This window comes from Periplaneta americana, chromosome 17 (assembly GCF_040183065.1).
Source record: "Periplaneta americana isolate PAMFEO1 chromosome 17, P.americana_PAMFEO1_priV1, whole genome shotgun sequence".
In the NCBI taxonomy this organism is placed as follows: Eukaryota; Metazoa; Arthropoda; class Insecta; order Blattodea; family Blattidae; genus Periplaneta; species Periplaneta americana.
This window is the reverse complement of record NC_091133.1, coordinates 32,135,196-33,288,628: the sequence shown is the minus strand read 5'-3', so window position 1 is coordinate 33,288,628 and position 1,153,433 is coordinate 32,135,196. Positions and strand designations below refer to the sequence as shown.

At 35.2% G+C, this 1,153,433-nt stretch overlaps 2 protein-coding genes and 1 non-coding gene across 3 annotated transcripts; 2 read left to right on the top strand and 1 right to left on the bottom strand.

The window, feature by feature from the left end:
- Window positions 1–6,822: 6,822 nt before the first annotated feature.
- LOC138692645 (uncharacterized) lies at window positions 6,823–7,897 on the top strand (the record flags this gene model as incomplete). Its single annotated transcript, XM_069815728.1, has 1 exon — window positions 6,823–7,897. A coding segment is annotated over one exon (921 nt), but the record flags the coding sequence as incomplete, so codon positions are not given.
- Window positions 7,898–455,425: 447,528 nt separating this feature from the next.
- TRNAN-AUU (transfer RNA asparagine (anticodon AUU)) lies at window positions 455,426–455,498 on the bottom strand. The gene has a single exon. It is a non-coding gene; the product is annotated as a tRNA-Asn (tRNA).
- Window positions 455,499–502,944: 47,446 nt separating this feature from the next.
- Window positions 502,945–1,140,228, top strand: amon (prohormone processing protease amontillado). The gene is made up of 12 exons (XM_069816284.1): window positions 502,945–503,047; window positions 651,126–651,372; window positions 702,733–702,770; window positions 769,496–769,572; window positions 970,743–970,831; window positions 1,003,942–1,004,117; window positions 1,029,392–1,029,604; window positions 1,063,011–1,063,111; window positions 1,077,473–1,077,706; window positions 1,128,131–1,128,295; window positions 1,133,217–1,133,334; window positions 1,137,595–1,140,228. Exons 2-12 carry the CDS (start codon window positions 651,210–651,212, stop codon window positions 1,137,754–1,137,756), a joined length of 1,536 nt encoding a protein of 511 aa, XP_069672385.1. The 5' UTR covers window positions 502,945–503,047; window positions 651,126–651,209; the 3' UTR covers window positions 1,137,757–1,140,228.
- The last annotated feature ends 13,205 nt before the right edge of the window (window positions 1,140,229–1,153,433 follow it).

Sequence of the window (1,153,433 nt, the reverse complement as noted above, 5' to 3'; positions counted from 1 at the left end):
ATATTTCCATTTTCATTAGAATAGTAACCGTACTTATTTACATTTTATTTTGAGTTATAAAATGTAAATAAGTACGGTTGAAAATGCTCACTGCTGAATAAGAAATGTTATACTACTACTGACTGAATGGAGCTATTATAATGCGAGTTTATGCTTCCTGTTTAATCGCTGTTACTCTTCCATTATCACCTGAAATGCAGAAGATGTTGTAGATTTATAGATTCGGTATCTCGTGAAACCTAGCTGTGCGTGAGGGGAAGGAAAAAGCGAACTGACGTGAGAAGCTTCCTTCTCTCCCTAAGCTTCGACTTGCCAGCTAGGTAGCTCGCTTACCGCCCCCACCACCACAAGGTTCTTACCAGAGTGCTGCACTGGAGTTATATCGCTCGCTTGAACTCGGTCGAAAGTCGCACGCTCGAGTGAGATAAGATAGGTCGTGATACGCTCGTAATAAAGAGAAGCACAGTACAAGGTCATCTCACCGACATGTCTCATCTTTTACGGAAGGCGACAGATAAGATACACATATGTTTTGCTCACACAGTAAAAATAAGGCTTTATTTGCTGCGTTTATGATAAACGTCTAATGGGACGTACCAAAACAGTAACATGAAGTTATAAATAAAATAGTATGAAAAACTTCGATATACAGTTATTATTCCTAATTAATAATTATTCAATATTTGATGTACCCCATATATAATATGATAGGTCCATACATAGTGTTCCGCCTATATACTGCGACAATGTAGAAACGTTTTACAAAATATTATTGATGTAGCAGTAGATTAATAACAATATTAGTACAGAGATAACGTCACAGAAACTATAATAAAACGAATAATCATGCAGCACAACTGTTACAGACGCAAAGATTGATACACTTATTAGAGATTATTATTATTACTAGAAAACTTGATACGGTTCTTGCATTATCGTGATTGTGTTATCCGTTTATAATAATTACATTTACAGCCAATAACATCTATCAGATTATGGCAAAAACAAAGTCACTCCTGTGTGGGGGAAAAAAATAAAAAAGCATTTACCTACAACATTTATATTACATTTTAAAGCAAGTTTTGTAGTTGTACTATGGAGAGGTTAGTTAAACACTGGAAAGTTTTGAAATGATAAACATCTATGATGCTACTACACAGTTCATCACTGTAACAAGAACGAATGTCTAACGCTCGGCTTATACCGTTCGAGGATTTATCGATCGCGACAATTTTACCCATCATGCATGTGCGCTACCTATCGGCTTATGCTATGAACTACTTGGCTCTCGAGCGAAAATGTCCGATGCAGACCTCTGGTTCTTACTGTGAGCTACGGCGCACGAATGCATTTGATTTCACGTTATGAACTTTGACCGGACGGATTTTTGAAATCAACCTCTGTGCGTGTGAGTTTTCATCCACATATTATCTCGCCAAAGAACTCGAGTTATATCCTGAAATGTAGCTTCTTCGACAGAACTTCGTCGTAATCTATATTATGTGCTCCTGGTAATGAAGAAGCATCTGATCAATTGTCACTCAGTTGTATTCAGTTACAGCAGGCATGTCAAGAACAGAACAAAGTAACGAAAAATTGTCTATCAGATTCTACTTTCGCCTTAAAGGATAATAGTTTCACGATAAACTCCACGACAGACTCTTTCGCATTCGGTTGTATGCCATCACATTCCATTAGTTCTCTTCACCACGTTATATCAATATGATTCTATATTAATTCTTTAAGAGTGGATACCTAACTGAACTTCATGAACGGTTTATGACTCCCAAGAAGTTCGCCTTCGATCTTGATGGTGGGAACCTTTGTGGTCACTGTGGCGCGTCATTTTTTATCCAGTGTTCATGGTGCAAGTTAATGGTTTGTTTTGAACATTTCTTGAATGTCGACGATGTCCATTTGTGAAGTGTAATACATACATCCCGTAGAGGGTTGATCTCTGCACCTCCCGGATACTCATTTTCTGTTGCTCTCCTGAGACACATGGTGGGTCATTAGCAGCTAATATTTTTCCTGTCATAATTGTTAACACAACACTTTCAAATGAGCCCTAGTAGAGATTGCACTTGCGATCTCCTTGATAGTTAAATTATTATCACAATATAACACAAACAATTTGAATTATTACTATATTGTGGATGGCACTATACATTCATGAATAAAAGCGCAGTAGTCTATGTCCTGACGCCTTTACAACATTTTTATATATTCACGAATTTTTCAAAATAAAACTAAAATAATTAAAATCTCTTTTATTTTCACACACACACACACACACACACAAACACACATATAAACATCCGGGTTTGTCCTTATTGATGAAAGTTTCGATCTTCTAAATTTTTTGTGGCGTACTCTATAAATAATTCTTCCAATGCTGGAAACTATTCTCGTAATGGACTCCATTTGAAAATCTGTCCAACCTGGTATTGCTAGCTGAAAAAATATTTATGTTGGAAAATTCACAAACCTCTAATTACGGCATAGTTATGCCAAAGAACAAACATATTGCCAGTAATATTAGCATGTGCACCTATTAACCATTATTCAGAAGTCTTGTATGGAACTGTTCATTATCTGCCCAGACATAATAAACGTTAGTTTTTTTAATTGCACACAAAAGTATTTTCAGAAATGCCAAAATGTAAAGTGTGGCTTTATTTATAAATTGTACTGTTAATTGTCATTAATTTCATGCAATTGATCACAAAAGAATTATTCGTATATTGTGAAAATTTATAATATTTTCTATTCACAAAATTCTGTAATAAAATTATGTATGTAATTGAAAGTATTCTTGAGTTACGAGTATAATGAGATGCTAAGCGTATTAATTCCTTTTTAAATAAGCAGCTGTATTGTCAATGAAGCTGTTGTAAAATGAATTTATTCTGTGTAAATTTATCACGAACAGACATATGAGCTTAGCATTAGTGATAATTAATAATTTCTTAAAAAAGGAGTTCTTTGTTTACTTGCGTAGTTTTCTCTTTCGTCGCGCTAAGAATTCTGTGAAATCTAAATGAAAAAATTAGGAATAATTTTGCATATCGTCGTTCCTGCAATAACTCCTATGAGCAAAATATAAAATCTTTCAGGAGGAAGGAAAAACACATTTATTCATTCTATGGCAGCCGTGCATAGGAGACTGTGAATTCTTACATTTTCGAAACGAAGATAAATAATTACATATAGCAGCTTTTATTATTTGGTGTAGGCCTATCACTATTTAAGTTATTTAATAGAGAAAAAATCTGAAAATCGATAAATACTAGTGGCTTGTGCAGCAAATGCTGCAAACTAAGTTCATTAGGCGTTCTAATAAAAATTTTTCAGATTTATTTTCAATGAAGAATACCAGACATTTTGAAAGTTATTTGCTTCCATAATAATGAAACATACTCCCTCTGAATGGTTTATTTTTATGCCAAATACCTTTTCTTGAACTTATCCACCTTCAGTTTTTTTAGTTTCAACGCGAAAACGCAAGTAACAATGTCAGGACGATCAGTGGGTTTTTCATGTGGGAGTAAAGCAATAGCTATTATTTTCATGTCATTGTGGAGTGTAGGTGAACGTTGAAAAAGTCAGGTTTGCTATGCTTTCGAACAATAGACATAGCATCTTAGTATGTAGAGTTTGAAATGTAGAGGATAAAATCATTTTATCCTGCTAAGAGATCTTGCTGAAATGATCGGAAGACTACAAAACTTTTTAGGCCTTTTATTTTATCACCTCGTGACCTTTCGGTCTTTCCTTAGGAACTTTAATTTTTGCACTCTCTCGAGCCAATACTGAACAGAATGACGCATATAAATATCTACATTACACCGCCATTAAGTATATGAAAAAGACGCAACCCCACTTGATTGATAACTATAAAAATATTTGACTTTTAATAACAATATTATTATCTTACGTAAGTTTTGTAGTTATATAAAATAGCCGGCACTCAGTAAATGATAGAAATGAAGATCTATTTAAGATATTCTCTACATCTACTTATATAACCCCAAAACTTTCACTTTCATATCATCCATATCGCATTAATATGTACAATTAATGAAAAATAGTCGCATCATGGCATTAACTATAATAATATTTCATTTATAATGATAATAATGTCAACAAACCACCTCACGTTTTGTAATTTTAATTTCCAATACACAGCGGTACTCAGAAAATTACACACCGTTGAATTAGACCTGTAAATTTATTATTTTTGGTAAGTCTTGAAGTTTTCAATAATCAGTTGAATTTGAACTCTAATATGTCAGCAATCCTGCAGATCATGACCTTCGTGTAATAGCCTATTGTTTATTGTAGTGTGTTTGTGTTTTGTTTTATTCTGAAAAGTCATTATTTCTCAAAACTGCCGACAGATAGATTTTGGAAAATAGGAAAATGATGTAGGAAAATTAACATTTCACTGAAATCTACTATTTTTCTGAAAAACTTTGGGTTCCAAGCTTCAAAATGAGGGGTCATTTATTAAAATCCGTTCAGCCGTTTGCCGTAATTTCCATTACCATTTCAAATTATATAAAGGCCTATAGATGTCACATAGGAGTTATTGCAGGAACAACGACGATATATTATTTTAATATTCGTCAGTAAACCATGATACGAAAAGTAAAAACAATTCTGTACCACACAATGATTAATTCCGCTTAAGACATACAGAGCGTTCAACTTAAGACTCAACCCTGGTCACATCAGGCGGACGGGCGATAGCTCGTTCTCTGTAGCGGGAAAACCAAGCGGTGTTGTGTGGCTGTTGGCAGGCGGGGTTGTATAGGCCGATATTTCAAGCGGTAGTGTTAGTTTGTCTTCTGTAAGGTGTGTACGTGTTTTGTCAGTTTTCATTTAAGTGTTTGGTGAATTGTGCTCTGTTTAAGTTTAAATTTAGGCCCTATCATTGTGTTTACCACTGAACAGGGGGTGTTTTTACTTTTGACCTATGCGAAGAAGAAATCCTAGAAAAGTTGTCGTCGTAAAGTTCGTCGTCAATTCCCTGATGCAGCTGTCCCAAACAAGGCCACGATTTCAAGACTATTCAGGAAATTTTGTACCACTGGCTCAGTTTAAGACAGAAATAAATAAAAACAAGAGACGCACTGTACTAACAGAGGAAAAGCTTGATGATATCGGAGCACTCTTAAGGTTACCACACACAGAAAGCTAAGCCAAGCTAAGCTAAGCTAAGCTATGCTAACCAATGCTAAGCTATGATGTGTTATGACACGAAACGGTAGCTAAGCTAAGCTAAGTAAAACAGATGTTTCAAAATGGCTGGATATCCAACTACAATATTTAAAGAATAGGCAATTTTATTGGCTGCTGTCATGGAAGATGAAGAAAGAGAAGGAAACCGAACTAGGAGACGATTTTGGATACGTGATATTGGAAGACGTAGAGGAATACATGGTGAATTTCATCATTTGGTTCAAGAATTGCATGGAAATAATGAAGAATTTAAAAGTTACTTTCGGCTGAATCAGGAGCAGTTTCATGAACTTCTTTCTATTATTGAGGATGATATTAAAAAAAATGTACAAATTGGAGAGAATCTATAACACCAAAAGAAAGATTAGCAATATGTTTGAGGTAAGAACATAACATTACTATGTTCGCTATGTTTTCAATATTACGTTATTGAATTTTACATTATTCATGGGTCTATTCCTAAATAAGATATTTTATTTATATTTTACTGTCACAACAAAAGTTTCAACAATGTTTATTATCAATATTTATACCATATCGTTGAGTACGGTATTATTATTCTCGCTCACAATTACAACAGTAGGTTGGGTGGAATTTGTGTTTATGGGGGGTGAAAACAGAGTGAAATTTTGTCCTTGATTTATTCTACAAAAATTTTCTTCTTCAGCTGCCATAACTGTATGAAATATTTCCCTCTTCACTCGGATTTGTAAATCCACTGGCAATTTTTTTGTTGATTCACACATCGATGTGAAAAAAATGTCGATTGGATTTATATTCTCCGTGCGTGTCTTCAGGTATTTAATTACTTTCTCAGCACTGCTCGATGCAAGGCTGGTTTTTTGCTTTTTTGCTGGATGGCTGGGTGGTTGAGTGACTACTGGAGAATTATCAACTACTGTAGTGGCAGCAGCAGAACATCCAGATATAGTTGGGTCATCATTGTTTTCAGTAACGCTATCTTCAGTCTCGGCAGGGTCATGCTGCGAGTTCTCTTCACCTTGACTTGGAGTTATCTGAATATTTGAATAGGTGCTGTAAGGAAACATGTGTATCAGATGATAACTGGTTGCCCCTTATGGGGACTCAATCATATGCAACATAGATATTGCTAAAAATATTATAGGGCCTACTGTATGTACTACGATTTATTTTATTTTTACTTTCGATAATAATTATATACACACAATAATAGCACCATTAATAAAATTGAAACTTTTTTTTAATGTTACAACTATTCCTGTGTGTAATTCAAGTAAAAAGACATTAATATTGCTTATTACTGTTTAGGCAGTATAACGCACTGTTAAGACAAATTCTTTATTTCCACATTTATTACCTTTATTGTTACTGTTAAAGATTGCTTTCTCATATTACATATTATGTTAGCATACCTTCTTGTAGACATGTAAGGGAGTAGGAACTGCATTTGTTTTTGAAATTTCCATTCTTTCATCTTCACTGCTCCCTGTCCACTTTTTGTTTCTTTCTGTCTTTTGATTGCCTCTCTGAAGCAATCCCTCAGTTTTTTCCACATATTTTTTACTTCTTTGCCTAAAACAATATGTATCTTTCAGGTATCTGGTAACTGGGGACAGATTTAAAACGATAGCATATAGTTACAGAACAGGAGCCTCAACTGTATCATCTATAGTAAATGACGTTTGTGAAGCCATCTGGAATCGACTACAGGACAAAGTGTTACGTATACCATCAGAGGAAAAGTGGAAATTGATAGCAAAAGATTTTGAAAAACTGTGGAATTTTCCTAATTGTTTAGGGGCTATTGATGGAAAACATGTACTTTTACGTGCCCCATCCAATAGTGGAACAACGTTTTATAATTACAAGAAAACATTTTCAATCGTACTGTTAGCAGTTGTAGACGCACATTACCGTTTTACAGTGATCGATGTGGGTGCCGAAGGAAGAAATAGTGATGGTGGCGTTTTCTCAAATAGTGTATTCGGGAAGGCATTGAAAGATGGGTCTTTAAATATACCTGCAGATGAACCATTAGTACCACACGGTCAGAGTTTGCCTTTCGTATTTGTTGGGGATGAGGCTTTCCCATTGAAGAGATATCTCATGCGACCTTTTCCCCGTGATCAAGTTCACAACAATGAGCCAAAAAGTGTGTTCAATTACCGACTCTCACGAGCCAGACGTATTGTTGAAAATACTTTTGGTATTCTGGTTTCGCAATGGGGGGTTTATGAAAAACCTTTTAGATGCAGGGTGGAACTAGTTGATAAAATTGTAAAGGCAACGTGTGTTCTTCACAATTATATGAGGCAGAATATATACGTGACACCAGTAGGACAATGTGAACAGGAAATTTTAACACAAGACGCATGTCTTGATTCGATTCCACGTGTAGGTTGCAATGCTACTCAAGAGGCTTTCAATGTTAGGCAAGAGTTTATGCATTATTTCATGAATGAAGGAAGTGTACCATGGCAAATAGCTTATGTTCATAGAGGAAGAAATCAAGATTGACTGTTCGAAATGAACTCCTCATCAGTTACAATAATAATATAAACTTTAATGCAATTTAATAAATTAATTTCATAGAGTGAAAAGAATATTACCTGACTATAAGCAGTATCTAAATTATAGTGGGTACAATAGTTATGTAAAATAATAAAAGATACGTACAATCAATCCCGAGAGTTCCACTTATTTCTTGCCAACAGTTGTCCTTCCTGGTTGTGTCCCTATAATAATTTGAACTCGTGTCATAGAGACAGGGATATTTTTGTATTTCTTCAATCAATATTTCCTCTCTTGGTCGTCCTTCCATGATAATTAGTACGAACAATAAAATAACTATTAAAATTGGCCTACACACACACAACCGTCTGTTAGATGCCGGGAAAACAACTGATTATGCGCATGCGCGAAGTCAGCTACAACTACGAAAATCGCTTCCTAGGCGATCTGTGGAACTTAGCTTAGCGTAGCTTAGCTTACCTTAGCTTAGCATAGCGCTCTGTATGTGCCATTCCATATAACTGCATTAGAGCTATTTTTTTCCTTAGCTTGCGTAGCTTAGCTTAGCTTTCTGTGTGTGGTAGCCTTTAGAGGCGAGTCCGAAAAAATCTATCTCGCGTGTAGCTGCATAGGTGGGTTGTCTGCAGGATCGGCCCATAAGCCACGAAATTGTTATATTTAAAGCGTTATAAAATTAGAAAAGCTCACAAACTGAACATTCCTGATCATAATGTTAGAATTAATTTCTGTAACTAGCTTTTATATTCCATACACGAGGGCACAATCAATCCCGAATTGTTGTTCTTTAACGAAGAAGTATGGTTGCATTTAAGCGGATATGTAAATTCACAGATCAATCGCTATTGGAGTGAAAACAATCCCCATGTGCTTCATGAAGCACCTCTGCATGATGTTAAATTTGGTGTGTGGTGTGCGATCACTTCCAGGAGAATAATCGGGCCAATCTTCCATTATGACACAGTAGATTCTCATTGCTACGTCAATGACATATTGTCTCAATTTTTTGATCAAATGAACGAGGATGAAAAAAATATGGATGGTTTATGCAAGACAATGCAACAGCCCATACAGTCGAGCGATCTATGCAGGAATTAAGGCATGTGTTTGGTGAATAAGTGATCGTTAATTTTCCCCCCGCGTTCCCCAGATCTTAATCTATGTGACTTTGAGGTATGTTATAAAACATAAAGTGTATGTGAACAATCCTCATATATTAGAGGAACTTCAAGAAAATATTCGGGCCATGATCTCCAGCATTTCAAGGCAGGAATTGGATCGCATATTTCAGCATCTTCTTCGCCGGTGTGAGCGTTGTATTGAAGCTGGTGGAGGTAATTTTGAACATCTTATGTCTTAAGGTAAGGAAATAAACATCATTAAATTAATTTTTCAGAAGATGAACTAACACTAAATACGAGTAGGAAGAATGCATGCAGGGCTCCTTAGCAGTTCAATTTCCGCACAACACCACTGGGTGTTACCTCTTTAGAGTACGCCCGCCTGCCGATGCCTGGGTTGCATCTTACGTTGAAGGCGCTGTACCCTTTCGTACTAAGTTTAATTTTAATTTGATTTGTTGTGTTCCAAATATCTTTCATCACTATTGTAGCTTTCAGACTTCAAACAAGCAGATTATACAAACAATAATATATTGCACCACTTGATATTTTGTGGGTACACAATTTAATTAATAAGAGTTTCAAATAAATTGAACTGCTAACTAAAAGGCTCTATTGAAAGAATAAATGAATAAATAGCTATCCATGGAAACAGGAAAACCAAAAATAAACACGATAGCCAATGAAAGAATTATAACATGATCTGGGTTTCAACGCTAGCCGCAGGCTAGCCACAATACAATAAATAGTAAGCATATTAATTGGATTTACAAACATAAACAATTAATGAGTTGATTACAAGCTATTAATATAGAGAAATGTTATTAGTTCTGTTATAAACTTTTTCTCTTGGCTCTTCAAAGCGTTCAGATGATTAGGTAGAGCACTGAAGGCTGTAATAAATGAATAGTGAACTCCTTTTTAAAATAGGTGAGACTAGCAGAGAGTAGATTGAGATCGAATTTGCGTCTTATATTAAAATTAAGCATGTTATCACTAGTGTGGGATGTATCTTGACTTTCGACACATATCTTCATTAGAGAAAGTATGTACTCTCAAAGTAAGATAAATATTCTGAATACTGGAAAATATTTTCACATGACGTCATTTCATACACATTAGTCATTATTCTTAAGACTTTCTTTCGTAGAACAAAAATATGTGTAACATCAGATGAGTTAGTCCATAATATTGATCCACTTTCCATTATAAGTAGTCACTAGGCTATAGTTTCTTAATAATCGAATGGCTAATCGCACACTATTGTCAACTAAGTTTTTAGTGTTACAGAGGACAGAAATTCCGTCCTCCTCTGTGGCTAAATGGTAGCGTTACCGGAGGTTGGTGCATAATCCCGTAGTGTTTTATCATAAGTTTATTAAACACATCGGATAAAGAGAGAAGTTAATCATCAAAAATATACCCTCTTTCACTATTTACAACAGTCTACCAAAGCTGGAGTAGTTTTTCGATTCCATGCATGTAGAAATCGCATGGTTTTGGCTAAAGAAGTCGTCAAGCCATATTCTGAGCGCATTTTCATCCGGAAAGGAAGTTGCTTGAAGGTTGTTCTGTAGTGAGTGGGAAAGGTAAAAATCTGAGAGAGCAAGATCAGATGAATAAGGTAGATGCGGAATGACTTCCCAACCCAACACCAGGATAGTATTTTGTGTCAGGTTAGCAGGGTGCGGACGGGAGTTATCGTGGAGTAGCATCATTTCACGCAGTCTTGTTGGTCATTCTTCTTGGATTGCGTGTGCAAGACGTATCAGTTGGTGGCAATTAATGTCGGCAATGATGGTTACACCTCGCGGAAGCAATTCGTAGTACGTAACACCAGATGTATAACATTATCTTTTGTGGATGTACGTTGGCCTTTGTACGGGCTCAACCATTCCGTTCTTTTCTTTATGTTAGCATAAAGACACCATTTCTGGTCACCAGTAACGATATTGGATAGGAACGTTCGATGTTGTTCACGAGCCAATCGATGACGAGCAAGCAAATATGCACATATGGCCACCCGCTGATTTTTGTGGTTTTAGCTTAGATTTGATTTTCGAAACTTTCTCATTGAATGCAAATGTCGCACGATGGTGGAATGGTCACAGTTCATCACATTTTCCAGTTTCGGGTACACTGACGTGGTTCATTGTGGATTAATGCGTTTAAACGTTCTTCATCAAACCCCAAAGTTTTCCTCAACGTGGAGAGTCACTAATGTCAAAATGACCCTCCTTAAAAAGAGAAAACCATTTTCTTGCCGTGCTCTCTTCGATAGCATTGTCCCCATACACGGCACAAATGTTTGTGGCCGCCTTCGCGGCTTTCACCCTTCTATTGAACAAAAAGAGAAGAATGTGTCGGAAATGTTCCACTTTCTCCACTTGACACTGCATTTTCTAGCGTACACGGCTCCACTTACTATCTGCAAAAATGAAAACTTCAATATGTATACTCAAGCTCAGCAATTCGACTTCAAATAAGAAATGACAATCGATAAAAACATCCATAGCAACCGGAGTACCAACATTCGAAACAAAAACGCTACGAAGTTAGCACCAATCCAATAGACTGAAAGTCTGCAAAGTATGTTATTTTAAGTGTGTTTATATCGACAATAGAAGATAAATATTCTAATTCATATTCTACGTAACTCAGTATATATATGATTTCAACAACATCAGAATTCTAATTTTTTTTTGTCAAATACAAACCTATTAATTTCTAGTATTAGTTTTTACATTTCACGTGCATCATTTAGGGATTTGTTCACTCTAGATACTAAATATGAACGAAATCCGAAAAATGGTAGGAGCAATATTTTGTACGTAGGTAGACAGCAGACATGTGAAAATTCACTATATCAGACTTTCTAAAAACGTATATTTCTCTGAAAATTTCAAAATTTATTTTTGCAGCATCACAGTTTTTTCTCTCTATATTTAATGTAAATGGGAAGTAAATAAATAAATAAAGTTATAAATTTGTCACTTTGTATATTGTAGCAATTCTATTTATATACTTCAGTTATCTAGAGTCATTTCCTGTTGAAGCCAACCCTTTCATGTAACAAGAGACATCTGTGTTACTTTAAATCTAAGTAAAATGGTCACTAGAATTTGATATCAGGTCAAATGTGTTCTCTGAATTGTGCACTAGAGATTCGCAGTAGGAGGATGCTGGAAGTCCAGTGACATTTATTACTAGAGATAAACGGTAAACAAACTCTTTAAAGGAGCGAAAGCTAAGGCTCTGATTTGTGAACATACAAATTTTGAAAGTTGTGAAACATACAATGAGAGAATTATGTAGGTCCATAGCCCATTTCTTTTTAACATTTAGCGCCATTAAAATGACGAATTCTTTCTGTGATATAGCTAATCTAATTTTTTTAATCTGTGGTATTACAACTCATGAAGGGAACAGCCCTACCAGCAGGCTGTTGGCCTCACGTTTACGTGCCTCAACAAAGATGAATGACGATTCAACCAGAAGGGAGGTATCGTGTGGTCAGCACATGCTGGTTTCCGTAACCGAATTTCGCTACCTATCGTAATTCCCAAAATTTATCACGATACTGGGTTGGTCCCATACATTGGACGAAATTTCTCCATAAAGATTAGAAATAGCGCTCATTTCGTAATGCGATTCCTAGATATGATGCCTTAATAATAATAATAATAATAATAATAATAATAATAATAATAATAATAATAATAATAATAATAATAATAATAATAATTTATTTATATTGGCAGAGTTAAGGCCATAAGGCCTTCTCTTACACTCTACCAGGTCACAAAGTATACAAACAGTGAAAATTTAACAAAAAGTTGAAGAACAGGATACTAGCATATTACAAAATAATAATAATAATAATAATAATAATAATAATAATAATAATAATAATAATAATAACGATAATAATAATAATAATGCTAGCATAACAAAATCGACACTAATTAATATGAAAATAATACCATATTAAAAAAAAGAAAGTAAAATACATTGGAATATAGTCATAGCAATTAATTTAGTATAGATAGTTAATATGGAAATCGTAAGAAAGAATATAACAAAAAAATGAAATGTAATAAAATAATAATACACATGAAAAGAAATACAAAAATTAAATAACATTCATAATAAAAAGGGTATTGTAATAAACTGATCTGGTGATCACGAGAACAAAAAAGGGGAAATGAAGGAAAAGCAATATATATTTTTATAAAACTATCGCAGAGAAAAGGGCTTATAATTGAAAATTGACACGATACTAATGTGCGTGACTTGATGTAAATATGTATAGAGTATTAAATAAAGAAAATAATGCTACTAACTCTCTAAAGTTCTTGCTCAGTGGTGCTAGAAGTCCGATATGAATATTTTATTTCAATGAAATTAACTTGTGAGAATTTGCTTTTATGTTCGTAATTTTTCCATGAGCTTTAAATTAATATAGTGAATCAGAGATTGAACCTCACGGCTGTGGCTGGAGGAATTATCGATGGTATGACTAAGTTATAACAAATGTTTTACAAAAAAAGTATAGTCACTACCTACTTGACAAAGTGACACGACACATAGCTTCTCAACGAATAACTTTAACCTGAGGTAGGCCTATTCCTAGGTAATGTACGTAATACAACCGACTTGCACTTCCCTAATGTTTTTGCCTATATGTTCAATGAAATCATCTTTGAAATTTTCTCCATGGTGCGGTGATAACAACTGAATTAGTTGGAAAAATAACATGACAAATATAGTATTGTGAATTGTTATGATGACTATGACTAGAAATATACCTACAACATTTAACAATAACCAATCGAAATGTGTTTTTATTAGTTATCTTCTGCAGTAGACAGAAATTGTTCTTTGAAATTAACATCACGGGAATCATCGATATTATCTTTATTACTTACGCGTTTTATGTCAATGATAAGGCCATATACTAATTTCATGTTTCTAAATACGATTGGAATACAATACAAATGGCTCTTACTCTACATTATCTGCAATTTTGCACCATCTGTCGCATAGGCGATACATAGAGTAGTTTCGCTGTGAACAGTTAGAAGTTCCGATGGTTCATAATGCCTAGGAATTCTGTTATCAACATTGACATTTCCTGTTCATGTAGCACTTCATATCCATGTAATATGAATGCTTACATTTTGTTTACTTCCTTCACATTCTTTAGTATTTTATGTATTCGAGAGAGCATATTTTTTATTACATCTTTCTATCAGAGAAAGGAAGTTAGCAAGCAGGTTTTGTTTTTACGAGTGTGAAGCTCACTGTAAAGAAGAAATACAAAGTCATTAGTAAAACAAAATGTTGAAGGAAAGTTTTGGCTCCTATATTGAAATGACGCTGACGGTGACAACTCGTTAGCAAAGCCATTTGAACATACGTACTTTCTGCAGGCGTATATGCAAAAGAAAAGCAAATTCTTTTGTTGTTGTCCTCTGGTTGTCTAGTAGTTTCGATGTCGCGACGTGGTATTGTTGGCCTATCAGACCTCTACTCTGTTTAATTTCTAACGTAGAACTTTTAAAATGACAATCTATTAGGGAAAAATAATCAATCCACAGCAGAACTCCGACGAAATCAGTCACGTGTGCACAAAGTTCTGCCTATTCAAGTATAAAGGTGATTGACCTGAGTCAGAATTTAAGAAGTGAAGTACAGTTAGGGAAGATGAAAGAGTGGGTATAAGTGATCTCAGGAAATGATAAAGTTAGTGAATTAAGAAGAGAGGATATGAAGTTTAGTACAGGAGTGAAACAGGATGAAATACCAACTTTTGATAATTTAAGTCGAAAGGTGGAAAGCATCAGCGAGAAGATAGATGAGTTGTTAGAGGAGAACACTTCGAATATTGCAATGTTATATTAAGTAACCTAAATGCAAATTTGAGCAGCAGGCTACAACGTAATGTAATACTTTACGCGCATCATTGTTCTTTAGTTGTAGAGGACCGAAGCAACCTGCAACATATTGGGTGGAGTGACTAAAAATTAAGTTGATATACCTAAGTAGTATCCATACTTGTACTTGTAATTACTGCTAGTTCTTATTTTATTATTTCTTGTGTTCCTTAATGTGTGAATAATCTTTTTCTAGTACTATTAAGTCAGTACTGGATAATCTCTTGTAACTAACTTACTTCCTATTCAATTGTACAAACTACATATAACAGGCATGATTTTTATAACAATTATCAACAAAGACTTAAAGTTGGCCATAATTTTTAAAACGGTGAACACTGTATATGAGATTTATACTGTATAACCTAATTTTCATTTAAGAAATTTTAACAATAATTTATTTATTTTGAATGGCAATTTAATACATTTTAGTTATTGAGTGTGAGTTATGACTCAGAAAATAGTGTAAGGAAAAGTAAGCTTACTGTATTCTACTTGGATTTGCACGCTGTTTTGCGGTGAGCACTAATTTCTTTAGAAACAATAATTCACAACAGGATTACTTAAAGTCTAAGAAAAAATTAATCTTGTATTTGTTGGTTAAGGCGCCTCTTTTTGTTAATTACTTTCTTTCAAGAAGTACAGTAAGATGCAAGCCACTTCACATTTTCCTCCGTGAATCTAAACGAACTATGGTAATATTCGTTCTCTGAACACTTCATGCCTTCTACTTTCATAAAAGCTGTCATTATCTATAAATTATTGCAATTACTTTAAAACATAAGCAAGGTCTGTGTCATAATTGAAAATTTCACTTTTATAAACAAGTAATTACTTTTATTCACACATTTTTAAGTAAGCCCTAATTAATTATATCAGTACTTTAAGTTGCAATATTTATTAATAAATACCTGTAATAAGATATATTGAAATATTTTATCATTAGAATGCAAATATTTATTTGAAACCCGGCAGTAACATCATTTACTACATTCTTATTCACTGCAACCGTTATATGTATTACATTGAACATATTATAGAGGGTTGAACAATGAATGCTTTATTTATTTTCTTGTACTGGTTACGATATTCATTATAAGTTAAATTTATTTGTTTTATAATAATGCTAAGGTAATTCTCATCAAGCAGTGACCTATGATTATTTGAAAATACACAACTACCCACTACTCAAACGTTCCACATAATTGAAGACTGGATATAAAAAAGGCTTAAGTGCTAAAGAGGCAGTCCTAGAAAACAGGACTTTCTTGTGCAACTAATCATGTAATATAACATATTTTGCACATCTATGGAAGAAACTAGATTCTAAATAAAATTACAATGGAATTTTCTTTATTTTCTTAGTGGATTGAGCCAGGGAAAAACTAATTTTCAAAGATATTGGAATTTAACATTCTTTCTATGTCGAGTATTCGATTGTAGGGATTCTGATTATTTTTATTGCATAGTTTTTATACTTGATTATTATATACACTCCTCTTTGACACATATAATCACTGTTGCACTGTCAATAAGTCAATAAGGTACAATAGCATCATTATTTAAAATGTTAACACAGTGAAGTCGTTATTTATTTAAAAAAACTTAACAGTGTACCAGTAGTTTTTATACTTCATAATACTGTGCAAAGATATTCTTCTGTACTCGTGTAAGGATGATTTTAGCTTCGGAGAAATGTTGGAAGTAGCAGGTGAAGGGGACATGTCGAGAATACCTTTCGAACAACAACTCTGTTCGTCACAAATTTCACTTACTCTGCCGAGATTTAACTACTTGTGTGTGATAACATGTGCTTCCATTGGGTCTGGAGCAAGCACGCTAAGTTCTCAATCAATAAATTCAGAGGCGTGAGGTCAGAAGTGTTGATGAATTGGTAGCAAGAAATTTGTATCGCATTTAAATGCTGTAATATTTTTTAAATAGCCACTAAAGCCTTTAATACAAAGACTAGTATTTAACAAGCGAAGTAGAAGAAGCGTATCTCTTGCAGGGTGCGTGACCATGTGTAGAGTATCTAAAATAACGGAGTTTATGAAGTCTTTATGATTCTGGTAATATAGGAGCGTTGACAGAATTTGAAATTTCAGACCTACTTATCCCTCATTCTAGTCCAAATAATACGCAAGTCGTCTAGTGGGTATTAATCATTTGTTTACGAAATACGTATATAAAATGGTTATGTGACGGGCAGTCCAGAACTTCGGTGAAGGTAATCTATCTAGGAGAAGGAAATCTTCGAAATCAAACTAATCCAGGATAGTATTACAGATTTATTAATTTGTCCTACAGAATAATATCTATGTTATTGACAATTAATTGGCAATATTAATTGTCAATAACACAGATATTATTCCGTAGGACAAATTAATAAATCTATAATATTCTCATAGCGGCAGTGCATATATTTGTACAGATTACTGTGCACGTAACTGCGGAATCCCGGCCAAACAAGTCACTCAGCTGAGTGCGCTCCTAGTATAATGGCAGTTGACAATGGACATATACGTCAACATGTATGCCTGACTTGGAGTCAGGCCACAAAGGGAAACACTGAAGGAGAGTGATTCGGCCCGGTGCTGTGCATTGAATTCGGCGTAGCTCAGTGGTTAGAGCCCTTGGTACGCAGAACCAAGGACCCGGGTTCTATCCCCGGCGCCGGAGCGAATTTTTCTTCTCAAATATTAATAATCAAGGATAGGCTTAGCAAGTTATTTATAATTTATTCTGCTTGAAGTGCCAAATTTATAAGCAGAATGAATAAACTGACGAAGAATTTGACCTCAAAAGGGAACAGATCTTGGAAAAAAAAGAAAGATTTCCTGTTGAAATGCTCGATCTAGGAATAACAAAGATCAAAAAGTAATAATTCAATTCTCTTAAAAAAACTTGGACCTATTGCTGTAACTATAACAAGAAAAAGAAAAAAGGAAATGGAATAAATAACTTACTTACTGAGATTATAACTTGCGTTATCCTCAAGAACAATATGGAGACAGGATAGAAGTCAAAATCGGGATTTATAAAACTCCATTCATGTCCATTCACACTTTCTCCGTTGAAATGGAAGCATATACAGTAAAAACAAAGCTACTTCTGGAAACTTCGAAGACTTGTAAATTAAGAAAAATAAGATTATACAGAAATGAGATTTGACAATGGGTAATAAGAACACAAAAGTAATGGGATCAACACACAACAGGAACACTGACTGACAGGACTGTGTGTGCTGTTCGAGATTGATTCCCTCAAGGACCTTGATCATAGAAGAGGTAGTGTGACTCAAAATTCGGATAAAATAGACCTGAAACATATTGAGAAGGAGGAAAATTAAATGTCGAAAAGTCTTTATTACCAGATAGCTTGAAATATTGCAGTATTTTTGTATAGTTAGTCACCTTAAAGATTTAACGAGACCTTATAAAAAGGATTTGAATGCCTTCTGTACAGGAACTCACCGCTTGTCCATTTAACCAGTATTCTGACACAGCTTTCACTTAATCACTTTTATTCTTTCGCAGCGTAAAATAATTTTTGTTAAAATCTTGAAGGTTCCAAGTCTGTATTAAGAGAAAAACGCTAAAAAACATACAAGTTGAATTGCTTAACCAATACGCAACTTTTAACCTTCAAATGTAAATCTGTACACATTCCAGAAGGAGATTTCAGTGAAAAATGCACGAAGAATGGCCATAATGCGGAATTTGTAGTGGAGGACTAGTTAAATGGACAGGCTTTGGACGTTGGTGTTAAAGGGCATTGAAACTTGTGTGACGTGTTCTGAGAAGTGACAGCATAGAAAATAGTGAAATTCTAATTAGGCCTACATATGTAATATTTATTTAATTTTTCTCTTTAGAAATCCTTCATGACCAAACTGGTATTCTTTTCTGGACGAGTCTCGTATGAAGACTTTTGAGAGAAATAGCTATCACTACCACTATAGGGTAGTGGTAGTGTCTGTACCTGTTGCAGCCTCAAATTTACCACTGCTGAATCGAATTGTCTCTCTTAACCTAAACTAATGTGGCTAAAATGTCTCCCAAAAAGGCAGCGATTTGCATATGAAGTTGTTGCGTTTAGTTTGCTAATTAAAGTGGATATCGCCAATGCAAAGATCAGTTAAAATTGATGTTGGAATGATAGGTTTAGTGAATTTTACAAAAGGAGGAAGGAAATAGGAATCGTAAGTTCAAAAACGTAGAAAAACCAGTTTCATTCACTGCAATTTTTTGAAATGAACATCTTATTTTATTTGTCACGAGTTGTTACAGTTTGTGAAGTACACTGCGGGGAGGGTTATGATCCTTCTAGGACGAGAAGACAAGATGTCGAAATAGCCATGTGGCCTAAATTCGTTCCAGAATAATAATTAAATAAAATTGAGAAAGTACGTGCTTTGGAAATGTGCAATCATGATATTACCTCACGTAATCTCAACTTCGAATATGGTAGCATATCTGGTTTCCTACGTTCTGATATAATCGTATGAAAACGTACAATGTATCATAAAATAGTTATCTGTTGCTGTCATTGATAACTTTTTAATATATTATATGTTGACTTAAACCAGAGATAAGAGAGAGTGGTACGTATGTTAGAAAATGCATACCTGGCAACTATTTCCATCGAATTGTTAAAGATATTTTTAGAGGACTGTTCTTCACCCTTACAATATAGCACTAATACCTGTCAGAATATCCCACAAATTTTTTTCGAACTTCATATGCTCTCAAGAGTTTGATTGGACAGAAATTATTCATTTTGATTAAGTGTCGCAATACTCACTTGGGGCTTTGACGGGTGGGAAGAAGTATTCTTGAGATTTGGTGAGATTTTGCGTGGAGAATCTGTCTGTCAAAAATGATGCTAATTTTTACGCTCTGAATTCGTCTCAAGTCCTCAAGTTCTAAGTATTCTTTGTTCAAATAATGGTAACTTTAATAAATGTCGATGATTTCGCGGAATGTACAGAGCGGTCTATGACATTACCTAGTGCTTTCAGTGGCAAGTGTGCCTGGCGTCAGCGCTTGTCATTCCCGGTGAACGGGGTCCGCTACAGTCGCACGCTACAGTCTTTCTCTCTGTCTCTGCCTTCAAGGTCACATTGCAACTGACAGCTGCTGTTCAGTTGCCTATGAGCTCTGTTGACGTTTGTATTGATGTTCATATGTCTTAGTTGAAGATTGAAGATTGTGGCTTAATATGATACCACAAACATTTACCTTACAACAAAGGATTTATCTTGTCGAGTGTTACTTGATAACGAAGAATTGTGGAACAGTGCGACGATGTTTTCCAATGCAATTTCCTAGTGTCCCTATTCCACATAGGATGACTATATTAAACCTCGTAAAAAGATTTAATGAAACGAGATCAGTTATGAATAAACGTAGAAAGAGAAACCCAAGTATAATTACTGACGAAAAACTCGATAAGATAGTAGAAAGGTTAGAACATTCTCCTCGAAAATCTCTCCGCAGTCTCTCACAAGAAACGGCTGTTTCGAAAACCTCAGCATTTAGAGCCACTAAAATTATTACATTTAAGTCCTACAGAGTGAAAATATTGCATGAAATATAGCGTAGAGATAACGTGAGTCGTGTGAAATTTTGTAACGGGGTTTTATAAAGTGTTGTCGATAGAGTTGTGGATCCTAAAGTAATTATTTTCACAGATGAAGCATGGTTTCACTTACATGGCTATGTTATAATGGAAAACAATTGATTCTAGAGTACAGAAAATCGTCAACTCATTCATGAAACTCCTTCACACGATGAGAAGATTGGCTTATGGTGCGCTATAACTGCACATGGGATTATAGGCCCTATATTTTTTTACGATACAATCAATGGTGACAGATACAGAGCACAAGTACTGAACTCATTTTTGAACAGTTAACCGATATTGAGTGTCAGAGTGCTTATTTCAAGCAGGATTCAGCAACTGCCCATACAGCAGCCGAAACATTGAATTTGATAAGTGAAATATTCGAGGACAGGGTTATTAGTAGAGGATTATGGCCTTCTAGGTCCCCCGATTTGTCAGCCTGCGATTTTTATTAATGGGGAAATGTAAAAAATAAAGTACACAAGAACAATTCGCACACAACTCGTGAGTTAAAAGACAGTATTTTACGAGAAATCGGGAGAATTACAGAAATCTAACTTGCACGTATAAATGCCAGTTTCCTTCGGATAAGTCTAATGAACATGTACATATTAGGCTATAAATTTATAGGCCTATATGTTACCTTCTCAATAATTCAAAATTTATGCGCACTTAATTTCACATTTACAAGTATTACTGTTTTTAAATAAAAGTGCTTGGTTATTCCGTAACATTTGAATTCATCATTTGATTACTGTTTTTTAACATGAACTGTTACGAAGCGAATGTTATTTTGTGCTTGTATTTTCTTTATTTTGTGTTAATTGTATCTATAAAAGTAGATATTGTCTTATTCGTGTAGATGTTTTCTGGTGTGTTAAATAAATTAATTTTTCTCGCTTCGAGGAATAGGTCTCAATCTCCCGTATCTATTACGTGATCACGCATTTCTATTGTTTTGTTACGTAATACAAATGATAAGTTGGATTTTATACATATTCAGCCCGGACTCCTCATGGCTTTGTTCTAATTCCTTTTTTCAATGTGGTTCCAGTGTTAATTATTTATTTTTATTTGCATGAACGTCACTTCATAATGTTGTTTTGTGTTTGAGCCAGCAAATGTTTATTTATTAACGAAGGATGCAACATTCCTGTGTATAACGTAATTAAATCAAAATTTGTGTAGGCGGTTTAATACAAAAAAGGTGTTGCAATGCTACGAGTGTGGGAAGAAGCAACTTGATGGCGTTATCTGATGCTGTCCGTCAGATAAACAGTTTCGAAATATATTACTCAGAGAGGTGAATGAAATACACGCAGTTGTAAACCAGGGAATGAAACCGAGATAAGAGAGATATTTCTCATTGTAATAAAACACGATATAACAAACGTTAAATTTTGTAAATTAATTACAACATCAAGAGATATTCACAGTTTAATTACAAGTTAAACTAGTGCTCTCAATAGGAATGTGTTTTAAGTATGTTAAATAACGGTTAGGCCTATAAGGATTTGTTAAAATACAGCTTAATGCATTACTTTTACATATGTATTTACATATGTAATGTCTGTACAAGCTGTTATTGAGGAAAACTAAATAGGATCGTAGGAGTGTAGAGTCAAATATGAACAGATGATACTGTGTTAGAGAGCTCCTATTTTTGCGTCATAAGAGGTTCCGTTAAATAATGTAGGCTACTAGAAATGGCGGTCACTACATACCATTGTATTTTATTTTTGAAATAGCCAATTTAAATATTTTATTAAACCGAAAAATGTACTGGAAGGAACGGTAAATGGGAGAAAAGTTCGGGGGAGAAGAAGATATGATATGATAGATAAATAAATCGTATGCATAGATTAAAACAAAGGCGGGTTTGCAGCGAAACACCTGCCCTTGAGCATAACAGACCTACTGTGAATGAATGTCGGCAGTTTTATTAATTGGGGTGAATATGCCGCAACATCGACATCGTCATCGTCGTCATCATCATCATCATCTCATCATATCATCATCATCATCAATAATAATAATAATAATCATCATCATCATCATGATCAGCACTTTTGTGATCTGTTTCAAGACTCAAAGTTTACCATAGGCTAAATTAAAATTGGCTGATCATCTTCGACAAGTCTTTCAATGCTTGGGAGCAAATAGCGTGTATCCAATTAATCTTACAATTTCAATTCTTGATGTACTTGTATGTTCCTCCTATTTATATCTACATGTACATTCTTAGATACAAAAATGATCGATCTTCTGTACCGTGAATTTATCCACCTTCGGGCAGTGTCTGGTTTATATGGCAAGGGGAAGGGATATTTATTTTGCACTTAATCTATCCTTTAAATATATCTTTATTATAGTATATATTATTTATTACTCTTGATCTATAAACAGACAGAAAACTCAACAAACAAACAAAACGATGGATACACTTGCATGAGAAATTCGTTCATGTATAAACCTAAACTCTCACGAAATCAAATGTAGTCTTCCGAAGGGGACTTAACGTATGACAACTGGTCATTGTTTGTCTAAGATTATACAATTACATTTGTAATCTTTAACGATAGCACATTCTGGAAAATTGTTTAGAATAGCCTACCTTCAATTATGATTTTGTCTAATTGCCTAAGAGTTTTTGAAGTGCAAGAGATTCCATTTGCTCTGATTCACTTTTGATTTCACTGTCTTTTGTAGGACCAAAAAAGTATAGCAATTCCTTAGTCTCTGTAAAAGATTGACGCAACTTTCCTACAAGTTACTGCCACTTACATGCCTGTACTGTTTTATATTAAGAGTCTTTTGGGGATAATAACGTGGAAGTACATATCTAAATTATTACTCAGTCTGAACAACCGAGTTCAAAACTACTGAAGCGAAGGATTATATACATATTTCTCCCAATTTAATGGACTACACAGTTCTTTGCAAAGTGTCTAAAAGATTGTGTCCGATATATATATATATATATATATATATATATAGATATATATATATATATATATATATATATATATATATATATATACCACAAATTACTCGCTTGCCCTCTTTACCTTTAACCCTTGATTTATGGTAATAATCTTTACATTTCTAACAATACACAGTTATTGGCAAATATTGGAATTTTCTTATCTTTATATTGTTATCGACATACCCTTCTGTAATCTTTACCATTAGTCTCCAGGTGAAGATCGCTGACCCTGCTGCTATCGGTGTCAAGTTATGTCACTTCTTTTACTACGATTTTTATATAACCTCTGGAATTTAATTCCCTTGATAAAGTACTTCTTTAACTTCGGTGTATCTCTCTCTTGTATTTTTGTTGCTTATGAATTTTAATTCATTTAAAATGACTTACAAGAAACTGTAATCTAGCAGAATAGCATACTGTTCGATATATGAGTGAAAAATTAACTTTTCTACTTTCCAGATACAACTGCAGTTCCAAAATAAGTTCAACTCTAAAAGTACTGAGCTTTTCTGCTTGACACCGAATACGCATTGCCCATAAGATAATATTTACAACGGATGGTGAAGATTGAAAAAACGTAAAAATGAATATTATTACAATTTTCGAATGATCACGTATATTATATAATTTTTATTTGTCCACATGCTTAAATAAATTCGTCAAAATGACTTTCATACTCCATTAGCAAGTCTATCGTGTTATCAAAAAAGAGTGCGTTATACAGTAATAAAAATTTGTAGTAGCCTTCCTATGGATATAAAAATCAAACTCAAAACATAAGATTATTTAGGGCCAAATTAAACAATTTCTCACGTCTTTTATTCTGTAGAAGTATTTATGACATTCAACAACGCTGCATGAATATTTCCGTCTTGCATTAAGTATTGATACTAACTCCTTGTGTTGGACTAATACATTGTAAAACCCTTGTGTGTGTGTTTCAGATAGACTGTGGCTATAGTTAAGACTTTGTAGTACTATTACGATTTTTTGACATGTTCCATATTCTAGCTTTGAAGCGATGTACGAATACCATGGAATGTAAATAAATACAATACAATACAATTGAAAGCAACGATTACCGTTCACTGTATAATTCATTGAATGAATGAATGAATGAATGAATGAATGAATGAATGAATGAATGAATGAATGAATGAATGAATGAATGCCCGATTTGTCCCTGAAGGTAAGGCCTCCTGTTGCGAGGGGTAGTTCGGTAAGACTCTCGCGGGGAGCTAGTCTGCGTTAAGTGGTTAGCTTCGTTGGGATTCACTAAATTCTGGGCAGTCACTGGAACACTTCCTCTTTCACTTCTTTGCGATCGGGCACTGTGTGATCGTATTCGTGACTCTGCACTTCGCACACTTCCTCCCTTCTTCCCCGTCGGACACTGATCGTGTTCAGCACTTTCTGCCTCCTTCTTCGGCATGCAATCCTACTTCAGTGTGTTCCTGTTTCCTTCTTGAAGGCGTCGTCCCATCTTGTTCCTGATCTGCCTCGTCGTTTCTTGCCAGTGCGGGGCTCCACATTGTAGAAATGTACGCCCATCTGATGTTCTGGAGCATCGCCACGTGGCTTACCCACTTCTACTTCAAGTTGGCGGCTCGTTGGGATACGTCTTCCAATTTGGTTATTTCTCTTATCCTGGTGTTTGGTACTTTGTCTTTAAGGGTAATCTTAACACTTTCCTCTCCATCTTTCCTTGACAAAATTGAATTCGTTTCTTTCGTGTTTCCGTCAAGTTCCAGGTTTGGCATCCGTATAGTAGTGATGGGAAGATTCAGGAATCTAGTGTTTTGATCTTGATTATTCGGCTTAGTTTTTTGTCTAACAGAATGAATTTTAGGGCCCAGAAAGCTTTCCATGCTATCACTGCTCAGAATTTTATTTTTTGTCCATGTTGTTCTGTATTCCTACCACTTGTCTCAAGTATATGTATTCTAGTACATATATTGTGGTGCTTTGGAGTCAATTATGATTTATATGTCTTGGTTATATGCCATTACTTGTGTCTTATTCATGTTCATCGATAGACCGGTTTTTTTGTTGATGTCGTTTAGTAAAGCATTACCCAAGTGAAAATATTTTCTTGGATAATTAGTAGCATAAAATGAACAAAATATCCTGTACATTGTGATATAACTCGTTTTAATGGATAACATGTACGTTGATATTCCTTGTAAACGAACGGTTGCATTATTCAAGGTAATTAGAAGACAAATGACACTCTATCTGTCTGCGGGTAAGCTAATCTTCCAGAAATTTAAATATTGCATTCGAAAAATATATGTTAACCCCATAATGATACTGTTAATTGCTGAACATATCGGTGCCAGTAGTGTAAGAAAAACAATTATAAAATAATAATTTTGAATGTACATTTATTTAATCTTTCACCTTTGAAAATATTTACACTCATTTCCCTAATATAATATACAAAATAACTATACAAAGAACTTAAAATAATGATAATTTTTTTTATAAATCAAGTTAAATTATGTAAAATAAATATCCATGCTTACGGCCGAAATATTAAAGGTAAAACTTAAATTATACAACGGAAGATGAAAACATACTGTGCTAAAATTTAAGAAATGATAGAAGGCATTAAGACGAATATTTTTATTAATAACAAATTCTCTCCGACGCCGAGGATCGAATCCTGGACCACTAGGTGCTCTACCACTGAACTACGCCGAGGATCGAATCTTTCTCAGTCATTAACAAATATTAATCTTAACAGATACTTTTTGGACCAAAAAATTAATCCTTACATAGAATATTTTTAAATAGGTCACTAAACTCGTAGCCAGTGATCTTAAGATACTATTTAATGCCAACAGTTGGGCTAGTGCCCCAAAAAGAGCACAAAAAATTCTTTATTTAAGCAAATTCGGTGAATATTAGAAAATGACTGCTTACTAGAAACTCGGAAACATAATATCAGCAGAAATTATTTGTAGTTGTAGTTTGTTTACAGTCTCAGTATTCCGGTGCTAAGGGATTATATTGCTACGAAAACAGGGATTTGCAGGAGTCTGTATGAAATTCCTACTGTATATCTAAGATAATCAATCTGTGGTTCTTTTACTTCAATAATGGCACGCGAAATTTTTATTTGGAACTTCTGTAAAAGATTAAAATAAAGATAAATTGGATGCTGGTAAGTTTTAATTTTTAAAAACATGAGCAATGAAATGGAGAACCAGTAAACTCAATTTCTTTGAAAAAATGTGTTCTTACTTAAAATTGACACGAGTAAGAAATGTGTTCACCTAATTCAACTGAAACACAGTTACAGATTCCAGTCAAATTTTGTGGTATTTCTTAGAAAGAACTTTTAAATTGCGTTAAATTATATGAGAACTCTGAGAAGATATGAAAATAACAAAAATAAGAAATATAAATGCTAAAACTGGTTTTGTTAGTGAATGCACAAGATAAAAATTTACACTAAAATCTGATTAAAATACATTTAACGCATTTCATATATAATGTTTAGGTTATTTAAACATTGAGAGACTTTCCCTCTCCAATTAAGGTATAATTGTATATGTTAACCTAATAGAAATAGCTGTGATTTCCATGGAAATTGTCAATTTTTCGTTAACAGTTGTCAATGCCGCTCTCTGAAGAAACTTAACTGTGTTTATATTTTTAAAGACAAACTTCTCGACACTGTAAGCAGTAAATTATATTGGTTTTAAGCACAAGGAAATACACAAAAGAAGCCTGCTGCTAGATATTGGAGGATATGTCCACTCAAAATAGTGATTTTATCTGTGGAAGAGGCGTGAAGGCCTTAACTCCACTAGAGCAAATAAATAAAATAAAAATCATGTCACGAATATTACACTATTTTCCCATTAAATCTTCTATGCAAGTCCCGACAATTTAGTTCTGTTATCGTGTATGCAAAAGTAATTCTGATTATAGTTTATTTTCTTGAATCATCATTCAGCAGACAAAAGGTAAGTAATTCATAAATTTTACTGTTAAAGTACATAGACATTATTAATTTTTCACTATTTAAATTAAAGTAGAAATTCATATATATTTCCTTAGAAATTCCACATTTAAAGATGACATTAATGCTAATGTAAGTCACTAGAATACAATGTAATTTTAAATATGTTCCTTTGTTTTCAAATAAGTGGCAGTAGTGTTAACTCATACTGTTTGGTGGGAAGTTCTAAAATTAATTTCTCGTAGGCCTATACATACTCGGCCGCTCGTAAGTTAGGTTACTTGGGAGTGACGACCATTAATACGCTAAGAAATTAAGATATTTTTATTATACCTGTACATCGCATGGACTTTTATGATTTTTCTATGTCGGAACCAATAATCACGATTAGAATCAAGAACGGAAATAATTCTGTAGATAATTAATAATTAATTTCTCTAAATAAAGTATTTTTCCTTTAATAAAAGCTACACATTTCACTTTCTATTTATTCTATTTAATACAACATTTCAGAAAAGATTTCAATATTTGATTCCATGTAAAAGTCATTCTCTATGTTGGTTTGAAATAAAAATACATAATAATTATACGAATTAATCAATCTCAGTACCTTGTAAGTATGTAATCGAGTTGTACTTCAACTCGCTTTACTTTAAGTTCAGAATAGGTATGGCTTTGTACTCAAAAAACGTTGAGTATGATTCTATGAGCTTATGGTACAGATAAAAAATTGTAATGAGCTACTGTCTGTAAATCAAAAGGTATTATAATAAAGTATCCGTTGTTCAATATTATTGCTGGATAACAGACCAATCTTTCAAGTAAGATCTCAATTGTCATTGTTAGCCTATATTATGGAATAGGTTCCTTTGACACAGAGTTTTCAACATTAAATCGAGTTTTCTGTGCCTTCTAGTAGCAGGGTAATTCCATGCAAAACAGTATGACGCAAAACACTGATATCTCCAAATTTGTTAAAAATTGCACATTCAACTCTTTATGTTATATATATTAATCATGTACAAAATTATGTTTGCAGCACCTACCGTTTAAATGTTATTGACAGTTAAAATAATTTTATTTGAGCACATAGGCATATTTTCAATGTGTTTTCTGACCATAAGAATAATTACAAAATTTTTTTAAAGATACAGTATGTTTAGATAGCTTAAAAATGAGATTATTAAGATACTATAATTGAGTGCAGCTCTGAAAATTGTGTTTAAAGAAATTTAAAAATAGATTTTAGAAAACGCCATTACATTAAATCGAATACTTCAATTCACATAAAAAAATATGATAATTTACAGAGCGTTTTCATTAGGCTGTCAAATTTTCATAATGGAGTCTTCAAACGTAAGGAAGTTGTAAATTAAAACAACTCACCGCGTAAAGGGTGATCTATGCCGCTGCGCCATGCGCCATCACTGCTCCTGGTCACTGCGAGAAACGTCTCCGCGTTGACGACCGGTGCGCGTCACACGTCTGATTTCAACTAGTTTCGGTACTTCTGATGAAGCAGAATAGGATTTTATTGCTAACTTTCCATTAACTGTAACCACACAGTGAACACTTCTTGTTCCGGGAACAGTCTTGAGGGCAAATTTTTGAGGATTTAGATTTGTAATTACTTCTTCATGTTATTCAATGGATGTGAATAACACAATGATTCCCTGTATATTGCATTTTGACCATTCATACAATTCACTCCCAGTAGCTTCACTAATTATTTCAATTTTTTTTTAATTTTATGGCGACAGTATTCGCAAATAGCATCACCTACCACTAAATGCGGGACCTTTTTACACATGCCACTTATCACTTTTCTTTTACAGACTTGTGACGAATGTTTTTCAAGTCCGAAAGGGTTCCAACACCAGAGATGACTGCAACTTTTCGTCTTCATATTGAACACTTACAACTTACAATGACAGAACAGAACAAAATCACCCTCTAAACTGAAGGGGAAAAGTTGCGTTGAGATTAACACAGTCCAAGAAAACAAATCCCCACGTGAAAGCTATTAGAGCGGATGTCGTAACATCTGGCAGTCATATCGATCGCTAAGGCTGGCCGCACAAAGGAAGATCTCGAAGAAGGAGTAGTTTCGAATCTGCAGCGAGGTTCTAATACGACATACACTGTTCGTAACAAATATGTGGACTACCTTAACTCCCAAATATAAACTTGAAATTGATGTCATGATCTCGGTGGTTCTTGAAAAATTTATATTTATTGGTTTTTATTGCAGAACTTATGTAGCGATTAGTTCGCCATAATATCGCGAACATGCAGTATTCACTTCAACAGCAATAATGGCAAAATAGAACAGCTCTTTTGGAATGAGTATAATTACGTATACTATTAAACACGATACATATATATTTTGTCATCCTATGCCATTAATTTTGTGTTATTTGTGTTTAGACAGTATTTTAATTGTTAATTTTAAAAATATAATGATAATACTATAATAATAGCAATAATAATGTTACTGTATACCTGAAGCATTCATTTCCTGAGGCATTTCTTCCCAAAGCCAGCCAATAGTATCTCTTTTAGCATGTTCTTTTAATTTAAACTCAAATAATTGTATATTGCAGGCCTTGTCTGAAGCAGAATAACAAGTTTGTATCTAATTCCACTGTAGTACTGGTGCAAGACAAAGACACTGAATTCAAATTAATCTGAATCTCCTCCCAATACTCGACAACGCTGATAATTATAATACGAAAAAATGAAAGCAGAAATACGCGCATGCAGACACTGGACTGTCTCCAGTTTCCTCGAGACGAGACATAATTCCAGGCACCTTCATTGTTTTCCCTCAGACAGTCTCTGAGAGCCTGAGACAAGCGTCTCTTCCTGTGTGCCTGCCTACCTATCTAACTTAATCCTCGAGTCGGTCTCTTCCTGTGTGAGCCGAGCCTAAGCACGCGTGTGGATCTCTGATATGAGCGCGTGACGTAATACATTGCATGCGACTATGAACCTTAACAGCAAGATTTCCCATTCTAGTTTATTTAATATTTCCCAAAGTTTTAGAAATGACATCATAATTTTTTTTAAATCGATAAGAAAATTGTTTGTCTCACCGTAAAAAATATAACATAGACTAAAAAAAATATTCGATTTGAAAATATTAACATTTCTTTATTTTACTGTAAGTTTTAATACATACTCGAAGTAAAAATCGATAATAACTCAAAAGTAAGTGTAAATATATATAGTCACCATTGTATTGAGACAATTTTTACGTTGATACAATGAAGCATGTCATTTTAATAATATTTTTAACAATAGTCTACATATGAACTCCCCGAATATTTCACCCTTCATTACCTTTCAACCATTGATGATATGAGGTTCATATTAGGCCATTTAACTATTTATTATTATGACATTCGTTTACTAGAATATTGGAAAAATCCAGAACTTGACGTTACAAAATTTAAAATTTTTTATGGAATGACCCAGCACTGAAAATGTTTTAAACTACACTCAAAATTGTTTTTGTTCTTCTGAACGCGAGTTAATTTACACTGTTATGGCACGAGGCGTTGCTCAATAATGGTTAAGCAAGTACATCACAGACTGAACAGACATAAAATTATCAAGTTGTTTAATAAGGACCTATTGTAACAAAACAAAGAGTACTTAAATCTTACAAGTAGATGAAGAAATGATTTAACCTTGTTCACTCGCTTAAAGATATTAGAAACTCTATGCGAGCCGTGTCATAAATTATCTGAAGAGCTATGTGTGATGCATTAACAGTTGCTTATCTTGTTTTAAGACAAGTATATTAATTTGAGAAGTAAAATTTGAACACATTGTGCAAGATATATAATATTGCTGTTATTTTTAACGTATTTCTTAACGTAAGACATACAATTATTTTAGCATTCTTTCTGATTTAATGTAGTTATATACTCCACAAACAGACTTTTTGATGGATATTTACGACATTAAGGTCTGTCAGTTAATTACTCTCTTAACATTTTGCTTGTGCCATCCATTCTTGGCGTCGTTTAGACTAGATATTCCAAGCTGTGCCGTATATAATTTATGACTTAACCAACCTGCTACTGGATCTCAGAATCCCTTACTACAAAATAAAGCTGTTATGAAAGCTTTAAGCTGAACAATACAATCTCAGTCACAAAGCCCTCACTAAATATGCCAATTAACAGAGTAAACAAATTATGTAGTGAAGGGAGGAGTCCGGCGTTATTTGCACTGAACATCCTCGTCATTCTGTCAAGTAATATGACGTCCGTGCACTAATGTAAGGTAAAAGTAAAAGTACAGTCTATACTTTTAACGCCATGAGGCGCATCTAGAGAGCATGAAGGGAGAGCTCCATACTTTCATGACCTTGGCACTAGGACGAGGTGTGTGATAGCACCATGCTATAACTGGCTTTTGCACCAAATGAAAGACAACCACGCAGGCCTACACAATAGATCTCAGTTTTAATTTTTTCTCGCTGTTTGAAGATACAACGCCCTTTGGGCGACTATGTCGGGTCGCTCATTAGGAAACTTCCGTAAATGTTGCTTTTTTTTAATGTAGACCCCATAGAGTTCACAATTTTTCGAAATATTTCTCTGCTGCCAGAAAAACCAACTGTTGTGATGTAAAAAGAGTGCAGTTTACGCAAAGTTATAATTTCTTAATGAATTTCGTAATATTCCTGGAATTTCCTTCGTATGATACCTTTGTCCATATAGTGTATCTCAATGTTAACAGGAAATGGGCCTGCCCATTAAGGAGATATCATCTTACTTTCACTATTTTTTTCGCGATGGCCCTCCTTTCATATTCTACAAAATAATAACTGATTTATTGTAACCAGACAACGCCACGCTAGTTCTGTTGCTTTCTCAACGGGGATTTTCAAGTCTTGTTCATTTTCTATTATCTGTGAACTTGGTAACATTGTAAACAACACGAAGTACGTTCTCATGAATTACAGTATATTAGCACAGTCTAGTATATACAGTCACGAAGCTTGAGTTGTTGAGGGTACTAGAAACAATAGACCGTGCCGGTACTATTTCGCATTGTCTACAATGAGGCGATAGTAGCGATCCTAGTGGTTAGCAACTATCTATGGCTGCATATTTACTACGTATTGAGCTTCTTGACTGTAGCCTATATACTAGACTGTGATATTAGGCTTTCCAGCCATTGCTACCTACCTGCATATGAAAGGAAACACAACTGTACAGAATATTAGTCGAGCGGTCGTACGAAACAGCTCAGTTCCAAGCTCCGCCGTGTCTCTACTCGTCTTTGCCGAGTAACTGAGGCAGGACATAATTGGGTAGGGTGGCCAATTCATTTCCCTCTCCATTGAATACATCGCTGACTAGTAACATATTCCACTAATCAGACTTACAGTTTGGTCTGTGGATAAGCTTCGGGGCTTCTACCGCGTTGTCTTGGTGTTGGTGGCTGACGTTTCGACCGCTGTGTTGTGGTCATCTTCAGAGCAGTTGGAGCAGTTATCCAACTGCTCTGAAGATGACCACAACACAGCGGTCGAAACGTCAGCCACCAACACCAAGAAAACGTGGTAGAAGCCCCGAAGCTTATCCACAGACCATATACATCAGCCGCGGAAGCCTACGCGAACACTTAGACTTACAGTTTGTTTAGGAAGTCTGACTGTACCTACATTTAGCAAATAAAAAGTTTGGATTGAATCCCAAATCGTTATACACTCGTATATTATGTCTCTTAAGTTGTAAGCTGTAATGTTGTTAGCATAAAGAATGGTGAGCAAAGTGAAACCTCTGGTATCGGATTGGGGAATAATCTTTTATAACGTATTAACGCAGGTGATACCATAAGGTATTTTGGTGTAAGCTTTTCTGGTGAAATCCAATTTGATATAAAGAAAATCATGAAGAATTTAGATTAAGATTTATATTTGCAAATACTGCCCAACTTACTCAAAGCAGATCAGAAATTAAATATCATTTGTCGGATTTTTATGGCCAAGCCTAGTATATTCTCTTCTAAGTATAGCCTACATCTTCCTCTTTCCTAAATAATGTTGATAAGATGTCAAGAACAACAATAAAAGTAAAAGAAATAAGTGGCTTACCTCATGACTGTCGAAATGACCTGATATATATTTGTATACTTTGTCATTCTCTTTCTATTAGTTTTCGATAAGACCTATACCTGTCATATTAATTATCTTTTATACAATCCATACCCAATTCAAATTGATGTATTGAAATGTTTCGGTTTTCTTTCAAATTTTGAATAATAGCTGTACTGCGACTTTTAGACCACGCTGTACTCGTATATTATAGGCCTAATTAAAATTACAAAATAAAAAAAACTGTTCCATGTGACAAACCCAAGTCATATATAAACTCCGCTATAATTACAATCAGTCTAGCATCAAGTTTACAGATGATATAACACACACAGACACAAACAGGGTTGGAGGTAACCAGTGCACCAAAATGAAACTCTGGTAATAGATCTTGAGAAGACATAAGAAAAAACTAATTTTTATTTCTAACATTCACCGTTTTAGAGGAAATCGTTATGTTTTTATGAAACATTTGGTAATATCACGGCTACTGCAATAACTCTAGCAAGTACGGCCTGCATTGTGGCGGGCAGAGTGAGTAGTCCAAGACGATGCAGATCTGTAGCAGACGTAAACAAAAGCAACTCCTTCCATTTGTCTCCTTCCCTATTTAGGGTATATACGGACTGAGGTAATTCACGTGTGGCTTATATGGAAATACATATCTTGTGAGAGCAGAAATAACATGACTTGCCTTGCCTTACATTAAATTAACACTCCTGTAATTTTAGACTGAAAAAGGTTAAATTACTGTAAATGTTCCCTGTTTCAAATGATGTATATAATTGAAAACAAAACGTGGAAACTGGAAATCAAAGTTAATGTTCTACATCTAGGCCAAATGACAAGAGGAAAAAACAAATAAAAAAAACTCTCTCGAAAACATTACACGCAGTTATAAGAGATGCTCAAAATGCCCTCCATTAGCAGTGACACATGATCGACAACATCGTGGAAAACTCTCGCCGACTCTTGTCAGCACTTCATTTTGAATGACTTCGTGAGCATCTTCAAGCACACCCCCCCCCCCTCTGCTGCACTGTTATAGGTAAACGACAGCTGTCAGCCTGGCTGTAAAGACATCGAGACCCTTGGCCATGTACTAAGGTATTGCCTAAAGGGAGAACTTCTTTGTAACACCCGTCACCATCGTGTGTATCTATTTCTATAGCCATACGGAAAGCTAAAGAGAGATGTACGAAGAAGTTCATTGCGTTTCTATTGATGGCAGGCATCGACGAGCTGATATTATAGCGATCGGCAGTAACAGAAAAGAGACCTTATTCTGGATCCCACCGTGAGAATGGCACAATACATTCAAAGGCCACACAAGTGAGCTACGATAAGGAGACAATCGTCCATGCATCCATGACTTCGGTAAGAGCTTTAATACACCTGTTCATGCATGGGAGATAAAGAGTCGTCTTTTCGGAGTTCGGGGAAGTTCTTGCAGCACAGGGGACTCGAATGTTATGAAGTTCTTCATGCAATGGCATGCAACGCTTTGTGAACATTGTGACATTTGATAAAAAAGCGAAAATAGCTTATATCATTGATCCAACTATCAGATATGACAAGAATGAACAAGACTAAGCATAAGATGTGGGCCAAGAAAAGAAAAATATTTATGAGCTTTGCATTACTTTTCTTTCCTTTCGAATACATTGTACAAGGTTTAGTTTTTGGTGCGAGAGGTACTATCTATCACAATATTGTAAATTTATTTAATAATTTTGACCTCAACAAACAATACCCAATTTCATTTGCCGAGAAGAACATTATTGCCGATTCCATTGGACTTTTAAATCATCATATAATATAAAAATATTTAAAATAAAAAGCAACATGTCATATAATGTAGACCTAAACACTTAACGAATATTTATTTACTATATTTATCATACTTATTGTCTTATATGATTAACCTTGTGAGCTGTGTCTTAAGGCAACTTGTTAAACACAACCAGCTTCATTCATTTGTTTCTTTGAATCTATAAATGCTTTTCTTTCTACTAATAGTTATTTGAAATCTCTAGGTTTACTGCAGCATAATATTGAAAGTATTTGTCTCCAAATTCTAAAGTACTCTGTGCTTAGGCTAAATACTCATTTGTAATCTACATATTAATATTGTTATTGTATCAGAGTTGTATTATAATTTTTATACTTAGTAATGTTAGTTTTCAGTGAGGACCGTTTTCATGTTAATTAGTTAAATTAATTTATTGTATTTTATTGCAATCTGGATTCGAATGACCATCTGGTTTGTCAGGAAAATGTCTTCCTTTCTTTGTGAGAAATATATACAAGTAAAGTAAATAATTTCATCGCCGTTTCTACCCACAAGTCCATACATCAGGCATTCGCTTCCATGCAGCAAAATGAAGATATATTATTATATTCCCGCTTCAGAGACTGAATCCCATTATCCTGTCTTTGTTCTGTACCATATTAAATGTTATGCGCGATACTGACTACTTGATCAAGGAATCTCGTATTTTCGATTGTTCAATATGTGTTTTATTATGTTCACACAAATTCAGGACAAAATTGGATAAAGATTTTTTGAAGACTGATGATAATAATATTGAAGAAGATCGTTTTTACTATTTTCATATTAATCACAGTTACACTTTAATATGTGCGTTTCACTTGCTTCTTCTTCTCTTTATAAGATTTTATAATGATTTCCTTTAATTCCTACGTAAATTTTACTGATCTACTTCCTCTGATATGTTAGTACAGGGAAAAAGTCGATATTGATTTATTTTCAAGTTTTTTTTCCCTTAATTTAAAATAACATGTAGTACTGTAGTGTAATATTAATAAATGTCGATGTATATCACTATACTCGTTATATTTAATTATTTTATGTCATATCTCTATCCTCTAACAACGCAATGTTGTGATGACGAATAAAACGCTACTAACTTATACGTCAACCTAATATAAATAATTATTTTGCTGTCTTCTTACTTGCTTGTTCTTCATAATAGCAACTTCTGTTTTACTGCTGAATATTCTCTCATATTCTAAAGCTGAATAATTTTCTCAACTTACAATAAATTAAATATTTTAAAATAAAATATTACTCGTCACCAGATTCAATTGTGAAATACTTTCTTTTTTCTTTTTGAGGCAAAGAGCAGGCAGATGGATCTCTTTACAAGATTTGGCCCTTCTTGTCTAGAGCGACTAAGTCACTGTGACCTCGGATGCTGGGAAGAAAGATGAACCGTTCCTGTCTAAGAAACAAGGATTGACGTAGGACATTAGCATGTAAAACGAAATGTCAAAATATGCTAAACAAATTGCTATAGTACGCAGAGTTACATGGGACAGAAAATTGCTACACAATTGTCTCCAAGACTATTTCGTGAACCTCATACATAACGCTAAAATACCCGTTAGTGAAAGAGACATGTTAACAACGATAACAGTTGCCTGAAAAATGCTTTACATTATATTTAGTATAATTTGTCTATGCAATTTTGAGGACAACATTTTAACTGAATAAAAATAACCAGTAGGCCCATAATATTCATTTGTACGAAGGGCTTCCCGGATGGTACTGAAAGTAATATATTTAGTTATGAACAGAAATGTATTGCAAGATGCGCTATTTCAGTCTGTGGAAGTGGTTAGTAGGAAGCTGTATCCAGATTATATAAAATGAAAATTGAAGCACGTGTCCTCAGGTAGTCAAGATTTCTATTGCTGACATTGTAAGTTGGGTAGTCCTGAACTACAAGTCTAATAATTCGTCTTTGAAGATGTAACCACTTTCTCTTCAGCTGTGCCCGCACGCGTCTAACCATCCCAATGTCTGCAGTTATGGTCCGAGTGTCGCTGTCTTGTTTTTGGGATGGTATTTTACGAAAATTACTTACAGGCGATTGTGATAACCTTCGGACAGATTGTGTGTTCGATGTTCATTGTTTGTAGTAACATCATACTGATTCCACTATTGTACCTCGTATTGTAGGGCACGTAGCCTGCATTCTGCCACGAGGTCGTATGCCAGATATTTATGTAACATCGAAATAATCTAGTATTGGATGTAAATGGGCGAAATTGTAGTGCCCAGAAACATTTGGATCTCATTTTTAATATTACGTTGTCATAAGCTCTGCCCGGGCTTTCACTATATTAGGCGCGAGTGTGTGATGAGATTCAGCAGGCAATTTCAACATTGTCATACGAATATTATGAGCGGGTCCAAACGTTATTGCCCATGCTGATCATTGTTTGGAATGTGCCTTACTAGATTAAAATCTCAGTGAATTTTATTTCCTGCACCATTCCTATTCTCCAAATAAACATAATCGCTGAAAAGGAGCTTCTTCCCACCTCGAGCTGATATAATAATAATAATAATAATAATAATAATAATAATAATAATAATAATAATAATAATAATAATAGCTCTGGCATGCTGTGTTTCGAAAAATTCCATTGTCAACGAATTTATAGACATATTTGGAAAAGTGAATAAGAAATGAAATTCGGATACGTGGCTTCGGGAACTTGCATTCTGGAACATAGATTCGAGGAAAAGTCTTTTAGGAAAACAATATTTCGGAAAACTGGATATTCGGGAATGCGGATTCGGGAAAAGTGGCAGGAACGTCCTTGGATAGACTATAAAAAATTATAATACCATATTAGTTACAAGTGAATACTTTTCTCAGAAACAAAAAAAAATATATATACATATATATTTTTTTCAATATGTTAACACTTTTACTCAATATACGATTCTGACTTTTGCTCTTACCATTGGAGAAACTGATAAGGAATTATTTATCGTTTTGCAGTTTTCAAGTAAAATAGATACTTTTCTTGCAAATTAAATAAAACAAAATTCACACGTATCGTAATCTTCTGTCACTAGGAAGTCGGACAACCCTATTGAAGTGACAAAGTTTCGGAACTCAGTTGTTGAGACCGAGTGCGCTTGTGCTTCCTTACGTGAGCCGGCGATGCGCTGTTGCCAAACTATGTGGAGGTTCAGCCTAATTTTTTTAATTTACCACACACTTAATTACAAAATGCATAATAGGTTATTTTATTTATTTTAATGTATTCTGTTTCCCCCTTCAATATGCAGAGTTATCTCTTTCACACTGTTTATTATACGAAAAAATACAATATCGCTGCTTGAAAAATCCACGGAGTTCAGACTCGGCAGCTTGAGATGCGATGGAATAACGTTTTCTCTCTGAAGTAAGATTTCTGAATCTCATCGGAGTTTAATCACCATGCGACGTCTTCAATACATCAATATATCGCTAATAATAATAATAATAATAATAATAATAATAATAATAATAATAATAATAATATAATGATGATGATGAAGTTCGATAAGAAAATATTACGAAACTGCAATATTTTATTTCGAGGTCTCCACCTACACTCGTACTCAGCAGACATGTTACCTAAAAGTAGTATTTGTTTGTAATATATTTTTCCGTTTATTCAGTTTGTATACAGATATTTCTTATAAAGCACTGATTATTAATTATTATTAATGAATAATCCGAAAAAAGTTAATGTAGTATATTGAAATTTTGTTGAGTATTTGTTATACACACTAAAATGACAAATTATTGAATATCGGCTCCATGGTCTTCTTTTCCTGCAGTATTATAACTCCTCCAAAACGCAGGCTATTATTTTGGTAACTTTACATTAGACATTATGTACCAAAATTGCTATGCAGTAAAGGAAAGACTGCACATTAAAGCTGCTCAAGATCCAGTTCACTTACGTTAGTCTTTTATAGTTAATAAAATAAGTTAAACAAACGAAATGCTTTTTTGAACTCTCGTGGCCACTTCTATTTACCCAGGCTCCTTCAATCCTATAAATGAAATAACGGCGGCAGAGAGAGGGAGTCTCTGCGTGGGTCTCTCTAGTTATCTCAGCTATATACGCATTGACGTGTGTGTAATATTTCAGTGTCAGGAGTGGGTTGGATGGTCTGATAAGTTAAAGTGGCTTTGTGGCGAACGTGAGAGCAGAGTCGAGAGAGTAATTACGTTGATTTAGGGGACTCAGACCCGTTCCGAGAGACTGTGTGAAGTCGTCATCTGGTGAGTTCCCTGTGCAAAAAGTCTGCGTAACGAAGATAGAACATTATTTTCTCACTGCACGTTTTACGTAGTTTCCCAATAATTCAGATTAATATCACAAATAATATTCCCGTTCACTATCATTCAATGCCATACAAATAATATGAAATAATAAAATTTACTTCGCAGTCAAATAATAGAATCGAGGATTTAGTCATTTGTAACCTTAAGACCAGATTCCTCAACTAACTCCTTTGTGCATTAGAGAACTTAAGGTAGATTCATTCTTCGAAAAAAATCTTTGTTTACTTACTATAAATGCAAAAAGTCCTTAAATCACGTTCCTCGTTAAAACTGTCTTAGATTACATTGTTTTACTAAAAAGGGAGAAATAAATACGAGCAATAAGATGTGCTTCTTCGAGCGCCGTGAATGTGAGGCAACTTCTTCTTCAGTTGTGTCTTGTAGGTAGCCTAACGTTGCAGGCGCCTCTATGATCTTTGTACGCATTTTCGTATTCCACTGGCATTCATAATATTCCCTGTCAATTTTATTTACTTTTGGTGTTCTATTTCATTATATTTATTTAAATCACATACCAAATTTAATATTTTTGTTCTGCTTAATGTCTTAATGTTCTGTTGTCTTAGAAGTTGAGTCTAATGTCGTAAAATGTCTTAATGTTCTGTTTAACACATTGAAGTTCTGCATAACGCTTAATGTTCTGCCTAATGTCTTGAAGTTCTGCCTAACATCATCCTAATGTCTTGACATTCAATCTAACGTCTTCATAACGTCTTGACGTTCAATACAACGTATTCCTAATGTTTTGAATTTCTGCCCGACGTCTTCCTAACGTCTTGATGTTCTGCCTGATATCTTCCTAACGTCTTGAAGTTAAGCCTATCATCTTCCTAATGTCTTGACATTCAACCTAACGTCTTCATAACGTCTTGACGTTCAGTCTAACGTAATCCTAATGTTTTGAAGTTCTGCCTGGCATCTTAATGTCTTGACGTTCTGCCTGACAACTTCCTAACTTCTTGATGTTCAATCTAACGTCTTCATAACGTTTTCACGTTCAGTCGAACGTATTCCTAATTTTTTTAAGTTCTGCCTAACATCTTCCTAACGTCTTGACGTTCTGCTTAACGTCTTTCTAGATTTTGACGTTCAACCAAACGTCTTCATAACGTCTTGACGTTCAGTCTAACATCTTCCTAACATCTTGAAGTTCTGCCTAACATCTTCCTAACGTTTCGACGTTCAGCTTAAGTTCTTCCCAATGTCTTGAATTTCTCCCTAACGTCTTGAAGTTTTGCCTAATGTCTTTAAGTTTTGCCTAATGTTTTGAAGTTCTGCCTAACGTCTTGAAGTTCTGCCTAAAGCTAACGTCTTGAATTTTTGCCTAACGTCTTGAAGGTTGGTCTAACATCCTGACGTTCTTCCGAACGTCTCCATAACGTCTAGACGTTCTGCCTATCGTCTCCATAACGTCCTGACGTCTTGACTAACGTTTCCATAGCGTCCTGACGTTCTGCCTAATGTCTCCATAGCGCTCTGACATTCTGCCTAACGTCTTCATAGCGGTCTGACGTTCTGTCTAACGTCTCTATAGCGCTCTGATATTCTGCCTAACGTCTCCATAGCACCCTGACCCTGTGCCTAACTTCTCACACCCTGATGTTCTGCCCAACGTCTTCATAACATCATGTGTGTTTTACTACGAGTACGTTACTTTTCGTGTTCGTTTTATTTTGTACGTACCATTTCGTTTTTGGTTCCGTACGTTCCGTATCACGTTTTTTTGTTTTATTTTACGTGTCTTTTTGGACGTTCTTCTGGTCTTAATTTGTTTTATGGTCTAATTTCTTATTTCCAATTTGTGTTTGTCGTATATTGTACGTTTCATATTACATTGCTGTTTCTTTTTCTGTGTATGTCTATATCTAATCTCGTCAGTCAACTAGCTGTAGGTGAATGCGTTTCAGAAAACAGGAGGTGTTTCATACGAAGCAAGTATAAAGAAACACTGTTGATGACAAAGAAAATAGAAATGAACTTATTCAGTTAATGCATAACGTAGTTTTTAGTAGGTTATTTTGCGACGCTTTATCAACATCTTTGGTTATTTAGTGTCTGAATGAGATGAAGGTGATAATGTAGGTGAAATGAGTCCGGGGTCCAGCACCGAAAGTTATCCAGCATTTGCTCATATTGGATTGAGGGAAAACCCCGGAAAAACCTCAACCAGGTAACTTGCCCCGACCGGAAATCGAACCTGGGCCACCTGGTTTCGCGGCCAGATGCGCTGACCGTTACTCCACAGGTGTGGACCCATAACGTAGTAAAGGAATAGTACGAGTAACTTACTGAAGTATTAGAAAAAGAGAGCAAACTTACAAATATTAACAAAATTATTTAATATTTTATAAAAGAACATATTTTGAAGTGTACAATATTAACTTCTGAAGTGCCTATATCTTACTTCGAATGTACTGGGCCTTGTCCAATATTTTTGCTGAATTAGTCACTCTACATCTGCCAGATAATTTAAGACAATTCCATTATGCGATACAATGCTCTCTCTTATGATACACTATGTGATCAGAAGTATCCGGACATACAGAAGGCGACACAGTAGTCAACAGACATCAGACAGCTGTCAGCAGACAGCGCGAGACAGTAGAATGGGACGGTCTGGGGAAGTCACGGACTTTCAACATGGTCGGGTGGTTAGGTGGCAGTTGTGTAAGAAGTCTGTACGCGAGATTTCCACTTCCCCCAGCATCCCTAGGTCCACTGATAGTGATGTTACTTGGAAGTGGAAACGTGAAGAGGTGTGTACAATCCAAAAGCATGTAGGCCGACCATCCATGACTTCCAGAGACCGTTAAGTGTTGAAGGGAGTCATACAGCATAATCGTCAATCATCCACTGACACCATGATACAGGAATTCCGAACTGCATCAGAATCTTCTTCAAGCACCATGACTGTTCGACGCGAGGTACGTAAACTTGGTTCCCATGGCCAAACAATTGCCCATATCCACACATCACGTAGGAAAATGTCAAAAGCCATCTCGCATGGTGTAAGGAGCGTCAAAACTGAACCATAGAAGAGTGGAAAACCATTGTGTGGAGTGATGAATCACGGTATACAATGTGGCGATCCGATGGTAGGATATGGGTGTGGCGAATTTCTGGTGAATGACATCTGCCAGCCTTTATAGTGCCGACTGTGAAATTCGGGGATGGTGGGGTTTAAGTGTTCTCATGTTTCCCCTGAAGGGGGCTTAGTCCCCTCGTTGTTTTACCTGGTAATTTCACGGCACAAGCTTACGTTGACATTTTAATCACTTTCATGCTCCCTACCGTCGAAGACCAGTTCAGGGATGACCATTGTGTTTTTCAACTCAACCGAGTACCTTCCATATTGTAAGAGCTTGTCGGGGAGTGGTTTGACGACAATAACATCGCACTAATGGACTTACTGCGCAGAGTCCTGATTTGTATTCGATAGAACATCTATGGGATGTTTTGGAACACCAACATCGTGCTAGACCACAACGACCCATATCGATACCTCTTCTTATTTCGGTGCTCGGGAACGAATGGGCTCCCATTACCCAGGAAACATTTCGCTGTCTGATTGAGAGTATACCAGCGAGAGTGAAGGTGTCATGAAGGCTAAGGTTGGGCCAACATCGTATTGACTGGGAGTGTTCTCAATGAAGGGTTGCCCAAACTTGTACATCATTTTGAGGCGAGTGTTCGGACACTTTTTATCATATAGTGTATGTTTAGGTTTTCAAGGTGAACATGATTGTAAGTAGGCTTTTGGTTAATTCACTCTGTCTTGGATATTAACATTTCCAATGTTTCGGAAATACATGTAGGTTCCATGATAAGGGCAGATATATATGTCCAATGGTGTTGTCTACTCTGTTGGACTCGTTATGTCTGAATCACTTGTCTGGATTTTCCAGACACAATGAGTCCAACAAAATAGATAACCCTATCGTCGAAACTATTTTCCCTGATGATGGAACATGTATGCAATATCGAAACATTGGAAATGGCAAGTTTCAGGTCACGATGGAATACCCAAAAGTTTATTTCTGACAGCTACCCCTCCTGTAATGCATTAACTTGTGTTGAAGGAAACGTTTCAGTGCTTTGACTTGTAGACGGAATTAAGCTCTTTACTGCTCAGAGGCTATTCCGAGTGCTCGCAGGTGTGTGGGTAGGGAGTGTGTAAAGCGGCAGGAGAGAAATTGATTGATTACTGTGTACATAGCAAGCCGTTATTTTTTTCTCATCCTCAACTTCGTTCTTCACGTGCTCGTAATATGTCTTTCGTGTTGGCAGATTCATCACTTACCCAATATTCCAATTACAGCTACCCAGTCGAGAGTAAAATAGACAACTGGACAGGAAAAATGTGTTTGTGTCTGTACTTGGAAAATAATATATTACACATGGAAAGATAAATATATGTTGACATTGAGATGAAGAATAGTGTCGACAGCTAACAATAACTGTAAGGACCTAAAAGCAGTTTAAAGGTTACTTATAATGAGAAACGCTGAATGAGAAATTCTTCTATTTATGACTTCAAGAATTTGATTAAGATAGATAAAATTAACTGTGTTAACAACAAATTATTACCATTCAAAAACAATTGAAAAGGTTTTTCTTGTACCAAGTTTAAACGTTACGTTAGTTACATTATCGGCGGCATCACCATTCAGTTCCTTGAAGGGCTAGTTCTTCTAGACAGCTCAGCGATGGTCCACAGATTAAAAAACGTAGAGCAAACAAGAGATGTGTCTCGTGTCATTTCTGAATGTGTTAATAATTATATTTTATTTAACGACCCTTCCAGGAATTATTCAATCTCTAAATTTAAGGTGGGTAAGAAATGCATGAGAAATTTTCCTTAGAGTTCTTTATCAAAGTTATAGTTTTTTTATTTACCATGAATCTACAAAACGGAATCTACAGCTTTATGTTCCTCCCAGCGGGAGCCACGGCAATAATTTTATCGCTTTTATCAGAATTTAAATCCGCGAATGTACGACCCAACAGTTAGTACTGTAACCGTTAGATTCCATCAGTCTTTATTGTACGGTTGGTTCGTTATTTAATAACGCTGTATCAATTACTAGGTTATGAAGCGTCTATAAAACTAGTGGTAGAGAAATGTGGCCGAGGTGTCGCCATAATTATCTGGCATTCGCCTTACAGTTGGAGAAAAGCCGAACCAGGTAATGAATCCAAGAGAGAATCGAACTCATGACCGAACACAGTTCACGATCATTAGGTAGGGAACGAAGTGTGACCTTCTTTGCTGAAAGTATATCCTGGTTCCATTGCATTTGTAGCTAATAGTGTATCTCAGGGCTCAAAACGTGGAAGTTATATTTTGGAAATTTCCGTTTGTAAGCGAGTTACATAAATATTGAGATCGCGTGGGCGGTTTGTTAAATATAATTATTAAGAGTATTGCAGATTGATGTTGGATTATTTAATGTTTTGTTAAAAGTTATTAGTTAAGAAAAACAATATTGATAAAACTGTAATGTAGCTACTAGAAGTATAAAATTAACGAAACTTTTTAAAATTTTTGATAGGGACAAGTAGAGTTTAATATCCTGAATGATAATGTAAGTATATCGCACTAATTAGGCTAAGGCGCCATATCTGAATTTGCTTTAAAGAATGAGCGCTGACTCTGAAATTTCGGCCAATGTTTCGAAACGGGGCTCACCTCGCACCGTGATGAATTTGGGGAGCTACGATAGGTAACGAAATCGGATTCCGCGAATCATCTATAAGGACTGAGTTGGAACTTCGTGGTAGCTATACGATATCCCCTTATTAGTTCGGAGCTGCCGAGGCATGTGGACATGAGGACAGTAGTCAGCTAGTCGGCCTTGGATCTCTAAAGACTTTCGCACGTAGGAGGATAATGTAAGCACTGATATAGAAGTAACAGAGATTTTTTTATGAATGGCTACATAGAGTAATGGGAAGTAGTATTTAAAAATTCATAAATCCATGAACTATCAATATAAGAATGTTTTATTAAATTATATAATATCAATTAAAATATAGACACTTATTCGAATTTATTATTAAAATTTCTACTTTACATTTGAGGCCTGTTTCACTCTTCAGCGGTTGCCGTATTCATCTTTTTCAAGAAATTTAATTGTCTATGGCAACATGCTTCATCTTTGAAGAACACAATTCCAAAGAAAATCTCCAAAATTTTACTACCGGTAACTGTTTCATCGGTCACATGATATAAATGTGCTATACTACTTGTTTTTATTAGGACTGTGCTATTTTTTAGGTTTCAAAAATTTAACTTTAGCTAGCAAAACCGATTAGCCACTAATGGAGAGCATTCTTCGTATGATACACTTATATGGCTCAGTTTTCGATTGGATAAAATTTAATTCAGGGTTCTCCCGATTTCCTTAGGTACTTTCCCTAAGTTGCTAGACTATATCTTAAATTGACCGTTGATAGTCTTAAGTATCACAACTACCACTACCATCCCTACACTTCCACTTATTAGTAAAAGAACAGATTTCGAGATTTCCGCTGAAATGAACGTTTTCAGAATTTCTAATAAATGCTAAGGTATTCCTTATAAACGCCATGAAGACACTTTCAGGACGTAGAGATAATGTTCCATGTTTTTTCTTAACTCGACATTAGAATGAGATGGTGTGATCGGCATTACGCTTCGACCACCTTTTACCCCCGGGAGAGACCTGGTACTCAGTTTGACAGGGGACTGAGTGAACCTTGGGCCTTTCTGGAAGTTTTGGCAATAATAATTCCGTCACTACCCGCGATTGAACGCAGGACCTTTCTCATCCAGTTGCTCTACCAACTGAGCTACCCAGAGAGTATTTTAGCGTATAGTATGTGTCTGTCTGCGTGCAGTTGAATTTGTCGGAATGGATTTTTTTTATATTTACTATTAACTACATAAAGAAATTAAAGAGTAAAATTCATTAATTAAATGCAAGTTTACTATAAACAATGTCTCTTGTGCAGCATCTAGGAATAGAATATCTATCTTCTTATTTTGATGCACATTAAGGAATATGGTTTGTTCTTTTCAGAGAATTAAAAATGTCCTAAAGCTATTTATATATAGTTCTTGATATCAAAAATACTTCTGTAACTAATTTACTAAGTGAATTCTTAAGGGGTTTCAGTTTCAAAACAATTAGCATGTATTGTTTTCTCGTACTTGGAAATAGAAACAGGCATTCAAAATCTCTTTAGTACGCTGGATGTTGCGTCACGCTTAAAATTCAATACACCTCGCTCCGCTTTTAGCATACTGATAGCTCGTCGACCTAGCTTTATTTTATATATAGGACTAACGCATGTAATCCATCACACGACACTACGTCACATTCATCCTAGTTGTGCCATCGGCGACAGCTGAACAAAACCCTTTCCACATTAACAAGGTTCAGGGTCAACAGCTTCCTGCTTGAATATAGGGCCTTGTTTCGTTATCCAACTATGTAACGTGTTGAAAATGTTAACATGATAATGTGTAATGATTAGGAAATTGAATTTTATCACCAATTAAATTTCCATGAAAGATATGTCTTTGATAGGTACAGAAAGTTCACATTAGGGCCTATGAAATGTTTACTTCTACAGAAATTTAATAGAATTAATATTAGACCCTGTGCCATGAGTAAACAAAATTCGACTGAAAATGTTCTTAGTTTTAAAGTTAACTCGAGTCTGGTATAATTGAATATTATAAGTTTACAAACTTAGTAGCGGACTTGTAAAATATTCAGAATATAATTGGTAGTAGCTACTTCTTTTCAATTCAACGCATGGTATATGAGACGACTAAATATGCATTAAATTTACTCTTCTATTAATTTAATCTCTTAGTTGTGAATATACATCCATGTTATAAGACAAAAAATATATTGAAAATATATTTATATCTTTGATCATTTTTATTCTAATACTTCATCAAACACAAATAAATCATTACCTAATGTTGTACATTCTTGTAAACTGCGAAAATGTATACATTTTATGACACGAACTACAAATGATTTAGGATTTCTATAACTTTTCCACTATTTCATTAGACATATACAGGTTGTAACAGAAATGCTAGAACTAACTTGGAGAGCGACTCCACATTGAAACAAAAAGAATGTCATAAAGACATGTCCGGGAATGCCTGGTTTATGAGTTATTCAACAACAAAAACGAATTAAATTGTGTGTGTGTGCGTTCAGTATCTATCCACTTCACTTGCGTGGTTCGGGTTCCGCATATTGAGGATAGATGGCAGGACTGTGACCCATTTTCAAGTTCATACCACTTCGGTGCGCCACGCTGTGCATGATGTTTCTCTGTGGAGAGCTATGTCGTTTACTTGGGTGAGTGTATGTGTAATATAGGGAAGGGTGGGGATGATGATGATTATGATGATGATGAAGATGAGAAGGGGAAACTCGGTGCTGGCACGTAGCCTACTCTTGTCAAAGGGGAACCGCTAGACATAAGGTCCCCTTCCGACGGACGAACCGACGAACAGACTAAACGAGAGTGTGAACAAGTTTCCTTGGTAATGTATTGCCAGCTAGGATACAAAGTACATCAGTAGGTAGACGTGTGTCGATATTATTATTTGTAACAAACTTAAGTTCTTGTTTATACCTCGAAAAACATTGTATGTCATTCTTCAATAAGAATTCGTAAACCAGGCAATTCCATACTTTTTTTCTTGTATGGATAGACGCATGTATATATTTGTGTATATATATAAAATATATATATATGTATATATATTTATATACACGTACATATTATTCTGGTAGAGTTAAGGCCATGAGGTCTTCTCTCCACATTACTAGAAGTGAAATATAGAATGAAACAATAACAAAATTATTATTGTTATTAATAGTAATACTTAAATATAAAAATCATTATCAAGAACATTAAGGAGTTTACATTATAATAACATATTGACGAAACATGGTACATAATTAAATAATTTACAATTAATTCTATTTTATGCTAGGCCTAAATGACAGTTTATGGAAACACACAGAATAACCTATAAAAATCGGCTAACACTCACAAATCAATTCTACGTAAAAGTATGTGATTCTTAATTTTTAATGTAACTTGATTAACCGTTGTGCAATCCCTGAGATGACGAGGTAAGGAGTAACAAATATTGCAACAAATTTTGGGAGAGAGTTCAATGATACAGTTTACAGTGGCGGTAACAGAAGGTTTAAGGATTAAAGAATTAACGTTTATTGATTTTTTTTCTTTGTCTTGTTAATAGAATACATATGTAAAGTCTTTCCGCCTCTTTAAGATATACTCCGTATATTTTACGTTTGCACATATTTTCTGTTCTAAATGTAATAATACAGAGCGATTGATACTATTTCTATTTCGTTGTGATAGGAGCTACGAAGGTACAACTTCTTTCCAAATGTAAATTATCCCTGGAATAATTGCTTACCTTCACAGTACATCTTAAAAATGGCCTTCTTCTTCTTGAATACACAACCGTACCCTTCGCTCCATGTTTCTCGCAGTTCGCTACAAAATTTCCTCGCTAGTTCCTTAGATTTTTGGTGATTATATTGTTCTTCAAATTGTCAATTGTTCTTGGTTGATTCATATAAACTATTTTTAAGGAAACAAAAAGAAAAAAGAAAGAAGTTGCTGCTTCGTAGCTTCTATCATACAGAAGAGTGAAGATTTAAAAAAAACAAGTCGTTTTATATTAGGCCTAATCGCTTTGTAGTGCACAGAATATAAGGAACCAGCAACTATGATTTTGCTGGTTAGTACTGAGTGGAGGGACCTCGAATAAGGCTCCTTGGATGACAGCGAATTGTCCGATACACCACTGACAAAAAGTTGTGTTCGAAATGATTTAAAATATCTGAATTTAAAAAATTAGACAACTGTACTGTTACTTGACTGACGATCTTCCTTCTAACAGTCAACTGGATATACTACAATTATTTCTATTTATAAATAGTTGTATTCATCTTCATTTCTGCAGAGTGAATCATCTTCTCATCTTAAAGCAAGTGAACCTGTTCAGTGCAGAAGGTTTTTCTATGCAGAATAGTTTCAGATTCCTTGAACAAACGAAATGCAGACCAGAACGTTGTCACTCAATATTCCATTAATTTCCGCTTGAATTCACAATTCCGTGCAATTTTCTATGTGCACACGAATATAAATGTTAAGGAACAAGCAATAATAACAATAACATAATGAAATGTAAAACTGCTTTGTCTCAGATGAAAGGAGGAATTTGCTCTCTTTTAGTTGGAAGTGCTAAAGATTACGGAAGACTAATACATTATCTTTATTGCTCAGCTTGGCTACCAGCCAAATTTTAAACAAAATTAAGTTAGAGTGATCGATCTGTGTTCCCACCGACGTAATTTATGCAGTAATTCCCATTTTCATTAGAAGGATGACAGCACAGTTCTACGAAAATTTACAATCCAAAAGCGACAATTGAATTAACTGCTGTAGGGAGGCGTGTGTTGTAGTAGTATGCACTGTGTTTGGAAAATGACGTAGTTAGATAAAGTACTACCTAGATTTGCCATTTTCCTTTAAGGTGTACTTTTAATACCTTTTCAGCGTGCTGATACAACGTTGGTATATTCAAAACTATTTAACGTTAGTATAATTTTGTCTGAACAGTTCAAGCGTCGATTTTTCACACATTGTCATCATTGTCATCCTCCATCATCATCATAGTAATCACATTTCACATAAGTAGATTGATCATTATCACTAACACCATGGTTAGATTGGCCATCCTTTCTACATCACTGATAGATTGCCTATCCTCTCTACACCACGGTTAGATTCACAATCCTTCCTAAAATCACATTGGGAGGACCGTTTTCACCAAGACCACGATTAGACAGTCCGTCATCACTAACATCACGATTAGGTGGTCCATCTTCACTAAGACCATGATTAGATAGTCCGTCGTCGCTAACACCGCAATTAGGTTGTCCGTCGTCGCTAACACCGCAATTAGGTTGTCCGTCGTCGCTAACACCGCAATTAGATTTCCGTCGTCGCTAACACCGCGATTATATTTCCGTCATCACTAACACTGCGATTTGGTTGTCCACAATTCATCAGTCATCACGAAGATTTACTACCGTCATCTATCATTTATTAGTGTGGTTTGTATTCCGGCTTCGAAATCAAAATCGCTTATGTTATCTTTTTTTTTTTTTTTTTTTTTTTGGTGGGGGCGTGTTAGTATTCCTTACCCTTCAGAGCTTTAAGGCTATCTATTGATTTATTATTAAGATCAGTTGCATGTTAAATCTTCACTGCATTGCTCTTTAATAATTTATATCCTGCTAGGACACGTGGAAAGCACATTAAGACAATTTTATACCTTAATATTATCATTGATAACATAAATTTTAATAGAAATGTACATCATTATAGTTTTACGAACGCCATTTTAGTTAATTGTTTATAAATGTGGATTAAAAGTCATTTTATCTTACTAGTTTATCATCCAAAGCTATTGGAGAACCTCGAATTGTACTCTGGAGGAAATAATTCTGGCACGGCATGCAGGTTTTAAATGAATAGTCCCCCAAAAAGGAATGAGACGAATCTTGATGATGCGAAAGTCTAAGTTCTATAGCGCAGTTCACACCATATCGACGTAACCATGTAGTAAGACATCTGGCAGTGCATGCGTATTTTCACCTTATTCCAAAGTACACACCAGTCAAAATGTTATCCATTTCTGGTACAGCTCCCTGAATACCTCTCATGATATTTTATCTTTTATGAAAGTACGGAAGAAACCGTGGGACAAAAAGTCAATTATCGCAGGGGAAAGAACAATGTCATTATGAAATGTTAAATGTAGAGCAATGACAAAGGCCACAAGGAACACGAAAAAGACAAAGACAAGGACCATGAAAAAGATCGCGACAAGAACGAGGACCATGATATGGACTATGAGAAAGACAACAAGAACCACGATTAGGATCAGGGCAAAGACAACAGTAACTACCATTATAAGGACTAGGACAAGAACAAAGACGAAAACAAGGACAACGACAAGGACCATGACGAGAATCGACAATCGCCACAATAAGGATCGCAACTTGGATTACAAGGATCACGGTAAGGGCTAGGACTTGGATCACAAGGGCCAAAAAATGACAACGATAAGAACCAAGACCACGATAAGGGCCATGACAAAAATAACAAATACCGCGATAAGGACCGTGACAAAGACAACAAATACAACGATAACAAACATGAAAAATACAACAAAAAGAACGATAAGTGCTCTTACAATAAACACGACTCAGATAAGAACCACGACAAAGTGAAAAAGGATCACGATAAGGAACATAACAAAGACAACAAGGCCAACTAACGGGATAAGAGCCACGAAAATGACAAAGACAAGGTCCGAGATAAGTATCACAACATGGACAACGACAAGTACCACGACAAAAAAAATCACGTTAATGAACACGACATGGACTACAAGGACCATGAAAGTACCATGATAAGAACCATGACAAAGACAACAAGGACCGTGTTAGGACAAGGAAAAACGAAGACAAGAACAACGAAATGGACCATGATAAGGATCACGAAATACGTCACGGAAAGAACCACAAAGATCACGATGAAGACCACAAGGACAATGACATTGACAACGATAAGTATCACAACATGGACTACTACAAAGACAGTGAAAATGACCACGAAATGATCGAGATAAGGATCTCTACGAGGACAGTGACAATGACAACAATAAGGATCACGAGAAGGACTCTACGAGGATAATGACAATGACCGTGAAATAATCAGGATGAAGATCACTACAAAGACAATAACAATGACAACAACAGGATTACGATAAGGGCCACATCCAATGAGCACGATAAGTATCACATGGAACAGTACAAGAAAAATGGCAATGACCTCAATATAAATGACGATGAGGACCATTACAAGCACAATAAGAGTGACCACGATAAGGATCACTCCAAAGACACTAAAATGAACACAATAAGGATCACGATAAAGACCATCATAAGACAATGGCAATGACTACGATAAGTGTCACAACATTGACCACTACATGGAGAATGATAATGACCACAATAAGAATCACGATAAAAACCAGATCTACGATAAAGACTACGAGAAAGACAAGGACCACTAATCACGACAAAGACAACAACGACCATTACAAGAAACATGACAAGGACAAGAACAAGGAAAACGACGAAGACTAACGTAAGAAACACGACATGGACTAGGACAAGCACCAGGATAAAGATCATAAAAATAACCACGGCATGTATTACAAGGACCAGGATAACGATCTCGGCATGGACTACAACAAAGATCATGATAAAATCTACGACATAGGCCGCGATAAGAATCACGACAAGGACGAAGAAAAGACCATGATAAAGATAGCGATAAAAACCAAGAACACGATAAGAACCAAGCACATGATAAGGACGAAGACTATGTTCAGACTCAAGACTACATGAAGGACCAAGACTAAATATAACGATAAGGATTATGTCAAAGACAAGAAGAAAGGTAAGTCCCATTATAATGATAAAAAACATGAAAACGACTAAGTGAAACAAAACAAGGATCGTGATAATTTACATAACAAAGACAAGTACCGCTATGTGATCCAAGAAAAGGACAAGAACAAGAAACACAATAAGGATCACAACATGAACCACGACAATCACCACGAGAAGGATCACTATAAGGATCACGACATGGGTTGCATGAAGATCACTAAAAGGACCATGCACCATTGTCTTGTCGTGGTCCTTGTCGTGCTTGTCGTGGTCCCTTTCATGATTGATGTCTTGGTCCTTGTCGTGATATAGTATTCTTTGCTAATGCTTATCTGCTAGTTAGTAAATTCGATTAGACTTCAACTAGCAGATACATTTTTCACTCTGTATTTTACCTGGAAAAGAATGTAGATTAACTTACTCAGCACCAGCAATGTATATATGTTTACTCAGCAGTCCTGAAGCTGGTTGAAATCTCATAAGTGACACTTATGAAACAACTAAGCTAGGAGATAATGAGATAGGGTGACCACTAATCAGATTTGAGATGTATTCTATTGTTCTTGCTCTGATCTATATCATGAAGTGAGATGTACTGCTTGAAAGCAAATGTATCAGCCAGAACCTCAATCGTAAGTAGCAGCAATGTCAAATTGAAATGTTCAGAATTGGCACTGATCGTGGTGTAACCCTCTCAAATTATGAAGTTGTCGTTTAATGTGACTGTGGGGAAGTTCCTTTCTTATAAGAAGTTTGCAGTCTTGACTATTTTGCATGACATTGTTCACTTTTGTTGATATGCTCGAGGCATCGAGATATCGGGAGACTTTGTTTTGAAGTTCTAATTTATGGACACAGCTACAGAAAGAAGCAAGTCCCTCAAGATATCTCTCAGCGTTCTTTCAGTGTACGATTAAGTTGCAGGTTGTATGCTGAAAGGTACTTGCATCTTTGTCGGCATAAACTGACAGACGCTATCTGTATTTCACTGAATTCATATGCACTATATTCATTTAAATGTGACAAAACTCCATACTGATAAACATTATAGAATATCTCATTATTACCTGTCTTACTTTACAGAATAGTTTCGAAACATGTTAAAAAGTAACTAGAACTATCTTCAATTTACGTAAAAAGCTGTTTATTAACATTACATTGTGCACACTCAACGGTCCAAGAATGTCTCACTTGAAGTGTGTCAGTGATTACACTGAACACTATGCCTTACTATTAGTCAGCTTGCTCAGCAGACATAAATCTTTCGATACGTTTTCTGTGGAGATATTTGAACATAAAAGTCTACAGTACATAATCTTTTCTCAATGTTGCGAAATAATTCTTACTTCAGATTTCATGGCAATGCCATTATCGATATTGTCACACGATCATAATCTCTTATTTTTCGATATTCACTTTGTTTTTATAGTAATATTTTATAATGTTTCATAAATTTAAACTTGAATGCATTTATTTTTTACGCTTGCTTAATAATATGATTTCGAATTTCTCTTCTCTCACGAAAAATTAATTACGGAATGCTATATACAATTTACATTCTATAGTAGACATTTAAGATGTGTTGATCATCAAAACTTTTGTGATTTCGATTATAGAACTATAGTTCTTAGTGTCCTGACACGTCGAGATTGTCTTCTCCTGGCATTGTTTCCTACATTTAAGCGTGAATGATACCTTCATTGATGATCACAGTTCCTGTTAATCGCGGTAACTTCACGTATTGATAATATGAAGAATTTTCTTGAGAATCCAATACTATTATTGAAAGTACAAAAATTAGAAAGTTGTATAAAAGTTATCATTTGTTTCGTATTTCTGTAACTTGTTTCTATTAAACTGAATAGGAACTCGTTATGAATGTTCGGGTAAAATTGAGGGGGTCAGCGTAACAGTGGTCTAAGCCACTTTTTAAAAAAAATGTAGAAAAATCAAGTTAAAGTTATATAATTATGGTTTTTCCTAGAATTCGAGAAATGAAGTTTTCTTGGTAGTGGTTTGTTGTGTGATGCTTAGTCAACTTAACTACTATGTTATACAGGGACGTCATTTTATTTTCACTTCAATTTTTATTGTACCTGAGTTTTTGAAAGTACTTCACTCCCACCCCTTCTACTAATGAAGTTCAACCGTCCTCCACACAGAACCAAGGCCGCATATACAGTCAAAGTCGCCTTACGGTCAAAGTAAACAGTAGGCCTATTAGTTAGTGAATATAATAAGTACCAGAAATATGATCGCGTTTCCCAATGAAGAAAGAGCTTTCATTATTGAATCATATTTTCGCACAGATACTGTGCGTCCATTTGCTTACGTTGGATCCTGGTTTTCCCCCCTGCTTCTGCTCGCCCATCTGTAAAGACTAGTGGGTGGGCTGTCTTAGCTTTTTTCTGAAAACATTTTCTGTTAGGAATTGGACTTCTACGCAATATTATACAACTGTTTAAAATAACTTAAATACAAGGGCCTCGTTAAGTAATTAACTGTCACGTGATTTCCCTCCCTTTCTACAATCCTGCGACATAACCATTTGGACGAACAGTAGATAGCATGTCTTAGTCATTTTATTTTTTCGGATCGGGAAGAAGTGAAGATTGAATTTACAGCACGTAAGGTACTCCTTTATAGAGTAGGTACAGAATTATTTGAACATGAGTTACTGGTACAGAAGGACGAAATTGGAGATTGGAATTAGGTACAATAGTCTAATGAGGTAATATGTACAAAATAACTGAACCTCTATCGAAATGAACGGCTACCATTTTCAAAAATGTGTTTAAATATCCACATTATGATTATTTTTCAATTTAAATTCACTCTCTATATTGTACGCTAATGTGCTGTAGACAGTATAATACACACTGCTTAATGAATACGTTCCCATGGATAGCTCAGTTCGTGAGTAAAACACTTTTTGTTAACACTGTGCTGTATTTTGATATAAAAAACCCCAATGAAAATTATCAAACTCAAAATCGCGATATTTCCTAGTTTACGTAAATGGATGAACTAACTTTTCTTTCCTCCTATACCTAATAAAGTGATTTGCTTTTATTTTACGCCAGTATCATGAAACTCTGGTCGTGGAAGGGAGTATCAAACGGTGTTTCCGGTTCTCAACCGTTAATCCAAAGGTATAGCCAGGTTAATATTAAAAATTTTAGTAAAAATAAAATGATGTCCTGGTATAAACTGTTATTAAGAAGTTTTAGATATATTATAGATTTTATTATGATCCTACAACGCTTTTTCTCGGTTAGACAACTGTTACGCTGAAATTTGTTCTCTTGTAAGAAAGGACAAGAAATTTGTTGGAATAAATGTTAGGCTTTCTACATGTAATGAAACGCCGTTTAATTCTAACAGTTTCGTGTAAGTTTTACAATGTTTTTCACAATAATTTTTAATTATTGAGGAGCCCAGTGCAGAAAGATTAATCCGAAAGATTAATCCTAAACGTATCGCATAATTTTTATGGCGTTTAGACATCTCACGCTATATTTTTTATCTGCTTTAAAAACTTCTAAAAAAAAAGGGGGGGTATCCTGCCTGTCATCTACATCCACTGAAGTTATAGAAATTCATTCTTGTAGGGTGAAATTATTTTTCTCAGATTTTGTTATTTATGGGATAGTCCTTTATTATTATTATTATTATTATTATTATTATTATTATTGTTGTTGCTGTTGTTGTTGTTGTTAATATTTACTTACTTACAAATGGCTTTTAAGGAGCCCACAGGTTCATTGCCGCCCTCACATAAGCCCGCCATCGGTCCCTATCCTGTGCAAGATTAACCCACTCTCTATCAACACATCCCACCTCCCTCAAATCCAATTTAATATTATCCTCCCATCTACGTCTCGGCCTCCCCTAAGGTTATTATTATTATTACTATTATTATTATTATTATTATTATTATCTTATACATAATCAGATAAGTCAAAGAGGCCTTCTTCATCCCCCACATTTTCTATTTGAGCTCCCCAGCCCTACTTTCAGAAATCACACTAATATACCGTAATGGATGAGGAACAGCAGAATATATTTCGAAAGGTCACAAATATTCTTAGCTTTATTTGGATTTATTGGCCTTGGTTTGCAATATTTTTGTGTCAAGTTCATATGTTGTAGGTGAAGAATGTGTTTATCTTCTCTCTTTAGTCCTTTAACAATATTTACATAACTATTCATGTGACTTGATATTGACTTCTCATTGGCTGTTTGGGGTTGGACCAACATTGCAGTCAAACATAAAGGATATTCTTTTAGGGGAAAGATTAAATGCTTCATAACAAGCTATATAATGGTGAATTGGACTTTTCCATTTCGTAGGAAGATAGTTTACGTCAAAATCAACAGATTGCGTCAATATTTAATTTTTCGCATTGGAAACGGTTAGACGACTGTTGCGCTGACCCTCTCAAATGTAAAAAAACTCTGAAGCAAATATTCTCATGGGGACAGATAAAAAGTTATTTTATACCACCATATTAATAATGTCAAAAGAAGTGCTTATACAAATTTTGGCCACTCGATTGCAATTACGAGGGCCTTGCAGAAAGTAAGTTTACTTGGGTCGTTTATAGAAAAAAGAGAAAGAATTTCATGGAAAGATTTATTGGAACAGATACAGCTGTTGAGCTAATATTCAATATATTCCTTACTGGAAATGAGACATTTGTGTGGAATCAAATTTTGTATCCCTTTGTCGCAGAAGTCTGCCGCCTCGGATTGGAACCAGTGTATGACAACCGTCTGCTCCTCTCTGGTATGACAAATGTCTCAGTTCTGGTTCTTTCCATGAAATTCTTTTTTTTTTTTCTGTAAACGGCCCCAAGTAAACTTATTTTCTGTACGGCCCTCGTAATTCCGCTCGAGTGGCCAAAATTTGTATAAGCATTAAAATTTTGTTCTGACATAATTAACATGGTGGAAGAAAAAAATCACTTTTCTTATCTGCCCCCATGAGAATGTTTGTTTGTTTCTTTGTTACTCTACTTCGGAGTATTATGTGACTGAATAACATTATGTTTAATTCTACGAAGTACTCGTTCACTACGAATATGTTGTTCATAAATAAAAGTTGCTTCCTATATTTAAAACTTCGTTAATATGAATAGCATTAGTATGCAGTATAACGTTGCATTAAGCAATCATGTTCTATTGCAATGTATCATAAATAATGTTGATTTACGAGAAGCAACAGATATTCCAGAATAATGTTAGAGATTTGCTAACGAGGTTAAACACTCAGCTTAGTTATAAAATAAATGGCCTGATATAACTTGCGAGAGATGAGTTGTGGTAATCATAGATAATCGTTGCAATTTACTTGATAAATTGTTGCAGCTATAAATTCGAAATCGTATAATACGATAAATACTAAATAATGCATTAATTACTGTAAAATAGGCAAGTAGAGGCCAAAGTGTTAGTTTAAATTTATGATACATAGCCTATTCTAAGGAGAGTGTAGAAACTATAACTTCATGACATTATTTACAGAATTTTTGTAATAATTTATTAACATGGGACTTTATTACTTTTTTTTCATTGCTAATGAAATATTATATCTGAGATGTCGCACTACGTTCAGAACGTCATAGGAGAGAAGTGTCATGTTTACTGGAGACGTTAAAAATTTTATTTACTATTGTATTGCTTAGTAAAATGGACTGATAGACTTTTAATAGATCCAAAAGGGATAGATACCCTTTGTTCCCTTTTCCACTACAAGTCTAACCTCCTTTAATTTCACTTGGAATGGAAAATGATTATAATGACACTTAAAAATATCACTTAAAAATATATAATACAATGAATGTAGTTCATCATAGCATAGAATAATACAGTATATTCTAACAATGAATGGTATATACAGAGTGATTCACGAGGGTTTACTGTCACTTACGGAGCTTATTTCCGAAGACATTCTGAACAAAAAATGTCATATAAACAGCTGTCCTAATCTCAATATTTTCAGAGTTACACTAATTTGAAGTTGTTTGTAAAATACTTTTTTATTTGGTTTTAAGGGTAAAAGAATATCACAAATAGAGAATGAACTATTCATAAGTGTCATTTCTTTAATTGTCTTGTATTCTAAAGCTAAAAATGTGTTTAAGTTGCTTCGTACAGATTTTGTTTCTCAAATTTTAACTGAAAATGACACCATTCTTACGCAATTATCACAAAAATTGATACAAATCATACGACTTTAGGAACTTTATTCTTTAGAGTTTAATTATGCATACTAACGTCAAATCTTGAAGAATTTACAAGAGAGGTGTGATTTGTAACAATTGTTGTGATAAATGCTTAAGAAAATGTAATTTCGTAGTTAAAAATGTAAAAAAAGAAAAAAAAATCTATACGAACCAACTATGAAATTCATAACATATTTTTAGCTTCAGAATAGTATATAATTAAAGAAATAATACTCCTGAATAATTCATTCTTTATCCGTAATACTCTTTTATCATTAAAACTCAAGAATAGTGATACTTTACAAACAATTTCAAATTAGCGTAACTCTGAAAATATTGAGAATAAGACAAAATATTTATATGACATTTTTTCCTCAGAATGTCTTCGGAAATAAGCAAGGGGCGGTAAATCCTCGTGAATATGTTGATATAATTTAAATGATGTAATTATGTGGCTTTGTAATTGAATTTAATGCATTTCATTCTTGTAATAAAACTACTAACATATTTAAAGGAATGATAAATTCATTAGAGATATTACACTATAAACAGATAGTAATAATTCTCAGAAATGTATATTGGTACAGCTGAACAAAAAATAGTATTGTACTGTTTATTGGAGATACTGTGTATATAATGTTCGTAACTCGCCACAATGACACCCATCTACTGTTGAGTCTTTCGTTCATAATTCAGACAAAATTCACCATCCACTTCTCAGGTTCTTCAGACAGAATTGCCTTCTAAAGACCTTACATTGCAGGGACCCATTATGTGCAAAATACAAATTTAATTGGTAGCGAACAAAAACAGAAAATAAATGTAATTGGAGAAGATGTTAACGAAAGGAGTGACAGAAGAAATTGTGACAGGTGAATGGCGTAGCTGAAGCAGGTCTATCTTTCTCTAGTATTACAAATTGGGTCAAATAGCGGAGCGTTGAAATAATGGCTGCGCGAACGAGAGAAATACCTGTCAGTTAAAGAAGACATTGAATGAAGAGGGAATTGCAAGAAAATGGATGTGAATGTCAAGTGGAAATCTTTCTGGAAAATCCTTGTCTTACTTTGGTAATTGAGCATAAAATTCTGAAATATTTTTAACATAAATTCTCTCAAAATAATGACTTTCTAGGGAAAATAAGAATAATAAAAATGTCGCGGAAATCGAATTGTTGCGTAAGATGTTTTGAAAACATCAAACATTTAAACTCCATATTTTTTGCGGCAAAACTTGTGACTTAAGTTTCTATAACATTTACGGTTTGTGGTAAACCGCCAGACACAGTATATTTATGTTAACTAAAGTACGATATATATACATATATATACAGAGTGTCTCCCTAACTTTGCGACCTCAAATATTTTCGAAATTAAACACGATGTGAAAAATCTACTTGCGCAGGCATGTACCCATATCAGGGGTCTACACAATGAGTACACAATCCAAAAACTTAAAACAATATTATTTCAACTCAAAGTTACCGTTTTTAAATAGAACATTTCTGTTTTTTCTATCGAACTGAAAACGAGGTATAATTACTGATAACGGAAGTGGTTTTACTTTCCTAAACAAAATACTAGTAGCCTATAGCTCAAAGAAACTTCACATTTCTAAATTACATCAGCACGGAAAATGCACTCACAAATAATCAGTAACGTCTTTTCTGATGAAACTGTGTCATTTCAGTAGATGTTCAAAGTTACTACCATTTGCATCAGTACACTTGTGGAGATGGTGAACAAGAGACTGTTGCACAGATAGTAGAGTATCTGCAGATATTGCCGCACACGCCGCAGTAATACGCTGTTGCATATTCTCTAGTGTCGTTGGGACTTACTGATACACTCTATCTTTCACTGTGTCCCAGAGAAAGAAGTCTAATGGGGCCAAGTCGGGGGACCGAGCTGTCCATCTCACATAATCATTCCGTCATATCCACTATCCAACGATTTGGAAACTTTGCATCCACAACTTCCCTGCAAACATGTGCGAAGTGTGCGGGACACCCAACATGCTGATAGACGAGTTTCCAATCCCACGTCCTCCATTAGAAGGGATAGCGTGTCATGAACAAATGATGAGTAGGCTATCTCTGTCCGTTAAATGTTCCTGATAAAAACAGGAGCCTAAAATACAGTTGCCAATGGTACCGCGCGAAAAATTGATACTCCATTATTGATGATGAGCAATCTCGCGAAGCCAGTGGGAATTTTGCACGAAGTAGTAGTGCATATTCCTCAAATTTACTGATTTTAAAAGACGTCCTGTCCTATTGGGATTGACAAGAATATTTTATCACTTTATTTCAATATCTCTATTCAAATTAGAGAGTTGTATTTATAATATATTTACTTCAAGAACACAGCAAAATGTTTTGCTCTATGCATTTTCTTTTTTAATTTGTGACAATAATGTGTAATTAATTCATTTCCATTTGTCTTTACAAAGATGATTGCTGTTTTACAATATATTTACATTATGTACACAACGAAATGTTATCATTATGATTTTCCTATGTATTTTCTTGTAGGTAAGTATTTTTCTGCGTTTTGCAATAAGCAGGGAATTGTCTGGAACAATACTGTACTTTCCTAAAACAACTTGCTTCATTGACGACAGATTGCTTTAAATTTTCTATTACTTGCATATGCTCATATCCAACATTATCACTATATGTTTGAGCATGTCTGGTGTTGTAATGTGTCTCAACGTTACATTTCCCCCCCCCCCCAATATCAGAGTGTCCACATACTAAGCGTTTGGCTCTTTCGCCAGTTTGAATAAAAAGAGTCACATTAAATGCTTTACCGTTACTTGTCCTGTTCTCTTTGTCAATAGCTCTTTTGTTGTAGCATAACATACTTCAGTCTTCAGGAATGACATCCCTATAAAATTCTTCTACGTTTAATTTGTACATCAGTAACTAAAACTTTCTTTGTTCTTAACTTCCATAATAATGTTCAGTCTTTATTCGTCAAATGATGTTTTATTACATTGATTTAATTGTGATTGTAAATTTAATATTAATTATAACTTTAATTTTAATTGTATTCTTAATATTGTAGTTCTAATACCCTGGTAGAGGGGAAGAGAATACCTAATGGCCTTATCCCTACCAGGCTAAATAAATAAACACTAAATTACTAAATACTGTATCAGTAGACCTACGCATGTCAAACATCGCCAGCAACGTTACTCCTTCGTTACGAAAGGTCTGACAAGCGACACAATCTATTTACAAGTTCAACAGGTTTCCTGCTATTCCCGTCTTCTGCACCGGGCGCCCAGTGGGCAATATACCGGCCATGAGCACGTTTGGTGTAGAGGAATAAACCATTGCGCTACTATACGATTCTGTTTAATAACAAACCTGGAGAAATTAACGTGTAAGGAAAGGAGGATTAAACGTGTGCGTTTATTTTGTAAGGAAAGAGGAGATACACATTGTAAAAAATAGCATGCATATAACACATTTTTCTTGAATTATTCTTCAAAATTAAATGAAGATGTTAAATGTAAAATAAATACAATATATTTTAATGGATAGAGTGAGATTATAATATGTGGATTACGATAACAGTCATCATTTCTTATTTAACGTAAAACACATCGTGCTCGCGTACCATAATTTTATGCTCAGTTATGCCTATCCGAGGAATGACGGAGGTTCCTCCATCACATTTACGAGGCTGAGTTCTGCCATTGGAAGTAAAAACAGAGTAAATCCGATTGTGAAGACATCGCTTTGAGTTGAGATAGAAAAACTGATTAAAGGAAGAGATGCTGTGCACAGAAGAAAGACGGAAAGAATAAAAAAAACCCTCTTGGATAGACCACCAAGGTTGTTAGAATCTTGTAAAGTTCCTTAGGCGACACAAAACTCGTTACTTCTCGAGGAAATTCATTTTAAGGAATGGATCGAAACAGACAATTGCACCAATGACTTGTATTCTTTTTAACTAATTCTTAGTTACATTTTGAATGTTGACTTAATTCCAGTAACTTTACAACAGTGTTTGAAGTTTCCTAAAATATCTGTATAATCTTTTTCAAACTTCTAAATCATTGGCTGTTTTGATCCGTTCCTCCTTCTCTCTTGTGAGGGAACTGAACTGAAAAATACCATTTAAATCGTTACGGACAAACGCAAGAAACGAAGGAGAGTTTAAAGGGACATCATCTAAGGGAGGCGATACAGTAGGTCTAATTAAGCACCAAGTTTTTGGGTTTGAAACGTATATTTCAACGTATATAGATATAGACGTTTATACATTAAAATAAATGACTTTTTAAAATGCATTAGTTTCAGTTCATTTCCGAGATATTGATATAAGGCCTAACTGAATTCATAATGATATAGACTGATGACTTGGTTCGAATTACGACCGTCCACTTCTTTTATTTTACATTATGATTTTGATTATCGGAGGATTACTATCCTGAGCTCTATTGGAAGAATCTATGGCAAGATTATTAAAAATAAAATTAAAAAAGAAATCAATTAAATAGAAGAGCAAAGTTAATTTCGGGCGGGTTGTTCCTGTATGGATAATATCTTCAGTATTGAGCATTTAACTATTAAAAGAATTGCGTACAATTTGGAAACTCAATATATATTGATCTGCTGAAAGCTTATGATGATGTCCCTTTGTAGAAAATGTTGAGAGAGATGGAAAATCAAAATACAAATGCCTATATATATAATGGCAGTACAAAACCTATATTCGGAAAATACTAGCAGTGTTAAGATTGGAGAAAAACTGTCAAAATAAAATAAAACTGATAAAGGCCTAAGACAAGGTTGTTATTTGGCTCCTACATGATTTAAAACATACCTGAATGAAACCTTGAAAAATTGGCGAAGTAAATGTAGGCATATGGGAATGGAGGTTAATAATGATATATTGTACACTCTTCATTTCACTGATGGCTAGGTTATCTCTGCTGGGGATGAAGATGATGTTTATTATATGTTAAGAATACTAAATGAGGAATATAATAAATGAGACTTGACTATAAATTTCAAAAGGACAGAATACATGATGATAGGGTGAACAGGAAGAGATCTGGTAATGGAAGATGGTTCTGTAAAAAACTGTAAAAACTTAGGAACTACCATATCTAGACGAAGAGTTAGAGATGATGAAATTAAACAATGAATTGGTCAAGGAAGAGTGGCAATAAGACAGCTACAGTCAATTACTTGGAACGAAGACATGATGAATAATGTTTAGAGGAAAACTTATACATTTAATATAAAAAGTATGGCATTGTATGCTGCAGAGATATGGGAGATTTCGAAAAGAAATGGAAGTAAATTAAAAGCATAGGAGATAGGTTTTTAGAGTTTCAGCTGTGGTGTGGTAAAAACAGAAAAAAATTTGAAATGATGTAGATAATAAGACAGAGAATGGGAGTATCAATTACTAATACAATAGACACTATTGAAGGCAAACGTCTAAACTGCTATGGACGCTTAAGAAGAACACCAAAAGTGAAATGGCCTCAAATATAATTGAACACCATCCAAAAGAAGAAAGAGAGGAAAATCTCGACTCTTCTGGAGCGACGGTGTCAGGGAAGCAATAGCTCAATAGACGATGAACATAAGAGTCATCGTTCGTCGGAGCGTTAGAAAATTGACATTCAAAAGTTGTAGGTGTGAACTGTCGAGCCTCAACATTATTGATCAGGACTGGCTCCATTACACTATTTTCTGTTCCCATATCATAAGCAGAATCTTAAAGGAAAGAAATTCGAGAGTGAAAATGTAGCGAAAGTAATAGTGAATTTCTACCGTATTTTCAATGTTAAAAGTTAAGCATTTTATTTAAAGGGGATACAAGAGCGTCTGGGCAGTGTCATCATTGAGTTAACAGGGATTTATGTTGAAAAGTATCAATGACTCTTTCTATACTAGGATAAAATCTTAGAAACTAGTGTTTGGTTATTGTTATTATATATATATATATATATATATATATTGTATATAAGAGCCGTGAAGAAAAGTTTTGCCCGGACTTCACAACTTAAGTTTTATATTGCTGTTAATATTTTAACATCTCTACTGTAGTTGTATACTGTATATTCTTAAACGGATGGTACAACACGAGATAAAATTAACTTTCATTGACGGGCAATTCTCTGTATACTCTGATCATACTCCTGAGTTCATTGAAGTTTACTATGTTCAATGTCAGTTTTACGTCGTGGAACCCACAGCAGATTATGAAATACCGATAGGCGTTATTTAATTGATGTTTTTGGAATGACATTGATGCGCTTGTTTTTCGCCACCCTGTTCTCTTTCCTGTGTTCCTTTTATTGATTATTTTTGGTGGTTGATCTTTTGTGATTTCTTTCTTGCCTTACGTATTTTTTTTCTTTTCCTAATAGAAGTCTCTCTCTCTCTCTCTCTCTCTTAGTTTTCTGGTTTTTCTCGTTAGGTTCTCTGTTCTATTTATTTTATAAACTGAAATGTGACATTACCTTTGTGTACGAGATTCACCTTCCCATAGGTCTGTTTTAAATTTCTAACGATTCTTGTGTTTACTTGGGTGAGGCGTTCCGACCTGCCAAGAGAAAACATCGGCAGCCGTCCGAGCAGTGTTGGTAATTTAGCGGTTTTCCTGCTAGATCTAAATGACATCAATATTTAAAAATGAGAACAAATATTTATAAATATAAATAATTCATTGAAATTAAAAGATTTAATGCTAACGTTTTCGCCTATTTGGCATCTTCAAGCACATATTCAAACTATCTCATGTGGTACATTAATTTTACAGTGATTGGAATAACCATTAAATATACATACATAAACAATCTTAAAATTAACATATTAAAACAATATATACAAATAAAATAAAATAATAAACTACAGTTGAGTTAATTATTGTTTTTAATAATCTATTTGTGTGATGGTTAAATATTTTATTTTATTGGGTTATTTTACGACGCTGTATCAACATCTAAGTTATTTAGCGTCTGAATAAAATGAAGGTGATAATGCCGGTGAAATGAGTCCGGGGTCCAACACCGAAAGTCACCCAGCATTTGTTCGTATTGGGTTCAGGGAAAACCCCGGAAAAAACCTCAACCAGGTAACTTGCCCCGACCGGGATTCGAACCCGGGCCACCTGGTTTAGCGGCCAGACGCGCTGACCGTTACTCCACAAGTGTGGGCGTGTGATGGTTGAAACCAAATCAATATTCATATATACTTCAATTTATAACAAGATTTAAAACAGCTATAGAAAAACAAAAAGTAAAAATTATGGACATTAAAACAGGTTGAAATTATATAAAATGTTACCTTGTACTTCTGAATGTCTTATTAATGTATTGTACACGGTCATAATATGTGTTTTACAAATTAATAGTTTGTGTCGTTATGTTAAGCATTATTGTTAAAATTATAACTGTAAAATCTTGTGGATCATGTTAAGTCCAATATTTAACTTCACTTATTAGCCAACGTCGAAATGATTTCAAATGGATCCTTCAATTTAAGTTGAAAAGTAGAATGTAGGTATAACTTTCGAAACAGTAAGTTGAAAATCATTTCCACGTCTGCTAATAAATGAAGTTTAATATTGGAATTAAGATGAACCATAAGATTTTATCATTTCAATACGGTTATAATTTTAACTATAATGCTTAACATAACGACACAAACTATTAATTTGTAAAACACATATATGATAATGTGCAGTACATTAACAAGATACATTCAGAAGTAATTAATCTTAACTGCAAGGGAACATTATATATAATTTAAACCTGTTTTAATGCCCATAATTTTTACTTTTTATGTTTCTATAGTTGTTTTAATTGTTGTTATAAACTGAAGTATATATGAATATTGATTTGGTTTTAACCATCACACAAATAGATTATTTAAAACAATAATTAACTCAACTGTAGTTTATTATTTTACTTAATTTGTGTATATGGTTTTAATATGTTTATTTTACGATTGTTTATGTATATATTTCATGGTTATTCCAATTACTGTAAAATTAATGTACCACATGAGATAGTTTGAATATGTGCTTGAAGATGCCAAATAGGCGAAAACGTTAGCTTTAAATCTTTTAACTTCAATGAATTATTTATATTTATAAATATTTGTTGTTCTTTTTAAATATTGATGTCATTTAGACTGAACAAATAAAATAAATATTCTTATATTATATTGTGTTCTTTAACACTCACGGTGGTAAAATAATCTCATTTTACGTTGATAATATAGCAATTGAGAGGTTTCTTAAATGTATGTTAGCGGTTTTTTAAGAATCGAGTTGGCAACACTGCTGCCGAGAGTGGTTTATTCATTTATGACGCTTTATCAACCGCTATGGTTATCTAATATCTGAATGAGATGAAGGTGACAATACCAGAGAAATGAGTCCAGGGTCCAGCGCCGAAAGTTACCCAGCAATTGCTCTTAATAGGTTGAGAGAATACCCCGGAAAAACTTCAATCAAGTAACTTGTTTCAACCAGGATTTATACCCGGGCACGCTCGTTTTACAGTCAGGCATGCTAACCGTTACTTCATAGCGGTGGAATCGTGTGTTCCATCTGATCACTCAATGCGTATAATATTTGTCCATTGTGATATTCCATGTTGTGTAAGGAACTAACATTACTGAAATCCAACCTTGATTCCGTTTACAGTAAATAAAAAAGCAGAATTTAGTTTTTAGATTAATGTAGGTAATGTCGCCTCCGTGACTACAGAGCTAGCATGCTGGCCTTCCATCCAGTAGGCCGAGTTCAATCCCCGGTCACGTCTGGGTAGAATTTGTGTTGGACAAAACAGATGTTGCAGAGGGTTTTCTCGGGGTACTCCCGTTTCCTCTTTCATTCCATTTCATTTAATTTATTATCTGTAACCTAATCTTACTCCTTGATTAATTACAATGTGTTTTACTGAAACTTACAGCAGAGGGTTTGGAATTGAACGGGTTACATCAGCTTCTTGTCTATGCAGATGACGTGAATATGTTAGGAGAAAATCCACATACGATTATGGAAAACGCGGAAATTCTACTTGAAGCAAGTAAAGAGATAGGGTTCGAAGTAAATCCCGAAAAGACTAAGTATATGATTATGTCTCGTGATCAGAATATTGTACAAAATGGAACTATAAAAGTTGGAGATTTATCCTTCGAAGAGGTGGAAAAATTCAAATATCTTGGAGCAACAGTAACAAATGTAACTGACACTCGGGAGGAAATTAAACGCAGAATAAATATGGCAAATGCCTGTTATTATTCGGTTGAGAAACTTTTGTCATCTAGCCTGCTGTCAAAAAATCTGAAAGTTAGAATTTATAAAACAATTATATTACCGGTTGTTCTGTATGGCTGTGAAACTTGGACTGTCACTTTGAGAGAGGAACAGAGATTGAGGGGTTTTGAGAATAAGGTTCTTAGGAAAATATTTGGGGCTAAGAGGGAGAAAGTTACACAACGCAGAGCTGCACGCATTGTATCCTTCACCTGACATAATTAGGAACATTAAATCCAGATGTTTGAGATGGGCAGGGCATGTAACACGTATGGGCGAATCCAGAAATGCATATAGAGTGTTAGTTGGGAGGCCAGAGGGCAAAAGACCTTTGGGAAGGCCGAGACGTAGATGGGAAGATAATATTAGAATGGATTTGAGGGAGGTGGGATATGATGGTAGGGACTGGATTAATCTTGCTCAGGATAGGGACCAATGGCGGGCTTATGTGAGAGCGGCAATGAACCTCCGGGTTCCTTAAAAGCCAGTAAGTAAGTAAGTAAGTAAGTAGTGACAATAGGCTGGGATTGATGTCTGGGGGTAGTACGAGTTTCCAGGTTCTAAGGATTTAGAGTTCGGGCTTGTCAGTAGACGATGTGACCATACCTGAAGGCTCCAGAAAGGATGGCCCACCTGTCAGAGTCTGATTCACGAATCCCACCCTGGTCATTGTCGAACTTGGATAATCATCACATATAGGGCGTACAATGGGCCTAAAAACGGTCTAAGTGCAAGGACCCATACCGGATCCGCCCTTGTGAAATCAATCAAAAAAGGTTAAGGCATCCTATTTACACGTCCTGAAGGCGCATAAGGAGTATGGAGGTAGATGTTCTTGTTTTCATGCATTCTGCACTAGAATAAGATAGTGTGGTCGTCGCCATTCCCCAACAATCCTTTACCCCCGAAAATGATCCAATGTTCGACACGGTTAGAATTATGGAAAACTATTGATTGATGGAGTCTATAATATGTACAGATGGGGTAGTCATATCGGCTCCCGTGGCTACACTTCATGGTCGTATTGGCTCCCTTGTCTGAAACGTTATTCTTACTTGAACGATCGTATCGGCTCCGGGTGTAGAGTGGTATTATTCACTGAACGGCTCTTGTGTTGTGTGTTGTGAATCTGACTTCACTCCTGAAATCTGGACTAATTTTGGTAATACAGGATACCGGACTACAAATTGCTGCGAATCATTTCATGCAAAATTCAAGAAGGGATTTGGTTCCCATGTTAATATTATATAATTTCATGGATGTATTGAAGGAAATTCAAGAAGACACACACATAAAGATTCAAAGCAATAACGACAGAAGAAAAAAGAAACGGAACACAGTTGATACAATTATTGAGGCAGCAATAAATGACTTCCAACAAGGAAAGATCACTAGACTGCAGTACATGAAAAAGTGAGCTACAAATTTTCAAGTCAATGTTTATAACATGGACGAAAGGTACTTTATGTTAACATTATGTTTATAACTTAGACGAAACGTTCTTACCAGAGGTCTGCATCGGACGTTTTCGCTCGAGCATCAAGTAGTTCATAGCATAATCCGATAGGTAGCGCACATGCATGATGGGTAAAATTGTCGCGAGCGATAAATCCTCGAACGGTATAAGCCGAGCGTTAGGAATTCGTTCTTGTTACTGTGATGAACTGTGTAGTAACATCATAGATGTTTATCATTTCAAAATTTTGCAGTGTTTAACTAACCTCTCCATAGTACAACTACAAAACTTGTTTTAAAATGTAATATAAATGTTGTAGGTAAATGTTTTCCCCTCCCCCCCCCACACACACACACAGGAGTGATTTTGTTTTTGCCACATCTGATAGATGTTATTGGATGTAAATGTAATTATTATAAACGGAGAACACAATCACGATATTGCAAGAACCGTATTAAGATTTCTAGTAATAATAATAATCTCTAATATAATTAGTGTATCAATCTTTGCGTCTGTAACAGTTGTGCAGCATGATTATTCGTTTTATTAAATTTTCTGTGACGTTATCTCTGTACTAATATTGTTATTAATCTACTGCTTTATCAATAATATTTTGTAAAACGTTTCTACATTGTCGCAGTATATAGGCGGAACACTATATATGGACCTATCATATTATATATGTGGTAAATCAAATATTGAATAATTATTAATTAGCAATAATAACTGTATATCGAAGTTTTTCATACTATTTTATTTATAACTTCATGTTACTCTTTTGGTACGTTTCATTAGACTGTTCCATTAACGTTTGTTATAAACGCAGAAAATAAGTCTTATTTTTACCGTGTGGGCAAAAGATATGTGTATCTTATCTGTCGCCTTCCATACAAGATAAGACATGTCGGTGAGATGACCTTGTACTGTGCTTCTATTTATTACGAGCGTATCACGACCGATCTTATCCTCACTCGAGGGTGCGGCATTCGACCGAGTTCAAGCGAGCGATATAACTCCAATGCAGCACTCTGGCTCTTACGTTAACAAAGTTGTTACCCATGTCAATATTTTAGTCCTAAGCCTGTTAAATGCGAAGCAGGGACCGATACGATCAGTCTCCATGTTGTATCGGGAGCCGAAACGACTGACTGTCGACGTTACTACGAGAGCCAAAACACCAGCCCCAATCAACAGCCAAAAGTCAAAACAGGTTATTGGGAGCCGAAACGACCTCACCCGTACAGATGAATGCATAGATGAAGTGAAAATAAATGGATTGGTACCTGGATAGATAATTGGACATTTAATAGATTTATAAATTGATTTGTAGGTAATGGGTGGATGAATCAGTTAAATTAATAAGTGAATAGATATATAGAAACATATATTGATAGTTATGTGGATGGATGGATGGATAGGAAGAGATCGAAGTATGGATGAAATTATGAGTATATGTACGGATGGTTGATGGATATGTGTTTGTGGTTGATAGATGTGTGGGTGGATGGGTTGATAAATGATTCGTTTTACAGGATTGGTTTGATAAGTGAATGGATGAAAATATGTTTTCAGAGGAGAACAATTGATGTTACTGAAGAACATTTTCTCTGCACTTTGGTACGAATTGAGCACACATAATGTAGCATAAATGATTTATAGATAAAATATGTGACATTTCCAAAATATGGAGGCTTTAGTCATAACAGTGGTATATTATGTAATCGTTAATGCATTGTTGACAAAGGATTTCGTATTCTGGCCTTGTGTGCTAAGGTATGATGAAAAGAGAGATTTTAAAGTGGAATAATACAAATTAATGAAGCCATTGCTTTTGTAGTCTAAGAGAGAAATGAAGGTTTGAAATACAAAGCTTTGTACTAGTAATATAGCTGCGGATGGAATTTCTTTGAAGATAAGATAACCAGAAAATATGCTTCGTTATAATCCAATTCTCAGAAGAGTTAGGTCAAAGAGGACGGAAGTTGTTAATCGAAAGAAGAGATACCAAGATACCAGATGGGAGAGAATAATTACATAGCATGCAATTCACGATATGAAGTTATTGTTCACATTAAAACGTATAACTTTTAATTGAAACAACACTCACTAATACGTAGCACGGAAATTTAATGAGAAATGTAACGAAATCCGTAATATGAAGTAAGCAGTACAATGAATTCAAGTAGATATTAAGGGAGAACTACAAATAAAAGCGATTTCTGGTTGGTGAAATTTTCAGAATGAGTATAGTTGAAGTACTCTTGGGGAAGAAAATACAAATGATGCATTGAATGAAAATCGCTATTCATTACATAATTAGTGACATTAATTAAAAGCCTCTTGTTTTCGGCTTATAACTTCAAAGAATGGAATGTTAGAGTGTTACCATTTTTATTTATCATTATACAAAGTATGACAATACCGATAGTCAAATTGCATATGATATATGAAATACAATAATTTTTATTGAAAGATAATATGTCTTTATTTGATATAAAATCACAGAGTGGTGATAAAATTCAAATTGGAAAAAGTATGTCCTTCAAACGCCATGAAAGAGCATAGGGTATAGAGGTAGAGCTCCATGCTCTCATGACCTCGGCGCTAGGGAATGAGATGGTGTGCTCGGCAACTGACTGAACTACCTGGCCGCCAACTCCAAATTAAATCACATGATTTTCTTCGAAATATTTTTGTATTACAATGAACGGAAATGACAGACCAGTTCGTACCCAAGAAAACATGGTTTAGCTGTAGAAATTAATACTTATAAATTATATATAATTAATTCTTTATCTACATTTGTGTGCGTTTTTAGTCTTGAGCTTTTATCAGCTACGGTCAGACATTTAAACAGATAGGAAAGATTGCTTCTTTCTTAAAGAATTAATGCTTACTAATTGTAAATCCCAACATTGCTTCATCTCGAAAATTTCATTATGAACTTATATATTTGCATTCATGATACAATGTAGCTCAATTAATAGCTACCTACTTATGTAAATTTGTGTAAAATTAATATGCATTTAAGTAAATAGTATAATTTACAAATGAAGTTCAAGGTGTCACTTACGGGACTATAAAGGAATCATTTTGTGCATAGTCCAAAAATGTTTGTTTTTTATTTGGGCGCAAAATAAATAATTGTAATCCTATATTTCTCGAGTAATTTTTTCTTTTCTTCTCTGTTTTACTTCCCATTTTATGCAGTCTTGTCCACACCTGTGGAGTAACGATTAGCGCGTCTGGCCGCAAAACCAGGTGGCCCGGGTTCGGTAGGGGCAAGTTACTTGGTTGAGGTTTTTCCGGGGTTTTCCCTCAAACCAATATGAGCAAATGCTGGATAACTTTCGGTGCTGGACCCCGGACTCATTTCACCGGCTTTATCACCTTCACCTCATTCAGAAGCTAAATAACGTAAGCTGTTGATAAAGCATCGTAAAATAACCTTAAAAATGCAGTCTTTAAACCACTGCGACGTAGAAAGGATGATTTCATTTGATAAACACTAGACATTGATATAGCGGACTTCCCTGGCCTTGGAATCACCACAACGCAAGACCTCTACGGAGATATTGCATAACAATCAGAAGTTTAAGCATGAACACCGAGATCCAAGCAATGGACATAAATTTCTGCCCACGTCGAGAATCGAAACACGAACCGTTGGTTAAGAATCTCAAACAAGTAAAGCTGAAGAAAATTATAAACGTCAATATCATTCGTAATATGATAAAGAAACTAAGTTGTTTCGAAAAACGTGACATGTATAATGAGAAAGTACGTTTGCTCCTTTTATGTTGTGCTATAGAGAAAATGCTGCAATATTTGTGTTGAAGTCCTATCTTCTTGAGTTTCATCTCGTTCAAAATCACTATTAAATGGCCGGACATATCACCCTCTGGGAGGAATGTTATAAAATTGCTGTTGGGATAGCTGTAACAAAAAATATAACTGTGTCTCTATATAATAACTAGCATATATTTTGTACTTATTATTATTTCTCCATCTCAATTTTCAGATGAAATACATACATAACACACGAACATCATCTACGCAAATCATCGTATACCCTACGACAATCCTCAACTAATGACTATTCTTAAAATCTATTTTATCAATCATCATTATAAATTTTAACATTATTGACAAATTTTAATCATAATTGTATATTTTATTTGTAACATGAGCTATATGTATAAAATATCCGTCCAATTCAATTTCAAATCTAAAGATTATATCAACAATTATCCTGTATTATTTCACATTCTACATAAAGCTCATGAATCTCATGCATTGCATACATACATTGTTCTTTATTCTTGTTATTTGCATAATTTATTATTATTATAGGTTCAGATTATATGTTTTTGTTATATCTGAAGATGCCCCAAACGGCGAAAACGTTCATATATCTTATTAAATAGCAAATAAACATTTGCAAGTTGATATGTCTTAAGATTGAAAATTTATTATATACTTATTTACTAATAATTTGTGCTTGTCAACAGTGACTTAATTCTCTCAGACCACTAACAGACACGTTCTATCATCAGGGTGGTATAACCAAGAAACTGTAGGGCTACATAGGCCTACGTATTGTTAATTCGATCAGTTATATATGGCTATCTCAAATAACTTTCCCTTTGGAGTAAACAGGCAAAGTAGAACCAACAGATAAAAATCTCCATCTGGCCTTGCGCAGTAACAACCGTTATGGTGAAAAATTTTTAGTTGTTTCCCAGTGTCATAGTAGGGTGTATCTCCAGCTACGGTTGGAAATTCCAAATAATACTTTGCAGGGATTATTTTAGTTGGTTATTTAACGAAGCTGAATCAACTTCTAGGGTATTTAGCGTCAATGGGATTGGTAATAGTGTAATGATATTTGGCAGATGACATCGAAGATTCCCTATATATGCCTTACGATTGAGGAATACCTCGGAAAAAGCCCAACCAGGTAATCAGCCCAAGCGGGAATCGAACCCACGCAGGATCGGCAGGCAAGCATCTCAGGCGACTGAGCTAGGTCGGTGGCTTGCAGGGATTTAGTTTTCTCGCTGTTTTAAAATACCGATAGCATCCATGTAATTGACTTCACTTAATGCCACTAACATTGTGGGAATGTCATTAATGAAACGTAGATCTTGAAACGCAGTGAATAGCAGAAGTAGGTGGAGTAATGATAAATATACCCTAGCCTACAGAACGCTGTTTTCGCATCAACTCGAATTTTGACAACTGTTTAACTTATTTCATTTCTTGCAACAGCTGTTTCTTGCTAATCCATAAAAATGTTGTAAATAGTTTTCTAGCTGTTATTGTAATTTGCTATATATATTTTTTGGTTGGTTATTTAACGACGCTGTATCAGCTACGAGGTTATTTAGCGTCGATGAGATTGGTGGTAGTGAGAGGTATTTGGCGAGATGAGGCCGAGGATTCGCCATAGATTACCTGGCATTCACCTTACGGTTGGGGGAAACCTCGGAAAAATCCCAACCAGGTATCAGCCCAAGCGGGAATCGAACCCGCGCCCGAGCGCAACTTCAGATCAGTAGGGAAGTGCCTTAACCTACTGAGCCACGCCGATAGCTAATTTGCTATATTCAATGCAAATTTAAAATAAATAGCTTGTAGGGTTTTTTAAGTCTGCAGTTACACTGTGTGATCACTGAATTTTTTATGGCCACAAATGAAACTGGAAACAGATTTGATAGTGACACAAGCAGGTAGGGGAGGATGCTGTTACCGCAGTCAAGGGATGTAGAAGAGGTGGTCCGCCATTAGTTTTGAGTAATCGTAAGACAGTGTAGAGGAAGTCTGTAATTTTGAGTTTTCCAAAGAGTAAATTCTTCTGTTGTGTGCTATAATTTTTTAAATAGCGTGAATGGTTCGATTTTCAAGAACATTCGTGGGGAAATTTACAAGTATTAGTATAAACCTTTATTGAGCCACCCGTGGAGTGGTGGAATGCTACATTGGACAGTAAGGTACATTATGATCCTCCATACTTGCACTATGGATTTTTTTTATTTTAGGGGGTTATTTTACGACGCTGTATCAACATCTCAGATTATTTAGCGTCTGAATGAAATGAAGATGATAATGACGGTGAAATGAGTCCGGGGCCCAACACCGAAAGTTACCCAGCATTTGCTCGTATTGGGTTGAGGGAAAATCCTGGAAAAAAACCTCAACCAGGTAACTTGCCTCGACCGGGATTCGAACCCGGACCAACTGGTTTCGCGGCCAGACGCCCTGACCGAAATTCCACAGGTGTGGACTGCACTATGGACTACTATACCAATAGCGTAGTAAATATTCCTCCAGGTCTCGCGCCGTGGCATCTTGGTTTAAGGCATCATGTCCAGAACTCTCGTTACGGAAAGAGTGCTGGTTCGAGTCTTCATCGGGTAAGAAATTTTCTCATGAAATTTATAACAGTGTATGGAATCGTTGGCCACCCAGCATCATGATACATTTGGGACTGTGATAGGTAGCGAAATCCGGTTACAACAATCAGCTATATCGGCTTGAGAGAACACTGTACTAACCACACGATACTTCTGTTCTTCGAATGTATACTTTCACGCCGGCGTCAATGGGGTGAGGGTTATCCGGGCTAATAGGCCGTGTTGGACCACGGCTGTCACCTCACTTCCGTTCTTGTTGGATGATCGTTCATCTCTGCGGAAGCATGTGTACGTGACATAGTTAAGTCCATAAGGTATTTTCTTCCATCAAGCAGTATAAAAATACATAACGTATATAAATAACAGCCATATAGGAAATAATGCAATAGGATGTAGTTGTATTAGTAGTAGTAGTAGTAGTAGTAGTAGTAGTAGTAGTAGTAGTAGTAGTAGTAGTAATAATAATAATAATAATAATAATAATAATAATAATAATAATAATAATAATAATAATAATAAGAGTAAAATGTAGATGTGTTTAATTACATGTAATTCTGAGAGTTATTGTTAAATAAGATAATTTGGATCGAAGGAATAATTAACATAATGAAGAAAAATGTATATACTGAAAATAAAAATCATATTCTACAAAAAGTAATTTTGAAGAAAGATCATATTCTACAGAAGAAAAGCAGTCTTTTTGACAACCGCCTTCTGAATGTTATTAATGTCTGACAATGCTTTCACATTATGTACTCTATAATACGCTAGTTTTACTACTTACATTATCATAAGGAATCTAGGGTTACATTGCTCAAACATATTTGTAGGGGAAACCCGGGCAAAGCGGATAAGCTAAGAACAAACAATGCCACAGGCTATATTTTGGTGCTCACGAAATAAAATTTTCATGACATCGGTTGTGACACATGTTGTCCACATATATAAAAAACAGCAATTCGTTTCTCGCACCTACGGACAGTGATATGATTTGAGAAAGAAAATATAGTTAATTATTCGCTTTGCCCTGATACCCGGGCAAAGTGAATATCTCTATAACATTTTCACATTTCTATTTAATTTTTATTCACTGATAATAAAATTAAATCAACACATAAATACGATGTTAATGAGTTATATTAGACGATAGGATATTTTATTTACAGCCCATTACAGCACGTTAGATTAGTACAAAATACAAATTTGAACAAGTCGACGTTTCACTGGCACTGAAGACTTGGATTTCTTCTGCTTTTGCTCCTGCCCATAAGTTACTTCTTTTTCAACGTTTTTAATCGGTATACATGTAAGAACTTCAGAGCGCTGACATTTTCTTCGTTGAACTCGTATCTTTCGAGCATCCACTTCTGGCACTGGTCTAAATCAAAAGAAATGACTTGGATTCTCTTGCTGATGATATTGAGGGTTTTGGCGTAACCGGAACTGAAAATCTGAGTGTAGTTGATGTATTGAATATTCCTTCAATCTCTGAAGATAACGACATCACAGAGGTAGTTGATTCTGAGTGAGCATTAACTGTTTCTTCAGCGCTGAAGAAGCTGGCACTGCAGAATTTGTTAAATCTGAGACAGCTGTCGTTTCGCTGATTTCTATCTCAAGTGGGCGGTCTGTAAGTTGATCTGGAGCAAAATCTTCATCAACAAACACGTTATGGTTGTATGGCCAGATAGCAGAACCACTGATTGGAAGATTTTATTTCTTCAAGTGCTTTCTTCATGGCTTCTTCAGACCATTTGGCTTGTTCCGTCTTCCTCTTGAAAAATTAAACCATCTGAAAACACATTACGAACTTTTAAGTAAAAATTAAGATGAGTGTTACTGATTTATAATTTAATTAGTGTGACTTAATGCCTCCACTATGTACAATGATCTAACACGCTTTATTACAATAGACAAATACATACAAAAAGACAACTAACACTTATATAGTCAAATAAAGGTGGCAGGGCAAAGCGGATAAGTTATCCACTTTGCCCTATTCACTTTGCCCGCAGACGCCACTTCGCTTTTCATTTAAGGTTATACAAACATAAACGTCAATAAACTTATTCGTAAGTACGGCATTTAAGAAGTAATCGTATCACCTATATATTACTATCACATAACAAAAAGTTTCTGCAGTATTGTGTGTTGTACATATATTTCTCTTACCTTGAAATGTTTTAAGAAAACAGTCAATTTTCTTCAAACACACGCTGACTTCTTCTCTCACTAGCTAGAATGACGAGAAGTCAGTTCCAGCAGCAAAATCTGGCAGGGATTCTTCCCCAACATAGCATAAAGCGCTAGCTGTTGGCGTTTATAAGAAATATGCATTATTCTCTTTGCCCGGGTTATTCGTTTTGCCCGGTTGTCCCCTACTAGTATACACTATTTACAAAATAAGTAGGCTATAATAACTATTATGAAATAAAATAACTTGCATTACAGTATAGAACACTGTACATAAGCTTAATAGAGCAAATAAGGTTGATCAATGTAGGCCTACATTCTTTGTTATAGTGTAAGTAGTAAAAATAGTGAGTCAATATTAGTGTAATTGTTAAAGTGACCCATGTTTTCTTCCGACCAACTTGACCATACAAGAGTCGCGTGAGCAATGAGTCAAGCATTTCACTTGATGTACGCGCGTTGTGTATTTAAACACTCCAGTAATACTTAATCTTGTAGCCTCATGGGACAAAGTATGCTTCCTAGTTATGACCCAGCACAGAAACCATCCCTGATTTATTGTAATTACTACCCCTCATTTAAGCGCATTCCAAACTCACTCCAACTGACTGCACTAAGATTCTCTGTATATTCGGATCGTAAACAGGCAACCCCACTCACGACCGAACTAGCATCCCTGCGATTCGCCAGCTGGTGATCGGAGAATTATATGAAACGTTAATGATATGGAAATCTTGACGGAATTATATATGCGCCTAATATGGGGTAAAGGAAGAACTCTGAGAAACATCGCAACTGCTCCTTTTTCCGACACGAGTGTCATTGATTTTCAATTTAAAAAATACAAGGCGCAACCGGGAGTCGAACCCGTACCACCTGAGAAACCAGTGGTTTAGCTATTCTGCGTAGGGACGTCATACAGTATTTAGTACACGGAACTCCAGCTTTACTTTTCTCCAGAAGGAAGCCATGCTGAGGATTTTTATAACCCCCGAACTTGGGTTCAGTGGGAAGCGCAAGGCGATATAGTGACCTGGAGCTTATTTCAAGATATCGACTGGAAAAGAGACAGTTACTCAAAATGCAGTGTTAAGAAACATTGGTGTAATTATGATGGAGGACGAGATTATTGAGTGGGATTTCAAACGGGTTTCCAGAGTAGAAAGTCGACATTCTAATCATTTAACAATGCGCCTGAGTGAACGGGTGTTAAGAGAAATGAAAGGCTAATTGTGATTGAGATCAGCAGAAGTGAGATGTCGTAATATTGAACTCTTACAATATAAGTCACTGAAGGAGAATTAGAATATCCAAATTTTATAAAATAAATAATGTGATTTCTTACATATTTTTGTGCTCAGTTTATTATATCACCCGATTTAGTGTATTGCGATCTGTTCCATGTATTTCCATCAAAATTGAATATTCAGTTTCGTAGTAATAAAATTGTCCAAATTAGAATAATTTTTCATCCATTTCTATATTTAATTTTATGCAAATTGATATTTAATATGTTTTTAAAATCTTGGAGTTAATTTTAAACTGATATCCTTCAAAACTATAAATAAATATTTTTAAGCCAGTTTTTTTTTCATAGAAATTGATTATTATGCAAAAAAATTATTAATGAAAAATATTTTATTATACTTTTTCTTTTTGAAAGGGGTGAAGTCTGTTTAAATTCATCCTTTGATGCATTTATTGTAGGGGACTTCTGTTACGAGTGCCCAGCAATAATATACAAGTTAAATATTTATTCAATTCATTTCGTATATTTTCTCGCTGTTATAAATACGTTTATTAAATATTTCATTTTGAATATTCGCATGTCCATGTTTAGAAAGGGGATCTTATTTTAAGAAAATACGTTTTTAGACACACATTCCCAAGAAAGTTTATATTCGTGTGGTAATGTATCAACTAGTTCGTAGTTGTTTTCTAGTAATTACCTGAAAATTATTTGAAAACTATTTTAAGAATAACACAAGCCTGTAAAATTAAGGATCATTAAATACGTTCCTAAAAATTTATGCTAGATTTAGAGTTTCTTGGGATGCTGAATCCATAACTGAGCTCAGATTTTCTCTATCACGTACTATTTTTCCGCAACATACATTAACACTTTTGGAAATGTGAATGTAGCTTTATTGAATTTAATATGGAAAAGTGATAAAGTGGTAAATGAAGAGTCCACTGCAAGAATGATGGATGTCACTTTCTTGTCGAAAATGAACCAAGATTGTCAATGCGTAGCTTAAGACATATAGAATGTACATAAAGAGTTATATGGCATTGACACTGATAGTCATTGTCCAGTAATGATCGGAAAATCGCAGTTAAGCTTTGAGCGCTAAGCATTTCAAACTTTCAATTGCTTCTCCTGCAAAATGTATTCCAAATGACATCCATAATTCTTGCACTGGACTCTTCAAATATTAAAGGTATATTTTACAAAAACGATTAGTGTCACAATTAACAACCCACACTTAATCAAATGCTTTATACCGTCTTCTTCTCTTCGCGGTGCAGTTGCATTTGTAGCTTTTCCTCCTGTGTGAGGTTCGAGTGATGTTCTTTGTCACCAGTGTATTGTTCCTGATGACTGCTTCTTACTCTGCTGTCCCATCCATAGAGGAAATATGGAAACTTAGTATACACAGCCTGCTGATCAAGAAGAATGCACAAAAGTTTCAGATCTTCATAGATCATCCAAATATGATCTTTATATTTGATCTTTCTAAGAACAAGTTCCCGTGTATTGTGGGTCCCTATCACCAAGGCATGGCGCGTCCTCAGGTTACGGATAGAGGAGACGGCCTCCAGATATGGAGGGTAGCTGCGAATATATTGAATAAGCAGTCGTGGACAGCCGATAAGGGATGGTCCTCCAGATTGGGGGTTGCGCGAAGGGCTAACAACCCATCACCGTAAAAAACAGCTTGTTACGAAACCTAACAATAAGCCTCGGAATAGGACAGACACTCAGGAGGAAATTAAACGCAGAATAAATATAGAAAATGCCTGTTATTATTCGGTTGAGAAGCTTTTGTCATCCAGTCTGCTGTCAAAAAATCTGAAAGTTAGAATTTATAAAACAGTTATATTACCGGTTGTTCTGTATGGATGTGAAACTTGGACTCTCACATTCAGGGAGAAACAGAGATTAAGGGTGTTTGAGAATAAGGTTCTTAGGAAAATATAATAAGATGGATGAAGTTACAGGAGAATGGAGAAAGTTACATAACGCGGAACTGCACGCATTGTATTCTTCACCTGACATTATTAGGAACATTAAATCCAGACGTTTGAGATGGGCAGGGCATGTAGCAGGTATGGGCGAATCAAAAAACGCATATAGAGTGTTAGTTGGGAGGCCGGAGGGGATAAGACCTTTGAGGAGGCCGAGACGTAGATGGGAGGATAATATTAAAATGGATTTGAAGGAGGTGGGATATGATGGTAGGGACTGGAATAATCTTGCTCAGGATAGGGACCTATGACGGGCTTATGACCTCTGGGTTCCTTAAATCCATAAGTAAGTAAGAACAAGTTCGTGATTCTCATAAGTTTCTTTAAAGTGTACATGACCAACAGGTAACGAAGCATACAGTTTGTAGACGACATTTACCAGCCAGCCTGTGAACAGCTCTTTTAACTTATCCACAAACACTTCTTTATAAAAGCAACCATCATGACATTAATATCACATCTGCAGGTAAAGAAATCTTCCATGCTAGAGTTTTAATTGGGTGTTATTGTGTACGAAAAGCAGATGCATTTGTATCTTTTTGTATTTTTGTTCTTTTACCCTGGATCGTAAAAGCACCGGGAGTGCTTTTGAAAGTGTTAATCTTGCAGGAAGCACTTAGCTCACCTTGAGCTAATTTGATGAGGAAAATTTGGATCTGAATATTGGGATGCTTGTCCAGAACTTTACTGAGCTGTGTTCACTGAATTAGCCATTGTTAAGATGTCTCTTCTTGTCGAAGTTTATGACAAAACGGAATTCAGTAAATTATTATTATGGTATAGATCAAACGAGTCATAGAATATTGAGTACTCGGTTTCCTTCTTATATTTTCCCTTTCCCCCTCTATCTTTTGTCATACAAAAATAAACCGTCAACATGGTTGGTTTATTTTAGTTTCTCCGTATTATGGAATTTTGAAAGGCAAATTAGCTTTGTTTGTTTTTTAAATTTACCTTGGCGACGGCGGGCACAACACAAAGCACATGAGTCCATCACTCTCCCTTGTCATTCACTTTGCATTATAAATACAGCTCGATATACCTTGTTTGTTAGTTTTTTACTCTGATTTAATGACTATAAAATTTGCAGCGAATATATCTGAGTAGCTGAAGATAAAGCTGACTTTTATTTCGTTCATTCTTTTGTTAGTTGTTTCTTTTTTAACTACATAGGCCTACATTATAACAAAAGATTCTTACGTACTTGGCCAAAAAACAATGAAAATATCAAAATAACCTATGGCAGAAATACCTTCACTGTAATTCCTTGAAAAGTATGGCAGCAATGTGGGAGCATAAGTATCTTCAAATATATATTTAATAATAATAATAATAATAATAATAATAATAATAATAATAATAGTTTCGTAATAGAAAGCTTTTCACTGTTACTTAGTGTTGTTATAATACGTAACAACTTTATACCGTGAACGTTAATTAAATTAATTATCAACTTTCTACAAACTGGTTTGAGGATTGTTTCAGAAAATGTTAGTCTCAGATTACGCTATACATTAAGCATTCAGAAAGTATGTAAGCTATACATTTTAACCTCTGTACGAGCTAAATTAAAATGCTTAAGTGGTTGTGAAGATTAATCATGAAATACTGCTAGAATTTACCTTCTCTGACTTGAGTGGGGTTTATGTACGTTTGTAGGTGTACAATTGTGTAAGTTATTTTAGCAGTGTGGTGAGCTCTTGTCCGTTATCGACAGTATATGGTGGATATGTTGAAACGAAATTGAATTACACTTAAGTAGGTACTCCTATGGACGTTGAATGTAAATTTACTGTATGTGTAAAAGTAACATGGTAATGCATAACATTTTAGGAAAATGTTAATGAAAAAAATTATAATGAAGAAATTTAAATTAAGATAATTTATGTGAAACAGATGTTAGTTAGCTTAAATAAATTTGTCATGCCAAACCAAATCAACTTCACTGTATGGCAGAGAAATTTTGATTCCTCTGATATGAAACATGTTACTATGAACACTTTGAACAGAAAATTGCTCTGTTGAGTACATGGATACACTTTGTAAAGTCAGAAAATACATGGCACAATAAGTTCACCGAAACCAGAAATTACATCGGCAAAACCTAAAATTAATGAACACAAGAATACGTGTAGTCTTATATTCGTACAAGGGACGAGTGAAAATTATCTCTAAATATATTTTGAAAACACCAGTATCTATGGGGACATATTTTGAAATTCTGAATAGAGACATCCATTTTTTATATTCCATAGATCTTACAATTACAATTTTACAATATTTTTAAACATTTTTACATTTTTTTTACAATTTGTACATTTTTTTACAATTTTTACAATTATCCATCACATCTTTCAGTCTGGTCTAATATTCGTGAAGGATTATGATAATGATGCTGAAGATAACGACCGTAATGCTAGAGATTACTGCGTTACAGACGGCGATGCTCAAGGTAAAGTAGTCCGAAAATAATTAATAGTTAAACTTGCAGCGCTACTGTCACTTTAATTATATGAGGCATTCAGAGCTAAAGTGAATCAAGTCACAAATTTTCATAAATTGAGTGTAATTCATTTTCTGATTTTGTGAAGTTGGATCTTTTCCGAGCAGTAATGGATCAAGTCTTAATTCCAAGCATTCGCCAGTAGGTGACACCAGTCACTTTTGGCCCAGGTTATATGTTCACGATCTTCTGAGCCATACTGGATCAAGTCACCAAAACGTTGCATTAATTAACTTCACAATTGTTTATATTTTATAAATCTAGAATCTGAGAATGGAGCAATAAAAATTATTACTAGTGAAATAAGATAATCCACTAGAGCAAGTCAATTTTAAGTCCTATTATCTCAAAACTACGTCTCATGGATTTGATCCACTTTAGCTTTGAACGCCTCATATATCATATGATGTAATTCACCACTTAACAAACTTCGAAAATAAACTTGATGTGAACTGAATAATGTAAAACATAGTTGAGATGAATACTGTTCTCACTTTTTCTGCACCGACTGGTACCTTCTGTAACCGTTGCTACTGCTTCCTGCTATTATTCCCCGCAATTACGGAATCAGTGCAGTATGAGTGACAGATTGTCAGATTATCTTGACGTATTTTGTCGTTAGCTTAGGTTGTGAGAGCATATGTGTCACCAATAGCCGCGGCTTTGGGCTCTTCCGTGTAGAATTTAATCACTTTGATAAGATAGGAGACAGGAGCTGTATTCACAACGTCTTTCACGAACTGGGTGGAAGAGAGGTAGTGGTAACTTGCTCTGAAGCTCTGACTTACGGTACCTGTGTAAATTGCGCCGATTTCATATGTGGAAAATTCAACTGAATATAGTAAATTGAACCGTTTCTCATTTCATTAACTTTTGCAACAAAAACTGATTTCGACTGTATCCAAGAGTACACCAATTTTATTATTCGGGCGAGCTGGTTTACTTAGAGATGGATGAAATAGGAGATTCTTTTCATATGATCTGATGACCACACAACCTGAAGATGAGGGCGTATTGAAATTTTCTTCTGAATTAATTGATCATTATATTAATGAGAATGGGTCATTTTCTCCAAGTATGGGAACAGTAAAATCTGCAGATACCGGTCGCACAACGACTGGGAGCGAATCTTTCCATTCCGTTTCAACTCTTGTTTCAATTCTTCTCACTCATTGTTAGGGGAAGTCTTGCAGTACCGATCATTTAAATGTTTTGGGTAATAAATAGAAAAATCAACATTTTAACACACTCTTTTTATATAATATGTAAATATATATATATATATATATATATATATATATATATATTAATGAACTCGATAGTAATTACGAAAAAATTCAGAAATTAATATTAATAGAAAACATTAACAAATTATGTCTATAAAATTGATACAATCAGAAAACTGGCAAGCAGTACCTGTACATACTACTTTTAACAAAAATCACATTCATATGTGTTAGATGTCTCAGGAATGCTGGCACAGACGTCGTGAGGCCACATTTTGCAGGAAGAACATTGAACTCAGTCTTTGTCATGAGATTCCCCGAAAAAATGCATTTAGTCTCCACTTTTTCGTCATTTTTCTTAGTTGTCTTTCTTGAGAATTTTGGGAAGAAATTACCTGGGTACGGGGCCTTTCCCACGCAGTAGGCTCTTGGCTACTCTCTTCAACTTTTCTTTATCTTCTTCTTCCAGATATGTCTTGTAAGGACTGGATATCAAGATCTCACTTTTTTCAGATTTTCGGCGTCGACTAACTTCTCGCTTCTTACTGGCATACGAAATTGGGCTGTGCTGATGAATTGTTTCCTTTAGGCCTACAACAGTGACATCATTAGGCTTATCAGTAGAAGTAGGCCTGTTAGGACGGACTAGTCTTATGACGTGAACTTACCTTAAGTAAAAAAGTCATATCATGTAACTTTCTAAACAAATACACATGCTAATAATTATTAAAAATCTATGTATGGGCTACAATTATGAGCCCTTGGTTACACTTCAATTCTGCTAAAACAGCACATCAATAGCTCCTTCCATTTCAGAAATATTTGGGGGAAAGTAGGCCTAACTGTTGGGCTCTCAGTTTGATCCACATTCGAATCCACTCCTATGTCTGTTATTATTGATGGTAGATAATCCTTTGATTGTAATTTTAGCCCGAAAAAAAACTCTTGCAAAACCATCACCTACGACACTTACTATTTTATACTCTGTTATCCTTGCAGCGGGATTCATCCTCATCCAGAGCTCATAAGCTTCATGATTTGCATCTTTAAATCGCTTCATGAAAATACGGCCTAGAGACTGAAGCTTGTGGGTCGTATGTGGTGGAGTGCTCAACAAATGAATATTGCCGTTTCGAACTTAGGTCATCGCCTCCAAGTAATTATGGCTAACATGGTAATCTAAAATTAATGAAACGAGGGTTTTGCCAGAAGGATTGGCATAGTGAGCAAAATGTCCATCCATTCCAAGACCAATTGAGATTTAATCCATACGTTTGATTGAGCTTCACCTGTGCTTCCTTTGGGAGCACCAAAGAGGAGTCTTTCATTCGTAGAGGAAATGTGGAGAGGAGTGGAATATACTAACCTCCAGCATTCATACAGAATTGTATAGCAACACTTCTTCCCATTTCAGCCGAAGTCGGTTTACCCGCTTGACGGTTCTATTTCAGTGAAATAACTTTGGAATGTTTTTGTCAGTAGTGACACTATTTTCGTCACAGTTATAAAGTATGTAGGGTGTGAATTCATATATATTTTTTTCACATTTCTGAAATTTTCAAAGAATCGATTGACTTGTAGCTTGTTAAACGCAGTTGATCTATTAAGTCTTGTCGATTCAAGAGTTCGGAGGGACAAATTCGATTGCCGTTTCATAAAATCATAACAAAGTTTCTAACCAGCAGTCTCTTTCTCACGGTTGAATTGATGAGGAGTTTCTAAGGCTTCAGCAAGTTGAAAAACTAGATTAAAAAACTCTTTCCTTGTGAGTGGTAACAACCTATAAGATAAATATTTCACATGATCCAACAGAACTTCTTCGAATTCGGCATTGAATGTGGGCTTAAAAAGACCAAGTACAATACTGAATCTAATTTCCTTACTTCGTTTTACGGCATAAACACGATCAGTCTACATACTTTTGTGGATATGTATATTTGAACAGTTTTACTGATAAGAAGTTGGCCTGTTAACACTTTCTCGACAGCCTGCTTCATAAAATCTGAATTCCATTTTCCTTTGGAAGGTTTACTTATCACCGGAGGTACCATGAATATCTTACAAAAATATTAAACAAACATAAGTTACAAGAGAGAATGTGACCGATACTGTCCGATAAAGATCGGTACTGCACGATTAAGTGGTTCCCGGTACTGGCTGACACACAACGAAATATAAAATAATGTTAAGTGTTCGCGTAGGCTTCCGCGGCTGGTGTACATGGTACGTGGATAAGCTTCAGGGCTCCTACCGCGTTGTCTTCTACCAAGATCATACTTAGGAACGAGAAGCCAGGTCTCCACATGTACGCGGCGCCCCCCCCCTTCATCCGGCCATCGGGCACGGTATCAAGGTCACTCTTTCGGACTTTATGAGGGCCAGTATTTAATATGAATACTCCCCTTCACACAGACTCCAACCGGATTGGACCACGTAGGACCAAGCAGATGCCAGAAGAAGAACCTACAACCTATGCTTAGGAACGAGAATCCAGGTCTCCACATGTACGCGGCGCCCCCCCCCTTCATCCGGACATCGGGCACGGTATCAAGGTCACTCTTTCGGACCTTATGAGGGCCAGTATTTAATATGAATACTCCCCTTCATACAGACCTCAACCGGATTGGACCACGTAGGACCAATCAGATGCCAGAAGGAGAACCTACGACCTATCACTGCAATTACTCCCCCATCGAGACTACTATATATATATATATATATATAAGAACTGGCAGACTATTTCCTTATCCAACAACTGCTCTGAAGATGGCCACAACACAGCGGTCGAAACGTCAGCCAATAACACCAAGCCCTGAAGCTTATCCACACATAAAATAATGTTGTCTGTAGCATCATTTTGTTATGTAAAATGGATCATACGCGAAAGTAATTCATAAATCATGACTGAATCGAACGAAACAAGATCTATAACGATACTTACTGAATTGTCTTGAATTCAATCAATTTAGATTTAGCCGATTCTGCGATTCACGCCACAGCAACCAGAAAAGTGTTCCAACTGACTTTGTTAACGAATGAATACAGATTTCCAGTCATTGTTGACTGCCAGAAGCAACGTACGATACATTGCACGTTCTGCTAATTGTTGCATACACACACACACACACACACACACAGACACGAAGTGCTCTGCCCAAGATCGGGTCACTGGAAACCCAGCACTCTCCAATCTTCCCTATTTTCTTCTTTCCTCTTAGACTCCGCATATGATCCATCATTCATTCAGTGTTCTACTTAAGGGCAGGTCTTACACTGCAAACCCAGATTTCTCTAATCTTTCATATTCTCTGCCTTCTTCTTTGTCTCCTCATAAGATCCATATATCTTAATTTCGTTATCATCTGATATCTTCTTCTACCCCGAACTCTTCTTCCGTTCACCATTCCTTCCAGTACATCCTTCATTAGGCAATTTCTTCTCACCCATTGATCCAACCAATTCCTTTTTCTCTTCCTGTTCAATTTCAGCATCATTCTTTCTTCACTCATTATTTCCAACACATATTACCGTATATTAATGTAATCTATCATCTGATATTTTCTTCTGCCCCGAACTCATCTCCCGTTCACCATTCCTTCCAGTGCAGCCTTCAGAAGGCAGTATCTTCTCAGCCAGCGACCCAACCAATTACATTTTATCTTCTTGATCAGTTTCCGCATCGTTCTTTCTTCACACACTCTTTTTAACATAGATTCATTTGTTATTCTCTCTGTCCATTTCACACACTCCATTCTTCTCCATATCCACACTCCAAATGCTTCTATTCGCTTCTCTTCACTTAATCTAAATGTCCATTTATCTGCCCCATATAATGCTACACTGCATACAAAGCACTTCACTAGCCTCTTCCTTAGTTCTCTTTCCAGAGGTCCGCAGAAATTCCTCCCTTTTTCTATTAAAGCTCCCTTGCCATTATTATCCTCCTTTTGACCTCCTGGCAGCAGGTCATGTTACCTTCTCCCTTCGTGAAGCCAAATTGCTCTTTTTTCAACTGTCCCTCCAGCTTAGAATATAATCGTCGATGCAACATTCGCAGGAGAATCTTCGCCGAGTGCGATATCAGGCTCATAGTCCTGAACTACTTACATTTCTTGGCGTTATTTTTCTTCGGTATTGCCAGCAACACCATCTCCGTAAAACCTTGAGACCATCCGCCTTTCTCATATATATTTCATTGCATACTGATAGAATTATTAGATGAGATCTCGGGAGAACTTTTGAAATATGGTAGCCAAATCCTTAAACTACGACTAACCTATATTATGAATATGTGCTGGCAAAAATGTGAAACACTCAAATCATGGAAACAAGGTCTAGTTAAACCAATATTAAAAACATGGAATAGAAAAAAATTGTGAAAATTATAGAGGAATTACTCTGATGAACGTAAGATACAAAATAGTAAATAAAATGATAAAAAAAAAACAACGGAATGCCTTAAATTAGAACAGCGGTTCCCAAACTTTTCCGACTCGCGAACCCCTTCCACAACGATCTGAGTTGGATGAAACAATGACTTTTAAATATACATAGAATAGATATGCATAAAATTTAATACCAAGCAAAAGGTTTAATAACCTTAAATTAACTTAACCCTTGACGGTTAAAACCTATAGTTACTCTAGTTACGGCTTAAAAGTTACATAACGTGTAGGCCTAGTTGCAATAATAAATACAAGTTTTCATTGTAATTACTCATCTCTTCCTTGGAATTCAGTGAGAAGGTTACGCCTGCTTTCCATGGCACAGAGCTTTGAAGTCAGGAACCACAGAAGTTAAATAAAGTCTCAAATCACTTTCAGCACAAAGTCTGTTTTCGTATTTATTTTTGAAATGGGCATATGAATAAAACGACTTTTCGCTCAAATATGTGCATGAAAATGGTAATAAAACCGTTATGGCTTTATTCGCTAACACTGGGAACTCCATTAAACTCAACCAAAAACCAATTAATGACAAAGATTTATAACTTTTCTGTAACTGAGAATCAGTGGAAATTTCAAGAAACTGCTCTCTTTATTCTACGCTTAATGTGGATTCTAAAATTGTTGACTCTTCGAAGGGATTGCGAATCCAGTAGAGAAATATTCTCTGAAGGTTTTTCCAAGTTCCTTTCAAATGTTCTTTAACCATGTACTTCACATTTTCGTCCAGCGAAAGACGATTTTCCACTAGGAAGTCGTGAAGGATATCAAAGCACTCGGTTTGATTGCTATTGAAACACGTTTCCCAAAAATTAAGTTCTTTAATGAATGATTCGATACGATCTTGCACAATATATATTTGACCCCTGGACAGATAAGTTTAAACTGTTAATTTTTGAGAAAATGTCTGCCAAATGAGCTAAAGTCTGAAGCCAAATTTCATCTTCCATGCACTTTGCTTGGTGAAAGGCATGGCTGGTGAGAAAAACGTAAACTTCGTTTTTAAGCTCATACGGTCTGGAAATAGTTCTACCTCGAGATAGCCACCTCACTTCAGTGTGAGACAATAAACACATATAAATGCTTCCCATTTTCTCACAAAGCACTGCAAAGATGAGGGAATTTCTTGGGCGAGCCTTAATAAAATTAATTATTTTCACTGAATTGTCCAGCACACATTTCAATCCATCTGGCATGCGTTTAGAAACAAGAGCCTGGTCTATGAATGCAACAATGTGTCCAAGAAGCGTTCGGCGCTACCGATATCACTTTGGCAACAAACCCAGCATAACACCCTGTCATAGATTTCGCACCATTTGAACAAAAGTCTACACAGCGAGTCCAGTTTATTGAATTTTTGCTAAAGTATTCGTCGGTTAACTTAAATCTATCTCCTCCCGTAGTACTCTCTTTCAAGGGTTTGCAGAATAGTAGCTCCTCTTCTACAGACTCCCCATTAATACATATAACGGACGAAAGTAACAAAATGGCTAAATTGGCAACATCAGTCGATTCGTCACGTTGAATTGCAAAAGAAGGACTGGCACGAACTCTCTCCAAAATTTCATTTTCGACATAATTTGCCATGTCTTTAATTCGGCGGTTGATCGTATTTTCGGACAATGGTACCGAGAAGGCCCTTCTGAGGGCTGAACTAAATTTCCCTGTTGCCGAAGTTGTTCTGTTGGAACGTCTTGCGTAGGTGACGGATATCTGAAGGGAGACTCTTTTTGTCCGAAATCTCCCTCTCCCTGTGCAGAAGAGTTGACAGGATCATTCGTTTCTGTGCCGAGTGATGATGACTGCGTCCATTCAGGTATAGGTCAATACTGTATGTGTTGGTTTCCTGTATACGCTGTGAGCCAGGGTGCCATCCGACCTCCTGGAGATAAGAATGTCTAAGAAGATCTACTTTTTCTAATTCTTTGGTGAACTGGATGTTTGTATGGTTACTGTACAGGTGTTCTTGGAATTCCTACGTTTTGCTTCTCCATGCGGCTAAATGACCGAAGTATCATCTACATAGCGGTAGAAGTGAGCTGGTTTCAGCGGCGCGTTCTCCAGGGCTCTATGCTCGAAGTCTTCCATGTACAAATTGGCTATGCCTGGCGACAGAGACGAGCTCATGGCCACGCTGTCGAATTGATCGTAGTACTGCCCTTTGTGAGCTATTCGAGCATTGTTTTAAGTTCTGGGGAAGTCTGCGTAAACATTAAATTTTAAGATGTTTGCCTCAGTGCAATTTGCATATTGGGTTTTTCACCTTACCAGTACAGTTTGCATGGTAAGTCAATAAGCCTTTCATTTATTTGCAGTTCAGTTTATTATTTTACAACCCACCCAGAAGAGCACATATTACACTCTGATTAAAACTACGTAAAGATTATTTTTTGGTCCTACAGAACTTATCTGTTACGGTAATAGAGAGGGATTCGATCCCGTGGTGTGAACTTAACTTCGGCGTAGCTCAGTAGTTAGAGCGCTTGGTACGTAGAACTAAGGACCCGGGTTCGATCCCCGGCGCTGGAGCGAATTTTTCTCCTCTAATAACAACTCTGATTAAAAGATGAATCTAGCGAAAAATTCAGTAAAACTAGCAAGGTCTGCAATATTCACCTCATTCGTACAATGACGGTATTTTGCGATACTAAGTAAATCTCATTACAAGGTTGAATGTCTGTTTGAGCGCCCCGGCACCTTGCAAGTCTGAAGCCTGATGTTAATATTCTGACTATATATCTTACGATTGCTAGAAATTGCTCAAACATTTTTCTTGCCGTCTGCGATCTTTTCCAGGACCACAACTCTTAGGAGGAAGTTTAATATCCAGAAGTTTATTGAGGAAAAGAAATCGTACATCATACATTACAAGCCATTCCAATATTCCTTAAGAAGCTCTACAAGGCTAGTACAAATACATAACTTTTTATAGTCGAAATGTCGGTTTTTCTGTTCTCCTAATAATCTTTTCTGGAAAAAGTCTATGTTTAGAACAGTCTATTTCTTTGTAACAAAAATTGCTTTCTGGGAGGACATTCCACCCACTAAAACCTGCAGTATCAGTTTTGTCATATGTTTACTAGTTCGAAGTTTGCTGTGTCCCGTGATAGGATGTTGGAGTAGTGAACTTCGTAGTTTGTTTGTTTGTTTTTTTTTGTTTTTGTTTTTTTTTTTTGTGATCTGTTAATACATCATATATCATACAACATCCAAAGTGAATTTCATTTATGATATACTCGTAGATAAAGGGAATCAAACAGTTAGGTATTCTTAGTTAGATATTGTCAGACTCTTTGATATTCGTTGGTTAGTAATTTAATATTTTTGACACTGTTTCCTACGGATTTTAATCTAATAGAAAGTTGTATCTTCTACGGTATCGAGTACTTTAAAATTTCTAATTAACTTCTGTAATGACATGTTATAGAACTCACACCTCAAAATAGAAAGTTGTATCTTCTACGGTATCGAGTACTTTAAAATTTCTAATTAACTTCTGTAATGACATGTTATAGAACTCACACCTCAAAATTTTGAGAGTTGTAAATAATTTGAGGGCGTTGACAGATTACCCATTGCAATCATAACAATTTTATTCACGCCTGCAGACAGAACAAGGAAAAGAACGTAATCCTTACAATTTTAACTTGAATAACTCTGATGTATTAAATTTTCAAATTAAAATTGACAAGGAAATTGAAACGAGACAAAAATAAATGAAAGATCTTGACGTTGATTATACATAATTCTTTCGTAAATGTAATGATAGTTTTATATTTATGCAAAACTTATTAGAATAAGTTTTCAGCGATTTAATAATAATAATAATAATAATAATAATAATAATAATAATAATAACAACAACAATAATAATAATGTGTTTTATTGCTCGTATTATTAAATTTTGCTGCTTATTGTAATATTCGTTAAAGTACGAATATTTAGCTGCATTTTTATGTATTTTCTCCTTGAAATATAATTATTTCTTAGTGAATGAAAAGTGGTATTTGAAAGCTTCATAGGCTAATAAATTCATCTGTATTGGAAGTAGGAAGAATTTAAACTAAATAGTTCGCTTTATACTTTCGTTACAAGCTTGTATTTGTCAAATAACTGGAGCACGAAGGTAGCGTATAATGCGTATCCCCCAACTTCAGAAAAGTAAGGAATGATAAGGAAAATGAGGTCGTACTGTACGTTCTTAGTATCTCAGTAGATCACTTCGCTTTCTTTTTTCACAAGAATTCTCTTTGATGACAAGGTTGCTGTTGGATGCATTGACCCAGAAATGACTTGAAGGAGTTTGAAGGAGATGAAAGAAAAAAGGAATGACAGACTACTCTTCTCAGCTACGTCTCTATTAATTTTAAAAGTAATTCGTCGTAGGTGGAACACTGTTCTTAGAACATGTCTAGACTTCTTACATGTGATGTTATTTAAATTTATTAGTAACGAATGTGATGAGGATTTTCTAGTCTCACTGTGTTCGTGACACCAGAATATTTTCTTATCCATGACGGCAGGCAATTTCTCTGAAATACTTTTACTTCCTGTGCCTTTGTGTCTTTTTCTATTTCTTCTCTTCGTTATCTTCCTTCTTTAAGGCGATTTCAAACTTTGATATTTTTAAGACAATTCAGGATATTCTTAAAATATTGTGGAACCTTTTTCAAATCTCATTAAAACAAGTCAAACTCTTTTAAATTAAAAATAACTTACTGCATTTTAACTCATCAGTAGCAGTATTGAATGGAACTTAATGTAAACAAAACGAAGGCCATGGTCATCGAAAAATAAAGAAGATTAGCATGGGAATTGGAAATGAGGCAGTGAAACAAAGGAACAGCTTCAAATACTTGGGGTGGTACTAGCCTATAAGTAGTAACATGATCTGCTGGCCACCGGTGTAGCTAAGTCTGCCGAAGCGCTTGTCGGCTGATCCGGAGTTGCGCTCGGGCGTGCGTTCGATTTTCGCTTGGGCTGATTAGGTTTTTTTCGAGGTTTTCTCCAAATATAAACAAATATCAAACCTAGTATTTGATACCGAGTCGTTAAATGACCAACTAAACACATGAGCTGCTGCCAGGAAGTCAAAGGAGGGATAGGAATAGGAAGGTTTTAATAAGAAGAAGCTGATTGCATTTAAAATGTGTTAATGGAGAAGAATGGAGCATGTGAAATGGACAGAAAAAATAAGAAATGAAGCTGTGTTGGAAAAAAATAGGTCAAGAAAGAATAATATTGACACTGGTCAGAAACAGAAAAAGAAATCAGCTGCGTCACTGGCTAAGAAGGAAGCTCTGGAAGGATTGGTGAACGGGAAAAAAGTTCGGTACAGAAGACGATATCAGATGATAGACAACATTAAGATGCTCAGCTAAAACGAAAAATAGGGAAGATTGGAGAATCCTGGTCTACCAGTGAAAGACCTGGCCATGGACAGAAATCTATGAATGAATGAATCATCAAAAACTTTATTTGCAATTTATTTTACAATTATGCTTACAACTTTTTAAAATGTTCCATAATAAACCTATTCCCAGAGTGTATTTCAAAATATCTACTTTCTATTCTAGCACGTTCCGCCTTTTTACTTAGCTCCAATATATAGAGAATTTATTTCAAAACTTCCCAGTATAAATAACTTTATAATTAAATTCAATTTAATTAAACAAAAAACACGTTAATTTAGATATTGAGGGGGGAGTTTAAAACCAGTCTTAATTGGATATTTGTTTTCACTCCCTTATCCCAGTCTCTCCCATTTTTAAATTTCAAATAGAATTCCTATCTTGTAATACTTAAATTTGAAAGAGTATTCAAATTTTTATGCACATCATTCATTTGTTTCCGCATCTTTTGTTTTCAATCGTTGCCTGGCAAGCTGGATTGTTGTTATTGTTGGTTAGAGCTAAAGAGAATAAAGCTACAAAGGCTACTGAGCATTTCATGTAATAGTTGGTTTTGTGTATTTAATTATTTTAAAATGGTGTATACCCTTCAAGAGAGAACAAAAATCATCCTTATTGATTAAATTTAGGAAACTACACAAAATAAACTGTGTTTTCATTATATAATCAACTGACAAGTGGGGGTGGCTGGGGGTGAGGGGGTGAAACCTCATATGCAGTTAAGAATGATTTTAAACTTTCCCCTCAATATCTAAGTTAATGTGTTTTTTGTTTGATTAAATCCTATTTAAAATAAATAGTTATTTAGGCTGGGAAGTTTTAAAATGAATGTTCTGTATAAATTTTACGTATAAGACTGTAATGAATTCAGCACACGTTGCGTTCTGTATGTTTAATCCTCTGTTTTATTATATTTCACTCTTGAAAGTAAATGGAACAAGAACATAAAGAAGTTTAAGAAATCAAAGTATACTGTTACATTTGATTTAACTTTGCTTTGATTATATTGTTAATTTATAGTATACAATTTGCATTGAAATAGTGAAGTTTGTATTGGTAGGTTCTTGTGAAGTATGTTAAAAACGAAACTGAATTTCTCTATTTCTTCCATTGCACTTGTATCTCTGTTATTGTACCAACGAACAGCTGGTGTGTCGGCTGGTACAACAGAATGATGGAACGGCAGTTCGCACAGAGCAGAGCGAGATGGATTGAGCGGTGCGGTTCTGGATCGAGGTTGTATGGTATCGATTCCCGACCCGCAGGGCACGCTATACCCCGCTGCTTCCCCTCATTGTGACACGCTAATGAGGCCGAGGCGAGACTTCGGTGCTCCCAAGCTTTATCGAAGGAGAGATAAAAGCAAATTTCAGCTGCGTCGCTGTACATCGTGCCATCTGTCGCACATACTTCAAACAGATTCATTTCTCAGTTCTTGTTGGTCTAGTCCGTATTTATCATTTTTTTCTTTTTGCTTTTAACGATGTATCAGATATTTTTCGCAAACGTTACGCAATAAGTTTTTAGGACCGTCAGAAAATATCCTTGATTTGTTCTAAGTTCTTAGTAGAAGGGAATACTTTATTATTATTATTATTATTATTATTATTATTATTATTATTATTATTATTATTATTATTATTATTATTCACGTCATCCGCATAGACAAGAAGCTGATGTAACCCGTTCAATTCCAAACCCTGCCTGTTATCCTGAACTTTCCTAATGGCATATTCTAAAGCGAAGTTAAAAAGTAAAGGTGATAGTGCATCTCCCTGCTTTAGCCCACAGTGAATTGGAAAAGCATCAGATAGAAACTGACCTATACGGAAAATCCACAAACGATTAGGGAAAACACGGAAATTTTACTTGAAGCAAGAAAAGCGATCGGTTTGGAAGTAAATCCCGAAAAGACAAAGTATATGATTATGTCTCGTGATCAGAATATTGTACGAAATGGAAATATAAAAATTGGAGATTTATCCTTCGAAGGGGTTGAAAAATTCAAATATCTTGGAGCAACAGTAACAAATATAAATGACACTCGGGAGGAAATAAAACGCAGAATAAATATGGGAAATGCGTGTTATTATTCGGTTGAGAAGCTTTTGTCATCTAGTCTGCTGTCAAAAAATCTGAAAGTTAGAATTTATAAAACAGTTATATTACCGGTTGTTCTGTATGGTTGTGAAACTTGGACTCTCACTTTGAGAGAGGAACATAGGTTAAGGGTGTTTGAGAATAAGGTGCTTAGGAAAATATTTGGGGCTAAGATGGATGAAGTTACAGGGGAATGGAGAAAGTTACACAACACAGAACTGCACGCATTGTATTCTTCACCTGACATAATTAGGAACATTAAATCCAGACGTTTGAGATGGGCAGGGCATGTAGCACGTATGGGCGAATCCAGAAATGCATATAGAGTGTTAGTTGGGAGACCGGAGGGAAAAAGACCTTTGGGGAGGCCGAGACGTAGATGGGAAGATAATATTAAAATGGATTTGAGGGAGGTGGGATATGATGATAGAGACTGGATTAATCTTGCACAGGATAGGAACCGATGGCGGGCTTACGTGAGGGCGGCAATGAACCTTCGGGTTCCTTAAAAGCCATTTGTAAGTAAGTATTATTATTATTATTATTATTATTATTATTATTATTATTATTATTATTATTATTATTATTATCATCATCATCATCATCTAACGACGCTGTATCAGTAACTAGGTTATTTACCGTCGATGGAATTGGTGATAACGAAATGGTATTTGGCGACATGACACCAAGGATTCACCTTACAATTGAGGAAAACCTGGGAAAAAACCAATCAGGTAATCAGCCCAAACGGGAGTGGAACCCAGGCCCGAGCGCAGCCCCGGATCAGAAGGCGAACGCACTGCAGCCTGAGCTACACCTATTATTATTATTATCATTATTATCATTATTATTATTATTATTATTATTATTATTATTATTATTATTATATGTCAACGAAGGTGTTTATTCTATTACACACCACAGGTTGGAACTGTCACCTTCGATGGGTAGTATCCCAGATCACATATAGATTGCTCATTCCTATGTTAAAATCAGGTGGATCGCCACCAATCCGCCGTAAACGAACACGAGATGGCAGTACAGTCGCTTATGCAATTCAAATGGGAGTTATGACGTGACTCCTTATATAATAACTAGATGGTAGCATAGTAAACTTGACAAAAGTAGTTACCATAAAAAACCTATAACGCTGAGCAATCTGGGTATATTATATGATCTAGGGTAGTACAGCTCGACCAAGGTAAGTCTGCGAGCCGAGAGGGGAAGTTGGAGACAGTTCTCTAGGGAAAGGAGGCGGTAAAGAGAGGAGACCAGTACAGTCTCATATGACAGCAAAGTTTTCCTACTGCACTTCAGTTCATAGAGCGGTAACAATTTAAGACGCTTTGAAATAGAATGTACTTCTACTTCTGCTTGACAGTGAGGTTTGGCGTTCTGATTGGCAAGCGTGGGCGTAGGAGAGAAGGTTGCATGAGGGGGGAGGCAGCGTAACTGTTGCCTTTATCTGAAGACAAGGACAACAATTGCGTGCGCTCCGTAGTGTATTTTAAACGATGTGCACACGTTGAAATCTGAGCGTCAAGTGACCTATGTGGCAACTATGTTTTGCCTCTACATTCCATCCCGATATCCCCACTCGCAGACTTGACTTGAACGAGCTGTATCCAACTATACACGAGTCGGCTAAATACAGAGAGCTATTCAAGTGCGAACCAGCGCGCAGAGTCTTTATTATCATCGCTGCGCTTGTTTCTGTGTGCGTATATTGTAGAGTGGAGACAATGCAACCATACATATAAAGTTTCCTTAAAAATTTTTAAGTGGTAGGAATTTGAATCTATTTCCAAATTATTTGAAAGCAGTTAATAAAATGGCCAAATTCGTTATCCACATATGTTTGGTACTTTTTTAAGAACTAACCATCATTCGTGGTAGTTCTCGTTGAGTAATAGCAGAAATCTGCTAACGAATATTAAGTTAAAGTTATTCCAATGTGAATGTGTGTGTGTTCATATTACAAGATAATATATTTAAGTTCCTCGGAGATAATGGTAGTGGCAGGGGGTTAGATTGCTGGACTAAACGAGCCACTATTTGTGTGTATCTTTCGGAGAAATTAAACTGTACATAATATACCCTATACAAAACAAGACACACACACACACACACATTGGAAGAGGTGAAACTTAATGTACGTCAAAGGGTTGAAGCGATTTCTCAATGAAAACGAGTGATGGGCAGTTCCTCAGAGGTACTAACAATGTGTGGACAACGAAGGCAGTCGGTTTCAGCACTTCAGTTCATAAAATTTGTAAGGAAGTAACCTTTCAACTGCTTTTATTCTATAAATGAAGAAAACCGTAGCCTATAGCCTATGCATGGTTGCATTACCGCCGCTCTATTATATCTATATAGGCTACATAGCAATGAGCGTCGCGCTGGACGACAATAAAGCATCGCGCGATGGTTCGCACTACAGTGGTTCACTTTATGATCTATGAAAATTTATCTTCGATAATTTCATAGATCCACGTTTTTTCGGAACTCTCAGGAACGCTATTTGCTCTCCTTTAGTACAGATACACTTCACAGCCAGAATAGCGAAGTCGCAATTTTAAGAAGTGTGAACATATTTTAACAATTTGAAGTGCTAACTGCTGCATGAAAATAGCTCTTACTCTGGAAGTAGTTACTAGGTTTCTTCTCATCCTTTACTTTATATGTTAAACATGTGATAGATTGGGTAATGAAATAGAAATAAACTAAATATATGCTATGAAACAAAATATCCTTTTGTACCATTTAAGATAATTTAACTAAAAATAATCCAAAAAGTGCAATAAATCCCGTAACCTAGTAACAAAGCACCAGAATGGATCAGAACGACTATTTTAAAGGTATCTAATGAAAAATTACGTCATAATTATAAATCTCTTCCTTTTTTGCCTTTAATTATGTTTATTTGACGTATAAATCCCAGAATTCCTGTTTTTCAAATTGTTTCCTTCGAACGCGTTCTATACTGTTTCTAAAACATGAATTTATGAGAAATTTAGAAGATTTGTAAGAAAATATGAAAATGACAAGCACTTTTGGGTACTTAAATAGTTACGGAAATATGTATATAATTATCATTTTGTAAATGTAGAAGTGTGTTAATAAACAGCGACTTGTTATCTGAGTTAATAGGGCAACTTCCGGATAGTAAAGGGAATATTCTCGTTTTCAAAATATACAGAACGACCTTCCCGGTCCACTCAGCCTTTTGTCAAATTGAGAATCTGCTCTTTTCCAGAGAAAACACGCGGCCGAAGTGTGGTTTCAACAAATGTCACCTCATTCATGAAAGCATGGAGCTATTACCTTCACGTCCACATGTACTATCATGACATATAAAGGAGATAATTTACCTATCCAAATAATCTAACAAAATGAATTTCCTATAGAAGTCTGAATACTTACATTTATTTCTTAGAAGTTGATGATGATGATTTTGTTAACCCTGAAGAAGTTTATCGTAAAATCTATTGTTCCACAGATGGAAAGAGAGAAGACAGAGAGCGATAACGTGTTTTGGTATGATGGTATGCCTTCCATAACATCTGGAATTTTCGAGGCCTGTTGGTATCTAGGTTTTATTTATTCTCATTTTTTTGCTGTAATGACCAATCTACTAATATAAAACAAAGGCGCGTTCCCCACTCAGACTTACACGTGGTGTTCTAGTGTTTAGTTTTGCAGTCAGCATTGGGATCCATAAACTAAACTCCTGCTTGTGTGCACATAATGGTAAGAATGATTCAGAATGTTAAGAAGATACTTTTTAAAGTGCTATACAAATGATAACATATTGCAAATTTGATGCACGTATAACAATGATAAATATGCAATTGTTGAAGGTGAATGAAAATTGGATGTAGAAGCTTAGAGAAATGAAAGAATATAGTTAAATGCAATCCATATAATCATATTGTGCGCAGACACCAGACATCACTCCCAGGGTTTCGGAAAATTATGCAACTAACATCTATGGTGTGGGCGATACTTCGAAGTAGAGGCTCTGTCATCTCAGTCTGTGATAATATTTTCTGGGTGTAGCACATTAACCAAATCTAACTTCCTCAGCTTCTGGAAAATATTCCTATTGTGATTTGGTTGCAAATGTTCATGCAGAAACTTATGTACACTATTTGTAGAATTAGAAGAGGATTTTGTCTATTCTGCAGTGGAAACAGTAGACCAATATTCTCGTCGAATATCTTCCAGAGAGCAATTGTTATTTCGTTGGTTTATGGTATGTATTCAGAATGAAGGCCAAAATGTTGCTCACTCCATGCAAGATTAATTAGAGCAGGCTGGAGAAATCAATCTTTATTGTGTTTTGTTTAACTTCATTAAGTTTTCTTTTACTTCCAGACGAAAAGCATTGCCGAGCATTCGTGACAAAATAGTTAGTAAAAGTTCGTGAATATAATTTTAAATCACCCTTTATTCACATGAAGCCATAATTAATAAAGTTTGAAATTAGTATCTGCAGTAGGTAATGTAATCTGTATATTATACGGTATAATATTTATATCACCTAAACAAACATGCAAGTGCATGAACTTTCGGATCTAAATAATCACTCCGAACATTGTGTACATATAAAGTTCAAAACCTTCCTCCAGCAGAAACTCTAGTTAGTGGACACAGTTAGGACGGCGGAAACCATTTCTATATAATCGAAATTTGCTGCGTTACAGTATGAGAAGTCACAACAGAGTTCGAGCCAAGTTTGAAAACCCGATATGAGCTTTTGCACGGAGTTCATAACACAGAGTAATAAAGTCCTCAGCCCCAGCCCCACACTGTTGCGTAACACAGGACTGCTCCTCAGTCGGAAGTGAGCACGCAGTAACTCCTGTGAAGATAACGAAACGTGGCGCTACGCGGAGGCAAAGCAATGTAGGCTATTCTGCGATAATGCTTGTTTAGTTCACAGAGCCGTCGATTCTTTTTCTTCAGCCCGAAGGCTGGTTTAATTAATTGCAATTCTGTAGTGCGTCACACTAAGACTATAGCTTGTGAAACGCGAGGAGGGTGTGAGAAAGAAAGCACGTCACCAATTGCCTGGCTTATTTACGAGTCGTAATTAGTCGTGTAGATGGCAAGTTATACAGCCTGGCACAACGCCATCAAAGTCGGCGATATTCCTCCACCCACTCTCTTAGATGTCTTATCATAAACTAGAGAGAGCAAAATAATGCGAAGCTGTCAGGGACGATCGTAATTTCCATGTTTTATCAGTGAGAGGATTTTACTGCAATTCATTTAATGTGCTAACTGGCAGCCGGCCTTCCGAAGTAAATATGGGGGGGGGGGGATAGTCTAAGGAATGGGACACGGATCGGGCTATATAATTGGTGTGAGGAGGTAGATTTAATGGGCTGATTATAAACTCGGTATATTTTTTATTCAGTTCGACAAACAGTTTTTACAACAAACCCGAACGCCTTTGACTTCTGGCCACTCAGTTTTTAATTGTGTCTATGTTTCGTTATGTAATTAATTAGTGTGTGTTTCTGTGTGTTTGTGCACCTGCATGTACAGATCTTCTATTTTATCTCTGTTTCTGTGCAACGTCACATTTGCGGTGGAGAAGCAAGAAGGCAGAAAGCTTGTAGTGCTTTTTAATACGTTGACGCCCACGAATAAGATAAGCACTTGAAATTTAACGGTTACTGACCTACTGTGCAGTCTTGATCACATATAACAGACTGATCAGCCTAATGGACTTTCGAGGCAACCACTTTTATCAATTTCACTATGCTGCCATCTAGCGATAGCAAAAGAAGTCACGTTGTAACCCTTATGGAATTGCATGGAGCAACTATACTTCCACTTATCGTTCGTTACCAAAAAATACCTCTTTCGCCGGTGGAGGCTCTGGTGGTTGTTCTCATATTTTGTTGCCATTTCATAACATGGGAATGGCCAACCTGATATGTGATCAGGGCCGGCAGAGATAAAATGTGAGATCTGTATCTCTATGAGTGTGTGTGCCCTGTCTCTATGCTTGTGTGCCCTGTCTCTATGCTTGTGTGCGTGCCCTGTGTATGTACGTATGTGTAAATATTGTGTTCGTTTATGTATTGCACAAGGTGATTAAAAAATTGAGATCAACCGGCGAGAAAGTAGATCAGAGCGATATATAGAACAGAAAAATGCTCTGCCATTTTTCTTTATTTGCAAATGTTTACAGTTATAAGAGATCAAACATTTAATTCACAATTAAGGAGATTAAGTTGCTTACGATCATAATAACATTAATAATAATAATAATAATAATAATAATAATAATATAATAATAATTTATCATCATCATCTTTTATTGAAGCAAATGCTCAAAATATCCTCGTCTTACACGCAAACATCTCTGACCGCATTCTCCCAAGATATGCACGTATTATTGTTGTTTTTTTTTAATTGGGTTATTTTACGACGCTGTATCAACAACGTATTATTGTCTCATGCCTGATATAACTGCATCCATTCGTTGCAGCAGAACATCTCTTTGTGTAACCTCCATAGTGCACATAGTATTTCAGTCCATAAATCCCCATAAAAGAAGCTCAGAGGTGTTAGTCCACTTCCTCTCCGGTTGAACTTTCCTTTTGAAAAACCCTGTATGTATGCGTTCGTTTATGTACTGTATGCGTATGTGTTCGTTTAAATGTACTGTATATGTGTGTGTTCCGTTTATGTACTATGTAGTTCTATATGTATGTATGTATGTATGTATGTATGTATGTAAAGTATGTATATATGTGTTCGTTTATATACTAAATAAGCTATGTATGTTTTCCGTTTATGTACTATTTACGTACGTATTACTTTTTGTGTACTGTATATGTATGTTTGTGTATGTGTATACATTAAGATCCTTGCATCATATAGCATGCATTTTTACACACCTGTATTGATCACCACCACCACCACCACCACCACCACCACCACCACCACAACGGCTTATATATTGTCAGGTCTGTTCCATCTACAGAAGAAGAATGTTTTCTCAAACATTTTCTTGAAATTTGATAATAAATAATCTTAAAAATTATTAATTAGTCTATATTTCCTTACATTTCCCAATGATATTTTACATTATGTTCTATGTCTTAGTGTAGAATGTCCTTAGTTATTTTTGTTGGTCGAAGTAGCTTGTTTCAAATTCTATTTAGTAACTTCAATCCGTATATTTTATTCTTCTTGTATTCTTGTAATCCCTTTGTCTTTTTATCTCATTTTGTCTGTTATAAATATCGTTTGACTCCTTTTATAACCTCTTCTTCACTTTCTGTTTCATGAAACGAACAACCCTTACTGTACAACTGAATGAAGTAATATGTGGGTGAATAAGTAAATAACTGAATAGGTGAAAATAGATGAAGTACTGCTTTGCATTTAATTAGTAATGTGGCCTCACATAAAATCATTCATTCTTGTGATTCATTTTTCTCCGATAGATAAAACGAGCCTTTACTGATATTCCCAAGTAGACGAATTTCTGGTTAACAAACCGCTAGGCCACTTCTTCAGACAAAAGAGAAACTAATCATGAAATACTTCGTCAGATATCGATACCATGTACTTAGTATGCATCCATGTTACCAGTGAAAAGAAACGAGAAAGGAATATGATGGCGGAGTAGATGTACACACAGACGCATTCATACATGATGCATACACACGTACAGGCATATCCACTCTTATGCGCTCAGAATGACACGGCCATACACATCGTGCTCATATAAACACACATTCATAGGGTAAATCCAGTAGTGATGCTGCACTTTTTAAAATTATGTTAATAACTTCTCTCCAAAATACTCAAAATGTAGAAAATTCTGAAGCAGTAGGCTATATTTAATATATGGATTTTCGTAATATATACGCAGATCAGGTGTATAAATTAAACTTTCGTGGATATAAGAACAATTTAAAACGATAGATCCGAGGCGTCCCTCCCGGGTATGCCGGTAGAGTTTCCGCGTCTGTTTTATGATTTGGATGTTGGCTACTTAGTTTGTTAGAGTTGGAAAGAGTGACTTCATTTTAGTGCGGTTTAACTCTCGTGCTTTTTCCATACCATAATCGACACATATTTTGTCTCCGTATGGAGAGCAAGGCACATGAAAACATTTTCAATAATCTATGCACTTGATCCAAGTACGTAGTTTTCCCAGCACTCAATAAATTATTGAACTTTTCTTGATTTGAGATTTTGGACGACAGTTCCTCCTCACTGCACTGACCCCTGTTCACATTCGCCTTTCTTCTATATTCAGTAGGCATTTTGTGTTGTAATGTACTCAAATCTTAAAAAAAGAAAATTAAAAAATACAAATAATAATAATAATAATAATAATAATAATAATAAAATAAAATAAATAAATAAATAAGATATAAAAAAACCATCGCACTTTTATAAATAATAATCGAATTACTTACTTACTTACTTACTTACTTACTTACTTACTTACTTACTTACTTACTTACTTACTTACTTACTTACTTACTTACTGGCTTTTAAGGAACCCGGAGGTTCACATAAGTCCGCCATTGGTCCCTATCCTGAGCAAGATTAATCCATTCTCTATCATCATATCCCACCTCCCTGAAATCCATTTTAATATTATCTTCCCATCTACGTATCGGCCTCCCTAAAGGTCTTTTTCCCTCCGGCCTTCCAACTAACACTCTATATGCATTTCTGGATTCGCCCATACGTGCTACATGCCCTGCCCATCTCAAACGTCTGGATTTAATGTTCCTAATTATGTCGGTGAAGAATACAATGCGTGCAGTTCTGTGTTGTGTAACTTTCTCCATTCTCCTGTAACTTCATCTTAGCCCCAAATATTTTCCTAAGCACCTTATTGTCAAACACCCTTAACCTATGTTCCTCTCTCAAAGTGACAGTCCAAGTTTGACAACCACAAAGAATAACCGGTAATATAACTGTTAAATTCTAACTTTTATATTTTTTGACAGCAGACTGGATGACAAAAGCTTCTCAACCGAATAATAATAGGTATTGCCCATATTTATTCTGTGTTTAATTTCCTCTCGAGTATCATTTATATTTGTTACTGTTGCTCCAAGATATTTGAACTTCTCCACCTCTTCAAAAGATAAATTTCCAATTTTTATCGAATGTCTACTATATTAGTATGTCTTCTTTTATCTATCAAGATATGATCTATCTGGTTATGTGTCAATCCATCTGGAGAAGTCCCAGTATATTTATGTATATCCTTATGGCGGAAAGTTGTACTTTTGACAATTAAATTTTTTTATGTGGCAAAGTTGACTAATGTCATTACTAGTTATGTGTAGGCTCTCTTTTCCAATAGTCGGTTTAAAAATAACCTCCCGTCCTACTTTAGCATTGAAATCCCCCAAATAAAATTTTCATGTGATATCTACGTAACTGATCAAAAGTCTGTTCCAATTCCTCATAGAAGCTATTCTTTATTTGGTCGTGTTTCTCTTCTGTAGGGACGTGAGCATTTATAAATACGATATCGCACCATCTACCCTTAAGCACTAAATATGATAACCTATCACTGATAAATTCGACCTTTTTTACTGCTGATTTTATTCTTTAATGAATAAAGAATCCTGTTCCTAATTGGTATTATCGTTTCCTTCCCCATAATACAACAAATAATCTCCTATTTATGTTACGCCGTTCCCATCTAACCTAACCTCCTGTACTCCCACAAAGTCTATTCTATATCTAGCTAGTTCTTTTGCTACTAATGTTACCCCTCCTGTTTTATATAAACTTTTAACGTTCCAAGTACCAAATCTCAAAACCTCATTCCTTTGCTGTGGTCGTGCCAGAAAATCAGTCCCATTCCGAGGCTTATTTGAAGGATTCGTAACAAGCTGTTTTTTACTGTGCTGGGTTGTTAGCCCTTCGCCCAACCCCCAAGCTGGAGGACCACCCCTCATCGGCTGTCCGCGACTACTTATTCAATATACAGTATTTACAGCTACCCTCCATATCTGGAGGCCGTCTCCTCGATCCGCAACCTGAGGACGCGCCATGCCGTGGTGATAGGGACCCACAATACATGGGATCGAATTACTAGCGAGATAAAATAATAGACGAGAGATTTATTGAATAACCTTCAAGGTAAATATATTTATGCTAAATGTTATGTTTTATTTAACGACGCTCGCAACTGCAGAGGTTATATCAGCGTCGCCGATGTGCCAGAATTTTGTCCCGCAGGAGTTCTTTTGCATGCCAGTAAATCTACTGACATGAGCCTGTCGCATTTAAGCACACTTAAATGCCATCGACCTGGCCCGGGATCGAACCCGCAACATTGGGCATAGAAGGCCAGCGCTATACCAACTCACCAACCAGGTCGACTATATTTATATATATTACATTTTTATATTGCGGCATTTATTCCTTTAATTCCTGCGGCATCTCTACAAAACTTCATATATAGAAGCCGCACCCCCCTACTTACCATATTGAATTTTGTACAAGGTGGCAACATCACGTGAAGTCAAGAGGAAGAATATTAGAAACCTGTAATGCACTGTAATTTCACGGGAACTGAGATGGAAGTACTTCAGGCACGTTATATGAGAGGTAAGGAAACCTTTAAAGCTACATTTAAGAAAATTGCCTCATTAAATAAGTTGTAAATCACGTAGGACAGCACAAATATTGAACACATCCACTCACAATGCTTGCTTTAACTGAATCAACAACGTAATATGCTGTCATCTCTCGAAAATGACCTGAACCATCAGATCTAGAAAATGCGGCAACTCTCCCGCAGCGGCATCACTACCGGATTTACCCTACAATGCGATACCCATACACAGGTACGTACAGACCGGCACACACATATATGGGGTTATTCAGAAATCAATATACTTTTGAAAGCATTCAATTTTTGCGTTGAAAGCTTGCGTAAGAGTTAAACTATTGTATTGTTAAAATAATGAGTTTAACATAAACAAATACTAATATGAAATTAAAAAAACGAATTACATATTCAAAAAAGCATCGCACTGATAAAAATTAATAGGGCCCACAACTCAAACCATATTTTCTATTGCATTTATAACAACATTGAATAAGACCAATTCGTCTTTGGAAGACAAAATCCTTATTTGAAGTATTAAATTTGTAATTGAAAGAGTAATCAATGCAGGAATAACATTGATGCCAGCATTTATTACTTGGTATTTCGAAATGTGGATTGTCAAGGCAATTGAAAGAAATATCGTTCTGTTAAATGTCATGTCTTTCTGAATGAAGTGGTTTACTTTTATATAAATTTAATTTCAAACAGTATTCAGCCATTTGAAAACCGTCAGCAGTTTTTTTTTAACTATGCATTCATAAATTTCACACAAAGGTAACACTAGCACACTCTTCCATATAAACGCTGCCACAGCATGTATAAATATATGACTGTGTAAATTCAGGTGTACTCTCACAATGAGGTGAACGGAGGGAAATATTTGATTTAACGCATTTTGTAAAATGTGTATTTCGAGATCACTGCACAGTATCGAATGTCACGAATACATATAATTATATTGTAGAACAATTAAAAAGCATATTATGAATTTCGTAGGCGTTGAGTTACGAGTTGTGTTCTTACCCGTTGACTTGCATTACTTTGTCATGTTCTGTAGTACTCAGCTGTTATTTCTCGATTACTGTCGGGATTTATCGCAAGGCAGAATTCAGACAGCGATACGGGCGTGTGACGGGACAATGACATCTCGCGCAGGTGACAAGGGTGTTCGATGCCGTGCCAACTTCACGAACACATTCTTGAGAGACAATGGGGAACTTAATTCGCTTCCGGTCAACTTCGGTTACTGCAAACAGAGATTAAAAGCGCCACATAGTCTGTGGTTAAGTATTTTAATGGTACGTGAACCTCGGTTAGGTTTTCAAACAGGAGGTTAACCATTGTAATCTATAACTGGCCATATTCGAGCGGTTAAAGGCGATAACCAGTGACGAGTACTAAATAAAATGCCAGCCAGATTCATAGCCGATGATTCAGAAGACAAATCATTGTACTTGAATTACTTGGATCAGGATGATGGTGAGCTGTGACATGTGTTAGTGGAAAGAGAAACTTCTTAAGACAAAAAAAGAATTCAAAGGAGGGAGGATTTTGTTTTTCAAAGTCTACAATCATTTCTGTTGCATCAGATTAATCACTTACAATATCTCACAAACAGAAATAGTTCTATTTCTCCTATGAACCGGCTGCTTATAAACAGAGCTAGGAAGTTGGTACCAAAACTGTCAAGTTGTGTGAGCTTAGACTATTTCTCTACCAAATGAAAAGTAGTAGCGCGACTCTGAATGCCAATTAACCAAAACGACAAACATCTACAGTCAGGTGTTAACCAAACATGTGCTTCAGTGGTCCACGGCCTTGGAAGACAAAATAATAAACGAATAATAGAGAAAATAATAATTTGTAATTATAAACTTCGTAACTTCCAATCTAAAATAATTTACCCATACATATAAAAATAACATACAAAGTATACAAATATGTTTCTAGCCTCATTATAACAAATAACCATGAACATTTTCATTTTATCAAAAGAAATACTCCTTTTATGTTCAGAAAAAAAAAATACTTTGAAAATATTCCATTTACGTCACAAGACGTTACCGGAGCAAATCTGAAATATGATACAGTACTACATACTATCATCAGGAGAACAACTACTTTCTGAATCTAATAGTGTATCTCGTATGTTGCACATACTGTAATAATAATTTCAAGAAAATTTTTCATTTATATTGTAATGACAGCTAGGAAGTTCGTATCGTAATTCCGATGTTGAACTTGGATATAATGCAACCGAATGCATAGCAGCAGGAGACGTCAACATTTAACGAAGAATAGTACGAGAAAAAATAAACGTGTTATCCACTTCTGTTTCCATATTTATTTAATAACAGATGAGGTTACTTTTTTTTTTGGAATCATGAATAATATTAACATTACGTAAATAATACAATAATAACAGAATAGCTCACTTTGTTCAAGATCTAAACTATTAATATAAATTAACAATATTCTTCAAACTATTCACAATTATACACAGCTCCACAGAATTATACTATGTGTTGTTTATGTGAACTGAGTACCGTCTGTAGTGAGCGGAATTAGGTCGAGGCACGTGTGACATCTACTGTATAATCCTCGCTGTATTCAGCTGAAATCTACTGTTTTGGTACAAACTTCCTACCTATGTTTATAAGGTTATGATTCTACGCCACTGATATTTTTAGTATTTTATTAGGGGCATTGCACAGTTGCATAGAACAACTGCAGTATGAATCATTCAGGATGTAAGAAATTAGCCTACTAGCATCACTTGACTCAACGTGTACTATATATTTTTCTGCGTCGGAGGCTGAACGAAGACAGGTTATAAATTGATTTTAGGATGTTTCACAAGTTGCTGGTGCAATAATTGAAACCCTCGATTGTATAATATACATTCGTATTAATCTCCAGTTAGTCTATGCTTCATTATTTTCCGTTATGAATATTTCATCTTTTTTTTATTGACACACATGAGCTTACCATTATGCGGAGGAGTAATTGGATAAAAAAGTGCGTAAGCATAATGTCATAAAGCGATAGGTAAAGAACAATAAAACACGAAAAAATCACAAAATAAAGACTTTAATACTATAAACGTTACTTAAATTATATAATATTAAAAAATTTATTGCCCTTCTGATATTACTAAGCGCAAAAATTGCATGTTTAAATGCATGTCACTAAATATGATATGGATTTAGATATGGAATGTACAAAATAGCGAGAAACCATGGCTTTTCAAATACAGAATTAGATTCTAGGCTGCACAAACAGTTCGGAAAGTACAGACACATAACTATACAAATAAAGGCGCTTACAGCCTCTTGACAATAATAGCTTGAGTGTTGCATTATTCAGTGTACAGATAGTATCATGGCTGTCCATGATAATAAATCATTTTCTTAAATTAAGTTAAGAAAAAAAACAATACCGGATGGACATATGAGTTTCCCGCCCGCCCGTCCGCGGTCAGTCAATAGAGCTGCGATGCTGGCCAAGGCCACGCCAGAGAGTGCGGGAACGCTAAACGGCTGTTGAAACCGCTCGTGTATAGTAGTGTGCTAAGAAAGATATGACTAATAATAGACTAAAGTATCCTATTTCACAACAGTGTTATTCACGATTCGTAATTAGTACATACAGAATCGGCTCTTGCTGTCAGGAGTTTATTAGGCTATTCCAAGAAAATTTCCCCGATGACCGCGTTTCAAGTCCTGCTGCGATTCATAAATTAGTTAAATTTCGGGAAACGGGGAATATTCGAAATAAGCGAAGTGCTCATGAAGAATTTCACGATGACTTCCAGCATCACATAGAAAATTCCCCACTGTCTTTCCCTTCTCTTTCACATATTGCATTTCTCCACTCCTGTCTATCTTGCGTCTCATTTTCAAAATTTATCCACCCATCATAACCTAGACACACGATCACAACACTCCTCAATATTATCCATTCCCTCCTACCGATCATCCTCATATTCATCTTCTTTCACTGTGGCTGTTCCTCGACTGGAATTCCCTACCGAGTAATGTCAGGGACTGTCAGACATCAAACCAATTTAATAATAGGCTAACGAAATATTTTTCTAACAATTCTTGTTAACAATAATAGCTTTTTCAGGTTTCTCAATGTTTAATGGTTATATATATCACAGATAAATATCTAAATTACCTCATCATCATTATTATTATTATTATTATTATTATTATTATTATTATTATTATTATTATTATTATTATTACTACTACTATTTCTTACCAATGTTTATTAGTGTCACATTAACATTACTTATCCAACTTTAATTATTTACTGTCATGTTGTTTTATGGTCTAGGTGTTAATGTAATAACTATGTAAGCAATTGTATTCAATTAGAATTAGAGTCTGGCTGGGCGGAAGAGAAGGCCTAGTGGCCTTAGCTCTGCCAGATTAAATAAATTATTATTATTATTATTATTATTATTATTATTATTATTATTATTATTATTATTATTATTATTATTATTATTATTAAATGATTTCATTAATCGATGCCAGAAATACAATATTTGGAATATGAAAGAATGTCTCTTTAGATAACACGGTGAGTACATGTCTTTTTAAATTATTCTTTTTTGTAACATTATTAGCCAGTGTCTCCAATATTGAAGTTGTAGTTTGGTAAAGCGGGGTTCGTGTTACCATACGGCTGTAAGTACAGGCAGCGTGGCCCATGCAGTCCTGCGCGTAGCACGGGAAACTCATGATCTCTCCACCCAGTAGTACGTCAAACCGTCGGTTTCACTACCACCTTATGTTTCTTATTAAATGTTTGTGTCTAAGTAATTAAATTTATCAATTCTTCAGACTCGCTTGGGATATCATCATTTTCGTTTTTTTATCTTGTTTTGTAAGATTTTAATCTAACACCGCCAAAAAAACATAGAATTGCAACTCGGGAAACAGCCCCGAAAGTCAGATAAAATGTAACAAGAAAATTTAGGATACGTTGGTGTTGATATCCGGAGTAAGAATAATCGTTTTTAGATGTTGACTATCCACTCTGTAGTGCTATGAATGCTTAAGTTACATTTGTCACTTTGCAGAAATAGTGTGTCATCATACTGGTTAATGAGGTGTCAGCGAACCATGCGAAAGTAGCCTTCAATTATAAATGGTGCACCTAAACTACATTTTAACCAAGGTTACTTTTGAGCCATGGTTTCATAACTCATGATTACTACATCATTTTTAATCGAGGTTGATGCGAAATATTTGTTACCGGCACGAGAAGTTTTAGAAGCTGCATATATTTTGCTTTTTTGTTCTTATTATGCACGAAAACATGGTGAGTCTCTAGTAATGTTCCTTGCAGCAAGATGTTGAGTCTCGAATGAGTATAACATAACTATCTTTGATATGCAACTAAAACCTTTTAGTTGTTGGTTTTATATAGAGATTAAAATACACAATGTAAGCTTCTGACCTTACGGGTTAATGGAGGACAGGTGTTTCACGGATTTAATAGCGAATTCACCTTTATTCCTATATTCCTGTTCAATAATCCGCCTCCATCCTAGTAGCCAATTATTCCTTCTGTATTTCTCAATTTATTATCATTTCTGTTTTGCTTTAAGAACCGTTTTCCAAGCACAAGGTACGTTACGCTGGAGAGCGTTGTCTGTGAAGTTTGGAAGTAATGAAACAGACAAATAGATATTTTATATATGTACAGCAATCGGCCTTTCATTTTTGCAGCATTACAACAATTGATATAATGGTCAAGTTACAAAAATCATAATAGCAGTCTCTCGGGAACATACTTTATGTGGTGAATTATTTCGAGTTAAGGTGAAGGAAGTACACCAGTAATCATGTGTTTAATGCATACAATGAAAATTATAAAACTGTACCAATAAATTCAACTTCATTATTAGACAAAGCCCTAGAGCGTCGACTTTCCAATCTGTAGATCCGAGATAATGTATACCAGAAAGTTAAAGTGAAACGTATGGCGAAGAAAGGCGTTATCTCGATTTTCTTGTGATATTCTTTCTTTTTTAATAATTTAATCATTTTTCTTAAACTGTCATCTCTAAATTTAATAGAAGGACAAAGTCGAATTCGTGCCATTGGAACATTTCAATATATCTGCAAATTGTAATGTTATTTTCTTTTAGGAGATCATTTATTTGACATTTAAGATATATAGTTAGTTTGGTAATACCGGGTGTTTCAGACCGACTGTATCAGCTTTTTTTTCTCGAAAACTATATGATACTGGTTGTTCATAAAAAAAATTGATAACCAAAACCTATGTAAAGAATCGATTAGTGATAGTACCATTTCCCGTAACAAACCAGAAGTAGAGGTACCTGTAGTCAACTTGGAAATTTCAAATGAGAACATGGGTCATTGAAGGTACCATTGGAAACTACTTTTAAAAAGAAACAACTTTTACTGAAACTTTTTTTTTCCCAATTTTTTATTGTTTACTCACAAAGCAACGAAAATGGTATGTTTTGATAAATGCCGTATGTTGTTTATGTACCTGCGTACACTCTTCATAGTAGGTGGCCCGGGTTCGAATCCTGGTCGGAGCAAATTACCTGGTTGAGATTTTTTCGGGAGTTTTCCCTCAACCCATTTGAGAAAATGCTAAGTAACTTTCGGTGCTGGACCCCGGACTCGTTTCTCCGACATATCAGTTTCATATCATTCAGACGCTAAATAGCCTAAGATATTGATACAGCATTGTAAAATAACCTACCTACTTACTCTTCATAGTAAGTGTTCAAAATTTACCCAACCCTGTGCTTAAACAATGTTCTGATCACCTCCTAACATCCGTGATTGCACTTTAGCACAGCTGAGAGACCCACAGGCTTCTCTAATTCTTTGTTTTATGTCTTCTCTAGTAGTTGTTGGACGCACCTGGTAGACCATGTCCTTAATTCTCCCCCACAAGAAGGGTTGCACATGACTGTAGATTGCATAATAATACAGTGTTTATAATTCTGAAAGACAACAAATTTCATTCATATCATATTCATCTCCATCAGGACCTTGGGGAACATGACTTTCAGACTCGTGTTGATTTCTACAATTGGTTTCTAAACACGGACTGTGATTTCGAGCTCAGGAATCTGTGGAGTGATGAGGCAACTTTCAAAAGTAATGGTCAGGTGAATCTCTGCAATGCCCAATACTGGTCTCCGGTTAATCCACATTGGCTACTTAAAGTGGATTACCAACACCTGTGGAGCCTCAACACATGGTGTGGCCTCCTCGGACACCGTCATAGGACCGTACCTTTTTGAGGAGAACTTGAATGGTAGAAAGCACGCTTCCTCCGAAACATTATGCACCAGTTACTTCATGATGTTCCCCTTGCACTTTTTTTTTAATGATGTGGTTTCAGCTGGACGGCTGTATGGCTCTCTTTTCACGTGGGGCTCGACGAGTTATTAACCAGTTATTTTCCGTACGGTTGATTGGACGAGAAGGACCAGTAGCTTGACCAGTCCGTTCGGCTGACTTTGTTCCGAATGACTTCTTCTTGTGGGAGAGAATTAAAGACATGTTCTACCAGGTGCGTCCAGCAACTAGAGAAGGCATGAAATAAAGAATTAGAGAAATCTGTGGATCTCTCAACTGTGCTGAATAGCAATCACGGAAATTAGGAGGCGATTAGAACATTGTTAAGCACAGGGTGGCGTACATTTTGAACACTTACTATGAAGAGTGTACGTACATAAACAACATACTGCATTTCTCAGAAGATACCATTTTTGTTGCTTTGTGAGTAAACAGTAAAAGTTAGAAAAAAAGTTTCAGTACAAGTTGCTTCTTTTTAAAAGTAGTTTCCAATGGTACCTTCAATGACCCATCTTCTCATTTTAAATTTCGAAGTTGACAACAGGTACCCCTAATTCTGGTTTGTTACGGGAAATGGTACTACCACCAAACGATTCTCTACATAGGTTTTTGTCATCAAATTTTTTTATAAACAACCAGTATCACTTAGTTTTCGAGAAAAATGGATGATACGGGTGGTCTGAAACACCTGGTATATGTTAAAGCCCTTGTGAATATGGAAAGTGATAATGAATATGCGACATAGCAAGTTATGGGAGCCTTAGCTACTCAATTTCCGAACGTCTACCTTAAATTCCTGCTAGATATATATTGGAGTCTTTGGGGAGAATTGGGCATGTGCCGGTGTTAGTTTAATTTAACAAGTTTCTAAATTTAATAAATCTATGAATATAAATCTGAAGATGTTTTTTATTAATTTATGTTATTTATTTTGTCTAATATTGTAAATTTGTGTTACCAACATTATACAAGACGTTTAATTTAAGCATTGTTAAACTAACTTAATAGGTAATATTAGTAAAAGTGTTGAAAGATTGGCAGCTTTGGTTGGGTTTGAACCAATATTTTCCTAACTAAACTTACGTCTGAGTTGAGGAAATATGCAAGAAGCTTAATTTCGGAAAACACCACGAACAAAACCGTCTGTGTGATGACAAATTACATTCTCAAAGAGGTGTCCCTCTTGTAACTATACACGCGAATCTAGACACAACTGTCAATAAAAATCCCCAGCACATATTACTCAACATGTGAGTAAATAGAAAGTGTGCAAGAGAAGGAATGTTTCTGAAATAAACCTAGGAAGAGGACTCTACCGCTGAGAAGGTAACATTTCAGAGGAGGGAGCAGCAACAGAAAGTTCCTGGTCCGAGGTTGCGCCAGGAACTGGTACCACCTTCATATAAAGAGCTTTGTTGCTCTTAAACATAGGACAGGTTTAAATCTAGGCAAACCAAGAAAGAGATGGTCGCCCTAAATATCCTCATACGGAACAGGTTATAGCCTACACTGTCCAGATGTTGATGATGATGATGATGATGATGATGATGATGATGATGATGATGATGATGATGATGATGATGATGATTGTTATTATTGAATATTGATTAGCAGCTGAGAATTATTTTTCCTGATCTATTCATATCCAGATTCAGAGTAAACATGAGACATTAGCAATTTGTGCGACTGACTGTTCTTGTACTTAACAAGTCGCAAAGTGACTTCATAAGAAAACAAGCGCAAACGCAAGAAATGAGAAGAATACCATTACTTCCAGCTGGAAGTTAAATATTTACTTCCTTGAGAGCCAAACCGGGATCCCTCACTTTTGTAGTCGGAAACTTTACCACTTAAGCACAGTGGACGACCCAACTACTTCAAAATGGATGGAGAAATTTTATAGTGTGAGATAAATTGTAATGGGTTTAAAACGTCATAGTACTCTGATGGGCAATATATCTGAATCGCTGCGTTTGTATACAGCGCACCCTTACAGAGTATTATTTCAATTTATGTGGCAAGTTTTTATTGGTCGTAACACTCTGATTACTTCACGTGCAATGGACTTTATCTGAGTTTACATTTCTCTAGCGGCTACATTGCTGGAAACTCTTCAGTTTCAACTCTTCTTGTTCGATTAGTGCTCATACTGAGTGCATTACTGGTCAAATTCGACGGTCCCAAGGAAGAACATTGTAACTGACATTTTGAAGAATTTGAGTTTTAAGCGTAGACCTGAAGGTTTTACAACAGACTATCTGTGGTATAAATATTAAAATCACTTGGATGGTTGGACAGTAATCGCGCAATATTGAAATATTGCAATTAGCATTAATATATTTTATACATAGAATAATATTGTACCTCTTACTTACATAATTACTTAAAAATTGCTTTTAAGGAACCCGGAGGTTCATTGCCGCCCTCACATAAGCCCGCCGGCGGTCCCTACCCTGAGCAAGATAAATCCGTTCCCTACGATCATGTCCCACCTCCCTCAAATCCATTTTTATATTATCTACTTTTCGGCCTCCTCCAAAGTCTTTTTCCCTCCGGCCTCCCAACTAACACTATATGCATTTCTGGATTCGCCCATACGTGCTACATGCCCTGCCCATCTCAAACGTCTGGATTTAATGTTCCTAATTAGGTTAGGTGAAGAATACAATGCGAGCAGTTCTGCGTTGTGTAACTTTCTCCATTCTCCTGTAACTTCAATCCTTCTAGCACCAAATATTTTCCTAAGCACCTTATTTTCGAACAGCCTTAATCTCTGTTCCTCTCTCAAAGTAAGAGTTCAAGTTTCACAACCATACAGAACAACCAATAATATAACTGCTTTATAAATTCTAACTTTCAGCTTTTTCGTTGGCAGATTGGATGATGAAAGCTTCTCAACCGAATAATAACAGGCATTTCCCATATTTATTCTGCGTTTAATTTCATTTACAGTGTCATTTACATTTGTTACTTTTGCTCCAAAATACTAGAATTTTTCCATCTTTTCAAAGGATAAATTTCCATTTTTTTATTTCCATATAATCTAGTGACGAGACCTACTAATATGCTTCATCTTTTTGGGGTTTACTTCCGAACCTATCTCGTTACTTGCTTCAAGTAAAATTCCCGTGTTTTCCTTAATCTTTTGTTGATTTTCTCCTAACATATTTACGTCATCCGCATAGACAAGCAGCTGATGAAACCCCATTCAATTTTAAACCCTCTCTATTTTCATGAACTTTCTTAATTGCATATTCTAGAGCAAAGTTAAAAAGTAAAAGTGATAGTGTATCTCCTTGTTTTAGCCAGCAGTTAATTGGAAAAGCGTCAGACAGACACTGACATATATTGTATCTCACTTAAGAATTTTTCAAGTCTCTATTTTCGCAATAATGTCCCGTTAAAATTATTGTGACATACCATAGTCTTCTCTGTAGGAAATGAATGAATAATTAAATCACTGTATGCAATAAAATTTGAAAGTAATGTATCTGTATTCTCCAGCAACATGTGATTATCTTATATTACAGACAACATAAGAAAAATTGAAAGGAAAGAACCGCAGCTGCATCGCCTAAACTCTCAAGAAGACAGTCCACTTTTATTTACACTTTAGCTGTTGGCAATTGAGAAAATAGTGTGCAGGTCTGTTCCTGCATTTCCTCGATATAATTGATTAGTTATGTGGATAATGACAGTTATGCAGAAAGTTGATAAAGGAACAGTAATAGTCTCTCCAGATAAACGAGGAAAACACAGAAAGCGTGGAAATGTTGTATTAGAGAGTGTGAAGGATCTCATACGTCGACATAGGCCTATTTTTACTTTTCCAGCTGTAGACTCCCACCACTATATCAGAAAAGATTCAACAAGAAAAATTTTTGATGCTGATTTATCCATAGGAAAAATGTATAGGTTATAGCAAGAATAGGCAAACGAAAGTAATCCACAGATAGACAATACATAGTGTGTTTGTTAAGCAATTCATCATTGGCTTCTTTTCACCAAAGGAAAACGAATATTAAGTGTGCATTACAGTATTGCAAGTGGAGATGTGAAGCTGAGTTTAGAAGATTCTCATGTTGGACATATAAAAACAAAGTAGTTGTACGTGAAATGAAAAAAACCGATAAATTAAAAGCTTAGGATGACAAAAATATACTTGCAACAGTTTTTTATTTACAAAAAGTTTTTCAAACCCCTTATTTCGATGTTAGCATCTTCTATTACTGCAAAACATATTTTACCTACAATTTTACAATCTATGATTTGGGAGAAAATAGAGGGTAGTGTTCCGTTTCAAAAAGAGGCTGTAATGAAAAAAGAAAGAAAATGGAAATATAAAGGAATTAATATATATATATATATATATATATATATATATATATATTTAAATAACTGTCAGCACAGAACAGAAACAGGTATATTTTTGTTCTTTATTTGTTTGTAAGTCAGAAGTTCAGTGTTAAAATTACACGTAGATTTCTGGAAAAAGAACAAACAGAACTAAGCATATTCAATCCATGCATTAATTAAATAAAGTAAAAAGGGTCGAACAGTATTCATTCCTGAACAATGAGTAATGGTAGTGAAAATGGCTCAAACAAGTGGAAATCCCTGAAATGGCACAAAGTGATTTTAAAACTCGAAGTCTTTGATCACCAACGAAAAGGACAACTGGAATTTGACGGAAGAATTGGTTCTGAATTAGATAGATAAGGAGATATTTATAAAATGCAATAATTTTGATAAGCATGAACATAGTGTTGACATACAAAGCAAAGTCGGAGGAAGAAGCAAGACTTGGAAGGATATCAATCTAAAAAGTGCTACAATCCTCCACTCCCAATCTCCCAAGGTAAACTGAACTATCTGCTATCACTATGTGGCGAAACACCCCAAATTACCTAGCATTTATAATGAATTCTACAAAGGATTTAAAGCCAGCGACATTGCTGAAAATTGTGATAATGATGAATAACATTAAATTCAGTGGCATTGTGAAACTAATTACTATATTTTTTTGTAAATGTTTATGCACATCTCTATTTGTAGTTATGTAGTTACAATATTCGTAAGTGTAAACGGTGACAATATTGCTCCTTCTTCTACGAGGAATACTATTATATGTCACATACAGTATTCTTACCAGGAATTGATGTTAACGTTTTAGTATTGTGAATAACAATACGCATATAAGGAAAGATTTCAGAGGAAATGTTATGACTGCAGTAGAATAGGACATCCATTTTAATATTGGAATTATTAAGAAAAGAGGCCTAATTAAGACTCCTGATTTTTAACAATTATTAAAAATTGGTTTTTAATTCTACTGAAAAAGTTCATTTTGTCAGTTTCAATGTTCTTCCTTGCGGCCACAAAATTGGGAATGAAATGAAACATAACTATTACTGAAATTTAAAGAAAAATGACCCTTGTTTGATGAATATGCATATTCTGTTCTACAGCGTTTACAGATTGTCGAATTTTAAATCCTCTATGAGTAGACGACAAATTGATATTTATTGCTGTGCAATCTTGCGGGTTTTGAAGATTTATTATCGATCTGATAATGAAGACTGCTTGTGAGGTAGACATCCTAAGATACCTGGATTCGTACGAGAGGTTTTGCCTGACTTCCCGGGCTTTTAACAATTTATTACTTGTTATGCCACGCTACTCAGGCTTTTCAAACGACAGTTCCTATTCTTATATCGCTTCTTATGAATTCTCTAATAACACTTTAAGACTGTAATATTGTCATATGTTCATGTCTAAGCATATACTCGTATGAAGAGAAGCGACTGAGGCCATTTAAAACATGGATATGGAGAAAAATGGAACGTGTGAAATGGATAGATGAAATAAGAAACAAAGCTGTGTCAGAAAGACTGGTGAAGAACGAAAAATGCTCAAACTGATCAGGAAGACAAAAGAAAATTGACTGGGTCTCTGTCTAAGAAGAAACTGGCTACTGAAGGGTGCACTGGATGGAATGGTGAAAGGGGAAGAAAAATTCGGTGAAGAAAAAGGTATGAGTTGATAAACAACATTAATAAGTATATATGAATCTTATCCGTAAATGAAGAGAAAGGCGGAAAATAGGGAAGATAGGAGAGTGTTAGCTTTGCTGCAAAGGACCTTGGGCAGAAAACAATGAATTAATATATAGACTACTTTTTTGGTTTAAGATACTGGAAAAGGAATCTCCCGAGATCATGACGAAATCTTTCACGAAAATTCATGTACGGGGAGGTACTGTATAAAAATGAAACTACTGTATAATATGAATGTTGATGCACAAAAATAGCCTAAAAATCAGTTTAAAACATGCGTTCGGGCTGTCATTTTGTCGGGCTGTTGGAATATATGTTTCATCCAGCTTGTCATCAATACGACTTGTTGGTTAAATAATATAAATATTTTATCTTCAACTTTCTATATCATACTACATTTATATTGATAGATAGGGTAGGCAATTCCTCGTAGTAAATAGGCTGAGAACATTTAGGCAATAAAAATTCTGTTTAATAGGCACTAAAATGTCAAAATAAGAACTAAAAGTAGGCACTATCAAAATTGGTAGGCTACTAACTTTTATTAACTACTTAACTGTTTAAAATTTAAATTATCTCCTGATTCAGGAAACCTGAACAATATTAAATAGGGGTTTTATTGTATTTGAAAGTTGTTATTGATCTCAATTCTGTAGGCCTAAAGATATAATATATCTTTACTGGTACTGAAGACAAAATAATTTACTTTCCAGCTACATTACAGTTGACTACTGTGTATTTTTAAAGGTTTTCTGTTGTAAATTGCGGCTCGCTTCAGTCAGGATATTTGTAAATTGAAAAAATGTCCTCTTAATCTCACGGGATGTGAACGGTTAATACTTAAATGAGGCCATTTCCACTGGTGACAGCACTAATGTCATGACTGAAGAAGTTCCTCACAAGATATCGTTTATTTGTTTTACATCTTCCCAACCAGAATCTTTGGAAAATCTTCCTCAATTTGGTTCTCAAGTTTTTGTCCATATCTCTAGAAATTTCATCCAGGCCAGTTTCTATATTGCACACAATGTCCACTGCCTTCACTAGCAGCAGCTCTCTGGCCTCCATCCGTAATATAAGTGACAGTGCAAAATTGGTTCGTATAAAAGCAAGGTCTGCCGCTACTTTTGAGTACGTCACTGCAATTATAGCTTCTGCAATACAAGCAGTATCCTCTTCATCAAAGCTTCGATTACCTAAAAGAATAGAATTTACCAGGATATTATAAATTCAGAAGGATTAGAAAAGTAGGGCCAAACAGTAGAATCGTCTGTTCCGACTATCATAAGTGGCCTGTTACTCTCTGCCGGCCAACGAGATATATCAAAGCAAAAAGTAAAATGAAATTAAATTTAAAAATAACTTTTTAAGCGCTTAAGTAGGTACTTATCGCAAAATAGGCGCTAACGCTCAAAGAGGCATTTATAGGCACTAACAAATGCCTTTTCCTCGTCATAATATGGCCCAAAATGAATTTTTAACTTTACTGTATATATTATTTTAATGTACCGAAATACATATGATATTTCCATGCAGATATTCTGCTTCATCATACGATGAAAGAGTAATGGAACGGAGAAAAATTCTCTCCGGCACCGGGATTTGAACCTGGGTTTTCAGCTCTACGTGCTGATGCTTTATCCACTAAGCCACACCGGATACCCACCCGGCGTCGGATAGAATTGTCTCAGATTAAGTTCCAACTCTTTCATCGTATTTTACTCTATATGTTTAGCAGTTACAGGAACAAATAGGCATTTCAGGAATTATCCTGAGCTTTGTAATACGTTAACCCTGCGTTAGGAGTTTGGGGTACAGGTATATCCCAGATATTTTCGTTATGTAATATCTTTTTTCCACATCTTTTTGCGAATGTGCCAATTCAGGTGCCATTCCTCTTATCTACCTAGAACAGTTCTGTGCCATTTCCCGATTTTAAATTGAAATTGTTGTGTGCAAAAATAAGGTTTGTTGTTTAGTGAGCGTCAACAAACCGCACAATCTTCTAAGTTACGATAAGTGCGTGGGGTACAGGTATATCCCAATGATTTTATTTCTTCTGTAACTTTCTTTCTAAACAATTCTTCACTTGCGTCGCTTCAGGTATCTTCCCACCAAACTGTCTGCAAGAGATTTGTTCTACTTCCAGATTTGAAATTGTCATTTTCGTGTGTAAAAATGAGGGTTCTTGTTTAGTGGGTGCCATATAATCACATAATTTTCTAAGTTATAACTTTAGCTAAGTTTTAAGGTATATTTTTTCACTTATTACTGAATATTTCTACAACATATTATTATTATTATTATTATTATTATTATTATTATTATTATTACTACTACTACTACTACTACTACTACTACTACTACTACTACTACTACTACTACTACTACTACTACTACTACTACTACCACTCCTGGTAAATTGTGGGATGTCGTTTTTTCACAAATGTCGGCGGCAAAAAGATCAACGTTTACCTTAAGAAAACTTCAGATCCTGATGTTTTATTGAATTGGTTCGATAGTATTAGTACAATGAAGGATTTTCTGATGAATCTGAGGGGAAGAAGCCACATTACAGTAAGCGATCATGAGGCAGATTCGGAGCCGAAATTGTCCGATGCAGTGGAAGAAGATGCTAATGTTGCGCATTCAAATAGCTATTTTGTAAGAAAAGATTGAAAAAAAAGAGGTGGAACGAAAAAAGCCTGAAACAAACGTTCACACTCCTGCACATAACACAATAACGTATTCACTTGGTCCAAAGGAAAGAGATTGTGAGATGTGATCTGAAATACTATGTTAGATCTGATTTTAGCAACAATATCGCCAAAATAATCGTAAATTCAACTGACATTTACATTGAAAAATTCGTAAGAATTTCAGTAGAGCCAGGGGTGCTAGCTAGACCTGCTGATGAAACCGAATTAGGCCTATATTTGGTCTTTTATATATAATTGATATCATGACATGCTCTAGGAAAAAAATGCGTCCCTATACACGGCGCAAGTGTTTCTGGCCGCCTCTGGTGCTTTCTTTCCTCTACTGAACTCAAAAAGAAGCGTATGTCGGAAATGTTCCACTTTCTCCACTTTAAACTCCATGTTCTAGCGTCCACGGCTCCATTCACTATCTGCAGAAATGAAAACTTCAATATGTAAACTAAAACAGAACAATTGAACTTCAAATAAAAATTACAATCGATAAATAAACCCATAGCAACCGGAGTACGAACACGCGAAACAAAAACGACGAACTTATGCACCAACCCAATAAATATTCTAGACGCTATAAGGCAGGCATTTTTCAACAGATGATGGGGAAAAATGAAAAGAGTAAAGGTTGTCGTAACAAATATTGGAAAAATAGAAGTGTGGAATATCGTATCAACCTGTAAATATACTGTATAGCAAAACACGTATTAATAATAATAATAATAATAATAATAATAATAATAACTTTGTTTTTATTCCTTAAATCACAAATTAAGAAAGCGTGCATAGGTCATAATTGTTACACTAATATTGCATTGTAATAATTTCCTGTCATTAAATTTTACGTGTCTGTCATAAACTGCAAATAAAAATACAAGAAGTATCTTAGTTACGTTTGTGAATAATGTGTATCTTATTGTGTTTCTGTGCTCTCCACCTCCTCCCTCCACTCATACGCCCCTTCATCATTTATCACACTGGCATTCCCTCCTAGTTTGTTCAATAATAATGCATATAAAATTGAAAATATTTTATTTCATGTTAATGAAATCACTTTTATCTCATTTAATTGCATCTTATAAACTACATTCTCTCCTAAAATCCTATTTCCCCCTGGTTGAGACCCGCTGGTTTAGATTATGAAGGTGCAGATCTCGCACCTCGCAGTTATGTTATGTTTTATTTAATAACGCTCGCAACTGCAGAGGTTATATCAGCGTCGCCGGATGTGCCGGAATTTTGTCCCGCAGGAGTTCTTTTACATGCCAGTAAATCTACTGGCATGAGCCTGTCGCATTCAAGCATACTTAAATGCCATCGACCTAGCCCGGGATCGAACCCGCAACCCCTCGCAGTTATAGAAACCACTCACTATCTTTCGTGTGATCCGGATTTGTGCGAGGCGGCCTCGCACCTCGCAACTCGGATGCGTCGGTTCAGAAAAACCAAGGCTTTTAGTGTGCCACATATTCTAAAAGGTTGAAAAACGTTGTTCTAAAGAGTTGTGTTTATAGTTGCCTACAGTATTTTTATTCAGTTATACTTGAGTTCATATACGAGTACCTTTACTGTTGTCGTTAATGCCTTGAACATTAAGATTAAATTAAGTACAGTCTGCTTTAGGAAACTTTAGGTAATGGGAGCAAATAGCCCTTGATGCTGACGGAGCTTTTTAAACTTCACTATCACTATCAATATAAATACAACGAAATTAATGTGGGAGTTCAATATAATGAACATGAGTTTAAAATCAACCAAATAACTGAGCAAGACCATTATTATTTTTATAATGTAACAATTTTACTTCACATCACATTTCTTGTTTAATCTTTTGCGTCACTTCCTGTAACAGATTGCTCTCACTTCATAATCGGAAGATGGATGGACGTGCTGTGCCAGAAAATGTAAATTAGTTCGATAATGTAGTCTCATAGCTATATGTTTAACATCCATACCGTGACGTTGACTTTATTGTTACTGTAGTTGCAATAAAAACCCTCTCCGGAGCGCGCCTGCTCTTGAATACAGTTCACCTCCATTACGTCCCGCTTCCATCATCGTATTATTATTCTGCAAACATATCACGTGTGTTGCTATTCGATTTATGGAAGTGTAACGATTCAATCCATTTACGCAGTTGTGCTCCCAATTATTTCGAAACCGCCTCGTAAATTCAACAGAGTGAAGGCAGATACCGGTGCACGCTAACAAAAATATCTCGTACATTGAGTTGAAATACCCAGACAATTGAAATAATATCTACGACTGAGAATTTCTATGTCTAAGTGTGGAAACATTGTAATGAGAAAGACAATATCCTTTGAAGAATATTAAAAAAGGAATGCTTTTCTACTACAAACACTGTTCTAGTTCAATTTTCTGTTATTTTTTTTTACCTGCTATATATCCTGCTGCTTCTGCCACTGTTCATCATCTTACTACATCTGTTTCTGGACTTAGTCTTCGGTGGTATAGTGATGACCGCTCTTCATGCTGCTTCTCGTCCCGCACATACTCATTATGCTGCTTCTCCCGCATATGAATTTTATGTCGCTCCTCGATCCACATGCTATTTATACTGTTCCTCCATCCACATGCTATTTATACTGTTCCTCCATCCACATGCTATTTATACTGTTCCTCCATTCACATGCTCTTTATGCTATCTGTCCATCCACATGTTCTTTATGCTGTTCCTCCATCCACATGCTGTTTATGTCGTTCCTGCATCCTCATGCTCTTCCTACTGTTCCTCCATCCACATGCTGTTTGTATTGTTCCTCCACCCACATGCTCTTCCTGCTCTTCCTCCAACTACATGCTCTTTATGCTTTTCCTCTAACTACATGCTCTTTATGCCGTTCTTCCATCCACATGCTCTTTATGCTGTTCCTCCAACTACATGCTCTTTATGCTGTTCCTCTAACTACATGATCTTTATTCTTTTCCTCCAACTACATGCTCTTTATGCTGTTCCTCCAACTAAATGCTCTTTATGCCGTTCTTCCATCCACATGCTCTTTATGCTGTTCCTTCAACTACATGCTCTTTATACTGTTCCTCTAACTACATGACCTTTATTCTGTTCCTCCAACTACATGCTCTTTATGCTGTTCCTCCAACTACATGCTCTTTATGCTGTTCCTCCAACTACATGCTCTTTATGCTGATCCTCTAACTACACGATCTTTATGCTGTTCCTCCAACTACATGTTCTTTATGCTGCTTCTTCCGTACCTGCTCTTCATTTTGTTAATTCTTTCGCTGGTATTCATGATGTTGCTTCCCTCCATTGTTATAGATCATGCTGGTTTCACCCTGTTATCCATCATGATGCTTTCTCTCTGTTATCCATCATGCTTCTGGGGTTTTCGTTGGTTTTATCCTGCTGCTTCTCATTCTGCTGCTTCCGCTTCTGTTTCTCATTCTGCTGCTTCCGCTTCTGTTTCTCATTCTGCTGCTTTCGCTCCTGTTTCTCATTCTGTTGCCTACGCTCTCGTTTTTCATTCTGCTCCCTCCTCTCCTGTTTCTCATTCTGGTGCTTCCGTTCCTGTTTCTCATCCTACTGCCTACGTTCCTGTTTTTCGTTCTCCTACTTTCCTGTTTCTCATTCTGTTGCTTCCTCTCTTGTTTTTCATTATGCTGCCTCCGTTTCTTTTCTCATTCTGCTGCTTCCGTCCCTGTTTCTCATTCTACTGTCTACGCTCCTGTTGTTTTCGTACTGCTACTTTCTTCTTTCTCATTCTGCTGCTTCCTCTCTTGTTTCTCATTCTGCTGTTTCCTGCTCCTGCTTCTCATTCAATTGGTATTGCTCCTACTTCTCATTCTGCTACTCTTGTTTCTGTTCCTAATTCTGCTGCTTCCTGCTCCTGCTCTTCATTAGTCTGGTTTTACTTCTCTTTCTTAATCTGCAGTCTCATTCTGCTGTTGTTGCTCCTGCACATCTTTTTTTTACTGTTTCTTCTCCTGCACCTCTGCCTGCTCTTTCTCTTTATCCTTTTAACGACGCTGAATATGTTTCTTCTCTTCGCCCTGCTGCTTTACTACTACTACTTCTACATTTTATCCTACTGCACATCTCCCATCCCTCATTCTGCAGCTTATGTTTCGATTTGTCGTCATGTTATCCCTGTTTTTGGCCCATACTTAGCTCAGTATGTCTCTACCTGCTATCTCTTCATTATCTCTGCACCTTTTCCGCTTCATCTCAACCCGCACCTCTTCCTACTCTTCCTAACACTTCATCTCTTCCTGTCCATATTGTCCTTGTCCTTTTGTTCCTCATTCTGCCACAGCCACTCTGTCACCTTATCTTGCTCCTGACTGTCTTTCTTATATTAAGCTCACTTACGTCATATTGAATACCATTAACATCACTGCTTGTATTCATGCTACACGAAATTTCCAACATTTAAATATTCACGTAATATTCAAGGAAATCAGTTCCAATGTGCTATGTTGTATGCAGTCTTTACCATTCGATGTTCATTAATGTTCGATTGTTACTGTCAATAATCTTATCATAAATATTCCCTGTTAATGAAATTATCGTGAAAGTTTGTAAAACATGTTATAAAGGGTGATGGAATGTTCATATCTAACTTTTTCCTCCACGACATGTACATTAGCTTGTAACTGGTTTAATGTTTCTTTAGCACATTTATTAAGATAGCTTTCTTCTTGTTTACCTTATAAAAATGCAAACGAAGTGTGGTCTTATTCCTTTTCGGGTGATAGGGGAGGAAACTGTTCTTAAGTGCCATCTTTTATGATTATGAAGCCATTAGCTTCGTTTTGCATTCTGCCTGAAAGTGATAATACACGTCGTTAACTTGAAGCGAGGAACGACTAGAGTTTATTTTTATAGGAGACAGTTCTTATGCGCACATTTTGCATGTCACAGTAAACAATATGTAAACGTAAAATAAAAGTCCAAAAGATGTAGGCCTATGACAGATACAAAATTGTGAAACTCAAGAATGAGAATCCATACACCAAGATTTATGTCTTGGAGAAGGTGCAACGGATTTGTTAATTAAATATAATTATCTAAAATTCTAACAAAATTAATATATTTATAGGGAAGTTGGAGTCTCTTTAAACCCCAAAATAACTTATTTTATTCTCGAAGAATCTTACTTCCCTTTATTACATTTCATTGCTTGTTATGATCATTCTCCTTAAATGTAATGGCCAAATATTAAACGCTTTAGAGATTTTAATCTTATTATTACCTTTTAGAAAGCATTTTCTGGGCTCATCTCCTCTCAAGTCGTGTATTTATCGTCCCCAAACAGAGTATGCTCTAATTAATCGCTGGAGGAGTGGTACGAAATATTATGACAGATTTTTCACGCTCATATTGCAGTTTTTAAATAGCGTAATTCTTGTTTTTTAATGTTACTTGTACCTACATGAAAGTGTGTTGCTGTTGTTATTGTTTCCGGTATTATTACTGTCAACTTTTCACACATGTAGGTCTCAGTTTCTCGCAGTGTTCTTTCCATCTCATTTTGCTCTTTCAGTAATGTCCTGTCCATAATGTATTGGAAATTTGGCTAATATAATCATAGTTCATCCTGTCAATATGTTGGGAAAAATTTTTCTGAAATTCTGTGCGGTATCAAACGTTCTACAGGTGAAAGCTATACCGCTTGTCATTCTAACTTGGGCGGGAAATAGTTGAGAAATTTTACTTGAGTTCTCTCGTAGAGGGACAGGATTTCTTTGAATTCCGTAAAATCAACCCTTCCTTTCAGTTTTATTTCCTTCTAAGCAATGCCATGCTAAGGAATATGTTGGTCTTGACTAATCCTCCTCGACAAAGTTTAAACCCACGAACTTAAGATCAGTATTACTAGTTAAGTAGTAAGTCGATAATCCTTCGATGTAAATATGCAAAATCTAAAAGCTTTCATAAGACATGCATTTCAGCTATCTACAGTTATCAACATTACTCTTTACCATATTGCCCTTCCAAATTCAGATAAAATATTACCACATATAGCATATCTGTTGGTAAAACTGTAACTCTTTGTTACAGGTGTACTTAATGTGTTGTATCTTTATATTTGGGAAAGCAATCAGATTATATCCCGACAATAGTATACTTCATCAATATGTGAAAATGTGCACTTAATAGATTAGTTTAGGCCTACTTTGAATTATCATTCTTTAGTAGGTACATATTTTCATATTGTATTACTTGGTAATTTGATTTATTTTTTATGTTCCTTTCCGTAACTAGTTCTTAAATTTTAAAATAGAACTTAAATCATGTGAGTTTAAAATTATTTTAACACTACTGTCTGTAGCCAGTTTCATTCCTTCGTTGTTACTGATTTTTAGCTCTTTAGTATTTCATCTGTGTATAAATACAAACCACAGTCTTTTCTTATCTATTCCTTCGTTATACACAGGTTGTAACTTTAAGAATGGGAACTATTTATTTATTACGAATATACAAGTGATACATCTGTGAAACTTCTACAGTCCTCCGATGTAGTAATCAGCATTGTATACAACTCGTTGCCAGCGATGTGAAAGTCGTAGTATCTCTGTAGCAGCTCCTGTCCTGTGCATGTTTCTGATGGACCGCCCTACTGCCTGCAGAATATCGGGAACAGTCCGGAATCGAACGTCACGAAGTGGTTCCTTCATCTTTGGGATCAAGTCATAATCACAGGGACTTAAGTCCCGTGAATGTGGTAGATTTTATTTTAGTAGGTTATTTTACGATGCTTTATCAACTTCTCAGGCTATTTAGCGTCTGAATGAGATGAAGGTGATAATGCCGGTGAAATGAGTCCGGGGTCCAGCACCGAAAGTTACCCAGCATTTGCTCATATTGGGTTGAGGGAAAATCCCGGAAAAAACCTCAACCAGGTAACTTGCCCCGACCGGAAATCGAACCCGGGCCACCTGATTTCGCGGCCAGACGCGCTAACCGTTACTCCACAGATGTGGACGAATGTGATGGATGGAAAAATACTTCCCATCCCAACGACGGTACCAATCAGCTACAGGGTGTGTCTGTCGTCGATCGTTATCTAATGGCGGGAAAACAACTTGCACTTCCTCTTCACTAACACTCGGACGACCCGGCCGAGCCATGTTTTCCACGTGGTCACGCCTTTCGTTGAAGGCTCGCACCCGCCTCGCCACAGTCTTGTATGGTAACGCCGTCTCTACATGCCTCAACAAGACCGTCATGACATTGTCGTGCTGTATGATTACGGGCAGATTGAATTTTCAGCCAAGATCGCTGTTCCTGCTTTGTAAACATGGCGAAACACAACTACTTAGAGCTGTAACTAACAGGAGACTAACTTCAACTCTCCACATCCCATGCGCTGTGAGTTGGACGGAAGAGTCCTTGTAGGGGGGAGGAGAGCAGACATAGATTAACATGTGTCAGAAGTCACAACAATGAACTCCGTCTCTTTTCGCTTTTACAACAGTGTTGTCACTATTAAAGTAACACCCCACATATGTAGGCCTATGTGTGTTGAAAGATTTTTATTTTATTCTTGTGATTGTTTTCTCGTATAAACTTTTAATTTTCGAAATTAAATTGCTTACATTTCGTTCGTCTTGAAAATAATTTCTTTATCGACATTATCATATGTCTTTTCGTAGTTAATAAAAAGGATGTTATTCTCTTTATTTATGTATTGCATTCTGGAGTATAATAGCAGTGTTAACGTAACTTCTGCTTATCTAAATTTATAATATTTTTTCTTGGTTTGTGGTAATTTATTTTTAATTTTTCATACTATAAGGTTAGTTTAAAAAAAAGTAATTTTGGCATTTCTATCAAGTGCGACAATACTGTGTTCAATATTGATTAATAGTTATTATATCTGTGTACTTTTAATAATGTTTTGGCAGCCGTTTCATCTCATTTTGGAATGTTTCTAAAAGGATATATAAGCACTGTGAATGGAAGTGTTCAAGATTTTGCAGCGTCCATCGCGGCCAATATCCTAAGTGACCGGTATTATTTGTTGTACTTGATAGTAATTAAATTAAAACTCGTGATTGCGCAAATGCTCGCCCAATGCTGGCGTCCGATAAGAGTCGGTTAATGGAACTGTACGCGTGTGCCCCTTCCTCTCGCTCTGTAATCAAGTTTCCAAGTCAGCAGAGTTCAGTTTTCAAGAATAAATGCAAACTATAACTCAGCCTCATGCATGGAGGGATGCCGTAATACGATATAAGGAGCAAAGTGTTATAGGTGTCCTGGGAAAATTCTCTCTAATGCTGCAATAAATCTTCGTAATGGGGCACGGTTAGGACTCGCAAGTAGCTGCTGGAAAGTGTTCCGCTCGCAAAGTTCCGCTAAAGTATTTTCGCTCTTGCGAAATAGTGGAGATATTTGAGTCATATTTTCATTATTCCGTATGAAATAACGGGGCGGAAATTTATGATCTCCGAGTTGACTCCGGCTTGTTGCACGATATTATGAACCCTATCAGGTGCTTAAATTTCTCTTGAGATTATAGACGAGTTGGGCACCGCTGTGGAGTAACGGTTAGCACGTCTGACCGTGAACGGGTTCAAATCCTGGTTGGGACAAGTTACCTAGTTCGGTTTTTTCCGGGGTTTTCCCTCAACCAATTGAAGCAGAATTGCTAGGTAACTTTCGGCGTTGGACCTCGGATTCATTTCGCCATTTCTAATTCACATATCATCATCATCTTCATCATCATCATCATCATCATCATCATCCATACCATAGTCCTAACTAAGTTCACAGTGCGGCGTGCTGTACTTGTACAAGAGCGCGGCCGTTCGGCTACCGAATCTTTCAGTACTTTCTAGTATGTTGTACAAGAGCAGAAGAGTTGTAATCACAATAAGCCTCAGGCTGCAGTGCAAGCCTTTGGGTCCCTCCTCCGTACAAAAAAAAAAGGGGGGGGCATAGGCCCTACTCTCTATAACAATAATAATTATTACAGTTGGTTAAATAGAAAATAGAGATTTTCGGAGATTCTTCTTCCCTTTCTTTATCTTTCTACTCCGCCTCTTTCTCCTCCTCCTTCTCTTTCTTAATCTCACCATAATGCATAGGCTGAGAGAGAACCATTTCCTTGTGGGGGGGGGGGGTTGGAGAAAGCATAACCATAGAATCTTCATATAACGGGGTTATGGGAGACATCATTTATCTCCTCCCCCCGTTACACTTTGACCTTGGTACAATATACCGGAATATGATCACTTAATGAAGGTATTGTAATAAAGTAAAATTGTAACAAAATATACAGATAATTGAGGGCTTTGCCGGAAGAAAGGCGGATAGACCTATACGCCCTTCTTCGAGAAAACGGTTTAAAATGAAGTGAATAATTGAGGGGTTTTCCGGAAAAAGGGCGTATACGTCAATATGGCGAATTGAGACACATGCAATCTCAGATTTTAAAACGCACCTGAATAAAATGTTATACATGCACGCAGCCCTGTCCTGCAGGTATGTACAGTACAATAAAAACAAAATTTCACTGCTATAATTAGCGAATTATTCACTACATTTTAAACCGTTTTCCCGAAGAAGGGCGTAAGCTTATAGGTCTATCCGCCTTTCTTCCGGCAAAGCCCTCAATTTTACTTTTTTTTTTTTCTTCTTGTACGGAGGAGGGACTCAAAGGTTTGCACTGCAGTTTGAGACTTATTGTGCTTACCAGTCCCATTCTGTGACTGATTGGGTAGCCGAACGGCCGCGCTCTTGTACAAGTACAGCACGCCGCACCATGAACTTAACCCGGGCTATTATATGGATGATGATATGTGAATTAATGATGGCGAAATGAGTCCGAGGTCCAACACCGAAAATTACTCAGCAATTCTGCTTCATTGGTTGAAGAAAAACCCCAACCAAGTAACTTGTCCCAACCAGGATTTGAACCTCGGCCCGCTCGTTTCATGGCCAGACGTACCAACCATTACCCCACAGCGGTGGACCAATTTTACATTTACTTTATCTGTTTATTTACAAAGGCAAGATATCATATGAAATGTAAATTCTAATTATTTTATTTAATCTCATTTTTAAGTTTACACATTATACGGGGATCACTTTTTTTTCTGCATTGTTGTGCAGTATGTTATTCATATTTCTCCAAGTAGCTGCTTGAAGACCTGCAGAGTTCTAACACATCAGTACAGGCTATTACCAAAAAACATTACAGTGCTTCCATTCCTCAAATTAGGTATAGAAATTCTTATACATTCAGAAATATAAATATTATAGACTAGACACATGGTTTGAAGACATTAATTCATTAATTTAAGCACAGAAACTTAATCATAAACAAAATCAAGAAAAATCTTTTCAATTCAATATTTTCTAACCTTAATATAAAAAACGAATTCAGCCAAGTTTGGGGGGGGGCAGTGCTTTCCTAACTCCACCTATGCCATAATGTATTGTTCCCTATTTAGGCTTCATCTCTTCTCGAGTCTCTCTATTCCATGTACAGAAATCTCCCTGTTTGTTTACAGGTTTCATAAACACTTTCAAGATATTTTGTCCAGTTCTCTCTACAGTAGAACCCCGATTATCCGTCACCCTATGAACCGATTGGCGGATTATCCGATTGTCTATTTCTCGCTCTTCTTTTTCTTCAGAAATAAATAACTTATATGAAGTACTGTTTTGTGCAAGTAGTTCTACATATGATTTTGCTAGAGAGTGTTATTACAAGCCTTTATCGTTACGCAGCATTGTCTACTGTTGAAATTGGCGTTCTATAATATAACTTGTATATAAAATGTCTTACACTGATGATGACAGAAAACGTGTTATGCTAAGTATCGAAAAAAAAATGGAAATAATTGAATGGTTTGAGAAAGAGAAACTGTGGCTCATCTCGTATCAGAATACGAGATTGGAGATACAACTGCGCGATTAAAAAAAAAAGATAAAGTGTAACAAATTATGTAAATCTACAACATGAGACCTCCTTTATTCCTATCTTTCCTGAGACAGTCATTACAAAGGGCTTTCTTGCTCCATAAAAATCCATCGTTGACAACCAAACTTAAATTAGTGAACTTCTGAGCCACTACCTAGCGAGTTAAATACAAGACCATAGAGGAAATAACGAAATCTTTCATTGTACGGATTATGCGATTTTTTCGATCAACCGTTGAGTCCATCCACTTCAATACCACGGATAATAAAGGTTCTACTGTATTAGTTTATTTTTTCATTAATGGAAATGATGATTCAGAAGTGATGTCACAAATTTTTATTTTCTACAGTAAAATCTTTTTTTCAGTTCTATAAATTAACTGTAATTGACATACATTTATATCTCAGTATGTTTCATTGCTGATAAAATGAAAATTGGCATACTTGCTATACATTCCTTCTACTTTTATTCTGCATTTTTCATATTTTCAAGGAATTGTTACTAATTAACATAATTAATTTCCCTAGTATTTTCAATAAATTTATTTATTTTTAATTAATACTTACTTTAAAATATTTGTAATAAGAACTTTAAAAACAACATCAACTAAAATCTTTCACTTTTTTTTTTAAATATTCTTCTCTTCAGTTAACACAAAATGCATGATTATTTTAGCATTATTAAGCCCCATATTATTTTTATATAATAAACAATAAATGTTACAGCGAACAAATATTCTATTTAATGTTGTTAAGATATCAGAAACACATAAGCTTGTGAAGTTTCATTAAGATATCTCAAACATTTTTGAGTTCACAGAAAATAAGCGTAAAATTAAAATTTCGGAAAACGAGCCACAAAGGAAGTGCATGCAGGAATGTAAAGGGGCGTATCTCAAACACCACTAGACATGCCTAAGAAATTTTATCACCACAACAAAGAGAAGAGTATTATAAAATAAGAAATGAAATGAAAATAATCCATAAAGATGTATTTCCACCCATATATTTCCTGCATTTTGACATGAGGATTTTCAGAATTTTAGTAATATTTTAAACCTACATTTTAATTTCACAGACATTACTTCACTTGTGACTTTGACAAACGTGAGAAAGTACGATTGTAAATAAAAGGCCATGCTAAAAAGTGCAAAGGTTATTTCCTGGTTTCTTAAGTCATATGCCTTAAAAATGTAATCACGAAGAAATGGCTTTGTAACCACTAGACCAACAAGGGCAACTGATGGACCTGCATACGAAAGAATTGGGTAAAGAGGTGTGTGTTTGTGTGTGTTACATACGTCAGTCATATTCTTCGATTATGTAGTGCTTATCATGCTGGCCGCTGCGTCAGAAGTTTGCGACTTCGTGTCGACCGAGGACGATGAATCATTAAAGGTCATAAATATTCTTATCATGGGTTCCTTCGGAGAAAAAGTAAGCAATGAAACAAATATGCTAAACAAAAAATAAACTGAATACAGATAGGTTACATATATGCAAATGAAGTTCTTGATGAATATTGTAGGCCTATTTTTATAGATATGAAATAAATTTCAAAACTGGAATGTTGAGTTTAAAAGATAAAATCGTCGAACATCAAATTTGCAGAAATAAGAAAATGGGATCGGGATAAATGGTATGCTCTATAACTTTTTAGTTCATAAAGCAACAATATAGAGCAGTGGTCGCTGAAATGGGTAAAGGGTAAGTGGAGCCGTCCCGTGTGCCCTGTCGTGCAGCAGGAAGAGGTAGAGAGCATACCCGCTAGCAGCTACGAATGCACTATCGTGCAGTGTGTTCTCCGCGGAAAGAGACGCTAGCCCCTGGGTGCTCTGTGCTGATCACCGCCGATCTAGAGTAATGCAGTGGTCACTATTTCAATATAAAGTAAATTTATTTGTGGTCGGAAATCAGTCGTTGGACGTTTTAATATAATTTAAACATCAAAACTTACTGGTTTCAAAAGACACCTGATTACCAGGTGTTGATTTCATAGTATAAGTAAGGAAACTTAATAAAAAGTAAATTAAGAAAGATACAGTATTAGAGAGGATAAAGTTAGTTCAGTTGAAAATGTTGCGAGCGGTGGCAGGTTTTCCAAGAAAAAATAAAAATAAAAATGAAAATATCAGAAGTGAACTTAAGATATTTGATCAAAATGAAAAGAGTTTCTGAGAAATCACATTATGAAGAGATTATAATATTCAAAGAATGAAAGACGGCTGGATTCTGAAAAAGTATTTAAATTACAAAGCAAAATACAATAAGCATCTAGAATATACATTGAAGAGATGGAAACAGTAATTAAATTTACTTTGACAATGGAATAGTCCAATAGGCCTAAATCCTGGCGTGAGTGCTGGAGGTGGTGGTGGTGGTGGTGGTGGTGCTGGTGGTGGTGGTAGTGGTGAAAATAAAATTCGTATGTCAATTTGAAAATACTCCTTTAATTTAATGAGGGATAAGAAATTACAGCATACTAAAATTAAATTACTCAAGCTATATCTTACGTGATCAGTAAGAGAAAAAGAAATTGATTGGGTCACTGGCTGAGAAGAAACTCCCTACTGAAAGATGCACAGGAAGGAATAATGAACTACAGAATAGTTCGGGGCAGAAAAAGATATCAGACTATAGACGACATTAACATAGGCCTATGCGGAGACTGAGAGGAAGGCAGAAAATAAGAAAGATTGGAGAATGTTGCATTTACAGCGAAAGACCTTATATTATTACTATCCTTATTATTTTTAAGACAATTTCCGGATTTACTAGATTACACAAAAATTGACGAAGATAGAAAAATTCAGACTATTTCTCACTTGGAACAATTTTTGTAATCTCTTAAATGAAATACAATTTTTTTTCTTCGTATTATATCGGAAAGAGCAAGTACATTTTTTAATCGAAAAATTAAGTGTGTATTATTATTCAGTTCAACGAAATTGTAATAGGTATTTTAAAACAAAATGTTGATTATATTCCAAAATGTGTTTGTAAGTTATTTAAGGTTTAACAGAATTGTAGATCATAATTATTTTAATTTACAATTCATGTTGAGGATTAGTCAGCTAAGCCTCTTGTTAATAACATATATCAATACAATTAATTATTTTGTTTGCGAGAGAATTGACATAAATAGATACACACACTCGTGCACATGTAATCGTGCATTGTGTAAAAGTAGAAGTCAGAATTTTGTGTAATAGAATAGATACTGTTCATTGCCTTGAAAGTATTCTTAGTACGAAGAAAGGAAAACCGAAATGAAAGTGTGGAGAAGAGAGAGCGTTGGTAAGGAATTATTGGGGATTACGTAACGAGACGACCCATATAAACTCTCAGCGGTCAGGGTCATTGCTGTGCAATTACTCCTTTCACAGAGCTAGCGCTTTGTGAGAATCGAAATAGTGCTGCGTTTCATGCTCGAATGGGAATTTTAACGGCAGCTAATGCCTCGCTTGCGGACATACATTACATTCTTAAGGCACTTGGGAATGCAGGAATAAAGGAGTCTAACGGATGCTTGGGTCGGGAATTCTGGTACTACCGCCAATAACTTTCAATCAATATCACAGGCACATTTGTATGCGGAATTCCTACCATTCTGTTCTATTCTAGTCCGTTCTATTGTATTTGTTCTACAATAGACAATTGTATTGTAGACTGTTCTGTCGTGAATATCTTCTATCGAATAATGGTCCACTATGGTTTCCTCCTGCCCAATATCGATGTAACGTGGACATGCTCATCCTAATATTGTTCCAACCTTCATCTCGTTTCGTTTAATATTAATCTGACGTGACAACTTTGTGCCTAATATTGCCCTGATCCTTTTGTCTAATAGTGATCTTCTTTTTGCTTTAAAATATTTGGTATATTATTCCGCCTTGGATTTTCCTGTGATTTATTTTACGAGTATTATCTGAGGTGCTACATTTTTTATAGCCTCTGTATAGTTCCTTTTTCATATCTATTGCTTGATCTAATGTTGTCTCCTAGCATATATTTTCCTTCCTCTGGTGTGCTGTTTTATTTCTAGAATCGCGTTCGTGCTTTTCATCTATCTATTTTTCTTTTATTTCCTTGAGTGATTTTTGTCACTAGCCTCATCGCTCTCTATTTTGTTATGTGATCTCCCTTTCTTCTTTTTTTGGTGTAACCTCTTTGTTTTAGGGGTGATCCCCGTTTTTTATTTTGATGCGACCTCTCTCTGTTTTTTGGCGTGTCCTCTGTCTTTTCTGGAGTGTTCTCTCTGTTTTGCTGGCGTGATCTTTCCCTATTTTTGTAGCGACCTTTCTCTGTTTTCTGGCATTATCTCTCTTTCTTTTTTGGAGTGATCTGCCTCTGTTTTTGGAGTAATCTCTCTCTTATTTTCTGATGACTGTGATCTCTCTCGGTTTTCTAATAACTGTATTCTCTCTCTCTCTCTCTCTGTTTTTGGAGTAATCTCTCTCTTATTTTCTGATGACTGTGATCTCTCTCTGTTTTCTAATAACTGTATTCTCTCTCTGTTTTCTAATAACTGTATATCTCACTGTTTTCTAATAACTGTGACCTTTCTCTGTTTCCTAATAACTGTGTTCTCTCTCTGTTTTGTAATAATTGTGTTCTCTCTCTGTTTTCTAGTAACTGTGATCTCTCTCTGTTTTCTGATTACTGTCATCTCTCTCTTCTCTAATGACTGTCATCTCACTCTGTTTCCTGGCGTGATCTCTGCCTTCTATCGCGGTCCCTCTCTGTCTCCCGGCATGGTTCCTCTCTCTCTCTGTCTCTCTCTCTCTCTCTCTCTCTCTCTCTCTCTCCCGGCAGTGTTCTTGTGTCTCTCTGTGTGGTCGCTCTTTGTTTCCCTGCATGGAGTGGCCCTTTGTTTCCTCGCGTGGTGAATCTCTCTCTGCCTCCTCGCGTGGTGCGTATCAATTTGCCTCCTCGCGTGATGCGTCTCCCTTTGCATCCGTGCATGATGCGTCCCTCTTTACCTTTCAGCATAGTTTCTTTTGTCTTCTCGTTTGGTATCTCTCTCTCTCTCTCTCTCTCTCTCTCTCTGGCTTTCTCGCGATGTTATAGTTTTTTTTTTTTTTTTTTTTTTTTTTTTTTTTTTTTTTTTGGCGTGATTGTTGTCTGAAGGATTCGGTTGAAAATCATTTATTGAGAAATATAAATTTTGTATTATATACAGTTAAATATTTTTCTCTTCTAGATATTTAAGTAAATTAGTTTTGTCCATTCCAGCAACTTACGGACTTAACAAAGAAGCTGTTATATTGACTTCGACCCACTGCTTTATTGGAAGCTGCGAGTTCAAGACGTCCCGTGGTTGCAAACTACAACATGGTGTGTATTTGGGTCATTGTACTCTGCCGCATTCAGGAAGCACTCACCCTCACTCATTACATATTCGTTCGCCACATTATTCAAACCCCGGGAATCAGACTTTGTGAAAAGTTCGGAATTCATGGTGAAAATAAATATCTTGTATAAAAATATCTGTCATTTTACGTTTGTTGACACAGTGGATAAAATTTTCACTTAGCCGATGAAATGACAGCGACGGTTTTACACAGTATGATACACTAAGTTTCGCACATTCATAAGTAGTGTATTGCGGAGATAGGTTTCAATAAAATAGCAATTAATACTAATATCAGTGTTCGCGACTATGGTTTGTGGATAGCATGTACAGCTGCCAAAAGAAAAAGTGGCTGCTCTCCTGAAACAAAGTTCGCTTCGGGTATCTTCGCTACAATTCGGAGACAGGCGATGTTACATGTTGTTGGACCAAGTTTGAAGCAGTAATTAGGAGAGGGAGAGACCGATTTATTAGCGAAATGATATCTCCATATTTTTGTTACATGTATTCGCGGGGATGTTCTGGCGACTTCGTTAGAATTAGCTTCCCACACAGGTGTTCGTCTGCGTCACTTGTCAGAATCGGACAGATTTAGGGCCACCTTGTGCGGGATTGTATATAGACACTCGTCGAGGCGTAAAATCCTAAAGTTGGCCTAGACCCGTGGGAAAGCTTCTGCAAGCTTGGGTTTTCCAAAGAACGGGGTTCTCCAAAATTGGCAAACTAATTAGATGTTATGGGAAATCCAAAGTCTAAATTTAGAGATGACGTGTTTCGCGCCCAATAAGAAGAGATCTTGGTCCAGCTTATGAGGTCACTTTGGACCAATAGGGAATAGATTTTAGGCCGGTTGAGTGACGTAGTTTTTAGCCAATAGGATAGGTAGTTTTAGCGCAGGATAGGTTTTTATAAATAAGGGTGACGGGGAGCGGAAAGGTATCACAACTTCATATCGTGTCGGCGGCCCTACATACAGGGTACAATCACAACATCTCATCGTGTCGGCGGCCCTACATACAGGGCACAAACACAACTTCTTATCGTGTCGGCGGCCCTACATATAGGGCGCAATAACTACTTCGTTTTGTGTCGACAGGACTACGACTTCTTTTCGTGTCGACGGCACGACACACTGAGTTTTTTTTGGTGTCGGCGGCCCAACTTAATAGTCTTCCTTCCGGCGAAGACTCGATAGATAGAACGTTGTCATCGGCGAGACTACTCGTCAACGTTTAGGAGCGTCGATCATAGTGTACTGGGCATAGTATTGAATTTATAGTATCGGATAGAGCTTATTTAGAGCTGCCATAGAGTCGATACAGACGTGCGACCAACGATTGAATTATAAGTCAGCCGGAAATACATACTCTAGGGTTTACCAAGTGAATACGACAATAAACTTATAGTTTTGGAGTTTACACTGCCTTTTATATAAGTAGCCGGCTTGGTCTTATTCCCGACATCATCCTACACCACAACCGTACCTCGGCTACCCTGAGTGAATCTCACGCAACACCGAGAAGCACCCACCCTCAAGTTGCCTGATATCTACAGTTATAATTGAAGTATTCTATGTGTTATCAATAGCGTAATGGTAGCGTTCAGGCCTCTTATTCGTGAGGTCCTGCGTTCGACTACAACCTCGTGCTTCTTATGTTCTTTTTTGTTCTGTTTTTGAGAGAGACAAACTATACATAATGGCTCCTTTCTCTTTTACGTATATTTTAGTAATTAACATAAGGTTCATTAATATATTATGCCATGACTTTATCATTATGATATTGTGGCTGCAAATGGAAAGAAAAAAGATTTTATTCTCAATAAAAATATCTTTCGTGGCATAAACAGAACAAATTTACTGGCGTCGGCCTTAAAACATTCAAACAATTAAGCGTTCAAAAAACAAAACAAAAAGCCACAATTCAATATTTAGTCTATCTTCCTCTTATCTCGATCATCTTGCAGTCGAGTGGGCATGGAATTGACTAGTCTTTGCAAATAGCGACTGTTTTAGACACGATATTCCAGGCATTCTGAACATACATACATAAGTGTTCTGTCCATGGGCAGGCCTTTCATTGCAAACCCAGCAATCTCCAATCTTTCCTATTTTCTGCCTTCCTCTTAGTCTCCGCATATGATCCACATATCCTAATGTCGTCTATTATTCTTTTCAACCAGAGACCCAAACAATTCCTTTTTATCTTTCCAATCAGTTTCAGCATCATTCTTTCTTCACTCACTTTTTCAAACACAATTTTATTTCTTATTCTGTCTGTTCACTTCACACGCACCGTTCTTCTCCACATCCACATTTCAAATGCTTCAATTCGTTTCTCTTCATTTCTTCGTAATGTCCATGTTCCTTCCCCATAAAATGCCACACTCCACACAAAGCACTTCACCAGTCTCTTCCTTAGTTCTTTTTCCAAAGGTCCGCAGAAGATCCTCCTTCTTCTATTAAAAGCTTCCTTTGTTCATGTTTGCAGTTTTTCTTGGGAAGGATAGGCCTAAATGCGGTAACATACCGTTGCTTTCCGCACGCCACTATCTCTTTCGCATCTTATTAAATTCCAGGGGGCCCAAGCGTGGAGATGAGGAGAGTGGATTTGACTAATTGGGCCCTTCGGACTTCACCGAAAGTCACGGCAAGGGTTAAATATTAATTCTATCAGGATGTTTGACCCGATCAGAGAACGGGAAATCTCAAATTAGCCTTTGCCCCCCGGATCCTGGACTAGCTTCTACGAATCATCAGAAAATCTTAGAGTGTGATTGGGCCAATTTTTGCGAAAATGTTTCCACACTTTTGCCCTCGTAGCTCAGCGGACGAACGTCGGAATTTAGATGTCAACGTCTCAGGTTCAATTCCTCGTTACTCCTTTTCATTTTATTGTGGTTCAAGATAGTATAATGTAATAATACAAAAAGAGAAACTAATACCAGTATTATGCAACTGTATTTTTCCAAACCTAATATTAAATTTATGTTATTTATATCGCTGAAGAACGATTACAATATAAATAACTTGAATATTATTTATACAGTATCACTAAAGGACGGTAACACAATATAAATGATAAAAATCGGTTTGTTTAATTAATATAAGATATTATATAATACGTATTTAATTATCTAAATAAAATAACCTATTTTACAAAGAAAGATGTTTATTTGTGTTATAATAATTACCTACATAAAATAGAGATTATTTATATTGCGAAAGAACAATAACAATATAAATAACTTGAATATTATTTTATAATGCTAATGAAGGAAAACAATATAAATGATAACTTGAATATTATTTATATCGTTAAAGAACGATAACAATATAACAAACGTGAATATTATTCATATCGGAATTTCACAGATTTATTACAGATGTATTTAAGAAATTGTAGAAGAATAGTAATTAGTAAGAGTGTCCTATTTATTCTTCTTGGAGCCAAATTTGTAACTTTTAAAAGTGTGGTTACTATGTTGAAGTGTATGTGTTGTAACGGATGCTTGATTTGTTATGTATGTGAGTCAGTTATGGGATGCTTGATGTCGCAATGTCGTAATTATAGTTTGATTGTGTTTAGGTGACTATTGTGTATTAATTTATGATGTATGGTACGGAAAGCTGCATATTTCTGTTACGTATGTGTGTTGTTAATGTTTTTGTATGTTTCAAATTGATAACTGATATTTGTTTTGCAATCGCAATGCCTAATTTACGGATTGTTTATGTTTTGTTTACATCGCGTAAGCTAATTTAATTATTATTCATATCGTTATAAAACGATAACAGAATACAAATGACGACTTGAATTTTATTCATATCTCTAAAGAACGATAACAAAATATAAATAACGTGATATCCATAAAGAACGATAACTGGATATAAATGATAATTTGAATGTCATTTACATCGCTAAAGAACGATTAAAAAATAAAATGAAAACTTGAAGAAAGCCCGAACCCACAACCTTTGAATCATTAAACAAGCACTCTACCGCTGGTCTACGAGGCACAGATATGAAACACTTTCATAGTTCCGGAACTGCTTGTACAAGCACATGCATCGTGTAACATCGCCGCGACCCGAAGTGGACTTCGAAAATATTCGCTGTTCACGAGTGCGGCCACTTTTTTTTTGACAGCTGTACAACGTGTGCGCTTCCCAAACAAGTGGGCCGAACTTCGATATCCAGCGTGGACAAAGGAAGAAATTTATCTTCTGTCCACGGGACTGGATGTTTGTCCTTTGTCATGTGAAAGTCCTGTGATGTTTCACCGGGGTGACCCCGCGTCTTGCCGATCCCGCGACCAGCGATGACTAGTGTACGGTCAGATGAATATCCCTCTCCTATCCACAAGGGCTGTAGCCCTGCCTATCAACACTGGTAAATGGTAAGTCGAACTAAGAAAGAAAGAAAAAGAGCTTGAGAAAAAGAAAAAGAGGGAGAGAAAGAGAGAAAAGAAAGAAAGAGAAAGAGAGAAAAATAAAAAATTAAAAAGAGAAAGACGAGAGAAAGAGAAAAAGAGAGAGGGAAAGAAAGGAAGAGAGAAAAAAGAAAGAGAAAAAGAAATAAATAAAAAAGAGAAAGACGAGAGAAAGAGAAAAAGAGAGACGGAAAGAAAGAAAGAGAAAAAGAGAGAGGGAAAGAAAGAAATAGAAAAAAGGAAGAAATAAAAAAGAGAAAGACAATAGAAAGAGAAAAAGAGAGAGGAAAGAAGGAAAGAGAAAAGAAAGAATGAAAAGAAAGAAGGAAAAAAGCGAGAGAAAGAGAAAAGAGGGAGCGGAAAAAAGAAAGGAAAGAAAGAAAAAGAGAGAGAAAGGGGGAAGAGGAGAAGAGAGGAAGAACTCTAAGACCGAGTGCACACAGGATCAAACGCGGCAACATTTTGTCTGATAGTAGGTTCACTCTCATTCATTTCTTATCGTGTGTTGCACACAGAATCAGACGCTACAAGACTGTGGCGAGCAGACATGAGAAGACAATATTAGATTACTGCTTGAACTTTGTAGCTAGCAGACGATCTGATGGCTGAAGCGTACTGCGCATTCGTGAGTTGACATGTCTACGATTGCATGCTTCCAATGATATTATTGTTTTGTAGTGCACATTGTTCAGAATGGAGATCGATGCGGATAAATAATTAGTTTTATTACAGGAAAAACCCATTCTGCACAATCCCCCATTGAAACAGTATAACGGAAATAATGTGGGAGGAAATTGCAAATGAGATGAAAGCACCAGGTGAGTAATAACTGTCAATAATAATTTGTAATAGATATACTTCTCTGCTCTATACTAGCACTCATTATTGATACAATGTAGTTAATGATCAAAAGTAGCGATACTCTTTCTAGAGAATTTTTTTAATGTTTCTCGTCACTTCTCAGTTCTTGCATGAGCCAATTTAGAGCATGTCTTTTGTTCCATGAATCTACCCAAAATCTACATTTATTCTACTCTTCTTCCAAAAGAGTGATAATGTACTATAAAAGCACATAGTCTTCATCCACTGACGGCATTTTCTAAGCTAGGACAGTTTTCCAAACCCACACAACCAGCAGATCAATTGTCGCGTTCAGTGTTAAGCTGTCGCGAAGCGTTGTGAGACACTGTGAAGCAAAATGTCGCGTTGCGACCTACCTCGCTGTGTCTGATTCTGTGTGCATTCAGCCTAAGACAGCTATTTCCAAATTTGAGAAGTGTACTTACAGTATTTTGATACGTCTTCTATAGTTAGAGTTTTGGTTACGGAGGTAGTCTGTGTTTATTTCCTCCTATATAATGCACAAGAAACAAGCACACTACAATGTAAGGCCTACTGCCAATATGCTAGCAGCAACGTCAGATAGAATGTTCAATTACTTTTACCTGTTAAGTTAATGGATAGTATTTTATCCAGACATGGCCTTGCTCTACAATTTGCTGTTTGTATCGCGTGATTCAAACTTAATGCTTCCAGCTTCAGTAAGCGGGAAATTGAAGTTCTTGAAAACCTACAGTAGGCCTATACGTAATTTTGAGCGGGAATAATATGCCTTATCCAAAAGAATGTAATCTGAAACTATTGATCACTTTTATGCACTGTGAGATAATACACACAGGGACAAAAAAAACCCGGACACTTTAATATTTGCTGGTATTTTGCAAAACATTATCTTCTCATACAATATTATGGTATCCACCTGTTGTTATGGAGACGTGTATACATTGTTGATTGTTTTTTTTTTTTGTTTTATAAACAAGCCATTACAACCAAATATTCCAATTTTGCTTTCGGAGTCTCAGCTATAACAATTTTGCCTCAACCATTTTGTGCTTCATTATCGTTATCATTCGTTATTTCTTTATTTTTACATTTTCTGAGTTTAAGTGGGGTTGTAACATTTGTCTTAAAACAAGATGCGACCTGAAGATGTGGCTCGAGCTGTAGCCCTTTACGATGATGGACGCAGTGTACGTTACATTGCAAATGTTATGAATATGGCTAGAAGCACAACCCATGATGCTATAAAACGGTATAGAGAGACCCTAGAATATACCAGAAGACCAGGTTCGGGTCGTCCAAGAGCTACAAATCCAAATGAAGACAGGTATATGGTGTTGAGAGTTCTTAGGGAGCGCAACCTGCCAGCTACTAGTGTAGCCCAGCAATTTGTTAACATGCATGGACGCCCAATTTCGGCCAAAACAGTTAGAAGGAGGTTGAAAGCAAGTGGACTGATATCAAGTAGACCTGCAACTGGTCCCAGACTTCTCAGGATGCATCGAGTTGAACGACTGCGTTTTGCAAATGATCAAAGGGATTGGAGAAATGGATAGTGGAGCTGTGTTCTGTTCACCAATGAGTCCCGTTTCAATCTGTGCTCACCTGATGGACGTGAAAGAGTTTGGAGAAGGAGGGGAGAACGATTTTTCACAGTGTTGCATTTCCGAAAATGTGCCGTATGGAGGTGGTGGAGTGATGGTTTGGGCAGGAGTGTGTACTGATGCTCGTACAGAGTTGGTTTTTGTTGAAAATGGAAGACTAACAGCTGATAGGTATATAAATGAATGTTTGGCTGATCATGTTGTGCCATTTGGCCAATTTGTAGGCGATAATTTTGTTTTAATGCATGATAATGCACGGCCGCATATTGCCCATGCGGTCGGAGATTATCTCCAAGAAGTGGGAATCCATGTTCTTCCATGGCCAGCAAGGAGTCCAGACATGAACCCAATTGAACATGTGTGGGCATGCTGGGACGGCGTGTTAAGAATAGACGACCGAGACCAGAATCGTTACAAGAGTTGAGGTGAGCACTTGGCGAAGAATAGGAACTTATTCCTCAAGAAGACATTGCTAACCAAATTGAGAGCATGCCATGACGTATGGATGCACTTATTCAAGCTAGAGGGGGTAATACCCGTTACTAAAAAGAGTTTTTAATGTTTAAGGCACCATAAAATGAAAAAAAAAGGTTAGACCAAACGATGCCATAGTTGTACGCCCTTTGTAATTTTTTGTAAATTTTCTCATCAGAGATTTTTTTTTTCAAATGTTGTCGTATAAGGTGCTAAATGAAACATTATTTTATTTAAATGGGTTTTGTTTCATTTTGAAATAATTGGCAACAAAATACAAGCAAATATAGAAATGTCCAGTTTTTTTGTCCCTGAGTGTATACACAGTATATATTAGAAATGTGCAGTTTCAAGGAAGCCTTCCAACGTTCTTAAATGTAAACGCACATGTAAACTAATAAATGAGTATTTTAAACAGTGCTTATTGTGGTACTTTCGTACATTTATCCTATCCAGTTAATAAAATATAATTAGTAGTACATCTTTTAAAACTCAAATTGTTATTTAATACCAGCCGTACCCGTGCGCTCCGCTGCACCTGTTAGAAATAAATATAAAGTAATTACATAATTAAAATAGGACATTTGATCCAGGGAACATTCGTGTTTGATAGAAGGATAAATCGTTTAATATGTTACTTAATTTAAATTGCATCCAAATAATTAAAATTCGATCATTTTGGTCCAGAGACCACTCATTCGTGCAATGACAATTCCTTTAACATGTTTCTAATTTTTATTACATGCAACCATAGTTTAATGAACATTGACATCATTTAGATTTAATGTGTATACTTTATTTTACTTGTTATAGGTTTCCATTGAATTATGGTAATAACTTAATTTTAACCCTTGTTTTCTACGTATTCAGTAAATGGCGTTTGGCCCACTATGGTTCTGAAGCCTTCAAATAACTTAAATTATATTATATAATATTACATTACATATATTATATTATATTATATTATATTATATTATATTATATTATATTATATTATATTATATTATATTATATTATATTATATTATATTATATTATATTATATTATATTATATTATATTATATCAGAAGTTTCTGTAATAACATTATAGCATTATGTCCATCTAGAGACTCTACACTTTCCAATGGTGAAATAATAATTAATTATACAAATCGGTTAATTTAGCTTCCGATATTACTTCGTACAAACACAGAAACATTCTCTGTAAGCTATCTTTCATAGCTTTCGATTGTTGCTGTCCAAGGCCCCTTATAGACGAAGTCATTTGTTTTTTATTTCATTATACGGTCATATATGGCGGTTATTTTAATTTTAAAGTTCATTTATCTCATTAAATATCAGTGTTATCAAAATTTTTCAAGGAATAAAACTTATCGCAAATTATTTTTAAAGAAACTTTTGTTATGTAATATTTTTCACAAAAATTAATAATAAGCGAGATATTTCAATTTATTTAATTCAGGCCCCCCTTATAAATCCCTTTTAAATAATGTATTTTGAATGCAATATAGCCTAAAATGTAAGTTACAACGAACATAATTTATATTCCAATTTTCATCTAAATCCGTTCATCCATTATCGCGTGAAAAGGTAACAAACATACAGACAGACATACGAACAAAAATGTCAAAAAAGCGATTTTCGGTTTCAGGACCAATTATTTTTGGAAAATCGAAAATTACCAGAAAAATTTCGGCTACAGATTTATTATTAGTATAGATTATAAATTACTGTGCGTAAGATTTAAGTATCTTGAGAAAACACCTCACAGAATTCGTATGCACACCTAAATTTTTAGACGAGCTTGAGACTGTCCCAGGATACCATTGAGACTGTGCTGAGACTGCCTATTAGTGGTCTTGAGAGATCTCAGTTGGCTGTGAGAAAAAAATGGTGACTATTTTAGATGACAATCGAATTTCTTAATTTTGTCGACAATGAGGGTGACATTGAACATGAAAAACGGTTGCCAAGAAGATATATTAGAAACAGTTAAAATCCACTTCAATTTTATAATCGTGAGTAGTTTTACAAACGCTAGAGATTACTAAAAGACAACGTTATAAATGGAATTGTTATTCATTACCGGTCGATAAACCAAGGACAGGTCGTGATTTTCATATTCCAAGAGTTCTGCAACTCTTGACAGCCCTAAAGGTGACAACTGGCATTGCCGCATGGCAAAAGCCAGTCAGCAAAGGCCAGAATCCAAAGGTGGATCTACAACGAGGCCGCTGTGCTATTTGGCCAGAACACAAGAGTCTGTCCACACTGGTGTCGGCAAGGCTATAGTTGAAATCAAAATGTACGAGGATATGTGTTGTGTGCTGCTATTGCTTTGATAGCTGCAAAACCACCTCGCAAAAGAAGATTTTGGGTGTGAGTTATAGCTGGAGTGCAGATGCTATGGTAGTTTCTGATTTTTTTTCGATTGTCAAGTACTGACTTTGAAATTGTCGTTGAATCTAACTGGACCAAAATTTAATACCATCGATACTAATTACTAAAGACCGTTTTCTTAGTTTGACAACATTGGAATGGGTATAATGGGTACACCAGCGCTGTAATTAAAAAAAATATATAATAATTATAAAGAACCATTTGAAATTTATGGTCCTGACCAACATTCAACAAAGTTGAGCACAAGCAATTAATTTTTTTTTTTTTTTTTAAAGTACACTTGTACACAAGGGCAATACATGTGTTACTAGTATCGGTATTTTAAGTTAAATTTTACAGCAAAGATTATTGTGGTATGGGCTTAAAAATTTCATTAAGGGCAATACATGTCTTAGACTTGTACCTGCGTTTTAAGTTAAATTTTATAACAAAGATTATCGTAATATATACTTAAATATTGAAAGAGTAACATTTTAAGTTAAAATTTTACATCAAATATAGACAAACATTTCATTAAGGGCCGATTGTATAAACCATTTAATCTTAGATCAGAGGTTAAATTGATCCTCGTTCTAGCTGAACTTGGAATTTTGTGTTGTATAAAGTCTAATCTGAGATTAATTTGTCTTAAACTAAAGTCAACTTTGACTGAAGAAATTTCTCCGATTAAGTTATATGATCCAAGTTCAGTTATTTCCTTTCTGTTTGAAGTATAAGAGTGGCAGATTGTGCAAAAAGAATAACCATTATTATTAATATATATGGTAGATACATATATATATTTTTTTTTCATTTTCTTGCCTTAATATACAAATATTCTTATATTTTGTAAGGCTTTATCGTGTTCAGCAGTATCAAATAACATAATCTATAATTATATTATGTTTATAACAACTATTAATAATTCATGGATATGATAGGTACATTCATAAATTTTCAATAGCTGTATTACTAAACGAAAATTGTCGTTTTACAAAGCTTTATTATGTTTAGAAGTATCAAACACAACATGATAATTTGGAGAACAGTCAACCTTCTTCTTATTGTCCGCCATTATTTACAACGCAAAACAGAAACCAGTGTCTCCAACAGAGTGTGCGGAAAGTCGCCAAAAAGTAGTTGGAAAGTCGTTAGATTTCTTATTATCAACAAAGATTAAATTTTCTCACTATGAGGTGCTAAAAAGGTAGCTAAATCCCTATTTAAGCAATATAAAAGTTAAAAGAAATTGTCGTCGAAAAAGAGTTAAAGTCGCTGGATTGGCAACACTGAACAAACATGTACAACATGGCCCGCGCATCACATACTTCACCTGTTTATGCAATGTTGCCAAGTCATTTTCACGTGAACTTAGATTGCATTTGAACCTAGGTAATTTGATCGCAGAAAAGTTTTACACAATAGGAGAAGTGTCTGAACTCGGTTCACATTCCGATCTTCGATCAAAATTGATCTTTAGTCAGGGAGTTTTATACAATTGGGCCTAAGAGTAGTGCCTGTGAAACAGTAACATTTTAATTTAAAAGTTAACAGCAAAGACTTGTTTATTCTTTTGTAATACACAGCACAGCCCTACTCTTGAAATTATTCTTTTATCTGTGTACTGTGATTGTTCTTGATGCAGAAATAGTCTTGTTTACATCGTACACTACTCTTCAAGTCATTTCACTCATTGCACAAACTCTGTAATGACTTAACTTCGGAGAATAGTGGCTAAGATTCCGGTCTCTCCTAATTAGAGAGGAGCTTATCATGCAAGTGAATGATCGGGAATTTTTCAGACTTAGAAATCTTTCAACATTCGGGAGAGGGAATATGACCATCAAAAAGTTGTCTGCAAGCTGATTAGAACAATGGGCGGCGAATCCTCTATTCTCAAAACCGAACGAAATAACATCTGTCAATGACCAATTAGCAGGGAAGTATAAACAATACGATTATGGGAGTCGATACGGAATAACCTTGTTCTTCGCTAGTTCGAATTGTTGTGTGTAAGTGCTTATTTCAAAACCCGAGGTCGTGATTTTTTTAAACTGATAGGCATAGAGATTTGAATATTAATATGAATAAAAAAGAAAGGATTTTGTTTAATTTTTGGATTAAGAAATTTCGTACTGAAGGTCCGTGTCGCAACAACTAGTGATGCATCCACCTCAAGTCCATCACCAGGATAAGCAAATGGAGGAGAAAACTACCAGCACACAGAAGGAACAGCCTGTATTCGCTCGTAGGGCCTAAGTATGTGGACAAATATTTAAAATTTGGTTTCATACAATTCCCTGACACTGACCAATTTCCACGACCTCCATGTGTCGTTTTTCGTACTGTTCTGGGAAATGAAGCTATTTACGCCTTTTTCGACATCTGAACACAAAACATTCCAATTTGGTCAAGAACCCCAAAGCTATTTGTTAAAAGGGCCGAAGTCCAGAAAGACAAATTTTACAGGAGAAACAAAAAAAACTATTTCCTGCTTAATCATTTAAGTTTATTAATTTACTGAATCATTCAAATTAAGAAGTTAACTTACATGCGTGAGAAGTGTATTTGGAAATTAAATCAATCATGCCCTTAGTAGCGCACTTAAATTAGCTGGATATATGCTCTTTTAACAAATAATATATTTTAACCGAATTTTTTTTTGTTTAAATGCAATAAAAACGAGATTTGTATAAAAAACAAGATTTATTAATATGTATTACTGTATACAAAACTTTTTTTTTATCAAGGATTTGAGCAATTTGAAATTTATTTTTTTGCAATAAGAAGATATATAATATTATATTGATCTGTTTGATTTTTCACATCAGTGTTGGGTCCACTGTTCAGTCTGCTCATAAAATACTTTAACATTATCCTCAATATGTGATTTTACTTTCTTTGCGTCATTAAGTTTTTGCTTTCTGAGTCAAAGTTTTCCTTCTGAATATGCAAAAATTGGACAGTTCAATAATTATGACACAAAACAAAGATGTGAGTGGTAAACCCAATGATGAATGGTGAGGCAATAATAACTCCCGGACGCTCCTTGCCATAAATAAAGTGGTAAAAATTACCGATAGCAAAGGAACACGTTCTTATGACGCTCGGGATTAGCTTCCTCCACAGATTTTTCATATACTATTTCTGCCACCAGACTTTAAAATTATAAATTTCGACAGATTTTGTTACACTTCCACAACGGCAAATTTGAGCGAAGAACTGCTAAAAATAATGATTTAAATCAATTGCCATATATGCTGTAAATTCGATAATGTTTTGTAGAGCTCGTTTAATAATCTGTCACAAAGCTCAAACTGTGGCTTCTGATAGATTTGTCACTTCGTGACATGAATAGTTAGTTCTGTAGCTGCTGCTCTTTTGGAAGCATACTTTAGGTGTGTAGATGCCTATATTTGCAAGCCCCTTGGATTTTTTAATATTTGTATTAACTACAGCGTCTACTTCACTATCAGAATTCACTGTAATGCAATATTAAACATAATAGCATGTACACGTCTTGTAAAGCTATATGTTGACTGTAACACATGTACTGGAACAATAACCACAAGTATTATTATTAGCTCTAACTGAAATAACTTAATTGATGAAGTTTAGCCAACATCTAAGTTTCCAAATGCATAATGCTGTTTGTTAAAAGGGCACATGTCCTACACTTCTGCACTTTTAACGAAAATCGCGATATTGAATGCCGTCTAGTTGCCACTTACGGTGGACATTTTTCAGTTCTTCTAACATAAATCAATGTCTCTATGTTCAAAGAACATAATAAGCTAAGAAAGTGATTTTCGAAAAAATGTGACTTTGGCCCTTTTAGCAAATAGCTATTCCATTGAATTATTTATGCATAAAAGACCTAAAATAAAGAATTATTTAAGCTGTACCCTAGCTCATATATACCCAGATAGGTCGGCCTTATGGGCTTTGAGGTTAACAACTTTTGTCAGGTTTACTATGCTGCCATCTAATTGTTACATAAGGAGTCACGTCATACATAATTCCCATTTGAATTGCATTAGCGACTGTACTGCCATCTCGTGTTCGTTTACGGCGGACGGGTGGCGATCCTGGCGGTTGTTCTCTTCAAAGTGCTGCCGATTTTAACATAGCGATGAGTTATCTGTTACATATATGATATAGGGTTGTACTCAAATTATATTAACCGGAGGATTTCAGTTCACAGGAGTCAGTCCCAGATATTATGCAGGCCGCTTGAAGATGTTATCGTTTCAAAGATTCTATCCCGAACACAAGGATTCCCAGAGGCAAAAAATATGGATTGTGTACCCTTTTGTTGAACGCAAAGATACTGCCCTTTCCCATGAAGAAGCCCTTGAATTTCTTGAATTATCATTAGGCAAAGAACTGGAAAGTGCTTTTAAATCCATGAGTAATTCGAAATTCTGATAAGAATGAAAAATGAATATCCAAATTTATATGAAATATCAATCAGATTTATTCTTTGTTTTTCCACCACATATCTTTGTAAAACAGCATTTCTACCATGACATGCTTAAAACGAAACAGAACTACCTGTGACTTTCTGTCTCACTTAGGTTATCACTTCAATTCATTCCAGAATTAACAAGCTAACGGCCAGAAACAGCAATAAAAGTCTTACCAGCCTCGCTAAAACCTTAAAAATACTCACGTGAAATAAAAAATAAAATAAACTACAGTAAGTGGTAAGGATAACCTTTTCAATAACCTATAATTATGGCTGTATTAATGTGCTGAGTTTTTATATTCATAATATTAATTGGTGTTGAACTATTGTTTAGAATTGAGAGATTCATACATTTTATACATAAAACTATATAACGTACAATGCATATAAAACATTTGGCATACATATATGAAGAGTCCACTGCAAGAATGATGGATGTCACTTTCTTGTCGAAAATGAACCAAGATTGTCAGTGCATAGCTTAAGACATATAGAATGTACATAGAGTGTTTATATGGCATTAACACTGATAGTCATTGTCCAGTAATGATAGGAAAATCACAGTCAAGCTTTGAGCGCTAAGCATTTCAAACTTTCAATTGCTTCTCCTGCAAAATGTATTCCAAATGACATCCATCATTCTTGTAGTGGATTCTTCATATGTGATAAATCTTTCATTGACATGTTGATATTCTTCTGCTGTTTCCCCTGCTCAGCCGACTTCTATAGTGAATTACAGAGCATTTCTTCCCATTACCATATCTTTTTCAAACCAACACTATTAAAATTTAATTTAACAATACTATGATCAATGTCATAAATTTTATATGCTTCTGGTGGCTAGAAATTGATAATAATGCCACACTCTTTCACATATTTTTTTTTTCAATCCTGAAATATTTAGTTTTAGAATAAAATCATAAGCTTCAAAGGATTTTCTCATCATTATCCTGATTCCGGGTTTTGTGATTCAAAAATGGACACGTCCATCTCTGTTTCCAAATTGGACAATGTAATGTTTCTTAATTTCCCGTAAACTTAATTTTTGGAATTAATTTTGAAATTTTTGTCAGGATTGGTTGGACCAATCTGCATGAAAATTTTTGCACACACATTATTCAATCATGTCTGAATTCTGTGAATTAAAATTAATTAAATATTTTAATTATTTCATAGAAGTCCATATCAATAATCACTGCAAAATATGAAGAAAATAACATTCATTTTTCCAATTTCAAAAAGATCACGTATAATTTTCTAACGAACATACAAAAATGATTCTAGTTCCCAAAATTAAATTATGTCTTTATTCCATGTCAAACAAATTTCATTCCAGTCACTCCGCTAGTGTCTGAGAAAAAGAGGCATTTATATCTGATTGTTTTCAGTTTATTTTCTGCAATGTTTATTTCTAAAATATTTTATTAACATTTTTATACGTTTATTAAAATTTTGATACTTATAGGAAATGTTCGTCAGAGTTTTCGATAGCTGTCTTAAAAATGTCAAATAGATTGCTTTGATAGTTCATGAGATACAGAAAGAAATGTGCGTTTGCTGTATTTTTTAGTGAATTTACACTTCTTGGTTACCTTAAACAGCATTCGAAAATTTCTCCTCCTATCACTAAAAATGCACTATTGGAAACACTAGTAATACCACAATTTGATTATTGTGATTTTCTCCTGACTGACCTCAATGTCAACCAGTCGCAAAAATTACAACGTGTTCATAATTCTCGTGTTCGCTTCGTCTGGTATATCCGTCGCGCAGACCACATTACCCAATTTTTTCAAACTCTAAACTGGTTAATGCTTAATGAATGTAGAAATTTTCATTTCCTTGTTCTCCTTTTGCAATCCTTTACACCTCTACACCTATCTATCTTGGCTCTCGCTTCAGTTACCTATCATCGTATCACAATCTCTACACACGCACGCAAAATAGCCGTATACTAATCATACCAACACATAAGACATCATCATATACAATCTCTCTATCGCGCTTGTGGAATACTCTGCTCAGTGATATCAGAGACTGTCGAAATTTAACAGTATTCAAAAACAAACTTATTAAGCATTTTCTTACTGCGTAGAGTGCAATGCAGTAAACTGTGTATTCTAACTTATTGGAAATGTTTCGAAATTGTTACTGTTTTATTTATCTTGATATTTGTGCAATCAGTTACTTATTTTATCATTTTGCATTTTCGCATTTGTGTTTCTTTTGTATTTGTAATTTTATTTCCATTTCTTATTTACTTCTTCTCTCTGCATTTGTTTTTTATATGCCTACTTGTACTCTGGTGATGCTGTAGAGAAGGCCTGGTGGTCTTAACTCCACCAGATTAAATAAATAAATAAATATATATAAAATAAAATAAATAAATAAAATATTATTTTATTGTTGTAAGACCATTGTTTCCACGTTATGATGCTAACTCAGACGTAAGAAAGACATATTAGTATTCATGAGATGGAAGAACCAAATAGTGATGTTTTGCTGCTATTCCATAACACCCATATTTTTCCATGTTTCCCTCCTTTCCTATTCTACATTAAAGAAATTCGTGTGCGCGTTGCTAGAGGTAAATAATAATAACAACAACAACAACATTGTGTTTTATTTAACAACGCTCGCAACTGCCGGTCTACCGGAATTTTGTTCCGCAGGCGTTCTTTTACATGCCAGCAAATCTACTGACATAAGCCTGTCGCTTAAATGCCATCGACCTAGGCTAGGATCGAACCCGCAACCTCGACCACTGAAGACCAGCGCTATACCGATTGCGATATCCGTGCCAACTGCTGGAGGTGAAAACCTTATTCCTATTAGTGTGGCATCTAAAAGCGATATTTTAGCTGTATAATGGTAACAAAGAAGCGAAATTTAATTTATTTAAAAATATCGGATATGGATATCTTCTCTTTAATAACAGGTGCTTGGAGCTAATTCCTCCCATAGCCGGACACGAAGTACACTACTGGCGAATTGTATCCTTCAATTTTAGCTTCTTTACGTTAATAGGCAAGGAACGATCGTCTTTAAATGACTTTACAGAAACGTTCAGCGGATCAGCGGATCAGCATCATCTAATGCTATATATTTAATCGTTATTATTTTGTAACAACAATTTTTCCATCAAGTTAATTTTATAGCCTCAAAATACATTATTTACCATAATGCTTTTAAGGCGATCTATGTATTAGTATAATCACTCTTACTGTTATAGTCAGTGTGTCACAGCGTGCGGGCCATTATCTGTATATTGCTGTGTACTCTCACTAGAAGGGGAAGACGTATGACGAGACTACATCGCATATAAACCACGTGCGATTCTTATATTTAGTGGTATATCCTCTAGGAGACGTGGCAAGTGTGCTTTTAGGAAATGCAGACGGTATTTGCCATTATGTCGATGAATATGCATTTATGATGTTATGCTCATACAAACATTATCCTCAACTTTACATCCTTGAGTGCGGACGAAAGTTTCTACATCCTCTATAGGTATGTACTTTTTATTTTCTTATATTGTAATGCTCTGATATTTTGGTTATTTAGAAAAAGTTCAAACAAAACTGTACTTAAAGTCACATTTTTTCTCTTTTAATTTGCATTTAACGAAACTAGGTCACATACAGACTCTTCAGCGCGAGAATAAATTAGCCTATGTTCTGTCACGGTCAGGAACTACTTTGCAGGGGATCTACATTAGTATGAAATAGTTGCAAAAATAAAATAAAAACTATCGAGTAAACTTGCCCTAATTGCGTTTTATCAATCCATATTCACTCTACAGTATTTTAAATAAGAATATCCTGCGTGAAAAGCCTATTTTCTAGACAATCCATTGACTGTAGTTTAATTTCAGCTCGAAACAGATTCCACGTTATTGGTTACATCCTCACTTAGAAATATTGTCTACTTAAAAAATTATGCCGAACCGTACACAATAACGTCAATTTAATACTCGGGATGAGTAAACACTCATACTGTCGCAGAGAAACATCACCTCTTGGGTTGAAATTTGCTTTGTGGTTATTATGTACATATAAGTTAGTACAGTTGTGCCATGAACGCGTGTTAATTTTAGAGCAAAAAAACATTTGTATAAACATGGGAAGTGAGGGAAATTTACAGCCAATATGGTGAACTACGCGAGAAAAGCAATTTAATACATACTTTTTCCATTTTATTAAACAAGATGTTTGTATATTTATAGAACATGTCAGTAAGGATATGGATGTAGGAGGAATATGTGAAAATAACATCAACTGAAATAAAAATTATAAACTCAAATGATAGTTACGGGCAAAAGAGATGGATACTGATAGATAGTAGAAGTTCAAAACAATACTTACAAACTATTCAAATTTAATGATAAAGCTAGTACTAATATAATAAAGGAAACTGTGGAACCGTATTCTAACGTGCATATTCAGTGAATATCTTCTCGGAATTTCTGGAAACGAATTGGCGGAAAATTTAGTTAAGCAAGAATCAAAAGTGACAGAAAGTTGTAACAGGAATGGGATCGTACTATTTGAAGCTATACTAGGCAGTCAAAAATGAATTAATAAAGAAGTGTTAAGTGCTCCCCAAAACATTATTATTACAAAGACCATAATCCGACAAATCCATAAACACAATCCTAATCAGAAATTAACAAACCATGCATCAAGATTTAGATCCGGACATCAATTAAGTAACTAATGTAGGATACATTTGCTATCTATAATAAGTGCTTTACTAAGGAAGCAATCCTACACATATAATCAAATGTTTATCATCATCATCATCATCATTATTATCATCATCATTTATTAAACAGGCTTTAGACCAGTGGTTGACAGAGATTACTTCACTTAAAATGCGGCCCACAATACACAGTGAAGGGAAAGATAGGAGAGGAAGGATACTCGAATTGTTTAACTTGAATGAACAAGTGATGGCTAAGGGGAGGGAGATTATGTCTTACTCCTCCGTCCTGCTTACGTATTAAGAAGTTGACTAGCTAATCACGAAATGCGGACCACTGCTTTAGACCATGTGTCTATTGCGGACTCAATCCAATTAAATGTTTATATACAATGAAAAATGAAATATTCAGAAATTTAAGCAGTTCAATATGTGATTAAAAATCTAAACACATGAAAAACGATTTGAGATAAAGGGATAAACAACATAAAGGTAAATAATTTGTTTCTCGTTAAGTAAAACGGCATTTTTAAGTAAAAGAGTTCAAGAGTTTACAGATTAAACATATTCCAAGAATGAGAAGAGTTAAAAGAGACTTAAAACATTTTATTTTGAAAACTAGTACATATTATACCACAATTTTAAATATATTTTCGAAAGTATAAATTATTTAAATTTTTTCTCCATAGACCTAAATATGGATGGCATAATTTAAACTTGTTTTCAGCATTTGTTTATATACGAGTACATTTGAACAAGTAAAGACGCAGAGGAAAAAGCATTTGAAAGGAGTTATGTTGTTTGCAGAAAATAATGAGCAGACAGTTCTGACAAATGATGAATTATGTAAGAGAAGACAAAACAAATTAAATTTAGTGTGGTTTCATTCTTATGTTGATTATCATGATGGTTATTGTTGTTGTTGCTGTCATTCTTAGAACATGTCCATAATTTATTTGTTCCTCTTCGAAGCTGTATTCTGAACGCCGAACTGCATCGGATGTCTTCTTTTGTATATTGTTACCAAAAATACAGAAGGTAGCTACATCTTCGACTCTACTACTAAAACTACAAATCATTCGTATGAAAATATAAGCTAGAAACTTTTTATGTGGCGGAGTTTTCGATGGTAGCAAAATTATGTCCTTAAATCATTTCTCTCGAGTTTTAGAGATAGTTTAATTTAAGACAAGATCTATTCTAAAGAAATATTGACAAAATATATCCCATGCCGATTTAGGCAAATTTCCATTTTGCGTTATTTTGTTCCCAAACAATGAATATAGTCATTCTGTAGTGAAAGTGATTTCATTTCATTCACATAATGTCTGGATAAACAAACTTTGCTAATAGTTCAGGAGAAATTACAGTACTTATATAGACATAGAGAACAACACAGCAGTAATAGAAAAGAGGCCGACATAGGATGAAATGCTAGATCGCGGAGTGTACTTTTCTAGGATTTTATTTCTACTACTTCGTTCTGAGTGTTCTTGAATCTCTCACCCCTTGAGGTGATCTTGAAGTCAATCTTTTATCTAATCTTATTTATCTTTGAAAGTTTGTTGTTCTATTCTTTTCCCTTGTGCCATATATTCCTGCTTTTCTGGAAATGACGTAACTCTTGAATGATCCCACTCCCAACCTTATGAATCATTCGTTTTACCGAAGATTTATCTTAGAGCACAAATATCGAGTTTTAAAGAGCTTGTTTAGTTTCTGGTATATCTGCCTTATCTCGGAGATGTATGGCCTTCAAGCAGTTGTCTGTAGAAACATCAGCAACGAAAAATAAATAAGTACAAAGAATTCAGTGAACTATTTTAATGACAACATGAGAGACGGCACAGATATACAGGGGATAGGCAAAATAATGTGAACACCTGTAGCCTACTTACTTGGTAATGGTCCATTAATATTCTCTTTATGGAGTTCTCGGCGGACGATGTCTATAGAAATAGGGTCTACAAGATAAGTATTTAGTTCTGCTGTCACTTTTGCCGCTGTAGTTTTGTGTAGTATCGACACAAATTCGTCTTAGTGTACGACGATCTCTTTCACTTAGCTTTGATTTTCTCGCATTTACTTTTACACGATGATGTCTTTCCATGTTTTGTATAGACTGTCATAACTGTTGAAACCGTTGCTCCTGAAACACTAAATAAGTTGGCTGCCTTGATTACTGATGCTCCAGCTAATCGGGTTCCCACAATTGTCCTCTTTCGAACTATGCTAAGTCTTTCATTGTAAGTCTACTTGTCGCTTCAGAAGCAAACTACATGATGTAGCCTCAGACAAGGAATACGCAAGATAAGCATGCCACGTGCCTTGTCGGAGTTGTTGTCCTTCAAACAAACCTGCCCCTTACTTTTTGGTGGTAAACTCGTATTGTAAATAGAGCAATCTGCATAACACCAACTCAGGTAATGGGAGAGGTTGAGCTCTCTGAGAGAGGCCGTTTCCCGACCCTTACTACTGCTGTTCACATTATTTTGCCTATCCCCTGTAAAATGTTGATATTACCGAAAAGTCAACAATACCGAACATGTTGTAGGGGCATTAGAGGAAAAGCTTAAATTCTGTAAATGTTATTATTCAATTCATTATTATCGTTGTCATCCTTCGTGCCTTAAAAGCATCTGTTGCTGTGAAAGTACAAATTAGCTCAGTCTAACTCTTCTTTGGATACTGTACGTAATTTTATGGATTTATTTGTAATTTATAACTGAGGAATCTCAAAATTTATATCCAATTAAGTTATCTAGGTTTCTTAAAGTCATCCTAATTCTATGTTTAGGCCTACATGCAAAGAACTGTATCTGCGTATAAAAGGAAAATAACATTGAAATCTTTAATCCTTTAACAGTTAAGTTCGTGTTTTTATCCGTTTCAAGAAACATTTACGTTGTTAACAACCGTTTTTTAAGTTATTACATCATGAGAGGAAAAATTTAAAACTTTCTTTACTTAGTGCTGCTAACTGCCCACTAGTAGTTACTGAAGGTGATTTGTAAATTCCTTTATGCCCGTGTGCACCATTCTCGATTCTCGATTAAAATTTGACCATGGTTAAGTCGGCACTTGACCATCATCAACGCCAATTTGCGGAATATCAATCTCGATCAAAGTTCCTGCGGGACAAAATTCCGGCACATCCGGCGACGCTGATATAACCTCTCCAGTTGCGAGCGTCGTTAAATTAAACATAACATTCGATCAAAGTTAAACAAGCGAGTTGATGATGATCAAATTTGATCACGGTTGTGGGACCGATTATCTTGAATTGAACATGGTCAAGACCAAAACCAAAATGGCGGCACGATTTGACGTACTTGATGGAATTGAAGATGAAATGATGTATCTTGAACACACAAATCACTGCGGAAATAACAGAATTGGTGTTATTGTAGAAAGACTAAGTTTGTAGATAAATAATAAAAATGTTTTTTTTTTTTTTCAAAATAGACTCATGTTTTATATATGTTTCTGCTTTGGAATATCGGGGCTTTACTTGAGGACTTAATATTATTTAGGCCTAACTGTCCAATTTTGTTAACATAATAGGCTAATAAAGTAGTTATTCTATGCCGGTGATAATGTAGTAAAACTAAATGACCATTTTGTAGAATGCGAGATTATCACTTATTAGCTATAGATTTGCCGTTTGAAACTATTAGGACCTACATGACGTTTTGGACAATTAGGCTATTTACGCTTGAATTAAGAGAAATTACACGGATATCTTCCTTTCTCTCTTACTCCAAAATTCCAACCTTGTGACCTCAAAATAAATGGATACATTTCAGAACAAGGGTAGGCTACTTTCCGTTCCTTCTTACTCCAAAATTCCAACCTTCTGCACACAAAATAAATTGGCACTAAAAACTTCCTTTTCGTATGCATGATGATGCGTATTCGACATACACAGACGGATTGCTTTTTTATTATTTTAAATAATTGTTAGCGAGGTATCCGTATACTGAAATTTTCCCAAATAAATTATTGGCACTGAAATGTGTCTTTTCGTAAGCAAGATGATGAGCATTCGACAAACACATACAAATCTGCTCTTTTTAGTAGCTTATTTCAAGACAATTGTCAGTGAGGTATCCGTATACTGAAATTTTCCCAATTCTTATCAATAATATGAAATAACCCTGTATAAATTACGTTACAAATTATGTGGAATTATGCAAACACGTATAACTCATGTTGAATTGTGAGATTAAATCCAACCAGGTAGCCTACTTTACTCTTAGAGAACTTCCGTCAGTACTTTTATTCTCTAATATGGATGCATAATTGCTGACGAGTTCTAAAAGAATTCCCACTTCGAACTTTGAGAAGTTCGGTGCTCTTTTCTTTTTTTCTTCCATGATTATTGAAACTTGTTATTTGAAAACTGCGAGGATGTTTGAAACAGCCCGACAAACAAAAACGAAGCGATAATTGACAGAGTGCGTTCGTTCGCTGTTTTATACGTGGTAACCTAGCGCTCAGATGATTCTTCTCAAGCGAGCGTACCGTCAGCTGTCGGTACTGAGTTGATCGAGGGAAAATGTCGGTGCACCGCATCTGTAACTTGATCATTGTCAAGAATTAACCATGTTTCCGTGATTGCTGATAAACGGGCTAGATGATCGAGAATGGTGCACACGGCCATTAAAGTTCAAACGAATAATGTTGAGTTAGTAGCGTTTACAGTATAGTACTGCATCAATAGCATTAGTTGCTCATTTGACAGGACACTGGCATACGACTGCAGACCCTCGTTGGAGTTTTGATGTTGGCATACTCGTAATTATGGTAAACAAATTGCAAGTTCCCGACAGCTTTTGTGATGGTTCTTTCTCCCTTCCCCCCCCCCCCCATCATTTCACCACCACTCTCCATTTCAGTATTATCATTATCATTCCAATAGTATTCACCCAAAATGCTGCGGCGTGATTAATTTATTTATAGTGATCTGCCCAAGGGCAGGTCTTTCACTGCGAACCTAGCATTCTCCAATAATTCATATATTTTGCCTTCCTCTTAGACTACGCATATTATGATCCATGTATCTTAATGTTATCTCTCACCTAATATCTTCTTCTCCCCAGACTTTTCCTTCTATTTACCATCCCTTCCAGTGCATCTTACAGTAGGAAGTTTCTTTTTAGCCAGTGGCCCAGCTAATTTCTTTTTCTCTTCCTTATTACTTTGAGCATTATTTTTTCTTCACCCACTCTTTCCAACACAGCTTCATTTCTTATTATTTCTGTCCAGTTCACACGCTCCATTCTTGTCCATATCTACATTTAAAATCTTCTAGTTGTTTCTCTTCACTTCGTCGTAATGTCCATGTTTCTTCTCCATATAATGCCACACTGCACACAAAGCACTTCACTAGTCTTTTCCTTAGTTTTTTTTTTTTCCAGAGATCCGCAAAGCTCCCTTTGCTATTAATATCCTCCATTTGACTTCTTGGCAGCAGCTCATGTTACTTCTTATAGTACACCCCAAGTATTTGAAGCTGTCCACTTGTTACATCACCTCATTTCGAATTCGCAATTCTTTAGTTTTCTTCCGATAACCATGACCTTCGTCTTTTATATTATTTTATTGTTTTATTGATTTATTTACAGCGTGCTCAATTACTTGGAGTAATAATACATGCTTCTATTTACAATTCTTACAACAAAATTTACATTATTTTCATCATACTACTGGAGAAATGCAATTAATATAGTACAAAACGGCTTTAAATCTTATTACACATTAAATCGTTATATACTTGCTGACAAGCATGTAGCAGGAATTTAGACTGACCTACTGTACGCACTGAAAAATGCCGATTCAGTTATTGCAGTGTGCTGGCTATATGTCAACAACTGCTAATCTGGATGCAGTATGATGACTCGGAATAATTAGTTAAAATACGTAAGTGTACCTATCACTAAACATAAATACGAAAGTTATAGAATAAATTTAGATGTTTAAAGTAAAAAAAAAAAAATTGATTTAAAAATATTTATGGCAGTAAATTGTCAAAAGGAGCAGATAAAAAAGATTTAAAGTCTTAATGGTTATTACATTGCTTTAAACAAGCATTAAAACCAGACGTAAGTGCAAGTTTGAACCAATAAATTATTGAAACTTGCGATAAATTAATTAGTTTAGGAAATTGTATATTTATTATGTATAACTACTTTTGTATATAGATCATTTTTTTTAATTATTAAGTTTTGTACTTTTGTGAACTAATAAATTATCAATAAATCTATCACTATCACTATCACAAATCGTTATATGTGTTTCATAGGTTTACAGTTTTTCAAAGTCTATTGATTGTGCAAAACATAGAAATTGTCTCATATATTTTTTTCACTAACATACTCTTGTTCAGTGGCCATGTATCTTGTTGTGAAATGCACTTTTGGAAGACTTCTCTTTGTGTTAATAAAATTGGACAATGAAATATTATATGGTCCAATATTTGGTCAACAGTACCGCAGAGGCATTGTTTGCATATATTTCAATCTATACTGCTCACAGCTGCCATTTAGCTCCAATAGCATATCCCTTAGTATCATCTCCTCTTCTGCTAACAACACCATATCATCAGCGACTCTTGTGCTCTTTATTCTTCTTCCCCTACTATCAACCCGTTCATGTTCGGAGAACAGTTCTTGACTAAATCCTCCAAGTGTATCCATGCCATATTCCTATTCCTATTCCACTTCCCTTTGACATTTCTTCTCCTATCCTGACATTGACTCATTGTTTCATTTAAAGGTTAAAGAAGAGTCTCTTTCCAATCCACACCTATTTTCTTCAGGACTTTTATAAGTTTATTCCAATCCACTTCAAAATTGGAGTGATATATTCTTGTAAATGGATTACAAATGGTATCAGTCTGAAGAGGCTTAGTATATTTTTCGGTGACTGAAAGGGCGATCTAGTGGGAATTCAGTGGAACCTTAAGTCTACGTGGCTGAATCAACATAGCTGTCACGATGTCCACAAAGAAAGAGACTATTAGGACTTCAACAAACATTCTTAAGAAAAGAGTGGGAAGTCAATATAGCCTACTGTAAACGCATTCTCGAGGCTCCGATATCAACCCACCTCCTTACAGAGGAAATAAGTTATTTGCAAATAATTTTATTGTAAAAGTAAAACATCATGATTGAAAAGATAATAAGAAAGAATTATAAACTAAACCAGTGTCGAACTCGGGACCTCCCAATTATTAATCTCAAATTCATACACTGATTTACAAAGTAGGTAAATACATGAACTAGGAGATTCTAGGCTGTAGAATTCTTCTACCGTTAAGCGTTGTATAATTTGGCTTTGCTGTAACTTCGTTTCAGATAATTAACTTCAATCCTAAACACTGTAACATCAGTCCCAAAAGCTTATGTCTTCCTTATAAGTTGTAAATCTAGTGCCATTTCTATTGAAGTTTGCGGACATGTTCATTTAGGAAGTGGCCAGAAAAAAACCCTTTAAAGATCATTTCTCCTGACTCCATTTTCTTTTTATACTTTAGCCAGGCATAAACTTAGGTACAGATTTTTTGTGAGAACCTACGTTGTATTTATAATAAATTGCAATGATTTTACTTCAACTTGAAGATATTTCCATATTGTGTTCTGTAACTATTTTATACATGATTAAGTGCTACAAAATATATATTTAATTGAAACTAACATAATACTGTATTAATTAAATTTGCATTTTGTCTAGTATCTGCCCGTTTACAAATTAGGTCGCAACTTCATTACTTAACTTGAAAGCATTCAAGACATTCTTTTTGTTAATGAGCCCCCTGTCTACTCGATAAGTCAAACATACAGAGAAATACATTTAAATAGATTGTAAACTGAAGAATGAAACTCTGTTAAATGTTTTAGTTTTCGTAACTTCTTAATTGGATGTAAAAGGTAATTCTCCGGATCACTGATTGCAGACTGAATAGCAAACTGGTCAAACATTTCTTTTCAGCATGATTATCTAAATTCGTTTTATTTCTGTTCTTTGTTAAACTTTACATCAGTACGTACAGTGATAATGGAAATGCAATAAACAGAAAGGACAATTTCAGTTATATAAACGATGTAACGCGGTTCTTGCAAAATGAAACTACGAAGGACGCTATTATAAAATAGAAGTGGCATATGTTGTTATAGTAATTTTTGTTTGGAAATTATCCTAGGAAATTTTATTCCAATGCCATTGGGAGTGAAATTTGGTCCATACAATCGCCAATTTTTAGGCGTATGAAGTGAACATTTCATTTTTTTTTTTTTTTTTTTTTTTTTGCAGAAAACTGATAATTGCATGACAAAAGAAACGAGATATTCAATATTCTATCTTCTCCAAAGCTCTTTGGCTTTTAAAACTGAGTTTACGTAAGTGCACTGTGTATTGTTTCTTATAAGTTATAATACTGTATTTTTTACATCCTTCTGAAAACTGCTTTCTTCATATTTTAGGTGTAGTTTTCTTACATTAAAGCTATGTTCCGCCCCCCCCCCCCACCAAAAGATTAAACAGACTTTTTATTTGAAACAGAATTATACACTGTAAGAAAGTATAATAATAAATAATGATTGCCGTTAGGTATCAAAACTAGTCCGCCGCTGTGGCTTGCGGATAACATACGCGCTTGCCATCCAAGCGGTCTTTAGTTCGATTATCTCCCGTCAACGAGAGGCTGATTGTCTCTTCCTTTTGCTGATCTTCGTTGTCTCCGCAGTGACTCACAATCAGCACCATCCTGAGCACATGGTCAGGGAGGCTCACATTGTGGATGTCTAATGTTGGTCCAACTGTACATTCTCCTGTACGCGTTTTGGTTTGTAAGCCAGTGAAAGCAGCTAAAACAAGTTAAAGAAAGAAAGAGAGAGAGAGAAAGAAAGAAAGAAAGAAAGAAAGAAAGAAAGAAAGAAAGAAAGAAAGAAAGAAAGAAAGAAAGAAAGAAAGAAAGAAAGAAAGAAAGAAAGAAAGAAAGAAAGAAAGAAAGAAAGAAAGAAAGAAAGAAATAAAGAAAGAAAGAAATCAAATTACATAAAGTGAAATATTGATTTTGAAAATAAGTATAAGCATATGATGTACTGTCTACCATTTTGTTACTCTATGGTCCAATGGAAACTTACTTTGCCATACAGTTTCTGAAGTTTGTGGCTTAATATTTCCAGAGATATTTGTTTTTCAGTTTTACTGATGTTCTTGTAGTCATACTTTAGAACCGTCCAGAATGTCTCAATATAGCCTAATTCTAACTAAATGAATGAATGAATGAATGAATGAATGAATGAATGAATGAATGAATGAATGAATGAATGAATGAATGAAAGAATGAATGCGAAAACGGGAGGGAAACATTTAAAAAGCACGCGAAAACACGTCCTTGAAAGGCAAATTTTTGCCGAAAGAAAGTGTCTCTGTGAACTCTAACAGTCTTGCTAATAAACCGTGTATAGTTTTTGTACGACACTTATGCAGAGTTGAGACAGAAAACTTTACTAATAAACCATGCATAAGCAATGTATGTATAAACAGGCTGTAACTATACAATGGGAATTGCTTTGCAGTAGTTATATACACGAAACCCCTTGTTTAAGCGTTGTATATAGAGAAAAAATGGCCGCCCCTCTAACAGCTGTTCGAATCGACTGTCATTTTATGATGATAGTTGCCTTGGAACCATAGAAGAACAAACCAAAGAGCACAGAATACTTAGAATAATATTGCTATAGCTTGTACTCTTTGACCAAAATATAGTGTGGCAATCGATTAGAGCCAGTTGTACTATCGATACTTAACACGCCAAACTAGAGCGCTCTATCGGATGCAATAGAGGACCTCAGATATTCTATTACCTTTCGTAATGAAGTAATGATGAAACTATGACGTAGCTGTGTAACAGTTGTACTGCTGTACACGACGTATATAGTGATTATTAGTAAAGAATTTACATACGACATATAAACGAGCTACTCATTGTATAAGTATAAGACAGTTAAACGTCTGTATATAGAATTTTTATTAGTAAGACCGCAAGTGTCTATTGGCCACATATCTCACTCTGGTTTTCGCAGTTCCATATGAGAGAGTATTAGATAATTTGGAAGGGGAAAGCTGGAAATGGGAATAATACAGTAGCTACAACATGAGAGGAGACGAAGCATGATAAAACAGCGAGAGGCAGGATAGTCAAAGATGTAAAAAGCCTGTACAGCGAGTGAGAAGAGGGGATGCCGAAGTCCTCGCGAGATAAGGAGTTCGAGCCCTTCCGTTGTGCGAGTGTCACTCGAGTCAACACATCCTAGAGCACCGAAGGCAACATGCGAAATCCAAGGCTCCGATTTGAGAAGAATTAAATTTGAAAAATTCCGAAAGTTGTGTATGGAGAAGATGTAGGTTCGTGACTCACTTCTTTTAGGGCTCATCCCGAATTTGCCTTAACGTCTTAGGCAAATCATAGGCAGAATGAGTTGTCTCGATTTAGGAGACTAACCAACTGGCTCTGAGGTGACTAGTAAAATATGCCCCGATCGGCCCTGAAGTCATAATGTGGAGAAGATTTGTAATCTTCTTACAAAACTACATCTTCTCTAGTGCTTAATAAATACGTCTCCCTATGTCTAGTAACATTATACAGGCCTTAGTATTTCACTTCTTAAGACACACTTAAATCTATTGTTTCAGCAGCTGAATCCTTTGGAGAGATTTTAATTACGTAGTTTTCTCAGTTGATAGTATATGCGCTTTCCATTTAAACTGTCCGTTGTTTGAATCCAGGCGTGGGCAATGGAAGAGATTCGTCTTCCGTCCACGGGACTGAGTGTTTGTTCCTGGTCATGTGCTGCCATGTATTGCTTTAGCGGTGGCCTGTGTCGTGCTGACCACACGGAGAGGTTGTCCCGCGATGTGTGACAGTCAAGTGTTGGTCAAAAGATATATATCCTCCCTTATATCTCACTGGATTATAAGTTTATATGAAGGGGAGGTTTAAAAATTAAGGAAGAATAATGTTTTAACTAAGTGATATAGCTAAATAAATGCATTTCTGCAAATTGAATTATTCCCTAATATATTTGTGTTGATGTTCAGTTCTCTTAATTGGAAGTAATACTTTCATAATCAGTCGTCTACCGCAAGTAATGTGTCCTTTAAATTATATTCTTTTGATGATTTTGAACTAACACAAGTAGTGGGAACTATTCGGACTTGTGGTCAGAATGACGAGAGGCAGTCGATCAAGGCAACACGGGACATGCATGAAAGGCTCTAAATGTCGAGGACCTTTGCGGTAGGGATTTATCTTCATTCGCCCCCCCCCCCGAAAACTTAACTCTTATTTCTTTAGATATGCAGGCGTTTAAATTTATTAAATTAAATTCTTTATTATTCTACATACATCTTGATTACACAACTTTTAACACTATATCACTTCGGAAAACATATTATTTGTCTTTCTTGTGTTAAATTTTATATTACCTTGTTAACATGTTTCAGCCTGCTATTGGCCATCATCAGAACCAATGGCCAATAGCAGGCTGAAACATGTTAACAAGGTAATATAAAATTTAACACAAGAAAGACAAATAATACGTTTTCCTTTATTATTCGGTTATAATTTAATTCTTGTGAAATGTATGGCTGAAAATACGAGTACCATGATAGCAACACACCGAATAATTTCAAAAACTAAACAGGAATGCGAGTTTTATGTATGGGCAGGAAGAAGGCAGAGACAATGACGTTATCAATCTACCTTAATTAAATCATACTATTAAAATTGGAATATAAATTTTCGTCATTAATTTTTTGATTATAACGGAAGTAAAAAAGTTGAATCTACAACAAGAAGAAAATATAAAAATTACTGTCATGTTCGTTGTTAACAGATTCATAAAGAAAATGTTGCTTGTAGCTACTTCTGTAGAATGGATTTACTTTTTCTTCATAGACGGAATTACTAACTATTTTTATAAGTGTAGTGTTTCTGTTGGGTATGACATTTTTTCCATTTATGAGTGTAAAATAGTCCGTTCTACTTTAACATAATACCATGTATGTGGTTGTCAAAATGCGTTTCATAGTAGTGCGTTGCATGTAAGAAGAGAAATTTACACATTTTGAGCTTTATAAATGTATTAAAGATTAGTTTCTGTACAATATCATATATTGGAAATATAAATAATTGTATTATGAGCACAAATTATGACCAGACACTTCAAGTTCGGGATTGAGACATATATATTTGCTGATTCTGACATTTATTCTTATGAAATCGACTTTTTTCACTTTATCATTTATGAATTGTAAAGGCAATATTATATTTGTACAAAAATATACATACCAAGGTTTTCGCGAAAATACAAGTTTTCATCATCCGTGATACCAAAAATATGATCTTCCGCATACTGTCTGGCTGTTTATCTGTGGACAGAAACTTATTCTAAACTATGTGCCAGATTTTATTCTTATTCAGTATCTATGAGTCACTTAATTCGAAAACGATGGGAACGAGTTCTTTTATAGAAAAATATTATGTAGTAAGTGTTAGTGAAAAATCAGTAATTCTTTATTTTAAATAATATATATGCATTTATTTATTTATTTATTTATTTATTTATTTATTTATTTATTTATTTATTTATTTATTTATTTATTTATTTATTTATTTATTTATTTACTCTGGTGGAGTTACGGCCATCAGGCCTTCTCTTCCAAACCACCAGCAATGGAATACAACTACAAGAAAAAATTATACTACAATGCAATTAATCTAATGTAATAACGAGTGATGGAATGAATATGACATAATAAAAAACAACTTAACGTACAAGTAGAAATTGAAAATAATAAAAATCAATCTAATATAACTTATTAAATTATGCAAAAAAGAAAACACAAAATAGCAATGACACTCAGCATCATTGTTATTAACCAAAAGACAATAAGCTGTTCTAGTATCCTGACATAAAGACAAAAGAAAAGGTTAATCCAAGAAAACTAAATTATTGTTGAAATACTAAAGATAAATCTTCGGTATAAATTTAGCAACTTCTCAGAAACGGATTTCATGAGGTAAAACATACTTTTCTAGATTACTTTTAAACTGTGACAGTGTCCTGCAATCCCTGACATCATTACGTAACATTTCCAGAGGCAAGGCAATGATACCGTAGTTTCCCCTAACTATGGTCCACATTTGTCACATTTTTCTTTGTATATTCAGTACTATTCATCCAGGTTAAGTGAAATTTTGGCTTCGGACTCTTGTAAGTTTATATTAAATAAATATTGACATATGTGTTTGAAATTATTTAATTACTAGTGTTAAAAAAATAATAAGCATTGGTACATAGTTGTATTCTGAGTTGCCCAACTATGGTCCACTCATATATTCATGCTTGAAAGCATAAATGGACTATAGCTGGAGCTGTAATTATTCGTAAATTAATACACTGAGTTTCTAATTTAAGGGTAGAAACATAATCTAGCACAGAAATATTAAAAATAAATGAAAAGTATATGGATTCTTTTTATTAGTACACATTACATAAACACTCAATAAACAAGTGAAATCTGAAAGTCATTTTTCTGCAATAATAAACAACTACACTCACCGGCAAAAATACCGGACCACCTAAAGTTTCTCAATTTCTTTTATGAGGTGAGAATCAGAAAACCCATTATGAAATGAAGAAAACATTGCTTCCCAGAAAAAAAAATCTTTTTTATTGTCATTTGCGCTATTATTTTCAATGCCAAACAATGGATATAATTAAAAGGTGTAAAAACTTACAAATTGTTTCAATTTTCTTCCATATGTTCAACTGATTTTGTGGCCACCCAGATGGTACTAATAGCGGATATTGCCTCCCCGTGACTGTATGACTGTTACCATTCGCCGATTCAACCCTTCGATCAGATTCTGGATGTCAGTCTGGTCGATTCTATTCCATTCTTTACTTAGAACATTTCGGAGCTGCTGTAATTTGCTGTGAGAAGTTAAATGACTCCTCACTCGCTTCCCTAGCATGCCCCACACATGTTCAATAGGGTTTATATCAGGACTTCTTGCTGGCCATGTCATCCTATTCAATTCAACGTCGTGAAGGAACTCATCCACGATTCTTGTAGCATGAGGGCGTGCATTGTGATGCATTAACAGGAACGTTTCACCAGTAAGTGGGGCATATGGTACCATATGTTAAATTAGACCTTCTTCGATGTATCTTGGAGCAGTCAAAGCACCTCCATTAATGAAAACAAGTTCTGTGTGAGCTTCATACGAAATGCCACCCCATACCATTACTGATCCACCTTGGAAACTGACACGTGAACTGAAGGTACATGAAGAAAAACGTTCTCCTTCTCTTCTCCACACTCTTTCACGTCCAACTGTAAACTAAATCTCGATTAATCTGTGAAGAGCACTCGTCGCCACCCCCACCCCCCAGGATCCAATTAGCATGATTGTGAGCAGAACGTAATCGTTCAACATGATGTTGCTAGAGAAATTCTGGGCCTTTAGCTGGTCTTCTGGAATCAGCCCACATTCATCCAGACGTCCTCTTACAGTTCTCTCACTCACGTTAACTTGTCTTATTTTCTGGAAGGCTCTTCTGGTCTCAATAGCTGTGGAATGGCGATTTCTTAATGTATTTAGGACAATAAAATGGCCGGCACGAGCCGAAGTTACTCGTTTTATCCCTGAACCGGGTCTCCTGGAATAACCTCCTGTCTCTCTAAAGCGATGGTACACTCGTTGTACGGTCGATCGAGGAATCCCAAGAACTGCAGCCACATAACGCTGACTATTCCCACCTTCTATCAATGCAACCACTTTTGCTGAATCGGTAGGAATTAGTGACATTTGTATACAATGAAGTACTCCAATACTGCCTCAAAAGAGCTTACCAGTCTGTAGACATCTTCAGCTTAGCTCGAAATGAGTCCGAGAAGTTTACACACAATGTTACAAGAAGAACGAATCTTCTTTTCAGATGATTGTTGGCTATTACGTATTCAGTATTGCAGTGTTACGTATAACAAAATAAATTAATAACTAAATGAACCTCAGCACACCTACAATTATTTAGAAAATCCCACAATTTTCAACAATTTTAAAGAAAATGTAGTTGGCCCGGATTTTTTGCAGGTGAGTGTATGTCAAAGAACAAAAGTACGGTATCAAAATAAACCAACACATTCTTAGCAAAATATTATGCAAATAAATTCACTGATAATGTTTATTTATCGTACTGACAACTAAATTAGGCTTATTTCGATCTTTTGAATATCCACTTCTCTTGTAATTCTGAAATTGAATCATAATCTGTATCCAATTCAATTTCATCGCTCTCATAGTTACTCACAGGGACGGTTGTTCTCCTTCTACCCTGAAGTTTTCGTTTTACCGGACCATCATTCGTGCTAGTACCATTGATGCTGGAACAGCCTGTTTCTTTGTTTACTTGACTATAATGTTAAATGGTGTTTTAGAATATACTGAGATACCATATTTGCAGAAGTAAATAATCACATTGATCATATTTTATTGAAACAAATATTTCAAAAATGAAATACAACTATGGTCTACGAAAAATATTGTGGTACATAGTTGAGGACTGACTTCTAGCCTTGAGGTTAAATATTTTTCACGCAGAGTCCTTAACCTCTGCCAGTGTAATTATTACGTGAAAGTAAACACTATATAGCCAGGTATAATTGCACAAAGAATCATATATCTATAACTTACCAGTTCTACAGAGGAGAGCTTAATAAAACAATCACAAATTAAGTGATTTCGTATCTTCACACATTCAATAGAACGATGCACACTGACCTTGTTAAGCATCCATATCATTACCACGTGTAATGGTAGATAGAAGCATCTATGGGGAACATAATTCCATCACATTGGCGCCTTAAATGGCAAACACCGAATTCTTGGGGGACTAAGTAGTACATAATGTGTTTTGGACCATAGTTGGGTGCCTGGACCATAGTTATGGGGAATTACGGTACTTTATAGGAGGATGAGTATAGAGAAGTTCTTGTCGAGGAATAGAAAGGAGAGATTGATGCTGATTTCGTGAAGTTGTTAGGAGTATAGAAGTAGTTAAAAGTATATAAACTGGAGTAATTTTGCGACTTAGTCGAAATCGGTTTTATCTATTTTAATTTCAATTTTATTTCAATCGTAAATGAAATATTGTAATTTATGTGTCTGCAAAAATGTTATGTCAAATGATTTAATAAAATTAGTGGCTGTACAATTTTATCTCCAAAATAAAGTCTTAAGCTAACAAACATTTGGGGCCCAAAAGAGAATCTTAATTGTTTTGTAAAGTTAAAGTAGATTTATTCGTTACGAAAACAAAGTAAAAATATACTTAAATTTCGTATAAGTTTTAATGTATTGACCTACATAAGAAAATAAATTATACTTCCAATTGATAACTTATTCACAAAAAGCTTCTAGGGTATAAAGTTGCCGGATCCGTCGGCACGTAAATGAACCCTGAGCCTGACTAAGAGGGCTTCACGCAACATTTTACTGCCATTTCTCGCCTGTCAAAATTAGGTAAGGAATTAAGTGGCCTACGTGCACATCTTTTTGTACACTCTCCACGTATAATTCACACCGCACCATGCGTCGAGATATTTATTCCGAAAGTGAATTGTACAGGCTTCCTCTGCAGCGTATATATATATATATATATATATATATATATATATATATATATAAATCTTCTCAGAATTCCATTCCTGATCGGGGGTTATGCTAGAAGGCAATATTTGCAATTTGCTTAATAAGATGAAAAAACAGTATGCATCGCGTTGCGTCGGATTAATATAACGCCGCTTGAGCGAGAGAGAGAGAGGAGTCAGAAAATGTGTGTATACTGTATTAACAAAATAAAATCCGTAATACTAAGCCCATTGCAGGCCCCGGAGAATCTTCAGAGCAGCAGGATGTTAAGGCTCCTTCACGACGAGGATCTGAATTGCAGTAAAGATGTCTATCCGACATACTAGCCGTCTTAGCTTCAAAAGAAACACACTGGTACACATTACTGTTAACAGGCCTAGTGAACTCCAGAAGGATTAGATTAATAGGGGGGGAAAAACGCGAGAAGTGAGATGGATCATTGTACCGCAAATTTTATGTAAGGGCTCGTAGAATTACATCTTAATACTGCGTGATCGAAGTGATGGGATCGCGGTGCCCGATATGTATGTACGAATCTTGTATGCACGTATGAACGATGCATTGCACGCAAAAGAAGCAATGTACCTAATATTATGTGTGGTGTACAAATTGTGAGAAAGTGCAAAGATGTTCAGTATGTGCAAGAATTAAGAAGAAATTTAGTTTCATAATACTTATTAACTGAAAAAGCTTACAACTAAAGATACAGAGATATATAAATCAAGATATATTGTATATATACCACACCCATTTCTGGAGGTTGCCGCCGTTTCGTTATTGCGTAACTTTAGCAAGTGAAACCCACGCAAAATCTAGTACTCGTAGGCATCTTTCAAACTAGGTATATAATTATAACTTGTTCCCACTCTCTCTTGTTTCGACCATGCAACGCGATAATAAGATTTCGTCACGCTCGCCGACTAGTGTGTACTAGAGTCGTGCACAACCAGTTACGAAAAATAGAAATTATATATTACTATTGAACGCCTGGCGCTGTAGTCAATATGCAAAGCTCTTCCGTACCGCGGAGTGTCTCAGTGTTTTTCACTCCTTATGGGTGGAATGGCAAAGACAGACCACATTGAGCATTGCAGGAGTTCCAAGAGCCCTTGTAAGGCCGCGATTATCATCATGTAGGCCTATCATTTAATTGATAATTCTTCCTGTCTCACTACATTCAATCAACCAATCAATCAAATATCCATCCAATCATCCATCCACCTATCCATCCATTCATCGACTCATTGATTCATTTATCCATCCATCGATTCCAAGATTCATTCATCCATGGATTCATTGATTCACTGATGATCCATTGATTCAGTGATTGATTCATCGATTGATTCATTAGGTGATTCATTGATAGATTCATTGGTTGATTTATTCATTGATTCATTCATTCATCCAGGTATTATAGTTGGGTATCGTCAAGAGCAACAACATGCATCGAGAACGTACAAACACTAGAACTTGAGCGTACTTTCCATTCTGTTAATAGCACTATATTTTCTTAAAATTATTTATTAATGAAATAATAATGCATCTGCTTAGAGTAATTAAAAAAGTCACTACATAGCCTATTAACAGTTACTATTTTAGAGGTGTGGATTTTGAGTTTAAAGTTTTAACGTTACACTAGAATGATGCACTTATTTGCTCTTCTATTTAGTAAGTAACTGTAATTTATTCTATTCTTGCATTTCTTTACAAACCAAATTTCATATTATGCATTACACTTATTTCATTTGTTGTTACCAGTATCCATTTCTTCATTTATGTATTGGTTACGAAGACGAGATTATTAAAGTGTTCAATCAATTTCCAATCAATTGTAGGCCTATGTCAAGCAAATACATTTTTCAAATTACAGATAGGAAATTTTCTTCAATTGTTACTCTATTTGTGTCCTCAGACACTGTCAATGTTCTGTCTAGCCTCCAATACATTAGGGGCAACCGGTTGATGCTCGAACTTTTGATCGGATGCTCTACTTTGTTCGATTGTTCTATGACCGGTCGAATATACTGTAAGCAGGTTGTAAACCCTATTCTGCAGCTCTCTAGTGTGTACACTGCCATACGACTTCAACAATAAGACGTAATTATGCGTCAAAATGCACGACTCCTTTGGGAATAAAACTCAAAACTTTTCAGTTTGTAGCGCAACGCCTTAACCGCGACACTATTGCGCGCCCCGTGTACTATATTATACTCGTACATTTACAAATCGAATGTTTTAAACATTATATTTTATTTCAATATTATTTTACTGACCGACGCGACGGTTCATGAAAGCTTCACGTTTAATTTAGTCAGTGTCGGCTACTCACTTACCGCGTCCTCTTCTTGCTCACTTGGGAACGGAATATTCATCACGTTCCAGATGTAGTCTCTTAAAATTTTGCTATATGGATGTGGTGTGGGTTGCGTGGAGCGTTCCCGACTTAAGTACTTTCATGAAAGAAGCTGCCGTATGATTAGTGTATTAAAGTTACAATTTCACGAAAGTAGAGGAACAGGGGAATGCATAGGGATATTTGATAAATTATTTTCCTACATATAACTCCCTTCTGGCGAATCATTCTGCCTCAGATCTGACAAAGCCCATTCCCAGACGAGTGCTTGACATGCTCTTAAGTAGGTACTGTACTAGCCTATTCTTAACTAACACAAATGGAGATGTTTCTTATTTGGGCTATGAGAGTCAAAAGGGAGTACCCTGAGAAAACCCTATGGAAAATATGGATTGTCAACCAACCAAAATTTCCATCAAGAACGAACCCTGGCCGCCTAGATGGAAGACTAGTCCGCTAGTCCTCAGTCACCGACATGGCAATTGTATATGAGTGAAAGATAGATATCAGTACAAATCCAGAATTTGACGAAAATGAGTTCTTCAGATGAACATTGTTTCATTGATATGCCGTACCTTAAAAGTTGTTACAAAACGTCCAGTATTTGTCATATGTCCAGAATCCACAATATTACTTGTGTGAACTCCCTATTGCACGTAAATAAAGTGGTTCTTTTCGAGACTTTAGAAAGGAAAGATATGACGTGAACAATCCGTCACTGTTACAACAATTTCTCTCTTGAGAATCCATCCTCTTTTTCTGAATGAACCTTGACCTTAGGCAGAACTGAGGGCTTTACTGTAGCGGTTCTCAAACTGTGGGGGGCGGGGAGGCGCCGTAGTTTGTGGGATGTGTCAAATAAATGAAAAAAAAACAAGATATTTTATGCATTTTATTTCAAATTTAAAATATAGGCCTAATCAAAACGAAAGCATTACAATAAAACATTTCTAAGGAATATATATATAACGTCTAATATGTGCCAGCTTTGAAGTACACACACTGTCCAGTTTGATTTCATATTCGAGATGTCACTCTGAGCTCATTTTTTATTTGAAGTTTGTTTTTATATCTAGATTTTAAACCAGCTACAGCTGAAAAACCAATTTCGTAAAGGAAAGAAGTGGGAAAAGGTAATAGTATCCGAAACGTTTTTGCTTTAATAAGAGAATAATTACAAGACAGATCCTCCAGAAATATGGTAAAGACTTAATAACAAAATTTGATTTTTAGTATTAGTATTTAGTATTTATTTATTTAACCTGGTAGAGATAAGGCCGTCAGGCCTTCTCTGCCCCTCTACCATGGGATTACAACTATAATATGAACAACTACTTGAAGAAAGATCTATCAGTTGCTGTTCTTCTTGGAGCGATAGGGCGATAGGTGTACTGTCAAATGGAGGGTAATTGGGGAAAAATTCCCACATCTCAAACATTTCAAAGAGTTTTGTTTTAATTTATTATCCCATACTGTATTTTCTTAGAAAAAAGCATTGACCATTTCACTTAAATCAAATATGTTTGTATATTCCTCTGAAGTTGAAGATTAAGTGAATTAAATATATATTATTTAATGTACCGAAGTAAATATGTTTCCATGCAGATATTCTACGTCATCGTACGATGAAAGAGTAGTGGAACGGAGAAAAATTCTCTCCGGCACGGGGAGGGAACCCAAGAGGTGAAACTTACACTGAGACGATTCGATTCGACACCGGGAAGGGAATCCGGTGTGGCTAAGTGGATAAAGCATCAGCACGTAGAGCTGAAAACCTGGGTTCAAATCCCGGTGTCGGAGAGAATTTTTCTCCGTTCCACTACTCTTTCATCGTTAAGTGAATTAAGGTTTTCGAATATGTCCGCTAAGTGAAGAACTTCATTAAAAGTGACTTGCCGCAGAATTCTTCCGCGTGTTTATGACCCTCCTCGCCTAAATATCGCTATTTCTTTTCTCTGTTCATAGTTGCGTATGAACACCGCGTGATAGCCATTTGGATGATGAATAAAACAACATTGATTTATGTTCAGCTCTTACATCTTCACAAGGAGCAGTAATTTTTTTTTATTTTAGAGATCTGGTTTTTATATAATTAACTAAATAAATAACTACTATCACTCGTTGACTGCCTCCGTGGTCTGTTGGTCAGCATGCCGGCCTACAGGTCCCGGGTTCGATTCCCGGACTCAGCTCTCAGTGAATTTTTCTTGAAGAAGAAATATTGCTGGGTGTCTAGAGTCTGGAAATTTGTATGATTGTGAGTGTGCCTGATTAATATTAATTAGCCAATCTTCAAAAATATAAGAAAATACAATATATCAGGACTGTCGCTGTTCAGTAACCTGAACAAAAGTTTCAGCGTCACATTTTTGACGAGTAATTCTATCTGTTAGCACAACCATAAAGCAGTAATAGATGCTATAGAGTTAACAACGAAATAAAAATAATAATAAAATGTCACTCGTTACAGGGATATCGTGATTAGAATCTGCCAGTCAGATAGGTTACATTTTCGAAACTCGTGAAATAGTGTTAATACATGCTATTGCCTGTCTTAATGAGCGAAGACAGAATGAAGTACAAGCCAAGTAATGAAGGCTGTGCGAATGATCTGTTGGTACAGGAAAGAAGGAAGCGGCACGTACTCCCATTTTCAGAAAAATAGCAATGTACAAAATGAACTGGATTGAATATATAAACCGAATGTGGAGATTAAGTTTATCAAAATCAATAATGAGATATACTGCAAATGGAAGAAGAGATCAGAGTCTATCAAAGAAGAAACTGACGGATGAATTCAGAGGCCGAAACAGGTCAATAGTAACCTATCCTTGAAAGCTTTAAAGAGGAGATCCCGCCATTTTATATTGACTTAAACAGTGACATTAGTAATTCTCATCGTTTGATGGTCTTTAGGTAAAAGGGATTAATCCTCATTTTTTAAATGTGTCTTTTTTGCTCTCATTAGTTAAAATTGAATTATAAAACGTGAAGATATGTTTTTTTTAACAGTTATGTTTACATTCCTTCATATACAGTAACTAATAATAATGTGCTCAAATTTAATTATAGCTTTTTCTGAAAAAAAAAAAAATTATTTTGTGAAATAAGCCTTTTTACTTGAATACCTTCGATGTGATCACCAGTCGCCACAGACTTAACTTAGGGGTTAGCGATCTTGACTCGTGCTCTCTCTTTGCGTTTGGCCTTGGGTTTGAATCCCGCTTGAACTTATTAGATGTTTAGGTTTATTTCGCATATTTTTCTGTAAGGTGAATGTCTGCTAATCTGATGACGAATCATCGGAATCATCTCGGCAAATACCATTTCATTGTTGCCTAAAAGGGTAAGAACTAAATTTTAGAAAGAGAAAAGTGAAGACGATAATGGGTGTAATATTAGGAAATGGGGAATTAAGTCATTCTAAAAGAGACCATTAAGACTGTAAGGTGAATGTCTGCTAATCTGATGACGAATCATCGGAATCATCTCGGCAAATACCATTTCATTGTTGTCTAAAAGGGTAAGAACTAAATTTTAGAAAGAGAAAAGTGAAGACGATAATGGGTGTAATATTAAGAAATGGGGAATTAAGTCATTCTAAAAGAGAGCATTAAGACTAGTTATTATGCACAAGTATAGCCTATTACCACATAGCATGACTTTCTTATGTTAAAATTGCATTCATCCGTTACGCTTAGATATACTTGTCCCTGGCTTTAGAATTCCCCTTTAATGGAAATCGAACGAGTTTGTCGGTAAGAAGTTGGACTTGCTTCGAGAGACAACTTCTATTTCCGATCTTATTATAGAATTTCCTCAACGTCCTTTGTTCTTTTCCTGTAGTAATATCGTTGAATGTTGGGTGGTACTAATATGAAAGCTGATATTATCTTGCTCATACTTTATGGTTAGCATCAGCATTCGTTCACCTAGGAATGTCCACGTATCATCATACATTCATGAATCACCACGTAATAGTACAATATACCAACGCATCACCAACTATTACGATACAACCATATATCATCGCCTGTCATTACAGATTATTGATTTACCATCTAACATTATAGTTCCTTGCAATATCATCTACCATTATAGATCTCCTACATCGCAATGTATCATAATACACCAACGTATCACAAATTATTATAATACATATATCACCACCTGTCATTAGAAATTCATGTATTATCATTACACCTTCGATTTTATGGCATTAAAAATGTATGTTTAGGTACATAAAAGAAGCTTATCAAATTACAAAATAGGCAATTAAAATGCTGGAGGTTTTTCCGGGATGAAGCTGAATTTGTGGGTAACACTCATTTCGCCATCATTGTGATTGTTGTGAATACAGAAATAACTTTGTTCGCACCTGTCTGCTGCTAAAACAAGAAAAAAGTAATACCTGGAATTTAATTCCGATCCATATTGTTGACGTTCTCTTTCCGAATATGGTTGTTCAAATTTTTTCTAATTATTGATTCCCTTTTCCTTGTTGGAAGCTGAGAAGCAAAATGTTTGGCAACTCGACATGGAAGAAATTATGCGGACGTGGAGAAGAGAACAAATCAACTTACCGCACGGCTTCTTTCTTGAGACGAAACTGTAATGTCTATAATAACTAAGTAATTCGACTTACCCGGTTTTTCACGCAACCAAAATGAAGACTTGACAAACGAATAGTGATGTAATCAGACTTACATGCTTTTGCTCGTTCGTACTTGGCAGGTGAATAACAAGCTTAGTCGACTTACCAAGAATTTTACATCAACTGTTCCAGCCGATATTTCACCACGCTATAGCATCTACACTAATTCGTATTAGACTTCCCCAGTTTTTCACGTCATAAAACTCGGCATTGGGAATCGATACATGCTAATAACTCATATTTCACAAAAAGCGGACTTACCCGGTTTTTCACGCTTCCTGTTATATAATGTGTTTTGTTTGTATCATTTTCATATTAATGTGTGGCCTTTTAGAGAGTAGTTGTATCTTGTCATAGATGAGAGGGTGAAACCTACAAAGTAGGAAATGTTTTTATACAGCACGTATGGTCAAAAGACCAGTGCATTGGGATTTAAGAGAAAATTATGATAATGTAAGCATCTGTATGTATAATATTGCTGAATAAGTCCATCTATCTATCAATCCTTTACCAAGAGTTATTTTTCCTGTCTTTACCATTTTGTATTAAAAATTCTTGTAGGGGCTGCCAGAAATGTGTAAAAAGACAAAAATAAATCTGTGAATTAATGCAAGAACAATAGATCTCAATATTTCATCAAATTGAAATACGTTATGAAAACAGCTGAAAATACTCTTCAGTTTTATATGCAAGAATAGCCGAAGTCTGTAAATTCTCGAAGAGCTGCCTAAGTGCCATAGGCTGTGTAAATTACGGAAATATTAGTAATAATACAGAGATTCATCTTTCAGAGAATTACATTGATTGTTATTGCAGTAAGTCACAAAAATATGGGAATAAGTAATGCGTATTACCGAGTTATTTATTCATCCACAGTGATCTGGCAAAGGAAAGGTCTTTCACTGCAAACCCAGCATTCTTCTATCTTCCCTGTTTTCAACCTTCCTCATAGCCTCCGCATACGATCCATAGGCCCATATCTTAATATTGTCTGTCATCTGAAGTCTTCCTCTGCCCGAACGTTTCTTCAGTTCACCATTAGTGCATCCTTCTTTTTCTCATCCTGATCACTTTCAACATTATTCTTTCTTCATTCACTCTTTGCATAGCGTTATTTCTTATTCTGCCGGTGCATTTTATCCTCTCCATTCTTCCACTTTTCAAAATTTTCTAGTCATTTTTCTTCACTTAGCCTCTTTCTTATAATTTTTCCAGGGGTCCGCAGAAGATGCTACTTTTTATATTAAAGGCTTCTTTCGTCATTTCTAAGAAGCTTTTAACAAAAAAAAAAAAAAAAAAAAGAGCATCTTCTGCGAACCTCTGAAAAAATAATTAAGGAAGAGACTAGTGATGTTTTGATCAATTGAGAGGCAAGATAATGTATATAAAGCTGAAGAAAGAAGTAATTTGCATTGTTTATCATGCGGCACTGTCAACCCTTTCAAGGTCATATAGTCGCGAATATGAGAAGAAGGAAACCTGCCTTAACCAGAGGTCATATTGATAATGAATATGTGCAAATTTGGATGAATACGAATAATTCTTCGTAAAGAATCCAGAAAACAGGTTCCATCGTGTTCCGTTTCCTGACGATGGAGTTCACACGTGTTTCAGAAAAGCTACATATTTATGAGACTGGCATCAAGACAAACATTTTGTTCCAATTTGTACACCATTAACGTGTTATTTCAAATACAATTTTTTGTTCAATTTTTGGTAAATTAATATCATTTCTTCATCGTTGGTACACCAGGCTTTTATAATCGGCATTAACGGCCGAAAATTAATAGTTGGTGAGCTGAAATTCAGAGTTTGTGTTTGGAAGTACTTTCCATCGTTACGTGTTGTAGATCACTGGCAAAAGGTTAGAGAAAATGCACAATTACGTCAAAAGGACTTGTGAATTTGGTAAATGTGTGTCCTATATTGGTTCTCATTACTTCTTCCAAGCTTTGTGCAAAACTTATTCTCTTAAAATTTCTCACAGATCTCCTCTTCATCCCTTCCGATTCAGTAACACTAAATCCAGAAACTGTAGAAAGAAATCGGAAATGTCGATGCCAGTTATAAAAACAAGAACCGTCGAAAAACCACTGAAAACTCCTTACACATTCATAATAGTACGGAATATATCCAGTACGAGTGAATGTTACATAACACATTTTTTCTGTAAAGAGACTATCATATATTCACGACTGCATGCAGATGAGCGCAGATAATTATATAAACAATTAAATTCCATAGTTACTTTTACAAATCTTGTTGCTGTTAGTCAATTGTCCGAAGACAGGTTTGAACCTCAAAATTAACATCAATAAGGCATCACTCATGAGGAAACTAAGTCAGGAGATAACGGGGTAGGGTGGCTAGTTCCTTTTCCCCTCCACAAATCTTATAGGCCCTAAATTCTGTAATAATATTGTGGTAATTTAAATTAGTTTCTGAGTTTATAATAATTAGACACCTATATTTAACGACATTGTTCTGAATAAAATGTAAACTAATAGCCTAATTGCGGGCGAATACATAAGCTTAGAACTTCCATCCTATGTCTATCTTGATCTCTTCCGTGAAAGGCTTGTTTAAATTTAACATCGTAGTTTCTTTGCGAATTACATGTGGGTTTTACTGGGAGGGTTGTGGTTTGCATCAATACTCCCCAAGATTTTTGGTCTTCAGGTGCATCTCCTAAAATAACTGTAAAAGTTTTAACCCTGACTTTTCAACTTTGAGCTATGCGTTTCTTCTTCTTCAGCACTTTGCGGAGTCTTGGTGGATGTACTATAGAATTCTGATGTTGTAGGCAGTATCAAGCCTGCCAAGTTAATATTAATGTCTGTGGACAGAAGAAGAGAGTAGATGGCTTTCAAACTTGAGAGAATACTCGTCTTCATAGTAACTGAAGCGTAGCATTCAAAATGATAAGATGCAAAATTCACGAAGAATACCTAACAAGTTTACATATATTCAGTACACAAAAATAAATTCAAACGCCAACGGATGACATTGATATTGTCTAAATCCATGAAGGAACATTAAAGTGTATTAGATTTAAGAGAGCTTTAATTTGCAAGGGACGAATAAAATTACGATTAAATATTCAATCTGTGTTTGAAGTTTGTAGGAGCCTCTTTAACGAACGTTAGAAGATATAAATTTCATGCACGTTCCTAATGAAAAAAGTAAGATTAAAGAAAGTAATGTAATCTAAACTAGAACAGGACTACAAAAATGCTAATTGCCATAGTTCGTCACTAGAAGCAGGCATGGTTGGAGATTCTCAAATGTATTGCCGTTTATGTGACATAGTTCAGTACAGGGTGTCCAAACATAATTTAGTCTTCAATTACTTTCTTGAACTTTAAATTGTACTTTGATCAGTAAATTTTGGCAGTAGTCTTCTACCCACCGTCCTGAGATTTTGATACATTTAAATGTGAAAGTTATGCTTTACTTCATGTGTATGTCATTAATAATAGTCTATAAGTTGTTAAAGGGATCATGATTTTAAAGGCTAATTTCTTAGCTTTTATGTAGAACCATTAAACACTTATTCTCACCCCATTGACAGATTGCGCATTTTATGCCATTTCTGAGGTCCTTGGTTTCTTGATAGACACTGCTTAAGTCACTTTAAAGTGAGATGTTTCTTAAAAGATCTTATACATTTTTTAAACATATACCTTTTCACATATACCTTTTCTTAGAATGTACTATTTATTTTAAATACGAGAAATAATAAATCAGTTCGTTGTATATGTAACACACATTATGAAACTGATACATATCGTTTGACATAAAAATAAAATGTTAGGTTTTAAATTAAAGCTGGAAACATGTAAATATGTTAGTCTATATATCCTAACTAATATCTCATCATTGTACTCTCACTTGGAGTTGTGTATCATTGTCTATTATTATTATTATTATTATTATTATTATTATTATTATTATTATTATTATTTTAAAGATTTCAAGTATCTTTCATCGTTATTCTCATAGACACTTAGGTACATGCATTTTTTTTTTTTATTTATAGCTTACATAATATAATTGCAAATTTTAGTTGTACTAATTTTGTCCCATACATAGTTTGCAATTTACATTACATATTTGCAATTTGTGTATTTAATCCATGGCTGTGGAGTAACGGTTAGCGGGAGATGGCCCCGGTTCAAATTCTGGTTGGGACAAGTTACGTGTTTGGGGTTTTCCCTCAACCAATTGAAGCAGAATTGCTGTCTAATTTTCGGTGTTGGACCTCGGACTCATTTAGCCATAATTAATTCACATATCATCATCCATACCATAGCTGTACATGTACAAGAGCGCGGCCGTTCGGCTACCCAATCTTTCACAGAACAGGAGTGGTAAGCATAATATCCCTCAGGCTGCAGTGCAAGCCTCCGGGTCCCTACTCCGTACAAGAGAAAAAATTGTATATTTTGTAATATATTAGTGTAATTCAAGATGCAGCTTCTTCCGTGCTTCATACTGGTCTAAAATTTTTAAACATACTTAAATATTTAAATCGGTTACATACATTCACAAAAACTCGTCAACCACCGATATAATAGGAAAGTTCCTGTTAGCGACATAAAAATACAGTAGCATGCACATTAATCCGAACACGACATATTTTTACATTTTCTGTTATTGTTGGCATCACAGCTACTCATACCACTTTAATTGACATCTGTAGTACGTGTAATTCCATTGTTGAAGGTCTGTCATTATTTTTTTATAATATGTGACATTTTGCCTGTCGTTTTGTACTTATAAGCATTTCAGTTGTGTTGAAGACAATACTGCAATCCTGTGTACATTCTGTCGTCTTTACAAATGGATACAACTCCACGAAAACGGTCTAAAATTATAACATTAGCAGAGCATTCTCCTATGACACAGAGGCAAATTGCTGCAGAATGTCACATCGGTTTGGTTACTGTTAATTCGATCATAAAACGATACAGGGAGACTGGATCCATCATACCCCAGAAAAAAAGAAACTGTGGCCGGAAAAGGAAGACTTCACCTGCAGATGATCGTTTAATTGTCAGGAAAAGTAAATTAAATCCTAGACTAACTGCTGTCGACTTAACCCGCGAGTTAATGGCTACTACTGGGGCGAATATTCACGTCACAACAGTGCGGCGTAGGCTTTTGGAAGCTGGACGAAGGGTTCGTAAGCCTATTAAGAAGCAACTGCTAACCCCTGTTATGTGCAAACAAGCTTAATGTGGGCAAAATTACATCAACACTGTACAGTGAATGACTGGAAGAATGTACTTTTTTCCGATGAGTCTCATTTCGAGGTCCACGGCCACCGTGTTTCTTACGTACGAAAAGAATCCGAAAAAGTAACAGCAGCTCATCTCCAACAAGCACCCAAATACCCCCCTAAAGTAATGTTTTGGGGTTGTTTTACACATGAAGGGCCTGGAGCATTAATACCTATCAAGGGAATGATGAATTCTGACAAATATATTCACTTATTGGAAACCAGAATCGTACCCCAGCTGCAAAAATCATTTCCGGATGGCAGAGGTGTGTTCCAACAAGACCTGGCACCATGCCATACGTCTCGAAAAACTACAGAATTCTTCAACAAGAAGAATATTCAGGTACTCCCCTGGCCAGGCAACTCACCCGACATCAACCCCATTGAGAACTTGTGGTCAATTTGCAAAAGAAGAATGCAAAAAATGGATTGTTCTACAAAGGAGAAGATGATTTCTGCCCTCATTGGTGTATGGTTTCGCGATGAAGAAATGAAGAATATTTGTGGGAAATTAGTGGAATCCATGCCAAATCGTCTCAGAGCTGTTATTAGGAACAAGGGAGGCCACATAGATTACTGAGGTATGTCTTAAATCCTTTTTTTTTTATCCCGTTTGAGTGTTTTTGCATGAGTAATTACATTGTTTGGATTAATTTGCACGCTACTGTATTTGAAATTGTTCATGCAACAATGGTGTACCTATGCAAACCTAGAGCTTAATTTCCTAAAATATTAATAAAACTGAGATTTGTTGTAATTAACGACAAAATAAAGATGTAGATCTATGCAGTATTTAGGAACATGTCGAATAATTGTTACTTTTCGCAAAACTGTGAAAAGCAACAATTATTTCTCATTCGATATGTTCTCAACTACACCATACAAATTTATTTTTTCGTTAATCACAAGGAAGCTAAGATTTTCTTAATTTTTTAGGAATGAAGTTCTAGGCTTGCATATCGTATACTATTGTTACATGAACAATTTCAAATATTTTAATCTCGCTATCTGGAACTTTACTATTAAATCAGTGTTTCACAGTCGGATATACTAACCGTTACTCTAAATTAGACTTATACTATATTAATGTTTCCGATAATATATTAATGTATTATCGCCGCGGTCTCATGCTTAACATTGGGCAGGTCTTTGAGCGGCCTCGTGAGTAACATTCGGCAGGTTTTTGAAATGTACTTGTATTATTGTTTTCAATTTCTTGTGTCGCCGCTCCAATCATTCGCCTCAATTTCAGTGTTGCAATCAATAAGCTGCTTCCATTATAAAATGACACCTACTTGTCTAATCCACGTGGACTAAAACCGAGGTTGCAATGTCTTGTATTCAGGACGAACATAAAAGTATGTGATTAAAAATTATTACTAAAGAGTTATTATTAAGAGTTAAGAATGTGAATGTACTCGTATATGAAACAGCAATAATAACAATAATAATAATAATAAAAATAATAATTATAATATAATAACAATAACCTAATAATAGCCATTTAACAATATAACAAACTAGAGCTTATTCTTATCGAGGAAGTAGACGTGACAACGTGACGCTTAGAGTGAAACCTACGGAGCAACAATCGGTCGGCAAAATTATGTTTTAAAAGCACACCGCACGTTATTGTATGATGCCGGCATGTTAAGTATGAGGCCGCGGCGATAATACCAAAGAAGATTTTAAACTGCAAGCCTAAGGAGATAGGAATATTGAAAACCCCATACAAGGTGGGAAGATAATTTCACTGAGGAAAGAACAGGCGATCGGACTTAAACTTAGGAATGCCCGCACCCGTTGAGTAACGGTTAGCGCGTCTGGCAGTGAAACCAGGTGGCCCGGATTCGAATCCCGGTGGGGACAAGTTACATTGTTGAGGTTTTTCCGGGGTTTTACTATTATTATTATTATTATTATTATTATTATTATTATTATTATTATTATTAAAGATTGTTAGCAATATGAAAAAATACATTGAAATGTTGAATCATAGCAACTATCAAAGAAATGTGTTCCATTGCGTCCACGGTATACACAAACCGAAGGCTCACTCACAACTTCATTGTAGAAACAATACGTCTTCCATATTAATATCCCGCCCAGTAAATAATTGTTAGTTCATTGTCAAATGTGATAACTTTGTCTCATAGAGGATGTTTTGAATTCACCCTATGAGACCCATGTTAACGAGTGACACGATCGACAAACCTCCCCTATTTGGCCTACTTAGATTTTCAACTCATATCACTCCCCTCAAGCGGATGCTTAGCCTATATTCCGTCCAGCAAGTACACAAGAAACTCACCCGCCACAGTTATTCCACATTGAGGAGGATTTATGTAATTATGGCTTCTGCTGCTACTACTGTACAGCACAAAGACGTTTCCCTCAAGAATGGGAAGAAAAAAAGTATCTAATATCTTATTAATATGCCAGTGTTTATTGGGTTACATATCACATCTTAATATTAAAAAATTTCTAATATTGAAAATATAAAAGAGTATGCACAGTATGTTCTCTCAAATACTTATAATAGCGATATATTTAACATATATATATGGTGGAAAGTAACCACTGCATTAAAATGAAACTCTGGTAATAGATCTTGAGGAGACATTTGAAAGACATAAATAAGTTTTCTTTTCTAGAAATTGTTATGTTTCTATGAAACATTTGCAACACCACGGCTACTGCAATATCTGTAACAACTACGGCCTGCATTGTGGAGGGCAGAGTGAGTAGTTCAAGACGATGAACACTTAGCGACAAAAAGAATGGGCCGGCCGACAATTTCTAAGTTCCAGAGACATAATATTGCGTATGCTCGTCTCGTCAAAGCCATAGTTCACCAGGTAACATATAATTAAACCATTTAAATTTGCTGTATTTTGTTTAAGAGTCTAAAATATGTAAAACAATCGAATGTCGGATTGATTCTAGACACATCAGGGCCCTTGAAGAGTGAAATAATAATAAAATTGATAAATACAAAATCAACCGGAGCGAATATGAACAGGAAAACCACGTATTATGCCGAACTGATATTAACAGTCACAGTAGCATAAGTCGTTATGGGATTGGTCTATTGAACAAGTTGATAGTAGTAGCTCAAAGTTCGAATCTCCCCCAATATTCTTTTTTTAATTACAAATTTGCCATCATATGTGTCTCGGAAAGCTATAGTTATGTGGCAGTATCTCATAGAATATGCCCAAACTCTAATAAATAATAAACCTCCCTCTCTCTTTCAAGCAATACTGCTATCTGTTAATACAACGTTCTGTCTCGTCATTACGCTTGAAGATGGCACAGAAACAATAACTCATTGCCCTGGTTCGCATAGGTTATTCTGCGGATGCTACAATCCGACAGGACTTCGATTGGAAAAAATGTCATTTTCTCCGATTAGGTAATTGTCTCCAATAGCAACTATAGTACTGCCCTAGTTTATTGTATGAATGGCCAATGATACGATGAACGCTTCGTCAGATGAATTAACAAATCGGGTTGCGTGAGGGCCGCGTGTTGGGGGTGGATGTCATACGATGGGGCAGGACTTTTGGAACGCATCCACGGACGGTTTACGGCAGAAGTCTACGAACACATTTGGCAAATGTAATGATCCCTTCCGCCCGAAAACGATATCCAGAACACTTTTCTTCCAGCAGGATAATCATCCGATTCACACCGCCAACCGGATTCAAAGATGGTTTACGAGGAGGCGTGATGTCGACCCAGTCGACTGGCCTCCAAATTCACCAGATATGAATCCGATTCAAAATTTGTGGGCTTCAGTCAAAAGGATCCTACGCTCTAATTGGGCAGAACAACTATCTGTTCGGACACCCGAGGAATTGTGGGACAGAGTTCTAGATGCGTGGGAGGAGATGGCCAAGAATTTAGACTTGTGGACTCCATGCCCCGCAGAATGAGGGCATTTGTTGACGCAGGTGGTTTGTGGACGAGATACTAGTCCCCATATATTAAAAGAGTATTTGTTTTTGTCATTTTAATTATTTATTTGTGTTTGATATGCGTCCGGTTTTTAGGATGTGAAACAAGTATTTTTGCTTAAACAGGCCAGGTCTCACCTATTAATAGCCCACAGGTGATGGGCAATATTTTTACAAGGCAGGCATAACGAAGTTTTTTAACAAATGCCATTTCTCATTTAAACTAATAAATTAAGTAAAAGTTAAAATAAAAAAATAATAATTTTACCGTACCGGGAGGCGAACTCACCAGTGGCGTATACTGGTTAAAGGGTTTGGGCTACCACTGACCCTATTATTACACAAAATATATTTTTAAATCCCTATAATAAAACTCCTTACATATTTCTGTGAATTCCAGACGTCTTGATTGGGACGAAAATACGTTGATGACTTCGTCGTTGAAATTACAGTTGGGCCACTTGCAAAGTTTCTGTAGAAATGACTTTTCAATGGATATTAGTGCCAAGCCGGATAAACGTTCTTGTGTATGAGTTGATCTACAGTAGGATTTTATTTTCTTCAACCAGAAAATGTTCTTTCTACCGATGCTGACGTAGCTGGTATTGTCACAATTAATGTTGCCAATTTAATGACTTCAGGAATAACTTGGATCAGCTGGTTTTCATATATTTCATGGATAGTTTTGTTCGAAAAATCAAAGACTTCTGCTGAATATATTACACTTAATTCATTTTTCAAACGTACTTGATCAAAGTGACTGTTATAGGACTGAAATAATTTGTTTAGTGCCTCATTCGGGAAGTTTTCTCTATAAGCAGAACATTTTTGAGAATCTAGAAGATGTGTGAACTGAAGCTTTCCATAATCAGAAAATCTGTCAGTAATTTCCATGTGCATACGATCTAGTATGCTGTAGTACAGCTGCCTGTATTTCAATTCATCATCTCCTTTTCTTCGCTTTAATGGTGGTTCCATTGTATTGGCTGAAGAATTTTCATTTTACATATTACTCCATATGGACGGAAACCCACTACGTCTGAACTCGGATATAGTATTTTTTTTTTAACTTTGATACCTCTTGCAAGTAGTATGCTATGTCTAGACTTTTTGTCTGAAGAATATTGTAGAGCACATCTGTATGTGCGAACACTCTAGCATAGACTTCAAGAAGAAATATATTCTGAAACTGTGTGAAAAAAAATACAAATATCCTTGAGCCTGCACATTTACAGCATCATCCCAGTTTTCTTCAGAGTCATTACAAATTATATTTTTAAAGAAAACAGTCCGTTTTTCTCTGTATTCCTTTACTGTATTTACAAGCCGAGATGTAAAATTCAATCTAGTTGGTGCTACTTTTGGGAGTTTCTTGTTCATAAATTCCTTGAGTTTTCTGATCTTTTAGGAGATGATGAGAGAAATGCAGCTAAACCCGACAGTGTTTTGAAAAAAAAAATGCGGCATTCTGGAATGGATTAAGTAGTTTGTTGCAAAACTAAATTGAGAACATGGCTGTAACAATGGACAAATAGTGCTTGAGGATACTTTTCTTGAACTTTTGTTTTTAAGCCATTAATATTTCCCGCCATAACTGAAGCACCATCGTATGTCTGTGCAATTAACTTATTGCCGACATTGTATTCTGCTGTAACACCTTCCACATGCTGAAACAAAGTAGCAGCAGTTTTGTCCGAACTGACATTTGTGAATCCTATAAACCGTTCTTGAACATTGGCAGTACTGTCGACGTATCTTAAAACAGTGGACAATTGACTCTGATTAGAGCAGTAACTTGTTTCATCAACAACAATGGCCACAAAAGGTTTTATGTTCTTTATCATAACCCCACTTATAGCAAATATTAAGTCATTCTGAATTGCGAGAGAAGTACCACGAAATACTGTTAAACTCTCAAGATGATTGGCCAGTAAATGGTCAAATTCACTTAAGGAACTTAAATATCCAACATAATTTCCTATATTGTCTGATTCCACACTCTCGTTATGACCCCGAAAAGCCAATTCTTGTTTTCCTAGAAAGCAGACTGCATTAATAAGATGCAGTAAAATCTCCCGATTTTTTTTTTTTTTTCACAAGAGCATTGTGTTGGTTGATGTGTAGAGCATTTTGCTTATCTAGCTGTAAATCAATTCTTGTCTTCCCAAAGTTTGCAAAGTTCATGCTACTACAAATATGAGCTTTTGATTTGTCGTATTCTAGGACTGCCGTTCGAAGGGAGTTCATATTAGAAAACCCCTCTTTTGACCACACATTAGTTTCGCGGCTAAATAACAAACATGGCCAGCAAAATAGTTCAGACAGTTTAGAAGTACCACACAACCAATTCCACTTACCATATGATGTTGAAGTGAAATGGCGTGTGTACTCTCGCTGTTTTTCTTTTACGTCCATGGACAAATTTAACTCAGGAGTTGGTCTTTCCATTTTCACAATTTAAACTTTCTCGTTGTTATGTACGACGGTTAAAAGGCACTTTTAATAAACCTTCTATTACACAGTCATTTTCAACACAAACCTCTCCAGAAACTTGTTCTGCCATATTTTTCACAATATCACTTAATTGGGAAATTAAAAACTTAATAATTCACAATTAATATAACTCTTAGACACTCGAACAAATCATAGATTTAAAATAATGCACTGCAAGAACACAATCACGTTCATGAGCTAGCGTACTAAGCGTATTGCTGCTTCGCGCCTGCGGAGAAACCGATCACGAGAGCGGCAACTCGCCCGCCTACAGTGCACGATGGAAACAGAAGGGAGCGGGGGGGGGCAGTTGTGCGGACAGCGTGAACGAAACGGTCACAGGCTACCTCACGTAGCAAGCGGTTTCTCCAGCGATGCCGCCTTGACAACTTGTTTCTTTTCGAGAGCAGAGATAGCATATAAATCTAACAATTACTTTACTTTTAATTACTATGGTAAAACTAATAATACAAAATTATTACATTATGTTATATTATAAACTTTTTCTTTTGCAATTTCCTTGGGCTACCGCCGGTAGCCCCAGCAGTCCGAAAAATACGCCCCTGGAACTCACAGTCTCTGGTAGGGATGTCAGACTTCTTACTACTGGGCCACACACTGCTCGTAAGGTTTACTGCATTATAGACGGAAGACTTTCAATGAAGAGACACCACAGCAATGCCTTGCAGTGGTTACGTTTACACGAGTGAACCGTGCGATATAACTTAGCATTTCTATCGACCAAGAGTCGGCTCATTCGTTTTGCCGCTAAGTGTACATCCGTAGCAGTCGTAAACAAAAATAACTTTCTCCAAACTCCTCTTTAGGGTTGGAAGGGACTGAGATTTTTTTGTGATTTATTTTACGACACTTTATCATCATACATGGTTATCCTGCGTCTGAATGATATGTAGGTGATAATGCCAGTGGAATGAGTCTATAGTCCATCGCCGAAAGTTACCCAGCATTTGCTCTTAATGGGTTAAGGGAAAACCCCGGAAAAACCTCAACCAGGTAACATGTTCCAACCAGGATTTGAACCCGGACCCGCTCGTTTAACGTTCAGACATGCTAACCGTTACTCCTCAGCGGTGCACGGGACTGATGTAATTCACTTGTGGCTTATTAATCGAAATTATAAATGGAAATACGCATCTAGTGATGTCAGAAATTAATTGCAATAATTTTTATTGACATGATTTGTCTTACATTAAATTAACACTCATGAAAATGAGTCATTACAGCACAGGGTATTATTTACGTGTAATTTTGGAATGAAAAATTTTAAATTAATGTGTTTTCTGTTTAAATGATGTATAAAATTGAAAACACAATGTGGAAACTGGAAATCAAAGTTAATGTTCTACATCTAGGCCAAATGACGGAGGAAAAGAAAACTTTCTCGAAAACATTACACGAAATTACAAGAGATGCTCAATGCCCTCCATTGGCAGTGACACATTATCGACAACATCGTAGAAAACTCTCGCGGACTTTTCTCAGTACGGTACTTCATTTTGAGTGACTTCGTGAGCAACTTCAAACAAACGTTCCTTCTCTCCTGTACTGTCACAGGTACGCAACAGTGCGCTGCGTTGCAAGATTTATTTTGACGACTTTCGTAATTTATTCAATTTAGATTCATGAGTAAAGGGTTTAATTTCCAGAAAAGACTTAATTGACTGACTATTCAGATTAATTATTTTACCTACCTGATTGTATAGCAATCAACTATTTCTCTCGGGCGGTTACCGCAATAAAATCGTTGGACAAAGACTATTTTTTTTCTGCTTAACTGTGCTTCATCGAAGGAAAAGGGTAATAAAAGTTTTGTTATATTTAACATGTAGAATTACCTCTTACAATTTGGTGCATTGGTCCCCTTTCACCCAGTATGTATTATAGACTAGTATTTGTATACTTTTTTATTCTTGTACACTTTCAGACTTGCCACGAGAACGGTGCTTAGAGGATTTAAAAAATAAATGTTGTTTAAAGCACGGATGAAATACTAAATTGTCGTGAAGTTCCAAGAATTTCCTTTATAACATAGTGTGAACGAAAATAGCGAAAACATTTCGGAGTTTTTCTGAGTGTAACTTTGTTAAGTCTGGTTTAAGAAATACCTGATAACGGCTGCTGAAGTAGTTCCAATTACACCTTCAGATCTATCAGCTTGTCAAGCTACACAGTAGTCAGCAGAATTGTAGGTATAATTAAAGACATTGAGAAATAACTGCATCGGAGGTGGCCCTGGCATTGAACTGATCCCTCATCCGGGGAGGCCTTCCATGTCCTTGTGTGGTCAAAAAAGGTTGTATGTGATCCATAGATTATTCCTCTCCCGACAGGTCGCGGCCCTGTAAGGTCCGGGTGGCGTGGGTCGTGTAAAATGCACCTAAAAGGGAGAGGTTAAACTAAGAGAAAGGAGAAGAAGAATTAACTGATGGAAAGATTAGAAAAATTAAAATGTGTTTCAATGGCTGACGACGAAAGAAATGACGCCAGAGATATGGCATAATTATTACTTTTCATCAGAAGTATTGATTCTGAGTTCAACATTTTTTAAGACTTGTATTTGGTTCCAAGGCACAGCACTACTTGTGAAAAAGACATTTTTGAGGCAATTAGACAAGCTCTAACAAAATTTAAATTAGCATGGAAGAACATTTTTCTGCGAAGATTGTTTGTACAGTATCTGTGAGTCACTGTAGCTGAACTCACTCTGCTTTTCAAAATTGTCTTAAAAATAACAATTTGTAAAAGTCCAGGAAGAACTGTATTGGTCTTCAAGACCTCCTGAGTATACCTTCGATATTTTGGCATTTTCAGTGCTGAAATAACAACGTAAATAATTCCACTTTTCAGGAAAGCGTCTTCTGTCATAATAAAACCCTACCATTGAATCCCATATAGTTAATTCTAACGCAAATAGAAGATGCTAAAATAATATCTATTAATTGCCAAAAGGTCATACCGATAATTATCTGAAGTTTCTAAAATCGTCACTTATTGTAAAACCTCAATTTTTTATTTAGAAATTTATTTATTACTGGTATCCATTTCACACCACCTTATTCTAGTGCAGAGGTAAAGAAAGCATGGAACTATATCTGTGCCCACAAGAGTCTTTATGGCATGTGAAGGGGCCACATTTATCTTTATTAATACCTATCCATTTCAACTCGTACTTTATCTCACACTTTCGCAATAAGATATAGGCCTAGGTTTTTGTGGTCGGGATGAGCTTGATTCCAAACATTGTAAATATTTGAAATTAATGTTTCAGAATTCCATTATACACGTCGAAATGAATAAAAGGAAGCATTTAGCACGTGGGATAGTGTATACGGACTCTCAGGACGCATGAGCAGTAAATACATTTAGGTCGCTCTTAGCTGGAAAAAATGAAGTGTTCCATTTTCTTACGTGGTAGAAACACAAGCTAACGCTAGAATGTAACTATAAGAATGGTCAGAATGGAGGCCAGGAGGTAACATCGGAGCACTCTTTATTCACAAAACTAAACTGCAATCCAGAAGCTCAACAGATTTCTAATTCTCCAGAACAAAATGTTTGCAATTAACGCAACAAATTGTTCCAAATCACCATTAATCAGAAAAATTCGTTTCGGCATCGGGAATCGAACCCGGGACCTCTGAGCTCTTCTGTTCGACCGGCACCGTGGATCGTGTCCCAGCATAGCTCAGTTGGAAAGAGCGCTCAGCGCGCAGAGCTGAGAGGTCCCGGTGCCGGAACGAATTTTTCTCGAATTAATGGTGATAATACACATTGACTACTTCATAGTAGTCGTGATAATATTCAAAGAGGATGGCGAGATCTCATATAATGAATACGTGATGTAAATTATTCCATTGTTGCTTCGAAGCTTATAATACCACTTAATTTCAACATCGTACTAAAATAATGTTACGTTATTAACAAAACAAGTAAATTACTACTTTTAAATTATTACTAGCAATAAACTAATAATTTAATAAAGTAATTATATTTAAATTTTTTCTGTGAATATCGCAAAATATGTATAAATGTAACAATATCCTCTAAATATAGTATTATGCAATTATGAAAAAAAAACATAATATGAATAGAACGTGCACTAAGAATTACATTTTCTGACTGGGGAAACATTGTTTAGTGCACATATTAAAATATGCACATATTTTAATCTAATAGAAAAAAAATGTTAGTATATAACTATCCTAGTCCTAATTTATAACAGACATTTGGGAATTATTAACGAAGTGTTTAAGACTTCTGTTGTTCGGAAATCATACACAAAGCACATATTACTTACTTACAAATGGCTTTTAAGGAACCCGAAGGTTCATTGCCGCCCTCACATAAGCCCGCCAGCGGTCCCTATCCTGTGCAAGATTAATCCAGTCTCTATCATCATACCCCACCTCCCTCAAATCCATTTTAATATTATCCTCCCATCTACGTCTCGGCCTCCCTAAAGGTCTTTTTCCTTCCGGTCTCCCAACTAACACTCTATATGCATTTCTGGATTCGCCCATACGTGCTACATGCCCTGCCCATCTCAAACGTCTCGATTTTATGTTCCTAATTATGTCAGGTGAAGAATACAATGCGTGCAGTTCTGTGTTGTGTAACTTTCTCCATTCTCCTGTAACTTCATCCCGCTTAGCCCCAAATATTTTCCTTAGCACCTTATTCTCAAACACCCTGAACCTATGTTCCTCTCTCAGAGTGAGAGTCCAAGTTTCACAACCATACAGAACAACCGGTAATATAACTGTTTTATAAATTCTAACTTTCAGATTTTTCGACAGCAGACTGGATGATAAGAGCTTCTCAACCGAATAATAACACGCATTTCCCATATTTATTCTGCGTTTAATTTCCTCCCGAGTGTCATTTATATTTGTTACTGTTGCTCCAAGATATTTGAATTTTTCCACCTCTTCGAAGGATAAATCTCCAATTTTTATATTTCCATTTCGTACAATATTCTGGTCACGAGACATAATCATATACTTTGTCTTTTCGGGATTTACTTCCAAACCGATCGCTCTACTTCCTTCAAGTAAAATTTCCGTGTTTTCCCTAATCGTTTGTGTATTTTCTCCTAACATATTCACGTCATCCGCATAGACAAGAAGCTGATGTAACCCGTTCAATTCCAAACCCTGCCTGTTATCCTGAACTTTCCTAATGGCATATTCTAGAGCGAAGTTAAAAAGTAAAGGTGATAGTGCATCTCCCTGCTTTAGCCCGCAGTGAATTGGAAAAGCATCAGATAGAAACTGACCTATACGGACTCTGCTGTATGTTTCACTGAGACACATTTTAATTAATCGAACTAGTTTCTTGGGAATACCAAATTCAATAAGAATATCATATAATACTTCCCTCTTAACCGAGTCATAAGCCTTTTTGAAATCTATGAATAACTGATGTACTGTACCCTTATACTCCCATTTTTTCTCCATTATCTGTCGAATACAAAAAATCTGATCAGTAGTCGATCTATTACGCCGAAAACCGCACTGATGATCCCCAATAATTTCATCTACGTACGGAGTTAATCTTCTCAAAAGAATATTGGACAAAATTTTGTACGACGTCAACAAAAGTGATATTCCTCGAAAGTTACCACAGTTGGTTTTGTCCCCCTTTTTAAAAATAGGTACAATTATGGACTCCTTCCATTGTTCTGGTACAATTTCCTTTTCCCAAATAGCAAGTACAAGTTTATAAATTTCGCTATATAATGCACTCCCACCCTCTTGTATTAATTCTGCTGGAATTTGATCGATACCTGGAGACTTGTACTTTTTCAGATTTTCTATCGCAATTTCGACTTCTGAAAGCGTGGGTTCGGGTATAAATGGCTCAGCAGTTTGTATTTCAATTTCGTCCCGATCATTTCTATTTGGCCTATGTACATTTAGTAGTTGCGCAAAATAGTTTTTCCATCTGTTTAGGATTGATGGAGAGTCTGCAAGCAAGTCACCATTCTCATCCTTGATCACGTTTACCCTTGGCTGATATCCGTTCTTAAATTCCTACAAAGCACATATACTATTGCAATAACTTGGAAATACTGATTTTCCTATATGTCAACGAAGCATGAACTTAGAAAATTTCGACAGAAAAATGATCATAGCGTGTAAAATGTTGTGTTACAGCTAATATAATAGCCTATATATTTAAATATATACAGTACATCTATTTAATAATTTGACATGTTACTAAGAAGGGTTTTCAGTAAGCGTTATTACTTTTAATTTATATAATAATAATAATAATAATAATAATAATAATAATAATAATAATAATAATAATAATAATGGGTTTATTTAACCTGGCAGGAAGGCCGTAGAAACTTCTCTTACACTCAACCAGGATTAAAACTTTCTTACATATGTTGAAATTTACGTATCAAATTTATCCATGACATCTTGAAGCTTGTTAATTAACTTTATAATAAACTTGTCTCGAGTGTGCAAGGTGTACTGTGCGTATTGTAGCAGATGTCCAATTTAAGATTTTTATTTATGTTATTTATTAGTAACTTATTATTAATTTATTTATTTAATCTGACAGGATTAGGGCCATAAAGCCTTCTCTTCCATGCTACCAGTTAGCACGCATAAAAGAAAGGATTCAAACACTAACAAAAAATATTGATATTTAAATATAATAATTGTTCTCGTGTAAAGAAAATATCCCTGATATGCTTTCTTTTATTCCACATCTTACGATTAAACTTTCACAATGTCTTACATTTGTCAAAGCCAAAGCTTATGCTTTCACATTAAAATCATTTAACTATTTGTTCAGAAGCTGACAGCAATTTCACGAAGAAGAGCTTTGTAACTATTAACTTTTTACAATATTATTCCTAAGTATTTGAAAGCATATGCACAGGCTAGTGGTAGGATGGTATTAGGACAAGAAAGTGTTCAAGTTTGATAGCTGAGAAACTTTTCACTCCCCACACCGTCTTGTGCAAACACTAATCCGCTCAAGTAATTAATCCTTTAGTCAAACTTTGTTTTTGTCTTCAACCTTTCACTGTTAAAGACTACTGCACTTTCAGGTGCTTGAAACGTTCAAGTGGACAATAATGCCTCATAAATAAGCGATTTAGAAATTTTGCCTATAATTTAATTATAAATTTTGCTCAAGTTAGAAAGAGAGTATTTTATTGGGATGACATTTATTATAATGTGAATATCTATGTATTTCATTGTAAGATACATTGCTAATTAATATGGAAATCTTAATTTCATGTGTACATTTGACCTTACCTTCTTCTTTCTGAGGACTTTTGTATTTCAATAACTGTCACGTAGATACATTAACTTACTTACTTAATTGCCTTAAAGAACCTGGATGTTTATTGCCGCCCTCACATAAGTTCGCATCGGTTCCTATCTAAGCAAGATTACCTAATTCAGTCTTTACCACAATATTCCACATCCTTCAAATCCATTTCAATATTATCCTCCCACCCACATTTCGGCCTCCTCAAAGATCTTTTTCCATTAAGTGTTCCAACTAACACTCTATATACATTTCTGGATTCGCCCATACGTGCTACATACCCTGCCCATCTCAAACGTCTGGATTTAATGTTCCTAATTATGTTAGGTGAAGAATACCATACGTGCAATTCTGTATTGTGTAACTTTCTCCATTCTCCTGTAACTTCATCTCCTTAGCCCCAAATATTTTCCAAAGCAACTTACTCTCGAACACCCTTAACCTCTGGTCCTCTCTCAAAGTGAAAGTCTAAGTTTCATAATCATACAGAACAACTGGCACTTATTGTTTAGTCAACTGTCCGAAGACAGGTCTGAACCTCACAACTGATACCAACAAGGCACTGCTTACGAGACAACTCGGCCAGGAGATAATGGGGTAGGGTGGCTAGATCCTTTCCCTCTCCATTGCATACATCGCAAATTAGCTACAAATTACACTAATCGGACTTGAGATGTATAAAAACAGTAAATTCTTCTTCCTCTGACACATATCGTCAAGTGAGATGTAGTGCCTGATAATAGATGGACATATCAGTCAGAACCTCAATCAGAGGTAAACCGGTAATATAACTGTTCTATGAATTCTAACTTTTAGTTTTTTTTTTTAAGCAGACTGGATAACAAGAGCTTCTCAATCGAATAATGGCAGGCATTTCCCATATTTATTCTGCGTTTAATTTCCTCTCTAATGTCATTTATAATTGTTCCTGTTGCTCCAAGGTATTTGATTTTTTCCACCTTTTCAAAGGATAAACCTCCGATTTCATATTGCCAGTTCGTAGTATGTTCTGGTCATTGCACATAATCATATACTTTGTTGTTTTTTTTTCCGGGATTTACTTCCAAACTTACCTCATTACTTGCTTCAAGTGCAATTTCCGTGGATTTTCCCCCACCATATTCACATCTTCCCCATAAAAAGCAGCTGATGTAACCCATTCAATTCCAAAACCTCTTTTTTTTCTTCTGAACTTCTCTAATGGCATAATCTACAGCAGTGGTTGTCAAACTTTTGAAGTCCGGGACCAGCTTGAAGGATATTAAAATTCACGCGACCCATAAGTTAAATTAGTACACTCTAATCACTGATGAAAAAGTAAATACTGCATGATTGTATGTTAATAAAGAAAAGACTATGTTGCTCTAATTGAGCATATGTTGAAATTTTGTTAAAATAATTTGTAGCCCTACTCCTTGAAGTAATGGAATGGATGGGCCTATCGTGTCTGCATAAGCTGGTATATCTTGGATTCAAGTGCAATTAACTTGAGTTGTAAATCAGAACGTACATCAAATCTGAGCAACTTTAATAACCCATTCGAAAGTTCAGGATATTCACAGCTTAATGATATGTAAAAAGTTGTTATGTCTGAGTGTAAAAATTTAGTTTAAATGTCAGAATCACAGCTAATATCACACAACTGTCCTCTTAATTACACCAAGTTTGAAAATTGAAAATATAGAAATTGGTCTCGAAACAAATTGAATTCACTGTAATTTTCTGGAAAATAAGTTTCAATCTCATTATTGAGATCAAAAAGACGGGATACTACAGAATCACAAAAGTCATAAAGTAAGGAAAAATCATTGTCACTTAGAATATAATCTAAGGTTGGAAAGGCAGAAAAAAATATCATTTTTGACGTACTTTGAACGCAAATTGATCTTTTTCTGGACTGACTTGAGTTCATCATAAGCTTTGAACACAGTGATGGTTGGGTCTTGAAGGAATATATTGAATTCATATAGTTTGGAAAAAATATATATTTTTATTTTATTGGTTTATTTTACGATGCTGTATCAATATCTCAGTTTATTTAGCGTCTGAATGATATGAAGGTGATATTGCCGGTGAAATGAGTCCGGGATCCAGCACCGATAGTTACCCAGCATTTGCTCATATTGGGTTGAGGAAAAACCCTTGGAAAATATGTCTGCCATATAAGGCAATGTGGTCAGCCAATTGTTATATAAAAACAAAGCCACGTATTCATTCTTACAATCATTCAAAAATAGTAAAACTTCTTTCCTAAGCTCCAAACGTCTTACAAGGACTTTATCCCAACGCACTTCTGTGTGAAACAGGAGGTGCTCATGTTCACTACCAATTTCGTAGCAAACCACAGAAAAAAGTCTCGCGTTCAATAGGAGACCTTATATGAAGTTTATCACTTTAACTCCAGTGTCGAAAACTGTTTTCATATCACTCAGCATGGTCTTACTAGCCAATGCTTCCCTGTGAATAAAGCAGTGTATCCAAATCACGTCTGGTGCCACTTTATGAACACGCGCAAAAACACTACTGTGCCGTCCACACATCGCTCGACACCCATGAAACAACCGAACACATGCCCAAAATAGTTATTTCTTCTATTCAGGATACAAAGAGAGTCTGCAAGTCACCATTTCACCCTTGATCGCATTTATCCATGCCTGGTAACCTCCCATTAATTCCTTTATGCCCTTGTTTTTCTTCTTACTATTTGTTTCTACAAATTCACTTTCTTCTTAAAGTAATCTCTGTTTTTGTTTCTAAGTGTACGACATGTTTCCCGTCCTTCATTGAATAATTATCTCTATTCGCCTGGACAGAATACTGTAAGAATTTCAATTTTGCCTGTTTCCTCCTCTCTACTACCATAGAACAATCTTCATCAAACCACGGTTTTTTTTTTCTTTTAGCTTCGTAATAACATCTGTTCTGCTCAGACTGCAATTTTGATATTATGTCGGATATTTTACCACACGCTGTTATGTCTAACTCCTCAACTTCGTCGGAACATTCTAAAGTGGGAAACCTATTTGAAATTTCTACCTGATATGTTGCTTAGTTTCGTCTTTTAATTGCGGAATATTGAATTTCCTAATATTGACTTGTTGCTCTACTCGATTGGCTACTTTCTCTTAATTTTCTAATTGCCAAAAAATGCTTAGAATCACAGCGCGCCTCTCTGAAGGATAAAAGGTCTACTGTACTAGTATGTCTTCCTTTGTTTATCAAGATATGACCTATTTGATTATTTGCCAAATCATATGGTGCAGTCCAAGTATATTTATGTACTTATATCCTTATGCGGAGATGTTGTACTTTTCACAATTAAATTTTTTGATGTGGCAAAGTTGATTAACCTAACTCCATTATCATTACTAGTTACGTATAAGCTCTCTTTTCCAATAGTTGATTTAAAATGTTATCTCGTATTACTTTATCATTATAATCCCCCAATAAAATATCCATGTAATATCTAGATAATTGATCGAGAGTGTGTTCCAATTCCTCACAGAAGCGATCCTTTATATGGTCGTCTTTGTCTTCTGTAGAGGCGTGAGTATTTAAAACTATGATATCGCACCATCTACCCTTAAGTGTTAAATGCAATAAACTGTCACTCATAAATTCGACCTTTTACTGTTGATTTTATTCCTTTATGAATAAAGAATCCTGTTCCTAATTGGTGATTACTGTTTCCTTCCCCATAATACAGCAAGTAATCTCCTATTTTTGATATGCCATTCCCATCTAACCTAACATCCGGTACTTTCATGAAGTCTATTCTATATCTAGCTAGTTCTTTTGCTACTAATGTTACCCCTCCTGTTCTATAAAAACTCGTGATATTCCAAGTACCAGTTCTCATAACCTTATTCCTTTATTGTGGTCGTGCCAAAGAATCAGTCCCATTGCGAGGATATGTTATGGTTTCGTAACAAGCTTTTATACGGTAATGGGTTGACATCCTTTCGCCCAACTCCCAAGCAGGAGGACCACCCCTTACCGCCTGTCCGTGACTGTTTATTCAATATATTCACATCTACCCTCCATATCTGGAGACCGTCTCCTCTATTCTCAACCTGAGGATGCGCTATACTGTGTTGATAGGAACCCACAATATATGGGGGTAGTTTCTACTATGTTGTATAAAATTAACTCAAGAATATGTAAGATAGATTTACTACTAACTGATATTTGTAGTAAAATATTTTGGAACACCGCGAAGTAAGAATGAAATTCGTGTGTAAAGCAAGTTGATTTTCAACTGTTTCGCCAATGAGAGATAAAACATAATCATCACCGCCTCCTGATTATGAATCTCAATACGAGTGAGGAGGATCATGGATATTAGATTCAGAGCACGATTTCGTTTTGTTTGTGGTTATAACTGGAACGTAACCTTTGTTTAAGTTCTTCCACTACAAATTTTGGTACAGTAACCGAAATCTCATTTTAAATTAATTGTCACTGAGTTCAATAAACTGATTTTGGAAAACACCAGGAGCAAGATAAAATTGAGCATCATCATCAGATGACATATCAGAATAATCAGAAACCTGGAAATAAGTCGTTTAGGGACATCTCGACACGCTAAGAAATATGTTAATTTTAGGACCAATTTATTCAATTTTTCATCCATTTTTTCCCCTTAATATGTATGGATATGGTTTCCTTACATTTCACAAGTCTGGTGCCAGTGTGATCATTTTAATTATATCTCTGTATTTAAAAAAATACAACTGTCGGCTACTTCCATAATGGGGGAGATTTCGACATTGTATGACAAACATAGGAAACACTTAAAAAAACCCAACGTATACAACAAAGAACTTGCTCTTGAAATATAGATAAATATTTCATAATACTCTTACTCACGTTGGTCGCATGTGAATATTTCATCAGTGCCATTTTTCACTCATGCTTCGTGAAGCAATTTTTGGCATTCTCCAATACACAGAAACCAAAGTTCTGTAGCATTGTCACTGTAGTAATACTTACTACACATTATATACGGCACAATAGGATTGTCCAGATTTTTTTATGAATTAGCTTCCTCCCCATACACGCTGAGCATTAGATGACTTCCATCTGCGGAAAAGCCTATCTTCCTTTTGCTGTTTAGACTCCTTCAGATGTTTTCTACAGTTTTCAGCGGTTAAGTCTTAGTATTCCAGTTTTCTCCTTTGCCACCAGATTAAGTATTAGCAGCGGAACTGGCGACAGTTCCTCAAAGGCAGTATCAGTACGTGAGGAATTAAGGAAAATTGATAGTGTCTGATGGTGCCTGTGGTGCTTTGGGGAAGTGAGTATGTCTTCTTGAACATAAATTTCACATCAATTTTCGACGAGAACCAGATCGTACTCAAACATGTTATCCTGCAGTACGTCAGGATGTCAAATCTCTTAAGTCATTAATTGTTAATCCATATAACCTTTCGAATCAAGGCAAAGAACATGCCGAACTAATTGATCTTTTATGTTTGTATAAAAAATTGTGCCTTTTCCTATTTTTCCGATATCAATGAATACGAAAATATAAAGTTTAATTAAGATTGATTGAATGGAAGTGAGTAGCTTCATACATGTAGGCAGACACACAGAGAGAAAAGCAACAGATGGGCAAAGTGACACTAAAAAGTTCTATGAAAGTTTATGAACTCTCCTATGACAAAGAACACAAAAATTTTGATAGAGACAGCCCCACAGGTCATTTGAGAAAGACCACAAACGAAATCTTTATCTTTCGTACGATGAAGTAAAGAACGGTACTCAGAAATGAGAAACGTGTGAATTTCATTGTCCCTGTACTTACTCAGAGTAATAATTTTCGTGCCCACGAAACAAGGACTTGCTTATTTTCTAGAATCATAAATTCCAAGATGAATTATCATTAAGTGTAACTGTGTCTGTGGAAGTTAATCTCAAAATCCATGTTATTACCATAGGAGAAAGTTCGTACCAAAACAGCGAGGAGTATACTGCGTGTTCAGTTCAAAGTGTGTCTTGGCTCGCCGTATGCCGTCATGTGGCTAGCCGATGGGCCTAGAGAATTCAATCTTCCTACACTTCCGCAAAAGCGCATTTCCTATGTGCCAGAGAAGTTGCCTAGCAAGTACGACGTTCATTTTGAAGAGTACCGGTACGTACTAATACGTACGGTAACGCCGGTAGAGGCAGGAAATTTACCTGTTTGGAAACAGATACTGAGGTGAGCTTTTTTCTTACTGTCGGGATATGGCGAGAGGGTTAAGACGATTACTTACGTGTTTGTTGACATTAATTTGGACGGTCAACATGGACACGGAGCATTTGATTTATGTTGTGGAATGTTATCGTACGCAACCGATGATAACAAATACCTTGCCTACGACTTGCCCGCGCAAAACACACTTCGAAAGAGGTTATGGTAGCACACAGACCGTACAGACCGCCATCTGCTGCTACGACGTTCAAGTTGTACCTTACACGTTCTCAAGTTCAGATTGAACGTCTTGAATAATAGGCAACTTCTCTGACATAAAAACTGAAACTCGCTTCAAATCGCTGACTCACAACAGTGACGTTATGACACACTTTGAAATGAACACCCAGTAGGTGTCATCTGCGTCTCGCTCTGCTCCCGCTCGCTACAGACGATACACTGTATATTCACATAAAGAACACATAATGACATTCTGTGGAGCTGTGTAGAGTCGTGAATAGTTTGAAGAATATTGTTAATTTATATGAATATTTTAGGTATTGAACAAAGTGAGCTATTCTGTTACTATTGTATTATTTACGTAATGTTATACTAATATTATGCATGATTCCAAAAATGTTTACTCATCTATTATTAAATAATAATGCAAACAAGAGTATGTAACAGGTTTATTTTTTTCCTAGACTATTCTTCATTAACTGTTGACGTCTCGTGCTGCTATGCGTTCGGTTGCGTTACAGTTCAAGTTCAACATCGGAATTACGATACGAACTTCCTAGCTGTCATTACAATAGAAATGAAATCTTTTCTTGAAAACAATCACGAGTTTAATATTATGTGCCGCATACAAGATACACTATTAGATTCACAAAGTAGTTGTTCTCCTGATGATAGTAAGATATACTATATCATATTTCACATTTGTTTCTGTAACGTCTTGTGACGTAGAACGAATATTATCAGAGTAGAAATATTGTCTTTGTTTTCTTTTTCTAAAGATAAAAGGAGTATTTCTTTCATAAATTGAAATTGTTCATACTTATTTGTTATGATGAGACTAGAATCATAATTGCATACTTTATATGTATGGATAAATTATTTTAGTTTGGAATTTATAATTACAAGTCATTGCTTTTTCATATTATTCGTTTATTATTTTCTTGTTCTAAGATCATGGACGACTGGAGTACAAGTTTGGTTACCACATGGCTGCAAATATTAGTCGTTCTGGTTCACTGACATTGAGACATGATATTACTTTTCATTCGGTAGAGATATAGTCCAAGCTTACACAACTTAACAGTTCTGGTACCATCTTCCTAACTCTGGTTATTATTACTGAGTCATTTCAAGTCAAACCGGACAAGGTTTTTGATCTTATGTTTTCAAAATTGTTTGGAACTTTTGTACCCCTTCTAACGCTAAATAATAGATACCCGTATATTTTTTCTTGGATCAAACCTCATTGTTTTGCAATTTATACGATATGGAAATTCTCGAAAGAGCGCGCGCAATGTTAGTTTCTCTCATTATGATTATCGTAGGAAATCGAGATTGGTCTCAAATAGAAAGATAAAAATTGTGCTTTTAGCCTGCATATTCACTTTTTATCCATGTCCGTATTATCCATACATTACTTCTTAATTATTATATAAATGTAAAGTAAATCCGTGGCGCTACAGCCCATGAAGGGCCAAGATCGACCGGCCAGCTGCTGACCTCACGTCCACATACCGAAACAGAGATGGACGATCATCCAACCAGAATGGAGGTATTGTGTGGTTAGTACGATGATCCCCCCCAGCCGTTAAAGCTGGTTTACGAAACCATATTCTCACTACCTATCGTAGCTCCCCAAGTGCATCACGATGCTGGGTGGGCAAAGGTCCTATACACTGGCCGAAATTTCATGAGAAAAGAAAGATTCCGATTTAATTCAATATATCCAGGAAGCATTTGAAATAGAAATGAGAGATGTAGTCAATTACGAACAATAGGTAACTGCTGACCGAATTAATTGAGATATTTTGCAGTCTTCAGTTCAGAATATTTTAGATAAACTTTCGATGAAGATAGAAGCCCTAGCTCCTCCCTCACCAAGCTGAGTTTCTGGCAGAGAAGAAAGAAGATCTCCAGTATGGTGGATGTCTTTGTAATCTTTTGCTAATCAGAAAATTATTCCTGCGTTATTCAAGGATCAATACAGGATGTTCATTGGAATAGAAATCAGATTACATTACATCCCTTTGTTATTTATTTCAAAGACAAAAACAAATTCAAACATAAAAATTTGTTACCAATTTAAGAATCTTAAACACGATATAAATGACATCCACGTTTCAAACGAAAATTAATTCATTTCCTAAAGAATGGTTAAGTAATATCAAACAGTTAAAAAATTGTGAATCTGTTTTCATGAAGAAGGTTTCGGTGTGAGTGCTGAATGGCACTATTTTGGGATTTCCCACCAAAATGATCCTTGTGGTGGGATTGGTGGCACCACCAAGAGATTGGCAACAAGAGCAAGCCTTCAGCCTCATCAGAATTCCATTTCAACAAGGAAAATTGTTTGAGTAACCTGAAAAGATTGTTATGGATTTAATTTTATGTTTGTGACAAATAATTAACATAAAAACGAATGTGACTTACTGCAGTCTAGAGTAGAGAAAACAAAACCAGTAGGTGGTACAAGAAAACTACATGCTTTCACACAAGTGACTTTTCTATATGTTTTTGTGTTAATTTAGTGGAATTTTATATTAAATAATTGTGCTCAAAATAAATGTATATAGGCCTACATTTCTTCAGTTGATATTATAGGGTGCTATCCATAGACATTTCGCAGCACGCGCTACGAGCGTACTAAGCTAGCCCCGACTATCCACTGGTTACTTGTACAGAATTCAAATCATATCCTATCGCTAACACTGGTTTATGAATACGAAGAACGCTCATCATCCGCCGGAAGCCCACGCTAAAAATGTCTATGAATACGGCCCTATAGTCTTTAACATACGGATACTATGTATACCGACGCATCCATACAGCCGGGACGGTCCTGCATTGACGCTCCTACTCAGCAGCCAGCGCTAGGCTGAGTAAGCTAATTTACTTACTGTAAATGGTTTATGTATCTCCCACTCTGAAATTCTGCGCACATATAGTAGGCCTATTGGGTCTAGGAAATGCAATGATATTTTTCGGATTTCGAAAAATGAGTGCTAACTTCATAAAAACTGCATTTAAAAATAAAATTTCGAGAAAAAAATAAGGATTAATCTTTATATAATCTTAAAATACATTTGATAAAAGTAATCTTATATATTTTAACATCAGACAAATTTCAATTAATTTCGTAGTTAGGAAAGAAGATTCCCGCTTATATTGTATAACAAGTGCGAGCTATTACGTAACTTTTGATTTTGAATAACTGCGAAGATAATTTAGCTTTACAAAAATAAAAATGAACGTACACGTTATTTTCATAAATGCAATGGAATAAAAAGTTTTACAAAAATCCAAATAATGAAGATTAAATTCCTTTAACAGTTTGATGTGGAATGACAATGCTATTAAAAATTAAAGCCATTATATTAACAGTTAAACAAGAATCGAATCAACCACAGAATTTTGCAATATCGATTCAACTGATTTTCAAGTACTTTAATCCTGTCTGACAATTTTAACGAGTCAACTTAGTTTCAGCTCACGTAATTTTGTAATTATGAATCACTGGAAACGGAATACTATGCAATCCAATTTTGTGCCGCTGACCTACTCTTCATGCAAATTGTTTTGGAAGACTTTTATACCAGAAATTATTGCAATTGAAAATTGCATCCGACTTCAATAGCGCAAGGCATGCCTTACGCTGACACCGTCAATTCAGTGAAACTAATTATTCCTTTGAGTAATGAATTGTGAATTTCTCTGTGCTGAATTTGTGTCGAAATTGAAGGCACTTGTAGCGACGTGATGTGTGAACTGGCTCTTATTTCTCGACGTTACATTTAATTTATTGCAAGCTTGCACGTTGGAGCAGTCCCTTCTTCAAGCTGGCTGGTGTTATTATCGGACACGATCTTTGGTGTGGACGTGCTAAGGATGCCATAAAACTGGCAGACGTGACTTCAGCACCAGATGGCTCCATTGCTAGAGCACACATTCGATCTAAGTATGAACCTTTTGTAGATGGGATTCATTTCTCTTTCCTTTTTTCCTAGAAGTTGGATATTTATGCCAATTAAGTTAACAGAAAGATTGATCTTGATTTGAGAAGACGTTAACGTTTTGTAAACCTAACATATACTCCGCATAAATAAAAGTTCCCTATCGTAAAAGACCATATAACAAATTTGTACCAATACTCACAATCTCGTAAAAGTGATAAGTAATGGAGGACAAATTGTCATGAAATGAGCCGAGTAGGAAGACCGTCTAACGACATTGGTGGCGGAGAAAGACGGTGTTTCTTTTTTACTTGGTTATTTAACGACGCTGGATGAACTACGAAGTTATTTAGCATCGATGGTATTAGTGACAGCGATATGATTTTTGACGAGATGAGGCCGAGGTTTCACCATAGATTACCGGATATATGCCTTACGGTTGGGGAAAATCTCGGAAGAAACCAACCAGGTAATCGGTCCAACCGGGAATCGAACCCGCGTCCGAGCGCAACTCCGGAAAAGACAGTATTGTGTTCAGAGTTTTGTGGGATACTTCCATTTCCACTAAAAGCATAATATAATTTCCCTAATAATTCTCATCATTATTCAACGTAAATTAAATAAATAAATAAATAAATAAATAAATAAATAAATAAAACCTACATGGAGCACCACGAGCGTTGTGCACGATATTGGAGTGATCTAAAGTTTCGGCGTGTTGATGCTAGAGAACAACGATTGACTCAGTGATTACAATAAAAGTACCTGTATATAATTTGAAATCGAGTCTGTAGCATAGATAACGGACAATCTTGCTGTTTTTTTAAGTTGCGGATTGAAATAAAGACAGAGGTGATTGCCAGAGGGAGTGATATATTATATACGAGGCGCATCCAGAAAGTAAGTTTCATTATTTTAAAAAAATAAAAAAAACACACACTTTCAGGAAAACATTTATTGGCAACAGGTACAGCAATGTTTAAGCTATTTTTCAACATAGACACCATCAGAATTGAGACACTTGTATCGTTTGATCAACTTTTGTATCCCTCTGTCGTAGAATGGAACCAGCGTGTGACAGACGTTTTCAGCTCTTCGTCGTTGCCAAAACGCTCACCGGAGGACTGGAATTTCTTGAGGTGCAAGAAAACGTGAAAATCGTTGGGAGCAAGATCAGGACTATAGGGTGGATGATGAAACAACTCCCACCCAAATTCCTTGAAAACAGCTGCAGTGCGCCGAGCCGTATGTGGACGATCATTGTCTTGGAGGAGCACAACACCTGCAGTAAGCATTCCACGCCTCTTGTTTTGAATGGCACGTCGCAATTTTCGCAGTGTTTCACAGTAACGGTCAGCGTTCACTGTTTCACCTCTTGGAAGGAAATCAATGAGCAGAATGCCCTTCCTGCCCAGAACACCGTGCACATCACTTTCCGTACCGACAGCGTCTGTTTGAATTTCGTCCTGACCGGAGATCCACAAAGCCGCCAATGCATTGACTGCTGCTTGGTTTCCGGGGTGAAGTGTGAAATCCAAGTCTCATCGCCCGTCGAGGAACTCGTCGTCGTCATCGTGATACCGTTGCAGAAATGTCAGTGCTGCTCCTAAACGTTGCATTTTGTGTTCGGGTGTCAGGTTTTTCGGCACCCACCTGGCACACACTTTTTTGAACAGCAGGTGCTTAGTGACAATCTCATGCAACAAGGATCGCGATATCTGCGGAAAATGGTTGCTCAGCTCCGTAATCGTGAAGCGACGGTTCTCCTTGATGCACTGCCGCACCAGCTCAACACGATCATCATTGATGAGGGAAGGTCGCCCACTGCGCTCTTCATCATGGACACTTTGACGACCTTCGGAAAACTGCCTACACCAGCTATGCACCATCTGCTTACTCGTGATGTTCGGCCCATTGACCTGACAGAGCTGCCGATGAATTTCAATTGGCGCAATGCTTTGTGCATTAAAAAACTTTATGACCGACCGAACCTCGCAGGCGGTGGGAGAAGGAATAAGAGCTTCCATTTCGGACCACTGCTGCCACGCTACTGGCACCAGGCGGGACCTGTCCGCCTGGCATATAATTGATACGTCATAGATCTGTTACGCATGCTCAATTGACACGGCTAATTACGTTTACTTTCAAGGGGAAAAAATCGAAAAGAAACTCACTTTCTGGATGCACCTCGTAAGTTTCTTAAATACAATTGCACCAAAATTAAAATTAATTAAGAGCTTAATTTTGTGTCAATGTAATTGGCAATGAAATCGTCGCCCTCGCATTAGTAGTAGCAGTAGTGGTAAGTGGTAGTAGTAGTAGTAGTAGTAGTACAGGGATATAATTTTTACTTAAATTTTTATTGTACCTGAGTTTTTGAATGTACGTCACTCCCACCTCTTATACTAATGAAGTTCCAACTGTCCTCCACACAGAACCGAGGCTGCATATAGTAAATACTATTGAGTTAGTGAGCTCCAGAAATATGTTCGCGTTTTCCAGTGACGAAAGAGCTTTTAATATTGAATCATATTTTCGCACTGATTCTGTCGTCAGTTTGCCTACGTCGCATCCCGATTTCCCCCACCTGCTTCTGCCCGCCCCTCTGTAAAGGCTAGTGGCTCGGCTGTCTTAGCTTTTTTCTGAAAGCATTAATTTCTGTTAGAAATTGGACGTCTACGTAATATTATACATCTGTTTAAAAAAATTAAATAAAAGGGCCTCGTTACGTAATTAACTGTCACTTGATTTCCCTCCTTTCTACGATCCTGCGACATAACCACTTGGATCCACACCTGTGGAGTAACGGCTACCGCGTCTGGTCCCGAAACCAGGTGGCTCGGGTTCGATTCCCGGTCGGGGCAAGTTACCTGGTTGAGGTTTTTTCCGGGGTTTTCCCTCAACCCAATATGAGTAAATGCTGGGTACTTTCAGTGCTGGACCCTGGACTCATTTCACCGGCATTCTCAACTTCATCTCATTCAGACGCTAAATAACCTACTAAAATAAAATAAATAACTACTTGGAAGGACAGTAAACGGCATGTCTGAGTTATTTTATCTTTTCGAATCCGGCGGAAGTGAAAATTGAATTTACAGTATACGTAAGATACTCTTTTATAGAGTAGGTACAGAATTATTTCAACATGAGTTGTTAGTAGGCTACGAAAAACGAAAGTGGTAATTGGAATTAGGTGCAATACCTATAGTGCGATAATATGCAGAAAAGAACTGAGGCCTGTATCGAAATGAACGGCCACCATTTAAAAAAAATGTGTTTAAATACCCATATTATGATTATTTTTCAATTTAACTTCATTCTCTATATTGTTCGCTAATGTGCTGTAGACAGTATAATATACACTGCATAATGAATACGTTCGCATGGATAACTCAGTTCGTGAGTAAAAACACTTATTGTTAATACTGTACTGTTTTGATTAAACAAAAACCTAATGAAAATTATCAAACTCAAATTTACCTAGTGAAGTGATTTTTTTGTATTTTACGCCAGTATCATCGAACTCCAGTCGTGTAAGGGGGTAGCAAACGGTGTTTCCGGTTCTCAACCGTTAATCCAAAGGTATAGCCAGGTTAATATTAACAATGTTAGTAAAAATAAAATGATATCCCTGTATTAGTGAGTGGTTAGGGAAGGATTTGGGACTACCTTTCAGCAAGTCGGCCCGACAGTGGGATATTGTGCACCTTGACTCATGGGATGAATGAGAATGTGGTGTACCAGTCCATCGGCAGCATGTCTCCACACCCCCATGTCTCCAAGGTGACCAAGCAGCACAGGATCCACTCCGAAAGCCCTTCTAAGGTGTCGGAGCGTCCTCGGAAGTGCTCTTAAGGAACGAATCCTGGCAGAGATATTGCGAAAGACTTGGATCCCAGAAACCGTTGCGGCATGATCTGAATATGCCGATAGAATGAGATGATGATGATGAATAATATGATATGAAATCTAAATTCTTTTTCTACAGAGAAGAGAAAGGGAAATGGACCGTGGCAATGAAATTTTCAACCCGGCATTTGTCTAAGTAACTGTGGAAACCACGGAAAAACCACAATCAGGTTGGTCGATCCGTAGTTTTGAACTGCGGACATCCCGAATGTGAGTCCCGTGCTTAACGCATGAGCTACCTCTCTCGGTTGGCCTCGCATTATCATCACATAACAAACACTGTTGTCATTAGAAACGAGCATCATAACGTAAATACGAAATGTTTCAGTAGGAAAAAAAAACATATTTATTCATCCCTTGGTAGCCGTACATAGGAGACTGTGAATTCTTACGTTTTCGAAACAGATAAATATAGTTACATACAAAAGATTTTATTATTTGCTGTATCATTATTTAAGTTATTTAATAGAGTAAAACTCTGAAAATCGATAAATTTGACACATAGGAGTTATTGCAGGAACAACGACGATAAACTTTATAATCAAAATTGTCATCGATATCGTTAGGATCGTCGTCATTGGTAACATTATTTATCGTTATCACTAACATCATTGTTACCGACATTTTGTTGCCTTCATTATTAGCAGCGTTGTTTTCATCCTTGTCATCGTTGTCATATTTCTGTTGCTCTAATTATCAGAAACATTGTTTATATTCTCGTTATCGTTGCAGTTTTGTTGTCTTCATTTTCAGCAGCGTGCTTTCATCCTCGTTATAGTTGCGTTAGTTTTGTTGCCTTCATTATTAACAGAGTTGTTTCCATCCTCGTCATCGTTGTAGTTTTGTTGCGTTCATTATCAACAGTGTTATTTTAATTCTCGTTATAGTTCTAGTTTTGTTGCCTTCATTACCAGCAGCGTTGCTGTTTTTATTATCGTCGTAGTTTTGTTCGTTGTTCTCGTTTTTACAATGTGTTTATTGCCCTGACGTTGTTTTCGTTGCATCGTTGTTATTTGCTATTTTCTTCGTTTGTTTGATGTCCTCAATACAATATTTTGAAATAATTTTATTCAACGATTCATCCTCATTGTTACGGCGGAAATGAACGAACTTTATACGTTGGCCAGAAATTGAATTCATTCATTAGGCCTATACCGAGTGGAAGGGAACTAAACACGGTCATTTTGAAAGGTGAATTAGGGAGGGGAATATAAAATCCAATATCATTGTGGCCATGTGTGATAGGTTTTTGAGATACTGATACAAATAAGAGCAAAACAGATGGCAACATTGCAACACGTGTTCACCTAATAATAGCGGTTGTTTAGTCACGAAATTATGTACTACGTAACTTCACGAAAATTTCACTAACCTAACACATCACAGGAGTACATCGGTGGCTGTGCATTTCTTCCTCCCCGCACCAGTTTTGTTTCCAACTTGCGTCTAACGGCACTGATTACACGGTTGCCACATTGTTTTATTTATTTATTTTTATTTTATTGGGTTATTTTACGACGCTGTATCAACATCTAGGTCATTTAGCTTCTGAATGATATGAAGGTGATAATGCCGGTGAAATGAGTTCGGGGTCCAACACCGAAGTTACCCAGCATTTGCTCGTATTGGGTTGAGGGAAGCCCCGGAAAAACCCTCAACCAGATAACTTGCCCCGACAGGGATTCGAACCCGGGCCACCTGGTTTCGCGGCCACACGCGCTGACCGTTACTCCACAGGTGTGGACTGCCACATTTTACAATCACATACTTTGTTACCGAACATGAATGAAGTCTCGGTAAAGAGTCAGTGTTATGCAACAAACCAATAAAATACAATAAATATTTGTCGGTATTTTCCTTACAAAATCCATCAACGTCACTTCTACAATGTCTCCCATTTTCCTTGGATACGCATTCCAAATTTCAACTAAAAATGCTAATTTATTCAAAACCCGTTCACAAAAGACTACAGTGGCATACTTTATGTTTAACTCGCTGTCCTGACTCGTCTCTCAAAAGCAGCATCCTGTAATTACAATCGGTGTAGACAAATCTATGATACTACTTTATATCGTTGGCTTACCTCTAAAACTCCGTAAGTCTACTTTTTCTCGAATATCGAAATCTGTCTATATTTTCAAAATGCGTCTCCTGATAACACCTGGTAAGACTGCAAATGATTCTATATTTATAAGTAAGAAATGCATGAGTTAACTATGGTATAAAAAGAATAAGTAGTTACTTTGCTCTCTTGTTAAATTTCCTCAAATGCAGTTACAAGGTTTCAAAGTATGTATTCCGAATCTCAGCGCTGAGCAATCTGATGGCATCACGGTGTTCCGAATTTCACCGATGGGGTTACTGATGTTCCATCGGTGTCGCACCGGTGCCATCAGCTTGCAGAGGTGGTGGCAGTCTCCATCAGCCGCCATCAGTGAATCTGATTGGTTCTTGTATAGGACGGGAATTAGCAGACGAATGACATCGTGCACTGTTCTGTCATGGCGGTGTGTTCTGCTTTAATTCTGCTATATTGTTTCTAATGAGCATAACTTAAAAACAATATGTTAATGGCTTATGAGCGAACATGTCAACGGACCAGTTATTACTACCGGTTCAAGAAATAAATTGTTTATGCTCTCTTTTCTTTGAACGAGATGGCAGTACGGAAATTTCGCAAAATTTTGCTAGCATAGCACAGACAACAACTTATGCAGTCGGCATGACAGCCATCGATCCTTCCAGCAGTTTTGTTCCTATTTCGCTGCAGCGTGACGTCATTGTTGTCCACCGGTCCGGTGAGATTCGGAATACGCTGAAAGTAACACAACGATATACACTAAAAAGCGTTCACGCAAAAGAGGGAGTTGGATCTAATTTCATTTAAAAAACTGCAAAGATACTGATGATGATGATGCCGATAATAATAATAATAATAATAATAATAATAATAATAATAATAATAATAATAATGTATTTCTTTAGCAGAGCTAAAATCGTTTCGCCTTCTCTTCCACACATCAAGATGAAACAAAAAAATGTAGTATATACAAAAAATACAAACAATTGTTCTTCCTTGCGTGAGCTTTCTGCTCTCTTCATTTCTTGCTTAGTTAAGCGTCAAGTTTCAGCATTTAGTATACTTGCGGCTGGTGGCCTTGCAAACGGTAACTCGCTAATCCCTGAAGCACCGGACTCCGGAAATGAAGAGAGCAGAAAGCTCACGCAAGTAACTTGAAAGCTCCAAAGTATCTAGAGATTGATAGAATTGTTCTTCCTCTGACACAGTCAAGTGAGATATTCTATGTTCTATTATCAGGCAATACATCTCGCTAGACGACATGCGTCAGAAGAACAATTTTATTGTTTGTATGTATCTGATATCTGATTAGTGTAACATGTAGCTAATCGATTATGTATGCAATGGAAGGGGAAATGAACTATCCACCCTACTTCATTATCTCTTGGCCTAGTTGCGTCATGAGTGATTCCTTATTGCTATCACTTATGAGGTTCTGACCTGTTTTCGGACAGTTGACTAATCAAAAACAAAATATATTTACAAGATTAGTTGGGAGAACCAAACATCTGTATCAAATTTTCAAATTTTATGTCCCGGATCTAATAAAAATATGATTATCTTGGACTTTTCTTCGTGAAAGTTTTTCGTGCGAGCTAAGATTAAACCTTAAAATCAAACTATAATTCAAGAAGCATGGTCACAATTTTAGCGTAACAGAAAGACTGTAAAGTATGTTATAAAATAAAAATTGTTTTTGGTTTTATTTTTAATTTTCTGTGTTCAATAGAAGAAGTAGAAACTGCTGAAATTGGCTTAAAATGAGGGGAATTACTGGACTCTACACGTTATAAATAGCTCTGCAGAAAATGAACCTTTTTCCAATAATCCACGATAATGCCAGAATGAGAGAGCGCATGCCGTCCTACACTGCATTCATAATAGCCTAGATATTTCGGAAGCTCGTGTTTTTTCGAACCTCATACTTTCAGTTAATATTTGAGGATCCCATCTGTTCCGGGAAGTAGTATGTATCGATTGATTGTTACTAATAACTGGAATTCCAAGGATAATAGAATGCATAGTACTGATCATACGTGTATGAAATTAATTTTCTACCAAAAGTTATCTTTTTTCTGCAACTGACAGAAGGCAAAATGTGAAAGTACAAGGAATCTGCATTCAATTGGAAGATGGATGGGATGTGAAATAATCTATTCCTCAGCAAGGCTATGGTTCTGATTATGTTTTAGTTAAAAATTATTTTGTATTCAAAATTTTGAATGTATGATACAGCATTTGATTAAACTGATTTCCTTCATGTTAGCACATTTTAAACATAATAGTTAAGTTTCATCGTCACTGTCAGAATTAACTCTTAAAATTACAGTATTTGAACGAAGTCAAATGATTTTAAGACATCATAGTCATTTTCGTCTGTCCTTTGTCGCCATAGTCATTTCAATGTGACTCATTCCGCCATAGTAAAAATTACGGACCAAAACTGAATTTTCATAGACATCTCGGTCTCTTGTCCTAGATCAGCATGCCTCTGGGTAAACCATGGAGATTAAACGGATCAAGGGAGACTTTTAAATTCCTTTTGGTAGGCTAGAGAGAGGATGACGTAAAATAGAGATAGACTTTCATTTTAGAAAATAGCATTTCGTTCTGTTTCACTAGTAGTCACAGAAAGGAAACTTTTTGTTATCATTAACTCCTTTTTCAACTTATTTAACTATTGATGGACTCCTATCTTCGCGACCGCCAGCAATGTGTATATCATGATAATCCTTCTTCTTGGCGGCACGTGAGAGCAGATGTCCCCCAGGGGTCTGTACTATATCCTCTGCTTTTCACTCTATATATTAATGACATTTCTTCAGTTCTGGAGTACTGCCAATATCATTTGTATGCGGACGACCTTCTAGTATATATACATTCTTGGCCTGATACTCTTAATGAACGTTTGTCGAACCTCAGTGACAATCTTTTGTCAATTAATAATAGGGCAAGAAAATTTGGGCTAAATATCAATCCAGATAAAACCCAAGCCATTCTCTTGGGGCAGCAAAGGCTTTTATCCTCTATTAATATGAATATCCGTCAGCCTGTCTCTCTCAACAACAAAATAAATCCTTTCAGTGCTACTGTAAAAAACCTCGGCATCTATTTCGACTCTAATATGAACTGGAATACGCAAATCAGATATATCTGTAGAAAAGTTTTCTCTATCATGCATTCTTTGAAACGCCTGAAAAATTTCCTTCCTACTAAACTCAAACAAATTTTAGTACAGACCCTTGTAATGCCTCACTTTGACTATTGTGATGTTTTATATAGCGACTTAAGTGCTGAACTTTCTCAAAAACTTAAACGTGTACATAATGTCTGCGTCCGATTTATTTTCAATATCTGACGACATGATCATAATATATCGGAATATTTTCTACGACTCTCCTGGCTCCGCTTGCAATATCGACGTTTAGTACATTCTCTTTGTCTGCTATATCGAATTATACATGATTCCATACCCAACTACCTTGCCTCTCGGTTTACTCTCCTAGCTTCACATTATAATCGTAATACACGTTCACAGCACAATCTGTTGCTATCAATACCACGTCATCAGACATCTCTGTACTCAATTTATTTCCCAATAGCCATGGCCCGCTCATGAAATTCGCTGCCGCTGGAAATCAGAGGTAGTCTTAGTCCTCACTTGTTTAAAATTAGGTTGTTTAGAAATATTTTAAATGCACAGAATAAGTCTTTTTAGGTATAACTTTTATTATTATTATTATTATTATTATTATTATTATTATTATTATTATTACTGTTATTATTATAATTATAATTATTATTATTGTTGTTGTTATTATTATTATTATTATTATTATTATTATTATTATTATATACAGTCATTACTCTATTTTTCCATTAACACTAATATCTAGGTAATTGCCATTGTCTCAATGTAACCCGTGCTGTGCTGATCATACCAATTGTACTGTTCCTTAGTTGTGAGATTATATTCATATGTATTAATTCTTTCTTTTTAAGTTAATACTTGTATACTAGAATGTATTTTCCTGTTTGTGATTATGTATTCTGTCTCTTTTTTATTATTATTATTATTATTATTATTATTATTATTATTATTATTATTATTATATATTTATTATTATTACTATTATTTTTAAGTTAATACTGATTGTGTATATGTATTCAATCTCTCTTTTTATTTTATTATTATTATTATTATTATTATTATTATTATTATTATTATTATAAGTTAATATTTGTATACCGCTATGGATTTTTCTGTATGTGATTGATCCCGGTTGAGTGGAAGAGAAGGCCTCATGGCCTTAACTCTGCCAGGGAAAATAAAACTATTATTATTATGCTGTATGAATTGCTCGGTTATCTGACGTCCATAGAATTGATGGTGATGAGATGGTATTGAATTTCGCATCTCATAATAACGAAGGAATGAATAGATCGCACGAAATTATAAATAAGTGTGTTTACAAACATACAAGTAGTTTGGTGGTCTAACCTACAAGTAACATAATAAAATAACATGCAATGAGTATTTCCTACGCATGTAACAGGCTATATAAAATAACTATAATAATCTAAAAAATACGAATTAAAATACTTAGCAAAATACATTAGTAATCTGCATTGGGCAAATGTAATGTAACTTTCCATAATTATATGGATATTACAATCTGGCATATACAAAATAGTATGCCAACCTAAAAATATCAATAGGTCTGACAATAAGTAAAGTTGTAGGGCCTAGATTTCCGGGTTTTGTATCGTCGTCGTTGGTTTCTAGAAGCTAACGTTTCGACCATCTTATTGTGGCCTCGTTCACAGCTGTAGTGACTTCTGAATGAATCGAGTTTAATTAAAATAGAGGGAAAATGGAGAAATTTAAAAGGAACGCGAAAACGCGTCGTTGCAAAGGAAGTTCGGGGTTGAGAGAAACTGAATGTGTGAGCTCCAAGTCTGTTGACCACTTTTCTCACTCCGGAGTTCGCTGCTCCACTCAAGGAGCTCTAGAAAACGTGAAGGGGAAAAGCAGAAAATGGGAATAACCTCTTAGGTATCACATACGGGGGGAGAGGGATGCATTCTAGAAGCTGACTGTAGGACGGAAAAAGAAATGGGGGGAAAGTGTAAATCTGCATATTAAACATTCTTTACTTTGTCCTTTCGCAGTGCAAGTGGGGTTGAGTAAACTCGCTCGATGGCTAAGGAAAGGCAAGGCCGCCGGGAGTTGGAAGTCTAGCCAATTGGCTCTATAGTGATTCCATCGATCGGTGAGAGGGTACTATTTGGGGAGTGATTATAGTGTAGCTCAAGTTAGGACAAGGTCATTTAAAAGCGATTGCATTATTCAAGGATTTTACAAGGAGATGGGTGTTCATCTACCGAAACCTGGGAGTTACGCCGCCCTCCCTGTCCTCATGTCTGAGGAGTATAGCTAATGGACCCTTCTGAATTATTGAAACAGAGAGAAAATGGGAGGAGAAATTTAAAAGGTACGCAAAACGCGTCCTCGCAAAGGGATCGGTGCTGAAAGAAACTGAGTATGTGAGCTCCAACCATGTTGGCTACTTGCCTCACTCCGAGTTTCGCTGCTCCACTGAAGGAACTCGTTAGTGAGGATGTTATATAGCTGCTCATGTATTCCTGGCAATCGCTGGTAGGTTCGTTGGTTCCCAGCTCTCTCCTGTGATTGGTCTTCCATTCATTGTGCACATTCCACAACGTTGCAGGAAAAAGCTGGGTAACCTTGACTGCTGGTGTTTTGCTCTGGCCTTATATAAGTGCCCATGACCTTGGCTGCTGATGTTCTGTTCTGGCCTTTCATGAGAGGCGTATTTGTCCTTACAGCGTTGCAGGAAAGTGAGGTGAGCGGTCGTTGTTGCTGCATTTGTCTCTCTTCTCACCATAAACTTACAACCTATAAACACCGGCCACGGAAGTCTAAGTCAAAGTAACTGGTAACTTGGCTTACAATAAGTGTTGATTCGGGTTTAAATTCTAGTGATAGCGAGTCGCATTATTTGTTGTGGACAAAGCCAAAGTTCCTGAGGAACTTTCTCGGAGTTCTCTCATTTTCTTCTATTTCACCGTTGCTCTCCATTAAATATTCATAATTATTATTTCCATACTAGACCTGATCAAACAAAACAGTATGGTGCGATGTAGTTCGACTACCGTACAGTTGGCGTCAGTCTGAGAAGATGTAGTACGCCTTCAGGGAAAAGTTGAAAGGACACTCTAGTTGGGAGTTCACCGAACACTAGAGCTTTAAGCCCACATGGCTGAATTGACATACGGCACTACATAGTTTAGTAACGATATCTAAATAAAAAAAAGCGGCTGTACGACTTTAGTAAAAACCACTCCTAATTAATATTAGAATGGTAAACGAATTTGAGTCTTCTGTGCTAGCTGTCGACACATCCCTGTATAAGTCAAAAGAAAAAAAATAGGCACAAATGAATTAAACATTTTAAATTAAAGTACCGGTATCGAACAATAAAAAAAGTTATGTTAGAAATTGAGAAGTCTGTCGATTCCATAGTGAGAGCGACCAAGAAATGTCAATCGGTCGGGCTCCAAAAGAAAAGAATTCAAACATTCTGGACTGACTAATAAGTTTTTTTTGTAGGTTATTTTACGACGCAGTATCAACATCTTAGGTTATTTAGCGTCTGAATGAGATGAAGGTAATAATGCCGGTGAAATGAGTCCGGGATCCAGCACCGAAAGTTACCCAGCATATGCTCATATTGGGTTGAGGGAAAACCCCGGAAGAAACCTCAACCATGTAACTTGCACCAACCGGGAATCACAACCCGAACCACCTGGTTTCATGGCCACCTGCGCTAACACTAATAAGTTAACACGAGACAAATGATTATCTTGAAAATATAGGAGTGGGGATATGGTATCGGACACCTGTATGCGGAGGTAGGAATAAAATGCTATCACAGTAAGAAGGTACTGTTGTCGAAAGAGTGATTTGGCAAGATAAGATCAAGGATTCGCAATGAGTTTATCCGGCATTCATCTCATCTTCTTTATTTTTCTTCAGTCTCTCATGTATTAGGCCAATGGCCAGTGATCTTCGCCCCTGAAACGGCCCACAGACGCAACGATTGGTTCTACAATCCGTCGTACAATTGTACTTAGTTCGATGGTTTGAACCTGCAGTACATGATCAAATTGGATGGCAGTACGGAGCTTCCATAATATTTGTCGCACTATCGACATATCGAACGACAGGTTGCAACCGCGTAGAAGTTGTTACGATCGATAATAATATTTGTAGCACAATTGCACATCCCTTATGTCAGGTGCTGTGATTGTATTGGTGTGTAATTTATGTAATTGAAGGATTCAGAATCATAGTGGGCCAAGCGCCATTTACTAAAACCATAGAAAACAAGGGTTAAAATGTAGTTATTACCATAATTCAATGGAAACATATAGCAAGTAATGTGAAATACACACATTAAAACTAAATAATATGTCAATCTTCATTAAACTATGATTTTCACTTAACTTTAACTCTTGCTTTCTCCGTTTTTAATAAATGGCGCTTGGCCCAGTATGGCTCTTTATCCTTCAATTATTCGTCATGGATGAAAAGAAAAGTTTTGAAAATTTATAGAATTACAAAGACAAAATACTGTGGCTAGTGGGATGTGAAATCAGATTATCTGCATAGGCCCATGAGTTTCCTGTTGCAAACATCTTAGGGTGACGGATAACCTTCCCTTTGCAGTTATTAAGTCCCTCATTATCATATTTTACTTCGTACATTTTTTAAGTTCATTTTACTGATATTCCGATAAGTCTAACGTAATACTTGATTAATTAAATATATATTTCCGTCCAAATCACTTATCAAAGCTTTTACAAAAACAAATATTTTGACATATAATTATTCGTTATTGCATTCAATATTATATATTGCGAACGTTTTCGCCACTTGGCATCTTCAGGCTACTCTGCGAACATCACCGAGTTATGGCCTTCACAACATTGAAATTCATCGGAACGTTTTTCTTTCCGCAGGTCGTTGCCGTCAAAGGAGACATTAAGAGGGCACTCTGTGACATTTCATTCCGAGGCGAAGGTTACATTCAGTGTTGTGTAGGCGTTAGACTGTGCGACATGTATTCAAATCAAGAGCTGGCAGAGACACACTTCATGTAGCCTACGGTAAGGCGGACGGCAATGCTGCGCTGGCTCGTCGTACCCACAGCGACAATGTCCAGATCGGAAGACATTTGTACGTCTCCATTACCGTCTGTGCGAGTATGGAAAATTTAACTCTCCTGGTTTGGGAAGGGGACGACCAAGATCTACAACTCTAGAAGTACAGGAGGAGATTCTGGAGGCTGTGAACATGACTCCTTCTATCAGCACACGAAGGGTAGCGTTGCAAGTCAGTGTTCCTCATACGACTGTCTGGAGACTGTTGAAAGAGTATCAATTGTATCCTTATCATTTGCAACGTGTACAGGCCCTGTCACCAGCAGATTACCCTGCACGAATTATGTTCTGTCAGTGGTTCTTGCAGCAGTGTGGTGTAAATCCGAACTTTCCTGCCTTAGTATTATTTACAGATGAAGCACAGTTCACACGAGATGGCATAACAAATTTCCACAATCAGCATGTATGGGCGTATGAAAAACCACGTGCAACTGTTCCATCTCATCACCAGGTGCGGTTCTCCCTCAACATGTGGGCCGGTATCATTGGTGATCGATTAGTTGGACCCCATGTACTTGTAAACAGACTTACGGGACAGGCGTACACAAACTTCCTGGAAAACACCATACCTCATGTTTTAGAAGACACTCCACTGATCAATCGTCAACACATTCACTTCTTGCATGATGGCGCTCCTGCACACTTCAGTCGTACGGCTCGCCGGTACTTGGATCGAAGGTTTCCTGATCTATGGATAGGTAGAGGTGGCCTAATTGCTTGGCCTCCACGCTCACCTGATCTGAACCCTCTCGATTTCTACTTGTGGGGCCATTTAAAATCATTGGTTTATTCGTCTCCGGTGCCTGATTTGGAATTCCTTCGGAATCGAATTGTGGCATGTTCTGAGGACATACGCAATACTCCTGAAGTTTGGGATCCTGTTCGCAGGTCAATGAGACATCGATGTGAGGTCTATATTCAAGCAGGAGGTGGACATTTTGAACATCTTGTGTAATGACAACGACCTGCGGAAAGAAAAACGTTCCGGTGAATTTCAATGTTGTGAAGGCCATAACTCGGAAATGAAGCATTTCCGGACACATGTTTTGATTGTCTACATGTGGGAAATACATACCTGAAATTATGCCCCATATTTTTTAAACATCCTGTATATGTTCTTAAATTTTTTCAAATAGTTCGGTAAATCTACCATCCCTAGCGATCAGTAAAATCGTACTATCTGTCGAACTACAGTTATTTGTGTTAGTAGAACAAACAAAGAACGACATGATTGTCTAAACGAATTTATTTCCAGCTTCTAGGACGAGGTATATATCTTAAAGAAACTATTTCCAAAATTAAATCCTTTGAATAAAATCCTACAACATGTTCCGCCTGTGGGCCATTTTAGAACGATAATATAGAAGTTGACGGGGTATACAGGATCGATCCATTCGTTGGACATGCTGTTTCCTATTGTTCCTGTATGAATCAATACCGGTACATTCTATAACAGATCTAATGTGTAACTCTTACAATATGTCTGTATTCCTTTTTTTTTATCTAATCGCGTATAACCTGCTGTACTACGTAAAAATTTCATTTCGGTAGCCTGCAATTCTGGACATATCACAACTAATTATGTATTGCCCGGACTTCACTGCCACGGGTTAAAATAGGCTTAACTAGGCTCTTATATTCTCTGACTCATATGTTTTCGGACTGGTAAAAATTTGAACACCTGATTAATCATACTTATGGCGCTGTTATAATTGAGGATTTTTATTGAAATTTCAGCTTCATTTCTCTAGGCAATTTGTCTTCTAATTGGTGAAAACCTCATAAGTCATAACAAACCAAAAAACTACTGAGCTCAAGGGGGAAAAATCCTCATTGTCATCACCACAATACTTTTCGTCATCATCTTACAAATTATAAGATTGCGTTTCACTGTTGAAAGCCATCGGCGTCTCTCGGCGGTAGCGCGTTTGCCTGCAGATTTGGGGTTGGCTCGGGCTTGGGTTCGATTCTCGCTTGGGCTTATTACCTGGTTGGGGTTTTCCGAAGTTTATCCCAACTATAAGGTGAAATTCAGTTAATTTCATGGCGAATTCTCGGCGTCACCTTGGCAGATAATATCTTGTTACCACCAATGTCATCGACACTAAATTTATTTATTTATATATTCATTTATTTTGCTAATAATTGTAACATAAAATATCATATATACAGAAAAACTTTAGCTCGCCCCTGAAAGAGTAGAACTCGTGCTCAGGGGCGGATACCTGAATTGAAATTAATAAGCATACAATACAATTTGTCTTATGTCTACTATGCAATTATAATATATAAATTTAAATTTAGAATTTTTCAATTTTTATAAAATCCATACTTAACTTTTTTAATTTAATAATAGAACTATTAGAATTTACAAGATTAGGATGTTTAAATATAAATTTGTTATATATTCTTGGGCCTAAATTACTGCTATGATTAAATACTGTAACAGAGTTGCAGTTTGGTTTAAACAATCTTAAAGAATTCATACCTTTTGTTTCATAACTGTAATCTAGCAGTTGATACAACGTCTTTAAATAACTGAGTAAAGGAAAATACACTGTTGAACAGTGTCACGCCAGACTGTTGTGTTCGCCAGTACCTAGGTTTAGTTGTTTTCAGATCTTAACAACGTCATCATTGTACGAATATTCTATTGTCGTTTTCCTTGTGTGCACTTGTTTAAACGTTATATACACGCTCACGCAGTTCGTGAATACAAGTTTCTGCGTATGCGCAAATACACCATTTACAAAGCAAGATGATTGTTCGACTTTATGCAGTGATTTAGATAGCGACCAACTAGAAAGAGTGATGATTGAGTGACTGAGATATACTGTAAGGAATTCAGATGTATTGTGACGCGATTTGGAGGTAAGTGCTGTCGAGCTCGGAATTATAAGGTTCAATATAATTCCCAGCAAATGTCTCCGCATCACAGTGTCTCCGAGAAAATTGGATGAACAAACTAATTCGAACAAGTTTTCATGCGCACGTAAACTCTCGATGATTTCCTCCATTACTATGAAAAGGTGACAGACATTTTGTTTCAATTTTCTGAATAATTAAATTATTCTATCACTGTAATATTTAATAATCTTTGAACTTTAATCGAACTATTTCAGAACATAGCCAACCGCAACGAGTTTATGAGCGATGATCTTATTTTTGTTGCTGATCAGAAGAAACTGGATTCAGATTTTGAGTTGTAAACGTACAGTATGTGTAGTAAATAGACTTTCATTTATTCTTCATAATCGTTGAAATGCATATGATTATGACATTGTTAATAAATTTTTGAAAATCTTCATAGTTTGTAATATGTAAATTTAGCCACAATAGGTATAAGTGTAAGCTATGAAAATAATATCAGTTGAATAAGAACTGGTAATGAAGTATCTGAAGTTTTTTTTTAAATAAATGTGAGCTTTCGTCAAGGTTCTTGTGCTTCACCATTCGTTTTTAAAATATGTATTAGCATTGTGTTAAAACAGTGGTCGAAAAAATGTAGCGTAATGTGTGTGCAAAGAAGAGTTAGAAAAATGCAAGCCTTACTATTACTATTATGATCAAATGAAGGTTTTGTCAACTATTTTCAATCTGTTTATTCTTCAACTGAACCCAATTATAATGTGGACCCTGTGTGTGATGTATCAATTGATATAGTCAATGATTGTAATCTCTTAAACATAATGTATTTTACACATGAAGATGTAAAATGTGCTATAAGACAATTACGTCCCAAAAAATCTGCAGGACCAGACTGTATACCACCTTATGTATTTAAAGCTTGTGCAGATAATTTAGTACCACCACTAACTAGTATATTCAATCTCATTATAGAACACAACTGTTTCCCTAAAGAATGGAAATGTACAAAAATTACTCCAATATTCAAGTCTGGTAAAATTAACGAAATTCAAAATTATAGACCTATTGCAGTTTTATCGACACCAGCTAAAATATTTGAATCATTAATATATAAGCAAATTTATACTTACGTAGCAAAATCAATTTCACATGATCAACATGGGTTTATGATTGGAAGATCAACCAACTGTTACAAATTTACTACATTTCACTCAATTTGTTTCCACCCAACTAGATAATAAATTACAAGTTGATGTTATTTATACAGATTTTCAGAAAGCATTTGATAAGGTTGACCATGATATTCTTTTATTGAAATTGAAACAATATGGATTTTCTTTCTCATTGCTATCGTTAATTAAATCATACTTGAAAGGAAGAGTACAAGTTGTGAACTTTCATGGACATACTTCTAAGCCTTTTACGGTAAATTCTGGTATGCCTCAAGGTTCCAATCTTGGTCCATTATTGTTTTTATTGTTTGTTAATGATATTGTGAATTGTGTACAACATTCTAAAATTTTATTATTTGCGGATGATATTAAATTGTATAAAGAAATCAAAACTATATCAGGTTGTAAGCTACTTCAAACAGATATTACAAACTTACATATTTGGAGTATTAATAATAAATTGTTATTTAATATAAATAAGTGTATACATATGACCTTTTCTAGATTGAAAAATACAATTAAATTTTCATATAAAAGGGAAGCAAAAGTTTTCCCAGGAGAAAATGAACATAAAGATTTAGGTATATTATTTAGCAGCAATTTTACATTTTATAGTCATATTAATAATATTATAAATTTGTCCTATAAAAGTTTAGGTTTTGTTATGAGAAATTCTTGTAAATTCAAAGTGAAAACTATAATAATTTTGTATAGTTCCATTGTTCGATCTAAATTAGAGTATACAGCTGTTATCTGGAACCCAGTTACTAACAAATATATTCTGTTACTAGAAAAAATTCAAAATAAATTTCTAAAATGGTTGTATTACAGACTTTATAATGATTATCCTATCTATGAGAGTTATGCTACAATGCTTCAACATTTCCATTTTACTAGTTTGCAAATTCGACGAAATTGTCAATCTTTAAACTTTCTTTATAAAATTATTAACAATAAGTTGGACTGTGTTGGTTTATTTTATTATATAACATTATATGCACCTAAGCTTAAAACGAAATTTCTAAATTTGTTTTACATACCAAGGACAAACACTGAATCCCACAAAAATTCCCCAGTTTTCCAAATGTTACAGTTATACAATAAATTACATCCTCATCCGAATGTTGATATTTTCAATATGGATTTCTCTAGATACAGAATTATTTGTTATCATATTTTACAGAATATTGTTGTTAATTAATTTGAAGCTACTTTCACATCTTATTTGAATTTCTCTTTTTTCTTTTCCTTTTTTTCTATTATGTTTCAGTTTTTAATAAGTGTATGTTTCCTTTTCCTTGTTTATGTTTTATCAATTAATTTGTTACTCGTGAACATTGTAATTGGGCTTTGCCTGTTATGTTCATCAACAAATGAATAAATTAAAAAATTAATAAATAAATAAATAGTATTGATAGACCACGATCATATGAATATATTATAAATAAATTTATTTGAATAGGATTTTGAAATAAATGTGGAGATAAGCCCATATTAGATTATTAGGGAATCTGGATTAGATTTTGTCACAGAAATAGGAATTAAAATCATGTAAGTATGTATGCGTTAATTTTATTAAGAGTGATGCTAATATTGATGATGTAACTGATAAAAATAGTAAAGAAAATGCTCTTACAAGGGAGTTACATTGGGTCCTATGGAATAGTAATACCTTATTGCATTAAACAGAAAAAAACCACAAATTTTTAAGACTATGATTGAAAGCTTGCATGACATGCGGAGCGAAATCCGGACATTGATTGAAATAATAAAAAACATTAAATTCAGGAGATTTTTTTTTTTTTGGAGAAATGTCGTAAATTAACTATTTCAAACAAAATTAAAAATACAGTAAATGTAAAGCTATTGCAGAAAATATTGAGAAAAAATGCAAATGAAATGAGCGTATGAATGCTTATGGACCCAAGCATATAGCCTAAACAAATATTTGAGTTTGTATCCCATGAGAGAAGAAAACCGAAAAGATCTGGGACAAAAAAAATGAAATAATAATGAAAACACGAAATATTCCTCCAGATACTTATAAAAACAAGAATTTATTCTGTAAAAATTCGTTATGTGTGTGTTTGTGTGTGAAAGAGAAAGTGATTTCTGAATACTTAGATCAGTGGTCATCAGAATACTGCACTGCTGGGCTAGCGTCTCTTACCAGCGGACAAGATACTACTCTAGCGTGAATTCGTGGCTGCTGGCGGCTATGCTGTCTGCCTATCCCTTGTGCACGACGGAGCATATTAACCTTACCCTCTATGCACTCTACCCATTTCAGCGAGTGCTGACGACCACTGATTTATATGAATGCACTGACTATTCTGTATTTAATTAATAGAACAACAACCGATTCACCGCCTATTTAATTCTAATTTAATTAAAATGATTTTAAATTTGTTAAGCTTTTTAATGACATGAAGATTTTAATTTGTAAATAATTACACGTTTCTTTATTTTGTTGCAGGTAAGTAGCTGCCTGTTGTCATCATCAACATTAGTGCAAGTAAGTTACTCTTTAAGAAATTAATATTTTTTGTTCGCCTGGTATACTTTATTATTACGATATTCTTCATGAATATTATGTCGTCCTAAGATGCAAATTTCATTGCTTTCTCATTCGACAGTGGCAATGAGATGATGCAGAAATGAGGGAAAGAGGTATGCATAGAGGAAACATTTTAATACGCAAGTCTTATCTAAATTTCTGCATAATATCGCCGACGTTCGAATATTAAGTTGATGGAATGCCATTGCATTATATTATGACTTTTTAAAAAATACTTTTGAATTAACTGAAATTTTGTGAAAGATAGTTTTTATGTGAAAACACTGTATTAATATAGGAATAGACCTATTATTCATGCAGTATATATGAAAAAATTACGGTATTACCACAGTCTACTATATACAGCCACGAAGCTTGGGGTGATTTTTTGCATTTCTCACGATAGTTGCTAGCCGCTTGGAGCGCTGTGAGTACTAGGAACAATAGACTGTGTCACTGCCATCGTGATCTAATACAGGCCATAAGGCAAACCATGTGACTCGCTTAACCCGATCACGAAGGGCGGCGTTTCAACCATATAAATTAATTGGAATGCATAAAGACAAAGAGTAACATATATTTCTCTAAAATGTAGAGTAATTGCATTAATAAAATTTAAATCAATGATTAGGAGATACTTCAGATATAATTCATTGCGAGTTAAGGTGTAATATTATTTTTGGTGTGAAAATTACGTTGTTCGTATGTGTAATACTTGCCTTTATTTCGATTAAATATTGCGAAATTCTTGTACATTCATTTATGCACGATTCAATAATTTTCAGTTGCACCGCCATTACATATGTATGTTATGTCATATGGAAAGTATAGGTCATGTTTACTATATTTAACTTATATTTCTATATTCGCAATTATACATTATAATTACACATAATGTAATGTATGACACCCGTCACATTCTATTTGTCTGTATTTTAATACTACAATTGAGTACTGAATTATTGTATTTATCTACTACCTAAGAGACGAAGTAACACAATCGTACGTACACTAATTTCATAGGAGTGGTATGGTAAATTTTCTGTATACAATTAAGGAAGGTAGATGTGCTAAATTAAAATCACAATATAAATTCGTTTTTATTGAACCTCAAAATAGCTTCCATTCTAAACTTAAAATGTTGATGCAAACAGATTATGTTAACGCGTAAAATTCTCTTCACATTAACATAACACAGTTTTGTAATTATTTCTGCAACATAGGCTATTATGCAACAAGAAGTAAACGGAACTTATGGACACATTACACTAAATAAAACTTAGCAATGATACGCAATAAAGTTATAATATAATATTTCACTGAGCTCCATACACTGAAATAGAAAACCCGAACATACATTATGGCCTGGTCTAGATCGAAAAGGCATTGACTGTGCCGTATTTCACTTTGTTGTGAAAAGTTATGTAAACTGTGAAATGTTCATTATCGGTTGTAATAACTGTAAATGGCTAAAATACAATAATTTGAATAATAATTTGGGACAAGGAGACGTTTGTGGTACTATAAATATTGTAAGAAAAAGAGGTCAGATTTATCCTTCTTCCGAAAAATCCAGGAAGGTGAGTTTATAAAATATAATATATACTTTATGAAAATAATATATAAACCTTATGTATTTCACATTTCAATAGTGGAAGGGAGGTGTTAAGTTTTTCAAAAGAAAACTATATCGTACAATACATTTTATCGTCTGCTGGGGAAAGGGTCTGTGATGAGGCGATAGTAGCGATCCTGGTGGTTAGCAACTATCTATGGATGCGTATTTCAACTGTCTATGTTTGCATATTTAGTAAGTATTGAGCTTCGTGACTGTATATACTAGACTGTGGTATTACATAAGACAATTTTGAAACTGAAGCTTCTTCAAAGATCATCATAAAATAAAATAATACCAGAATAAATGTAATTTAGTGATGCAAGAAAATAATACAAAATTGAATGATGATAGTCAATTTATATTTAAATTATTAATGGTTCCTGGATTGAAAACATGAACGGCTCATACTAGTGCCGTGCATTACAATCGATATGTTCGGTTCAAATCTGTCGAGTTTCGAGGGGACTGAGCTTTGCTTCTGAGCTTCGTTCCGACTTGCGCCTTGAAGTTCGTTGACTTTCCTTTCCCTCCTTCCCTTCCTGCTTTAGCTGCGTAAGGTTTATACAGAGAGATCAGATGATATCTGGACAGGAGAAACGGGGTTTTCACTGTGCGATGCTGATGCACTCGCGACAGGGGAGGGAAGTATATCGCGGTAATACAACATAAAAGTTTCCGTAAATATTTTTAAAAGTGTTTTCTTTACCAACTTTATTGTTGGAGTTCCTGAAACTGGCCGCTTTCGTTGTCATCATATTTTGACACCTCTTTACAAAATGTTCCATAACTCGCTGTAATATTGGTCGATTAATTCTGTTAATTTCGTGACGGATATTACGTTTAAGTTCTTCTAGGGTGCGTGGGGTACTTCGTCATGAAGGAGTACTTCATGAACGATATTAGGTTTCACTCCAGTAACGATTATTTTGTTAAACACACATAACCATGGAGGTGGAACCATGCCTCGTCTAAAAAATGTTAAATGTAGACCTATTAGGCTGTTATGAATATTATTCAGCATCCCCTCACGAAATACGCGCCTACGTGCAGTATCACCCAGTTGAAGAACGTGAGTCTTATTTATTTTATACGGCTGCAAATTTAATAATTTAGTAGCTTTTTGCATAGAGTCATAAAAAAAATTCATATTTGTTGTGAAAAGCGCGTAAGTGATTTTCTTGAGACTGTTCTAATGGATGACCAATATCATCTATTGTTCCTTCTGTGAGTACCCAACGCTATTTTTTTTTTTTTGCCTGAAATGTATTATAAAGATTATGGATTGTTGTACGTAATGAAAATTTTACACACTAGAATCGTGTTTCAAACCGTCTTCGGACTTCACTGGCAGACTTGTTTGACGCAAATAAGTCATAAATATATACATTTACTTTAGTAGGTTATTTTACGACGCTTTATCAACATCTTAGGCTATTTAGCGTCTGAATGAGATGAAGGTGATAATGCCGGTGAAGTGAGTCCAAGGTCCAACACCGAAAGTTACCCAGCATTTGCTCATATTGGGTTGAGGGAAAACCCCGGAAAAAAAACCTCAACCAGGTAGCTTGCCCCGACCAGGAATCGAACTCGGGCCACCTGGTTTCGCGGATAGACGCGCTAACCGTTACTCCACAGGTGTGGACTAAATATATACATGTTGATCAGTAGTAAACATTAAGTTTAGCCACTAAACAGTTCATACTTAGTCACACTTTCACTTTAAATTCACAAGAAAACACCGTATAATACACCGTATGTACCATGGCACTCTCCAGTCACTTGGAGACTGACAAACCTTGACACGGGCCAGGACGAACACGCGCATGCTTGCGTCATCGTTACGGAAACTTGTGTGGTTATATCACCGCGACTCTACACTGTCCGTTCTCCGCCACGAGTGCGTCAGTAGCGTATAGAGAAAACTCCGTCGCTCCCGTCCAGACCTCATCTGATCTCCCTGTAGAACAAATCTTGTGAAGTTTTATATGGTTGGTTACAGATCAACTGAAGAGTGTGATCCCAAAACGCGTTAAGTCCATTTTTATAAAAGGATTGGTCTAGTTTTTTTATCCTCCGGTGTACGGACTGAGAGAGTTTTGAAGTGACATGCACAATAACACAAACTTTTAGACAAAGACTGGCGTTGTTTTGGAAGAAAAGAAGCTTAAAATATAACGACAGCCGTCACAAACATAATCATATATAGACCCTATATAAATCATAAAAATGGCCAAATGAACTGAGCGAGTTTTGGGTAACACTCCTCAATTTTATTACAACATTATAATAAACATCCACAGAAATACACAAATACTCGTAAGTAAATCACAACTTTTTTTGCACGATGGTTTTTTTTTTTGCTGTATTTACAGGTATTGCTGTTAGGCCCTGAAAATTAGAATTCCCACACACAAACTTGTTAGGGAAACCATTATTCATAACAAAACTATACTGAAATAGATCCATTACAGTGCCCTTATTATTACTTCGTTACTATTACAGTACAGTTTTGCGAAGACTTTTGAATAATTTCTCTAAATTTTAAATGCAAAATATATTGTAATATAATAATATTAAATTGGGCTAACCGTCTATACTTATCTAGTTTATATTTGGATTAAACATTAACGTTTTCGGCACTTATGTGCCATTTTCAAATGTATGGAATTGCCTTATTACATGATCAAATAGATACACCTTATGTGTGTGAAATATATGGTATGTACCCTTGATGATCTGCCATCGTTTACAAAATAATATAATATAAATTAAATTAAAAATTTAATTAAAAACACACTAATAATTAAAATCTATACTAATTTACATCTACAATAAAAGTCCCATTGTTTTTTGTGTGACAATATGGTTATCTTGAAGTTGTTATCACATGCAGTTCCTATATTTATTAAAATGTTTTTAAGTTGCACTGTGTTGCACGTATTAAAATGTTAAAATTCTGTTTGTTATATATTAACACACCAAAGATTCATGTTGTTTCACTTACGCAAGTCGAAGCACTGTACCACGATGAAATGTTGCGTAATATCAGTTATTGATGCTTGTTATTGTATTCCTTCGGTTTGCCAAGGTTGGATGTTACAAATTCATCATTGTCACCATACGATTTTCAGTTAAGCCTTTTACACTGCGAACATAAAATGTTGTTGTTACGTGTTTGAATGTACTGGTGTTTAAATGCATTGATTGAAAATATTAACTTACTTACATTGGTTGGACGTGTTGTGTGCTCGACTTTAGTCAGGCTGTTACTGAGAATCGTTCGGTGCTCACAATAGTTCTTATTTTAATGAATGTCTGGCGGAACCGGAAGTGATGTAGGGGTAGGGGGATGTGATGTAATATTATGGGATGATGTCCGATTTTTCGAGATTAATTTAAATAAATTGAATAGTGGGTTATTGGGATTAACTATTTGTTCGTTTAAAAGGTGTTTTCCTTCGTTGAAATTCTTTGCAATATAAAATTGCTCTGCAAAGTCTATTAAGGGGCTGTTAATGGTTTTTATAACTTTTAGTGTATGTTTTATATTACATAATTCATGTCCTTCTTCTATGAGGTGATGGGCATATTTCGACCTGTTTCTATTGTATTTAAAATCTGTAACGTGTTCTTTATATCTTATCTTATACAGATACAGTCGAAATATTCCCATCACCTCATAGAAGAAAGACATGAATTATGTAATATAACACATACTATAAAATACATAATATAAAATAAATTGTGCAATTCTATAAAAAATAATCCTTTCATTTTCGTACTATACATCATTATAACGTATAATATTCAATCTGTTTATAAATAAAATATTCATTTTGAAACTACATATTAATTTTACTTATAATATCGTACCTGTTAATAAATTAATTAAATTATTTTATTTCAATACTACATATTAACGTCGTACATGACAGACTCTGTGTTTGTTTTATTTTGTTGAGTATGGCGAAGTACAATATTCGCCGATGTTCCCTCTGCAGAAGGTCGTCTGTCATGTTCGTGCAACCATGTTATGAAAATACTTGCTGTTCTCCTCTCCCATCCCTTCACCGATCTGAGCACATATCTTGGGATTAGTTTTTCACATGGAATAAATCGAAGTTTGTAATGTCTTAGTTTTCTCTCTCATGTTTGAATTTTGCACGATACCTAGTAGTCGGTTCGAAGAACGTATGAATTTTTAAAAAGATATTTTGTTTGATTTAGTTATACTTATATATTTGTCAGTGCTTAATCATATTAATAACAACAAAAATTACCTGTACTCTTTACTATGTGTAATTTCGCAAGATATGTGCTTGACATCCCTATGCAGCTAAAACATAAAGGGAAGGGACTAAGAAGATAGGCACCGAACCTAAGGAAGGGGAAACATTCTACAGAGATTCGGCAACTATGAACTGAACATAAGGCCTCTTAACGGTTTTTAAAGAGCTCGGTTATTTTAGTTTACATGCTTCAGTTCTACGTGTTGTTGGATGTCTAAGGAGTAAAGCGAAGTTTGTAATATTGATATCCCTTCTTATGTTCGAACATTGCCTGGCAAAAGTCCATAGCTGAATTTGAATTCTAAATCTCCTAAGATCTTTGAACGATTCTTGTACATCTAATAACATTGTATTTAAACTACAGGGTAACCCCATTATTTTGAAATAAATTTATTTAGAGAGTACCGGCAATCGTTTATACAAATATATCTAGAATATATCTGGTTTGTTCAATTTTGAATTAGCGTTAGCGAAGCAAAGAAAATGAAAATAATTGAAATCCTGTATCTTCAAATTAAATGCCACTATTTTGGAAATTACTCGTAGTTTTTTTATGTAAACTTCTGAACAAGTTTTAAAAAGTTAAAATTATCTCACATTTAAAGAAACTGTATACACATTTAGCAAGAGGCCTATAGGTTGGTATAATGAAGATTATAACGAGGTAGCTGAGAAACTTCACCATTTTTTTAATGTCCAAACTTTATGTGTACGTGTTCAATGTAGATATTCCTTTTGCATTTCCTTTTTGATTAGCTGAAACTTGAACATCTTTACCAATTCAAATGCTTTGCCAAATAACTATCTGCTTCAAACTAATATGCTGCTCTCTGTATATAAAGTCGTAATTTACCGCGGATTCGGATATAGGTATTACCGTTTGAAAGAGTTTTGTCAGTTGGATTTTTTTAAATCTGGAGTCCACATTAACATATTTTGGAGGATCATTAAATAAAAACAATAATATTGCAGATGTGTCGGCATGTAACTCTGGATTCCGTTCCGAGCAAAAATCAATGCTTTTAAAGACATATTTGCATATTTTCCCTTGAAATTATTCATATTTGTAGTCGTTGGTTGTAGCACGATTGTCTTACAAAGCCGCTTGGATCTCTACCCCGCAAGTCGGTGTTATAACCGAAGAACACTTGTAATTAATTTTTTTAAACTAAAACACTCTCCTTCAAGTTATTAATTAAATATTTACTTTTATGAAGTTGGCCTACCTTAAATATAAAAGTGCTCTTGCTGAGTAGGTAGATGGAGGCTCCATCACGAGCAGGATTTGAGAGATCATTACGCATTCTGTTGACACCTAAATTCCTCCCTCCAAATAGTTCAAGAAAACAGTAGACGTAAGTGTTAGTAAATGTACAGCTGTCAAAAGAAAAACTGGCCGCTCTCTAGAATCTAAGTTCCCTTCGGGTCTGTCCGCTACAATTCGGAGACAGGCGATGTTACATGTTTTTGCTCCACGTTGCCTGATATCTACAGTTATAATTAAAGTGTTCTGCGTGTTTCTGTTATAGCGTAGTGTAATGGTAGCGTTTCGGGCTGGTATTCGTGAGGTCGTGCGTTCAAACACAAGCTAGTGCTTTTTTATGTTTTTTTGTTTTGTTTTTAAGAGAGAGACAAATTGTAATTCTTCCTGTCTCTTTTATAACTGTGTAAGTAATTGACATCAGGTTCATGAATGTATTATGCCATGATTTTATCATTATTTATTGTGACATTATGGCTGCAAATAGAAAGAAAGATTATATTCTCAACAAAAATATCTTTCGTGGCATAAACAAAACATACATGCTGGCGTCTGCCTTAGACAATTCTAACATTTAAAAGTTAAAAATAAATCCACTATTCAATATTTAGTATATTCCTCCCATCTCGATCACAACTTGCAGTCGAGTGGGAATGAAATCAACACGGCATTCCACAAATCATCTTGGAGAGGGATTGGGCCAATTTTTCCGCATAAGCTTCTTTACTTGTGCCCCCGTAGTTTAGTCGGAAGAACGTCGGAATTTAGATGTCAACGTCTCAGATTCAAATCCTCGTCAGAGAATATAAATGATAACTTGAATATCATTTATATCGCTAAAGAACGATAACAGAGTACAAATGATAACTTGAATATTATTTATAACGCCGAAGAACGATAACAGAATATAAATGATAACTTGAATATTATTTATATCGCTAAAGACGATAACAGAGTATAAATTATATTTGAATATTATTTATAACACTAAAGAACGATGACAAAATATAAATGATAATTTGAATATTATTAATATCGCTAAAGAACGCTAATAAAATATCATGATAAATTGAATATTATTTATAACGCTAAAGAACGATAACAGAATTTAAATGATAATTTGAATATTATTTATATCGCTAAATAACGGTAGCAGAATACAAATGATAACTTGAATATTATTTATAACTTTAAAGAACGATAACAGAATATAAATGATAACAAAATAAAATGACAGCTTGAACAAGGCTCGAACTCACAACCTTCATTAAGCGACCTCTCTACAGTTGTTCTACGAGATGCATATATCCAATGACCCCATAGTTTGAAAGTGCTTCTATAAGTAGATGCATCGTGTAATATCACCATGATCCGAAGTGGACTTAGAAAATATTCGCTGTTCACGAATGCGGCTTTTTTGTTTTTTTTTGACAACTGTACAAATTGTACCTTTTCTCTGAACTGCAAAATTCATACTATCCAAAGAGAAACATTTCATACTTCAGTATGTTTAATTCGGGGGACGGATAGCTCAGTTGGTAGTACAGCTAGCTACTGATTGTACCCTGAGGTGGCTGACTGGGAAGGCCTTCAGTCTGTCACGCAGACGGTCCGGATTCGAGTCCCGGTTAGGCCTGGGATTTTTCATTGAAAAATCTGTAGTGTCTATATAAGGACGAAGTTGGGGATTTTCTCGGGATTCTTCCGGTTCCCCATGTTAGGCATCTACATCATTCCGTCAACACTTCTTCATTTCGTCATCCTTTCATAGCATTCCCCGAAAGCTGGCTGGCGAAGCGTAAGGGAGGCTGGCCTGGGAACCAAGAGGGTTACCTGCTCGAAACCTAGTACGCAGGGAACCTTAGTGAAGACAGCTGGTGTGGGTTTGGGAATGCGCCAAGTGTGAGGGTTAGGGCAAGATATCTTGAAAGGTCGCGGTGATGGGTCTCAGTGCCCCCTCCCGAAATTCCATTCCATTCCATTTTAGCTACTGATGTAAAAGTTCCGGAAGAAAATGGTGATATTGATGGTGACCATGATGGGTGGCATAGGCTAATATATTATACTATAGTCGCGACGCTGTTATTCCCGGCGTGACTCCTCATCTTTGCTTACGTCTTAGGAAGTGAAGGCTCTATAAAATCTAGGTAGGTAGTATCGTTCGCTATTTTTGTTCTTTCGTTGCCGAGCTACCATACGAGAAATCTATTTGCCACACCGTTAAACATGTCGTAGCTCCTATGATAATAAATCAAACGCACTGTAATTGACCAAATAATTGAGCGGCAAATAACGTCTTCGTGTGCTTTCTGCGAACGCCAACGAAAGAGCCAAAATGGCGGGCGATTATATTAAGCATTTATCGAGCCTTAAGAAATGAATAATGTCTTCATAAACGAATCACAAGACGCACACGTTTAAATGTAGCCGACCTGCAACGCGATTGGCTGCCGGAAATTAGAGCGACGGGACTATAAAATCGAAAATGATGTTACAAGCCTAGGAACTTCCCACCATATAAGTTGGTTGTAATGTTTATATGTGAAGAGGGGTAAGGAAATACATAGGCTAATTAGTGCACTGTGATGATTAATGTGGCAGACATCTCCCTACTTCTTCAAGTTCTCCGTACACGCTTCTGGCGATTTGTGGTGCAAGTTTTAATTATGACAAGTTGAAAGAATTTCTGTGGTTTTTATATATAAACAACCGTCGGTATAGGTCTAAGTATTGGTGATGTGGTTATCTATTTGCAGCACATTGAAAGTTCACTGTGAAGTTCTGCAATATAGGAAGCGCAGCTTTTACTAAAGCTTTTGAATGGTATCATCCGGGAATAGTGTAACCTTTTCTTTATAGTAGAGAGTGAGCCACCTAGGACTAGACTCCTAAGCACACTCACGGCGGCTGATTCATATGTAATGACGCTACCATATGCGGAGGATCGTTCCTCGCTTTTGCTGTTAGTATTGCGTAATGATGTACTTACCGAATTCACAATTCATGTTCGAAATGACGTCCTTGTGATATCTGGCAGGCTGCATATATTCTGAAGAAATTTCCAGCAACTCGCCGCAGTTCGTTCTCCGAAATGGCTAGAATGTCGTGCCGGATATGTTATTAGAGTTCCTCAAATGAATGTGGGTTATTCGCGTGAACCTCAAATAACTGTACAACTTTTCGTCCCCATTAAAAATGGTCGGAGTATGAACTGTATATATCTTTGTGCGTTGACTGTTTCCTCAAAGAAAATGGGGCCAATCACATGCAAAATTTAAGTCTGCTCTAATACTCGGGTTGCGTTAACCTTTGAACTACACGAATTTTGTAAGGTTTTTATTTTAATTGTTTCGTACCTCTTATCACTGAAGACTGTGACACCCCTACATGCTGAGCTACACGGCGGGATGATGTCGTAGGACTTCTCTCTAGTCGGTGGTCAATTTAATCTAATATTTCCTCAGTGAGAACACGCTTCACACATGTTCGTTTCTTATCCAATACTGATCCAGTTGTACGAAATTTCTTCACTAAAGAGGACGTTTTTGCAAAACTTGCTAATTGCAAAATTTGCAAAATTGAGATTTTGATGGATTCGTTAACATAAAGCAGGCCTCTACATGATGTTCAAAGCGTCTTAGTAAAATTGGGTTATTTCTCTTCATTGTAGTGTGTCATAGTGTGATCGTTTTTTCAAAACTTGCTTTCTGCTATAAGTAAGACACACTGCAAAACATGCTTACTATAGTGTTTTGTCTCTCCTGTAAAATTCAGTTAGCAAGTTTTGCAAAAACGGTCCTCTTGTAAATCATTGCTTTAGAAGACTCTGGGGAATCAGGAAATGACTGACGGAAGTTTGCTACAACTGTTGTTCAAGATTCGTATATCACAAAGTTGTAAATAAACTCTCGTTGTTCAAGGCTGTATTTCATAATGGACACACTACTGCACTCAAAATGTACGGTATACAGCTGCACCCTCACTGTGTGAACATGTTTACGTAACTAAATACGAAACGTACGCGAGCAAAAGGTCTGATCACTGCGATGGCCTAGCAGTTACTACGCATACGACTTTTCGCTGACGCCGATCTACCCCTGGCTGACTCTCTCTGTATATCTTCATTTGACATTTATCATAATTAATTTCTGTAAACGGTAACAGTAATACATGGAGACAAAAAGAAACTTGGAATCATTTGTAAACGAACAAAAGTTAAAACATCAGAGCCAAATATGTATATATATATATATATATATATATATATATATATATTAACTAATTTTTAATTGTTAGTCTAATATTCAAATTTCAATCATTACAATAACTTAAAAATTAAAATCATTATCACTTTGATAAAATGTATTTATTTGTTTCGAAAAGTTCAATATAAATTGTTCAAATCTCTGTAAATAGGAGAAAAATAATAAGCATTGGGTTTTACTTTGTTGATGAAAAGTATATTGTGAAACAAAAAAATAGACCTATTTAGAAATTAGATGCGTTTTACTTATTGTGAGAATAATCATCTGTTGCCCATCAGTTATAACGAATATTTAGTTAGTTATTAAATCAATGTAACATAATATTTTGTACTGAGTGAACAGTATTCCCATTCTTCAGTGCCTATAGGAATAAACTAGTGTAAACACACGAAATGGAGCGGGGAGACGAGTCACAAATCTCGGTAGTAGGCCTATAATCCATGTACACCTAACTTGTACTCAAAATAACCAGACGCATGATTCTAGTTGTGACAAGTATTGTATGTTTCCACATATTCTTTATCTTTATATATTATAGTAATATTTACCTTATTAGCTTTTTTATCTTTTGTTACATAATTTTTTCTTATAGCATGTGAGTACTAGTGTTACTTATAATTTTCTCTTTATTGTGTGTGTATATCTAAAAATTGTGCTTATCGTTTGTTCTATACTTCGCTATATTTTATTATTATTATTATTATTATTATTATTATTATTATTATTATTATTATTATTATTATTATTACAGTGTGATAATTAAGTATGGAATATCGCTAATGACTTTTTATATATTCATTTCATGAAAAAATACCAAAAACAAAAGTTGTTGGAGATATCTAACTAAGACTTGTGGTTGTTGTCTCACAAAAGCATTGATTCATGTACAGGGTGGGGGAAAAAAAGTAACACTTTTTTAAATGGCACTCTGATTTAAATTTTACATATTTGAAATCTTCATTCAATTTTACACACAAAAAGAAGTTTGACTCTGCATATCGGACCATGAATTCGATAATCGAGTCAATTGTATGTTTTGTTTACATGCAGTGTTATGGAGCAGTGTGGTCTGACAGCCAGCTGGCCACGTCCGGCCCATGTTCGGTAATAAACTGGCACCCGATCTCCTTTAAATTTTTGCATTTGTTTATAATACACAGGCCTTCCTGTTTCAAGATTGTTCTCCCTGTCATATTAGCATAGTGGAAAGATCTATATTTTTATGTTATGAGTAGAATTCGTTGAATTACCACACGCAGCATGCAATCAGGTTGCCGATGTACGGTAGTATAGAGGAGGTGAGCGACTGCCCGGTCTCGTAGTAGCAGCAGTTCATGAAGAGTTGTGACCGGCCCAAATAGATAGAGCAGCTGAGTCATTCCACGTCAAATCGCACAGCAATAAAACACGACCTTCTCGGAAATGGTCGAATTTTTTTTCATGAATTCCAGACATCAAATAAGGAGACCCGTATTTTTTTATTTTCACAATTATTAATTATTTGTGTAATTATGAATATTTGAGGTTACGCAAATTATGCGCGCACTGTTACATAAACTCGCTTGGAACTCTGTGTCTACATATAATTGAGATTTTCGGTTAGGCGCATTTGAAAGACGAAATACAACACTTTTTATTACTTTAGGCCTATCACAAATAAATTTAAAATTTGGCCTATTTTTTTAATCGTTTCTTTTTCAAAGCAGAATTAGTATATTAAATAGCCAAGTTAAAAATCTGAAAAAAAAAAAAAATAGACTTGTTCGCTGATGTATTATCTGTAAACTACTGCATTTATAAATATGGGATCGGCAACCATACATTTGTAACAATTTATTTTCCGGAGGCATGCACGCGCTCGCGATGCCCAGCTAATGAACTGCTTGCAGCCATAGGCTAGAAGGCTGCCCGTGGAATTTCCCCGTTGCATCTGATGTCACCATACTAATCATCAAATGATTAATACCTTAAGGAACAGTAAATATCTTATCTAAAATTATTTTATTATTGTCAGATCAGCTAAGAGGGGAAGCCCTTCACAGGGTTGTAAGTTTATACTGTAATATAGCCAAGTGTTTGATGATAGCAAGGCTGGGTAAGGCAGTAAACTTTATGACAGTAAACAGATGGCAAGAGAGAAAAATAATCAGTTTGGGTTTGAATTTCGCGCAGTGACGTGACTTCTATACAACATGAGTGATGGTGAAGATCGCGTAATATATAACAAGTGTTTAAATCCATTTACCTTCCTAATCACGCTTTTAAAAAGAAAAGTACACTAAGACGCGTAAGTCGCGACTTATTGATAAAGCTCAATGTAAAGGAGTCTTTGAGTGTGCAAATATGTGATTTGTTCCGTAAAAATCAATCATTTTCCGCATAGGTCAGGTGGAATTATATGTGAGGCCGGTAGTTCTTGTGATATTAATAAACATGAATCAAATGAAAGTGCGGATAGAGAAAGTGATTATCCCAGTAGTTCTTCTAGCATTTCTATGGCTACAGTGCTAGAAATCAGTAATATTGAGGAATTAAACAAGAGTTTGATGTCAATAGAATCCCCTATCAAGAAAAGAAAGATACAACAAAACTATACCCCCGTGAAAAGTTTCAAAAGTAAAGGCTCCCTAGCATGTTAAGTTTTTCATGTAGAAGATGCATCATCATCATCCATTCAAAAGTCAGCCATATTTTATTTTTGACGGAATGCAAAGAAAGGTACAACCTGAAAATTACATAGTTATTGCAGACTTTTCTGAAAATTTTTCATATGTAATACAAGATTCAATACAAGGTGTGCATTGGAACAAATGCCAAGCCACAATACAATAAAATTTTAATTTTACTTCCTACTTTATTTTATTTTATATTCTCTTATAGGCCTATTAATAACTGTGACCGAACACGAGCGCTGCTTATTCGGTCTCAAATTTTGTTAATACTACTGCATCTCCTTTTTTTATATTGATTGTATTATTTTATTTCTATTTCTCTTATTTTTAATTATCTTCTATATTCTGTATATTTAAATAAATAAATAAATCCTTTCGTAGTATGTTTCAAAGGAGATACAGAAATTCGTTACAAAAGTAATGTCATCTCAGAAACCATGAAACATGACACCGATCCCTTTCACTTTTTTCAATCCGAAGCAATCAATTTCTTAAAGCAAGAATTCAACGATATGAAAAAAATCATCTACTTTTCCAATGGATCAAGTTCACAATACAAAAAAAAAAAAAAAAGGATTTTAAAAATAATTGCTTACATGAAGACGATTATGGAATTAGTGCTGAATGACACTTCTTTGCAATGTCGCATGGTAAAGGTCCATGTGTTGGCATTGGAGATACTGTTAAAAGACTTGCCACGAGAGTTAGCCTATACAAGATCCTATAACAACACCAAAAAAAACTGTTTGATTAGTCACAAAAAACATTTCTAACGTGTCATTTATATTTTGTCCATTCAATAAGCACAAAAACCACACTGAAAATTTGCAGGCCAGATACAATAATCTAAAACCAATAACTGGTACATTAGAAGTATATTCTTTCATTCCGTTGTCAAAAACTCGAGATTTAGTAAAACAATTTTCTTTCAAGAAAGAAGGTAGGCGAATGAAAATTTAAAGTGTGAATGAAAAGAAACATTTGAAAAGCATAATGTACAATTATTTGAAGATATCATAATAAGTAAATTTGCAGTGTTTCCTCGAGTAACTTGATCCGTATCGGGTGTAATGTTGCAACGTTGAGTCAATTATCCAGCGCCGATAAACCTCTTAGCGCGCTTTAACGCTTCCCGTCCACTGCTGCTGCGCCGACCGCTACACAATCTGTCATAAGTAATTAAATTTCCATTAAACTATTGGAGATCCCATTCTGATTTTTTCTGGAATTATTAAGAATACTTTAGTGCACCTAGTAGGCATTTTTTTTATATTTTTAATAGGGCAATTTTCACATTGATGTATATGTTTTAAAAATTGAATTATAAAAAATATTTGAAATAATTATATTAAAATTAGTTAGTAAATATTTAATAAAAGACAGTACTTTAAGCTTTTAAATGCATTTTTCCAAAAAAAAAAAAATTAACATCAATATCGTTAGAAATATGACGCTTTAAATGTTGCATTGTGCGACATTTTTAACGAATTTTAACATGTAATATTTTAAAAACATGTGGACTTAGAAGGAAATAAAAATACACTTGTTGGTTTATGAGACCCACAGAGTTGATAAAAAAAATATAAACGCAATCAGAAATATGAAGGTCAAAATTTGTATAATTTTGTGCGATTTGACGTGGAATGATTCAGCTACAGCTAATGTATACCTATGTAAGCACTTTTTTTTTGCATTACTGTGGTTGCAATAGTCAAAGCTTAACATTTGTTCAGTGCAGACAAGAATTCAATCAAACATGCTAAAATGAGGCTGTTGCTGTTCCAAACAATTGCCCCGGGATTACCCTTACCCCCGCAGCCAGTCTTGACCCTTTGGGGAACGTGGTTGGATGCTGCTAATTATTATGCAGAACATTACGGCAAAATAATGGAGGTAATTGATGCATTGGATAGCACAGACAGTTCCGCTGTTGCAGCTGTAAAATCTTTGCTTTCTGAACAGCCATTGGAAGATATTCAGTTCATTGATTCTAATTTTAAAATTGTGTCCAAAAGCATCATCCTGTTAAAATCGTCTAAACTACAACTCTCAGAAGCCCTTAATATAGTGGATAAAGTATCACAAACCGTTATCCAAAATAACAATTCACTAATTTCAGAAAAAGTGAAATGTAAGTTGAGAAATTGATTGCTAAAAATTCTGCCTATTCACAACTTCGTATTATAAATGATGTACTATCAGGTCACGACAAGATGTCTGAAGTTGGTGTACTAAAAAGTAGCGACTTTCAGTTCTTAAAATATGCACGTATTACATCGTGTAATGTTGAACGTACATTTTCCCAATATAAAAACTGTTTAAGTGACCGTCGGAGGAGGTTCAGTTTGCAGTCGCTCAAAATGTACGTAACTCTTCACTGCAATGCACGTATTCAAGGATGATGCGAGAATCTTACATTAAATTTTAAGAGTTAATATATCTCACTATAAAATAATTGTGTATTTACATGTTTAGACATTTCCTACTTCAATGATCATTCATTATATTTCTTGAATGCAGGATACAGGTTTTACTGTAACCATAGTGTACTGTTCAGTGTTTAGATCATAAGTATACTCCATCCTTTCCACGCCCCCTTCTCATACAGTCCATACCGCGTGCGCAGTAAACCTTGCGATTCTCGTGGCAAGTCCACCAAGTCTAGTTATGAGCTTACTAGACAAATTGCTTTGTTGAAAAAAAAAACAGTAATCATCTTTATAGAGAATATTTCTAAAAATGACACAAAACATATCAAAAGTTGCTTGCTGCTCTATAATGAAAGTAGAGTGTGAATATGCTGATCTTTCTCCATTTCCTAAATTTGCGGTAGAGATTTAGAAGAAATTCACTTCATGTTCTGTTTTGTTTATTTTGATTAACTACAACCTAGATTTATTTACTGTTTAACAACCCTGCGGAAGCGTCTCCGATTGATGAGGATCCAGATCTGCAGATGGAGTTGTATGACTTAAAGCGTAATAGTTTTCTTATATCAGTGACAAATTATTGTCAGTCCATTCAGTTTTGGAGATAGTTAACAGGGAACAGTATAATCTCACAAAATTTTACTTTGAAATTGCAGTCCATTTTGTTAGTACATTCGCATGTGAATGTGCATTTTCTGTTATGAAATTGTTAAAAACTAAACAGAGAACAAATTATCACAAGACTTATTGAAGTCATCATTGCGGCTTGCCAATAATAATAATAATAATAATAATAATAATAATAATAATAATAATAATAATAACAATAATAATACTTATAAGTTAATAATTCGTAGCGCTACAGCCTATAAGAGCCCAGACTGACCAGCCGGCTGCTGGTCTCACGTCCACATGCTGAAGCAGAAGTGGACTATCATCCAAGCAGAATGGAGGTATCGTGTGGTTAGCACCATGATTTCCTTAGCCTTTATAGCTGGCTTCAGTAACCGGATTTCGCTACTTATCGTAGCTCCCCAAATGCATAATGATTAAACTCCATATTCCACCTACCTAAAGACTGAAGTTAAATACACATTGGGTGTATAATACGCCCAACACAGGTAATGCAACGGATAAGGAAATAAACAGATCGTCGCTGCGTGTTCGTGGAGTACAGTCAACTCCAGTCATTCTGAAGTTATACTAGTAAAAACATGTTTGAACCTTGATGTTCATTTTCGTCGTGATCTTTGCAGTGAATAATAACGTGCGTTCGTAAGTTACGGAACTTAAACACATGCAGGTGTCACTTGAAATGATTTTATATTGCAAGAAATTCTTTCAATAGCACATGACGTTATTGGTGTATGATGTAGTACAATATATTCGTATTGTCTGATTTTTTTTCATTAGGATGTTGCATGTTGCTAATCATTGAAAATTCATTAATTTTTATGTACTTTTCTAGAAATTGCCGAAAATGTAGATTATTTAATTTATTAATTTGGTATTGGCACTGATCATCATGGTAGGCTACACAAATTCATGCTAAACGTCAAGTTAATATCTTCATAATTTTCAGATTTTTATGCTACTGGTTCTTTTGGATTACTTTCAACACACTTTTGCAGTGTCTTTCAGAGCACTGTTTTTGTCACTTTACGTTTATTTTAGACAATTTATATGTAATGATGTATATTGTAACAGTGAAAATATTAGTTTAACTACCCTCAACTATGCCCTGCAATATTACACGCTTGAGCGTCTTACCTAAGGCATTTTACCTCTGCAATGAACCTTCAATCAGCCACAAAGATGTAAGCTTAGTCATTTAAATAAGAGACTACTCACAATGACTGCATCCCGATTTTTACTTTCTAGAGAAAGAGGACAGAGGATGTTTAACTATTTTGTATACGAACGTAGCTGTACCTGCGCTATGACGTCACATATAGCTACTTCGAATCAGCAACTTCATTCCAGTTTATAGGTAGCTAGAATACGGAGCCTAATCGTGATGCGCGGTGGGCACAGATAACGTACATTGGCCGCAATTGTATGAGAAATGTCTTTCCCCATTAGGACTCAAACCAGCGCGGATTTCCTAACACAAATTCTAGGCAGGATGCCTTAAGAGCCCCATATACGTTCAGTTTAGCCGTGTAAAAGAACTGAGAGACAAACTGAACTGGACGTGTGTGGGCACAACTATGTTTTTTCCATCAGGTTCATCAATTTTTTTTCGTCAATTCGGTTCTGAGTGTTCTCGGGTAAATATGGTTTACAAAAGAAGGACTGCAATTTGTTGTTACCTTGCAGCTTCATCTATGCCAGTGGTCGTCAGCACTCGCTGAAGTGGATTATGTGTAAGAAGTGTATCGCAATATGCACTGTCATGAAGAAGGGAGAGGGAGGAAGCATACCCGCCAGTGTAATGTCTTATCCGCGCGTAAGGGACGCTAGCCCGAGGGTGCACTGTGCTGATGACCCGCTGGTCTATCTGACAAGCAGAAGAAAAGAAAGAGAAGAATATGCAGTAAGATGTGGTACATAAGCTGAGGGTGCGCACGGACGAAGCTGAGACAGAAACAGAGATGCGAAGTAGGAGGAGGAGAGGCAGCAACAAACAATATCATTACTGTTAAATGAATATAAATTTCTTCGAAGAATTAAAACTTGATTTGATTCTGTATTCATTCATTCATTCATAGTTTTCTTTCCAAGGACATCTTTCACTGCAAACCCACCATTCTTCATTCTTTTCCACTTTCTGCCTTCCTTTTAGTCTCAGCATATGATCCATATATCTTAATGTCTATCATCTGATATCTTCTTCTGCCTCGAACTCTTCTCCCATTCACCATTCCTTCCAGTGCATCCTTCAGTAGGCAGTTTCTTCTCAGACAGTGACCCAACCATTTCCTTTTTCTCTTCCTGATTAGTTTTAGTATCATTCTTTCTTCACCCACCCTTTTCAACACAGCTTCATTTCATATTCTGTTTATCCCTTTCTCACGCTCCATTCTTCTCCAGTCCACACCTGTGGAGTAACGGTTAGCGCGTCTGGCCACGAAACCAGGTGGCCCGGGTTCGAATCCCGGTCGAGGCAAGTTACTTGGTTGAGGTTTTTCCAGGGTTTTCCCTCAACTCAATACGAGCAAATGCTGGGTAACTTTCGGTGCTGGACCCCGGACTCATTTCACCGGCATTATCACCTTCATTTCATTCGGACGCTAAATAACCAAGATATTGATACAGCGTCGTAAAATAACCCAATAAATTAAAATTCTTCTCCATGTACACATTTCAAATGCTTCTAGGAGTTTCTCTTCACTTCGTCGTAATGTCCATGTTTATGCCCCCATGCAATGCCACACTCCACACAAAGAAATTCACTAGTCTCTTCCTTAATTATACTATTATTATTATTATTATTATTATTATTATTATTATTATTATTATTATTATTATTATTATTATTATTATTTTGAGACCCCTTTATAACCCGATGTCCATGGTGGCCGCTGGGTTTGCCTATGCATTAAAATGGCACTGAATAAAAGTGAGTAGGCTATAACCTCCTTCTTGGTAGCAGTTGCAGTCATGGTCGCGGCGGAACGTAGACTGAGAAAACGTACAGGTTAACTGTGTGAACTACACAGTTTATCGTTGTAAACGTGGCTCCATTAGCGCAGGTCTGAGGCCTGGGTTATTAACGGTACGAACTGCACAGTTTATGCAGTTAATCTGTAAGGTATGACGTCGCGCATGATAAACTGCACAGTTTAGCTGAGCGTTTATGAGACCCTTTAGACCACGACGGACGGCACGGCGTGGGAAGCGACTTGTCAGTACACAAATGGAAATAGATATTGAATCTATAGTAAGTCAACACGAAACTCAGTTTTCTCATTAAGTGTATCTTATTGTTAGATCTTTATATCTTTGAATTCTTTTAGCTTGTAAACTGTAAGACCAAGCTCAGTCGGTAGTGCGTTGGCGCGCTAAGTCATAGGTCCCGGGTTCGATACTCGACCCAGGAACAATTTTTCTCTTGAAATTATTGAAATCGGCTTCACATGGAGATATACATGATGGCTAAATTTGCAAAATACACGTCACTGTTCGTTAATAGAAAATCACACAGAGTTTGTGTGCAGTCAATGTCGGATGTTTGACTATTTGTCAGTCCACTTTGAAGTATGTGGATGTAAAAGGAGAAATTGAGACGGTGTCTGGTGGAGTTCCTGGGTAGCTCAGTCGGTAGAGTGTTGGTGCGCTTAGCCAAAGGTCCCGGGTTCAATACCCGGCCCCGGAACAATTTTTCCCTTGAAATTATTCAAATCAGCGTCACAGGAAGCTATACCTGAAAGCTAGATTTGCATAAGACTAAATAGCTTGATGTATCACATTTCTTTCCTTTTTCCAATTTATAACAATTTAATGTTATTATATTATTTCGGCCCGCAAATTCACTTTGAAAGTGCCATCTCATCCTTCAACCATAATAGTTGGACCATATTGCAATGGAAAATAGAGACAGTGTCTCTATTTCTGTTGTTAAAAACTAGCTTTTCAATTGGCGTTCCTTATTTGGAGCCTTTAAATTGCAATTTTTTAGAAACCAGATAATTTATTCATAAAACGAAGCCATATTACGTGTCTCTCCTCTTTTATGAGATTCTATTGTAAGCCTTCAGTTTGTAAATATCTTCTCTTCTGTGACTGGTTTAATTCTCCGTTTCAAGCTTCTAGTTATGTACAATAATAGTGCGGTTATATATACATCAACGCATTTTGAATGGTCTCATATAATGCCATGATTCCTAACGTTAATGCCAACGTTACATGTACGATTCAATTTCTACGTGAATGAGGACGTGGAGAAAATACGATATTACAATTTTGGACTAAGTCAGTTTGAAATTAATCCTTTTAATTGTGGCTTTACACAATATGACGTCGAACTGTTTCTGAATGTTATAATCTCCTTTCATAAGATATTAGAATCAATTAGTACGGTCTAACCACATTACATAGCGGTATTGTATAAAAGCAAACCCCATAGCTGGAGGGAAAAGCTTGGGCAGATAGTTGAAATACCACTAATTATTTCCATTCACTTTAAAGTAGAAGCAGTTGATATTTTCCAATGCTTATGTTCGCTTTCATTCCATTCACTCGCCGAGTCTTTGTATGTCTATCCTCTTTATATCAAGTCTGCAGCGGGTCTGTAGGTGTGTCTGTTGCTTGCCGTGGAATCGCGAAACGAAATTTGCACCGGGGGCTTAGGCGGATAGCCCTCGTAAGTCAGGGGCTTGATCCCCTGGTGATGACCTCAGGTGCTTCCCGACATCTTACCTACTAACGACGTTCGGAAAGCCCTACAACCGTGCTCCATCCCTTCTCTGCCTCTCTGAAGTAAATCTTGGTGTTTCAGTGCTCAGTGTCGACTGGGATTTCACGTGACGTCAAAGTCCACTTCGGGACAGTCGCTTCTTGTGTATGCTGTCGCGTTTGTCATGTTACGCTCCTGCTTCCTCGTGGCTGACAAAATGGGATTATCACAGTCCCAATGGGGATCGTTATCTTTTATATGCGGATTAATTCTCATATTACCTTTATGTTTATAATTTATGGGCTTAAATTATAGAGGAGAAAATTTTTCACGTTCATGCAGCAGCTTCTGCAATACATTAACTGTTGGTTATAAGATAAAAACGAAGGTATTAATAATAAGAGAACATACTTTTGGGGTCATCAATTTTAACAACAGCGTTTCAGATAGAAGTTCACGGAAAAAACCGAAGTAGGCCTATAATGAAGCGAAATTTTATAACGGCCGAAGGTTATCGAATTAGTAGAACTGAAAGATGTGCTCTGCCACCTCCACACTCCATCTCGCGACAATGGAATTCCTTGTCACAAAGTATTAGGGGCTGCAAGATAATAAATATTTAAAAAAATAGCTTAAAGGATAACCTCCTTAGCATTTCACACTAATTATACTGACTTAAAACGGTCACTGACTACATAGTAACTTCTTTCTTTAGACATGCATCCTGTATTTTCACAACTGTCTCATAATAATCTCTTCCTGTTATCTAACATTTTTTTAAATATATTAATATTCTATGTATTTGAATTTAATTCTGTTACACAGATTGTATTATTTTCATTGTTTAATTAATAGTTCATTGTATTTTACTGTTTAATTCATAAGTAATTCTTGTATACACGTAACTTTTATCGAAATCAAATTGTTGTATTCGCCTTACGGCCTTAACTCTACCACCTAAAATAAATAATAATAATAATAATTATTATTATTATTATTATTATTATTATTAGTCCACACCTGTGGAGTAACGATCAGCGTGTCTGGCCGCGAAACCAGGTGGCCCGGGTTCGATTCCCGGTCGGGGCAAGTTACCTGGTTGAGGTTTTTTTCCGGAGTTTTCCCTCAACCCAAGATGAGCAAATGCTGGGTAACTTTCGGTGCTGGACCCCGGACTCATTTCACCGGCAATATCACCTTCATCTCATTCAGACGCTAAATAACCTAAGCTGTTGATAAAGCGTCGTAAAATAATCTATTATTATTATTATTATTATTATTATTATTATTATTATTATTATTATTATTATACTTAATCGCTCCTTTTTGATACTGGTTCCAACTAATTCTACTAACTGAGAATTCAATTGGTCGGAGTTATGCAACAAGGGACCAACTACACTGCTCCGCCGATTTAGTAGAATGCGTTTGACTCTAAAGAAAGAAGGAAAACAGTACAACGTGGTCTGTTCTGACGAGAATCCAAGCCCCGGATACCGATATGACATCATGTTACAAAGACGTTTACGTCAAATTATTTCTTACAATGTAAATATTACCAAACATTTCGAAAACGACGCAAATGTTAAGAATATTGCTGGAGTGTTTAAGATAATATGTATTTATTAATGTAATACTTACAATATATTTACTTATTTACTTATTCAATTCTTTACTTATTCATTTGTAAATTATTTATTTATTCACTCACTCACTCATCCATTAATATCTATCTGTCTGTCTGTCTGTCTGTCTGTCTGCCTGCCTGCCTATCTATCTATCTATCTATCTATCTATCTATCTATCTATCTATCTATCTATCTATCTATCTATCTATCTATCTATCTATCTATCTATCTATCTATCTATCTATCTATCTATCTATCTATCTATCTATCTATCTATCTATCTATCTATCTATCTATCTATCTATCTATCTATCTATCTATCTATCTATCTATCTATCTATCTATCTATCTATCTATCTATCTATCTATCTATCTATCTATCTATCTATCTATCTATCTATCTATCTATCTATCTATCTATCTATCTATCTATCTATCTATCTATCTATCTATCTATCTATCTATCTATCTATCTATCTATCTATCTATCTATCTATCTATCTATCTATCTATCTATCTATCTATCTATCTATCTATCTATCTATCTATCTATCTATCTATCTATCTATCTATCTATCTATCTATCTATCTATCTATCTATCTATCTATCTATCTATCTATCTATCTATCTATCTATCTATCTATCTATCTATCTATCTATCTATCTATCTATCTATCTATCTATCTATCTATCTATCTATCTATCTATCTATCTATCTATCTATCTATCTATCTATCTATCTATCTATCTATCTATCTATCTATCTATCTATCTATCTATCTATCTATCTATCTATCTATCTATCTATCTATCTATCTATCTATCTATCTATCTATCTATCTATCTATCTATCTATCTATCTATCTATCTATCTATCTATCTATCTATCTATCTATCTATCTATCTATCTATCTATCTATCTATCTATCTATCTATCTATCTATCTATCTATCTATCTATCTATCTATCTATCTATCTATCTATCTATCTATCTATCTATCTATCTATCTATCTATCTATCTATCTATCTATCTATCTATCTATCTATCTATCTATCTATCTATCTATCTATCTATCTATCTATCTATCTATCTATCTATCTATCTATCTATCTATCTATCTATCTATCTATCTATCTATCTATCTATCTATCTATCTATCTATCTATCTATCTATCTATCTATCTATCTATCTATCTATCTATCTATCTATCTATCTATCTATCTATCTATCTATCTATCTATCTATCTATCTATCTATCTATCTATCTATCTATCTATCTATCTATCTATCTATCTATCTATCTATCTATCTATCTATCTATCTATCTATCTATCTATCTATCTATCTATCTATCTATCTATCTATCTATCTATCTATCTATCTATCTATCTATCTATCTATCTATCTATCTATCTATCTATCTATCTATCTATCTATCTATCTATCTATCTATCTATCTATCTATCTATCTATCTATCTATCTATCTATCTATCTATCTATCTATCTATCTATCTATCTATCTATCTATCTATCTATCTATCTATCTATCTATCTATCTATCTATCTATCTATCTATCTATCTATCTATCTATCTATCTACCTATCTATCTATCTATCTATCTATCTATATCTGTCTGTCTGTCTGTGTATTTTATGTATTTATTTATTTTATTTATTTATTTACTTATTTACTTACTTACTTGCTTACTTGCTTATCTGCTTGTTTATTTGCTTGTCTGCTTGTCTGATTGTCTATTTATCTATTTATTTATTTATTTAATTATTTATTTATTTATTCTAGGAAGTAAAATTAATTTGTATTAACGTTTTATCAGCTCCACTGTTTATAATGGCTTAACAAATCTTAAATATCATTTCCCATATGATCGACTTTTACTGTCCATAATATTCCTTAATCCTCTGACCGAGGTTCTGGCTGATATGCATATCTGTTATCAGGCAGTACATCTCACTTGATGATATGTGTCAGAGGAAGAAAAGGGGTGCAATACTTCCCCCAATTGAGTTTTATCCTCTTCATTATTTATAATTACACTTACATCATTAGCTTATGCTGTAGCAACTAGCCTAGCATTCCCTATCCTGTATCCTGAAAGTTTTTCATATAATAAATTTAGGAGCGGATTTAGTGCAAGGGAAAATAGAACCATAGAAGCAGGGCTTCCTTATCTAATCGATCTGGTAATAGGTAAAGCAGCAGTAAGAAACCAATTAATTTTTATGACAGCACTAATATCAGAATAGAGACATCTCAAATAACCAATAAATGTTGGATTGAGCCCATGCCGAGCTAAGACTTTAAACAGATACCTACGACTAACACAGTCAAAGACACGGAAATCTGAAGAAACGAGATATCCTTGGGATCTACCATGTAGACTGGATGCTACAACATCTCTTAATTGGCAAACGACGTTAAATATTGATCTCCCAGATAATGCACAATTTTAAGAGGGGTGTATAATATCCAAAAGCAGAGGTTTAATTATATTTGTTAAAACCCTTGCAAGTAATTTGTAATCAAAATTTAACAAAGATATCGCTCAATAATTAATTTCCGTTTTCTCCCCTCCTTTGTGAATAAGTACTATAATTCCAAGTCTTTGAGAAGGGCGTAGATTTTTTTACATAAAATTTGATTAAAACGTGTTTTCAGGGTGGGTCCTATACACTCCCTAAAAAACCGCATAAAACTCATGGAGTAATCCATCCTCTCCCGGTGTTTTAGATCTTTTCCCTTGCTTAGAGCTGTAAAAATTTCCTTTTTGCTTTACAGAACTTTCTAATTTTTTATTCTCAGTTTCTGAAATTTATTTTGATGTCGGTAACTCCAAGTTATAAATAGACCCATTCAACTGTTTCTGTTCTACAAAAATATCATTATAATGTTCTCTCACTGCTTTATATATTTCAGATTTATTTGTAACAATCCGGCCTGCTTTATTTATGTTTCAATAATTTTATTTTAAATATCCTCGAAACTATTTAACAGTAATGAAAAAGTTTTTCGACGCAACTATGATGAACCTGACAGCTTACAAACATTGAAATTAGTTTATATCAGAACTATATTTTGCTGTATACGCCCTTATTCGGGCGATGTCCTCAGTTCGTCATTAGTAAGAACCCAATACTTTGAACAGAGGTAACCTGTAACTATTGAATTTCTACAGGTTCTAGTATCTAATTCCATCTTCCTTCTCTTTGTGAGATATAAATATACCTCTGAATTTAAAGACCGTGTAAGGAAAAATATTGAAATAAGTATTGCTAACAATGAGGAAAGGAAGCAATACCTTTATCTTACATATACGAGGGAACATTTTAAAGAGATACACGTATTGCCGTAGAGTAGAGTGGCAAATGGAACGAAGGAAAACAGAACAAACTGGACGAATCTCTAATTGGGGAGAAATACTTTTGCTGTACCGCGTTTAATCTCCTAACAGAACTAGTTGAAAGTTGTAAGAAGAATTGGTTAGAGGAGGCAAACCGCAGTTTTCGCTGCTAGTAACTCGGTAATTTTTCTCTCTTCCACCATTGGCCACACGACGCATTCCTTTCCAGCAGCCGTCAGATCCGTATACTATATATCTGATGGTGATCTGACAGACCTCAAGGATCTACGTGAGACGTTATGTTCCCGTCATGCAAGCAAGAACCTGTGTCTCTTATGCAGATCTATGGGTCGTCTGCTGTCTACCAGTCTTTGGACATTATGTAAGAATGATTTGCATTATGGAAGAAACATTTACCATGATATGTGATCGATTTGGCGGCACGCAAACATTAATGATGTGCTATTTTTCGAAACGGAAATGATATTGAAAGGGGAATTGTGGGGAGTGTTTGTGGAATGACGAGGAAAAAAACGAGACAATCTCACAATCTCGTCTTTGTCGACCACAAATACACCTCCATCATCACTAGGATTTGCACTACAGTATATTCCGCTGTTATTCTAAGCTAGCGCTCTGCAACTGAAAGAACAAGATTCGGCCCGTCGCCCAGTAGATGGGACAGCTTGATTAAATGACGCTATAAAAAAGCAATAATATTGTTTAAATCGCATTAGGTTGATAGGCTAACCTTTTATTGAATTTGACATAATAGTGGAAACCATTTCTCACTTACATGAAAATACGTGAGTCACGCGAGGATTGTTTTCAGACATAAGTGACATTCAAGTATCAGTGTAATGGCTGAACAGCAGAAAATATTAAAACATAAGGAAGAGAAACTAGGACTTTTCTTTTCATTTTCACGCTCCATGTGTAGCGGTTTTCAATGCGATGTCATACTCCGTACTACCAATATCGGTAATGGTACATTATTATAATCTGCTTCCATGGTGCTGCCATCTACCGGTCATAGTGTACAACTGTTGATTCAGGTCTTCCAAGTCAGTATTTATATCTTTGTTGTAGTGGGTGTGGGAACAATCGTGTATAATTTTCTTGAAATAATTACATTCCGGCTTATTTATTATCCAGGAAACTACTAGAAACTCAGATCAGATTGGTTGATCCCCAATAGAACCCGGAACCTCCGGAATGCAACAAATGTTTTACCACTAAACCATCTTGCTCTGTACTTTACCATAATTTTTTTTGGAAAGCCTTCGTATAGAACTCCTTGGGAGAGCGCGTATATTAGCTATCGGATAAGTAACTAAAAAAAATGAAATTGTGGAGAAAGTTGTAATAGTTTATATCAATTCTGTAGGATGATGTGGTCTGATATTGAAATATTTACCTGATGTGACCAAGAGAGAAGTCTATTTGTGAATGTATAGAACAGGCCGCCACAAGATTTGCGTTCTCCGAGTTGGCACACAGCTCGCGAGCGGAATGCAGATATTGGCTGCGCTCTGTATAAGGATGGACTGGAAGAAGGGGTGATTTCGTATAAAATCTACACAAAAGAAAGTACTAGTACGAGTGTTGATGAAATGAATTCCCGTTCAGTGTTTACAAAACTATTTTTGACAATTATTCATTAATAAAGAAATATTTATTTTACAGAAATAATAGAGATTCTATAGCTACTTCAATATACATTATCATTTTATTATATTTTTATTTCTCAGTATATCAAAATCGGATTTTATGCTATTTGCAGCTGAAATAAACACTACTGATCGTAATGAAACATCAGTTACATATGTTCGATGTATGTCTTATTAAAGCTGATTATAGACAACAGTTGCTCACAAATATAAATGTTGTGTCAAACATAACAATCATTTTCACAGTCAGCTTGTGTAGTCGTTGATATTATTGCTGAGGTTTAGTCTTGTAAAACTCAACCAAGCTAGTAGTATTATTCAAACTGTCTTTAGCCCTTAGATCACACTGAAGATCAATAAGTTCAAACTGTAAATCGTATGACTTTGTTTCAACTGGTCTCGAAAGAATTTATTATGATAACTTTAAACTTCTTTCCAATTAAGACAAGATCTTGGAACTTAGAATTAAATTAATTTTGAATTTCAATTAATATTTACTCATAATCGTTTAACATGGTTTCATCACGAGCAGTTTCTATAGTTGGAAATTGAGCCATATTACCTTCCCGAAACTGACTTACGAAAAGAGTAAGTTTACGACTGAAATCCCGTAATTTATTCAACATGTGAACAATGAGCTGGCCTTTTCCCTGAAGAGAGATATTTAAATTGTTTTTGATTAACAAATTCTAACGTACCCTATCTCATGTAATAATGCAACTTTCAACTCCTGAACCTTTTTACTGCGATCTTCACCAACAAAACCATCGTATCTGTATGTGTGGATTAGTAATGACGCATTAAATTATGTTTTCCTCTTCGACATACCTTTCCGGCGAGCTGTTAGACGACTCTCCCGCTCCGAAGGAACGGTCGCGCTCAATTAGCGCCGTTTGTGCAGGGCTGTTATAGAATATCATCCCACTAAGTCCCTTACAGCGGTGATGCATATTGAAGCCTGAACGGGCAAGCGCACGCCACGGGCAGATTACTCTGCGCACGGGTTATTTCTCTCCCCTGGCCTACAAGGACGCACTGAAAGAGGGGTAGCGATGCAAAGGTTGTTCATGCCAAGTCAGGTAGAGCAGGAAATTTGCCTCCAGACTTGCAGTTGGAAATAATTGATCTTCCACATACTACACTATTATAAGGACGTACGATGACGACTTTCTTAGCTTTACGATTCATTAAAATTTAATTAATTATGAAATGTATCCAAAGATTCTTAAATTTGCAGCATAAATTTTACGATTTTTTTACAGCAGCCTACGTAGACCAATAGGTAGGTGAACCATCTATACCAGACCTGCACAAGGTTTGCGCTCTCCAAGCCGCTCACAGCTCATGAGTGGAATGCAGATATTAGCTGCGCTCTGTATAAGGGTGGACTGGAAGAAGGGGTGATCTCGTACAAAATATACACAAAACAAAATACAGTGCTAGTAAGAGAGTTTATAAAATGAATTCCCGTTCAGTGTTTGCAAAACTATCTTGGACTATTATTAATTAATAAAGAAATATTTATTTTACGGAAATAATATAAATTCTATAGCTACTTAAATGTACAATATCATTTTGTTATAGGCTATTTTTATTTATCAGTACATTAAAACGAGGTTTTATGCTGTTGGCAGCTGAAAGGAACAGTAGTCTACTGATCGTAATGAAACATCAGTTACAGATGTTCGATGTCTGCCTTTATTAAAGTTGATTATAGAAAACAGTTGCTCACAAATATAAATGTTGAGCTAAACATATCAATCATTTTCACAGCCAGCCTATGTAGTTGTGGATATTATTGCTAATGTTTAGTCTTGTAAAACTCAACCAGGGTAGTAGTATTATTCAAATGATCCTTTAGCTCTTAGGTCACATTGAAGATCAATAAGTTCGAGCTGTAAGTCGTTAAATGTTAAATGTTATGTTCCGTCTTTTAGATTCCTCCGTACTGTACTGTAGCAGTAGGTAATCAACGTGAAACAGTTACTGAGAATAGGCCTACACACTGCATTCCACTAGATAGCTGAGTGGTCGTTTCCCTCTCCTCTACCTGGAGCAAGTCTATGTCATTCTGACGTATCTTCCTCTCCGTTTCGGCGAGCGGTAAACACAGCTCTCCCGCTCCGAAGGAGCGCGCGCGCGCTCGTTGTGCGCTGTTTGTGCAAGTATGATCTATGCAGTATAATTGATGAGCTTAAAAAGGCCAAGAATAAGGGTCAAGCTGTTCGACGACCGTAAGCGCGCTATGCTTAGATTTGTTTCTTCAAATAACATTTTACGAGACTTGAAGTCTAGTGTGAGATGGAAATCGAAGAAGCGGATCTGGCGAAATACATTTAAAAGGTTTATTTTCGCATAACAGTATTGCTATTATAATGACAATGATGTTATACTCCAGCATTTTGAGGAGCTTTATATGTGGACGCAGTTATTTTTAAATTATTCATTTGTTATTGTAAATTAGAAGTAAGTTTTGGTTGGTTATTGAAAATCGAATATATAATATCTTCTGTTGAGAAATAATTTGATTGCATTTATTAAAAATGTAAAAAAAAAAAAGTGTAAAGAATTATTGTAACTCGATTTTATTCACAGTTAATTTTGTCCACCCCTGCTTTTTAGTCACTGCCCCTGTACAGCAATATACACTGCAGCTATGTAGTACGTGAAGTAATTCAAGGTCATTCCACGCGATGTTTCTTATGCATCCCTGCCCTATAGTGTCTTGATAGGAGTTATGCAAGAATCCTGGTCACATGAAGAACAGTGAGCCTCTAGCGATAAAGTATCCGTCAACAACGGCGGATCCCCCGGCGGCGGTAGACGCTGACCGCTTGCCGTTCGAGCAGCCCTGGGAACGAGGCGGCAGCAAGGTCAAGGTCACTCCCAGCCGAATATAAGATGTTGGGGCGCACCCACTTGGGATGTCCGAATTCTAATCAATTGTATATCGAAACTTGAATGTATCAGGCAGTTCAAAAACGTGATGATGTGTGATTGATGTGGGTTCCTGGACGCAGAATGAAAAATTAACTACGTTTATGGTACCGTACAGTATTATATGTTTGTTCTTCTCAGGGTCAAGTGATCACAATTTCTAGCTATAATCCAGTAGACTAGATTCGTTTACTAGCACAGAAGTGGAAACCTCTCATCTTTTCATAGGGAGTGCGTGTATTTGCGTGTGTGTGTGTGTGGGGGGGGATACGTGCTCCCCTCATCTTGTAGTTCTTCAGTTTTGTAACAAAGATTAGTTTTGCGTCAGAAAGTTGAGCTACTTACAAGCGTTTAGTGTGTTTCGTAAATTTCTTAGGAGTTTATATTAGTACTATATATTTTTAAACATTTTCGTAATGAATATAATTCTGAGATTATGAGGAGAAAACATTGAACTTTCTGGTGATAAGACATTACATAATATTTTAAAGTTCCAGATATCTGCTATATTGTTGCGGAAATGTCAATTTTGTTTATATCACGTTACCAATGATATTCCCATTTACAGCTTATATCAGAAATATCATACAAAAGACACTCGCAAATCACTTATTACATATCGTCGTTGTTCCTACAATAACTCCTATGTGCAAAATATAAAATTGTTCAGTAGGAAGAAAAACACATTCATTCATTCTATGGTAGTGGTACAAAGGAGATAGTGAATTCTTACATTTTCGAAAGAAAGAAATATAATTACATATACGAGATTTTATTATTTACTGTATCACTATTTAAGTTATTTTATAGAGCATAAATCTGAAAATCGATAAATATGTCACATAGGAGTTATTGCAGGAACAACAACGATATTCAAATAAAACAAATTAATTTTATTGAATTGCATACAAAGGACATTTTTTATTACAAAATAAGATCTGTAACTTCATGTATATGGATATAACAATATAGAATAAGCCTATAAATAATTTTATAGACGAGACTTTCTCTAACAAAAATAATTTCCCTTTGATACGAAATGCATAATTTCAATTGTCAATTCATTCAGCGTCATATAGAAATCACGAAAAAAAAGTCTTTGATATAAATTATTACTATTGTGTGGATTTGATTTCAAAAGAAGAGTCATTAGTTTTTAAATAAAATAATTAATTTCATATGAATCATTTTGCATTAAATTGATTCGTAGTTAGTAAATATGAATGAAATTAATTCAACTATCTGTACAGAGATAAGCAGTTGAAGTGAGTGATCTGACTGAATGAGTGACCTTATTGAGTGTGTAATCTGGTTAGTAGACCTCTAATAGATTGATTTATTGACTTTAGCGGTGAATGGCATACCGTAGCTACAACCTCTTTTTCGCTATCAAAGATTCTGAAAACGTTCTCGTACATACCCAAGAAAATATCGAATTGGATAATTTTACAGCAACATCACATTATCTTTTCGTAATAAAAAGTTACAACAAATGAAATCTACGACTGATAGCTAAATCAATGCAAATTATTTAAGTGTAGAAAACACAGGTAATGAGAAATCAGTTTTGTAAATCAATTATTTAATTTTATATACTGTATAAATGTTAGAATTCATTTTAGTATAATAATTTTATCACGTCTACAGATCCTGAAAATCTGGGAGTTTACAATGACATTCATATAGAGAAAATAATTCTGTACCCATATAATGCTTCTCCTATCCCTCCTACCCTTTTAAGTGAAATTTGTCGCATTTTTATACATGTCTGTCTCAACCTGTTCTTCGTAAACAGTACGTCATAGAGAAAAACTCTAAAGAACAAAAACGTTTCTTATACATAGACTACTCGGAAAAATTATTGGCTTCTTAGCCCATTGTGGGCCAAGAGCCATCGCCATCGAATGGTGTAACTGGAATAAATTTCAATTCATTTTATTTCCTTGCAAGGTCTGCTACTATGCGACGTTAACAATTATGTAATACGAGCAGTTATGTATAGTAGCAGACCGTGAATAGAGACACGACTTTGTTTTATAATGTTTCTCGCATTACGCATATTGTGTTTGTTTGTTTGTTTTTCTTTAATTGTCGTACATTGATTGATACAGCATCACTGAGGATATATTATTTTTTTTTGTGTTACAGTTATTAGTGGTTAAATCACAGTCTACTATATACAGTCGCGAAGCTCAATATGTAGTAAAAATGCAATCATGGGTAGTTGCCCACCACTAAGATTGCTACTATCGCCTTATCATCACAGGTCTCTCTCTAAGCATACGGCAAAATATGTTACACTTTCGTTGTCGTGTTCTTTTGGAAAAATTAACACCTTCCTTCCATTATTGAAATATTAAATGCATAAAGTTCATTTATTATTTTAATGAAATATATTAAATTCTACCATAAACTCGAAGGTACCTGCAAAAAATAGCTTAATATTATTTTTGTTTGTGCTAAACGAACTGAAATTTACTATAATCGCTTCACTTATTCAAGATTATAGCGATAATGAACTATGAAACTAATAAATATTAATTTGCATTTCCCTTTACAACAATAATATAATAACAATAATAATGGAAATATGAATTAATGGGAGTAACTTACGTGTACCGGTACTTGTAGTGTAGGCTTACGTAGTTAACAAAGTGGGATGAGGTTAAGCAATAATAATCACACCAGAATTGGAAATAAAACGTGATCAATAAATTTTATTGTAACAGACTTACTTTTTCTACGTCTCTAGTAAAGTAACAAATAAAAATAACAACAAAATTAACAGCTATAATTAAAAACATCTCCTTTGAAAAAAATAGGCCTAAGCAATAATAATCCCACCAGAATTGAAAATAAAACGTGATCAATAAATTTGATTACAACAAACGTAAATTTTCTACGTCTCTAGTAAAATAACAAATAAAAATAATAACAAAATTAACAGCTATAATTAAAAACATATCACAAGCATCAATGCGAAATACGCAACGAGCTAGCACTCGATGGAAATACGACACAGTCCACTCTAAGTCCAAAGTCGACCGTGGACAGTCTATTGTTTCTAGTTGCTAACCGCTTGGAGCGCTTTATCGCGAGATTTGCAAAAAATCACCTGAAACTTCGCGACTGTATATAGTAGATTGTAGTTAAATAATCCTCTGGAATCTTCGTTTCGTTTTAGTGATTTGCTTGGAGAGTTGCGTGTAGTTACACACAAGTTTTTTTTTTTTTTTTTTGTATTAATATCTTCTCGAAGTTTCATGTTTTTATCCTTTAGACACATATTTTTTTTGCTGAAGTGTAATTTCTATCTTCCAGACACTTATACTAAGTGTAGGGACTATGATGAAGGTTCATACATTTTCACTTCCAATACTATGTATCCTGAAGTTGGAGAAATAGAATGTGAAACGTATGGACTTAAAAAAAGCACATAGGTAATTTAAGGTGTAAGGAACCATCTTTACATTGTAGCCTTGCGAGGTAATGTGTTCAGTATAATAGTCTCATTTCCCTCATGTAAAAGGACGATTTAAAAAAATCCTAAACTTTAGAAAATAGTTATGCACACTATTTAACATTAGTGACCATGCCGTTTTGGGTCTCGAACCAAAGGAGAGAAGAAACGAGTGAAGATCAGTAAATATGACTATGTAATGTATCCCGAATAAAATTCTTATTCTTGGACCAAAGACTTTGGCTAGCTTAGCAGATATTGTTACAAAATATGAATTTAAAATGAGTAATAAGTTTAATTAGCGAATAAAGACCAACATTTTCCCTAGACCAAAAATTTATAATTTCTCTTGTACGAAAAAGGAAAGAAATCGGCGAACGAAAGGGAAATATTTTCCTTAGCATGATTACAAACTTCTTTGTACAATTAGCTTTGGTTTCTCGTAACGTCGCGGCACGGTTTTTAGCTACTTACCTGTATTCTAGAGTCGTTCCAAGGTGAAAGCAGTAAATGACTGAGCATGGGCGATGTATGGCCACAATATTACGATAAAAAATTTGTCACTTTTGTCGAGATATACAATATACACGGGTCATTCAATAATTAGTGGCAACATTTGAATTAACAACAAAGAAAACACTTTTGGAACAGTCACATTGTTGCAGTACTCAGAAGTAATCTGCCTCCACACCTCAGGGAGACGACGAATGCCATCCACAGCGTCTTGTTATACTAATCTTCGAACAGACTGCTCTACTGCTGCTATAATTGCCTGTTTGGTTCTAAAGCGAACTCCTCTAAGTGGTAATATTATTTTCACGAAAAGGTCAAAAACATACGGGCTCATATGTGGGGAGCATGGAGGATGCTCCAGAGTTTCCCAGTTCCATCTGCGAAGTAAACCACAGGGAGAGCTATGTGAGAGCGAGCACCATCACGTACAGTAGCACAACAGGATGAGAATTCTAGATATTTGGATGTTTACGGCGCACAGCTGGTCGTAATTGGTGTTCCAGAAAGTAACTGTAATATGCACCATTAACATGATTTCCCGCAGGAACTGAATGAGTGACAAGGACATCGTCAAAATCATAAGCAAAAATGAACGTGACTTTAAGTGGATTCTGTTCTTGCCGATACTTTTTTGGTCGTGGGGAATAATAAATTATGCCGCCAAATATTTGATGGTCTCTTCAATTTTGGTTGGTACCATCGAACCCAGGTTTCATCTAAAGTTGTGATACGTCGAAAAAAACGCTCGCCTTCACGTCCAAAGCGTTCTAACTGCAATCTCGCTGTTTCCATTCACTGTCAAAAATTTTCCTCTTTAAGATTGTGTGGAACCCACCGAGCGCAGATTTTCCTCATCTTTAACTTCTTTTATGTGAAGAATCGTACCAGGAGCAATTTCAACTTTCCTTACTAGTTCAATACAAGTCCAACAACGGTGTTCTTCCAGCAGTGCTCTTACAGCCTTCACATGCTCATCATCACGTCTTGCCGATTGCGGTCTGCCAGCTCCACGTTTTTTATGAACAACTTCCCTCCCGTTGCGAAATGCAAGTGCCCACCTAGCCACGGTACGATATGGTGAAGTCTCTCTACCACAAGGTTCCAGTAATGCTGTATGGCATTGTCGAGCATTCTTGCCACTTGCAATCTGAATTTTAATGAAGCATCTTTGTTTGTACGTGCTAAACATTTTAGAGCACTATAGATAACAGTCTACAAATTAAACTCACTAAAATATCTTATAAAAGAGATTATTATCTTCAAACTCACAGATAACAAACGTCATATAATCCTCTTCTTTCTCATTGTTATCAGCTCCCATCATTTGTCGCTGATAATGCCACATAGAAACATTGTTGCCACATAAATTTAGGAAACAAATTATATTAATTATAATTAATCTAATTTGTAATAATTAAATTAAATATATATATATTTTTTTTTTGTATTTTCTTAAGCTTATTGAGTTTAAAATTAAAATCTAATACTCGTGTACTTTTGTATTTTCTATATTTGTAGGCCTATAAATTATTACATGGTGTCTGTATTTTACTATATATTAACATTATTGTGCTCAATGAACTCTCTTTAATTTTCTAAAATAATTTTTTAACTAAACTGAAGTGCGCCCGAACACGAGCTTCTGCTCTTTCGGGCTGCAATGCCTAATGTAGCCGAAATCTAATGTAGTAAATAAATACATAATTCTGAGATTTAAAAAAATAAATATCATAAACAAATAACATATGTGTATACAGTAATTATTTACTTTTCGTACTCGACTTACTGCAAATTTCAAGACGGTTAGTAGACTTCAGTTGTTACTGTGGCTGCTTATAACTACAGTGTAATATCAGTTCGGGGATGGGAGACCATTCCAGTTGTCTGGGAAAGCTATATCTAACGGACTCAGCAGAATATAACTCTCTCCCCCGCCCAAGGTCTAGGTCAATACCTTAGCTTGGATTTTCGAGAATGGACTAGGAGCGGATGTATGAACTTAGGCATTCATTGGACCATTGTATACCCTATACTCGTCATGCTGGAAATGTTCTTGTAGCCAAGGGAACTACAAAAAACTATTTCTCTCTACACCCACTATGAACAGTATTATCCTCAGACGATCTCAGAAGAGCAACACGTACATAGTACGTAGTTATTTGTCGTTCCGTCATATCAGTTTTGTAAAACCTGTATGCGTAACATTCAAGCAGCTGTATTTCCATACACACTTAAATTTGAACACATATTTATATGAACATTTTACTCCGAATAGCTCATACTACCACCATTGAAAATATTTACTTTTCCTCCTGAATGACACTTAAAATTGTCTATGCGAAAATTGTCTTAAGTGCTATGCAGACAAGCAAGTCATACTGCCTCAGCTCTGAGAGAGTAAAGTCCCATCCCCAGACGAATACCTGACAAATCCTAGAGCAGGGGTCATCAGCACAGAGCACCCTGGGGCTAGTGTCTCTTGCCCGCGGAGAAGACACTGCGCTATGGTGCATTCGTAGCTGCTAGCGGGTATGCTCTCTACCTCTTCCTGCTGCACGACGGGGCACACGGGACAGCTTCGCTTAAGGCTGGTTCACAATAAACAGGGAACGGAAACGACAACGAGCACGAGAACGGAAATATTGTTGGAATAAATGTATTTAAATGTGAGAATTCACAATTAACTATTGTGAATGCTCATATTTAAATGCATTTATTTTAATATTATATTCGTTCTCGTTCTCGTCGTCGTTTCCGTTCCCGGTTTATTGTGAACTAGCCTTAATCCCTTTACCCATGTCAGCGAGTGCTGACGACCAATGTCCTAGAGAATGGAGAGTCAAACCTTTAATTCCTATATCAGCATCGGAGGTCCGTTCTACGTATTTGAAATACGTTGTTCAGATTATTTTTAACTATTGTAGATGATAGATGAAATGAGGGGTAAGTGAAGAGTGTTGGTAAAATGAAGAAGGGAAACAGGAGTATCTCGACTAAAACCTTATGAAACACAGCTGCTTTGGCCACCACCAATTATATTACGGTGAGATGAGGAATTAAACCCGGGCCGTGTGGATGGAAGATAGTACGCTAGCTTTGAGTAGGCTATATTTGTGTAAACAAACTTTCCCTAAAATAGGGGTTGCCTTGAAGGACAAAGTATACGAAATATATACAGGTATTAGTAAATGCTTACAATTTTATGAAAATCTTTCCGTGAGAAATATAATTATTATTGTTGTGCTATTAATTTACTTTTTTGTGTGATTTCTCAGAAGATAGATTGAATATTTAGAGGTGTCAAAGAAACATTATTGGCCAAAGGGGACTAAACAGTGAACTCTAAACAGAAATTAATAATTTTTTGTAGTCGTGCCTCTAGCACCCACTAATTTTTACGGTTTTTTTTTTCGCTCTCAAAAGCCGAATCTAGTATTTAATAGCAGACATATAAAATGTGTTCAGTTCTTTCAATAAGTGCATTTTATCGTATTATATAACCTTAGAGAATAATGCAATACAAGACGAAAGACTGAAATTTTATTCTGCACAGCTGACATCTACCCTCATGCAAGAATTGTTTCTCTGGTAAATAAAGTTCATTGAAAGTTACGAGAAAATTTCTTAGGCCAAACTCTTACTAAGTTTAGTTTAATATCTTACGTTATAAAGTATCCTGAGAGTGATTTTATGGCATACTAAGGTAAGGACTTTAAATATTCGCTCAGCTTGGTCCATTTAATTATCTGTCTCGAAGTAGACGGTGTACAAATAAAGGGTCGTATAGTGACACGGATACGTTGCGCCGGGCTTAATTAAAACAGGTATGACGGTATGGCAGTAAGAGAGGTTATTACCGAAATGCTGGGGTGAGAGTTAATTTCACAGGACGTAAACCTCTATTGTGCAGTTAAATTAAACGTTATCCAGATTTCTGGACGATAATAGAACGGCATTATGTCAAACGCAGTCTTATCTGTAATTACTAAACGACGCCATTCTTATTCGCATATCTGGCACCAACTATTCACTATTCCAATATGAATAAACTTCCTCTTCTTTTATAATATAGTTCGTTCTGTTTTCATGCCACAAAAATTTGTTTTGACAATTTTTTAAACAAGTTATATGTTAAATTATACAGATTCTTTCAGAGATGCCGTCCACATTATTCGAATAGGCAAGTCAAATAAATCAATCAGGGATGGATAAACACGCTGGTTTGATGACCTTTAAAATTAACAAGGAAAATAAACTTTCATCGAATATAAATTTCATCACTCCTGATACTCCCACAAAATGCACTTATATGACACGTAAGTCATGCGAGTATAAATTGAAGAAATGGAAGACGTTTGTGGGACACTCTGTATAGGATTTGATATGCTGTGTGTCGATGGAAATGAGTTTATAAAGTTATTAAAAAGCAATAATTCCGCTTTGAGAGGATGTAGCATAGAAATAATCCACGCCATAGCTATAGGCCTACGTTGTTACACCTGCAGAACTTGTTAGTTTACCAAATCTGAAACCAAGTTGATTACTATTTAAGATATTAAATTTCCCATTCAACTTGAGAAGCCTGTCCAGCATGCAATATTCAAATATCTTGGATAAATAGTAATAATGATAATAACAATACTAATAGTAATAATAATAATAATAATAACAATAATAATAATAATAATAATAATAATAATAATAACAATATATTTTAGCTGGCAGAGTTAACGCCGTAAGTCATTCTCTTCCATTCAACCAGCAAAAAGTATACATACATATGTATGAACTTACAAGCAACAAACTGCTACACATAGCTATTTGTCTATAATTTTCCAGATTATATTTATCATTTTTTTAATATAGGAATAACCGTATTTAATTTAAATTCACTTGGAAACTCACCACAGCTGAAAGAAACATTACAAGATGAGTACGTGGTTTAACTGTAAATTACTTACTTTTGATAATGAGTGTAGGTGGAAAATCATAGGATCCAAAACAAATTTACTTTTGAGTTTCTTACTTATAACATTTAAAAGTTCATCTTCAGTAAATTCATGCATATATATCAAATGATTCGATTGTGTCATAGGCTCTAAATTCTAAGTATCATTTAAAATAAATTCAAATTCGATATAATTTTAAGGGAGGCTTCTTTAAAAAAATCTGTTAAAATTCTCAGAAACGTCTTGTGGTTCATCAATAATACAATTTTCATTTTTAATAGAAATGTTAGTGGTCTTAATGTTATTTTTAGTTAACTGATTAACGATTTTCCATTCCGTTTTATTTTTATTCCTGGAATTAAGAAATGCCTCTTGGTTTCCTTCACAAAATTTTTATGATTACGCCTAGTCTCTTTGTATAACTCAGTATGTTCAGGATAAGTTAAACACAAAACATATAAATTCCTTAAATATATACTAGATTATTTTACATCATTATTGACCCAAGACTTCTGATTCCTGTTATATGTACACTTTCTTAAAGGAAATTTACATTAAAATAATATAATAATTTCTTTACAAACGAACTGATTAAGTCTAGTTTAAAAAATCGATATTAAACGTTTCTTTCCAGATTGATAAGATCAATATTTTATGTCCAGGCTCACCACTATTATTTTCTTTGTGAACTCTTAGTAACACATAGCATCACGATGAAGATTGAGGAGACCTCCTCAGGAACGTGTCAAGCCATAATCTCTCTTGTCCAGTAATTGAAGAATATATATAATTTAAGTCGAAATCGGTCGAGGAGAACAAAAATGTTTTTTTTTTAGTGCTTGCAGTAGAAGCCAATCAATTAACACAATCTGCTTTGAAACACATATTGTTCATGTTCTATTGGAACACTGGCTGACATATGAAAGGAAGACGTGCATCATTAGAAAACATGCATTCTGACAACGGTAGAATTAAGATATACAACATGTTCCCCTTCTTGTGCGATTCTGTATCCTAATGGAATTTTAATATTAAAAGTATTAATAATGGAGTATATTTTAGAATTCATTCAGAATTGCGCATTGAATTGGAACATCGTATCAAGAGAAAAGAAAATGATCGGCAAAAACTTGATACATTTTTTCTTTCCATACGTTTTAATTGATCCGTAGCAATTAAGTTCCTGCAACGTCTTACAATACTGTATGTTTCGAAGTTAAAAAAGTTATGTTTTATTTAACGACGCTCGCAACTGCAGAGGTTATATCAGCGTCGCCGGATGTGCCGGAATTTTGTCCCGCAGGAGTTCTTTTACATGCCAGTAAAACTACTGACATGAGCCTGTCGCATTTAAGCACACTTAAATGCCATCGACCTGGCCCGGGATCGAACCCGCAACCTTGGGCATAGAAGGCCAGCGCTATACCAACTTGCCAACCAGGTCGACTGTATGTTTCGAACTACGAGTAATTCAAAAGATAAGCATAAATGAAATTATTTAATACGAACCCAAATTATGTTTTCGATTGCAGCGATATTTTACTACTTAATTAACTTATTATTCCCAGAACATGAATTTTACCAGGAATCGAAAAGTATTGGGAATAAATTTGAATAAGGAAAAAAAATAGTTTCCTTCCCAGGCAGGATTCGATCCAGGTCTTAGTTACCAGTCTGTCGTGCTCTGGAGTGAACAAGGCTCTGAAATCAGCTACAAGGGTCGGTCCGGTTCTTTTGCCACTACTGTAAAACAGCTTGCTCTACATTAGACTTTCTATACTCACTCTTAGGGACAGTGCATGACATCCCCACGGATAAAGTACTGCTCCAAGAATGGGATCATATAGGAATAACGTCATAGGTCGATATGTTGGAAATTACTAGCATAGAGCATTGAAATCATGGTGCTGAAATTTTGTGAAAGAGGATATGTGAAGTGAAACTTAGAAATCTAATTTCTTTTCTACGTAGGAGGAAGATCATCCTTTATAAAGTTTGTAATTTGAAAGTAACTTTGGTAATAATGTTAAACGTTTCAGAAATTCATCTGTTTTACATAATTGTAAGAGAAGTTTTAAGTTAATTACACTAGAATACGTAGGTGGTATAGGATGTAAATTTTCCACGTCTTGTTCATATTTTATTACTTCGTCATTCATCTCACTTGTGAGGTTCAAACCTGTCTTCGGACAGTTGACCAACAACAACGACAATGAAGTTCGTCAATGTACTTCAAAATCGAAGGCCGTATCAGAGTAATGGCAACAACATTTATTTTATCTTAATTAAAAACTAACATTCAGTCTTTATTTTTATAACTCGTCATGGATATTTGATAGCCGTCCCAACCAAGGTTTAATAATCGACCTCCTAATCAATTCTAAAAGAATATTTATATTTAATTCAATTTTTTAACAGAAACCCTAGTTAGGTAGGCTATCATTTAAACAATTTATTGAAAACAGACAATTTATGCTACTACATAAATTACATTTTATAAAGAATAAAAGTAATGACTAAATATGCAAATCGAGTGGGGGATATCATCTCCAGGGTGCTGTCAGCAATTTTTAATTGCCTGAAAACTTCTAAGGACCCTCGTGCCTCTAGCCCCAATCATAATTCCTATAACGTCCCATGCCTTAATGTTATATTTGGTCCCAAAATCACTGCAGCGTGGCAGATAAATTGCTGTTTTTCTTTGCAGACTTCTCTAGGTTGTTCTTTGCTGTTCTCAAAATGGATTAGGATGGAATCTAGAATAAGTCCACAACTTTTTTCGGTCTATAACAATGATATCTGCTCTTCAAGTTGATTCATCAGCTGAAAGGCACCCAATTTCCTCGTATACCTCATACTTATCAGCTCGGCGAAGTTCACTGGCAATTATGACAGTCAGTTCTTATTAATGCTCCCTTCCGGAAAAAACTCAGTACATCGGCTAAGGTTTCTTGCTCATCGCATCTTTTGCAATGGGTAATACCAAGGCTTCTGCCTGGGAGGGTTCTGATTGGAATTACGTTGCAGCTCTTTCTGATTGCTTCAGTCCATTGGCTGCAGGAGAGACCCTTCTTGTTGGAAATCCATCCATTCCCTTTCGTCCAGTGGAAATAAAATGTGACACCTTTCCCTTTTCCAGGTAGTTCACTCCATTTCTTAAAGGAGTTCATATGAAGTGCTCTTCTTAAACATTTTGGACGGAACTCATTAACTTGGTCCGGCCGAAGGGGTAAGCGACTAATACTCAGATCAATTTCATCTTGAAGGTTTCGGGTAGCAGCAATATAAAGATTGTTTTCATCTATAAGCAGCTGACATGCGTTAATGTGCTGAAGAAATGCTTCCCATTGAGCTCTGAAAACTCCTAGACCTCGTAAATTCCGCGGTACATATATAATGGCATCAGGGATGTCCGTTGGTAATTTCATGATTTCTTTAACAGAGCTACGGATAATTTCATCGACGTCAGCTAGAAACTTTGCACTTAGATCTTTCAATGGTGTACATTGCAGAGGATATATCAGCTGCGGCCAGATATACTGATTAATGGTGTTTAACTTTTGGTCAGGAATCAGCAAGGCGGATGGCACAAGTTGGTGCAGGTTTGTAGTGAGTTGAGCAATAACTTCAGAAGCGTTGAATTTTATTTCATCATTTAAGTTAATCCCTAGATATTTAATCGTTTCATGAGGGGCAATGAAATGGAATTCATTGTCATCAGCTGTAGTAAGAGGATGGGAATTTAGCTGACCCCTGTGAAGCGAAATTACATTCTTTTACTAGTATTTATCGCTAGACATATTTTTGCTAGAGAGCTCATGACTAGAATTATAAGGTGTTTAGTTGCATCTTTATCTTTACATACAAGTGCCAAATCGTCTGCAAAAGCGAGGATCGAAAAGTTTTCCATTTGAGGAATTGCATTATAACCATATTCTTCTGCGATCTGACTCTCACTTTATTCATTTAATAGGAAATCTAAGGCCAGATTTAAAAGGATAGGGGAATGAGTTTGAGAGGAATGAGAAACTTCTAAGGCATTTTTCAATATGAGCGTGAGAGACGTTATCGAATGCTTTAGAAATATCAAGCATAACGATACAGAAGTTTTTCTTGTTCAATTTAGAGTTCTTCAGACAAGCATTCAAAATTGATGAATAGATAAACGCTCCAGGGCTGGACATGAACCCGCGTTCATGATGTTGAGTTCAAGTTATGATCGGAGTTTTTTTATCAATTGTTTTTTCGATTATTGTGAGAAATAACGAAAATATAGTTATAGGCCGCCAGTTATTGATATTATCAGGATTACCATTCTTCTAAATGAGAATGGTTTTACCACATCTTAAATAGGGTGTAACATAGCCCCGTCGAAGCATATAGGTAACAATGTATGAGATGGTTTTGTAAGCTGTAAGATCTTTTATAACTTCTTTTCCAGTTGCAGAGGTGTGAAACAAGGTTGCATACCGTCTCCCTTACTTTTTAACCTGTTTATTGACGATATAACAGAGATTATGTTTCGAGAGTCCATTGACGCCCTCGTCATAGGAGATGTGAATATTTCAGTACTGTTATATGCTGACGATTTGACCTTGTGTTCTAGAAGCGTTAAGAGATTGCAGAAAGTACTTGACAAGCTTCAAATATACTCTAGGGACTAGGGATTGAAGGTAAATTTTGAAACGACGAAGACTATGACCTTTAAGAACGGATGTGTTTACAGTAAAACTGAGACTTGGACATACGAAGGTCGAGCACTGAACAACGTGAAAAGTTTTCTTTACTTAGGGGTAACAATGACGATGAACGGAAAATGGAATAAACATATAGACACTACAAAACACAGGGCACTGATAAATGCGATGGAAACGCTGAAGATACGTAACAAAATTCCTTAAGTCTCTCTAAATTTATTAGATAAAATATATAACGCGGTATTTAGATCTACAATTACGTATGGGGCAGAAATTTGGGGTTGGGGACGAACGGAAAAAAATGACCATGTACAAAGCGAGTTTTTAAAACGGATAGTGGGGTTGGGGAGGGGAACGGCTAACAGCGGAATCCTAAGAGAATTCGGGCGCCGTAGAGACTCAATAGAATGCAAGGTAAAGTTTCAGAGTACTACCTGAGGATTGTGCATGGAAGTCAGTCTCTTATTAGAGCAGTCTGTTATAGGGAGCAACTCGAGATGAGAGACCAAGTAACCTGGGCAATTAGATTACGCTGAGGGCTGGAGGAAATAGGCATGGAATTTACAATAGGGAAAGTTTGTAGGAACAAGAGAAATGTGTGGCGGAACGCCAAGAAATGCCTGAAGGATATAGACAGGCAAATAGCAGAAGGGAAATGTAGGGATAAGGTTGCTCTGGAGATCCAATCGATGATCAAAACAAATTGGGGAACCGAGCTATACCTCTATGGAGGAAGCAGAGAAGGCAGACTGGGCTCAACCTGGTTTCGTATAGGGCACTTAAAATCGTCAGCGAAGAGGGGGCGAGAATATGTCCTCTTTGTGGTAGAGGCGAGACATCACACCATATTTTATCGGAGTGTGAAACCACTCAAGGTCTAAGGAAATGATTCCTCCCAGAGTCTTTCATTACATCTAGCAAGAGTCACTTGGCAACATACGATATATTAAATAACGCTAAATTCTGTGAGAGTGTTGGAAAATTTATGACAAATGTTCGACAGCTGAGGGTGGAACTGGCCGAAAGGGAGGGGGCCAAGGATGTAAGGGGAAGAGTTATTTATTAGTGTTGTAATGAGTAGTATTAACACTGAGCGAATGAGGTAATTAGAGGATAATGTTCTTTTCGTGTTTATTGTGTTTTTTCTATTTGTTTTTTTTTATTGCGTGTTTATATGTTTTTTATGTCTTATCTTTATATTTATTATTTGGATTTTTTATTGCAGTTTCAATAATAAATTGAGTTCAATTGTTTATATATATATATATATATATATATATATATATATATTTTTTTTTTCACTGTGTGTTTTTTCTTTCATATCTTATATTTATTTTATTTTTATTATTTTGTGAAATTTGGTATGAAGTTAGATTAGTCATAATTGTGATAATTAATAATAACGGTAATAATAATAAAAATTATTGTTGTTTTACTATTTTATTATTATTAGAAAATATTAGAAAATGATATTACTCGGCCTCAACCACAGACTTATAAAATTCTTAAGAAATGAAATTGTGAAGTAAAAGATAATCTAAGAATAAATGTTATTTCTCAGGACAATAATTGGTTATAGTATTTTCAACAACTATGGTCTACATCAACACAATCTCTCACGCTTCCATTTTCAACTAATCCTTTAATGGAGTTGATTTCTATGGATGAACTACAAAGAGTCTTGGCTAAATTGAAAAACAATAAATCTCCAGGAGAATTATTTAAATATGCTAGCCATAAATTTCTACAAAGATTTTTGAGATTTTAAAATTTGATATGGGAGGGACAAGGAGTTCCAGAAAGTTGGACTAAATCTATTGTAATCCCTATACATAAGAGAGGAGATTTGAAAATTACGGATAATTATAGAGGAATAAGTTTATTGAACTCAGGATATAAAATTTATGCAAATATTTTGAAAAACAAACTCAATAAGCATTACGACAATATTATCAGTGAGGAACAAAATGGTTTTCGTCGAGGAAGGTCCTGCTGTGATGGATATTTCGCATTGAAATTACTGGTTGAGAAACATAGAGAATTTAATCTAGAAACGCATATGGCATTCATTGACTTTAAAAAGGCTTTTGATAAAGTTAATCGGAATAAATTACTTCAGATTTTGGCAGATGATCAAGTACCTCAACAGATTATACAAAATATTTACAATATATATATATATAACAACCATCATAGCAATTCGAAGCAACAATAAACTTTCACAGTGGCGACCCATTTATAGTGGAGTACGACAAGGCTGTGGCCTTTCACCATTTCTGTTTATTATATATATAAATAGAATCATTCAAGATTGGCGACAGACACGCCATGGATTTATTCCAATTAATCGAAATTTGCAGCTTGATGCTTTACTTTTCGCTGATGATTTAGTTCTCATGGCATCAACTGAAGATGATTTACAATATTCAGTACACAATTTAAATATGGTCAGTGAAAAATATAACATGGAAATTAATATTGAAAAATCGAAAATCATGTCATTTTGTGGGAAATTCCCAGTACCAAGCAAAATCTGTTTGAATAATAAAATAATAGGAAGAGTAAATACCTTCACTTATCTTGGCTATACACTATCACCTTATGATGAAGTAGATATTGCTGAAAAAATATGTAAATATAATAAAACAATGGGGATCATTAATAAAATCATGAAACCTTCACTAGTACAAAGAGACACAAGAATAGGCTTGTATAAAACCTTAGCATAGCCAGTATTAAGCTATGGTAGCGAAGCGTGGACTGTGAAGAATAAAGATGTCAGTAGAATAACAGCAAGTGAGATGAGGTTTATGAGAGCAACAGCTGGATATACTCGCTGGGATCATAAAAAAAAATGAGGACATAATGCAAGAACTTCAAATAGAACCCATTATGCAGTTCATCAGCAAATATCAACTTCAGTGGAAGGGTCATCTCGAACGAATGAATCGATGCAGAATTCCAAAAGCACTGTTTCATTACCATCCATATGGCAAAAGATCTCTAGGCCGTCCAAAAAAGAGATGGACTGAAAATTCTAGTTTGAGACCGTAACAGGCCACTTGGCCTAATACTTGTTAGGAAGATGATGATGATGATGATGATGATGATGATGAGTATTATTTTTGTTTTCTTTGAAGATTGAAAATGTGCATAGTTATAGCACGAATGGCAGTAAGGGCTCGTGCAGAGGATCTTGTGTACATGAGTTTGTATAATTGTGTATCAATAAATGCACTTCATTCATTCATTCAATCATTCATTCATTCATTCATTCATTCATTCATTCATTCATTCATTCATTCATTCTTCTATAACTTTCATCCCTATACTTTCGTCAGGAGCAGTGTCAATTTTGATAACCTTGCAAGCGTTCACTACTTCAATATCTTTCACTATTATATTCTCTAGTTCAAAATTTTCATCTTAATACCATATTCATAGTCTTCGAGCGAGCAGTTTTCACTGACTCCAAACAGATTGTTAAAATGGTCGAAGACAATTGGTTCAGCTATCCTGCATTCAACCAAAGTAGAAGAAGACATGTGTTGAACAACATTCCTACGCTGATGATAACAGAACTGAGTTAATTCAAAGTTAAAATTATTTTTTCGCCGCTCAGAATTTTTACAACTTTTTTTGGGGGATTATTAGATCTTTTGTAAGTCATCCCATCAGGATTATTTTTACATTCTTGTCGATGTTTGTAATATTTAACAGATGGATGTTGAGACCCTTTACATCTACTACTAGCATCCTTTAAAGGAGTGCAATATCTATGTACAGTATCATCAAATACATTATTATTAGGGAGGTCCAAAAATGTTAGTGATTCAAACTTATATTCCCATACCTGAAGGTCAGAGTCTTCATATGTGTCTGCTGATGGGCAAGTCTCTTGGACGGCACAAAGCTGGAGAGAGATTCTCCTTTTTGGTAGGTGTGAGATATTTTATTCCTGTGTTCTTTAGAGTAAGAACGCGCTAAAATGGCGGTTAGTACTCTTAAAGAAACGACCACATAATTCACATTTTGTTAACTGCTTACGCGAATCGTCCTACTGGTGTACTGACGTCTCCGACATTAAATGTACTGAATGTAAGTTTGGAGTAGAGTCACTTACTTTGTCTGTGTTAGATGTGTGCTGAGGTAATGCATCATCATCATCATCATCATAGTTTTTATGACTACGAGCTATATGAAGGTGCAGACCTCGTGTAGTAAATTGCTTATGACATAATTTGCATTTAACAAAAGATTATTTGAATAATTTCGAGGGAAAAATTGTTCCGGAGCCGGGTATCGAACCCGGGACCTCTGGTTTAACGTACCAACGCTCTACCACTGAGCTACTCGGGAACTCTAACTGACACCGATCCAATTTTTCCCTCTATATCCACAGACCTCAAAGTGGGCTGACAACCGTCAAGCAACCAGCTTCGAGTGCACACTAACTCCGTGTGACTTAAATTGTGGTTTTCTGTTAACGAACAGTGACGTGTATTATGCAAATCAAGATTTTCAGGTATAACTCCCTGTAAAGTTGATTTGAATAATTTCGAGGGAAAAATTGTTCCGGAGCCGGGTATCGAACCCGGGACCTGTCCCGGATCAGAAGATATTAGTTTGTCAGTCGTGATCCAGATTTGGTTTTTACTATTTTCAGTGTTGAAAATAATTTTTCACAAACGTAAGTTGTAGCGAACATGGCATCAGTAGAGCAAGCGAAAGAACGAAGCTTGGGATATTTATTTTTTTGCAAAGATTTGAAAAGTTCAACATTTGTCAAGTCCTTACATCTAGCTTTCATTTAACATCACATTGTAAATCTGTGAGTTTAAATTGAAGATGTAACCGTATTATTCCAACATCTGCTGAAAAAGGATCGACTTACAGAGATAATAATAATAATAATAATAATAATAATAATAATAATAATAATAATAATAATAATAATAATACTGAACCTTTTAATGTTTCATGAGTGACATGTAGTATAATGCCGTTTTATATTATACAACCGTTTTCCTCGTAATACTTGTGAAAAAATCACACATTTAATATTCTCATCATATTGGCAGCAAAAAAATGCGTCCTCCAATCCTACTTGAAACTTTCGTTTTTGTAGAGGTACATGGTTTCGACATTGCGACGATACGCCACTTGCAGGTCAGAGACAAATACAAATGGAACGGAGTTTGGCTCCAGTGAGTGATAGGGTGGGGGTTGAGGGAGGTAGGAGCAAGAGAAATGCATAGCTATCATTGCGAGCCATACTGTGCTCGCGAGTCGCATTTTCGCCACGGCTGTTCTAAAGTATTCTGAGTCCAACCACTGAACTTCGGATCATCAGCCTGCATACAGTCCTGTTGGTCCTGTTGTTGGGTGACGGTTAGCAGAATTAACGAAGGATTTGAAAATGATAGAATATACCCCACATCCAAGGTTATGGGTTAAAATATCATTTCTATGAGTGAAGAAGAAATAAAGATGCGCTTGGCAAAAATCTAAATTGTACAGAGTGACAATTTTGAACCGGACAGACTTTCTCCTCGAAAATGTGATTCAGGTCAATTTCATATTATTAATTCATAATTTTAAGCGAGTATAAGGCAATGAATTATGTTAAAATATATCAGTATGTGCAAGGTGATACCCTTCTGGTTCTGAGAGATATCACAAGAGATTGAAACATCTACGTCAGAAACAAGACGGCTTTGTAACATTTATGAATACAGACGTAAAGAGTAAAAGTGTTGGACGAAAAGCTATGAATAATGAATGTATAGCTAGAACATAAAGCTGTCCAATGTGCTTAATAATGAGTTAGCTTCCACATGTTTAAATATTCATAACTGAGGATCGAAACACTGGAATGTGTTCAAGTTCAGTCTTCTTGTTCATCATTCTACTTACTACATAAACTTTTCTATTCAGAAAGTGTTAAAACTGCTATTTCTTTAAGTGATCTGAAATAAAGTAATTATACATTAGCGTGATGTCTTACTTAAGAATACGTTTAACTCTCAAATGCTCTTTGAAGTGGAATGTAATATGATCCGTTAAGAATTGTTAATTTGGAGACGGTTGAAAGCATTGCGTAAAAGTTGGCATATAAATTAGAGAGGAAAATTAGCTGTGAACAGTTTTTATGTTCAATGTTAAAAATAGATTTTTAAAAAGGGAAACACCAACCAATAAGCTAAATAATTTATTATCAAAATATTAAAAAGTCAATGATAAAACTGAGTTCCAAAAAGTAGAGGCAGCATTTTTAAGAAAAATAATCTTGTGTTTATAGCCGACATAAAGAATGACTACATTGTAACTGAGAGTTACAAAGTATGCTGTTGATTTTTTCAATTTCAGTCAGTCAGTCATTCAATCGTTTCGTTCGTCTGCACTAATTGATTCGTTCTTCCGTAATTTAGATCATCAATTATATCGTCCGTCCTTCCGTCCGTTAGTTGGTTTGTTCATCAAACCGGTCATCCATTTGTTCATACCTTTATCCATTCATTCAGTTATACATTGACTTACAAGATACTTCTATATTTCACTTTTTCTGTTGCTGTTGTTACATAGATAGAATATATGATGTTTCTAAAATTGGACCTGCTTTCGCCTTGTGGATGAGAGAAGAGAAAGATAACCTAAATGACTGAAGTCAGTTGGCTGGCTGAACCGTCTAATCATTACTCCAGCGAGTAGAATTTTTCTTTCCCACATGAATCCCTTTTTCATCTGAAGAAGCTGGTAAATCCTTCCTTTGAAACATTACAACGTCCTATATTGCCTCAGCAATGGAAAGAGTCGACTCTAAATCTCTTTCGAAAAAAACCTATATTCCATTCGTTCTTGTCCACCTTCAAACAGATCTTTTTGTGTCTTCCTTTCCATTGCCGGTACTTCTTAAATTCTTATGAAATAAAATAACAATAGACTAAAAGAATGGATTGATATAAATGTGTATTTATCGAGGATTCCAATACGTTTGTCTCTAACTTGATCACAAACAGATATTTCATGGAAATTTGTCACATGAATTGACACTCATAATGGACAAACATCCTTGTTCTAGACAAATTTCGAACCCAGAACTGTATGAAAATTAAAGCTCCTCTTCTTAGTATTTTTGTACACATCGTGTCCGGCCAATAAATAGAAATATTCGTATAAAATTAGCATACATAACGAAAGAGCTCATTAAGTAGAATAGGAGTCTTACAGGGGTCTATTGAAAGCCACATCTGTGGAGCAGTTATGTTGCAGCCTGCCTGGAATTATAGCACTCGGCACATTCATCTCAGCAAGAAGAGAATGAATGTGACGGCTACGTCTAATGATTCAAAGAAAAAACCGTTGGGGCTTCGTCTTCCTCCTCTCGTATATTTACTTGATGCTTGGGAGCTCTTTCTATTCATTCCCAGAGTATTCAATTTCCCGTAGGCTATAACCGTGCTCTGATGGAACAGACAGAAGCTGCAAAGATTTTATGTCGGCGAAATGCAAATACGAGAGCTGTAACGACAAGACGAACAAGGAAATAAGATGTTTCAGTAGAACAGTGATATTCCTTCACGTGACGAGGATAGTTATATTTTGTCAAATTACCCTGTTGCATTTCACAACGGATGTGTTACTGACATTATTAGTTTCCGTCTCAATACTAAATTTAACGTTTTATAGTCTATTATTTTTTAATACGAAATTGAATATTGCATACCACCGTACTTCCATTATGCTGAAGTGATTAAAGAGACTAATTTAATCACTTGGCATAAAATCTGCATTAATGTAATGTTGTTTTTCGGTATTGAGTTATGTGGTGTAACAGTTTCTAACGTTTCAGAATTATGTATTGTATCCATATCTACTCCAACAATTATTCCATCTATAGATTATAAAATGCTCGTCAGGTAGTAATACATAATTTGTCTGGCACAAGGGTGAGTGAATTCACGAAACATTTCATTGATTCGAGTTGAGTTAACCTGGCAGAAAGAATTCAAAGTTTAAGATCTAATTGGCTATAGCACGTAGAAAGAATGCCACCTTACAGGCTTCCACTGATTTTACTCCACTACCGATCTAAAGGTAGAAGGAATGTTGGGCGTCCGATGACAAGGTGGAGAGACTCGATCTCTTGATGTGGAAACAGGCCTGAGGCCTAATTCCATGATGTAGAAGAAGAAGAAGAAGAAGAAGAACGAGAAGAAGAAGGAAGAGTTGAGATATAAGCCAACATTAAAAGCCGAATTTAAACATAATACCTTGACATAAAGAGAAATATAAAGGCAATTTGAGTATCCAGATTGAGAAAAATAGGGCCTATAGTACGGTTGTTGGTTCTCATGTAGAATTGTCGATTTAAGGAAGAAGTCTGCTGTAAATTGTTGCAAAGGCAACAACATTTTGTGTATATTCTGTACCACTCTATTAACAAAATAAATAGAGTTCATTTAACCTTCCGCTTAGGTGGATTCATGATGAACTCTCTTAGTATGGGAACACCGCATAAATTATATTCTACTATAATCTCATAGCCTATGTTGAAAAATTATTTCTATATTCAACTCAAATACTCAAAGCTGGAGGAGATCCCAGAAGATGAAATTGGCTATCCCTGAATCCGAAATCATTGGCAAGGGGACGTTATTGCGATATTCAAATTAAATGCGTCACTTTTATTAGGGTCTGTTCGTCTTTTCGTTATGGCTTCCACTACGCTTCGATTGCAAACTTCACGCCCATAGTTATTCTATACCAGTCATGTCAGCATCACCTCAATATGAATGTGAACGGTCCAGCTCGCGGGTATCGATATTCTTCCTCTCTTAAGTCGCAAGAGAAGTGGTAGAGGTAAATATTGTTAGTACGAATCATACGATTGCTTGGTTACAGTGCCTACTGAAAACATGAGGCCTTATAGAGTTTTATGTATTATGTTTGACTGTTTTATTATATATTGTGTGTGTTATGATTGATTATTTCATTTTGACATGTATTAATTTATAATTTATATTGCTGGGGTAATGGAAAGAATTAATTCTTTTATATTTGTACGTTTATTTCCGGGAAGCTGATCCGTTTTGCTTATAAGATTAATTTATCACACGGATATCAGTACAATTATGAAGACTATTAATGAGCACTCATATCGAACACTAGCTAATGCTTAAAAACACATCATCTGTAACAAATGTAATGCACAGCGACATTACCATGTTGTATAATTCCCATGAATACAAGAACGTCGCGGAAGATCATGGGATGAAAATGATTGATAATTATAAAAAACATTTGAAACTATAAGTAGTTAAAAATTGTACTATGTAACAATATTGAAAATCTAACTAGAAATTTTAACGCTTTGATTTTAAAATTTTCAATGTTTTACGCTGGTTATTATATTTTATTTCTTTCAATTCCATTTCGCTCGTAAGTTTACAGCAAAAGTAATGTCAATATTTGCGAGCACTTATAGGTGCGAACAGTTTTTTTCACAAATGAATCTCAACAAAACTAGGCGAAGACCACCTTTGACAGATTCTCACATAGAGTCCATTATGAGGAGAGTTTTCAGCAGAACTGACATTGGAGAACTATTTCTAGAGAACGTCATAAGAATTTAAAAATTTGAAACTTTCATGAATAAGGACAAAGCCGAATGTTTCTCTACGAGTATGTATTAAAGACAAAAGATATTTGAATTGTCTTAGTTTTATTTTGAAAATTTTTGTACATATGTGTAGGGAAAAAGATATGAATTGAGTTTTATTATGAAAAAAGTCATCAATATACAACAATTTTTATTTATTTACATTTATTCATTAATTGGTAGTGTAATTTACAATATATTCATAAGTTAGTTCAAATTGTGTTATAATGTGAAATAATTTTTATTAAGAAATATTATTTAATATGATTGTCGAAACATAAATTTCCTAAATAAGTGATTCTAGTAGGACTATTTATAAACTAGTATTAACTTGTGGTAAAGAGACATTAATGTAGTAAGTTATTCCCTACACAGCGTACATCCATCCCTGACTGGCGATTTTTCTTATAAGCCGCGACGCTCCCTCCTACCAGAGCACTCGCAAAGTGCCGTCTGATAGACAGCAGTTTGTAGCCTTACTCGTGTCCTTGATATGCCTGCTCTAGACAAAAGATTAACGTAATAAATAATAGTTATTAGCTCGTGGGTTTAAACTTTTATATCCGCAATAATTTTACTATTTTTATACCAATTGTTTATTGTTCAGTTACATATGTATTTATAATTACGTCTTTATATAGATACCAAAAGTCAATCTCTGGGACTCATGAGTTCAAGCATTCCTTAATCAAAGGATGTATAGCTTATAATTTCAAATGAAGTATGTAGAAAAACTAATAACGTTTAAACGTTTTGGATTTACATTGTTTCTTACAAAAAAAAATTAAAAAGTTGAGGTTGTTAAAAATTGCAAAATCCATGCGATTGGCAGACCACTGAAACTTAAAGCAGTCATGTCAAAATCAGCTCGCCATAAGTAAGTTGGCCGCCGTGAAAACAGTCCAGCTCGCGTGCATCTGAACTCTTCCCTTTCTTCGTCGCAAGAAGGGTGGCCGAAGTTCAGTGAAAATATTGCAGCATAATGGCAAAATAGTTAATTGCACCATAATTGAGTGAATAGATAAATGTGACAATATGGATATTCGAATCTATAATATCAAAACTGAAAGTCTATTGCCTTCTCAGTTCATATACAGGCACTTTAGTGACAGAGCTACAATTGAACGTTTATAAAATGTCAACATTTAAAACAATGATTGTATATGTAACTTACGTGTTCTGCATTACATATTCTTAATACTCTATCACTTGACTGCTTTTATTCAGAAGTCACTTTTGAGATACCGATCTCAACTTGCAATTTTTTCCTAGCTCTCGAGACTTTCTATCATATGGGTGAAGTATCTAAGCTGGTAGTAGTTATTTTTAATTACTTACGGCTTTTAAGGAACCCGGAGGTTCATTGCCACCATCACATAAGCCCGCCATCGGTCCCTATCCTGTGCAAGATTAATCCAGTCTCTATCATCATATCCCACCTGCCTCAAATCCATTTTAATATTATCCTCCCATCTACATCTCGGCCTCCCCAAAGGTCTTTTCCCCTCCGGTCTCCCAACTAACACTCTATATGCATTTCTGGATTCGCCCATACGTGCTACATGCCCTGCCCATCTCAAATGTCTGGATTTAATGTTCCTAATTATGTTAGGTCAAGAATACAATGCGTGCAGTTCTGCGTTGTGTAACTTTCTCCATTCTCCTGTAACTTCATCCCTCTCAGACCCAATCTACTAAGAACGTTATTCTCAAAAGCCCTCAGACCGTTGTTCCAACCAAGAAATTCATGGTTGTAACCAGTGTAGAAGCGTCGCTAATACAAATATTGAAAAACAATTTTTGTGTGAGACTAGGCCTATACAGAGCATTATTCCATTAAAAATTCGATTCTGAAAAATTGTAACGTAGATCGTTATTCGGACCAACGCTTCAAAGAGTTGAGCTATTTTTCAACATATTCCCAACCGAAAATGAGATATTTGTCATACCATGGGATCGACAGATAGGTGCAGACTGCTGTCACACACTGGTTCCGATCCCAGGCGGCAGACTTTTATGACACAGGATATAAAAGTTCATCCCACAGTATGGAAAATGTCTCAGTTCTGGTGGGGAATATGTTGAAAAATAGTCAACAATTCTGTATCTATTCCAATAAATCTTTCTATTAAATTGTGTTTTCTTTCTGTAAACGGCCACAGGGAAACCTATTTTTACTGCCGCTATAATTGAGTTCGAGTGGAAAAAATTTGTGTAAGCACTTGTTTTGACATTATTAACATGGTGGAAGAAAATACTAACATTTTTATCTGCCCCCATGAGAATGTTTGCTTGTGAGCAAACATATTATTCATTTTTTACAAAAACGAAAAAGCACTACAGATCAGTGTGTCAATCTGGCTGCTACTGGCGGTGATTATCATGATTGTGACGAGGAAAAATCTGAAGCTGTTCATGGTTAATGGAAACCTAACATTTGCTAAAATAGTTGCACACAATTTCGTTTTGTAAAATATACCATTCACAGGAATGTAGCAATGAATACCAGTACATAGGAAAAATATTTTCCAGTTGTTGCACATATTTGTAGACACTATTTTATAAAGTAATACAGTTGGTATTTTAGTGTTACTATACTACAAAAAGACTTCTACATACGAGTTTAAATTAAATTAATCCTGGAATTTGTAGTAACAAGCAGAAATTAACAATGGCATACCGAGAATATCTAGTTTAGAATTGAATATAAGAGTTATCGTACAATTTTTCCTATACTCACATCCCTACATATTTATAAAATTGAGCTTGTACCAGTACTGAAATAGATTCTAATCAAAACTAGCGCCTTTTAGATCAGCCAAGTCTGAATGGAAGATTCGGGTCATTTTGGGTATAGGTCTATGAAAAATTTTCTCTGATGTGACAAATATTGAGTGTGTATATCTCTGTAATTCGTGGCCCGGAATGACAGAGGCAGAAAATAACTCTCGTTCGCCGTGCTGACATAAGAGAAGGGGTGTGGTAAGCTGTAATTGAAACTAGGTATTATCTATCTTTGTCCTAGTCCAACTACTATGCAGTGTATCTCTGCTTGTGAAAATTGTACGCAGAGTTACAAGTACGGCAACTGTAGATCAACATGCTTGAAATCTAACTATGTATCCAAGAAGATAGACTTGTCTACATAAAATAGTATAGGACTCATCCCTATGTAAATGCATTTCTGCAGTGGTGGCTAGTGCAAATTGTGTTATAAAAGGCTTTCACAGTAAAATACAAGGTATAGGCTTTTCCGAACAATAATTGCTATGTTTGGTAATGTTACCTCTATATGAAGTTTAGAACTTCGTACACAGTATACAGGGTGAATTAAAGGTGATGAAAGATAACGTTATTCGGAATGAGAATGATATGGCACGACACGATATATTTATTTCTACAACTCTTATTTATGTATCTCCGTTACATCTCTGTATTCGGACTCCCCATAATCTCGTAATTAGATTTTAAAATACAACTATTATCGATGTGTAGTGTCTGTTTATTTTACCTTTACTACTTGCACCAGTATAATACTGTACATACCCTTTATTGACTATTTACCCTCCTACCTTGAAATCTTTCCCTTCTTTCCAATGATCGCCTCAACACTTCTTTTGATTATTTATATTGAAGTACTTTCTCCCATCTTATTCTTTAAATTTTCATTAATTGTACACTATCTTTTACAAACACTACCTGTATAATCGTAACCTTTGTTTTCCATCTCCAATTTACAATCACCTCCAATTCCTTCTGTCACATCCTTCATCATCTATTACTTTGCTCGTCACTAAATCACATTCATGTGTTAACTTTCTCCTCCGATTACTTTTCGTTAGTCACTATTATTGTTTGCACACTATAATACATACCCTCTATTTACTATTTAACTTCTACCTTGAAAGCCACCGCGTAGTTCAGTCGGCTAAGGCGTTTGCCTGCCGATGTGGAGTTGCGTTCGGGCGCGGGTTCGATCCCCGCTTGGGGTGATTACCTTGGGTTTTTCCGAGGTTTTCCCCAACCATAAGGCAAATGTCAGGTAATCTATGGCGAATCCTCGGCCTCATCTCGCTATCACCAATCCGATCGAAGCTAAATAACCTCGTAGTTGATACAGCGTCATTAAATAACCAAGTAAAATTTAAAAAATCTACCTTAAAATCTTTCCCTTCTTTCCAATGATCGCCTCAACACTTCTTTTGTTTATTTATATTGAAGTACTTCTTCCCCTCTTATCGTTTAAATTTCTCTTAATTCTACACTGTCCTTTACCCAACACTACATATAATCAGAATCTTTCGCTTTCATCTCTAATTTATAATCACTTCCAATTCCTTCTGTCACCCCTGTTATCATCTATTTCTTCAGTCATCACTAAATCACATTCATTTATCTACGCGCAGGGACCTCAGGGCATGCACACCATTCCATTCCGGGTAGTACAACGGGCCCACTCGAGCGGCTTGCGTGCGAGGATAGTCCTAGTCCCTGCCCTCCCCTAATTGCCAGAAACTCACCAATTTGATTTTCTCAAAGAGGTGGAGCAAAATATTCTTCACGTGAAATTGAAAAGCACGTGATATAACAATACATTTAATTTTCTGAAAATGATCCAGATATCGAATATCTCGGAACTGTATGTAGGTCCCATAAGGCAATATTGTAAGACTTTTTAAGGGTCCCCTACCCTGTTCGGTCTGTGATGCATGGTTACTCCAAAAACTATATATGCAACCGACCACGTTACCACAGTATTAATATTCATACAAGGCGGAAGTGTTTCATGACAGTAATGTCGTAAAATAAAATAAATTGTTAAGAAAAAAAAAAGAATATAAGTTTCCTTTGTCATTTTATGTTATATCTTTTTATTTAGTGTGAAATCTATTTTGTGTAAAAATTTCAAACACGCAGTAAATTCAGTAGCACTTGTACTCCTTCTTCGCAGCAGTGAGAGGAGACAATGTAAAGAAACATTGCCTACTGCATGTTCAGCTCTGCAAAACGCTCTACTATCTACGTCCTGCAAAACTCAGGTCTTAGGTGAAACATGCGTCTACATTTCGATAAAAGCGATACCGAAGATCCATTACTTAAAGTAATTTATTAATAATTAACATATTATTATACTCTTAAACCGTAAATGTGACAGAATTATTCTAGATATTTGTTGTAACTATGAACGAGGCCTAAATGTAAAAAACTTTTATAAAATGTTTGTTTATAAATGTGTCTGAAAGATAATGGAATCAAACATTATATCATTCTAAATAACTATTTCTGGTAAATCTAAGCGCAAAGGATGAAAATAGTAGAGGACTTTTCCATTAATACTTTGCTACGGATTCGTCCCTTAACCCTTTCTAACCCAAATTAAATTTACAAGCAATCCATGTTGAAACAAATAGCTGTATTAGGACCAAGTTACGGGAGTGGCAACATTTGAAACAAAACTATATTGATGAAAATGTATTGAAATAGAAGTTATCCAGCAAAATTTACCTTCATATGTAACACACAAGTATATTAATGCTATAAAGTTAATTATTGCCATATGGTATTTATAGGTAAGAAAGGGTTAAGAGAACTGCCATTAAACACTTTCAACTTTGTTTAGTATGGAGCTCAATGGCGACGATCCTAAAGTGACTTGCTATCCGGCTCCACCTAGACCTTGCAGTGACGTTCGAGTACACTAAAGTAAGCACGCCATGGAGAAGTTCGTGCTAATGAACTTCAGAGGAACTTTGTGTGAATTTTATCAACACCTACATTAATTTTATGATGAGAGATATTGCTAGGATATGTATCTGGCTCTTAGGTACACTGGTATCCTACGATTATGCAGTCTTTTATTTTAAGTGGGGAATTAAATCTTCCTCTTTTAACTGCATGTAAATATACGTACAGAGATAATTGGTGCGAGAGAATTTATTAATACTGTGAGGATATTAATGAGGGTGAGGGATCTCATGCGGCCGGTGGGCTGGTACATCTTATTCTAATTCATCCCATAATTTGGGGTACACAATAGACCACTGTCGAGCCGATGTGCTGAAGGGTCGTCCCTAACCCGCCCCTAGCCACTCGATACTTACTACTACTTCTTATTTACTAAGTCAACCAAATGTTATTGACAAAAATAACACTAAACCTAGGATCTCCTTTCCAGGTTGCACATGAACACGGTTTGTACATCTAGCCCTGTTTGATGTAGCGTACAGAAAACTAATTCCTCCATTGTTCAATTCGACTGTATAAACCTTTATTAGTTACAACATTACTGACTACGGAGTATAATTTAATTGCAATGTTAATTATATTTGCCACTGTCGACGATTAAACGTGTTACGGTGACAGTTACCAAATATGCAATTGTCGCGAACGAATTGCAGATGATTTATTCTATTTTTTAAAGTGTGATATGTGGGAAGTTTTGGTTCAGTGCGTGATCTTCCACTTTTGAATGTGGAAATATTCTTCTGCAATTAGACATTGCTATGTAGTCTTTTCATTAATGGTTAATTAATTTTTTTCTAAGCAAACACAGTTCATGAATGCATATTACTTCGGTTGTGAATCGTCGCGCCGCAGACTAGAGAGCCATATTATTGTAAATAATTACATGTTGACTTTGCGTCTAAATTGGGAATCAACAGTTCATTTAAGTACCGTACACGATAATCGCTTTATTTTAAGTCGCGGAGAAGCATGGTTCACTGCAAATTTTTTTACTACATAAACTATAACACATGTATTATGTATTAATTAACATTATTTAATAGTGGGGATAATAAATAGTCTTTACTCTTCGAAGAGAAAATGTTGAGTATTGTAACTGTCACAGACAATTCAATTGACTCTACATATGTACCGTACAATAGAACACTTTTGTGATTGCAGAGGTGCAATGAAACGTTGTGTGCATTTTTTTAGTAGTCTATAGCATTGTTTTTCAAACTGTGAGGAGCGCCTCCCTGGGGAGGCGCCAGAGTTTACCAAGGGAGGCGCGAGAATTTACTCAATTTTTGTAACAAAAATTGTAAAGTATGCATTACATTCGAAATAAAACAAAACAACCCAGTAATAACACTTCTCTTTTCATTGGTCCTTGATAACAATCAGATGCATGGGAAGTGCAGTCTGTCATCAACGTCCATGACTCAGCGTGATTGTAACTAGAGTAGGCGAGCAACATTATTGACTAGTGTCACCGAGTGTAGTGAGGTTTAGAAGCCTGTTCCATTACGTCTATTTTCCATTTGAGACTTAGTAGTTCGTGAGAGTGCTATCCCAACGGATAAGTTTTTGAATACCCGTACTTGTAAGAAACGTGAACTGGACAAGGCTGAATCTAGTGTTTTCAAGATACGAAAACCGAATTACAGGAAATATGACGAGAGGTATTTGGACTTCGGTTTCATCTGTAGCTACCACTGTTGGTAATGAGGAAATACCTCAACGTGTCACTTGTCTTAAAGTTTTGGCAGCAGACAGTATACTACCTAATAGGTCTAAACTGAGGCGACATTTTGAGACCGTACACAGAAATTTACAAGATAAGGATTGACAGTACTTTTCCCGTAAAGCAAAGGAAATAAAACGACATAAAAGTAAATTTTCTCAACAAGTGTCTGTGAGCAAAAAATCACTACTAGCATCGTACAAAGTAGCATATTGTGTGGCATGTCGCAAAAAAACCCACACTAGCCTATAGCCGAAGAACTGATTCTGCCTTCAGCAATTGATATTATCTCGATTAAGAGTGGCAAATCTGCTGCTAAAGTACTGAGAAGTATACCTTTGTCCGATAGCACGATCAGTCGTAGAATAGTTGATAAGGCTGTTGATATACAGGAACAATTAATTAAAGCACTTAGTGGGAAGGAATTTGCTATCCAATTGGATGATGCAACTGATAGCAACAGTGATGCGAACTTGATCTGTTTTGTGAAATTCATTAACAAAAGCAATACACTTTTTTTTAAAGATCTATTTTGTGAAAGTGTAATAGTCGAGTTCTTTAAAACTATCGACAAGTTCATGGAAGAAAACCAACTGGACTGGATCAAATATGTGCTGGAATATACACAGTTGATGCTCGTGCCCTGTCAGGGTGTTATAGTGCGCTGCAAGCTCTTATCTCTAAGAAAGCTCCTGATGCATTGTGGACCCACTGCATTATTCACAGGGAGTTCCTTAAGGCAAAGAACCTCAGCATTGTGTTACACGATATACTATCAGTCGCAATAACAGTTGTAAATTACATAAAAAAATTGGCCCAAAAAAGCAGATTTTTTCACAAATATGTGTTGGTATGGGAGCTGAGCACACTTCTCTTCATTATTATTGCAACTCGCGTTGGTTGTCCCGCGGCAATATTTTTTAACTTAGACAGGAACTGCACTTATACCTTGCAGAAGAAAATCATGCCTATGCCAAAAAAGTAGTTGACAATGATTTCGTCCACAAGTTTGCATACCTTTATGATATTTTCCATAAACTAAATACAAAGGAATGATATCCACATTCTACATCTATCAGGCAAGGTGTCAGCTTTCGAAAGGAAGTTATTGCTTTGGAAAATGAAGATTGAAGAAGAACATATGCTGATTGTTTTCCTACATTTAGTACGTTAGTAGAAGAAACAAAACTACAATTAAATGAAGAAATCTAATCTGTGTTTATGCAGCACTTGTCTCAACTTCATGTCCACTTGGAAAAGTATTTTCCACAGGACACACAGCACAACTGGATTAGGGATCCATTCAACACAGGTCCTCCATCACATTTCACAACAGCAGAAGAGAAGCAGCTTATTGAGATTACATCATACAACACAGTGAAGATGATATCGCTTTCTCCGAAACTGCTGGTTAATTTTTTTAGCTCCGTGATGAATGAGTATCCAGGGTTAAGTAAGAAGGCCTTGCGCATTCTGTTGCCTTTCGCAACGTCTTATCTTATGAAACTGGATTTTCATCCATGGCAATGATCGACTCCAAATACAGATCAAGAATAAATCTTCAGAATGAGATGCGCTTTGCCCTTTGAAAATTTGAACCAGATTTGATAACCTGTGTGAAACCAAGGAACCTCATACAACCAACTGATATGGTTGAACATTATGCTAGTACCAGTTAGTAACATCTGTTTTTCTGTTTTTACTACGGTTTGTAATTTTCCAATCGTTAAATCCATCGACAAGTGATAAACATTAAACATTTATATTTTTTTAACCTTAATAACTCATATTTGATATTTGAAGTGTATCAATAAGTAAATAATCATATGAAGGAGGTTTTTGTCTTTCATTATCGCATAATAAAAGTCAATTGTCGAGAGGAGGGGCGTGTGCTGCTTTCGGAACCTCAGGGGATCCACGACAGCAAAAAGTTTGAAATCCCTTGGTCTATAGTTTATTCATGTTAATCGTGGTAGACTACATTTAGATTATAATGCCGAGCAAGTTCTTGTATAATTCACCATCTCACAAAACCGTTTGCATCTAGCGAAGACTTTAACAGAACTAATAGGGGTTAGGCTGTTTAATTGCCCTGGAGTTAAAAGCACGGTTCTCGGAAATAAAAAAAAACTTCGATAACTCTATAATCGTTGATTTTTTATTTTATTTTAGTAGGTTATTTTACGACGTTTTATCAACATCTTTGGTTATTTAGCGTCTGATGCTAGGTAATAATGCCGGTGAAATGAGTCCGGGGTCCAGCACCGAAAGTTACTCAGCATTTGCTCATATTGGGTTGAGGGGAAACCCCGGAAAAACCTCAACCAGGTAACTTGCCCCGACCGGGAATCGTACCCGGGCCACCTGGTTTCGCGGCCAGACGCGCTAGCCGTTACTCCACAGGTGTGGACATAATTGTTGAAAATCTCATTCGTTTATAGAAGCTATTGTCACTTTCTCGACTTATGTAGAAAAATTATTCATGAATTCTACTGCATAAATTCAACTTTTTAATTAAAAGAGAAATACATAAAATATGCGAATAATATTTTAGCATTAAAACGTTTGAGAGAACAGTCTGTATTTAATCTAAATGCATTCATTCATTTATGATCAAATTGGAGACAGTTTCCAGCCTTACATGCTAAAGGTGTTCAGAGATCCCTGTATTCAGCTGCTAATTGAGGACCTCATATTATTAAAAAGTCGCTGTCCACTTAGTCCTTCAAACGGAATAATGGCCTATCGACTGGTCTTCTCCCTCCTTCATAATTTTCCATCACTCTTCAGAGGAGACTTCTATGGTCTCGTTGTAGAACAAGACCAAGACACTGTAGTCTTCGCCTTTCCTTCGATGTAATTTATTACATCTGGATCCTTATGAAATGTTCTTAATTCTGTTTTTTTTATTCATCATCATCATCATCATCCTTCACGAATTAGGCCTCTCTAGACCTGTTTCGGCCCCGTCTAGCAGTCTTCTTAAAGGTCTTCCTGGTCGACGATGCCCTCTAGGTTTATATTGCATCATAATTTTTGGGATTCTTTAATTTTCCATTCTTCTTATATGATCTAGCCAATTGAATTTGTATCTGCTGATTTTTTCTTCTACTGACTCTACTTCTAATTGTTCTAAAATTTCTTCATTCCTTTTTCGGTCTAAAAGAGGATATCCTGCTGTCCTGAAAAATTTCATTTCCGTTGCTTTGATTCTGTTCAAGTCTTTTTTCTTTAATGTCCAAATCTCGCTTCCGTATAAAAGGGAGGGTAATGCTAGTGTACTATATATTTTTATTCTTGTAGATTTTTGTACTAATTTAGCTTTTAATGTATTGTTTATTATTCCTAGAATTTGTGTAAATTTGGTAATTTTCTTGTTCACATCTTTTTCATTTTGATAAGATATTTCACAACCCAGATAATTGAAATTTTGCACTTATTAGAGGCATTGGTTATTGTGTATTATCTTACTTCTGACTGGGTCTTGTCCTAAAAATGCCATTACTTTTGATTTTTGTGCTGAAATTTCCATCCCAAAATCTTTTAATATTTTATTTAATGTATATTATATATATAATGTAAATTTAATTCACCACTGTCATTTCTTGGAATGGGCCAAATATCTACCTTAGCATTTTATTTTTGAAATTTCAAATTGATTTTCCCGATTTTGTTAAAATCTAAGTTTCTGCTGAATCTAACAGTGCTTGTAATATTATTGTTTGGGGGCAATTTAATTTTATTTATCTTGAGAGAACTTAAAAATTGTTTAACCTTTTAAAACTACAATAACACTTCTTTTCAAATTGTATTCGAGAATGGTCCACAACAATGATTTTTTTACGAAATGGCTTCTTAGTCTAGCGTTCAACCTACAAATCACTTGAAATAAAGAAGTATTTGCATTTCCTTCACTACGAAAAATGACTCGGGTATCCCCAGAGCCTCGTTAGTGAGAACTGAAATTGAGGCTGAGAATTATGTAGGATAAACTATATTTGTTGCATGACTAATATAAATTACACTATTACTATAATATAAATGTTCTTTAACATGATAATATACTGTGTTGCATTTTATGTTTTTTATCTCTAGCAAGAAATTCCAAATTGTAGATTATGTTTTTTCTTGCATGAATTTACCTTTGGAATTCATTAATATATAACATAATGAGGGTTTATCGCCAACTACTTTTTCGTTTCTAGATCGCATGATTATTAATATTACCGTAATTTATTTCTTACACTACATGGATATTATGAAAATATATTATAAAAGTCAGTCCTCTAGAATCGTAACTCACAAAATCCAAAAACTTGGGTTTTTTTTGGAAAGTAAGCAAAAACTTACATCTCACTAACTGCCATTTGGCAGTAACTATTTTAAACATGTCATCTACAGTATTATTATTATAAATATTAATGGCTGTTTTTAAATGAAATCGTTTGTTTTATATAGGTATGTGGATTATTAAATAATGAATAATTTTTGGATATTGGATATTCTACAGGACTGAAATAGCTAATTCTCTTGACTAGGACTACGTAAATTTCGGATTAAATTCAACTTTATTTTACAAATTTCATTTCGATATAAATTATATACTTATTCAAAATACTCGCACTATTTAATTAAAATTATTTAGGAGATCTGATATAAAAAATTAATTATCTTTGCATCAGTGCATTATATGAATTCCCGAGCATATAAATTGTAGGTCTACGTGTGAGTGCATTAATGTCACCAGAAATAATTATTGTTATCAGATACTTCAGTGTACTGTGAAAAGCACAGAATAAAATTTACTCGTAATAATAATTACTTGAAATTTTATGCATGTAAAAATGTTCATCATTTTAGTAATAACGAATTTTTAATCCCGTTGCATATAAATGTCTCTTCCGTATTTGTTATTATTACGAGGGATGAAAATTTTGGCGCATATTAAAATGTAGGAATTTTGTTTTAAAGTGCATGCTATTCAGTGTGCATTTAGGTAGAATTATTTGATAAGTTATGTATAAAAATTTAGTAACGACTTAACACTTTCAGTCACGAATTATGTTTTTCTTTAGAAAAAATTGTTTTGGAATCCTTTTTAGTTTTTGTGAATTGCGCACAGCCTCATTTTTACAGCATGATGCCTGGAATTACAGATATGTCCACTGTCCACTTGAGAGGACAAGGTGTCTAAAAGGATCTCATCTGTCAGCGCTGGGAAAAAAAGAAAAAGGTGTTTGTCAAACAAAATTGTGTATAACAAAAAAAAAAAAAAAAAGAACACAACTGTTTTCATTCATTTCACACTAATTAAAAGTAAATCTGCTCTTTCATTTCAAATAAAATTTATAATTTCAGCGAAATGGTTCAAAATGGTAGGGGAGAGTCGGGTAGTACCGGACATCGGGTAGTATCGTACCACCATATGGTAGTACCTGAATGACATGGTTATGTTTCTCTGTGCGACATCACAGAAACGTAACCATGTCAATCAGGTACTATCATCGTGTGGTAGATGAAAGAAACTCACTGTCCGATATTACCCGCTGTCCGATATTAGACAGTTCCTTTTAGGCTGTTAGGCATAAATTGACTTTTACTTGGCAGATTAGTGTTCTATTGGTAGTATTCCTTTGGCAAATTAACGAGAATTTTTGGAGACACAAAAACGAGCTGAATATTATCGAGTTACTTCTGTCGTCCACTATGTGAAACATGATATCACAGATTACAACATTATTGAATTTTACTTAAACCACATACAAAACGACATTCAAATATAATTACAGATATTACTGAATCGAGCTAGATTGAGTTAAATGGGTGTAGTAAAGGGAGCTTTTTGAATTATTATACAGAGTGCCCACAAAGTCACCATACATTTTTCTGTTGCTGGTCTACTACAACACAATAAAATATATTATAATAGGATAGAGTAGGACCTTATAAAGCCTAATGAAGTTCAACATGTCCATCTTCATTATCAACAAACTCTTCCCATCTCCTTGTGGTTGCACCGAACACGCGCCGTAACATTTGAGGAGTTACCAGCAAGCATATCGCTCTTTCTCGTTCTTTGAGCTCATTCACATCTGGTACTCTGGTAGCGTAAACTCGGCTTTTGATTAAACTCCACGCAAAAAAGTCAAAGGGAGTAAAGTCGGAGGAACGGAAAGCCCAAATGCGATCCGCCACTTTTCCGATACACCGGTTAGGAAAGGTCTTATTCAGGTAGTCCCGCATCTTGTTGAAAAATGACAGAGGTATAGCCGGACCATCGGATCTGTGCCCCCGTAAGATATGCGAACTGAACCTTAATTCCTTTTCAGCCTCGGCAATTCATTTCTCTCCCTGTATTCCTATTTCTCTCTTTTCTACCCCTCTCTCTTTCTCTCTCCCACTACTCACAATTTTGAGCCTTCCTGCAGGACAGTTTATTTGCACTTGCAGTCCAGTGTTGTCAACTCAACATGAATACTGTAGCACGGAGTGGTGAAAGAAATATTATTAAGCAAGTAATAGCATTTTGCATAAGTCAATCAGCGTCATTAGACCTACTTAAATTAAATTATGAATAAGTAATCATTAACCTTACAGTATTATAAGCAATATTCAAGAGACATGACACTGTTTGACGTAAGTTTGGCAACATCCCTATTCGGCAAGGTTCGTGGCCTGCTGTTTGACGTAGTGGGAGAGAAACGGGTGGAATGGGGTGAGTAGAGGCGTTAACTTTTCCAAGAACGACGACAGCGCTGAAGGGGCATAGATCCGATGGTGCGACAATAAGGACACCATCCTGCCGTAACTGTGGCTCCAGAAACAACTGCAGCATGTCCAGGTAGTTTGTGTCGGTAATTATCTTTTCAGCAAAGATGAAAGGGTACAAAAATTTTACCCTTCATGAGACCAAGCCACATATTGACTTTTGGAGAGTCCCGTTGCCACTCGGTGAATTCATTTGGTAGCTCAGTTGACCAGTTCCTGCAATTGTATCTGTTGACGACGCCGAACAGAACATGTTTCATCAGGTTCTCCTCGTCTAGAGCGTGTAACAAGTCTTGATACATGGTTGCTCGTTCAGCATAGTCTTCATCCGTTAGTTTGTGAAGCACCTAGATATGATAGGCCTTATTTTCAAGTGTGTAGTGAAGCACTTTCTACACTGTGGATTTTGGAATATTTAGCTCACGACTCAGCCGTCGGGTGGATGCCTTTGCAATTCTGTCGATGTTCTTCATCACTCTTTCTACACGTTATGGGCTGACCGGTGCCTCTCATCAGCTACAGATCCTGTACGCCTGAATTTGTTTATAAGCAGCTAAATAGCAAGTCTTTTAAAGGCGTCTTTCTGATACTTCCTCTCAAAGAGCCTCTGGATCTCATCATATGTGTTGCCACCTAAACGATATTCCACAATTGTGATTCTTTCTTCAATAGTCAACATTGTGATGTATCTTCACTATAACTGCAAAAGAAATAATCGAAATGTACGTTTTCCGAAAAATTTACGGTGATTTTATGGACACTCTGTATTATTTGTTGTGAGAATGGTATAGGATGAAACGTTTTCAAAATTACTGTAACATTCACTAGGAAATATGTTTTGTTATATTAAACTATATTTTAAATCAAAATGAATAGGACTCTTTGTGTTAAAATGTTTGATGTTTACCAAAATATAAAATATCGAATAGAAACTTACTGATTTCACTTAGACCCATGCAATTAAAATACGGGGTCTCATATAGTCCATACATATTATCTTTTGACAATTCATTATTTTGTAATGCTTTATTTGGACTAATTCGATTAAAAGTTTCTAGTTTGGAATTCCACTATACCTTACTCTGCAAAATTAGCACCACAAAACACAAATTGTTGCATTAGTGGTTCCAACAATAGTTATGCGAAAAACGTTCTCTTAGAGCGTCAAGACAGTACTTGGATGCCTTTTTTCTCTAGTTATTTTTCAGGAAAATATAAACTGATAAACTGTTAATTATGCCTTAACTGTTTTCTTACTTGTCCTTATGAAGGCCATAATGAGTTAATATATTCATCAGAGGAATTTCTAAATTTCTTTTCTGGATACTTAGACTATTAAAAATTGAGACTTGTGTAGGAAGATGAACGTTCCATTTGTCAAAAGTAATTAAAATAGTTTTGTTATAAAAATTCGTAGGTAACTGAAGACTCGTTTATCAAACGTTACGTTCTGACGAATCTCAGGACCGTTGAAAGAATAGAAACCTCAGTTGCTATACTTAAAGATATCGGACTGGCTTGGAATTGGTAATTACACACAAAATTAATAAAAATAGTCACAATATTTTACGGAAACTTTAATTACAATTACTGACATAGTATGAAAATATAAAGTATTTTCCCCCCAAATTCACCAACCTGTCTTTTCGACATTTCTGGTATTCTCCCCTGGCATTGGCTTAGGTATAACTAACTTCTGAGGTTGGGGCGCCTAGAAGGCGAAGTTACATTACTCCGATGATATGATAGGATGATCATGATTATGTGGCGCCAGAAGAGGACCTAAATCTAACCTTAACCTGAATTCCAGATCACAGACTAACACAGGAATAATCTTCTTTAAGGAGATATTTCTGTGCTCTAAGTGAGAATCAAACCCGAGACCTCATGAACTGTAGCCAATAAGCTCTGACCACTAGACCATGCGGCTGGGCACATAAAGTAATATACAAAATCATTGATAATAATTAAAACGAGTAACTACACTGCCAGTGAAGGAGAATGACAATCTAATGAAACAATAAAGAAAACTGAAACAGTTCCTCCTTGCAACAAATATAAGAAAAATAAATATGCTGAGGGCTAATGAGGAAGACGACCATTTCCATCTCGTATGGACTCGAGATAGAAATTTACATACATACATACATACATACATACATACATACATACATACATACATACATACATACATAATACATGCATGCATAAATGCATGCATACATACATACGTACATACATACATACATACATACATACATAACACTGTACATACATAATACATGCATTCATAAATGCATGCATACGTACATACATACATACATACATACATACATACATACATACAGTCGACCTGGTTGGCGAGTTGGTATAGCGCTGGCATTCTATGCCCAAGGTTGCGGGTTCGATCTCGGGCCAGGTCGATGGCATTTAAGTTTGTTTAAATGCGACAGGCTCATGTCAATAGATTTACTGGCATGTAAAAGAACTCCTGCGGGACTAAATTCCGGCACATCCGGCAACGCTGATATAACCTCTGCAGTTGCGAGCGTCGTTAAATAAAACATAACATTTATAACATTACATACATACATGCATCCGTGCATGCATACATATATACTGTACACATCTATATCTGCAAATCGTTATAGTTTATAGTAATTAAACATTTAGCCACATGCTAAACACCCTCAGAGAAAATCTGAATTATTAAAATTGCTGTCCGGTTCCAAACCTTTATGCTCGAAATACAACACTGAATATAAAATGACCACTTCAGATACGTATCACAGCCAATCATATACGTACTCCTGGCTTTACATGTAAAGAATCTTCGTTGGAGGTTTGGGTTCAGGAAGCCATAATTCTGACACGCTCGCCCAATTAGTGAAACCAGGACGAATAGAAGAAATAATGTACACACTATGTGAATTTACACGGATCCGCCGCAACGCGGCGCTATTAATGCTATGAGCGTGACTCGGAAAGAATTCACAGTACTTGTTACGCTGAATGTAGTACATTTAAAAGCAAATTTCTTCCATTTAAACCGGCTATTCGTAACTTAAGAAATACCTTTATAGTCCCCTATTCATAATTAATAGTCTTAACTAAGATAAATATATTAAATCAATATATCTGGCCTCAGTTGGTTTACCCCTTCTAATGTGCTCCTTTAAAAGATCTTAAAGTGAAATTTCTAACTGATATTGAAAAATTGATTCGCAGTGCTGTTAAGGAAATAAGGATTCTATGATATATGCACCAAGAAGATTGCGAGGTTTAGGAGTCTTTAAAGCCCAGTGGGTAGCTTACTTTCAGCATTTACATATTTGTCAAAGACTTTTACACGTTGACAACCCTCAAGTAGCAGCCACTCGGAATCTTCCAAACGAAATTGAACATTGCGTCAAACAATTACCAATTACCTTGGATTGCTCTGAACGTATTTCTTCTCAAAAACTAAGAAAAGCTTTGCGTGAAGATTCTTGTCATCAATGGAGCAAATTGAAAAGTAAAGGTTTGGGAGTTGTTTTCTATTCTCACTGGAAGAGAGGAAATTCGTGGTTATCAACCAAAAAGGAACTTTCGAGCAGTCAGTGGACGCAAACCATTAAGATAAACTGTAATACAATATCTGTACGTACTCTCCCTGGTAGAACTCTTGACTCAACCTGTTGCAGAAGATGCGACGAGCAAGAAACGCTTCTTCAAGTCTTGGGTTTCTGCCATCATGAAGAATTGCTCCGAATCAACAGACATAATACGGTTCATTCTCTCATCGCATCTTCAATCCGTCAGAATGCTTCCTATGAGGTTTATGAGGAGGTTGGTTGCGTCTCTTCTGATGGCTCTACTAGACGTGCTGATATCATCATAATTGATTGGCAGAAGGATAAGGGTGTCATTTTTGATCCCACAATCCGTTTCGAGATGTATGAGCAACAGCCACAAGAGGTGTGTCGTGAAAACAAGTCATCTATGAGCCTTGTTGTCAGCATCTCGGAGCACAAAACCACATCACACATTGGACAGTTCTTGGGCTCATGTTCGGTGCCCGTGGTACGATCTCACGAGAAACTTTAAATCAACTTAAGGAATTTAAAATTTCTGATGCAACGATTGATGCCATAGGATCTCATGTGTTAAAATCATCCTTAGCTATAATTAGTAATCATTTGTACCCAAGAAACTTTTATTGTAAATGATTTCCTATGTTTTCTTATCATTTATCTTAATGTTTTTTTTTTCAAATTGTCACATAATTGTTTTTAATCATTGTTCATTGTGAATTGATTAGTAGGCCGATCTATCGAACCCTTATTTAGGGCTGCTTTTATATTTAAAAGTAGTAGTAGTAGTAGTAGTAGTAGTAGTAGTAGTATAAGAAAATGTTCCATTAATTCGTAACTAAGACAAGAATTACTTTCAATCAGTTATATTAAAAATTACTTTTTATAATTTATGCAGTCTCTGTATCTTTAAATTCGGTGAATAATTATTCATATATGCACTGAAATAACAGCTCTTTGAAGAAAATAAATGATATGGAGTCGATGAAGGACAATAACAATGTATAGTAACGTAGTTTGAAAGGTAACAGCTATATTCGAAATAAGTTGAACACACTGAATGATTCATTCTAGGGTAGAAATTCTCTCTGCAGATTGCACCTATCTACTTCCGGTTAAGGGAATCTTTACTCAGAGGAAACTTGAAGCATAAAGAGTCACATGGCAAGTACAATAGTTTGTCTTTTGTAATATAATATGGATAAAAAGTCGTCGTAGAAATTAAGGATTAACTAACCAGTGAAATATAACATTCCTTCCTTCTTTATCTTTACATTCTTGTGCATTGCTGCAATAAAAAGCAGCACACGAAAGAACCATACTTATTCAGCTCTACCAAACAAATGGCCGCTCGTCGGCTGTTCAATTTGGGAGCATAACATTAGCGCCAGTGAGCGGTCTAGCGGTTATTTAGTAAGTCTATGAATCCCTCCGCAGGTCAAGTGTACCTACAGTAGTTATTACGAAGTGAAGTCTAGTTCTACAAGGATGAGGGTGAAAGAAAGAGAAAGGCGTATCGTCCTCACAAGCAGGAAAAGCGTTGAAGAGGGAATACTTGAACGCACCGTATTATGAACCTTAGGACGAGCCTTGTTGCCTGTTTCTACTAATTTCCTCTTCTGGTTCGAGCCGTGTAATTCCTACGGTCATAACACTCTAAACTGCATCAGTGAAAATTCAGCCTAGCAGAGCAAAGGAGTGCGGTTTGTAACTAGTTACATTACTTTAAGAAAGAAGAATCTTTGCTTATCAGTGTAATCATATAGCGGGAGGAAGTACAAAATAAATTATGAAGCCTATTTATCTTGTTGTTGTTGCTGCTGCTGCTAAGTGTGAATTCTGAATTTGTTACTGCAGTTTATCACGCTATTAATTTACTGTATATTTGAACCTGCCGAATTCCCTACTTGTCTTCGAAGTTTGCCCACTTCTGTTCAGGAAATATGTTGGTATTCATTTCTTACATACATACATACATACATACATACATACATACATACATACATACAACATACATACATACATACATACATACATACATACATACATACAGTCGCCCTCGGTAGCGTAATTGGTATGGCGCTAGCCTTCTATGCTCGAGGTTGCGGGTTCAACCCCGGTCATGGTCGATGGCATTTAATTGTGTCTAAATACGACGGGCTCATGTCAGTAGATTTACTGGCATGTAAAAGAACTCCTGAGGGACAAAATTTCGGCACACCGGGTACGCTGATATAACCTCTGCAGGTGCGAGCGTCGTTAAATAAACCATATTTTAACTTTTGACATACATACATACATACATACATACATACATACATACATACATACATACATTCTCTTCCTTTTATTCTCCGTATATGATCCACATACCTTAATGTCGTCTATCATCTGATATCTTCTTCTGCCCCGAACACTTCTCCTGTCCACCAATCCTTCCAGTGCATCCTCCAGTTGGCAGTTTCTTCTTAGCCAGTGACCCAACCAATTCCTTTTTCTCTTTCTGATCAGTTTCAGCATCATTCTTTCTTCACCCGCTCTTTCCAACACAACCTCATTTCTTATTCTGTCTGTCCACTTCACACGCTTCATTCTGCTCCATATCCACATTTGAAATGCTTCTATTCGTTTCCCTTCACTTCTTCGTAATGTCTATTTTTCTGCCCCGTACAATGGCACACTCCACAAAAAGCACTTCACTGGCCTCTTCCTTACTTATTTTTCAAAAGGTCCGCCGAAGATGCTCCTGTTGTACCTCTTTGTTGTTAGGCACAACTTTATTGTGGCCGATGCTGTCGGTCACAGTTAGGTTATGATTAAATTCTGACACCAAATTATTATGTTGTGGTTCTGTCCTACCGAGCATTACTTTTGTCAAGGTATTTCTGACACTAGTTTATTATTGTTTACGTCAGGATATTTCAGGATGGTAATGGTCGAGCTATTATCTTAACTAGGTACTGCGTATTCAAGAACAGGATCACAGGTTGGATCAAGCTCGAAGAATATCAGCTTAATCAAATCACATAAATCACTTCACTGGTTATACTATAATATATTGTAAAACTTCCTTATATACATGAGTTATACATTTAGCTATTTAGCTATGTTATGAAAAGTTGCAGAATGTTTAACAGGTCTACTAAGTTATGTATGTTTCTTGTTAGTTCACTTGACTTTGCTTTACTATACTTTACTTTACTTAAGCAATAAAAGAGAGTCTAGGATATACCTACTTGGTATACCTACTCAGTTACATGAGTTTAAATGAAAACAAAATGGTAAAATAAATTATTGATTATATTTGAATGCAATTGATTAAACAGTGAAATAATATGGAAACTTCAGTGCGTCAACTTGGTTACGTAAGGTGCAATTAGTCGAACAAACTTCGTAAAGCAATGCAAAACCATTTAGAGAATTTACCTATAAAGGCGTTTATTGACTCAGGTGCCATTCGGCTTGGATTCCCGAATACTGATAATAAAATTGTCCATCAAAATATCTCGTGAGGTAGTACCATTTAAAAACCTCGGAAAAATCCATTATGTCTTAAATAAATGCGTTCAAAGTAGAAGTTTGAAGTATACACAGTTCACTAAATTTCAAGCACTGATATTTCCTTATTATATTCTATGTGGTAAATTACTCTGACACTAGTAGCATTTAGTAAGTCTCTCTCGACATTAGTAGCAATTGGTATATGATGAAATATTATAACTTACAGTACACAAGACGAAAGTAGTGTTGACGATGGCGGACGCCATGGTCCCGGCTTCGATTGATTGATTTACATGCTTCTCACCGTCTTCTGACTTGCGATCACAAAACTGACTGATCTGTTCGAAGTGAACACTCGAAAAGAGGAAGGGCTCGAATGAGCCTTTGGTATTTATGAATTCGGTCGCGTCATGACGCTATCCGGGCCGCGAGGAAATCGTGAGTACTACTGAGATGCAGTGTATTTCGTATACGCCAGTCTTGCTCTCGACGCAAACGCTGGATTTGCGTTAATTTAACATACAAAAAATCATGGGTTTTCCTGCTATCAGCTGGTCTTAATATGGGTCTCAAAGCAAGAGAGGGCTATGGAACAATCTAATCACTCACGCGTCGTATCGCGTGGAGAATAAAGCTGTGAGAAATGCTGACTTTGCTCTCTCGATTTGACATTACGAGTCCACATGTTCGCGTCTTATATGCAAACGCGTACAGTTCGTCAAGGACTTGCACATACATGGTGCTGTCCGTAAAACTTGTTATGAAATTCATTACAGTTGCTATGTTTAACCACCGTAATTTATCCCTTAAATTAGCGGGGCATAACAGTCCTATTTCTAGTAAAAGCTTCCTTTGCCATTGCTATCCTCCTTTCGACGTCATGGCTGCAGCTCATGTTACTGGTTATACTATATCCCAAGTATTTGGAGCTGTTCACTTGTTCTACTGCCTCATTTAGAATTCGTAAGTTTACTTTCTTTATTTTTCTTTGCGACAATCATGGTCTTCGTCTTGTTTCCATTTATCTTCATTCCATATTGCTCATAGCTGTTGTTTAGCTCCAGTAGCATATCCCTTAGTAGCATGATATTTGAAAAATAATTTTCGCTAATTATCTCTTAATTGTTTTACATTTGCTTTGTCGTTCTCCCAAGAACGTCTCTCCGGGAACTATTACTTTCTTCCTCTCTTTTCAAAACCAAATTCTCACTACTGTATAAGATCAGTGATGAACTGTCACAGTGTTGTAGAATTGTATGTGCTTTCATTCTAGTTTCCCGAAGTTTTTTCATATTGTGCACAAGCAGATATTTATAAAGTTTTATTTGCAGAAACTAAATGTCAGAGAGCTTCGAAACGTACAAGGTTTACTTTCGGAAATCTGTTCATGTAAACTAGTGATTTCGTCAGGTAGCGTCGTATAAATTCACTATGTAGGCCCTACATTACAGTTAATGTACAATTTTTAACATCGTTCTTGCAGGTAAAAGTTCAGTTGTCGGAGGTTTAATAGTAATAATAATAATAATAATAATAATAATAATAATAATAATAATAATAATAATAATAATAATAGTAATAATAATGATAATAGTGATTATGGTAGTTCTTGAACAAGTAGTTTTATTCTTTTAGCTTTAAAGATTAGATTCGTACGTACTGTGGAGTTTACTTAAGATCATTCAAGATACACAGTAAATACCGTAAGCACGTACAAGCACTAACATTCCCTGCGTTATAAAAATTGAATCATTAGAACTACTGTACTTTGCTCTAGGAAATTAAATTTAATCTCTTCACATGTATGATCCTATGTGAACTTTAGAAATTTCACGTCTCGCACGAAGATGTACGCCAAGAAAGTCTTGAATCACATGCCATAGCCTACATGTTTGTACAAGGATGTTCTTTGTCGAGTTCGTATGTACGTACAGTACATTTTCTGTGAATAATTACTGTACATTCGAAGATAATGCATATGTTATCTCAATATTACGTAGTCTAGGTTAATTGGAGTTAACATGGTTTAATTGAATATGTCAACAATATCAACACAAGTAGCTGGAAACTTAAAAAAGAAGAAAAATTGACATGTTATTAATTTTTAGTTGGTTATTTAACGACGCTGTATCAACTACGAGGTTATTTAGCGTCGATGAGGTTGATGATAGCGAGATGGTATTTGACAAGATGAGGCCTCGGATTCGCTGTAGATTACCTGGAATTCACCTTACGGTTGGGGAAAACCTCGGAAAAAACCCAACCTCGGAAAAAACTCGCGCTCCAGCGCAACTCCAGACCTGCAGGCAAGCGCCTTAACCGACTGACCCACCCCTGTGGCTTTATTAATTTTATATCTTGATAGATCTAAATGCAGTTTTTAGGAATATTGTTAGAGAGATATGAATAGGCCTATAGTCTTTATTACATTATCAAAATAACGTATACTTTAAGGATATCATATATGTGGTATCGTAAAGCGTACCGAAGTCCAAATTATCATGGCCATCCATAACTATCATATCATGTGGCAATATTGTCAGATGCTGTTCTCCTCTACAGGAGGCTTGCAAAACTGGGCGACAATTGTGGCGTTACATCACTAATCGGAATACGTCACTCACTCCTTCCTTCCACCCCCCGCGTCATTACCTTGGTAGGGAGGGGATTTGTAGTCAGTGTCTGCCTTATGTGATTGCGTACGAGCCACATATACGTCTTTCAACACCGGTGGACTGTGGACGGGGAACCAACGCTTTTCCCATGCTTTCCATCCCTTTTTCGCTAGTTCTGTAACCCTGCTCTAGGGTGTCATAAATTATTTGGATGTACTTCGGCTTATTGTTTGGCCCAGTGCTGCCTTATCCACAGGGATTAAACACGTTACTCATAATCGAAGGCAACTGTAGTTGCGTTAGTTGATTGGTTTGTTGTTGTTGTTCAGTGAACTGTCCGAGTACAGGTCTGAACCTCAAAAGTGATACCAACATGGCACTAATTATGAGGCAACTGGGCCAGGACATAATGGGGTAGGTACTCAGTTCCTTTTCGCCTCCGGTGGATACAAGACTGATTAGCTACACATTACACTAATCAGACTTCAGATGTAGGTATATGTACATATAAGACAGGAACTCAGTCAGAGGTATTGATTTATTTAGTTCCCTTTAAATCCTCTACGGCCCTAAGAGTGATTCCAAGATATTAATGATTAACTCAATTCAGATTAGATTTCGATATATACCGGATGTAATGAGTATACATGTAAATGTTATTAGAGGTAATCGAGGGTAATATACTGCACCACGTTGTGTAAATAGTTCCGCTCCTCGATGTTATTTTTGGATATGAAAAAATACCATTTTTAGGTTTTTCAGTATTTCCAAGACGAATAGTTCCGTATCTCGGAGTATTTTATGCACAGTAACGAAAACATTTCGTCTATTTGGAATTCGACTACTTAGAAATCTTTGGCATGGAGTTCCCTTTGCGAAGTTCACTGATTCTTCTGTTGCTCCGTACATTAAAAAATTAATATAGGACAATTGAGTATTAGTGAATCCTCCTTCCATTACGTCATATATTGGTGAGTAAGCTTCCTGAACAGTTAACAAACGAATTTCGACGCAGATTGTTTCCTTTATTTATAAACAAAAAGAGATTTTTCGTACGCAGGGAACTTATTATGGGATAGATATTAAAGCTTTACAATCAACAGTAATGTCACAAGAGGTCTGAGGTGAATGAATTTATCAACTGTAATCTCACTAGACGTTTTGATTTATCTAGAGAAAATCAAAACTCGAGTGGGATTTAATTGACTATTACACGATTAGAAGAAAGTATATAAAGATTAGAAGTAACGAAGTACTCCAATACAATAAAATATTAATTGACTTACGAAAATGCAACTGTCTTCAAATGTATTATTGTACCATCTCAACATTACAAATATTACTCTAGATGAATGCTAGATGGCAGTAGTGTCTTTATACAGACACTGTAATGATTACTAGCAATGCCTTCTCGTCGAGAAGTTCTCGATCTATAGTACACGATGGCAATGTTACTAGTCGAGAAAGCTTTGTTGATTCAGTTTCATTTTTATTAAAACCACTACAGTTGCATTCCACTTCAATTATCCGAATCCCAGTAATCAACGTCACTTGACAGATGATTTTCAATAAATATTAATATTAAACAATCTCTGATACGTGATTATCCATAATATCATATAGCAGAAGCTATAACATAACCTAACTAATATACACAAGTGTTAGAAAAGTTTTAATTAACGACGATGACATAAAAATAAACATGAATCATTTTAAAAGGAATAATTATTGAATGTACAATTTTCAAATTTGAATGTGGTTGGTGGTTCAATTGATGGTATATTGGACGTGTGCGTAATAGAAGTGGAACTCTTTGATTTAGGCCTACATGGTGTATTCAACTTATTCAGGATTTCCGAATGAATAATTTTAAAAGGAATAATTATTGAATGTAAAATTTTAAAATCTGAATGTGGTTGGTGGTTCAATTGACGTTATATTGGACGTGTGCATAATGGTGGTTCAATTGATGTTATATTGGACGTGTGCATAATAGAAGTGGACCTCGTTTATTTAGGCCTACATGGTGTATTCAACTTATTCAGGATTTCCGAATGGTGCCCTTCATTTATTTGTAAATCGGATTTCAGAAGATGCATAGGTATGATCAGTGATTTTTATTAATTCTTGTTCTTGAATGCCAATGCGAGTCATATTTGAAACTGCTGTGCATCGACTGGAGTGGTTTGTAATTATATATATATATATATATATATATATATATTTTTTTTTTTGACGTCCAGACCAGCGCAGTTTCAAAGCGCAAAGAAACAAATGCTAGGGACGCGATAAAATTAAATAAATGCTAGGGACGCGATAAAATTGTGCGATAAGCAGCCATGATTGGTTGAAATACGTCCTTTCGTACCGTTTTATTGGTCAAAAGTAGTATGACGTAGTAAGAGTGTAATAGTCTTGGAAATCTCAGATCTCGAGTGACATTTAGGACTATTTCGTGAATAAAATAAAATGTAAATAATATATCCCTAAAATTCGCTCACAAAATGTTAATAATTGTGTATTTATGAATACCTAACCTATTCAGACATTGTGAAGTTGATAGATGAATATCGATTACTGCAATAAAGAAATTGGTTGTTATTCAGTAATGCCAATTGAGAAAAGTGAAATACAGATTTAATAATTTTAATTACATGTACTGCTCAGAAATACATTTTCATTATCTGCTGAAATCATAATTTAATTTAAACATTTTATAATATAATTACAAAATAATAACCTGATTAATACATTAATTAAATGAACAATTGTTATGAAAGGATGTCATTCTCTTTAGATACAATGGACATGGAAATAGAATATGAAGATGCAGATGTGAAAGTAGGATTTCGCACTTTATTTAGTAGAATGGATTCATGCTCATCGATTTACAGGAAAACAGTTGGCGACACTGACTAAATAAAAGAACGACCATGCGATAAATTGATAGTGATACACTGACAGTGATCTGCAAAAATTATCACGATGTGTGATTGTGATTGGTTGGAATTCAAAATTTCATTACACCCCATTGGTCGAAAATGGAATGACGTCATATAAACGAAACAGTACAATTAAATACATACTTAACGATTTCTTCGCCTGAAATCACTGTCACTGGTTCAGGTTAACCATCTGTAACTTTGGCTCAGAATCAAACTAGAAAAACCAATGTAGGTAGGCCCAGGTCTGAAGTATTGCAAATTACTGAAATAATCTTATGGTACTGGTTACTTATGGTTCTTGCAATTGTTAAATGTGAATAAAATCTGTGTGTGATAAAATTTATGCGAAATTATTCTAAATTATGAAAGATGAAATTAATGAGACAAGAGTTTATTAGAGCTGATGATTATACTGTGGGTCTCACTTAATCAATGTAGCAATAAATAGTTCTCTAAATCATAGCGGATACACATTACAGCACTTTCAATAAGTTATATGCAGTGACGCATACAATAACAGCGGCATAAACATAACGACAAATAATTGAAGAGCTAATATGTCGTGTGTGTACTTTCGGATGTATTTGGAGGGGAAGGAACCTCATACACTTTCACATTCTCGTGTGTAGAAATAAAAAAGGTATCATCGGACAATATTAATAGGGTAACCAAGGGTAAATGGGGTCAAAAAGTAACAAAACCTTAATTTTATTGTTAGTTTCGTAATATATTACACTCGTAACATATCATTAGTTACAGCCACATGTAAGTACTACTTCTCCAAAAATGTTTCTTTTTTACTCTAAACTAACTGTCTGTACATGAACTGAAATATTTCACTGCAGTGACCCTTTTTACCCTTCTGTATAAGGATAAATGGGATCAGTGTTTAGGGCAAATCGGGTCACAATTTTTCCCTGTATATACCTGCACAGAACGTTAAAATCAATATTGAATTGATTTAATTTAACACTTTACACCTTCCATAAACAAACACTGTTTTCTTTTCTGCACCAACGAACTGTGTTGCAGTGTAGTCCAAAACCACATGTGTACATGTGTATAGTTTTAAAATTCTAGACATAAGTTCATTTTCTTGTTCTGGAGTAAACGTAGTTTGACTGCCTTTACTTTTCAAGTGGTTGTCCTGGCCACTTTGAAAGCGTCGTTGAGACATGAATGAGGAACTCCTAACAGCTCAGCAGCATGACGTTGGCTTCTTCCCTCGCGAAATGCTTTAATAGCCTTCTGCATGTCGTTCTCAGTCCACGAATTTGACGTTTTCCTCTTACATTTAACCATCTGTCACAAAGAATTGAAAATAAATACTTAATTTGAGTGGACTGATTTGAAATATGTTGACCCTATTTGTCCGATATTACTGACCCTATTTGACCCAAATTTAGAACTTTTTTTGCGCTAGAGGTTGGTAGTACTGAATACTCCTTCGACGAAGGCGTTAATACCCATAATCTCTTCTAAAGGGCTTAAACTTAATATTGAAAGTTAATCGCGCAAATGCTCTGCAATAGTTGTTGTAAAATAATAAAGGAACCGTAAAGCATTATTTAAAATGTATAAAGTACTCTTAACTCACCTTTATATATTCTCTATTCTTTTATTGTCACCACAAAGAATACACACACCAGCTAGCATCAATGGCACTCAACGTGTACAGGAAGTTCTCTTCCTGACCAGTATATGGTAGCACTTGCTTGAACTGGTTTACGCTTGAATATGGAGACAGGGTTTTGAAATTGACACGATTTAACCTCTGACCCGATTTAGACTGAGTTACCGTACTCTGTACATGCTGATTTCCTGTATACCAACATAGGGATGGCCGTTGTCTATAGTGTACACTCACTCCGCACAAGAAAATTTGTATCTTTCTTTGGCAACAAATATTATATAATTCATATGTTTATTGGGGGAAACGAACTGGACTAGTTGCCTCATAAGTGGTGCCATGTTAGTATCACTTGTGAAGTTCAGACTAAACAACTGTAAACTACTACAGCATCAATCGAAAGTATTTCACAGAAAGAAACTTGCTAAATCCAAAGACTTTATTTCCGTAGAGTTCCTAAATTTTAAGAGTGTCTCAAGAAAGTAATGATCCGTTACGGTACACAACTTGTTCTTAAATGAGATTTCTATAACTGTATTAATTACGCAGATTCTAAAATGGAGTTTAATAAATAGTAAAAATTATTACAATATCCGAATGGTTATTTGATGTGAATTTGTGCAAATTAATGGATAGATCTAATTAAACACAAAATTATATCTGAAATCAATGTCTTTTTTGATCATAGAGATTGTCTTTGTGTGTAGTAAAGGCACGTGTATCTTTGTATTTGGGTGCATAAGAAACTACAGAGTGTCCCAAATTGATGTGTACGTCTTTGAAATATTATTTCATAGCAAAGAAATGAGATAGAAATACGATTTTTGCGATTTATGATTCAGAAGGCAGTGGAAAGCATGGAAACATGTTCACCTGTTTATAAACAAACATGGCGGGTCAGTTATTGTTCGATGAACGTAAGTGGATACTGAAAAGTTATTGGAAAGTGGAGAATGTTGTTGAGGTTCAACGACGTTGAAGGGTTGAATTTGGAACACAACCACCAACAAGGTTAACTATCACAAGAATCCGAGACAAGTTTGAAGTCGACGTAACGGTGCAAGATGTGTTGAAAGGGCGCTGCGGAAGAAAGAGAAGTTCCACCGATAACGAGTGTTGATGCAATCATGCAAGCTTTTACATAATCCCCAAAGACGTCAATGAGGCAATGTTATCGTGAGATTGGTATCAGAAAATCCAGTGTTCATCGAATAATGCGAGCTCAAAAATGGAAGCCTTACATTCCGAGACTTGTCCACGCACTAAATGAGGACGACCCTGAGATGGATAGGACGAAGAGGAAGTGCTGCGTAGTTCCCGCCTCGATCTCCGGATTTAAGCCCTCTAGACTTCTACCTACGGGGAGCTCTAAAGAACACAGTGTACGCCACAAAACCACAAACACTGAAGGAACTGAGAGTTCAAATTGAACATGCCTGTAATGATATTCCATTAGCAACAATCCAGTTGGTATGTCGCTCTGTTGTACGTCGTTGTTGGGAGTGTACTGTGGCGGAAGGGGGCCATTTTGAACATGTAAGGGCTTAAGTAATACAAAACCACAAAAATCGTATTTCTGTCTCATCTCGTTGCTGAGACATAGTGTTTCAAAATGTATATACATCAATTTGGGACACTTTGTATTATTCGTCTAGATTTACTTTTTGAATGATGTTCAAATGTTATGTTTTATTTAACTACGCTCGCAACTCGAGAGGTTATATCAGCGTCGCGGGATGTGCCGGAATTTTGTCCCGCAAGAGTTCTTTACATGCCAGTAAATCTACCCGCAACTTTGGCATAGAAGGCCAGAGCTATACCAACTCGCCAACCAGGTCGACTTTTGAATCATAGTTTAATAAAATAGATTATAATAAATAGGAATATCACTTTCACAGTATAAAATAACTACATTGTATAGAAACGCCGAGAATGGATGTCAAGGTATGTGTCATATTCACGATAACATTAATAATAATAATAATAATAATAATAATAATAATAATAATAATAATAATAATAATATTAATAATAATAATAATATTTGTTCACCTTCATAATTGCAGAGGTTACTGAATGTCGATCATTTGGTACACTTGTTTAATGCAAATAGGCCTAATTTTAAAGTAAAATATTTCGGACTTTTTGTTGTTATTTCTCTTATGGAGGCGGACCCGAAGGATCGCACAACAGACTGAGGCTTATTATGCTAACTTCCTTATAGGGACGTTTATTGGAAATTTGCAGACAACATTCTCGTTAAGTAGTATGATTCACTATTTGGTGTCTTCTATCGATTCAGCTACACAACACCCATGTCCGAGTCCACGCTCCTACGCCTCCCTGGAAGATCGTTAGCTTCCTGCAACTCACAATATTACATTCTGTTGCTTCCTTTATTGACCTGATGACAGGTGTTGTAATAATAAGTGATTGAATGTACACATGCGGAATTAAAATTTGGAGCGAGTCTTGATGGGAGTCCACCTGTATGTAGATAACTGTCCGCAAGTAGCATATACACAGGGGCTCTTGTTTGCTGCACATGCACAACGTGTTGTAAGCGAAACTTATACAATAAGGGAGCTCCAAATTTTATTTCCGTATCTGTACATATGTGTAATAAATAACTTTATTGACGCATGGTCGTAACTACAATAATAAAATGTTTGAATGCATTAGTGTGACATAGTATAGCAGTGTAGCCAATAAATAGTACATAGTGTGAACATAAGTTACATGCATGATCAATAACGTTACTATATGTATCGTGATTCACTTTTTGGTACCATATATCGATTCAGCTGCACATCAACCAGGTCCAACAGAGTCCGCTACGAACGCACCTCCTCTGTTCCACTGAAATTTCTGCAGCTCCCTTGGATAGATGCCATAGGTATGCAAATCACGGTACTATATCTGCTGCATCCTGAATTGATCTGAAATTGTTTTGTCTGTTTAATCAGTCTACACGTTATGTAGGCTATCGAGAGAATTTTATTTGGGGAGGAGGTGAAATATCTTGAACGCATTTTAGAGAAAATGATCTTGATTATCTTGAGTGTAGCGTATTACGCGTTCGTTTTTGAATTCCAAATCATGGCAATACTTTAATTTTGAATTTGGTTATAGCAATGTTGTCTTTCTCTTTATAAAACGTACTATTTTCATGAAAAAGTAGTACTGCGTATATTGAATATTAAATAATATATACTATTTTTTTTACTGTGTTATAGATTGTGGAATTCTTGATGAATTCACTAAATCTTCTGGTAAAGGCCAATGCAGATTAATCCGATGTGCTTGCCGTTCACTTGCTAGTACGTGTTCAGTGTGTTGGCGTGGGCGCTATCGTGTATCGTATTTGTCATATCTAACGCGGCGCTTTTCATTATAAACCTTTGTGTGTCCGCATGACATTTCATAATCTACTAGTGTGTTCAGCTCGGTGAATAGGCACCGGGTGTGAAGTTTCATTGGAGTATTACTGCTTTAAGCGATTGCAATTCCCACATTCTCTTTCTCGAGGCTAGCAGGCTCGAATCTGGTGCAAGCTGTTATACCTACCACTTTCTCATGAACGGGTAGATAGGGATAGGATTGTGATAACTAGGAAATAAAAGTTTTGGAACAACTACTTCCTCATTTAGGAAGTATAAAGTTTTATTTATATTATCATGCATGGATCGTTAAGAAGAGGAGGAAGATATTCGAAATAATGACCAACATGAACGTAAATACTTTCTCAGTCCATAAAATATAAGAAAGTATGAAAACGGAAAGAGCATCTTCCCCTTATTGATTCTATCAGCTGTTAGTTATCCATAGTTTCAATGCGCTTGATCGTGTGTGATCATAACGGAGATCAAGTCATACTGACCATATTGCTTCTTTACTATACGCAGCATATCAGACAAATTTAATATCAGTGCCGAGAATCCCATACAGTGGCGGATCGTGCCGAATCGTGCATGACCGAATATACACTACGCTACGTATGAATTAAAAAACGACGTACTGTACTAAACATTATTTTGTTCGTGCATGAAAAGCTACGTGCCGGAAAAATCCATGCGCGATAATATGAATAGAATTTCAAAAGATAACATGTTTCTGTAAATAACATTTTGAGAATTTCACTGAAATAACCTTTCCAGCATCCTTGATATGAAAAACGTGTTTAAGCATGTCTACCTGTCTGTCCAGGTACCCAGCTTCGAAGCCGTTAGCATTGTAAGTTCACTGCTGGGCACCTGGTTCTAATGAAGTGCACTGGTAGCAATTTAACATGCGGGCATGAGATAGTTACTCTGCCTACCATAAAAATTCACTTCAATTAAATCCCCAAGGTAAAAAAAATGCTTCACTACTTGTGTGTATAGTGGCTCATAGTGGACTGTTAAGGAGATTTTATTCATATTCAGTACTTGCGTGTCAATTTACATGGAATACTGCACAAGATATAATAATTATATTATTATAAAATTGATTTTTAAGTAAAATGAACTTCCATATTTAAAAGAATTTCTACTTTTTGTTGCGATTTTATCCTTAGTTCTTACCCACGTACAAGTAGACAGTCACAAGTTTTTAAAGAATTAACCTTCTTGTTACACATAGATGAATTTTTCAGATGCATTTTAGTGTTATGATAGATCTATCTAATTGCAAGACACACATTATCGTTATCATTCCAACCATAACGAAAGAAACTTAATTGTTGCGAGTCGCGTAAAACAAATAGTGAGAAATCGTCATCTTCATGATAATTATTTAACAGTATATTAATCACTAGTCAACAAGGTTTTTGTCACAAGGGTGAAAATGGTCATTTTAGATCAATGTTTGTGTGCTGATAGTGGATCTAAAGTTGAAAATTTTCCATCACGCACCATTTAAGAGAAAAATTGGAAATTGTGAAAAAAAAAGAATGAATTTACCAAAGAACTTGGGTATCGAACTATGGACTTTATTTATACGGCTACAGAGTATATTCATACGTTTTATAACTTATTGTTGCTTAGAATATACTTCAAGTGTATTTTAAGGAACAGATTCATTGAAATGCATGAGTCTGCATTAATAAGGCGCGTAGTGGGTAATATATATCTGTAGGCCTATAACGTTATTGCTTTATGGCGCTAGACAGACAGAAAGCACTGAGAGGGTGGGCTTTTAGAGTGACATAGATTGCATTTTTGGATTAGTTGAATATTGTTTGAGCTTGTGACAAGTTGTATCGCTGGTTTTAAGTGTTCATCTTCGCGTTCATTTACGTTTTCTCAGAATGAAAAGATCTCGTCGTGCGTGTGTAAATTCGCCGGACAGCTTTTTTTTACGTATGTGGAGAATTTACGGCAAAATCACAGCGTCGGCCTTTATCAGATAAGTTAAAACAAGCATATTATTACTATTTTGAATGTAATGTGTGTGATGAGGACAAATCATGGGCTCCCCATTGTGCTGCACGACATGTTACTCAAAACTGATAAAATGGATAAATGGAGAGCAGACTCGAAGTATGCCGTGTGCAGTTCCAATGATCTGGCGTGAACCGACAAGCCCTGCAGAAGACTGTTATTTCTGTTTAACAAAGATTACGGGATTTTCAAAGAAACAAGATCTAAAATTGAATATCCTGATGTTCCATCTGCAATACGACCTGTACCACATGGACCAAAACTCCCTATTCCTAATCCTCCTTCGCAATTGGAGGAATTGGTTCTTCCAATAGAACAAACAGATGACTTGGCTCAACTATCAACATCCTCTGATCCGTCCTATATTCCAGAACATCATAAAGAACCCCATTTTATTCAACAATGTAAACTGAACGACTTAATAAGAGATCTCAATCTCACTAAATAACAAGCTGAGATTTTAGGGTCTAGACTGCAACAGTGGAACCTGCTAGCACCGGATACTAGAATTTCATTGTACAGGAAGAGACATGAACGGTTTTCGAAGTATTTTATAATGAATAATTCTATGTGCGTGTGTGTAAATATAGACGGCTTAATGGAAGAACTAGGATTTCAGCACATCCCAGAGGAATGGAGGTTGTTCATAGATTCTTCCAAAATAAGTTTAAAAGCAGTGTTATTGCACAATGGAAACACTAAACCATCAATTCCAGTGGCGTATTCAGTGGATATGAAGGAAATTTATACAAATTTGTCAGTGTTACTAGATGCAGTCCAATATAAAAGATACTACTGGCAACTCTGCGGAGATTTGAAAATTGTTACCTTATTGCTCGGACTTCAGGGTGGATTCACAACATACTGTTGCTTTCTCTGTTTGTGGGATAGTAGAGCGACTGAAAAACACTATATAGGGAAAGACTGGTCTCCCAGAGAAAGCTATGTCCTAGGAGCACATAATGTCCCTTTAGTGAAACCGGAAAATACCGATTCCTCCTTTCCTCAAGCTTCGTTTAATGAAGAATTTCGTTAAAGCTATGGATGAAAATGGAGAAGGTTTTGCATTTGTAAGGAATATGTTTCCGACACTCGTGAGGCTAAAATGAAAGAGGGAATTTTTGTTGGCCCTCAAATTAGGAAACTTTTGAAAGATGGGAACTTCGAAAAAAAATTAAGTGTTGAGGAACTAGAAGCTTGGAATGCCTTTGGAATTGTTCTTAATGAGTTTTTAGGTAATAATAAAGCTGACAATTACCAACAGCTTATACAAGAACTCCTGCATAGTTACCAGACGCTTGGTTGTCGAATGTCATTGAAAATACATTTCCTACATTCCCATCTGGCTTTTTCCTAGAGAACTTAGGAGCTGTAAGCGATGAACAAGGGGAAACATTTCATCAAGATATACAAAGGAGGGAACAACAATATCAAGGAAGGTGGGATTCTAGTATTATGGGAGACTACTGTTGGTTTTTGTTCAGAGAAGGTGACTCAAACTACAAGAGGAAAAAGTAACTGTAAGTAACTAAATACATTTTTTAAAAATCTAGCTTGAAGTTTGTATATGGTTCTTTACTTCAATGTAGGGTCCTAAGTTATTTGATTTGAGATGTTAATCAATTTAATTTATGAAACTTAAAAAATTATAGTTAATTTGATCCAGTTTTAAATTAATAAAATAAAAGCCTATTTTGAAGGAAAAAAGGAACATAATGCTATTTTTTCTTATTGTAATTACTATTTATCCAGCGTTATTATTTTTCTGTGAAACGTCAGCGTATTTTGTGTATAAATTTTGTATCTTAGGAATTTATTTATTTTCACTGTTGTAATTACGTATTTTGAAATGCGCGAAAACATTTTTTTAAGTCAAAATACTTCCCCTTCTGTCACACAAAAATGTAACTTGTTGCAGATTTTTCGCTGCCATTTTCGTAATCAGCAGGGTCGATTTAGTAAAAATCAGCTGATTTCGTTTCTGTGACAGACAAAAAGTTAAAATTTGTTGACTAGTGTAATCATTCTTGGTCGATTTCATGTACAGACCAGTTTCGAACCCAGTGCATTATCTTTCGCTTTTTACAAACAGGGTGTTTCAGAATTCAACCGAAAAAATTGATCTGGTTATAGAAGGGTTGTAGGCAAGCAATTTGATATAAGGAACTCACATTTTTTATACTCGTAATGTAGTATTAAAATGAAATAAAGGTGTGTGGAATAATATGCGATGGTTTCGGATTTTATTAGGGATTGCATGAAGCCCAACTGTTAAGAACTAATCACCCGCGTTTTCAAAATTCAGTCTCCACAAAATCTGTAAAATTGCCGACAAATAAGGAGACAGCACGTCACTACGCTACTTGTTTTACCTTCATTTATTTTCTTTATTGTATCTATTTTAGAATGGAATTATCGACATAAGGATCTTATGTAATGGACAATGTTTCAGACCTCAGGCATCCCAATACCTCTTTAGTTACCCCTGATTGAAGTTCTGGCTGATAATATGTAGCCTACATCTGTTTTCACGCAGTACATGTCACTTGACAATATTTGTTTGAGAAAGAACAATTTTTTTATATATATCTGAAGTCTGATTAGTGTAGTGTGTAGCTACTCAGCAATGTATGCAATGGAGGGGGAAAGGAATTGGCCACCCTACTCCATTATCTCCTGGTTTAATTGCCTCATAAGTTGTGCCTTGTTATCACTTGTGAGGTTCAGACCAGTCTTTGGGCAGTTGACTAAACAACAACCTCTTTAGGGATGAGTGATGAGTTATCTGAAATATATCTTTCCTGAATCCGAAATACATATTGTAGTATTTGTTTAGTACTTGGGCAAGAGTAGAATATGTAATACTAGCCATTTGTTTATTACAGGTCAAGTGAATCGTATATACTCTTATTTAGCTCAGATATTTGTTATAAATGCGCTGGCGTTGGGTTGCAAATGTGACGAGTGCTGATCTCTTTGTGTTCTGTATTATTATTTTCATGTATTTTAGTTCTATTTTAATGTGTAAGTTACATGGAATTCTTCATATGTTAGTTTCTAATGGTTAAGCCGGAATAATTAATAAACTTAAGAAAAAGTACTAGATTGTTGCAAAAAAAATACTGTACTTAAAGCAGAGATCGTTAGTTTCAACAATTTTTGTAACTTGTTTTCCAACTGACAGTGAGCAGTGAAAGGATAATTTGTTTTCCTTTATTACAGTATACTTACTGTACTCTACTGCACAGGAATTCCTGAATATTGCTTTCTCCTCTAAGGAAGACGAAAAGGGAAAATTGTTTCTTTCCTCATTTATCAATTTTTTTTTTAAATTTTTCTATTAAACAGAATATTGGTATGCACAATTTATATAAACTACAAGTTAATTGATAAATAAATGACACACGGGAGGAAATTAAATGCAGAATAAATATGGGAAATGCATGTTATTATTCGGTTGAGAAGCTTTTGTCATCCAGTCTGTTGTCAAAAAATCTGAAAGTTAGAATTTATAAAACAGTTATATTGGCGGTTGTTCTGTATGGTTGTGAAACTTGGACTCTCACTTTGAGAGAGGAACAGAGATTAAGGGTGTATGAGAATAAGGTTCTTAGGAAAATATTTGGGGCTAAGAGGGATGAAGTTACAGGAGAATGAAGAAAGTTACACAGCACAGAACTGCATGCATTGTATTCTTCACCTGACATAATTAGGAACATTCAATCCAGACGTTTGAGATGTGCTGGCATGTAGCACGTATGGGCGAATCCAGAAATGCATGTAGAGTGTTAGCTGGGAGGCCGGAGGGAAAAAGACCTTTGGGGCGGCCGAGACATAAATGGGAGGATAATATTAAAATGGATTTGAGGGAGGTGGAATATAATGATAGAGACTGGATTAATCTTGCATACGATAGGGATCGATGGCGGACTTATGTGAGGGCTGCAATGAACCTGCGTGTTCCTTAAAACCATTTGTAAGTAAGAAGTAAGTAAGTAAATTGTACAAATTAATTGATAAACATACTTTTGACTTGTGCATAATAATGGATATACATTTCTCAACTACATTCCTTCTTCACCCTTCTAAACAATTACTGTCATTAATACGTACAGTACTAAATAACTACAAAGCGATATTGTATCCGACACATTTCCAAATGTATCGCTATGCCACGTATACTTTAACCAGTGGCGTACAGGTCCAAAAAATATTCCACGCCATTATGTTGAAGTTTGAACCCGTAGACTTCTAGTTCCCTATCTCAAAATAGTTATTAGGACCCCTCCACAACCTCTTAAATGTCTTCGGTTGAATTCTGAAAATCTCTTTATATGTTTGTAATCCCGCATCGTAATAATCTTACTCAAGTGTAAAAGTAGTAACATTTCTTAAAGATTTCCATCTTTAGCCCTAAGTTTTCCAATAGTGAGACTGGTACTTTTAGCGTCGAGAGACAGAGTTACAAGAAATTTAACCAGGTCAATTTTGGGGTAATTTCTAATCATCATAAACGATTACGTACTAGATCTAAATCGATCTGTGTCGACCTCATCTAGTAGTCTTTTCATTGATCTTTCCGGACGTCTCCAACCAGTAAGATTATAATGTGTCATTAATAGATAGGTTCTTTTATTGATGATTTGATACACATGCTAATTTTCTGTAAAACGTTAATGTGAATATGAGTTTGATTATAAATACTTGCACAGTCGCCTATATATCATTGTGAATCCAATTTCTATGTGTTGACAAAAGTTTTGGTTACCGACAGAAATGCAAGTACCTGTTGTCGTACTTCAACATAATAGTATGAAAACATTCACAACACAACTGTCAATATGGTAGAAGCAACATCAGTCTAATAATAATGTGTACCTTCTATAAACAGTCTGTGTATCCTTATGAACATGATCTGATCGGACATATGGCTGCTCTACTGTCAGTTGTTAGGCCGGCTCGATTTACATCCATGTGAACGTTCTTTTAATAGTAAATAAATGAAACCGTTATTTTACTTAGATAGGACTTATTAAATGAAAATCATACATTAAAATAAATCCAGCAAGATTCCTCTACTAATTGTAGACTGAAGTTATTAGTTGGAAAGAGAGGTTCGGCTTATTGTTTGCGATGCAGAGTTCGGACCTGGGAAAATGGATATTTCGATATTTATAAATGTAAAAATTGACATCGTAATTAAAAAGAAATATTTAGAAACCTACCTCCATCACAATGAAGAACTAAAAATTGGGACTTCATGAAAGAAATAGAACGTGACGAAATTTAAGAAGTATAAAAATAAATGTGCAAGACTATTGACGAGAACAAAAACGAATCGCATACTGATGAAGACAGTGACAATGTCAACGAAACAGAGGTTCAGCCTCTACATATTCCACTAGATTAAACTTTAAAATCCCCCTCTCTAAATGGATTCTGGACGGAACATAAACCGACAATTTGTAGACTTATTTCATAGAATATTCGAGGATAAAGTTATCAGTAGGAATGTGTGACCCCCTCGATCTCCAGAGCTAACACTTATGATTTATATCTCTAGAGAATGTTAAAAAAACAGTGTATACGAAAATAATCCACATGCCCATGAAGAACTGGGAAGTAGCGTCCGGGAAAACATCACCTCCATTTCTCGATGAACACTTCAGTCAGTAATGCATTACTTCTTAAACAAGTGCGGAAAATATTTGGAACAAAAACGCAGACGGTTTTAAATTCTTCTTTCTCAATTTGGTTGAGTAAATTACGTTTTAACTGCTTACATTTAGTATTGTTTTACATTACAGTTCGTAGTATCGAATTACCGGTACACCGCTGCGTAACATCTATAGTAAACTGTTTTCGTAAGCGAAGTATGTGAACGGCTCTGCTCAGACAGCCGGGATACCGCAATGCGGTTTCTCTCCAATTTACTCACCTAGTTGTTACAAAACTTTTGGGGGTATTAAATGTAAAATCACGGTGTAAAACAGAGATTTTCTTGTGAATGCAATATCTCTGAAAGCGCACAATGTTATAAACGCTATATCCTTCTGGACTGTACATGGCATAAATATGAATATAACCTTTGTGGAGAATCTATTATTTTATGACTTAAATAATTTGAGCGTAACAGAACGCGAAGTAAACTTTTGCTTTAGCTGCTCAAAGTTGAGGGCGATACACATGTATGTTGTTAGCAGACAATTTAAAGCCATTACTTATTGTGATGCAGGTCACAAGACGTAGCTCCCTGGAATACTAAAGCCTTTCCTGAACAGCGCGAATCAAAATTTTACAAAGTCAGAAGATAACTTCTATTCTTGTCAAGAAAAACTTTAAATAGAATATTGTACGTGTGAAGCAGAAGATGGAGTTATAAATATTTATATTCATTTTTTAAGCAGCGGGATTCTCGCCGGAGTTTTTTGTAACTTAATTTCATTGACTCGAGGTTACAAGGTGCCTTGATTAACAGCAGGAAAAAATAACACAATTATGCTCTCTCAAGTTTGAAGTTTCTCTTATTCGCAGTACGCATTATCATGCGGCAGTTACGGGAGACCGAGCATCGCATAACAATTAAGCATGCGCGATGCAGAGCAAGTGCGAAGAGTCACACCTGTGGTGTTCATTTGTTTTCCACGTTAAATTACAACAGAATATAAAATTATAATGTGTTTCATAATATAAAATTATGAATGCTATACTATTTGTATGCAACAGTGACGGAGCTAATAACAGTGGAATAAGATTTCTACCAAAGATTGTGTCTCTAAAACCAGAGTCACACGGGGATAGTTTACAGGAGTCAAGTGCTTGAAGTCTCTAAACTTGATGCTACATTTGTGATCACACGGAGACATTAAACTTGAAACCATGTTTGAAAAAAAACGCACGCTGAATGTTGTATTCGTAGTGGTGTTTGAATTCTTGTATTCTGTTATAATTAATAAAAATGAATAGTGAACTAGCATTTTTAATTTGGTGAAACTGAAGATACCACGAGCACATATTAAAGCATGTATGCAGCTAATTGGAGCCTTGTTATTGTATGAATTACAAAATATTCTTGAAAAAAAGGAAAAGAGAACATGGGTTAAGAAATGGATTCGTAGAAGAATTATGCACAGTGCATCTAATACCTTGTTCAAAGAATTAGCCGAAGAAGATCCTGCAGAATACAGGAAACATCTCACAATGAGTCCTGTTTTAAGGGTTTTTAACTTTTTTCGAACCACTTCTACGTCTATGTTTTCGAAACCTTGTTCCATGAGTTCATTGACTAGTTTCTGGAATAATAATTCCCGCTTGTTTTTACTGAGGTATTCTTTGTCACGTATATTCCATAGAAGTTTTTACTTCTCATACACTTCCAAAAACTTTATGATATCATTGGAATGCCACTTAGGGGCGCTCATTATTAATAATTATTAATTTACTTCGACAATAGACCTAAAACTACAGACTTTCTACGATGAAAGAGTAATGGAACGGAGAAAAATTCTCTCCGGCGCCGGGATTTGAACCCGGGTTTTCAGCTCTACGTGCTGATGCTTTATCCACTAAGCCACACCGGATACAACCCCGACGCCGAACAGAATCATCTCTGATTGAGTTCCAACTCTTGGGTTCCCTCTATTGGCCGCCCTTTGCACTACGTCATAGATGTCTATGAACATAGGACCGAAGTCCACACATGTGCTCAGGTGCACTCTAAACTTGAGGTGCACTCATTATGAGTATCCGGTGTGGCTTAGTGGATAAAGCATCAGCACGTAGAGCTGAAAACCCGGGTTCAAATCCCGGCGCCGGAGAGAATTTTTCTCCGTTCCATTACTCTTTCATCGTATGATGACGCAGAATATCTGCATGGAAATATCATATGTACTTCGGTACATTGAAATAATATATGATATGCGTAAATCACGAAGTGATTTAAGACGGCGCTTATTCCGTCGGATCCCGGCCAACTAGTCACTCATAATGAGTGCACCTGAGCACATGTGTGGACTTCGGTCCTATGTTCATAGACATCTATGACGTAGTGCAAAGGGCGGCCAATAGAGGGAACCCAAGAGTTGGAACTCAATCAGAGATGATTCTGTTCGGCGTCGGGGTTGTATCCGGTGTGGCTTAGTGGATAAAGCATCAGCACGTAGAGCTGAAAACCCGGGTTCAAATCCCGGCGCCGGAGAGAATTTTTCTCCGTTCCATTACTCTTTCATCGTATGATGACGCAGAATATCTGCATGGAAATATCATATGTACTTCGGTACATTGAAATAATATACAGACTTTCTACTTGCCAAGTTGCTGGAAGTTCGCATTCACACGAGGGAAGTGGTGGAGAAAAGTTGGTCACGTGACGGGAAAGTGGACACAAAAGTTGACGGGTCGTCAGCTCAAATTCTGCTTGACCGCCAAGTCACAACTTGACTGTCTCGACCATATCACATGGAGAAAGTTGAAGGAAAGTCGACTTGCTCCAAGCACTTGACTCCTGTAAACTATCCCCGTGTGAATTAGCCTATAAGTTGAAATGTGCACAGGCACAAACTCATTGCGAAATAAATTAAATAATCTCCCTCTTATCTCAAGGCTGTATGTTACTCTTATTTTATGAGTTTTTCTCAATAAATTGACAAGGAATAGATTTGTAATGAAAAGCTTGATCTGAAATTTAAACTAAAGACTATTCTCAGATCTTACAGTACAATAATGCAACCTGTACCTTCTTGCTCTTTCCGATTTTGTGTCCCTGTTTCCGACTTCATGTCCCTGTATCTCTTTTCACGTCGCTCTTTCTCGCCTTCTCGTCTTCATGTTATTCAACCTTCTAAACGGAATGGTTTCATGTAATAATATGATAATTAGGTCTAATCAAGTCCTAACCAGAGAGATCTTTTTCTCATTAATGTAGCATAACTTTCTAATACTTTCATGTTGAATGCGGTATGTTTGAGACAAAACAGAACAAGATCTTAGTTACTATACATCACGTGAATGCAAGAACTAGGTAACTCGAAATTTGCGTATTTTAGTTACCGCTTTTATAGCATAGCAAAAAATCGCACAAAATGCAATCCAAGAACTAGGTAACTGATCGAACGTTACCAGCGACATCTGTTTTTTCAATATAACAAATAGGTAAAAGAAAACGAGACTTTTCCTTAGTGGAATAAATAAGTGAATAGGCAATGTCACAAAATATGAAAAATCAAGTTACCTATTTCTTGCATTCAGGTGACGATATGATAAAATAAAATAATGCTGCTTAGAGATAAGCAACGCATATTTTTATTGGTACCGAACTTACTTTAAAATATTTTGTAGGTTAATGCAGAGATATTCTAAGTTATATACTTTTGCTCTATTCCTCTTATTTCTCGCTTTATATAGGATATCTATGCTCTATAACCTTAGCATGTCATAATCGTTTTAACTTGCGCGAAATAAAGTGTACTTTTCCCCCTGTGTAAAGTGTAGAACAGGAACAAAATAAAAGGTGGAAGCCAACGAAGGATGATAAAATATTGCTTTATTGAAACCCTATTCTCCCTAAGCTCATATAGCAATTTTTCTGGAGAAACGCTTCGTCTCTCTGGGGAAATATCTCGCTGCGATAGACACTTGCAAGACTTTTCCACAGGCAACTTACGCCGTGCAACTTATTATGTCTGCTACTTCTACTTTCCGAAACATTTGAAATTTTCCTGCAGAGTAATTACATTATAACATTACAGACAATCGAAAATGAAGTTGTTATGGAAGGTCTGTGATTATTTTGTAATAAGTTTGTGTCGTAAATATGAGAGATACCGCATCATTTTTATATTTACGATTTACGCAGCATTCTAGCTTCTTCATGTTGCGAATTGTGTTCCAGTGAATATATATTATTTAAAAAAGATAAGGTATAGGCCTATACTGTATATATATAACAATTCGCTCTGCACAAAGTGACTGTAATGTGCTTGTAAAGTCTATACATAAATTTTTTTAGTTGGTTATTTAACGACGCTGTATCAAATACTAGGTTATTTAGCGTCGACGAAATTGGTGATAGCGAGATGATATTTGGCAAGATGAGGCCGAGGATTCGCCATAGATTACATGGCATTCACCTTACGGTTGGGGAAAACCTCGGAAAAAACCCAACCAGGTAATCAGCCGAAGCGGAGAATGAACCCGCGCCTGAACGGAACTTCAGACCGGCAGGCAAGCGCCTTAACCGACTGAGCCACGCCGGTGGCTTACACAGTAATTGGGGCTTTACAATTTGCTGTAAAATTTAGGTGTGTTTAAAAACGGAACGAAATAAGCAATGAATGACAGTTAATCCTATAATAATAATAATAATAATAATAATAATAATAATAATAATAATAATAATAATAATAATAATAATAATAATAATAATAATAACCAGGGAACGGATTTATATGGACTAAAAATATATGAAATATGTAAATATATATGTAGTTATTTTTACCAAAATATGGAATTAAATATGGATTTTTACCAAAATATGGAATTAAATATGGACTTAAAATTATAAAAAAATGACTATGTACGTTAAATATTGGTACATTTTAATCAAACTAAACAAAAAATATAATGGACGTACCTTATCTTCCAATGTAGTTTCAACAAAACACAATTTTTATTGTCTGTTACCATAACAATAGGTTACAAACATTTCTTTCAAGTGCTGAAAAGTGAATCTTCTTCTATTGTCTCTGAGGATAGATTTATACTGACTAAAAGAGCGTTCGACGTCACAAGAAGTAACTGGTACATAATTCAATTTCACAATGTCTGCTGGGGATAAGTCCAAGTTAATCTTCACTGTTGATTCACCACTCATCACAGCAACAACCTTTTGTAGTTCTTCATATCCAGGGTTTTTTGAAAGTACAGTGTCCACCTTAGCTCTTACTGCATCTGCAACTTTACCTCTACCACGATTCAGTTGTTCCACAGTACTATTTATAATTTCAAAACTTTCAGATAGTGAAAGGTGCCTATTTTGGAGACTTTTGAGCGTTTTTATGATGCATGAAAATGTATGCTGAATGTGAACTAAGTCATTCTTCACACTTATGTCACAGGTAACTGTTTTCGCAGTATCACTTGAGACTGCATCTTCAGAGTCCAATGCAAGGAGAACATTGTTAATAGAGTCTATATGTTCGGCATAATATTCAACTGCTTCTAGCCATGTACCCCATCTAGTTAAAATTGGCTTTGGTGGCAATGGAATTTCAGGGTACATTTCTTTCAACACGTTAACTCTACTGGGAGCTTTGAGAAATACTTTTTTCACTGATGAAATCAACAAATCTACTTTAGGGAAATTGTCTCTGACCACTTCTGCCACACGATGAAATGCATGCGCCACACAAGTAAAATGAGTCAATTTAGGATATACAACAGATAATGCTTGTCCAGCTTTAACCATATAAGGGGCAGCATCGCTAATAAAGAATAACACATTATCGTACATAATACCCTTTGGCCACAGGATACCCATAGCTTCGTTGAACAGTTTAACTATAGTTTTGTTATTGCACTTTTCTAGAACATCACAATGTAAAAGAATTCGTTCAGAATATTGTTCACTTAACAAACCGATAACTACATTACCAACAAGTCTACCTTCTTTGTCGGGAGTCTCATCAATGGAAACCCAAATTGAACTATCTTTAATTTCATCTCTTATCTTCTGTATTGTCTCAACGTAGATGGATGGAGCATACGTCTTCCTAAGTGTTGACTCATCCGGGATTGTATGTTGAGTATATTTTTCAAGGAATTCCCTGAAGACCTTATTCTTTAGTTTGTAGAGAGGAATATCAGCAGAGATGAGAGAACGGCACAGGTCGATGTTAAACTCAGATCTTACATTCGATGTTGTTGGTTGTGTTAAAAACAATTGTCTCTGCTTGGAATTTAGTTGTTTGTTGGCCTGATGTTTACTAGTTGTAATGTGTTGTTGCACCAGGAACTTTTGTGTAGATGATACTGCACACTGACACAAATTACAAAATAATATTTTATTGTCAGTTGATAAACCATCTTCTTTAAATTCTGAAATGTAACTTGTTCGTTTTGATTTTAAATTGACTGAATGACGTACTTTTGGCATATTTACCGTCTTTATAGTATGATTTACAAAACTGAACCTATGTGTACTCTGACTGGCATTTAACTGTTGAGCTGCACAACTGAAGTCTGTTAAAAATTTTAAATTAAATTAATACAGTTTTGTAACTTACTTTCCCATTGTTGATAGGACTGCTAATTTTCAAATAACTCTGATGTTAAAGGGATTACTGAACATGTGTTTAAATCTCTATTGTTGAAATGTATTTTTAAAAGTTAATGGAATTTTGTTTTGTTTTATTGTTAAACCTAATATAATATGGACTGTTTTATATGAAATATGGAAAATATATGGAAATTAACGAAAATATGTACTAAACTCTAAAATATGGAAAAATATGGAAAATAAAAGTAGGATTTTTCAACCCTACACATTGTGAAACATAAAGATAATGCAAAATATAAATTATATTAGCTTTATAAGTAAATATGTATTTACATATAAATCCTTTCCCTGATAATAACGAAAACGATGATAACAATAATGATTTTTGTTTATATTTATTCATTTATTTATTCTGGCAGAGTTAAGGCCACGAGGCCTTCTCTTCCACATACTAGAAGTGAAATAATACAATGAAGCAATATAAAAAGTAATATTATTAATAGTTATACTTAAATAAAATCATTATCATGCACATTAACGAGCTTACGTATCATGAAACATTGACTAAACATGATACATAAGTAATTGAGTAACTTACAATTTATAGTCTACCCTGTACTTTATGATAAGTCGAAATGACAATTTATACAAACGCAAAATAATAACCTATATAAATCGGCCAACACTCACAAATCAATTCCATGTAAAAGTAAGTAATTCTTGATTTTTAATTTAATTTGATTTGATTAACCGTTCGGCAATTCCTGACATGACGAGGTAAGGAGTTCCATAGGCGACATACTGACACAGTGAAAGAGGTACGATAACGAGGAATGGATGATAAGGCCTGATATTGATTCCGTAACGTTGTAAGATATTCAAAGCGAGTTCTCAGATATTTTGGAGTAGAAGTGAGTAATATTCTAAACAGAACAGATAAAGAATGTGTTGTTCTTTGCTCCTTTAGGCGGACCCATGAAAGAATTTCAAAAGATGGCGTTCGTTACAGGTAAAATTTACGAATATTGCAGATGAAGCAGACACACACATTGTGAACACGTTGTAATCTAAATTTTTTACATTTTTTTCTATAATACTGCATTAGCCTGCCTTGGCTTGTCTTTTGAAGGGTCGGACGCTGGACGGATCCTAGCACTTAGACTTGCTTTGGCCAATTGAGCGCCCTATTATGCGATAATTGTCAAAGACCGACATGAGAAGTTCGTGAATTCGATGATGATAGGTTAGCCATGCTGCCTCAGCCCTGACAGAGCCAGATCCCATCCTAGACGAGTAGGCCTACCGTAAAACGGGGTACTTTGCTCCATTTTTAAGAGATAAATTTCTTGACCAATGTGGAATGCAAGTTAAAAACTTCGGAGATTTATGGCTCTTAAATCACCACTCTAGAAGGTTCATGGAAATTATCTATGATTTAAAATACAGTTTAAAACCATCAGTATATTCAAGGTAAGCTAAAGAAAACTGGTGCAAACTATTCCCTTAGGGGGACGATACTCTAATCCAGCCAAGAAACTGCAGTTTTACATAGAGAATATAAGAAATGGAGCAAAGTATGAACACTGTTAGTAATAGATTGCACCATTTATTAATTATCTGTACAAAACATACTTAAAATAAAAGATGTGGCTTCTTAAAGTTCGTGTAAATCGAAATTACATGAACAAACAAAGTAATTAGTCACAATATTTTCTCGGGGTACTTCACACCATGTTTTACAATCACCTTTCTTCTGGCCATGATTGTGAATGAGGTAGAATTCATCAAAGTTTCAGATATTTTCCAGTGGAACATATTTGACAACTTCATCTTAATTTGAAATGAAGTCACGTAATGTCTCTTCATTTATTGCAACCCTACTGCGTTTACTATTGCTGGCAAATCGAACTGATACATAGTTCAGGATGTCGTTTTAAAAATCCTGAAACCCAAATTTCCAGCATGATTATTTTTAAATTTAATTATGAGCCTACCAATTGGATTCAAATACTGTTTCACTATGCACCGTAAGTCAAAATAATTCAATGGGGATCCAAAATCATTCATGTTCTGTATGCATCCAACAAAATCAGCTTGTTTCTGTTCACTGAGTATTGGAGGTTTTCCAGGTTATTTTATGTGATTTTTCCAACTAATCCACGTATTTTCTGGCACCAGGTTGCCTTTTGTATGACCGTGGCATATGTGCAATATGAATAACCCAATTAGTTAATAATAATACTAATAGTAATAAGTATTATTATAGTGTAATAATATTTGCAATAATAAATAAATAACTGTGGCAAATATTAATTTATATTGAGGATACTTTGTTCCATTTTTGTTGTGGTGCAAAGTATCTCCATAACTACAAAGATACGGACCTCATATGATAAAACTGAAATAGGTTCTAAACACTACTAAAACATGTAATTCACCTTGAATCTAAGATGACTACGAATTTACGAAATAACTTCAACTATTCTTACTTCTGGCGGACAGAACACAGGTTCCATAGCTACAGATTTCTTTCAACAAAATTTCGAACTGAAAAAATAGCATATGTTTTCCCCCTCGAAGATAGTGTTATACAAATGAGACATATCGTTGAGCATCTAAGAAACGATTCACAGGTATGCTAACAGTGGAAAAAAAAAATCAGTAGCACCCTGCAGTAACGCGAATAAACACCAGATGGTCTTAGAACGTTTTACGTAAATGAGAGAGAGAGAGAGAGATAAGTGCATTTATTTATGCATTATAAATTATACAAACTCATGTACACAAGATCCTTCACACGAGCCCGTACGGCCATTCGTGCTATAACCACAGTGTAGTATATACAGTCGCGAAGCGCAATAAGTAGTAAATATGCAAACATTAGATAGTTGCTCAACACTAGGATCGCTAATATCACCTCATTACAGGCAATGCAAAATAGTACCGTCACAGTCTATTGTTTCTAGCACCCTCAAAACTCAAGCTTCGTGACTGTATATAGTAGACCGTGCTATAACTATGCACAGTTTGAAACTTCAAAACGAAAATAATACCTACTAATAATAAAATAGTAAAACAGCAGTTATTATTATTACTATCGCTATCATTAATTGTCACAATTACAACTAATCTAACTTCAAACCAAATTTCACAAAAATAATAAAAATAAAATAAATGTAAGATATGAAAAAAATTATAATAACAACACTAATAATCAACTAATAAATATAAAGGTAATACATAAAAAAAACATACACACGCAATAAAATACAAATAAAAAAAGACACAATAAATGCAAAAAGAATATTATTCCCTAATTACCTCCTTCGTTCAGTGTTAATACTACTCATTACAACACTAATAAATAACTCTTTTCCTTATTTCCTCTGCTCCCTCCCCCTCGGCCAGTTCCACCCTCAACTGTCGAACTTTTGCCATAAGTTTTCCCACACTGTCACAAAATTTAACGTTATTTAATATATCATATGTTGCCAGGTGCCGGTGAAAATATCCCCCCTAGAAGCAAAGTCACCCCGTTTCACGGATCCCAAGTCTTTCTTATATCAGCATCGGAAACCTGTACCACCGCAAGACCTCACTCCAGCCTATTTTTACTACTGCAGTTAACAGATGAAATGAGGATAATGTGGAGTACGTTGGTGGAATGGCTGAGGGAAACGGGAGTACTGGAAAAATATATGTAACATCTGCTTTGTCCACCACAAATTCCTCATGACATAGTCTGGATATGAATCCGAACCGCTCCGATAGAAGACCAGAGCACTAGCACTTCAGCCATAGACGCGGCAATACTGCATGAGATTCGTCGAATGGTATAATGGGCGAAATATTGAATTAGAAGTATTACATCATTATTTCATAATCGAAGAGAGCATGTAACATCAGATCTGCCAACCTACGAGACGTGACATTCCGGAAATTGGAATTTGGTACGAGATATCCCTTTTTAATAATAATAATAATAATAATAATAATAATAATAATAATAATAACATAATAATAGGGTAAGGTTGCCATCATTGGACCAGCGCCACGGTTGGACCACTTCTGTAACTTTTGTCCTTCTGATAATTGCTGCGATCTGGTGAGTTTATTTAGTACTTCAGTGTACAAAGAAGCTGCCATGTTAGTTACGAGGTTCTGGAAGAGTTCAGACGCACGTGCTGTGTTCGTAAAGTTATTTCAACATTGTGATATTGTGTCGAGCATAATTTTAAAGTTCATACGACAAGAAGATACACGTTTTTATTGCGCTCAACTTACTTCATTGGGAAGTGTGATTTATCTGCTTTGCATTGATATATTTAGATACGTTGTTGAATTTTCAGCTTTGCCATACACAAGCGGAGAGTAAAAACGTGCACTGTTTCCACCATTGGACCACTAAGTGATTCCATGAATGGACCACTGGTCCATCCATGGGCACGCCTTAATATAAATGAACAACATGTATATTTGAGCTTTATCTTGACTTATATAGCTTATTAACTAATAATTAAACACAAATATATTTCATTGTGGTCCACTCAGTGGCCGAGTGGTTAGAACGCGCACCTTTTACCGCTGGGGTTCCGAGCTCGCGTCTCGATCACTCATGGTACTTGGTACGGGCCTTTCCACGGTGCAGAAGAGGACCAGAAAAGTAATAACCAAGAAAGGAAAACAACAAGTCGGGTCCATTGCAAGCGGAGAGAGAGGTATGACTACTACTGCTGTCTGTTGTGCCAGTGCTGCTGGCCAATATATTCCACCGATGCTGGATGGAGCACCACCGGGAACAGTGTTTGCATTCATCCCAGATAGTGGCTACATAAACAAAGAGTTGTTTGTAAAATATTTACATCATTTTATAGACACTGTAAAACCATCGAATGAGCATAAAGTACTACTTCTCTTGGATGGTCATACAACAAACACTAAAAATCCTGAAGCACTGGATCTTGCTCGACAGTGTAGGGTTGTACTACTTTCCCTTCCAGGCCATACAACACACGGACTCCAACCCTTAGACGTCTCTTTCTTTAAGCCATTAAGCTGCTATTACATTGATGAAATGGAGAAATGGTTGAGGTTACATCCAGGACGAACGGTAACCCAATTTCAGGTGGCTGAATTATTTGGGAAGGCATATGGGAGAGCAGCTACTCAAGAGACAGCAATTAATTGTTTTGCCCGTGCTGGAGTGTGGCCTGTAGACAGAGAGATGTCTTCAAAGATCATCATTTTTCTACTTCAACTGTACTGCAATCCAGTCCAGTGGTCGAGGAAATGCCAGTAGCAAAAGATACATCAACAGGAACAAAAACAACAGCATCAAGAACCACAGTAGCGACCAGTTCAATCACAGAGAAAATTCCAGCAGTAAAAGCAACGACATCAACACAGAAGACATCGACTGTAGGAGCAGCAGCATCAACAAATACAGCAGCAATCAATCCGATGTGTGAGAAAGTGCCAGGAGCAGAAGCAACAGGAAATGAATCAGCTGGAGGAGCAGCAACGCAGATAAAAGTAACCGAAGGTCCAGGGAAGGACAACAATTTCACTGACTCTTGTAGTCCGACAAGTAGACCTAGGCCTAATTATAATTTGGTCGTTCCTCTCGCTGAATTATCTCCTTTGCCAAAAGCAGCTACTACTGTTGCAAGCACAAGAGGAAAGAAAGGCACACAAAAAGCTCTCGTCCTGACAAGTTCTCCTTACAAGCAGCAGTTAAGCAAATCATCAACAGGTTTGAAAAGAAAAAAATTAACATATCCTTCAAGTGAAGATAAGACAGTTCTTCGGAGTACCAATAATGACTGGTATTGTGAAATATGTCAAAGTCGGTGAGTGAAGGATATGATCCAGTGCATGACATGTAGGCAGTGGGTACATGAAAACTGTGCAGGAGTGAAAAAGAATGTGAAAAAATATTTTTGTTTGAATTGCATTTAGAAAAACTGTCCAAGACATAAAGGTAAAAATAGAATTTATTTACTGCCTGCTACATGATTAAAGTTACAGTGACAACATGTTGTTTACCACTGTGAGATGTGAAACCAGTAACTTTATAACCCATATTTCTGAACACATGCAGGTTTATTCATCTTCGAACTTTTTTAAAATTCAGTTGCATTGAGTATGATTGTATTTGTTTATCTAACCATCTGTATCATTTAAAATAAACCAAATGTCAAATATTTTGTTACATACATCAGTCAGAGTGTGTTTAGGAAGAAATGTTTTCATGAAACCCGATGGTCCATTCATGGAACCCAACTGGTCCATTGGTGGAGCTAGGTCTCCATGAATGGACCGCTAGGCGAAAAATTAAAACCGTTCATTGTTTTTTTCGAAGTTGTATTCCGATATTGATTATTATACAGTTGATAGTACTTCATACCAGGAATTCATGAAATTTAAAATCATAATATTTGACTCAATAGTTTTTCTTAAATTCCATAAAGAAGTTATGTGGTCCATTGATGGCAACCTTACCCTAATAGTAATGAAACGAAAACATAACATTAAATTGAAGTTATGAGATCACGTTTAAATCTGGGACATTACCAAGTTAACGTAGAAAAGCGGGTGACTTGCGATTTATGTAGGAAAATCGGCGGTTCTCTAGTATAACCACAAACTGATAGGAGAAATCTGCTTACCATACGGCTCGTCTCTTAGACTCATAACACGGATTTACAGTTCATTTATTGGGTGATTGATTTCCCAATACTGTTGTTTGTCCATAATCGCATCTTTATAGTGAATTCGCTTGCGTTCAAACTATTTATCTGTTATCACTTTTATTCCAGATTTATAAATTCTGTACTAAATCTGTTATAATGATAATAGTGATAGCCATAATAACGATAATAATGATAATTGTAGACAAGTAAGTAAAAATTTGATTCCAGTAATAATTACATGTAATCCGGGGGATCCTGTTACGATAACAAATGTTTAGCCATTAAAATTGCGTTGCTCGCGCCTCCAGCCAGACCCAAGTGCTCGCGCAGTATATATCTGAGATGCACACCTAACTTTCTTTACCAAAATCCTCAGATTTATGTTTAGGAGATTAATACTTCTCACATTCTCAATTAGAAACACTATTTTTAAAAAGGAAACCCAAAACATAAAAATATAACACAAAGAGACAAATAACTTGTACTTTCATGAACACATATTGAAGAATTAGTAGTGTATCTCTCAGGTATGGTGCGAGAAACAGAGTGTTAACTCTATCTGCAATAGACCTCAGCATTTTCTTGAAAACGCCCGACCGCACTCGTCGATCAGTCCTCGGTTGTGAAGAAGGCAGCCGGGAATTGATCAGATAGCACGAAAATTAGGAAGTATTTGAACATTTAAACAAGGAAACATAATTTTTAAATAACATAATTCTTTAAATGAAATAATGTTTTATATTATCAATAATGTTATTCAGCATCCATCTTGTCAAAGTCATTATATTAGTATATAATGAAAATGTTTAATGTAGCTTAGTAAATATGTGATGGCATAAAAAGAACAGAGAGTTTGTGATACAACTCAAATGTTTTCAAAAGCAGACATAATCTATTTCAGTCACATTATTTAATAAAAATAAACCAAATCTACATGTTCACTTTGCTTAATATTTTTACAATAGTGTATATTAAGAGATACTTAATCGCAGACAATGATTGATGCTTAAGCTACTTATGGTAAGGTGTATGCAGATTCTATTATTCCACATTCAACGACAATATCACAAAAAGGAGCAAAGAAATTCGTGTGAAGTTATTCCAAAATTAAAAGATTCAATGAAAAAACCGCCATTTGGTTTTTATATTAATAAATTTTGTTCAATCGTATCTAGAATTTCCCTTCTTGGTTTCTTTAATGTATTAATTTTGTCCTGTGCCATTACGAACATAACACTGTTACAAAATATTGTAGGCCTAAGTTAACTGTTCCGTTCAACTAGAAGATAAACACGAACATATATTTTTTTTATCTTTCTTTAGTGCTGTTTACAATTTATATTTATATTCTTATAGAAAACATACTTTGTTAAAACTTTATTTTATTTCATTGATTTAATAATTTATAATTATTTAAACATTTTATTGTACTTTTTTATTCAATCTAATTTCCTGTACACCTTCTAGGTTCACTAAGCAGGTGATAGGGTAACACACAGTTTAATAATTTCAATAGTGCATACTGTAAACACAACGATCAAACACAATTTTCAGTTTCTGATATCCTTCATATGACCGGACGGCCGGTAGTCCGTGATGCTTCGGTTGGTTGTTATTTCAACGGAGTCAGGACACGCGGCAGCCAGGCTGTGGAACGAGCGACCGATCGCGCATATTATCATGACTCTCGGTCGGTCGTTCTTAATAAAATGCAGAGATACTAAATAATGGTTTTACATAATCGTAAGCTAGTAAACATAGTAAAGTAGATTCCTAGAGTCAGATACCTTGGCTACAATATATAGAAACGTATCCGCTTTACAATTAAGCGGTCCGTGGTTTCATTCCCTGCGTGCGCAATAGAAGAGGTTTATATTTAGTCCACGGGACTGGGTGTTTGTTCCTTGTGCTGTTTTACCCCACCGGTGGCCCTTTTCCATACTGGTCATACGACCAGGGAGTGTTGTAATGTGTTCCTGCCTAGTGTTGGTCAAAAGATAATACCCTCTCGTACACAGCGTTAGATTGTAAGTAGGTAATACAAGAAAGCGGTAAAATTGACGAAGGAGGATAGATTCCTAGAATCACTGTACAAATACCTTATAATACTTTTATTATTATTATTATTATTATTATTATTATTATTATTATTATTATTATTAATATTATTATTATTATTATTAAATCTTTTGCAGTTCTTCGTAATAACAAAGACCTTCATTACGTTCACCGCTATAGGAAAGCGTGAATGTCATGAAGTCGAGTGTGTGAAACAAATGTAATACCATGTTCTAGTTTCACATCATAAGCAGAAAGTGTAGATAAAATTACCATTAAAACTGGCTTCATAATATCTTGTTCTTGGTAAATGGTTTGCGCTAACAACGCAGAGACAATTTTGTGTGGAAACAGCTCATATCTGCGATATCTCCCTCAACCAGTGCAGAAAATTAACCAGGTAACATTGCGTAGTAGAACTAGAGTCCTCATAATCTCTAACCACTATTCGGACGGGATTTAATGTAACGCTTCCTCGGTTATGTAAATGATGTACAGCGCTTGATGTGACATGAGTTATGTTTACTAAACCACTGGTGCCAGTGATATGTCATATGTTCTCTACATCCAATTTAATCACGATTAATAACCCCGCGAGTTTTTAACTTCAAAGGCTCTTAGCTATAAAGTAGTGTTTTAAAATTACTCGTATGTTCAGTTTTTCTTCTACGACAGCATATAGCATGTATTTTAGTCAAGTCCTCGGTTCGAGCACATAAGCTCAGCCATTTCACTGACATTAAGACGAAGTTGAAAGAGTACATTCATTCGTACATTAATTCATTCATTCATAGTGTTCTGTCCAAGGGCAGGTCTTTCATTGCAATCCCAGCTTTCTCCAACCTTTCCTATTTTCTACCTTCCTCTTAGTCTCTCAAATGTCGTCTATCATCTAATAATCTTTTTCTGCCCCGAACTCTCCTCCCGTTCACAATTCCTTCTGCTATATCCTTCAGTACGAAGCTTCTTCTCAGCCAGTGTGACCTAACCAATTCCTTTTTCTCTTCCTGATCAGTTTCAGCATTATTCTTTCTTCACCCACTCTTTCCAACATAGCTTTATTTATTTTGTTTGCTCATTTCACACGCTGCATTCTTCTCCATATCCACATTTCAATTGTTTCTAGTCGTTTCTCTTTACTTCGTCGTAATGTCCATGTTTCTGGCCCACATAATGCCACACTCCACTAGCCTCTTCCTTAGTTATTTTTCCAGAGGTCCGCAGAATATGCTCCTTTTCTATTAAAAGCTTCCTTTGCCATTGCTATCCTCCTTTTGACTTCTTGGCAACAGCTCATGTTACTGCTTATAGTACACCTCAAGTATTTGAAGCTGTCCACTTCCTCTACTGCCTCACTTAGAATTCGCAAGTTTACCTTCTTTACTTTTCTTATTATGACCATGGTCTTCGTTTTGTGTGCATTTATTTTCATCACATACTGCTCGCACAGGTCATTTAGTTCCATTAGCGTACCGTTTAGTATCATCTCTTCTGCTAAGAACGCCATATCATCAGCAAATCTTTTGTACTTTATTCTTCTTTCTCCTACTATCACTTCTCTTATGTTCTGAAAAGTTTTCTTCATTAATCCTCCAATGTTGAACAGGATAAGTGATAAAGGTCATCCTTCACGTGCTCCTCTCTCTATTTCGCTTCCTTCTTACATTTCTTCTCCTATCCTGACTTTAACTCGTTTCGTATAAAGATTATTGATCAGTCTCCTCTCGTTCCAATCTCTACCATTTTTTTTTTCAGGATCCCAATCAGTTTACATTCAAGGTGAAGATTTTGAGATAGAACAATTATGACTGATGATGTGGAGCTGCGTGAGGATACACAGATAGACAAGTACATACAGATGATAAGAAGACTCACACGCGAATACAGCCAAAGGATCTTACATGTATCGTGAGCATCATGTCAGACAGATGTATGAACAAAACTGCAACTTTATATTAGAGCCGTTTAAATACAAGATAATTTTTCTTAACTATATATATAGTGGGAATCATACCAGAAGAGCTCGTCAACACATGTAGCGTAATTGAAATATTTTAATAGATTCTATTTATGTTTGAAAAGAAACATGTCAGAATTACAATGGACATGAGAAAGGATCAAAGAAAGTATATTCTTATGTAAACAAGGATAAAAAATTATTCTGTATTTAAGTGTCTCTAATGTGAAGTTGCACTTTTGTTCATACACCTATCTGGCATGATGCTCTCGACATATTTCATAGATATAAAGGTTGCAATAATATAACAGTGCACAGTTTAACAGCTTATTCGTCGGATAGATTTGTTGTTTAGTCAACTGTCCGAAGACAGTGTTGAAGCTCATAAGTGACACTGATACTATATTAGTCCCAATAAAATACTTTTTCTCAGAATAAAAATAATTTTCTCGAAAATCTTAGCAATGTTCTACTCGATAACTATTATGTGTACGATTCTGATTTTTACTCTAATTAGTAGACTAATATTGACTAGGAATGATTTATCCCTTCGCAGCTTTGAAATGAAACGGGCGGTTTTCTTGCAAATTAAATAACTATATTAACGCTTATTGTTATTTCCTGCTTGTAGGAAGTTTGGCAACACTACTGTAATTACTAAGGGACGGAACGCTGCAATTCCGACCGATTGCGTGTGTGTTTTCGTATGTGAGCCGACGACACGCTGTTGCCATACTACATAGACTTTGTCTAATTTTCTATGCACTTACTTACAAAACGCATAATAGGTTTTTATTTACTTTAATATATTCTATTGTCCACTTCGTCTGCACACTTATATAACTTCCATTCATCTTGCCAAGAAATTGTGTAACGCTTGACTTGTTTCACGTCTTAAAACTTATGCTAATTATCTATAGAATACAATAAATGGAATGAAAAATGGAGAATGAAAGTCTCTATAAGTTATACTTTATATACGTAGCCTCTAATACAGTAGTATAAAGATATATGTTCAGTTCTAAGAAGAAGATAGAGATTCGAAGACACAGATACAAGCACGAAGAGGCGGATGCAGACACAGATGCAGAAGACATACTAAGCAAATGAAGTTGATATTAAATGTGAATGTTTTCTTTTACTTGGATCTATTATTTAATTACGCTTTATCAACTGCTATGTTACCTAGATGGATGGAATTGGTAACAGTGAGATTCTATTTGTAGAGATAAGTCTGTGGATTTGCCACGGCATTACCTAACATTCGGCTTATAATCGGGAAGAACCTCGGAAGAAACCCAACTAGGTAATAGACCCAAACGGCTTTAAAATCCACACGCCTGAACGTATCTCCGGATCAGTACACTAACGCGATACTACTCAGCGACACAGTTGACTGAGTAACTGATAATAAATGATCCTAAATTATAATTAATTAACGTGTTAATGAATAAAGTGTTGGTTAGCGATAGTAAAAACAAATACGGAACGAATTAGCTTTCAGGACAGCAAGGAGGATTACGGAAACATTTTAACTTATCATTACTGAACGTGTAAGAAGTGCATTTGTAACAAGCGTAGAAATTATTCTAGGGCGTGTAAAATAAGGTAATTCTTGTGTTTGCGTAATATTTTTATACGGAGATGGACTTTTTTTCTCTTTTTCCTTGCTTTTTCTTTTTAATATTGAATTCCGCTCCTTTTAATATCCGGTTTCATCTCTTTCTTTCCGAGAACGAGATTTACCTTCAGAGCAGCATCTGTGTTTTTTATTCCTTTTCGTAGTCTCCTTGCTACATCAATCAACCTCACAGGCAGATACTATGTAATAACTCGTGTTTTTCTTTTTTTACATTTATTCTCTTTCTATATGAACAGTGGTGTGATTTTATACACATTACTTAGAAAACGTATTTATGAGCAGTTAATAATTATTTCTTGTGAAGCATTTTATCAGAGCACAAATGCTCTAAATCTGTAAAACTCCAACCGTGTTAATCTACTGTTCTTTCTGTAAACAGACTGCACAAAATGATTAGACCTTTTGAATAGGTCATAAGAAAGGTAAATTTTTTATAGTACCTTCAATGGATGAATTCTTATGTAAAAGGATCATATAGTAGGCCTTCACAATAAAATAGGCTAGTATTACAAAGTTTTTTGCACTGTTTCACATACAAAATACACATAACTTACAACGTTTTGGAGCTATGTAGATATCGTCCCCCATCATGGAAGAGAAAAGAAAAGAAAGGAAAATGCTTTGTGTAGAGAGATATTAAGGACCAAGTCTCATAGCTCGTTATACACAGTGAAAGCTTTAAATCGTATAAATAATAATAATAATGATAATAATAATAATAATAATATAATGATAATGATAATGTTTTAGTCATTTCTTAAAGTAGATCTTTCAGCGTAGTACAAGCTTGTTAAAACTATTATATTGTGACGTGCGAAAAGTACCTTCAACATAAGTGAGAATAGTATAATATGTATTACATATTACGACGTACCTAATTACATATGATATTTCAGTGCAGAAACTCTGCGTCATCATATGATGATGGAAGAATGGAACAGAGAAAAATTATCTCCGGCACCGGGATTTGAACCCGAGTTTTCAGCTCTACGTGCTGACGCTTTATCCACTAAGCCACACCGGATTCCCATCCCGTTGTCGGATCGAATCCTCTCCTCTTAAATCACAAATATAATACAATTCCGGAGAACATCTACGAAGTGAGAGTCCGGGGTGAGAAAACATCATGTAACAAGCAAGTCGCAATTCAAATATTCTGCAGCAGCAATGGAGAAACATGGGATCAGAAAAAATACAGAAGCCTAATAGGTTAAGAGAAATTATGTACCGCTCATTAACTACAACAACGTCATATTTTAAAAAATCAGCATTTTCGAGTTATTCACATGGTTCAGTTTGTTTTCTTGTAATCTTTTAACTGCAAGATTGTCACACCAGAATTTTGATTACTTCGATGCCAGAGAACAGTAGTGACATTCTTGTGCCATGGCATTTCCGCTTCTTTGTTAGCAGCAATACTGGATTATTTCAGTTTTGCGAGTGAGGCTGCGCAAACAATGCTGTTGTTTTACAAATTCAAAAGTCTCATATTGAGTTATGTGGCGATGCTTAAAGTAAGTAAGTATAATTATTTATACATGAATAACGCATTATTAATAAGACTTAAGTTATGACATTGTTCAGCAAATACACTAACCTAACTCACGATGGTATTATTTTAAAATATGACATTCTAGATCTGAAGAATCAAGTTTCTAAGTGTACTATTTAATCTTGAATTGAACGAGTTACGTCATCTTCTTGTCTATGCAGATTACGTGAATATGTTAGGAGAGAATCCACAAACGATTAGGGAAAACACGGAAATTTTACTTGTAGCAAGTAAGGCGATAGCTTTGAAAGTGAACCCCGAAAAGACGAAGTAAATGATTATGTCTCGTGACCAGAATATTCTATCCGTACACAATGAAAATATAAAAATTGGAGATTAATCCTTCGAAGAGATGGAAAATTTCAAATATCTTGGAGTAACAGTAACATATAAATGACACTCGAGAGAAAATTAAACGCAGAATAAATATGGGAAATGTGTGTTATTATTCGGTTGAGAAGCTTTTGTCATCTAAAGTGCTGTCAAAAAGTCTGAATGTTAGAATTTATAAAACAGTTATATTACATGTTGTTCTGTATGGTTGTGAAACTTGGAATCTCACTTCGAGAGAGGAACAGAGATTAAAGGTGTCTGAGAATAAGGTTCTTAGGAAAATATTTGGGACTAAAAAGGATGACGTTACAGGAGAATGGAGAAAGTTACCCAACGCAGAACTGAAAGCATTGTATTCTTCACCTAACATAATTAAGAACATTAAATCCAGACGTTTGAGATGGACAGGGTATGTAGTACGTATGGGCGAGTCCAGAAATGCATATAATAATAATAATAATAATAATAATAATAATAATAAAAATAATAATAATAATAATAATAATAATAATAATGATTTATTTTAGCTGGCAGAGTTAAGGCCGTAAGGCCTTCTCTTCCACACAACCAGCAAAAAGTGTATATACATATGCATGAACTTACAAAGAATTCAACAATTTGATTTAGATGAGAGTTACATGTATATAAGAGTTATTTACGAATTAAACAACAAAATACTTTGAACTATTAATTAAACGCTGAAATAAACTGGGTAGCAGAATTAAACTAAAATACATAGAATGTTAATATATTTCAAATTATATTAGATAATAGAAAGAGATTATTATGAGACAATTTTGAAAATGCAGCACAATCAGGATGATGTCTAAAGAAAAAAAGCAACAGTGTAGTCAGTAATATTTTAAATCAGTATGATTGGAGTGAAATGCTAATAAGGTTATCTTTTAAGCTGTTCTTAAAGGTGTTTGTTGTCTTGCAGCCCCTAATACTTTGTGACAAGGAATTCCATTGACGCGAGGTGGATATTGTAAAAGATGAGGAATAACAAGATGTTCTATGAAGAGGTATATTTAGCGTGCCACAGATAAGTGATCTGATATTTACGTCGTGGTTAGAGTATAGATAAGAGAAACGAGACGAAAGGTAATTTGGTGTTGAGGTGTGCAGAATTCGAAAGAGTAAAGACAAAGAGTGTAAAGTTCTGCGTTCTTTAAGTCGGAGCCACGAGAGACTTGCGAAGGACGGTGATATGTGATCATATCGTCGGATGTTGCACACGTATCTGATGCACATATTCTGAGCTCGCTGTAACTTGACTGACAGTTCAGAACTTAGATCACTTAACAAAACGTCACAATAATCGAAGTGCGGCATTACTAGGGTTTGTACTAGGGTAAGTTTTAGTTGCTGGGGCAAGAAGTTTCTCAAGCGACTCAAAGAGTGAAAGGAGGAACAGATTTTCTTTATCGTTTCTTTAACTTGAAAATTCCAACTTAGATTATTATCAAAAAAGAAGCCAAGATTTTTTACGACAGATGAATAAGGGATTAGCGTGTTGTTAAGGGTAACAACTGAAAGATTACTGTTATTAAGGGAGTTAACTACACGCTTATGTCCAATAATTATGGCTTGAGTGGCATATAGAGTGTTAGTTGGAAGATCGGAGGGAAAAGACCTTTGGGGAGACCGAGACGTAGATGGGAAGATAATATTAAAATGGTTTTGAGGGAGGTTGTATATGATGATGGAGGCTGGATTAATTTTGCACAGGATAGGGACCGATGGCGGGCTTATGTGAGGGCGACAATGAACCTCCGGGTTTCTTAAAAGCTATTTGTATGTAAGTAAGTAACTAATTCATCTTAATATAAATGATACTAGGGAGGAAATTAAACGCAGAATAAATACGGGATATGTGTGTTATTAATCAGTTGAGAAGTTTTTATTATCCAGTCTGCTTTCGTAAACGCTGAAAGTTAGAATGTATAAAACAATAATTACATTACCAGTTCTTCTGTATGGTTGTGAAACTTGGACTTTCACTTTGAGAGAAGAACAGATGTTAAGGGTATTTGAGAATAAGGTGCTTAAGAAAATATTTGGGACTAAGAGGGATGAAGTTACAGGGGAATGGAGAAAGTTACATAACGCAGAACTGTATGTATTTTATCCTTCATCTGGCATAATTAGGAACATTAAATCCAGATGTTTGAGATGGGATGGGCATGTAGCATGTATGGGCTACCTTATTTATTTGAAGTTATGTCACTCTTGTCAGAAAAGTATTATCATAGTTTTGATATAATTTACTACACTCAGTCCCCACTGATTTTATTTTGCTTTTTTTCGGGTTTTTTTTTTTTTTTTGTAGGTTATGATGTTTTCTTGAGGGAAAATGTGTTTCATTAGTTATCGCAGGAAACGAGCAAATTGTTGATAATACGTCTGATAGTCGGAATCAATCCTTGGTTTAAAAACAGCAATCAGTTGTCGTGGGAAATGAGCCTGCTAAGCAAATGCAGCCGGAGAGATTTGATTTTTAATTTTTTAATATTAAAATTATGATTTTTGTAAAGTCATGTTTATTAGGAAATTGTTGTTGTATCCGGACTTTGGTTATAATGATGGGTTAAGATAATATTACCATTAATCAAAACAAACTAGCCCATAGTGATTACTGATTCAGTAATACTGAACATTGGGTAGCGAGAATGGGAATTGAAATCGGGGCGATTGAATAATAGTGGAATCATAATTCGACCATTCTATTTTTTAGTTTTCTTACAGATAATCTAGTTTCTAACATTCCATTTCCTGTGGCTACTGTAAACAATTCTTGTTCACAAATGTCCAGTTCTTCATCCTGCACGAGTTCATCGTCTGGTTCTTCTTTCGTCATCTGACGATACAGCTTCTGAAGTCTTTGAATATACTTTGGATGATGTTACTTACGAACTAAAAAGCGACGAAGAAGTAGGAAGTAGTAGTAGCAGTGAGAATAACACTCGTACTCGGATGCAAGAAAATATAATTCTACGTTGTTACACGGAGAGTTAAGCAGCTCATTGAATTCGAATTCCAGTACCATGAAGAGTTAAAAAAAAGTGCCCAAGATGTGTTTATTATGGTAAGTCCCGTGAAAAAAGGCGTAAAACGCAAAGGGAACGTTGACCAATAGAAACGGAATATTTAAATAATCGAGAAATAATGGATAAACATATGAAACACATTCTAAAAATAAAATTATAAGAGAACAAAGAAAAATTAAACCACCTAGCACTCAACAGTGCAAACTTAAGTGTTCAGTCATGTTTACAGATGAAGAGAGACTTTAGTTATTTTCAAAATATTGGTCTATAGAGGACATCAACAAGCAAAGGGAATACATTAACAATTCAATGGAGGCTATTGTTCCACGATATCGTTATACCCGAGTTAGGGGCACGAGGAGTCAACGGCAACATAATAATGCTTTCTGTTTCAGAAAAAAATAATCAGAAAATCAGAGTCTGTAAGGTATTTTTCAAAAATACTCTAGGTATTAATGACCGTCAAATTCGTACAGTTCGAAACAAACGGAATAAAATGACTCGCACTTTAATTTAACCGGACCTTAAAGGGAAACATGAGAAACATCCAACTCTCGATTCAGCTATACGTGAAGGGATTTGAAAGGACATAGAATCGATTCCAAAAATAGAAAGCCATTATACTCGGGCACATACAACAAGATAAGTCATTGATGGCAGTAAGGCTCTTGCCGACATATACAGGGACTACAAAGCCATTTGTGAACAGAAAAGGGAACCACATGCAAGCCATGCGATATTTAAACCAGTCTTTACCGAAGACTACAATATTTAGTTTTTTACTCCTAAGAAAGATAAATGTGTAACTTGTGTTACCTATGAAAATTCAAATGAGAGTGAAAAAGAACTGCTGGAAATGAAATACGATGAACATGTACACGAAAAGGAATTGTCAAGAGCTGAAAAAGACACGACAAGGAAAGCTTCGAACGTATTTTGGCAATGTATGACCTAAAGGCAGTAATGCACGCATCAAAGTTAAATGTGCTTAATTTTACAATCAATGATCTCAAAACCGATTCCTGTGAATGTTTTGTCTGGGATGAGTCAAATGGTCATCGAGGCGTTAATGAACTGGGTACTTTCGTATATCTGTATTTGAAAACGAAAGCTACTACAAGTGATACAGAATTTATGTTTTACTCAGACAACTGTGTCGGTCAGCAGAAGAATAAATAAAATTCATGTTGGAGGGTGTATTTGTATGCCGTGCGGTATCTAGGCATTAAGTCCATCACTCACAAATAGCTAGTTAATGGCCTTATATGGAACGAAGGTAATGCAGCCCATTCTTTAATTGAAAGACAAGTAAAGCGCCAACTCAGATGTGAACAAATTTTTACTCCCGAAGGCTTCATTTCTGCTATTAAAGCTCGATAGCTTAGAGTCAGACAACGTTAACTCCAAAAACGCAACTTCACAGGAGGAAAGAAAAAAAGGTGAATACCGTTGTTTATTTAAGGATTGCTCATTTGTTTATGAAGATATTTTTTTTTATATTTTTACAGTACACCTATGTAGAAAATTTATTCTTACAGACACTCAGTGTGATTCATAACAATAGCACTGATTTTCTTAGTGAAAATGTGTACTTTTTGGAGATAATTTTCTCTGACTCCAATTAAAGTAGAATGTAATATGAGGTAACGTTGCACTGATTACTAATAACTATTTCAATTTTATTGTAATAACAAAATTGTGGAGTATTGAAATTTTCTTGAAAAAAAAAAATATTGAACAATGTATATATATTATAAAAAATTTACAATATTGGTTATCGGCATAGCAAGTCTGCTAAGGCCCTTGCCTGCCGATCCGGAGTTGCGCTCGAGCTGGTTTACTTTTTGGGTTTTTTCCGAGATTTCCCCTAACCGTAAGTCAAATGTCAGATAATCTATGACCAATCCTCTGCCTCATCTCGCCAATTATCATCTCGCTATCATCAATCCCATTGACGGTAAATAACCTAGTAACTGACACAGCGTCATTAAATAGCAAAGTTAAAAAAATGTTCCAAACCGTATGTTGAATGAAACATAATATTTAACCCTTAAATACGCAAAGTATTCTATAGGATACAACAGGTTAATAGGTTATATGCCATAATTTCAATAGAACAATAGAAAACAAAATTGCTAGGAAAATTAAAATTTCACAATACTGTAATATTGTACAAGATATATAATATGGACATTGCGATAGTTGTTTTCTTTACAGTCCGACACGGTTTAATGAACTAGTGTGAGAAATGAAGTTTTGCCAATTTAAGTGTTAAGTAATTTCGCGTTTTCTGCACTATCTCTAATTCTTTTTTCTATGTCTCATCTCCGTTTTCACTTCAGCTGCGAGATGACCTTCATAAATTCTTCTTCAGAGAAAGCATAAAATTGTGATTAAAGTAAATATGTTCTTTGTCTTTTTTTCCGCATTGAAACCAGACATTGTTTAGCCATCTAACGTTGTTTCCATTAGAACAATTGTACTTGTTTTTTAGCACCGATTTCTGGAAATAATTGAAATTCTCTAATGAAATAGCATTTTTTATGCCATTCTATCCAAGGCTTACCAGTCTGAGGGATCGAAAACATTTATCGGCTTGCTGACACTTTGTATATGAACATGAACAGTGTCGCATTCCATCCGTTTGAGAATATTCTTATTACAAAGAAAAGTTAAATTCCAGCATATAAAAGTATACTTGAAATTATGACATTCCTATTTTGTCTCCCACATGTATCAAACATCAAGCAAATATTCTTACTATCTTGGACTGTCATCATATGATTAAATAAACATGATGCCACCTCTGCTGCTCCACGGCCAGTCATCCCTTCGTGCCATATGAAATTCTCAGCAATACTGTTTCAAACGTCGCATGCAGTCTACGGTTATACTGTAAAAACAAATCCCTTGCCTTTGATCTGAGGGCAGTATCGAACGTTTCAATATCAAATTAAAAATAAAAGTGGAATTTCCCTTATTTTAGTTGTACGTAATTTGAAATCATACTTTAATTTCACGTCCTCTATCCTTTCTCAGAATGTGAGGTCGTACATTTTTTAAAATCACTGTTTTCTGTATCATTTAAATGTTAGTACTGAAATCATTTGTTACACAGTTGGTGAAAGCCAGTATTAAAATTTCTATTCAAAATTTGTTATTGTATGTTAATTTTCGGACTTAATATTTACACCTTTCTACTACATATCAGACATTTTTGCAGCATTCAGGTCACCAGATTTGTATCTATTAGCTCTTGAAAATTGTCTCTTTCTGTCAATTCTTTCAATATTCCAATAATCCTTATGAATTTGAAGTGGGTGTATGTCTTCTTTAGTGAAGGATTGATTACATTTTCTTAGGCATTTGAAACAATTTTTTCCAATGATATTATATTTTTTAGCTGCTATCTCCTTATTATGATTAGTTGTTGATCTGTGAGCTAAGCCTGCAGAAGCATTTTTCTTGCATTTATTCTTTCTCCAGTTACCAGGATTGACAATTTCCTCTCTCATTGTTGGTTTTGTACATGAACCGTACAGTAAGTTTCGTGAAATGTATCATGACATGTCAAATCTTCGAAGATGCTCGAAGATCCTTTAAGACATGAACTACTCGTACTTGGAGCACTAGTATGCTCAGCATAATTGTGCCCTATATAACTGAGTGTGTTCTAAATCCAAGTGTACTTCGAATCTGTCCCAGAATGGCTTTTTTCAGTAAGAGAATTTGTAAGCGGTAAAAGGAATAAATACCTATGAGTGGTCACAGAGATCCAATATCAGAGACTAAGACATACAGTGCATTCGTAGCTCGGCCGGACCGTTCCGCGGCGGCCTTGGACTGGGTGAAGATTGGGGCGCCTGCCGCCAGAGTTACACGTAAACGACCGGAAAATCATGGGTACGGAACAGTAACTACTCTACTAACATTAGGCTTACATGCATCACAACAGATGTTGAAAGTGATGATCTTCAACTCGAACACATTCCCTATATCTCTGAAAACAATTCTGGTTCACTCGTAAAAATTCATGTTGACTGATTGCCTGTATTTCTCTCGTGATGTTGTCCTTCAATTATTTTCACGTGTGCGGATTTGATGCGTACACTTATTCTTTAACGTTCCTTATAAACAAAAATCGCATGGAGATTGGTCAGGGGAACGAGGTGGCCACAATCCACGACTAATTATTCTGTCACCAAACACACTTCGCAATTTATGCATAGAATTCGCAGCGGTATGCGCTGTAGCTGAATCCTGCTGAAACCAGCCACTCAAGCGTTCATTTCTTGTTAGTTGCGGAAAAAAATTATTTAAAATTGAAGTTGCATAAACGTGTGAATCAACTGTTGTGTCGAAAAATAAGGGACCGATAATTCTATTCGCACTCACTGCACATCAAACCCCAACCTTTGCAGCGTGATGAGGAATTTCATGAATAATGAATAATATGGGGATTTTCGGTAGCCCAGTATCTATTGTTCTGAGTAGTAACGTGACCGTGAAGATGAAACCATGCTTCATCAATGAAGAACGTTAAAAGTGGGCCCACGTCGCCATTATGAACGGACTGCACAAACCAATTGTAATAATTAACCCTATTTACGGGATCTTGTGGTTGTAAAGCATGACCTACAGTTACCCTGTACGGCTTAAGTTTCAGAAGTTTCGTTGCCACAAAAGCTGACGTCTTGGAAATGTTAACCTCTTGTGCTAAACGTCGCAGTGATTTGAGGGGTGAGTGCTCTAACCGGGTCCCTACTTCATTAAGCTTCTCTTCTGTCAGTACACGGCGTTATTGTTCAAAAAAGATCCTGTACGTCTGGCTTTATTGACAAGGTCATGAATAGTTGACCTGCTAGGAATTCGAACACCTGCAAACCGATGTTCAAATTCTCTTCGACACCTTCTTGCAGAAGAATATTTCACATACACATCATAGAGAAAAATACGTTCTAAAGTATACTCAATCATTATTAATTGACACTATATCACCACGAGACAACACAATTTTGCTCACAACACACGCACAGACGTCTTTCCCTCACTAAAGATCCAACTCGACTGACTGGCGCGTCAGCGGTAGCTACAGCGCTACTCTGGCGGCAGGCGCGCCAATCTTCACCCAATCCAAGGCCGCCGCGGAACGATCGGGCCGTGCTACGAACGCACTGTACTATTTTCATTAAAGTTCACACTGTCTTGAATATCACACTTTATTCTGTCTGATTGCAAACGCTCACTGTGTTCAATTAAACAGTTCTACTGAATCGTACATAAAACAGTGAAAAATGCGAATGAAATATTGACCGTGAGCTGAAGTAAAGATTGTGAACCAATAATAAATTTATCTAATAATGGACTATAATAGAAAATCATATGTTATATGGTTCAGAAACGTGGATTCTGACTAGAGCCCAACAGAGAAGAATTGAGGCCGCTGAAATGAGACTCTTAAGGCCACTAGCAGGATTTAGACTACAGGACCATAAGAGAAACGAAGATATACGTCGAGAACTGAATATCGAGAGTGTAATAACTATAATTGAAAAATATAGAAATAATTGGTACGACCAAATAATAAGAATGCCCAACAACAGGATACCTTTCAGAACATGGTGTTATAGACCTACACGAAGAAGACTAGTGGGAAGACCAAAGAGACGTTGGAGAGACCAGTTTGATGGATAAAATTCTGGAGGCGGAACAGGCCATTGGCCTAAACCTTGAAGTTATTGATGATGATGATGATGATGATGATGATGATGATGATGATGATGATGATGATGAATAGAAAATCAAGACATTTCCGTCCTTTAAATGAATCATAAATGTATGATATACATTTCATTTCAGCATTATTAGCAGCAATCTCTACTGTAAATCCGCAATATTAAGAGAAACATTACACACAGAGAACACTATCTCCAGTTGCAGTTTTATACACCACCGATAAGTTGCAGACAAAGAACTCTAAGTGTAGTTAACGCTGTTTGAGTATTAAATATTTTTTTTTAAATGTCAGAGCGTTAACTCCAAAAAAAAATTAAACTATTGAAAATAAGAGTATAGCAAATTGGTGGTCGAAAGGTATGACATTTATGTTTTTTAAAATTACCTTTAACTCAAAAGTCGATTTTTGGAGTTAACGTTGTCTGACTGTAAGCCCTCGAGCTGCTAAAAAGAATGGTGAACCCTTCCACATTAATGAATTATGTTATGAGTACTTCTACAATTTCAAACAACTTGCTTCTGCAATCGGTGTTCTGTGAAATGGTCTGATGTAAAAGTAATTAAAGTGGAAAAGGATTCCCCATGTTCCATATTCTACGAATAAATTATCATACAAGGATGACTTCAAAGAAGTAACTGCAATAAAAAAGAAGAAAGTTCCTGACAATGTTACTTTCAAACCTGTATTCTACATTAAACCGGGATTAGCTTCAAAGAAGGAATTACTGAAAAAGAATTACATTCCGAAATTCTATTTCAACTTCTATACCAACTTGTAATGGGCCCGTAACTTAATCAGACAAAACTTTTCGAGGTAGTGATCATAGTTATGTCTGGGTTTTAGTTTCTTGCTTATTCCTCGAAGTTTACGAGATGGATTCGAAGGGTATTCAACCATTGATGTTAGGAATGGAAAATATGTTAAAAGAAGGGGAATGCTTTAGTTTTTCATTCTACATAGTTTTGGTTACATTTTCAGTAGCATTAAATGTTTAATTCAATCCTGTATACTACTGTACATGAGATCTCGCTTTGTATAAGTTATCTACTCGTACTTATTCTTTCATTTTCTTACTCTACCGGTATTTTTAAGTAGATAATTGCATTATGATGGAAACATAATATTGTTGAACGCAGTTTTCTTCACTGTTAAGAATGGCGTATTTTCCGTTATGACGCAAACTTCATTGTTAAGTGTATTATTTTTACTGACGACAGTATCAAATGTTGAGTTATGTCACTGTACGAAGATAATTATTGTAGCAATAATGTCACAAGTTGAATGTTAGTAAATAAATAGCTCTAAAATACACACATTGTTTTTTTAAATTAGTTCTGTGTTCCTATATTAAAAACAATAAGTTTCTTCAACCAAATATATTCCTGCCACATTTTAAAAAACGTTTCTTACAGAGAAATGAGATCTTTAAATTGCTCTCCTGAACAATCATCATTCTTTATATATGACGTTGTTATATTTAATGAGCGGTACATGAAAGGCATGCAAACTCGCTGCTATAACCAAGTCAACAATACTATTTTTCACTTGTTATTGAATATTCTTTCAACGTGTATGAATACTTACGTCCAGCCTTATATTGTCATACAGTGAGAATTTGCATTTTTAATTTGTATTATTATGTACCGAGTGTTCCGCTTATAAGTATAATAAAAGACATAGCTATAATTTCTGAACTAATATGAATTTTTTGATGAAACTAATTGTTACAAAAACTGAAAATTGGGAATTTTTTTATACCTTATGTTCCATAAACCTCAACATGGCTTCCATTAGTGGCACGGGAAAGTCCAACCAATATTTTACCTCGTGCCATGTGTTATGAAGCATCTGTTGTGTGACATTGTTGGTAACAGCATAAATTCTTTCAAATTCTGCCAAATCACGTACTGGTCCTGTGAATCTGCTCCTTAACAAATCCCCATAGGATAAAATCAGATGGTGTTAGGTCTGGTGATCTGGCAGGCCATACGATGTAAGGTGATCCTCTTCCGATCCAACTTGCAGGAATATGTTCACCTAAGAATGTGCGAACTACTTTGGCAAAGTGAGTTGGAGCCCCATCATGCTGGGATATTGTTCCACCAGGGAGATGAGGTTCAGGATACAGCTGCAGCATATCCAGGTACGTGTTTGCAGTGACCGTCTTCTCAGCGAAAAAAATAGGGACCAGTAATTCTGTCACACATGATCCCACACCAGACATTCCATTTATGGGAATCCCGTTGTATTCAATTACGACACATGGATTTTACGACCCCCAGATGCGAAAATTGTGTCTGTTTCCTTTTCCACTAACGTGGAAGGTTGCCTCATCTGAGAAGCACATTCGACTTAGTAATGTATCGTTATCTTCCACTTGTGCCAACATTGTTTCCGCAAAGTGTTTTCGTGGAACTGAATAAAACAATAATTTAACTATCACAACGCAAGAGTGATTCTATCGATGTTGTTTCTCTTCCGAATGTACTCTTGAATATCATTCAAGCTATCTCGTGACCTTTCCTATCGCTCGCTCTTCCTTATCGCATTGTTTCGTTCACATTCCTACCGTCAGTATTACCTGCTTGCGAGACCTTATACCTCCTCTTCAAAACGGTACGAACCTTTTTCCATTTGAACGCGTACTTTTGACGTTATAACTATTTCTTTTATTATACTTATAAGCGGAACATGGCATATTTTAATTAATATTTTTAGTATATATTAGGTCTATAGATTGATGTAAAGACTATAATTTTGTTTACGAAAATTTGCGCAATCTTAAATATTTTTGTACAAATATACAAAAGATTGAATCAATTCTCTCTGTACGAATATTTTGTCTCCATGTCTCATGATTGTGCAATAAAGTATTTTAACACCGACTTCCAACTGTTTGCACCGATTGTCAGATGTTCACACGATAGAAATCGCAACCAGTCAGTAAAGCGGTTCAAATAATTGTAATTGTAATTTGTAATTGTATTCTTAATATTGTAGTTGTAATCCCCTGGCAGAGGGGAAGAGAAGACCTGATGGCCTTATCTCTACCAGGTTAAATAAATAAATAAATAAATAAATAAATAAATAAATATATAAATAATGGCAGGCCTACTTAAAAATGATTGATTTTCGGCGAGAAACGTACACAAATTAAATAAATTTCTTCAAGAACTCTTATTTTTAACTACATGAAACAATTAAGAATTGAATATATCATTAAAAAAATAGAGGACTCTCGGGTTAGAACCGGAAACATCTCGATCTGCAGTCGAATGCTCTACTACAGCCTGCTTTTAAAGTGACATAGTTTCTCTGTTACAAAGGGGGGGGAGTGAGATTTAGAATGTAGAAGTCGTGAGAATTGTCTCTGTATTAGCACGGACATGCGACTGTCTAAAATAGTGTATACGACAAACATTTAGGAGTGATGTTAGTATGTTCGCAAGATACTGCATTCGCCATGCGGTCTCGTTTCGTAAATATATCTACTTACAAAATAAAGTGTCATTTTAATACTTGTATAATAAATAACTATTTAGCCACTAGCGTAGTTCGGAGTAGCGAGAGTGATTCGTGGTATGAGGCTCTGCTCCGATGTGGGTTCCAATTCCGTTTTTACGCTAACTACTCGACAGCATCTCTCAAAACTACAAGGCGAGTTTCAGATGACCCTATGGCAAATCCTAGCACTAGTCTCGCTAAAATGCCATCCCGATATAATAAATTCACTTATGTTAGGTCTATATGACCGTTAAAATTTGTAAAATATCTTTTAATATTTGATTAATAAGATTTTATTAATTATTATTGTACAGAATGCAGTTTAAATTAAGCAGTGAGACTGTATTATTGAAACTGGTAATAGTTTATCGTATAAATGTCTTAATTTGCTTAACATAACTGGCATTCCAACCAGCTTTACTCATGCACGTAAACCACATTAATTTATTTTACAATCTTGTAGTCATAAAGCAATTATCAGTATAAACTAAAAAATTGAACTGAATATAAGATGCACGATGAAAAGAGTAGTGGAACGGAGAAAAAATTCTCTCCGCCACCGGGATTTGAACCCGGGTTTAGAGCTCTACATGCTGATGCTTTATCCACTAAGCCACACCGGATTCCCATCCCGGGGTCGGATCAAATCGTCTCAGTTTAAGTTCCACCTCTTGGGTTCCCTCTAGTGGTCTGCCCTCTGCACTACGTCAGAGATATCTATGTACGTAGGACAATGTCCACATATGTGCGGAAGTGCACTCGTTATGAGTGACTGATTGGCCGGGATCCGACGGAATAAGCGCCGTCTTAAATCACAAAAGTGATGGAAATTCTGTGTGGCTTAGTGGATAAAGCATCAGCACGTAGAGCTGAAAGCGCGGGTTCAAATCCCGGTGCTAGAGAGAATTTTTTTCTCCCTTTCCACTACTCTTTCATCGTACGATGACGCAGAATATTTGCATGGAAATATCGTATGTACTTCGGTACATTAAATAATATATCTGAATATAATATGTTTCGAATAACTACCTTTCATCGTCGATGACGCAGAATATATGCATGGAAATATCGTATGTACTTCGGTACGTTAAATAATATATCTGAATATAAGATGTTTCGAATAACTATCTTCTTGATATGCAGGTCTCTGGGAATCATTTTATATCCGAGGAGTTTTTATTGCGAGCTACAGTGGAATTCAAAACATAGCTCCTCAGATGAAAAAAGTTTGCCATAAATTACATAGCCTTCAAAATAAGCTACATATTATGAAATATTTAAAACGAAAAATCAAAATCATTAACTCTGCATTATCCATTACATTTCTTACCCATTAATTCCAAGTAACTATTTACGTATCTCCTATTAGAAAATTAATTTATTTTCGTATCCGTTGCGGGACAGCTCATCAAGGGCTAAGGCTTATCAGACGACTGCTGGACTTAGGTCCATATGCTTCAGCAGAGGTGAATGATCGTCCAACTAGTACGGGAACAAGGGAATAATGTGTGTTTAGGTTAGGTTAGGACAATGATCTCCCTCTCCCCTCGGTGAAATTCATCACGATGTAAAATAAACAATTTAATGCAGTATAGAAACATGCAGCGAATATATTTTTGTACAAACAGTGACTGTAATTCAAAATGTACCTCTCAGTGATCATGAACATTTCATTATGTTAATTCTGAGGTATATTAATTATACATATAAATCGACCTTACATATGCGTAGTTGTATTTTTCATTAACCACAATGAACAGTAAAACTGATGTCATAAATAAAATACTTCCTTATTGCAAGTTTTGCGCGATTCGTGATAATCGAGTTCTTTATGATACATTACTCTTATCTTATTATTTTTATAATAATTCAAAGGAAATAGTTTACTTTGTGCCGAATAAAAACCATTTCATACTATTAGTAGAAATAAAACATTTGACTTCGTTTTTAAATTATACAATAATTGAAATAAATTCATAATTACTTCTACACAAATTCGCATGATTTAACTGTTCGTTTATTATATATATATTTTTTTGATTGCGGGTATTTGACTTTTGCGCCATTTATCCATAGCGTCACTATTTAGGAGGAACACGCCGTATTGTAGATTCTCTTACCACAAAGCTTTGCCTTGGTGCACCCAAAGACGTTATACTAGTATACTAGACTCACACAGAGCGCTGGTGTGCGGTCCAAAATTGAAGCCAGTCTGCGCATGTTTACGCCGCCATGCTACTGGTAGAAATAGAGCGGTAAACACGATTGTCATACTTGTCCTTTGTTTTGTCTCGGGTGTTTTTAGTGAACAGTGTGAAAATAATGGCAATAGAATTTTGAAAGATGATATATTATCGCCGCGGACTCATGCTTAACATGTCGGCATCATACAATAACGTGCGGTGTGCTTTTAAAACATAATTTTGCCGCCCGATTGTTGCTCTGTAGGTTTCACTCTAAGCGTCACGTTGTCACGTCTACTTCCTCGATAAGAGTAAGCACTAGTTTGTTATGTTGGCTTTCTTAACTCTTAATAATAACTCTTTAATAATAATTTTTAATCACATACCTTAATATTCGTCCTCAGCACAAGACATTGCAACCTCGGTTTTAGTCCACGTGGATTAGACAAGTAAGTGTCATTTAATAATGGAAGAAATTGAAAACAATAATGCAGTTAAATTTCAAAGACCTGCCGAATGTTAGTGCATGAGGCCGCTCAGACCTGCCGAATGTTAACCATGTGAGCGTGGCGATAATACCATCCCTGTTTAATTTTCCAAGCCATTTGCAAAAGGTACGATATAATATTATCTCTGTTGTTACAATATTAATATAATTAAAATCAATCAGTAGTTTACGACAATAAAGAATACTTATCAGACTGTAGAGAAATCACACTGAGTGAATTATTTAGACTTACACATCAATGTTAAAACATTAGTGGAAAGATAAATTTTTGTTTTTATTACGTAAATAAATTTATCTGCAAGATTATAAACTTTCATTCAAGATCCATATATGGATAAATAAATATACAGATAATAAATAAATAAATAAATAGCTATAATAACTAAGCCTTCTTTGTGAACTTATGATTCAGAATTCACCTATAAATAACTCTTTTACATTTTGCCGGACATATATTTTATTAACAAAAGCAAGGAATGGCATCTTATTGATATTACATATGTGCATAAAAATTATGTACCATCACTCCGCAAGCAATGATAATATATCTATTTCATTTATTTAAAATAAAAATACAATATGTAAAAAATCCACACATAAAGATGTGATTTTTTTATCTTGCATAAAGTGATTGTTTAGTTTTTAGGTCTTCAAATTACCTATTGTTTGCAATGTATTAGGTACAGATACTTTTTATAATTGATAGCATTCCCTTTATTAATTGAAGAATTTTTTTGTATAATTTATTGATCGATCAGCGCATTTAGCGCTATACAGATCAATTGAAGAATTAATTCAATGTAATTTGGCTACCTTCGCACATTATATTTTCCCAGATTACCTATGTCCTGTGATCTAGAAGTATCGGTAATATAATTTTCGATTCTCTAAAACTTAACAACAAGTCTATACTGATTATCACATATTTATTTCACTTGAGAATTTGATTATAATGAGAACTTGTGTAATCAAGGTGCATATATTTATGTCTTGTGATTTAAGAGTAATGTATGTTAATATAATTTTATATTCTCTGAAACCTAACAATTTGCTGATAATCATAAAATTATACAAGCTATAATGTGTATTGTGTAGGCCTATTTATGGATGTATGAGCATGTTTTCTATAAATTGCTGCGTACGTATTTTCTTTTCTTTAATGTTCTAACGCATATCAATGAAACTTTAAATATGTTTATTTCGTCCTAATTTTACGTTAAATGACGAAAATGGCCATAATCAGTCAATTTTAGATCATCACAGCGTTAATTTGCGTGATTTACGTATTGCTATTATGCGTCTGCTCTCCAACAATATGGCGGCAAGCGCAGCGTTCAATTTGCCCCGGTTTCCTCGTTTCGCGCAGCCGAGACTGTAGGGGCTTGGGTGCACCATGGTAGATGGTCTACAGCGCACCAGTGTGACGATTGTGTTGATAAATGGAGCAGTGATGGAATGCCGATAGGGCAATACCCCGCGAAAACGTCTTTGTCCATCACAAATTTCACATGGATCCCCTGGCATTCAAATTCCAGTTACCAGTGTAAAAAGCAGACACTGTAAGCCAGGGGTGCCGGACTGAGGCTTTTTCGATGCTCGAGGCTCCTACAATCAGATTCGAAGCTCTTCTGGGAGCCGCGTACCTAAAGGTGAGTTGTCTTCTGTTCTTGTAGCGAACGGAGCGTGGGCCATGTAAATGAGAGCAGCGCTACTCTGTGGAAACAATCTAAAAACAAGCTGTGGGGCTCGGACAGAAGATTACACGAAAGCATGGGATTCATGGGTAGGAAAAGTAGTGGTGGAGATCACAAACTAAACGCGACCCCCTCTATTGTCCAGAATGGAATACATAAGCAGAGAAATATAGACAAAGCGCATTCATTGTGTTCAACGGAGTAGAGTTGATATTATAACCATACTGTGCTTATTGTATGCTACTACTCTTGTGTACATTTTAGGTGATTATCATTAAGTTGAACCGGGATTAATAGTGTATTCTTTACGTTTAACATCTGAAATCTAATAAATTATGAGTGAAGAGCGTAGACCCTAATAAAGATCTTCCTCAGCATAAAAGAGGCAAGGAGAACAGAGGCAAGACGCAGTGTCACAGTGACACAGTAGTCTACATGAGGGTAGGCCTACTGAGAGATAGAACTTAAACAGAAGGGATTCTATCCGGCATCGGAACTGGAATCCGGTGTGGCTTAGTGGATAAAGCGTCAGTACGTAAAGCTGAAAACCCGGGTTAGAATCCCAGTGCTGAAGAGAATTTTTCCCTGTTTTATCCATTCTTCATCATATTCATGAACTTGTTATGGAGAGAACGCGTTGTCAGCCTTCTACGAAAGTAGTTTGTTCCTCCAAAGTGTAAGATATAAATAAATCTGACGCAAATAAGTACGTTTATTATTTCAATTAGCATTTTTCCCTTCAACAGAAAACACTCATTGCATTTCTCTCACATAAATTCATCCCTAAACAAAAAGAGCGCTTGTTGATACAGAGCTGACTAGTCTTTCAATATCGCGTGTATGCAGGCTACTCCTATCCACGCGCTGGTGAGAACCATTCGGCTACCTTCGGTCAACGCGGCTACGTCCTTGACAGCAACTACAACACTATAGCGGCTCTGCCGGGAGCCTCAGTTCGGCACACCTGCTCTAACCGATGGACTAACAATGAGCCTCGCTTGTAATATTGAATTATTGACGAAAATTACCATTACAAAATTGAGCGAAATACTTAATAATTATTAGAAGTTTTTGTAATGCGAATTTATGTTACTAAAATTTTGAAGCAAGTGATTAATAATCTCTCAAGGTGAACAATTTTCTGTTACTAACTTCCACTTGCAAGTCTTACGTCAGAATGGAAAAGAAAATAAGTGCCAAAACATGGATTTTTAGGTTGTGACTGATTCATGTATAGGATTTTTATGCTCGTTTTGTTGTTGGTTCTTCCAAATTGCAAGAATGGACATTTGCGTATATTTTTCGATATTGGAAGAAAATAAATGACAAAGTTATATGAAAATTCTTCCGTTGATTGTCGGCGAAAGGAAGCAACACACATGCATTTAAACTCAGTTATTGCCATTTTAATTAAATAATGAATTCCACGTTTCATATCATTTTGGTTTATTGTTTAGAAAGGGTTACATTTAGAAAGAGTGGAACATTCATATCACGATATAGGCATCTCAAAATGAAAATTTTGAACTTAATTCCTATTGGCTTCTCAGGCAAGACGTATATCGGCCTTCCCTACTAAGTGACGGCATGTGAAATGAACAAAATTCTCATAATCAGTTTACAATATATGGACGACGTATGGTTTTTTAGTCGGTTATTTAACGACGCTGTATGAACTACTCGATTTTAGCATCGAAATAACTGCTTATGACGACATAATATTTGGCAAGATGAGGTTGAGGATTCGCCATGAGATTACACGGTAGTCACTTTACAGTTCGGAACCCCCCCCCCCCCAAAACGCAGCCCGAGCTGAGTGTTACATGTAGTAGAGAGAGGAAGATTACGAAAAGTGGAGTAGGCCAAGGTAGAAAGTGAATGCAAGTAGGGACAGCGATCCATAAAAGCTAACCAAGAAAATGAAAAAAAATGTTAAGTCACTTGAACAAGAGATAGCAAGGAAGAGTTACAAACAAACATTCGAACATTGGAAAAATTAATAAGATAACAGGATATTGTAGATGAATCAGTAGATAATTAGTAAATATTAGTCGAGATAAAAATGTTTCGAAGATAAACAAAAAATTAGAGATAATAGTAATGACAGATAGAAATGTTAGTAGGGGAGGATTGAGTAGATTGTAGCCGAGAATATTTCTAATCAAGAGTAATGTAGATAGTATTGCATAGTTATGGGGAATGGGATTGAGGGAAGAAAAAGAAAGTAAAGAGTTTTAAATACTGCGTGTCATAAAGGATGGAGGAAGGAAGTGAAGTCTGAAGTAGAGTTTCAATTTATGTATTGGATGATGTGAGGAAATAAATGAGAGGTAAGATATAGTAGGATATGTGATTGAAAGTAATCAAGTGTAGTGGTGCACAGTGTGCAGAAATGTGAGGGAAACCACTAACTGAAAATCATATGATGATAATAATAAATATGACTATGAATCAGCCCAAGTGGGAATCGAACCTGGACTGCAATACAACTCCGGGTCAGTAGGTAAATGCGTTACCGCTTGAGCTACGCCGGTGGCCAACATGGCCTTGTCTGACCACAATATAAGATTTAAGTTATTTGTAGGAAGGATTAAGCCGGGACCGTGAGATAACGCTTTCAACTCGGTCTACAGAAAAGTAACATTTTCAAAGAAAGATGAAAGCACAGTCTAGTATATACAGTCACGAAGCTCAATACGTAGTAAATATGGATCCATAGATAGTTGCTAACCACTAAGATCGCTACTATCGCCTCATTACAGACAATGCGAAATAGTACCGGCACAGTCTATTGTTCCTAGCACCCTCATATCTCAAGCTTCGTGACTATGCTAGACTGTGATGAAACTATATTACATTGTTCCGTTTTTGTAACTGATAGCGTGAAGTTAATTTTACATAGTAATTCAAGTGTACATCCTTAAGTCTTAACATTTTTGTCTGAATAAGTTTACTATAATTATATAATTCATAAACTTTTCAAAGACCTACTGTTTTCACAATTTTATTAAATTACATTATTTTATCTCGTATAAGGAAAAAAATTATTGCATTTCCACATGAAAACCCATTAAATTTTATATATAAAAAAGTAACACTATATTTTATGTGCTTCATTCTCGAATGCATGAGCTGTTAGCTGATAGATACGGAATACGAATAAAAGCCATCCAATATTGCAGGAGAAATCCTTAGTTATACACAGACGGATATAGACAAGATAAATATTTTCGGTTTCATCAGGGATGCTGTAAACATGTATTTATGTGAAAATTTGGAAATAGACTTCATGTGGTATCACGATTTCTTTTTACATTCAGTATAGTGAAGCAAAGATAACATATCAGTAGAGGGTAATTCACACAAAACCTTCTTGCAACTTGTGATCATGAACAATTATAAAAGACAAATGCTTCTGCGTGGTAAGTTGAATGATGAATGTTCGTAATTTATGTAATATTTATAGTCTTACATAACCGTACTGCGTCACTTTCACCCATTTATAATGTACGCGACGTTGAACTCCAGCGAGTGGAAACCCTTTGGGGGTCAAATGCGTGTTAAATTTCCGTGACTGGTGGTTGCATAGGTGAGTGATAGAATACAGAGATAGGAATAGACTAATTATTGGTTATATCGGTATCAAATATATCAATGAAAATGTTACGTAAACTAAGTAATAGTATTCACCTAGTGAAGATTTAAATTACAGTCTGTTATTAAATGTAAGTAGAAAACATCTTTATAGTGCTTATATGGCAGTAAAAAATTTTAATAGCCTCCCTATGAACATAAAAAGTCAAACTCAAAGTAAAAGATTATTTAGGGCGAAATGAAAATTGTACCTAATTTCTCACACTTTCTATTCTGTAGGTGAATTTATGACATTCAATAACGCTGCATGAATATTTGTCTCGCATTAAGTATCAATACTAACCCCTTGTGTTGTACTAGTATATTGTAAAACTCTTCTGTACATATTTCAAATAGGCCACCGGCGTGGCTCCGTCGGTTAAGGCACTTTTCTGCCTGTCTGAAGTTGCGCTCGGGCGCGGGATCGATTCCCGCTTTGGCTGATTACCTGGATGGGTTTTTTCCGAGGTTTTCCCCAACCGTAAGGTGAATGCCAGGTAATCTATGGCGAATCCTCGGTCTCATCTAGCCAAATACCATCTCGCTATCACCAATCTCATCGACGCTAAATAACCTAGTAGTTGATACAGCGTCGTTAAATAACCAAATAAAATAAAATATTTGAAATAGACTGTGACTATAAGTAAGACTTTGTAATACTATTAAGATTTTTTTGACATGTTCCATATTCTAGCTGTGAAGCAATGTATGAATACCATGGCATGTAAATAAATGCATACAATACAATACGATACAAATTGTTCACTTGTTCTCGGTGGTTTAGAGATAAATGTTATTGTCATTTGACGTGATGTTCGCAGTTTGATACTTGGTTGAGGATGATAATTTTTAAAACCTTTAAAAAGTTTCAGTTTATCTTACTTCGAACAAGATCTAAAGCCAAAGACTCCATGCCGTTAATTTATGGTACCCAAACGAAATTACCAGATAACTGTTCCTCGCTTCACACAGTTCTTTGTTTTTCAGATATATGTACGTCTTTTAGAGATCAGCATCTTGGTAGAGGTCGAAAGCCCCTTGCAAAAAAAAAAAAAAACCGGAATACAAAGTTGAAAAAATGAGACCCATCAACACTTTGGAGGTCCCAGTATTTTAAATTATTTATAAATCTGAGCTTTGTATTTTGATTTATTATGCCAACTTTCCTAAGAATCCCGTACATTCCTTGATCGAATATGACATTGATTCCCAGATATAAGGTGAAATAGTACTGGTACTGATAATCTGCTATTGAAGGGGGAAGGTCTTAACTTGGCTTTACTTATCGAGGGCTGGACCCGGAACGGCATGGCGACTTCATAAATTTTTTGTACTAACTCCCCAGTTAGGCATATGTTCAACGCAGACTAGTTGACTATGTAATGTTCGCCGTATGTAAAGTTCAAGAAAAAATGGGCCATTTGAATTTTCAGAAAAAAAAAAATTGGCCCGCCTGAATTTTGTTAAGTTTCAAGAATCAACGCATTATCGAATACTCAGTGATCAGTACACACGCGATCACTTTGGCCGTTATTGAAATTCATTTTACTGTCAATTGTTTTCTTAGATCGGAAGGCATTGAAATGATGCTATGTAAATTGATCTATTCCTAATAGTGGATGAATATTAATAAATCGTTCAGTAAAATAGAGTGATGGTAAACGAAAATAACCTGCATAATTAATTGAAGAAATTCCTCAACAGAATCCAAATTGTAGTCTGCGAGCAAGCACGCTAGCACAGAGCTATCGCAATGTTTGCGAGAAATTGTCATACTCGTGTTTGCTACGTAATGACTCTTAGGCATTAATTTGATCTTATTTCAAGACAAATTTCGTTCTTTTTGCATTAGTTGTGAAATACCTTCCTGTAATACTACTCAAATAATACTGGATTGAGGACCATTGTTAAATCGTTGTGGTGTGAATCGTGCTCAGTAAGGAGTTTCAAGAGTCGGGCCATTTTTTATTTTTGGGACTCTTACGTATGTTTCGAAGCAGGCAACTCCGGTCCTTCCTAACTAGTACCTTTGGCCATGACGGTAAGTTTTATTCAATGTAATATGAATGATCAAGAAAGATTGATCGTGTAAAATTAATCCATTACATGGTCTGTTGTAAAGAAAAAATACCGTAAAATGTTACTGAAGTGAAAAGTAACCACATCTGTTTTGCAGACACTAGTGGAGTTGAAGTCTGAAGGTCGAAAATATAAATGTTACAACATCGAAAGAGTTTCAGTTTTCTAGATACTCGTATATATTGTGAAATGTTTAATGATATTACTATGGTACGGTACAGTGAAAATATGTGGTGTTATGTTAGCCATTACCTGAAGGGAAAATAAAGGAAAACTGAAGGGTTTATTAATCAAGTGCCAGGTAGGTGGTAGTATCTTAAACATAAAAAACGAATAAACCTAATAATAAACAGCAATTCTTAAATCATACAGAGAGCGACCAAAAGTATAAAAGTTGTAATGATATAATTTCTGTAGATTTAAGATCAATTTTATACGGTCTGAAAGTTAATAACAACTCGGAAGCCGGGATCTTAGAGCAAGAGAACTAAGCCTACACTCTTCTTCTAAAGTCATGTTCCTGTTAGAAATATGCTTTGTCTAAAATAAAGATTGGTTATGGATCTTGCAAATCTATTCTTTCACATCTAGTAGTGTAATGATATGAGTACCGATGTATTAGTAATTGAAATATACAGTATGTTTCTCTTTATGGATATTCTCTTGTTTAAGGATTCTAGCATAAGTAGTTCAGCAACTGGGCATTCACTTTATTTGATTTTGAACCATGAAATGTACTGGGATTTTTATCTTTCAGCCATTTAGAGCATCTACATTTTATTAAGTGGATTTTCAAGTACAATGCCTCTGTGTAGACATAAATGGACCTTCCCATAATTTGGACTTCCTGTCATGGATCATGCCTGATAATTTTTTCCTTTTCAACTATTAGACGAATCTTTTTGTGGAAGAGCTTATCGTTGTGCAAGTTACAAGAAGCAATATATAATTTTATCCGTAATTTCAAATCTTCTCGCATGTTAGGAAAAAGTAAACCATAGCATACCTAAGCTATGAACCTATACAGTTACAATTTAAGAAATGGTGGATTTTTAAGGATTCGTGAATACTCACCATTTATAATTATTGGGTTTGATACAAAAGTTTGTAGCGTTTTTTCGCAGTGAAAAACGTTTTTATTAAAGGTTAATAAAGACAGAAATTAGAGGTTGATTATGTAAGCAACTTGGCAAGTTTGTGTTTAAGCGGGTATGTGATAGTCTTCATTGAAGTTACGCAAACGTTTCTGCTGACAAGGAAATATTGTAAGAAATAAAGATTAACCTACATATAGAATGTATCGAGTCAGCTAATTCAGGTTCATGACTTACATTATGTCGACATCTGATCACATTTTTTTGGAATAATAAGTTATTATGTAAAGTAAGACCTAAATAATTACTATTAAATTGTGAAAAGGAGCAGATAAATAAGGTTTAATGTCTTAATGGTTATCATTATTGGTTTAAACATGCACTAAAACCAGACGTAAGTGCAAGTTTGAACCAATAAATTATTGAGATTTGCGTTAAAATGATGAGTCTAGGAAATTGTATATTTAGTATGTAGAACTACATTTGTTTATAGATCTTTTGTTTTATTATTAAGTTTTGTACTTGTGAACTATATCAATAAATCAATCAATCAATAAAGACAGAAATTAATCAGTAATATATTCTTCTACATCAGTGATATCAAAGCAAGCGCATTTTTCTGACCTTGACGTCATGAGCGGGCAGCAAGCGCTAAGTATGGAAAGGGTTGTGTATATGAATAAGCAACCTGTTGGATTAAGAAAACGGTGGTGCACAAACTTCAAACGGAACGTGAAATTTTATGTCGTTATTTTTATATGGTTTCTTTCTGTTTAATATTATCTATAGGCCTATTGTCTGTAAAACAAAAGTACTAACACCAATTTCTTAATATTGCACTTGTGTTTTAAATCTTAATAACATAATAGAGAGTTAAGAAGGAATATTCACTTAAATTCCATAGTAGTATAATATTATACTGTATTAAGTGGATGAAACATATCATTCATAAAGAAAGTGATATTCAAAAGAAAGAGATTGAGTATGACATGATAAGTTGGAATTTATATTGATAGTATCTTTAGCCTTACAAAAGTAATCAATAAATTAATCAAAACAATATTACAGTACAAAGCAAAGTTACCTAGGTACTGTATCTGTTTTAAGTGTAACTAATATTACATAACACATCTCTTATCGCATTATGCTTATAAGGTGATATTTGTGGGCAACTTCGTATCATCAGAATATTAAATTATTATCTTGAAATCTGCTGAAGCTATAGAGCTGACATTTTTACAACACATGGGCACGTATCTTTTGCTTATGATGTAACAGTAGTTGCTTTGTTAATTCATTTCCTTAAAAGCAATTTCCATGCGAATATTTTCAAAATTTTCAATACACTATCTTCAGAAATACGTATATCTGTACGGTATATTAGATTTACGAAAACATTCTGTAAGGCTACTAAATAAATAGGTTTATACTTGAAAATTTCACTTTTCTATACGAAAAGTTGAGAAAATATTTCTTTTGAATAAAAAAATCAAACTTGTGAAAAATGAGCATTAAAATTAAAACTTACATTCTTATAATGCACTTATACTTCTCAGGAAAATCTAAAAAATCAACATGGATACAGTTTTAATAAGTTCTGTTCCCTTTATCTATTGAATCAGTGCTGGCCATCCCTGAATATAGCTCAACGAAGCGGCATATACCACCTCTTTCGTCTGTCTCTTTCCTTTCCGCTGTAAAGCGCTCAGGCTCTCCTGGGCTCTAAAGAGCGCGCTTGCTCCTATGGGCATCAATTGACATGCCTGTTCTACATTATCTATGACTTGCTGCCAAAGCTAGGGTAGTGTTTCAGCTCCGCGTCTGAAGAAATCTGCTGGTTTCGAGTTAAATATCAAAGAAGTTCCCTTGAAGGTAGTTGGACAGAGAATGGAAAAGTTTGAAATCTGAGGGCGCAAGTTCCGGTCAATATGGGGGATATACAATCACCTCGTAACCAAGCTCCTGGATAGGTCCTTTCGTCATGTTAACGGAGTGCGGACTGCATTATCGTCTTGCAGTACGACTTGATGTAGTCTTCTCGGTTGTTTTTCTTCAATTGCGGCCGGAAGGCGTCTGAATTGTTGGTAATAAATGTCGGCAGTTATGGTTACATTTCTGGGAAAGAAATCGTAATACACGACACCTTCTTTATCCCACTAGACGCATAGCATCATCTTCTGTGGATAGATAAGTTACCAACTTCCTAATGCGGTGTTGTGTGTTGAACTAACAACCATTTCTTGCAGTCCTTTCGCCGACGACATTCTCCCCGTACACGGCACAAATGTTTCGAGCTGCTTCCGCTGCCTTTGCTCTTCTATTAAAAAAAAAAGGTAAAGGTATCCCCGTAACATGCCATGAAGGCATTTGGGGGGCACGGAGGTAGAGCCCCATGCTTTCCATGACCCTCGGCACTATTCTAGGGGCAGAAGAAATCGGCGGGTCTGGCGAACCCCTACTTGCCTACCCCGACTCCTACACCCCTCAGAACCTGCTTGGTGTATGGTCCTGCCCCAAATAACTTTCTCCTCCATTGATACTTTTTCACTACAGGAAAACTTAGAAAATAAATGAAATAATAACGTGATTTGTAGTAATTACAAACAGGGCCTACGTTCTTTACTCAATATTATCATTATAATATTTCGCGAGTTAAGCCATTTCACAAATGTAATAAAGTGTAATGTAAACCTAATATAAATAAAATATTTAGCATTACACAAATATTTTGTATTCATATATTTTCAGAATGTTGTGCTGAAATAGTAAATACTAAATAATGTTTATGCAGTATACTTACCAACTTTATAAATCATGATAAAATTAAAATTTAAAGTACAAAATATTAATGTATGTTTACTGATAGTGGAATATGTATATTATTATAACATGAACGAGTTTCGTAATGAAAGCACGCTTACGAATGGCTTAGCTTAACAAAATAAATAACATAATAAGTATGACACAAAAAATCGTTTTATAAATTGGGCACTCAGCACTATTCTGATTCTATGCGGTGAGTTTCATTCAGTCTTGTTTATGCGTCTGTATTGATGTTCATCAACAATTCAATACAAGAAGTGTTGAAATAGCATATATGCAAGGAAAAAAGTCGATAAAATAGTCGCCAGTCACAGTTATATCTACTCAAGTTAATATATTATTGACGAGTTATTAAATAATATTTCATTTTATGATCCTAATAATATTTTATTCCCAAACGTAATGTATTTACCTAATTATAACTAACACTGGAGCTCCTAAAAATTTAGCAGTCAAGAATATGTAGTAGACTACATTATAATAGTCCACTTGACAGAGATATAATTAGCATACCAATTAAGAAATTTACCTTATTCCGTGAACAATTTCTAAACAAATTAAATTAACTTAATAATGATCTTCAACAATCAAAATAATGAAACAATTTTCCATTGTTGATGTCTTAAATAAAGAACTTCATATAACATAAAATAAAATGTTACAATATCTAAAAAAAAATAGTAATTTAAATGTAAAATTAGACTCCATAGGATCATTGTTTTACTGCTATTCTTCTCCCTTTTGCACAAATTCTCTGGACCGATCGTAAAGAAGCGCCACTGGCCTTTGACAGTGACTGTCTGTGTTGATGATAGGACATTTTTAATGTCCTCACAGTTCTTTCAAGAAACAGTGAAGATGATAAATAACACCTTTAGTAAGGCTTCTGATATCAGGGCCCGATTGAGACATGATAGCGATTACAGTACTCGGATGATTAGTAGCTGTTTAAAAATACTGTTTATTATGAGATATATTGTATTTACGAACAAACTGTAGCACAATAGTATCACAGTCGAGCACTTGTCAATAACTAAGATTCGAACGGAGCGACAGAAAGGTCTCTTTGTTCAGGTCAAAAACCGCTAGAGAAAGTGTGGAGTGAGTTGTTTCCGTACCGAACCAAAAACCCGCCTATTGATACTGCCTTTAGAATGAGGTAGTGTGGTCGGCACCACGCTCTGGCCGCCTTTTACCCCCGGGAAAGACCCGGTACTCAATTTTACAGGAAGCTGAGTGAACCTCGGGGCCGTTCTGAAACTTTGGCAACGAGAAAAAATCCTGTCACCACCTGGGATCGAACTCAAAAGAAAAGAATATGTCGGAAATGTTAGTTTTTTTTTTAATTTCACACTCCACTTCTTTTATCCCATATATAGTACAAACATGCTTAAACTCCGCAAAATTCAAGGTTATTTACAAGCATAAACAATCTCCTAACAACGCAATAGCATATAGTGTTGACGAAGAAAAACGTTACGCACTTATGTATTAACCTAATATTTATATATCAGTAGACCAACAGAGAGTGGCAAACATCACAGACTAATGTTGTTATTGTTGTTTAAGTAAATTGCCCGAAGACAGGTCTGAACCTCACAAGTGATAACAAAAAGCAACACTTATGAGGGAACTAGGCCAGGAGATAATGGGGTATGGTGCCCAGTTCCTTTCCCCCTCCATTGCATACATCGTAGATTAGCTACGTGTTACACTAATCAGACTTCAGATATACAAAAACAATTATTGTTCTTCCTCTGACACATATCGTGAAGTAAGATGTACTGCCTGTTAATAAAGGTACATATCAGCCGGAACCTCAATCAGAGGATCACAGACTGATATTTTATAGAATTTAATCAATGTTTCACAATTGCATTCGTTTTTGTCTAATTGCTGGGTAATTTTTATATTATATTTATATTATTTTATTAATTCATAAGTATTTCAGCGCACTATAATCAGAGTGGTTGGGAACTTACGTTACACAAGAATATGTTAGATAGAGTGTATTAAAATAAACATAAGCAATTAATGTTCTATCTCGCAGCGATATGGTACTGGAGTTGTTTTAGTGTTGGGTGGGCAATAATTCATGTTAAGGTTCAGTGATAACATAGTACGCTGCATTACAGAAACTATTAAAAATGTGGCTCCCTTTGTTCTACAAAATTCTGGCATCGCCGAAGCATTGATTGCCGCACTCTTTCAAGGAAGCCAAGATTAGTACGAATTGTGTTACAGGCTGTGACAATCAATGGAACATTATCGACATGGTCTGCACGTGTGACTTAAATGAGGATTCTTAAATGTCATCAAAAAGAAGAAGTCAAGCGGATTAAGATCCGGTGATCGTATAGGCCATGGAAGGAACCACGATGTCCTATCCGTTTGTCCCTAAATATTGCCCCATTATCTCTTTCCATGTTGATTCTCTGATGACTAAGTTTTGAATGAATTTACTTACATAAACAGAAGATGATCTCGCACTCATACGCATTAAACAACAATAATGAACTCATGTGCATGGCAAACAACTGTAGGTAATACAAACAATTGTAGCGCTGTACTGGTCCTAGGCAGGATACGCATTTTTTAATAAAATGTGTTTCTTTTAGTAACCTCTATCTACCATATTTCTCTACAACATGAATTCTGAGCCAAAATGTGTTCAAATTAACATGGATCAATGAAAAGGTAATAAAATAATTTAACAGTAAAACAAACCAAGGAAGCAAATTCGAAGCAAGAAAGTTTTAGTACCAAAGCTTCAAGCAAATTTATTCGGCTGACCCACAAATGAAGTATAAGCTGCAGTTGAGCTTAGACAAATAGGCTATACAGTATATGACATCAACAAAGTTTTAAAAAGTAAACGAAAAAGACTGGTGGTCTATGTCTATAGACTATATGTGTTAAAATCCTGTAATTTGACATGCATTTCGTTACGTAATATTTTATTTTCTGCGACTTTCCATTAATAATTTTTCTCTTCCATTATAAATCTACAGTTCCAATAAGATCTTTCTAGTTAAAAGACAACCCTACAAGAGCTTCAATTTTAGTTTAGACTAATATTTAAGGAACTGAATTGTAAACGTAATGATTAATATAGGCCTAAACATGACCGAAATTTCGATATTGATGCTTTTTAGAGATGTCCCGAATGAATACGTAGTAATATTTTTCAAATGACAACATAAATCCATCGCAGACTTCAGTGTAAAATCCCTAATCATATGAAGGATGAATCTCTTCTCTATTCTGAGAGACTGTAAAGGTTGCGTCTCGTAGAGCTCTCTAGAGACGCGAGGCGAAGATGACATGTCAGTCTTAATAAACCCTCATGATGAGGTCTGCGAGACGCGACAGAACAGCTCTGGATTAAAGAAAAATTCGTTACATACAGGCTGTATCGATGAGCGCGTTACACTCTTCACAAGTAAAGCCTGAGACTTGTTCTTCATTTTTTCGTGTTGGTGAATAGTACTGACATCTCGTTCTAATAATTAATCTGATTCAGACCTATAACGCATTACTTACTTTACATTTGCTTTTATGCAGCGCATTCCATCTGAAGTCGTTTGCTGGTTCTCAGTCTCCATTCCGTCTCTCTCTCTCTCTCTCTCTCTCTCTCTCTCTCTCTCTCTCTCATTCCACATATATGCAATCTCCATGGTGTTTTGGGTCTTCCTCTCTATTCATTCAGAAGGAGACCAATCTGTAAATTATTTGTTTCATCTTTCTTCCTGCATACTTTTGAGATGTCCATACCATTTTAGAATTTTCTTTTCTATCCTTTCTATAGTTCTTTCTTCGATTCCCAGTTTTTCTATAATTGTGCTTATTTCATATCTTAACTTCCATAGTACAGAAATTCGTGTGCTCCTTCGCTTATAATCCATTCCTGTGGCATTAATTTTTTCCTGTCTCTGTTACTTAAAATCCATGTTTCACAGGCATATGATACAATACTATCGACGATACCCTTATATTACAAACACTACTGTTTGTGAAAAGTGCAACACCCAGAAAGAATGGCCCGAAGGACTCCAAACTCGGGGAATGTGTAAAACAGTGTACCACCAATAATTCATTACGTTTCCAGATAGATGGCGTACTCGTAGGCCCAACAGTTATGTCTCTTGTGTCACCAGCAAGGTTAGTATTATGCTTTGCTCAGTCAGTGCAGAGCTTCCAAACGAAGTGGAAAAACGTAAAAGCTAGTGCAGGTATGCTTCGTCCACGTGGAAGGGCGCAATATCAGCACGTGAGTGATTTCGAACGGGGCAGATTGGTTGGTCTCATACAGTGACATTTCGGCTCGTACAGAGCATGCTGCTACGACAGTGATGCGTGTGTGGAGCCAGTGGATAGAAGAGGATCGTACGTAGAATCGAGCGGGTAATGTTAACACAGCACGGGATGACCGCCATCTTGTCTGCATGGCCGTGACGGACCGTACAGCTTCATCCACAATGTTTAGTCGACGTTGGAGTACTGCAACGGGTGTGGACCTCTCTGCGTCAACGGTTCGTCGCCGTCTTTTGAGAACTGGACTAGTGGCTGGCATGCCGTTGCGTCGGCTTCAATTGTCCAGAAACCACCAATGCCTCAGACTACAATGGGCACGTGAACGCCGTCACTGGCATGCTGAGTGCAAAATGTAGTGTTTTCGGACGAACCCCGGTTCAACTTGTCCTATAACGATGGACGCATACGTGTTAGACTCTACCAAAGTGAACACAATCTGAGAATCTGCATTGTTGAGCGGCATAGCTGACAAACGCCTAGTGTGATGGTTTGGGGCGCCATTGGATACAATATGCGATCTCATCTTCTACGTATTCAGGGCAATCTGATCAGCAACATTAGGGAGGTTTTAGAGCCCGAGGTACTGCCCCTTCTTCAGTCAACTCCACATGCTATATTTCAGCAGGACAATGCCCGGCCACATGTTGCGAGAATTGTTCAAGCCTTCTTCGACGAACGACGGGTATCACTCCTTCCCTAGCCTGCATGTTCGCCAGACATTTCGCTCATCAATCATGTCTGGGATATGGTTAGTCGACAACTTGTTCGTCATGGTACTCCAGCACCCACTCTTGACGCTTTGTGGACTCGCATACAAACTGCGTGGAGAAAGATTCCCCAGGAACATATCCAGGCCCTCTTTGATTCCATGAAACGACGCTTTAGAGGCTCTAATTACACTGCATGCAGGCTTCGCACCATACTGAAATCTCACGGTCACAGATCAGGTACAGTTTTGTAATTCTAATAATTTGTGTATTGTCATGTAACTAATCTGTGGTATCAATTTCACTTCAGTCACATGTATCATTCTTGGTGTTGTAATTTCCACAAAAATGTGTGTGTGTGTGTGTGTGTGTGTGTGTGTGTACACATAGATCTCGCAATGAAGAACATTTTTCGTAAAACAACCCATGTTCTCCGACGTCTCGTGTAGGAGATACGCAACATCGAAAAAAAGACAGGTTTTAATGATAGCTATTTACATCATTTATTTCTTCCAGTACCCTTGCTGACAGGTTACAAGTTTTCTGTCATTTTACTGCCCCGTTTGGATGGAGCGCTCTTCGAACACGCTTCCGTTGCTCATGGAGGATGTACCCTTCAGGATGTGAGGGGAAATGTGATACAATATAACGCCCCAACGCACTTCAATCTGATTGTACGAGCACATCTGAACAACATCTACGGAGAGCAATGGATAAGGAAAGCCGGAACTGTTGCGTGGCCAGCGTGATCACCCGACTTTACGCCCTTAATCTTTTTTTTTCTTTTGACACATGTCAAGAAATACACCACTCGATTTCACACAAGTAAGGAACTGACTGTGCGAGTATTATCTGCTTTTGATCAAATTCGACACACACCGATAACTACTACTACAACGGTATACTGTAATGAATGTAATCAGGTTCAGGGTAGACAATTTTAACACTTGTAACTTGTCAGCAAATATACTTGAAAAATAATTAAATTCATAATTACTGATAATGTCACTAAAACCTGTCTTTTTTTTTTTTTTTTTTTTTTTTTTTTTGTTTTTTCTATTTCGCTTAGCTCCTAAACGAGGCATCGGATAACAAGAGTTGTTTTACGAAAAATGGTCCTCATTGCGATATCTGTCGATCCCCATAGTTTGTTGCAGAGGTCCTGAATCATATATATATATATATATATATATATATATATATATAATTACTACTACTACTTACTGGCTTTTAAGGAAACCGGAGGTTCATTGCCGCCCTGACATAAGCCCGCCATTGGTCCCTATCCTGTGCAAGATTAATCCAGTCTCTACCATCATGTCCCACCTCCCTCAAATCCATTTTAATATTATATTCCCATCTACGTCTCGGCCTCCCCAAAGATCTTTTACCCTCCGGCCTCCCAACTAACACTCTATATGCATTTCTGGATTCGCCCATACCTGCTACGTGCCCTGCCCATCCCAAACGTCTGAATTTAATGTTCCTAATTATATCAGGTGAAGAATACAATGCGTGCAGCTCTGCGTTGCCTATATAGTTTCTGTTCTTTGGATATGTTTCCACCCCATAGTATCCCAGTGGGACTCTAAATTAAATTTCTGGCCAGAATAATTCTTTGTTGAATGTCCACATCACATTTACAATGAAAACTTCCGAAATCATCACTTCGGAAACCTCGTGGAAAATGTCTTGTATATTATGAAGGAAATCTAAATTAAAGAAAACTGTCAGTGCGAACTAAACTACAGAAAAACAACTTTCAATCGAAACGTAACCTTCATTTGCATAGTTCTCTTTTCATTCTCTTGAAGCATATGAGCTGTTCAGAGCAGAAGTGGTGTAAGTCATGAATGGTTAATGAGGGTTGAAGTGAACATTCTTTAAAATACAGCGCAAAGTAGCAATTAATATTCACTTTATTTAAACTATTAGTAGTCAGTGGATAGCAAGAACGACGTATTAATTGCTACTTTGCATGTATTTTACAGAATTTTTACTTTAAACCTCATTATCCAATTTTGACTTACACCACTTTTTCTCTGAACGGCTCAGATAATTGCTTGAAACAGCTCTCCATGACCTTCACTTCTCATCAGCATAAATGTATATTAGAAACAAACGCTAGTTCTTTGATCTTTACCATACTACATTACCATTAGTATGTAGTGACATAGTTCATAGTAGGGGAGACCAGGGCAAAACGAATAACACGGGCAAAGAGAATAATGCCTATTTCTTAGAAACGCCAACAGCTAGCGCTTTCTGCTATGTTGGGGAAGAATCCCAACCAGATTTTGCTTTTGGAACTGACTTTTCGACATTCTAGCTAGTGAGAGGAAAAGTAAGCGTGTGTTTGAAGAAAATTGACTGTTTTCTTAAAATATTTCAAGGTAAGAGAAACAAATGTACAACACACAATACTGCAGAAACTTTTTGTTATGTGATAGTAATATATAGGCGATACGATTACTTCTAAAGTGCCGTACTTACGAAGAAGATTATTGGTGCTTATGTTTGTAAAACTTTAAATGAAAAGCGAAATGGCGTCTGAGGGCAAAGTTAATAGGGCAAGGTGGATAACTTATCCGCTTTGCCCTGCCACCTTTATTTCATTATATAAGTGTTAGCTGTATTTTTGTATGTAGCCTATTTGTCTATTTTAATAAAACGTGTTAGATCATTTTACACACTAATTAAACTATAAAGCAGTAAGACTGATCTTAATTTTTACTTAAAAAGATCGTAATGTGTTTTCAGATGGTTTTTTTTTTTCAAGAGGGAGACGGAACAAGCCAAATGGTCTGAAGAAGCCCTGAAGAAAGTACTTGAAGAAATAAAATTTTCCAATCAGTGGTTCTGCTATCTGGCCATACAACCATAATGTGTTTCGATGGCTCAGAACGAGACTGTTACAACTCAAAAAATTCACTTTTTGAGTTATTACCATCATTTGAACACTTGAATTGAGAACTATGCTATGTGAAAGTGTTAAAAACTCTAAAAATTTCCTAGTGAGACATAAATGCACATTGTTGTGCCATAATTCTCTGATTTGCCACCTACAATGGAAAACTTTAAATGGCTCTACTGAAAAATCCCTATTTTTGAGTTGTAACAGTCTCGTTCTGAGCCATTGGTTTGTTGGTGAAGATTTTGCTCCAGATCAACTTCCAGATTTCCCACTTGAGATAGAAATCAGCGAAACGACAGCTGCCTCAGATTTAACTAATTCTGCGGTGCCAGCTTCTTCAGCGGCTGAAGAAATAGTTAATACTCACTTAGAATCAACCACCTCTGTGATGTCGTTATCTTCAGAGATTGAAGGAATATTCAGTACATCAATTACACTCAGATTTTCAGTTCCGGTTACACCAAAACCCTCAACATCGTCAGCAGGAGAACCCAAGTCAGTTCTTTTGACTTAGACCAGTGCCAAAACTGGATGCTCGAAAGATACGAGGTAATCGAAGAAAATGTCAGCGCGCTGAAGCTCTTACATCTATACCGATTAAAAACATTGAAAGAGGAGTAACTTATGGGCAGGAGCAAAAGCAGAAGAAATCCAAGTATTCAGTGCCAGTGAAACGTCGACTTGTTCAAATTTGTATTTTGTTCTAATCTAAGGTGCTCTAAAGGGCTGTAATAACATTCCTTATCGTCTAATATGACTCAATAACATCGTGTTGATGTGTTGATTTAATTTTATTGTCAGTGAATAAAAATTAAACAGAAACGTGAAAATGTTATAGGTATCTTGCCCGGGCTAATTATTCGCTTTAGCCGTCTACATGGGCAAAGCGAATAATTAACTATATTTTCTTTCTCAAATCATATCACTGTCCGTAGGTACGAGAAACGAATTGCTGTTTTTTAAATATATGGACAACATGTGTCACAACTAATGTCATGAAGTTTTTATTTCGGGAGCACCAAAATATAGTCTGTGGCATTGTTTATTCTTAGCTTATCCGCTTTGCCCGGATTTCCCCTAGATACTCAGTTTATGATTACTGATGTAATAAAAATCTGCCCCCTACTGATGTTCAAGGTGTGCCTTGTCGCTGTTAAGAAAAGTAGAATGGTTATTCATATAATAATATATTGCGTTACATATAAAATCTGTTCTTACTATATGTCATATATTGCACTGGCAGGAATGTATAGGTCACTTTTCTTTCATACTACAGACTGTGCTGTGCAGTGTGCACAGACGTTCAGAGCGGATGTCGAACTGTTCTAATAGCAGGTTTAGTTTATAACCAATGTTTAAAGTTTTTACTACTGAAATTAAACGACATGTGGTGAGAATACAGACTATATACTCATTAGGCAGTGGATAAAAATTCATGCTCAAGGCAGGGTTACGGCTTTCGTGCGAAGTTAAGCTGCGCATTTCAGACTTCATACAGTGAATATACACGAATAAAAGGTGCTTCTACACATTTACAAGCCTGTAATAAAGTGAAAAAATTCCTAGAATTACTGTAAAATGATCCTTTGAGTACACAGAGAATATTATACACACAAATATATAGACACAAAAGTTAAAGGTATAGGAAGAATTAGTATGTTCATATTCAGAGACGAATACCTAACCATGGGAGCATCTTTTTCATTGCTCCCTAATTATAATGTAATATGCAAGAAAAGCAAGTTAAGGACGACTAGCAGAAACATGGGAAACATTTTTAACAAAGAATTTGATTTAAGATTTCCAAGCAGTTGAACGTGATGCGTTATTATTCAGTTTCTGCACCGTGTCGTAGAAAATGTAAATTTAGATTATGTGTTATTTAACGACACTCGCAAGTGTCAAGGTTATATCAGCGTCGCCGGTGTGCCGGAAATCCGGCAGGAGTTCTTTGACATACTTGTAAATGCACCGACTTTAGCCTGTCGCATTTAATCACACTTAAATGCCATCGACCTACGCAGGGACCGAATCCGCAACTTCGGGCACAGAAGGCCAGCGCTATACCAACTGCGCCACTCAGGCCGACTTGTGTCGTAGATGTAGGAATAATTATCTAACCGCAGAAAGCAGCTTTGAAAACTAGTTTGTTAATTTGCATTGACGTAACCTTTTTGTAAGGCAGCTGAAGCATAAGTTCTTGGCATGACTCTTAATGGTTATTCACTTTTCTTCATCCAGTAGGCATAGGGGTAAAACATTTAACTTCAATTTTTTCTGTCATACTGAATTTATACTGAGAGAGAGAGCGAGAGAGAGAGAGAGAATTCCTCATAGCCACGTTTTCGAAGACAGTACAACACAGTTCATAGCAGGGATTGATATAATGTGTTATGACAAATCTGCTTCCACTTAGCTGTAAGTAGAAATATCACAAGTCTATTTGGAATGGAACAATTGAGACCAATGTTCGAGTTTTACAGACAATATTGGTAGTCAAAGATTTTTCCTCTTCTTATGTATAGTGCTTATCAGATTACATACTTTCAAAGGGCAGCTTCGATCTGAAGTTCCTTTGATAGTCTGATATCTAAAAAAAGTGCGAGCAAATTTTATTTGCTGTGTTTACAATAGGTGGTGAAATTCGGTTTCGCATACCAGCTGTAACGGCTAAGGGGAACATCGTGCTAACCACACAATATCCTCATACTGGTTGGTTGATCGTTGAATTCTCTTGAGGCGTGTACACGTCAGGCGAGAAGTCTGCTGGTCAGCTTGGTTCTCTATCGGCTGTCGCAACAGGTTTATGCACTTGTTTTATTCAGTTACATATTCTTCATTTCTTCTTGGTCTCTTCTCCATTATCTCAACTTCAGTGTGGAAAATGAATGCACTGTATGAATGTGTATAATATTTTGTTCGTACGGCGTGGCAGAACGTAAGTCTCTTATCATGCAGATCATCTAAGTACGAGTAGATTCTTGGTACAAAATATTCCAGGAAGCAGGAGTGAGATATGGAAAAACCTACGCATTGCTATTTGCCCTGGAAATATTTACTTCCCAGACGACTCAAGCTCGTTCTTAACGGTCGTCAGTTACCACAAATTACACTCGAGTTCTAGCGGGCACCATTTAAACGGCATCCGTTTGACTTCATGACCATTTATCGGATGCTAGAAAATCTCATCATAAGACGCCTTTCATCTAGCACCAGAAATCTTTTCATACATCGGATCCATGGTCGTAAACGTAATTAATTACATAGAAGCAGTCGTTTGGCTTGTCATGTACATCCGGCATCCCAAAAGCTCATATGTCCAAAAGTCAAAATATTTTTAATGATGGTGTGGAGTGGTAAGGAATGAAGACAAGTGTAATATAAAATGGAAAGTTATATAGAACGAAACGTAATATTGAGAGACCCTCATTTGTTAATCTTGTCCACCACTAATACTTATCATTCCAGCCAATCAGTGCTGTGGATTGAAACAAATTCGTAGCCACCAGTGTAGCTTTGAAGGCAACCACTTTTGTCTGCTGATCCGAAGTTGCGTTTGGGCGTTGGTTCGATTACCGCTTGGGCAGACTACCTGGTTGGAATTTTTCCTAGATGTTACCCACTCAACTATAATTCGAATGTTAGGTAATCTTTGACGAATCCTTGGTCTCATCTCGCCAAATTTAATAATATCTGGCAGTCACAAATTCCATCGTTGTTAAATAACCTAGTAGTTGATACACCGTCGTTAAATAACCAACTACAAATGTTCGCGAAGTGAGATAGGTAATGTTTTATTTTAGTATCGTGTTTCTTTTTACAATTTGGAGGCCCTGTTACAGCTGACACTATAGTTAAATGTTTCGCGATTACGCAAAATATAATTTTTATGTCGCTTACACCTCCCTGTGGATTGTCACCTTGATGAGGTAGGGAGGCTTAGTACCAATGAACCAGTCGATCAAAACCGGGAAGCTTAGGCTTGCGGTTAGATAAGAAGTGAGGGAACTAAGAATAATCCACAACGTGGGAGCAACGGACCAATCTGGAAAGCTGCAAACACGGAAGACCACAACGGCAGATATGGCGTGGAGATGGGAACATCGAAACGGCGAAAATGGCGGAAGTGGCAATCCAATCTCTGGGGATGAAATAAGAGACCCAGCTCAGGGAAACAAGAGTGAAGACCTCAACGGCTGAAGGCGCAAGAGGCAACCCTCCCTGCGGGGTTAATACACAAGGAAGCAGGTCCATAGGCTTTGAGGAGGCAGCCCCTCCAAAGGACTAACCCTGCAGAACGTTAGTACCGTACTCAGGGGACATTTAAAAATACTTACAAGCTCCAAAGAGATAGCCGGACTGATCTACGGATGACGACAAAAGCAAACCATAAGGACAAACGTTTTGGAATTCAAGATCAAATTAAAGTAGCAACCTGGAACGTTAGAGGAATACACCACAAAGAAACCGAACTGGAAAGAGAATTAAAAGAAAGAGAAATAGACATAGCAGTGATAACAGAAACGAAAAAGAAACAAAAAGGAAGCCAAGACCTAAATAACTATACAATGTTTTATAGTGGGGTTGAAATAACTGAAAGAGCTCAAGCAGGAGTAGCAATATTAGTAAGCACAAAATTGAGAAACACAATAACAACATATGAATGGGTAAACCAGAGAATAATGAAAATAAGATGCAAAATACCAAAAGGAAATCTTACACTAATAGGAATCTATGCACCAGAAAAGGGCAGAAAGCAAGATACAATAGAATTCTATCAACTACAAAAAGTAATAGATCAAACAAATAAAAATGATTATCTAATCATAGCAGGTGATGTAAATGCTCGTATTGGGAAAACACCAATCACAAATGTAACAGGAAATAATGGAGAAGAAACATTAAATAATAATGGAAAAACGCTACTAAATTTCGCATGCTTTAATCAACTGAGAATAACTAATAACTACTTCAAACATAAAGAAATTCATAAATATACGAGAAGTGAGAGAGGATCATGCTCAATAATAGATTACATTATGGTTAACCAAAAAATGAAAAACCTGGTTAGGGACACAAGAGTCTTTAGAGGAAGTGACATTCACAGCGATCATTTTCTACTGATTAGCAAAATAAATATACAAAAGAAATGGTGTAGAAATTGGAATAAAGAATCAAAAAAGAAAGAAGAGGAAAAACAAGAAATCTATAAAATAAAGTTACTAGAAGAAGAATCGATACAAGACCTATATAAAAGAAGGTTAAGAGATTATACAAACGCAGAAGAGCCAAAAGAGAAAATTGAAGAAGAATGGCAATGTATTAGAGGACTCTTACATAAAACAGCAAAAGAAGTTTTAGGGACAAAGAAAGTAGGAGGGAGGAAAAAAAGGCTTAAAAAATGGGATCGCGAAATTCAGAAATTAGTGAGTGATAAAAAAGAGGCTTATCTGAAATATCTTAATAGCAAGAATGATCAGAATAAAATAGAATATAATAGAGCAAGAGCATTAGTAAAAAGATATACTAGGAAACTAAATAGAGAACATTGGGAAAACTACATAGCAGAAATGGAACACAATTTACATGGAAGACAGGACAAAGTATATAAATTTATAAGAAGCCTTAATTCCCAAGAAAAAGATAAAACAAATCTGATAATTATACAAGATATAGAATTAGAAAATTATTATAAGAAATTATGGACTGATAAAGAAAATGAAGAACAAACTATAGGAAAAAACAAACAGTACATAGAAGTAGATGACTTAGAAATGCAAGAGATGTTAGAAGCACTAAAGAAAAGTAGGAATAATAAAGCATGTGGAATAGACAATATAAATATAGAATTATTAAAATATGCCCCGAGAAATTTTCAAGAAAGGCTATTAAATTTTTATAACAAATGTTGGAAACAAAAGACTACGCCAGAAGAATGGAAAATAGGGAAGATAATATCGATATTTAAAAAAGGAGATAAAACAAACCCAGAAAATTATAGGGGAATAAGCTTACTATGTGCAACATATAAAGTATACGCAAAAATAATAAGCCAAAGACTATCAAATATAGTCGACATAATAATATCAGAAGAGCAGACAGGTTTTAGGAAAGGGAGAAGCTGCATAGATAACGTTTTTACATTAAAGCAAATAATTGAGAAAAGAAGGGAATTCAACTTAGAAACTCATATCCTTTTCATAGATTATAAGAAGGCTTTTGACAAAGTGTCTAGACCAAAATTGTGGAATATATTAAATGAAAAGGGAATCCCATTACATTTGATAGAAGTAATTAAAGATATGTACGGAAAAACAAATATAAAAATAAACCAAAGAGAACCTATAAGAATAACAGGAGGAGTTAGACAAGGTTGTCCATTATCAACCACTCTTTTTAATATATATCTAGACGACATGATAAGATCATGGAAACAAATAACAACAGGAGGAATTAATTTAGGAAATATGATAATAAAAACGTTAGCCTTTGCAGATGATCAGATTTTAATTGCAAAAACAGAAGACGAAATGCAGAGAATGGTATATAAATTAAACGAAATATCAAAAAAATACAACATGGAAATATCATCAGGAAAAACAAAGGCAATGGCTTTCAAGGGCTCTTATCCAGTTCGGACAAAGATAATTTTAGAAAATAAAGCAATAGAACAAGTCTCAAAATTCAATTTCCTAGGTTGCGAAATATCATACACAACAGAAACAGATATAAATAACAAGTTAAACAAGTTTAACTATATAACAGGGGCACTAAAAAGAACCTTGAAAAATAAAGCCAGAAAAGACTCTCTAATGAAATTATATAAGACGATGGCAGTTCCTACAATTACTTATGGATCCGAAACATGGACAATGACGGCACAACATATAGCTAGAATACAAGCTGCTGAAATGAAATTCCTCAGGCCAATAGCAGGATATCAAAGAACAGACAAAAAACACAATACAGAAATAAGACATCAACTAAAAGTAGAAGAACTAAATACAACAATAGTGAAATATAGAACAAATTGGGAAAACCACCTAACAAGGATGACGAACAATAGAATACCAAAAGCAGCATACAATTACTCACCACGAGGAAAAAGAAACTTAGGAAGACCTAAGAAAAGATGGAGGCAGCAACAATTTGGAGCCGGAACAGGCTAATGAAAGGCCTAAACCGTGACGTAGAAGAAGAAGATGTCGCTTACAAGCTAATACTTAGTAAAATTCTAAATAAGTGCAGTTCCTGGCTCTAAAATTAATATTTTAGACACTTTGTAAATTGGAATTTAGTTTGAAATTACTTTTCATTTCCCTGTACCAATACGACTCATTGAATCATTGCAATCTCGCGCGTCTCCGCGATCTGCAATTCGGCAGGACTGTAGAAATCCGATTCGATATTCCGCGCTTGGACATCGATTGCTTTCTGGCTTCCTTCCAGAGTCTTGAATATCGATTCATTGAAGTTAATTAGACAGTTCACGGTTCTTGCAGTCCGACTGCAAAAAGACCGATTTATTTGCCGAGAAGCCAATATCATCCACATCGACTGTGGAAGAGATTTCTATTCCAGATAGGCTATACTGAATAAATAAGACAAAGCGAAAAGGTTAAAAGAAAAGCAATAAAATATTTTAGGAAATGCGTTTAACTTAACCGCTCATCAGTCAGTAATAGGAAAGCAAACTTCAGCTTCTGTGTGCAGAATATGATAGCGAAATACAGGTATAGTGAAAACAAAGTTCAGGTTTCTGTGTGCAGAACATTACAGTATGGTGAAGTACCGGTACAGTAGAAGCTCACTGAATTATAAGACGACTTCTCATCAAAATCAACATAATTCATTCACTATTAAATTATACGAAAATTATTGTAATATTGATTCTTAGTTTTCCATAATTTCTTCGTCACCATTACATCTTATTGTTTATCATGATTAGCAGATGTACGAATCTGCTTCATTCGCAAAATGAAAATTTTTACATGACATGACGGCTTCGCGACACTTTAAAGGTACTCTCATCAGGGCTTTCCCTAACAAGTCAAATGAGGATAAAGGAAAGAATATAAATTAACAGTTAGGCAAGCGTCTCTTTTTGCAGCGGAACGTGGGTCTGTGAGTGAGAAACTACACAATGTGAGCTCCAAAGCGATAGGTCATTCGTCTCGCTCCGTTTGTCCTCGTTCCATTGAAGGAACATGGAAAATTCTGAAGGGAAAAAGCCGACAGATGGACTTAACCTAATATTTATCACATTAAAGAGAAAGAGATTTTGCAGAACACCATTCGAAAGGATTTTAGCAGCAGTAGGACAGTTTTTCTCAAGATGTTAGTCGAGACGAATCAGAGTTTTCAAAATAAAATACTCCTATGATCTATTCTGTAATATTTCAAAATTTCAGTTATTGAAGCGTGGAAGAAAAAGAAAAAGCATTCCGCGGACGGAATGCAATTTTAAAGCTTTGCTGTGTATTTGTATTAGCCAAACGAACTTAAGTTTAGTCAATCGACTCTTCAAGTCTTGGGAATATCAGCCTGATGCTGAAATCTGCCATCATCTCTGAAAAGTTAAGAGTCATTTTGTGTTGATATATGGCTGAAAGCCCACAATTTATCTTCTGTTCAGTGTGAATTACCAGAGGAAGTCGAGATAGTACATTCAAAAAATGTCCTTGTTTACATCGCAATATTAGGATCTTGAAACATTTTCAACCAGAACATTGACTTAAGTTTCATGTTTGATTACTGTTTGCAGCTCTGAATGCAATTTCTTCTGATGGAGGAGTATCATTTTAATAAAGCCAGGTACATTGGTTATTTTGTTTACAACTTATGCAAAATTCCATAGCTGACTTCAGAAACATATGCAACACATGAACATTTGGAGCCATCGGCGTAGCTCAGTCGGCTGAGGTGCTTGCCTATCTATCCGGAGTTACACTCGGGCGCGAGTTCGATTCTCGCTGGGCTGATTGCCTGGTGGGGTTTTTTCCGAGATTTTCCCCAAATGTATGGTAATCTATGGCGAATACTTTGCCTCATCGCGTCAAATATCATCTCGCTATCACCATTCTCATCAACGCTAAATAACCTAGTAGGCCTAATTGATGCAACCTCGTTAAATAACCAGTGTTCCGCAACCTTTTTCTACTCATGGCACATCCTAGACGGGCCTAGACTCAACATGGCACGCCAAAATGTTAATCTCCTCAGAAACCTATGATGTGACTCTCTTAATATAATTACGTAATAGAATCAAGTTATTATTATTATTATTATTATTATTATTATTATTATTATTATTATTATTATTATTATTATTATTATTATTATTATTATTATTATTATTATTAAAGAGAAATCGACTCTTGCATTATCTTATTAACAATTCATGAACTTTAATTCACTGTAGAAAATACACATTTCTATTACCAATATTAAAGTAAATAACTCTACTCATACCTTCAATGTGATACTTGGGCCCGCATATCTGCAAAGATGTGGCTGATCCGTGGCGGAATCGTTGACAGTGCAAGCCTTATTTCTTCATTGATGGATGTGAGTCTATCCCTCTTTGATGTTTTAATTTCGTTAACAAATATCGTTTCAATAACTGGGAATCATAGCAGCATTACTGAGTTTTTCACCACACACAACACACTGGGGGATTGGACGTTTTGTCATCACACCAAGAAAACCCGCAAGATAAATAATTATCACTAAATTACCGGTGCACTATTTTTTGTTTCCTTTATTCGGACTCAATGGTTTCACTAATTGCACTCGCGGACGAAACACTCCGTACAAGGAACTTGTCCATCTTGAAAGCATAAAATAGTTTAATATTAATAGAAAATAGTAAAACTGTCTAACAATTACAATTTTGCGACCACTTCAGAGTACAACTATGATAGAACTGAAAAAATTGTAACTATTGTTGCTTTGAGACTTCAAAATAATTGGGGTCTTGTAATTGGCCATCCAAATGACCAATCCTATTTGTCAAAATTTTTTCTCACGCCGCCTTCTAGCGAAATTTTAAATTTGGAAAAATCGTGCAGAAACATTTCTTGAAAAATCGTCTGCTAAGGGTAATCTGACACGTTTTATTGAACCTGTACGTGGCATTAAGAGAGTTTAGTAACTCAGACATACTGTCTGCGAAAATTGTAAATGTTTCAAAAAATGTCAGAGAGGGATCGCTTATTGTCGTTTATTATAATATCTTAAGGTTGTGAAGTTGTCAGTTATTGTAAGAAATGGGAAACTTCAAACCTGGCGACAATTCCTAGTCACGTCCCAGCTTCTGACAAAGTGGCAGGTAATAAGTAATAAAATATAATGTTCCGAGAGGCCTGGGTATGGTACACAAAACATACGGTGTTACAAAGAAACCGCACCAAGCCGGCGCAGCGGTAGAGGCGAGATCACAAACATTTTAATATATCAGTAAGCAAGCAACGATACAACAACAATGTTGAGTAAATAAATTACACTGAATCTCTTTGACGAAATAAAATTCGCAGCATGTAATAAAGAATAAACAAGTACCATCTTACTTAAAATAGACAATTTATTTTAATTTTATTAATTTCTTATAATAATAGTTAAAAGTTCGCTTCACACTTTCACCTTGTGGAGGCACACCGGTTGTGGAACACTAAAATAACGAACTAGAAAAGAAAACATTTAAAACAGTATTTGGCCAATTACAGCTCAGTGTTTTTCGTCGCGAAATAAGGTTCACGTTCATACGGACAAGAAACTGAAAATTATCAGTAATGCATTACGAATACTAATTAAAAAATCACTATTAATTATCAACCAAGTGTTTTCAGTTAAACGGAAATGTAGAGACAAGCAAGAATTACAATTTTTAAATTATTACCAAGAAAAGTATAGACTGAGAATAGCAAAGACCTTACGACAAGGGAATAAGATTTACAATTTAACTCGATCGAAATAAAATTCGTGAAGAAAACATCAGGGACCGAGAATTACTTGAGATGTAACTGTAGACTCATTGTAAGAAATATTATAACAATATACGAAAAACTGTTTAAGGCGTAGGCCTATTAATAAAATGCGAATGATTGGATTAAAAAGAGATTCGTCGATAAAATCAGAGGAAAGAGATGCCTTGAAGATTAACGCTTAAGACGGCTGAGGGCGATGAATTTATTAGCTGTAATTCTCGATAGGAAAAATAATTGTGGTGATACCAGTGATAACAACAGGAGGAGTTTTCTTTCTAACTGTTCGTCAAAAACTCTTGGAAGAAGACAGTGAATATCAATTTTTGCATAATTGTATGCAATAAATAAAATAGCAGGCTACTAGACATAGGCTACTCTGTGTTCTGTTGCTACGGTTACTGAAATTCGCCATGATGTTTTGCACTTCTGCATGGTGCATTTTAGACGAATGCGTGGTGGGATAAGGGTTACATGAATTCGACAGAACACCGAAGCATCACTGAAAATATTATATTATGAAATTATGTTGACAACAATCACTCATTCATTATTAATTCTGAATCTTGAATGGAACTGTGCTTTATTCATTGCATGTTTTAAGACAGGAATACTTGTGTACTGTTGGTGTGAAATTAAAGTTGTATACATGCTGGCGCTGAGTGACTCATTTCTGCCCTATTACCATAAATGAAGACATTCGTTTAATTACCTAAAAGCTCCAGCGTTGCGAAAATGTCATTCCCTTGGGATCCATTTTAAGCCAACATTGTGCATTGCTCACAGAGTGCAGTGTCCTACGACATCTCATGCGTGTTTATGATGGTAAAGTTTCCAGTAAAGTTCATTTTATGGCAGTACGTTGTACAGTTTTAAATTTTATTTATTGATTATAATAAATTTAAATTTGTACTATTGTGACCACTCAAAACTTGCGTCCTACTCTGTGTGTGTGTATATATATTCCACATTTGTTTTACAGATTCACATAATTACACATCTTAAAGTTATATTTAAAGATTAGCTTACATAAAAGATACGTAAACACAATTATCACTGCAGGCAAAGTTACACATGTTAATAATCCACTAAATCTTTGCAATTAAATAAATGAAATCAACTTTAAAAATGCTGAAAGAAAATAACATTACACTTAAGGCATTGCATACATAATAATTCGTATATTTTCAGTTGTGAACAGTCTTGGATAATATATTAATATTTTCTTTTAAATATAGTATTCATTAATTTCAAAACCATAACATTCGCAAAGAAACTAATTTAAGATTTTTTACGTGCATGGCTCAAAACCTAACTTGCACTTTTTTCTTAACTAGAAAAAAGGGTCCTCTTGTGGCATTGATACATGATGTTATGAGGTCACATATTACTATTTATTTTAGAATTACGATTTTGAATCTAAAGTAATAGACTTGTTATAATTGAAGAAGGTCAAGCTGGTGGATTTTTGATCGCGCATAACTTCGATATTTATATTTTACTTTAATTTTTTCCGTTTTCAGCATTCATATATAGTCATTTACAGTTGATAGTTCTGTTGTTAATTGGTAATGCAGCAAAATTACTGCTAGCGACACATGTACGAATACATTATTTTCTGTTGGTGGACCGATACAATGGAGGACCTGATTCATATAATTCACCTTCTGAATTTCTCCTATATTATACAGTCATATTTTTGCTTCTTCCCAAACAAACTTTGCAGGACCACATTTCGTTACATGATGTTTTTGTGTATCCAAAAACCCACATTTTTTGCAGGTCGGTGACGCAGTGATATTGTGGCGATACTTCTCTTCCGTTGGGATAATTCTATTTATGTATTCATATGCTGAAATCTTCCATGTGGTGGGAATGTTCGCCAGGTGAAGGTTATTCCAGATTTTGGACCATCTCTCATTCGGATATCGTTCCATTATATGCGGTGACGCAGTGATATTGTGGCGATACTTCTCTTCCGTTGGGATAATTCTATTTATGTATTCATATGCTCAAATCTTCCATGTGGTGGGAATGTTCGCCAGGTGAAAGTTATTCCTGATTTTGGACCATCTTTCATTCGGATATCGTTCCATTATATGCGGTGACGCAGTGATATTGTGGCGATACTTCTCTTCCGTTGGAATAATTCTATTTATCTATTCATATGCTGAAATCTTCCATGTGGTGGGAATGTTCGCCAGGTGAAGGTTATTCCAGATTTTGGACCATCTCTCATTCGGATATCGTTCCATTAAATGCTGTGTCTGATAAGTGTCTTGCATAATGTGATGATATATCTTTTTTGTTTGTCGTGGGCCATTTATTCCCAAAATATCTGCTGGGCACTTTTCAACCTGTTCCCAGGATTGTCTTTTCGAGTGGGGTGATGTGGAAGCCCTATTTCGTAGTAATGGTTTGTGATGTTTCCAGAAATTGCGTATAAAAAGTGCTTGACATTTCTGTTCTACGGCTGTTAGCTACAACCCTCCCTTCTTTTTCGGTAGATGTAATTGCGTCTTTTTGGGCTTGTAGAAATACCTCTTCCATATATATATATATATATATATATATATATATATATATATATATATATAGTAGTTTACATTTTTTTCCCATGATGCATGAATATTTGTTAGTCATCGGCAGAACTTGAGCGATATACCATAATTTTGATAAAAAAAGCATATATTGACGTATCAAAATTTCTGAATGAAATTAAATTTTCTGGTGATAGGCTCGGCTGCAGGCAGTAACTTTAGACCAATTTCTTTCCACTATATAGTCAAAGGAGAAGCATACTGTTAGACATAGTATATTTGTTTTGAATTTAATTGGGATGTTAGTAATAATTTGTTGTTGAGGCCAATTCTCTAAGGGCAATAAATTGACTTTTGGTAATAATTTATTTGCGCATTTGAGGCTTCACAATAAGTTTGCAAAATGGCTGGTAGATACACTCTTCGATGTCACGAAGCAGGAAGACAACATCGTCTGTATACACCCTGGTTGTAAACATTGGTGTGGGTACTCGATTTCTTGAGATCAGTACCTCATATGCAAGTCGTATAAATGGTTCTAAACTGTTGGCGAAAAGAAACATGGATAGAGGGCACCCTTGTCTGAATAAGGATTTTATTAGAATTCTGTTAGTAATAAAACCATTAACTTGTATTTGAGAATGTGCATTAGCGTATAAAGCTTTAATTATATTAATTATTTTCTGAGGTATGCAGAAGTATTGCATGACTGCATATAAATAATTGTGGTTCAATTTATCGAAAGCTTTCTCAAAGTCGAGCGATACCAGTGCACCACTTTCATTTGGGTATTCTTCATTCTAGTATAATATGATGTATGTTGGCAGTGAGATTGTCTATGTTGGACTTATTAGGCCACATCTTTGCCCCGTTTCAAAAATATCTTCAGACATAGGTCTAAAACGGTTGGCTAGAACTTTCATCAGCAATTTATGATCGGTGTTTAAAAGTGTGATGGGTCTGTAATGTATGTATGTATTTATTAACACTACAATTGGGTATACACCCGGTGGTAGTGATATATAATATACAATAATTACAATTACAAGAAATAAAATAAACATAAATGAAATAAAATAAAATAAACGTAAATCTATAAATACTAGATGCAATAAATCTAGGACTATAAATAAAAACTATTCTATAATAACGCCTACGATAAGCAAAAGTAAATCTAACTTATAAGTACTTTTGTTTCTCCCAACTATTACCAATTTAAGTAATTACATATAACCTTAATTAATTACATACGAACTTAATTACATATCACCTTAATTTATTTACATATCAACTAAATTACATATTATCTTAATTAATTATATATCAACTCAATTAATTACATGACACAACTTAAATAATTACACTGCACCTCCAATTAAATTTTCAGTCTAATCTTCTTAACCTTTGCTTAAATGTATTGATTTTAAGAGGACCACCCTGAAAGATTGCCGCAGGTAAGCTGTTCCAGTCTACTATTGTGCGGTTAACGAAGGAAAATTTTGCCACGTCCGTTCTTTGTTTTCTACATTTAAACTTCCTAATATGATCAGTCCTTCCTAAGTATGATGGTGTTGCTAATCTAGCATTGATATCGGTCCATGCTTTGTGTCCCATTTGTGCCTTGAACAATGAGGTGAGTCTGGTTTTTCGTCGCCTTGACTTGAGAAGTTCCCACCCTAAGTGTTTTACTATCTCTTCACCATGTCCCTTCCCCATTTTGACATATTTTGCTGCCTTGCGTTGGACCTTTTCTATTGAATCGATTTGGTTTTGTCTGTACGGATCCCAACCCACTGCTCCATATTCCATAACTGGGCGAACAAGGGTTTTGTACGCTAATTCTTTTGGCTTTCGGTTAGATTTCATCAGAACTTCGGTTAGATTTCTTCAGAAATTTCGGTTAGATTTCTTCAGAAATTCGGTTAGATTTCTTCAGAATTTCAGTTAGATTTCTTCAGAAATTCGGTTAGATTTCTTCAGAATTTCGGTTATATTTCTTCAGAATAATAATCGGTTGCTATACTAGGAGATTTCTTCTTCGGGATGAGTGTCACCAAACCTTCACTGAACCCATCAGTTATTTCTTGAGTATTAAAAATATGGTTGAACAGTTACAACAAATATTCTTTCATCACTACCCAATGTGTTTTATAAAATTGGTATGTTAGACCGTCTGGGCCGGGTTCTGCGTGTGTGTAGGCGTTGAGTCTAATGCTTTCCGGATTTCCTCTTCTGTGATTGGATGTTGCAGTTCTTCTTGCTGGATCACATTTAATTGACGATTGATATGTTTGAATAGCTTTTGTGTTTGCTGCTGCGAAGTATTTGTATTTGCATACAGAGATATAAAGTGTTTCTCAAATTCTGTTCTACATTCGTTGTGTTGAGAGTTTTCCCAGTTGCCGTCTGAAGATTTGTAATGAATTTCACATGTCCTTTTGGTTTTCTTTTACCAGGTGATAGAGGGAACATTTTTCGTCTTCATTTATTGTAGGAACTCTCAATCGAATTACTACTCCATACATTGTCTTTTTCTGTAAAGTGAATACGGTATTGTGCGTTTAACTTGACTGATTTCTTCCCATTTATTACCTTTTGTCTTATGACGAGAAAATAAAATTCATTCAGCATCTGATAATAAAATTGGAGTGTAGCTTTCCTGTGCTCGAAGATATATCGCTGTTTGATAGAACGACTTAATTTCGGGTTTTATAATTCGCAGCCATTTTTTGCGTAATACTTAAAGGGGATTTTTTTCCTCTGCGTTTTATACTTTCAAGATCATTAAAATTCTGATTCACATCATGCAATTGAAGTAAAGAGTTATTTAGCTTCCAATAACTGCGTCCATACAAAGGCGGTAGTGTTTCGGTTATTGTTTACAGTCGCACACAGTTATGGTCGGAGATTTTTTTTATTACAACATAAAACTATATACAAGTATAGAAATAACAAAAACATTCCAAACAGACACAATACTTATTCAAAGAATGCTCCCAAAACAATTTTGAACAATCTGAGTGAGAATCTCCTAGTTCAACATAAGTAAATATTTCTGTACATATGATAGAATTATTATTCTTCTACTTATTACAATCCGTACAAAAGGAAACATTGCGACATTGTACGAGTATTTGCATTATTGTGACATTTAGTCCAAAATTATTTCAATTCCTTTACTTAATGTTATTTGTTATCTCATACTTAATACAAAAAAATAAGTCTCAAAAAGTTAAAGAATCTTAAGTACTTGTTAAGCAAAATAAATAATTATAATAATCACAACATTACTAACAATAATATACGCCCAAAATATATTGAGTGATCTAATATCAGTCACAAACAACAATTTATGTACTGATAAAGAAAATCAAACCCTTCCTACATATTACAATTGCATAAAATCATACTTTTATTACATAATTTCCATATAAGTGTGTGGGTATTGCCTTAACATTCCAATATTGTTTCCATACAAAGTGCTAATCGCTTCACAATAGCTGCCTGTGTTGTCTTTGGTTTATAATAAAAACTTGGCTTGAGTATAAAGTTTAAATCTATGTATTTCACAGGGATATGCGCGATGTCACTAATATCCTGAATTGTAGTTTCCCAATATTGTTTAGTCCTCGGACACTCCAGAAAGCGATGTTGAAGCTTGTCCAGAAAGCGATGTTGAAGCTTGTCATCTTCCTGACAATAGGGGCAAAATGATGTCCTGGCTAATCGGATATTCTATAAGTTGCTGTTATTTGGAAAAATATCATTGACCACTCGAAACCATAGGTCTTGCTGTTTAAAGGTCAAAACATTGTTTCGTATATTCTTCCAGATCCGTTTCCAATTATACACAGGAAAACGACACACAATTTTTGGGGCTGGCAAACTTCTATTCATATACTTGTAAATATATTTAGCTGTGACAGAAGCTGGGATATTTTGTGGTATGTAACTGATTTCCTGTTTGAAAGTTCGTATTTGTGGTGCATGACTTGGCGGACATCGTAAATCCGGTGGATTCTCTAACTTGGTTATGGAGACCCATTTAGAGAAGAATGTGAAGGATAAGTCATCTTCCTGTCCTTGGACGTGAAGAAGATTCCGGTAGACGAAGAGACTAAGTGCTTTAGTATAAAAAAAACTCCTAAACCTCCTTGAAATTTTGCCAGTGTTAACTGATCTCTTGGTACTCGAAAGATCTGTCGATTCCACAAAAACTAACCTGTAGCGGAACGCAATTTCTTACCGAATAGACATGGAATGGGTAAAATTTTCGTCATATACCAAGCTTTCGACAGCGCATATGTATTGATATATTGCGCTCTGTTCACCAAGTCTGCGAATCGAAATGTTTGTGCAGACAAGACGTGACGAATAGCATTCATGAAGTGGGAATGATTGACACGTTGTATACGTTTCACTGATGTAGAAACGGTCAAGTCGGAAGCACTGTTCTGTCCGTGGAATGTAAACGTTATGTTGTTTCCATGCATATTTTCCCATGTGTCCACGAGCTTTAAGTCCGTCACCAGTGTTTTTAAAACAGGCGAGGGATTGTAACTCTCAGTTTGGTCCTTGGCTTGTAGTACACAATTCCAGTCTCCTCAAAGAATTAACTGATTATATCGATGTCATAGAAAGAAGGGCAAGTCTTTCTTAAGGAAATTTTCTCGTTCAGTACGATTATTGGTTCCAGATGGGAGGTACACATTCACTATGTGTTATTTAAATGAAGGATGTTACTCTGCCACTTAGATGTCCTTTTGTATTTTTCACAATAAAACCAGCAAGATAAACGACAGCAGTATGCCCACCTATAACTTCTTCTTTTCCTCTGTATGAACTACAAACTCAAATTGTGGTCCTAGAAATTTTGTCCGTGTTTACTTCTTGTAATAGTAATATATCTATGGTATTGTCCCTAATAAATTGACCAAATGAGTTTTGCTTGGATTTACTTTGTATGCAGTTTATATTTAACGTAGCATATTTTCTTAAGATTACGGATTCCATATAGCGTAGAACTCAATATTTTTTAATTTCACATATTTAATTATCTGAAACCTAGTCACTACTGTACCTACAGCATATACAAAAACACAAAATGCTGCTATTTTCATATGAAATCAACACGTATTGGGAAAAAATAAACCATTTTCAAACATCCATAATTATGTGATTTGCTTGGAAAAACAGATTCAGGAATTCTTCATCTGATTCAAACAGTTCTATAGTGAAATTTCATTGAGAAGATGTACGGTAGGAAACACGCCGCACTGTTAGCCGAACGGCTAGAGTGTCGGGTTTCCACACTTGTAAATTGCATTCCGGGGTTCCAAGTGGAATTTATGAGATTATATCAATTTGAACACTAATCATGCATATTCATTCTCACAAGCAAACATTTTGATGGGACAGATAAAAAAGTTATTTTTTTCTTCCACCATATTAATAATGTTAAAACAAGTGCTTGTACAAATTTTGGCTACTCGAACGTAATTATGACGGCCGTAAAAAAATAAGTTTCCCTCAAAGAAAGAAAACAAAATTTAATTGAAAAAAATTATTGAAACAGATATAACAACTGTTAAGCTATTTTTCACCATATTCCCCACTGGAATTAAGACATTTGTCATACCATGACATCGACAGAGAGGTGCGGACGGCAGTTAAACCTGATTCCGATCCCAGGCGTCATACTTCTACAAGACAGGGATACAAAAGTTGATCCCACGGTATGACAAACTCTCAATTCTGGAGGGAAATATGTTGAAAAATATCTCAACAATTGTTGTATCTGTTCCAATAAATGTTTTCATGAAATTTTGTTTTCTTTCTGTAAACGGCCTCGGGAAACTGATTTCTTACAGCCCTCGTAATTGCGTTCGAGTGGCCAAAATTTTTATAAGCACTTGTTTTGACATTGTTAACATGGTGGAAGAAATATATATATATTTCTGTCCCCATTAGAATGTTTGTTTGTCAGAGTATAATTGTAAAATTCAACATGAATTTGCATAATGTAAATTATAAAACATAGAAAAATTGCAAATCTAATCTTTCAGGTAAGGCTCCCTATAAAGCAGATTTGAATAATTACAAGGGAAAAATTGTTCCGGGGCCGGGTATCGATCCCGGGATCTCTGGTTGAACGTACCAGCGCTTTGCCAACTGAGCTACCCGGGAACTCCACCCGACACCGTCTCAATTTTTCCCTTTATATCCACGCAACTCGCATGGGCTGACGAAACGCCAGAGACCCACATCGAGTGCACACAAACTCTGTGTGACTTGAAATTGTGGTTTTCTGTTAACGTACACAGTGACGTATATATTATGCAAATCTAATCTTTCAGGTAAGGCTCCCTGTAAAGAAGATTTGAATAATTTCAACAATTTTTCCCTTGAAATTATTCATAGAAAAATTACTCGTTAATCACTCGTGTATCTTAGTATGTCGGGACCTGTTAATAACGGCATTTGATAACGTTACAAAAAAGAAAATTACTCCTTGCTTTTATATTCAAGTAAGTATCAGGAAGTCTTTGGCCATGTGTTCATTCAGATAAATAGAGCCTTACTTTCGCAGCAGTTACGTGAGGTCAGCACATCTTTGTCTAGTACACGACAAACCAGAGAATGATAAACAGCAGACGAACGTATATGCCTTAAGTGGAATTCGAATTCATGAACATGACTTCCAGGCAAAGTCAGAGCTGCGTCTTAACTACTGTGTACATACACGAAGGCCGGCAGCGTTAGTAAACAAAGCCATAAAGCGGAATTGTCCAGCATACAAGCACGGGGTAGCCGCGCCAATGCGTATTGACCGGCAGTCGCAATCATTGAATATTAGTAAACATTCAGTTCTATAGCGTATCACGATACACGCTTCCGTAGTCTTTGCACTGTAGTGCGGGCGTATTCACGATAACACAAAGAGCTATGGAACGAAACCATTAAATATTTATCCCGTCGTATTTGTTCGCCGTAAATGTAGCCGGAGTTCTGGTCGTAAAGTCGGCCCCGGTCACTGTTTAACATCAATCACAATGGCAGTCTCTGTGAACTGAAAAGTTTCCGCTCTCATAAATCAAGCCGACGAGACAAAAGGCTATTTGCAATGTTTTAAACAAGATGTTAATAAAACCGAACTCAGTTATTCGGAGAGTCTGCCTCATGCGAAAACTTGAGTTCAATCACACATCCATTCGCAGTTTGGTGCACATTTAGCACGACTAATACGTTGACTTCTGCTCCGGAGACCCGAATAATATATCCATGTGTGTAAGGGAGCATTGAGAATCTGTACACAATGTTAAATAGTAGAAAGTAAATCTTCAGAAATGTATTCCTTACTATGTATAGAAGAAAAATGGGCCTATGTTTTATAAGCATAAGGCCGGAAATGTTTTGTTTTTCTTTTATAAAGGTATTTATGACGCAGTCTTTTCAAATCATCTAAAGGAAAGTGTTCAACTTGCTCACCTCTTGCCTCAAAACAGGCCTCAGCTCGTTGTCTCATTGAGCCTCGGACAAAACCCAAAATTCCTGGCGTGGTGCATATCGCCCGAAAAACTACCACAATTCGATCTGGTCCACCCGTGTAGCTCAGAGGGTAGACTGAAGTGCGCTTGGGCACGGGTTCGATTTTCACTTGATCCGATTATATGATTTGGTTTTTGTGTAGAATTTCCCAACTGTAAGGCGAATATTAGATAATCACATTATGAATACCCAATATGATCTCATCTCGCTATCACCAATTCCATCGACGCTACGTAAATAACTCAACAATTGAAACAACGTAGCGGAAAGTTTCTGTATCATACAATGTAAACGATGCACTAGGGCCTTTGCACGACCCCAAAAATAAAAGCCCACTAGGTTTGAATCACATAAGCGTGGAAGCAGTTGATCCACCTCTATGTATCCACTTACCAAGAAACATTTCTTCGAGGTGCTCGCAGACGAGAATACTGAAGGCTAGTTCACAATCAACCGGGAACGGAAACGACAAGGAGAACGAGAATGGAAATAATGTTAAAATACACGTATTTAAAATTATTTCCGTTCTCGTTCTCGTTGTCGTTTCCGTTCCAGGTTTATTGTAAAGCATTCTTTACCTGTGCAGCAGAGCCACATGCTTGATGTGGAGCCCACCACGATGTGTCAACAATGACTTGTCCAAGAAATCAGTGAATTAGTTTTCAGTAAAGCCGAGATGTTAATGCAAATCTCTATAAGTGATTAAATCGAATACCTAGCGAAATGGGGATTTTCGTGTGCTCACAGGTGCTGGTTATGAAAATTCTGGATTCATCTGTCACTGGAAAGCCTATTAACTGAGAAACTGCCACCAATGTAGGTCGGGCTATTGGCGAGTTTACATAGCCTACTAATGCGGGTTACTTTCCGGCGAGATTTCGGTTCCCGCCTGGGTTGATTGACAATAGTTTTTTCGAGGTTTTCCTTCAACTGTAAGACGAAGTCACATATCAAATTCGCGGCCTCACCTCGCCAAATATCTCGCCTTCACCAATTCTATCGACGCTAGAAACCTAGTAGTGGATACAGCATCGTCAAATAACTGACTTAAAAGTCACAAGATAAACACCTCCTAATCCATTTTGATATAACCTATTTTATTCTTTACAAATTAGAAATTTATTCCTGTAGTTTTTCTTCCCCATGTACAGTATTGTAGGTTCTTATCACCTCAGGTTGCAGATTGAGGAGACGGCCTCCAGATATGGAGGGTAGCTGTAAATATATTGAATAAGCAGTCGCGGACAGACGATGAGGGGTGATCCTCCAGCTTGGAGTTGGGCGAAGGGCTAACAACCCATCACCGTAAAAAACAGCTTGTTACGAAACCTCAAAATAAGCCTCGGAATGGGACTGATTCTCTGACACGACCACAGCAAAGGAATAAGATTTTCAGATTTGGTACTTGGAATGTTATAAGTCTATATAGAACAGGAGGGATAACATTAATAGCAAAAGAACTAGCTAGATATAGAATAGACTTTGTGGGAGTACAGGAGGTTAGGTTAGATGGGAACGGCATAACACAAATAGGAGATTACTTGTTGTATTATGGGGAAGGAAACGATAATCACTAATTAAGAACAGGATTCTATATCCATAAAAAATAAAATCAGCAGTAAAGAAGGACGAATTTATCAGTGATAGGCTATCGTATTTAGTACTTAAGGGTAGATGGTGCGATATCATAGTTATAAATGCTCACGTCCCTACAGAAGACAAAGATGACCATATAAAGGTTAGAGCTTCTATGAGGAAATGGAACAAACTTTTGATCAGTTACTTAGATATCACATGAAAATTTTATCAGGAGGTTTCAATGCTAAAGTAGGACGGGAGAATATTTTTAAACCGACTATTGGAAAATAGAGCCTACACGAAACTAGTAATGATATTGGAGTTAGGTTAGTCAACTTTGCCACATTAAAAAATTTAATTGTAAAAAGTACAACATTTCCCCATAAGGATAACAATAAATATACTTGGACTTCTCCAGATGGATTGACACATAACCAGATAGATCACATCTTGATATACAGGGACATCATTTTATTTTTACTTCAATTTTTATTGTACCTGAGTTTTTGAATGTACTTCACTCCCACCCCTTCTACTAAGGAAGTTCCAACTCCACACAGAACCAAGACCGCAGATAGTAAGCAGTACTGAGTTACTGAGTATAGTACGTTCCAGAAATATGTTCGCGTTTTCCAGAGACGAAAGAGCTTTCAATATTGAATCATATTTTCGCACAGGTACTGTCCGTTTGCCTACGTCGCAACCCGATTTCCCCCACCTGCTTCTGCTCGCCCCTCTGTAATAGCTGGGCTGTCTTAGCTCTTTTCTGAAAACATTAATTTCTCTTAGGAATTGGAAGTTTACGTAATATTATACAGCTGTTTAGTTTAACTTAAATAAAAGGGCCTCGTTAAGTAATTAACTGTCACGTGATTTCCTCCCTTTCTACAATCCTGCGGCATAACCACTTGGACGGACAGTAGATAGCATGTCTGAGTAATTTTATATTTTCGGGTCGGGCAGAAGTGAAGATTGAATTTACAGTACGTAGAGTAGGTAGAGAATTATTTCAACATGAGTTACTAGTTGAAATAATTCTAGTTTTTAAAATACATGAACAGAGACATAAAGGAATCCGCCAAGATAAACCCTTGCCCCAAAATAGAAACATTCCTAGTCTTTTATAAAAACTTATGGAGCAATCCTATTTTTGATTCTAAATTCTGGGACACAAAAAACCCAGATGAACAATGCATTACCAAAGAAGAACTACAAGAAGCATTAAAGAAGACGAAAAATAGTAAATCACCTGGAGAAGATAACCTAAATTCAGAATTGTATAAATATGCAGGAGATCTATTTCAAAAAAGATTACTAAGATTTCTAAACAGAATATATCTGACTGCCACTTTACCGGAAGAATGGAAAAATAGTGTAATTATTCCCATATATAAAACAGGAGATAAACAGAATGTTGAAAACTATAGAGGGATTAGTATCCTCAACACATGTTATAAGATATTTAGTAGGATTTTAAATGAAAAATTAAAAAAAACATGCTGAAACTTTCCTTCTGAAGTGTCAAAATGGCTTTAGGAAAGGAAGATCATGTGTAGATCCATTATTTAGTATGAAACTATTGTTAGAAAAAAGAAGAGAATTTAATTTAGAAACCCATATAGCTTTTATTGATTTTGTGAAAGCTTTTGATAAAGTCCGAAGAGACCTTTTATTCGACATATTACAAGAAAAAAATATTCCAAATTTGCTATTGCAAAATATAATAGAAATCTACACAGACAGCAAAATAAGTGTCAAAATAAATAACTGTATATCCGAAAGAAAATTAGTTAATAATGGAGTTCGACAAGGTTGTCCACTATCACCAACTTTATTTAATATTTATATAAATGAAATTATTTTAAAATGGAACCAAATCTACACATCAGGAATCAAAATAACCAGTGCTCTAACATTAAATACCTTACTCTATGCCGATGATCAAGTCATAATTTCCAATTCAGAGGATAATTTACAAAGAGGATTATATACATTAAATAAAATATTAAAAGATTTTGGGATGGAAATTTCAGCACAAAAATCAAAAGTAATGGCATTTTTAGGACAAGACCCAGTCAGAAGTAAGATAATACACAATAACCAATGCCTCGAGCAAGTGCAAAATTTCAATTATCTGGGTTGTGAAATATCTTATCAAAATGAAAAAGATGTGAACAAGAAAATTACCAAATTTACACAAATTCTAGGAATAATAAACAATGCATTAAAAGCTAAATTAGTACAAAAATCTACAAGAATAAAAATATATAATACACTAGCATTACCCACCCTTTTATACGGAAGCGAGATTTGGCCATTAAAGAAAAAAGACATGAACAGAATCAAAGCAACGGAAATGAAATTTTTCAGGAGGACAGCAGGATATACTCTTTTAGACCGAAAAAGGAATGAAGAAATTTTAGAACAATTAGAAGTAGAGTCAGTAGAAGAAAAAATCAGCAGATACAAATTCAATTGGCTAGATCATGTAAGAAGAATGGAAAATTCAAGAATCCCAAAAATTATGATGGAATATAAACCTAGAGGACATCGTCGACCAGGAAGACCTTTAAGAAGACTGCTAGATGGGGCCGAAACAGGTCTACAGAGGCCTAATTCGTGAAGGATGATGATGATGATGATGAGGTACTAGTACGAAGGACGAAACTGGCAATTGGAATTAGATGCAATAGTCTATAGTGCGATAATATCCACAAAAGAACTGAAGCCTGTATCGAAATGAACGGCCACCATTTTCAAAATTGTGTTTAAATATTCATATTATGATTATTTTTCAATTTAACTCCTTTCTCTATATTGTACGGTAATGTGCTGTAGACAGTATACACTGCATAATGAATACGTTCGCATGCATAACTCACTTCGTGAGTAAAACACTTATTCTTAATACAGTACTGTACTTTGATTAAAGAAAAACCTAATGAAAATTATCAAACTCAAAATCGCGGTATTTCCTAGTTTACGTAAATAGATGAACTACTTTTCTTCCATCCTATACCTAGTAGAGTGATTTGTGTTTTACGCCAGTATCATCGAACTCCAGTCTTGGAGGGGGGAGCAAGCGGTGTTTCCGGTTCTCTAAAGGTATAGACAGGTTAATATTAAAAATGTTAGTAAAAATAAAATGATGTCCCTGTATAAAAGAAGATATACTAGTATAGTAGACATTCGAACCTCCAAGGGGGCAGGCTGTAATTCTGACGAATATTTGGTAATTGGAGAACTAAGAGAAGGACTATCAGTAGCCAAGCCAGTAGAGCAACAAGTTAATATTAGAAGATTCAATATTTCGAAATTAAAGGACGAGGAAACTATGCAACATCATGAGGTCGAAATTTCAAATAGGCTTGCCGTATTAGCAAGCTCCGATGAAGTTGAGGAAGAGTTAGATGTTAATAGCGTACGGGAAAACATCCGAGTAATATCAAAATAGCAGCTGAACAGAGCGTAGGTTATTATGAAACTAAGAAAAAGAAACAATGGTTTGATGAAGATTGTTGCATGGTTGTAGAAAGAAGGAAATGGGCAAAATTGAAATTCTTACAGGATCCAGTTGAGGCGAATAGAGATAATTATTTCAACAAAAGATGGGAAGCAAATCGTACACTTAGGAATAAAAAGAGAGATTACTGGAAGGGGAAACTGAATGAGGTAGAAACAAATAGTAAAAATGAAAACATTAGAGATTTATATAAGGGCATAAAGGAATTTAAGAATGGATATCAGACAAGGATAAACGTGATCAAGGATGAGAATGGTGACTTGTTTGCAGGCTCTCATTCAATCCTGAACAGAGGGAAAAACAATTTTGGGCAACTACTAAATATACATAGGCCAAATAGAAATGATCTGGACGAATTTGAAATTCAAATTAATGAGCCATTTATACCCGAACCCACACTTTATGAAGTCGAAATTGCAATAGAAAATCTAAAAAATTATAAGTCTCCGGGTATCGATCAAATTCCAGCAGAATTAATACCAGAGGTTGGAAGCGCATTATCTAACGAAATTGAAAAGCTTTTACTTGCTATTTGGGAAAAGGAAATTGTACCAGAACAATGGAAGGAGTCCATACTCGTACCTATCTTTAAGAAGGGGGACAAAACTAACTGAAGTAAATTTCGAGGAATATCATTTTTGTTGACGTCGTATAAAATATTGTCCAATATTATTTGAGAACATTAACTCCATACGTATTTGAAATAATTGAGGATCATCAGTGTAGTTTTAGGCATAATAGATCAACTATTGATCAGATATTTGTATTCGACAGATAATGGAGAAAAAATGGGAGTATAAGTGTACAATGCATCAGTCATCGATTTCAAGAGGGCAAATGACTCGGTTAAGAAAGAAGTTTTATGTGCTATTCTTATTGAATTTGGTATTCATAAGAAACTAGTTCGATTAATTAAAATGTGTCTCAGTGTAACATACAGCAAGGTCCGTTAGGTCAATTTCTGTCAAATGCGTTTCCAATTCACTGTGGGCTAAAGCAAGGAGATGCACTATCACCTTTACTTTTTAACTTTGCTCTAGAGTATGCCATTAGGAAAGTTCAGGATAACAGACAGGGTTTGGAATTGAACGGGTTACATCAGCTGCTTGTCTATGCGGATGACGTGAATATGTTAGGAGAAAATCCACAAACGATTAGGGAAAATACGGGAACTTTACTTAATTGAGTAAAGAGATAGGATTGGAAGTAAATCCCGAAAAGACAAAGCTATGATCATGTCTCGTGACGAGAATATTCTACGAAATGCAAATATAAGAATTGGAAATTTATTTTTTGAAGTGGTGGAAAAATTCAAATACCTGGGAGCAACAGTAACAAATATAAATGATACTCGGGAGGAAATTAAACACAGAATAAATATGGGAAATGCGTGTTATTATTCGGTTGAGAAGCTTTTATCATCCAGTCTGCTGTCAAAAGATCTGAAAGTTAGAAATTATAAAACAGTTATACAGTGCGTTCGCTTCCCCCTGCGGCCGGCCAGCAACCGCGGAGCATTAGTTAGCGACGTGTATCAATCCTCTAGCTTATCCTACTCATTTATTGTCATCACTTGAGTACTAACCTTGTTACAAAAGATGCTGAAAGTGGTGTCGATCTGCATTGATGCATTCTTGACAACTTCTGATAAAATTTCCATTCACACGCTGAAGTTCATTAAAAATCCTCGTGAACGTTATATAGTTTTCCACGTCGTCTATTGTGTGAGGATTATTCAGAGACAGCGTAAACTGACTGCTTACGGAAACCACCACGCTTGGCCTTGAGGCGTTTTTTAAAGCGCTTCAGTAAACAAACTGATTTTTGAAACAGAACGCAATTAGGTGAGTCGCCCGGCCGCAGGGGGAAGCGAACGTACTGTAATACCGGTTGTCCTTTATGGTTGTGAAACTTGGACTTTCACTTTGAGAGAGGAACATAGGTTAAGGGTGTTTGAGAATAAGGTTCTTAGGAAAATATTTGCGGCTCAGAGGGATGAAGTTACAGGAGAATGGAGAAAGTTACACAACACAGAACTGCACGCATTGTATTCTTTCACCTGATATAATTAGGAACATTAAATCCAGACGTTTGAGATGGGCAGGGCATGTAGCACGTATGGGCAAATCCAAAAATGCATATAGATTGTTAGCTGGGAGGCCGAAGGAAAAAAAACTTTTGGAGGCCAAGGCGGAGGGGAAGATAATATTAAAATGGATCTGAGGGAGGGGGATATGATAATAGAGACTGGATTATTCTTGCTCACGAATAGGGACCAATGGCGGGCTTATGTGAGGGCGGCAATGAACCTCCGGGTTCCTTAAATTCAGTAAGTAAGTAAGTAAGTAAGTAGGTAGGTAAATAAGTAAGTAAGTAAATAAGTTTTTCTTCCATTTTTAAACACTTGGTGTTGTTCGAGTTCGGTATGATGTGGCATTAACATATTTTGCTGGTATGGAGACCGTCTAGAAATCTAGATTCTACAATGACGCGGATCGAGTGTCAGTGACGGAACGGATACCGTGATGTAGTGTTAAAATGAATTGGAAGATGACAGTAGCTGCAGTGGTGTCTGTGTTGACGACGGCAGTGATTACAGTGATTGATGATGGTGCAGGCAACATTTACGGTTATGACGACTGTAGCGAAACGGTATTGATGATAGTCACGGTCATTGTGGTGGTAATGACAGCGTTAACATTAACACTAACAATAACGACGATGGTTGCAGTAAAAAGAGAAATGAAAACGACGGTGGTTGCGGTAACGGGGAACGACAAAGATATTTGCAGTAACAGATAATGATGACGACGATGGTGGCGGTAATAGATAATGATGATAACGATGATTTCAGTAAAGGATAATGATGAAGATGGTTTCGGTAACGGATAATGGTGACGACGATGATTTCGGTAACGGGGAATGTCGACGATGATGGCTTCAGCTATGGTGAATAACGACGATGGTTGCAGTAACAGGGAATAACGACGATGGTTACAGTAATAGGGAATTGACGATTACGATGGTTTCAGTAACAGGGAATATCGACGATGGTTATGGTAATAGGGAATGCCGACTGCGATGGTTGCAGTAATAGGATATAATGACAATGGTTTTGGTAATAAGGTACGACGACGACAATGGTTTCAGTAACAAGAAATAACGATGAAGTTAGTAGTAGGGTATGACGACAAATGACGACGACGTTAATAATAATAATAATAATAATAATAATAATAATTATTATTATTATTATTATTATTATTATTATTATTATTATTATTTATTTATTTATTCTGGCGAAGTTAAGGCCATCAGGCCTTCTCTTCCACTTAGCCAGAAACAAAAGACGCTGATAAAATTTTGGAGTAACAGGGAATAACGACGACTATGGTTGCAGCAACAGGAAATATCAACGATGGTTCAGTAAAGAGTAATGATGACGATGTTGGTTGCAGTAATAGGGAATAACGACGATGGTTACGGTAATAGGGAATTACGACGACGACGACGACGACGACGACGATGGTTGCAGTAACAGGGAATAACAACTGTGATTGCAGTAACAGGAAATTACGACAATGATTACGGTAATAGGGATTGGCGACGACGTTGGTTGCAGTAACAGGGAATAACGACGATGGTTCAGTAAAGAGGAATGGCGACGACGTTGGTTGCAATAATAGGGAATAACGACGATGGTTACGGTAATAGGGAATGACGACGACGACGATGGTTGCAGTAACAGGGAATAACGACTATGGTTGCAGTAACAGGAAATTATGACGATGATTACGGTAATAGGGATTGGCGACGACGTTGGTTGCAGCAACAGGGAATAACGATCATGGTTGTAGTGACAGGAAATAACGATGTTAGTTACGGTAGGTCCAATAGGGATGACGACGACGATGGTTGCAATAACAGGAAATAACGACGACGGTTGCGGAAACGGGAAATGACGACGACAATTCTTGCGGGAACGAAAAATGATGACGACGACGATGTTTGAGGTAACAGGGATTTACGACGATGGTTGTGGTAACGGCGAATGACTACGCTGGTTGCTGTAACGAGGACTGACGACGATGGTTGAGGCACCGGGGAAAAAGGATGACGACGGTGGTTGAGGAAGCGGGGAATAACGATGTCGAGATGGTTGTGATAAAGAGGAATGACGATGTCGAGATGATTGTGGTAACGGGAAACGGTGACGAGATGGTTGTGGTGACGGGGAATGACGACGATTATAGTTGCAGCAATGGGGAATTACGACGATGGTTGCAGTATTGAAAATTAGGATACTGGTAACGACAACATTGGTGGTGATGTAGTTAACGATAACGATGATGGTGACTGTGACTATGGTGACAGAAAATAGCTCAACAGCATTAAATGACAGTTAATTTACTCAGATAATAAAAAGCTCTATTGGAGTCTTTGATCATAACTATTCAGTCACCCTAATATTAGAACTTCAGTTCTTTTAACATAAAGAATATGTTACACGTGCCGAAGATAACAGAATTAATGGCTTAATCTTTTTTTTTCATTACATGCCACTAGATGTACTATCTTTTTTTTTCAACAACAAGAAGAAAATTACTTTTAATTGATGCATAGTGGAAGATAAATTGATATGACTAGTTAATAATATTGTTTCGGCATGTCTATGTAGGAGAGCGTTTGAATTAATCGAGATGGAATAAGAGAAAGAGGGTAATATCAAGCCCTTTTGTATGAAGGGTAACAAAAGGGGTTGAAGGTAATTAACTTGAAAGTGCTGTCGGTGATCTAACCAGTTGATGGAGCAGGGAAGAAAAACCTCAGAACCAGAAAGAAAAGGAAGCTCTATTCTTCACATGTGACGCCACGTCCGCCCACGTAGAGGACGCCTGCAGCGTCTTTTACTTCTTTTCATTACATCGGAGTGGCTTTTATTCCGATTCTGTTCTTTTATTAGCCTGCTTCCACGATTCCCCTATGAATGTAAACCACGCCTGTCACAAGACAGGATTGTTCCTACAAACACTTCAATGCGAAGGTCAACAACGATAACCTTCTGGGATGCACAATAATGCACTGAAAATATTATTTCGAGTATTTCCCAACTTTTCCGTAATTTGCAAGGAACGTGAATTTTCATAATTCTGTTTTACATTAATATTACAAAATTTTGTATGTAATAATAATAATAATAATAATAATAATAATAATAATAATAACAATAATAAAATTTTATATTTAATATAAAATAAAGTATAACTAAAGGCATTGTACAGTAACCAAAGGTTGCAGAGATATTGACAGCGAAAGTGTGGGCTCGTGATCCTAGGCCTATAGTTGATGCAGTTCCCTTCCGTCAGAAAATCTCATTACCCCAGTATATAGACGTAAAATTGGTAATGAGAAGGTCACTAGTTTGATACTAATTTAATTTCTCTTTGCTTTTTCTTTCTTTGCCATGTTATTCTCTTTGTTAAAATTTTCGCTAATATTTTGGGTTGCGCTTCTCATCTGCACAATTACTACTACTACTACTACTACTACTACTACTACTACTACTACTACTACTACTACTACTACTACTACTACTACTACTACTACTACTACTAAGTTATTATTACTGCTAGTACAACTACAGCAGCTGCTACTGCCTCAACTACTGCTGCTTCTACTATTACTACTACTATATACATAAAATTTCTTTCTAATGGTGAAGCTAACTCGAAATAGTTTTTTTTCTTTGAGATCGTAGCCACTTCTATGAAGTTAGGAAAGGCGTACTCTTTCTCTCAATAAGATGCAGTTTTGATTTTTAATGTGAACCCAGATAAAATCTAATTATTTTTGTCTTTCTATTAAATGAAAAGATGTGAAAGGCTGAAAAAATAGAAAAATGTAAAGAGCTGCAAAAATATTCAATTCTGTTTTTGTGGTAATGTGTGCTTGTATTTTAATTTTCCAGAACAGATTTTTTTTTTCAAACAAAAAAAAACACAAATATCTTTTTCAAAAAAAAAAACACAATTATTTTTTTCAAACAAAAAAAATAATCTGCCCTCAATGAGGGTGACCATAAAGATCCAGAATAAAGGCACTACAGAATAATTTAGAAAGACAGGAATTGTTCAGTAAAAATTCAGAGAAATGCAAACCCAATAGAGTCATCAGTGGCCAAAATATAAATGGTAATGTAATATTTGGATTGAATCCTTAAGAATAGTGAACAAAATTTTTTTAATTTAAAAAAATCGGAGACCGAGTGCTTTTAAAATATTACACATTACACATTAGTTTATCATACTAAAGTCATTCTGATTGCTAGTTCCAGGAGCATTTCATTATATTATGTGATAACATTGAATATAAAGACTTCAATACCGTGAAAAGAATTGTTCTTCATACTTAAATTTATAACACTAGGATGTTGTTTATATTATTTAAAATTTTGATATAAAATACAGACTAACGATTTTTTCGTTACGGATTTTAGATAAATTCATAGCCGAATATAGTAAAGTCAACGGAGATAAATGATAATAATAATAATAATAATAATAATAATAATAATTATTATTATTATTATTATTATTATTATTATTATTATTATTATTATTATTATTATTATTATTATTAAAGCGAAAAAATTCAAAGAATAAGAAAATTTTAAAACTTTTAAGGTTTAAATTATTTCCATATTTTACACAAAATTATTATGTTATGTATTACCTTGAAAAATCTTTCTTGTCTAAGTACTGAAATTTCTCTGCCATTTAGCAGTGTTCGAATAGCCAAACAAATGTATACCTTAGGTCGTGTGATTTTGATATTTAATCAATATATTCAGTGGTTAGAGTTTCGAAAAAGAGATGGCTCAGTAAGCTTGTAGAATTACGAAGAGAGGTAGGGAAGAAAATAAAGGACATTCTGAAAGCTTAGAAATGAACAAATACACGGACGCGTGGGTTCCAGCCATCGATGTTTCGCCCCAGGGGAGCTGTCTATATATGATGCGAGTGTGGTCTGTGGAATTGTGGAACAGGACAGGAAAATGTGTTGTATAGAGAAGGACGACATTCATACGAAGAGATCTGACAATTGACTATCTATGTGATGTAGCCTATTCCTATAAATTTGTAATTCTCCAACTTCAAATTTAGAGAGAAAATTACTATATTATATAGAAAATGAAATAATGAATGTCATTTCAGTTCACAGTGATATCAGATAACGGAGATAATTTACAAAGAAACATTGTTCCAACTGAATCATGAAATGAAAAAATGTAACATGAAGATCTCTACATCAAAAACAAAAGTTACGGCATTGTATGGAAAAATATCGATTACAAGTAGAGAAATTATAGAAGATAAAAGATTAAAACAATTTATTAACTTTAAAGAATTACGTTGCATTGTTAATTAAATGAATGAGGGAAACGGGAGTACTACTCTGTAATAGATCTTGTGTAACGTCTGCTTTGTCCGCATAAATTATATTATGACAAGATCGGTGATCGAGTACGAGCTGCTTGGATGGAAGAGCAGCACGCCAGCTGAGCTACAGACGCAAAGTTAAACTGCTTAGTCAGATTCCTATTTCTTAGCTAATTTCACTGGTAATTCTAGTGCACTAGCGGGGTCCTTCAATTGGTCGTTTCCCTGGGCCCTTTATGAGGTATCGCGCCACGGATTATTATTTTTTAAATAATGTCTAATGGAATAGTGGAGGGTTTTTGCATTGAACTCTTCTTTTATTTGTCTTTATCCATCAGGCAAGGACTCTTCATACAGAGTAACTACATTACATTACTTTTACTTCTTAATCCAATGGAAGTTGGAATTAGGAAAGTATAAAATGCATCCCACTCGGCCTAAATTAAACCCGTAATATTTGCTTAGAGGCAAATAAGATAACAATTTGACTAATGAAGAAGACTTAAAGGAAATATACGTTGTCCGATTTGATCTTTTCTTTTTACTATTGGAAGTTGTTACCGTCCCCAATGAAATCGTTGTAGACTTAATTAGGAAACTTTGCATTTTGAAGAACTTTTAAATATATAAACTTCACTTCAGATGTCAAGTTAGAAGTTTTAACTACATTGATTTTTTTTTTCTGAAAGATCCGTCTACATAAATCCACGCCATCTTCAAGTAGCGAGTAAACATCGACTGAACATTAATTAATAACTGGGACTAGGGGGTGAGGAACATGTCTCGCAGCGTCGCTGTCATTGAGAGTCTGTTCTGTAACAAACAAGTCTAGTCACTGTATAGTTCCAATGCAATTAGCATATTCATAAATATTGAAGCTCTGGTGGGCGGAGTTGAAGTGAAGTGTTGCAAAGAGGAACGCTATTATCATCTAATGTGGGGTAATTTAACTACTCAATAAGTGAATTTAACGTCATGAACTATAAATAATTTCCATTCACGGATATAACCCATACAGTTTACAAATATTATCATGTTAACTACTCTTCCTGTAACATAACGCTCATATTTTTTCTCCTCTGTGCTAATAATAATAATAATAATAATAATAATAATAATAATAATAATAATAATAATAATAATAATAATAATAATTAATAATAATAATAAATTATTTCTAATTCGGTTTCACATACACTTGTGTTTGTGTTCAAGTTTTTTTCAGAATGTTTCACTTGATTTCAGCATTTAGTTTCTCGTATAAACGACAGCGAATTACGAATCGTATAATCTTTGCTCAGTCGTCCAGATTAGCCTGGAGTTATGAGCCCAACCTTCTGGTCATACCTGTCAGTCCTGATGATGAAACCTGTTTGTAGTTCCGATACGTTGGAAATGTCAAATTCCAAAGACCTAATTCTGATCACAGTCATCATGAAAGCATGAAAACATACATAATATAAAGCATGATTTATTTTATATTCGGTTTATTTTCCAGTGTGTTGTCGTGTAATAAACTTACTTAGAAATAATTTTTCATAGTGTAAGCCACATACATACATACATACATACATACATACATACATACATACATACATACATACATACATACATACATACATACATACATACATACATACATACATACATACATACAAATGTGCTTAAAATATAATGCAGGCTACTCAGTATTTTCTGTTGGAAATAGGATTTAAGCTGCATGCAAAGGAACGCACATGGAATAATATATTTAATTTACTTAGAGTACATTAGGCTTACGGCGAAGATAAAAATATTCTTACGGGTACTCAGCTGTTAATGGCCTGATAACTCAGTTGGTAGAGCAACTGGCTACAGTGTGGAAGATTTCTGGTGGGTCGGGATTTTTACCTTCAAAAAAATTTACAGTTTACTCCGCCTCATATCAAGTCATATTGCGTCCGTCAGTTGTTCTAAAGAATGGTGACTATTTTTATACACTTTGCGCTTTAAGTTTCCCGAAAGATAAAAGTCACATTAACTGAGGTCAGGGAATCTAGGGGTCCATTAACCTCTGTTATTTTCCTGTCTTCGAAAACTTCCATTATGGTGTTCATTAAACGTTCGGTAGTATGTGGTGTAACATTGTCCTGTTGAAAATAACCGTATTGTTTTTCTTTCTCTGTAAGCTGCCTGAAAAATGGAGGCAGTGTTTCATTCGCATACACGTCTGTCTGCACAGTTGTGTATGAAATACTGGCCTGATTATTCGTCTCACACTAACCGCACATGAATGGAATGGAATTGAATGAAATGAAATTTAACTGAGGGGGCAAGGATGACCCAGCACTGCGACCTATTGAGATCTATTGCGCTAACCTTCGATATGGAATGAGTTGCATGCCATAGCGCACCGCCCTAAACACATGACTCCCTTAACGACCGGTCCCTACAGCCCACAGAATCCATATACCATTCCTGCTTCAGCAAATTCCCCAAGGCCTCCCTGTCGGTCCAAGGAGAAACTCCTCCCCCGAGTAGGTCCGCCTCGGGTGCCGTTACAGAACCCATCCAACGTCGCTGAACGGAGGCCGCCGGTAGAGTGATCAGAAAAACAAGAAACGGATGATGAGAAAAGGATGGGGGTGGAAAGAATGTGGCGAAGATGAATGGGGTTCCAGTAAAGTTACCTGACATTCACTCATAGGAGTGAGAGAAAAATTCCGAAAAAACCTCACCCAGGCAACTCGTTCTGACCGGGAATCGAACCCGGTACCGCTGGGTTCAGGATTAGACTTGCTAACCCCTCAGCCACAACGATGGACAACCACACGCGAAACTCCTACTTTATCACTGTGCAACGGGACTTGCTATAAAACATGCAGATTTTCATCACACATATCGAGAACTGACATGACCATTGAGATAGAACCATGTCTCATCAGTCATAAACATTAGCTGTGGATCAAGGAGTCCATTGTAAACATCAAGAAACTAATTACAGACCCGTATTCTAGGGACAAAATCTGTTTGCTTGATTTTGCATAAGAATTAAACCTTATTTTATATGGTCGGAATTTAATTTGCTTGGCTGCTTTGTGAGCTGATCCGTAGGTATGTTTGTCTTTGAGCTAGATGACGAAGAGATTTCTTTGGTCTTAATTCCAATCGCACTTCAATATCTTCAAGTTTTTCTGTATCTTCAAGTCTGGACGCCTCTGCTGATAGCCACATTTTCCGAAACTTTGTCACGATCGTACTTTACACAAAATTCTACCTTCTCGTATAGGCCTATTGCTGACATAGCTTTAATCATTCCCGACGACATTCTTTTTTTCACAGTTTGTACAACACTGCTTCACGTTCTACCGAATCATATGCTTTTTTAAAGTCGATGAATGCGCAATGCAGTTTTTCTCTCTTCTTCTGTGTTTATTTTAGTCTTAATGTGTCCAAAACAAATATATTATTTGTTGTACTGTAACCTTCTCTGAAACTAGCCTCAAATTTAGAGAGTCTATCATATTGAAGTATCCACTTCCTCAGTCCCTCGTATATCATTTTACAGTAATTACATTAATAAATATATTATTCGGTTAAAGAGTGGTTACTAGAAAGCAAAGAAAAAAAAACTTAACCACGTAGAAATATTGTTTTTGTTTGTTTATATACACATAAAGAAATTAATTATGTGGCTGTAACCAAACGGTACCCCTTGTTATAGGACGGCTGTACCTTTCCGTATTCTCTCTCTAATAATCAAAGTTTTATATGGGTAACAATGCGTGGGAAGTTACAGGTCGATAATGAGGCAGTCTACACGTCTTATGCAAGCATGTCTTAATGCGCCTGTTTGTAACCGGAAGACCAGCTGAAAGCTCTGTATTAGACCTATGAAGTTTTATTTAAGTTTTGGTTAGTATGAAAGTTTCGTGCTACAGTTCTATTTCTTTTGTTATACGATCATCTTCTTCTTTTAACATCGGTGTTAGAAATATATTCCAAAAATATTATTCCTAAATGTGTGAAAGTGGAAACAATCCATTTTTTCTCTTTAGAAATTTTAGTTTACTTCTCAATGGATATTTTTCACATATTGACACTTTTTTAGTTTGTAGGTAGATTTCCAAGCTGTATCTCAATGAACAATTTGATTCGCTTGTATATTACTTCCTGTAACTCGTCTATTTCTGCAATAAATTTGATCTTCCCAATATGAAATTGGTTGAAAAAGTTATCTCATATCTATTTCATTCAGTTTGTTTTAAGCAATTTCCATCCTTGCACATGTTCTTGGCTCATGCCCACAAGGAGACTTGTTCTGGAAACGAGACACAATAGAGTAAGAACAGAAATTGCAGATGCCTTCTTCCGGAAGGGTTATGTAGTCCATCGAGATGTCCCATCATTGCTGAGGATGGTGGGAATAGAAGGATTTACATCATTGCTATTAACCGTAGACACAGGATGTTTCAGAAATACTTTGACAAATCTTGGGGGAATGTTCCTCACACCAAAACAAGAAAAAAAAGTTCCTAAAAATATCTCCGAAAATTCTTAGTTTTTTAGTTATTAATGAAAGAACATAATGAAACATCTGTTAGATATTGTCAGCTTGGTAGCAAGTGTTGCAACTTTAATCAATTCAGAAACTCTTAACAATGAAACTGGAAGCATGAGGAGAACAATTTGAACATTTGTTACGAGTTTCTGAATTGATTGAAGTTGCAACACTTGCTGCCAAACTGACAATATCTAACAGATGTTTCATTATGTTCTTTCATTAATAACTAAAAAACTAAGGATTTTCGGACATATGTAGATATGAACTTTTAATCTCTTGTTTCGGTATGAGGAACATGCCCAAAAGGTTTGACAAAGTATTTCTGAAACACTCTGTATATAGGACCTCACCATCAGATTTGAGGTCATCTGTAAACAGCCAGAAGAAATACATAAAAACGGCGATTTACGATCCAATGATTGACTACTTCTAAGACAAATACAGTATCTCGTCGATTAAAATAATATGACTTCTCATATGTCCAAGGGGAACAATATCAAAATTCGTAGTGGATTTCATTATAACACTTGGGATCCGTAAAGTTGAATACATCGATTTAGCCATAAAAGAATCTCTACAAATCATACGAAATCATTTATACAATATACTGTATAATATTCATTCATTCAGTGTTCTGCCCAATGGCAGGTCTTTCATTGCAAACTCACTTTTTTCAATCTTTCCTATTTTCTGCTTTCCTCTTTGTCTTCTCATATGACCCATATATATTATCTTAATGTCGTCTATCATCTGATATTTTCTTCTGCTTCGAACTCGTCCTCCTTTTCAGTACTTCCTTCAGTAGGCAATTTCTTCTCAACTAGTGACCCAATCAATTTCTTTTCCTCTTCCTGAACAGTTTCAGCATCATTCTTTCTTCACCCACTCTTTCCAACACAGCTTCATTTCTTATTCTGTCTGTCCACTTCGCACGTTCCATTCTTCTCCATATCCACATTTCAAATGCTTCTATTCGCTTCTCTTCACTTCTTCCTAATATCTATGTTTCTACCCCATACAATGCCACACTCCATACAAAGCACTTCACTAGTCCCTTCTTTAGTTCTTTTCCAGTAGCCCGCAGAAGATGCTCCTTTTTCTGTTAAAATCTTCCTTGCCATTACTTTCCTCCTTTTGACTTCCTGGCAGCAGCTCATATTACTGCTTATAGTACAGCCCAAGTGTATGACGCTGTTCACTTGCTCTACTGCCTCATTTATAAATCTGAAGTTTATCTTCTTTACTTTTCTTTCTATGACCATGACCTTCATCTTATTTGTATTTATTTTCATCCCATACTGCTCACAGCTGTCATTTAGCTGCAGTAGTATACTCCTTAGAAACATGTCCTCTTCTGATAATAACGCCATATCATCAGCAAATCTTATGAATGTTATTCTTCTTCCTCCTACTATCACACTTCTCATGTTCTGAAAACAGTCCTTTACTAAATCCTTCAATAAGATGTTACACAGCTATGTGATAAAGGGCTCCTTGACGTACTCCTCTCTCAAGTTCACTTCCTTCTGATACTTCTTCTATCCTGACTTTGACCAATTGTTTCATATATAGGTTACTGAACAGCCTTCTCTCTTTCCAATGCAAATAATATATAAATGATATTATCGTATTTATAATATGTAAGCATATTTCATTCGTGCAGGATTTGAAGAGTGCTGAGAAAAAGTGAAGAGAGCCTTTACGTTTTTACTAATGTGCATAGGAGTTGAAATTATTTATTTAGGTATCTGGCATATGCGTTCGTTTTGCACAGACTTATGTTGCCGAAATTAAATTTTGTGGCCTTCAGTTCAGTGATAAATTTAATTAAAATAAGAACAATTTATCTGCAGTGCCTGGGAAAAGTGACATAAGTCAGTTTCCACAAACCTTTCTTGATAATTTATTGACAATTTACGGAACATGTGCTCGCTTGGAAAAAAAGACATAAGTATTTCTCCCATTACAATAATTCATACAGAAAAATATCAAATCTACATAAACCAGTGTAAGGTGTCAATAAATTAATTTCCAAAAAAGGTTTGTGGAAAACGACTTATGTCACTTTTCCCACGCACTGCAGAATATTACCTCCAAAGAATTAATTAATTTTGATAATAATGAAATAATAGCGTCTTCTGTCTACTTAAATATCCATTTACGTATATGAGAGCATTTTCAAGTGTAACAATTATTATTTATCTTTTAGAATATTACTGTGGTTCGGAGAAGTGGAAAAGGTTTCTAAGTGCACTGACGTACGAGGGCTATGCAGAAATCACCTTCCGATTAGCTACAAAAAACACAAACAATGTTACAAACTATTTATTGCCTGGGAAACTTTCCTGTATAATGACACTATTTTTCAACTTATTCATCATATAAATTCAAGCACTTGTCATAGCGTGGGACTAGCTTGTGTATTCCTTCTTCATAAAAGGAAGCCGCCTGTGTACTCAGCCAGGTTTTCGTCCATAAGCTCCTCGTTGTCATTGAAGCGCTGAATGGTTAACCAGTTCTTCACCTTGGGAAAGCGGTGGTAGTCGCTAGGTGCCAAGTCTGGACTGTAGGGGGGATGTTCGGAAGTTTCCCACGTGTACTTGTCCAGTAAAGCCTTTGTGCGAGCAGCAGTATTGGGCCTCGCATTGTCATGGAGAAGAATGACAACCTTGGAGAGCAATCCGCGGTTTTTGTTTTCGATTGCTCTCCGAAACTTCTTTAGCGTTTCACAATACACATCTGCTGTTATTTTGAGCCCAGGCATCATAAACTCTGTCAACAATACTTCTTTTTGATCCCAAAAAACTGTAGCCATCATCTTTGGGTTCGTGAATGTTTGTTTGAATTTTTTTGACTTGTTCAGGGACTGGGTGTGCATTCACAGCTTTGACTGTTCTTTGGTCTCAGCATTTACGAACTGTACTCATGTCTCATCTGTCACGAATCTGTCTAAAAATTGATCTCCATCCCTGTGGTAACGCTGAAGGAACATTAAGGGCGAGGTCATTCTCTGAGCTTTATGCTGGTCAGTGAGATTTTTCTGCATCCATCGTGCACAAAATTTTGTGGAAACCTAACCTTGCCGTAACAATTTCATAGAGACTTGTCCTTGAAATTTGTTTGAAATTTTCAATAGAGTTCAGAAATTGTAAAACGACGTCTTTCATGCACAGTTTGTTCAATTTGTTGAACGAGTTCATCAGTCACAATTGAATGTCGTTCTTGACTTTCCTCATTGTGCACATTTTCACGCCTATTCTTCAATTTTCTGCACCAATCCCGTACAGCATTATGACTAATAATGTTGCCATAAACACGAAACAGTCGACGGTGAATCTCAGCAGCGTTAACTCCTTCTGCGTGAAGAAATCGATAACCGAACAAACCTCACAACTCGCGGAACGAGTAATAATCGCATCCATTATCAACAGCTGTTTCTCACATACTACTAAACGGAAATGAGTGCACGATACATGGGAGCATTGTTACCAAATGCCTTACTATAATAATACCGGATAGCTGTATAGTAGCAGCATTGACGTGAGTGCGAATTATCGCGGACCTGACATCTAGCGGATAGGTATGGTATTACGACCACAAATACAAATATTAACACAGTGGGAATCGGACTATTGTGTACAACGTGAGGTACTAATGTGGAATAATATATACACCGTATCCCGCTTAGAGGGATCGAGATATAAGTGCTAATTTAAAGTATAAAATGGTTTTGTAACATTACTTTTTGTACAACTTGATGTACAAAGTCTCCGAGTTTCGGAGAATGGTCAGTGCAACTCGATGTGTGCGCCTCGAGCTACCCTGAAGACATCCAAAAGGTACTCAACCTTCTGCCAAGTGTTCCATAACATTTGTGGAGTGATTAGCGCAGCTGCATTTATAATGCGTTGTCTCAGTTTTTCCAAAGTGTCAACTGTACCACGTTGGTACAGATCATTCGTCATAAAACCCCAGAAAGAGGTCAATGGGCAATGACCTAGTTGGCCAGGCAAGGGTTCTGGGGGGAGTTGATCAACAACAAAAGTTCTGCACATGTCCAGATACACATTTCCTTTGATTGTCGCCTCGATGAAGGAGAATGGTTCAATGACGGAATGTTCTGCTGAATGGCGCCAGACTTGTTTCCACGATAAACGTTAGTGCGCATGCGCATGAACATGCAGATGTTCTTAAACCATTGGTGCATAAGCTTGGACAGTTTCTGCATCTTTTCAGACGTAAATCAAAGCAATATCTTCATCTGATTTTAAATGGTGAGCATTTATTTCTCGATCCCTCTAATCGGGACAGAGTGTAGGTTAGGTTAGTAGGTTATTTTACGACGCTTTATCAACAGCTTAGCTTATTTAGCGTCTGAATGAGATGAAGGTGATAATGCCGGTGAAATGAGTCCGGGGTCCAGCACCGAAAGTTGCCCAGCATTTGCTCGTCTTGGGTCGAGGGAAAACCCCTGAAAAAACCTCAACCAGGTAACTTGCCCCGAACGGGAATCGAACCCGGGCCATCTGGTTTCGCGGCCAGACGCGCTGACCGTTACTCCACAGGTGTGGACGAGACAGTGTATTATTAGCACTTAAGAAATGTTGAATAGTATTTAATGTAACATTATTTTATTTCAAAGCTACATATTATGCGAAATATTGCATATTTCGTATTATTTTCTGTCATTAAATGTTAAATATTTTTTCTTTGCTTTAGTGAGACAAAATTAATTTTGACATTAAGAATGAAGTTGCAATAACGCTTTACTGTATATACCTATTGTTGCCAGCTGCAAAGATAAAATTGGTAGCAATCTGATTGTTGTAATAATTAGTAAAGGCATGTGGACAACAATAAAGCTTAATTTGATAAAATCTTAAAATTTCCAATATATTTTAATTTATATTCATTTATTACGCCTAAATAAAAAAGCTAATTTTTATTGTTCTATCAACACAGAGACAAAGACATTATGCCTACTAAAAATTTTGATGACTCACGTTTTATGATCCCTCGGAAATCGAAAGTACGATTTGTAGCAGTTATAAACAACACATAATATACACTCTGACATTTAGCACTAATTAATAGAACTATTTACTAGGTCAGCAACAATCTACATTATAATATTACAGCTTGCTTCGCGGGTTTCAGCACACCCAGCGCCTAGGTAGCAACATCTATAGCTGTCCGGTATTATAATAGTAAGGTATTTGTTATTACGTCTTTACTCGTGGCTACTGCGCAAGCGCCATCTTCCTGCAACGCTCTAGCAATTCACAATCGACAATCGGATGTTGATGTCTGAATGCCCTCGTATATTTTAGGGTAATATTTCAACAGTTTTTCAGCCAAAAGTATGAAAATGACTGTTACGCCATGTGTAAGACACTAAACGATACAATGCTCTGGCTAGGACTTGAACGGTATAGTGTCCATACCTGTAAAGGCACAATATCCAGGTTCTATTCCCAGCAAGAAGTGGATAATATTTGTCCGCCTTTTATAAAGATTGCTGTTGTGATACCTAACCGTCTCGGTGCTGTGTTGTCTGAAGTCATACAGCACACAATGCTAACGACATGAGCAAGACGTTCCGCTAATTATGTCTAAAAATGGCTGTCCATTGTTCGTTGAAGAATGCTCTGAATGAGGACGAAACCTAATGCTCGAAAGTTAATTTTTATAGTGTTAAACTGTCACATACGTGGTACATTCATTAAGTTCTGAGACTGAGGGCATAGTGGCGGTGTGGTGCACTAGAACGGATAGGTGGTGCGTGATATGGTACCTTGTCAGTTAGTCTCTCGTCCCAGCATCATACAGTTACGTGCATATAGTGTAAGCAGAACTACGGTCTTTGTTGTGACAGTGATTTGAATGCGCGCGTCGGAAGTCGAGTATGTTACAGTTTGAGCAACGGACAAACGTCACGTTCTGTCAGAAATTAGGCGAAACTGCTATAACCGATCATAACTGGAGACGAAACATAGTGTTTCCTTTACGATCCGCAACTGAAGCGACAATCCGCCACCTGGAAAACGCCATTATTTCCACGACAGAAAAATCCGCAACAAGACAGGTCAAAAGGCAAGGTGATCCTTTAACAGTTTTTTTTTTATTCAAATGGAATTGTTCACATAGAATTCATCCCACAAGGTGCAACTGTGGACAAGATCCTCTACAAAGAGATTCTTGGCCGTTTACGCAATTCAATTCGTCGTAAGCGTCCTGAGCTTTGGCATAGGAAAATTGGCTGTTGCTACACGACAACGCCCCTGCACATCGCTCCATCCTTGTCCAAGAGGAACTTGCAAGGCAACAGGTCGCTGTTTTGCCATACCCTCCGTACTCACCTGATCTCGCACCATGCGATTTTTTTTCTCTTTCCCCTCATGAAATCAATCCTACGTGGGCGTAATTTTTATGCGGCCGAAAAGGTCATGACTGCCACAAGAGAAGCCGTACGGCGTCTTCCTGCCAACATCTTTCAGCAGTGCTTCCAGCAGCTACGCCAACGTTGGCAGACGTGCATAGCGGCCAACGGCGACTATATTGAGGGAGGATGTCGATCTGTTTAAGGGTACGCCGTATCACGCGGCATCTTCTGAGACATCCAGATTTTTGTGGGTGCCTACCCTTCAGGCGTCAGTGTCAGAACTTAATGACTGTACTACGTATAAGTTAAGTAACACATTTCTCTTTCTTGTTGACTACTTTTCGTATTATAGAATGTTTAAGACCCTATATGCTCTAAGTGCAAGATGTCCCAAATTACTGCAGCAGGCTCTATAATGTAATCATAACTCAGTTCATGAGTCACTGAGTTCAAGAAATGTGTTTGTACACGTCATTTTTTACCCGAGGTTTCCAGATTTCTGGCAAAAGCAACGAGTTTATAACGTATGAGTTGCTTACTAACAACAGAGACCTTGTTGTGGAGCCAGACTTCTTGTATGAGCGAATAATTGGAAGTTCGCCATCACGTCGAAATAGAATGTGTTGTTTTCCCTAGAGAAACCGAAATTTCGAACTCGTATTGGAGTCACATCTTTGAAGAACAGTTGCATGCTTCCTTTCACGCCTCCTGTTCGTGTTAGATACTTTTGTCTTATTTTATTCCAACCCGAGCAAATAACAAAACAGAGGAACGATGCTTGAGACTGACACAGCAGTTACTGTAATGCTACGAAGTTTCGCTAGTCGAAAAATACTGGCTTCCTTTACAACATCTTCTGTACGTCCAATAAGTATAAAATAGAACAAAGAAAGTGTGAAGAATATGAAACATACGACGCATACAATTCCTTTGTACAGAGTGAATAGTACGTAGTCACTTGTCTTTCCTTCATGTCATTTTTAAGAGTTGTTATGTGTATCAAGGTTCCAATTTTAATTTTATTTTTATTGTTGGTCGTTCTTTTTTGTATGAACTATTTAATGAGTTTTACTCTTGCGTTTTTATTTGCTTTCAAGATATTTTATATGTTATTTTTTTAATGATTTCAGTTCTTCTTTCTTAATGATTGCTAATTTTATTTCATTTTTCCAGTTCATTTCCATATTCCTGCTTTATGACTACACAATAAAAAAACAACGAAAACGAATTTCAATCAATTCGGCTTTCTTATAAATTATGTGAGAAACATGTTGGACAAATATTTCCTTTCGCATTTAGATAAGAAATGAACGGTTCAGAACCATATTGGGCCAAGCGCCATTTACTAAAACCGTAGAAAACAAGGGTTAAAATGAAGTTATTACCATAATTCAATGGAACTATATAGCAAATAATATAAAGTATACACATTAAACTAAATTATATGTCAATCTTCGTTAAACTATGGTATTCACTTGACTTTAACTCCTTGCTTTCTCCGTTTTTAATAAATGTCACTTGGCCCACTATGGCTCTGAACCCTTCAAATATTCTTGAAATTCAATAGAAAAAGAACTTCAAATGGAAAAATTTCGCAATTACTCAGGACTTAATTAGTTTTACAAACATGCATATTATCTTGAATGCTGCGACTGGAAACTGTGCATTAGAAGTTTCAAGACCAAGTTCATTTCTTGATGATACGAGCTCTGATTAAAACTGTTAAGATAAGGAAGGAAAGTTATTACACAACGACCTAAGTTCAGTGCTAATTATGATACAAATACGACTGTTGCATCGTAGGCTTAATTAAGAATTAAGAGTTTCGCAAAGAAAATAAAGTACTGTTGAGATGTTAATTTTCTCATTAATTACTAAATTCAGTTTTGATTTAAGAGATTAAGTGATATTATTTTGCAGTGCGGAGGAGAAATATATTTCGCTCTGTGATCATATCAAACACAGTTTTCGCTACATAATACAAGTAATGTAATTTAATTTTTAAAACTTGTTTAGAAAATGAAAGACATTCTCATTTAAGTACTTTTATTATTACACACCACACCATTACTCGAATATACCAATAACGTCTACTTTCCACTACAGCAATATGGGTTTAAATCGAGGTGAATCGAAGTGAAATTTTTAGTTAAAAATATGTTTGGTGTTGGTTTTCATGTTTGTCCCATCAGTATTCTATTATTTGTCTATTCATCATCGACATTGTTATCGTCATCATCATCATCATCATCATCATCACCATCACCATCCTGGTATTATGATGATCCATTCCATATCGTACACACCCGGGCAATAAAAATATAATGGTTGAGAACTCTATTACGTACAATTTTTGACTCGTTGCTGCTATTAGGGGACGTGTGAGTTCAATAATGAGAATTAGAGAGTCTTTCTTTGCATGGTAAGATTTTTCATATTAAATTTAAACTAATGGGATTAAGTTTAAAATGCGCAGATCAGATGTAGAGAAAGATATCATGAATCATTCATTAATTCATTCATCGTCTTCTGCCCAAGGACAGGTCTTATACTGCAAACCCAGCATTCTATAATCTTCCTATTAAGATGAATAAAGAGAAGGAGAAAGCAGAAATTTAAGAATAACAAGAGGAAATGGTGGAGGAAAAGGAAGGTGTAGGAGAAGAAAAAATAAATGGTGATTCCTACGGAGAAGGAGAAAGCAGATGCAAATGAAGGGCAGCATGGAAGAGGAAAAGCATATGGATTAGTAGAAGAAGATGAAGTAGAGGAAAAAGGAAATACAGATGAAGTAAGATAGACAAATAGAGGTGAACGAAAAAAAAGGTGGAAGAAGAGGAGGAGGGTTGCGGAGAGAAAAAAAATATGAAGCTGCAGGTGAAAATAGAAAGAAGATTAAGAAGAGATTAACGGGGCAAATGAAAAGATGGAAGAAAATGAGAAGAATATAGAAAGAAATGAGTGGAAGAGAAGGAGAGTCAATAGAAGGTGAAGAGAAATCAGAGAAAGATGGAAAGGGAAAATAAATGTGGGACGGGAAAAAAAGAGAGTGAGATGGAGGAGAAAATGGGAGTGAGATGGAGGAGAAAATGGGAGTTAGAGGAGAAAATGAGTAAGATGGAGGAAACATGAGAACGAGATGGAGGAGAAAATGAGAATGAGATAGAGGAGAAAATGAGTGAGGTGAAAGAGGTTTGATATGGACTAGTGGATGATTTAGTAAAGAACTGTTTCAGAACATGGGAGGAATTATTGTAGGAGGAAGAAGAATAAAGTGCATAAGATTTGCTGATGATATGGCGTTGTTAGCAGAAGAGGAAATGATACTAAAGGGTTTGCTACTGGAGCTAAATGACAGATGTGAGCAATATGGGATGAAGATAAATGCAAATAAGACGAAGAGCATGGTCATAGAAAGAAAAATAAGAAGATAAACTTGTGAATTCTAAATGAAGCAGTAGAGCAAGTGGACAGCTTCAAGTACGTGGGGTGTACTATAAGCAGTAACATGAGCTGCCAGGAAGTCAAAAGAAGAATACAAATAACAAGAAGCTTTTAATAGAAAAAAGAGCATCTTATGTGGACCTCTGGAAAAGGAACTAGGGAAGAGACTAGTAAAGTGTTTTGTATTTAGTGTGGCACTGACATAACATTACGACGAACTGAAGAGAAGCAAATAGAAGCATTTGAAATGTCGATATGGAGAAGAATGGAACTTGTGAAGTGGATAGCTAGACAGAAGAGGAAATGAAGCTGTGTTGGAAAGAGTGGGTGAAGAAAGAATGATGCTGAAACTGATCAGAAAGAGGAAAATGAATTGATTGGATCACTAGCTGAGAAGAAACTGCCTACTGAAAGATGCACTGGAAGGAATGGTGAACGGGAGAAGAGTTTGAGGTAGAAGAAGATATTAGATGATAGACGACATTAAGATATATGGATCATATGAAGAAACAAAGAGGAAGGCAGAAAATAGGAAAGAATGCAGAAAGCTGGATTTGCAGTGAAAGACCTTCCCCTGGGGAGAACACTAAATGAAAGAATGAATCACATTTGGTATTTTTCATTTATATCTATATCTGTGTTTTTTATTTACGTAGTATCTATTTGTTTTTTATTCATTTTTAATTTTTAATTTGAAGAGTCCACTGCAAGAATGATGGATGTCATTTGGAATATATTTTGCAGGAGAAGCAATTGAAAGTTTGAAATGCTTAGCGCTCAAAGCTTAACTGTGATTTTCCGATCATTACTGGACAATGACTATCAGTGTTAATGCCATATAACTCTCTTTGTACATTCTATATGTCTTAAGCTATGCATTGACAGTCTTGGTTCATTTTCGACACGAAAGTGACATCCATCATTCTTGCAGTGGACTCTTCATTTGTAATTACACTTGTATCTTGCATTTGTATCTGTTTTATCCCTTTTCTCATGTTATAGGCCTATGCAATTCTATGTTTTTTAAACAAATATCTGTACTGTCTATTGTAATTGGGGGTTTGTCCTGTTATAGACATAAATAAATAAATAAATAAATAAATAAATAAATAAATAAATAAAATAAATAAATAAATCATATCATATATTGTATCGTATCTTATCGTATCATGTCATATCGTATCGTATCGTATCGTGTCATGTCATGTCATGTCATGACGTGAAGTTGATGATTTTAGATGAATAAAGGCATGAATTCGAAATTTTGTTAGACAACTATTATTATCACTCCGTTTACAATTCAATATGGTCCACTATCAGCATGGAATCTAATGATTGGTCTCTTTGATAAGTTGCTCTTATCTGTGGTACTGACGTACAACTTGAATGAAGGAAAAGACGAATAGAGGAGGGAGCAGTTGTACCTCATGCTATTTGCAGTTGAGTTACTAGCCAATGCGTCGCTAGTCTCCTCATACAGTATCGATACGTGACCCCCAAGGTCTCGAGATTTTCCACATAGTGTAGCATTCAAAGCAAGTCTGGCGTGGCATAAAACATGATCAAAGTTGCTGAGTGACGTTGCAACGAAACATCGCGTCATGGTAATCACATTAATGCTTGCTTACGAGAGAAAATGGCTTGTTTCCCTTCTCATATTGGCTCCTAACTAAATTTTAGCTCTAACTTGCAGCCCTTTCCTGTACAACTTCAAAACGAAGCAATAAGAGCCCGCGTGCTGCAATATATAATTGCTTTACGAAGTAGGCTATTTCTCCCATAAGCCTATACATTAACATTGCTATTAAAAAGTTTATAGTTCGAAACAATCTGCCAGCGACTATTGGTCGCATTTCTTTATAATATTAATGTTACACACTCAGAGTTCCAAAAGCACTGTTTCATTACCATCCGCATGGCAAAAGATCTCTAGGTTGTCCGAAGAAGAGATGGACTGAAAATTATAGTTTGAGACCGTAAGAGGGCACTCGGCCTAATACTTGTTAGAAAGACGACGACGACAAACTCAGGAACTATATGCAAATTTAGCCCATTTTAAATTTCTTTCACACCGCATAGAAGTCAATTGAATTGTAACACTGTCTAGAAAATGAACATTTTGTTCGTTGTCAGTGTAATGTAACGCACTGATCCAGACGACCCGGCATGGTCATAAAGGGAATTTGTGGTCAAAAAACAGACGTTGCGAAGTGTTTTTCTCGTGGTACTCTTTTTTCCTCTCTTTCAATCCACTAACATTTCCCATTTCGCTCCCATTTTATCCGTAATCTGCAATAGCTGTCTATAATGTACCATTTACTCATCCAGTTTTGTATGCAGATGATACGTCTTTTATTAATGTAAATCAAGATCTCGGAGTGTTAAATGCACATTGCAAAGATATTATGGAAGCAACTGAATATCGGTTTGCAAGGAATGAATTTGTTTTAAACAAGAATAAAACTCAAGAAATGACGTTTAGTCTGAGAGCAATTCAAAATACTTTCTCATCTATGAAATTACTTGGATTCAATTTAGATCAAAAACTACTGTACAATGAACATATATCTTTTGTCTGTGATAAGTAGTCTCAAGTTTTGTGCGTTCTTCGGAGATTTGTGAATTGTATAAGTCAACATGGTATTATGAATGTATATTTTGGTCTTTTTCATTGTCATTCATTGAATGGTGTACACATCTGGGGCCATTCGTCTAGTGCCAGCAAAATTTTTATATTGCAGAAAAGAGCTTTACGTATCATGGCAAGAAAATCTAATTTTCAACATTGTAAAATCTTATTTATTAATTATAAAATATTAACTTTTACTGGAATTTATATCTTTGCTTGCCTGATTTTATTAGAGAAAATGTGGATAAATATTGTAGTAGATCAATCATTTATGATTATGGCACTAGGTCATGCAATGATTTGATTTTAAATATTGTCGCACTTCCAAAGCACGGAAAAGTTAGGAAACTACGAGAATAAAATTTTTTAACAGCTCACCTGTTAATTCCAAATATTGGTCTTTCCCATTTTAAAAGTTTCTCTTAAAGCGGTTAACTAATAAGACTTTTTACACTGTTCACGAGTTGTTTAATGTTGAAATGAATGATCTTGTCTTTTAATTTATGATTAATTTTTAATTTGTAATGTTTACGTTTAACGAAGTCTATTCTTATTTTAACTATTTAATGGCCAATAAACATTATTATTATTATTATTATTATTATTATTATTATTATTATTATTATTATTATTATTATTATTATTATAGCTTATGTTTCATGGCAACACGTTTCTCTCCTTCGGATTTATAAAAAGTCACCGACCTAGTAACTCAAGAGTAAAGCGCCTTTCTCTTCACTCAGGTTGTGCTCAACAGTGGGTTCCAGTCCTGTCTAAGCTGATTACCTGGGTTCGAATACTGCTTGGGCTGATTGCCTGATTGTTTTTTCCCCAATATTCTTCCCAACTATTAGGCGAATTTCAGCATAATCCATCGGAAATCTTCTGTCTCATCTCGCCAAAGTATTATCTCGTTATCATCAACTTCACCACCGGTAGATGATCTTTCAGTTGATGCAACTTTGCTAAATATCACATACATATCATAGATAGAAGTATCTTATGTCTCATAAAAATAACATAAATAATATCTCAGTTATTTACTTGCACATAAGCCCTCTCACGTCAACTATACTCTTCGTCATCTTTTACACTGCTATGCTCCGATGAAGACGAAATTTCCTACGCCCGAAAATCAGGGAGTTCACGTTGTTTGCAATAGAACAGCCGCGGCGAAAATGCGACTCACGAGCACATTGTGGCTCGCAGTGCTTTTCTCTCGCTTCCTACCTACAACCCCCACCCTCTTACTCACTGGAGTCAAACTCCGTTCTATTTGTATTTGTCTCGGACCTGCGAGTGGTGTATCGTCGGAATATCTCTCTCGAAACCATGTACCTCTATAAAAAAACGAAAGTTTCAAGTAGGATGGGAGGATGTATTCTTTTGCTTACAATATGATGAACATATTAAATGTATGATTTGTTCACAAATATTACTAGGAAAACGGTTGTATAACATAAAACGGCATTATAAGTTACTACATGTTACTGATGAAACATTAAAAGGTTAAGTGTTATTATTATTATTATTATTATTATTATTATTATTATTATTATTATTATTATTATTATTATCATCATCATCATCATCATCATCATCATCTCTGTACGTCGATTGTTTTACAGCAGATGTACGAATAATGCGGTTAGATTTTCAATTGAAACTCACAGACTTGCAATGTGACGTTAAATGAAAGCTAGATGTAAGGACTTTACAGATATTGAACTTTTCAAATCTTTGGAAAAAAATAAATATTTGAAGCTTCGTTCTTTCGCTTGCTCTGTTGAAGCCATGTTCGCTGTAACTTACGTTTGTGAAAAATTATTTTCAACAATGAAAATAGTAAAAATCAAATTTAGATCACGACTGACAGACAAATACCTTCGTGATCAACTACGATTGGCAGTAAGTGACATAATTCCTGATTTTGAAACTTTGTCGCAGAGACATTCTGAAGACAGTTAATTTTAGGTTGTGATAATGTGTCCTATGTTTCCTTGTTCATTTCTTTTTTCGTTACACGTCCTAAACATTAACTTCCCCTTCGGTTGTCCGCCTCCCTCCATAGGTGCTATGCACGTTGCAGCTTACACAGTGGCTCGGCGCACCATGGTCTTTTCGCCACGGCTGCAATAGAATAATGTAAAAATGATGGGGTGTACAATTTAATACCGACAGTAAATTAACAAAAATTACGATATTGGTCCAGTTTCAGTAACAAGTGATTTTTAATGGTTATTATGTATCGAGCGTACTTAAAGGACGAAATCCACTGTCATCTAAGCTACTTTTTGTTCATAATAATTTAATTCTCTTATATAAATCACAATATAGTCATAAGTACAAATGACATAGGTAAGAACATGCAGTTTAGTATCGAAAAGTAGTGTTTCATTGCAGAATAACTAGAGAAGTAACAATTGGAAGAAAGGAAATATTAAATTGTTATTCTTCAAAATTGTGAAGAGAGTGAGGACACAGAACTGAAATTGAAATTCGAAGGCTTTGGCTTGATTTGATACGTTAAAATTGAGGCAGTTATAATACTAGGCCTATAGCTTATTAAATACTTATTACACTTTATTTTCAGTACATGCTATGTTAATAACAACTTTGCTATGTATTTTTTTAGTGAGTACATCTGAGAGCCTTGGAACGAAGAATAACAGTTTTCTGTACGAAACAGTCTTCAACGAAATTAAAGACGGAAGCATTGAATTTTAAAATTATCATTTTGCCTGAAATTTCTATATTTACTTGAAATATATGAAGTGAACGTTCACAACATTAATATATTTTATTCTGAAGTGTTGCTCTTGTATTTTCCCGCGAGTTAGTTTGGTGACTATTAGCTCTTGCTACACCTGTTTACAAGCTACTCTTTCAGTGTGCAAAATTACCTGATTGGGAGATTTACAGTATATTATATAAATATTATTATAAACAGAGAAATAGTGGCCTAAGGTAAATATTACTTGTCCATTTTGTTTATTATCAGAGTTAAATACAACCATGTGACTCGTAACATGAGTGCTATCTGTAGGTTGGAAGAGAAGACCCTATGGCTTTAAACCTGCTAGATTAAATAAATAAATAGACAGACCAGACCAGCCTAGGCAGGCAGGCAGGCAGGCAAATACTGTAGATTAACTGTTAGGCTTGTTACGGTCTTCTTCTCTGTCCATTTCTTTTGAGTCCAGCCAATGAATCTTTTCCTCTCGGTCGATAATTTAAAATTACCTTTGGAAATCTGTTGTAGCGCATACTCTTAAAGTGATTTTTCTAGTTTTCTTGATATTGCCAAATGTAATCCAACATTGGTTCAGCCTTGATATCCTCATTCCGTTTGTAGTCGAATTTAGTGTATCCCGCATTCCTCATGAATCTCATTTCACATGCTGTGAGTCTATGTCTCACTTCCGTAAGAGAGAATTGGTCTTGAGGAAACATTATACAGTCGTAAACAGTTATATTTCTAAACAAATTGTAGACTTGAAAACGTTATTGATTATGTTCATAGTTTCAGTGTATTTGTTGATTTTCTGGGAGATATTCCTTTGAGATTGAAAAGATTTTTTAAGTTTAAGAGCTGCTCCAGAAGCTATAAAATGGATCATTGGACTCCTCCCCTTCTGGCTAACAACCAGTTGGGAGGTTAAATAATCTAAATATGCTCTCAAGTCTTGTACAATAAATAGCCGGACAGAGATGATTATTATAATTATTATTATTATTATTATTATTATTATTATTATTATTATTATTATTAGGTAAAAGACCTTTAGGGAGACCGAGACGTAGATGGTAAGATAATATTAAAATGGATTTGAGGGAGGTGGGATATGATGGTAGAGACTGATACTCGGACTCCTAGCGACGCGCATGCTATATCCCTCTTACCCTCCTGCAGTAGGCGTGAGAGCATGCTGGGAACGTGAGCATACGTCATCTGCTCGAGACAGTCACGCCCGCTGGTTTCTGCGCACTGAGTTTTCCTCGTCGGATGCCTAGAGACATGCGTATCGAGCCTAGAGACATGCGTATCGCAACCACGTCGCTTGCCAAGGTTAAATGAGACAAGGTTACGCACGATAGTTGTGCACCAAACTTTTCCAATCCGCGCCGGAATCCGCAACACGTAACCTACCAGCGTTGTGCGAGTTCAGGCAACTTGCCTGACTTGCAACCGAACCTCGTACCGCAATCGTGCTCCGTTCCTATCTGGACGTACTTCGTAACTTCGGCGCGTAACCTGAGCCCGCAACCTGAGCGAAACAAACCGAGGCGAACTGCGTTCCATTCCTTGTCGGTTTTTCTGCGTAACATCAAAGGATCCAGCGCGCTTAAGTTACGGTAAGTGTGGACGTGCATATAACCAGGACGTTAACACCCATTCATGCTGCGCGTGTGGCTACAGTAATGATAGAATTTCCTTCTTGTCTTCACACATGCACTTCATTAATTCAATGGGGATTCCATCAACTCCTGTTGTTTTCCCATTCTTCATTTCCCTAAGCGCTAGTTCAATTTCTTCCCTTAAAACTGAAAATCCTTTTTCGTCTTCTGATACGGCCGCTTCATCTTCTATAGCTAAGTCATCTGGACGATTCCCTGCCTCGTATAACTCTTCTACACATTTCCGATTTCGTCCTCTATTAACCATGGATTTGCTGTTCTTATTTGTGAAGTGCAAATATTTTACTTCACGGTACATTAAATTATATCTTCCTTTTCTTTCTACATCCTCTATTTCTTTACATTTATCTTTCATCGAGCCGTCCTTAGCTTTATCAGTTTCTCTTCTTAGTTCATTGTTAGGTTTCCTGTAGTTTCTTCTACCTACTTATTTGTTGATTTTTTTCCATTTTTTCCATCATCTTTAACATTTTCGCTGTGACCCAAGGTTTCTTAATTTTCACACCGTCTCTGTATCCTATTGTTTCTTCTGCTGTTGTTGGTATGCAGCTTTTTAGATGAGTCCAGTACTCATTACAATTCTCAGGTATAGATCCTAATGTAGCGGCTTTCTCGTGAAGAAGCTTTTCAAATTTTCTTCTTTCCTCATCGTTCTTCTGTTCTTCCATGTTCAATTTCTTCCTCACCTGTCTTGCTCTTATCTTCTTTAGACGAATATCTACATCGCCTATAAGCAGGACATGATCGGAGTTAATATCCGCTCCTGGCAGAGTCTTTGCATTTTTTAAGCAATTATGGCACATAAATAAATTATTATTTTAATATTCAAAGTTCCAAATACGAAATAAATAGTTTAATTGGAATATTACATACAATAAAATGCTTCAATATAATTGAGGATTGCTGAATAAATGTTGGACCTTGGCATGTGGCATAGAATATTTTCATTGAGTCACCTGTACATGGAGAGGAAATAGTTGCATCTACGTTAAGGCGGCTTATTAGGTGGGAGTTTGCATTTACTGGAGTAGCATAGTGGCCTTGTTCCTTAATAAACTCAGAGGGACGAAGAGAAGGAGAGAGATAATGATGTACCGTAAGAGAATTTCGAGAAATCCCATTAGTACTGAGATCTGCTCCCCGCAAATACCGACAATAGGAAGACCTCAGCTTCAGATCCAACTTCACTGAAGAAGAAGCTATGCGTAAAATCAATCAATTCCAAGTCTCTGTGTGTAATTGGAGTTAGCCTCTCAGCCTTTTTCTCATTTCGATTCTACCCCTCACTGTAGAAGCTGTCAATCTGTGCACGACGTATCTGTAAGATTGGATTCTTGACAATAGCCTAATTCTTTGGAAGGAGTAGAAAAGGCATAGGCATATTTTTTTCTTCTTCTTGCCTGATAGGCCGCGTCAAACAAAAATGTTTCCTAAGTTACTGAATTAACAAAACAGAAGTCGGAGAGCCGAAAATGGAGTAGGTAGGGCAAGCAATCTTTAAGTATTCTTTAAGTTCTCCTATCCCTCCGGACATAAAACCACTCATTTTCCAAAATTCTAAATGGTATTCTAATTGTGACAATTGTAATTACCGAAATAAAATTAAAACTGGTAGATTGCTTTAGAGAAAAGTTTAAATACGAAACATTAGTTTCTGATGCAAGTTGCAAAAAATAAAATAATTTTCCAAAAAACAGCGTGAAACCTACATTTCGTTGACAAAAGTGCAACACCTCATAAGTCCTAAGAACGTTCTCGGGACTTACGAGTTTTTTTATATTTTTTTACCAACGAATTTTGAGAAACTACATGATATGCTGTTAGAACACATGTGCTTTTCACAACTCACCGTCATACTTCGCTTATCATCTGGACGTTTGGGTCGAATGTACAGTATTAATCTGTCTTCTACCTTCATCATTCTGGACTATTGTTAGCACTAAAGTACAGATTGATATTGTTACTAATTCAGTGAAATTTTTATTTATCAGTCTGCTTCGCTGCAGGGTAAGGTGTGTATTCATTAAAGGTAAGCAAAAAAAGTTACTCAAGTACTGGTGGAATAGAATATATTTTAATGGTATATTTAAAACCAACCTTTCATATCTTGGAGTTTTATTGGGCAGCAAAACTTAAACGTTACTTTTTTACAGTATTTACCAGTCTATAAATTATCAATGGAAGGTGTCGAACAAATATTATAGAGAGAAATCATGTGAGTGCAGAATAGAGTATGCTTTTTAAATATCATAATTGTACACTTCATATTCTAAGAAACATATCTTCGTCGTCATCCTCATAATCATCATCATCATCATCATCAATTGTTTTGGATTGGAAGAAACCCTTCATGCAACTATATAGTTGGCCTCTCTACTTCTTGTCCTTTTGTTAATTATGCAAATATTTTAATATTTTTGGTATCTTCTGTAGTTCCTCAGACCTTCTTAATCCATATTCTTAGTACAGGCCTCATTGCATTATAATAGAGAGACGGAAACAATAAAGACATTTATTATTAATATCGGAACTACAACACAGTTGCTAATATTAAAGCAATACAATACCTAATTTTGATGGATTTTCATTGCTGCCACAGTTTCGAAAGGAAGAAAATTTAGACGAACTATTCAAGAATCCCTCTATATGAAATGTCTAACTTAGACAACGACTAAAAAGGGAGAACTTTCCAAAACATCAAGTCGAAATGCACCTTGAAAATCTGTGCAAAGTAACTTAGACAAAACGTTGCATCTAATACAAATCATAAAGAGCAAATAATACATTTGACACAGAGCGTGAAATATGCCCATTAACTACTACTCAATATCCTTCAATGAATCGTAAATAAAGAGGAGTAAATGGGAGAGAAAAAATTAAAATGTAGGTGATCGTACATCCTTGCAAGGGAATTTGGAGCTGTGAAGAAGAATCTATGTGAGGTTGAAGCCGGTTGGTCACTTGTCTCACTTCATTTTTCACTATTCCGTTGAACAAATTTGTTCAATTTTGAATGGATAAAAAAGCTGAAAATGAACGTAATATAATAGGTATCATATAAGGGAAATGAATGTCGCAGAGGAGACCCATTACACTGCTGAAAAGCAGGAGAATCACTTAATGTTAAAAGTCTGGGTAGAGCAAGTGGAGAATGGGGGCGTCTATATCCTCGCTAAACAAGGAATCGGAGCGACGATCGAGTAAGCTTAACCAGAAGTACCCAAGGTGACAATTTAATAAAATCATTCGTCTTGTTAACCAAAAGTAAGGATTATCTTTTAAAACTTCTGGGAAAAGACAAGCATATTTTCATTAATCCCCAAAAGTAACATTTAAAATAAACTAATCTCTGAAATTAAAAATGTTCTTATCATAGACGGGAAATGTAATACTCTGATTTGTGAAGGCTTTAATTTGGAGAATGCCGAATTTTATGGGGTAAACATCCTGTTTACTTTTCTTCTTTAAATGAAAGCCCGATGAATGAAATCCCACACTACAGTGGAGACAGATTACTAACTTGTAAGTAAAACTTTAAATATTATAAGCGTCGTCTCTGTGTTTAACTGTCTAACAACAACAACAACAATAATAATAATAATAATAATAATAATAATAATAATAATAATAATAATGGCCTATACAGGCTAAAAATAAATTAAAGTGTGAAAGAAGTCTTCGCTGTTAACCAATTCCATTTCGCTTAGTCAGAGAGAGACGAAGTCATAATTAAGTAGTACAATATACAAAAAATAAATTAATATCAGTTAATATACTTCGTAATCATGTGCAACGAATAGACGATACGAACTACCCGAAGATAATGTCTAAATATTACTCGCTGGAGGAAAAAAAAATCATTGGAAGACTGATAAGATGCTTGATGGACGATTCTGGTTGATGAGTGCAAAGAACTTCAGAAAGTTTTATTCTCGAAATCGGATTGTAATCAGGGTTTCCAGACGTCCTGAATTTCCCATGATTATACTGGACTTTAAAGGTGTGTCCTGTGTCCTGGATTGAAATATGTTTGTCCTGGATTATAAAAAAATGGGGAAAAATACAAATTTTTAGCTTATTTTTATAAAATTATTTTTAGAAATTCTTATTAATTATCAAGACTTTATCCAATCTATATTCAACGTCGTCGTCAACGCCGCCTAGCGTCTCCTATCGGATTGTATTAAAATAACGATAATACTGTAGTATGTGTTAAATATTATATCTTTATTATTTACTCTGTTTGGAATTTATTTACTATTGACAGGATTTAAACACTATAGTTATCATATATTTTCTGTATAGTACTGTACATCAGGTTGTAATATGATAATATGACATTATTTTTCCAGTCTTTATCAATAATTAAAAGGAAATTTCACAGTCTATCAAAAATGTAACAAAAATTAGAAGTATAAGCTTACATAAAACGAATAAAATCATTTGTATTCAAAATTGAATTAATTTAAATGTCACGTTAAGGTATGCAATATCACAATATCATCAACTGTCCCGAATTACTGATGAGACAATCGGGCAACCCTGATTGTAATATTGCTTCTGCTGTTGATGACGATGATGAATGAAATTACAGTGACACAGAAGAGTAATTAGTATGGATATACTTCACGAATGAGATCATTACTAAAATGTTTTACTAATGACAGAAAATAGTCTTCCAAAAACATTTCCCGAGAGATACGAAATTGATGGACTTGAAGTAAAGAGGTAAGAAAATCTCTCTTGAGAAAGGCCAAAGCATAAAGCCTAATCCTTGTTGATAGGAGAAGAAAAAATATTTGCACTGTTCTATATACGTGCGCAGTTGGAAATACTGTGTAATGCTACGTATCCTCGGGCTGTTGAGAACATCTCTTTCTCTGCCTTTCTCGTACACGGACCTTCTGGCTCTTCGATAATTTCTCTCATGTTTGATGAAACTTCACAAAACATAAAAAGAATCATATTACAAAATGTTGCTAGTGATGTTTTGCTTTTAAAGCAGTGATGTATAAAATATACACATCAGTTTACGCTTATTAAATCGTGAAAAATATTTTTCTAACGAAATTACCATGAATATGCAATCCTGCTGAAGCGATCTACTACATCCAGTGGTTATTTCTGTAAATTATTTCTTTTCCTCGAATTCATTACAAAGCTCTTTAAATATCAGCGATCATTACGTTATTGGCAACGAAATTTTACTCATTAAATAATAATGAGAGTTGGGTAGCAAGTGCGCAAGTGCTGAATTACATTAGTGTCTTTTCCTTTTCTTAATTTTCTATACGACATACTTTTACCAAGTTCCGTAATTTTTAACAGATCATTTGTTACCATGCGCTCTGGTATCGTTGTGGATTTTTAGTGCTACTTTCGTTTCTAGCATATTGAAAAGGGTACATACTTACAATGTTTGGTTTCTGTTCGTGTGATTTTCTCAATCTCTTACTTATTGCTCCTTGCAATCATTAAAATACTAGACTACCTATGGGGACTATCAGCAAAGTAGGGAGGGAACGTTTCCTACTCACCCCACACTCGTTTGATTGGCAGGCAAGGAGTAAATCAGTTGTTTTGCTAAGTCAAGTGCAGTGGTGGATTAGACACATCTTGAGCATCAGCAATTTCTCCGCTGTTATTTCTTGTTTCAAAACCGTTACAGTCTTTTGTTTATATGAAGTACATGTGTCATACGATAATTATTATTACAGCCACCTACTGTCATTAGGCTAATTATATATTCTTCAATTGTATAACCATTTCTTTATCATATGCAAGAAAAATTCTTGAACTGCCTTGTGATCGACATAATAAATTGTTTCTTTTTAAAAAATAAAGAAAAAAACAAAGCTTCATTGTCATTTAACTGTACAATATATTAAAAAATATGATGATCAACATAATAAATTGTTTCTCTTTAAAACCAATAAAGAAAGTAACTAAGCTACATTGTCATTTAACTTGAAAATCTATTTAAAAAAAAAAAGATATGAATGAAATGAAATCGTCGCTTAAGAACCAATACCGCGTAACTGACATTTTTGGTCAAAACTGTTTTTTTGCACAGATGGTACCTCCACTGTCGTCTGCATGCATTGACAAGCGCGGGAATTTGATTGCATGAATGGCCTGCGTGAGAAGGAGGGGGGTACAATACCGCGTAACTGAAGTCACGAGAAGTCTGTAGGAAATACCGCGTATCTGACAACAGATATTACGTCTACTCCCTGCGCGCCCTCAGTACGGAAGCTGGTTCTCGTTACTACTTTGTAAAATTGTGTCAGCAGTGTGTAATATTCTGAGAAGATTAAAGAAGTGTTCAGTTTCAATTATTTAAAAGGTAAATATAATATAATTATTTCACTAATGTCAATTGAATGTTAGTTGAGCTGAATTGCCCCAGAATCTCCAAGTTCATTCACTGAAATATAGTACATTTAATATTTTATTATTATATAGGCCTACAAATACAAGAAAAGAAATGGACAATGAATCAGACGACAGTCAGTTTAGCGAGAACGAAATCCTATCTGTGCTATGTTCTGCATTCAAGACGGGAGAAACTTCTGTGAACATTAACAAAGGTATGGCATAAGAAGTATCACAGTTATTAAACGTTTATTTTTCTTCAGTTACGGAATCATAACAGCAAACTTAATTTAAGTACTTAATATAAATAATCATGAATGGGGCCGCTAAAATAATTTGCGCTACATTTAGTGGTGCTGAGCTTGGTTCCTTCCATTTCCTCCGGTAGGAGGAAGATCTAAATTGATGATAATATTTACTACACATGTTTTTAAGCCTTTATATCACATTTATAAACACTAGTAATCTCATCTTATTCGTAGGTGTACTGCCTGATAATTCAAATGCAAAAGAAAACCGTCCTTCTGGAAATGGGCTGCTGCAGATCAGGGATTATCCGTCCAGTGTTACCGGTAATGTTATGATCGTATTATGCAGTCTGGTATGATTTAAAGCAACGCTTTTAAATTATACAGCTAGAAATAGGATAGGACAGAAACTGAAGACAATACACTGTCAATGAGGGATCTACACCAAATTTCGGAAGCGTCTTCATATGTAGACGACCCCGAAGAATTTGTGAGTGCTACTTATTCTACATCTTTACATTCGTCAGAAAAAGGTAAAGAGAAGAATCTACAAGCGTTTCATGGAAATTTGACAGAAAAGAAAAAGAAGTTCAAAGCCACAAAAGGGTAAGTGGAAGAAAATGAAAAATAGAAAACTTAGAATAGAACAGGCAGCTTATCTTAGCTACAAGAGATCGAAAGATGGCAAAGTAACACATGATACGAAAAGAGATGCAAGGAATTTGGGGCCAGAGTGTAGTTATAAAATGTGCCAAAATTCGAAAGTAATGGGCTGTAATTTAATTTCTAATGAGAGAAGACATCTTTCAGGCATTCTGGAAATCTATGACTTGGGAACAGAGGACCGTTTACGTATCAAATCTACGAAAAGACCTGACAGTACAAATTCTGAATCGAGAAGAAAGAGAACATTTGTCTACAACCTAAAAGTTGATGAGAAAAAGAATTAGATTTGCAAAAAGATGTTTCTGTGTACATTGGGAATTAAAGAATGAACTGTGCAATATTGGTTAGCTAATAGTACTGATGGCGTCCCTTCAGTAAAAAAAGTAATGTTCTCGTGCAAAAGCACAGAAAAAAAAGGGCATTAGTAGCCTGCCTAAATTACCGTCACATTATTGTATATAGAACCGATTGTGCCATTGTTTTTATGATAGTATTCCACACTAGGGTTACTCAAGGATTAGTTTTTGTGATTTCAGCATAGGCCTATAATTATTTCTTTATTGTGTTTAACGAATACTGTGCCTGAAAAATTATCATCATTATTATATTTTTATATGATTTTCTTTTCATTATTCGCAAGTCAGTCAAGTCCATTGTCAATAATAATAATAATAATAATAATAATAATAATAATAATAATAATAATAATATTAGTATTAATTATTTTATTATAAAATTATATTTGTCAGCAACGTTTTAGCAACAATTCTACTTATCTATTCATATACGTAGTGTGAAAATAAAGTACCTTGTATCAGATTGTCATTATTATTATTATTATTATTATTATTATTATTATTATTATTATTATTTACTTACTTACAAATGGCTTTTAAGGAACCCGAAGGTTCATTGCCGCCCTCACATAAGCCCGCCATCGGTCCCTATTATTATTATTATTATTATTATTATTATTATTATTATTATTATTATTATTATCATTATTATTATTATTATTATAACAATAAAAATTGAACTGTGTCTTCTTTTTCCTTTCCCATAGTTTCAGCATTTGATTGACTAAGAATGCAGCAATCATTGTCTGGAACGTAATCTAGTGCTGATTCAAGCTACAGCCTACCGACCTTGACCTCAAGTCAGATGGTAGGACAACAATTCAGATAACACATTGACATATATAAGAGCACGAATAATATTTCCAGAAGGCAGTTTTCACGCAAAGAAAACGCTTGTCAGCATGTGTCCTGAAGCTGCTAAAGTTGCCTCACAATACCGCGTAACTAACAAAATGTAGTCAACGGCAGAGTTCCAATACCGCGTAAGTGACATGGCCAAATGTCTACGGCCATGATAATCCATTTTCACTTAGTTACAAATTAGTTATGCTATTTCATAGCCATACACCACTTTTCAAGACTATTGCGTTATTTTTATGGTTTTTATTCGGTTTTTTCCTTCTCCTGTAAAATTTACATTTTGTCAGTTACGCGGTATTGGTTCTTAAGCGACGAAATACTACTGTAGGCCTATATTGCTAGTTTTCATTTTTTGTTGTTGATGACCATCGGAGTTTCTTGTTATTAACTAAACAGGATATATTTGGCTCTAAAGTAGAAAAACTCAACCGTATTACTGAAACTAAATGCATGTCTGTGATCCTAGACCTGAAGATACTTTTGGTCATATTCATTTTGGAAAAAAAACTGCTCACAACAGTGTTGAGTCAAACATATCTACAATACGCATTGGAAATGTGCGTAGATTATGGAATTGCTATTCTGGTAGGTATTTAAAGAGATCTAATCCATTTTTTCCTAAACACTTTACTGGCCTGCTCGTTTGCATCTCTATAGTGGCTCTGCTGCTTCGGTAACATCAAATACAAATGGATTATTGAACAGACACATCTCCTTGTCCTATGAAGTTACTTCTGAAAATCTTTCTTGGAAAGAGAACGCATCAAGTAGGCCTAATATGCACCCAAAGTTTTAAATAAGTAAGTTCAGTTCCAGATACTTAATAAAATAATAAATAACTAAACCCCGAAAATACCATAAACATATTTTGTTTTGTATCTTTTCACAAATATTACGAAAATAGCTTTTAAAATTGTAAACAAATACTTGTAAGATCACCAAAGTCCGCTTTATGCTTCCGATCAAAGTGGCGTTTAATATTGAATCTTTTTATATGCCCAATTTTAAACTCGCATATTAAGCAGCAGACTTTTTTCTTTTTGTAAGTAACAAAAAATTCTTTCTGCCACTCTTCCGAAACTGACGTCCCGAGATCGAAGCCATACCCGCCACTGAATGAAGCGTGTCTTTACGAAGCATCAGGCGGAGAAATGGTCGGTGGAGTGAGGTAAGGAGGCTTTGAGTGCAGTGGCCCTTCGGAGTCATTTTTCCCCATGATTGTACTAGACGATCTCATATTATGCTTTATTTAATGTGCCCAAGCTTTCTTATCAGGATCTTCTCAAAATGAAGGAAGAAAACTTTGATTGTGAAATAATAACTTCATCGACGCTAGTTTTGAAAGACTTAGAATCTTGTTATAAAAATAATTAAAAATGAGGATAGGAAAGTATTATTCTTTATTTTAATATATAAATTGTAGCACGCACTCTTGTTAGCCACAAACACGTTGTAGCACATAGTTTTTACGAGCTGTCACTGATTAGGTTACCGTTACTGCTGGTATCTAACTCATCTGATATCACATTTGAAATATTTTGTCTTTAACTGTATACACGATGACAATGAACGTACTTTACTTGCGAATAGAAGAAGAAACTCATGAAAACTTTGGTGGCAGTGACATAACAACCCAAGATATTGGTGAAGTACGTACTAATTGAGCGGGCATTTTATGGAAAAAGAAATGTAGATTATCGAAACAGTTTTACATTGTTTTTAATGCTTACTGTTTTGACTTAAAAATTGAATACTAAGTGAACTTGTGAAACAATTCAGTTCAACTCACGAAAAAATTAAAACCAGATTCCATTTATATAAATGTCTTCATCGTAATGTAACTTCCATCTGCAATTGTTTCGCTTTTTCTTAAGAATGTCTTGTGGCCGCTTTAAGATAGGGAAATTGTAACTTCGACAGAGTATGTGAACATAAGTTAACATAATCTTTATGTAAATTATAGATACGCTCATCGTTTGCTGGACACATAGAGCATAAATTTCCTAGCTGGAGACAAAGTTCAAATTTTGATGAGTTCGAAATGCAATCTGTAGCGAGAAAAAAGAGTCGTGGACAGGTTTTCACTGAGTGTAGGCCTATACGTTTTCACTGCTACCATTCCTTTAATCCTGGGTGTGACAACCCATAGAAAGACATGGTCTACCATCCGACTCCTTACCTCACATGCACATGCTTCGGTAGAAGCGAACGATCATCCAACGAGTGTGGGGGTATCGTGCAGTTAGCACGATGATCCCCTAAATTGTTATAACTGGTGTGTGGAACTGGATTTCGCTACTACTATAGCTCTCCAAGTTCATCACGATGCTGGGTGGGCATCTGTGCTATGTACAGCTGTCAAAAGAAAAAGTGGCCGCCCTCTAGAAGCAAAGTTTCCTTCGGGAATTTTCGCTACAATTCGGAGACAGGCAATGTTACATGTTGTTGGACCACGTTGCCTGATATCTAAAGTTATAATTAAAGTATGCCGTTTGTTACTTTGTGACGTAATAGTAGCGTTCCGGGGTGGAATTCGTGAGGTCCTGCGTTCGAGCACTATCTAGTGCATTTTATGTTTTTTAAGAGAAAGAAAAAAATATAATTGCTCCTATCCTTTTATGACTGTTTTAGTAATCATCTTGTTCATGAATTATTGTGTCATGGCTTTATCGTTATTTATTATGATATTATAGCTGCAAGTGGAAAGAAATAAAGATTTTATTCTCAACAAAAATATATTTCGTGGCTTAAACGAAAAAAAAAAATTCTGGCTTCTGCCTTAGCCAAGTACGACAGATAGGCCTTATTGGCATTCGTGAATCCGATGCTGACAGGTGGGTCATCTTGACTCAGATCCTGATAGAGACAGGTTACTCCCTCATACGAGCAGCCTAGTAAGTCGTGGGGGCTCGGAATCCCAAGCCCTTCCTGCCATCGTCGGCTGACAGGTGGGCCATCCTGCCTCAGGGCCCATCCGCACACGAGCAACCTGATAAGCCCCATGACCCGGAGACTCAAACTTTTCCTACATCAACATCGTAACACCGTACAACGCCGAGTCTTCACCACAACCTATATTTATTATTGCAGATGATAAATGAAATTGCCCACACCTGTGGAGTAACGGTCAGCGCGTCTGGCCACGAAACCAGGTGGCTCGGGTTCGATTCCCGGTCGGGGCAAGTTACTTGGTTGAGATTTTTTCCGGGGTTTTCCCTCAACCCAATATGAGCAAATGCTGGGTAACTTTCGGTGCTGGACCCCGGATTCATTTCACCGGCATTATCACCTTCATCTCATTCAGATGCTAAATAATCTAAAATAACCTACTAAAATAAAATAAACGAAATTAGGGAGAGGAGGAGAGTGTTGATGGAATTATAGGAACAAACGAGAAAACCAACGTCAGCTTTGTCCACAATTTCCATCAAGGCTTAGCTGGGAATCGAAACAGGATCATCCTGTATGGAAACTCAGCGTTCTCAAATGAGCCACTGATACGGCAATATTAGTATTAGTAATAATAATATTAGTAGTAATAATATTAGTGGTAATAGAGTTGTACTAATTAAGTTTATGTGCACCATGGCTGCCGGTTTCGGAACTCAAACAAGAAAACAAGTTATGTGCACATACTGTTGTGAGTACTAGCCTACGTCATGCAGTCCCTATTTACATTCAGCATAAGACAACTATCGATTACAGTGATCATAAGGAGGCGATGTTATATGATGGTACCGGGAGTTCAGTTGTTCAGTGCATACAGCGGAAACAATATGCTCCAACGAATATGTATTAAGTAAAATATTATGAAGGAACTGGACAGTAAGCAATTCAGTGCAAGATTTGTCTTTCCGTTACAAGAGGACGAAAACGCAAATAGGCCATGAGGGCCCAATCAGTCAAATCCACTCTCCTGACCTCCGCTCTGGGACCCCCTGAGATATATTAAGATACGAAAAAGAGAGTGGTGTGCGGAAAGCAACGGGAAGCTACCACATTTATCTTTCCTAAGATAAACTGCAAACATGAGCAAAGGAAGCTTCTAATAGAAAAAGGAGAATCTTCTGGGGCCCTGTGGAAAAATAACTAAGAAAGAGACTAGTGAAGTACTTTTTGTGGAGCGTGAAATTGTAAGGGGGCAGAAACATGGATATTACGACGAAATAAAGAGAAACGAATAGAAGCGTTTAAAATGTGGATAAGAAGAATGGAGCGTGAAGTGGACAGACAGAATAAGAAATGAAGTTGCATTAGAAAGAGTGGCTGAAGAAAGAATGATGCTGAAACTGATCAGAAAGAGAAAAAGGAATTGGTTGGGTCACTGGTTGAGAAGAAACTGTCTACTGAAGGATGCACTGGAAGAAATGGTGAACAGGAGAAGAATTCGAAGAAGAAGAAGAAGAAGAAGAAGAAGATATCAGATGATAGATGACATTAAGATATGAGGATCATATGCGGAGACTAAGAGGAAGGCAGAAAATAGGAAAGATAAGAAATGAAGTTGCATTAGAAAGAGTGGCTGAAGAAAGAATGATGCTGAAACTGATCAGAAAGAGAAAAAGGAATTGGTTGGGTCACTGGTTGAGAAGAAACCGTCTACTGAAGGATGCACTGGAAGAAATGGTGAACAGGAGAAGAATTCGAAGAAGAAGAAGAAGAAGAAGAAGAAGAAGAAGATGATGATGATAGATGGCATTAAGATATGAGGATCATATGCGGAGACTAAGAGGAAGGCAGAAAATAGGAAAGATTGGAGAATGCTGGGTTTTCAGTGAAACACCTGCCAATGGGCAGAACATTTATGTATGTCTGTATGCATGCATGTATGTACAGAATGCCCAGGAAATCGTAGCTGAGAACAGTCGCTATTTGAAAAGACTAGTCGATTCCATGCTCCCTCGACTGCAAGATGTGATCGAAATGGAAGGACATTATTTTCTTGTTTTGATGCATACTAGCACCTCCTAAAATATTGGATACTTTTATTCTTCTGCATTCATTAGATTAACATTTATAATATTATAATTAGTAATTTTGTATTGCCCGTGAACATTAACATTTAATCTCACAACTCTGTAAATCTCTATTTCAATGTTATTCAGACAAAAAAAATTGTTGGTATAGATTAAGATCCGAACCCGTTATCTACTGCACGATATCCAGAAGACTTCAATAAGACTTATCGTTTGAGTTATTGAGATGACACAATTTTTCATTTCTGCGTTGAGTGTCGATCTAGTCATGAAGGTTCAAATGTCGATTTGACTACACGATTTATCTATATATTTATATATTTATATCATATTACCATATTTTTGCAGTTTTTGAAGTGGATTTCGGAACCGATGGTAGCAACAAACCAAATAGAATTTCAGCAACTCAAATATTCCTTATCTTGTGTATCAGTGCTCTGGTCTCCGATCATGCGCAGTACATCTGAGCCTTTAGAATATTCCATCGTCTCATTCCTTTTATAGGTTACTGGCATACATGCATTGCATACATTCATAAATGCATATATACAGATACATACACACATACAGTTTCACCTCCAGACCTGTGGAGTAACAGCAAGACCAGATGGACTGAGTTCGATTCCCTTTTGGGGCAAGTTATCTGGTTGAGATTTTTGCGGAGTTTTCCGTCAACCCAATATGAGCAAATGCTGGGTCACTTTCGGTGCTGGACCCCGGACTCATTTCACCAGCATTATTATCTCCATCTCATTCAGACGCTAGATAATCTAAGATGTTGATAAAGGTCGTAAAATAACCTACTGAAATAAAAAAATACATACACACATACACACGTGTACATATAATCTATCCAATTGCGGTACGTTTAACGTAACCATTGCCTTTACGGAAATAGGTGAAGAGAAATAATTTATGTGTAATAAATTAATTTTTCTAATATATTAACGGAAAGAAATTATAATAAACGAATCGCTATTTTATGAAAATTCGTTCAAAATAATCGCATACATGTGTTACACAGTACAATTTGTGAGTAAAGTAAGATAGGTCTGTTACAATAAAATTCTTTCTTTGTGCAAATTAGTGAGTGAACATTTTTCTGAATATGTATGATAAGACTTTCTTGTGTTAAATTCTAACTTATCTTGTTTACATGTTTCGACCTATTTATGGGTAATCCTCAGAACTGGTCGTTGTTGCTCTTGGCGCCTCTTGTTTTGTTTCCTGTGAGGGTGTGTTCGTGTGGTATAATGTAGGGTCAAAGAGTGTGTGTGTGTTCTGAAATTGAGTTGTGTGTTGAGAATTTCGTTGGGGTGTGTTTTTGTATGTGTGTATATTTCATATTGTTCTAGTGTGTTTAGTTTCTGGCACAACACACACCCCAACGAAAATCTCAACACACAACTCAATTTCAGAAAACACACACTCTCTGACTCTACATTATACCATACGAACACACCCTCACAGGAAACAAAACAAGAGGCGCCAAGACCAACAACGACCAGTTCTGAGGATGACCCATAAATAGGTCAAAACATGTAAACAAGGTACATATCATACATATTCCGAAGTGATACAGTGTTAAAAGTTGTATAATCAAGATGTAGAACATTTTTCTTATTTGGGTGCATAGCGAATAGTTTACTATATTTCTATATTTCTAATGATAGTTCAATTAATTTAATTGGCATTATGATAAAGAATTGAATTACAACTTCGTAACACCGATTTACTCATCTACAATGATGACATCAGTTTCGCGATTTTCAGAATTGTTTCTTGTTCAAATGGATATTGCTTAGTCTTACTCGTACGATCATATTCCACTACGTCTCATCAAATTTTGATGTTGATTAATGACTTTTACGAGTTTATTTGAAGTCGATTAATAACTTTTTTACTAGTTCACATGAAATTGAAAGTGGGCCATTGATTACCGTGCCCTGTACAATGTTCTTCCAAGTTTACTCGAACATATTATAGTAATCCGAAAGTTGGTTTGACTTATTTGAGTATGGAATACAGAATTTCAAATCTCTTTTATAGTTCAGATTATCTCCCACTATACTTCGAAATCGTAATGGAGTTATCTCTATTCATATTATAGCGAGCAGCTCTGAACTTGAAGATATTTGTTCTAATTCCTGGTAGAGGTAAGTTTTTTCATCTCATAACTTCTTAGATCGACTTCAGGGTACACTTATTGTCTTATAAAATTTTATTACGCACCTAATTTTTCTGAGAAATAAGAGTTGACCAGAGCAATGTCGACAACATTACCTATTTCTATAGAATGCAGTAGGTCTGCCTCCTATATGAATCAATAGCATGTATATAAAAACAATATCTTTCGTAGTTTGATATTATTGTCCCTATTAACGACAGTACTAACGTATCTCGCTACTTGCCATTGTTTAACAGCTATTGAAAATCCTCACAAGTTTTGAGATGAAAACAGGTCACAGTATTCAATTTTATTCTTTGAGGAGAGTGTGTGACGCATATATATATATATATATATATATATATATATATATACATATATATATATATAATATTATCCACATACAAACCCCATTTTACATGAGTATATTAGGATTGAAGTAATACTAGATATTGATATTTTATTAATTTTGCAATTACACATTATAAAATACTCACATTTCAATATACAGGAACACGAGTAACATTCTTTAAGATTCCTTTCCGATAATTCGATGACTAGTGAATCTCATTCTTTCCAAGAAGAGGGAAGATAGAAATTCAATTACAGTGTTAGCTGGGAGCGAGGGACACACTATGTATCTTGATTAGAATAATTGAGTGCATGATTTTCATGATTTATACTGGTAAGGTCAGAGCTCTATGGCATTATTCTTTGCCTCAGATGATGATAAGAAATAAAAAAGGTTAGTTTTTACTTTAATAAATTGGATTATAACTCATATTTTTAAATATGTTTAGTGTAATATTATACTTCTATACACCCCATTGGAATTAATGTAAATAGTTTGTAATGTGATATGAATCTCTAAACGTTTGCGAACTGTTATTTATTGAAATGTCGTGCTGTCGAAATGAGCTGATGTATGTTGATATAGTAACAACACAGGAATTTTTAATAACTTCTGAATGTTATACTGATACTTTTTATTCATAAAAATTCGTATTGTACTGTTACAAAATCTACTTTTATTTCATTAAAGAATTATATAGGAATTCAGTTAAAATCAGAAAAAGCACATAAAAAATTAATGATTATTTTGCAAAATTGCGAATGCAAAATGTTAACTGGTCCATACTCTTTAGAAATTTGGCCAGTCTAAAATAATTCAAAGGTGAGATATAGGCCTTGTGTTACCTTGTGAAACATACTTGGCCTTGAGGGGAATAATAAAGTGGACTGGGAAGCTTTCCTCCCTCGCTACATTTCCACTTGTAGGTAGGTAGGTAGCTCACTTACCCCGACCATGAGATTCTTACTATGTGCTAGAGTCCACGTATGCATTTGATATCACTAGATAACGAATGGTCTATAATTCAGAAAACCAGAGGCTGTATGAGGGAAGGCTGAAGAAGAAATGAAACCGTAGAATAGAAGAATTATCCGTAAAGGAATGGAAAAAGAACTGAGTTCAGAAACCATTGAATGACATAAGTAGGACATATTATAGAAAGAGAAACTAAACCTTTGGGAGTGAGAAAAGTTGGAAGGTAGAAGAAATACAAATATTGTAGCGGAACACACTGTGAAAACAGAATACACACATCCCTAAACAACGAGAATAAAAACGAACATTTCATAACAATGAATAATTTCCGGGGCCGGGTATCGATCCCGGGACCTCTGGTTGAATGTACCAGCGCTCTACCAACTGAGCTACCCGGGAACTCCACCCGACACCGTCTCAACTTTTCCCTTTATATCCACACAACTCGCGTGGGCTGACGAACCGCCAGAGACCCACATCGAGTGCACACAATCTCTGTGTGACTTAGAATTGTGGTTTTCTGTTAACGTACACAGTGACGTATATATTATTCGAGATTTGCATTTCATAACAATGTTACATCGGATAAATAACTTACTAAGAACTCCTGTCCGCTATCGTGTTATTTTTTTGCAATGTAATCATTATTAGAACTGGCAGTTGATGAACTCAATTTCAAGAAAAAGAGAGCAAAAGCAACATACGGAGTGATTCAAAATAACAGTGTAGTCGTAGAAGTATAAGTTTCCCGCAAAATGACATTGAAATTGTGATATGAAACTCTTTTTGATATACTTACATTATAATAGTATGAGATCATTTTTTGCTCTGATTTGTTACGTTTGAAATTGGCCTAAGTGTTGACAAAGCAACTAATGCGAAAACATTGACGAAAGTATTCTGAGATAAGTTCCAGTGTTATGTGAACGAAATAATATTTTATATTTTATACTTATTTATACTAAATTAAATATATAAAACATATTAAAATCAGCAACACGCGTATGAGCAAAACTCGTGTTCGGATATAGTTTCATCTACACTTATAAAAGGAATTCAAAAGTTAATACGCAGAAATATTAATGTAAGGTAACAAAAAACTATAAATATCTTTTATAAACAAATGTTTAATTTTTTATTGAACTTAATAACGAAAAAATGTTAAAAATGCTAGGTGCGTTTTGATTATGGAGTTATATATTCTTGTTCATAGACTAAAAATGCCGTTGTGAAAATTGTTTGCTCTCTTAATGATAAATTGATGTTCCGTCTACTATTGTAAACATAAGTACGAGTCAGTAGTATAATATTATAATCTTTACAAAATCTGTTATAATACTACAATAAAGTGTAAGTTACATGATATTTATTCAATGTTATAGACTTTAAATTCAGAAAAGATGAGTTCAGAAAAATAATGAATAGGTTTTTAATCTGAATTCGATTATACATTTTTTGTAAATGAATTAGGGGATCTGAAAAACGTTTGAAGTTCCACCCCACGCAATGATTTTATATTAGATAGCGGAATGTAAAAGAGCTAAATAAACTGTAAACTGTAAATAAACTGTAATAAACCCCGGACTCATTTCACCGGCATATCTCCTTCATCTCATTCAGATGCTAAATAACATAAGATGTTGATAAAGCGTCGTAAAATAACCTACTAAAAAAAATTAGCCTTCAAATCTTAAACAAGCTTGTCATTTCCACACAGTGTATACCTGCCATTTATACGATTAATTTTCCATTAACGGTCTATGAAATTTTTTCGGTTATTTTACTACGCTTTATCAACTGCTGTGGTTATCTAGCGTCTGAATGATATGAACGTGTTAATGCCGGCGAAATGAGTCAAGGATCCAGCGCTGAACGTTACGTAGCATTTGCTTTTTTAATGGGTTGAGACAGAACCCCGAAAAAAAAACCTGAACCAGGTAACTTGTCCCAACCAGGAGGTGAGGCAGACCGCCGTTACTCCACAGCGGTGGACGCCTATGAATTTTAAATTATCACTAATGATACTGCTAAAATGTGTTAAGTTAACAAATTTAATATCACATTGTGTTAACTAATAATAGGCCTATATTATGTGTCTGCTTTCTTTACTTGATTATTTAACGACGTTGTATCAACTACGATGTTATATCGTCGATGAAATTGATGACATCGAGATGGTATTTGACGAGATGAGGCCGAAGATTCGCCATAGAATACCTGACATTTGTCTTAAGGTTGGGGAAAATCTCGAAAAAAACCCAACCAGGTAATCAGCCCAAGTGGGAATCGAACCTGCGCCTCAGCGTAACTCCGGGTTAGCATGCAAGCGCCTTAGGGTACGTGCAAGACGAAGTATAGCTGGTAGCCTGACTGGAAGTAATGTTCGAACGAAGCAATGGAGACGTGCAAGACGAGCACTTTTCTGTCGATTGCTACCTAGCCTCTTAGCCCGCTGGTAGCTGGTAGATTTGATTCCTTCATTTATCCAGCTACCGGCGACCTAAATGCCTTTACTGCGCATGCGTCCTGCGTGTTCGTATAACTTCTCCACGTGCTAAACGTCTGCTGCTATTCATTTCGACGCGTATAATGGATTGTGAAAGATTAATTTCAAATAATAATAATAATAATAATAATAATAATAATAATAATAATAATAATAATGTTTATTGCCAGAAAAATACAATACAAAGAAATAATTGTAAATTTACAAAATTCTAACACTCCCCTAAAAGAGAGTGTTCTCGTGCTCGTGTTCGTTGCATAAATTTGCATGCATAGATTACAATATAATAGCATCTAAAAATTAATCATTACTTATAACAAATTGCTTACATACATTTTTAAATTTTCAAACTATTAAAGGTAAATAGATGAGCGTATTTCTTTATTAATTTTGTAATAAATTCTAGGGCAGACTGGGTAGTACAATGGTTTAAAGTAGCGCTTGTTAAACACTTTGGTTAAAACAAACATATTGTATCCATGCCTTTGGATTTGTGTTTGTGAGTATAGAATCTGAAATATGTGTGATTTTGATGTATAAAATTTAATAATGCATTGAAATAAATTTGACGTCTTTTCAAGATTATAAATTCTGAAAACAATTTTTCCTTAGGCTAATCTATGTTTACAGTGTTTGGAATCAGGCTCAATCCGACCACCAAAGCCAATATCTTATTGTGAAATTGTGAGCTAAATTATGAGTTGAAATGGAAAGTAATAAAGGTAAAGTAGTCCCATCACATGCCATAAAGGCACTTTGGGTGCATGGAGATAGAGCTCCATGCTTTCTTTATCTCTGCACTAGAATGAGGTGATGTGAGATGGATACCAATAATAAGTAATTTTGTAAATAAATAATTATTATTTTACAGAAAGTGACGATTTTAGAAACAATATAATTATCGGTACTGACCTCTTGGCAATTAATACGTATTATTTTATCAATGTTTTATTTGCATCAGATTAAACTATATGGGATTAAATGAAAGAGTTGTATTATGACGGAAAACGCTTTCCAGAAAAGTGGAATTATTTACGCACTGAAGCCCACACCTGTGGAGTAACGGTCAGCGCGTCTGGCCGCGAAACCAGGTGGCCCGGGTTCGATTCCCGGTCGGGGCAAGTTACCTGGTTGAGATTTTTTCCGGGGTTTTCCCTCAACCCAATATGAGCAAATGCTGGCTAACTTTCGGTGTTAGACCCCGGATTCATTTCACCGGCATTATCACCTTCATCTCATTCAGACGCTAAATAACCAAAGATGTTGATAAAGCGTCGTAAAATAACCTACTAAAAAAAAAAAATTACGCACTGAAAGTGCCCAAATATCTAAGGTAGTATGTTTGGGAGATTCTAAGACCAATACAGTCCATCCTGGCACTTTTATAAATTCTTATTGTTTTTTAAAGACAATGTTGAAAAAGTAGAGAAGTTCAGCTACACTGGCTGGCAGGCGCAAACAAGCTTCGTTCTGATCATCCCGACTATCCGCCAGCGACCTGTTAGGTTATGAGCGACCAACTCGGTAATCAGCCAGGCTCCGTCTTGTACACTCCGACTTTCTGCCCAGCGACCAGCTAGGTTATAAGCAGGCTTCGGCCTAGGGACACAGAGTAACCAGCATGAGGTTTAGAGTACACGGAGTATAAATGACGTCATGGCCCGTGTGCAGTCACCCGACTGCAACAGCACAGGTAGGTCCGTAATGTGCATTACCGTTGTTTGTAGGCCTATTGCTGCTTGGCTGCGGTACGTGTAACAGGATTCGGCGTAGGGACACCTGACTGAAGGTTACAACTCACGTGAATACTTTAATGGTAGACATGTCTACACTAGGATTGTACTGTATATATTGCATCTGTACAGGGTGAAATATGTTTGTGTCGTACTGTGACGGACTGTTTACACGTTGAGACACGAAGTAACGGCATGCTGCATCTCCCACTCCACTCGACGAACACAGCACGATACAGTGCAATAAAAGAAGTTGCTAATGTAACAGGTTTTAACGTTATTATTAATTATATAGGCTACAAGTGCTAAAAAGTTGTCTGAATCAATTATGAATTTTATACTAATGTATATTTTTAACTCGTGTTAACAGTTATTTATTACATACAATCTCAGTTATGCAGATGATATCCATTTTTGTTCCTTGATATAGAATGTGATTTTTCCCGTTATTTTCAGCATTTAAAGTTCTATCTACCTGATAGTCCTCAACATAGCTCATAGTCTAATATTTGTCATTTGGCGCATGGTATATTTTAATTGGGGATATTGGTGACATTGGAGGTGTCTGTCTCAGTTCATAGTCTGCTTTCATAGTGTGGTAAGGGAGGGAAAGAAATCTCTCCATATTTTTGTCGCGTCTCTGTTTGCTTATACAGACAAGAATATCACAAGAAGAGAACACGCTTCTGGATTCACCGATGTTGAAGGGCACGTTTCGAATTGAAGTTCGTGTCGTAAACAAATTAACATAATATGCTCAAAGGTTGTCAACAGCCTGCTGTCGTTTTCGGTTCATGATCTCCTACTCTCTTCAGGTCACAATTATTGTTCTCTGCAAAAATTTGAAACGTTAATAGAGGCCCCAAGTTTGAGATTAATTTCCTTTAAGTTTTACTCATTTCATTTATCTCTTCTTCGTTATTCTATGTAGGCCTATATGTTGTGGATTAAAAGCGGAGGAACAAGTCAACTAGCATTCGTGCCAGTGATGCCCGGCTCATTTTCTGCCTCACAATTATGGAGGTCTATCTTGTCATCTCATTCAGAGACAAGGTCCTCTTACTTGCTGTAAATCTACGATACGGTCTTTCTGCTTGACTTTCTCCCGAAAATGCCATCACTTTTACGCTTAAAATCCACCCTTGGCTGAGTTTCAACTTGAGAACCATGAATGTAATGGCAAGCATAGTAACTAATAGACAAGCGACTACAATGTCATTTTATGTTAATAATAATATGTAATTATTAATAGGCATATACAGGAAAAGGTTATTTTAAATTTGGTTTTAGTGTTCGGTTTTTCTTGAGTTTTGTGAGATTTTTCTTATTACAATTGATTGCTTGTAATGGAAATGATAAAAAAAAAGCTTGCAAAAGTTAATTGATTGCAGAATGTATTTCCCTGTCTTTTTCCCTGAGCTTTTCATTCATATGAATATTATATTATTATTCTTTTGCATATTTTGTGTCGGTATAAATTTGTCGGTGGAGCTTTAGTTATACTAATATTTTGAGTTTTTAATCTTATTCCTTTTATAATATTATGTATTTCCTCTTTGTAATTCAGGTCGTGGCAATTTTTTCATTGTGAAATAATTTAATTCTCTCATACGTATTGCTCTGCATGAAAAAGTAAATTAGTCCTAGGAATAAACATTACTCTCACATTTCCATATTACCTTTTTTCGACTGGATGAATCCCAGGTTGCTAATGGGCAGCTGTATAATAATATGACTATGAACGTGTTATATAATAATAAAACTAAGAATGATTATATCAGTGAAATTGGATTCCCAACACAACAACACAGAAGCGGCCAATTTTTTTACAGATATGCATAGATAATCAATGGAGATTATTTGGAATAAGAGCGAAAAAATTATACGTTTTCAAATTAATAAAACAAAGCGTAATGGAAGAGGAAAATTTTATTTTAAACATTGAGAATATATTGTTGTTTACCGATTATTTAAAAATAATTAATTTACGAACATTGTAAAAATAAATAAGGTGATCAGGTGGCCCAATCAGTAGAACAAGTGTCTAGGACTAGGAGGGTCTGGGATGAATCCTAGGTCTTGACGGAACTCGTTCTCTTCTGCCGAAATTTCCAGAACGGCAGCGGAATCCACCCGTTTATCTGTCAACTAGGACTAGAGTGTCGGATATTTCGCAGAGGTAAAATGCAGTAGGAACGTGAGATCGACCACGCCACTTCGTTTTGTTGCCGAGGACATAAAAGCATGGAGTTCTTCTTCCTTGCCTCCCACACGAAATTTATATATGTCAGTTACATATTAACTTCGAAGTAATGTTTTGCAAAGTCTATATTATTTTTTAAAGTTTATCTGTGTACAAAAATAATAATGTGGTTAAAAGAAAACAGAAATGTGTACCATAAATGGCAACATACTCGTATACCTAACAGTTTAGATTTAAATAAAGATAATCCCATGGAATGAAGTAATCCCATGACTATTATTTTAATATGAGTCACATAAAGATTTTCACTACCACTACTTGCTTTTCAAAATAAACTAATACTCGCCGTTCACTATGAACCAATATTTGCCTTTAAAGAGAACCACTATTCGCCATTTAAAGTGAACTAATACTCGCCTTTCAATATAACTAATAAACGCCTTAGAGTGTGAACCGAGACCCGCTTTTGATTGCGAACCAAGAACCGCCTTTGAATGGGAACCAAAACCTGCCTTTGAGTGGGGAGCAAGACTAGCTTAGAGTACGAACCGAGACCTTGAATGCTAACCGAGACCCGCTTTTGAGTATACTGTAAACCGAAACTCTCCTTTCAATGTGACCCGAAACCCTCCTTCCAGTGTGAACCGAAGCCGTCCTTCTGGTGCAAACCGAAACTCTCCTTCCGGTGTGAACCGAAATCCTTCTTCCAGTGTGAACCGAGACTCTCCTTCCAATGTGAACCGAAACCTTCCTTTCAGTGTGAACCGAAATCGTCCTTCTGGTGTGAACCGAAACACTCCTTCCGGTGTGAACCGAAACCGTCCTTCCAGTGTGAACCGAGACTCTCCTTCCAATGTGAACCGAAACCCTCCTTCCAGTGTGAACCGAAACCGTCCTTCTGTTGTGAACCGAAACCCTCCTTCCAGTGTGAACCGAAGCCGTCCTTCTGGTGCAAACCGAAACCCTCCTTCCAGTGTGAACCGAAACCGTCCTTCTGTTGTGAACCGAAACCCTCCTTCCAGTGTGAACCGAAGCCGTCCTTCTGGTGCAAACCGAAACTCTCCTTTCGGTGTGAACCGAAATCCTTCTTCCAGTGTGAACCGAGACTCTCCTTCCAATGTGAACCGAAACCCTCCTTTCAGTGTGAACCGAAATCGTCCTTCTGGTGTGAACCGAAATCCTCCTTCCGGTGTGAACCGAAACCGTCCTTCCAGTGTGAACCGAGACTCTCCTTCCAATGTGAACCGAAACCCTCCTTCCAGTGTGAACCGAAACCGTCCTTCTGTTGTGAACCGAAACCCTCGTTCCAGTGTGAACCGAGACTCTCCTTCCAATGTGAACCGAAACCCTCCTTCCAGTGTGAACCGAAACCGTCCTTCTGTTGTGAACCGAAACCCTCGTTCCAGTGTGAACCGAGACTCTCCTTCCAATGTGAACCGAAACCCTCCTTCCAGTGTGAACCGAAACCGTCCTTGTGGTGTGAACCGAAACACTCCTTCCGGTATGAACCGAAACCCTCCTTCCAGTGTGAACCGAGACTCTCCTTCTAATGTGAACCGAAACCCTCCTTCCAGTGTGAACCGAAACCGTCCTTCTGGTGTGAACCGAAACCCTCCTTCCGGTGTGAACCGAAACAATCCTTCCGGTGTGAACCGAAATCCTCCTTCCGGTGTGAACCGAAACAGTCCTTCTGGTGTGAACCGAAATCTACCTTCCAGTGTGAACCGAAACCGTCCTTGTGGTGTGAACCGAAACTCACCTTCCAGTGTGAACCGAGAATCTCCTTCCGGTGTGAACCGAGACTAGATTTTAAGTACAAGAACGACGCTTTCAGCTACAAAGGTTATTCAACATCGAAATTCAATGTTGGCGAGAAGTGGACAATAAATTTTGTCTGGGGCCCACTATCAGAGGAATGTTTTTTTAGTTAGTTATTTAACGACGCTGTATAAACTACTAGGCTATTTAACGTCGATGAGATTGGTGATAGCGTGATGGTATTTGGCGTGATGAAGCAGTGGATTCGCCATAGATTACCTGACATTCGCCTTACGATTGGGGTAAACTTCTGAAAATAGCCAACCATATAATCAGCCCAAGCGGGGATCGAACCCGCGCCTGAGCGCAACTTCAGTCCGGCAGACAAGTGCCTTAACCGATGAACCACCCCGGTGGCCTATGGTCCGTTTATGTTCCGTAAATCTACGACATGGGCCCCACATCTTTGATTTCCTCTTAGAGGAAGGCAATTTAAAATTTTATAGACCTTGAAAATACATCTTCCTCGATCGGATTTGAACTCTCCAACCTCTGTTCTAACGGCCAGCATGGTAAGCTCGATACCTCTAATGCCTAATTGAGGAGAGTGAAGAAAAAATGAAGATGTCTATGCCAATTAAATACAAGACTGTGCCTACATCTAGACGTGACAATAGTAGTGACAATGGTGACATTACTAGGACATATGAATAGCTATTTGTTCCAGACTTAGAAACATCCTTTGTTACAGATGATTCCTTGCATAGTGGTACTGAATAACGGAGAATCCATGATTATCCGATTCATTACCTTGCAAATCCATTTAGAGTTCATTTCATTGCAGTTATTTCAGCTACAGTTTGTAAAGGAGTTTAAATTCAAGCGAATTAAGCAGGATCGACCTGTCACATGGGAACTAAAGCGTGTCTCATTGTCTATTTGTACTGTCAATTTATATTAATTCTGGTTAAATTTACATAACAATAGTCGCAAAATATGTTACGTTTGCAGAATTAAGAGAGAATATTGGGAAGGAATTGAAATTCAGAATACGAAGTTTCTGCCTTGCATATACAATTACCTCGTGAGACTTGAGTCTGAATTATTTTATACAGTGCCAACCGTCCAGAGGCCTAACTTGAAAGATTGCAGAGCAAATATTACTGACTATTTTCTTTTCATAAAGAATTCCTCAAAAGAGAAAAGCGTGAACACTCACTTCTACTAGTTAAAGCTTTCTTTCGTTTATTGGGGAAAGAAGCACTATCGTCGTAGTCAAATGCCCTTTTATTCTTTCAACCAACATGACACTGTAATTATGATTAACAACAAATTTCGATATTGCAATTGAAGCAAAATCTGCAAAAATTTACTTATATATTTTATTTATTTATTATTTTGCTAATAATTGTAACATAAAATATAATATATACAGAAAAACTTCAGCTCGCCCCTGAAAGAGTAGAACTCGTGCTCAGGGGCGGATTCCTGAATTGAAATTAATAATTATACAATACAATTTGTCTTATGTCTACTATGCAATTATAGTATATAAATTTAAATTTACAATTTTTCAATTTTTATAAAATCCATACATAACTTTTTAAATTTAATACTAGAACTATTAGAATTGACAAGATCAGGATATTTAAATATAAATTTGTTATATATTCTTGGGCCTAAATTACTACTATGATTAAATACTATAAAAATGTTGCATTTTGGTTCAAACAATCTTAAAGAATTCATACCTTTTGTTTCATAACTATGAGAATAAAATTCAAAATTATTTCGATTTTTATGTATGAATTTTATTAATACAATATAACACATTTGTCTTACGTTAAGTACATTAAAGTCTAAGAACAAATTTTGAGATGGAAAATCAATAGGTTTATGAAGACACATTTTAATTATTTTCTTCGTAATAAATGCAGTGGATTAAAATTGGATTTAAATGAGCTACCCCATCCTATAATTCCATACATAATTACCGATTGAAATAAAAAATGATTACGTATATTCAGTGGTTGCATCGGTAAACTTCTATTGTTTCTGAAAATTATTTTATGTCCCATAGCTTAATTTTGACCATATGCGGACTCTAAGAGGAAGGGTCCGCCTCTGCGGTTAGCATGCCTGACCGTATACCGAGCCGGTCCGGGTTCAAATCCTGAGATTGAGATTTTTTCCGGAGTTTTCACTCTACACATTAATAGCAAATGCTTGGTAAGTTTCGGTGCTGGACCCTGGACTCATTTCACTGGCATTATCATCTACATCTCATTCATATGCTAGATAACCATAGCATTTGATAAAGCATCGACAATAACGAAATAAAAAAAGTGGAAGGCAGAAAGTAGGAAAGATTGGAGAATGTTACATTTGCAGTGAAAGACCAGCCTTTCGATAGAATACTACTTAGCAGTCTTGAGCCGCCACGGCGGTCTAGTGGCTAGAGTGCTGGATTTATAATCATGTGGCCCCAGTGTACTCTCGATTTATAACTAGTGTTGTGCAAGACAGGTAACATAGGGGTTTTCTCCGGGAGCTTCGGTTCTCCTGTGGCATCCAACAAATCTCCATCATCATCTCATTTCATAACAGGTGTAGAGTAAATCAGCCTCCTATTGCGCACCTGGTCAACGCCTCTGTCGGTAAATGGATCTACACAACTGGTTTCATAAGACTGAATGATCAACAGTCAACTACCCACTGTTATTTTTCTTTTACAATTCAATTAGCTTTTCTCAGATAAGCCGTTTACAATATGTATAAAGAGTGTTTATTTTCAATCATTTGACTTATTGTTTCCAATTTACACGCGTTAATACATTTTAAATATTGAAGTATTTATTTATTTATTTATTTACTTATTTATTTAACCTGGTAGAGATAAGGTCATCAGGCTTTCTCTTCCCCTCTACCAGGGGATTACAACTACAATATTAAGAATACAATAACAATTATTATTACAATTAATATTAAATTTAAAAATACAATAAAAATCAATGTACTAAAAGATTAACTGATTAATAAAGGCTAGACAGATAAATGCAACATTTGAACAAAAGTTAATGAATGTAACGTGAGTTATAATGCCGTTATTTACCCGGGTAATAGACGCACAGAAAAAACTAGGGTGCGTTTTGATGTGCATGCGACTCGTAAAGATTTTCCTCTTGTCACCTTTGCTGTAAAAATGGTGTGAGGAGGTAATTTGTTAGCGCATATCCCGAGTCATCAAGTAACGCAAAATTCCCCATTTGCCACTGTTCAAATTATACTTCAATCCAGAATTATTGAATATTGTTTGGTCATGAACAGCTCCTGGCTACCTAGAAACTATGTCCATTATTTGAAGTTCAGCGTTACACAACCTGAACGTTCATAGAAAATCTTTCATCTCTTCCTTGTTGACCGCCGGATGATTTAATTAAGAACGTAAGTGAAGCCATTGCCCCTCTAGCTTCAACATTTATAAGGTTTTTTTAATATTTTAGGAGAAAAATTCGCTCCGGCGCCGGGGATCGAACTCGGGTCCTTGGTTCTACGTACCAAGCGCTCTGACCACTGAACTACGCCGAATTTAATCCACAGCACCGGATCGAATCAGGCCACAAAGGGAAACATCGAAGGAGGAGGATTCGACCCGGTGCTGTGGGTTGAATTCGGCGTAGATCAGTGGTCAGAGCGCTTGGTACATAGAATCAAGGACCCGGGTTCGATCCCCGGCGCCGGAGCGAATTTTTCTCCTAAAATATTAAGTGTCAATATTACAGATAAATTCTGTAGGACAAAATTATTATACCTATAATATTTATAAAGTTTCCTGGATCTCAGGTTGAAAGAAATAACATACAGGAATATTTTTATAGGATAGCTGGGTTTCCCAGAATGACAGGTGCAATAGACTGTGCATGTGTAGCTATTCGTATATTTTAATCACGATTATTTTTTGTAACTATAAAATTTGAAAGTTAGAAATTATAAAACAGTTATAATACCAGTTGTTCTGTGTAGTTGTGACTCTCACTTTTAGAGAGGAATAGAGATTAAGGGTGTTTGAGAATAAGGTTCTTAGGAAAATATTTGGATCTAAGAGGGATGAAGTTACAGGAGAATGGAGAAAGTTACACAATGCAGAACTGCACGCATTGTATTCTTCATCTGATATAATTAGAAATATTAAATCCAGACGTTCGAGATGGGCAGGCCATGTAGCACGTATTGGCGAATCCAGAAATACATATGGAGTGTTAGTTGGGAGACCGGAGGGAAATAGATCTTTGGGGAGGCCGAGACGTAGATGGGAGGATGATATTATATGGATTTGAGGGAGGTGGGATATGATTATAGAGAGTGGATTAATCTTGCACAGGATAGGAACCGATAGTGGGCTTATGTGAAGGCGGCAGTGAAACTTCGGATCCCTTAAAAGCCATTTGTAAGTAAATAAGTAAGTACAAAATTTGATATTTCAATATAATAAAATTTTTAATGGTGGATAACGATATTCTATGCACAGTTTTCCAAAAAAAAAAAAAATGTTTGGCCGACACACTACGCCTAAAATTAGCTAGAGTAGAATCTGTCATTGTGGCTTGTGCCGTACTTCACAATATGACTATTGGCATGAAAGATTAATTAACGATGAACGGGAATGCCATTTGTAACATGATGAAAGAACGGAACAGTTACAACGAAGTTCAATGTGGCTGTAAATAATTTTTTGTAAATTGTGACTACTATTGCCCCTAAGTCCACAATAGTTTGACGGAATAAATTGCTTGTAGAGACTTTGGTTCGCAAGAGTACATCAATGCTTTTAGCCAATAGATGAACAAATCGCTATATGAAAAGGAGGAGAGTATGTATAGTGTAAAATCGCAGTCTAGTATATACAGTCACGAAGCTCAATATGTAATAAATATGAATCCATAGATAGTTGCTAACCACTAGGTTCGCTACTATCGCCTCATTGCAGACAATGCGAAATATTACCAGCACAGTCTATTGTTCCTAGCAACCTCAACAACTCAAGCTTCGTGATTGTATATACTAGACTGTGATAAAATTATGCCACCGTGGCAGTGTGTTAACCCGGAATTTCCGATTCATCGCATTCCAACGCGTTGCATTACGTGTTCTTATTACGAGCGCTGCAGGGAGGTAGGCTTATTCGAGGGACGCGCTCTGTCGGTGGCATTTCATTACACCCAAGGGTGCATGCGCAATGCGCTCTTATTGAAAAGAAAAGGAGCTGGGGATTAATAATGTCGGAAATATTTAATCATTTCGCAGTGTTGCTCACAACAAAGCAAGCACTTCGGGACAACTGTGCAGTTTCATAGAGACGCATGATTTCATGTTCTTACTTCTTAGTCACCCGACTCTTTCAGAAGGGGAATAAAAAGCCGTTTCTCAGTAGATTCTGTTTTTATACAAAGGCCTCAATAAACTATAGGATCTGTTTATAGGAGATGAGATGGTACCAAAAATGTAACGAAGAACCTATTCTACAGAGTCATTCCTTTACAATAAATATCACATCTGTCTGTCATGCAACCTAATATCTCTTCAGTTAAGCGATGTAAGTTCTCTAGGTTAATACTGTAGTTTGGTGAAGTAGGCCTACATCCTGTGAGATGTATTTTAGACATCTTACTCTGAGGATATTTTTATTTACAGTTTTATGCTCAAGGGCAGGTCTTTCATTGCAAACCCAGATTTCTCCAAACTTTCATATTTTCTGCCTTTCTCTTTGACTCCGCATATGAATCATATATTTATCTTAATGTCGTCTATCATTTGATATCTTCTTCTGCCCCGAAATCTTCTCCCGTTCACCATTCCTTCCAGTGCATCTTTCAGCAGGCAGTTTCTTCTCAGCCGGTGACCAAAACCAATTAGGCTATTGGTTTTTGTCTTCCTGATCATTTCAGTATAATTCTTTCTTCACCCACTCTTTCCAGCACAGCTTCATTTCTTATTCTGTCTGTCCATTTCACACTTCTCATTCTTCCCCATATCCACATTTCAAATGCTTCTGGTCGCTTCTCTTCACTTCATCGTAATGTCCATGTTTCTGTCCCATAAAATGCCACATTCCACATAAAGTACTTTACTAGTATTTTTAATTGGATTATTTTACTACGCTGTATCAACATCTAAGGTTATTTAGCGTCTGAATGAAATGAAGATGATAATGCCGGTGAAATGATTCCAGGGTCCAACACCGAAAGTTACCAGCATTTGCTCGTAGTGGGTTGAGGGAAAACGCCGGAAAAAAACCTCAACCAGGTAACTTGCCCCGACCGGGATTTGAACCCGGGCCACCTGGTTTCGCAGCCAGACGCGCTGACCGTTACTCCACAGGTGTGGACTACTAGTAACTTCCTTAGTTATATTTCCATAGGTCCGCTCCTTTTTCTATTAAAAGCTTCCTTTGCCATTGCTATCCTCTTTCTGACTTCCTTGCAGCAGCTCATGTTACTAGTTTTAGTTCACTGAAGAGAACATTTCAGATTATTTAATTACTCTCATTCTACTGCTTTCTCATTATTATACAGAGTGTTCCATTTATCTATACCACGCAAAACGCTAGCACTAAATGAAAAATTGTTTCATAAAAAAATGTAGCGGTTTACAACTGAAAGGGGGAAATAATGCTGATGGATAAGAAATCTTGTAGGTAGCGTTATTTATTAATGAGATATGACTACTAACCGGTATGGCATAGTTGCGCCCCGCGGTCAATTGGAAGGCCTAGGCATGGCATAGTTGCTACCCGAAGAAATCATGTAGCAGAATGGACATGGCATAGTTGCGCCCCAATGGGCATAGTACACACAAAAGTGAATGTTATAAAATAAATAAATTACTTAAAAATATTATAGTGGTATCGGTATACAAACAAAAAATGCATTTCATATATTGTGTGTGATAGACAAAAAAGTGTTACTTTAAATAGCAAAATTGATCTCTGCGGACTTACACGTTGATAGACAAAGTGTATCGATCAATGTTAAAAGAAAAGCTACGGAAACATTTCTGAGAGACCCATGAAAATCATTTGAATATGTGAGTTAATAAAGCACTACCAACTTCATGGTGTTAATTTTTACGGTAGTCTACCGATAATCACTGCATAAACAGTATAAAACAGTTAATAAAGTACTGCCAACTTCATAGTGTTCATTTTTACGGTAGGCTATCGATAATCACTGCATAAACAGTATAAAACAGTTAATAAAGTACTACCAACTTCATAGTGTTCATTTTTACGGTAGGCTATCCATAATCACTGAATAAACAGTAGGAAACAGTTAATAAAGTACTGCCAACTTTATGGTGTTCATTTTAACGGTATCGATAATGAATATTAAATGGAATAAAAAATCAAGAAGGTTGATTGATTACGAGGCTCGAGTTCCCCTGGTGTCTTTTTCTCCACATATTTTATCGGGGCGCATCTATGCCATGTCCCTTTTCTCTACCTGATGGGAACGGGGCGCAACTATGTCCACAAAACGAAGACCCTTTTTTATCTGCTGCATCTTACCTGGCCGTGGGGCTCAATCATGCCCTTCCCGTAATAACATTGTTTTCTTTTTATTGACACTATGCATTAAATTTATTATTCAATATTTCAGTTAAGCTCATCAAGGCCTGTTCAATAATGTATCACAATGGGTCTTTTTTAAAAAAGAGAACGTTATTTGATGCCTTGACAGCATCGTTCCTGTGCATAGTAGTAGACAGCAAGTAGTTTGACTTTTCGGTTTCGTGTAAACAATATGTAATATATTGCAGATACTCAGGGTCGCGTAACTCATTACACGTAGCTTTAGTTTTATTCCGCTGAACCCTGATGACCGAGTGGTCATTTCTTTACTGTAAACCAAACCTACGTGGAATGGGTTTACGCGACCTTGGGTATCTGGAATGTAGTACGTATTGTTTTCATCAACTTAAAGCCAAACCACTTTCTTGAATTGAATTGAATTGAATTGGCCTATCACTGCGACCAGTTACTATCTATTGAGCTAACCCTCGAGATATGCGCATTGCCAAACCCACACCGGCTGACTACACTAAAGTTCGCTGTGTACCCAGGTTTCGAGCAGGCAACCCCCCTCATCCCTAGACCAGCCCCCTCCGTGCGTCTCCAACCGGCGATCGGGAAATGCTATGGAATTATGATGAAATGGAAAAATGGTCATGGAATGATGTAGATGCCTAATATGGTGAAATGGAAGAACCCCGAGAAAAACCCCAACTACGACCATGTCCGTCACAAGTATCACTGTGGATTTTTCAATAAAAAATCCGAGACTTAACCGGAACTCGAACTCGGGCCGCCTGCGTGATGGGCCGGAGATTTGACCACTCCGCCACCGCAAGGAACCACTTCCTTTATATGGACAATGTACAAGAAGCATGCCGTCCAGGCATCAAATAACGTTCTGTTTATTAGAATAACCCACTGTGATGTATTTATGAACGGGCCTTAACGAACTTAATTGAAATATTGAATAATTAATACATATTGTCATTAAAAACAATGTAATTACTCATACTTTAATAAATAATGTTACAAGTTTGTCTCCCCATCATTATTATTTCTATCTTTCATTTGTACATCTTTTGTATGCAACTATTTTTCATTTGATGTTTGCGTTCTAAGTTATTTTGGGTGATCAAGATAAATGGGATACTCTGTATTGTTCGACCATCAAAATAATCGTCGCTCATTTCTTCGCGAGACTTTATTCTGGACTACAAATGTTTGTTCTAGACGTCGAGTTTTCGTATAGGACGTCCATACATATTGAGGCTCCGTTCTAGATATCGATTATTTGTCACAGACGTCGATTATTTTTTTAGATTTCGGCTGTTCGTTTAGAACGTCAAGACACATCACGTCTTCGTTCTAGATGTCGATTACTTTTGTTCTAGACGTCAATTATTTATTCTAAACGTCGATTATTTTGTTCTAGAAGTCGATTACTTGTTCTAAATTAGACATCAATTATTTGTTATAAACGTCCATTATTATTTGTTCTAGACGTCTGGTCTTTGTTGTAGATGTACTGGGACATCATTTTATTTTTACTAACATTTCTAATATTAACCTGGCTATACCTTTGAATTATCGGTTGAGAAACGGAAACAGTGTTTGCTGCCCCCTTGCACGACAGGAGTTTGATGATACTGGCGTAAAAAACAAACAAATCACTTTACTAGGCATAGGAGGGAAGAAAAATAGTTCATCCATTTACGTAAACTAGGAAATATCACGATTATGATTTTGATCATTTTCATTAGGTTTTTCTCTAATCAAAATACAGTACAGTATTAACAGTAAGTGTTTTTACTCACGAAATGAGCTAGCTATGCGGACGTGTTCAGTATGCAGTGTATATTATACTGTCTACAGTACATTAGCGTACAATATAGAGAGTGAATTTAGATTGAAAAATAGTCATAAGTTAATATGGATATTTAAACACATTTTTGAAAATAGTGGGCGTTCATTCAGATAGAGGCTTCATTTCTTTTGTGCATATTATCGCACTGTAGACTATTGCACCTAATTCTAATTTCCAGTTTCGTCCTTCGTACCACTAACTCATGTTGAAATAATTCTGTACTTACTCTATAAAAGAGTACCTTACGTACTATAAATTCAATCTTCACTTTTGCCCAATCCGAAAAGATAACATTACTCAGATGACATGCTATCTACTGGCCGTCCAAGAGGTTATGTCGCAGGATCGTAGAAAGGGGGGAAATCATGTGCCAGTTAATTAGTTAACGATGCCCTTTTATTTAACTTACTTTAAACAGTTGTGTAATATTACGTATACGTCCAATTCCTAACAGAAAATATTTTCAGAAAAGAGCTAAGACAGATCAACCACTAGCCTTTACAGAGGCGCGAGCAGAAGCAGGTGGGGGAAACCGAGATGCAACGTAAGCAAACCGGCGCACAGTGCCTGTGCAATAATATGCTTCAATATTGAAAGGTCTTTCTTCACTGGAAAACGCGACCATATTTCTGGAACGTACTATACTCACTAACTCAATACTGTTTACTATGATCGTAAGACGACTTTGACTGCATATGCGGCCTTCGTTCTGTATGGAGGATGGTTGAACCTCATTAGTAGAAGGGATGGGTACAATAAAAATTGAAGTAAAAATAAAATGATGTCCCTGTATATTTATCCTAGACGTTAGGCTTTAATTTAATAGGATTTATGTGTTTTAGCTTTATATACATATAAATGATATAAAAATATCATTCAACTTTCCTTTGACAGTAGTTTGATTTACGTCTTATTTGGTGGAAGTTTATTATTTGTTTTGGATTTCGAGTACTTATTGTCCTAGTAGTGGAGTCCTCGCAATATTCTTAGTACCTGTACCACAACCAATATCAGCTATGTTGCTGTAATCAATATTATTTGCATTATCATTATCATCTCATGACCTTGAAGGTCATAAGACGTTTGTAAGTGTTAATAAAGCAATATCGAACGTGTCCTTTCGTGCTCTGTATACGCTACCGCAAAAAAAAAGAGGTAGGACTTACTAATCCTGATGGCTCTTTCGGTGTCGAACTTATAAATTTACTTCTTTAATCAGTTATTATTAATGTTTAAGAGTAACATTAAACTAAATTGTATTTTAAATGTTTCCATTACAATGGAATCATGTTTATCATATTATATCAACAAGTCCCTCATTAACCGGGCACCATAGTGAACATAATAAGCCTACTTAACAAAAAGTAGTAATGTTCTCCACATTGCTGAAGATACTGTAAATCATTATTAAATTTGAGATATTGCCTTTATTATGTATTGAGATAAGTATAATGATATATGTTGACAATATTAATTCACAAAATGTTAGTAGAGTTATATTTATAATAACATGTATAATATAATATTAAGCATATCGACTAGTATAATGAAATTTGAAAAATTATATTTTTTACTGTACAATAATCATACCAAATCATATAAAGATGTGTAATAGCGCAATAAGGTGGCGAGATACCTCTAAAGTAAGGATCTAGCCTCCGCTGTGGGTTCGAATTCCACTTGATCTGATAATTTGAGTTTTTTTCGAGGATTCCCCTAACTGTTACAGCATATATCAGGCAATCCAAGGCGAACTAAGTCACATCTTGCTAATATACCGTCTTACTATCTACGAATTTCACCAACACTGTATAACATCGCAGTTGATACAGCTTCGTTGAATAACCTATGAAAAAGCACTATGATCATGCAAATCGTGGGGAGTTTCTCAAAACTTTGCTTGGTTCCTTTGAAATTGAGGCGGTAGCCGGAAAATGGGCTCATAGATCTATAGGCTCTTTTTAGGGAGAATGTTTAATTCGATTCTCCGTTTTAAAATCTACATGCTTACGTAGTTTCGTCTCAATATCTTGTAAACAGAAAGCAGGGTAGCTAATTGAATGAATCCATGCATCCTTGCGCAGTTGTGGAACCCAGCAACATCAGTGAAGATGATCCACAAAGTGAGTGTGTGTCTATCCAGGATGTGCACTAAAGTGTAAACTGCACTCCGAAGATAAACTTTGAAGCAATTGTGAATCCATTCTAGATTAATACTAAATAACCTCTAAGCTGTATTCTGTACCCAAAAGATATTCTTTATTTTCATGTATTCGGTAAAATTTATGATGTAACTATGATCTATATGTCAGAAATATAATTTAAAATGATTATGAACTTGTAAACATCTGTAATGTGCGCTGTTCAATGCTAATGTTTAATTTCTATTACAATATAATTATATTGATAGTATTTTGATAATATAAACTTGTTCTCTGCAAAAAGGGCCTTTAAAATTCTCCAATAAAATATACATATATTTATGACACTATTAAAGTCGCAATGCATTATTTAACAAAAACGTGTACACAAATATTATTGTAACAGTATGTAAATTGTTATTTTGATAAAAGTGCATTAAAATAGCAATTCTATAAAAATAAATCTTTCAGTTACTATTTTCTCGAAACGTGACTTTTGCTTATGGACCCTTTTTCCGGTTATCGCCTCAATTACGTATTTAAATATATTCAACATTTATTACGTCCATGTAATTAGGAAAATTGTTCGAATTTACATGCAATTACCTGAAATAAATAAATCACCCATTAAACTAATTTAAATTCAATTTGCCAAACCTAATAAAGTACACAAAATAATGTAAATGTTATGATGAGCACACACAGCTCATACAGCATTCACTATATTGATGCTATCAATAAAACGTCGCGATTTGTCTTGCTTTGCTTGTATTTGATAATTAGAATTTAACAGGAAATCAGCACAGAACTTTTAACACAACATCAATTTGAAAATAGCGTTTGATATTATGTACAGATATTGTTAGAACTGTACTGTATAATGTTAAAGTGGGAGGTCTTTGTGAAATATTCCCGAAGGATATGGGGATTTGTATTTGCTCTGAAAACGAAGCTTATTCAAACTTCAAACGGTTCCCTTATTGTTAAATTCAGAATTTATTCGCCACAGAAGTGAAATCTACGACAGCAAACAGACTTAAGTGAAATTCCCCGAGCTTTATACAGGGATCAAATGCTTGTGAAAAAATAAGTTTTTACTTTAAACCCAATCTCTCTGTCTTCCAAACTGAGAATTATATAATTTTTTTTTTGTTATGAAAACTTACTCTAAATTAAATTTTTATAGGAAAAAAATTAATTACTTCCAGAATGGATGTACTTACATCAATGAATTTTGGGACAGAGTTAGATATTATCTCAAGTAATTCTTTCACATTACAATAATATGTTGCTTCATGTCCATACTCACTGAATTTCGACCCATTTTCACTTTTTTTTTCAAAGCATAAATCCAGCTTTTCCACATTGTAACGGATTCCACAACTGTTTACTAAAATGGAGGGAATAAGCTGTTTGATAAGTTTTTACCAACTCCCAATGTTATGATGTAAATGGCAGTGGCGGTCTCAGTGGCAAATTATGCCACGAATTTCAAACTCAAGAGAATTTTAGAAAATTGCAACTTTTCCTAAATAAAAGAAAGAAACAATCTGGATAACAATGCGTGAACGATCTGTCAAAAATTTGTAAAATAAAAAGTGATAATTGCACAAGAAACATTTCAGATATATCTAACTCTATCACAATCTTCATTGATCTAAGTAGCCTACACTCGTTCTGAAGTAATTATTTCTTTCCCACAAAACTTGTTATTTTTCAATAAGTGTTCATAACAGAAAATTTGTTACAGGCCTATAATCCACAGTTTGAAAGATAGAGAGATTGGATTAAAAGTAAAAACAACATTTTTCACAGGCATTTTTTTGCCTGTATAAAGATCAAGAGGTCAGGAGTGAAACATCACTTTTGAAAGAGTGTGCTTAAACTTTTGGTAGAAGTTGTACGTGAGGGGGGAACGTATCGAGTTTCGAATATCCCAAAAGTGCAGAGTTTGAAAAAATTATTTCACGGAAACTATTAAGAGCTACGTTAATAGTTCAGTTACAGTTCAGTAGAGTACAGTTATCACTTCTAAACAATATGTAACCTGGTTTGACCAGATGCGTGAGGAGCGCGGCGAAAATGATCGTCTTTAGCGACCTCGGTGTGGAGACGTAGTATGAGTCAGAGCGTTTGCTTCAGTGCTACATGAGATATGGAAGCGAGCGTTATGCACAAAATGAAAAACATATCAGTGAACAGAATTGCCATACATCTCTGAATTAAATTACGAGAGTTACGAAACTCAGTTTCTGGGAGTAGTAGTGAAAATGTCAAACATACCCAAAAAATTCGGAACACAATATCATCACGGCTAGCAAAATGCATGAATAGGGTAGTTGATGGTACAAGTATTAAAAAAATTACATTTGTTGAAAGAGAAACGAAATATTCAGACGTTTCTGTGATTTAGATTTTTGTAGTTAATGTTTCGTCATTCCTTAGGAAAATATTTGGGGCTAAAAGGGAGCAAGTTACAGGAGAATGGAGAAAGTTACATAACGCCGAACTTCAAGCATTTTTTTCTTTACCTGATATAATTAGGAACATTAAATCCAGACTTTTGAGAAGGGCAGGGCATGTAGAACATATGGGCGAATCCAGAAATGCATATAGAGTGTTAGTTAAGAGATCGGAGGGAAAAAGACCTGTGGGGAGGCCGAGACGTAGATGGGAGGATAATATTAAAATGGATTTGAGGGCGATAGGATATGATGATAGAGACTGGCTTAATCTTGCACAAGATAGGGACCGATGACGGGCTTATGTGAGGGCCGGATTCCTCAAAAGCCACTTGTAAGTAAGTATTGTTTTGTCATTATTGTTAGGAGTAAAGAATTTGAATGGAGAAGGAGAGATATGTTGGGTTACAAATTTCATCATCCAATCACTCTCGGCGGATCCTGTATTGATAAATGTTATTTGTGAGGCATTTGGAAGGACTTTGATGCAATCACCTCATCTCATAATTCTACGGTTGGTCCAAGAATAAGTTACATTCCACCTATGCATGTAATGACTATAATTAGGAATAACGAAAACAAATAAATGTATAATACAATTTATAATAATTATGCTTTTTTTGGTATGCAGTCCCGGACGTAGTTCTACGTTTCGAAAATTCAGAATAATACTCTCGTAATTAGTAGTGGTAGTTACGATAGTATTGTTCTGAACCGTCGGTTTGAAGACTTGCAGCATAGCTGTGCTCTGGAATTTTTTTTTTAATCCGAAAAAGTGAGATGTTTAATTTAATTTATAAATTGTACAGATAAAACAGGTTTATTAATTAATTCGTACAAATTAAATTAACTATTCGTATATTGTGACAATTTTAATGTAATTTTATGAATACATTCATTAGGGAGTGGAAACAAATACTTCATAGATGTAGGTCTATGCCAATAAATAGAAATGTTACAATCGCTGTTTCACTTTGACGGATGATCTAGCATCAGACGATAATTTACGACGCTCAGTTTATAATATCCATAAAATTAGTAGGCAATATAAGAGAAAGGAACTTTAATTTATTAGAAAGAGAAAAAAAAAACAAAAATAATGTTTTTTTGCGGTTAAAAAAACCAATGGCACAAAAATTTATCTAGACAACAAAATTTCGGAAAGGGCGAATGAATTCAATTATTTGCGATATAGTCTAACATTTAAAGGCGATAACAAAAATAATAAATACACACAAATAATAACCATAAATGTATTCAAGCCTTCGTAAGCCCAAAAACACATCCTTTTAATCTTTCACAAAATTCTCGCGAGATCTGTCCTCTCATATGGAAGCGAAGCTTGAACTGAAAAAAAAAAAAAAAAAAGATAGCAATAAAACAGTTTGTGAAATGAGATGCATGAGAAGGACAGTAAACTTGATCACCAGAGAAATGAGGTCACCATGATGGAATGTTACATGGAACCTGTAATGAACTGCACTTGGCAGTATGAGCAAAACTGGATAAATCGTGTGGATAGAGTGATCAACAATTAATGGAGAATCCCAAAGGCAATTCTAAAATACTGCTCTACTGAGAAAAGGTCCTTTGGTCAGTCTCAAAAGAGGTGGACAGAAAATATAACAAATCTCGTGGCCTAATACGGGAAAGGAAGATGATGACGATTTTTATATTTACAAAAATCGCATTTAAAAAGTAATATGAATATTAACAGATTTAATTTTGTTACAATGGGATACTAAGTTTAAAGGGTGGAAGTGAAATAATCCTGCAGATTGAAAGGGACGATAGAATACACTTAGATGAAAAGAAAATCTATGTTACGTTTTGTGATTAAATGCACGGTTAATTAGTAGTTATTTAAGTAAGTTGAAAGTTTCAGTCTGGCAACATCGCCGCTAACACAGTCCCCTTTCTTCCCGTAATATAGATGTAAGAGGTCAACAAACTCAGGTCTGTCTTTCTACGCGACTACAAATTTACAATCTGGTTGCATCGTACAGTGGCTTGAAATGAGTGATTTTTAAATTAAATTTACATGAAAACCGTTCACACCATTGAAATATGCCGGACGGATAAATGATTCTTTATAAGATTTTTTTTATCAATATGGGCAAAAATCACGATCCTACTCGCAATAGTTACAGAATTTTAGGGTATAAAAAAAAACTTTTTTTCTGAGAAAACTATGAACTTTCCACCAATATGCTATGTCACTTTTTACATAGAACATGAGTTATTCGCTCTGAGAATCTGCAGGGTAATTTTACTTTCATTTTGTATTTGTCCCCTAAGGTGGTTGAGTGGTCACATCTTCACGCAGGTGATATGTACTGACACTTGTGGTGGAAAAGGTTGTAGTTGAGGGTTTTTTCGAGTTTTCTAGTTTTCCCATATTATGCATCTACATCATTCCGTTACCATTTCTCCAGTTCGTCATCATTCCACAGCATTCCCCGAACGACAGCTGGCTACACACGAAGAGGGTTGGTCTAGAGACGGAAGGGGTTACCTGCTCGAAACCTGGGTGCGCAGCGAACTTGAACTTATCCGGTGTGAGTTTGGGAATGCGCCTAGCTGGAAGAATAGCGGAATAGATAGTAAAAGGTCGCAGTGCTGGGTCACAGTGACTCCTGCCGAAAATTCTATTTCATCCTAAGTATATTTTCTTTATATGAAACAACTAACAAGAATGTGAGATAAGATCATGAAGATAAAGTTTTAAACTTATATTCATGTAAGTAATTGAACATACAGTACAAACGAATATAACTTTAGATCTTTTGATCGTTAATGTTTTAAGAAATAGGAATTGTTCCTTTAGGCGGATAGTGCACTTTACTGATACCTTTTGATTATTCTTCTTTGTTTGTAGATGTTAAAATTTGGATGGAAAATCAAAACAGAGGTAATTTAGAAGTTAATAATTAATTTCTGTGAGGAAATCGTCTCTCCCTTAATATCATGTAGGCCTACTCCGTTTCATATGTCATTTTAGTTAAGTAAAACAGAAGTCAATGAGATCGTCCGCTCCAATATTGAGTAGGTCACCATTTTGCATAATGGATTTCCAATACCCACTAAATTTTTAACGATATTATTGAATAGCAGAGGCTAGCAGCATTTACTGAATGTGAACGATATCTTTCCATTATTGAATGGAATTTGCTACATATAGGCCTAGGAAGGCAACTTGCACAAAAGCATTTTTTTTCTTGCGGACAATGTGTATTTTCGTAAAAATCTTTAAATCATTATTTTACAGTATCTTATCCTTTATCTTACAAGTCGTAAAATGATAAAGTAAAAGTCATTTTTATCCGTTTTTCGTTCAGAAATATTCACGTGATCTTGAAATACGTAATTTAGCTTGCTTCATTTGGTAAGAAGGCGTAAACTGACTGGGTCTGAAATAAATATGAAGTTCTCACATTCGTCGTCCTTTATCTTCCACTTGACGAACTACGGCATTACTGCAAATCTGTCTTTCAGATATAACTCCCTGTGAAGCTGATTTGAATAATTTCAAGGGAAAAATTGTTCCGGAGCCGGATATCGACCCCGGGACCCTTCGCTTAGCGCACGAATGCTCTACCAACTGAGCTACCCAAGAACTACACCCGACAGCGTTTCAGTTTTTCCTAGTCGGTAGAGCATTCGTGAGCTAAGTGAAGGGTCACGGGATTGATAACCTGCCCCGGAATAATTTTTTCCTTGAAATGATTCAAGTCTACGGTATTACTGATTTGGTTTAATTCAGATCTGTTTCAAACAATGTGAACTTTTGCTCTGTGTAATTTGATGTAGCTATGAGACCTGTCCAGTGCAAAACAGGGCAGTAATATGACAAAGCAATAAGAGTAAGGAGAGTGAAACCGTTGGATAGCGGGGCTAGTTTAGACGAGTGGCTTGACTGACACAAAGGAAACATGCTTTGATTTTACTGGGAAACCAAGGAACTAATTAACCGTATGATAGGGTCGCAAAGCGTTTGAAATCAGAAGCTAGTACATCGGCTTAATGTTTACGTTTGTATTTCACTTGAACACTTCTCGTCATTAATGATTGATTTTAATTGTCGCTTTTACCTTGGCCTGCGGGACTATCACCGATTATATGTCTAAAATTTGAAAGTATATCAGGAGTTTTTGTATGGTAAATGATATTTGAACGGTTCCGGTTTATTAGATAAATCGTTTGTTGATTGATTTGTTATTTCGTATATTTGGTAGTGGGTTTGTTGCCTTCTTCGTTTATTTGGTGGTTGGTAGTTGATTGGCGATTTTTTCGTTCGTTGCTTGATTGAGTGTGTGTATGAGTGGTTAATTTGTTTCATTACCTGGCTGGATGATTGATTTTATTGGATCGTCGATTTGATATTAAGTTTGGTTGACTACATTGCTTCGTTGATTCGTTCATTTCATTAGTTCGTTAACTAATTTGTTGATTTTATCGATCCGTTGATTCCTTAACTTAATTGGTTTTATGCTTAATTTTGTTAGCGCGTTAATTAGTTTTATTGATTGTTTTGTTTCGTTGTTTGGCTGATTGGTTGGTTTAATTGGTCCGATCATTGGTCGATTTCATTGATTCGCTGATTAGTTGATTTCATAGTTCGCTGATTGGTTATGGTTTATTCCATTGCTTAGTTACTTGGTTGGTTTCATTTGTTAGCTGATTGGTTGGTTCCATAGCTTACCTGATTGGTTGATTCAATTAGTTAGTTAATTGGTTGGTTATATTCGTCAGCTGATTGCATAATTTCATTGGTCAGCTGATTGGTTGGTTTAATCGGTTAGCTGATTGGTTTTTTCACCGGTTAGCTGATTGGTTGGTTTCATTGATTTTCGGATTGGTTGGTTTCATTGATTCGCTGATTAGTTGGTTCAATTGATTTGCTGATTGGTTGGTTTCATTGGTTCTCTAGTTGGTTGGTTTCAATGGTTCTGTGGCTTATTTGGTTAGTTCTTAGATTATTATTGATTCATTTTGTTAGTTTATTCATTGTCTGCTGGTTTTCGTTCATTAATTGACTGATTGAATGAATGATTGATTAGTTCGTTTCTTTGTTTTCTTCTTATGAACGTGCCGATTTCAGATTATTGTGTTATCGAAGGGAAAGATTTTTTGTCTCTCTTCTATGCTGGAAGATTGACGAGATCTACTATTCAGAAAGTTCAGAACATACAGGAATATTTTCATAAGAATATTGTACACAGACTGCTAATGTTGAGAAAATAACTAATTGGATTTTGTCGGAGAATATTGTTTCTTAATAGCACTTTTACTGAATATAAGGTAAGACTTAGTCCTGTATAAAGATAAATTTTACCATATAATCATTCAGTAATTCCAGTAACACATGATTTTCCTACGCTATCAGTCGTCAGAATAATCACTTGAAACACAATTTACTCAGAAGAGAAATACTGATACTGTGTGTTTTCTTATCCCAAATATTTCTCGAACCTTTTTAAGAAGTAACTCATTACTATTTGCATTTCCCATTGAGGAATGTTTGTTGTATTTCAGTTATTTCAGTGTGTGAATTATATTTTGTACATACTGTCTTCTATAACTGTCCAAAAATAAAAGTCACAAGGGGTTAAATCGGTAAGCGATGTAGCCATATGTTCTTACTGATAATTTATCCCCGAATAATCAATGAAACTCACCCAAAAAATCGCTTTATATGCTGTCGCAGAATCCTGTTGGACAAAGGAAAAAGCACGCTCCCCCTGAAACATGATTCAAGTAGAGAATAATCAGTAAGAATAAGTGGTATCCAAAATACCCCAACTGTTTACCTTGTGACTTTTATCTCCATGGAATCCTAAGAGAATATACAGAAAATCCACAGACTCTGGAAAAAGTGCAAAATAGCATCCGATAAAACATCGCCTCCAAGTAATAGGCTATATCACATCTTAAACAGTGCGACAAATGTTTGGAACAAGAAGGCATACAATTTCAACATTTGCTTTCTTAAGTTGGGCGCTTAATGAACCGCATAAATGTAGTAATATTGTAATTTAATTATTTGCGTTGTGTCAATTTATTGATACTGCATATTATCGATAGGAAGCTGTTCGCGTAACCGGCGTATGCGAGAGGCTGAGCTGAGAGTCACGTCGCCACGTTGCGGTTCCTCTATAATCTGTTCATCCAGTAGTTCTTTCTAAATGGCAACATTCGGATTTTATTTATGCCAAATCCTACATTTATTGGTAATGACATCCCATTTAATGGAAATCCTCCTCATTCAGCAATACATTTTTTATCCATTCTGGGTTCATTTTATTTCTAGTAAAATTCGTACAACGAAGTTGACACGAATCGCTATGTCGTCCTTCCCAACTTTATGATCCGTTTTCATCTAATAAATATCGATACATTGTGAGAATTCATTCTATTATTGAGCAGATTATTCGGAGTTATCTCGTAACTTTTATTAGCACTACATGTTCCCTAATCGGTGTTTTCACAAAATTCCTAGATTTCTTACAAAAGGAATAGTGTTTTTTTTTTTGTGTGTTCTCTCGTTCACTAAACCTTTTTCGCCTATATATTCAATGTTTCAACAAGCTGCCGAAATCAAGATTATATTATACAACCTACATATAATATTATTTAGGATCCAAAATATTCGCAGAGATTTGGAAAAATGTTGTGATACATAAAAACAAGACAAATTTACATCTGTAGAATCAAAACCATTATTTTAGGAAAAGATTTCATTTCTCTAGAAATGCAATAAAAAGCAAAGAATGGTTTTAACAATTTTGCTTATTTAGGCCTACATTTTCCAAATAAACATTAGCTAAGCAACCAAAATGAAACAGTTAAATACATATATCTTACCTAACTCCATCCTTTTGCCAATAAAACGGTTTTCATTTTTACGTAAAGTTCAATCTTGCGAAGGTTTCAGGTGTTCTGACTTTTGAAATACTCTGTAGGCTAGATTAATTTTTGAACGAATGGTCGAACGAGTTTAAGTGGAAAACGTTGTGAACGAATACTGTGCTTAGATAATTTTCTAGTACGCTTCAGGTGCCCCTGCCGTAACTTAATAAATTACTTATTAACATTTTATTACAACATCATCACGATGTGCCATACTGGGTTGTTTTGTCTGTCATTTAATAGAAGCTTCATTTTTAGTAGTACGACAAAAATAATATTATTGTAATTAATGCAATGAAATCATATTATTTTGTTTCCATCGACAATAAAATACGTCATCAAATGTGTAAATTATGTTTTATGTAGATTTAAGAATCAGGTCGATTTTAACGAACCGACATATCGTGTGGTCTGAAGCTGTCGGTTTTTAGTTATAGGTGACTGAGCAGGAAACGCAAGCATGCTTAATGAAGTGGTTTGCAATATGAGAGTAACCGTACGATAATTGAATACAATTACTATTGGAATTGAATTGATGCATATTTAATTACCCCTACTTAGCAGCAAATGCATTACGTGAAATCAAATTAATACTAAAACTTTCTTCTACCTCATATGCTACAACCAATTAGTTTAATGTAAACGCTGTAGACTTCAATCTCATCCAAATGAGATACTGTACATCCTATGCATTACGAACGCTGTACTAAACGTTTCCAATGTCACTGATGTCACTCATTTCTGACATTGTAGTCTAAAGTTTGTGGTAGAGCTCCTGAGTAACTAGAAAACGTTGGTGTCTTGAAAATGAAGCAAAGGCTAATTTTTAATATTTTCCTTATTTCCTAACATTTCAGTTTTTATGATGTTCCTGCTTATCGTTTACTTCCTTTAACTTTCACTCACAAAAGATAAAGAAATTAAATCGTTCTACAATATACTATAACTGGGAGTTTTATACCCAGCAGAGCGCTGGCTTATGACGATCGCAGAACCGAATTCAAATCCGGTCATCAGAGTTGTATTTATAGTGGATAAATCCAAGTTGCGGCTGATTTTCTCGAGATTCTCCCTTTTCCTCTTCGTTCTACCAACATCTCCACGATTTCCCTTACATTATCATTTCCGTATCGGAAAATAGGGTATCTAGTTGTGTTTGCTCGACGTCGGATCGCCGACAGCCGTGGCGGATGTTTCTCGCGATTTATTCAATTTCGGTAAATGATAGTGGGTCCTACACGATTGAATTTGGTGGATCTCTGAGGTAGGCGGACCATCATCGAAGATTTCTGACTTGTTGGTTGCAGAGGAATGGTGGAGCTGGCTTAGCCGAGCAGCGCAATGGGCAATCAGTGCACAGAAATCCTACTTGGATCGCAGTGCTAAGTAATGCTACACTCTCACCCGGTAGTCATCGATAGCATTAAGTTACCAATATGCCAAAATAAACCATTAAAATTTCGTTCTCTGGATTACAATAAAAAGATACATATTTAATATGGCCGAAAGCTAATATATCAGATTTAATGTATATATTTATATACAGGCCGTTTCTAAATTAGATCGACAACTTTGGGATCGGATAGATAACCTTCTTTCAAACAGTTTTTGTTAAGGAATACATAGGCTGCGACACTTTCTTTCAGAGAAATAGGGGCTTACATCGTTACATGGTTCAATCGTACAGGAAGGGACTGAAGTAATTAGTTACGTTAAAAGTGAATAAAGATATCATTAATGTTACAGGCGCAATTTATTGACCCAAACATACAGAAAAACAGAAACAAACAAACCGAATGAAAAGGAAAAACACTCCCTTCTTTCATGGGAAATCCTAGATGAATTATTATTATTATTTTTTTAATTTTAAATGCCTGTTATTATTCGGTTGAGAAGCTTTTGTCATCCTGTCTGTTTTCAAAAAACCTGAAAGATAGAATTTATAAAACAGTTATATTACTGGTTGTTCTGTATGGTTGTGGAACTTAGACTCTTACTTTGAGGGAGGAACAGACGTTAAGGTTGTTGGAGAATAAGGTGTTTAGGAGAATGGAGGAAGTTACACAACGTAGAACTGCACGCATTGTATTCTTCACCTGACATAATTAGGGATATTAAACCCAGACTTTTGTCATGGGCAGGGCATGTAGCACTTTTGGACGAATCCAGAAATTCATATAGAGTGTTAGTTGGGAGGCCAGAGAGACAAAGACTTTCGGGAAGTCCGAGACATAGATGGGAGGATAATATGAAATAGATTTGAGGGGATTGTAGAGACTGGATTGATCTTGATCAGGATAGGGATCAATGGTGGGCTTATGTGAGGGGAGCAATGATCTCGGGTTCTTTAAAGGGTATTTGTAAGTAAGTAAGTGAGTATAAAAGAGTGTCATTAAATAATCGATAAACCAGGCCACTGTGGGTCTATGGTCTGTGTTGATGGTCTGAAAATATCTCCCCTTAATGGAGTTCTATTAGAGGAAAAATATTTCTGAATTTCTGGAACGCTGTATATCTGTATTCTGTGTCCATTGAGTTTTAGCATCTTTCTCGTAGGATTTTAAAGTATTTGTTATTATTTATATGACCGTATACTTTTTGAAACAAAATTTTCATAAATGTAAAGTTATGTACGGACCTTTAAGACGAAAACTGATTGCGCAATGATAAAACCAAAGCCACAATAAATCGGGATTATGCTGTGAAATATGTGACAGCTTAATGTTGCGGCTCCGACGGTGAGCGCCACTGTTTATCTGGACTTACGTTTCACTTCTTCCATAGACAGAAGGAAAGTTTAGTGCTCTATAAAAAGAAGCAATTCAGTTAATGACTGCATCTGGAACTAAAATACAGAGTTTGCCATAATAGAAGTATTGTGACGTTTCTAGCTCGTATTTCAATATTGCACTAACTCACTTGAAAAAACCCCTCTTCGATTTAATGTCTGTTTTGGTCTACGCCTTGTACTGGTATTTTATCAAAGAAAAGAGAATTTTGCAGACTACCAATAGGGTCGATTTCTAAAACGAGGTCTAGACCACAGCCATGGCTTTAAACCGCGTTTGGATTTATAAAACGAGGTCTTTTTCATTTTTTTAGCCATGGCTCGAAATCATGGTCTGAAGCAGAGACCACGGCTGGGGTAGGTTTAAAACCACGGCTACATGTATACAGGATGGAGGAAGTAGATCAGCTGGATGACTATGAAAGGAAAATTTGTGATTACAAATATTAAATCTCGGATTAGAATGATGAGAGACAGGAATAATCCTTTGTAACTTCCTATATAACGACGATAATTTCATGCGAATATTTTCGAAGGAATCAACGCAAAATTTAGCAAGAATGCTAAATAATAATCTGAAACGAAATGCAAGAGGAACCAGGTTGACAAGTTTTTACACCTTCTTGTTGCTTTGAGGGAAGTAAGATATAGGCCTAATAGTTAAACTAATTGAACCTTTATGTCTATAAGACGATGTAACTTAATTATTAGTCTTTACAGTAGTTCTGGACATTTTATGTAATACTCGAATATAATGTGGGCTTACAAGAATAAATATGAAGCATGCGTGATTTTTTATTCTTATTTTAAGTTTTATGCTACTGGGGCTTTCCACGTAGTAGGCCTATTATATGTGAAAATAGAACCATATAATATTTTAGTTCAATTGCAACATTAATTCAGTTAATATTTAGGTTATTGATTCGTTAGACCGGGGTTTTCAGGTAGTTAATGTTGGCAGTAGCTATGAACAAATGATAAACTACAACATAAACGTTCAAATTGTGCTAATTATTTAGGAAATATAATTCTGGTACCTAAAAATCAGTTCCCTATAATTAACGCTAGTATTTTAAACGCACATATATTCTATAAATTAGAAAATATAACAATACCTTAGCTGAGAACAAACGAATGTGACTTACTGGAATTCAATAGAACTATTAATCCCGATGTTCATTTCTTTCTAATATCGACTGTTTACAAGAATAAAAATCGATTCTTAGCTGCGTTGCCATATATAAAGCACCGAACCTCGGTTTCTTCTCACGCCGCGTCTCAACTTCGTTTTAGAAATCACATAAGGATTCAGACCTTGATCGCGGTTTAAAAGCCGAGGTTTGGAACCACGATTTCGTCCGTGTTTTAGAAATCGACCCTCAAGGTAAAGCACATTTTCAGCACCCTTAGTATCGTAATGACTAGTTGTGACAATGTTGCCTGCCTTTCTGTCAGTAAATAGCGTTTTATACTGAGCTATTCGACGAATTTTGTTAATTTTCATTATCTTGGAATGTATTTTTCGGGCATATTTAAATACAATAATTTTAGTAATAGTTTAATAGGTCCTTATTTAAAATAGCGACACAAATTGGCAATTTAGTGCAGATCAAATGTAAGAATTCCCTTCGTTATTTTTACATTACGTACAATAAATTCACAAGTAAAACAATATACATATCTATATGTATTATCATTTTTTGTTCACTAAGAATGAAATGATTTTCTAAGAGGCATTAATTAAACCTACACAATTAGTGATACTTTCTGTTACGATTTTTTATACGTTTCTATTTCCTCTACCGCAGAAGAATCATGACACGATATACATAGCGATCACCAGTTCTTTTCTAATATCTCCCGTTATGTTGAACAATAATTCCAAAGAAAAATACCATGTTACAACTTCGTCTTTAACGCATGATTGCATAGTATTACTGGCTATTTGCCAAAAAGACAATGTAATTAGAAGCTTATTATAAACTACTTTTAAATCACTTAGTTTGTTTTTAAACACTGACTTACATAAATATAAAAATATTATTGGAAACGATCAGAATATAATACGAGTATGTATTATATTATAATAGTATATGAATTTATTAAAACTAGTGACATATCTATATTTATTATAACTTTTTTTTGTCAAATATAACGCATTTGTAGCTTTACAAATAATGTCTTTTGTGTCAAATCCAAAAATCGAAAAGTCGTCTTCAGAATTGGGTTCATAATACCTAAATAGTTTTATTTGGAATGATATCTAATAAGAAAATAAAATATGAAGGGAAATATGTTTTGCAAAATGATGAAAAGTTACTTTGTTGCGAAAAAGTAAAATGTATGATGAGAAATCTTTTTTAGTTGGTTATTTTACGACGCTTTATCAACATCTTAGGTTATTTAGCTTCTGAATGAGTTCAAGGTGATAATGCCGGTGAAATGAGTCCGGAGTCCAGCACCGAAAGTTACCCAGCATTTGCTCATATTGGACTGAGGGAAAACCCCGGAAAAACCTCAACCAGGTAACCTGCCCCGACCGGGAATGGAACCCGGGCCACCTGGTTTCGCAGCCAGACGCGCTAACCGTTACTCCACAGGTGTGGACATGACGAGAAAATGTGTTGCCAGTTATTTTATGAAACGTTTTCCAAGTTCTGTACTAAATAACACAAAATGTTTTGTACAATCCAGCAGCCCCCTTCATTTTGATATTTCGCTGCTAAAAAATGAGATTGTTGGCCAAGTTACAATATAACGTGTCATAGTTTGATGCCAGATATTATGCCTATTCTGACAGCTAGAAGGATCCTTTAATTTCCGACATTTCTTAATTTTCACTCTTTGGAAAATGATAGTACTTCAAATGTTGTGAGGGATAAGTGACTTTGATATTTTGTCCCATTCTGTTAATGAGTCAAGACTCCAATAGGTAATTTCAAGCCTCCTAGAATTTGCAGATACGCAATTCAAGCTGCACTATGGATAAGTACTAATTTATTTAAGAAAATTGCGTGGAACCAAACATGGTACACTAGAACAGTAAGAAGAGTTCCTACGCTAGAGAGTATCTAGGTCACTGTAACAGATTGAAGTAGGTTTTGTGTGTGTGACAGTTCATATCATTGTTATGTTTTGCTGTGTACCAAATATTGGGACAAAGATTTGGTTCATTACGGAGATTGCTTTCTGCAACTGACGACATAAATATTGTCAGTTGCAATTATCGATGAATTTTAATTAAACGTTGTACCCACCAAGTGGATCAATAAGCAATTACTTCGAAGTGCTGACTGCACAAACTATACACATAAATTGGAATCTAAATTGACGCTTAGAGTTTCAGTTCATCACGTTAGGGAAACTCTGTCATACATAACAATTGAATAATTGCCTCTATACCAGCGTTAATACCAGCCCGCTAGAATCTACGTGAAATCAGTTATGTCGTACATACTTTGTCGACGTGGCTTCAACTGTTTTGTTTGTGAGAATTCATATTAGTATTTTGTTGTGGAATGATATAGTAAATCATGAATTTATTAAGAGGCTAGCAGTGGTTGTACAGATGTACAGTAAGCCTACATTATGAGACAACACTTGAATCATTTATTTATCTTTGTTTAAATTAAACTTTCTTTAATCACTTTACACATACAGAGTGTTTCAGAAATCAACTGAAGAAATTTAAGGGGTTGTGGAGTGGTCTTTGGTAAGTATTCCGAGATAGGAACTAGAGTCTGCGGATTCAAACTCGTATGTAATTTGCGTGAAATATTTTTGTGCCAGTACGCCACTGATTGAACCTGCTCTTGGCATAGCGATACATTTGGAAATGTGTCGGATATAGTATTCTATTCCTATGTCTCTGTGACATAATCGGTAAACATTGTAGTTGGTTTCCGTCAGAGGATGAGGTCGAAAGTTCAAACTTCAGCAGGTACTTTTATTAACTTAAGGTATGTCATTTTAAATTAGTGTTGTGACATTAAAAAGTCAGCTCTAGTTATTTTGTAATGTATATAATAATGACAAAAATTGTTTAGAAGGGTGAAGAAGGAATGTAGTTTGAGAAATGCATATCCATTACTCCGGACAAGTCACAGTACGTTTATCAATTAACTTGTAGTTTACATAAAATAGCTAATAGGCCTACCGTTATTCTGTTTATTAGAGAATATCTTAACAAAATGGATAAATGAAAAAAGAAAGAAATTTCCCTTTTCGACTTCCTTAGAGTACGAAGTAAGCAATATTTAGGAATTACTGTCACTTGGAAAACAAGTGACAGGAATTGCTCAAAGTAACGACCTCCGGCTTAATTACAGTATTTTTCTGCAACAAATCGAGTATTTTTTGTGAAGTTTATTAATTATTCTGGCTTAACTATTAGAAACTATGTACAACGAATTTAATTCAACTTAAACATTAAAATGAGACAAAAGCGCATGAAAGGAATTGTACAGAACACAAAAAGGTCATGCACTCGTCACATTTGCAACCAAACGACGCGCCAACTCGTTTCTAACAAATACCTAACTGAGCTCCATATGAGTCCAATACGACTGACTTGATTTCAAATGAACTGTAATGAACCAATGGCTTACAGTATACTCTTGACGAAAGCATAATACAAAAATATTACAAGACGTATTTCGGTGGTTAAGAAAATAAAAAATTCATATTATATCTCATCAATAAGATAAACGGTATTGGAATTAAATAAAAAATTAAAGCTTAGTCTCGAACTTACTACCGTGGAGCTTGTTGTCTGACGCGTTATCCATTACACCAGCGCCTCATGTCGATAATTTCATTCTGAAATAGGTACAATAACGAAAACGAATGAGGGTGAAACGAGCAGTTCAGTGGCGTGCTGCTTGATTATTTGCGGAAAATTTTACATATTCTGTGAAGGCTAAATTTTGAAAACGCGGTCGATTATTTCTTAACGGTTAGGCTTCGTGCAATCCCTAATAAGATCCAAAACCATCGCATACCATTCCACACCTCTATTTCATTTTAATAATGGGTTATGAGTATCAAATTTAAACAATTTTAAGAATGATAACTCAGATATTTGATATTTTTCGTCGGTGACCCTGAGTTCCTAGTATCAAATTGCTTGTATGCAACCCCTCTATAACCAGATAAATTTCCTCGGTTGAATTCTGAAATCCGCTGTATATGCAGCAGTCATCACTATTCAAGTTCACAATAAAGTGACTTTATCCCCTTTATTAACTGCAGGAGAATCATACCATAAGTCACACTACAGCGATGGGCATTTCCCTTCTTAAACTCGAGTCATTGCAGAGATGAGATATTCTGACCACTATAGATCCAAGAGGTTGTGTCTTGTGATAATAATGAGTCTTCGAGTACGAGGAATAAAGTGGTCGTCGTTCCCAATGGAAATCAATAATTGGAGTTAATATAAAATACTTTGCTAATATATATTACAAAGTAACAACAATGCATAACTTAAGTTGAATTCACTGTAATACGCTTGAGTAAAATGAAACAATTTAGCAACGATGTATTGAGAGGCGAACAGGAATAATAGTATTCACTTAAGAAAAACCTCTTTTACAATCAATAGGCCACAAGAAATTAAAGTGTACCAATTAAAAAAAATAACCTGGGAATAATTGAACGAGTAACATATATAACTTCACACTGACTTACGAACTTCCTTGATAACAGATGAAGCTAGCCAACCGGAGATAGTATCGCAATGACTATGATCTTGTGTTTGTTGGGAACGTGTACTAGGCAGAGAACTAATTATTTACATATCAGGGTTTAATATTTTGATTGGTGACTATTACGGAATCGACTAAGCCTGTCTTTATGATATCTCTGAGGCTACAACTCTGCCTTGAGATTACTTATCTTACATTTGTTTCCAGAGGTACAAGGGATAGTACGGCCGCAGTACCGGTACTGAAGAATCTAAGTCCACCCTCTACAAATAATTAAATGTGTGGTTATCACTATTAAAGGTAGGCCTATCGTTCTGTGATAAGACTCAGTTGCGAGAGAGAAGTTTTACCTTTACTATTTCTTTATCTTATAACCATTTCGTTGTATGCATTTATTTTAACATGTTAGACATTCAAAATAATTGGCCTAAATCTTTTGCAGAAATTTCTTGTTACTTTGTGTGCAGCAATTGTTCATAGCCAATGGTCCAGAAATGATGATCACTCACCTAACTGTTTCGGTCTGTATGTTGTTTCGAGTGGACGTTTCAACCCATTGTTTAAAATTTCTCCATGCTGGTACGGGCAAAAGTGAAGCCTTAAATTTTCGTAGAGAACGATTTTGCTTTCCTCTGCCACGCAATACATAACTTAACTTTCTAAGTGGCATATTCAAATATAATCCCCAACAAAATAAATTTTCATCACCAGGGAGATTAAAACAAGTAAGTCAAATAATATATATATGTATATATGTATATATGTATATATATATATGTATAGAATGTAAACTATATAAGATATGTCGGGTTAAAAGCAACAGTGGCGTAAATCATGAATTGCAAGACATGAGATATTTTAATTTTGCCTTTTATGCAATTGAAAAGAATGTTGTTTGATACTTTAAATAAAAGAGAAATGTTTACAATTTTTCAGGTATTCATAAGTTTAAATGTCGAAAAATCTGACTTACACCACTATTTCTTCGGGCCCTCATTTATTCAAATGGTACAACAAGGCCCAATGAACAAATATTTTAATGCAGTTTTCTTCTGTCTTGAACTTCAATTTTAATGTAATAAGGAATGTTTGTAGAACGGCTAGTACCCACTGATCAGATACCGAGTTATTATTATTCCAACAAGAAGCATTCCGTGGGTGCTCAACTCAGGTAACCCTACCTTTCGTTGGAAGCTATGACGAGTTAAGATACTCATCATGTTAACAAGTGGGCGCTAAAGTTTACGTGGAGGATTTACAGGGTCATGATTTCAGTGTTGTTTATGATTTTTTAAAGTAGGCTAAATAGGATACTTTTTAATTTGTCTCGTGCCATTGGAGAAAGACGTTTCCAATTCCGAGATGACCTAATTTTTTGTTACTATTAACATTTCCTAAATATGTAGTTGAATGTGCTTGTTTGCGTTATTACTTGATTCTTCTTTTCCATTTCGTTACTGTTTTCCAGTTTTTTAAACTAGTATCTACGTACACAACATCCATGCCCTAGGCGGGATTCGAACAGAATCCTTCGGACCGATTGAAATTGAAACTTAATTTGTGTGTGTACAACTTTAAAACAACAACAACAACATAATAATAATAATAATAATAATAATAATAATAATAATAATAATAATAATAATAGTAATGAAATAATAACAATCATAAAATAATGATAAATGATGATGATTATGATGATAATAATAATAAATTAAGAAAACATAACCTAGCAACATATAACAATGCAAATTCCACTACTCTCTGTGTGCGATCATGATCAATAAAATACAATATAATTTCTTGTTGCTAAGCCTTTTCTTACTCTAATTCCTTTGTCTAATGACGTCGATCTTCTATATAACCTTCAGACCTCCAATGCATAGTCGCGTTATTCCGAGAAAGGCTTACCTCTTCAGCTGGCATTACCTTACACTTTTTGATAAATTTTCTCTTTTCATATTTTTATCAATAAGTTAGTTAATTCAGTATGGAACATTCAGGAGATCACCAGCTGAGGAGCGTTAGAAATTTTTGGTACTTCATTCATTCATTCATTCATTCATTCATTCATTCATTCATTCATTCATTCATTCATTCATTCATTCATTCATTCATTCATTCATTCATTCAATCATTCATTCAGTGTTCGGCTCAAGGACAGAGTTTTTGTAATAATAAACTTCAATATTTGCTGACGCCTTTTTTTTTAACTATCTTCAAAATGCTTTCCATTATTTTCTGTACAATATCCATACTAATCAAGTACATGAAACATGTTTGCAAATAGAGGTTGATGCAGTTTGTAAAATAAGTCACTATCATTTCCCGTAATTCCACATTATTGTTGTCAGTGGATTCTCCATGAAGATGGATTCCTTTAATATACATCACACGTAGAAATCGGATGGTGTAAGATCAGGTGAATGCGATTAATAAAGATGTGTTCACGGGAAATTATGCATTCCGCAAAGTGTTTCGGGAACAAAGTGAGTGCTTATGGCTGTGTGACTGGTGAGAACGCTTCTTGAACGTTTTGTGAAATATTTCACGGAAGTCATCCGAAACGTATTTCATACTTTGGTCATTTGCACGTTCCAATCCATATGAACGGAAATAATACTGAACAATAAAGTTTTCCTCCGATGTAAGAAACACAATTTATTATAGTTCTAAGCCTTACAGCGATCATCAGCACAGTGCACTCTAGGGTTAGCGTCTCTTACCCGCGAATAAGAGAGGCACAAGCGTGCATCCGTGACAGCTGGCGTGTATGCTTTCTACCTCTACGACAGTGCATATTGCGATACACTCCTTGCCCGTTACCCAGTTCAGCGAGTTCTGGCGACCACTGTTCTAAGCCAAGCACTGAATCTACGTTATGTATAAATATTCTGGCAAATAAATAAATACTGAGTTGCTAGGCTAACATGCATAGTTTTCGAGCGATAATGTCGGTACTGTTGAGTAGAGCTACCGTTTGTTTTGATGCATGTAGTATTTTCGTTTCTCTACTTCTTCAAAACACTTTGTTTCTGAACTTGTAGGAAACAATTATAATATGGAAATATACACTCAGGGACAAAAAAAAAACCGGACACTTTAATATTTGCTGGAATTTTGCAAAACATTATCTTCTCATACAATATTATGGTAGCCATCTGTTGTTATGGAGACGTGTATGCATTGTTGATTATTTTTTGTTTTATAAACAAGCCATTACAACCAAATATTCCAATTTTGCTTTCGGAGTCTCAGCTATAACAATTTTGTCTCAACCATTTTGTGCTTCATTATCGTTATCATTCGTTATTTCTTTATTTTTACATTTTCTGAGTTTAAGTGGGGTTGTAACATTTGTTTTAAAACAAGATGCGACCTGAAGATGTGGTTCGAGCTGTAGCCCTTTACGATGATGGATGCAGTGTACGTTACATTGCAAATGTTATGAATATGGCTAGAAGCACAACCCATGATGCCATAAAACGGTATAGAGAGACCCTAGAATATACCAGAAGACTAGGTTCGGGTCGTCCAAGAGCTACAAATCCAAATGAAGACAGGTATATGGTGTTGAGAGTTCTTAGGGAGCGCAACCTGCCAGCTACTAGTGTAGCCCAGCAATTTGTTAACATGCATGGACGCCCAATTTTGGGCCAAAACAGTTAGAAGGAGGTTGAAAGCAAGTGGACTGATATCAAGTAGACCTGCAACTGGTCCCAGACTTCTCTGGATGCATCGAGTTGAACGACTGCGTTTTGCAAATGATCACAGGGATTGGAGAAATGGACAGTGGAGCTGTGTTCTGTTCACCGATGAGTCCCGTTTCAATCTGTGCTCACCTGATGGACGTGAAAGAGTTCGGAGAAGGAGGGGAGAACGATTTTCACAGTGTTGCATTTCCGAAAATGTGCCGTATGGAGGTGGTGGAGTGATGGTTTGGGCAGGAGTGTGTACGGATGCTCGTACAGAGTTGGTTTTTGTTGAAAATGGAAGACTAACAGCTGATAGGTATATAAATGAATGTTTGGCTGATCATGTTGTGCCATTTGGCCAATTTGTGGGCGATAATTTTGTTTTAATGCATGATAATGCACAGCCACATATTGCCCATGCGGTCGGAGATTATCTCCAAGAAGTGGGAATCCATGTTCTTCCATGGCCAGCAAGGAGTCCAGACATGAATCCAATTGAACACGTGTGGGGCATGCTGGGACGGCGTGTTAAGAATAGACGACCGAGACCAAAATCGTTACAAGAGTTGAGGCGAGCACTTGGCGAAGAATGGGAACTTATTCCTCAAGAAGACATTGCTAACCAAATTGAGAGCATGCCAAGACGTATGGATGCAGGTATTCAAGCCAGAGGGGGTAATACCCGTTACTAAAAAGAGTTTTTAATGTTTAAGGCACCATAAAATGAAAAAAAAAACAGTTAGACCAAACGATGCCATAGTTATAGGCCCTTTGTAATTTTTTGTTATTTTTCTCATCAGAGTTTTTTTTTTCAAATGTTGTCGTATAAGGTGCTAAATGGAACATTATTTTGTTTAAATGAGTTTTGTTTCATTTTGAAATAATTGGCAACAAAATACAAGCAAATATAGAAGTGTCCGGTTTTTTTTTGTCCCTGAGTGTATTATGGATGAGGCTCATTGGCCTAATCAGTCTCCAGTAAACTTATGTTTGAATCTTCGACTCTTTTTTAGATAGCTCCGAATTTCTTCTGTTGATAGGTACGTATTGATAAATTGTCTGTACTGTAAAGTAGGCCTACCTAGATCCCATTCACAGACTGTAGGCGTGAAATGGAAGCTAACTTTGACTGGAGATCTCACATTCAGCAAAACGTTTTCTCTTTTTACTGCTGTAAACCTAAATAGACTGAGGTCTTGCCTTTCCAATGGAAGTCATGCTGAGGGCTTTATCGTCCTTAAAATTTTCATCGCTTATAACGAATTTCGGTTCTAATGCGAGGAATGGCAACATATGGAACCCCGACATATTCATTTTTTGTAATATTTTAGTATTCTGTTCTTTAACGTTTTGTTAAATTTTTCACTGATTGTATACTTTGTGACCTGATAGAGTGTAAGGGAAGGCCCTATGGCTTTAACTCTGCCAGTATAAATAAATAAATTATTATTATTATTATTATTATTATTATTATTATTAAAATTCCATACTCAGAACTATCCTCTTTGTAAATCCATTATCCAGACGGAACTTCGCACCCAATAGTAAACGTGGTGACCAGTGAATGCTGACAACGACTCGTTTAGGATTATAAATTCATGTATCGTATAAAACGAATTTAATTTCGAATGCTATTCGAAATAGAGCGTAGACTACACGTAAGATTAAAATATGCAAATCCTCTTATAAAGTTTTGCACTGCATTAGCATGACTGGAAGACCACTACGCTATGATATCACGCTTATTTGTCCATTGCAGAATTAATTTTGCTAGCCGGAGTGTTAATAGCTCGTTTTTCTGTACTCCTCCCGCGGAGTGCTGAAACATGTTGCCTCTAATCCTCTCCCACAACAAATTAAGCATAGCGAGTTTAATATAGCGTCCGACATGCAGAACGTGCTCTTATTATTCCAGTTAGCTTCCCTGTGATGCGGTTTGTGGTACAAAATTGAGTGCAAGTCACGAAAAAGTGCCTCAACAGAATTGTGGTTCATTAGTATTAGCCTACACGCGTGTTGTGTGCAATAATAAAAAAATGGATACAACCCTAACATAATAGACAACATAATAGGCTACGTAAGACAAAACATAATCACAAAAAACATAAGAATACAACACAAACACAAGAACACAAGAGATACATCACACTAACATACGAAAACAAAAACACACACAAAATTGCAACCTCATTCAAGAAATTAAATTACAACATCGCATACAGAACAAATAACATTCTACAAAAACATCTCAACACACAAACAACACAAACAAACAAATACAACTACAAACTCAAATGTAACATCTGCAACAACTTCTACATAGGACAGACAGGCAGATCTTTTCAAACACGTTACAAAGAACACATCACAGCCATAACAAAATTACAAAACACCTCCACATATGCAGAACACATCACAAATGCTAACCACACTCACAGAGACATCAACACAGACATGGAAATACTACACATCCAATCAAAAAGCCAGAAACTAAACACACTAGAACAATATGAAATATACAGACACACGAAAACACATCCCAACGAAATTCTCAATATACAACTCAACTTCAAAACACACAGACTCTTTGACTCTACACTATACCACAGGAACACACTCTCACAGGAAACAGAACAAGTGGCGCCAAGACCAACAACGACCAGTTCTGAAGATGACCCATAAGTAGGTCGGAACATATAAACGAGGTACGTTGAAATTTAAGACAGGAAAGCCTTCCATACATATTCCGAAATAAAAAAAAAAGCTTTTCTGTGTGAAATATAGACGTAGAAATTCGTTTCCAAAAAATTGAATTTCTCAGACATTTAATTTCACACGTCAGAGGAGATTATTATATCAACTTTGAAATAATATAGTAGAGTTGTTACCGCAACCGATGGCTGTGTGAGTGTGCTTTAATCAGAGAGACATCATTCCTAACCACAGGATAAAAAAAATATTTTAATCTTTATCGGTGAGAGACGAATAATGCCGAACAGCCATATTTTTATTTAGACTAACCAACTACATTCTATTCAAAATAACTATTGTTTTTGATAAAAATGAATGAAAGTGTTACAGATAACCATGATTGTTAACTGGCCGAAACTAATTATTGGTTGTTAGGTTCATACAAGGGAATAGTTCCGCTAAACCTCAAATTCTGAGGCTATAAATCACTTTCGCAAAAGTTAAAGCGATATAAAAGCTCTGTATCTGCTGTGGTATATCTCTTGCGACGTCAATACATCCGTGTCAAATCTAAAATGTGTTTAAGTGAAGGAAGATATTCCACTCGTGTCGGAGAATTAAGCTCTGCGTAGTACCACCACATAAAGCCAGGATAGTCATACGTGTTACCGAATTTGTGTATATGCTATTTTTAATTTCTGCAGAAAGAAGTCCAAAACTTCAAAATAAATTAAATGTACGCAAAATTGACATTACTGCAGTACACGCAAGTTTCTACCATATTTATATCAAACTTCCCAGATTGGTATGAGAAATTTAATGCATGTCCATGCGCCCTTGATGAAGAAAACATGTTAAATCTTATTGACGTTTTTCATAAACTCGCATACATGTTATTCAGGGTTTAAAATTGCAGCTGTAATATCTTAACTTTGAAGAAACTAATTACTTACAACTGTGATGCGACTAGTGTTCTAAATTTTGACTTAAATATAGGCCTACGTGAAGTTTTGTGAAGCTGATCCGAGGAGTTTATTTCCATATATTGACAATCTTACGGGAACCATCATATACTTCAGCTGAAGGAAGATACTTTAGTGTGCACTACCGCGTTTTTCATGATATACAGTATTTATGTCAGTTACAGGTTTTTAATTTATCGTATTCAAAGTTGTTGTTCATATGGAATGTTATAGTAGGCTTCATTTTATTTAGGATAAACTGTAGCCTAGATTTTTTCGAAGAATAGTCAATTTTTAGAGTGATTGTTTGGTGACGTTGTATGTTACGTAACACCTGGCTTGCAGAGAGAAGATTAAGGATAGGCTCTATAGTTCATGCGGTGGCGGCGTGGTCTAGACCATCTGTCTATCACACATGCGATCCGGCTTCAAGTTCCGGTCAAGGTCAGGAATTTATCATTTAAAATTCATGGTGACACTTGTGACGGACAGCGTCGCAGGGTTTATATCTGGTGATCATATAGACCAGAGGTGAGTAATTCATTCATTCATAGTTTTCTGCCCAAGGGAAAAGGTCTTTCACTGTAAACCAAGATTTCTCCAGTCTTTCCTATTTTCTCCCTTCCTCTCTGTCTCCGTCTATGATCCATATTTCTTAATGTCTAATATCTGATATCTTCTTCTCCCCCTAACTCTTCTCCCATTCACCATTCCTTTCAGTGCATCCTTCAGTAGGAAGTTCTTTCTCAGCCAGTGACCCAACCACTTTCTTTTCCTATTCCTGATCAGTTTCACCATCATTCTTTCTTCACCTACCCTTTCCTACACAGCTTCATTTCTTATTGTGTCTGTCCATTTCACATTCTTCTCTATGTCCACATTTTAAATGCTTCTATTCGCTTCAGTTCACTTCGTCGTAATGTTCATGTTTCTAATCCACTTCACACAAAGCACTTCTCTTTCTTAGTTATTTTTCCAGAGGTCCGCAGAAAATGCTTCTTTTTCTATTAAAAGCTTCCTTTGGCATTGCTATACCCTTTTTGACTTCCTGGCAGCAGCTCATGTTAGTGCCTATAGTACACCCCAAGTATTTGAAGCTGTCCACTTGCTGCACTGTTTCATTTAGTATTCTCAGTTTACCCTCTTTATTTTTGTTCCTATGAACTTGGTCTCTATCTTATTTTCATTTACCTTCATCCGGTTCTGCTCTTAGCACGTAAGGAATACATTTTTTTTTCTGTTGCCACGTGATTTATTTATGGGTAGGTGTGAAGTTGAGCGCCATTTTGCATATGACAATGGGTTTTTTATATCAAAATTGTATCATTGCAATATCGAGTAGATAATCTTGAAAAATTGTAAAATAATATTATTCATCAAGCTATTGTAAACGTTCGACCATATTATTTCCTACAAGGAAATATTTTAATAACATATTGTACGGAATTAATCAAACGTTAATTTTCACATCAAGTAGCCCTCATTGATTTTCCACATTCGGATAAGTTGTTCCAGGATCCAGCAGTTCTTGGTACTGAAGTTTCCATTTAACTTGAAATTCGCATCATCCGTGTGCACAATTTAAGGCTTACATAGCCCTTCTGAATTTCTGTATAATTCTGATACTGGTAGCGAAGAAAAAATCGAAGTTCACACACCACTTTTTTTTGGCATTATTCATGTTCCAGAAAACATTTAATTTTACAAGAGTATAATTATTCCAATTCCCTTTGAAATACAATCGTATTGGTGAGTAGCTGATTTGAAATTTCCATGTAACATATTTCGTACCCTACTGTATGCTCCATTTATGTAATTTTCACTACTTTTCTTAAATTATTGTAAAGTAATGCCTCATTTACGTAGAATTTTTTTTATCAATATTCGTTTACCAAAATATTTCATATCTACTACGGAAATTACGTCTTCTAATTCTCTAACAAATTTTCGAAATGAAGTCAGCCCACGCCTCAATCCATTTAGAACTATACATTCAGTGTGGTTGAAAATTATGTATTGCATGCACAATAACACCGCATGAGATCAATCTTTTTATTTTCCTGTAGACACAAAAAGTGTTAATTCGGGAATATATTTTCCAAATAAAATGCGAGAACCAATAAAAAAGACTATGGCCTACTTGAGATAGCTATGATAGGTTACATTTCGAAATAAATGATGCCAAAATAGCGAAAATTAAAAAATAACTATCCTAGCGTTAAACTGTATTATTCTTTAAATGAAATTATTTTTTAATTATAGGTTATTTGAAAGAAAACCTCATTATGTGGATATAAAGTGGACCTCGCTTTGTATGCACAAGAATTAAAAAGCATTTTCAGAAATATTTAATCTTGTTTTCAGCTTGAGAATATACTATACGTTCACCAGCAGGGCAATCACAGGTATTAAATAATGAATCTCGTTCCAGCCGTTCTAGCAAAGTCAGCTGTTCATTCCATCTCGTATGGGGCCATCATATGTCTCATCTCCCTTCTGAGTACTATTAGAATGATCGTTTTAGGTTTTATCCTCTCATATAGGTAAATGGCTTCCTTTGGATATCTATTGAGTACTTCCTACGTGAGTGAATTTTACTGTATTATTACATCGATCTGTTATTCTATGTAAGCAAGGATGGCTAACAAAAAGGCTTCCTTTCTATATTATTTACCCAACGGAAGCAAAATGTGACTTTGTTTAAATTACTATTCGGAGTTTGTAAATAAAACAATCCTGGCAGCGTATGTTGCTCGTACCTAGTAGTTTGACGGGAAGCCATTGGCATCTGTCACAAAGGCAATAACAATAACTTGCAATATGTTTAATAATTGCTGTGTGTGATTTGACTTGCAGATCCTGGGCTCCCCGAATGAGTTCCACTTCGTACACCGGGCGCTGCCCCACGCGCGCAGCAAGCGGAGTGTCCCCCACACCCGGCGTCTCAAAGTGGACCCCCTGGTGAGTGCCAGCTCTCCTTCATTTACAGTTATTACTCCCACGCGCACCACTGCACGTTACTTCGTTTACACTGTGCAATTTTTATGCTCAGTGGACGTCAAGGTCTGAATGAGAAAGAACGGAGAAACTGCGGATGCCGCGGGATACGGAATGAATTGGTAAAAACGGGATCTCGGGGCTAAGACAGACTTAAAATTTCGATTTCTAGTTTTAACTAAAGGTGTACAAGGGAGAAGTGCACTGAAGAAATAGAAATAATATTCAATATTTTATGAACACACGGCGTTGATTTCGGAAATCTCGGAAACTTAACTATAGAATATCAAAACGAATTGTCTTTACTAAGCTTTCTTCGTTCATAAACGTGAATATTTACGTAGCGTCACTTATATGATTAATGAACTTCTTAGCCAAATGCCTGTAAAAGTTAACTCAATCCAAAACAGCTGTGGATTAGGCACCGAAAAGAAAACATTTCATCACGTGCCTTACGTTCAATTGCTTTTTAATTTATATATATATATATATATATATATATATATATATATATATATATTCTGGTGTAGTTAAGCCCATCAGACCTTCTCTTCTACACCATCAAAAATACAAATAAAATAAAGAAAAATAAAATTATAAACAAAGTAAAACCAAACGAAAATACATACAGGCTACAGTCACAAACTTTAAATAAGCTAACATTGTCTTGTAGTTCAGCAAAACGAATACACGCGCCAGATATACAGATATTACATTTTATCTCTGCTGGGTAGTGACCGTTAAATTTCAAGTCGCTTAGCTTAGTCGTGGACGTCAGTATATTAAGAAACATTACAAAGTTTATGCCACCTCCTTTCCTCCCCAAGCAAATATGTGACGTTGCACAGGAGCAGGGACGAAAAAAGTCCCTTATTTGTGGCAATGACTTATCGGCATTTAATTTTCGCTACAATATTTCCTATATATTCCTTTATATCAGTTTGATGAAGACTTTAAATATTACATAAAAGGGACAACTGCGCGGTTTATATTATTGGTACGTATAAACCTGCAACAGTATGGGTGTGTCTTGGGGAAGAACGTGACTGATGTAGCTGACTATCGTTGATCTGTGCTATGGTAAAACGATTAAAACCAATTATACTATTTTATTTTATTATTTTTTTTTATTTTAGTCTGTTATTTAATGACGCTGTATCAACTACGAGGTTACTTAGCGTCGATGAGATTGGTGATAGCGAGATGATATTTGGCGAGATGGAGCCGAGGATTCGCCACAGATTACCTTGTATTCACATTACGGTTGGGGAAAACCTCGGAAAAAGCCAACCAGGTAATCAGCCCAAGCGGGGATCGAACCCGCTCCCGAACGCAACTTCAGACCGGCAGGCAAGCGCTTTAACCGACTGAGCCACGCCGATGGCTATTGTACTATTTCATGCTTTTATATGAATGCCGCCAACAGCACTGAAATAAGCAAAAACATATACTTCATTCGAAAAGAATTGAATGAAATTAAAGCAGAAATGACCCAGTGAATGTAGCAACCAAATATTTAAGTAAATGAATTGTGTCCCTAGAGAGATTACGGGATTTACGTCTGATAACATTTGAAGAAGGAATGCCCCAGTGGATAGTGGAGCAAAAATTTAAGTAAGGGATTGTCCCTAGAGAGTTCACGGGAGTTCAGTCTGATAATATTTAAGGCAGATTTGTCCCAGTGGATGGAGCAGTTGAATATCTAAATAAAGAACTGTCCCTCGAGTGTTCACGGAATTTCAGTCTGATAACATTTAAGGCAGGAATGCCCCAATGGCTGGAGCAGCAGGAAATTAATAAAAATTAACTGCCCCTAGAGAGTTTACGGGACTTCAGTCTGATAATATTTAAAGCTGATTTGCCCCAGTGGATGAAGCAGTTGAATATTTAAATAAATGAATTGTGCCCTAGAGAGTTCATGGGATTTCGGTTTGATAACATTTAAGGCAGGAACGCTCCAATGCATGGAGCGGCTGAATATTTAAATAAATTGATTATACCCCTATAGAGTTCACGGGATTTCTGTCTGATGACGTTTAAAGCAGGAATGCCCCAATGGATGGGGCAACTAAATATTGAAATAAATGGATTGTTCCTCTAGAAATTTCACGGAATTTCAGTATGATAATATTTAAGGCAGACATGTCCACCCAAGAGAGTTGACGGGATTTCAGTCTGATAACATTTAAGGCAGATTTGCGCCAGTGAATGGAGCAGTTGAATATTTAAATAAATTAATTGTGCCCTAGAGAGTTCACGGGATTTCAGTCTGATAACATTTAAGGCAGATTTGCGCCAGTGAATGGAGCAGTTGAATATTTAAATAAATTAATTGTACCCTAGAGAGTTCACGGGATTTCAGTCTGATAACATTTAAGGCAGATTTGCGCCAGTGAATGGAGCAGTTGAATATTTAAATAAATTAATTGTGCCCTAGAGAGTTCACGGGATTTCAGTCTGATAACATTTAAGGCAGATTTGCGCCAGTGAATGGAGCAGTTGAATATTTAAATAAATTAATTGTGCCCTAGAGAGTTCACGGGATTTCAGTCTGATAACATTTAAGGCAGGAATAGCCCAGTGGATGGGGAAGCTGAATATTTAAATAAATGGATTGTGCCCCTAGAGACTTCACGGGATTTTGGTGTGAGAACATTTAAGGCAGGAATGCTCCAGTGGATGAGACAGCTGGATATTTAAAAATTCGATTGTGTCCCTAGAGAGTTTACGAAATTTCAGTCTGGCAGCATTTAAGAGAGGAATGTTCCAGTGGATGACACAGCTGAATATTTAAATAATTCGATTGTGCCCTTAGATAGTTCACCGAATTTCAGTATGATAGCACTTTAGGCAGGAATGCCCCAGTTGTTGAGACAGCGGAATATTTGAATAATCATATTGTATCCCTGGAAATGTCACGGGATTTCAGCCGGATAACATTTAAGGCAGGAATTCCCCTGTAGATGGGGCAGCTAAATATTTATATTAATGAATTGTGCCTATAGAGAATTCACGAAATTTCAGTCTGATAACATTTGAAGCTGGAAATTCCCGAGTGGATGGAGCAGCTGAATATTTAAATAAATGGATTGTGTCCCTAGAGAGTTCACGGAAAATCAGTCCAATGACATTTAAGACAGAAATGCCCCAGTGTATGGGGCAGCTGGATATCTAATTAAAATGGATTGTTTCCCTAGAGATTTCATGGGAATTTAGGAATGCCCCAGTGGATGGGGCAGCAGAATGTTTAAATAATTGGCTTGTGTCCCTGGAGATTTCATGTAATTTACGTCTGATAATATTTAAGACAGGAATGCTACATTGTATGCAGCATCTCATTATTTTAATTAATTGATTGTACCGCTAGAGAGTTCATGGGATTTCAGTCTGATAACATTTAAGACAGGAATTCCTCAGTGGATAGAGCAGCTGAATATTTGAATAAACGAATTGTGCCCCTAAGACGTTCACGGCATATCAGTTTGAGCTGAATACAGTATTTAAATCATTGGTTTGTGTCCCCTAGAAAGTTCACGATATTTCAGTAGATAATATTTAAGGCAGGAATGTCCCAGTGAATGGAGCAGTTGCATATTTAAATAAAAGGATTGTGCCCCTTGAGAGAACACGGGATTTCAGTCTAATTACATTTAAAGCAGGAATGCCCCAGTTGATGGTATAGCTCAGTGGTCGTCAGCACTCGCTGAAATGTGCAAAGGGTAAGCGATGCCGTCCCGTGTGCACCGTCGTACAGCAAGAAGAGTTAGAGAGCATACCCGCTAGCAGCTACGAATGCACCATGGTGCACTGTGTTCTCCGCTGGTAAGAGATGTTAGCCCCAGGGTGCTTTGTGCTGACGACCTCGGTATAGAATATTTAAATAAATGAAGTGTGCCCTTAGAGAGTTCACTGATTTTCATTCTGGTAACAATTAAGACATGAATTCCCCAGAGAATGGAGTAGCTGAATATATAAATGAATTCATTGTGCCCCTAGAGGGTGCACGGGATTTCAGTCTGATAACATTTATGGCAGAATTCTGCAGTAAATGGAGCAGCTGAATATTTAAATGAATAGATTGTACCCCTGGAAAATTCACCGGGATTTCAATGTGATAACATTTAAGGCAATAATTCCCCTGTGGATGGCGCAGCCGAATTTTAATTTCTGCCCCTGGAGTGTTCATGGAATTTCAGTCTAATAACAATTGAGGCAGGAGTTCTCCAGTAGATGGAGCAACTGAATATTTAAATAAATGGATTGTGCCTCTTGAGAGTTGACGGGATTTCAGTCTGATAACATTTGTGACAGGAATTCTGCAAAGGATGGAGCAGCTGAATATTTAAATGAATGAATTGTGCCCCTTTAGATTTCACGGCATTTCAGTCTAATAATAAAAAAGCAGGAAGTCCTCAGTGAATGGAGCAACTGAATATTTAAATAAATGGATTGTCCCCCATGAGAGTTCACGGGATTTTAGTCTGAAATCAATTAAGGCAGAAATGCCCCAGTGGATGGAGCAGCTAAATATTTTAATGAACAAATAATGCCCCTCTAGAGTTTATGTGACTATAGTTGGGTGACATTTAAGTCAAAAATACCCAGTGGATGGAGCAGCAGAGTATTTAACCTTCCAGTGCTAGCGCCAAGTCTCACAGACCCGGCACAATTACTTTTACTATTTACTCTGAAGTGTTTGGGGGTAGAAATCTGTTTCTCCACCTAGCTTCCTGTTTCTTTCCATAGTTGACATGTGAGTGCCGACGTGGCTATTCGTGCAGCAGTAAGCGAGATAATTACGTAAAGGGTCTGTCAGACTTGGCGCCAGTGTTGGCGTTACACAGTTTCATTTTGAAGTTTTAGTGCTTAAGAATTATTTGTGGTAGTAACGAACTGATTGGTTCAAATATCAGAGGATTATTCTGTTTACTGATGATCTGAAACATTTTTCTAGTTTTTAATTAATATTTAGCTTACGATATACTTCAAAAATGTCTTATGAAGAAAATGAAAAACGAATTGTGACTTTGCTAGATACTTCTAAAATGTCTTACGAAGAAAATGAAAAATTAGTTGTGAGTTTGCTAGACGAGTTTGTAAGCTGTGAGAATGATAGTGATGATGACGCCGACATTGATGAAGAGGACGGTGAAGTGGAAGTATTTGATGGCAATACAGATACAGAACAGGAAGGTGAGACGAGTGGTGATGATGAACAATTTGAGATTCCGAACAAAGTTCCTAGAGTTCCCGGTTTCAAATCTAAAGATGGTACGGTATGGAGACAACACTGCTCACCAAAGGCTGTTAGGACTCGGCAGTGTAATATTGTGACACATCTACCAGGTGTGAGGCCATGTGCTAGAGAGGCTAAAACTCCTACTGATTGTTGGTCTCTTGTTTTTGAAGATGGCATATTAAATGTTATTTATTTTTATTAGTCATCTACGTTTTGACAATACAGAAATAAGAAACAATAGAAAACAATGGGATAAGTTAGCCCCAATTCGTCAGGTGTTTGTTTTTGAACAACTGCAAAAAATTATACACAATAGGTGAATTTGCAACAGTAGATGAAATGTTGGAGGCTTTCAGAGGCAGATGCTCATTCAAACAATATATGCCTAAAAAACCTAATAAATATAGCATCAAAAATTTTTCCTTAGTTGATGCTAAGACATGGTATGTCCTAAATATGGAACCATATGTTGGTCAACAACCAGAAGGTCCATTTAGGACAAAAAATGATCCTTAGAGTATAGTCAAGCGACTTTTTCAACCAATATCAGGAACAGGGAGGAACATTACATGTGATAATTGGTTCACTTCCTTTCCACTTATTACAAGCTTGCTGAATCGCCATAGAACAACCTGTGTGGGAAGAGTTCGAAAGAATAAAAGGGAGGTGCCAATAGAATTTGTGGATTCCAAAAAGAGACCAGTGGGATCTAGTGTGTTTGGTTTCCAAGAAGACATTACCATCGTTTCTTACGTACCGAAAAAGGGCAAAAATATAATTTTAGCATCTAGTATGCATCATGATGACTCAATAGATTCATCAACAGGTGACAAAAGCAAGCCATAAATTGTCACCTTCTATAACTCCACTAAGAAAGGTGTCGACGTGGTTGACAAACCTTGTGCTTATTATATTAATTGTTGAAATTTGTGCTGTCTATGACTTCGCAAGAAATACCAGAAGATGGCCACTGGTGATGTATGCACTACTAAATATTGCTGGAATAAACTCGCAAGTGATTTGTATATTTAACAATCAGAAGGAAAACAGTGTCCACAGGAAGTACGTGAAGGAGTTGGCTGTGGGATTAACAGATGATCACTTGAAACGTAGAGCTGCCCTTACAAATCTTCCACGTGAAGTACGAGAAAGAAGGCAAGAGGTTGCTGGAACATCTTTTCAACATGTTAAGGTTGATCAGTTTCCAGAGGGAACGAGAAGAACGGTGCTTTTTCTGCAAAAAGGGCAGTAAAACAAAATACTTTTGTAAAATATGTAAGAAATTTATATTTTTAAGTCGTGCTCAGTTTTCACGCTCTGAATGCAGTGCTTATATGATTTTCTGTCTCAAACCAGTATTTAAATATTATTTTTACTTTTTTAAGGAATACCATACACAATATTTCAATTGTTTGCTGATTTGAAAGGCTTTTGTTGATAACATTCACATTACATTCACTTTTTTTTAATCTTTTAAAATTAATTAAAATAGACGTTATATAATAACAAACTGCTTATTATTTGCAATTCACCCATTTCAGTATATTCTATGGATGCTGTCAAATTTCTAAAATATTAATAAATTGGTTGGAAGAGTCAGAAATAAAATTAAATATATATGGGTCTACCAGACTTGGCGCCAGCAGTGATGCTCTGAAAGAGGGCGCCACTACTGGAAGGTTAAATACATTTTTTCTTGTGCCTCTAGACAGTTTACGAGACTTCAGTTGGGTAACTGTTAATTCAGGAGTACCCAGTTGATGGATATAAAAAGACTCAAGATTTAATTCGCGAAGTGGCTACTTCAGCTATGTTAGGTGATATGGCTCATTATGTAGTAGTAGGGTTTAAGAAGGGCACGTCAGCTACTATGGCTATTTGCGCCCTTATCTAAAATTCTTAATATAACAAAATGGCTCATTATGATGATTACTGTAGGCATGTATATTAAATAATATTATATATAAAAAATATTGAAGCTGGAAAGAGCACCTACTAGCGACTTTTGGATATAAATGATTTCACATTTCATTGTGTACAATGTGATCTTTTCCAATTTTCATCAAATATATAAATTTCATCTTTGTTCTCCTAGAACTAACGCCCCCCACTGAACGAGTGTTCTCTTACATGAATGGTTTATGGACAAGTGACAAGAGCACTCTGTGTACAAATTTTGAAAGGTACAGTAAATTCTCTGTGATCCGTTGCTATGTCGTCCGTCCGCTTCGTCGTCCGGCATTCACTTGATTTTACAGGCCACGCCTTACTGCAAGACGGTACAGAACTTAGTTAACTATCCCTCCATCGTCTACATAATTAATATGGGTAAATGTGATAAGAAAATATTTGTGAACATTTGAATAATACAGTAATTAAATCATCGATCACAGTAGTTACAATCAGTATATTCTTAAACATTTTACATACACAATCAGAATACTTAAAGCTCCCCATCTGAAAAAATAAAAAAGCATGTATTTTCTGGAAATAAATTTCGAGAAAATTACGCATTTCTATAAAACAAAATGAACTTCGTTACATGTTAAGCAATTACAATGTAAAGTGTACTTGCATACAATATACGAGCACCTGTTGTGCATACAATAATGACTTATTTCTTTATGAAAACTAAACTGGCAAATGAGATTATCCTGCAGAATAGATTGTTGTGCTTGAGCCCCATAAACGTATACAGTATGTTCTTTACAAAACTAAAGAAAAAGAACTTAGATCACAAAATAAATGTTCTCTATGCCAGAGAATAACAATATGTTTCGGTCGTCAGTAAATAAAACGGAATGAAAAGACACTTTCACACCTCACTGAAGTAACTTTGTGGATAAAATAAAATAATTATTCCTTTCTGATATTTAAACGAAATGTTTAACGTAATGACAGAGTCCCACGATTAACAATGGGAAGCAGCGTGATCCTGCCAACGCCTTACTGTTTGCAATTCTTCAGCTGAAGCACTATGCTGTTGCAAATAAGCTAGAGCCGAGTGTAGTGCTGAGTAACCTTCGGCATGTGAAAATTCTCCCAAGTTGCCATCATCCTCTGATGCAATCATATCAGTGTCGTTCGGTAAAATACACTTCCATGATAGTATAATCAGAGCGACTGATACTAAATTCCAACACTCTGCAGCCCAGTAAATTACCTCTTTCATCTTTTTCAGCTGAACGGGTATGGAATCCTCATCAGCTTTAACAAGATGTTTGGTTAACTTTTGTTTATAAAGGCATTTGAAATTCTGTAAAACTCCCTGATCCATAGGCTGTATCACAGCAATGCAATTTGGGGGTAGAAAAACGGCTCTAATTTCTTCTGAGATTAGTTCCGTTTCTGATGCATGTGATAGAGCATTGTCAATTAGCAAGATCGCTTTGGGGGACAATCCATTTGTTGAGGAATATTTATCTACGGAGGGAACTAACTGTGTATGGAACCGCTCTTTAAAGATCTCAGAGGTCATCCAGCCTTTTTTCTGGCTCCTATAATAGACAGGTAGATCATGCATCAGATTTTTCAATGCTCTAGGGTTAGCAGATTTTCCAATTAACATCAAGGGAAGTTTATTTGCCCCTGATTCATTGGAGCAAGATAATACAGTCACATGTCATTTTTGGATTTTGAGACAAGGTACATTTTTGTATGATGTAGATTATAAAGTTCTTTTCGTTAGACATTTGATATTTAAAAGAGTTTCGTCACAATTGTATATCTGCTGGGGAGATAATTCTTGTTTACTCATCGAATCTCGGACTGTAGTTTTATATTCTTCAGCTGCAACGGTATCAGATGACATCCTCTTTCGACAAATTGCAAGCGGACGAACACCATACTTTTTCCTCCACATTGACAACCACCCATCACTAGCAGAGAAATTAGGCCTATCGCCTCCATGTTTCTAATGCATATCAAGCGCTTTCTCTTTCAGAATCGGGCCAGATGTTGGAGTACCTTTCCTTCTTTGTTTTTGAAACCATAGAAACAGTTCCTTATCGTATTTGAAAACACTAGGCTGCTTCAATGTACGACGCTTGTCATTAGAGCTCGTAGATTCACATTATTCTTCCAATGCAGACCGATTACGCTTCCAGTCATAAATTATACTTCTTGGGATAGCAGAAATAGTTTCCCCTTCGTTCAGCCGCTTCAAAATAAGCAGTTTAGTTATTCTTTAAAAGACAAACTTCGAGCGTTTATCTTTGAAAGTATGGTGAACTTCTTTCACAAACAACCTGTACTTCACTGAAAGAATGACGGGGTTGCAAGTAGGGGGGGAGGAAGAAAGTACATGGAGGGGGAGGAAGAAGGTACGTGCTGTACTGTGAGTAGCCAATAATAATTACCTACCCTACTGTCCGGAAGAGAGAGAAGTTACTGTATATTGATTAATAAAGTGAATTTTAAACACATGTGTGTCAACTTTCATAAAATGCTTTGTAATAAGGACTTACTAAAGAAGATCCAATCATCAGCAAAATATCAATGAGTGCTGATTTAGTTCTAAGGGCTGTTTGGTTGGAGTGAATTGAGTACTATTATATAATGCAAGTTACACAGTCTTTGTTAATATAGCCTATTTATCAGTATCCACACGTAAGTATTTATGACTAAACAATTTTTATAAAATATTCACATTTTACGGTCCTCTTTTGTCCCTTTTTTCATTGAGAGGAATATTAAAATATCCCGTTTTGTAGTTTTAAATATATGATCACTTACACAGAGCTTAACGTGCCCAATTATTTCGTTAGTTGTTGTTTTAAATATATGATCACCTACATAGAAATTAACATGCCCAATTGTTTCGCTAGGTAGTGATGTACACGCTCATTAATATATAATATAATAATAATAATAATAATAATAATAATAATAATGGCTTTATTTAACCTGGCAGAGTTAAGGCCGTAAGGCCTTCTCTTACACTCAACCAGGATTAAAACTTGCTTACTCAGTTGAACATAAAACTAGATCAGAATTAAGTAATTACATACTGATACATAATGAGATCAAAAGAGGTAGTTACATAAAATTTACCTCATAAAATAAAAATAAACATAGTGAAATACATATTAATATGTTAGAATCAAATTCGAATCATATAAAAACAGAAGCTGATAATTCAATAAAAAAAAATGTACACAGTAAGAATAAAAATAAACACATTAGTATACATATTAGTATTAGATTACAATTAAATACTATTTACATAATTAAACCAGAAACCGACAATTGAATGAAATGTACACAAAAAATAGATTAATAATAAAAAAACAACACACTGGAATACATATTGGAATTAAGTGTTAAATAAACACGATGGTAAATTGAAAGCATTTTATTCTTTATCTTGAAAAACCATACCATTAACTTCGTTTATAATTCATTCCATTGTTGCTCTCGTTTACTGCGTGTATCGTATTGCACAATATCTCTTCCGTATTTAAATTGAGTTGATCACTTTCTCCTGTCAGAATCAAAGAAGCAGATTTTCCTGAAGTGTTATCCATTTATTTAATTAACTTTTTTATAGTTATATCCTTCGGTTTGAGAGATTTGATGATTCACAATCTTTACTAATTTTGTGTCTATGATACTCTTGGCATAATAATTTTTCTTAAGTAAGAAACGTAAAGTACTTAATACTTACTTATTGGCTTTTAAGGAATCCGGAGGTTCATTGCCGCCCTCACATAAGCCCGCCATTGGTCCCTATCCTGAGCACGATTAATCCAGTCTCTATCATCATATCCCACCTCCCTCAAATCCATTTTAATATTATCCTCCCATCTACGTCTCGGTCTCCCAAAGGTCTTTTACCCTCCGGCCTCCCAACTAACACTCTATATGCATTTCTGGATTCGCCCATACGTGCTACATGCCCTGCCCATCTCAAACGTCTGGATTTAATGTTCCTAATTATGCCAGGTGAAGAATACAATGCGTGCAGTTCTATGTTGTGTAACTTCCTCCATTCGCCTTTAACTTCAGCCCTCTTAGCCCCAAATATGTTCCTAAGCACCTTATTCTCAAACACCCTTAACCTCTGTTCCTCTCTCAAAGTAAGAGTCCAAGTTTCACAACCATTAAGAACAACCGGTAATACAACTGTTTCATAAAATCTACCTTTCAGATTTTTTGACAGCAGACTGCATGATAAAAGCGTCTCAACGGAATAATAACACGCATTTCCCATATTTATTCTGCGTTTAATTTCCTCCTGAGTATCATTTATATTTGTTACTGTTGCTCCCAGGTATTTGAATTTTTCCATCTCTTCAAAGGATAAATTTTCAGTTTTTATATTTCCATTTCGTACAATATTTTGGTCACGAGACATAATCATATACTTTGTCTTTTCGGGATTTACTTCCAAACCTATCTCTTTACTCGCTTCAAGTAAAATTCGCGTATTTTCCCTAATCGTTTGTGGATTTTCTCCTAACATATTCACGTCATCCGCATAGACAAGCATAACCCGTTCAATTCCAAATCCTCTCTGTTATCTTGGACTTTCCTAATGGCACACTCTAGAGCAAAGTTAAAAAGTAAAGGTGATAGTGCATCTCCTTGCTTTAGCCCACAGTGAATTGGAAACGCATCTGACAGAAATTGACCTATACGGACTCTGCGGTACGTTTCACTGAGACACATTTTAATTAATCGAACTAGTTTCTTGGGAATACCAGATTCAATAAGAATATCATATAAAACTTCTCCCTTAACCGAGTCATATGCCTTTTTGAAATCTCTGAATAACTGATGCACTGTAACTTTATACTCCCATTTTTTCTCCATTATCTGTCGAATACAAAATTCTGATCAGGAGTTGATCTATTACGCCTAAAACTACACTGATGATCACCAATAATTTCATCTACATATAGAGTTAATCTTCTCAAAAGAATATTGGACAAAATTTTGTACGACGTCAACAAAAGTGATATTCCTCGGAAGTTACTACAGTTTGTCTTGTCTCCCTTCTTAAAGATAGATACGATTATGGACTCACACGATAAAACAACGTTACATGTGGCAATAATATAGGCTAAGCGAATAAATAAAATGGCATCATCCTTTTTCCGATTTCAATATTAATTCTGCATCAGGCTACTAGTATTCAAATATCGCTCGCATAAATCGGTTCCCTTTCTGTTAGCTCACAACATCTTTGTCACGGACATACAAAGCAACGTTAATATTCTTAAGATGTCAGTTTTCTTTTAAACTGAATTGATTTCCTGTAATGGTTTCCTCATGCTCCAACTTCTGAATCTTCAGATGTAACATAACCAAGTAAAGATACCAGAGATTCATTTTTGGGAGAGAATTTAATTTTATGTAAAAAGAAAAGTTAAAAATAGTAGCTGTTTGATAAGTCTAGAAATAGCCTCACAAGTTTGAGCAGCAGGAAAGGATCAAATTAACGGTTCCAGTAGTGTTCATGTGTCGTGTGTGTAGATGTTACTGGATTACATTCGAAACAAGTTTCTTTACCACTGATTAAAATTACATTCTCTCATTTCCAAACAAAATTGGAATTATTGTATAATATTATGTAAACATTTGTATTACATCAATACTCACACTTAAGACCAAAACTAAACAAATTTGAAACTAATTATCTCAATAGGACAGTATTAGGACAAAAATTGTTTTAACTAAAAATCAGCCAAGTAGTATGAACAAGGTCCACTTATGAAGAAGAGTGGATTTTTTCCTCAGAACAGTACTATATTGCACTTGATCTACAACCAATTAATATAAAACATCTTCCCAGAGCTAAATACAGTCTTGCGTTATGGGGATATTTGAATTTCAGGCATAACGTTGAAAAAAAAAGCTTGAGAGCTCCTCCTCCTTTACCCATATGTATCAATATGTGTTTTTATTTCCTATACGTAACTCATTTGTACATTCAAAAAAATAAAGCAACATTGTTATTGCTTCGCTCTTGGCACGTATTATTTTATATAATAAACGTTGAGGCCCATGGACTTATTTTACTTAATTCAGTTTTCTCTGAATGCATGGGGATAATGAATAGAAAGGAAGTGAAGATATGAAAATAAAGATATGATGAAGCAATAGACGATGATAATTATAGGGATGAAATAGATTGTGTTGAAACATAATAGTTCTTTTCTGAGAATGTAGGTTATTGTACAGTTGAAGAGACAGTGCTTATGTTATTTAGCGTCTGAATGAAATGAAGGTGATAATGCCGGTGAAATGAGTCCGGGGTCCAGCACCGAAAGTTACCCAGCATTTGCTCATATTGGGTTGAGGGGAAAACCCTGGGAAAAACCTCAACCAGGTAACTTGCCCCGACCGGGAATCGAACCCAGGCTACCTGGTTTCGTGGCCAGCGTTACTCTACAGGTCTGGACGATAGGAATGATTCAAACCGCTGAATCACAAATACTGTCCCCTTCGAATTAACGTGAAGGCAATAACATCATCTGAATCTATATCTTCCTTTGGAATTTTATGGAAATAATAATGTCGAATTATTTTTCCGAGTACAAAATTATAATTAGATAATAATACACTAATGAATTACAGAATGGAATGAAATTGGAATGGAATTTAACTGACCGCACTACGACCTATTGAGATCTATTGCACTAACCCTCGTCATGGGATGAGTTGCATGCCACAAATCCCCTACGCGCACTGCCCTAACCACATGACTCTTTTAACGACCAGTCCCTACACTCGACGAATCCATATACCATTCCTGCTTCTGCAAATTCCACCAAGGCCCCCCTGTCTGTTCGAGGCGAAACTCCTCCCCCGAGTAGGTCCGCCTCGGGTGCCATTGCAGAAGCCATCCAACATCGCTGAACTACATTCCACTGAGGCCGGTCCAGAGAGTCAGCAACTTCGGGAGGCCGCAGGTAGAGTGATCTGAAAAACCAGAAACGGGATGATGAGGAAAGGATGATGGGGGAAGAAAGGAAGTGGCGAAGATGAGTGGAGTTCCGATCGCCTGATAAAGTTACCTGATATTCATCCATAGGAGTGAAGGAAAAACTCAGAAAAAACCTTACCCAGGCAACTCGTCCTTACCGGGAATCGTACCCAGGACCGCTGGGTTCGGAGTTAGACCATGAATTACAGAAATTACAACAAATAAAATAGGGTATGCGAATCGTCAACAGAAAGTTCTTTGCAATAACAGATTTTTCCATGCACATTTTTGGGGAATCATCAGTCTGTTAGGAGTAATAACTGCGATTTGGCGAAATGTATGTAAAAGGAGACCATATTGAAAAAGAAAAGTACTTACAAACGAATTTGTTAGGTGTGAGTATGGTGACTTTTTCATTCTTTCTTGTTCTCTTCTTTTTCCTGCGACGGGTACCCGATATTATCATCAGATTCAAGCTTCTCGTTCTACAGTAGAAATAATGCACCCAGCTTTAGATTACTTTTTCTGTTTAAATATTGTCTGCCGTGTCACGCTTTTAAACAGAGAGGGAAATTAAAATCATATAGAACGTCTCCACTTACAACGGCAAAACTGCTTTTGCATTACTTTTTGTCCTTTGTCGGGAGTAATGTGATGTTGGAACAGGAAGGCGGAGTGTAAAGAAGATAGAATGAGTTACGTGACTGAGTTTTAAAGAATTTACGGAGCTTGTCCGGGAAATAAGATAATAGCTCTGAAACACACAAGGCGGGTTTCACAGTGAAATTCACGATGCTAGGCTAGAAAGATGGAAAAGAAAGCGAGAGTTATCTTTTCTCTGTTATTAAAACAGTAGTTCTTTTTCTTTGTATTAGTTTCACACAAGACGGTTTTTCGCCAGCCGGGAGCAAATCAGACCGTCTAGAGATCGGAGTGAGTTTTTACGCAATCCCCTTTTCTTTCCGATCCAACTGCTGAGTTTCACACTCTTCCAGTGACAAATGCACAGATTTTTACGAATGAAATACAGTGGATTGGAATACTATTATTGCAGCGTTAAAAGTAGTTAAAAAAAAACTTTTTCACATCTGATTATTTATTGCCTTTTACCAAGAAGTAACTTTTGAACATTTTCTTCTGGGCGCATTATTTGTTTTAAAACATGCTTTTTCCTTTTATATTTATGAAACCTCGAAGTATTGTAAATTCTTTCAATATTTCAATAACCCTTATGAATTTGAAGTATCTCTTCTTCAGCGATTACGTTTCCTTGGGTATTTCGAACAATCTTTTTCAATGACATATTTAGCTGTTACCTTCTTATTACATTTACTTGTTGATTTATAAACCAAGCCTGCAGAAACATTTTTCTATCGCACACACAACTGTGACTGTCCACCTGCCGACGCTACTTTGCGAACGAATCGCTTTCCTTCAGGAGAAATGACATTCTGCATCATGTTTGGCACACTAGGTTTTGCTGTACGATCCATATTAAAAATACAGAGTGGGGTATTTTTTTCTTTGAGCATCATAGGTACCACATTCGTAAACATTTTCAGACATATTCAGAAGTGTACCGGTACATATAATGTTTATTAAAAAGTAATTTGTATATATGAATATTTTATATTTTAATTGTTGTTTTGTGTCAATCCATGTCATTTATCACGGAAAATTTTACGAATTTGTTTGTTCGTTGGTAAAATATGTAGCTTACGTTCAGTATTCTGGTTGCAGTTGAAGGAAGAAGTTTTAACAGGAATGTTGTAGATACGAATACATTACATCAAACAGTAAGATACCTCTGATTGAGGTTCTGGCTTATATGTATATCTATTATCAGTAGAGTTCTGCGTTTGGTTACCTAGAGCAGACATGCCAAAACCCTGCACATTGTGCAGTAGTCTCTGTGCGATATGCACTTTCTATTCCCCTACCTGGAGGGAGTAAATCGCCTTGGAGGGGAACGCGACAGGCCTATACAAACCTGCAACAGCATATCAGCTTTTGTTTCAATAACGCAGTTTCAGTACGGGTGCTGATTTGTCTGTGTCTGTGAATGAGTTATGATAAATAAGGTGAGGAGTTCAGAGATTACGAAGAAGAGAAATTACGAATCATATAACATAATTGTTATAATGTTTTCCTCACCCAACAATAATTATTTTAAAATGAAAGGCTTTCATCAGCCCATGTCGAGGTAATAGTGTTGTGACAGTTTAGATCAGATTAGAAAAGTTCTCAAAATATGATATTGCCACCGCTTATTTCTTAATCGTACTCTCATGGCAAAACTAACTTGACAATGGCGTTGTTTTGGAGTCTGTACTAACACAGCCATCAAAGATTAGACGACTTGTGACTTTCATTTCATTAGCTGGTAAGTGATGAGAATATAGTGAGGAATACATATGAGGCTTTTGAAGTTGTAAGGAGCGAAGAAAGCAACTATTTGCAAGGCGGAAAAATATATAATGGCAAATTTTCCATCTCACGTCACTATATTATGCTAATATACTTACATTAGTAAACCTTTAAACCTGACATAAATAGAATATCGACGCTTCACAGCTTGTGAACTACACTTTTAATTTCTTTCAGTAACGCTTCCAACTTGTCGATATTTCCTCTCAACGTTTTCCAAATTAACTGTATGCGAATTTAAATTCTAAACTTAATTTGTATCATTTATTAATATTAATGTTAATTTATATTAACATACAGCAAGGAAATTATTTCTGTGTAAAAACTTCACAATGTCCTACTACATATAATTAACTGGGAGTATAATATTTTCTTCAACATTTGTACCAATGGTCCCAATAAATAATAATGCTCGACGAACAATGAAAGAGTAAGGTCTATTACTTTAAAATAATTAGTACCTACTACGTAAAATGAAATACTTGTTCGTTTTTTGTTGTTTCGAAATTACTGCAATATTTTTTTCTTCAAATACTATATAAAAATCATATTAATAAATTATGCTTTACAAATCACTACTTTGTGAACTATTATAACTGAGTAAGCCTAAAGTTTCTTGTATTACAATTGTCAAGTATAGACACTGATAATAAACATGTTCTTTCCTTCTGCTAAGTGTGTTTATAATGTCCAAATGCCTATTTAATCCAACCCTAGAAGCGCAGAATAGATTATTGTACACCCCTCCAGCTAAGAAAGGGTGAGAGCAACGCTCGAATGATGCAGTCTGCACAGACCGGCGATCCGCGCACCAAACTGCACATTTAGAGTCTGATTTCTGGCATCCCTGACGTAGTGTCTCCAAGCAACCAGCAGGAGTGTAGGTATGCATGGAATAGCCTATAACGTGGCGGCATCTTAGGACTCCTTCAGACGAGGCCACTTAGCAACCACTAGTGGCGTGTTAGTGATCCTGCGAACGCGCGTTGGTGGTGCTTCGAACACACGTAAGTGGCGCTGCTTAATAAACTATATTTTTTTAGAGAATTTTTCAGTCTTCCAGTGAACATGGGCATAGAAAGAGATATACATTTGGAAACTTTGCTCATACGGAGAAAGAATATACGTAAAAATAGAAGAAGAGTCTGGGTCCATCGATTAGTTTTAGAAAAATAGAATGGAGGACTGGTTGATGATTTACATCAGGACGATACAAAGTTTTTTCGCACGTTTAAGAAATCATTTCAAAAGTTTATACCAGGAATTACCAATGAATTTCGAAAAAACACCGTGGCATAATAGTCTTATACTGTCGTACGATGTAAGGAATTGCTGGCCCAACAGTCGTGAACATATGAAAACAAAACAAAGTTAGGCGCACTAAGAGAAGAATTTGGTAGCAAGAATTTCATTAGGAAGGAGAAAAATACATTTTATAAAAAAGATGGAGATAGATTTCCTTTGAAATTCTTCATATGTTTACAACCATTGATTGTAATGTGCAGAGACTCCCAAAGCACCACTCATAATTTGTTTTAGTTCAAGTTTGTGCTCACATATGTTTTTCATTTGTTAATTCCAGCCTTTGTACATTTTTTTATTTCATATCTGACTTTATATGGACGTTCAAATAGGACTTATACGTAAAACAACACGTGACATCACATTACGAAGAAAAAATTAGTGTCACACTTCTTCATTATACTTATATTTCAAAACAATTCAGTTCTTTTGTTATGTTGTAAACCATAACACAGTTTATAGTTCATTTTCTTGAACTATTGTTAAAAGCTAATAAATCTTAATAAATTCATTTACTAGTTATCTAAATAAAAAGCCGTCCGTTTTATGCAATACACACAAAAGGCAATCTCTTCTATGCCAAAATTATGACATTGGACTTCATTAGTAAAATGTGTAGTTTAATCATATAAATGTAATTCAGATTCATAAAATTTGCATAAAATATCTTTTTATACTGTAATTATTTCTGATATTTTACTATTTACGAAATTCTACACTTTAAAGTGGCATCCATTCATTCATTTAGTGTTCTGCCCAAGGGTAGGTCTTTCACTGCAAACCCAACTTTCTCCAATTTTTCCTATTTTCTACCTTCCTCTTCGTTTTCTCATATGATCCATATATCTTAATGTCGTCTATCACCTGATATCTTCTTCTACCCCGAATTCATCTCCCGTTCACCATTTCTTCCAGTGCATCCTTCAGTAGGCAGTTTCTTCTAGCCAGTGACCAAACAAATTCCTTTTCCTCTTCCTGATCAGTTTCAGCATCATTCTTTCTTCACCCACTCTTTCTAACACAGGTTCATTTCTTATTCTGTCTGTCCACTTCACACGTTCCATTCTTCTCCATATCCACATTTCAAATGTTTCTATTCGCTTCTCTTCACTTCATCGTCGTAATGACCATGTTTCTGCCCCATATAATGCCACACTTCACTAGTCCTTAGTTCTTTTTCCAGAGTACGCAGAATATGCTCCTTTTTCTATTAAAAGCTTCCTTGGACAATGCTATCATTTTTTTGACTTCCTGGCAGCAGCTCATGGCATGAGTTTCAAATATTATGTTAGATTTAAGTTTAAATGCCTAGTAAGTAGGTTATGACGAAGAATGCTTGCAGCAGGGAGAGATAGAGCGCATACCCGCTAGCAGCTACGCAGTGCACTATGGTGCGCTGCGTTTTCAGCAGGTAAGAGATGCTAGCCCCAGCGTGCTCTGTGCTGACAACCCCTGATCTAAAGCATCACCTGGAATAGAGAACTAAAGAAACGAAACATGGAGATAAATACCAATAGAACAAAAACGTTGATCGCTAACAGAGGACAAAAATTTCATAGCATTAAAATAGGAGAACAAGCTCTGAAACAAGGGACGCAATTTACGTAAATAGCCTCTCTAGGTTCTGTAATCAGTCACAGTAGAATTGGTGTCGTGATTAATAATAGAATTCCAGCATCAGGAAGACTATTCTATGAACTTAACAAGCATTTTATGAATGAAAAATAAGTTAAAATAGCTACTGAAGCTTTCCAGGCGATGGACGTGATTATTCGAAAATTTATCAGGCTTCTAGCCAGGTAAAAATTGGTGATACACACACGCCGTTTGAGAATGCTTGTCTTCCTTGTCTTCAGGGTAAACTGGTGACTCGGGGGGGGGGGGTGGTTGGACTGGGGGGGATGAATGAAGGAGAGGGAAATGGGAAAAGAAACTTTAAAGGTACGTGAAAACATAGGGGAATTAGGGGGAATATGGGCACGTGGGGAATATGGGTAATATTACGTTTTCATGTCGAAACTCTTGTAACGAATTATGTTTCTTCGCTAATAACGGTTAGTATAAAGTGAGAGTATCGTAATGGTTGCTGTGGGAAGCGCGCTGTGCAGTATTGTCTCATATCATTGTTAAAACAGCCACCTAAAACGTGAGTATTGACTTCCAAGTATACAAAAATTTTACAATACTTATTTTAGATATGGTATATGGAATATATTACACATGAACTTTAGAAAATATTTTAATTCTAATAGTATACATACAGAATACACATCTTGAACTGCTGTTCTACTGCGTCAGACGTTGTTTTGTGAATAGTTTACGGTAGTGCCAACTGTTGAAAGTAAACCCTACATGAAGGGGTAATATGGGCTCTAATGTTCGGGGGAATATGGGCAAGCATTACACTTTATAGAAATGAGTCTTCAATCTTGATGAAAATGGCCTACAAATGATTACAAGAGCGAAAGATGTCATTGCACTCAAAGAACACAAAGTGGCGCATTGCAATTACCCTAAAGAAGAGGGAGAAACCATTACCCTTGTGGCCTGCTTCAATGCAGCAGGGAACTACTTTCCTCCAAGTATCATTATAAAAGGAGTGAGGACAATAATGACTGAAAGAACAGCTGACTGCTGTCAGTAAGTTATACTTCAACAAGCAATCTGCCTACATTAACGGAGATACGAGGTGTGATCATTAAATTCCGAGACCTACCCATAACTGGAAAAAAATTACCTCATTTAAATTTGGCTACTATCCCCTTCAAGGTAGTCCACTTGGGCAGCTATACACTGATCCCAATGTGTCTCCCATTTTAGGAATGCCTCCTGGAAGTCGCGTACCTGTCAAGCATCTTCTGCGATTCGCGTTGGATCTCCTTCACTGTGCCAAAACGGTGACCCTTTAGCTTGAATTTCATCTTCGGAAACAAAAAAAAAAAAAAAGTCGCAGGTGACCAACTCTGGTGAATACGGGGGTGAGGAACGACGACCATCTTATTACGGGTGGAAAACTGGAGTGTTGCGAGAGCTCTGTGAGCTGGCGCAGTGTCGTCATGATTGTTCATTGTCTAGAGTTGTGGTCGTTCATATTTCAAATGTACGTGAGGATCATTATGCACAATTTGTCGAATTTTCTCGATATTTTCGGCAGTGTTGCAAGTGTGTAGTCGACCTGGCCTTTTGTCGTCCTTCAGCGATGTTCTGCCATTTCTGAAACGCGAATACCACTCAAAACACCTCTCCTGACTCACTGCTTCATTCCCGTAGGCTTGCTTCAACATTCCATGGGTTACGGTTGCCGATTTCCCAAAGAATTTGATGTTGGCTCTCTGCTCCAGTTTCGAGTCTATCGTGATTTCGCAAATGCGCTGATGCACATGCTAACAAAACCTTGTGTGACACAGGTCTCAATGAAGTTAGCGCATCGAAACTTTGTGTCGCGTCTCTTCAAGGTCGTCTAATGTCACTGGTGCGCACAGGTGTCAATCACGTGATCCCACAGCAGACACAATCTCGGAATTTAATGATCACACATCGTATTTTTTTTTTCAATAATCAAGAACTTCGTTGTTTATTTCAACATCAGTAAACATGTACCTGCAATTTTGATAGTATATGGACGTGATTCACATAGTTGTAATCCTGGCACTCTTAACTTTGCAGTAGAAAATGGATTATGCATGTTTTGTCTTCCTCCACACACCTCAGCCTGACTTCAATCAGCAGATAAGGGTCTGTTTGGTCCTCTGAAGAAAGCTTACAACAGTGGTGCTACAGCTTTCTTCAGGCAACATAGGAGACCTTTTACGAAGTTCGAGTTTGCTTCCATTGTCAAATAAGCATGGAGCAGATGTGTCAATGTATGTCGGGCTGTAAATGCTTTCCGAACTTCAGGTCCTTTTCCACTGCACATGAGTGTGATTCATGATTATGCTTACATTGGCACTGCAGTATCAAGTGACAAACCTACAATTCATACAATTCCTTCCACTGATTCAAATGTCTTAGAATCTCCAAACGTCATTCATCGCCAAAGAGTCACATCATCTGCCAAAGGCGTTACGCAATAACCATCACAAATTGCATTTACAATATATATATATATATATATATAGTTAATACAGTTATATTTTCAAGTATTTTAAATGCTTTTTCACTTCTTTCAGTTGTCTGTGATTTACATCATGAATGTCCATTTTATCCCCACACTCGGGGGAATATGGGCAAAACACAAACTTGCATTTTCCAGTTTTACTTGCATACGTTTAAGAGTAAGCAGTCAGGATTCTTATATAATATGGCTAAATTGTTAAGAAACATATCCCAGCTGCAAAATTAATTATTAGAAAAAAACAAGAGATATTGCACCCGAAATAGCACTAAGGTGCCCAGATTCCCCCGACTTCCTCTATCCTTTCAAGGGAGTTGGGGCTGTGTAAAACTAAATATGTGAGCTCCAATCCTGTTGGCCACTTGTCTCACTTGGGATTTCGCTGCTCCACTGAAGGAGCGCTAGAAAATTTCGAGAACGAAAAGCCGAAAATTGACGTAACTTATTAGCTACAACATACGGGGGAAAGGGGGAGAAGTACAGCGAGCTGACCAAGAGGAGAGAGAAACGCGAAGGTGCCGATTAAGAGGAGAAGTGGTCGAAGTCTAGGCAACGAAACGGTAATAGCCAATTTGGCTGTTTAAAGATTCGAACGCGTGGGATTTAATCACCTTAACGGTAATAGTCAATATTGCTTCTTTCACGATTTTTCTCAGATCAGGGGACCAGCCAATTAGCTCTTTGATGAGTCTATCGATCTGTAAAAGGAGACGATTAGATTCTGTTATAGTAGGAGTTAGATGTGATTAATTTTGAGCCGTTACCAGGGGGAAGGGGTATCATGCTGCTTATTTATAGTGCTGAGGAGCTAGGCGCTGATTGGGTTATAGTGTTGTAGGAGTTGCGGACCGCGGCGTGAACACGGCCGACGTGAAAGTTTCGAATTAATAAAGTTAGAAACAGAACTAAATTAAGAGTTATAAAACTATATATGTACCTGCATTAATATATGTATCTGACTCATGGTCTATAACCTGGAAACGTAGGAGACGACTTCAAGCGACCGAAATGAGATACTTGAGGAGAATAGAATATAAAACCAGAATAAATAGAATAAAGTAACCAAACGATAAGAATAGGACTAGGGGCTACTCCAGACATGCATATAATAGAATCTGCTCAATTACGATGACTCGGACATGTGGCCAGAATGAATAATGAAAGGTGCCCTAAAATAATTAGCCTGGAAAGCTAGAATAGAAGGAAAGAAACCCAAAAGAGAGTCCCCGACAAACTTGGGAAGAAGGATTACAAGTCCACATAAGAGAAAGGAGAACTCAATGGAATGCAGCAAAAACTGCTCTGGATAGAATAAGATGGAGGTCTCTCTGTAAACACTCTACACCATTAGGTAGAGGAGGATCGACTGAATAAATAAGTAAGTATAACGAAACCATTTTTTATCGGATCACAGTGTATGTCTTGCTTAATGAAGTGGCAATATGTGTCTGTTCAGAATTCCCCTGCTTTAAGACAAGTCAGGTAGCAGTACATGGGAAAACACGGCCTCAAGGGGATCTAAGGAACCAAAGTCAACAGCATTGTGAAATTGGTCATCGACTGCGGCCCCTGGGATAACTTATATTTTATGAGGCACACAATGTTCCATTCTTGCGTAAGTTTTTTCAGTAGAGGCCTACGCCTTTAGTCAGGAAGAAGAAGAAGAAGAAGAAGAAGAAGAAGAAGTCTCTTCAGAAACAAATAGTTCATTTCACCGCATAATATTTTTAAACGTGTGTAAACAATTTTAAAATACTGGTCCTAGAAAGATTGTCGATAGGACAAAGTAATCTTGTCATGAAGTAGACCTACGCAGAAATGGATTCACACTGACGCTGTTTGATCCGGAGTATAAATTTGTCGATGGTTCGCGTTATTCATGTTTGATTTCAAATGCTGTGAAAATTCGATGTCAGTTTTTGTATAAAGCAAACACAGAAGCCAACAATATTCCTCAGAAAGAAGAGTCGACTTTGACGACTATTGAATATATGCATGGAGATGTCCGGAGTGATTGCGGTAGTAAAAACAGCATAAAATATGGAGAGACTCGGCGACTGATTGGGCATCGCTCTCTACCCTATGTTCTTATAATACTTTGAACTCGTGACCTTTACGAGTCATAATGGCGCTGCACCCTTTCATAGGAAGAACGCTCTCAATGGGCGTGGGAGTGATGCGTTGTTCTCATGCATACGCGTGCCCATCACTGCGCACTTTCATAAAGAGCAGGTCACCCGGTTGGTAGGGAATATACGTACTGACTAAAGGAAAAAGTTTTACAGGAAATTCATTCAGAAAAAACGTAAAATATGACGGCTAGTTGATATCTCTGTGAAAAAAACCTTAGAATTCAATAAATATTCTGAAAAGTTATTTTAAAATATACTTTTTGTGTTCGTTATAGACGAATAAATTCAGTAATATTAGCTTTAAGAATGGATGTTCGTAAACTAATCCTAAACATGGGAATAAATAAGCTATGTTTATACATAACATTGTAATACAGAGAAGTCCAAAAATATACACTCATTTTATGAAGTATTTCAATTTGTTCACTTTCCATTTCGAAATACTGCTTCCAGTGTTCTGAAATTACTATGAAAATATCGACTACCATGCTTGTTATTTTGGCTTCAACTGCCTCATAATGCCGATATGCGATTAAACAGGGGGTTCTCATTAGGGGGTTTTGTTAAGTACATTCTACATTTCATAAAGTCCCAAACATAGAAATCACAGAATGTCAAATTGGGGAATGTGAGAATCATAATCTTGGTGTAAATAGCCTAATATTTATACATATGACGGAATATACAGAGTGATTCATTATTACGTGTAAATACTTTGTGTGTGTATTGTAGAGGTGAAACTAAGACTAAAACGTTCTGTAAAACTTTTTCTCAAAACCTTTAATTCCAGAGTTCCAGTAGATGGCACCTACGTCGTAGTAACTGCATAGGCATTGCTGTTCTCCCACACATTTGGTGTGGTATTGTGGGGAACCAGTTACTCGGACCTCGAGTTCTACCTCCGCGGTTGAATGGGGGAATCTACCGCGCATTCTTGGAACGCGAATTGCATGGTCTGCTACATGATATCCCTCGTGCAACACGAGTGGTTTATGCACGATGGTGCTCCTGCGCATTACTACCGCAGCGTAAAGGCATATCTCTATGCTCTGTAACCAAATCACTGGATAGGCCGAGCAAGACCAACTCCTTGGCCAGCCAGATCACCGGACATGAACCCTCTGGACTTCTACCTTTGGGGCCGCCTGAAGTCGTTAGTGTATGCCTCTGCTGTACCTGACGTAGAAGTAGTACAACAGCTAATTGAACATGCGTGTGGAATTGTTCGTAATGATTTGAACGTGTTGTGTAACGTTCAGAGATCACTAAGGCGGCGAGCACAGGAATGTCTTGAAGTTGAGGAACAGCACTTTGAACATGCATTACACTAAGAATTGTGCAAATCTGTGAAGTCTAGAAGAAATTGCTTCACATTCTTTACTGTGCTTGGTTTTAGTTCACAAAACTTGCATAAGTGGACTGCCGAGGATATGAGTTTAGTGACTTTGATTGTTTTTTGTATTGAAGTAAAAATGCACTGTACGAAAGAGATAATTAGTTTACATTTGGTGTGTTATCTTTTTTTTTTTTTGTTTTGGAGCGCAAGTACCACGCAAAATGGCGTTAACTCTGGAATTAAAGGTTTTGAGAAAAAGTTGTCTAGAACCTTTTAGTATTAGTTTCACCTCTACATTACATAGACAAAGTATTTACACGTAATAATGAATCACCCTGTATATTTGATTTAGGTATCTTTTCTCAATAGTTTTTGAAATGAATATGTGTTCCATCTTGTTGCAAAGCACCAAAGTCCGTAATCCCATTCTGAACAATCTGTAATTTAAAAAGTCTTGTAGCATAACAAGATTTCTGGCTCTATTAACTGCAGCTTCTGGCAATATTAAGGGACCGCAGATTTCATTAGTTGAAAAACCTAGTAGTATGAGTAATCTCCGGTGGTATAGTATTTGCCAGAAATTAGAGCCGAGGGCGATATAATATGAAATGTGCTGTTATCTATGTCTTAACTTCCTTCGCATGCGATCTAGTGTTGAAGATTTACGGCACGCAAAAATCTCTGTTTCTAAATTGGAGCTTCAGACAAACTATGCTGAACATTTGTTGTCTACATTAGAATGAGTCCATGTAAGTGGTCTAAATGCAAGTGGACTGGTCCCTTCCAGTACTTACAATTCGTACCTCTGCCAATCGAAGGCAAATGTGGTTGTTCTTCTCCTCATATCCGAAATTTGTGATTTCTCACACGGTCACACGAAAAGAATGGAGCCTTATAGCAGAAAATAATATGGCTATGAGGCTTTCATTTCGAGCGACCTCAAGAATATCATGATACGTAGCTTGATATACTTTATAGATGTCTTCTCACGACCGAATGCAATAAGCGTGTTTGTTAAATTGGAAATGGAGAACTGAGTACTGATTTCGATATCCTCTTGACACGTCGGACTCTGTTCTATGAATTCGTTGGTAATGTAACTGTATTTTCAAACAAGGATGGCTGGTCTGAACGTTTCTCCTCCACTATACAATACATCTACTTTGTTTAATTATTATATTTCACATCAAAAGTATATTTGCTCTCATAGGTTCTCGCTTAGTAAATTTTCAGTGGAACCCTTGTCGTACTTTTCTATAATATAACCGAGTAGTAACAACTGGTCTGTCGACATGTCCGTTTATATGCCATTAACATTTTTTTACGTTGTGCTCATTACAAACAACATAGCAGAACACACCATCACGACACAACATTGTACAGTCACGGAAGAAAAATCTGGCCGATGAGCAGCAAAACTCATAATGTTACTTATGCCGGTTTTGTGATTATCACAGTACAGAGTGTCTAAGAGGGATAGTGTTTACCTCCCTTCGAAGTTCCTGGGCTAGGAAGGAGAGGCTTTCGGACTGTTTCTGTTCAGAGTGTCTAATAGGGACACTATTGACTTCCCCTCGTAGCTGTTACGCTACGAGAGACTGACTTTCGGAATGGTTTTGTTTAAAGTCTACAATATACTGTATTTGTATAATTGCAACGTTTGTTGTGTTTTAGTCGACATATAGAAAGTTGTTTTGCCATTGGTTTTGCCATTGCGGATATGAGGAATGTTGTTAATGTAATTTTCATCCCCTATGTTCGTCTGTCTTCACTCTACAGGCATACTACGTTTATGATTTATGACCACTGTATAGCCTACTTCGTGTTTTTTCTAGAGTCCTAGACACGTGACCCTGCCCATCTTTACCAACAGATTTTGTCTATAAATAGCCACAACCACTTCGAAAATCATCATTAGTATTTCAGTTCGATAGCTATGGACGTCAAAGCCAAAGTAATTGCACTGATCCAGGAAGGTGGATTTAGCGCTGCGCAAGCTGGAGAACGCTATGGAGTTGCGACTAGAACAGCGTCCAGGCGGTGAGCGCAGTATCAAGAGCGAAGATACGTAACTCGTAAACCTTTTAGCGGAAGACCCAAGGCATCAACACCACAACAAGATCTTATGTTAATAGAATGTTCGAGGCACTTTCCATTTCACACTTCTAAAATGCTTGTTGCTGACACGGGATTTCCTGCTTCCAACAGAACGGCTCGTAAAAGCCTCAATAGTGCCAATATTGTGCCAAGAAGAGTGGCGGTAAAGTTCTGACTGAAGACCATCGAATTGATCGTGTCGCATTTTGCCAAATGCATTACAACTATCCATGGCAAGAGGTCATCTTTTCGAATGAGAAAGTGTTTATGAACCACAGCACAGGGCCAGTGCAAGTATATCGACCGAAAGAATTCAAGAGATTTGACCCTGAATATGTGGTCCAGAGGCAATGCATTGGTCGTTTGTCCATGTCGGTGTGGGGATTGATTTCTGATTATGGTGGCGGCGCGCTATGGAGGATTCATGGGCATATGAATGGGCATCAGTACACCATATACTGGAAAATGTGATGTGCGTGTGTTTCAGCCCGAAAAGAAAAGAAAATTCCAGCACGACTTTTCTTCCGTACACACATGTGTTGCCGTGCAGCGGTGGTTCAACATTCACAGGGATGATGTCGTAGAGGTTCCATGGATGCCAAAAAGTCCTGACTTAAATCCCATTGAAAATGTGGGGCGGAAGTGCAACGCGGTGTTAATGAACAACTACAGGGTCGGCGTCCTAGGAATACAGACGATTTGTGGGATCTCGTTTCAGATGCTTGGGATGATGTTGCATTGTCAGATAGATATATCCACAACCTTGTTAATTCTGTAAGTAGAAGAATAGATACAGTGAACAATGCCAATGGTTTCTGGACATATTATTAAGTCCAGAAGGAAACTATTGTATATCACTAGAGCTACATAGGGAGAAGAACATTTTAATTTGCGATAAAAAGAACATTCAATATTAATTATTTTACTTCAGGAATGTATATTTTCCCTTATTTTCAGGACTAAAGTAAATACTGTAGGTTTAAAAATAGAATAAATAAATGAGTTATAGTAAACCGCTTATATAATCAAACGTTTCCTTAAATCGCACAAAAATTATTTCTAATTAACAAATCTATTTATGTTCCTCTTTCGTCACTATTATTAATTGTTTACCTAAATTAATTTATATATATTTATTTCAATTTATTTTAATGTTCACTTATACCATTTGTATTGGATTACCTCAATCAATTTATATTTATTCTACTTTATCTGACTGTTCACTTCTATATCGTCTTAGAACGAAGTTCCTATGCATTGTATCTTTCTCAATTTTGTTTACTCTTCGTCACGTTGGCAGTCTGTTTTGCCAGGAAGATATTAAAATAAGAATAAACCATAAATAAACGTTGTATGTCTATAGCAGCTGTGCCCGATACTAAAGTTAGAAACTTAAAATTTAAAAAAAAACAGACCTGTATTATTAATTAATATAAATTACAGTAATCACTAATTAGCAAGACATTTATGTAGATAATTTATTATTGGACGATGTCTGTGGCCCTCCAATAATATTTTTTTTTTAATATTGGCACGCAGTATTCATAAGGTTGAGCACCCCTGGTCTATAGACTAAAGAGAGACGAACAGAGGAGATGATAATGAAATCAGTAACATTCCTCATACCCGCAATGGTAAAAACAATGAAATAACAAATTTCTGTAGAATGTAATATAACATAAATATATATTTTTTATTCAGTCTAAATGACTTATCAGTGTTTTAAAGAAGATCAATAAAATTTATAAAATATATATTCATTGAAGTTGAGTTAAAATAATGCTAACGTTTTGCGCCTATTGGCATCTTCAGGCACTTGAGCCAACAATATCATGTGATACATTAATTTATAGTAAAAGGCATGGCTGTTGAAAATATACATTAATCAATCTTAAAACTAACATATTAAAATCATTTGTGCAAATTAAATGATAAACTATAGTTGAGTTAATTATTGTTTTGATATGTGTGATAGTTGAATTAATTATCCTCATCTCTACTTAAATTTATGACAATAATTAAAACAACTATAGGACACAAAGATTAAATTGTAGATTTAAAATGGATTCAAATTAAATAAAATATTACCTTGTAATAAAAATTGATTACTTCTATAATGTCTTATTAATGTTTACATTTGGTCGTATATTTTTACCAATTACTGGTATGTGCCGTTGTTATTGATGTAATTATATGTATTACAATGATATAATCATATGGTTCTTATTGATTCCAATATTAAACTTCATATTGAGCGGACGTCGAAATAATTTTAGATGGTTGAAACGTAGAATGCAGGTATGACTTTCAACAGGAAGATGAGCTGTTCATGATGCAATTCGTTCTATAATATATACGTATCGTAAGTAACTAATATAAAATATTGCTCAAATGCCTAAATATGCTAATAGGCGAAAACGTTAGCATTATTTTAACCTTTAACTTCAATGAATATTTATATTTATACATTTTATTGATCTTTTTTTAAAACACTGACAAGTCATTTAGACTGAATAACAAATAAATATTTATGTTATATTGTATTGTATATTGACTTATCTGAAAATTACTACTACAATGCTTACTAAGAAAATTTTTGTAGGCCTATGTCGACAAGAACACAAGAGTTTCAACCTTATGGAATGTGAACAGAAATAGTCCGAAAGCCTCTCCTTCCGAGACCAGCAACGTCAGGGGGAGTAAACAGTATCCCTCTTAGATACTCTGTACTGTGATAATTACAACAAAACCGGCGTAAGTAACATTACGAGTTTTGCTGCTCATCGGCCAGATTTTTCTTCCGTGACTGTACGATGTCAATCGTCTGCAAATTCCCGTGCTTTACGAGAACCAATCAGATTCACTGATAGACACTGCCCTCGGCCTGGGTGGCACAGTCGGTAAGATGCTGTCTTTCTATGCCCGAAATCCCGGCCCGTGTCCATGGCATTTAAATGTAAGGTAATTCGGGGGAAGACATCACAACTAAGGTATTTCTTGGCTATTCAACTCAAACCTGAAGTGATAAGGCAATACAAACAAATTTATTGTACTTTTCAATTATAATTGGCTCGTTTATTTCCAAGTACGTATATTATTAACAATTTTTCATGTTAAAAGAACTCGTGTCAGGGTGCAACTTAGTAAGATGCAACAACACAGTAAGTGACATACTCGTACATAAAATAAACACTGGAATATTATATGTGTATTTTATTACAACTATGGAGAAGCTTCTACGAAATTAATTATAAATTTGTTTCATGATTATTTTGCAAAAATTAATTAATTAGGACACAATTCTGAATGGTAGTACGAATCTCCAGCACATTCATACAGTGCACACTATCACCACTGCAATCTTCGTGCAACCATTTCTTGCATGCGATGCACCGAATCCAGTCCCACTTGGAATCTTTCTCAGAGTAAAAGTGTCCATTAAAAGCAATACAAAAATAATCATCCTTATCTAAACTATTGTCAATGTTATCGTGACTAATTTTGTCACCAGATGAAAAAGATGAACTTCCATATCTTCTTTTTTCCTTGGTTGGGGAGGTTTTCTTTATTTATGGCCTTTTCCCACATAGTTTCTCTTCTCTATGGTGTAGTTAAGACCTCCGCTGTTTGTTTTTACGCTCAGAGGGTTTAGGTTTTCTTACTTAAGGTATAGGGCTGACTGTTTCCAGAGTTGAAATCCCATTATCCGTGCTGATGGAAGCAACTGTTGATGTAGATCTACTGCCACATGCTTCGCGAGTGGAGGGACCTGCTAAACCTTTATTAAGGTTTGAAGATTCCATCCGTCGCTTCAGAGTTCTGTATGGAATGCAATACATCCTCGCTGCAGCCCACAGCGCTTTTCGTCCATACTTTATACCTTCAGCAGATAGAATTAAATTTGATTCTGACTAAGATATTCGATCCGTTTTTTTTTTCTTTTTTGTAGTCTTGAGTTATTGTCTGTATAGAAATGAAATGTGAATTACATTTTTAATCATTATTATCTTTTGTGAAGTATCAGAGAATATGTAAAATAATATAATGTAAAATATTAGGAGTATCAAATAACCTTTCCACAACATAATGTATTTCTTAACCATGTTGCGTCTTCCCCCAATTACAGGGAGAAGACGCCACTCACACTTACTTGATTATTGCGGCAAGGTTGTTGCCGCAGCTGCATACCTCGTGTGCGTAACAGAATGCGCAACTCACTTATATAGCAGATATCCCATTTAAAATAAAACATCAGTCTATGAACCTTAAATATAAGCAACGGAATATTATAACATATGTACTCACCAGGCTGTATGCTCACAAGATCCAAAATAACGGCCATAAAAGGCGATAAAGTAAGACAAATGCACAAGCTACGTGTCCACCCCGTCAACACTCTTCAAACTAGAGGGTCAGCGCTGCCAACTGCTGATACATAAAAGAACTACAAACAAAGTTGCATCTTCCCCCAACAGTCGTCTTCCCCCGAATTACCTTACTTAAATGCGATAGGGTCATGTCAATAGATTTACTGACATGTAAAAGAACTGCTGCGGGACAAAATTCCGGTACATCGGGGACACTGATGTAACCTCAGCAGTTACGAGCGTCGTTAAATAAAACGTAATTAAAAAGTTAAATAAACACTGCCACTACTTCTGCACGGTGACGAAGCTCTGTTACAGCGCTAGAACATCAATGACGTCATCGCTGAAATTCAGAGCACGTCCTGCTATCTGATTCCTCAGCGCTGAGATTCGGAATACACTGATAGCGTTAAGCGTTTAGAGTACCAGAAGGGTGCGAAAAATCTCTAAGAAAACTTATAAACTGCGTTACATTTATTTTACTCATATTGAGTATTCTTAAAAATAAGAACGAATTTCTTCAAAATCTAAATATCAGCATAACATCCAGCCGAGAGCATAAATGTATCACGTAATTACAAGGATCCTCTTAATCCTCTGGTATTTTTGAATGTATGAACTTTCATAGTAACTGAAAAAATCCGCAAAATACATTGTTTATCAATATGGATTCTATACCTCTACACAAAAACCGTTGAAAACAAAGCTAGTATGCACGGCAGTTTCTCCCCGAAATTTAGTAACTTATACTCTTACATTACATATACTCGCTTATGGAAGAGTTGTCAGCCTCTCTGATTTCCATCATGGCGATCCGGTTTCGATCCCCATCTGGATCATGAAGGTATTCCGAAATAATAAAAAGTGAATGAAAGTTACACACACTCTTTTTTATAACTTATATTACTTACTTACTTACTTACAAATGGCTTTTAAGGAACCCGAAGGTTCATTGCCGCCCTCACATAAGCCCGCCATCGGTCCCTATCCTGTGCAAGATTAAGCCAGTCTCTATCATCATACCCCACCTCCCTCAAATCCATTTTAATATTATCCTCCCATCTACGTCTCGGCCTCCCTAAAGGTCTTTTTCCCTCCGGTCTCCCAACTAACACTCTATATGCATTTCTGGATTCGCCCATACGTGCTACATGCCCTGCCCATCTCAAACGTCTGGATTTCAAGTTCCTAATTATGTCAGGTGAAGAATACAATGCGTGCAGTTCTGTGTTGTGTAACTTTCTCCATTCTCCTGTAACTTCATCCCGCTTAGCCCCAAATATTTTCCTAAGCACCTGATTCTCAAACACCCTTAACCTATATTCCTCTCTCCGAGTGAGAGTCCAAGTTTCACAGCCATATAGAAGAACCGGTAATATAACTGTTTTATAAATTCTAACTTTCAGATTTTTGGACAGCAGACTGGATGATAAGAGCTTCTCAACCGAATAATAACACGCATTTCCCATATTTATTCTGCGTTTAATTTCCTCCCGAGTGTCATTTATATTTGTTACTGTTGCTCCAAGATATTTGAATTTTTCCACCTCTTCGAAAGATAAATCTCCAATATTTATATTTCCATTTCGTACAATATTCCCGTCACGAGACATAATGATATACTTTGTCTTTTCGGGATTTACTTCCAAACCGATCGCTTTACTTGCTTCAAGTAAAATTTCCGTGTTTTCCCTAACCGTTTGTGTATTTTCTCCTAACATATTCACGTCATCTGCATAGACAAGAAGCTGATGTAGCCCGTTCAATTCCAAACCCTGCCTGTTATCCTGAACTTTCCTAATGGCATATTCTAAAGCGAAGTTAAAAAGTAAAGGTGATAGTGCATCTCCCTGCTTTAGCCCGCAGTGAATTGGAAAAGGATCAGATAGAAACTGACCTATACGGACTCTGCTGTATGTTTCACTGAGACACATTTTAATTAATCGAACTAGTTTCTTGGGAATACCAAATTCAATAAGAATATCATATAATACTTCCCTCTTAACCGAGTCATATGCCTTTTTGAAATCTATGAATAACTGATGTACTGTACCCTTATACTCCCATTTTTTCTCCATTATCTGCCGAATACAAAAAATCTGATCAATAGTCGATCTATTACGCCGAAAACCGCACTGATGATCCCCAATAATTTCATCTACGTACGGAGTTAATCTCCTCAAAAGAATATTGGACAAAATTTTGTACGACGTCAACAAAAGTGATATTCCTCGAAAGTTACCACAGTTGGTTTTGTCCCCCTTTTTAAAAATAGGTACAATTATGGACTCCTTCCATTGTTCTGGTACAATTTCCTTTTCCCAAATAGCAAGTACAAGTTTATAAATTTCGCTATATAATGCACTTCCACCCTCTTGTATTAATTCTGCTGGAATTTGATCGATACCTGGAGACTTGTACTTTTTCAGATTTTCTATCGCAATTTCGACTTCTGAAAGGGTGGGTTCGGGTATAAATGGCTCAGCAGTTTTAACTTATATTACTATGGTACATAAATGATTTCTGTTTAGATTTTGTGTGAAATTTCGTTGTTGCGCCCCTGCGAATTATCTTGGTATTATGAGCAAATATTTTGAATCATTCTCTAGATAAGCCATTTTCAACCAGTGTGCCGCGAATCCGCTGGTATGAAACGAGAAAATGAAAATAATAAAGATTGTTTTAGCAAATTGGACGAATAAAAGTGAAAAGACTAGTAAAAAAAAAGTGAGTTCACAAAAGTCAACTTTCAGAGAACGCGGCACATTCTGAATACACATTCCCTTCAAAACCCTCAAAATATCTCACTGCTTCGGAACCAATGGTTGAGATTATATGAGTGTGTCGCGTGATTTTAAATTACAACTTTAGTGTACCACATGTTGATAAAGGTTCGCAAACGCTGCTCTAGATTATAGAATTTTATTGTACAAAATATTTAGAAAACAATCACAATCTCAAAGTGATCTAAAGAATTAATATTTCGTATTGAAGATCTTTCAAGTTTCATATTGTATTCTGAAAAAAAGGGAAGAAAGCCACAGGTACATAGTACTGAAGATAAAGCCATTCTGACGGTGAGGTAATTGTAAAACACTTTCTCCTCCTACTTCGTGTTTGCGTGACGGCTCTTACATCATTCTTTACGAGTTTAACCACCGTTCAATATATCAGTGCTCGCTGTTCTATTTAGAGATGCTCAGATGTTTGCTTATATTTATTACCTAACTTACAAGTATATTTCTATATTACGTAATTTTTATTGAAAATCAATTTTGCTATAAAGTTCAACATTTCGAACAAAGTTATTAAAATATTATACAACATTTTGAACAAATTCTTAAACTGAAAATGATATTCAGTTTGGAATTTTTTAAGAGACAGATTTTTTTTTTTTTTTTTGAATATTGTATTTTTTAAATAAATGCCTATGCAAAAAAAAAAACATGTAATTCACAACACAATGGAGTTTATTGACGTCAAAAATGTTTGGTATAAAATCCAAACATTATCATCAGATTGTTTTTCAGTAGCTAAATAATAGACATTATTTCAGGCTCTCTGCAGTATTCAGAAGAATATTCTGAAAAATATCCTACATTTTCAGAGTAATATTGTTCCCTTCATGCTTCGACTCTTTCTTTTAGATAATCCGATAGTCAGAACTTGGAAAAACTTAAATTTGGTGTTCGTAAAGACAGTAAGAACTATTTTAGTACCTCGTCTCATGTTATTGGTAAGTTTAACGCACTACATGTTTTATATTCAGACTTCCAAATAATTTTATGAACTTCTTGCAGAACAATCGCAGGATTGAAATCGTGTTCTGTATATCTTCCACTGAACCAATCTCTTCAAATTTTCCGTCTCCATAATGAAAGGAGATTACAGAACGTACAATTCAAGTTATTTAGAGTTCGAAATATTCTCGAGACATTGAAAGGAATTCTACTCTATTCATAACACTGGATAAAATCGGTTCACATCTATTGAGGCAAAACCATATTTCAGAGAATAATGTTCCAAAGGAACTCAATGGCTTACATCAGCTTGAAGAGCTTGAATAGCTTTCATTTGTTTTACTATATTGAAATGAACACTTCGAAAGCAACGTACATTTTATGAAAGCATTAAGGTTTTTATGTTCATCTAAGCCTCATTTTTAACAAATTCTTAGCGATTGCATAAGTTTTCTGATAAAGAAATCACCTTTAGCGGCCATGAAGGGCGCATGGGGGATATGGAGGCACGACTTCATATTTTATGAGCTCGGAAATACAAAATACGTTACGGGTTCAAAACCGGCTTGGTTCGAATGATTTTTCAGGACGCAAAAATCCGGATCGTAAGTCCTCCGGAAGTAATTTTAAGCCGTGTGTCCCATGTCGGAGATTTTCGGCACGTTAAAGACCTCCATGCTTAAATCAGAGTCTGTGGACTAAATTATCCTCTCTTTCTCGCGTCCTAGCAACACCTTCGTTGCATGCTAGTAGCTCGTTGTAGGTATGGAAACCTCCACTAGGGGACCCCTATATTTTGACTCTGGAATTATAGGCTAATGAATGAATGAATTAATTAATTAATTCAAAATAATATAATGAGATGGTGTAGTCTGCACTAATGTCCTGCAATATTCGAACTTGACATAGGCAACCAAGACATTACAAACTTTGTCTTACGTCATATATACATAGGTCTACATAATATTCTGTCCAAGGGCAGGTCTTGCACTGCAAACCCAGTATTCTCAAATCTTTTCTATTTGTGCCTTCCTCTTAGTTTTCGAATATGAAAAACGAAACGCAATATCTGTGCTAAAATTTTTTAAGCGGTTAAAACATGAAAGGGTGGGACTGAAGGACAGCGAATATTTTTATATCAAGGTGGAACAAAAATAACAGGCCTCCTTCTGCAGAGCGTCGGACATTGGCGAATATCGAACTTCGCCATACTTGACAAACTTGAACCGAACATGGCGCTAATCCACATTAGGCCTATACTGAGATCACCTTTTGCTTACGGGAAAGACCCGGTGCTGTACTCAATTTGATAGGAGAGATAATAAATCTGTATTATGATAATAGGGGAAAATAATTATACTGTAAGTTCACAGGCTAACGGCTTCGAAGCTGGGTACCTGGTTCTAATGAAGTGCACTGGAAGCAATTTAAAACATGGGGGCATGAGATAGTTACTCTGCCTGCCATAAAAATTCACTTCAATTAATCCCCAAGGTAAAAAAAAAATTGATAGGAGAGAGTGAAATCAGGGCCGTTCTGGTAGTTTTGGCAATAAGAAGAATCTGCCACCATCAGGTATTGAACTCAAAACCTTCCAATCCGTATTCATTTGCTCTACCAACAGAGCATCATAAAGGCTTACATATAATTTGCCCCGAACTCTTCTCCCGTTAACCATTCCTTCCAGCGCATCCTTCAGTAGGCAGTTTCTTCTTAGCCAGTGACCCAACCAATTTCTTTTTTCTCTTTCTAATCAGTTTCACCATCATTCTTTCTTCACCCACTCATTCCAATAGAATTTCATTTCTTATTCTTTCTGTTCACACCCTCCATTCTTCTCCATATCCACATTTCAAATGCTTCTAGTCGTTTCTCTTCACTTCGTCGTAATGTCAATGTTTACTATACCCTACCTTATCCAATGTTCACGCCTGTACTCGCCACGTTTGTTTCGCGCCGACGTAATACCTTATCTGTAATGGACGCCACAGCGGACTAAGTAATAGGCCTAGTCATTTTAATATAAAAAAGCTTTATTAACAAATTGTAACACAAATATTAAAATGAAAAAGTAACTAAAATCTGAATATATATTTAATAATTTCATATTTACTTAAGTATTTCACTTTCAGTGTGTATAGATCTAACTTTCGTATTTCGGGCGTGGCCAGCGATTGAAGATGGAGAGTGAGCGAAAATTGTTGCTTGTTTACAGTATGTAAAATATTAATTATTGAATAACATAAATTACATAGCTTGAAAGCTCTGCACTTACTCTTTAATTTGCACATAGTTTTGTATTGCCCATCTGTTACAAGTACTGAGTAATTAATATTTAACGATATTACGCGGGATTGTAACTTACATTTTATGTCGTAATGGTTACTTAACGTGAAAAGCAATAGATGGGGGTAGAAGGAAAACATGAACTGAAGTGGAACAAGATAAAGGATATTGAGAAAAAAGTGTTGAAGGAGTTTGGCAAACGATCATGAATAGGTGAAGAAAGGAAAGTTAATGACAGAAGGAATGAAGTCACTGCAGCCCTCTTCAGATTTGCACCTCAAGTCAGCATAGTTTGTGTACTGTCAGCTGACAGTGAATAGTAAGAATCTATTCTTTCCGGCAGGACGGCGCCCGTCTGACCATGACGCTTTTATGTACCGCCCGTTCTCTTTTCTCTCGCTAATGCTCGGCGTCTTGATTCGTTTAATGAGGAGCATCGGACGCCACTCTCACTCGATTTACGATGCAGTCACGCTGCTATTTACTTAACCGCGCCTCCCCGGGGGTTTCTGTGCCGCTAACTGGGTCAAGATATCTGGGCTCTGCTCCGATTTTACTTTCTCGTGTGCCATCATTCTCTGGAGAGATAGACGCAAACCGACGCACTTGTTTGGAGTTAGAATGCCCAGGGCTCGATTCTCGAGGTCGACTATCTTCTTCTGTTAAATGCAATGTTTCGCAAACTTCTCGAAATAAGAAATACTTTAAAGAGTTTTGTAAGGTCTCTTAAACTAGTGGACATAATTTTATCTTCTTTATCTTCTACGAGAAACTTTTGCCATATATTATAACTATGAAATATAATCCTACTGGTCCACACCTGTGGAGTAACGGTTAGCGCGTCTGGCCGCGAAACCAGGTGGCCCGGGTTCGATTCCCGGTCGGGGCAAGTTACCTGGTTGAGGTTTTTCCGTGGTTTTCCCTCAACCCATGAGAAAATGCTGGGTAACTTTCAGTGTTGGACCCCGGACTTATTTCACCGGCATTATCACCTTCATCTCATTCAGCTGTTGATAAAGCGTCGTAAAATAACCTACTAAAATAAAAAAATAATCTTACTGAAAATGTGTCGTAATTTGAAAGTGTAAAAAAATCAGTTAACTCCTTTACGAACATTTCTTTTCCATTATTAATGTTTTACGTAAGACCATAAAAAATATGTTAAATAATATAGACTGTATCACATTGAGTTTTTAATGAGATAAATTCCAATGTACTGTAGGACTTCGAATAAAAAGTGTTATTGCTTAATAATACTCCTTGGAATGCATTTCCAAATTAACGTGTCCTTAATAATAATAATAATAATAAAAATTATTAATGATAATAATAATAATAATAATAATAATAATAATAATTGTCTGTGGAGATATAGTCCTCACGTTCACATGCCGAACCAGAGGTGAACAATCATCCAACCAGAATGAAGGTATCGTATGATTTGCACGGTGATCCACCTTGAGCCGTTATAGCTGGCTTTCGTAACCGGATTTTGCTATTTATCTTAGCTCTCCAAGTGCATCACAATGCTGGGTGAGTTCTGTACACTGGCCGAAATTTCATGAGAAAATTTCTTTCCCCATGATGACTCGAACCAGCGCACATTCAATAACGCGAGTCCAAGACAGAACTCGGAAGTAGGGGAAATATGACGTCAGCCTCACTCCACTTCTATTGGGGACGATCGACTTCCGCGTAGAGTTGTCCACATTCTCTGCCCGTGCAAGGATCCATCATTGGCGGCATGTAATTTTCAAAAAGGATTGTAATAAATTCATTGTTTATATAATGCGTTATCTCGTTTCAAGGTTTACAATTATGCTAGACTTCCTGTCGGTAGTTTCTTTGAGATTTCTTTGCAACTAACCTGCTTTAGATTTTCATAACCTACGGAAACATAAATTTATAGCATTTAAGTAATGAATCTTGAAAGTCACTAGTAACTTCAATTCAAAATGAACATAACGAGTGACGTCCTTAATTTAACAGCATATAAATAAATAATCAGTATGCAGTTCGTAATAATGAACTTGTGCATTCCATAATTCTTAATATTGGCTTTGTTGAAATGTCATTTAATATTGAAATGACGAGTAGAAATAAATTGAATGGACTAGTAGTAGTAGTAGTAGTAGTAGTAGTAGTAGTAGTAGTAGTAGTAGTAGTAGTAGTAGTAGTACATACTGCTACAGTACAGTATGGAGGAATCTAAAAGACGGAACATAACATTTAACATTTAACGATTTACAGCTCGAACTTATTGATCTTCAGTGTGACATAAGGGCTAAAGATCGTTTGAATAATACTACTAGCCTGGTTGAGTTTTACAAGACTAAACATTAGCAATAATATCCACGACTACACAGGCTGGCTGTGAAAATGATTGCTATGTTTGTCTCAACATTTATATTTGTGAGCAACAGTTTTCTATAATCAACTTTAATAAAGGCAGGCATGGAACATCTTTAACTGATGTTTCATTACGATCAGTAGGCTACTGTTCCTTTCAGCTGCCAACAGCATAAAACCCCGTTTTGATGTACTGATAAATAGAAATATAACAAAATGATATTGTACATTTAAGTAGCTATAGAATTTCTATTATTTCTGTAAAATAAATATTTCTTTATTAATTAATAATAGTACAAGATAGTTTTGCAAACACTGAACGGGAATTCATTTCATAAACACTCGTAATAGTATTTTCTTTTGTGTACATTTTGTACGAGATCACCCCTTTTTCCAGTCCACCCTTATACAGAGCGCAGTCAATATCTGCCTCTTCTCATGAGCTGTGAGACGGCTCGGAGAGCGCAAACCTTGTGCAGGCCTGATGTAAAGTGTGTAAGTTAGAGAATGAGTCATGATTTAGTCTACAAAAACGTCGTGACTCTTAAAGACACATCGATCGAACATTCAAAATTGTTTAGTGGTTTCATTACGGATCAGTCCATATTTTATTATGTCTGTCTTATATCTGATGCTGATATGCGAATATTCCGTCCAATAAACTTGAGAATCAACAATTTAAACAATTCATTGAAAAATATACGTGTATAAAATTGCCGAATCCAACAGCCATACGTATTACAACATTTAACCTGAAGTTATGAAATAACTTTAAATTCTACACGATCAGATGTTGGTAACAATAAAAGGGTTAAAACAAAACTGAAGAGTGTGCTTGAAAAATTCGTGCATATTCGAAATTGTGTGAAGTGGAATATGAACCAGATAGTGAAGAGGCACTAGATTATAATAAATAAAAACTATTTCAAATTCGCACCAATAACATCATATGATATCGAAATTCTTTAAATAAAATTTTACACAGCTAATTTTTATTTCAGTGATAGGCCTACTATGGTCTTTCTCGCATATGAGACTATTTTCGGTCATGTATACAAAACATAGTTATAGTCATACAGAAAATAGAGTAGGTAAATTGAGACACCAAACTCATATAACAGGTTTATAAGTTCCTTTCAGTTTCATAATACCGAATTTTTAGTAATTTTCGAAAATTTACGGACGTCTGCTACTGTAAATGTGTATGGAAATCTGTGTACTTGCTGTAACTAATTGGAGGTGATAGTAACACGAAATTACGTTAAGAGGCTGTGAACATTCTCTGCAGTAGAGCAGTAGAGATAAGCGTATTTAGTATAATGTACACGTTGGGCGTTAGCAACATAGAAAACGCATTCCGACAGGATGCAACTGCGTTTAGATCCTGGAAAGCCAATTCAGTCGTCTCGCAGGGAGCAAATTGTAGTTTGCACAAACCGCACATTGGATTGATTGTAGTGCAAAGTTTAAACTCACTCCCACAACGATCAGCATTCAGACTCTTGTAGAAGTTTGGAGAATCCAATCCACACACAATGCCACGTTATTGCTTCCCTGAAATTCCAGATTTAAATAAACAGCAATATAAAGTACTGAATATTAACCAAAGCGTGAAGCACTTCTTGGAAAAATATATCTATTTCTGGTAATAGGTGCTTACGTTTTAAGTAAATGTAATTCGTTGACTGAAGTTCATTACATTTTTACGCAGAGGTTCAAATTCAAATAATAACTTTTCTAAGTTGACATTGGCAATTTTAAGCCATGTAAATAACTTACTTGTAAGAAGCCATGAAGATAGTCTCTCTTCCGCCAAACATGCATACGAGAATATAATTTCAATTCAAGAAACTTATTCATTGTATAGGGTATTTCAAAAGTCAGTTTAAATATTACACCACTATAAATATTATAATATTTGAGACGGGGGAAAAAACAAAAACATCAAAATGTTGGGCAAACAACGGGGTTTACAAAACACTGGGAAGATGTCGGTCGTTCCCTTGTTGAACGTACAGCATTCTATCTGCGACACCAACAATGTGGCCTCCACGATCTCCAAATTTCAAACCAGCCGACTTTTGGTTTGGGGTTACCTTAAAGAATGAGTTTTCGTGACACATCGAACAACCATACTGCAACTGAAATATGCCATCTAGCAATAAATTGTCAATATTCCAAGATATTATCTGCAAAATGCTGTGCGTGGTGTCGCAGACAGAACGCTGTACGTAGAACAAGAAACGGCGGACATCTTCTCAAGTTCTGTAAACCCTGTTGTTTGCGCAACACTATGATGTTTTTGTTTTTTCCCTATCTCAAATATTATAATATTTATAGCAGTTTAATGTTTGAACTAAATTTTGAAATGCCCTATACATCTTCGCAAATCATATTTAGTAGTAGTGGTCGTGGTATCAATAGCGATGGTTGTGAGAGTAGCACTAGGCGTGGTAGTAGTATTTATTTAAAGATGCTTTCAACTGCACAAGTTATTCCGCGTCGAAATTGAACGTGGACGATAAATGGTGGATATCAATCAACGACTTTGTTTAATTGTGTATTTCAGCCCGTTCTGAAGATCTTGACTCTCTACCTGGTCTCAAGAATTTGGACTCAACATACATGTATACAAATTACAAGTTATTCTATTTGCGAACTGTAGGTCATTACCTGGTAGAACACTTCAAGCTAATATTGATCGACCATCTATTGGCCACCTTCAATTTGGACACTGAATAACCTGTGCAGTTGAAGCGTCTTAGATAAATAATACTAACACTCCTACTGCTATTACTACTACCACCACCATCACTACCATCACCATCACTACCACTAAACATGAAGTTTATGCGAGTTACAGTAAGCCGATTTGCGAAGAAGTAAGATGCAGATGTTTAAACGTCGTCTGAATATATTTCACATCTACAGCGCCTCATTGATTTAGAGATTCCGTTAATGTAGATACAGAAGAGCAATGAGCCTAATTGCGATGCCTGAGGAACTTCTGTCTCTACAGTCCTCCAGGATGAGAAGCGATATGACGCTTTGCTGGCGGCCAGTAAGGTAGGAGTGCATTCAGGTGAAAACATTATCAGTAAGATTTAGGTCTGTAGTTTAATCATTAGTAGAAAAAAGTCAACAGAATCAAAGGCTTTACCATAATAATTAAATACAGTATAGTAGCCTGTCGTCATTTATCCATGGCTGCGCGTATGTCTACATTTAAACATAGCAGTAAAAATGCTATGGTCATTTCTGAATCCTGATTCTAAGGAGTCTAAGAGATTAAATTCGATTAGATAGTCTGACAATTGCTTACGAATTATGCGTTCAAAAGCTTTTGAATAAAACAGGAAGAATGGAGATTGACCTGTAGTTTTTGAAGAAGCAAGTGAATTTGTTTTAGGAAGTGGGCGTACCAAAACTGTTTCTCAAATTTGCGGTTTGTTACTTCGGTTCAAGAAAAGTTAGTGAGAGTGAGTCAGTTAAGTGTCATCATTTTATACGGGACAGTACAGGTTAGAATAATGATAATGTATGGTATTTTTGTAAGAACTAGACATTGAGACTAGAAGAATATTTTACAGGAAATTTTGCTGATATGACTATTGCATGAGGCTTATGTGTGTATATACATATAGTAAATAAACGGAAATAACGTTTCATTCAGGGATAATAAAGTTGAAACTGTCAACAAACGAGCGAATAATTGCAATTAGAAAATTCTCTCCGATTTCAAATATAGTATTAGTGTACCGTATATAACATTTTAAAGAACGAAGTGCAAGTATGTGGTAACTCAAAGTACATACAGTATTATGTTAATACGAAGCTTATTTAAAAATTTACACATTCAGATGCATATTTTAATAATATACTGTACATGTTACTATCAGAATAAATACAATGAGAAAAGAAAATAATAATAATAATAATAATAATAATAATAATAATAATAATAATAATAATAATAATTATTATTATTATTATTATTATTGTTATTGTTATTGTTATTATTATTATTATTATTATTATTATTATTATTAAAAGTAATAGAAAGATAATTAATATTTTCATTACTAAAGCTCACAATGAAAATGTTAACTTACTCTGTATTTAAAAGCACTACAAATTTATACCACTCTGTATATTTAATAATTTATTCGCTATCTCTTAACTGGCAAAATATATTTGGGTTAATTTTGAATGTATTTCACCTGTCTCTTGCATATTAAATACTATTTTTTTTATCTCCTTATAAAGTCCTTTTTCTGTTTTCTGTGTCATAAATTGTTTTGGAACATTTTTCTCAGGTTAGCTTAAATATTTTCGATGATGTTAGGTTTGATGATTGAGATCTTATGTACAGTACAATTCAAAAATGACCATGACATTTTTACTGCTTTATTTAATGTAAATGTGGACATACGCGCAAGGATGGATAAAATATGGAAAATTACTCGCATAGGACAGACTTCAAGAATGTTTAAGTAACGATGTTTCTTCATTATGCATTCGATAAAATTAAGCTTTCCGATATGTGGTACTATTTTACATTACCACACCACCATATTAACGCCGTCATTTATAATGTATAAACGACATTTATTTATGTATGTATTTATTTATTTATTTATCTTTTTATCTATTTAACTGTCTGTCTCTCTGTCTGTCCGTCTGTCTATGTGTCCATCCGTCTCTGTATGTTTGTCTGTCTGTCTCTGTCTCAGTGTCTGTCTGTCTGTCTGTCTGTCTCTAATATGTGTGTGTTTGTCTCTGTCTATTTATTTTAAGAAGCTATTGTCCAGGTTTTCACCATATGAAGTTGGTTCTATCTGACTCAAATTATCCTTAGTTTACCAGAAGACGAAATTTTATTCCTGCATCCATAACCTTTTGTAAATAATACTTCATTCGTGTTGTTCAAGTTCTTTTTATATATTCTTTCTGGTCGGTCTTCTTTTACGCTGTTTCTCAATACTCTTCGAACGGACCGAACATTAAAATTCTTATCTAACTGTTGTTCTATTTATGTGATCAAAATTTGTCTCACTTTATTTCGTACATTTCGAGATGCATCTTATCCATCTTTCATCTCTTATTGCAAATATAAATTTGAAACTCCAACTTACTTTACTAATGAATCTATGGCCTTTCATATTCTTTCTTTCTTCGTATTTTTTATCTCCTTCTTTCGTACAGACTTACTGTCCAGTGCGTTGTAAAGGAGGGTATATTATTTGACCAACATCGGACAAGCACAGATTTCGGGCCTCCCTGGTCGTGTGTGATCAGCGCGGTACAATCCCACTGTTGAGGCAAGACAGCACAGTACATGATGAGGTACAAACACTCACTTTCATGACACAATGTAAATCTCTTCCGTTGTTCATGCCAGGAATCGAACCACGGGCTTCTTCAATGGGAAATTCATAAGCTATCCACAGAACCAAGGCGGCGGATGTCCTTTTGTATATCTTTCAATAATACTGCGAATAATAAAAGGATTCCTCTTAATGCTACTTAGTTTCCCTTCTTGGAACGACTGATCATTATAATCTACTTTTCCCATTGTTCTATGAGTTCCCATTGCATTGTTTACGACTAAGGTGGACTCTAGCTAGATCTGATGAAGACTGGTGGGATCCACAGTTAATTAAAGGTAAAACGCTGGTAGCTCACGTCTTCCATCCAGACGGCCGGATTTGATCCCCTGCCAGGTCGTGATGGAATGTGGTGTACAAAACAGACATTGTAGAGCAGGGCTGGGCGCATTACGTGATTCTGAGAAATGAGCGCTGTGTGCTTTAAAGAGCGGGTCTCGCGAGCGGTGTGACGTATGCATACTGTACGTCATTCAGTGTCGGTGCAGTGATGACTCTGCAGTATGATGGCGAACTTTGAAGACGGAGATTCCGCTCATACACTAAAGCGTCCCGCTACTCCCAATGCTTTTAATGTATCATGGGAGGAGGAGTTCTTTTTCGTAGAGAGTAGTGGATTAGCAAAGTGTTTAATTTGGCATAAAACACTCCAACTGATTAAGAAGTTCAATATCCAACGACATTATTCTTTACAACATGCTACTGAATATGACAACTATGTTGGTAATGAACGCAATAAATTAATACAACTTAAAGAAAATGTTTCTCAGGAACATTATATTAGAGTATCTATTTGATATTTACATTGCATTATAAGTTATTATACATTTAGTAATACATAATTTTAAATTATACAAGTATTATGATATATAATATATCATATTATATATCATGAACTGTAATATACTATACTATGATATATCATAATATTTGTATAATTTAAAATTCTATATTACTAAATGTACTATAATAACTTATAATGCAATATAAATATCGAATAGATAATCTAATATAATGTACCTGAGAAACATTTTCTTTAAGTTGTATTAATTTATGGTCATATATCTTATATCGTATCATATCATATCATATCATATCATATCATATCATATCATATCATATCATATCATATCATATCATATCATATCATATCATATCATATCATATCATATATCATATCATATATTATATTATATTATATTATATTATATTATATTATATTATATTATATTATATTATATATTAACAGGATGACAATAATGCACTTAGTGAATCGGCTATGAAAAATAGCTATAAAATTTAACCGAAATTGCAAAGGACGAAGGTGAATTCATCAAGCTATGTTTAATTATATTGGCAGATGAACTGTGTCCGCAGCAAGTAGGGGAAGTGGAAGCCATACGCCTGTCTCTTAGAACCGTGGTGAGGAGATTGCAGTATGTGCGTATGGGTTATGTAAATAAGCCTAATGATTTGTATGTGTGCATAGAGCGAAGTTTATTTCATTAAATTAATAAGAGTGTTATAAATTCTGTAATGTACAATGGATTGATGTAATGTCCTTATAAACTATTATGTACTGACAGACTGAATGACTAGAACAACCGTGGCTCTTATTATATTAATGCAGGGAATGTAGGTGTAATGCGAGTCCACCACTGCGTGAGCGTTCTGTTCTGGCTTGGAATTGAACTGCCTTTCGGAGCGAGAGCAGCTCTGGCCGACTAGACTGAGACGCTCTCATGCCCGGCCCTGTTGTAGAGGTTCTTTCTCTGAATACTCCCGTTTTCCTCTATCCTTCACCAACACACCACCTCTCCCTCATTTCATCTACCATTTGTGATAGTAGAAGTACACTGGATTGAAATCATGGTGATAATAGGCCTACGGGTTTTTGATGCTGATGTAGGAAGAGCTTACGGTTTCGCACGCGAAACGGGACCTGGCTCTATCAAGGGCTGAGGTAGAATGGCCTCCAGTCAGCATTGGATTCACCAATGCCACAGACTACCTGTCGGTCTTAGACAATCGTTATACTGGTCGGACAACGTGCAAAGCGTACCTGAATATACGGACCCGACCCGGGTCAAGCCCTCCTAAAGCCAAGTGAAGGCGCTTAAGAAGATATGAATGTAAATAAACATTGAACTACCGGTATATTATATTGATTGTGAGATACTTAATTTTATAACGGAAATAGAAAATGATGTACATTGAAGACAGGAACTAGCTTATAAAGTAATTAGACATCTGAATTGTACTGAAAGAGATGTAGCAAATATTAAAATAATCAAACATCAACAATGGTTAGAATATTATAAACAACTGCTAACATTAGAAGAAAAAGAAGATATTTATGAAAAGGAAGAGATAATAACAGATTTGGAACAAATGTAGACGAAATAGAACTACAGAATTGGAAATAGATTTACGAAATACAAAAAGTAGAAAGGCAACGGGAAGTGATAAACTGAATAGTGAATTATTTAAATATGCAACCAAAAATTTTAAAATAAGATTTCTGGAATTTTTTAATAAATGTTGGGTACAGAGACAAATATCTGAAGAACGGAAAAGGAGATAAATTTAAATGCGAAAACTATAGAGCAGCGGTGGCGAAAATTTAATCGTGCGCCGAGCCACTGTGTAACCTGCAACGGGCATAGCACCTATGGAGGTAGGCGGACACCCGAAGGGGAAATGAAGCAACTGTCTGACTTATTAACGGATTTTCATTTTCCTTACGTCAAGCACTTAAATATAATTTTGTACAGTACAAGGCTAAAAACTAATGTTTAGTACGTGTAACGAAGAAAGAAATGAACAATATCACAACCTAAAATTAACTGTCTTCAGAATGTCTCTGCGACAAAGTTTCAAAATCAGGAATTATGTCACTTACTGCCAGTCGTAATTGATCACGAAGGTATTTTTGTCAGTTGTGATCTAAATTTGGTTTTTACTATTTTAATTGTTGAAAATAATTTTTCACAAACGTAAGTTGTAGCGATCATGGCTTCAACAGAGCAAGCGAAAGGACGAAGCTTCGGGTATTTATTTTTTGGCAAAGATTTGAAAGCTCAACATTTGTCAAGTCCATACATCTAGCTTTCATTTGGCATCACATAGTAAATCACTGAGTTCAAATTGAAGAGCTAACCGCATTATTCGTACATCTGCTGAAAAAGGTCGACGTACAGAGATGATGATGATGATGATGATGATGATGATGATGATGATGATGATGATGATGATGATGATGATGATGATGATGATGATGTTAACAACAACAATAACACTTAACCTTTTAATGTTTCATCAGTAACATGTAGTATAATGCCGTTTTATGTTATACAACCGTTTTCCTCGTAATACTTGTGAACAAATCATGCCTTTAATATTCTCATCATATTGACAGCAAAAAAATGGATCCTCCCATCCTACTTGGAACTTTCGTACAAGGTTTCGAGAGAGACATATGCCACTCGCAGGTCAGAGACAAATACAAATGGAAAGGAGTTTGACTCCAGTGAGTGAGAGGGTGGGGGTTGGCGGAGGTTAGAAGCAAGCGAAATGCACAGCTATCACTGCGAACCACAATGTCTCGCGAGTCACGTTCTCGCCATAGCTGCTATAGAGGAATATCTCTATTAAATGCAGCGTATAAAATTTACTCCAAAATAATAACAGAAAGACTATAACCTATAAGTGAAGCAATAATAATGAAAGAACAAGCAGGCTTTCGGAAAGGAAGAAGCTGTATAGATTAACATATTTGTATTACAACAAATAATAGAAAAACATAAGGAATTTAATAGAGAAACGCATTCAACATTTATTGATTATATTAAGGCGTTTGATAGAATAAATAGAAATGAATTATGGGGAATATTCTCGGAACGCCGGCTAGCGATGCAGGACTGCGCCTGGCCTAGGGCCAAGTGAGGTTGCCTGCTCGAAACCTAGGTACGCAGCGAATTTTACTATAGTCAGCTAATGTGGATTTGGCGCACTAGATTTTGAAAGGTCGCTGTGCTGTGTCGTAGTTCCCCCCCCCCCTCCATTCCATGTCTTACAATTTCACTTAGTTTGATTTTGAGCAATCTAACAGATCAAAGAATTAAGTGCAATTCTAACTAGTTACGCAACTGACTAGGCAACTGTAGCCACTTACTTCTATCCTATTGGCAGTACTCCGTCGGAGAATTGAATACGAGCATTATCCTGCTATACGTTTAATATGCTTGATGTAGACGCTCTAATAATTTCGTATCGAGTTTCCCCCTCGTACAAGTGGCCATTCATGTTTGCAACTGTGTTGTTACTGTAATCACTTAATGGATTTCAGCTTGCATTGATGTAGAGTTGAAATTAATGCATATCAAAACGACGGCGTGTGCACCTACGATAATAATAATTGCCTGCGAAGTTATTTATTTTCCGTTTGCTATACTGATATGTTGCCGTTTATTGGCAATTAGCTCTATCGTTGCTTGTCCGGACAATGTATGAGACTTATTTCCGTGGATAGGTTACAACTGAAATTATTTATTTGTAAATTAATTTCTCATTTATTTTGAGAATGAGAAATGCAGTAGAGTTTTCACATAATTATTACAATATCTTGTCCCATTCATTTAAATATACATCGTTGTAACAAGACTAGCTTAGAAATTAAGCAATATCATCATTGTTACCATCACTACAATTACCACCATTATTATTACAATTACTATATTAAGACCAAGACTGCAAATATTACTATTATCGCTGTAGTACGGACCATTTAGGAAGACGTCCCGAGACGGAAAGCTTGCGAGTGAGAGTGCTGATGTGTGGGACTCATAGGCTTGCCAGGTTTTCAAACTGAAAATACGGGAGAGTAGGGAAATAATTGTCAAAATGTTTCCATCATGATATTATCAAGATGTTTTACCTTTAGGAGCATGTTATACACAGTATAACTGTACGCAAAAGTAATTAGAAGGAATCTTATAGTACTATTAACACTTACTACTTGCTTTGTATTCATTCAGAAACTTTTACAATTGAAATTTCCCTTAACAAAACAGGTTTAACATTAATAAGAATTTATCATTGTTGATTACATTTGAAAATATGCCATTCCAATAACTTTCATAGCACCATAGCCCTATTCAAAACTTTAAATGTAAATTATGTTTTATTTAATGACGCTCGCAACTGCCGAGGTTATATCAGCGCCGCCGGTGTGCCAGAATTTTGTCCCACAGGATTTTTTTTACATGGCGATATATCTACTGACATGAGTCTGCCGCATTTAAGCACACTTAAATGCCATCGACCTGGTCTGGGATCGAGCTCGCAACCTCGGACACAGAAGGCCAACACACTATCGACTGCGCAACCCAGGCCGATAGCGCTATTCATAGCCTATTACTATATACTATTTCAATAAATAAATAAATAAATAATGGAAGGAAATATTATCAAATATGTGAGACGGGAGACACTTACTTATTAGTGGTATGAAAACTAGATTTATTACCGTATTATATACAAAAGTCACTTACCAAATGAGGAAAGCAATAATAAAAATAATTATTATTATTATTATTATTATTATTATTATTATTATTATTATTATTATTATTATTATTATTGCGGAATGACAATAAGGACCACGAGAAAGATAACAGTGAACATGATGAACACGACAAGACCATGATAAGGATCACAAGGACCAAGAAATCACAACGTGAACCGTGTTGATTATCATGGTCCATATCATGATCCTGGTCGTGGTTAATATCGTGATCCTTATCGTGATTCTTTTCATGATCTTTATCGCAATCCTTGTTTTTGATCTTGTAGTGCTCTTTATCTTGGTTCTTATCTTTGTCATGGTCCTTACCGCGATTATTTTATGTGGTCCTTATTTGTGATCTTTGTTGTTTGTTTGCGTCTTATTGTGGTTGTACGAGTAGTCCTAGTCGTGGTCCTTATCGTGAACCGTGGTCCTTGTTGTTATCCTTGTCGTGGTTCTCAACGTGGTCCATGTTGCGGTTAATGTCGTGGTGCTTATTGTGAGTCTTGGAGTGATTGTCGTGGTCCATGTCGTGATCTTTATTTTGGTTCCGATCGTTGTCCTTGTCTTTGTTGTCCTTAACGTGATTCTTGTCTTTGTCGTGGTCCTTGTAGTGGTCCTTGTCTTTCTCGTGATCTTTATAATGGTCCTTGTTTTTTCGTCATGGTCCTAAATTTGTCATTTCAAAATAATATTGTTTTCCCCTTTAGCAAACGACTGGTTGAATGTTACAGAAGGCGTATGGCCGTAAATCTCCCAAGTTAAATAAATTATTATTATTATTATTATTATTATTATTATTATTATTATTATTATTATTTTGTGCCACGAAGTAGCTTCCGCATGTTCATACAGGTGAAGGTCATGCACGTAAACAGAGATCTATACCAGGAATAGATAACTGATAACATTTTGCACCATGTGTATACTTTCGGGAAGGGTTGCGACAAGAGTGAGATTTGGATAAAAATACGCATGTCCAGTAAGACATCTTCCTGCATGGCTATGACTATATAATAGTCGTCTTCGGTGGTATCACGGTTACCAAGCTATCCATTCAATCCGAGATACGCGGGTTCAAACTACCAAGGACAATGCATTTCAAAGGGGATAAAATCTTCAGCATCATTTCCGCCTGGTTGGAAACAAAACTAGGAGGTATGTGTTGTAGATATTCTATACGTAAAAGAACCTTGTCCCTGACAGAGTTGTCCAGGTACAATTAATCTGTCATTTCTCGCCCGTATCGAATAACGTTGACTGTGAATAACCTTTGCAGTTGAAAGAGTAGTGAAAAGTAAATGAAAAGGACAAGTTATATAAGGTTAAACTACTTCGCGAATACAATAAAATATAATTAGGCCTACATAATAACATTAATAACTTGATATACATGGAAACTTATATAAAGCTTACAAAGTAAGAAAATAAAGAAAATAGAGATAATCTGCAACTTAATCCAGTCCAAGAAAGAAATGCTGAAACATTTTAAATTGTTATGGACAATCAGCAAAGAGAATCAAAAGTAATGTCACAAAGTACTAACTCCATTGATTTCATTAATATTGAAGAATTTTATGAAGTAACAAATGAGGGACTGATAATACCAACATGAAACTAATCAAATATTTCTATGATATTTTGGCTAAAATATTACTACAAATAAAATTAGTAGGTGTTGAATTACCGATTATGTAACAGCAGAATGGAACGTAGCTTATATATTATGTGCGATACACTAGAATGATGACAGATCTCATTGTACAGCTGTCAAAAAAAAAGTGGCCGCACTCGTGAACAGCGAATATTTTCAAAGTCCACTTCGGGTCGCGGCGATGTTACACGATGCATGTGCTTGTACAAGCAGTTCCGGAACTATGAAAGTGTTCCATATCTGCTCCTCGCAGACCAGCGGTAGAGTGCTTGTTTAATGATTCAAAGGTTCTGGGTTCGGGCCTTCTTCAAGTTTTCATTTTATTTTTTAATCGTTCTTTAGCGATGTAAATGACATTCAAATTATCATTTATATCCAGTTATCGGTCTTTATGGATATCACGTTATTTATATTTTGTTATCGTTCTTTAGAGATATGAATAAAATTCAAGTTATCATTTGTATTCTGTTATCGTTTTATAACGATATGAATAACAATTATTATTATTATTGTATCTCCAATGGGGGTTAGCTCTATTTTACATATGTATGTTAGGACTATAATTTCATATACAAAAAAGATAAGCATAAAGAGAAATGGAAAAGAAATTTAAATTAGCTTACGCGATGTAAACAAAACATAAACAATCTGTAAATTAGGCATTGCGATTGCAAAACAAATATCAGTTATCAATTTGAAACATACAAAAACATTAACAACACACATACGTAACAATTCTATAACACAAATATGCAGCTTTCCGTACCATACATCATAAATTAATACACAGTAGTCACACAATCAAACTATAATTACGGCATTGCGACGACATCAAGCATCCCATAACTGACTCACATACATAACAAATCAAGCATCCGTTGCAACACATACACTTCAACATAGTAACCACACTTTTAAAAGTTACAAATTTCGCTCCAAGAAGAATAAATAGGACACTGTTACTAATTACTATTCTTCTACAATTTCTTAAATACATCTGTAATAAATCTGTGAAATTCCGATATGAATAATATTCACGTTTTTTATATTGTTATCGTTCTTTAGCGATATAAATAATATTCAAGTTATCATTTATATTGTTTTTCTTCATTAGCATTATAAAATAATATTCAAGTTATTTATATTGTTATTGTTCTTTCGCAATATAAATAATCTGTATTTTATGTAAGTAATTATTATAACACAAATTAACATCTTTCTTTGTAAAATAGGTTATTTTATATAGATAATTAAATACGTATTATATAATATCTTATATTAATTAAACAAACCGATATTTATCATTTATATTGTGTTATCGTTTTTTAGTGATACTGTATAAATAATATTCAAGTTATTTATATTGTAATCGTTCTTTAGCGATATAAATAACATAAATTTAATATTAGGTTTGGAAAAATTCAGTTGCATAATACTGGTATTAGTTTTTCTTTTTGTATTATTATATTATACTATCTTGAACCACAATAAAATGAAAAGGAGTAACGAGGAATTGAACCTGAGACGTTGACATCTAAATTCCGACGTTCGTCCGCTGAGCTACGAGGGCAAAAGTGTGGAAACATTTTCGGAAAAATTGGCCCAATCACACTCTAAGATTTTCTGATGATTCGTAGAAGCTAGTCCAGGATGCGGGGGGCAAAGACTAATTGAGATTTCCCGATCTCTGATAGGGTCAAACATCCTGATAGAATTAATATTTAACCCTTGCCGTGACTTTCGGTGAAGTCCGGAGGGCCTAATTAGTCAAATCCACTTTCCTCATCTCCACGCTTGGGCCCCCTGGAATTTAATAAGATGCGAAAGAGATAGTGGTGTGCGGAAAGTAACGGGATGTTACCGCATTTAGGCCTATCCTTCCCAAGAAAAACTGCAAACATGAACAAAGGAAGCTTTTAATAGAAGAAGAAGGATCTTCTGCGGACCTCTGGAAAAAGAACTAAGGAAGAGACTAGTGAAGTGCTTTGTGTGGAGTGTGGCATTGTATGGGGAAGGAACATGGACATTACGACGAAATGAAGAGAAACGAATTGAAGCATTTGAAATGTGGATGTGGAGAAGAACGGTGCGTGTGAAGTGGACAGATAGAATAAGAAATAAAATTGTGTTTGAAAAAGTGAGTGAAGAAAGAATGATGCTGAAACTGATTAGAAAGATAAAAAGTAACTGGTTGGGTCTCTGGTTGAAAAGAATAATAGACGACATTAGGATATGTGGATCATATGCGGAGACTAAGAGGAAGGCAGAAAATAGGAAAGATTGGAGATTGCTGGGTTTGCAATGAAAGACCTGCCCATGGACAGAACACTTATGTATGTATGTTCAGAATGCCTGGAATATCGTATCTAAAAACAGTCGCTATTTGCAAAGACTAGTCAATTCCATGCCCACTCGACTGCAAGATGATCGAGATCAGAGGAAGATAGACTAAATATTAATTGTGGCTTTTTGTGTTGTTTTTTGAACGCTTAATTGTTTGAATGTTTTAAGGCCGACGCCAGTAAATTTGTTTTGTTTATGCCACGAAAGATATTTTTATTGAGAATAAAATCTTTTTTCTTTCCATTTGCAGCCACAATATCATAATGATAAAGTCATGGCATAATATGTTAATGAACCTGATGTTAATTACTAAAATAATCGTAAAAGAGAAAGGAGCCATTATGTATAGTTTGTCTCTCTCAAAAACAGAACAAAAAAGAACATAAGAAGCACAAGGTTGTAGTCGAACGCAGGATCTCATGAATAAAAGGCCTGAACGCTACCATTATGCTATCGATAACACACAGAATACTTCAATTATAACTGTAGATATCAGGCAACGTGGTCCAACAACATGTAACATCGCCTGTCTCCGAATTGTAGCGAAGATACCCGAAGGGAACTTTGTTTCAGGAGAGCGGCCACTTTTTCTTTTGACAGCTGTACATATTATTATGGAATAATCTCTCTTGACTCATGTTACATACTACAGTCAATGCGAGAACCTTAAGTTAAAAATGTATACCAATAATTTATTATTGAGACCCGTAACTCAGAATAACTACACGGTTTTGGGAAAGGAAGATCTTGCTCGGACTGCATTTTTGCAATAACGCGGATTACTGAAAAGAGAAGAAAATATAACATACCAACATATTATCTATTTTCTGACTACGGAAGAGCGTTCGATAAAGTACAAATGAATTCATTATGGGAAACCTTGAAAAATATAGAAACCCCTAAGCATGATGGAACTCAATCTAAGGCAAGAATTTCAATTATTGAAAGATTTATTATTATGATTTTATTATTATTATTATTATTATTATTATTATTATTATTATTATTATTATTATTATTGTTATTATTTGTGTGTGACAGTGTCGTATTATAGTCGAGTGTTTATATAGGAGAGTATAGAGATAAGGTCAATATGAGAATTTCACCACAAATTTAATACAAGCCAGAAATCTAAAATACTTGCACAAAATAATCGCTCCTGTTAAGAATATAAAATCAAATGTAGTGGTTTCTGGATGGAAATTAGATGCAGCAATATGTATCGGTAATGTATTGGCCTGTGATACGATTTTGCTCGAAATTCAACAGAACATAGGAATGAAGAATTCCTGGAACTAGTCTATTATTGTTCTCTCCGTGAAATACGATAAGATAATATAATTGATTGCCTCTAGAGTCTAACAAGGCCTTATAGATTACAAAATCAGGATCGAATACCTCTTTAAATTAATACCACTTATTTTGATCAAATTGCAATAGGCAGAAATAGGATACACCGAATGAATAGCACCAACAAAGTGAAAACTTTTTAAATAATCTCTACTCTCCAAACATTAGTCAATATCAACAACGTACCATTATCAGCAGCAGCTATCGTGAATTAAGTGGATGAGGCTTGTTCGGATCTCGTAGAATGAGAAAACATTCAAGAGTTTTCTACTATTATAATTCCTTCATCTTCGAGTATTTACTCTATTCAAGTACTTAATTCATTTACCGTTGTGTATAAATGGTTACCATGCCTAACCGTGAAACAAGCAAACCTGGGTTTAAGTCATGGGTGGACAAGTTACCTAGTTGATGTTTTTCCGTGCTTTTCCCTGAACCAAATAAAAGTAAATGCTGAGTAACTTTCGGCGCTGGACCATGGACTCATTTCACTGGCATTACCACCTTCATCTCAGACGTTAGATAACCATTAGTAGTTGATAAAGCGCCGTAAAATAACAAATTAAAGATAGTACTTAATTTTACAGTAATAATTAGGATAATGATAACGATAATGAAAATAATAAGGAAGTGAAATAGGGAGAGAATTATGAGAAGGATGCCTATTAGCGTCGTGCATTACAGGCGCTATGTTCGGTTTAAGTTTGTCGAGTACGGTGAAGTTCGATATTTGCCCATGTTCGCTCTGCAGAAAGAAGGCATGTTCTGGTTGTTCGAACTTGTTATAAACATACTCGCTATCCTTCACTCATGTTTTAATCGCTGAAGAATTTTAGCACATATCTTGCGATTAATTTTTCATACGAAATAAGATGATATTTTTAATGACTTGATTGTTTCTCTCTTGTTCGAACTTGTTACTGACTTTTAAGGAACCCGGAGGTTCATTGCCGCCCTCACATAAGCCACCATTGGTCCCTATCCTGAGCAAGATTAATCCAGTCTCTATCATCATATCCCACCTCCGTCAAATCCTTTTTAATATTATCTTCCCATCTACGTCTCGGGCTCCTCAAAGGTCTTTTTCCCTCCGGCCTCCCAACTAACATTCTATATGTATTTCTGGATTCGCCCATACGTGCTACATGCCCTGCCCATCTCAAACGTCTGGATTTAAAGTTCCTAATTATGTCAGGTGAAGAATACAATGCGTGCAGTTCTGTGTTGTGTAACTTTCTCCATTCTCCTGTAACGTCATCCCTCTTAGCCGTAAATATTTTCCTAAGCACCTTATTCTCAAATACCCTTAATCTATGTTCCTCTCTCAAAGTAAGAGTACAAATTTCACAACCATAAAGAACAACCGGTATTATAACTGTTCTATAAATTCTTACTTTCAAATTTTTTGACAACAGACTGGATGATAAAAGCTTCTCAATCGAATAGTAACAGGCATTTCCCATATTTATTCTGTGGTTAATTTCCTCCCGAGTATTATTTATATTTGTTACTGTTGCTCCCAGGTATTTGAATTTTTCCACCTATTCAAAGGATAAATTTCCAATTTTTATATATACATTTCGTGCAATATTCTCGTCACGAGACGTAATCATTTACATTGTCTTTTCGGGATTCACTTCCAAACCTATTTCTTTACTTGTTTCAAGTAGAATTTCCGTGTTTTCTCTAATCGTTTGTGGCTTTTCTCCTAATATATTCACGTCATCCGCATAGACAAGCAGCTGATATAACCCGTTCAATTCCAAACACTCTCTGTTATACTGGAATTTCCTAATGGCATACTCTAGAGCAAAGTTAAAAAGTAAAGGTGATAGTGCATCTCCCTGTTTTAGCCCATAGTGAATTGGAAACGCATCTGACAGAAACTACCTATACGGACGCTGCTGTACGTTTCACTGAGAAGAAGTGTTTTCAGGAAATGGGAGGGGTGACAGTAGGAGGAAGAAGAATAAAGTGCAAAATATTTTCTGCTGGTATGGCGTTGTTAGCAGAAGGTGAAACGATACTAAGGGATATGCTACTAAAGCTAAATGACAGCTGTGAGCAAAAGGGGATGAAGATAGGTAAATGCAAACAAACGAAGATCGTAGTTATTTGAAGGAAATTAAAGAAGGTAAACTTGCGAATTCTAGATGTAGCAGTAGAACAAGTGGACAGCTTCAAATAAATAGTGTGTATTATAAACAGTAACAGTCAAAAGGACTGTAGCGGGAAGAAGGCAGTTGTTGGCAGTTTAAAGAAGGTATTGAAGAAAATATAAAAAAATAACCACAGTAGTTGATAAAGAGCTGTAAAATAACAATTACTATCTCACTAAACACGTCCAATTACATTAGCCTTCCCTTGCATAATGAGAACTTTTGTCGGGAATTCACATAATGAATAATATTGGCAACATTATAAACAGAAATTTCGTTCAAGAAAGAATTAATATCCCTTTACATTTCTTAATAAACACAAATAAACGGCCTATACTGACAAAACCTGTATCATTGCCTACAAGGACATAAAACTCCCTACTACTGGCAAAAGAAGCTTTTAATAATAGAAATACCATCTTCTGCGGACCTCTGAAAAAGGAAATTGCTTTGTGTTGAGTTTGCATAGTATAGGACAGAAACACAGACATTGAAGTCAAGAGAAGTTACTAGACGCATTTGATATGTGGGTATGGAGAAGAATGGAGCGTCTGAAATGGACAGTCAAAATAAGTAATTAAGCTGTGTTGGAGAGAGTGGGTGAAGAATAAATGATGTTGAAACTGATTAGGAAAAGGAAAAGAAATTGGTTGCGTCACTGCCTGAGAAGAAACTGCCTACTGTAGGATGCAGTGGAAGGAATGGTGACGGGAGACAATTTCGAGACAGGACATCTAATGATAGACAAAACATTGAGATACATGGATCATATTCGGAGACTAGAAGGAAGGGAGAAATTAGGAAAAATAGGAGACAGCTGCAAATCTAGTCTTTCAGGTAAAGCTCCCTGTAAAGCAGATTTGAATAATTTCAAGGGAAAAATTGTTTCGGGGCCGGCTATCGATCCCGGGACCTCTGGTTGAACGTACCAGCGCTCTTACCAACTGAGCTACGCGGGAACTCCACCCGACACCGTCTCAACTTTTCCCTTTATATCCACACAACTCGCGTGGGCTGACGAAACGCCAGAGACCCACATCGAGTGCACACAAACTCTGTGTGACTTGAAATTGTGGTTTTCTGTTAAAGAACATAGTGACGTATATATTATGCAAATCTAGTCTTTCAGGTAAAGCTCCCTGTAAAGCAGATTTGAATAATTTCAAGGGAAAAATTGTTTCGGGGCCGGGTATCGATCCCGGGACCTCTGGTTGAACGTACCAGCGCTCTTACCAACTGAGCTACACGGGAACTCCTCCCGACACCGTCACGACTTTTCCCTTTATATCCACACAACTCGCGTGGGCTGACGAAACGCCAGAGATCCACATCGAGTGCACACAAACTCTGTGTGACTTGAAATTATGGTTTTCTGTTAAAGAACACAGTGACGTATATATTATGCAAATCTAGTCTTTGAGGTAAAGCTCCCTGTAAAGCTGATTTGAATAATTTCAAGGGAAAAATTGTTTCGGGGCCGGGAATCGATCCCGGGACCTCTGGTTGAACGTACAAGCGCTCTTACCAACTGAGCTATCCGGGTCTCTCTCGTTTCGTCAGCCCACGCGAGTTCTGTGGATATAAAGGGAAAAGTTGAGACGGTGTCGGGTGGAGTTCCCGGGTAGGTCAGTTGGTAAGAGCGTTGGTACGTTCAACCAGAGGTCCCGGGATCGATACCCGGCCCCGAAACAATTTTTCCCTTGAAATTATTCAAATCTGCTTTACAGGGAGCTTTACCTGAAAGACTAGATTTGCATAATATATACGTCACTGTGTTCTTTAACAGAAAACCACAATTTCAAGTCACACAGAGTTTGTGTGCACTCGATGTGGGTCTCTGGCATTTCGTCAGCCCACGCGAGTTGTGTGGATATAAAGAGAAAAGTTGAGACGGTGTCGGGTGGAGTTCCCGCGCTGGTAAGAGCGCTGGTACGTTCAACCAGAGGTCCCGGGATCGATACCCGGCCCCGAAACAATTTTTCCCTTGAAATTATTCAAATCTGCTTTACAGGGAGCTTTACCTGAAAGACTAGATTTGCATAATATATGCGTCCCTGTATTCTTTAACAGAAAATCACAATTTCAATTCACACAGAGTTTGTGTGCACTCGATGTGGGTCTCTGGCGTTTCGTCAGCCCACGCGAGTTGTGTGGATATAAAGGGAAAAGTTGAGACGTTGTCGGGTGGAGTTCCCGGTAGCTCAGTTGGTAAGAGCGCTGGTAAGTTCAACCAGAGGTCCCGGGATCGATACCCGGCCCCGAAACAATTTTTCCCTTGAAATTATTCAGGAGAGAGCTGGGTTTGCATTAAAAACCCACGTTCGTAGCGTGTTCGTACTCCGGTTGCTATGGATTTATTTATCGATTGTAATTTTTTATTTGAAGTTCAATTGTTGTGCTTCAGTGTATATATTGAAGTTTCCATTTCTGCAGATAGTGAGTGCAGCCTTGGACGCTAAGAAATGGAGTGTCAAGTGGGGAAAATGTAATATTTACGATATATTCTTATTTTTGAGTTCAATAAAGGGGTGAAAGCAGCGGAGGCGGCCAGAAACATTTACGCCGTGTATGGGGACAAGGCTATCGGAGAGAGCACAGCATGAAAATGGTTTTCTTTTTTTAAGGAGGGTCATTTTGATATTAATAACACTTCCACGTTCAGGAAGACCTTCGGGGTTTGAGTTAGTGGGGTTTAATAAGGGCGCGTCAGCTACTCTGGCTGTTTGCGCCCTTTCGGGGTTTGAAGACCGTTTAAACACATTATTCCACAATGATCCACGTCATTGTACCAGAGAACTGGCAAATGAGAATAACTGTGACCAGTCCACCATCCTGCGACATTTGCATTCAGTGTGCAAGGTTAAAATATCAGGTGTGTGGGTACCGCATGCCCTAAGCCAAAATTACAGAAATCAGCGGTTGGCCATATGTGCATCTTTGCTTGTTCGTCATCGATTGGTTCGTGAACAACATCGAACATTCCTATCCAATATCGTTACGCTAACATAAGGAAAAGAAAGGAATGGTTGAGACCGTACAAGAAAGCAAAGGCCAGCGCGTATCCACAAAAGATAATATTATACATCTGGTGGAACTGCGAAGATGTGCTGTACAACGAATTGCTTCCCCAAGGTGTAACCATCACTGTCGACATTTATTGCCACCAACTGAGACGTCTTGCACACGCAATCCAAGAAAAACGACCAACAAGACTGCGTGAAGTGATGCTACTCCACGATAACGCCGTCCGCACTCTACTAACCTGACACAAAACACTATCCAGGAGTTGGGTTGGAAATTCATTCCTCACCCATCTTATTCACCTGATCTTGTGCCTTCAGATTTTCACCTTTTCCGCTCTCTACCGAATAACCTTCTAGAAACTTAAATGCGCTCCGAACATATTTTAACGACTTCTTTAACTCAAAACCACGCGATTATTAAAGATGTGGAACCGAAAAACTAATCCAACGTTGGCAGACTGTTGTAAATAGTGTAGGGGAATATATTGTTAATGATTAACTTCTCTCTTATATGTATCTGAAGTGTTTAGTAAACTTATGAAAAAACGCTACGAACTTATGCACAAACCTAATATTATGCATTTAGCCTACTCGTTACAGCAATTTTTTCGATACTACTTAATTTTGTTCACTAATTTATGTTGTAATTCCATTCAGACATCTCTCCTTTTACTTTCTCAGTTATGTATGGTACTGTATTCCAGACATTCAGTTCAGACTGTAACTTCAGATATTTTGTTTGATAATAAGTGTTACATAGCAGTAGGAGTGAAGAGAGAATAATTTTAGAAAAGGAAGATGAAGTAAATGTCATGAAACAAATCCAAAGTTGTAAAAATAAAGCTGAGTGTCATGAATTTAGTTTGGTTAAGGAAGAATGGTGAATCGTTTACAAATATAGTAATATGAAAAACGAAGCAGGAAAAAGTTATAGATTTCTTCAACCAACGTTGTGATTAGTATGGTCCTTAATTTTGAACTTTCGAATTTGTTTGGGACACCCTTTATATTTATTACATATGGTACAAATAAAAACTGTGTAAAATTTGAAATCGATATGACTTTTTGCCGAATAGAGAGTTTTATGGCAGGGTTGAATTTACGACTTAGGCTGTTTGTGGTGGTCGTGTGGTTGGAGGGTAACTGTCAAATCATCCGGATTCTATAAACATTATGTAGAATTATTGCCTGTTTACTCGACAGCGAAAAAACATATTATTTAGATAAATAAAATTAGTTTGAGACTAGGCACGTCGCATAGCTGCGAGTAGGAGGCTCCTACCCTGTCGATTGTGGAAAATATGTATTTGGTATTGCGTAGATTCACAGTTGCAATGGTAATATATTAATGGGGATTGATACGATTTAGCATTTGTGATTTAAAATGGGAACGAGAATGTCTGATTTGTTGTTTCTCTTAGGGCACGATTAGAGACAATTAGTGGATGCAAAATTTCCTTCTAATAGCCAGGTTTTAAAATTGTTATTTTACAGTATGCGTCAAGTAAAATTTAGCTTAAATTCTAGTGCACATTTGTTTATAAAAAAAGTGCCAGTGTTTTGGGAGGAAACACGAATTACTACAAGAAAGTTTCAACAGAATGCAGTAAAACTGGAGGCATTGTATAAAGAGTGGAAAGTGCTGCAAAAATGTTCTAAACGAAAATCTGAACTTCAAGAAGAAAGAGAGAAGGTATTTCTGGAAAAACTATATGATCTCTTCGATATTACGCATGCTTATGCCCTTCAGATGATCACCATTGAAGAAGACCGCAAATTTCTTCTAAACCAAGGGAAAAAAGGTAGAGAGGATCAATGTTATTAATAGATCGCGTATTGATGGAAAAAGAGATTAAATATGGCGTATGTCAGAAACAGGAAGAATCAAGGCAATCCCAGTGGCTCATTGAAATGTCAATAAAGGTAAGTTTTACATAAAGTTCTTAAAAAATTAAAATATTGTTAATTCAGTGGCGGCTATAATGCATGATATTAATTATTAATGGTGCTGATAATTACATTCATAACGCAACTAAAACTACAAACGCTTACTGTTGAATATAGTGAGTATTGTCAGAATTCATTTATATTAAATTAGCATGAAATTACACTTAATTCGTTCACAAACTCTTTGAAATAACTGATAGTAAATATTTCTGACATACACTGGTTTTTATTTTTAGGGGGAACAGAACATTCAGAGTCTTCTTCATTCACAGAAAATGGTTCGATTCCAGCTGGAGACCCTGATCCAACCAACAGCAGTGCCCCTCCACCTAGCGACTTAAGTTTAATATATGACCCCGTTGCTTCACAAGGGACTAAAAGAGTTAAAAGTCTAGGGTGCTATTCACAGACATTTCGCAGCACGCGCTACGAGCGTGCTAAACTAGCCCCGGCTATCCACTAGTTACTTGTACAGAATTCAAATCATATCCTATCGCTAACACTGGTTTATGAATACGAAAAACGCTGATCATCCACCGGAAGCTCGCGCTAAGAATGTCTATGAATATGGCCCTTAGTAATCACCAAAACTAGCTGCTACACTTGATAAGTGCAAAGTGAGTGATCATGATGCTGTGAGAATATTGTCTGCCACAGCTGAAGACTTAGATCATGATTTGAATTACATTATTATAAACCAAAGTTCTTATTCACGATGTGGTAAGCGTTTGCGAAGTGAAATAACTGCAATTTTCTTAATAAAATTAAGTGAATTTGACTTAAATTCTATCACCGTTCACTGGGATGGAAAAACGCTTCCAGCTGTTACAGGAAAGTACCAAATAGATGGACTACCAGTGGTTATAACATTTCTTTTTTTTATTGGATTATTTTACGACGCTGTATCAACATCTAGGTTATTTAGCGTCTGAATGAAATGAAGGTGATAATGCCGGTGAAATGAGTCCGGGGTCCAGCACCGAAAGTTACCCAGCATTTGCTCGTATTGGGTTGAGGAAAAACCCCGGAAAAAAACCTCAACCAGGTAACTTGCCCCGATCGGGATTCGAACCCGGGCGACCTGGTTTCGCTGCCATACGCGCTGATCGTTACTCCACAGGTGTGGACGGTTATAACTTAAGGTCCAATAGAACAGTTGTTATGGATACCTATAAATCCTTCGGGTACTGGACACCACCAAGCTAATGCTGTGTTTTAATTACTAGGAGAGTATATAATTACTGGAGAAGTACAAGCACTCTGTTTTGATACAACAGCAGCTAACACAGGTCGTTCTCAAGGTGCATGTGTGTTACTTGAACAGAAATTATGGAGAGATATTCTCTATTTATCATGTAGACAATATCTATCCGACTGTTTTGAAGGGTGTGTTTGATTCTATAGTTGCCAAGTCTTCTGGACCAGTTATTCTAATTTTCAAGAAATTCCAGGAAAGCCGGTCTAAAATAAATAAAGTGGAATTCATTCCAGGTGTTGGAAATGAATATATCAAAGAAAGACTGCCCAACAGTGAAGAGCTGCTTAATTTTGCTCACGAGGACTATCAAGAAATGCTGGAGCTCTTGGTAATTTTTCTTCGAGGAATTCCCCCTCGAGGAATATCGTTCAGAATTCCAGGAGCTTTCATCATGCAAGATGGATGGCTAAAGTAATTTATTACCTCAAGATGTTTCTTTTCCGGCATTATTTTCCTCTCTTCCGATGAATACAATGGAATAAGAGATGTGTGTTTATTTCTTATGTGCCTTTATGTGAAGGCGTAGATTCGTTCACCTGTTTCAACAGAATCTCCTCTTCAGAATTTACAGTTCCTTTGTAATCTTGTTCATATAGGGATATCAGTGAACAGATTATCAAAGTAGCTTTGCAAAAATTTTGTAACCATTTGTGGTACCTAACACCAGAAACAACGGCTTTGGCATTCTTCGATGCCAACGTTGAAGCTGAAACTAAAATACTTATGGCAGAAGCTCTGAAATGCTCAGAAAGTCTAAAGGAAATGTCAAAAAGTTATTAGCTCAACCGAAATTCTTAGATTAATATTTAGTAAAAGGCATTGAAAACTTCATTGCCCAAGATTCAAGGAGATTTTTTTTAAAGATTTTCAATAAATGCTGACTTTTTGGAAACACAGTCATCAGGATGGGAAGGTAACGAGCACTTCCTGAGAGAACTGCACCTCGCAAAAGGCCTTAAGTTCAATCGATGCAGCAGAACGGGGACTGAAAACTGTTAACAGACTACAACAATATTCTGACAACGTACGATGAAGAAAAGCAGTACATTCTGCAAATTGTGTCCGAATATATCGGCTTCGATATCCAGATGTGAAGAAATCAAATTCATCCAAAGACTTTTAATAAGAATAAAACTATTAATGGTGAAGCATAACAGAAAAATAATCATAAATGTTTCACTTGTGCTCGAATATAGACATTTTTCAGGGAGTTATTTTCTCTGTACATGTAACAATTATTCTAGCAGGTGTATTTAAATTTTTATGAAAAATAGAACTCCACCTATATGACTAAGAGCCAGGCTAGTATGCATTTTAATTAGTTTCACTTACATTATAGTATTTTATTCCGTATTTCATTAATGTCTACATCAGTACAGTGTTTTTGTTTTTCAAAATAATGAAAACACAAGAACGGTAAAATGTATTTTGAAAAAGTTTTAGAATTCTACTTGTATATCAAACTAAAAATTAAATTATAGTATTGTAAAAAAAATGCGTACTATTATGAACGTATTTTGTTTTTCAATATAATTTAATGAATTCATTTTTATAATGACAGTCGTTTATTTCGATATAATTTCTTTAGTTCCATCGATAAGGCACAATCTTGACCTATTCTTTTATAGTTTAGTATGAGTATCGAAATGTATGTATTTTTTTTAGATTTTATATGTGTTCTTACCTGTTAATATATTTTTCAATACCGAAATGAAATTGGTATATCTGCTCAGGAATGTATTCTATGAGCCAGCGTTATAGCTGTTTTATATCTCCTAATATGAGAATACTGTAATAGTTTTCATCGAGGATGTACAGAGCTACATTACACAATACACGTTCGGAGCTGTACGTGGTGGAGTCAAATTTTGAGTCTGCCGGCCTTGTGTATAACTAGAGAATGGGATTAGACTTCTCTGCTAATTACGCAACTAATACATGGTTGCTATAAACACGTTATCACAATGAAGCTTGTAATTACTGATGTCGGTTTTAATGTCATCTTGTTATAGAGCTCATGGAGTCAATCGAAGAGGACATTTGTACCACAACTTCCTTTGTGCAGGACATTTTCTCTGAAACTTCACACCAACTGTAATTTAATCTAAAACTTGAAGTCCATATCGTCCTCTGTCCATTCCATTGATACGTAATGTTGATTTCAAAGTTGTTGTACACAACTATAACCTTTTAACATTTTATTTCTAGAATAATGTTAAATATGTATATCATTATTTGTTATTATGTTGATCGCCATTAATTAGTGGAGAGCTTACCGTATGTGTTTCTTAGCCAAGCGATCCGTATTTCGATATCCGGCGTTGAAAATGGAAGTGGTTTACGTTGGTCCACGGGACTGGTTATTTTATCTTGTCATGGATTGTCTCAGATATGGCCCTCTTCCGTGCTAACTACATGACCAAGGAGACTACCCAGTAAGAATCTGTTGAAATAGAATATTGACATCGAGGAATTTAAAAGAGATAAGGGAAGCAGTAAGAAGTAGAGGGAAAGTTTATCATCATCGTTATGGTAAGGCGTGGCTATCTTGTTGCAACAAGAAACAATTAATGATGCCAAGTTTAGAATATATAGCGCAAGATGGAGATTATATACCTTTATTGAAAATTCTAAGTAAAGAGCTTAAATAGGAATTTGTAAAATTGAAGAAGAAGTGTGAATAGAAGTGCTTCTTAAATTTGTTTCAAGCGTCTCAGTTATGTTAATTCCAGCCTCACAGACAAATTTTGGTCTGATCGATGATGATGATACTCTAAGGAGTGTAACAAAAGAACAGCTACAATAAAGCACTCTTAATAACGCTTGGTAGGCTCCAAAATAAACAAGTGTATTTACTTGCGAAGGACTTAGTTCACAAAAAATCGGGTCGTCGGAAATATCCATACGGATTGATGGATATCTATACAAACAGAACGACTGATTTCAGATTCTTCTCCAACTATTCGGAATCCTTCAGGTGGTTCATATTAGGAGAGGACTGTCACACACGATGGAAATTGGATATTTTTATGTAATTTAGGGAAAATGAAGCATGGATACCCCTAAACCAGTAACATCATTCCGAATGATATGGTTGTGCATGTCGAAGTTAATTCTCAACTGGGAACGTGTAGGCTTTATGACATTTTGCATAGTAATTACCCACCTTATTCAATTGAATGTTCTTTGTTGGTGTTACAATACTTCAGCCTACAAATCAAGCTTGATACAACCCGAAAATAGAAACGAAAGTCATTAATGTTTCATTTCTACCAGTTACCTCTTCAACTAAAATTTAGTCCTATTGGTGGTTATTTCAATCATTTTGATACGATTCATGGAGCGTTGTTAGTCTCTCTTGTCTCCAAATGAAAATAATTATATAAGCTAGATAGCACAGCGATGACTGTTATCATAAATAGTTTTTTGTCTGGTGGTGTAGAAGAAGCCAGATGGCCTTAATTCCACCAAAGTAAATAAAATAAATGGACCGAAGGATGGATGAATGGGTGGGTGGGTGAGTGATGGTTAGGTGCAAGGACGGAAGGACATACAGATGGATAGATAGGCACATAAATAAAAAGTGAATAATGAGTAAATGAATGAATGACTAAATAAATAAAAGAATAAGCGAATAAATAAATTATTAAAGGAGTGAATATTTCAAACTAAAATAATGAAATAAATTTTACTTCTTAGTTGTAACATTCATCCGATGTTATCGGATATATATGCGGATGCAAAATCGTTGTCTGCCAAACTGAATTAACAGGCGGAAAATTTGCAGAGAATCTTCGAAAAGAACGGTAATTGTTTCCAGGGATTGTCTGTGTTTTTAAATATGAATGTTTTATAATTGTTTAAGAAGTTGCAGTAAATTTAGTAAAAGTTAAGAAATATAAATTAGTTGGAAAAATGAATAGAAGACGGAAGAAATAAATTTGGATGCCCGAAAATATTATGGTAGCTATGTCCACATTTTTGTAAATATAATATTGATATTGACGATGTCACAGTGCTGTTCGGCAGTCAATGTCAACCAATTACATATTCAGAAGGTTTTTATGAAGAGTTAGAGTATGGCTATTAAAGAAACCTTAAGAGAAGTTAGAATCAGTTTTTAAAATTTGTGAATTTCTAAAGCTATTCATTTCTTTCAACAAGTTACTCTGGACGAAAAAATTTGTTCAAATTTATTTCTTAAATTTTTAGTGTTTTAGGAATTTTTATGTCTAACTTAGAAAGAACGAAATAACGTAAAACAGAAGTGTTTTAGTGTAATGAAAATGAGATACATATAGGTCCTATATTGTCGTCCATTTTAAACATTATACGGTAATTTATTTTTACAAAATTGAAATTTATTTACATCTCTCAATAATTAGAACATAAAGACAAATTACTTACAACTACATAGGTTTATGCATGATTTTGTGAGTATTCTTTGAGAAAAGAACTATAAACGATATTAAAATCTTTCTCTTGATATTAACGCAGTCTATAGCAGAACTTTAGAAGCAGTCCGCATCTGATTGCTAGCTTCACACGCCATAAAGCACAACTGTCTCTCAATACTACTTTGAAGATCTGTCAATCTTCGTCACAGCTAGCTTCTGAAAGTTAAGATACTTGCCACAGAAATATTCTTTTCATAAACTATCATTGTTCTAGGATGTATTATTGCTATTACTAGTATTATCATGATGATGATGATGATTATTATTATTATTATTATTATTATTATTATTATTATTATTATTATTATTAATTTCAAAGCTTTCTTAAAGGAAATAGTGTGGACGGCCTTTAGAGCTGACAAGTCATTTATATGGCAACGACAGAGAAATGATGGCATGCTTATAATCAGACTTCGACCTGGGGTCACCGATTCGCGAGACTGAAGTTTGGAACGCACGGAGTATACATGACTTCACGACCCCTGGGGTGGGATGGCACTGTGAGAGTACAGGTGGTTTCATAAGAAATTATATTACCTCTTTTCTAACTCTACTTGGCGTGGGTCCTTGCAATCACCACACGTGCTTGAGAACCTGTGAGGAAACAAGTATATTTTACTTCTTTTCATTTATTTATTTGATTATTTTACATTCATTTTGTGTTACTGTTAATTTAGCTGTTTTATAATTCACACTACTCAGGAACATGTCGAAAATTGAGAGCACCAAGTGTTCCCTTCAGAACGAACTTATAGAGAAGTTCGGAAAGGAATATTTACTTATTAAAGGGAAAAAAAACACTGAATTTTACAAATTGTTAAAAAAGTATAAGGAGAGATGGAACTCGATTCTTTCAAAAGCAGTGTAACAGCAAAATGTACATGGGAAATATTTAATCATACAGTCAAAACTGGCAGTCATCATCAAAGTCAGACATAAAGCATGGAAAAGAATTTAATATAGATTTGTGAATAATGTTGGTACATGCCAACATCCCTTTAGCGTTGCTTGAATAAAGTTATTTTGTGTGAAAGTAGGAGATACTAAACTTTTCTTCTGATACGCTGTGAATGTATTCGTACCTTGTAATTCGGGGCATTGAATTATGAAGGTACTGTATATTTTTTTTTCTTTTTTGCTCACACACAAATTATTATTTCATATTGTTAAAACTTTTACAGTATAATGTAAATTGAAACATTTAATGTAGGCAATTATTTGTTGTACTAGAAATGCACTGTATACGAGTATATTATATTTGTAAACGTGAACATTTATTTTATGTCCTACTGTGATTAAATGTATAACTGTTGAGGCAAGGACTAATTACACTAGACATGTCAGGTGATGCCTATATGAGCAAGCGCGCTCTTTAGAGCTTAGGAGAGCCTGAGAGATTTACAGCGGAAAGGAAAGAGACAGACGAGAGAGATAGCATATGCCGCTTGCTCGAGCTATATACAGGAATGGCCAGTACTGACTCAAGGATAAAGGGAAGAGAACTTATTAAAACTACATCCATGTTAATTTTTAGATTTGTCTGAGAAGTATAAGTGCATTATAAGAATTTCAGTTTCAATTTTATTGCTCATTTTTCACGAGTTTCCTTTTTATTCAAAAGCAGTATTTTCTCAACTTTTTACATAAAGGTGAAAATTTTCAGAAATGTTTATTTAGTAGTCTTACTGAAACAATGTTTTCGTAAATCAAATATATCGTAAATATTATATATAAGTATATGTATATAAGTATATGTATATAAGTATTACTGAAGATACGTATTGAAATTTTTTAAAATATTCGCATGGAGAAAGTTTCTAAGAAAATGAATTAACAAAGGAACTTCTGTTACAACATAAACAAATATATGTGCCCATGTGTTGTAAAAACGTTAGCTCTATAGCTTTAGCAGATTTCGAGAAAATAATTTAATATTCTGATGATAGGAAGTTGCGCACCAATATCACTTTAAAAGCATAATGTGATAGGGGTTTTCTTATGTAATATTAGTTACAGTTGAAACATATACCTAGGTAACTTTGCTTTGTACTGTAATATTGTTTTCATTAGTTTATTGATTACTTTTATAAGGCTAAAGATACCATCAATATCAATTCCAACTTACCATGTCATACTTAATCTCTTTCTTTGGGATATCACTTTCTTTATGAATGATGTTTCATTCACTTAATATAGTATAGTTTTACTACTATGAAAATTTATGTGAATATTTCTTCTTAACTCTTTATTATGTTATTAACTGCAATATTAAGAAACTGGTGTTAGTACTTTGTTTTACAGACAATATGGATAATATCAAACAGCAAGTAGCCATATAATATAACGACATAAAATTCCACGTTCTGTTTAAAGTTTGTACACCACTGTTTTCTTCATCCACAGGCTCCTTATTCATATACATAATCCTTGCTCCTTCCATACCTAGCGCTTGATGCCCGCGCACGACGTCAAGGTCAGAAAAATGCGCTTGCTTTGACATCACTGAACTACACTCTCACTCTCTCATTCCCCTCGATCTACACAAGACAGTGGTCCGTGCGTTCATAACTTGATGAGTTTCGGTACCCTGATCCGAAGTCTGCTTATAATATAGAGATCTGAAGTAGGTGTATTTTTGTAAAGCCTGTCTATAGCCTCTTTTTCCATAAAAGAATCTGAACTTATCTCTCCGGTATCGAACCTGCTATCTTTAATGTTTCAGGTAACTGAGTTCACAGAATTGTTTCACTAATGCTTCCAAAAGTGATCGGGGATTAATAAATCACTCTCCGTAACTTTCAGTGTAGTTCGATGAAAATATCACGTAACATCCGACGTCCATAGTAAGGCAGCCCCCACGCTGTTGTTAAATGAATCTGAGTTAGCAAACTAGGGTTAAAGGAGTGAAATTTCCACGTTGCAGGTTTTATATTGCCTTGAGCTGTCACGCTCCATTCCGCCTCATATCCTCGAATTGGGCTGTAATAACAATACGTTACACGGATTACTGCTATATATTCCAGTAGAGAAAAGGCCTGTCAATGTGTTTGCGAGGGGATGTATTCTAGCAAAGACTTGAATGACATGTTACATGGTCGTTTCTTCTGCCTGTCACTCACATGTACGTTCAATTTCATTCAAGTTTCTCATTTTGTAAATTAAATCTATGAATGAATGCTATACATTCCAACTTGCAAATGGAATTGCAGTGTATTGTTCTGATGACGTTTCAGATATTAATATGGTGAAGTAAAATGATGGGAATTCGTTTGGAATACAATATTAATGCAACTTTTTTTTTAAAAGAGAATGCCTAGTTGTAGCACACAAAACGTTACTCGTACGCACAATCCCAGAGTAGAACAGACGTTGGAACATCATAAAAATTATAGACCAAGCACCGAGTCCCAGAATAAATCCTTGAAGCTTAAGTCTTTTTTTATACATAAGAATAATGTGTAATTTTTTAAATATATTCGATTACTTGCACTCACTTAAAAATCCTAGAATTCAGTTGAGAATGTTTTGGAAAAAATAAGCGTTTCTGAATACTTTACTGAGAATCATATAACATATTCAACAACATTTAATTTTAATTAAAGACAATAAGTAAATAACTGTTCATCTTTTGCAAAGATTGCATATGCGTTTCACAAGCTACATTACCCTGAGTTGTGTCAAACAGTAGTCTTCAGCAAACGTGATATAGTCTTATTTAACTTATGAATATCTGTTGATATTTTACATCATTATCACATAATTATATCATCGTACTATAACCATTGCCACATCATCACATTGTCACTGCAATATTATCATGTCATTGCATCGCCACATAATTAAAATATAATCGTATTATATTCATCATTATCACATCGTCACATTATCATTATTGCTTGTCACACCATCGCATCGTCATCATTATCGTATTGTCACATCATCAATATAATATCATACCATCGTCACCATTATCATACTTTCACATCATCATAACATTGCTATACCATCGCATCGTCACCATTATCATACTTTCACATCATCATTAGTAGGCCTACATTGTCATACCAACGCATTGTCATTGTTATCATAATGTCATATTATAAATTAGATATATTGTTACTTGTAGTAGGCGTTATTTATTTATAGTCCTAGGTTTATTGCATTTATTCATTAATATTTACAATTAATTTTTATTTTATTTTATCTTCGCTATTTATTGCTGTGATTATTGCAATTTTATTGTGGTAATTATTGTAATGTCATTGTATATTATACATCACTACCACCGGATGTATACTCAATTTTCGTGTTAATACATAATAATAATAATAATAATAATAATAATAATAATAATAATAATAATAATAATAATAATAGTCATACCTAAATTAAATTAAATGATTAAACTCGATCACAATTATAATTTTAATTTGACTGCGCCCGTAAGAAATCGTTTAACCTTTTCTTGAAAGTGGTTATTGTCTACCAGCCCCTAATCTTCTAAGGGAGAGAATTCCTTTCACGGGGGACTGAGACAGTAAAAGAAGATGAATAGTGGGATGTTCTATGGGCAGGAATTGCTAGGATTTGGCTCTCCTGTGTCCTGGTGTTTAGATTGTGATTGGAGGATAAGTAGTTAAATCGGGAACGAAGATAATTTGGAATAGAAGTGTGGAGAATTCAAAACAGAAGGGAGAGGGAATGAAATGTTCTACGATTATTAAGTTGCAGCCAGGATAAAGATTTGAACGAAGGTGTAATATGGTCAAATTTGTGAGCATTACTGATGAATCTGACACATATATTGTGCACACGCTGCAGCTTGTTCGAAAGTTCAGTTGTCAAGTCTGTAAGTATTACGTCCCAATAGTCAAACAGTGGTAGTACGAGGGTTTGCACTAAAGTCTGTTTTAATTCTGGCGGGAGGAAGTTTCTGAATGGATTAAGAGAATGCATGGTATAGCACACTTTCTTGGATATTTCCTTTTTTTGGCATTCCCAATTTAAATTTGCGTCCAAGAATACATACATACATACATACATACATACATACATACATACATACATACATACATACATCACAACGTTGTCATACAATCGTTTTTAGTAGGTCATTTTACGACGCTTTATCAACATCTTAGGTTATTTAGCGTCTGAATGAGATGAAGGTGATAATGACGGTGAAATGAGTCCGGGGTCCAGCACCGAAAGTTACCCAGCATTTGCTCATCTTGGGTTGATGGAAAACCCTGGACAAAACCTCAACCAGGTAACTTGCCCCGACCGGGAATCGAACCCGGGCCACCTGGTCTTGCTGCCAGACGCTCTGACAGTTACTTCACAGGTGTGGACCATACAATCGTATCTTCACCATTATAACATTGTCATATTATCGCATCGTCACCATTAGCACATTGTCATATCAACATTATCATATTATCATATCATCGTGTCGTCACCATTATCATATCATTCAATCGCCATCATTATCATATCGTAATTGTATCACTAGTCATTTTCCCATAGTCATATTATCGTATCATTATTTTCACATTGTCATATCATCGACATACAATAAACATTACGTCGTACTATTATCTTTGAAGCATTACTACACATCATCTTATCATCGTATTCGTATCATTATTGTTTCATCATGACCATCAGAGCAGTATAATTGTTATCACATCGTAATATCCTTACGTTATTAGCACACGCCATCACAATGACTATCATTATCACCATCACTATCATCAGTATCTGCACTTCAGAATCATGAGAAAATGTTCCATTTCGACTTTATCTTGCCACATATTTTTTCGTTCATGCGAGAGAAATCTGATCACATATAGAAATTCTAAGACGATGAATGTAGAGAAATATACGTCGTCTCAAATATTTTCGTGTAAAATTGAGTTGCTTTATTGAAATGGCTTGTAATTTCTGGTTCAGAAATAGGCATTCAATATGAGTACTTAATTTTCACCAAAAAGTCGTTCTGCTTTCTCAGAATCATATACCATAGGACATGATTCATAACAATATGATCTGAATTCAGACGTTTATTTCTCATTACAGGCCTATTTAAATTATCAGAGGCCTAATAAAACTGCAGTCCTTTATATTCAGGCCACGCCTGTGTCTCACTCAGCTGTAGTCCGTTTCGATTTCGTTCTCCGGCCACGTCGTGATGGAATTTGTGATGCACAAAGCAGATGTTTCAGAGGATTTTCTTGTGGTACTACCGTTTACCTCTTCCATCTCACCAGCACACTCTACCTACCTCTCATTTCGTCTATAATCTGTATTAGTTTAAAATATGCTAGAATGAAACCTTAGGAATAGTACGGGTTTCGTATCCTGTTGTAGAAAGGGTTTGTAGCTCCGGGTTCTAGACTTTATCAGATACTCGTCTGGAGATTAAACCTGGCTCTGTCTGAACTAAGGGAGGATGGCCTGACTACCAGCGTCGGATTTACGAATGCCATCCAGGCCAGCGGTCAGACTTGCAACAACCATAGCATAAACAAGCATGTCCAACGAATCTAAAATACTTTAGAGTAATGTAGTTTGGATTATCTACATGGATTTAACCTATTATACCTATGTCCGAAATGGAACGGTTCGGAAGTTATTGATGACGGAACTTTTAAGTAGAGAGAGACATTATATTTCAATGTTTTAGAACATTGCGATATGATACATTATTGAAAATGCTGCACCTTGTGTTGTTCCAATAAGACTATTTCATAATTAAGTGCAAACTCAGTAACGAAATAAAATAGTTACACAAGACAAATTACTAAGATTGTGCTTCATATAGATTCCATGCACTGTAAGTTAATATCAGGTACCGATACCTGTTGTCTTTCCGATTTCAATGAATCACTTGGTAGCTTACCAATTTCAGGTAACATCCACTAAACATGGGAAATCACACAGATAGAAGGAATACTTCGATTGGGAAAACGTCGACTGTATTCCTCAACAATAGATAATGCATTGCCATCACAAAATCCATAAACAGAAAGCATGTCTGCATATTCACTATGCGATTATACGAATTATATATCGGTTAACGTTTAGTCATTTGTGTGTGAAGCGCTGACCTTGCAATGCTTAGATGTTGCCAGTGTTAAAGATCTGACGTAACATGACAAGTATAGTGCACGGAACCGCAAGACGTCCCAGTACTCTCCCTTTAATTATTCCCCATCCGTTAGATCTCGAATATAGATATCAGATTAAATCTATGTAGGTTAACTCAAACTAAATTATCTTGAATTACTTTGCATTCTTCCTGAGATACCCTTTATAAGGTGTACAACGAGCCACTGCAAGTTTATGTGCTTGGATCCGCTTCAGATACGGCCTTCCAAAAAGCAAAGTTAAGTCTTATATTCAAAAAGATTTTGTTTGAACATCGAAGTCATCTGAAAGTCAAATATTTTTTATAGAAATACTCGGGAAAATATGTTTAATTTTCAATTATGTATTATGTCCAAAAATTAATAATTCCACGGAAAGTAATCTCTTACCATAAATGCATAAGTTACGAGAGTTTGAAAATGACAGAAGTGAAAAATTCAGAACATCTGTGAACACAATACGAAGGAATACAATATCTATACTAATTTTCATTTAATTAATTTTATTTTATTATTATCGTCAATAGTTGTTAATTAGGGGAATCTTAGAATAGTGTCCAATTTTAACTCATCTTAGATTTATTCTGTGCGACTTTGTGAAAACAATGCAGTATCATTATTATTCAAGCTATAGACAGGTCTGTTGGCCAGTCCGTTTGAAAAACTTTATTTTCATGGATGACAAAATATCCAATATTAGAAGCGATTGAATTAATAGAATTAGGTATTCTATGTGCATAATTGCAAATTAATATCAGGAATTTATACGTAGTTTTATAATACATATGAAATTACATATCTTACGTTCTTCGATTATAATAATTTATCATTTATGTGCAAAGTATAAAGGGAAATGTTCATTTTGGTACACGGAAATTGATTTTATTTCTGTGCGATTTAATGATAATAAAATAAAATAAAATTTAAACTGGAATATGTTTGATATCGTGGAGAAACTGCTAATTCAATAGTTCAGGTGTTAGCGTGATGATCTCGTACTCGTACTCTGCCTATTCTTAAGTTTGAATCCCTCTTGAATATATTTCAAAAGTTTCCACAATTGTAAGACGATGTCAGGAAATCCCATGAAGAATCCTCAGACCCATCTCTCCATTTACTATTTCAGTATCACCAACTTCATTGATTAAAAATAACAGCGTAGTTTTTATATAGTTGTTAAGTAACAAATTAAAACAAACACGATAAGAACATTTAAATGATCACATAAGATGCGAAATCTTTCAGGATGTAAATTAAATCAAATTATGGTTTATTTAACGACGCTCGCAAGTGCCGAGATTATATCAGCCGGAATTTTGTCCCGCAGGAGTTCTTTTACATGCTAGTAAATCTAATGACATGGGGATGTCGCATTTAAGCACACTTAAATGTCATCGACCTGGGCTAGGATCGAGCCCACAAGAGCATAGAAGGCCAGAGCTATACCGATTGCGCTACCTAAGCCGACTTCTGGACGTAGTACGTGTTACCTTCAAGACGGCGGTATCTTCTAATGAACTTCGAAGTTAGCGTCATGTAAACCATAGGAAGAGTAACTACTTCATATAATTTTGATTTATTTATGTTAGTGTTCTACATTATAGGCCTATAAAATCTTTGAAACATTAAGTTAGTGTCTAATTTCTCTGACTTAATTTATTCAATGTTTCCTTTTAAACAGATATTAGTCGACCTGGGTAGCGTATTTGGTATAGCACTGGCCTTCTGTGTTCGAGGTTGCGGGTTCGATCCCGGCTTAAATGTGACAGGCTCATGTCAGTAATTTACTGACATATAAAAGAAGTCCTGCGAGACAAAAATTCCGGCACACCGGCAACGTTCGGCAGTTGTGAGCGTCGTTAAATAAACCATAATTAAAAAATAAAAAGATATTTTCGCTTTTGTTATTTAAATATTCATATTTCATCGTCAGTTCCGTCTTCAAAATGTCAGCAAAACTTCTGAAAGAGACTTTAGGATATTCAATACCAATATTATACCTAATAAATATAATATGTTCGGAAAAATGAAACATATCAAATTTCTTAACGAAATACATCATTGGAATCGAATCACTCAAATCGCACATAGGTCTTTGCATAAAACAAATGAGCAAAAGATACATGGTAAATGTAACATGCGTCCTTCTTAAATATAAGCTACTTTGCTGAGCGTACGAAAATTAATCAGCTGGAAACTCAAAATAACTTTGTATTTCAATTTATTTACGCTTTGAATATATTTCCCTTTAGATAGCAGGGGAAACATTTAGAAGAGTTTTCATATTATTTCTTTAAAATTTTGCATCTTCTGCACATCTAAAAAGACTTGTGATTTACAAAAAAAATAATAATAAATAATTCCTTGGTGTGAGGTAGACTAACAGACTGCTGGCCTAACTCCAGATGCTTCAAGAAAGGTGAACGATCATCCATCAAATGTGGTTTGCACTATAATTCCCACACAGTCATTTTACGTGGCTTACAAAAGAAGATATTGGTACTCCCTATAGCTCTTTAAGTCCATAACGGTGCTGGGTGGGCACTGGCACCGTACATATACTGGCTGAAATTATATGAGAAAATGTATATTCTCCATGAAGACTCGAACCAGCGTTCATTCTGTATCGCTAGTTCAGGGCATGATTACTCTGATCACACAGATACGACGCAGAGCGATATATGGACATGCGTAAATAAACTGTAACAAAAAATGTGGCTAGATGAAGAAGAAACCAATTTTCGAAATAGTTTTGTTCTTTTCCTTAAAAATATGGAAAGTTTCCTCCATTTTTTTTATTTCTCTACTTTACTTCATGTTGTTTGTAAGCGTACGAATGTAGCCGCAGTTAGAATTATACCATCGTATTCCTTAAAGTAATTTCCGGGAAAATGTAATTTAAAGCATTTCCTATTGTGCACTATCTTTCTAATAACCAAGAAGAAAATTGTAAAGAAATGTAATATATATTGTGCCTGTGGATACATAAATTCATGTTCATGTCTGGTTTTGTATTAATGCTTTTTTTTTACAATTTCACCCTTCGCCATACTTCAGTGTTATCTGACAATAGCTCCAGACAATAGAATTACGGGAAGAGGAGTCTGTTGTCTCGTCGGCTGGATTTTTCCACAAAGAAAGGAAATGAGTGATACTGGCATCTTGTGTACAATCGACAGCATTTCCGATATTTATCGACTCTTATTGTCGAACTAGAATAACCTTTCGGAAATGGATTATAACAAGAAACGATGCAGTCAGTCTGGAAGCTGTAAGTCGGAATATAATAAAAGCCTTTAACATAAATCTGTAATATTTGAACGAGGCATTAAAAAAGGACATTTTTTTGCTTACAGGAATTTCTATTAGTATTTCCATTATTATTAGATTTATGATTAAATCGCATAGAAATTTATAGATGTTGCCTTCGTTTATCCATCCCAAAGTCTGCTTTCATTGTTAGTGTATTATGAAAAGTAATTTATTACTTACAATATGGATTTCATTCAGCTGTTAATCGCGAATGATGTGGGCTTAGGTAATTGAACCCGGGCACATAAGAACACAAATCTTGTAGTTATTAATCGAAATTTCTTGAAGTAACTAAATATTTTAGTTTTATTTACGAGTAGATATTCAAAAGTTCTTAAAATTTTGAAAACTTCTGAAATTGCTGAAACTTGGTTAAAAGTAAAATTTATTCTCATTACAGACAATGAAGGCTGTGCAGACAAACGGTACTAGTAGAAGTAAGGATGTTAGTCGTACGTGCTTGACGCCTTTACTTTAAAGGCAATAGATTTCGTATTCTTACTTATTTCTGTTGGAGGTTCAATTAACCCCAGGGCCATAGTTTGGCTGGAAGGATTAGATTATTTGGAAAAAATCCATTACCTCAACGGGATTATAAAGCACGACTTTCTGGCTTGCAGCATAACGCCTTAAAGCAAAGCTACCGCACTCCCCTAGTTCAAAGTAAGCAAGTTAAAAATAAAACCCTATTTGAGTTCTAAAAGTTTGTGGTTGATATGAAAATCGATTGATATGAAACTAAAGTACGTATCATGTAATATAATTGTAGTCTTTCTTTCAGATTGAGTACAACAATCCAAATGTTAAATTTATCACTTCAATTCCTCGGTATTACGAGAAATAGCAGACAAAGAAGAAATTGACAATGTTTGGTGATTGTGGATGCTAAAGTTAAGAAAATCTAGACTTTGTTAAGATTCTCGAACATCTGGATACTATTTCTGATTCTTTTACTGGTAATTATATTGAGTGTGAGATAGGACACCGTGTTGCATAACGAAAATATTTTCAGTTTCATAATTCTGTAAATGTGGTTTCGCATAATCTTGAAACATTGTAAATTAAAAACTGTGTAATAATCGTTACAATAACTATTTCGTCGTCCTTTATTGCTTTGTAAAGCGAAAATAACGCGGATCGTCCCCCCCCCCCGAATTTCTGAAGTTAAGAAACTTTACGATTTTAGAAGCATACAGTTTTATCTGTTTCTTAGAATTCGACATACAGTTGTGTAGTTAGTCGCAGATTTGAAATTACAACTAATAAATCTTTTTTAAATTCATTGGAACATATTCACTACATCAAATCCTATAGATTTTGGCTATCGAAAGTTTTCCTCCTATGGACCCGGTCTCTTTAAATTTGCTAAAAGACTTTCTCTGCACTTGAAAACATTTAGAATTACTCTATGCATCTTAAGTGCGTATTTGACTTTCTCTACTAGGCTTACCTAAACTATATATATTGTAGTGATGTGGGATTTAATCGATTAATCGATCAATTTCTATTCTCTAAGATTAGTCGGTCAAAATATTTAATCGAATAATCGAGTCGATTAAAATTAGTCGGTTGTAGTTGATATTAATTATTGTTTTGTTAATACAAGCTCATACTAAAACTTCCGGGGCCAATCTTCTGTTTCGACCGCTATAGTTTTGAAGTGGCAGTTACTGTACTGAATTTGAATATGAAGGTTGTGTGTTTAGTTTGATAAAGAAAAAAATCAGTTTTCTGTGGTTTCTGAAAAGTGTGAACTCCATTATGTCATATGAGAATTTGAGAGGTAAATCCGGTGAAACGTTTGGATTTAAATTGAACGATAGTGGAGAAGTGCTTGATAGAAAAAAAGTTTTTTCGTGTTAGTGATGCAGGAAACATTGTTACTAAACATAGAACGGCACTTCATTTGGAGCATGTGAATGCACTCACAAGTATAGAATCATGGATGAAGCAGTATTAACTAGGTGAGTCTTCATACTTTTTGTTATTTATGTTTGTCTCAAAAATTCCCGGAGAAATTGACATAATAAATTATAAGCCTTATAATAAATACGTTAGTAAGTAATTAAAATAGAGGTTTTTTAATACAACGATACAATATACAGGGTGTTTCAAAAATACAGGGCATAATTTCAGGCATGTATTTCCCACATGTAGACAATCAAAATAGTTCATTACAACATGTGTCCGGAAATGCTTTATTTCCGAGTTATGGCCTTCACAACATTGAAATTCACCGGAACGTTTTTCTTTCCGCAGGTCGTTGCCGTCAAAGGAGACATTAAGAGGGCACTCTGACGGTTCATTCCGAGGCGAAGGTTACATTCAGTGTTGTGTAGGCGTTAGACTGTGCGACATGTATTCAAATCAAGAGCTGGCAGAGATACACTTCATGTACGGTAAGGCGAACGGCAATGCTGCGCTGGCTCGTCGTTTGTACCAGGAGAGGTACCCACAGCGACAATATCCAGATCGGAAGACATTTGTACGTCTCCATTACCGTCTGTGCGAGTATGGAAAATTTAACTCTCCTGGTTTGGGAATGGGACGACCAAGATCTACAACTCCAGAAGTACAGGAGGAGATTCTGAAGGCTGTGAACATGACTCCTTCTATCATCACACGAAGGGTAGCGTTGCAAGTCAATGTTCCTCATACGACTGTCTGGAGACTGTTGAAAGAGTATCAATTGTATCCTTATCATTTGCAACGTGTACAGGCCCTGTCACCAGCAGATTACCCTGCACGAATTAGGTTCTGTCAGTGGTTCTTGCAGCAGTGTGGTGTAAATCCGAACTTTCCTGCCTTAGTATTATTTACAGATGAAGCACAGTTCACACGAGATGGCATAACAAATTTCCACAATCAGCATATATGGGCGTATGAAAACCCACGTGCAACTGTTCCATCTCATCACCAGGTGCGGTTCTCCCTCAACATGTGGGCCGGTATCATTGGTGATGGATTAGTTGGACCCCATGTACTTGTAAACAGACTTACGGGGCAGGCGTACACAAATTTCCTGGAAAACACCATACCTCATGTTTTAGAAGACACTCCACTGATCAATCGTCAACACATTCACTTCTTGCATGATGGCGCTCCTGCACACTTCAGTCGTACGGCTCGCCGGTACTTGGATCGAAGGTTTCCTGATCGATGGATAGATAGGTAGAGGTGGCCCAATTGCTTGGCCTCCACGCTCACCTGATCTGAACCCTCTCGATTTCTACTTGTGGGGCCATTTAAAATCATTGGTTTATTCGTTTCCGGTGCCTGATTTGGAATCCCTTCGGAATCGAATTGTGGCATGTTCTGAGGACATACGCAATACTCGTGGAGTTTGGGATCGTGTTCGCAGGTCAATGAGACATCGATGTGAGGTCTGTATTCAAGCAGGAGGTGGACATTTTGAACATCTTCTGTAATGACAACGACCTGCGGAAAGAAAAACGTTCCGGTGAATGTCAATGTTGTGAAGGCCATAACTCGGAAATGAAGCATTTCTGGACACATGTTGTGATGAACTATTTTGATTTTCTATATGTGGGAAATACATACCTGAAATTATGCCCCGTATTTTTTAAATACCCTGTATACAGATAGGCTATACAACATTTAATACTTATGCTTATCACCGAACACATGTTAAATTTAACAATTGTGTATTACAGTATATTAAAACATTTTTCAACTGGATCAAAACTCGATTAATCTATCGATTAATCGATTAAATTAAAATAGTTAATCGATTAAATATTTTGATCGATCATCAGCTTTAAATTATATAGTAACTCTGAATATGACCAGTTCATCTTTACAGAAGCAAAAACATTTTCAAGTACTGTTACGAAAATTACGTAGTCGTTCACACAAAACAAGCTTAAATAGCTTTCACTTGTTATGTTTAGAAGTAAAAGTTCTCAATGAATCGGAATGAAACAATTGAAAAAGTGTACATTGACATTAAGTGCTATTATTCTGCAAATGACTGGCGTTTCTTCCCTTATATGAGCTATTTTTTAACTCAGACCATGGCGTAGCTATGGCGCCTGTCTAATCGATCCGGAGTTGCGCTTACACGCGGGTTCGATTCCCACTTGGACATATCTGACATAGGCTATGTGAAATATTTCTTGTACAATTATCACTTTCTATTTTAAAAATTCGTGGCAGCTCGTTCACGCATTGTAATCCAAGATTTTTCTTTCTCTTATTTAGGAAAAATTGCAAGTTTTCTAAAATTCTCTTGAGTTTGAAATTCGTCGCAAATTGATCAGAGACCACCACTGCCATTTACATTATAACATTGGGAGTTAGTAAAAACTTGTCTATCAGCTTATTCTCTCCATTTTCAGTAAACAGTTGTGGAGTCTGTTACAAGTGAGGAAAGGTTAAATTTATTTCTTGAAAAAAAGTGAAAATGGGTCGAAATTCAGTGAGTATGGACATTAAGTGACAGATTATTGTAATGTGGAATAATGACTTGAGGTAATATCTAACTCTATTCCAAAATTCATTGATCTAAGTATACTCACTCTAGAATAATATTATTTTTTTTTCCTACAAAACGTGTAATTTTCAATGAGTTTTCATAACAGAAAAAATGTTACATAATCAACAGCTTGAAAGATAGAGAGATCGGGTTTAAAGTAAAAACTTCATTTTTCACACGCATTTTTTTCCTGTATAAAGATCGCTGGGTTTCACGTAAGTATAAAGTCAGGAGTGAAACGTTTCTTTTGAAGGGAAATCCTTAAACTTTCCGTAGAAGCTGTAGTTGACTAAAGAAGGAACGAATCAATTTCACATGAAGTTGGGAGAACTCGTGTCACAGGTTTATAGCTTTGTCTTCATTCTTACTAGACCTATTAACTTTATCACTGTCCTGTCTGTTGTTTGAAATTTCATATGTGGAGTTTACGAAAACAGAGTTGAGTTTATATCGCACCAAAGAAGAAATGAAGAAAATAAAAAATAAAGGAAATGGTAAGCCGATGCTTCCGAGAGAATTATGCGTTACTCGACATTTAATTCCCCTTGTGTGCCGACTTAAAGCGGAAGAGATTCGCCGTTGCGAGGCCGTCAATAAATAAATTCTGGAAAAGAAGTTCGCCTCTCAGGAGAGTTATATTGTGATCTTCTTCAATAGCATCAAAAGTCACTTCAGTACAAGTATATTTGTAAGTCACTGATAACAGTTAAATGACTGTTGTATAGCAGTCCAGTCCAGTCTTTTATCAAAATGTCCACAGTTCAGTCTTTCATGGAATACGAATCTCTTCTCTCTGATAGTTTCTTCCGTAATAAATATTGTCCTGAAAATGTCATTATGTCAACGACCTAACACATTATTATGGACCTCTGTGCTCTAATGCTTAAAATATTTGATACAGAACTATTATACCTGAATAATTGAAAACCCGCCGAAGGAGATGGATTTTCTGACGAAAAATTCTAACAAGAAAAACTTTCACAATTATTCAGGTCGAAACTCTCTTGATAGTTTCGACACGAGAAAATGAATACAAATTAAAAGTGACCTAAAAAACCTAGCTCCCACTACAAACTTTTAAGGCAATAGGAGTGATACTAGCTCTGATGATAACTCCAACGATAAATTTTCCTGGTAAATCATTGCTTGTCCTTGTGATGAGATATTTGTACTGAAACTATCTCTCGACCGTGTAGGCTAGTAATGCAAATTTACATCTTTAAGTGAATGTCACCTGCAGCAAAGATTATTTACCATATTTTACTTATGTTTATAATATTAGGTGGAATATTAATTTAGGGCGAACTCGTCTAATTTCATGACACGGCTAATGTCGTGATATTTCTTTTTAAATATACCACAAAATTATACCATCGACTAAAGTAATTTTGATGGTATGGTATAAATGGCAGAAGATGTAGATGTAGACGAAAAAAAATATTGTACATTCCATTATAGGCAAATGTGTATTAAACACAATGTGCACAAGATGGAAAATATAACACAATCAAAAAGTTAATAAGGCATACAAGACAAAAATAGATACAGCCTACGCCTAAAACCCATCTATTACGGTAGGTCTTAAACATAATGTACAGAAGATAGAAAATATAACAAGATCAAAATGCTAAATATAAATAGCCTATAAATCATATTATGAAATAATTGTCGACACTGGTTAAGGATGCCATAGTATCGTTAAATAATAATTATGCCAGCTTGGATAAAATGGTATACCCTAGGCCTAAACCTCAGCTATTAGATATTAAACACAATCTGCTCAAGATATGAACTATATTAAGTACCAAAAAGTTAAATATAGATATGAGTTTTACAGTGAAATAATAATAATTTTTTTTTATCTTTTTATTTAATTATTTACTTATTTATTTATATATGCCTATTTTTTATTTATTTATTTCATCTACTCAACAATAGCCCATAATTCATTACATAGTAGAGATTCACATAATACAGCTCAAACGGGAATCGAACCTGCTACCCGAGCGCAACTCCGGATCGGCAGGAAGCACCTTAACCGGTGGCTCTGAAAATGTTTCCAAAATATACAAGCGTGAATGCTAGTACAGAAAATTTTCACTCTTTCCTTTTCGAAACCATTTTATTTTCATCAAGAATTCATGGTTACCTGAATCTATTGGGTCAATTGATAGATTTTTACTTATGAAGTGTTTACGTAAACTACGTAAATATTAATTTTTTGATCCTACAGAATTATCTGTTATGGTTACCAATAGTTATTAACGGAGAAAAATTCTCCGGCGCCGGGGATCAGACCCGGGTCCTCGCTAGTACCCACCGAGCACTCTCATACCGAGCTACGCCGAGGCTCAATCCGGGTTCGTTCCCCGGCGCCGCACAGTGGTCTAAAATCCATATTTAGGAGGACAAATGCAGAAAAATGACATGTAAAAAAATGAAATTAAATCCTTAAATTATTTTTCCTATATAACTGAGTAACACTCAATTGATAATCTTAATCAGCGGAGGTGGCTGCATAGCGAGATAAGAAGCCGGTAACATGCCACATTTCGCCACCCAGCATTCTTACTCAGCAAGCGCCTCGAGTATGCCGTTTTCCTTGAGCTGGAACTCTGTTGTAAGTGGTCGATTCCATTCATATTTGGTATCAACATGTCAAGTAGTTCTTTGGGTATGTAACACTGTTTGTTTTTGCTACATTTAATGTTATTATAGTATGTAAAATTAGCATGAATGGACACGGGACAAAATATAAATTTAACCATTGAGTGCAGACTTTGCTAAGGTAGAGAAAAAAAACCCTTTGGTTCGTCCAAAAATGATTTTTTTTCACTTCCTCCACTATTTACCTCTATTTTAAATCTAGTCTTAAGGTCCGTAGATTTGCGGAAGTAATAATTTATGAGCACTATTCTTTCGAGGTGCAGTAGTGCAATTTTTCTCGGTTGCAGTTATTTCAATATCTGTGAACCGAATCTGCTTCCGCAGTATAATTCAGGGAATTCAAGATGACAGCTTGTTAATTAAGTACCAAATAAGTTTCCCGAGTGTCCATAAGGTGCAATAGTACCTAAAATGTAACATTTTTCCCCCCATAAGATTTTGTCTAAATGCATCCCCCTGTAAGGGGCACTTCTGTTTATGCCAACGTAAACAGAGTTTGTACACAAAAAAAATGTACTAAGTGTAACTACTGTATAAAATTTCATAAAAATCTGTTAGATAGGACAAAAGTTACTAATTTTGTCTTATTGCGCCCCCCTATAAGGGGTGGTTACAGTTAGACCAACGTAATGAGAGCTTGTATACAAAACATACATGCTATCTGTAACTACTTTGTAAAATTTCATAAAAATTTGTTAAATAGGAGAAAAGTTACTAATTTTGTCTAATTGTGCCCCCTAAAAGGGGTAGTTCTCCTTACACCAACGTAATCAGAACTTGTATACAAAACATATATGTTCCTTGTAACTGTTTTGAAAATTTCGTACAAATCTATCAAATACGAGAAAAGTTAAAAAGTTACTAATTTTGTTTAATTGCGCCCCCCTATAAGGGGTAGTTCCCCTTATACCAACGTAACGAGAGCTTGTATACAAAACATACATGCTACCTGTAAATACTTTGTAAAATTTCATAAAAATCTGTTAAATAGGAGAAAAGTTACTAATTTTGTCTAATTGCGCCCCCTGTATGGGGTAGTTCCCCTTATACGAGCGTAATCAGAGCTTATATACAAAACATATATGCTACTTGTAACTGCTTTGTAAAATTTCATAAAAATCTGTTAAATAGGAGAAAAGTTACTAATTTTGTCTAATTGCGCCCCCACTATAAGGGGTAGTTCCCCTTATACCAACGTAACGGGCTGGGTACCTGGTTCTAATGAAGTGCACTGGTAGCAATCTAAAACATGGGGGCATGAGATAGTTACTCTGCCTGCCATTAAAATTCACTTCACTAAATCCCCAATGTAAAAAAAAAAAAAAACAACGTAACGAGAGCTTGTATACAAAACATATACGCTACCTGTAACTGCTGTGTAAAATTTCATAAAAATCTGTTAAATAGGAGAAAAGTTACTAATTTTGTCTAATTGCGCCCCCTGTATGGGGTAGTTCCCCTTATACGAACGTAATCAGAGCTTGTATACAAAACATATATGCTACTTGTAACTGCTTTGTAAAATTTCATAAAAATCTGTCACATAGGAGAAAAGTTTCCAATTTTGTCTAAATGCGCCCCCCTATAAGGGGTAGTTCCCCTTATACCAACGTAACGAGAGCTTGCATACAAAACATATATGCTACCTGTAACTACTGTGTAAAATTTCATAAAAATCTGTTAGGTAGCTGAAAAGTTATTAATATGTCCCGCTAAATTTGCATTCTAGACCACTGTGCGCCGGGGCGAATTTTTCTCCATTGATAGCTGTTGGTAACTATAACAGATAATTCTGTAGGATCAAAAACTCAATCTTTGCGTACATTAATCACCAACAGTGCATATATACTGAGGAATCTCGGGCACCAAGTCACTCAAATGAGTGCGCTCCTTGTATGGCAGTTGACTTAATATATTATGTGTCAACATACAGTTTATCGAACTTGGAGTAAGGTCACAGAGGGAAAATACCTTCCCGTGCTGTGGATTGAACCTCGGCATACCTCAATGGTTAGAGCGCTCGGTGCGTCGGATTCGATCCCCGGCGCCGGAGCGAATTTTTATTCATTAATAAATATTAGTAACCATAACACATTTTTACTTAGTAGCATTTCAAACAATAATCTAACCAGGTGACTCTAAGAGAAAAAAAGAACATCATTTTTCACAGAAGAGTGAATGTTTAATGTTGTCCGATAGGTCAAACAGCGAACTTAATGATTGAATTCGTCCACTCTGGAATAAGTTTAAATAATTCGTGGCTCATAAAGGGCCAAAACCTACCAGCCGGCTGCTGACCTCACGCCCACATGCCGAAGCAGAAGTGGACGATCATCCAACGAGAATGGAACTGTCGTGTGGTTAGCACGATGACCCTCCCAGCCGTTATAGCTGGTTGCGTAACCGGATTTCGCTACCTATCGTAGCTCCCAAAGTATATCACGATGGTGGGTGGGCACCAGTCCCATACACTGGCCGAAATGTCATGAGAAAATTTCTTCCCCCATTAGGGGAATAAGTTTACTTTTTGCATATCCACAAGTAGCTTGATTTCCTACACATTATTTGTTTCCGGTTCATTTATACGGTACGTCTTTATTCATGTACGAGGTACTTAACATGTCCAGCACTTAAATCGAATTATTTTCTCTCCATGAACGAATGCGAGAAAGACAATCGCGGAGCATGAGTTGTGGGCTATTTAAGAAAGAGCGCCGTAGTCAAGGAGCGAAGTAACAATTAATTCCGTAGAGATATTGGATGTTATTAGAACTTGCTAATGCTGTTAAATTGAGGTTCTTAGATCGAATTTGTGGGGAAGTTAAATTTTATGTAGGTCATTCTCATTTTGTTATTTTTATTTTGTGAAGAATCCCATTCATGTATTCAACCACTTCTTTACTGCACATTGGATAACAAAATTACATTCATATTTGTCTTACAGGTGATTTGTTTGTCATAAGTTATCTGAATCAGGCTACAATCTCTTTATTTTTATGTAGAAGTTTCCTCCCCATAGGTATGGAGGAATAACTTGAGAATTGACCGTCATTTAAAAATGAAAGCCTGTTTCTTGTTCTTCTTTTCTTCCACTTCTTTTCCTTGTCTTCATTTGTTCTCCTTATCTTCCACTTGTTCTACTTGTCTTCCCTATATTCCCCTTGTTTTCACCTTGTTGTCCTTGTTTTCCCTTTCTATACATTGTTTTCCTCTTGTTCTCCTTGTATTCTCCTTGTTCTATGTGTCTTTCACTTATTCTCCTTGTCTTCCACCGGTTCTTCTAGTCTTTCTCTTGTTCTCTTTCCAGTGTCATTATTATCCTTGTGTTCCCCTTGTTCTCCTTGTGTTCCCCTTATTTTTGTTGTATTACTCTTGTTCTTGGTGTTTTCCCCTGTTCTTGTGCTTGCCATGTTCCCCTTGTACTCCCCCTATTCTCCCATTACTCTCCATATGATCCCCTTGTTCTCCCCTTATCTCCTTATGGTCCCCTTGTTCTCATTGCATTCCTTTGTTCTCCTTATGTTCCCCTTTATTTTTTATGTTCCCGTTGTTCTCTTTGATTTCCCCTTCTTCTTCTTGAGTTCCCTTTGTTCCTTCTTGTCTTCCCCTTGTTCTCCTTGAGTTCCCCTTGTTCTCTTTGTGTTCCCTTTGTTCTCTTTGTGTTTTCCTTGATATCCTTGTCTGTCCCTTGCTCTGCTTTTATCACTCTTATTCTCCTTGTGTTCCCCTCACTCTTCATGTTATTATGTTGTTGTTCTCCAGGGTTCCCTCTTGTTGCTTTCCTTATCTTTCCCTTGTTCTCATTGCCTTCCTGTTGTTGTCTTTATCTGCCCATTCTTGTTCTCTTTATATTTATCTTGTTGTCCTCCTTGTATTCCAATTGTTGTTCTCCTTATATTTCTCTTGTTGTTCTCTTTGTATTATTCTAGTTATCCTTGTCTTTCCCTTGTTGTTCTCCTTGCCTTCCCGTTGTTCTCCTTATATTCCTCTTGTTCTTCTCCTAGTTTTCCCCTCGTTCTCCTTGCCTTTCCCTTCTTGTTCTCTTCATCTTCACTTGTTGTTTCCTATGGTCTCCCCTTGTTGCTTTCCTTGACTTTCCATTGTTGGCTTCCTTGTCTTTCTCTTGTTCTCCTTCCCTTTGTTGTTCTCCTTGTATTTATTTTTTGTTCTCCTTGTATTTCTCTTGTTGTTCTCCTTGTCTTTCCCTTGTATTCCACTTATTGTTCTTCTTGTATTCCTCTTGTTTTATCCTTGTTTTCCCCGTGTTGTTCTCCTTGCCTTCCCCTTCTTGTTATCTTTGTCTTCCTCTCGTTGTTCTCCTTGGTATTCCGTTGTTTTTCGTTATGCGTTTGCATTTTCTTTGTTCTCCTTATATTTTCTTTTTTCATTTCTCGCACCACCTACACGTAGTTCTACGTAAAGACATGCAGCATGGTATTACTCGGGACAAATAGGAATACCGCTGCTCTCCGAGGGCGCCACTATCATGTTGATATGCATGTTAGGCGGGAACGGGAAATGGAGGGGAAAAGAGAGAGAGAGAGAGAGCATGTACACAACCTGAAAAGATGCAGTAGCCTACCTACCCGTGACACGTATGAATAACTCGGAGCGTGAATTTACATCGAATATATAATCGTAGCAGAGAAGAGAGCCCGAAGGAAGATACTACATACTATTACAGGACAAAATGTTGTCCATAGCTGGGAAAATGTGCAATGTGATAGCCATACATTGTGTGCCCGAAATTCTAGCTTTCTCGCATTCTTTTGGTATGTTTCTCACCGATTTTCCACTCTTCCCCACTGCTTTCGCTGTCCTTTTCACAGCTATTTTCAGAGAAATAACTAGACCACTCTGTTTCTTCTTCACACAACTTAAATTCATTATATTTTATCTTTCTACTTTGCGAACCTATTTTTTCCGCGGTGACTTCCTAGACGGAGTTTCCATGTTTCAAAATTACACAAAATGATACCACTACGTATAAAATACTTCCGAAGGAGTGTTGCCAACCATACAATATGGATCGTGCATGTGCGATAATTTGGTTTCATCTACGATCGTGCGATCCGCGGATAATTGTGAAGTGTAGGTTTTAAATATACAATGAAATTATATATATATATATATATATATATATATATATATATATATATATATATAATATACATTTCTCAAGTATTGCGGGTATATTTCTTTTATACATTTATAGTAGCACTTCTGCGTTACAACTACTATAGAAGTCGACTGTCACAGAACATATTTCTATAAACATTACTCTCCTTTGTCTCCAGGCCAAGGTGACATGACAACTTATTTTGGTAAACATTATTATAGCGACAAGAAATCACGTAGTGACCATTACTTGTGACTATTACAAAATGATACTGACAGACATTCCTTTATATTTTTTCCAAATATCTCAGATAAATGGTTTCTCCAATCCTCTCAATAGTCTAAACTTAGCCTAATTACTACAGCTACGAAAGCATGTAATAACTAATAAGTTGGTTTAACGTTTTGGGAACCCATAACAGAAAAAAGAAAAAACATATTCAATATATGGGCCTATTTTTTACATACAAAGGAACAAGGAACAGCCTGTTATATATGGTGCTTGCTTATGCCAGTCATGTTTCGTGGTAGTGTACGGGCTGTAAGAAAATCAGATGTCATTGTGATAGGTTCTGACGTGAAATAGTCCCAATGGAATCAGAAAAGAGTGATAGTGGCCTTAGTAGTTCCTACTCCCAAAAAATCTACATCCAGTAAACCTAAATATACAGAACGGAAATAAAATTATAGAAAATTATGGTAAACAATTCCTTAATTTAAATCTTGGTTTTGCTCTGATGAAACAAACTGTAAAAGGGCTAGATGTAGGTTCTGGCTCTTATGTTCCTGCTGTTGTTGATCCTTCTGAAGATCCTCCCAAGGTACGGAGACAGCAGATTGTTTAAAAAATCACTTAATGAGCTGATATTTAATTTTTAACAATTATTTCCGTATAAGATTAAAAATAATCATTTAATAAAACACTGTGGAGGGAGTTTAGATAAAATAATCAAAATAGGCCTAATTTATATGTAGTGTACGATCCTCCAATCAAAAGTACGATAATTTGGAACCAATTGTGCAATGCAGTCAAGTCTCAGGACTGGCAACGCTGTTCCGAAGTAACTTCCTTTCCGTACAGTGTCAAAGCAGCAACTGATTGCATCAGTATTTGCTGTTGAGTGTACTCCCGATATCGCAGCTCAGTCGAGTTGGTTTAGAAACAAGCCGCCGGTAAATATATCTGTCCCGAGTAGTAAAGCTACCCACTTGTCGTTTTTAGTGGAAATAATGAGTTGAAGCTACTATCAGCGTATTCCGAATCTCACCGGACCAGTGGACAACAATGACGTCACGCTGCAGCGAAATAAGAACAAACTGCTGGAAGGTTCGATGGTATCATGGCGGCTGTACAAGTTGTTGTCTGTGCTACGGTAGCAAGATTTTGCGAAATTTCCGTACTGTCATCTCGTTCAAAGAAAAGAAAGCATAAACAATTTATTTCTTGAAGCAGTAGTAATAACTGGTCCATTGACATGTTCGCTCATAAGCCATTAACATATTGTTTTTATATTGTGCTCATTACAAACAATACAGCAGAACCAAAGCAGCACATACCGCCATGATACAACAGTGCACGATGTCATTCGTCTGTTAATTCCCGCCCTATACAAGAACCAACCAGATTCACTGATGGCGGCTGATGGAAACTGCCACCACCTCTGCAAACTGATGGAACCGGTGCGACACCGGTGGAACATCAGTGACGTCATTGTTGAAATTCGGAACACCATGTTGCCATCAGATTGCTCAGCGCTGAGATTCGGAATACGCTCTATGTTCTTGAAATTTCCACAAATAAAAGCGCTGCTCATTACTATCAACAACTGGCGTACAAAATGGGTTTGTACTCCTTCTAACTCACTGCATATCCATTGGGATTAGGATGGTTTGAAGGTGATACACGTGCTTATTCTTTACATCGCTGTGAAGTATTACCATCAACAGAGTTATGGAAGAAAGTAGGGATAACAAATGCAACACAGAATGAAAGTATTTTCTCACAGAGATTTTTTGTCAGATCTATACAGCAAAGTATGGATAATAAAATATGTAAGCTAAAATTTATTTCTCGTAAAGTTGCTTTTTTCAGAGGTATAAGAAGAGTAAGGAAAGAAATGCAACACAAACTAAAACAGTTCCTGCTACAGTTGCTGTTTTTTTTTCTGTGTAACTACTGTAAGTAGGGATAACAAATGTAACACAATGTAAAAGTCATTTTTCCCAGAGTTTACCAATTTTAATATATCTTTCATAATTTTTCTTCAAAGTGATGTTCCTGAACTCTAAGTAAGACTGAGACGTGCTCGTCGCCTTAGTGATCTTCGAAAGTCACAAACTCCATTCAACTCATTACTTAACCTTTCACAGCCACGTTCAATTCGCTGCTGTTCTGCTCGGAATATCAGTGGTGTACACAAGTGACTTCAAACGGCCCCAAAGATAGAAGTCAAGGGTTTCATGTCCGGCAATCTAGCTGACCAAGCAACTGGTCCTACATGACCTACCCATTGATTTGTATATGCTGTATTGAGATAATCCCATCCGTGAATGCTGAAATGTGCAGGAGCACCATCGTGCATAAATCATAAGTTCTCTCTTCTAGCAGACCAAACAACGCTTGTACCAAAAAGTCTCGGTGCATTTGGCCAGTCTGTCGCAGCGAAAGAACACGAGGTCAAATGAGATGATTTTCTACAATATCACACCAAATGTTCAAAGCAAATCCATGCTGATATCCCCTTATAATTCGACGGCGAAGATTTTTGACGGGTAAATATGGCTCATCGTTAAAGACTACCAATGAATGAACATTGGATCATTAGCATGACGTTGAAGTAGCCACTGACAGCAATTTAGACAATGAGGAAATTCTGCAGGTGTCAACTCTTGTACTTTCTGCAGACGAAATAGATGCAGCTTCTGACTGCGAAGGTTGCGCCAGACAGCAGCATGGCTAATCCCTAGAGTGACACAAATTTGTACGGTACTTACTGCGGGATATTGATCTATAGTTCCTAAAACGTTTTCCTCGACGTCTGCTTCATACAGTTGTTGCCGACCTGACTGCGGCCTATGACGCATGCTGTACTCCCACATACTTCTGTCCAAAGCTGCAAATGTTTGATGATTTGGAAATTATCTATTTGGAAACAGCTCTCTGTACTGTCATGTTGCTTCAAGTGCATTACCTGCTTGTGCGCCGTAGTCTATATGACATGTATATCTCCGTATTTACTGTTTGAATAATATGTCATTGAACTACAGGATTAAAACTTCCCTACAACATGATAATAATGTAGAGAAAGTCATTTGAATTCTGATTGAAATGTAGTGAGGTGTAGGAATAACATATGTTTTATGTTTGAGGATTTGACGTGTCGTAAGACTCGTATTGTTCTCATGTTGTTTAGCATAGCAAGGTATTTAATTTTGTATTACATCATAACTCGGAAATTTAGGATTTTCAGAAACATTATATGTATGTTTGTATGTATGTATGTATGTATGTATGTATGTATGTATGTATGTATGTATGTATGTATGTATGTGTATGTACGTATGTGTAATGTATGTATGTATGTATGTATAATAATAAAGATTTATTTAACCTGGCAGACTTAAGGCCATACGGCCTTCTCTAACACTCAATCAGGAGTAAAAACTGCGTTACAAAAACACTACAAATTTACAAAGTGCACTACAATTTTACACACAAAACTGAATAAGATAATAATAATAACATGTAAACAACAAGTAAGAAGAAATCAGACATAATATATAATATAGAGAAAGAAAGAAAAAAGCATAATTAAATGTGTACAGCAGGTCAAAATAAATGACGCATACAAAGTATAAACAAAATAAGACAATTATTGATAACAATAATAATAATAATAATAATAATAACAATAATAATAATAATAATGATAAAAATAAGAATAATAATAATAATGATAAAAAATAAGAATAGTAATAATAATGATAATAATGTATGTATGTATTAACACTACAATTGGGTATACACCCGGTGACAGTGATATATAATATACAATAATTGCAATTACAGAAATAAAATAGAATAAACGTAAATCTATAAATATTAGATGCAATAAACCTAGGATTATAAATAAAAACTATTCTATAATAACGTCTACGATAAGCAAAAGTAAATCTAACTTACAAGTATTTCTATTTCACCCAGCTGTTACCAATTTAAATAATTACATGTCACCTTAATTAATTACATACCAACTTAATTACATACCACCTTAATTAATTACGTATCACCCTAATTTATTTACATATCAACTAAATTACATATAATCTTAATTAATTACATATAACTTAATTAATTATATATCAACTCAATTAGTTACATGACACAACTTAAATAATTACACTGCACCTTTACATTTTCAGTCTAATCTTCTTAACCTTTCCTTAAATGTATTGATTTTAAGAGGACCACCCTGAAAGATTGCCGCAGGTAAGCTGTTCCAGTCTACTATTGTGCGGTTAACAAAGGAAAACTTTGCCACGTCCGCTCTTTGTTTTCTACATTTAAACTTCCTAATATGATCAGCCCTTCCTAAGTATGATGGTGATGCTAATCTAGCATTGATATCGGTCCATGCTTTGTGTCTCATTTGTGCGTTAAACAATGCGTTGAGTCTGGTTTTTCGTCGCCTTGATTTGAGAGGTTCCCACCCTAAATCTTTTACAATCTCCTCACCATGTCCCTTCCCCATTTTGACATATTTTACTGCCTTGCGTTGGACCTTTCCTATTGAATCGATTTGGTTTTGTCTGTACGGATCCCAACCTACTGCTCCATATTCCATAATTGGGCGAACAAGGGTTTTGTACGCTAATTCTTTTGACTTTCGGTTAGATTTCTTCAGAATATGCGTAGAGAAATGTAGTGCTTTCCAGGCTTTCCTTGTGGTATTAGTATATATATATATATATATATATATATATATATATATATATGTCTTATTTTTACCTATACATTACATACACAAAGCATTAACATGTACTTAAGCATAGAGTCGATCCTAAATATATATGTAACTAATAACCTAAAAATTGCCTCTGAATGTGGTTTTGGCTGACATTACATCTATTATCAGGTAGTACATCTCACGGTATGTGTCAGAGGAAAAACAATTATTTATATGCTTCTGAAGTCTGATTAGTGTAATATGTAGCTAATCGGCAATGTATGCAATGGAGGTGGAAAGTAACTGGCAATCCTACCGCATTATCTCCTGGCCCAGTTGCCTCATAACTGATGCCTTGTTAGTATCACTTGTGAGGTTCAGGCCTGTCTTCAGACAATTGACTAAACAACCTCAAAATATACCTAGAGAAGAATAAAGTTGTGTACAGTTTATAGTATTTGTGGACATAGAAAAGGCGTTTGACATAGTGGACTGGAATAAACTAATGGGGATCCTAAACAGAATTGGTGTGGATTAGAAAGAGAGGAGGCTGCTCAGTAACGTTTATAAGAACGAGTCTATGTCAGGATAGGAAAATAAATATCAGGTGGAAACGAAATAGGGAGAGGAGTACGTCAAGGATGCCATTTATCACCTACCCTGTTCGACATCTACTTGGGGAATTTAGTGAAGAACTGTTTTCTGTACATGGGAGGGGTGACAGTGGGGAGAAGAATAATAATAAAGTTTTTAGGATTTGCTGATGATAATTATGGCGTTGGTAGCGGAAGATGAGATAGTACTAAGGGATATGCTACTGCAGCTGCATGACAGCTGTGAGCAGTATGGTATGAAGATAAATGCAAACGAGACGAAGACCATGGTCATAGAAAGAAACGTAAATAAGATACAATTTCGAATTTTTTAATGAGGCAGTAGTGTAAATGGAAGCTTCAAATACTTGGTTGTACTATAAGCAGTAACATGAGTTGTAGCCAAGAAGTCAAAACGAGGATAGCAATGGCCATGGAAGCTTTTAATAGAAAAAGGTGTATTTTCTGCGAACCTCTGGGAAAAGTGAAATGGATTTGAGGGAGGTGGGATATGATGATAAAGACTGGATTAATCTTGCACAGAATCGGGATCAATAGCGGGCTTATTTGAGGGCGGCAATTAACCTCCGGGTTTTTTAAAAGTCATAAGTAACTAAGTAAGTAAGTGTAAGTATTTTTATAAATTCGTTTTAATTTAAGCTGAAATATTGCTAATCTTCTTTACAAGACATTTAATTACACGCTTGGCGTAGATGTTAATTTTATATAAAATATGTAAATACCTGTATCTTAAAGTGTGTAGTATTGTGCAAAATGTGTAAAAATGTGTAATATTAAAATTACATATAATGATCTTTGTGGCTTATTTCGCCAACATTTTGTTTTGTTTAAATTAAATTTTAATTTAAATAGTGTTTTATTTAACGACTCTCGCAACTGCCGAAGTTGTATCAGTATATCCGGTGTGCCGGAATTGTGTCCCGCAGAAGTTATATTACATTCAAGTAAGTTTACTGACATAAGCCTTGAAGCTCACATAAATGCCATCGATCTTGTCTAGGATCGAACCCGCTACTTCAGGCACAGAAGGCCAGCACTCTACGGACTGCACCCAGGACGACTTGTTTTGTTTACAGATAGATAAACATTAAGGGAAAATATGTACTTAATTGCATACAAATCCGGACTCTACTTATGAAGCATCCTGTATATAAATATTTGCATTTGTAATTCTGACTTGTACGTGAGAGATTCACAGTTTTATAACTTATTGTAGCGAATGAAATGTGAATTAATTTGTAAGCGAAAAGGATTGAAGTATTAATTATTAGCAGAAAGTTCTGAATTCATATGTATTTGGCTGAATCATATTTAATTAAGGTACAGATTCAATAAGTATTCAAATGAAATATGTTATATATGGCAGCAAAACCCATAGGGAATCTCAATCGTACAAATTGGATTGTCTGAATTGTCAGAAAAACAAAAAGCTCCCACCTCTACGGCCCACTTGCCGCGCACAGAGACTGCAGTAAAAAAGACTCGTGTACATGTACGTCTCAACGGTTTCAATTTTCCGTCGACATATTCGTTATCCCACCCATTGTTCCCGTTACATACGTATGCACCAGTCCCGCCCATTCAGCCCGTTTGTCTTTGTTCGGATTGATTATCCGAACAACATCCACGTCTCTCTTTACCCAACGAAAGTTTAATTACGTGTAAATTATGTGGTCTCTAGTTGAAACGTGTAGTGTATCTAAAACAGAGATCTTCAATGCTAACACTGGTGAATACATTCGTTCAACCAAGGAATTAAATCAATGTCACCTAAAATCCCCCGCGCTTTAAACAAATTTAAATTTACTAATTCCAGCGACGGATTCTAAACGAGATACAATCACTACGAAACAAATCGACAGATCTAGATGGCTCAATAGTAAACACTGGCTTCGAGTTTCTGGTGTCGGCCAACCTAATCCGAGTTATTAGTGAATTCCTCCATCGTACAATAACTGGGAATATAATTATTTAACATGGCTCCTATTTCCACCACGAAACAAAGATGCAAACACTTTTCCGCAAGACCTGAATCCTTAAGAATTGTAGATGGTGCACATATCTGCAGGTAAGGGCAATAAATGGCAAAATCTTTAGGCATTCACAGACTGGCCGGTAGATGTTAGTAATACAGTATAATTAGGGTGATCAGAAGTCCTCTTTTGTCCGGACATGTCTTCCTTTTTTAGCCTTTGTCCGGGGTCCGGGCGGATTTAAAAAAATCAAGAAATGTCCTCCTTTTCGTAACTTGTAGCTATGCCTGATATTTTGAAATTATCTGATTTGACGCCTTTTTCAAGTAATTTTCCTGTAGGTGGTAGCAGCATCGACGGATTATACTCTTTGCCAACGATCATAACTCTCTTTGCTTACAAAGTAATATTAAATTCACATTTTGTGCGGTCATTTTATATATTTTGGTAATAATTGTAGTTACCTTGGCTTTCATATGTAGTTAACTGTGAAATCATTTTATATTATTAAGTTTCATCATATGTATGCTGTTATGAAATATATATTGACATAATTTTAAGTATAATAGGCTATAGGAATCCTCTAGATTCAAAACCCCCCTAAAGACCATTTTGTTCACAATGAGTTATGCCCACATATTGCTTGCTAAGAATGAATTCTAACTATATATATATATATATATATATATATATATATATATATAGTCTGAATTGAAAGAGTCACTACATATAAAGCGAAAGGTTTGCTAACAGTCACTGTTAGGTTGAAAATCCCCTCTATTTGCCACCAGTTACTGTCAAAATCCTTCAATTTGTGAAGGTGGATATAGGGGATTTTGAATCTATATAGGATTCATAGGTCTAAGCCAAAATCTAAATAGATATTTTCTGTCCTCTTTAATAATTATAGTTCTCTTGAACTCCATTTGTAGCTAACTGTAAAATCAATATTATTACGTTTTATCGTAATTATTTTGTAATATTAACATACTTTTAAGTATGACATAAGCCGAAATCTGTACTGTAAATATTATGTAAGAAAATAGAATCTATCTGATATTGACGTAATTTATAGTATAATATAGGCCTAAGCCTAAATCTAAGTACATTTTTTGTCCTCTTTTTTTAACAATGTCCTCATTTTTTAAGCTTTGTGTCCTCTTTTCTATCGATGTGAATCTGATCATCCTAAGCATAATGTTTAAAAAAAGCCGATAGACGTAATGTGACTTTGCACTAAAAGCGACTTTAACTTAAATCTATACAAAACACATCTCCAATGAATTTCAAGGATAATATAGGCCTATTACTGTATTTGTATTATTTTATGAATACATAATCTTAAGAGATATAATAATAATAATAATAATAATAATAATAATAATAATAATAATAATAAAATAAAAATTATAGATTGAATACATATACACAATCAGTATTAACTTTATTATATATTTTGGTTAGACAAGATTTAGATCTTATTTCCGTCTTCTGATGGAAACCAATTTGGTCCTCATTGCTTACAAGGTAACCTCCCACATCATTAATATTAAACTTTTTTATACGCGGGTAGGCAACATAAAGGAGACATTAAATGTAAAAATTAACTGCAAAAATGAACTGAAGACACAAGAAACAGCTTCGAAAGTTACCATAAATTCTGCATTTGGAAAGCCATTTGTTGGAGTAAATTTTCGAATTGTTCATCCATTCATAATTGTCCAACTCGTTCAGGCGCAATGTATAGGCCCATATTTAGGGCTATGGATCAGTGAAGATATCGAAATAAAAAAACATTAATAATGGAAATTTTGTTTTTAATTCTAAAAAATAGAATAATGATTCAGTTTCCTAAATCTGTGCTTATTTTGGCCCTACGACAATTTAAAGCCCCTCAGTACGAATTTAGAGGAACTAGCGCGTACGTGGAGTTGCAACCCTTTAAAACTGACATTCAGTTGTCAATCTGACAGACTTTGTTCTTCATTCTAACTAATTTTACTTTACATTCAGTTCATATTTTGCGCTGTTACGCAGGAGAAAAAATGTGTATAGTAGACCTGTATAGGAAGGAAGGACATCGATAATATCACATATCACATACAGGCTGTACTTTGTTACTCATTTTCTCGAGTCTCTTATTTTCAACATTTTGTAACATTCAAAATGCTCTAATGAATGCAGTTTTCTCCAATCTCAGTGAAATTTTGCACAGAAGCGCACAAAAGCATGTTCAGTAAGCTGACATATGTGTTTCCTTCTGCTATTTAAAGTATTCAAATCATATTTTTTTCTTAAGAAGTAATTGGAAAAATACAAAAAGCATGCGTCATATTATATTAAATACATCTATCGGGGATAAATTGAATATATTAAGTTTAAGAAAATTTATTTAAACTTTCAAAATGGGGAGAGTTATAATTCAGTATTAAAAGAAGACAAAAATTAATTATAAGTAAATCAATCGGAATATCAAAGTGAAATTTGTGTATTCCATGTCTGCATTGTAACAAATATGTGGTAAAAGTTTCAGATTAAGTGTGAAAATGTAGAAGTTAGAAATTTTACAGATCCATAGCTTAAACAGGTAGGCTCAATAATTACAGTACTGCAAATAATAATATTATATGTATATCATAATACCTTTGTGATTCTTTGTCTATGCATATAAGAAATAAATCACTTTTTTACTTTCAAGAGGTCAGTGAGAAAATCACTGTGAAGAACCCACTGTACAATGTCGATGAGCTCAATAATATTAAATTTCAAATATTATTTTGACCTTACGGAAATCTGACTTTTCAGTCTGTATTTTTGTGTGGTTAATGAGGCAAATAAATATCTAATATCTAACATTGGGACCGTTAACAACGAGAAAATTCTGTCATCAACCGGAATTGAATCCTGATCTTCCAATATGTAGTCAGATGCTCAGTCAACTCAGCTACACATAGCTAAATTATTGGACGTACAAATAACCAATCTGCTCTATTGTAGAATAAGGTATGATGAAACGATTCGTCTTCGTTAGAAACGAGTAGGCACATTGTACCTAAGTCCCCAGCAACCTTAAGAGTGGGGAAGAAAATAAATGGAAGAAAGAGATAATAAGACTATGGAGACACATAGTTACCTAAACACATGACTCATTTTCAAAATTTTGGTATGTGGGAATTATGTGGATTGTATTACTACATTCTATTTGTTTTCATTGTATGTATGATTATTTTGTATGAGCCTATATACATTATATAAGGTGTGAACCGTAAGTAATGTCTTTAATTATAAGAAGTTCTTTTTAGGTATTTCAAACAAAAATATTTAATGCACTTTTGCTCGATTTCACTTCCTTTTTGAGAAACAAATTATTTTATTTGAAACATTTCATAGTGTATTTTGAGAAAGAAATTGAATCACTTCCCAATTTGCTCAGTCAATTTAAGAGAGTATTATATTGCGATAATAAATTATTGAAAAAAAAATAGTTTTGGTGTTTAAATGTGCAGAAATTTGATTCGAACAAATATAAGTTTTCTTTCTGCAAAGGAATTTTTAAACGTAATGCAATGTGACAAATCTGATATACATGTCGTAGGCTAGATACTCTGAATAGCTGGCGTGCCCAAGACGACGGATGAAAAAACGAGAAAAGTAAGCATAACACACATGACTGATTTTAAAGACGTCTCGAGAAATTTGATTTCTTGTATGTACATTTACCAGTTACCACTTTAAAAATGAAAATGGGAGGAAACTATTTCTAATTTCCTGAAGGAAATGCTTTCAGTACGAAAAAAACCGAGTTGTTGTAAGTCACTAAGTTGATTTGTGTAACATAAAATAAGCTTTTCTTATTGCCTGTGTTCACGGAGTATTTCAATAAAATTAAATCGAAAGAGTTTGAAAATGCAATTTTTAATTTTGTCCGTTTAACGTAATACAGCATATCGTATTTTTATTTTTGCCCACAAAGTTTTAAATGTTTTAAAATATTGTTTTTATAATGTGAAATAAGCATTATTATTGTTTTCATTCTATAGATATAGAATATTCAATTGAAATGAGTGTGTAGAAATATTTCATAATCTTTGAAATTTGTTTTGTGTGTGTGTCTGTTTTCTCTGAACATTTAATTAAAATTAGGTTGTAGAGTTTATATTCAATGTTATAAGATTATTTAACGTGAAATCATTAGTGTTCATTCTCCTTTCTGTAACACAGTTTAAACACAAAAATTAAACGGTATATAATTTGTATTTTTTAAGCGTTTAAAAACAATGAACAATGAGGGACATAATAGTTGAGCGATTCGAGTTTTTTTTTCTGAGACAGGGAATGCCACACTATGCATGCTCCGAGCTGAAACTTTTGAGTCATATGGTGAGCAGGTATTTGCTTCGATTTTGTGTTTAAATATTACATATCTATGCTGAGAAGAAATTTAAGCTACCGTATATCGTCTTATTAAAACATTTAAAACATTTTCGCCCGTTTAGAAATAATTGAAGACCTAACATTCTAAATGTGCAAAGTGCCCATTTTTTCAAATTTCATTTAATTTAATCTAAGAGAGGAACATCCATATGAGAATATCATACTAAATTGTCTTTGCCGTAGCTCAGCTGTATGTGACTTATTCGTGCTCTAAAAGGCGGTGTTTTAGATATCTCAACATACATTTAGCACTGTGTTTTCATCAATATCTCAAAGAGTTGTTTTTGGCACTTTGCATATTTAGAATGTTTGGTCCACAGTTCTGTCTCTCACTGTACCTGACAATGACGTTGCACTTCCTTATTCTCAACAAGCCAGGTGAAGGGGTTGTTCAGAGCAACACAATCCTGATGTGCACTCACTACTGGTTATAGCGTTGCACGATGTCATAATTTACGTATTTCAAAATGTACGCTTTTCTGGAAAACTATTCAAAATATAGCAAAATGGTATTTGGCTTTTTTTTTCCTATTGACTAAAGGAATTATCCACCAGAATTAATGCCATTAATTACTTGTATATACAGGGCTTTCACTTCAAAACTATCCAGTTAAATAACTAGTTATATAAATTGAATTCAATTTAAACAAAAACACGTCAATTTAGATATTGAGGGGTAAAGTAAGAAACCATGCTTAATTGCATTTTAGATTTCACTCCTCACCCCCAGACTCCACTTTGAAATTTCAAATGGCATCACTATATTTTTCTACTTAAATATGAAAGAGCATTAAATGTTTACACACTTCATTCATTTATTTCGCACCTTTTGCCTGGCAACATGGCAAGAACAGTTTATTTTGCATTAAATCAAGTTTCCATAATGTACTCCATTGTTGGTTAAACAGTAATACAGTCTGTTTTGGAACTCCTCGCGAACGTATTGGTGTGTTTTCTTACTAATCCGATTAAATTCTTGGGTTATTCTATTTTTAGGTCTTGAATATTCTCAGGCGGAGGAGTATAAACAACTGATTTCAAATTACTCTATATGAATAAGTCAAGCGGCGTCAGGTCTGGAAATCTCACCGGCCATTCTACAGCACCTCTCCTACCAATCCATTTTCCAGGAAATCTTCTATCCAGTCATTGTCGCACAGGTACAGCATAGTGTGGGAGACTCCTCCTGTTGAAAATGCAAATTTTGTTCGTCCATCATCGGGTTTCCTTCATTGACTTGGTTCTCTAGCGACAGTGTGATAAGCGGATAAATTACATTTTCTAATATGTTCAGACACAATTCTCCAGTCAGGTTTTTTTCAATTAAAATCGGTCCAACAATATCATCCCCAAAAATTCCAGCCCACACATTGATCTTCTGAGGAAACTGGATATTAGCCTATATTTACGAAACACATGAGGATTTTCAATGTCCCATTACCTACAATTGTGTTTGTTGACAAAATTTTTCAAGAAAAAGTCGCTTCGTCATTAAAGCAAATATTTTGTGTCAAATTTGGATCATCTTAAATTCTCTGAGACATCTGTTCACAAAATTCTACTCTTCTATCATAATCGTCTTCGCTAAACTGTTGGTGACATTGTATTTTGTAGGGGAAAAATTTGTTCATTGTCAGCACGTTATGTCTGGAACCAATCGAAATGTTTGTTACAGCAGCTTCTTTTGGAATGGAGGTGGTGGGTCCATTAATGAAATGACCTAGTATTTCAATCTGCGATGTTTCATCGAGTTTTATAGGTTGGGCATTTGCTTTATTGCATACAGAACCAGTTTCTTCAAATTTCCGTAGTAGATCTATGACATATCGGTGACTTACGTTTTTCTCAGGATGCCTCTCGTTGAAAGCCCTAGCAGTTCCATGAGCACAACGGTTTTCAGCTCCATAAATAAATATGATTCCTATTATCTCTTACACAATACTTTAATACACGAATACAACTAGTACAAGATGTTCAATGGTATTTGTAGCTTCAGCTCTAATCAACAGTAACAAAAATCGATGTTATCAGGCAACGATATAAAACAAAAGATGTTAAATGAATGATGTGTTTAAACAATTGAATGCTCTTTCATATTTAAGTATAAAAATATACAGTTGACAATTGAAATTTCAAAGTGGGGGTAGGGGATGAAATTTAAAATGCAATTAAGCCTTGTTTCAGACTTTCCCCTCTATATCTAAATTGACGTGTTTTTGTTTAAATTGAATTGAATTTAAATAATTAGTTATTTAGACTGGGAAGTTTTGAAATGAAAGCCCTGTATATATATGTTAACTGTTTCTCTTAAATAGCGTTATTGTTCTAAGTACGTGGTGCACAGCAGTAGCCTACTCCTCTTTCTACTAGCCCAACCTCTGACGTAATCAAGATCTATAGCTATCTTTCCCTCAGTGCAGAAAATTTGCAAAAATACTACTGAAATAGAACGTTTTATTCTACATTTCAGATTTCTCCTTTGTGTTTTAACCTTTGTATTGGCAGCTACGGAGTGATGTAATAATGTTATGACTAGACATCGGATTTTTAGGCACTAAAAATTGCAGTTTTAGGCGCCTAAAATAAGCTCAAAATTTGTAAAATTAGGCTCTATTTTAATGAAAATAGGCATTTTAGGCACATCAAGGTATCATACTTATTTATTTCACTGAAATTTTTAGTTATACACTAAAATACGCACAAAAAGTATGTTTAAACATTAGAAAAGAATACTATATTATATTTATAAACAGAGCTGCACAAATTTAATATATTGAAACTAATGAAATAATGATTATTGATATCAAGATTACTCATTTTAAGTTATTGAAATTCAGTTCCATGCTCAGACTTTATTATAATTATCTGCACAGTACACCACCAGAATTTTTTCTAAATTCTCCACAGTTAACCTTTGCCTTTTGTCACTGAGAATCATTTTGAAAGCAGAAAAACTTCTTTCAACCGAAACTGATGTGAGAGGCGCAAATTTTAAATTAGGTACAATAGAAACATCAATACTTACTGGAACATTTACACTTTCCCCCGATATCACTCTTGATACTTTTTCCAACAATGAAAATCCTACATTCTTATTTAATACGTTGTCCCACTTATTTTTAACTTTTTTCCCCAGTTTCGCCCAAAGCAGAATGTATGTTCACTTGAGCTTCCTTTACTATTGCTATTTGGCTACAAAGAGATTGTTTTTCACGTTCTAATTGTTCAATGCTTGCAGGTATGAAAGAAAAGTTTGATGTTATGTAGGCAATATCGTTTTTCATTCGTGAGTCATTCAGACAATCTTTCACTGCTTTCACACACGCTGCACTATCAGTTTCAGGTAATTTATCAATAACTGTGACCACTTCTTTAAAATACTTAGAATAATACACCACTGACTGAATCCAGGTTTCCCATCGTGTAACAACCGGCTGAGGTGGGAGTGGGATATCTGGAAAGTTCTCTCTGAATATTGAAATCCTGGATGGGGCTTTACAAAAACATTTTTTTGTGTTAGAAATAAACGAATTGACAAGAGGAAATTCATTCCGGATTGTTTCAGAAACCCTGTGAAGGCCATGTGCTAGACAGGTTGCATGCGTGAGGTTAGGATAAAATGTTTTAAGAAGTGGAGCTGCAGCAACCATGTATGAGGCAGCATCAGTACAAAACAACAGAACTTTAGAATCGTCTATATTACCTGAGTATAAAGACTGTAGGCCTTTATTTACGAAATAAGCAATGGCTTGGCTATTCACTTTCGAAAGTTCCTTAACACATACGAGGTGTGGAATCGAAGGTCCATCAGGACTAAGTTTTCCTACTACCATATTTGCTATATACCTATTCATAGGATCTGAGGTTTCATCCACAGAGACCCATATGTAAGAATCACCTATATCCTACCGAATGGAAGCTAAAGTTTATTTGTATATTCTGTCTAAGTAATTTTTTCTTAGGGTCGACTCAGATGGGATATTTTGTTTGCAGTATTTTTGTAAAAACTGTCTTAAAACCGGATTTTCAATTGCATTCCAGGGAATGTTAGCAGCAACAAACGCTCTGGTTAAATCAGCATAGAAATTGCTGCTGAGATTGGATGAAGTAGGCTGTGTTAGTAAAGTTTGTTGCAGTTGATTTTTCTGCTGAGCTTTAGCCTTATGAGCCGCTCCTTGCACATGCTGCTTTAGGTGGCACTTCTTTTCTTGCGAAATCTAAGTAAACTGAATTAAAATAAAATCCTAATTGTTGTATTGCCGTATTTCTATCACAAAGTTAGTGGGTTCGAACAATCAAAATTTTAATGACCTGCAAATACTTTAACTATCGGAATTTAAAAGGTTAAAGTGTAGTGGTCTTAAAAAGAATTATACCTCAGGATAGCTCAGTCAATGCATACATATTATAGGCCTACTCATTAAAATTAATAAAATTTATATATTTCAACTATTGTTACATACCTGTTTGCTACAAATCTTGCAGAATATTATTTTTCCATCATAAGTGAATTCTGAATATTCTGTTAGCCATTGCCGGATCAATGTAGATTTTGCACTTATTTTTCGGCATTATCGCGTTAAACTTCACAGGAAAACGTCCTACCGCTCAAAACTTCTCAACACAAATAAGGTGAGGGAAAGAGCAACTGTTAATGAGCATTCAAATGAACCGTTGTTATTGGGATTCAATTGGACAAAAATACAAAGTTCCACTTATTGTTGCATTTCCTGGTAGTGTTAACACTAGGAGGGCTATTCTTTTAAATATTTTGTAACGGTTTACCCTACTAATTCGCAGTTTTACGACTTTTCATAAATATTTCAAAAACACTCTTTCTCCAAAAATTGTGATTTTATGACACTCTGAAGGGCAGTACAGCTAATCGGTTTCAGACCGAAAACAGTCATTTTTATAGTATAGTATATCTCTGAATCGGTAGCAGCACATGTTGTGATTGTTGCCTGCTTCAAAACTAAGGTTGGTTCTTTGTCGGCATTTATGCCTCCAAACATGTTAAATTCGGTGAAATCTATTGCGAGTGTCGTGAGATTCAAAACATTTTGTTTCCTTTATCAATGGCTTCATGGCCGGTGTGAAGCAAACTTTCCACTTTTTAAATGCCTTAAATTTCGCAGTGAATGCATGTATAAACTATAAAAAGTAAGAGTAAAATGCGAAACTTTACAGTGAGTTAGGCATTTTTAGGCGAATATTAACAAATTAGGCTCTAATAACCGTTTTAGGGCATTTTAGTGCACTATAAAACTCTTTGAATACCTTTCAATTTCCATGAAACACGAATATTAATAATTATTTTTGCTTTTCTCCTAAAGAAACAAAATAGGCATTTGCCCTAGAATCCGATGTCTGGTTATGACTAAGGCGTTCCAGAAGATTGTAGGTTCGATTCCGGATGAGATCACCTCGTCCGCACTATGGTCCTGAGTTTACGCATCCTCTAACAGAAATAAGTGTTAAGGGTGGGAGGAAATTGGCTGTAAGTATGTGGGACTGACAATCCTATTGCTACTAATGTCGGTTGTATGTGAAGGTGGGAGCCTTAAACTTCCGCTATGCTATGGATCTCCAAGGCCTAAAATAGGGATAACTTTACTTTTCTTGGCAACTGTATTTTTGTATAGCGGATAGCCTATTATTTATACACACACTATTCTTACATGTGGATATTTTCGAAGGAGATTTCGACCAGTTTATGTAGGACAATACTTAAGAACATTAAATATAATACAAGCAAGCATTCAAAAATAAAATTGTGCAAAGTTATGACCATACCATATGATGGCCTTTATGGGCTTTAACGAAAAGGGACCAACAAGGAACAGGAAGTACAGATATGATTTTTTAGAGATAATAAAGACTGTACAGTACTTCACAACTAAATATTTAACTCAATTACGGATAAAATCGAAAATAACTAAGAGTAATGGATTGTAAATATACTTTCTAGTAGAAATAATAATGGACGACGAAAGGATCGTGAAACGAGTGTTGAAAAACAAACCAACTGAAGGACGAGATGTGAACGTCTTAGGAAAAGATACCTGGAATGACGTTGGGATAAGTTGTAAGACAATCGTGAATTGAAGACGGCGATCTAAAACAGTGAGTTTACAAATTTTATAATTGATTCTCGACAACAAATTCAATTGAAATAAAGTGAACAAATACAAATTTGTCACGTCAACACGAGGCAAGATGCTAAAGAAATGTCTGAACAGGCATTAATACCTTCTAGGCACATAGTGATACGAAATTCCTTTGTTGTGACAATTAACTCCTTAGCTTCATTTATAGAGCTTCATAGAATGACTCACTAAAAGCACACAAAAATTGAACATAAAGTAGCGTATGCTCTACAGACAGGGCCGAATTTAGGTATACTGCCGCCTCTAGGCAGTGCTAAAATTTGCCGCCCCCCAACTCCCACAAACAGTTTACGAGCAGGTATTATACAGGTCATGATTAGTCTAATTTAGTTTTAAATGAAATCTTACCATTCAGAAAACAATAAATTACTGGAATCATAATACATGCATCTTACTTTTGAATTATAATGATTTCCTTCGCACTTTCTTCACAGAGAAAGCATTGATGATGTCATCAAGTCGATGTGACGAAGCACGTCAGACTCGATGGAAAGAAACGTGTAAATTGAAACTTATTCATTGTTGAAACAAAATTGATTTGTGAAAGGCAGGCTGTGGTTTATTTTTAAGCATTGGTTTTGTTGTGGTATAATTATTACGAGTATTTCTTACTTCGATAGGAAGTATGAAGTAAATTTAAAAATAAACTCCAACTCTTTGCGGAATAAATTTTTCATATTGAATTATATAGTGCACATGCTGGAAAGTGATTAAATAGTATTGTTGACGATATTATTGGAAATGTAACTGAGAGTTGTAGTTATGCCTACTATACATAGCGATAAATAATAAACACACATCCAATTTGATTTTCAACAATGCTCGTTTGTAGAAGGAGTTAAATTTAATCAATTTCATAGTATAGTAACGTGATACCGGCATTACAATATAATTATGCAATTGTACACTTTCCCTTTACTCTGACCGCGACCGCGACAATGCGATAACAAAACAATGTCCGACTTCCATAAGGTGGTCAAGAAGAAATTACAGAAAAGATTTACCAAAAAATCTTTTAAAAACAAATTTCACTGTAAAATGATAATTTTAAAAAAGGAGAGACGGAAGGAAGAGAGAGAGAGAAAATTCGGCCCTCCTGGAAATTGCCGCCCTAGGCATCTGTCTAGGTTACCTAGACCTAAATCCAACACTACAGAACAATCTGAGATAGGGAACTCGGTGACTGTGAAGTTAGATTAAGGTGGTATAAACTTAAACATTTCTGTCGCTTGCGTATTATTTTCCATATTATCTACATTATTTACACTTATTTACAATTACTACTAGGTATTTGTATTTATTATTATTTTGAAAATGTTTTAACTTCATTTAAAAGTCTGAGTTACCAATTTGTACCACACAACTTCTGCTCGAAATGATGGCCACCAATATTCAGTGTTTACATTTAGCTAATATTTTAATTTAAATTTACATTTGTTACTCACATTAAATTATTTACATGTAGACAATCCATAATATTTTGTTTATTAACCTATCTTCCACAAGGTGGTTCCGTCTATTGTACAGTAGTTACATAGTCACATTACAAAACTTGATATAAGTCAACGACAAACCCTACCATACCATTCGAAGAGTGGTACGTAAAGAACGTCAACTCAGGTTTCTGTAGCTCCAAGACAAATGGTGATGTGTCAATTTTTCTAGGAAAATGAAATTTTGAGATATGTTGTGCATCCTGATTATATCTTTATTGTGGCAAAAGATTACATGCATATCTCAATAATTTTTTTGTCTAACCGATTGTTACCAAGTATGATTAGAGTCTACGATAGTATTATACGGTTGTTCAAAAATTAAATTATAGCTCATGAAAAACTGCAAGAAATGACATATCACGTTTTGCCTTTGGAGCCACAGATTTTTAAACGATATGAAAATAATTTAAAAGTGCAAATAAATGTTTATATTAGGTGTAAATGAATGTAAATAATAATTGTAAATATATGTGTAAATAAATGTAAAAAATTAATGTTGATAATATGGAAAACAGTGAACTTAAGCGAAAGAGATAGCGATAGACATATAATTTAAGCTCGTATCTCCTTAATCTGACTTCGCAGAATAAACTGTATATAGGAACTGTGGTGCACTGAGCTGGAATTAAGTAATGTGCCATCAAGAAAACTAATAGACGATTTTATTTATGTTGTGTTTCTTGGTTTATATTTAAAGGAAAGAAAATGTAAATGGGAGTGCAATTATTACAGGACCAAAAAAAAATCTGTGGTTATAAAACGCGTAGGCCTAAAACATCATAGAAATGAATCGAATGTATGGATTTAATTTAATTTAACAAATGAAGCTTTGCCGTAAATTGTTTCTTACAATTATAACACCACATGAATGCTTTGGAAGTACACACATTCTCGCTAAGCCATGACTAATGAATTTAGTTTCGGCTCTGTTTCGTCTTCTAATCACGAACGCAGATTCTACTGTATGGAAATTACGAACTCTGTCAACATACAGTACGCAGACCTACATGTTGCTGAGGTTTGGCACTTTATCTTGTTGGATTCCGAGTACAAATTATGTCTAGAAATGCGGTAGAATGAGATAATGGGGAGACAGACTTCACCACCATATCGCGCTTCCCCGAGGCCACAGAGTAGACAAGTCTGGTATCAGGTTTAGGAAGTCACCACTACAGCTGCTTGCATTCCTAGAGTGCTTTTGTTTCTCCACGAGAGACGTACGCTTTGTGGGGCTGGAGGCATCCTCTTTACGACATTCCACTGCAAGACGTCTGTTAAGAACCACAGCCAGACCTTGCGAAGTGGGAGGCAGTGACGTAGAGGCGTCACGCAGTGGCGACACGGTTACTACGGCAACGAGCCAGCCTCCATGCCACCAACACTATTCCGGTAATTGAAGCAGAAGAGATTACTGAAAAGACAAGATGCTGTGAACAAGATATTGCCTGTCTACTTCAACAATAACGGATCCGATTAGTTTGCATTCACTAATTATGTAGTGGGCTGGGATGTCATCTCGATCAGACGCACATGCGCAAACACGCGCCCGATATCCATCCAGGGAATTGGAGCGGTCGTGGGTAAACAAATGAAGCGAGAGGTAGTACACACAACCGGTTCTGAAAAGCGCTAGATTTCATCACCTCAGTTGCATATAACGTCATCGATCTTTAGGAAAACGAGTCTGCTTTCCATAGTACTACTATAGACAACACAGCATCTATTCAGCGAACATGTAAAGTTTAATACTAGATTTGCATTATTCTTGGACAATTATCCGTAGAATAATAGATTGGAACAGCTTACTTGTCCAAGAATACGGAATTTTGTTTTCAAATTTTTTCGTTTCATTTAGACTATTATTATTATTATTATTATTATTATTATTATTATTATTATTATTATTATTATTATTATTATTATTATTTGACTTCTTGCAAAGCATAGCTACTACCTATTTTCTTTGGCAGACTATCGATACCACGTCATTTTGACTTCTCATTCATTCATTCATTCATTAATTCATTCATTCATTCATTCATTCATTCATTCATTCATTATCTTCCATAGATCTTACATGAGCAATGAAGCTTTAAGATGTGGAACAAGTCAAAATTTTACAATATTACAATTACAATTTTTACAAATTTTTACAATGTTTTAACATTTTTACAGTTTTACAATGTAGTAATTTTCTACAATGATGAGGTGAGGTCCGAGGATTCACCAAAAGATTACCCGGCATTCGCCTTTTGGTTGGGGAAAACCTCGAAAAAACCCAACCAGGTAATCAAATCAAAGGGGGAACTGAAGTGATGCCGAGGACTCGCCATAGACCATCCGGCTTCAGTCCCAAGGCTGCGGAAAACCTCGGAAGAAACCATTCATTGAGGCCAAAGGGGGATCCAACCCAAGCCCGAGCGCAGCTCCGGATCAGCAGCCCAGCGTGTCTGCCGACGAGCTACATCGATGACTCTATTAAAAATATACAATACATAGCCAATCAGATTATTAAATTTACAAACGCAAACGATCATTCATCAGTTAAGCTATATGTATAATACAAAATAAGTAAGTTAATTAAATTTAAGGCATAAACAATTCAATCAGTTGTGTTATACAGAAATTGATAATACATATCATGAAAACTACTTCAAATTACAAACACAAACAATTTATCAATAGAGCTATACAGATTACTATACAATTTAAAGCATATACAATTCTAGTCAAAGCTGCGGTACTTTCTTTTAATATGTAATGCCTGCAGTAATATTACTTTTTTAAATTTGATGTGTGAGGTCCACCGAGTTAGCTCTGCGGTAATGCGTCTTCCAGACCATCCGGCCCGAGTTAAAAAATGTTCGAGTAAAACAGAGGTGCTCACCGTGAGTAGGAATCGGGCGTGCCCTGTGCGAGGTGTGCACCCATCGTGCAGACAAGGAGTTCAGTGGCGACCACTCAGTCACTAATCTCCTAGTGAAAGTGTTCTTAACCTGGGATCCATGGACCCCTTGCAGGTCCTTGATGGGCTTCAGAGGATCCGTGAAAGTCACATAAAAAATTATCATGTGTATTCAATATATTATTTCGACGTAAAAAGCAGAAGCGTATCTAAAGTTATTTCTCGCTTTTTTATATTCTTCTACGGTGGAGTCTACAGCTTTCACCAGATTTTCGAAGGGGTCCTTGACTGAAAAAGATTAAGAACCACTGATCTAGTAGGATTGACAAGAATATTTTACCACTTTATTTCAATGTTATGTCTATTTTTTAAATTAGAAATTTGTGTTTATAATATACATAATATGCTTTGTACATTTTCTTTAATTTTTCGACAACAATGTTTAATTACTTTATTTAAATTTGTCATTTCAAATTATAAAGCAATATATTTACATTATCTACGCAACAAAATGTTATTATGATTTTCCTTTACATTTTTCCTTATATGATTCGTTTTCTGCGTTTTCCAATAAACAGGCAAATGTCTGAAACAATAATTTACTTTCCTAAAACAACTTACTTCATTGACGATGGATTGCTTTAACATTTCTATAACAATATATATATATATATATATATATATATATATATATATATATATATATATAGTGCCGATACTTGTTACGTTCTCTTCGTAAATAGTTATCTTACATAAGCTTACATACAAACCCAGCATTCTCTAATCTTTCTTATTTTCTGCCTTCCTCTTAGTCTCACCATTTGAACCACATATCTTAATGACGTTTACATCTCAAATCTTCTTCTGCCCCGAACTCTTTTCTCCCGTTAACCATTTTTTTCAGTGCATTATTCGGTAAGTAGTTTCTTCTCAGCCAGTGAGCCAACAAATTCCTTTTCCTCTTCCTGATCAGTTTCAGCATCATTCTTTCTTCACCCACTCTTTCCAACACAATTTCATTTCTTATTCTGTCTGTCCATTTCACAAGCTCCATTCTTCTCCATATTCACATTTAAAATGCTTCTATTCGTTTCTCTTCACTTCGTCGTAATGCCCAAGTTTCTGCCCCATACAATGCCATACTTCACAAAAAGCACTCCACTAGTCTCTTCCTTAGTCCTTTTACCAGAGATTCGCAGTAGATGCTCCTTTTTCTATCAAAAACTTCCTTGGCCATTGCTATCCTCCTTTTGACTTCCTGGTTGCAGTTCATGTTAGTCTACTGCTTATAGTTATATCCCAAGTGTTTGAAGCTGTTCACTTGCTCTACTACCGCATTTAGAATTCGCAAGTTTACCTTTTGTATTTTGCTTGCGACAACCATGATCGTCTTGTTTGCATTTAGCTTCATTTCATACTGCCCATAGCTGTCATTTAGCTCCAGTAGCATAACTCTTAGTATCATCTCCTCTTCTGCTAACAACGCCATATAATCAGCAAATCTTATGCACTTTATTCTTCTTCTTCCTATGTTTACCCCTTCCCATATTTTGGAAACAATTCCTCACCAAAACCTCCAAGTAGATGTTGAACAGGACATATGGTAAAGGTTATCCTTGTCGGACTTCTGTTCCTATTTCACTTCCTTTTGACATTTCTTCTCCTATCCTGACTTTGACTCGTTTTTTCATATAGGCCTAGGCATATAGGTCACTGAACAGCCTCCTTCTTTCCAATCCATACTTATTTTCTTCAGGATGTTCATCATTTTGTTCCAATGCACTCTGTAAAAACGCCTTTTCTATGTCCACAAATACTATATACACTTCTTTATTTTTCTCTAGGTATCTTTCGCCGATTGTTCGTAGTAGTCCAATTACATCCCTCGTACCTTTTCCTTTTCTGAAGCCAAACTCCTCTTCTTCCAACTGTCCTTCCAAGATAAATGTTGCTTCAGTTTTCGCAGAAGAAACTTTCCCGAGTGCGATATCAGGCTGATAGTCCTGAACTCCTTACATTTCTAGGAATTATTTTTCTTCGGTATTGGCAGCACCACCGCCTCCGTAAAATCTTCAGGTCATTTCGTCTTTCCCATATATTTCGTTGCATAATGATGGAATTTCCTTCTAGTCTTCACCCAAACATTTCACTAACTCAGTGAAGATTCCATCAATCCTGTTGCTTTTCCATTCTTCTTTATTCTTCTCTATCTATCTTTTGCCGATTGTTCGTAGTAGTCCAATTGCATCCCTTGTACCTTTTCCTTTTCTGAAGCCAAACTCCTCTTCTTCCAACTGTCCTTCCAAGATAACTGTTGCTTCAGTTTTCGCAGAAGAAACTTCCCCGAGTGCGATATCAGGCTGATAGTCCTGAACTCCTTACATTTCTTGGAATTATTTTTCTTCGGTATTGGCAGCACCACCGCCTCCGTAAAATCTTCAGGTCATTTCGCCTTTCCCATATATTTCGTTGCATAATGATGAAATTTCCTTCTTGTCTTCACCCATACATTTCACTAACTCAATGAAGATTCCATCAATCCTGTTGCTTTTCCATTCTCTATTTCCCTAAACGCTAGATCAACTTTTTCTGTTAAAATAGAAAATTCTTTTTCGTCCTATGATACCGTTGCTTCTTTTTTTATGGCTAACTTATCTGGACGATTTCCTGTCTAATATACAGTAACTCTTCTACATATTTCGTCCATGTGTTCATTATTCCTTATTTGTCTGTTATTTTATTTTCTATTTCAACTTCTATCAACCACATGGATTTTCTGTCCTTATGTGTGAAGTCCAAACATTTTACTTCGCGGTACATTAAATCATATCTTCCTCTTCTCTCTAGCTCCTCTAGTTCTTTACATTTCTCTTTCATCCAGTCTTCCTAGGAATTACCAGTTTCTCTTCTTAATTCGTTCTTTATTTCATTGTAGTATAAAATTCTTCTATCGCCAGTAATTTCATCCCTATATAATATTATTCTACTCTAATTTGTACTTCAGTAACTAATACTGTCTTTGTTCTTAAATTATACAATAAATTGTCCAGTCTTTATTAATATTAAAATGGATTTGAGGGAGGTGGGATATAATTGTAGAGACTGAATTAATCTTGCTCAGTATAGGGACCGATGGCGGGCTTATGTGAGCGCGGCAATGAACTTCTGGGTTCCTTAAAAGTCATATGTAAGTAAGTAAGTAAGTAAATTAGTATGTAAGGAAATAAGTAAGTCTTTAGGCCCTATAAATAGGGTAATGTTTTAGTACTTCGATTTTATTGTAACTGTAAATTTAATATTAATTGTAATTTTAATTTCAATTGTATTCTTGATATTGTAGTTGTAATTTCCTGAAAGAGGAGAAAAGAAGGCCTGATTACCTTACCTCTACACAGATTAAATAATAAATATATGAAGAAAGAAAGAACGAAAGAAATAAATATAGAAAGAAAAGAAGATTAAATAAATAAAGAAAGAAGAAAAGAAGAAGTCAATAAATAAATAAACAAATAAATAAATAAATTTAAAAGAAAGAAAGAAAGAAAGGCAGAAATAAATAAAAAATAATGGAATAAATAAAGGAGTAAAGCAATAAGGAAAGAAAGAAAGAAAAGTGTTCCGGTAACTAAATACGTACGTAAACCGTCAGCAATGTTACTTTCTTGGTTACGCTACGCTTGAATGCGCGGCACTATCTGTTACGCTTGCAACAGGTTTCCAGCGCCCACCCACCAAGTGCTCGGGCGCCCAAAGTGCAAAATGCACTACGTGAGCACTTCTGGTGTAAAATTTCTACCTCGGTTCTAGGAGAGGTGGCGGTGCATAACTACTAATCACTAGTTGTGCACCAATATATGTGCGTTATATCCTAAATCTCTCCACAGTGCATATGAAGAGAAGGCGTATGTCACTGTTGATAGTAATTCGTCCGTCGCATGGGAACGTTAAACCTGGCGGTTCCCTTGATGCTATTCGACAGGAGTAGGCTACGTGTCGGCATCGGATTTCTTCATTTCCCTTCCTCATCTTCACCCATTTCCTACACCACACTTGCATGAACACTTTCACATACACTCATCTTAACCCAGATAAGCCCAAACATTTTTTGTGATAAAAATGCAGTAGCACATTAGTTACTCTCAAAAATCGGTTAAATGATGTTGAAATAAATTGAAACAAGGAACGTATATTTTCTAAAGCTAACAAATACTACCAACATTGTCGCACAACTTATAAAATGTCCCTAACACCAACAGTGACATAATATCCGAAGGCACTGCAACTGTCCTTAAAAAAGGACGGTGGGAAAATCTGGGTTACAACATGGCATAACTTTCCACAGACAGACATCATGCATAGCCTGGCCTGCCGAATTGGTGTGCAACTGGAAAATGAATTACAGCCCTGCTGTCTATCGCAATATCCGGAACCCGAATCACGTAAGTGAAGGGGTAGACATTGAACACACACATTCGAGATACGACTTTTCAGTAGTCCTGGGTGGTCCATTGATTGCCAGGCTAGTCGTCGGATTCGAGATCAGTGGATTCAATCCTGGTCGAGACAAAAACATGATTTCCTCCTGAAAGGAAATAAAGCTATACATCATGTTTTGTAGATTTACAGCACTTAAACATTCCGGTTCTTAATGGAGGACCCCATGTAAAATTGTTCAGTTATCTGTCGTTCAGGTTAAATTTAGACGCTGCATAACCTCTGCAGTTGATAACGTTGTTACATAAGATATAGTGCATATATTTTATCTTTCCACGCTCGCAGATGTAGAGGGGACGCTGTAGTGCACAGCTCAGCTTCACACATACGAGCGTGGAAAGATAAAATGTATGCACTGTATTACTGTTACTACTGATGCTATTACTATTACTACAGCAACTATTATCTTAATATTTAATTTTAATAACCTTTATGGTACTTTTTAGCGCATAAAACGATTAAGTTTACTGTAACATCTTTCTTATTCCAAATTTTCTGAACTTAACTTTCAAGAATTGATATTTCATAATGTTTAGTATCTTGTTCCCTTTTATTATTATTATTATTATTATTATTATTATTATTATTATTATTACTACTACTACTACTACTACTACTACTGCTACTACTATTACTACTACTACTACTACTACTGCTGCTGCCGCTATTACAAATCTGAGTTGTTTCTGTCGGACAACCAGGTCTCCCTCTCTCTTGCTGCAGCTTGCATTCGAAAACTCACAGCACTTCTTCGGATTAAAAATGTTGATGCTATTTGATAGCACTTCTAATAACATTCGGTACTAACCATCCTCATAGTAGCTGCCGGAAGTGTTTCCCATTTTGTGTGATACGTAATTCACAACACATCAGTTACAGAGTCTGTTTCATTAAATTTACTCACTAAATTTGATATTGTTTTTCTACATGGAACTGGGCGGCCAGCGAATTTACGTCTAAAGTTTTCTCTTGTTCTGCTACACGATTTCTTTCTCTGTATGTAGGACATCTCTGTTTTATGACTAACCATTAAAGTTACCAATTCGACTATTCTCACAAGTTGGTCTCGCCTTATCTACCTCGCTGGTTAATTTCATCACTCCTGACTCGTGTATGAGTTATCTTTCAGGATCAGCTCTTTGTGTGTACCAGTCAATAGAAGGGAATGAGGGAAAGAGAGAGAGAGAGAGAGAGAGAGAGAGATCATCATGTGAAATATCGATGATTAATGAATCCCCGTCCCTGGAAATTAGCTATGCCAGTGTGTAATCTGTCCTTGAAAGCAGATAGAAAATGGACGAAGTGACTCAGCTGAGAATAAGTGCAATTTATTACATAGTATTGTGTTTTGCAGTGCTTACACTATTCGATGTGTGAATGTGTACACAATTTATTAATTAGTGATTAATGTATACGCGAAATGGAACTATTAAATACTATGGTAATCGAGATTTTTTCTGGAGATAAATGTACTGTGTATTAAAATTGTTACAACATTTCAGCAAAATTAAAGTAGAAGTGGCAGAAATAAATCAAGGAGTCCGATATCTATTACTGATACTCTTTATGTTTATATAGAGGAAGTCATAGGAATATGGTTCATTAAATATCTGTGAGTATTAAACAGCAAAATGTATTTACTTACATACTTAGTTACTGGCTTTTAAGGAAACCGGAGGTTCATTGCTGCCCTTACATAAGCCCGCCATTGGTCCCTATCCTGAGCAAGATTAATCCAGTCCCTACCATCATATCCCTCCTCCCTCAAATTCATTTTAATATTATCCTCCCATCTACGTCTCGACCTTCCCAAAGGTCTTTTTCCCTCCGGCCTCCCAACTAACACTCTATATGCATTTCTGGATTCGCCCACACGTGCTATATGCCCTGCCCATCTCAAACATCTGCATTTAATGTTCCTAATATTATGTCAGGTGAAGAATACAATGCGTGCAGTTCTGTGTTGTGTAACATTCTCCATTCTCCTGTAACTTCATCCCTCCTAGCCCCAAACATTTTCGTAAGCACCTTATTCTCAAATACCCTTAACCTATGTTCCTGTCTCAAAGTGAGAGTCCAAGTTTCACAACCATAAAGAACAACCGGTAATATAACTGTTTTATAATTTCTAACTTTTAAATTTTTGGACAGAAGGCTGGATGATAAAAGCCTCTCAACCAAATAATAACAGGCATTTTCCATATTTATTGTGTGTTTAATTTCCTCCCGAGTATCATTTATATTTGTTACTGTTGCTCCCAGATATTTGAATTTTTCCACCTCTTCAAAGGATAAATTTCCAATTCTTATATTTCCATTTCGTACAATATTCTGGTCTCGAGACATAGTCATATACTTTGTCTTTACGGGATTTACTTCCAAACCTATTTCTTTACTTGCTTCAATTAAAATTCCCGTATTTTCCTTAATCGTTTGTGGATTTTCTCCTAACATATTCACGTCATCCGCGTAGACAAGCAGCTGATGTAACCCGTTCAATTCCAAACCCTCTTTGTTATCCTGGACTTTCCTAATGTCATACTCTAGAGCAGTGGTCGTCAGCACACGCTGAACTGGGTAGAATGCATAGTGGTTAAGGAGTTCCGCTCCGTCGTGCACAAGGGATAGAGGACAGCATACCCGCCAGTAGCGACGATTGCACGCTAGGGTTGTGTCTTCTCCGCGGGTAAGAGAAGCTAGCCCGAGCGTGCAGTGTTTTGATGACCGCTGCTCTAGAGCAAAGTTATAAAGTAAAGATGATAGTGCATCTCCTTGCTTTAGCCCACAGTGAATTGGAAACGCATCTGACAGAAACTGACCTATACGGAATCTGCTGTACGTTTCACTGAGATACATTTTAATTAATCGAACTATTTCCTTGGGAATACCAAATTCAATAAAAAAATATCATATAAAACTTCTCTCTTAACCGAGTCATATACCTTTTTGAAATCTATGAATAACTGATGCACTGTACCCTTATACTCCCAATTTTTCTCCGAGCAAAATGTACTTTTTACTTATTTGCTTATGATCAAGAAGCCATGTGTCAAATCGAAATGCTTTACAGGAAGCTATTTTTAAACAGAATCAAGTAATTAAATAACCATAAATTGTAATATGAAAATATTTACTGATAAAACTAAAGCAATGGCAATCCTATGACCGCAACTTATAAGAGTATAATAATAATAAACAATAGTAGGACTACAGATGGAAAAGTGAAATCCTTTAAACATCTGGGCAGCTCTATATCATGTAAGAAAAACAATAAAAAGGAAGAAAAGTTGAATAAATATAATTACTTTTGTGCAACAATACGTCGAACAATAGGGAGAAAAGTCCGATAAGGTTCTCAAATAATAGGTTAATTTTTAACAGCTGAATTAAACATTAAATGTAGTGTACAGATCATAAAACAATATCTATGATAAAATACCATCTACAGATCGATTATTTAGTCCTGACAGCTCAGCGACGCGAAAGAGGGGAAGTAATAGGAGTAGTGGGGAGAGCTCCGGAGTAGAGATAAGAGTGAGCGGTCGGTAAAGGAATGCAGTACAGCTTAACTGTACTGAAAACATACCGCTCTACCGCACGCATCACATGCGATTGTCCGAAGACAAGCGAGTGACTAATCCAAACACCTCTTGGCGTAAGTAAATGGAGTCGCCTGACTCAGGCGCACATCTCTGGTGACTGTCAGGACTAAATAATCGTACGGTACATGGGTTGCAAAAGCTGCCATGAATTATAATCCAAAAAGGGAAAAGAGTACTAGGAAGACCAATAAAAAATGGCGAGATGAATTTTAGAGGAGGCAAAACAAGTCAAAGAGGCCTAAACCGCGATGATGATGATGATGTTGTTGTTGATGATGATGATGATGATGTTGATGATGATGATGATAATCACAACCTCTCGAGGCATGACTTACTGCACAATAATTGCAAGCGTAGAATGGTTACCTAACGGAAATGGAAGGATGGTCTGCATAGTAAATAAAAAAAAGCATTGATAAGTTTTACTGTCAATAAATTATCAGGTTTTGACAGTTTCATACTATAATGTGGCTTTTCTACTTAGTTTTTCGCAATTAACTTGTACGCAAACAGTACTATTAAAATCGGTAATTCGAAAAGCGTGTCCTTTTCTGCTGAATACATGGTCAGAAAGTTCTGCTTCTATTAAATACCTAATATGCATTCGGCTTTGCCAAGACTGAGGAAATATCGGACAAATAACAGAATTCCCGAAAACTATAATAATTTTGATGTGTGCAAACTTTTTATTCAGATTTAATTTGACGTTATGAGCCAATGCTGAGTTAATTCTTCATGCGCCATCAGCACTGACGAGAGTGGGTTTGCCACTCATTTTTTCGCACATGAATAACTCGGCACTTTATAATAGACCAGCCATTTTTCCATCGATTTCAGGTACTGCGTTGGAGCTCTATCCCGGAGATTAGCGGTTTTTGATAGGGCTTTTGTTTTGACGTATTATGCTCCTCACTGACGAATAATTGCTCTGCAATCTCGCAGCGCAGGTGCTCTTCACAACTTGTTCAATCCCACCGCATAGAGTAGTGTGGCCGGATAATGGGCAAATTGAAGTAGTTCCGCGAAACTCTCAGTTACATTATTCCCAGAAAATGAATTCTCTAAGTGTGTACATATTGGAACGTTTTTCATTCTCTCTACCATACGAGTTTTTGAATCATAGTCACCGAAGTAATGAATACTGATTCAATATCAATATGTGAATAATACTTGGTTGGTACATCACAGAACATTTACCTACGGATGATTAAATACAGTACATGATACATTTAATATTTGTATTATAATAAATTTCTCTCCCTTATACTTTAATTCATTTTTAATTATAGTGAGACATGCCAAAACGCCATTAGAACTGAGAGACCATGTCAAAAATACGTCATTTTTTCTCATTAAATTTCATGATACAAAATATAACCTATACTGTATAAAGAAAAAGAATAATTATAATTTTGTAAAAGCCTAATTTGATATTTTCACTGTAATATATGTTTTAACAGGAATTTTAAGTGTTTTTTGCACATTTGTCTATTTTTTATTTTATTAGCCTGTATCAACATCTAGGTTATTTAGCGTCTGATTGAAATGAAGGTGATAATGCCGGTGAAATAAGTCTGATATATTTTACATAGCTAGTCCATATATCTACTAACTTTGGTCAAAAGTTTTTACTCTTCTCTGTTATGTGGTTTCTTGGAATAAAAAAAAACATTTGAACAAATTCACTTTTTGCAGAAAATTTTATATGTACACACATTAGTTCAGAAAAACTATATGAAATCATTTTCATTCATATTGTCAACTATAATCAACATACAAGTAAATACCTTATAAGTGCTTTATTAAATTAAAAACTTAATGTTTGAATGATTTTCTGAACAAAAAAAAAACTGTATTGTTATGTTTATATTTTTCTCTTTGTAATTTGTGTCCTTCAGTCTTTGAATTCCTGGTAGTACATCAGGCATATCAAGTACCGAAAAGTGATTATTCTAATAACAACAGAATAAACTATACGCAACGAAAAAACGAAAATATATTATTATTATTATTATTATTATTATTATTATTATTATTATTATTATTATTATGTCCGGGGTTCGATCCCAGGTGGTGACAGGATTTTTTCTCGTTGCCAAACTTTCAGAACGGCCCCAAGGTTCACTCAGCCTTCTATAAAATTGAGTACCGGGTCTTTCCCGGGGGTAAAAGGCGGCCAGAGCGTGGTGCCGACCACACCACCTCATTCTAGTGCCGAGGTCATGGAAAGCATGGGGCTCTACTTTCATGCCCCCCAAGTGCCTTCATGGCATGTTACGGGGATACCTTTACCTTTTACCTATTTTATTATTATTATTATTATTATTATTATTATTATTATTATTATTATTATAACTGTTGTCACTCATCACTCTTACCACTATAATCATCTTCTGCCACCTCAACATTCTCTTCATTCTGATGACGTGCTTTTTCTTGGATGAGATTCAGTTTGATAATAATTCATTTGTAAAACGAAATATTTAACCAATAGCGCCGACAATAACAGCTAATATGGCGATGAAACAAAAGAAGACAACACTAGTGCCATCTTCATGATATTTTCTAACAAAAACCGCATAAGTTTGTGACTTCTCCGTCTTTTGCTAGAGAGATGTTGTACTAATCCGCCTTTTACAGAGACTCTACATTTTTAAACACTCATTTCAATGACACAAATATGGTTTTTGTAGAAACTTGTTCTGTTAATAGTTACAGCTTGAAATGAGGTGAAGAGGACTGTACTATGCTCAAAATTGGAATTTTTGGACTTGTCCGGTTTTTGCTATCAACCTTTCAATTGTGGTAACTAACGTAATAGTAAATACACAATAAACATAAAATACGAGGACACACAATTTTAATTCAGATTAGGAGACAATGGCACATTTTAAAATTATAGTAGAATTAAAACAACAACCATCTTGTGACATTTAAAGGCGTTCAAGGGTTTCCACGGCATCATCCTCACCCTTCTCTTTGTGACCAAAAATATGCTTCCGCTCTGTCTTCCCATCACCAACAATTTATTATTAGTAAAGGGAAGAGGAAACTATAGCGTCATATTGGTCACAAAGAGAGCGGTAGGGAGGTTATCATAGAACCCTTGATGCCTTTAAATGTTACAAATCGGTTGTTGTTTTAATTCCGCTTTAGACAGTATAGATGCGTAATTTAAAATAGGAGTATTGAAGACATAAAATATTTAATACGTCTATCGCTTTGGAGTAGTGGTCAGTATCTCTGAATGTGAAATTAGCGAGCCCGGAATCGAATCCTGGTTGCGATAAATTGCCTGTTTGAGAGGCAAAATTACAAATGGGTACACGTCAATACGCGCGGCGATAGTAAAAAAAGTAGAGAAAGATAAAATATGAATAACCATCTCGCCAAGAAATGCCAGAAAAACAATATACATTGACCTTGTTATTTAAATCTTAAGAAGTCGATATCGATAGTTGTGAAGCGGTAACTGACCTATTTTATGATCTGTAGGTCTACTAGGTGAACCAAAAAAAAAGGTTGATTTTCTATCATTGATATTTATTACTGTTATATGTCTCAGGAAATATTACTTGCAATTAATACTTAGGACTTAACATAATACAACTTACTTTGTTGTAAAAAAATTATCACATTTTGAATGACACGTTCCTAAGATGGCCTCCATTTAGCTCTATATATTATTCGATTCTCGATCGTATAGGGCCCACCAAACGGCGTACCATTTGCGCGCAGAGACTCGTGACACTTCAAGACGAATTCTTTCTTTCAGTGTTCGATATCTTATGGTGGAGAACGACTGAAAACTGTTATTTTCAAATACCCCACAAAAGAAATCGCAATTTGTTGTGTCTGGTGACCTTGCTGGCCATGACATATCTCCATATCTTAAATGATATGATTCTGGAACAAGTGTCGCTCCATCTTACTGGAACCATGTACCAAACCCTGTTGATTTCTGGGTGCTCGGGAATCTCAGTTATCAAGCTTTCCATTGCTTCCTCATTAAAGAAAGGCCTAATGATTGAAAAGGACAAATGATTGGAATGACCTACTTGCAGCGGTCTTTGAGGGCTGTCCTTCCTTAAGGAGATTCAAGAATAATTTAAAAAGTTGTGTATAAAGTGCAAATTAAAATTAAGGCGACATTTAACATTTAATTTTTTAAGGTGACATGTATTTATTTAACCTGACGAGTTACTTCCTTGGTTTGAATTGTAAATTATTTAAAAATAGCGTGTAAGAGGGTCTTAGACTAGAAATGTTTAGTTTAAATGTAGTTCTGTTTATAAGTATGCATAAGAATGCAATTATTTGACTTATTTGAACTGTTGTATCAGTGAAGCGAGGTGAGTCAGTGAAGTTATGGTTTTACAGTGCAGTGAATAGTTCCGATCAGTGATAATTTATAGCGTCAATGAAATGTGTTCTATAGTGTCAGTGAAATGTGTCCTAAAGTGTCAGTGAAATGCGTCATAGTGCCACTACAGTGAGTGAGATGAGAATAAAGTGAAAGACTATTGAAACTTATGTAGGGCCTATACATAATAATGTAGGTTGTAATGTAAAATTAGGTATTTTATTTATGTTTTATTATTATTGTGTTAAATTATATTGTGTAATCTTATTGTATTGTGTATAAAATTGTAGGCCTATTGTGTATTGTATAATTGTATTGTGTATTGTAAATTTATTGTGTATTGCTTATCATTACTTTATTGTGTACGGTATTAATTGTTTATATTGTGTATACCACTGCCACCGGGTGCATGCCCACTTGCAGTGTAAATACTCGTAAAATAAAAAAAAATAAAAATAGAAATGACGCACCATACATTGACCTTGGCACTGTGTAATGATTCCTGGTGTAATTCACGACGGTTAAAGTAATATGAAGCCATATGAAAAGGATGTATATTTTTACATGTTGAAAATAAAAAACATAATTGATCGTGTAGGGATTCGAACCGTCGATCTCGTACTGTAAACTAATGCACTTTAGTCATTAAATCACTTCGCTTACTTTCAAGTATTAGATGTTTTCGTAATATAGTAGAAAGCTCCCAACTCTTCTGCATATTTCAGGTTTGTTTTTTCTAAAAAAGTACAGCATCTTAGGTCTATATATTTTTACGTATTTTAAATAGTAAACCCCCCCCCCCATGTTTTAGATTCTCTTAGCGCATATATATATATATATATATATATATATATATATATATATATATATATATGTCTTCATGGTATGAACCAGGTTTTTGGACCGGAGAATGCGCAGTGTGGCATTCTTCGACTTAACAAATACTCGAGTCTGTGAACAGTTAGGCTATGTCCCTCACTGTACGTAGGGTAAAGTTGCCTATTTACGTGATACCCCTAATCTCGGGATACTTTTTAAAAATAGAATGTCAGTCAACTTACTGTTCGACCATAGCGCCAGACATCTTTCTCGAAACAGTGCATCCTTCGCCTATTTTTGGGACATCGGTGAACTTCCTAGCAAGATACCCAATCCCGTAACATTCTGTGAAAGAAACGTATCACGGAATTGGGCAAGTGTACCGTACACAAACTCGACATCAAAATTACGTAACATTGGGCTAAATTACATTCTGAAATTTATATAATTATTAAAAAGTACTATTTACTTTCATCCAGGACTGCGTAATCGTCGAATTTATCTCGAGCATTTTAGGTCTTATAAATTGTGTGTTTGTGTGTGTGTGTGTGTGTGAGTGTGTATATTCCCCTTATGTTATGTAACTGATTTTGATTATGTGTAATTTTCTACTTTATTTTATATATTACATAACCGATCTTGACTACTTGTAATTTTATATTATGTAACTGAGCTTGACTATTGTAATTTTCTACTATATTTTATGTAATTTCTAAGGTATTTTCTTTTGTGTTGCTTTGTAATCAAATTTGTGTTGCTTTGTAATCAAATTTTGTATTTCATGTATATTATTGAAACCTGATTGAGTGGAAGAGAAGGCCTCATGGCCTTAACTCTGCCAGGCAAAATAAACCTACTACTACTACTACTACTACTACTACTACTACTACTACTAATCTTTCTCCAATGTTTTGATAACAGTTATCTTCAAATACACATACGACCGTGGATGTGATTAATGTTAGAAATTATTAACTTTGTTGAAATTAAAATAAGCTTTTTGAGAAGTGCTGTACAATTACAATTTAATCTTGATCATAGTTGCTGAAACAGAATGTGTCTTCATAATTAGTCCATGTGCTTGTTCTCTACCCTAAATAGAAAAGTCATTCCAGTAGGCTAAATCTTGTCAGCCTGCGTGTGGTCGTCTAGCTGAATCACAGACTGCGGCCTTGCTAACCACCATTTGCAGCCTCCTACGTAATAGTTAATTATCGCATTGCATCGGCCACTTGATGTAGAGAAACCGCACACTGATTATGTGGAATGACATGCGTGCATATTGCACACAGGAGAGATTAATTTTACCTTCGGGATAATTACTATCGGATTGTGGTTTTATTGTTAAAATGTAACAAGATGTATATCATTCAATGTAATATAATGTAACTGTACTTCAGACCGGTTTCCTGTATATTGCTGTAGTTTGCTACAGTTGTTGACGACCAAACGTAGAAAGATTTTACTTTGTGAATTGTAAAATATCATAGGCCGTTCTCAATTTCATAGAGATGTGTGTAGATCTATATAATTGAAAACATTCTGATTCTATTTTTTACCATTTTGAATCTCTTTATACCAACCTATAGTACATGAAGAGTCCACTGCAAGAATGATGGATGTCATTTGGAACACATTTTGCAGGAGAACCAATTGAAAGTTTGAAATGCTTAGCGCTCAAAGCTTAACTGAGATTTTCCGATCATTACTGGACAGTGACTATCAGTGTTACTGCCATATAACTCTATTCTATATGTCTTAAGCTATGTATTGACAGTGTTGGTTAATTTTCGACAATAAAGTGACATCCATCATTCTTGCAGTGGACTCTTCACATTTTAGTGTCTTAACACATTTTACTTATAATAAAAGTAATAATAATGATAATATTATTATTGATATTGTTATTATGAATAGACCTACCTGATTAGTGTAACTTCTTCCGTTTTCAGATTTTTCTAGTAGCACGTCCAAAACTTCACTGACTCACCTTTCCGAGGGCAGAATCCGGGATAAATCTGTCTAGTCAGGCTTATATTGGCCCATCGTGCACACTGTATGCGATGATATTTCCTGTTCAACAGGTTATCTAGGTGACATTTTTAATCTGATGCTGACAGGCAGTTCCCATTCCCAGGCGAATACCTGATAAGTCTCAGGACCGAGACCCCCTAGGCCAGTAGTGTCAGAGTTGTAAGCTCCAATACCGGTTGTGGAGCTAGATCGGAGCTTGAACTTGCTTATGTCTGTGGAAACACTGGAGCACGCAACCAATCTAGTGGAGCGCTCCTCTCCGTTTAGTCCCTGTCTGACATCGCTGCCCTAGGCCTTAAATTCTATGTTAGTATCGTAGATCCAAATTATTCCCAAGACTTCAGCCCAGCTTACTTTTAACTATCGATATAATAAGCGGGAGGTGGAGAGTGTTGATGGAATAAAATAGGGGAATGGAAATACCCATAAAAAGAACGCATTTCAAAGTCTACTTTTTCCACCATAAACTCCATCAAGACTTGCTGTAGCTGACGATCGAACTCAGGCCGTCTGCAGATAGAGCACCTCCAGAACTTAAAAGGCCCATAAACTATGGTATATCAATTTTATAAAAAATTTTAAAAAATAATTAAAAGCAAGTAATTCGGACAGATGAAGGGGAAAAATCTTTTGACTGTCATTTCTGTAACAATGAGTCTGGTCTGATTAATTCTGTCGTGTGCTTCAACATGAATTTGTAATAACTCACCAGAGAAAAAAAAAAAACAAAATCATTTTAGTTAGCAGCAGTCTTTCTTTGCTTTCAGCTTTTAAATTAGAATGTTTTTGATGTTCTTTTGTATAAAAAAGTATTCATTTTTACGTAAATGAGATAGCTTCCGAGAATAAATTAATTGATTTCCGTTAGGAAATAAAACTGATGAAAGAGAAAGAATACTGTACACAACACGTACTGTAACGTTCGTATAACAGTATTGTACATTTAATCTGTTTCCGATACATACAGTATTAAAATCTCACCAGTTTTTAATTATAAAAACACGAGAGAATATTTTATGAAGATACAAAAATTAATATCGTAATTTTGATTTCATTCTGAAACTGATATTCTCAATATAAATCTGTGGAAAAGAAATCAGGTTTCTGAAAGTTTGTGTTATGATTGTAACTATTTTATGTATATCGTTATTCTCTTTTTAACATAACATTTCCAGTTGAACAACTGTAACATTGAATTTGCATACAAGGGGCCAGGTTAAAGTTCTTTTCAGTGATAAGTACAACAATACTTAGGTAAAAAAATGCTGATTTTGATCAGTTTCGTTTGTTATAGTGTCTCCGATATAGCGCCTTGTATTCAAAGCTTTATGGCCAACAACATTATTTCACATTTTCACTGCACTGACCCATGCAGATACATCCAATCGAATATTAACTCCGAATAAATCGGCAATCAGAAATATTCACCTAATCCGACGTACTGCTGATAATTATAATAATGGAAATGAAATGTTCGCGTTGAAGAAGTAATCCGTTGCATGCAGGATAGAAGCAAGGATTTTGGTACACTGACTTCTGTTTGGTGGAATAAACATAAATCTAAAAAATGCTAAAATTATTATAGTTTTTCGAAAAGTTCGTGGACTCATTTTACAGAGATTTGTTCAGACATAATGAATATTTGTCTTCAGAAATAAATTATTGTTTGTGAAGCGGCACACAAAGTTTTGTCCATTTCTGTAACACATGCTATAGATCCTGGATGAGGAACCTTCAACATGATAGCCAGGCAGGGCCAGTTTTTTTGATGACCTTTTTTCAAAATTTTCGTTAAAAATTAATAAAATATCCTACTTACTTTGTGGTTAAAAATGTGACAATAATTTCATGATCATTTTTTAAATACATAGGGTGTTTCAAAAGTCAGTTCAAGCATTAAACTGCTATAAATATTATAATATTTGAGATATGGAAAAAACAAAAACATCAAAGTGTTGGGCAAATAACGGGGTTTACAAAACATTGGGAAGATGTCCGCCGTTCTCTTGTTCAATGTACAACATTCTGTCTGCGACACATACACAGCATTTTGCAGATAATATCTTGGAATATTGACAATTTCTTGCGAGATGGCATCTTTCAGTTGCAGTAGGGTTGTTGGATGTGTCAGGAAAACTCGTCCTTTAAGGTAACCCCACAACCAAAAGTCGGCCGAATTGAAATCTGGAGATCGCGGTGGCTACATAGTTGGAAAGTGCCTGCTGATGACACGATCGCCAAACATCTGCGTAATTAATTGTTTTGCAGTGATAAAGATGTGGGGTGGAGCACCATCTTGCATGAAGATTATGTTTTCCATATCGTGATTCCTCAGTCTAGGGACGACGAAGTTCTGTAACATGCTGTAATAGCGCTCCCCGTTTACTGTAACAGTCTGTCTTATTCCATTATTGTCCATACCTGTGGAGTAACGGTTAGCGCATGTGGCCGGGAAACTAGGTGGCCCGGGTTCGATTCTCGGTCGGGGCAAGTTACCTGGTTGAATTTTTTTCCAGGGTTTTCCCTCAACACAATATGAGCAAATGCTGGGTAACTTTCGGTGCTGGACCCCGGACTCATTTCACCGGCATTATCACCTTCATCTCATTCAGACGCTAAATAACCTAAGATGTTGACAAAGCGTCGTAAAATAACCTAAAAAGTTAATGTAGGAGTTAACACAAGTAATTGAGGTTCGTTTTCTGACCAAAGTCATCAATAGGCAGTTTCCAACAGTGTTGCCTCCGCGATCTCCAACAACCCTACTTCAAACTGAAAAATGTCATCTCGCAAAAAATTGCCAATATTCCTAGACATTATCTGCAAAATGCTGTGCATGGTGTTGCAGACAGATTGCTGTACGTTGAACAAGAGAGCGGTGGACATCTTCCCGATGTTTTGTAAACCCCGTTGTTTGCCCAACACTGTGATGTTTTTGTTTTTTCCTTATCTCAAATATTATAATATTTATAGCGGTTTAATGTTTGAATTGACTTTTGAAATAACCTATACTATGTCACACATTCTTGTGTACAAACTTACTTAGCAATAATCTGATACACGGCATTGTATTTTCAACGTTCATTGCAAAATAAAACTCATAATAATAATAATAATAATAATAATAATAATAATAATAATAATAATAATAATTAAAGCTTGCGGCCGAACAACGGGACAAACGGCAATTTGAGTAAAGCTAGAATTTTCAGTAAAACATTGCATTTGCGGCAGCTTCTATCGTCTGTTTCATCGAAAATTCTTGGGAGGCTCGTTTGACTTTTTTGCAGAGGGTGCAGCATGAGCTGAATTTTTTTTTTTTTTAATTTCCTCTCCTGCAGAATTAGCTCAAGGACGCTTGTCCCATCTTTCTACCGCACGCTTCAATATTGCATCCTTTGTAAGTCAGCCTTATTGTATGAGTAACTTAACTCGAATATATACAAGAACCCAGGGATCAATGGTAACATAATTCTTAAATAATTTATCTCGCTTTTGTTTTACAACTAGTATCTTCAAAACTATTATACAGCGTTTCTTTAAAATGGTTTTAAAAGTGTCCGTTTTCCGTTTTTATCGCGAAAACGAAGATCTTCTGCAGAAACAGAAAATTTTCGCGAAAGTTTTCGGTCAATTTACTGTCATAAATCAGTCACATTTATGATGAAACTTGCATATACTTCTTGGTGTATCTGTGTATCACATTTCACATTTAGCACTAGGAACAAAAAATAAAACCTGCCCTTATGATAGTAGAGCTGGCTGTTTTAGCTTATGATCAATTTGAAACTCTTTGCCTCGCAACTCTTTCTTAACAATACTAAATGCTACATGACGAAAGTTCTAAAAAGCGTGTGTTTAGTCGATTTAGGTGTACTCTGTTACTGTCACTCAAACCATAACTGGCCTTGTGTTAGCTTGAAGAAAAATTAATTGTTACCGAAAAGAAATACTTTTTTCTCTTCAGTGTGTTCTTCAAGTTCTATCTAGCGAGAGTAGTGTGATACTTTCTACTGGAATTACATTCTTGGAGCATCCAATACTTCAAAATAATACTTTGGTATTAAAGAAGATTATCGGCCTAATTTTAACGGGAGGATTGATGCGAATCTATGTGGTAAGAGGAGAATCCGCTTGATTCTACACTGATGACTGCCGTCGCATTTAAGGATGTCTGTGATTGTGTTTTACGATGTCAGTAGATTTCGACTCACTTCACCGAACTTCACTGAAGTCACGTGATGTGAATCTTGTACAGTTGTCTAAACAAAAAGTGGCCGCTCTCTAGAAGCAAAGTTCCCTTCGGGTATCTTCGCTACAATTCGGAGACAGGCAATGTTACATGTTCTTGGACCATGTGGCCTGATATCTACAGTTATAATTTTATTAAAGTATTCTGTGTGTTACTGCATAGCATAATGATAACGTTCCGGCCTAGTATTCGTGAGGTTCTGTGTTCGAACACAACTTAGTGCTTTTTATATTATTTTTGGTTTGGTTGTTAAGAGAGAGAGAGAGAGAGAGAGAGAATATACATAGTCCTAATGATTATTTTAGTAATTAACATCAGGTTCAGGAATGTACTATACCATGACTTTATCATTATTTATTATGACATTATGCCTGCAAATGGAAAGAAAAAAAAGATTCTATTCTCAACAAAAATATCTTTCGTGACATGAACAAAAACAAACTTACTGGCGTCTGTCTCAGAACATTCAAATAATTAAGCGTTCAAAAAAAAAAAAAAAACAACAACAAAAAGCCACGATTCAATATTTAGTCTATTTTCCCCAAATCTCGATCGCATCTTGCAAACGATTGGGCATGGAATCGACTAGTTTTTCAAATAGCGACTGTTCTCAGCATCCTGGACATATATACATAAGTGTTCTGCCCATGGGTAGGTCAAACCCGTATTCTCCAATCTTTCCTATTTTCTGCCTTCCTCTTAGTCTCCGCATATGATCCACATATCTTAATGTCGTCTATTATTTGATATATTCTTCTGGCTCGAACTCTTCTCCCGTTCATCATTCCTTCCAGTGCATCCTTCAGTAGGCAGTTTCTTCTCAACCAGTGACCCAACCAATTATTCCTTTTTCTCTTTCTAATCAGTTTCAGCGTCATTCTTTCTTCACCCACTTTTTCCAACACAACTTCATTTCTTATTCTATCTGTTCAATTCGCACGCTCCATTCTTCTCCACATCCACATTTCAAATGCTTCTATTCGTTTCTCTTCACTTCGTCGTAATGTCCAAGTTCCTTCCCCGTATAATGCCACACTCCACACAAAGCACTTCACTAGTCTTTTCCTTAGTTCTTTTTTCAGAGATCAGCAGAAGATGCTCCTTTTTATATTAAAAGCTTCCTTTGCTCATGTTTGCAGTTTTTCTTGGGAAGGATAAATGCGGTAACTTCCCGTTGCTTTCCGCACACCACTGTCTCTTTCGCATCTTAATAGAGGTGGAGGTGAGGAGAATGGATTTGCCTAATTGGGCCATCCGAACTTCACCGAAATTCATCACAAGGGTTAAATATTAGTTCTATCAGGATTTTTGACCCGATCAGAGACCGGGAAATCCCAATTAGCCTTTGCTCCACGTATCCTGGACGAGGTTCTACAAATCATCAGAAAATCTTGGAGGGGGATTTGGCTAATTTTTCCTCATATCTTTCTATACTTTTGCCCTCGTAGCTCAGTCGGAAGAACGTCGGAATTTAGATGTCAACGTCTCAGGTTCAATTTCTCATCACTCCTTTTAATTTTGTTCTGTTTCGAGATACTATAATGTAATAATATAAAAATAAAAAGACTAACACCAGCATTATGGAACTGTATTGTTCCAAAGCTAATATTAAATGTATGTTACTTATATCGCTAAAGAATGATAACAGACTATAAATGATAACTTTAATATTATTTATATCACTAAGAACGATAACAGAATATAAATAACTTGAATATTACTTATACAGTATCACTAAAGAACGATATCAGAATATAAATGATAAATATCGGTTTGTTGAATTAATATAAGATATTATGTAGCTAATATATAATTAACTCTGCCAGCTAAAATAAACCATTATTATTATTATTATTATTATTATTATTATTATTATTATTAATTATATAAATAAAATAACCTATTTTACTAAGAAAAATGTTTATTTATATTATAATAATTACTTATATAAAATACAACTTATTTATATCGCAAATGAGCAATAATAGAATATAAATAACTTGAATGATATTTATAACGCTAAAGAACGAAAACAGAATATAAATGATAAATTGAATATTATTTATATCGCTAAAGATCGATAAGAGAATATAAATGATAATTTGAATATTATTTATATTTCTAAAGAAAGATAACAGAATACAAATGATAACTTGAATATTATTTATATCGCTAAAGAACGATAACAGGATATAAATAACGTGAATATTATTTATATCGTTAAAGAACGACAACAGAATACAAATGATAATTTGAATATTATTTATATCGCTAAAGAACGATAACAGAATACAAATGATAGTTTGAATATTATTTATAGGCTATGGTTAAAGGACTATAACATAATACAAATGATGACTTGAATATTATTTATATCGCTAAAGAACGATATCAGAATATAAAAAATTATAACTTGAATATAATTTATATCGCTAAAAGAACAATAACAAAATATAAGTTAATTAAATATTATTTATATCGATAAAAAACGATAACAGAATATAAGTGGTAACTTGAATATTATTTATAACGCTAAAGAACGATAACAGAATATAAATGATAATTTGAATATTATTTACATCGCTAAAGAACGATTAAAAATACAATGAAAACTTGAACAATACCCGAACTCACAACCTTCGAGTCATGTAGCAAGCACTCTACCCCTTGTCTACGAGACGCATATATAGAACAGATCCATAGTTCCGGAACTCCTTCTACAAGCACATGCATGGTGTAACATCGCCGTGACCCGAAGTGGACTTAGAAAATATTCGCTGTTCACGAGTGCGGCCACTATTTTTTTACAGCTGTATAAACATACCTATAAGATGAGAGCAAAGACGTTGAAACAACAAAGACTCGCACTCGACGCTAATGTAGTGTCGTCAGTTTGAACAAGAGTGTGCAAATTGATTGAATGAAGCAAATAACCTGTGAAGAATCAGTATTTTATTTTAAGACGACCATCTCATACTTGTACTCATATAAATTTATAAACATTTAGACGCAACCTGACTAGGTTTATCTGTATAATTTACAAGCTTCTAATGAGCAACAAGATTTTTTTAAACAAATGGGTTACTCTATTACAGTACGATGCTATAATTTCCAGCCAATTAACAAACAACAGCTACCGTATATCTGTTCTGCACATTTGTATGAAAAGTGTTTTATGAAGGGATTTATGAAGGAACGTATAAATTGTAAAATATTTGCCATGCACGTGGTATCTAGGCCTTTATTTCACTTTTCAGCACATCTTAGAAAGGTAATTAACTTAAAAATTGCTTTTTATGTTACTATAAAACAGAAGGAGAATTTCAACCGACATTCATTTGCTAACATATTTGTACCAATTATTTTTTCTAAGTTAACGAGACAAGGATGAAGTCAAAAGAAAGAAATATATGTTTACTGAATTACAGTTCCAGCAGTACCGGCGGTAATTATTGTAATCACCATTATGATATTATGAAGATATTTAGCACACTGTATCTGTAATCACCAGCTATGACTGGGCATCGGCGTAGCTTAGACGGTAGCGTGGTTGTTTGCTGATCGAAGCTGCGATCGGACGCGGGTTCGATTCTCGCTTGGGCTGATTACCCAGTTGGATATTTTCAAGATTTTCTTAGCGGTAAGTCGAATGTCAGGCAATATATGGCGAATTCTCGGCCTCATTTCACCAAATACCATCTCGCTGTTACCAATTCTATCGACGCAAAATATCCGAGTAATTGGTATAACGCCATTAAATAACAAAGTAAAGAAACTGTGTGTGTGTGTGTGTGTGTGTGTGTGTGTGTGTGTGTGTGTGTGTGTGTGTGTGTGTGTGTTACTTTAATATCTTTGGATGAGAGCTGTCTACTGTCACCGGCGGGGTCTAGGATTTACTGAGCTGGACTCGTTGTTCACAGAACTTCGTTTGGGAGCACGATTTCGAAAAACACTTGGCCAGATTATTTGTTTGGGTTTTCAGTGCTTTCTCCAACTGTAAGGTGTGCAAATTACGTATAATCCCATAGCAAATCATTACATTTACACTCTTAATACCAATTTCAACGAAGCTGAATAACTGCGCATTGAATAAAAGCTGCCCTCTGAAACTTCTCAGGGCGCAAATTACTTAGTGGCGACATTTTATTTACTGTAAATCAATAAATCCTGTTCTCTCTTCAGTCACTGCTGAGTTGGGCATTCTGGTGTGAAATGAGTCCTTTAAAAACCGCACGTCATACCTTTCTGCAGGCCAGCATCTTGTACAGCTCACGTATTATGTCCAGACACTCCCTGACTCTTCCTACAGAGCTGCGCACGAGATAGGATAAGTCTACTTACGAATTATAGTGGAATGGATTAGTCTTTGCATTGAACTCGGTAGATACACGCCCGACCTTCCTTTCTACTCCTATCCCCTACAGGGAAACGTTCTTCCCCTACTGCACATCGCGAGTGTCTTGATAAAATGCATGAGCTCTAAGATGTAGAGTTCGCGCAAGGACAAAATGGGAAAAAATATATAATATGAGAGAAAAATATATCCAGTATTCTGGCGTTAAATAGTGGACGAGACTTTGAAATGAATAGTATCGAGCGAGAAGAATTACCTCAGTGATTTGGATGTAGCAGAACGACAGTTCTACAATAAGGCTCAGCGTTCATAGCGTTCACAACCCGCTCAGGAAAAATGTTCTATTAGTATGCTGACTATCCTAGTTAGGTAGTCTCTAAGAGGGAAGTTTCTCTGAAGTTGGACTCGAATACAGTGTTCTTTGTTGTTTTCGTTGTTGTGATGATAGTAATTGTGATAAAGAAGAAAATGTTTATTTTTCTGGAGAAGAAAATGATTATTTTATTGAGAAAAAGAAATAGCGAAGAAGAAATTGTGTTGATGAAGAAGAAATGCTGATAATGAAGAAAATAAGATCGTGAAGAATAAAGAAATTTGCAAATCAAGCTTTCAGGTATAACATCCTGTTAAGTTGATTTGAATAATTTCGAGGGAAAAATAGTTCCGGCACCGGGTATCGAACCCGGGAACTTTTGTTAAACGTACCAATGCTCTACTGACTGAGCTACCCGGGAGCTCTACCAGACACCGATCCAATTTTTCCCTCTATATCCACAGACCTCAAAGTGGGCTGACAACCGTCAAGCAATCATCATTGAGTGCACACCAACTCTGTGTGACTTAAATTGTGGTTTTCTGTTAACGAACAGTGACATGTATTATGCAAATCAAGCTTTCAGGTATAACTCCCTGTAAAGTTGATTTGAATAATTTCGAGGTAAAAATTGTTCCGGGGCCGGGTATCGAACCCGGGACCTTTGGTTAAACGTACTACCGCTCTATCCGGGAACTCTACCAGACACGGAACCAATTTTTCCCTCTATATCCACATACTTCAAAGTGGGCTGACACCGTCAAGCAACCAACATTGAGTGCACAGTAACTCTGTGTTACTTAAATTGTGGTTTTCTGTTAACGAACAGTGACGTGTATTAAGCAAATCAAGCTTTCAGGTATATCTCCCTGTGAAGTTGATTTGACTAATTTCGAGGGAAAAATTGTTCCGGGGCCGGATATCGAACCCGGGACCTTTGGTTAAACGTACCAACGCTCTAGCAACTGAGCTACCCGAGAACTATACCGAACACCGATTCAATTTTTCCCTCTATATCCACAGAATTCAAAGTGGGCTGACAACCGTCAAGCAACCAACAATGAGTGCACGCTAACTCTGTGTGACTTAAATTGTGGTTTTCTGTTAAGGACAGTGACGTGTATTACGCAAATCAAGCTTTCAGGTATAACTGCCTGTAAAATTGATCTGAATAATTTCGAGGGAAAAATTGTTCCGGGGCCGGGTATCGAACCCGGGACCTTTGGTTAAACGTACCAACGCTCTACCAACTGAGCTACCCGGGAACTCTACCGGACACCGATCCAATTTTTCCCTCTATATCCACATACCTCAAGTGAGCTGACAGCACGTCAAGCCCAACAGTGAGTGCACATAAACTCTGTGTGACTTGAATTGTGGCTCTCTGTTAACGAACAGTGACGTATATTATGCAAATTTGGCTTTCAGGTATAGCTCCCTGTGATACTGACTTGATTAATATCAAGGGAAAAATTCTTCCGGACCGGGTAACGAACCGGGACCTTTGGCTGAGCGCACCAACGCTCTACCGACTGAGCTACCCAGGAAATGTGCCCGACACCGGCTCAATTTTTCCTTTTATATCCACATGCTTCAAGTGGGCTGACAACACGTGAAGCCCAACATTGAGTGCACACAAACTCTGTGTGACTTGAATTGTGGCTTTCTGTTAACGAACAGTGAATAGTGGTGGTGTTCGTGATGAAGCAAAATGTAATGGCGATAATGTGCACTAAAGTGATAATGATGAGTTTTAGATTCCATGATTCTAAGAGTCTGAAACTGTGTAAAATTTTAATTAAATTCAAAGTGTCATAGTGGTTTTAAACGCATTGCGCTTGCGTGTAGCAGGAATTGTATTTTTCTATTTTGTCATTTTGTATAATTCGTCACAGCCACAGCTGTGGCTGTCATGGCACATTTATCATTTTCACTGCCAACCAGGCGTTAATACTTCTAATATTCTGACAAGCGAGAATGATAATGCGGGCAATTAATGCTCGGTCTGCTTTTGTTTCGTGATTACACTAACTCATATATTCGTATTTCATGGTGATAATTCACTGTTAATCGTTTCAGCATTTCGTTTGGGATTCGTATTATTGATAGTTGCAGGAAATTAATTGTATAATCGAGCCAGTATCGGCTATCAGTAGCCTGAGCCTACTTCCGAAACATCTCCAGAAGAGAAAAGTTGAGTTAAAATTCTTGGGAAATACAGTATATTTGAATCTGATAGGTTAATTCTCGGAACTTGTAATAATATGAATGTCACAGGAAATTAATAAAATTACCTTTCAGATGTACGAGTAGTTACAGGGAGAGTTGATATTAATGTGAGCAGGTTGTGTAGTACAGGAAGTAGGTCAGTGTTATAATGTTGCAGAACTTCAACAGCGTTTCGTATTTTTTTCTGGGAGGATTTTATGGGGTTACACCCAAAACTTCCTTCCTCTTGCTCTGTCAGTGATAACATATACTATCCTCCTCGTATAACTGCGAGTTTTACTAACTGAGCTTCCCCGACTGGCGTTAGTCCACGGTCGTAAGCATTTCATAGAGCCATAAAATTACATCTAATTTACAAATAATCTCAAACTGTATTTCGTCATTTAATGGATTTTGTGTAGGGTTTTCAATTTTTAGGCATAATGTTTTAATACGTGCATAACTTTTTCCACTGTTAAATGTGGTATTTGCAATTCCTATTCTGTAGACGAAAAAAATTTGTATTTAGGTTGTCAGATAATATAATATTGAAGGAACATTTGTACAATTTATATACAATTGAAATTACCAGCTCATTTCCCATACAGCATATGTCTACTGTGAATTTATGGAAAATGTTTGTCATAATTTAAACGCTTTCTTTTTGGATGACTTTTCTGAGACTTACTCACGAAAACATTGTACTACTATAATTGAAGATTTAGTTTTCTGTGACCAAAACACGTATTAATATCTCCACTGTTGTCATTGTGTTATTAGTGAATATTTTGTAAAAATGAATACGTTATTTAAGGAATTCTTAGTGATTGCGTGAAATGTATATGATCGAATTAAAGTAATGAAATACCAAACCCTGACAAAGAAAAAATAAGATATGAAGAAATGTATGATTTCTGTTCTTCTGTAAGGTTGCGAAACATGGTCGCTAACAGAAAAGCAAAAGACAATGCATCAAAGATTGTCAAAGGAAAATGGAGTCCATTACCACAAACGTCTCTCTGAGGGAAAGAATAAGGAGCGCTGACATAAGGAAAAGGACGGGCATGACTGACGTGGTGACGTCAGCATAACGACTGAAGTGGAAGTGGGGTGGCCAAGTGTGCAGAGATGGGCGCCGACAACAACAACAACAACAACAACAACAACAACAACGTGGGACCCAAGGATGGGAAAGAGAAACATCGGCAAACCACGCCCACGTTGGGCGGACCTCTTCAGGAAGGAGGCAGGAGGACAGTGGACCAGAGTAGCTAAATGCAGAACATTCTGGAGACAACTGGAATAAACACGGACAGTTTAAATTATTCTCATGATGGCCCACCGGCTGAAACTAGTCAATAAGGTAACATAGTTAATTGACACGTGAAAGAATATATATATATATATATATATATATATATATATATATATCTTTTATTGCGATAGTGTTTAGAGATTTGTGTAATCAAAATGAATTTTTAAAATATGCTAAGTTGTACGAGAAATACGGGGGTGAGAAAACTTACGAACTTAGTGAAAACATGGAGAGACCAATTTGGAGTTGCAGAGGACTGATAGCTAATGCCTGAAATATAAGAAAAACAGGAAAAAGCTTGGTTGAAGTTTTTCCGGGGTTTTCCCTCGACCCAATATCAGCAAATGCTGGGTAACTTTCGGTGCTGGACTCCGGACTCATTTCACCGGCATTATCACCTTCATCTCATTCAGACGCTAAATAACCTAAGATGTCGATAAAGCGTCGTAAAATAACCTACTAAAATAAAAAATAAGAACAATAAAATAATGAAAATGTGAATAGGCCTAATCCTTGTCAAAAGTAGCTTACTTATAGCAAAGAAAATTAGCCCTGTTCATGCTGGAGGCCCTTCACCTAATAGGATTCCGTGGAATTATCTTTGTCTTTATGTACTTTAACACTGTAGTGTATTTATTTGATATTCATATATATGCATAACCTATAAACGAAATAATTCTATAACTATTCTGTGAAAAAGCTCGAGGTATATTACATCGAGACGGACGACGTTGAGAACCGTGAGGCACCAAATCCATTTTACACTTTTGTGTTCTCGTACCACTAGTGGCGATAGAGTAAACCTTTCATGTCGAAACGTTTCAATTTTTCTCTCTTGTATGTCGATCATAGGCGTGTCATGTCACCAATTTTAATTTTTGTTCATTATTACATAAAACCCATTTCAAGATATCTTCCACAAACGTTATAATCATTATCACCATCACTTTTACCTAAAACTGGACCCTATTGCCTCCTTCTCCCTCATTCAAACGTGTATTATGAACACTCAGGACTACATTTAGTCTTTACCGTATTAAGAGAGAGTAAAATTATAATTTCTGAACGGTGAGCTATCCCACGTTTCTATACGAATATAACTGTGTCTGATTTTAATGACATTAATGTTTTGAGAACACTATTATGTTGAAAATAATGTAAGTAGGTATATTTTTTAAGACTTTAACGTATCGTGCTTACAATAAACACTATTTTTGAGCAGTTTGGTGTCTAGTTTGTAAAAATATTTATATGTAGTAAATGTTTGCATTAGACATGGTAGAATGAGTTAATTATTCAATTATTTTTAAGTTGCGTTTCTTTTTTAAATTTATACATGTTTGTCTAAAAGCATTATAGCTGTTACTTTGCATTTTATTTGCAAAGGTAGAAGTAGGTCTACTTACCGTGAGGCTCACCGTTTATTAACCACACTTCCCTTAATTAGATGATACATTCCGAAGAAGACCTGTTAAATTTGTTCTTAATGAAAACAGATCAAACTGGCTATTATTGCGATAAAGAAATATGATTGATTTCAAATTCATGGGAACATTTTTCCCTACATAGTCTAAATATATTATGAGGAATTATGTATGAGTCGAATTCCACTTTTGCATAATCTGAATATTCATAACTTTAGATGTGCAAATATATGTTGAGCATTATTAATTCAACCAAATAATATAAAACTGAGGTGTGTAAAAATTTATATGAATCATAATATATTCCTCGTCCAATGTGTAAATAAATACAGATGAAGAATATTGATGCACCATTGATATCCAGACATGCGCTTGCGATCCCACGAGAAACTTTAAGTCAACTTAAACAATTTAAAATTTCTGATGCGACGATTGATGCCATAGGATCTCACGTGTTAAAATCTTCCTTAGCTGTAATTAGTAATCATTTGTACCCAACAAACTTTTATTGTAAATGATTTCCTATGTTTTCTTATCATTTGTCTTAATGTTTTTTTTTCTTTCCAAATGTCACAAAATTGTTTTTTAATTATTATTCTTTATGAATTGATTAGTAGGCCGAGCTATCGAACCCTTATTTAGGGCGGCTTTTGTTTATACAAATTATCTCTCTACTATTCACTTTAGTATGAATGGGGAACTGGGAATCGTTTTGGTGAGTAAGAGTGGTAGGAGTAACTACAATACTTATAGGCATATTTGTCCTGTTACTATGTCTTTCTAGTCAATATTAGCATCGGTTTGCCGACGATTTGTGATGTAATCTGTGGCTAAGACGCGTATGCGCACTGCGTGTTATGTGGTCACGTTAGGTATAGGCATTCAAATAACTGATGCTTGGCTTCAATCCATGACAACAGCAATATAATTTAACTACTTTATTAGACCTAATACACATCAATGTTTTCATGTCAATGCTTCAAATCTTTTAAAAAAAGTCCCTTGCAAGTAATTTTGCATTACATTTCTGAACAATACTTCTTGCAATTGACCTCTTAATAAATACGAGTAGTCATAATTAACTTATCATGTATTTTATTGTAGTGAAAAACGTATTTCAATTTTTATAATGCTTATATACGGTATTCTTAACATCATTGACACCTTGTTAAAACAAGGATTATATGAAAATAAGAATAGAATTCGGTATAATAATTAAGTCAAGAGTGCTTAAGTAATAAGTTATTTAATTATGAACATCATTTTCCCTTAAACTGTTGGTTGCCTTCATTCCTTCCAATCTCAGTTTGCACCTTTATAAATAAAACCACTAGGCTTACTGGTAGAAAGAATTGTTGAAATACAGAAGTGGTAATCCACATAAGAATAAAGTTAAATTTCGAAATGATCGTTGTAAAGAAAGCCTAAATTAAAGAATTGAAACAAATCCAGCAATGTTAAACATCATTATACTGTGAATAGGTTGATATTTCTCATTCATACAAATCTGATTTTTAAATGGGTACAAGTAATTTGAAAAATGTTCTCACTTCTTAATAATGCAGTGAAATGTAAATGAGAAAACAATTTGTGGTTGATCTATAAAGCACTAACTAATACAACTAGCACAGAATCCTCAACGGATTGTTGAGATTTATGCATGATGGGAGAAAAGAAGAATCATACGTGAATATTTAATTGTATAAGTATTCATTATGACTGAAGTGATAAAGGACTGCTTTTATATCCTAATCGTAATAAACAGGATTTTAAAAATATGTGATATTCATTATTTACTTATTTTATTTTGCTAAACTTGTAACATGACATATGGTATACACATACAAAAATTTTAGCTCACCCCTGAAAGAGGAAAACTCTTGCTCAAGGGCGGATTTATGATTTTAAATTAAGAAGTATATAATACAATTTGTTTTATGCCTACTAAACAATAAGAAAATATAAATTTAATTTTACAATTTTTCATTATTTATAAAATCCATACATTCATTTTTTAACTTATTACTAGAACTATTAGAATTGGTGAGATTAGGATATTTAAATATAAATTTGTTATATATTCTTGACCTAAACTACTACTAGGATTAAATATTGTAGCAGTGTTGCATTTTGGTTCAAACAATCTTAAAGAATTCATGGCTTTTGTTTCATAACTATGAGAATAGAATTTAAAGTTATTTCGATTTTTATGTATGAATTTTATTAATACAATATAATAAATTTATTTTATTTTCGAAACCTTAAAAGTATAAAAACAATTTTTGAGGTGGAATAATTGCAGATTGAAATAATGTTAAGTACAATTGTATATTATTTTACGTAATTTATTACAAAGGTAATTAATGCGTTGGTTCCATTTTAAATGTTTGTGGAAAATTATGTCTAAATATTTAACTTCAGAGGACTACTTAATAATTGGACATTTAAAATGTATATAATATAATGTATTTACAATGTACATAATATATTGTATTAAAATATAGTCTGCATTTCTCTTTCTTGCAGAGTAAATTAGCTATTTTGTTAAAGTAATTGCATAAAGAACGAGTTCGGAAGAATGGAGGGAAAAGCTATAAAAGTTATAGAGGTAGTAAGTAATTTCTTCTGACACTGAAGATTATAAGATACAGTACTAGTCAGATCTCAATCGAATAGATTCCAGACACTAGGGGTGATAGATTAATGAAATAGAAGTTCGTTTGTGAGCTCTCTGTTAATAGCGTCGACTTTAATAAGGCACATCTGATCTTAGATTCTGCCATTGTTAACACGTGCGCAGGGAACGGCAAGTTTTACATCATTGCTATGCATGAATAATGGGGATTAATTTTTTACAAATACTCGCTATATTTTATAAAATAGTTTGTAGCTATTAGAATGATAGAAGTTTTATATGATATTCTTATTGAATTTGGTATTCCCAAGAAACTAGTTCGATTAATTAAAATGTGTCTCAGTGAAACGTACAGCAGAGTTCGTATAGGTCAGTTTCTGTCATATGCGTTTCCAATTCACTGTGGGCTAAAGCAAGGAGATGCACTACCACCTTTACTTTTTAACTCGCTCTAGAATATGCCATTAGGAAAGTCCAGGATAACAGAGAGGGTTTGGAATTGAACGGGTTACATCAGCTGCTTGTCTATGCGGATGACGTGAATATGTTAGGAGAAAATCCACAAACGATTAGGGAAAACACGGGAATTTTACTGGAAGCAAGTAAAGAGATAGGTTTGGAAGTAAATCCCGAAAAGACAAAGTATATGATTATGTCTCGTGACGAGAATATTGTACGAAATGAAAATATAAAAATTAGAAATTAATCTTTTGAAGAGGTGGAGAAGTTCAAATATCTGGGAGCAACAGTAACAAATATAAATGATACTCGGGAGGAAATTCAACACAGAATAAATATGGGAAATCCTGTTATTATTCGGTTGAGAAGCTTTTATCATTCAGTCTGCTGTCGAAAAATGTGACAGAATTTATAAAACAGTTATATTACCGTTTGTTCTGTATGGTTGTGAAACTTGGACTCTCACTTTAAGAGAGGAACAGAGCTTAAGGGTGTTTGAGAATAAGGTGCTTAGGAAAATATTTGGGGCTAAGAGGGATGAAGTTACAGGAGAATGGAAAAAGTTACACAACACAGAACTGCACGCATTTTATTCTTCACCTGACATAATTAGGAGCATTAAATCCAGACGTTTGAGATAAGCAGGGCATGTAGCACGCATGGGCGAATCCAGAAATGCATATAGAGTGTTAGTTGGGAGGCCGGAGGGAAACAGACCTTTAGGGAGGCCGAGACGTTGGTGGGAAGATAATATTAAAATGGATTTGAGGGAGGTGGGATATGATGATAGAGAATGGATTAATCTTGCTCAGGAAAGGGACTAATGGCGGGCTTATGTGAGGGCGGCAATGAATCTCCGGGTTCCTTAAAAGCCAGCAAGTAAGTGAGTAAGTAAGTAAGTAAGCTATTAGAATGATCAATAATTTTAGTTTCTATTGCAACATGATTGTCGCTTTTAAATAAAAGAGCTCCAACATCAAGCTGCAGAGCTGTGGCTGACAGTCATTCTGAACGCAGTATTGTATTGCAGGTGCAGCTGGCGGTGCAGCAGACAGGCTTCAAGCGGGTGAAGCGAGGCTACAAACCCCTTAGGGTGGAGAACCTGGTGCACCACATGCGACCGCAGCAGGACCCTAGCGACCCCTACTTCCCTTTCCAATGGTACCTGAAGAACACCGGTCAGAATGGCGGCAAGGCCAAGCTGGATCTCAACGTGGAGGCCGCCTGGGCGCAGGGCGTGACTGGCAAGAACGTGACAACGGCCATCATGGACGACGGTGAGTGCACGTTTCGTATGTGTGTGAGTGCGTGAGAGATCCAGCTTCCACAGTTTCCTGATTCCTGAGAGTAATAACAAGGATATTACGATGGAACTGAAGTAAATACTAAAAGTTTACAGTTGGAAGCAGAGAGATCAGTGGTTTTCGGTAGGGTATGCAAGTTTATTTAGGTGTGATCAGTTACCGAAAATTTAGATTTTATATTAAGTGCCTTTAGTGTATTAACTCAAGAAATAGGTCCATTAATTAAAATGTGTCTTAGTGAAACGTACAGCAGAGTACGTATAGGCCAGTTTCTGTCGAATGATTTTTCAATGCACTGCGGGCGAAAGCAAGGAGTTATAATATCACCTTTATCACCTTTACTCTTAACTTTGCTCTAGATTATGCCATTAGGAAAGTCCTGATTAACAGAGAGGTTTTGGAATTGAAGGGGTTACATCAGCTGCTTGTCTATGCGGATCACGTGAATGTGTTGGGAAAAAATCCATAAACTAATAGGGAAAACACGGGAATTTTACATGAAGCGAGTAAAGGGATAGGTTTGGAAGTAATTCCTGAAAAGACAGAGTATATGATTATGTCTCGTGACCAGAATATTGTACTAAATGGAAATATAAATATTGCAAATTTATCCTTTCAAGAGGTGGAAAAATTCAAATATCTTGGAGCAACAGTAACAAATATAAATGATACTCGGGAGGAAATTAAACGCAGAATAAATACTGGAAATGCCTGTTGTTATTCGGTTGATAATCTTTTATCATCCAGCCTGTTCTCAATAAAATCTGAAAGTTAGAAATTATAAAACAGTTACATTACCGGTTGTTCTGTATGGTTGTGAAACTTGAACTCTTACTTTAAGAGAGGAACAGAAGTTAAGGGTCTTTGAGAATAAGGTGCTTAGGAAAATGTTTGGGAATAAGAGGGATGAAGTTACAGGAGAATGGAGAAAGTTACACAACGCAGAACTGCATCCATTTTTTCATCACCTGACGTAATTAGGAACATTAGATCCAGACGTTTGAGATGAGCAGGGCATGTAACACGTATGGGCGAATCCAGAAATGCATATAGTGTTACTTGGAAGGCCGGAGGGAAAAAGACCTTTGGGAAGTCCGAGATATAGGTGAGAGGATAATATGAAAATGGATTTGAGGGAGGTGGGATATGATGGCAGAGACTGGATTAATCTTGCTTAGGATAGGAACCGATGGCTGGCTTATGTGAGGGCGGCAATGAACCTTCGGATTCCTTAAAAGCCTTAATTACAGTAAGTAAGTAAGAGATGATGAAGAAAGTAAGAGAAAAGATTGGTTAGATCGAGATTAATAGGTAGAATGAGAAGAGTGGCTACAGAAAGAGCTCATTAAAAGTGGAAGATGAAGAATAGGACAAGAAGGGTGGAGATAGAGAGGATGGGTTGGGATAGAGATTTTTACCAGGAGCGATAAAATGCGAAATGACTGTAAAGGCCTGTGCTTATGTAATTTCATTTTTCACGATCTGTATATTCCTTTTTAATGGCTTGCGAATATACGATAAAATGCGAAATGCAAAAATTGTACTAAATACGATATAAACGCGAAACAAGCGATTTTCAATTAATATATCTCTCGCATAAAATTAAATTTATATTTATATAATAGAAAAAGATTTCCTTATGTTGAAGAAAAATGAAAAATGCGTTTTCTTCTTGAGGATAGGCATCCGAATCTTCCAATAGCTTTGTTTCCATTCTCTGAACTTACACCCTGGGATTCATGGTTTCGGTCAGTGGAATTACTGTTCACTAAATTCTGAATTAAAAATTGAAATAATTTTTTGAAATAGGTACACTCCTATATCATCTGACTTAAATCTTTTGAATTTTTTTGTCTCGGGTCATCTATAAATCGTAGTGTATAGCTTTCTTGTTGACAAAGTTGAAGAATTATTGTTGCAAAGGATTGACGATGTCTGTTAACAATTAAGAATGGAACTCAATGCTAATGAGGGTACAATGTTGCGTAAAGATGCAAGGAGAGCATTTTGAACACCGTATTTAACACATTGTAGCACGTAACATCTTGCTTGATAAAATGAGTATAAATGAAATTATTTCATGTGTAATAAAAACCATTCTTTGCTATCTGTTTCTACACTAGTAGCTATTACGATACGGAGTGTGCAAGGGGAAACGCGCATGATAAGAATGAGTATAAAGAAACAAGTGAGTGGCGGATCTTCACATAACGTTCACATATATTTCACTGACTGTTCATTTTCGGACCCATGTTGACCGAGACTTTCCCACTATAGTCTTGTATACATTCTGTCCTTACATTTTGTACTATCACTTATGAATCAACCTGTAGAGAAACGACGGAATAAATAAGTAAATAAAGAAATCGTGAACTATATACATATTAGTTGTCCACAATTAAATTAAAAAAAAAAGAAGAGCAGCAAAGAAATGACATACAGGCCTAATGGTAATAATTGTCTGGAATGTAATCCTTTTCTGATGTTTCTTATTCTGGTTCCAATAAATGACGAAATTTTATGCAGAAAAAAATTGAATATAATTAAGTAAAGGATGGGAAGCAATAATTTGTACTAAACTCTTTTTTTGAACTATAGAGACTGTTCAGAAATGATATGATGACGACCATTGATAATGTAGAAATAGTACAATAACAGCAGACACATTAAATACTGAAAGCCATTTTAATTGTAACAAAACTAGCAGATTGTGTCTTAGAGAAAGCCGCATTTTCCAGAATTATGACTGCGTCTCAGAAAAAATCAGTAAAAGGAAGTCATGTTGTAAAATCTACAATTACAAAGTTAATTATTTCCCTCAGAGTAATTACTCTATTACAGACAAGTAATTGTTCATTACTAAAGCACATAAGTAACAGTCTAATATATCAACATTATTATTCTCATTGTGATCATCATTGTTATCATCTTTCGTCAAAGATTCGACAATAACAGTATTGGCCTGCTTCGAACTTGCCCAGTAGTATTTTCAAAAAACATTTTCGTGTGTAAAATTTTGGTTTGCTATCCATTATTACGTATTTCATTCACACTTGGTTTTGTTCATACGTAAGTTTGTTGTATCAGTTGCTTGTGTATTTTACGATTTCTATGAACTCATTATCGCTACCTTTAATTTTTCTCAACTCTTCTCTGTTCTCTTTCTGTTCACGAATGTGTCTAGTATAATGGTCTCTTTTTTTAAACATTTCTTTTTAACTATGTATAGTCTTCTTTTGTCTCAATTTTGACAGCACAACTTTCTCTCTACAATTACAAAGTACTGCTTAATTTAGTTCTAGATAATTTATGCACAAAATTTGGTTTTAATCTCAAAATTGAATACTGGAAATATTTTTGCTAAATTTGTTCATTTTGATGAATATAATTTTCATTTTCGTGTGCTGCATCACGACCTGAGTAAATTAAATTCAGTACTTGATTGCAATATTTTTTTCCTTACTCTAAGTTTGCTTCATACTGCCAAAAATGATCAAACCAAAATTTGCATTCATTGATTACAGAAGAATTTAATGGAAGTCAACTCCATTAATCGTAGAGAATAGATTTTCCCGAATACTGTAGATGTTATGTTTTTAGTGATAGCTGGTGGAAGTGTGTCATGAGAGCGGATTTCCGGGCATAAATCACAGAATGAAGCCTTTGTAGAAAGCAGTCAGACCAGAAAACGTAAGCTTCATAGTTCATTAAGTGTCCCAAACGGACATTATGAGCTGTGGGCAAACATCAACGTCCATGCTCGAATTCATATGAGTATTTCTCATTTGTGTCAATTCTGTTTGGCTCTGACTACTGTTAAGTTCTTGAGATTAGTTGCGTGGCAAATTTCGCACCAATAAACAAAATTATAATGATGTTACATTTCAAATTTAAAACAAAATCCATTGCACAATAGAATATTAATTTAGGAAAGCACATAACACGGACAAAAGTTTAAATCATTTCTGTATAATTACTACTATTATGTTATAAAATACATTGCATCCTACCGATCATCCTACCAGTACCTAATTTAGTAACATATGGTTAGTACAATGATACCCTAAATGTTATACCTACAGGTTATACACATATATACAATGGAGATCTTAAAGAAAATTGGTGTGGGTTGGAAAGAGAGGAGGCTGATCAGTAATCTTCATATGAAACAACGAGTCAAAGTGAGGATATTAGAAGAAAGGTCTGAAAGAAGTAAAATAGGGACTACCCTTTATCCCTACCCTGTTCAACATCTACTTGGAAGATTTAGTGAAGAAGTGTTTCCACAACATGGAAGGAGTGATAGTAGGAGGAAGAAGAATAAAGTGCACAAGATTTGGTGATGATAATTATGGCGTTGTTAGTAGAAGAGAAGGGGATGCTAAGGGACATGCTACAGGAGCTAAATGACAGCTGTGAGCGTTATGGGATGAAGATAAATGCAAACATGACAAGACCATGGTCATAGGAAGAAAAGTAAATAAGGTAAGCTTGGGAATTCTAAATGAGACAGTAAAGCAAGTGGACAGCTTTGAATACTTGGGTTGTACTATGAGCAGTAACATGAGCTGCTGCCAAGAAGTCAAAAGGAGGTTAGCAACGACAAAGGAAATTTTTAATAGAAGAAGGAGCATCTTCTGCGGACCTTTGGAAAAAGAAGTAAGGAAGTGCTTTGTGTGGAATGTAGTATTGTAAGGGGTTAGAATCATGGACGTTACGACGAAGTGAAAGGAAGCGACTAGAAGCATTTGAAATGTGGATATGGAGAAGAATGGAGTGTGTGTGAAATGGACAGACAGAATAAGAAACGAAGCTGCATTGGAAAGAGTGGATGAAGAAAGAATAATGCTGAAACTGATCAAGAAGAGAAAAAGGAATTGGCTGGATGATTGGCTGAGAAGAAACTGCGTATTGAAGAATGCACTGGAAGAAAAGGTGAACGGGATAACAGGTCGGGGCAGAAGAAGATATCAAATGATAGACGACATTAAGATGTATGGATCATATTCGGAGACTAAAAGAAAGACAGAAAATAGGAAAGACTGGAGAATGCTGGGTTTTCAGTGAAAAACCTGGAGCTCAGATATTATTTGTTAGAAATGCGCTGGCCTTTGAGTGAAAGACTATTTTGTGTTATGTATTATTATTATTTTTTTTTTTCATTTTCGTCTCATTTTAATGTTTAAATTATATGAAATTCGTTGTACATAGTTTATAACGGTTAAGCCAGAATAATTAATGGACTTCAGAAAAAATACTTGACTTCTTGCAGAAAAAAACTATACTACAGAGGAGGTCATTGCATTGAATAATTTCTGTAAATTGTTTTCCTACTGACAGTGAGTATTGAAAAAAAAATTGTTTTTCTTTACTACAGTACTGGTATACATATGTACTGTTCTCTAGAGTAATTTCGGAATATTACTTACTCCTTTTTTTAGGAAGACAGAAAGGAAACTTTCTTTCTTTTCTCATTTATCCATTTTGTTAAGATATTTTCTATTATACAGAATACTGATGAAAGTTAATTGATAAATATACTGTCACTTGTCCAGATGAATGGATATTTTATGCCTTTCTCAAACTATCTACATTCTACCTTCACTCGTCTAAAGAATTATTGTCATTTTTTCGTATTCGTACATTACAAAATAACTAGAGCTGGCTCTCTAATGTTACAACGCTAGGTTTTTGTACTCAAGCATTATAAACAATATGAAGATGACCCAAAATAAGTCGAAACATGTTAACAAGGTACGTTAAAATTTAACACGAGAAAGTTCTTATCATACATATACCGAAATGATACAGTGTTAAAAGTTGTGTAATCAAGACGTATAAGCAATCTTTATTGTTAGTGATCATCTTGCATATGTCACATTATTGTACCAGAGTTGTAAAATATTACCATGCCAGCTAATACGTCATAACTTCTATTATGACGGCATAACTTGTGCCATAAAGTTAATAATATTATGAAACGAGTTTCCATGCTATAATATTAAATATATCATTGTTGTCATAGAACCTCTTTCTTCATAGTCCGAGATATCAAACTACCCATCATTACAAAAATCTGATGTTATTTCTTTATTAATTGTTTTGTGCGAGATCGTGCGTATTTGCTTGTTTTCCTCACAGAACCAATACGCGGTAAGTGTGAAATACCACATTCAGTATTCCCTACGTAACACACATAACAATTTCCCTCTTCTTACCGCTTAAGCGCGACATTCATTTTACTGCTTTAGGCTTTTAATATATTATTTTTAGAGACGTTTAACATAGTAATAATTATAAATTGGAAACTTACGACTACAATTTCACCTAAATTGCAATGTTAATTATTGTTTTTAAATATTTGCAAAAATTAAGTAAAGTCTACTACTCCACGAAACTTATTGCATTCCTGATACAAGTAACATTAAGGAAGCCGCGAAAAAATCAACACGATTCCAGATGCCGATGTTATTACTGCAATATGTTATATAAATAATATTGTTAAAATATTAAAATGAAAAATAAATCATTACATAACCTTACCGTTTCTTTTAAGTTCGCATTTATAGACTGGGGAAAAAAAGACAGACGTATATCACGGCCTGCTGGAGTATAGTAAACACAGAAAACATTTTATAGCAACAATGTTGAAGAAAGATATTTTGGTTTTCCGAAGTTGCCGTCATTAAACAGAAACCAACATGGAGATTTCATTGCAACTAATTAGAAATTCGTCTTTCAGGTATGTAATAAACGATCTTCGCACAAAATAATGTACGATACACGAGTGGTATGTTTGTTTTCATGTTCTCGGAAATTAAAAAAGCTCAACTACGTTTCGCTTTTTCAATCTTTTCCTCGAACATGAAAACGTCAACATACCGCTCTTGTAACGTATATTACTATTATAGGCCTAATGCTATCGTACAAAAATAACACATGAAACACGTTTATAATGTTATACAGCTATTGCACTCGTCACAATTAGGAAAATCGGTTCGCTTGTTCCCTAAAAATTGACTCGTGCCGTAACGTATAACATTATGAACTTGTTTCATAATATATTATTAAAGTGAATGCTGTACCTCAAGTTAAAAAAGTACCTGCTGAAGTTTGAACTCTCGACCTCATCCTCTAACAGAAACCATCTACAATGTTATCGATTGTGCCACAGACACAAAGCAATAATGCATCCGACACATTTCCAAACCTACCGCATTGCCACGTGCAGGCTGTATCAGTGGCGTACTGGCCAACAACACGCCATTACGTGCAAATTTGAACCCGTAGGTCCTAGTTTCCGGTCTCAAAATACTTACCTAGGACCCCTCCACAACCCCTTATATTTCTGCGGTTGAATTCTTAAACAACCAGTATATGGATAGGTTTTGAAATATTACTATATTGTGAATTAGTTGACTCATTCATGTATAAATGTTTAGTAGGCTATATTCTGACACCTTTCAAAATTATAATATTATTGGAAAGTTTTTCAAAATAAAACTAAAATAATTAAAATATTTTTTTGTTTTTATACACATATACTAACATCCGGGTTTGTTCCTATTCGTGAAATTTTCAATCTTCTAAATTTTTGTCATATTCTCTGGAAATAATTTCAATGTCAGTCTTGCTGGAAACTTTCCTCATAATGGACTCTAGGTGAGAATCTGTCAAACGTGATTTTTGTCTAGTTTTGTTGAGTTTCATTTGCAAAAAAATACTGTTCACAGCTATAAGTGCTCCCAAATATTGACATTGCTTCTACTGCAAACTTACGAGCGAGATGGAATTTAAACAAGTATAAATAATAACCACAACAAAACGTTTAAAATTGTTAAGAATATAGCGTTGTAACTTCTAATTAGATTTTCAATATATTAGTAAAATTTTGGGCTACTTATAGTTTCAAATGTTTTCTTTATAATCATCACTCATTTTCATGCTATCATCTTCCGCGACGTTCTTGTATTCATGAAACTTATATACATCGTAATATCGCTGTACATTAAATTTGTTACAGATAGTGTGTTTTTTACACATTAACATTGCGCTTGTCCATCGTGATTGCGGCTTGAAAGTTTGAATAACCTATCTTTATGTTAAGAGTGAGGAACAGCTACAGCTGATTCTGGAACTAGTAGTACGACTTGAGTGCCAACTAATAATCTTCGTAATTATACCGATATCCCTAACATAATTTAATCGTGCTTTGAATAAAACTAAACTGGATTAGCTTCCCATAAATAAACCTCTCTCTCTCTCTCTCTCTCTCTCTCTCTATATATATATATATATATATATATATATATATATATATATACATATGTTATTTCATTCTTTCCATCACCTCAGCAAAATAAATTATACATTTTAAAATAAAATAATCAAACTTAATATATAAATATATAAAACTCTATAGGATCTCACTAACACGTGCCATCGTGTTGTTTTCAGTAGGTAATGTAAAGCAAACAATCGCGTGTTTCCTATTACTAATCCCCATTTCAGTTTGGTTGATAGGCCTTTCCCCTCTACTCACACTCTCTACCAACACTGAAGGGGAAGATGCTACTGTCCACCTCACAAACGTTCGACAAATTGAATTTCAACATAGTGACAAATTTTGTTATCGAAAGTGTTTATCGGTAATCTAGATTTCAAAAGTCTGTACTAAGTGTTTATATTTCCTTTTATTGCTGTTTTTATCAACTGACACATTAAAAAGCTACTGAGAGCAGAAGATAAATGTTTTCTCCAGCGCTAGATGCTACTCTACAGCACACACAAAGGGACAATCTGCACTATGTCAACCCCCTCCCCCGACTTCATAAAACAAACTAATATTCCTTCACATAATTAATTATTAGTTGAAAATATTGTAAGAACGATACTAAAATATACTCAAACATATAATCGTCAAACATCTGTGTCACTGTATTTTATATTCACTTATGTACTTTATTTAATATTTTATTTCTTGTTTGTATAGTTTGAGGGATGCAGGATGTGTTTTAGTGTATTTATTCACTCCTCCCGTCCTGCTCGCGGCGAAAGAGTACAGATGCCCGAGAGCTCGAATGCTTGCACAGCGGACAACATACTCATGTCCAGCTGATGCTGACGACTGTATTAGTGAGACTAACAGATCAGATATAAGTACATGCATCAATAAGCATATTGACAGATGGGCACATAGACACATGTGTAGATATGTAGAAAGATAGACTAGAAGACATATTCAGAGATATTTAATTACGGAATATTATTTTATTTAGCGAAGCTTTCAACTTCTTCTTCTGAGATATTTACAACTGACGTCGTCTCCTCATACCCATTCCCCATTCGACTCTATTTTCATAATTAACATCCTTTAAGTTCCCTATTTTCTATCCCAGTCATTATTTGTTGTAGCCACGTTTTGCTCAATCCTCCTCTTTTTCTTCTTTCAACTGATTTCCAATCATGCATTATTTTAGGCCACCTATTCCACTCATTCTTTTCATGTGCCCATACCATATAAGCAATCTTTCTTCAATTCTGTCAATAACCTTCTCCACAGCATCCATTTCATATCTAATGGATTCATTCCTCAACTTATCTAATCTAGTTTTCCTCAAACTATGCCTGAGACAATCCATTTAAACTGCAACTTTTTTTTGTTTCCATTTTCTTGATAATTGTCCAAACCTCACTCCCATAAATTAAAATATTTTCAACAATAGCTTTGTATATCATTGTTTTCTTATTTTTCGTTAAACTTTTGTCCTACCATGCACTGTTTAATGTTCTTACTGCAATTTTGCTTTTTTGAATTCTACTGCCTATTTACTTGACTGTCTATCTTTTCAGTTTTATTAATTTCAGTTTCAGAACATTTAAATGTTTGGATCCCTTTTATTTCTTCATTTTTATTTCTACATTAGCTTGCCAATTACTTACTACTATTATATATTCAATCTTATCATAATTAATTGTTAGTCCCCAGATCTTGTATAACACTTGTAGTTTATACTGCACATTAACTGTGTCTTGAGATATGACAACTAAGTCATCTACATAACTCAAAGTACATAAAAATTATTCCCTAATGTGTACTCCCATTATGGCACATGATCTTTCCCAAATTTAAAAAAAATAACAGCCACATATATGTTAAACAAAATAAAGGACAACGAACATCCTTGTTTGAGGCCCTTTGTTGCATGAAATTGTTCACATAATTTATTCTATATCTTTATTTGGATTTTTAAATTTTCGTATCAAGTTAGTATTGTCATTATTAATTTGGAATTGCAGTTTTTACTTCTCAATATACCCCATGATTTTACTCTGGGGACAGTACCATACGCCTTCTCCAAACCTATAAAACTCGTACGAATTTTCATGTTTGTTTGTATCCTCTTTTCCATAAGTTGCCTAAGTGTAATTAGATTATCTATACCTGATCTTTGCGAATGAAAGTCGTTTTGATAATCACTTAAATCAATTCTTCCTTGTAATTTTCTATTTATTATTCTAGTTATTATCTAACTACTGATCCCATACAACTTATGACCCGATAGCTATTGATATCTAATTTATTGCCTTTTTTATAAATTGGCGTTAAATAACTTTCTTTCCTTTCTTCTGGAGAAGACTCACCATTCACACAATCTGGAAATAACTTCGTTAAATAGGCATCGATCCATATTTTATCATCTCTGCCCATATTCCTCTTGATCTGGTACTTTCTTGTTTTTCATACTCATTGCTTCTTCTTTAACATCCAAATAATGTATCTGTATATTCTGATCGTTCTTTTCCTGTCTTTGTTCGTTTCTATTTGATTGAACGTTTCTTTCTTTTTATACATTTTTTCATAATCTTCCTTCCATTTTGCCATAGTTATACACTGTATGATAATATTTTCTCTTTTGTTTGAAGCTTTCAGCTGCATAGATTTTAAGTTTCAAAATTCTACGCAGATAAGAAATTACAAAAAATTGTTCCGAATACTTCTATCAATTACAGGATTATTTTGCGTGTCATAAATTCACGACCTGAGACCCACAGTTCTGCTTCCTTAACAGAAAAAGCCATGATAAGAATTTTATCGCTGTTTAAAATCCATTGCTCTCGTCCGATTTTGAATCCAAGAACCTTGGATCCTGTGAAAAACCACATAATAATAATAATAATAATAATAATAATAATAATAATAATAATAATAATAATAATGATAATGATAATAATAATAATAATAATAAGAAGAAGAAGAAGAAGAAGAAGAAGAATAGGAGTAGTAGTAATAATAATAATAATAATAATAATAATAATAATAATAATTTATTTTAGCTGGCAGAGTTAAGGCCGTTAGACCTTCTCTTCCACTCAATCAGCAAAAAGTATACATACATATGTATGAACTTACAAAGAATTCAACAATTTAATTTAGATAAGAGTTACACGTATACAAGAGTTATTTACGAATTGAACAACAAAATACTATGAACTATTAAACACTGAAACACAGACTATGTAGCAGAATTAAGCTAAAATACATAGAATGTTAATATATTTCAAATAATGTCAGATAATAGAAAGAGATTATTATGAGACAATTTTGAAAATACAGCACTATCAGGATCCATGTCTAAAGGAAGGAGCAACAATGTAGACAGTGATAGTTCAAGTCAGTATGATTGGAGTGAAATGCTAAGAAGGTTACCTTTTAAGCTGTTTTTAAAAGTGTTTATTGCCTTGCAGCCCCTAATACTTTGCGACAGGGAATTCCATTGTCGCGAGGTGGATACTGTAAAAGGTGATAAATAACGAGATGTTCTATGAAGAGGTATACGCCACAGATAAGCGATCTGGTCTACCACATAGGTAGACAGACGAAGAAATAGACTATAGTGAAACTCAAAACATCTCTGAATATAGGGTAAAATCCAATTGAATGCTGGCTGAGGCGCACTGTTGCCAGAGAGACATAGCGAGAGCGACAGAGACGGAAGATAGCTGCTCTCTCTGTCTTATCATCATTGAGTAATATACTGTAATAACATGTGAACTGGACTACACTGGCGTTATGTATCGAGATATCCGACAAATAGAAAAATTCATTAACACAAAAATATTTGTCAGATACACATATAATAAATATAAAATACCCAAGTGACGTGGCTCAGTGATAAAGCACTAGATTTGCATTCGGGAGGTCCCGGGTCCAAACCCCGTGGCCAAAAAATCTGACTGTTTCCATCAATCTGAAAGACAAATGTCAGATTTGAAATTTACACACCATGATTCATCACTGCCTTAATCACTATTATCATTATAGATATCCAGACAGATATTAGCCTAATGTATGCTAATATATTCGTACAAAGAGCGAATATTTGCTTATGTGTATGAGGTAATTTCGGAAACTACTTAAGCAATTTGGACTATACTTTCACTATTGGAGAATGTAGTTCCACCAGATGGAAATAGTCTATATGCAATTACGGTAACTACTGAGTGAATTGAGGACTGAGCCAAATGCGGATTAAGGCAGGATTAAATAAAACATATACTTGATACAATGCCGAAACTGAAGATGAATGAGTGATATGCAGTTAAATTCCATTATATATGAAGATAATAACATTTGTATGAATTTTCGAAGAGACAACGACGAACATAAATAAATAAATACATGAATAAATACAGACATACATAAAAATAAATAATAAATTAATAAATACATAAATAATAAGTAAATAAGTATTCAAGGAGAATAAGCGAATGCACAATAGTAAAAAAGTAAAGGTATCCCCTATGAAAGCACTTGGGGACCTGGAGGTAGAGTCACATGTTTTCCATGACCTCGGCACTGGTATGAGGTGGTGTGATCGGCCCCACTCTCCGAACACCTTTCACCCACGAGAAATGCCCGGTACTCAATTTGATAGGAGCAGTGACGTCGCCAGGATCAGGGCAAGGGGGGTGCGGTTGGGGTGCGAATTGTAAAAATGTGGTACATAAAAAATCCAAAATGTTCTCTCATGCACTTGCGCGCAAACTATACATCTGTTTATTAATATTACTATGTATTATTATTATTGCTATTGTTATTGGTCAGCATATTCATAACGATATATCAAGAGACGTAGTTTTTTTTATTTTAATTGGTTATTTAACGACGTTGTATCAACCACTAGGTTATTTAGCGTCGATGAGATTGGTGATAGCGAGATGATATTTGGCGATATGAGGCCGAGGATTCGCCGTAGATTACCTTGCATTCACATTACGGTTGGGGAAAACCTCGGAAAAAACCCAAGCAGGTAATCGGCCCAAGCGGGGATCGAACCCGCGCCCGAGCGTAACTTCAGACCGGCAGGCAAGCGCCTTAACCGACTGAGCCACGCCGGTGGCTGAGGCGTAGTTGTTTCACATCCCAGAAATTGTTTGTTTTTGTTCTTCAAAATAACTTATGCCTATTATTTTTTTTAATAAATTGCCCTTTGGGGTGCGGAAAGGGGTGCTCCGATTTTTATGGGGTGCTTGCGCACCCTTTCGCACCCCCCTAGCGACGTCCCTGGATAGGAGGCCGAGTGAACCTTGAGGCCGTACTGGAAGTCTGGCAAGGAGGAAATCCCGTCACCACCCTGGATCGAACCCCGGACTTTCCAGTATGTAGCCAGTTGCTATAACAATTGTGTCACCAGAACGCCAACTTAAATAGTAATAATAATAATAATAATAATAATAATAATAATAATAATAATAATATTTAAACCGTTAGTGGTATCACTTTCTACTTATATTTTCATAGCCTATGTTGTAATTATACAGGGTGGACCGATCGAATGTACCTAATTTCAATTATATGTGACTGGTAAACAGTTGTAGATAGAAACCTACAGTATGAAAGGAAAATTCAACAAGTTTCGATATGCACATCACCATATCTCTATGTGAGCTCCAGCTGTCACTGTGACAATATCGAGGCGATGAACGATTTCTTGCCAAGCACGTTGGAGCATGTCTTCTGCAATGCTCGCAATAGCCTCTATGATGCGCTTCCGAAGATCACGAAGGTCTTTGCCTGGGGTGGCGTACACTTTACCTTTGACGTAGCCACAGAGAAATAAATCGAGCGGTGTTAAATCAGGATTAGCGGCGAGACGGTCTAGCATCGTATTGGCGAATTTCACTCGTTTGGGTTTGTCATCCGGCTCCAGACGTTGCATTAACTGCACTTTGTATGCGTATAGTTAGAGACGTTTGTGGACAATTCGTTGCAATGTTGATTTTGGTACTTGAAGTTCCCGCGAAGCTCTTCTTAATGACTTCCGAGGGCTTCGCTCATACACGGCTTGAACATTTGCAACCACCACCATGCTTCTTCAACACCGATTCTGTAGCTAAAAATGTATCGAGCCACTTCTTAATGCTTTTAGCAGTTGGAACATCATGGTTAAACACACACCGATATTCCCTTTGAACTCTAACAATTTACTTAAACTCCGCATACCACAACACAGTTTTCGCTTTAATCTGCGGTGTCGCCATTTTGACAATCAATACAATATACGAATAGAAACCGTGTCTGCGTACCATCTACCGACAGGATTCGGAACTTGTTGAGTTTTCCGTTCATATATCCGTTACCGTAAGGTTCTATCTTCAACCGTTCACCAGTCACATACAATTGAAATTAGGTACATTCGAGCTGTCCATCCTGTATTTGTTTTTCCAACCTATACAATTTTTAATATAAAGACTCGTTTCACATTTCAAACAGTTGGACTAAATGAAATGCAGTTGGTATGTAAATTACAAGTGGAGATGATTGAAGTGTCAGACATAAATGTGGCAAATACACCTGAATACAAAGTGTGTGGTAAGTCTGAAACACGAATCGTCACTAGTAAAGAAACTGTGTTGAGCGAGTCGTCCGCATTTTTAATTTAACGCTAGCTTAAAACACATCCGAGCGTTGTAGATTTTACTAGATGGCATCCTTCGCAAGGAAATAACTTTCTTTTCAAGCCCTTGTAATTCCAAGCTTTGATCTTTGCTGTGAGGGAAGACAAGTTCTATTTTCGAACTACAGTGACTTGATTCACTACTTTAATAAACGGAAGAGACGGTAGTTTTAAAATTATGTCTTTTTACAGTTTCAACCAGGAGGAAAGGAGGGAAATCTGCTACGCTGAATTCCATATTTTGCGAAGGCTTTAGTCAGAAAGTCAGTAGAAAGTAGTGGAAACGAGCCTTGCATCCTATAAAATCACTTGTCCCTCGCAAGATTCACTATTGTGCTCAAAGTATTAGTTGCCCAACAATGTTATTAGAGTTCACGGCGTTGTGTATGGTGGGAGAATAAATTGTGTTAAAACCGATGAACGAATATTTCATAGTTATGAACGTCGCTATGACAACAAAATGCTAGTGCAGTCAGGATACAATTTAATACCAGCTGTGAATATATATGTACCTGCCATTCTGTACACGGATATATTTTACGTATTAAATTTAATTTTTCCAATTGTGTGTTTTGTTTATATACAGAGGGTGCCAAAAAATGTATACACACTTCAAGCAAAGGCAAAACTATGTTAACATAAGAAAGCTAATTTCACACACACAGAAAATGATGAGCACTAATCATCTTACAGTTACAACAGTTGCTCAAAATGCCCACCATGGTCGTCGACACACTTCTGAGTACGTTGAACTGCTGTTCGAGCAATGTTTGCGAAAGAGTCCTCAGCGATTGCAGAAGAAGAACAGTTGTTTGTAAAAAAAAGGTAAAGGTAAAGGTATCCCCGTCACATGCCATGAAGGCACTTGGGGGGCATGGAGGTAGAGCCCCATGCTTTCCATGACCTCGGCACTAGAATGAGTTTGTATACATCTAAAAATATGTTACTAATCAGCGATATATGCAGTGGAGGGGGAAATGAACTGGCCATCATATCACACTATCTCCTAACTTAATTACCTCATGAGTAATCCCTTATTGCTCTTAATTTATGAGGTTCCAACCTGTCTTCGGAGAGTTGAATAAACAACAATCTTATATCTTTGAATGGAAATACATAGGCCTTGATGTTCCATATGCATATGTAGTATGTATGGTACGTATGTTGTGTATTCAGCAATTATACATAAGTATTACACTAATAGAATTTGCCCGTAAATCCAGTGCACGGATATTTGACCGTGTAGTCTTAGAAAAACGTTTTGTCGCACAGATACTTTAGAAGTCCCAGGAAGGAGGCAGTGCGCATGATCAGACATACAACGAAACAAAACTAATTTTATTACCTCAACTATTAGTTCTCTTGTGAACTAGGTCGCTCGTCCTCTGATCATGCGCACTGCCTCCTTTATGGGACTTCTAAAGTATCTGTGCGACAAAACATTTTTCTAAGACTGTACGTGGTTTGCAAAAAAAAAAAAATTCCTCACCTATAGTTAAAATCCAACAATTCTTCCATAAAACGCAGGGACTAATATGTAAGTGGACATACGAAACACATTACAATAGGCCTATATCATATAGTCCATCCTCACCTATGTACGTATGTAAGCTTATGTAAGCTTATGTGTGTATGTATGTATGTATGTATGCATGTATGTATGTAAGCACGCATGCACATATGCAATACAATGATACTTTACAATTATTGTCGCGAAAAAAATTGTGATGTTAGTAGTATTTACGGTAGAGGTGGCCGATACTCCTTCATTAATTAGACCTACAATCTCTTAGAAAGAATGAGAAGAATAAGAAGCTTTGCGAATAGCTTATAGGTCTGTCGCGATATGATTCAGGTACGTCAATGGAGGTCCGTAGATAACACTGATCATCTCCGAACGTGAAAGGTATACCATTCTACAGTTCCGATTACAAGAAGATTATTCATTTACAGTACGAACAGTAATATATTGCCACCACAAGGCGTTTTCCGCCTAATACCCAGATCATACACCCGAAATGCCACTTTTATTTCGTTATGAGCGTTTCCGTTTGGCATTAGAACACAGTTGTGAATGTTCCACAGGAAAGCAGAAAACCGGAGAAGCGCCTCTCGTCCCCGGTCTCTAATTAAACAACCCGTCCCGTCCGCGGCTGAAATATGTTTCGCTAATCCAGGAACCCGTCTCGTCCCCGACATAAATGTATTCCCAATTCCAATTCTCATGCCCACACAACCTAATCATTTTAATAAAAAGTACCTAAGACATAATATATGGATTGCAATTTTGAGTATTGCGCGAAATATTTTCTACAGTTATTTACCTTACATGATCATTTTAATGGACTTTACATCGCTTTAATGTTTTGTCTACTAAAAAATATGAAAGGAAATAAATACGGGAAGTGCTTTATGGCAATCACAGACATTTGTAGTAAACATAATTTGTCTTTGGAGCCTACCACATTCGTATTCGATTTTGAAAAGGCTATTCACAATGCTGGGCGGCCGGGTAGCTCAGTTGGTAGAGCAGCTGGCTACGGACTGGAAGGTCCGGAGTTCGATCCCAGGTGGTGATAGGATTTTTTCTCGTTGCCAAACTTTCAGAACGGCCCCGAGGTTCACTCAGCCTCCTATAAAATTGAGTACCTGGTCTTTCCCGGGGTTAAAAGGCGGTCAGAGCGTGGTGCCGACCACACCACTTCATTCTAGTGCCGAGGTCATGGAAAGCATGGAGCTCTACCTCCATGCCCCCCAAGTGCCTTCATGGCATGTTACGGGGATGCCTTTACCTTTTTTTATTCACAGTGCTGTCAACAAAGTATGGTCTTATGCAAAAATAAGTGGCTGTGGGTTTAATTTGACGAAGGCTTGGTGGGCGAAAATTCGGAATTTTAGTATCTCAAAAAAGATTACTAGGCCTATAAAGAAAAGAAAGAAGTTGGCACATGGGTGAGCTGGTGTTTTGTCCTTGTGTATTTAGATGCATCTGAGGTCGAAAAATGTTTCGTCTTCGATATGCTGCCAATCCCGCCGAATCATCAACGATTAGCGAAATTTCAAGAGTGTTTGATGAACACTTTGTTTCCGTTTCCTTCATTCCCACCGACATTCTGCTGCACTGACCAAAACTGCAAATGCTTGTGAATCCTTTCACTCACACCTTGGCAATGCTTTCTACTCTCCACATCCTTCCATAGTCATTTTTATAAAAGCTCTACTTGATTTTCAATCAGATACCTATGTTAAGTGTAACAGCATAAATGATTCTTTTAAATAACCGCTTCATATTCGCAAACAGTTGTAATTATCAGAAAAGTACCTACTCAAGTATAAGAATAGGAAATATTCACACCTGTAATTTGTACGGATAATGTCGCATAATTACAGATAAAATGAGACCTTGTTTACTTTTAAGCATGTGACTTTTATTTATTTTTAAGTAATTTCACTATCCTATGGTATTTTTTATAAAATGAACACAATTTTACTCATGAAAGATAAAATATTTAACCACATCAACCTGCAAAATGATTACGCAGTCCCAAGTCTGCACAAAGTGGGAGGGAATATTTTGTCTCTACAGTTGTAATTATCAGAAAAGTACCTAGTCAAGTATAAGAACAGAGAATACTCACGCCTGCAATTTGTACGGATAATGTCGCATAATTGCAGTTAAAATGAGACCTTGTGTACTTTTAAGCATGTGAGTTTTATTTATTTGTAAGTAATTTCATCATTCAATGGTATTTTTTTTATAAAATGAACACAATTTTACTCATGAAAGACAAAATATTTAACTACATCAACCTGCAAAATGGTTAGGCAGTTCCAAGTCTGCACAAAGTGGGAGGGAATATTTTGTCTTTACCTCGTTTCACCTCTTCTTACACCCGAGACGAGTTGGGCTATAGGATTAACTCGTGGAGAATTATGTGGAGACGAGTTTGACTATTGCATGAACGCACCGAAAATTACGTCAATTGAGTCGGTCGATTCTGGGACGAATCCAGGCCGCCCTGACCACTCAGTCATCGCAGGGGTCTCGTAAACCTTACTCTGAAGCCATATCGTTTCATGATATACAGTAAAGTGGTATGAAAGGAAGAGAAGGGTAGGTTGAAGTGGAGTGTGTTGGTGGACGGCAATATTAAGGAAAGACCTGCTCTCTGATCTTTCCACAATTCAGTGTTGGAAAGTGAACCCTAATTCGCAGAAGTGCAACGAGACGTCAGAATAGTAGTAATGGTAATGGTAGTAACAAAGATAACAGCGACAAGCGATAGTTTTAGTAGTGATGGTTGTAGTTGTGGTTGGCCTAGCAGCAATATGGTGTTGGTAGTGGTAGTAATTATTATTATATTTATTATTATTATTATTATTATTATTATTATTATTATTATTATTATTATTATTATTGATGTACGCGTGGAAACAGGCTTTATTTAATACAGCGCCGTTCGAAAAGTGACATGGGCAACTGACAGCTCGCTAAGCGCTTATTAAGAGCTTTCGGCAATGCATACATAATACATTTACTTACTTACTTACTTACTTACTTACTTACTTACTTACTTACTTACTTACTTACTTACTTACTTACTTACTTACTTACTTACTTACTTACTTACTTACTTACTTACTTACTTACTGGCTTTTAAGGAACCCGGAGGTTCATTGCCGCTCTCACATAAGCCCGCCATTGGTCCCTATCCTGAGCAAGATTAATCCAGTCTCTACCATCATATCCTACCTCCCTCAAATCCATTTTAATATTATCTTCCCATCTACGTCTCGGCCTCCCCGAAGGTCTTTTGCCCTCCGACCTCTCAACTAACACTCTATATGCGTTTCTGGATTCGCCCATACGTGCTACATGTCCTGCCCATCTCAAACGTCTGGATTTTATGGTCCTAATTATGTCAGGTGAAGTATACAATGCGTGCAGCTCTGTGTTGTGTAACTTTCTCCATTCTCCTGTAACTTCATCCCTCTTAGCCCCAAATATTTTCCTAAGAACCTTATTCTCAAAAACCCTTAATCTCTGTTCCTCTCTCAAAGTGAGTGTCCAAATTTCACAACCATACAGAACAACCGGTAATATAACTATTTTATAAATTCTAACTTTCAGATTTTTTTACAGAAGACTAGATGACAAAAGCTTCTCAACCGAATAATAACAGGCATTTCCCATATTTATTCTGCGTTTAATTTCCTCCCGAGTGTCATTTATGTTTGTTACTGTTGCTCCAAGATATTTGAATTTTTCCACCTCTTCGAAGGATAAATCTCCAATTTTTATAGTTCCATTTCGTACTATATTCTGGTCACGAGATATAATCATATACTTAGTCTTTTCGGGATTTACTTCCAATACATAATACACTATCTACCAAAAAATAATTTGGCACCCATGATTTTACGGTATGTGTTGCAGTGAGCAAGAGAACCAGTTGAGAAAGAGATGGCGCGTGCTGAGAGCTAACATACTTTGATAAGGGCATAATTGTGGGCTGCCACCTCAGTGGACTGTCTAGGAGGGCAATAGCCGCTAAGGTAAACAGGCCCATATCAACAGTAGCATTCGTCCTACGTAAGTGGAAGGTCGATGGACATTATGACAATGGTGAACGTTCAGGGCGACCGAAATTCCTGACCAACAGAGATTGCAGGACCCTAAAATGTGAGATTATAAAGAACAGGACTCAACCAATGGCTACCATCAGACAAGAGTTTCAAGCAGCGGCCACCGTGTCTGTTTCCATTGGAACATTGCGAACAGAAGCCCACCAACTCGGATATTCCGGAAGAGCAGCGGCACATAAGCCGCATATCACGAAGACGAATAAAGCTCAGAGACTCAGGCGGTGTTTGGACCATCGCAACTGGACACTGGAGCAGTGGAAATTGGTTCTATGGAGTGACGAATCGAGATTCACATTATTTCGGTCTGATGGACGTGTATGGGTGTGGCGGCTACCCGGGGATCGGCTTCTACCATAGCGTATAGTGCCTACCAGGAAATTTGGTGCCAGTGAAGTGATGGTATGGGGGTGTTTCTCGTACTATAGTGTGGGACCACTGGTGGTTGTTCGTGGCACAATGAACTCACAGGCATACTGTACAATTCTGGATAACGAAATGCTCCCAACACTATGGAATGGACCCTTGTTATTTTATACTTCCAGGATGACAATGCTAGGTGCCATGTTTCGGCGGCAGACAATAATGTTCACCGGTTGGACTAGCTTGCACAAAGTCTTGATCTCAGTCCCACTGAGTATCTTAGGGGCGAATTGGACCGGCGATTGAGGTCTCAGGAGATGCGGCCAACTTCCATTGTCCAACTGAGTGCCATGTTGCAAGAGGAATGGCGATGCATTCCAGTGGATATCCTACACAAACTAGTGGAGAGCATGCCTGACAGGGTGGTTGCTGTTATAGCAACAATAGGTGGTACAACGAGGTTCTAAAGGGGCAAAAACAGTGCCCAATTACTTTCTGGTAGATAGTGTACTTAGGGTTATGTAGGGCTAATATGATACACTAAAAAAAGTAGGGCTAATATCATACAGTCTTTAAAATGTGTCAGAGGCTGAGTTTGAAAATCTTTAAAACTGCTATTATGGAATTACATTTCAGCTCTTTAAGACGCAATATTGAACAAAGTTTAAATAAATCATTAGCATCTTCATGAACATTGTATTAAAAGAAAAAACAGTTTCGAATGAATAAAGATAGCAAATATTTTTCCCCTTCTATTCAGAAAAGTGTCAGTTTCATTTTTTGTCTAAAGAAAAGCTGTGAATGTTGAGCAGTCTAGTAGTAATTGATGTATGAATGAGAAGGGCTATTGTTATATATATTTTAGGGCTATTATGATACGCATGAAGGACTATTAAGATATTATGTTTACAATGAAAGGAAGTGGCCAAACTGATCAATTTTTGTAACTTAAACTATTTTATGTTTTTTTTTAACATCATAGTCCAAAAACATAATTTTTCAGGAGAAAAAAAAACTATCAGGCATGGGTGATGTTGACACTTCAATTATGAAATTCATCATGACATTTCGTAAGACTTTGTAGAAACTTGGTAAACTGAAGTACATTTATAACTTAAATTGCCTCTAAGAAATAAAGGTGTAAATGTAGGTAACTGTGGACAATGGTTGTTTTAAGAAAAAATTATCAGTTGTGACTGAAGTGTGCCTCTCTTTTAATCTTTATTTTCTTTATTATATCCTGTTTCTTTCTCCTTTTGTTGATTACATTTCTTCAATGGACTCCATAACTAATAAAACAATTCAAGTGCTATAGTATTATCTCTGAGGTGGCTTTTGCCACGTACATAAGAAGCAGTACTGCCAGTCTACTACAGTTTAAAATTGTGTGGATAATTCTTTCAAGGTTATATGAATGGGATATTTGGAAATACTACCATCGGCCTGGACAATGGCTATGTTTACAAAAAAGTCTTTGGACTATGTTTTGTGAAAACCACTGAACATTTCCACTCCTATAACATAGGGTTATGGTGTTTTTTCCATTCACAACTAATTCAGTAACTGGCCGCTACAATACATTCACGACATCCTTATTATGTATGTATTTATGAACACTACAATTGGTTATACAACCGATGTCAGTGATATGTATAATATACAATATTGACTTACAATAATTACAGTAATGAAATTATAATAATTACAGCAATAAAAATAAAATACACGTAAATTTAATTCTAGCTATAAATAAATAAATGTAATTAACCTAGGACTATAAATAAAGACTTTGCTAACGCCCACTATAAGTAAAAGTAAACCTAACTTATATTTCTATTAAACCAAACTATTATCATCTTAAGTATTACAAGTCACTTTAATTAATTATATATCAACGTAATTGATTACATGACACAACTTAGATAATTACACTGCACTTACAATGAAATTCTCAGAATAATCTTCTCAACCTTTCTTTAAATGTATTGATTTTGATAGGACCACCCTGAAATATTCCCGCAGGTAAGCTGTTCCAATCTGCTATTTTTCTGTTTACAAAGGAAAATTTTGCCACGTCCGTTGTTTCTTTTCTGCACTTAAACTTCCTAATATGATCAGCCCTGCTTAAGTATAATGGTGTCACTAATCTAGCACTGGTGTCATGCTTTGTGTCCCATTTGTGCCTTAAACAAATACGCTCAGTCTGGTTTTTTCATCGCTTTGATTTGAGAAATTCCCACCCTAAACCTTTTACTATCCCTTCGCCATGTTCCTTTCCATTTTGACATATGCTGTCCCGCGTTGAACCTTTTCTATTTAATCAATTTGGTTTTATCTGTACGGATCCCAACCTACTGCTTCATATTCCGTAACTGGGCATAGAAGAGTTTTGTACGCTAATTCTTTTGACCTTCGATTAGCTTTCTTAAGAATGCGCATAGAGAAATGTAGTGCTTTCTAGGCTTTCTTTGTAGTATTAAGTGTATCACAATAGCCCACATAGAAGGCTGTTATGATACACTAGTTTTGTTTTAATTTTTTCCATTATTACAAACAAAAAATAAATTTAACTCCAAATTATTCATATAAATTATGTCTAGAGTAGTACATGTCTTAATTTTTTAGATTCATTTAATCATGCTTTGATAGAAAAATTACAGCAAAAAATTTATTTGTTTTGTATCATAATAGCCCTACTGGACCCTATGCATTGCAGATGCAATTTATTGGCTTACCTCATAATATGTGCTGGAACTGTCGGCTGCTGAAAATATACCAAGATACTTTTTGTACGATTTCTTCCTAATGTGTGTATCATAAATTAATATTAGGTACTTTAATATGTGCTGCATTTCCGCGAACTGCACTGAATGGAAATCAGCTGCATACTAACGCTGTAATCATCAAGTCTCTTCAGCCTGTTTTATCCATCCAAACTACGCAATACAAAACCTTCCCACGCTCGATCCAAGAACCTAAGTGAAAGCTGTTTCCCGGTGAACGATTTGTATTTTAAAATTATTTATTATGGTATTAAAATCGTCCAGCAACATCTATGATAAACATGAAAACACTACCAATTTGTTTGTACTTTTATGATTAGTTTCCACATAAGTTTTTTTATGATTTCGAACGCTACAAAAATATATTGTGATTTCATACGAATTCGTGTTATGGAAAAGTTACATCTCTACGTATATTACCAAAGAAACCTTCGAATATCATCTCACGAGGAAGTAAATTATTGTATTATCTGCGATATCATGAAGTTTCTCCTACAAGTTTCCTACAAAATGGCTTCATTTCATGTTGCCAGGCATTCAACACGTACAAGTAGAACGATGTTGTGCGTTTATAATCGTGTGTTCTAGGTTTCGGGGCAGGTTTTTCATACTGTGAGGTAGCTGTAACTTTTCTTCTTTCTTAATTTGTTTTGGTCGTCTATCTGATTCAAATTTAGGCCATCGAAGGATGAGATCACGTTTGGATACACTTGTATACTCTCTAATATACATTTCTTTCTTACCCCATTTTCTTAACAGTTATTGCTAATGTTATATTTTTTTGTATATGGACACACTAGGTTTTTCCGCCTTCATTCAATTATCAATATCTAGTATATTATTTTATTTGCTAACTTTTACGTTATTATTAAGGCTCGGGGGGTTTAGCCAAAAATTCGTCAAGTTAGTGGTGCACAAGGTATAAAACACTGTCTGAGTTAGGGCTGGGGACGGAGCGGTTCGATTCGGAGCAGTTATGTGACGTCATTACTCGGTTGAACCGAGTACAGTACCGAGTACAAATTTGTGGCGGCAGATTTAAAATTTAGATAGATTGAGTCCAGTTTATAACGTACTTCGCAAGTGAAACCAAGCGTGTTTTAAAAGCGTTGTATTAAAGCGCTTTATCAATTGACGAGAAAAAAAGCGCTTCTCTTTATTGCAAAATGGCGGTTGCAAATTTCATTTGCGTGAGTACAACTATTTGCAGAGTTATTTTGTATGAAAGGCCTATTTAACTTTCAATGTTGTTATATATGACAGACGAAATAAAATTGATAAAATAATTTATAATACTAACAGCTAATAAATTAACATACGAGGTAAACGTTAAACGCTGCAGCTAAGTAAAAAAAAAGATAGTAAGAAACGGGCTCCATGAAGCGTTGCCTAAAATACTTAAAAATAACACACAGAATTATTTAATATTACGGAAAGTGGATAAAATAATCAATAAAACGTTGAATCTTAAACTGAAGAATATAATGTTTATTTATTTTATAACATTACTAACCTTCAATACAACCATGTTGTCTTTGGTGAAGAGTAATATAATTGATAAATTGAAGTAATTAGATAACATAATTCGTAGAAATGAATACAAATAAAATGATACCTTATGAGGTAACACAAATCCAATAAACACAAATAGGAGAAAAATATAATGAATTTCCTTTTTTAACATATTTTAATATTAATCAAACACTCTAATATGATGATGATGATGACGATGATGACAACGACGATGATAATAATAATAATAATAATAATAATAATAATAATAATAATAATAATAATAATAATAATAACAATAGGCCTACTTATGGCTTTTAAGAAACCGGAGGTTCATTGCCGCCCCCACATACACCCGACATGGGTCCCTATCCTAAGCAAGGTTAATCCAGTCTCTATAATCATATTTCACCTCCCTCAAATACATTTCAATATTATCCTCACATTTACGTCTCGGCCTCCCCAAAGATGTTATTTTCTCCGGCCTCTCAACTAACACTCTATATGCATTTCTGGATGCGCCCATACAGGCTACATGTCCTGCCTAACTCAAACATCTGGATTTAATGTTCCTAATTATGTCAGGTGAAGAATAAAATGCCTGCAGTTCTGCGTTATGTAACTTTCTCCATTCTCCTGTAACTTCATCCCTCTTAGCCCCAAATATTTTCCTAAGCATCTTATTCTCAAACACCCTTAATCTATGTTCCTCTCTCAAAGAGAGAGTCCAAGTTTCACAACCATATATTTTCCTAAGCATCTTATTCTCAAACACCCTTAATCTATGTTCCTCTCTCAAAGAGAGAGTCCAAGTTTCACAACCATATAGAAGAACCGGTAATATAATTGTTTTCTAAATTCTAAATTTCAGCTTTTCTGAGAGCAGACTGGATGATAAAAGCTTCTCAACGGAATAATAAAACGCATTTCCCATATTTATTCTGCGTTTAATTTCCTCCCGAGTGTCATTTATATTTGTTACTGTTGCTCCAAGATATTTGAATTTTTCCAGCTCTTCAAAGGATAAATTTTCAACTTTTATATTTCCATTTCGTACAATATTCTGGTCACGAGACGTAATCATATACTTTGTCTTTTCGGGATTTACTTTCACACCTATCTATTTACTTGCTTCAAATAAAATTCCCGTGTTTTCCTTAATATTTTGTGGATTTTCTCCTAATATAGTCTCGTCATCCGCATAAACAAGGAGCTGATGTAATCCGTTCAATTCCATACGTCTTTCTCTGTTATCTTGGACTTTAATAATAATAATAATAATAATAATAATAATAATAATAATAATAATAATAATAATAATAATATAACAATATTATATTATGATTATTATTATGATTATTATTATTATTATTATTATTATTATTATTATTATTATTATTATGTACAGTAATATGTTCGGAGTGCCAGTGTTCATTAGGCCCACTTGACAGGTCATATAATAGGATGAACTCCTCTTCAACACTAGAGGCCTTTCAGCCCACCTTGGGGATAAGGAAATAATTTGTCCTGCAGCAGAAAATATTTAAATACGACACTACCTACGTTGTTGTCTGCTAGAATTAAGTAAAACACGTGAACTCTGTTTGAACTAACCGGTAATGGCTACGGTTAACCGAGTAACTTCGGTGCTCCGCTGCCAAGCACATAAACCGATAGAACCGAGTAACTCAACAGTTCTACTCACTCCGTACCCAGCTCTAGTCTGAGTTAGTACGCAACTTGCGCTGCCTGTTGTATGTCATGTGGCACGTGGCACTGGGTACGGGCAGCAGGCAGGGAATACGCTGTGAGTGAAATCAAATCATGCGTAAGCGAGGACGTCCGAAAACAGTTACAACAGGTACGATTGTGGCAGATTATGGCAGTGAGTATTTTTCCTCTGTTGGTAGGAATATTGTTTGTAATTTCTGTGGAATAAAAATAAGAGGCAGGTACCATAGATTTTATATAGAACAACATATCGTAACTAAGATGCATAAAAAACATATGGCATTACACAAACAGAGAGAGGGAGGAAAATATACCTTCAACATCCAACTTAAATTCAGACAGACACAATACATTTTATGCAGAAAAATGTAGGATTTTCTACTCTTTGTATCATTCGAGATGAACAAGAAGGTTCTAGAAGAAATCAAAATGCTAACCCACATAAAGGAAACACTAATATCCCCTCTTAGCTTAAATTTGCCCCCGTCACGTCATGAAACGTAAAGAAAAGTTTTTTTCCCAATACAGATCATGTTTGAAGGAGAATGTTTTTAATTTGAAAACTTCAAAATGTGTATACTATATTCACTGTAATAAAGCATATGCACATAATGTATAATATGCTCACAATCAATTTATTACCTTTTCATTTACTGCGCACATTGTTAACATTAATGCGTACATTCTATATATGTATGTTCATATCATTGCAAAAGATATTTGGTTTGTATAATTTACGATTAAATATGCAATTCATCCTATTACGCTGCGTAGGTCATTTCGCTAGGGTAGCTAGGCTGCCCTTGACCTTGGTTGTACAGTGGACTCTCCTAAGTTCGACAAAACAGAATTGAAAGTTCAGTCCAATAAGGTAGTGAGTGTGGCAGGTGAAATGAATACAAATTCTTATTATTTATCCATCAATGAATACAGTACTGGACTTGCATTTCCTGCGCGCTCCGAGGCTTATTTATGCGCTTCTAGTACCACAGTGGGTTTCGATAGTTCCGTCTCACAAACGGCACAATTCTCAAATAGAAAAAGAAGAGTTCATTAATTTAAAATCAGCAGTATCACTACAAGACACAGAACCAATTCCCATTTAAAATGCAAACCCATTTCTTAGTGCTCGTATAGAGGCGTGTCTAATTCTCCTACGTAAGCAGTCGAACTATAGGATATCGAACTTGATTTCTGTCGAACTTAAGAGCTTCCACTGTACCTACGTATTACGTGAGCGACTGAAAGCGAGTCAATCCCCTCCTCATGTTTGTTTAGTGTATAACCCCGTCACCACTAACCTGCAGTAATGTTTTTGTGGGTAAACCCCTAGGCCTTAGTTATTAGATACAATTATAGCTACCATTTTCAAATGTTATTTAAGAAAGTTTTGCTTTTGGTGTCCTATTTCACAGTTTTTAACTTCTTTTTTACTATGTATAAATAGAATATTGAATTGCATAAAAAATATGATTTCATAATTTCACAAAAATGCGTAACCTACCACATTTATATCTGAAAAATAATTTTATTCTCGTCATATATTCTGTCTGTTCGCCTGTACCAGAGTACAGCGATTCCTTCAGAACTATTTGTATGATTTTGTTCCCATTTAGTATCATTATTATTAAGCATTGTTCGCTTTAAATTGGCGTACATTTGAAAAGTTATACGGAATAATGATTAAAATAGGAGGTTGACTGTACGTATTTCTTTTCTTATAATAATAATAAAACTTCTTCATAAATGGCACAAATTGTATGTCTTCAAAATTGATCTCAAAACGCATTCTGTCCATTTTTGTGAAAAGACTGCGCTAGTTTTTTTTTTTTATCCACTCATCTATGGACTAAGCGACTTTTCAAGTGACGTACACAGTAACATACACTTTTACACAGGGACATCATTTTATTTTTACTTCAATTTTTATTGTGCCTGAAGTTTTGAATGTACTTCACTCCCACCCCTCTACTAGTAACCTTCCAGCCGTTTTCCACACAGAACCAAGGCCGCCTATGCGGTCATAGTAAGCAATACTGAGTTAATGAGTATGGTACGTTCCAGAAATATGTTCGCGTTTTCCAGTGACGAAAGAGCTTTCAATATTGAATCATATTTTCGCACAGGTACTGTCGTTTCATTTGCCTACGTCGCATCCCGGTTTCCCCCACTCGCTTCTGCTCGTCCCTCTGTAAAGGCTAGTGGCTGAGCTGTCTTAGCTTTTTTCTAAAAACATTAATTTCTGTTAGGAATTGGACGTCTACGTGATATTATGCAACTATTTAAAATAACTTAAATAAAAGGGTCTCGTTAAGTAATTAACAATCACATGATTTTCCCCCTTTCTACGATCCTACTACATAACCACTTGGACGGACAGTAGATAGCACGTCTGAGCAACTTTATCTTTTGGGATCGGAAGAAGTGAAGATTGAATTTAAAGTACGTAAGGTATTCTTTTATAGAGTAGTTACAGAATTATTTCAACATGAGACCTAGTACGAAGACCGAAACTGGTAATTGGAATTAGGTACAATAGTGTATAGTGCGATAATATGCACAAAAGAACTTAAGCCTGTATCGAAATGAAGGGCCACCATTTTAAAAAATGTGTTTAAATATCCATATTATGATTATTTTTCAATTTAACTTCATTCTCTATATTGTACGCTAATGTGCTGTAGACAGTATAATTTACACTGCATAATGAATACGTCCGAATGGATAGCTCAGTTCGTGAGTAAAAACATTTATTGTTACTACATTAGTGTATTTTGATTAAACAAAAACCTAATGAAAATTATCAAATTCAGAATCGCGATATTTCCTAGTTTACGTAACTACTTTTCTTCCCTCCTATACCTAGTAAAATGATTTGTATGTATTTTACGCAGTATCATCGAACTCCAGTCGTGGAAGGGGGTAGCAAACTGTTTCCGGTTCTCAATCGTTAATCCAAAGGTATAGCCAGGTTAATATTAGGAATAATAGTAAAAATAAAATGATGTCCCTGTACAAGGATTGGCGTGTTATGGAAAGAAATAAGCTCAAAATATAATGATAGAGGTCTCAACCATAATCATATATACTGTATTTATAAATCATAGAAATGGTCACATGGACTGAGCAAGTTTTGAGATCACACTCTTCAATTACGTTTGGTTCGAGAAAGAAATTATTTCCATAGACATGATTTCAACTGGAAACTTGTTTACTGAAATATTTTATGGATTATATCCAGTAATTACTTTTCAAAATTATCATATTAGACCAGCCTTGTCAAAATCAAGAGCATTTTATGACCTTGAAAAAGGACACGGCCAGGGGATTGACAAGGTGATTCGTGTAGAAACCGGCTGATTGCAGAGGGAAAGGAAATCAATGGTGTACAAACAGTAGGCGGACGTCATGCGTGTAGACGAAATGTGTTATGAACAACAGAATTTCTAAATACGTAGATATTCATGGTTATTTTCTACATTGCTTTTGTAAAATTATTAGTAATAGTTGAATAAGACACGATTAAAATTAGTACCATAAATAAGCAACTTTCTCTCAAAAAGCATAATGCCACATTATAACATAACAGGCACTTTAAAGTAACACTGTGTTCAACATTCAGTTATATATATTTGTCTTACCTAAAATTTAAATTGTGTTTCTTTCACCGATTTAAAAATATAGTGATAGTTCTTCTGAAAATATTTTTATTTATAGCACGAATAAAAGCTTCAAGCTGCGAGATGTCACTCACATAGACTACATAAGCCATTCTGATGTCAATTTACTAACATAATCCTATAGGCCTATTATATTGTACAATTACAAAAAAAATGCATAGTTGATAATTCAGAATGTTTCTTAATAATTGGTGCACAATATACAGGGTTAGTTAAAAGTCCAGCACCACCTAAATAACTTTTGAAGCATACGGTTCATGACATGAAACTTGGTACGTGAGGATAATCATATACTAAGAACTCAATATTGGTATTACCGAGTTTTTTCTACTTCCGGTTTAACCGGAAGTAACGCCAACTCTCTTATTTTAAATGGAACACCCAATATATATATATATATATATATATATATTTGAATAAAACTCATTAAGAGCTTTTCAAAAATTATCCATTTAAAATAAGAGAGTTGGAGTTACTTCCGGTTAAACCGAAAGTAGAAAAAACTCGGTAATACCATTATTGAGTTCTTAGCATATGGTTATCCTCACATACCAAGTTTCATATCACTGAACCGTATGCTTCAAAAGTTGTTTAGGAGGTTCATTTAATATTTTAATATTCGATACACTTTTCAGTTTTCTTGACTTAGCAACACTGAATTTGTATAGAAGTATCAAGTGTGGGTAATTTTTGAAAAGCTCTTAATGAGTTTTATTCAAAAATAAAATATATATATATATATATATATATATATATATATATATATATATATATATTGGGTGTTCCATTTAAAATAAGAGAGTTGGCGTTACTTCCGGTTAAACCGGAAGTAGAAAAAACTCGGTAATACCATAATTGAGTTCTTAGTATATGGTTATCCCCACATACCAAGTTTCATGTCACTGAACCACATGCTTCAAAAGCTATTTAGGTGGTGCGGGACTTTTAACTAATCCTTGTATATCATTTAACGTGTATGTATATTTCAATGATAGTTCAAGAAAATTAAACTACGAATGGCAATACAATTGACAGTAGAACAAAACAAAATCAATAAAATACGAATAAAAACAACACCTGAAAGTTGTGAGTCACATTATATGACAGCAATTTTGTACTTTTTTTACTTGATTCTATGTTGTTCCGTTCTAGTTGTGTCTGCCTTCTACTACGGTACGAGTACATGATATAGCAAGGACTAATATAGGTCTCCTCTTTTCTTTAACAATATTCACATTTTTGTAGTGTAGAAACCGAATTAAAATGAACCAGGAGCGAACTGCAACTGCATTCTACCATAGGAACAGACAGACAGAACGGAGTTCTCTAACTTCCAGAAGTGATACAATGCTTTTAAGGGCGTGTAAAGTCTTGCTGTAAAAGCGCTAGAAATTTATGTAAGGGCATGGCACTTTGAGCAAGAGAAGTTATTCTTTGTCGAAATTCAGTGTGGGCGAGCAATGGCTCATAAATTTTATTGGAGTTGTATATCATGGACAGAGTTCTTTTATGAATCCGAGATAAGAGACCAGAATTTTACTTCCTTTCCGTACTATAGCGGCGCAGACGGTGTTGATGAAGAATCTGTAACAAATTAAAAATAATCTTAATCAACAACAGAAGAGGGAATCTAACCTAGGACCCTTATTAATACTCGCTGGCACTCTTTTTATTATAGGCATATTAATTTTGTTCTCTACGGCGAAGCAAAATTTGCAAGACTAAACTTAACTTTCCGCGTCGAGTAATGAAAGACTAACAATGGCTGTATACACTTGCCACTTCATTGCCGTGCGATACAGTATAAAATTAAAAAATTTAAATTAGAAACACCGTTAGTTTTCGTAGGCTTTCGCATATATACTGGAGAAAGCAATTACTGGTTTGCTTAAAATACGTCGTTCCGCTTTTACGATGTACGCAGTCTTGTCTACGGAAAAAAACTACCTTCGAGAAGTTAACGGTACATATACAAACGATATATGTATGTAATTTATTCGTACTTATATAGATCCATACATCCATCCGTCTGTGGGCCTACATATACGCATGCATGTATGTACGTATGTACATACATACATACATACATACATACATCCATCCGTCTGTGGGCCTACATATACGCATGCATGTATGTACGTATGTACATACATACATACATACATACATACATACATACATACATACATACGTACATAATTACCCTACACATATACACACATTTACGCATTAGGTTAGTCTACACACGTACACTTATACATTAATTCATTGAATTATTTATTTATTACTTCATTAAATCATTGATTCATTGAATCATTTATTTATTACTTCACTGAATCATTGATTCATTTTATCTGTTCGGCAAGCAGTCTGATCTAGAGCTAGCGAGCGGGACTCGTAGTCTTGCATAAATACTATTTCGTCATCATCAATACTATCGAGACTATATACTCATAAGAGGGCAGAGGACATAACGTCGTTAAATAACGGATTGAAAATACTCGTCTACTTTAAAAACATAGTATAATATTCAAAAGTACCATCAGCCATCAACAGCCAGGCTAATGACCCAGAATCCTCACGAGACAAATTATGTAAATGAAGTGTCTTTGCTGCATTAAATAAATAAATAAATAAACACAAATAAATAAATAAACAAAGAAATAAAGAAATAAATAAATATATAAACGAACGAACAAACAAACAAGCGAAGAAAGAAACGAACCAATGAACGAATAAATAAGTAAATAAATGAACAAATAAATAAACAAATGAACGAATAAATAAATAAACAAACGAATAAATAAATAAGCAAATAAGCAAATGAACGAAGATATAAATGAACGAGTAAATAAATAAACAAATAAGCAAATAAAGAAATAAACAAATAAGCGAATAAACAAATAAACAAATAAATAAATAAGCAAATAATCAAATGAACAAATAAGCAAACAAATAAACAAGGAACCACAAAAATAAACATATAAACAAAGAAATGAATGAATGAGTGAATGAATGAATGAATGAATTAATTATTTAATTAATTAATAGGAGTGAAATTCTACAAAGTGCTATGAAGTCCATCGCATTGCAGTACTGATTATGAGAACTTATGTTTGTTTGTAATATTCGTTATAGCGTTGAAAGAGAACTAAGGATTAGAATTCCCAGTCTATGTTCACTTGTCTTCACTCTTACTAATGTCAGATCGTAATGTATTGTAACAGCGAGACATTCCTGTGGCAACAAGACGTGCTAGGAATTACTGTGTTACAATACCTAATTGCCTCATAAGTGGTGCTATATTTGTATCACTTGTTAGTTTCAGATCTGTGTTCTGACAGTTGACTAAACAACAACAACATACATAGACGAAAAATTAGTTAACAGTGATGGTTGCCATGGTCGGCAAAACTAATCTCACGTATATTTTAGACGTGTATAAATAAGACTTCGAGTGATGCTATAATTTAAAATAAAACTTGCCTTAGGCCTACATGTGCAAATTCCACACAAAGTCTGCATGGCCATACATTAAACATTACAATAAAAATTCCACATACTCGGGGTACACTATCAGCAGCATTCCTGTTTAGACTACAGATCCTCACTTACAGGCCACGCGAGGGCGCATAGAAGATAATCACGTTAGGGGCGCGAAGAAATAGTCAAAGAATGATTTGTTAATCTGTTTTATTTAAAATGCAAAATTTCAATGAATTTTGAAAATATATTTCATGTGTTTAAATAGGGGTATGTTTGACTCCCAACTGTTGTCATGAGATTCAAACAGCCTTTTGAGTATTAGCAGATCAGTATGTGTGATCGGTCTTGTATAATACTTGTATAATAAAATCAATCTAAGATGAAGTATTTTATTAATTTTTGTGGTCTACTTTCTGTAATTAAAATTTAAAAAGTATAACTTTGTGGGAGTCTTAAGTGATGCCACGACACACTTCATGAAAGAGATTCGAACAAAAGCTTTAAATATGTATTATATGTCATTCTCGTGTTAACTTTTACTGTACCTGGTTAACATGTTTCGGCCTGCTATTGGCCTTCTTCAGAACTGAAGACCTCCAGTTCTGAAGAAGCCAATAACAGGCCAAAACATGTTAATCAGATACAGTAAAATTTAACCCGAAAAAGATATATAATACATTTTTCTAAGTGATATAGTATTAAAAGTTGTGTAATCAAGATGAATAAAAAGCTTTAACATTTTCTTTAATTTCCCATGCAGTCTAATTTCATTTTCGCTCATGATTGATAACTTATGAGCTAAGATGTTAACTTACTTTAGGAGTAATGTTGTCCTAGTCATAATGCATGAGAGCCAGTGTTTTTCAGTGTTTAAAAATGTTTTTATAGTTTAGTTAACAACGCTATATCAATTGCGAGGTTATCAGTGAATTGGGTAATAGTGAGATGGAAATTGGCGAGATGAAACCATCGGTAGCATCCATTTGGGGAAATATTAGAAAGAAAAATCAACCAGGTAATCAACCAAAGAAGGATTCGAACCCAAGAACAGTCTCAGATTTCGAGTTTAGCTCGCTGTCCCGGAGCTACACCTATAGCTTTTTCAGTCGTTTTTCATAAGAAAAATGAAGAAAGACAATGAAGAGAGCAAAGTACCAAATTGTGAGGAATACGACATTCAAACGACAGTGAGAAATGTACATAGAAGCGGAGTTGGACGAGAAAAAGAAAGGGGTAATGTTGAGAGTGATAATAGTAGTGGAATCTATTCTGGCTGACAGTCTAGGAGTTCCCGTGACTGTGAAAACGCCGGAAGCAGTTTTGTTGCTCTATCTAGTCATTATCAACTTTCACGAAAGGACTCACTTGTGCAAGTTTTGCTTTACATTTGTTTACGTATAAACAGTGAGGGAAGTGTGACGGTATGCGACGGTATGGAATACCGCCACTGTTTTCTATGGCCAGGAAACATACCGTTAGTGAAAAATGACATACCGTCACTGAAAAAATATGATCGTAAAATTTTGTTTATACATTTCTTCACAGCAAAGAATACTATCTGTTTGCTCGTAAATTTAAACCACAATTTTCTGGAACTGTATTGAGTGTGTATTTTGACACGATTATTTGATAAGCTCAACCCAACCCAGTGGCGTAGACAGCGGGTGGGCCATGTAGGCCCAGGCCCATCCAAATATTTTGCGAATTTTTCCTTTTTTGGGGGGGGGCACTCAACATTAAAAATAAACCATGGATCTAGAGCAATAGTTACAATCGAGAAAAAAATGCGTTAAAAAATGTAATTTTGTTTTGTAGATTGTTGTTTCCAAACTCCCGATACAAGGAGCCTGATTAACTATAACTCATATTTAACCTTGTTTTATTTAAGTGGTAAGATATGAGTCATTGACTATTACCGATTTATCATTTAACGTGGTTTACATAATTTACTAGTAGACGAAGCTAGGGACGAAGGGATGAAAGAACAGCTGTCCATTTGTTTCCAATATGTTGATGGCGTGCACACATTACAAGAGCGATTTATTGGCTTCATTGAGTTAAAACAACTGAACGCCGCATTTCTTGCAAATACAATAGAGGATAGGCTAAAATGTCTTGGACTTGATATTAAGAAATGTGTTTCTCAGGCCTACAATGGTGCTTCGGTGATGTCGGGTCATATAAGTGAAGTACAAGTAAAAATAAGGGAGATTGCTAATACCGGTAATCCTTGCCCTTATAACATTGTTATGCTGATAGACTCAATTTGGTGTTGGTAGATGTTTGTAAAAATATTGAAGGGATTGGTCATTTGATTGAACTGTTAGAACCTATTTACTCATTTCAATCATACAGCACCTTAAGACATGACGTCTTTATACAAGTTCAAACTGATAAAGGTTTGAAAATTTTCGAAATTCCACAACACTGCGATACAAGATGGGCTTCAAAATATATGACCGTTCATTTCTTAAAGAGCCGATTTAACTATGTTAGATTGGGCCTAAAAAGTTGTTTGACAACGATAATAAAGGTAGATGTGGAAGCTACTGGATTGTTACAACAGTTAAAAAATTTGACACCCTATTTTATTTGGTATGTTTAGACGATATTGTTGCTCTTGGAAATTCATTATCGGAAGCACTTCAGTCTCAAAAAATGGATATTAGTAAATGTTCGTCCCTCATTAAGGCAAACGATAGGAAACTTTTCAAAGCTCCGAAACGAAGAAAATTCGAGGAATTTTATTCCAGCATTGTTGTATCAGTGTCTCTGCACAAGAAAAAAGAAATAATCGATCTCTGGTAACAGACTATTTCGTAACTAATGATGGTGGTGCTGCACTGAAGAGTTTCGAGTCAAAGCAACAAGATAAGGTTTTCTTGAGAGCAAGTTAATATAATATTCTTGATAATGTCATATCAGAAATGAAAAGACGGTTTGAAGAAAATTCTGTTTTCTGTGAAGCAGTATCAGCTTTTCTGATTTCATGAACTTCAAGACGCTGCAAGAACTGGCTGACTTGTATGGATCTTGAAATTGCGTGTTAAACATAAATAATGAAGGTCTAGGAAAATAGTATTCCCTAGTGAAATCAATGAATATCAAATAAAAAATTGTGTGTGACCTGTATTCTAAACTACAGAACATGAGCATGTGGGATTTTAGCGCCTACTCCAAGTTTTACAAATTATACACATTCGTCCCATCATAACTGCATCCGCAGAAAGGACTTTTTCTGCATTACGACGAACAAAAACTTAGACTAGGACAGCCATATCAAGCACAAAGCTTTGTAATCTAGCAATTTTATCCATCGAGAGGGAGAAAAGTTGGGATTTGTTGCAGGATCCATCATCAGTGATTGACAGATTCGTTGCTAGGAAATGCGACAGCTCCAGTTCACCTTATGAAGCGTTTGTATAGGATGTCTTGCATGATTGTTTATCATAATTTTGCGTGTTATTAAATGAGACTTCCGGGAATGAGTTTCAAAATAGTTGACAGCGGCGGCGTTGGCAGGAGATGGGTCAGGAACTTTCTAAATTCCGCATATCTGGCCCACCCAAAATAATTAGACTGGCTAGGCCACTGCTCAACCCCTGGAATGCTTACAACGGTAATATTTCAAGTATAGAAGGCTATGGTCTGTGGCTTGTGGCGGCCATTGTTGTCAATTTAGTGACTATGTCATTTTTGTTGAATTTTTTATTAACAATTAAGTAAGGCACTTTGAAGATTTAACATTACTTTAAATGATAAGTCTCAATGGACATTGCAAAATAATCTAGTAAATAACTGAAGTAACTTGAAATTATTTTATTAAGAAATGTAATGTGTTACGTAAGCTTCAAAGATTCGTGTTGCTGACTGCACGAATCAACTTATTGTAAACATCATTTATGTCTATGTTGTAAGGGAGAGGGTATGCCTTTTTTTAAATCGAGATATGCCAGAGGAAAATCTTGGGGTAACATACCGCTTCTGGTTTTTTCCCACTTCCCTCACTAAGTATACAGTCGGACACTAAAGTCTACATACACCCCCATTTTTTAGCATATTTTGTACAACCTTGAATGCACAGATGTTAACGTGAAACTCTATGTCTGCGTCCACTTCCATAACAACAAAAACCAAGGTATTCAGACCAGTATCTTGCACTACAAGCTTGTTAGATGCAACTGCTTGTGTTTACTGAAGTACAGAAGTGAACATACACTGCGATTCTTTCGCCAGTTGTAGGAGAGACGTTGCAGTGAACACAGTGAAATTGGTGCAGTTTGTTAAAACAGTAGATGTGTATTACAATACATGATTTAATCGCGTATCATGGATCCAAAAAGAACTGAAATACCAGTGGAGGTAAGAAAAAATATAATTGAGCTCAATAAAAAGGACTTTTTACTGCGCAAAATTGGGGAAATTGTTAGAAGGAGCCGTGCAAGTGTCCAGACCGTAATAAGGAACTACAATGATCGAGGAAGTGTACAAAACAAAGCCAGATGTGGAAGACCAACAAAGTTATCTAACAGGGAGCAACGACACATCATTAGAAAAGTGAATTCAGATACCAAAATTACAGCTACGGAGTTGGCGGTAGATGTCGCAAATACTAGTGGAAATATTGTTCATCCCATCACAGTACGAAGACTTTTGCAAAAAGCATGAGTTTCAAAGTAGAATAGCAAGGAAAAAACCATTCATAAGCATTGTAAATGAACAGAAGAGCCTAGAATTTGCAACTCTGCATCGAAGTAAAGATTCCACATACTGGAATACAGTGCTTTTCGCGGATGAGAGTAAATTCAACATATTTCAATGTGATGGAAAGCAAAAGGTGTGGCGAAAAAGGAATGAAAGTTTGAAAATGAAAAATCATGTTCCATCAGTGAAGCATGGTGGTGGAAATATTCTTGTATGGGGTTGCATGTCTGGAGCTGGGGTTGGGAATTTAGTATTTATTGAGGACATTATGGATAAATGGAAGTATCTCACCATATTAAAAGAGAATTGAAACAATCTGTTGAGAAACTGGGACTAGGAACAGACTGGGTGTTTCAGCAAGACAATGACCCCAAGCATACGGCCATTGTAAAAGAATGGCTAATTTATAATGTACCAAAACAGTTGCATTCGCCTCCCCAGTCACCAGACATCGACCCAATTGAACATCTTTGAGGAGAACTAAAGCAGAGGATAAAAAAATACAAAAGCAAAAGCAAGAAGGATTTGAAAGCTACCGTAGTGAAAGAGTGGAATAAATTTATATCAGCGGACACAAAAAAATAGGTGGAATCTATGCCTCAACGTTTGGAAGCTGTGATAGAAGCAAAAGGTGGAATTACAAAATATTAAATGGTGCCTGAAAGTGAAAATAATCAAAATGTATGTTGACTTTTGTACCTGAACGGTTTTTCTTTTATGTGCTTAAGATGATATTATATGAAACTGTTATTAATCATGCAGTATATATATGTTGTTTTTCATTTCCTAAAATGTCTGTTTATGTCACAGAAAGTGAATACATAATATTTTCTTTATTGATTTTGAATTTAAGTGTCATTTTTAGGGTGTATGTAGACTTTTGTGTCCGACTGTAGATTATAAACAGGTATAAACATGTTAACAGCTTGTTATTATTATGTTTATATAGACTTTATTTTGTCAACACTAGATAAGAATAGTTATCATATCGGCGTCATATAATCTTGTAGCGCAGCTACTATTTATTGTGGAACATTTTTATAGGTTGGATAGTGCAATAAATAAAATTGTAAGGGACTTTATAGCATTTCAACGTTAAAAATTCTCCCAAAAAGTTAATAAGTAATATTGTACAAAATTTAAAACAACAGCATCCGCTTGAATTCTAAAAAGTGCGTTTCAACACAAGATAATTTTAATAAATGAAGATAATATAAAGCGAGTGGGAGAAACTCTAAAAAACTAATTACTTTTCTTTCGCAGTGTCTTCACGTATAAAGCAGCACGGAAAATTCTCCTGAAACGTTTGAAAATATTTCCATATGAAATCCAGATTTATTAAGTAAAGCGAATGAAAAATGACTAGGTTTAAATAGTCAATTTTCCGCTTTATTCGACACAAATGTGGACACCATATAGAATTTAGTGAATGGAAGAGACACAACTAAAACAACATAATATGGGGGAACAATCACGGAGACATTCCGCAGAATCCGTAGTAATAAACATTTCGATAGACACATTCTTATCTCACCGACACTGGATAAGCCCTAATGTTCAGAGAAGGCTGTAAACACAGCTCGTTATGAAACACTGTTGTAAGATAAAGAAGTGTGATAATTCAATTTAATTACTTTAACCAGTTATGTGATGCAGATCTCATAATGCCAATAAATTTCTGGGCATTTTGCTCAATAAATTAAGCGGAAGTGTTATATTTAACTGTTGTTCAACTAATTTTGATACTAAATGGTTTTGGAAACTTTTTTTCCCGAATATTAATATTTACGATTATACTGTAGATATCCTGTAAGGTTACTTGTAAAGGCTGGTTCACAATAAACCGGGAACGGAAACGGCAACGAGAACGAGAACGGAAATAATGTTAAAATAAATGTATTTAAATGTGAGGATTCACAATTACCTATTGTGAACGCTCACATTTAAATACATTTATTTTAAAATTATTTCCGTCCTCGTTCTCGTTGCCGTTTCCGTACCCGGTTTATTGTGAACCAGCCTTAAGTATTGTCAAGTGTAACATGTACGCAAAAGACTGAGCTCTTTATAAAGAAATTATCACCACAATATTCTACGTGTTACAATGAGCAATTTTCTTGAACATTTGTGGTTAGTTATTCAGGTGGTTGACTTTTTTTTTTGGGTTATAATTATTGTGACGCAGTTTCAATTGCGCGGTTATGAAGTATCCGTGAAATTGACGATAGGGAGGTGAGTCCGAAGATTCGTCATGGAATTATCTAACATTCATTTTATAGTTGGGGAAAACGTCGGAGTAAGTCCAACATAAAATCAATCCCTGCGGAATTCGAACCAACACCCGATCGCAGCCTAGGAGCACGAATCCCGTTCACTACTCCTAGACAAATCCGATGACTCAGCCAAGTGAATGGTGGTAATGTTCAGGGGTGAGCAAGACCTTCCTGTGATCTTACCAGAGTCTAATATATACAATCACGAAGCTGAATACGTAGTAAATATGCATCCATAGATAGTTGCTAATCACTAGGGTCGCTAATAACGCCTCAATACAGACAATGCGAAATAGTACCGGCATAGTCTATTCTTCCTAGCACCCTCACAACTCAAGCTAAGTGACTGTAGCCTATATACTAGACTGTGATCTTACGATGTGCCGTGGCTGATCATCAATGGATATTGAAGGGGAATATAGGTTTAAATCTGAGATGGACTTTCGTGTTGATACATTAGTATAAATTAACCATTATGAAACAAACTCTCTTTCTGATGCCTCATTCTTTCCATTCTGGCACAGCTCACATGCCAGGTTTCGCCCCATCTGTACATCCTTATCTGTTGTCTTATATCTTGCATCAGTTGTTGACTTACTTTATTGATATTAAATGCTTTATTTTATTTTGATCAATAAATATAAATAATATTATTAAATCCTAAAATGTACACGAATAATTCGACGGTGTTTGGGTAAAGGGACATAAGTCGTAAAAGTGAGTTTTGAGTTAATTAAAATTAAACATCGGACCTTATTGCAAGTACTTTTCTACAGAAATAAAACACATCAAATGCTAGTATTGTTTTGTTTTTTTGCATACCCACTTGTAGAATTCAACTTGTGTATCCGCCTGAGGGACATAATTACATTTGCACAAAAAAATGACCTTTACCTGAACACCATCGAATTATTATGTGCCTAATATTGACTAAATTATTACCGCAGAGCTTTCATCTCATTCATCTAGCTTAATGTTTGTCATTATTAAAATAAATAAAGAAGATTTTCATGTGTATTTGTAAATTAATAAAACAATCAATTTATACTTGAGTTTCATGGCGTGTTGAAGATTTCTGACATTTCTTCCTCTACGTCAGTTTGTCATTATACTGTACGATTGAAGATCACGTGGGTCTAGTCTTAAAGCATCAATCAAGTAAAAATCTGTTACCTTAACGCACGAATCTCCTCGTTTTGGAAATGCTCACATGAATAGGTTGAACCAAACACATACAAAGTGAACGTCTTGCAAATAAACTCAATTCAGGGATAGCCACATCGAATAAAGACCTACTTACAGTACTTAAATTTAGATCTGATACCGATTAAGTGTAAGGTAGGAGAGAGAGAGAGTTAGTAGAGAGGAGGGTAGCATGTGATTGTTCCCCTCGCCAGACTTACTGTGCAGCGGGACGTCCTACACTACACATAGACCTGACTACACTGAATTCCGCTTCACAACTAACCCAATAGTGAGCACGTCTAGCTATGAAACGAGAGGACTCGGGTTCAAATCCTGATTTGGTCAAATTACACGGTTGGGGTTTTCCCCAGAAAACAGGAAAGATTCGAGAATGCTAGGTTTGCAATGAAAGACCTGCCCATGGGGAGAACACGTATGTGTGTGTACACGCGTGCGTATGACTACAATTGAATGTGATGTTACGACGTATCGCTCCGAAGATCGACAGTTTCTCGTTCCTGATCACGTTGAAAATATTTTCCGTCGGAAAAGTGTTTGCGTTATTTTATTTTAAAACTGGTGTTAAAAATAGAATTATCAATCCTTTCTTAATAGTCGTGTATATTTGCATATTTTTTTTAATTTAATTTTTTTGTGATGTGTACAACATATTATTACTACACAAATTAGCTTGCTTTCATCGAAAGTATAATATAAAACCGCTGATATGAAAATTATTTCGAAACTTAATTTACATTCTGTGAAAGTGTCAATAAACCTCATACATATTATTGTCATTTTAATTTCCGGAATAGCTTCGAGTATCTGTGTACCAACAACGCCAGTTACGCTACGTTGCAATCCCAACACAATTTGAGGGTTAAATTAACTTGTTCAAAGTCGTGCATTTAGAAATATGTTTTGCTTGCTTTATGCGATTAGTAGACTGGATGAGTTCGCTATTAGATACTCGTGAGAAACAGTGGATTAAAATAATTATACAGAACTATTTCCGAGTGTTTGCAACAAATATCAAGTTATTTCGGACGTTTTACGTGTACGCTGTTATAACACTGTTATAGAAAATATACTCCATAGGTATTGGTCAGTCGTTGTAAGAGGGACGAAATGTAATATTTGTCAGGTTACTCAAGACGGAAGCTTAGGGCTGAGAAACTTGAACACCAAATAATAATAATAATAATAATAATAATAATAATAATAATAATAATAATAATAATAATAATAATAATAATAATAATAATACTAATAGGCCTACTACTCCTCCTCCTACTACTACTACTACTACTACTACTACTACTACTAATAATAATAATAATAATAATAATAATAATAATACAGTAGAGCATCGATTATGCGAAACAATTGGGGACGGGGGGTGTTCGGATAACTGATTTGACGGATAATCGATCATTTACTAAAACATATTGTACCGGTGTCATAGGAACAGTATGAAACAAAGAAACACTGATATTAAACACAAAACTGTACATACAGTAACATATATTTTTTATCACACGTCTTACAAATAACACAGAGAACTGGCTAGCCTAGTTTGACAAGTTCAAAATGGTCGTTAAAATAGGCCTACAGTTCAGGAAAAGATGTCCATTTTTTTTTCTTCAGAGCTGAGACTTTTTTTGCCGCTAAATCTCGCAAACAGCGCTAGCGAAACTTCTACACAGCGCGAACAAATTTGAATTTGTCGACTGGAACGCTTTCGGTTAACCGTTGTTTCGATTGATCGGTATTCGGATCATCGATGCTCTACTATAATAATAATAATAATAATAATAATAATAATAATAATAATAAAATACTTTATTTCCAGAAGAAAGATACATATTGCTCTTTATATAAAAACATTCTAACACTCCCAGAATGAGTAAGTTACGTAGTCGTGCTCAGGGCGCATTATACATAATGTTAAGATATTTGATTAAATAACGAAGTAAAGAGTAAAAAAAAGAAGAAAAAACACAGATATTACATTAATTGAACATTAAATTTTCTCTCTAAAAGCAATTTCTAATTGATTTTTTTAAATAAGGAGCATTAGCAAATTGTATGTTTGGGAATTTAGCTATTATCATGTTATAAAGCCTTGAACCGAAGTTGCTACTATGATTATATGCTACAGTTGTGGTACGGTTAGGTACTGTCAAGCATAATATGTTGTCTGATCTTTTGGTTTTATATTTATGGGAATATAAATTAAATATATTTCGCTTTTTATGTACGAAATTTATAATACATTGTTATAAATTTGGTGGAAGTCAGATAGTTTAAATTCTGAATACAACAGTTCTGAAGGATAATGAAGAAGTTTATTAAGGCATATTTTTATTATCCTTCTCTGTATCAGAGTTATTGGCATGAGGGAGGTACTATAAGCACTACCCCATCTTATAATGTAGTATTGTAATATAGCTTGTACTAATTCGAGGTAAATTAGTCGTAAAGTATGGACAGTCAAATAATTCGTATATTTTCATAGAGACAGAATTTGTCATAGAAACTTCTTTTAGGGCTACTTGGTTTTCTTTTCTTCAGTAGAATGAATGATAAAATGAATATTGGGACAAACCCCTTAAACTTTTACCACCCATACAGGTCAATTGTATTAGCCTACGTTCAGAATTTAATGTTCATATGAGCGAGAAATATGGTGACCAGTACAATTTGCACGGGTTCCTCTCGTTCAAGGGAAGATTTCTTTAAGTTGCATACTGTAAATTCACAACTCAGGTGTTCCAGCTTTCTTCCCTTCCAAAATAATTATTCTTGCTGGGGATTGCTATTGATCTCAAAATGTCAATTACCTTCGACTAGTTTTGAACCCGCGAATCTCGAATCCATTGTTAGCGGTAGATCACCGATGATAACATCCTTCGTTTTTTCGTTATTCGTTGGACATTGTTGGCAATTAACTGCCTTGTTTATTCCTTAGTATTTTCTGACACCAAATCTGACAGCATCATTTTCTGATCCTTTTCCTAATTGTACTACTTCTAATAATACTATTTTCTAAGTCTATATGTAGGCCTACTTTTAGGTTTTTTTTTTATGTAATTGCTGCTATTACGAATCAAATTTCTGCCACTAAAATGATCTTTAACTCTCATTTTCAGCTAATTTTTTAGAACAATAAAGCTGAGGTGGAATGATTATCACTTAAATCTACTTATATCGTTTGTCTGTGCGTGCTGTATTGTCTAGTGTACGTTTTAGTGCCCACACATTTGTCAGAATTCGTTCACTTGAACATCATCACTGTTTGAATATCCTAACGTCTTAAATAATTTTAGATTAACCATTTCAGTTACAGTATTTTCTAGTATTATTTTTCTGTAGCAGCGTAGTTTACCTCCAAATGCTTCTAATATAATTTTCATTGTAGATATTTCACGCCTGTTTCCTAGTCTGTGACATAAGTCACTTTCCATAAACCTTTTTTGATAATTTATTGACAACTTGCACTGGTTTATATCGATTTGATTTTTTTCTGTATGAATTATTGTAATGGGAGAAATACTTATGTCTCTTTTTCCAAGTGAGCAGGTGTTCCGTAAGTTGTCAATAAATTATCAAAAAAGGTTTGTGGAAACTGACTTATGTCACTTTTCCCAGGCACTGCAGAATTAATGGTACTGTAAACTGAAAAATATCATATTATATCCATAAGTGATGTTTCGCTACAAGACCTAAATTTCGTGAGGAACCTAATTTGAACAAAGGTGCACTTTTCGAGAATGTTATTTAGGAAACTTGTTATTGTTCCGTTATTTTATACCCCATCTGCTCATGATCTTGTATGTATGTTTATTTTATAGCATAGTCCTTTGAAAAATAATTACAAAGCTTCCACGTTATTGTGATGTAAATAGCGTGAGTGTAAATTCATGGTTACTCGACTCTTGAGTGCCATTGCATTTCTGCCATGCAAATTTGTTGTTTTAGGTATTCTGTTTACATTTTCAGTCTGAGTATATAAAATAAGCGAAATGCTTCTACTGTTTGTGTCTTAAGGCTTCGCATAAAACAGCCTTGAAAAATATAGTTGTGTCGCGGGGTAGAAGCTAAAAAGAGTAATTAAGTTTTCAAGAACCCAGTCTCTTGAGGTATAATAAGAATCCCTTACGCACTTACAAAAACATATGAATGAGGACTTCGTTAGTTGAATAGAAGAAGCAACGCGTTCCTATACTTATACATACAAAGGAAAGCAGAAGACAGAGGCAAGCTTGGTGAGAATGTGTGAGAGTGGCCGTCAATCCCACGTACGATGCGTAGAAGTGATAAAATTTCAAGGTAAATTATTATGTTTCTGTTTAAAACTCTCACAGGCACAGAGTTGCCAGATGTGGCTACTTGTCGCCATTCTGGCGTCTTTTATGTTGCTTATGACGATGGAAACTTCCACTTGGCGACCTGGCTACTTTTCTGGCGGCTTTAATGTTAAAATTATAAAATTAATTTAATTTAAGCATAATTTTTTTCACAAGACTGTGATCTACAGTATACGTAATATTCTTCAGAAAGTAAATATTCGTCAGTTATTGTAGTTCTGTTAATTTTCAATAGATGGCACGTTGCGTACAAAACTTCCCCAGATTCTGACACAGGGATCACCAAGGTGTATGATCTGTGATTTACAATGATGTTCCCTCCCTCCCTAATTTATTGTGATTGTCGGATGCAACAATGTCCAAGATTATTAACTTGTAATACACAAAACTTATTGGGCTAATATGAAATAATAATGTCACTACATAGTCCTACGTGCCACAGACATGTAATTATATAGATCCAATAACTTTGTCAAAATACACTATTTAATGGTTATTATTAGTTTAAATTGTCCGATTACTCACAAAACATTTTGCTTGAAATAATGCCATTTCATAAGCCTAAGTACTATAAATACGTACACATTAAATGACTTTGTTAAATTACTTTATGTAACACTGATATTTAGCTTATATGTTAATATCTATTGGTTATTACAACAGCATATTCATGATGCTCATTAAGAAGAAATGTTTTATGTAATAGGCATATGTTATGTACTGTAGGCTAGTAGGATTAATATTTGTAAACAACAGAATACAGGTTGAACAAACAGCAAAATGAAAGTATCACTGATGCACATCGTAACTGAATAATGCCATTTAATGATCCTGTATCTTTGTATTAAATAATATTAACAATAAAAGTGTTACAAGTTTATGAATGAATATAAATGATTATGTTTATGATTACACTGTAGACTTTTTTAAGTTTATTACTCCTTTCACTATCAACTTCAGAGTTAATTGGCTACTTTCTGGCGCCTTGTTGGTATATAGTTGGCGACATTGGTCTGGAGTCATCTGACAACCTGCACAGGTATACACAAATGTAAACCACTAGGGAGACGAAGAACTATAGGAAGACAAGAGAGGAGATTAACTGATCAAAATGTGTGAAGGCGAAACAAGCTAAATTATACCCAACTTAATGGCGATGATAAATTTAATGACATAATGTTCCCTTAGAATACTCAGCTTTAATTAGCGTCTTTCCTAAAAAAGAAAAGAGTGCAATTAATTTCTTAAGATTTGTAGATTATGTTAAGATTGTAAGTAAATCAATGATAGACAAGCCATATTAATGACACATCGATTTCGAAAGAACTTTTAGTTCAGAAGGATGCAAATGTAAAATTCATGTCCAGTTAAATTAAACATAATACTTACATGGGAGTTGTTGGTAAGGAATTGATACTGAATAAATTCAAACAGGCATTGAAGTAGCTATTGAGCAAGCCATAACAGAAGAATAGTGTAGTCTTTGGTGACGATGGTGATGACATAAGAAGAGTAAGGAAATCAAGGTGAAGAATTGAACAGAAAGAATTACAACTGGAATAAGGAGGAGAAATAAGAAGCAGAAGAGGGGTGTAAGAAAGGAAGCGGGAAAGGAAGACGTGATAGAAAAATAAGAGAAAAACGGAAAGAGGGATAGAGAATATGGGAGAAAGACGAAGAAGAGGAGAATAAAAATGAAGGAAAAAATTAGAAGATGAGGAAGATCTGGAGACAAAAGGGAAGAGGAAAATGGGAGAAGAAATAGGAGAAAGGAAAACCGGAATGTAAAATGGAAAAAGAATAAGAGAGTAAGTGGAAGATCAGAAGTGAGAGAGAATAGAAAAATGAGAATGAAGGTCGATAAGAAGAGAAAGAAGGAGGAAGAATGATAACAGAGGAAGGAGGCGGAAAAGGAAGGTAAACCAGGTATGGTCTGAAAGGAGAAATGCTAGTGACGAGTGGAAGGAGAATATAGAAAACAGGATGTGGAAAATTATCAAACAAGGGGAAGGAAAAAATCAGAGTAGAATACTGGTACTGTTGGATGCCAGCTGACTTTCGTCATTCGCCATTCGACTATTCCGAGAAATATTTTTCGTAATTCAAGTTCATCTTCCAGGAAGATAGAAGAAATAATAACTTTAAATAGACTACGGAGTTTACTTGCATTTATTTGGCAATTAATAATCGTCTCCTGTAGACGCTGAATGATGTTTGTACATGAAAATGCACTTAAATAAAAACAGCAGGTACAAAATTAAAACATTCCCCTTTGGAAGAAAGAACATTGTCCAAGATTTGCGATTATGCTCGTATAAGGTTATAAGAAATTTTAGTAGCAACTTAAGTAGTACAAATTATCATTTTAACTATTATATTATTTAAAGAAATAAATATCAAAGGTCCTTCAATAACTGTCTATTCAAATACAAAATATTACATTAGGTTACATGAACGTATCTTTGACTAGCGCTTTCGCTATTAAAATAGCATCTTCAGGTCAAACTTTGATCTATAAGCTGCATACATGTTTCTGCAAGCTTTAATTCCAAATACTTTTATGTATTAATTTTGAGACCTCATGAAGGTTTAACTGTTTTATATATATATATATATATATATATATATATATATATATATATATATATATTCGACTGTTATAAGTCAAATTTTATTTGTTTTTTATTATCATTGTAATTTTTATATATATTTTTTTATATTCTCACGTCATGTACCTTAATATATTTCGATGTTACTTGTCCATCTACGTCTTTATATGAAAAGCTTAATATCACGCAAGTTTGACCTGAAGATGCTATTTTAATAGCGAAAGCGCTAGTCAAAGATACGTTCATGTAACCTAATGTAATATTTTATATTTGAATAGACAGTTATTGAAGGACCTTTGATATTTATTTCTTTAAATTTGTTAACTTGTCGGACTAATATGCATTTCACATATTATATTATGTTCATTAAAATAAAAATAACTAGCACAGATGGGAGAAAGTAAGAATTAAAGTAGTTTTTATTTGTTTATTATTATTTTTGTCCTAATGAACTTGAACTACTGTAGGTGAGACTGACATAATGAAGAACATACAATAGAGTAAAGATTGGAAATATTGTGATACGTGTAATACTGTGATAGTTGTTTTTGAGAATGTATTACAATTTTACGGGGCGAGAGGAAGATCGGTTTTTTGTGTCAATATATTAAGGGAATGTTCGTGGACAAGTTTCTGCACAAACCGGCCCTTCACAATGGGATCCGGAATTTTCGTCACCAGGTGATTTCGTCACATATTACATTTTTCCACTGCACCATTTTGTCACCGATTCAATTTTGTCCGCCATATTTTGTCACCAAATCACTTTTGTCATCACCACATTTTGTCACCAATTTAATTTCCTCATCACTATTCGTCACCATAATTTTTCCTCCGTGTCGCTTCCCTTGATGATACTATATAAAACGTTATGGACGAGCTAACCTCAATCTTCGATTACTTTGAGGATAATTAAATCATGGGTCGTAGATGTGGCAGACGTAGGCAGCAGCCCATGTTCCCTCCAAATAAGTTACATGGAATTGTTACATTCGTACCAGGGAAAACCTGCCCAAGACAATAAATGCTTGCGAAGCGTGGCATAGGCGTCTCGATATTTTAATGGGAAAAGCACATCCCTCCTTCAATTGCTACAGTAGGGGACTGCAAGGATACATCAGAACATTGAGAAAGTAGAAGCAGGTCAGTCTCCACTCAGAAAAAAAAGAAGAAATACACGACCTTAGATAACAGAATTACACTAATTGTCGAAAGGTATGAAGCCTATAGAACAGAAAATAACATCCTTGGTTACCTGCGTGCCAAAGGTCACAATTTCAGTGGAAATGTTGGTTGAAACGCCATAAAAAGAGGATGAATGTATGCAACTTCAAAATCTGTGTTAATACAGAGCATTAAAATAATTATACAGTGGTTTTGGAATCATAATAAAACAGCTTAATGTAATTTTCTGCATTATTTTGATGACAAAATCCCCTCAGTATCAAAAGAGATGACAAAATGTATAAGATGACGAAATATCTTCTGTGACAAAATCTCCTTAGTGACAAAAATCATGATGACAAAATGTATTTTATGACCAAAAAACTAATGACGAAAAATAGGTGACGAAATTTCCGGTTACGAAATGCCCTAAACCCCTTCACAATGTTATTCGTATCACAATTTTACTATCCTTTACCCTTCATGTATTTGATTTTCTTTTCAAAGCAGGTACTGATGGTGAGGAACGTGACATATTAATAGATGTACGACTTACCCAAAATTGTGAATTCAGTAATAAAGTCCGTACTCTATAAATGATGGCGATGATATAATAATAATAATAATAATAATAATAATAATAATAATAACACCTCATTCAATGTAAATAATATTTACAATACCTACTTGTATTATAGCCTAGTTTTGCTGTTTATTTACTTAATCTAATTATATTTCTTTGAAATTTGTCTTCAGGTGTTTCCATTATTATATTATCAACAGAGATAGGAACGAAATGTATAATTTTGTAGTAATAAGGAAAAGTACTGGCTATATAATTATTTCATTCCTTCTGTTAATTTGTTCCAGGTGTGGATTACATGCATCCGGACTTGAAGTACAACTACGTAAGTACTGACATTTACATGTTAAGTTCAGGATTAGGCCTTAACAAGATAGGGCTATCAGTCTAGCTTATTTCAGGCACTAAATACACACAAGTGAACTGGCAGCATTAATTCAAACAATAACGCAACGTCACGCACAGAGCTAGCTATAAATTACCATATATTTTCAGGGAATGGCGAGACAATGTGTATCTTAGCAGTTACGAACTAACCATTCTGACTATAATACAAGTCTCATTCAGTGTAAGAAAAGGTCAGCTATCACCGAAAAGCGAAAGACTTTCACAAAAAAGCAGAGCGATATGCAATGTCAGAAATTATAGGACTATCAGTTTGACGTATCGCTGCTTTGACATATATTATATGAAGTAATATGTCTATTGGAGTTATTTTTCTTATCGTCCCCCTACTTTTCTTATCTCTGTTATTATAACTATTTTCAGAAGATGAAAATGACTTAAAGATACGAATGGACGCACATTTTTTTTTCTCTACAAAAAACTGTAATAACTTATTTCTTACAGGGGGATTCATACGAGTATTTCAATACTGGTGTATGATATTCAGCATTGAACTTCCTGTGAAGAGTTGCTTATGATAAATCACACATAATTAACACTTAATGTATCGTGTAAGCAGATGTTAAATATTGTAATTTTCCATGTTATCTCCATTCGACTGTCTTACGTTGAATTTTATAATACGATTATTCTCCATTGTGAATTGTCTTTTGTCTGTGATGGGAATATTAATTAGATATATTCTTTCAGAATATCGCAACTCACTCTTACATTTCGCTGCTGTATTCTATTGTAATTGCAGATGTATGTAGAACGTCGAAGGTACTAGAGCAGGCCTGCAGAACTTGCAAAGTAGGGGAACTATGACGTCAGCCTCACTCCACTTCTATTGGGGATGATCGACTTCCGCTCCGAGAATGAATATTGATGCAGCCGAGCGTAACTAGAACGCCGTGACCGCACAGGTAGAAAAGGTGGGTGGGGATAAGAAAGGGGAGGAAAGCAGTCGCTCTCAAGAGCTACAGTTCTGCAGGCCTGTACTAGAGATACCACAAAAAAAGTTTTGTTCAGTTGTGAGGAAAATAAAAACTTGGAAATCTGTAGAGACAAAGATAGTGACTAGTATATTCAAGTATTCTGTGGCGATACTAAGAAATCGTTTATATTGAACACACAGTGTTTAACTTTTAGAACATTTAACTATTTATATAAACTGCTGCATTACCCATTAACACTATCATCCAGTGCAGCGTAGACCTCCTCTGATGGAGCAATGAGTACGGCGCGTCCCTCCTAGAAGTTGGATGTTTGAATGAAAGACACAAAATTTTGTAGCCACCATTTAATAAAATTAAATAGACTCAGTGTATTTTCATTGTACTTCAATGTACAGTAATTAAACGTCATCTATTGCAAACTTTATTTTTACAATGTAGGAGTCGAACTGCAGACTTCTGGTGCTTGCACTAGTAGTTTCTTTATTATGATGGTGATGATCATTATTCCACAAGTCATCACACATGAAAATATTGGAGAATACTGAGAAAACTTGTTCTAAACACCTTCATCTCCCACCACAAATTCTGCCATGTTCAACTAAATTGGAATCCGGGTAATCTGTATGGAAAGTCTACTCTTTTTACGTTTCGACCAAAGCTGCGTTAAAAAGAGCGTATTTACTGTATATTCTGCAATTTCGACGCAAATATTGCCTTTAAAATATCCAGCCGGTAACGTTCTATGTTTGCTTTCACACCTATGTAAACAGTTTCCCTCACTTTTTTAAATATCACGTTTACGAGCTGCAGCGCATTATTTTTATTCTTTGTAAATTAAATAAATTTATGGCTAATTGAGGTAAAATGTTCACAACCGTTATAACCGAGAGTTCGTATTTTATTTACAGAAAATGAATTGTTAATGAACAGCAACTCGATAGATAAATTCAGTCATCGTTTTCAATATTATGGTTGTTATTGAAATTGCAAATGCACACGCGAAATCAATTTCCGTGACAGGCATAACGACGTGAATATTAGTCATCGAATCTCTACCCACACCATGTGACGTGAATCCGTTTAATACAGTTATATTTGCGTCCTTCAAATCTGAATATTGCGTGATTATTAGGTTTAGAAATGCAGAGCAATGTACACGTAACACTGACGCCTCCATAGAAATTGATTTCAATTAAATTGATTTATTTCGCAGAGAATATTAACCTTCGTGTTGCAATTAGATATATATTAATTATTGACAGAAGTCTACTATTTGTAACACCATTATCATCGCAATTTAATTATTTAGTTTACGAATTGAAAGCAATATAACCGTCCAACTGATCGTGAAAGTGATTGCTTCACAGAACGTGTTTTTCATTTAACTGAATTTATCATCCAGGAAGAATTTTATATTGTAATTCTGTATATACCGAGTGGTTGAGAAGGAATGGTAAACATTTTAGAGGGGACATTATGGACTATTCTCAGCTAAATAAGTTCATAGAAACGTGTCTACTTAATTTCACTGTTTTAATGTTACATATAGCAAGCGATTCGAGAAGAAAGAAGGAAAGACAAATTAGTTAATGATTACAGTATTATTGCTTATTTACATGGTATCAATATATTTTAACAGTTCAAAGTAATGGTTAAAAATTCCACAACCGGTTTCAATGGATTTTTCCGCTCTGTTGACTGTAGTAAGTGTTGCTCTTCTGAAGTAACCTTGTCGTTCTCTTACGATGGCAGGACTATTCATAATGCGAGCGATCAATTCGTACTTTGTGTTTACTTGTTTTTGTTCTTTTTCGCCTTTCATCCATTCCCACAAACGAAAATCGACTGGAGTAAGACCTGGGGACCTTAATAACTGATGCACATGACCTCCACGGCCGATCCATCGTTCTTGGAATGTGAGATATAGATGATGTATCATTTGATGGCTATAATATTGGAAGCTCGTTTTGCAGAGAGACTTAAGTAGCTGTGTCCTGTAAGACGATTCGGTAACACACACAGCAGTCATTTGATGTTCCTTCATATTTTTTTTAAGAGTTGTTATGCGCACACCAATTGAAAAATGGACACATGTATATGTGAATTTTTTTACTCAAAGTAGTCCATCTTACCACTGTTTAAAATATTTAGGATTCCTCCTGAATAACCCTTTATATTGAAGTTTGAACAGATTTTAATAATTGTATCGCCATATCATTTTATTTAATGATTATATTTACGAATGTAATGTAGTCTATGCATGAAATTTATCGTGGCACTAGTGACTCCCTTGAACTACAGTAGATTAAATAAAAATTATTTTGAAGGCAAGATAAACACGGTATTGCATAAATTGGTCCAAAAATTAAGACTTTTCCATAGCGTATCGAGATGTCCCTAAACGACCCTAAATTAAAATTTAATAATAATATACTATTTCCAACATAATCATCATCGTCATTTAATTATTATCTTTAGAAATGCAAAACAGTTTTTACTGCACAGCAGCTATGTTTCACTTCTGACACTAATTATATTATGCCGTGCTATGACTTACGTTCAATGGCTTGCTCAACGCTTAGCAACTGCGTTCACCTCCCGGCAATCATCATACTCACGTTCATCAGGATTTTATTCAGACACAGTCATTACATATCACAGTAAAATAGACTAACGTTGTTATGTTCCCAATTGCCTTAATACTTGAATCGTTTAGCTAATTTCACTCATTATACTCAATTTAGCCAGAATCATTTCTGTTACGTGTCTTATTTATTATGCTTGTTTTATTCATACTTGTCTTACTTACTGTACTAACTTTACTAAGCACACGTAGAAGACCTAATTACTTACAGTACTTGATTTCAGGCAATTTGAGATTCAAGACTATTTGAGGAGCATAGCATCAAAGTTAGACATCTCCATTTTTTTCGATTTCGAGATATTGATAGTTTCTCATAGAATTTTGCAATTCTGGAACTGTTTAGATTCAAAAACGGACAGAACATAGCGAAAATAGCGCTTAATTGTACGCTTTAGAATCAAAATGTAGACAACTTCACTGGTGGCTTGGTTTCAAATTAGAACAATTCCTTCAGTAGCCAATGAGAAGCCCACATTCATACCACCTTTTCCCATCACGCATCGCGAATCAAACATGGCTGATTGTTTATATAGTCGTTTTATGGATAAGTACTATTTTACGTAAATTTGCTTTGAAACCGAGTTAGAAGAGACTTAGATTCAAAAGTAGACAATTTCACTTTACATATGGCTTCGTTTGGTTTCAAAAACAGACAACTCCAAGTTAAATATGATTTCATTTGGTTTAAAAAACAGAAAACTTCATGACTTAGTTTCAGAGATGGACAACTCCACTTTTTAAACTTAAATTTCTACCTGAATATTAATTTTAATCACATTTTGAGGCTGAAAAAATATTTATATGACCTATGAGACTCTTTAAAAAAAATGTACGTATAACGGTGACATTGGTTTCCAAGGATCTAGTTTTTCGCCTCTCCTGTAAAAAAGCAAAAGTGGAGTTGTCCAACTTTGATTCCAAGCTCCTAAATTTATTCTAATTCATGCTTCATTCAATTTTGAAATATGTTATATTACTGTACTCACTTAAATTAGCTCCTTTTGTTCTTTATCATATGAAGTAATTTCATGGTTTCTTTCTTGCTTTAAATATCTTCTGGAATCCATGCCGGTCTTAGGTGATGTTAAGAAAGCTCCAACCATAGAAAACTCAAGAAGCCAAAGCGTAGCTCAAGCTAAGAACTTTTGTAATTTCATCAATCGCGTTTTTTTATTAAGGAAAGCCGAAGCGTAATCATAAAAAACAAAGTGTAAATTAACATATCCCCATGTCTTTAACAACAAAAATATAATCAATGATATTAATGAATTCCGCAAAGAAAAATAGTTCGAGTGATATTTCGTCAGCAGTAGCCAACTACAGTAGAATGCTTATAAATACTCGTGTAAAGTACAAGATCATGCCAACTTAACAATGCTTTTAGGCGCGGAGAGTTAATAGCAACTGCAAAGATGTGCAATGATACATAGACAAGCACCGCCGACTCAGTCTGGGTTTTATCTCAGGATCCATGCCCTGTCAAAGTGGATTGAACTACATACCTGTAGGAAATTCCATTGCTTTCTTGTGCTCCAGTTATTTTCTTTCTGACACGTTTGTAACGAGTTACATTTCCAAAATATTTCCTAAGATGATCATAAACTATACACCAATAGAAAAAAAAAGCTACAAGTCATTTATGTATTTGAGGAAAACAATGTTACAACTGGTCATGACACTGGAAGCTTCAAAGACCTGATTTTTAATTAAATTCAATTTAGTTTACAGAGGTTCAAATAGCTTGTAATAATCCGATATATGTTATTTTTCTGCCAGAATTTAATATTTTCATTATGATATTTGTCATTTAATTAATCTATTAGAAAACAACGTACTTACTTTCGTACTTGTATAGGGACATCATTTTATTTTTACTAACATTTCTAATATTAACCTGACTATACCTTTGGATCAACGTTTGAGAATCGGAAACACCGTTTGCTCCCCCTTCCACGACTGGAGTTCGATGATACTGGCGTAATATACAAATAAATCACTTTACTAGGTATAGGATGGAAAGAAAAGTAGTTCATCCATCTACGTGAACTAGGAAATATCACGCTTTTGAGTTTGATATTTGTCATTAGGTTTTTGTTTAGTCAAAATATAGTACAGTATTAACAATAAGTGTTTCTACTCACGAACTGAGCTGTCCATGCGGACGTATACATTATGCAGTGTATATTATACTGTCTATAGCACATTAGCATACACTATAGACAATGAAGTTACATTGAATAATAACCATAATATAGATATTTAAACACATTTTTGAAAATTGCGGTGGCCGTTCATTTCGATACAGTCTTCAGTTCTAATGTGCATATTATCGCATTATAGGCTATTGTACGTAATCCCAATGACCAGTTTCGTCCTTCGTACCAGTAACTCATGTTGAAATAATTCTGTACCTACTCTACAAAAGAGTACCTTACGTACCTACTGTAAATTCAATCTTCACTTCTGTCCGATCCTAAAAGCTAAAATTACTCAGACATGCTATCTACTGTCCGTCCAAGTGGTTATGTCGCAGGATCGTAGAAAGGGAGGAAATCACGTGACAGTTAATTACTTAACGGGGCCCTTTTATTTAAGTTATTTTAAACAGTTGTATGGGTATAATATTACGTAGACTTCCAATTCCTAACAGAAATTAATGTTCTTAGAAAAGAGCTAAGACAGCCCAGCCACTAGCCTTTACAGAGAAGCGAATAGAAGCAGGTGGGGGAAACCGGGATGAGATGTAGGCAAATGGACGGCAGTATTTGTGCGAAAATGATTCAATAATGAAAGCTCTTTCGTTAATGGAAAACGCGAACATATTTTTGGAACATACTGTTTAGTATAACCGTAAGGCTACTATGACTGTACAGTATATGCGGTCTTGGATCTGTGTGGAGGACGGTTAAACTCCATTAGTAGGAGGAGTGGGAGTGAAGTACATTCAAAAACTCAGGTACAATAAAAATTGAAGTAAAAGTTAAATTATGACCCTGTATAACCTGATATCGTTGAAACTGAATTTATTTTTCAAATAGCATTACGAAAGTATTGTAATTCTATGTAGCCATGTATATCAATTCATACATAACTATACTATTTATATAACCAATTATATACATAATCCTCCTCCTCAAACATTAGACCCATTTTTCCGATCGGTCATCACTCTTGTGTGATTTCTGAATCAAAACTAGATTGATATTCATAATTACCGGTACCGAAGATCCTTGGTCTCGCAGCATGGTACAATAACAGAATTTAAAAGACGCAGAAAAAGTGCAAGATAAGGAATACGAGGCCTGTTCTTATGTGATGGTTTTTATTGCGTGTATAGAGGGAAATAAATACGTATTCCTACACTCGATTCACAATTGGTTTATTGGGAGGATGGATGATTATAAAATTTCACACGGATTTCTGTTGCATCATAGGCCTAGTACTGTAGACGTTTCACATAGAAAACAATAATCTGACTGAGCATATTGATTCGGAATCATCTGACTTGGTGAACCATTGTGCTTTTTATTTCGATTATATTAAATGGAATGAAATGGGGGCAAAGTTAAGGAACTAGAAATTGAAGTTCTAATCCTCTAATCTCACCCACCGTATCAATTCATAAACGTCGCATGGAATACACTCGCACTCTAGTACTGACCCACTGAATTTTTATCTTCAAACGTATGCTTCAAATATATTATGGAGATTTATTTATAAAGCATCCAAAATTAGAGGTACATGGATCACAGATAAAGTGGAAGACGTCAGCGAAATACTTGTGCGTTAACCTTGACAACAAGCTGAGATATGCGAACCACATTACAGACAAATGAGACTTGTCCATGCTATCATGGTCCAATTATTATACCAAATGCTTAATAAAAGCAGGAATCTAGGCCTAAATTTGAAAATCGATCTTACATTATAGAAACATTTAATTAGACCAATAATAATGTACGCCTGCACCGCATGTGGGCACGCATCGGATAAATATATAAGAAATACATGTTTAGATTGCTACTAATGAAGTGCACTGGTAGCAATCTAAACATGGGGGCATGAGATAGTTACTCTGCCTGCCAATAAAAATTCACTTCACTAAATCCCCAAGGTAAAAAAAATAAATGTAAATAAATAAATAAATAAATGAAAAAAAAATAAATAAAAATAAAAAAAATAAATAAATAAAATAAAAATAAAAAAATAAAATTTTGACTCATACAGAGCCCACACTTTTTAACTCCGGTAGTCTTGATTCATAGCGAATTGAAATTTTGGGTAATTAAAGAATTTATGTCTGATTCTTAATTTCGAACTTATTATAAATATTATACCGCTCGAACCAATCTAATATCGAATTTAGGTAGTAATTACAATCCAGTTTTATATAAACAAAACAGACCGAAAGCGTTCCAAAAGTGCAAGCATGGAACAACGTCCCGCACAACTTTAATGACGAACACTCTCCGGGGTATTAGTGTTCTGTTTCAGGACCTATCTTAAAAATTAAACACATGACAAAAATTATAATTTGTCATGCCTAAATAAAGGAAGTTCCTCATGATTGACGATTTCTACGAAATGTTAATAGACACGTCATTATGACAAATCATACCACCCTTGGTTTCCCTCAGGCGCAAAGACAAATATTGGGAAGATACCTAAAAGAAATGGGCCATAGATCAAATCCCTTCTTTGAAAAATTTTTCTTCCACTTTTCTTAACAGCTATGTCTAAACCAAATTATTGTCATTCACATTCTTCGATTATCTCTTCTTCGGGAATTGGCTTCGCCGTCGCACTCCTAGAGCAGGGATGGGGAAGATCCAGGAGTCCTGTGTTTAATTCAGAGTGGGCTAGCGGACGGAAATGGGCATTGTTTAGTGTGTGTAACAATTATTAGTTACACATCAAATTACAACGTGAGAAGACACTCTACGAAAGTTTATATTGAGGATTAAGTACCGAAAAATTATTTGAGGAGGCCTGAGACAAGAAAAATGTCTTGTACCGTGCCTTGAAGTCTGTTATAGATAAGGTGACAGAACAGAATTTACAGTAGCTTAAGAACATTTTGTCAGGAGGCCTAGGTCTTAGATTGTATCGTGCATTGCCAGAAAATGATTACTAACAAATTCATTGTTTTGCAGGACGAATTCTGCCTCTTTGGTTTGACATTTATCTTTGCGAACAATATTTAAGTAGGTTAAACAACCAGAAGAATAATGTTCAAAACCCCTCATTCACATTTAGTATGTGCATTACGTTCATCTTACCTGAATTCTATGTTATTCTAAACAAGAATGAAGTATCAAGTTTCAGTAGCTTCATCAGAGTAAATTTTATAACAAACAGAAAGAATTCAAAATTAATATTTAGTCAGTAAATACTTATTTCTTATAATAATGTTTTCATGTTTAATATCCCAAACATATATATATATATACACACACACATACATATACATATATATATGTGTGTGTGTGTGTGTGTGTGTGTGTGTGTGTGTGTGTGTGTGTGTGTGTGTTTTCTTTTGCATGACAGTATTTTGTGTTCAATTTTTTTTAATTGTTTCTCATCATAATATGCATTTTAAGTATCATATAACATAATATTACATATTAATACAACTTACATTGAAATATGACATAAGTAATGAACTAAAGAGTTAGTAAACTACAACGTCACTCCTGAGACCAAGAATCCGCCATGAAATCTTGTGTTGGCAGGATGCAGTAAGTTCTTTAATAATTACAGTATTTTACCTAAAGGTTATGCAAATACGTTCTTTCAATTCTGGCCGTATTAAAATTATAACAGTTCTATATCAAAAGTTCACCGTCCCTTCATGTTTTAACTGCGTAAGAATTTTAGAACAAATCTTGTGAAGTTTATTTAGATGTAAGAACAGGTAATTTGTATTACAAAGATATGATTAAAGAGCCAGCGAAATATACATAAGTTAGATATTGGTAAATCACATTTTTTTTTGTAAAAAACATGACAGTTGTTACTACATCAGTTACCGACAGAAAATAGCTTTAATTACATTCTTCATATGATATTCAAATAAATCACGGTTGTTCGGTAACAATAGATGTGTGACTATACGGATGACGTAAGTATTATAACATGAACACATAATATAAAATAAATAGCATAAATCCATAAAAATAAAAGATTTTATTTTCATGCTACACATCATTATAACTTATATCAATATGGTCAAGAATCAGTAGAACGGAGAAAAATTCTCCCCGGCACCGAGACTCGAACTCGACTTCCCAGCTTTACGTACTGGCGCTCTATCCATTAAGCCACACCGCATTCATATTCTGATGCCGGATTTAATCTCTCTCATTTTAATTTCTACCTACTGTGCAGAATTACTGCATTGAAACTCCATATGTACTTCGGTATATCTTAGTAATATTATAATATCAAACCTGTTAATAAATAAAATATATCATTTGATTTTCATACTACACATAATAAAATTCATTGTAGCTTGTGATATTCAACCTGTGATTAATAAAATTATTTCATTTTCATAACACACAAATAATAAAATTACAGTACTCTGCCTGTTAATATATAGAAAAAAAAAAGATTTTATTTACATACTATAATATAATTAGCCTACACCTTATAGTATCTCATCTGTTAATAAATTAAATAAATAATATCAAAATGTTTTCATTTATCATATTATACACAATTATAGCATAATATACGTGTTAATGGATAAAATAAATGAAATAAATAATATCCAACCTATTAGATGTTTTCATTTATCATATTATACACAATTATAGCATAATATACAACGTGTTAATGGATAAAATAAATGAAATAAATAATATTCAACCTGTTAGATGTTTTCTATTATTATATTATACACAATTATAGCATAATATACAACGTGTCAATGAATAAAATAAATAATATCGAACTTGTTAAATAAAATAATTTATTTCATTTTCACACTACACAATCGTCGAGCATGACAGACACTATATTCGTTTCATTTTGTTAAGTATGGCAAAGTTCGATATACGCCGATGTTCGCTTTCCAGAAGGAGGCCTGTCATGTTTGTTCGCCAACATTATGAAAATATTTTCTCTCCTCTCCCATCCCTTTATGTTTTTAAATTAGCATCGTACATTACAGGCACCATGTTCGGTTCAAGATTGTCGAATATGGTGAATTTCGAAATTCGCCGATGTTCGCTCTATAGAAGGTATGTCATGCTTGTTCCATCTTGTTATAAAAAATATTCGCTGTGGTCCTCTCCCAACTCTTCATGTTTTAATAGCTTAGGAATTTAGTACAGATCTTGCGGTTAGTTCGTCATATTAAATAACATGGAATGTGCAATGTTTTGGTTGCCACCCTCATGTTCGAACATTGCAGGACACTATGTTCATCCCATACTGTTTACAACTGAAATTTAGCTACAACAGCCTATTTCTTAGTATCGTCTCTTCTTCTGCTAATATCGCCATGTCATCAGCATTTTATTCATCTTCCTCCTACTATCACCACTCCAATCATTAGGAAACAGTTCTTCACATTTTCCTCTAAGCAGATGTTGAACAGGATAGGTGATAAACGGCATTTTTGTCGTACTCCTGTCTCTTTTAGACTTTCCTTTCACATTTCTTCTCCTGTCTTGGCTTTGACTCTGTTTTCATATTAAGCTTACTGAATAGCCTCCTCTATTCCCAATCTACAATTTTCTTCGGAATCCTCTTAATGGGATAATTAAATTCAGGTTTGAATGAAGTGACAAAATGAATATAAAGATTATAAAATGATTAATATTAAGATGCAAAGATTGAAATGATGAAATCAAGGTTAAAATGCAGATTAATATTATGAAATTTAAAGTGATATGAAGAAATGAAAATTGAAGTGAAAAATTGGTTAGTCAAATGGTTCTCCTAGTAAATATAGACCTAATGAAATATGCCCGTGAACATATTTTGTTTCCTCCTGAAACGTGAATTACGGATTTGTTGGTTACACCCTTCAATTATGCTATAGTTCTGTTTTATGTAACAAGGAAGAAATTAGAGCTTGCTACAACTTTGAGTTCAGAGTAATCCGATTGTGTCTTCCTTGTTACAATGAGATGCATGCGTTGTTACTTGTTAAATACTTCAAACCATGTCCAGGACTTACCGAAGCAGAAATACAGGAGAGGGGATTGTGCCGTCTAACAAGCCTCGCTTTCAAAGAGAAATAAGTTAAGCTTATTTGGGGACTCTGATTACAGAGTTAGCAAGTATTTGTTTCATAGTACGTAGAACACTTTCTATGGAGTTTCTATTTCGTAGAGAATAACACAACTTATGCTATCATAAGGTCTTTTGTAACTGAAGTCTTCTTATACAAACTGAAGTACCCAAGGAGAGAATAGGTTAAGGAAACGAAGAACTTGACTTTGATTGTCTGAAATATTCATGACAGTCTTACTGTATCCGTGTACATACTAAAAGCACGATTCAGATGCAAGCGACCATGGTTTCGTCAGCGAAACTTAAGACAAACCTTTGAGAAATAAAACGTGTTCGTGAAATAATGCATTTCGGTAAGAAAACACGTTTTAAAAACACAATTGAGTACCTCTGTGGAAAAAAGGTTGGATGTAACTTGTTGCCCAAGTGTTACATCAAATCTTATTCTATGGAGAAAATATGTAAAATTTTAAGTCATAATAACTACTTCTTCAATTTGAGATAAACATATTTTGATTCATATCTTCAAAATAAGTTGCTGAATTTAATCATGATGAGAGCAAGATACAAATTAAAATGTACAGAGATACAGATACGAAAATAAAATTTGGAGCTCCCTTACTGTTTAAGTTTCGCTTACAACACATTGCGCATGTGCATTAAAGAAGAGTTCCTGCATATATACTACTTGTAGACAGTCGTGTGAATCCATCAAGACTTACTCCAAATTTTAATACCGTGTCTGTTCAATAATCTTGAGAAAACTATATAATTGAAAAACACAGTAACATTTAACAGGATATTTTTAATATGCTCATTTCCAAGAGAGTCTCAATTTTATTATAGGCTACATTATCAATGAAACCAAATATATAAGTTTCATTTGAGGCAAGGAAATGGAAAGGGTGATGTAGATAACTAACAAAAGTAATGCAGGACTGTAATGTAATGTCCTCTCTTATCAGCTCATGTGTGATTTGTATTTATGAGTAAAATTTAAACAATAAATTGTATAGACACAATTTCTACATTTATGGAAGAACTACAGAGTGGTCAATTATCTTTCGGCCGATAGACCTCAGGAGCTGACGCAGCGACTTGAGGGTCGCGTTATGGATATGCGTGGCTGCTTTGTGAGAACAGTTGATTCCGAGTGCCGGTATCACGAGGTTTGCTTCACAAAGAATAGATATTACTGTCAGTGTTATTTATTTATGTATAGTTTCTGTGTGTTTTTTCAGTGTAATCGCAGGGTGCACACATTACTGTCAGTGTTCTTTATTTCTATATAATTTCCATATGTTCTTTTAAATGTAATTGTGATATATGTGTGTGTGCCTTTGTTAATATCTCATTGAAATGGCTGCCGAAAAATTATGATACATTTGTGAAAACCGAATCATACCGTGAGATCTGTAGGTAATTTACATAGAAATTTCCTGACGTTCAAGCTTCAAACAGAGATATAGTTTGGCTACTGGTTCTTAAATTAAGAGAGACTGTTCCGTAAACGCTAGGATTCGTAGGCGAAAAAGAACGGTTTTAATGGAAGAAAAACTGGATGAAATTGAGGTATTTTTAGAACGCTCTCCAATGAAATCCCTACATCATCTGTCTCAAGAAACAGGCGTTTCAACTGGATCAGCCCACGCGGAATATAAACCGATAAAACTGAAACCTTATAGGGTGAGTGTACTACAGAAATAACAGCCACGTGGCAACGTAAGTCGAGGGAATTTCTGTAATTGGGCCTTGCATAATATTGGTGACGGCATGGTTGATCCAGAGTTAATTATTTTCTCTGACAAGGCTTGGTTTCATTTACATTTTACACGGTTATGTCTGTACACAAAACATACCAGAGTGCGGAAAACCATAAAAAAAAAATTACGAAGTTCCCTTACATGATGAACAAATTGGTGTATTGTGTACTGTCACTGCCAGAAGAATAATACGGCCTATAATTTTTTAGAAGGCATAAATGCACAGAGGTACCGCACACATACTCTTAAATTTCTTCCCGTTGTTGTCAGATACCGAGAGAGAATACAAGTATTTTCAACAAGATTCCGCCACAGCTCACACTGCTGACGTCTCTTTGAACGATATAAGGAATGTTTTTAATGACAGAGTTATTTTCAAAGATTTATGGTCCGTATGTTCGCCCGATCTTACCGCGTAAGACAATTATTTGTGGGGACCCCCGATAAACCGAGCCTACAAAAGTTACCCACACATCATCAATGAAATGAAAGATGACATAAGAACAGAAATTACCAGAATTACAGAACAAGAACTTTTGAGTATTAATGCAAATTTCATCACAAGATGTATGTGTAAATCAAAATGGCCACCACCTTGAGTAACTCTTTTAACACAGGTTAGTTCTTATTACGTAATGAATTATAATTGTCTGCTTGCTTTACATAATATATGTCAAAATGAGCGGAAAGTTACGGAGTGAATATCCCGAGAGCCAGGCGCAACCAAACTGCGTCAGCTCCGCGCTCCACCGGCTGAAGATAGTTTGACCGATCTGTAGTAGGCCTACGGAATATAAGGAGATAATTTTTTTTGCGTAAAACAATTAGAACTCCTAGTTGTAAATTGTATTTTTAAGTACCTAGGTAAATATCAGTTACGTCTTGTCAGAGCCAGAGAGTATTCGCACAACTACTAGGCCTATTAAATGAAGTGCAATTTGAACAATCCTTTTTTTATATGGAGACTTATTCCACATACTATTTTCTGAGCGGAGCGACAGTTGCCGATACGCGAAAGAACTGTAATGGATATCAACAAAGATATTGTGCAGAATACTGTAGAGTATTATTGTTATTAGTCAACTGTCCGAAGACAGGTTGGAACCTCACAAGTGACGCCAAGAAGGCATCATTCGTGAGGTAACTAGGCCAGGAGACAATGGGGTAGGTTGGCCAGTTCCTTTCCCCCCTTCATAGCGTACATTGCTAACTAGTAACACAATACACTAATCAGACTTCAGATTTATACAAACAATTATTGTTCTTCCTCTGACACATATCGTCAAATGAGATGTATTGCCTGATAACAGATGTACATATCAGCCAGAACCTCAATCACAGAGAGTATATTGGAACATTAAGAACTTTGAGTAAGCAATAATACAAAATATATTTAACATAATGAAATAAGAATTTCTCATTCTCTGTTATACTACTGATTTAAAAAAATTATTTTCCAGATTCATGCGTTTTGTAATTACCTATATCCCACGTTCTCTAAGAGTACTGAAGGTGTTGAATAAAGTTAAATTATTTATCCTTTAAGATCATATAACTTCTCACAAACTGAATAACTGGATGCAAAGCATGCTTTATTAACCAAAACATGCTTTGTTAAACTTAGCATGTTGTCATTGATTGAAATGATTGTACAATAAATAAAGAGAAATTCGAAGGGAAGTGAAGAACGTGAAACCGTTGCGTACATTAACATTTAATTGTCAAACAAATACAATTAGAATTATTTTTGTCCCATTGACCGTAAAGAAAAATTGAAAGATACAAGACTGCTTCAAATCGCAGTTAAATTTTGTATTCATTTGGTGTATCGTAATTGTGTCCTATCATGTTTACGCTTTATTCTATGTAACCTGTAACAGAATATTATCCAAAAGTTTAATCTGCCCTTTTGAATTTTCCAAGATTTGTTTAACGTGAAATGTGCATTGTTCATTCCCCGTTCTGTAACAGAGGTTATACACAAAAATAAAACAGTATATCGTCTGTATTTTTTCTTATGATTATAAAAACAATGTACATGGCCATGACCTTCAGCAATCCAGATGAAAGAGTTGCTCAGAGCAACTCAATTTAATATGTGTTGCCTGCTGGTTGCAGCGTTGCAAGATTTCATTATTAACGTATTTTAAAATGCACGTTTTTCTAGAAAACTATTCAAAACATAGGAAAAGAATATTTGACATTTTTACTCTTATATACTGTATATAAATTTACGAACCTCGCAAGAATCAAAGCTAGCATTTCGCATGTTTGTGTAATATCTGTGGTGCATTGAAATTTCAATCTGTATCTTGGGAATGAAGTCGAACCGACCCAATGTGTCTTTTGAACCCTTGCATAGAATGATCATACTGACACGCTGGTAAAGATGGTCGATTTCGTGGCAAAACACCTTGGATATCGTGGTCTTTGGCATTGGAGTTCTTCAGAAATAGTAATTAATGAAAAATAACATAATACGTTAATATATTCCATAAAAACGAGCAGAAAGGATGTTAGCAATCAAATTGTAAAAATGTACAGAATTACTTAGAAACCATTACAGATTAACTTCTACCTCTGAATATCCTGTTCTATAAAATACCGACAAAATTGGAAAGCTAAAAGCGACAAATTCAATTTGTCTAATCATTATTGCATTGTAGATTCATTCATTCATTCATTCATTCATTCATTCATTCATTTGTTATATTCCATAGATCTTACATGAGCAATGAAGCTTTAAGATGTGGAACAAGTCAAAATTTTACAATATTACAATTACAATTTTTACAATTTTTTACAATATTTTACAATTTTTACAGTTTTACAACGTAGTAATTTTTACAATTTTATGCAATTTTTTTACAATATTTTGGTGAGATGTAGTGGGATGAAGTGAGGTCCGAGGATTCGCCAAAAGATTACCCGCCATTTGCCTTTTGGTTGGGGAAAACCTCGGAAAAACCTCGGAAAAACCCCAACCAGGTAATCAGATCAAAGGGGTGAAATGAAGTGATGCCGAGGACTCGCCATAGACCATCTGGCTTCAGTCCCACGGCTAGGGAAAACCTCGGAAGAAACCATTCAATGAGACCAAAGGGGGATCCAACCCAAACCCGAACGCAGCTCCGGATCAGCAGCCCAGCGTGTCTGCCGACGAGCTACATCGATGGCTCTACTAAAAATATACAATACATAGCCAATCAGATTATTAAATTTACAAACGCAAACGATAATTCATCAGTTGAGCTGTATGTATATTACAAAACAAGTAAGTTAATTGAATTTACACAAGTAAGGTCAGATTCAACAGTGTTCATAAATGAGATATTAAGCATACAAAGATATAAATTATTACAGTTGTATGAAAACTTTTTGATAATTGAATTAAAATTAGCATAATCAATTAAAAACCAAACATGTTTCGGAGGTATGCTCCTCCATCTTCAGTGGCAATACCACGACTGCAAAAAGAAAATGAATATGTGTGAAGATCGTACATAATACTACAAATTACAAAAATACTATGATTAAATGTCAATAATTGTTAAAAATGAAATGACATGATAGTTATTCAGTATGATAAGTATAATTAAAAATTGGATGAATAAAACTGATATTTAAAAGCTGTCGAAGATGTACTATCTAATAATAAAGAACTTGTATGTAAATAAGTGCTAGAATGAATTAAACAGAATATGTAAGAATCACAGATAGTACTAAAAGTTATAAAAACGTATTTAAATGTCAAAAAATAGTGATAAAGGTAAAATGACATAAATATTATTCATTTATAAATATTAAATAAGTAAAATGAAAATTGAAATGAACAAACAGGTGTTTAAAATTGTCTTAAAAATGTATGCTATCACATGTAAAAACTTGTGTAAATATTAATAAATACAAGAATGATAAATAATAAGAAGGGACAGAATTACAATCTGGACGTTACAGTCACCGCTGGTTCTGATGTTCGACCGCGTATCGTGGCTTAAAGGAGATTGACTACGATGAGAGACGGGACAGAGATTGCGTGATTAATATTACGTTGATCTTTTCTTATTCAAATCGGAAGTGATGTAGAGATCAAAAAGGATGCTATTTTCATAAATTGCTTTATCGTTTAAATTTTGAGGATTAACAAGTTTATCTTTATAGATTTCAATAGATTCTAAAATATTTAATAATTTACCTTTCCTATTAGTGTGTAAAATGTCCATGTCAGTATTAATATCTGTAAAGAAATGTTGATTATTAAATATATGTTCACTGAAGGCAGAATGCGAAACTTCATGAGAGATATTTTTATGTTCTTTATATCTTATATTAAAATTTCGGCCAGTTTGACCTATACATGTGGCATCGCATTCTGGGAACTGACATTGTAATTTATATACGCCTGAAGAATTAAATTTATCAAAGTTGCTTGAAGGAAATTTATGAAACAAAATTTTGCCTAGAGAGTTGTTTGTTTTGTAAGCAGTATTGAAGTTTAGTTTTTTTAAAAATGGAAGCAATATTATGAACGTATGCATTCGAATAAACGAAACTAACATAATCTTTTCGCTCTTTGTTGTTTGACAGACGGGTGAAATTTTTTAATTGTTTTTTCCGATTCGTCTGGAAAATAATCCTGTCTACCAATTTCGTGTTTAGCCATTGTCTAATGCTATAGTATAAATTATGCTTATATCTTTATCATAATCTGATTTGGACATGGGGACATTAAGTAATCTATTAATTAAACTATACAACCCTGCTTTTTGTGTTGAATGGGATGGTTCGAATGAATAGGGATTAGGTGTGTAGTTTGAGTTGGTTTCCTATATATTTTGTAACAAAATGTGTTATCTTTCCTTTCTATTTTCAAATCAAGGAAATGCAAAGAATTGCTAATTTCATCTTCTTTAGTGAACTGAATATTGGGGTGTAAGGAGTTAATATTGTCTAATAGATTCTGAGAACTGATGTTTTGGTGTATTTTTATTCATCCAATTTTTAATTATACTCATCATACTGAATAACTATCATGTCATTTCATTTTTAACAATTGTTGACATTTAATCATAGTATTTTTGTAATTTTAGTATTATGTACGATCTTCACACATATTCATTTTCTTTTTGCAGTCGTGGTATTGCCACTGAAGATGGATGAGCATACCTCAGAAACATGTTTGGTTTTTAATTGATTATACTAATTTTAATTCAGTTATCAAAAAGTGTTCATACAACTGTAATAATTTGTATCTTTGTATGCTTAACAAGTAAGTTAATTAAATTTAAGGCATAAACAATTCAACCAGTTGTGACATACAGAAATTGATAACACATATCATGCAAACTACTTCAAATTACAAACATAAAGAATTTATGAATAGAGCTATACAGATTACTATTCAATTTAAAGCATATATAATTCATCGACCAAAACTATACAAACATATACAATGCAAAGTAAGTAGACTAATTCAATTTACAAGCATACTTTCATTAAGCTATACAAATTTATATAATTAATATCAAGTAGATTAATTCAATTTATAATCATAAACAATTCAGCAGTTGAGCTATACAGACTACTATACAATTTACAGCATATACAATTCATCAATTGAGCTGTACAGACTACCATTCAAGATACACGAATAATATTAAAAGCGAAGTAACCACCAAAAAAATAGAACAAAAGTTTAGAAATACGAGAAATTCAATAAAAAAACTTCTATTAAAAGAATTGCTTGTACAAGACGACTATAATAAACTTACTGATATGAGTTCGAGTAAAGAAGCAGAAAGTCCACCGCTGTGGAGTAACGGTTAGCCTGCTTGACCGTGAAACGAGAGGGTCCGGGTTCAAATCCTGGTTGAGACAAATTACCTGGTTGAATTTTTTCCGGGCTTTTCCTCACACCATTAAGAGCAAATGCTGGGCAAGTTTCGGCTCTGGACACTGGACTAATTTTGCTGTCATTATCACATTAATATCATTCAGACGCTAGATAACCGTAGCAGTTGAGAAAACGTTGTAAAATAACCAATAAAATAAAGCAATGAAGTTCAGAACGAAGATGTATAAACCAGTTTGAAAATCTCTGTGTCGATGATGAGAAAATGATATTGCTCATACTTACGGTGTTTCTTTGTAAAGTGTAAATGAATACCTATTAGAGACTGCTGGAGTGTGTGTGAAGAGCGCCGTGCCTTTGAATTGAAACGCAAGCGCCAGTCTGTGTTACTCGGACCTGCCAGTCTCTATCGACATTTGAGCCGTAGATGCATCGTAGCTGCGTTCATTTTTGTTGAGTACACCAACATGATGTTAATTTACAGCGAAGTTCGAAGTAGTGAGAGAACTGCTTGTCGATTTTACGAAGAGTGCTTTCCACATCGATGCAATTCACCTCACATCATTATCACAGAACTGAGCAGCAACTGAGGGGAAACAATTAGGGCCTACTCTCACAGGCAACAAGATGAACAGCGCTGCTGAGAGTTACCGCCTCATCCTAAATTTTGAGAAGAATATGCGTTCTCGAGTTCAAAAGGCACCATCGAGGAGTATCCGAGAGACTTGATAATTCTCTCTTTTCGGAACATTTTGAAGTAGCTACGCATACAATGGTTGCGAGAGATTTAAGTGGCCAATATTACTCAAGGACATGATTTACAATATCGCATTAATGATTTTAGAACCTTTGAGGTGAAATGTACTGTATAGTAATATATAGAAGAGGATAAATCATGATCAACATAACTTGAATTGCATTCCTCAGGTTATTGTGGTAAAAATAGTTCCTATACACATAGTACTTATTTTTAATACAGTAGAGTTATGGAATTCTCGAGCTGTGAACAAGCAACAGTCTAGCGGTTATTAGTTTTCTTGTGCCGCGTCTGTGGCATCCAGACCGCCCGAGTTCAATCGCCGGCCTGGTCGTTGTGAAAATAGGCTGAGGTTAAGTCTTGGATGTAGTACGGATTTCCGATGCTTATACAGGGAGGTCTTGAGGCTTCTCGCCTCTGGAACTTATCAGACTTCTCGTGTGCCGACGGGACTTCGCTCTACCAAGGATGCAGGATGGCCCACCTGCCAGCGTCGGATTCACGAATGCCATCCAGGCCACCTGTCGGACTTGGATAAGTTAGGGTGCCCATTTATCGTCCCCCATTTAGTTTTCTCTCACCATTCACGTACCATTAAAGTTGAAGACTTGAAACTAATCTAGTTAAGAACTTTCGACATTTAACTACAAGACACAGAATTCGAAATTCATAAATTTGGAATCAAATTGAATATAAAACATGAAGAATGAAATTATGCAATTTTTTACATTTCAATGAAGCGGTCTAAATTTCGTCCGCGATACTTTTTAATATATTGAATGTCAATTATTTCAATAGTACAATGAAATAAAAGTATAGAACACCAAGAATGTTTATTAATAACTAATAATTATAGAAAGTATGTAAGAGAGCATTCAGAAAATTGTTTAAATTACATTTTGTAAAACAAAAGACTCTTTCATGTGATATTTTCTTACGTTTCTTAGAACTTTAAAAATAAAATTACATAGTTTAACATTTTAACCTAACATTAAATCGTTCATTGTGTCCAATAGAACTAAAACCTTTCAATTTTATGTTTCACCCATTCAGACACATGTCACAAATACATTTTTTGTGTTCACAAGATGAAGAGCACATTTCGTGGCACCAATGCAATGGCAGCATTGCGTGCATTTGATCCATTTCTGTCCTTGCTTATGTTATGAAAATTTTTCCCACATAACGGAAATATTACATCTTCATCATCATTGTCTTCATCATCACTTCCACTGTCGCTAGAAGACTCGCAAACAATTTTATTTTTTGTTTCTTTCAGTGCACTTTTTTTGGTTGAAACTGATGTTGCAGTTTGTGAAGCGATAGCGGTGCACAAGTCGCCATTCAGATTTCTTTTCGTTTGCTTTCGTTTTTGGTTTCAGACTCTTTAGCTTTTCTTTTCTTTTCTGCTGCTGTCTGAACATTGTTCTTAAGGGGTGAACTCGTTACTAGAAGTGCTATACCACGCCTATTGGAAGGCAAAGGCTCTATCACTGGAACTTTTTGAATATATCTTCTGTACTGATCATAGAATTTGAAGTTTCAGGTTGTTTTCTGATGTTCTGTCACTTGGGTAGGCTGATGTTGATTAGATACCAACTTGTAGCCCATATTTTTCTAACTAATAGGTTTCCTCCTTGCTTCCTAGTTTCCGTTTTCCCAACTGAAGACAACCAGAAATATAAATGGCAACAGCTTTACTGAAATTACATGATATGGAAATAGCATTCCGATATCCGTCCCGGGAACGAAATTTAGACGCAACCTGGGGGACGAAATTTAGGCATGTGCACTACAAAAGTATGGCGGTATCTTGTTCTAAGCACGCTGCAATGTCCGGTCCATTTAATATATATTCTTACACTAGACACTTTATTCTATGTATATATAGGAGCAAAACATGTTATGAAAATACGTACCTTAGGCTGTGAAATAGTGCTGAGAATATATAAGAAGAATAGTTTTCCAACTTCCAGAAATTTAAAACCTAAATAATAATGAACAGACAATAACACTCGCTCCAACTGAAAGCACGCTTGCTACTGCATAAAGAAAGATAGTCTCTACTGACACATCACCAGGGTGCGACACGTTATGGGTGAAATACTATGGGGGACGAATTTAGGCAAGGGGACGAATATTGGGCACTACACCTTAATCATCGCATAATAGATCATACAATGGACCAAAACGTACCTGAGTGTAGGAGCCCGCCCAGGACTAGCCCTCGTAAAGCCAGTCAGCCACTAGTTTCCTGCAAAACTTCATAGATGCAGAGCCGTAACGAATACAACTAAATTCAGTACGATTTTATATGGAATTTTATATTTAACGGTTTGTACCCTAGACGGTAATTTCGTCTATTGTTTCTGTAATACAACGAACCTCCATAACATTATTATTTTCGTAAAACTCTGATACAGTTGCTAGATTCTTATGTCATCCTATTAATAAGCATGCTATGTGGGGAATCAGTTGAAACACAAAATCACCCTTGATCAACTCGTCTGTAATTCGCATAACTGAATCTGCACCTTATGACAGCAGGTATCTCCCAGTGCAAAAAACAGAGACACTCATCCGAAGTGATATCGTACAGTTCACCCAGGAGCGATAATATCATATCAATTATTGATTACAACTTTTATTTTTACACAATAACATGCGCAATTATCTCATAAGTTATGCACGTTTGCCATAAATCACACTGTAAGAATTACTAGAGTGACATAAATTCTGAACAAGGAGAACTAAAAATGGTTATATTAGGTTCAGTCACTCTTTTCTCGCTTTCTTTTTCATCATTGTTTGATGTTTTATTGTGTAGCTTCAAGCACATGTTATGGTGATGACTATTACACAGGACTGCTATGATTTTGTTTTACTTTTAGCTCGCCTTTATCTATATTTGTGTGCTGAAGCCGGAAATGACATAAAAAATGGCACATCATGCTCCATTTAAAAAAAAAACTATATTTTATGTTTATATTATTAATATACTAGTCATTTTGTTGCATCCATACCTCTGTGCTCTAAAGCAAAATTTTGTTCTAACCAGGTGATGAAGGTCAGAAACATAATCTAGAAGGTTGTGTAATATAGAGAGTGAGTGTCCTGAAGAGTTTATCGGTTTTAATTCAATGACTTAATAAGAAATTTAGGATCACCCAAGGAAAAAGCTAAGCTCTTACGCTCCAGATTAAAATAAATTTGCTGGTACTAGGGACATTTCTTAATTGGTACAGACGTATAGAAGAGGAATTTACGCCCAACTATTCATAAGAGAGTGCCTTAATAGTTATACTACAGTAATATTCCTGGTTTGATACAAAAGTTTAATATCCAGTAAGAAGTGAATGAATGGAAACTTATCGATTTCTTCAAAAGAAGTCTGAAGGCAGTGATGAGGGTTTTTGCACAATAACAATAAGTAGGGGAGTAGTGGGTACAGTGAGACACAAAATATTAAGACATATGTATTCAAGTGATAATTCAAGTATTTTTAAAATCAAGTGCAATAGAAATAGACATGAAACATGAAGTACAATAATACATAAACACAAATGTTAATAGATAAAGGACATAATATATAATACGTGTTTGTCAAAAAAATGCAAATGTCTCACTGTTCCCATTCAGGAGGGTACAGTGAGACACCACAGTGTCTATTAACGGACATTGAAATGATTTACATTTATTTCAAAAGAAAACAAAAACTTGCTGTCTCTTTATCTTGACATGTTCTGTAGGCTTATTTAGAATCAATTTGATGTCAGACTTCGAAACCATTGAAACATCTGGAACATTTGGAAAAGTGAATTTTCCATGACATTTCGAACTTTTGTGAAAAAAATTAAATTAAATTTTGGTGACAACAAAGCATATAATTATAAGAATTTAATTTAATTCTTTGTTATTTTTTAATATTTTCTTAAATTTTGTGAATAATGTTTTATTTATGAAACCATTAAAATGTAATGTATCCATTATTTTAAGCTATAGTTCCTAAATTGGTCACTAGTATGTTCATTTTTAATGATAGTTACCGGTAAATGTAATATAATTACAGTTTGTTTTTGCAAATCATTGGTACATGGAACAGTGAGACGTATCAGTGTACCCTTCAATGACATGTCTCACTGTTCCCCTTACGTATAGTTCGTTTAAAAATGACGCCATCATTTCAAAATTAAAACAAGAAAGACGAAACTTTGCCAAACATAACCTGAAATACCATAGTATTAGATAACAAAACATTCATATGTATATTTCATTTGTATATCCAATATAACCTTAATTAAACACAAGCCAAAATTTTACTTCTAGAGTAAACAATTACGAATTATTTTTTCATCACTCACCTTTATAACTAGAATAAAATCGAGTATGAAAATACTGTCACTTTACTCATGCAACATACAACTCCACTGTTACTAGCATCTCAACAAAATTTACCATTTAATAAAAAATGTTTCACTGTTCTCCCTGTCTTACTGTACCCTATGCTTCGTTACCTGTTGGTCATATGGTACACCTTAAGGAAATGTATGAGAATTTTAATCTGGTTCTTACAAAGATAAAATATAAAGATCATAACTGAATCATCTGTGGAGATCTGAGAGAGTTGTGGATGTTTCTTGGTCAGCAGGCTGTGTGTACCATGTTTCCATGTTTCCTTTGTGAAAGGGACAGCACAGCAAGAAACAGTCACTGGGAACAAAAACACTGGCTACAAAGAACATCACTTGAAACTCACACATGAGGAAAAGGAACAAATCAACTTCACCGAGTAGAAAAAAAGGCGGTATAAAGCATTAGACTCAATATGAAATTGTTAATTATGACAATCTAATAGTTTTCGTAAAATATACCTTTAATATTTGTCACAGGACATGTTTCACTTCATCACTTTTCCATACTAAATCGAATAACGCTACATTCATATTCCTAAGAGTGTCAATGCATGTTGCGGAAAAATGATGCGGGCTAGAGAAAGTCTGAGTTCAGATTTGGATTTAGCGTCTCAAGAAACCATAAATGTAGCATAAATTTTTAGAAACAAATTTTATGACCCTTAATTTTGCAGGCCTGTGTTATTTTCAATTTGATATAATGTTTCATAATTAAAATAGGCAAATTTCTTTGTGCTTATTCTTGTACGGTTAAATACTGAGTTAAATAGAACACTCTTTGTTAAAGTACCGGTACTTCAATCATATTTCATTAATTTAAATGATTAGTCTACTTCTCATGTTCTTAAATAACATATAGGAAACAATTTATTTTGATGACATCATTATCATCATCTATCGTGTCTTGAGACGTATGATTTTTACACTTTCATTCAGCTTTCAATAATCTTCTATTTTACAATGTCAAAACGTAACTTCGTTTCATGTTCTTCATAGTGTCCTGTAAGCATTGAATTTTACAAATATAATGAGGGTTTCAGATTAAATTTATACGCCTCTTTTCTTTAACGGATTTGAATCCGCGAACTGCGGATCCACCAGACAAACATGACAGCCACTACACCACCATAGACAAGACCTTAATAGAAAGTATAGTCAACACTATGTTTTGTACATTATATTCTTCTCAATACTCATATATTACGAATGCGCGAATTTAGTTTTTGTATTTTCTTCGCGGAAATCCATAATATACATACATTTTTCGCATTAACCACCATCCTGAACGTTGTGAATAAATATCATATCCTTGATGTTCATTGGGATATATATGGGTTCGATTAGAATAGAGGGAAAGTATACTGTTCACAATGTCGATGATATTAAAATTCTGAATCATAATTTTGCTCACATACGAGATTTAGTTGTTAACGTAACGCATGCGGATATTGAATTAATTAAAATGCTCATTAAGAGACGCTAATGGCAACATAAATTCCTCAGTAATCCTATTTTAATATCCGCGCAGAAATGCAGATTTTTTTATATTCTGAAAACATTAGTAATGAAGTTTTCATGTTTTTCTGCTCATTAAATTTTGCTTCCAGTGTACTATTAAAAATGTTCATCACTACACGGGCCATGAATGTCATTTTGTTGTGATGCGTAATCATTTGGGGTCATATTTCAGTACTCTGAAGCACAAGAATCCCACTCATATGACGTGTAGGGCCTATTTATAATTGTTTCTTTTTTCGATTATTTAATGACGCTTTATCGACTACTAGAATATTTAGCATTGATGGAATTTGTTAGTGCGATGAAATATAGTGAGATGAGGCCGAGGATTCGCTAGGGATTACCTGACATTCGTCTCACAGTCCAACAAGGAATCGAACCCACACCCGAGTGCAGCCCCGTATCTACAGATGAATGCGCTACTATCTAAGCGACACCGTTGTTATATATGTATATATAATATTTAAAGCTTATTGTCAAAGACAAAAATTAATCACCTCAAACATTATGTTCTTTCTGCATAAAACATAGTGGATATTTTGTAGATCACCACCATATCTGCTATCCGTGATAGTGGGTGTGATCCAGTATGACATATATATATATATATATATATATATATATATACATACATACATACATACATACATACATACATACATACATACATACATACATACATACATACATACAGAGTGATACCATTACTTGCAGAATTTATTTCCGAAAACATCCTGAAGAAAAAATGTCATATATACTGTACATCTCAATATGTTCAGAGTTACACATATTTGAAGTTGTTTGTAAAATACCATTATTTTTTAGTTTTAAGGGTAAAAGAATATTACAGATAAAGAATGAATTATTCAGAAATATCATTTCTTTTTAGTATTCTGAAGCTAAAAATGTGTTGTGAATTCCAGATTTTTTTTTCGATTTTTAATTGACACATCCCGGGGCAAAACCAGATAAGTAAAAAATCACATTTTTCAGGAGGAGTATTTTTTTTTTATTTCCAATACTTCTATGTCTCTCATTTAGTTGGGGAATCATAAAATTGTTGTGTTTAATATCAGAAGTCAACAGATGAGTGAAATATGCCAGTTAAAAACCATTTTCTGATATTCATGACTTACCTGTTTCTGGCGGCTATCAAAATTGACTTATTTTCTAAAGATGAAGTGTATTCGTGACACCTGTTTCGGGCTGCTGTCATAATTGACTTATTGACTAAAGATCAAGTGTATTCGTGACTTACCTATTCTTGGCCACTAGCAAATTGACTAAGTCCCTTAAAGTTATGTGTATAACAAACTACTGTATTATTCCATGATTTTTTTATATATGAAGTATTGTGTATTTAAAGGAGACACAATGATTTTTATATTCATATTTATTCATAATTGCAATACTACGTTTACGTTATGTAAAAAATAAGGAATTAAAAATGTAAGCCTACCTATATCTGAATAGAGCAGATGGCTACGGACTAGAAGGTCCAGGGTTCGATCCCAGGTGGTGACAGGATTTTTCTCGTTGCCAAACTTTCAGAACGGCTCCGAGGTTCATTCAGTCTCCTATAAAAAACTTTTAACAACAGTATTCTAATAATTTAAGTATTATTCACATTTCTTCATCGCTTGAAATCAAATGTGGGTCCTTATCTTGGATATTACGATTTGTCTTTAAATTCGCACAGAAATCATGAAAAACTGGCTCAATGCACTTCAATAAATCCAGGAGAACTTTCTCTCTTATGCGATATTAAATTTTGTCCTTCATGATAGTTTCATGGTTCAGTCAATGCAGTTGTTCTATGAAGTCTGTAATTCAATTTGTGAAAATTTTCGTTTTCTTCATGTGATGTTTGTACAGAATTATGCCATAATCATTGTTTATCTCACCCATTTTTCATGACACCACAAAAATTTATCTTAGTCTAAATTCATTTCCCTGACCATCACAAGTGACTGAAGAGTGCAGCAAAATAAAAAAAAAAAACAACTTTATACCATTTCGATCACTCTAAAAGCATTTTAACAGAGGCTGTGTGAATGTACCAGTCCCCATGATGAAAGATATCTACATCTGAACGCTTCTTTTTCCTTTCAATTACAGAGAGATCATTAGGCTCCGTATTCCAGCTACCTAAAGACTGAGGTTAAAGACACACTGGGTATATAGTACGCCGAACACACGCAATGCAACGGATAAGGATATAAACAAACAGGTCGTCGCTGTGTGTTCGTGGAGTACAGTCAACTCTCGACATTCTGAAGCTATACTAGGCCTAATAAACACATGCTTGAGCCGTGATGTTCATTGTCGTCGTGTTTTTTGCAGTGAATGATTTTATATTGCAAGAAATTCTTTCAATAGCACATGACGTTATTGCTGCATGATATAGTACAAGATATTCCTATTGTCTGACATTTTTTCGTGTTTCATTTTCTAGAAATCACCTGAAATGTAGATTATTTAATTTATTAATTATTGGGACGTTGTCAATGAACATCATGATAGGCTACACAAATCCATGCTAAACGTCGAGTTAATATCTTCATACTTTTCAGACTGTGATGGTAGGCCTACTGGTTCTTTTGTATTACTTTCAACACACTTTCTGTGCCTTTGATATTGTAGTGTCTTTAAGTGCACTGTTTTTGTCACTTATACGTTTATTTTATACAATTTACATGTAGTGTTGTCCATATTGAAAGTGAAAATATAGGCCTACGTTCAAATGTCCTCAACTTTGCCCTGCAATATTACACGCTTGAGCGTCTTACCTAAGGCATTTTACCTCTGCAATGAACCTTCAATGAGTCACAAATATTTACGAGTAATTATTTAAATTTAGTTTAGTTATTTAAATAGTACGACTAGTAACAGCAGTGATCGATAAGACTATGACTGCGTCCAGAAGAGGGCAGAGGATGCGTAACTATGTTGTAACTGCGCTGTGACGTCACATATACTTCGAATCAGGCAACCTCATTCCAGCTTATAGGTAACTGGAATACGAAGCCTAGCGATCATAATCACACTAAACATGTGAATGACCCAATATTATAAATTTATACATCTCGATTACACAACTTTTAAAAATTATATCACTTCGCAAAACGTATTATGTGAGAAAGACACATAGTACGTTTTCCTAAAAGATATAAATTTATGATAAATTCTCTGCAAAAGCTGTAGTGAACATTAAAATGATTTGATTATTTCTATTTTGGCCTCCACAAGTGACACTATAAAATATTACATGTTCTGCATTAGAAGGAAGATTAGGAAGATTTTATAAATGTACGATGCTATCACATTTGTATTCCTCGTAGCAATAGCCTCTTGCCACATGTAACAAGTTACTTCTTGAGTTGTGCTGTCGGGAAGGGTCGAAATGCAAGTGCACCACAATTGTCTTTTCCAGAAATCAATTTTTGTTTGTTGGTTAGGTGTTGGGAGACATTGCTGTAATTGAAATGCTATGATATTCATAAAGTTTTAATTCTTTGAAGCATTTTTATCATCCAGATTTTGCCGTTTTTTGCTTTTCTGATTCGTGGTTTGTACACGCATTTTGTACATCTGTAGTGCCAATCTTATCATTGTGAAGAATGTTTAGTCTCATCTGGTAATAGTCACACTTATGATAAGTATCAGTCTGTTTTATTTAAGGAAAGAATAAGTGAATTAAATGTTGTTTCATAGATTGTTCTGCTTACTGGTTAGACCATTTTTCACAGTACGATTTGTACATTACAGATAAAATTTAAATGTGCAGATGAAAATTCATTTGTTGCTTTCTGTGGAGTAATGAGTTTCATGCATTGGGGAAAACGAAATATGATTTCGAACTTCTTTTGACTAACTTCTTCATGGTGGTTTCCCCCCTTTCTTCTCTGTGTCTGGTATATCCCATGTTTTCCCTAGTTTCATACCTAATATCACTTCAATGAATGCATTAGTTTCAATTGATTTCTTTAAGAAACAGCCTTTGCATACCTCAAAATTTTCATCATATATATTCAAAGTGTACGCCATTTCTCAACATTTCTTAAACTGCATGTCGCTTTTTATCTTCTAATAAGGCTAGATGTATAGGACCGTGCACTCTCCTATCACGATTTCCTATTGATCAGTATCCAATAAATAACCACTATCTCTCAAAATCTGTGAGTTTGTCATTGCATTTCATTCTACAATCGCTCAATGGATAAGATTTTCTAGCAACATGCTCATTGTTTTTAACACACACTCACGCACGCACACACACAGATATGTATATATAATTTTACTATAAGTAATAGCTTACAATTACGACATACTTTATTGGATAAATGTTGTAACGGTTCTTTACTGGGTCCCAAAATCTGAAGTATTTTCAGAGCTCTGTAACACATGTTTCTAAACTAATAGCTATCAACAAACTGACACAAGGAAGTGGATTATTGCATTGCAAATGAAGAATAGTTATCGTTGATGCAGCTGCATTATTAATAAACAAAATTAGTGACAAATAGAACTGATTCTTGTCAGGACTATAGCGGAAAAAATAATAAATTAATATCATGTAATCAACAAACAACGAATTCACATTAAATCATTAATAAATACTTAATCGCTAACACAATATTAAGATAATTATGTAAAATACATAAGAAACCTGATACAAAAGAAACTATAAAGCAAGTTAAATTCACTTACCTGTTTAGCACCATACGAAAGATGAATGTGAAATGTGGTAAAAACAAGATAACTTGACTTATCTGTTTATTACTAAGACTGTCATAAAAGTGAAAGGTGGGAATTACAAGATAAGTAGACATATCTGTTTCTTACCGGGGATTTTATAACCTGTGTGAATCATCTTAAAGTGAAATTCGCTTACATTACCTATATTATTGACTCATCTTGTTACCACCAACCGACGGAGATAGAGCAAAAAATGAGTACTATTAAATTAAAAAAAAAAAATCGAAAAAATTGACTTATCTGGTGTTTCCCGGGATAAGTGAATTACAAAATTACATTTTCTTACTCATTTATCACAACAATTGTTGCAAATCATGCCACTCTTATAAATTCTTTAAGACTTTACATTAGGATGAATAATTAAACTGTAAAGAATCAGGTTCCTAAAGTCGTATGGTTTGTAACAATTGTTGTGATAAGTGCGTAAGAATGATGTAATTTCTAATTAAAAATTGAAAAGAAAACCTGTACAAAGCAACTAACAACACAATAATTTTAGTTTCAGAACACTAGCCTACCTCTGATTAGTTCATTCTCTATTTGTAATATTCTTTTACCCTTGAAACTAAAGAAAAAAGATATTTTATTAATAACTTCAAAATTAGTGTAACTGTGAAAATATTGAGTTAGGACACATGTTTATATGACTTTTTTGCTCAAAATGTCTTCGGAAATAAGCTCTGTAAATGGCGGAAAATCCACATGGATCATCCTATTTATTAGTCCACGCCTGCGAAACCAGTCGGGACAAGTTAAGTGGTTGAGCTTATTTCCGGGATTTTCCCTCAACCCAATATGAGCTAATGTTGGGTAACTATCGGTGCTGGACCCCGGGCTCATTTCACTGGTATTATCACCATTCAGACGCTAAATAACCTGAAATGTTGGTTTTATTGCTTTATTTATATTCAACGTGAATAAATACATTGAATTTCAGTGTTTTCGTTTCCGTAACAGAAAAAATTATATTTAATTGTGCAGTATAGGCTATTAGAGACAATATTACTGAAAGAGCAGACAAGTATTAGAACAGAGAGATCTTATAGGGATAACACCTTTATATTACAACAGCTAATCGAAAAACACATATTATGTTTATAGATTATAATATCTTATGATGAGTTGCCAGACCTAACGCATCTCAAATATTAAATGCAATGTATTCCATTGTGTTTACTTTTATTTTCTGTTTCTTATTTTTATTGTTTAATCATGTAAATTGTGTTTATTTATCACTTAACACCAATATGTACTCCACTGTGTTTATTATTATTATTATTATTATTATTATTATTATTATTATTATTATTATTATTATTATTTTTATTGTGTACATTCTATTCAATAGTCGGTTTCTGGTTTAATTATGTGAATTCTATTTGTTCTTTAATACTAATATGTATTCCAATGTGTTTATTTTTATTTTTATTGTGTAAATTTTTATTGAATTATCGGCTTCTGATTTTATGTGATTCCTATTTGATTGTAACAACATTAATATGTATTCAACTGTGTTTATTTTTATTTTATGAGGTACATTTTTTATGTAACTATCTCTTTTGATCTCAATATTTAACTCGTATCTGTATGTAATTTTTTAAATCCGATTCAGTTGTATGTTCAACTATGTAAGCAAATTTTAATCCTGGTTGAGTGTAAGGGAGGGCCATATGGCTTTAAATCTTTCGGTTTAAATAAAGCCATTATTATTATTATTATTATTATTATTATTATTATTATTATTATTATTATTATTACTATACCAAGCATTTGATAAAGTAAATAGGTACTTGCAGTGGGACATTATGGCATCCTACAACATCTATTTAAAGTCATTAAAGAAAATGTTAAAAACTCCAAAATAAAGGTGGACCTACACTGGGAAAATTCAGATAAAACAGATAAAATTAACTTAGGATTTCGACAAGGCTGCAATATATTGCCGCTTTTATTTAATATACATATTAACGAAATTATTAGGCAATGGATACAAAATTTTAATCAAAGGAATATGTTATGACTCTAACTTCTGCTGATGATCAAGCAATTATTTCCAACTCTGAAAATAACTCACAGATATCAGAATATGAGTTAAATACAACAGCAAAAATACAATATGTCCATAATCTACAAACAAAAATAAAGTGATGGCATTTTGGGGTGAATACAACGTAAGATTCAAGATTGTAATAGAGATCAAGTGAGCAAGTTTGAATATTTAGGATGCACTATGTCTTATATAGCAAAATTTGACCAAAATTAAAAAAAAAAAACATAAAGATTCAATTTTATTAATGGCATGATACGTAGATATCTAACAAATTAAGCTACAAAGGATACTATGTTATAGTTTTATAAAGCAATGTCTATTCCAAAGTTATTGTATGTTAGCGAGATTTGTGTTTTAAAATATGAAAATGACAAAACTATACTTGAAGAAAGTGAAATGAGGTTTCCTTTTAATGTTTTAGGGTACAGGAGAAGAGATCACAAAAGGAATGCAGATATCCGAGAAGAATTAAACATATTTGAGATAAACGAGACACTAAAGCAATACATAAATAATTGGTTATCTCATATCTCAAGTACAAATAATGCAGTCAACTAGGCTACCATATCAGTTTTTTAATTTACAGACCGATTAGTACAAGAGACATTGAACGTCCAAGAAAACGATGGACAGAACAGTAATATAAATTGCTACAGACAAAGCTGCCTAATGCTTGAAGGATGATGATGATGCTTACATTTCATAAAAAAGGGCTATTTAACCTTTATTTAGAAAATATTTAGCTATAACAGAAATGTTGTTACTATCTTAGTTTGTAGAATATAATGTTCGCTAATTGTTTATTTACGGAATGATGAGAGGAACACACAAGCATTACGTGCGTTCATAATGTAGTCATTAAGGAACAATATAAACTTGATCTTGTTGCCAGTGTTAACGCTTTGGGTGAATGGTGTCCTAGTGGATGTCGAGTGGAATAATTCTACTGTTTCTGAAAAGTTCAAGTATGTTCACCTCAGTCGGTCTACAATAGGCATCGTTGACCAAAATGCTATTCAAGCTGGCTGACGATACCAGGTCATTAACACTTTAAACGGTAGTTGGAGAGCACAGAAATGGGAGTACGTATGTCTGACGCATTATTAAGCAAATACACCTCGGAGGAAAGCCGGGCATAAAAAGAATGCTTCCCTCTAGACTCGCCATATTCTGGAGTGGAAGCATAAACGTAAAACTCCGGGTTGATTGCACAGGCATGCAAGTGGGAGATGAAAGGAAGTCGCTAAACAAATGAAAGCATGAACATCGCTTAAATTTTCCAGTTTAAACCTAGAGCTAAATGTCGTTGCTTTGGTAATGGAGGGATTTCAGTTGTGCTGCAGCTTAGGATTATTCAGGAATTTGAGTAAACTTACTGTGGAATGAAACTAGCTTTTGGGATGCTTACATTCGTGGTAGCTACAGTCGTCAATGTTTACGTAAGAGAATGTGTAAATAATATAAGTTCTCATTTGAAGGTGAATTGGACTTTCAGTCCAAGATTCTTAACTTTAAACTACTAAAATGTAAACATTTCAGAACCACGTAGCACATGACTTGAACGTACCTCTCAGGAATGTTTCTCATCTATCATCGATCCCTAATTTCTCTGACATATCATAGAGATAGTACGACGATGATTGCGTGTTTCATTTTATGCACTATAGCAAGAGTAGCGCAAGTAATTCGGGAAAATCTGTTTAAGCACAGTTTTGTCCACCCCAAATTTTATTTGGACTGACGTATACGAATGAACAAATTGTTGATGGTCGAGTTTTGTGACAAGGTAAAAAAATGTTATACCGGAAATGAATAAATATGAGAGGGAATCCACAGTCCTGATAATCACAAACGAGTTGGCAACAGTGTTTAAGTTAAATGTTTGCTTCAATAGGCACTTTTGTCACAAGTTCCGTTTCTTGTCTGCTAATTTGACAGCTGTTACCGGTATGTGCTTTTCTTCTTAATAAAAGAAATACGTACAGGATCTCGTTTTCAACTTGTTGCTTTCTTGCATGCTAGAGCTGGATGATTACATTATTTAGGACAATTTTTATCTTGCAGACTAAATTAAAATCGCTATAGGCTTCAGTTGTAGCTCTAATCTAACGGTGGTCCATTTAATTGTAACCTAAAGATGTTTTCAGGACAGTTTTAAATTAATTGGAGTAACAAAAATTATTGTATCATGGAAAAAGCAAAGCATCTTTCACCGTACGGTCGAGGGAAAGAATAGACTTTTCATGCTTCAGGTAGAGAATATAACATACTAACCCTAAGAATATCACTAAAATGTTCAAACAATATTATGTAGATGATAGTGAGGACAAGAAGCTAATAGACTATAGTGTATACTTGGGTCTAAATAGGAACAGGCTTTCAAAAAGACAAAATGTTATATAGGTATTGATTGCCCAATGTACAGCCACTACAACTACCTAAAAGCACACAATGGTTAAAGTTTCATTTATTAGTAAATACAAAATTAATGCCGATATTGATTCTGTCTTTGTCATGCTATAATTGCTTATCATTTTGATTATTTAATAGACAGTATAAAAACTTAAGAGGTTCTTGTTAGACCTTTTAATGTATTTCAGTTTTGTTTGGTTGATAAACATTCCTGAAATATTTCATAGTTTCTAGAAATCCTGCGCTACAAGAAAACATTCCAGCATCATTAAGTTAATATATCCCTCAAAAAAAATCAAAGGGTTGTAAAGATGGGGTGAAATGTAATAAATTACTATCAATGCAAAATTTAATGCACATAAGAACTTTATAAGAAAGCTTAAAATCTGTATTTGAAAAGCATTTAACTTCCAGATTGTAGGAAAACATGCTGGACTTGGTTCTCGGAGATCTTTCACCTTTAATAATTCTAGATGAGGGCCTCTCTCAGAGCTAGAGAACGGGCTTATCATCTCGCGGACTTAAGTTCGGTCCTGAATACGAACTGGAGTGTTGTTTGTGATAAAAAAAAGATAGGAGAAGAGGATTTTCCAGGACCCCTTTCTCTTCCTTGAACATTACACACTTCATTCCATCAACATTACAGTTCATTCCACTATACTCTTCACTTTTATAGTTCCAGGATAATGTGTAGGAGTTTGGTTATACCGAATAAAGATGATAAGTGGAATTACTACTTCCCTGTAAAATGCTCAGGACGACGCATAAGTGCCAGGAAATGCTCAATGGACTGTGTCCGTTGGCATTCAGAAGTGCTGGAATGACATATCGCTGTGAGGCACGATAGTGTTCATGGAAAGGTCACTGCGACTGTCGGAAGCCGTCCAAGTTTCGTGTTCCTCGTATTCGAGGATAGTCTTTGATATCTAGTGACCGTTTTTTCTTTTACACCTGAATATATACTGACAAAGTATTCTTGAGAATTGTTTAACGATTGCATAAATCTTGGTTCGTAGTAGAGACTGATTAGTTAAATTGTGGTCTGAAAGTTGTATAAATTCGCTTCTAATCTAATGTGAGATATGGTGCATGAATTCGGTAGAAACGTGAGTCAAATACCAGCAGAAATGAAATTTCCAAGCTATATTTGAATCTTGTGGTTTGTGTCTTTTAGTTTATAGGCCTTTTGGCAGCCAAATTTTAATTCTGTTTTACAATTGTTCCTTGTATACAAATCATCAGACATGATTTCTACTTGACTTTATAGAAGGTTTCCTCATTATAACTTACCATAGGCTATTATGATATTACCTTTAAAGGAAAGGTCTTTAATGCAAAGTATAAGTTCATGCTTTAACAAGGAGCTTTTGAAAACTGAAAACGCGATATTTATATGAATGCCATACCAAAAGTAACATTAATTGAAACTAGACTGTATGCGTTAAATGCCAACCTTTCGGTAAAAGGTGACTCTTAGAACGGTTCCGTCTTCAAGTTACACATTAGATGCAGTTCATATTCTGTCAACCGGGAAAACGAAGTCACTCAAACGATAGGCTAGGTGCTATAGCAAGACGCTTTCTGGCTATCAATTTAGTCCCTCTTTCTCAATTCACTAACATTTTTCTACGTTTTTAAAACTTTTATATTATCAGTGGCGAAGCTCTTAAGAGGCGTTTGAGGCTTAGCTTACTCAAAAAATTTGACTTACTGTAACTAGTAACAATAAAGTTCATAATAACGATGTATCGTAGCACTTGGTTTCACTCCGATCCTTCCATATATTAAATTCACTGTTGGCAGCCTTTTCAGTGCGAGAAGATTGTGGCAGAAGCCTCGTAGCGATGCGCGACGGCCTCGCTGACAGATAGTGGCACTCACAAGCTTGAGGGAAGACCGGCGAGAAGGAGGTATCGATCGATTCGCTACGATTCAGTAGTAGGAAGCGGGATTAGCGATATAATACGTCACACTGTGTTGATGTTCTGTGAATGCTTTACATTGTTGAGTGTTAGTTAATCAAACGTGCACAGGTATGTTTGTTTTACATACTAATTTTGTGTAAAATGGCTCATAAAGAGGTCGTTATTATGTGTTGAATTAAGATATAAATCGTTTTCAAGTTGGACGTAAGAAATAAAATGAGCGTACAAACGAAATCGACATTAAATTTACATATTAAAATAGCGCAAAAATACAAAATAGAAAATTTCAATTTTCATGATATAAGAAATATCCTTGACTATCAGAGTTCTCTGAGAAAAATGAGTTGTATCGTTATACCTGTATGCTGTTTGAAGGTAAAAATGAGTAGTTATGATTTTCTTGTGGGGTCTGTGTCACAAAAAAATAATTTGATAGAAAAGCCGAGAAACCTGTGCGTGCTGACCATTACTTTTAAAATCCTACAATATGCTACGAGTTCTGTTAAATACTGTGTGTCCTGTTCGTGACCTCACTTTGTGATTTATAATGTCATCGTATATTTTTTTATCTTTTAATGGCGCAGTAACCATAAAATATCGCCATTTATTAAGTGTTGTTTGCTGGAAATTGAATGCGAAGTGGATCGTTATATGTTCTTCAAATTAAGTTTTCGTTGTAACTCACTTCCTTTTTTTTTAATTGAATTCATTAAGAATGTCGTTCGTTTGCCGCTTTGGTAGTTCAGTTGACAGAGCAATGGCTTACGATGAGTGCGGACTGGGATTCGAATCCCGGTGATAGCGGAGTCGTATTTGTGATGGACAGTGCCATGGTTGATGAGAGTTTGACTCGAGGTTCCCTTTTGTTCCGTTATTCCAGTCACTCTCAATTTCAGTATTCATTATCGACATTACAATAGCGTTAACCAAACCGGTGTCGGCGTGGTGTAGTATAGAGAATGGCGTATAGGTGGAATCAGTCTGATTAGGAGTAGTACGCTTTCAGGGTAGTGAAAAGGTATGCTAGTGGAACTTCGGAACGTTAGGGGAGAGTCTGGTAGTATCGGACATCGGGTAATATCGGACAGTGAGTTTCTTTCATCTACCACACGATGATAGTACCTGATTTACATGGTTACGTTTCTGTGATGTCGCATAGAGAAACGTAACCATGTCATTCAGGTACTACCATATGGTGGTAGATGAAAGAAACGCACTGTCCGATATTACCCGATGTCCGATACTACCCGACTCTCCCCTAAACCTAAGTAGCTCAATAGGCAGATGACACCACATAGCGGGTCACGATATCTGCAAAGAAAGCAATTGTTCGAAATTCAACGACGATTACTAAGTAAAGGAAAGTTAAGATACAATAAATTATACGAGGCTGCGGTGCTAGCCTTCGGGTCTTTCGTCCGTGAAAAAGGAATAACAAGATTGTTGTTCACCCTGAATTGCTAATATTCTTGCCCATTCCAATGCCAAGTCCATCGTTTGACATTGCTCAGTGTTGTATAAGATGTAATTACAGTGAATAAGATTTTATGTTTCTTAATAGGCCTATAACTTTCACGCGTATTACAACAATTGTAACTGTAATCATATCTTTATATGCAGCTATTTTCCGTGATTTTCCAGGAAAAAGACAAATTGAACCGATGTAGAGTGTTATTTTCTTAAAGAGAAACATTTGTATTGCTGATACAAATCAGTTTTAATAATACCAATAAATAATAGATCGAGCGAGTTGGCTCAGACGGTAGCGTTTGAGACTCGCATTCGTGAGGTCACGTATTCAAACCCTGTGATCAGTCAATCTGACTGTAAATTTACATACCATGATTCATCACCGCCTTAATTACCAATATCATAAATATTAGTCAAAATCTAAAATCAGTTACATGAACTAAAGTCATTTTAACACACACATTTTTAAACAAATAAATACAAATAAATAATAGTTTACAATATATAAAGTTAAGTAGAATATATGTAATTCATATTATAAAAATTTAAAGTACAATAGCTATTTCTAAATTGTAATTACTTATATTACAGTAATGAGTAAAGACATGAGTATTAATTGACAGAAGTACTGAATGGTATTACTGTAGTTTGTCATAATGAGATTCTAAGGTACATGCTTACTTGACAAACAATCAGCAGTATTGTAGAAAATAAATTGTAATTCAAAATTCAGGGGATCAGGAGCGAAGGGTATAACTGCACTTAAGTTATTTTTGAGAAAATGCGGTCGAAAATGCTCAAGTTTTCGTAAATTCCGTGAAATTTTTTATTTCAATTTTAGTGGATATATATATATATATATATCCCTCTGCCACTAAAATTTTAGATCCTTTAGCTTGCCCCGGATGTACTTAACTCATGTTCTTAGAAATGCCAGTTGTACGCCTTTAATTTTGACCCCCTCAATTCTATTCTGAACATCATTCCGCATGTGCAAGTGTACAATTGACCTTTGTTTGTCAATTTAGATATTTGAATGTTCATAATCTTTATATATTAGATCTTTTAGTTTTTGTAGCCTACATAATTCTTAAGCAAATTTTTATTTAAGGTGTGACATACACCATTACAATTTCAGGTCGAAATCAAATGTAAATTTGACTTTTACTGGCAAATAATTTATAAAAATTCAGTGGTGAGATATTTTTGTATGCGGACGACAACGTTGTTATTTTTGCATGTAAAACTTGGGATGATACCTACCTTAATGCATATAATGTGATCAGATTGATTAAAAATTGGTTTGATTCCAACCTACTTGTGCTTAAATCGTACTAGAACTACATTTGTTCCATTTTCGTTGACATCTGTTGGTATGAAATCTCCTGATCCGCTCTTGTATTTAAAAATTTATAACTTACAGCGAATTATACTTCTATTAATTGTAACTGTCCTATTCTAAATGGATCTCCTCAAGTTAATGATGTCGGAATAATAATCGGCCAACGCTTACGTTGGAATAAATAGGCTTATGTTCTTTTTCGTATTATATTAAGTAAAAATAATCACTACTTTGTTATCCTACGAAATTACTTGACTGTCCATACTTTACGTCTGATTTATCTCGCATTAGTACAAGCTATATTAAACATTATGGTATTACAGGATGGGTTGTGCTTTTAGTACCACCCTCATGCCGATAACATTGCTATAGAAAATAATAATAAAAATGTATCTTAATATTATCCCTCAGAACTGTTGTATTATGAATTTAAAGTACTTAGTATTCATCAAATTTGTAACAATCCACCAAATTTGTACAATGTCTTATTGAATTTTGTACATTGAAACCGAAATATATTTAATTTGTATTCACATAAATATAATATTAAAATATCACAAAACATATTTTTGGCAGACTCTATATGTATCACAAATGTAGCTTATAATCAGAGTAGAAACTTCAGTCCTAGGCTCTCTAACAAGATAACAGCTAAATTTCAAAACATTCAATCTGCTAATGCTTATCATTAAAAAAATCAATTAAACACTTTTATTTAGGGAGAAAATATAAATTTCAATTAATAAAATACTTATCTTAAAATTTTGAGAATTGTCCCCTGAGCTCGAGTATGTTCTTTCTGGGGTTGCTAGAGTTATTTTTATATTGACTATTAATCTTTTACTACGTAATACTACTTTTGACCAATAAAACGGTAGGAAAGTACTATTTTCAACCAATCATGGCTGCTTATCGCACAATGTTATCACTTCCCTAGCATTTGTTTAATTATTTTATCCCTTCCGTAGCATTTGTTTGTTTTTATCACTACCCTAGCATTTCTTTCTTTGTTTGCCAACATTTCAAACTGAAAATTCTTTAAGGTACTATAAAATATGCTTTGCGATCGTCATCTGTTTCCCGCATAGATAGTCAACTGAAAATGGCGGCTCCGTTCAAACGTTATGGTGAAGATAACATTAGTAAAATACAATTTTAGTAAGTCAATTAATATCTATTTTACTTATTAGAATACTTTATTTCTTCTAATCTTTATATACTTTCTTCTGTTTTTTTTCACTACCCTACCATTTGTTTCTTTGTTTGCCAACATTTCAAACTGCAAATTTTTACGGAACTATAAAACATGTTTTGCGATCGTCATTAGTTTACAGCATAGACAGTGAACTGAAAATGGTGGCTCCGTTCAAACGTTTTGGTGAAGCTAACATTAATGAAATAGAATTTCATTAAGTCAATATTTTATTGCGTTAGAGTACTTTATTTTTTCTAATGTTTATATACTTCCTTCTAATCGTGTAAAAGTCAATTAAATTCCACTCGAGTTTTGATTTTTCTAGGTAAATCAAAACCTCTAGTGAGATTACTGTTGAAAAAGTATATTTATTCTAAAAATAAATTATTATTATTATTATTATTATTATCATTATTATTATTATTATTATTATTATTATTATTATTATTTCAAATGACACAAGACCCATAATAGGTACTGGTATCTTGGACCTTAATTTTATAATCATTTGCCTGAAAATTTGAAGCACTTAAATAGTAAACGTTTTAAAACTAGAGTATGCACGTGGCTGGTAGAACATCCTTTTTATTTAACTGACGAATTTTTAAATTTTAGTTTATGTGAATTAACATGCAATTTATTTTTTAACAATGTAGTCTCTATTGCTTTTTTAATATTGACCTTGTCAGTTATCTTTATAGTGGTAAAAGATAAATAAATGTTCTTTGTACTACTACTACTACTACTACTACTACTACTGCTGCTGCTACTACTACTACTACTACTACTGGAACTACTATACTGCTACTACTGCTACTGCTGATGCTACTGCTACTACTACTACTATTATTACTACTACCACTATTACCACCACTAACACTACCACCACTACCATCCCCACCACTACTACTATTTTAATGTAATTTATAACTGAACGGTGGCGTGTAAAAAATGAAGAAAATGCTTCTAGAAATTCTGCTTCACAGTTCCAAATTATCTTTTGTATTAATTCTTGCGATAATTTAACACAGATTATGGGAGCACATTTAAATTTTAATCCTCAATAAAACAAGTATCTTCAGAAAGTATACTCTTTCTGTAAAGGCTATAATTATGCTTTTTTTTATAGAGACGTCTGTGTGTACAGTTTCATATATTGTCCGAAAAAATTTTCGAATAGAAGGTTAATTCTACAGGCAATAATTTAGTGTCCCCTTCTTGCAGACATATTTTATATAGTGTCAAATATATTCTTCGTCTTCAGTTCAAGTGTTATGCTCCTTACCTATGTTACGGTTCCCATCTTTGCCTCGGTTTGCGTAGATTTCTTATTCTTTCAGGATTTTAGTTTCTTATCTTCACTGCTAGACGGTGATTGCTCGTCTTTTTTATATGTTCTGTATAACTTATGTCCATTTATATTAGTATATTCATATTAGTGTTAATTTACTTTGTCTTCTATTTCAATTTCTGTCTAATGTCAGTGTTCTTAAGACTATCTGCTTTCGTACATCCTTTTACCGATATCATAAATCTCATTTCTGCCGTCCGAGTTTTTTGTGTTCATTGGCAGAGCGGTATTGGACCTACCATAACATTCCAGTCTTATGTTTGTTTCAAACTTCGGTTGATAGCGTCACAATATTTTTGAACATATTATTTCGTTTATTATAATCGTGTCAAGTTCATAAGATAGATCACTCTCCAGGTAGTTCAAATGCGAGACCTGTTACAATATTTTTCCTTCTAAAACGATGTTGCTTCTTTTGTAGTCGTTCTTCAAAAAGAGGCTAATATTTTCGTTTTGGTTTTTTGGTAGATACTTTTATGTCATAGTTTAAATATTTGGTTTAAATATAAATTCCTTCCTGAAGATAATTGCTTCTTTCAAATGTACTTAAGAGTCATGTTGTGAGCATAATATAACAATTAATTTAAAATTCTGTGGTGTTCGGGTAAAGGGATATAAGTCATTTTTTTTGTCCAGGTGGAATTTTGTTCCCCAGAAGAACACACAAGTTAAATTATACAAGTGGGTGTGCAAAAATCAAAAGAATACTAGCAGTTGATGTGTTTTATTTGTGTAGAAAATTATTTGTAATAAGGGTTCCAAGTTTAAATTTCATTTATCTCCGAACTCATTTTTATGACTTGTCTCCCTTTACCCAAACAGCACAGAATTGTCACATAATCCAGTGGGATTTCTTCGTTAATTTTTATTTTCCAATTGCGCATTCTATAATATGCTCTCGTATAAGCTATATGCTATTATACATTACATATAAGGCAGAGATGGTTCACATACTACAATTTTATTTGACACCAACAAGTGTTGTTAAGATACATTAAAGGTGATATATTACAGTTATATGAACACTAAAAAATACAGTAAAATTATTAGAGAAATTAATTATAGTCAGACATGTTTCGAAGATGCTTCTCCATCTTCAATGACTATTTACCACGATTGCACTGAAGATGGAGAAGCATCTCCGAAACATGTCTGACTATAATTAATTTCTCTAATAATTTTACTGTATTTTTTTAGTGTTCATATAACTGTAATGTATCACTTGTAATGTATCTTATCAAATCTATGAACACTATATAATTGACCTAACATGTGTGTTTTGTCTTTAAATAACAAGTGTTGTAATGATCGCTGAAAGTTTACCAATCACGTTCAAGACTACTGATTTGTTCTGACTTATAGAATATTAATAGCCACTATTATATTTCATTGGCAACCTTGTTCATTCGTAATTGTTCAAAGCATTGGTCTATTCAAGTTATCAAAAGGCTTTTCAAGCTCTATGACTATCAGAGATGTTTCATAGTATTCTACGACCATAATGTTAGTAATAGTATTATGTAAAATAGTAAATTCATAGCCAGTTTCATCATCATCATCATCATCATCATCCATCCATCCATCCAAGAGTTAAACCACGTGATCCGTTATGGTATCATGCCATCTCTTAGCAGGGCGTCCAGTAGATCTTCTTCCTCTAGGGCGATACAGGAAGATCTCCTTAGGAATTAATAGCCAATGTTAAAAAGATAAAATACTTGACAATATTCTTTATGGATTGGCTCATCACTAGAGAAAAACTTTTTTCAATAAGTAACATTAATAGAAATATTGCGCTGAATGTTCATGGTCCTGTTCTAAAGTATGTTTTTCTACAAATTGATCGTCCTGATATTATAAGTTTTGTATTAAGCATCCTGGCATACATCGTGTATTTTGGAGTAGAATGATTCCATTGTAGTCTTATTCTATTTTATTGTCTTTCTTGAAAAATAATATTTCCGCTTTACGCCAAGAAAATGTATTTAAGAAGAAAGGAGTTAAGTCGAATTTAAGTGAATCGGCATTTTAATCATACTACTATTAAAACAATAATCCACCACTTTTTGAAATATTATATTCAGACACAATTTTTAAAATCAATTTACTCGGAGATGCTAAATATGAAGAAAATGAATATAAAACTTTGGGAAAATATATTCATATAAGGAGACAGCATAAAAAAACAACTTTTTCGACAACAGGGATACTAAAAGCTGTCGAGTTTTCCAAACATTACGAATGGAGTTTTAACTATAACAGTAATTTTACTTCATGAGCTTCTTATAATGAGAAAATAAAGCAAGCTTGGTTTCACTGATGAACATTATTGAGCAAGTAATAACTACTTCAATGTGTTAATATCACAAATTTTATTTATATTACTTGATTGATTAGTTTCGCCATGATTTGCGTCATCCTCTGAATCCTAGTGAGTTCCAGCGCTATATTCTGTTGTCTTGTTGTGGTGGGATGTGTTCATGATTGTGTCGAAATTCAGTTCAGTGTTTAGAATTTGTTATAGTGTGTTTTTGTGTGTTTGTAAATTTCATATTGCTAGTTTTATTGTAGATGGAATGCAGCACGTATTCATTTGCTGCAACCATAAGAATCTAATACTTAATAACCATATACGGAACAGACCAAATACGAGTGGGAAAATTATCACGTGTACTGAGGACAGTTCTTTTTAAAAACTCTCTCAAGCAGAAAGTTGTATCCAATAGTTCGCCAAGATCTAAGACAGTGCTGCAATTAGGTATACCACGGCGTCCTTTCGGAGCTTTGAGGAGTGAACTGCAAACATTGGTGACAATTAAGGCGCTAGTTAAACGTACTTGGATTATTTGTCTTTGAAATAAATGGAATAGCAATCGAAAATCGTTACTCGACATGTCAAGTGTAAACAAACGGCTGCAAGTCATTCAACTGGTTGCTAGTCGTTTTCAAAGAAAGTTCTTAGGAAATGTTAGTTCGGATGCTATTCCATCGCGTTTCTGCTCGTATTTAACTTAAATAGCAAGTCAGATCTGAAACCTTTACTATGTAGAGAAATTTATTAATTTGTAAATGTATAACTAAATCATAATAATGAGTTTCTTATTTGCTGAATTAATAGCGCGACTAGATTCATGTCCAACGAACACGGGTTTGATTCCTAGCAGAGAAGTGGTTACCTATCTTACTTTCACAGGGACAAAATACATGTTTCATACCTTGTTTATGTCCTATGTTGTTTAGACGGTATTTTTGCATCATGCTTATTATATGACCAACGGACCCTGTTACTTATAGAAGGATTAAAACATACAAAATTATCTTCCGTGTTGAAACCTAATCCTACTTTGTTATTATTTACGTTATTGTTCTTTATTGCATGTCTCGTTAGGTCAGTCCCATGAAGTCTGTATATTTTAAAATTTACCTATTAGTTTTGAATATTATTAGAGCTTAGACTTTAAACATAATTGATTTGTGGTATACAATTTGAAACACTAAATCTTTAAATAATTGATAAATTCATATTCCTTTGACTACAATACATTAGTTGGATTTACTTGAATTTCTGGATATAATTTTTATTTAGGAGCATAAGATATTGAGTACATATTTCTTTCTTGTTGCACTCATAATTTATTATAAAACGCTTTTTTGCTTTCGACGATTTTCCAGTAAATTTCAATGTCCTTTCAGAATATTTAATTTTGTATTTACTCATGTCTGTTTAACTTAATGTAAAACATTTTTTCCTAAGTCTTTTAAATTAAAATCATAATATAAAATGTAATAGTAATGATTATATACCTTCTTAAAAATAGAATGAAAAGCTTCTAAAAAAGTGGCAACAAATAATTAATTCGTTCAGAATTTTGATGCCATGGGCAATTTTTCAGATAGTTTTAATCTGTAGATTTTCTAATTATTAAGCTGCATACCCATAACACAGCTACATATAAAATTGGATACCTTAATTGTATATCTTAATACTGTATATGGGGGTTTCGAAGATACCGTCCAAAATCCTCAAGTGGGACGACGAAGCCTAGCGCTACGTCCATACGAAAGAACTAAATATACGCAGTGCCTAAGCTGTGCGCGTCGGTAGCCGGCCTATGGAAACAGCTCTGTAATAATAATAGAATGGACATCGGACGGAAAGTTTTGATGCCTAACGTGACGAAAAGGGACAATTACGAAAAAAACCGCGATTTTTCCGCCATAAATATCAATATGTGGCCTAACTGGGACAAGCGAACTTGGACCGTCTGCATGGTAGGGTAATGACAGTAAAATATGTATACGAGAATACTTTAGAAAGTAAGGTAACAATATCTTTCATGGATAAACTTTATTTCACAGGCAGATATACTGATACACAGTAGTAGGTTACTCGTACTCATTACTTTTCAACACAGTAACCATGCTTGGCCAAACATTTGTTCCAACGATAGATCAAAGCATCGTCATAACGGTTTGATGAACGGTCGTATCGGTGTTGAATAGCTTACCATTCAGATGCTTCTTCGACGTTCCGAAGCTATGCAAATCACTGGATTCTCGGTCTAGGCTGTAAGGAGGACGCTCCAGTACCTCCCAACGGAAGTGTCGTTTTGTACCGTACAACTCAACAAGTCGACGATGAATTTCTACTGATAAGGTGCCCTTCAGACGTAAAAACCGGATCACACTACGCACTTCCACGTTTGATCATATTTTCGTCTTCAAATGGACTTCAGTTACTATTTTGCGTAAATAGACTTCTGCATGGTCTGCATTTTAGAGATCTATAGCTATCATTTTGTACCAAAGGACATCAGTCAGCAGCACAGTATAGCAACAGAAAGCCATTGAATATAACTTGCGGCTTTGAAAGAACATCAGTCAGACATTTGGGCTCTTTTCAGAACAAATGCGGCTGTCGCACCTAGCGGGAGTTTTGTGAAACACGTCACGTTTACGTTTTTTTTTGTCATTTTCTTGAGGTTATAGGCCTAACTGTCAACATGGAGAATTTAGTGAAGGAAGTGATTCTTCATTATTATCCAATTCGGGGACATCCATTTCCTCCTTGGACCGAAATTTTGGCGTAATCAAGAGGTACCTTAGGGGAACTGACCACATCTACTCGTCAGTTGAGTATGCATAGTGATAGCAGAATCTAGCACTAGTTGTAAGTTTACAAGCATACCGTAATTTCCCATAACTATGGCCCAGGCACCCAACTATGGTCCAAAACGCATTATGTACTACTTTGTCCCCCAAGAGTTCGGTGTTTGCCATTTAAGGCGCCACTGTGATGGAAGTATGTTCCCCATAGATGCGTCTATGTACCATTACACGTGGCAATGATATGGATACTTAACAAGGTCAATGTGCATCGTTCTATTGAATGTGTGAAGACACGAAATCATTCAGTTTGCAATTGTCTGTTTCATTAAGCTCTCCTCTGTAGAACTGGTACGTTATAGATATGATTCTTTGTACAATTAAACCTGGCTATATAGTGTTTACTTTCATGTAATAATTACACTGGCAGAGGTTAAGGACTCTGCGTGAAAAAAAGTTTAACCTCAAGGCTAGAAGTCAGTCCTCAACTATGTACCACAATTTTTCGTGGACCATAGTTGTATTTCATTTTGAAATATTTGTTTCAATAAAATGTGATCAGTGTGATTATTTACTTCTGCAAATACGGTATCTCAGTTTATTCTAAAACACCATTTAACATTATAGTCAAGTAAACAAAGAAACAGGCTGTTCCAGCATCAATGGTACTAGCACGAATGATGGTCCGGTAAAACGAAAACTTCAGAGTAGAAGGAAAACAACCGTCCCTGTGAGTGACTATGAGAGCGATGAAATTGAATTGGATACAGATTATGATTCAATTTCAGAATTACAAGAGAAGTGGAGATTCAAAGGATCGAAATAAGCCTAATGAATGTAGTTCTCAGTACGATAAATAAACATTATCAATGAATTTATTTGCATAATATTGTGCTAAGAATGTGTTAGTTTATTTTGATGCCGTACTTTTGTTCTTTGATATACAGTCACCTGCAAAAAAACCGGGCCGACTACATTTTCTTTAAAATTTTTTTAAAATTGTAGGATTATTTAAATAATTGTAGGTGTCTGAGGTTAATTTAGTTATTCATTTATTTTGTGGTACGTAACACTGTAATACTGAATACGTAATAGCCAAAAATGATCTGAAAAGAATATTCGTTCTTCTTGTAATATTGTGTGTAAACTTCTCGGACTCATTTGGAGCTAAGCTGAGCTGAAGATGTCTACAGACTGGTAAGCTTTTGGAGTACTTGGAGTGCTTCATTGTATACAAATGTCACTAAGTCCTACCGATTCAGCAAAAGTGGTTGCATTGATATAAGTTGGGAATAGTCAGCGTTATGTGGCTGCAGTTCTTGGGATTCCTCGATCGACCGTACAACGAGTGTACCATCGCTTTAGAGAGACAGGAGATTATTCCAGGAGACCCGGTTCAGGGAGAAAACGAGTAACTTCGGCTCGTGACGACCATTTTCTTGTCCTAAACACATTAAGAAATCGCCATTCCACTGCTACTGAGACCAGAAGAGCCTTCCAGAAAATAAGACAAGTTAACGTGAGTGAGAGAACTGTAAGAGGACGTCTGGATGAATGTGGGCTGATTCCAGAAGACCAGCTAAAGATCCAGAACTTATCCAGCAACATCTTGTTGAACGATTACGTTTTGCTCACAATCATGCTAATTGGAACCTGGGGGTGGGGGTGGTAACGAGTGCTCTTCACAGATGAATCGAGATTTAGTTTCCAGATGGACGTGAAAGAGTGTGGAGAAGAGAAGGAGAACGTTTTTCTTCATGTACCTTCAGTTCACGTGTCAGTTTCCAAGGTGGATCAGTAATGGTATGGGTGGCATTTCGTATGAAGCTCACATAGAACTTGTTTTCATTAATGGAGGTGCTTTGACTGCTCCAAGATACATCGAAGAAGGTCTTATTTAACATATGGTACCATATGTCCCCACTTATTGGTGAAACGTTCCTGTTAATGCATCACAATGCACGCCCTCATGCTACAAGAATCGTGGATGAGTCCCTTCACGACGTTGCATTGAATAGGATGGCATGGCCAGCAACAAGTCCTGATATAAACCCTATAACTCTTTCAACTAAGAGTGAGTCAGCATAGAGATCAACCCTCGCATTTCTCCTTGCGTTTCTCGCGGTATTTTTTGGTGGTTTTCTCTAGATTGATGCTCCTCTTATATTGGCGTTGAACGTTGTATTTGCGAGATCTTACCATAATTGTCTACTCGTAATAGCATATCAGATTTCCATTGTATGTACCGTCATCTAGCGTCTGTATGCGGTACCTTCACCATTCGATCTTTGGAAGGAATACCTGTAACTTTGTAGTACTTCCTGCTCGACGTTTCGGTCCCGGAAGCAGAAATATAGCATTGACCAGAAATTCACAAAAATCTATATCCTATATAAATTATTCCACCTTTTAATGAAAGTTTTTTCGTTACAGAAATTTTTGAATTTGTCTCTCCAATTGAATAATTCGTTCTTGTATCCTCCAATTCGATTGTCTCTTTAATATGTTTTGTCCTATGCTTCGAAGGAAGCGATCGGCTGGTATGTATTGTTAGACTCAGTTTTCTTTTGTAATTTTTTCCTTAAAATTATCAATATATCAAATCACTGTCCAGAGAATTTGATGTTTCTTTATCCTGAAATGTAGGAGCATCATTGTGTCGTACTTTTGCAGTACTTTCAATTGGTGTCCTATTTTCCTTGTTTTTGTGAACTTCTATGTCGGTTTCATTGGAATCATTATAAGGTGATATGAGAGGAGTTCGAAAGTGCCTTCCAAGAGATTATGGTATTCTTGTTCTCCAGTAGAGGTTATGGGGACGGACGACAAAATTTTTGTTATGTCGTTTGATTAAAGAGGAACGCATATAAAACACATTAGGTATAATAAAATTTCACGTACCAAAACGGTAATTACATGGTTACAATGCAAATAAAAAAACTGAAAATTCTTTAAATTATGGTCTTCTTAATATATTTCAAGGTTCTCTGTCATCTCGTCAATTATAAACAATAACAGAAGACTAGCTTGGATATACACTTACACGACACTTAAATAACTTTTTATTTACATACAACTTTTGTTTTGCATACACAATTCATTCCACAAACTCCTTTCTCCAACAATTTGAAATCCTGGCGCCGAAGCTAAGAAATTTTACAGCTTATTAAATTTTGAGAAATAACACATATCATTTTCCATGAATAGGAAACATGAAGGATTCGGAAACGTTTATGGCCAGCCGTGAAGAGAGATAAAAGACGTGGAAGTTGTCTGGCCGATGACCACGAGCGCATGTGACTGCTGGAATTAGGAGATACTCAGTTTTTATGGAAAATAAAATCGGTAGAAAAATGGCAGTTGCTACTGTATTCTGACGTGAATATAATGTTCTTGCTTATCTTGCAATGTGACCTCACTTTTCATTGTCTAGGAGTACTAAGACGTGTCTTCCCAAAACCGTAAAATGTAAACATTCAGCCTTGGGATATATTATACCCTTAGTAGTCTTTTGACATACTGTAAAAGACCCTGCAGCTATGCAAGCCTTCTGGCACATCTGTGAGACAGGGGAATCTAAATCGCCTGTGCAGACGTTCAAGAAAAGCGAGGCAGCTCAGACAGATAAAATCATAGGCTACAGACCCACTTAATCTTGTGGAATTACCTACACACTGTTTTACTGACTGGAACAATTTCTTGTCGGGTTTCTCACGCCACAAATGTTTATGTGCTATCGTCGGTGTACGATGTAATAGCTTCATATGAAATAAAATACTGTAAAATCATGTATCGATTCCAGCACGATACCTATTCGTGCTTGGATAAACACAAACCTATAAAAAGTTATAATTGCTTCTAAACTCAAATACTCTCAAACGACATAAAATCAATACTCTGCGCTCGGAACTGGTAGTAAATATTCCAATGGGACATGTGGAGAACTTAACACAGAATTGCAGTTTCCAAACACATCAGTGCTTCGTATTGATTACTGCAGGAAAAATCGTATATTTTCTGCGACTATAATAAAAATGAGAATTTAGTAAAAAATGTTTCTTATATACGGCAATATGCCGTGTTACCATCTTCAGTATGTAAGACGGCATCCCATTGACTAAATTGCTATAGCCTCGGATTTTTATACGCCTGAGTCTCAATTAAAATTTACTGAAATTCCACTTGGAATTATTCCTGCTGGATAGAAACGGTGTTTGGAGAAAGTTTTCACCTAGACCTAGAATGACAGATTTTCTTACATTATATCATTCACATAATAATAATAATAATAATAATAATAATAATAATAATAATAATAATAATAATAGTAACAACAAAGTACCTTGCGGGATGGTTCAGTGATAAGAACCTGTACTCACGGTATGGAAGTTACGGGTTCAGACCCTGCAGTCGGTCAATCTATCGGGGTTTTTAATGGCTCCTTGTGGAAACTAGCAATTTAAAAGAAAACTGTAGGTTTGGCTGTCACTTCGACTTCAAAAACACAGATATTGCTTTCAGAGATCGAATGGTGAAAATATTTCATATAGGCACTAGATGACGATATATAAAATGGAAATCTGATATGCTATAACGAATAGACAATTATGGTAAGATTTCGCAATTACAGCTACTGTAAAACATCAAACCTAAAATAAAAAATGTAATTTGGAACCATGGGTAGCAGTTATCACTCGATCCTTCAGAGGGCACATTGTGGTTCTGATCATTAATTGGTAATAATTGTAGATTCAAGAGCAAGACTGTCACTAGCCAAGCGAGTAGAGCAACAAGTAGATGTTAGAAGTTTCAATATTCCGAAATTAAAAGTCCAAGAAACTAAGTAACATTATAAGGTCAAATTTTCAAATAGGTTTGTCACTTTAGGAAGTTCCGACGAAGTTAAGATCGACTTAAGGTTAATAGCGTATGGGAAAATATCAGAGATGATATCAAAGTTGCAGCTGAGCAGAGCATAGTTAATTATGAAACAAAGAAAAAGAAACCATGGTTTGATCACTATTGTTCCATAGTAGTAGTAAAAATTGAAATTCTTACAGGGTCCAGTCCAGACGAAAAAGATAATTACTTCCATGAAGGGCGAGAATTAAGTCGTACACTTAAGAACAAAAAGAGAGGTTACTTGAAAAAAAAACTGATTGCTGTAGAAAAATGAGGCTATCAAGTGCAAAATTCGCCTTATCCAAAATTTAAAAAAGAAATGAGGTACATATGGGATGTTGTACTTTTTGCAGCTCTCTATCTATTGATATAGTCGGTTTGTGCAGTTCTTGTCTAATTCCTCTTCCATAGAGCTCAGAAAACTACTATCAAATGCAAAACTTTCCATATCCACAACGGTTTTTCCTGTTTTCTGACAAATCACTTTACCTGGATAACGCGAGTTTTACATTTGATAGCCTCAAATAGTAAGAATAAAAACATTAGAGATTTATATAAGTGCATAAAGAAATTTAAGAAAGGATATCAGGCAAGGATAAACGCAATCAAGGGTGAGAATGGTGACTTGTTTACAGACTCTCATTCCATCCTGAACAAATGGAAAAATATTTTGGGCAACTACTAAATTTGCATAAGCCAAATAGAAATGAAGAAGACGATATTAAAATACAAATTGCTGAGCCATTTACACCCGAACTCACACGTTCTAAAATCAAAATTGCGATAGAAAAGCTGATAAAACATAAATATATACAAATCTCCAAGTAATGATCAAATTACAGGAGAATTAATACAAGGCGATAAAAACGCATACACTAGTGAAATTTATAAGATTGTACTTGATATTTGGGAAAAGGTATTGGACCAGAACAGTGGCAGGAATCCATAATTATATCTGCCTTTAAGAAGAGAAAAAAGACTGACAGTAGTAAATATCGAAGAAAATTACTTCTATTGACATCATACAAAGTTTTGCCGAATTTCTTATTTTAGATTAACTCCATATGTAGAAGAAATAAAACAATTATATTACAGGTTGTTCTGTATTGTTGTGAAACTGAGATTCTCACTTTGAGAGAGGAACACAGGCTAAGGTGTTCGAGAATAAGAGTGAAAATATTTGAGATTGTGAGGAATGTAGAGGAAAATGGGGAAAGTTACAGAACGCAGAACTGAACGCATTGTATGCTTCACCTATCATAAATATGAACATTTAATCCGACGTTTGAGGGCATGTAGCACGTATAGGTGAATCTAGAAGTGTATATAGAGCGATGGTTGGAAAACCTGAGAGAGAAAAGACCTTTAGGAAGGCCGAGACGTAGATAGGAAGGTAATATTACTTGCTAAGAATGGGGACCGATGGTGGGCTTTTGAGAGGGCGGGGATGAATCTTCGGGTTCTCTAAAAGCCATTTGCAGGGCCGGGTATTGGAGATCGCGAGAATCACGATATTATATATACAGTAGATTTTTACTAATATTTACGAATTAAGTGATTCTCATTAATAATATGCGGATAAAACAATCGCGACAAATCGCGAAATAGATTTCTAATAGCGAAATATGAACACATTCGCGAATTATTACTATTGCGTCGTTTTATGGCGAATTTCATATTGAGTTTTTTTTTTCGTTTTTTTTTTTTCACTTTAATTTTTCTATATCCAAGTAGCCTACATTACATGGTTTTCCAGGTGTTCTGCTTACATTAGTGAACTCAAAAGACGGAGAGTTCAACATTTCACTAATAAGTTGAAAGTGTTAATATCAGGGCTGCAAGTTGTTTTTTTCGTTTTTAATGAATGTGTGTTAAATACAATCTCAATCCAACCAGTATTGTCTATTGGCCACACCGCATTTTTTCCAGAATCCAACGAACCTTTAAAGTTAATTATTTGGAAAGCAATATTCATACTCACATTGAGTTAATACACCAATTCTAAAATAATTGTATTTTACAAAATTTCCATTAATCTCCGCCAAGAGTAAAAATCAATCTCCAACAATCTCCGCCGACTCCAATATTAAAAAAACACAAATGATAAAATTAATCCCCATTAATACCTGCCCCTAACCATTTGTAAGTTAGTAAGTTAGCTATCATTAACGTACCTTTTCTTAATCGTTATTTAACGAACTAGGTTCTTTAGTGTCCATGGAATTCATTATAGTGGTATGATATTGTCTAGATGAGGTCGAAGATTCGCCATGAGATTACCTGACATTCACCTTATAGTTGGAAAAAAACCTGGATAAAACCCAACCATACACTCAGCTAAACCCATGCTCTAGCGCAGTTCCGAATCAACATGCAAACTCCCCTACCGCCTGAGCAACGCATATTTAAAAATGTCTAGGGTGGCATTAAATTTTATCAGTATGCTTGGGAAAGTTCTGCTTTTTAGTTAATTTTTATATTGCGTTTAATTACATTTATAGAGAAAGAAATATAAAATATGAGGAAGAAAACAGGAAATGTGAATAAAGAAGAAGAAGAGAATAACGGAGACAAGAAGAGACACAGAAGAGGAAGATGAAGATAAGTGAAATGAGAAAAGAATGAGAAAATTAGGGAAGAAGAAAGAATGGAAAGAGAGGAAAAAATAATCAAAGACATAACACTCTCTTTTCTGCCTGTACCTACTAAGTGCACCACAGAAAAAGCTATATCTGCACGTTTGAAAAATGTTCACTTTCACAAAACATAGCATTGAATGTAAATGCCAATTGCAATAATCCTATTAGCATTGTTCCACCTCCAGCCCTGAAGATAAGCTCTTGATTCTCTTTTCCTTGTCTAGCCCAGTGATAGGGCCGATAAGTAGCTTGAGAACGTCAGCTGCTGCTATATTCTTGACACGAGGGAAAAGTCCAAAATTTCTCATCGTTATACCAATTCATTGAAACAGAGATCATAGCATAAGCGGCAGTATTGCAAACAAAACCTAAATTGTTATTTTCTAAACTCTATATTTCTTCTTTCTTTTACGTTATAACCATTTTATTACGTTCAAGCAGCAGTATCACACCATTTGTTTTGTATATCCGAACCATAAATTGTAAAGATAGGAAATCTAACAATTTTTTGAAGCACGAGTAAAATTACACGTCGTTAAAATATAAAATTTAAATTTATAATATTGTGGCGATTGTTTCGCCACTGTTTCCTTTTCCTTCCCTTCCATTTTATTTCATTTCGTCTTTTTCGGGGTTTCAAGTTTTTTTCATAGGTTGGTCATATTGATAGGTAAATGAATTTTCTTAGCTTTCTTGTGCCTTAGTTTTCTTAGTAATTTAGCTCCTGCGAATATTGAATCGACGTTTATATTTTAAGATGGAAGGACAGTTGGAAGAAGAATAGTTTGGCTTCAGAAAAGGAAAAGGTACGAGGAATGCAATTGGACTACTACGAACAATCGACGAGAGATACCTAGAGAAGAATAAAGAAGTGTATATATAGCATTTGTAGGCTTAGAAAAGGCGTTTGACAGGGTGGATTGGAACAAACTGATGGACATCCTGAAGAAAATAAGTGTGGATTGGAAAGACAGGAGGCTGTTCTGTATCCTTTATGTGAAACAACGAGTCAAAGTCAGGATAGGAGATGAAATGTCTGAAGGAAGTGAACTAGGGAGAGGAGTACAAGGATCTCCTTTATCATCTATTTTGTTCAACATCTACTTGGACGATTTGGTGAAGAATTGTTTTCAGAACATGGGAGGGGTAAAAGTAGGAGGAAGAAGAATAAAGTGTATAAGATTTCCTGATGATATGGCGGTCTTAGCAGAAGAGGAGACGATGCTAAAGGACATGCTACAGGGGCTAAATGACATATGTGAACATTATCGGATGAAGATAAATGCAAGCAATACGAAGACCATGGTTGTCGCAAGAAGAATATGGAAGGTAAACTTGGGAATTCTAAATGAGACAGTAGAGCAATTGAACAGCTTCAAATACTCGGGATGTACCATAAACAGTAGCATGAGCTGCAGCTAGGAAGTCAAAAGGAGGATGACAGTGGCACAGGAAGCTTTTAATAGAAAAAGGAGCATCTTCTACGAACCGTTGGAAAAAGAACTAAGGAATATACTAGTGAAGTGCTTTGTATGTGGTGTGGTATTGTATGGGGCAGAAACATGGACATTGCGATGAAATGAAGTGAAACGAATAGAAGCATTTGAAATGTGGATATGGAAAAGGATGGAACTTGTGAAGTGGACAGACAGAATAAGAAATTAAGTTGTGTTGGAAAGAGTGGATAAAGAAAGAATGAATCTGAAACTGATCAGAAAGACAAAAAGAAATTGATTGGGTCACTGGCTGAGAAAAAACTGCCTACTAAAGTATGCACTGGAAGAAATGATGAACGGGACAAGAGTTCGAGACAAAAAAAGATATCGGATGATAGACGACAGTAAGATATGTGGATCATATGCGGAGACTAAGAGGAAGGCAGAGAATAGGAAAATTTTGAGAATGCTGGGATTGCAGTGAAAGACCTGCCCATGGGCAGAACACTTATTTATGTATGTAGCGCCAGATGTCGGCATCCTTCTAGCAGTTTAGTACCTTTTATATAAGAGGGCGTCATTGTGCAGACTATTTAATTACAGCTATTTTTCTCTTTGTATCCCTGAGTTAGAGGTTGCGATACTCATTGGCTCCCTTTGAAAATTAACGGTTGAGTCGTTTCTGGTCACCTCCGGTGTGTGGCTTTGTATAGTTGGTGAGGATAACACGATTAACACGAGAGACCGCCGAGTTGAGCACTAGACCCGACAAGAAGAGCACAACAGTCCTCCGACAGTAGAGGCTGACTTTTCTCCAGGTCAGCACGTGGGAAAGAAGCTGTCGCTCCGAGAGTCATGCTGAGAAGTTATGATTTGTGTCCAGCGAGTTTCCTCGTCAAACGATTACGACGGGATTCTTCAGCTCATGTTATATGGTTTTTACTAAATATCAGCATTAAGTCCACACCTGTGGAGTAACGGTTAGCGCGTCTGGCTGCGAAACCAGATGGCCCGGGTTCGATTCCTGGTTGGGGCAAGTTACCTGGTTGAGGTTTTTTCCAGAGTTTTCTCTCAACCCAATATGAGCGAATGCTGGGTAACTTTCGGTGCTGGACCCCGGACTCATTTCACCGGCATTATCACCTTCATCCCATTCAGATTCTAAGTAACCTAAGATGTTGATAAAGCGTCGTAAAATAACCTACTAAAATAAATAAAAAATACTAGCATTAAAGCGAGAGCTGTGATACGGTGTCGCGAAGCTATGAGGATCCGAGTGCGCGCTAGGAGCGGTATACGTAGCATCGATTTTTTAGTCAGTATATTTCATAAACGAAGAAAAAGTGAAACGAAAGGACTACTACCATGATTTCTTTCGAATGAAAATTAGCTAAAATATGTATCTATATTTCTGAAAATTGTTCACCACGATTTCAAACATATCCCTTACAGGGCAAGTTTGACCGTTTGTCTTTTGAAATTTCTATCCTTACGCCACTAAAACACAAGCAACGTATCATGTGGTTCTGTGGCACCCACTAAACAAGAATCTGAGAGAAATTAAAAATTGTAGGCCTATAACAGAAAATGAAAGAATGAACATAAACTGAATCTCAAAATTACCTCTAGAATACAAACTTAGGCCTACTTACAGGTAAAAGAGAATTCGGCCGACCATGACAAAGGTGACAAGATCAGGAACAACCTCAAAAGCTACAGCGGAACAGCCCTTACAAAGACCTAACCCGAACCAAGGTACCGAAGAAGAAGAAGAAGAAGAAATTTGATGCCAATGTCTATATACTTCCAAGTAATAACATTTTTAGTGTTAATTTCAGCCTGAGTTTACTCACTTACTAAAATTAAACATTAATATTATGGAACACTATATCGTAATAATTAAACTAATTTAATGTACCAGTTACAATGTAAAACACTGAGATAAACTAAAATGTTTATAACATGTCACTTGAGCTTCAAGAGAACTTAATAATTTTAATTTAGGTAGTGGGATACAGCTGTACTCCACGCGCCTAACCATGTCACAAAAAAGAACGCGTATAACGAAGGGTTAACAACTTCCTATATAACAAGCAATTCACATTTTAGCATAACCTTTTGGACATTATATTAAATTTTCATAAAATGATGTTGAAAAATGTGTGCATCTTTAATGTACAAATGTGAAATATTAGTAAATTTAAATTTCGAACAGTAAAACATTCTTTATATTAAAATGGAGGAAATTGCTGAATTAAGAACTTCATGCCTCTTATCGATATCATCTCTGAAAAAAAAATCACAATAATTTTATTTCATATTATATACATTGTATCTAATTCCTTCATAAATTTAATCCACAAATGATGATTCTTAACCAACTATTCCAAACCCCTGTTGTGTAAAAACACACGAGAAAGAAAGTGTAAAACACCTTAGCAAAATCTGTGGTTTAGCATGACAACGAACATCGGAGGCAAAAGTTAGCCCTAACAAAACTTTACCCTTCCCAAGATGCTGTTGATATTGATTATTTTATGTTTTTATACTACAGAGTATTTTTCGGTGAAGAAACGAGATCCCACAATTTACCAGTAGCAGTAGCATTAGTAGTGTGTTGCATCTTATTGCCGAAATATTACTTTTAGAATAGTGGTGGTGGTGGTGGTGGTTATGGTGGTGGTGGTGGTGGTAGGTGAAAAATATACCTTCAAACTTAAAGTTATAACTTAGAAGCTCATGTGGTTCTGTGGCACCCACTAAACAAGAATCCTCAATTTTACACACTACAGAGACAATTTCAAATCTGGAAGTAAAACAAATCCCCTTGCAGACAGTTTAGCGGGAAGATACCTGAATCGGCGGAAGTGCAGAAATAATTCGTTTCGTTGGATATGATACTTTTTCCATCATAGTTTCGTATAGTCTCCATGTATTTTCCGATCCTGATATATTATTGAATTTATTCGATACTATTAGTGAGAATGAAGAATGTTCTGCAGATGATGAATCTTATGGGAAGAAGGCCACGTTCCATTAAGCGATCATGAGACAGATTCGTTTATTCATTGACTTTTAAATGTAATTTTCTGAGTATTATTTTATTTCCGTTACACTTTTTCCATTTTCGCAAGTCTCAATAAGATCAGTGTTTAGGCATGGCAACTGATGGAGGAAGCGAAATAGTCATTTCGAAGGAAATTAAGTCTCTAAAACTGTAAAATTAGATAAAATATGGATTCTTACCTGAATCTATAAAACCAGACTACACTTCATATTACAAATTATATCCTGGATTCATAATAAACTATTCTGCGTACGAGATGAGTGCGTTTATATAGACAGCTATTGAATTGCCAACCATAATGGTGAAAACTATTTAAAAGACCTTCGAAATGCTAGCAAGCCCAATACATAAATGTAGGTTGATGATGATGATGATGATGATGATGATGATGATGATGATGATGATGATGATGATGATGATGATGATGATGATGATGAGGAGGAGGAGGAGGAGGAGAATTTTGATGGTCAACATTGACGTTTTTATTGTATTAAATATTTATAAGTTTATTTCCATAAAGCAAAATTTTTGCTTTTTATTAACGTTTCATTTTTAATTGTAGCAAATATTATTTTTTTATTAATTTCGCACATACAGCAATTCTTAACACTTTAGTTTTGCTAGCCATGATTTCATTTCTGTCGCATTTTCGCTTGGTCCAAGTTTCGCTGCTATATTAAGTCCCTGGTGTTGCCATGTTATTATAGACTTGATCCTTACTTTTATTATTATTTATTTATTATTGTATGTAAGTATTAATTATCAATTTGAAATCTGTTTGGTTTCTAGCCTTACATGTTTCGTCTTTCCCTACAAAATATCTACTTGAATGCGCAACATGCAGGTGCTTCTTCCCCTGCATCGAACAATTCCGTCTCCTAAATATTTAGAAAGAAAGTTACAGAAGAACTAAAATCAATGGGATACACCTGTACCCCACGCGCCTATCATAGTAACTTAGAAGGTTTTGTGGTCTGTTGGCACTCACTAAACAACAAACCTTATTTTCACACGCAACAATGACAATTTAAAATCTTAAAGTAGCACATATCTCTTCTAGACAGATAAGCGGGAAGGTACGTGAAGCGGCACATGCGTAGATGTATGTAGAAAAAAAGATATCACAGAACGAAAATGTCTGGGCTGCACCTGTACCCCACGCGCCTAACGAAGGATATATATATTGAAAGTAATGAGATGAAAATGAATGAGGCTCTTTATTAATAGTTTATTTCATATAATGAACATTTTTTTAAAATTTGAAAATATTTAAAGTTGTAGAGTTCTTACTTAGAAGCAGAGGAAATGTATATGAGTCGGTTAGAGTCATAACTCTCACGCTCCAAAAATGAAAATTTTCACAAGTGAGGGAAAATATATTTGTAATGCTTGGAGCCCATTTTCTTCACAATGAAAGTTAATAAATGAAATAGCAAGGATTAAAAATTACTATTCATATTTGTAACCGTATTTATTTATACAGGAGTAAAATTTATTTAGCTTTAAATTATGGATCATACGAGTTTTGAGAATGACCTTCGGATCATGAGTGTTCTGAGAGTGCTCCGTTTGGAACATGTCAGTTTAGAAAGTGACCAGTTGGGATCATGTAGGATTTGACAGTAACAAATTAAAATATTAGACAAGAACATTATTTCAAGCACATTTTAAAATTTAATGTAAAATAATAAGTATCCGATTATTAAATTCTTCAGATGAGTACATTTTACAAAATATTTATTTATTTATTTATTTATTTATTTATTTATTCATTATACTCCAATTTTACAGAGAACCCTATTTTACCTGAGATAGGTATGTTAGGGTTATAAATACATAATAACAACAACAATAACAATAATAATAAGAATTATAAGAATATGATATTGATTAATGAAGTCTCCTATTGAATTAATCTTACGTTTCAATTATGAAATTAATACAGATTTACAAATCTATAAATTCAGCAAATTTCTAAAAAAAGTTTATAATTTATACACATGAATGAATGAAATGCAATGAGATGAAATTAAATACTAAAATACAATCCTATATTTCAATTAACAAGTTTCATGAAATGTATACTATATTATAACCTAAGCAAATAACTAATCCTAATATTCACTAGAATGTAGTTTAAATTTCTGTGGGTTGGAATCCCTGAAGACGTTACACAGTTTTCCGTTAAACAATGTTGTTACAAGTAGTTTCTAAATTTTATACAACACATTTATCGTGAATCTATTTTAGATTATTATCCTAATTTATTTCTATCAACTGTTAATTTAAATATTTATAGCAAAATATATAAAAAAACTATAGAAAAAATAATAATAATTCAATGGATATATACAAATTTTATCATGTGTTCAGATTGCAACTTTTGTGAACGTAATTTACATATCTCATAAAATCTTGATAACAGCATTTATTTCGGAACACTTTTATTGGTGGGGAGTACTTGGTATCGCACCTGTCTAATCGAAAAACTAGTTCAAGACGTTGCAGTTCAAAATTGTGACACTCAAATAACAAATGTGGGACTGTTTGCAGGGAGTCATCACATGCACAAATATTTCCACCTTCTGTTTCTATCTTGAACCTTTCGAAATAGCTACCAAACTTGCCATGTGCAGATAAGAACTGAGTAAGAACAAAGTTTGGTTGCATTAACGTAGAATTTACTCTATCGTAAATCGTAGGGAAGTATAATTCCCTAGTTAAAGGTCACTTTGTGCTGCGAATCCAGTAATCATTCCATTCATTAATCACACGTTCTTTTAAACGCTTCTGCACATCAGACATAGGACATTTTGTGTACATATATTCCAGATCCGAAGCGGCAGCCTGTTTCGCCAACATATCAGCACGCTCGTTTCCAGTTGTTCCAGCGTGTCCACGAACCCAACATACAGACATGAGTTGTATTCCTGATGTTTTTTCTTATTTCGATTGTGAGGGGATCCAAGATATATTTATTGTCTACTGCATGGATTGCTGCCTGAGAATCACTGTAGATGTGAGCACTGTGATCATGTTCTGCGCACCATTTCACCGCTTCCTTGATAGCGTAAAGTTCCGCCTGAAAAACTGTGTTGGTGGGAGATAGACGGATGAGTTTTGTACAACGAGTTAGAAAGAGAAGAATATAGAGTGGCCATGTTGTCCTGTACAGCTCTCTTTGCGGTGCCACCGCGAAACACGGCAGATATGAACTAAGCGCCCACCGTTGTAAAAATTCGTCTGCTTACAATGTTGTGTATTCGGAGGTAAGAACTACGAAAAAAAAAACAAAGAAAAAACATGCCTGTTGTATGTGCTACATATAACTGCAATGCCAAAAGGAAAAAGACAACTGATATATCATATTTCATGTGAATTTTATGAAGTTAAGTCCATAATTTTGTTAATTAGCACTATTTTTTTTCATGCATAAATGTGTAACAACGCCGGCATAACATGCGATGTGTACAGTATTTTTATTTTCTTGCAGATTCCCTTTGAAAAAAAAAGGACCTGTTGAAAAAGTGGATAATAAATATGAAATAAGGTAAATTGGTGTCTCTCCGATCTGTTAATTTCTAAAAGTTCTTTCAGTACTCCATCAAAATACTTGTTTATAATTTATGATGCAGTTTCACACAACCTATTGTTCAAGTCCATAAATTATTTACTGTAGTTTTGGTGAACTGCATTTTCTTGAAAAAAAAATGAAATTAACACTGTATTCATTATATCATAAGCTTTACGATTCGTAGGAGAGGATATGGAGTTCATGTTCTGTAAATGTGCAGGAAAAACAGCAATTTTTTGTACTGCCTTGTCAACAACTGCCTCCTACTACTTGTCATGTGTATATATATTTGTCTTCTGAATGTGGAGAGCATAGAAAGCTGTGTTTCGTGGGATGCCATTTAACCCTTGTCGTGTTTTTTACCCACTGATTTAACAAATCTTTGTTTCTTAAGGAAAAGTGTAGGTTTCTCTGTTCTATATACCTAATGCGTAAGTAATTGCAGTGTATTATTTTTATTATTACATTAGTAATTATTGAAAAGTGTTTTTCTCTTACATTTAATATGTAATTAATATATTTTCTGAAGAAAAAATCTTTAAGTTTTGAATGGACAAAATTATGTAATATTCTTTACTTCTGTTCCTTGTGTCCGTCCTGCTTAAAGAGAAGACGAGAGCTGTAGCTTATAAAAAGTAGGCCTATTTCGAAGACAAACGATAAACCAAATAAATGGTTCACTAGTAATGTACTTAAACTAAATACGGATAAAACCACTACAATTCCGTTTCAGACCCAGTGAAAAACAAATAGCAATAAAATCACATTAAAATTTTATTTCGACACCGGCATCCTTTATTTCTGCTCCTTGTGTCTTTACTGCTTATAGAAGAAGACGATGAGCTGTAGCTTATAAAAAGTAGGCCTATTTCAAAGACAAAATATTAATCAAATAAATGGTTCACCAGTAATAAAGTTAAATTAAATACGGATAAAACCGCTACAATTCTGTTTCAAACCCAGTAATAGTAATAAAATATTAAAATTGTATTTCGACACTCGCATCCAAAATAACGCAAAACTCTTGGGTAGGCCGTATTGTTGTTAGTATTTTGACTGGAACGACATGAAAGAACATAATTCAGCACCTACATGCAATAATGGGGTATGTATGAACTACTTACCCCATTATTGCACTGGGTGCTCAATTATACACTAATAATAATCTGTGGTGCCACAGCCCTTGAAAGGCTCAGACAAACCAGCCGGCTGTTGGCCTCACGTTCACATTTCGATAATTATACTCTACTGTAACAAAAAAAAAAACTGAAAGCGTGTTTGGTCATGTATTACCCAAGTTACAAGCTTGGAAGTAAAGGTTGTTTACTACAGTTAGAGTTAGGGCCTACTTTCATTCTATATCTTATGATATAATAAATAGTTTTGCAACGTGTAGAGACTGGGAAAACAATTTAATAAAATCATCCGAATCATACTCGTTCATTTTATAGGCAATCTTGCAGGTCGCATTTAAAAGAACCTAGGAATATTACCATTTTCTTCAGTATATTTGCTAGGACTTCTTGTCATACGTACATGACAATTTTGCTTAGGTTATTCTTTTAAGCTTTCCTTCTAGGAACAGCTCAAGTGTTTTGAATTTAGCGTACATAAGGTCTTTATTTTAGATTACGTTACTAGCACATATTTGACGAAATACTAAGTTTTTCCACTTCAGTTTAACTGATTTATGCAAACGAAATTTTGACAGCTGACGATTGCAATGTTACTTATCGCCACGCCCACTTTGTTTTGGGCGCTTAATTTAATGGCAGACGGTCGTTCAATTTTCTTCAAACATGGCGGCGCAATGGCCACTCTATATCTTTCTCTTTCCAACTCGTTGGTTTTGTATGCACCTCTATGCCCTCACAATAGATGACAAATGCACAGCCAACGCATTCGTTAATGCTTGATCCATCTGTGTAAATTTCATACGTATGCATATCGCTACAGTTGTGAGATTGATAGCGGTCGTGCTGTAGTCTCGGGTGTCCTGCGGCCAGAAAATGTGATGTGTATTGTGGATCAAAGGATAATTCTTGAAATGTTGTCTTCCGATTCCGTTTTATGTCGCTTATGCCTGCTTTGTAGAGTCCGATCAAGTGGAGTGGCTCTATACCAGCAATGACTAGCGCCGCATCTGTTGATATTGTGCGGTATGCTTTGCAGATTCGTAGAGCATATTTTCTTTGGGTCTTTAAGAGTCTATTCTGGGCATATTTCTTATGCAGAACTTCCTGGAATACCGATACACAATAAAGAATTAATGGCTCTACTGCTCCTCGGTATATTATTTTGAGAATGTCGGAATTAAGCCCCCACGTAGGCCTGGTGGCAGTAGACAAACCTGGAAGAAGCTTGCTTGCTTTTGTTGCCACATACTCGAGATGCGGTCTAAATGTCAGCTTTTTGTTAAGGATAACTCCTAGGTAGTTCATTGTGTCGACGAATGGAATATTTTCTCCTTCCATTATGAGTGGAGGTGCGGGTGCTACTCTATGTATTCTAATGGTTAGCATTGCTTTACTCATAGTAGGATTAAATTTCAATTTGTTTCCTGCTCCCCATTTCGAGATTGTTTTTAAGGCAATGTTTGCTGCGGGTATAAGACTGTTTATACATTTAGATTTGACAAGCAGTAGGGCATCGTCTGCAAATGCAATGATGTATAATATTACCTTAAAAATGCTCAATTACAGCCGCTAATTTCACTGATATTTATAAAAATAACAAGGAACATGTAAGATACTCATCAACAATCCTACTCTAGACAACAAGAAGTGGAGAAGCGGGAAATATAATATAATATAATATAATATAATATAATATAATATAATATAATACAATACAATACAATACAATACAATACAATACAATACAATACAATACAATACAATACAATACAATACGTAACTTTGGCAGAGGTTAGCATTATGTTTAAACAGAATGTATATCTCTTTTAAAGTTGACAAATGACATTTTAGCCATATCTACCATAGGTCCACAACACAATTTTTCTATTATTTTGACGTACTTATAAGCTGAGTTATTGTGTAAAGAATATACCAAATTGAAACTAAAACCAGAATGATATAAACAAAAGTGAAAAGTAAAATTCAAATACCTCACAAAGAATCTCGGTTCTACATCTATGATATACCCAAATGACCTAAATGTTTTGACATTTATATTCACGTTTATTGTGGAATTTATTAGCCTTTCTAATGTATCAAGTATTGTGCTTGAATAAACCGTTATTTTCTAACTCGAATATTTTCTTCTTTGTAGAACGCCCGAGCTAGCTACGACTTCAGCAGTAACGACCCGTACCCTTATCCACGCTACACGGACGATTGGTTCAATAGGTGAGTACAACATTGTGTTCCGAAGCGACAAGCTGGATTCGCTTCGCTTGGTCTCAGTCCGTTTGACAATAGCATACCTCAGAAATGAATAGTAATACATTTTATATAGCATCCCTGATTTTGAGTAACATATAGATTGTTCTACACGAAATAGATACGTTAGAACATAAATTTGTGTTTCTTCGAGCGTATAATACTGATAAAACTTTAGCACTGAAAAGATTTCTTCGTCTGGAAACTTGTTTCTCACGTCACGTAACCAGAAGACAAATATCGAAATTCAGGACACTTTTCAACTCTGAAACGTGTTGGAAGTAAGGCTCCGGTTGATTTGACAACGTTAGATTCGATGTGTAACAATTCTAAGCTATTCAAGCTCTAAAAATGGTAAAGGTAGTCCCTGCACATGCCATGAAGTGACTTTGGGGACGGGGCATGATGGTACAGCCCCATGCTTTCTTGACCTCAACACTTGAATGAGGTGGTGTGGTCGGCACCGCGCTCCAACTGTATTCAAGCTATACTTATGTAAATTGTTCATGTCTTTCGGAAATGTGCAGGCCTATCTTTAAATAATGAACTATTTCTGTATTGTAATAAATTTCTTAAGACGGTCTATGATAGTAAGTGCTTTGAAATATGATTTCGAGAGATGATTCCATGATAAAAGAAGAACGTTTTATCAGAGAAGAATTCGTAAAGACGATGAAAAATCTACGTTGGATATACAAGAATTCCAGAATATTAGTGAAAATTAATATTAAATATGCTATGGGAAAGTTCATAAGCCACATTTTCCTACATCTGGACTTCACTACTAGCAGGAGTGACAGATAATTGAGGGGTTAGCTAGAAGAAGGGCGTAACTCAGAAAACATAGTTTTGAGATAATCAACAAAAGCTATCTGTACCCTGCATCTCTTGTTGGAATATGCCACTATTCATATATATTGTAGGATAATACGTTCTTTTGTGATTACAATGAGTTCCATGATTAATGTTTTAATATTGTACGAGAACGAAGCATTCAATTTCTTTTTATTACGCCCTTCTTCCATAGAAGAAGGTTGAAAATACTTCAATACTGTTAACTTTTCTATATTTCCTATAGGAAAGGCTATATATAGGTTTATACTACAATAATAAAGATAATTACAATGTATGTTCTACAAAAAAAAATATCTTCTTTTACTAAATTGTTATCACAACATTTATAATAATAATCCCACTTATTTCACGTTATCATTTTAACTGAAAATACCTGAGATATAGGCTTACAAACACTATACTACTTTAAGTGATCCAATAACCTAACATAACAACATCTATGAGGTCTATTGGAGTGTTTGCCTCTCATATCTGTCATTACAGTATCATCTAGTTTTGTACAGTTATCAGTCGTTTCTTCGATATTTTAAACAATGACAGAATAAAGGACTTACATGTAAATTCCTCACAGTCATGTTACTATATACCCAATAATATCCTCGGTGCTGTGGTTTTACAGTTGTTTGACGTTGCTTAATGATCCTCCTCTCCAAATATCCCATAAGAAATGTATTCTGTTGATTTTTGATTCCAGTTTTCAAAATCCTCAATGGAAAATGGCTTGTTCCTCTGTAGACATCTCATATTTCTTCTAGCAGCAACTGTCTTAAATGTTTTGCTGCTAACCTGTCGGAAATATGGTCGTTCCTAAATGACATTGATAGCTGGATCTAACATTTTATAACACTGCATACGCCTATATTATTAGGATCTTATACTGGGTGATCATTTCAAAGTGTGTCATGACGTCACTGTTGTTGGGTCACCTATTTGAAGCCAGTTTCAGCTTATATGTTAGAGAAGTTGCCTATTATTTAAGGCGTTCTTCAATCTGAACTTGAGAACGTGTACGGTATAACTTGAACGTCGTAGCAACAGATGGCGATCTGTACGATCTGTGTGCTACCATAACCTCTTTCGAACTGCGTTTTGCGCCGGCAAGTCGTACGCAGGGTATTTGTTATCATCGGTTGCGTACGGTAACATTCCACAACACAAATCAAATGCTCCGTGTCCATGTTGACCGTCGAAGTTAATGTCAACAAATACGTAAGTAATCGTCTTAACCCTCTCCCCATATCCCGACAGTACGTATTTCCAAACAGTTCACATTACTGCCACTACCGGCGTTACCGTACGTATCGGTACGTACTCTTCAGAATGAACGCCGTACTTGCTAGGCAACTTCTCTGCCTCTAAGGTTATACAGCACTGCGGAAGTGTAGGAAGATTGAATTCTCTAGGCTCATCGGCTAGCCACATGACGGCATACAGCGAGCCATGACACATTTTGAACTGAACACCCAGTATTTATTCTCCATTGACAAACATAAATAATAATACTGTATTTCTTTCACCGTTTTTCCTGACCTACTTGTGTAAACTTTGCCGTAATTTTGTCGTCACTTTGTATATTTATTCATCCATAGTGTTCTGTCCATGGACAGATCTTTCACTGCAAACCCAGTATTCTCCAGTTCTTTCCTACTTTCTGTCTTCTTCTTTGTCTTCTCATATGATCCACATATATCTTAATGTCGTCTATCATCTGATATCTTCTTCTGCCCCGAACTCTTCTCCCGTTCACCATTCCTTCCAGTACATCCTTCAGAAGGCAGTTTTTTCTCAACCAGTGACCCAGCCAATTCCTTTTCCTCTCCTCATCAGTTTCAGCATCATTCACTCTTTCCAACCCAGCTTCGTTTCTTCTTGCTAGATTATTATTTCATAATTTCTTAAAACGTTTCCGTTTTCTACCTTTATGTATGTAATTTATTTTCACTGATAATTTCAACATCAGAAAGGTTATTTTCGCTTCCATTAGGCGAAAGATAGGATAGATCAGAACATTCGTCAGACAACGCGAACACCCTTGCAATTGCCTTCGCCGGTCCTCGAACCACAGTAGTAAGATGGAAGACGGACGCAATTCAATAATACCTCTCTAATGCAAACTATTGGGAGTAGAAGCATGACATTGTGGTGGTTGGTAGAAAAGTCGCCAAAGAACACATATAGCCATTTTAAGGATAAACGCCGTAATTAGAATTACGCCCTTCTTCCAGCTAATCCCTCAATTACAACCCATGGCCAGGGCTGAGTATTTATGGAGATCGCGAAAATCACGATATAATAGATATACAATAGATTTGTACTACTCTTTACGAATTAAGTGATTCTGATTAATAATATGTGGATAAAACAATCGCGACAAATCGCGACATAGAGTTCTAATAGCAAAATATAAACACATTCGCGAATTATTACTATTGCATCGTTTAATAGCGAATTTCAAATTCTGAGTTTTTTTCGTTTTTTTTTTCACTTCACTTTGTTCTATATTTTCAAGTAGGCTACATTACATATTATTCCAGGTGTTCTGATTACATTAGTGATCTCAAAAAACTGAGAATTCAATATTTCACTAATAATTTGAAAGTGTTAATTTGAGGCTACAAGTTTTTTTTTTTTTTTTCGTTTTTAATGAATGTGTATTAAATACAGTCTCAATCCAAAAGATATTGTCTATTGGCCATACCGCACCTGTACCAGAATTCAACGAACCTGTAGCCTAATGTTAATTATTTGAAAAGTAATATTCATACTGATTTATTACACGCACTCCAATTGCAAAATAATTGTATTTTTCCAAATTTTCCATTAATCTCGGCCAAGAGTACAAATCAATCTCCAACAGTCTCCGCCGACACTAATATTAAAAAAAAAACACAAATGATGGAATTAATCCCATAAATACGTGCCCCTGCTCATGGCGTTTCCTGGAGAGAATCGTTACCATTGGAAGAGAGAAGAATCCAACTGGAAAGAGAAGTCAAAAAAAAAAAAAACAAAAAAAAAACAAACAAACAAAAATAAGTTGAAAAGTCTTGATTCATTATACATTAACGCCTACATGAAAGAGAAGAAGAAGAAGACGTTTCCTGGCTATTGGGCTATCTACACTAAGAAAATCCACTTTGGCACCATATTTTAGTATTGAAACAATGAAGTGATAAATGATTAGATAATCCAGAACGTTTCGCAGTATATCCTCTTAAATTCTGTAGAGTGTGAAAGTATGTGACAATAAAATTTAAAACTGCTTGTACACGATTAAATTTCCTTAAAATACTACGCTTCACAAGACTTCTGAAGACTTGCCGATACTTTACATGCTTTATTATCATGTTACTCACAATTCTTTGAAAGTCTTTGATTCTGTTGGAAATATGTAAAAACATGTTTCAATTGATTGAAGGGTTGACAATTGGAATTCGAAAATACTATGGCGTCAATTACCATATTTAAGAAATTGTCTACATTTATTTTTCCTCGGCGTCCTGGCCGAGAAAGATTATTTGCGGGTTAATAAAATTATTTGAATTAAACTAATGCCAGTACGCCGTGGGTTCTGTTGAATACCGCAATAAAATGGAGTAAAATAATGAGTATGAAAAAATTTCAAAGTAGATATCTCGAGTTAAGTAACAATGTATACACTCTCGGCCTGATACTCTTAATGAACGTTTGTCGAGCCACAATGACGAACTTTTGTCAATTAATAATTGGGCAAGAAAATTTGTGCTAAATATCAATCCAGATAAAAGCCAAGCCATTCTCTTGGGGCAGCAAAGGTTTTTATCCTCCATTAATATGAATACCCTTCAGCCTGTCTCTCTCAACAAAAAAATAATTCCTTTCAGTGCTATTGTAAAAAAACTCGGCATCTATTTCGACTCTAATATGACCTGGAATACGCAAATTAGATATATCTGTGGAAAAGTTTTCTCTATCATGCATTCTTTGAAACGCCTGAAAAATTTCCTTCCTACAAAACTCAAACAAATTCTAGTACAGACCCTTGTAATGCCTCTCTTTGACTACTGTGATGTTTTATATAGCGACCTAAGTGCTGAACTTTCTCAAAAACTTCAACGTGTAGATAATGTCTGCGTCCGATTTATTTCCAATATCCGCCGACATGATCATATACAAGATCGGCGTTCAGTACACTATCTTTCCCTGCTATATCGAATTATACATGATTCCACACCCAACTACCTTGCCTCTCGGTTTACTCTCCTACTTCACATCATAATCGTAATACACGTTCACAGCACAATCTGTTGTTATCAATACCACGTCATCATACATCTCTGTACTCAAGTTCTTTCTCAATAATCATGGCCCGCACATGGAATTCGCTGCCGCTGGAAATCAGGGGTAGTCTTAGTCCTCAGTTGTTTAAAATTAGGTTGTTTAAATGCATAGAATTAGTTTTTTTATATGTAATTTTTATTTATTATTATTATTATTATTATTATTATTATTATTATTATTATTATTATTATTATTATTATTATTTTACACAATCATTACTTTATTTTTCCATTAACACTAATACATATCTAGGTAATTGTCATTGTCTCAATGTAACACGTGCTGTGCTGATCATACTATTATTGTACTATTCCTTTAGTTGTGAGATTATATTCATATGTATTAATTCTTTTTTTTTAAGTTAATACTTGTATAATGGACTGTATTTTCCTGTTTGTGATTATTTATTCAGTCTCTTTTTATTACATATATCTTTTATTTCTATTTTAAAGTTAATACTAATTGTGTATATGTGTATATCTCTCTTTTTTTACTTTATTATGTTTATTATTATTTTTGAGTTAATATTTGTATACCGGTACGTATTTTTCTGCATGTGATTTGATTTGATCATGGTTGAGTGGAAGAGAATGCCTGATGGCCTTAACTCTGCCAGGGAAAATAAAACTATTATTATTATTATTATTATTATTATTATTATTATTATTATTATTATTATTATTATATGTATTTTTAAATGAAGAAAATTCTAATCACCACCGCTGTGGAGTAACAGTTAGCATACCAGATCGTGAAAAAAGAGAGCCCGGGCTCAAATGCTGGTTGTGACAAATTACCTGGTTGAGGTCTTTTCTGGAGTTTTCCTCAACCCATTAGGAGCAAATGCTGGATAGCTTTCGACGCTGGACCCTGGACTCATTTCGCTGGTACTATCACCTTCATATTATTCAGATGTTAGATAATCATACCAGTTGATAAAGCGTCGTAAAATAACGAATTAGAAACTAATTCTGTACTGATCGTAAATATTTTTGCTTTAAAACAATATGGAGTCTTAATTCCCTTCTTTTTAAGGTACCACACAGTGAAATAATACAAAAATTATTTTGCGTAGCCTAGTTTTTCCCCAAACAATCTACATATTTATCATATATTTGAATATTTGGTGGGTAGGCCAGCTTAAGTTATAATTAACTTGAAGCACATATTTTAAATTCTTGTCAAATTTTTAACAATATGAAACAGTGTTTCAAAAATCTTTTTAAATATTGATCATTTTTAATAAGTTTTCTTCTAAATTATCGAATTAAAAAATGATCGCGTACAAGGAGCTATACAAAGTATATTCATTAATTTTTAAACAAACTTTAATTCTTGTGAATGGAGTGGTACTTTAATTTGATTTAGAGGTTACTTTCAACAAAACTTTATCGATTTCTGACCCTATAACCGGGATGTTTATTTTTCTTGTGAAGCTAGAAGTAGGTAAGCCTTATATTCAAATAAATCATAATTCATGAAAGTTTGTTGCAGTATAATATCTCTATCGCGACTTGGAATACTAGACCATAGCCCAAAATTGTCATTGGAAGAATGCCGTTTTTGTTAGTCTCCATTTTCCTTCTATATAGCCTATCCTTGGCATACATCTGGAGTTCTATTTTGCTATTTAGCCTACATGATTCACACGAGCTGGTAGTTTCGGAAAATATTTCAGAGCTTTCACTTGTATTACTCAATAGCGATTTTAACCATAGATATAGTACAACTAAGTTTGATTTCCAGTAGGGTATTATAAATTTATATTCCGCACGGCTAGAGTGCTGGACTTATAATCTTGTAGACCCTGAATTGGTCCCGGCGTGCCCCTGATTTATGACGTGTTGGGCAAGCCCGTAGCCCAGGTAACACAGGAGTTTTCTCTAGGAGTTCCGGTTCCCTTTTGGCATCAAAAAAATCTCCATCACCATCTCACCTGACTTTACCTCACCTCATTTCTACCACTAACTAATTAGCTGACAAATCATCAACAAAACAACAGGCAACCAACTATGAAAAGAACATCGGCCAAACAACCACCAACCAGATATCAGGAAACCAAATGTCATGTAAAGTTTAATTTTTTGGTTCTGAAGAATTATCTTCTGAAGACACTGACATGTTGAAATGTAGTAAATGTTAGCATTATATTCTGAATTCTTATTATTTTGACAATATAAAACATGATAATATAATCGTTTAATAAGTTTAAAAATGAAAATGTTGAGAAAAGCAGCAAGTCATTACTGCATTTTTGTTATTTCTATTCTTTGTAACTGTTTTAGACTATTTAAATTTTCCAAATGACTTAAATTTACATATTATATTATTCTGTAGTCATATTATGTCAATGGTCAGTATGGTACAGATGCTGTAGATAACAAATTCTTATTTTATAAATATGTAAAATAAACAGAGGTCTCATAGACCCTTCCGTAGTAGTTACGTGACAACAACTGTCCATAGTATACTTAAGACTTAAAAAGCTACGTAACAAGCAGGTAGTCCACACCTGTGGAGTTACGGCTAGCGCGTCTGGCTGCGAAACGAGGTGGCCCAGGTTCGATTCCCGGTCGGGACAATTTGCCTGGTTGAGGTTTTTTCCGGGGTTTTCCCTCAACCCAATATGAGCAAATGCTGGATAACTTTCAGTGCCGGACCCCGGACTTATTTCACCGGCATTATCACCTTCATCCCATTCAGACGCTTAGCTACTAAAAACAACCAGGTATAAACTAATCAATCAGATCAACCTAACAACAAATAAAGAGTAGCAAACTGAATATCAATATAACAATTTACATCAGACATCGAATGTCTAGTAATTCCATTCAGCTAAATTTCCAACATACAGTATAAAGCAATGAGTAACCAATCAGTCGCTTACGTTGTTATGTATCTTCTCAAGGTGTCTAAGGTAAAAATCATTATATCAGCATGAGTAGCAGCGTTGTTTTCCAGTGATTTTCATTTTATACTGCTTCTTTAGTATAGCCATTACGTCGAGTGGCAAAGCGAAACACGTTTCTTAAATCCGTCAGCAGTAGCGGAATTTTTATACAACCGAATTAGTTCTTTGCTTGGATTAAAACAATATAAAAATCGTTAGATAATATAAAAAAACGCGTACAAATATTTTTAAAAGATAATAAAGGTGGGAAGACCTATGAAAATCATAGCAAACTTTGGTGCCATCTGTTGTTACCGTCTGCAAACACGATACAGGCGCAGCAGCACAGCAAGCGAATGTAAAAATCGTCAAGTGCGAGCGAGCATTACACAGGCATGCATTATTGAGTCTGTCCTCTGTACCAAGACTCATTAATATGAGAACAGCGAGTCACTTCCTCGCGTCGCGTTCCAGAATCGAAGCACACGATGGCTCGTAAGTCTGTGTACACTGAGTCAACAAAATAACCGAGTTCGACCACTCTCATACACCTTGCTAGCAGTTCATAGAATCATGCACTCTACACTCTGTTATTTGATATGGATTCGTTATTTATAAAAGCTAAATATATTTTCCATATTGTGGTTCTCGAAGTAGTCATATAGTGTGCATAGCTAAAAAGCAAAAGAGCCTGGATCCGGCCCCTGTAGCTGGGATGGGAAATCTCGCCCTTCGGAGCGCAATAGATTAACATTCTATAAATTCCATTCACTTACATCTCTGGAGCGAAACTATTCCAACATATCAGTGTTCAGTGGCGTGCTAGTTCTCTCTTACCCAAGTCATATGCTGTTTGGAAATCTATGAATAACTGGAGATCCAGAATTGTCGTCACCCGGTGATTTCGTTACACATTACATTTTGCCACTGCAACATTTTGCCACCGATTCATTTTTGTCACCACCATATTTTGTCATCCCATCACTTTTGTCACCACCATATTTTGTCACCAATTTAATTTCCTCATCACTATTCGCCACCACAATTTTTCTCCCATTCGCGTGTCGTTTCCCTTGACCATACCAATATAAAATGATAAGTAATATAAAACCCCCTACTTCATTGTGTTCATATTGTGCATTTCGTTTCTGAGGATACATTGATTTTTTAGATTTGAAATCTTCAACTTACAGGATTCATTGGCTTCAAAATCTTCAAGTTAAGGTCTGACGCAATTATTTCGATTCGTAAAAGCTAATGGAGCAAGAGATAAATTCATCTATAATGGACATACGTATACAAAGCACAAATATACGAAGACCGGGGTTGTATGGAGATGTGATCAGCGCTATATTTGTAATTCACTAATGACTACTTCTTCAGATAAAAAAAAATACATTATAAAAGAACCTACAGAGCATTCGAACCACTCAGCAATTTGGGGTAGACTTGGAGATGCGGAATGTGCAGAAGCAATGAAAGCTGAAGCTGGAACTTCAGCGTAAGTTACGTCATCTATTTTACGACGACATACAATTATTATTTTGGTGACGAAATTTCCTCAGCATAAAAAATGATGACAAAATGCATATGGTGACGACATATCTTCGATGACAAACTCTCCTCAGTGACAAAAACATGATTACAAAATGTATTTAATGACCAAAAAACTAATGAAAAATAGATGATAAACTATAACGGTGACGAAATGTCCGGTTACGAAATGCCCTAGACCCGAATAACTGATGTACTGTACACTTATACTACCATGTTTTCTCCAATATCTGTAGAATACAAAAAATCTTATCAATAGTCGATCTATTACTTTTCGATATTCCTATTTTATTTTATTTCTACATTCCTCAATAATAATATATTTGAACTGCGGCCTAACACGAGCGTTGCTCATTCAGTCCTCAAATTTTGCTAATATTATTGTATCCTCTTTTTTATATTGATGTACTATTTTATATGTACTTTTTATTTATTTCTATTACGCCTAAAATCACATTGATGATCCCCAATAATTTCATCTACATATGAAGTTAATTTTCTCGAAAGGATAATGGACAAAATTTTGTACGACATCAACAAAAGTGATATTCCTCGAAAGTTACTACAGTTTGTACTGTCCACCTTCTTAAAATTAGGTACAATTATGGGCTCTTTCCTATGTTCTGGAAGAATTTCCTTTTCCTAAATAGCAAATATAAATTTCACTAGATAATGCACTTCCATCCTCTTGTATTAATTCTGTTGGAACTTGATCGATAACTGTAGACTTGTACTTTTTCAGCTTTTCTATCTCTATTTAGACTTCAGAAAGTGTAGTTTCGGGTATAAATGTGTCAGCAGTTTGTATTTGAATTTCTTACCGATGATTTGCATTTGGCCTATGTACATTTAATAGTTTCCCAAAATAGTTTTTCCATCTGTTCAGGATTGAATGAGAGTCTGCAAGCAAGCCTCCATTCTCATCCTTTATCACGTTCACCCTTGCCTGATATCCTTCCTTAAATTCCTTTATGCCTATATATGAATCTCTAATGTTTTTGTTCTTACTATTTGTTTCTACCTCATTCAGTTTTTCCTTCAAGTAATCTCTTTTTTTATTCTTAGGTGTACGACTTGCTTCCCGTCTTTCATTGGAATAATTATCTCTATTCGTCTGGACTGGATCCTGTAACAATTTAAATTTTGCCTGTTTATTTGTTTCTAAAACTATGGTACAATCTCCATCATACCACGGCTTCTTTTTCTTAGTTTCGAATACTGGGTTGAAAACCATTGTTAAATTGTTGTGGTGTGACTCGTGCTTTGTAAAATGCTTCCAGAGTATGACCATTTTTTGTTTCTGGGACTGTACATGAAATCTACCGGAGTCTACCATAAATATAAGCAAATAATTTAACAATTTCAAGATACCTTTCACGAGAGGTGTTTCAAATGTTAACCTCTGCAGAAAGAGCCTTTTTTATTGAACCTCTGTCATTCAACCTGGCAGGAGCTCCACAGTGGGCCAGAATTTCAATCTAGCTGGGAAAAATTATATTTTTCAGAGTTACTGAAGTTGATGTTCCTAGACAGTAAATACAAACCAGATGTCTGCACGTCAGAAATCCCCAATGCAGGAAGGGATTAACAACAGTAAATACATAGTGAAAATTGATGATTGATTAACACCCAGGCGGTCCGCATCCAGTTGAGTGTTGTAGTGATGCAAGGGAAGATTGTTCTGTATTGTGTTGAAGCAAAATATTTTTTAAATTCCACGTTGAAAATCTACCCACATGTATCTACTTTTGGTTTATATAATGTTTAATTAATGTATTCCATGTTAATATTGTAATACTGAATTGAAAATTAAATTTTGGATCCTGAAGTTCAATTTCATACTGGGATTTAAAAAATCGGCAATTACTCGCACAGAATTTTTGTGGCAAAATTACAAAACAACATTTGGGCTTTAAATTCCATATTGTGGTTTAACTCCAAACGCAAGCCAACTTTCTTTTTTTGTAAGGTGACAGCGAGCAAAAGCAGCCTTCGGTGACTAGTAAGTAGTTATTTGAATTAATGCTTGAGAAGAAAAGCGCTTCTGAATAGTTATATGATTACGTTTGGATCAGATTATGAACAGGAGAGTGTTCACAGAGCGTTTTGAAGAGGATTAAGAAATCTATTTGTTATTTTATCAATGATTTTAAGAATGGAGGAAGTAGTGAGGCGCATAAAATCACACAGATTTAAGGCGAATTATTGAGAATGGTTGAAGGCTAAAGTGAAGTTTCTTCACTAGGAACTCTGTAGTTTAACATTACGAAACCTATTGCTATTAGTTTCGGGTGTTGGGCGGCTCAAAAATCCTTTCGTGAGACAGGACTCAAAACGAAACAAATTATTTATTGTTCTTTTGCTTACAAAAGGAATTTTCTGTAAAAGAACTTATGCTCACGATTCAAATGTTCCTCCGGTAAGCGAGATGCTGGGTTTTCTTTGCCTATATCATTGGGTTTCTATTTAGGAAACTTCACTTCAGCCTTCAACCATTCCGAAAACTGTCTTTTTGCGTCCCGCTCAACTTTCATTTAAAATCATCCATAAATTAGCAGTAGATTTCTTAATTAAACTTATGTCAACAACGCTCTATGAACACAATCCTCTTAATAATCTAGTCAAAACATATTCATGTAATGATTCTGAAATTTTTTTTCTTCTCAAGCATTAATTAATAAAACTAGTTACTTATCATCGAAGGCCGCCTTTGTTGGCCGTCACCTACAGTAAAAAAAAAAAAATTGAAAAATGACGCTCGTTTGGAGTTAAATCACAATATGGGATTTAAAACCCAAAAGTTATTTTGTATTTTGGCCTCAAAAATTCTCTGCGAGTAATTGCCTATTTCTTTCAATGTCAATATAAAAATGAACTTCATGACCCAAAATTTAATTTTCAATTCAATAATTCTGTATTAGAGTATTAACGTGGAATACAAATCAAACTTTATATAAAACCAAATTATATGCTTTTGGGTAGACTTTCTACGTGGAATTAAAAAAAATATTTTGTTTAAAGCACAACACAAAACGACATTCCCTTGCATCGCTCTAACGTACAACTGGGTGCGGACCGCTAGGGTGTTTATCAATCATCTTCCGCCATGCATTTACTTTTGTTAATCTTTCCGAATCTCTTTCTGCGTTGCAGATTTCTGAAGTGCACACATCTGGTTAGTGTTTACAATATAGAAACTCTAACTTGAGTTACTTTGAAAAATATAACTGTTTCCAGCTTGACTGAGACTCTGGCCCACTGTGCTCCGGATTCTCACACTAAGAACTGATGTCAGTGTCAATGGGGGGAAAAGAGCGTACGAACATTTAAAAGGTACGCTTAAACGCGTCTTTGCAAGGGAGTTAGAGAATAAGAAAAATTGAATATGTGAGCACCAAGCCTGTTAGCCACTTGACTCACTCCGAATTTCGTCGTTGCACTGAAGGAACTCTAGAAAATTTGAAGTAAAGCGAGAATGGACGTAACATAATAGCTACAACATGAAAGGTGGGAGAAGTGTTATAGAACAACAAGAGGTGAAGATCGTCAAAGATGTTAAAAGTTTGCACATCGAATGGACGCCGCAGTCCTCGCAAGAGAAGGGGTTCGAGCCCTTGCACTGTGCGAGTGGCACTCGAGTAAACTCGCCCCAAGTACCGAAAGTAACATATTAAAGTCAAGGCTCCTCTTTGGAAGGCTTTAATTCGGAAAAATTCCGAAACATGTGTGGAAAGTGAGGTGTAGTTCCTTGGCCATTTTTCTTTTAGGTCTCATCTCGACATTTGTTTTAGCGCTTTGGCATTTGGAAAACCACGGAAAAACCATAGGCAGGGTGAGATGTCTCAATTTATGAGAGAAGGCAATTGGCTCTAAGGTACTTCTATTGAAATATTGCCCGATCTGCCATGAGGGCCTTATCTTGGAAGGGTGAGTGTTATTGTTGAAATTCACCACGAGATAGAATGTTATTCCGGGTCGCCATAAACAGAATTCGCTCCGTAAGAACTGATTCAAGTAGAAAACAATACATTTAATTAGGTGTCGCGGTAACGTAGGACTTGATTTATGCATATCTTTATCGAACGAGACTCTACCTCAACTGGGTTTATTTGCGAGACATTTACATTTTATGTTTAGTCAACCTATTCTTGTGATCAATTAGACCTATTTCCTAAAATTAACAATGTCAAATGCGTGTCGCGTTCTCATGTTCTCTTCTTTTTTAGTCTGTTATTTAATGGCACTGTATCAAGTACTATGTTATTTAGTGTCGGTGAAATTGGTAATAGTGAGATGGTAGCCTACTTAGTCACATCAGGAAAAGGATTCGCCAGCGATTATCTGACATCAGCCCTATAGTTGGAGAAAACCTCGAAAAAAAAAACAAACAAACAGATAATCAGCCCAAGTGGGAATAGAACCTACGCCAAAGTGCAGCTCTGTTTCAGCTGGCAAACGATCTACAGCCTGAGCTACACTAATGGATATAATGTTAATGTTTCCCTCATATTTTCCTTTAACTATTACTGGATTCCACACATTCGATCAAAGTATAACTGCACTATGACATACAAATACCGTAATATTGTTGTGACATTAAACATCATGAATACATTAAATAGAATGTTAGTATACGTTACATGCAAGCACTGTATGTTTTGAGGATTTTTTTCATTGCAAACATTATCAGTTGTGAGTGTGTTCGTGTTAATCCCGCCACTCTAGATTGTTATAGTACTATGCCACTTTAGCTTCTTTGTCACTCACTATCCAGGGATGTAGCGCTCAGAAAGAGAGAGGGCTGGAAGCCATTGGTTCCCCTTTCACAGATCACAATGACGTATTCGTGATCCGTCCGCAACCATGAGACGGATTGCAACAATATGTCGAAAATATTTCCGACCACAATAATTATAACACTAAGGATTGATTTCACCAAACATAATTTTAATTGTTACTTAAAGTTTTTTAATTGGCACTTAAAGGGACAATGAATTTCACCAACAAAAATTGGGCTTTCAGCTCTCATTAAACTACATTTAAGTTAATTGGTCAATATTTGGCCATTAATTAATACTGCTTTAACGACAATAATTTTCACCATGGCGAGGAGAATGATTCATCGAGGTTACCGGTACCTCTGTTTATGATGACATTTTATTGTTGTAATATAACAAATGATCTCACTATAAAGATTACTTACAAGGCAGAATTCTCAGTTTGAACCTTATGAGAGAGCAGCAGTTATTGTTCGATGAGTTTATTTCATAACGACAATGGGAAAACGGATCAGATGTTATGAGCCATGAAGAGAGATGGATAAGTATCAAAAGAGATTGCTTCTAGAATTCTAATACACTGAAAATCATTATATTGTCGTCATTTGAGAACATAGTTTAGATACGCTGCATGTTCCTCTTGTGTGTGTGTGTGTGTGTGTGTGTGTGTGTGTGTGTGTGTGTGTGTGTGTGTGTGTGTGTGTTTTATGTCTTGAAGAAAGAATATAACATAGATGGGACAAGCAATTTTGCGTTCTACGGAATAAAAATGTCCCTGGAACGTTTAAAATGATGAAGTAAATGTATGGTGTGTGTATCGTACACGCGTCTTTGAGCAGTTACTGCTTCCGCCAAAGGCGATGATCTTTGGAAGACAATGGACAATATGACCCAGTAAAAGCTATTCGAATATCGGAGTTGATTGAAAAGGAAAAAGAAATAATCAATAACGTCTGATATGCAACGAACAAAACGATGTTACATTACTTATGTGATAACGTAGCAGCAGTAGTAATTTATTTAACTTTGCCTTCAACTACAGCGGGTATTTATATTCGAAATTCAAAATGGACCATAAATAGTCTAAACTTTCTGCCTAAAGCCCTCAATCATAAACAGGAGCTTCTTGCGAGACGAAAATCTCCGATACGATGTCCGAGCTTTACTTCCTGTAGCAAATTAAAATACGCCCTCCGAGCTTCACTGCCCTCACAGAGAAAGTTGAGTATTTCTACCTTTAAAATCCGTTGCCATCGCTCGGATTTTAACCAGCGAATCTTCCGCTTTTTATCGAGAAAAACTTCGTTCAATAATAAGGAATCTGACGGAGAAAAATAACTGTAGGCTACATTTAAAAGAGAACTACAATGTTTCGGAGATATTTTTCACATTATTGTCAGACGATCTTCAATAGCACTGAGTTTAACATTCTGAGGAACAAAGCGTTGAAGTACGGAATGGAACTCGGCAAACTCTTCTCAAGCAGAGAAATTTCGCGAAGAATGGCTACAATTAAAACATTGAATTTCTTAAAAGATAGAAAAGAAATTGTTCACAAATTTTTCGAACGACTGGTCTGACAATTACCTTTGTCTACTGCTAAACAATTTGAAAGGCCTATATAGCGTACGGCCTTAGAGTCTAGAAAACGGAATTTTATTCTTCCGACATGATATTGCAACAAGTAGTATGTATAGTTGTCAAAAGAAAAAGTGGCCGCTCTCCTGAAACAAAGTTCCCTTCGGGTATCTTCGCTACAATTCGGAGACAGGCGATGTTACATGTTGTTGGACCACGTTGCCTGATTATCTACAGTTATAATTGAAGTATTCTGTGTGTTGTTCGATAGCGTAATGGTAGCGTTCCGGCCTCTTATTCCTAAGGTCCTGCGTTCGACTACCTCCTCGTGCTTTTTATTTTATTTTTTGTTTTGTTTTTGAAAGAGACAAACTATACATAACGGCTCCTTTCTCTTTTACGATTATTTTAGTAATTAACATCAGGTTCATTAATATATTATGCCATGACTTTATCATTATGATATTGTGGCTGCGAATGGAAAGAAAAAAATTTTATTCTCAATAAAAATATCTTTCGTGGCATAAACAAAACAAATTTATTGGCGTCGGCCTTAAAACATTCCAACAATTAAGCGTTCAAAAAACAAAACAAAAAGCCACAATTCAATATTTAGTCTATCTTCCTCTTATCTCGATCATCTTGCATTCGAGTGGGCATGGAATCGACTAGTCTTCGCAAATAGCGACTGTTCTTAGACACGATATTCCAGGGATTCTGAACATACATACATAAGTGTTCTGCCCATGGGCAGGTCTTTCATTGCAAACCCAGCAATCTCCAATCTTTCCTATTTTCTGCCTTCCTCTTAGTCTCCGCATATGATCCACATATCCTAATCTCATCTATTATTCTTTTCAATCAGAGACCCAACCAATTCCTTTTTCTCTTTCTAATCAGTTTCAGCATCATTCTTTCTTCACTCACTTTTTCAAACACAATTTTATTTCTTATTCTGTCTGTCCACTTCACACGCACCGTTCTTCTCCACAACCACATTTCAAATGCTTCAATTTGTTTCTCTTCATTTCGTCGTAATGTCCATGTTCCTTCCCCATACAATGCCACATTCCACACAAAGCACACCACTAGTCTCTTCCTTAGTTCTTTTTCCAGAGGTCCGCAGAAGATCCTTCTTCTTCTATTAAAAGCTTCCTTTGTTCATGTTTGCAGTTTTTCTTGGGAAGGATAGGCCTAAATGCGGTAACATCCCGTTGCTTTCCGCACACCACTATCTCTTTCGCATCTTATTAGATTCCAGGGGGCCCAAGCGTGGAGAGGAGGAGAGTGGATTTGACTAATTGGGCCCTCCGGACTTCACCGAAAGTCACGGCAAGGGTTAAATATTAGTTCTATCAGGATGTTTGACCCGATCAGAGACCGGGAAATCCCAATTAGCCTTTGCCCACCGCATCCTGGACTAGCTTCTACGAATCATCAGAAAATCTTAGAGTGTGATTGGGCCAATTTTTCCGAAAATGTTTCCACACTTTTGCCCTCGTAGCTCAGCGGACGAACGTCGGAATTTAGATGTCAACGTCTCAGGTTCAATTCCTCGTTACACCTTTTCATTTTATTGTGGTTCAAGATGGTATAATGTAATAATACAAAAAGAAAAACTAATAGCAGTATTATGCAACTGGATTTTTCCAAACCTAATATTAAATTTATGTTATTTATATCGCTAAAGAACGATTACAATATAAATAACTTGAATATTATTTATACAGTATCACTAAAAAACGATAACAGAATATAGATGATAAATATCGGTTTGTTTAATTAATATAAGATATTATATAATACGTATTCAATTATCTAAATAAAATAACCTATTTTACAAAGAAAGATGGTTATTTGTGTTATAATAAGTACTTACATAAAATACAGATTATTTATATTGCGAAAGAATAATAACAATATAAATAACTTGAATATTATTTTATAATGCTAATGAAGGAAAACAGAATATAAATGATAACTTGAATATTATTTATATCGCTAAAGAACGATAACAGAATATAAAAAACGTGAATATTATTCATATCGGAATTTCACAGATTTATTACAGATGTATTTAAGAAATTGTAGAAGAATAGTAATTAGTAACAGTGTCCTATTTATTCTTCTTGGAGCCAAATTTGTAACTTTTAAAAGTGTGGTTACTATGTTGAAGTGTATGTGTTGTAACGGATGCTTGATTTGTTATGTATGTGAGTCACTTATGGAATGCTTGATGTCGTCGCAATGTCGTAATTATAGTTTGATTGTGCTTGTGTGACTATTGTGTATTAATTTATGATGTATGGTACGGAAAGCTGCATATTTGTGTTATAGAAGTGTTACGTATGTGTTTTGTTAATGTTTTTGTATGTTTCAAATTGATACCTGATATTTGTTTTGCAATCGGAATGCCTAATTTACGGATTGTGTATGTTTTGGTTACATCGCGTACGCTAATTTAATTTTCTTTTCCATTTCTCTTTATGCTTATCTTTTCTGTGTATAAAACTATAGCCCTAACATACATATGTAAAATAGGGCTAACCCCCATTGGAGATACAATAATAATAATTATTATTCATATCATTATAAAACTATAAAAGGATACTTGAATTTTATTCATATCTCTAAAGAACGATAACAAAATATAAATAGCGTGATATCCATAAAGAACGATAACTGGATATAAATGATAATTTGAATATCATTTACATCGCTAAAGAACGATTAAAAATAAAATGAAAACTTGAATAAGGCCCGAACCCACAACTTTTGAATCATTAAACAAGCACTCTACCGCTGGTCTACGAGGCGCAGATATGGAACACTTTCATAGTTCAGGAAATGCTTGTGCAAGCACATGCATCGTGTAACATCGCCGCGACTCGAAGTGGACTTTGAAAATATTCGCTGTTCACGAATGCGGCCAGTTTTTTTTTTTTTTTTTTTTTTTTGACAGCTATACTTTTTCTGTGTGCTGGAGAGTCAAATGTTTCCACTGAGCACCTTTATAAATCAAAAACAAGTTCACAGTGTAAAGGTTTTCATTTTGGTAAAGTGGATTCCATTAAAAATATTGTAATGAAAAAAACTCTCAAGAGAATTCCAAACACATCCTTCCGCCATACCTTCCATTCATTACCATAGTAAGTGGACGAAGAAGCAAGATAGTTGGAAAAAAACACTACTCAGATTGTTCACACATAATATGATTGCATTTTGTTTTATCAGTCTCGTTTTCTACTTTTCGAACGTTGTATTTTGCCACTCACGTTGCTTTAGTATATATATTTATTGACTTTGTATTCATTTCATAAACAGATAAAGTTCTTGGTGTGTAATATGAATAATATACTTTCAACCACAAGTAATGTACGTTATTTCTCCGCTTGTATGGTCTTGATCGGTTTCGAATTATCTGAACCAGCTTGAAAGCAAATATCCTAAGTGCTTCTCTCCGAGCTGTTATAACAAACTTGCACAACTGCTGTCATTAAAACTGAAAATCCCACGAGCTTACTTGTTGCTTACGTAGTCACAGGCCAATACTTGTACGAAGATGAAACTTTCCATGCGATCACTTCTACAAGTTTGGAGGAACATAAACATACACGACCCTCTTTTCTATCGTTTATATTTTGTTCCTTGTTGTAAAAACTGCTAAGTGACACATAAGATAACAACATTATAGTTAACATAATATTTTGTTAAATAAGGAACATTAGAAAACAGGCTCGGTGGACTTTGGATAAAGTGAATTGTTCTATAAGTCTCAAAGACAATGGGAGAAAAGAATAATGAATTTAGAAAAATTCTACGTCTATCTGTTGTTCTGCATTCTTCAAATGTTTTCAGCCAAAATAACGAATTTGTGTTTAACATTTAAAATTTTCAATTCTTGAGGTAGTTATTTCTTAATAAAAAGTATTGTCAATATACGTTATTCCATACCTAATTGAGACAGACAGATCAAAAATCCACTAACTCCAATTTTTTACAAAATTGAGTTATGGGCTGCATGGTCCTTTTTATTTTGTCCCGTATCCGTGGAAGGCAAGAATACACTAATTTAGATATTCATCTACATTCTGGGGGCTGTTTTAAAACTTGTAGGAGTCAGAACTCCACTTACTCCATGGATTAAGAGAGTTTTTGCATTCCAAGCTTAATTTGCCAGTAGATGGCAACACTATCGCCCAACCAGCTAAGTAAAGCGATACGGTATTCAGAAGCTCACAAAAATCTATGAAATCCATGTAATGCTACGTTTACACGGCGACAGTTCAGAGAAGAGAGCTATAGATTATAGCTGAGTATCACCGTGTAAACGGTTGTGAGAGCAGGTATCTCGGTGACTCTAATATCTAAATAGAGAGTCTAAATAGAGCGACCTTGAAAACTGCTCTCGCCGTGTAAACACCCTGAACAGAGAACTCGCATATACTGTCAGCTCCCATTATAGCTACTCTAAATTAGTCAGCTAAGTAGAACTTTTTCATTAACTCTCGCGACTGTTGCGTACGAGATTATACAAGCTTGCACATAACTCTTGAAATACAGGTCTAAAATAATAATCATGCTACGTTTGCACGGCGACAGTTCAGAGCGAAGTTCTGAAGAATCAGGAGAGCTCTCTAACGGAGTGTTTACACGGTGACAGAATACAGCTTCTCTAAACCCATTAACGAGCTCTCATGAGATTTATATAATTCTAAACTCTAATGTTACTCTCCGGACCGTTTACATGGTGCAGACAGTTTAGAGTGAAAGTGTTGCGAGAGAGCATTTAGAGAAGAATAGGCTGGTCAGTGCGTTTTTATGACATAAGCACCCATCTAACTTCTGAGCCGTGTGTCAGCAGTTGTGTAACCTGACCGCGCATAGCACTTACGTTACTAATATTTTTGGGTGAGTCATTATTTATTTATTCGTACAGAATACTATAATTGCACGAAGGACGGAGTTGACAGTATTGATAAAAAATGTGCAAATTATAGCTTAAGTCGGCACACATGTAATTTACATTCCATGAATCAGAGATGCATGAAAATAGTACCAATGGAAAAAGAAACTCAAAAAGTTTAGTTGTGTTAACATTGTTTCCCTACTTGATAACACGCCTCATAATAGCGCATATAAACAAATTTGATCATTGTTGAGGGGAAATTGCTGCTATAGACGACAGAAGAGCTTAATTTTCATGTGAACCAGTCGGTTATTAATGTGCAAAAGCATTACCGAACAAAGTTTGGTGCAGATCCACCTAGTGGTCCTAAAATCCGTAAATGGTACACAGATTTAAAGGCACGATTCTTCACAAGCGGTTGCGACTCCATCCATACCTACTACAGTTGCTGCAAGCCCTAATACCAGAGGACAAAGTGCTACGAAGAAATTTTTGCACAAGTATGTAGACTTTATTTGAAAACGATGATGAATTTATTCGTTCCGTGGTGTTTTCTGACGACGTACTTTTCAACTTTCTGGTAAGGTGAACAGACATAACCTCAGAATCTGAAGATCGGAAAATCCGCGTACCTACGTGGAACTTGACTATAGGCTTGATCTGTGCCGTGTTACTAAGGGGGAGGGGACACATTGAACATCTTTAAGTCAAGAAACTAAACGTTTGGAGTTTCTCTTTTCATTGGTACTATTTTCATGTACCTCAGATTCATATCACGTTAATTACGTGTGTTTGAAACCAGAAAGGTCTTTTGTAGGAACCCTGTATAAAGACAATTTTCAGGCTTCCTGATGAAAGAAAGGCAACGGATGCAGCTGAAGAAATGGTTCTTGAGAAGAAGAAGAAGAAGAAGAAGAAGAAGAAGAAGAAGAAGAAGAAGAAGAAGGAGGAGGAGGAGGAGAAGAAGAAGAAGAAGATGTGCTTTGTGCCCCACAAAATTAAAGAGGAAAAAAAATATTCTTGCTACAAGGGCCAATGATGAAAAAAGTGTCCAGAATTTGCGATGAAAATGACTGATTGCGTTTAAGCTCCTCAAAAGACACCGAGTGTTCAAAGAAAGAAAAACTATAATTTTTCACATAACATTGTTCATCTTCTTTCATTATAATGTGTTTATAATAGTTCTACTAATACAGTGTAATAGTTGTGCCTATTTCGTTTGTTAAATTATAACTATATTCTTGTTAACAGATACCGGTACAGACCCCACTGTACCAGCTATGTGATTTGTTTGTAATGTACTAGGTGAGCGTTATTATTATTAATATGATGCATTATCAATAGTATTAAAGGAATGTAGAAAATATCTACATCAAGTGAATGGTGATAATTGTACAGTAATAATAATAATAATAATAATAATAATAATAATAATAATAATAATAATAATAATAATAAAACAATATTGATAATAATAATGATGATAATTATAATAATAAAATAATAGTGATAATAATAATAATATTAATATATAATAATAATAATAATAATAATAATAAAACAATAGTGATAATAATAATGATAATAATAATAATAATGATAATAATAACACTAAAATAATAGTGATAATAATAAAATAGTCATAATAACAATATTATTATTATTATTATTATTATTATTATTATTATTATTATTATTATTATTATTACCATTACAGTTCGCACTTACTGGAGGTTATGGAGCTTTCGCTGTACCTCCTCCAGCAAATAAATAAGCAAGAATAAAACCCACAAAGTAATTAACAACTAAAACAATGGACCTTGCTAAAAATTAAGGTCAAATTACAATAAATTAACGAAACTAAAAGCCACATTCAGACGCCTCAACAGTCTTAGCTAATTTTGACAATGCCTGATTTCTCAGGTCCTTATTCTTGTAATTATTGTTAAACACATTCCACAAACACCTTATTCTTGTAATTATTGTTAAACACATTCCACAAACAAACTTTCCAATTCATATGCTTCAATCAATCTTCGTCTCTTCGACACTCCATTGTTTTTGGCCGTAATTTATACTGCTTCCGTCGCGAGAGATTATGAAAAAGTTCAACTGAGTTGAATAATTTAGAGTAGCTATAATGAGAGTTGAGAGCATATGCGAGTTCTCTGTCCAGGGTGTTTACACGGCGAGAGCAGTGTTCAAGGCCGCTCTATTTAGTCTCTCTAATATCTAATTAGAGTCAACGAGATACCTACTCTCAAAACCGTTTACACGGTGATAGAGCTCGAACGGAACCTGGTGAAGCTTGACCTTCATGGAAAAACCAGTTCTACGGGCGGTTAAGAGTGGAGGGGGTAACGCTTGTTCAATCTCGCTTGCATCTCGTCACAATACATCGGTCGGTAGTCGATCCCACACCACAATACTGTTCTCTCCCTCCAAGTTTCACCAGGTCCCGCACGAGCTATACTCAGCTATAATCTCTAGCCCTCTCTTCTCTAAAATCTCGCCGTGTAAATGTACAGACGTAATTCCGCCGCTCAGAGCGCTGTTCTGTTCTAGATATTTGTAGCAGAACACTTAATAATAATAATAATAATAATAATAATAATAATAATAATAATAATAATAATAATAATAATAATGATTTATTTAACCTGGCAGAGTTAAGGCCATACGGCCTTCTCTAACACTCAGCCATTGACATTGACATTTGGGGCATTTAAAGGACTCATTGTTGCGTATTAAATGCTTCGTACAATATTTTATGGTTAATAGACGCAAGTTCAAAACTTCTACGTCTCAATTACATTGAAATAAATGGTTGTCATTTTTGATATGAAAAGATATTACATATTATAATCTCTGGCACTACTTTCCTGTTGTTCAATTCATACACCATACCTTTTCGAACATAATGAAAGAAACTTAATACATTTTACATGAACAATGTAGTCTACCCTTTTCATATGTTATTTATTATTATTATTATTATTATTATTATTATTATTATTATTATTATTATTCATAATTAATTCTGTTAAGAACAATAAAATAATGTGTTTAGGGTACAAACCTGTTGCTAGAAGCGTAATGTGACCAACAGCCTTTCCTTTATTCTAATGGCAATCCTCATAGTTGTGTCTTTTTTGCCAATTACAGGTCCGATGTGTAAGCTCCATGCGTGTTCCGGCGAGATTATCAGGGTTTTTCCCACGTAGATCTATTTCTCCTCTGTCTTCTTCAATTCAGAAGAATTGCACACTACAGCGGCCGAAAAACGTTGTGTTTCTGTCATAGTTGTAAACCCACTGACCAGCCTGTTCTATTCTATATGCTCGCAACACTTTCTCTCACTCTAAACTGTCTGCACCATATAAACGGTCCGGAGAGTAACATTAGAGTTTAGAGTTATATAAATCTCATGAGAGCTCGCTAATGGGTTTAGAGAAGCTGTATTCTGTCACCGTGTAAACACTCCGTTAGATAGCTCTCCTGATACTTTAGATCTTCTCTCGCTTTAAACTGTCGCCGTGTAAACCTAGCATTAGTAAGACTATGAAAGGCAGAATATGGGGTCGATTTATCTTCCAGAAACGCAATACAGATGCATTATTCCCCAGTCAATTAAAGTACAATTCAGCATTGCCATTGAAAGAAGAAAGCAAAAGGACTTGCAAAATTTAATGCAGTTTATTTCTGAGGAAAGTAGGATGTATTATCAATTCTGTTTGTGGACAGTAATAATCTAGAATCTAGATGCATAGGAAGAACATGAGAGTGAAAGAAAAAACACAATCTGTTACATGAATCAGAATGTGTTAACATTTTAATATTGTTTGTGGTTTTATTTGTATATTTTGGTGCTTTATGGTCATTTGTGATTTTCTGTCTCATAATTATATTTGAAATTTAAAAATATGTAGCAATGTTAATCCTAATAATAAACTTCCATTTTATCGTATATTCCAATGTTTCATAAGGGAATTATAATATACTTATCTTTTTTCTTCACATAGTTCATATTTATTCACTTTTCTTAATTCATACACTGTGGAAGTCAGAAAACCACCAACTCCAACAGTGTTTATTTCAAATTGTAGCGTAAGCTAATATAAAAATTTAGGTTTTGAAGTATTTAATGGATAAAGAATATAATTTTACACAATATTAATAGGTAAATGTATAATATTTAGAGTTAATAAGACAGATAATAAGTTTTTTTCTCTCTCCTGTAAAATTTGGTTTATTAGAATTAGAGAGTTTCAGATTTCCGTCTTAATTCGAAATCCAAGTACGAGATGACAAGTGCAGATCTAAACAACAACGTTGGGAAGGTGGTGTTGTTTGTGACAGTATCGTGTCTATCGTCTGGATAGGTTTGACATTTACATGGACAAGCTATAGAACAATATTGATCTCGCCGTTGGATTACTACGCTTCATTTCCCTTTCGGTAATATGAAATATAATGAAATGAATCCTCCTATCGTCTACCTGGCAGTCACGTATGTCGTAAATCTTTAGTTCTTGCCATTCTTAACTCACGCCCCACTCTTCTTTATATGTATGTCCTTGCTTCTTTCCTTTTCACCTTACAGCAGTGGTACATAAACTTACTGAAATTATGCCACTGAGTTCACTTGTGTTGTTTATTTATCCCCTACTAGGTCGAGGTGGAGGGAGAAGGAAGACACTTGACGTTACAGTATCTAGCCCCGGCGGCCGATTTCCCCATCATTGATTTCAGTAGTTTAACAAAACCGATATTATGAAACAGTAGTTCTCTAATAATTTTATTGTCCACTGGTGTGGTCTAGAGGTAGCAAACGACTCTAGGGATTTTACTCAACGGACTCTTCCCAACAAATACTACATCGCTAATATGACATTAGCCGACAATACATATGTTCGCAGCTGACACAGCATTGAATAGCATTAAAAGTACAGCGTCTGTGGCTCAGCGCTAGAGCGCTGTTTTCCATCTAGAAGGTCTATGTTCGATCCCCGGTCTGGTCGTGATGGAATTCGTAGTGGACAAAGCAGACATTGCAAAAAGACGTCTTTTTCGGAGTACTCCCGTTGCTCTTTATAATTCCATTAACACGTTCCACCGCCTTCTTGTTTTCTCTGTTACGTGCAATAGTTAATAGGCTGAGGTGAAGTTTTGAGGGGAATGCGGGTTCCTGACGATGGTATAAGAAGGGTCTAGGGCTCCGAGCCCTGGGACTTACAATATACTCATCTAAAGATAGAACATGGATCTATATGGGCTGAGGCACGGTGAAAATGAACGCATATAAGGCAAATAATGGATAAATTTGAACCTAAATGCATGGATCCATTACGGTTCGGGCCATCGAAAATTCTGCCAGTCAAAAAGGAAGGAAATTGCTATAAGGAATTGAAGGTCTCTCTGCAAAAAGGGGCTTGCCTTGCTCCAATTTTTGGTCAAATTAATGTTTTGCTTGTTTCATGTGTTAAAAAATATGTCCGATCTTTTAGTGCAAGAAAGATGTGATTCCGAGCATTCGGTAGTAAGTTACAGTGGAATTGCAGCTGAGCTCCCAATCGTTTCGTTGCAAAAAGGAACAATATTCTGGAGCTATATACAGATGAACCGTAATTAGTGCTATTATTCATTAATTTCATGGGGTTATTCTTTGAGATATTTCAAAACAATAGCTCAGTAAAAATTTGCTTATTTCTAGATAAAAATTGTTTTGTATGAAATATCTGAAGCGCATTCTGGGAAAGCTATTGATTTAATTCCCAAACTAGTCAATTTAAGAGAGCAGTGTTATGATACTAAATGATTGAAATAATTTTAGTTTTGTCCTTTAAATGTGAAGAAATTTGAGCCGAAAAAATGTAATTTTTGTTCTGCAAGGGAATTTTACAATGTTACATTTTATTCGCATCAAATTTCTTCACATTTAACGGACAAAACTAAAATTCTTTCAATCGTTTTTATCATAATACACTGCTATCTTAAATTGACTGAGCATATTGGGAATTAAATCTATGTTTTCCCAATGAAATGTTTCGTATGAAACATTTTTTTATTTCGGAAGGCAGTAAAAATGAACAAAATTATATTAATCTCTCTTAATTGAAATATCTCTAAGAGTAACTCTTTGATATTAATGACATTACTTATGGTTCACTCTGTAGATACATATAATTAATATGTATGGTATGTCTGTTGTAGTTTATGATATTCTCGCAACATATGTGTATTCACTCTGTTCAGTGCAAAATGTGGCTAATTATATCCAATTTTATTGAAAAATTGGAGTAGCTTCATTATTCTTTATATTTTACCCTCCTAAATTGCTGTTTGTAATGAATGAGTTTGTGATAAAATGAAGCTACTAGGTACTTACAACACACTCTGAAAAAAGAAAGGAGTTCAGTTACAGTTTGAATTTTTATGTTATTGTTATTTTCCACTACTTCGTAAAAGTGAAGCTACCTCCTTTTTGTAGGGAGCCCTTCAATTATCTTGAAATAATGACATACCGGTACCATGCATAATGTTGTTCATATTATTATGCTGAATATTCTTTTATCTCTTATATAGGATAGTCTCTCCAGCATAAAAGGCATTCCAGTGTGAGAGACGAATGGCAGGAACAGTCCGTATGGAGAAGCCAGTCTGTCTGTTTAATTCAATATCCTTGAAAACAGGAGTATAAAGCGCTCCTACTGTACCGCAAGAATGTGAATGTGGAGGATAGGAGAAATAAAAGGAGACGGTATATATTACAGTCAACGATATACGGTTGCACTTTGACTTCACATAGAAGTCCGTTAAAGAAGAAATTGTGTTAACATCACCAGATATTGTCGACCTACCCACAACACGGAACAAAGCTGTAGATGAAATGAGACATGAATGCTACTCGATATGTCGATAAAATCGATATCTAACAGTACCAGTTACAATCAAGAAACAGCGTTGATATTACACTGCGAAGAAACGAGTTTAAATGGAGATGAATATATTCAGTGTCATCTATAATGAAATACACGAGGAAATAATATTGCCTCTGTGATGTGCTCACAGACAATGATTGACGGCAGAGTAATCCATGCATGAGAGACAGGGTCTACACCTGGGACTTATTTCGCAAAGGTAACGATTAATAACATATCGCTAGGATAAAATATTGTCTTCTACGAGTATAATGCGAACCGAACTACCAATCATATCAGTGAAATACTGAATTATACATAATATGTTATTCTTAACAATCACATAGAGCATATAACAACACATCTGTACAAGTGATGAAATGTGAGTAAAGGGGATATCCTATTCAATGACAATGATGATGATAATAATAATAATAATAATAATAATAATAATAACAATAATAATAATATACAGAATAAAGAAGAATATAATTACAAAACAAACAAGAGAAATAGAAATAAAATAATACAAGCAATATAAAAAGAAGATACAGTAGTATTAACAAAATTTGAGACCGAATGAGCAGCGCTCGTGCTCGGTCGCAGTTCAGATATAATATTACAATAAAAAAAAATAATAATAATAATAATATAATACAGAATAAAGAAGAATATAATTACAACACACACAAGAGAAATAGAAATAAAATAATACAAGCAATATAAAAAGAAGATACAGTAGTATTAACAAAATTTGAGACCGAATGAGCAGCGCTCGTGCTCGGTCGCAGTTCAGATATAATATTAAAATAAAATAATAATAATAATAAATAAGTAAAATAAAATAGGAACTAAAATATAATTACAGCGGCAATGGAATTATATAATATAATATTAACACTAGAGAAGAATAATATCGCACGTGAAAAGTAGGACTAATATATATTTCAAAATTATAGAATACAAATATAATATAGGTTGATTAATTCATACACATAGGCTATAAATTTATTTAATCAAATTGAAGATATTAACACGTTTCTAATTTTCTTGTTATATGTTAGTGGGTTACATGTTAAAAGTTCTGGGTGTAATTTAGTTAAAGCATTGTACAACCGAGCGCCAAAATTTATGCTATGCTTTAGACCAGCAGATGTGAGACATTTAGGTTCTACTAATGTTGAATTAATATTTCGTCTTGTGTCATAATTGTGTGTCTGTAATACAAACTTATTACGATTTTATGATAAAATTTTAACAGCGTATACTTATAAATTTGTTCAATATTAAATTCAGAATAAATTAATTTAGTTGGACAATCGAAACGTTTCTACAAACAAATTTTAATTATTCGTTTTCGTAGTAAATTTAACGGACTAAGATTAATTTTTGTACTTCCACCCCAAACAATTATACCATATTGAATGATAGACTGAATAATGGCCAAATAAACATTTCGTAGAACTCTAATGGGTAAATAGCATCGAAGATTAACGAATTTATAAATTGTTTTACGAAGCCTCTTACAAAGATAAGTAATGTGATGAGGCCATTTTAAATTCTGATCAATAATGATACCCAGATATTTGACATACGTGGCTTCTTTCAATGGTGGACATTTACAACTTTTGGGATCTAAACAATTTTCACTGTGTATTATTAGTCTATATTTATCGCTAAATTTTAAATTTTGAACACTGGCAGCTGTTAACGAAAAAGGAACTAAAGTTGATTTAGATATATTTAAAGAAAGGAAGTTGTAATTAAGCCATTTTTTAACAATGTTAGCACCTATATTAGCATTTCTATATGCTTCCTGCCAAGAAAAACCACTGAAAATAACTACTGTGTCATCCGCATATAAATATATAGATCCATTAAATTTTTCTAAATTTATATTTAGCAGATCATTAACATATATTAGAAATAAAATAGGTCCCAAAATTGTACCTTGCGGTACACCTATATCAATATATTTGTGTTTACTAAATTGATCTTCAATTTTGGTCATTTGCCTTCTGTTACTAAAATATGATTGGAATAATTTTAAAACTATACCTCTAACTCCAATAGTATGTAGTTTGTCCAAACGTAAATTATGATTGATAGTGTCAAAAGCTTTCCGTAGATCCAAGAAAGTACCCAAACATTTGTTTCCGATATCTAGTTCATTGATATTTTTTCCAGTAACATTAATAAGTGCATCCTCAGTAGAAATATTATTGCGGAAACCAAACTGATTTTTAGACAGGATTTTATGTTTTTCTAAATAATTCATTAATCTATTCTTTAAACATTTTTCAAGCACTTTGGAAAATGTTGGTAGTAAAGATATAGGTCTATAGTTATTTAAATTATTTTTATCTCCAGATTTGTATATTGGAATTACTATGGCACATTTCAAAATATCTGGGAATATACCTTGCATAAAACATAAGTTAAAAATATGAACCATGGGTTGTATTATATATTTGATAATAATTTGGAAGTATTATTCTTAATTCCATCTATACCAGGAGCAACATTATTTTTTAATTTCTTAACCAAAATAATAATTTCATCTTCAGTTACAGGGAAAAGAAACATGGAGGAAGCTAAATGTTCATCTTGTGTCTCATTTTGTAGAGAAGAGTTAAAATTTGACTTATTAATGTTAGAAGTAACTTTGTGTCCTATCTCTGGAAAATAATTATTAAATTCGTTTGCAATCTCTTTTCTACAATTTAATATTTCACTCTTATCGTTTTTTAACTCCTTGATTGGCTGTTTATTTTGTACATTTACATCTGTAGCTTCATTTATAACTTTCCAGAATTTTTTAGGTTCATTTTTGTATCTATCAAATTTGGATTCATAATATTTAATTTTCGTTTTTCGAATGATAAGAATTAACATATTTCTATATGCTCTGTAGTAATTTTTTAGTTGTACGTTATTTGGATTCTTTTTAACTTTTAAAGGAAGTTTGTCTCTTGTACGAATAGAATTAATAATGCCGGCCGTGATCCAGGGTTTTATTTTCTTGGATTTATTAGACATTTTCTGATTACTGTTTATAATAGTATTTTTATCTATATACTTTATGATTAAATTGTAGAAAATTTGAAAACAGGCATTGGCATCATTACAATTATAGACCGATTCCCAGGTTTCTTTTAGAAAATCCGTAATCAAATCAGGATAATTAATTTGTTGCATATTTTGTGATGAGAGAGTAACAGACGGCCTGGAATTGTATTCATTGTTAGACATTTTTAATAAACTAAAAACAATATAATGATCGGTAATAGCACTAGACGGAATGCCAGGTATGAAGCTATAATTATTTTGAGTTTTTAGAAATATATGGTCGATGCATGTGCCAGAAATTATTGAAGGCCTAGTGATGGATTATAAATAATTTACAAAACCATATTCATGGAGAACATTAATATATTTACTGCCAATTAAATCTATACTATTTTCTAATATGTCTATGTTTATGTCTCCAACAATAATATGGTTGCGACAACCTTATAAATTGGATAAATACTGCTCTAAATTATCTATGAAATCATTTTTATTGTTTTTAGGGGATCTATAAATGGCGGTGACAAAAATTTCACTCTTATGAAACTTAATCTTAAAATGAAGTGAATTACAGTGCTCAATTTCAGCTTCTATTACACTAATATCAATGCTATTTTTAAAGTATATTACTATTCCATCGCATTTATTGTATTTATTAACTTTTACCAATTTATTGTATCCATTAATATCATAGCCAAAATCGTGACATAACCAAGTTTCCGTTAAAATGATAATGTCAAAATCATGAGTGAAGCTTTGTAATAATGCACATAATTCCAGGAAATTTTTGTTTATGCTACGTATGTTTAAATGAATAAATTTGAAATCATGAAACGAGTTACAAATGTAATTGTTGCAAGAGGTGATATCGTTAAAGACAGCTGTTTTTAAATCATTATTGTCACAGTATAAATTAAGTTGTTCTAAATGACCGTTTACTTCCGTTATTACAAGTAATATTACAAAGCATTACTACAATTAGCATGACAGTTTTTTTTAATTATTTGTGAATTGTAATTATTATTGGGTACTGAATTCAGTCTTTCTAAGTCAGAGACTGAATTTATTTTACTTACAGAACTGCTTTCATTTTCACGTACAAAGATATTACAATCCTTGGTCCATACAAACTTGTATCCCTTCATCTTGGCGACGTCCCTGGTTTTACGCAGCAGATCTCTGGTAGCCACGGTCAAATGGTCTGCTGCAGTGAATCTCCCTAGTCCCGCATGGTTTGGAAGCCGTTGTAGAGGGATTCCCGGACCATCACCTTCCTTCTTCGACTCCACCTTGTAGCACTGAAGCCAGGCATCCCGGCTGTACCTTTTGGAGAATCGGATGACAATAGGTCTGACTTTCCCCGGTGATCCTGTTGGTAATCTATGGGCCACGCTGACATCATTGACTAAATTTAAGGCTCCAATTGAATCAGAAATTTGGTTCACTACTTCGTAAATTTTTTCAGATCTCGCTTCAGGAATTCCGAATATTATTACATTGTCTCTTCTTGAGTATTGCTGGATTTCTTTTATTTCGTAATACAAATTGTCGTTTTCATACTTGAGGTCTTTATAATAATAATAATAATAATAATAATAATAATAATAATAATAATAATAATATGAATGTGAAGAAAACGTATTAGAATTGAATGGAATTTAAGTGAGGGGTCACGGGTGGCCCAGCACTGCGATCTGTTGAGATCTATTGCGTTAACCCTTGATGTGGAGTGAGTTGCGTGCCATAGATCCCCTACGCGCACCAACCCAACTACATTAATCTCAAACGACCGGTCTCTACAGCCAATAGATATCCATATACCATTCCTCCTTCGGTAACTTCCCCCAAGGCCCCCCTGTCGGTCCGAAGCGAAACTCCTCCCCCGAGTAGGTCCGCCTCGGGTGCTCGTTGCAGAAGCCATCCAACGTCGTTTTGCTACATTCCACGGAGGCCGGTCGAGAGAGCCAGTAGTTCAGGGAGGCTGTAGAGTGATCTGAAAAACCAGAAATGGAATGATGAGGAAAGGATGATGGGGGAGCAAAGGAAGTGGCGAAAATGAGTGTGGTTCCAATCGCCTGATAAAGTTATCTGATATCCATCCATAGGAGTGAGGGAAAACTCCGAAAAAGACCTTACCCAGGCAAGTCGTCCTGACAGACAATCGAACCCGGGACCGTTGGGTTCGGAGTTAGACTCGCTAACCCCTCAACCACAACGTTGGACAAGAGAACGTATTACTAAACACGAAAATTACACGATGGCCTCTAAATCCGAAGATTATCGCCTGAAAACTGGAAAGAGAAAGTTGTGGAGTACCTAATTGGGAGTAACTTGTGCATTACGCAGGAAAGTTGGTATATCTTTAATAAATCCACAAAATAAAAATAAAAAATCTACAACTCCAGAATATCACTCGTTCCTTGGACGCATAATCACTCCGACTGAGTGGTTATATCACAGGGTCGGCGGAATTGGGGAAGTCGTGTATTAATTACTTTACGGGGCCGTTTTCTTTAAATTATTTTAAACAGTTTTATGATATTACGTAGACTACCAATTCCGAACAGAAAATATTTTCAGGAAAGAACCTAACATCCCGAGCCACTAGCCTTTACATAGAAACCAGTAGAAACGGGTGGGGAAAATCAAGACGGGACATATCCACTCGGTCGGACAGTAATAAGTAGAAATCGGAATCTTAACCACATTCTTTGAATATTTTGCAATTCATTTTTAATTTTCAGAGAAGTCTATATTGTATCTTAAAAGTATTTATTTCAGTCACTGACTTCACAGCATATGTTTAAGGTGCTACACCTTTACATTACATATTTAAAAGACGTATGAACGTTTTCGTTGGTCTACGCTAACATCATCAGATACGAGGTACATTTCAGCAATATCAATGTTCTCTACATAATATCTACAAATACAAAACATACTTAGCGGCATGCAAAATGAGACATATTAAAAACCAACATTGCTGTGATACACATTGACATTCTATATGACTGCCTTGACTGTCCTTACTTAAAATACACGTATAGATTACAAGAAATATCTATACGTGTATAGATTACAAGAAATATCTATACGTGTATTTTAAGTAAGTGACAGTCATGGCAGTCATATAGAATGTTAATGTGTATCACAGCAATGTTGGTTTTTAATATGTCTCATTTTGCATGCCACTAAGTATGTTTTGTATTTGTAGATATTATGTAGAGAACATTGATATTGCTGAAATGTACCTCGTATCTGATGATGTTGGCGTAGACCAACGAAAACGTTCATACGTCTTTTAAATATGTAATGTAAAGGTGTAGCACCTTAAACATATGCTGTGAAGTCAGTGACTGAAATAAATACTTTTAAGATACATTCTTTGAAGTTAAATGTGTACGGAGTTTGTGGAATAACCCAAATGACTTGACGAAGAGTAGTGGCGCGCGACGCTGTACGATGTAAACGTTGTAAACATTATAAACATTACGCACATAAAAGAATGATTTAAAGAGTAGGACTGTGTTGTGCATTACAAAAGAATAAACATTAACTTTTAAATTAAAATGTTACTGTTTCACAGACACTATTCTCAATTAAATATTTAAGCCTACATTACAAAAATATTTGAAGTAAAGTTTCAACTTAATTCGTTACTGTATCAGAGGCACTACTCTTAACAACATGCTTAAGCCTATATTACAATAATCTATTATGTAAAATTTTAACATAAGATATTACTATTTCATAGGTACCGCTCTTAACGCAATGTCTAAGCCCATTTTTCGATAATGTTTGTTGTAAAAATTTAAATTAAAGCTCTGGTATGATTGTAACACAGGTACCACCACTCTAGGCGCAATGTTTATATTATGATATTATTTGTTGTATAATTTTAACTTAAAACATCGGTATAACTGTAACATAAATACCGCTCTTAATGCAATGTTTAAGTCCATATTTCGATAAATCTTTGTTGCAAAAATTTAAATTAAAGCTCTGGTATAATTGTAACACAGGTACCACTCTAGGTGCAATGTTTATATAATGGAATCTGTGTTGTATAATTTTAACTTAAAACAGCGGTACAACTCTAACTCATGTATCGCTCCTAATGCAATATTTAAACCAATATTACGATAATCTTTGTTGTAAAATGCACAAATGTACTTTTCAGCAAAATTTTTAAATATATATTTTGATGTACCGAAGTACATATGATATTTCCATGCAGATATTCTGCGTCATCATATGATGAATGAGTGATGGAACGGAGAAAAATTCTCTCCGGCGCCGGGATTTGAACCCGGGTTTTCAGCTCTACGTGCTGATGCTTTATCCACTAAGCCACGCCAGATACAACCCCGACGCCGGTTAGAATCGTCTCAGATTAAGCTCCATCTCTTGGGTTCCCTCTAGTGGCCGCCCTCTCCACTACGTCATAGATGTCTATGAACGCAGGACCGAAGTCCATACATGTGTTGAGGTGCACTCGAATGAGTGACTGGTTGGCCGGGATCCGACGGTATGGGCGCCGTCTTAAATCACAAAGTGATTTATTACGCATATCATATATATATTTTGATGTACCGAAGTACATATGATATTTCCATGCAGATATTCTGCGTCATCATATGATGAATGAGTGATGGAACGGAGAATTTTTAAAGTTCTTATCCTCACCAATGTTGAATGTTTTTTCTGCATCTTCATTTGATACAGTTCTCTGAAAAATTCGTCCACTGAAAAATTACTAGTTTAAGGCAGATCGTCAGACTCACTTCTTTTTCTCAATTTTAAATGGTATATTTTTTTTAATTAGAGTGCTACTATAAATACCAACTTTTAGAATAGATTATGTAATTCTTACATAAATTACACACAATTATGTCGCCACTTACACATATTATCTTCCGAATTCCTCTACTCACTTCTGTACTTTGCACTTGTTTTAGGTACCTCTATTTTAATTTGTAGTGTATAATATCATAAACCTTGCAAAACTGAAGTATACTGTACTTGTTTAGGAATAAGTAACGTGTTTTAGAGTGCCCATTTAATGCGCGTTAATTGTACTTGTAAGTAGGGAGTCCACTGAAGGATATGTGATGTAATACACCGTGCACACTTACACTTATTTCAATGTTGTTAGACTAACAAACGGTCTTTAGTAATAAGATCGTATTTTACCAAATATTTTACTACAGTTATGTTTAAATTATTACATTATTACAACTGTTATTAAGTATGGATTAGTATTACAGGTATTATATTCCACAAATACAACTACGATACTTGAAAGCTTGTACTGCGGTTCTCACATTTGGCTTGTAACAAATCTCTTTCAAAAAACCTTTTGGACGAAACTGTAGTTCCAAGAAACCGGTGTAATGCATATTAATGAGGAAGTAACAAATGTCTCACATTGAGTTTCACGAAACTAAAGTTTTTTTATCTGTTATTTATTAACTGTAAGTCATATAAACTGCTCTGTTATCTGGCGTTACTGTAGTTGTCAATAGCGAGATGGTATTTGGCGAATTGAGGTCAAGGATTCTTCATGGAACTGGCTATTGAAAATCCCGCGGAAAGAACTTTATGTGCTTATCAGTCAAAGCGAGACTCAAATGCACATTGGTGCACGATGCTAGTATGTGGAGCGCTGGTTAAGCTCAGTAATCTCAGAACTACTCCAGTGGCCATTGTAATATTAATTAACAAGCCCATTTCATCAATCTATGGAAATTTAAGTCGTTACTTGGGGTTTCTCTTATCCAAATTTTCAGGAATTTACGATCTGCACTAAGCGGAGATAAGATGGTACTTCCAAAATTAAGGACAACACAGTATTATGCTGTAGCTTTAACTACAATATGAAGAATTGTATAGTATGGTTTAAAGCTATGTGTACAAACTTTTTGGAATAATAGAGATGACATAGATAAGCACTTCTCTTACTGATATAGACATCATTTAGAAACAACCACCTTGCTGTTACTGCACTTGGCTACGATGATGTCACACTGGCTAGCACTCTAAACGAATCAGTCATATGTGAGTTTGTTAAGAAGGAGTAGGCTATATTTGTTTCAATTGGGTGAAATGATGCTACGCTTCACTTGAAAAGTTATCAGTAGGTAAAGCACTTGCATTCAAGACGCACATTTAAGGTCCTACCTATGTTTCAGCAGCGCTTAGTGCAGAAGTAAGCCAATGAATTTGAAACCTACCCTTAGTTAAAGTTTCTTCATGATATATTAGGGTAAACTGTCTATACAGCCTAATACGTTGGAGACATGCATTCAAATCTCGATGACGTCTCAATTTTTGTTTTGGTTTTTAAACTAAATAACGTTAGTTTCTCCTGTTTTGCTCGTCTCCACTTTTGCAATCATTTAACGTTTGAATTTCAAGGCATTTTTAAATTGAAAATATTTCACGAATACGTACTTCTTGAAAGCTAGGGTGCATTTATTTTGAATAATTTTTTTTCTTTTTTTCTTTGTTGCTTGAATTTTAGTCGATCCATTTGTGATCGATCGATTGGGATGGGTTCAGATGTCACGAATTATGCACATAAAATTGCGCCAGAACTAGGTTTTCGAGGCATGTTTTGTCCCCATCCGTCTCGCCGGCTTTGAGGTTCCGACCGCTTTCCTACGGATGTCTACGGTTACGGGACTCCTTTGTCTACATGGTGGTATACCTTTTGTTCCGCCATGGTTATTTGTTCAAAAGTTGTAAGTAGACTTCGGGTTTATATGCGCTAAAAATATTGTCAAAATATACGTCTACTTATGCAAACTTTTTTAAATATGCACACAAATTAAAAAAGAAAGTATGTACTGAAATATGCTACTTACTTACTTACTTACTTATTTACTTACTTACTTACTTACTTACTTACTTACTTACTTACTTACTTACTTACTTACTTACTTACTTACTTACTTACTTACTTACTTACTTACTGGCTTTTAAGGAACCCGGAGGTTCATTGCCGCCCTCACTTAAGCTCGCCATTGGTCCCTATCCTGAGCAAGATTAATCCAGTCTCTACCATCATATTCCACCTCCCTCAAATCCATTTTTATATTATCCTCTCATCTACGTCTCGGCCTCCCCAAAGGTCTTTTCCCCTCTGGCCTTCCAACTAACACTCTATATGCATTTCTGGATGCCCTGCCCATCTCAAACGTGTGGATTTAATGTTCCTAATTATGTCAGGTGAAGGATACAATGCGTGCAGCTCTGCGTTGTGTAACTTTCTCCATTCTCCTGTAACTTCATCCCTCTTAGCCCCAAATATTTTCCCAAGAACCTTATTCTCAAAAACCCTCAATCTCTGTTCCTCTATCAAAGAGAGAGTGCAAGTTTCACAGGCATACAGAACAGCCGGTAATATAACTGTTTTACAAATTCTAACTTTCAGATTTTTTGACAGGAGACTAGATGACAAAACTTCTCAACCGAATAATAACAGGCATTTCCCATATGCTAATATGCAGTAAATAAATATTAATTATTTAAAGATATAATCACATTGAATGTTCTTCATTGTATGTCTTCCTTGAGGCTGTAATTTGATTTGCAATATACAATGATAAGTTTCTCCAAATGTCTGTAGTATAATCCAGCAGTCCACAGTCCTTGATTCGCTATCTTAAAGGCGCACATTTAGCATTTCTATTGCATTTCGGCATTACAACACTACATAGAACTCACTGTATCTCCCTTGCAGCATGTGGACTAGACATTTAAAACTTAGAACACACTACGCTGCAAGTTATGATTTATAGTTACCACGCTAGAGAGAAGAACGGCATTTTGTGTAGAAATTGTAAATAGCAGTATTATTGTACTTTAAAACTTTTAGTAAAGCCTATGCACGATACATACCAAAATCATAAAATATGCAGCAATATTATAACGTTCAGTTACATTATTACGCTTTGTCATAGTATGCATGAAACATGCTAAAATCGTGAAATACGCAAAAATACCGTAAATATGTAATAAATACTTAATGAAACTTATAACAAATACGTAGAAAGAGAAAAACTGAATACTTACTCCCACCTACGTTTTCATACCATATGTAAGAACAGATAGAACATGCATTTTCATATAATTCTCATGTATAAGCGATTCTAATGTAACACTTTTTGGACATAGTTATCGAGTATTTGACGACTTACCGTACCGAATACAAAAACGTAGTTCTACCTTAAATTATAAAGGAAATTACTTCCCATCGTGAACCTTGATATTCTAATTTTACCCAAAAGTTCAACGAAATAGGGACAGTCAAATTACAAGATCTTAATAAAATTTGTCCACGGTTTTAAAGTCCCAGCAAACAGGTAGTTCACGTGGAACAATATTAAAATATTTACCTAACTACTCCACTTATGAAGTACTAGTTCAATCCCAACTAAATAAATTGCTTAATGTTAACTGTAAGTCTACCTATTACAAGGAATAAAACATGTGAATTAGAAGAAAGACAGTTTTTTTCTTTGCTTTTAAGTAACCATATTTTCAATATTATTACAATTAAACTGTACCTATTTAAGCGACTCTGGACACAAAACATCTCTACCTTTTCTTTCTTTCATATTATCAGTTTTAATAAATGAAAAGTACTTTGGGAAAACCTCATCGGAATTATTTGGAATTATTAAATTAAATTGTTGAATTCATGATTTATAATTGAAGTTTCCATATTCACTTTCCACACAAAAGATTGTGGAAATGTCCATTCGAATATCTCTTTCTTGCTCGTAATCACTGCCACGAGAAGAACGAAGGATTCATATGCATGTTTTTAATTGGATTCTGTTGCGGAATGGCATTATTTTAAAGCAATCAAAATTTAATTAAAGCCACAAAAATGAAATCTCATCACATGTTGTTGATTACAAACTGTATAAACAAAATTTCGGTTGCTGAGATAAGGAAAAACTCGACATAAGCAATGCCATCATACTAGTTAATAAATATGATTGGAAATAATAACAAATGCCTGCAGTGGCATACACGGTTATTAAATTTAAACTCGAAAGCTGTGTTAAAGCCAAGCTAGTGAATTTAAATCTTACCACTTACGAGAGTTGATAGCGACCTGTGAAAGCAATGTTTAAATTAAATTCGTATCAATTTATAGGATTTGAAGGGTACATTACAAAAAAAGCTATTAATACATGGCAGCTAAGCCTGTGTAATTTATGTATGTGTAGGCTATATGTATGTATGTATGTATGTATGTATGTATGTATGTATGTATGTATGTATGTATGTGTGTGTATGTATGTATGTATGTAGGTTATTTTACGACGCTGTATTAACATCTCAGGTTATTTAGCATCTGAGTGAAATGAAGGTAAAAATGCCGATGAAATGAGTCCGGGATCCAACACCGATAGTTACCCAGCATTTGCTCATATTGGGCTGAGGGAAAACTCCGGACAAAACCTCAACCAGGTAACTTTCCCCAACCGTGATTCGAACCCAGGCCACTTGGTTTCGCGGCCAGACGCGCTAACAGTTACACCACAAGTATGGAATGTATGTATGTATGTATGTATGTATGTATGTATGTATGTATGTATGTATATGTTAAATGTTATGTTTTATTTAACGACGCTCGCAACTGCAGAGGTTATATCAGCGTCGCCGGATGTGCCGGAATTTTGTCCCACAGGAGTTCTTGTACATGCCAGTAAATGTAATGGCATGAGCCTGTCGCATTTAAGCACACTTAAATGCCATCGACCTGGCCCGGGATCAAACCCGCAACCTTGGGAATAGTAGGGCAGGACTATATCAACTCGCCAACCAGGTCGACTCTATGTATGTATGTATGCATATTAGAGTCGGGCAGACTGCCTCATATTATCGCCCGTTCTCGGTTGCGCAATCATCGTAGTCTCGCTCGGTGCGCGAGTACCTAACGTAGCCAAATGACTCATTGATAGAGAACACGAGATTCTCTTGGTCCCGGGATTACCGATACTAGGTCATTCCCGACAGTCTCGGAGTCTAGGCGGGACTGTAGTACTGATAAGCAAGCGATATCGCTCGGGCCGTGCTCCTATAGGAAGCATTGGCTTATACACTTCCCGGTTCTTTAAATATATATCATGTCGTAGCTCCTATAATACTTAATCAATCGCGCTGTAATTTTTTGGATTGATAGCTCAATGTCTAAGGAAAACATAGGAAAAAAATCGAACTGAAAATATTTTTTGGAAAGCGAGAAAAAAAATATTAACTTCGATGGAGATTGATGTGTTCAGAATAAACATTTGCAACTTCACCTTTGTAGGCTGAAAACTTTTTTGTTTTTCACGTCAGATGGGGGGTCAAAGCGAGAGAAATGTTGAGAAAGGATGGGAATTAATTTTAAAAGTGATGGCCACTCAAAATCTTTACTGGTTCTCGAATAACGGCGAGTTAACCAAAGAGCTGTTTGCGAAAGACTCATGACTCAAACGTTTGTTCCGTAAAATTTGTACGGAACCCTTCAACGCATGAAAACCCGTTATTGTACGGATAGTATTAAATGATATTTTAATACAGGTAGTTGAAAATGAGGCTATATAGTCCAAGATGGTTTACACTTTACAGTAATTAGGCTATCTTTTATAGCAACTAAATAAAAAAATAGTTTGTAACACAATGATGTGAAACATGAAAATATTAAAAGCTGGTTCACAATAAACCGGGAACGGAAACGGCAACGAGAACTAGAATGGAAATATTGTTAAAATAAATGTATTTAAATGTAAGCATTCACAATTAACTATTCTGAATGCTCACATTTAAATACTGTAGGCTACATTTATTTTAACGTTATTTCCGTTCTCCTTTCTGTTCCCGGTTTATTGTGAACCAGCCTATACTATAGAAAACTACACTTTCTACTGGTGTGCACGTTATAAAGTATTGTTACAGAACAATCCTTATTGTATTGCAGCCATGTTGCAATATAAAATGACATAGGCCTATATGGTTTACAATAATTATCCTATATGTTATAGGAACGAGAATAACAAATTAAGAATTAATAAGATTTCTAATTCGTTGTACCTAATGGTAACTTACAAGACAATAATAAATAATAACCATCATAATAATCCTGATAATCATAATCTTGGTCATCCTAATGATTACGATAATGATAATGATGATAATGGTGATACTAATAATAATAATAATAATAATAATAATAATAATATAATAATAATATAATAATTAATAACAATTAATAACAATAAGAAGAAGAATAATAATCCATCGCTGTAGAGTAACGGTTAGCACACCTGACTGTGAAACGATCGGGTTCCGGTTCGAATCTTGGTTGGGACAAGTTAACACTGGTTCACAATAAACCGGGAACGGAGACGACAACGATAACGGAAATATTCTTAAAATAAATGCATTTAAATGTGAGCATTCACAATTAACTTTCACGTTCCCGTTCCCGGGCTCCGGCAATCTTCTCGTTAATTGTGAATGCTCACATTTAAATGCATTTATTTTAACATTATTTCTCGTTGTCGTTTCCGTTCCCGGTTTATTGTGAACCAGCCTTTACCTGGCTGAGTCTTCTCGCCTCAACCATTAAGAGCAAATGCTGGGTAACTTTCGGCGCTGGACCCTGGACTCATTTCACTGGCATTACCATCATCTCATTCAGATGCTAGATAGCGATAGCAGTTGATAAAGCGTCGTAAAGTAACTAATTTAATAATAATAATAATAATAATAATAATAATAATAATAATAATAACCGTTCCCTCTTTTATTCTCTGTTATGATATAGCAAATATAAATGACACTCGGGAGGAAACGCAGAATAAATATGGGGAGAAATGCCTGTTATTATTCGGTCGAGAAGCTTTTGTCATCCACCCTGCTCTCAAAAAACTTGAAAGTTAGAATTTATAAAACAGTTATTTTACCGATTGTTCTGTATGGTTGTGAAATTTGGACTCTCACTTTGAGAGAGGAACAGAGCTTAAGGCTGTTCGAGAATAAGATCCTTAGGAAGATATTTGGGGCTAAGAGGGATAGAGAATGGATGAAGTTGCACAACGTAGAACTACACGCATTGTACTCCTCACTTGACATTATTAGGAATATGAAATTCAGAGGTATGAGATGGGCAGAACATCTAGCAGGTATGGGCGAATCCAGAAATGCATATAGAGTGTTAGTTGGATAGTCGGAGGGAAAAGACGTTTGGAGAGGCAGAGACGTAGATGGAAAGATAATATAAAAATGGATATGATGGTAGAGATTGGATTAATCTTGCTCAGGGTAGAGACCGATGGAAGGCTTATGTGAGAGCGGCAATGAACCTCCGAGTTCCTTAAAACGCGTTTGTAAGTAATTATGATCAATTTGTGAAAGGATCTACTCTATTTCGTAATTCTGTCCTTCCCCTTGCAAAAGTGTTTCCATTTCACATTCAGCATTTTATCAGATGGGAAACAAAAATATCTTTTGTCAGAGTCTTTGGTCCCTTATAACAATATAAATAAGTATTAATTTATTTATTTCGTCCTTACACAGCGCAATAACAACGAAACGTCCAGATGTGAACGCGCAATATAATAATACAGTCGTGTGATATCCATTACTTTAGCGTATACAAAACACTAACGAATGATGAAATATGGAATGTCAACGAAATGCTGATAGCGAGAAAATATATCATAGCTCCAACCATAACTTGTTGTTGTTTTAGATTAGATTAGGATTAGGTAACGACTGAAAGTGCTGCATTATTTTGCTTCTCCAGAAAGGCAATAAATAGTTCATTAAAATAGTGTGACTTCTGTAAGAATGTCGACAATCATAATGTGCTGTATTATTGCATACCACACTGCTGTGCCTTCTTAAATTACTTTATGAACATTAATATTTCAGAAAGAGTCACGAATTGCAGTGATGAGCGGCAATTAAGCCGGCAGTCAGTGTACGCATTTCATAACGATAAGTCGGCCGTGCGATAACAGGCCGGGACCCGGTATTCCTCGTTCCCGAGAGTGCCAATCTCGAGAATACGAATATCGGAACTGGCATTATCGGCCAGCTAGTCTCGCCTACGAGAACGAGCGGGAGTAAGAGGCTGTTTGCCCGACTCTAATGCATATATGTATGTATGTATATATGTATGTATGTATGTAAGTATGTATGTATGTATGTATGTATGTAGTAAGACATTTGTTTTATAGACAAAAATGGGTAAAATTTGTTTGTGCTCATTCTTCGACATAAATACCTTGGGACGAGTGGAGAGAGTAACATATCCTAATAGTCAACAGCCTACCCTTAATATTGATAATGCTATACGCCTATAGGTTACAGAACTTGGCGACCAGCTATTCCTCGGAAGAGAAGCTGTCTTCTCATGGGCATCGTCATTAATTGCCTAATAAGAGGTTCTGAAGTGACAGCGCATATAGCAAAAGGTTTACATTACTGAGTAACAATCATGAAATTATAGTAGGTTTAAAGTTTTTATTATGACTTTTTTCGTTTGTGTTTTATTAAATTATTTATTTCTCAATAATTCTGTATTACCGCTATGCTGATATATTTCTTTTTATTGAACAGATTTTCAATATTTTATATTTCTTACATATTACGAGTAAAATGAAAAACCAGAAATTGGCTATGAGTTGAAACTTTGAATGTTTTCGACGTGATGCGAGATGTTTTGGTATTTTACCGTGTCTGGAATGAGACAGTAAATACTTTCGAGCTATCTCGGTCTTGTAGTGATGGAATTTATGGTGGAAAAAGCAGACTTTGGAGAGGGTTTTTCTCTGGGTATTCCCGTTTCCCTCTAACACTCTCCACTTTTCATGTAGGCCTATCATCCGGAGAAGTTAAAACTTAAAAGTAGGCTTGGCTGAAATCTTGAGGATAGTATAGTTTCTGATGCTGATAGATATAGGACCCGGGAATTCGTGTGAGGATGGGACCTCGCTCTGTCAGAGCTGAGGCAAGATAGCTTACCTGTCAACATCGGATCACTAGTGTCACCCAGACAATCAGACGTACTAGGATGATCATCTCATGTATTGACCATGGACCAAATTAAGTCTAAGTCTGGTTCAGTCCTCGAGAAACCAAGCCAAGCGTATTTTTTTGGATCCGCTACCAACAGTTATTCTCCAGGCCTCCGTAGCTCTAAAACGTTCAATGTCTCTACATAACGATATAAATACCCAAAAATCTCGCACTGACGGATCGATAATTTGATGTATGCGAGAAATATTGAATTATATTTGATATGTGGTGAAAGAATTACAATATGATGATAGTAAAATGATATTTTTAAGTTTTGGTAATTTTATTCATGTTATTCTCTCTTTATTTACTATCCCAATTTGTAGACCTATCAGTAATACCTTAGTGAAACTAGATCAGTACACTCACAGTATGAATATACAATGTGTTCTGTGAAATGTTCATAACATTACCTTGAGGAGTTTCTGAACTAACGAGTCATGAACTTTACAAATTGAACTTTGGCTGGAAAGGTTTTTGACTGTCCTTGATAGGAGTTGGGTTAGAAGAAGGAAGCAGAAATATGGATAGTATAACCTATGACCAATGCAAATTTGGATTTTTCTGGTCTCCGACAGAGTAAAAAAAATCCCAATGGAACTGATATTTAATTCTTATGGTGAATTTCGATTAAGTCGGAGGGCCTAATTACTCAATTCCACTCTCTTCACTCCTACGCTGGAGCCCTCTGGGATCCTTGAAATTGCGAAAGTGGTGTGCTATCGCATTTCCTTTTTCACAAGGAAAACTGTAAACAGTAGAATAGTGAACGGAAAAGAAGTTCGGGCAGAAGAAGATATCAGACGATAAACAACATTAAGATATATGACTCGTATGTGGAGATTGACAGGAAAACGCACAAGAGGAAAGATTAGAGAGTCCTAGGTTTGCAGTGAAGTACTTCCTTGAACAGAAAATTGTGAATGATTTAACTTATGCCCTTAACGTGTGTATACTCGTAATCTTAATAATAAATTCATCGACAGACACGGTTCGCAAAAGAACTAAAGTGAAGGAACCCAGTGACCGTATTTCTATGATAATAGACCCAATATTTTGGAAATTCGTTTATGACTATGCAACGTATTCAAACTCTGTAACTTGGTATGAAAGTGTTATTTTGTTATGTAAGTCCTTTAAAGGTGAAGAAAACACTGAAAAGTACAGTGAATAATAGGTTTATTCTGTCCTTTATTTCGATTCCCAGCCTTTGCCATCGTGTAATTTCTGTCTTCAGTCAGTAAGCTATTCTTAAGGCTGGTCCACAATAAACCGGGAACGGAAATGAGAACGAGAATGGAAATAGTGTTAAAATAAATTAATTTAAATGTGAGCATTCACAATTAAGGAGGAGCTTGCCGGAGCCCGGGAACAGGAACGTGAAAGTTAATTTTGAATCCTCACATTTAGATACATTTATTTTAACAATATTTCCGTTCTCGTTCTCGTTGTCGTTTCCGTCCCCGGTTTGTTGTGAACCAGCCTTTAGTCCCGAACTTACAAACTCAGAGCTAACAAGATTCTTACTTTACGTTCGCTTCTACATGAACACATTGTGACTGAATAGTGGCGTGTAATGGAATGGTTCGCACCTTTAAGTCAATGTTATGTTTATATATGAGCGCTTATTCGCAACGAAAATAGAGCTGCACTGCGGAACCTGCTTTATATATCAGAATTAATGTCGAAACACGAGGACATAACATGTAAACAAAACTTGTTACCCCGGCAACAACACACAATCAACTCTTCCCCACATTCAAGATGAAATATCTTTCTGGAACCAATACAATGGATCGATATCATTCTGAATTACATTTTTAGAAGACTTTTTCTTTCAATTATATTTTTATCTTAACTTGCATTTTGAACGTGGCATTATACTCACAGAATATTAGCTCATCTGGACGATCAACTAATCGTACAGCGAGATCTATGCGTTTCGTTCAAGTAGACCTATCGTGTTTCCTGGTAACGACCTTCCCTGAGATAAAATATTGCAGATGATGATGGTGATAGCTACTCGAGTGTTCTAGGTTTCTAAAAAGTAGCGAACGGAATTCGTGCTGCAAGACTGGGCTCGGGCATGGAGTTGATTAGCTGGTTGTTTTTTTCCCGAACTTTAGGGAAGATATCGGATAATTTCACATTATCACCTCCGGACTCATCTGGCGAAATACCATATGGTTGTCATCAATAGCAGTAATACCACCGACGACGCAAGGTCGGCGTTGATGATGTTGAAATAAATAATAAAATAATAAATAAATAAATATTTTAAAATAATTTGTATATTCAATATAGGCCAAATAGAAATGATCGGGATGAAATTAGAAAACAAACTGCTGAGCCATTTGTACCCGAACCCACACTTTCTGAAGTCGAAATTGCGATAGAAATCCTGAAACATTACAAGTCTCCAGGTATCGATCAAATTCCAGCAGAATTAATACAAGAGGGTGGGAGCGCCATATCTAGCGAAATTTATAAGATTGTACTTACTATTTTGGAAAAGGAAATTGTACCAGAACAATTGGAGGAGTCCATAATCGTAAATATCTTTAAAAGGGGGGGGGGGACAAGACTAAATGTAGTAACTTTCGAGGAATATAACTTTTTGTTGACGTCGTACAAAATTTTGTCCAATATTTGTTTGAGAAGATTAACTCCACATGTAGATGAAATTATTGGGGATAATCAATGTGGTTTTAGGTGTAATATATCGACTATTGATCCGATTTTTTATATTCGACAGATATTGAAGAAAAAATGGGAGTATAAGGATACAGTACATTTGTTATTCATATTTCAAAAAAGCATAGGCCTATAATTCGGATAAGAGTGAAGTTTTATATACTATTCTTATTGAATTTGGTATTCCCAAGAAACTAGTTCGATTAATTAAAATGTGTCTCAGTAAAACGTATAGCAGAGTCAGAATAGACGAGTTTCTATCAGATGCTTTGCAATTCACTGCGGACTAAAGCAAGAAGATGCACTATGATCTTTAATTTTTAACTTTGCTCTAGAATATGTCATTAGGAAAGTCCAGAATAACAAAGAGGTTTCGGAATTGAACGGGTTACATCAGCTGCTTGTTTATGCGTATGATGTGCCTGTGGTAGGAGAAAATCCACAAACTCTTAGGAAAAACACGGGAATTTTACTTGAAGAAAATAAAGGCATGGCTTTGGAAGTAAATCCCGAAAAAAATAGTATATGATTATGTCTCGTGTCAAGAATATTGTACGAAATGGAAATATAAAAATTGGAAATTTATCCTTTGAAGGAATAGAAAAATTCAAATGCCTGGGAGCAACAGTAACAAATATAAATGACACTCGGGAGGAAATTAAACACAGAATAAATATGGGAAATGCCTGTTGTTATTCGGTTGAGAAACTTTTATGATCCAGTCTGTTGTCAAAAAATCTGAAAGTTAAAATTTATAAAACAGTTATATTACCGGTTGTTCTATATGGTTGTGAAACTTGGTCTCTCACTTTGAGAGAGGAACATAGGTTAAGGGTGTTTGAGAATAAGGTGCTTAGGAAAAAGATTTGGGGCTAAGAGGGATGAAGTTACAGGAGAATGGAGAAAGTTACACAAAGCAAAACTGCATGCATTTTATTCTTCAACTAACATAATTAGGAACATGAAATCCAGACGTTTGAGATGGGCAGGACATGTAGCACGTATGGGTGAATCCAAAAATGCATGCAGGGTGTTAGTTGGAAGGCTGGGGGGAATAAGACCTTTGGGGAGACCGAGACGTAGATGAGATGATAATATTAAAATGGATTTGAGGTAGATGTGATATGATGGTAGAACTGGATTAATCTTGCTCAGGTTAGGGACAGATGGCGGACTTAGGTGAGGGAAGGCAATGAAACTGCGGGTTCCTTAAAAGCCATAAGTAAGTAAGTAAGTAAGATGATTACTGCTGTCAAGAAAATATGCATTATACATTACTTAATTCTAGACTTCTGACATTGTTAATGTAGCCTACAGCTGGTAGAGCACCGTGATGCGGAGTTACGTATATGCATGATATTTGATGTCTCAAAATCTCGGAGGGCCGTCTTCCGTCTTGTACCCATTATGAAGAAGGTCACGGTTCAAGTAGGATAGTCCCTTTGGGAAGAAGCGGCGCGTACATGGAATGATCTTGCAAGTTACCCTTGCAACTGATCAATACTAGAGCATTATATGGGAGTTAGTGTACTTCATTCAGTTTAATGGAAGACATATTCATATTCATATATTATTTCTAAATCATGCTTACTGGCTATGATTCTCCACTACATTTGTGTATACGTACCACCCATAGCCTTCTAGTTACAATATATATAACTTAGTATTTATCTCATCATAGACGTGTGCTTTCTCCTGTGTTTTTAATCCCCATTACCTACCAAACAGTTCATTCCTCTTCTCTGTTCTATGTACGGTATATATTCAAACTAACCTATATTACCTAACTCATTCCCCCATAACAGCACCTTCTCCATTCTCTTTTCAATCACGGAATAAAAGTCCGTATGACATTCAAGCTCTACTAAACATTACCTTTGTTCATGTATCTTGTGTATACATTCATCATATTTTTCTCTACTCTACTTTTGTTCTTTACCCTTGACAGTAATACTTTTTGATTTTCCTTATGATGTCACTTTCCATATATCTCACTCATTCATTCACAGTGTTATGCCCAGGGGCAGGTCTTTCACTGCAAACCCAGCATTCTCCGTTCTTTCCTATTTTTTGCCTTCCTCTTTCTCCTCATAAGACTCATATATCTTAATGTCGTCTATCATCTGATAGCTTTTCTGCCCCGAATTTTTCTCCCGTTCACCATTCCTTCCAGTGCATCCTTCAGAAGAAAGTTTCTCCTCAACCAGTGACCCAGCCAATTCATTTTGCTCTTTGTGATCAGTTTCAGTATCATTCTTTCTTCACCCATTCTTTCCAACACAGCTTCTTTTCTTATTCTGTCTGTCAATTTCACACGCTCCATCCTTCTCCATATCCACATTTCAAATGCTTCCAGTCGCTTCTCTTCACTTCGTCGTAATGTCCATGTTTCTGCCCCATATAATACTACACTCCACACAAAGCACTTCAGTAGTCTCTTCCTTAGTTCTTTCTCCAGAGGTCGGCAGAAGATCCTCCTTTTTGTAATAAATGCTTCGTTTGCAATTGCTAATCTCTTTTTGACTTCTTGGCAGCAGTTCAAGTTACTGCTTACAGTACATCCCAAGTATCGAAAGCTGTCCACTTGCTCTACTACCTCATTTAGAATTCGCATGTTTACCTTCTTTACTTTTCTTCCTATGACCATGGCCTTCGTTTAGTTAGCATTTATCTTAATTGCATACTGCTCACGGCTCTCATTTTGCTCCAGCAGCCTATCCCTTAGTATCATCTCCTCTTCAGCTAACAACGCCGTATTATTAGCAAAGTTTATATACTTTATTATTGTTCCTCTTACTATCACTCCTGCCATATTCTGAAAGCAGTTCTTAATATATTTTCAGTTTATATTTAATATTATGGATCTTTATTTCACTATTCTTTTCTCACTTTAATCACCATTCCTCAATCACTATTTATTTCTCCTGACTATTGCCGTTTGTGCCCTTATCTCCTGCGTAATTGTTTTTTGTCTTTCCTTTTATGCTTTCCTTCTTTAAGCACCAGTTTCTTAAGCTACAATTCTTCTATCCTTTATTACCTCTTATCAAAACACCTCTAGTTGAAGGTTCGCTTCCATCTTTTTTACTTCCCTTCCGTGTTAATGGAAGGCAAATACTTTTGAAACACTTTATACTATATTCTATTGCTTCATGTTGAATTCATTTTTATTAGCATATTTTATTTTTATTTCATATTTATTGTATATAAGCAATCTTATACTAAAAACTTCAGTGTAGTGTTGTTCCATATGCTACATTATAAGCAAGAATTTTGAGCCTCTCAGTTTATTATGGAAATGAGGTTTTAGTAATAATGCTTTCAGACTACAATAAAATTATTTTAGATACATATATTCGAGTCCTACTTGAAAACGTTACCCAGAGACGGAAATATTACATTTAAAGAGTTTGTAATCTAATTCTATATGAGCTCCCTTCTCTTGCATATCCTAGTATCATTCTATCAGCTAAAAGACTCTACGGTGAAAGAGTTTTGAATTCTGTTCAATACCCTACATTTCAATATGTTTCGCTAGGTCGAGGTCTGCCTATTGGCTACAAACATTATTATTATTATTATTATTATTATTATTATTATTATTATTATTATTATTGTTATTACTATTATTATTGTTAATACTACTACTACTACTACTACTACTACTACTACTACTACTACTACTACTACTATTGCCACATAACTGTAATCTTGAGAAATGCATAAGAGTAATGATAAATGAACCACATTCTTGGGGTTAAACCAAGGAAGATTTTCATCCCAGTTAAAGGTCATGCTCATGATGTGATCAGTACCTAAAATATTGTTGTTCTTTGTCATTAATTTAACTCTGATGCTCTGGGAATATTAGAAAAAATATACAGTGACTCGTTTTGTAATTTGTTCTACAGAAGCCTGATAATTGTTCTAGGCCTAGTGTAATATGGAGTAGATAGAAGATCGAAAGTGGCACAAATCCGTACCTACTGATATGACCTAATTGTGCAACTATGAATTTATGACGTGGGCAGGACTTCAGTTTTATTTTCCTTTCGAAGTAAGTCCTGCTAGTGATTTTATTGTTCTTCAAAATCTATCATTCTCGGTTGGGTTTGAATCTGCGGACATCGAATCTAATGACAAGCATTATAGCCACTAGACAACCGAGAACGACGGTAATAAGTGTGATCCTTTACGTCATGCACTCGCTTTCTAGCCTGATATTTGTATACGGTACTTGTATTTCAGCACTTCTTCTGATTTTTTCTTCATTATACGAAGTTTGGGGATTAAGACCTGAAAAGGCAGACGATATCACGAGTTATCGTATGGCATCCATATTATGTGGTCGTTTCACTAGATGGCAGTGTGATGTTTAGTTATCGCACAGACAGCAGCATAAATTCAGTTGAGAGTCGATCGCCGTTCCGTGCATCCATAGTACTAGCACAGTCTAGTACAGGGACATCATTTTATTTTTACTAACATTTTTAATATTAACCTGGCTACACCTTTAGAGAACCGGAAACACAGATTGCTCCCCCTTCCACGACTGTAGTTCGATGATACTGGCGTGACACACAAACAAATCACTTTACTAGGTATAGGAGGGAAGAAAAGTAGTTCATCCATTTACGTAAACTAGGAAATATCGCGATTTTGAGTTCGATAATTTTCATTAGGTTTTTGTTTAATCTTAATACAGTATTGTATTAAGAATAAGTGTTTTTACTCACGAACTGAGTTAGCCATGCGAACGTATTCATTATGCAGTGTATATTATACTGTCTACTGCACATTATCGTACAATACAGAGAATGAAGTTAAATTGAAAAATAATCATAATATGGATATTTAAAAACATTTTTGAAAATGGTGGCCGTTCATTTCGATACAGGCTTCAATTCTTTTGTGCATATTATCGCACTATAGACTATTGCATCTAATTCCAATTGCCAGTTTCGTCCTTCGTACTAGTAAGTCATGTTGAAATAATTCTGTACCTACTCTATAAAAGAGTACCTTACGTACTGTAAATTAAATCTTCACTTTTTCCCGACTGCACAGATAAAATTACTCAGACATGCTATCTACTCTCCGTCCAAGTGGTTATGTCGCAGGATCGTAGAAAGGGGAAAAATCATGTGACAGTGAATTACTTAACGGGGCCCTTTTATTTAAGTTATTTTAAACAGTTGTATAATATTACGTAAACGTCCAATTCCTAACAAATTAATGTTTTCAGAAAAGACCTAAGACAGCCCTGCTTTTACAGAGGGGCGAACAGAAGCAGGTGGAGGAAATAGGGATGCGACGTAGGCAAACGGACAGCACCTTTGCGAAAATATAATTCAATATTGAAAGCTCTTTCGTCACTGGAAAACGCGAACATATTTCTGGAACGTACTATACTCACTAACTCAGTGCTGTTTACTGTATGCGGTCTTGGATCTGTGTGTAGAGGACAGTTGGAACTTCATTAGTAGAAGGGGTGGGAGTGAAGTACATTCAAAAACTCAGGTACAATAGAAATTGAAGTAAAAATAAAATGATGTCCCTGTATATACAGTCACGAAGCTTAATACTTACTAAATATGCAAACATAGACAGTTGAAATATGCATCCATTGATAGTTTCTCACCACCAGGATCGCTACTATCGCCTCATCACAGACTCTTTCCCTAGCAGACCATAAAATGTATTGTACTTTCGATATCGTATTGAAATATGAAATACATAAGGTTTATATATTACTTTCATTAAAATATATATTATATTCTATAAACTCACCTTCTTGGATCTTTCGGAAGAAGGATGACTCTAACCTATTTTTCTTACAATTTATAGTACTACAAACGTTTCCTTCTCCCATATTATTATTCAAATTATTGCATTTTAGCCATTTACATTTATTACAACCGATAACGAACATTTCACAGTTTACATAGCTTTTCACAAAAATGCGAAATACGACACAGTCAATGCTTTTTCGATCTACACCAGGCCGTAATGTTTGTTCGGGCTTTCTATTTCAGTGTATAAAGATCAGTGAAATATTATATTATAACTTTATTGCTCATCATTGCTAAGCTTTATTTAGTGAAATGTGTCCATAAGTTCCGTTTACTTCTTGTTGCATAATATGTTGCGGAAATAATTACAAAACTGTGTTATTTTAATGTGAAGAGAATTTTACATGTTAACATAAACTTTTCGCGTCAACATTTAAAGTTTAGAATGGAAGCTATTTTGAGGTTTAATAAAAAAGAATTTATATTGTGATTTCAATTTAGCACATCTACCTTCCTTCATTTTAGACAAAACATTTACCATACCACTCCTATGAAATTAGTGGACGTACAATTGTATTACTTCGTCTCTTAAGTAGTAGATAAATACAATAATTCAGTACTCAACTGTAGTATTAAAATACAGACAAATTGAATGTCCGGGGTATCATACATGACATTATGCTTAATTATAATGTATGATTGCGAATTTAGGAATATAATAGTAAACATAACCTATAATTTTCATATGAATAGCAAGGCATTGGAGATCACTAAATTTAGACAGAAACGGGTAACTGGTACAGTAAACATAACCTATAATTTCAACATATCTAAATATCCGTGCGGTGCAGTTGAAAATTATTGAATCGTGCATAAATGAATGTACAAGAATTTCGTAATATTTAATCGAAATAAAGGCAGGTATTACACTTATGAACAACGTAATTTTCATACCATAAATAATATTACATCTTAACTTGCAAGTGAATTATGTCTGAAGTGTCTCATAGTCATTGTTGTAAATTTTATTAATGGAATTACACTACATTTTAGAGAAACATATGTTACTGTTTATGCATTCCAACTAATTTATATGGTTGAAACGCCGCCCTTCGTGATCAGGTTAAGCGAGTTACATGGTCTGCCTTACGGTCTGTAGTAGATCACAATGGCTGTGGCACAGTCTATTGTTCCTAGTACTCACAGCGCTCCTAGCGGCTAGCAACTATCACGAGAATTGCAAAAAATCATCCCAAGCTTCGTGACTGTATATAGTAGACTGTGGTACTAGTACTAGTATGTGGTCGCAGCAGTGGATAGATCAGGGCAGTGGTTCCCAACTTTTTTGATCGCGGATCTTTTTCAACTTGAAAAAAGATTGACGGATTCTCAAATTAAACTAAACTAAATTAAATTAATTTAATCGCTAGATTAGTCTAATATATCGTAGATATAAATTTAATATACCTCCATATTTATATTCTGCACGTATTTAACATCGGCACTATGTCTACAAGTACATTAATTACCATGCATAGCCATAAGTTCATAAACATGCAATAGTATTTATAAACTGCGTGTATTTTTTCAGTAATTAGATGCATAATAATTATAAAAAAATTACCTTCAAATTTCTTCTGTGATGAATGGTGGTTTCCTCGTTTCACAACGCACGCATTATGACGCCCCTATAGCATTTTCATTGCCGGTTTTCGCACTTTTCACTAACGTATTCTGAGACTGTTTGAAGGGGTTAGGTACAGCTTACAATAGTAAAATTTTGGAGATATTCAACATTTTTTTCCTCCATTACTGTATATTGTACAATAATGAAAATTAGTATGTGTAAAATACTGTCCTTCTGCTATATGAAAAAAAATATATATATTTTTACGATTTAAAAAAAAATATTTACATTTTTGTTTTTAAAATTCAGTTCACTGTGCAGAGACGAAACGTTTCACACATAACTCAAAAACTATCCTACATTATGTGATGAAATGTTTTGTGTGTATTTATGTATGCCATATCTACAATATGTTGCAAGATCATTTTTCTACCTTTGATAGATTGTCTGATAAAAAATAAATTCATTTTAAAAATGGTCAAATATCAGTACTTTCTTCTAACACAAAATAAAAATTATATTATTTATTAAGGAATGTAGCTGAAAGAGCATGATATTGTAAACATGAGTTTCAGGAGTAAAATAAAAGAAAGAGAACATGACAAAATTAACAAGTTTACGAGTTGTGAGAGAAACGCTTCATCACTGCACAGTAAACTGCCACCACTTTTAATTTTGAAAAAGAAATATAAATGATTTTTTAAATCATAAAAATATATTTTTTTAATATAGCAGAAGGATAGTGTTTTACACATACCAATTTTCATTATTGTACAAGACACAGTAATGGAGAAAAAATGTTGACTATTTCCAAAAATTTTACTGCTGTAAGCTATATCTAACCCCTTAATCAAGGGCGCCTACAGGGGGAAGCCATTTTTTTTATTTTCCTCTACGTGCACTATACATGTTTTCTCAAACCTTCGGTAAACGATTCAATAAAAACGAATGCTTTAAACTGTGAATGCGTTCGCAAAGTAATTTAAATTTCAGAACTGGCTATTTTTCATGTTCAATTTTCTCTCTCCTCGTCGATCCAAGTCCTATAATTTTCTAACCATCTTACTGCCACTGGGATTGAAACTTGCGGGCGCCCTTGGTTTTAACCCTTCACGTTCACGTTGAGGAAAATGTATGTTATTGTTCTTACACTCCAGGTGGTTTTGTTTCCAAATGTCTACGCAGTTTTCCGTGCAATAAGGAACTTTATCATATTCTAGTACATATAGTCACGAAGCTTGAAGTGATTTTTTTTTGCAATTCTTGCGATATAATGCTCCAAGCGTTTAGCAACTGAGAGTATAATAATACTAGGAATTATAGACTGTGCGATAGTAGCGATCCTAGTGGCTAGCAACTAAGTTCAACTGTCGTTTGATGCATATTTCCTACGTATTGAACTTCGTGACTGTCTGTACTAGACTGTGCTATTATTTAACACTTTGTTACATGCCACACAAAGGGCGTCAGGAGCAATTTTATTGCCTGTGTACGTAAATCCAACAGCCAAATGTGATTAATCATATTTTCGTTTTTTGGCTGATTCATCAGTTTTTAAATTAGCAGCACTGGGGGTGTAATACATGACAAGATGATTGACTGATTTCTGAAATTGAGAACTATAATTTTTATTGTCTTTTATTAGCCACCTATCCATTGAGACGGCACTGTATAATATGAAAATTAAAATTATACGTAATATTAAATTAATATTATTACGTTCGGAATCAAAGACACGAGGTTAGTCACACCTAGCCTGCTTGTACTGAATAAATAAAAACTGATTTCATAATAAAAGTAGCAGAAGCAGAACGCGTGCACAACAATGGACGAAATTAGTTTTTTAAGAATATGTGTCAAAATTTATTGCTGACTAAATAACATTTTCAATCAAATTTCTTTTACAATAATTAAGACATTAAGGGTGCTGCTATTCATAGACATTTGGCAGTACGCGCTACAAGCGTACTAAGCTAGCCCCGACTAGCCACTGGTTACTTGTACAGAATTCAAATCATATCCTATCGCTAACACTGGTTTATGAATACGAAAAACGCTGATCATCCACCGGAAGCTCGCGCTAAAATGTCTATGAATACGGCCCTAAATCTCCGAGCACATTTACAGAAACTTATTCTTACACTGTTGGTCTCCAGAGAAAAAACTGAAAACATTCACACACACCAAGCAGATTAACATTAGCTAACAACTCGCCACCCTCGCCAAGCAGACAAAAATTTTCAATAGAATTGACTCCTTAACTGGGGGGGGGGGAAAAAAAAAAAAAAAAAAAAACTCGAAGGCTAGCTCACGCAAGGATAAGATTTGGTCATCTACTCTTCCCGATATACTAACTTTTACAAGTACAGTCGCGTACAGTACTGTATAATCGCGTCGAGAAAAACGGTAGTATTATATGTTATTTATTTTAAAATATATATTACCAATCGCGGGTACCCTGACAAGTGTTACAGGATCCCCAGGGATCCGCGGAGCACACTTTGGGAACCACTGGATCAGGGGATGACAATGGGATATGACTATCACACAGAGAGCGATGTTACGTGTAATGCGTAATTCAGTTCTGAGTCGATCGCAGAAGGAATACGACACGATGGGTTTTTAGGGTGGGTATGTGTGCTGTAATGCTATTCCAAATATCGTAATAAACGCTAGTAGCATGATGCTGTGTCGTTTATAGATCCTATTAGTAGATATACTCCTCCTTCAATTAGCACATACACATAATCTGCTCTTTCAAGTAGCATGATGTTATGTCGTTTATGGATGTTTGATCGCTTCTCTACCCTCTCCTCCCTCACTAGTAGACATACTGCTCTTTCAAGTAGCACATACACATACTCTACCCTTTCAAGTAACATGATGTGTCGTTTATGGAAGTTTGATCGCTACTCTACCCTGTCCTCCCTTACTAGTAGACATACTGGCCTTTCAAGTAGCACATACACATTCTCTACCCTTTTAAGTAACATGATGTTGTGTCGTTTATGGATGTTTGATCGCTACTGTACTCTGTCCTCCCTCACTAGTAGATATACTGCTCTTTCAAGTAGCACATACACATACTCTACCCTTTCAAGTAACATAATGTGTCGTTTATGGATGTTTGATCGATATACTACCCTGTCCTCCCTCACTAGTAGACATCCTGCTCTTTCAAGTAGCACATACACATTCTCTACCCTTTCAAGTAACATGATGTTGTGTCGTTTATGGATGTTTGATCGCTACTCTACTCTGTCCTCCCTCACTAGTAGACATACTGCTCTTTCAAGTAGTACATACACATTCTCTACCCTTTCAAGTAACATGATGTGTCGTTTATGGAAGTTTGATCGCTACTCTACCCTGTCCTCCCTCACTAGTAGACATACTGGCCTTTCAAGTACCACATACACATTCTCTATCCTTTTAAGTAACATGATGTTGTGTCGTTTATAGATGTTTGATCACTACACTACCCTGTCCTCCCTCACTAGTAGACATCCTGCTCTTTCAAGTAGCACATACACATTCTCTACCCTTTCAAGGAACATGATGTTGTGTCGTTTATGGATGTTTGATCGCTACACTACCCTGTCCTCCCTCACTAGTAGACATCCTTCTCTTTCAAGTAGCACATACACATTCTCTACCCTTTCAAGTAACATGATGTTGTGTCGTTTATGGATGTTTGATCGCTACTCTACTCTGTCCTCCCTCACTAGTAGACATACTGCTCTTTCAAGTAGTATATACACATTCTCTACCCTGTCAAGTAACATGATGTGTCGTTTATGGAAGTTTGATCGCTACTCTACCCTGTCCTCCCTCACTAGTAGACATACTGGCCTTTCAAGTACCACATACACATTCTCTACCCTTTTAAGTAACATGATGTTGTGTCGTTTATAGATGTTTGATCGCTACTCTACTCTGTCCTCCCTCACTAGTAGACATACTGCTCTTTCAAGTAGTACATACACATTCTCTACCCTTTCAAGTAACATGATGTGTCGTTTATGGAAGTTTGATCGCTACTCTACCCTGTCTTCCCTCACTAGTAGACATACTGGCTTTTCAAGTACCACATACACATTCTCTACCCTTTTAAGTAACATGATGTTGTGTCGTTTATGGATGTTTGATCGCTACTCTACTCTGTCCTCCCTCATTACTAGACATACTGCTCTTTCAAGTAGCACATACACATACTCTTCCCTTTTCAAGTAACATGATGTTATGTCTCTTATGGATGTTTGATCGCTACTCTACCCTGTCCTCCCTCACTAGTAGACATACTGCTCTTTCTAGTAACACATATACATACTCTACCCTTTCAAGTAACATGATGTTATCTCGTTTATGTATGTTTGATCGCTACTCTACCCTATCCTCTATCGTCCCCCACTAGTAGACATACAGTGCTGGCCTTTCAAGTAGCACATACACTTACTCTGCCCTTTCAAGTAGCATAATCCTGTGTTGTTTATGTATGTTTGATTTGTACCCTACTAGTACACTTATCTTGCCATTTCATTTACATATTTCAACCGTGTCCGCATTCACACACAAATAATAATATGCCTTATGACTTATGCCCCAGCCCTCGTATTTTTATGAGTTAGTGTTGTTATAATAATTATTAATTCGACAACTCTTGTCGTTGTTATCGCATGTTATGATTTGTGCTTTATTTATTTCTATTATCGGTCGGTTCGCCTGTATTGACAATTCTCAATCTACAGTATAGTGTATAGTGATGCAATTTATCACGACAGACTTTGGATCACGTAGAACCAAGTATTCAGCTAATTTATATCTAATTTCCTTCCATTTTTCATAATGTATTAATAATTTACATACATTCTAACATCCACTAAGATTCGTATGATGTCAATCTAGGACATGGTGACATCATATTGTATATTGTTTGTTAAAATTATTCTCGGTATAAGCTACGCCGACTGTCTATTACTGGGAAAATTAAACGTGAGCCAAACACGCGCAGAGGGGAAGGCCATTCCTCCCTTCCGCCAACCGCTACAGAAGAGATGATGTCATCATAGTCTACTGCGCATAGCATGTTAGACTTAGGTCTTACAAAACACGCGCGGAGGGGAAGGCATTTACTCCTTTTCGACAGCATCTACAGAGGAGATGATATTTTCATAGCCTATAGTGCTTACCTATGTTTTGTACCTTCCAGTAATGTTCTCTTCTTTAACTTCAATTTCTGGTCTCGTGCTATAATAATATTAAGTTTTTCGTTTCATCTTCTATCTTACCATTTTGTCGCTATAGAAAATGATTTCTTAACTATTTTTCGTCAATCTTCTTTAAGTACTATTATTATTACTCGACCAAGGCCAGTGGAGTCCTGCAGCCCGGAGCGCCACTTGTACTTCTCCTGCTTTCGTATAGCGTCATCGCGATAGTTCACATTCAAAGACGTTTTATAGTTTAACCTAGACTCACTACGAGCGCTGTTCCTCGACCAAAAATTGAACACTTTCGCGCATCTCCATCTTGGGGCAGAGATCCATGTGACTACAATATGTTTACATCACAATTCCGCTTAATTTGAAATAACATAGAAGGTTATTCAGTATTATTGATTGTGTTAGGAGTAAGTGCGTATTAATTTAATCAATAGTGTGTGTGTGTGTGTGTGTGTGTGTGTGTGTGTGTGTGTGTATATAGTGTTTCTATAGTTTAAATGAATCGTTCTCCTGTGATATACGTGAAATCACAGTGTAGGCCTACTATTGCGCTACATATGAGGCCTATACATATAGTGTTTATATAGTATTTTAATCATGTTATAAGTGAAACCATCGTGTGCTCTTGTGCTGCATACAACTGCATACTAAATCAATTTTATTTATGAATCAATAGGTGAGTGCAAAATAAATCTGGTTAAGTATTTTCATAGTATCTAGATATGGCCCAGTTACATTATTTTGACATTCTTGCACATATTCGATTTAATAATAACAGTTGATGCATTTCCTTGTTTATTGAAATATTTATTATTAGTCCTAAGCAAAATGCACACAGTGTGCAAGATTAAGTTAATGTCCTAACTCGATTAATGAAATATTTCAGGAACTCCATCGGTACAGATTTGATGAATTGTGTAAATATGAATAGGCCTAATCACGGAGACAAGAATTTTTAATTGACAGTTTTAGCATAACAGCTTAATATTTGTTGTTCATAAAAATGACGATTACTGACTGACAGTTCCAGTTTCTTCAATTATTTGCTGTTGTAGACTACTACAGGAATGCAGGTGATTACGTTTCACTGTTTATATTTGTTTTTATCCTTGTTACTCTTTTAGCTTATATTTGGTTGTTTTTTTATAGTGTAATAATAAATCTTAGTGTCTTTTGCGGTTGCGTTCTATCAGCATTACTTTTCGTCTGCTATTTTCATGACCGCAAGTTGCACACAATGTGCAAGATTAAGTTAATGTTCTCACTCGGTTATTGAAATATATTTCAGGAAGCCCATCCTACGGATATGATTAATTATGTAAATAGAAATACGCCCAAGTCATAAAGACGACGAAGATTATTGACTGACAGTTGCAGGATTAATATCTTTGATTATTTGAGTTATACCACAAGAATGCAGGTAATTACGTTTTACTATTTATATTTGTCTTTATCCTTGTTGCTCTTAGACTCATGTTTGGTTGTTTTTATGTTGTATAGTAATAAATCTTAGTTTGTTTTACGATTGCGTTCTATCAGCATTGCTTTCCGTCCGCTATCGTCACGGCCCCAAGATGGCGGCGAGCGATCGCTTCAATTTGGGTCCAGTCGTATCTTCTGCGCAGCCGGCAGTGTGGGGACTTGTTCACATTACGCACGCGTCTCCACTGGCCTCGGTCGAGCTATACTACTAAGATATGTTGTTGTTGTTTAATCAACTGTTCGAAGACAGGTTTGCGCCTCATAAGTGACCCAATAAGGCATCATTCATGAGGCAACTAAGTCAGGAGATAATGTGGTAGGGTGGCTACTAGTTCCTTCCTCCCTCCATTGTATTCATCTCTGACTAGTTACATATTAGGCCTACACTAGTCAAACTTTAGATTTATACAAAGCAATTGTGTTTTTCTAACACATATCGTCAGGTGAGATGTACTGCCTGGCACTAGGTATACATATCAGCCAGAACTTCAATCAGAGGTATACTAAGTACTACTACTACTACTACTACTACTACTACTACTACTACTACTAATACTAATACTGCTACTATTATTATTACCAATAATAATATTAATGATAATAAAATAATAATAGAAATATTAATAATATTAACAATCGTTAGTATTACTTATTTCAAAATAGTGTTAACTTCCTTTAGCTCTTGATGCCTTCACTTTGATAGTGCTGATCGAGTATTCAGAAAGATTAAGGTTCTAGTTCCAATTCACAGAGGACGTAACTCGAGTCTTTATAACTAGGAAATGGAGATCAAGACGAAAGTCTCATTTAATTTTTTTACCTGTGTCTGGAGCCCTGTGATCTCTTCCCGAATTTCTCCTAAAGAGAATATCCATATTCCTAAAATGGTCAGAGTTCCGTTAATAGAGTAGCAGGAAACGGGGTGCGAGTTATTTCCTACCAGGTTGGAGCTCACATGAATAGTATCTCTTGATCCCAATTCCTTTTGTAAAATCTCTGATCCCTTAATACATAGTTAAAATTTCTCTATATTTCCCACATTTGTCCTTGTACGTGTTGAGTGGTTTTCCCATTATGTTGTTTGTTACTTTGGTGTTGTCGAAATTGAAGGATGCATGTTCTCCTTTCTGTGGAAGTCCGAAATGAGTTCGTAGACTACACGGGAGAAATGTACCTATGTATTTCTCATATTCATTACTTTATTTAGAATAGCTGTAATTTCTACGCATTTTCGATGGTGATTACCATACTATTCTTAGAATCCGAAGTTTGCGGGTTCAAACTAGGCCTTGGGCGTAGGAATTTAAAAGGAGATAGAATCATTAGTTTAGTTTCATTCAGCTTATTCCGAATCTCACCGGTCCGGTGGCATCAATCACGTCACGTTGCAACGAAATAAGGAACAAAACTGCTGGAAGGATCGATGGCTGTCATGGCGACTGTACAAGTTGTTGCTGTGCTACGCTAGCAAAATTTTGCGAAATTTTCGTACTCCCATCTCGTTCAAAGAAAAGATAGCATAAACAATTTATTTCTTGAACAGGTAGTAATAACGGGTCCATTGACATGTTCGCTCATAAGCCATTAACATATTGTTTTTACGTTGTGCTCATTACAAACAATACAGCAGAACTAAAGCAGAACACACCGCCATGCCACAACAGTGCACGGTGTTATTCGTCTGCTAATTCCCGCCCTATACAAGAACCAATCAGATTCACTGATGGCGGCTGATGGAGACTGCCACCACCCCTGCAAGTTGATGGCACCGGTGCGACACCGGTGGAGCATCAGTGACGTCATCGGTGGAATTCGGAACACCGTGGTGCCATCGGATTGCTCACCGGTGAGATTCGGAATACGCTCATTCTGGGCGGAAGTAATTTTTTGGGTCCCGTTTTTTTTATAAATAACAGGCGAAAGAAGCCTCTCTTTGAAAGAAGTCCCTATGCAAAAATTGTCAGGCATTTCTCACTAATCGTTGAAATTATACATTAAATGTCACATACTGTTGAAAGAGTCGTTAACTGAAATACTGTTACTACTACTAATATTACTATTATTAATACTATTAGGCTACTGTTACTAATACTGCGCTACTACTTACACTGGGTACTATTTTTCTCTACTATTACTAATGCTATACTATTACTATTGACACTACTGTAATACTAATGCTACTAAGATTACTATTTCGACTACTACTACTCTGTCTTTACTGCTACTATTAGTGTACTACTATAGTATTAATATTCCTGCTACTACTCTACAGCTACTACTATTGCTACTACTACTGTATTACTACTACTACTCTACCTTCCATAAAGATACTCGAAGTTGACGTTTACTAGAAAAATATACCCTACAGTCAGAATGCATTAGCGCTACGAATCTAATCAATTTCATTTTCAGGTTATCAGATGTATTGCGACCTATAAAATGTGTACACTGTAAGCATTATTATAGGCTAGTAAGAAAGTATAGAGTTAATAAATACACAGTTCATTAGTACCTCCTTTGAACTTCTTTGTTGCGTGATGTTGTTGTCGCATTTCTCTTTATTATATAAAGATAAAAAGAGAAAAATATTGTGATACTGCAAAAATCCTTTTAGAAATGTTCATGAAATTAAACTTTTCCAGAATCTCTTAAAACGAAAAAAAAAGAAAAATAGTTCGAACACAACATGCCTGTCCGACTGTAGCTGCCATATATCTATAACTGATGAAGAATTACGTTCAATTTACGTATAAATTTGTCCACTTAGATGGTGAAGTTGTACACGAAGTATGGATATAATATATCTATTCTTTATTTGATAAAGGAACACAAAATGGCGATGTGTTCTAAATCGGTTCTGACTTTTAAATTAATGTGATAATTGAAAATATGGTATTGACTGTTTGACTCCAAATAAAATAATGATTTGGAGAAATTATTACGTGCACAATCAAACCTCTAATCGATGTTTTCTTCAGGAAATAACATTAGGAATGAATTCCTAATGTACGGAGACATGAAAGACGAAATGAGATTTTTGCATCATATTCATAGGTACAAAATGAATATGAGATGTTACTTGAGTACAGGGCTGCTTCTGTGAGGTTAAGATTCCATGCAAAATATTTTATGTAATTAATTAATTGCAACAAGACTACAAAGTGCAAGAGACTCTTTGAACGTTAAAGAAACTCTTAATAATGAGATCTTTGACACACACACACTCCAGCTTCATTACCTGGCATGTGTGTATAGGAAAGGGGCAGAGGAATTCTTGCGCAAATTTATTGTTTAAACTCTACATAAAACAATAAATTTTTGTACAGAAACTTCATTTAAATATCCCGCTCCATAGCTGTGTGGTCTGAAATGATATGCCTTGGACAAGTGATTCGGAGGACAGGTTGAGTCCTCATGGAAAAAGAAATCGCGTCACGGATTATTAGTGAAATACAGTAACATGATAATAATACTTATTTTATTCTAAATTTAATATGTAATTAATTTATTATTATTAATATTATTATTATCTGAAGTAATAGAAGGCAGTGTCGGACACGGTTACTTCGCGATCTAAAGCACTCTTTCCTTAGACGTCGGAGTCCGATATGATAACCGGTAGTTAAATAATAATAATAATAATAATAATAATAATAATAATAATAATAATAATAATAATAATAATAATAATAAATTAATAATAATAACGATAATAATAGTAATCTTCTCCGCTTCAAGGTCTAGACCAGTGTTCGTCAGCACTCGTTGAAATGGGTAGAGTGCATGGAGGATAAGGAAATATGCTCCGTCGTGCACAAGGGATTAGGAGAGGGCATACCCACCAGCAGCCACGAATGCACGCTAGGCAGTGTCTTGTCCGCGGGTAAGAGACGCTAGCCCCAGAATGCAGTGTTCTGATGACGGCTGTATTAGACAATTTTCCCGTACCGGCTTCACAGTTGTATCCAGCTTTTTCTGGGTCGCCCTCGATCTCTTCTTTCCGTCGGCATATAGTTTAAGACTAGGTACTTTGGAAAATCTATTGTCTTCCATTCTTAATAAATGTTCCGTCCAATTTTCTCTATAATAACAGTAATAATAATAATAACAATAATAATAATACATTTTAATCGATATATTTTTGCTCTGGATCTAAATGTTCATTTTTCTTGATATATCTTATGGAGTATTAAAAATACAAATGTATTTTGAGTAGCCTATTTGAAATACAAAATGTATTTTGTGAATTTTTTAAAAACATTTTGTGTGTGGTTAAAATATTATTCTGTGTAGTGTTTTGTATTTACTCACACCTGGATGTAAAGCAGTTCAGTTACGTACTGAAGTTGGTGTAAGACTGAATGTGTCAAAATTGCAACATAATCAGATATACATATAGAGAAAAGTGAGCAGTAACTCTAAGATAGATTAGCAAATCATACAAAGAAGGATGCTATGCCAGTAATTCAATTAAAATAATGTTTTCTGTATTTGAAAATGGCATTACTGCATGTATACTGGTGTCATGCTAATAGTTCACACCTGTAGTGTAACGGTCAGCGCGTCTGGCCGCGAAATCAGGTGGCCTGGGTTCGATTCCCGGTCGGAGCAAGTTACCTGGTTGAGGTTCTTTCCGGGGGTTTCCCTCAACCCAACATGAGTAACTTTCGGTGTTGGACCCCGGACTCATTTCACCGGCATTATCACCTTCATTTCATTCAGACGAATAACCTAAGATGTTGATAAAGCGTTGTAAAATCATCATGCTAATATACTGATCCTGTAGGCAATCGACTAGAGTCATGCGGCTAGAGAATAATTTTTTACTGCGCATGCGCAGTCCGCCCTATCACTCAGCCGCACGTCTCCAGCCGCCAGAATCGCTTCTTGGTAATCACAACCACACTTTGGAGAGGGTGTTTGATACTACTCTACCGGATGTATGTGGTACCAAAATAACAGTGCTGACCCATCACCTGACATTGAGAAAAACATTACGCAGTCTACTTTACTACAAGTATTACGAATATAATGATAGACTATCTACTTTAATGTTCCAAGTTAGTAACTAATATGTGTTGGCAATCCTGTCGTCAGCGCAGCGCTTCCAACGGTTGTCACTTCCGGTCGGTCGCTTTTGTGATGTATATCTTCTTCATAATTTCCTTTCATACTACCCAACCTCGATCTTTTTGCTTCACTTTAATTTGTCTGTTCTACTAATAATATTTGCTTTCAGCACTCACCTTTATTTCTGGAGTGAGTGCTCGCCTCGTTAGCGTTTTCTAGTCTGCTGCAATAATTTTGTGTTTTCTATATTGGCTTTTACACTTCGACTTTGATCTAATTCACACTTCACACATCTTACTGCATACTGTGATAAAAACCACTTACGACTTAACAGCTTACAGAGAAGGAGGAGCTATGTTTTCATGTTGTCCATCTTGTTGTGTAAGCCAGCGCACTGCCGTTAGAGTGCAGTAGGGATGTGACAAACGGTTATTTTCTTGTAACTGTTATAACTGTCTCCGTTACTTTTGTTCAGTAGTTATAAATAACGGTTATAAGTAACGGTTACAATTTCCTGCCGGAGACAAAATAGCAGAAGTTATATTTAACGGTTAAATAACTAGCAGAGGCACAGAAGCAGTTAGTTATCCACGAACAAGTTATATTTGAATGTTAAATAACTTATACGGTTAAATAACTAGCAGAGGCATAGAAGCAGTTAGTTACCCACGAACAAGTTATATTTGAATGTTAAATAACTTACTGTTAAATAACTTACATAATGATTGAAAACGTTGACAAGTACATTATTTTGTAGCAGAAATACTGTACCATAAAATATTGGTTTGATTGAACTTCAAAAGTAAAAATATTAACAGAAAGAACAGTAGTGAAGATTTCAACACTCGTAACAAACACATAATAATAATAATAATAATAATAATAATAATAATAATAATAATAATAATAATAATTATTATTATTATTATTATTATTATTATTATTATTATTATTATTATTATTATTATTATTATCATCATCATCATCATCATCATCATCATCATCTTCATCATCAATACGCCACACAACCGCCGTTATTTAACAAACACAATCATGAATCATATTATACCTAAAATATTATGTACATTATGAATTTATTTATTATAATAAATACGCATATAGCGAAGATCAGTGATTTCCAACCAGAGGTCCGCGGCCACCTGAGTATCCGCACAGCAATTAATGGGGGATCGCGAACAAAATAATAATAATATTAATAATAATAATAATAATAATAATAATCATAATAATAATCATCATCATCAATAAGCCACAGAACATACTGTTATTTAACAAACACAATCATGAATCATATTATACCGCAAATATTATGTACATTATGAATTTATTTATTATAATAAATACGCATATAACGTAGGTCAGTGATTTTCAACCAGAGGTCCGCGGCCACCTGAGTATCCGCACAGCTATTAATGGGGGATCGCGAACAAAATAATAATAATAATAATAATAATAATAATAATAATAATAATAATATTAATCATCATCATCATCAATACGCCACAGAACCGACTGTTATTTAACAAACACAATCATGAATCATATTATACCTCAAATATTATATATATTATGAATTTATTTATTATAATAAATACGCATATAGCGTAGGTCAGTGATTTTCAACCAGAGGTCCGCGGCCACCTTAGTATCCGCACAGCTATTAATGGGGGATCGCGAACAAAATAATAATAATAATAATAATAATAATAATAATAATAATAATAATAATAATAAATAACTCTTGATCTTCAAAATAGCTCCACCGATGCGATGATTTCTCAAACAGAATAGCACAAAATGGAACCTGTCCCTTATTTCATAGATTTGCCGATAGTTTAATTGTCATTAAACTGGACAAGTGGGAGATTGTAAGCTACTTCTTTCACAAGTGACAATGTCATTCATTACACTGAAGTCTCTTACAGCTTCCGCACTGGTAATGGTGATGTAATTCGTGATTTATTTTGGCTTTGGCTGTAGTGAATAACATAAGGGCAATTTTTTCCTATTAAATTATCCACGAAATCTCGGAAATCATAATAAGCTGTAGAGAGTCTCCAACAAGCAGTGCAAAAGCCACTAAATTTCTGTATTTTCAATCGATCGCTTTAGCAGAATGCAGAATAATAGCTCATTACCTAAATTAGAAAAATGCGTTTGATTGATTTTTCCTTGCGAGTTATTTTAACAAAGATCTTGGAACCAAATATTTAACAAAGGGCTCGCGCGAGCCTTTGCGAGTGCCCTCCAGCACATCCCTGGCTATGGTACAATGTTGGCGACTTCAGAACGGTGGGGGGGGGGGGATAGTAACTGAATGGTATGGATTTGTGTCACATAGTTTCATTTTAATATTAGACAGGTTTTCTAAAATGTACCTTGTTATCAGTTTACTTTTTGTATTTATTCAGTGCTAACATATATTTTTTTTTATTTTCTTTTAAGATTTAGGAAGCCAAAGCCTCTCCATGACCTACCCAATTGCTTACGCCCATGAAAGCATTGTAAAAGGATAAGATATGACGACTTTATAGAAGTGTAGACAAAGTCTAAGAAATTATTTAAAGTAGTTTTATCGGTACCTATATAAACAAGCTCCAATTTTCTCCCCCCCCCCCACGATATTAAAAGGCTAGATCCACCTATGAAATTAGTAGGCCCCTAATGCGACAAATCATGCAATAATAGTTTATTTTAAGTATTTGAAAACTTTATATTATTACAAAGGACATCAATAGCTTATGATATATAACAAACTAAATTGATTTATTCATCATGACTAACTTTTGTGATGCTTGCATATACACATTACACTTCTGGTGGAAATATTTTATTAAGAGAATAGCCCTTTTTAATACATTTTCTTACAGATTTAATAACAGTAACATTGTGAAATATCATATTTTCGGCTCTGATCAAAACCGTGCTCTGAGTGCTGTGCTTTAGGGAACGGACTTAATTGATATTTTTGCAACCAGATGGTGAAAGACATTAGTAATGCCGCGCTATCTCGTGGAGCTGTTGAATACTACGTAATGACGTTATTTTAACTAGTTTCTTTTGCAGAAGTTAAATCCAGACGAAAGTAACAGTGTAACAGCGAGTAACTAGTTATTTCGTGTCCAAGTTATTTTTGTAACCGTTACAATTAAGTAACTGTTACAAAGTAACTGCTACGTTATTTTTCGCCCATCCCTAGAGTGCAGTAACGAACAGCAGACATGAACGTACGCATTGCTAACCAATTTGTTCAGTACTATGCATTAAAATTAATGTACATTATTCTATTAGTGTATTATTATTATTATTATTATTATTATTATTATTATTATTATTATTATTATTATTGTTATTGTTATTAGTAGTAGTAGTAGTAGTAGTAGTAGTAGTAGTAGTAGTAGTAGTAGTAATTCTTCAATGTACTGTATTGTTATAAAAGCGTTGAAACAACTATAAACTGTAAAAACAAGTTTAAATTTAATACGATACTTTTATGAGTGCCAGCCAGTATTCATCCATGTAATATTGCTGGAACATATATGTGTTACATTTTCCTTCATTTTTCCTTTTCCCCAGAGTTTCAAGTTTTGAGGACCCTGCGTCATCTTCATATACACGGTCTTTTTCATCTCCAATATCGATAACAGTGCTCTTATTAATTTTAACACAAGCAGCAGTTCTCATTACGACATGCCCCAAAGGTAAAAGAGGCCCGCCATTATCTTTTTCTATTTCAAAATACTCTCTTACGTTACACACAATCTCTCGCGCTTCACTGTTAACGAGGAGCCTTGTACAATATTCTTTGTTCACTGCCTACCTTCCCTTCCTTTCGACGTTGCACAAGTCACCTGTTTAGAAACTCTCGCAAAAACTAGAAAACACACATTAGTCACACACTCCACAATGACAACGAAGACATTAGCGTAATATAATTGAAACACAATAATTATCGATGCACTGAAACTAAACAACATTTTTAATCCACACAACACACACGCTAACAAGCCAACTCAAAGTCATCCCGGGTATTATAATATTATGCACGTGCAACTTGTAAATATAGATACGGCAACACCGTCCCGTTACCATGGTTACGCGTCTCTCGTGAATGGTTGCCATGGTAACATGTTAAAGGCGCCATTTGTCAGGTCGGAAGTAGTTTTGGACAAACCATAGTACATGGTAGCCATCTTTTTTCTCCCCATGGTTGCATAGCCTATTATGTCACAAAGACAACCACAAATTTACAAGAATGAATACGAAAATTTGTACACATATTTTGGAGAATTTCCATGCTTCACTTCAAAATTTTCTGAACTGGTTTCACTATAATAACAATCATGATCATAATCATCTTCTCTGTCTGCTTTATTCCACCTTAACACACCATAGCTTTCTAGTCTGTTAGGATCTCTACTCCTTCGTCGTCTATAAATCTGCTCATACTAGTTCCTTGTAGATTCTTTCCATCGATTTTTATAATTGGATTAACAGCTTGAAAATGTATTGCTTTTGGAATATTTTGACTATACGCTGGATAAAAATTGTTACGTACTTATCAAGTTGTTGTACTCGTAGGTTGCGTAATTTACGGGTACGAAGAAGCATTCAAAATGGAACTTGCCCATATCTTTGTTGGGATTCCTTACATCCACACAAAAGTCGCTTAGAGAGACCATGTTAAATATATCCATAAGTTTTAATTTCCTATATATAGTTATGAATTTTTTATTATAAAATAATCTCTTAAAATTTACTATTTAATACGCTACACACTATTGAGAAGTAGGCTATTTTGCGCTCGTGATTGTCCCATTGATACTCTTTGACCACTGAACATTTCAATCATATATTAACTGCTCTTTTAACTTCATTTTGGTATAGGATATGGCGTGCTTTGTGTAAGCGTATTCATTGCTAAAGAGCGGCTTTTACAAGCTAGTCAGCTCGTTCATTTCCCTCCGTGTCTGCATGTCCTTTGATTCGCTTCAAACACACATTGCTCGAAAATTTGGAAATATTTCTCCTGTTATCAAAGCCCAGAGGAGAATGTTGAACGTATCACTAGTAATTGAATTGAGTGCTGCATGGGAATAACTGAAAATGTGAGCAGAGCATATATGTTTTCATTTCACTATCGCGCTACTTACTTCAAAACGAAGAATTCCGCCTGGAATAGTTTATGGGTGGACGAAAGTTGGTGTTCTGGATTTAAGAAATCATTTACATTGGTGAATGAAACAAAAGAACAACCATGTGGTGGTAACTGCACTAAATCCGTCGTGCGCTGGGTTTCATTATTCACATAATGTTCACATTGTTCTTGTAGCCCGGTGATTGTAATTATATGAAGCTGGGTATGCAGAAGTAAAAAAAATTGTGGCTGTTTTTCCCTTTCTGAATTTAGTATTTTCTTAATATATTCGCAATGTAAAACCACTGAGATACTGTTTTTAATTGACGGCATTTTTCAAACATTCTATATTTTTATACATGCCTAATCAAGAAAGATTAAAATTCCCAAATATTTGGAATAGGCTATATATTACTAAATTATCATGATATTTTGTACTCAAGGACCCACTTTTTACTGGAAATACTATAGAGCCCCATGCATGTTCGTCATTGGATTTAACTTATATCTAGTAATCCCTTATTTTTTTCATTCTTATACGATCATATTTGTTATGTCCCGTAACTACACGCAGAAATAATTCTGTCGTTTATCTCCTACTTTCTTTCAATGTCGAGAATCTAGATCCAATGTCATATGAGATAAAAGAACCGTCACAGTCTAGTAAATCTTCAGCTGAGTTTCTTGCCTTGCTTTCATTTCCAGAGTTCTAACTCTGGATCTTGAGAATGTTATTTGAAGATCTTCATATTGTATTGTTATATTACATCCAAAGTATTTAAAGTCTGATTCTTCTTTCAGTATTGTGTTCATAATCATCATTTTGAATCTTACGTGGTCTTTTTCTGTAAGTCACTGTTTATGATTTCGTCGCTGATATTTTAAATTTATAAAACCGGATTTCGTTTTTGAGGGACATAAACTATAGGCTATTGTAATTTGTCTCTGACTGCACTAAAATCTGCAGTAAAGTTTTTTTCATTTAATAGCGGGTACTTCACTCTGCGTCATTCGTCTAATAGTTCGCATCTAGGAGTAACGCGTCGAATTTGTAGTTCTTTTCACTCTCGTCGCTTTTTAGTGTTACTCTCGGTGCACTATGCTAAGCGAACTAAACGACATTTCATACAAGTTGACAGGATGCGAAGACATTTCTTTTCCCTTCTACTTGCCTGAGTCCTCCAGCGACAGAACAGTAGCTGTTACCTCCTTATACCTGCACCCCCCCGAGATGTACACGCAAGAAAATAAAATATTAAATAATTCATAAGTGAATATGAAATACAGCCACACAGTTGTTTTACAATTATTACACGTTTGATTACATTTTAGTGTTCTTACAATATTTTGAAGTAATAATTAATTAAATTAAGGAATGCTAGTTTGTATTAAGAAGTCAAGGGGGAGCGACACAGTGCAGATTGTCCAATTGTGTATGCTGTAAAGTAGCAGTGAAGAAAACATTTATCATCTGCTTTCAGTATATTTTAATGTGCCAGTTGATATTAACAGAACAAAACGAGAAATAGAAACGCTTAGTATAGACTTTCGAAATATAGATGATCGGTAAAAATTGTTAATAATAAAATTTGTCACTGTGTTGTAAGTCAATTAGTCGAATGTTTGTGAGATGTACAGTAGCACCTTTTCCTTCGCAGATGTTTGAGAGTGTGAGTAGAGGGGAAAGACCTATCAGCCAAACTGAAATGGGAATTACATAGCATATCATGACGGTGACTAAGGGGGCAATGTTGTAATTCCGGTAGGGGAAAAGAGGCTACCAGAATTGGAAAACAAACGTTCTAGCTTTTCAACTAATAGTGCGCCTTATACTTGCAGAAAATTGTTAATGTATATTTTCTACCAGTGTGCATTCTGTTTCAATTAGCATTACTGTCAATTCCAGTCCCACGGCATTTCATCGAGTGCAGTTTGCTGAACAATTTGGTATTTTGTCTCATATTCTAGAGCTTACGTAACCCTTAAATGTCCTGTGCTATTCTTGTCATTTTTTTTTACTTTTCAATATTTTAGTATGAAATTCCGGTCTCTGATCGGGCCTAAACCTGACAGAACTGATATTTAACCCTTGCGATGAATTTCGATGAAATTCAAAGAGCCCAATTAGTCAAATTCATTCTCCTCACTTCCACGCTGGAGCCCCCTGGGATCTTTTAAGATGCGAGAGAGATAGAGATAGAGAGAGAGAGAGAGAGTGGTGTGTGGAAAGCAACAGGGAGCTACCGTATTTACCCTTTCCAAGAAAAACTGCAAACATGGCATGGTGAGTTCTTTCACAGTAAAAGATTTTATATCTCCAGTGAGCTATCTTGTAGCTAGAATCATTTTTTTTTTCAATGTGTTAGTGTCAGATTTCGATCTCTGACCGGGCCAAAACCCCGATAGAACTGATATTAAGCTTTGCGGTGAATTTCGGTGTGAAGTTCGGAGGGCGAAGTTAGTCAAATCCACTCTCCTCGCATCCACGCTGGCGCCCCCTGTGATCTTTTAAGACGCGAAAGAGAGAGTGGTGTGCGGAAAGCAACGGGAAGCTACCAAATTTATCCTTCCCAAGAAAAACTGCAAACATGGCATGATGAGTCTTTTCACGTTAAAAGATTAAGGAGCATCTTCTGCGGGCCTCTGGAGAAAGAACTAAGGTAGAGACTAGTGAATTGCTTTGTGTGGAGTGTGACATTTTATGGGGCAGAAACATGCACATTATGACGAAGTGAAGAGAAACGAATAGAAGCATTTGAAATGTGGACATAAAGAAGGATGGACAGACAAAATAAGAAATGAAGTTGTGTTGGAATGAGTGGCTAAAGAAAGAATGATGCTGAAACTGATCAGAAAGAAAAAAAATGGTTGGAAGAAACTGCCTACTGAAGGATGTATGGAAGGAATGGAGGACGGGAGAAGCGTTCGGGGCAGAAGAAGATATCAGATGTTAAAAGACATTAAGATATATGAATCATATGCGGAGACTAAGAGAAAGGCAGAAAATAGGATATATTGGAGAATGATAGGTTTGCAGTGAACGTTCTGTCCATGGGCAGAATACTTAACTTATGTAGGTATGAATGTAGTGTCAGATTAAAATTTTTAGTATTTAATTGTAGATGTCAGGCTATTCTTTGAAGATCATCTCCAGAACTTTATCGTACTGAGTTGATCGTCAGGAGACAGAATTGTTCATAATTTGTAGCTAGAATTTTATTAGATGTCAGAATTATTGGAAGTAAACCCCGAAATAACAAAGTATTTTCCTGTATGTCCTTTGATCCTGGTTGAGTGGAAGAGAAGGCCTGATGGCTTTAACTCTGCCAGGGAAAATAAAACAACTACAATTATTATTATTATTATTATTATTATTATTATTATTATTATTATTATTATTATTATTATTATTATTTCTCATGGCCAGAACATAGTAGGAAATGTAAATATACAAAACGGAAATTTATCATTTCAAAAGATGGACAAATTCAAGTTCCTTGGAGCAACAGTAACAAATATAAATGAGACTGGAGAGAAAATTAAACGCAGAATAAATATTGTAAATGCTTGTTATTATTCAGTTGATAAGCGATCACCACACAGTCTGCTCTCGACAAAGCTGAAAGTTATCATTTATAAAACAGTTGTATTACCGGTTGTTCTGTATGGTTGTGAAACTTGGATTCTGACTTTGAAAGAGCAACAGAGATTAAGGGCATTTGAAAATAAGGTGCTTAGAAAACATTTAGAGCTGAGAGGGTTGACGTGACAGGAGAATGGAGAAAGTTACACAACGCATTGTATTTTTCACCTAATAAATTTAGGAATATTAAATCCAGACGTTTGAGATGGGCAGGGCATGTAGCATGTATACGTAAATTCAGAAATGAATATAGTGTTAATTGGGAGACTGGAGGAAAAAATATATTTAGGAAGATCGAGACTGGATAGGAGGATAATATTAAAATGAATTTGGGGGAGATGGGATTTGATAGTAGAGACTGGATTAATCTTACTTAGGAGAGGGACCGATGGCGGTCTTATGTGAGGGCTGTATTGAACCTGCGGGTTCAATAAACACCATTTGGAAGTAAGTAAGTCAGAATTATTTGTCTCTTCCTACAAGACGTATTTCAGGAAGTGAAAAGGAATAATAATAGAGATATGGTGGAATGAGAATAAGGAAACAAGTATTTTCCGAGAATAACCAAAATGACTTAGGATGCGAGATCGACAAACGAAATAGATTATATTTTACATACATAATTGCAGGGGCTCAAGAGTAGACTGTCACAAGTATATTATATTCTAAGATTTTTAAAAGGCGTTTTAGATACATATTTTTGTGCTGAATCTGAAAATGGTACCATTTTTCCTCTGTCTGTCTGTCTGTCTCTCTCTCTCCCTCCCTCTCCCTATCCCTCTCCTTCTCCCTCTCCCTCTCCCTCTCCCTCTCCCTCTCTCTCTCTAGATTTGTTCAAGTAAAAAATCATATTCAAATGTCAACATTTCTGTAAATAAGAACTTTTCCTATTTAAGTACGGCTTCATTAGACGGAATATTCCAATGATAATATTATTTAAAAATAAATTATACCAACAAATAAATACCTTTTGGTTAATAACATATCCCAGCTGTGGAATCCTTCCCTTAAACAGTACACATACACAGAACCTCCTCTCTTAAAGATTAGCGGCTGTTTCGATCCCATATTAACATTTGTGGGTGGCAGAAGTTCGAATTTCCACATTTTCTCTATTTGTCGTATTTACGTTTCTGTCGTTTAATAATTTTCTAAATTACCATTATCTTTATTTTATTCAGTTACATAAATGCTTAAACAATTTTGTTCCATACAGCAACGTAACAGACTCATAACTTAGTATTAGCGAAGAAATTTCTTAAAAAATAAGTGAAACACAATAAAAGAATTTTAGTATAATAATAACAAATAGGTATATAGAATAAGAAATAAAAATCGAAATAGAGTGATCCGAACCCGCGTTTCCATGCATACAAGTTTACTTCGTTATCCGTTTGGATATACCGAATGGCAATGAGCTGCAACTAGTGAAAAACCTGACGCCAACACCTTCCTATAAAGTATATAGGCCATATATTTTTTAACTTGACTCAAACTTCCACGTCTAAGGACTGGATTGTTACTGCCTACTCTTTAAATCTTTAAATTTCATACGAATTTTATAAAAAAAATCGCATTTCACATCGGTGATCTTCACTGACTGGTCCACCCTATGTCTTACCTTAAGGAATGAAGAACGTTTATGTCTGGAAGAGTATTTCTAAAGTTATATTATTAACTTTCCATTTATACTCTCTACTATATTTTTTATCGAAGTTAAAATAAACAAATTCTTAATGAAATTTTTTCCACTTCGTTCCATCAACTCCATGTTCTTACTTCACGAGAATGGTCTCAAACAGAATTCAGAGTAGCAGCATAGTACTTGAACCAGCAGGATATTCACTTGTCAGAGTGAAATCGCATTATCTGCTCTTCAACTTAAATTGTTCAGCAAACAATGCTAGAAATGGGTTCGTTAGAGAGAGAATTAGATGATGAACATATAAAGTAAACAGAGTTTTATTTGCAGTTACGCCCTCCATTCTGAGTGACACTGACCCAGAATGAATTGGAATGGGAAAATACATACTTCGTACCGCGCATGAGCAGAAGACAAATAGGTCGTCAACAGTCTTCCTAAATAACTTGAATTAACCCTCCGATGGTAACAGGAGTTGCGCAACCCCCAGCGACATATTTCTCTGTGTCTTACATTGGTATTTCTGTTCACTGTTTTATGCCCGTCTATGTGATCTCACTTGTTTGTCCAAACCTTCACAATAATCATTACCCTTGCGATAGTCACTTTATTTTCGGTTATAAGTTGATTTATTTGTTCCGCGGGGTTCTTCAGCACTCCTGTTACCTTTCACGGTAGCAATATTTCCTCCCCTCTTTTTTTAATTGTACCGTCATATATAGTCAGTGTCATCCAATAGGTCTACTCTTCTGAAAGTCAGTTTCTTACTATCTTTTGTGAAAAAAGTATTATCCACTGCGTCAATAGTGATAAAATAATAGTTTTATTTTCCCTGGCAGAGTTAAGGTCATCTGGCCTTCTATTCCACTCAACCAGTATCAAAGCACATACAAAAAAATACATACCGGTATACAAGTATTAACTGAAAAATAATAATAAGAAGAAATAAGTGAAATAAAATAAAAAAATAGAGATTGAATACAAATAAATATAACCACAAACAGGAAAATACATTCTGGTATACAAGCATTAACTGAAAAGAAAGTAATTAATACATATGAATATAATCACACAACTAAAGGAATAGTACAATTAGTATAATCAGTATGGGTTACATTGAAACAATGACAATTACCTTGATATTAGTATTGATGGAAAAAACAAAATAATGACTGTTTAAAATAATAATAATAATAATAATAATAATAATAATAATAATAATAATAATAATAATAATAATAATATCTAAAAAAACTAATTCTGTGCATTTAAAATATTTCTAAACAACATAATTTCAAACGATTGAGGACTAAGACTGCCCCTGATTTCCAGCGGCAGCTCTTCCTGGCTTAACATAACATCAGGTATACCACAGGGGTCGGTACTCGGACCATTGTTGTTCACAATATATGTCAATGATATTACATCTCTTGTAAGGCATTGTAACTATCACTTATATGCTGACGACATTCAATGCTACATCTCTTCCCGCTTAGACTGAGTAAACGACGCTATAGACAAACTGAACGAAGACATTGACTCGATTGTAACATGGACAAAGAAATTCCATCTTAATATCAATCCTGGAAAGACATAAGCAATTATATTAGGACACAAACGGCAAACCGACGCTGTAAAGCACCTCGACATTTTCCCCGTTAAAGTAAGTACAGTGCATATCCCTTTCAGTTCTTCGGTAAAAAATCTTGGCATTAACATGGATAATAATCTCAACAGGGACATGCAAATCACAAACCTACAGAAAAGTATATTCTATTATCCATGTGTTAAAAAGGATAAATGTTCATCTTCTCTCTTGCTTAAAAAAGTCCCTTGTGCAGATCCTTGTATTTCCCTATTTTGACTATGCTAACATTTTACTCACTGATCTTTCCAGCGACAACAAAACGAAATTTCAACGTGCTCATAATTTGTGTGTACGTTTTGTAAGCAATGTTCGTAAATATGATCATATTACTCCATCCCAGGAAACAATAGGTTCGCTTAAACTAGATAAGAAAAGAAATTTACATTCACTTCTCCTTCTCTTCGAAATCTTGAACTCTTCTATTCCTTCGTACCTGCCGTCTCGCTTCACTTACCTTTCTGCCCACCACAATCTGAACACACGCTCTCGCCATGAAACAATACTAACAATACCATCCCATCGCACCTCCTCATACTCATCCTCTTTCACAATAGCCCTGCCAAGACCCTGGAATTCGTTACCTGCTAGCATCAGGGACTGTCGAAATAAAATTGAATTCAAACGCAAACTTATTAGGCACTTGGTCAGTAATTGAGACTTGTTCAGACGTGTTTTCTTGTAAATAGTTCTCTCAATATATGGTAATTTCATCGCTATAGAATTTTGTTATTCTAGGTTTAATTTGTAATTCACTAAATACAAAACTATTCTTTGTTCTTAACTTCTATGATAAATTGTCTAGCTTTCATTAATCAGGTAATCTTGTCGTACTTTAATTTTTATTGTAATTATAATTGTAAATTTAATGTTAATTGTAATTTTATTCTTCATATTATAGTTGTAATCCCCAGGTAGAGGGGCTGAGAATGCCTGATGGCCTTATCTCTACCAGGTTAAATAAATAAATACTAATACTAATACTTACTTACTTACTTACAAATGGCTTTTAAGGAACCCGAAGGTTCATTGCCGCCCTAACATAAGCCCGCCATCGGTCCCTATCCTGTGCAAGATTAATCCAGTCTCTGTCATCATATACCACCTCCCTCAAATCCATTTTAATATTATCTTCCCATCTACGTCTCGGACTCCCTAAAGGTCTTTTTCCCTCCGGTCTCCCAACTAACACTCTATATGCATTTCTGGATACGCCCATACGTGCTACATGCCCTGCCCATCTCAAACGTCTGGATTTAATGTTCCTAATTATGTTAGGTGAAGAATACAATGCGTGCAGTTCTGTGTTGTGTAACTTTCTCCATTCTCCTATAACTTCATCCCGCTTAGCCCCAAATATTTTCCTAAGCACCTTATTCTCAAACACCCTTAACCTATGTTCCTCTCTCAGAGTGAGAGTCCACGTTTCACAACCATACAGAACAACCGGTAATATAACTGTTTTATAAATTCTAACTTTCAGATTTTTGGACAGCAGACTGGATGATAAGAGCTTCTTAACCGAATAAAAACACGCATTTCCCATATTTATTCTGCGTTTAATTTCCTCCCGAGTGTCATTTATATTTTTTACTGTTGCTCCAGGATATTTGAATTTTTCCACCTCTTCGAAGGATAAATCTCCAATTTTTATATTTCCATTTCGTACAATATTCCCGTCACGAGACATAATCATATACTTTGTCTTTTCGGGATTTACTTCCAAACCGATCGCTTTACTTGCTTCAAGTAAAATTTCCATGTTTTCCCTAATCGTTTGTGTATTTTCTCCTAACATATTCACGTCATCTGCATAGACAAGAAGCTGATGTAACCCGTTCAATTCCAAACCCTGCCTGTTATCCTGAACTTTCCTAATGGCATATTCTAGAGCGAAGTTAAAAAGTAAAGGTGATAGTGCATCTCCCTGCTTTAGCGCAGTGAATTGAAAAAGCATCAGATAGAAACTGACCTATACGGACTCTGCTGTATGTTTCACTGAGACACATTTTAATTAATCGAACTAGTTTCTTGGGAATACCAAATTCAATAAGAATATCATATAATACTTCCCTCTTAACCGAGTCATATGCCTTTTTGAAATCTATGAATAACTGACGTACTGTACCCTTATACTCCCATTTCTTCTCCATTATCTGTCGAATACAAAAAATCTGATATATCATATAATACTTCCCTCTTAACCGAGTCATATGCCTTTTTGAAATCTATGAATAACTGATGTACTGTACCCTTATACTCCCATTTATTCTCCATTATCTGTCGAATACAAAAAATCTGATCAATAGTTGATCTAATACTAATACTATTACTAATTCCAGGAGCGGGCCATGACTGTTGAGAAAGAACTTGAGTACAGAGATGTCTGATGACGTGATATTGATAACAACAGATCGTGCTGTGAACGTGTTTTACGATTATTATGTGAAGCTAGGAGAGTAAACCGGGAGGCAAGGTAGTTGGATGTGGAATCATGTATAATTCGATATAGCAGGCAAAGAGAATGTTCTAAACGTCTATCTTGCAAGCGGAGCCAGGAGAATCGTAGAAAATATTCCGATATATGATCATGTAGGCGGATATTGAAAATAAATCGTACTCAAACATATGTACACGTTGAGATTTTTGAGAAAGCTCAGCACTTAGGTCGCTATATAAAACATCACAGTAGTCAAAGTGAGGCATTACAAGGGTCTGTATTAGAATTTCTATGTAGTGAAGTTATTTTTTTTACTCTCTCTCTCTCTCTCTCTCTCTCTCTCTCTCTCTCTCTGAAATGTCATCTGGTAAGAATTTGAAAAGTCTAAACTTTGCAGATTTTGTGAATATTGTATATGATGACGATGATGATGATTATTATGATGATAATATGTAAATTGTAAACGATGGTGCATCGAATAGAGAAAATAACGTATTATCCGCGCAGTGATAATGACGAAAAACCTCGTGTTATTCATTTACCTCTTTTAGGCATGGCTAACACGAGGATGCTTCTCTCGACAATACACAGCGCTCCGGATGTAATTGAGGAAACAAAGAAATCATAAATAATTGAATTTTACAATGATGCGAAAGTAGGAGTTGACATGTTCGACAAAGTGTTAGGCCATATATGATTATACCGTTTCAAGGTACACGCACTGTTGATCAGTCCGCATGTTCTTCGTAATTCTCAGTCTCCCTGCTATAAATGCATTGGTCCTGAATTCGTCAATAAAATCATCACGAAACCTGAAAAAAGGTAATTTCTTAAGAACTTGGCTTTCCAACTTGTTCTCCTGACATGGAATGACGTTTAGACAAGAATTTTCCAGTGACCTATTTGCAAACATTACTTCATTTCTAAGAATGAACAAGGCTGCGATCCCGAAGAGATCGACGGCTGAAAAGAGGCAGTGATTCCGAAAACATCGACCTCAGACCCATCAAGCTATTAAAAATATTCCCGCGGCTTTTTTTGCTCTCTAGAAAGGAAAGAAAAGTCAAGACAGAAAGTTCTATGTGTTACATACCAGTGTGTAGTGATCGTAGGACGACATTACTTTGTATTTACTGGTTTTCAGCACCTTAATACTATGCGATTTCTCACCCTGCTATCGTAACTGTGTAATTTTGTGTCTAATAAAGCCTATTAATTAATTAAAAGACGAAAAAGTGAAGTCACGAAATAATGAGAGTGAACATAGGATTGATATTTGTATATGGGCACCTTAAAACTATACCATTATTGTGTATATTTTTATGATAAATATGTTACTTTTAGTGTGTAAGAAAGTCTTAGTTAAATAGTGAAAATGGTTTCATAAATAAATACATCTGTAGTATTCGCTTATTTGCATGCTGAATGCTTGAGGTGGCATGCAGCCCCTGTTGTACTATTCATGTTACCAGCGGAGAGTAAAAAACTGCGGAGGATAAAAAACTAGTCCTCGGAATTACGCCTGAGCAATGTACATTGTGTTAGGATTGTAATGGATGTTCTTTTCCTCCATGCTTTTTTTTTACCAATACTTGAAGGTTACCTACAAAAAATGAGGTTCAAGAAAAGTTTTCTCTGAAGACAAGGAGAGAAGCTGACAAACTTTCCACGGACGACCTTCATGCTTCAACTTCGTGCAAAAGACTTCCCAGCGCTTTGCAAAAGATACCCTCGATTTCTTTCTACCCTGAAACCCATTAGCAATTTCCACAATCTTGTTTCAACTACTGTGCATATTTTATTATGCTCAAAATACTTCTACCTTTTGTGAAGATAATTTAAGTAGGAGCATCGATTTTCGATCGTCATCATGACAACACATTACATACATACATACATACATACATACATACATACATACATACATACATACATACATACATACATACACTTTTATATATTAAATGAATAGAAGACAGAAATTAGTCAGTAACAGTAACTTATATTCACCTAGATTATCTACGATTCTCTACCAACGGTAGGATTCCGCGTCTGAAGAAATCTGCGGTTTGGAGTTAAAGAAGTTGTAAAGCCAAATTTGTGAAGTATCTTGGTTATCAAACGAATTCCCTTGAAGATTATTGGGTAGAAAACAGAAATGGTAGAAATCTGAGAGCGTAAGGTCATAATAATATGGAGAGTGTGGAATAATCTTTCAAACAAGATTCTGAATAGCTGTTTTCGTCATGTTGGCAGAGTGCGGGCGTACATTTTCGTGTTGCAGCAACACTGATACAGTCTTCCCGGTTGTTTTTCTTCAATTGCGGCCGAAATACATCTGAATTGTTGGCAATAAATGTCAGCAGTTATGGTTATATTAGTGGAAATCAATCTGTAGTACACGACGCCTTTATGCTACAAGATGCTTCTGTGAATGAACACAATTTTTTTTTTCGAATGCGTGTTGTGTGTTGAAACGACAGAACTATTTTTTGTCTACTTGACACTCCATCGTCTTTAGCCCACAAATAGCACAAACCGTCTTCAAATCCGAAAATTTCAAGACGTATTTACAAGGATAACACTCCAAGTAAGAAATGAAAAATTACAAACTATAAACAGTCTCCTAACAACGCAGTGTTGTCTAACAAAAACTCTACGAAATTATGCATCCATCTAATAAATACAGTGAATTTAGCCGGCTTCATTAACTAGTTTTGAGAGACCTTTTGAACTTGTCATCCCAATGTGCAGCAGCCTATAACTGAAAGCCTCGTGTAATGTTAGCTCTGTATTGGATTTTGAGAGACAGGGACAGAAAATTCACACATGATGTAAAGCTTTTTCCAGTTTCGCTCCATTTTCTGTTGAATTTCAGTACTTTAAATGCAAGTAACGTGCGTGTGTTTGTTAGCGTGTAAAGAATTAAGGATCACAAGGCTGTGAAATATTAGTTCTAAGTTAGTGACGCAGAGAAGTTTAACAATTTGAGTGTACTGTAACATACTCGAAAAAATCGCAGACCTAGTGTTTACAAAATTATATGTATATATGCACAACATTTTATGTGTTATTGATAGGCTATTTATCCATAATAAATTAATCTGAAACTCTAGTTCCTTTGTCCGTTACTTTGCTTCATCTTACTCTTATATTTTTATTTTTATTTTATTTTCCACTTTCTTTCCTTCCGCTTTCGCTTCTTTAAATTTATTCTACAGTACTTTACTATCTAAATATTTCCTAAGTTGCAATATTTCTTCTTTTTTTCAAGGTTCTGTGTCCATTTTTTTTATTTTTTTTAATAGGTTATATTACGACGCTTTATCAACATCTTAGGTTATTTTATTTGTTAGTCTTATTAATTTTCATTTCTGTTTATGTGTTTTCATTGATTCATTTGCACTTACTCCCTTGTTGTGTCATCTTGTAATCCACTGCGGTGCGCCATAGGGGATAGGTTCTCGTGTGATCAACACTAGAAACATGCACATTGTGGGCCTCCCTGGCCGAAGGATGGGTTCGGGACAGGACCACCGAAGGACATCACAAGGCACTTTCAAGTCAAGGGAAAGACACATAATGGAATGGAAATGAATCTCCATCAAAGCCGGAAATCGAACAACTGACCTCTGAGTAGGAAGCGCCTACTTTGTGTATAGAACCATAGCGGGAGACATTTATATTTCATATTTATATCCTTGTTCATATATGTGCATATTTTATTTATATGGTTTTACTAATTTTTTATTATACTCTATATGAGTGTATTGTCCATTTTCTATGTTTGTCGATCATCTATATTTGTTGATCTCACTTTCTCTGTCTTTATTAATTTTATAATTTATTTCGCATATTAGGCCCTACATCTACATTTATATTTTGATTATATTCTCTGCGTTTTTCTTCATTCGTATTTACCTATTTGTTACTGCTTCCCATTGTTACTTTTAGTTCGTTTTATTTTCCATTTGTAGGCCTACATCTTTAACTTTATTTTTTATATAAATTTACCTTCGCTGCTTTAATTTTGTAATTTTATTCTTATTTACTTACAAATGGCTTTTAGAGAAACCGGAGGTTCATTGTCGCCCTCACATAAGCCCGCCATTGGTTCCCATTCTGAGCAAGATTAATCCAGTCGCTACCTTCATATTTCAGCTCCCTCAAATCCATTTTAATATTACTGTCTCATCTACGTTTCGGCGTTCCCAAAGGCCTTTTCCCTCTCACGTTTTCCAACTAACACTCTATATGCTCTTCTAAATTCATCCAGACGTGCTATATGCCCTGCACATCTCAAACGTCTGGATTTAATGTTCCTAATTATGTTAGGAGAGAAAAATACAATGCGTGCAGTTCTGCGTTGTGCAACTTTCTTCATTCTCATGTAACGTCATCCCTCTTAATCCCAAATATTTTCCTAAGCACCTTATTCTCGAACACTCTAAACCTCTTTTTCTTTCTCAAAATGAGAGTTCAAGTTTCACAACCGCATAGAACAAACGGTATTGTAACTGTTTTATAAATTCTAACTTTGAGTTTTTTTGAAAGCAGACTAGATGACAAAAGCTTCTCAACCAAATAATACGAGGAGGTAGCAAGAATTTACCTTATTTATTCTGCGTTTAATTTGTTCCCTAGTGTCTTTTGTATTTATTACTGTTGCTTCAATATATTTAAATTTTTCCACTTTGTCGAAAGATAAATTTTCCAATTTTTATATTTTCATTTCGTGCTATATTCTAGTCACGAGACATAATCATATACTTTTTTCAGAATTTACTTTCAAATCTATCTCTTTACTTCCTTCAAGTAAAATTGCCGTGTTTTCCTTAATAGTTTGTGATTTTATCCTAACATATTCACTTTACCCGCATAAACATACTTATTACATTTTTTAAATTAAATAAATTTATTTGAAATTAACGAGTAATTTCTACTTTCCTATAGCATTCAACTAAATCTAAATGAGTGATAAATATCAAATACTCTACTTAAAAAGTATATTCTATAATTTGATGCAGAGGTTCACAACTGGTATGCCGCGAAATTTTGGTATTGAAACATAAATTTTATGCCATCCAGAAAGTCTCTTTACAAAGCTTTTAGTATTTGATGTGGTACATTTTATTTTGAGACAGAATTTACCAATGAAACGTGCACACCTGCAACAATGCTCAATTTAATTTTCTGCCTGGCGATAATTGGAATGAAAGTGAACACCTGCAACAATGCTTAGTAATTCACTTACTCATCTCCATTGACAATAAATAGAGTTTAGAATCGTCAGAAATTTTGGTCAGTTTCAGTGTATATGTGTGATCGGATGATAGTGCGACTACTTTATCAAAAGTTCTTTATTTAAATTTTACCATGGACAAACTTTTAATTCGAAAAAGACAATCCGAATCGAGTTCTGGGTTAAATAGCAGCAGTACTAATTCAAGTAATGTGAGTGAAAATTCCCTTCAGGTTTCACAAAAACGTACTGCGTTTCATAAATAGAGTGATGAATACTTGCAATATGGTTTCACGTGGCGTGGAGGTGAATATAAACAAAATCCTGAGTGTTTTATATTCGGAAATGTTTTGTCAAATAAATCTATGCTGCCGAATAAACTAAAAAGACATTTAGAACTGCCGTTTCCAATGGCATACTTGTGTAAATCAACATTTTCTACCATGACAATAGTGAAATCTAAATAAAGGAACAGACTGCTGCATCTTGAACATGATTTACGTGTTGGTCTGTCAACCATAAGGCCACGTATAGAAAAACTCTGTGCAACCCACCAAGCGCAGACTTCGCATTAATTTAAATTTATATGAGTTTTCAAAAACAACAATACAAATCTTTTATCGGACATCTAGTACAGATAGGTTGGAATTTTTAGGCATACCTTTGTCTTTTTTCCAAATGCCACTCAAGTTTCTGCTTCTTTTATAGAATTCTCAGTTGCGTGTTAACATCGAATAATAATGGAATCCTTAGGAGGACTTTCTTTGGAAGTGAAGTGAAATAGGAAATCAGTGTCATAAGTATATTTATTGCATTTAAAATAGCTCTGTTCATGAAAGAGAGTACTTCAGGTAACAGTATTAGTTAGCTGTTTCCTGCCCCATGTAGGTTCCTGTTTTACAGAGAGATATCTCTATGAACAAACATCGGGATTTAGACTGCAGATGACTCTGCGTAATTGCTTGGAGAATTAAGAGAAGAGTGTGGTTCCTATGGGATTAGTTATTTCTCTCTAGTTTCTCACCTCGCTCATGGTACAGCACTTAAAATAAGTGAAGCATTTAGAAATGTAATTAACAATAGCGTCCATCTTCATTGTAACGCATTTAAACAATGATTCGGAAACAGCACTTAAGGGGATATGCACATTAATATAAATTTACTGAAATTGAACATTTTAATTTCTACATATCCAAAATTAATTTTGCTCTGGAATTCGATATAGTTATTAGACAAAAGTTCTAACTTAATGAAAAAATCTAGAATAAAAAACTTTTATCCTTAAGAGTAATTATATCTTTATATGGAGGGTGCAATTTGTGCAGGAAATTTGTTTCGCTAATATTTTGTACAATATTCTGAATTGTTTTTAATGATTTCTTCTCTATTTTACTCATAAGGAGTGTGTTATTAAATCCTACTATTATCAGTTGAATATATAAATAAGCATTTTTTTGCAATTTTTTGTTACGAATTGTAAAATTTAATTATTTTACATAAGTAGTTATTAATGAAGAGATAATTTAAAATTACAAAACAGTGCTACAGACAGGTTATGTTCTCCAGGACGAAATAAATTTGCATGCAAAATTTCATTTACATTCAGTTATTTAGTATTCTCCCAAGGACAGATCTTTCACTGCAAACTCAGCTTTCTCCAATCTTTCCTATTTTCTCCCTTCCTCATCGTTTCATCATATATGATCCATATATATTATTTTAATGTCGTCTATCAACTGATATCTTCTTCTATCCCGAACTCTTCCGTTTACTATTCCTTCCAGTGCATCCTTCAGTTGTCAGTTTCTTCTCAGCCACTGACTCAATCAGTTCCTTTTCCTCTTCCCGATCAGTTTCAGTATCATTCTTTCTTCACCCACTCTTTCCAACACAGCTGCATTTCTTATTCTGTCTGTCCACTTCACAAGTTCCATTCTTCTCCATATCCACATTTCAAATGCTCCTATTCGCTTCTTTTCACTTCGTCGTAATGTCCATGTCTCTGTCCTATGGGTATAATGCCACACTTCATACAAAGTACTTCACTAGTCTCTTCCTTAGTTATTTTTCCAAAGGTCCGCAGAAAATGCTCCTTTTTCTATTGAAAGCTTCCTTGGCCATTGCTATCCTCCTTTTGACTTCCTGGCAGCAGTGGATGTTGTTGGGAGAACGAATTTTGAAAACATAAGTTACAGGAAATGAGTGACAAACATCGAAGAAAAGAGTTTTGTCCGTGCTTAAATGCCTAAGTCAATTGACACAGTCTCACGTTTTAGGTCATAACTCGAAAAGTATTAGAGATATTTAAACTTTTTTTTTCGCCATAATATTAAGGAAAATCCATTAAAATAATTATTTCAGCTTCCAAAGGTTTATGTGCCACTTACTTACTTATGGCTTTTAAGGAACCCGGAGATTCGTTTACTTTTCGAAATGGTAGAGAGAAAGGAACATCAGTCATTTGACACTCACTCTCTTACGAACTCGTTTCAAGAGAAAACAAATATACTGCAGACAGATGTTTTATTGATTTATATTGATTCCTACTGCAGTGATGAAGTCAGTCTAGGTTGTTTCTGTTAATGTTCACGATCACCACGAAAATAAAAAGTGTACACGGGATATACGTCACGCCATGTGTCCTTCAGTAGACACCCTGCTCACAAACATAAGTAACGCGCACTACAAGGCGACTCTAAACAGGTTTCTTACTCCTGAGCAGTATACTTCAGTTTAGCAATATTTTTTATATTATACACTGCTAGTTGAAATATACAGTAGATGTTTAAAACAAGTACAGTAGTGGATAGAGGAATTCGGAAGACAGTATGTCTGTGTAAGTTGCGACATAATTGAAGGGTACACGTGAAAAACGAACAATGTCACAATTCCTTTAAGAGTGATGTAGTTATCTAATTCACTGTATTACTGCAAACTTTAGTGTTATTTTTACCAAAAGTGGCAGAGGAGAATTAAAACTACGGATACACTAATCATTTCCTTCATTTCAAGTAGAAACACCAATAAATTTTGCAGTGATATACTGAAATAGATCATGATCTCACTCTTAATGGAAATGTGACATTGTTCGTTTTTCCCGTGTACCCTTCAATTGTGTAACTCATGTAAGACTAACATAATCTGTTCTAATAGATGGTATTTATAGCGGCACTGTAATTAAAAAAAACATAAACAATTTGAAATTGATAGAAGGAAGTGAGTCTGATGATATACCTTTAAGTACTAATTCAGTACCAGCGGATGAATTAGCACAGATCTGTATGAAATGATGGTGTATACCAACATGCCTTTCAAAAAAGTTGAGGGCAAGCACTTTAAAAATTTTATTGTTAAATACACTTGTGTACAAAAGCAGTATCTGTGTTATAGTAGTACCGATATTTTAAGTTAAATTTTACAACGATTATTGTAAGATAATCTTAAACATTTCGTTCAGAGCAGTACCTGTATTACAGTTGTACCGGTGTTTTAAGTTAAGATTTTACAAAAAAAAATACTTAATATGAACTTAAACATTGCAAACATATAAAACAACAAAATTTTAAGTTAAAAGTTTACTTGAGAATTCATAATTAACACTAGTAAGTTTGCCATTTAATCAATCATTTAAAATTTTACATCAAAGTTTTTTGTAATATAGGCTTAAAATGTTAATAGTAGTGCATTTTGATACAGTAAAGTTTAAGTAAAAATGTTATATCAAAGATTGTTTAAGAGTAGTGTCTTTGAAATTGTGGCAGTTTAATTTAAAAGTTCACAGCAAAGACTACGTTTACTCTTTTGTAATACGAGTACACAACACAGCCCTACACTTGAAAGCATTCTTTTATGTGTGTGCTGTGGTTGTTGACCTTGATGCGGGAGTAGTCTCTTTTGAATCGTACGGCGCCGCGCGCCAATACTTTTCGTCAAATCATATCGCTCATTCCACAAACTCCGTACTCACTTAACTCCAGAGATTTTGGTCTCTATCAATAATATATTTATTTTACACTTGCTCTCTTCTATTTCCAAGAACGTACTCATATTTCGCATGAAAAGTAGTTAATTGTACTCATATTGTCTTTTATACAGGGTGATTCAGGACTTATGCTACTGAAAAATATGGTAGATATAGGGAGGGTACTAAAACAACACTTTTTTCATTAACAATGTGTGTCCTATCTCGCATCGATACGGCGCTACACTTGTTTTAGTGTTCTGGCTGTTTGCCATGTCGTGATTATTTGTTGTTGCTATGCGCATTGATGCGTCATTGTCTCAGTCCAAATCGCCTGAAAGGAGAAAAATATAGAGACTTTCTGCAAAACACCCTGTCCGTTTTATTGGAAAAGCTATCGCTTGCAGTACGCACCAGGATATGATTCAGCATGACGGAGCTCCTGCGCACTTTAGTCTTGCGGCAAGGTAACAGATGACTTCAGCATTTGGTGACAGATGAATTGGTTATCAAGGTCCCGTCTCATGGCCAGTAAGATCGCCAGATCTTAATCCGCTTGACTTCTTCTTGTGGGGACACCTGAAGACCCAAGTGTATGCAACACTTGTAAACCAGCTCGATGATTTTCTTCCACGGATTGTCGACGCAGTAGCAGCAGTTCGTGTCTAAAATGACAAGGGGTTCATTACTTTTATGATATTACATAGTTTTCCAAAAATTTAAACAATATCTCATTTCTGAAAAAAAAATACTATAGTTCCTCAAAGCAGACAATTGCCTTAAAATGATAATGATGGTGATGGTGATGATGAAATAACTTAGCGATTTTTCCTTACGTTGTATTCTCTTTCAATATTCTGCTGAGCTAAGCTGTTGCCTAAATTCTATTCTTTCAAGGACTGATAAATCTAGGCAAGCATTCTTATGAGCAATAGATTCCTCATGCTTCTTAATTTTCTGTGTCAAATGGCTTAAATCTGACACACCAGTGCATGTCCAGCTCGTATCTTTACCCCTAGCAAATAGCAGGCACGGGAAACAAAATAATTTATTCGTAAATTCACAACCGCAAATCCAGATGCTCCTTTCATATTCTTTTACATTTAAATCCCTGCAAAATGTCTTACGTCGGCTTAATTGTGCTTGCTTTAAATCGAATTGAGGTAACTGTCTTCCAAACTTATTTATTTTACACTTATCTTCCCAGATTAAAACTGAAAAATATGTTTGTAAAAGATATTGAACACTACTCATTTTCTTTGGGAACTAACACTGATCACACTCACAGATGAATATATTAAGATTAAAACTTATTAAACACCAAGAAAGACTAAATGGACATTTAAAGGATTGTAAGAGACCATTAATAAATACAACAATCATTAACACACACGTACACGGCTAAAAGCTACAGATAGGAACTAACATCCGGTTTGCATCACGAAGTCTTTCGCGTGTCGGCTGTATTACGATCACATGACTACAGCTGCGCTGGTTCAAACACCAGCGCAACCACACGTTTGCCATGCAGCATTTCCCCATGCCTCTCAATCCGCACGCAAGACCAGAAGCTGGATCGGCGAGGTTCAGAAATTGAACCTCGGAAGCAATCTAAGCATGTTTCATATATGTGTGCGATCTATGCGGATTATAGGTTTTTATACGATAAAAATACATTAGAGCCGCAAGTAAACGTATTAAAGATGAGCAAGAAACAAAGAATGATAATGTAAATTATAAATACATTGATTTAAACAATTAGATTGCTTTTTCTTGTTTTTCCTGGGGGTTCTCTGAACCACTAAACGCATAGGACGCACCACCACTGAGTATTAATAATATTCATATTACTATTATTAGTATGAGTAGAGTAGTGATATTAGCCTAATAATAATAATAATAATAATAATAATATATTATTATTATTATTATTATTATTATTATTATTATTATTATTATTATTATTATTATTTAATTCCTGTTTGGTGTTATTTTTATATTTGTTATGTATTTTTGTTTCGTGTTTTTATATTGATTGAGTGGAAGAAAAGCCTTATGTCCTTAACTCTGCCAGTAACAAGAAATATATTAAATAAAACATAATTTAGGCCTACTTAATTAAATTAAATAAATTCATGCAAGAATGAATGAATAAATAAATAAATAATCGACAGATGACATCTTATACCTACAAAGAAAGCAGTTTCTTGGAGTTCACAATTATTCGTGAATAAAGGAGTAGTAAGAAAAGTAAGGTTGTTGGAAGCTGCAGTGGTAACCTTCGGGACCCTTCTCCGTACAAAGCAAAAATTAAAGAAATTGAGGCAAACATCGACGACATAAGAACGGCTATTGATAGGGATCAGTTTGAAATTATTAAACTCTGTAAGTAGCAATTGGAACCCACCAGCCTAGTTTAACATGCGAGTCACCTGGTCTCATTTTACGAAGTTATGCAATCCCTCACATTCACATTTAATTCCTTAAACTCGGTAGGTCTACTCGTAATCATATCATTAATGCACACTAGATCAGGTGATTAGGACGTGTAGCTCATAATAGTTTGCGGGTTCGGGTTTTACACTACGGCATGCCACTTAATGCTCTTGTTTTAATGTGGAAATCCCGGAATACTCTACATATTTCCTCCTCATCGATTCTACGCCAGCGGTGTCGTAAATGTACTGCAGAATTAAGCAAGCAGATCGCGCATGTATGGTTGGGCTTTCATTATTGACACATTAAATATAAAAAAAATAGTAAACATAATAAGTCATTAAAATTTGTCAATATAAACTACATTATGTAGATGGATGGATGGATGATTGGAGGGTCGGAGGATGGACGGACAGAAGTAGATTTGTTCTAGAATTGTACATATAATTGTATCACACTAACAGATTCGCCCTTAAATCCGGTGCACGGGTCTTTTGACATACGTGCTTTACAAAACAGGTCTTACTTTGTAGGTTGCTTCCTCCCTCACTTACGATTAAAATTTAATCACTCTCCATAGCATACCTAACATAATAGACGCTTACTTCATTAGCACTTATGAACGAAGAAAGTATCCAAAATCAACTGGTGTTAACTTTCTTTGTAACTAAAGTAAATGCAGAGTTGCCTATTTTCAATTAAACAATTAGCCAACCTGGAGGTATAAAAATTTCACAGCTAACCGTACATTGCAATCTTCTAGAAATAGGTACACTAAGGAAATATTGTTAGCATGCTATGAAATACAGAGTTGTATAAAACTTATTACTAAGGGGTAAGTGAATGACTCTGCATAAATGAAGAAATGAATCTTTATGTTGATTTATGATAGGTTATATCTGTGTAGTAGTATCTGTTGTGTATGAAGTTAGTTTTTTACTGGGAAAGAACCTACTAATAAAAAATTGACAATAGATATTATTATTATTGTTATTATTGTTGTTGTTATTATTATTATTAATATTATTATTATTATTATTATTATTATTATTATTATTATTATTATTATTAGACAGAATAAAATGAAATGTTCACCATAATTAAACTCTGTTCAGAATATAGGACACGAAAAAATAACTTGAAATATTTTTACATGAATGTTTATAATGAATCAAGTTTGACTATTAATTGGTTTGGTTGTAAGAAAATATGTAATATACTGTATCATCTATTTGCATTGTGACAAATTGCTGTGTGTAACGACTGGAACTTATAATTTGCTTTCAGTACCTTACGCATTACAGTAAAGTCGTCTACCTTGTGTTCTAATCCAGTGATTCTCGACTGAATGGCCGCGGCCCTTTGAGGAACCAAAGAGTATTTAATTTGAGGTTTCAAACAAATTAATAATAATAATAATAATAATAATAATAATAATAATAATAATAATAAAGTATATTTTATAATGACGCTCCAATGAAACTTTTAATCCAGGTAATAAATTTTCCAGGCACTAAATATTCTGCCTCATTTTCTGTCTCAGAAAACAAATAGTCCCTTTCCCTCAAAGAATTGAGTAATTCAACTGAGACCCTGAGCGTCATTTAACATCGCTTATGCTAGGTAAACAGTAACTCACAAAATAACTTTCTTTACATTATAACATTGATTGATTATGTACTTTCGTCCGCTTTTTAAGAACTGCAGTTGATGTTTATGAATCACTAACTTTTAACGAGACAATAAAAGCAAGAACGCCTAGAGGTTAGGCAATATTCAGGACAATTTGTACGAATGAAAACGGTCAATGCACATGGTGTAATTCAGACGCAAGCCCATCTTTTACCTAAATAAACTAGTAAAGGTTTCCAAATCTTGAAGACTCAGTTCCCTAAACTATTTTGTGCTAAAAAAAATTACATATTTGTGGGTCCACAGATTGGAATATAGAGGCATTTGAAATGTGAAGAAGAATGGAGAGATAGAATAAGAAATGAAACTGTTTTGGAAAGAGTGGATGAAGAAAGAATGATGATGAAACTGATCAGGAAAAGAGAAAAAGAATTGGCTAGTCACTGGCTGAGAATTAAACTGTCTACAGCTCGAACAAGTTAAGTCTGCGAGCCGAGAGGGGAAGTTGGAGACAGTTCTGTAGGGAAAGGAGGCTGTAACGAGAGGAGACCAGTACAGTCTCATATGACAGCAAAGTTTTCCTACTGCGCTTCAGTTCATAGAGCGGTAACAATTTAAGCCACTTTGAAATAGACTGTACTTCTACTTCTGCTTGACAGTGAGGTTTTGGCATTCTGATTGGCAACCGTGGGTGTAGGAGAAAAATTTGCATGAGGGGGGAGGCTGGGAGACAGCGTAACTGTTGCCTTTATCTGAAGACAAGGACAGAAAATGCGTGCGCACCGTAGTGTATTTTAAAGGATGTGCACACATTGAAATTTGAGCGTCAAGTGACCTATGTGGCAATTGCGTTTTGCCTCTACATTCCATCCCGATGTCCCCACTCGCAGGCTTGACTTGGACAAGCTGTACTGAAGAATGCTTTGGAAGGAATGGTGAACGGGAGAAGAGTTCGGGGCAGAAGAAGATATTATATGATAGACGATATTGAGATGTACGGATCATATGCGGAGACAAAGCAGAATGTAGGAAAGATTGAAGATTGCTGAGTTTGCAGTGAAAAACCTGCCCTTGGGCAGAAAACTATTAATGAAATTAGTGAAAGAGGTTGGAATACTTTTGAAGTACTACACTTTTCTTTAATTTTTTAGTTGAACCTAAGAAATAAGCTGCATGGAAATCGTTTGTATCTGTTGTCAAAGCAGTGTTAGGGAATCAGAGGGCAAAAACATATCACCAATTAATGTGGCTTACTGAGAATTTATCAAAATATGGAGTGCCTTATGTTGTTGAATACTCAATTCTTACATTCGCATTTGGACTTCTTCTTTCTGAAGAATTTTGGGGATGTGAGTGATGACTGATGAGCAGGGGAAGCGATATAGCTACAATGGAGCAATTGTTATCAAGGAAGTGCGATGCAGCGATGATGGACGATCACTACTGCTTTTAAAAGAGAAGATTCCAGTTACTCTTACGAGGAAAAAATAAATAAGTTCTCAATGTTTCTCTTTTTATTAGGTTGTGGGGTGCTTTATGTAGGCATAAATATATTTCCATGTTTAAACGTTTTGTTTGTCATTAACTTAAGAAACAGTTTTCATCAAAGCATAGCAGTCTTTGCAAAAATTTACAGGCATGAAAATAACCAATATAAATTTAATATTTAAGGAGGCTTAGATTTTCAAACAAAAGATAACATGTTTATAACACAAAAATTGACGACGTACGAACTTTTCAATGTCATTTTCATGTTCAGCATGTGGTAATTAGATAATATCAGCCTATTTAATTCATGTTATAAAAAAGTTTAAATTTGTTGACTAGTGTACAGCTCATGGCATTTTGTCAAGACACTGCCCCACTCTTCTTACAGAGTGCGCACGAGATCGGATGAGTCTACTTACGAATTATAGGGGAATGAGTTAGCCTTTGCCTTGAACTCGGTAGACACACGCCCGACCTTCCCTTCTACTCCTACCCCCTAAACAGAAACGTTGTTCCCGTATTGGACATCGCGAGTGTCTAGACAAAATGCATGACCTGCAATCTCTTGTGAATGTCAAGGCCATAGCTCAGCTTTATGGAAGCTCCTTGAATGGATATGTGGACGTCTTGTGTACATTTGTTATCTGAACAATATATCAAAGTGTGTGTTCGCAGTTTTAGCCATGATTTGTATAGTGTCACCAGCTAGATCCGCGTTTTATTTCTGTTGTGCCGGCTCATTTGGCGTCAGCAGAGTGACTGATGGTGATCACGACAATCGATGCGAACAATGGGCTCAGATATTGCGACAATATTTGCACAGCACTGATCTGTTATCGTTGTATACAGAACGAAAACGCTGAATATCATATTTTATCCATTTTGCTACTGTGAATGATTTCATTCACGGTCTATCTACTCATTGTTAGTTTTTGTACTGGCAGGTTTAAACTCAAATAGAAGTTCTGTTGATTTAGCAATACCTGGAAAACATTGCTGTAGTATGAGTCCAGTCTGGAACATGGTTATTTGTCCGTTGTTGGTCAAGTGTTTCTTAAATAGAAATCTGTTGTGTGAACACAGCGATTTGTATCCAGTGTGTATGTAAAATGCAATGTCAAACTCTCAGCACCGTAAGGTAGAAAAGAATATACTGTATGTACACAAAGGACTGTCCTGTTATTATATTGTAATAAATGTTCACTAGAGTAGGCTTATTGTTTTACACTTCTGTGGCTGAGCGCTAGCATACTGGTCTTCCATCCAGATGGTCTGGGTTCGATCTCCGGCCTGGTAGTGATTAAATTCGTGATAGTCAAAGCAGATATTGTAGAGGAGTTTTCTTGGGATACTCCTATTTCCTTCTTCAATTCCTCTAACAGGGTTCACTTTCCTCACATTTTAACATATGATCTTCATCTGTTAAAAATGTGTTGGGTGAAATTTTAGGGATACTACAGTTTTTCCGTGCTGATACAAATTAACTATATTCAACTACATTTATTTATTTATTTATTTAATCTGACAGAATTAAGGTCACAAGTCCATGTCTTCCGCCCTACCATATAGCACACATAAATACAAAAAATACAAACATTGAGAAAAATAATACAAATAAATTAAAGCCCTATAGAGGTCAACAGGGCCAAAGAACACTATAAAGCTCTTATTAAGCTAATACTAAGGAAAAAAAGATAGTTGAATTAACAGTAATAGCAATGATGATGATGATGATGATGATAATAATAATAATAATAATGATAATAATAATAAATACATCACTTGTTAAGGTTAAAACTAATAACACCATAGTTACAATATTTATTACATATGCTATGAGTTAAGCCGGAGTTGCACAATTAAAGTTACTAAAGGCTTGAGCCTCCTGAACTCGATTTCAAGGTCTCAGCTGAAAGACTGGGGCATTGTGGCCCGTCTGTCAGATTCGGATTCATGAACTACACACAATGTGCATTCGTCGGAAAAAAAAAGCCTGGTATATACTGGGCTCTTACGAAAGACCTTTCCCCGTTTCGAACACATATAATTTACGTTCTATGAATCTGAAGTACATGAAAATAGTACCAATAGAAAGAGAAAACTCAAAACGTTCAGTTTCTTACCTCAAAGATGTGTCACCCCTTGGTAACACGGCACACATCAAGGCTATAGTGAAGTTCCACATAGGTACGCTGATTTTCCAACACCCAGATTCTGAGGTTAGGTATGTCTGTTCACCTTACCAGAAAGATGAAAAGTAGATTCGTCAGAAAACACCACGGAACGAATAAATTCATAATAGTTTTCAATTAAAGTCTGCATACTTATGCAGAAATTTCTTCGTAGCACTTTGTCCTCTGATTTTAGGACTTGCAACATCTGTAGTCGGTACGGATGAAATCGCAACCGCCTTCGAAGAATCTTGCTTAAAATCAGTGTACCATTTACGGATTGTAGGCCCACTGGGTGGATCTGAACCAAACTTTGTTCGGTAATGCCGTTGCACACGGTTCACTGGTTCACTGGATTGTTTCACATGAAAATCAAGCTTCTCTGTCCTCTATAGCAGCCATTTCGCCTCAACTTGAATAAATTTGTTTATATGCACTATTATGAGGGAGTGTTACCAATAGGAAAATAATGTTACCACAAATAAACTTTTTGAGTTTCTCTTTCCATTGGTGTTACTTTCATGCACCTCAGATTAAGAGAATATAAATTACATGTGTTCTAAACCGGAAAGTTCTTTTGTAGGAACCCTGTATATTGTGTGCAAAGTAGCGATGTAAGCTGAAGCGCAAGGATGCGTCCCGGGTCCGGTGGATTTAAACAAAGTGAAGGCTTATTGACTGTCTTATAATAATAATAATAATAATAATAATAATAATAATAATAATAATAATAATAATAATACTTACTTACTTACTGCTTTTAAGAAACCCAGAAGTTCATTGCCGCCCTCACATAAGCCTGCCATCGGTCCCTATCCTGTGCAAGATTAATCCAGTCTCTATCATCATATCCCAAATCCCTCAAATCCCATCTTCCCATCTTCGTCTCGGCTTCCCCAAAGGTCTTTTTCCCTCCGGCCTCTGCACTAGCACTCTATAGGCATTTCTGGATTCACCCATACGTGCTACATGTTCTGCCCATCTCAAACGTCTGGATTTAATGTTCCTAATTATCTCAGGTGAAGAATACATTGCGTGTAGTTAATAATGATAATAATAATAATAATAATAATAATAATAACAGTCTTGAGCGCGACAGTCCGTAAAGGGACAAAGCCGACCAGCTGACTACTGGCCTCAGCACAAGTGAACGATCGTCCAGCCAGTATAGATGTATCATGTGATTAGCACGATTATCTTCCCAGCATTCGTTGTAGCTGATTCGTAGAAACGTACTTCGCTACCTATCGTAGCTCCCTATGGAATTCCGTTCCTAGTGAAGTTAGTGATTGCCGGACAGAATCATAAATTTAAAACTAAATTAGAAAGGAGCGTTTTATTGCATGAACTCGAGTTCCAGTAAGTTGCCAGATATGATGCTTTGTATCCGAATGTAATAAATTTCATAATAATTAAACTGTGTTGGATATTATTAACTCTTTCTGTGATTCTGATTTACTACTGTAGGCTATAAGTATAACAGTTCTGATTAAAAGATTTTGTCACTTAAATTCTGCCATTATTGTTATTGATTAATTCTTAATTTTATATAAGTTTTTTGTCTATGTTTTACTTGTATTTGTATTTCTGATGGTCTGGAAAAGGAAATCTATTGGCTATAACTGCACCAGAATAAAACAAATAAATAGAAATCGATTCAACCATTAGCAAGTGAAAAAGTAACAAACATACAAACAAAAATTTATAACATTTCATTTTCGGTCTCAGAATAGTTAATTGTACATGTTAACTTCAATTATTTTATAAAAGCGGTAATTAGAGAAAAATTTAGGTTACAGTTTTATTATTAGTATAAATAAATAAATTAATTAATTAATTTATTTATTTATATTTTCTTTCATTCACTTATTTATTTATTTATTTATTTATGTTTCTAAATTTTTGAACTTACACTACCCAGTATGCAGTCTTATCTCTTGTTTAACTACTCGAGTTTCTCACAGAATTGCGATTGGTTTCTCAGGTCACTCAGGATTTCACTAAAACGTCATTTGTTTCGGATTCCAGAACTCGCGAGAAACGTTATGCTCACCATCTTCAGGGAAGTCAGCTCTGCTGCTGTTAAACCGCGCCTGTATTACTATTTTACAGCTTCCGCGGACAATAGACAGTGTCGATTTTTTCGTCTTGTTTTCCTATCAAGATTTTCTAAGTTACTTCAGTGAAACTGTGATTCAATAAGTTAGACAATTCGCTAACATGTTTGGAGCTCAAAGACCCTTGAAAGTACACGAATTCGAGTCTGTTATTTTATCCTCCTTATGATTGTCTTTATTGCTTCTGGTTCCGCTCACCTACAGCATTACCAACTGAAGATGTGCAAGTAGGACATATCCTTATGTAATTTTACATTCAGAGGAGGAATTATCAGGATACAGTGTAGAGTACCAAATTTTAGTGTCGGCAATTTTTAAGACCGTTTTTATCTCTGTTGTAGCAGCTAGGTTTGCGGAGAATATGAATGCTCTATAGAAGACAAAACCTGGCCTTCATTATCGCCTGACACCTTTCCACTCGTATTCAGGAATTATTATTTTGATGGACGTAGCTTTTCTTGTTTAAGAGGAGTTGAGAATTATTTACCTTCAGAAATGAATGAAGAAAGACTTAATGTTCTATCTATTCTTAACATGAGATCAGAATTGTTAGAATGATTGGAATATGACGATCTAATAAATCAATTTGCAAGTCAAGTATCAAAACGTCAAAATGCAATAATTGTAATTGGAATGATATTCTACGTATTTGTAATGTGATGACAGATCATTACTTGCGTACTGCAGTACATGTTTATCTAAGTAAAACAGCTTAAAACGTTCTTACTGATATGAAGGGACTAGCCCTTTTAGTATTTTCTACTGTATCGAACAACTTTAAAACAAGTAGAGTATATCTGTCCTTTCATTATTAATCTAATACATTCAAGAAGTAAGCGTAGTTATTAGTGAATCATTTTAAAATTATTTTAGCTCTCAAGAAAATTTTAAATTTAGAATTGACATTCAAATTCTCCTCTGTTTATATTAACTTCTCCAAATTACATGTTTCACTTAAGCCTTAATATGTTATCAGTTCCTTCGACCTACATGGTAGTCTGACGTTTAAATAACCGCAAGAATTACTAACAAAATCCGGCCTGAAATGACCAATATTTATTAACAAAGAGTCCTAGAGGAAGCATGAAAACATGTTCCCGATAGAAGACTTCTTTATCCATAGCGTTAGCTATTGCGGTTGAAAAACCAATCAAAAGAGGAAATGAATAAGAGATTGCGTTCTTAAAGGAAATTAAGTCTTGCAAATGAAGTCTTGTAAATTACAATGCAATTCTTTGTGTGATTGGTTTTGTTTCTTAATTCAAATATTATTTGAAAGGAACTTTCAGATGATCGGCAGGTTTTGCACAACTTGAAGGAAATATTCGTGATTATCGCTGTCATTCATAATTCCGCTTTGTGATATATAAATATAAGCAAAGCAAAGTAACTGATGTTGTTGCATAATAGTCATGTGGTTTAACAACAAACAGCACTACCAGCAGTACAACTGAATGAATATGAGCAATCCATCATACTCGTACATCAGCATCACCAGTATGTGTTTATAGCATCAAAACAATTTTATTTTATCAGACATTAATATAATTACAATCTATGTCGTCACTTCATGATTATTCATAATCACAGGTTCATAAAAGTTGTATATTATTGTGCTGACAATAAATTTCGACAGTTTTAAACCTCTACAGCAAGAGGGCTAAATATGGGGTTTTTATTTAAAAAGCGTAGCTAACATTTTCTATTACAAAAAGGGTAATTTACACAGAAATATAAATCGGCTTCAAATCTATAATAATCTGATCGAATTAGAATATTATTGGAAAAAAAATATGTAGATCAGCGGCATTAATGCTGTTCATCAGAAAGTTATGAAAAGTGGGGCATTTTCAGCTAAATATTTTAAAAATTGTTATGAAATTTTATTGAGTAAATTAAATACGTTTTTCAATAACTTATTTATTCTATTGAATTTTACTCATTCACTTAATTGACGTTATTAAAAAAAACACATTCTACACTTGCACTGCTGAAGTCACTTCTGGAAACTTGTCATGACGAAGTCCTGAGCATTGTGCTGGATCTTGTTCTTCAGTTCTTGAATATCATGTAATTTGTGGGACAATACTCTCGGTATCAAATGTCCACATATAAAATTTGGAGTGCCAAATCGGGTGAACGCGATGGCCATGCAATATCATCAGATCGGAAGATGATGGTCCCAGGAAAGACTCTTTGAAAAATATGCAAAAGTTGTGAAACATATTGTGTTATCCAAATTGTTATATTACATAACATAACATTCAAAAATGAAGAATAAGATTCGTCATGAAATCGATTACTTTTTTCCTCACGAGTTATATGTTCGTGTCAAGACATGTTTCCAAAAGCGACTTAATACATTGCAGGTGAAGTTCACCTGAAGAATGTTGATTTAAATAAAAAACATTCAAGACTATTAATATAGGTTGTATAAGTACGCACATATTTGATAGTTCTTAGAAAATATTACACCTTGTAGTATGTGAGAGAGAAAACATTGTTATATACGGAAGGGATATTTACATCATTAAGAAATTACTCTGTATCAGAATACTGACTTACGATGGCTGCGAAACCGGGTTCAAATTTCAGCGGTAGCGGATTCATATTTGTGGTAGACAAGATAAGGCTCCTGATGGCTTTTTCCGGAATATTTATTTTCCCTCCAACATTCCACCGTCATTCTCCATTCTAATATTCATTATCATCATTTCAGCAGTATTCATCTTAAACGGTTATTATGACTGGTTTACAGATTGCATAAATCTTAGAAGGACTAGTATGTTTCAGGGGGGTAGAAGGGCACTCTTTCGAGACTGCAGCGAAACCCCTTCAAATATAGTGCGTTCTAGGCTTTCCCTGTGATATTAGTAACTTGTTTCTCCCAACCCAGTTTATTATTTATGTATTTACAAGTGTTCACTTGGGGCACCGGTGAATCATTCAATTGGTATTTGAGTCGAATATATTTATGCGTTCTACAGAAGGATATTGCTTTACTTTTACCCACATTAGTTTTCATTTTATTTTCTGTCGTCCAGGATTCAATAACGTTAATATCGATTTACAAGGCGGTCATATCGGATTAATCACTAATTTTTCTATATATTATAGAATCGTAATCCTACCTGAGATGTAGTATTTCTACTTGTATCGTTTATATAGGGTGGAGTAAAATAACTCTGCAGCTTTCCAGAGCGAATAGCTCATGTTGTATGTAACAAAAAACTATAATATCATATTGGTGGGAAGTTCATAGTTTTCTCGGAAATTTTTTTTCTCAAATGTTTAATGCTCTCTTATTCCTTAACTATTGCGAGCAGGTTCGTAGTTTTTGTCCAAATCTATAGAAAATCAAATAAAGAATCATTTATTCCTCTGACGACTTTCCATAGCGTGGACGGTTTTCGTGTAAATTTAATTTAAAAATCACTAATTTAAAGTCACTGAGTGATGCGAAATAGATTGGAACATTGCACTCATAGAGGAAGAGGTTCATCTAGCGCAGTTTTGCGAATGTCAGTGGCACTACGAAATTGTAACAGCATAGCAGTTTCCTATGAAAAAAAAACATAATTACGACGAACTACAACCTTTGGATACTTACATACGTTACAGCGTTCTTACGTTAAATGTTACATTTATGATACTACACTTAAAATCCAGAACTCTGTGTACAATATGTTCGTATTGAAGTAGATTCATACAAGCGATTTACTCAGAAACTGTAATATTAAACATTATTATTGTAAATTATGTAAGTAGCTAATTACATAATATACTATTTCCCCTCCCGTAATGAATAATGCATTCAAAACTTTGATATGTTTAATATTTTGAAGTATGTAAAACAGGTTTATAAACATTCAGTTTTTTAAATAATTGAAATTACATTATCCCACACTTCAAATATTGCACAAGAAAATATCTACTGCGGTCGTAAGTATTGTACAATACGTAACTGTACTTGGGAAAAAGCTTCCAGTATTCACAAATGATCAAAGTTGTGCTTCTTGCTTCCACTAGAACATTATATTAGGCTTAGATACACTTTAAAAAAATTAATTCAATCAATAGTAAAATAAAAACGAAAAAAAACTTTATATTTCCTGAAACATACTGCAGCCAATGCTTTTAGTATGTTTACTATGACAAGAGACCAGCAACTTTCGAACACTCAGCTGCGCTATCTAGCATCTGACCGCTGTAGAAAAGTCGAACCACGCTATAGCAAATGTAATTCTTGTCTCATTTAAACATGCCTGACCTAGGGAGATAAACCTTAGTTCGTTGACCTCTTATATTACGAGAAAAAAATAGCAGTGTGTTAGCGACGATGTTGCCAGACTGCTGAAACTTCCAACTAAATTTTCTAATTAACTGTGCATTTAGTCACAAAACGTAATATAGATTTTCTGTTCATGTAAGTGTACCCTGCCGTCCCTTTCAATCTGTTATTTCACTTCCACTCTGTATGTAATAAAGAATAGAGGTGCAAGAACCGCCCCCTTAAGAGACTCCTGCACTTATATTTTCAAGTTCCTACGTTTCTTTTCCTAATCTGAATTTATATATCCATCTTACTATTCGACTATCTATTGGAAGCGTCCGCCTGGGTGGCACTGTTGGTATAGCGCTGGCCTTCTGTGCCCGAGGTTGCGTGCTCGATCCCTGCCCAGGTCGATGGCATTTAAGCGTGCTTAAATGCGACAGACTCATGTCAGTAGATTTACTGACATGTAAAAGAACTCCTGCGGGACAACATTCCGGCACACCGGTGACGCTGATATAACCTCGACAGTTGCGAGCGTCGTTAAATAAAACATTATACTCTATTGGAAGTCCATTATTCTCAACCGGTCTTGCATGGCTCTAGAGTGGACTGTCTTAGCTATTTCATGTAAACTTTTTCTCTTCAGAATTGGACTTCTACGTAATACTATACAACTCTTTAAAATAACTTAAAGAAACGGGCCTAGTTATGAAAGTAACTGTCCGTGATTTTCCCCGTTTCCATGACCCTGCGACATAATCACTCGGTCAGACTATAGTGTTGTTGCACCTTACTGCTTAAGACTTAAAGAAGGCGTCAGAAGCAGATTTCTGTTGGACTGGTTCAAAAGATGAATTTAATTTTCGTCGCAAAAATTAATACTCATATTAGCATTATCAAGGTAAAGAAATTTTTGTAAGATTTTGTTGTAATGTTTTACGCATATATTTGCACTATGTTTTATTTTACTATTAATAATAAAACTTGGTTCTTTTAATGTTGTTGTAACATTCTATATAGTGCATTAATTATTGTGAAAACATGTTGCAAATTTCCCGGATTTTATAAATATAATTTAATAACATTATATTATATAATTGGTTTAATTCTTAGACTTTAAATTCTGTTAAGCTCGGATTGATTGGATAAAGTATAACATTTATTTGAATACATTCATGTTCGATAACCTTTTGTATTACACTCGTGCGTAAATGATTTTGTCCATCCGTGAAAGTCGACATGCGAGGCGTCTTCCACTCGTGGAAAAAATATACTTTTATTCGGAAAATAACTATTATACAAATGTTCATAATTGGAATAATTTCAAATATGAAACTTTACTTTGAAGCACATCACTTTATTTTAACACTAATACAATTCACTAGAATAAAGTGTTACGTTTTATATTTTTAATTTTTAATTAATGCTCTCCTCTATTAATATTTTTATGCTCGACCATGCCGAAATGTAGTAATTATACACCTGGTAGCAGACCTTTAATGCATGTCATTAAAGTACACCTAATCATTAAAGGTCAGATCTTTCAGCCAATGACGACTCAGGTTACAACTGTTCAGCCAATGGCAGGTCAGCTTTCTACCGTTATAAAACCGCAAGTATCGATTATTCTCGGATATGCAATCGAAAGAGAATTAGCGAAAAGTCAAGGAGGCTGGAAATCCAATACTGTCGCAGAAGGTTATGTTCTGTTACTATAATAATTAGCGTTAATTGTAAATAATATTCAAATACATTCAATTTGTCATCTCATTTCTCAATGTTTAATTTTATTTCAATGTTATCTCTGTAGGTTCTTATGGCCTAGCAAGTTCAATGTGCACATCTGTTCCTCGGAAAATAATCAATACTTTCGCGTCTGCGCACATCTCACAACATACGGGACATTGCTCCAGGTCAGATACAATAAGATTAATAATATCAAGTTAGAAATATGGTCGAGCATAAAAAGTCGTATGAAACTCGCCTATAATGGTAATTAAGAAGCTCGTATGAAAATTATGAAACTCGCTTGCGCTCGTTTCATAAATATCCATACTCACTTCTTAATTACCTTCATTATAGGCTCGTTGCATAATGTACTATTAAGCAATGAAATGCTTTTTATTAAATGTTTTATATGTTCTTTTTGAAATTAATAATAAATCTGTCCAACTGTTCATGTGTAGAGTTGTTAGTCACAACTTGGTCAATTCCGTTTACGCGCTGTTTTCTTATAAATTGACAATATCGCGAGGAACTTGGTAAGCCCCTCAAGGTTTCTATGGAGGGACGAAACCGGATCTGTCCAGAAACATTATTCAGTGAAGTCCCAGTTCTATTATATTCGAATGGTGCGTAGTATCGCTTCAGACTAGCGCATACACGATAGTGCAGCCATTGTTCCGCAACGAGGCGTTTGTTGTAATGTTGCTTTTTGTATTTCAGGGCGTAATATAGTACATAACAAAAAGCAGCCAATATGCACGAACAAATGTAGTTTGACATGTACGTTCTGAAATAATGTTCTTTGTATATACATATCACAGTGTGAATGTTTATTTAGTAAGAAGCTATTTAGCCTGCCACATTGGGAATTATCTTCAATACTGACGTCATTCATGTTAACAAAACTGCGTAGAGGAAAATATATAAAGTAATAATTTAATACTGTAGCATATAGAACGGAATAAATTCATTTCTAAATAACATTTTAATGAGGCATATATGGTCCACATTCTTCATTATATTTGTAGCGTAAAATTTATCAGTTCTTCTGAAATATTCCTCAACCACGGCAGTTTCCGAAACAGGACTTCTTATAAACAAATAGAATAGTGATCTGCGGATGAAAATCTCATTCAATCATTGTTCCATGTCTTCCATATAGGGCCATTATCGCTTGTCAAAATAAACATATTTTAGAGTTAACTCGTGGCTTCGCACAGAGTTAATGACCATATTCTTCGTTATACTTACTGATTACCAGAAAAAAAAAATTCTTGAAAACATTTCTGAATATTGTAAATTCAAACCGATGTCCGAAATTTCTTGAGAATAGTTAAATTAATATTTTTACACTCATATCTACCAAAACATTCACAGTGATATTATTTTCTTGGTATAGGCTTAGTCGAAATGACAGAATTCTTCTTTCGGAGTCTATAATATTAAGTCGATATTTTCGAATTCATTACACAAGTAATAATTAGAACATTCAAATTTACTAAGAAAATACATAGGTTATCTAGATTTAATTCCTGTCTCATTACCGGACACATAATTATATTTTGGGTTATATAACCATAGCTATCAGAAAAGTTCATCTCCAGGAAGAAGTTAAAAATATTATAGATTAAAATTAATCTCTATAATGACACTTCTATCTGCAGACATTATTCAACATCGAAATTCAATATAGGTGAGAAATGGCAGCCAAGTTTTTTCTAGAGCACTCCATTAGGTCAGAGACTTTATGTACCGCAAATCTAAGACACGGGTTTCACAGATTCACTTCCTTCTTAGAAGCAGCAATGCTAAATATTTATTGCCATTTAAAATCCATCACAATCGATAGTGTTTGAAATCTTGGGTCTAACGGCGAACTTTGTAACCGCTAGACTATCAGGGGTGGCAGAAAGTTGACAACAGTGACGTTTAAATATTCTCGTTTTGTATTTTTATATTTTATACAATATTTTTTTTTATAAACTCAAGAATTTCAATAACAAAATATTTTAAAATATTTTAATTTCTGTTTGTTTTATAGACACAAGTCAGTAGATTTACTGGCATGTAAAAGAACTCCTGCGGGACAAAATTCCGGCACATCCGGCGACGCTGATATAACCTCTGCAGTTGCGAGCGTCGTTAAATAAAACATAACATTTATATAGACACACATACAACCTGTCATAAATATTCATATAATAACGATAAATCTTATTCATTTCATCATGAGCTGTTCGATTTACGGAAATCGCATAGCTTTATGTGCTGGAACAGTAGTTAAAGTGGCATTAAGTTATCTTCACGCCAGAGGTTATTGATTTCATGTATACTACTCACGAAGAAATGATAATTTTCAGTTTTGGTTCATGAGATTTTTCAAGAATTGCATTCAAATCATGAGTATTTGTATGTTAATATTTTGGAAAGAGTTAAATCGCGTGAGACACTACGAAGAAGACAACCTGACGCCACAATGTAAAAGTGTTCAATTTTAGTTGGACAAAAATCGACTTTCGGACTACAACAATTATTCGTTAAACAAAAAACAATGAAGTATCATTTACCACCTTTGATATGACATATGGCATAAATCTGTGAATTCAGCGTATCTTTTATGATATGAAGTATCGCGCAGGCAGTCGATTTTAGTGTTTCTTAGAAAAAACAATGCAACTTCAGTATGGTTTGAGATATTTATTAAGTGAAAAATCAATGTTGCAGAGGAAGGTATGTACTTTCTTATCATACATAGTTTGTTGTTTGTTAAAATATATTTTTAATTTATTACACACTTTAATATTGTTAAAAATATGAGTTTTTCATTTCGAACTAGGTCTACAAAAATCCCGAATTTTCCCTCTATAAATTATCCGTAATTATATACTGAGGTTTTAGCCATGTAAAGTTTCCATTTCGATGTACGACCTTTGATCTGCAACAGTAACAATACCCGAGAAACGTGCAGCCTTCATTTCTAGCTGTCATTATTTAAACATAGAGTACGGTACGTTATGGATGAAATAAAACACGTGCTTTTTCATTAAGCTTTCAACTGCAACTGACTTGTAATTTTCACTGTTGTTGCGTCACTTAATCTGCAGTACTATAACCTGTGCAGTATTTATGGAATAATCCTCGTATACCGTAATCAATTATTATCAGAATATTATTATAAGTACAATAAAATTTCATTTATACGTTTCTCAGTAGTGCGTTTTTCACACTTATACATTTTTTCTGAACTCCCGGCAAAATTCCTATACTTTCAACGTTCATTTATTTCAGTTATACGTTTTTCTTACTTATACGATCGTATTTTAAATCCCGAGAGGTACAAAACTTCATTTATACGTTCTAATTAAATTTTGCTGGAAATTTGGTTTTGAAGTGAAAATGTAAGAACGTCAAAATAACGTATTTGCGCCATCGAATATAAAACACACGTCTATTATTTTACCTTGAAATTGAATGAAAGAACTGACGAATGTAATACGCATAATGGGCACGTGTGCTAAAAACCAATGAAGATTAAAATTATATTATCAAGACAGGCTAAAAAGGCACTCCTTTACCTCTAGCTACATAATTTTACACACACACGTATTACCCTCACACACACACAAGGTAAACCATAAGTAATGTCATAAGTAGACCGCGTGATCCGGGATCCTAATACTACGATGCAAGTTACAGGTCCTCTGGAGATGTCAGTATGACGTAAGCCCTCCCCTCTCCCCCTAGTACAGTGATGTCAAAGCAAGCGCATTTTTCTGACCTTGACGTCGTGCGCGGGCAGCAAGCGCTAAGTATGGAAAGGGGAAGGGTTGTGTATATGAATAAGCAACCTGTTGGATTAAGAAAACAGTGGTGCACAAACTTCAAACGGAACGTGAAATTTTATGTCGTTATTTTTATATGGCTTCTTTCTGTTTGATATTATCTATATTGTCTGTAAAAAAACGTACTAACACTGATTTCTTAATATTGCACTTGTGTTTTAAATCTTAATAACATAATAGAGAGTTAAGAAGGAATATTCACTTAAATTCCATAGTAGTATAATATTATACTGTATTAAGTGGATGAAACACATCATTAATAAAGAAAGTGATATTCCAAAGACAGAGATTGAGTGTGACATGATAAGTTGGAATTTATATTCATAGTATCTTTAGCCTTACGAAAGTAATCAATAAACTAATGAAAACAATAATAAGTACAAAGCAAAGTTACCCAGGTACTGTATCTGTTTTAAGTGTAACTAATATTAGGCCTACATAACAAAACTCTTATCGCATTATACTTGTAAGGTAATATTAATTATGAGCAACTTCCTATCATTAGAATATTAAATTATTTTCTCAAAATCTGCTGAAGCTATTGAGCTGACATTTTTACAACACATGGGCACGTATCTTCTGCTTATGATGTAACAGTAGTTGCTTTGTTAATTGAGCAAATGCTGGGTAACTTTCGGTGTTGGACTCCGGACTCATTTCACCGGCATTATCACCTTCATATCATTCAGACGCTAAATAACCTTAGATGTTGATACAGCGTCGTAAAATAACCCAGTAAAATAAAAATAAAATGAAATGAAATTGTTAATACATTTCCTTACAAACAATTTCCATGCGAATATTTTCAAAGTTTTCAATACACTATCTTCAATAATACGTATATACTTTATATTACATTTACGAAAACATTCTGTAAGGCTACTAAATAAATAGGCCTATACCTGAAAATTTCACTTTTCTATACGAAAAGTTGAGAAAATATTTCTTTTGAATAAAAAAATCAAACTTGTGAAAAATGAGCATTCAAATTAAAACTTATATTCTTATAATACACTTATACTTCTCAGGCATATCTAAAAATTAACATAGATACAGTTTTAATAAGTTCTCTTCCCTTTATCTATTGAATCAGTGCTGGCCATCCCTGAATATTGCTCGACCAAGCGGCATATACCACCTCTTTCGTCTGTCTCTTTCCTTTCCGCTGTAAAGCGCTCAGGCTCTCCTGGGCTCTAAAGCGCGCGCTTGCCCCTGTGGGCATCAATTGACATGCCTGCCCTAGTATAATACTGAGCATCGAACGCAAGACATTCAGAGTGAGCTTCCTTATGTTACGCAGAACATTACAATGAAGTTACACGAGTCGTTCACGTATTAAATTGTGAAGATTTAGCTGCTATTACAACAACAAAATTTCTGATTTCAGAAAATATGTCTGACAATCTGCAATTAATAAAGATCAATTTATGAAAACTTGCCACAAGTTATAACGCAACTGGAAACGTCTCGTCTACGAATGCCCGAGGGTATTACTTATACTTATGAAGACACCGCAAGGGTCATATAGGCCTACTGATAAGGTGTACGTAAGAAAAATTCTAGTGTTATAGCCTACAAAAATAGTTGTTATGTAGTGTTGTACAATTTGGTGAAAGAAAAGAACAAAATTCACCTCATGCAATACCGAAAGGAGTAAAAAATTATCTCACTGATAAACACACCAGTTTTTCTTTTGATAATAATCTAACTTACATATGTATATACATATGCACTTGTACATGATAAGATGACATTGACATCACTAAGAAATCGAGGATCGTATGAACTTGGTACGTAAGTACGAAATGTATGTATGTATTTATTTACACTGCAAGTGGACAAGCACCCGGTGGCAGTGGTATATACAATATAAACAATACGCAATAAAATGATAAGCAATACACAATAAAATTTACAATACACAATACAATTTTACAATACATATACAATTTTATACACAATACAATAAGAATACACAATACAATTTAACACAATAATAATAAAACATAAAATAAAATACCTAATTTTACAATACAACCTACATAATTATGTATAGGCCCCACATAAGTTTCAATAGTCTTTCACTTTACTCTCATCTCATTCCCTGTAGTGGCGTTATGACGCATTTCACTGACACTTTAGCACACATTTCACTGACACTCTGTAACACATTTCACTGACACTATAGAACACATTTCATTGACGCTATAAATTATCACTGATCGAACTGTTCACTGCACTGTAAAACCATAACTTCACTGACTCACCTCGCTTCACTGATACAACAGTTCAAATAAGTCAAATAATTACATCCTTATGCATACTTATAAACAGAACTACATTTAAACTAAATATTTCTAGTCTAAGACCCTCTTACACGCTATTTTTAAATAATTTACAATTCAAACCAAAGAAGTAACTAGTCAGGCTAGATAAATACATGTCACCTTAAAAATTGAATGTTGAATGTCACCTTAATTTTAATTTGCACTTTATACACAACTTTTTAAGTTATTCTTGAATCTCCTTAAGGAAGGACAGACCTCAAAGACCGCTGCAGGTAGGTCATTCCAATCATTTATAGTTCTATTTAAAATTGAGAATTTACCTACATCCGTTTTCTGTTTCCTACATTTGATTTTAAAATCATTATCGTTCCTACCATAGTACGTTGGCTTTTCTAACCGAGCCGTTATGTCTACCCATGCTTTCTGACCTAGATGTGCTCTATACAATGATGTTATTCTAGTTTTCCTACGTCTGTTTTCCAAAGTTTCCCATTTAAGTTCTTTTATCTTATCGTTTCCATCTTCTCTTTTACCTTTAACAAATTTAGCTGCCCTATACTGGATTCTTTCTAAGGAATTTATCTGATATATTCTATAGGGATCCCAACATGTAGTTCCGTATTCCATTAACGGTCGCAATAACGTTAGATATGCTATTTCCCTTGATTTGGGGCTAGCCTTTCTCAAGATTCTCATAACAAAGTGAAGTGCCCTCCATGCATTACCCGTAACATTATCAACATGCTCTCCCCAAGAAAGTTTGGAGTTTAAATACACTCCTAGGTATATACAACATTGTTCTTGCATAATTACAACACCACTGGATTCGTAATTAAGACTAGTTTCCTCTCGGGTTTTACAAAATGTTATAGATTTACTTTTAGAACCATTTATTTTCATCCTATGCATTAACGCCCAGTTATAAATGTATAGTTTATTGTGTCGAGACGATACTTTACGTTCAATATTTAAAACACGTAGGTTCCAAAACGAAAAAACAAAATGGTATTCCATATTTTGCACCTCTTCTTGTATATAGACGACATGTGGCGACATGCGTCGAAGCCAGAGCGATTATGGGAACGCTGGATGCTTACGATTCGGAGGACTGTAATGAAGAGATTTCTGAAGGACTGAAGAGTATCGTGTTAAAAATGTCTTTAAAATTGACAGGAAAGTTGTTAAAAATCGAACTTAGTGGGTCAGAACGTAAATTAATATAACTGGATAAAATTAATAACTTGTCTCCATTTCAGCGGATTTTTATGAAACTTTGAACAGACCTTGTAGGTAGCATATGTATTATTATTTTTTTTTTGTGCAAACTCCAACTACATTTTCTTAAGAGAAACTATCCCTTCGTAGAGATGAATTTAGATAAAATTAAAACGTCTCTCATACTAATAGATGTATATGAAATATTGTAACTGAAATTAGAGATAGGATAATTATATTTTTGTGTACAAACTCTGATCATGTTTGCATAACATTACATTTTTTTTTAAACTTTGTACAGAAGTTACACGTAGCACATATTGTACTCTCTAAAAACTCTGATCGGGAGAAGAGTTCGGGGCAGAAGAAGATATCAGATGATAGACGACATGAAGATATGTGGATCATATGCGGAGACAAAGAGGAAGGCAGAAAATAGAAAATATTGGAGAATGCTGGGTTTGTAGTGAAAGACCTGCCTTTGGCAGAACACTTATGTAACATGTATGTAAACTCTGAATATGTTCGTACAAGAGAAACTAGAAACTACCCCTTTACAGTTGTATATTAAGATAAAATTAATAACTTGTCCTATATAATACATTTTTATGAAACTTTGTACAGAAGTTACAGGGACCATACAAAAATGTAATCAGAGTTTGTACAGAAAAAGTGTACATACCTGTAACTCCTATACAAGGTTTCATAAAATCTTTTCATATAGAAGGTAATTTATTACATTTGTCTAAATGTACCCTCTAAAAAGGACCAGTTTCACTTACACAGACATAATGAGAGTTTCTAAAAAACATGTATGCTATCTGTAATACCTGTACAAATTTTCATAAAATACATTCTACAAACGAGAGAAGTTTTAATTTTGTCCGGCTAGATTGACATTTTTACATTGGAATTGAACGGGCTACATCAGCTTCTTGTCTATGCAGATGACGTGAATATGTTAGGAGAAAATACACAAACGGTTAGGGAAAACACGGAAATTTTACTTGAAGCAAGTAAAGCGATCGGTTTGGAAGTAAATCCCGAAAAGACAAAGTATATGATTATGTCTCGTGACGGGAATATTGTACGAAATGGAAATATAAATATTGGAGATTTATCCTTCGAAGAGGTGGAAAAATTCAAATATCTTGGAGCAACAGTAACAAATATAAATGACACTCGGGAGGAAATTAAACGCAGAATAAATATGGGAAATGCGTGTTATTATTCGGTTGAAAAGCTCTTATCATCCAGCCTGCTGTCCAAAAATCTGAAAGTTAGAATTTATAAAACAGTTATATTACCGGTTCTTCTATATGGCTGTGAAACTTGGACTCTCACTCTGAGAGAGGAACATAGGTTAAGGGTGTTTGAGAATAAGGTGCTTAGGAAAATATTTGGGGCTAAGCGGGATGAAGTTACAGGAGAATGGAGAAAGTTACACAACACAGAACTGCACGCATTGTATTCTTCACCTGACATAATTAGGAACTTGAAATCCAGACGTTTGAGATGGGCAGGGCATGTAGCACGTATGGGCGAATCCAGAAATGCATATAGAGTGTTAGTTGGGAGACCGGAGGGAAAAAGACCTTTAGGGAGGCCGAGACGTAGATGGGAGGATAATATTAAAATGGATTTGAGGGAGGTGGGGTATGATGATAGAGACTGGCTTAATCTTGCACAGGATAGGGACCGATGGCGGGCTTATGTGAGGGCGGCAATGAACCTTCGGGTTCCTTAAAAGCCATTTGTAAGTAAGTAAGTAAGTGTGACGGTTTGACCGTACATTTTACGTAGTATCCGTCGGTTCAATCGTGCATAGTATATGATATACAAAGTTTTTGTAAATGTATGATCCAAAATCGTACGGTTAGCAACACTGATTGATTCAGTCATAAAATGAATTGGAGGATCCATCATCCAGCTGAATGTGCGTCAAACATTCGGTGTGAAAACAACCAACCCCTCCGTTAGGAGCACTACAACATTATTCATGCAATACAAAATGCATTGCATTTATATACCATATTGCTATGAATGTCAAGTCTTTCATAAGCAAATACAGATCAAAACAGTAGACACAAACATATCGAAAAGGAGAGAAAATATATACTACCTGAACATAGCGACCTTTCAACTTTGCTGTCGATTGACATTTAACCCGGTTATTTATATGATACTGCTATATATATATATCACAGTCTGAATACCAAGTAGGCCTAGATGACGGAAAATTCAGGGAGAGGAAATATGAATAAATCTGATTTTATTATTACAAAGTATAAGAAAATATTGATACTAAACTACAGTTTAATTTCACGAGTAACGTTACTCATGCCTCTTCGAATCTAACGGGAAATAAGTTCATAGGAAGATATATGAACTACTGCTATTATTACCCGAAGACAAAAAAAGATAGCGGAAATCACTGACCGTTATGTTCGTTTATAGCTGTTTAAGAACCACTGCTATATTAATTTCCTACTGACTTAATTGCTATTTTTAGTCACGGACTATCACAGCTAACATAACATGAAGCATTTCGGGAAAGAATATCTAAACAAATCAGACTGTGAGATTACAATGTATAATAACAATTGACATAAGATTAAAGCTTAATTTCATGAGCAACATTACTCCTGCATTTTCGAAGTTAGCGCGGAATTACTTCATATGAAGATATACGAAATACTACTCCTATTTTACCCAACGTCAAACAAGAGAGTGAGAATCACTGAGTCTGTTCTGTTCACTTAGCTGTTTTATAACTTCTGTTATTTTAATTTCCTACTGAGGTAATTGCTATTTCTAAAACACATAGTCTACGGAAAGGTTCACTAAAATTTTTTTACATGTTTTTATTGCTTTTAATTGGAGGGAACATTTAAAGTTTGAAATAGTTATTCCTTTGTTTATGGTCTAGCAAACGTCTCTCGTAAATAGAATAGCATTAAGTGTAACAGATGATTTCGTGAGTTCTTGTGAGAAATATTATACATACAATTCCCGACCTGATAGACGGATAATTCCACAGAATGAGTGCTACGTGAGTCATAGCACAGTGAATAATAAATCATGTTACGATAAAGAAAAACTGTACCTTGGTAGGTAGATAGATTGATCGATTTATTGATTGATTCATGAGGGCTAGATCCGGGATAGATTCTTGCACTTTGGAATTTTAGGCCCATTGTACGCTATATACGTGATGATTAAGTCCGACGGATGACCCGGGTGATATTTGTGAATCCGATATGACAGGCGGGCCATCCTTCGTGCACCCTGCAGGTAAGGTCCTATCATCTGCTGACGAGACCGAAATCAGAGCCCTTAGAAACAAGATCACCATCGGAAACCCGTATTACCCACAGACATCACTCGAACCTAGCCTATTTATACTACTATAGGTGATATATGAAGTGAGGGAAAAGTGGACAGTGTTGGTGGAATGAAAGAGGAAAACGGGAGTACTACAAGAAAAACTCTCTGCAACGTCTGTTTTATCCACCACAAATTCCACCCAGACTTCAGCGGGAATCGAATCCGGGCCCCCTGGATAGAAGGCTAGCACGCTAGCGGATGAACAGTACTTTAATATCTAATGTCATAGTTGCATATTACAGTACTGTAGGCCTATGCAGATTGCACAAATTGGAGTCTGTGTATCGATAATGACTTTTATTTAGTACAATTGAAAAGAACGTTAATAGTAATAGTTTTTAACTGTAAATACATACAGTTCAGATCTGTTGATAGATATTATCTGTACATTTCGAACCGGCGGATCAAGGTCACGTAAAACGAACAAAAGTACAAACCGCACACGAATCATTGAACTGAAAACTGTGAACTGAAGCACTGGTGATTCCGGCTGTCTCATCTGACTTTGGTTGAGGAGAATGGTCCAGGATTGAGATGAGCACAGGTGGAAAATGCAGTATATTTCTTGACCTTGAGCACTCAGTTCAAAATGCACTGATAATAGTAATAACTGTTCAATTTAACTTTATTTCGATAAGGAAGTGGGATGGATTACTTACAGGACTTCTCTTCTTGATTAGAACAAGGTATGTTTTGTACTAGATTCTTGTAAAATAATTGTACAGAATTTATACTATTTCCTGACAAAGCATTTATCTTATCTTCTTGGCTGTGGGTCTCGACTGGTAATTTCGTAGTTGCAACGTTGAGACCCACAACAAACTTAACAAACTATCGGCTGATATAAAATTAAACTGCAGTTTGTATTGGAAGATTTGAATAAGTTTTGGCTTGCCCGTCGAAGTGTATACCGAAATTTAGTCATAGAAACCTTGAAAATATTAATCTATTTCGCCACGTCTTAACTATGAGAAAAGGGATTTTTGTCTGCGGTAACATTGAAAACTAGACACATAAATCTTCTGTAACTGCTTGAAAACAATTTACTTTTGTATATTTCTATTGTGGGTGTACGTATGGACTAACTTTTAAATAAAAACAAACTTATCCAAGACACTAAAAAAATGGGATTTTTACTGTAAAGTAGGCCTAGTTTTTAATGTTTTTAACACTTGTGTATCAATAAATGTGTTTCGATGTAATTTCGTGTTCGTTTTTCTGAGGATAAAGCTGTGTTCTAATATTTTTGTACACGATACGTTATTTGTATTTCATGACTCTCTTGGTATGGCGTCACAATCGGAGGGGCCGCGACCCCAGTTTGAGAAACGCTGGTCTAGTTGTTTTGCCTTTCTTTAAACCAAATTAAACTAACATGGCGAGCTTTTCTGACCGTACAATAAGGACGATGCATGGCCATTGCAAAGACGTCATAGGAAAAGTAGGCCGAAAATTAAGAGACAAACAGTTTCATGAACTTTAATTAAAATCCTGCCCACACCGGAAATCGAACCATGGACCACTTTGTTGGAAAGCGGACGCGATATAGCGATTGTTTTATTTTTCCTTTCTTACCAACTATGTATTTGTGAAGATTATTTCATAAAATTTAAAAAAATAAAAGAATATTGTTTCTTTCCATGTTGCATTATCTTACAGTGACTGATATTTCTGTATTATTCTTTACATCCACCACTGAGGAGTAACGGTTAGTATGAGTGGCCGTGAAACGAGAAGACCCGAACTCAAACCCTGGTTGGGACACATTACCTGGTTGAGGTTCTTTCCGAGGTTTTTCCTGAACTCAATAAGAGCAAATGCTGGGTAACTTTCGGCACTGGACCATGAACTCATTTCGCTGCCATTATCACCCTCATTTCATTCAGAAGCTAGATAACCTTGGCAGTTGATAAAGCGTCTTAAAATAACTAATTTGAAATGTTATTCTTTACGTATATTTACATTGAATGGCACGTTTGTAAGAGTACCTATTTTAGAAAAGAAAAGTGGTATTGAAACATCCTATCACTCAAACACCACAGCTTTACTCTGTTTAGAAATGTACCGTAGCCGCGTAGTATTATACAGATATCACTTTCGATATGCTCTACCATAAAAACGACAATGACGTTTGTGCCATCATCTTCACCATTCTTTTGTCTTTAATGTTCACTGTAACACTTGTTATAAAATATAAAACTTCCTTAAAATCTTAAAAATTTAAACAACGACGGCTACATTGAAGAACAAACTACTATCAAATATGTAGCACCAACACAATGGTTCTACCGTTAATAGAAAAGATAAAACAAAACACAATAAACCAACGCAAACAAACACGAGAATGAATACATAACATTAAAATTTCACAATAGCAACACACAAAATTGCAGCTCCATTAAAAAACTGAAATATAAGACAGAATACGAAACAAAAATAACATAATAGAGAAATACCCAAACAAAGGTAAAACAAAACACAACAAACCAACACAAACAAAACACGAGAATAAATTGTATAACATTAACATTTCACAATACAAACATACAAATATGCAGCTCTATTAAAAAAGCTGAAATATAAGATAGCATACAAAACAAAATTAACACATCACTGATATACACAATTTTTGCTGAATGAAAACGGTTCATATTTTTTTTTATTCTTCGCCACATGGAAGCTTTCAATCCAGCCTTAGTTTTGTTTCATCGGGCTGCAGTTTTTCAGATATTAGTATTACAGAAAATACAGGTTATAATTTGTATTCGTTGAGCAAATACATAAAATAAGTTTTCTGAGAGATTTAATCATAATAAAAATGGTTCACTATTTTCTCTTAAGTACCTTCTCACTCCTGGGTTGCCTTTTTTCTACTTATTTCCGCAAGTAGTAGACGGATTACAGACCTGGGCCCAGCATCTTGCTTTTATTACTTGTAGGTCGTTTCACTTTGTTCTCAGTAATAAAAGAGAGAGTTGGAATATTCTGCCTGTAAAACAGTGATTTCTAAAAAAATATCTTAGTTTTGTCAATGACCAGGCTGCAGTCACTCGAGTTTTGATCGTTTGAATTCCAGTGAGTTCGAATGTGCACGTGAAATGTCCCATCGTTGTCGGTGCGTAAATAGCCCTGATTCGTTTTGCTATACGTGTCGTAGTAATATTCCACAAAATCAGAGAAGAAAATGCATATAAAGCTTACTTTGCCATGCAAGTTGGTGATTTGGATAAACAGTGGGCTCCCCATTACGTATGTTCTTTGTGTGCGAAAATATAAGGCAGTGAGTTTATGGCAAACGAAGGCCTCATGAAGCAATTTGTAACTGCTCTCAATAAGGACAGTGATGGTTTCAACTTTCTTCTTGCAAAGTTCCCTCAGAAAACAGAAGCTAAGATAGCAGCAGGTTTTTCGACAGACCCCAAATTGGTGAGCTTATCCAGAATGAAACTTTCCTTCAATCGATATCCAAGTTAGAGAAGTCAGCATTGTTAGCATATAGAAAAGTGACAGAAAACTTTCTGGTCAATAAGAAATCTGAAAACTATAAGGAAATTGTGGGGGAAATGTTACAAAACTTTAAAAACTTAGAGTGCAGTATTAGTTAATAAAGTGGATTTTCTCAACAGCCATATTGATTACTTCCCTGCGAATCTTGGTGCAGTGAGTGAAGAAAAAGGTGAGCGGTTTCATAAAGACATTAAGACAATGGAAATCTGCTAACAAGTCCATTGGGATGTCAATGATGGCCGATTACTGTTGGTGTTTGAAAAGAGACATTAGTGATGAACACATCAGGACTTTGAAAATGAAGTTTTCTTCCCAGTAAATGTGGACAAAGTTTTAAACTTCAAAATTATTGAAACATAGCTCTCATTTTTAAACCTATTTATTCATATTTAAGTCAAAATTAAACACACAGGAACAGTTTTGCTCAGCTTTGTCTTTAATAGTTATAATATTTAATTAAAATGTTAATTACATTATTACATTTGTTTTCATAGTGTTCAAAAACCTAGACCGATGGAGCAAAACTGAAACCATATTTGAGTTTAGGGCATTCATATTATACATATTTATATACATATATATATATATATATCTCCAGGTGGAAAAATTAGAGAAGCATGAAAAAAATTTATAGACCAGTGTAATCAAACAAAGAAATAAATACAATTCAACTGGAGTTTACAAGTTAAAATGTAATAACTGCCCATATTTCTGCATAGGACAAACTGTAAGATAATTTCAAATAAGGTACAATCAGCATATTGAAGCAAAAACTAAACCATAGATTACATCAAATTACGTAGAACATAACAACCATAATTACAATAACATAGAAAGGGATATGGAGATGCACACATCACACAAAAAATTCGTAATTAAGCGTATTAGAACAATATGTAATCTATAGGCATACAATAGCATATCCAAAACATATGCATAATAAACTATTACAATTCAGCACACACATCATATCGTGTAATAGTACATAACATATAAATAACCCCCACCATCATAAAAGCAGCATAACCTCACCAGAGATAACAGCCAACACCGAAGAGCAAGATGAGCTGAAGTCTCAGTAGTTTAACAGACGCTGACGAAGACAAGATACCATTGTCGAAACAGTGTCGTTCGTAATACTAGGCAAAATTACCCTTTTAACAACTTTAACGCTTTTAAAGTTTTAATGTTTTTAAGAAAGATTATATTTCACAATTCTTCATAGTGTCAACTTAAGAGTTGTCGGTGATTTGTTATGAGCGAATAATGTTGGATAAATATCGCACATAATGAATGTTTAATAAAGAACAATAATTATCTAAATCAGTTATTTAAAGAATTAGAGAAAAAGACTGAATAGTGAACAGATCTTGATCCTGGAATCTCTCTATTAAAAACATTATGCCTTGGTTTTCAGGCAAACGTTCATAGCCTGATATATAAATTGAACTAGAATTATTCTGAAACTACCTATATTTCTCAATATAATTCCCCCTGATTTTCACACCCTTGGCCTTGATCTGCCAGTCCTGCTATGCTGCTATACCCTCGCATAGGTCTGTATAAAAGCCTTTTGCTGCTGCGTCAGCCTCTTCACTTGAAGAAAATTTCTTTCGAGTCAAGTGAGATTTCAACTTTGGGAAAAGAAAGAAACCTGAAGATGCGAGATCTGATGAGTAGGGGGGGGCAAAAATTCCCACCTTAATTCATGTAGTTGAGGAACCGGAATTGCAGATATGTGAGCAGGTGCATCGTCGTAATGAAACAACACATTCTTGTTGGCCATACCCTGCCTTTTCTCGCGAATTTTCCCTTTCAGTTACTGCAGGAGGTTTGAATAATGTTCTCCGAGTTTTGTTCTTCCTTTGCTAGATAGTTAATCATGATTATCCCCCTAGAATCCCAGAACACGAACGTCATGACTTTTTCAACTGATTATACAGCTTTTGCTATCTTTAGAAGCGGAGAATCACTGTACTTCCATTGTTTCGACTGCTTTTTTATCTCATGTACATAGTGATGGATTCAGGTTTCATCATTGTTCACAAACCTCTTCAAGAAATCGAATGTACTTTTCTCGAATCGAGCCAGACTGTCCCTCGAAATTTGACACTGGACGTGCTTTTGTTCAAACAAACCCACCTTGCGGAGACCTTGGACATGCCTAAGACATTGTGGCACACCTATTTATTTGAGATACGCATAACTTCCCTATTTTCCCGCACTTTTAGTCGACTATCATTTAACAACATATCGTGAATTTTTCTACTATTTATTCATTTGTTGCTGTTACTGGACGTCCACTGCGGAAATCGTCTTCTACGCTCTCTCGACGATGTTTAAATAGTAATGCTCATATTTTCAGAGTCGAAATCGTTGGAGCGAACTGCTCCAGTGTAACATCCATGCCTGCTTTAATTTATGTTGAACTCTATCTTCTTTTTAGAAAATGTTTACTTAAAACACGAAGCTCGATATTTTACATTTTTGCCGATTTGTTCAGAGCACTAACATAAAAATTAAACTACACAAAATATGTTTAGTAAACAAAAAACTATGATTTCTCGTGCTTGAATAATGTAACATACCTGCTAAAGATGAATGGCGACATTCTTGACACGTTTTCAATTCCAGCTATGTGTCAGGATACGATCTTTTCAAGAATGTAAGTGGGTAAGGCAGTAACACTCTTTTATTTATTGTGTTGAATATTGAATACTGTCAATGCTTGTTATCCTTTCCTTTGAACACGCCGTATAAAACTTCTATAAGAATTGTATGATAGATTAGAAATAATGCTTCCATGCCTGCATCAAATCCACAGCGATTGACTGTGCTTATGAATTTGTATTGGATTTCGCAATTACATCCTGTTATAGTAAAGACCTTTCCCTCCGACTTAGTCAAATCCCTTCACCGTGCCCGCTTCAGTCTCAATGAAGCTGTTAATTTCCTTTCCCTGCGTTTCATTACGCAATCCACTTTGTAAAGAACGTACTACAGCCGGGAAAAGAAGAATACACTCGTATTTGCCTTTTGATGTTTCGCACCCTCATTTCATTTCTAGGAAATGGATTGTAAAACTGCCAAGGAGTAATAATAAGAGAACTCCTGTGGAGTTTACATTTGAGTCAAAGATTTTCATCTTATAACAGAAGGCAGATACGTTATAAGGAGTTAGAATACAAGGGAGTCATTCAGTACAAGTCCACAAAGCAAACAGTCTTCTTTGCAGAATCTCTAAACGACTATTTGTATTTATATTCTATGTTCCTGTATTTATTATTAATTAATGTCTGAATTAAATTTAATATACAGAGTGTATGAATTAACCGGTTCATTTTGCTCATGCAGCTCAAGTAGCATTCCATTATGTGGGAGGTATTTAATGGTTTCGTAGGCTGAATCAGGAGTGGGTATAACATTCACTGAAATAATCACGTGAATGTTACGATTTTCGTCTTCGTATGATAATCTTATGTTAAACATGTGCTGTCAATCTGTTATGTTAATTATTTTCTATCTCATTTCCAACGTATATTCCCGTCTTGGATAATGTTCAATCGAGTAATTTGCTCTTCTTATTGTTCTTCTAACATCGTTTTCTTGATACTCAAGTTATATTCAATCCTTCAAATTAATTTCTTTGTTTTGTTTCACTCGAGATAAGTAACGTACTATAAACAGACAAAGCACAATTTACACACAATTTATTAATTTATTTCAATATATTTTGCATATGTCATGCCTAGTAACACTACTATGAGAACGTCAAAACCAGGGTATGATACACTAAGAAAAAAGTTGGAATCAGACTCTGAAAGACATACGAAATCGATATCAACCCGCCTGGCGTTGGACGATGTCGATGTAGTTTGTTTGCTGGAATATCTTACATTTAATTGGTTATTTTCTAGTTATCTTTCACTTTTGCTGTTACAAGCTTAAGAGATTCGAACCGTCAATGGTTACCGACGGTAGAATTCGAGTTTTTATAGCTACTGCTGTGGAAGATTCTGGTTCATATGATGTTATGATGGATTGCGTATTTTAATTTTAAAGTAGTATTAATTAGAATATTCTAAAATCATCTGGAATCGAAGTTCGAAATTAAGAAGGATCCTCTCAGGCAATCGAAACATTCATACGAACACATCACTCTAGATAAGATCCATGAAATATGCTCGACAGATCCGCCTATTATATATGTTGCTTCTTCTCTCAAACCCATCGTATAAATTAAAGTATCAATTAGTCCATCGAACCTGTGTCTATTTATTATTTTAGTTGATTTCAATCGTTACTTAAACTAAAATACACATGCCACAAGTTAAAAAATATCAACGATGAAAAGTATTGTGCCCATCACTACCTGTGTTGTGTGTGATGCTTAAAACAAGTTAACAGCTTTAGTTAGGTACCCTGTACAGCAAAGGGCACGGTTGTAACTGGAATTCTAGTCTGAATGTCATTACTAATGCAAAATTCGTAGACTGTCAATTCGTTTTGCTTTCTTGTTATCATTATCACCATCAACATCAATATTAATATCATCATCCCCATCAATTATTTAGGCATTTTCACTCTAAGCAACTACATTTTTGAACATTTCAGTGTTAAGAAGAACTTCCAAGTTTGTCTTGCCGGTAGATTTATGTTGTTAATACTTAATGTGGTAATCCATTACTGCTCATGTTAATATTATGTTCAGTTATGATTTATTATTATTATTATTATTATTATTATTATTATTATTATTATTATTATTATTATTATTTGACTTGAGATCGCGAATCTCTTCGAGAGTGGACTGTGGCGTCAGCTCGAATCCTGCCTCGGGTACTTACCAGTTTTGAATTTTTTCAGTATTTTCTCCAAATGTAAGGCGAATGTATGTAGAAATAAATAAATAAATAAATAAATAAATAAATAAATAAATAAATAAATAAATAAATAAATAAATAAATAAATAAAAAGTAAGCAAGCAAATGAATAAGCAAAGGAATGAATAAATAAAGAAAGAGGGAATAAATAAATAAATAAATAAATAAATAAATAAATAAATAAATAAACAAGCAAATCAAGAGACAAACAAAGAAATAATCAAATAAAAAATAAACAACTAAATAAATAACAAACTAGATAAAGAAATAAAAATAGAAATAAATAGAAAAATAAAGAAATAAACAAATAAATAGAAATCTTAGGGCGAATACTCACAATGATTCCGCCTAGAAGCACCTCGATATCATCGTTTTAATCGACATTATAGAACGGCGCAGTTCATACACCGTCGTTAAATGACGCATTACAAACCATCATCTTAACCATCACTATCACTGATACCGCTACCATCATAACCAGAGTCACATTTTTCACTAGTACCATTATGGTATCATCATTTCTGTACATGCATCATCATCATCTTCATCAACTTTGCAGGCATCAGCATCACTATTAAAAATCGTATCTTAATAATAATAATAATAATAATAATAATAATAATAATAATTACTCATTACAAGGAATACATTCATCATTATTATAATCACAAACATCATCACTATCACAAGAATCTTTGTCATTATCACCAGAAACATCATATTCACCACAAGTATCGTCACTATGTTTACAATCATAATTATCATCACTAAATAATCACAATCACTACCACAACAATTCTCACCACCAAAATCATTATCACCATTATCGGCAGGACTAACATGACCATCACAACAATTAACATAATAATAGGCTTAAATTGCGAGTATCAATACAAAAAGAATGATACGGTAATTCATCTCCTTGATCGGGACTAATAAAAATTGGCAAGTGAGTGTTCCCTATACCCCTGACAAGTGAGATTGAAGGCAAATGTTCTTCTTAACAAGTAATATAATATGAGTGACACCGAGTGAGTTGGCTCGCATTCGGTAGGTATCGGGTTCATACCTCTTGGCGGTTCATACCTCTGGGAATTTTCATGGTTTCCCTCTGTCACAAAGGAAAATTTCTGTTTGGTAATTTACATACCATGCATGATTTATCACCGCCTCAATCATCAATATCATAAAGATTAATCAAAATCTAAAAATCAGTTACATGAACACAAGCCATCTATAACACCACGGCAATAGAAACAGGACGTCAACAATAGTGAAAACGGCCTAATGATATACCCAAAGTTCCTGCACACGCGATACCAACGCAGATGTTATAGCGCATATAAATAAAGTCAACGAAAAAAAAATTGAGTTGGCGTTATTCACAGAGAAGTTGTAATGTAGGATATGTTTGACATTATTTTATTGTCTTATCCTTTCAATTGTATATGAAAACTCGTTCGATTTCATTTCAATCTTTGCAAATAGTTGACATAGACTTTTTAATTGTATTCAAGGTTTAATCCCAATGTTCATGAGATCGTTTGGAGTTTAGAAAATACCATTGGGTATATAGGTATCTTTTTAGTGGACTGCCCCCTTTTTAATATAACTTAAATAATTTATTTACGTATTTTCTAACGTCTATATGAAAGTAATAAAGTAAAACTATTTCATTTATTCAGTTATTGGAAGTACAAGTAAACAAGTGTACAAGTCTCTTTATAAGCAATAAAAAGCGCTGGTATTTTTCCAGTTGGTCATTTCATTTCACTTGAAGCAAGTAAGAAGAGACGTTTGGAAGCAAACTCCGAAAAAACGAAGTATACGATTATGTCTCGAGACTAGAACATAGTACGAAATAGAAATACAAAAATTGGAAATTTATCCTTTGAAAAGGTGGCAAAATCCAAGTACCTTGGAGCAACGGTATTCTTCTTCTTCACTACACGGTTTAGGCGAAACGCCTGTTACGTATCCATAGCTTATCTCTTACCGTTTTTTCTTTGATCTTCCTATGTCTCGATGTTCTGATGGTCTATATTGGTATGCTAATTTTGGAAATCTTCCTTGGTCCATACGATATAGGTGTTGTTTCGAATTATTTCGATACTGTCGAATTTTATCAAGTATGGAATATATCTGTAATTCATTTCTAATATTATTTCGTATGTGATCCAGTCTTGTACAGCCATCGGTTCTTTTGAAGAAATTCATTTCTGTACTCTGAATTCATTAAGTATTCTGTCAATCGTCGTTGGTGTAAATTCTTTACACTGTATTCTTTTAGCAGGTACATTTTAAAGACTTCATCAGATACTGCATATTTGTTCATTTTAATCTTTGTTTTTATTTTGTCCATAATTTCAATTAGGCTATCATTAAGTAATGGTGAGAATTTATGTCGTATCCTCTGTAAACATGAACATCACCTAATTGTGGTCTCATTTTATCATTAATCAATACATAACCTATAATAGATTTAAAACCTGTAGCAGTGCAAGTATGTGTGTTAATATATTTCAGTCTAGAAAGTTATTTGTTATTTTAAAGTTATTATTAGTGGCAAATTGTCTCAGTTCCTGTCCATTATTATTTAAATGACTTTCTCCAGATCCTGCAATTATTTTGGGTATTGGTATATTTTTCACTCTTGCGTTAAAATCTTCCTTTATATTAATGCTGTCGTTCTTATTAATGGAGAAACAGCAACAAATATAAATGACACTCGAAAGGAAATTAAACGGAGAATAAATATTGGAAATACATGTTATTCATTTAAGAAGCTTTTATCATCCAGTCTATCTAAAAGAAGCTGAAAGTTAGAATTTATAAAACAGTTATATTACCAGTTGTTATGTATGGTTATGGAACTTACACTCTCACTTTGAGAGAGGAAAAGAGGTTAACGATGTTCGAGAATAAAATGCTCAGGAAAATATTTGGGGTTAAGAGGGATGAAGTTACAGGAGAATGGAGAAAGTTACACAACGCAGAACTACAAGCATTGTATTCTTCACAAAACATAATTACAGACATTAAATCCAGACGTTTGAGATGGGCAGAGCATGTAGCACGTATGAGTGAAACCAGAAATGCATATAGCGTGTTAGTTGGAAGACCTGAAGGAAAAATATTTTTGAGGAGACCTAGACGAAGATTGGAGGATAATATTAAAATTGATTTGAGGGAGGTGGGATATGATGGGAGGGACTGAATTAATCTTGCACGGGATAGGGACCGATGACGGACTTATGTGAGGACGGCAATGAACCTCCGGGTTCTCTAAAGGCCATTAATTTGTAAGTATTAAATACTGGGTTATTTAGTGTCGATAGGATTGGTGATAGTAAGATGATATTTGGCGAGATAAGGCTGAAGATTCGCCATAGATTACCTGACACTCGTCTTACGGTTGGGGATAACCTCGGAAAAATCCCAATGAGGTAGTCAGCTCAAGCGAGAATCGGACTCACGCCCGAGCGCAACTTTGGATCGGCAGGCAAGCGCCTTAGTCGACTGAGGTACGCCGGTGGCTACACTTATATTTTGAAGGAATGCTTAGTTGCCGTATTTAGATTTATTTCTGTTACGCCATATACGCTATAAAATACCTAGGCCTAACTTCTTTTATTTATGTTATAATGAGGGGGATGTCATCTATAAGGACGCCTATATATCCAATGGTACAATATTTTGTGAACACCGAACGCTCTATAGCCATTGTAAAGAGTAAATTGTCCTGCACTACAACGTTTACATATAATTAAAGTGCTGCTCATGTTGTACCTATTTATATAATTAATTGTACAGGTTTATGTATGTTATACATAATTGTAGTGCATTTTCTCCTACTTATAAAAAACCTAACCTATCAACAAAAAACAACAATTGATACAAATTAAACCTCACGCACCCAAATTAAATGCATTACCTAAAATTCACAAACAAAATATACATATCGGGCCTCTTATTAGCTACAAGAATGCACCAGCATACAAATTAGCGAAATATATAGACAACATTATAAGAAACAGTATAAAATTTGAAAACCCAACAACAATAATCAACACCATAGACCGAGTTAACAAAATAAAACACAAACACATTCCACAAAACACAACATTAGCATCATTTGACATCGAAAACCTATATACAAACATACTGGTGACAGAAACACTTAAAATACTTCGAAAAATGCTCATCAAGAATAACATACCACAGACTCACATTGACGAAATTATACACATTACAGAGATTATTACAAAACAAAATTATTTCACACATAACAATAAATATTATACACAAACTGAAGGATTACCACTGGGTTCACCTATATCAAGCATATTAGCTGAAATCTTTATTTACAACATAGAACAAACACACATACTAAACATCGACTACAACAAACACGCAGAGAAAATAATGTACTGGCATCGATATGTAGATGATATAATAGTCTTATATAATGGAAACAAAAGACAAATAGAAAACCTACATCAACAACTCAACAAAATACATCCCAAATTAAAGTGTACAATAGAAACAGAACATAACCAAGGTATAAACCTCTTAGACATCACCATAACGAAATCAAATAACAGACACGAATTCAAAATATACAGGAAACCCACCACAACCACAACACATATACACAATTCATCAAACAACATAAACATGCAGCTTTCCGTACAATGACACACAGATTAATTAACATACCAGTGAACAATGACAACTACACTGAAGAACTAAACACAATAAAATATATAGCACAAGACAATGGATATAACCCTAACATGATAGACACACTAATAAAAAAGGCAAAACAAAAACAGAACAAACCAACACAAACACCACGTGAGAATAAATACATAACATTAACATATCACAATACCAATACTTACAAAATTGCAACTTCATTCAGAAAACTAAAATACAAGATAGCATACAAAACAAATAACACAACACAGAAATATCTAAATAATCACATTAAACATTCAAATAAATATAATTCAACTGGAGTTTACAAACTAAAATGCAATAGTTGCCCACATTTTTACATAGGACAGACAGTAAGATCCTTTCATACAAGATATAATGAGCATATTAAAGCTATAACCAAACCCTACATCACATCAAATTACGCAGAACACATTATCAACAATAATCATGACTACAATAATATAGAAACAGATATAGAAATCTTACACATCACACCAAAAATTTCACAGTTAAACATCTTAGAACAATACGAAATATATAAACATAGAATAACATATCCACAACATATACTTAATATGCAATTACAGTACAATACCCACACATTATTCGATGTCATGATACGTCATAATACACAAACAACCAGCCCTCACCATAACAGCAACACACCCCCACCCCTACAACTGACGAATGCACATTGCAGAATTCAATATCACCAGTAGTTCAGGAGACACTGATGTAGCAACATCGCGTCGAAACGGGCCGTCTGTCCAAGGTATATAACCTTTTTTAAAACATTTTAACACTTTTTAACGTGTGACTAACAATTTTATGTTTTTTTATAAAAAAAATAACTTCTTACAGTTCTGTTGCTCTCCCATTATGTGTTATTCATGCTTGGCTTAATACATTCACATCCAGACACTCGATTTTAAATATCAATCAGTAGGTAGAATTGGTACTATAGGAAAGAATAAAAAGAAGTATACATGTAAAATACTCGTATTAAATGTTATACCTAACTTTCATATTTCCATTAATGTTGAAAGCAATATGAATTTAGTTTGTAATGAGCTACTAAATTAGAAACACAGCATTTAATGTTTCGAATTAAAATCTTTATAAAAGAGCTGTCTTTCTTTTCTACATTCATTTTAAAAGTTCTCCAGCTTCTTCCAAATTAAGAATATTAGAGTGTGTTGAATGAAGTATTTATAAATTAGCTTTACGAAGAAGTACCTATTCATTCAGCATTTTGTGTTAACGCTATTAATGCAGAGGTCCTTAGAACTTCTAACAAAATCCTCATATAAAACGTTTCGCCTCGTCTACCTCCATCCATAAAGCAATTATCTCTCTACAATTAGTTCTGAGAAAGATTGTACAATAAGCGGTGTTCTTAAGCCGTACGAGAGACTTAGTTAAGATTAAAGGGAGACCTGCTGTTTCTCCTCTTAAAACTTAATACTTACAAGGAAGTTTTGATATACCATAATCTTTATTATTCAGTCAGCATTGAATTCATGAAACAAAAGGCACAATAAATTCCAGTAAGATTGTGAGTTGAGTGAAGCTCAATACTTTCGTGGTGGTGCGAGATGTTCGAGTTTTTGTACTATCTAGTAGATGTAAAAATATCTTGAGTTTTGTAGCTGCTTCTCGATTCTTTCAGAACAGAGTGGAAGAAAGAAGAAATAATTCAGTCCTAGTTTCGCAACCCTACAGAGCAACCGGTACTTATAACTTGTTTTATAAATTCTAACTTTCAGTTTCTTTAGAAGCAGGGTAGGTGGCAAAAGCTTTTCAACCGAATAATAGTAGACATTTCCCATATTTATCCTGCGTTTAATTTCCTCCCGATTGTCATTTATATTTGCTACTCTTCCTCCAAGGTATTTAAATTTTTGCACCTTTTGGAAGGATATTGTATGCATATTTTTATATTTATATATATTTTTATATATATATATATTTTTATATTTCCAATTCGTATTATTTTTTGCCACGAGACATAATCATATACCGTACCTTTTTTTTTGGGATTTACTTCCAAACCTTACTTGTTTTAAATAAAATTTCCGTATTTTTCATAACAGTTTGTGCATTTTCTCCTAACACATTCACATTATCAGCATTAACAAGCACCTGATGTAACCCATTCAATTCCAAACCCTCTTTGTTTTCCTGGACTTCGTAATGGCATATTCTAGAGCAGAGTTAAAAAATAAAGGTGATAGTGCATCACCTTGCTTTAGCCGGCAGTGAATTGGAAAAGCGTCAGACAGAATCTGGCCTATACGCACCCTGCTGTACGTTTTACTGAGACACATTTTAATAAACCAAACTCATTTCTTGGGAATACCAAATTCAATCTGGATATCGTATTAGAGACTTCTATCTCAACCGATTCATATGGATTTTTAAAATCTATGAATTACTGATGCATTGTGCCCTTATACTCCCATTTTTTCCAATATCTGTCGAATACAAAAAAAAATATGATCAATAGTCTGTCTATTACGCCTAAAACCACAGTGATGATCTACAATAATTTCATCTACATATTAACTCCATATGTATGTAATTTTCCAAAAAGATTATTGGACAACATTTTGTATGACGTCAATAAAAGCAATATTCCTCGAAAGTTACTACAGTTTTTCTTTTCTCCCTTCTTAAAGATAGGTACAGTTATGGACTCCCTTGCATTGTTCTGGTACAATTATCTTTTCTCAGTCTTTAATTTAAAAAGTTGTGTATCAAGTGCAAATTAAAATTAAGGTGACATTTAACATTAATTTTTTTAAGGTAACATGTATTTATTTAGCCTGACGAGTTACTTCCTTGGTTTGAATTGTAAATTATTTAAAAATAGCGTGTAAGAGGGCCTTAGACTAGAAATGTTTAGTTTAAATGTAGTTCTCTTTATAAGTACAATATGCATAAGGGTGTAATTATTTGACTTATTTGAACTGTTGTATCAGTGAAGCGAGGTGAGTCAGTGGAGTTATGGTTTTACAGTGCAGTGAATAGTTCCGATCAGTGATAATTTATAGCGTCAATGAAATGTGTTCTGTAGTGTCAGTGAAATGTGTGCTAAAGTGTGAGTGAAATGCGTCATAGTGCCACTACAGTGAGTGAGATGAGAATAAAGTGAAAGACTATTGAAACTTATGTAGGGCCTATACATAATTATGTAGGTTGTAATGTAAAATTAGGTATTTTATTTATGTTTTATTATTATTGTGTTAAATTATATTGTGTATTCTTATTGTATTGTGTATAAAATTGTATTGTGTATTGTATAATTGTATTGTGTATTGTAAATTTATTGTGTATTGCTTATCATTTTTTTTTGTGTATTGTTTATATTGTGTATACCACTGCCACCGGGTGCTTGCCCACTTGCAGTGTAAATAAATACATACATCTTATAAATGTCACTAGATAATGCGCTTCCAGCCTCTTGTATAATTCCGCTCGAATTTGATCGATACCTGGATAGTTATACATTTTCAGATTTTATATCTCAATTTCGACTTCAGAAAGTGTAGATTCGGGTATAATTGGCTCAGCAGTTTATATTTGAATATCGTTCCGATCATTTCTATTTGGTTTATGCACATTTAGTAGGTGGCCAAAGTAGTATTTCCATCTGTTCAGGATTGAATCAGAGTCTGCAAGCAACTCACCATTCTCATTCTTGGTCGCATTTACCCTTGCCTGATATCCTTTTTTAAATTACTTTATGATCTTATATAAATTTCCAATGTTTTTTTTTTTACTATTTGTTCCTACCTCATTGAGTTTCTCAACTAATCTCTCTTTTTATTTCTAAGTGTATCACTTGAGCTTCGTTAAATAACCAACTAAAAATAGTTTATTCATCTAATAACTAATAAGCAAACGTTCTGCTGGCGGCAGATAAAAAAGTTATTTCTTTCTTCCAACTTGTTAATAATGTCAAAAGAACTGCTTATACAAATTTTGGCCACTCGACTGCAATTACAAGGCCATCCAGAATGTGATTTTCCCTGTGGCCGTTTATAGAAAAAAAACACAATTGCATGGAAATATTTATTGAAACAGATATAGAAATTGTTCCGCTATTTGCCAACATATCCCCCACTAGATTTGAGACATTTGTCATACCATGGGATCAATTTTTGTGTCGAAGTCAGCCGTCTCAGATCGGAACCAGCATTTGATTGCATCTGCACCTCTCTCTGTGGGTAGCATGATATGAGAAATGTCTCAATTCCGATGGAAAGTATGTTGAAAAATAGCTCAACAATAGCTGTGTCCGTTCCAATAAATTTGCCTGACGAAATTGTATATTTTTTTCTGTTATCGGCCTCTGGCGAACTTATTTTTTTACGGCTCTCATAATTGCGGTCGAGTGGCCAAAATTTGTATAAGCACTTCTTTTGACATTATTAACACGGGGGAAGAAAAAAAATAACTTTTTTATCTGCCCCCATGAGAATGTTTGCTTGTAAGTTGTATCATTCTTTTTACTTCATACCTCTATTACATATATTCGTATTTAATGCTCATTTACGTCATAACTCATCAACTGAGACATGAATCGATTTTGCAGACATAGCCAGTTCAGTTGTCGAGAGCATGATAAATAAATGAAATGAAGTAAGACGTCCAGCGCTGTGGAGTAACGGTTAGCATGTGATAAGTAATACACTCGTGTTCAAATCCTGATTCGTACAATTTATCTGGTTTATATTTATTCATTAGAATAAATGCTGGACAACTTTCGACGTTGGATCCTGAACTCACTTCAGTGGAATCATTCCCTTCATTTCACTCTGACGCAAGATAACAATTGCAGTTTATAAAGCGCTGTAAATTAAATTAAAAATAATAAGAGAAAAAGGACATGAAACTGTAGTTGAAATGTTTTATCTTTCTTTTTTGTATTTATTCTAGAAAAAAAAATATTCATTCTTTATTTCAGAATTGAAATGTATTACATTTCATGACCTTTATGGCATACTTTGATGACACCTGGCGAGAACTAATCAAACTCGTCCATGAAGTAGATCTAATTGTAAACAATTTGATTTACTCTTGTGATTATAAACATTTCTTACGTTGTAATTTCAGCCAATTCTATGTTTTCATCTATTTTAAGTGATCTTATCATTTAAAACTCAATATTAAATCATAGAATCAATATAAATTATTATACTGTATTAGTTAACAATACCAGCGTTTTCCCGCTATATCTAGTATGTTTTACAAACATCACAGTGGGATTAAATTTTGAATTCTATAATGCCGGTATAGGTAGTTTTTAGTGATTTAATAAATACTTTCGTGCAATTAACTATATCATTTTCTATTGTTATTTTAGGCATTAAGAATTTTTGCAATAATTTGTTTTAGTACATTATTTATTTTACGTTCTATTGTTACCTGCGTCATCTATTGGTACAACCAATTACTAAAAAGTCACATGTAACAAGAACAAATTATCAGTCATTATCGATTAGGAGGGGTCAGGTATCTTTGATCGCCACTGTACACACTATTTTCTTGGTAGTAGCGTTCGATCCACTGTATAACAGTAGAAGACGGAGGACATTTAGCTACTTAAACAAAATCTGTTTTCTGGGGAACTCTTTGTACATTTTCCAGAATTCATTAAAACAAAATACGAGTATATGACCACTTACAAGACTGATATACAGATAAAGAAAAATGTTTACAGATTTATTCGTTTCATCTCATTCTTTGCCCTCCGGTTATCTACAGAAATAATATCAAACGTAGGCCTACACAAAACTCCGATGAAAGAAGCAATTATTTTCTGAGAATCTTCCATTCAATTAACCAAAAAATATGAAACTGTAGTAAAATCTTGAACATCTTTCAGCCATTAGTATGTAATCATGGTTCCAGATCGAACTGCGTGATTGATGTGCTGTATCTCTCATGTTATGATTTGTAGGTTACAGAATGGAAATTATTTTATCACATATATATTGGAATATAAGCGATTACAATGCTAATATTGAGCACAAAACCACAGCAAATGAAGTTATTAATTAGTCTTTTTGATCTGTATTCTGTATACATATTGCAAAGTTCAAATGTATTAGTTTAGAATAGATTACTCTCATTCCTATATAATGCAACTGGTGAGACCGAAACGCTGCACCATGAGGTCCCTACTTTGAAGTCATTGTAATGCTTTTGAAGTTTTAGAGCACTAATTAAATGCGTGGCTTTATTGAAAATTAAATTGAATTTCAATTTTACAAAGCGATGGAGCATAACGGTACTAGTCAAAAATAGTATCATAAAATCGGTTTAAGTGAGTTTTCAGGTGAGCTGCATTATTTGATGGAAAATTGAAATATTGTACAGAATTCGGAATTTTATATATCGTAAATCAAAACTAAATTTTAATACACGCAACAATTGTTAGAAGATTTTTATGTATGAATAGGAGATGTCAGATAGTTTCGATGACCTAAAGGTCACCATCTTGATATTAAGTATGAAGTTCATGGATTCAAATGTGACTGAAGGGAACAGATGTTTAAATACGATGAAAATTAAAGTACTTTGAGTGGCTTAGTGCCTTAGTTGATAAAACAACCAAGGGGAAAAATGGCTCTGAAGGGCTACTGCACTCAAAGCCTCCTTACCTCACTCCACCGACCATCTCCTCCGCCTGGTGCTTCGTAAAGACACGCTTCATTCAGTGGCGGGTATGGCTTCGATCTCGGGACGTCAGTTCAGGAAGAGTGGCAGAAAGAATTTTTTGTTACTTACAGAAAGAAAAAAAGTCAGCTGCTTAATATGTGGGTTTAAAATTGCGCATATAAAACGCTTCAATATTAAACGTCACTTTCGTCGGGATCATAAAGCGAAGTTTGGTGATCTTACATGTTTTTATTTACAATTTTAAAGCTGTTCTCGTAATATTTGTGAAAAGATACAAAACAAGATATGTTTATGGTATTTTCGGGGTTTGGTTATTTACTATTTTATTAAGTACCTGGAACGGAACTTACTTATTTAAAACTTTGAGTGCATATTAGGCCTACTTGATGCGTTCTCATTCGAAGAAAGATTTTCAGAAGTAACTGCAATGGACAAGGAGATGTGTCTGTTCAATAATCCATTTGTATTCGATGTTACCCAAGCAGCAGAGCCACTATAGAGATGCAAACGAGTATGCTAGTAAAGTGTTTAGGAAAAAATTGATTAGATCTCTTTAAATACCCACCAGAGGAGCAATTTCCTAATCTGCGCACATTTACAATACGTATTGTATCGATGTTTGGCTCAACTTACTGTTGTGAGCAGTTTTTTTTTTTTTTTTTTTTTTTTTTTTTTTTTTTTTTTTTTTTTTTTTTTTTCCAAATTGAATATGACCAAAAGTTTCTCCAGGTCTAGGATCGCAGACATGCATGTAGTTTCAGTATTACGGTTGAGTTGTTCTACTTTAGAGCCAAATATATCCTGTTTAGTTAATAACAAGAAACTCCGAGGGCCATCAACCAAAAAAAAAAAAAATGAAAACTAGCATTGTAGGCCTACAGTAGTCTAGTATTTCGTTTCATTGATATCTCGTATATTTTGTTTAATATGTTTTAAAGTTGAATGACAATGGAGCATAGTTACTTTCTTTAGTGTTTTTACAAAGAAACAATTGATTATAGTTGATCATTATATTGTGTTTAATATGTTTTCAAGTTAAATGGCAATGTAGTTTAGTTACTTTCTTTATTGGTTAAAAGAACAATTTATTATATTGACCATTATATTTTTTAATGTATTACACAGTTAAGTGATAATGAAGCTTTGTTTTATTCTCTCTTGTTTTTAAAAGGAAACAATTTATTATGTCGATCACAAGGCAGTTCAAGAATTTTTCGTGCACATGACAAAGGAATGGTTATACAATTGAAGAGTATATAATTTGCCTAATCACAGTAGGTGGCTGTAATAATTATTGTAGGACACACGTACTTCATATAAACAAAAGACTGTAAAGATTTTGAAACGAGAAATAACAGCGGAGAAATTACTGACGCGCAAGTTGTGTCGAATCCACCACTGCACTTGATTTAGCAAAACAACTGCGTTACTCCTCGCCTGCCAACCAAACGAATGTGGGATGAGTAGGAAACTTTCCCTCCCTACTTTGCTGATAGTCCCCATAACTGCGATAACATATGAGGGGGTCAGAGGTAAGGGGTACAAGTGACATTTCTAAGAACATGAGTTATGTGCATTCAGGATAAGCTAAATCATCTAAAATTTTAGTGGCAAAGGAATATATATTTTAACCACATCCCATATTAAAATTTAAATAAAAAAATTCACTGAATTTACGAAAGCTTAAGTACTTTGAACCAAATTTTCTGAAAAATCACTGTACATCTTTGTTTCTGACCCCCTCATATGAGAGAATCATATGTGAAGAATTCTAGTTAGTTATTATCTTCTCTGTGTCAGAAGACTTCAATAATAATATACTAAAACCTTTTCATATAATGCTGAGATACATGTCATTGTCTGAAGCCTACTTACATATAAGCTTATGCCCTTTAATTTTCAAAATTAATAGCCTATTACTGTTTTAAGTTTTACATGTGCTTGCATTAAAAATTTATTATGCTACTTTTATAAAATAATATCGTCTCTGTAATATATTTATCATTGTAGAAACATTCAAAGCAATGCTATAATACATTTCTGAAAAATGATATCTAAAATGTTTAGACGTTGCAACTTTCATAAGCCTGCAGTCTAATGCGTGAACGACGCCGAAGCTGTAAATCACTTTTCCATAGTATACTTTGCTATATTATATAAGCTACTGTTTGTGATAATTAATAGAGAAATATTGAATGTTGGAGGAAAACGAGAATATCTCCGCGAAAACCCGACCAACCTAATTTAATTTGTGGTGATTTGAACTGTATCTCATAAGCAAACATTCTCATGGGCGGAGATAAAAAGTTAATTTTTTTCTTCCACCATGTTAATAATGTCAAAACAAATGCTTACACAAATTTTGGACACTCGAGCGCAATTACGAGGGCCGTGAAAATAAGTTTCTCTGGGCCATTTACAGAAAGAAAACACAATTACATAAAAAGATTTATTGGAACAGTTACAGCAATGAAGTTATTTTTCAACATATTCTCACCGGAATTAAGACATTTGTTATATCATGAGATCAACATTTATATCCATGCGTCACAGAAGTCTGTCACCTGGGATCGGGACCAGTGTGTGACAGGAGTTTGCACCTATCTGTTTATCCCATGCTAGGGCAAATGTTTCAATTCCGATGGGGAATATGTTGAAAAATAGTTCAAGAATTGCTGTATTTGTTCCAGTAAATCTTTCCATGAAATTTTGTTTTCTGTGTGTAAACGGCCCCAGGGAACTTACGGCCCTCGTAATTGAGTTCGAGTGACCAAAATTTGTATTTGTTTTGATCTGAATAACATGGTGAAAAAAGTAACTTTTTATGTGCCACCATGAGAATGTTTGGTTGTCAGATGTGGAAAGCCGAAACTCTGGTAGGTCATCTGAGAGAATGCTAGGTTTTATATGTGCCTAAACACTTAATGTATGGAGAGAGAGGCGGGATGGAGTGGATATAGTGAAACTGAGTATCAGATTCCAAACGTGTTTATGTGAGAATCTCAGTTGCTTTGATGTAACTCGTACATCTGCCAGACGCGCTGTTATCTCATCCCAGGCTGCGATGTATCTCCGTGTGAACGCTATTGCCACCAGGCCATATATCATTGACAACCACGAGCCCCGCTGGCCTCGTTTTGTTCATTTTCTGCTCGGTAATTACTTTTATTTACTCCTCAGGCAATGCAGGGTTATGTTAAATTAAAACATACGACAGCTTCATAAAACAGCGTCGTGTACATTTATGATCACGTCTGAGGGTAATATAGTTCGCCTAGGTACGGTACTGGAACACAAAGCTTACAGAAAATTCTACATTAACTTAATATTAAAGCTGATATAGCACGAGAAAACATAATTTAATATCAATTTTTCATTCTAACATTAATAAATTTCGAACTATTTTACTGGTGAAAATTATTAATAAGGTAATGGTAACATACTTAAAAATAAAATAGCTTTCTACACTTATATGTACAGTCGTCCCAAAAGAATATGGCCGGACGTTCTTTCGGATCGACAACAAAGTTGTAACACGTGTTTCGAACAAACAGGGGTATAGTCATTCTGGGAGATCTCGACATTCGAAAGATCTTGACACCTTTAAGAAAAGTAGTCATTGCAAGCACTGTTCCTAGAGAAACGGTTCGAACTACATCAGATCAGTGTTGACTGTGTTTGTAACCTCTGTGTAAGTAAATCTCTTGGCTCCAGCATTTGTTTTAGGTTCATAGAAGGCATAAACACTGTACATGTGAGTTACACTTTTCTTTTCGATCATGAAATATAAGATCCTATCTTTACTTTAATGTACTTTGCCTGGACATGCGTGATATTAGTACATGCAGAAATTACTGTATATACATTTTACAGGTTAGTAAAGCCGCCAAAGTGATTATCCTAGAAAAAATTATCTTTATTTTGGATTTGCTGTCGTCTTTTGAATGAAGGTGTAACTCGGGGAGATTTGGACACTGTGTTTTGGGGAGATTTCGACATTTGTCGATTTCGATTGTGCTTCTTCTTTATTGACCTGGGGGCTGTCTCTATCAAAATGTGTTTTTTGTTTTGCAGAGTTCGAAATCTTCCATAGAGTTTTTAAGTGCCACTTTGTCCGTCTATGTGTTTTCTCTCTGTGTGTCTGCCTGCATCTTCCATTGAACCAATCTTAATTAAACTTAATATTCAAATTTTCATTGATATCGTATAAACAGGAAACGTCACAACTCTCAAAACAAATATGGAAGATCAATTAGTTCGGCATATCCTTCCCCTTGATTCTAAAGGCTATATAAATTAACAATTAATGACGTAAAAAGAATTGACATCCTAAATGTACTGCACTATAACATGTTTGAGAACGATCTAGTTCTAGCCGAAAATTGAGTTGAAATTCGCGTTGAAGGAGACATTACCGCTTCCCAAGAAAATCACGGACACCATCTGCACAAGGACATTTAGACTTTCCTAATTCGTCACCTGCTGATACTTCCTTTGAAGAACTGTCGCCAGTTCCGCTGCTAACACTTCCATCTGGTATCAAGAGTAAGAAAACTACGAGACTCAGACATAATAATGTCTGAAAACTATAGGAAACAGCTGACTGAGACTAAACAAACAAACGAAATTAGGCTTCCCCACAGAAGGAAGCTGTCTAATGATCGGTGTGTAGGGGGAGGGAGATAATCCATCAAATAAAGTGAGAAATCCAAAAAAACCTTTTGTATCGCGTGCAGTGGGTATTACTACGATGCAAATTTGTGTTGAATGTGTTGAAGAATGCCAAAAATGGTTTCACAAGGCATGTGTGATAAATGACACCAACAAAAAATTCTCTTGTGACCAACCCAAGTAAGAATATTATATAATTACATATATATTTCAGGAGCAAAATTTGTTTTGTAAATTTTGGATTTTAAAGTGTTTCCTATGTTTGTCATACTATGTCGACAACTCCCCTGTTATGGGATAAGTCGACATTTCGACATCGATTTGTATCTTTTCAAATTCAGAGGAATAAAATGATCACATTGGCACCAGATATGTGAAATGTACGGAAAACACATCCATATATATAAGGAAAAAAATTGCAATAAAATTGCATAAATTGGTCCAAAAATTAACATTTTCTCTTATCATGTCGAGATGCCTCTAAACGACCCTATACGGCCTTCTAATCAATAATCGTAAATTCGAGAGTTAAATGAATGTTCGTCACTCGGATGATATTTACAACGTCGTCTATGGTCTGGTGGATCTGGCCTTATGTGCAGCAGATTGAATTTCAGTCCCGGCTGGGAAGGTTTTCTTTGTGAATAATTTTATTATTCCCTGAGATTTATCCTTTCTAAATGTATACCAGTTTTTGTTACATGGCACACCATGAACATGCTACAGCTTTTTGAAGAAAAACTTTAGAGTTAAACTATACCGATGAAGTCTATTTAATGTCTGTGTATATTGAAACGAGTTTCCCTCAACGCCTTCGAAGAACTGGCTATATGCACTCCCTGCGACCGCCGATGAATTATGGCAATTAATTCAGAATGCTTGTGTTGCTCGCGCAGAAATGTGGAATTTAATTTCAAATATGTACAGTCCACGTCCCAGGGATTGCGGAAAGTCATCCAATGGTATGAAAGATGACCTTATTACAAAAATTTAAGCTTTTTTAAAAGTTATTTTAAATTATTTTGTTTCAAATATGGAACATTATTGTTTTATTTTGCGCCACAGTTTTGCCTTTGTTCCTTCTTAGTTTCCTATATGAGTGACTAAAATGCGTTACTTTAATTTTAGAGCATGCATAACCTCCAGTAACTTACCTTTAAAAGAAATCCATAGATGCAAGTGACTCCGATCTGAGAACTCTGGATTGGAGCTCAAACATCTATGCGTGATCTAAGACAACTCGTTATAGTGAACGTTTTTTCATCATGATGATATTATTAACCCTGCTACTCCTCCATAGAAGTTTAAAGACTTAGGTTTAATGTGTTCTGTCACCCAACAATATTGGGAGAAGTCCCTGTTTCAGAATCTCAATCTGTTAAATATCTGACCTGACTTTATACGAAACAAACATGGCAATGTCACATTTCTGAAATAGTTAAAAATGCAGACATTGCAGCTATACACTTAAGCACATAATGTCACACAATCGGCACTACTAATACAATATAAACGGATGATATATACTTCATTAATCAGACTTATCTGGCAATGTGGCTTTTCAATTTGAAGTTCTGCTTCTCACAGCAAAATTAAGAGAGTATAAATCGTCCAAATCGGTGTCTTAGATTAATAAGAGACGCATCCTGATATGTACGAAACACCACACTGCATTCTGATTTAGCATTTCCGGAGGTGAAGACAATCCTCCGCAATAGCTACGAAGACCGATCAGTTCTTTCCATGATCATGAAAATCCTCTAATCAGGTATATTCCAGGAATTCACCTATCTGATCCGCCATTTCGAAGATTGAAAAGTAAAAGACACACAGATTCAATATTGTAAAACTATTATAACATTGTTCTAATGTCGGAACTATCACAGGATGGATCCCCGAATATATATTCCATATTTTTTTATATTATAAGCTCAACTATAATGTATATTTTCTACAATAAAGTTTTTTTCAATTAAAAAAAAACATTTAAAAAGAAGCCCTGCTTACAGGATCTTAGTTTGAAACATATTATGTTACTTCACTGCTTAATGACGTAAATTATATTAAGCTGTAGGAAACATAACAAACAGTAAATCACTTACTGAACTTAGTCCTGGAAACCAAAAACCTTAAAAATAACTCACGTAAATAATTACGAAATATATATAGAGTTCTTAGGTAAACACTATTATTAAATTGATAGATTATACTACATAGATATGCTAAAAAAGTAAAATTACATAATTGTGTCACGATGCAAATTCGAACTCATTACGAAAAGATTATAGAGCAGTAGCTTTGGCTCAGAGCTACTCAGTAGTCTTTCAGATACTCCCCTTAGTAAATATACCTTCCGAAGGTGCCATTTCGGACCTAGTATAACGGGCACTCTATATTGATTTTTTAAACCACTGTTTAGCTCTGTTACAATACAGACTATTGGTAATAAATTATTTGCCTTTTATTAGTACATATCTTCATTGACACTGTTAAGATCAACCCTTTCAATGAACTCAGCTCAAGATTTCTCGCCCATGCGCAAATTCGTTTTTCTGACAGAAAATTCCAGCCAATTTTTTTTTTTTGGGGGGGGGAGGGAGATCACAGTACCATTTCATTTCTTCTAGGAAGTCTTCTGTTACTTCTTTTAAAATTTGTGGGACATGCTGGATGCCGTCATCAAGATTGTTCTTTGTTGATATGTGAAATTATTAATAGAGCACACTACTACTACAAGAACCTCCTGCACATTAGGAATTCGTGTTGCCTGGCAGGAATTATTTATTTATCCTTTTATAGTGTATACCGAGGATGTTCAATTTATTCTCTTGCAATCTGTTAATAAAGATCCATGGCAACGTGAACTATGTGAAATAGATCGTAAAGATCACTGTCACCACAGATTGTCCGAAATAATTCTATCGCCGATTTACAAAAGGGGACACGTCCAAAATGACAAAGTGTTGGGGGGTGGGGGAAACAGACTTAAAAATTAAAATGTTCATGGATCTCGAATGTATATACCCAAAGTGATCTAATTAGAAAAAAATATATATGAACATTTTGATTTGTTAACTTAGTTATAGATTTTCCAACACTATGTTATTTTGGACATGTTCCCTTTTGCAAATTGACGACAGAATTAATCATCACTTGCAGTTTTATCATGTTCAATCTGAATTTTGAAACATGATCGTTGTTCTAGGCTTGTAAACATTTACAGTGATACACACTAAGACTGTGATTCGATGAAAGCAAAGGTCACGAAAGCGAAGTGCTGTACCTCAATACCCATTTGTGCCTTCATGACGTCAAAAGGAGATATTTTTACTTTTATTTTTTAGTTGTAAGTGACGTTTGCGTTGTTTTGTCCTACATAATTATTAGCATTACGTAACCTATTTCCTAATTTTATGCGCCACTCAAAGCGTTTGTGTGACTTGAACTATAATAATAATGCTTTATTGGTTTCATTTAGGAGATTCCAATCTGTCTTCGAACTATTGGCTAAACAAGTGAAATAAAAAAACACAAATAATAATTATTTTGAATACACATTCTTAAAAGTAAACGAAAAACCAACACAAAATAAGCATCAGTACTTTTATTTTTATTGACATATATAAGTAATCATCAGCAAGGCAACCAAAATAAAAAACAAATTAAAATCGCGACTTTCAATTCCTTTCTTTTGCGTGAAACTTACATTTAACTAAGGTTCAACGTTTTAAAAAAATATTCTTGCTTTTGGATAATCGTATATAAAAATAAATCAATTTTGCATGTCATTGTTCTGTCAGTAGAAAGGGAGAGGATCAAAGCATAGCTTCTCAATCTATTCAGCCGCCTAAAAATTGAGTACCATATCGGAGGTAAAGAAAACGGCAGGAGCGTAGTGCCGACATCACCACATCAGAGACCAAGAAAATATGGGAACTATATTTTCCTGTCCATACCTGTGGAGTAACAGTAAGCGCGTCTGGCCGCGAAACCAGGTGGCCCGGGTTCGATTCCCGGTCGGGGAAAGTTACCTGGTTGAGGTTTTCCCCGGATTTTTCATAACCCAATATGAGAAAATGCTGGATAACTTTCGGTGGTGGACTCCAGACTCATTTCACCGGCATTATCATCTTTATCTTATTCAGACGCTAAATAACCTATGCTGTTGATAAAATATCGTAAAATAACTTACTAAAATAAAAATTTATCTTCCTGCCTCCTTTGCGTCTCGATAGCGTTGTAGGTTGATAAATGTAACTTTTGTAGTCGCCATATTTATCTGTCATCCTACCGCAGTAATTGTCCCATACAGGTGTTCCTATTTTAGACATGATATTATCTGTCAACAAAATATATCTACCAAAATTGTAACTTATTAAAGCTCCTGTTATTACCTATAAAGTCTTCATCTTCAAGCATATATATGGCATCATTTTCCGATATTTCTGTGTACAGTATGGCTCTCTGTCTTCATTAATGGGAGATTAGATATTAATTGACAATCCAATTGAGTTCGCTTCGCAGGGAATTCCAGTGCCTCGTTTTATTCGGAAATCGTTTCGTGTTCCATGACTATAGTTGAATTGATAAAGTCAATTAGACGGTAGTTTGATGATGCATTCTAACAATACGCTCAAAGTTATTCGCGTCATCAGTTATGGGATGAACAGTTCTTGTTGTTTTCCTATTTTTTTTTTCCTAGAATAATTCCCTTCAAGATATGATATAGCTTCTTTCCATAGCTGTTTGCAGAAGCCTAACTGTACAGGCTAAAAAGTAGATAATTTGAATAATTTCACTGCCAGCCACTTTGTATGTAAGTTTTACGGTGCGTAGCTTTATATTGCATTCAAACTATGGTCGAGGTTTCGAATCCCCTCTAAGAATGAATGTTTGTCCATTGTCAGTATTCCTTAGTTGTCTTAGATGAAGAACTGCTGCCATCCTGATCCTCGTCACGAGAGCTGTCCAAATATTCGTCTAAAGGTCTGTATAAACTTAACAAACCAAGGCAAACCAACGAATTCATTGGCGTTGGTTGGTTATATGTGGACGGAATATACTGGGTGTTCAGTTCAAAGTGTGTCATGGCTCGCTGTATGCCGTCATATGGGTAGTCGATGAGCCTAGAGAATTCAATCTTCCTACACTTCCGCAGAGGTGTATTACTTATGTGTCAGAGAAGTTGCATAGCAAGTACGGCGTTCATTCTGAATACTACTTAGTGATATGTACGACAGCGCCGGTAGTGGCAGGAATGTGAATTGTTTGGAAACACGTACTGAGGTGAGTTTTTTCCTTACTGTCGGGAAATGGGGAGAGGGTTAAGACGATTTCTTACGTATTTGTTGACATTAACTTGGACGGTCAACATGGACACGGAACATTTGATTTGTGTTGTGGAATGTTGCCGTACGCAACCGATAACAAATACTTTGCGTACGACTTGCTCGCGCAAAACACAGTTCGAAAGAGGTTATGGTAGCACACAGACCGTACAGACCGCCATCTGTTGCTACGACGTTCAAGTTATACCGTACACGTTCTCAAGTTCAAATTGAACGCCTTGATCAATAGGCAACTTCTCTGACATAAAAGCTGAAACTCGCTTCAAATCGCTGGCTCACAACAGTGACGTCATGACACACTTTGAAATGAACACCCAGTATGAGCGAATGAAGGACTCTCAGCACATTTCTTGGTATTGAGTGAAGTTCGCCATCAGGGTGGTAAAATCAAAGCATATCAAAGAATCTTGATTAGCTGGCGTAGGGAAGGGTGCACGCGTGATTCGGTCTTGGCTCCCAACCCTCCGAGTCGTGCCATACAGGGTGTGTGTCTTGTTTCAACTGTAATATGACAGAATGCTACATTTCAATTTCCAATGTTACCAATCTTCTCGCTTTCTTAACAATAATTGTTGCTTGCGCTGCAGTTCCTACCGAGCCAACCTCGGTCCCCCTCGCTGGAACGTCGTCTTAGAAGACAGAACAAGTTGTTTGGCTATGATCAGCACAGGTGAGAAGTTCGTACCAAAACAGTAGATTCCAGTCGAGTATAGCAAGGAGTAGCCTAGATGTCATCCGCACCTCGCCCTGTTCCGGCTCACTCATTTGAAGAATGTTGTTAATTTATACTAATAGTTTAAGTTTTGAACAAAGTGAGTGGAATGGAATTTAACTGAGGGGGGGCACGGATGGCCCAGTACTGCGACCTATTAAGGTATATTGCGCTAACCCTCGATATGGAATGAGTTGCATGCCACAGATCCTCTACGCCCTAACCACATGACTTCCTTAACGACCGGTCCCTACAGCCGACAGAATCCATATACCATCCCTGCTTCGACAAATTCCCCCAAGGCCCCCCCTGTCGGTCCGAGGCGCAACTCCTCCCCCGAGTAGGTCCGCCTCGGGTGCCATTGCAGACGCCATCCAACGTCGCTTAACTACATTCCCTACATTCCACGAGGCCGGTCGAGAGAGCAGCTTCGGGCGGCCGCCGTTAGAGTGATCTGAAAAACCAGAAACGGGATGATGAGGAAAGGATGATGGGGGAGGAAAGGAAGTGGCGAAGATAAGTGGGATTCCAATCGCCTGATAAAGTTACCTGTTAGTCATCCATATTCATCGGGAAAAAACCCCGAAAAAACCTCACCCAGGTAATTCGTCCTGACCGGGAATCGAATCCGGGACCGCTAGGTTCGGAGTTAGACTCGCCACAACGGTACTCTGTTATTATTGTATTATTTACGTAGTATTAATATTATGCATGATTCCAAAAAAGTAAACTAATCTGTTATTAAATAATTATGCGAACAGGAGTATGTAACAAGTTTATTTTTTGCTGGATTATTCTTCGTTAAATGTTGACGTCTCGTGCTGCTATGCATTCGGTTGCGTTACAGTCCAACTTCAACGTCGGAATTACATACAAACTTATTACCTGTCATTACAATAGAAATGAAAAATTTTCTTGAAAACAATTATGGGTTTAATATTATGTGTCAAATACGAGATACACTATTAGCTTCACAAAGTTGTTGTTCACCTGATGATAGTAAGAAATACCGTATCATATTTCAGATTTGCTCCAGTAACGTTTTGTCACGTAGAATGAATATTTTCAGAATACAAATATTGTTTTTCTGAACACAAAAGGAGTATTTTTTTGATACAATGAAAATGTTCATTGTTATTTGTTATGATGATGCTAGAATCTTAACTGTATACTTTGTATACCATACTATAAACTATATATATTACGTAGCATTGGGTAAATTATTTTAGACTGAGAGTTACGAAGTTCATAATTACAAATTATTATTTTTTTATATTAGCCTATTCGTTTATTATTCTCTTGTTCTAAGGTCGTGGGCGATTGGAACACACGTTTGCTTACCAACTGGCTGTACTACATGTTTTTCGTTCTGGCTCACTCACATTGAGAGCTGCGCTACTAAATAGTCTTTTCGTTCGGAATAGATATAGTCCAAGCTCACATAACTTAACAGTTTTGGTACCAACTTCCTACCTCGGTGATCAGATTCAAATAAGAAGAAAATGGGATCTTATTAACTTCATTCTCTCGTGAAAGAAGAGATGAAAATTGTTCTGGAACTGACGAAGCATTAAATCTTTGATCAGTTCAATTCATTCTGAAAAAATTAAGGAAAATTCCATATTGTTTCTCAACAATAAAATCTTGAATTAAGTCAGTCCCGCTATACTGTTCACTAATTTCGAAGAGTGAAGTCATCCATTATCATTGTTTTTCGTTGATCTTCTTCATTAAGAATGACGAATGTTGCACTGGAAATAATCTCAAAATCTTCGACAGTCATCTCAGTTTCTCCACGGCAATACGAACCACACGAGCGAAATTCAAACGGATCGATTGATGCCAAGATGTTGACTGAGTGTGAATAGCATTCCGAAAGCCGAAATATTGTCGAACGGGGCTCCTACATTGGCCTTGGTTTAGCAAGTCTTCATAGAGTTAATGTGAGTTCGAAAATGTCCAAAAATGATTACGGGCAAGCCTCCATAGTACAGAGCTATTATTATAATAAGTCCACGAAAAGAGCGGCTGGCCGCTCGGCCGCGGCCGCGCCCTGCGTGGTTTCCGCCAAGCGCATAACTATTTCTCCGGCGCTTCTTCAATATACAACAGTACTAACAATAAATGTTCAATAATTTACTCACAGTCATTGCTGAAAATGGCCCCGTTTGCCGCCACACACAACTGACATCTTCTGATAAACGAATGAACAACACTCTGAATTCCACATAATTGATAGCTGGGATTTTTACTCGTATATAGTTTTTTAGTTAATCTATAGAATAAAGATATTTAATATAAACCCTACCTTTTAGTGTTCCCCATAAATGAAAGCTACAGAGTGTTATATCTGGGCTTAGTGGAGGCCTCAAATTATTACTGATTAGCCTCGTACCGAAAGTACCCTCAATTCCCTCACTGACACGGCAGCTGTATGAGCAAAGGCGGAATCTTGGTAATAAGAACACTATGTTTTCAGCTTGATTTTCGATTCTTCACTGAGCCTGTTTCTTTAAATCTTTTAGCGAGTCGTCTAATTGTTTTGGCAGAAGGCACAGGTCTGTTTGGAAACTTTATTCGAAATTTTCGTCTTGTTTTCGGACACGACCTTCTATCTTTTAAGTACGTATTGTACATATACAGACGTTCACACAGTTAGAATTTGTTGCTAGGCATTACCTAAATACAGAATAATCACTCAGTTTTATACACTAACTTTGTACACTTGAAGAATTGAGAGTTTCATTACACGACTACTAAGCACACTGAATGCCATACGGCTACTGGTGCTCGATTGCGCGGGACAAATGGTTAGCGTGTGGCGGAAACCACGCAGGGCGCGGCTGGCCGGCCGCTCTTTTCTGGGATGTACGTATGATAATAATAGCTCTGTAATATGAAAGATTCAGGATACACAAAATTTAAATAAGTTCTAATACTCGCAAGTACCTAGGAATCTGATACTACGTTTCAATACATGGACCTACAATATGTATGAAAGAAAGTACTAAAATTTGCAGAGATATACAAAAAGACATTAGATATATTATGTATTTTATATACGTACAGTACATACAGTGGGGAAAAAATAACAGTAGCATAGACACTACTCGTACGTTATTCTCAACTGTCCCATTGTTCAGTTGGAGTTAATGTTAGCCTTCTTTCGCTTGTAAAATTTTAAAATGTTATGAAAAGCATTTTGTGCAATGAAGATCTTTCTATGTTACAAGACATTACAAGTACTTAAGAGAAAGAGTGGCCACGATGGCACATGCAGAAAAATACAAATACCTTGGAGTGAAAATTGCATGTTATGGGAAAAATGACAAGGACATTAAAACAAGAATCAATTCTGTAATGTCGACTATATCTACCGTGAATGGGATTTTGTGAGATAAGCATGATGTAAAAGAAACAAAATCTATTTTTTTAACTATCAAAGTATTATGACTTATGGCAAACAAAATTAAAGGCAACAGAAATGAGCTTTTTGGAGACTATATGCAGGAATATCTAGGAAAGATAGAATTAGAAAGAAAACTATTCGAGAAAAATGGATTTTCAGAGTTCAAATAAGACCAGAACAAATGTAATGGTAAGGACACATTAAAATTATGTCAGATGAAAGAACACCAAAAAAATAATATAATGGACACAATAGAAAAGAATAAAAATTAGGAAGATAATCTGTTAATTGGCTACAGATCATCAACACAACGGACGAGTGGAATGTTGATGAAAATTTTATGGATAGGCAGACAAGAATGGAGGGAAAAACAATTTTCAATCCTGAATTTTTGTAATCTTGGATTACGGGAAAAATTTGTATGGTGTACAAATTCGGAATAAAGACATATGTTAAATTGAAATACGAGCTACTCGCATTTACTAAAATAATTAGTAGTTAACGTCTAGTATGCATTATTATAAAACGAAATGCTGCATTTTTTAACAAGTTTAATTCCTGAAATGACAAGAGATACATACACAAAATACGCCATTAAAACACGTGTGTATGTGTGTGTGTGTGTCTCCAATGCCTCACTTACGTGATTTGAGTTCCGCACATACTGCTGATAGATGGCAGGACTGTGACCCATTTTCTAGTTGCACACCACTTCGGCGGGCCACGATGTGCATGATGTGTACCTGTGGAGAGTTATGTCGTGTACTAGGATGGGTGTATGTGTAAGTTTTCGTGTAAGTGAAGTGACTGAGTGAGGATGATGATGATGAAGTTGATGAGGAGGGAGAAGGGGAAACCCGGTGCCGACACGTATCCTACTCCTGTCGAATAGCACCAAGGGGGCCGTCAGGCTTAACGACCCAGTTCGACGGAGCAATCACTATCAACAGTGACATATGCCTTATCTTTATATGCGCTGCAGAGAGATTTAGGATTAAACCCAGGCATATTGGTGCACAATCTAATGATTAGAAGCTGTGCACCGCTACCTTTTCTAGTCTCGAGGTAGAAATTATACACGAAAATCTCTGATCTCGCCAGGAATCGAATTCGTGCCGGTGGGCCGGTTAGTCTGGAGGCAGACGCGCTACCAAAGAGTTAACTCGGCGGACATTCACTAAAACATTTGTGAAATTATAAGGTACAACTTCCACTTTGGTTCGATTTATATGTAACAGACATTTACGTATACTTCCGGAATTTAGTATTTAGTATTTATTTATTTATTTAACCTGGTTGAGATAAGGCCGTCAGGCCTTCTCTGCCCCTCTACCAGGAGATTCCAACTACAATATCAACAATAAAATTACAATTAGTATTAATGTAGTTATCACATCTTACTGCATATAATTATTGCACCTGTTAACAGTAGGAGGATATTTTCATTTTTATAATGGTCATGATTTTCACAGTAAATGTACAAGAAACAACTATAATTTCAAATTGGTATATCCACGATTCCAATTACAATTTTCTTTGCAGACGAAGAAGGTAGTGGCGATGTATAGTATTTTGTGAAGGTTTTCTATTTCACGTACCATTGCTCTTTATGGAGAACTAAACATCAATCATACCAAGAATTGAAGAGTCCACTGCAAATAGGGGGAATGTTGTAAATTTGTGAAAAATGAGATGAAAGTTCAGTACTATAGATCAAAGGCAGTAGAATATAATACACATTGTTGCACTACAAAAAAGATGTTAGTTCCATATCTACATCGTGTTGAAGAATTGGTATACCACACAAAGAGTGGGAATGACAAAGTTTAATTTGCATTTCCTGCAAAATGCGATACATTCGACATTCCCCCTTTTTGCAGTGGACTCTTCAATTCATAAATAAGTTAAAATTACTTACCACATATCCGGATGTATAATTATAACTTGTATCAGCCTACTAAATGAGAAAATTATTATATTAAGTTATCTTTAAAAACGCAAAAAAATATTTATCTGTTTGGGATTTGCGCATTATTTATTTTCATTTCTTTATCAAGTTACGAGAATTCTGTGATTTTTGTGTTATAACCTTAGGAAAATATAAGCGCATCTTCAGCATACCTGGGGAGCATACGTAAGCAAATTCTGATTCACATTAGTGACACTTACTTTACACGCAATTGTGAATAAGTCCAAAGAGAAAACATACCAATAGAATTACTAAAATAATATAACTGGTATCTAATCCACTGCATTCGTTGTTAAAATTATGACTAGTCGAAATTCTGGGCATTCTAAGGTGATGACCGTACTTATCAGCACGTATGTTCCATCCACTAACTCTTCTGAGCCATTTTTGTGATACAGTTAAGGGAAAACAAATTGTTCTGTCATGAGAATTTCCAGCAAGGCAGTCATTTCCAGTAATATCTTAACTTATAATGGAACAACCGTTGATTTTCTAAGTACATTGAAAATCCGCTTCTGAATTTTATTTTTGTGAATATACTTCCATCTCTTGTTGTCAGCTTTTTCGAGTTGGTTATTTTTTTACAGTCTTTTATTCGTTTTAATTGATTTATTAACAGGGGGATAAAGTATCATTCTTTCTGATTTGAACAATAGCCTACAATTTTCCTTTTTCTCAAAACAGTACGCAGCACTTTTTCTGGGTATGTTGCGATGGGAAAGAATCGATTGTAAAACTTATTAACAAGGAAATGAAAAAAATATATATATATAAATATATATAACTTAAATTAAAATGTGAACAATATGTATAACCGAGCATAAATGTAGGAGCAGAAAAAGAATAAAAGTGCAGGACGATTGGAAGCATGTTTCCTCAGTGATATAGTTTATTAAGTTGACTATGCCATGGAAACTGGTAATGAGTCAACAGTATATCTCATGGAGAACGTGAATGTATACGGTCCCAATATGGAAAAAGTACTTCAAAATTCCATTTTTCCGTTGTATCAGAATGCCTACGTCTTAGATGAGACCTATGAGTCGACGATGAACGCCAGATTGAACGGACATCGACGATTCAGGTAGGAAACTTGGCAGCGAGAACGAACATGTTAGCGGTTCACTATTAGTTTAGAATGCTACATCAAATCATTTGTGTTATTATTATTATTATCATTATTATTATTATTATTATTATTATTATTATTATTATTATTATTATTATTAAACATTTTAAACTATAATTTTTGTTGAAGACAATAAATAATATTTGGACGAGTAACGTACTATATTATATTTTCGAAAATTAATCTTCCAGTTACACATTTTCAGAACTACATGATTTTCTTCTTATCAAAAATCGTAATTTTGAATTACCTTATTTTATTCCTTCTATTGTATATTTTTGAAAACCTTTACGTTAATTTTACTCTTCTGTAGCACACACACCTACAATCCATCTGAAGCGCCTGGTCTTAAATTTACTACCAAATCCTTCATGCATTTAAATTACTGTTTCTGTGTTGAGAGAATCATTAATTGTTCCAGAAACTTGGTAATATTCTCATTTCAAACAGCATTTCTTTTTACATGAAACGTTTATGTTCGAGATACAAGGAAGAACAATATTGTAAAGTTTTGACATGAAAGATTTACTCTCGCGTCACTCGTGCTTCTATAGAACAGAAATATATAAGTTTCATGTCTCGTGATTTTCCATTCAGTTCACCTTGTTTCATTATCTATTTAACGCGACTTGATATTTTCAAAGTCGTTCTTATTGCCTGTGGCTTTTCCGTGGTTTTCATAAGGCACAAGACAAATGTTGGGATGAACCATAAAAGAACTGAACTACGGACCTACATTACCCTCCCCACATAAGTTTCGCACCTTCCCAAATTAAAGGCTACGAACTAGGAGCCTTAGATTTCGCATATTGCCTCGGTTACATGGGCGAATTTACTCGAGTTCCACTCGCACTGCGAAATGACTCGGTAGGTACCTATCAATGTGCAGACTTTTTAAACCTTCCTGTCTTCCTTGTCCCGATGCTGTTCTGTCATGCTTCTCTCCTCTCCCCCCTTTTATGTGGTAGATATTAAATTACGTTCATTTTCGGTTTTCCTCTTCAGAATTCTCTAGAGTTCCTTCAGTGGAACAGCGAAACTCAGAATGAGACAAGGGACCAACAAACATGGAGCTTACATATTCAATTTTTGTCAGCCCCAAACTCCCTTGCAAGGGGCGTTTTCGCATACTCTTTAATGTTTCTTCTCCCATTCATTCATTCGGTTGTTCCTTTGTTCATTCATTCATTTGTTCGTTCATTCATTCACCTGTAAGATGTTTTCCACACATGTGGTAGGTATTAAGTTGCGTTCATTTTTGGAATTAAATCTCTTAAGTTTTTTAACGGAACGGTGGAAAACGAAGTGAGGCAAGTGATGAATAGGCTTGGAACTCACAAAGATTCTTCCTCACAGCCCCAAATTCCTTTGCCTTGCCGCGCGATCACCTATCTTTTAATTGTTTTTGCACCCATTTTCCGCTTCATTTATCATCATCATCATTCCACACAACATTCATAAAAATAGAGCGCATTAGGATCATGCATATGCATAAATGCCAAATAAAATACACTACCGTATTAACAATTACACATTGTATTTTATTACTTTAATTCGAGTATAGACGTTTCATGTAATCATTGATGTTTCTTTAAATATCCTGTGACTTTTTTAATTTATCTTGACAAAATAGCCAAGTTTTGTAAGCATTTGTTGGGCCTGACTGACTGCCATAATCATTGTCACAATCATCTGTATTCAGTTTAACCCTTTCCAGCATAGTGGTTGTTCAGAAGAACCACTGTTTTCTTTCTTTCCAAATTTTATGGCACAGATATTCCTCCAAGGAACCACCTCTTGAGTATACATAGAGATGCCATCTGTGTTTTTAAATTGTGTACAGAGTTAAAATGTTGAAAAAAAATTATTCGAAGCTTTGTTATGATCCATGAAATGAAAAACATAAAAAATTAATTTGTGCTGCAAAGGCCTTCTGTCCCTAGTGACCACAAGAACACATCCGCTACACTCATCATTTTGTCGCATCCAGCTACCACCAAATTATGGAACTCCACATAGACATCAAATCTGACAACTACTACTTTTGATTATAATTTTAAAGCATTTTATGTAATTTTATCATTAACAATTTTAACACTTGAATACGGCCTACATAGCCGTTTTATATTTATAATGTAATTATTGCCATATAATCATTTATTTTATACAGAAGCATGTTATTTAATATTAGACCTAATTGAGTTTACTTGTACGGCAATATATTGTGTACTTATATCATACATATGGGCATACATGGTTCTGATGATGGCTCAATAGAGCCGAAAACGTTCAATTGATATGTTATGTAACAAAAATATTGTAAAACCAATATAGGCTAGTTGTTAAATAAAGATAAGCACAGACGGCACATGAAATAAATTTTGATTGTCACTAATAATGAATTAATGTAATTTTTGTAAGAAGTTTAAGCTAAGCTGAGTCGGCGTTGCTGTAACAGTCATAGAGCTCTGCACGCTTTATGCTAGAGCAGTGAGAAAGTTCTTACGTGATCCTCTTTCTTTAATGTTATTACAAAGTTTCGTAGCTAAAGGGAAGATGATAAAATATTGATTAGAGCTCAGGGCCGTGCACAGTGAATTACATTCATACACTTCACTGTGTTAAGGACTTACTACAGTAGAAAGTAACTAGATAGTAACTAAAGAGAACGCAGTGAAAGAGCTGCTGCTTAGAAAGAAAATATATATATATATATTTTTTTTAATTTATATTTAGTTTCTTGCGAACTTGGAAAATACTCTACTTAGCAATATATTTAAAGGGTTCAGAACCATAGTGGGTCAAGCGCCATTTACTAAAACCGTAGAAAACAAAGGTTAAAATTAAGTTATTACCATAATGCAATGGAAACATATAGCAAGCAATATAAAGCATACACATTAAAACTAAATGATATATCAATCTTCATTAAACTATGGTATTAACTTAACTTGAACCCTTGCTTTCTCCGTTTTTAATAAATGGTGCTTGGCCCACTATGGCTCTGAACCCTTCATTTAATGCTTAAGAAACGGATCAGCAGTAACTTCTCCTGAGGTTATCCTAATGATATAACACGGTGTCAAAGTTAGTCGTTAATTTGTGACCTTTTTATTGATCATAATGAGTCACGGATCAATTATGTTGTTGTTTAGTCAACTGTCCGAAGTTCGCACTTCATAAGTGACATCAATAAGGCATCACTCATGAGGAAACTAAGCCAAGAGATAATGAGATAATTTGGCCAGTTCCTTTCCCCCTCCATTGCATACATCACCGATTAGCTACATATTACACTAGTTGGACTTCAGATGTGTACAAAGAATTGCCTTCCTCTGACACATATCGTCAGGTGAGATGCACTGCGTGATAATAGATGTAGGTCTACATATCAGCCATAAACTCAATCAGAAGTAGTACATTATTGACGATGAATATATTATAAGTACATTCCAGCCGAGATTCAGAAGTTTTATAATAAGTAAAAAATGTATCGCTATTCAAAGCACGTAAGAGCATTGATGGGCAGATTCCTACACTGCGTGCGTGCACTGTGCAAGGCTAAAACGGTGTGTATATTAACTACACCTATGCGAATCTGTTCTCAGCAGGAGCGGAACAATTACATGTGCGGGATAGGTTAAGGGTTAGTGTACTTTCGATAGTGCAAACAAATCATTTTATATAAGTCACGAGTCCACCTGTGGAGTAACGGTCAGCGCGTCTGGCTGCGAAACCAGGCGGCCCGGGTTCGAATCCCGGTCGGGGCAAGTTACCTGGTTGAGGTTTTTTCCGTGGTTTTCCCTCAACCCAATAGGAGCAAATGCTGGGTAACTTTCGGTGCTGGACCCCGGACTCATTTCACCGGCATTATCACCTTCATATCATTCAGACGCTAAATAACCTAAGATGTTGATACAGCGTCGTAAAATAACCCAATAAAAATAAAAAAATATATAAGTCACGCATACATAAGTAGGTAGCTTATATAGTGTAATCAATGAAATTATTATACCATAGATATTTTTCTTTAATTTAAATATCTCAACTGGACCTAAAAGTGTCAGGACACTTAAACAGAACACAAAGTAAAATCTTTCTTTGAAAAATAAATTGAAATAAAAAAATATTTTCTAGGAGTAAGATATCTAATAATGCATCATTTATTCACAGTATACAATTGGATCAAATGAACGTAGTCTCCTTCTGTCTCAAGTTTATCTTATTTTTTTCTCCACATTAGGCCCGTCATTTCTCCGAACGCACTGCAGACTTAGGATTATTGTGCTACAAGTTTATCATTACGGAAATCATTGACAAGGTCTTCACGAACCGCTTCTACCACTTACATAGTGTTTTAGAATGGCGCCCTAAATGGAATTTTCTAATAGCGGTAATAACTTTTTCACAAACTGAACATTATTCCCTAATTTCTACCTCCGAAAATAAATAATCACTCTCCCATAAATAATTTAATTAAGAATTTGTGCATCGTTTAATGTCATTCGTGCTTACCATACTGTAGCTGATTCACAAAAGCTATGTTTGCATAGGTCTGCATTATTGATTGATAACTTATTTTTGTTCTCTTTTTAATTGCTGGAATAAGTGTTTATCGATCACTGATTTCAGGGAAACAAGAGTATGAAGAACGCAATGTTCAGAACACTCGTGCATGCATGCGGTGCAAATGTACACGAATGCCCACTCTGCATTAGACAGTTACATAAATATTTAACTCTCGTCACTCCACTACTCACGTTCGATATAATATTTCAGCAAGTATTTTTCATTTATATTAAATAAAACACAATATTTGTGTTCAAGTAAATTATTCGTACAAGTAGTCTTAATAATTTATAATCATGATTTGAAACTTTTATGGTGTTCATCTATACGTGAATGACATGGTGAAATCCCCGAAAATCTCACACAACTCATTTTATAATGTAGGCCTATATAGAATGGCAGAAAATACCACATAAGAATGAAATGTTGCAGATTAAGAGACAGTTCTCAGCTCTACAGCCCGGATAGTGTGTTCTACTTTTTTTGTCCTGGGTCAGAGATAAATCCAAATGCTAGAGAGGGATAGTTTTTGAATGTACTGTAATGAACAATTTGAATATATTTCCATCTAATATTTGCAACGAAACTTTTGTGAAAAGTTCCGATCTGTGAGTGACGGCATTTGGTTCTGACGAAATTCAGCATGCTATTCTAGAGTGACTATCCATGTATTAATAAAACTCAGGATATGGTTTGAAAAATGCAATTTATTGGCATGTCAATATTTTTGACATTGGCATATTTCGAGTGACCCTTCCAGTATCTTAGAATTTGTTGGGATCTTATCCGGAAATTGTTCATGACATGTTAGTTGTGATGACTTTGGCAGAACTGTAAAATGAAGATAGGCAGACAGGTAGATGGATGGATCGATGGATGGATTGATGGATCGGATTGATCGATGGATGGATCAGATGGATCGATGGATGGATGAGCGAATGGATCGGATGGACGGACGGATATATCATGCTGGAGACATTAGCAAATGCAAGTTATTGCAACGTCAAAACAAAAGGTACTACCAATTAGTATTAAAATATTCAAGTCATTTTGTGTTAAGCGACCTCTTAAATACTCTATTTTGAAAGAAGGTTCCTTGAAGGTTCCTTTATATGAGAAAGTAATCCATTGTAAAGTCTTATTGCAGCCGTATCAAAACTGTTTTAAGTAATACTAAATTTAATTCTATTAGGATAAATACTGTATTTTCTATTACGGGTAGAATAATCATGAGGATAACAATTGGCAGTTGATTTTAAAACGTTTTTCTTCATATAAAAAGGTAGCCTACATAAAGCACTTAACTAGTCTCATAGGGCCGTATTCATAGAAATTTTTAGCGCGGGCTTTCGGTGGATTATCAGCGTTTTTCGTATTCATAAACCAGTGTTAGCGATAGGATATGATTTGAATTCTGTACTGGTAACCAGTGGATAGCTGGGGCTAGCTTAGTACGCTCGTAGCGTGTGCTGCGAATTGTCTATGAATAGCACCCTTAGTCGTATTCCCAGATATTCGCAGAAGATATAAAATCAAAATTTTATAGGTATATACATATATATAACATATATATGTATATATTATATGTATGGCAAAGTAAGTATATAAAACTTCATAAAAATTGGTTTACAATGCGATCTTAAGGGAGCTCCATAAATAATTCTTAATGTAATGAGAGCAGCAACAATTAAACGTTATCTAGGCATTGTACGAACTGCCAGGATACAAGAAGGTGACCGTGCTGTGGTGTGCTGCTTTTGCTAGATCATAATTTTATTGTTCCCTATTTCTTTAAAGTTGAAAGTGAGAGAGGTATTACAGTGAATGGTGAAGGGTATCGACAAAATATTACAAATATTATTCTTAGACGCACTAAACAGGTTTATTAAAAATGAGATAAATTTATTCCGAACGTAATAAACCATGTATATTCCCAAGACAGTAAATTTCGTACTGTGTCCAGAAGGGTTTTGTACTAGTAGCGAGTATTTCAATTTTTTGGTAAATTATCATGAAAAATATAAGCTCGTTCATTGTAATAACTTATTCTAAAACAATTTCCCCTCTAAGTACTTTTTTTTCTTGTTAGGAAGGCGGGAACATCCCACGCACTACGACCTGAGATCTATTGTACAACCCCATATATGAGATGAGTTGCGTGCCCACCGATCCTCTACGCGCACCGACCTAACCACTTAACTCCCCTAACGACTGGTCCCTACAGCAGAGTCCATATACCATTCCTTCGGCAACCCCCCCCCCCAGGGCTCCTTTAACTGTCCGAGGCGGAAGTCCTTCCCGAGAAGGTCTGCCCGTTGCAGAAGTTATCCATCATCACTTGAATACAATCCACGGAGGACGGTCGAGAGAGCCAGCAGCTTCGGAGGGCCGTCTGTAGAGCGATCTGAAAACCAGAAGTAACGGGTTGATTGATGAATGAAATGAAAGGAGGAAAGGAAGTGGCGAAGGTAAATGGGGTTCAAATCGCCTGATAAAGTTAACTGATATTCATCCATAGGAGTGAGGGAAAAATCCCGAAAAAACCTCACCCAGGCAATTCGTTCAGACCGGGAATCGAACCCGGGCCCGCTGGGTTTGGAGTTAGACTCGCTAACCCCTCAGCCACAACGGTGGACCTCTAAGTCCTTAATAGTAATTTGTTTTCAAGGCTAAGAACGAATTTAATTCCCTAAAATAGTCTCAGGCATAAACTGTTCTTGAAACCATAATATTACAGAAATATCATTGATTGCCTGTGGCTTTCATGTTACTAAATTGCTTGTCATGAATCAAAGCGAAAGTCTATTTCGAAAACAAAAAGAATTTGGTAACATGATTTTAATATCAGCATCACAAAGAACGGAGATTTGTTTGCGACCTTTGCTTTTATCTAAACCACAATGTCGGATTTTGTGTACTGTGGATTACATAGGGTAATAAAGGGTGAAAACTTTGTCATAACCGATATGAAAAACAATTTTAACAACGTATATAAACGACTGGCCTACGCCCATCACTCACAGAGCAGAAATAGTGCCCACGAACATTCATATTCCATGCACATAATCATTAATATCACGGACACACCACGAACCCTGCACCTATTCACTCCATAGTGCTCATTCATATTTCAAAATTTCACAAATTGTTGCAGTGAAATGGAAAATTTTGGCCGCGGGGTAGCATGTTTGTTTTATATTCCAAACTAGATTTGTTCACGTTAATGAGTCATGTTGACGGATACGTTCTGTGTTTGTTACTTTTTTATTATATCAATATAAGGGCAGTGTTGTAATACTTCAAAAATCTAATTGTAAATTTTCACGGAAAACGCACAATTTTAGCATCTTTGACTCCAGAGAAAAGTTTCTGTCTCCCTGCTTCTGCCTAGTGTTGGTGTACATCTATCCGCCTAGCTGTTGAATGACTTTTGTTTACTATCTAATTAACCAAATGAATGATACTACGCACAGAATAAAATCATTTAATCGAAGTAATGAGTATTGGATTGAATAGGTTATGCCTTAAAGAGTCCATAAAAGTTTTACAGGTTGACCGTAATAGTTGCTGCTAAGGATGATAAATATTCATTATGAATTTATTTCCTATCTAAATGAGTTTCACCAGCCTAACCTTTAACACTGTTTGACCTCCGCTACTCACGATCCATTCAGTCATTGTCTCTCAGTTCTCTTTTTCATGTTGATGTCAATCTCTCTCTACTACTTCGTGTTCAGTTTCGTTAATTTATTTCCTCCCGTTGGACATCAGTGTTGAATATTTCTCATCAATTTCTTGTTCAATATTGTCATGATGTTACCATACCATAGCCATTATCTATTTTGTACATCTAGCTAGTTTCTACTCCTAGCTACATAATATGTAAAATCTATCCGAATGTGTCTAAATATCCATTTACTTAATCAAACATTTTTTTCAAAGTAATAATTAGTGTATATTATTTTAATGTACCGAAGTATATATGATATTTCCATGCAGATATTCTGCGTCATCATACGATGAAAGAGTAATGGAACGGAGAAACGAATATCTGCATGGAAATATCATACGTACTTCGGTACATTAAAATAATATATATGATATGCGTAAATCACTTCGTGATTTAAGACGGCGCTTGTTCCGTCGGATCCCAGCCAACTAGTCACTCATAACGAGTGCACCTCAGCACATGTGTGGACTTCGGTCCTACGTTCATAGACATCTATGACGTAGTGCAGAGGGCGGCCACTAGAAGGAACCCAAGAGTTGGAGCTTAATCTGAGACGATTCTATTCGGCGCCGTGGTTGTATCCGGTGTGGCTTAGTGGATAAAGCATCAGCACGTAGAGCTGAAAACCCGGGTTCAAATCCCGGCGCCGGAGGGAATTTTTCTCCGTTCCATTACTCTTCCATCGTATAATAATTAGTGGCCAAATCTCATACTAATAAACTCCATCGCTTTACATTCAGCTTTTATATGTGTATCTTTCACATTTCTCTAAAATTTGTTTCCTATTCAAGATTGAATTCGGTATACTAATAACTAGTTAATCCTCTGATTGAGGTTCCGGCTGATATGTACCTTTATTATCAGGCAGTACATCTCACTTGATGATATGTGCCAGAGGGAGAATAATTGTTTGTATGCATCTGAAGTCTGATTAGTGTAACATGTAACTAATCGACGATCTATGCAATGTTAGGGAGAAAGGAACTGGCCACCTTACCCCATTATCTCCTGGCCTAGTTGCCTCACAAGTGGTGCTTTTTGATATCACTTGTGAGGTTCAGACCTGTCTTCGGACAGTTGACTAAACAACAACAACAATATCCAGTTTTGTCTAGTCGCGCCGTAGCTGCTTGGACTATGGCGTCAGACCTTGGACTAGCGGTACGTATTGAGCTCTGGTTTCATTCCCCTTGGGAAAATAAATTTTCTCATGAGACCGGTGCCCATCACTATCGTGATGAATTTGGGGAGCTACGGTAAGTAGCGAAATCCTGTTTCGTGAGTCATCTATAACGACTGGGGGAATTATCGTGCTGACCACACGTTACTCTCTAATTGGTTGCATGATCGTTAACCTCTGATGAGGCATGTGGACATGCGACTAGTACTCGGTTGATGGGTCTTGTCCCTTCATAGGCTATCGCGTCACCGGTTAATGTTACTAATTTACAGTTTTATAGCAGTCTCAAGTTACATTTACGCATGTTGTAGATGCTAGATACGTGTTAATTGTCACTCAATAATTCATCTTTTGATCTTCAAACCCAAATATCTACAAATATCTTCTTCTTACATACAAAATTAGCATCCTCAAAACGCAAGACAAAACGACTTGTTGATGAGGTGATATTGATGATTATGATAATACTTACTTACTTACTTACTTACTTACTTACTTACTTACTTACTGGCTTTTAAGGAATCCGGAAGTTCACTGCCGCCCTCATATAAGCCCGCCATTGGTCCATATTCTGAGCAAGATTAATCCAGTCTCTATCATCATATCCCACCTTCCTCAAATCCATTTTAATATTATCTTCCCATCTACGTCTCGGCCTCCCCAAAAGTCTTTTTCCCCTCAGGCCTCCCAACTAACATTCTATATACATTTCTGGATTCGCCCATACGTGCTACATGCTCTGCCCATCTCGAACGTAATAATAATAATAATAATAATAATAATAATAATAATAATAATAATAATATGTTAGTAAACATTAACAACTTTTTTTTTGACACAAAGTCCTTTCCCGCTCCCCCCCTTTCGTTTCTCTTTTTCTGTTTTTCTGTTTTCTGTTCTCCCGCTTTCTTAAACTAGTACGTACACAACACCCATGCCCGAGGCGGGACTCGAACCCACAACCTTTCGGACCAAGCGATAGAGACATGCCGTGCCCCTACCGCTTGAGCCATCCAGGTCGGCAGAACTGACCGATAGCTACCGCATAAGCAAGGTATGGGTAAACTTTTTTCTGCTATGGTAACTTCTCCGCCAATATTATACAATGTGAATTCGAAACAAATGAAATCAGGTGTTAAGGTAGAGGATTGTATAATCATGTCTCACGGATTTTAATACTCATCAACCTGACATTCGGCGGCCACACGAACGACTAAAATGACTTGTTATCAGCAAGGATTCGAAGATCCACCTAAGGCGAGAAAGAAAATGACACAATATCGATCTGCTAGGTAATAGAGCCCAAAAAGACATGTACTGCAGGTCTTTTATTCCAAACCCAGCTTTCCCCATTCATTCCTATTTTCTTCCTTCCCCTCAGTCTCCGCAGATTGGCCATATATATTGTATCTTAATTTCGTCTCTCACCTGATATATTCTTCTCCCCCGAACTCTTCTCCCGTTCACCATTCATTTCAGTGCATCCTTAAGTAGACAGTCTCTTCTCAGCCAGTGACACAGCCAATTCCTTTTTCTCTTCCTGATCAGTTTCAGCATCATTCTTTGTTTACCCACTCTTTTCAACACAGCCTTCGCTTCTTATTTTCTCTGTTCAATTTAATCGCTTCATTCTTATCCATATCCACATTTCAAATGTTTCTAGTCGTTTCTCTTCGCTTCGTCTTAATTTCCATGTTTTTGCCCCGTACAATGCCACACTTCAAACAAAGCACTTCACTAGTATTTTCCTTAATTCTTTTTCCAGAGGTCCCCCGAAGATGCTTCTTTTTCTATTAAAAGTTTCCTTGGCCCTTGTTATTCTTCTTTCGACTTCCTGACTCATGTTACTGCTTTATATCCAAAGTATTTGAAGCTGTCCAATTGCTCTACTGCCACATTTACAATTCGCAAGTTTACCTTCTTTATTTTTTTTCCTATGACAATGGTCTTTGTTTTATTTGCATTTATCTTTATCCCATACTACTCACAGCTTTCATTTAGCTCCAGTAGCATATCCTTTAGTATCATCTCCTCTTCTGTTAAAATGCCATATCATCAGCACTTTATTCTTATTCCTCTTACTATCACTCCTCCCATGTTGTGAAAACAGTTCTTCACTAAATCCTTCAAGTAGATGTTGAATAGGATAGGTGACAAAGAGCATCCTTGTCGTAATCCTCTCCCTATTTCACTTCCTTCTGATATTTCTTCTCCTATCCTGACTTTGACTCGTTTCCTATAAATATTACTAAACAGTCTCCAATTCACATCAGTTTTGCTTAGGATCCCCAACAGTTTGTTGCAATCCACTCTTTGAAACGCCTTTTCTAGGTCCACAAATGCTATACACACTTCTTTATTCTTCTCTAGGTATCTTTCGACGATTGTTTGTAACAGTCAAATTGCAGTTCTTTCCTGAAGCCAAAATGCTCCATCTTAGAATATAAACGTTGATTCAGTATTCGCAAGAGAATCTTCACCGAGTGCGATACCAGCCTGATGGTCCTGAACTCGTTACATTTCTTGGCATTATTTTTCTTCGGTATTGAAAGCAACACAGTCTCGGTAAAATCTTCAGGCCATTCCCCCTTTTTATATATTTCGTTGCATAATGATGGAATGTCCTTTTTTGTCTTCATCCAAACATTTTACTAATTCTCATGGGATTTCATCAACTCGTGTTGCTTTCCATTCTTCATTTCCTTAAGCGCTAGTTCAACTTCTTCCCTTAAAATAGAAAATCTTTTTTCGTCTTTTGATACGGCTTTTCCGTCTTCTGTAGCTTGTCTCATATAACCCTTTTGTATGTATATTATATTATATTATATTATATTATATTATATTATATTATATTATATTATATTATATTATATTATATTATATTATATTATATTATCGTCGCTTAAGAACCAATACCGCGTAACTGACAAAATGTAAATTTTACAGGAGAAGGAAAAAACCGAATAAAAACCATAAAAATAATGCAATAGTCTTGAAAAGTGATGTATGGCTATGAAATAGCATAACTAATTTGTAACTAAGTGAAAATGGATGATCATGGCCGTAGACATTTGGCCATGTCACTTATGCGGTATTGTGAGACAACTTTAGCAGCTTCAGGATACATGCTGACAAGCATTTTCTTTGCGTGAAAACAGCCTTCTGGAAATATTATTCGTGCTCTTGTATTATGCCAATGTGTTATCTGAATTGTTGTCCTACCATCTGACTTGAGGTCAAGGTCGGTAGGCTGTAGCTTTAATCAGCACTAGATTACGTTCCAGACAATGATTGCTGCATTCTTAGTCAGTCAACTGCTGAAACTATGGGAAAGGAAAAAGAAGACACAGTTCAATGTTTATTGTTATAATAATAATAACAATAATAATAATAATAATAATAATAATAATAATAATAATAACAATAATGACAATCTGATACCAGGTACTTTATTTTCACACTACGTATTTGAATAGATAAGTAGAATTGTTACTAAAACGTTGCTGACAAATATAATTTTATAATAAAATAATGAATAATAATATTATTATTATTGTTATTATTATTATTATTATTATTATTATTATTATTATTATTATTATTGACAATGGACTTGACTGACTTGCGAATAACGAAAAGAAAATCATATAAAATATATATAATGATGATAATTTTTCAGGCACAATATTCGTTAAACACAATAAAGAAATAATTAAAGGCCTATGCTGAAATCACAAAAAGTAATCCTTGAGTAACATTAGTGTGGAATACTATCATAAAAACTATGGCACAATCGGTTCTATATTCAATAATGCGACGGTAATTTAGGCAGGCTACTAATGCTTTTTTTTTCTGTGCTTTTGTACGAGAACATGACTTTTTTTTTTACTGAAGGGACGCCATCAGTACTATTAGCTAACCAATATCGCACAGTTCATTCTTTAATTCCCAATATACACAGAAACATATTTTTGCAAACCTATTTTTTTTTCTCATCAACTTTTAGGTTGTAGACAAATGTTCTCTTTCTTCTCGATTCAGAACTTGTACTGCCAGGTCTTTTCGTAGGAGTGAAATGCACAAGATTTGATACGTAAACGATCCTCTGTACCCAAGTCATAGTTTTCCAGAATGCCTGAAAGATGTGTTTTCTCTCATTATAAATTAAATTACAGCCCCTTACTTTCGAATTTTGGCACATTTTATAACTACACTCTGGCCCCAAATTCCTTGCATCTCTTTCCGTATCATGTGTCACTTTGCCATCTTTCGATCTCTTGTAGCTAAGTTAAGTTTCCTCTAAGTTTCCTATTTTTCATTTTCTTCCACTTGCCCTTTTGTGGCTTTGAACTTCTTTTTCTTTTCTGTGAAATTTCCATGAAACGCTTGTAGATTCTTCTCTTCACCTTTTTCTGACGAATGTAAAGATGTAGAATAAGTAGCACTCACGAATTCTTCGGGGTCGTCTACATCTGAAGACGCATCCAAAATTTGGTGTAGATCCTTCTTTGACAGGGTATTGTCTTCAGTTTCTGCCCTATCCTATTTCTAGCTGTATTATTTTAATAGTGTTGCTTTAAATCATACCAGACTGCATAATACGATCATAACCTTACCGGTAACACTGGACGGATAATCCCTGACCTGCAGCAGCCCATTTTCAGAAGGACGGTTTTCTTTTGCATTTGAATTATCAGGCAGTACACCTACGAATAAGATAAGATTACTAGTGTTTATAAATGTGATATAAATGGATTAAAACATGTGTAGTAAATATTATCATCAATTTAGATCTTCCTCCTACCGGAGGAAATGGAAGGAACCAAGCTCAGAACCACTGAATGTAGCGCAAATTATTTTAGCGGCCCATTCATGATTATTTATATTAAGTACTTAAGTTTGCTGTTATGATTCCGTAACTGAAGAAAAATAAACGTTTAAGAACTGTGATATTTCTTATGCCATACCTTCGTTAATGTTCACAGAAGTTTCTCCCGTCTTGAATGCAGAACTTAGCACAGATAGGATTTCGTTCTCGCTAAACTGACTGTCATCTGATTCATTATCCATTTCTTTTCTTGTATCTGTAGGCTATATAATAATAAAATAATAAATGTACTACATTTCAGTGAATGAACTTGCAGTAAGATTCTGCGGGATTTCAGCTCAACTAACATTCAATTGACATTAGTGAAATAATTCTATTATATTTACCTTTTAAATAGGCTAATTGAAACTGAACACTTCTTTAATCTTCTCAGAATATTACACACTGTTGATACAATTTTACAAGGCAGTAACGAGAAGCAGCTTCCGTACTGAGGGCGCGTAGGGAGTAGACATAACAGCCTATCTGTTGTCAGATAACGCGATATTTCCTACAGACTTCTCGTGACTTCAGATACGCGGTATTGTACCCCCCTCCTTCGCACGCAGGCCATTCATGCAATCAAATTCCCGCGCTTGTCAATGCATGCAGATGACAGTGGAGGTACCATCTGTGCAAAAAAACAGTTTTCACCAAAAATGTCAGTTACGCGGTATTGTTTCTTAAGCGACGTTATATTATATTATATTATATTATATTATATTATATTATATTATATTATATTATATTATATTATATTATGGTTTATTTAACGACGCTCGCAACTGCCGAGGTTATGTCAGCTTCGCCAGTGTGCCGGAATTTTGTCCCGTAGGAGTCCTTTTACGTGCCATTAAACCTACTTATATGAGCCTGTTGCATTTAAGCACACTTAAATGCCATCGATCTGGGTCGGGATCGAACCCGCAACCTCGAGCACAGAAGGCCAGCGCTATACAGACTGTGCTACCCATGCCAACTATATATTATATTATATTATATTATATTATATTATATTATATTATATTATATTATATTATATTATATTATATTATATTATACTTCTTTTTATTCATTATGCTCCATTGCAGTAATGCAATACTACACACATTTGTTGCTACACTACTTTCACATTCCGTCTGAGCTTTAAAACTAATATTAAACTATTTGTAACAATAGTAGTACTTTGACTATTGACAATATTTACAAGGATGTAAAGTCAGCTGACTGAATAAAGTTTGTGAATTACTTATAATTATTTTAACACCTTTGACTTGAATACTAATACCAGTAGTAACACTAGTACTAATTTTAACTAGAGTAGTGCAGTATTTTCACTATTGACGATAATTACACTGCCGTGAAATCTATTGACTGAATAAAGTTTCTGAATTGCTTATAATTATTTTAACATCTGACTTGAATACTAATACTAGTAGCAATACTAATACTAATTAAAACTATGGTAGCGTTTTCACTATTTACAGTAATATCACTGCTGTGAAGTCTATTGACTGAACAAAGTTTCTGAATTGCTTATAATTATTTTAACATATCTGACCTGAATAATAATACCTTTATTACTAGTGATACTAATTTTAACTAGAGTAGCATTTTCACTATTTACAATAATTACAATGATGTGAAGTCTATTGACTGAATAAAGTTTCTGAATTGCTTATAATTATTTTACGATATCTGACCTGAATAATAATAACTTTGTTACTAGTAATACTAATTTTAACTAGAGTAGCATTTTCACTATTTACAATAATTACAATGATGTGAGGTCTATTGAATGAATAAAGTTTCTGAATTCCTTATAATTATTTTAACATATCTGACTTGGATAGTAATACCAGTAGTAATACTAATATTAATTTTAACCAGAGTAGTATTTTCACTATTTACAATATTTACACTGCTGTGAAGTCTATTGACAGAACGTAGTTTCTGAATTCCTTATAGTCTTTTAACAATAGTTTCTCATGTGACACTGGTCATCTATCTTGATTTCTATATATTCCATTCTTCAGTATATGTTTTTGTTTATTCAATTTGACACACGAGTATATTAGGTGGCCTACCGTCATTTTTCTTTTTACTTGGTTATTTAACGACGTTGCATCAACAACGAGGTTATTTAATGTCGATCTAACATCATTATATATTATATTGTAACACTAAGAATTCCTTAGAAGTTTTAACCTATTTAAAATGTAACATAGTAGTTCGATTTTGGGGCGAAATGTTCTAATAACTCATGGGTGTAGAACCTAAAATGATATCAACGAAATTTCAGATGGAAAGATCGCCAACATGAACGCATTGTTATATTTTTTTAAACACATTTTCTCACGATGAATCACAGTGGAAGCCTAATTTGAAAATGTAATATATTTGTAACGTGCTTCAATATCAGCATTCCAAAAGCGCGTATGAAAATGTGACTTTTTTACTTCTGCATAAACCAGGGTGATGGATTTTGTATGTTCTGGACAATATATGGTAATAAAGACTGTAAATTGGATTTCATAATGGATATCACAAAGAATGAACAATGAATGTCTACGTACATCATTCACAGAGCACAAATAGTGCTCCCAAACCTTCATATTGCATTCATATAGTCATTAATACCACGAGCATTCAGTCTCTACATGGGTAAAATTCAATGTAATTATCGACGTAAAACGGAAAAAGTTGGCCTGTGGGTAACTAGTTGCCTTCACGTCCGAGAGAATCGAAACTCAATCATAAAGGAGGTGAATACCAAACAGATTTTTTGTGCTTTTTACTTTTTCGTTATATGTATTACTTACTTACTTACAAATGACATTTAAGGAACCTACAGGTTCATTGCCGCCCTCACATAAACTCGCCATCGGTCCCTATCCTGTGCAAGATCAATCCAGTCTCTATCATCATATCCCACCTCCCTCAAATTCATTTTAATATTATCCCATCTACGTCTCGGCCTCCACAAAGGTCTTTTTCTCTACGGCCTCCCAACTAACACTCTATATGCATTTCTGGATTCGCCCATACTTGCTACATGCCCTGCCCATCTCAAACGTCTGGATTCAATGTTCCTAATTATGTCAGGTGAAGAATACAATGCGTGCAGTTCTGCGTTGTGTAATTTTCTCCATTCTTCTGTAACTTCATCCCTATTGGCCTCAAATATTATCTAAAGAAGCTTATTCTCAAACACCCTTAATCTCTGTTTCTCTCTCAATGTGAGAGTCCAAGTTTCACAACCATACAGAACAACCGGTAATATAACTGTTTTATAAATTAGATTTTTTGACTGCAGACTAGATGACAAAAGCTTCTCAACCGAATAATAACAGGCATTTCCCATATTTATTGTGCGTTTAATTTCCTCCCGAATGCCTTTTATATTTGTTACCGTTGCTCCAAGATATTTGAATTGTTTCGGTGCGTGGCGTGGTAAGAAACGCTTTGTGAGTTTTCACGGGAATACACATTTATGATATTCTTGATCACCTTGCTGTTTGTCCGTTATTCCTTCTGTGTACAAGTAACTTATTTATCCTCAGCCATTGAATTAATTCGTCATATTCTTTATCTACGAGTAAATACACCCTGAAATTATACATATGAAATATATGTTGTACTTAACGTACAGCCATGCGCTACATGGATTTGGCTATCATTGGCCTGTTCTGTCCTCTTGAAAAAGTAATAATTGAGCTCGTCATTTAAAATATGGACGTACTGTACTATGTATCTTCCTTTTCATGTTTTATGTCAACACCATGTTATTTCAGTTTACTATATTTTTAATTCGTAGTGAGTAGCCTTTCAAGTCTGTTACAAGGATGATCGGGGTAATTTGTGTATACTGAGGGAATTTGAGTATAAGTTACAATTTATTAGATAAAACCTTACCTAATCTTCAGACACATTCCAATTTAATATATATATCTCACAGTTACCTATCATAGAATGTTAAACATTTGTGTTGATCACACTGATACTGCCTTGTAAAAAAACTGCCTTTTATTTACCAGCATATGAAATGACACATCACGTTCAAAACAATATTGTCGGAGATACAATAACTGCTGTGATACAATAACCAAATTCATCCATGTGTCACGTTATACATGTTTAATAAATGTAGTAATGTATCATTAATTACTTGTAAATTACAATTTACAAACGTGGGGTTAATTGGTAACTAACCTAGTTTTCGTTTCATATTATGCCACGTACACTGATTAGCCTATGGATTGGTGAATACTCTGTCATCTGTGCTCACAAATTCCATATTTTACACATAAAATTATATCATTGGAATATTGTGTTGTTATGAAGTTTAGTCTGAAAATATGATTTCTTCAGATTCTAGAGAAATCGGGATTTCTGGTTTGTCCACTTCTCTGACTGAACCCAGTTATTGTTTATTGGCATCAAAATTGTTAATACGTTGTTTTCATCTTCTTTTTGCGGGTGAGATTATTTTGCCACTGACCGGTGGATTGGTCCACAGGGTTTAGTGCGTATATTGTTTCTATCCTTAAAATACGTGCATAGGCCTACCGATGTAACTTTTAATAATCAGTAGGATGTGCGATAGATCAGACATGAATAATGAAAATAAAATATATAACATTTATCACTTTCTACTAGTGTGAATGCTACAAACGGAAATAAAGACGTAATACAAATTATATTTACATTTAATTACAGTAATCAATATGTAAATAGAGTGTTTCGATTTTGTGACTAACTTTCCTTTATAAAAAAAACACAAATATCAACACACATAAAAATCCAATTAATTTTATAATCGAGTGTTGGTGATTAAAAACATAAAATGTAATGTTGACGTGCTTAGGGAAGAGGCATGTATTCAAATACCCGAACAAAGCGGACTCAAAACTAAAAACGAGTAATAAAGGTTCGGTATCTTGTTTCGTTGTCTTATTCCAGAACATACTTGAAGGAGAAAAAGTGCAGTATTAGTGTTAGGCTGTACAACCTTCCTCTTTGGTTCAACTGGTAGCGTTTCTGACAACATTTATACAAAATCAGAATTCAGTTTCCTGATAAATTATTATTTCTATATAAACTGACTGTATGAAATCAAACTATTGAAAGTTCTAAAAGTTAATTTCCTCTGTGGACATTTGGCAGCGCATGGCATGGACGTTAAGATCTATTGACCGCCAGCCCTCTTAATGAAGAGCACCGAAAGTTATTGTCGTCACATTTGCATTTTAAATTAGTTGTTTAACTGCACGTCGTGGTGTCGTTTGTATTTATTATGTACTGAAAGCTGTGCAATATAAGCGCAGAATAATATGGAAATCACAACTGAAGAATATAAATAATTATAAAGATGAAAATTTGTCCAGTATATTGTTCCTTCTTGTTGCCAGCTATTCTGTTTCAGTTATCTGTTTATTCTACCTAAAAGTGTCTACACTGAGACCGCTGTGCCAATTGTCATTGCCGCATGGCAAAAACTATTCCGACAAAGCCAGAATCCAAAGGTGCGTCTCCACCGAGGCCACTGTACCAATTGACAATGCCGCATGGCACACACCAGTTAACAAAAGCCAGAACTGGACGTCTGTCCATACTAGTGTCGGAGTCTCGACTTGTTGAAGAGTGACGTTGGAGAGGCAATTGTGAGTGGTTCATGGACTAGATGTCAGTGGTGACTTTTCTGAATAGTAGGGACGACTTTTATTGATTACTTGTAACTTTACTGAAGTATGAGTATTCGCGCTTTTCAATATACATAAATTCGTGTTTTATTTTAAACTACACACGTTTGGATGCATCTTAACTCTTGACTCGCCGTAACTCGGTAACTAGTAAAGATGTTGAGTACCGATAACTTTTAAAAGTAATTTCCATTCTTTGTCAACACTTCTCTCGCTTTGATCTCATATAACGTGAAAAAAGTGTGCCCCTTACCAATTTTCGAAAATGTAAATGTCTATTTTCAACAGACCACTTCGAAATTAATATTTTTTTCTCGCCTTTAAAAAAAATTGATTTCTGTTTTTTTATGTGTTTTCCTTAGGCACTAACTCATCAATAAAAAATACCCAACGATTCATAGATTATTATAGGAGCTACGATATGTTCTACACAAACTAATCTGCCGTTCTGCTAGCAGTGCAGGAAAATTCTTGCTTATGTTACGCTTAAAGAATCGAAGTGTGCGCGCTCCATCAGTCGACTCGGAATTTAGTGTTAGCTAATATAATTTTAAGAAATTATTTGTTTTACAGAGCACTTCTTTATAGAATGCCGAAATTAAAATTAATAAAATTTCTTCAGAGAGAGAGAGAGAGAGAGAGAGAGAAATCAGTTGATACTTTTATTTTTATTGTTTTCCGTGGGGAAGACAATCAAGTATCGGTAAATCTACTTATGTCCCTGTTAAAAACTATTATAAAATATGGTGCATGCATAGTTACGAAAATCGTACTCTCAGCTATAATATGAACTTTTTTATTGGAATGTTTATCAAAAATCGTTGCAAGTTTATGCCCCCTGAAACTGGCTATTTTTAAGGAAATACGATAAATCTATCGCATTAAAACAAGAGAACTAAGGACTTAAACGAGAACAGACTTTACAGAGTGAAGTGTCTCCTATCCCTCTATGCATATATAATATATTTTTTCGAGGAATAACACATTTGTAAGAGTTTTTGACATCGTATTCCACGTGGAATGTCCCAAAGTAGATATCAAAATGTACGAGGAAAATGTGCTGTGTGTTACTGGTGCTGCTTTAGTGATAATCCTAATAATAGCTGCAAAACCACCTCGCAAAAGAAGATTTTGGATGGAAATTACAACTGGAATATATATAGATGCAATGATACTTTCAGAATTTTTTTCGGATGCCAAGTGCTGACTGAATCGTTGTTGAACCTAACTGGACAAAAACTCAATACAATCTATATTAATTACAGAAAAGTTGTTCCTACAAATGAACATCTTCCTGTAACCTGACGGTTCTCTTACATCAAGGGATTCGTGCAATTCTTTAATGCAATGGTTCCCGAACTTTCTGAAGCGCGACCCACTTTTGGACGAGACTTAGTTTGCGATTCCCACTGCCGTAATCGAACTTAATCCCATTCAAAAAATACAAATTCTGTAATATCTGAAACAAAGATAATAATAGTCAAAACCAGTAGATACTACTCAAAGAACGACCAAAACAACGGTATGTGGTGCAACAATGACGAAATGTTACGTGAATACACAATCTTCTACAGCCGTGCCGTGGCGCTACAGTAATATTTCAACAGCATTGTTGAGAGAGAAGTGAAGTAGAGAATATATTAAATAACTAATATGAGCTATACGCATTTTGTTAAAAATAAGTACATGAAGCTCAATGTTTAGTTGTAACAAGAAAGTATGAATCCATTTACATTTCTCGACATTTAAATACCAAACATCCAGACGTAAGAGGAAACCCTATACAATTCTTTGAAATAAAGCTAAACCTCTTCCACAAGGAGTAAACTCTTTCACTTTGGCAACCAGCACTAATAGAAAGCATTACTAGCAATTTTTCAATGCAAAATCCAGTAATCCATATACAATTGCTAAATATCTGCTTTTACCGACAGCTGCAGATGTGGTGCAAATAATGGTTGAAAAAAATTAGGCTGACAAGCTCAAGCTGAATTTTAAAAGAATGGAAGTTATTTATGTTGTGCGCCGTGCAAGACATCATTTTTTCCTTAAATATATTATTTCTAATCATTTCTTATGCCTACAGCACATGTTGACAACGATGTCTTTTATTTCGAGGTTATTACTTGTTAAGGCTGTTTCAGTGTTCGTATTAGTTTTCAATATCATCCACAAAGTCACAGTGAGATATTTGATTGATTTGCAGTAATAGAGTATCCTAGTATTTTTAGTTTGTTACATATTGCACATTGTGCCTTTTGAAATGTTTTTCCGTGTTTGTTGTGGGCAAAATTAGCATCTTATGCCTCGGAAGAAATCTGGGGGTTTCAGCTTCTATCCAGAACACAGAATTTCTCACAAAGAGAAATTACGAGGAAACATAGCATTTCACAGAACTCTTGTCAATTGCATTAGAAGAAACTGGAAAAGAGAGAAAATTTATCTTCTCATCGTGTAGGAAAATGCCGTTCAAAAAGAAAAACATCACCAAAAGATAACATTCTCAAGATTTGCAAGGAAAAGAGAAAAAGAGCATATCAGTTGGCAACTAAGCGGAAATGTGAAGGAATTGCGATTGCTGAAAGAATTGTACGAGCAAGATTACAAGTGATGCATGCATACTAAAAATATTTTCTGATGGACGCAATGATGAAGAACCGTCTAATTTGTTCAAAGCAGCACTGACATTTCACTATGAAGGATTGTAATACGTACTAAACATTGTGCATGTTCTAATACCGTATATTAAATTTCCACCCAACAATAAATACTATTAAATTCCACAGTTTATACCCCTCATACTGCATTTATATCTTTCTCAGCTACACGTTTCGTATGAGTCAATCTTCTAGTGCATGATTGATAAAGAAAAGTTTTCCTAAGAGAAAGTAATATAAATATGATCCTGAATGCACAGTTAGAACTGTGAAACATCCAACATCAGTCATGGAGTGATCAATGGTATAAGGAAGAGGTGCATGTCAGTCGACTAAGAGTTTTCCTGCCGATCCGGAGTTGCGCTCGGGCGCAGCTTCGATTCCCGCTTGGTCTGATTACCTGGATGCGTTTTTTACAAAGGTTTCCCCAACCTTAAGACAAATGTCAGATAATCTATGGCGAATCATCGGCCTCATGTCGCCAATTATCATCTCGCCATCACCAATCTCATTGACGCTAAATAACTTCGTAGTTGATACAGGGTCGTTAAATAACAAAGTAAAAAATGTGCAGGTCGCCTATATATTGTTCAGGGGAAAATAAAACAGGACCTGTATCTATGTGTTGGAGACACGATTAAGGGGAGACTGTAATTCCGTATCTTACAATGTTAAATTCCTCAGTTTAGGGCAATTACACTTTACTCAGAAAAAAGATACAAATGTAGAAAAAAATAGAACATATCTAATATATCTTTATGTCTAGAACCAGTTAAATAAATTTAAAATTTCACTGAGCAGTTAGGAATTTTTTTTCATTGATAACATTTCTTGCATTAAGAATTACTACAAATCATTTTTTATTTTTTCTGAAGATAGAATTTTTTTTTTGACCTACTGTATAAAATGCCATCACATTGATATTATATATTAATTTCAACCTTCTGGGTAAAATAATTTCTGATAGAAGTCTACCAATATCACAAAAATAAGAAAGTGCAGTAAAGTAGTGTCAAAGTTTCCATATCTTTCAATGTTAAATTCCTCAATTTTGGGAGCACTTTTCTCAGAGATGATAATATATGAAATGTAGAAAAAATAGGGTATATGTATCATACTTTTATGTATAGAATCGTCTAAATAAATTTAAAATTACACTGAGCTGTTGGGAAAAAATTTCATTGATAACATTTTTTGCATTAAGAATTAGTAGAATATTTTTGCTGAAGATAGGACTAAAAGCTGACAGTTAAAGGAAATAAAATCATATTATAATTTTACACATATTAAAATACCAAAGAACGAGAAAACCAAAACTTAATTTTTTCTCAAAATTCGGTGTACAGACTCCCTTAAATACCAAAATTAAAAGACTGGTATCGAAATGGAGAGGAATATGTAGCCTATAGTTTGTGCATGATGGGGCACCTTGTCATACTGATAAGATAGTGAAAATTTTTCTATGTCAGAAAAACATCCCTCGTTAGCTTTGACCCGGAAATTCTCTGTAAACCTATTTGAACACAATCGTGAATTTGTGTGACCTAGTGAAAAGGGAAATGGCTAAACAGGTTATTGCAACCAAAGTACAACTAATTGAACGCCTACTTCAGGCCTGGAATCATAATAATAAAATTAAGGAGGTATACATCGCGCAAGGAACGATTACCGAAAAGCAATGGTGGCGTTGCTGTCTGTTTTGACGTGTGTATGTAGGCATGCCGAGGGAGCGAGAGATGCTGGCTGATGGAATTACTGTCTCTTCCAAGAAGATGAACAAATGAGGACATCGTTGTGCAAATAAAGAACGTAGCAAGAGAAAAAAAATTCGAAGCTAATTAAACGAGCAACATATGTTCACGAATGAAATAATAATACCGTGCGATACAAGACCCGTATTCACATGGAATGGAACAAACTAAAGTCGTAATGTAACTATCACAACGCAAGACTGATTCCATCGATGTCGTTTGTCTTCCGACTGTACTCTTGAATAACACTGAAGCTATCTCGTGACATTTCGTGTCGCCCGCTCTTCCTTATCGCATTGTTTGATTCGCATTCCTTCCGTCGGTATTCCCTGCTTGAGAGACCTATAATACAGTTCAGCACTGAAAGTATACCATGCAACGTTGAGAATGTTATTATAGTAAAAGGTGAAATCGTAAATTATTAAGTATACTTCATATGGCCTTATATAGAGTATTTTGCCATTTTATAATTGAAAATATAAATATTGTTCAAAATATATTCTGAAGTGGAGATAATGTAATTTTATTTTTAAAAATACAATTGCAGTAAATGAATAATTAAAATGAAATATTGACAAATTGGAGGTGATTCTATTGATGTGGCCAGATATTCAATCTCTCTCCAATAATACAATTCAAAGAAGGATAAGAGACATGGCTGAAGGAATTGAAAAGCTAGTTCTTTTAAATATTAAGCAGAGTGTGTACTTGTTATTGCAGATGGGCGAATCCAGAGAATATATTTTCATCTGGGTCCAATTCATAGTCATTTTAAGATGTGATAAAGAGAATGGTATTACAAAAGAGACTTTATATTGAAAACCACTAGAAGCAAATACTACCAGAAAATTTCTATTGTACACTTTAATGCGATGTAGTATTAAGTACGCACGATATTGACTGGGTGAAATGCATTGGTAGATTTATAGACATAGAAGGCGCCAAACAGTGGTGTATTTCTAAACAAAAAAGTGTCCTGGATCTGGGACTTCGGCACTACCGATAGCAGTAAGTTGTCTTCGTCGTCGTCGTCGTCGTCATCATCAGCATCAGCACCAACATCATTTCCGCAGAAAGACATACGGAATGTCAGACGAAAATAAATAGGTTCGAATTTAGATACAGATGATGTTGGGTCTGCGGACTAGATCTCACTATGAAACTGTTGAAATATGAAAAAAATATATGATGTTTTATAAATGCAAAATTAGACTATAGTAATGCAATTTGAGTACCAATGTATAATATAAAATTTAAAGACGGTGCTGTAGTATCTAATAATCTTAATAATAAATGTCCAGCAATTATAGTGGCTGTATATTGAAATCATAAAGGGTCTGTCGTCGCTTGGCCTCGAAATAGTGTACTCCAACAGAGCCCGCCAGGCCTGAAATACATCCCTGGCGCCAAGGAAATGACGTGACATCGAAGTGGTCTTACTGTCCGGTTAAAAGAGATAATGCCGAATGGCTACACTGGTTTTACATCGAGAAGCTCTTCATCAAAATAATTACCGTTTGGTTTGGATTGTGTTTTAAAATCTGTCACTACAGTGGTAAATTCCATCAAAGAAAGAGTGCTGCAAACTATGATGCTTGGTACGTGTTCACTGCTTGTGTAGGCTTGGATTTCAAGATTGGCATACCACCTGGCATTATTTGCAACGCGGCGAAAGCCAACTAGACGTCCACACACAAGCCACTTGGTAATGCAGATTGGCTCAGCGGCCTTGGTGTGGACACAATACGAAGAAATACGAACAAAATCGCGTGTTCTTCATAAATAACGATTTGTATTGATAATATTTACGCGAGCTGAACGGGCCCATACACTTAAGCACGGTTTGACTCTTTGTGCGCCCTTATAAGAGATGATTGTTCAATGGCGAAGTGCATCAACATTGATTAAAAACGCAGAAATCATAGATTACGAAACGACGGTTAAACAGTAGCCGTGGTTAAAATGTAATTTATGTGCACCATTCATAATCACCGATTACTAAAACATGGCTAGCTGACACCTCATTTAACCAGAGTAAAGTCTATGATGGTACATTGTTTCTACAAAATGACTAAAGGAAAGCATCCAAACCGCTGCAAAGATAGTAGTCAACGTCTAAAAACGACTGCGCTCACTATGTTCTACGTCGAAATGAACGTATCCTACATTTTCGCGTTGCATTTGTTTGCCTGTGGGCGCTGTTATATTTGTGAGTTCCATTTCTTCAGTACTGTTAGGTTAAAATCGTACAAAATGGAAAATTGAATCCAAAAATGATTCTATCCCAATGTTAGGTTGAAGTATCGATAGACTTAATTACTAGATTTAAATGTATTATATAAAAAAGATGGAATATCCATAAAGGAAAAGGATGTAGAAGATTGGTAGGAATGTGTGTACGATCTTGGACCCCATTTACACCAGGGAATTGTGCATTATCCTAAGATCCATCCATAACCTCTCTTTGTTCAGCCAGTGACATAGAGAAAGAGATACCGGTATTCGAGTATTCCCTCTTAACCCATTTGATCCCAAGACGCTTTCAATTATTGGAATATAAATATTTCAGAATTGATATTAACCCATTTATGCCCAAATAATTTTTTATTAAAAATGGTGTTTCTTATATATTCCTACTTATTGACACATAAGAAACAAAATAAGATGATTATTGGTCCTCTCAAATCATTTACGCCGTAAATAATGCATGTTCCCATTTGGGAACAGTGGGAGTAAAGGGGTTAAAATACAGAAAATAACAGTTACATAGAATCGTAATATGAGCAGCCGATCCGTAGGAGAAATATGATTGTTCTTGTGTTATTTCAAGGAATCCATTTGTAGATTTTGATAAACGAAATCCCTCCTGAAATTTTCTGTCACCTAATTCCTCGTAAGAATTCTCTCTTTCCACTAAAGAACCTCCACGCTCACGCTCTATCCATGTAATTCAAGTACTGCACAATAATAATCGTCTTCGAAATAATCACCTGTGGTTCTGGCCGTCATTTTGCTTTACTTGCTCTACTAATCGCTGGTTATCTCCTTTAACCGCTCATATTTGGCCGGTTAGAGATTACTGTGGTTAACCTCCTATTTAAGTCGTAACCGAGGTCGATCCACCGTAAAAATGCTTAATCAGGGGTTAGGTGACAATTTTAACCGATGGTTACACTAACCGACGTTGATGCACGTGGGCACAAGTCCGAAAGTGGTCTGGGTAACATTCGTAAATCCGACGCAGACAGGTGAGCCATCCTGTGTCAGTCCCTGATAGAGCGAGGTCCCGTCCGCATATGAGTAGCGTGATGAACCACAGAGTTCCGGTGTCCCAAGCCCTTTCTATATCAGCATCGGAAACCCGTACTACCCAAAGACTTCATCCAAGCATATTTTTATTATTACGGATGATAGATGAAATGAGGGGAAGGTGGAGAGTGTTGTGGAATGGTAGAGGGAAACGGAAGTACCCCGAGAAAAATCCTCTGCAACGTCTACTTTGTCCACCACAAATTCCATCACGACCTGGCCGAGGATGGAACCCGGCCCACCATGATGGAAGGCTAGCGCGCTAGCACTGAGCCACAGACGCGCCGTCCCTTGTGTTTACTTTGTTTTTGAACACTTCGCCTTTTCATCCACCCCAGAGTCAAAAAGCGGCTGGAATAAGGTCTGGGAACCTTGACGGCCAATGCACGTGGAATACGCGACCGATCCATAGTTATGGAAATGTAAGATTTAGGTAATGTGTCATCTGACGACTGGAATGTACAGGACCTCCATCATGCGCACATCGGATCTGTACAGACTAACTACAGATGTTTCTCTACACCAGAGATGTCAAAACGCCTGCACTACGTGCTCTCAAAAACCCGCACCATATTTCCTTAAGAGCGATGATTGCACTTTATCTTGCTGATAAGTGAACCTTGTTGGATTTGTATTGCTTGTAGTATGAGCACGCAATTCAGGCGTTTTTATATCCCTGCTCTACACTCACTATGAACAGTGTTGCCCTCAGTATATTTCAGAAAAGCGACACATACTATTCCTTTGTACGTAGTAGTACACAGTCATTTTTGTAAGACTTGTTATGTGCAACATTCGAACAACTATTTCTCCACATCGCGATCGGTTGAAAATTTGACACATATTTAAATGAAATTTTTTACTCGGAATAGTCTATACTACCAACCAATAAAATATTTACTATTTCTCCTGGATTATCCTGTCTATTTCAATTGTTATGTAGGACACTATTATAGAACATTCGTTATCTCGTCCAATAAAATGTTTGCGTGCCCCGTAACATATAGTAAGAACTTTAGGGGTGGGGGGTAATTGAGCTAGCTAACTACAAACAGAAGAATAGGGAGGGAGGAAAGCTTCTCGTTCACTTTCTTCTTCCCGTGGCGCGCAGATAGGTTACACGAGATACAGAATGGCGTATATAAAAATTAAGTGTTATGAGAGCATGATTATGAAAATAAATTGGTGATGCACTGACTTGTATATTTATATTAGCTCATGTTGTCATTTCGTAATAAATTTTTAAAATAATTTCAAATATAGAGTTTAATAGAGAGATAAATGGCAGACCCAGAGCCACTATTTCGTCGTGAGCGTCCTGAAAATGCATATTACTTGAAACTCTCGAAGTAAAGCTAGGCCTTATATCTTGGAGTATTATTATACTTTATCTCCATATTTCATCCTAATGATAAAATAAATGACTCTGAACAAGATTTTGATTTTATCACTGCCGCATTCGGCAAAGTGTAAAACCAGCTGCGAGTGCTGATTCAAATTCCGTCTTAGAACGTACTTAACAGCGTCAAATAAAACTGTCTGAAAGCACTGTACTCGGAGCTTGCCAATGACTATATAAATTTCTCCCCGTCTTGAATGTGGAGTTTCCTGAGCTTTCCAAGGAGTCTACATTTGAGCGGAGCGGTGACTTAGCGGCACAGCCGGCGCTATTCCCACGTCAGCACAGGTTTTTACAGCTATTTTATCCTGAATGGTAATTTAGGACTTGTGCGGGTCGGAAGGAGCGTTGAGAGGAAGGGATAGAATCCGGCTGGATGAAAAGCATCTGACGATCATATCGATTCGAATGGAAGTGCAGTGGAAGACATCAGTGTTTCATTCGGCGGTTCTGTAACAGCACTGCTGCAATTACGACTGTAATAATCTTCTGCTGTGCAAGGAAAAGACCTTGCAAGAGAGGCTCTAATATTCATGAGCCAACTAAAAGAAGACTGGCGCTTCATATCCTTCAGTGGTGAGATATGTAAATGGCAGAAGGATATTACGAGTACCAACAGAATCCAACAAGCACCTGTTACAAGATTGCTGTTGTGAATGTTACGCTGACACAACCGGTCACAACTGTCTTCCCGAACATCTGCACGTGTTACATCATGTTCACCACTCATGTACAAGAACGAAGTCTTGAGGCTGGAGAACACCTCGAAGCTTATGGCATTTTTAGGAAAATGTATATCATTTTAAAATACTCAGATGGTACTGTAAAACGAAGGTCCTAATGACTGTATCGAAAAATACCCCCAAGTTTTAAAGAAACTTGATTGTGTCATTAATTTTATGTTTCCAAGTCAGAAGGTATGCCAATTTTTGGCGAAAATGAAATTTCGAATTTGTTGTGCATCCTGATGTTATCTTTCTTGTGGCAAAAGATGGCATGCATATCTCTTATTATTTTTCTCTCTAACCCGTAGTTATGAAACATGATTCCTATTATTATATAAGGTCGTTGAGACTTTAAATGCTAGGTCCCGAAAAACTGCAAACAATGACATATCACATTTTGCCTTGGAATCATGGAATAAAATTTTTAATTCTCAGTAAACATAAATTATTCGAAATTTTCACGAAATTTAACTGTCTATAAACCCACGAAAAATAGCAATTTTATTTAAAAGTAATGAACTTTTTCGCAGATAGTTGCATTTTTAGTGAATTTTATTTGCATTTTTCCTGTTGACAGGGCTAAATGACACAATTTGAAAATCTTCCCATTATTTCTTTGGAGAGAAATGTAACTTATGTACATATCTCCAGGTTTTATAATGCGGGAACGGAGATACATATGAGATTATTTACAGTAGTAGTATCAGTACCAGCAGCAGTAGCAGTAGTAGTAGCAGCAGTAATACTAATAGTAAGTTAATAGCAGCAGTACTAGTAGCAGCGGCAGAAGCAGTAATAGTAGCAGTAGGAACAGCAGAAGTACTAGTAGATATTTCACGTATATTGTGTCAATGGGAAGAGATGAAATCGTAAAAATTTCGAAAGAGATATGAACGGAGCACATTTGAATATATTATTAATTCAAGAGAACTGTTTAATATATTTGAATGCGTTACATGTACAAGAAAACTCATTTTGTGTCTGAAAATATCCTATTGTATACTTGATCCCATTCCCTTGCTTGCTTTAAAGACAAACGTATTTGTGTCTGTTTGCTTTGTTATAAACTCATCTCAGTTCTTTGAAAATTGAGATAGCCTATATTTGTCAGAACTTGAAGAAATATAACTATTCCGTAACTTGTAGGTTATATTATGTGTACTCTTAGAAACTTTTATAAAGGACTGAGAAAGTTTGAAGTTTTCTGTTTTTATTTTTTGTATATCATGCTTAATATTGTGTTAGAGAAAAAGTCTGAGTTCCATAACTTCAAAGGATCTGATTTCAAGAAGATAGACTTCTAACAAGAATTACGTCAATGCAGCATCAACTTTAAATTGACTCCTTTGTGGTTCACCCTTTGAAGTTTTGTACGATATAAAATTTATATGGCACAGAAATGACCAGGGTTCACGTTGAAGTGTTTCGCATAACATTATATCTAATGCAAATTTATTTTTCTTATAAATTCCAGTGAACACCGGGTATCTACAAAGAAGTGATGAAATTTACCTGTTCTCAGAACATAATACATAAAGATATGAAAACTTCATTGACATTTATTAGTCTTAAAACCCACAAAATTTTATTAAGTAAAGTTGTCTCTATTACAAATCCTGGAGACTTACAGGATAGCGAAAAATTGTCTTCCAGCTTTGCAGAAAATCGACAATAATAGCAGTAGTAATATCAGTTCTGATGATTGTCTCCGTTACCCCTAAGGAAAATACCCTTTGTACCCAGTATTGCTAGAGGTTCAGTAATTCCAGGTTCGGACATATTATATCAATGAAAAATATCCATGACCTCATTAGAAATCAAATCCTCAACCTTCCGCTGCGACGAATGTACCTCGCGCACTCAAAGATATTATACATATACAGGGACATCATTTTATTTTTACTTAAATTTTTATTGTACCAGAGTTTTTAAATGTACTTCACTCCCACCCCTTCTACTAATGAAGTCCCCAACTGTCCTCCACACAGAACCGAGGACGCATATAGTAAACAGTACTGAGTTAGTATAGTACGTTCCAGAAATATGTTCGCGTTTTCCAGTGACGAAAGAGCTTTCAATATTGAATCATATTTTCGCATAGGTAGGCCTACTGTCGTCCGTTTGCCTACATCGCATCCCAGTTTCCCCCACCTGCTTCTGCTCGCCCCAACTGTAAAGACTAGTGGCTGGTCTGTCTTAGCTCTTTTTTATTAGGAATTGGACGACTACGTAATATTACACAACTGTTTAGAATAACTTAAATAAAAGGGTCTCGTTAAGTAATTAACTGTCACGTGATTTCTCCGTTTTCTACGATCCTGCGACATAACCACTTGGACGGACAGCATGTAGATAGCATGTCTGAGTAATTTTATCTTTTCGATCGGGCAGAAGTGAAGATTGAATTTACAGTACGTAAGGTACTCTTTTATAAAGTAGGTACAGAATTATTTCAACATGAGTTACTAGTACGAAAGACGAAACTGGTAACTGGAATTAGGTACAATAGTCTATAGTGGGATAATATGCACAAAAGAACTGAAGTCTGTATCGAAATGAACGGCCACCATATTCAAAATGTGTTTAAATATCCATATTATGATTATTTTTCCACTTAACTTCATTCTCTATATTGTACGCTAATGTGCTGTAGACAGTATAATGTACACTGCATAATGAATACGGTCGCATGGGCAACTCAGTTCGTGAGTAAAAACACTTACTGTTAATACTGTACTGTATTTTGATTAAACAAAAACCTAATGAAAATTATGAAACTCAAAATTGCGATATTTCCTAGTTTACGTAAATGGATGAACTATTTTTCTTCCCTCCTATACCTAGTAAAGTGATTTGTTTGTATATTACTCCAGTATCACCGAACTCCAGTCGTGGAAGAGGTTAGCGAACAGCGTTTCCGGTTTTCAACCGTTAATTCAAAGGTATAGACAGGTTAATATTAAAACTGTTAGTAAAAAGAAAATGATGTCCCTGTACAAGAACATCTTGTTGCTCCACATCTTTTACTGTCCCCACCTCAGTTCCTTGTCACGAAGTATTAGGGAGTGCAAGACAATAAACACTGTTAAAATAGCCTAAGAATAACTTTCATACCAATTCATTCTAATTATACTGACGTTAATGGTCAATGACTACATGGCAATTTCGATCTTTAGACATCCATCCTGATAACTCTGAGTATTCACAATTGAAGCACCTTGTTCCAGAATGGCCCAAGGCACAAAACAGTAGTTGTACTGTACATATAAAGTTTCATTGCAAGTTATGATTTTTAGTACGAATATGTTAGGAAAAAACTGCAATAATTTTAGTGACTTAGGTAATTAATTTAATAACATGTCTTATTTATCTATATACGCTCAACACCAACATCAGGATCGATCGGAGATTACGAAAACACATCGTTTGCCTCTCAGCCATGAACTCCAACAGCTTCATAAGATCTCTCAGCTTCACATTTGAGATTTCCCTTGCATATGGATAATTTATAGGAAGATTTTCCAACACGTTTCATAATATTTCTTTCATTACCATAGGAAGGTCTTGCACATCCTTCAGCAAACTGGCTACTTCTCATGGTCCTTGATGATTATAATTCACTTTGAAGTGGAACTGATATTCATAACAAGAAGAGAACTTTATCATTGTCATTGCTTTATATTGCGTTTTCGAGCTCCTTTTGTGAGCTTTGGTTTGTTGATCAAATCAGTGACAACTGTAAAATCTCTAAAACCCTCCTTACACAGAAAGGCGTGCAGTATATATCCCAGCCTTTTAATCACCTCACACCAATCACCTGGGTTATGCACTAAAACTGTTTTTCTCTTAATATTTTCTATCTGTTCAAACCCAGCATCACAGGGCAAAAATTTACTATGTCCAGGCTCAAGAAACATGAATAATTTCGTCAAAGGTTCCAGACTCGGTAAGGGCATGGAATAGTGACATGATCGTTGTGATCTTATTCTGTCCAGGACAGTTATCAGGCACCTTATTTCCAATATGTTCTTTTTGTTGGCCTACAGTCTTTTTTATTTCTTCTCTTTATTTGTACGAATACATACACACACGCTATAACATCCATTCTGTCTTACTAAGATACTACCAACATAGTATTCGTCTTCTATGCAGAATATACTAACATAGTATATATCCGGTTATGTTGACAGCGCACACATTGTGCTTTGAACCATTCTGGAACTGAATTTAATACAAGTTTCGAGGAAGGTGATTCTTATTTATTTTATATTTCAGCTAAGCATTAAAGCACAATCATTACTGGTTGACAAAATGAACGCTACATAGAAACAGTTACACAAAAATGGCAAAATCCAAAAATTGCCATCTTATGCTTTAGGCCCTTATGGAACTAGTTGCGTCAATTATTTTCGTTTAATTTCTCCCCTCCTGAAATATATCAAGACTCTATGTATATTACTTTAGTTTTTCTACACAGCTTGTATTCATTGTTTAATTAATAGGCCTATTTCAAAATATTTTAATATTCAATTCATAACTAACTTCTGTATACACGTAACTTTTATCGAACTCAATTTGTTGTGATCTTTGTAACTTGTGATATTCAATAGCCTTTATGTTTAAGCTTACGTATACATTTTTTCTGGTTGAGTATAAGAGAAGGTCTTACGGCCTTAACTCTGCCAGCTAAACCTAATAATTATTATTATAATTATAATTGTTATTATTATTATTATTATTATTATTATTATTATTATTATTATTATTACAAACTTACTTCGCCCCAGGAGGCTAGAAGATTAGATATTAGCTACTGGAGATTTTAAGTAGATGAGCATGCATTTAGCAAGCGAAGTACTTAACTCATAGCTCACGCGACTCTTGTTTCGTCAAGTGGGGCAGAATAAAACATGGACCACTTTAATAATTGCACTAATATTTAAAATTTAAATCATTTGCACTATGTACACTAGAACACATTTTTTTAGATTATAATAAAAAATGTAGCCCTATATTCATCGAACATTTACACTATTAAGCTTATGTACTGTGTTGTGTACTGTAATGCAAGATATTTTACTTCATAATAAGTTACTATAGCCTACCCTATTTTGTAAATTGTGTACAGTAGAGTAAATAATGTTTGATAAATGTAAGTCTTAATTTTTTATGACGGTGTAATAGTGAAAACAACGTATTTTAGTGTACATAGTGTAAAGGGCTGTCAGACTTTGACTACTTTGAAAAGCCGATTGTCAGAAAGACTGTTTTTCGTCTCTAGAATATGTTTCTTCAAATATTACTTTTGTAGAATTTGCATTTTTAATATCAATAATTCTTTATATTAATGTTGTTAATCAATATTTGGACCCAAATGATCTTATTTAACACTAAATTGTAATTTATTGTTTAACTCTTACAGTTATATGTAACTAAACACATCTACATTTTGCGCTTACAAATTATTATTATTATTATTATTATTATTATTATTATTATTATTATTATTATTTTCCTAATTGATGCTATTTATATTTGCTATGTATTTTTATACTGCTTGGTGGAAGATAAGGTCTTATGGACTTAACTCTGCCAGTATTAGCAAAAATAAATGAAATAAATAAATGATCAAATAATTTAAAATGTAGAGAAGGTCATCGTAGTATCAATCTTTATCGCCTGAATGCATTTTCAACAGTTTTCAATTATAAATAGAACGTTAACTAGAGCAAAAATAAGATGCAAGTGTTCCCTGTTAGTACCTGTGTCATGCGCCAAATATGACGCCACGTCAATATAGTCTATGGAACAAAATAAACTTATCTCCTTATGCCCTGGGACAGTATATGGTTCGTTATTTTTATTATTATTATTATTATTATTATTATTATTATTTTCCTAATTGATGCTATTTATATTTGCTATGTATTTTTATACTGCTTGGTGGAAGATAAGGTCTTATGGACTTAACTCTGCCAGTATTAGCAAAAATAAATGAAATAAATAAATGATCAAATAATTTAAAATGTAGAGAAGGTCATCGTAGTATCAATCTTTATCGCCTGAATGCATTTTCAACAGTTTTCAATTATAAATAGAACGTTAACTAGAGCAAAAATAAGATGCAAGTGTTCCCTGTTAGTACCTGTGTCATGCGCCAAATATGACGCCACGTCAATATAGTCTATGGAACAAAATAAACTTATCTCCTTATGCCCTGGGACAGTATATGGTTCGTTATTTTTATTATTATTATTATTATTATTATTATTATTATTATTATTACTAAATTTTAATGTATGAACGAATAAATTTATTATTAGCTTCCATTTTCTCCTGATGTCATGCCGTTGGATTTCTTTTAGTGGTGCTTTACGTTACTGCAGTGATAAACTTTCGAGATCATCCTCCAGGATTGCGGCAGCTGCCGACACGTTGATTCCAATAATGTCATAGCGAATAAATCGAATGAGAAACTGTAGACTATATAGGCCTACTATTTCTCATCGACCACGTTGACTTCTTTGGGTGATACTTTAGATTATATGTGTATTAGGAAACTTCTCATCTCTATTTTTGTTTGCTAGAAAAATAAAAAAAAATTAGGGAATTTTAATGCACCTAGCCTATAAAAAATCACCACCAGAGATAAACCTATGTTATACGGGTTAGAAGGCTGGAGAGGAATGCGTTAGTGTGGCGAATAATGGCTCCGGCTTAGCCAAAAAGCAGAGTCGGCATGAAACTTGTTTCGTCACGGATGTAAAAAATATAGACTGCAGTGCATAGGGATGCTTCATATTTCGTGAGGAAAATCCCAACAAAAGCAGAAATTGCAAGAGGTTTGTAATAAAAATATGTAATAAAATAAATGTATAATTAAGATATTTTAAATGTTGAGTTTATGATTAAAAAAAAATATAGCCTATGTGTAGTGCATTTATATTCAACATTAATATTTTGGTGACTTTCTATTGATTAAAACAGATCTGGACAAGTTAAAAGAATCCTTAAGTGCTCCCAGCTATCTCTACTCTATATATTATTATAATGTACCGAAGTACATATGATATTTCCATGCAGATATTCTGCGTCATCATACGATTAAAGAGTAATGGAACGGAGAAAAATTCTCTCCGGCGCAGGGATTTGAACCCGGGTTTTCAGCTCTACGTGTTGACGCTTCAGTACGTAGAGCTGAAAACCCGGGTTCAAATCCTGGCGCCGGAGACAATTTTTCTCCGTTCCATTACTCTTTCATCGTATCTCTGCTCTGTTCATCGGATTCCTAGTCATTAGAAAATTGTTTTATATTCAAATCTTATTTTTACGTAACTCTGAGGTCTGCGAAAGTTTTAAATTTGTGTACAACCCAGGTTTCACTGTATTTAATTCATGTCTTTCTTTTACAGTTTTAGGTGATTAAATAAAACGTAATCAGTCAGTAAATGAAGTAATTTAATTTCTGAAGAATCTATTTGTTGTTTGTTTTTAGAACTGAAAGTTTCTAAAAGGCAAATAAGGAACGATAATTTCGGAATTAAGATTATACAGAGTTTAATTTTGTGTCTCTGCGTTATTTTTCCATTAAAAGCTGTCTATTTATGGAGATAATAGTTAACAGTCATCATCGCCATGTGAGAAGCAACTAATCAAAAGCTAACTTGTCCATCTCCGGTCAAAATTGAGTTTGGAGTGGTTTCCGATAGATCTCAGATCTCTACATATGTAAGCTTGTCAGCCCATTTTGAAGATGTCTATCAAAATGTAAAATATATATAGTCATATGTTTTCAAATTATCAAAACAGATAACACAATCCGGTTCACCGTTAACTTTCAGGTATGCCGTAACACCGTTTATTTAACCTTGGCCCTCCCCGTCTAAATTCGCATGCGAGATAGTGCACCGCACCGGGCCTCAGTAGCCTCTTCTATGGACAACATGTCCTCGGCCGTGAACAGAGGTTGATTGAGTACAGAGACCAGCTCAGCTCGGACCTGAAAGTCTGACGACAATAGAATTTAAATCCTGGTCACAGAATTCCGGCATCTGTAGTTAAAAAGTCACTGGCAGCACAGTTCATACAGTATTCAGACAGATAACACAACAAAAATTAAACGCCAACATAAAATAAAATGAGGAGAAATTCACGTTTCCGTGTTAAAATAAAATTGTCACAGTTGACTGAATTTATTAGATGTCCACCAAATCGCATCAAAACATACAGTGTGCAAGTTAAATAGTGTTGTAGCTTCTATAATCTTGATTTTTATTGAGAAATTTATTTATTTATTTATTTATTTATTTATTTATTTATTTATTTTTTATTGTGGTGTAGTTAAGACCATCAGGCCGTCTCTTCCACACCACCAGAAATAGAAATTCAATCATAGAAATAAAAAGAAAAATCACACTATAAACAAAGTAGAGCCATACAAAAATATACACAAGTTGCAGGCACACAAACTTTAGATTAGTGATTAAGTATCGTAATTAATTATATTCTAACTAATTAATTAACATAAACAAGAAACTTGCAATTTTAATCTAGAGTAAAAAAAACACGAATCAACACTTCTAGCAATACCTAAAAGCATTAAATAAGACAAAATTTTCCAATTTAATTTTGAATTGTGATAAAGTCCGGTAGTCCCTGACGTCATTAGGTAACAAATTTCAGAGGCGAGGTATTTCTACAGTGTAGGAGGATGAATATAAAGACGTTCTGTGTTGAGGGATAGAAAGAAGTGCTTGATGCCGGTTTCGAAGAGTTGTGAGAAATTGAAAGCGCGATAACAGATAATTCGGAGTAGAAGTATTCATGATTCTAAATAGAAGAGACAGTGAATGTATTGTTCTCGTTCCTTCAGATGCACCCATGAAAGTAATTGGAGGGAAACCGTTATATGGTCAAATTTACGAGTATTGCATATGAATCGTATGCACACATTATGAACACGTTGTAGTCTCTCAGCTAAGAGTGAACTTACATTAGTTAGCAAGGAATCGCAAGAATCAAAATGGGGCATTACAAGCGTCTGAATAAAATTATTTCTTAAACTAAATAAGATTTGTGTTTATTTCACCTTTAGTCATAGATTTAAACAAGATTTTATTCATCTTTCTATTACAAACATCTCGAAAAATACTCATTTTTAATGTATCTCCAGAATATTTTGTTTTATGTAACAATTTATGCTTTCATGAGTTGTTTGTCAATTATAAACTACACGGATAGACCTACTGGCCTGTATCTTGTTAATATATTTTAATGTAACGAAGTTTAACCTCGGCGCTCCCTAGTTATCTCACTTATATTTCTATTTATTTAATTAGTAGCTACGTATTTTAATGGAAAACAATTCCATCTCCAATAAATGAACATGTCATTTCAATCTGAATTCTGTTATTTTATTTTTAACACAAAGACTTGATTCAGCGTCGAAATACCCAAAACTCTATGAAATTGTAATACTGTGGAAAAGGTCCAACCCAAACCATCATTTTATTAACTGTCATCGCCTTTTCTGTTAAATTTTGTGTGTTCTTGTTTTCATCAGAAAATAAAATAATCCGATCTAGAACATACTAACAAAATCATTAACGTTCCTTTCGAATCTGCATACATCCTATATTCAATCAGCTATGAAAAAGTTCAATGCAAATCCGTTATAAAATTGTAATCCTCATTTAAATCCCTATAATAGTGATCTGAAGCTAACTCTGCATTAAGCTGCTTTTATCATGTCGAATCTACCTGCGAACAGGTAATATAAAAGAAGCGTTAAGTGCAGATGTTAATACTAAAACTCCAATGAACCGTTATGAAAACAGAGTCAAAGTCAGTAGTTTTTTTTTTAGGCTGTTGATACATTCGTAATTGACACGGGTTTCGTTATCTTCTCTTCGATTTCTTTATGAAACTGAATTGCTATAATGTATCAACAGATATAGTTTAACTTCGTGTTATAAGGTACCGATCTCTCTCTCTCTCTCTCTCTCTCTCCCTCTCTCTTGTACAGCCAACAGCATTACAGGCAAAGTCGGTCCTGAGAGTGGCGCGGGGAGAGGTTAAGACTACGGTCAAAAGGAGTTTGTTGTTCAAACCAGTTTGATTTTTTATCCGAATTCGTCAGAACTGCTGCATTGGATATCGGTATGGTATAGTTGCTCCCCGCGGTAAATTGAGAAGTCTAGGCATGGCATCGTTGCGCCCCGATGGGCATAGTACACACGAAAGTGATTGTCATCGATAGTAATAATAAATCTGTAGCTGAAATTTTTCTGGTAATTTTCGATTTTCCAAAAATAATTGGTCCTAACATATATAATTAACCACCCTGAAACCGAAAATCGCTTTTTTGAAATTTTTGTTTATGTCTGTCTGGATGTTTGTTACCTTTTTACGCGATAATGGCTTAACCGATTTATATGAAAATTGGAATATAAATTAAGTTCGTTGTAACTTAGAATTTAGGCTATATGGCATTCAAAATATTTTATTTAAAAGGAGGGCTATAAGGGGGCTTGAATTAAATAAATCGAAATATCTCCCTTATTATTAATTTTCATGAAAAATATTATATAACAAAAGTTTCTTTAAAAATAATTTCCGATACGTTTTATTCTATGCAAAATTTTGATATAACCGATATTTAATGAGATAAATGAGTTTCAATATTACAATAACAACGCCATCTAAGGCGGTGTAATGAAATAAAAAACAAATGACTTCGTCTATAAGGGGCCTTGGACAACAACAATAGGAAGCTATGAAACATAGCCTACAGAGAATGTTTCTGTGTTTGTATGAAGTAATATCAGAAGCTAAATTAACCGATTTGTATAATTAATTATTAATTCACCATTGCAAAGTGTAGTTTCTCTAGATGGACATAATGCTGTATGTTATTACAGTAACTTCTGAGTGAATCGAAGACAGGTAAGATTAAAATAGCTTCTTCTGCACAGAAAACTTGATGGGCTATTCTGTACATTCGTTTCCTGTATTTCCTAAAATAATTTTTATGACCGAATGAGTGGTCTCTGGATCAAAATGAAACCATTTTAATTTTTTAATACAATTTAAATTAAGTAACATAATAAACGATATATCCTTCTATCAAACACGAATGTTCCCTGGATCAAATTCCCTATTTTAATTATGTAATTACTTTATATTTATTTCTAACGGGTGCAGCGGAGCGCACGGGTACGGCTAGTAAAATAAATAAATTACTGAAAAATATTATAGTGGTAAATTAACCCCACTATGCGCCACAGACGGTGTGAAAATCACTAATAAAGTGTCAAGATTATTTAGGCCTCATATTTAAACGACTCACTCATTTGAATATGTCAGTAAAGTGCTGCCAACTTCATGGTGTTCATTTTTAAGGTAGACTATCGATAATCACTGCATAAACAGTAGGAAAATAATAAAGTACTGCCAACTTCATTATGTTCATTTTAACGGTATTGATAATGAATATTAAATCTAATAAGAAATCAATAAGGTTGGTCGAATACGAGGCTCGAGTTCCCGTAATGTCTTTTACTCTACCTATTTCATCGGGGCGCAACTATGCCATGCCCCTTTTCTCTACCTGATGGGAACGGGGCGCAACTATGCCCTCAAAACAGGGACTATTTTTTATCTGCTGCATCTTACCTGACCGTGCGGCGCAACCATTCTCTGCCCATGAATATTGAAACATTGATTAGTTTAGTATTTGAAAATAGGAGTCTGTGTGATATGAAGCAAAAATTGTGTCAAAATCGTGATATTTCTCTTAAGAAATGGGAAAAATTAGCGAAGGAATTTATTTACATTTTATACAATGTTTGTACAGAGGTATGAAATACTGTTTTGTCTTTATCGTGGATTTGACCACTCTCATTTCATATCAGCTGTTCTTATATCAAATATGTGAGCGCTGAAAGGGATATTAACTGATATTTGTAGCTTACAGTATTCTGAAAGCTAACCTAAACCAAGTCGAGTCTAACCACAATAAAGTGTATTTTAAGAAATAATATATTGTCTAATTATACATTAAAACTAATCGTTAAAGAACTTCATTTGGAACATATTTCCTTTTCCAACTACTGCAGAAAATTGCAATGGCAAATTCATATAAGCTTAACCTATCGTTAATGTACTGTATTTACAAGAAATGGAATACCTGACTGTGCTTGTACTGCTGTTTTAAATATCCTTTATTGAAACTGCACCTCGCCAGCAGGACTGATGAAATAATGTTCATAGACAGGGCCGCGATTTTTATTAGAGATAAACTCTAAATATGACAGATGCACCAAGAAGTATAAGCAGGTTTTATTATACATGTGACTGATTAATCACAGTAAATTTGTTTCTAACTTTCGCAACAGTTAGCTGTTTCAGAGAAAATGTTCATTTCTGCTATAAAAATGAGAAAAAGAAATTTTAAAAATTAATTTAAAAATATTGTATATTAGTTTTGAAGATGTTAGCTGTAAAACAACAAGAGGGGATATTATTTGGGAATGTTATTATCTCTGTAAGGCCTTACAGTGCCATTGATGACTGGGGATTTGTATAAAACTGAGTTAAGAAACAATAAGCCTGATTTACGAAGGTACATTTATTATTATTATTATTATTATTATTATTATTATTATTATTATTATTATTATTATTATTATTATTATCATTATCACCATCATCCTAGATCACATATAACAGATTGCTCAGCCTTATAGGTTTTGACGGCAACAACTTTATTCAATTACAATATGCTGCCATCTAGTTACTGTTTAGGAAGTCACGTTATAACGCTCATTTAAATTGATCGTTCCCAATCGACGGGGCGATCCTGGTGGTTGTTCTCTCTCTTCCACATTTTACAGTTTTTAACATGGGGATGGCGAATCTGTTATGTAAGTAATCAGGGTTGTTGTTATTATTATTATTATTATTATTATTATTATTATTATTATTATTATTATTATTATTATTATTATTATTATTATTAAAATACCTTAATAATAAATACCAGTACCTTAAAATTGTTGCTAATTATAAATGTGTATGAGTGTAAGACATTACGTGGTAAAATATAATCATGGAATTTTCACGATATTTTACTCACTTTTCACGAATAGTTTGAAAAATGTTCACCAAAAAATCTGTCCCTGTTGTACGTTTCTCACTTCACTCGCTGCTGTGCCATAATGGTTGTAACGTCTTGAGGCAAACATATCTTTCTCTGGTATAATGAAACTCCTTCGGTATCAGTTATCAATAACCTTATTATGCAGAAAATAAATGCACTTTACTGTAGTACTAACGTTCTCCGGAATTATTTTCAATTCAGTTTGGTCTACAAACATATCCACTTACCAACTAATACCCAAGTGCACATTCAATGAATGCGGAGTTCTGGACAGCCTATAGGGGAAACTCGGCTAATTCCGCAGTACGGGCAATTCCGCAGTAGTGCATATATGCTTTTACTGCAGCTTTACAATAGCGTGAATGTAAGTTTTGATAGGTTGTCATAAGGAGGCATGTCCTCTGCAGTGCTATAGAAAAAAAAATCTTTCATTTTAATATGTGTATTCTTTTAGAGAGTAGTTGGATATAATCATAGGTGGGGGGGGGGTGAAACCTACGAAGTAGGACTTGTTTTAGGTACAAAGCACGTACTGTCAGAAGATCCGTGCATTGGATTTAAAGAAAATTATGATAATATAACATCTGTATGTATAATATTACTCAATAAATCTATCTATCTATCTATCTATCTATCTATCTATCTGTCTGTCTGTCTGTCTGTCTGTCTGTCTGTCTGTCTGTCTGTCTGTCTGTCTGTCTTATCTTATCTTATCTTATCTTATCTTATCTTATCTTATCTTATCTTATCTTATCTTATCTTATCTTATCTTATCTTATCTTATCTATCTATCTATCTATCTATCTATCTATCTATCTATCTATCTATCTATCTATCTATCTATCTATCTATCTATCTATCTATCTATCTATCTATCTATCTATCTATCTATCTATCTATCTATCTATCTATCTATCTATCTATCTATCTATCTATCTATCTATCTATCTATCTATCTATCTATCTATCTATCTATTCTATCTAATCTATCTATCTATCTAGAAAAAATCAAGGATATTGATCGACACTTCCGTCGGCAATACAGAGAAATATCTAAAGTTGGCTGTTTTTTGTGTTTTGCTACACAGCTGTGAAGATAGTGAGTACTGTTACATATAAATTTTTCATTTTATGTTACTTTGATGATGTATTTTATAATTATTTGCTACTGCGGAATTAGCCAAGTCCTATTGCGGAATTACCCGAATTATTCTTTTTCAACTGTAATATATGTACAACTAAATATATTTGCATTTTAATAGGTCTCTTTATCTCGCACAAAAGCGTCAGAATACGCATCCACTGTAACCGTAGCCTAAGGCTCCCACCTTTATAATCTGCATTAATGTCAGTAGGCATTTCAGTCCTACATGCTTGCCGCCTTTATCCTCAAGCAAATGCCCCTGGTACTCATTTCTGTTAGAGGTTAATTAAGCTAATTATGCGGCCGGTAGGAAAAGATTAATGGAGAGATCCATGACACCATCGTCAATCGAACCCGCGATCTTTCGGCTTTGCAGTGTTACGCCTTAACCGCGACGCTATTACACGTCCCCGATCTCTTTCTCTCTCTCTTGTAAAAAATGTAAGGTTACTCAAATACTCGCACACTGAACACTTTACGCTATGTTTGAAAATTAGTTTCCATTTCGTATATAATTTATGTTACTCTGTAGATCACGTGCCGTTTACAGCAGTAACTTCTGTACACATCTATGGTGTGCATAAGTCAGAAATTAGTGGTTTTGAGTTATGACCTCCATGTGATTACAAGAAATATTTCTTCAAATGGTATAAAAGCATGTCTATACTCTTTCATAATGATGTAGAATAGTGGTCGACATTTCTTGACTCGACAGTCAATTCTTTAGCACACAAACAGGGGGAGGGGTAAGACATGCTCTACCTCCCTCCCCTCAGCCATCACTTGTTCATTCAAAATTACGCAGTGTTAAAGTAAACCGACGGGATCAGTTGTAATATCATGACGAATTTTCGTGTATGACAAACGAAAATCTCGTTGCTCAGTTAAAATTCGTTACATGTAACCTTAATGTTTAATTTATGTATAAAATTTCGGAAAAAGGAAATCAAATCATACAAAATTAAAAAGAAATGAACAAATATAAATATTGACATACATTTTAATTAATCTTTCCTTAACTTGAATATGGTCATAGTCCATCTCTTGCAAAACTTGCAATAGTGAAAGTGTTCCGTGATTTCTCCTCTTATATATCTCTCCTTTCACCTTACGCGTTGCTGTGTTTTGCGGGCTGCATTTCTTCTCCGACCATTGATGTAGAGCGTCAGTTTTGCAGACCATCATAATGAATTGGTCATTTCAAATTTTACTTATGTTTATTTATTTATCTAAACGATAACAGCTCCCTGTATTAACAGGCTGCCACAAAAACGGAGCATATTGTGCAATAGGCAGTTGGAAGTATAAATAATATACATATGTTTAAGTTGAAGGGAGTCTTACAACAACGACAAGAAATGACTGAATAAATAAGTAGCTACTAATTAATTAGTTGAAGATCATTGTTCACCGTAGAGATGGTTGCAATTTATGATTTGTGTCATTTTTACAGCACATAATAAAAGTCTTCAAAGAGGATTTAGTCCTAATATTATCAAAGGTATATACTGAGTGTTCAGTTCAAAGTGTGTCATGGCTCGCTGTATGCCGTCATGTGCTAGTCGATGAACCTAGAGAATTCAATCTTCCTACACTTCCGCAGAGGTGTATTACTGATGTGCCAGAGAAGTTGCCTGGTAAGTACGGCGTTCATTATGAAGAGTACTTACCGATACGTACGGTAACGCCGTAGTGGCAGGAATGTGAACTGTTTCGAAACATGTACTGAGGTGAGTTTTTTCTTACTGTCGGGATATGTGGAGAGGGTCAAGACGATTACTTACGTATTTGTTGACATTAACTTCGACGGTCAACATGGACACGGAGCATCTGATTTGTATTGTGGAATGTTACCGTACGCAACCGATGTACGACTTGCCCGCGCAAAACACAGTTCGAAAGAGGTTGTGGTAGCACACAGACCGTACAGAGCGCCATCTGTTGCTACGACGTTCAAGTTATACCGTACACGTTCTCAAGTTCAGATTGAACGCCTTGATTAGTAGGCAACTTCTCTGACACAAAAGCTGAAACTCGCTTCAAATCGCTGTCTCATCAACAGTGACGTCATGAGACACTTTGAAATGAACACCCAGTATATATAATTAGTTGTCTTTGTTTATTTTCATGCATTATCAATTTTACACGTTAAAAATATATCCCATATATCCACGACTTGTATAAGCACGATGTCAATACAGGTCGTCACACTGACAATGTACAAACATTCATATCCGAAACGGAATTCGAACTCGCTTCCTTACCTTCCACACATTGTTAAAACTATGCGAGTTAAACGTTGTGTACAGTACACTGCACCTGCACAGTCCATCTTTATTTGTAATTCCCTAGTTATACGATATAATACGAATTTAGATTATTCCATGTTTCGGGGGCGTAAGGTGTATGATCCCAGGAGAATAACTTTTATATGTGAAGGGAATCTTGTGGCAAAGCCATAAAGGGTATAACATTTGCTCCCAGATGTCATAAACAAAATTAATTCTTAGACAGGAATATCCTCGAATAAAATCCTTGCTTCGCGGTGTGTGACTGGTATTCTAAAAATGGTAATTCGCAAGCACACTGCATTCCCCGCTCTCCTGGACAGCACAAATATAATGCAATTTTTAAAGGTATTACCGAGCAGTGTAAATTAGCTTTGCGTTGCCTTTGACCGGCAGCATCCAGCATTAATAGGGATTAAGAGTAATCCGTTGCTAATTCACTTCTTTTTCTCTTGTATTTGCAGCCACGGGACGCGGTGCGCCGGGGAAGTGGCGGCCGCCAGGGACAACGGCGTGTGTGGCGTCGGCGTGGCTTATGACTCCAAAATTGCAGGTAAATCCCATAATTAGCAACACACAAGCTGCATAACGAAATGTCGCCGTGTTACTGAGCCATTTACTCACACAACCTTGTCACCAAGTCCAGGAATTTATTCTCACAATATAAACTCGTAATGATTAATTAACGTTATACAGGGACATCATTTTATTTTTACTAACATTTTTTTATATTAACCTGGCTATACCTTTGGATTAATGGTTCAGAGCCGGAAACATCGTTTGCTACCTCCTTCCACGATTGAAGTTCGATGATTCTGGCGTAAAATGCAAACAAATCACTTTACTAAGTATAGGAGGGAAGAAAAGTTCTTCATCAATTTACGTAAAGTAGGAGATATCGTAATTTTGAGTTAGATAATTTTAATTAGGTTTTTGTTTAATCAAAATACAGTACAGTGTTAACAATAAGTGTTTTTATTCACGAACTCAGTTATCCATGCGAACGTATTCGTTATATATTGTATATTATACTAACTACAGTACATTAGCGTACAATATAGAGAATGAAATTAAATTGAAATATAATCATAATATGGATATTTAAACACATTTTTTTAAATGGTGGCCTTCATTTAGATACAGGCTTCAGTTATTTTGTTGCATATTATCGCACTATAGACTATTGCATCTAAATCCAATTACCAGTTTCGTCCTTCGTACTAGTAACTCATGTTGAAATAATTCTGTACCTATTATCAAACTCAAAATTACGATATCTCCTACTTTACGTAAATGGATGAAGAACTTTAGCTCATAAATTAAGTTACTACTTTACCTTATATATTTATTTAAATTTAAATAAATGTGTAGTGAAGAATATTGCTGGAGAACCTTTTAAGCGTAGTGTAAATATTTGTAATTTAAATTTATGTATTGTATTGATTAAGGCTGGTTGGGTGGAAGAGAAAGCCTTATGGCCTTAACTCTGCCAGCGAAAATAAAACATTATTATTATTATTATTATTATTATTATTATTATTATTATTATTATTATTATTATTATTATTATTATTATTATTATATAAAAAGTACCTTATGTACTGTAAATTCAATCTTCACCCCTGTCCGACCCGCACAGATAACATTACTCAGATATGCTATCTACTGCCCGTCCAAGTGGTTATATCGCAGGATCGTAGAAAGGGGGGGAAATCACGTGACAGTTAATTACTTTTATTTAAGTTATTTTAAACAGTTGCGGGTGAGGGAAATCAGAATGCGACGTAGGCAAACGGACGACAGTACCTGTGCGAAAATATGATTCAATATTGAAAGCTCTTTCGTCACTGGAAAACGCGAACATATTTCTGGAACGTACTATACTCACTAACTCAATACTGTTTGTGTTTACTACCACCTTAAGGCGACTTTGACTGTATACGCTTGGTTCCGTGAGGAGAACAGTTGGACGTTTACTAGTAGAGGGGCTGGGAGTGAAGTACATTCAAAAACTCAGGTACAATAAAAATTGAAGTAAAAATGATGTCCCTGTACATTCTGGATGGCCATGCGTCAGTATGAGAAACGTAATATGACCCAATTTGTCACTGTTATCACTACCACCATCATCATAGTCCTCTGTGGTCTTGAGGTTACCATAAATGCTTTTGGATTTCAGTTCCCCAGAGACTGTTGGATTTTAAAGTGCGATATCAAATGGTTCGTATGGTTTGCTCCGGAAAGGAAGTAAAGCTGGTAGGTCGGGTCGTAGATTCACGATAACGAGCGCTCTCCCTCCTACAGTTGGCCAGGAAAAATTCGTCGGCCGTTTCTCGCCAAGGTTAAATTTAGATTTTAATAGTTGAAAACGTTATGACATAAAATAATATTACTACCACCATCGCCACCGCAATAATCGCAATAATAATTATCATAATTTCAAACTTATTCCAAAATACAAATCAAAACAATCCTATTTACAGCATCGTCATCAACCTTCTTACATCATATATATCGTTATTCTCATATCACATTTTTTCTTTGTCACAATATTCTTATTTATGCTTATCAAACGATAGTGACCCTCATATTTAATCTCCTTATTTCTGTAATCGTCATATCAACGTTTTCTTCAATTTAACTTTCGTCCTTTTGATCTTTATCCTATCCTTATTCACATTTCTATTTCATCGTTACCATCATTTTCATTCCTTCATTATCATTATTTTAATATCTTCGTAATAATTATCCTCACATCCAGCGTATTCCGAATCTCACCGGACCGGTGGACAACAATGACGTCACGTTGTAGCGAAATAGGAACAAAACTTCTGGAAGAATCGATGGCTGTCATGGTGAATGTATAAGTTATTGTCTGTGCTACTCTAGCAAAATTTTGCGAAACTTCCGTACCGCCATCACGTTCGAAGAAAAGAGAGCATAAACAATTTATTTCTTGAATCAGCAGTAATAACTGGTCCGTTGACATGTTCGCTCATAAGCCATTAACATATTGTTTTTACGTTATGCTCATTAAAAACAATACAGCAGAACCAAAACAGAACACACCGCCATGACACAACAGTGCACGATCTCATTCGTCTGCTAATTCCCGCTCTATACAAGAACCAATCAGATTCACTTATGGTGGCTGATGGAGACTGCCACCACCTCTGCAAGCTGATGGCATCGGTGCGACACCGGTGGAGCATCAGTGACTCCATCGGTGAAATTCGGAACAACGTGATGCCATCCGATTGCTCAGCGCTGAGATTCGGAATACGCTCATAGTCATTATCGCATCGCTCGTTTTCATACTTATCTTCATTCTCATCTTGTCGTTAACTTATACTCCTTCCTACATCGCCGTTATCCTCATTCTCACATAGCCTCTATATTCATTTGTCTTTATTGAAATCTTCGTCCTTAGTCTCGCATCATCCTCACTACCTTTATCATCGTTGTCGTTATCACTCTCAATCTGACTGCTACTACATTACCACCATCGTCACTACTATCATCATCATCATCATCATCATCATAATCATAATTTCCTTTTAAAAATCAAATTATTATGAAGTGAGTTTATTGTGATTTAGACACTGCAAATGAAAACCTAGAGCAGCTTCACAAGAACTGGCGCTGTTCTTCTAAGATTGTTCATTACAGATTTCATTCCACCAATACTCTTCATTTTACCCTACTTTTTATTTCATATAATTTCATTTCATAACAAAAATATGGTTTCAGAGTAAGAAGGTTGAGTTTTGGTGACGGCGACGATCAGCCAGTCTAGTATATACAGTTACGAAGCTCAATACGTAGGGAATATGCATCCATAGATAGTTGATAACCTCTAGGATCGCTACTATCGCCTCATAATAGACAATGCGAAATAGTACCGGCACAGCCTATTGTTCCTAGTACCCTCAACAACTCAAGCTTCCTGACTGTATATACTAGACTGTGGTATAACGTTTACGGTTCAGACCCCGAGCAGGAACGTCTGATGGATGGTACCTGCTGTACAGATCTGGATAACTTCCTGATGCTAACGGGGAACTTCCTCTTGGGATCTCTCGTTACTAACAATGGACCAACTGGGATGCACCCTGCTGCTGTTCGAGGATCGATTTATTTTGTTTGGTGACCAGTAGGAATCTGATTTGTCTACTCCGTTGTAATTACGGGGTGCAAGATCATCTGTATGATTCTTCACACATCGCATCTCTATCTTCTGGGGGTTGTGCGCATGACAGATAGCACTGAAAAAGTCTACATGCGTATGGACATTCGTCCGCTTTCTCGGTACTCACACACACACACACACACACACACACACACACACACACACATGATATTGTTCATGGCCTTACTCAGTATCGTACAAATTCTGGGTATTTCTTTAAATATAAGTAATGAGTTTATGCTTTCGTATTATTTCTTATATGCAAATTGAGTGCGTCACATCAATTGGTACAATCCCAAAAATTGGGGAGTGTTTGTGGCAAAGGAATAAATATAACGGAGGAGTTTGGGTGTACACTAAAGCCCTTAAAGGGTTATGTACAGCTTACAGCAATAAAATGTTTGGAAATATTCAATATTTTTTGCTGTATCTTGTACAGCTGTCAAAACAAAAAATGGCCTCTCTCCTGAAACAAAGTTCCCTTCGGGTATCTTCGCTACAATTCGGAGACAGGCGATGTTACATGTTGTTGGACCACGTTGCCTGATATCTACAGTTATAATTAAAGTATTCTTTGTGTTATTCGATAGCGTAATGGTAGCGTTCAGGCCTATTATTCATGAGGTCCTGCGTTCGACTACAACCTCGTGCTTTTTATGTTCTTTTTTGTTCTGTTTTTGAGAGAGACAAACTATACGTAAAGGCTCCTTTCTCTTTTACGATTATTTTAGTAATTAACATCAGGTTCATTAATATATTATGCCATGACTTTATCATTATGATATTGTGGCTGCAAATGGAAAGAAAATAGATTTTATTCTCAATAAAAATATCTTTCGTGGCATAAACAAAACAAATTTACTGGCGTCGGCCTTAAAACATTCAAACAACTAAGCGTTCAAAAAACAAAACAAAACCCCACAATTCAATATTTAGTCTATCTTCCTCTTATCTCGCTCATCTTGCAATCGAGTGGGCATGGAATTGACTAGTCTTTACAAATAGCGACTGTTCTTAGACACGATATTCCAGGGATTCTGATCATACATAAGTCTTCTGTCCATGGGCAGGTCTTTCATTGCAAACCCAGCAATCTCCAATCTTTCCTATATTCTGCCTTCCTTTTAGTCTCCGCATATGATCTACATATCCTAATGTCGTCTATTATTCTTTTCAACCAGAGACCCAACCAATTCCTTTTTCTCTTTCTAGTCAGTTTCAGCATCATTCTTTCTTCACTCACTTTTTCAAACACAATTTTATTTCTTATTCTGTCTGTCCACTTCACACGCACCGTTCTTCTCCACAACCACATTTCAAATGCTTCAATTCGTTTTTCTTCATTTCGTCGTAATGTCCATGTTCCTTCCCCATACAATGCCACAATCCACACAAAGCACATCACTAGTCTCTGCCTTAGTTCTTTTTCCAGAGGTCCGCAGAAGATCCTTCTTCTTCTATTGAAAGCTTCCTTTGTTCATGTTTGCAGTTTTTCTTGGTAAGGATAGGCCTAAATGCGGTAACATCCCGTTGCTTTCCGCACACCACTATCTCTTTCGCATCTTATTAAATTCCAGGGGGCCCAAGCGTGGAGATGAGGAGAGTGGATTTGACTAATTGGGCCCTCCGGACTTCACCGAAAATCACGGCAAGGGTTAAATATTAATTCTATCAGGATGTTTGACCCGATCAGAGACCGGGAAATCTCAATTAGCCTTTGCCCCCCGCATCCTGGACTAGCTTCTACGAATCATCAGAAAATCTTAGAGTGTGATTGGGCCAATTTTTCCGAAAATGTTTCCACACTTTTGCCCTCGTAGCTCAGCGGACGAACGTCGGAATTTAGATGTCAACGTCTCAGGTTCAATTCCTCGTTACTCCTTTTCATTTTATTGTAGTTCAAGATAGTGTAATGTAATAATAATACAAAAAGAAAAACTAATACCAGTATTATGCAACTGGATTTTTCCAAACCTAATATTAAATTTGTGTTATTTATATCGCTAAAGAACGATTACAATATAAATTACTTGAATATTATTTATACAGTATCACTAAAGAACGATAACAGAATATAAATGATAAATATCGGTTTGTTTAATTAATATAAGATATTATATAATACGTATTTAATTACCTGAATAAAATAGCCTATTTTACAAAGAAAGATGGTTATTTGTGTTATAATAATTATTTACATAAAATACAGATTATTTATATTGCGAAAGAACAGTAACAATATAAATAACTTGAATATTATTTATACAGTATCACTAAAGAACGATAACAGAATATAAATGATAAATATCGGTTTGTTTAATTAATATAAGATATTATATAATACGTATTTAATTACCTGAATAAAATAGCCTATTTTACAAAGAAAGATGGTTATTTGTGTTATAATAATTATTTACATAAAATACAGATTATTTATATTGCGAAAGAACAGTAACAATATAAATTACTTGAATATTATTTATACAGTATCACTAAAGAACGATAACAGAATATAAATGATAAATATCGGTTTGTTTAATTAATATAAGATATTATATAATACGTATTTAATTACCTGAATAAAATAGCCTATTTTACAAAGAAAGATGTTTATTTGTGTTATAATAATTACTTACATAAAATACAGATTATTTATATTGCGAAAGAACAGTAACAATATAAATAACTTGAATATTATTTTATAACGCTAATGAAGGAAAACAGAATATAAATGATAACTTGGATATTATTTATATCGCTAAAGAACGATAACAGAATATAAAAAACGTGAATATTATTCATATCGGAATTTCACAGATTTATTACAGATGTATTTAAGAAATTGTAGAAGAATAGTAATTGGTAACACTGTCCTATTAATTCTTCTTGGAGCCAAATTTGTAACTTTTAAAAGTGTGGTTACTATGTTGAAGTGTGTGTGTTGTAACGGATGCTTGATTTGTTATGTATGTGAGTCACTTATGGGATGCTTGATGTCATCTCAGTGTCGTAATTATAGTTTGTGTTTGTGTGACTGTTGTGTATTAATTTATGATGTATGGTACGGAAAGCTGCATATTTGTGTTATAGAAGTGTTACGTATGTGTGTTGTTAATGTTTTTGTATGTTTAAAATTGATACCTGATATTTGTTTTGCAATCGCAATGCCTAACTTACGGATTGTTTATGTTTTATTTACATCGCGTAAGCTAATTTAATTTTCTTTTCCATTTCTCTTTATGCTTATCTTTTTTGTGTACAAAACTGTAGTCCTAACATACATATGTAAAATAGGGCTAACCCCCATTGGAGATACAATAATAATAATTATTATTATTCATATCATTATAAAACGATATCAGAATACAAATGATGACTTGAATTTTATTCATATCTCTAAAGAACGATAACAAAATATAAATAACGTGATATCCATAAAGAACGATAACTGGATATAAATGATAATTTGAATATCATTTACATTGCTAAAGAACGATTAAAAATAAAATGAAAACTTGAATAAGGCCCGAACCCACAACCTTTGAATCATTAAACAAGCACTCTACCGCTGGTCTACGAGGCGCAGATATAGAACACTTTCATAGTTCCGGAACTGCTTGTACAAGCACGTGCATCGTGTAACATCGCCGCGACCCGAAGTGGACTTTGAAAATATTCGCTGTTCACGAATGCGGCCAGTTTTTTTTTACAACTGTACAATAATGAAAATTGGTATGTGTAAAACACTATCCTTCTGCTATATGAAAAAAAAAATTTTACCACTTAAAAAAACTATATATATATATATATATATATATATATATATATATATATATTTTTTTTTTTTCCAAAATTCAAAACGATGGCAGTTCCCTGTGTAAAGATGAAGCGTTTCCCTCATAACTAATAAATTTGTTAACTTTTTCATGTTCTCTCCCTTTTTATTTTATTTCTCAAACTCACGTAAACAATATCATGCTCTTTCAACTACATTTCTTAATAAATAATAGTTTTTTTTTATTTTGTGTTACAAGAAAATACTGATATGTGACGATTTTTAAAAATGAATTTATTTTTATCAGACAAACTATTAAATGTAGAGAAGTGATTTTACTTCATATTATAGACATGCATAAATACATACAAAAATTTCATCACAGAATGTTAGATAGTGTTTGAGTTTTGAGGGAAACGCTTCATCACTGCACAGCGAACTGCCACCATTTTGAATTTTGAAAAAAAAAAATAATTCTTTTTAAATCGTAAAAATATTTTTATGCTCGACCATGCCGAAATGTAGTAATTATACACCTGGTAGCAGACCTTTAATGCATGTCATTAAATACACCTAATCATTAAAGGTCAGGTCTTTCAGCCAATGACGTCTCAGGTTACAACTGTTCAGCCAATGACAGGTTAGCTTTCTACCGTTATAAAACCGCAAGTATCGATTATTCTCGGATATGCAATCGAAAGAGAATTAGCGAAAAGTCACGGAGGCTGGAAATCCAATACTGTCGCAGAAGGTTATGTTCTGTTACTATAATAATTAGCGTTAATTGTAAATAATATTCAAATAAATTCAATTTGTCATCTCGTTTTTCAATGTCTAATTTAATTTCAATGTTATCTCTGTAGGTTCTTATGGCCTAGCAAGGTCAATGTGAACATCTATTCCTCGGAAAAAATCAATAATTTCGCGTCTGCCAACATCTCACAACATACGGGACATTGGTCAAGGTCAGATACAAAGAAAATTAATAATATCAAGTTATAAATATGGTCGAGCATAAAAAGTCGTATGAAACTCGCCTATAATGGTAATTAAGAAGCTAGTATGAAAATTATGAAACTCGCTTGCGCTCGTTTCATAAATATCCATACTCGCTTCTTAATTACCTTCATTATAGGCTCGTTGCATAATGTACTATTATCGTATAGCAGAAGGACAGTGCTTTACACATACTAATTTTCATTACTGTACAAGATGCAGTAATGGAGGAAAAAAAAAAGTTGAATATTTCCAAAATTTTGCTGCTGTAAGCTGTACCTAACCCCTTAAAGTATGCATATTCGTATTTCAGGTAGATTTAATTAATTTTCATGTAGCTTCAATCCTAGAGATTTAACAACGTTTATGAAAGTATGTTTCTGTGCAACAGTAGTTACAATATTCATTCATACAAATATTATTTTGTAGTAGCCGGGAGTGAAGTTGTTTACTTTACTTGGCAAGTGTTTGTGTATGAACATACTGCTGCAATGTGATTCAAACGGTTCCTTTCCTATATAATGCTGCTTCATCATCATCATCATCATCATCATCATCATCATCACCACCACCACCACCACTATAACCACGACCATTATTATTGTCGTCAGTTAAATCCAAAGTTCCTTTGAACATCTTACGTTTATTGTACAAGTTAATTTGTAATTTTTAAAGTAGGCTACTTGGATTGTTTTGATATTTTGTTTTTTCTGTACATGGAATAGTCTGCGATCTCTGCGTTCTCTCACAGGTCATGTTAGAATTAATTTCATTTTGTTCCGAATGCCATTAATTTCCTACCATTTTTTTTTTTTTTCATTTTTCTGTACTCCTAAATCAGTTTTGTTTCCTTATTGCCCCTGTCTAGTACTCTGTTACAACAATTATTATTATTATTATTATTATTATTATTATTATTATTATTATTATTATTATTATTATTATTATTCCTTCCACGTGAAAGAGAGTATTATTTTAATGGACCTAGGGAGTATCTTGCTCTTGACATTTCTGGGCATTAAGCTCTATTTACCTATTTACAAAAAACATATTTACAGACATTTTCGAAATATGGGCTATGTGCAGTTCCCAGATGAGCTGCCCTTTTAAATAAGTAGCATGATGTGTTTTCTAGCTAATATATGTTCCCAACTGAGACAATTGACAGGGATGTGATTTTGAATTGTATTCACATGCGTTCAGAGCCCTGTATTTCAAGATGTCTTCAGCCTCTTTTCTCGCAACATATGGATATATATCGTAATTAAGCACATTTCACTTTTGCTTCTCATTACTAGGGCTCGGATTTTAGGTGCTAAAAATCGGGAAAATATTTTTTTCATATGCTAAAATCTGGAAAATATGTGACAAAATAGAAAATTATTTAATTATGTTTGAATTATTTCATGAGAATATAAACAATATGCAGTACTCTAAATTATGCTGTCTCGCCAACAGCTGAAGAATTACAGTACACAATGAGATTCAATCTCAAGTTTTCCATCACAAATGACTGACGATTATTGCGGAACACTGCCTTATAATGGGGAAAAAAGCTCCCTGGCCGTGAAGAAACGACATCCACTCACTAGAGATATGTTTATTATTGTAAACTAAAACAGAAGCAGCTGATGTTTATGAAATTGTAATTGCTTCCGCAAGCAGCGTTATAACTTACAAGGACTCCTAAATGACACAGCAGTATTTGTATGTGTTAGTTACAGTACAATTTTTTAGTGGTGACAGCTCTTATCGCTTGAGAGAAAGCAGACTGCAGTTCCACAGGTTCACAGATAGGTAATTCCGAGAAACAGTTGCCAGCTGTCACGTCTAAGCAATTGCACTGAACATTGGGGTGATGATTAATCTGAAATGGGACTTTTGTCGAAAATTATTTGATGAAAACTTCATTTTTATGTGTTTTATGTGGATATTTGAAAATATGTATTTGCAAAAAACAAATAAATAAAAATATATGTTTTTATGTGAAATAAAATTTAAAATATATGCTCAGGTGACCTTGTCAGAAACTTAAAACACAATTACGAGTTTCTATTACAGTGCAAATGAAATATTTATTTACCTAAGAATCCTAGCCCTACTCATTACTATGTCAGACTGAATGGATGGCACACTCCTTTCTTTGTTTCTTGTCCAGCATCACGTTGATTGTGAGGTTGGCTTGTGTTCATACTTATTATTATTATTATTATTATTATTATTATTATTATTATTATTATTATTATTATTATTATCATCGTCATCATCATCGTCATCATCATCATCATCATCATCCTCATATCCTCCTCCTCTGCTTTAGAGATGGGTAAAAAAAAGCTGTAACAGTTTATTTGAAACTGTTTCACAATTGAAACTTTTCGTATCGAAACAGTTTCGTGATATAACCTGTCCCAATGTTCCAAAGAGTGTTACACTTCTCAAGTGATAACTTAAACGTTCCACATGGTTCCAACAGATAAACAGTTCAGTTTCTAAACAGTTTTCCTCTTCTTTGTTGTCTGCAGAGGTCACGTGTAGCGCTATCATTGACCTCCAATCGAAAGTAGATACTGTTCTCCAACCAGGAGATCAACCGTGAAACGAATGTGCTTACTATTGCGTCATCTATTGGAACGAAGTAGATAAATAATATTACAGTTATACGCCAGTTTAAAAACCATGCTCTCTCCTGCATATGTTATTTCCTATATGAAGAGATTAAAAGACCAGGAGATTAACTGTGATCTAATTTCGTAACTGGGGTAGTATCAATATGTCTGTATCAATGTTATGGTTTGTGCTGTGAGAGTTAGCCAATAGAGATAAGAGTACTCACGTGTGTGATCTTATGACATCAACATTCATTCACAGCATTACCCTCCTTCGTCTCATCCGGCAGACACTTTCTGGTGGTTGGAGCACAATATAATATCCATGTTCCACACGACCTTCGTGCAACAGTAGCCTATGTAGGATTGCGCAAATTAGTTGTACGAATCAAATTCCCTACTGTACTCCACGAGAAAGTTTCTGCGGAATGAGACGAAGCGAGGTAATGCTGTGAATGAATGCTGATGTCATAAGATTTCATAAGGTCACACACGTGGGTACTCGTATCTCTATTGGCTAGCTGTCACAGCACACACAATAACATTGCTACACACATATTTATACTATCCTAGTTACAAAATTAGATCACTGTTAATCTCCTGGTCTTTTAATCCCTCCATATAGGAAATAACATATGCAGGAGAGCGCATGGTTTTTAAACTGACGTTATAACGGTAATATTATCTATCTACTTCGTTCCAATAGATGACGCAATAGTAAGCACATTCCTTTCACGGTTGATCTCCTGCTTGGAGAACAGTAATATATCTCCTAAATATTAGCTGTCCATTGATGGAGAATTTGTTCATGGTGCCCTGACATAATGTTAATTATTAATATACCGGGAAAAATATCATCGGCTGTCATCGTTATTAAACTCTCCTAGGGTAATATGCATTATTTGTACTAGAATCGATTTATTTTCAATTGTAGTTATTTACTGTACCCTTAACAGTAACCTACGAAAAATGACTTTCGTCGTCATAATACACTGAACAGCTGATTTAAAGACGATTCAAGGGCCTTGAAACATGTTCCTGAAGCAGATAAGAGATTGAAACAGTTGGCACTGATGTTGTAAACATATTCTTATGTAACTGTTTCTTTGAAACTGTTATTTTGGAACAGTTTCGTTCATGAAACAGCTACAGTCGAAACTGTTTCTTAAAAAGAACAGTTTATCCCATCTCTACTCTACTTTCACTGACAAGAGAAGACTTTGGACTTCCCGACGAGAATCGTCACGAACTTTTCTGGAGTGGACAAGCATGAGGGCAAAGTGACTGGTGCAAAGTGCATTTCGCAATCACCCGTAACCCCTATAACATGGCTTATGAAAGTGGAGTTCGCGCCTGTAATGTTTGCAGCCATAAAATGTGTAACACAATTTACCTATGAGAAAAGAGACATGTAAATGATTAAAGACATTATGTACATCCTAAAGTTGCAACTGTCATATACACAACTCATTCCACGTCATGGTAATGTGTGTTCCAAGCAAAGTTGAATACTGCACTGCGAGCAGATAATGACTGCATTGGAATCACAAACACGCTTGCTGCATGTGTCAAACAAAAACAGCAAAATGTCCAACACTTACGGAACATAGAGGTATCGATTACATTAGCTGTAATGTAGTCCGTAACTTCTCGTGTATATTCGAATGCTCTGGTTCTCACGACGGTATCAAGAGTAACTTCTCGCCTAGTAACGAACCTTGTGATCTTGCGTTGTCACTTTATAGCGGCGTTTGAAATGTGCTGGGAAATATTTGGTGACTATAAAATTGGGAATACCCATTGAAATAGCAACTTCTTTCGCACACTTCTTTTGAATTGATTAATATTTTTATTGAAGGTTATTGCAATTAAATATACAACTACTGAAATTATAATAATGATTATAATAGCATGATCGTGAATATAAATTAATTAATTGTTCTATAAGCTTAATAGATGATGTTCTAGATAGATAGATAGATAGATAGATAGATAGATAGATAGATAGATAGATAGATAGATAGATAGATAGATAGATAGATAGATAGATAGATAGATAGATAGATAGATAGATAGATATGGATGGATGGATGGATAGATGGATGGATAGATGGATGGATAGATAGATAGATGGATGGATAGATGGATGGATAGATAGATAGATGGATGGATAGATAGATAGATGGATGGATGAATGGATGGATGGTTGGATGGATGGATCGATGGATGGATCGATGGATAGATAGATGGATAGATAGATAGGTAGATAGATAGATAGACAGACAGACAGACAGACAGACAGACAGACAGACAGACAGACAGATAGATAGATAGATAGATAGATAGATAGATAGATAGATAGATAGATAGATAGATAGATAGATAGATAGATAGATAGATAGATAGATAGATAGATAGATAGATAGATAGATAGATAGATAGATATGGATGGATGGATGGATAGATGGATGGATAGATGGATGGATAGATGGATGGATAGATAGATAGATGGATGGATAGATGGATGGATAGATAGATAGATGGATGAATGGATGGATGGTTGGATGGATGGATCGATGGATGGATCGATGGATGGATAGATGGATAGATAGATAGGTAGATAGATAGATAGACAGATAGACAGACAGACAGACAGACAGACAGACAGACAGACAGACAGATAGATAGATAGATAGATAGATAGATAGATAGATAGATAGATAGATAGATAGATAGATAGATAGATAGATAGATAGATAGATAGATAGATAGATAGATAGATTTATTGAGTAATATTATACATACAGATTTTATATTACATAATTTTCCCTAAAATACAATGCACGGGTCTTCTGACCGTACGTGCTTTAAAATGGAAATAGCACAATAAAACACATTATATAATATATCCTAACCTAAAAGACATAAAAGTGTACAGTTGGGTGGATGCTATTATCCCTTCCTCAGTTCGCGTCGCAAACTTCAACAGCTGAAGTTCTAATCTTTCTCGCCTTCAAGAGAAACAATCCAGTCTTTTGTTTCCATTCTCTATTCCCCATGAGGTCAAGACATGCAAGCGAACTCCTATTCTGACGTAGCATCGAGGGTGGTAGATATTTTCTCCGTACATGTTCCAATTCGACACACTGTAATAAAATATGTTTATAGGAGTCCTTTTCTTTGCAAAGCGGACAAAGACGCTCCCCTTCTTCGTTGACAATTTTATTACCCTTGATGATGTTCTAAGATACCAGTAGTGAATTACCTGTCCCATGTCAAGCGCATTCCGGAATTTGGTGTACATATTCAGGGGAATTCGAGCACTTCTATGTTGTACTGTATCACTTCTCCCAAGAGCGATTATTATTTGAAGCAATTTTTATGGTGCTGTCTTAAATATTCTGACAGTTGCTACAACAGTTTTATTTGCAATCTTGATACAATCATAGATACTTTGCATTCTTTTTTCAGAAAACTATTTGTGAATGTTTTTCCGTTTTACTTTGGGGGGGGGGGGGTTTGGTGGTTTATAGAAACTAGATATTAGAAATGGTCGTATTGTGTGCTGGAGGACCCGGAGTATCACTATATTGGGATGAAGAGTCCGATGTTCGATCATTATCACGCCAAAATGTCTGTCCTTCCAACATGACAGCGTCGCCATTGATACATATGTTGCTCCAATATGCTATACAATTCTCGTGCAATTCGCCTGTCGATGTACGTTGGAGCCGTGTTGTCCGTCTGGTAATTCTGCATCACCTCAAGTCACAAGTACCTATAGGCCTACCACAGCATCAGTGTTACAAGCCATTTTGCGAAACACACAATAGTCTACACTTATTTCCCATACAGTATTCGTTAGTGTAGGAACAGGCCTGTGCTCAGAGTTACACTACATAAGTATCAGTCATTGATGTAGGCCTACACAATGGACACCAGCATGGCATGCGCCGTATCACCAAATGACACAAGAGGCCTCGGGTACAGTGTGCTTGACAATTTATGGTTGCAAACATTGCAGGCGCTTTCTTCACTTTCATAAGCCATGTTTTAGGAGTTACGAGCGATTGCGAAATGCCACACTTTGCACCAGTTATTTTGGTCTCATACTTATCCACTCCAAGAAGTTTTGTGACGATTCTCCTCGGGAAGTCCAAAGCCTTCCCTTGTGAATTTCTTCATATTGAATTTAAAACTTGAAGGACAGCCTGGAATAATTTAATATATTGGTACGTTCAACATGGCACGATCATTATTTACAAGTTACTATTGTAGTAGATTGTATTATTTCAAGATACATTCTTTGGGATGGATCTAAAATCTTAAATTACCCTATCTTTTGGTGTTTCTGTTAGCAAACCTAGTTACTATAATGAATGAAGTAACGAATCAAACTCCCACGCACACACATTCACATACACAAACACACACATTACTTTAGACAAATATATACTTAATTATATTTTCAACATCTTTAAATTGATATAATGATCCAATGATACGCAATATCGAGGATAAAGAGAGTTCTTGTATGCTATGCAGGGCGATGTCCGGTTTACTTTATGAGAGAATTGTGTCTGTCCTATATAGAGTAAAGTAATGTAACTGTGCGGACAGGGTAAAACAAAAACATTCTAATAACATATTAGTCCCAAATGAATATTTTTCTGAGAAAGAGATCATTTTTTGCTCTATGTTAACATAGTTTTACTCGATAAGTACTTGCGGTACGAGTTTGAATTTTAATCTTTTCATGAGAGAAACTGATAAGGAATAATATGGATCTCTTTGTAGCTTTTCAATACAATGGACGATTCTGAATATATTATCACGTATCTTTTTTCTTGCCATAACGAAATTTGGAAACCCTGCTAGAGTGAGTAAGGGACGGAATTCAGCTGTTCAGACTGAGTGCGTGTGTGTGCTATCGGTGAGACGGCTACTAGAGATGGGTAAAAAGAAAAGCTGGAACTGTTCGATACGAAACAGTTTCGTGATATAACCTGTTCCAACTGTTCCAAAGGGTGTCACACTGCTCCAGTGATCACTTCAACGTTCCACATGGTTCCAACAGATAAACAGTTCAATTTCTAAACAGTTTTCCTCTTCTTTGCTGTCTGCAAAGGTCACGTATAGCGCTATCATTGACCTCCAATCGAAAGTAGATATAATATCCATGTTCCACACGGCCTTCGTGCAACAGTAGCCTATATAGGGTCGCACAATTTAATTGTAGGAATCAAATTCCCTAATAAATCCGATTTAATTATTAGCTGTCCATTGATGGAGAATATTAACTTCTTCTTTTCCTACATAACACCTTCTGACGTAAAATCAGCACTAAAGCGCATCAAGTCAAAATCACAAGGAGTAGACAATAGAAATATAGAACTTCTGAACAAAATTATGGACATAATTCTTCCGACACTAACCCATATATTCAATGCATCCATAATGACTTCACATTATCCAGACATATGGAAAAAGGCTATTGTTCGTCCCCTTCCTAAAATTAAGCTACCTGTAACACCTAATGACTATAGACCAATTAGTATTCTTCCTGTTCTCTCAAAAGCTTTGGAACGAATTGTGCACAAACAATTAACAGATTACCTCAATACTCACAATATTCTTGACCCTTACCAATCAGGCTTCAGAACGGGACACAGCACGTCGACTGCACTGCTTAAAGTGACTGAGGATATACGTGAAGCTTTAGACAAAGGACAGATCACAATACTAACACTTTTGGACTACTCCAAAGCCTTCGACACTGTATATGTTGACTTACTAATTGCAAAATTAAGAGCACTGCATTTTTCTGATAATGCCTTAGCGTGAATGGACTCCTATCTTCGTGAACGCCAACAATGCGTGTCTATTAATAATCGTTATTCCACTTGGCGTGCCACGAAGAATGGCGTACCACAAGGCTCTGTCCTTGGACCTTTACTATTTTCTATTTATATTAATGATATTTCTTCTAATCTAACATCCTGCCGACACCATATTTATGCTGACGACATACAAATCTATCTGCATACTCGACCTAACTACATAAATGACGCTATAACTAAAGTTAATGATGACTTGAATTCAATATCCATATGGTCGAAAACGCACGGACTTAATTTAAATGTAAGTAAATCGCAGGCAATCTTAATAGAACATCAAAGATCGAAGTGTGACAAACAAAATTTGCCACCGATAATTGTAAATAATACTATTATTCCATACAGTTCGGCTGTGAAGAACCTTGGTATTTATATGGATTGTCACCTGGAATGGAATGAACAAGTGAATCACACTTCCAAAAAAATATTTTCTATTATTCACTCATTAAAGCGACTGAAGCACTTTCTTCCCGATAAATTAAAATTAATCCTTGTACAAACACTCGTGATGCCACACTTTGACTACTGCGATGTTATATTAAGTAACCTCAATGCAAATTTGAGCAGCAGGCTACAACGTGTGCATAATGCGTGTGTCCGTTATATTTGTAATATTCGTAAGTATGATCATGTTTCCCCGTCTTTCCAAACTCTGTCTTGGCTAAGGCTAAGTGATCGACGAGCCCTGCATTCTCTTGTTCTCTTATTTCAAATTCTGCGCACCGCTACCCCAATCTATTTGGCTTCTCGTTTTCAAAATTTATCCGCATATCATCAGCTAAGTACAAGATCTCATCATAACAATTTACTTATTATACCCTACCACAAGACATCTTTATATTCTTCATCCTATACAGTTTCAGTTGCTAGAAATTGGAACTCGCTTCCGAGTGATATAAGGGGTTGTTGGACAATAACTTCATTTAGATCAAAATTGCATAAATTCTTACTTAACAAATTAATTGCTGATTAATATTTGTTATTCATAATGAAACTAACATCTGTCCATTCTTATTATTATCATTAATTTCTCTAAATAGATTTACAAAACCTCTAATGGCAATTACATTAATATTTTCATTATAAAAATATATTTTAGATTTATATATATATATATATATATATTTTTTTTTCTCTCTCTCTCTTTAACATAGTCCTAGTAAGCTTATATTAAATTAATTTTCATCATTTTGCTAGCTATCTCAAATATTAAATTTAATATAATTGACTGAATTAAATTAGCTCATACATTAAGTTACTACTTTACCTTATAGGTTTATCTAAATTTAAATAAATACATATGTAGCCTACTAGTCGTTAAAATTGAAGAATATTGCTGGAGAACCTTTTAAGTGTAGTGTAAATATTTGTAATTTAAATATGTATTGTATTGATTAAGGCTGGTTGAGTGGAAGAGAAGGCCTTATGGCCTTAACTCTGCCAGCTAAAATAAAACATTATTATTATTATTATTATTATTATTATTATTATTATTATTATTATTATTATTATTATTATTATTATGTTCATGGTGCCCTAACATAGTGTTAATTATTAATATACAGCGAAAAATATCATGGGCTAATCTCATCGTTATTAAACTCTCCAAGGGTTATAAGCATAATTTTTACTAAAATCGATTCTTTTGAATTGTAGTTACTTACTGTACCCTTAACAGTAACCTATGAAAAATGACTTTCGTTGCCATAAAACACTGAACAGCTGATTTAAGGACGATTCAAGGGCTTTGAAACATGTTCCCGTAGCAGATGAGAGATTAAAACAGTTGGAACACTTGGCATTGATGGTGTACACATATTATACCTAAGAAACTGTTTCTTTGAAACTGTTATTTTAGAACAGCTTCGTTCATGAAACAGTTACAGTCACTGTTTCTTAAAAAGAACAGTTTATCCCATATCTAACGGCTACGCGCTGTTGCCAAACTATGCAGACTTTTAGTCTAATTTTCTAAATAACCATAGACTTTATAAGAAAACGCATAAGAGGATCTTTATTTTTTATATAATTTATTACCTTATTCCATCTGCATAGTTATATCACTCCCACCTTACTTTCCCGCTTTGATATAAAGTAGATTGCCCCGAGCGAGGTGACTCGGTAGAAAGACATGCTTAAGATAAACCGTAGCCATCACATGTCTGCGAACTGGTCAATTGATGGCTGTAAAACGGAAATCCAATGTATCATCCCAAACAAACAGTCACGATATGACTTCGCAGTTGAATAGGTTATAAATAAATCTAAAATACAAAAATATAGCTTTTTCATTAGGGGTTGTTGTTGTTGTTGTTGTTGTTCAGTCAACTGTCCGAAGACAGCGTTTTTGGCGTGTTTCGCTAGATGTATAGTGCCCAGTTTGTGAGCATGTTGCTAGTGTAGATGAGAATGGCACCACTTTCTATACACGCCACATCAACCGTTTGCCAACACAGTTGTCAGACTGACTACGGAAAATGTAAAACACTCGTACTTAACGTTCCCACTACTTATTTCACACGCCAAAAACGGTGACACAGACTAAAACCAATAAGGCTACTTCCTTTCACTCCATTGCATATATCGCTGATTGGTAAACTATTATACTAATCGGACTTCATATGTAAGCAAATAATTGTTATTCCTCTGACATAATGTCAAATGAGATGTAGGCTTACTGCCTGATAATAGCTATATATAGCCTATCAGCCAGAGTCTCAATCAGAGGATTCATTAGGGGTTTGGTTTTATATTTACATAAGGACATACTTTCTTCTACATTTAGCAGTTTATGATATTTTCAGTGACATATCTCGCGGTATTTCTCGAGCGACAGCGACCGTTAGATTGAATGTGGGTGGTACCTACTGCGCATGCGTTACATTGATTTCTACACTCTATCTACTTGTGTTGTAACTGTATCAGATAGGGTATGTGGTCATTGTAGTTGGCCGTATACGAGCGTCCATTCTATTTTAATAATTCTAACGTCCACTGATGTCACTCAGCGCTTAAGGCAGTGATTCCCAACTGGCAATCGCACTTACTGTGTGTTCAGAGCTTCAGAAACATAAACAACATTCAATATAAAAAAATCAGTAGTTATACGCTAAAGTAAAAAATAATTTCATTAATGCGACAAACGTGCCTGTTTCTCAGAAAGTAGCTCTCAAATCTGGACTCTATATTCGATACACACATAGTGATATCATTTCAAGTTCAATGAGGTTTCTCGTCTTTGTTTTTCTGGCAGTCATAGACGAGAAGCTTATTTTGCACAAATATGAGGTTGAAAATGCTATAAAATATTTAACAGCTTTTTTTTTGCAAGCTCGAGGTATTCATGCATTGTTTTAATCCACAACTGGTCTACATTCTGCGAGAAAGCCTAGTTTCAACATTACATCAGTAGTTATACACACAGTATTATTATTATTTTTTAAATTTCAGATCGTTGAACACAACTGTCTAAAAATGTAGGGCCATTTGGTATTCATCTGTGACTGTCGTAAATACTAAAAAAACCTGTTGTTTATAAATTGTGCAAATTTAATTTAACAAACTCTGTATTTGTTGTATCACATATATAGCTAATTTTTCAGTAGTTTTCTAATGCACTGGAATGCATCACATTCCTTCTTTTTAAGTGACGGAGACCAGAAATCAAGTTTATGTATAAATCCTTTGATTTTATCCCTGACTGTTACAATGTTAATATTATGGACTTGCGAACTCATACCATTTAAAGTGTTTAGGTGTTCGAAAATATCAGCAAAGTAGGTTATTAAAAATAATCTTTATGTAATATTTCATATCATTATTGCACTATATTTTTCTATTTTGGTCGTTCTTTGCATGGTTTACACTAATTTTCAGTAAAACTTTCATTGTTTTCGATTTTACAGAGATTTGTATTTTCCGAGTGGGATTAAATACCCTACAAGATCGGCCATACAAAAGTCTCGCCCAAAAGTGAGTCGCGCTTTCAAAATGTTTGGAAACCAGTGGCTTAGGGCGTACCGCGAGATGTGTAGGGTAAGATTGCCTAATTCTGTGACATATTTAATGAAGTCTATATTTATGCCAAAATTGTAATAAAGTGTTCAAATAACACCTAAATTACGTTATTTGGACCTTTAGCTACAGTATTTAACAACATTCAGTGGAAACAGTTTCTTAAGTTTGGTATATAATATATGATTCTTCATTGTTATACTGTAGCACCTAAATCCGTGACAGAGATCCAAATTCCGTGATAGTGGTTTCCTAATTCCGTCAGTGATATCATAATTCCGTGATACTAAAATAATCCTCATTAACTGCTACAGAAACAAATGTTGTTTTGGAAAAACAGATTAAAGTCAAGGTATATTGTTTTAACATGGATTAAGCAAGAAATTACAACATAGAAAATGGGCCTAAGTGACAAATTTCATAGAAAAGACTTGTGTATCTACAGGAATTCATATTACATAATAATATATTATAAACAAAATAAACTGAAAGTTAAATTCAATACAAAATTAAATTTGAATAAATTGAATTATAACACGATTATTTCTCAGTATCTACATTCCTAACAACAGCAGTAATTAAGTTAAATATATGCCCTATTATTTTATTATAATTATAATTGGTGTTTTCTATAACTTATTTATATTATTATTTCAACGAATTATTTTCTTTCATAGACGCTAATTTTCACAATTTAGCGTTGGCATCACTGGTCGAGTGAGCCAGGAAGGAGAAATATGAAAAAAAAAAAAAAAAAAAATCCGAAAATGGGGAAAGCTCCTGTAGCATTGTTATTGTCTCGTAATGTTTAATTAATCATACACATTGATTCAGCTGACTATAATCTACAGTAATATATCCTTTTTATAATGCTATATTAATTGTAATCTTCATCTTACGATGTTTGGTGACGTATATACGTCTCTACAGTACTCTATAACAGAGCCGCCAGTATGAAAGGATAATTCCAAGCCTTTGGCGTGAGACGAACTCGATCGCTCAGTGGTAGAGCGCCTGACCGGAGAACAGGCAGTCTCAGGTTCGATTCCCGCTCGAGGTTGTGTAATTTTTCTTTCCTACCATGTCATGATTGTGACTATAATAGTATTTAAATTCATTCACTATATTAATTCTTACCTCAAATATAAAATGTTTCTTCAGGAGCGGTCACAAGAGAAAGAAAAACTTACTGGTCAACCACCTTTCACTGAACAAAAGCTTCTGCAGTCGACTGCTTCTGTACAAAAGGCGGGTAGTCAATAGAATTGAAAAGAAGGCATCTCCTGACATATGTTAGGTATTTCAAAAACTTAAAAGTCAGAGATTATAACTCCATGGAAGTCAATTGAAATTTTATCATGGGATTAGGTGTATCACGGAATTAGGCATCTTTACCATTCTGTTTCTGTTATTAAATTTTTGTTGCTAACGTCACGATATCCTCTGATTGAGGTTACGGCTGATATGTAGCCTGCATCTATTATCACTCAGTACATCTCACTTGACGATATGTGTCAGAGGAAGAACAATCGTTTGTATGCATCTGAAGTCTCACTAATGTAATATGTGGCTAGTCGGCGATGTATGCAATGGAGGCGGAAAACAACTGTGGCCTACCTACCCTATTATCTCCTGCCCTAGTTGCCTCATAAGTGGCGTCTTGTAGGTATCGCTTTTGATTTTCAGACATGTCTCCGGACAATTGACTAAACAACAATGTCACGATGTTGTGTTAGTATATTATGCAACAGTCATGTAATGATAGCTATTAAGAAACGAGTACGAAGTTAGTTACGGCGCGTGCCACTTCGTAACATTGTATTAATAGCCATTATGTGAGAGTTGCATAGGTACGCTGGTTTTTCTATGACCAGTTAAGCCTTGATTTTTCTGAACCGACGCGACACATGCGACGTGCGAGATGCGAGGCCCGCCTCGCACAAATCCGGACTACACGAGAGACAGCGACTGGCTTCTATAAAGCCTTGGTTTCTCTGAACCGACGCATGCGACGTGCGAGATGCGAGGCCGCCGCTGCGAACCATCTTCGCAATGACGCTGCGAGGCTTGTGGTTTCTCTAGCTGCGAGATCGCATGGATCAGTCGCTGAGCGCATGGTGGATCTCGTCACCTGTTTGCTAATGCTGGAAGAGGAAGATGATGATGAAGAGGAAATGATCCTGAATTCTTTTTGGTGAAGACTGATATCTACAAGAATAGGAAAAGCGAGGATGCTTACAATATTCTTGTAAACCGCCATCTGATTGATAGTGAAACAAAATTCAAAAGTTATTTTGGAGTCTCAAAGGACCTCTTCTATAGAATTTTGTTTTGAATTAACCCATTAAAGCCCAAATTATTTTTATTTAAAAAAACTAAAAGAATGTATATATTTCATAAGATGTCAAGAATATATTTTGTTTCTTCTGCCCGTGGACAAAGTAGTTGAATATCACCCAGTCTATAAATAGACCGCTGGGCACTTATATGATATCTGCGTATTCATTTGCAATAAAGTAAATATATGTTTTGTATATTTAATGTTTTATAACGAGAAACATTTACACCAATATAAATAAATTTATTTATGAGTTTTAAGTATTAATGCAACAATACAATACTGCAGCAATCTACCCCCCCCCGCAGAGGGGAAGAGAAGGCCTGATGGCTTTATCTCTACCAGGTTAAATAAATAGATAAATAAGTAAATAAATAAATAAAATAAATAAAGTAATGAAAAACACTTATTTTAGTAATGTCTGTCTTTACCGAGTGTGGTAAGGCTCAAAGCATCTTTGATAGAGAGTTACATCACACATTCTTGCGGAATGTTACTGGTCTCCATTTACACCATTCCATCCGGCAGTATTTCTGATAGGGTCGATTTGCCATGAAATGACCTCTATTATCAAACCTCATATCAAATTTCACTCCTCGAGGTGATGAATAGGGCGCCCCATTTTCTTGCAGTTCGAAAACATCTTGAGATATTGAACAGCCAAGTATCATCGGAATTCAAATAGGTCCAGGGAGTCTCGCCCATAGATAATTTATAGATTATCCAGCCATTTAATATATCCATATCCAACTTTCTGACCACTCTTTTCCACGGATTGAAGTGGCATCTTTACCTGCTAACCAGTTATCATATTCCAATCAACCCATGGACTTACTGTAGTTCTCTATGATCTGTGGTCCACATCTGTGGAGTAACGGTTAGCGTGTCTGGCCGCGAAACCAGGTTGCCCAGATTCGATTCCCGTCAGAGAAAGTTACCTGGGTAAGGTTTTTCCAGGGTTTTCCCTCAACAAAATATGAGCAAATGCTGGGTAACTGTCGGTGCTGGACCCCGGACTCATTTCACCGGCATTATCTCCTTCATCTCATTCAGACGCTAAATAACCTAAGCTATTGATAAAGCGTCGTAAAATAAACTAACCTACATCTTCCAGCCGCGAAACGAATCACGTGGAGCTTTAATATTGCTGAATGATAGCTCAGCACACGTCAGGGAGGTTTAAACTCGGTTGCTTGATGGGAACATCTGAAAATTTCGACCGTGTTTAAACCTTCCTGAGGTACGATTGCCGGTTTTTTTACACATTTTCTACAGATTTACGCTTCCCTATGCTATTCTACTACTAGATTCACATCCAGTAGACACAATTTCCCTACTCCTCCTCCTCCTCCTCCATCATCATCATCATCACTGTCCTCATCATTAATTATCTTGGATTAGGCCTTCTCGTCTGATCCGCTTCAGACTGAACGCTGGTTAAAAGCTGGCCTCTCCACCGCTTCCGACTTTCGCCTGACAATTTCGAGTACTTCAAAAAATATCCTCAGAATATGGCATCAGTCCCTCAATGTGTGAGTTTTGTGGTGGGACTGTTACCTTAAGACCTCTAAACCTGCCTGCTTTTCTATCTACTGGGTGTTCATTTCAAAGTGTGTCATGTCGTCACTGTTGATGAGTCAGCGATTTGAAGCGAGTTTCAGCTTTTGTGTCAGAGAAGATGCCTATTAATCAAGGCGTTCAATCTGAACTTGAGAACGTATACGGTATAACTTGAACGTCGTAGCGACAGAGGGCGGTCTGTACGGTCTGTGTGCTACCATAACGTCTTTAGAACTGTGTTTTGCGCGGGAAAGTGGTACGCTGGGTATTTGTTATCATCGGTTGCGTATGGCAACATTTCACAACACAAATGAAATGCTCCATGTCCACGTTGACCGTCGAAGTTAATGTCAACAAATACGTAAGTAATTGTCTTAACCCTCTCCCCATATCCCGACAGTAAGAAAAAAACTCACCTCAGTACATGTTTCGAAACAGTTCACATTCCTGCCACTACCGGCGTTACCATACGTATCGGTAAGTATTCTTCTGAATGAAAGCCGTACTTGTTAGGCAACTTCTCTGGCAGATAAGTAATACACCTCTGAATTCTCTAGGCCCATCGACTAGCCACGTGACGGCATACAGCGAGCCATGACACACTTTGAACTGAACACCCAGTAGTATGATCCCATAGCCAGAGGATTCCGGTTTGTGAGGAACGGATTCTCGCTCTCATTCTCTTCCGTTTGCTCTAACACTGAACAACAAAAATTTTGCTCCGACTTAAAACAATGTGTCCCTTATGGTTTTGTGTGCGCTGAATCCCAAAATACATCTCCTTCCTTCGTATCACATAAGGTTTTTAAGATATACTATGATTTCACTTTTCGATAAGCGTTGTCCTAGGAAACATCTGGCGCGGGTTGGAGGTTGTAAACCGAAACTAAAGCTAATTCATTTTATGAATTTATAACTTATTTCCGGTTTCTTATGGTTGTTGGCATTTTATTTTGTACTCCTAATAAATAAACACATATTGGTCCATTCTATTCAGTAAATTTCAGAACAGTTCAACGTGAGGTATACGCAGTGAATAAACAAGGGTGTGGTTTTCAGTATTTAAAAGAAACGTTTAACGGTTTGAGTGAAAGCAAATTAGAAGAGGGCATTTTCATCGGTCCACAAATTCACAAAGTTATGGCTGACTCTTTGTTTGAGGAAAAACTTTCAATTACAGAAAAATGGCATGATGCGCTTTCAAAGATGTATGCTGAAATTTCCTTGGAAATTCTATGGCAGACAACTACATAGAACTTATTGTAGAAAACATGCCACGTGCTTATGAGAAAATAGGGTGTAATATGTCTCTCAACATACACTTTTTACATTTTCATTTGAATTTCTTTTCTCGTAACCTTGGAGCTGTAAGCGACAAGCATGGGAAAAGAGTTCATCAAGAAATATCTCAAATGGAAAGACGATATAAAGGAAGATCATCATCCAGGATGCTTGGAAACTGTTGTTGGTTCGTTGTAGAAGACAGTACCGGTCTAGTTATAAGCAGAAGTGATCCAGAACATTCGTTTAATGTAAATTCAAATTCCAACATTTTTCTCATTATATGCATGAAATAGTTTATTTTTGTTCTGTTTTAAACTATATAACATCATGTTTGTATCCAGTACACATTTTTCAATTATTATGAGGCGTTGTGAATCCAAAGTGTGTTGTCATTCTACCAGAAGCAGTGAAAAATTAGAAACATGAAATTTTTCATTAAAAAAATTCAATTCATTTTCCCGCAGGAAATAGTACGTGATGGGGCAATTTGGATTTTAAATTCAGATTTAGGGTACACATATTAGTAAAATTCACCTATTTTTTTTCGGAGCAAGATAAAAAGTAAAAATTTGTTGTTCAGTGTAACCACAGATTACACTGCCCCGGGAACCACGACGTGGACGTGAATGGAGGTTTTCTCTACTCAACATATCTAAATTATAATAACTTCATTTTCCTATATACTTCATTATTTTCTTCATTTATCTATTTATGTGAACTCTCATATTGATCTTCAACTTCTCACTCTCCTTTTTCCACCTATGACGAAGATAAAACCATTCTCCGAAACGTTGTGAATTCATTTACAATTAAGCAATGTAAAAATAATCCAATCTACTTCTCTCCTATACAACCTATCATTCTTTCTTCCCTCTAGATGCAAAGAAATTTTCTGAAGCCTCGCAGTGCGCGTCTCGCACAAATTCGGCCGGACGAATCTGTCCGAGGCGACGCAGCGAGACCTCTCTGCGACGCTGCGCAGACCGAGCATCTCGCAGCTATAGAAACCACTCACTATCTCCAGTGTAGTCCAGATTTGTGCGAGGCGGGCCTCGCATCTCGCACCTCGCATGCGTCGGTTCAGAAAAACCAATGCCGGCGCTGCGTATCATTTTCGCAATGACGCTGAGAAGCTTGTGGTTTCTCATGCTGCGAGTTCGAGTGAATCAATTGCTGAGCGCTTGTTAGGTCCAATGGAATTCACCGTCTTGCCACTTTTGAAAGAATAAGCCAAAATTATCCTGTATTTTTAGTGGAGAAGACAGTGATATCTTCATCAGACTATTTGTCAACGCTATATGTATTTAATTCTAATATTTTTCTTGTGACGAAATTGGATATAGATAAATTGGAGAACGAAGAGAAAGAAGAAAATTTGAAGCAATTTTTCAAGAGAAAGCCACTAAATTAGAATCCACACCTGAAAATAATAATGAGTACTGGACTCATTTAAAAGCTGTAAACAGTGTGGACAGTTAACAGATTGGTTGGGTCACTGGGTGAGAAGAAGCTACCTACCGAAAGATGCACTGGAAAGAATTGTGAACGGGAAAAGAAGTTCGGAGCAGAAGTAATTATCAGATGATACACAACATAAGATATTTGAAACGTATGTGGAGACTAAGAGGAAGGCTGAAAATATGGAAGATTGAATAATGCTAGATTTGCAGTGAAAGATCTGCCGTTGGAAAGAACACTGTCAGTGAATGAATACGGTTTTACTGCTACATGCACAGTATTTGCGATCAGTAGACTGTCTTTTTCTACTCTACCTAGGCTATCTAATTTCAATTTTTTTCTAGACACGTTAGTATTTTTTTCATATATCCGTTCTTATGAACCCTCAGATTCGTTTTTCATCTCTTACGTATTTTATATTCCGCTCTTTGCAATCTATTGTTGGTTAGTCAAGAAGAATAGGTGTTTGTAACGATTCCGACGAGTAGGCTACCCTTCTCACCTCCTCCTTTTCTCACCTGAATAGGGAGATAGAACCAATCGTCGAAAAGTTGTGAATTCTCTTAAATTGAGGGAGTGAAAAAATGTGAATTTACAACTTTTCTTTACCACCCACCATTGTTTTTTCCCTCTAGATTTAAATCCATTTGCTGAAGCCTCGCAGTTCACGCGTCGCACAAATCCGGCTGCGCGATTCGGTGAGAGACGACGCTGCGAGGCCTCTCTGCGAACCTCCGCAGATCGCGCACCTCGCAGCCATAGAAACCACTCACTATCTCTCATGTAGTCCAGATTTGTGCGAGGCGGGCCTCGCACCACGCTCGTCGGATACGTCGGTTCAGAAAAACCAAGGCTTAACTGGGAGATGCGAAGTCTGCGTACCTCGTAGTTATAGAAACCACTCACTATCTCTCATGTAGTTCGAATTTGTACGAGGCGGGCCTCGCACCTCGCACGTCGCATGCGTCGGTTCAGAAAAACCAAGGCTTTACATTAGTGGGCAAGAACTATACATTTATTTAGAAAGTGATGTTAAAAATATGGAACTATCAACAGTCTGAAGTAGTGGGAAACAAAAGACAGTAACAATATGGCTAGTCACTATGACTATGGAAATGGATATCTGTATCGAAATGGACCTCATTTCTATATACTCGTAGATAGATAATACAGAGTAAATAAGTACATTTTAATATGAGAATAGAAAAAAGTCATATATATTAACTCTTCGAGTTGCTCACTTGAAGAACATGGAAATCATATTTTAAGTTTCCAGGATGTCATAAACTTTAAGTAATTGAAGACATGAATGTAAGAACTAGATAATGAACACATTTGGCGAAAATGATTTCTTATGTGATCTGTAGGGACTGGATTTTTATGTAATACCAAGGTGTGAAATATGTACATATTTATGTAAGAAAAGTAAGCTGAATATGTACCAAAATATGTAAAATCATGAATATATTTAATATCAATATCTGGCAGGTATAGGATACGTAAGACTCTCTAATTGTGATTTCATAGAGCACCCGACTTTTTTACCGCACACTTGTCACATTACTATTTTTCCATCTGTAGTGAGAGTTTCGTCCATCGCGATCCATGATTTTATTTTTGTCGTTAGGGTTGAAGATACAGGGGCCAATTTAGTTAGTTAAAAGCAGTAGATAAACTCACTTGCACTTTATACTGTAAGTACTAAAACTAGAGAACTGAGTGAAATGAATGACACAGCAGTACTGCAAGCACGGTTTCGCTTTATTGGATTAGGAGAAAATAAGAGAAGATGTGGGAAACATGCATTTTAGCTGCTCCCTGTAAGAAGCAAAGTACTTACTAAACCTCAAACTATAGGCATTTACAAACTGTTGTTTGAAAAGTGACATTCCTGTCTCATTCAGAAGGGTAGGATTATTCCAGCCGAGAACCATACTTTCTAATTGCTCGGAAAATCCCTTTCCGTATAGATCTACTAAATTTAAAGTAAAGAGGTCAAGCAATAACCTGAAAAGCTATTTATTTTAATCTTTCAACAGCTTTCCAGTAGTTCCTTTACTCCAGGTTCTTTTCAAAATTCGGCTACTTTATTACGCCTCATGTCAGACTTCACACGGGTTTTCTCTGGAAGGATTAGGAAGAGGGTGGGTAGGTTTGCAAATTGCATGGGAACGGCTTGTTAAGACGTGTGCAGAACAATTATAGTTCGAGACAAATCATGTCTTCCTTGTCCCACTCCACCGCTAAAAGGCAACGCTACTTTCTGAGTGATTTTTACAATACAAAACAGTTGTACGAGAAGGGTTGCCCTTTGTTCGCTCATATTTACAGTGGGCGGTATGGGGTGAGTGCCTCTATTACTACCTGGAACTAAGGACGTTATGTTTCGTCCCGAAATATATCCTTTCTTAGGTAGGTAAAAAAACTTTTTAAATCTGTGTATTTCAAATTGTAAACTTCCCAAGCAAAAGTTTTATTATTTTTTTTTTCCTTTCAGAGAAGTAAAAATGAATAAAACGACTAAATATGTAGATTTATGTAATATTAAGCTATAATATGTAATGTGGGGTAAATATGTAAAAATATGTAGTATCAAATTTTAATGTATTAATGGTAATTACAAGATTCGCAAAGATTTGTTTTTTTATATACGGTTAGGTTCAAAGGAATATAATATGTAATTACGTAAAAATCCGGTCCATAGGACCTGTATTGTTGAGGATTCCCTCTACAGAATACCATTTGAATCATTCACAAAAAGTGTATACATTTGCCAAAAGAAGGCATTGAAGTTTTAGTTTGAATGCAAGAAAAAGATAATGACCATATCTACTTTCTGCTATAGCCAATCTGGACTTCTAAGATGGTAGAAAGTGAAGATCACAGTGCAATGAATGAGGTATTTTAATATGAGAATATATGATTGTAAAAGTGGACACTCTAAAATGTACATGTATAATGAAACCATTGCAAAAAAGGGAGCAAACGAGGCTTTGTCACTCTTAAAACATTACATTGAGAACTATGTGAATAAGGAAGTCAAAGAACTGCATATCTTTAAGGACAACTGTGCTGGCCAAAATAGAAACTCCGTGATGGCCCAGTTCTTGAGTTCGCTTGCAGCATTGGAAAATATACCACCATTTTCACGAGCGTGGACATTCATTCATGCCTTGTGATAGGGCATTTGCACAAATCGAAAAACGTGAAAGGAGGAAAGAGTATTTATTTGTACCAAAAGAATGGTATAACGTTGTGTCTTCTGCATCAAACAGTTTCTCAGTTATTAAGATGCAACAAGAACCCAGTCTTAATTTTAAAGAGCATATGGCACCATTCTTCAAGAAAATAATAACAAATTCAATAGAATTCTTTACAATCAGCCTATACGCAATATCATTTATGAAGGAAGAGAAGTATCTGTTTCCATTGATCAGAGCAACTTTGTCCAAAACAAGTTTTGTATATTTAAATATGCTCACAAGACTCCAAATTTTAATGCTCTCAAAGCTTATTCTGCTAAATTGCCGCTGGATTCTAAGAAATATAATGACATAATGAAACTGGCACAGAAATATATACCACCTGTGCACATGAGTTGGTACAATGATCTTATAGTAATCACGTTGCCTTGAATGAAGCGGAAACTGATGCCTCAAATTCTGACTGACGGCTTTGAAATAAAAACAATATTTTTGAATTTATATTTTCTGTGTGTTCTATTCATTGCTTTAAGATATGATATTGTGATTATAAATAAAATTGCAACATTATTTGGCATCATATATTTACGTTTTAAACCTTGTAAACTATTTGACTGCAAGAAATGGATATATCACATATTTTCGATTTTCTTTCATATTTGCATATAAGTCACAGCTTCAAAATTTTGTGAATTCACACACGTTACAGCATACTTTTAGTCTGCGTAAAAACATTTAGTTGATTCTTGCATTTAAAAAGGTGTAAAAGGTTTTTCTTATTTTTTTCGGAACTTTACTTTTGGTCATTATCTAGTTGTTGCATTTATGTCTTCAATTTCTTTAAGGACAAATTTATATTTGCATTCATAATAATTCAATAGTCAAATTCTTCTATAGTCCCTAATTAAAGTGAACTATTAGCTTTTCGTAAGAGTTTGTTTCAGGCATTAAAACCTACATTATAATAATCCATTCAAAATCCGGTATGGCATAGTTGCACCCCGCGGTCAATTGAGAGGCCTAGGCATGGCATAATTGCACCCCGAAGAAATCAGGTAGCAGAAGGGACATGGCATAGTTGCGCCCCGAAGAAATCAGGTAGCAGAAGGGACACGGCATAGTTGCGCCCCGAAGAAATCAGGTAGCAGAATGGGCATGGCATAGTTACGCCCCGATGGGTATAGTACACACGAAAGTGATTGTCATAATATAAACAAATTACTTAAAAATATTACAGTGATAACTGCATTGAAATCAGGTAGGCCTAGCATGTGATCAATTTTGCTATTTAAAATAACACGTTTTTATCGATCACACAATAAATGAACTGCATTTTTTGTTTGTACATCGATATCTTAACTTGCGTTTTCGAATATTGAAACTTAGAACCATTGTGAATTATTAATTCTTTACCCTTTTCACTAAACTTAACATTCATTTTAAATTATTCTCACCATACGCCACACACGGTGTGAAAATCACTAATAAAATGCCAACGGCTCACTCATTTGAATATGTCAGTTAATAAAATACTGCCTACTTTATGGTTTTCATTTTAACGGTAGGCTATTGATAATCACTGCATAAACAGTAGAAAAACAGTTAATAAAATACTGTCAACTACATGGTGTTCATTTTTACGGTATCGATAATAAATATTAAATCGAATAAGAAATCAATATGGTTGGTTGATTACGAGGCTCGAGTTTCCGTAATGTCTTTTTCTCTACCTATTTCATCGGGGCGCAACTATGCCATGTCCCTTCTGCTACCTGATTTCTTCGGGGCGCAACTATGCCATGCCCTTTTCTCTACCTGATGGGAACGGGACGCAACTATGCCCACAAAAAGGGACCCTTTTTTATCTGCTGCATTTTATCTGACCGTGGGGCGCAACTATGCCCTGTCCTCAAAATCTGGAATAAAATCTGGTTCGCTCTAGCTTTAAATTAGTTATTAGAATCCTTTCGAAATACCTTACTGATAACATTTTTGTTTAATTGATAATTTAGCATCAACTGCCACACCTGTCATGGTCCTGTTTTTTAGTATATTATTCTCATACTGTCCTGGCCTATTTGCCTCATAATTGGTGCCTTCTTGATATCATTTTTGAGGTTCGGACCTGTCTTCGGGCAGTTGACTAAACAACAATTCTCATAATTTGAATAGTCTATCTTCTACACATTTCATTTGTAGTTCATCTGCTTTATAAACATTTTTATATTTCAATATAATTTGTTTAGCAATATATTTCTTACTAGTATTTTGTTGTAAATTTAGTTAACCATTTAGATGTTCCAATATTTAAAAGTTTTCTATTGTTCATTTCTCGTTTAGGTATACGCATGCTGGACCAACCTTACATGACAGACCTGATAGAAGCCAATTCCATGGGGCACGAACCAAATCTTATCGACATATACAGCGCCTCATGGGGACCTACTGATGACGGGAAGACGGTTGATGGTCCCAGAAATGCAACTATGAGAGCAATCGTTAGGGGAGTCAATGAGGTGAGTTTATCTTTTTTCGTGTTTTTGTTCAGAAATATTATTATGTAGAAATATTTAATAACTACGAGCTAGAGGAACAATGCACGGTCATTGTTTTCACAGTGGTGGTGGTGATGGTGGTGGTTTGCCTGGCAGATTTAAGGCCATAAGGCCTTCTATTCCACTCAACCAGGTTACAATAATATACTTGGTATACATAATTATGTAATAGAATACAAAACACACAAAAGAAGATACCTTAGAGATTACGTAAAATGTAGTAGAAAATTACAAATAGTCAAGATCAGTTACATAATATAAGGAGAATATAATAGTACATTATGCAACGAGCCTATAATGATAGTAATTTAGACGCGAGTATGTTTGTTTATGAAACGAGCGTAAGCGGGTTTCATAATTTTCATACGAGCGTCTTAATTACCATTATAGGCAAGTTTCATACGACTTTTTACGCTCGATCATATTTCTAACTTGAAATTATTCAGAAGTATTCATTTTATTCGTATCTAACTGAAGAGCGGAAGTGACCTTGTGCATAGCTCGTAAATTGTGAGATGTGCGCAGACACGAAAGCATTGATGTTTTCCGATGAACAATAATGTCATTGACATTGATATAATCTGAGAATAACATGAACTAATTTTGATATAACCTGGAAATTGATTTAGAATTGAAAAACGAGATGACAATTTGAATTTATTTGAATATTATTTACAATTAACGCTAATTATTATAGTAACAGAACATAACCTTCTGCGACAGTATTGGATTTCCAGCCTCCGTGACGTTTCCCTCATTGTCTTTCGATTGCATATCCGAGAATAATCGAGAACATGAACTTTAATGAATAGGTGTACTTTAATGACATGCATTAAAGGACTGCTACCAGGTGTATAATTACTACATTTCGGCATGGTCGAGCATAAAATAAATTACAAAATTACATATAATCAAAATCAGTTACATAATATGAGGGGAATATATACAACTTATAAGACATAACCTGCTCGAGATAAACTCGACGATTAATTCACTTGCGATGCAATACACAGTAAATATAGTAATAGGATAATACATTATTATGGATGTCTTTAATTAGGTGATTTAAAATGTTCATTTATAATTTCTGATTTCGTCACTATTTTTGTTATGTAGTAAACTAAGTACAAATACAGAATGGTTTTGACGTGGTGGCTGCCGTCGCCAGACAACGCCCAATGGGCAATACAACGTAATATAATACTGTTAGGCACGAGTGAATGATCAGTTACTTCATCCTCAGTACGAATTCAGATTCTGTGACCGTAAGGCTTCATTTACAAGACAAACTTAAGCGTATAATCCGTTTCAGCTCATGTTGCCGGTGGCGTCTCTATGAACTAACCGTTACAATGTCATATACTGTACAGTCGCGGTAAAAGAAAAGTCTGCCAGCCACTGTATTATCTGTGTGTGTGTCTGTGGATCTTGACTACAGTTGTGTTGCGTGTTTGAAATTTCATTCCCTGAAGAAGATGGCAGAGCTAGCCGTCGAAAGCTTGGAAGCAAATCTCCAACTCACCTAGCTGAGAACCCGAGAAGAGTTATTCTACATCAAACGCCGGGGAAGCCTCAAGTCAATTTGCATGCTGTTCAGATTCAGAGAAAAAAAACATAGGAAATTACAACACAAATGGATATATTGAAATTAATACACAGAAAATTGACTGAATCACGTTAATTGAATGAAAGATGATGATCGGATGCCAAAACAAATGATCAAATGGAAACGTGTACTTAGAAGGACTCATGGTGAACCAAGAAAAAGAGGAACAGAACCGTTCAATGTTATTTATTTATTTATTTACTTATTTATTTATTTGTTTATTTATTTATTTACTTACTTATTTATTCACTCTCTCACTCATTCATTCATTTAGTTATTTAATTATTTAGTTAGTTATTCAGTTAGTTATTAAGTTATTTATTTAGTTACTTATTTAGTTGTTTAGTTAGTCATTTATTTAGTTATTTATTTATTTATTTAGTTACTTGTTTAGTTAGTTAGTTAGTTAGTTAGTTAGTTAGTTAGTTAGTTAGTTAGTTACTTATTAGTTACTTACTTATTTACTTGTTTGTCTGTCTATTTATTTATTTTAATATTTTTTTTATTTAGGCCTACTTATTTGCTAACTAATTTATTTTTAAATTTTCATTTTTTGTTTATTTATTTTATTTAAAGTTATTATTTTACTTCCAGGACAACGTAAAGTTAAACATTTAATCGTCTTAAGTTTTCCACCATGCCGTATGAGCTTAATGATATTGCGATGATACGGGCGGAAATTAAAGGGGATGCTTCAAATTAAATTTCGAGTTTTTAAAGGGCTGATTTTGTGAGGCTATGTGAACGAAAGTTTTCAGATAAAACTACTGATGATTGGAAACAATTTTGCGTAAATGTTAGGAAAGTAGATAGCACCTCTGTCGCTACTGTATTCTGTACCGAGTGAAAATGCTGTTTAGGTTTTAGGGTAAACATTGATAATTTCGTGATAATTTCATGAAAACTAATTTAAAATGCTAATGTGTAAATATATCCTTATTCCGATTTTTTCATCTAAAAGACGATAATTTGCTGTACAAATCTGGAGACATAAAAGATTGGATACGTTCTTGAATATGTGCCGAAAACCACTTTTACAACTTAAGCTGAAAGGTTGTTATTTCGTGATAACCTTGGTAATTTCGTGATATTACATTGATAATTTCGTGAGAGGTAGAAGAATTGTGGAAAAATTCATTGAAGTCAAATGAAATTCTCATTTATTGTTACAAGACTTCAAACATAGTAATTCCGTCTAATATTCATAGCAAGAAAACATAGAAATACATATCATCACATAATAAGAATGAAATCAAAGTAAAAATTGAAATTTAAAAGGGATCTTCTTTGCCCTGAAAGGGCGAACACTTTTATTACGGACTTTACTATACCCTATATTACTAGGGTAACTCCAAAAGTAATGCATAACGTTTGTTTAAAAATTATATTTTTATCCTACAGCTTTGCTATTTTCACAGAATGTAGATGCATCCTTAAGGAACAAAATGTCACTTTTTCACATAATCCCCGTCCCTTTCAACTGCCTTACGTAACCTAGGAACGAGGGCCTGTAGACCAGCAAGGTAAAAGTCTGGACCAACACGTCTGAGCTACTCTTTAGCAGCGTGCACAAGGGAGTCATCTTCTAACCTCGTTCCGCGAAGGGATCCTTCAGTTTACCAAAGAGATGGTAATCGCACGGTGCCAGTTCAGGACTGTAAGGCGGAGGTTTCAGTGTTGTCTATCCGAATTTTCTGATCTGTTCTGTGGTCTTGTGACTGACATATGGCTCTGCGTTGTCGTGCAATAGCAGAACATCCTGCTTCTCCCGATGTCGTCGAACACGACTCAGTCGAACTAGAAGTTTCTTGAGATTTGCAACATACCCGTCGGAATTAATGGTGGTTCCGTGTGGCATGATGTCCACAAGCAAGAGTCCTTCTGAATCGAAAAACTCAGTAGCCATAACGTTTCCTGCTGAAGGTGTACTTTTGAATTTCCATTTCTTTGGTGAATTTGCATGATGCCACTCCATTGTCTGCCTCTGTCTCCGGTCCAAAATGGTGGAGCCATGTTCCATCTTCTGTCACAATTCTTGCAAGTAAGTAATCTAGCACTTATCATTGACACTTAGCATGATAACAATTCAAACAGAAGCTACACTGAACCCATTGCGTCTCCGTTTTCATTTTTGTTATCATATCTTGCCTTCAGATTTCTAAAATTCCTATTGTAATACAATTTTTAAAATAATTTAAAATGTAACACTTAATGCTCAACAAAATTTCGCCTCAAACAGCTAAGATTTATATCAGTAAGGCTAAGCCTATATGGCGACTACAGATGTATCTAAAATTCCAAAAACATTTCCTAAAATTTCATGAAGATACAATAAAACTTTGTACCAAATATCATATGGTTACCTTTAGTAATAAGCCTGTAATGTAATTACAAACATCCACAAAATTTATACGCCTGAGAAGTAGACGCTAACTTGCTCTCTCCAAACATAAAAGCTCACTGAAGCAACTACAATAGTCACACAAAGCTTAGCTGTATGTTTCTGGAAACTGGACAACATATGCAATCCCTTGGCGGAAATTTGGATCTCGTAACACCATTGGTTAGTTCACAAAAGAGCAAAGAAAAAGTATCACGAAATAACCACTGTCACGAAATTACCAATGTTTACCCTATAATTTATTAACTTTTATTGGTTACAGAAATAAAAGAAAAACATGAAGTCTAAAGTTATATAATATAGAAGATATGTTTTATGAATTGAGAAACAGTTAAGGCATGTAATTACTAATATTTGTACCAAAGATTAATGTATAGGCTACGACATAATTTTATTGCATCACATGGTATACACACCCCGTTACTTGGAATATATTCGTAATAAATAATTTTACATTGAATGTTAGGGTCTAAAAATGCTGTTTCCTAAGTTTTCATAGAATATCTCTACAACCAAATGTTCACTACAGTGTGAATTTTACCTGTGGTTTTCCTATTAAAAATGTAGGTTTAATCCTTACATAAAATTTAAATTCTGAAAACCAAACTAATGAAATCATAGGTGAAGTATATGGACTACCAGGATTTATTTTTCGTAATTCAAGACATATTTTTAAGGATGAACATGTTTTACAATTATTTTATAATAGTTTGATATGTAGAAAATTTGAATATGCTTGAATTATGTTGTTACCTTCATGTGAATACAATATAGCTACCCCTACTAGAAACATCAACAACCAGATTTCTTGATTTGCATATTAATAATTCATTAAATTGGAAAAAATCATATTAAAGAAATAACACCCAAACTTAACTCAGCATGCTTCGCAATTTGGTCTAAACATCAGTATCTTGAAGACAATATACTTTGCCTATTTTCATTCCATTATGTCCCACGGAATAATATTTTGGGGAAATTCTGCAGATAGTAAAAATATATTCTTATTACAGAAAAGAGCCATTAGAATAATAGTTGGAGCAGAGGCTAGAGAATCTTGCAGATTATTTAAAAAAATAGAGATTCCGACCTTAACAAATCAGTACATGTACTATTTAATAAATTTCCTCTTATATAATAAAGAAAATTTTCCAACTAATTCATCCATACATAGTATTAAAAACCCGCAGAAAGAATGATTTTCATACACCATCATCAAATTTATCATGCTATCAAAAGGGAGGATGTTACATGGCGATAAAAATGAGCAATAGTCTTCCTGAAGACATTAAGAATCATAGCCAAAACTCTGCATTATTTAAGGTAAAACTAAAAGTTACTTAATATCTCACACTTTCTATCCTGTAGATGAATTCTTGACATTTCACAGTACTGCGTAAATATTTTAATACTATTAAATGGTAAACATATTGCATTGTATAAAATATTGTTATTAAGGTATTAATTCTATACATATTTCATATTTGCATTTTATTGTTAAACATAAGAATTGGACATGTTCTTTATTCTATTCTATAAAGCAAATGCAAGAATATTATGGAACGAATAAATCTATCTATCTGTCTGTCTGTCTAATTGCCATACAAATATATAGAAACAAATTCAGAAACGTTTCTGTCGCTATGTATTTTAAGAAAATAAATATAGGCTAGTAGTGCTTAATAATAATTCTTATAAAGAATTATTAAAGGAAATTCATTATGTAAGCCTGACTTCAATATTGGTAGAAAATAGGTAGCTCAACAATTATTCTTATATAAAATTGTTAATAGTGTGTAAATAGGAACGAATTATTACATCTTATTAATTTTAATGCAGTGAAAACAAATTTAAGAAGTAGGCCTATACAATTTCTGCATATTCCCGTTTTTAATCAACAAAACCGGTATTAAAATGCTCATCTTTAATTCAAATATGGCACTTATTTTGAATTACCTATCTCTTGAAAATAACCTTTCGGGTTTTGGCTTATCAATACAACATACTCTATACAGAATTGCTGTATGAACTTTCGTACACGCCATTTGATTAACATTTGTAATTTTATGTAGATCTAATATTTTTCTTCATTCTTAAACTTAATTAGTGTGTATTTCTTGTATTATACAGCAGAATTGGCCATAATGGTGTCAAATTAAGTGGGATTTATTCCTGTTGTTTGGCAGAATAAATAAATATAATTTCACAGTGCTCAGTTGTTATAGTAATCTTCATTCATTCACTTCGTGTTTTGCTCCGATTATAGGGTACACGAAAGTTATTTCAAATACAAGGCTTTTAAAGTGAATTGCAAATGGATCAAAATCAAGCGAAAGACCGTTCACACTCTCAAATACTTCCATTTCTGCAGCCCGTTTGGCATTATGTGCACTAGAGATAATAGTTTATGAACCCGTAATATTGCTGCGCCCCCTTCCCCTTCAAGTTTTCGCTGGCTTGCTCGCTAGCGGGCCCACTTACTGCTTCCTAAGAGCATCTGAGTTGGTCACCACTGCTCTAGAATCTATAATTATTTCGTTAGATAAAGAGAAATGTAACATGAGTAAGATAACTAATGAGTTATGAGCAACAATTTTATCTCATGTAGTGCTGGTAGTGTATGCATGGATGAGTAATGTATCTATGACGTACCGATACGTATAACTTACAGATTCGTTCCGGTATCTGTACCAACATTCATACTCGCATATAATGCGCGAGACACCCATAATTAGCTCACTACTTTACTATGCCGTACTGACGCATTACCTCCGGGATTTAGATGCGATCGCATAATTTTCAAGTTTACTATTATATTTTGGTCTCGTTGCTATTATTATTATTATTATTATTATTATTATTATTATTATTATTTTCGAATTCATTGTGGGCTGAAGCAAGGAGATGGACTACCACCTTTACTTTTTAACTTCGCTCTAGAATATGCCATTGGGACAATCCAGGATAACAGAGAAGGTTTGGAATTGAACGGGTTACATCAGCTTCTTGTCTATGCGGATGACGTGAATATGTTAGGATAAAATTCACAAACGATTAGGGAAAACACGGAAATTTACTTGAAGCAAGTAAAGCGATAGGTTTGGAAGTGAAACCCGAAAAGATAAAGTATATGATTATGTATCGTGAGCAGAATATTGTACGAAATGGAACTATAAAAATTGAATATCTTTCCTTCGAAAAGATTGAAAATTTCAAATATTTAGGAGCAACGGTAACAAATATGAATGACACTCGGGAGGAAATTAAACATAGAATAAATATGGGAAATGCCTGTTATTATTCAATTGAGACGCTTCTGTCGTCTAGTCTGCTGTCAAAAAATCTGAAAGTTAGAATTTATGAAACAGTTATACTACCGGTTGTTCTGTATGGTTGTGAAACATGGACTCTCACTTTGAGAGAGAATAAGGTTTTCAGGAAAATATTTGAGGCTAACAGGGATGAAGTTACAGGAGAATCGAGAAAGTTACACAACGCAGAACTGCACGCATTGTATTCTTCACCTGACGTAATTAGGAATATTAAATCCAGACGTTTGAAATGGGCAGGACATGTAGCACGTATGGGCGAATCCAGAAATGCATATAGAGTGTTAGTTGAAATACCTGAGGGAAATGGACCTTTGGGGAGGCCGAGACGTAGATGGCAGGATAATATTAAAATGGATCTGAGGGAAGTGGGATATGATGATAGAGAGTGAATTAATCTTGCACAGGATAGGGACCGATGGCGGGTTTATGTGAAGGCGGTAATGAACCTTGGGTTCCTTAAAAGCCATTTGTAAGTATTATTATTATTATTATTATTATTACTAATCTTAATATTATTATTATTATCATTATTATTATTATCATTACTATTATTATTATTATTATTATTATTATTATTATTATTATTATTATTATTATTGTTTCAATCGTTTTCTATTTCTATATACTTCTACAACATATCAGAGATACAGTAAAAGCTGCGTAATTGAAAAACACCTGTAAATAATTAATTACCAAAAGTGTACAGAAATTTGTGAATCTTTTTTGTTTCTATAAATTAATTCCACGTACTGCTTTAGAGATAGTACTGTATCTTTGTGCAATAAGTTATACGGTTTCATCCTCCAAAATAATTTATTTACATTGCCTAATATTCAGAGTTAGATCTCGTCTACATAGTCGTTTTGTTGAATTATGCATACGCTTTGATTTAATGCTCGTCTCGAAAAATTCTGGCAAGTGACTCGTTTAATCAGCAGATGATAATCGCCGCAGGCATATGTGAATTCAGCCACAGTTGACGGTGCAGTTGGATACGTTAACAATAGACTTGGCTCGGCGCAGCATCCCTGCTTTCAAATGGACCACGCATCGACGCTTGTGGTATGGGTCTGAACATCCTGCATGCTTTGAACGTGGGCAGATTTCCCGGTGCGATGAACGCCATTTTAGAAATGGTACAAGCGATAAATCAGAATACGATGCAAACGCTAGCGATTTTTCCAACACCGCAAATTCATAAATATTTCACACGCCTCTATGACGTATCGTGATGTGGGATTACTGTATCATTTCTGTTATAAATCTGGTAACACAACATCACCTGTTTCAAACTGAAAACTAAAATTTTGATGTTTATGTATGGGAAGCATTCTATATAATAGTTGCAATGGTAGTCATTGTTTATCTTTCTGCACTCCTCTTTTCCCTTCACACTAATCATCCGTATTTTGAACATTGGTTTGTAATGATTTTTTTAAGAAATGTTGGACTAAAGAAGAACGCTTTTAAAGGTTTTCAAGCAACTATAGTAGAAATTTTCATTGCAAATGAAAGAAATGAACTAGTTATGTGTGTCTGATACTGAGGTTAGGCCTATGAGATAGGCTACCAATTACAAAGGTGTAAATACAGAGATCCTAAATGTTATTCTTTTAACTATTATTCTAGATTAAAGTAGCCTGAAAATAGTCATATTAATAAGTGTTATCTCAAAATTTTATTAAGTTACAAATTCCACTTATAGATTTCTTAGGAAAACGCGGTTTCGTGAAGATAATAAATTCATTTGCTTTTTAGTTTATTTAACGATGCTTTATCAACTAGTAGATTATTTAATACCGATAGCGAAATGGCATTTAGTGAGGTGAAGCCGGAGATTCGCTATGTCATTACGTGACATTCGCTTTGCATTTTGGGAAAATGTAGAGAGGGAGACAAACAACTGAAATAGTCCAAGCAGGAATCGAACCACGCCAAGCTAGCGCTACATATCAGCAAGAAAACCGGTTTACCGTTTGAGTAACACCGGTTTCTTATATGTTTTTCGCGACATAAAATTCCTTCATTACAGTCTGTCTGTAGTACGTTTTATTGATTTTCCTTGAAGCACACGGAAATGAAATTATTCACTGTGCACCTATATAGACACATGAAACTATCTTTTCCTCTCATGCACACGAAATATATAATTTGCAATTTCAAGAAATAAGACTTGACTTCAGTTATGAATTCCATAATTTAAGCTATTATTCCTTTTAAAAATTGCAAATTGCAAAGAAATAGTTTCACTTATTATTGCAGTTGTTTGTAATGTTGCTTTGCTATTTACGAAAATCGCAATTTGAAATTGGTATGTTAAATAATATGTTAGTTTGGAATATGTATGATAAGAACTTTCTTGTGTTAAATATTATTGACGTACTTTGTTAACATGTTTCCACCTATTTTCGGTCATCTTCGGAACTGGTCGTTGTTGGTCTTGGCGCCTCTTGTTTCCTGTGTGGGTGTGTTCGAAGTGTAGAGGCAAAGAGTGTATGTGTTTTGAAATTGAGTTGTGTGTTGAGAATATCGTTGGGGTGTGTTTTCGTGTGTCTGTATATTTCATATTGTCTAGTGTGTTGAGCTTCTGGCTTTTTGGTTGGATGTGCAGTATTTCCATGTCTGTGTTGATGTTTCTGTAGGTGTGGTTGGCATTTGTGATATGTTCTGGCATACCAAAATTACAAAACACCTCCACATATGCAGAACACATCACAAATGCCAACCACACCTACAGAGACATCAACACAGACATGGAAATACTGCACATCCAACCAAAAAGCCAGAAACTCAACACACTAGAGCAATACGAAATATACAGACACATGAAAACACACCCCAACGATATTCTCAACACACAACTCAGTTTCAAAACACATACACTCTTTGACTCTACACTTCGAACACACCCACACAGGAAACAAGAGGCTCCAAGACCAACAACGACCAGTTCCGAAGATGACCGAAAATAGATCGAAACATGTTAACAAGGTACGTCAATAATATTTAACACAAGAAAGTTCCTATCATACATATTCCGAAGTGATACAGCGTTAAAAGTTGTGTAATCAACATGAATATGTTAGTATTGAGATTATGATTACATTTGTTACATGCAAGCAGCCAATAGCATTACTAAAGCAAGCCTTTCAATAAGAAATATATTTTATAGATATTCTCTCTCGAATACGAAGATATAATAATCTTTACAACCGACAGACGACTATAGACAATCCTTCATCATATGAGAACACATTTCGATCATATGGTGTTAACGCCTTGTAAATAATTGTTGAAGAGAAAAGAGTTGACCGTATATTTTGTGTCAGAAAATTAAAAGTTTTACAGAAAAATAGAGTTATTTTCTTTAGTTAACAGCCAGAATTGCGTTAAATTACTTATTAGCCTATTTAGATATATTTAAATCCAAACATTTTGTTGTAGTAATTTTTCAATTCAAGGTAGGACTATAACTTTAGATATAATACTGTACAATATTATTAAATTCTTCTTTTCGTTGCATTTCCATAATATTTAGTGCTGCTTTCTTGTAGAGATGAATGAATTTAGCCTATAACATCCCTTGAGGGCTAAGGCCTCCCACCGGTAGGTGGGGTAGCTTTACGAGCATTCACTTAGCAGCGGGTGCCGGCACTCACTAGGCTAGCTATTCCTAGAGAGTGTTTGTTGCTCTGGGGTATTTCACAGGTTTGTTGCTATTCCAACTACAGTGTATTCACTGAACATTTTGTGTGTGATTGGTACGTTTTCCTTGTAGAGATATTTAAACCTAAATGTTATGACGGAAGTTATCAATTCGACATTTAAACGTGTACAATGTAATTAAATAATTTCTCTGACAAATAATTCTGGAGTTATTCTGTCCAAATCATTTCATTTATCTTCTTACCGTATGTAATGAAATATAACAAGTAGGCCTAATGTCTAGAACTTTTTTCTAGTAAATCAGCTTCTCCGTTGTTCCTTTAAATGGGGTATCTTAAATTAACAATATCATGAGCATTATTATCAGTTGAAGTGATTTATGTCACTGAATACAAAAAATATTGCCTCATAGTTTGGAAATTACTGTACACAAAGAGACGGACAATATGATAAAAATAAATGTTTTTTGTTGTTGGGTTTATTTAAAGCTTAGGCCTATGTTTTCACAAAGGTCTTGAAATCGGTTTTTGCAGCTTCACAATACTGTCTACTTATTACAACAGAATATAAATTAAGAACAACGAATTCGATGGATTGCATTGAGTTGCCATCAAAAAGAAAGCTGAAAAATTCATATTTCCAATGGAAGATAGTCTATGAATAATTTATCAACTTATTGGAAGTAGAATGTTGAGGAAACCGAGAAAGGCATTTGAAGAATAATTATGCTTAATTTGAATCTTCGTAAAGCCGGAACGAGCCTGTGATGTCAGTATTTGACGGACGGAAACGGTTGTGATAATGATAGCCTATCTTATTTTATTTATTATTATTATTATTATTATTATTATTATTATTATTATTATTATTATTATTAAGGCAGTTCTAAGAATCTTCATCAGCATGGTACAAAAAATAAGTTGCTCAACACCAACTTCTTAACCTCTGTGATTCAAGTTGGAGTATTTCCACCTATAAATAGAGAGTCTGAGTTCAATTTCCTGTAGAGGAATGGAGATTTATCTTCTTCGCTACACACTATGTGCATGTCCCTTGTCTTCTTTTAGCCCTGTGCTTTCTTACACGGTTATAGTCCATCATGCTGATCACAGTATTAGAAAGTCTCGCTACATTTAGGCCTAATATATTATGTTCACTGCAGAATTTTCACAAGACTTTGTTCACCTCCGTGGAAATTAATTTAAAATAAACGGATAGCTAGGCAAGACTAGTATGTTCTCATTAACTATCGCCTAGACCCCTAGAAGTTCACCGTTGTTGAGTAAGGTTAGCACGTCAGACAGCGAAACGAGCGGGACCCGAGTTTAAATTCCGCTTGAGACAAGTTACCTGATTTAGGTTTCTTCCGAGGTTCTCAAACAACCAACTGAAGCCGAATTGCTGGATTACTTTCAACGTTGAACCTCGGATTCCCTTCGCCATTATAATTACACTTCCCCTCTTTCATCTCGTTTCTGGCTTGCTCCGATGTAGAGTCGGCTGCAGGTCGCCACCGCACTTGTATCCCGTGCATGTGATCATTCGTTGTTGGTGATACCACTATGCACCGTGCACTCGGCTCTTGGTAACTCCTGGGACCGAGGATGAGGGACCGCGGTGAGACCTATTGGAGAGGGGTCATGTATGCATAGAGCAGGGATGTCAAAGAGCGTATTCCGAATCTCACCAGTGAGCAATCCGATGGCATCACGGTGTTCCGAATTCCACCGATTACGTCATTGATGCTCCACCGGTGTCGCACCGGTGCCATCAACTTGCAGAGGTGGTGGCAGTCTCCATCAGCCGCCATCAGTGAATCTGATTGGTTCTTGTATAGGGCGGGAATTAACAGACGAATAACATCGTGCACCGTTGTGTCATGGCGGTGTGTTCTGCTTTAGTTCTGCTGTATTGTTTGTAATGAGCACAACGTAAAACAATATGTTAATGGCTTATGAGCGAACATGTCAACGTACCCGTTATTACTACCGGTTCAAGAAATTAATTGTTTATGCTATCTTCTCTTAGAACGAGGTGGGAGTACGAAAATTTCGCAAAATTTTGCTAGCGTAGCACAGACAACAACTTGTACAGTCGCCATGACAGCCATCGATCCTTCCAGCGGTTTTGTTCCTTGTTTCGCTGCAACGTGACGTCATTGATGCCACCGGACCGGTGAGATTCGGAATACGCTGAAAGTCAGAGCACGTGAAAGACTGTACGTGCTACCAAGCGCGCACGGGTTGCAATGAATCTTTTCTGCAGGCAGTAGCGGTAAAAAGAAGAGGTGAGCAGAATGAACTCTATTGGCCTATCACTGCAAGATGAATTAAACTGCTCTTCTGTAAGAGATAATGTGTTACGCTCATACAAGGAAACAGGAAATAAAAGCATGTTTTGCAACATGCACCTCTCTATAAAATAGTAGGATATAACAAATAATAAACATAGCTTCTCTTTAACTTAAGCAGTTTTACATACCTATAATTACCCTAATTATTGTTATGTAACTGTTACATAATCATGTACTACTTATATGAGCATCATCACACTTCTAGTAACAAATTTAAATTCCTGACTTCTCGCGTAATTCAGAAGTGCTTTTTTTATTTTTGCCGACCCAGCCTTCTTACGTCCGGTGAAATGTTGTTTCCTGTAGCAAAATAATTTCTAATGAATTGGCTAACATTCCAAGTCCATTGAAGTAAATTTTTCAGGACCGTAAAGAAACTATATACACTTGCATTATGAGTATTCAAATAAATATTTGTGTGATCCAAAAACACAGGTTTAGAGTCGGACTTAGGATTTTCTTTTTTACAGAATGATGGCCTATGTAAAATACAACTTGCTAGCTAAAAAGTCGAATTCGGTAAATTTTGGACCAATTCAAGTAATCAACTGTATTGGTATATTTTCTGGGTTTGATGAGTAACGATCACAAAAAAATCCAACTTGGGCTGGAGTAGGTCAATATCTTTAAATCGTCTATGGAACTCTTCCCAGAGATTTTTTAAAGCATTGCAGTATTTTACACTGTTGAACGGGAGTTCAATGACTGAAGGCGTTGGAATTATAAAAATTGTGCTGTGACATCTGTGACATCCACAATGAAATCTTCATCTGAAAGCTTTCAACAATATCTGTCGACACAAATTAATTCATTCTTTCCTTGCGATCTCCAATTCAAAACGTTCAGATGCTCGAATAGGCTATATCCTTGAGAAAGTGAAGTCCCTCGATCCATGTAGAGTCAACTAGTTCTGGACTGTCTCTATATTTCTATGATGAATTCTGATAAATATTTACACAATTCAAAATACCTGGACAGAACTTTTTCTTGGCTTAACCAAAGGATATCATATGGTAAGAAACGTCGTCAAACTGAGAATTTATGTACGAAAATATGAATAATTTATACACACAACTCGTAACTGACATGTAACGAGTCTACGCCATTAGCAGCACACACTTTTTTTTTGTACTTTATTCTGTAAACATAAATCCAATGCTGTGAGGAAGTAGCTCTACAATACATCTTCACATACATTTACTACTATTTAATGTCAATAAAAACAAGCTAATTTGAATATTATATCAATCTGTAGATGAACTAATAATTTCAGGCGACACTGCTTGTCTTTGTAACTAAATAATTTCCACAAACCAACAAAGAGCATCACCTCATATTTCACTTACATAAGACGTCAAGAGTCTAGTCAGAGTGAAACTTACTGAACGACTGTCAATGTGTAATGTACAACCTTTGTGTTCACCAGTGACTTGTACCTGCGTGCCTTACGTGCTCCGATCAGCGCATATGGGCTATGAGCACGTCTGCGCTCTCGTTGACATCACTGGCATAGAGGAATTGAGAGGTTGCGCACGGGAATCTGTAGCACTGGGGGCCTTAGGGCATGCACATCATTTCGTACAATGGGCTCATCCGAGTGGCCTTCCTGCGAGGATAGTCCCAGTCCGTGTGATCCCCTGAAGGAGGACTAATAGATAGATAATAGATATACTTCTAAAGAAGAACTAGAGTTTTCCAGTAAGAGTGTCACACTTTCAAAATGAAATAAATTATATAAACGAAAAAGATTTATTTATTTAATTACTGTTATTATAAAGCATACTTACGTATGGAAGAGAGCGTCAGTTAAAATAGTCGCCGTTGGTTGCGCGTATACGGGTTTTCCAATTTTCAATAACAGACAAACATAAATCAAGCTCAATTTCAAGAACGCACGTAATACTGTTCTTTAGGTCAATAACTGTTTGTGACTTTTTGGCATAAACCCGTGATTTAACCTAACCCCATAAGAAGTAATTCAGCGGCGTTAAATCACATGATCTCGGGTGCCAGTTAACATCACCACCATGCGAAATGACGAAACCTCTAAAATTCTCCCTCATAATGTCGACTGTTTCGTCAGCAGTATGACATGTGGTGCCATCTTGCTGAAACGAAATGTTTCTGAGATCCATATTTTCCCATTGAGGCCTAAAATAATCCCTTATCTTAGCCCGGTATCTTACACACACCGTACACTTCAGGTAATGCATGGAATGCTTGGCGGATGGATGACTTCTTTTAATAATAAATGTTAATGATTTCTACGCGTTGTGAAATGGTATGGCGTTCGATGAATATTTGTGAACAATATCTGCAACCATGGAGAAAATATGACTACTATAGCTTCATATGTTAAGAACTCAAGTAGGTTTTAAAGCAAGTATCAATGTCAATATCTTTAATACAAGAAGTAATAGCGACAATCCAACCTTTCAAGAATCAACTCAACATGATAAATAAGAATACACCGCCACGTCGATCATTAAAAATTGTATATTGGAATGCAAATGGACTGAAGTATCAATTAGGCGAATTGAAATAATTTCTTTTCAACTACGATGTTGATATTATGCTTGTCAGCGAAACTCACTTAAGACCACAGGATCGTCTTGTCGTTAGAAATTATATAGTATATCGCACAGACAGTTCTTTACTTTATCACAGAAGTACTGCAATCACCATTAAAGATTCCATCCCACATCGACATATAGACCTACAATATAATTCAGGTTTAGAGGCTACTGGTATAACAGTAGAAACTGTAGCTGTTGAAATTCTTTTCACAGCAATTTATGCCCATCCTGGAACGCTATTTCCAATTTAAAATCTTAAATATTTAACAAATTTCAGTCAATACTTCGTGCTAGCAAGAGACTACGACGCTAAACATCAGCACTGGAATAGTTTCAACACTTGTCCTCGAGCAAGACAACTTGCCAGTTTCGTTTAGGAAAGTGGACTTATGATACTTGCTCCAACGGAACGAACTCATTAGCCACATAAACCTAGACATGCGTCTGACATTATTGATTTTTCCATATTGGAGTGTGCACGACCGCCTCTTGTTACTCACACTCTATCTGAGCTGTAGTCAGACTATTCACCTGTGCTTCTAGAACTATCGGCAACCTACTCTCCATTCAACAGGACGCCTCATTATAATCTTATAACCAAAAACTAGAATGCGTACAAGGAAGAAATGGGCACTCTTATGTTATGCTTGCCGAAGTCTGCTGATATATAAGTTGCTCATGTGTCTCTAAAGTCTATACTGCTACTATGCGTGAGATATATCGCAAACATACTACAATTTCCTTACCTCAAACTTCTTTAAAGAAGACCAAATATTACGTGAACTCCTTCGTCTCAAAGAGCCGCACGCAAACGATGGCAACTACATCATGATCGTCTTGATCTACAGTTATGCAGAAATTTGGCGAAGAGGCACAAGAAAAAATGCTACCTTCTAACAGAAGATAAACTTCATAATGGGATACAGGAAGTTTCAAATCCATATCATGCTTTGTGAAAAATTATCAAGAAATTTACAAAACAGGAACAGGCGCCACTTATGTCCCTTGAAAGAAGATTTCGGCCAAATGAAGTATATCCTGAAGATCAAAACTTCACTAGAGATGATTCGAGTTAATCGTGACTTCTGAAACCGCCTACTGTTGTGATAAAAGACATCACTACACAGGAAGTAACCTCACTCATTAAAGGCTGCCTTCAAATAATCTCCTGGCTTCATAGTACGACCTCCTTACAACTAAAAAACTTGCCAATTACTGCAGTTACATTATTCACGTCTATACTTAACATCTTCCTCTCAGATGCAGTCTTCCTTACTAGTTAGAAAAATGCTAAAGGCATCACTTTGCACAAACTTGGTGAAAATCGTACTTGCAGCAAAACCTAATACCTATCAACTATCAACTATAAGTAATCTGTATGAACAGATATTACTTCTACGTATCTGGAACCATATTAATCTACATCAACTTATCCCACATGAGAAATTTGGATTTCGTACTTGTGTCTCCACTGTGCTTCAAATACAACATGTTGTTGAACATATTACAGTCTCATTTCAACGTAAACAGCATTCTGTAGCTTTACATGTCAAAGAGACATTTGACAAAGTGTGGTATTATGGGCTCCTCTGTAAAATCATCCAATTCAACTTTCCTGATAATGTTGTGCATTACATAGCTCACTGCCATACAGCTCGTACATTTGAAGTTTACCTTGAATATGAACTTTCACCCATTCCTCCTGTCAAGGTTGGAGTCCCTCAAGGCTCTGTCCTTGGCCCTACACTTTATCTTTTGTATAAGGCTGTCTTTCCTATGCACAGATCTTGTCAAACTGCCTTTTTTCGCCGATGACACTCTCGTGTACTATTCGCTAAGAATCTTCCTTTTATAATCCGTATTCTACAGGGTTATGTTCGTCAATTTGAGGATTGGTTTACAAAATGGAGAATCAACATTAATACTGATGAAACTCAAGCTGTTATATTCTGTAAGAGACGAGTCCAACTACCTCAAAGCATCAGTGTATTTAGAAACAACATCAATTATGAACTTAGTGTCATATATTATTTGGGCATTCATTTAACTTAGACAACCCTTCCTATCTCATTATGAATAATTTCACCATCTCTATATTCCAATTTTGGCGTGGGTGATAAATGTAGTATAAATATTTCCTAGAGCCTTCACATTCAACGTCAGGGTGTTGTAAATATGAGTCAAGAGAGAAAAAATCGCAATAATGGAATTTTAACAAACTTAAATTGATAGTTATTATAAAACCAAGCCAGCTATCCTTATCCACCAAAAAATAAAGAAGCTGTGAAAATAATTTTTATCATACTTTAAAATCCACCGTCACTGATCATGGTTCGAACCTACGAATTTCGGATAAATGTGTGTTGTTTGGGTTGTTGTTTAGTCAACTATCCGAAGACAGGTTTGAACTTCGTAAGTAACACCAATAAGGTATCACTCATGAGGTAACTAGGCCAGGAGATAATGGGATAAGGTGGGCAGTTCCTTTTCCCCTCCAATACAAATATCACCAATTAGCTACATATTCCATTAATTAGACTTCAGATGCATACAAACAATAAGTTCTTCCTTTGACATATAGACTACGTTAAATAAGATGTACTGCATGATAATATATATATAGATCAGCCAGAACCTCAATCAGAGGTAGTTGTTTGGGTAAAGGCAGTTCATAAAATGAGTTTGGAGATAAATGAAAATTATACTTCGGTGCCTTATTGAAAATAATTTTCTACACAAATAAAACACATCAACGACTAGCATTATTTGATTTTTGCACACTCAATTGTATAATTTAAGTTGTGTGTTCGTCTGGGGAACAAATTCCATCTGCATAGAAAATGAAATCCTTCTTTAACCGAACACTAAAGAAAGTATAGTCGTAAGAATGACAGCTACTAGACAAACCAACCAACCAACCAGCCAATCAACTAACCAACCAACCAATCAACCAACCAAGACGACTACTGTGGTAATTTTTTGGTAGAATATTAACAAAGTTTGCTTCGGTTTGCTAAAACATGTCATATAACACTGAAACAGTCACTCCTCGGACGCTGTATCATCGCTTTAAAGCTTCAGATGCGTTCTGTACACATATATGGTGTGGATGTAATGCAATATAATCTCCTTAATATGCCTCATATATTCCTGTTTGCATATGTACTAAAGTGAGTGTAATTTAATATCAACCTTTTAAAAGAATAAATAAAATGAATCGAAAATTCTTTCCCGTACGGAAATAACTCCCTTTAAAGTTCTCTGAGCTTTAGTATGAAATGTCTATTTATAACATCAAACACGTTCATACTTCCAACCCAGACTGCAAAGGTACTCTGTACGAGAATCCAATTAACGCCACATTCTACATATATAATATACGTATACCGTAATTCAGGCTTCTGAGAATTGAAAACTCTACGTCATTATTTTGAAGCTAAAATATATTACATTAAAATACTACACATTACTCGAATGATACAGATATTTCAGTAATGAAGTAACTATCGGCAGAATTATTGTAGGTTTTGAGACTTTGTATTTCCAACGTTTCGGAATAACAGTACATGCAGGTTTCGTTACGAGAATGATATTGCGTCATACCTGAAGGATAGTCTTCCCAGTCAGTTCGTTGAGTGTATTTAACTATTACATGGTTAGTATTATATATAAATTTCAATCATAAGACACATTTGTTTGCAAATTTTTATTTGCTATATGAATATGGAAAATATTAACGTTTTCGCCTTATTGGGCATCATCAGATATAATAAAATATGTAATCTAAAACTTGATCAAATTGAGAAAATAACAAATGAGAAATATATTATACGTGGTGTTGGATCTTCATGAGCTTTATATATTTATACTGTAATATGAGTTATATGTACTCGTATACACAATCAATTTCAATTTTTAAAGTTTGCATCACATTGAAATTAATTATCCTCCAATTTTATTTATAGTTGTTAATTTTTCAAACTTCTAATTCCTAAAAACAATAACTTCCTGTAAGATTTTACACAAACCAAGTTTCCTATCCTACTTCATTCAGACGTGCGTCTTGCAACAGATTTTTATTTTTCTGAACCGACGCATATGACGTGCGAGGTGCGAGATCCGCCTCGCACAAATCCGGGCTACTTGAGAGAAAGTGAGTGGTTTCTCTAACTTCGAGATGCGAGGTCTGCGGACCTCGCAGCCATAGAAACCACTCACTATCTCTCATGTAGTTCAGACTTGTGCGAGGCGGGCATCGCACCTCGCACGTCACATGCGTCGGTTCAGGAAAACCAAGGCTTTACCTTATAGGTGTGATCAGCAATTTTTTTCTTATACTTTAAGAAATTTAACAAGCCATGTAATTATCTTCAGCATTTAAATTCATATTTATATTTTATTCGATGTGCTACACAACTAATAAATTCCAATCTAGAAATATAATATGCTGTTGAGTGTTCTTTGTCGATTTCCTGCACATAACGCAGTTTTCTTCTGGTTTTGTTGTATTGTTTGGTGCTGATTCCTGAATGAGAACCGCTGATTTCAAAGTATGTATCTCTATATCATTATCGTCTTCAAGATTTCAAGAAAATTAAAGATAATGCAGGTGGTAAAAGCAGGCAGAGTTGGCAGTCCAAAAATAAGATGGCTAGTTTGTATTCAGAATAACATTGCAAATGTGACAATAAGAACGTGGAGTTTGAAAACTTAAATTCGGAATGACTGAAATACTGTAATTAGAGAGGCGAAGGCTAACTTACACCAGTATGCCAAAGATGATGATGATTATAATTTATTCGAAAGTATTGTAATGCTGAAAAAAAAATTCAGAATTTTCGTGGAAATGTACATTTTCAATATCCTTACACAAAATAATGCTGTCGTAACACAATTCATTGTATGCGAATATTGTTAGTCTTAATCCCTTTGATAGCCATAACAGGTAACGAAAAGTGCGTTATTTTTAGATCATTATGATCTTACACATTCGTTAATCGTGAGTGGGCACTGACGTGAAGTCGAATGTAGTCTATATATCATTCATATCACTTTTAAATTGTGATTTTCCTAAGTACAAAAATATTGGAAAGTATTACAATTCCGTAATTATAGCTACAGCAATTTAAGTAAATTGGAACAAAATTAATTACATCCGTCTATTTATAACATGAAATGTATAAGTGAAGTCTTACTTTAGAGACTATAAGGAATGCATTTTGTGTGTCATCCAGAAAATGAAGATTTATCTTCGTATTTGGGTGCATATTTTAAAAGTAATAAAGAAAATGACTGTAAAATGTAACATAATTCGCAACGTAATGAAGAAACTCAATAAATTGTTGAGAATCGCATAAAGATCTCAATGGAGCTTTCGACCTGGTAACTAGATAGGTGATGATCTCTAAAGTTCCCTTGCTAAGGCGAAGGAAACAGTAACGTGAATATAAATTGAAAATACTATTTGGAATTAATCATGTGTATCTTCGTTTGTTTGGATTGATCGTTCCGGCAGTGTTCTGAACTGCAACATGTCAGTAGTAAAGAAAAAAATTTTCTCTGAACTTCAACATAAAATACTATGTTCCGAAGATTAAAAAAAAAAGTTTGAAAACAGTAGAACCAACATTCCACACTTCCCACATTGAACTGCAGTACCAAAATATTTTTAAACTAATGGCGGGTACTGAACTTTTCGTCATTCACCCATATGGAGTCAGATGTATACACCAATTTACCGACAATGTCGTTGCCCAGGGTGCGCCATAGGAGGCTGGTCTACGCTATAGCCGCCATGAGATGATGTAGATTTGTTGGGATACCACAAGGAGACGGAGCTCCCGGGCTTGTCCAACAAAAGTAATATATGGGGATACACCGGGGATCGAACCCGGGTACATATGATTATAAGTCCAGCGCCTTAGCCACTAGACCACCACAGCGGACCGAAATATCGATATTTTACAATACCCCAATTGCATTTCCTTTAGCTGTTATATTGTAGGCCTACGTTAATCTGTCCGTCTAAGAACACTGATAGGCTCACGGAAGCGACAATTCAGTGTTTAATTCATTTAAATCTGGTCAATGAATGTTCTGCTGTAGTTTACTTAAAACGAGGGTTAGGAGGGATAAAGATAAGATTATACATTAACATTTAGACCTATCAGTAAAATTGATGATAAGCTTAGTTACAAACGAATGTTGAGATTTACATCGCTACAAGTGCCTCTTCGCATAAGAATTGAAACCCCTTTCTTTCATTTTACCGTACAAAAGATGTAAAAGGAAAATAGTGTGCCATTAAGAAACAGTATTGTATCTCCATAAGTAACAGAGATGTAGGAAAGGGAGTGTAGATATAAAGTACAAGAGAGGTGTTTTTTAATAGTCTATGCTGAATATAATTTTAGTAAAATTATTTCAGTAAAATTTTGATTTAATAATAATAAATAATAACAAAATAAATCTTTAGTCTTTAATGTTAAATATTAGATACGTTTTAATCGAATTAAAGACAAATTATTGAAAGAATAAGATATGATAAAATATGAAAACATTATATCCGCACCACACATGTTTTTAAAGAAATGACAGCGATTTTGAGAAAAGACTTGAAAGTTTCTTTGTCGAAATTGAATGAATGAATGAATGAATGAATGAATGAATGAATGAATGAATGAATGAATGAATGAATGAATGAATGAAGCTCGCTGTGTCCCGTAAGGACTAGGGCCTCCTAAGAAAGGGGAATATTCATTTATATATCTCACGTGATAAGCAACTAAATGTAAGTGACGTGATATCTAAGGCTATTTGAGTCTACTAATAGTCCACATTAGGCTACATAAGCCATATTTTTGTTGAAATTACTGTACAAATATTCTCGCATTATTTGTAAAATTGCCACATAATTCATTTACATTCATTGTTATTGTGGAGTTGTCACACACTGAATGGAAATTTATGAATGAATACGAAAATACTTTACACAGTAGACCAGTGATCGCCAAAAGCTGTGTCGCGACACATGCCCCTGTCTCCACTCAAGCGTAACCATGACATCATATCCCCACCCTCTGTTTACAGCCATCACTTCGATATAAGTAAAGACATTTATCAGCAGCGGACGTACGCATGTAATGTTACAAGTGTGCAGGATAATATGTTTCGATGTCTTTTCAAAAACAGATAATAAGTAAAAACTTAATTTTAAGGAGCATGGAAGGAAAAGTATTTATTTTGTGCAGATGGCAAAAATATGAGATACTTAATTTGTTGTAAAATTTTAAATGAAGTATAAAAGAACAATGTACGTTGTCATTATTCTTCTTGTTATGAAGACTACCACGCCCTTACCTGTAACTTGAATAATAAACGAACAATAGAAAGTAACGGCTTCTATGTCTTAATCGGGGTAAAATACTTCGACGTTTTTTTCGACGTATGTAGTGTAATTTGTATATTTCATTAATAAATAAACAATAAAAAGTATTGGCTTCTATGTTTTAATGGGTGTAAAATACTTCCACGTTTTTTTATACGTATGAGTGTAATTTGAATATTTAATTAATAAATAAACAATAAAAATATCGGCTTCTCTGTCTTAATCAGAGTAAAAATACTTCAACGTTTTTTTTAAAGTATGTAGTGTAATTTACAACTTTGTGACCAGCCTGGTACGTTTTTCTAATTTCAAATTACTGCTGATATAAATTACACGCTCTTTCTGTATTAAATAAGAAAATAAATTTATGTTATTTTATTAATAATACAAAAATAATTAATAGGGGGTTAAAAAATTAACATGCAAAAAAGTGTGTATAGTTAATAAGTAGAAGAATATTATATTGCTTTCGTTTTTTGGTCACAGTCCGTCTCTGCACTGTTATTCACTGCATTACCTGAGAAGATACCCACTCCACCACTCTCCCTGTGATAGTGTTGTGCGGGTTGCATTTCTATTACGTCACAATTTCGTGGTGTTTGGCAACCACTGCAGTAGACAGACAGTAGTTATTATCAGCGCTGAGATTCCTTTAACCTGCGCGGTGCTGTAAACTACGCAGCTAGTATATGTTTGTAGAGGAAAGAAAGAGACAGAGAATACCCTTGCGATTCCATTCGGAAGCAGTGCTCCCGTGTATATAGGTACAATCGGGTGAAACATCTTCTAGCAGGTTAATGAAACAAAGTTTTCAAGTGTACAACATTTTTAATTATTGAGCAAAATTTCTACTGGAATTTAACACAGTTAACTTCATATAACTTTGAAAAGAAATTGAATAAAATACATAAATACAATATATTTCTATGGATAACAAAAACTAGTAATTTCAGTTTGACATACATAAATAAAATGTAGCCTACTTCTATGCATAACAAATATCAGTACATGGTTCACTGATCTTTATGACAAAAAATTATAATATACATTCTGATTGTATCAAAAGAAAAAGAGGTGCAGTCGGGTGGAAAATATTGTTGAGTACTTGTACTCCGTGAGGTGGATGGGAGTTTTTGCTGTTATATTTCAACATGAATTTTCATATGTTCACTATGTCGTCTTGAATTACAATGTGATTGAACGAAATTTATTTTCTTTCGCTCTTATTTCCGCACTACATATTTTACAAAATATATTACACCCTTTCACACAAAAGTACTCACAGCCAAATTTGTCTACCAATATTTGTTGCATGTTGTGTTTTCTTATTTCGTCATATTTCAGAACAACGTAAGACTACATTCTGACTAGCGCTTGTGCTCGCAGTAAATTAAATGTCCATGTACCTGAGTAAGGAAAACAAACCTTCACGGGACGACTTATTTTGATATCGTGTTCTCGTTGCGAGTGTATGCTCGTAACTTTATACTTCAGACTGCAGCTATAGTCTAGACACCATTAACCTATTTTCAATGTTTTGGTTAAAGGAATCGCAGCTCTGCATATTACAATTGTGAGATTATCTATTTACTCCATTCCTTTTTCTCATTTTACCTTTCCTAACCTTTCATTAGATCAGAACTTGAATTTCTTACCAAATGTTGTTCATTCTAATGACATATTAAACAAATCCTCTGAATAGGATAAAGTATTTGAAATTTATATTGCAACAATAGCGTATTACAAATATTCATTTTTTAACCCATGGGCGATGCTAGATTATCCTTGGAAACGTCGTGATTCCAGCAATTAATCATCAATATAAAACATCTTGAGAAAACTACTGAATAACCTGTCATTGCTTCGTTTTACCTATAAAACATGTAGACTTTAAAAGGGTTGTTTGTTCTGTAGGGTCGCAACGGACTTGGTAACATCTACGTGTGGGCAAGCGGAGACGGCGGCGAAGACGACGACTGCAACTGCGACGGTTACGCCGCCAGCATGTGGACCATCTCCATCAACAGCGCCATCAACGACGGTCAGAATGCACACTATGACGAAAGCTGTTCTTCTACACTGGCGTCTACATTCAGTAACGGCGCCAAGGATCCCAACACTGGCGTGGTAAGTCACATAACTAACAAAGAAAGGACACATTTTCGGGGCTTCAGTTTGATAATTCTACTCTAGTGAGAGTTATTTTTCTATAACGAATTACGGAGATGCGAAATTACGCAACGCTCAAAGGTTCCCTAATTATTGACAGCTTAAGTGAAAGTATGCCATTTCTTTACTTACTTTTAATTTCTTTGATTTTTTCCTACGCTTATAATTTTGAACCTAAATGTCGGAATAGTAATGGCGAGCCCTCGACTTCGAGACACGTATTTATTCCATGTATTTTCATTCTCTTTATCATTTGACTTCTTATTTATAATTTTTGCTGTAATACATTTAAGAATGTTTCTCATATAGTTAAAATAATATAAATATTATATATATCATGTTGACATAATACAGTGCCTTACCGTGAATAATAATTTCTCAACAATAAAGACATAAGCATTGCGTCATTCCTCCCTAATGTAGTGTCTTACTCTGGGAGATAATTTCTAAGCAGTGAAGACCTAAAGGTATTGCGCCTTTCCTTAATACAATTGCGGGGCTTAGAACAAAAAGCAGGTAAGTAACGGAAACCTAGTTTTGAGGAAATTATAGTTAAAGTTCTACATGCAATGAAATATTATAAACTAGTTTGGTGAAATGATGCCCATATAGCAGCACTGCACAGTGTGATCACTTACCTGATTTTATCCCAAAGAAACATCCTTTTGAGCTATCACAAGACGCACTTAACTCAATTTTTTAACAATGTCACTTACCTGCTTTTTGTTCTAAGCCCCTCAATTGCCTTACCGTAAGCGATAATTTTTTAACATTAAAGACATAGAGGTACCTTACCTTGCCGTGAGCAATACTTCTCAACTTTATTTTTATCATGTGTTTACAGTGAGACATTTCAAGGCACATTTGTATCTCATAGACAGATGGAAGACGACATTGCAAACTTCATTCACCTAATAATCGTACACCTACGTTTTTTCCAGTTGTCCATATCACATAAACGGGAATGAATGTGCCATCATCTTTTTGTCTTAGTGGTGACTGTTTACTAATATCCAGTCAATAATCATTTGATGATTTAGGATAATGAAAATAATGTTAAGATACTATCACGCACAGTAAGGCAGTACTTGAAGAACAGAAGCAATACATCCGTGTTACCATTTCTTTATACTTTAATCATACGAGAAACAGACATCAATAAAATAACAGCTACATTTATTAACTACAGTAAGATGGTAAAGAGGAAAGAAATGAAACTCAAACTAGACGCGTGTTGATCTCTGAACTCTTCAATTATCGGTCAGTGACTTAAACTCTCAATAAGTGAAATTAGTTATCAAAAGTGGAGGGTAAGTAGGTGCTATGTTAACTAAGAACTCAAAATTCGCTGCCAAAATTCTGACAAATTTTTAGCATTATGTAGGTAGTAATTTGGTTTTTCTGGACATCCTTCTACGTTTATAACTTCCATCCAAAGCAAAATTATCAAAATCCGTGATTCCGAAAGTGTGTCATTTCCTTATAAATTGTAGACTATGTAATTTTAATGTGAAATAGTCCTTTATCTATATTCTAGAATTCATAATTATCTGCACTTCCTCCAGGGTCTAAAGTTGGTTTCTTTATCGTACTTTTTCAGTGTATACACAGTTTCTTTTCAGTAGGCTACTTAGCGACCGCACAGTCTGACGTAGATTGCACTACCTCCGGGCTCTAAAACCGGTATCATTATCGTACAGCTTTTAGGGTGCTATTCATAGACATGTCGCAGCACGCGCTACGAGCGTACTAAGCTAGCCCCGGCTATCCACTGGTTACTAGTACAGAATTCAAATCATATCCTATCGCTAACACTGGTTTATGAATACGAAAAACGCTGATAATCCACCGGAAACCCGCGCTAAAAATGTCTATGAATACGGCCCTTAGTCAATACACAATGATGTTTATTTAATGTAAGAGTTACAAGATTAAAAATGAAATAAGTTGTATTAGATAAATTGCGCTTCTATTTACTGATGATCAGATAAGTTTTGTTAATAGTGAAAATATTGCATAAAAAGACATAACAATTAGCAGTTACTTCAGGCAAGCATGGTACTAATTAGTAAGCATCAAATTCTGGATTAATTACTATACAGATTCAGTATAATATTATCATTTAAAAGGTCCATTTCAGTGTTTGAATTCACGTTTTCGTAAGACATTGTATCTTTAGTTGTCTCTTGGAAATCTATTCCTGAAAACGAATGTTTTTTTTTTTTTAACTTGAGGTACTGTTCACAATAAAGTTACATAGACATCTTTGAAATTTTAAAAATCGATATTTCATCCATTAAAAATTATAAATTATGAAAATAACAATGTATATTTATACATCTTGATTACACAACTTTTAACACAATATCACTTCGGAATATATATTATGTGTCTTTCTCGTGTTAAATTCTATCGTACCTGGTTAACATGTTTCAGCCTGTTATTGGCCTTCTTTAGAACTGGTTGTTGCTGGTCTTGACGCCTTGATTATTTTATCCACTTTAAGTAATAGTAAATAATTCTCTGTGTTATTTTTAAGTGCTTTAGGCAGCGCTTCATGGAGCCCGTTTCTTTCTATCATCTTTTTTTTACTTAGCTGCAGAGTTTAACGTTTAACTTACATGTTAATTTATTAACTGTTAGCATTATAAACTATTTTATCAATTTTATTTCGTCTGTCATATATAACATCACTGAAGGTTAAATAGGCCTTTCATATAAAATAACTCCGCAAATAGCTGTAATCAAGCAAATAAAATTTGAAACCGCCATTTTGCAATGAAGAGAAGCACTTTTTTTTTCTCGTCAATTGGCAAAGCGAAAACGCTTTACTACAATGCTTTTAAAACACGCTTCGTTTCACTTTCAAAGTACGTTCTAAAATCGACTTAATCTATCCAAATTTTAAATCTGCCGCCACAAATTTGTACTCGGTACTATGCTCGGATCAACCGAGTAATGACTTCACAATACCTGCTCCGAAACGAACAATTCCGTCCCGAGCCCTATCGATGATGTTTGTTTGTAACAAGTGCAGCGATGCGCACGTGTATGGCAGTAATAACAATAAATTCATTACTAGAACAAAGATAAATATTTTTATATATAATAAATCTCTCTAGCGCCCCCAAGAAGAGTACATACTCTTGCTCGGGAAGCATTCCACAAAATTTTAACACAAATATGTTATTGATCAGCAGAATAAAAAGTAAAACAAAAATAAAAATGAAAAAAAAGAGATATCTTATCTCCTAGATGCAGTAATCTATCTCATGAGAGCTAAGACTTTTCTTTCTCATGCAATGATAGCCGTAAGAATTTTACCCCTTAAAAATTCATTGTCCACGACCGGTTTCGAATTCTAATATCTGGATTCCAGAGACATGCACCGTACTTAGCCAGACTTTCACATGTTATCTGGTCTGTTTTAAATCTCGTGCCTTATTTAATACAATGTGTTTATTATTTGGAGACAGGTACAATTTAAATGATTTCGTAGGCATGACAAAACTAATTTAGTGTAGATTGTATCGGTAAGCGGGCAGTCGGTGGTTATTTTTAATGTAAATCAAATTAAACTTATTTGATGTACTGTATGCTGTATTTAATGTATGTAGGCTACTATTTTTGCACTAAACTTTTATCTTGGAAAGAAGTCAAGGAAATTTAATTCTCTTATTTACAAAATAAATATTACTGACGACAATCCCCTAAGGAGTTTGGTATAAAATCTGTGGACCGGAACCTATAATAATTGGGCCGGTGTTTGACAAGAAGTTAATAAATTTTGAAGCTTGTGCTAGTAACACATATTCTATTCATCAAATAAGTGACAGAAATAAACATTTTAATACACAAACAGTTCGAAAAACCATCCAGCAAGTTACATGACTTTAAAACCTATGGCTTATCTACACTTGCAGTATTATTCTCAAAAGAAACGCACATATTATTGACGGATTAAGAATTAGACACAAAAAGTAACTCATTCATACTATGATTGACAATAATACCGGCACTAATAATAATGATGATAATAATATTAATATTTTATTATTATTATTATTATTATTATTATTATTATTATTATTATTATTATTATTCCGAATATCAAGGTAGGCAAAGTTTCTACTCAAAATTCCACTAATATGAAAGATAGATGGATTACTTCAACATCCCAAACCATCTCTTACGACAATGAATGACACAAGGTTAAGATATGTCCTCTAATTTCTTAACATGTCATCATTGGTTTCACATCTCCTATGTGAATTTTGATCGATTTTTCGTTTTTGTTGTATTAGACTCCGATTTTCAAACCATCGATCTGTAATATCTACTATGTATGTGAAAAAGAATCTAATAGTGTTTCAGGACAAATTAGAATCTCTCTTACGAACGTGTGGAAATATACAAGCAAGAAATTACTCCTATATGAAAGGGGACGTACGAGGTATTGTAAAACTAATGACGATGTCCGCTTATATCATAAAATATGAAATGTGACCATCTGCTTCTTTGTATATAGAGATGAAATAAACAGGAAGTTTCGGAATAATTAGTGCTAGTTTTCAGATGTAATAGAGGACGCATAAACATTTTTCATTAGTTTCCAGAAATGTTTCCGTATTAAGATATAACGATTTGAAATAAATGGGAAATTCAAAGAATCTAAACTTACATTTCCTGTGCCTCATTAGCATTGTCGTTAAGTTGCTCCAAATGCAGCATGCATGTCTGCTAATACTAAATTTCTTGACAAATGCGCTTCCGAGACGAAATTTATAATACGTAGTCATCATTGTTATTTTTTGCGACATACAAAGAAAATGAATCAACTTCAGTGTTGTTTCCATGGTAATGGAACTAGATGAAACGTAATAATAATTAAAGCCAGCCATGGATGATGGTAATAAGGTCAATGAAGTGTTTTGACTTTCATCGTATTATCTCGATAAGGAAGATTTTCCGCACACTATTTCATTAAGGAGGGATATACAAGTTTGAGCATTAAAAAATTATGGAAAATCAATATTTTTTTTTCTCAGCAACTAATGACTCTTTCAACTTGAAATCTGACATGCTCAGTATTGACTGCTTCTGCAATTATAGACTATTTTCAGATTTACTAAAAATGTCACCATTATGAATAATCATCACAACTAAGTGGCCATTTTTGTGCACTAGTGTGCCATTTTTATGATAATATACACATATATATTACTGAGCCATTCTTTTTTTCTATTTATTCCTGAATGTCAAATGAACAATATGAGCTGAAATATTTGAAACGTCTACAATAGAAGTATTTTCTTCCTGAATTTCTTAAGAGAAGTTTAATTTACAATGTTTTAGGAACAAAAATAAAAAAGCATAAATGTTACAGCAATAATAATTGTAGTTCATATTTTTCACAAGTATGAAAGACAGTTGCATGCAAAATGTTAGTGCAGTAGCTTAAAAATTTGCAGAGTTATCATAAAAGCGGTTTTGAAAAAATAAATGAGCGTTAAATATACCTCATGTGTGAAGAGTTAAATAAGCTCACGCTCGCATATCCACGAAAATATTGTATATATCGTAAAAATTCCTTTATTCATATAAAGATAAATAACGTCCAATCTTTATATAAAAATAAATTGACAAATGGCTTTTGTGCGAGATCGTGCGTATTTGCTTCGTTTCCGCACAAAACCAATCCGCGGTAAGTCTAAAATTCCACATTCAGTATTCCCAACCTAACACACATAACAATTTCCCTCTTCTTACCGCTTAAGTGACATATTGATTTTACTGCTTTAGGCTTTCAACATATTATTTTTAGAGACGTTCAATACAGTAATAATTATAAATTGGAAATTTACCACTGCAATTTCACCTAAATTGCACTGTTAATTATTGTTTTTAAATATTTGCAAAAATTAAGTAAACTCTAAAACTCCACTAAACTTATTGCATTCGTGATGCAGGTAACATTAAGGAAACCGTGAAAAAATCAACAAGACCGGCAAAATTAAACTTCCCGATGTTATTACTGCAATATGTTATATAAATAATATTTTTAAAATATTAAAATGAAAAATAAATCATTACATAACCTTACCGTTCGTTTTAAGTTCGCATTTATAGACTGGGGGGGAAAAAAAGACAGACGTATATCACGGCCTGCTGGAGTATAGTAAACACAGAACAACAATGTTTTAAAGCAACAATGTTGAAGATAGATATTTTTGTTTTGCAAATTTGCCGTCATTGAACAGAAACCAAGATGGAGATATTATTGCAACTAATTAGAAATTCCTCTTTCAGGTATGTAATAAACGATCTTCGCACAAAATAATGTACGATACACGAGCGGTATGTTTTCTTTTAATTCTCGGAAATTAAAAAAGCTCAATTACGTTTCGCTTTTTCAAACTTTTCCTCGAACATGAAAACTTCAACATACCGCTCTTGTAACGCATATTACTATTTTCACCCTCAAACTTGTATATCCCCCATTGAGAAGAAATATCTAATTCCATGCCTTGTATTACATCTTAAAATTAGAAACAGTTATTCTGAAACACCTTGCATAGTCTACTCTTTACATTAAGCTTAATTACAGTAATTCCCTAAGTTAGGCTTGTATTAAAATGTATTTTCAAAAACAACATAAATTAGAAAACTATATATTCATATTCGAATTTTTAAAATCGCGAGACAAAATTGTTGTCATATTGATGTAAGCATTATCTCGTATGATAAGCATGCAGCCATAAAGGGAATCTCGCTTAGAGATACTAGTGTACATTAAGACAAGCTGTTATGATACGATTTTATGTTCGAAAAACCAGCCAGTAAATCAGTCAATGGTTCACCGCTTTACTACATCGACTACGATTATGGCAGTTTGTAGGCAGACTCCACGCAATAATTCACACACAGTAGTTTGTAGGCATACTCCATGCAATAATAGGGATATCTTATGCGAAATTTTATCGTTAGATGGCAGGAGCGTTCCATGCTACACAGGGCTATATTATGTCATATGCTACAGTTCATTACGTTTTCCCGCTTGGTTTTCTGTGCGTGTCAAAATTATATTCGTAATTATTTTGTATAACCTAGAATAATTTAATATAATTCAGTATTTTCTTACCTCATAATCTAATTTAATTTACAATAAATAATAGCGTCAACTTGTATAATACTGAACTATTCCCCTATAAATATTCGAGTAAATTGAATGTTCATGAACCTAAACGAGAACTTGGAGAACGAGTTGCACGAATAAAAAAAAAAAAAGAGAGATCTTTGTCGAAGGTGAATATAAGTATTGAAAGTAGGTATCGTACGCGACAAACAGGATATGCAGCCATCAATGTCTTTTTTATAGGGAAGGGACTATGGATATTGAATTTCTCGTATTTTTTTTCTCTAATTGCAGAAAAAACAAATGCAATTTTTAATAGGATTATACAATATGATCGCAGTCGTATCATGATTATTCGTGCGTTTTGTAGGTTAAAGATATGCAGTTTTGAATGCTATGTATGATGATTTTGAAAATTTGAAGTTAAAACATGGTTTCACTAAGTAAGTTACATAGACTAAATTATTTATAGGGCTATATGTTTTTTCACTACGGATCGTCCTACATAATAAACATCCTAGTTCATCGAGAGTTTACTGTAGTCAAAGTATCGTTCCATTGTAAAATGCATTCGTAAACTTCGGGGACTCCTACAAATACTGCATACAATCTACGCTAACATAACTTGCTGTCGAGATTAATTTTTTTCCCCTCTTCCAAAATGAAACTATAGCGAGCAATTCCTGATTTGAAGTAGCTCTTTTTGTTTAATAGACGCAATTTTATTAGTTACATTTTTTTTAAGGTTGACAGCATATATTCAGAATTTTTCGGGACCTGATTAAAGGCAAAAAAGCTTTCCTGGGTTTTTACATAGACTATAGGAACACTACAACAATTTAGCATTTTGAGTTGTTTTAAGAGTATTTAATATACTAGGGTCGACAGCAATTCGGAAGGCGGTAGTCTGCTAGCGTTGGCGTCGAGGGAGACAGATAGAGGGCAAGGCAGCGTACAACATTGCCACATCGTACTTCTCGAGCACGTGCAATACAAATATTGCAGGAGAGAATTTAAATTATCAAAAGACAATAATGACCTTAGCCGTTGATTACTTTAAACATGACACCAAACAAACCCTTTCCTCACTAACGATATTCTTTGCACGTTTCTCAATCCCACACCACATGCTCCTACAGTTGTTTCTTGCGCATTGGCAACGTTGCAGTCAGCATCAAGATGGCCGGCAGCGTTCTGCTCGTCAACGTTTTTAAAAAATTATACACCATAAACACTATTTTCCGCGCCTGCCTGTGCAATACTTGTCTTTTTACAGTCTCTTCTTCCATTTATCTTACACATACACAGTAAATGTTAGTTTTACTTGAACCACTCACATGTGAACAAACGAACTCTGGAAGGACTTGTTATAGACTGATTCTGATTGGTTCTACTGTACAAATTTGTGACGTCACATACCAGAAATGGTACGGCGCATGTAGCAGCTGACCGCCTTCCGAAATGCCGTCTAGTCTAATACACTACATAAATCCTCAATGTTTATATATTGGAAAACAAATTCACACGCAAAGCGCATCCCTCAAAGTACACGCGCGCTATCTGTTGGTGCTAGTTCAGGATATTCCTATTCACACACTGTAGAGGGTTGTCACACATTTTTTATGTTATATTGCATATTCCAAAATTAGTCGAGATTTGCTTATGTCTAGTAAAATGTTCCTGGGCAACGACTTTGTAGTAAATTGGTCTACACAACTGACTTTATAAGGTTGAATGACGAAAAGTCATTACCAGCCATTGGAAAATATAATAATAATTTTTTCCGTTTACTGTTGAAAATCTATATTAAAAAGCTAATAAGAGCGGAGTTAAAAATAGCCTTTGACTATTATCAGTCTGCGAGAGGAGCATTGTAACATGTCCAACAGGTCAACAGAATACGTGACGAAAGTGACTGATCGTGAAGTTTATTCACTTAGGGATTTAGTTATAAAATAATAAAAGGAAAATGTGGGAAATTTAGAATAGAAAATCATGAATATCGAGAATAAGCGCACAATTTTTCTTCTTTTAATCTAATCTTGGTTTATATACATCAGTGAAATCACTCTCTTTTCCGAACATGACGTAAACATATGAATTGAGACTCCTTACCGGTTGGGATTGTACTATTCATTATTCTCTTGCGGCATCGGTATTCAGTGTCTACAGTAGCTATTGGACTACGGAACTTCATGAACTAAAAAACTTGAAAATATTTATTGCAATTATGCTATAAAAACTTTTGAAATATGTGCTAAAAATTGAAATATATGCAGTAAAAATACATTTGCAGGTTAAATTGGTTTAATGTAAATAACTTAAGTAATAATTCTCATCAAGCCATCATCATTTTCATTAAATGTAATATTTCTCTATAAATGTATTATTATTCATTTCACATACATATTTGAATTGGTACATTTCTAACTATCCAATTTGTTGAAACTTTGTTTGCTTTTCACGTAATTATTATGGCAATAGACAACGAACGATTACTCCAGGTTCTATACTATAAAATGTTCTTCTTATCTGTCGGAAAAAATTGAATGCCGAAAACGATCTTTTGACATCACAAATGATGTGACTGATGCACACTTGTAAGCAGAAATATTCCGAATTTCAGTGACAGTCACATTTTCCACTGAGAATGTCAGCATTTTGGAACATTTCTTTATAGCCAGGATTATTCTCTAACGCATACTTAAATTTGGAGACACTGCTTACTTTGTGATGCTGGAATTACTTCCATCGAGCCTTTTACCTTTCGCAACAGTTTCATGACTTCAACAATAGCCTTACTTACTTACTTAATTACTTACTTACTTACTTACTGGCTTTTAAGGAACCCGGAGGCTCATTGCCGCTCTCACATAAGCCTGCCATCGGTCCCTATCCTGAGCAAAATTAATCAAGTCTCTATTATCATATCCCATCGCTCTCAAATCCATATTAATATTATCCTCCCATATAAGTCTCGGCCTCCCTAAAGGTTTTTTTCCCTCCGGCCTCCCAACTAACACTCTATATGCATTCTGGATTCGCCCATACGTACTACATGCCCTGCCCATCTCAAACGTTTGCATTTAATGTTCCTAATTATGTCAGGTGAAGAATACAATGCATGCAGTTCTGTGTTGTGTAACTTTCTCCATTCTCCTATAACTTCATCCCTCTTAGCCCCAAATATTTTCCTAAGGACCTTATTCTCAAACACCCTTAGCCTATGTTCCTCTCTCAAAGTCAGAGTCCAAGTTTCACAACCATAAAAAACAATCGGTAATATAACTGTTTTTTAAATTCTAACTTTCAGTTTTTTTGACAACACACTGGATGATAAAAGCTTCTCAACGGAGTAATAACAGGTATTTCTCATATTTAAACAATAGCCTACGTGACTTTATTCTCGCAGGTTTCCAAATACAGTAAATTCATTTTTGGTTTGACGAATAATATTAGGCGATGCCTATTTTCGTCTTGGCTCATGAAACATTACACTTATATGACTAGTATATAAAAGTGGAAAACGACCCGACTTACACAGTAGGGACAAGTATCTATTTTCGTCGCAACAATTTCATGTCCTCAACAGTAATTAACTAATTATTGGTTTTATTTCTCACATAATCTTTATATTTTCTTGGAAATTATTCTTATTTCTAACAGAGAAAAATTTTGAACTTGCATAATAAATAGAGGAAAGCAAGGAGTGATGTTAATATTTGCATTTAAATGTGTAAAATAATATAGATATGCATTTAACAGGGAAAACCCTCGAAATATGTATTTATGCAAAATAAAGTTACCTTCCTTCCAATTTAAAAACCATGATCGGCATAGATTCACTTTACTTTTACATTATGCCAAATCAATACAAATATTCAATTGCATGAAGTTCCGCGATCTAATGATAACAGTATCCGACGTCATGGCAACGACATCTCTAATACAGTAAATGAGAACCTCCACAAAGTTTCCCTCTCTGGTCTCTTGGTCACCAAGCTCCGATCCGATCTATATAAATTTTATCTTTGTTTTCTATTAAATAGCGCCCAGTTTTAACGCCAATCTCGTATTCTGATTCGACATGAGCTACGTATAGTTTCAATTTTCAATGTACGAGAATGTAAATCTACAATACGAGACCTCTACTCCTATCTATCCGCAGACAATCATCACAAGGATTCCCTTGGCAATTAAAGCCCGTCATTGACAACCAGACTTAAACTAGTCAACTTCTGATGCACTAATCAGCATGTTGAACATAAGAACACGTAGAAAATTACGGACTCTAGGCCGAAGTATTAGGCACATGCACTTAATTTATGAACTGATACCGAAACTTTGGTAGAATGCCTTTTTAAATGTGTTAAATCTACCTTCATTTTGAAAGTAAATCTGTACGAATTATACCTTTGTGATTGAAACGTCACAGTTTTATGTTGCCCTTTTCTGCCCTTTTTAATATAAATGCCTAATTTACAAAAAAAAATGTTTTTTTGCCTTTATTTGATTATTTATCTATTATTTATTAACTTATTACTAAAAATTGCATACAGGTATATTTTAATTTATTTCTATAACCGCTACAATAAAAGTGACTTCACCGAATGTATATTATTGTCTTTCAGTCAGTTCATATTCTCTTTGCAACAGTGAGTGCTGCTGTGCAAAAATGTATAACAGTAAGTGTTTTAATTATCGCTTGTGTTTGACAAGGAAACAGTGAGTGCGGGTCTAACGTTATTTTTAACAATTTTTCTTTCAGTTTTCATTGCTACGTTGTTGTAGCTAGCTAAATATTTCATATCGCAACATATCAGTACAACCAAACACAAAAATGCACTTTCCAAAGCTACTGGGAAGAAGATTTCTTTGCTTCCAACAGTAATTGCAACATCGAGTCGAAAATCTCAATTTGCATTCTACTTATGCAAAGCATTTCTTGCTGCCGAAATCCCTTTGTGGAAAGTGCAAGGTTGTGGATCTAGTGCAAGGTTTTTGTAATTGCCTTTTATTGCGTATATTAGCTATTTATGATGCCTTTTTGCCTGCCTATTTTAATGATTCTTAATGCCTAAACTTCCGGTCTCTGTTTATGAAAATCTTTTACAGTACGGCTTATCCAATTTTTTCGATTAATCGTTTAGTCCACCCCCATCATTACCACGGATATTAGAGATTCTACTATACTTCCGGCACAAAATGTTCCATAAAGCAGTTCATGAAAATATCCCTAGATATTCACGTCTCTTTTCGATTATAGTAACCAACAGAAAGGCTTTTAGATTCATTTCCTTTGAAGGAGCGAAGTTCCTTAGTTACCCTATTAAAAGAAGATTCAACTTACGTCCTCAAGTCCGCCGAGTTAGCTCTGTGGTAGCGCGTCTGCCTCGAGACTAGCCGGCCCAGGTTCGATTCCCGGCGGGATCAGAAATTTTCATGCCTGGGTTAAATCCAAAATCTCTCCGCAGAGCATATGAAGAAAAGGCATAATAGTCACTATTGATAATGATTAGTCCGTCGGATGGTGACGTTAAGCCTGACGGTCCCCTTAATGCTATTCGACAGGAATAGGCTAAGTGCCGGCACCGGGTTTCCCCTGCTCCCTTCCTCACCTTCATAATCATCTTCACCCACTCCTACACTACACTTTTACACATACAATCACCCTAGTACATTACATAATTCTTCACAGATACACATCATGCATAACGTGGCCCGTTGAAGTGGTGTGCAAATTGAAAATGGGTCACAGTTCTGCTATCTATCTGCAGTATGCGGAACCCGAAACACACAAGTAGAGTGGATAGGCATTAGATATACACACACTTATGATTCCCCAAAGCATTTTCGCAAACATTATAGTCACACGTTCCTTTGAAGATGAAGACTTACATCTCGTAGCAGACTTCTCTTTCGGAAGCGAGTGTTTTAGACAGAAGAGCTTCCACATTAAAGCGGAGTCATCGGCATTATAAATTAGTTCTGGACCTAGATTCTGTTACTCACTGATATTCCTGAAAGCTTGCACAGAACGAGTGAGATGAAGCCTGATTTTAACTTAGACGTTCTCCTTCTACAGCTAAGTGCCGGATTTCATATCGCTGCTTAAACGTTGTTAATCCCAGTGCTTCCTGGAAAATTTCAGCTCTTTCGGCACACATTGTTCCAGATACGGAAGTTCCTTGAGTTCTCTTCTTGTCAAACCCCTGGAGGAGAGCAGCATCCTGATTCTTGTAAGATGACTTTACATGCTTTTGCGGTTTAAACATTTAGCTTCCTTATCACGTCCCTTGAGAATGATATTAATTTCTCCTTACTCTTTTTCAATATTTCGCACAGTTTAAGTACTATGCCACATTCATTTGCTAATTTACTGGTAGATACTGCTTTCTCAATTTTTTTATGATTCCTAATTTTTGTTTCACAGTTAATACAAATTTTATTTCGTTTAGAACCCGAAACTATAATTAACACACAATATTTTAATAGAGGACTACAGTGAGAACAACACGTAAAACTATCTGCATCATAGTAGCAGAATGCTATGCCTCAGATTCCTCTCCTTGTTCTTTCACAAAGGGACATTCTTTTTCCCACCTCCTCAACAGGGAACAGCAAAGCTTAGTTCAAACCCACCATTTGAATTTGAAGTCCAGTATAATATTTTCATGATTTCTTGTCACTTTACACATTAATAAGTACGTAATAATAAATGATTTTCAAGCGTAAGCTATGCATGGGTACTCCGCACACCGGATAAACCGTGCACGGATAATCGAGAGTATATTGTGCTACTACCACTACTATTACTATTGATACCAACAAGACTAGTAATGCCTACTACTATTACTGCCACTACTAATACTGCTACTACTACTAATACCACTATTATCACTACTACTACTAATACCACTATTATCACTACTACTACTACTACTACTACTACTACTACTATTACTACTACTGGAGAGCTGCAGAACAGCGCTTAGAACCGGTTTGTATTCGACCGGTCGGAGAACAAGCTGCGAGGTTGAACATCCGACGGAATATCCGACTTGCAAGCGGTTGCTTCTAATGTTTTATAGGCTAGGCAGGACACCAGGGCCACTTCACCATACAGGAACTCTGATGACATTTTCTGACTACACAAATGGAGTAACAATTGAAGAAAATTTACTTTTCCTAATAAAAAAGTGTTAGCTTGAAATAGGCATATGATTGATTGGACACTCATGGACACTGGTAACAACGAAGTGCATAAGCGTAATGCATAGATGATATCTGACATGTAAACAAAGTAATATAAATTACAATTACTTACAAAATACATAATCAAATAAGTACACACTTACTATTGTAACGTTATAGCCTTTGACTTTTAATTATTCTGAGTGAATGTATTATTATTTCATTAATAAATTATTTTTAAGAAGATAAAAAGTTATTAACAAAAATAAAAATAATCTCAAGCAATAATGATCATTATAGCTTCATGATGGATGTTATTGCTACTGACGATACCTAACTGCAATACCTGAATGAATGAATGAATGAATGAATGAATGAATGAATGAATGAATGAATGAATGAATGAATGAATGAAATTCATTAATTAATGGGGAAATAGGAGAAAATATCAATTGAAAGGTACACGATTATAATCGCGTCCTTGCAAAGAGCCGTCCACCCGAGAGAGACTCGAACATTCGTTACCGAACACTGGATCACTCCGCGAGACCGAAGAGCTTTGCATTCTGTAAGTGTAAGAGAAGGCCTTACAGCCTTAACTCTGCCAGGTTAAATAAAGCCATTATTATTGTTATTATTATTATTATTATTATTATTATTATTATTATTATTATTATTATTATTGCTACTATTATTATAGCGCCAGGCGTTTTATAGCAATATTTCTATTTTTCGTAACCGGTTGTGCAGGACTCTAGCAACTACACCCATTAGGCCTACTGGTACTAGCACTGCTATTGCTATCACTACTGCTGCTACTTCTACTAACACTGCTAGTACTACTACTGGTAGCCACCGGTGCATCTCAGTCGCCTGAGGTGCTTGCCTCCCGATCCGGATTTGCACTTGGGCATTGGTTCGATTCCCGCTTGGGCTGATTATCTGTTTATCTTGTTTTTAGAGAATTTCCCCAACCGTAAGTGAATGTCAGGTAATATATGGTAAATCCACGGCTGCATCTCGCCAAATATCATCTCGCTATCACCAATCTCCTCCACGCTAAATAACCCAATATTTGATACACCGTCATTAACCAACTAAAATACCGCTACTGGCACTACTAATGTTACTGTTATTACTACTATTAGTACTGCTACTACCACTGCTAGTACTAGTAATACTAGTACCACTACTAGTACTACTACTGCCGCTACAAGTACTATTACTGTCACTACCACTAATACTATCTTGTAGTGATAGTATTACTGCTACTACCATCATTACTAGCGCTACTACTGCTAATATTACTAATACTACTAGTATAACTACTAGACCCATTGTTTGTGCTACTACTACTATTACTGCTACTGCTACTACTATTGCTACTACACCAGTCGATCAAGTATTGCGTGTTGCCTATCGTATTTAAACAGGCGTCGATTTCTTACACAAAGTAGTGTTTCGAATTATATAAGTGGAGTTTGTTATATGTGTAACCATGGAACTTATTCATTAATAAAAGCGCAATCTGTTACCATTGAAAATATTGTTGTTTCATGGTCACTCCATGCTTTCTGATTAAAAAAGTTTACCCGATTCCATATTTTGAACTTTAAGAAAAAATAGTTGGTTAAAATTAAATGTTTGTAAAATTGAGTATCGAACAGTAAAACAGTACCTATTTTTGAAAGGGTTATCTAGGAAGAAAATTTTCGCAGATAACGGTCCCATGGCTCACTCAGGACCTTATAAAACTGAGTAATCGATTTTTCCTGGGGTAAAAGGCGGTGGGAGCGTGGTGGCGACAACACCTATTCTTTCTAGTGAATTTATTTTGATCAGCACAGTACTTTCTAATTAAACAGAGAAAGTAATGTAGTAGGTCTATATCAGGTTTGCAGAACTAGGCGCCAATTGTGGCGTACATCAGAAGGAGGAATACGTCACCCATCCCTTCTTTCCACCCCGCGTCATTGACTTGGTAGGGGAGGGGATTTGTATTCAGTGTCTGTGTTATGTGATTGCCTACGGGTCATAGAGACGTCATTCAACGCCGGTGGACTGTGGACAGGGAACCAACGCTTTCCCCATGTTTCCACCCCTCTTTCGCCAGTTCTTTTTTTAATTGGTTATTTAACGACGCTGATCAACTACGAGGTTGTTTAGCGTTGAGGAAATTGGTAATAGCGAGATGGTATTTTGCGAGATGAGGCCGCCATAGATTACATGACATTTACCTTATCGTTGGGTAAAATCTGGGAAAAAACCCAACCAGGGAATCAGCCCAAGCGGGAATCGAACCCGCGCCCGAGCGCTCGCCAGTTCTGCAACCCTGGTCAAGATATTGGCAAAACTTACTGTTATCTTCCTAGTCGAACTAAAATATAGGATAAGAACAACAAATACTAAATTGATGTGGAAAAAAATGTAACTACGCATTACAGGATTTTTAAACATTAATATTCGAAGTAGTTAAAATTTCATGAATTTGGAAGCCAAATCCCATATATTTCTTACATTTTATAAAAAGTAATATTGCTCTCATCCAACTTACTATACAGTTAATATGCATAATCTGGAACAACAATAAATGTTTAGAACGTTGTAGTAACGTTTTATACACCCAGTGTTATCGATCTTTCTTTCTAATAAAACGCGCAAAAGTTATGTCATGTAAATCTGGAATCCTTTACGCATACAGACGGATAGCAACAGATAGGGAAGGAATTTATTGAATCTGAAAATAATGTCGATAGCCATACCGCAACCATCGCCTCAATAAAAACTGTACCCTACCCAATAACATCTGCCGTAAGCGGTCCACAGTGCCGATATTCGGAAACACTGTAGCTCACATGAAGAAATATTAAAATGAACTATTTAATTAAAAACTGAACTGAAATAATTCTTAATGTAATTATTGACTCATAAAGACTTCCATGTAAAATCTCTGAAAGCTGAGCATTACAGAATTTGGTTATAAATTTACAATTATGGTAGGATCTTTATTATTTGCACCGTTCTTACAGATAGACGAGAACGTGGTTCATTTAGTAATTGTATTATCAACATTTGGTTATTTGTATACTTTTATACTTGTAATAACATTTTTCATCGTTTTAATATTCAAGTCATTATTTTATTATTACTTTTTTGCATAGTGTCCGCATTCTGGGAAGTTATCGGTATTCAAAGAGAAATTAGGAAAGTAATTTGGTGATGGAAAGTTATGAATATCGTTTTCCCTAATTCTTAAAATGTCAGGGAAATTTCCCCAATGATGAATTATTGACTCGTTAAGAGTTCCATGTAAAGTCTCTGATAGCTGAGAATTACAGATGTTGGTTATAAATTTATAATTATGGTAGGATCTTTATGATTTGCACCTTTCTTCCACATAGGCGAGAACGTGGTTCATTTAATAATTGTATTATCAACATTTCGTTATTTGTATACTTTTATAGTTAAAATAACATTTTTCATCCTTTTAATATTAAAGTGATTATTTTATTATTATTTTTCAGTGTCTCCACATTCAGGAAAGTTATTGGTATTCAAAGAGAAATCAGGAAAGTAATTTGGTCACGGAAAGTTATGAATATCGTTTTACCTCATTCTTAAAATGTCAGGGAAATTTCCCCAATGATGAAACTTTTGGGGAAAAATTTATTCTCTAATCTGCCGTTACCCAGGTAATAGTAGCATTTTTTTTTTCAGATGTGCTATCCAAGTGAACTCATTTGATCACTTTAACTGTATGATTGCGCTCGCACTTCTGTTCAGTTATGCAATACCTTTTTTAATTTCCCTCAGATTTTCATTGTTAAAATTTTAGAAACAATAATACCGTTATGTCTAACTAGTGTATATTTTCCAATCAGTGGCTAGATAATCAACTGTATCATCTGGACTTTGCTGAATGGTTAGATTTGATGCAAGGGGATCCTTATTAACCCTCCTAGTACCACTGAGGTCAATATGACCCCAGTAGCTCTTTTGAAAGAAAAATCTTCGCCATATTTAAAACTATAATTTTCAAAATTTATGACTTTATCCCTTTGAGTCAACTGTATCCAATGATGTTTCATTCATTTTTATATTTTCAACACATTGAAAAATATTCATTGTTTCTTCACTGAGTAACATTGGGGTCTATATGACCCCATTAAAATTGGATTTTTTCTTTGAATGTAACATTATGAAAGTAGAAATGCTGACCATTACTTTGAACATCTGTTATACGGAACACATGCAACAATGAAATATTATTTCTTACCCATTGTTAAGGTTTGTTGCGTAAGTTTTTATTAGTGTTTTGCCTCAGTGTGATGTAGAATTACATGATTAATGCAAGATATTTGACTAGTTCAGAAATAGGCGTAATTATGAATGAAGAAGATAATGAGGAAGAGGAATATAACGAGGAACATGAATAAAATGAAGAAAAATCTGATGACGATGGAGAGATTGATGCTACTATAACCGAAGTCTGTCAATCGGCTGAAAATTCTGATGATGGTGATGATGATGATGATGATGATGATGATGATGATGATGATGATGATGATGATGATGATGATGATGATGATTTAGAAACTACTGTTCCTGAAATTTCTAACATCTCAAAATTGAATGTTTTCAAGTAAGTATATTTCACCTACCAATTATTTATTTCAACAAAAAACAGCAGCAGAATAATAGATGTTCCGCCCCGTAGCGTCGTGGTCTAAGGCATTCTGCCTAGGACTCGCGTTACGTAATGCGCGCTGGTTCCAATCCTCATGGGGAAAGAAATTTTCTCTTGAAGTTTCGTCCAGTGTATGGGAACAGTGCCCACCCAGCATCTTGATGCACTTGGGGAGCTATGATAGGTATAAAAAATCCGGTTTCGCAAACCAGCTCTAACGGCTGGAGGGATCATCGTGCTAACCATACGATACCTCCATTCTGGTTGGATGATCGTCCACCTCTGCTTCGGCATGTGAACGTGAGGCCAACAGCCGGCTAGTCGGTCTTGGCCCTTCATCTGCTGTAGCGCCACGGATTTACTTTACTTTTTATAATAGATAATCAGTAAGTAAACATCTGAAATAGTAATACTGTTGTTTTGAGGTCCAGAAATGGAAACGAAGTATGGAATAAAAGTCCTATTAGACTGCATCAAGGGAGGCAGTCAGCATGAAACGTAATGAAGACGGCTCCAGGTCCAACGCGGCATAGTCTGAGGAATGTAAACACTGTGCAGTCAGCTTTTGAATTATTTATGAAGCCCAGCATTTTGCAGAATATTTTGAAGTGGATCAACAAAGAAGGTAACATTACCTACGGTAACAAATGGATAGATCTTGATAGAGAAGAATTTGAGTGCTTTCTTGGCCTGCTTATACTCGCAGGAGTTGACAAAGGTCACAATGAGGGTATAGTGAATAATTTATGGAACACAGAGCATGGCCGACCTATTTTCAATAGCTCTATGGCTAGGAAACGTTTTACCGAAATATCAACGCTGTCTTCGGTTCGATGACGCTCAACAGCGGCGACAGACTCATAGCCCTGATAAATTGACTCCTATAACGGACGTATTTGAGCAGTGGGTACGCATATTACATGATGCGTATGAACCACATGCGAATATTACAGTTGATGAACAAATGATAACTTTCAGCGGCAGGTGTCTTTTTCGGCAGTATATCCCTTCAAAACCCGGAAGATATGGCATCAAAGTATGGGCTGCTTGTGACAGCACTAATTACTATCTCACAAACCTGCAAGTGTACACAGGAAGGGACGAAGACCAGCCTACAGAATCGAATCAGGGAAAAAGAGTAGTATTAGACTTAACTCAAAATTTATCCCTGAGTGGTAGAAACATCACAACAGACAATTTCTTCACAAGTTTGGACCTGGCAAAGGAATTAGAAAGAAAACAGATGACCATGTTAGGAACAATAAGAAAGAATCGCCGTGAACTACCCGCAGAATTTGTCATAGTAAAGGGAAGGAAAGCAGCTTCAATTCTCTTCGGATTCCAGGAATCCGCTACGATAGTTTCCTATTGCCCAAAAAAAGGTAAGGTAGTTACTCTGCTGAGCACTATGCATTTCAAAGAGGAAGTAGCTGAAGATGAAAAGAAAAACCTATTATGGTACTAGACTATAACGCAACGAAGTCAGGTGTAGACACAATGGACAAATTAGTCAGGGCATACATTACAAAACTTATAACAAGGAGGTGGCCCATGGTTATTTTTTTATAATATTTTGCATATCAGTGCGCTCGATGCGTTCATAATTTGGCTAGAGTTAAATCCTGACTGGAAGGATAAAACCAACTGCAGAAGAAGAGAATTTTTTCTTGAGCTGGGAACATCTTTAGTACAGAAGAACAGACGTAGGCGCACCAAAGTTCCTCCTTCTCGTATTTCAGCACAAGTGCAAAGTGGGGCAAAACGTGGAATATGCCACTTATGTGAACTATCTGTGAACAGAAAGCCTCCAGAAAAGTGCATAAAATGTTCATCTTTCGTCTGTAAACAACATTCCGAGTTGTTTTGTTTCAAATGTAAGGACGTGTAAGATGAAGGCGGAAGGATGTCAAAGTGTAAAATGTAAAAATGTTTATATACATAGCTGTTCTGTTTTCAAGGTAAACATGTATGTTTTTATGCCAGTTCATTAAAACAATTGCATTACTACCGATATATCTCGTGTAAATTACTTGGGGTCAATATGACCCCAGCGGTACTCAGTGTAAAAAAATAAACCTGGTAGTAGGAGGGTTAAGGATATTGTTTTTTCTGGGTTTCCTTGCTTTATTTTTTCTGTAAAATAAAAAAGAACACCCGGAACAGAGAGCTTAACATTCTTCATTCAGGTCAATGGTTGGTGAGGGAAACCTAAAATTTTCATCAGGGGAAGTTAGGGATTATTTTTTAAATTGAAATGGACACCTGGATAAATTTAACTCTTCTTCTCTTTAAAGTACGTTTATTATTTTAAAAGACGAAACCTTCTGTATGGTTCGGGAATAAACAACCGAATAGGGCCACTTCAGAAAAAATCTGCAGCTGATAAATCTAAGCATTTACAATGATGATCTCGTCTAATGAATTTGTGACGAGAGCGAAGAGATTGCGAGACATATATCATGGGGAATAAGACTATCGATAGTAAACACGGATATTCTTAAACACTTAGTCCTCGAGAAGTGAATAATACTAAGATTATAACGAAAGTTCTGCAAATTGTTCAACAAAGAAAATCAAAAAGGAACCCTTCCAAATCCATTCCATTCAAACTCTCGTTTAAAAATCATACATTGACGTACTGTAAAGAGAGATCAAATACAAAAGTAGCTGCCCATTAAGAACATTATAGTATAGAAACTAGAATTCAAAACAAGCCTTTTGTCAGACACTTGGAACAGCATTGATACGGTTTTTCGTTTTGAATTGTTGGTCATTAGAGAAGAGAAAATTTCCTTTGTAAATGTGGTATGAGCCCATTAGCTTGATTTTGCTATGATTTACTTTTTCTCATTAAATAGACCTGTGCGCTTAAAGTAAACATTTATGGTTTCGTTATTCTGATTGGATTTCTATTGACAGATAGAGTAAGGAATTCGTCATAGAGTTCAGATAGACACTGCTCTAGTATAATTTGACCAACAAATTGCACCAATTTCCCTTCAATATATCTTACAGTTACTTGTGTAAAGTGTAATAGAAAGTTTCATTCTTTCTTTCAGTTCAAACTTCTTGTGTCTTACAATTTGTATTGGCTGTTATATTTTCGTAGCCAACATTTCTTTCACTGTAGTAACACGTGTGCATATCTTCTTGCTAGTTTGCAACTTGATATTATGTAGGTTCCCTTATATTATAAATATTTATTTATTTTATGATAAATACTGTACCTATTTTTCCTGAAGGAGTAAGAAAAACCGGAAATTTAGGCTATTTTCAAGTATCATGTAAAAATCATACTACTGAAACTGTTTTATTTTGTCTAAAAATGTATATTTTACCCATTAGAATCTACTTGAATTTTCTTAAACCTAAAAGCGCGTGTTTTATAAAAATTATTTCAAATACTGCAAAATATACAGAACACTTGGAAGAGCTTAAATATTAGTAACATTACATTCCACAAATGGTTGACTTGGGGAACAGGTTTTTTGCCTTCCAGGTCGCTGCCCTTGTTATCATTTGGTATTGATTTGCCCATGCGGTTAGGTGGTAGGTGAAGAAATTATTTTGTAAATCTCTATTTATGGTAGCAATGTTTCGACAATCCTTTCTTTCCATCAGTTTTTCCCCCAAGAACTATCACTTGCTGGGGCACTTGGATTGACACAGTGACATTATTATGCCGAACATTTGGAAGAGGTAAATACTGCAGCGGATAGGTAGTGCAGCAGAGTCACAGCTATGAAAGAAAAGCAATCTGAAGAGGGATGTTGTTTACAGCCATTCTAATTTTCTCTTTGAGTCTCGGTACATAACAAAACTTTGAGCAAATGAAATATGCCTTCCAGAAGATTTTTCTTTAAGTAACGAAACAGAAAGAAAACTTAGAAGTGCAACAGGAATGGTTAGTAAAAAGTTTTGAATAAATAGAATAGCACGCTGAAAAAATTACTGACTTTGCAATTCTGTGTAGAGTATCAGTTATGAATGGAGAGGATGTAGATCTACCAAAGGAAATAAGCCTGTCAAATGTATCTAAATTTGAGTTTGTTCCTATCACTGAATTATTCGTTCAGATGCTTATATTTTCAGCATTCAAGATAATTTTTTCAGACAAATGATAAAATATCAATCCTCTAAATTTAGAAAAAGGGAAAGGATTTAGAGAAGAAAAGAGCTGGAAACTTGAAATAATTGCTTTCAGGGAAAAATTCAAATATGTTATGTCAAATAGTAGAAAGTTAATTTGAGTTACAATAAACAATAAAATTGTTTTGAAAATATTTAATTAGTTGCTACTTATTTATTGAATGTATGCTCTACACACTCTTTTGTAATGTTATTTTATATTAAAGTACAGAGTGGCACAAAGTCCCACTATCCCAATAAATATCTCAAATAACACGCTATTTATATAATTCTGATCATAATACAGACATAAATCCACTTTACATTCACTGTGTGTTTTAAGTGTCGAAAGGGTCAGTATGTCCCCCATCATTATCCTCTCACAAAATAATGCGTTGCCAGGTTCGGTGTCACATTCGCTTCAGCATTGCTGGTGTAATCTATTGGAAATTGCGTCGTATAGCGTCCGTCAATTCATCAATAGTGTCGTACCGTTTCTGTGCAAAAATGCTCTTGATGAAACCTCACAGCGCATTGTCAGAGGTTGTGACAGTGCTGCAAGGTGGCCAGTTGAGAGGAGCTGGTAAGATGGATGACTCATGGCCAATCCAGCGTTGTGGAGATCTGTGACAATGCGCTGTGGGGTTTCATCAAGAGCATTGTTGCACAGGAATAGTACTATACATCATTGATGAATTGAAGGATGCCGTGTGACGCGCTTTTCAACAGATTACACCAGCAATGCTGAGGCGAATGTCACACCGAATCTGGCGATGCATTATTTTGTGTGAGGAGAATGATGGGGGACATAGCCTACTGACCCCTGGACACTGAGAACACACAATTAGTGCATTATAACCGGCGTTACATAAATAGTGTGTATATTTGACGTATTTGTAGCGGGTAACGGGACTCTGTGCCCGCCTATAGCTTAATATCTGTATCTACTTTTCGTACTAAAATTATGTTTATAGTGGCTTTAAAAGTCTATTTCAATATTTTAGTAACATATTTTAGATGCGTAAAATAACTCTTTCTGTAGCCCAAAAATTTGAGGTCTACTTACAACAGTGTTAGTCTACGTATTGAGGGGAATACAAAAGCCAGACTGCAAGAAGTCACATAGTTTCCTGTCATTGCAAGTTATCTTGAACTTCCTGAGCGGGGACAGAGGGGCAGAGGGAAGGAAGCGCGTAACGTGGGTGGAGCCAACTGAGTTGTTTGCGCATACTCCGCATCATAATCTCTTGTCAAAAAACATAGAATTATTTCCTTCACTGCGTACCAGTAGTGTTAACATGGAGCAGCAACCACAGGGTAGTAATTATGGTGAAATCACACCACCGCTGAGAAAAGGTAACGTAGTTATCCACAGCGGAGAAAGAGAAATTATCGCAAATATAATATAAGTGTTGCGAGGAGGAAAAATTAAACAAATGTTTGCTGGAACCTCTTGATAAGGAATATGAGAGAGCGGCTAAATACTCTAGCAAAAGTATTAGTTCCGTGAAGAGAATTAAGAATAATATTGAATTACAACAGATTGAACCTCACACTACTCCGGGAAAGAATAGGTATGTAATTTTTAGAAATTATTGCTATAATAGCTATGTACAATATTGTGTGTACTGTGAGCGACTTAATTAATGACTGTTGTAAGTTATTATTTTGTTACAGTTCTGCAAAACATATTATTTCATTCCAGAATTAGGACTTGTGTAAAGTTGAAGTGGACGACTTCGATCAACATGTAATTCGGGATACAATCGAAGAATTCTATCTTGTTGATAAAGTAGTACCTACGATTAAGAAGATAATTCAGAATGGATGATGCCATTGACGAAATAATAATTAATTTTGGATCAAGCGATGAAGACGATGACGATGATGGCAGCAATGATAGGGATATGGATTGTGTATAATTGTAAATTAATGTAAATTCAAATAATAAGCCTGTAAAATATTATTATAAGAATATGTACATATCAGCCATTAGGTTTAAGTCATGTAGGCCTACATAATGTATAGAAATAGCTGTAGTAACTCCACCATTGCCGTTCCCCAGCTCGGATGAGAGAGGAGGAATGTACACACGATTATATTTAAATATTTACTCATTAGGCCTATAGGTTAATTAAAACCTGCTACGAAGCTATGTTCTCCTCTCAAAACCAGAGTGTCGTGAGATGATGTCTGCATTGAACCAAGTTCTTTTACAGTAGAGAACCATGAAATGAAAGAACCAAGTTTTCTGAAAAGAGTCACGTTATCCGAGGGAGGGGCATCCTTGCCGTGCCGTTACGTTGATGACTACATGCAGTACCGAGCAGTTCGAAAGACAGACTTAGGGGATGTAAGGTTCAAGATAACTTGCAATAAGAGTAATTACTCGAAATTTGATTTAATCTAATCCTATCGGAATAAAAATAAGGTTCGCTGGAATTCTAGAGAAAAGTTCATTTATTTGATCATGGACCTTTTAGAGGAGGAGGAGGAGGAAGAAGAAGAAGAAGAAGAAGAAGAAGAAGAAGAACGTGAAAAAGATGGAGAATGTGTGCATGGGAAGGCAGAATTCCTTGGACTGAACATACCCTGTATTCGCCACAAATTCCGCACAAACTTGCGAATCTGTAGTTTAATTGGTATAACGCTATGCCCATCATATCCGGGACTGATGCGGTTTTGATGTATGACGCACGTCTCTCTTCCTCAGTTCAGTGGACATGCCGCGAGTTTGAGTCAGCTTGTCGCTTTCCGCCGTGCCAATCATTATCCTCATCCCTTCTAGCTGTGGTCAGTCACGCCTCATAGACATCCGTTCACGGCTCTTGACGTCATTGTCCGAGAGTACGACAATGCATTTTACCAGTACTTTGTTAAGCAGCTTAAACACCAATATTGTACAGATTTCCGTCCAGGCTGCTCAACTGACTACAATGTTGGTTAAGGGGTTGTAACTTTAAACCAATAGAGGACGATGAATTTTCAACGCGTTAGAAAGTCTCAGCTGATCAATCAACACGACTAAACCGATAGACAAATCAGCCAATGAAATAAGCAAACAAACAAAACTCGACCAAACAAAACCAAGCAATCAACTAAGCAGAGACTGACATTAGTAATGGCCTTAGTAAGTAACTTTGTAAATAAAAAAGAAAAGTTCAGAAGTATACTTTCGGATATTTTTATTTACGACGCTTTATCAGCTGAGATGTTATCTAGCGTCTAAGTGAAATGAGGATTATACTTCCAACGAAATTAGTCCAGATCCAGTGTCGAAACTTACCCAGCATTTACTCTTGATCGGTTGAGAGAAAATCTCATTGAGGTAACTTCTCCCAACTAGGATTTGAAACCGAGTCCGCACGTTTTACTGTCAGACACATAACCGTTACTCCAGAGCGGTGGACTTTTGGGTATTCCACCGTGCCTTGGAGCTTAACATTTTTAACATACCTATTTGCACTGACGATGGAATCTATGTGTACGAATATTGAAAATAATAATATTCTAGGACGCCGTGGAGAATCCAAAAGTCTACTTCTGAAGATATTCAACGTGAAAGCCTAATTGCTAATATCATATACGTGTCCATACATGCCTATGACGGCAATAGTCATTAAAATTCTACCAGGTTCCATGGGCCTTTTTACTATATCCACAAGGCGTAACCTTCATTTTTCGATGAAAAAACATAGGCCTGACCAGGAACCGAACCCAGAATGTCCGCGAAACAGACATTCACATCATTACTGAGCAGAAAAATTTCTTTTAAATTTGGATTTCAAAGACCCCACCTTCTACACTCTACAGAAGCCGTGGCGAGAAAGTGACTCACGAGACATTGTGCTCGCAGTGATAGCTGTGCACTTCGCTTGCTTCTAACCTTCGCCAATCCCCACCCTCTCACTCACTGGAGTCAAACTCCGTTCCATTTGTATTTGTCTCTGACCTGCGATTGGCATATGTCTCTCTCGAAACCATGTACGAAAGTTCCATGTAGGATGGGAGGACGCATTGTTTTGCTGTCAATATGATGAGAATATTAAATGTATGATTTGTTCACAAGTATTACGAGGAAAATGGTTGTATAACATAAAACGGCATTGTACTACATGTTACTGATGACACATTAAAAGATTAAGTGTTATTGTTGTTGTTATCATCATCATCATCATCATCCATCAACATCATCATCATCATCTATGTACGTAGACCTTTTTTTCAGCAGATGTACGAATAATGCGGTTAGCTCTTCAATTTGAACTCACTGATTTACTATGTGATGTCAAATGAAAGCTAGATGTAAGGACTTGACAAATGTTGAATTTTCAAATCTTTGCCAAAAATAAATATCCGAAGCTTCGTTCTTTCTCTTGCTCTGTTGAAGCCATGTTCGCTACAACTTACGTTTGTGAAAAATTATTTTCAACAATTAAAATAGTAAAAACCAAATTTAGACACGACTGACAGACAAATACCTTCGTGATCAACTACGACTGGCAGTAAGTGACATAATTCCTGATTTTGAAACTTTGTCGCAGAGACATTCTGAAGACAGTTAATTTTAGGTTGTGATATTGTTCATTTCTTTCTACGATACACGTACTAAACATTAGTTTGTAGCCTTGCACTGTATAAAATTATATTTAAGTGTTTGACGTAAGGAAAATTAAAATCCGTTAATAAGTCAGATAGTTGCTGCACTTCCCCTTCGGGTGTCCGCCTCCCTCCATAGGTGCTATGCACGTTGCAGTTTACTGGGCCCACGATTACATTTTCGCCACCGCTGCTCTACAGTAATATGCTACACGTAGTCGTCCCATAAAGAACTGGCGCTTCGGATTATTACGTATGTTATCAAACAAAATTATCAACAGTGGATTCAATTCGCAGTTAGTTGTGGATTTTTATGGAACACTCTGTTGTTCCAAGCAATGTGAGTTATTTACAATCGATTACAATTCTAAACGCTCGAGCGAAGTTCATAAGAATCTTTCTTACGGAAGGAAGAACTATGATATTTTCTAAAATTATTAAAAATGAGACACATGTATGTACTAACTTTTTTCTTTACAATAATATCAGGAATCAGATCCAATAATATTGCACGATCTTCGTGATTCGCCCTATATATCAATACCCCTCGGTACTAGTGCTGCTTATGATTAGGTTTTTCTCCGGAGCGGTTGTTTGCACGCTTTCAATCGGAGACCTCCGGTTACCTCCGATTGATGTCGCGCAGGTTGTATATGTGCTGCGGCGCAGACATACACTTTCCGCGGAGCATTCCTTTAATCGGATCAGGTAGTGAATGGAGTCCGCTGACGTCCGAGTATCTTTTAGAATAAGTGTGTAAATTTTTGTTGTTTATTTTCTCTTTTTTATTGACCTATCTCTCTCTTTCTTCGGCTCTTCTTTTTTTCTTGTTTTGCTTGAAGTACCTATGTACTATGTTAGCTGACAGATTTTTTTCTAGTTTTGAAATTCATAGTTTATGTGGAAAGGCATATTAGTTTTATGTCATTGATCAAATTAATAACATTAAAATTAACTGAAAACTAACGCAGAAGTAAGGCTTTTCAGTAGCTAATGTAAACATATATAATTTTCCTGAAAACACTCGTTTATTCACAAACAATTTTTGTCAATTATTTTTCTAATCGGTTTAGATTAACGTAAAATATATTAACGGAGCTTCAGAATGGAACAAAAGAAACATGTGGTATCAATGGGTTAAAGTTTACTGTCCAAAATAATTTATTAAGATTCTTCACCAGACAGGATTGTGATCATTGTGTTAAAGGGTGTCAGTATTTGAACTGCCTCGTCTAAAACGCGTCACTCTTCCTCTGTAATAAAACATATAAGCGGGTATCAACTTAAGGATAATTGTAATTATGTTATTACCACACGTTTCTTTAGTTTAAGAATGAAACTCAATATTTTAATCCAATAACTCAAGTTGCCTTTTAAATATTCCATATAAGTTATGTATGGTTTTTATTGCCTCGAAAGTTACGTTTTATAGAAATTTCAAGACTATTTTTCTAGACTGTGGACCTTTGGAACAATAACACTAAAGCAGTTTAAAAAAATCGTATCAAATATTTTCCGTAATTTTAAAACTACGAAAACGATGATATCACTAATTAACCGTCAATGTGTTTCTGAATGGTAATAATTTATTCTTGACAGCAAGTACGAGTACCACAACCGCGGCTCTTAATGTTAGCCTAAACACTTACATACCTACATTTTAAAATTTAGACCTACTCATAGAATCTATCTAACCTGGTCCACGCCATAGAGATTTCAAAATACGGACCTGTTAGCGTCCTAGGAGCGTTTGGCATTTCTGGCAACACAATCACCAACTCATATTTCATTTCAAGTAAGCGGCTCATCACTGAAGTTTGGAGTTTCACCTCGTAACAATATGCTGGATCAATCTTAGAGGGTCCTTTTTTGTTGAAATTCTTCTGCTTTTCAGTTTTTCATTCGCAATGTTACTCTGTCTGCACACAAAACCACGAAATTATTTATTAGAACTTTATATATAAATCAAAGTAAACACGCTTTTTAAAAGAGTTCAAAAGTGTTTTGAACAGTTAAATTTACTTACTTACTTTCTTCAAGTTCGCGATTGTGCGATCGCTTCAAATGGTCTAACAAATTCGAAGTACCTCCACCCTTAGAGTAGATTCGCCCACAAAGTTCACAGCGTGCGACTTTATTATTATCTTCAACCAAATTGAAGAGTTTCCATGCGACGGATATACGATTTGGTGCCATTTAATTCCACTCACAACTATCCTCAGTCCGTACGCTCCGGTCGTCCTTGAGCTCTACGTCCTCCGCTTTGCTCCGAACCACCGCTTCCCTCCTTTGTTCCCTGTTCCACCTACGATAGTATCGGAGATCACCGGTGGAGAGCTTTTTCGTAATCTCCGATTTCTCCGCGGTAGTAGTCACTCCGATGAGCAGCACTACTCGGTACAAATAAAGTAATCAATTAAGAGTTAGTTGGAGAAGTAAGGAAATGAAAAACTAGATGAAATAATGTATAATTGAGCCATGTGTATATAAATAAATAAACATTTCAAAGAATGAATAAGTAAATAAATATTGCAGTGCAGTTTTCTCCTCACAGGAATTGGAATCATTACAAAACGCTGACTGTTAGACATTAGAGAAGGGAACGAAATTAAATGTGTGCTGAGAAACAACAGAAAAATAATTTCAGACGCTTTTATACAAAGCATTTTTATTTATATTATTTTGCTTATTTAAGATATTTAATATTCTACATTCTTTATTTACATGCCATAAATATGGCTAATAAAATTTCTTAGTATCAAATGAAATAGTATGCATGAGATGTGATTTCAGAGACGTTGACGGAGCGCGAACTAAGAGACATGAATTTAATTGCATTCCTTGCCTCCAAGCGAATTAGTAAAATGAAACGACGTGTATATTACGGTATCACATCACTTCTGCTACTTATTCGCGAGGAAATGTTGGCATTTAATAGCCTACGACAGTCGGCTCTTAAATGAATTTTCCAGGCCTACAGCAGACGTTAGTTGAACAGTTTAATGTTAATAACTGTGGGATTTAATGTTGCTCCTAGTGAGCCTCTTCACTGTTCTCGTAACATATTAATTTATATGTAACAGATATCATTAAAATTATACATGTAAAGCAGTTTATTATACACTGTGATATTCGTTTCTCTTAATGTTTTTAATGTTTTCTGTTCATCGCTGGATCCACTGCAGATCACTATTGTACCGTATCTGTAACGAATACTATTTTATTCACGTCTTTTCTGTTAAAAAGCCTCAAAAATCTGAATCGAGTTGCTCAAAGACATAGCTTCTTAATCATTCATCCAGAGTCTTAATGCAACAATTTGGTAAGACGAAGAACAGTTTACCTTAAAGATTACATTTTCCTGAAGCACTTTCAGTCAACATATGTCATAAATCTATAATAGTAAATTCTGGCTTTACTTTTCTTTCGAGAAATTATAAATTCCAACATTTCAGACTTTTTGACACCAGACTAGATAAGAAAATCTTCTTCTTCTTCTTCTTCTTCTTCTTCTTCTTCTTCTTCTTCTTCTTCTTCTTCTTCTATCCCTTATGCCTTGCAGCGTCGGGTCCTCCACCCATTTCTTATATCTCTCCCGGTCCAATGCCAATCTTCTTATTTCCCGGATTTCCTTCCCTGAGAAAAGTTTCTCAACCCAATAATGACAGACATTCTCATATTTATTCTGCGTTTAATTTCCTTCCGAGTATCATTTATATATATGACATTTCTGGTCTCTCCATGGAGTGGCTTATTTGTAAGCCATTTCTGAGTTTGAGGCGCCTGAAAGGCGGACTTACGCTGACCCGATAATATTATGACAGGATGATTATGAAGTGTCAGGATAGATCCTAAACCTAAGCCTAACCTAATTTTTAGACCATGGACGAACACAGGAACATCCCCCTTTAAGGAAAAATCCCTGTGTTCTAACCGGGAATCGACCCGGAAGCTCATGAGCTGTAGTCAGAAGCTCTGACCACTAGCCGATTAGGCTGGTCACTTAACATAAATATTACATTATACAATCGCATGCTGTACGTATGGTACAGACACATTTCAGCACAATATCCTAACTAGCTGATTGACTTTACGGACTGAACCCGGGACGGGTCCGTACACTTTGGCCTATTGTGCGTCCTTATATGAGATGATTGTCCAAGTCCGACAGCTGGACTGGGTAGCATTATTGAATCCTACGCTGACAGGTGGACTATCCTGTATCAGCTCCTGATAAAACCAGGTCCAATTTCGCGGACGAGTAGCCTGATAAGTCGAGGGACTCGAGCCCTAAGCCCTTACTATATCAGCAATGGAAACCAGTACTAACCACAAGATTTTATCCCAGTCTACTTTTACTACTGCAGATGATTGATGAAATGAGAGGGAAGTGGGGAGTGTCGGTGAAACGATCGAGACAAGCCGGAGTACCTAGAGAAAAACCCTTGTAACGTGTGCTTTGTCCACCACAAATTCTATCTTGACTAGGCCGAGGTTCGAACCCAAACTTCCTGGATGGAAGACCAACACTGTAACACTTGAACCACAGACGACGTCTTAAATACCATACCGCTGGTGGTTGTTTGTATTACCTCATTGATCTACCTGTGTCATGTTCCCGTATAGGGTGAGATACTAGGGAGCTCCGGGTAGTTTCTGCAAATAACATGAGTCGTCTGCAATCCACTCCCACTGTTATTTCCCAATCGTTCGACAAACCACAAGGAACATTCACTACGACTGATGGTCAATTCGACGTCGCACGTACACAAGTGCTCTCCTGTTTTCGAAACTGGGATGATAACGAAAGGAAAATTGTCGATAGTGATGTTGGAATGGAGAGAGGAAAATGAAACAACCCCGAAAAAAACCTTCACAACCTTGACTTTGATCACCACTAATACAACTACGCCATCGCTATGAGCGTAGTCCGAATCTCAGCGCTGAGCAATCTGATGGCATCACGGTGTTTCGAATTTCAACGATGACATCACTGATGCTCCACCGGTGTCGCACCGGTCCCATCAGCTTGCAGAGGTGGTGGTAATATCCATCAGCCGCCTTCAGTGGTTCTTGTATAGGGCAGGAATCAGGAGACGAATGAAATCGTGCACTGTTGTGTCATGGCGGTGTGTTCTGCTTTGGTTCTGCTGTATTGTTTGTAATGAGCACTACGTAAAAAATATATGCTAATGGCTTATGAGCGAACATGTCAACGGACCAGTTATTACTACTCGTTCAAGGAATAAATTGTTTATGCTCTCTTTTCTTTGAACGAGATGGCAGTACGGCAATTTCGCAATATCTTGCTAGCGCAGTACAGACAACAACTTGTACAGCCGCCATCTTAGCCATTGAACCTTCCTGCAGTTTTGTTCCTATTTCGCTGCAGCGTGACGTCATTGATGTACACCGGTCCTGTGAGATTCGGAATACACTGTATAATTGTAACTCGGGCACCCGACAGACCGACAGGTAGTTTGGTGGCGTGTTTAAGCAACATCTCTGTATCCTCCTTTTATGCATCATTATGATAATTTCTTTTTATACTTGGTGTAATGAGAAAACTTAAAAAAATTACGGAGATTTGTCAGCGTCACTAATTGCTGTCTTGTTCGCAGGCTACCACTGACCTGTACGGAAAGTGCACGACGACGCATTCTGGAACCAGTGCCGCAGCGCCTGAGGCAGCTGGAGTTTTCGCCCTGGCACTGGAAGCAAAGTGAGTCAAGAGGTCCCGTGTACATACATACATACATACATACATACATACATACATACATACATACATACATACATACAGTGTCCTTGATGGAGTACTTATCCGTCCGTAACGCAACAACCCATAGAGGGCCAAGGCTTACCAGCCGACTTTTGAACTCACGTCCACAAGTGAGATGAACGAACATCCAACTAGTATGACGTAACGGATGGTTAGCACTATTATCCCCACCAGCCATTATAACTGGCTTTCAGAACCTGATGCCGCCTAAAATAAAGGTTTTCTTGAGAAGTACTCCTTCAGTTGTAAGATCATGCAAAAATTTGTCAGCCGCTTTCGTCCGTGTTAGAATTCAACTTTGTCTATGATTATATTAGTCTGTTTTCCTATTACGGGAAATCATTAAATCCGTCTCGAGGTCATATTGCTTCAGAGACGGGAAGTTCTGGAAGGGAATGACAATGGTATTGAGAAGATGGCAAATTTATCATCAGAATTCTTTAAATACGGTCATCACTATGCTCCGTATTCCAGCTACCTATAAACTTGAATGAAGTCCGATTCGAAGTATATATGACGTCACAGCGCAGGTACAGATACGAATACAAAGTAGTTACGCACCCTCTGCCCTCTTCCTCTGGAAAGTTAAACCGGGGCGCAATTATAGTGAGTAGTCTTATCGATCACTGCTCTTACTGGTAGTATTATTTAAATAATTACAAGTCTTTGTGTTGATCTGAATGAAAGGAGGGAGGGGGATTGAACCTTTGTTGCAGAGATAAACTACCTTATATAAGACGCCCAAGCGTGTAATAGCCTATTGCAGGGCATAGTTGAGGATATTTGAAGTAATATTTTCACTGTCAATATAAACAACATTACATAAAAATTGTGTAAAATAGACGTGAAAATTAACAGTCCTCTCAACAATGGGGAATTTTAATTTTGAAGTTTCTAACAGAAAACAGATGTGCAGGTCCACAATTACATGCCAGTCAGAATACACAATGGTTCAGTACTGTTAATCATTCTATAACAACGGTAAATATGCCAAAAGTACCACATTCAAAAACTTTAAAATTAAGAAGATGCCGTTCAGAATTTAATCAACTGACATTATTTTATAATTTGTGTCAGTGTGCAGTATCGTCTATAGGCTCCGTGCGTTGCAGGGAGAAATGCACCGCCGCGCTCTGAGTGGCGAAAATTGTAAGTTCTTGTGTGTTACCGCGCGAGCATCAGCTGTCATCTCACAGTGTACTGCCATGGCAGATTTAATAATAACAGTGGGATTTCAAAGTATTTTCTATGACAATAATCGGCCAAATTCTTCTAAGAAAGGTCGCTTACTTGCAGAAACTGGTCATATATTAAATTTACAAGAAAAACATTTCGCTGGAATTTGCTAGAGTGTAATAACTGCAAATGTAATAAGACAGACATCAGTTAGCCTGAAACCTTATCACGTCACCGTAGAGGTAACGTAGTTATTTATGTTTTACTATTTATGATTGATGTTAATTTATACATTAAACGATGCTGACTTAAAAAGACGACCTCATGTTATCGTAGGTTAATGCTGCTAGAGAAGCGACTAATAGTTCCTGCGAATGTCCTGCTGGATCGTCAGGAAATTGTAAACACATTTCCGCTGTTGTTTATGCAGTTAACTCCGAACGCATCACTTCGCGAACTGATCAGCCCTGCGAATGGTCTCGACCCCATATCTCAAATGCGGGGAAAGAGAAATATAGCAAGGGGAAGAGATTAGAAGAACTATTTCCTAAAAAAAAGCAGAGGCTTGAAGTTGAAGCAATTGAAATTCCTGCACAGAAAACTCCATGCATACTGACAAAAATTTTAAATGAAGAGAAAAAATCAGAATCACTTAAAGTTGTCAATGAACTGCTGGGACATTTAATAACAGATATCACAGCTATTGTTGAGAATAATACATGTAAAAGGCTAATCACAACATTATTAATGAAACAAGAAACTAGACCTATAATAATTAATGAATGTAGTAGCAACATTTCTGCATTAGAAAATGATTTTTACGATAATCATGTACTAATTGATAAGACCAGAGCAACTGAAATTTGTGTAAAAACGTTGCATCAATCAAAATCAGACTTATGGTTTACAGAAAGAAAAATAAGGATTTCTGCGAGTAGGGCACATTCAATTAAAACTAGAAAAAAAGATCAAGAGAAGCTGGTAAATACCCTCATGAACCCAAAATTGCTTCATGGTAGGGGTCTTAGGAATGTAACTTTTGGAAGTAAATTAGAAAAAACTGCACTTGACAAATACACAAATTCATATGACAGAACAGTTGCTGGTTGTGGTCTTATCATTCACTTAACCCAACCTTGGTTGTGTGCTAGTCCTAATGGGATAGTAATGATGAATGGTAAGCCAGAAAGAGTATTAGAAATTAAGTGTCCTATTTCATGTAAAGAAAAACCCATTGTAGGTGAGAATGGGGACATTAATGTACCCTATATTATAAAAAATTCACAAGGAAATTTGGAACTGAAACAAAGTCATACATATTTCACTCAGTGTCATCTGCTGATGTACTGTTGTGGCGTTGATTTCTGTGATTTTTTCATTTATACAGAGAATCATATTTCCATTCTTATAGAAATTCAGAGAAATGATATGTTCCTGAAGGGCTGTATCGAAAAGTTGCAACAGTTTTACTTCACACGCTATTTAAAGGAACTGGCATACCGTTCTAATAATGATCTTCAGAAATCAATGGAGGCTGTACATTAGTCATAACACAACACATGTGCACAATGTCATCAATACAATGTAATAGTTCACTTGGACATTTTTGAAGTATATTATACACTTTCACTCTTTGAATGCAGCGTTCAACGTGGATCCGCACACTAGCAATATTATAAGTATCATCAACTTGATCAGGTGTTAAGTGACCTTCATTCATAAAGGATGCCATTACCAAAATTGCATTGCTCTCCTCCAATACAGTTTTTATTCCGGGAAAACCTTTATCTGCCATAATTTGATCTCCTGGTTCTATCAGTTTCAAAATTCCACAGTCATTTGTGATAAAACTGTCACTGGCTCTACCTCCATAACATTTGGAAATAAATGTTACCATACCACAAGGCGCAATTCCAATAAGAACTTTTGCAGTATATGCAGACTTATAATTAGAGTACATACAAACGCTGACTGGTTTCAGGAGGTTGTTCTGTTTTAATTTCAGTGGAGTCAATAATAGCTCTACAGTTCGGACAATTATATTTAAACACAGTAGGCAATGTTGCATTAATAGTATCTTTGCTGGGCCAGAAAACAAAGTTTTTAGTTGCTTGTGCAAGTGTAGATAAAACAGATTGGAATATTCCAGAAATAGTACTACGGTGAACATTGAAAATTACAGCAAGGGCAGCAAATGGCAAGGCTAACTTCATTTTCATTAAGAATATTAAAAGTTTATTTTCTTTACTAATTTTACGCTGGGTACTGTCTGACAGTAAGTTCAAAAATAAATTAAAATTTTCTGTGTTAACACCAGCCAGGACATTTAATTGTGATTCATCAGAAATTGAACTATAACCAAAACATCCTCTTTTTTCATATGGTGAGTCAGACCCAGACAGTTTACTAGAACACTTAGTTTTGGCATATAATGCATGGAAGGCTGATATGCATGCTTGTGTGCTGACATTGTTTCCATCCACCACACAACTGAATTCAAAATTGCTTTCTTTGTCATAATTTCTATCTGTCTGAGATTGGGCATCAGTTTTGGTGGTCACTAGGATAGACCCACTATCTTCCAAAGGGTCTGATGTATCCGGTTGTGAAATTATTTCAGTTCTTTTCTTCAGTCTTTTAAATCTGTTGAGAGAGTCTGTTCCTGCTGACTTCCTTTTGTACGAGTAACATTCAGGAAAGATGCTTGGAACATATGCTGGACTAGTAGGATTTTGAGATTTACACCCTCCTATGAAATGTTCGCTACAGATTCTAGATGATTTGAAAGGTGTCCATAAAGTGCCGTCTGCCCTATAAAAATAATTCATGTAACTGTGACATATTAATGTAAACATATTTTTTAATGTTTGGCAAAACTATACAGGCAGATGATATTTAGAAAATCACTTCAAATAGATTTCATAAAATGTAGATTTGTTTTCTATTAAATGTTTTGTAATTTCTGTTGTAGTGCGTATAAATTATTTTTTGTTATATGTCTTTGTAATGTTATATCTTTAGGACTATTACAATATTGTAATGTACTTTTATTTATATTAGGCCTACTAGCAGTACCCGTGCGCTCCGCTGCACCCGTTAGAAATAAATATAAAGTAATTACATAATTAAAATAGGACATTTGATCCAGGGAACATTCGTGTTTGATAGAAGGATAAATCGTTAAATATCTTACTTCATTTAAATTGCATTCAAATAATTAAAATACGATCATTTTGGTCCAGAGACACTCATTTGGAGCAATGACAATTCCTTTAATATGTTTCTTAATTTTTATTACATGCAACCATAGTTTAATGAAGATTGACATCATTTAGATTTAATGTGTATATTTTATTTTACCATTGAATTATGGTAATAACTTAATTTTAACCCTTGTTTTCTACGTATTCAGTAAATGGCGCTTGGTCCACTATGGTTCTGAACCCTTCAAATAACTTATATTATATTATATTATATTATATTATATTATATTATATTATATTATATTATATTATATTATATTATATTATATTATATTATATTATATTATATTATATTATATTATATCAGAAGTTACTGTAATAACATTATAGCATTATGTCCATCTAGAGAAACTACACTTTCCAATGGTGAAATAACAATTAATTATATAAATCGGTTAATTTAGCTTCCGATAATACTTCATACAAACACAGAAACATTCTCTGTAGGCTATCTTTCATAGCTTTCGATTGTTGCTGTCCAAGGCTCCTTATAGACGAAGTCATTTGTTTTTAATTCATTACACGCCCATAGATGGCAGTTATTTTAATTTTAAAACTCATTTATCTCATTAAATATCAGTCCTATCAAACTTTTTCATGGAATAAAACGTATCGCAAATTATTTTTAAAGAAACTTTTGTTATGTAACACTTTTCACAAAAATCAATAATGAGCGAGATATTTCGATTTATTTAATTCAGGCCCCCTTAACCCCCCCTTTAACTAATGTATTTTGAATGCCATATAGCCTAAAATCTAAGTTACAACGAACTTAATTTATATTCCAATTTTCATCGAAATCCGCTCAGCCATTATCGCGTGAAAAGGTAACAAACATACAGACAGACAGACATACATACAAACAAAAATTTCAAAAAAGCGATTTTCGGTTTCAGGGTGGTTGATTATATATGTTAGGACCAATTATTTTTGGAAAATCGAAAATTAGCACAAAAATTTCGGCTACAGATTTATTATTAGTATAGATTTTTCTGTATTTGTAATTCCTTCTATATTCATAATATGATTCTGTAAATGTAAAATATGTATGTAATGATACTATGTTTCCGTATTTGTCCTATAGACCTATTTCTGTAATTATATAATACAGGCTATCATAAAGACTTTGCTGTAATCTATACTAATAATAAATCTGTAGCCGAAATTTTTCTGGTAATTTTCGGTTTTCCAAAAATAATTGGTCCTAAGATATATAATTAACCACCCTGAAACCGAAAATCGCTTTTTTGACATTTTTGTTTGTATGTCTGTCTGTCTGTCTGTCTGTATGTTTGTTACCTTTTCACGCGATAATGGCTGAACGGATTTCGATGAAAATTGGAATATAAATTAAGTTCGTTGTAACTTAGATTTTATTCTATATGGCATTCAAAATACATTATTTAAAAGGGGGGTTATAAGGGGACCTGAATTAAATAAATCGAAATATCTTGCGTATTATTGATTTTTGTGAAAAGTGTTACATAACAAAAGTTTCTTTAAAATCATTTGCGATAAGTTTTATTCTTTGAACAATTTTGATAGGACTGATATTTAATGAGATAAATGAGTTTTAAAATTAAAATAACTGCCATCTAAGGCCGTGTAACGAAATAAAAAACAAATGACTTGGTCTATAAGGGGCCTTGGACAACAACAATCGAAAGCTATGAAAGATAGCCTACAGAGAATGTTTCCGTGCTTGTATGAAGTAATATCGGAAGCTAAATTAACCGATTTGTGTAATTAATTATTATTTCACCATTGGAAAGTGTAGTTTCTTTAGATGGACATAATACTGTAATGTTATTACACTAACTTCTGATATAATAATGTAATGTAATATATAATATAATATAATATAATATAATATAATTTAAGTTATTTGAAGGGTTCAGAACCATAGTGGGCCAAGCGCCATTTACTAAATACGTAGAAAACAACAAGGGTTAAAATTAAGTTATTTTCATAATTCAATGGAAACATATAGCAAGTAAAATAAAGTATACACATTAAATCTAAATGATGTCAATGTTCATTAAACTATGGTTGCATGTAAAAACAATTAAGAAACATGTTAAAGGAATTGTCATTGCACCAAATGAGTGCTTTCTGGACCAAAATGATCGCATTTTAATTATTTAAATACAATTTAAATTAAGTGACATATTAAACGATTTATCGTTGTATCAAAGACGAATGTTCCCTGGATTAAACGTCCTATTTTAATTATGTAATTACTTTATATTTATTTCTAACAGGTGCAGCGGAGCGCACGGGTACGGCTAGTTACTGAATATAATGCGCACTACAACTGTGATGTGTTTAAAAATATGGCCTACAGCTGCTTATTTTGTAAATATAACATTAACATGATTATTTGCATGCAATAGTTACTGTTAGTTTATTGTAAAATCCTCGATTACGATAAGTTCTGTAAAAACTTAATTAGGTATTAATTAAAATACTTAAATCCCAAATACTTAATTTAAACTCACTCTTTCCGATTTACTGCTATTATCCACCGTCTTTTCAAATCCATTTCGTGGGGTCGTGATGGAAAACTATACAACTTCACATTTTGCTCTGTATTACAATACCTATTATTACAGCTAAAAACACAGCACATAATTTTGCTGGACCGCTTTGACATTTTTAAAATAGCAATCTAAAGGCAACACTTTATGAAAGATTAAATAAATGCGTATACAATTACTCCTACTCGAATCTTCCCGCAGTCTGCTGTCAACACAGCTCACACACAGCTGTTGAAGACAAGCCTACAAGTAGTTCTCCTAGTGTCCGCCTGTAGCAGCACATTGCTATACGCACGGATCCTATACAAAAGTTCCTGATGCAACAACATTTTCGAACCAGTGAACATCAGTCTAACAAATAACGAAATTTCAAGCAGAGACAAACAACATCGAATGTGAGGTCCGAGTTCAACATCGAACTGTGCCGTTGTCTCATCTCTGCTGATATTCCTCTCTACAAATCATTTTCATGGTAACAGGCAATAAAAATTGTGTTTTGTTTGAAGTTTACATAACAAAATAGTACAATGAAAAATAAGGTATGTCCACTATATTCTTTGTTTAGTTTGATTAAACTGTACTAATATTTAACGTAAATAGTCATTTTTTATCATTCTAAGTCCATATTGAATTCCATATTTTGATGAAAATAAGTACATATAAATTGATGAGTCGTGAAATGAACAAACTACACTTTGTGTGGAAAATTGGGTTTTTAATATTTGCGTTTATTTTATTTTTGAGAGAGGTAGAGAATGGGTCAGTTAAGTTAAAAATTGAATGTAAATATTAATTTTGTATTTTACTGTAGTTAGAGAAAAAAATTAATGCATTGTTGTTAGTTCTTTTCAAATCTATATGAAAATACCAGACAATAAATTGGCATTTCAGACTACTTTTTTGCCATTTGTGCAAACATAAAGTTAAATTGCAACCTCTGAAATAATAAGTGGACATATTGCTAAACAGATCAGATATCATTATGATTATTACAATCGTTACAGGAATAAATGAATATGTTATATTTAGTTCCTTTCAATTCTACATAAGTATCAGACAATAAATTAGCACATCAGATTATTTTATTGTTATTTATGCAAACATAGAATTACAGCACGTTTTGTAAGACCAAAATTCCTGTCTCAATCAAAGAACGAATGTCCTCTACCAGGAAAACAGCCTGAGACTAAAAGTGAAAATCCTTTTCTGTGGTATAAAGTGAAGGTTTATGAAAGTATTTCTATAAATTTCTAAGCGGTTTGAATCTTACCTTTACCAAGAAAAAAAAATAGATAAATTTTATGGATTGAACTTGAAACTTTTATTATATCTACCAAGAACGTCTTAACTGATCTTGTGCTTCTTCAAAATCCATTCCAAACTACTGTATTTCTAAATAATTCCAAACAAATGTTAAAAAGCTAACAAATTATACTTTGAAAGAGTGCAAAGGTTCACTCCATGCATATACATATACATTTATTTGCCACACAAATGCAGCCAGTGTCAAGTCAGGTGATGTAACTTTTGAAATTGAATGGAGCTAAGTGCAACAGTTAGTTCCTTTCTGCACCATCTCTAAAAAGAATTGGCTACTCTCCTACACAGTTGTTGTAGGTAGTACCTATCATTACCAATCGATGGGGTTATCTTTAAAATGTAAGAAATAATGTATAACTCACTTTACCAAAAAATGTCACTTAGTGTTTTTTAATTCTCACCAGTTCATATATATTTACATATTTCATGATGACTCATTTATTTTTAGAATTCAGTTAATAAAACCATTTGTTGAAAAACTTTCAATTACGATAGGTATGATTTGCTCCACAAACTTGAGAGCATTGACCATATAAAACACCAGGCCGATTAATTAAAAATCTAACTTGATACATTTTAGCCCATATAAATCGGTTCCCTGGCCATCACCGACGTCAGTTTCATGATCGTCATTATTTGTATTGTTATCATATTCATCACGGTCCCAATATTGTCTTCACTACCTTAATTACTTTGTAGTCAGTTTCATTGTCGTAACCATTTACGTTTTATTCGTTAATAATGTCTTCCATTCGTCGTCATTATTGTCCTAAAAGTCATTGCTCATAGGTATCGTTACAATAATGATAGCGATTAAGGTCAACGTCAATGTCATGGTTGTTATTATCATCCATGTTGTATATTTAAGTGGACACTGGTTCGTCTCATTGTCACTTTTACAGGGTTTATTGATTTCCTTCTTACATTCATGAGTAGTGGGATTTTTGGTCATGTTTGTACTTGAAGAAAGTAGCAAATCAATGTTAAAAGCTCCTTCGTGTAACATAATTACCTATCATTCTTAATCGACATAGCCGGAGACCTTCTGAACATACTCGTTTAATGTTGTCAGAGCTCTTGTCGTTATCACACGAAGGTCCTTCTGAGGGTACACAATGCATAGTCATTAATTCTACCTATGAAGAGCTCTCGTGCGAGTGTGTACACTGTGGGGGCAGAATTATTGTTTCCGCTGTTTACATAATCGTAATAATACCGCTGAGGGTCACTTCTGCTGCATCAATTTTTCTACTCTGCGTGTCGATAATAAATTGAATATTTTTCCGTCCGTGTCTTCAGTGTTCCGCACTTATCAATAAGAAATTTTTTTATCAAATTGTTAGACTCGAATATATTCACTGTAACTATATGATGATAATGATAACGACGATGCTAATCAGTATTATCATTGTCGTCGTCATCATCATCTATTTCGGAGAAAAAATAAATATAGGGTCTCACACGTAACAGAGTTGTTTCTATTTTCATTTTAGGCCTAGTTGTATAAAATTGTTCAGATATATTATATTACATTATATTATATTACATTATATTATATTATATTATATTATATTATATTATATTACATTACATTACATTATATTACATTATATTATATTACATTACATTACATTACATTACATTACATTACATTATATTATATTATATTATATTATATTATATTATATTATATTACACTTCTCAAGATGAAAATTGCATTACCAAGAAGGAATTGTTTGTTTCTTCTGAATTTTTGGACATTAATTGGTGATGAAGGTAAGTAAAAGATACCAGTTTACAAAGCAACCCCAGGTCATTGGCAGAATACAACCCCCCCCCCCAGTATGCAGCGAACAGTGCTGCGTAGTTGACTGTGAGTCAAGAGATGTGATCTATGTCAAACATGCCTAGGCAACAGAGTAGAGTGCAATATTAACAACTGTCCCAATTTGGGAGGGCTCGAATTCTTGGCCTGTGTGTGAGTTGGTTATCTCTTAGGAATGTCGCTGTACCCGCTGGTCGAAACGCATCTACAGTACAACGTCTATGGCAACAATGGTAAAATGAAGGGACCTAAGCTCGTAGACCTGGCACAGGACCACGCAGAATTACAACAGAGAGGGAGGATCGACGCATCATTCGGATGTCTCTGAGAGAACCCCGAGCAACGTCCGACGAAATTCGTGCAACTGTGACTACCCATATTACCAGACAAACAGCTGGTAACCGTTTGCGTGAAGCTGGCTTGCGATTACATGTTGCTGCAACTGGTGTGTGATTTAGTCGCCAACATCGATAAATAAGGCTGACCTGGTGTAAAGAAAAATTGCACTGGGAGGAAGAATGGCAGGATCATGGTTAGTGACGAATCTCGATTTTGTCTTGACAACAATAATTGTCTCACTCGTGTACGAAAACATACTGTGGAAAGAGGACGAGGAGACCTTATTACCGAGAGACACACAGGGCCTACGCCAGGCATTATGGCAGTAATGTCAAAGCAAGCGCAATTTTCTGGCCTTGACAACGTGCTCGAGCATTAAGCGCTAGATATGCTAGGAGGAATAAGCAGCCTGTTAGATTAAGAAAACAGTGGTGCACAAACTTCAAACGGAACGTGAAATTTTATGTCGTTATTTTTATATGGCTTCTTTCTGTTTGTTATTTTCTATATTGTCTGTAAAACAAAAGTACCAACACCTATTTCTTAGCCTAATATTACAGTTGTGTTTTAAACGTTAAAAACATAATAAAGAATAAAGAAGGAATATTCACACAAATTCCATAATAACTACAACTATACTGTACTAAGTGAATTAAACACATCATTCATAAAGAAAGTGTTATCCCAAAGAAAGACACTGAATATGACATGATAAGTTGAAATTGATATTGGTTGTATCTTTAGCCTTATAAAAGTAATCAAAACAATATTATAGTACAAAGCAAAGTTGTCTAGGCTTATGTTTTAACTGTAACTAATATTACATAATAAAATTCTTATCGCATTATGCTTTTAGGAGATATTGGTGCGCAACTTTCTGTTATCAGAATATTAAATTATCTCGAAATCTCCTGAAGCTATAGAGCTGACGTTTTACCAACACACAGGCACATATCTTTTGTTTGTGATGTAACAGTATTTGCTTTGTTAATTCAATTCCTTACAAACATTTTCCATGTGAATATTTTCAAAAATGTTAATACACTATCTTCAGTACTACGTACTCACGATATATTAGATTTACGAAAACATTGTTTCAGTACCTGTAAGGCTACTAAATAAACATATCTGAAAATTTCACTTTTTTGTAAAAAAAATGGGAAAATATTCCTTTTGAATAAAAAAGGAAACTTGTGAAAAATGAGCATTAAAATTAAAACTTACATTCTTATAATAAACTTATACTTCTCAGACAAATCTAAAAATTAACATGGATACAGTTTTATTAAGTTCTCTTCCCTTTATCCATTGAATCAGTGCTGGCCATCCCTGAATATAGCTCGACCAAGCGGCATATACTACCTCCTTCGTCTGTCTCTTTCCTTTCCGCTGTAAAGCGCTCAGGCTCTCCTGGGCTCTAAAAGCGCGCGCTTTCTCCTATGGGCATCAATTGACATCACTGCATTATGGTCTGGGGAGCTATTGGCTCTACTGTAAAATATCCACTGGTGATTATTCAAGGCAAACTGAATGCCCGGCAATATGTTAACAGGGTAATCAATCCAGTGACTGTTCCTCTCATGATGAACATTGAAAATATCATGTTTCACCACGACAATGCCCATTATCACACTGCAGTCATCACTGTGGACGCTCTCTAACACATCACAGCACTACCGTAGTCCCCCAGAGTCCACGCCTGTGGAGTAACGGTCAGCACGTCTGGCCGCGAAACCAGGTGGCCCGGGTTCGAATCCCGGTCGGGGCAAGTTACCTGGTTGAGGTTTTTTCCGGGGTTTTCCCTCAACCCAATACGAGCAAATGCTGGGTAACTTCGGTGCCGGACTCATTTCACCGGCATTATCACCTTCATTCCATTCAGACGCTAAATAACCTAGATGTTGATACAGCGTCGTAAAATAAGCCAATAAAATAAAAAAATAAATAAAAATAAAATAAATAGTCCCCCAGATCTCCGAACTTAAATCCGATTGAACATCTTTGGTTCATGATGAGAAGAAGAGTCTCCAATTATTATTGCCCAACAGATCCTCGCAGTTCAACAAGCATGGAATGACATTTCTCAGGAAGAAATCCAGAATCTCAATGGTTCAACGCCTCGAAGAATTAAAAAATGTATTGCAGCTCGTAGAGGTCACATCCTATATTGAATTTTGTAATAAAGTGAGCACAGATGAATCTGAATTTATCATTGCATCACTGTCAAACACTTTTCCTGTGTCTTCAGTTTCAGCTTCATCCTTCCATCCGTTCATTGTGTTGTAATTTCCATTTCGAGTAGTGTATATTATATTATATTATATTATATTATATTATATTATATTATATTTATATTATATTATACAGGGACTCATTTTATTTTTACCAACATTTTTAACATTAACCTGGCTATACTCGGAAACACTGTTACCCCCTTCCATTACAAGAGTTTGGTGTTACTAGTGCAATATGTAAACAAATCATTTTACTAGCTATAGGAAGAGAGAAAAGTAGTGTATCCATTTATATTACATGGAAATACGATATTACGATTTTCAGTTTGTTTATTACTTTTACGGTATTTTATGAAAATACAGTACAGTAGTAACAGTTTTTTTTCACAAACTCAACTCTTCAGGCGGTTGTATTCATTTTTTAATGGATACTTTACTCAGCATATTACCGTACTTTCTGTAACTCTAATCTTCACTTCTGCTCAGTCCACACAGATAAAGTTATTCAGTTTTGCTACACACCGTACCTGTGCGAAATAAGCAGGGCCAGGTGTTTATGGAGATCGCGAAAATCACGACATAATAGATATACAATAGATTTTTACTAATCTTTACGAATTAAGTGATTCTGATTAATAATATACGGATAAAACAATCGCGAGAAATCGCGGAATAGAGTTCTAATAGCGAAATATGAACACATTCGCGAATTATCATTATTGCGTCGTTTTATAGCGAATTTCATGTTCTGAATTCTTTTTTCGGACTTTTCTTTCATTTGAATTTATTATACATTCACGTAGACTACATTACGTGGTATTCCAGGTGTTCTGATTACATTAGTGAACTCAAAAGACGGAGAATTCAACATTTCACTAATAATGTGAAAGTGTTAATTTTAGGGCTGCAAGTTTTTTTCGTTTTTAATGAATGTGTGTTAAATACAGTCTGAATCCAACAAATATTGTGTATTGGCAATACCGGACCTTTACCAGAATCCAACGAACCTTTAATGTTAATTATTTGGAAAGTAATATTCATACTGAGTTAATACTCTAATTTCAAAATAATTGTATTTTTCAAAATTTCCATTAATATCCGCCAAGTGTACAAATCAATCTCTTCCGACACTAATATTTAAAAACACAAATTATAAAATTAATCTCCATAAATACCTGCCCTTGGAAATAAGTTTCAATAATATAGGTTCTTCCTTCTATGGAAAACGCAACCATTTTTCTGAAACACACTATACTCTGTACTGTTTACTTCAATGCTAGCAGACTTCGAATGCAACAGCGGTCGTAAGTTTGTGTGGCTGACGGGAGCAAGAACATTACTGCAAGGGGTGGGAGTCAAGTACATTCAGAAACGCAGGTACAATAAAAATGAAAGTAAAAATAAAGTGATGTCCCGGTATTATATTATATTATATTATTTACCAGAGCTTCCTCAAATTAGAGGCTGCCATTAGACAAAGTATACAAAACAAAAAAAGAATAAATAGATGATGAAAGTTAACAGAGTAAGAAAAATGGAAAATAAGTACACAAATATTATATTATATTATATTATATATTATGTTATATTATATTATATATTTTCAGTCCGCAACTCACCTGGCGAGACATTCAGCACCTGACAGTTCTCACATCCAAACGAAACTCGCTGTTCGATGCGAAAGGCCGCTTCCACTGGACAATGAACGGCGTTGGGCTGGAGTTCAACCACCTATTCGGTTTCGGCGTTCTAGACGCTGGTGCTATGGTAGCACTTGCGAAGCAGTGGAAAACAGTGCCCGCGAGATACCACTGTGAGGGAGGCACTGTCACGGAGACACAGTAAGTCTGCGAACCTTCAACTAGTTACTCTTCCTCATCATGCCTTCCTTTGTTACTTGATCTTGGTGAAACTTAGGAGATGGTGGTGGACAGATAGCGTGTTTAATATTTCTGTCTATGCAAGTAATAGAGAGTTTTGCTCTTATTCAGTTTCAAATATAGCAGTTTTTTTGTAGTGTTATTTAAGATATTTTGAATATACTACCACACGTTTAACAACTGCAGTAAACTGCATGGAAACACCATGCGTATTACATGTTATTGTAATTTAGGCTATTTCAAAACATGTAAGAAACAAGTTTCTCACGAGGTTAAAATATTACTATTTGAAATAACAGCATGAGATAAAAATCCATCTAAAAGTCTGAAATTCTCAAAATTGTCGAACTCTATTTCTGTGGTTACACTAGACGTCTTTTTATTTTCCCCGTATATTTGTGTACTATATTACATAATTCCGTGTTTGTTCGTCATACGTTGTTCCTTCAATTTTCTCTATTTCCGAGATTTTTAAACTTAACATGATTTGTATCTCCATTCATTCATTCATTCATTCATTCATTCATTCATTCATTCATTCATTCATTCATTCATTCCTTAGCTTACCATCATTACAATTTCTCATTCAATGTTATTTTCATTAGCCTATATATTTTCTTTAAATTTGTAATGCTATTATTTGAAAAATAGTGAATATTCGTAGTATAGTCAACAATTCTGTGGAGATTCCTTGCAGTATTTATTGCATGTACAAGTGGTGCAAACTAGCGGGAAAACCGTTAGTCAGGTCATTAATGTTGATGGATGATTACAAACAAGTCAAGCAACAAACAAGTCAAGTGCCATTATCTGTGTTGTGGGTAGTTTTCTAGAAAAACGTGTAATTTTAAACGCTTAAATTGTGACATCGTACGAAATTTTAATCAGTGGCCGAAGGTACAATAGTCTGTTATGATCTGATAAAGAATCTTTTTGAACAGAGGGATGGGAAGTCATTATCATGCAGACTGTTTTCCATGTCGCAAGAAAAAAATACAGATGGTGTACTGTTTAACTTTTTTATTTTGAACATATAGACAGAAACTGCGTGCGATATTTTGCTTCAACCAATTAGAAATACAGTAGTTGCTTTTCCACTTCAGCTTTTAAAGTATTTAATCGGTGAACTTAGTAATTTTCCAGAACTAACTTTAAGCAAAATTCTTTGTTTACATTTATTATTTGCATTTATTGTTTTCTTCTTCATCACTGTAACGTATAGGCGAGCTGTAATACTCATACGTATTACTCGACTAACGCCAGTGGAGTCCTGCAGCCCGCAGCGCCACTTGTACTGCTCCTGCGTTTGTAGAGCGTGATCATTATAGTTCACATTACGGCCGCGGATCCAATCGCCTCGGTCGAGTAATACTTGTTGACTCCAAACAGTGATCTTTTATAGCTTTGTCACGGTTCCGTATAATTTAAAATTGTTCTGAGGAACGACAATTTAAATTTGTTACAATAAAATTTATGTAAATTTAAGGGGAAAAAAACTAGAATTCGTTCAATCATTTACTATCAGAATTCATTGCTATCTTAAATTGCGTTTTTATATAAAAAAACACTGCTAAATGTTTCGTTTAAAACATTTTTTTTTCTCGAAACGCAAGCAAAAACTAGCAAAGTTATATTAAACTTTCCTGTTTGAAATATTTCAAAGATTTATCACCTGAAATTAATGATGTGACGTACTGTACTTTTCATCGAAGATAAGTGTTAAGATTGTGTAAAAAAAATACCGTAACTTACATTAGAGTTGTGGAAAATAGATACTGTATTTCTTTTCGAATATTATTATTCAGTCCCATCAATATACGGGGATAGGTCTTCTGAACTCTGCATTATAAGTTAAAACAAGAACTGAATAGACCCAGATTAGAGGAATTTAATGGATATTTGTAAAAATCTTGGGAAGAAACAGAGTCTTTCAGATCCAATATGTAACTGGTAAATAACGAAATGCCATAAATAATTATTTTTATAATATGAAAGAAAAAATTTTTAGGCCTATAAGGAGCATGTCCCAACTGAAGCTTAGCGTTACCATTATTACAAATTTCGTTAATATTAATAACTATATAATTTGTTTCAGCACTTCTATTTTGAAGGTCTAGAACATGGATGGGCATTTACTCGTTCGCGAACCGGAAGTGCTTCCCTCCAATGCCGAGAGATGGGGCTCTGATTTACAGTGCCATACAAAACAAAACAATTGAAGGAGTCAGAAGCAAAGGGGTATAATAGCACTATAGTAATTTTTGACAAAATGTGATTGAAAATGTTTAAGCTTTCGTAAATTCCGTGAATTCTTAATTTTAATTTTTATGTACTGTATGATCTGGTTAAAATATATATATTTATATCCCTTTTCCACTAAAATTGCTTATGCTTTAGCATTCCCTGGGTACACTTAATTTTATTCTTGGAAATGTCACTTTTATCCCTTTGCACATGACTCCCTGAATTCGAGTTGACTTATAGTCATGGCGCTTTCAAAGGCAACGAAACAACCACTTAAACGCAAATTTCATTACGAATGGGAAGAACAGCTTTTTTTCTACGTTGCCAAAATATTCTTTGCCTCTCATGCTCCGAAATACTAATTGGTGTCCACAAAGGCAATTCGCAAAGACATTATGTAACCAATCACGAAGGTCACAGAAATATTACGAGGGTTACGTTTTGTCTTTTGAGATCGCTGAGGATATCGTAAGGCATGCATGGCTATGTCTAAAACAGTTCATTGACGGGAATTCATTGAAACTTCTGTGGTGAAAGTAGCTGGAAAAATGTTCGGAATACCTACACGATTTTAAAAGCATTAAACAGTTCAGGCATAATACTGTTAAACATTTCAGTCTTTCAGACCGAGTCTATTTTAAAAATCTGAAAAGTGATTTTGTTCTCAATTATCAGCTCGAATTAATATCAGTGCAAAATAATACTTTTTAAAAATTAAAATTAAAACTTCACGGAATTTACGAAAGCTTAAACATTTTCAATCACATTTTCCCAAAACTAACTAAAATGCTGTTATATCCCTTCAATAAATTATTTTGATTTATACCATAATGAAGGAATAACACGAAGAGACCGGCACTGTAAATCAAAGCCGAATCTTTCGCCGTTGAAGAGAGGTTTCGAAGAACTTCCGGTTCGCGAACCTGTAAATGCTCATGCATTGTCTAGATCAAGAAGCTACGTATCCGAAATGTGATTTACGACAGTTCTTCATTTTAGATAGTTGTTTACTTTTGTTATAAGTGCTAATTTATTAAACTCTTAAGAATAGGCCTATAATGAAGTAATGGCAGTTGATGTTCTCATAACTGTTAATTGTGTTTTCTTACTCAAACTAGGGGGCGGATTTCAGCATATTTGCATGTTTTGTTCCTTGGTTTCAAATCATAAGCCACAATTATTAAACACATTTCAAGTTATTTGCAACCAAATGTCAAAAGTTTTTATAGTACATATTTATGTGCATATTTGAGGGATAAATGCATATTTCAGCTTTTGGTGCATATACAGTATTTGGTTTTTAATCAATCTGTTATACCAAAGTTAAGAATACGGAAAATCGGAAATATGAAATACAGAAGAAACATAGACATTGAAACATATTACATTAGTTATAGCCTACATTATTTTTCGCACCGTCAACATGCAGACAATGCACTGTTGTAGGCGAATCATTGTGGAAAATTCCGTGGCAATAAAAAAAGCACTCCATAACTATAAATGCATTGCTGACTCTGCAAATGTATAATATTGGCACTTTATGAAGAATGAAAGTTGAGATTAAAAGAACAGATAATCAAAACGAGAAGACGTGTTATCGTCTACTTCACACATGCATTAGATTTTGATAGTTTTCACGATAACGCTGCAATAGGCTATAATCGACGGTGAGGTTAGCCTACAGGATGTGTTTAAAGATTTCTTTTCGCTCGCTAAACTCAGATTTCATCGCCTGTTAACAATAGGCCTATTATAGACAAGATAATACAATTTTCTGTTTTCTACTTGTGGACGTGGAAAATCTGAATATTTCATTTTATTATCGTGGCAAGTCAGAGAAACTTCGACAGTGTGTTGAGTGCATTATATGTTAGAAAATATTAATCCCCTAATTTTGGATTAGTGTTGTCAACGACGCTAACGAAAAATGATCGGAATGTACTGCTTAAGCAGTGGATTGAACGCAAATAACTTTAACAACTGATGGTGTCTCAACAATGTACAACAGAAAAACTGTCGGTAATAGTATTTTGCTTAATATTATATATATACATATATATCTATTTCTATTTCTATTTTAATAGTGCATATTTCCTGGTTTTTAGGTGCATACTTTACGTGCATGCATATTTTTCCGTTTTCTTGGTGCATTTGAATGCACATAACACATTACATAATTAGACACTGTTACAAATCTTTCATTTTGATAAGTCATCTTTTATTGTTGCATATGATAAATATCCCGATTCCAATTATCTTTTTTAACCAGAGTAGTTCTGACGATGTAAGGAATTTAACAAAGTAGTAAATTGATAAGTCATTTTTTTCCACCGTCTCATAGATGTCGAAGCAAAGCTACGTGTCGGTATTGTCTTAAGGGAATTGAATGCACATAACACATTACATAATTAGACACTGTTACACATCTTTCATTTTGATAAGTCATCTTTTATTGTTGCATATGATAAATATCCCGATTCCAATTATCTTTTTTAATCTGAGTAGTTCTGGCGATGTAAGGAATTTAACAAAGTAGTAAATTGATAAGTCACTTTTTTCCACCGTCTCATAGATGTCGAAGCAAAGCTACGTGTCGGTATTGTCTTAAGGGAATTGAATGCACATAACACATTACATAATTAGACACTGTTACAAATCTTTCATTTTGATAAGTCATCTTTTATTGTTGCATATGATAAATATCCCGATTCCAATTATCTTTTTTAACCTGAGTAGTTCTGACGATGTAAGGAAATTAACAAAGTAGTAAATTGATAAGTCACTTTTTTCCACCGTCTCATAGATGTCGAAGCAAAGCTACGTGTCGGTATTGTCTTAAGGGAATTGAATGCACTTAACACATTACATAATTAGACACTGTTACAAATCTTTCATTTTGATAAGTCATCTTTTATTGTTGCATATTATAAATATCCCGATTCCAATTATCTTTTTTAACCTGAGTAGTTCTGACGATGTAAGGAATTTAACAAAGTAGTAAATTGATAAGTCACTTTTTTCCACCGTCTCATAGATGTCGAAGCAAAGCTACGTGTCGGTATTGTCTTAAGGGAATTGAATGCACATAACACATTACATAATTAGACACTGTTACAAATCTTTCATTTTGATAAGTCATCTTTTATTGTTGCATATGATAAATATCCCGATACCAATTATCTTTTTTAACCTGAGTAGTTCTGACGATGTAAGGAATTTAACAAAGTAGTAAATTGATAAGTCACTTTTTTCCACCGTCTCATAGATGTCGAAGCAAAGCTACGTGTCGGTATTGTCTTAAGGGAATTGAATGCACTTAACACATTACATAATTAGACACTGTTACAAATCTTTCATTTTGATAAGTCATCTTTTATTGTTGCATATTATAAATATCCCGATTCCAATTATCTTTTTTAACCTGAGTAGTTCTGACGATGTAAGGAATTTAACAAAGTAGTAAATTGATAAGTCACTTTTTTCCACCGTCTCATAGATGTCGAAGCAAAGCTACGTGTCGGTATTGTCTTAAGGGAATTGAATGCACATAACACATTACATAATTAGACACTGTTACAAATCTTTCATTTTGATAAGTCATCTTTTATTGTTGCATATGATAAATATCCCGATACCAATTATCTTTTTTAACCTGAGTAGTTCTGACGATGTAAGGAATTTAACAAAGTAGTAAATTGATAAGTCACTTTTTTCCACCGTCTCATAGATGTCGAAGCAAAGCTACGTGTCGGTATTGTCTTAAGGGAATTGAATGCACATAACACATTACATAATTAGACACTGTTACAAATCTTTCATTTTGATAAGTCATCTTTTATTGTTGCATATGATAAATATCCCGATTCCAATTATCTTTTTTTAACCTGAGTAGTTCTGACGATGTAAGGAATTTAACAAAGTAGTAAATTGATAAGTCACTTTTTTCCACCGTCTCATAGATGTCGAAGCAAAGCTACGTGTCAGTATTGTCTTAAGGGAATTGAATGCACATAACACATTACATAATTAGACACTGTTACAAATCTTTCATTTTGATAAGTCATCTTTTATTGTTGCATATGATAAATATCCCGATTCCAATTATCTTTTTTAACCTGAGTAGTTCTGACGATGTAAGGAATTTAACAAAGTAATAAATTAATAAGTCACTTTTTTCCACCTTCTCATAGATGTCCAAGCAAAGCTACGTGTCGGTATTGTCTTAAGGGAATTGAATGCACATAACACATTACATAATTAGGCACTGTTACAAATCTTTCATTTTGATAAGTCATCTTTCATTGTTGCATATGATAAATATCCCGATTCCAATTATCTTTTTTAACCTGAGTAGTTCTGACGATGTAAGGAATTTAACAAAGTAGTAAATTAATAATTCACTTTTTTCCACCGTCTCATAGATGTCGAAGCAAAGCTACGTGTCGGTATTGTCTTAAGGGAATTGTAGAAACTTACAAGAACTCTTGTCCACATTGGACAATGTAATATGTTTTCGCACATGCATGCATACATACATACAAACATTTAGTCTTAGAAAAAAGTTTTGTCACATAGATACCTTATATGTTCCAGAAAGGAGTCAGTGCGCATGAAACATAACTGATAACTAAGACGAAACAAAACTAATTCTATTACCTCAATTAGTCGTCATCCTGTCAACTAGGTTGATCGTCCTCTGTTCATGCGCACTGCATCCTTTCTGGGACTTGTAAAGCATCTGTGCTACAAAACTTTTTCCAACACTGTATTCGAAACGGAAATCGGTCCCACCTCGGAATAGCTCGGGAATCTTCGTATGCGCTGTGTTTAACGCGTGCGTTTTACATAGAAAGATTCGAAGCACGGTGTGTGTAACGAGAAGAAAGAGCTCTAAAGCTAAGCCATAAAGACTTCGCAGAGAATATGTCGTTTCGTGACATACAGATACGTCGCTGCTACGACTTGACTTCACCCTCGGACCTCGAAGCTTGATATTTTCCCGTGTGAATCTTGCGATAACCCGAACGACACAGACTTATTCATGCTAAAGGATAGCGACCATTTTCCGTGTTAAAGGTTGTACATACTTAAGTACGTACGTACATCTGGCATATTTTCTGCGTTGACAATAAAATTTTGAGAACCGATGAGTGTAAATTGAGTCAAGGAAAACACTGGTTATCACCTAGTACTCATACTGGTCATGAATATCTGCTTTATTGAGAGCCAATAAAAGTGCAGGGTTGTGGAAGCATAAGGAAGATCACGGTTGTTAAACAGAAGAAAGTGAAATAAGAATAAAAGACAAAGGCATGTGAGACTGTTGGAGGAAAAAATACGGCCATTAGTAATCACAGAGGAATCGTTATAACATATGTTTGTAATGAAGGAAGGAAATTGTAAGGTAAGGACAAAAATATCATTTATATTAATCCAGATACCGTGCTGGTCTTGAATCAGGAAGATTATATAAAATGTTTACTTCCTTGGATATAGTGTAAATATAGCCTACTACTGCAGTGATTCTCAATGAGGGTACTGGAATATAACAATAATAATAATAATAATAATAATAATAATAATAATAATAATAATAATAATAATAATATTTTTCTATTTTCTATGAAAATTTGAACATCACACTACTTTGCGTTAAACAAAAAATTAAATTGTTTTCCATTAAACTTAACAACAAATTTGACATTACTATATTCTGCAATCTACATTCTTCTCTACATCGCAGGCAAGGACCACAATATAGCAATGCGAGGAAGAGGAAGGTGACTTCTTATGAAAAAGATTGAGAAATACTGTATTTTTAGTGGGTTATTTTACGACGCTGTATCAACATCTTAGGTTATTTAGCGTCTGAATGAGATGAAGGTGATAATGCCGGTGAAATGAATCCGGGGTCCAATACCGAAAGTTACCCAGCATTTGGTCATATTGGGTTGAGGGAAAACCCCGGAGAAAACCTCAACCAGGTAACTTGCCCCGACCGGGAATCGAACCCGGGCCATCTGGTTTCGCGGCCAGACGCGCTAGCCGTTATTTCACAGATGTGGACTACTGTATTTCTCTGTCTTCACATTTCATTCAAACTTCACCCATTTCGTCAATTAAATTGCATCCTATTCGGCAGAATACGCCCAAGCAATTAATATATCTTGAAAATATAAAACATCGTATGTTCTGTGCTCAAACTACCGCATTCCATTTGCAGATTTCTTTTATCGGCCAATCAAAGTTCAATTTGCTTGTTTACGAATAATGACGACCTTTCCGTTTTGCAATTATAATAAATAATATACAATAATAATAATAATATATTTATTTGCCATTAAATAATATAAATTACACTAGGCTTCCTTAAAAGGAAACATTACAAATTAAAGAAGTATATAAGTTATTATCATTCACTCCCAAATTAAAGTACTCGTCAACAGTAAAAAAAGCTATTTCAGTTAACCACATTAAGAGAGATTTACTAAAATGAAAACGAGCAACACATTTGACATTAACATCCAAGATGTTGAAAAGTTATACTGGGTGTTCATTTGAAAGTGTGTCATGACGTCACTGTTGTGAGTCAGCGATTTGAAGCGAGTTTCAGCTTTTATGTCAGAGAAGTTGCCTATTAATCAAGGCGTTCAATCTGAACTTGAGAACGTGTATGGTATAACTTGAACGTCGTAGCAACAGATAGCTGTCTGTACTGTCTGTGTGGTACCATAACCTCTTTCGAACTGTGTTTTGCGCGGCCAAGTCGTACGCAGGGTATTTGTTATCATCGGTTGAATATGGCAACATTCCACAATACAAATAAAAAGCTCCGTGTCCATGTTGACCGTCGAATTTAATGTCAACAAATACGTAAGTTATCGTCTTAACCCTCTCCCATATCCCGACAGTAAGAAAAAAACTCACCTCAGTACGTGTTTCCAAACAGTTCTCATCCCTGCCGCTACCGGCGTTACCGTACATATCAGTAAGTACTCTTCAGAATGAAAGCCGTACTTGCTATGCAACTTCTCTGACACATATGTAATACACCTCTGCGGAAGTGTAGGAAGATTGAGTTCTCTAGGCTCATCGACTAGCCATATGACGGCATACAGCGAGCCATGACACACTTTGAACTGAACACCCAGTATTTCCCATTAAGGCGCTACTGTTTCCACCTCCGGCCATCGTTCGATAACGATGAATACCTCGTTGGATGAAAAGGAGTTTACAATCAAATAAAATATATAAGCATTTACCTTGATAACAATTTATTAAATAAAACAAGGTAGCCTAATAACAAATTTTAAACTATTGAAAAATTTAACAATAAAGTTATACATAAAATCTACTAAGACTTTGGATAAACAATAGTATACATAAATATATAAATTACATGCATAAATAATAAGATGAGACGAGAGGATAATGATTATTAAATACGAAATAGAAGTCTAGAAAAGAGGATAGAATATATGAATGTGAATGCCAAGCTCAAAAACATATCTTCGGTACAAAGAACTAGGGATGATTCGGAAACGGCAAGTGGAGAACCCAGAAAGAACGACTTCACTCGCATTCGTTATTACAACGACCCCAAATAGTAAATGTAATTAACAGCCAAGAAAACCATAAAGTGACCCCTATAATATTAGAATAATAGATGAAATTAATGAAATAATAATCTCAAATCAAAACTGCCAGACATAACTCAGTTTAAACACAACATGTCACCCAATTAAATGTGTTAAATCTCAAAATATGGGATAATAAATGTAACATGAAAACTAGTATGAACGTTAGCGAATGAAAGTAAAATTAATGAGTAGGCCCTAATAAACAATTAAAGTAATCAGGAACTGAAATATTTCAATAAATGAATGATAAAGCAAATAATTTCTCATTTCGATCTGTAAATAATAAAAGCAGTCTCACGAATCTTTAGTCCAAAGACAATGCTAGATTTTCTCCATAAAAGATATTCCAGCAAACCACGGCCGCTTCCGATCTCCCATCAGCTGACAGATTCGTCTCGAGAAAACACTCTATGCCTCAATGCAGCGTCGTCTCTATGTCACGTCCGACGTCAGACTCGGCACAGCCCACATTCGATGTCTGACGTCCTCTCGAGCCGAGCTCTGACTCTCTGACTCTCCCCAGAGCCGGTCTGTCACTCCATCACGCTGTGAACAAAGACCGCCAACGTGCCAACGGAAAAATTTCAAATAAGAACCAATAAGAAAAAAGAAATTAAACCAATGAACAAGCTAATATGAAACTGCAAGTCATCTAGTTCTCCACACACACATATTCAAACATAAAAATTAAAGAAATTTAACACAAAAACAAGGTTAAATCAGGGGGAAAAAAACGAAGCCGGGGACGATGAGTAAGCAGGATGAAAAAAATCAATAATAAAGAAATACAAGTGACGAGAAATAAATGTCACACCATAATTTCCCAAATTTTCATTATTTTGAAAGTGCGTCAGCGTTTAAGACACAAATCATCGCATGACTTAGTGCTATAATCATGAATTTTTAATCTAATACAATAATTTTCAAGATTTTCTCTTAGAAAAATCAGACAAACAAGGATATAAATCCCTAGAAAAGTTACAATTTTATAATTAATTAATCATCTTTTACAATGTTCAATATGAGATTTTCTTGCCATGATAAGTAAACTTGTTTTTGTAATATAAAAATCTTGCTAGCAGTAGGTGAATGGCCTCAGATATGTAAATACAATGGCAATGGAAAAGGCCAAAATATACATTACTAGGAACTTCTTGACTTACATAATTCACTAGTCTCCTAATAACATACAACACTCGAGACAACTTATTACAGATAAAAGATACATGTTCATTTCACAGTAGTTTTTAATCTAAATTAAATCCAAGTAGTTTCACGGATGAAAAAGTATTTCGAACTCCTCTCAAACTAAACTTCATTGCTTGAGTCTTATCCTTACTTAAAATAAATTCATTGCTGGCAAACCAAAATTCAACTGCTTCCATGTGCATTTAATATTTCGAGATCTTGTTTTATATTTAAAAAAGACATCATCAGCGTATAAAACAGGAATAGTATATGCCATTTATTATATTAATAGTTAATAAAAGGGACACAAAGATTGATCTTTGTGGCACCCCGTAATTTACTTTAAAAATCAGATAACTTTCCATTCAAAAACGCATACTGATTTATGCTAGTTAAATATAAATGAAATATATTCAAAGCAACTCCTCGAATGCGGTAATATTGTAATTTATTCAACAACAGATGGTGTGAAATAGTGTCAAAAGCTTTACATAAATATAACATTATGAGAGATGCAAATGATTTACTTTCAAAATCCAAAATAATATTGCAAACCACAGTCTCTATAACAGTGACTGTAGATCTACCTTTTCGGAATTCAATCTGTTTAGAAGCAAAAACCTTATGTGTCTCTAAAGAATTGTCCAATTGATCTTTCATAATAGATAAAAATTTTTTGGAAGACTCTGGTACTGTACCAAAGAAATAGATCTGTAGTTTTAGTTTTCTACACTGTCCTTTCTTCTCTTTTTATGCATAGGAATAACTTTACTTACTTTATATGTATGATATATAAAAATACTCTCACTACTTCATCCAAAATTAGGCCTATTAACTTTAATCTGTGTGTAAAGCAGCATTTCTTCAAATAAATAGTAATACCAGGAGTTTTGCTCTAACAGTGACTTAGTTTCCTGATGGGAAACCTGGTTTAAATGTAAACACATTCTGCGAGGTTTTGGTGCACATTGTAGTACGGAATAGGTTTTTTTCGGCCCTTATTCTGTCGTTACTTCATTATTTACATAACGTCATATTGCTGACTTTAAATAGTATTTATTTTATTTACCAAGAGACATGACTGGTGTGCATAAAGTTGAAATAAATCCCTTTTAACCTATCAATTTTACACATAAACACCCAAAGTATAATATACTTTAATCACCAGTATAAGGTTGATACAGGACGCTATACGTAGTCTTTATTGCCGATAGTAGTATGCATTTTATTATGACTAGCGATAAAAAAAATCATTCGCGAAAATTTAGTGTCCCTAGATAATTATAAAATGAAGTCTATATTGTAGACTACTTATACTTCTTTCTGTGCACGTACCTACTATGGAGAATCACATCATGTTCTTCTTCTAAAGTTTGCTAGCTTAGGAAAATTTTTAGGGAACACAAAATAATTGCTTTTATCCACGATCGCGATAAGAAAAAATATGAAGTAAGAAAGGAATCACAATCTCATATTAAAGACAAATAGGCTATAACAGCGAGCAAACTTTTTTAACGTTCTGACTAACCTATTGCTGTTCTAGTGAGTATAATCTTCACTAAAGTGGAAACACATTTCGCACTTTCCATTGATTAATGCGTACAATTCTGACATTCTGCGTTTTCCATTTAACTATTCTATGTATTAAGCATCGCTTTTAGTAGAAATAATCTATGCGCACTTTACCTTTGCTAGAAAACCTGAAAACTCAGGTATGTCCTATGAAAACAACTACTGTTCACAACTCATAGTTACTCCAAACTTGGAATCCTATATAGAGGCAGTATGGGCAGAGAAGGGTGTAAATTTTATCAGGCCGTGCTTGAATAAATGTAATTGAAGAGAAGTGAAGGCCGAAAATCACAATGTGTTTTAGGTACAAGACATGAAATAGACGCTAAAATGTTAACAAATTAGCAAATGTATTGACAAAAGCGAAGAAACCAACATTAGACGTATACATTATAAACTATTATAAATATTATTTCAGAGTCCAAACTGTGTTAAAAAAAATTAAACTTTGTTAAAGGTACGGGTTCTGTCACTTAAAATGATATGTATACATCTAAATGCATTTGAAACTCCACAAAAATTGTTTCAACTGTTGCCTTCGCAATAAATTGCCAAAACCTTCTCTGAGTTCTGCAGAAAATGTTTGGCACTTGTTGGTGAAAATTAGTTTACAAGCAGAAAAAGAACGTGCTACATCAACAGACGTAACGGGGCATACTTCAATTTCGGCACATGTTCAACTGGATTGTTGCATTAAGATATGCAAGACATTATTCATACTCTGTACACCAGGAATCACTCCTTGCAATATATGGCAATACGAGTATTTCTGTTGTCACAAGCCAACCAAGATATTATCATCGAACTTTCTAGTGAACTGTTCTAAGTCACAATTTGGTTTTCGATTTTGATTTATATCTAATGTAGCTTTATCTGGTTTTTTTATTTCATATTATACCGAAATTCTAACAGAAATTATTACTCTAATTCAAATTGTTTCTTAAAAATCACTTCGTCATCAGACGATTGGCGCGCTTATCAGCTGATTCGGAACTGCGCTCTGACGTGGGTTCGATTCCCGCTTGGGCTGATTACCTGGTTGGGTTTTTTCCGAGGTTTTTCCCAACAGTAAGGTAAATGTCAGGTAACCTATGGCGAATCCTCGGCCTCATCTCGCCAAATATCATCTCACTATCACCAATCTCATCGACGCTAAATAAGCATGTAGTTGATACAGTGTCGTTAAATAACCAATTAAAAATAAAAAAGTATCGTGCTTTCATTCTTATCCGTGTGTTGTTTCTACTTTTGTATGTATTTCATTTATTATCCTGTATTATACCCACTTTTCATTACATTATATCTTGTTATTTATTAACATCGAATAGGTACTGTAACTGAACTGCGCCCGAACAAAAACTTTTGCTCCTTCGGGCGTTATTATTATGTGCATCGTCTGTATTATCAGAAGGAAATAAATTAAGATTTATTGTTCTATTTATTATTATATGCAGCAAAGCAATGGACAAATTTTAACTTGTTAGGACAGAAATATCTGTAGTAATTATTGTATCAGTACATGTTTTTACCGTAGGAGAACGTCCATGGTACTAAATGGGCATTATACAAATCGCATCATATAGCTACTCCTCTCGGAAAAACCTAAATTTGAGAGTTCAGTGTAAAATTGTCTGGCAGTAAAAATTGTTTGAAGGTTTCAAAGCATCTAAATTACATACACGAAACAGAAAGAAATCACAAAACATCAAGTTATATTAAAATAACTAGTAAGTAGTAATACGTCAGTCGAACAAGTTGTCAGGAATTACATAATAGACAAAATAATTGATTTACTCCGCCTGGTATGTATAGATTAAAACGAAAGAGATTATTCAGTTGAAAATGATCCATTGTTTACTGTTAATTCCTAAATGTATGTAACTGTGTTGACTTAGCAGGAGATATGGTAACGATAACGCTGTCATTGTGTAGTCGTGCTCTGCTCACTGGTGTGGCCGCAGATAAGCGCTCGTCTACTCAAAAGCTGACACATTTCGAATTCAGTTACTGTTCCCACTATACAGATACAATGAACAAACATGAAATTGAATGTGAAACATAGACCGTCCATAATATTTTGTGAAGTCTTAGAGAGAGAGAGAGAGAGAGAGAGAGAGAGAGCGACAAAAGATGACCGGCTGCCATACGCTAAGTCCCCTTCGGAAAAATTCGGTTGATTCCGTGTGAGCTTAGGTTTACATGTGAAAGAATTTCTTATGCACGAATCCTCTCTGTTTTTCCTTTGTTTTATTTGTTTGTTCTTTTTTCAATCTGTTTATAGTTCAAGTGTTATGAATAATCTATAACGAAGATATATTCAAGGAGTAAATCAGGTGCAAAATAAACATCCTTTCCCTAGTCGTGTGAACTAGGCGTTACCCGAAATGGACTTAGACAAATTCACTCTACTGTACAGCGGTCTTTTTGTGTCTATGACTGTACATCTTTCTTTGTGACATGTATAATACAAGTGAAATGACTCCTAGAATTGTCAGAGGGGTAGTTCTGCTCAGCGGAGCGAGTACCACTGCGGAGGAATCGAATATTAGGAATAAAGCTTTCCTCCGGTGATCTCCGGTACTACTGTAGGTTGTAGAGAGAGCATACGGTGGGTTGCGGAGCTCCGGAACAAAGCGACAATCGAAAGACGGAATTCTCAAGGACGACGATAGGCCGACCGAGCGACGAGACTGGCGGTAGTTGTCAGTGCGATAAAATGCACTGAAGTGGATATCCGACACATGGAAATTCTTTCATTCAGTTTAAAGTAGAAGAATTTTGTCATGGGGGGATTATTGTTAAAATTATTTACAATTTACATTATCGGTATTTTAAATTTCGTATACTACTACTACTACTACTACTACTACTACTACTACTACTACTACTACTACTACTACTACTACTATTATTATTATTATTATCATTATTATTATTATTATTACTTACTTACTAACTTATTTAATTACTTACTTGCAAATGGCTTTTAGAGAATCCGGTCGTTCATTCCCGTCCTCACATAAGCCCGCTATCGGTTTCTATCCTGAGCAAGATTAATCCAGTCTCTACCATCATATCCCACCTCCCTCAAATCCATTTCAATATTATTCTCTATCTACGTCTCACTCCTGGATTAGCCCATACGTGTCGCATACCCTTCCCACCTCAAACGTCTGGATTTAATGTTCCTAATTATGTCACGGAAAGAATACAATGCGTGCAGTTCTGCGTTGTATAACTTTCTTCATTCTCCCGTAATTTCATCCCTATATTTTTCTAAGCACTTTATTCTCAAACACTTTGTTCCTCTGTCAAAGTGAGAGTCAAAGTTTCACAACGATACAGTACAACCGGTAATATAACTGTTTTATAAAATCTAACTGCAGCTTTTTTTGATAGCAGATTGGATCATAATAGGTGCTCAACCGAATAATAAAAATACACTTTGTTGAAGGTACAACAGTCTTCCCTACTATATTTATTTCACGTGTTAAAATTAGGTTGCCTTGTTGACTACTTTCAGCCTGTTGTAGGCTATTCTCAGAACTGGTTGGTACTGGTTTTCGCGCCTCCTGATTGTGCTTCATTTGGGGCTGTGTTTGGATAGTGTAATGTGGAGTCAAGAAGTGTGTGTGTTCTGAGGACTTCATGAAGGTGTGTTTTTGTGTGTCTGTATATTTCGTATTGTTCTAGTATGTTTAGTTTCTGGTTTTTTGTAGAATTTCCATGTCTGTATTTATGTTGCTGTAGGTGTGGTTAGCATTTGCGATGTGTTCTGTGTCTGTGGAATTTTGTGATTTTGTTATGGCTGTGATGTGTTCTTTGTAACGTGTTTGAAATGATTTGCCTGTCTGTCCTATGTAGAAGTTGTTGCAGGTGTTGCATTTGAGTTTGTATACGCCTGTGTGCTTGTATTTGTTTGTGTTGTTTGTGTGTTGAGATTCTTTTGCAGGTGTTTTTTGTTCTGTATGCAATGATGTAATTTAATTTCTTGAATGAGGTTGCAATTGTGTGCGTTTTTTTCTTTTCGTATATTAGTGTGAAATATTTTTTTGTGTTCTTGTGTTTATCTCGTATTTCTATGTTTTTTTTAATCATGTTTTGTCTTTCTTATTATGTTGTCTATTATGTTAGGGTTGAATCCGTTTTCTTGCTATGTATTTGATTGTGTTCAGCTCTTCTTGATAGTCTTGTTGACTCGTTGGTATCTTGAGTAGTCTGTGCACCATTGCTCGGAATGCAGCTTGTTTGTGTTGCGTTGGGTGATTGGATGTGCTGTGTATGTGTTGTTGTTTTTGTTGTTGTTGTTGTTGTTGTGGGTTTTCTGTAGATTTTGAATGTGTGTTTGTTGTCAACTTTTGTTATTGTGATATCTAGGAAATTTTTGGATTCGTTGCTTTCAATTTCTAATGTGTAGTGTAGCTTTGGGTGTATTTTGTTTATGTGTTGATGTAGGTTTTGAATCTGTCTTTTGTTTAATTTGTACAGTATTAGTATATCGTCTATGTAGCTGTGCCAATATATTATGTTGTCTGCATATTTCTTGTTGTCTTTGTTTGGTATATATGTCTGTTCTGTGTTTACTTTTGCTGTAGATTTCGCAATAATTGAATTTAATGACATTAATTTGATCAATATCATAAAACGAACACGCTCTTCCATAAATGCTATGAATTTAAAATGTAGAAAGAAATCTGTCGGTTAAAGTAGTACTTCAAACAAAATAAAAAAGAGAAAGAAGTCAAAAATGAGAGAATAAAGAAAAAAATTACACACGTATTACAAATACTCTGATTCGAACCACTTACATAATCGAATAAAGGAATGCTGCTCAACATCACATATACAACCTGCGCGGCATGAATCGGAGGTAACCGGAGGTCTCCGATTGAAAGCGCGTAAACAACTGCTCCGGAGAAAACTTAATCATGCGCAGCACTACAGAAGTCTTTGTTTTAATACATTTTAGAAATGAATTTCCAAAACCTGCAAGTAGTTAGCACAGTCCGTCGTTATTCTCTATTTTCTTTCACCCATTCTACAACGGATTGAATTGAATTTTCTTGTTCTATACTTCTCTCCTCTACTATGCTCTATATGTATTCTATTAAATATAAATGCATTTATATCATAGAAATACATACAATGTTATAATTGAAAGATTTAGCTTCCACTTCCCAAGTTAGGGCTGCCAAGAGTGAAAAAGTGTACTAAATAATAATAATGGCATTAGAAAACATAAAAGAGACAAAGAAGTTAGTTAATTAATAAATAATAAGAGTAAGGAAAAGAAGATACAACATGTAGTTAACAAGGAAACAATTAAACATCGGAATTGTAAATTATTTTTCAATATTTTGTTAGAGCCTGTAACTCCATAAACTGCTGTGATGCGAGATCGTCTATTGATAGGCTGAATTCTCTGCAGAAATTCACTAATCGGCGAGGTATGGAACCTCTAGTTCTAGTTACAGTCCAATCAAGTGAATAGAGTCTAGATCAGTAGTCATCAGAACTCACTCAAATGGGTAAAGAGTAAGCGGAGTAGCATGATTTGCCCCGTCATGCAGCAGGAAGAGATAAAGAGCATACCCGCCAGCAGCCACGAATGTAAGAGACCTGCGGATAAGAGACGCTAGCCCGAGAGTGCACTGAGTTGACGATCGCTGGTCTAGATGGTATGTATCTTTGTAGTGTATCGTAGTAGGTACTCTGTATGTATACTTTGTTAGGTGTTGTTCGTTAACCGCTAGCCGTCTAGTTGGGTTGATAATATCGAAAACTTGTATTTAAAAATTTTGCGAAGGCTCTTTACAGTACAGTTGACCTCCAGGATTCGAACTGCTATTTCGTTTAACAATAAGAAACAAGGTTTACTCTCTTATAATAGTAAGGCTCTCAATTGCCAGCACCACAGACGAAACATCACAGTAGAAGTAGACCATACCACCTCGAGGTAGGTACTGTACTACAATTCTTAGTTTATCTTTCTGAAGTAGGCTATGTATTAGACGCCACTATTTCCGATCCCATCACCTACTGTGAGTGGTCGAATGTCAACAGGAACAAATGATTTTACAATTTCTTCTCCGATTGTGTCACTTCACAGTGATGATGGTTATTTGATAACAAAGGAGTATGCTTCACATGTCATTTAAAGCCATATTCAACATTCATATCGTTTAAAAATATAATTTACTTGTATGTATGCATTTAACACATCGTTCCGATGCCGGAACATAGGTACCTCCTGACGGAGGTTTCAATATCTGGGAGGAATTTAGTTACACATATTTGCCGACAGGAATAAAGGGACAAGTGGTAAGCTCATCGCCTCAAATACCACCCAGTATGCCTAAGTAGATACTAGAACATAAGAGGGGAAAACTGTGGACCAGAGACTCTAATATTGGCACGGGACACGGGACTTACAGATAAAAATTATTCCCGGAGGACTTGCGTCCCGGATTTTTGATTCCTGAAAACTCCATCGACCCCAGCCAGGTTTGAACCCGCCATCCTTGGCTCTAGAGGAGAGCGCTTTATTCCTACACCATTGGGGGCGATAGAATTTACTTAGAATATCATTATAATCACTTTCACCATATTTACATCACTTTAAAAGGCATATACATAGATAGAATCGCATTATAAACCACTACCATTATCGAAATATAATTATATCACTTTAAAAGGGAAATTGCTTAGAATCTCATTATAAACCATTAATATTTTAATATTCACATAACTTTAAAACGGATTATACTTCGAATCTCATTATAAATTGCTTGCATTGTCATTATTTACATCACTTTAAAATGGAATATACCTAAAATCCCATTATAAAATATTAATATTTTCAAGAGGTTTTACTTGTATCACTTTAAATTTCCGATTTTTGGACATAAGGCATATTATTAGTATACGAGTAGCCATCTTATGTAAATTTTGCAACACTAACATAATCGTAAAACTTACAGGCTAAAATGTGAAAACAGCAATTATATTTATTGGCATACAATAAATGGATTAAATGTTCTTCCATCAATGACTAGCATGTTATACATAAGGTATAAAAATCTTTGTACTACATATTTAATTGTTGGTATTAACGTTTTCGTTGCTTTTACATGCGACATCATAATATAATCTCTGTAAAATATTTATTGGCGTTAAAAGGTATTTAGTGTGCAATTAATCAGATGTAAGTTAAGCTTCTTATTTAGGTGCACAGTAAATGACGTAATTTATGTAAGATTTTCAAATAATTATGGATGTTAATAGAAATGGTTGGTTGATTAGTTGGTTGGTCGGTCGGTTTCCAATATGTTGTTTTGGAATTTAAGCCATTAACAGCATAGCTCTCCAATATTTGGCGGTAATGCAAGTTTCAATCACTACTACTTGCCAGACTTATAAGTAGAATGCATTTCAACTTCGCTGTCATAAAAATATAATAGAATAAAAATATAATTCGAAACTCGACAAAGGAAGTGAATTGATGCGAAACATGTATTTAAAATAATAAGACAATATGTGTCATATTCGTCACACCGATTTTATTATTCTGTTTAATACATAGTAAAAATGTTGTGCATGATTTATAGCTGCATAGACGGTATAGTCACGGAATATATGTATTCGGTTAGGTAAATTTTGTTACTAAAACTAGCATTGAAAAACTTTGGGAAATAAAGGAAAATGTTTTAATTTAAAGACACCCGAAACATTATAGCTGTAATCTCAGTTTGTAAGAGAAATCTATCCGTCAAAAAGAGAACTTGGTGGTTCGAGAAAAAACAACAGGGTGCGAACTGACGGAGGGTATGCCAGAGATCGGGGGACCCCTGCCAGGGACAACATTTATCGCCTTTAGGTGGCCAATGTAATACTGGGTATTCATTTCAAAGTGTGTCATGACGTCACTGTTGATGAGCCAGCGATTTGAAGCGAGTTTCAGCTTTTATGTCAGAGAAGTTGCCTATTAATCAAGGCGTTCAATCAAACTTGAGAACGTGTACGGTATAACTTGAACGTCATAGCAACAGATGTCCGTCTGTACGTCTATGTGATACCGTAACCTCTTTCGAACTGTGTTTTGCGCAGCCAAGTCGTACGCAGGGTATTTGTTATCATCGGTTGCGTACGACAGCATTCTACAAGACAAATCAAATGTTCCGTGTCCATGTTGACCATCGAAATTAATGTCAACAAATACGTAAGTAATCGTCTTAAACCTCTCCCCATATCTCGGCAGTAAGAAAAAAACTCACCTCAGTACATGTTTCGAAACAGTTTTCACATTCCTGCCGTAAGTATCGGTAAGTAGTCTTCAGAATGAACGCCGTACTTTCTAGGCAACTTCTCTGGCACATAGGTAATACACCTCTGCGGAAGTGTAGGAAGATTGAATTCTCTAGGCTCTTCGGCTAGCCACATGAGGCATACAGCGAGTCATGACACACTTTGAACTGAACACTCAGTAGTTTTCGTATTTTATATATTATTAATGGAACACATAACAACGGTTGTCTTTTCTTTTTTTTTAATTTAAGTTCAACGTGACAACAATAAGAGTCATCCATGCTAATTATTATGGACAGCACTTTTACGGACAATTAATATTTTAATATTCACCCTTGAAGAAATATTCAGTTCGCACTCTGCTGACAGGTCAGTGTTCTATAGGAGCGTCTGTGGAAAGTAAGAAAACAAGAAAGAATGGGCTACTCAGATGGTTTTCCTTCTGTGTGTATTGCGCATGTAAACGAGTAACGAGATGAAAGGGGCCAAGTAGTCCATATAAACTTGTGTCTTGCGTATCACTTGCACTCCACGTTCACACTAATGGCTTCGCTCTCGGTTTGGCGTTCTCACTTACAGAGAGTTTTGCTGGGGTAATGGGTTTAATTAAAAGGCTGAAACAGAGAATGATGTTTCCTCCAGTGCTTCAACACGTGCGGGCACAGTGAATGGGATGGGACGGGCTTCGTTGATTGCTACTGTCATTGTTAATATACTCCGTATTAGGTTGAAATCACTCATGGATTCAGTGGGCGTATCGGAGGGGGGAAAATTCCCGTCACCCCAGAGCTCAATAATCTCATCCCTCCAGGGATTTTAGATACATGTAAACTAATTAAGCAATTTATGATGACTATAACCTCAAAATACTGAGTAATGAACTAACGAATCCCTTGTAGCTAGTTACATGTAGACAAACTTAATGGTGGCTTTCACCCATATGATATTATAATTATCTCTCTACTTCGAAAATGATGTACTTATTAACACACTCTGTATATGTTAATGCTTATTTTATTTAGTTTCTTTATCTTTAAAACAAACTAGGTCTAATTAAATAGCCTATTCGTGGTAAAGCATATTGTATTCGTCAGTCGGTATAGAGTACACATGATAGAATAAATAGGCTAATAGCTATATTTATGGCTTTCAAGGAGCTCGGAGGTTCAATGCCGCCCTCACATAAGCCCGCCATCGGTTCCTATCCTGAGCAAGATTAATCCAGTCTCTACCATCATATCCTACTTTCCTCAAATCCATTTTAATATTATACTCCCATCTACGTCTCGGCCTCCCCAAAGGTCTTATTCCCTCCGGCTCCCAACTAACACTCTATATGCATTTCTGCTCATACGTGCTACATACCTTGCTCATCTCAATCGTCTGGATTTAATGTTCCTAATTATGTCAGGTGAAGAATAAAATTCATGCAGTTCTGTGTTGTGTAACTTTCTCCATTCACCTCTAACTTCATCCCTTTTAGCCCCAAATATTTTCCTAAGCAACATATTCTCAAACACCCTCAATCTCTGTTCCTCTCTCAAAGTGAGAGTCCAAGTTTCACAGCCTTACATAACAACCGGTAATATAACTGTTTTATAAATTCTAACTTTCAGATCTTTTACAGCATACTGGACGATAAAAGCTTCTCAAACGAATAATAATACGCATATTTATTCTGCGTTTAATTTCCTCCCGAATATCGTTTATATTTTTTACTGCTGCTCCAAGATATTTGAATTTTTCCACCACTTCAAAGGATAATTTTTCAATTTTTATATTTCCATTTCGTAGAATATTCTGGTCACGAGGCATAATCATATACTTTAGCTTTTTGGGATTCACTTCCAAACCTGTCTCTTTACTTGCTTGAAGAAAAATTCCCGTGTTTCCCTAATATATTGTGGATTTTCTCCTAACATAGTCACGTCATTCGCATAAACAAAGAGCTGATGTAACCTGTTCAATTTTAGACCCTTTCTGTTATCCTGGACTTTCCTAATGGCATATTATAGAGTAAAATTGAAAAGTAAAGGTGATAGTACATCTCCTTGCTTTATCTCACAGTGAATTGGAAAAGCATCTGACAGAAACTGACCTATACGAACTCTGCTGTACGTTTCACTGAGACACATTTTAATTAATCGATCTAATTTCTTGGGAATACCAAATTCAATAAGAATATTATATGAACATTTCCCTCAACCGAGTTATATGCCTTTCCAAAATCTGTGAATAACTGATGGACTATATCCTTATATTCCCATTTTTTTTCTCCAATATCTGTCGAATACAAAAAATTCTGATCAATAGTCGATCTATTACTCCTAAAACCAAACTGATAATCTCCAATAATTTCATCTACTTAAGAAGTTGATCTTCTTCTAAGAATATTCGACAAAATTTTATACGTCAACAAAAATGATATTCCTCGAAAGTTACTACAATTAGTTTTGTCCCCCTTTTTGAAGATAGGTACAATTTATTATGGACTCCTTCCACTGTTCTGGTACAATTTTTTCTTTTCCCAAATAGTAAGTACAAGCTTATGGATTTGCTAGATAAATCGCTTCTATTCTCTTGTATTAATTCTGTTAGAATTTGATCGATATCTGCAAACTTGTAATTTTTAAACTTTTCTATCACAATTTCGACTTCAGAAAGTGTGGGTTCGGGTATAAATGGCTCAGCAGTTTGTATTTGAATTTCGTCCCAATCATTTCTATTTCGCCTATGTACATTTAGTAGTTAATAATAGCTGTAAGTAGTGATAATATTGTCTATTTATTTATTTATTTATTATTTATTTGATTATACTATTTCTTCAACCCTATTTTACCCGAAAGTACATTAGGGTTATAGTTGGAGACTGATAGTTTGTATTACTGTAACAAAAATTCATTTGACGTAGATAACCAGACTTGCTACTTAAAATTAACATATCTACTAAATAAATTTCTAAATTATAGACATCAGCTCAAAGAATTTTGAGTGACCACAAGGGTCCTGAATACAATAAACATGTATAATAATGTGATGTGATACATTAAAGAAAAAAGAAAGTTAATTGTTGAAGGCAAATATAAGTTGATTAATTGAAATAGTGATGATGATGTAATATTTGAAGAGAATCCTTGATAATATTTATAAGAATAGACCTTACATAATCAAAAGGAATGTGAAGTTCCGTAAGATAATTCCACGTGAATTTTGTGATTGAACCTCTACTGCCAAACATCAAACCAATGACGGACCATTGTTTAAGAGGGACGTTGTACTTTTGAGAAAGATACGGCAGACAAGGTTCATATATGGACTTCTTCTCAATATCAACCTCGGTGGCCTGATTTAGGTTTCTTTCGAAACGGATAGTAGGGTCAAGAACAAGAGCCCGTTTTAAGCGTCCGTTGATAGCAATAATGTCTGCCCGTCTAAAAGAACCATCTGATGATACACAATGTACTTCCTCATGAATTTCCCAATTTAAAGTTTTTAACGATATCGCCAAAGCATGTCGTACACGATGATGTCTAGCATTGATCAGCAGCTCGCCTTTGGGGCATTGTCCAAGCACGTGTCCAAGTGTTTCAAGCTCGCTACAGTCTGGATGACGGCAGCGGGTTGTGCTTAGAGTTCTTAAATATATTACATATAAAATTACAAAACTGTTTATAGCAGTATTTTTTTCTGAACACATTGAATAATGATTTGTCATATATTACATTAGAAAAATGTAAATGTCCGACCAAAATATATCTTCTGTTTTCAAATACTGAACGATGAACAAAAGGTGATCCACAGTTTTCTCTTCCTCACAGATGCATTAATAGCCATTTTCCTTATGTAATTTAAATCGTTCTAAATAAGACCCAAATTTTCCATTATCCGACAAAAATTGTGTTAGTACAATTTTATTGCTATTTAAGCGGGTGTCAACCCTAGGAAAAAAGATTTCTCTCGTAACTGAATCCTTTGTACTGCATAGCCACTGATTGTTCCACCTATTCATTATGTGCTCATTTATTTTTCTTTTCGCATATGAATAAGGGCACAGACTATAGCTGATATTGAAATTCGAAACTGCAGCACATTTTGCCATTTCATCAACTCTTTCATTTTCTACTGTTCCACTGTGTCCTCGCACCCATGAGAAGTAAATGTGTTTGTCACCAGGTATTAAAATTATTCTCATTTCCACTGCCAGAGGATTCAAGTTAAACTTATTATCTATAGATTTGAGGGCTGTTTGAGAATCACTGTAAATATAACAATTATACTAAAATGAAGTTTAGTCCATATCAGTGCTTGCTTTATAGTTAATAACTCGTCTTGCACAATGGAGCATTCAGGTGAAAGTTCGTTTCTCTGTGTGTACATTTATTTTCCGTTGCAGTATACAACAAAAGCGCTGTAGTAATAATAACAAATAATAATAATATAAACTCCAATAATATAAACTATCATGAATGATGTACTATATGATCCAGCGGACATTTTTCTACATTTCTGGTGTACAAAACTTCAATACAGTACAGAAAACAATATTAAACATTGCTCACTTCATTAGCAAGATTCTATCATTATAATGTTTCTAATTGCGATCCAAAAAATAGTATTCATTTGTAGCGAACAATTTACTCTCCGACCGTCGGCCAGGTTAAGTCGGCCTCATTATCTGTCACACCACACATTCCTCTGCATCCATCCCTCTTAATCCTATACCATATTATATCTAATGCTGTACTGCTGTTCCTCATAGATCTATAAGAATTATTTATGAGTCGTCTTATTACCATCAGACCAACTTACAGACTAGGGGGCTTAGGATTCTCCTGTGCAGAATTATGACTAACCTAGAACTCACCACAACTGTCTTCTACCATTATTCAGGCAAACCACGAGGCGAACGATCTGACGTCACAGGAACAGAGAAGGTGCCTTATTTTTTACGATACGGAGGTGATAATGAAAGGAGAATTGTGTACAAATTTGGTGGAATGACGAGGGAGTATAGCAGGACCCTGAGAAAAATTCTAACACAAATATATCGCCAAAAATTTGAACTTGAGTCCGCGGTCTTCATAAGTCAGAGCTCTACCAGTTGAGCTATTAAGGCGGTTTAATATAACGTTAATAATAATAATAATAATAATAATAATAATAATAATAATAATAATAATAATAATACCGGCGATGTCCGGTTCTTCATTTTTTCCTTCTGTTTTTAATTTCACTGATTGCGAGATTTTTCGAAGACCTCTGTAACGCAACTATATAAAACCAAACCGAATTGTCTTTACTAAGATTTCCTTGTTCCTAAAGATGAATTTTTATGTAGAGTCTCTTAGCCTACATGAGTTAAATACCTTCTTAGCCAAAATGCCTGCCAGGGTTAACTCAGATAAAATGAGATGAAGATCTTTGAGATTTTAAATTGTACGAATACATCAATTAGAGTGTTTCGGATTTTCCTCCTCTCCTTAGGAGTCACCTCATGAGATGTCATGATGAACTAGAATGTTTATTTTGTATGTCAAAGAACCAGAAGACTCTATTTATCGGTTGTATCTCAGAACTACATTACTGCTTTTAAGTGAAAGAGAAATGAACTGTGGGAGGTTGTAATTTGTACATATTTTAAAATATAGCCTATCTTTTTTCCTTGTTGTGAAGGCTGGTTTTGTAAAATTTGATAAATATCGGTCAAAGTGGGTAGATGTATTACATAATTTTACTTTCATGTCTAATATTAGATGTCAAAAATTATCGAGTGCAGCATATAAATTATAAATAAAAAAAATTGCAGTGACAAAATATAGCATAGTCCACATATAAGGCAAGAAAGAAAAACATAAATAGACTGCTACATTTAGTAATTAACTGTTTTGTTTAGACTTCTGCGAGAATGGCGGTTCAAATTGCTCCGTTACACATTAACTGTATAATTTGTAAAACGTAATGCCGATCGTTTTTAAACAAGTTAAACTTAGAAACACAATAAAAATTCTGTTTTGTTAAGCGATGCTTTGCGTAATGAAATGTTGCTATACATTATTCTGTTTGCATTTTAACGGTCTGCCGATAATTTGGGTAAACGCTGTTGAACCAGAGGCGAGGTCGCAGCGCATTTGTAAACTCAGTGCCAATGAGAGAGAAAATAGTCGTATACAAGGGGCTCATCATACTCCATATTACTCATGAAACTTTTCGAAAAGCACTTTTTTCTGTAAAAGATCGTTACTGTATATTCTCGGGTATTTTAAATTTTTAAATTAAACGCAATGTATTTCTGAGTAGAAAAATCCCGTATTAAATTACCTAAGAAGATGACTAAAGTAATAGGTTTGATGGAAATGATCCTGTAGGATCGATAGTAGGTAATAGTGTTCGATAATGAAAGTAAGCCTTGAATATCAATTACCTATACCTAGATCAATGATATTAAGGAAGTTACAGCACACGAATGGCATTAAAACCATGATGAACAAGAAGCGAGTCGGAAGCGTCGAAAGATGTTTGTTACTCCAGTTGTTATTAAGGGCTCATAACATTTTTAACTGAGGGAATTGGAGTACTTCCACCTCTTGACTGTTCTTCATTTCCAACAAATAATGTCTTTCGAAGAGAAGGAACTGATAATATGTAGCGTATTAATGAAATGCGACTTTCCATTTTGAATTAACTATAGGCTTAAATAACTTCATATACAGGGTGTTTAAAAAGTATCCAATATTTTAGGAGGTGCTAGTATGCATCAAAACAAGAAAATAATGTATAATAAACATGGGTCCTACAACACATACTTTCTGAGATCTGAACACTTGTTCATAGGGGATACTCAATGTGACGTCCATTCATGGCAATGCATTCCTCTGCCCCTGGGCGTAAGGAATCACGCACTCTTTAATAAGAAAGTCCTGATAACGATCCCCAGTTAAGGTATATGTACACCCACAAAACGCAAAAAATGATGAAAAATTATAATTTACGAAATATAACTATTTTAATAGAGAACTTTCTCCCCTTTAATTTGATATAAGAATTTTCGATTTATGCCTTATGGTTTTTCAGATAAGTCCCATTTTCCAAAATTCTGCGTCATCAGCCACGGTCACTTCTACGAAGATCACTCCAAAAGTAATGCACAACACTTTTTTTAAATTTATTTTTTATTCTAAACTTTAAAATTTATGGAGATCATAGATACATTCTTCCCCTTTGTATTCAAATTTAATTTAAGTCGTTCCCATGAGTGGCGCCAGAGAGTATCTCAGACGTGTTGGTTCAGACTTTTATCGTGCAGGTATACAGGGCCTTATTCCAAGGTGGCGTAAGGCAGTTGAAAGGTGCGGGGATTATGTGGAAAGGTGACGTATTGTTCCTGAAGGATGTATCTTCACTCTATGAAAATATCAAAGCTGTAGGATAAAAATGTAACTTTTAAGTAAATATTGTGGATTACTTTTTGAGTGATTCTCGTAGCAGTCAATTCCCTCGTCCAGCATTGCTTGTAAAATAAACTTCTTTCTAGTCCCAAAATAAATGCATAGATATCAGGGCATGATCATTAGATTGAAAACATGTTTTTACATAGTGAAGTAATTTATAATCTTTTACTGTTAGTCATAAAACTGTAAATTTGTGTGTCAGTGATGTTGTACGTCTTTTTAATAAGAGTCCAAAAGGAGAAATTAAAATTCTGAGGAGGATTAGCATAAACCCTGGGACAAATACCATTGCAGGATTTGTTGCATCAATGGAAATAAGGACAAAAATGACAAAAAAAAAACATTCAACACCTGAAGTTAAAACAAGGAGGAGGTATTTGAGAGGCAGAAAGACGCTGAAACAGGACCGACATGAAGCTGCTTAAGGGGTGATATATGATGATGGAGTCTTCTAGGTTCTGAAAGTTTGTGGTTCATTTCCTGTAAATAGTAATTTTAGAATATTTAATTCTTTTAAACATGATATCTCAGTTAAATATGGTGATACCAAGAAGATATTGGTGTCATTTTGAAATGTCCCCTAGTGCCTGACAATGAGTAAAATAACATTAATGTAGTTAATAATTATCTATGGATTTTTTACATGATATATTATGCAGCATAAAATATTAGTATAAGTTACATATATGGTAATATTTAATTAATGTAATTGAAAAAAAAATAGCTCTATGTCAGGCATTAAAGAATAGTTTTAGCTATAAAACAGTGAAAAAAAAAATGTGGCTCTATCTCAAAAACTGCATGAGCTATCATGTTTCAAGTTGTATGTCAAAATTATAAACCAAATAATTTTTTTAAACAATTTAGACATAATTTTAAGGGATCTGTTCACTTCAATCTCTTTCTGGTACCATTCTCTCAGAGCAAAATTATGCAAAACAAATTTTTTTGTATGTAAAGGTGTACATATACCTTAATCTCTGTGGGAGAACGTATGGTCCTATTAATCTATCACAAAGAACGCCTGTCCATTGAGAATCAGTGCTGATCCTTGTTTCTTCATCTGCATGGGGATTTTCATCAGCCTATACACGCTGATTACGAAAATTCACAACGCCATCTCTGCTGAACCTCGCTCATATCCGCAACCAGAGTTTTATTTTCAGTATTCCTTGCGACGTATCATTATTTTATGCCAGGGGTGTCAACTACAGTATGATTATCTGGTAGTCTGCTGCATTGTAGGGCAGAGAAGTACATTGTCATGAATGGACGTCACATTGAGCACCTTCTATGAACAGGTGTTCATATCTCAGAAAGTATGTGTTGTAGGACCCATGTTTATAAGAAATTATTTTCCTGTTTTGATGCATATTATCACCACCTAAAATATTGGATAATTTTTAAGCACCCTGTATATGAAAGTGTTGCTTTACGAAACTCTGTAATAAAAAAAGATGGCAGGGGATGCCAATAAATTGCGTGGAACGTGGCTGATCAAGCCAATAATAATAATAATAATAATAATAATAATAATAATAATAATAATAATAATAATTATCGTTAATGTAATATATAATATACGATGATATTCAAACTTCATTTCGTTTTCCAATAGTAAGCTATATATTGCGGATTATATCTACCCGCTGCCCTAAGGAGGAATGATATGTTGCGAGTTGCATCAGCGTGCTCCCGCTAAGATGGTTTTTCCAGTAGGTGCCCAATTATACCATTCTCGTTAATAATTGTATTATGAGAATAAGAAGTGACTTTAAAAAAATTAATATTTCATAAATGTGACATAGGCCCTGCCTTGTAGTTTACCTCTGATTAAGGTTCTGGTCGCTACATCTACAGTATTACGACGCAGTACATCTCACTTGACGATATGTGTCAGAGAAAGAACAAAATTATTGCATACCATACATCTGAAGTATGATTAGTGAAATACGTTGCTAGTCAATGCAGTGAAGGGAGAAGGAATTGGCCGTCCCACCTCAGTATTTCCTGGCTTAGTTGTCTCATGAGTGATGCCTTATTGGTGTTACTTATGAGACTTCTATAGGTCTTCAAACTGTTGACTAAACATACATACCTTGCAGTAATTTAACAAAAAGAAGATAAACTTGTGAATTTTAAATGTGGCAGTAGAGCAATTGGACAGCTTCAAATACTTGTCGTGTACTACATGTAGTAACATGAGCTGCTGCCAGGAGAATAACAATAGCAAAGGATGCTTTTAATAGAAAAAGGAACATCATCCGCGGACTTCTGGTAAAAGAAGTAAGGAAGAGACTAGTGAAGTGCTTTGTGTGGGATGTAACATTGTATGGGAGGGAAACATGGACATTACCACGAAGTGAAGAGAAGCGACTAGAAGCATTTTAAATGTAGATATGGAGAAAGGTGGAGCGTGTGAAATGGACAGAAAAATACGAAACGAAGCATTGTTGGAAAAAGTGGGTGAAGAAAGAATGATGCTGAAACTGATCAGGTAGAGGAAAAGGAATTAGTTGGGTTGCTGGCTGAAAAGAAACTGCCTGCTGAAGATTGCACTGGAAGGAATGGTGAACGGGAGAAAAGTTCGGGCAAAAGAAGATATCAGATGATAGACGACATTAAGATATATGGATCAAATGCGGAGACTAAGAGGAAGGCAGAAAATAGGAAAGACTGGAGAATGCTGGGTTTGCAGTGAAAGACCTGCTCTTGTTCAGAAAACTATGAATTAATGAATGAAATGTACTCGTATTAATGCTGTGCGCTATTTTACTAGGAGATATTTAGATACGAATAAATTATTCATGCCTACTTTTGTCACTTCAAAATTATCAATGCCCTCATTTGGCAAGTGGCATGTGGGACGTAAAAGCAGAAGACTTAATATTAATTGAGTCACTAAGAATCAAACTGCACTTTATCCAAGAATATGATTTCTCAGAAAAGACGAAAGACTAGTATAGTTAGATACCATACTGTGATTTTACTAAAGTAAAGATAGATAAATTGCAGTTTGTCTCCAAACGAGCAGTTTATAACATTTCCTGCGAAATTCTTTACTGATACATAGACTATCTTAATCCCATATTTCATGATCTGGAGAAAGTGCAGTTTGATTCTAGGCGACTCAATTATTGGCGGAACTTCAAATATATCACATTCGGTACAAAACTTTACGGTACATTGGAAAACACAGTATAACAGAATTGCTCCAGACAGCTCTAATGGGAAGTGCGTAGTCTACATACTACGAACAGTCTAATGTAAAAAATATTTGCATTAGAAGGAAAAACTGAATGAGGTAGAAACAAATAGTAGGAAGAAAAACATTAGGGATTTATATAGGGGCATTAAGGAATTTAAGAACGGATATCAGGCAAGGGTAAACATGATCAGTGATAGGAATGATGAATTGCTTGGTGACTCTCATTCATTCCTGAAAAACTATTTTGGACAACTACTAAATGCACATAGGCCAAACAGAAATGATCTAGACGAAATTCAAATACAAACTGCTGAGCTGTTTATACCCGAACCCACACTATCTGAAGTCGTAATTGCGATAGAAACTCTGAAAAAGTACAAATCTCCAGGTATCGATCAAATTCCAGCAGAAGTAAAGTGGAAGCGCATTATCGAGCGAAATGTATAAGCTTATGCTTGCTATTTGGGAACAGGACATTTTTACTAGAACAAAGGAAAGAGTCCATAATTGTACCTATTTTTAAGAAGGGAGAAAAGACTAACTGTAGTAACTTTTGAGGAATGTCACTTTTGTTGACGTCGTGCAAAATTGTTGTCCAATATTCTTTTGAGAAGATTAACTCCATATGTAGATGAAATTATTGGGGATCATCAGTGTGGTTTTAGGCGTAGGCTAATAGATCGACTATTGATAAGCTATTTGGTATTCGACAAATATTTGAGAAAAAATGGGAGTGTAAGTATACAGTACATCAGTTATTCATAGATTTCAAAAAGGTATATAACTCTGTTAAGAGGAAAATTTTATACAACATTCTTAAAGAAGTTGGTATTCCGAAGAAACTAGTTCGATTAATTAAAATGTGTCTCAGTGAAACGTACAGCAGAGTCCATATAGGCCAGTTTCTGACAGATGCTTTTCAAATTCACTGCGGGCTAAAGCGAGGAGATGCACTATCATCTTTACTTTTTAACTTTGCTCTAGAATATGTCATTAGGATAGTCCAGGAAAGCAGAGAGGGTTTGGAATTGAACGGGTTACATCAACTTCTTGTCTGTGCGGATGACGTGAATATGTTAGGAGAAAATTCACAAACGAATAGGGAAAACACGGAAATTTTACTAGAAGTAAGTAAAGCGATAGGTTTGGAAGTAAATCCCGATAAGACAAAGTATATGATTATGTCTCGTGACAGAATATTCTACGAAATGGAAATATAAAAATTGGAAATTCATCCATTGAAGAGGTGGAAAAATTCAAATACCTGGGAGTAACAGTAACAATTATAAATGACACTCGAGACAAAATTAAAAGCAGAATAAATATGGGAAATACGTGTTATTATTCGTATGAGAAACTTTTGTCATTTAGTCTGCTGTGAAAAAAAAAATCTAAAATTAGAATTTTTAAAACAGTTATATTACCGGTTGTACTGTATGGTTGTGAAACTTGGACTCTCACTTTGAGAGAGGAACAGAGATTAAGGATGTTTAAAAATAAGGTACTTAGGAAAATATTTGGGATTAAGAGAGATGAAGTTACAGGAGAACTGGAGAAAATTACACAACGCAAAACTGCACGCGTTTTATTCTTCACTTGGCATAATTAGGAACATTAAATCCAGACGTTTGAGATGGGCAGGGCATGTAGCACGATTGGGCGAATCCTGAAAAGCATATAGAGTGTTATTTGGGAGGCCGGAGGGAAAAGACCTTTGAGGAGGCCGAGACGTAGATGGAAGGATAATACTAAAATTGACTTGAGGGAGTTGTAATGTGATGATAGAGACTGGATTAATCTTGCACAGGATACGGACCGATGGCGGGCGGCAATGCACTTGCGGGTTACTTAAAAGCCATGAGTAAATAAGTAAATAAGTAAAATGTGTAATTGTCTTTGCATACGTTTTCGTAAGTAGGTGAATAGATTGTAATACAAGTGCTAAATGCCAGGAACCGTAAGTGAAAGCTAGCCTGTGTTTTAGAGTTTTGGAAATAATAATTTTCTCGATATGGACAATTAAATAATAATAATCCGTCGCTATACAGCCCACGAAGGGCCAAGACCGACCAGCCGGCTGCTGGCCTCACGGCCACATGCCGAAGCAGAGGTGGACGATCATCCAACCAGAATGGAGGTATCGTGTGGTTAGCACGATGAGCCCCCCAGCCGTAATAGCTGGTTTGCGTAGCCGGATTTGGCTACCTATCGTAGCTCCCCAAGTGCATTACGATGCTGGGTGGGCACCGGTCCCTTACACTGGCCGAAATTTCATGAGAAAATTCCTTCTCCCATGAGGACTCGAACCAGCGCGCATTCCGTAACGCGAGTCCTAGGCAGGATGTCTTAGACCACTACGCCACGGCGCGGGACATGGATGGTAATTATATAATTACTATCCAGTGTCTAGATGGACGTGCAAAGTATTACATTGTTAAAACATCATTATATGAATTGTTTTATTTCCCTCCTTGTGGGAAGTAGCCTAAAATCATCACTTATCTGGAAGTATTCACAAATGTTAATTTAACTTTTACACAATCTGAAGATTTAAACAGATATGTTCTAAGCTGTTTACATAATATGAAATTCATTTTGTTTCTCACGTCTTGTAAATTTATTCCTTTTGGTAAGATCGCACGAATATTGGAAAGTCACTAGCTTGGAGGGTAGATTCTCAGGATTACTTGATTAAAATTTCCTCTTAATTTCAGTGAAATTTCTCAGTAATTTCCCGGTTCATTTATAATCTCATAACCTGCAGGCCTGAAGTGTGCAATGATTGCTTGTTAATCCATCCTGTTTTGTACCTCATATTCCACATTTAATTTTTCGGCATGGCCTATTCACGTAATTGAAGAAGAGGAGGCAATTGAGTTGTTTGTTCATTAATGGGATACTGGAATCTTTCAATCAATTTTATAGATACTGCATACTGCTAAGATATGATGTTTCGTGTTAAAGTATAGGGTGATCAAGGCAGATTTTCCTCCTTTGCCATTTGAAATTATTTGTAGTCTATTAAATACGATACAAACATTTACTTGGAATATAATACTCGTCTTTTGGGAACAATGAATTGGTATGAAATCTTCTTCTTCTTCTTCTCCTTCTTCTTCTACTTCTTCTTCTTCTTCTTATAATAATAATAATACAATTCTTCTCGGGTTCTCAGCCAGGTGAGTAAGACTATTGCTTCCAAGCTTTCGATGACTAATTCTGCATTTTCTTCAAGGATTAAAGTGCCGTGGGACCATGTCTAGCCGGTATATGGGGAGGAAGCCCAAATGACCGCTTATATAACGGCTTGGCATGGTACCATGGCATTTCAATCCCTGAAGAATATGACAGAGCTAGTTAATCGAAAGTCTGGAAGGAACTTCCAAACTCACCTGGCTGAGAACCCGAAAAGAATTATTCCATATCCAACGCCGGGAAAGACTCAAGTCTCGTAGTTTGCACCCAGTTCCTATTAAGGCTATCATCTCAAAAAAAAAGTATATATATATATATATATATATATATATTATCCTCTGTTTTCCGTGAACATTTTCCAAATAATTTTGTATAGAATGTGATATATTTTGATTGGAGCCAAGAAATATTTCTCCGTTGAGCAAGCAAAAGGGCTTAAGTCATTACGTTTTGTGTTATAAGGTATCCTTGAAGAGATCCTAAAACCAGTGATGTCAACAATAAAGAAAATAATGAAATAGCCTAAACATATCACTTTTCGTATTTACAGCAATTGTTTGAATCTTTGAAAATTCCTTCTGTAAATTTTGCATAGAGTGTCTTAACCCCTTTTGCCCGCCCACCAGAGAATTATTGTTAATATTTTTCTTTGATGTTGACATGCATTGCATTTCAGTGATCAGATCCTTATATTTCATGATACCTTGAGTATCCTTTCTTATAGCGTTTCTGCCTCATAGAAGTGCAGGCTTTGTTATTAAAAAATATTATCCGGATAAGACCAATAGCCTTCTGATGGAAGACAGCACCATTTGTATTGTTTACGAACTCAGACAGGAGCGGGTGTAGTCTATCTCGTAAAGATAAACGAAGTACCATACAGAAGTTAAAAGGATAGGTCTGTGTATGGTGAAAAGCAGTTCAGTTCATGCATATGTTATTTTTGTCCTGATACTAATACCATTACCACACCACCATGACTACTACTACTATTTCTACTACTACATCTACTACCAATACTGTTGGTAACTACGACCCAGATCTTACTACTTACTCTCCACTTGGGCTCATCCCAGACCACATCAGCTGACTACACTACCCAATGTATCCATCCATGTTCATAGAGCAGACAACCGCCCTCGTCCTTAGACTAGCTCGTCCATGCGTTGCCAGCCTACGCAGTGTGCAATTTGCACGACAAAAATCGTTTCTTGACTTTCAGATTTCGGTACAAATGAGTATTAATTTGTGGTTTGACTGTAAAGACATGTGCAAATTATTAGACTCAGCACCACATTTTTTACATTTTCATAATTATCATGAATTATTAGCCACAAAATAATTCTGTAGGACTCTATGCGACAGGATCAGTACATAAAGTCCTAGAAACCCGAATTTTTTCACAAATGAGGGACTGGTTCCCTGATGGTGAATGTCTCTTCATTCAGGATGGAGCACCCTGTCACAAAGCCAGATCAGTAACTAATTTTCTGCCTGAATATAATGTAGACGTCCTTCCGTGGCCAGGTACCAGCCGCGACAAAGTCGCAGTTGGCGTTTTTCTCGGATTCTCCCGTTTTTCCCCATATTAGGCATTTAAATCATTCCGTCACTATTTCTCCATTTCGTCATCATTCCATAGCATTACCCGATCGCCGGCTGGCGATGCACGGAGGGGCTGGCCTAGGGACGAGGAGAGTTGCCTGCTGGACACCTGGGTACGCAGCGAACCTTAGTGTAGTGAGCCAATGTGGGTTTGGGAATGCGCCCTGCTTGAGGGTTAGCGCAATAAACCGTAACAAGTGGCAGTACTGGGCCACAGTGATCCCCTCCCGTAAATTCAATTCAATTCAATTCAAATCCTAAGGACGTAGTTCGTAGATTTTTATAATGGACCGCATCGCTGGGGAGGGGGGGGGGGTATACCTTTGCGGCTGCCGCATCAAATGTCGAAGGCACAGTGGATGGGTGGTTAGCGCAGTGGATGCGATTAAGTAATAAGTACAAATTTTATAACAAGATACAATATAATTGACTGAACAATTAATAACATAACAATATACAAATGAATTGATGTATGGTAAGCAAGATGCTCGTGATACAATGGAAAAGGTATTAAAGTATAATAAGAATTCAATCCGCAAGTAGTGGCTAGCTCTACTACCAATAATGTTCCTACAAAGTAATTCTATTCTCAATGTTATCTTGCAATAAAGTGACATGTAATAAATACATAGAAACTAATCTTGCAATTTTATTAACTCCCATCCTATACCGTCATTTATGTTAGCTTCACTATGTCTCATCAATCGCAACTTGTCGGCGTACATTAGCTTCTATTCAGTTTCCTCGATGATTTACACAATATCATGAGACAATGTATTTTCATAGAGAACAAACCTTTTCATACAATAATATAAAGTTCGTTACTATCACCAGATAGAATTATATATTTCAACTATTTCTACTATAGTCATTCATATGACATGCACACTCCTGTACAATATTTCACAAAAGTCAATAACCAACACACAGAGAGAGAGAGAGAGAGAGAGAGAGTAGAATAATAGTACACGCGTATTCTAAGCAACGTAACCCCATATAACAGTAACAACGCTAAGCATACTTTCGTAACGATTTAGAATCTCTTGTACCCGATTACCACTATTACAGAACATTCCAACAATCCACCTGCGACGTAGAATTTCGTCCTAAGGATTCGCACAACATACACACACGATATAAAATGGTGTTGACAGAGAAACTTCAAATTGTCCCACAAATTAACTATTGCGACTTACAATTCTGCCTCAATATATATAGCTTCAAGATAATTCGACAACTAATAACCAGACTCATTATCCACTTTAATATCTCTGGTACTTAAGAAAAATCGCGACATCAATTTAGCACGCCGCAGGTCTACAGAATTCCAAATCCCGGTAACAATCGCATCATAAACGAAACTCACTTAGAAAATCTGAAAAATCTATCAATTATCAAAGCTTGACTATACGCTAAAACCCAGTGAGTGTAGACTATGAGACTAAAAGTACGTATACCAACAATTTTCCTAAGTGTTCCAATTATAAAGCCTTGCCTGTCCCGTGCGAATTTCCTGAGTAATCCCAAGAGACGACGTTGCCTGTCCCGTGCGAGTTTCCTGAGTGATCCAATAGACGACCTTGTCTGTCCCTTGCAAGTTTCCTGAGTGATCCAATAGACGACCTTGCCTGTCCCGTGCGAATTTCCTGAGTAATCCTAAGAGACGACGTTGCCTGTCCCCGTGCAAGTTTCCTGAGTGATCCAATAGACGACCTTGCCTGTCCCGTGCAAGTTTCCTGAGTGATCCAATAGACGACCTTGCCTGTCCCGTGCGAATTTCCTGAGTAATCCCAAGAGACGACGTTGCCTGTCCCGTGCAAGTTTCCTGAGTGATCCAATAGACGACCTTGCCTGTCCCGTGCAAGTTTCCTGAGTGATCCAATAGACGACCTTGCCTGTCCCGTGCAAGTTTCCTGAGTGATCCAATAGACGACCTTGCCTGTCCCGTGCAAGTTTCCTGAGTGATCCATTCAGACGGCCTTGTCTATCCCGACGGAGTTTCCTAAGTGATCCGTCTGTCTCACAGTAGTTGCGAAGAAATCTGTCTTCCCCCTCTCTGCACTACCCACAATTCATGTTGGCGAATAGGAAGGAGAAAAGGGAATTTGCATACGGCAAAGATGGCGCAGACTTCAAGATGGCGAATGACGAAGAATCACAGTACTGTAGTAGGTTGTGCCGTCGTACACGGCTCAATAGATACCGGTAGGTCTGTGTCTCTACATCGAACTGTAGGCAACGACGTCACAATGAGACCATTGCTATGATTGCCACGCTCGTTACAACCCTCTCGTGGTGACCAATGTCCTTAAACTAATCCGCACGTGCATAAGATTTTATCACTAGAACGTTGCAATATGATTGGAGCAGAAGTTACAGAAAGTGTTCATAGGCTCCTTTGCACTCGCTAAAGTCGAATTTCGCTACCGGTTAACAATATATAAACACGATAATGCAATTTTCTGTTTCTTACTTACCAACATGGCAAATTAGAATATTTCATTTTATTACAGTGACAGGTCTTAGAAACTCCGGCAGTGTGTAGAAAGCATTGTATTTTATAACAACTTAGCTGCAAGAAAATTACTAATTTTGAATTAGTTTTATCAACGATGCCTAACAAAATTGTGCTAGAAGTGAGTTAAAGGACACGAAACTTTAGCAACTGATGGTGTCTCATTATTTTTATATATAACAGAAAAGCCTTCTATAATAGTAAATTACTATTCTTTTATATTTTAAGAGTACATATTTTGTTATTTTTAGTGCATATATCGCGGTTTTCCCAGTGCATACGTGCATGCATATTTTGTCGTTTGTAGTGCTCAATATAAAGAACAAGAGCTGTTTCGGATGCTGTGACTCAGTGGCGTTTCTCATCATTGCCATCGATAGCAAAGAATCTATTTAAATAGATGCTTTACGACCGCTACAGTGACATAATAATGTTGCATATGTGAAAGTCTTCATTAAAAGCTATAGTTTGCTAGCTGTTTTGATATGGCGTGCGAAATGGTACTAATTGACTACATATTTCCATCACTTCTAAATGTTATTTTTCCATAAATAGAAAATATTACATTGTAAGAGCACCTATATAGGATTCATAACGTATGGATCGCTATGGCTTTCAGGATGGGTCGCCGTATCTTCACAAAAAAATAATAAACCAACCTATTCACTAAAATACAAATAAAGGAAACACCACACATTCTAAAACAAATACTCAACAATAAGAACATACCACAAGAACACATAAAAAAATCCTTTAAATTACAGACACTGTTACCAAGCAAAATTACTTCACATACAAAAACAAATACTTCATCCAAACTGAAGGCCTACCTATGGAATCACCTATCTCCAGCATCCTAGCCGAAATTTTCATACACAACATAGAACAGACACACATTCTAAGTAAGGCCAACAGCAAACACCGAGACAATATAATTTTTACTGACACAGATACATAGATGACATACTAATCCTATACTCGTACCAAGAAAACAAAAGACAGATTTAAAACCTACACAAACACACAAATAAAATACACCCAAAAATACACTACACACTAGAAACAGAAAACAACAAATCCATAAATTACATTCTTACACATCATGAACACAGACATCATCATCAACAGTTCCATGAACCAACAAGACTATAAGGAAGAAATACACACTATCAAATACATAGCACAGTAAAATGGAAACAACCTCGACATAATAGACATCACAAGAAAAACTAAACGTAAACAAGAAAATGCAACACAAACACAAGAACAAAACCAGTACATCACACTAACATACGAAAATAAGAACATAGGCCTATACAAGACTGCATCATCTTTCAAGAAATTCAAATACAACATTGCATACAGAACACATTAAAAATATCTTGACACACAGGCAAGTCACACAAATACAACTTAACAGGAGTATACAATCTATCATGCAACAGTTTCTACGACTTCTACATTGGACAGACTGAAAGATCATTTCAATCGCGTTAGAAGGAACATATCACAGTCATAACCAAACTGCACACCAATTTGACCTATGCAGAACACATCACAAACTCCAATCACAACTACAGCAGCAAAGACACAGACATGAAAATGCTACAAATCCAGCCAAAAAAAAAAACACAGAAACTTGACACTCTAGAACAGTACGAAATTTACAAACATACAAAAATACACTCCCAGCACATCCTGAACACTCAACTCAATTTCAAGACAGGCACCCTTCTCGACACAATCATGAACACACTCCACCACAACAGGAAACCGGAAGATAGCGCAGGACCTCCACAAGGGTTTGGACAATGAAGGGCAACACTTCGAAACTAGTCAGCTAGGTAATTTCCTAAAAAAAAGTTAAAGCAGTGAAGAAGTTGTAAAGGTAATCAGTGAAGAAATAAAACTTAAAGCTTCTATTTCATTTAAAATTATTATGACTTTTGCCAGATCTACATTTTTACGAACAATAATGAAAACACAATTATTATATAATTGAATAATAATAATAATAATAATAATAATAATAATAATAATAATAATAATAATAATAATAATAATAATATTAGATACATGGGTCGCACAAATTGATGGCCTGCTTGATTTTGGAATTTTGCCAAAAAATGGTTAGAAGCTTCTGACATACTATGTAGATATCTGGAAAATTAATTACTTCCATCTATTTATACCTCCAAATCTGTAAATGAATTCAGGCATATATTTTATATTTTAATATCTATTGTGTGCAATGTAAAAAACGTTTATTTTTATAGAGGTTCAAAGTAAATTGTTCGCTTCATATTTGTCTCTTGAATTATAGGAAAATAAAGTAACATTGGAGCAGGAATGTCACTAGTAACGTGGAATAAAAATAATGGTGAAGAACAGGGAACGTATAATAAAAAAATGTACAATACATCATCTTCATTGATATAGAGATTTAAATAAAGAAGTTTAATTTGAATTCATTAGAAAATAATAATAAGTTATTCATAAATTTATTCAAATGAACGAGAACGCGACTTCGAATTACCGTTAACGACTTCCTACGTGATTTGAAATCCTATGAACATTACTTTGCGTGGTATTAAGAAACGAGCATCAAAATATAAAAAGGATATATTTCTAAACTGTGCATCGAATGTAATGATGTTATGGAAAATGATGAGATAAGCTTTACTTTTTTTGTTCTTTAATGTTATGCTGTTGATTGTACTTATTTTATTTCTAGTAGTTTAAGAATATTTTCCTTATATTTCTGTGTGTGAAAACATTTTTAAGTTACTCTGAAAATACTTCTAATTGTATGGAATCATCCTTTTCCCTTTACAATAGCGACAATTAGATATCAACTACGACTATTATTTTCCTTGTACATGAATATGTAAGCGTGTAAATATTCATCAATAAACTGAAAAGAATTCCGTTTCAGAAAAGGGACGCGGTTTGACGCGTGATGCAAGACGACGTCAGATTTTCTGACTTTGAGCTACTTTTCCTGAAATGGAGACTAATGTAGGGCACTTTCTCTTTGTTTGGATTGATATATGGGCAGATATTTTCTTCCACGTTTGCACTTCTTGTCCTGACCTTCACCCACTTAGAGCCCACTGCGTAATTCAATAAGCCAAGTTTCATCCAATTTCAGTGTTGACAATGTATCACTTTCATCGTACACACGCCATGTCGTCTGACACATTCTCCACGCCGCACGTGTCTTTCCGTGTAAGTCTTGCTTTTCAGAACAAATAAATTGTTTAACTGAGAAGTGAAATATATTTATTTTTTACATAAGAAATACACACTTCTTCAGAATTACATCATTCGGCTTTTACAGTGTATGAAATATGACTAGCAAACATTACAATAATGAGAAAAATCTTTTCCAAAAGCTTTATAGAAGTTCGACAATATGATTCCTGATGCTGCCTATCTATGTACTGTTTTCTCGAAACTATTGGAATGATTCTCTTTTTACATATTCATTGCCTACGGATGAATTTATGGGAATGATGAACATAAATTATACAGTTATATTAAAAATAAAATGAAAATATTCGGGAATAAAGGAGAACGGAGATTTTCTTCTACTAAACACTTATGGAAAATATATATATATATATATATATATATATATATATATATATATATATATATATATATATAGTAAACGAAGCTTTAACTATTCAACACCAACATGAAATCAGTCCTGTAAGGTTTGAAAAGATGAAGATGGAAAATAAAAGAAGTAATAAGTAGAGGACACAGGCTTTCATAAATATGAGTAGATGTCTCATAACATAAAATGACCAGAAGTCATACCGAATTCGGTGGAGAAGATCTGAACAGTCTCAAGCTTTGAAAGTGGAAATTAATAGGCTATACGTTAAAGGAGACCGGAAGGAGTTGATGAAAAGCCTGTGATGGATTGCAATCCGCAAGGGACAAGAAGTAGGGGAACGTACAGAGAGAAGTTGAGACGAAGGAGGGAGGAGATACGTGAACAATGAAAGAGCTGTAGAAGAGTGAAACTCCTGGTCAGAGACAGAATGGGATCGAAGACTTTCACTGCTGCCCTATGTCCCACCAAGGAATAACAGGAAATAAATGAAGTTATTGATTGATTAAGTTGAATACATTGTAAATGAAGAGTGGCGAGATATTAAATAATGCTGAATTCAGCAGAAGAATTAGGGAATATAGTAATAATAGCCGAAGAGGAATGAAGAAATAAAAAAAATTATATATATATATATATATATATATATATATATATATATATAGGGTGTTTCCGAGGTGGTGTTACAGACTTCCAAGGATAATGGCGGAGGGCACATGTATCAATTTGAGATAAGGAACCATGGTCCGGAAATGACTGAGTCTAAAGTTATAAGGAAAAATAGTTGTGTGGAAATGGAATTGTAATTTGGCACCACGTGCCCTCCTTCCCTTAACTTTTGGAACAGTCGTGGAAAAATGGTATGGGCCGGATGTCTCCTACGTGGGTACTTGCCCGATACAATCTGTGTACAATCTCGTGTACTCCTCCATTTCACTAGGACTGATCGACTGTACAAGTTGCAGTGTCCAGTCGATCAGTCCTAGTGAAATGGAGGAGTACACGAGAGCGGAATAAGCAGACCTGATTTTCGAATACGGATGAGCCAATGGGAACAGTAGACAAGCTCACAGATTGTATCGGGGCAAGTACCCACGTAGTAGATATCCGGCCCATACTATTTTTCAACTACTGTTTCAAAAGTTAAAGGAAGGAGGGCACGTGGTGCCAAATTACAATTCCATATCCACACAACTATTTTTGCTTATAACTTTCGACTCTTTCATTTCCGGACCATGGTTCCTTATCTCAAATTGATACATGTGCCCTTCGTCATCATCCCTGAAAATTTGTAACACCATCTAGGAAACATCCTGTATAATAAACTAAGAAACATTTCTTTTGAAAAATAAATTGTTGAGCAGTTACAGAATGTTTTCATTGAAGTATACAGTAGTAGAAAAGATTACAAAATGAATAAGGTAGTCAATAAATATCAAAGTATTTACTTTAAATTGTGTCATTAAGTGCTCAAAGTAGCCTCTAAGCACTTGGTGATTCTTGTGGAAAGGTTTACTCTAACTTTAAACAACATACAGGGACTAATAGAGCTACAATCTTCACTTACTCGATGTTTCATATCCTCTTTGTTGTAGGTAGTGTAAACATGACTGTTTGCTTTATGTATCCCCTAAAATAGTCCAGAAGAACGAAAGTGGCCATGCAACAGGTCCAGCATGTCCAATACACCTGTCATTAAAATTTCATTTCTCATTTAATAGTTACTCCTGAATTCACCTAGCACTAACATCATATTTACTTCCACATCATAAAATGCCATATTTCTGAATATAGAACAGCCACACTAAACAATCAACATGGCCAGCCACATATTTTGAGAGTTGAGGCGACTTTGAAATCATAATACTGAAATACATGGAAATTTTTTAGAAAATATTTACTATGTGTTTAGATGTTATTTAAGGTTATTTTGAGCAATTAATAAAATTATGTAAAGTTATAGCATGGTTTATTATTATTTATCTGTATCGGATATGTCTCGTTTCAAACATCCTATACCAATTAAGAATTTTAGTATAGAAAAAATGTTTTGTACAAGCAAAGTTGCTTAATTTTTTTGGGACAATCAAAATATCTAAAAGTTATATCATCGTTCCATTTAAAATTCTGAAGTTACTCCTCTGGAGCACCATTTTGGTGCATGCTGAAATGTTGCCCATGAAACTATCGAGAAGGTCTCCTCCTCCGAAAACTGTAGGAAAAGTCAGCATTTAGTTATATTGGTCCATTTGAGAGATATTAGCTTGTAACACTTTATGTTGACCACACTGTATATGAAATACCGAAATACAAACTCACTTGAAGATAAAATTGAGTATAAACATAAAATGTTATTATAGAAGAAAAATTAGTTCATTAAATCGTACAAGTTCGTATAAGAAATATTGAACATGATTGCCATGAATCTCACGATGGAACGTATAAAATTAATGTTAAAATATTTAAGTTCTACTCAAAGTTATGCACAAAAAATAATTTATATAACGGAGAATCAATGGATCAGACATTACGAAGATTTGTGGAAAGACAACTATACAATAAAAATTAACCCTACATTAAATGGAGTAGTAGATTTGTGCCCAATTAAAGGAGAATGATTTGAAAATGTGTACAAAATATCCACATTAACATTGCATTCTTAAAAAAAATATGCACCAGATTAAATAAAAAGCAGGCTTTTACGTGTAATAAAATATATTTGTTGGAGAAATCGTTGTATGCCCATACTTCTTCTTCTTCTTCTTCTTCTTCTTCTTCTTCTTCTTGTCGATATTAGTGATTTAGGCATATTATGACCTGTTCCCATGAAATTATAGATGATCCTGTAGGATCGAACGTTGTCTAGACGTTTGTCTTCTTGACCACGATATATGTAACTAAAAGCAATTTTGGTTAATCTGGTGTCCGCTATTCTTGGGGGATGCTGCAGCCAATTTTATATTTTCTGATTTCTTCAATTACATTTTGTACATGCATATTTCCTATCTCTCTCTCTCTCTCTGCCCCATATTTTAAAAGTGAAATGGCATTTTAATAATAAGCGGTATTGTCTTGCTGAATACAGCATGTGCAATGTATGTTAAGATGATCATTCGACATTAAATATAATTAATGTGATTTACGTATTATCGGAAGAACATTGTGGATACCGGAATTGGCAATGATGCTCATATTGCGTATTTACTACAGAACAACTAATACAAAAGAGGCCAGAATATGTCTACTCACATGTATATTATCCTTTGGCAATGAGAAAGCCTTTGATAGTTTGTCATGGGTAAGACTATAGGAAATCACGTATAAAAAGTTTTCTGTGCCTAATAATAAAAACTGTAGAAAATGCATATTTCGGCAGAAACACAATTATATTGTCATTTTATTATATGCTACAGTATATGTTTCTTTAAGCCTCATTGCATTTACTCTATATTTATTGTATCAAGGTACTCTTTGTCAATGGCAACCTGTAGTGGTTACAGGAAAAAATAAATAAATATTATTGGCATGTCGTTAGGGGATGACAAAAGAGCGTAATAAATATTTCAAAATTAAATATAATATTTTAAATATAGCACTCTTTTATTTGCGGAAGGCTAAGCAATATTTAGAACATAATGTACAACTAACCTCCCATAACCTGAATGACGAAATAATAGTAACATGAATTATAGCCTAATGCGAAAATTTCAGGAATGAGAATTAAAGTAGTGGCATTCGAGGGGAAACCCATAAGATATGTAAAATGATTATTACTAATCGAATAATAGAGCAGGTGAATAGCTTCGTTAAATAACCGACTGAAAATATCTATAACTCCATTACCATATGTGAAAAAACCTTAAAGCCTCAATACGTGAAGTTGAATAAGAAGTGAAGTAGATATAAGCCATTTGGGAATAATAAAATCAACGTGTCCCAAAATGGTTATGGTTTGTTAAAATTAATGTATTAACGTTGATATCATTATGGAAACTTCATCTATGATGTGAAATGAGAATTGTTTCCTTTATGATGAAAATCAGAGTGAGCAGCCCCACATGTTATCTCGGCATGGATGAGTGTTTCTGCGCAGTTGAACAGACTCCATTCTCTAGCGGAGGTTTAATTTCCCCTCAGAACTTTGTTTCGAGCTCACTTTGTGATACCGTATACAACACAATGAAATGAAGCTTACGTTTCGCCCTTTTCTATAATAATTTCTGATCCTTTAAATAATACAGACTGCATTTGAAACTCCGTCCAAAAAATTCAGTTACAATGTTATTTCCTTGTTATTGATCTTTTCTGTAAGAGCAGAAACAATAGGCCATGTGCATGTATTGTACGAGACAATGATAAAGGTACTTCTTTAATTGACGTTCTTTCCAAACGCAGACACTACCTAGAGATGATAATTTTGTATAGATTTCTCACGGAAAAACACCTTGTTAAGGAAAGTATAGTAAGTTTGTCTCTCTATCCCTTGTTTTAAAGTAAGGTAAGTGATTATAAACGAGTTACAGATTTCTAAACTTACAACAAACTGAGAAAAATTTAATATGTTTTGAACTCGAGACCACTGCCTCACTAACCTTACGCTTACGCAATCCGGTACTGTGACTTTGGCCTGATTAACATGGAGATCTCTAAAATTGACGCCATATTTGTGATCACACGGAGACACTAATCTTGAAACCATGTTCCACACGTAAAAAAAAAAAAGCGCGCTGAATGTTGTATGCTTGGAGGTATACTGTTTTAAGATTTTTTTACCTTTTTCTCGAACCACTTCTACATTAATGTTTTGGACACTTTGTTCCGTAAGTTTCGTAAAACGTTTCTGAAATAATTCCCTCTTGTTTAATTTAAATTTTTATTATTATTGAAGTATTTCTTGTGCCATATATTCCACAGACGTTCGTACATCTCATGCACTTATAAAAATATTTCAAAAGGTTTATATAACTTATTTATTTTTATTAATGTTCAATAGAGTCTATATATTTATTTTTATTTATTTATTATGATTTATGGGAAAAGTACACGTAGACAGGCCAGATATCCATCAAAGCACCTTCTTCACATAAATATACATGAACAATTTAACTTATAATTATTGATAAAGATTCACATGAGCTGCAGTTATAAAATAGGTTTGTGCAACTCATTAGCAATAGAAATAAAATAAGTAAAATATAAAAGAAATGTAGCTTATTATGATTCAGTAGTGACAAAAAATCAGAAATTTAAGAAATCAATATAAATTGTAGAGCCAAAACAAGGGAAAAGTTTCAATATTTTTCTCGATCTAGAGATATTAAATACCAAATTTCTTATATGTGTTATATATATGGAGGTATATAAAATGGAATTACGTAGTTCGAGTATTTAAACGGAATAAGTATTATTTTTGTCCATAATTTTCCGAGAAATGTCGTCGGGTATGTCATTCTTCCGTTATTGAGCGTATGGAAACCAAAAATTCATGTCAATAATGTAGTTAGGAACTGAAATGGACAAAGAATTTTAAATATCTTATAATATAGAAACCTAAGGAATTTATTCTGTAATAACTCGATAGAATGAACGTTGTTTTTGCATCGAGGATTTCAAATTATTATAGCATATTCTAACTTGCTTCTAACTAGGTGTAATCTAACCTAAAAACAGGTGATTGCTTGAATATTTCGAATTACAAATCCCAGTGATTTGTAAGGAGAATTAGTACTTGTTAAAATGTGGGGTCTGAAAGTTAAATTAATCTCAAATTTGATTACCTAAATGAATTAGTTATTAATTTAGACAAACCATACACACACTTTCCACAATATCTGCTTGCAAGTTGCTACAAGTTAGCACTCACACGCGGAAAGTGGTAGAGTCAATGTGATGACGTGACGGGAAAGTAGACACAAAAGTAGACGGTCGACAGCTCAAATTATGCTTGACCGCATAGTCACAACTCGACTGTCTCGACTATGTCAGAGGATTAAGTTGAAGAAAAGTCGATTTGCTTGAAGCACTTGACTTCTGTAAGCTATTTCCGTGTGAATTGGCCTTTTCTGACCGAACCGTGAAAGATGCAAGTACGTTGATTGAAATGTGGCAGAAAACTTTTGCTAATAGTAGCTCGCAATTGAGTATTGTACAACTTGGGTTTGCTATAGACCTATTTATGTTTGATTTATTTAGTCATACTAAACTGTACAATCACAGGCTATAGACGAGTATTATCTCTTTGTATTTTATGTGATCTACTTATTTTGGTGTGTTGATTCTTAAGAAAATATTTTGAGCACTGATTGCCTGTTAAGTTATTTAAATTAATAAATAACGGCTTCACTGTGTTAACATTTTAATTTATGAATCCTAGGATTCAGAATCAGCAGATGATGAAAAAAAAAACATCGAAACTAGTCAATCAGGTACAATACAATAACATCATTCATTAAAATGTTAACACAGTGAAGTTATTAATTTAAATAACTTAACAGTTATTCGGTGATATAGAGCATCACCTATTATAGAACAATTAATTTATTTTCTTGATCATGGTTTAATAATTATTATTATAATTTTAATAGTTGTATCATATATAATAATTGCAATAGTTTTCAATAAATATATTAATCGATTTTTATTGGAAGGTCAAATAATTGAATTAGCATGAACAATTGCTCCAGCAGTGTTAAAAATGTGTATAAAAGAATGAAGATATTTTGAGGTTAGTTATTGGCAATAGAAGTATTTGCCATTTAGTAAAGGTAACGTTTATGAATTTATTAAAATAAAAAATTCATGTCAAAATAATTTCCAGAATACAACCAATGATACTACTTCTGATTGAGGTTGTGGCTGATATGTACATCAGGCAGTATATGTGTCAGAGGAATAACAATTGTCTGTATACATTTGAAGTCTGATTAGTAAAATATGTACTGTAACTAGTCGGTGATGTATGCAATGGAGGAGGAAAGGAACTGGCCACACTACCACATTATCTCCTGGCCTGATTTCCTCATAAGTGGTGCCTTGTTGGTATCACTTGTGAGGTTCAGACCTATCCTCGGACAGCCAACTGAACTACAACCCAGGATACCTTCTTTGGAGTTATGAAATACTGTATGTCAGGATATCTTCTTTTAGTTATGAAATACTGTATATTACTTTCATCAAGACCCGTGCATTGGAATTTAGAGAAAATTATGATAATATAAAAGCTGTATGTATAATATTACTCAATAAATCTATCTATCTATCTATCTATCTATCTATCTATCTATCTATCTATCTATCTATCTATCTATCTATCTATCTATCTATCTATCTATCTATCTATCTATCTATCTATCTATCTATCTATCCATCTATCCATCTATCCATCTATCCATCTATCCATCCATCCATCCATCCATCCATCCATCCATCCATCCATCTATCTATCTATCTATCTATCTATCTATCTATCTATCTATCTATCTATCTATCTATCTATCTATCTATCTATCTATCTATCTATCTATCTATCTATCTATCTATCTATCCATCTATCCATCCATCCATCCATCCATCCATCCATCCATCTATCTATCTATCTATCTATCTATCTATCTATCTATCTATCTATCTATCTATCTATCTATCTATCTATCTATCTATCTATCTATCTATCTATCCTGTCTGTCTGTCTGTCTGTCTGTTGAACTTCTTTCAATTACAAGTACTTGTACAGTTAATAGTAAAGAAGGAAGGGTAGGAAGACAGCATGAAAAATTCGGAAATTGCATGTTGTAAGGTACTGTACACTATCAGAAACAACAACTAAGATGCTGTTTGTTCCGCAGGGAGATTCCATCCAGCCGCTCTGTGCTACTGAAGATCAACACTAACGCGTGTCAAGGGACGGAGACGCAGGTCAGCTACCTGGAGCACGTGCAGGCTGTCATCACACTGAACGCTTCGCGACGAGGGGACGTCGAGCTGTTCCTCACTTCCCCAATGGGAACGAGGTGGGTGCGAAGCTGAGGACGCCCCAAGAGCTAATGCCGATAGTGGGGATGAGATTTCTATGAAATACAAGTCTACATGTAGGGTAGTCGAAAACCTCGGCCGTCATTAACATTCAGTCTACTGCCGTATGTGTTTTTACGTATGTGTATGTATACGTTTATGTGCAATAGATTAATTTATTTCTGAAATATGTAATATTCTGCAAATAAGTTGCACACAAAATTTTAGTAACTTCTGTATGAAATTAATTTACGTATATCTGATATCAAAATTAGTTTTCAATATTTCTGTCGTCGATTTTCAAAAGGAGACACGTCCAAAATAACAAGTTTTGGAAAATCATAACAGACTTAAAAAATTAAAATGTTCATGAATCCTGAATATATGTATTCAAAGTAATATAATTAGAAAACAATATATGAACATTATAATTTGTTAACTTAGTTATAGTTTTTGCGATTTTCGAACACTTTGTGATTTTGTATATATCCCCTTTTGCAAATCGACTACAGATTTCTCATACATAATTTTATGCGTAGTCAGAATTGTAAAGAAACGAATGGAACTAAATACACTCTAAGCTTCTAATATGAACCAGATAACAAGCGAACATACCTGCTTAAGGGTACACTGATGTGAAATTTGAAATTTCTAAACTATTCTATGTAGATCTCTGACATTTTGTACAGTTGTCGTACTGTATACAAATAGTCTGTGTACAAAGTTTCAGCTCATTTGATGCAGAAATATATGAATTATTAATAATTTTGTAATTTTAAATTGTGTAAATTTAGCTTTTAAAAAATTGCTACTCCTCCCACAAATTCAAATATGTTGGCCTGAAATTTTGTCTACATACTTGTCAGACCCTCGGAAATAAAACTTACTATACAATTTTTCCTTTTATTCTACTAAAAATAAAAAAATAAAATATTTTATGCACTAAAGTGTAAAAACGGAAAAAAAATCAACTCGAATATAAAGAAAAATTAATATTAAATAAAATATGAATGTTGGGTATAATCCTGATAATAAGTTTTGTTAAGAACACATTCAGAAACCGCTACAAAAAATCATGCATGTAGTACAAAATTTGTAGGAAGAGTAGCATCTTTAGCAATGCAAAATGTACAAAAACTGAAAGTGGAGAAAATTGACTTCAAAGTTTGGGATGATAATAATAAATAAGAACTCAATCTTTTTTATTTTCTAGGCATTTTGAGATATATAGGCCTTGCTTATTATACGCAGAACTTACTCTTATATACACTACCATGCAGTGCACACCTAACTGCACTAGTAAATAAAGATGACTGAAAAAAAAAACATGTAAACTTATGAAAACAAATCACTATAGACTGTAGACATTATTATAAGACTAACAATAAAACTGTTAGAATTGCAAATATTTTTTGTATAACAAAACAAAAACCAAGCATGGAAAACACGTTGTTATGACTAGTAGCAACAAATGGAATTTTGCTTTAGACAAGAGTTGTGGTCTCCTTGGTAACTGAATATTTTTCAAAGGAAAGCAACCTTTGAAGTGATATCTGTTGGATCCTATGAAGAAATATTTCGAGAAGTCGAGAAGCTACACTGTCTGAATTAGAAATCTAATGTACACAAATGTTTGTGGAAATTGCAACACCAAGAAAGATACATGTGACTGAAATGAAATTGATACCTCAGATTAGGTACATAACAATATACAAATGATTAGAATTACAGAATTGTACCTGATCTGTGACCGTGAGATTTCAGTATGGTGTGAAGCTTCCATGCGCTGCAATCAGAGCTTCTAAGCGTCGTGGCATGGAATCAAACAGAGACTGGATATGTTCCTGGGGAATCTCCCTTCACGCAGTTTGTATGCGAATCCACAGAGCGTCAAGGGTCGGTGCTGGAGGACCATGACGAACAAATTGCCAACCAACTATTTCCCAGACATGTTCAATGAGCGACATGTCTGGCGAACGTGCAGGCCAGGGAAGAGGATACCCGTCGTTCTTCAAAGGAGGCTTGCACAATCCTCGCCACATGTTGTTGGTCATTGTCCTGCTGAAATATGGCATGTGGAGTTGCCTGAAGGATGGGCAGTACTTCGGGCTCTAAAACCTCCCTAATGTAGCGATTGCTGTTCAGATTGCCCTGAATACGTAGAAGGCGAGATCGCACATTGTATCCAATGGCGCCCCAAACTATCACACTAGCGTTTCTCCGCTATGCTGCTCAACAATGCAGGCTCTCAGATTGTGTTCACCACGGTAGGGTCTAACATGTATTCAACCATCATTGTAGGACAAGTAGGACTAGCATGACTCGTCCGAAAACACTACATTTTGCTACTCAGCACGCCAGTCACGGTGTTCACGTGCCCATTATAGTCTGAGGCGTTGGTGGTTTCTGGACAATGGAAGCCGACGCAACGGCATGCGAGCCACTAATCCAGCCCTCAAAAGACGGCGACGAACGACGGCAGATAGATCAACACACGATGCAGTACTCCAACGTCGATTCAACATTGTGGATGAAGCTGTACGGTCCGTCACGGCCAAGAGGATAAGATGGCGGTCACCTCGTGCTGTGGTCACATTACGTTATCCAGTACCCGCTCGTCTCTGTGTACGACCCTCTTCTATCCACTGGTTCCACACATGCATCACTGTCATAGCAGCATGCCCTGTACGAGCCGAAATATCACGGTATGACAAACCTGCTTACCGGAGAACAATCATTCCCCCCGAATTCATTCACGTGCTGATATTGCGGCCTTCCTCGTCGACGAGGCATACCTACACTAGATTCATGTTTCCACCTCCTTTGGAAGTCATAACATTGACCTTGCTGGTGAAACATTAGACGTCACTGTTTGGCCTACATGTACGCCATTTCTATGGAAATGTAATCAATTATTGATGGTACACTGTTCTACACATCTCCCGAGATTGGAGTCGTTCGGGCCATTCTTTCTGGGTGTTGTCTTTTCACAAACAGTAGTGTAATAAATAATATATTAAATACAGCGTAATTTCCACAATAGTCGCAGAATTCAGAGTTGAGAGCGTGGACGGGGAATTTACATTACCAGTCAGAGCGCGCAACCTTTTCGAAATGTGGCCCTAACAGGTGATAGACCGATCGTATGGCCATGAAAATTGGCAAAGGACAACTCTACACCATGAACAATTTTTTAAAGATAAAAACAAAAAATCAATATTTTTGACCAAAAATGACAAAATTTCACATCAGTGTATCCTTGAGTAATTGTAAACTTCAACGTTTACACTGTAGGCCTACTTAGTTTTTTATTTTGCAACATCCTCTGTAACATTTTTTCACGGCAGAAAAAAAAAGTTATTATATAGATCATTTCTGATCTGTCGGATGATTTTATTTGTTAAAGGTTGTCTCTTCAAGATAGAAAAAGATATAGTACATTGTTTTGTTCCTTAGTGTATCATTGAACAATTTGCTTATTTAATTCACGACAATACTTGTATAAGAATACCGGCGATGAATTGTGCTATATTTGTGAAATCTGTTTAGACATATTAGGGTTAAATTCTCTTCTGTATGAAATTCTAGCCCATCTAGAATTATCATTGACAAAAAATATAAATGCTTGTAATCACATCTTTGAGGTCTTGTATAATGATCTTTCTGCCATATGTTACATAGGGTAATTTCTCCTTTATGAATTCTTCGCACTATTCAGGCTAATTTCTGAGGACACTCGCAGAAAAACCCACTTTCTCAAATTACTCTTCATTTCTTCAATTGTCATGCACTGATTTAAGACATGTATGGAGATGGTGGATGAACATTTCTAACATCTTCTCAGGTCATTTTCTTTCCAAGGGAAATGTATTTATAAAAGGATGGCTGATGATTTATATAAAACTCGCAATTTTTCGAAGGTTGGCTCTACTTCTGTCTTCATTTGAAACAAAACTGAGATGGGCATGGCATTCATTTTGGTTGTTACAAATATTTATGTATGAATGAATAACAGGTATCTGTAATGACAGACCCAGTCACATGGATTTTATCATTTCTGAAGATCTTAACTAGGAGAATATCCTTCATCTGAACAAATAAATAGGCGTTGTGCGTTTTTAGATAGTTCATTGACAATTGTAAAATTCTAAATTACGTCACCAATAACTTACCACACAGCACATTGTTCTTCATCTGTAGATAAGCCTGACCTGATTGATATTTTCTCCAGAGTGTTTGCTATGAAATTCACGGAAAGGGAGACTTCTTCATTTTCGCGGTGTCAAATACTGTAGGGGAGAGTCGGGTAGTATCGGACAGTGCGTTTCTTTCATCTACCACCATATGGTAGTACCTGAATGACATGGTTACGTTTCTCTATGCGACATCACAGAAACGTAACCACGTCAATCAGGTACTATCATCGTGTGGTAGATGAGAGAAACTCACTGTCCGATATTACCCGATGTCCGATACTACCCGACTCTCCCCTATATATGGCAACGCATCATTTCACTAGGGTGTAAATATTCCAAGATACATAATATTGATTATGTTGTTATTTCAAACATACTTCGTTATTTGAATCCTTGTGCCGCTTACTCATTAAACCGCTGAATATTTACCTCAGTAACTCTGTAGTTACTTGCATTATCGTGGCACTTTCTATATTCATTTTCATCATTGTTGTGTGTGTTCAACCACGTTTTGCTGTTCCCACATTACATTTAATACCCGTTCTGTGTGAAAAATGTAATACAAAATTATATTATTTTAAGGTTACCTTCCATCCATAAATTCGACTGATGTTCTCAGAAATTCACGGTCAGTCTATATGCCATTGATTTAAGGAGAGAAAAATTATTATTGAAAATCAGGATTGAACTGTCACACAAACTGAGTTATTTTTCTTTCCTATAGGTCTATGATCCTGAGCAGGAGAGTGAATGACGATGATCATCGTGACGGGTTCACAAAATGGCCATTCATGACAACACACACGTGGGGCGAGTACCCGCAAGGAACGTGGTCACTAGAGGTTAGTAAATGTATATCACAAAATTATAATTAAGCTTCTTTGTTCAAGAGCGCTATAATTTTGACTTTTGTTGGTAATGATTATAGTTACTGTCAATAAATCCCGCATTCTAACAACCCGCAGGTAACATAGGAAAATACGTAACATAATGCAAACTATAGGAAAAGCACAACTTAGACCGATCAAAATGAAAAGGTGTTGATCAAACAGTATATGTAACAAAATTGTAACAGGTGCTCATGCCTGATAATTGTTGAAAAATATTACTGCATTTCACTAATGTGAAGATTGATATTATTTCCCTTAATGGAGAGAATAACTTTTAGTTACGTTTTCTGGAAAGGGTTGCCAACTCTGGCAAATAAAATTACCGGTTATTTTACATAAGATAAGAGTTTGATGTTATCTGACTGATGCAGTAAAAAATGAGAAACAACAATCTTGATTCAGTGTTCCAAATTCACTTTTTAAATTTGTATTTGAAGCTTGTTGCCACAGTTTTAATAACTTATTTCTCTTGTGCTAAAAAACGATCAAATTCTCCACAACTAGATTCAAAGTTTTCCCTAATACAAAATTGATATTTTTCTATTTCCATACTCATATCATTCCTCTCGTTATTTCATACGTTATTCATGGTACTGAATACACACTCTAAAAAGCATTGGTTGCAGGAATAGCAAACACGTGTTCAACTACCATTTTTATTTGTGGAGATTTCTCTGAGGTGTCCTTATTCTCAAAACAATTTTATTACAACGTTTTCCAACACTTATCAAATATTCATATTTTACAGAGGAAGAAGCCACTTTATTTAATAACCACAGTTCTTCGTAGAATGTGTTTTCATCTAGTTGAAACGTAGTATTTGTCAAAAACTTAAAATTTCTTCTACTTTTAATGTAGAACCATCAATTTTTAAGACTGAACTATAGTAGTAAAATGCAATAACAAAAATTCAATAGAATAAAAAAGTGACAAAAAACAATAATCGGGCTACGAAGAAGGAATTACAAAGATAAAATCATATAATCAAATCAAGAACAGAATATTACTTTTAATGAAAAAATTGGTAATAATAAAATAAGAAAGAAATATGAATATGAAACTATTTGCTTAATTTTGTTCTTGAATTTATAAAAATTAAAATTATAGAGGTCTGGATTTATTATCAATATGAAGTTGAATAACCTTGGGCCGTAACTCTGACTATGATCTAGTCCAGTGGTTGTGTAATATTTAAGTTCAATTAAAGAACATACAAATTTTCTTCTGGCAGAATAAACATGCAGTTCTTCATATTTTTAACGAATTTTATACTAATATTGTAATAATGTAAATAATGCACATTTATGTATTTGTTCAAATTGAAAAACGTCAATACATCACTTTCTCTGATAAACTCAATTGACTTCTTTAAGCATATTGTAAATATCTGCTTTTGCAGCAATATCAGTGGAGAAAGTGCATCTCGCTTGACATTTAGATTGTTACTTACATTTCATAAATGTTTACATATTTATATATTACATGGTATTTTAGTTATAGTTCTAACATAAATACCACCTACATTCGACGAAAAGATTGTTATAAATTACAGCTTCCCGTTTTTTACTTGTATATTTAACGACGCTGTATCGACTATGAGGTTATTTAAGGCCGATGAAATTGGTGATAGCGCGATGATATTTGCCGAAATAACACAGAGGGTTGGCCATAGATAACCTGATATTTGCCTTACGGTTGGGGAAAACCTCGGAAAAAACCCAAGCGGGAAACGAACCCGCGCCCAAGCGTAACTCCCGATTGGCAGGCAAGCGCCTTAGCCGACTGAGCTACACCAGTGTCTTAAAACTTCTCATATGATATAGCAAAATACAAGATAAGTAAAGTAAAGTAGGGTAAAAAACAAAATCACTTATGACTCGTATTACACTTAAACAATGAGCAAATGCTGGGTAACTTTCGGTGCTGGATCCCGGACTCATTTCACCGGCATTATCACCTTCATCTCATTCAGACGCTAAATAACCTAAGATGTTGATAAAGCGTCGTAAAATAACCTACTGAAATAAAATACACTGAAACATTGATATCACAAGGCCGCGAAATTGGCGGAAATCGGAAAACAGAAGCTAGGTACTTGATCACCTTCGCGTGGTGCGGCACGGTGCTCAAAACCAGGAGGTTAAGACTTAATGCTTTCCTTGTCCGTTCATGTTACCAGCAGCAACAGTTCTACAGATAACTAAAAGAAATTAAATGGTGAATAGAGAAAATAACGGCGGTAATACTGATGATAATATTGTGTTATTGTTCTTGTTGGTGGTGCTGTTCGTATCGTAGTTACAACTAACTGTACTAAGTAGTCTAACTGTGGTATTATTGTTTGTGATGATAGAACTAGTGGTGTTCTTATAGTAGTCATAACTAACAATACTAAGTAGCATAACTGTACTGTTAGTGTTTGTGATGATAGGTCCAGTTATGTTCGTATAGTAGTTATAACTAATAATACTAAGTAGCCTAGCTGTGGTGTTACTATTTATAATGAATAGACCTACTGTTTTTATATAGTAGTTATAAATAATAATACTAAGTAGCCTAACTGTGGTGTTATTGTTTGTGATGATAGCCCTAGTGGTGTTCTTGTAGTAATACTAAGTAGCATAACTGTACTGTTAGTGTTTTTATATACTAGTTATAAATAATAATAATACTAAGTAGCGTAACTGTGGTGTTAGTATTTGTGATGATAGGCCTAGTGGTGTTCCTATAATAGTTATAATAATAATACTAAGTAGCGTAACTGTGGTGTTAGTATTTGTGATGATAGGCCTAGTGGTGTTCCTATAATAGTTATAATAATAATACTAAGTAGCCTAACTGTGGTGTTATTGTTTATGATGTTAGGCCTAGTGGTGTCTGTATACTAGTTATAACTAATAACGTAGCCTAATTGTGGTGTTAATGTTTGTGATAATATGCCTAGTAGTGTATGTATAAGCTTAGTAGTTATAACTAATAATACTAAATAGCGTAACTGTGCTGTTAGTGTTTGTGATGATAGGCCTAGTGGTGTTTATATTCTCCGTTCCATTACTCTTTCATCCTAGTGGTGTTTGGCGTAGTGTTAACAATAGTGGTGATAATGTTATTTGTAGTCATGAAAATTTTAAGGAACATTTTACGAAAATTTACAGGAATTATTTTAGCTTACAGACTTTGCTAGGTTTTAAAATTTTATTTTGCTGACATCATTCACTTCTTACCTTGTTAGGTAGATGAACTAATTTGTGGGCAAATAGCCAGCAGTTATACCATACATAGTTTTTAGTATTATAGAACACACGATAACTATATATATATATATATATATATAGAAGCAATATTCGAAACGGAAAATCTCATTACCGTCGTCTTCATCATCATCATCATCATCAATTCCGTCAGTCCCTATGCAGCGTAGGGCTTTGGTGAAACTCTTCCGCCTGATATGGGTTTTTCTCTGGAAAAGGGTGATAACTTAAAAAATTAATTTACCCTGGAAATTAACTACACGAAGCAATTTTGTCAGGAAATCATGGACCACTTGCAGCACAATGTATTATCTTCTTACGTACTATGGGTAATTATAACCGACTGAGCTGTGAATGCGTAGTAAATAGTAAGTTGAAGTCCATATGTATAACGAAGCTGGGAATCACGAACCAATAACAAGTAGGTAATAAATCATTTTAAAATGATAGACATACATAAGCTCCAAGTGAAGCAAATAGTTATGTGATAAATTAGATCAGATCAATGAACTTCTCAGAAAATGGTATTGTGAATTTCAGTGCTATGGTAATGCAAATTTGGTAATGGCTCTTGTCTTGGAGTTAGAATTGACACAGACATCATAGGTTAGACGACTTAAGTTTGGTAAACTGGTGGCCTATGAGTGAGCAAGAGAACGAAGAAAGTAACATTTTCATTAGGAGAAAAATGTTTCATTTCAGAAAATGGTTGTTTATAGCAATTTTTGGCAATTTTTGGCGTCCTTTTACATGTTTTTCACGGTATTATGTTCATTTTTTTTACTTAATTCGTTTTCTTATTTATTCGCCCAACATCCAGGCTCTTTCTCTTGTCATAGAATACAGAAAATAATTTATATTCTTGGAAGAGTTTACTGATATTGAGTTTCCAGAATATTCTGTTTCTTAACTTCTTGCTAAGCAATTTTATCACATTTGTATGCATTGCTTCTTGATCCAGGTAAGCTTCAACTCCCAGGCACCACAATCTGGCTTCATCAAGGAATGGACCTTAATGTTACATGGGACCCGGGATCCACCGTACAGCGGCCTTCCGGTGTCAGATCCACATTCAAAACTTGCCATCGTCAAGAAAGCACATGAAGAACGCAACAAGTTGTAAAAAAAATATCCCCCTCACCTTTTACTGCTTATCCCTTCATTGAAAATATCCCACTCGTAACATCTATTTAACGTTTTATTATTTATTTTCCTTCTTTTTTCTTAACAGGTCTCCGTCCGAATTTTTCTTTTCTTCAACTATTTCTTTTAGTTAATTTCCCCATATTTCACATGCATATTATTTTCCTATTGATTAAATTCCCATTTTGCGGAGAACTATTGTTTGAATCTTTCAAACCACAAAGAAGGAAGAATCTCTAGACAGGACTATTAATAATAAAAAAGGTTAATGTAGGTCTAGATTTGAAAGCATTTACCATCTCCAAGTTATTAGTCTAGCACAAACGAGATGAAGCTAGTTCCTTTCTTGTGGCGTGGAAAGTATTCTATATTTTTGGCATACTCTTAATACACTGAATGTATTTGGGTAGTACTTACTAGGTGGATAATCCCCAAATTTATTCATATTATTAATTTATTTTATATGATTTCATATAATTTATTATATCTAGAACAGCATCTTATATATTTTAAAAACCTTTTCTGCTTCTCAAATATCAGATAAAAGTTGCATTGCAATCCATACAAAGAACTAGAACAGTTGCAATGTTCATTTATAACTTGGAGATGGTAGTTTTTAATTTTCAGTTAAAGAAAAGACATTATACAAGAATTATTTCACAATCATTTCAGTTTTATGCATTTTAAAAATCATTGGATTTTATTAATAAAGCTTCATTATAAAGCAAATATTTTAGATTGTGTGTTATGACAGTACACTAAAAGGATCAATACAATAATAGTATGACACTGACATTTCCCAATATAAAAACATTTTGGGTAATTTCTGTGTATCGTATTATGAAATCTACTTAGAAGAAATATACAATTTCGTGTACACATATGAGTTTCTTGACTATTAAATGCGCAACACAACAAAATATTCTCAAACCGGCCACTGCTATAAATGACAGGAACTTCGAAATGACGTGAAAGTAATATACATGTGATGATGACGACTTATTATATAGAAAGTGAACCACTGCCTTGAAGTGGTTGTACTATACTAAACTAACTTATCCACCTTGTTCATTTACGATAAATTATTAATTAATTTATGAATATTACTTAATTTTAAATGTTGCTTATGAATCGTTAAAATAAAACGAAAAAAACTGAACACGAGACCATTTTTATTATCTAATTACCGGTAAATCATTTTTTTCATTTAGGTCCTTATTATGTCACAAATATGCATACATCAGAGAAAAAAAGGTTTCCTAACAGTTTATTCCGATTTTTTTAAGTGTTTAATTACACAATGTTTATTTTAATTATGAATAGAGAACTCTGAGTTAAACTTTGTCACTGGTTCATATATAACAAGAACTGAAACAAGAGAATATTTCCTAACTCTCTGTCTGAAAAACTTGTCTATTTTGTCCAATTAACAATGTGACTATAAGGACATACGCGCACCAGTAAGTCCCTAAAAATGTGCAAATAATATTTACAGTCCAGGAAATTTTCTGTTATAGTCATACTAAAAGCATATATATTCATAAATACTGAAATATTGAAAGGTTTATGACTTATACAGTGGTGTAGAATGTTGATTTCATTGTTAAGTACGTAACTATAGATGTAAACATAATGAACAAAATTTCATAAAATATAAAAAAATATATTATAACATGAAATTAACAGATTAACATTTGTAAATAAGTACTGCCATATTTAAATTTGACATAATTATATTTATAGAAAAATTATTTGTGCAAAAGTATTGTACAGGTTGAATAACATCATTTATTACCTGACAAAGTGATATTTTTTCAGGCATAGGCTAGTTGCTAATATTCAACAGTCGTTCTTAAGTTATCCGAGTATATCTGTCTACATTTAATGGTAACTTCAATTGACTTTATTAATTTTGAATATATTTTAATTCATTAAAAATGATGTATTACGTTTATTAGTATTTTCTTCCTTTTGAGTGCACTGTCAATCAAAGAAAAATTATAAAATATGTTGTAAATTATTAAAATGAAAAATTGTGCATGACATCTACTCCATATTGATAAATTATTTGAATTTTGAAACATAAGGAGCGTGAAGTATTTATTCATTGAGATTTCAATTACCTCATAGTGGGTAAAAGATGTATTTTAAAACTTCAAATTATGCAAGAGATATATTTATTTAAGAATATATTCTTTATCGCAATAACGAGATAATTTTCTCCAGCATAATAATTATATCATTTGAAATATTTTCGTTAAACTCGTGGGCTGACTAAATAGTTTACTAATTTACACTGTATGTTGAATGGATTGGTAAAATAAGTATATCTCGATTAAGTTCCAAGTTAGAAATCGTATAGCAGGCCTTTAAAAGAAAAAAATTCTTTTTAATAGTAAAGACAGAAAGAAAGACATTAATGCAACTGTAGTAGTTCGAAACATAAATTCCCCATATTTCATCAATTTTTTTGTAAATTACGAATTCAATTTACGGATAGAATTGCATTTTTTTATTAACGGTACTCAATAAAACATAAAAGAATAACAAAATATTTCAATAAATTGACTAGTTTATGTGACATAGTATAGCGAATTACAATGAAGTTCACAGTTAAAACCCGATGTAACACACAATTATTTCATTTTGAAGTTCAGCTTTGAAAGTAATATATTACACATTGTTTAAAATTACTTAAAATTTAATATTTTAAAGAATTATATATCTTCATTATTTCTATCAAAAATTCTGTTTGCACAAATAAAAGAGTAATAAATAAGATTTCATCGGACTTTGCATTATAACGTGTAAATTGCGAAGTATTTGTATTGTTTTTCACTCTAAAACTTTCGATGCATAATACAAGTACCTATAATTGATCTATCGCAATTCATTCTTGACTTCAAAATTGATTATGAAAAAATATTATAATACTATATTTAATTGCTTAACGACAGCCAGTGACATGAACTTCATTAGTATAATAGATCTATCGCAATTCGTTCTTGACTTCAAAATTGATTATGAAAAAATATGATAATACTGTATTTAATTGCTTAACGATAGCCAGTGACATGAACTTCACGAATGTAATTCAGAACTAAAATTGTTCAATTACAGATCCATTTAACATGCAATATAGTCATAAATCAAAGTTTAATTTCATTTTTCTGCATGAATGTTGTTTTCTCAAACTTTATTTGTTAAGTATTTCATGCAAATAAAGCTATATTTTGACGAAAAGATGAGAATAGTGTATGCTTAAAGTATACAAATATGTCCTTGTAAGAAACATTACTACGTACATAGACATCATATTCAGGAACCAGCTAAAACCATAGAGACGTAAAAAATCCTTGCAAAGGTGGCAAAAATAAAACAAATATCTCAGAAGGAGTAAAACACAAAAGTTTATAATGTGATAGTTACAACTTAAAATGTAAAATAATTCTTTTTTATTGTTAATAAATTTATTGTAAGTTCTGATGTACTAATATGATTGGCTTGTGAACTGTTTCCTTGATTTCGACACAGAGAGGCTTGTTCTAACATAATTGTAGATTTATTATTTCCGAGTATGCGACACTTCAACTAAGAACCTGACATACAATGAACTTCGAAAGTAAACAAACCGAAATGTATAATGAATTGAAACAGTACAATAAATTAATGTGAAAGACATAATTATGATCATTCATTTTTCATTGAACTTATGTATTTCCAAAGCAAATGCAATATGAAAAACTGTGAGGCAAATAAAGTTGTGTAATGAATTCTTTCCAATTCTTTGATAGTTCGGTAATGGGACAGCTTGATAGAAAGTAATTAGAAAACAAGAATGAGCACTTTAGTTTGAACTTCATTACTGTATATTTTACAATTATATTTATGTTACGTTCAGAAATCACTGGAGCAGATAATTAGCGAAAATTTTTCATTCTCAGAGTGTAAAAAAATATTACAATTTTCCAAATTACTGAATTTTTTACTTATTTCTATGGAATATATTAATACACAAATCAATATTCATAAATGTATCTTTAAAAATACATTTCTCTAAAATTTCTTTATTTTTAATGCCCTCATTCTAGGTAAAATTAATAATACGAAATTATAGTAAGGTATGAAAATTAGGTAAGAAAGGAGGATAAATTAATGCTTGTTGTATGAATTGTAATATTTAATTTAGTATAAGATAGCATCTATTTGAGTAATTTTACAATGGCTGGCATGCAGGATATTTCTATTAATTAACTTCATAATTGCGTAAATAAATTATTATTTTGTTTACATTAATTTTCAAGGAAGCTATCAGTAATACATTTCAGTAATTTTTCTTTTTGTTTATTATTATTATTATTATTATTATTATTATTATTATTATTATTATTATTATTATTATTATTATTATTATTATTGTAGAGTACTATGAAAATGAAAATGTAGACTTAAACATGAACAAAGTCAGAATAATTAATTACATTAAGACAAGTGAGAACGCAATTAATTTCCATTTCACACGTTTATTTTGTGTAAAATGTTTGCCATCTAAACGTCTCTACGGTGGTTTTAAATCTTGCTTCGGTAAAATAATTATTATAGAATGCGTTTTGTTTCAATTATATAAATGTGATTTATGATTCTATTCTATTCAAATTTTGAGCAAGTAACTAAATTGCGTTTGTGTACGTTATAATACATAAACACCCTGAAAGGGACTTGGAGTTATTTTGAAATTCTGTTTTAGAGTTAATGTTTTGTAAAACAAATTTTTGCCAACTTGAAATGAATAAACCAATTTAGAATTTGAAATACTGTGGATATTTCATTTCAGAAGAAAAGTAGTCGCTTATATAAGAAAGAATGGAATGGATCAATTTGATTTCTTAACATACCTTGTCTTTTTCAAATGAATACTAGAGTATTTATCACTAAATAGTTTTAATGTAAAACGATAACGTTTAATTGCCCACTTCGGATATATGTTCACATGACATTAATTAGAGAATCTGCTCATTAAAAACCGACTAAAAGGTAATATATTATAACAATTGTCTTCAAAATAATTTAGTACATAATTACATTAATTATTATTAGTTTTTATTAATCCTTATATTAAAAGAAATGTAAGCCACACATAATGCTTCATGCCTGTTATTGTAAAACATATTACATCTACATAGATAATACATAGAGAGACATTAGCGAACTTCTGCTGGCCGGAAGTTTTGTTTCAGACAAAGTTTAGGTGGAATATGCTTCCGCGAGTTTGTCTTGTAAATCTGGTAATACTCAGCGTTCTTAAATTGCATGTATGTTGCGTAATATAATGACACAATTCTTATGCTACTTGAACCATTGCATTAATAATATATTTGATATTTGTTAAGAAGTGGTAATTTAAAATTTTATATTTATACTATTAGGCTGTACACATTTTTGTTATTCTTTAAAATTATATAATATTACAGAAATTAAGTACTCAGCGATATGTGACACATCTACATAAATGATTCCATTAGTATGTTGAGTTCTGAGCAGTTATGGTATAAGCGGTATACAGGGTTGATGACATTTTGTAGCTGCTCTACGTTCTAAGCTTATACTCTAGAGCAGAGCGTATTAATTTTGCTAAACTGAATATAACAGAAGAAACGTTATCAATTTTGAATTTACAAAAGAACTACTGCATAGCTATTTTCATTATTTGCATAATGAGGGTTTAATAGAATTGAGTAAATTATGAAGATTAATGAAAATATAACAATTAGATTCCATATAAATTTCTACAGTTAATATGTATTCACCTTATTTCAAAATCTAGTCTGGAAATGAAAGAAATACCAATTGTATTTTATTTAGCGATTCTTTGTATTTAATGAAAGATATTAGCGCATTCTTTCATTTGAAAATTTGGCGGATTTTAAAAAGGCAGGGTTATAAATATGTTCACATGCACGTTCATATGTTCAAAAATTAGTTTCACTATGTGTATATATAGTTCGTTATTAAAGTTTTGCTCCCTGTTAGAATTAACTCTGTTCCTCTTATTGTAACATTACGGTAACAATCCTCCTCCTCCCCCGACTGTGAACTATATATAAGGATATAATGTAGAATTTGTCTAAATATATGAATATATCAGTTTATGATTAGTCAAGTTTTGAAGATATTATACACTTTTGTTTTGTATAAATATAGAAGCAGAAACATCCTATGAAATCTAGATATTTTCCTGCAATATTGTGGTTTGGTACATCTTATAGATATTTTCCCAATGTAGAATGTAGACACCTAATTAGTTAGCACTATTTCTTACACTTGCAATTATTGCTAGCCGCAATGTTTATAGCCATCTTCCATCTATCTTAAGGATTTAAAATGATCTCTATATTTTCAACACTTTATACGAACTATGAAGCTAGTATCAACAGAGGATCAAGCAGCAACTCTTGGAATATTAAATAAAGGACCATGTAAATTATATTTTTCTTATAGTATTTGCTTTAGAGTTAAATACATTAGGTTTTATCCTATTTCTTAATCTGTTTTATAAGGCTTGAGTTTTGTAAAATGCAGGACAATAAAAATAATAAAAAATTTTAAAAAATATTTCTTCTATAATATAAAATCCTGGTGGATTTAATGTAACTAATGTAATATTAAAAAATTATCGTTGCATTTGTTTCAACATTTACAGCCACTTGCCACTTAGTACCCAATGGACACATATAGAAAAGTTAAATATAAATGTATGTCACTGTCCCTAAAGTTTTTAAATCCTAATTTCAATAAGTGATAGATCACTAACCTAGCACAGTTACGAATATGAAATGAAAATATAGATTGGGTAAATTTGGTCATATCTGTATATAACTATAGACTCTCACTTGTACCAGGTACATTACACAGTCTCTCCTATGAAGTTTCTGGATAAATACAGGTTAGAAATTAAAGGTTTTATGTAATAAATTTAATAATTTTATAGGTTTTGAAGTTACACAGAGTAAACTATTGTGTTCAAAACTGCAGTGTTATGACAGTTAACATGAAAAATGAAGAAGTCCCTGTATTCATCCAGCAATACTGTTATCCCATTCTAACCCGTTAGTGCCATACAGTGTAACCAAAGATAAAATGAACATTATTTTAATTTGTTCCTTGGAATCCATTCTGGTAATACTGTTCTGAAACAAAACATAAATATTTATCAATAATCTAGTCTAAAATGTTAGTTATTTTGTTTTCTGTGTTTACTCAGGACTGAATCCAAGTAAAGAAAAACTGCTTATAAAATAAATATATTTATTTTGAAATGTTCCTTGTATATATTATATAGAAATAAAAGTGGTTGCTGCACATCTAGCAGAAGGAAAAATATAATTGCTGTAGTTAATTTCAGTTACATTATAAAATGATGTATCATTATGACACAAATTTCATTTCAAAGCACAAGGAGTTCCTTCCGTTTATTAGTGGTATGTGATATGTTTGTTCAACTATAGCCTAAGTAATAAGAGTATATAGGGTACATTTTGATTATAAAAGTAATATATATTTCAACTTGTGTGTTTATGGATCAAGAAAATAAGTAGAAATAACCTTGAGATCCTATGCACATAGTTTGTCCATTAATTGGGATGATTGAATTAAAATGTGACAAGAAATAGTAGAATCACACAAGGCATCAGAGTAAGCTATTTTATAGCAAACTTGGTATAGGTAATGTATGAAAAGAATGAAACACATGTAAATAAAATCAAGTATTCTGGTAAAATAAGTTGAATGAATATGTAATAATATGTCAATGCCTTGCGGAATAGGAAAACAACGAATTAAGTAATGACAGTATTCGATTTAAATGGTATTAAATTTGATATTCACAGGTTATTAACCAGGATTGTTAATTCGTTATTTGTTTTTATTAACATTTCTTAAAGAATATGAGAAAATGAGATAATGTAATATGTTATATGCAAGATAATTGTTTTACTCTGCATCTGTCACTTGAGACAATTTGTGTAAGTGAAAATAGCTATTCTAAAAAATAATTCGCATTTATAAAATGGAAACGCCTTTAGTTTATGTTTTATAATAATGTACTTTGATAATAATTTGCAAAAATTTTCATTTATATTCATAAATAGTTCAAATAGAACGAAACATTTTTGTACTCTCGAACTTTCAGTCTTCGTTTATATTCAAGAACCAAAAACAAAATATGAGATTTAGTTGGATTAAAAAAAATATTTGTAGATTAAAACCTATAAAATCCTAATCCAGTATTTGGAAACTATGAGTGTCTCCTGTGCTTCAGCATTTATACTAATTAATTTCATTAACTTGTTTATTGATTTACTTATTCAGGATAAAAGCTCTTGATTACAACAAATAAAAAATTTGTTTTAAGTAGTATTCAATTATAATGTAAGAGAAGGTAAAGGACTTATATCTGAAATATCTACAAAATCGTCGTTGATCATTGCCGTTCAAGAAGTATGAAATAATCGGTCCAAATATTTTGTTTAATTTGTGGCAAACTGTAAACAAGCAAAAAAAAAAAAAAAAACAACTTGACCTTTCAGAATTGAATAGCATCATAAACATCGAAGTATTTTCAGTGTATTATGAAATGTTTGAAATGATTGGTTTGAAAATTTGGTACGTTAATACTATTCTTTAAGCAAAATTATACTTTTCGTTTCGCCATTTAAATTAAAAAGTAATGCTGTGTTAAAGTTTAAAAACTTAGAGTTTCTCAAACATAAACAGTCTAAGTTTTCATAATCCTATCCTAGTAATTTGTATATGTGAAATTAAAAATAAAATTGTAATCTATAGATACAATTTAATTTAGAATATAAAATTGTTGTTTAGCCAACAGTCCGGAAACAGGTTTGAACCTCATAAGTGGCACCAATAAGGTATCACTCATGAGGCAACAAAGCCAGGGGATAGTAGGATAGGGTGGTCAGTTCCTTTCCCCCTCCATTTACTTAAAATATTACATTTTGAGAACACATTCAGGTTCATTAAAGAATGATGGTAACACTAATTGATAATGAAGTATAGCATGTCACATTATAATTAATTATCTACAGCAACCTCGTTATCTTGAAAGGAATTTACAAAGTAATGTACCGGTACTCGTAAGAAAATTGAACAAATAACTCAGCAGATTTCCTCTGATTGAGATTCTGGCTGATATGTAGGCTACACATGTTATCAGGCAGTACATCTCACTTGACGATATGTGTCAAGAGGAAAAACAATTGTTTGTATGTATCTGAAGTCTCACTAGTGTAGCTAATCGGCGATGTATGCAATGGAAGGGGAAAGGAACTGACCACCTTACCCCATTATCTCCTGGACTAGTTGCCTCATAAGTGGTGCCTTCTTGGTATCACTTGTGAGGTTCAGACCTGTCTTCGGACAGTTGACTAAACAACAACTCAGCAGATAATAAAAAATAATCCTCACATGAGTTTTCATGCCTTCACATTGATTGTATTCAGAAGTAGGTTTTTTTGTACCAGTATATTACAGTTTCCAATGATTCGCAACTATAGACAGGTTTCATCATCAGGGCAAAATAGCTAAGACACGAATTCTGTTGAGCCCATTATGCTTAGTTACTGTAAACAAGTGATTGAACCTGTATGCAGTTCCGAAACATTGGAGGTGGAAATTTCCAGAACACGTTGGGATATTCAAAAGTCTACTTTTGATTTAAAAAAAGGAAAGAAATTAATTGTCCTTATATAACCATTGCAGTTCTTTGCACCATATTAGTTAAATATAAAACTAAATTGAAGTGTACTTAAAATCAATATATAATTTAACTACCACACATTTGTTTTCTTCAGTTTTAAACAATTAATTATAAGTTAACTTATGAAACTCTATTTAAAATGGACTCATCCCCCTTTTGATTGTCGTATTAGCCTGAAGAACAATGTTTCTCTATCATAACAAGATTATGATATTGTAATTCTCTCTTTTAAGAACTGTGTGGTTTAATACATATTGCACACGCTGTTACTGAAATTAGCTTTTACCTTCAAAATTAGATGAAATTAGCTTATCTACTCTTACCAAATCATGGTATATCCATCAGACGAGCATGGTATATTACACATAGTAATAATCAAATTTAATAATAATAATAATAATAATAATAATAATAATAATAATAATAATAATAAAATAATAATTTAGGGGATGAAGATTACCACTCATAAAATATCCTATGACTTTCCTTCTCTGTGGACAAATATCGCGGTGGGAAGAACTTAAATCCTCAGCATACACTTTGCTACTGTAAAATGGTAAACACTTTATTTATCATAAGTGTGTAGTGTTCAAGAAGTAGCTTTATGTGATACGCTTGTGGCAACATCAGTTCAATTAATTCACTCATTTTTAACAATATTTACATACAAATTTAATTATAATTACTATTTTTACTGCTATTTAATTTATACATTACATACATATTTTCATGTAGGCCTATTTTGTCAAAAAAGTTTAGTATTTCTAAGTAAACAACTGTTTTATTCGCGTTTAAAAATAACAAATAATCTATATTAGCATTACATAAATTTTCAATGTACCAGAATTTACCGCATACACACTATAATAAAAAGTAATTTAAAAAATAGCAATAATAATAATAGTTCTAGGAAAATTAGGTATATCTAACTTAGATAATAATAATAACAAATACAAAAGCTTGAAAGTAAATTAAATTTATAAGCACCTTAATTTATAAAACTAAGAAACTGATTGTTAGATATAATGATTCGGGAAGTCATGCATATCATAAAGAACTGCTAATGAAGAACAGGGATATAAATGGTGAAAATAATGGATTGGTATCGGAGTCAAATAAACATAATGCATTCGAGATTTTTATTGTTATGGATGAAGTGAAATTATTTTAGCCTTCAATACAATTAAGTATAATTTTCATGTTGAAATAATGATCAGCTTCCTAATTGAAAGTGTAGTATTCAGTCGCTTAATTGAAATGATTTTCCACCAGTAACGTTTTCCTATTCCGCATTGTAAAAATATGTAGTACTAATTCAAGCAACTGACAAAAATATATTTTCCTTTTCCGTCACTGTTCCCTTATTTATACCTTAACCATTAAGTTACTTTTTCTTATTTTGCAGGAGTACGAGTAATTTTAAGTAGCGTGGGACAAAACCCATATTTGACACAATGTAGATAAATAATATAAGCAATTTTTTTTATTCAAAAGCTTAAAATTTTAATTTGAGATTATTTCATTGCCTTAGATGAAAGATTAAATTTCCATTATAACTTACGTATTTGAGGCTATGAAATCTTTAATTGTTGTAATTGGTCATTTTACTGTGCTTTTTCAACTGCTGTGATTTTGTAGCGTCTAAATGAGATGAAGGTGTCAATGTCAGCGAAATGAATCCAGGTTTTAACGTTGAAAGTTACCCAGCATTTTCTCTTATTGGATTGAGGGAAAAGCCCGGAAGAAACCTCAACCAGGATTTGAACCCGGCCCCTCTCGTTTCACTGTCAGGCATGCTAACTGTTACTCTATAGCGGTGGACTAAGTCTTTAATTTTAAACTCTATACTTCTTATTGGAATGTGCTTGTATTATATGAAATTAAAATGAAATTTATTATATAATATATTAGTAGATTATCAATTATTATTATTATTATTATTATTATTATTATTATTATTATTATTATTATTATTATTATTACTTATTACTATTATTATCATTATTATTAGTATTATGATGCCACCACGGTGGTATAACATATAGAAGGCTGAACTTATAATCCTATGGACCCGGGTTCGATCCCCTGTGTACCCCCGATTTATAACACAGAGGTTTTCTGGTTTTCTCCGCGAGCTCCGGTTCCCTTGTGGCATCTCAACAAATCATCATCATCATCATCATCATCATCATCATCATCATCATCATCATATCTCGTCGCGGGTGTAGCGTAGATCGTCCTCCTAATGCGTACCCTGGTCAACGACTCTGTCTGTAAATTTATCTACACAACTGGCTTCATATAGGTGAATTAAGGACGGTCAAGTACCCGTTATTAATAAAAAATAATAAAAATTAAATTATTATTATTATTATTATTATTATTATTATTATTATTATTATTATTAGTTCTATTCTGTATGAGGACTTGATAACCTGCAGATATGGCAAGGCCGGCAAATGTGCGTATTTAAGTTCATTAACCATTGATATGTCTTCCGATTGAAATATTTTGGGATATACAAGACAGAGTAAACTTGACCATTTTTATTATACCAGTATTATTAGAAATTATGCATTAATATTAGGCTATAACAAAACATACACGCCTTTCTGTAATAATTTTTACATAATAATAGGCTATAGTCTACAACTCTTTAAATTAGTTTAATTGTTAAAGTTTGTCCATTTTGTGGTACAGGCCTACTTAACGGCATGTAGAAAATACATTCATAATAATTTATTGTATATATTTCTGTTACGTAATGTTATAGTTTATGACATTAATAGAATTGTCGGAATCAGAAACTTCACCACATTAGTGAGATAAAATGAAGCACATGTTGATATAGGTCAAAAGTAATGTATTTATTATGCACATCAAGTACACATTAATGGAACCCCATCAGTAAAAAAGCAAAAGGAAGACCAAAAAGTAGATGGAAGGAAAACATAACGAACGATTTGAAAACACTGAATGTAAAGATTTGGACAAATCTTGTTCATAACAGAAAGGAATGGCGTAAATTAATTGAGAAGGTCAATAGCACCTACTGAAGAAGAAGAAGAAGAAGAAGAAGAAGAAGAAGAAGTACACATTTGTTTACAATTTGTCAAAGTGAGTCAGGATATCAGAGCTATAGATTTAATAGTGCCATCGGTAATTCAAATACTTTTATTTACAATTATTGAAACATTACGACATAAACTAATAGTAATTTACAGTATAAGGGATTAAAATTAGAATTTATTCGCGAGTAAAAAGTTTAGCGTCCGAGACAAAGCCGAGGTTGATAATTCCACAAGCGCATAAAATCTTTTTTCTCTCGTATGCTATATAATATTTTATCCATTACTGATATCTAAATTAATTCGTAAGTCTTTTCTTTGTAATGTGTTGTTTGTGAAGAAGTTTTAAATGAATTAATATATTGATTTTATTGTTTCTAATGTGTTGGTTGTCATGAAGACAGTGATTTATAAACATTTAATTCACTGTTGTAAGTCAAAAACTTTTAATTCATTGCTATGAATAGAGTCATTGTTCAGGTTGATAAGAACGGACAAATAAAGACCAGTTTATATACAAGTTATGGATAAAACTATTTTGTCGTTTTAATAATTTTATAGTTACCATAACTAATCTCAGTTCAATTGCTCCAATAATCGCATTATAAACATCCTGTCGACAATCTCCTCAGAAAGAGATTGTTAAATCTAATAAAACCTCACAATTTTAGATAAAATAGTGAAGAGTGAAATAATAATGATAGTGAAATTCTATTAATAACGAAATTTAAAATCGGATAAAAGTTGCATAATATGCGTATCATAACATTACTACATTCGATGGATTATTACAGAGGTTTTAGTCTCATCTTAAACTGCAATATTATATGTACGATACTTAGGCTGTGTTCCAAAACTGAATTTTATATTACACACAAATGGCTACCACCTAACTGATTAAGTAAGTTACACACTAGTGAGCTTTGGACACGTATGTATGAATCACGTTCTTCTTCTTAGACTATTTTTATAAAAACCATGGCATTACTGTGCAGTACTGAATTCAGGAGGCAGTGTTCTAATACAGTTTCATTGCGAATTATATGGAAAAGATAAGGGCCTAAAATATTACAATATTTAAAGAAATTTAAAGAAGGTGCCGGTGCAATCAAGTCAGTGTTCAGAGTGTTTAAATTTTACTTCGAAAGCATCTTCAGATTTCGTAACTCCACTTCTTGATGAGATATCCATGTTTGTTTTGTGTACAATTCACTAATGAAGCAAGCAAGCGTTTTCGTTTACTGGCTACTACGGATTTGATTGCTATGTAGTGTGTTGCTTTGGATCATGACTTCTGGTGTCAAATCCGGCTATTTAGTCAACTGCATATTTAGTTCACTTCAGCTGTAAGTACAGGCCGTGTTCCAAAGCTCAATCTATACTACACACTAGTAACTACCAACTAGGTACCTAGTAAATTACACACTAGGGAGCCTTTGGACATGTGTGCGTGAATCACGGCCTTCATCATAGGTTTTTATAAAAACTATGGGCCGTATTCATAGACATTCTTAGCGCGGGCTTCCGGTGGATGATCAGCGAACTAACGTTTTTCGTATTCATAAACCAGTGCTAGCGATGTGATATGATATGAATCCAGTACAAGTAACCAGTTGATAGCCGGGGCTAGTTTAGGACGCTCGTAGCGCGGGCTAGTGAAATGTCTATGAATAGCAATATATGACATTGCGATGCGGTACTGAGACCGTATCTCAAAGCTACATTTACTGTTGAGTGAACTAAATAGTCGACTAAATACTGTGCTTCAACCATGAGAAAGTATCCAGGGAATGAAACGCAGCGGGGTAATGCTGTGAATGAATGTTGATGTCATAAGATATCATAAGGTCACACACGTGGGTACTCGTATCTCTATTGGCTCGCTCTCACAGCACAAACATTAACATTGTTACACACATATTTATACTACCCTGCTTACAAAATTAGACCACTGTTAATCTCCTGGTCTTTTAATCCCTCCATACAGGAAATAACATATGCAGGAGAGCTTATGGTTTTTAAACTGACGTTATAACGATAATATTATCTATCTACTTCGCTCCATTAGATGACGCAATAGTAAGCACATTCCTTTAACTGGTGATCTCCTGATTGGAGAACAGTAGCCAGATGTGAGGTCAGAAGTCAAATCAAATAGCACAAAACAATCACGTACGTAGTAGCTAGTAAACGAAAATGCTTGCTTCATTGATGACATGTACACTAAACAAACATGGATACCTCGTTAGCACTTAGAGCTATGAAATCTAAAGATGCATTGGAAGTGCAATATAGAATAACACACTAACTTTCAACATTGACATTGTTACCTACTTTATATTTTTTAAACATTGCAATATTTTAGGCCCTTATGTTTTTCATATATCTCGTAATGAAACTGTATTAGGACACTGCCTTCTTAATTCAATTCTGTACCGTGATATCGTGCTTCTTTTTACAAAAATATTCTTGCCGAGATTCAAGCGTACATGTTCAAAGCTCCTTAGCCAGAATTAAGAAGGCAGTGTCCTAATGCAGTTTCATTGCAAGTTATGTATGAAAAGTAAGGGCCTAATACAGTATATTACAATAGTATTTAAAAATGTACAGAACGTATTAACATTGTCAATGTTCAGAGTTAACGTGTTATTGTACGTGATATTTAAATTTTACTTCCAAATCATGTTCAGATATCTTAACTCAAGTTGCTATGAGGTATCCATGTTTGTTTGCTTAGGTCGTGCCTCAAAGCTCAAGTCTATACTACACACTTGTGACTAAGAACTAGTTGACTAGTAAACTACACACTAGAGAGCT

Excerpts from the sequence above, each read along its gene's own strand:
- amon (XM_069816284.1), top strand. The coding sequence starts at position 651,210 with ATGCGACCGCAGCAGGACCCTAGCGACCCCTACTTCCCTTTCCAATGG. Across the intron at positions 769,573-970,742 it reads ACGGACGATTGGTTCAATAG|CCACGGGACGCGGTGCGCCG; the intron begins GTGAGTACAACA and ends TTGTATTTGCAG. Across the intron at positions 1,133,335-1,137,594 it reads AAGGAACGTGGTCACTAGAG|GTAAGCTTCAACTCCCAGGC; the intron begins GTTAGTAAATGT and ends TTCTTGATCCAG.